The sequence below is a fragment of the Sus scrofa genome, chromosome 2 (genome assembly GCF_054392235.1).
Source record: "Sus scrofa isolate SSC_HxYL_T2T_F1_AM1 chromosome 2, Sscrofa_HxYL_maternal_Yorkshire_Landrace_v2.0, whole genome shotgun sequence".
NCBI classification, from domain to species: Eukaryota; Metazoa; Chordata; class Mammalia; order Artiodactyla; family Suidae; genus Sus; species Sus scrofa.
In genome coordinates, this window is record NC_139384.1 from 33,371,685 (window position 1) to 34,476,758 (window position 1,105,074).

The following is a 1,105,074-nucleotide window of genomic DNA, read 5'->3' on the forward strand; positions in this document are numbered from 1 at the left end:
AACCAAGACTCTCCAGGCACCTCAGTCAGCAGTTGCTCCTGGATTTTCTGTCCAATGCTTAGTTAAAAAAAAAAAAAAATCATCGTATCAGCTGCTTCATAGCCAATGAATTGGAACCCTAGCTCATGTGTCTACCCTGATCAGTAGCCAAGGTTATGCAGGACCTAGAGCTACCCCCTTGGGGAAATGAGTGGAATAGGTTGAGTTTAGGTCAGAGCAATGTTCATAAAGACAAGTATCCATTATTCTTGTTCAAGGCCCCAATCTCAGCCCTACCACTGTACAAATAATTCATCAGCATGACTGTGGAGATTGCTTGAAAACATATATGTGAATTGGGACCAATTTATCTCTGCTACTGAAGGAGAAAAATTTTTGCAATAATTCATAGTCCTGGATGTACTGATAGGAATCAGTAGTATCATGTTAACCTGCAAGGATCATGACTTGTGAAGAAAAACCCAAGCCCAGTTTCCTTTTTTTCCTACAAATTGGAGACATGAATTGGCCAGACTCAAGGAATGAATTGGTCAAGATAAGCTATGAAACGTCTCTTGCAAGATATATATGGCCTTGCCCACTTTAAAGACCCATCATAGGGAGTTCCCATGTTGGTGCAATGGAAACGGAATCCAACTAGAAACCATGAGGTTGCTGGTTCGATCCCTGGCCTTGCTCAGTGGGCTAAGGATCCAGCGTTGCCATGAGCTATTGTGTAGGTTGCAGACATGGCTCAGATCTGGTGTTGCTGTGACTGTGGCAAAGGCCAGCAGCTGTAGCTCAGTTTAGACCCTTAGTCTGGGAACCTCCATATGCCAGGCATGTGGCCCTAAAGAGCAAAAAAAAAAAAAAATCATAGCATCATAGACTGATTTAGTTACAGGTTTATGCTATCTCACAAGGTGTAGAGTTGAAAAGATGAATCAAAGACGATAATGGTGGTGAATAGCTCACATTGTTAGTATGGGATTTGGAGTCAGATTTGGTTCAGGACAGGATTCCACCACTCACTGCCTGTGAGACTTTGATCAAATTACTTAATCTCTTTGACCCTCAGTTCCCTCAGCGTTAAAATGAGAGTGATAACGCTACTGATCTCATAGGAGGATGTTGAGAGCAGTGAGAAAAAGGATGCAAAGAGCTTAACATGCTGCCTGGCATGTATGTGCTGCCTTTATCAAATAATTTAAATAGACCTTTCATATATGGCAATGCTTGTTTTATGACATCTCTTTCTACACTCTCTAAATACTGCTTTGCATGTGCATGCATAACTTTTCATTTTAAAAATAAGCAAACAAAAAAGAACATTCAGCAAATAATTGAGAAGGAGATAATTCTAGTCTGGGCATGCCAATCAAAATATTAACAAAGGAAGAATGGAAGCTGATCAGATGTTAGGAAGGTGTGACTTTGAGCTTGCAAGTAAACCTGAGATTTTCATCAATAAATGTGGTTTCCTCCTCTGTCTCCTTGTTTTGTTGAGCTGAAATACAGAATTAGGAGGCACATATTCTAGGCCAGCTCTGTGAAGCAAACCACCAGCCACTTGCAGGACTTAAATTTATAGCACCCATAAAATGTATAGTTATGTACGAGAATACAGAATAAACAGTCTAGAAGATAAGAAATTTAATAAAAATTGCAGATACACACAGCCAGCTGCTAAAGGTTGGAATGGCAATATTTTTAGCGGTGGATATGTGCTGCCATTGAATGCTTAAATCAGTGCAGGTGGGACATTAAAAGCTTCTGCGAGGTCAGGTTGCTCCAGGTACTTTGCAAGGTTATATCATCCATGAATGAATGATTTTGCACAGGAGAGTCAGAGGCCAGAGTATCCTCTTAGTCCCCAAGGATTCTCATCTGTTGTGACTAGCAAAATCCCAAAGTAAGAGGACAGGTCAGAGATCTGAGATCCAGAGCCTTGCTGGAACGCGTCGATTCTTAGAAGTAAGCGTCTTGGTATGATAAATACGAACTCCTCAAGCCCGTTAGGGAATGGAAATTTAAGAACCGGTTAGGTCAAAGATCAGGAAATTTATGACGATTATCTGCGGTTACAGTGTAGAGTGTTTGAGGATGGTTTAAGCCAAAGAGTCCAGTGCCTGTAAATCTTGAGAGTGATATTAATACCTCTGTGAGCATGTGTGTACAACGTTTCTGAAAAGATTAATTGCAAAGGCCAGTTCCCAGGAAAGACAAGCAGGTAATTGGCATTTAATTAATGAGAATAAGTTATATTAAATTAAAGACTTATAATCCTTGATTATTTATCTTCTTGTAGCCAGTGTGACAATCTACTCTTAGATTATTAACTTGGTACTGTTTTTCAAGAGGCCAAACTAAACCTTCTGTTCAGACTGTATAAATAAGAATACGTTTGCATCTCAACCATGGGAATGAAGTGAATTTGGGGAAACCACAGAGGGATTTTTTTTAAGCATAAATGATTTAAAAATTAAACCCAGCAGAGCATGCAAGTTATTCTCAGGAATATTCCACACCTCCAAAATCCACAAGAGTTGTATTATTGTATAGCAGAAAGGGTATAAGCTTGAGGGTCAGTCTGACCTGGGGTTGAGTCCTGGCTCTGCTTCATATTAACCCTATAACCTCAGGTATGTTATTAAAATTCTCTGAGGTTCCGTTCTCTTACCTTCATAAATGGGAAAATAATACGCACCTGGCATACAGAGTTTTAAAAATTAAATACTTTAAATTCCCTTGGTCCACTACCTATCACATAGACAATGTTCAATAAAAGGTTTTTCTCTTAATTTGTTCTCTTGTAGCAAGGGATGTCAGAGGTTAGAAAATTATTATAGAATAAAATTGAAAGATTCATTCTATTTTGATAAGTATTATTAAAGATACATTAACACAGGGTGGTTTGGGGAATGGATAGATACATACTTCAATGGAATAGACTAGAAAGTCCAAAATGGACCCACACAAGTATGACCAATTCATTTTTTTTTAAATGAAAAGGCAGTTCACTGAAGAGAGTCAGGTCTTTTCAACAAATGGCATTAGGACAATTGGGCTTCATATGCAAAAACAAATAAACTTAGACCTAAACCTCATACCTTATACAAATTCAAAATAGATAACTGGTCTAATTTTAAAACATGAATCTGAAAGAGTTTCAGAAGAAAACACGAGAGAAAATATTCATAATCTGGAATCAGACGAGTTCTTAAATATGACATGAAAATCACGATCTGTACAACCAAAAATTGCGAAGTTGGACTTTTTTGAAATTAAAAACTTTTGCTCTGTTAATGACACATTTGAAAAATGAAAAGGCAGAGTTCCCTTCATGTCTCAGTGTTAACGAACCCAACCAGGATCCATGAGGATTCAGGTTAGATCCCTGGCCTTTCTCAGTGAGTTAAGGACCTGGTGTTGCCGTGAGCTGTGGTGTAGTTTGCAGACGTGGCTCAGATCCCACATCGCTGTGGCTGTGGTGTAGGCCAGCAGCTACAGCTCCGATTAAATCCCTAGCCTGGGAACTTCTGTATGCCGAGGGTCCTGCCCCTGGGGAAAAAAAAAAAAAAAAAAAAAAAGCAAAAGGAAAAGGCAGGCTACAGACTGGGAGAAAATATTTGCAAATTGTATTATGTTTTGTAGCTAGAACATATTAAAGTCTTAAAAGTTAATCAAATTAAAAATGGTAAAGGACTTGAATAAACACTTTAACAAAGAAGAACTGTGGGTGGTAAATAAGCACAGGAATAGACGTTCAGCATTATTAGCCATTAGGGCAATGGATACCCTTGTAAATTAAAACCATAATGAAATACCACTATATGTCTATTAGAGTGGCTTAAGAAAACAAAAACAAAAAATGCAAAGAATGAAAACCTGATATTACCAAGTGTTAAGAAGGATGCAGAGCAACTAGAACACTCGAGCATTACTGATAGGGTTACAAAAGAATACAGCTATCTGGAAAACAGTTTGGTAGTTTCTTATGAAATTAAGCAGTGTACCCTTCGATAGCTAAGCTGGTAGAGGAGAAGATTGTAGACCGGGCTTGTGTGAAATTAAACCTACATTTACCACATGACCTAGAGGTTCCACTCCTGGGTATTTACTCTAAGCATTGATAACTTGGGTTCACACAAAAACCTGCACACAAATGTTGATTGCATCTCTCTTCATAAGCACCACAACCTGTAAATAAACGTCCTTCAGTGGATGAACAGATAAACTGTGGTACAGTCATGCAATGGAAAACTACATGGCAATAAAAAGGAACAAAACTTTAAAACACACAAAAACATGAATGAAATTCAAGAACACTATGCCAAGGAGTTCCCGTCGTGGCTCAGTGGTTAACGAATCTGACTGGGAACCATGAGGTTGCGGGTTCGATCCCTGGCCTTGCTCAGTGTGTTAACAATCTGGCGTTGCCGTGAGCTGTGGTGTAGGTTGCAGACGAGGCTCGGATCCCGAGTTGCTGTGGCTCTGGCGTAGGCTGGTGGCTACAGTTCCCTAGCCCGGGAACCTCCATGTGCCACGGGAGCGGCCCTAGAAAAGTAAAAAAGACAAAACAAACAAGCAAACAAAAAACAAACAAAAAACACTATGCCAAGTGAAAGAAGACAATCTCCAAAGGTTACCTTCTGTAGGATTCCATTCATATGATATTCTCAAAAAGCCAAAACTATAGTGATCCATGGTGGTCAGGGGTTAGGGTAGGGGGAATATGTGACTCCAAAGGGGCAGCATGGAGTAGGGAGGTTTGAAAGGATTATGGATTTTTTTGGACCCTAACTGTGGTGCTGGCAGTGGTTGTTACACAAATCTGTAGCTGTGTTCACATTCAGAACTGTCAGACTGACTGTGTTTTTAAATAGAATAAAATAAAAAGAAAGAAAACAATTCCTTCAAGTCAATTTGACTTATGACAAATAAGATAACACTCTGGAACACTAAGATTCTTTCTGTAAGTATCATTTATTGGAAAAAAATATTTATTGAGTACTTTCTGTGTGCCCACAGTGTTATAGGTGCAGAACATGAAGTACTAAGTAGAATAAAAACCCATGGGAGCTTGAATCCCCATAACTAATAACTATATGTTATGCCAGATGGTATAAATTCTATGATAAGGGAAGTAAGAAATTAGGGGAGGTAGTGTTTCCATTTTATATTCAGTGGTTGTGGAAAACAATTGAATCATAGACACAAAGGAAGAGAAGGAGCAAGCTTTGCAATTGTCTTGGATGAATGTTGCAAACAAAAAGAGTAATCTTAGTTGGAGCTCCAATCCAGTAACACAAGACTGGTCAGGGTAGAATCACTCTCCTTGAAACCAAGTGTGAGGTTCCCAGAGAATCCTTTGCAGTACCCTAGGGTTTGGATGAAGAACACAATGTGAAAACCACTAAGCCAGCCCATTCCTTTAATGAGCGTTTCTGGTTTGAGGTCTAGAAGAAATCTGTCTTGGGAAAGAAAAACTCACCCAATGGCAAGATGGAACTCTCATCTAAAATTCCCATCATTTGGAGGTATGCTCTGGCCTAGGTGATAAAACCGAAGTCACCTAAAACCACAGGGACTACTTCCAGCGTGTGATGCAGCGTCCATTAGCAAGAACATGGAGTGGAGAAGACTGGCCACTGGTATCTATAAGTGATGCTGTGGGTATTCAACAGATGTGGTGGGGAGTCAAGACTCCAGCCTAGATGATTCATAATTAGCTTGAGAAAGAGAAACAATTGTAGATGGGAGGTGATTCCCCAGATGGGCTGCTAATGGAAGGTTCCCAAACTCAAGGCATGGCGGTTCCGAGAAGTAGAGCCTAGGAAGAACACTAGGGTTGACAGAGGCCAGCAGAAGGGACAGAGGGCAGACTACGGCTAAGTCAATCAAATGCTGGGAACCTGGTTTAGATGGCAAGATAGTGGATAACGTGTCTGGAAAGAAGATAGTGGACCTATCTTAAAGGCTTTTTCCTTGAGCCCTGAGCATGGTCGAAAATATCCCTTGGTATTACTTCTCTCGTCCAGGCTCAATGGTTGTTCCTTGAGTTTATCTTGAAGATGGGCACACCTTATGAGAGAAGCATAAAAACTCCCTCCCATCAGTCTGCCCCTTAGTATCTCACTGTCTCCCTGGGCCGCAGCTCAGGAAAAATCCAAGGGAACCGTTCCCCTTTAAGAACCAATGGCTTGCAGGGATGGACTGGCTTCCTGCCAGTGTGGAAAAGTAGAGCCGGAGACCTTTAAAGCCCTGTTTGAAAACTGTCATTTTTTCCAGCAGCCTCAGATGGGGTGATTAATCAAGAAGCAATTCCGGAGAGAAGCCATCTTCTTTACCTACTTAAATCTCTCAGGTTAAGTTGTATTTTAAGCCCTGGCTTATTTTTAGACAAGTTTGTTGCTGTTGCCTAACCCTATGTTAAAGCAATTATTGTCTGTGAGGGTCATACAGAGTTCAGTAGAACTGAAAAACTCACAGCCTTTAGTATTAATGGGGTGAGCAGCTTGTTCAGGGTCTTTTCCTTAAAGGGACAGAACAGTGAGAACAGTCAATAAGGACAATTCACGAAGGGGAGGCATCTTCTTTTTGTGGCTTCTGGCAAAGACCCCAAAATCAAAATAAACAAACAAACAAAAATGATCAGAATCAAGTCCCATCCTCTACAGACCAGTGCCTCCAAAATATTGTTGAACTTGTTATTTGAACTCAAATGAGAAATTAGAAATTCAAAAATGGACGGAAGAGAAAGTATATTTTGAACCTCTACTATGGGGCAGTTGCTTCACATAAGTTACCTTAATTCTCACATCTACTCCTTTGCTGTAATTGTATATGGTGTAATTGTATATGCTTATTAGGTGCACTTTGCAGATGAGGAAACTGAGACTTAGAGAGTTAAGTGTTTTGCCTAAGATTACACCATAACTGGCAGAGCCAGGATGAAAACCCAGATTGGTTTCACTGGGTGAACCCCTTTGCACCCCTACCCAACCCTCACTAAAGCACAGCAACAGGGTTTTAAATGTCAGGATAACAGAGCACGTTGAATTTTTCTTTATTCTTTTAGATTCTATAAATGCATAATAAGATACTCATTTCAGACAATCCTTTTTAGTTTGAGTTCAATGTCTTTGGAAAATAATGAGAACCAATAATTAAGACAACATATGCCAGATATTAAAGAAATGGCATGATCTCATTAAATCCACACACAACATGCATACACACATGATTAAGAATAAAAGAAGATTTAATGATCATCCCATTTTACAGAGGAGGAAGCTGAGGCTTCTAGAATTTATTCTCTTGTTCGTGTAGCATGGCCAGGATGTGGCCAAGCCAGGTTTCAAACCCAGGCAGTTTGATTTAAGGATCTACTCCTATCCACTATTTTGTTCAGGAACTGCGGTGGGGTTTTTTGTTTGTTTGTTTTTTTGGGTTTTTTTTCCCCCTCTTCTGACTGATAAAGCTAAGCACCTATCCCAGAGTTCCTCATAAGGAACCTAGGAGCTGAATGGCAGCCCCACTGCAGAGTGTATGAGGCATGTGAGAGAAAGGGCAAAATGACTGTACAGGAAACCCATGCGTCTTTAGCCTTTGTGTCTCCAGCTGCTGGGCCAAAATGCTGCTAAGCTTCCCTCCACTGGGAAGCCGCTCTGTAAAGTGAGTGGGGCCCAAAGCCACAGAGCCAGAGGGTCAGATCCAGGGCCTCAGCCTCTTTGAAGGCTCTAGACCCTCCCTTCTCCCTCACTTCTGGGACCTGAAGTCCCTCTGTGGCATGACTGTGGTATGTTGTTTAATGGCTGTGAATTCCTTCCATTCCAGTGTCCAGGCCCCTTGGCACTCCCATTGCACACTTCCCCATCCTAGTGCAAGAGTCTATTTCTCCACCTCCTTGAATCTGGGCTGGTGTTATGACCTGCTCTGACCCATCCACTTCCACCCCTTTGAATGCTCTCCTGAGGCCACCATACAACAAAGCTGATCAACTAGATAAGGAGAAGCCAAATGAGAGAGAAAGAAGACACCCCACCCAACAGCCAACACCCTCTGCCACACAGGCTGGGGTGGGGGCAGCCCTCTTGACCTTGAGCCCAGCAGCCACTCCAGCTGAAGGCAGCTGCTTGAGGGAACCCCAGCAAAAACGGGCAATGCCATCTTGGAGCCCATTCAAAGAATCATGAAAAAATTATCACTGTGTTAAGCCACATTTGGGGGTGGTTTGTCACACAGCAAAGACTGACCGAGACAGTGTTCCTTTGAAGTTCAGAGCACTGAAAGGGCACGTGCTTGGTTGACACTCTTCTCTGGAACACTTCAGAGGCTGCCAGTGTGTAATCACTGAAAATGAGGCTCTCCAGAATCTGGCCCCCACTAACATAAACTCCAGAGTTTATCCCTTGAGCAACAGAGGCAAGGCACCCAGGTTACTAGATTTTACCAATATTTTTAAAAGAAAGCTAAATGTCGAAATAATATTTCACTGAATATAATAATCTGTCAAGTGGTTGCCTACATTTCAACTCTTATGTACAAAATACCCTTACTTTGGACCATTATGCTTGAATCGTTGATACAGGAGGCTTCTTCCAAAAGGTACGTGATCTGGGGTCCATGACAGTCTTGAATATCTTTGTGTGCTGATGGACCTGGGAACTCTATGTATTTGGCTTTTAAGTTTGACTCTGATGCCCCAAACTCTGGCTGTGTTATAGTATCCTGTCCTTGGGGGGAAGGTTGGTTGAGAAATCCCCAAAACTAAGGGTGCCTTATCTACCCAAGTCAGTTACCAAAAAAGGCAATCACCTGCCTCAGCCAATCAGAGGCTCCCTTGAAGCAGGTCAAGGCAGAAAGGCCATAGAAAAGCCTTTTCCAGAGAAACAGGATTTGGAAGGGGTGGGGGCACAGTGCATGATGGGATACAGAGATGAAGCCATTAAGAAAACTGAATTCTTCATTAGCTAATTGAGATGTTTTAAGGCTAAATCCCTCCTGAGAAAAGGAAGCAGGGAGTTCCTAAATTTCTGACTGTCAGAATCATGACCACAGCCACACATTTTATGAAAACAGAGACGCAAAAACTGGCACAGCAGCTTAGCAGGGGGACCACAAAGAGCTCTTATTGCCACATTAAGCCACAGAGAATCAGCAATGCCCCGGATGCCATTTTCGAAAATGAGGATTAGCCACTTCTGCCTGAGTGGAGCTCTCAGCTTGGTTCTGCAGCTGACCACACACCACGTTTGTCCTCACGTCCTCTCTCTTGTATTTTGGGGATATACCCAACCTTAATCAAGGTTCTCCAGATCTAGTCTATGTAGCCTAAAGGCTGTGTTGGAGGAAGGGTCAGCCTTACTCGCAGCAATTAGGATTGTAAACTAAACTCATGAATCATGCCCACAAAGCAACCGCTTGGTGGAAAGGCCCTGTGAAAAGCCAAGATTGCCCTTAATTTAATCTAGTGCAGTCAGTCCCCTGGAGAGGTGCTGAGGGGTTGTTTATGGGAATGGGGAAGTAATCAATACACCATCAGAGAGGGAGCCAAATAATTTAGGTCATGTTCATCTGAGGGAGGGCAGACCTTGTAGAAAGGGCATCTATAACTGTAGTTGGGGGAGGGCGAGGGATAAAAGAGAAGAGGAAGGAAGAAACAAAAAAGAATATGTTAGCAAGAAGAACTTGAACACTGGAAAAACTGACAGTTTTCTTTAACAATGTGTCCTGCCAGATTTATTATTCCTCACACAGAGGGTTATTAAATGCCCCCCTTGGTTTCTTCTCACCCACAGTTGTACATACTGGAGCAGGCGCTGAATTCCTATATTGTGCTCTTCAAACTTCTCGCCTATTGCTTCTCAGCTCATTGATGCAACTGACAAATTCCCATTCCAACCCCAAAATTTCATCTGCATGGAGGAAACTCATATGGTACATTTTCTTAATCTGTTGCAGATGCCTTTGGGCAGATACATCTCATTGTTTCAGATCACGTTTGGGCAAGAATGAAGAGGAGTAAGACCAACCTGAGCATGAGCTGTTTGTTTATTCCTGTATTCAGCAAACACCTTTCTACATGTGCAAGGGCATTTGTTTTTAACATTTTATTTATTTATTTATTTATTTATTTTTGTCTTTTTGGGTCCGCCCCCAATGGCATATGGAAGTTCCCAGGCTAGGGGTCACATTGGAGCTACAGCTGCTGACCTACGCCACAGCCACGCCACATCAAGCCACATCTGTGATCTACACACTGCAGCTCATGGCAATGCCAGATCCTTAACCCACTGAGTGAGGCCAGGGATCAAACCAGAGTCCTCATGGATACTTGTCGAGTTCCTTACCACTAAGCCACAATAGGAACACCTCTACCTTTTTAAAAGTGCTAAAAATTTCAGTTTTACAAAGGGTTTTAAAGTGTAAAATCAGTCTCATTCCTGCCCATCCTAACCCCTTTCCAAGTGCTCTGCTCAGAGGCAGCTCTTACCACCATTATTATTTATTTATTTATTTTTAACATATAACATTCTTGACACAGGCAGCTTGCATTCTTTTCTTTTAACAACATGCTTTGGACTTTGTAAGTATGTGTACATCTTCCTCAGCATTTTCAGTAGTCACATAGAATTCCACATATGTGCATTTACGTTGCTGCTAGTCTTTGTTTGTTTGTTTGTTTGTTTGTTTTGGTAAATCTTTTAGCATCTTCAAGATACTGATGACTAAGAGATGAAAGGATCTGGTCCCTGCCCTGAAAGACTCCTAGTGAAGGAGACAGGCATAGAACTACTTAATTGATGATTTGATTAACGACTGTTTTGTGGGCTAAAATCTTGACATGAATCCAGGATTCGAGAGGCTCGCAGAAGACACATAAATCTCCTTGGTGGGGGCACAGAGGCATCACCGAGGAAGGGCCAGGGAAGCTCCCCAGGTGAACATGCTGATAAAGGGGCAGGAGGAAAGCAGCCTGTGCCAAGGTGGGCCTGGGCAGCTAGGAGAATGAGTCACAGGAGAAAGGGAAGAGACCCAATGAGCCCCTGACCACCGACGTCTGCAGATGGAGCTGCTCCCTCCTCTAAGGCTCAGCATCCCCAGCAGACAAATCCTCCCTCCTACTCCTTCTCTCCCATGTCCCCCAAACAGCCTAATGCACAAGCCTTAGAAAACTTTCTCAGGCCTAAGCCCAGCCCCCTGGGCGCGGTATTTGGAGCTGCCCATGGGAGCGCAGCGGCCCCCTTTCCCGTGCCCCTTCCCTCCGGGAGCCCAGGCGGCGTTGTGCACCTGCCTCTGAATTGTGCGCAGCAGTTGCCGGCCCGGGAGCTGAGTGACACAGCAGGTGCCTCCAGCCTGCAGACAATTCCATATTTCAATGGAGCGTCGCCACCAAAGCTTATTATCTAGGGCAATAAAGTTTGGGATTAGGGGGATTCGGAATGATTGTGTGATTCTCCACAAAGCTTATCTTCTAATAGACCAGCTGCTTTATTAGGCCGCCCCCACCCGCACCGGGACCTTCCCAAAGCATCCCGGGTCCCAGGCAGCCGAGGGGGGCCTTCAAGGCGGCAGTGGCAGACAGCTGGGGGTATCATATCACCCTCAGTCTCCATCTGCGAGTGTTAAATTACCGGCGGCTTCCAGCTGGGCACACCCCGGCTCCCACCTTCCCTCCCCAAGGAGCCCTCCCCAACGTCAATGTTTGGCATCTGCCAAGGACACGACCTGACCGCCCCTCCCCCGCTGGTCCCCACCTCTGAACTCTGAAAGGGCCAAGCCTGGGTATTTGCCTACTATTAGGGCCGTCACTGTCACGAGGCGGAGCGCAGCCACATGCAATGGAGTGGAGGGCTGTGGCGAAGGGACGGGAGCGGGCGGGGGGCGGGGGGGGGGCACCATGAAATTTTTTGTTGCACACAGGGGCTCTGCTGGAATTGTTAACCCTCAACAAGGCGGAATGGGATTGTGCAGCGCAGAATCCCAAAGAAGCTGGCGTGCTTAGCAAGTTTCTTCAAATCTTTCCCCAAACAAAATGCATTAACCCTTGGTTGTGATGCGGGTCATTCTCACACCCTCCTCCATCCTACTGCTCAGTTCCTTCTCTGGCTGCAGCAAAGTGTGGGGACAGGGTCTCTTCAGCCCCTGGTGGTCAGCAGCCCTTGGGCTGCTCGCATTCCCTACGCCTTTCTCAGAATCTCTCTTGTCAGGCCCTCAATCCCTGGCAAGAATACCTGCTCAGAGAAGGAGTTTATTAATAAGCATTGATAAACATGCCAAGATGAATATGGGAGTCTGCAAATATATTTGAGACATAAGGAATGTGTGGCCTTGTTTTCCTACCCTATGAAACACAGATTCTCTTATTTACTCTGCAGGACTGTGATGAGCATTAGAAATAAATGTGAGACAAAGTGTAGTGTCCAACATTTGGCATGGGCTCAGTAAGTGTCATTGTGATGACAATGATGATAATGTGATATTATTGCCTTTGCTGTCGTTATGTGTGACCTGTAAACACATTTATTAGTATGGCTTCTCTAAGGATCCTACTGGTATGAATGTGGGCAAGAATTCTTTTTTTTTTCTTTTCTGCCTTTTCTAGGGCCACTCCCACGGCATATGGAGGTACCCAGGCTAGGGTCGAATCGGAGCTGTAGCTGCCGGCCTGCGCCAGAGCCACAGCAATGTGGGATCCGAGCCGCGTCTGCAACCTGCACCACAGCTCACGGCAAAGCCGGATCCTTAACCCACTAAGCAAGGCCAGGGACCGAACCCGAAATTTATGGTTCCTAGTTGGATTCGTTAACCACTGCACCATGACGGGAACTCCAAGAATTCTTGACTATAAATCTAGCACACTTGATCAGAAGTACAAATTTATATATACATATTTTTTGGTGAGAACATTTAAGTTCTACTCGCTTGGCAAATGTCAACTTAGGATTTCATTCTAATCATCATAGGATTTTCAGTAGTTGAAGGACATGATTTGATTTCTATGTGGGGGAAGTCCTTCTGGCTACTGTGTTCAGGAGCATTCCACTTGCATGAAGAGCCCTCACAGCATCAGTCAACACAAATGCCACAGCCTATCACAAAAATTCAGAGAGCCAGGGCAGGAAGAGGCTTGAGCCACCGGAGACCCAGATCTAGAAACTTATATCAACAAGAAGGCCAAGAAAGCCTCTTCTGAGGACAAGTTCACATGAAGTGAAACTATAGTGACATCATGTTTCTTACAGGCTTGGGACTTTTGCTCCACCTAAATTAATACCTGGGGCAACTGTAAAAGCTTAAGATTTTAGAAGAGCAAGATATAACATCTGATTATCTTTAGAATTGGCTACCATGTCTGCTGCTGTTTTTCCTAAACCCCCGTCCCTTACACAGACATTGTAAAACTCAACTCTTTGCTCTTTTATGATTTGATATTAGCAGATTCACACAGGACAGCTGCTTAATTGGGAAGAAGGTAAGTGGCTCTCATTCCCTACTTTGGAAAGCTCTGGAAGTACTATACAGTGATGCATCCAAGGCTTACTTTTATGCTTTGTCATTTTGTAACAAGTTCTTGTGAGTCTGTGGTCTGGTGGAAAATACATAGAATAAAGTTTGGTTCTGGCTCTGCTTCTAACTAGCAATGCAAACTTAGATAGGGTATTTGTCCTTGGAGTTCCTGCTGTGATTCAACAGGATAGGCGGAGTCTCTGCAGCATCAGGATGCAGATTCAATCCCCAGCCCAGCACAGGGGGTTAAAGGATCTGGTGCTGCCACAGCTGTGGCATGGGTCGCAACTGTGGCTTAGATCTGATCCCTGGCCCGGGAACTCCATTTGCCATAGGGCGGACAAAAAGAAAGATATTTGTCCTTTCAGGACTGTTTTCATTTCTACTATATGGGTATAGATTAATGCTTCCTCTAAAAAAGCAAACAAAACTTAGTTCTCCTAAATGAGAATCAGATGCAATTTTTAAAAATCCTCCATAAACTACAGGTTAGATATCACTCAACCTACATACAAAATCTCCTAATAGTACAAATAAGAGACTCCTTTCTCTTACTTTACACACATTGCTAACACACTTGGTTATTGATTCCTAAACTCACTGCATAACGTTACAGAGCAATAGATTCCAAGTGAGAAGGATTCCTGTGTACCAGCATCAAGGATATATGATGATATTCCTGTGCCTTGGGACTGCATCATTGTTTTTTGCCATCATTATTACATCTAGTGTATACCAGGCACTTGGTATAGATGTTTGCTGAAATAAAACTGATGCTCTCAGTTGTCACTATTTTTTTAAGTCAGAAAACTCAAGATTCAAACAGAATTAAATAAATGTCTAGGCGAATTAGGGTAGAGGCAAAGAGCCTTATACATCTTGAGGCGCTCCCTTGTGGCCTAGTGGTTAAGGATTCAGCCTTGTCACTGCTGTGGTGCCAGTTCGATCGGTTCAATCCTTGGCCTGGGAACTTCCGAGGAGGGAGCCTCCCCTGATACATCTTGGGCCTTAAAATCACAGTGGTGAAATATACAACAAAGTAATTGACAATAATATAAGGATGATCTTGTATTCCCAAGAAATAGCTAGATTATGGACAAAACACTCGCTTTAAAAAGGCAAGAAAGACTTTCACACATTTCAGCAGTAAATTCATTTAAATTTTTAAAAACTCAAACTGTCAATTATCCACAAGATAAAGATATTTAGAATAAATTATTTGTACACATGCATTTATTGACAACTTACTCTACGCCAGAGAGAATGAGACGTGATATAGACGGCATCCCTGACCTCATAAAGTTTACATTTATTTGAAAGAACCAGAAAATAAGCAAGTAAACAGAGAAATATATAAGGAGTTTGCCTTAGGAATCTTAGCGACCCACGGTCTCCTTTAATAAAACCTCATAGTTCTATCCAAGGAACAATGAAAAAATTAAATGTGAGTGTGCTGTAAAAGTTAAATGCACTCTAAAAATATAAGCTTTACTAGTAATAAAGGGTGTAAAGAAAACCTCAATGATTAGTAACTGTCATTACTACTATTCAGATGTGAAAAAAAGGAAGTAAAAAAATCAAATCACAGTTGTATATATAGCGTCATCTGACTCATGACTGTGCATTGGAAAGACATTCTCTTCGAGGGCTTTCACTTTTTAAACACACTTCTATAATGTTTGATTTTATTTTACAAGGGATTTGTATGGCTGTTGTAATTTAAGTGTTTTTAATGCAAAAAAAATCATCAAGGGGACGTTCATGGGCCTCTATAAATAGGCACGTGTGCATTCAAAAGAATCAGAATGTGTGTAAGATGGTCGCCATTAAACATGAAAAGTCTCTGCTGTATCCTAGCCTGGGTAATGAGGTAGAGAGAAAAATTCATCAAGATGAACTTGGAGATAATTCCTTTAGCACAGAAGGCAGAAACGTTAATTGATGGATGTGATGCCCACGCAGGATAACACATTTAGCTCCCGAACATGACAGCTTCAGTTGGCCAATGTAAAAATAAAATGAAATGAAATGAAATGAAAGCCTCTTGAATTGACATGATGGAGGAGAAGAGGAGGGATGATTTCACTGGGCACTAAATATCTCTTTTTTCACAGATACCAGGATCTTGGTCCAATGAGGTGATCTCATAGCCTTGGTCCTTGAAATAACAATCAGTGTAGCACCTTTGCTTTTCCTTCCTTACTTTGTATCTCTCTCTCTCTCTCTCTTTTTTTTTTTTTTCATTGAATAACTTTACTCAAGATGAAGTATAGAAAGGAAGAACAATGTCTTACTTTTCAAGGGAAAGGATTCCCATTGGAAGACAGTACACGAATCTACCCCTGTGTTTTCTTTGGTGGGTGCCTTGAGAAACAAGGTCATGATTTTAAAGATCATGGTCAAGGTGAACAAACATTTCACTGAACTCACCCTGAGCCTCACCTTACTACTGAAGAGAACAAATCTCCCTGATCCAGACAAATCTGAATCGAAGACTGCCTGCCTAGACAAATCCCAGCTTATCAATCAGCCTGCTCCAAGGAAGCTAATCCCCAGCTCCCCAGCCTGCCCGGGAGTCACTGCTCACTCTTCTGCTCGACTTTCTCTCCTCTGAGTACATGGATTATTCAAATGGTGTGGCCACCCAAACAATCAGAAAGCAAACAGGCCAAGGTGAAAGGGATGCCCAGAGTGTTTCTGAGCACGATTTAAGATTCTCCTGCTCCCTCCCAGGAGAAACAATTTGCATTTACCTAGAGCATCAAAATGATCCTAAAGAAGGGAGCAGAAGCTTGCAGTTGGACAGAGCTGGGCTCCACTTCAGACTCAGCTGTACACTGGCTATGCAACATTGGGCAAGTTACTCAAACTCCTGAAGCCTCAGTTTCTTCTTCTGTATCCTGCAGATAATGATACCTACACTCAGGGGATTAAGTGAGGATTCGATGAGAACATGCAAGTCAAGTGTTTGGCATATAGCCTGTCACACAAGAAGCACTCAATGTTTGATTGTAGTATTATTAAGGGGGGGGGGGGGCAGTTCCCATTGTGGAGCAGCTCAAACAAATCCAACTAGGAACCCTGAGGTTGTGGATTCGATCCCTGGCCTTGATCAGTGGATTAAGGATCCAGTGTTGCTACGAGCTGTGGTGTAGGTCACAGATGCAACTTGGATCCTGTGTTGCTGTGGCTGTGGTGTAGGCTGGCAGCTGTAGCTCCGATTAGACCCCTAGCCTGGGAACCCCCATATGCCGTGAGTGTGGCCCTAAAAAAAAAGAAAGTAGTAGATTACTGAGAGAAGTGTGTTAAATTCTGGGTTGAGGTTTTGAAGGAAATTGATGTAATTGGCCAAGCAATGTTCTTGAGCATGGCACTGCTCCAGAATGGCATGTGTAGGAATGCAAAAATGCGTAGTTTCACCTGGGCTGCTAAATCACAGGTCCTCAAGTGTACTGAAAGCTTTGAGTCAACTTTGTAATTTCTTTGAGGTCCAACATCTCCCTGTCTTTCCATAGGTGATGTTTATACACTAGTTTCTAATGAACTCAGAGATCACGTAGGTCTAGCTCAGAGTAATGTCACATACAATAAGTACCTATTTCGACAGCCCAAAAGTAGTTGAAAAGATATTCTGGTTTTTGCTGGCCTCCTTCTAAGGACATGATAGAGGGTTTAAATACTTTGTTCAAAACAATATTTATTCAATTTATACTCTGCTACCCACTTAATTTACTCTCGCTCCAGGCCTCACACCTCAAAAACTCCTAGAAAACTGAAGCCCACCGCCCAGTACACAATCAACAGGCTTTTCCCCACCCTTCTCTCTCCCCTCCCTCTCAACATCTTATTCATTACATCATTGTTTAGTCCTTCTACCAGCAAGAAAGAATCCTTCCTCTTTGGGAGGGAAGAATAGGGATAAAATTGAAATAGAGCTCACAAGCGTCTTTCTGTTAGGCTAGAAATCTGTAAACATTAAAAATGCTAATTCAGGAGTTCCTGTCGTGGCTCGTGGCTCGGTGGGTTAAAAACCCAACATAGTGTCCATGAGGATGCAGTTTCAATCCCTGGCCTTGTCCAGTGGGTTAAGGGTCCAGGGTTGCAACAAGCTGCACCGTATTTCACAGATGTGCCTCAGATCTGGGGTTGCCTTGGCTGTGGCATAGGCATGCAGCTGCAGCTCCAATTTGACCGGTAGCCTGGGAACTTCCATATGCCACAGGTGTGGCCATAAAAAGGAAAAAAGAAAGTTTATTCATTTTATCTGTCTCATAGAGTTTTTGTGAGAGTTTAATGAGATAAAATCTAAGCAAAGTGCCTGAAGATAGTAGTTGCTCAATAAATTGTAGTATTATTATTGCTTCTACTTTGGGCTGAGGATGGTCCATATTCAGCAAATAGTATAAATTAGTATAAGAAACATGTGGCAAAGTTAGAACACACAGATCAGAGCTCAACTTTGTTCACAGGTATAGAGCTTATGACCTTTATAGTCAGCATCTTGCTCATTTAGATCTATTGTATGTACTTGCCCTTCCTAGCTGATCCCTTGGAAATGACCCTTTGCTTTCTGAGGAGTCTAGCAGAGTCTCTCCTGCCAGAACTATCTAACTGTGACTGTCACCCTGGGATTCCACAGTGTTTTTTATTGTGTCATCATAGGCTCAGCAAAGATCTCCAGTCATGAGACTATTCTCACAGCACCACAGTCATTGGATTATCCAGTTGTAAGATAAAGCATATTTCCTACCAAATCTCTTGGCTAGACTTCTATGGATTCAGATTTCCATTTTCTGCTTCTAGCAAAGTAAGTTATGCAGAATGATCCAACTACTGCAGTCTGAAATGGAATCCCAAAGCTGTGAGGTGTCTACATGCAAACAAACCTCAGACTAAACCAGTGGACTCTTTACTGGTCATGGTTTCTTCTGAGTTTTTCCTGGTCAGATTCTTGGCAACTGGTCCCATAGAAACAGATCAAGTTGATTAGGGAGCTTCCACCCCCTGCTTACACACAGACTTTTCAACATCAAGCTTTAATTTTTGCAGAGGCTTATTGATATTGTCCTGCTCTGACAGCCCTAGTTTCACTACCAGAACTGTTAAGAGGTGGAATGGACTTAGTTATGCCTTCGGCTTTCATTATTCAGCCAGATTGTGGAGTCTATCAATTCTCTTTGCATTGACAGTCAGGTGAATTAATTGGTGCATTTGACAAGGACAGCTATTACCCTATGTTGTTCTGACAGCTGGTTCTGATATGGGGGATTTGTCAACCTCCCCTTCACAGGAGCCATGGGAGGGATAGCTGAGTGAATCAGGAGAGGACATCCCAGAATTTTCTCTCCACTCTCAGCAGCTGCAGATTGTCCTCCTCCTAAATAGAGCTGCTGACGTTCCAAACCTGAGCATCCCGCAATATAAGTTAGACCTCCACGGAACAACGGTCCACACTGAGTAGGACTGACACCATGATAAAAAGACCCAGAGATGTTGACAAAGTCATTAACACTGAACTGGGAACCCTTTAGCAACGATTTCAAATGCCCTTCAGAGGCCGTTATACCCACGGCGCTCCACTCCCCTGGATTCATCCATCACAGGAGTGGAGGGTTCATCCAGATCAGAAGCTAAGGTTGCTCTAGCTAGAAGTCACCCATGCAGCAGGTTCTGGTCACTTTTATCTGAGAAGATATTCAAAGTGTAGAGATGCAAATAGTAACGTGGCTTTTAAGACCCTTTCAACATTAAGGGTCTATGATTCAAATGCTTTTTGTGGCTTCCAGAACAACTTTTGGGAATTCTAACCAAGGGACTTGGGCCAGTGGGGAAAAATGGAGCAGGATAACCTACTGACTTGCTGTGAGACTAGAAAGAAGTCACCTCTCTCTCTGGAATTCTATCACCCACTTGTAAGATGGGAAAAGTGGCCATCCTGCAGCTTTCAAATATAATTTTCCAAGATGAGGCAGCTAGAAAGGCTGGGGTAGAAATTTGAACTCTTTGGATGACAAGCTCAGTTAACCCAAGTCATTACCCATATATTCCTCCTGGGTTTTCACTGGATGGAAAAGAAGAACCAAAGTGCTGAGTTCACTGGGCCTCTCTAAGGCCAGGTGTTAATCGCACGCGGCCACAGTCATTTGGTATAACTACTCTCAGACGTTAATGCTGACCGTGTGAGTTAACAACTCAGTAGGTCTGCGATTGTCCAGGGTTGAGCAAGAAGTGCTGAGCAGTAAATGTAATCCACAATCCATAAAATTAAGCCTGGTGGAGAAAAGCAGTTCAAGGACATTTAAAACAGTTAAGCAAGAGGAAAAGCAAAACCGATGTTCAGTTACATTTTCTGGGTGGCATGTTGGGCCCGTGGTATGGAAGTGACCCCTCAAAAAGGTTAATGGCAAAGCAACTGCCTCCACCATTAGTGAGAAGCTGGGCCTTTCCCTTAGGATGTTATTAGGTCTTAGCAAAGCTTGTAGAAGGTGTTTCTAGAAACTGTCTGCTGTGGCTTCCCTCTCAACTGCCGAACATGCCAGGCCATTAATCTCACTTTTGAGGCCTCGGTTCCTTTTCATAAAAAGATGGTTGTGTTCCTTGTTTTCTGCCCTCATTACTCCTGCCTGTCTCACCTCTAAGAGTCTACTGTGAAAGCAATGCGGGGGCATAAGAAGGGATCTGTGGTTACAACAGACAGGAAGAAGCAGAGACTCTAGACAACAAAACATGTCTGAAAGCTCACTATACCCAACCAGCCTTCCAAGCTTGAGCCCACACCACAATGGCCATGCCAAATGATGGTGCAGCTTCCACTTAAATATCGCTACTGTCATGGAACTCACTCCCCACCCTCTTCCTCTTCATCTTTGGAAGGCTCTGAATATTAATGTATTTTTCTTAAAATGACCTGAAATCTGTCCTCCTGCTACTCCTACTATTAATTAAAGTTCTGGCCCTCTGGTGCCCTGTGAAACAAAACCATCTTTACATAACAACTTTGAAAAGAATTACTCAGGCCTCATGAGCCTGGATGAATCCAAGTCTTGTAATACCTGAAGCTTATACAATTTGAGAGGCCTTCTTCCATAAAAATGATACAAAATTAATAATACAAAGTTAGATGCAAAAGCCAGTATTTATTTAGAATAAGAAAATAAATCAGGAGTTCCTGTTGTGGTGCAGTGGTTAACGAATCCCATGAGGTTGCGGGTTCGATCCCTGCCCTTGCTCAGTGGGTCAAGGTTCTGGTGTTGCCGTGAGCTGTGGTGTAGGTCGCAGACGCGGCTTGGATCCTGCGTTGCTGTGTCTCTGGCGTAGGCCAGCGGCTACAGCTCCGATTCAACCCCTAGCCTGGGAACCTCCATATGCCGCAGGAGCGGTTCAAGAAATGGCAAAAAGACAAAAACAAAAAGAAAAAAAAAAAAAAAAGAAAATAAATCACGGAGTCTCCGAACTTGGAGTTCCCATCATGGATCGGGGTAACTAATCTGACGAGGACCCATGAGGACGTGGGTTCCATCCCTGGCCTTGCTCAGTGGGTTAAGGATCCAGAGTTGCCAGAGTGGGTTAAGGCGAAGTTTGCAGACGTGGCTCAGATCCCATGATGCTGTGCCTGTAGCAAAAGCTGGCAGCTATAGCTCCGATTTTACCCCTAGCCTGGGAACTTCCATATGCTGTGGCTGTGGCCCTAAAAAGGCCAAAAAAAAAAAAAAAAAAAAAAAATTACAACAAATGGAGTGATCTTTAAAAGGCTGATCATCATCCAAACATCACAAAACCAGAAAAATAACATGATAGTTGTATTAATTAATTGCCCAACACACCTCTGTGGCATTGTGATTTACAGTTAGAAGTGTATATTTGGTCTACATCCCCACTCCTGGCACAGAGCGCCTAAAAAGCTCAGAATCTCCTAAATGATGAGAACAATAAATGTGTCTCTTGTTATATTATGAGATGACTTTTGGAACTCACCTAAGGACGGGGGCTGGTTGCCAGGAGAACCAACCACAAAATTAGAAGGTTGGAAATTTCAGTCCCATTCCATGCCTCTGGGGAGGAGAGAGAGGGGCTGGAAGTTGAATCAGTTGCCATTGTCAATGATTTAATCAATAATTCCTATGTAGGAGTTCCTTAGTGTCTCAGTGGATTATCACAGCAGTGGCTCAGGTCATTGCTGTAGGGCGGGTTCAGTCCCTGGTCCGGGGAACTTCCTCATGCCATGGATACAGCCAAAATAAAAATAATAATAATAGTAATAATAATAATAACGTCAATGTAATGAAACATCCAGAGAAACCCCAAAAGACGAGGCTTGAAGGGATTCCAGGATTGTGAACACACGGAGATTCAGGGAGAATGGCACATTCTGAGAGGGTGTGGAAGATTGGTGGCCTTACCTCCATGCCCTGCCCTCTGCATCTCTTGCATCTGACGGTTCTGAATTATATCCTTCCACAGTAAACCAGTAATCTAGAAAGTAAACTCTTTGAGTTCTATAAACTGCTCTAGCAAATTAATCAAACAGAAGGATGAGGTTGTACGAATATCTAATCTACAACCAGTGGGTCAGAAGTGCAGGTAACCAGTTAGATTTGTGACTGGCATCTAAAGGGAGGGGACCAGGCTTGTGGCGCTGAGCCCTGAACCTGTGGGACCTCATGTAATCACTAGGTAGATAGTGTCAGGATTGAGTTGAATTGTAAGGACACCCAGATGTGGTGTCTGAGAATTGCTTGGAAAAGCCCTGCCATACATTGGAATTGGGGTGCTCAGAAACTTTACCTCTCCAATATATTTTTTTTTTTTTTGTCTTTTTGCTATTTCTTGGGCCGCCCCTGCAACATATGGAGGTTTCCAGGCCAGGGGTCGAACCGGTGCCATAGCCACCGGCCTACGCCAGAGCCACAGCAACGCAGGATTCAAGCCGCGTCTGCAACCTACACCACAGCTCACGGCAACGCCGGATTGTTAACCCACTGAGCAAGGGCAGGGACCGAACCTGCAACCTCATGGTTCCTAGTCGGATTCGTTAACCACTGCGCTACGACGGGAACTCCTCCAATACTTTTTATTCCTTGACCTTTTAGGATCAACATTCTCGCAGTTCCCGTCGTGGCTCAGTGGAAACAAATATGGCTAGTGTCCATGAGACTCAAGTTCAATCCCTGGCCTCGCTCAGTGGTTTAAGGATCTGGCATTGCTGTGAGCTGTGGTGTAGATCACAGACCTGGCTCGGATCCCCATTTGCTGCGGCTGTGGCATAGGCCGGCGGCTACAGCTCTGATTCTACCACTAGCCTGGGAACCTCCATATGCTGCAGGTTTGTCCCTAAAAAGACAAAAAAAAAAAAAAAAAAAAAAAAAAAAAAAAAATCTGAATAACTCTTGACTTGCAATGATTTTTTAATGCCATTTTCTAAGGAAAAAAAGAGAGAGATCATTCAATATTTCCTCACATCAAAATTTCTTTCATTTGTGATAGACTAGGAAAGTTTTTGTTTTTTGTTTTTTTTTTTCCAGTTACACCAGTTGTGATGGGTAACATCAGTAAATTTTAGGACTGTTGTCAAATTTGGAAAAACCTTCATAGGTTTTTTTTAAATATGTGCTCTGAGATTTGGAAGAATTTTTCATAGACCAACTCCTGGTTCTAAACATTTCACACCTTGCTTCTCTATGTTACTTATAAATGGGTGATGCCAGGCACTGTGTGCCACTTTAATAGTGCCATACAGCCCCCGTCTTTGTATCTTCACGATGCTCTGGATGATGGGTCAGTGAAAGGGAGATTCCAAGAAGCCATTTTTATCCCTGTACACAAAACTGTACATAGAAGTGAGTGATCATTTTACAGTGTATACCTACATCACTTTCAGGTATTTTGTTGTATAAATAAATAAGAAAATCAAGGAAAAGAAACACACAAAAAGGAAATGAGTGCGAACCACCAGGGGCTGTCCCACTACATCCCACTTGGATGTATCCCATCTCAAATTCTTAGCTGGAGCCAAAACTGCCCTTGGCTAGTCCAACACCCTTCTGACAAAGCAGACAAAGGGAAGAGAGTGGAGGTCCAAATGGAAACAGTGGCCTTAACCAATTACAGTTACAATATCTTACTTTTGTGGATGTCATTATAACGTATGAGCATGGAAGATTGCCCCACCCCTGGATCTTAGGGGGACCTGTGCAAATGAGGACCCCTGAAACGTGAGCTCCTTTAGCATCACAGAAACCTGCCTCTGCCTCTGAGTCCTGAAAAGGAAATGACTCCCCTGGATAAAGGGACAACAGTCCTCCTTAAGACTGATCCTAGAGCTAGTGAGGCATGAGATGGCCAAGTAATAGCATCAGAGAGGATCGGGAAGTGGGCCACTCATCCACCCTGCGGTGCCTGTGGCTTTTGGACATGGCGCAAAGCATGATGCATTTACTGGCAACCCCACTGATCCCCTTGCTTATGGGCTGCGGTATTTTCTTCCAGTAAAAATCTGGGTACTTCCAAGGCCTGAGTTCTGGAAAGAGAAAACTGGCAGTAGGTTGTATCTCATAAGGCCAGGAACAACCTCAGAATCAGCCTTTCTTAGGAGGGGAAAGTTTGCATGTCTGTCACTTGAGTTTTCATTGAGCATAGAACCGCTTCACTTCTCATTCCTTAACCATGGCATGAGAAGGGACAGGGTATCTAGAAACCAGGCCCTGCATTTTGATGAAGAAATGATGTTACCCCTCTCCTTTTGCACTTCATCTGTGTATCCTGGGCCATGTTGTTTCCTTCTTTGTTTTAAATAATGTATGCTCTCTTCCCTTCTATGAGTTTCTCAAGCATAGGGTTGTGTCATACACTGAAAAAACTACTTTTGTATCCTCAGCATTTTTTAACATACATCATGTATAGCAGACATCAAACAATATCGTTGAGAATATTTTACATTTATTTATTTATGTGTTTATGTATTTATTTATTGGCTGCTCCCGTGGCATGTGGAAGTTCCCTAGGCCAGGGTTGCTGCAATTCTATTGCAAACATTGTGCAATGCCTCCTTTACTGTTCCGAAATAAAATTCATAGGTCGCATAATCTTACTACATACATTTAAAAAAATCAATAAATACCCATATGTGATATAAAGAAGATATAAAAGGAAAGTAATTTATGAGAAAATAATTTGTAAGTACTGAGGTAAAACTGTACTGACAAATCCAACATTTGCACTTACATCTTTTACTGTATATATGACAGGTACCAATGCAGACTAGAAACTCAAGCACCACTGAGCACAAAATAAAGTGCTGTCCTCCCTCAGTTTACTTACTGTTTCCATTTCTGGAAAGTTATAGGTATATAAGAAAACTTATGCAAACATACTTTTAATTAATGAATGAATTTTATGGCCACACCTATGGTGTATGGAAGTTCAGGGGTTGAATTCCAGCTGCAACTGTGACCTTTGACACAGTTGCAACGAAGCCGAATCCTTAAACCCACTGCACTGGGCTGGGGATAGAACTTGTGCCTCCACAGTGACCTGATCCACTGTAGTCAGATTCTTAACCCACTGTGCCACAGTGGGAACAACAGCGTACTTTTTAAATACATTGATGTGAAGTTCCAGGCTCAGATAGTTGTAAACAGTTTTCTACCAGTGAGGCCTTTGAAAGTCATGTGGGATGTAGGACAATTCTTCCTTTTGCAGAACTGTTTCAGGCATTGCGGCATGCCTAGCATGATGCATCTTTAGACCCCATCGGAGTTTTTTTTTTCCCCATCTCCAGCAACCAGTTCTCCAATACCAACTGGGTGTCCAGCAATTCAGTTCAACTCTGACACTAGCTGGAGTTAGTATAGATCCCACGGGTTAAGGGCTCCTTCCTCAAAACTATCCCCACTTCAGGTACTAGCCACATATGGAGTGTCCAAGCTAACCACACTTCTGCCCCACCGACTACAGACTTGGGTGTCACCACCATCTCCCTCTCCAGGTCCAATAATTGAATGACTCACAGAACTCAGGAAAGTGCTGTACTTCCTATTATAGGTTTATTATGAAGGATGCAGTTTATGAACAGCCAAATGGGAAGAAATGCATGTGGCAAGATATGAGTTGGGAGAGGTGCTGAGCTCCCACTCTCTTTCTTGACATGCCACTCTTCTAGCAAGGATATGTGCACACCAACTCAGAAGCTCTTCAAACTCCATTGTTTGGGGAGTTTTGTAGAGGTCTTATTATATAGACATCATTAATTTAATCATTGGTCATTGGTGATTGACCTCAATCTCCAGCCCTTCTTCCTTTTGCAGAGATGGGAGTGGGGCTGAAAGCTCCAACCTTCTAATCATGGTCTTTCTAGTAACTGCCCTCCCCATCCTAAAGCTATCTAGCACCCCCATACTTTTCCCCAAACAAACCCCTATCTCATCCCCTACTCTCTGCCTAGGGGACACATCACTTAGGAGAGTCCAAGGGTTTTAGGGGCTCTGTGCCAGGGAACATGAACAAAAAACAAATATTTATTTTTTTATTATACTATACCAGTGCTCTTCAATTATTATAACAACAAAAAGTGGCTCCACAAATTTCCCAAATGCCACTTGAGGATGGTATCCTCTTAACTAAGAACCACTGAAATAATATATATCTAAGTAGCTAGAGTAGTGCAAGATTATAGTGGAGGTGCAATCAAAGTTATTTGTTTTTCATTTGCCACTTCCTCTCTTTTTCCCTCCATCACTTGCTTGTGCCCTGAGGCACTGACAACTTGTAAAGTGGTGAAAGGACAACTATGTCCAAATCACCTCCTTGGAAATAAGACCATGAGGCACTCAAACATCAGTTAACTAGGGGAAAAAAAAATCCATTCCTATCCATAGGGTCCTTGGACTTTTTTTTTTTTTTTTGCCTGAAAGACATCTGTACTCTATAAGGACACACATCCACCTAATTAGTTTATTGGTAGATGGGAACTTCATCGTGTTCAAATAATTTTGGTGAAGCTGACAAAGAATTAGGGGACTCATCTTGGTTGTGTTTGCTTTGAATGGTATTGAAAAGAAAGTTGACACCAGACATCCTTATGGGCATCTGTTTCATTTCACAAGGACTCATAGACGGAATTGCCTGTTGAGGGAAGAGCACATTTGGCAACTGGAATTCCAATGTGTGCCTTCGTGGTGCTGACAATAACCAGTTCAGCTGAAGATTCCTAGTTCCATGGAAGATGTGTCCTTTGGAAATGACCACAAAACTTTGAACTTGGGGCTGGGGGCAGGAAAGTGCTTTGGAAAGATAAGGTGATAATACATTGGGTTCATTAGAATCCTTTTTGGAACTTATTTTGATGCTTTTATCTGCCAGCTCAGTGTGCCTTATGGATGTTAACTCCTTCATTCTCATAACGTTTCTCTGAATCCATTATAGAACAGAGACATGATAGCATTTCAGAAGATAAGGGATTTCAGAAAGTCAAAAGGAGAACAATTTTGATGCACATACAGGTGAATGGGTGAACATATCTCAGATTCTTTGCTCTTATGGAAGTGGAGGGGTCTTGATGAGATGATGTTGAGAACAAAGTGTCAGATACGTCTTTTGATATTTTTATTACAAAATCATTCAGAATTAGATGTATCATGTGTATAATAATAATAACATTAATAATGTTCCCAAGCATTGAAATAAGCATTTCAAATCATCATAGCAGCACACGGTTTTACCATCCCATTTTACAGATGAGGAAAAAACCTGGCTCTGAGAGGTCTAATACTTTGCCCAAAGTCTCACAGCTAGAAAGATGGATGTGAACTAGGTGGGATTAGACCCTACCTGACTACAGGGCCCTTGAGTTTTCTATTTTCTTACTCTCAGGTTTAAAATATCCTAGAGTAAGTTCTTACTTTTCTTTGCACTGAAGTGGTATCTAAGTCTTTCAGGTATGGGATAGGCACATGTTTAAAAATATATTAAAAAATTTAGAGGTTAAAAAAGTATGACCAATTTGACTTCATAAAATTACATAAAAATTTTGCAAGGAAAGAAACACCTATTAAAAAGCTCAAAAAAAAAATAACCAACAAATTGGGAAAAAACATTTGCCACATATAACACAAAGGTCAGTTTGGCTTACTACATGAACAAAGCTTAAAAATTAACATAAAGGACCAAAAACATGATAGAAAAATGAAAAAAAAGGCATGAATAGACAATTCACAAAAAAACTATTAAATGGCCCTTAAATATACAAAAATATGTTCAAATCCACCAACCATTATTAAAGAAATAAAAAATTAAACCAACATTCAACTTACATACATATTCTAGTCTATTAGATTGGGGAAAATTAAACAGTAGACAACACAATCTGTTGGCAAGACTGTGGAGTAACAAACACTCTCATATGCTTACTTTATTTTTTTTAATTTTTATTTTTTTATTATAGTTGGTTTACAATGTTCTGTCAATTTCTGCTGTACAGCAAAGTGACCCAGTCTCCCATATACTTGCTAATGGAAATAGAAATTGGTAGAACCATTCTTGAGGATAATTTCACAATGCCTAACAAAATTAAATATGAGATTATTTTTATTTTTTATTTTTTTATTTTTTAGGGCCATGTGTGTGGCATATGGAGATTCTCAGGCTAGGGGTCAAATCAGAGCTGCAACTGCAGGCCTATGCCACAGCCACAGCAACTCCAGATTCCAGCCGTGTCTGCAGTCTATACCACAGTTCATGGCAATGCTGGACCCTTAACCCACTGAGTGGGCCCAGGGATGGAACCTGCATCCTCATGGATATTAGTCAGGTTCATAACCACTGTACCACAAAGGGAATTCTTGCACTTATTTCTGACCCAGTACTTTTATTTAAAATCTATCTTGCAGATATATGTGCAGTAATATGTAAATACATATGCACAGGGTTATTCATTTCAGCGTTGACTGTAACTGCAAAATATTAGAAAGAATTTAGATGTTCATACAAAGGGGAGTGGTTGATTAAACTATGGCAGAGTACTTTGTACTCTGTACCATACAGTATTCAGCAGAGTTATGATGTAACTGTCACTTAAAATGCTGGAATTATTTCCAAAATATGCCGTAAAATAAAAAAGTAATGTATATTTATAAGAAAGGAGGTTGAAGAAAATATATAGGTATATGTTCATTTGTGCAAAAGAAATACAGAAAAGATAAAGATAAACTAGAGACTAATGGAATCCATTACCTGAGAGGTGGTGACTGGGAGCAAGATGGAAAGAATGAGGAATTGGGGAGGAGGGTTTTCAGGAATAGGGAGGTGACACTTCTCTGAGTATACCTTTTTGAATATATAGCTCTGGCTCTTAGGTCTATTTAGTGAATCATTAAAATAAAATTTTAAAATATAAAATCAGCGAGGATATGAGGAGATTCCCCAATGGAACACAAAAAATAAAAATGAACCTAACTGTTGGACAAATAAATAATACACATTAAGTCAACCCTCCATAGCCAAGGATTCTGCATCCACGGATCCAACCAACTGCAGACCATGTACATTTTACTCTCCATGGTTGGTTGAACCAATGTTCAGAATCTGTAGATATGGAAGTCCAGCTATGGAACTTGAGCCTTGGCTGGGAAGGTTCAATTTTCCCTTAATTTTATATATTTATTTTTTTATTTTTATTTTTTATTTTTTGCTTTATAGGGCCGCATCTACTGCGTATGGAGGTTCCCAGGCTAGGGGTCTAATTGGAGCTATAGCTGCCAGCCTACGTCACAGTCACAGCAACGCCAGATCCCAGCCGCGTCTGCAACCTACACCACAGCTCAAGGCAATACCAGATCCTTAAGTCACTGAGCAAGGCCAGGGATGGAACCTGCAACCTCATGGTTCCTAGTTGGATTCATTTCTGCTGCGCCATGACAGGAACTCCCAATTTCCCTTAAATACTGAGGGATGGTGACTGTAACTACATCCAAAGGGGACGAGAAGAAAAAAACTAACCTAAGATTAAACACAACAGTACTTTATCGTATACTTCAAAGCTTCTAGGAGACTAGATCTTAATTCCCACCAGAAAAAAAAAATGGAATGATAGTTATATGACATGATAGAGGTATTAGCTCATGTTACTGTGATAATCATATCATAACATGTAATTATATCAAATCAACATGTTATACACCTTAAACTTACAAAAAGTTATATGTCAATTATATCCAGATAAACATAGTGTCAGCTTTTAGCTTTAAAAAAAAAGAAACTAACCTAGGTAGCTTAGGAAAGGGTACTTAGTTATTACCCACCTAAAGACAGACCTAATTTTTACAGGGGTATGAGCTAGCATACTCTCTATATATTCCGGGATTGAACTATACAAACGAATGTTTTGTGGATAATGAGATCTGGGTCACTCACTCTTGGAGAAAGAGGTTACATACAAAAAAAAGGAGGAAGATTCCATTAACGTAGAGTTAATGGAATCACAGGTATCAGCATGAAATCGTGATGGTAGATAGATTTATACATAATGAGTATATATGAAAATAAAGATGTTTCTATGTGTGTACGTGAGCACACTTTGTAGATTACCAAGACTTGTCCACTGAGAGGGCCTAGAAGCAATACTATTCAGGTAGCAAGGAACTCACCTTGTGACAGATCTTGGTTTTCTCAAATAAAAGAGACCAGAACTCCTTGGAGAAATGTTTGATTTCAGGGATGGGAAAAGGAAAGCACAGGACGATTCTGGACTATCTCCATGTTCCAGAAAGTAAAGAAGTGCTCAAGATAGGGTGGGAACATGTTAAAAGACACAGGACTGAACTTAAAAAGGCTCTGATAACTTAATTTGGAATGGTTTGAGAAAAGAAAATTATCATAATGGTAATCCATGAATAAAAATAAATAACGAACCCATACTTACATAAAAATAATTAAGTATATAAATAAGTGCAGGCAAAAGAACAACTCTTCCTTATGGTAGATTTTCAAGTAATACATGTGGAATAACTGAAATAGAAAATCATTAGGAAATACACAACAGTGATAACTTTTGTAGATAAGAATCACCAATGGATACTAAAATTAGCAGGTAAAAGTATGATGAGAAACAGGATTTGCTTAGTCTCAAAATATCTTCCCTCACAGTTCTCATTCAGTGATCAAAGTTAACACAACCAGTAATAAAATACATTGACATCATGTAACTCCTGATACATGCACTGAGAGTTGTGCCCTGAGAAAAGCACAACTTCTGGGACATTTTTTGTCAAAACGTCAAAAGTGCATGAATCTAATGGGACAAACTCAGGTGGAGGAACACTCTACAAATATTTAGTCAGGACTGTAAACATGTCAAGGATATTTAAGACAAGGGAAGACTGAGAGGCTGTCACAGAACCTGGAAGACTAAGGAGACATGATGGCTAAGTTCAGTGTGGGATCCTTGGATGGATTCTGAACCAGGAAGAGGATGTTAGCGTGAAAACTGGTGAAATTCAAATAAGTGGTCCCTCAGTGCTAATTTCCAGGTTTTAATTACTGTACTATGGTTTTTATTTTATTTTATTTTGTTTGTTTGTTTTTGCTATTTCTTGAGCCGCTCCTGTGGCATATGGAGGTTCCCAGGCTAGGGGTTGAATCGGAGCTGTAGCCACCGGCCTACGCCAGAGCCACAGCAACGTGGGATCCGAGCCGCATCTGCAACCTACACCACAGCTCATGGCAACGCCAGATCGTTAACCCACTGAGCAAGGGCAGGGACCGAACCCGCAACCTCATGGTTCCTAGTCGGATTCGTTAACCACTGCGCCACGACGGGAACTCCCCATTTACTGTACTATGGTTTTTATAAGATGTCAATACAAAGGGAAGCTGGTTAAAGGGTGTATGACAACTTTCTGCACTATTTTTTGCAACCTTTCTGTAATTGTCTTAGTCTGTTCGGGCTACTATAACAAACACCACAAACGGGGTAGCTTATAAATAGAAATTTATTTCTCCCAGTTTTGGAGGCTGGGAAGTCCAGGTTGAGAGTGATGGCTGATTGAATATCTGGAGAGACCCGATTTCTGGTTCAGAGATGATTTTCTTTTTGCTGTGTCTGTCCTCAGTTGGCAGAAAGGCTGGGGGAGCACTTTAGGGTCTCTCTTATGAGGACACTAACTCCACTTATAAGGGTTCCGCTCTCATGACCTAATCATCTCCCAAAGAGCCCACCTCCTGATGCCATCAATGTGGGGGTTAGATTTCAACATATGCATTTTCAGAGGACACAAATCAGTCTATAGCAGTAACTCTGCAATGATTTAAAAATGCAAAGTTTAAAAATACACCTTTTCCTCATAATAAAATCAATGTTTGTTAATAATAGAAAGTGGGAAAATTTAGAAAAGCACAAAGCAAAAAGTAAATCCATCAGCAATTCCATCACCAAAAGATTAAATCTGTTTTATTTTGGTATAATTATACACATGTTCATTTTGTTTCCAAAATTAGGCTAACAAAATATTCATTGTTATGTAACCTTCTTTTTTTCCACTCAACAATGTATCATCAGCACTTACCCCATAGAATCAATCTTCTTTAATATTGTTTTAAATAGCAGCAAAACATCCCATGATATGGTTATGCAAATTTATTTAACCTGGTGTTTCCTGAAGTGTATCTTGCAGAGCCCTAGTTCTGGAGTATGTTAAGATGTGTTAAGCAATAAAGGGGTTCCATGGCCAAAAGATTCTGAGAAACACTGAGTCAAACATCATTAAATAGATTTCTTTATTGCAGGAATATTACAGAGAAGAGACTTGCTAAAATGTTTTGTGACCCCTCAAAAGAGGGATATATTGTGTGTCCAAAAGTATTTAATCACACAGTCCTGTGTGTGTGCGTGCATGCACGTATGTATGTATGTATGTATGTTTGGAGAATATAATGAGACCAGTTTCTACAAAAAATTTTTTGAGAGATTCTGATCTCATTTCAATTATTTTCAATATTTCACTATTATAAATAAATAAAGTTGTTGTGACTATCTTGTGATATAAATCCTCCAGATATCTCTGAATTCCCTGTGATCAAATCTTAGAAATAACAATTGTTGGGTCAAAGTCTATATAGTTTTTAGAGTGGTTCCTTGATACCCTCTAGCCAAATTGTGCTCATGAAAGAACGACTTGTTTTGTTTTGTTTCCCCCACCAGCAGTATAAGAAAGGAGAGAGAAACTTGCTTAGAGAGAAGACAGATTTCACATGCTAGAGGAGAGTGTTGTGGACCTGAATTTCATCAGAGGTATTGGAACAGCAGCTGGAGCTAGGTTCATTTTTCTTTTTCTTTTTTTTGTCTTTTTGCCTTTTCTAGGGCCATTCCCCGTGGCATATGGAGGTTCCCAGGCTAGGGGTTGAATCGGAGCTGTAGCCCGTCGGCCTACACCAGAGCCACAGCAACGTGGGATCCGAGCAGCGTCTGCAACCTACAGACAGCTCAGGGCAATGCCGGGTCCTTAACCCACTGAACAAGGCCAGGGATCAAACCCGCAACCTCATGGTTCCTAGTCGGATTCGTTAACCACTGCACCATGACGGGAACTCCCAGGTTCATTTTTCTGAACTTTTTTTTTTTTAACTAAAAGCACATTTCAATATGGGACTGGGCTAGACTTTTAGAATGTTTTCTTGAGAGAGTTTGGAATAGGTACAGAGATGGTAAGTTAGTAGTAGTATCTGGAACTAGCTCAGTCTTTACCAGTTTATATCACCAAAAGTATTTCATTCACCCATCTCCTTTTTTTTTTTTTTTTTTTTTTTTTTGCTTTTTAGGGCTGAACCCATGGCATATAGAAGTTCCCAGGCCAGGGGGTCCAAGGTCCAATCAGAGCTACAGCTGCCAGCCTATACCACAGCCACAGCCTCGCCAGATCCAAGCTGCCTCTGTGACCTACACCACAGCTCATGGCAATGCTAGATCCTTTAACCCACTGATCAGGACCAGGAACCAAATGCATGTCCTCATGGATACCGGCTGGATTCATTTCCTCTGCTCCACAATGGGAACTCTCTCCATTTAAAAAAGTCTTGACTAGTTTTCAAGAAAAAAGTAAACTTTGGTAAACTCCACAAAGACCATAGAGAGGCAGGGTGATAGGGGGCAAGAACACCAGCAAATGCAGAAGTTGGGGCTTTCCCTCTGTCTCTTCCACTAAGTTAACTTTTTAACCAGGCGTGTGACTTTGGGCAAATTACTTAACCTCTCTGGGCCTGACGTTAGTCCATCTCCAATTTGATCTTGAATTACCTCAACTTGCATGTCTACATTTTTACCCAAACTCAAAATTATTGCAGGGCAATAAAGCACTTAATTTGTAATTACTGTAAATGGCATATCAATGAGTTGGGCAGCAGCATTGGTTATTTGGGTTTCTCCTTGAGAGAGCATATCAGATGCCCCACAGCTTCCTTTCTGACTTTCCAAACTGTTAAGTTCTTTTCAGCCTTAGGGCATTTGCACTTGCTACTGCAAAATGTTTCCTTTGACTTGTAGCTGTTTCTCATTTCTCCCATCTCAGATAAAATCTCCCCAAAGAGGCCTTACCTGACTGCCCATCCGTCAGTATCTATCCCATCTCATCCCATTTTGTCCTAACATTTGAAATGATCAAACTTATAGATGTATACATTGGCTATTGTCTGTTTCCCTCCACAGAATATTGTGGCCTCATTCAAACTGTACCCAGAGCAAGACAATGACCCAAGGCAGGAAAAAACTTAGCGAGCTGGAAATTAGAAAGGAGGCCGTGTGTTTGGAGCTTGGGGGATCAGGGGAAAAGTGCTAAGAGTTGATGTCAGGGAGGTAGGCAGGGGCTAGATCACATAGACCTTATTGGCTATCATGATAAATGAGAGCGAAGCTGTTTATAGGAAAACCTTTGAATCTTCTCAACTATATATATTTCTGAAAAGCAAATCATTTGCAAGTTTCTATACTTGACCTCTGATTAATAACCAGTTACTTGAGACACACTTTACAACTGATCCCTGCATCCTAGTATGTCACAATACTAGCTTTATAAGATAGCATCTATAAGATAACCTCAAAGGCAGGGAGGAGCCTAGACTCTAGGGAGGTGCTTCAGAGAGTTTTGTGAGTCCTTGAACCGAAATGAAAAATTTTGCTGTAAGTGCAAGCATGTGTGCATGCATCTGGGGAGAAGATCCACTGGCTTCAGCATCTTGGGGACTTATAACACCAAATTTAAGAATCACTGATCCCTGCTCTTAGTTTTCTCTGAACACCTTGACTCTTATAACACCTTGTTCTAGGCTGGTGAGTATACTTGTTGTCTATTTAAATCACAGCTAAAATTTGTGAAATATACTTTCTTCAATGAGCAGGTAGGGAAGTAAATATGGGAAACATTTACTTTTTTAAAAGATCAATTAGCAAGTGACAACACATGATAAATTCGTGCCCCTGTGTTAAGAAACCTGAGTTACTTAACAAGGACTGATTTTCCTCCCAGTGACAGTGGCTGAAATATCCATATAAGATGATCTTTAAATATTTGACTATTGCCTTAAAATAGCTACCCTGATTTAAAAAAAAAAAAACATAATTTTAAAACCCTTAGCTTATTTTAAATTTATAGTCCTTGAAAAAAAAGGTGGTTGGCCCAATCATTTATATGCCTGGGCAAAAGCAATACATCTATATAAAAGTACAGTGATATATTTCTGTTGCTGGTTTAATGTGCTGCTCCTCGCCCTGTATGTTCTGATTCATTGGAGAGTAGCAATCATGTCGACAGGCGCTGTTCTTCAGTTCCCATCAGCGACAACTAAAGGCCAATTCAAGGTTGTGGTGGGGTCATGAATCTAACACAGTCGCTGATAGAACAATTTCCCTTCCACACAGCATTGTCAGTGGGACACACTGGGAATAGCCAGGGAGGTTGGCTGTGTGTATCTCTATCTTCTTGCTTTTCCTTTTGTTTCTGAGCCAGTGTTTGCAGTGTGTACCAGTCCAGTGCCATTAGGGAATAGAAGGCCATTCCGTGGAAAATTGATAAGGGAGAAAATTTCTAACGCCTCAAGAATTTGGAAAAAAAATTCTGTCCCTCTGTGCAAACAAGTCATCTAACAATGTGTTACAGGGGGGTCAAGAGTAGAGAGAATGGAAGGAGAGGCAGAAATAAAGGCCTGCTGATTGGAAACAAGAGAGGTCTTGGGGCTTTACAAAGAAAATGTTTACATTTCAGGGACTCTGAGGGTTAATTAAATAACTGAGTTTTCTGTACTTTCATTTCCGAAAGAGTGTCTACATGAGGATGCTGTCTCTGCAGCTGCTTTAGCTGTGCTGCTTACGCATTCTAGGCTATAGTGCAGGGTTGACCAGAAAGCCAAGCCTTACCCTTATCAGTCCACAGAATGAAGGCAGGTTTAATTTAAGACAAAGCCCAAAGCATCTTGAATGAGGCTTTCATAGATGGGACCATAACTTCTGTGGGCTAAACCTCAAGTTGTCTTGAGATTAAAGAAAGTGGGATGAAGGATGAGAGCGAGGAACTAGGATGGTTGTGAGAGATTTTCTCAGGTGGATGGTCCCCAAATCATAGCATTCAAAGAGCATGGGGTCTGTCAGGCATTAACAGCATTTTGCAGTGGTTTTAAACACAGGCTTGGCATCCAAAGAGGGCCCAGCAAGGTTAAGAACCCAGTCAAGGACACAGTGGTGCATGTGCAGCTGGGATTTGAACCAAGGCCTGTTGGAATCCAGAGCCTACCTACCCTCTTAGTTGCTGGCGCCCAGTTCTGAATTTCCATACGAAGGAGGTTAACTCTGCATATCCCCCACCTATGTGTCCCCAAACAGCAACTGCCCAGACAGTGGTTCTGGTTCTAAGGGTGGGAATTATTTCATCTAATGGAATCAAATGTTTTGAAAACCTCAGAAAACAAATTTTGGGGTTTTTTGGGGGGCAGGGGACTTAGGGCCGCTCCTGTGGCATACGGAAGTTCCCGGGCTAGGGGTCAAATTGGAGCTATAGCTGCTGGCCTACACCATAACCACAGCAATGTGGGATCCCAGCTGCCTCTGCAAGCTACACCACAGCTCAGGGCAACACGGGATTCTTAACCCACTGAGCAAGACCAGGGATCAAACGAATGTCCTCATGGATATTAGTTGGGATCATTTCTGCTGAGCCACAATGAGAACTCTCTCAGAAAACAAACTTAAGATGAGTGTTAGGGGAGTTCCCATCATGGCTCAGTGGTTAACAAATCTGACTAGGAACCATGAGGTTGCAGGTTCGATCCCTGGCCTTGCTCAGTGAGTTAAGGATCCAGCTTTGCTATGAGCTGTGGTTTAGGTTGCAGATGCGGCTTGGATCTGGTGTTGCTGTGGCTGTGGTGTAGGCCAGTGGCTACAGCTCCAAGTAGACCCCTAGCCTGGGAATCTCCATATGCCACGGGTGCCACCCTAGAAAAGACAAAAAAAAAAAAAAAAAAAAAGATGAGTGATAAAATGTGTTTGGTAGATAAAAACTGGCAAAGATGGAGCTTGTTCCAGATACCATAACATAACTAATGAAGTTTTTCTTCCTACCGCAAAGATGGTTACCTAAAAGGAATAAATATAAACACTAATTAAACACAGTTAATAAACCTGTGTAAGAGACAAATTCGCAACAGGTCTAAAGTTTGGTTTCAGGGCAATTACTCTATTTACCCTCCCTTTTTTTTTCACAGGAGAAAAAAAAGCCTTATTTTTTAAATGATGTTTTTCCTGATTACAAAATGAATATGTTGTAATTACTAAACATTCTGGAAGTACTAAAAGATAAAATTAACCAGCTGTGGTCCTACAACACTATTAATATTTTAGTGTATTTCTGCTTCACCTCTTTTGTATGAATAATTTTGGTCAGTTTTTAAATGGTCACACTGCACACATAATTTTGAAACTTAATTTTTAAAATTTACCATTTCTATGTAAGCATTTCACCATCCCTTTATAAACATTTCATAAATATCATTTTAATGGCTGCTTAATGTCCCAACAAGTGGATATTCCAGAGTTTAGTTAATGATTCCTTTATTACTAGACATTAAGTGGTTTCCCATTTTTTGCTATTACAAAATGTCATGATAAATATTTGAGGACATTTTCCACATTTTTAGATTATTTCCTGAGGCCAGATTTACAGAAATAGGGTCAAAAGGTATGAAAATATTTGGCACTCTTGAGACATATTGTCAGATTGCTTTATAAAAGGGTTGATACCATTTTTTTACCGCTACTAGCAACTAATCAAGCAAAACTGCAAAGTGATTAAAAATTGCTTATGGAATTAAACTACAGTTTCTCAACCTCAGCACAACGGACCTTTGGCCTGGATGATTCTTTATTTGGGGGAAGGGAGGCTGTCCTTTTCATTGTAGTGTGTTTAGCAGCATCTCTGATATCTACCCACTAGACGCCAGTAGCAACCCCCAGTTGTGACAGTGAAAAATGTTTGCAGACATTGTCAAATGTCCCCAGGACAGAGGGTCAACATCACCCTCTGGTTGCAACTTACTGTGTTAGACAAACTTCACCTCATATTTGAGCTCTACCTTGTACTAATATGCCAACATGAGCAGATTACTTATCTCCTTGGCTCATCATCTGCTATTCATTGTAATCCAGGGATGATCACACTCTGCATAGGGAGGGGACTTGTAAAGATTTTTTTTTTTTTTCCCTTTATAGGACCACACCCATGGCATATGGAAATTCCTAGGCTAGGGGTCAAATCAGAACTACAGCTGCCAGACTATACCACAGCTACAGCAATACCAGCTTCAGGCCACATCTGCAGTTCATGGCAACGCCAGATCCTTAACCCACTGAGCAGGGCCAAGGATTGAACCCGAGTTCTCATGGATATTAGTCGGGTTCATTACTGCTAAGCCACAATGGGGACTCCAAGATTAAATATGATAATGCATGTAAGGCATTTCACATAATGCTTGGTACATGGCAAGGGCTAGTAGCCATTCAGTGAAAATCATGGTATTGATGCTTATGGTTCCCAATGAAATGTCCTGGCTTTTACATGTGAATGAAGAGATGGCTGTCTCTCTTGGTAAGTCTTTGATATTTTAATGCACTCATTCATTCATTCATTCAATAGGTATTTATTTCATCCTGACTACAAACCAGGCATTGTTCTAGGCACTGAGGATACAGCAGAGAATAGAAAACTATTCTCCTAGAGTTTACATTCAAGTAGGGAGAAAGGTTAAATTAGAATGACAGGGAGTTGCCATTACAGCACAGAGGAAACAGATCCAGCTAGTATCCAGGAGGATACAGGTTTGACCTCTGGCCTTGCTCAGTGGGTCAGGGATCTGGCATTTCCAGTAAGGTGTGGTGTAGGTCGCAGATGCAGGTCGGATCCCCAGTTGCTGTGACTGTGACATAGCTGCAGCTCTGATTTGACCCCTCGCCTGGGGACTTCCATATGTCTCAGGTTCAGCCCTAAAAACCAAAAAATAAAATAAAATAAAAAATTTTTTAAAAATGGCAAAGTGAATCACAGGGTATGCTAGGAAAGGGGATAGGAATTGTTTGGAAAGTGGAGGAAGAGATTAAAATTTTAGGTAAGATATCTCAGGAAGTCTCTATTGCGAATGTGACATTTAAGACCAGATTTCACTACGTATACCCTGCAGATAGAGCAATCCAGAGGGAGTGAGTAGCAAGTGTGAAGGCACTGAATCAGGAACACGCCTGGAGTGTTCCAGGACTAACATGTAGGCTAGACAGACTGGAGGAGGTTGGGGAAGGGATGAAGATAGGGGTGAGTGGTTGGCTGGTGACTGGATGATGAGAGCCTTGTAGAGATTTTGTTTTTATTTGGCGTGAGATGAGAAACCATTAGATATGGTTGCTTTGAGACATTTCATCTTGAAGAGTGTTTGGTGGTTTCTGTAGTGAAATAGCTGCATTTAATACCAGGTGAGACTCATCATTATCTCAGCTTGCCAAATTGATAGTCAGAGGACCTGGTTTTGGAAAATAATACAGGAAAGAGGTTCAAGTAAAATCTACAAAGATTTAGTGATTATTTCTGGTATTGCATTTTTCATCATTCATGGACGGATAGCCAATTACGGAAGATGCTGGGAATCAGAGGAAATCACCACTACCCAACTAGAAGAATTTCAGGGGTGTGTAATTAACCAGGATCAAATTGAGGCTTTAGCAAGGAAGAAATGAACAGACACTACCAAAAAAAAAAAAAAAAAAAAAGATATAGTTGCTTTGTATGCTTCAAAATAATTTATTTTTTAAAAATTTATTTTATCTTATTTTATTTTTTTAATTGTTATTTCCCAATACAATTTTTTTTTCTACTATACAGCATGGTGACCTAGTTACACATACTTTTTTCTCACATTATCATGCTCCATTATAAGTGACTAGACAGAGTTCCCAGTGCTACACAGCAGGATCTCATTGCTAATCCATTTCAAAGGCAATAGTCTGCATCTATTAATCCCAAATTCCCAATCCATCCTGCTCCCGATATCACTTATATGTAAAAATTTATTTTATTGAAGTAGAGTTGAGTTACAACGTTGTATTAGTTTCTGTTGTATTGAAAAGTTATACATATATGTTCTTTTTCATACTCTTTTCCATTTCGGTTTATTACAGGGTATTGAATATAGTTGGCTGTGCTATACAGTACTATCTTGTTTATCCATTCTATGTATAATAGTTTGCATCTGATATCCCAAACTCCCAATCCAACCCTCCCCCATAAAATATTTTCTGATAGGAAACCATGGAAAAAGGAATAGGCAATGTAAGCACGTATATCTAGACTGTTGACTATAAGCTAAGATGGAGAAGGGGAAATTTTTGCTTCTTCTTGTTGACAGGGCTTATCCAGCCAAGTTCCAAATCTTGCTAATTTGGGAATTCCATCTTATATCCACTGAAAGACCTAACTTGGCTGAAGACACAAGTTCAGGTTTAGTAAAGAGAGCTGATGGCAAAAATCTGGCATTCTTACCCAAGGAAATGGGTTTGTTTTATTCTGTTTGAGTGTGTGATATCCATTGTCATGAGTGCAAAACTCTCCTTAGAACATAAAACTTAACACTCCTTTTTCTGTACAAGCAACAAGGTGTTTAAAGCATTCATGAAAGGTATGTCCATTTATCTTTCTCCTTAAGATTATTGGAAAATGAAGTATTGGAGTGAGAAAATGAGACAACAGCTAGAAGTATAGTGTGAGAAGGGTTGAAGGCACTCTCAATTGTAGCTTATTTTCATGGCTGCAGAGTGTTGAGACAAATCATTGAAACAAATTTCCCTGTCTCTTGGGGGACTGGGAATTCTTGTCTTTTGGATTCTTGGTAAGATTCTATCAGTGGCATGCATTTCTCAATAGTCTTTTCTTCCAGTATTCTGACTCAGATTTAAGGTGTTTCTTTTAAGCATGTCAACAAGTATAAACACATGCTTGAATGTTTTTTTCTCCTTGAGTCCAAGTTGATATTAATCAGAATTCATTTCAGATAAAAATCTCAACAGGCACTTGAACTCAAAGGTGAGAGTGCATTCCATTCTGTTCTTATTTTATGGAGCAATTCTCCTGCCAGCTCTGGCTTGGCAACTTGACTCTCCTGCAAAGACTGGTTCTCAGGAGTATCTACAGAATGAGGAACATCTCTGAGCCCCCTCTTGAAGGCAGGAGGGATAGACTGCTTGAGGTTTCATAAGGTTTGCAACATTCGAGGCAATTCTGTGGATCTCAAACTTTTTTTTTTTTTTTTTTTGGCCTCGCACATGGATGTTCCTGGGGCCAGGGATCAAACCTGAGCCACAGCAGTGACAATGCTGAGTCCTTAACGGCTAGGCCACCAGGGAACTCTGATTTCAAACTTTTAAAACATCATTCTATATTTTATAAAAATGAAATTGTTTCCAATTCTGCCTCCTGCTATTCATTTCAGAGTTATCACAGCAGGATTTGCTAAAGGACCGAAGACAACTGCTAACCCTTTAAAAGGCAGTTTTTCTGTATAAACGGTCACACAGGCGGATTGCTTGGGACTGCATTTATTCATTTCCCAACATTCATTATCATATTTCATCTTGGATTAATTTCTTGACAATGCCAGCCCATCACTTTGTGAGCTCCATCCCCAAGTGGGAATTCAGTCAATGCCTCTGGCCGAGTGGGCAGCCTTCATCCATGTGAGGTGATGAAGATGTGTGGCCCCTTGATCCAGCCTCTTATTCTTTAGTCAGCGTCCCATCAGCAGAGGTGTCCCAGCCTTTTGGAGCATTCAGCCAGCCCATCTGATGACTTTTAAGTCTCCTCCTGTCACCCAATGAACCTGCCTTTGCAAAATCTATAGCCTTGAATGTAAGACAAACTGGGTGTTGGTGTAGCCATCAATGCCTCCTCACCATTGAACCCTTCTCACCTTTGTGTTAGGATAGTTTCAATTCCCACTGCTTGCTTCAGTTGTGATCACTTCACAGAGCAACTTGAGAAGTGACACAGCAAATCTCCACCCTGAGTTCTCTGATCACCGTGGATGATTTCAGAGGCTTTAGGAAGCATCTGCAACAAGAGTGGGATCATTCTTGGGTTTCACAGTGATGGGCCTGGTTTATGATCCTCTACCATGTCCGACGACCACACCTTCGCCCCAGGAATGGGCGTATGGCAAGTGGTGTGAAAGGATTCCTGCAATAGGAAGAAGCAGATGTGTGCAGAGCCAGCTCTCGCTTCATTAGATATGTCTACCTTCTTGGATGGAGAAATATTAAACGTGCACCAGTTGAAAACCCCAGAAAAGATCTATACTAATTTGCTGAATCTGGAAAGGTATGGAATTCAAGTATTATCTGCCACTGAACCCCTGACCCAAACCAATATCACCATCAAGCCTACCCATCCACCAAACACATACTCTGGAAAGGAAGAGAGGGTACTGAAGATTCGACCAGTGAATAAGGACCAGTGGATAAAAATAAGGACCAAAGGATTAAGAAAAGAACACCAAATAATTCTGCATAGTGAACTTGAACTAAAGCAAAGTGATGTCAATCCTCCTTTTTCATAATCAAAGCCTGAGCATTCTGGCAAATGAAAGGAAATGACTTGGGGAAACATAATTCACTTGAATAGAAACACAGAATCCCAACTGAAGAGTTACTTCCAGATAAACAGCAAGTACCTGAGAGACAGAGGACTTCAAAGTGTTCTTTTTAATCTGTAATAAATCAAGCCTTATAATGAAAGTAGTGTCTAAACAGCCTTCTCTTTCTTGAGGTCCACTCAAGAGAAGATGACTAGCCCAGCTCAGCTACAGAGAAGCAGCCTCCATGGCAGGGAGGGGAAGTGTCCTTCCTCTGGGAAGGTGCTGAGGACCAAGAGGGGACTTTCAGAGACAGATGTATCCTTTTTTTGCTCTTCACAATTGAGCATCTGAAACATTCCAGCTGCCTCCAAAATTGGCGGCAACAAGGTTAACCAGCTGTAAAATAACTGAACGGGGGTATCTGAAGGGCAAACTCTTTCATGCCCTAGGAAATTCCTTGGCCCCTTAGAAGAGGTTGTATCCCCCCACTTTCTCCCAGCCTGGGGGAGGCCAGATGCTAGCCAACACTGGGGTTTAGAGATATGTCCATGGCTGCTTCACGGCTTGTTTTCTAAACAGGTCCAATTCAGAGACAGATCAAGATCAAGCTCAAAGAGAGGATATTTAGGCATAGGGTAAAACTGAAATTTTCTGATTAGAGAAATGAGACCTAAGACAAGAGAAAGCTAATGAAAGGTTCCAGGCAAAGACGTTGGGGCCAGCTGCCAGCTCACAGGCTGAGTTTGGCAGACAGACAGTGGAGCTCTGACGGGGAGTTTCTCTGTGCATTTTAAAAGAAGGCAGAATAGATCTAAATGCAGCCAACCTATTGATTTATTCTCTTCATACTGGACATGGCTTTTTATTAAAGAAAGCAGATATTCAATAGTGTTAACTAGTAATGGGAATTGACTTTTCACTAATTGCAAAGACCTTGGCATTAATACACTTTAATGGAACCTGGGCTCTGTGTCCCTCAGATCAATCCTGAAGTTTTTCTCTAACTCTTTCTGGTCAAAGGACATGAATAACACGATAACTGAGGGAGACCTTTTTTATTTTTTTTTTTAATTCATGGAATGAATACACTGAGGAACTTTCTTTGATTCCAGAGGACCAGAGTAAGGAATAGTTTTGTAACCTGTAAAATACACAGAAACTCTGTGGTCTGAACTGACTGCAGTTTGGTGTTGGCTGTTTAGAATTCAGTTATGAATGCGAGGAAAGAGTTTGGTTTTCCATGCACCTGGCTGGGTCTTGCCCTTGCTGGATTCTCTGAGGCAGAAGGCTCATCACTTATTTATTGTTCATTTGTTAGATTTATTAAAAGTAAATCGGATCCCTGACAGCTGCTGGGCTCACATAACCTGGAACTAGGGCTGTGAGAATACATGCTGCTCTCATGAACCCCTAGTAGAATCTGACCTCACCCACAGGCAAAAAAGCACAGAATACCAGATCCTGCCAGGAGGGAGGACATTCCTGAAGTTCCCAGGATGGCATATGTCCCATCTCCAATTCTCTAAGGTTCGTTACTAGATTCTTCCTCTGGCCATGCAAGGCAATGATGACCCTTGAAGACAAAGATACTTCAAAGCCAATCCTGAGACTCTGAGGTTCTCAGAGAGGGTATTTTGAATACAACAATGCCTAGGATAAGAGTGGCACACTTCATTTAATTCAGAGTGGCACACCACTTTCTAGGTGTGCAGCATTAAGTGAGCCAAGCTCTTTGAGCCATCTACATCCTGTCTGGAGGGGGGGCAGAGGGGGTGGGAAAGATACTAGAAACACATACTTTGCAGAATTGTTGTGAGATTAAATGAGATATTATAGGTAAAGTTTTTAGCTCATTGAGGGCACATAGGAAGCATCAATGAATGATAGTTGGGAATTATCATCATTTTTTAATCCTTTGCACTTAGACACTGGGCATTTGGTAAATGTAAGTTCAGTGAATGGGTTCTTGGGTTCTTTTGTGCTAGAGTTTCTTACTATATAGTGAAGTAACTTCCAATATTTAATTAAACAAAATAATAAGTAATAACACCATTACCTCCTTATGACTTGCATTCTTTTTCTTCAAGTTCCCTCCACCCAAAACCAGGACTTCACCTCAAAAGTGAACACTATTTTCAGACTTCCCTGGTAGCTCAGTAGGTTAAGGATCGATCCAGCAGTGTCACTGCTGTGGCTCAGGTCACTGCTCTGGTACAGGTTTGATCCCTGGCACAGGAACTGCCACATGCCATGGGCGTGGTCAAAAAAAAAAAAAAGAACACTATTTTCCTATGACATTTTCACTTGTGGGAATAAGGAAAATGCCTCTCTTCTCATGTCTGACTTCTGTATCTCTAGCTTGCCTTCCAGAATGGGACAGCTATGGATTTAAGATGCCTAGAGGTTGAAGGGAGACTTTGCTTTCTATTTGGCTCTGCAATGTGTTACACAACTAGATTGCCATATTGAATTATTTTCAGCAGTAGAAATTCTTCAGTGCCCCATCTCAGACCAGGCTTTAATTTGAAAGTAATAACATTTGGGCAAAGCTCAGATGCACTAAGTTGCTGCCGAGGGCTTGGTGAGTTTTGAGGTAATTGGTTTTACTCAGTTGCTGATGCTTCACTTGGACAAATGAGAAATCAAACTACAGCTCAGTTTGCAGAAAAGCCCACGTCAGCAGTTTAGTCTGACTACTATTTCAGAGCTTGTTATGTTATTGGCAATAAAATGCAACTAATATACTGTTAATTAATATTGCATCCTACAGCTAATTTATCACATTATTAATCAGAGTGATAAAGCCAAGGAAACTGTGGCTCACCTTTAGTGTCTTTTCATCTCTTTTAAACACTTGTATTTATGCACAAAAACATGTTTTGGTCAACACTGCCAAGTGTTTGGTTGTTCCTGGATGTGTGTACTCTATATTCAAACAGTAACTTGCCCCTCAGGAATATTTTATTTAGGAAGACAGGACTTAAAGTGAAAGGGTAACCATTTCTGATCGTAACCTTGGCTTTGTGCTTCTAGTAATTATCCTTTAATTGCATTACCCTATTTGAAATAGAGTTGTAATTGGAAAAAAACAATTTGACATTCCCTGATGCTTACTCTGACATGCACTATTTGCTTTTTATTCAAATGTAAATTTTCTCCATAATACTATCAAAGAAAGAAAAAAAATCAAGCAAAATTGAAATGTCAGTAGCAATTTCTGACATGCAGGCAGTGTCATTCACTTGTGCTGTCTGGAAGGCAAGACTTTTGGTTCAGATGCCAAAAAAAAAAAAAAAAAAAAAAAAAATCAAACTGAAATTAGCATGCTCTGAGGGGAAGGAGAGACGGATGGCAGAATCACAGCGCTATCCCTCTGGGATATGTGTCCACTTTGCACAATGGCTTCAAAAATACCAGACAAGCTGCAAACTATAATTTTTGAATGAATAATCCTTTTTGCTTTACAATGAAAAGGTGTTTTTAAAAAATGGAAGAATAATAAACTTAACTCTAGAATTATTTCACCTCAGGGTCTTGAGGGTGTAGTTTTAACTTGGGGCATGTGGTAGGTGACTGGAAGCCTCTGAAATGGCTCCAATGATTTCAACTTCTTGATAGTCACACCTTTTTGTAACCTCTTTCCTTTGAGGGTGGGCTGGACTGTTTGACTTGTTTCTAATGAGTAGAACATGGCAAAAGTCATGGGATGTCAATTGCGTCTCCAAGGCTAGGTTATACAAAGTATTGTGGCTTCTGCCTTGAGCTTCCTTTCTTGTTTTCTCCTGGGCTCAGTCGGAGGGAAGTCAGCTGCCATGTATAACTTGCTCTATGGAGAGGCTGTGTGGTAAGTGAGGGTGGCCTCTGGACAGCAGCCAGCAGCCAGCAAGGAACTGAGGCCCTCATCCAATAGCCCCACCCCAACCCCCCGCCCCTGCCTGAGGAACAAAATACTGTCAACAGTTCGGAAATGAATCATCCCTCAGATGAGCTTTCATATGAGCCTGCAACCCCAATGGACACTTCATTGCAACCTCAGGAGAGACCTCACGTCAGAGGCACCCAGCTGGGTGGCAACTGAATTCCTGACCCATGGAAGCTGTGAGGTAGTAAAGGTTTGTTATTTTAAGCTGCTAAGCTTCAGGGTAATTTGTTATGTAGCAAAAGATAACTAATACGGGGCAGGAGAGAATGGCTATTAAATAATTTTAGTATGTTTGGCTTGCCACACATATTTTGGTAAACATGATTTTTTAATCTTTACCATAGGTATCATTTACTCACAAAATTTTGCAAGTTGGAAATTAAATAATAGAAGCAGGAGTACTCAGAAAAATTCCAAGTACTGTACATGTATGAAATGATTATTATTGAAGTTTTCCTGTAGTTTGGACAGTAAGTCTCTCAGTGCAGTGTTTCAGTGTAGGATTCATGGGGTAGTGGATTGGATATTATGTGTTAGAAGACCTGGATTCTAATCCAGGCTTTTTCTTTAACTGGCTATATGACTTTGAGAAAGCCACTTAAGCTCTATCAGTTTCAATTTCCTGATCTGATAAACCTGTAGGACTCTGAGAGGAAGGGAAATAGGACAAGTAAGGTTTGATTGATGAGAGCAGCCTCAGGGTATAAACATAGCATCAGGACTCTCTGGTCAAAAGTGACAGAAATCCAACTTGAAATAGATTATCTCTAGGATCTACTTTAGGCTTAAAAAGATTGATTTTTAGTATTTATTTGGCTTTGACTAGGTTTCCAATAGAATGTGGTGGGAATTTTCCTTCAGCTAAAAGTCTACTTTTGTAAAGGGCATTTGTGTATCAGGATGAGTGGGGGAAAAAAAACAAAAAAACAAACTTCCTTGAGAGCATGGTTAGCCAAGTGAATCAATTGTACATGCAAGCACTGAGTAAAGGTATTAGGGCAATGACATCTAGATGTCAGGTGTGATAGAATTGACTGGTAGTGCCTGTTCCTGGTCATCTGATTCTTCCACCCAACTTGCCTCCTAACACTTAGCCTAGAAAGATGTGTTATTATTTCAGGAGGTGTCTCACATAACCCCAGAGTCTGAATCTTGCAGCTCTGAGCTTAAAGGTGTTATAGGAGGGCAACCCCTTGCATGACCCTGAGAGTAGACATCTTAATTGTCCCTCCTTGGCACCTCGCTTGCCTCACCCTAGTCCTGGCCCTGTGTCATTTCCCTTGGTCCCATCAAACAGAATCAATAGCACCAACCTCTTCCTTGAGAGCAGAACAGAAAGCTATCTCACCCGAGAGTTACAAGGATCCTATGAGGTCACCTGGATCACACCATCTTCCTCGTTAGCCTTCATCAATATCCCAAAGTCTAAGCACTGGATGGTTTTCTAAGGAAAGGTATACAGGATTTGGAAGAAAAAAATATATAAGTTGAAATTCAGGTTCTGGCAGAAAATAACTGAGGAAAGTCAATTAGTTGATATGGCCTAACTTTTCTGTTTTAAAATGAGGAAGAAATCGTGTGCCCTGCCTTTCTGCATGTGTTATGTGGATCAAGAGAAAAGTTGATTGAAAAATTATTTTGAAATCTGAAAAGCAGTGTGTAAGTGCTGATGTGATTATTAAGGGTTAATACATAGATCTCTCTTTCGCAGTTATGATGTTATCTGTTCAACCCTCAGGACACAGGAAAGAAGGAAAAGAGGTTGAGTAAGCTTGCACTGATGAGCGCAGGGTGAGAGCATGAGTATATGAATCAGGACACTTTGATCAAAAGTGAAGGAAATCCAACTCAAAATAGTTTAGGAAAAAGACAAAGGAACTTTCTTGAAAGGGCATCGCACTTAGCCTTGAGTAGAAAAAGCATGGAATTGATCCTCAGGGAAAATTAGAAAAGGGACTCAAATCCAACCAGGACTTGATTTTCTCCTGAGAGAACATCCTTTTCTGCTATGTAGACTGTCTTCTTCCATATCCTGGGAACCTGGCAGATGGGTGCTCTCAATATTCAAATCCTGTCTCTCCCACCAGAGGAGATTGATCCTCTCCTTAGTTTCAGTTCTAAACATTCCAGGGAAGGATGCTGAGGTCAGATGCCTACTCCTGGACCAGCTGAGGCCAGGGAGGCAGAACCTCCAAGGGGACACCGAGCAACTACCTTTCCCTGAGGAGTGGGAACAACAGGGAATAGCCCTCAAGTGTCCTCTGCAAGAGGCTGGGCTGCCACATTCAATAGTTTAGGTTGTGTGGTGTGCTGTACACATGAGCCCCAGGGCCTGGGGAGAAAACTAAATGCCAGGTGGCTGCATGATAGCATCTCACTCCTCAAGGAAATATACCCCAAAAGGTGGTAGCTAAAGAAGTCTTGTGAAATGTTAGTTCTAATGAGAGGGGGTGGGAAAGGTTTCCACTAGGAGAAAGGCTATGCTTATGCCAGAGAAGCCCTTCTCAGCCCTTCAGTCAGAGCTTTCCAGGTTCCTCTCCCACTTCCTTTCTAGTCTATAAATATAGACCTTTCTTGCTCGCAATAGGTCCAACAGAGGGTCACTTCCAGACGTGGGCTACTTCCTCTGCCTGGAATGTGCTGCCTTTTGAAACCCTCCACTGGTCCTTCACGAAGCCTCTCCTGACACCCCAAGTAGATATGACTGCTCTTCTCCAGAACACATGGTTTGAACTTCCTTACAGCACTTACCACACTCTATCTCGAGTATTACCTGTCCTTGTTATGTTCCCTTTTTTCCAGGTGAAAAGATTCTTGGAGTTCCCGTTGTAGCGCAGTGGTTAATGAATCCAACTAGAAATCATGAGGTTGTGGGTTCAATCCCTGGTCTTGCTCAGTGGGTTAAGGATCCAGCATTGCCATGAGCTGTGCTGTAGGTTGCAGAGGCAGCTTGGATCCCGTGTTGCTGTGGCTTTGGCATAGGCTGGAGGCTATAGCTCCGATTCGACCCCTAGCCTGGGAACCTCCATACCCCGCGGGTGTGGCCTTAGAAAAGACCAAAAAAAGGAAAAAAAGAAAAGAAAAAATCCTTCAGAGGAGGTTAAAAAAATCATGGTGAAAAATACATATATTTCTTAGTAGGAGCCATTACTGCTGTGTATTTTAAGTTATTTAATCCTCATAACAACCCTTTTTACAGACAAGAAGTTGAGGCACAGAGAGGTTTAGTAACTTGCCCAAGGTCACACAGCTAAGCCAGGATTCAAACCCAGGGATTGTGTTTCCCTGAATCCATGGTCCTGAGAGTGATTCTACCACTTCTCATGGAGGCAGGGGTGCATTTACTGTGAAGCTAACATCCCTTTCCAAGGCCACATAATTTCTTTGTAATTTGGTATCCTTTTTTTTTTTTTTTTAAAGTACTTCCTCAGTTACATTAGCTGCATTTCCAATTTTATTTTTATTATTTGTTATTATTATTATTATTTTTGGCTGTGCACGTGGCATGCAGAAGTTCCCAGGCCAGGGATCGAATTCACACCACAGCAGTGACAATGCCAGATGCTTAACTGCTAGGCCACCAGGGAATTCCTATAATTTGGTATTCTCTTCCTCAAAGAGACCCTCAATATTTTATTAACTTCAGAGTCTATAAAACTGGTTGGAAAGACCATATCTTGTGCCTCTTTGAATCCTTTTAAACTTGGTTTAGTAATGCTGATCATCATAATGATGATGATTCTGAGACTTACAGAGCATTTACAAGGCATTCTCAGTCATCTCATTGGATCCTTACAAACTAAAAGTTAGGCATGGCCATTGCCACTTTTACAGATGACAAAACTGACTGCAGAGACACAAAGTGATTTTTGCCTAAGGCCACCTAGCTAGTAAGTGACGGAGCCAGAGCTGAAGCTCAAGACTATGGATTCCAGATGTCATGCTTCCTCCTCTTAGGTTTTTGCTGCCTGTGGGTTCTGAAAGCCTTTCCAGCACTTACGGGAGGATGCTCCTCCCCACCCCACCCCATGCAGACCCATTCGAAGAGCACTCCATCTCCATCCAACAATTATCTAAGTTGAAGTCGTCCATCCTGCATTTTTAAGTTATTTTCCAGATAATGAACATTTTTAACCAATACAGGGTGCCCGATACTAATCACACAGAGCAATCCGTAGGTGTAGGAATTGCATTTACCTTCCAAGCCCTAATTGTGTTCATTTCTTTGGGAGAACTTCTTCAACTGCCTGTCTTCAAGAGACTCTTAAAGCTCCCAAGAAATTGCTAAGTGATACTAGGAATACACTTGCCTGAATCTAGAGATTTTGGGTAAGTAGCCTCTAATTTATCATTTTACATTACAGAAAGCCTGGAGAATTATATAAAAGCCTTTGGCTTTTGCATCTGTATGTAAAAATATTCCCAAACTAGAGGAGCCCTCGATCATTAATGATGTCTAAACACTGACCCTGGAGAAATCACTGTGTGTCTAGTCATTCCCAAGGACATGCCAGCTGTAAAAGCCATGCAAGGAAGTACCTCCACCAGCAGGCCCTTGTCTTCTTTCCCAGACTTAAGCTGTCAGTGGAAAAGAGGTAAACAGAGACAGAAGTTGAGAACTCAGTCTCTGGAGTCGGGCCAGGCTGGGTGTGACCCTAGCTCCACCCCTTACCAGCTGTGGGGCTTATGCATATCGCTTAACTTCATTCATCGATTCCACAAATAGTTGCTCAGTGAGCACCTACTAAATGCCAGCTGACCATTGTAGGTACTGAGACAAAGGAGTGAAAAAACAAAACTATTGGAGTTCCTGATGTGGCACAAAGGAACATCAGTGGTGTCTTGGGAGCGCTGTGACTCAGGTTTAATTCCAGATAGGCACAGTGGGTTAAGAATCAGGCATTGCTGCAGCTGTGGTATAGGTTGCAATTTCGGCTTGGATTTGATCTTTGGTCTGGGAACTCCATATGCTTCTGCAGGCCAAAAGAGAAAAAAACAAAACAAAACAAAACTACCTTGTGTTTCCATTCGTTTCTAAAATGGAAATAATGGAAGCACCGAGCTCACCAAGAGTGTTTAAGACTTACACAAAGCATGGCACCTTGCTCAGACTTACACCATAAAAACTTAATAAAGCAATATTTAGCCTTGATTTTAGATTTTAAAAACATTTGGTATTGCTTGTTTATATTTTGAGCCACTCCAAAACCCTGCTTTTTAGAAAATTCTTGAGGGATTTCCCTCAGTGGGGCATGTATGAGAAACAGTCTCTGGAGCTTTGGGCCACATGGACGGGAACTGTGAGGGCAACGGGAGAGTTACGTCCACTTGGTGAACACAGCCATGGTCATGATCAGAACTTGCTCAGGTGGCCTTTGCACAGATATTCATAGAAGAGCTTCCTTTTCGGTTTTATTCTGAAGGGATTCTGCTGATACTATTTTTACCACTGGAATTTCTGTCTGCCCAGAACACAATTTTGAAGTTTCAAATGAAACATTTACCTGAATCCCTGACATTACAGCTCACATTCATTTCCTTTCCTCTTGCCCTCCAGGTCTCAGCAGTGAGATGGCCCAACCAAGAAAGAGATCCCCCCCCCACTCCTGCTCAGATCTGATACCTGGGCTTTTCCTTGGGCCTCTCTGGGATGTACCAAAACCCAAAGCCCATGTACTGGCCAACCCTCCTTGGTACAGACACCAGGTCCAGAATCACTCTGTCTTTGACAGTCAAGTGCACTGTCCTTTTCTCCTGCTCCTAAAGGATCACACTATCCTTCCTTGGTCTTTTTGTCATTGAGAATCCATTTCCCATTGGGATCTGGAGTTCACTTCCTTGCTTCAAATTTTTGAGATGGGTTGAAACAATAAGTAAGGTCAAATTGTATGAAATTGCCAAATATCAGCTATTTTTTTTTTTTTTTTAACCTAAAGGAAGGAAGGAGGGGAGGAAGAAAAGCTTAAAGAAGCCAGGGCTGGAAATAGGTAACTACTCATCTATTCTGCTCTTTAATGATAATTGTAGTTGATGGAATGTTTCCTCTTTATGAAGTACTGGGCCAAGCAAAATTTTACATACATCATCTCAGTCATTGTAGCAAGTGCATGAAGTCCAGCTCCCTCTATCATCTCATTCAATTTCCAGTTTAAGGATGCAAAACTGAGGGTCAGAGTTGTCAAGAGTCTTTCCCAAGGTCCTTCAACTCTAACCAGAGAAGCCAAGAGCTATATGCTATATCTTCTATGTGACAAGGATGGATTACAAATCATTAATCTCAATAACTTCCACTACCTTCTTGTAATCACCTATGTTGTCATTATTATAAGAGTAATAGTGTTCAATATAGGAAATCTGAAAATTGTATAACATATGACAGAAAAAAATTAAAAATGCATAAATCAAAGATAAGTTCTACTAATATTCTGGAGTCTCTCTCATTCTGTTTTTCTGATTTATTCTGCTTTTTAACAAATTTGGAATTGTCCTGTTTATATTGCTTTGTACCCTGCCTTAAAAAAATAAATACTATGTCATGAGTATTATTCCAAATCATTAAAAATTCTCCAAAAAAGTGTTTGGTCGCATTATATTGATATATAAGTACTATAACATTAATTGTTCAATTGTTTTCTTCTTGTTGGAAAAGAAGTTCATGTATTTTGCTGTTATATGATAAAGATCCTTGAACAAAAGTCTCTGTTTTTAGTCCCCAGTGGCAGCCAAGTTTGTCTTAGAGATGATCTCCTTCTGAAAAATGTCATCAGTTACATTTTCTGGTTGTTTAGTCACAATGGAGTTGATACAGCACACCTGCTGGGAGCTGACACAGCTGTGCCTGTGGTGTGAGGGCCAGGCCAAAGGCCAACAACGGGCAGAGTGGCTGGACCTGCAGCCACTGCCCACTCGGTGCTGCTCTGGGCTCAGCCTGGTGAGGACTTCCTGGGGGAAGTGGGAGGAGCAGAGTGGCGGAAGCAGGGAGAGCGCAAGTGTGGCTACTGTCCTGCACCCCTGAGAGCTCACCAGCGGCACAGAGCAGCTCACCTTGGTCCAGCCTTGGCACGTAGGGTGGCACCTATCATGTGGCTTGGGACACTGCACGTGTCCTCAGGCCTTCCTTCTGCAGCACACTTTCTAACCACCACAAACAAAACAGAGGACAGTGAGCAAAACACTTCCTTTTAGTTCCTCTTACCTTCCTTCAATCCCCAAACCTACTTGTAAGTGGTCAAACTCACTTTCCCCACTCAGAGAAGAAAGGAGGGGGCTGACTTCTTTCACTGGGGACAGGGAGAAGAAAGGAAAGGGAAGAAGGCAGAAACATAGCCATTAGACTACATTACCAGTTTCATCTCTGGCTTCATGCTTTCTTTCCTAAAGACTCACATTTTGTAATATTTTAAAGCACTTAACTCAGTAAGATTTATTGAATGTGTACTATGTGCAAAGCACTGTGTTTAAGGCAGTGGAGAATGGAAATGGCCAAGGCCTATCTTAAAAAAAAAAAAAAAAAAACAAACCTATAACTTTGCTCAGATTTGCTACTTATTCAAAAATTTAGAAGCTTGCCTATTTTAATTTTTCTAGATACTGGAAATGTAAAGTCTTGGACTAAAGTCTCTAGCCAGAGACTTTGTGCCAGAGTTTCCCATTTCAGATTGCCATATTTAAATAAAAATAAAAATATAGGACACCCAGTTAAATTCAAAATTCAAACTTCTTTCCTTTTTTTTTTTTTTTTTTTTCCTTTTTTTCTGTTTAGGGCCGCATATGGAGGTTCCCAGGCTAGGGGTTGAATCGGAGCCGTGTCTGCAACCTACACCATGGTTCACGCCCACGCCGGATCCTTAACCCACTGAGAGAGGCCAGGGATTGAGCCCGCAACCTCATGGTTCCTAGTCGGATTCGTTTCCACTGCGCCACAAGGGGAACTTCTAAATTCAAATTTAAGATAAACAAATACATTTTATTCAGTAGATCTAAATATGTTCCAAATATCGCATGAGGCATACTCATACTAAAAAATTACTTGTTGGAGTTCCCATGGTGGCTCAGCAGAAACGAATCTGACCAGTATCCGTGAGGATGGAGGTTTGATCCCTGGCCTCACTCAGTGGGTTAAGGATCCGGCATTGCCGTGAGCTGTGGTGTAGGCTATAGACGAAGCTCGGATCCCAAGTTGCTATGGCTGTGGCATAGGCCAGTGTCTACAGCTCTGATTCAACCCCTAGCCTGGGAACCTCCATATGCTGTGGGTTTTGTTTGGTCTACCAAACAAAACAAAACAAAACACAAAAAAAAACTCACCTATTTTTTGCTTATCTAAAATTCAAATTTAACAGAGTATCCTGTATTTTATCAGGCAACCCTACTTCTACTGAATAAGAAATTGCCATTTACTATTAACCTGGCATATTTAATCCTCACAATATCTCTATCACACAGGTACCACTCTTTACATTTTACAAGCAAGGAAATTCAGATCTCTGGAAACCAGGTAACTTGTCTGAAGTCACAAAGCCAAGAAATATTAAGGACAGCACTCAAACACAGATCTGTCTAAGAGAAAAGCCCATGTTCTTTTCTCTGGATTATAAATACTTACAATTTAAGTATGGACTGGTTCTGGAATATTCTACTACAATCTGTACTTCTGTAGAATATTTAATTTCCAGCTGAAAGAACAATTTATCTAAAAATGTAGTGGAAAATTTTCTCTTCTCCATATAATATTTAGAAGAAATATTTTTCCCTGAAACCACTCGGGCAAATTGCACTTCAACTGTACCTTAAGAAATCCAGTTTCTCAAACTCACAGATTTCAGAACCAGTCTTATGGTTGTCATAGATGAAACTGTTGGGAGAGAAGGAGAAACTGGGAGTGTGGGAATAACACGTACACATTACTGTATAAAGTAGATGATTAATAAGAACCTACTGTATAGCATAGGAAAATCTACTCAATAGTTTGAGTAGATGGGAAAAAAGAATGGGTATATGTATACGTATAAGTGATTCACTTGACTGTACACTTGAAACCAATACAACACTATAAGTCAACTATACTCCAATAAAAATTTTTTAAAAAGAATGGATATAAATATAAAAATATAATAATGGAAAAGCGAAAAAAAAAAAAAAAGAAAAGATAAAAAAGAAAAAAGAAACCTGGTTTCTAAATGCTTACCCTCTCCAGAGTAAGCTGGAGGAAGTCTCACTGTAAGTTTGTAGTAAAACATTGCCCTCTTCTGGACATATGGGCATCATACAATGGAAATGGCTACAAAGGGTTTTTTAAAGTTGGAACAAAAAGGACAATTCAATTCTGTGCCCAACGACACAATGAAAAGCCATTGTTATCAATTATCAGGTTATATCTTACTCTTCAAAGTGATTCCTCAGAACTGAAGCAGAAAGACATTCTGGAACTGACTGAGCAATAATTTTCTGTCCATTTTTATGGAGGTGGCTAAGTACTGCAGATAGAAGTAGGTAAAATTTTTAATTACAGGACACACCTTAAGTAACTTATAATAATACCTAACTATAATAATAACTATAATAATACCTAAACGATCAGAACCAAATAGCTCCAATGAATCCTGAATAGAAAGAACTTTGCATACAAAAGATGAATGGAGAAAGAATAGAAAGAATAGTGAGTATAGGTTGGCATTTGCAGGTTGGAGTCAAATAGACTTCATTTGATTTTTTTCTTCTATTTATAAGCTATGGGACTGTAGGCAAGTTATTGAATTATTTGAGCCTCAGTTTCTTCATCTGTTATTCGTAATTATAAAAGTAGCTGCTTAAGTGAAATAAGCCAGGCAAATACTTCATAGTATTACTACTTAAATGTGGAGTCCAAAAAAGTCAAACTTTTAGAAACAGAAAGTGGAAAAGTGGTTGCCAGGGGCTGGGCAGGGGGTGAGGGGTGGGTGTGAGGGATGGGGAGAATTGGGAAAGGTAGGTAAAAGGGTACAAACCTTCAGCTATGAGATAAATAAGGTCTGAGGATATATTGTAAAACATGTGACTATTTTTAATAACACTGTATCGTATAATTGAAAAAAAAGGTAGCTAAGTAGGCCAGGTGGGAAAATGAAATGAGATAATATTTGACAAAGGTAACACATTGCTAAGAGACTCAATACCTGTGAACTGATATTTTGTTAGGTTTTCCCAATTATTAATTGCATAGAATCAGCTATTTTAAGTTTTGAAGCACAAAAGCCAACAATATAGAAGTAAAAAAGCAGTTTCTTTTTCTGAAGTGTCTATTTTTACTGAAGTTTTGGCTAACAGTAAAGATCCAACAAACCGAATATTTCTCTATAAATTATCCAAATTTTAGAGCTGTATACTTTCTAAAAGAAATCAATGATATTCCTACCAAGATGTTTTGGAACAGAAACCTCAAAAATATGTGAATTTATGAAATTCATGGCAGAGATAATCTATAATTTCAAAACTAAAAAAAAGTTTAAAAATAAATCAATATAGAATATAAAGAAGATGAGAGCCAAATATTCCTATAATAAATGTTTAAGAATATCCTAAGACACTATCAAATATCAGAAAATCATTAGCCATTTAATTTTTTGGGACTATTTGGAAGTGACATAGATGCTGTTAAATTGTGCTGAGTTTCCTTTCATCTGCTGGAAATACTGCCTCATATTATGCCTTCAATCACATAGAATTAAATGGTCTGTAAGGACAGAATGGAAGAACTGGAGCAGTTAATGCTTAAATTTAACTTTGCCAGAAGTGTATCATAAATCACAAACTTGAGGCAATGATATACATTTAATTGCCTGACAAGTTAATTAATTCAGACTTGGCTATTAACAGTTTTTAATCATTTAACCTAGGACCACGTTCTAACTATGATACATAGGATCATAGAGAGAATGCTTCAGTATTCAAATAATTTTCAAACATCCTAAGTGCCTTAAAGGCAAATGATACAAACCAAAATGCCAAATACTGATATCTGAATTATGTCTCTTATTTTTATTATATAATTTCAGACTCTAGTGGCAAATTACTACAGTCCATGCTATATTCGTCTTTTAAAGGAAGTTGAGTCCATGAGGACTATAGAGAAGATTCTGCAAGGATTTGGCAGAGGAATAAAGATATGGCTGTAGGTCACAGCTGCTTGCTCTCCTTCCTTAAAACACATATATTTATTTGATTTGTTAATCACATCTAAAAAATGCCTTCACAGCAACATATAATCTTTGACCAAAACCTGAATACCATCACCTAGCCAAGCTGACACATAAAATCAGCCCACTAGAACTGAGTGATTTCCACACGGAGCCAAAGTGTTGGCCTCCCAATGCTCAGGCCAAACTTCAAACCAATTAAATCAAATACCTGCAGATGAGGCTCAGGTAAAAGCATTTTTTGATAGAGTAGTCATTCTTCAAACATGGTTTCCAGACTAGTGGCTCCCACTTTACCTGCAAACTTGCTAGAAATGTTCCAGACCTATCTATAACTTGCTCCTATCAGAAACCCTGGATTTAATCCTGGCCCTACAGGTGGTGGTTTTACAAGCTCCACCCGAGGTGATTCTGATGCATGCTCAAATTTGAGCCTCGCCTGTCCAGCCAGCAATACGATGCTAACACATGCAGGAACATAACATTACACCACTCTTTGTTAAGTAGAAGGGTACACCACTCTCTCTTAAGTAGAAGGGCAGATGTATTAGATTCCTTAGGTAAAAGTGCCAACTCCTCATCAAGGTTTTCCTAAGTGATGGTGTTGTTTCTAAGGATGCTTATGAAAATAAGGGGTCTTAACTGCGCGTGGCCAAGCTTCATTGAGATCGGGTATTTTCAAGATACAACAGATGTACTAATCTGACAGCATCTCTGGTGACTCAGTGGCAGCCTGATTAGTCGTTGAAGGTATAGTGTGTAGGTATAGAACCTTGGTGTTCCACTGTAGTGCCTTAGCTATCCAGTCATTTTGTCTCAACTTATACAAACCGCTGAATTTTTCTCCTTTATCTTTTTTTTTTTTTCTTCTTTTTTTGGTCTTTTAGGGCTGTACCCATGGCATATGGAGGTTCCCAGGCTAGGGGCTGAATCAGAACTACAGCTGCTGACCTACACCACAGCCATAGCAACACCAGATCCGAGCCACACATGCAACCACAGCTCAAGGCAATGCCAGATCCTTAACCTACTGAGCAAGGCCAGGGATGAAACTGCGGCCTCTTAGATACTAATCAGATTCGTTTCTGCTGAGCCACAGTAGGAACTCCTCTCCTTTATCTTCTATTTAAACTCCTGAGAATTGGATTGGCTCAGTTAATCACTTTCACCATTTGGGTAGTGTTTCCTTAATGGTTGCCCAGCTTTAAGCTCTGCTGTGCAATATGAAGACTGGATACCCCCGGGTCAGGTCACCCTCCAAGCCCTCTCAGTTGGGACTAGGGGAACACAAATTGCAGAATGTTAATAATCTCCTAAGCCCATTTCCCTTAAAAGGTCTGAGCCCCACAACAATGGGTTATGGGTTTGTCACACAGTGGGAGGCTTTGCTGTTAGGAATGTCTAGTTCTTTGCCCTTAAATCTACGTGTAGTTCTTTAACACAAAAAGACATCAAAGAGAAATTAAACATTTGTTCAACTATGGGGGATGAGTTGGAAACCAACTGAAGAAATTTGGAAATGTTTCCCTTTCAATATTTCCTATAAGCATGTCTTCTTGTGCCTAATTTAGGATTGCCATGAGCCAAATTTTGGGGAAAAAAAATCTCATTTGCATAAACCAGATTGCAGGGTCTTTATTTCATGCAGAAATTCTCTTCACATAGTTTCATTCACTAAGCCATAAATGACTAGAAGCTTGTTGGTATTTTTTAAAAAACCTCATTTAACATAAAGGAAAAAAAAGCTCGTGATAGTTTTCTCCAGATCATTTCTGATTTGTCAAGGCTCTTTTGGGGGGGGTGGGGGGGCAAGGGAATTTTAGAAGCATGGCTAGGAGTTTTAGTCGTGGCTCAGTGGTAACGAACCTGACTAGGATCCATGAGGATGTGGGTTCGATCCCTGGCCTCGCTCAGTGGGTTAAGAATTAGGCATAGCTGTGAGCTGTGGGGTAGGTCGCAGACACTGCTTGGATGTAAGTTGCTGTGGCTTTTGTGCAGCTGTAGCTCCAATTCGACTCCTCCTAGCCTGGGAACTTCCATATGCAGCAAGTGTGGCCCTAAAAAGCAAAAAAAAAAAAAAAAAAAAAAAAAAGCGTGGCCAATAGGAAAAAGGATATTATAACAAAAGATAATTCATGATTGAGTTACTATGAATTACACCAATTTAAAATTTCCTTGCATGATGTGGTGCCTTTCTTTTTATTGAATTATATAGTTGATCTACAATAGTGTTAGTTTCTAGTTATTTCAGCAAAGTGACTCAGTTATATATACATACATATATATATTCAGATATATGTATCTTTTTCAGACTCATTATAAGTTCTTATGAGACACTGAATATAGTTCTCTGTTCTTGTTGTTCGCCTGTTTTGTGTACAGTGTTATGTGTTAATCCCACACTCCTAATTTATCCCTCCCCTACTTCCCCTTGGTAACCCTGCTTGTTTTCTATGTCTGTAGACTTTTTAATAACTGATCTGATCTTACTATATTAAGATGAACTTAAAAACAGGTAAAATAAGCCACAATCAAAAGATTAAATAACCTTTGCGAAGGCATGAAATTATTTAAAAACCTGAAGGACACCACGATTCACTTAACATCCCTAAATCACTGTACCTCTCTTAATGCCAAAATTAAATTTGTACTTTACCCAGAACCTTGTAGAACCCATTTACATGGTACCAGAATTGCCACTACTGCTTACTTTGTCTTATGACACCAAATAACAAATGTAATTTTTAAAATAACTATAAGTAAATGCTACTTTAAAGTTCAAATCATAAATCTGGGTTACCAGACTATCACTAAAACCAACATTTAATTTGCATTTATCAAACTGTCTGATGCAATTGATTAGTTGTTGATAACAAAGGGAAAATTACAGAGTTAGCATTTACATTTTGAATTGTTTCAGGTCTCCTTTTAAAAGTCATACTCCTCAATCTTGGTTCTAGACAATTTCCTTCTATAAGACAAATATCCCACAACTCTGAGCCAAGGTCTGGTTTGCACTTTGTTTCACTAAAGTAAAATGTGCTTTTACTTCAAAATACGCCTCTGAAAAGAACAGATTAAAAAAAAGTATCATTCAGGCTGTTCACAATGAAAATCATGAGCCCCCAACTTCTGTGTTTTCATGTACTGGTGTAACTGGGAGTACGGGGAAGTTTTGGCTATTTTAACAATGTTTGCAACCAAATGCAACCATTTTATTTTTAATAAGTCCATTTATTTAAAACCATAGTCAAGGAAGATTACAGCAACTTCAATAAAACACTTGTTTACTTACAGTGATAGGAAGTGAGAAAACTGATGTTCCTAATCATTGTTTCACAAATTTCTTCATCATTTCAAGGAAAAAAATTAATAAATTTTAGTTGTCCCAGTTTACAGGGCTGGAATTAAATACTTTCAGTTGTATTTAAAGATGGATTATTACTAACCTGAGTTAATAATCTGTTTTATCTGATAAATCCTCTAGAAGTTAAATTATCTTGGTAAGAATGGTCACTCCTCATAATTATGCTGTTACAGATAACCTCCAAATTGAGGTATATACTCTATAGAAGTCAATTATACCTATTAAATGAAGTGTTTGATGGTTTTTAATTTTACACGTCAATGAAGGGTTTGATGATTTTTAAAAAATAGATAAAAGCATTATTTTTCCAAGTTTTTTTAATTTTATAAAAAAGAAACCCAGAAGTGTCCATGCATATGTTTATATATTCATACTTTTTAAAAATTTGGTGCAAGACCTAAGAATGCTAAAAAGAGAAGCCATTCTACTTTAAGAATTTTTTAAAATATCCTACTTCAATATAATTATGTGTTCAAAGTTTAATTTACAAGTGAAGAGATTATAACCATATAGTAGCAGCAGAGTTTATTTTCATGAAAATACCAGCAGATGTCAGCAAACACTAAGGCAGTGCCATATGAATTTGTACAAGGATGCTAAGCTATTTCTAGTAGCATAACCTATCATAACTTGAGAAAATCTCTAATTATGAAAGCTCAGTCCGTGTAAGACACCTCAGTTTTCTAGCTACTCGACCTGTAATTACCTTTTTGGAGGTAGGACGGGTAGAGATGATAGCCACAATGGGATCTAGCTTTTTCAGGGTAGCAACAGCTCTCTCAAGAAACTAAACCACTCTGATTTTGTTTAATAAAATCCATCTACAACACTTCATAACAAACCATACCACACTTTGTTTTTTGTGTGTTTTTAGGGCTGTACCCGTGGCGTATGAAAGTTTCCAGGTGAGGGGTCAAATTGGAGCAGCAGCTGCCAGCCTACACCACAGCTCACAGCAATGCCAAATCCTTAACCCACTCTGGGTGAGGTCAGGGATCGAACCAGCGTCCTCGTGGATCCTAGTCCAGTTCATTACCTGAGCCACTATGGGAACTCCAACACGCTACACATCATAGACAGCCATCCTCACTTTAAAAAACATCAATGGTTTATAGAAAACTCCTATTATTCAGAGCATGAGTTCTGAACATGGAATATGTGAGTACTCAGATGAATTTTTCTGGGCAGACAGTTCATAGTTTTCATCAGCTTCTCACAGGGGTCTCTGACCTCCATAAAGTTAAGAACCATACTAGACTGTACTATAAGTTATATTCTCTAGATTAATAAATCACTCTACATATGTATGCATGTTTTAAAAAACATCTGTTAAAAATTACTTAGTTGAGTCCATGCCAGGAAAGCAGTTTTAGAACAGACTGCCAGGCTGTGGAACAGCTTATTATGTGGGATTAGACATAATGTTTAAAAAAAGAGAAGAATCTCATATATAATATTCCAAAGGTAAGCAGCTATTTTCTTTTTTTTTTTTTTTGTCTTTTTGTCTTTTTTTGTTGTTGTTGTTGTTGTTGCTGCTATTTCTTGGGCCGCTCCCGCGGCATATGTTGGTTCCCAGGCTAGGGGTCCAATCGGAGCTGTAGCCACCGGCCTACGCCAGAGCCACAGCAACGCGGGATACGAGCCGCGTCTGCAACCTACACCACAGCTCACGGCAACGCCGGATCGTTAACCCACTGAGCAAGGGCAGGGACCGAACCCGCAACCTCATGGTTCCTAGTTGGATTCGTTAACCACTGCGCCACGACGGGAACTCCAGCAGCTATTTTCTTATACTTGTAAAGAACAAATGGGAAAAATATCACAGGGATGCCATTAATTTTATTCAAATATATACATGCATTTTTACTCTAATCTTTGTGACCAACGCTGTGTAACACCAACGTCTGTGGTCTTAACGTTAACTTTTCCATTGGACCCAGTCAAAGCTATATATTCATACAACTTTTATTTTTGCTTTTTAGATTAACAGCATTCTAAAATAATTTAGTCACCTTGAATCGTACTTATGAAAAATACAAGAAGGAATTTCATTGGAGTCTATATTTCTATAATTTTATATTAAAACAGTAAATGGACTTGTGATGTTAATTTTTCTAAAACACAGCTTTTATTATAGCCTACTCTAAATCAGATATACTTGGATTTTCCATGGCTCAGCAGTAAGGAATCCGACTAGTATCCATGAGGATGGGGGTTCGATCCCTGGCCTTTTTCAGTGGGCTAAGGATCCTGTGTTGCTGTGGCTATGGCGTAGGCCAGCAGCTATAGCTCTAATTTAACCCCTAGCCTGGAAACTTCCATATGCCACAGGTATGGCCCCTAAAAAAAAAAAAAAAAAAAAAAAAAAGATATACTTTTCTCTATGAACATTTTGCATGCTTACTAAGTAAGTTTGTCTCCTAAATAGGCATAATGAACAAATACCTGCAAAATTGTTTAAGAAAGTTTCCCTTGAAAAACTTACTGTCCTTAAAAAATGACAGAAATCTTCTACTAAGAAATGTTAAAATATAACAATTTGAATTTTAAAGTCATTTATTTTGCTGAAAATATGTTCCTGTTTTAAACAAAAAAACTAAGATTTTAATTTATCCTTATGAAGAGCTTAAATGATATACTAAGTCATACTTGGAAGCAACTCAATAACACAACTAAGAAAGTCTAATAACCTAAAAGTTCAGATAAAATTGGGCATCTGTGTTTGCCTCCTCTGTACCAAGCATTTCCTTAATGTAGGAAAAAAAGAATCTAGCAGCTGACTTAAGTATATAAGGCCTACATATTCTTTTCGCCAGTGTCCTGTTGAAACGTATGAATCAAAGAGTTGATAAGCTGTATTTCTGATAACGAGGTCAGTGAACAATAACTTAAATATGACATTTAATTGCATGGTTGAAAACGGTATTCTATCAAACGAAAACCAGTCATTTTAAATAGATACCAAAAGTATCCAGGAGTAAAAGTAAACTTCTATTGGTCAATTTATACAAAATGGCTATATAAATTTACTTTCAACAGCTAAAAAGTATTTCAAATTGCTAACAGTTTGTTTGATTAAACTAAGGTACTATATTTAGGGAAAACAAAACAAAAACATAGTTTAGGAAACACAACCTAGATGACTAAGAAAAAAAATTTTAGATAGACAGACAGGTAGCCGTTTTTAAAAAATAAAGAGCAGAGAGAAGCTATTACCTACCTCCATCCTCCAAAGGGTACCTACTCATATAAATTCCAACATCAAGAGTTGATCAATTTCCAAATAACTTACACTCTGTCTCAACCAGTGTTTCTCCACCTTTTTTCATTACTACTCCATTAAGGAGTTGTTTTTAGCCCTTTTAATCTAGTCAACACACTATCAAATTTAAATACTACAGACATAATATATATGTTTATATACTACATGTATATCCATGCTTTATACATAGAAAGAATAAGACTTTTGACACCAAGAACAAATTTTCACCAAGAATGCATAGTCTAAGCAATGACAGGTTTAAAGCATTAAAACTTTTCTTTTAAAAAAATTAAAAAAAAAAGAATAAGTGGGAAGAGGGAGCTCTCTGGTAGCCTAACAGTCAAGGATCTGGCATTGTCACTGCTGTGGCTCAGGTCATTGTTGTGGCAGGAGTTTGATCCCTGGCCTGGGAACTTCCACATGCCACGGAGGCAGCCAGGGGGACAAAAAAAAAAAAAAAAAAAAAAAAAGAGTAAGTGGGGAGAAGAAAAGATATATGCTAGTACTAGTTATGTAGATTATTTCCAAAATAATTCAACTACTTAGCTGTACCAAAATTAATTTTTCCTGAAGTAGGCAATGTTTTCATCTATAGGCAGTCCTTGCCTTGCATGGTCTGTAGTGAAGGACCATTAAAAGTGTCCATTCAATGCAATCTTAATAATTAATAGGGAAAATTATTGTACTTTGACCTTGAAAAATCTAACAAAATATTAAAAACTGTCAGTTTTTAATGCAAAAGAAAATGAAAAAGTTGTAAAAAACTATTTACTTACTACACTGTAATACATTAGAGACACTGAGAATTAAAGAGTTATTTCATTGTAAAAAATTAATCAAGAAACAGTGTGAACAGTTTTGCCTTTCTGTCAAGTAACATATCAGGTAAGCATCTTTTCTATATCATTGCAAATTGTCATACTCCTGCAAGTTTAGATTAGCTTTCGCCAATTTATCATGTGTGCTTTCGATGTAGTGAAATACCTCTGTGATTTCCTTTAATGTGATGCTTGTTACCATCACTTCCTCTAGCATATGTTCATCCTTTTCATCACACCCTTCCTCATTTATGATGGTAAGTCTGCCTTCACTAAGTTCCTCTAGCTGCATGTCAGAGGCTTTAGAATACAGCAGTGCCAACAGTCCCATGATCAGTGATTTCTTCTAGACTCCATCTAAGTTTAAATGAAGTCTCACTGCTGGCATTATCATTTTCATTTCTTCACTGCACTTTCATCTTTGTTGGCCAATTCTTCTCATTATCCACTTTGTAAAATGTCACATGGGTGACAAGGAGACAACACAACTATGTGCTTTGCTGTCTGTAAATAAACTGTAACAGATGGGCAGTGACCAATCTAGCAGAATTTGAGAAAAGTAACATGACTGGTCACTGATCTTGAAACACACCTGTTACTCACAAAGTGATATGTGGACTTAAGAACTAGCAGGAAGTCTGCACTTCATGTAACTACTGAATTAATAATATACCATGGTAACTGAAATTTGAACTGTGCTGTTAGGGAACTAGTTTATCTAACTAAGTCATTGTCACTGAAATCTGTGGACATGGGAACTGTGCAAATCAAGGACTGCCTATACACTACTTGTTTATGTGGACATGGACAGGCTTAAAGCTGACTGAGTAATAAATAGCCCATCTAAATTTATACCAAATAATGACTCTTAAAGCACTCTATAAGCAACATTAGTGCACATGGAGTGCATGTTGAGATGGTTTTCAAATTTTCGTCATTTGGCAATCAACTTTAAAATGTGTCTTAGAATAACAAAATTCTAGATATAGAGAAGGGACCTTTAAAGATCCCCTAATTTGATACCACAAGTTATCCAGCATGTTTGTTATGAATTATTTCTCCTCCTTCGATTTCAATCTGCTCATACAGCCACTTGCGGTCACAGCGGCATTCGGCTCCACATTTGGTAGAACCACAGGCAGGACAAGCATAGAAACATCCTAAGCAGTCTTCATCGAGGCAGTCGCAGAGGTCCATTCCACTGAAAATGAGGAGACCCTGGCTATCATAGACCTTACTCTTCGCTGGGATCACTTGTCTGTAATACAAAACACAAGGTGAGTTACACCTCACAAATACATTATTTCTGAATATCTTACTGAAAATAAAGTAATGAAAAGATTTTAAGGAGATAAAATGTTTTGAATTAGGGATGAAATCCTGCCAAATCGATACATGGCCTACCAGATTCATGGCTACTCTACAATTAGTAGTTAATGAACTCCTTGTGAAAGTAAGAGATTTATTTCACTCTTAAAGCATTAAGACAAATCCTAAGGAATGGACAAGAACTGTGTCCCAACATATTAAATTTAAAAATTATTTTCCCCTTGCAAAAAAAAAAAAAAAAAAAGGCTAGGTAATAATGGTATATTATTTTATTAGCAACCAATCTCTTTACTGCTTTGTGAACATAGTTTTTTTTTTATGAGATACTATTCAATTGTTTTTATACTATAATTAATCTGTTTCTTGTTCTTTAATGGACTCTAGCAAATCTGGCCTAAAAACACATGACTTAATGGAAAACTTTAACAGATGGAATAAATGGCATATGCAGAAAAGAATTCTGAATGATTACACTAACATTTCATTGTCAATTTGTATTTTAGAAATGTTCAATTTAAAAAGTCACATTCTGGGAGTTCTCGCTGTGATACAGTTGGGTTAAGAAATCAACTGCAGCTGCTTGGGTTGCTACAGGGAAGTGTGGTTCAATCCCGAGCCAGGCACAGTGGGTTAAACAATCCAGCTGCTGCAGCTTGGATTCAATCCCCGGCCCAGAAACTTTCATATGCTGCAGGTGTGGCCATATTCTGGAGTTCCCTTGTGGTGCAGCAGGTTAAGTAAGGGGCATTATCACTGCAGCAGCCTGGGCTTCTGCTGTGGTGTGCATCTGATCCCTGGCCTGGCCTGGGAACTTCTGCATGCTGCCAAAAAAAAAAAAAAAAAAAAAAAAAAAAAAGTCATTCAAAACAATTTAGAATTCCTGTTCATTCTATTGACTGTACATTAACGGTTTCTATTTTAGACACTTAAAAAATAAAAACCACCTTTCATTCTCATAAAGTTTATTTTTTAGCTGCCACTCATAGAGCAGAGATATACCAATTACATATATATACCAAATATATATACATATACATTTTTTGGGCTACACCCATGGCATGTGGAGTTTCCCAGGCTGAGTCAAATTGGAGCTACAACCCTACACCACAGCCATATCAATGCTGGATCTGAGCCATGTCTGTGACCTACACTACAGCTCATGGCAATGCCAGGTCCTTAACCCAATGAGTGAGGCCAGGGATTGAACCCATGTCCTCACGGATACTAGTTGGGCTTGTCGCTGCTGAGCCACAACAGGAACCCCCCCAATTATATATTAATGCTTTTCAAACAAGTGAATTCATTTAATTGTAAGAAGCGTATGTTTAAATTATTTTAATTCTTGTGCCAAAAATACTGTATTGCTTCCTTCATTGATATTTTCTGAAAAACAAATTTTTAGAGGGGAAGGGAAGCCTTAATGTTACACGAGGCCCTTAGAGATTCTTACTGATTCATTCCAGATTTTCTTTTTTCCAGATTATCTTTTTTATTTTTTTTGCTTTTGAGGGCTGCACCTGTGGCATATGGAGGTTCCTGGGTTAGGGGTCTGATTGGAGCTACAGCTGCCGGCCTACACCACGGCTCACGGCAACAGCAGATCCTTAACCTACTGAGCGAGGCCAGGGATCGAAGCCTTAATTCCAGATTATCAAATTTAAAATGTCTAACCAGAAAACTCAAAACTTAAAAGAAAAATATTTTAAAAATACACATGTGAAGCAGCAACACATGCCTTAAAATTACACATAGCCTACCTGTCTGAACCAGCAGTTGCATTTTTTGTAAGCCTTCTTTTTTCTCTTTTACCAGTTTCTGGAGCAAATTCAGTTTGTTTTCCCGGGTTTGCAAATTGTAATGACCTCAAAGCCTTAGCAGTTCTTCCCTGAATAAAGGTAAACAAATTATCAACTCAAATCTTGATACCAAAACCATACAAAGATTAATATTTCACTTCAAGTTAATCCAGATTATTCCTTAACCTGGAAGACACTCTGGAACTCACAAAAAAGAAAAAAAAGGTTTTAGTGCTCGTATGCAACAAAATTTACATGGCCCTGGACCACATTTAAAGTTCATTGATTAACTTATTTATAACTGTTTCTTTATCTAATTTTAGTCTCTGAATATTAGAAGAGGAGGCAGGCATGGTGAAAATCACAATGGCTGCTGCCAACATGGGAGAGAAGGCAGAAAAACTGTATAACCCAACAGCATATATAGCAGAGGTTCCCAACAAGGATGTTGAGTCCTTAGGAAAAAGTTCTATTACACACATATTTTTTTTTTCTTTTTAGGGCTGCACCCTCAGGATATGGAAGTTCCCAGGCTAGGGGTCAAATTGGAGATGCAGCTGCTGCCTATGCCAGAGCCAACAGCAATGCCAGATCCAAGTTGCAACTGCGACCTACACTGCTGCTTGCGCCAACACTGGGCTGGATCCTTCACCTACTAAGCAAGGCCAGGGCTCCAAGCTGTACCCTCGTGGATACTAGTCGGGTTCTTAACCAGCTGAGCCACAACAGTAACTCCCTATTACATGTATTTTTAAAAGCAGAGAATATAGTTCTGAAATGGTATTATAATCGTCTAAAAAAATTTGGTGAAATAAAATTTTGATGGCTATGGGTTCATAACCTGGGGAAAAGAAAAAGGTTTATGTAATACATTCTACATGAACAAGAGATAAATGAAGTGGAAAATGAAGTGACAGCAGCAAGTACATAGCATGAATTGCAAAATAACATTGGGTCCTAGAGATAGGCCTTTGAGGGGATAACAAAAAGAAAAACACTACAGGAGTTCCCGTGGTGGCTGGCACAGTAGTAATGAACCCGATTAGTATCCATGAGCTCACAGGTTCAATCCCTGGCCTCACTCAGAGGGTTAAGGATCCGGTGTTGCTGTGAACTGTGGTGTAGGTCACAGATGTGGCTGGGATCCAGAGTTGCTGTGGCTGTGGCGTAGGCTGGGAGCTGTAACTCCACTTGGACCCCTAGCCTAGGAACTTCCATATGTCATGGGTGCAGCCCTAAAAAGATATAAAAGAAAAGCACCACATATAATTAAAAATCTTAATTATGTTTTAAGTTGGTTTATTACTATAATGACAAGAAAATTGAGAAAAATATCCCAGCAAGAATTATAAATTGGTTATAAACAGAAAATTTGAGAAGAGCTCCTTTGACATACCTATTCTTGTCCTACACCAGAGACAGCTTCATAAAATCTTAACATTGATCTGATACAGCTAAATAATCTAAATGTAGGCATATGAATTAGGAAGTTATAAAATATTTAATATTTACAAATGTAAAAATGTATGCTTTTTGACCACAGGGAGTCCTAAAATTAGCCCTGACCATAACAAGTAAGAATTCAGAGCTAGAAGCAAAGGAAATTCACAAGCATCTTAAAAAAATGCAAAACAAGAAGGGGTAGTGAGGAGTTCCCATTGTAGTTCAGCAGGTTAAGAACCAGACTAGCTGTAGTATAGGTCACAGAGGTGGCTTGGACCTTGTGCTGCTGCGGTGTAGGCTGGCAGCTGTACCTCTGATTTGACCCCTAGCCTGGGAACTTCCATAATATGCTACAGGTGTGGAGGAAGGAAAGAAGGGACAGAGGAAGGAAGGGACAGAGGAAGGAAGGGAAAGAAAAGAAAGAAAGGCATAGTGCCAAAGTAGAAAGAAAGGCTGAAATAAGAAACAATTATTTTCAAGTCACTTCTGAAGTTCCTTGTACTTTTTTTTGGCTTTGCCCACAGCATACGAGAAAGTTACCAAGCTGAAGAACCTGAGCCATAGCAGTGACAACACTGAATCCTTAACCACTGGGTCCCCAGGGAACTCCCTGAGGTTCCTTTTAAAGCAGTAATTTTCAGGAGTTCCCTTGGTGGCACAGCGGTAATGAATCCGACTAGGACCCATGCATGAGGTTTTAGGTTTGCTTCCTAGCCCCACTCAATGGGTTACAGATTCGGTGTTGCCATAAGCTGTGGTGTGGGTCGAAAATGAGGCTCAGACCAGATGTTGCTGTGGCTGTGGTGTAGGCCACCAGCTGTAGCTCCAATTTGACCCCTAGCCTGGGAACCTCCATATGCCACGAGTGTGGCCCTAAAAAAAAAAAAAAAAAAAAAAAAAAAAAAAAAAAAAAGCGGTAATTTTTAAGTCCTTCATAAAAAGGGGTATTTACTCTCCTATACTTCAGATCCTTGCGGCCAGCCTATCCCAGTGAGTTATCAGAAAAGAAACTACAAAGTTAAGTCCAGGCTTTGCCAGAATGTTCTAAAAGCCAGTCCTAATGTCTTAGCAGCAGTCGGAGTTATGGCTTGAGAGTCTTGGGCATGTTATGTTATTTCTTTCTCAAGGCTACTTTCTTTACCATCCAATCTGGGTTATGCAAATATTTAGAAACACCATTTATTTTCACCTCCCCAACTTCATATCTACTGCATGTTAATTAGTATACAATTGTCCCTCAGTATCCAAGGCAGATTGGTTCCCAGATTTGTTGTGGATACTAAAAAGCTCGAATGTTCAAGTCCCCTAAATTGCCCTCTAGATTCTCAGGTTCAACTGCAGACTGTGTAGTACTATACTGACTGCAAAAAAAAAATAAGAATCATGTATAAGTGGACCTGCACAGTTCAAATCTGTGCTGTTGAAGAGTCAATTTAAGTAATTATATAAATAGTATTTCTTTACAATTAAATAAAACCTCACACTGTAGAAGCAACAGAGCAGAAAAAAAAGACTACGTATACCTACATCTGAATCAGGTTTTCTTCTCTGCCGGTCTTCAGAATCAACATCCACACTTCCATTGATTATCTGTGTACATTTTGGACAAAGTTTCCAACCAGGTACAAGCTGTCTTCCAAATTTTGCACTCAGAAAAGTGGCATCATCTAAGTCAATTACATGTAAATTTTTTTTGGCTAGTTTCTTGTGTATGTTAAATGGGTCACAACATGACTTCTGCAAATCCTCAAATCTGTCTATGTAAATTTTTGCATGATGGAAACAAATTGTATTGTTCCCAGAAAGTGTCATTCCAGTTCTAAGCTGAAGTAAAAGCATGTCATTTGACGACAATTCTTGCAAAGTCTTGAAACCTGTGTGACGTGTATAGTAGGTTTTATGACACTCATTTGTTGTACGAAGCTGGACTCCAACTGAACATGGATCCATCATTCTTGATTTTAGCAAATTTCCTCTTTTTGATTTTGACTAGAGATCTCTCTCTAGCAGGTCATATGCTGACACCTTAGAGAAGACATTAAAGAGAGTCAGATTGGTGCTGCAAAATTTTTATCTGAAAAACTGAAAAAGCATTTGATAAAATGTACTGCCTGTATAACAGAAAGAAAACTCTCAGTAAGCAATGAATACAAAGATATTTACCAAAAGACCACAATAAATATTGTATTTAATTATAAAACATTAGAAGCATTCACTGTAAAGTTAGAACTACACAAGAATACCTATATCACAGTTCCCATTTAACACAATATTAAAAGGTATAAGGATTTAAAAGGAAGAAACAGGAGTTCCCGTTGTGGCGCAGTGGAAACAAATCCAACTAGGAACCATAAGGTTGAGGGTTTGATCCCTGGCTTTGCTTGGTGGGTTAAGGACTGGCATTGCCATGAGCTGTGGTGTGGGTCAGAGACTCAGCTCGGATCTGGCATTGCTGTGGCTGTGGTGTAGGCCAGCAGCTGTAGCTCCAATTAGACCCCTACCCTGGGAACCTCCATATGCCGCAGTGCAGCCCTCAAAAGACAAAAGACAAATAAATAAATAAATAAATAAAACGAAGAAACGAAATATTACCCAAAGATGATATAAATACCTACATGGAAAGACGAAAGAAGGGGTTCAATGGGCAAACTATTATAACTAGTAAGATTGCTGGAAACAAAAGCACTATAAGATACCTTACGAAATACATAAATCTTACAAAAGATATGCAAGACTTTAATGGAGAAAATGATCAAAGAGAGACAAAAAAGACACTCTAATGTAGAAATTAATTATGGGAAGTCTGACTACAGTAAATATGTCAATTCTCTAGATTTCTCTACAAACTCTAGGATTCCAATCAAAATTCCATCAGGTATTCCACAAAACCTGCTGCTCCCTAGAATTTAGCAACCTGGTCTAGATGTAAGAGTAAAGTCAAGAAAATCTTGAAGGAAAATAAAAATTTTATTTACTATAAAGTCTTTAAAAAAAAAAAAAAAATGGCCACACCCCATGGCATATAGAAGTTCCTGGGCCAGGGACTGAATCTGAGCCACAGTTGCAGCATCCTGAGCCTCTGCAGTTGGATTTTCTTTTTTTTTTTCTTTTTTTTTTTTTTTTGCTATTTCTTGGGCCGCTCCCACGGCATATGGAGGTTCCCAGGCTAGGGGTCGAATCGGAGCTGTAGCCACCGGCCGACGCCAGAGCCACAGCAACGCGGGATCCGAGCCGCGTCTGCAACCTTCACCGCAGGTCATGGCAACGCCGGATCGTTAACCCACTGAGCAGGGGCAGGGACCGAACCCGCACCCTCATGGTTCCTAGTCGGATTCGTTAACCACTGCGCCACGATGGGAACTCCCGCAGTTGGATTCTTAATCCACTGTACCACAGCAGGAACTCCATTATAAAACTATTTTATTTAAAACAGTGTATGGTATCAATATAGTACAGGCAAATAGATCCAAGAAAAGATGAGAGCTTGGTGTATGATAAATCAATGGGTATTACACTTTAATGGGAAAAAGACTTAAAGATGCTGGGGTAACCAGCTAACCATATGGAAAAAGACAAAGATCTCTTCTTCACAAACAAAAATCAATTCCAGATGTATTAAAGAATTAAACATAAAAAGAAAAATTGTAAAAATGTTTACAAGAAAATATAGCAGACTTTGTAACACTAAGGTAGAGAAGAATTTCTCAAACAAGAAAGGACATATCAGAGGAAAAGATGGATACACTTGATTTTATATCAAAATCAAACATTCATATGTAACTCTTAGGGAGGGGAAAAAAAGTCATACTTGAAAGGTGTTGTTAGGATTATTACTCCAAAAATGCAAAAAAAATCCTGACTTCTACAAATCAATTAGAAAATGACAACCCATCAGTAAATGAAATATAAATATAAATTCCTCTTCCAATTTACAGAGGAAGAGAAAAAAATAGCAAAAAGGCAGATAAAGATGTTCAATCTCATGGTTATCAGGAAAATGCAAATTAAATACCATTTCTCAAACATCTGCTTGGAAAGATTTTAAAAATCTGGTAACACAGTGATGGCAAAAAATGCCATAAACTGTTACATGCTCCTTATACCTTGGTAGGAGTGTAAATTTCTGTTGAACTTCTTTAGAGTGTTTTTGGCAATTTCTTACAAAATTGAAGATGTCCACACCCCAGGACCTTCCACTCTCAGCTACAGGTGTCTGTGCCAGAGAAATACATGTCCCATATGAATATGATTCTGTGCATGCATCATTTTTGACAGTGAAAAACTGGAAATAACCTAATGGTAAAGAATGAGAAATTGTATGATACTCAAGAGGGACTCCTATAGGACAGTTAAAATGAACAAACCGCATTAATTACATAAATCAATCTAAAAAAATCTGAAAGACAACTGTGTAAGTGAAAAAGCTTCAAAAGGACATGTGGTATATCACATACATAAAATTTTAAACACACAATAGTATACATTGTTCATGGATAAGAATGCGAATACATGCTAAAGTGTACATAAGAGTGACAGATAACAAGTCTGTGGTATTTATTTATACTTCTAAAGGAGGAAAGAATTTTTTTTTTTAAGAGAATAAAAGGCTTGCTTGGTGGCATGTATACGAATTTCATTATTTTCTGTTACTTTCTGTTTACAGTTTTTCATAACTAAATATTTTTCAAAGTAAATACAAAAATTTAGTTGAGGAGTTCCCGTTGTGATGCTGCTGAAAGGAATCCTACTAGTAACCATGAGGTGGCGGGTTCCATCTCTGGCCTCACTCAGTGGGTTGGGGATCTGGTGTTGCCATGAGGTATAGTGTAAGTGGCAGACATGGCTTGGATCCTGCATTGCTGTGGCTGTGGTGTAGGCCAGGCAGCTATAACTCCAATTTGACCCCTAGCCCGGGAATTTCCATATGCTGCTGGTGCAGCTCTGAAAAAAGCAAAAAAACAAACAAAACAAAAAATTTAGTTGAATTCTTAAAGCAAGTTTCAACAAATACAAGTCACTAAAAATTATTACAGAAAATAGAAAACTGAAATCCAGGATCCTGAAATTTTCTGAGTGTTTTTATAAGCTTTGGTCCATGTTTAAAAAATGGTCCCTGGCCTAGAAACTTCCAAATGCTTATGGGTGTGGGCGTGGCCAAAAAAAATCCAAAAAGGTTAAAAAGCTTAGATGCTTTCTGAAGTGTTTTCTGCAGAGAGAAATTGTAATCAGTAAAACCGTATACAAAGAAAAGGCTAACCTCATGTAACAAAAAATGGTGAGTAAAAAATACACATTTCTATGTTTTAAATTAAAGATGTTAAACAATTTAAAGTGTTTGAAAATTTTAACTTAAAATGATTAAAAAAGCATTTTTAAATTGTATTTTAATCAACTTTTAAAATTTAACTACCAAGTATGGTCCCAATCACATCAGATAAAAAGGCTTGTGTAATACAAATAATTATATTTAACATAAAAGTGGGTTAGGATAAGTTTAGGAGTGGAAAATCCAGAGATATGGTTATAAAACACTATCAAACTATGTTGTATTAAACTTTAGCAGATACAGGACACAAATCTGGCTCTGACTTCCTTAAGAGTCAAAACAAAGAAGGAAACTTGATCAAACATCCCCCCCCCCAGCACATTATGGAAACTACTAATGCTTAATGTCTTATTAATGCCATAGATTCTTTATATTTGTAGCTAACTATCACCAATTTTTAGGCAACAATCTTTGATTTTTTTTAACATAAAACTATTTCTTAGGATTCAAAGACTTGGGCTACACTCTAATCATATGTGATAGGAAAAGCACCTTATAACTTAGAAATTTTATTTTAGAAATTCTATTTGTCCATGGTAATAAAACATGTTTACTCACTAGGGAATTTTTTTTTTTTCGTTGCTACTGGGAGCTTGTCTTCCCTTATTTTCCTTTAATCTTGACTAAATTACTACATAGTTCACAAGAGTTTATCAGTAGACTCTTAAGTTGTGCCAGTGAAGTTGAATGCTTATTTCTAAGTGATGTTCTAGAAAGTTGGAAATGTAATTAACTCCTGTTAAATCAATTTTTCTGATAAGAATTTGTTTGGACACATTCCACATAGCATGGGTTCTTTTATTAAAAGAACCTAGACTCTTAGATGGAGAGTGGAGTTGAATTTATTTTTCTTTCAAGTTAGCCAGGACTCTTATCAGTCTTTGAAAGCATCCTTTTCTGGTAAACAGTGGCTTTCAAACATTTGAACTTGTGGCACACTTTTTTGAGTACTATAATTTTTGGAGGAATATTTGAACAAATATTGCGCACAATGATACTATTTTCTAAGACGCCATCCCTCAGGTATCACTTTAGGGTAGAATTATTTAGAGAATTTCAAAGACAGAAAGAAAAAAACAACTAATCACATACAAGGGAACTGCCAAAAGGCTATCAGCTGATTTTTCAGCTGAAACTTTTGCATGATAAAGTGCAGAAGGGAAAAAAAAAACTTGCAGAGTTCCCACTGTGGTGCAGCAGAAACGAATCCAACTAGGAACCAAGTGGTTGCGAGTTCAATCCCTGGCCTCACTCAGTGGGTTGAGGATCCGGCGTTGGCATGAGCTGTGGAGTAGGTCACAGAAGCGGCTTGGATCTGGCATTGCTGTGGCTGTGGCATAGGCCGGCGGCTACAGCTCCAATTTGACCCCTAGCCTGGGAACCTCCTTGTGCTGCGGGTGAGGCCCTAAAGAAAGACAAAACAAACAAACAAAACTGCAACCAAGATTACTCTACCCAGAAAAGTTATCAATAGGAACTGAAGGAGAGATAAAGTTCCCCAGACAAGCAAAAACTAAGTAAGTTCATCACCACTAAACCAACCAGAAATGTTAAAGGATCTTCTTTTAGCAGAGTAGAAAAGGCCATAACCAGAAATAAAAATATGTGAAAGAAAAACACTTCTCTAGTGAAGACAAATATATAGTAAAAGCAGTGAATCAGCCGCTTAAAACAAGTATGAAAGTTAAAAAACAAAAGGTAGTAAAATCAACTATAATCAAGAATTAAGAAATTCACAAAAGAAAAAGATGTAAAATATATGCCAAAATCATAAAACATGGGGGAGGGGGAGAGTAAAAATGCAGTGCTTTTATTTATTTTATTATTATTTTTTTTGTCTTTTTGCTATTTCTTTGGGCCGCTCCCTCGTCATATGGAGGTTCCCAGGCTAGGGGTCGAATCCGAGCTGTAGCCACCGGCCTATGCCAGAGCCACAGCAACGCGGGATCCGAGCCGCGTCTGCAACCTACACCACAGCTCACGGCAACGCCGGATCGTTAACCCACTGAGCAAGGGTAGGGACCCAACCCGCAACCTCATGGTTCCTAGTCGGATTCGCCAACCACTGTGCCACGACGGGAACTCCCAGTGCTTTTATAGCATTCAAACTTAAGCAAGGATCAGCTTAACATAAACCGATATATATATATTTAGAGATCTATATATAGGAACTTCATGGTAACCACAAACCAAAAACCTACAAAAGATACACAAAAGTAAAAAGAAGCTGTAGCACTGAAAACAAACAAACAAACAAACAAAACCCCATCAAACCACAAGGGGAGAGAAGAAGAGAACTATAAAAACAACCGGAAACAATCAACATAATGGCAGTAAGTACATATGTAAATAGACTAGACTAAATGCTCCAAATCAAAAGACACAGATAAGGTGGATGCATGAATAAAAAAATAAGACCCATCTACATACTGCCTACGGTTCTTCATATTTGGAACAATTCAACAAACCCTTCAGGTCTCCAAACTCCGTTTGTAATTTGTCTCCATTCCTATGGTCTGTAAATTAAAGGTCAAACGGAAAAGAATTAACTAAGAGACTGTTTCCAGACCAAGAGGAATGAGCACAGCTCTCATTTCTCTACCTTACTTCTGAATATGGTCAAAATTGTCAAACAGTATTTAACACTACAGATGTTGGTTAAGTGACTGCTGAAAACACTTTCACCTCTTCCTAGAAAACAAAGTCTGAACTCTTGAGCTTCTCATGACTTGTTCAAATGTCACACACTCCAGGTCAAACTACACTACCGGCAAAGTTCTTTACATTTTGTCTTTAAACAGTCCTCTTTGCTGGGAAAGCCTTTGGCTCTTTGTGCCAGGCAATGCTAACTTGTCCTTCAGGAAAGTGCCAACGTCTTCATCTTTCTGCTGTGCCTTCCCCAAGTTATTCTTATAGGTCCTTCTTACTCTTGTAAAAGTTTGAAACTTTTATTCTATTCTCAGCTGTTGGAAGACAGGAGCTATATGGTGTTATTTTTTATCACCCAAGGCAAAAGAGTAACTTCCGGGACTTCCCTTTTTTTTTTTTTTAGCACTCATCAGAGGCTTTCTTCCTTCCTGTTAGATTTTTTTTTTATTGTATGTTAAACTCCGTTAGGGGGCAAGGAATCACGTGGGTCCTGTTCACAGCTGCAGTTTCTCTAAATAGCACACTACTGGGGCTTTGTAGGTGCTTAACACCTTTCCAATGAATACATGCTCCTTAACTGCCAGAATCTCACACCAAGAAGCCTGAATCTCCCCAAATCAACATGGGACTAGGTGTCCAGAGACCTGCAATTATTCCCACCTCAACCCTGTAGTCACAAGCATAACGTCCCTATTTCAGGGCCATATCATAAAGTTTCAAGCCATCAGAAACACGTCATATGAGCACCTACTACGTTCATGCTACCAGGACGGAAAAAAAACCAAAAAAACCCCAACCATTCAGCATCCAGCCTCAGCCTCAACCAAACAGCTACGGCTGGGAGGGTTCCGATTTGAAAAATAAAAAACAAAGAACAGAGATTACGAGCTGAGGACGGGGTTCTAGGCCACCAAAACTCTCAACTGACCATGACAAGCCAAAGTCAAAGTTTGGAGGGCTCTGGGTCTCCCGAAGACAGTCGACACCTCGTGGGGTCGACAGGTGCAGCAGAAACCGTGCTGGGCCTTGACACCAGGGGCCACAGAGGAACTGGGAGAAGAGGGAGTCTCTGCAGGGTGGCAGGCTGCCGGAGGCCCCAGCGAGCCGCTGAAAATCCACCTCACGCATCGGACTCCTCTTCCTCCCTCTCCTCCCGGCCCGTGGTCCCCCTCCCACCCAGGGATCCTTCTCCACGCCCCTGATCCTCTCCAGAGCCACCCCAAGCCCTTTCCTACCTCTAGCGTGAACTCTCCTCCACTGGGGTTCAGAGCTGCCTTGGCCGCCGGCTTTTCAGTTTGTCCCGGCGCTACCATCGAGAGGACGGCGAGCGGGGCTAGAGAGGCCCAGCACTACCATAAAGAGAAGCCCGGGAGAAGCCTAGAGAGGAACCGAGTCTGGCCGCCTCCGGGGCGGAAGGGGCGGGACGACGTGGATTGGCGAGTGATTCAAGGTGAGGCAATAGTTACTTCAGAGGGTGACGACAGTTTGCTCACCGTTCTCAGACGTTTTGTAGTTGGGAGGTGTCTGGGGCCACCTTTTACAAGATACATATTCGGCTAAGATGTAATTTGTTCGCGAATCTCTACGCCTGTGCGTAATGCCATATTTTTGCTTCCCAACCCTCCGAATCCCTGAAATAGTAAATGAGTTAAAAGGACTTCAAGACCTTTAAAGGGCCCACGTTTTCTTTGATTTTTTTCAGTCAAGCTAAATATATTCCAAAAATGCATCTCCTTTATTATAAACTAAAAAAAAAAAAAAAAAAAAAAAAAAGCTTTGTTTATTCCTTTGAGAAAAGTATAGGCACCGGGATGATGCTTGCAAATTTTCTGAGGGAAAAAAAAAAACAAAACAAAAAACCCACAACACTGTCGTTCCTGTATTCCTACTGTCCTAATTTAGGAGCACATTAATTTTTGTTGTTGTTAGGGCCACAGGTAGGAGTCCAAGTTGCTGGCCTACGCCACAGCCACAGCAATGGCCAGATCTGAGGCCGCTGAGTGAGGCCAGGGATTGAACCCACATCCTCATGGATACTAGTCTGGCTCGTTTCAGCAGAGCAAGAATGGGAACTCTAAGCACATTAATTTTTTTTAACTCAATGAATTTTATTATGTTTATAATTGTACAACGTTCATCACAACCCAGTTTTATAGCATTAGCACATTAATTTTTAAAGCAGATTTTACCAATCTAGAATCTTTGAGAACCCTAGATCATTAGCCTGGTGGGCCTCAGCCTTCAACCAGCTTCAAGTCTAGGTAGGAGGAGACATTACAGGCCACCCCCTACCCGGCAACCTCCCCACCCCACCCCTGCCCCTAATTGCTTTTTTTAGCCAGCCAAACGAAAAATGTGAAACAGGGAAATAAGATTCACCAAAACCCACGCTTGGTAGCAATACTATGTATACATACTGTAAGTTGTTTTCTGCAGTGAACCTATGGTCCTTCCCTAGCACCTCCATGCTGCTTTGCAACCAAGCAGGGCTTTGCTACTTGCTAAGTTACACCAATTTTAGAAGTGAGGAGTGGGAGAAAGGCAAGAACAATGGGTAATCCCCTCAACTGTGCCTGTAGGAGGTGACATTCTGTAGTTCTTTTAATAGTTACTTTGTGGTTGGCACTTTGCTAAGTTATAAGGAGAGAAAAAAGAGAAAAAGAATGAAACATTCCTGCTTTCAAAGAGCTCACAGACTAGCTAGAGACAGAGGAATAAATAGTTAATCACACTGTGGTGTGATAAATGTCATCTTGGAAACATAAGGATATGAACAGGATAAAAGAAGAAGTGCTAAAGCAGGGGCATTCTGGGAGGAGATTAATGCCTGAATTGAGTTGTCCTATGGAAAACTGCTTGATGCAGTGGTGGCCTCCAGGTACACTATTGGGAAGTCTATCTTAGAGGTAATGAACTACAGAGCTCCCAGACCAAATTAAGATGCTTGAATAACATGGCTTACTGGATCAATTTAAATATCCCCTGAAAAGCAAGGGGAAAGAGTTGGGGAGTAAGTTAATGCACCTAAGCTAAGAGGGGGGCAAGTGCAAGGGCAACATCAGCTGAGTCATGGGTTATGCAGTGTTCATGTGCCCTGTTGGCCACATCAGCCTTCTCCACTGCTCATATGCTTGTGAAGACTAGAGGTTACAGAAAGGAGGCCTACAGGTGGAAGTGCTTTGCACCAATGATACACACCTGCTCTGTAGGTTCTATGCAGGACCAATGTGCTTGGCCCCAACCAGAACTTACTCATTAGCCTGATGAACAGACATCAGTTTTATTTGCATTTCTTGGCTAGAGCATTTATGAGACTATACTAGATGCCACCTATGAATGGCTGATTTAGGGGTGACATAACTGGCATCCCAGAGATGGTGTGATTATTTATATCTTAGTTTTTCCATTCCTTTTTGACTAAAAATGACGCTCTGTTCCATCACATTTTTGATTTATTTTAACTTTGGTATGCCTTATAGTTTACTAACTTACAATGTGTGTTTAACACAATTCTGTCTATGTTTCACAAAGTACATGCTTACTCATACGCTATATATAAAATATCCTAGGAGTTTTGCATTTATCTCATAAGCTCCCAGTGTACTTAACACCTCTTCTGAGTAACGCTTCTTCTGACTTTCATCCATCCTTCAGGAAACTGCAAGGAATTCAATATAGCTGGGGTAGGAAGCTAGAGAGGTAAGTAGAGGAAAGATAATACCCTTTTTTGCCTTATTAGAGATATAGATTTTATCCTGGAGAAAACTGCAAAACTCTAAGGAGTGTGGGGAATAGGGACAAGGTAAAGTCCTGGGCAGGAGGGCCAGATGGAATCTCTTGCCCTAATGCAGGTGATTGAAAATGAGGACTTTGGAGTTCCTGTCGTGGCTCAGTGGTTAACGAATCTGACTGGGAACCATGAGGTTGTGGGTTCGATCCCTGGTCTTGCTTGTGGGTTAAGGATCTGGTGTTGCCATGAGCAGTGGTGTAGGTTGCAGATACGGCTCGGAGCCTGCGTTGCTGTGGCTCTGGCGTAGGCCGGTGGCTACAGCTTGGATTAGACCCCTAGCCTGGGAACCTCCATGTGCCGCAGAAGCGGCCTTAGAAATGGCAAAAAGACAAAAAAAAAGAAAATGAGGACTTTGATCAATGAAGATAGTGGCTCTGTAGAGGAAGAGGTGATTCCCTTGTTGCCAAGACATTTGGTAATGTCTGGTGACACTTTTGGTTATTCCAGCTAAAGGGTGCTACTGATACCTAGTGTGGTGAGGACAGGAAAACTGCTAAACAGCCTGTAGTGCACAAGAGAACCCCTCACAACAAAGAACTACTTGGTTCAAAATTTCAATAGTGCCGAGATTGAGAAACCCTGAACTAAGGGAATTAAGGAAGCACAGAGAGTATAGAAGTTAAGCAAGCAGATTTAGTAGGATTTTGTAATTGCTTAGATATATATGTGAGGAAGAAGGTGACAAGCAAAAGAATTGAGGAATACGAAAAACATGAAGCATTAACATGAATTGGGTCCCAAGTTAGGGATGAGATGGCCTGGTGCTTGGAAAGGGGATACGAGAAATGAAAGAGGATGGGTTCTTATCACTGCTTTCCTCCTCTTCTTCTTCTTTTTTTTTTTTTTTTTTTTTTTTTTGTAAGCTTTCATATTGAATTTTAACATGTCACTGAGAAGTACACAAGTCTTAAGTCTATAGCTTGATGAATATTTATGTCTGTATAACCACTAGCCAGGTCAAGAAATTCCAGCATCGTAGAAGATTCCTCTAGTTACTGTTACCAAAGGTAACCACCGTTGTAACTTCTTTTCCCATAGACTGATTTTGCCTGTTTTTGGAATTTGGAATTTAACCGAATAAACTCTCTTGTGTCTGGTTTCAGTGACACAATGTTGTATCCATCTGTATTGTGTATAGCAGTATTTCTTTGTCATTACTGAATCATATTCCTACTATATGAAGGTGAGGACCTTTTATCATATCTGTTTCACTGTTGATAGACTGGGTTGATTTTATTTGTGGCTTTTACAAGTAATGCTGCTGTGCACAGTCTGTCTTTTGGTGCATGTATGTTCCACACTTTGTGTGAACGTATGTAGTGGATATTCAGTAGATAGTGGAATTGTTGGATCATAGGCACTGTGTATGTTCAGTTTGAGTAGATAATGTCAGAGTTTTCCAAAGTGGTTGCATCAATTTACATTCCTTCCAGCTCCAATTTATACTTCTAAACATGTTCCCCAGCACTTGGGATTATCAGTTTTTATTGTTGGTTTTTCATTTTAGTTATTTTGGCGTTTCATAAGTAATGTTTTCTAACACTAAATTGCTTCATTGTACCACTTGGGGCACAGATCAACTCTTAAGTGGGCTCTGGAATTAGATGCCTGCTTCAAATCCTGAATCAGCCACTTATTAGTGCAAGTTACTTCTCTAAGCTTCAACTCTTCATCTGTATAACAGGGATAATATCATGTGCCTTATAAAGTTGTTTTGGGGAATAAATGTGTGTGTGTGTAAAATAAATAATATATTAGGGAGTTCCTGTTATGGCTCAGTGGGTTACGAACCTGAGGATGTGGGTTTAACCCCTGGCCTCACTCAGTGGATTAAGCATCTGTCATTGCTGTGAGCTGTGGGGTAGGTTAAGGACATCGCTCGGATCCTGTGTTGCTGTGGTGTAGGCTGGCGGCTGCAGCTCCCATGCAACCAGTAGCCTGGGAACTGCCTTAAAACAAAAAAGAAAAAAAAATGTAAATAAAAGTAACCAGATTTGGCCCAAGATGTTATTGCCCATGCTAAGTAAGCCCTGTGTCAGTAAACCAAAACAAAGTTTCTATTCTCTCCAAAAAGAAAGGCCAAAGTGAGCCAATCAGTGCCTGCCTGCTCATGCAAGTTACCTAACCAGGCCCCATGACTTCCCTTTGCTCCATATAAGGAATATACCCTCACTTTAAAAAGCAAAAAAAAAAAAAAACGCCCAGATGACTTTCCTGTTCTTGCTCCCTTCTACCTTTAAAAAACCTTTTATTTTGTACAGCTCCTTGAAACTACTTTCCATCTGCTAATCCACTTACGAATCACAGAATAAAGCCAATAAAAACTTTAAAATTGACTCAGTTGAATTTTTTTCTTTGACAAATATATATACTAGCAAGAATTATATAGCTACTAGTTATTGAGAATTTAGCTATATATGCTAGTCACTATGCTGAACTGTATAAGACGTGTTGTCAAAAAACAAAAGTCATCCTGGTAAATTTGAAGATCTAATTGGCTTTATTCAGGGACTCGTTAATTGGGCTGCAGGCCTTCTATTGACTTGAAGGGCACTCCAAAGAGTGGTACAAAATGGAAGCTTTTTTGTAGGAAGGTGGGTGGGGCAAGAGAACTATTAGCAAGAGAAAAGAAAGGATTATTTTTAGACCAGGACGTCTTCTTTTGGGTGGGGTGGAGGGAGGAAAAGGAACAGGTAAGGGTTTTATCATGCAGATTGCTTTTCTTCCTCTGGGAGGTTTGGAGTGGGCCCATTTGACAGATTACCTCAAAAGTGCTGATGAGAAAATTCCAAAGTGCTTCATTAAGATTATATTTCTGGGGTTCTTATGGCTCAGTGGTAACAACACCGAATAGTATACATGAGGATGTGGGTTCTATCCCTAGCCTCGCTCCCTGGATTAAGGATCTGGCATTGCCATTAGCTGTGGTGTAGGTCGCAGAGGCAACTTGGATCCAGTGTTGTTCTGGCTGTACTGTAGGCCAGAAACTATAGCTCTGATTTGACCCCTGGCCTGGGAACTAACATACGCTGAGTGCGGCCCTAAAAGGAGCAAAAAAAAAAAAAAAAAAAAAGTTTTTGTTTATGCAGAGTGTCAAAATTGCAGTTGATGATGTATTAAATCTAGGTTTGAGATTATGGACTTCAGCGTAGGCAGTATCCTTTTGGGCCTGTGGTCATATTTTTGACAGTAGGTACAGTCAACCTTCATATCCATGGCTCCGCATCTGTGGATTCAGTGAACCTTAATCATAGATGTAATCCTGTAGCACTTACTATTGAGACAAGTCAAACCACACAGTTCAAACTTGTGTATATATTAAAAAAAAAAAAAACAACAAAATAAAAAACCTGTGTATATATTCCTTTGCAGTATTATCTATGTTTGTATATACCTCTACAGTATTGTTGAAACAAATAGTCCGCCTGATATTTCTTCAGCAAAGAAGGGTTTACTTGCAATCAACAGAGAATTGCATTTTGGGTTCTGCAACCAAGGGAGCAAGTCTCTGAACAGCAGAGGGAGGCAATGCTTTCATAAAGAGGAAAGGAGTTTGGCAGGGCCATAGTAAACAAAGAGCCATAGCTGTTCACTGGCTGAGTCCTTTCCAGGGGAGTCTCTCTTCTTCCTGTTAGACTGACTCCTGCTATCATCCTAGGGTGTGAGATCTCCCCTTTCTGGTCTTCAACTCCATTCAGTGGGTTTTCTGTTTATAAATTTTTATAGATTACATGTATATGCCACACCTCTTCCTGTGTGTTTTCCTTTACACTGAATAATCCTTTACTTATGACCCTCCACAGATGTATGGATTTTCCACACACAAAACAATTCCATGACATCAGCTGGTTGTCCTACAATTTAACTCAATTTTTACACTGTCTTACTGGAAACAGTATCAGATCCCACAGGTTAAGGGTTCAGTCCCAACAAGACTGTCCTTTCCCCTTCTGATACCAATCATAAGTCCAGGTTGTTATCTGTGCTTCTGACTCACTGGCTATCAATCTGATACCAATCATAAGTCCAGGTTGTTACCTGTGCTTCTGACTCACTGGCTATCAGGTGCCCATGACCCTCTGGTGCCATTAATTTGCTAGAGCAGCTCACAGAACTCAGGAAAATGTTTTACTTACTAGACTATTTGTTCATTATAAAAAGATATAACTCAGGAATAGCCAGATGAAGGAGACACATGAGGCAAGGCAAGTGAGAATAGTTTCAGAGCCTTTTATACCCTTTCTGGGGCATACCACTCTCCCAGAGGCTTATGTGCATTCACCAACCTGGAGGCCCTCTCGGTTCAATCCTTTTGAAGTTTTTTTGGAGGCTTCATTAAGTAAGCACAATTGATTAAGTCATCAGCCATTGATGACTGAACTCAATCTATAGCCCCACACCCCACTCCTCCCCTCCCAGAGGTGGAGTGAGGCCTAAAAGTACCAATTCTCTGCTTGCCTGGTTCTTTCCCTTGGTAACCAGCCCCTAGCCTTTGGGGCTTTCCGTTAGTATTCTCATTAAAAACATACTGGTGTGGAAAAAAAAAAAAGGAGTTACCATTGCGACACAGTGGAAAACAAATCTGACTAGTATCCTTGAGGACACAGGTTCGATCCCTAGCCTCGCTCAGTGGATTGAGGATCCGGCGTTGCCTTGAGCTGTGGTGTAGGTGGAAGACAAGGCTCGGATCTGGCATTGCTGTGGTTGTGGCATAGGCCAGTGGCTACATTTCTGATTCAACCCCTGGCCTGGGAACAGCCATAAGCTGTGGGTGCAGCCCTAAAAAGAACAAAACAAAACAAAAAACACTGGTGTGGTTGTTAAGAGCTTATTTATCACTCTTATAAATAGGGAAATTCTAAGGAGTTTAAGAGCCTGTGCCAGGAGAAGGGGTGGAGACCATATATAAGTTTCTTATTGCAGATCACAATATGACTTTATATATACACACACACATATATATACACACACACATCATATGTATATCAATAACGGGTAGCTATAATTACTTGTGCTACTATTTATGGATTGCCAATTATATCAAAATACTTGAGTGATCAGCTCACATATGTTCTCTTATACATGACATGCTATTTTTTAATCTTGAAAGGTGGATATTAAACTGAGAAGCGCAATTGTTATTTGAAACTATATCTCGCAATTGTTATTTGAAACTATATCTCCTGACTTTCCTCTTAACAGTTTGTACCCTCCTTCCTTGCAACAATATTTAAGAGTCAGTTGATGTAAAGAAATGTGATATAGGGAATTTAACTAATGGCTGGACAGTAGAACAGATTGAAAGTGCATTTTTAGCTGCTTCTGATTTTTCTCATTTGAAGCAAAGATTTCAGACTGTTGTGGGGGTGGTGTGGGGAAGGAAATACAGATCTGTTCACAGCTGCTACTCAAAATTCTAGCCATATAACTAGAAGAGAATTTGGCCCAAATTAAAACCCCAGGGCTCTTCATTGCCATCATAATCATTAATATATCAGTTAAGATTCATTTAGGTGTCCACAGTGTGTTTGGCACCCCATCAAGGAAAGATGCTGACAATGACAGGAAAGAATTCAACCATTTTGCTTATGTCTGAGAAGGACTCAAATGGTGTAACAAAGCAGAAATCGTTAAAATTTTGTAATTCAACACACTTAAAATCGTAAAATATTAGAACCAGAAAAGGATCCAACAATTCTACTGCAGAGTTTCTTCATTTAGAGGTTGATGAAACTCAGTTCCAGAAATGGTAATGTTATAGAACCTATATGAAAGTGACAGTTAGTAAAGGTTACACAACCAGGAGATAATAGGGAAAGCCAAGACTCCTGCCCAGGTCTTTGAACTCAAAATACTGTGTTTTTCCCACTCTGTCAGGTTGCATCTTGATCTGTAAGTAAAGATCATATTCTTAGAAAACTGGAAAATAGAATATTATATGTATCTGTTCTTTTGAATTATTCTCTTCAAAAATTAGGAGTCAAGCCATTAGAGTTTACTTGTTCTGTCTTTTCTATATTAGCTATTATTTTTTTGTTTATCTTAATTTTTTATTTTTTATTTTTTTTAGGCCCTCACTCGTGGCATATGGAGGTTCCCAGGTAGGGGTCCAATTGGAGGTACAGCTGCCAGCCTACACCACAGCTCACAGCAATGCCAGAGCCTTCACCCACTGAGTGAGGCCAGGGATCAAATCTGCAACCTTATGGTTCCTAGTTAGATTTGTTTCCGCTGCGCCATGACGGGAACTCCTGTTTGTCTTAATTTTTTATATTGAAGTATAGTTGATTTACAATGTTGTGTTAGTTTTAGGGGTACAATAAAGAGATTCTGTTATACATACATTTATACTTTTCCAGATTATTAACCATTATTAATGATAGAGAAGGTACTGATGGCTTTGGGGGAGGATCCTTTGGCTTGGGGGGGCGGTGTTTATTAAATGAGCAATGTGAACAGTTCGAAGTATTTTGGGAATTCTGTGAGAGAACCCTCATCAAGGCCTTTGGCCTTGCCTTTGAAGAGCAATACTGCCTAGGAGCCAGCAGAGGGAGAGCAGAACATTGTTTTGCCAATTTTCACCAGATTTCTCTTCAACTATTTTTACCTTTTGTTCATTTTTTGCATATATTTGAAAAATTGCTTGACAGTGGTAAGCAAAATCCTCTTCTTTCCTGCACTTTTAGGGAGAGCAGAGAATACCTCTGTCAGCAAATGGGAGTTTTATTTAACTTATTGGTCAACAGGCTACCAAATGACCTGGGTTTGGAAAGTTCTTAAACATGGTAGGAATGATGTGTTTGTGTGTGTGCACACTTTTCTTCAGAAAATTGGGTTAAGTGATTTTAAATATATAATCAATCCATTATGTAGATTCTCTCATTTCTAATAGTTACTGCAGAGAAAAATAGAATGTAATAAGGTTTGGAATTATCTCATTAGTTACTCGATTTTCTTGTGTAAGAGGTTATGTGTGTACTGACTTCAAAGAAAGTTTGCAGTAATTACTTTTTATAGCTAGAGGTTTAGAAATAAAATTCATTTGTCAGTTAGTTCGAGTAATCACCTATTCTTTTTCCCAGAAATCTTCAGCAAATTTGCAGACTCATTACTGCTTTGTTTCTGTATCCTCAGACTTTGGGGAATCAAACTGAATATCATGAAAATTTTAAGGGCAATATTAAACAATTAGACGTACATGCGGGACCATAAGGGTGCATAGAACACAGGCATTGGAGTTCTTGTTGTGGCTCAGCAGGTTAAGAACCCGAATGATATCCGTTAGGATGCGGGTTCATCCCTGGCCTCACTCAGTGGGTTAAAGGATCTGGCATTACCATGAGCTATAGTGTAGGTCACAAATGCAGCTCAGATCTGGCATTGCTGTGGCTGTGGCATAGGTCATTGAACCCCCTAGCCTGTGAACTTCTATAACCTCCAGGCACAGCCCTTAAAAAAGAAAAAAAAGGTGCATAGAACACAGGTATTGAACATAGTAAGGGAATCTGGAGTGCTTCCTGGAGGAGGACCACCTGCACTCTTATACAAGATGAGTAGGAGTAGTTCCCATTGTGGCTCAGTGGGTTCAGATCCCAGCTAGTATCCATGAGGATGTGGGTTCGATCCCTGGCCTCACTCAGTGGATTAAGGATCAGGCATTGCTGTGGCTATGCCTGTGGCATAGGCCCATAGCTTTAGCTCAAATTCAACCCTTAGCCTAGAACTTCCATATGCTGTAGGTGTGTCAGTAAAAAGAAAAAAACAAAAACAGATGAGTAGGAGTGTACTCTCCTCAGTGTAGTCCTTAATCTGCCCTGTTCTCTTTCCTCAGCTTTTCTAGGTACTTTTCTCCCCCATCCATGTGCTTATGGCAAGAACAGCCATTCAATACACTATCACACTGTGTTCTTAGGCCACAAGTTTTTGTTCATGAGCTGGGCCAGTCAGTATCCTTCCCTAGGATTTTTCAACGCGGTCCCTATGAAGCTTGAAAACTCTCATCTGCCCTGTTTTCTGCTTTTTGGTAGAGGAAAGACAACAACAACAATCTACATTACATTGACAACTCACAGAGAGGAGCAGACACAAGCTGTGGACAGACCACATGCTCTTAGCATTCAAGCTTCTGGTTCTGTTGTTTCCTACAATAGATGTACAGCCACTTCCCTGTCTTTCTGTTTCATGAGCTTCTCCAGTATCCTTATAATAAATTTCTCTTTTTTTCTCAAGCTAGTTTGAGTTGGCTTGGTTTCCTTTGCAGCCTTAAGAATACCAACTGGTATTAAGAATTACCAAAGCAGAGAGAGGGAAAGGAGGTTTCAGGGGCCACAGAAGCAAAGGTATAAACACATAAAAAAGAATGGCATGTATACAGAAATTATATAGTTCATATTATTGAAACTTATCTTAGCATTCTTCCTCTCTCTCACTTTTAGAGATTGGGTGGTTATCTGTCATTTTAAGGATTCTAAAAGACAGGAAGAACCATAGAATGATTTATGTAGTGGTTGACATAGTCATATCTGTGGTCTAGGTAGATCTCTCTGGCAGGAGTTTCTTTGGCATTTCTCTGATCTCTGGGCTTGTTATGTTTTGTCTCCTCACTCAGGACCATAGCGAAAGGGGTTGGGACCTGGAAGATGTATGCTCACTGACCAGAACAAAACCTGGGGTTGTGGCTGCTTCTGCCTTCCCTTTAGTAGCTGTGTGACAGTCTTTCTTCCCCTTCATTCTGAAAATACTGCTAGGGTAGGTGTCATGGCTGCTTTGTTCATCATGAATTCCCAAGGCCTATCTTAGAACCTGAAACATGTAATTATGCAATAAAAATTTGCTGATAAATCAGTGAATGAGTAAATAGTGATGAGGTAGAGGAGATAAGGTCAAGATATATTTTGGAAGTAAATAGGGCTTGATGAGTTTGATAAAACTAGCTACATCTATTATGTACCAAGCAGGAGGCTGAGTACTTTGCATGTATTACCTTCTTTAATCTTCACAACAATCCTCTGTGTAATGTGTACCATACCTTTTCCCATTTTGCAGATGAGGGGAAAAAAGAGACTAAGTACTAGGCTGAATTTATGAGGTTGCCATGTAATAACTTGCCCAGTATAGTTAATAAACCCATATCTGGGACCTGTTCAGGGCTAAGTTCTGGATCACCATACTGCTCTACTGCACATAGATGTGAAGGGTAAATGAGAGGGGAGAGTCGAGAATGCTTCCCAGCTTTCTATCGTTGATGAATGATGGTGTCTCCAACTGAGGAAGAGAACACAGAGCAGGAGTACTTCTACCAATAGAGATGGGGAATTTGGGACCTGTGGAGGATGAGGTTTTTGGGATGACCTCAAGACAATGTCTGTCTGCAAGTTCATGTGTGTGGATCTGAAAACACCTTTGCTGAAGAATTGGATTCATTGGTTACTAAGTTTCCAATAGAATAAAGATATGAAGTGAGGTCTAGCAAGGAAGGTATGTTGCATAAGGTGAGACTGGCTTTAGGAGAGCACCTTGGGAAATATTACATAGAAGCTCAGAAGTGATGGGCAGAAAGTACAGTGCCATGAGAGAAAAATAAGAAATCCAGGGAGGAGGAAATAGGGAAGAGGGAATGATCTATGGTGCCATAGGCAGCGGAGAGGTCCTATAAAATATATATTGAAAACTCTACATTAGGTTTGCCAACCAGAAGTTTATTGATGACTTAATAAGAACAATATCAGTAAAGTGGTTGGGCAGAAGCCAGAATACATGCGGTAGAAAAATGATTGGCAAGTATGGCCAAGAAGAATAAATAATCTTTCAAGTGCTTTCTGTGAGAAGGAGAAGAAAGATGCCATACATTAGTTAGATGAAGATTCTGGGAGAAAAGGCACTATTTGTATTCATTTACTTTTTTTTTAGTCTTTTAGGAAGAGAGAGACAATTGAGTATGTTTATCAGGTATGAGAAAGAAGCCGGTTGAAAGATTGAAGATATCGGAGAGGATATTGGAGAAAAGGCCTCACAAAGGAGGGAGGAAATAAGAGAAAGCTGAGATGGAGGTGCGTGCCTTGAATAGGAGTTGGGACATGGAACTTCTGAGCTTAAAGGGAGGTAGGTGGTGATGTATGTGGATGGAAGCAGAATTCTGAGAGACATCCTGTTTGATGGGTCTGATTCTCTTGATGTAATGGGAATCCAGATTATCTGCTTTGAATAGGAGCTTTAGAAGAAGGTATAGTACTTCAGTATCTGCAGGGGATTGGTCCCAGGACTCCCACAGATACCAAGATCTGCAGATGCTAAAGTCCCTTATAGAAAATGGTATAGTACAGTCAGCCCTCCCCACTACAGGTTCTGCATCCTCAGATTCAATCAGCTGAGTATATGGAAACTTTGATATGGAGGGCCCATTATAAGATAGTCATTATGCAGTTTGGGAGAGTAAACTGATCAAAGCTTATAAGGGATCATATTTGGTAAGGGTAACAGTATGGTTTTGAGATATTCTTCTCATTGCTCAGCTTTCTAGTTGACTGAGGAGTGAACTCAAGATCAGCACATTGAAAGCTAGTTGTACAAATGAATCAAGGATGCTCCAGACTGCATACAGCCCGTAAAAACTAAAGGCTGTAGCTTCAGCACTCTCCTAGGGGCAGAAGACAGGCTTTGACTTGTGTGAGGCAGAAAGTTATAACTCAGGTACCTGTATAAAGGCAGGACCTTGGGATTGCTCTCTCTCAGTGAAAGGGGAATTAGGAAAACTAAATGCAAAAAGTAAGGAAATATCCCCTGAGAAAGGAGAGAGCTCTACGCTCTTTCCACGTGCAGATGTAAAATTTCATTTGACATTTTTCCTAGGATTTTGATATGAACACTAATGTTTCCCACCAATGAAATCCTAGAGTGTCCAGCAAAAGCAAAATTCTTTGTAGCAACATTTCCAGCAGTCCTGGGAAATAAGGAACTCCCATGAAGAGTTAGTGATTAAAATGTATACATCAGAGAAGAAAATAATTCATGAGAGAGAATATACATGGTGAAGAGGAATGTTACTTAGAAGTTGAGAAAAAAAAGCACAGCCCTAAAGATACTATGGAGTAACTGTGCTTCATGTTATTAAAGTGATAAAAGGAGTAAAAACCAAAGGGAAAGAGTAAGATTATCATGCTATTAGAATATGTGAATTTGAAAAACAATTGAAAGGAACTCTTAGAAATGAAGTCATTGACATTAAAAACTCAAATGAAGAGTTAAACATTGGATAGGTCCTAGGAAAAATGAGAAATACGAACTAGAATAAAGTTGAGAAAATTAATCAAAATGCAGCAAAGATAAGTAAAGAAATAAAAAATAAGAAAAAAGGGTCAAGACAGAGGATAGACTGAACAGGTGAGCATATGTCTAATATAATGAGAGTTCTAGAGAAGAGAGAGTGAAGGAGAGGCAGTATGTAAAAAAATTTCTGTAATTGAATCTGTGATGGTTGTAAGCAGCATATAGTTTTGTTTCTCTTTTTCAGCCTGACGATCTTTGTCTTTCTATTGCATATAACTATTATCTATAACATAATAACTGATATGATTGGATATGTATTGACCATTCTACTATCTCTTTTTCTTTTGGTTCATTTATTCTATGTTCTTTTTTTCCTCCTTTGTTGGATTATTCAAGTGATTTTATTATCTTTTCCCTTTAGCAGCATGAAAAATGCATTCTCTTTGAAGCTGTTCTACCCAATATAGGGACCATTAGGTATATATGGCTATTTACATTCAAATATAAGTGGAAATTATTTAAACTAAAATTAAAAATTCAGTTCTTCATGTCAGGTACTCAGTAGCCACATATGTGCAGTCATTATTCTATTGGACAGCAGTGATCTAGATAATCTGAAGTTCTATTTATATCATCTAGGTTCTCCTTTTGTTTTATTTACTGGTTTGCCTTGTTATCTTTCATTAAATAATAGATATTGTATATGAAAATACTGCATAGGCATCAGATGCTTTTATCTTCTCTCAGAAAGGGTTCTCCCTTTTCTCTGTCAGGAAGCTAGGGTAGGGGTCATGTCACCTTAATTTGATCAAAAACTGAGTTGGCATGAATTATCTGTGTTGCAAATTTTTTTTTCAAGGCTGCACCCCACAGCATATAGAAGTTCCAGGGCCGGGGACTGAATACAAGCCACAGCTACAACCTATGCCATAGCTGTGGCAACTATGAATCTTTTAATCCACTGTGTTGGGCCAGGGATTAAATCCATGCCTCTGCAGAGACCTGAGCCCCTGCAGTTGGATTCTTAACCCACTGTGCCACAGCAGGAACTCCTGTACAATATTTTTTTGTCTTTTTAAATTTTTAAAAATTTTTTTAGGGCTGCACCTGGGGTGAATTGGAGCTGCAGCTGCTGGCCTACACCACAGCCATAGCACCATGGGATCTGAGCCATGTCTGTGACCTACACCATAGCTCACAGCAATGCCAGATCCCTGACCCACTGAACAAGGCCAGGGATTGAACCCACATTCTCATGGATACTGGTTGGGTTTGTTCCACTGGGTCACATTGGGAAATCTGAAGTTTTTATTAAGACAAATATACAACTGGTTTTCCCTCAGCCTTGTGGATATAGACCTCCAAGGGTCTTAACTGAGAGGCTATGGGTGTTTATTAGGGCCTCTTCATTTTCCTGGGTTATATACTCTTTTATTTCCTTGGCACTGTCAGACCATTGAAAACTCTGCTGTACTTTCATTGGCATTCTCCTTAGATTCTTACCCTCTTGCTTTGTGTATCTTAAACATTTGACTGTGTCAAGTTCACCTTTCCCTTTGTCCTTGCTGTCTTTGTCTGATTCCACTTTTTGTCTTTTCTGTCCTGTATGATTACCAGAAACTCTTTCCACTGCTTTGCCTCCTAGAAACTACACACTGCCCAGATTCTTAGCCTTTTAGCCAGCACTAAGAATTAGGAAATTCCCCAAGAGAAACCTTATCAGCTTACTCCTCTCTATTCACTTTTTTTTTTTTTAAATAGGATCTTGGCCCTTTAGGTCCTGGTTGTCTCATTGTCTCAGCAGCTCTCAATGCTTTCAAACAGATTTTTTTTTTTTTTTAAATCTTGTTCTTTCTGGTGTTTATTGATGCAAGTATTCATTGGTTTGTTACAAGTTATGCTGTTATAGCTGGAAATGGAACCCCTTCTACTTCACTTGCATTCATGGTTCGTCCTCATGCAACTCTATTAATATTGAGGAGAGTCACTTTATTATAAAATTATTTTTTATAGTTTGTGTCTTTTGGTGGTACCAATATAATTGCTGCTGTGTTTGTATTTGTAAGCCCTTAATGAATATTGGGGATGTATTGGAAAAACTCATGGGATTTAACAAGGGTCTTATTTATTTATTTTTGTTTTTATTTTTTGTCTTTTTAGGCTGTACCCCATGGCATATGGAGGTTCCCAGGCTAGAGCTCAAATCGGAGCTGTAGGCACCAGCCTACACCAGAACCACAGCAACGTGGGATGCGAGCCATGTCCGTGACCTACACCACAGCTCACGGCAACGACGGATCCTCAACACTGAGCGAGGCTAGGGATCGAATTTGTGTCCTCATGGATGCTATTCAGATTTGCTCACCACTGAGCTATGATGAGAACTCCGAGGGTTTTGTTTTTTGGCAAACTTCTGAGAGCTGTAATAACAAGAGCCATTTATCAACCACCTATCAGATGTCTTGTGTATTAGATATATGTTGCTTCCTATTAACAATAATTCTGCAACATATATATTATTGTTCCAATGCTGATCAGAGATTCAGGGCTCAGAATGGTTAAATAACTTCCCCTTGGCAAACCCAACTTTAACTGACTTTAAATTCCTCAGTGTTACTTCCCACCTATTCTTGAGAATGTAGCTAAAGCTTAGGAAGACTCTGTTCTTCACATCCCCTCACACTTTGCTGTAGTCACTTGCTATAATCCAATCCAGCCTTTCTAGGTGATATCCCAAAGAAATAAAAATAGAGGTAGTGACAACAGGCCGTGATTATTGTACTGAGAGCCTCCAAAATGATTTTAATGAGCTAAACCTGTGTATACGTAATAGTCTAGTAACCACCAGCGTGTTCTCTGCTTCAGGCAGTTTAGCTGGCTGGGCATAGATGGGAAAATCACAGATGAGGATGCTTTTCATTTAAATAAATTAGCAATGCTATGGAATTCATTATCTGTAGTAGCTATTTTAAGCTTAGAGTACCAAGCAGAGACAAGTAGGAGATGCTGGGTGTTATCTTTTGTTTTACCTGCTGGCTTGCAAGAAAGTTCCATCACCCCAGCACTGAAAAGCAGACAGGACCTGAAAACTTCATTCTAGCTTCTCACTGGAAAAGTGCAGATTCTGAACTCCCCATTGTTTGTCTTCTTACTCCTCAGCCTCCTTCTACATGCTCTGCATATTAATCCCAGTCTTCGGGATATGTGTTTTACTCTAATCCAGCGGAGGATGTTGGACATTAAATTATGGTTGTGGATACCCTGTAGTTTAAAAGTCAGATGTTAGCAAAGTGATAGTTGAGGATGATTCTATCTCATTAAGAACCAGAGTTTGTTTTAGACCATAACTCTAAGAACATTTGGAAATGGGCGAGTCCACGTGCTACAAAGAGAATCTAATTTTTTTTTTTTTTTTTTTTTGTCTTTTTGCTATTTCTTGGGCCGCTCCCGCGGCATATGGAGGTTCCCAGGTGGGGGGTCCAATCAGAGCTGTAGCCACCAGCCTACGCCAGAGCCACAGCAACACAGGATCCGAGCCACGTCTGCAATCTACACCACAACTCACGGCAATGCTGGATCGTTAACCCACTGAGCAAGGGCAGGGATCGAACCCGCAACCTCATGGTTCCTAGTCGGATTCGTTAACCACTGCGCCACGACGGGAACTCCGAGAATCTAATCTTTTGGTCGTGCCTGCATGGGCAAGGGATTGAACCTGAGCTATAGCAGTGACCTGAGTCACAGCAGTGACAAGGCTAGATCCTTAATGGCTAGCCACCAGGGAACTCCCCAAAGAGAATCTGATCTTACAAATGGCTTATAGTAAACATATCCATAGTTCAGAAGATGATGTAGAACATTTTCCTTTTGCTGTTGGGTTACCTTTCAGTCCAGACAGAGTAATCATCAGATGGGTACCAAGAAATATATTCTTTTTCAGTCTGTTGCTCCCTGTCCTTTTATTGCCCGCATTCCCTCCCTTTCCCTGACCCCCTGCTGGGTTGTAGTAAATTTTGCTGTCCCGTATAACCTATTTTCGGTTCCATCTTTGGATGGCAGTGGTGAACTCTTACTTTCTTAAATGGACCACCTATAAGGCAAACAAATTTTTCTTTAGAATCATAGGTCAATTTTAGAGCACTAATATAGTTGCATTTTTATGTGCATCAGAGATGAGAGTAGAAAGTGATGGAGTAAGGGAGATGGAGGCCCCTCTGCTCTAGGATTATTGATAAAGAGATTAGGTTGGTATGACTAATGAGAGAAGATTTTAAAATATTCAGCTATCAGCAACCTGGTATTTGTTTTTAATTTTTTTATTATAGTTGCCCTTTTGCCAGTTGTGTGGCATCTTAGAATTCAGCCAAGACTTGAGCCCCTGATGCAAATTTCTAGCATTCCTTCTCTGCTTAGGTCCCTTCTCTCTGGTATTCTGCCTCAGAAATTTCTGCTGCTCAGCTTCCCGAACTATTATCTCTTTCTCCCTAACTCTGCAAATGAGCCTTCTCTGCATGGCTTATACCTTTCTGCTTTACAGTGTGGACATTTCCTTTGGGTAAAAATTGTGGGTAAACATGAAGGGTCACAGTCCTGCACTACCTGTTGTCTATAGTCTGAAAACATAAGTTTTGTACAGATTTCAATGTTAGTAGTGAAATATCTAGTCCAACATCAGCTAGTCCATTTGGAACAGAAGAGGATGACTATTCTTTCTCAGGAGTTGATGGCAGTCCTTTCATAGGCCAGAATTAGGTTTTCATACTCATTCCTGAACCAATCACTAGCAAGGGGTACATGATTATCATCTTGGATGCAATCTTTTGAGAGTCCATTCATGGACTTGAGGTTAGCAAATTTTTTAAGTTTCATTTCAAAAAGAGTGCATATTAAAGAAATAAAAGTGAACTTTTTTGGATGTCTGATAGTAATGCTCATTACACAACTTCATGCCTTCAAAACTCATCAACCTGTAAACCTAAAATTGGTGAATTTTACTTAGTTAAATGAACTTCTATAAAATCAGTTTAAAATGATTGTTGCTTGCCTTTGTTGTAATGTGCAGAAAATGATATATATATTTGATAGTTCTTTTTTCATTTTTAAATTATAGTTGATTTACAATGTTTTGCCAATTTCTGCCATGCAGAAAACTATATTTTATTTTATTTATTTATTTTTTTGTCTTTTCTAGGGCTGCACCCGAGGGATATGGAGGTTCCCAGGCTAGGGATCTGATTGGACATGGCCTATGCCAGAGCCACAGCAACACAGGATCCGAGTTTGCGACCTATACCATAGCTCACGGCAATGCCGGATCCTTAACCCACTGAGCAGGCCAGGGATTGGACCTGCAGCCTCATGGTTCCTAGTCAGAATCGTTAACCACTGAGCCACTACGGACACTCCAGAAAACTATGTTTTAAAAAGCACAAATATCAACAGAAAAAAGAGCCTGAGCCCCAGTCTACCTCACAAGGAGCATTGTTCAGTCGAAGCTAGAGAATCTTGCTAGGTCAGGATCCTTTAGCTTTTTTTCCTTCATTCTTTCTCTTATTTTTTTCTGGCTACTGTCAACTGTCAGGTAGCCAAATTCTTTCTATCTCACACTCTACTTGAAGAGAAAGTGCTTTCCTCTCTCTAATGGAATGGCCTCTTTTTTCTTATAAGAGCCTATTCTCCTTAGCTTCCCTTGATAGCCTGGAGGCTAAAACAACACGTTTATCTTCCCAGAGAAATCGTCTGTTCTTTGGAACCAGAAGTGTCTTGAGAGTATTTTATTTTGGACCATTGATGAAAGAAGTCATTATAATTTTGGAGTTGCTGCCCTGTGGCAGATACCAGTGGTTGTCTACAGAGTATCCATCCCTCTTTTTCCTACTTAGAACTCTGAATCTGTCCCAGTATCCACCACACTCTCATGTAGCCCATGCAACTCAGGGGAACTTGATCTCATCCTCTTTCCATGAAGCATGAGCTCAATATTTATTAAACTTTGCTTTTGGTCTCCATTTCCCCTAGTAGATTTGGGGTTGTTTCATTTACTAGGTAGTGTTGACCTAGTGTCTAAGGCCTGGAGGCAGGGAGGGCCTCTGAAAATGTAAAAGACCTGGAAAAAGGCAAAAAAAACCAAAATGGAACTTTATATTAGTCAGCATTGGTTAGACTATGCTGCAACAACAATTATTTCCAAAGTCCTTAGTGGCTTAATTCAAAAAGCTTTATTTCTAGCTTATGTTACATGTTCATTGCAGGTTAATGATGAGAGAAGGGGCCTTCTGAGCTTTTCAGAGTCACTCAAGAACTCAGGCTGATAGAACCTTCACCATCTCTTAGGTGCACCATTTGGAAAACCCAGCTTTCCTGATTGCCAAGGCAGAGAAAAGTAGAGTCTGAAGAACTGAGGGTTTCTCTGCCCATCACGCCCCTTTCATTGGGCAGGACTAATCACATAGCTTTGCTTAGCTGTAGGGACTGAGAAGTACCGTTTTCTACTTGCTCCAAGGCAAGGAGGGCCAGATATCCATGAGTATTATTGTTATTATGTCCACTGAAAGTTCCGAAAGGTGAAACAAAAACTGAAAATTCAAATTCATACATTTAAATTAATAAAAATACGTTTAAAAATAAAGAAAATCAAAATTAATAGTTCACTTTTATTTTTGTTTTTGTCCGCTCTGTGGCAAATGGAGTTCCTGAGCCAGGGATCAGAGCTGAGCTACCATTGAGACCCAAGCTGCAGCTGCACCACTGTGGGATCCTTAACCCACTGTGCCAGGTTGGGGATTGAACCTGCATCCTAGAACTCCCAAAATGCTGCCAATCCCTTTGTGTAACATCAAGAACTCCTAACTTTATTATTAAGTTGGATATTCATAAGTATTTCATTGTATTGAAAAGTTTATTTCTTTTCCTTCCTTTCTTTCCTTTTCTTTCTTTTCTTTTCTTTTCTTTTCTTTTCTTTTCTTTTCTTTCTTTCTTTCTTTCTTTCTTTCTTTCTTTCTTTCTTTCTTTCTTTCTTTCTTTCTTTCTTTCTTCCTTTCTTTCTTTCTTTCTTCCTTCCTTCCTTCCTTCCTTCCTTCCTTCCTTCCTTCCTTTCTTCCTTTCTTCCTTTCTTCCTTTCTTTCCTTGTGGCTGCACCTGAAGCATGAGGAAATTCCCAGGCCAGGGACTGAACCTGTGCGACAGTGGTGACATGAGCCACTACCGGCTCCATTACCTGCTGTACCACAAGGGAACATCTGGAAAGTTTATTTCTTAATTCTGAAATCCTCAATATGCATAATTACCATAACATCATAATAATTTATGAGTTATATGTTCTATTTGTATCTAATAATGTCACACAAAATTGTAAGACTGCTTTCATAACTTTTACTGGTACTAAAAAAAAGTTTGATATGATATGTGATATGGCCTCCAGAATTAAGAAATCCCAAGAAAGTCTTTTAATGGCCCTTCATAAACAGTAATTCCATGAAGGCATTGTCTTTCTTGCATATCATTTTACCCCTTGGTCCAGCACAATCTCTGACATAGTGCAGGAACTTGTAAATACTTGCTTAACTACTGAACAAATAGGTAAAATAGTTGTCTTCACTTTTGAGCAAGGTATAATCTTAGTGAGGAAACCAACAAGTAAAAATGTTCAATCGAGTTCTGTAAACACTGTCAGTCAGACAACTTCCTCCCATTTGGAAGGAGTTAGAACACACAAAAACTGAATTAATTTGAGGTGAACTTAATGGAGATGTGCATAGAGGAAGGGGAAAGAAGCAGTAGGCTGGAGAGAGGAACACCTACAGAAAAGTTCACTTTAGGTTAAGGGACTCAGCTAGCCAGCAGCAACCTTTTCCTTGTCAGAGAAAGTGGGGTGGAAAAGTCCATGCCAGGCAGAGGGAATAATATTTAACAAGATGGGGGTGTGAAAGGCCTCAGGTATCGAGGCAGTGGTGAGAAGCACAGTATGTCATGAGCAGGCAAGGCGGGAAGTTTCTGGAGTGGAAATGGATGGAGCTAGAGAAGCAGGTGCAAAGGGTCCATAGAAACAGGATGCTTCTCTGTTGGTATGGCACGTAGGAAACCACTCCCTCCAGAATATTCCTTGAATCCATGGACCACATCCTGGACAAAGAGCTACAGTTTCTCACATGCTCCCCCTAAGTTGCTAGAGTTGCCTTAGTGCAGGGCTGCTTTGGTTGCTTTAAAGCTTTTGACTCCTCCACTGTGCTTTGTTGGGATGGGCTTCCCAGGAATTGCTGCTTGCTGACTGTGGTGCCCACTCCAACCAGGTGCAGACAATTGTTAGTTCCATCATCTGGTGCAAGTGCAGTGGTAGGGAATTTGAGTTTGCTCCCCAGGATCCGTGTAAAGGCCAGGAAGCCAAATGCAAGGCATCCTAGATGTGAGTGGGCAATGGAAGTATAGCTGTGTTGATGAGCCTATAGGTGGCGCTTTTAGTGCCTGCAGACTTCGGTTCCTAACCTCTGGCCTTGCGTTTCTGGACTGTCCCATATATCTCTTTCAGAGCCTTTCTAGTTCTCCCATACTCCTACTGGCATGCTTCATGGTTGATTTTTAGCTCATTTACTCTTTAGCTCCTAGCGTGATCACTACCTGGGAAGTCTTCTCTACTTCAATTAAACCGTCAGAGGCCATACTTGCACTAAGCTTTACCTAGGAAGATAAAGGTCAGGAAAAATAGCATGCCAGCAGGGCAGACAAATATTTCTTTTTAGTGGGAGTAGTTGTCACAGCAATCCCTGCGACAGTAGTCGTCACATCTGGGAGCCAGTCTTTTTTTACACCCCCACCAAAGTTTTAGTTCAGGTGTGAGGGAAGGAGGTCCAAGTGGGCAAGTACAATATGTACCTTGGCTTAGAAACTGTTTCCCAAGTATGACCTAGTACCTCATGTTATAGTCTCAGGCATGGGAACATATTCCTGCAAGGCACATATTTAGTTACAAGAGTTACCACTTTCAAGGATACCAAAGCTGTAGATTCCAACCAAGAATTTATAATTCATATGCATAACTTTCAATCCAGATGCTACTTACCAATCCAGGGTTTTTTTTTTTTTTTACCATAAGCACTCGTGCTTACTGACAGAATCACTTTTCTCCATGTATCAGATTTGGGGGGGAAACAGTGATAAAATGTTAACTCAAGGGCAGATTTGTAGGAAAGGGGAAAAGGTGTTGTTAACCCTTTATTCAGAAGAGTTTCATTGAGAAAATATGATTTGAGCAAAGACTTGAGGGAGATGAGGGAGTTAGCCATGTGGCTATCTGGTAAAAAGCTCTCTAGACAGAGGGAACGATCAGTACAAATACCCAAGCAGGAGGCATGTCTGGGATGAGTGAGGGACACAGGGGATGTCAGTACACCTGGAATAGGGTGAATGAAGTCAAGAGTAGTAGGAACCAGTCAGAGGTAGGTGATGCTAATACAGCTCAGGTAATACCTCTTAGGACATTGTCAGGACTCTGGATATTTCTCTGAATAAAATAGCGAGGTATTAGAGAGTTTTGAAAAGAGGAGTGATGAAAGGAAGAGTGATGAAATTTCAGTTATATTTAAGAAGAATCATTTTGCCTCTTATCTTGGGAATAGACTATAGGAAAGGGTGGGAGCACAATTACTTGTTAGGAGGCTGATGCAGTATTTCAATGTGGACAGTAACTTGGGCTCACGCAGTAGCTATTGACATGAGGGGCCCTAGTCATATACCTGATATAAACTGGGTAGTTCCATGTTCAGATTTGCATCCTCTATGAAATATAATATTAAGCTTATTCAAATATCTGTGTACATGAGTATAGAACATAGAGAGCTACAGCTAGGTGTCCTGAGAAATTTGAAATATGGCCAGTTAAACTTTATTCTTTGAGAGTAAATCAAGTAAAAGAATAATAATTCTATATTGTCCAGACTGAAGGATGAAAATTCCTGAAGGTTGCATTGCAATATGAGAGGGAAATGCTGGTGTTTTTAAGTGAGTGGGAAATTGTTAAGCTTTGTGGTGTAAATTACCAGGCAGTTACTTTCCCTCTCATCTTTGCTCAAGTGCTAAGGTATTGGCTAGCCCCTTCCTGGCTGCTCTCTTTAAAACTGGGGAATTCCCTGGTGGTCTAGTGGTTAGGACTCAGCACTTTATCACTGTGGCCCAGGTTCAATCCCTGGTCTGGGAATTGAGATCCCACATCAAGCCACTGCATGTCACAGACAAAAACAAAACAAAACAAACTGTGGACTGCTTTTTCTGATTCCCGGTATTCCCAATCCCTATTCTCTACTTAAATTTTCTCCATAGGGCTGATCATTATCTGCTGTTATGTCTTTTATTTATTTATTGTTTCCTCACTAGAATGTAAGTTCCTCAATAGCAAGTACTTTTGCCTGTTATATTCACTCCTATATTACCAGTGCTTGACAAATACTAGGCACACACTTATTTTTCTAAATGAATATATGGTGTATTTATTTGAATTTCAACCAACGTATTTTTTTTCCCTCCTGATATGTTGTTGTTTTTATTTGCTTTTGGTGCAAACTTGGGTTTCTTTCTTGCTTTTTTTTTCAATGCATGTCTTCTCAATTATGGAAAATTCCAAACATGTGAAAGTAGAGAAAATAGTGTAATTGAACCCTATATAGCCAATATCCATCTCCAGTGATTATCAATAATGATCAATCTTATCTTTTCTATTTCCTCATTTTTATCACCACCCTGGTCCACAAATTATTTTGAAGCAAGTCCAAGACATTATATCATTTCAGTATATACCTTTAGGACTAGGACTCTTAAAATACATAGTTACAATACCATTATCCTGCTGCAGGAAAAAAAAAAAAAAAAAAAAAAAAAAAAGAGCTGTAACTCCATAAAGTCATCACAGGAAAAAAAAAAAAAAGATTTTCATAATGTCCACAAATATCCAGTCACTGTTTAAGTTTTCCCAATTGACCCGCATTTATTTAACAGTTTGCTCAAATCAAAGTACAAATAAGATCTCTATATTGCAATTTGATGGATGTACCACTTATCTATTGTTACAATATTGCTTTTAACAAAACCTGAATTACTTCCCGGGACAAAGAAAGAAGAATTTATTACTAATGTTATCTGGGGTCAGCTTGCATGTTCTGTTGATCTTATCTGGGCTATTTGTGTATCTGGTTTTGGTTGGCTGTTGGCTATGTGGTGACTTGGATGATCTGGACTTGATCCATATGTCTGTCCTTTAATAGGCTACCCCAGGCATGTACTCATAGCAATGGCAAAGGAATGGGAGAGCAAGCAGTGACATGCAAGTTTCTTGAGGTTTAGGCTTAAATGTGGTACACCATCACATTTTTTTTTTTTTAAGGGCTGCACCCATAGCATATGGAAGTTAGGGGTCGAATCAGAGCTACAGTCACTGGTCTATGCCACAGCCACAGCAATTCGAGATCCGAGCCGCATCTGCAACCTACACCACAGCTCACAGCAGCTTGGGATTGCTGACCCACTGAGTTAGGCCAGGGATTGAACCCGCATCCTCATGGATACTGGTCAGATTCGTTTTCACTGTGCCACGACAGAAACTCCCTTTTTTTTTCCCACTTTACAGTCTTTTGGCCAAAGCAGGCAATATTGCCGAGTCACAATGTCAGATTGGAAGGTGCTTCAGAGTTATATTGCATAGAACTAGGTGAAGACTGCGATAATTTTTATAAACTACTACTGTGGATATATCATTTAAGCCTCTTTTAATTTATTGGTGTCCCCTCCTCCATCTCTCTTTATTTTCCTTGTTGCAATTTATTTGTTGAAAAAAATGCTGGTTGGTTTTTGTTTTTTGTTTTTTTGTTTTTTTTTGCTTTGAGGAGTCTGTTTTTCTGATTATATTCTTACAATGTGATTAAATGTTATTAATGTTTCTATATCTCTATATTCCTATAGATTTTAGTTAAATCTGAAGAAGGAATCAGATTCAGGTCTGATAATTTTTCCTTTTTGCTAAAAACATGTTGCAGAGTCTATTGTGTACTTCTGATAGGTACATGCTATTTAGTTGTCTTTCTTTTTGTATCTTTGCCTAATTCCATTATTTTATTAAGAGCAGGAGTTCCCCTCATGGCTCAGTGATTAACGAATCCGACTAGGAACCATGAGGTTGAGGGTTCGGTCCCTGCCCTTGCTCAGTGGGTTAAGGATCCGGCATTGCCATGAGCTGTGGTGTAGGTCGCAGACGTGGCTCAGATCCTGTGTTGCTGTGGCTCTGGTGTAGGCTGGTGGCCACAGCCCTGATTCGACCCCTAACCTGGGAACCTCCATATGCCACGGGTGCAGCCCTAGGAAAGGCAAAAAGACAAAAAAAAAAAAAAAAAAGGCAGCAGAATAGTGATATTGTAACCCTATCATTTCTTAATATTTTAGGTGGAATACCCTGTAGAGAAAACCCTCTCCCCTCATCAATTATTAGATTTCTCTGAGGTACAAACGGAATAGGAGAGGTAGGGCAGATGAGTCAAGGCTATGGACAGATTGAAGGAAGCTGTCCAGGGAAAAATCATACTGCTATCACATGGAAAAGAAACATTAGACAGGTTAAAGTAGCAGATATCCACTCTCCCAGGAGAGAGAGGGATTGATTATTTGGTCCAAAGACAATCCGTATGGCTCTTATAAAAGAGATCTTCATTAAATAAGCCATTGAATTATGAATCTGGTAGCTAGCACATTTTTTTAAAAATTCCTCTTTTTGCCAAGCAACTATATGATGATTTGGTTTCCTGTATTAATCTGCCTCCTGAATTTTCAGTTTTGCTTGTTTTACAAACAAACTTCATTTGAGTGCATTCAAGATTCTTTTGAATGTGGTTAGTGAGAGCCAGCCTTCTCAGGTCAAATCTGCTCTCAGAGTTTAATACCAGACCGAGTAAGGACTAAATTCCGAACTCTGGTAAATTCTTCAAAGTAATACCATCCAGGGAGGGCTCCTTCAACCTTTCATGGTGTTAGAATGATGTGTTTCCTAATAAAAATGGATAACCTGTCTTTTTGATTAATAAATCATGTCGTCACAGTAAATTTGTAACTTTCAGGGTTAGCTTTCTAGAACCTAAAAATTTCTGTGTGAACTGATAAAATATAATTTAGAGGCTATCAAATCTGAGTCCCTTATTCCATTTACCATCATAGTATAATGAGAACTTCCTGAGTGGCTAGCCAGCTCCTCTCCTAAATATCTAAAAATAAAAACCAAATAAATAAAAAAGTATATATTTTTTTCTGCTTACAGGAGATGTATAAACAAGAGATGCATAATATAATAAGATTTAGTGAAACTTTTTGGAAGATCACCCAAGAAGTCATGGTTTCCAAATTCAGTGGTCAGTCCTCTCAGCCTCTTAGTAGCATCCACTCCTGTGATATTTCTTGAGAGACTTCCTACTTACGGCTTCCAGGGTACTCTACTCTCATGGTTTTCCTTCTGTTTGGAAGACTGCTGGCTTTCATTTGCTTTTGTGGGATTTTCTTAGTCTTGCTGACCTCTAAACACTGGAGTTTTCCAGAATCATTCCTCACACTTCTTCTATTTATTCTCATTCCCTTGGTGACTTAATTCAGTCCCTTATCTTTAAATATCACCTATAAGTCTGCCTGTCTATCTGTCTGTCCGTCCTTCCTTCTTTTCTTGCTGTATGGACGTTCCCAGGCTAGGGGTTGAATCAGAGCTGCAGCTGCCAGCCTCCAACACAGCCACATCAACATGTGATTCGAGCTGCATCTGCAACCTACACCACAGCTCATGGCAACACTGGATCCTTTAACCCACTGAGTGTGGCCAGGAATTGAATCTGCATCCTCATGGTTCATTACTTCTGAGCCACAATGGGAACTCCAAATACCACCTATATGACTTTCAAATTCATATTTCCAGTGCTGATCTCTTCTCTGAACTCCAGGCTTTAATATGAAACTGTTGACATCTCCACTTCTATATCTAATAGACATCTGTATTCTCACATGTCTTAAGCCAAATTCTCTTTTTTTTAGAGTGAAAATTAATTACCTTTATTTATGATAGAGCAAACAAGGGGACATTAAATGTTCTAAGGCGATGAAGCCAAATTTCTCACTAATCTCTCACACTCTTCTTTCCATCACACCACACTTATTTATGTGAAATATATCTCAAAAAAATTACACTGTAGATTTTAGTTTTTGGTAGTGGTCAGAGAAACATCTAGCCTATTGCAGGGCTGTGTCTTTGGTTGCTACCTACACATCTCTTTTCTATTCCCCCCTCTCTCTAAATATGTACAGATATTACTAAACAAGCTAAAAATGTGAAGTCACCTAAGATTTTTAGAACAAATTCTTGATTTCTATTTTATTGTCACCCTCTCCCCAATAAAAAAGGAAAGTAAATGAGAAAACTTCAGAGTTCCCATTGTGGCTCAGCGAAAATGAATCTGACTAGCATCCATGAGGACGCAGGCTTGATTCCTGGCCTTGCTCAGTGGGTTAAGGATCCTGTGTTGCCATGAACTGTGGTGTAGGTCACAGACATGGCTCGGATCCCGAGTTGCTGTGGCTGTGGTGTAGGCCGGCAACTGCAGCTCTGATTCAGCCCTTAGCCTGGGAACCTCCATATGCCATGGGTGCGGCCCTAAAAAGACCCTCCCCCAAAAAGTTATAAAATAAATAAATAAATGAGAAAAGCTGGTCTTAGTTCAGTAAGAGTATGAGTACATTTTCATTGGTTAGTTGTATAACCTTGGGTAAGTTACTAAAAATTCTGGTGCCTCAGTTTCCTTATTAGTGAAGATTAAATGAAATGATGTATGTGAGAGTTAAATGAACTCATATATATAAAGAGTTTGGAAAAGTGCCTGGTGCCTACTAAGAATCATTTGAGAGTTGACTATTTAGTTATTGCTATCCTTATCTTGGTTGACAACATCTCTGTTTAGCTGCTTGCTCAGGCCAAATAGTTTGGAGTCATCCTTTATTCTTCTTTCTCATACCTTGTGTGAAATTGATTAGCAGTTTCCTCTGGCTCTACTTTCAAGTGTGTTCGAAACCCTGTCACTTTCCACCACTTCCATGGCTACAACCCAAGTCCAACCCATCATTATCTCTTGCCTGGTAAAGGACAAGTATCTCCTCATGGGCTCCCTGTTTCTTTTCTTGGCTGCGTGATGTTGACCTGATTTGGCCATGGTGCCTGGATATTTAGTCAAACGTTATTCTGGGTGCGTCTGTGAGGGGGTTTTGGATGAGACTAACATTTGAATTGGTAGATTGAGTAGAGCATCTAGTCAGTTAAAGGCCTAAGTAGAGCAAAAAGTAGACTCTCCTGGGACTAAGAGGGAGCTCCTCCTGTTGACTCCCTTGAGCTGGGATATCTGTTTTTTTCCTCCTCTCAGGTTGGAAGTGACAAATTGGGTCTCCTTGGGTCTTAGGCCTGCCAGATTTTGGACTAGAACTTATACCATTAGCTCTTCTCAGTCTCACGGCCTTTGGACTTAATCTGGAACTGTACTATCTGCTCTGCTGGGTCTCCATTCAGCTTGCTGACTGCAGATCTCAAGACTTCACAGCCTCCATTATCATGTGAGTAAATTCCTAATAATAAATTAATCTCTCACCTATCTACCTACTTACCTACCTCTTTATCTATAGCTATCTTCTATAGGTTCTGTTTCTCTGGAGAACACAGACTAGTACATTCCATAAGTCTATCTTCTCAAAACAGCTAGGAAAATCCTTTAAGAAAATAAAACTGATCATGTCAGTTTCCTGCTCAAGATCCTCCAGTAACTTCCTCTACTGCTTGGAGTTAAATTCTAAGTTATTTCCTTGAAGGCCCTGCGTGATCTGGCGGTGGCTCATTCTCTGATGCCACCTTGTATCATTTACTATGCTCTGTGTTGTCTGCCACACTCCTGTCATGCTGGCTTCCTCACTGTTCCTCGAGCATACAAATCCGATTTCCATGTCAGGGTCTTTAGACATGCCATTCCCTCAGCCTAGAATTCTCTTCTTTAAGTCAGTCGATGTTGGCTCATTCTTCATTAGTTCAAGAATCTACCTAAATATCAGTTATCCAGGAGGCCTTCCCTAATAACCACTCCTTCAGTCTCCATCTCTTTATCCTGCTTTATTTTTTTCTTGGGCTCTTACTTGATGTTTTATTAGTTATGTATGTATTTGTCTTTATTTGTCTCTTCTCGATAGAATATAAGATCCATGAGATCAAGACATTTTACTAAAAGGTCAAGGTCTCTTTTACTAAATGCTTTTTTTTTTTTTTTTGTAAAGGTCTTTTTAGGGCTGTACCCATGGCATATGGAGGTTCCCAGGCTAGGGGTTGAATCGGAGCTGTAGCCACTGGCCTACACCACAGCCACAACAACGCCAGATCTGAACCACGTCTGTGACCTACATCACAGCTCAGGGCAATGCCAGATCCTTAACCCACTGAGTGAGGGATCGAACCTGTGTCCTCATGGATGATAGTCAGATTTGTTTCCACTGAGCCATGATGGGAACTCCCGTTACTAAGTGCTTTTGACCTGGCAGTGTCTGTACGTGGTAGATGCTCAGTCAATATTTGTTGTTGAATAAATGCCTGAAATATAAATAACTGCACTCTCCTCGCTTAAACTTCAGATATTTGTTGTTGACCCTGTCTGTCACTTGGGCCAGTCTTTAGCCTGAGAATACATCACTCACCTGCTTTGTGCAGAGGCCTTTTTTGACTCCAGAGTAGGTTTCAATAGTTTTGTTTTTTTTTCCATGCCCATGGTGTGTGAAAAGTTCCTGGCCAGGGATAGAACCCACGCCACAGCAGAGACAGTGCCGGATCCTTAACCCACTAGGTCGCCAGGGAACTCCTCAATGGATTTTTTTTTTTTTGTAATTAAGAAAATTCTAGGAGTTCCCGTCGTGGTGCAGTGGTTAACGAATCCGACTAAGAACCATGAGGTTGCGGGTTCGATCCCTGGCCTTGCTCAGTGGGTTAAAGGATCTGGCGTTGCTGTGAGCTGTGGTGTAGGTCTCAGATACGGCTCGGATCCCACGTTGCTGTGGCTCTGGCGTAGGCCGGTGGCTACAGCTCCCATTCGACCCCTAGCCTGGGAGCCTCCATATGCCGTGGAAGTGGCCCTAGAAAAGGCAAAAAGACAAAAAAAAAAAAAAAAAAAAAAAAGAAAATTCTACAGGTGAGCTCATAGGTATATGCTTGTGTTATTTTAATTAGTTTAGAGAGAGAGAGAACTGGTTTCCTTATTAATAGAAATTCTATGTCCCTTTTTTCTTCAATGGTCAGCTAAAAATAGAAAATAGGAACTAGTCACATGTGTGACTAGGTAGAAATTTCTTAGCCTCATCCTGCTAAGTGAATGATTTATTGAGTTCTCAATGACTGACCTATAATTTTTAACTGTTAAATAACATTGTTTATTTTTAAAGATATGGTGAAATATATTTTTAGGGAATTGCCCATGATGTCTGTGACATAAAAAATAAAGTATGACCTGCTCATAGTAACTCTAATCAAACAGTACAGAAAGGTTCTAAATGATTCCCAGTCACTTGGCCACAAGTACTAACTATTAATAGTTTTGTATGCGTCCTTTCATTTTTAAATTTTATTTATTTATTTATTTTGCTTTTTAGGGCCGTACCCATGGCATATGGAGGTTCCCAGGCTAGGGGTCTAATCGGAGCTACAGCTGCTGGCCTACACCACAGCCACAGCAGTGCCAGATCCAAGCGGCGTCTGCAACCTACACCACAGCTCATGGCAATGCCGGATCCTTAACCCACTGAGCAAGGCTGGGGATTGAACTCAAAACCTCATGGGTACTAGTTGGATTCATTTCCACTGTGCCACAATGGGAACTCCTATGCTTCCTTTCAGAAAAGAAATTATGCACACACCAGCATATAGAAATATTTCTGTTTTCTGATTTTTATTCACAAAGAAAGGATCATACTTTATCCATTATTCTTTTCTTTGTTCTTTTTTTTTGGCCATACCCGTGGCATGTGGAAATACCCAGGTGAAGGTTTGAACCCTGTGCCACAGCAGCGACCCAAGCCACTGCAGTGACAACTCTAGATCCTTAACTCATAAAAGAACTACTTTTACCCATTTTTCTCATTATTCTGTATTTCTTTCGTAAGTCAACGTGGCTTGGTCATCTTTCCATTATCAGCTAATATAGATCTCCTTTCTTATATCATGGGCTATATGGTATTCCATAGTATAGATTTTTTTTTATTAAGAACTATAATACTAAAAGCATTTTTTTGTTTCCATTTTTGACTGCAGTAAACACCCTATACCATGTATCTTGCAAGTGTGGCTGTAGATAAATTCCTTGCAATAAATTTCTAGGTCAAAGAGTACATATACTTTAGATTTTGGAAGATATTGTCAAATTGCCTCTAAAATGTTGCATAAATCTGTACTCCCACCAGCAGTATCAGCTTTGGTCATTATTAAACTTTAAAAATTATCACCAATTTTGTGGGCCAAACTAATATCTTCTTTGGGCTTGCATGTCTTTAACTATGAATTATGAATTTTTTCCATGCCTATTGCATTGCTTTTTAAAATAAATTATCTATTCATATCCTTTGCTTGTTTTTATCCTTTGCTTGTCTTAATCTTGATTTATGTAACTTCTCTATATGTTGGAGAAATTATTCCTTTCATGTATGTATTCCAAATATCCTTCCCAGTCTTGAATCTAATTTTTAATGACTAATTTTTAATGTAGTTACATGACATGGGTTTTATCTTGCTTAGAAAGGCCTTTTGCATTGAGATTTTGAATGCATTTATTGATTCGTTAGAACACTGGTGATTTCATTTTTTAACTGTTTAAATCTTAGGTATTTCTGGAAATTATTTAACAACTACAAATCAAATAGGGGTCTGACTTAATTTTCTTCTTAATAGGTTATCTAGTTGTCTCAAAGCATTTATTAAATAATCAATTCTTTTTGACCACTTATTTGAAATACTCATTTATGAAATAGGTTTACATCAATTTTAAATTCTCTCTTCCATTCTGTTAACACATAAGATGCTTCTTCAGTCCCAAACTAACTATTATAGTTTCTTACCATATCTCATTATCAGGACAACTTGTCCTTTCTCATTTTCCTTTTCAGAATAATCCTGACTTTTGGTATATGTTCTATTTTTCTAGCTGAACTTCAATTCAGTCTTTATAAAACTTTATTCTGTATGGAGAAGAGTATAAAGGAACCTTTGCTTGTTCTCACCTGTTTTTATTTTTTCACTCATAGACATAACAATGATTTGTTATGTGTTTATTTCTACTGAGACCATTGAGAATGTAACTGGTTTGAATGCTCAGAATGACAGGTGGTGGAAATTGGGAAAATTTGATTCCCATACACATGGCCCCAAGCAAGAAATGGCAAAATCCTCCAGATGGAATTCTAAAGGCATGAATGTTTGTGTGTAGGTTGTCAAAAATCTTGTGATCCTTGTTTTTACAGTGATGAAGGCAGCCAATAAATGTGAATAATAAAGGATCCAGTAGAAATATTTAAGAGGAGTTCCCGTCGTGGCGCAGTGGTTAACGAATCCGACTAGGAACCATGAGGTTGCGGGTTCGGTCCCTGCCCTTGCTCAGTGGGTTAACGATCCGGCGTTGCCATGAGCTGTGGTGTAGGTTGCAGACGCGGCTCGGATCCTGCGTTGCTGTGCCTCTGGCGTAGGCTGGTGGCTACAGCTCTGATTCAACCCCTAGCCTGGGAACCTCCATATGCCGCGGGAGCGGCCCAAGAAATAGCAACAACAACAAAGAAATATTTAAGAATAATCTCTAATTTATTGACTAGGCATTTTCCTGCCTTCCTCTTCAACTCCCAGAATTTACTTGGTGTAAGCAAGTATCATTTTTAATTTTGTATGTTTTTTATTTGACATTTTCCCAACCTTTTTTTTGGACTCTTCAACTGTATTGGCACTAAACTTAGAACAGTCTCCTTGGGAATCTGATGCCCTTTCAGTTCACTTCTTAAATGTTCTTAAATATTGACAACCATCAGTTAAACTCCTAAAAAACTTCTCTTCCCCCCTGGATTTTACACTAGATTTGATTTCTTTTCTTATTTGCACTTCCCATTATGGAGGAAGTGACAGCCAGCATGTTGCCCTAAATGCTTATGCTCCACTCCCTCCTCCCCGCTTTTTAATATAAGTTGATATTTTAGCAGCTGAGCTGAGCATCCTGAGAGATTTCAGAATCAATGAGCATGTTTTGGAACTCTTATTAGAACTCTTAATTTTAGTAACATTCTAAGGTATCCTCATTTAACAGAAGAGTAATAAACAAGCTAAAAGAAGCTGAGGAGACAGGAAAAAATTGTATATATTGTACACTTATCATATGCTAAGAGTTGCCAGGTACTTTGTTCCATGAGGGCAGTGACCAGGTTGGTTTTGTTCACCTGTCCATCCTTGGTATCTAACATACTACCTGGGACATAATACCCACTAAATATTATTTGTTAAAATTTTGAATGAACATCCATGCTGCAAGGCTGGATAGAAATGACTGATGAACAGAGAGCTATTGTTCTCCCACCTTGGTGAGTGTATTTGTGGAGCAGATCAGTTTGTATACCTGAAAAGCTTTAGTAAACCTGGATTATTTTAATCTGTTTTATCAGAGCATCTATTCTCAGTGACTGTGGGAAACCCTAGCAGATTTTTAAAAATTTTCAACAATTAAGTTTTCATCTTTGCAGTTTTTAGCCTCTCTACATTAAGGCTAGGGGATAGGCCTGGGGGAGGGAGGCAATACATAGAAAACTATGCTTATTTTGGAAAGAGTGTATCTGGAATATATTTCCCTTTGTCAAGTGTTGTTACTCTAACTTCTTTAACACTGCAGAGCATTATTCTTTTGAAGGTAGTGTTTAGTTAAATTGTAGACCCACCCCCAGGGATAAGAGTTCCATGGGAGGAAAATGTGTTTCATATCTTAAAATTTAAATTTATATTTTTTGGACAGACTTAGGCTCGTTTTCATTTGGCATTTGATGATGTCTGTGTTATCCACACACTCTTTTCCATGAGTAGAATTCATCAAGGGTTGGTTATACCTCCTCCACAAAGCCACTTGGTTTTTCTTCAGTTTTGCCATCTTATTGCTTTATATGCTTGTGACAGAGCTTATGATTAATCACTCACTTTAAATATTTTGAACAACAGGACTGCTGCCTTTCTCCACCCTGGAGAGCCTGGGGAGGGCTACCATCACTTATAGCATACATGGAGAGGTATATTAGAGTAGCCTCGGGGTCTCCTGCAATCCTGGGTAATTTTTCACAGAAATGTAGTTTAAAATTCGAGAGCAGTTGTATGCCTTTTCTTCTAAATTGCTGAGCGATTTAATGTCTTTTTAATGTGAGAAGCCATTTGCATTGTCCCGAAGTATTACAGCCTTTAAACCAATCACAGGATCGTTCTAGGCTCCATTTGTTTCCAGATTTCATGTGCTATGGTAACAGTGAAAGGAAACATCACACTCATTTCTCAGACACTGTTGGCAGTTTCTGTTGCTACTAATGCAAAGGTTTGGTGTGTAATTTGCTGTTGGTTTCTGCAAAGCACAAATTATATTATTGGTTTTAAATGATAATAGATGCTATTACTTTAGACATGTGAGAAAACAAAACAAGATTGTGGTATGAAAACTCAATTTTAAATTGCTTGATTAAGTTATTTTAGTGGTGTATAGCAACTATTATTCTTTATTATGCTGGAATAAGCCAGTTTACTGTAAATCAATCTAACAAATGAAATGCCTGAAGGTACCTTATAAATTGCAGTATGGATTTTGTTGTAGTGAATATAAATGAATCAAATGCAGATTCCTAAGACAGTTTAAAAATGTGTCTAGCAACATATGTATTTAAACCATTGACCTAACTTTCATAGTTAATTATATTCAGCTAAGATTTTGTTTGTTTACATCTTCTCAATTCTGACAGAAATCTGAAACAGCCAATCATTTTGAACTATAGATTTCCTTTCATTTGATTGGTAAGGAAGTTTCTCCATGCTTCCTTCTCACTGACCATGCTATAGATTGAATGTTTGTGTCCCACTCTCCTCCCCAGTTCATAAACTGAAACCTAATCCCCAAAGTGATGGTATTTGGAAGTGGGGTCTTTGGGGTGGGAGTCTGTGGTGAGGGCCTATGGTGGGAACTTGTGACAAGGACAATGAAAGGAAGGTTACACAATTTGGGGAAGGGGTTGGCTAGTGGGTGAGTCCCACGACCAAGTGCTTGTGGCAGGGAAAATTATAAGGGAAGGGGAAAACTAGAACAATGAGAGAAAATGGTTGGGGTCCGAGTCTTACCACCAGAGAAGTGCAACAGCAGGAATTGACATACAGGGGGCAGTTAATATTTATAGGTGGTTAATCTTTGCAGGCAGTTGTTTCCTGTAGACGTTGTCTCTTGCTGTCCAGCTCTAACAGCTGCATTCCCAGGGAGAAAGCTTCTCCCATTCTCCTGGGAACCTATCAATTAGGCCAAGGAGGGCAGAGCCCTCCTGAATGGATTAGTGCTCTTACAAAGGAGGTCTCAGAGAGCCCTTTCCCCTACTCCCTTCTACTATGTGAGGACAAAGCAAAAAGACTGTTGCCTATGAAATAGGAACATGCTTTCATCAGACTCCAAATCTCCTGGCACCTTTATCTTAGACTTGCTAGCCTCCAGAACCATGATAAATAAATTTCTGTTGTCTGTAAGACACCTAGTCTATGGTATTCTGTTATAGCATCCTAAACTGACCAAGAGGCCAGAAGATAGCTTAAACGAGAGGGTGGTAAAGCTTTCATGAAAATCTGAGTTGGTGATGAATAATTATATAGCCACTACACCCTGAATTGATATTATACCTAGAGGACTTTACATGGATGCCACTGAGTGAGAAAAGCAAGATGTAGAAAAGCATGTAAAGAGGATTGTTGGCTCTGCATATAGATGTATCATATGTGTGTATACTACATATCAGTAGAGATATAGAGATATATGGTTAAATATGCAAACATAATAGTGTTTAGCATAGATTTCCCAGGAAATGAGGTGAGTGGGAATAAAAGCAATAAACAGATTAAAAGATAGTAAATACATCCCTAAAATGCCAGTTTTATGTTTGTTAAAATGGGCATGTTTGTACCTGTTGACTTTGTTTTTAGAGGAGAAAGAATTGAAGTACAGTAGAAACTCTTCTCCATTTATAGAGCAGTGAGTAAATTAGATTTCTCTAGACTTTTTTTTTTTTTTTTTTTTTTTTGGCTGTGCCTTTGGCATGCAGAAGTTCCTTGGCCAGGAATCCACCCTGAGCCACAGCAGTGATAATACCAGATCCTTAACCTCTGGGCCACCAGGGAACTCTGGATTTCTCTACACTTACCACCTTGAATATTGGACATTAAGTGAGGGAAACCGAAATCCGATTGCTTTGTTTGAAAAAGGGAATATAGGAGTTCCCACTGTGGTGCAGTGAGCTAAGGATCCAGGACTGTCTCTGTGGCAGCCTGGGTTCGATCCCCTGCCTGCTGCAGTGGGTTAAAGCTCCAGCATTGCCACAGCTGTGGCGTGGGTCACAGCTGTGGCTTAGACCTAATCCTTGGCCCAGGTAGGCAGCGGGGGCTGGGGGAGTGGGGAAGAAAAAGGAATATGGTTTTTATAACATGGAATAATCAACTGCCCTTAATTTTTTCTATGTAAAAGCCCCAGAGTGAGGGTGACTGTTTATATAGGGCTTTCCTTTAGTCAATAAGCAATTATTTCACACCTAATATGGCCCAGGCCCTATGTCAGGTGCTGGGCAGCCCCCCTGGAAGTAAGACTACAAACTTCAAGGAAACTGTAGTATAGTTGGAGGGACCAACAAGCAGTTAATTTATCATGTTTGTCAAGTGGAAAGGGGAAGAAGATAAATCTTTTCAGGTAGAGAGAACTGTCTGTGCAAAGCTTCAGACGTGAGAGAACATAGCATATGTAGGGACTCTGGAATAACACGTGCTTGGGCAACCGAGGGAAGGAAAGCTGGTTGGGCAGAGAAGGGGTAGAGAATATCAGGAGAAAAAATTAAGGTGAGTTTGGATGAGATTGTTTAGTGACTTAGAAGGCATGCTCTGAAGAGCTTGGGGTCTTTACTGCAAGTCATGAAAAGCTCTAGAAAGTCTTAGCGTGGACGTGGACGTGACATGATGGGATTTATGTTTTTAGAAAGTCAGTCTAGCAGCAAGGTGTAAGATATAGTTGAAGAGTAAGAGAGCCAAGGCAATGAACCGTTTGAGACACTTGCTGAAAATAAACGGGAGAAAATAAAGGTTTTAAGGAGAGGAAGAAGGTACAGTGGGAGATTGTATAAAGGCAGAATGAATAGAATATAGTGATTTTTGTGAAATATTGACCAGGAAAGTCAGGAGTTAAACATACTTCCAAAGTTTAAGGATAAAGTCAGTGTAATAACTAATTCTTCCCCATTAACTTGGAGAGAAGGGAGAAGGTTTAGATTTAGAACATGCTGATAAACAGTCTAGCTCTAAACACACAACTAATTTTTATTGCGTGTTTACTATATATCAGGCTAAATTATTGCATTTATTATTATTATTTTACTTTTTAGGGCGCACAGCTGTCAGCCTATGCCACAGCCATAGCAATGCAGGATCTTAGCCGCATCTACAACCCACACCACAGCTCATGGCAATGCCAGATCCTTAACCCACTGAGCAAGGCCAGGGATTGAACCCGAAACCTCACGGTTCCCAGTCGGATTCTTTTCTGCTGCGCCACAACGGGAATTCCCTATGCTACTATCTTTATTTAGTATTCACTCAACAAATATAAATTGAATGCCAACTGTGTGTCTGATAATGTTTTAGACATTGGTATTATTATTTTTTCCAACTTATAAATGAGGAAACTGCAACTTGAAGTGGTTAAGGAACTTGCCCACAGTATCACAGCTAACAGACGGTGGAGTCAGGACTAGAATCCAAGTTCATTTACCTCTCAAAACACTTTTCAGCAATATGCTGTGTTGCCTTTTTGACATGAGAACACATGACATGTGGAATGGGGTGGGCTCCATATTTCCAAGCAAAGCTGGAGACATGCAACTTAACCTGGTTTTACATGTACTTCAGTGCTTCCAAGCATCTCTAAATAACATGATTTCATTGCTATGTTGTAATTTTTCCAAGCTATTGATTTCTGGCTATGAAAAATAAGGGTATAATTCTTTCTTCTCTCTGCCCCACTATACACTTGCAACTTTTTTTTTAATCTCCTGTACTTCCAATACAGTGATGATCTAATTTTAGTTTAATATATTTACTATACACTATTTTTTCAATTTTTTTATTAGAGCATAGTTGACTTACAGTATTGTTTAGTTTTGTACAGCAAAATGAATCAGTTATACATATTCAAATATCCATTCTTTTTCAGATTCTTTTCCCATATAGGTAACTACAAAATATTGAGTAGATTCCCTTGTATTTTGTAGTAGGCTCTTGTTAGTTACGTATTTTATGTATAGTAGTGTGTATAAGTTTTTTTTCCCATTTTTTGAAAGTTGTATTGAAGTATAGTTGATTTATGGTTTTGTGATAATTTTTGCTGTACATTAATTTATGCTGTACAACAAAGTGATTCAGTTATACATGTACGTACATCCATTTTTCAGATTCTATTCCCATGTAGTAGTGTGTAATGTTAATCTTAACCTCCTAATTTATTCATCTACCCCAAGTTTCCCCTTTGATAACCATAAATTTGACTTCAAAATCTGTGGGTTTTTTTCTGTCTTGTAAATGTTATTTTGTATTTTTTTAAATTAGATTCCACATAGGTGATATCATATGATATTTGTCTTCTCTGTCTGATTTTCTTTGCTTAGTATGATAATCTCTAGGTCTATCCATGTTGCTACAAATTGCAGTATACTAGTCTTTTTTTTTTTTTCCTGACTGCACCTGTAGCATATGGAAGTTCCCAGGCCAGCATTTGAATTAGAGCTGCAACTTTAGTCTACACCACAGCCACAGCAGCACTGGATCCCACCCACATCTGCAGCCTCTGCCTCAGCTTGCTGCAACATTGGATCCTTAAAACACTGAGCAGGGCCAGGGATCGAACCCACACCACACCAATGACTTGAGCTACAGCAGTAACAACACTGGATCCTTAACCCACTGAACCACTGGGAACTCCTCTTTATCTCTTCTTTGTGTTATTTAGCTTGGTTCTGGTTTTGTTTATCTTTCCTATTGAATTCTCAGAGAAGATAATTTTTTGAAATTCTTTCTATTTTTGAAAATGTATTTATTTTTTCCTTCATTTTAAGATGGTAGTTCAGTTTTGTAATTCTAAGTTGAAAATAGTTTTCCTTCAGAATTTTAAGATGATTTCACCCTTGTCATCCAGCTTGCAGTATTAAGAGTAAGCCATGTTGAACCCCATTTTTCCTTTCCTGTTGTTTGAGGGATGGTCTCTCTGTCTACAGGGATCTGAAACTGGAAATTTCCTGATAGTTTTTTTGTTTGTTTGTTTGTTTTATTTTGCTTTTTTGGTGAGGAGTGGGGCGATTTTCTTCTCAAAATAGTCTCTCTCTCTCATTCCTCTCCCAAATCTCCCCTCCTCTTGTATCTTTTAGTTTATAAGTATGGTATAATAGAAATACATTTGGTCTTTTCCCCAGGTTTCTGGCACAGAGCTCCTCAAACTTTGGAATTTCCCAAGTTATAGGAGTGTCATTTGTTATTCATAAGGAGCATCTTTTGAGTACACCTGAGGTGACTTAGGGTGATGCTCTTAGTAAGCTTCAGGATGGGGCTTGGTCACAAAAGACTAAGTTATTAGACGGTTGGAACTTTCAGTCCCATCCACCAATCTGGGGAAATAGTTGGCCTGGGAGATTGCATATTAATCTTGGAGTTCCTGGGTGGTGCAGCAGGTTAAGCATCCGGTGTTGTCACTGCAGCGGTTAGGGTTGCTGCTGTGGCCTGGGTTCAGTCCCTGGTCCAGGAACTTCCACATGCTGCAGGTGTCCCCCCCCCGCCCCCCCCAAAAGACCTAACAAACCAAAAAACCTCTTGAACAACAAGATGTGGTGAGCGTCTGGGTTGGTGAGTGCATCCACATGCCAGAAGGGTGGCATACCCCAGTTCCCAGGAGACAAAAGTTCCTGCCCGAGGGACCCTTCTGGAACTCACCCTGGGTACTGCCTCTTTTTGGCTGTTCATCTGTCTCCTTTATAGTACCATGCATAATAAGCAGGTAAAAGTAAGTAAATGTTTCTGTTGAGTTCTATGGGTAGCTTTTAGCAAACTAATTGAACCCAAGGAGGGGGTTGTGGAAACCTCTGATCTGTAGCCATTTAGCCAGAAGCACAGGCGACATTCTTTACTTGTGATTAGAGTCTGAAAGGGAGGGGGCAGTCTTGTAGGATTGAGTCCTTAAAGAGTGGGATCTGATGCTATTTCAAGGTAGATAGAGCAGAATTGAGTTAAATTGTGGGACCACCCCTTCCCCCCAAGTCACTGTCCACTGAGAACTGGATAGTTGCTTAGTTGGGTTGGAAAAAACACACATGAGAAGAAGCTTTCCCTAGATGTGTGTTGGTCTGTGGCTTTCAGCTCAGTTTTAACAGGAAACTAAAAAACTAACTAAAAATATGATAACATAAGTGCAGATTGTCAACGGAGAGCTCCCTTGCAGGTTGCTCCGACTAGGCCTTTGAAATGAGGAATCTCTGATGTTTATATCCTCTAGGGCTTGTGAGATTCTGCAGAGAAGAGTCTTCAGTCTTGTTTCCTGGAGGGTGAAGGCTGGCTGACAGCATTCTCTGAGCCCAATGGGATAGCAATGTCCTCTATTTTTAGTAAGCTATTTTTAGTAGCTGACCCTTGAGCTATTTTCAGTGACATCAGTCCAGAAGGAAGGTACCTCTATCTTACATTCTTTAAAGAAAAGACCTTTAGTCCTTTGCTGCTACAGAGCATTGCTGGTTTCCTGGCTATTCTCGGTGGCTTGGGTTTCAGATAATTTTCTTTTTAAAAGACTTCTCTTTACCCACATTTACAGAGATACCTGATATTGCCAGTTTTCAGGGTTTATTGCTGCCAGCTAAGGATTCAGTTTTCTTATGTCTCCTAAGTCATATATTTCTTTTCCTTCTGCTTTATATTCTCTCAGAATTTGTTTCTGTTTCATCTCATGTTCTCCATGTTTTTGTGGGTTTGTGCCTTAAAAAAAAAAACTTTACTATTTTAGCAGATTTTTGAAAGCTAGTGAAGGTAGATGTGTGTATTCAGTCTTCTGTCCCTAAAAATCCAGAAAATGTTAGGAAGCTCTTTCTGGATGCTTTTACGATGTTGTTGTACTTTTGATTTCACTTATTAGAGCAAGTTTCTCTAGTGGCACCCTTTGTAGAGATTGAGAATGACAGCCAAAATGGCCTCGTTGAATGGCCTGGAACAGTTTTTTTTTTTTTTTCGGTCTGCCATTCACTGGCTCTGTGATTTAAGTCAATCCCTTAAGCTCTGCTTCTTAGTCTATGTCTCTATAAAACAGAAATAATACCTATGTTTATAGGTTATCATAAAGATAAAATCAGATAATCTGGCAGTGTTTTATGAAAGAGTTTTAATGTTCTTCATAACTGCATGCAAACTAATCTATATGTGAAGACACCTTGGTGTTCTTCACAGTATAAACAATGTCAGTTTAAGTCCTTCCCCCACAGATTCTTTTTTTTTTTTCCCATTGCCTAATTATTTTTGTTGATTTTTCCCTGAAACTTTTCTCCCTTTTCCAAGAGCAGCCAACTGCTCTACCCTGTACCAAGAGAAGGGAAATGATTATCCTGAACTCTTCCTTGTCAGACTTCTGCCAGTACCTCCCAAGGCATTTCTTCACTAAGATAAAAACAACAAGGGGATAAACTCATTTCAGTTCATTATGTCTTCTGTTTCTTATGCCTTTAAGTTTCTCATCTGCTTACCTTAGATGAGGGACTTTTCCCTATGCCATTACCAGAGTAGCAAACCAAATGACAATGCCTATCAGCAGCTTATCCCAACTGCCAAATTGTGGAACATACTTACTCTACTAACTGAAGAAAAAATACTGACAAAAAAAATTTGGATTCAGTGACTGAGGCCAAAAATAGTTTCAGGCTAAAACAAAACAAAACAAAACACCCTAATCCAATTGTTTATGATTCCCTACTAGCAGCAGAGAACTCCAAAATAGCTGTTCTGCTGAACTTTCTCTGAAAGATTGTCTCATGATTCTGTAGCATCCTGAAATTCATGTGCCAGGGATACAGTTCTTGTGCACCTTTTCTAAAGTTTCTCTTGAGGCCGTTGATGGTTGGCAACTATACCTTTTGTAATATAAAATAAATAATAAAAATAACATCAAAAGAGAACAAGATGGATTTTGGTTTCTGGACTTGGTGGAGTAATTGGAACCAGCCTAGCCCTCTAACTTTAAGCACCTGGAAAACTGGACGAAATTTTTGGAACAAAATTTATTTTTTAATTAGTGAGTAATAAGTATTCCAGAACTTCGATCCTTGAGAAGGGAAGCCAATAAGGTGAATCCTAAAATCACTCTGGTTTTCTGCCAGAAGAACAGGGATAGGGATTCTAGGATGAGCAAAATTATTCCCCTGATTTCAGGGGACAGAGATCACAGTGTAGAGAAGAGCTGAGGCTGCTGGAATCTGCAGGACACAGAGTATAGGAGAAGAGAGAGCTGTATAGAGAAAAACCTCCAGAAATCTGCTTATGAGTCCCTTGGGTCTGATGCTGACTACAAACCCAGAGATTTATAGGGTAGAAACCAGTGAGGCTGGGGAAAGATAACTGGGTAGTTATTAGCCAAAAATTTCCATAGCTCATACAGGGCTGGGAGATGTTAAAATTCTGACCACTGCAGTGGAGAGTCCTCATTTAACACTGAGGACATTTCCATAGAGATTCCAGAAAGGTCATACTTCAGAAGTCTGGCAAAACTAACTGTAATGTAAAGATATCTCTAGACTTCTCATAACAAACCTGAAAAAGAAGTTTTGAAAAGATCAACCTTATTATTGGAGTTCCCACTGTGGCTCAGTGGTTAACAATCTGACTAGGAACCATGAGGTTGCTGGTTTGATCCCTGGCCTTGCTCAGTGGGTTAAGGATCTGGCGTTGCCATGAGCTGTGGTGTAGGTTGCAGACATGACTCAGATCCCACATTGCTGTGGCTCTGGTGTAGGCCAGCAGCTGTAGCTCCAATTCGACCCCTACCCTGGGAACTTCCATATGCTGTGAGAGCAGCCCTAGAAATGGCAAAAAAGACAAAAAAAAAAAATCTTATTGGCAAGTAAATTAATCACCTGGAAGACAAATGTTCAACACTGTTTAAAAGCTAAAACAAAATCTAGCATTCAAGAATGTAAGATTAACAATGGCCAACATCCAATAAAAGATAGTAAATCAGTAAAGAACTTTAGAAGAGCTGTTACTAATATGCTTAAAGATATAGTGGAAACCATGACAGTAATAACAAAACTATAGAAAAAGATCAAAGTGGAGTTTTTGGAGCATAATAGTACAATATCTGATATATTTATTGAATGAAATTAATTGATTATTTATTGCAAAATAAAAAAATTAGTGGACTTTAAGATATATAAGTAGAATCTATCCAAACAAACTCAGAGAGAAAAAAAGACTGAAAAAAAAATCAACAGAGCCTCAATAACCTGTGGAAAATATTAATTCATTTGGTGTCTCAGTTAAAGGAATAAAAGGCAAGAAAATACTTGCAGAAATAGTGGCTGAAAAATATCTTTTGAACAGTCCCGAGAAGTTCAAGGAAGCATAAGCCATTTGGACACAAAACCACACAGAGGTGCATCATAATCAAATTTCTAAAATGAAATGATTTAAAAAAAATTATTAAGAGCTCTTGGGATTCATGTGAGGAGATATATTCTGTACAGAGGAACAGAGATAAGAAAAACTGAAGTCTTTTACACATACATGCACGCGCACATGCACGCGTGCACACACACACAAGTAATTTAGAAGACAATGGAATGATTGCTCTAAAGTACTAAAAGAAAAAAACTTCAACCTTAAGTTTTATATCCAGTGAAACTATTTTATTTCAAAAGAAGAGAAACCATTTTTTTTTTCAGACAAACTAAAGCTGAGAAAATTTGTTACCACAAGATCTGTGCTATAAAATGTAAAAAAAAGAAAATGTCACCAGATGAAAGTGTGTATGTACATAAAAAGAGTGAAGAGTGCCAGAAGTAAATAAGAGGGTGCAGATCAAAAAATTTATTTCTAATTGAAATCTCTTTAAAAGATAATTGAGTATTAAAAATAAAAATGTATAAAAACAAGGATAACAGGGTGATATGGAAGTATATTGCCAAAGGTTCTTATAAGTATTATTGTTAAGTAATATTATTAAATAACAATATCAGTTGAAAAAAGACTGATAAAGATATATATTTATAAACCCTAGCACAACCACTAAGACAATACTACAAACAGGTATAGCCAATAATCCAGTAGTGGAAATAAGATGGAAAACTAAAATATACTCAGTAAATCTAGAAGAATGATGAAAACGAGAGAGAGGAAAAACTCAGAAAATAAATTACAAAGGAAATGAGAAAATAACATGAATGGACTGAAAATGAAAGCAAAACATTGAAACTTGTGAAATGCAGCTACAGTAATGTTTAGAGGGAAATTTTTAGCTTTACTTGCTTATGTTTAAAAAGAAAGAAGGTCTGAAACAATAAGCTTCCAACTTAAGGAGTTAGAAAAAGAAGAACATGTTAAAACCAAGTACATAGAGGGATGGAGACTGAAGAAAAGAATACGAAACAATAAAATATAAAATGGAAAAAAGAATCATTGGTACCAAAAAAGTAAATCAGTCCTAAAGCACAAGAAAAGAATGTGCCTTGATATACATATATTACTAAGATCTTTATTCCAGTTTACTTTAAAAATGGCTTAAACAATGAAGAATAAATGTGATGCCTTGCTTAAATTATACCTGCATATGTAATATTTGCATTTGCAAATTTCCTATTTCAATAGCTGTGTGGCTGACTTTCAGTTTTAAGGGAATTGACATACAGTCTATAACTTTATACTGGCTACTTGTTTATCGTATCTCTCGGTTAGTGACAGTGTATTTCAACCTGACTAATATTTGGAATTGTGTCTTTATGTTCTATGGTTATTAGATTTAGTTAATTGTATAAGGCCATTAATGTGTGTCATAAATATGTAAATAAAAGATGTTGTATCTTACTTCAGACTATACTACAAAGCAAGTCATCAAAACCATATGGTACTGGCACAAAGACAGAAATATAGATCAGTAAAACAGGATTGAAAGCCCAAAATCAAACCCATGCACCTACAGTCAACTAATCTATGACAAAGGAGGCAACAATATACAATGAAGAAAAGACAGCTTGTTCAATAAGTGGTGCTGGGAAAACTGGACAGCCACATGGAAAATAATGAAATTAGAACACTCCCTAACACCATACACAAAAATAAACTCAAAATGGATTAAAGACCTAGATATAAGACCAGACACTATCAAACTCAGAGGAAAACATAGGCCAAACACTCTCTGACATAAAGGACAGCAACATCTTTTCAGATCCACCTCTTAGAGTAGTGACAATAAAAATAAAAATAAACAAATGTGACCTAATTAAACTTAAAAATATCTGCACAGCAAAGGAAACCCTAAACAAAATGAAAAGACAACCCACAGAATGGGAGAAAATAATTGCAAATGAATCGACTGACAAGGGACTCATCTCCAAAATTTATGAACACCTTCTGCAGCTCAATACCAAAAACACAAACAATTCCATCAAAAAATGGGCAGAAGATCAAACAGACAATTCTCCAAAGAAGACATGCAGATGGACAAAAAACACATGGAAAGTTGTTCAATATCACTCATCATTAGAGAAAGGCGCATCAAAACCATGATGAGGTACCACCTCACACCAGCTAGAATGGCCATCATCAAAAAGTCTACAAACAATAAGTGCTGGAGAGGGTGTGGAGAAAAAGGAACCCTAGTACACTGTTGGTGGGATTGTAAATTGGTGCAACCACTGTGGAAAATTGTATGGAGATTGCTCAGAAAACTAAAAATAGAACTACCATTTGATCCAGCAATTCCACTCCTGGGCACCTCTCCAGGGAAAACCATGACTCGAAAAGACACATATACTCTGATGTTCATTGCAGCACTGTTTTCAATAGCCAAGACATGGAAACAACCTAAATGTCCATTGACAGAGGAGTGGATCAAGAAGATGTGGTACATATACACAATGGAATATTACTCAGCCATTAAAAGGAACGAAATACTGGCACTCTTAGCAACATGGATGGACCTAGAAATTATCATGCTAAGTGAAGTCAGTCAGACAATGAGACATCATTGCTTTCACTGACATGTGGAATCTGAAGAAAGGACAGAATGAACTTCTTTGCAGAACAGATACTGACTCACAGACTTTGAAAAACTTATGGTCTCCAAAGGAGACAGTTTTGGGGTGGGGGGATACACTGGCATTGTGGGTTGGAAACCCTATAAAACTGGATTGTGATGATCATTGTACAACTATAAATGTAATAAATTCATTGAGAAAAAAAGATGTTGTATCTTAAAAAAAAATAGCAAAACTGATAGACATCCAGCTAGACTGATCAGGAAAGAGAAGATACAAATTACCAATTAGCAGATACTCTAAACATTAAAGGAATAACTAGGTAGTATTAATGAATAACTTTGAGCCCGTAAAAATTAATGAGCGGATGCATTTTATTATATGTAAATTATATCTCAATAAAGACAATTGAAAATACAGAAAGAAAATGAGTAAGTAATTTTAATTTCTGTGTTCGAGTGTCTGTCTAGTCACAGGCCATGTCACTTAATCTCACAATGAAATGGTGATTTAACTTGGTGGTTTGGAATATATACTCTACACTGGGACTACTTGTCTTTGAACTATGGTTTAGCCAACTAGTAAGTAGTGACTAGCAAAGTTATTTAACCACTAAAATGGAAACTGCACATGGATTGGGAATTTCTGTTTTATTCACTTAGAAGATTTCTTGGCACCTGGTAGGCAACTAGTAAATATTTTTTTTAAACCCCAGTCGACAGATGAAATTGGCAAAGAAGAGACTTACTGACTTTCAAAGTTTTCCAGAAAGGGAGAAACTCAGGATTTGACCTAGGTCTGCCAGATTTCAAAATTAGTGTTGTTCTCTTGCTATGTCAGAAAAATAAGAAACCTTAAAAAGAGTAAGAGAGCCTGATAAGTAACTATGCATTTTTCTTTCAACTTCCTTATAAGAAAAAAGGAAATTATACTTCTTTTGATTACCAAATTAATCCTTGGAATTGTCACCCCCGCACTTTAAATAGAACTGCTACTGCAGAATGAAAAGAAAGCAGGAGTCATTTTTAATGCTTTCATTTGATGCTGCTGCTTAAATTGTATAGTTAAGACTCAAATGCAAGTACTTAGTATGCCAGGATTTTTGTAAGGCAAAACCTTACAAAAACAAGAGTTTCGATTCCTGAAGAGCAGGCCATTTTGCTCTACATTAGACTCCTCTGATATAGGCCATCAGAACAGTATGAAACTAAATTATGTTCAAATCAATTTTAAAGTTTGAAACTCATGCCCAATATCTGATAGGCATTGGGATAGGTGAAGAGACTACCCTCTGTGTAGCAAATATCTTGCTAATTTTTAATTTCGAACTTCACAACTGTGAAGACTTTACGTGTAAATCTCATTCTAACCAAATGGAGTAGAGTGTAACTATATAGTAAATAATACATCTGTGATTTAATTTCAGAATTATCCACCATAATCATGATATGTTTGTTATTTTATTCTTTCTAATCAGGTATCTCAATTGAGTCCCAACTTACTAAGAATAAATTTAAAAACTAAGTGTCCTCAGCTATCTTTCTCCAGGTTTGTTTCAAGTTGCATTTTTTTTTTCTTTTTTTTTGGGCCTGCACCTGCAGGATATGCAAGTTCCTGGGCTAAGGGGTCCAACCTGAGCTGCAGCTGCAGGCCTACACCACAGCCACAGCACAGCTATGCCAGATCCAAGTCTCAGCTGCAACCTACACCACAACTGGTGGTTATGCTGGATCCTTAACCCACTGAATGAAGCCAGGGATCAAACCCATATCCTCATGAATACTAGTTGGGTTCTTAACCTGCTGAGCCACAATGGGAACTCCAGCAAAAATTTTTAAACTTTTTATTAGAGGAAATTTAAGTATACAAGAGTGAGAGGCTAGTACAACAAACTGCTATGTAGCCATTTCTCAGCCTCAGTGAGCATCAACTGAGGTCAACATTGTTTCATCTATTATAGCTCTGCTTACTACCTCACACTCCCTGGTAATAGTATAATTTTATCAGTAAGCCTTTTAGTATGTATTTCTGAAAGACAGGGAAATAATTTTTTTTAAAAAACTCAAAATTTCAATGCTATGATCAAACCTGGATAACAATATAAGTATATTGATAAGATAAATATTTGTGTATATGGAATACATTTCACATGATATAAAAATTCATTGAAGTAGACAATAAACATAAATATTAAAGTTTGAACTATAAAGATTTTAGAAGAAACTGTTGGACAACATATTTGTGATCATGATCTAGACAGTGATTTCTTTTTTTTTTTTTGTCTTTTGTCTTTTGTTGTTGTTGCTATTTCTTGGGCCGCTCCCGCGGCATATGGAGGTTCCCAGGCCAGGGGTTGAATCGGAGCTGTAGCCAGCAGCCTATGCCAGAGCCACAGCAACGCGGGATCTGAGCCGCATCCGCAACCTACACCACAGCTCACGGCAACGCCGGATCGTTAACCCACTGAGCAAGGGCAGGGACCGAACCCGCAACCTCATGGTTCCTAGTCGGATTCGTTAACCACTGCGCCACGACGGGAACTCCTAGACAGTGATTTCTTGGCACAAAAAACCACAGACCATGAAAGAAAAATCATTGATAATATGGCCATAATTTCACTAAAAATTTTATTTTTTTCCAGTTTTATTGAGATATAATTGACATAAACTTTGTGTAAGTTTAAGGTGTATAATTTGATAAATGTATATATTATAAAGTGATTACCACAATAAAAGTTAGGTAACAGATCCATCACCTCACACAGTTATAATCCTATGTGTATGTTGAAAACTTTTAAGATCTATTCTTTTAAGCAACAAAGATTTACTGGAAAGCAAAGGGAGGGAATTATACTCATTACTCACTATTTTTTTTTTTTTTTTTTTTTTTTGCTTTTTAGGGTCACACCTGTGGTATATGGAAGTTCCCAGGCTAGGGGTCGAATCAGAGCTGCAGCTGCCAGCCTCTGTTACAGCCACAGCAACACTGGATCTGAGCCATGTCTGTGACCTACACTACAGCTCACAGCAACGCTGGATCCTTAACCCACTGAGCAAGGCCAGGGATCAAACCCACATTCTTATGGATACTAGTTGGATTCATTTCCACTGAGCCATGAAGGGAACTCCTATACTCATTATCTTATAATTACCTATAGTGCAATATAATCTGCAAAAATACTGAATCACTATGCTGTACATCTGAAACTAACACAATCTTGTAAATCAACTATACTTCAATTAAGAAAGGAAAAAGGAGAAAAAAAATTTCAAACAAAAAAACCCTATTAGCCACCTGGTAGTGTTAGTATTAGTATTAGTTAGTGTTAGTATTAGTATTGTTAAACTATAGTTACCATGCTATGCATTATATCCCCAGAACTTATTCATCTTTTCCCCCAGTTTTATTGAGATATAGTTAACATATAACATTGTATAAGTTTAATGTGTACAACATAATAATTTGATATGTGTATATGTTGTGGAATGATTAGTATGTTTATTTAACATTGATCACCTTACATAGTTACATTTTTTCCTTGTGATGAGAACTTTTAAAATCTACTCTCTTAGCAACTTTCAAATATACAGTACAGTATTTTTTTGTTCTTCTTTTAAGGGCCACATCTGAGGAAGTTCCCTGCTAAGGGTCCAATAGGAGCTGCAGCTGCCAGCCTACACCACAACCACAGCAATGCCAAATCCTTTAATCCACTGAGTGAGGCCATGAATCCAACCTGCATCCTCATGGATACTAGTCGGGTTCTTAGCTCTCTGAGCCACGATGGGAACTCCCAGTATTGGTAACTATAGTCACCATGCTGTACATTACATCCTTAGAACTTATATATCTTATAACTAGAAATTTGTACCTTTTGACTCTCTCCGCCCCATCTCTGTAGAACTGTCAGTCTGTTCTCTGTTTACCTTTTTTTTTAAGACTGCACATATAAGTGAGACAGTGTTTGTCTTTGTCTAACTTGTTTCTGCTTAGCATAATCTCATTTTGTTCATGCATTGTTTTCCTAATTTCCTTTGGAATGTATTCTTGTACCTCCCTAAACTTCTTTAAGAGGATTATTCTGAATTCTTTGTGAGTTTATACTCTCCATTTCTTTAGGGTCAGTTATTGGAGCTTTATTGATTTCCTTTGGTGGTGTCATGTTTACCTTATTCTTTTTTGTGCTGATACAGGCATGTTTCCACCTCCTCTTCTAGACTTTACAGGTTCTCTCTGGCAGGGAAAAACCTTCACCAGTCAGCTTAGTTTGGGGCACTGAACAAGTCAACTGGTAGAGTCCATGGACTGGCAGGGTTTGTTCTCAGGGTCCTCTGCTCTGAAGTTTGTGTGTGTGGAGGATGCTACTTGCTGGGCTGTGTAGTCAATTGGGCCTGCAAACTAGGCTGTGTATTCCAGCACATTGCTGGATGGTGTCTGCGATTGGGCAGGGCTTTAGGCTAGGTTCCAAGGATGCCCAGCATACTGTTCAGGCTCCCGTGTTAAGCAGGACCAGAAGCTATACTTAACAGCTAGGCATGGCTGCTGGCTTAGTTCCTTGACAGAATAGGGCTGTAGGATGTGCTCTGTGGCTGCCCATGTTCTATAGTTATGATTCCTGGATGGATGGAAATGGACAGCAGTTGGGGGGGTCTGAAAGTTTGCTTTCCTGCCCTGGCTGGTAGTAGAAGGGGTTCCAATCCTCGCCCCGCTTGTTGATTGGGCACCGAAATCAGGCAGAACTGCCTCTTAATGAAAAAAAGAGAGAAGGTGAGGCAAGTTCAAATGACCAGAAATTGGATTTATTCAGGAATAGCAGAGGAATTGCAGTTTAGGAATGCAAACTGTAGCAAGCTTCAGGTGAGTCTATTGACAGTTTGGGTCCAGTTGTATTAATGTGAAAAGTGTGCAAAGAGGGGTTCAGGGAGTCCAGTCAGGGTTCAAGCAGCAAATTCATTGACTTGAGTGAGAAAGGGAAGAGATTCTTGGTGGATGTTCATTGATCAGGAGACCACTTCTGGTTTTCTGTAAATTAGGTGTTTAGGGGAAACCATTGTTTAAGTTCATTTTCCTGAGGGCACATGCTTGAGATTCTCCATTTCACATCTCCAGCTCCATTTTAGACTGGAATCCTTTTGCATGCTGCACACTGAATGGGCTCCCTGGCCAGAGAGGGCTGCCACAGGCTGAGATTTCTGCTCTGGTGCTACTGTAAGCAGGAATGTGATCTGCCATGATCTGACTGATGTAAGTCCCGCTCTCCTTCCCCATCTCTATCTGATCCCCACCAATGAGTCCTGCAGATTACCCCAGTCATCCCTGGGAGGAGAGACCTGAGTGGGCCTCTGGGAAGTGTCCCGCAGTGTGAGGGGAGCTGGGTGTCCACCTTGGGCTCTCTTTTTTCCTGGAGAAACTGTAAGCCACGGGGGCCCTCTTGGTTTGATACTGTGCCTGCCTGTTGCCAAAACTTGGCCTCTGCCCACTGGAGCTGAATAGAAACTCAGAGACAAATTTGAGGTGAAGGGGGAAAAATAGCTTTATTGCTTTGCCAGGCAAAAGAGACCACAACAGGCTAATGCCCTAAAGATTGTGCCTTCCTTTGGGAGAGAATAGGGGGTGGTTTTATAGTTTGGGACAGGAAAATAGGGCCATAGATAAGAGTCAGGGTAGATGCAAATTTTCATTCTTCTTCAAAGTAGGTGTTTAGTGGCCCCAGGACTGGTTCTGGTGGTCTTCCTCCTTTCTGGAGTAAAGAATGCTTCATCAGGTAGTTAACATCTTTTATTTGTTAGGGGTTTTAATTCTGCAGGAGCGCTCAAGATATTGTTATGTGTATCCCTTGAAGAGGAACAAGGCTGCCCCAAGGCTGCACTGTTGTTTCTTGACTGCTCCTCCCTTGTCTCTGCCTCTTCTCCCTTCCCTGATCAGCAACTGTTTGAACCTTTGGAACTCAGGGAAGGTCATGGAGCCTGAATGAGGCCTATTTCCTAAAAATAAAAAAATAGGGAACACAGAAAGGCTTTTGTGCCCAGGAACCCCACAAACCCTGTTCGGGTTTTATGCCTGGGAGAGTGGTGAAGTGGTAAGAGTGTAACTTCTCTTACCCAGTTTTTTTTTTTTTTTTTTAAGTATCACAGTGTTTATTGATAGATACAAGTATATAAAAATCAGAGCATGAACATGACTTGATAAATTAAGTAGACTTAATTTCAATGCTATAATAAGAGGGACCAATTCAAATTCTCACCATTTGTTTCACTCCCACAAAAATTACATCAGGGGCATTTACAGTCTTCCAAAACTGATCAGTTTTGTGCAAGTAAACCATGTTTCTTTTAAAAAGACTTGTGCACTTGCCCAGGCTCAAGGATATTAAAATCTAGCATATAGAGCCCATTACTAGAGGTAGAAATACAAGCAATATACTATTATGGCAACAACCATCAATTACAGTTAAGAATTTTTCTGTAACAACCAAATGGATAATCAAATATTGCAACAACTCAAGCATTACTGAGCAAAGTGCATTTATGTAGTATTCAGTGTTGCTATTCAGTTTTCTAACTTTGAAACAGCCTATGATAACTAGCAGCAAAGAGGGTTTTTGCAATAGACTGCCTCTGCTTGAGGACTTATGATGTAATTATTGCATGCTGCTAATATACTATCTAAATGTTAAAGATACTCCTAAAAATATTTAATGGTTGACTATGATTAAGACATTACACTCCAAAAAAAAAAAAAAAAACTTATGCAGGAGGAAATCCTATCTGATTTAAATACAATGAAAACATTACAGCATAATGAATTTTCTCAGTGGTTAGGTCAAATGTAGTTACATCATAGCAATAGTATGTTAAGTGCAATTTAAGGCTTTGGCTGGTTCTTTTAGTCAGCTTTTTCCTCTGATTCTTCTTCTTTAGCAGTTTCTAGCCAGGTTAACCACTGATTCACCTGGAACAAAGCCTTGCCTTCCCCAGGAATTTCTTGGGTTATCTCTTCTTTCCAAGCCCAGAAAGCTTCTTCCTCAATAATTTCCATGTCATAGAAGTGAGCAAAAAAGTGGATTACATACCTTTTGGGAAGTTGCTGTTGTAGCAGTGCACCTGAAGAACATAGAGGGCACCTTCTTACCCTTTTAATGCCATTCTTCTTGGTCTTTGTGGTCCAGGAGAATACTTCAGCCTCACCCTTGGGTCCTTGGATTTTCACAGTGGTGTCTTATCTATGGACAATTGCTGGTTCTTCTTGTGAGAGGAACTGAAGTCTGGAACAATCTACAGAACCATCTCGATGTTGTCACCAAAATTTGTTCTGAAAAGACACTGCTAGGTAAAAGGGGGGAAAAAAAGGCCAAAAAACAAGAGAAAATATATTTGAAACTTACACTTGATGAAGATATTGTATCCAGAATAAAGGAAAAACTTTTACAACCCAGTAATAAGAACACTCAGTTTTTTTAAAAATGGGCTAACATATGAATAGATGTTTCATCAAAAAACGTCCAGGGAGTTTCCATTGTGGCTTAGCAGGTTAAGAACCTGGCTAGTATCCATGAGGATACAGGTTCAGCCCCTGGCCTCGCTCAGTGGGTTAAAGGATCCGTTGTTGCTGCAAATTGTGGTGTAGGTTGCAGATGTGGCTCAGATCTGTCATTGCCGTGGCTGTGGTATAGGCTGGGAGCCGCAGCTCCAATTTGACCCCTAGCCTGGGAACCTCCATATGCTGCAGGTGTGGCCCACAAACAGACAGACAAACAAGCAGTCAAACAAACAAACAAAGAACATGTACAAATGGCAAATAAATGCATGGAAAGAGGCTCAACATCATTAGTCATCAGGTAAATAGAGATGCCATTACGTACTTAGTGGACTGACTAAAATTTAAAAGATTATAATAACAAGAGTTGGTGAGAATGAGGAGCAGTTGTAACACTCATGCATTGCTGTGGGAATATAAAATGGTACAGCAATTTTAGAAAACAGTTTGGTAGTTTACTATGAATTTAAATATACATCCTGCCCATTAATCTTATGCCTATGTATTTATCTAAGAATAAAAACAAATACCCCCCCACACCCATATTCACACAAAGATTTGTACCCAGATGTTAAGAGGAACATTATTTATGATGGCCAAAGGTAGGAACACTCCAAATGTCCATCAATTGGTGAAATGGATAAGCCAATTATGATGTATCCAAACAACAGAATGTTACTCAACAATAATGTGCGGCAGAACACCGTGTATCAGTGATCAATAACAGGGTAGGACTCCAAGAACATGGAGGATGGCAAAGACCATCGCAACGCCAACCCTCAGGAATAGACGTCCAAACACTTTTTTTCTGCATCTTCATTTCAGAGTTGCCAGGGAGAAGACAGCACAGTCAAGCACTAGATGAAACAGTACTTCCACTCACACAGAGAAAAGGCAGGGCAAGATCAGCTCCAGTAGTGTGTGACCATCTCTAATGGCTACGAGGTGCCTCTGGCAGGTGACACAGGGAAACTGGACTATGTGCACCCCTCTCGTACTGCAGCAGAAAGACACTGACCTCTCTCATGTAGAGTCTGAAATACTGAAAACTTGGGCCATGCTTGAAAGCTATTGACATATGTGATCAAGCAAAACAATTCATACTCATTCAGCATGAAACAGAGAAAGATACTCCCATAGGAGGCAATAAGCCTGGCACGGGTTCTGCTCCTTTTCTCTTGGTAAGGAAATTTTCAAGGCTCAAGGCCCACTCCCATGTAATCGAGCAAGGGTTGAAAGACTGCATATACGAGACTGCCTTTCCTACCTACCAAATAAAAAGGAATGGGTGAACATAAGAGCTCAATGAAATAAGCCAAGACAGAAAAGATTATCCTCTGCATAATTTTGTTTAGAGGAAATCATAGAAAAGGCAAAATTATAGTGACAGCAAATCAGTGGTTGTCAAGGACTGGTAGTTGGGGAAGGAGATTGACTGCAAAGGAGAAGAGGGGGAACACTCTGGAGTGACGAAAACATTCTGTATCTATATGTGATGGTTTTATAAGAATATGTATTTTTAAAAATTCATCAAATATGCACTTAAACTATGAATACAGCAGTCAGTAAAATAGTTAAAGAGTTCTGCCCTCATTAAGCTTATATACCCCTCTCTGTACTTACCCATGTATGAACTCAAACTAATAGAGAATTTTAACAATTTATGCTGGTCATTGGCCCCAAACTACTTGTTAGGAGACTTCTTCTAGGCTATAGAACCCACTCCATAGCTACTGCTCCAAATCCCATGGCAATGCCTGTGGTTGCTGCCGTAATATGTTTGCTAGGGCTGCCATAACAAAATACTATAGGCTAGGCTGAAACAATAGAAATTAATTTTCTCACAGTTCTGGAGGCTAAAACTCCAAGAGCTGTTATCACGTTTGATTTCCTCTGAGGCCTCTCTCCTCAGCTTGCAGATGGCCACCTTCACATTATCTTCTCACGTGAACTTTCCTATTTGCTTCCCCTGGTGCCTCTGTGTGTGTCCACATTTTTTCTTAAAAGGACACCAGTCAGGCTGAACAAGTCCCATCAATATCATCTCATTTTAATCTAATTATGCCTTTAAAGTTCTTATCTTCAAATTCGTCACATTCATGGGGGTAGGGGTTCCACATAAAAATCTTGGATGGACACAATTGGGTCCATAACATATGGTGTCATACTTTTTTGAGGGCCATCTGCTATGCATCTGCTGAGCATCCAAAGCACTACTTCTTAGGTCCTAGAGAAAGGAATCACAAAAAGTGATTTTGGGAAAATTCTCATGTACTTTACATCATTTAGAATGTTGAAAGAACAGTAAACAGGGATTACAAAGAAGTACCAGACTCTGAAGCACCAGGCACCAATACCCAACTTGAAGAGTCCCCTTGTATAGGTTTCATGGGATATTTTCCTTTGAGCTTTTTTTTCAAGCAAGGGATACACACAGTGGGTAATATCTGAGGCTCTACCCTGATTTTCACCTGTTGTTCCTTTTTCTCTAAGTAACTTAGTATCTTAAAAGCATTGGTTTTGAATAGCATGTAATATGGGCCCCCTACATCTTGGGTGTCTAGCTCAACATCCATCCAATTATGGTTCCTGGAGGTATCTTCTTTCTGAACTGGCTCTAAGCTTCTTGAGGGCAGTGGTTACTCCTCTTATGTTTCTTGGTACCTTTTGTGGTAGTACCAAGCTTAGTACTGACTGTAGTAGAGATGAAATAACTATTGGTTTAATACGTATTATACAGCTGAAATTGGGAGACTTTTGAAGGTGTGACATACATTTCCCAGAATCCTCTTTACTGCATGGTCCTCAGTAAGAGTCTGAGGTGGAAGGGAAGGAGAAGCTCCAGAAGCAGTTGAGGGCAGATATAAAAGTAGACCAGGAGTTCCCGTCGTGGCACAGTGATTAACGAATCTGACTATGAACCATGAGGTTGCGGGTTCGATCCTGGCCTTGCTCAGTGGGTTAAGGATTTGGCGTTGCCGTGAGCTGTGGTGTAGGTTGCAGACGCGGCTCGGATCCCGAGTTGCTGTGGCTCTGGCGTAGGCCGGTGGCTACGGCTCCAATTTGACCCCTAGCCTGGGAACCTCCATATGCTGCGGGAGTGGCCGTAGAAAAGGCAAAAAGACAAAAAAAAAAAAAAAAAAAAAAAAAAGAAAAAGTAGACCAGAGGTTCCATCTGCTTCTAGATGAGCTTAAAAATAATCACATTTGTCCTGCAGACTGAGCTGGTCTCTGAGGGATTGTATGACGTTCCTGAGATTTCTAACATCTTCAAAGTGAACTTTTAAGACTCACCTTTTGACTTCGAGCAAACTGAATGAGTTTGTGTGAGGAGCTTCCCAGAGATTCACTAGATTGGTAGCAGCTTTTGGTTCATCTTTTGAAAACCATCTATATAAGTACTTTAGGCTGGGGTAGTTGGTGGCAACTTTCCTGAGTTCTGTGTTCAAGTAAAGCTCTAATTCTCATGCTAAGACCTGTCCTATCTGGAATATAAGGAGATACTTTGGCTTTCCCTTCTGAAGTCTTGTTGGTATACAATGCCTTTCAACTGAGCAGAGTTATAAACTGCTCCAGTCAAAGAATAGACTTAGAAGAAAATTTAGAGATCTTTAACTAAATTTCCTATTTTATGAATGAGGTCAGGCTTCAAGCAATTTAGTGACTTATATGAGAGAGAAGTAGGATTGTATTAAGAATCTGATTTCAGTCCTGTGCCTTTCTATTTTTATCATACTGTATTTACTTTTTTTTTTTTTTTTTGTCTTTTTGCCTTTTCTACGGCCACTCCCGCGGCATATGGAGGTTCCCAGGCTAGGGGTCGAATTGGAGCTGTAGCCACCGGCCTACACCAGAGCCACAGCAACGCAATCCGAGCCTCGTCTGCAACCTACACCACAGCTTACGGCAACGCCGGGTCCTTAACCCACTGAGCGAGGCCAGGGATCAAACCCGCAACCTCATGGTTCCTAGTCGGATTCGTTAACCACTGTGCCACGACAGGAACTCCATACAATATTTACTTTTAAAAACACCAAAAATAAAGAGGGATTTTTAAAATTTAGCCAGTTACTTATGAATTTATTTATTTAATGAATGTGAGATATTCTCTCTTCCTCTGGAGAGATATCAGTGAGAGCATCAGAAAGCATTTGCTGGGATCCAAGGTTGAAGTGTATCTGTGGTGAGAAGGTTGTTCAAGGTTCCTAAGACAATCTAGAGAAGAATCAGTTAAAGGGAGAGATAAGGCAGCCTGGAAGTGAAAGGATATTAAATATTTTTGAAAGCTCCAGATAGATCAAAATAATAACAAAAAAATTAGGATAAAGTTGAATTAACTCAGATACTTACTATGATGAAAGAGAGGAAATTACCAAGATGTTCTATGTTAGGATACTGATTAAATAAGTAACAGTATATAATTACAACAGAATTTTGTGCATCTAATAAAATGAGCTTAATAATTAGTTTTTAATAATTTGATAAAATATTATTGGCATTGTGACGACTGGACCACAACAAGAATTCAGAATTATAAATAAATAAACTATCGCCTCAACTATTTTTGAAGAGTACTAAGTACAAAGGAAACTTGCCAAAATTATGCTAGTATTTGCTTGAGGGGTAGGATTATAGACATTTTTTATTTTTTGCATTTATTTTCTCTTGTCTAAACTTTCCAAATTTTCTGCAATGACCATATTACATTTATTGTAAAAATTAAAATTAGAGGGGGGAAGCTCATGGTTTTAAGCAGTGAAAAATAAAATAGAATAGTTAATGGACAAGGTAAAGTTTTTTTCCTGAGGAAAATATTAGCTACATATTTTTTTCTTCGTGAATTGCTGTTTCATAGTAGAATATTTACAATAAAGCCTTAATGCTTGACTGGCTGAGTAACTGGCAGTTTTTAAGAGATTCTGTCATGCAGAGATGTGCATACATTTTTTCTTCTGGTGTGACATGTAGCAAATGAGGATGGAGGGCTGTTTTCTTAAATGATTCTGGAATAGATTTAGCTCTTAAGGTTTTTTTTTTTTTGTATAAAACTTTGAATTTGTTACATATACCATGGGAAATCTTTCAGATGTTTAGAAAAACAACAACAACAAAAAGTACTTAGTAAAACAATCCCTTCATTGTAAGAAAACATTCTGCTTACCTTCACAAATTCCTTTTTAATTCCACAAATATTTGTGACCACCACTGAAGCATCTCTACAAATTCCCAAATATCTTTTTTGTAGGTTAATATACATCTAGGGTTAATACTTGATTTTGATTCGTTTTGTAGAAATGTTCCAAAGGATGGAGCCAGTGCCTCCTTATATTATGTGATTTGTTGACACTGGAATTTTCAAAATATCAAGGATTTCTCCAGTGTGATTCATTTGAGTCAAGTGGTTTTTTTCCCCTCTGAATGATGGGCTGCTGATTCAGAACTATATGATAAAATTAGAAAGTCCAATATTTCATTGCCTACTTTTAAAAATCTGTTCTTTCACTTCTGGTGTATCAACTGAAAAAACTAATTTGATTATTCAGTTTGTTATAAGGCTTTTCTTTGTATTTTAATTTTATTCTTATGACCAAATAGCCTGAAGCACACGGATAAAATCTGCATTGTAAATGGAACCATGCTGGGACTCATGCTATTTAGGTCATAGTATTATCTCTATTACTAATTTCCTAGGTAGCTTGGGCTCTAAGCTGTGGCTCTTGGTTTTAGTATATGTAATATGAGACGTGCTGAACTATATATCGGTCAGGATAGGCTAAGTTATGCTATAGTAATAAAGAATACCCATATCACAAGGCTTGAAACAATCAGAATTTGTATCTTTCTTCTACTATTGGAAACCATCATGAGTCAACTGCGATCTCTGTTTCTAAGTCATCACCATCCTCAGTCTGACAGAGAAGCCACTACCTGAAACATTGATGAGGCCATGGCAGAAGAAATAAAGAAGCTAGCAAAGCTTGCATTGGTTCGTGAAGCCTTTACCCAGAAATGGTACGTGTCACTTTCTTATATATTATACGGGCCAAATCTGGTCTTACACCCAAGCCTGACTTTAAGAAAGGGAAATTAGGAGTTCCCGTCGTGGCGCAGTGGTTAACGAATCTGACTAAGAACCATGAGGTTGCGGGTTCGATCCTGGCCTTGCTCAGTGGGTTAAGGATTTGGCGTTGCCGTGAGCTGTGGTGTAGGTTGCAGACGCGGCTTGGATCCTGAGTTGCTGTGGCTCTGGTGTAGGCTGGTGGCTATGGCTCCAATTTGACCCCTAGCCTGGGAACCTTCATAAACTGTGGGAGTGGCCCTAGAAAAGGCAAAAAGACAAAAAAAGAAGAAAGGGAAATTAGATATTGGTAAAACTGAACACAATCTATGGACTATCTGTAAAGGTCCTTTAACCTCTAGGAGCCTGTATTTCTACAGTGCATTGCGAGGAGTAATGACAAACATTTGCTTTAAGAACAAACATGTGCCTTGCAACAAATATTGATGATGTTTTGGGGGGCATTTTTATTAAAATAATTGTAGATTCATATGTAGGTATAAGAAATAATACAGAGAGATCTTGGTACACTTTACCAGTTTTCCCTAATGGTAGCATTTTGCAAAACCATAGTATGCTGTCACACCAGGATACTGACATTGATACAATCCATCTGTTTTATTCAGACTTCCCAGTTTCACTTGTACTCATATTTATGAATGTGTATTTAGTTCGCTGCAGTTTTATCAAGTGTGGAGATTCAGGTATCCTCCACCCCAGTCAATGTACTGATCAGTCGCAATATCACCAGAAAATTTTGTGTTGAATTCTTAAAGCAACACCTATTTCTTCCTGCCATGACTACCTTTACTATGTTCTCCATTTCAAAAATTTTGTCATTTTAAAAATGGTACGTAGGGAGTTCCCTGGTGGTCTGTGGCTCAGGTTACTGATGTGGCTTGGGTTTTGTCCCTGGCCTGGAACTTCCACATGTTGCAAGCATGGCCAAGAAGAAGAAGGAGAAAATACTATATAAATGGAATTATACAATACATAATCTTTGAAGACTGGCTTTTTTTCATTTAATATAATTCCTGGCGATTCATCCACATTGTATGCATCAATATTGTCTATTCCCTTTTATTGCTCTGTCATGTTCTTGGTATTTCTCTTAGTTTAACAGTTGCCTGTTGAAGGATATCTGGGCCATTTCCAGTTTTTAGCACATATGAATATAAATACTGCTGTGAGTAGTCATGTACAGGTTTTGTATGTAAGTAAGTTTTCATTTCTCTGAGATAAATACTCAAGGGTGAAATTGCTATGTAAAATAGAAATTACATGTTTAGTTTTATAAGAAACTGCCAAATTGTTTTCTAGAGTAGTTACGCTGTTTAACATTCCTACCAGCAATATATGCAAGACCCACCAAATGCTTACCTACATCTAGTATTGTCATTATTTTTATTTATCAGCCATTCTGATAAATGTGTAGTACTAGCTCATTGTGGTTTTAGTTTGTGTTTCCTTGATATAGCTAAGATATTAAATCTTATCCAAGTGCTGTTACCATTTGTATATCTACATTTCTGAAGGGTCTGTTCAAATCTTTTGCCCATTCTTTATTAGATTTTTTCTTATCCTTGAGTTTTGAGAGTTCTTTGTATATTCTCGATACATGTTGTCAGATACATAATTCACAGACATCTTCTACTGATCTGTTGCTTGACTTTGAATTTTCATAGTTGTCTTTTGCAGAACAAAAATTTTAATTTTTCTTTTTCTTCATTTTTGGCTGCCCCATGGCATATGTAATTCCTGGGCTAAGGATCATCTCCAAGCCACATTTGCGACCTATGCCAGAGTTGCAGCAATGACAGATCCTTTAACCCACTGGGCTGGGCCAGGGTTTGAACCTGAGTCCTGGTGTCAAAGAGATACTGCCAATCCCATTATGCCACAGTGGGAACTCCCCAAAATTTTAATTTTGATGACACCCAGTCTATCTTTTTTTTTTTTTTTTTCTGCTATGAATTGTACTGTTGGTGTTGTCTAAGAAAATTTTGCCTGTCTTTACCTCTTAAAGATTATCTCCTCTCTTCTAAGGAGTCTGACTCCAGGACAAAATCCTATATGTGATGTTTTAGAGTCCAACCAAGCTTGTGACTGGCAGCCTGCATGGGAGGGAAGTTGACCTCCCACAGCAGCTGGCACACAGCGAGTGCAGTGTAGTTTTCTGGAGGGAGCATCTGTCAAGGCCCCCATTGGTCAGTCATGCTTATACGCATAGCACATCTGCATTCCTGGCCTAGGCACCTTCAGTCAGAGCCCTCTTTATTGTGGACTCTTATTTGAGACACTTCCCAGGGACCTCTGCTGAGACCTCTTTTTATTGAAATCCTTGCCTGAATTACATTTCTCCACTTTACCTCAGAACCTTTCCACTCCTAGCCTTTCCCCAGCCTATGAAGCCATAAAGAGGCAGGAACCTTTTGTTCAGGGCCCCTGAGCAGTGATACAATTTCCTTAGGCTGTAATGGATCCACCTGGCCCTCACTTACGGCCATTTAAAGGAGGAAAATATAACACTAGGGAGCTAGCACCTTTTGATTACACTGTCACATTAAGTAAATAAAAGTTTGATTGTTACTTTCTGTTTGGTTTATTGTCCTCCTTGAGTGTTTCAATGCCTAATTGCTTGACTTTTTTTTAAGGGTCACACTATTAGTATTTATATTTAATTGTGTGATTCTTTTGAGTTGTTTTGTATAAGGCGTGACATTTAGGTGATGATTTTTTTGGGTGTGTGCCTATGAATACCAATTTCCCCTGTACCATATTTTGAAAAGTCAATTCTTCTTCCTGTTAAATTGCTTTTGAACCTTTGTGAAAAGTTGTTTGAGCATATTTGTTTTTTGTGTGGGTCTATTTTTGGGTTTTCTATTATGTTCCATTATCTATGAAAATATGCTTCAGCCAATACCATGCTATCTTGGTTATTTGTCGCTATACAGTAAGCCTTAATGTCAGGTAGAGTGATTCTTTTTATTCTTTGTCAAGATTATTTTAGCTATTCTAGTCCCTGTGTTCTTTTATATGTCTTTTAAAAGAAGCTTGTCTCTGTCTATAAAAAAAAAGAAATAAAAAAAGAAAAGCTTTATTGGAGTTTTGATAGGGATTGTATTAAACATATAGATCACTTTGGTAGAGAGTTGATATCTTTGTGATAGCTTACAATTCATGAATATAGTATGTCTCTCCATTTATTTGGTTTCTTTCATAAGCATTTTGTGATTTTCTGCATACAGATCCTACACATATTTTGCTAATAACTCTGTACCTAAAAATTTCTTTTTCTTTCTGTCTGTATTAAAAAAAAAATTTTTTTTTTGACTGCACCTGTGGCATACGGAAGTTCTTGGACCAGGGATCAAACCCACACTACAGCAGTGATAACCCACTTAACCCACTGAGCCATCTAGGAACTCTTTAAAAATTTCATTTTCTTCTAAGTGTATTGTTTTAAAATTTTGTATTCCATGTGTTCATTGTTGGTATTTAAAAATGCAACTGGGGGTTCCCATTGTGTCTCAGCAGGCCAAAGACCCTGTGATGTCTGTATGAGGATGCAGGTTTGATCCCTGGCCTCACTTAGCAGGTTAAGGATCCAGTGGTGCTGCAAGCTGTGGTGCAGGTTGCAGTTGCGGCTCAGATCCAGTATTCCCATGGCTGTGGCATAGGCCTCAGCTGCGTCTCCGATTCAACCCCTGGCCTGGAAACTTCTCTATATGCCTCAAGTATGGCTGTAAAAATAAAAAATAAAATGAAATAAAGTAAATGCAATTGATTTTTCTGTGTTGATCCTGATCATTCAACCTTGATAATTTCAGGAGGGTTTTTTGTAGATTTCTTTCGAGATTTTCTGTGTAGATAATCATGTCATCTGTTAAAAGAGAAAGTTTATGTTTTATCCCTTCCTTTCCCATCTATATACCATTTATTTCTTATTGCACTGAAACTTCTAATACTGTATTGAAAAAGAATGGTGAGAAAGAATATGCTTGCCTTATTCCTTTTTTTTTTTTAAGGCCGACTCACAACATATGGAGGTTCTCAGGCTAGAGGTCATATCAGAGCTGTAGCCCAATTGGCCTATGCCACAGCCACAGCAATGCCAGACCCTTAACCCACTGAACAAGGCCAGGGATTGAACCTGCAACCTCATGGATACTAGTCAGATTTGTTTCCACTGAGCCATAATGGGTTTCCTTTTTTTTTTTTTTTTTAATGTGCATTTAAAATTTTATAGAGGTATTTTATTTTTTCTTTTTTTAAATTATTCAGTGAATTTAATTACATTTATAGTTGTACAATGATCATCACAACCAAATTTTATAGACTTTCCATCCCAAACCCTCAGTGTATCCCCCCAACCCCCAACCTGTCTCATTTGGAAACCATTAAGTTTTTCTTTTTTTTTTTTTTTTTTTTTGTCTTTTTGTTGTTGTTGTTGTTGCTATTTCTTGGGCCGCTCCCGCGGCATATGGAGGTTCCCAGGCTAGGGGTCCAATCGGAGCTGTAGCCACCGGCCTACGCCAGAGCCACAGCAACGCGGGATCCGAGCCGCGTCTGCAACCTCCACCCCAGCTCACAGCAACGCCGGATCGTTAACCCACTGAGCAAGGGCAGGGACCGAACCCGCAACCTCATGGTTCCTAGTCGGATTCGTTAACCACTGCGCCACGACGGGAACTCCGGAAACCATTAAGTTTTTCAAAGTTTGTGAATCAGTATCTGTTCTGCAAAGTTCATTGTGTCCTTTTTTTTTAGATTCCACATGTGATAGCATTTGATGGTGGTGTCTCATTGTCTGACTGACTTCACTTAGCATGATACTTTTTAAGTCCATCCATGTTGCTGCAAATGCCGTTATTTCTTTCCTTTCAATGGCTGAGTAATATTCCATTGTGTATATGTGCCACATCTTCTTTATCCAGTCCTCTGTCGATGGACATTTAGGTTGTTTCCATGTCTTGGCTATTGCAGATAGTGCTGCAATGAACATTGGAATACATGTGTCTTTGCGAGTCATGGTTTTCTCTGGATAGATGCCCAGGAGTGGGATTGCTGGATCAAATGGTAATTTTATTTTTAGTTTTCTGAGGAATCTCCATACTGTTTTCCACAGTGGTTGCACCAATACTCTGCCTTATTCCTGATTTTAAGGAGAAATATACAAATTTTATATGATACTAATACATATAAAATTAAGGTAGTGTATATAAAATTAAGATAATTCCTCTCATTTCTAATTTGCTGAGTTTTGTTTTTTCTATGAATGGTTGTTGAATCTTGTCAAATGATTTTTTTTTCTGTATCAGTTAATGTGGTCATTAATTTATTTCTTCCATCTGTTGATATCGTGGATTACATTGATTTTGAATGTTGAACCAGACTTACATAGCAGTAAGTCCTACTTGGCTGTGGTGTATAAATATTTCTACGCTTTGTTTGGAATTAATTTATTATTGAAGATTTTTGCTTCTAAGTTGATGAGAACCATTGATCTTTAGTCTTCTTTCTTTCTTTCTTTCTTTCTTTTTTTCTTTTACTGCCATACCTGTGGCATATGTAAGTTCCTGGGTTGGGTCAATCAGATCTGGAGCTGCAGGCCTATGCCACAGCCACAGCAACATGGATCTAAGCTGTCGTCTGCAACCTATGTCACAGCAGCAATGCTGGATCCTTAACCCAATGAGTGAGGCTAGGGCTTGAACCCACATCCTCATGGACACAATGTTGGGTTCTTAACCCACTGAGTCACAATGGGAACTCCTCTTTTTTCTTTCTTATCTTTCTTTTTTCTTTCAACTATCTTTGTCTGGTTTGGTATATTGGCCTAATAAAGAGAATTTGTAAGTGTTTCCTCTCTTCTATTTCCTGGAATAAATTGTGTAAAATTGGTGTTAATTCTTTAAATATCTAGTAGAATTCTGAAATGAAACCATCTGAGCCTGGAAATTTGTTTACTGGGAGCTTTAATTAAATCAATTAATTAATTAATTATTTTTGTCTTTTTAGGCTGCACCCTTGGCACATGGAGGTTCCCAGGCTAGGGGTTAAATTGGAGCTTAGCTACCGGCCTACACCACAGCCATAGCAACTTGGGATCCCTGTCTGTGACCTACACCGCAGCTCATGCCAACACTGGATTCTTAACCCACTGAGTGAGGCCAGGGATCAAACCTTCATCCTATGGATACTAGTCAGATTCATTTCTGCTGAGCCATGATGGAAACGCCTGTTTTCTGGGAGCTTTTAAATTATACATTTATTTTTATTAAATAATTATAGAGCTAGTCTAAAGCTCATCTTGGTTGTGTTCTAGTAGTTTGTGGCTTTAAAGGAATTGATCAGTATTTTTTCAGTTGAAGTTGTTTGTTGTATTTCCTTATCTTTTTAATGTCTGTTGGATTTGTAGTATTAAGTTTAATTCTTAATATTGGTTATTTGTATCTTCTTTTTTTTTGTCTTGCTAGAAGTTTACCAACTTGTTTTTTTTCAAAGAACCAGCTTTTTGTTTCATTAATTTTCTTCAATTTTCCTATTTTCAACTTCATTGATTTTTTTACTCTGATATTTATTATGACCTTTCTTGTTTGGGGGGGGGATTATTTACATTCTTTCCAGTTATTTTGAGGTAAGAACTTAGATTATTGATTTGAGACTTTCCCTATTTCAAATGTAAGTATTTAGTGATTAAAAAATATCCCCACAGGGAGTTACTGCTGTGGCAAAGTGGGTTATGGATCTCCTGTTGTCTCTGTGGCAATGTGGATTTGATGCCTGGCCTGGAACAGAGGGTTAAGGATCTTGAGTTGCCACAGCTGTGGTGGAGATTGAAGCTGAGGCTCGGATTTGATCCTTTGCCCCTGGGAACTTTTGTATCCTGTGGGTGCAGCCAAAAAAAACAGAAACAAAAGCAAAGTCCCTCTGAGCACTGCTTTAGTTCTGTCCCACAAATTTTGATGTCATACTTTCATTTTCATTCAGTCCAATCTATTTTCCATTTTTCTTGAGATTTCCTCTTTGATGCATCAGTTATTTAGTTTTGTTTAATTTACATGCCTTAAGAGATTTTCCTATTGTACCTCTTTTTTAATTGATCTCTTGTTTGATTCTGTTATGTTTAGAAACATACTCTGAGTGATATCAGTTCCTTAAAATTTCCTGAGGTTTGTTTTCTAGCCCATGATGTAGCCTATCTTGGTGAATATTCCATGGGTACTTGGGAAAAAAAGGAGGTATTCTGTTGATAGTGCTAGAATGTTCTGTATAGGTCAATTAGAACCTCTTAGTTGATTGTGTTGTGTAGGTCTTTTAAATCCTTGCTCCTTCTGTTTCTAGTAGTTCTGTCTCATGCTGAGAAGAGGGTATTGAGGTACTCATCTTTAACTATAAATTTGTCATTTTGTCACCCCCCTTTTTGTCTCTAAGTAATTTTCTTTTCTCTGAAGCCTAATTTATCACTAACTAACATAGCCATTCCTGCTTAACATTTTTTTTAATGTTTCCATGGCATATCATTTAGCATTCTTTTATTTTCAAACTGCCTATGTTGAATTTAAAATGAGTTTCTTATAAATAGCATATAGTTGGGTCATTTCTTAATGCATTCTTGAGGGACATGTGAGGGGGTAGCGGAGGGCCTGGCCACTTTTTTGTTATTAGGGCTCTTGATCACCCCAGTGGTGTTGGGCTTGCTTGATGTTGTCAGAGGGACCCCAGTTTAATCATGGGGAGGAAAGAGACTCCTCCCTAGGTTGGGGGTTGGAAACATACGTCTGGGTTGCCTTCTTCTCTTGGGTGGATGTCCTGCTGCTATGTTGTTCCTCCTGTCAGGATCCCACATAAGTTCTCTTTCTTCTTACCACTTTTCAGAGTTCTCCTTGGGTTGCCTTTTATGTTATTTCCAGGGTTCATAGTGGGCTCATTGGGCAGAAGCAGGGAGAAATGGGTCAATACCATATTGTCTAGACTGAAAAATATTGTCTATTTTGCACATCAATTACTAAATTATAAATTCCCTGAAGGCAAGATCTGCCTTATACTTCTCAGTGTCGTTCACCATCCATAGTAGATTTCTTAATCATAGCTTTTCAATACATATTTGCAGTTTTAAGTGGGAATGTTTGCAATTGTGAACTTTTGGTTATTTCTAGATGCAATCACTATGGGTTTAAATGTCCATTTGTAATTGTTTTTTTGACTGAATAACAACTTTCTTTTTGATTATTAAATGAATGCTTCTGTCTCATTTTGGCAAAACTTAAAGCATTTTCATGATCATTGGAACATTGCTCATCCTACATTTCTTTCAGGATTTCTATTTGTTGGATATAGTGACTTCAGTTGGAAGATTTTTCAGATTATTTGTAATACCTGTAAGCAAAAATTGTAATGTTAAATTGGAAACATAACTGGAAAAAGGATCCTGTTAAATTAACTGCATTCTTAAATAGTCGAAATACTTATTTCAAAGTCAGCTATTGGAAGACTGAGGAAAAATCTAGAGATTTTGAAAGTTAGACATAAGAACTTGGTTTTTCAAAACACTGTTTTCAACTAAAAGTAGATTAGCATGTGGCGTGGGTTTAACTTCATTGAATGCACTTGACTTGATCTCTGTTGGAGTTGAGTGAGATACACTGGTTTGCTTTTCTGGCCTTGCCTCACAAATTATAACTTGTCACATATAATTACCTTTTCCATAACAATTTCAATAGTTCATTTGCCTGTCACATTTCAATGAACTCTAAACCTTTCTTAATGTATTTTTTTAAGTAGGCCAAAGTGCTCCTCCCCCACTCCACCCTGGTAGCTAGTGTATAATAAAATATGTACTTATTATGATTAGTGCCTCTACTTTTTAGTTACCACATTTCTTTCAGTAATACATTTCCTTTAAATGATTTAAGTTTTGTATCTGCTGAAGTCATTTTGAAGGTGGCTCTGTTCTAAGCTGAGTAGGATGAAAAGTCCTTTAGAAAAAAGAGGTGAGGGGTGAGGTTTTTCCTTAATAAGAACCCCAGTTACTGAGCTGACCGGAATGCTCAGATGAATGGATATGGAAAGAGAAAATGTATGAAATCACTCAGAACTCAAATGGAAGTTAATATGAAATATCTGAAGTGGACGTTTCATATTAAGTGTTTTTCTCCTTTTTTCTGCAGCGTTCATCATCTCAGCTGTGCAACCTGGCACTCAATTGTATTTTGGTTTCTAGTGTTTATTTCCTCTGGTTACCTGTTATTTTACTTGACATTATATATCAGCTGCTTGTAAATCAGAATTAAGTCTCATAATTTATCTGCTTTCTCATCTATCCCTTCAACTCTTCCTTTTAAAAAAGTTTATTGAAGTATAGTTGATTTACAATATTGTGTTAATTTCTGCTCTATAGCGAAATGATCCAGTTATACATACATTCTTTTTCATGTTCTTTTCCATTATGGTTTAACACAGGATATTGAGTGAGTTCCCTGTGCTCTACAGTAGAACCTTGTTGTTAATCTGTTCTATATATAATGGTGTCCATCTGCCAATCGCATCCCTTCCTCACCTCCCACCCCCTTGACAACTGCAAGTCTGTTCTCTGAGGCTGTTTCTGTTTTATAGATAAGTTCATTTTTATAATATTTTAGATTCCACATATAAGTGATATCATATGGTATTTGTCTTTTTCTTTCTGACCTTCAACTCTTCCTTTTGAGAAGATCTTACATTCCACATTTTCTGGCCAGTTGTAATTTTAAATATTTTACCATGTTGTTCCACACACCATCAACATGTCTCAAGATTCTAACACTACACTATGCAAACCAGGTCCAACAAGCTGGATCTCATGATTGAAGTAATACTGAAATTCTTTGGTGATGTGAACTGTTTTAATATTTACAGAATAGTGTTTTCTGCTCTAATTATGGAGCTAATAATAGATAATCATACTGATTTGAAGTCAACGGCCAGATATATTTTAGACATTTTTTGTTTGTTTGTTTTTTTAGAGCTGTACACATGGAATATGGAAGTTCCCAAGCTAGGGTTCCAATTGGAGCTGCAGCTGCTGGCCTACACCACAGCCACAGCAATGCCATGGGATCTGAGCTGTGTCTGTGACCTACACCACAGCTCACAGTGGATCTTTAACCCACTGAACAAGGTCGGAGATCAAACCCACGTTCTCACGGATACTAGTCGGATTTGTTACCATTTGGTGCCTACCTATGTCATGGTTCATGACAGGAACTCTTAGATCAACTTTTGATTCAGAAAATACATCATATTTATAGTGCCTAGTTTAGTGCTTGGCTACATTATAGGATGTTAAGTGATAAAATATATTTATCACAGTTTCTATTTTTGCTAAAACCCAGGGGAAAGGGAAGGAAGGAGATAATTTTACCCATAGTATATTCAAATTTATATTATAGTCGTATATCTTAAAAATGAGGTTTTTAATATCTATTGACTTTAAATGTGGAGGATGCATGTTTTAAAAAGAGAATATGATAAATTCTTTTTTGTTGGTGTGTCTTTGGAGCAATTTCTTATGTAAATGGAAATACGTTTTAATGTTGTTTTCCCTGGGTGAGTAAGTGACATTCTCACATGAAACAAAAAGCTATTAGAACAGAAAGGAATCATCAGGACTATCTAGTTCAGTGATCTATATTTTTAATTTTCAGTTTTAGTAATGGAACCATTTTTCAAACAAAGAAGAGGATCCTAGTGTGGGAACTATCCTGGACTTTGGAGTACTTGAAGCAGATACCATGCTAGCTCTTCTTAATTATGTATGTTACAAATCCTTTCATTTGCTTGGGTTTCTAGGTGTAGACTAAAAAAAAAAAAAAAGATCTCAACAAATGTAATATATTTACTTATAATAAAATGGACAGTGAAAAATCATAAAATATCTTAAGGCTTATTCTGTCAAATTTCAATCAGAGTTTGTGATACTTACTTTATTTAATATTCAACAAGTATTTTTAGAGTGCCTACCTATGTCAAGCACCGAGATTCTAGGCTCTGAAGACAGAAGTGCAAACAAGTAGTTCCTATCCTCAAGGAATTCTTAGAGTCTAGGATACTTGGCATCAGAAACAAATATTAAATTATCTCCTGGAATTTTTAATCATGAAATTGTGTAGACAGCCCATAAAGTGTCCTGAATCAGATCCCATGCATCTTGAGTCTAGCCAGTCATGACAGGGTATACAGTTCACATAAAGCAGAAATTTGAGGTATGGATCTCGACTGGGAGAGCTAGGCCCACTTTTTGGGAAGGAAGATGAGAGCCTGTGACAAGTGTATTAGTTTTCTATTACTTTCATAATGAATAATCACAAACTTAGTGGCTCAAAACCACACAAATATATTATTTTACACTTGTATAACAAACAGTCTAAACACAGATCTCGCTGAGGCTAAAATCAAGGAATCAGCCAGGCTCTGTTTTTTTTTTTTTTCTTTTTTTTGCACTTTAGGGGAGAATTTATTGCCTTCTAGTTTCTAGAAACCACAGACCTGCCTTAGTTTGTGGCCTCCTTTTTCCATCTTCAAAGTCAGCAATGGCAACTCAAGTCCTTCTCACACTGCATCACTCTGACCTGTAGTCACATCTCTCTCTGACTCTCCTCTTCTGCCTTCCTCTTCTGCTTTTAAAAATCCTTGTGATTACACTGAGCTCATCTAAATAATCCAAGATAACCCTGCCTCCTTTTTAAGACTCTTAATATTAATCATACCTGCAAAGTTTCTTTTTCCATGCAACATAATATATTTACAGGTTCCAATGTTAATGGCGTGGATGCGTTTTGGGGGGGGGGGCATTATTCTGGCTACCACAGAAGTTTACATAATCTTAAAGATACAGGGCCCTGATATGGCTGTGATTCACTAAGAGAAATTCAGCACCATGTAGCCTTTCCTTTTAGCCATTCTAGCTATAGAGACTGCTAGTCTTATCACAACATGGAGTAAAATGTTAAGTTGGCTGGTGATACAATCATTTCTATTGTGGGCTCAGTGTTTTTGACCTTGACACCACCACCCTCATTCATATGTTGAATTCTCGGTCCCCAGTGTAACTATATTTGGATATCTCCTTTCTGGAGGTAATTAATTAAACTATTTCATAAGAGTGAGATGCTGATCAATAAGATTGGCATCCTTGTAAGAAGAGACATGAGAGAGTCCTTGCTTTCTCTCTCTCTCTCTCTGCCTCCCTCCCTCCCTTCCTCTCTCTGTAGGTAAGAAGGTGGCCATTTTTAAGCTAGTAAGAGAGCTCATGGCCAGGAACTGAATTGGTTGGCACCTTGATCTGGGACTTCTAGCCTCCAGAACTGGGTGAAAACAAATTTATGTTGTTTAATCCACCTACTCTATGCTATTTTATTATGGCAGCCCAAATGACAAAGACAGATTTTGGTACAGAGAAGTAGGACACTGGTGAAGTAAATACCCAAAAATGTAGAAGTCATTCTGGAACTGGGTGATGTGTACATGGTGGAAGAATGTAAGGATATATGCTAGAAGAAGACAAGATTGCCATGAAAGGATTGCTGGTATAATTGCTGACATTAAAGGGATTCTGGTGAGAGCTCAGAAAGAAAATAGGAGAATTGGAGAGAATCCATTTTCTTAAAAGAATACATAAACAGTCATCAATAGACTGTTGGCAGAAATGTGGACTTAGGAGTTTCCTGTCGTGGCTCAGTGTTAATGAGCCTGACTAGTATCCATGAGGATGCAGGTTTGATCCCTGGCCTTGCTCAGTGGGTTAAGGATCTGTTGTTGCCATGAGCTGTGGTGTAGGTCTCAGATGTGGCTCGTATCTGGCATTGCTGTGGCTGTGTTGTAGACCGGTGGCTACAGCTCCATTTGGACCCCTAGCTGCAGGTGTGGCCCTAAAAAAGGACCAAAAAAAAAAAAAAAAAAAAAAGAAAGAAAGAAAGAAAAGAAATGTGGACAAGGCCATTTTGGTGAGATATCAGATGGAAAAGAGGAACAGTTTATTGGAAACTGGAGGAAAAGTGATCCTTCTTATAATGTGGTAAAGAACTTGGTTGAATTGTGTTGTAGTATTTTGTAAAAAGTAGCAAATCCAGGCAGGACCCTGCAGGCCCTCCAGTTGCAAAACCTTGTCATGTTCCCCATTACTTGTTTGTAGAAAAACAAGTCTTCTAGGTCTTCCTTGAATTCCAAAGAGCAGATTCATGCAGGTGCTAATTAGGGAAGAGAGGGAATGCAAACAAAGGGAAAGCAGTCAAGGAACAAGAGTTCAGCCATAAAACAGAGTCTTAGTTCCTCCTCAAGGGATATACCTAACAATCTGATAAAAATCTTTGAGTTGTTCTGCAGGAACTTAGTCCCTCACTCAGGTGGAGGTTAGTAACTACATGCTGAGACCCCAGACTAGTTGGAACCAGAAGGTTGATGATTGAGATTCCTGGAACATCACCAACTAATCAGAAGTCATGCACCCTTCAGCCCTTACCCCATGTTGTATTGTTTGAGCATGAGGAGCCTGTTCTCCTTGCTTTGCCCTGTAGTAAGCCTTTCTTTGCCTGCCCCAAACGCCAACATTTCAGTTTGTTTGGCTTCATTGTGCCTCTGGCACATGGACTTGAGTGGGACAACAGTAAAACCTACAACCTATGAAATTGAATGCTTAGCAGAAGTTTCTAAGCAAAGTGCTGCAGATATAGCTTGGGCCCTTCTTACTGCTTAGAGGAGATAAAATGTGAGAGGAGAGAGATGAATTGAAGAAAGAATTATTAAGCCAAAAGGAGCCAGAAATTGGAGATTTGGAAGATTCTCAGCCTATCCATATTGGAAAAAAAATGAGAGCACTTATTCTGAAGAGAGCATTAAGGGTGTGGCTGAACAAACATTTGATGAAGAGATCATGAGTGTGACTTATGGATTTAATTAGCCATCTCAGCAAAGTCCAGGAATATAGATGGAATTACACAGCAGAGACACTGCCAGTTTCAACTAAAAAGGACAGAGAAAACTGGACAAAATAAAGGAAGTCTGCCAAACTTACTGGATTTTATAGGACCAGACTATAGAGCTAGTTGCTGCAAACTTGGGCTATTTTTCAAGGAAGAGTGGCCTCTATGGCTCTTCAGAGATCATCAGGGCTACCACTCCCACAGTAGGCTGGCAGCAACACTGTTCCCTCCTCTTCGGGTTCAGATGACAGGGCCTCTACAGAGGGCCATGAGCAGGGCACTTGCAGAGACCAGTCCAGTCCAGAGTGGGTAGAGCCTGAAAGAGCTGAAGAAATAGGGCCATCCCACAGAGGCTTGGGATGATGCTGTCTTCTGAGTGGGCCACAACATTGAGCCAAAGAGGATTATCCTTCAGCCTTTAAAATCTGATGGAATTTACCTTGCTAGGTTTTGGACTTGTTTGGAATTTGGTATCATGTTTCCTTCTTTCCTGTTTCTCCCTTTTGGAGTAGGAATGTATCCTCTCCCTGTTCTACGTCTTATTTTGGAAGCATGTAATTGGCTTCACAGATTCACAGCTGGAGAGGAATTTTGACTCAAGATGAATTGTCTCACCCATATCTGATTTAGATGATATTCAGATGAGATTTTGGACTATAGTCTTTATAGCTGAGCCTGGAATGAGTTAAGACTTTGGGGAATGAATGTAAGTTGCATGCAAGAAGCACATGAATTTGGGGGGGGGGCAGATGTGGAACATTATGGGCTGAATGTGTCTCCCCCAAATTCATATGTTAAACCTCAATATTCAAAATGACTATATTTAGAGATAGTGCCTTTGTTGAGCTAATTAGGTGACCCTGGTTGGATAGGGTTTGTTTTCTTCTAAGAATATTCATAAGAAGAGACCTAAGAAAGCTCCCTTCCTCCATCCCTCCTTCCTTCCCTCCCTCTCTTCCTCTTTCCCTCCCCTTCCTTTCCACGTAAGGACAGGGTGAGAAGGTGGTCATCCACAAGCCAGGAAGAGTGCTCTCACTAGGAACCAAGTTGGCTAGCACCTCAACCTGGGATTTCTAGCCTCCAGAACTGTGAGAAAATAAATTTATGTTGTTAAACCACCTGATTTGTGGTATTTTGTTATGGCAACTTGAACTAAGACAGTTCACCAAACTGCTTTGTTTCCTTCTTTTTTTCACTCACTGGCCTAATGTGCCTCCTTGTAGCTTCTGTCCATTTGTCTTTGTCCTGACTTTTATTTAAGAAAATAAAAAAGGATATAAAACATGTTCAAGGGTGGAAGAGAATGTAACATTTTGCCCAGAGGAAAATTAAATTGGGAGACAGCATTCTGCAGGTGCATATTAAGTGAACTGGTGGGGAAAATGTAATTTAGGAGCTGGTGAAATTGCATTTGAGTGGAGATGTAGTCATCTCGCATTGCCTGTATCTATCTAGAGATCATTTTCATTTCAGTTGCTTGCATGTGTCGTGTACTAGCACTCCCCACTACATTTCTTTGGGGATCATCAAAAATAGATTACTCAAGAATGATTTACAGATCAGTATATAGCTAGGTGAAGGTGCCTGCATTGGACTAAAGAGGGCAAAAATAAAAATCATGAGCAAAATATTTCTTTTTCATTTTTAATCAGTTGATTTCTCATAATGTATTAGGCAGTAGCACAAGATGTTTAAAATTGGAGTTTCAAGACATCAACATGTAATAGATTTCTGATATCAGAATGAACCCTGAGATAGACCATCCTCTAGGAATATCAGAGCAGATGGCCAAAAACTTCATAGAGAAGCTCTGACCTTCGTTAAAGGATTTAAAAAATGTAGATGGTTGTTTTGTCAAACCCAAGTCTGTGTGCCTAATGCACAGTGAGGCCAAATAGAGCAAAATATTGAGGTTTGGAGCAGAGAAAGGCTTATTGCAGGGCCAAGCAAGGAGAATGGATGGCCCATGCTCAAAAGATCTGAACTCCCAATGGTTCTCAGAGATTTTTTTTTTTTGTCTTTTTAGGGCTGCACCCTTGGCATATGGAGGTTCCAAGGCTAGGGGTTGAATTGGAGCCTACGCCACAGCCACAGCAGTGCAGGATCCAAGCCACATCTGTGGCCTACACCATAGCTCACGGCAACACCGGATCCTTAACCTACTGAGCAAGACCAGGGATTGAACCCACTTCCTCATGGTTACTAGTTGGGTTGGGTTCGTTAACCATTGAGCCACGATGGGAACTCCAGGAATGTCTATTTAATAAGAGATTCTGCTTAAGAGGTTTTTTTTCAGAGGCTAGGGGTGTAATGCTGTGTGAAGGAGCTGAGGGAGGTCAGAAAAGGCCTGCCTATGGAGATGTACTACCCACACCAAGGGAATTGTTGTGTGGGAGGGTCCGAGCAGAGGTACCTCTGAAGAACACAGACATATGCTCTGGAAAGAGTCAGTTTCAAATGATTGTTGAGTTATAAAAGCATGCAGTCATCTTTTTTGTCCTCTCTCTTTCCCCTACTGCTACTCTGCATTCCAATCCAGAGAGGCCAGTAACCTGAAGGTATACAGCCCTGATGGAGAGAGAGTTAAGAATCATGCCCCTACTCCTCCAAAGATGGGAAAGGTTTAATACCAACTCTTGTTTGAAGTTTTTGTCTTTTTTTTTTTTTTTTTTTTTGCTTTTTCTTGGGCCGCTCCTGCAGCATATGGAGAGGTTCCCAGGCTAGGGGTCAAATTGCAGCTATAGCTGCTGGCCTACGCCAGAGCCACAGCAGCGCAGGATCCGAGATGCGTCTGTGACCTACACCACAGCTCACGGCAACGCTGGATCGTTAACCCACTGAGCAAGGGTGGGGATCGAACCTGCAACCTCATGGTTTCTAGTCAGATTCGTTAACCACTGCGCCACCACGGGAACTCCCTGAAGTTTTTGTTGTTAGGTGGAACTGGAGGTTTGGGGTTACTTTCGTGTTTGTGAAGTAGTAATGAAGATTTATTACTCAAAAGTGACCAGCAATGCTCTGTAATCTGATAAATTTTTATGCAGTGGCTGAGAAAGGACAGCTGCCTCTGAGAAAATTCAAAGGGACAAGAGGGGGAACACAATAAAGTGCTTTTAGGATTACCCTCCATGAATCCTGCTTGTTTGGTATACCAATGACAGTAGCATATAATATTCATACCTTGGGGCCAATGTACAGAAAATGGGCTGAATTCAGATCAATATGCCTATCTTCAAAAGGATGAATCACCTTTTTTTTTTTTTTTTTTTTTTTTTCCTTTCAAAAGTAGAATAACTGCTTAGAGCTTTTCAATGCCATTAAAATTGTTGGGTAAATATTTATTTGAGATACAGCCATCAATTTGCCTGCCATGTTCAACTTTTCCGTCTAGATCTTTTTTACTTCTCCTTGGCTCAAGAAAACCATGTCAGGCTGTTCTTTGGTGATGGGAGGCCACTGAAGGGACAAAGGTTGTATCTTGCTGCCAAAGGCAGTCTACTACTAGGGTTCTCAGAAGCCTACTGTTGGAGTGTCTAGTAGCCCTCATCATAGCCTTGTGTGAGGGGCTGTACCCAAACAGAGATGGTAAACAGTTGAGTCAATCAAATCTTTTCTCTTGGGAATTTAAGCTGAGAGATTCAAAAGAGATGTTCTGATGGATGCTGTGTGCTGTTTTGAAAGGAGCCCATGATTAACAGCCACATCCGTTCTGAGAATAATGGAGCTGCGATGCAGAAAGAAAGACATGCTAAAAATGGGTTTTGGGGGCTCCTGAGCAAAAGTGGCTGCCTTGATCCCTTTAGGTATTCTTGTTTTAGTTCCAATTTCATGAACACCCTTACTGTAAAACCTTCCTTTCCTGTAAAAGAAATTTGATGGGTGTCTATCTTTTGCTAACAAAAAAGCTTTGGCTAAAGGAATGTGGTAAACTTGACTCAATAGCACTGAGTTTATTCATCACCACCACATCTTCAGTGCTCACTTGTATTTCAGCTGCTGTGTGATGGGCCTTGGTCTTTGTGCTTATTTAAGGCCAGCTGACTTCCTAAATGCAACATCTGTTATTTCAGTTGGTTCTGAATGTTTGTTTATTATTTTCATTTTTTAATCTGAGCTGATCGTCCAAATACTTGTGTCTTCATGTGGGCCAACAGACCATATTCTGTATGGTCGTTGGGCTTTAAATATGATCGTTACATATATTGCTTCAAAGAGGCTCAGACTGTTTTGCTACTGATGTTATCGGCTGATTTTTTCAGCATCTATATTAGAGAATGAGAAAGAAATGTTAACATAGTAAATAGATTTTGCTCTAGATTTTGAAAAATTATATTAAGATAGAAATAAATATACTCCACATACAGGAGCCTTTGAAGACTTATTGCTTAATGACTCCAATTCTTTTTCTGGCTCCTCTGTGTTTCACAACTCTCCTTGGTCCTAATCTTTCACATTTGGTCTAATCAATATTACTGGTCCCTCAGGGTCACCCACTGTTTCCCCAAGTGGGTTGAGGCTTTGAAATAATCCTATTTGAAAGGCAGCATTTTATCCCAGTGTGATTTGAGCTCCTGGATTCATTAAAATCTTATTGGTGAACTGAGGGTCACATTTTAAGTTCTAGTCAGAGGTTGCCAGGAGGTCTGCCTCTACATGGACCCCCCCCCAAAATACCCTCGCAATAAAGCCTGTGGAGAAACCATGGAGCATGGTAGATAGCACGTGTGCCCTGAAGTCATAAGAACTTCCTGAGTTCTATATTCCACATTTAATAGCTCTGTGATCTGCCTCAGGGAAAGGGACTTTATCAGGGAAACAGGCAGAAGGCACTAGTTTGACTTTTTATGTAGAGTATTTTACTAGTCAGCAGCACTCTGAATCCACTTTCAGACTGAAAGGCAAGGGAAGTTCTCTTGGGGAAATTACATATGCACAGGCACACATATCCAGGGGTCAAAGTACTGATAAACAATTTTTTTTTTGACAAGAAACTGGTGACCTAAGGTGTACATAGGAACATAAGATAACTTTGTGCTTAGTTCATGTGTCTTGGTATGAATTATTATATTTAAGTTCCTTTGATACTGTGGATATCTGTTAATCAGGGTAGCATTGCCTACTATGTCATAAATGTTCAAGTCTCAGTGACTTAACACAGAAGTTTATTTCATGCTGACATTCATTAAGTCCTCTTAGAGGAGCAGGTTTGTGGATGTAAGTGGGTCCTCTGGTCATTCAGGGATACAGGCTGTTGGATGCTCTGACATCTTCTACACTGGCATATGGAGGTTCCCAGGCTAGGGGTCTAATCGGAGCTACAGCTACCAGCCTACGCCACAGCCACAGCAACGCCAGATCCGAGCCGCATCTGTGACCTATACTACAGCTCACAGCAGTGCAAGATCCTTAACCCACTGAGCAAGGCCAGGGATCAAACCCACAACCTCATGGTTTCTGGTCGGATTTGTTTCTGCTGCGCCACAACAGGAACTCCAGCACTGAGTCTTGTTGTTCTTCAAATTTATCTATCTCTGTGGGTTCTAGAAGCAAAAGGCTTTTATATACTATCAAGGATCCAAATTCCTGAACTTTCTCCATTTCATGTCTATCTGCAAACAAACCATCTGTTTAATAACTAGAAAGTAAAAACCCAACCCCATTAACATTTAGACTCTCTGCAAACATTTTCCTTACACCATGAGTTGGTGAACTTTTTCTATAAAGGTCTAGATTGTAAGTATTTCAGACTTTGTGGACCATACTGTCATTTCACAACTACTGAATCTTGCTTTTGTCATGCAAAAAAACAATATGTATGTATACCATGTCTTCCTAATCCAATCATCTGTCAATGGACTTTTGGCTTGTTTCCATGTCTTGGCTATTGTGAATAGTACTGCAATGAACATACGGGTGCATGTGTCTTTTTCAAGGAAAGTTTTGTCTGGATATATGCCCAAGAGTGGGACTGCTGGGTCATATGGTAGTTCTATGTATAGATTTCTAAGGTACCAGCTTACATTCCCACCAACAGTATTGGAGGGTTTCCTTTTCTCCACACTCCCTCCAGCACTTGTTATTTGTGGACTTATTAATGTTGGCCATTCTGACTGGTGTGAGGTGGTATCTCATGGTAGTTTTGATTCACATTTCTCTAATAATCAGGGATGTTGAGCATTTTTTCATGTACTTGTTGGCCATCTGTAAATCTTCCTTGGAGAATTGTCTATTCAGGTCTTTTGCCCATTTTTCCATTGGGTTGTTGGCTTTTTTGCTGTTGAGTTGTATAGGAAGATGTAGTATACATACACAATGGAGTACTAGTCAGCCATAAAAAAGAATGACAATGCCATTTGCAGCAACATGGATGGAACTAGAGACTCTCATACTGAGTGAAATAAGTCAGAAAGACAAAGACAAATACCATATGATATCAGTTATAACCAGAGTCTAATATACAGCACAAATGAACCTTTCCACAGAAAAGAAAATCATGAACTGGAGAATAGACTTATGGCTGCCTGGGGGGAGAGGGAGGGAGTGGGAGGGAACGGTAGCGTGAGGTTATCGGGATGCAAACTATTGCTCTTGGAATGGATTTACAATGAGATCCTGCTGTGAAGCATTGAGAACTATGTTTAGATACTTATATCACAACACAACAATGGGAGGAAAAATTATGTATACATGTATGTATAACTTGGTCCTTATGCTGTACAGTGGAAAAAAAAATAAATGACTGTAATTTTCATTGCAAAAAAAAAACAAAAACACTATGTAAACAAATGGATGTGTCTGTGCTTCAGTGAACTTTATTTTAAAAAAGTGGGCTAGGAGTTCCCGTCGTGGTGCAGCAGAAACGAATCCAACTAGGAACCATGAGGTTGCAGGTTCGATCCCTGGCCTCGAACAGTGGGTTAAGGATCCAGTGCTGCCTTGAGCTGTGGTGTAGGCTGCAGACGCGGCTCAGATCTGGTGTTGCTGTGGTTCTGGCGTAGGCTGGCGGCTATAGCTCTACCTAGCCTGGGAAACTCCATATGCTGCAGGTGTGGCCCTAAAAAGACAAAAAAAAAAAAAAAAAGTAAATAAATAAATAAGAAATATAAGTAAAAATCACATAAAGATACCTCGTTAGTTTAAACTGGCAAGCACTTTACATGTCTCCAAGAATATAAAAAAAGCCTGTATAGCCTTTCCTAGGTTTATGTATATTAACATTATACCATATTCATGATTCAGATTTAAGATATAAACATTACAGATATAGTTTGAGGCTCCCTAAGTACATCCTTTCTTCTTTCTCTTTCCTCACTATCATGAATTCAGTATTAATCTTATGCGCTGGCATCACTTTTTATCACTTAAAATTCAGTACTGCTGACTTACTGACTAGTTTATAATCATAGTCAACGAAATCTCTTACAGAATGAAAGGCATGGTATTCTGGGTAAATCATTTCAGAACCTCCCTCAACCTTCACAGCTAGTCTCCAGGTACAGCAGCCTCTTGGGGAAGAGGGAGATAGAAAATTAGAGGTAATCACTGGTCAGACCGTGAATGGCCTCCTGTGTTGGCTAAGGTTTACAATTTTATCCTCTTGAATATAGTGGGGAACCCCATTCACTATTTGGCAAGGTCAAAATTGTGGTTTAGAAGGATAATTCTTGTTGCTGTGTGAAGACTGTCCAGGGCTAGGAGAAACTCTTACCATAGTGCTAGGGATAGTATGGACTTCAGCTCAGACAGTGGCATGAGGAGAAGGGTCTTTTCTTGGCATGACCTGGAAGCCTCACAAGTTTTCTAGCTACTTCAGGAAGGATTGCACTCCAGTTTGGCATGGGGGTGCCTCAGGCAGAAACTGCTGCTGCTTCCTGGCATTTTGACCTTGACCTTTTTACTCAGTGGTAAAGAGGTCTCTCTTTTCATCAGGATTTTAGCTCTTCAGTTGGACTCCCAGGTACCTTACATGCATTATCTTTTTTAAACTTCACATCAACCTGGTGGGATAGTTACCATGTGTACTCCACTGAAAAAGTGAGGAAAATGAGGCCCAGAGTGGCTAAATTGCTTACCTTAGTTTACTTGAAAGAGCCTGAGCTGGGTCGTTTTTAACTTAAGCCTGATTTACTTATCTTGCCATGTTGTCTCAAGGCATAACAGCTAATATTTATTGAGGAATTGCTATGAGCCAGGCACTATTCTAAGCCCTCTGCATGTGTTATTCATTTAACTATTACCATAACCCTCTGAGGCAGATAATGTTATCTTCATTTTACATCTGAGGAACTGAGGTCCAGAGAATTCAAGAAACTTGTTCACGATGACCCGTCTGGTTAAGATGATTATGATAACTTAACTCTGGAGCCATTGCCTTCTACTACCTCTAATGGAAAGTAATTACTTTGATTTTCAAAAGTATAGGGAGGAAGAAAAAGTTATAACTTAAAAAGCATCTTACAAAACAGTGTAAACATAGCCCAGTTTCCACTTGTCAAAATATTGAAGAGACTATAGCTACATGCCACACTGAATACCAGATTTGAATGGATATAGCTGATTATTAGTACCTACAGTTTTGCTTTAGTCTTTGCCAAAATGGCTTAATATGACAGAATAGTCATAGCAGAGCTAGGCTAAGAGTTGGGAGGCCAGGGTTCTATCCTGCCTGCCATAAACAATCTTTATGATCTTGGGTAGATTACTTAACAGCCTTGAGCCTCAGTTTTTCCATCTCAAAAATCCAAGGCATGAACTAGAGACTTTCCAGTGCCCCTATCCACTCTGTGGTTCTCTCTTTGCTCTTTTCCTGACTACATCAGAAAATGATTTCAAAAAATGTCAGGAAATGTAAATAAGGAAATACTTTTAAAAATGCAACAAATTAATTTTAATATTTCTGAAGGTAAACATACAGGAGCACTAGGAGTTTTTTTTGTTTTTTTTTTTTTTTTTTTTTTTTTTTTGTCTTTTTGCTATTTCTTTGGGGCCGCTCCCACGGCATATGGAGGTTCCCAGGCTAGGGGTCGAATCGGAGCTGTAGCCACTGGCCTACGCCAGAGCCACAGCAACGCGGGATCCGAGCCGCGTCTGCAACCTACACCACAGCTCATGCAACGCCGGACCGTTAACCCACTGAGCAAGGGCAGGAACCGAACCCACAACCTCATGGTTTCTAGTCGGATTCGTTAACCACTGCGCCACGACGGGAACGCCAAGGAGTTTTTTTAAATAAGACTCTTTCTATTAATATTATAAACATACAGACATTTTAGTCATCTGCTGGTATATGAAAAAAATCCAAATCTATGACTCTAGTAGCTAGCATCTTTATTAAAAAAATAAGATTTAAATAAATTAAACAACATAAGTATGAAACAAGTACATAACTAAGAGGTAACATCTTAAAACAACATCAACTCATGAAATAGCTTCAAGATTTACCTTCTTGAAAGAAATAGATTTGTGAGAACATGGATAGACAAAAGACTGATAGAGTATTCTAGAAAACAGCAGTTTTTTTTGTTTGTTTGTTTTTTTCCCCTTATGGCTAATTCTAAAAGAGCTATTTCTTTACACAAATGCATTTTTAGATAAGATAAATGTACTTATTAAGTTGCCAAAATCGCTTTTAAATCTGCTTTCAAATCCACCTCTCTCCAAAGGAGTGGATCCCAACCTGGAGGGAGTTTTGCAGGAGTCTGATAGCATTTGTTCCATTTATTTAAATGATGGAATAGATGTGGGTTAATTTCCACAAACCCGCATTAACATTTCTTGCTTTTGCCCTTAACTGAAGGGGTTGGAAATCCTGAGCTTGGTAACCGCCACCTGCCTGAGAGAGATGTCCTGTCTCCATCCTCCATATGCCGGAGGAAGAGCGGTGAAGCGGTACTGGAGCTGATGGACCCCCTTCCACGGGCTGACTGGCATTGCCAAGGGCAGCCTCATCACATAGCCTCCAACGTCTTCTTTCAGTGTTTTCCTACCCCCTACATTTCTAATCTTACTTTCCTTAAGGAAGCCATTCTTGAGTTTCTTACTAAATTCTAGTCACTGTGCTAGGTATTGAGGCCACACTCATGACAAAGAGACTGGCCCTGCTCTTGTAGGCTTCTGTGTCTAGTGGGAGAATGCTGCATTTAGTCCTTTCACCCATTCTTAGCCCATTTCCTTCCTCTGGGTCCATATCCCTGTCTTGAGAGGATTTCTAAGATTATTAAACAGAAAACACCCACATGTCTTTAAGGTAATAAGACTGAGTAGATACTGACTCACGGACTTTGAAAAACTTATGGTTTCCAAATGAGACAGATTGGGAGATGGGGGTCTATGCTGGGGGTTTGGGATGGAAATCCTATAAAATTGGGCTGTGATGATCGTTGTACAATTATAAATGTAATAAAATTCATTGAGTAATTTAAAAAAAAAAAGACCGAATAAAACTTATGGAACCAGACCCAGAATACAGGGTTGAGTGGTGATAGGACTGAGGCCCCAGCACTCTGCATTCCTGGAGCTCCTCCTCCACAGGACAGCAGGGATCAGTGGGGTCTCCCATAGTGGTTTGCAGCCTGGGCACATGTACACACAAACTTCTTGGACGTCTTGGTCCTTCAGACAAGGGTAGGAAGCATGAAATGTCCACTGCTCTTTATTCTTTCATTTCACTGAAGGAGCAGTAGCTGGGCCCCAGGCCTCTCACGGTGCAGTCAGTACTGTCACTGTCACACTTGCCACAGTGACATTCAGTGGCTACTGGATACGTATACAGGGAGTCTGCATGGTGAGCACAGCCAGGTACTTTCACGGTCTCGTACACCAGCTCCTTGAAGGTACATGTTTTCTGGATGTTGGGCCTGGCTGGGTCCTTGTATACCAGGTCCTAAGGGATTCAGGGGAGAGAGAGAGAGTTAGGTTAAAGTATTACAGAAGTTTCTATTTAATCAAAATGAACAGGCATTGAATATTTCTTGCTCTGACATTTATCCATTAAGGCCATTTATAGAATTCCTAACCAAGGAAACATGATTTCATAAATCATAAATAACCTATATGCTATGCCATGTTTTCTGATCTGGAAATCTTACAGAAAATATATTATTCCTTTTCCTACTCCTTATGTCTATGTCAAAATGTTAATTATTTCTCTGACTTTAAAGAAACTTGACTTTCAATATAAAAAATAATTAAAAAGGAAATAGGACAGAAATTTTGACGTTTTGAAAGTTGAAAGCTATATTCATTACTAAGTTGAAAGCTATATTAATGACAGCTTAAACCATAAAAAACTGAAGTTTAATTTTTCAGAAAAATTTTCTCAATACATTGTCCCTGGGTGTGTATAAATAAAATCAAAAATATATAATGTGGAATGTTAATACTTAGCTTAACATGACTATAAAAATTCATGTAAGATTTTAAATATTCTGCTGTCTTACAGACATCTTCCCCTCTTAAATGCTGTATATTTTTCAGAGCTCAGTTTCAAAGCTTTCATGTTTGTGTATAAGAAGTTCAGTCCTGTCAGAACAACCTTATTCTAACACTTTCTAGTTAAAAAAAAAAAAATCCACTGAGGGAAGAAATAGGCACTTATGTTTAATTTATTTCCATATCATGCCATCAAGTCTGTATCCCAATAAGATGCAATAAGTGGAGTTTGATCAAACTCATTTACCACCCAGTAAGGTATATTGCATTAAAAAGTTGTTTTCAATTTCAATTTACGGAAATTCTGCATAGATATCCAGGCGTTATAGGGGAAAAAAGAAAGTAGAAACTGCTTTTTCACTTGGATTAATTCAAAGAAACTGTGTGAATACAAACTAGTGGTTTTATCCCTCTATGCCTTCTTTTTCTCAACCATATAAAGAAGTGAGTGGGTTTGCCAGTTCATTTGGGTCCTAACAGTCTGCAAGGATTGATTGTGTTCTCAGGCTGCGCGTTGGCATTTGTATTGAGATGGGCCAGTAAGACAGTTTTTATAACATGGCTGTGTTTTTATGTTGCTACAAACATTTTGATACTATCTCTATTGCAAAGATATAGCTTCAATTACAAAAATTGGCTTTTGGGAAATATTGTAGATCTTCTGTTATTAAATATATGTATGTTTATGTGTTTATCTCTGTATGTGTAGAATCTAGAATAGAACTACTTTTTTTGAAATAAAAAAATTAAATAAAATTAAAAAATAGAGTTGGCAATTACCAAATTAATCAGATAAAATCTGAGGCTTCCCTAAATTTACCTTAATCAAATCCAGGCCTGAAGATTTAACCGATGTCATGGTAAATAACCCCAATCAGGAAACAGACAGTATTGACTAAGGGACTCATGGCTGTTCCGGAAACTTAAAATATTGATAAAGTGGGAATTAGTGAAGCCCGCCTTTTACAGACCTTCAGCACCCTCACTTCTAGCAAAGCAAAGAACCTACCCGGGTGTAGCAATAGCCAGCACACCACGTGGTGTTGATGCTTATGCAGAAGTTACACTCCTCTTTCTCCACTGTGATGGTGATGTTGGTCAGCTCACAGCTGTTGCAGCAGATGGCTTTCCAGCAACAGAATAGGAAGCAAAACTGCAGCGACTTCATCTTGGGGTGGAAACCAAACAATTAAGGCCTGTAAAAAACTGAAAAACCAAAGAATTACATTCGTAATGTAAGTTGACCAAACCTTGAATAACTGGTCTATTCATCCTCTCCAGTCACATTTTACTCCTATAGTGGTTTTTCCTTCCTTTTCCTTTTCTTTAATTCTTTGTTTCTTGAACAAACGTTTCTTTTTTTTTTTTTTTTTTTTTTTTTTTTTTTTTTTTTGTCTTTTGCCATTTCTTTGGGCCGCTCCCGCGGCATATGGAGGTTCCCAGGCTAGGGGTCGAATCAGAGCTGTAGCCACCCGCCTACGCCAGAGCCACAGCAACGCGGGATCCGAGCCTCGTCTGCAACCTACACCACAGCTCATGCAACGCCGGATCATTAACCCACTGAGCAAGGGCAGGGACCGAACCCGCAACCTCATGGTTCCTAGTCGGATTCGTTAACCACTGCGCCACGACGGGAACTCCAAACGTTTCTTCTTATTCTCCTCCTCAATTTATTTATTTTTTGTCAAAGTAGAACTATATTATAGGTCAAAACTCCAATATGATGATTTAAGCAGAGCAATATTTATAGAGTATTGCCATTGACTGTCTTAAAGGATTACTCTGAAGCAAGTAATTGTGATCATCATATTTGTCCCTTCATTATCATTTTAAAACATTTTATTTAAAAAGAAAAACTTTTTTTTTTTTTTTTGGTCTTTTTGCCATTTCTTGGACTGCTCCCTTGGCATATGGAGTTTCCAAGGCTAGGGGTCTAATCAGAGCTGTAGCCATCGCCCTATGCCAGGGCCACAGCAACGTGGGATCCAAGCTGTGTCTGCAACCTACACCACAGCTCACAGCAATGCTGGATCCTTAACCCACTGAGCAAGGCCAGGGATCGAACCCGCAACCTCTTGGTTCCTAGTCGGATTCGTTAACCACTGAGCCACGACGGGAACTCCAAGAAAAACTTTTGTACTACTAAATTAGTTCATCATTTTTAGCATCTCATAAATATCATTTGCTTTTTCCTCCTTTTTGTAAAATAAGACCATATCAGAGGCCAGGTGAACTGGTCTATGAAAAGTCAATTGCTTGCTACAGTAATTACAGTGCACTAACCATATTTGAGAAGCCAGGTTGACAAGTACGAATTCCCTACCCAACAGAAGTTAAAAAGCTCTAGATTTGTTCTTCAGATCCCGAAAAATCATTTCAGAACTAACTGTCACCTCTTGGTAACTATAAATGCTAAGACTCACCTGTGATCGGCTGCCTTGTCTGGGGGAAGCTGTGGGCTGAATCTAGTCTCAGTTCACCTTTTATACAAAATCATGTGAAACTAACACTTTGTGGATTTGTTGGGTATTAGTAAGATCTATGTTAGCCTGAAGCTGGCTGTAAGTGAATCAGTGTTTAGATAGACAGGGAGATCAAGCCTTACTAAAGTAGTCTAAACACAGTGGAACAGGAAAAATAATGTTACCAGAGATGATTTTGTACAAATTAAATTTGATATAGTAGAACACCCACTCCTTTACCTTTTCAAATTAAGTCTGACTCTGGGTTTTTCTTTTGTATATTTAATTTGGGGAATTTAGAATCCTTTCCAAGTATTGCTTTGGCACTGTTGAGGTGTGTCAAAATATATATATATATATATGGTTAATAAGTTACTCTGAGACTAGACTGACAGCTGTAAGGGAAGAAACAAATAGAGAGTCTTTCATGATTAGACTCTTTTATAAAGTGTAAATTATATTTATGTTTACTTCCCATATTCAGATTCCTTAATCTTAAATATTATTCTTTGATGCTTTACTCGTAATTCTTTAAATGTTCTGCTGATTCATTTCTCTAGGTCTTTGTATGTGCCATGTTCATCCTTCCTGAAATGTCCTTGCTTCCTCCCAATGTCCCCTATACTACTCCCACCCCCTGGCAAATTTCTCAACCTTCAACATTCACTTGTCATTGTTTAGGAATGGGAGATTGAGGAAAGCTTTAATTACCTTCTTTTTGTATTCTTTTATATATTTTTCTCTCCCAGTAGACTGTGAGCTCCATGGAAACTGAGATTGATTTAACAAATATTTATTAATTGAGCAATTAATTAAGCTTATTAATTAATTAAGCTCCTTGGCTGGAGAAAAGGAACAATGATGGAAATATGAGGATATGATGTCACAGATGTGGCAGAAGTCAAATAATGTCGGACTTTTTAGTTCAATGTAAAGACTTCAGTTTTTACTGTCAGTGTTTGGGGACCAGTTGCAGGGTTTTGAGTATAGGAGTGATATAATCAGGTTTAAGTCTTAAAGGACCCTCTGGCTGCCTGGTTGCTAATATGGGGGTGGGGGAGGTAGAAACAGGAAGTCCTATTAGATGCTCTTGCAGCAACTTGGGTGAGAAGTGCTATCTGTTCAGTAATAGTATAATAAAATAATCAAAGTAATCTGATTTCGTATGTATTTTGAAAGTGGAGCCAGCAGGATTTTCTGATGGATGAATGCTGAGTGTGAGAAAAAGAAAAGAGTGAAGATGACTCTAAAGATTCTGGCCTGAGTGACTTGAAGGATTAATTTCAACTGAAATGGGATGGCTATAAATATAGTAAGTTTGGGAAAATGATAAGGAGTTCGGTATGGATAGGTTGAGCTTAAGATATCTAAGTAGAATGGTGAATCTGGATTTTGGGAGAAATATGCTAGCTAAAATGTATAATTGGCATGAGCCTTGAAGAAGTTACCAAGGGAGTAAGTATAAATAGAGAAGATAAAAGGACCAAGAGTGGAGGCTGGTGTGTCCTAATATTAAGAGGTCAAGAATAAGATGAAGTTTTTTTCCCTTCCTTTGTCCAAAGGAAACAGAAGGGTCATTGAGGAAAGAAAGGAATGGAGAGAATGTGGTGTCCCAGAAATCAAGTAAAGCCAGTTTGTCAGGAGGAGCAAGTGACAACTGTACCAAATGCTGCCGACAGGTTAGCAATGCGTGTGGCAGCATAAATGTTGCCAGTGTCCTTGGCTAGAGAAGCTCCTTTGGAGTGAGAGAAACAAAACCCTGATTGGTGTGTGTTTAAGTAATTGTCAAGACATTTGTGGCTACATGGATTGTCATACTAAGTGAAGCAAGTCAGAAAGAGAAAGACAAATACCATATGATTACAATTATATGTGGAATCTAAATTATGACACAAATGAACGGAACAGAAACAGACTCACAGACATGGAGAACAGACTTGTAGTTGCCAAGGGCAGGAGGGTGGGGATGGTTTGGACTGGGACTTTGGGATTAACCACTATTATATATAGGATATATAAACAACATGGTCCTACTGTATCGCAACCACATTCAATATCCTGTGATAAACTGTCATGGAAAAGAATGTGAAAAGTAATATGTATGTATAACTGAATCACTTTGCTATACACCAGAAACTAACATACCATTATAGATCAGCTATAATTCAATAAAAAAAGAGCAGATTGAGTGATTGGAAAGAAATGAATAAAAAAGAATTGAGGAGTTCCCATTTGGCTCAGCAAGTTAAGAACCCAGCATTGTCTTCCTGAGGATATAAATTCAATCCCTGGCCTCTCTCAGTGGACTAAGGATCCGGCATTGCCATAAACTGCGTGTCGGTTGCAGATGCAGCTTGGGTCCGGCATTACTGTGGCTGTGGCAAAGGAGCTCCCATATGCCACAGGTGTGGCCATTACAAAAAAAGTGTTGAACTTTTTCTCCCCAGAATTTTGATACAAAGATGAGGAAAAAAACAGGTGATTTGGTCACATGGAAGTGGGATAAAGATAATTTCCTTTTGATTTTTATGTTTTAAGATGGAGGACATAACTGTTAGTTTTGTGATGCAAATGATTGAGAGAAAAATGATGTTGGAGCAAGAGAGGAAAATTTCTTCAGTGTTCTTAGGTAGACTATGAGAAGAGATGGATCTTAGAGCACAAGTGGAATGACTGGCTTTAAACGGGAGAGCTCATGCTGTTGTGCGCAGGAGGCAGAGTCATGGGTACAGATGCTGCTGGTTGGGGAGGTGTGGTGAGTGCAGAAGATGGTGAGTGTTTGGTGGGTGATGGGCTTTATACAGACTCTCCTGTCATTGTTTTCATTTCCTCAGTAAAGTAGGAAGTAAGATCATCATCTGAGAGTAAAGGTAGTGGATGCATTGTTGAGGATTGAGAGATCCAAGGCTTAATATTTGTATGAGACTGGTAGAGGGACTGAGTCATTGGTGAGTTAGGTATAGGTAGTAAAATTGCCTACCAGTATTAAGGGACCATTTGAGGTTTATGGTAAAAAAATTTAACCCAAGACCACTAAACATGATTTTTTTTTTTTTTTTGCCTAGTTTAATGGCAGGAGTTCAGACTCATGGGTAACAAATACTTGGATTTATCCAGGGTTATGACTTTATCAAACATGTGTGACAAAGATAAAACTTATCAAAGTACTGGGAGCTGATTTAGCACTTGTGTAAGTAATAAGGAATGTAGAATTTTTTTTTTTTTAATGGCTGCACCTGTGGCATGTGGAAGTTTCCAGGTCAGGGATCGAATCTGAGTTGAATCTGTGGCCTATGCCATAGCTGTGGCAATGCCAGATCCTACCCACTGAGCCAGGCTGGGAATTGAGCCAGCAATGCCACAGAGACAAGTGGATCATTAACCCCCTGTGCCATGGTAGGAATTCCCACCTTATATTTCAAATTAACTCTTTTTATGTTATCTATGTGGGTTCACAAAGTATATTTATATGACTATATTGAATTTATGTGTTTTAATGAGTAATGTACATACAATGTTTGTTCTTTTCACATTCAATTTAAAATATTAACAGGTTTTTATTGAGCACCTACTATGCCCCAGACACTTAAACACTTCAAATATATGATCACATATAATTTTTAAACAACTTTTTAAAGGAGTTACTATTATTGCTCTTTGAAAGATGGGAAAACATTTAAATGACTTGCCCAAAACTATGGAACCTGTAAGAGCAAGGCTAAGGTTCATATCTAGGTCTGCTGGTCTCCAAAACAGAGCTACTCATTGAACCATACTGTGGTTTATAATTCTCACCAACCGCATTAGTTGGAGAGGGGCCAAAACAGAGGCCATCCAGAATTTGGGAAGCTATTCCTAATGTCCATATTTATACTTCCATCCACATTTAGGTCTGAGGTTTCCCCAAATAACCTTATTTTCCTTGACCTATCAAGAGGCCCCGGACCTTTCTTACAATGTCAAGCCTCTTATAGCCTAGTTTATCTGATAAGTGTATTTCCAAGTTAGATGTTACTGCTCTCACAAAAGTTATTAAAATATTTTATTGATGAATATGTAGTGAGCTTTCTTATTCACCTTTGTATTCCCAATAGGAATGGTTTCTAATCCACAGTAGGCACTAATACTTTTTTTTTTTTTTTTTTTTTTTTTTGGTCTTTTTAGGGCCGCACCTGTGGCATATGAAAATTCTCAGGTGGGGTCGAATCGGAGCTGTAGCCTCCGGCCTACACCACAGCCACAGCAACACCAGATCCGAGCTGAGTCTGCGGCCTATACCATAACTCATGGCAATGCTGGATCCTTAACCCACTGAGTGAGGCCAGGGATGGAATGTGAGTCCTCATGGATACTAGTCAGGTTTGTTTTTGCTGAGCCACAAGGGGAACTCCAGCACTGATACACTTTTGTTGAACAAAGTGAAACATAGGTCACTCTGATTTTCTTTCTTTCTTTTTTTTTTTTTTTTGTCTTTTGTCTTTTTGTTGTTGTTGTTGTTGTTGTTATTGTTGCTATTTCTTGGGCCGCTCCCGCGGCATATGGAGGTTCCCAGGCTAGGGGTTGAATCGGAGCTGCAGCCACCAGCCTACGCCAGAGCCACAGCAACGCGGGATCCGAGCCGTGTCTGCAACCTACACCACAGCTCACGGCAACGCCAGATCGTTAACCCACTGAGCAAGGTCAGGGATCCAACCTGCAACCTCATGGTTCCTAGTCGGATTCGTTAACCACTGCGCCACGACGGGAACTCCCTGATTTTCTTTCTGCTGTGCTTATCCATAGCCTGTTTGCTATCTGATACATTTTTTGTTCTTGTCCTGTTTTGCTCTCTGATTTTTGGGAGAAGGGACCTCTGCAGGCTACCTTTCTCAGGCTGCTGTGTCAGCAGCCTTTTGTCTCTGTGGAAGGAGATTAGAGAGTGAAAAGAAGAAGGAGGTTAGAGTATGTCTCTCCTTTACATTCTTTCCTTGTCAGTAGCTGCACTTTCTCCCTTGGTCCAGGTTGCATCAGACAGCTCCTCCCTCAGTGTTCCCAGCTTTTGTGAGGAAACTCCACATGTGGCTTGAGCTTCTGCTGGGTGGTCTCACCTTTTGGCTCCAGGAACCTCATTTGTGTCTCTCTAATCCTGAGGGTAGATGGGAGCTTCCCATGGTTACTGATTTTTGGGTTTCCTTATTTCCTGTCTGGCTTCTCAACAATTCTAAAACTTAGGTAATGCATTCCCCAGATTAAATATCCTCTGACTTCTCTTATCAGGAGTGGTTTCTGTTTTCCTGGTTAGAAGGTGACTGATAATACCCATTTTTATTTCTAGCCCTTTATTACTGGGTTCTAGTATAATAATATTAATTAACTCAATATTTAAACAAAATGTTGAACATTATTTAAGGAGGTCCTATGTTAAATTCTCACTTCAGTAGTTACCGTTGTGGCTCAGTGGTAGTGAACCTGGCTAGTATCCATGAGGGCACAGGTTTGATCTCTAGCTTTGCTCAGTGGGTTAAGGATCTGGTGTTGCCATGAGCTGCAGTGTAGTTCACAGATGCAGTTCAGATCCCATGTTGCTGTGACTGTGGCGTAGGTTGGCAGTTGCAGTTCCAATTCGACCTTAGCTTGGAAACTTCCATATGCTGTGGGTGCAACCCTAAAAAGACCAAAAAAAAAAAAAAAAAAATTCTCACTTCATTGGCTTGAAGCACCTTCCCACCTCTGAAAATCAGGCTATTCCTTAAGCCTGAGGTACGATTTTCATCTCCTTTTCATCTGAGCTATTCCTACAAACACTTCTACAAGATTCCATTTAGATGTAGCTTCCCCTAGGAGACATTCACTCATTCCACTTTACACAGTATTCCGTATTCATTCTCAGTCCAGTACTTTCTATTGTTTCCTTAATTCCTAGTATCTACCTCAGTGTTAACACACATCACATTATATTTTAAACGAACAGCAGACCTCTTTCCTGAATTCTGGTGAACCAATGCCCACAACTGTGAGTATCCCTAGAGTTTCTACCTGTGTAGATGCTCAATGACCTGCATCCTTCTTTCACTTATAAGGTTTTTTTTTTCCCAAATCATTCCTTTATGTTTGAGTTTAAAAATAGGAAATTAAGTACCTATGTTCATATCTTGCCTTGCTCCTTCTATTGTCTGGTATTCTTTTCCTTTAATTAATTAGTTAATTAATTTTATTTTTTCATCTGTTTTTTTAGGGCCATACCCATGGCATATGGAGTTTCCCAGGCTAGGGGTTGAATTGGAGCTACAGCTGCCAGCCTATGCCACAGCCACAGCAACGCTGAGCCATGACAGGAACTCCTCTAATTTAAATTTTCCATTTTATTTGTTTAAACTTATTTCATTTATTTAAACTACAAAGTAATATATAACATGTGTGATATAATAATTCCATATATAGTGCTAACTTTTATTAAGTTTTTACTCTTTCAAATTACCCAACAATAGTATAGAGCTTCACTGTCCATTATGGCAGCCAACAGGCACATGTAGCTTCTGAGCACTTGAAATGCAGCTAGTTCAGATTAAGAGGTACCATAAGTGGAAAATACCTGCTGGATTTCAAAGACAAAATGAGACTGCATGTAAGCTATGTCAGTGATGTTTGTATTGACTACATTGGAATGACATTATTTTAAGTAAAATGCTATTCAGTCAGTCTCACCTATTTCTTTTACTTTAAAAGTAACTTATTTTAAAATGTGGTTACTAAAAAAATATTAAATCACATAAATGGATCACATTATATTTCTGTTGAACAGCACTGGTATAGAATTTTCCAACTGAGTAAATTTTCAGAGGTCACAAGACTTGCTTATTGGTCTAATATCTGGCCTTTGTGCATTACACATTGCCAGTCTAGGTCAATTGGTAAAACTGTGAAAAAACCCAACAAACTGAAAAGCCAATGTTTGTTAATATGAAAACACAATAATATACTTTATATTTGTCAGGGAAGGGGTCAGGAAGGTCAGTCTTCATATATTAGCAGGTAAACTTCTCATTCACAGGGGCAGTGAGATGGAACTCTAATTCATTTCATCAGATGAAACAGGACCATACTGTGAACATCAAAACAAAATCTAATGCTCTCTCTGTTGCATCTTCTTTTCCTCTGAGCAACATAGTGCAAAATGGCATAGAGTTTTCTTGATAGGAACTCCTTTAAAAGCAGATATGACACTCAGAATATTTCATGATACTGTTCCAGTAAAAAGTCAGTACCTTTGGTATCAGTCTACTGATAATGTATGATGCTAAAAATACTTCCTAGGCTTTATAGCAATTGTATTTTGCATAGCAGAAGCATTCAGTAAATACTTAAGGATTTTATTTTTGTTTTGATGCTGGTTGGCAGGTTTCTAGAAACTAAAGCATAAAGCGCCAATAATGGGATGTACATCTAAGTAACTAATGATATATTGATGCTTGATATGGGCTGTACTGAAAGGGTTGGCAGTTATTCTTAGCACAAAATGCAGGTTCTAGTTGCCTTTACATCCTTTTGTTTTAAGAAGGAATGTCTTTGTGTACATACATATATGTGTACATTCAAACACATATGCATATAGACATGCATAGAAAACACTGACCTAATGGTTTGTGATGTTTCAGCTTCCTTAAGCTCATGCATGTCCTTCAAGGAAAATATTATTGTTCTCGTTTTATAGAGTGCAAATGTTTATTGAGCACTTACTCTATACCAATCGCTATGCTAAATGTGTACATCAACAGCCTAATGAATTATATATTACTATTATCTATACATTATAAATAAAGAAATGATCGTCAGAGCAGTGTATTAAGATACCCAATGTTATAGTAAATAAGTGGCAGAGCTTCAATTCCAGACCAGGCAGGGAAACTCCAGGGTCCCTTGTATTCTTTCTTCAGTCACATAGTATTTGCTAGAATGACTGGACCAGTGGAGAAAAAACACTCAAGAATTAATAGGTATCATCATGGCTGTGAGTTAACATTTTGTGTGTGTGTGTGTGTGTGTGTGTGTGTTTTAATTTTGGAGAAGCACTATTTGATTCCATACAAGAGAAAACCAGCAACTGGGGAGGTTAGAAAGCAGAAATTTGGAAAGAAGAGAGAGGAAAAGGTACGGGAACTATACAATGAATCATTAGTTCAAGGAGACATGTTAGAAAACTGGAATCTGAAACTGAGGCAATGAGATAAAAAGCTAGGGTACTTTTTTAATGTTTAACTTTTATTGAGAGTGTAAGTGCTAAGCCTTGTGCTAAGTATTTTATATGTGCCATTTTAATTGATTTAATCCTCACAGGAATCATAAACTAAGTACTATAGTCATCTTCATTTTAGAGATGAGGAAACTGTGACATACAGAGTTCAAATATCTTTACCAAGTTCACGTAGCTGATAAATGGGGGAGTTGAAATTCAAACCCAAGCTGACTGGTACTAGGGCCTGTGCTTCTACTCTTAAACTGTTCTGCCAGCCACTCTCATCAGAACACAATTCAGACTATTTTAGAATAAATACAGGTCTCCCTTCATGCACTTTAGAATAAATTTTTATTCCTTCCCTGTGTATGTATAGAGAGAATTGTGCTGGAAGACCAAGAGAGTCTTACCTTCTACAAAAGAAGTTCTTCAAAATAATTCAGAGAAGGCATGAAGAAAAAATGTAGCAGGAAGCATTTCTCAGATAATTGAACCATCACTGTGGCATAGAAAAACTTCCAAATATTCCTTTGCTTGGCCACATTATCTAGCTTCTTTGTGTTTAGATTGGGGCTATGTGACTAGGTATGGTCAGTGGGCTCTGAACAGAAGTGAAGTGTATTATTTGCAGGCTGAGGTGATAAAAACCTCTCATGTGACTCTCCAGTGCTCTCTCTCCTTTCTGTGGGTAGTACAGAGGCTTTGTCTTTCTGATAATGCACCCAGAAGGTGATAGAGACTCTGACAGCCTGTGTCCGTGGACGGATGTATAGAGCACAGACTCCTCTGACTCATGTTGATTTGTAGCATGGGAAAGAAATTAAACTTTACTGTGTTACATCATTGAGAATCATAAGCACCATATCTCAGCACCATAATTAATTCTGACTTATTAATAAGCCTGAACCAGGTTACCTAGAGGGTATAACAGTCTGCTTGACTGTATGATGCCAAACCACAGGAAGAGGATAAAAACAACTGAAGCCTGGAATCTGCTCTAACATGATTTTTATAATTGTCCTTTGGCTTTTTGAAAACTTTCAATCCCCATCACCCTGTGCTCTCTCTGTTCTTCTGTTCCAAAACAGATTTTGTTAGAATTTTTGGCATTACCATCTTGGCTCAGTGGAAACAAATCTGACTAGGATCCATGAGGATGCAGGTTCGATTCTTGGTCTCGCTCAGCAGGTTAAGGATCTGGCATTGCCATGAGCTGTGGTGTAGGCTACAGATGCAGCTAGGATCTGGCTTTGCTGTGGCTGTGGTGTAGGCTGGCGGCTGCAGCTCTGATTCCACCCCTAGCCTGGGAACCTCCATATCAGCATATCAGCAGGTGCAGCCATCTAAACACACACACACACACACACCATAGAATTTTCCTGAGGGATAATAACTTCTGTTATGAATATGTAAGATCATATCTAATAATAATAATTAAATACAGGTAGAAGGTTGAGAGGCCAGGTTGATGGTGTGAGTCTTCATGAATATTGGTAATTTTTAGAGAATTTTCTTTTCTTTCTCAATATACAAATGACTCTATCTGAGTCACTTAATATCAGACCACATACCTTTGTTTCTGGTCCTTTGTTCTCTTGACATCAGTCTGCACATTTCATTAAGAAACTTAAAAAGAGAATGGAGATAATTTGAATGAGAGACGTATATGTTTAGAGATGACAAAAGGTAACTTATTGCTTTAATTCTGCTTAGCCTCAAGAGTTATTTATGTCACATTTCAAAAACTACTTTCACTTTTATTATCTCAGTTTATTTCCAGTCAATTCTCAGAATAATTTTTTTTAAGGTAGCAAGACAGACATCACTATTATAATAAGGCAAAGAGTTAAGCCACTGAATGACTTACATATGGTTACATTGAGTGGCAGGATTTTGACTTGTAACTCAACTTTTTATAAAAACAGTAAATTTAAGGCATTATATTTTAGGTGACTCCAGAGTTTATTTTTAGCACAGAGAGAGAGTGATTTCAGGAGCACAATATGACAAACTTCTATTTGTCCCCTGACGACCATCTTCTTTCTATTCTCCCACACAAGAGGACTTTTTAGCTGGGTATATGGCTGCCCAGAACAAAGAGTAAAATGTCCCTACCTCCCCTGCATCCAGAAATGGCCACGTTCTGAACAAAAAGATAAGTAGAATGCTTTATGGCAGGTTTTAGGAACTTTAGGGGATAGGTGGCAAGCGACTCTTGCCCCCCTTTTTCCTTTTTCATCCTTCTTCCATCTTGAACCTTGTAATGTTTGTACATCATTTTGGACTAAGAAGGCAAGGGCTATATTCTAGAATTAGTAGTATAGTGACCTAGAGGCATAGAAGTTGCTGAGGACTTTTCAGAGCAGAGCTGCCAGTCCAGCCCCAGACTATCTTCAGTATTTTACGCAAAAGGAAAAGCAACCTCTATCTTGCGTAGGCCACTGTTAATTTCAGGTCTACATTACTTGAAGCTGAATGAATCTCACCAATACATGTAGTCAAAGCCATTATCTCAGGGCAGAGCTCCCTTTCTTAGGTCAAATGTTTAGGATAACTAGCTTTTATAGAGTTTGTGTACAGCAGGGAATGCCTCTGATACTTTGAGATGAACCTGAGATTGAGTCTTGGCCCTAAGATCTTGGAAACATCAAAACTGAGGAAGTTGCCATTTTAAAATTGCATGTTATGTGGAATCTATAAAAAGGACACAATGAATTTCTTTGCAGAATAGATACTGACTCACAGACTTTGAAAAACTTATGGTTTCCGAAGGAGACATGTTGGGGGATGGGTGGATGGGCTGGGAGTCTGGGATGGAAATGCTATAAAATTGGGTTGGGATGAACATTGTACAACTATAAATGTAATAAAATAGTCAATAAAAAAAAGGTTAGAGTGAAAAAAATGCATGTTATTGTCTTCTAAACATATGGAGATTTTAATCCATCTTTGGTGGAGAATCTTTTAGTTAGAGAAACATACATGTGACAGAGGGATCCTCTGTTTCCATTTCCCTCATTCGTTTTCGTCCTCAGCACTGGTTGGTAAAGGGTCTTTTGGCACAATGCATCTATGTGATACTATTAGAGACAAGAAAGGAATGTTTGGCTTATAGATGCTCAGCTATAAAGAATTTGAAAAACCCAATATACAACTATGGAGGAACCATGAAAAAAGATATGTTTGGTCTTGATCTGGGAGAGAGTGTGAAAACCAGCAGGCCAGGAGCAGAGGGTAGAAAAGAGAAGCTGGAGGGAGACCCAGGAGAGAGCAGTTTCCAGGATGCTCATCTTAAGCTGATTCAGTATTGATCAGAAGTGATTAGGAAAAGTAAAGAGCTATTTGGAAGACTCTATGCATATTACTGAGAGATGTTTACTGCTAATAGTATATCCATCCATCTTTATGTTTACCCACTGCTGTGGGCCAAAGAAGGAGTTACATAAAGCTAAACTTTTCTTATAAAATGGAAATGTTTGTGGAGGTGTGACTGGGGCCCAATTGGAAGGAAAGTACCATGTTGGTAAAGTGAGAACTGGAGGCCATGTAGTTTTAAATGACTAGATTTAGACCAGCCTGAGGAGGAAGAAGTATTTCTTAATGTTGGAGCAAAATGTGTGGGTTCTTGTTTAGGGGCTTACTCTAGGAAAATGAAAGAGATTTTTTCTTTGGGAGCCAAGTGACCAAGTGTGGTATAGAGTTAGAGGGAGAGGAACATTTTCCTACCCAGTGGGCAAGCCAGCATCCCTCTTTCCAATCTTAGCAGTTTAAGCAATAATATCCTTGGCAAGACTTTGGCTTTCATACCGCTGGCATCATCTGCAGTGGGGACTCCTCTCAAGTCCTAGACATGGGGAGCCAGAACATGAGAAAACTTGGGCAGACATAAGGTAAAGGATGAAACTGGAAGACTGGTCAATGGGCATGTGAGGCACCCCTTTATGGATTTCTTAAAAAGTTGAGGATACCTTGGAAGGGCCGAGGGCCAGGATTCTTCTTCAGGTTGTAGGTGAAGGGGAAGTCTAAGGGTCATTAAAATCTGGGCATGTGGTAAGTAATAAGGTAGTAGAATGAGGATTAATAAAAACAGTGAACTTAAGGTTTTGCAGGTAAAGGGAAGAATCTGTGCATAACCCAGAGCAAAGTGAGGGCACGGTGCTTACTAAGAGCTCTGGTATGAGTAGTTCTAAAGAAGTATGAGAGGGTGATTGATGAAGTTGACAACTGTATAGTAGAGACTGTGACTTTATTTTTTTTAATTTTTTAATTTTTTTATTTTTTGTCTTTTTACCTTTTCTAGGGCCGCTCCCGCAGCATATGGAGGTTCCCGGACTTGGGGTCCAATCGGAGCTGTAGCCACCGGTCTACACCACAGCCACAGCAACGCAGGATCTGACTGCGGCTGCAACCTACACCACAGCTCACTGCAACACTGGATTGTTAACCCACTGAGCAAGGCCAGGGATCGAACCCACAACCTCATGGTTCCCAGTCGGATTTGTTAACCACTGCGCCATGACGGACACTCCGAGACTGTGACTTTACATAGAGACTAGTATATGTGCCTGCTAACCAACCTAGTGGACTATCCCTAAACTCCATTTAGGGATCAGAATTTTGGGGAGACTATGAAAGGGTTATTCTTTTTAAAAACAAAAAGAAACTGACTACAGTCAGTAGAGGATCTTCTCATTTGGATTTTAAAATATGAGGTAGGAATTTTTAATAGCCAAATAACATCTCCCTTTGGCACCATGGTGTTTTTATTCAGTATCAGTCCTTTTTCCATTCTTAGGCCGGCAGATTTCTTCCAATATACTAATAAAAGCAGTTTCAGTTAAGTACTTCTACCTCTGGCAGTTTCTTTTGATGTGACATTTCTGCAGACACTACTGTTTTAAAAGGCACAAGCCTGAAAGAATAGTTAAAAAAAAAAAGACAGTACTTTTGTGGTTGCGGGTTGGCATATTTAAGGATTTTTTTTTTTTTAAATGGGTCATAGGGCTTTTGAAGTAGGTGGAAAGATCGTATATTATAGGCCTCTGTACCATTCTGGAAGACGACAGGAGGTTTAATTTTAATAAACTAAGTTGACCCTAAAGTGATGGAAGACGTAAAGGTCCACTCTGATTTACAGCTCAAGCAGAAATGTCGTGAGGTAATCAAGAGAGTAATCAAGAGGTAATGTTGATAGTATTGGGAAATGCCTGCTTCTTTTTATTTCTTTCTTTAATTTTTGGCCATGACCATAGCTGTGGAAGTTCCCAGGCCAGGGATTGAACCCCCGCCACAGCAGTGACCCTGGTCACAGTAGTGACAAGCTGGATCCTAAACTGTCAGGCCACAGGGGAACTTCTCGAAAATGCCTGATTTTCATTCATGCAACACCCTTTCTGCCTCAACACTCTTCCAGATATACTAGAACAATCCTGACTTGTGACTTTCACACAAGACGTTCTTTGAAGACCCTTAGGGCTTCCTAAGACTCTTTCCAGCTCCATATTGGACAGACTTGTACTTGGTAACAAATGACTCTTACTAGGGACATAATGATAGTAAATACTATTTCTAAAAGAATTTTCTCATGGTTGTTATCAAAACAGAAAATGGCATAGTAGAAGTATAGACTGGTCAATGAAATCAGTATTCTATAATCTCAGGATAAATAAGAAAAGCTTGTAGTCTATATCAGAGGTCAGAAATCTTTTCTATAAAGAGCAAGGTAGTAAATATTTTCTGTTTTGTGGGTACTAGTCCATTTGGACTCTCAATTTTGGAGGCTAAAAGTCCAAAATCCAGGCATCAGCAGATTTGGTGTCTAGTGAGAACCCGCTTTCTGGTTCATTCTCATATGGCAGAAGGGGTAAGGGAACTCTGTGGGGTCTCTTTTATAAGGGCATGAATCCCATTCATGAGGGCTTCACCCTCATGACCTAAGCATCTCTCCCCAATACCATCACTTTGGTGATTAGGTTTCAACATGTGAATTTATATAGTGAATTTATAAGTGCCATCCAATCAATATAGTAGATTAGCCCTAAATTAATCCACAAACATTCAATCTATAGTAGAAGGCCAAATGGTCTCTATTGCTATGATTCAAGTCTGCCCTTGTAGTGAGGAAACAGCCATAGATGATAAAGAGGGGTGGTTGTATTCCAAAGTTCCAATAGAAATTTATTTTTGAAAGCTGGCTATGGGTCAGATTTGGCCTATGGGCTATAGTTTTCAGACTCTTAGTCTATACTATTTGAACTGAATTATACAGTGTGGAGAACTTCTAACAGTGAAATTATAAGCCAGTGTTTCTCAAAGTGCGGTTTTAGGGCCAGCAGTATCGGCATCATTGGGAAACTTGTTGGAAGTGCATATTATTGTACTTTACCCTTGACCTACTAAATAGAAACGTTAGGGGGTGGGGGCCCAGTGGCATGTTTTTAAGCAGTCCTTCAGGTAATTCTGATGTACCCTTGTTTGAGAACCACTGCTGTGGGCAAAGTTTTGAGTGTATGAAACAAATCTAACCAGGCTAGCTCAAATAAATATCTTACTGAAAAGCAGAATAATTAAGAATAATTGCCACAGCAGGAAATCCCTCAAATCTTGGTGCCTTGACTCAGAAGTTTATTTTTTTTGCTTATGTTATATTGTGCTTTGGATGGCCTCTATTTTGTAGCTTTGTGACCTGGAACTCTTGACTTCTGAGCTCACTGCAATAGAGGAAGAGACAGCTAGAAGCCTGGATTTTATATAGTATTTTAAAATGCCAGGTATGAAAGTAGCCTATATCAGTGCTTCTTGAACTTTAATATGCATCGGAATCGCTTGGGATCTTGTTGGGATGAGGGTACTGATTCAGAGGCCTCAGGTGGAGTCTGAGATTCTCCAGGTCTAACGAGCTCCCAGGTGATGGTGTTGCTAGTGTCAGGCATACCACATGTTGAGAAGCAAGGGCTTACCTCCCTTCTGAACACATCCCATTAGCCTAAATCTATCACTTGGCTCCAAACTAACCACAAAGGGGTTGAGGAGCAAAGACTTCCAATGTGTCTAGGAAGAGGTATCATTTCTGCCACATGAGATTACAATAAGCAGCCTTACAGAGACAGGGCTAGAAATAGTCTGAGGCAGCTTGGTCATCATGGTAGGCTAACAATGCCCACTTCCCTCCACCATGTCTACATCCTAATTCCCTTAGCCTGCCATACTACTTTACATGCCAAAAGGGACTTGGAAGATGTAATTGAATTTCTTGAGATGGGGAGACTATCTGAATGAATCCAGTATAATTATTAGATTTATTATAAAAGGGAGGCCTGAGGGTGATAATAGGGACATAATAGAAGAGTCCATGTGACAAAAGAAGCAGGAGGAGAGGAAATATGATGATGACGACAGAGGTTGGAGTGATGCGTAGCTGGAGAGAGAACCCAGGAGAGCCCAGGAACTTGGTAAACAGAAAAGCAACTGGCTATTTTTAAAGATACAGGCAAAGAAATACTTCTGCTAAGGATAAACTTGACCTCCTAAATTGTCAAAGTAGTATGCTATATAGTTCTTAGACTTTATCCTTCAGGGCTTTCGCATACCATTTTTCCTATTGACTGCTCTCCTCTTTTTAAAATAATTGTTTTTTCCTGCAATTTCCCACTTAATACTTCATCATTAGCTTTCATTCATGTCATTGAATATCCTTAAGGAATTTGTTTTCAATTTTTAAATGAACTTGATCTAATAATCACTTTCCTACATAAAATTGGATGAGCAATTTCTATTTTTTTTTCACTATTAGATGCAGTATTGCCAGTATATCATGTATTATTTATTCATCTCTATGTGATTTTTTTCTAAGGTCAGATTCCTAGAGGTAGAACTCGAGGAGTATAAAAAAATATATATTGGGTGGTAGGTAGCCCACAGACCTGCATACCTTGTAGCTGCCCAGCCTTGAGATCAAAGATAGAGCCTGGAGACAGTGACAGAGACATCAGTGATTTAATGGAGAGGGAATATTACCAGTCTGAATCAAGATCATAGTGCGACACTTCACAGTGTATGTCAAAAGGTAGGTAGGAAATAATAGCAATGTTTACTGCTTTAATCTACCCATTTAAAGGGGAATTGATGTCAAATGAGTTTATCAATACCAGGGACTAATTAAATCCTATAATTAAGAGGATCAGATAGTCATGTGAATGAAGCCAGGTTGAGCATGGAATGTACAGAGAGCAAGAAAATAGCCGTCTTAAATGGCCTGGTTAAACATATGGATTGAGATGAAGGAGACCTTTAGATTGGCTCAGACTAACTTGAGCTTTTAAATTTCATTGGTATAAGCACATGGCCTAAAGAGGCAGTTCTGTTCCTTCCTGCATTATGGCCCTTAGTGGCTTTGGCTCTTCCTCTGCAGAACACAGGTTTGGGGGAGGATGGCCTATGGCAGACACTAACCCTGGGTTGTTAGTATATAGTGGGAAAATGACTGATGTCACCTCTGAGGTACTGCACATTAGGTCTGGGCACAATGGTTGCAATATCCAACTGCATCCAGACTTGAGGCTGCTGACACTTGACACACTAAGGATGCTATTTAGTGCAGAGTACTCCTTTGTGTCTTGAGCAGGGATGCAAGACCTGGAGGTGGAAACCAATACTGAGGGGCTGACAGTATCTACTATGTCCTCACTATTCAGAACTTGTAATAAAAATATTTAAATAGGAGTTCCTGTCGTGGCTCAGTGGTTAACAAATCCAACTAGGAACCACGATGTTGCAGGTTGGATCCCTGGCCTCGCTCAGTGGGTTAAGGATCTGGCATTGCCACGAGCTGTGGTGTAGGTCATAGATGCAGCTCGGATCCCGTGTTGCTGTGGCTCTGTTGTAGGCCAGCGGCTATATCTCCGATTCAACCCCTAGCCTGGGAACGTCCATATACCATGGTTGCAGCCCTAGAAAAGACAAAAAAAAAAAAAAAAAAGACAAAAAATATTTAAATAAGCTGATTTTACTTTAATTTATTATAACTGATTTATAATGTTCTTCCAATTTTTGATGTACAGCAAAGCGAACCAGTTTTATATATATTATTATTTTCTCACATTATCCTCCATTCTGTTCCATCACAGTGACTAGATATAGTTCTCTGTGCTATACAGCAGGATCTCATTGCTTATCTATTCCAGATGCAATAGTTTGCATCTACTAATCCCAGACTCCCAATCCATCCTGCTCCCTCCTCCTCCCCCTGGCAAACACTAGTCTGTCCTCCATGTCCATGATCTGTTTCTGTTGTAGATAGATCATTTGTGCCATATTTTAGACTCCACATATAAGTGATGTCATATGGTGTCCATCTTTCTCTGACTTACTTCACTCAGTATGAGAGTCTCTAATTCCATCCATGTTGCTGCAATTGGCATTATTTTGCCTTTATTATGGCTGAATAGTATTCCATTATATATATGTGTACCCATTTTCTTAATCCATCATCTGTTGGTGGGCATTTAGGTTGCTTCCATGTCTTGGCTAGTGTGAATAGCTGCAATGAACATAGGGGTGCATGTATCTTTTAGAATGAAAGTTTTGTCCAGATATATGCCCAGGAATGGGAGTGCTGGATCATATGGTAGCTCTATATTTAGTTTTCTGAGGTATTTCCATACTGTTTTCTATAGTTGTTGTACCAATTTACATTCCCACCATCAGTGATGGAGGGTTCCCTTTTCTCTACATCTTCTCTAGCATTTTTGTTTGTTGACTTATTAATTATGGCCACTTTAATTGGTGTGAGGTGATACCTCATTGTAGTTTTGACTTGCACTTCTCTAATAATTAGTGATGTTGAGCATTTTTTCATGTGCCTGCTGGCCACCTGTATGTCTTCTTTGGAGAAATGTCTATTTAGGTCTTCTGCCCATTTTTCAATTGGGTTGTTTGGTTTTTTTTTGTTGTTGTTGTTCTTGTTGAGTTGTATGAATTGCTTGTACATTTTGGAGAATAAACCTTTGTAGGTTGAGTCATTTGCAAAGATTTTCTCCCTTTCTGTGGGTTGTCTTTTTGTTTTTTTAATGGTTTACTTTGCTGTGCAGAAGCTTTTGAGTTTTGTTAGGTCCAACTGGTTTATTTACATATTTATTTAGGAAGCAGATCAAACAAGATATTGCTGTGATTTATGTCAAAGAGTGTTCTGCCTGTGTTTTCCTCTAGGAGTTTTATAGTATTGGCCTTACATCTAGGTCTTTAATCCATTTTGAGCTTATTTTTGTGTATGGTGTTAGAAAATGTTCTAATTTCATTCTCTTGCATGCTGTTGTCTAGTTTTCCCAGCACCATTTATTGAAGAGACCATCTTTCCTCCACTGTATGTTCTTGCCTCCTTTGTTATAGATTAGTTGACCATAGGTGTTTGGGTTTATTTCTGGGCTTTCTATCCCGTTCCATTGATCTATATTTCTGATTTTATGCCAGTACCATACTATTTTGATGACTGTAGATTTGTAGTAGAGTCTGAAGCCAGGGAGAAACAGAAAATATGCGCAGACCAATCACAAGTGCTAAAATTGAAAATGTGATTTAAAAACTTCCAAAAAGCAAAAGTCCAGGACCTGATGGCTTCTCAACTAAGTTCTACCAAACATTCAGAGAAGAGTTAACACTTCTTCTGAAACTTTTCCAGAAAATTGTAGAGGAAGGAACCCTCCTAAGCTCATTTTATGAAGCCACCATTATCCTGATACCAAAACCAGACAAAGATAACACACAAAAAAGAAAATTACAGGCCAATATCACTGATGAACATAGATACAAAAATCCTCAACAAAATATTAGCAAAACACATACAGATATACAGTAAAAAAGATCATATACCATGATCAAGTAGGATTTATCCCAGGAATACAAGGATTCTTCAATATCCACAAATCTATCAATGTGATACATCAACAAACTGAAAAATAAAAACCATATGATCATCATCTCAATAGATACAGAGAAAACTTTTGACAAAATTCAACACCCATTCCTGATAAAAGCTCTCCAGAGAGTAGGCGTAGAGTGGAACTACCTCAATATAATGAAAGTCATTTATGACAAACCACAATTGACATCATTCTCAATGGTGAAAAACTGAAAGCATTTCCACTAAGATCAGGAATAAGACAAGGATGTCCTCCTTCACCAATGTTATTCAACATAGTCTTGGAAGTTCTAACCATGGCAACCAGAGAAGAAAATGATATAAAAGGAATCAAAATTGGAAAAGAAGTAAAACTATTAGAGCTCACCAACGAATTTGATAAGTTGCAGAATACAAATTTAATATACAGAAATCGATTGCATTTCTTTATACTAACAATGAAAGATCAGAAAGAAATTAGGGAAACCATCTAATTTAGCATTGTAGCAAAAATAATAAAATACCTGGGAATAAACCTACTTAAAGAGACAAAAGACTTATACTCTGAAAACTATAAGATGCTGATGAAATAAATCAAAGAAGACACAAATAGATGGAAAAATATACTATGCTCTTGAATCGAAAGAATTGAGTCAAAATGACAGTACTACCTAAGGCAATCTACAGATTCACTGCAATCCCTATCAAAATACCAATGACATTCTTTACAGAACTAGAACAAAATATTTAAACATTTTTATGGAAACACAAAAGACCTCAAATAGCCAAAGCAATAATAAAAAGAAAAAATGAAACTGATCTTAGATGCAAATTAAAGGGCAAATGTTCTCAAACAGAATTACACACACCATAAGCTGATGAAATCATAGTAACAAGGACCCACCTTACACTGCCAGCAATTTACATTGAAAAGTCTTAAAAGAAGGGGTGTGTGTGTGTGTGGGGGGGTTATTTGGCATTTTGCAACTCAAAAAATTGTAACTTTTTTGTATTTTCTTAATTAGTAGCAAGGTTGAACATTTTCTTGTTTATTTGCATTTCTTTGGTGAATTATTGGCTCACCTAATTTGCTCATTTTAACACGTACAAGGATATCTATTTTAATTGTTATTCAATTTTAATATTTCCAAATAATAATTTCCTTCTAATGCTTCAATGCAAACCAGTTACAATTCAACTAGCTTACTATGTGCTAGGTTAAGATGAGTAATACTTGGCACCTGCCCCTAGGGATCTTACAGTCTACCAAGGTAAATAAATATGTGGATAATAAGCAAAACTGCAGTATAATTTGGGCTACAGTATGTTGCAATAAGATCACAGAAAAGGGAGCAACTAGTCCCAGCTATAGTGAGAGCAGCCTTCTCAGATGCTCACAGATATTTCCTGATAGGTACATGGTAATATATGTTAGGGGAGAGTTGGTGTATGATAATCAGGAGCAACATAGAGCAAGAGGATTGTCAAAGAATGAAGTTTGAGGGCTTTAAAGCCCAATTTCCTCATATCAGAATTTGCCCAAATCCAACCCTTTGTTTTTTTCCGGAGGCTCTTAAGAGCTATGACTCCAAATTTTCATTTTTCCTGGCACTTGACTATGAAAAACTGTGTCAAATAAATAAGAGAAGACAGACCCCCACCTGTTCAGCCTGCAGAGCTCAGTGCCCTTGAAACAGCTGCTGAGATGAGTCACAGAGTATTCCCTGGGACTTTGTTGCTTGGAAATGAGAAAGGTGTCTTTGGCCATGACTGTGGCATTTTGGAGGAATCCCATCCATAGTCCAGTTGAAACTGTCCCAAGGTTCACCTCTAGGTCAGTTACATTCTTGTCTTTCAAAGTGAGTTGACATCTAAATTTCCAAGGTGAGCTCAAACCAGGGGCCCTGATGGGTGTCTTTGTTGAGCTCGATTGTTATCACAGGCTTTTGTGAACAAGGATCAGGGGCAGGTTATGATTGAAGTTGATATTACGGGAGGTGGGGGTGGTGGTGAAGTAGGAAAAGAGTAATGATTCCATGATTTAGAATCACAGAGAAGACATTAGGAGTATAGTATGTGAGGAGTGTAGGTCTTAAACTTGATAAATCCTCTTTGTACACTTCAAGAATGAGGGTCAGCTTTGCCTGGTCACTTCTTGCACAGTCAGCAAGCATTTATGGAACTGAGAAACCAGTTTGATTCTAGGCACTGTTCATGAACACCAGTTATGTTTCTTGAAGAAATATTTTACAAACTTTGAAAACATTTGAAATCCAAAATTCAGGTGTCAATGTCAGAGGTTATTTTAGGTTTTTTGGTGCACTTAGAATTCTAAAGTTTAAGACTTTAAAATTGTAGTTGAGACTTTTAGTTTCTTCCTAGGAGATTTACCTCACTGCAGGTGGGTGCCACCAGGTGAGAGATGGAACTAGATATTGCCATCAGCTGTTCAGCCTCCCTGCTCTCTGCCAGGTGCAGCTGAGCACACACCCGCCGCAGCCTGGATTCTCACTGTGCTTAACCATAAATGAAATACGATGGACAGCAAAAATGAGCCCTATTACTACATCACAGATCTCCCCTGCTGAAATCACAATTGCAAAACAACAAGGAAATATTTAAGTGCTAAAAGATCCATTACCTGTTTGAACTGATAACTCTGCTTTTGTTCCCCGATACCATTTTACTCTTATCCAAGGCCCCCCTTTTCCAAAAACTTTCCCCACAGTTGTACACTGTCACAATTTTGTTTCCTTCTCAGGGGCATCATTCATTTAGATCAAGCCTTTATTAGAAAAAGTAGCCTATCTATATTGTTTTTGAAGATTCTAAAAATCTGTTTTGGAATAAAGTGGGGTGTAAATAATTAGTGGTGCTCTAAGTCAAGCTGTCATTCTTCCAGACCTAGATTGATAGTCTGAATGCAAATGAGAAACTCTGGGCCTTGGAAGGGGTTCTGAGAAGGACACACAGAGCTAGAGCTAAGGGTAGGTCGCTAAGATTCTGAAAATCCAGAGCTTCTGGATAGTTGGCAACTTTCTCCCCTCTTAGATGAGCATAATATATAAAGTACTGTGTTAGGGAGCAGCTGGGTCCTGGGGCCAGGGCCCTCCTGACATCCTTGGGGTCTGAAAGAAACTACTGTTGAAGGAATAAAGAATTGAGTTTGTCAGAGGTTGAGGAGCCCCTTGAGACAATCTCTTTGAGTAGGGGAAATTCCTGGCAGGTGAGTCTCTCTCCTTGCTCAAGACCCTATGGCTGAAATCTTACTTAATCATGATGTCTCCACTTGCCTTTGCCCATGGGATTCCAACACTTCCTCAGAATCCTTCTGAGCCAGCACCCCTATAGCTGCTATGACCAACAAGGAGATGCCTGCCAGGTCTCCTTTCAGGAAAGGACTTGTTGCCCAGCTTCCAAGAGTGTGATTGGTTAGTGGTTTTCCACTGATGGTTCCTTCAGGGTCTGTGTCAGCTTTTGAGCTGAGGCTGTCCTCTTCTCTGGGTGGTCCCTTTTCAATCCCTGAAGAGAGCTGTGGTATGAGGGCTCAGCTTTTTATGCCCAATGTGGGAAACCTCTAAGGAGCAATCTGTGCTCTAGAGCTCCTAGCTGGGTTGGTCAGAGAGCTCCCTCAGTCCAACCTGGCTTCCTCTCCATTTCCTTCTACAGATATTACTTCCTAATACATCTTTTGCACTCCTACCTTCATGCCATGTCTACATCCAAATAACCCCAACTAGCATAACTACTAATCAGCTTGGCAAGAAAGACACACCAATATTTACTCAGTGCCTATCGTCTGTCAGGAATTGTCCTAGATAAACAGTATGCACCATCTTTTAAAATCACACAACCTTATGTGCTAGGAATTACTTTTATTTTTCTTTTTAAGATGGAGAAACTGTGGCACAGAGGACATAAATGAGTTGCTCAAGGTCAAACAACTAGGTAGAATCAATATTTGGGTGTGGACAGGCTAATTCTAGTGCTCCTAATTGTTTTCCTCACCTAGCTTCATTGCCATTCCTGGGCTAGTTCAACCACTTTAGCCATCTTTCACTACCACTGCTTAAGGAGGCAGATTTGCCCAAGAGGTAGATGGTTAGTATGTATGTGGAAAAAGATGGGATCCTTCATTCTCTTTCTGGTATTTCTAGCCCACAGTATGTTGCCTTACATGTAATAGATGTCCAATAAAGTTTTGGTAATGAATGAACAAAGGAGAATTGAACATCCCAGTGTCCCAGCTCAGATAAAGGAACACGGCACAAAGGATAGTGACTGTTGGGAAGACATAATGACTGTAAGATGGGGTCAGTGTGACAAACAAAGAGAGAATCTCTAGACCGCAAAAACTATATGTGAGCTTTCATAATTTTGAACTCACTCCAGTTTCAACATAATGTTTGCCCCTTAGTCTAGATTCTGGACTAAGTGAAAGAGTGTAGAGCATTTAACTCTGGTATGTTTGACTTGTTGTGTGGATCTATACTCTCCCTTAACCAAAACAGAATGGTGTCCTTTAAAGTTCAACTGGAATATTGAAAGTTAACAAGTATCTCTGAGAAGGGAGTTGATTTTTTTTTGTTTTAAGATATAATTTAGAGTCATTCAATTACATTCTTTCTCATTCTTCTCACTCTCATGTTGAAATCTGTACTAGGTTGGGAACTCTAGAGGTACTGGTTCAGATTCAGAAACATCTCCAGGGAGTTCCCATTGTGGCGCAGTGGTTAACGAATCCGACTAGGAACCACGAGGTTGCGGGTTCAATCCCTGGCCTTGCTCAGTGGGTTAAGGATCTGGCGTTGCCGTGAGCTGTGGTGTAGGTCGCAGATGCAGCTCGGATCCCGCGTTGCTGTGGCTCTGGCGCAGGCCGGTGGCTACAGCTTCGATTGGACCCCTAGCCTGGGAACCTCCATACCATATGCTGCAGAAGCGGCCCTAGAAAAGGCAAAAAGACAAGAAGACCAAAAAAAAAAAAAAAAAAAAAAAAAAAGAAACATCTCCAAAGTCAGCCTTGGATGTTTGCTTAGGGACTGACTGGATCGAGGGGCTCCTGCTAGTGAAATTAAACCCTTGTACAGTTTGTATGCTTGTAAATCTGTATGGTGTATTAGGTGCATCTTTGAAACTGCAACCCCCTTTGAGACCTGTAATGAGAGAGCAGATCTGAGTTAGTAGCCCTTCCTTTTTTTACTTTTCTTGCTGTTGTCTTAGCGCATTTGTTTGTCTCTCTTCCAAGATTATAAATCCACAGTGGGTGGGAACTATATCTCATTCACTACTGTTTCTCCAGCAGATTCCTAATCAACTTAAAATGATATATTTCCTTAAACTTTGGTTGCATAAATAAAAAAGAACAGCCTGAGCTAGCTGAGGGGCTCTGGGATTTGAATCCACTCCCTCATTTCATGAGCCGTGTGACCACAGGCTACTTACTTCTTTAAGTTGCTGCACAGTTTTAGGTTGATAAGGAATAATACTCTCTTGTTATTAGGTTGTGTGAAGAATAATTGACAGGGTATATGTATATGTGCCTCATAATAGGGATTTACTAGTCATCCCTTCAATCTTCGATAGAAACATTATCTTGACACTTTACTTTAATTGTATCCTTAATAGCCAAAGATATGCTTTTCCCTATTTAAGAGCACATGGGAAATTGACTCTGTCTTTGGTTGTCATGTTTTCTTTTCCACTAGTTTGTCAGTTTCCATCACTGATACTGAAGCTTTTGTGCTAATGCTCTTCTCCCTACAGTGCAAAGAATGGGAAATACTACAGCTGAATCCAATGGGAGTTAACCAAAAAGGCGACTCTCTAATTTGAGATTTGACACCCATTTCAGCTGAGAGTGGGTTTGGTAAATATTTAAATGATTACACTTCTTTAAAGGACTTCTGTTGAATTTTATAAAGAAGGACCAAAGCTGTGAGGTTTAAGTTCTGATTCTATGAATTTTCTACTTATAATATAGTGAAAATCTCTGATTTTTTTTCTCCTAAAGGAAAGTTTTAATAAATCCTTAGTGAATGATTTCCACTAGATAATTTGTCTTTATTAAAGTCAGGAGGCTAGGTATTTTAATTCATGGTTGAATTCTAGTTCCAAGGCATCTAAATTCTTTGTCTTCTACAACATGAATGATCAATTGGCTAACCCTGGTTTGTGTAAAATTCATATATGGAAGATGTAAAGCTGGTTTATTCTTAATATCCTTAGGACATAGTTCTAAAAGTACAAATATATCCTTAAATGTAGTAACAATGATAATAATGATAGCAGCAACATTAATTATAGCATCTCGTGTTTATTGAGTGCTTAATATGTCCTAGGTACTTTGCTAAGGACTTTACATATATTATGTCATCTAAGTTTCATCATAACTCTGGAAAGTAGGTATTATTATTATCCCCAAATTACAGATGAGAAAAATGAAATTCAGAAAAATTATATAACTTGCCCAAAGTAATATTATAATTGGCCTAGCTGGAATATTATGTTTCTAATTCACTTCAGATTACCAGCTCTTAACCATTAGGCCCTACAGCTAATAAAAAATAAAAGTTGGTATATGAAGGACTTTTGAAAGGCATATATTTATCTCTGGACTTACGGAATCTCAGAATTAGAAGAGACCTTAAAGTTCATTTAATTCAATCACAAATTACTTGTAGAATGAGGTTTTTAGTTAAGGTCTTTGGCAAGTACATGAAATTGATGAAAGGATGCCTGTTTTGTCATGAATCCGACAACTTGCTATAATTTAATCTCTGTGTCCTCTTTTTCTTTAAATGCTTAAAATGGAGGTGATAACATTAGCCAGACTATTTCAAAGCATTATTACATAAGTTGATGGATTTGGAAAGATTTTGAAAAGTATCATATGTAAGGAATTACAGTAATGAATGTTTTAACATCCTTAATCCACAATAAAATTCCAGTTTGACTCTGATGACAATCCTGAAGGAAGTAGTGCCCTGCCTTATCTGTACATATAATTACAATAAAGCTTTGTAGATAAAATTTTGTATATAAACCTACATCCTAGTGAATATATGACCCTCAATATTCTTATTAATATTTAAGAAGGTTAAATATTAAGTACTAATATTACATATTAATACATTTGGAAAATATTTACAGTATTAAAATAAAAAAATCATTCCCATGTCTTAAAAAAAAGTGTGTACTGGCTCTAATCTCCTTGCTAAATGCTTAGATTGAATATGAATAGAGAGAGGATGGTTGCATTTCTTCTGACCCTGAAATAAATATCAAAGGACAGAACAATATTAATTTCCAGACATAATAATCCAACTGTATAAAAATATCTGATTCCTGAGTAACTGTTTCTCCTTGTAATAAGTAGCCACATTAAAGAAGATCCAGCACCTCTGACTGATATGAAAGTCACTAAGTCTTAAAAAAAAAACAAAACGCTCATCCCTTCTTCCAAACAGGTGAGTCAGTATCATCAACATTTTAAAATGTCAGCATCTGGATTCTATTTATTTCTGTTTGGTACAAAACAGCATTAGTTCATTTGTTCAAAAAGCCAGTTTTTGAGCACCTGCTATATACTAGGCACCCTGGCAAACTTTAAGGAGTGCCCGGAGTAAAATAATAGACAGGCTTTTTTCCCTAAAGAGTCCACAGCCCCAGTGCAACAGATAGACACACCCAGAAATCAGCTTCATATGGAGAAATTGCTAAGGGTGGTGTTGTTCTTGAAGGATGGTAGGACCAGGATGAGCAGGATAAATGGAAAGAGCATTCCTGGGTGAGAAAGCAATAGGCACAAAGGGACAGAGGCCACCATACCACTTTGGGCAAGTATATAGGGACAATTCTGTGTTATAGATGCTAAAGGATTTTGAAGGATGCTAAAGGGAGATAACATTTAGAAGGAGTTAAAATCATATTGTGGAGGCTTTGAATGGTGGACTGATTGTTTGATTGCCAGTGGGAGCCATGGTGGTGACCTCAAGCAGATGGTAGAGGTGCAAATCTAAGCAGGGCCCCAGAAGGATTGTTCGTAGGGCACTTCTGACCACTCTCCTTTTTGAAATGTGCATGTCCTCAGTCTCTCCTACTTGTCCTTCTGCTTACTGAGTCAGGCCTTCTGAATATCTTTCCCAGGCTCTTTTCCTCATGCCATTGTCACGATCTCCTGATGTTGCAGGCTCTCCTAGTGTGATAACATTCATGCTTGCATGGGAAAGACTCCCATGTCTTTACCTCCAGGCCTGTGTGCTCTCCTCAGCTGCATAGCTTGTTCCTAATGTCCTCTGAAAATCTCCCCCCTGGATTGACATCATTCAGAGCTGAATTTGTCCCCTTCCTTTATCCCCTAAATTTATGTGTTGGAGTCCTAAATAAATCCTAGTATCTCCACATGTGACTATATTTGAAGATAGGTTCCTTAGAGAGGGAATTAAGTTAAAAGGAGGTCATTAGGGTGGGCCCTAATCCAGTATGTCTGGTGTCATAAGAAGAGGCCTAGGACACAGCCACCCACAGAAGGACCATGATGTGAAGACACAGATAATGCAGCTGTTTCCAAGCCAAGTAAAGAGACCTCCGAGCCAAGGAGAGAGATCTTCTGACAACTTGATCTTAGTCTTTTAGCTTCCAGAATTGTGAGAAAATTAATTTCTGTTAAGCCACTCAGTCTGTTGTACCTTGTTGCGGCTGTGCTAACTAATGTAAACATCTCACACTTGACACATTTAAAATGAAACCCTACCATCACCTCCCTCCCAGGCCCTGAAAATCAGGCACTTACAGGGGAAGACATGAGAAGGATATTATGATTCACCAGAAAGAGTATTGTGTGACAAATCAGGATTGGTATATGAGCAGTGAAATAAAAGGACGAACATATGAATAGACAGAACATACAGATAGGAAATACAATAAAATCACCTGAAATCCCATCGTAGTTGAGTAAATGTTTCCCAACTTTTTGCCATGCAAACAATATGCATTTTGGGGACAAACCTATGATATGTTACTATCGTAGTGTTCTTTAATATGTTTTTCCACTTGTCAATATACTGTAATATATTTCATATATTATGTATATATGATATATATGATGTATCTCTCTCTCTCTCTCTATATATATATATACATCATATATATATATACGCATAATACACGGGATTTATCTCCAAGCCAATATCATCTCCTGCTTAAGTTCCTGCTGAAGGCTATTACCAAGTTCCTTTAATTTTTTCTCTTGCTTTTCTGCAGTCATTACCCATTTAGCAATCAGAATAGTATTTTAAAATGATAATATAATGATGTTCTAGATCATCTTGTGTCCTTCCTTAAACCCTCCCCCAACCCTCCATCCATTGGCTACCCATTGCACTTCAAATCAAATCTGCACTTCTTGCCATGACTACAAAGCCCTCATGCCTACCTTTCTGATCACATCTATCATTACATTGCTTGCTGTGCCTTAACAACCTTGGCCGTTCTTGGTTCTTAGAATGCTATGAGGCTCCAGGGCCTTTGTATGTTCTGGCTGCTCTTCATGGGGCATTCTTCTTATTCTTTGAATGACTTGTTCTTATTATTCACATTTTAAATCAAATGTCACCATCTTAGCAATGTTCCTCTTCCTGTCTACTGCATGAGAAACAATAATTTCTGGGACCCTCTTTATCACATTCCTCTGTTTTGTTCTTGTAATGCACTTAACACCCAGTGCAGTGGCCTCGTTTGATTCCTGTCTGCCTTGATTATAATGTTGTCTCCATGGACGTGGTGACTTTTTGGGTCTGGTTTGTAGCATCTAGAAGAGGGACTAGCACATAGCCACCATGTAACTCACATACAGTTAATGAATAATGAATAAAACCTACTTTCACTATGGAGGTAAAATTATCTTTTAATTTAAAAACAGTTTTGAAATTGAGAGATATTTCATACATTTAGAGAAAAAATAGGATATTATAACAAACGCTTTTATACTCATCAGCTAGCTTTATACCTCTTACTATTGTTCCATTCTATTTTTTATTCTTTCCCATTTCCAAGAGACTAAACATTATGATTTTGGTTGAAAGTCCCTGTATACCTCTTTTGATCCTATTCTCTTTCTTTCCTTTTCAGAGGTAATCACTGTTATGAAATCACTCTTTGCTGCAGGCCAAGAAAATTATTGGGTTTTTTTTATAACTAAAACTATAAGTAGCCCTCTACTTTCTGAAGAGTTTGCAGTTATGTGAAACTTAATTTCTTGGGACAGAGAAAGAATCATACTCCAGAGGTGAAGAGGCAAAAACCCCTGTGCCTCCTTCCACACTTCCCTTCCTCGTGCCTCAGAACTGGGCTCATTCAGTGGCCTCAGAGTAATAACAGTTTGGCTACTCTCCTTCAGGTGCCCTGCTAGATAAACCTGAGAAGTTCCTAACTACCAGCATCTAAATAGCACCCATCACTCCACTTTACTCTTTCAGCCAGGGAAAAGCAGAATTAGAATCTGAACTTAGACTTTTCCTTACTAGGTGAGTGTGGACGCACCACTCCACTTGACCTCCTTAAGCCTAAGAGTTTCCTTATCTCTGAAGTGGAAATGGTGACTTTTGCCCTCTATGCCTACTAAAAGTTGTTTTTTGTTTGTTTGTTTGCTTTTTAGGGCCACACCTGTGGCATATGGAAGTTCCCAGGCTAGGGACTGAATTGAAGCTACAGCCCAACAGCCTACACCACAGCCACAGCAATGAGGGATCTGAGTCACATCTTCGACCTCCACCACAGTTCCACAGCAACGCTGGATCCTTAACCTACTGGGCAAGGCCGGGTATCAGATACACATCCTGGAGTTCCCGTCGTGGCGCAGTGGTTAACGAATCCGACTAGGAACCATGAGGTTGCGGGTTCGGTCCCTGCCCTTGCTCAGTGGGTTAAACGATCCGGCGTTGCCGTGAGCTGTGGTGTAGGTTGCAGACGCGGCTCGGATCCCGCGTTGCTGTGGCTCTGGCGTAGGCCGGTGGCTACAACTCCGATTCAACCCCTAGCCTGGGAACCTCCATATGCCGCGGGAGCGGCCCAAGAAATAGCAACAACAACAACAACAACAAAAAAGATACACATCCTCATGGATCCTAGCTGTGTTTGTTAACCACTGAGTCACAAAGGGAACTCCTGAAAGTATTAATTCCTTTTTTTTTTTTTTCTCTTTTTGCCTTTTCTGGGGACACTCCCATGGCACATGGAGGTTCCCAGACTAGGGGTCTAATTGGAGCTGTAGCCACCAGCCTACACCAGAGCCACAGCAACGCGGGATCCGAGCCGCGTCTGCAACCTACACCACAGCTCACGGCAACGCCGGATCGTTTAACCCACTGAGCAAGGGCAGGGACCGAACCCGCAACCTCATGGTTCCTAGTCGGATTCGTTAACCACTGCGCCATGACAGGAACTCCCTGAAAGTATTATTTCTTATACACAGTTAGTACACTCCAGCCACTTCCTTTTGTGTGTTGTATGCTCTGATTAGGTACATTTGATTATAAGCACCTTTTTGGGTTTTTAGATTTTATAGATGTGAATAGTTTTCCCAACACCCTGTCAATTTTAAGCTTCTCAAAGTCAAGCAGATACTAGATTATGTCTTTGCCAAAGGATCCAATTTATGATTTAGACAGAGTAGCCTGAAGGCATTGTTGAAGTCCATTTATTTACCTCCCCAATACCCATTTTCCCTGCATCCTTACCAGCTTGTTGCTAGGCTGCAAAAATATTTCCAGCCCCAAGCAGTGAATCATGACTTGGCTGATCTAGTCCTGACAATGCTATTACTCCCGCTAGATATTAGATTTCTCATCTTCCCTTGCAACTAAGCATAGCTGTATAACCCAGTTTGGACCAATAAGGCGTATAATAAAGTATTATTGGCAGAGCTGTGAGGAGGCTTCTGATAAGAGAGAAGTTGAGTCCTTCATGATCTCACTGAGCACCCTGCCATTTCTAACTCTTGTTATTGAACAGAGACCTCTTGTTATTGAGCAGAGATTCTTCTCCAGATTGTCTTTATTAGTTGTATTGCTTCTGTAACAAAAAGCTACAAAATTAGAGGCTCGGATAACACAAATTTACTGATTATCTTACTGTTCTGAAGGTCAGAGGTCCAACATGGGTCTTACTGGGCTAAAACTAATGTGTTGTCAGGGTTGTGTACCTTTCTGGAGGCTCTAGGGAGGAATGTTCCCTTGATTTCTCCTGCTTCCAGAAGCCACCCACGTTGTTTGACTAGTGGTCCTCTTCTTCCAACTTCAGCAAGCCAACGATGTTTCATCTCTCTGTGCCTTTCTTTTGTGGTCACATCTTTCTCTGACTGACACCCTGGCTTTCGTTTTTACTTTTAAGGACCCTTGTGATCACATTTGACTCACTTGGCTACTCTGGGATAATCTCCTCTCTTTAGGTCAACTGATTTGCTATCTTAATTCCCATTGCAGCCTTAATTCCCCTTTGACATGTAACATAATTTATTTACAGGTTCTAGAGATTAAAGTGTGGACATCTTTTCAGCTATAATTCAATGAAACTGAAAGAAGAAAATAAACTACTTTTCAGATTCCTGCTCACCTGTACCCATTTGAATACTCCAAGGTGTTTCAAACATCTCGAACTGAATCCATCCACTTCCCTACAGGCCTCCTGGTTTACCCAGTGTTTTTCTATCTCATTCGGTGGCATAGTCAAACACCCAAGGCACCACTGGATGTGGGGTTTTTTTACATAACTTTTTCTACTGAGAAAACATTACCAATTTTCCTCTTAAATATTCCATGAAATACTTTTTCCCCTAAGCATTTCTGGAATTCCTTCCCTTTGTACCCACTCCCAGCTTTACTACTTATTCCTACTGTATTGCTCTATTGCTTTTAGAAAAGCTATTTAACTATCTTCTATCTGTTTCCTCATCTGTAAAGTGGGGATAGTAATAGGTCTTAACTTACAGGATTTTTATGAGCATTAAATGAATTAATATTTATTAGTTGTTTAACGTGCCTGGAACAAAGCAAGTACCTCAGTTGTTAAAGCTGTTAGTATTAACATTACTACCAACGCAGTTGTGTTCAGGTTCTGATCAGCTGCTGTCAGGATTATGTAATCAGCCTCCTAACTTTCCTTTGGCATCTCTGCTTGTCAAATTGACTTCAACTATCCCTTCAGGCTACTCTGTCTAAATCATAAGTTGGATACTTTGGCCATGCTGCTCAGAATCCTCTGACATCTTATCCAAAAGATCAAGTCCATGTTTCTTATCCCAGCATATATGAGGCCTTCCATGAATTGTCCTGTTCTACTCTACCTCAGACCTCACCGTGCTGTGTCTTAACTTTCTCCACTAATTCTGACCTGCTAGAATTCCTCTGCCCCACACAGTTTCTGCCATAGTGCCTTTACTTATGCTGCCTGTGCTCTCGAGATGCTGTCTGTCTTCCCTCTTTTTTCTCACTTCCTTTGCCTAAACCAGCTATGAAGACTCACCAGATGACTTCCGCAGGCATTCCCATAATCCTCCCATGTAGGTTGATCTACGGCTACCCCTCTGGGTGCCCCTGCGCTTGAACAGGGAATAAGTCTAAAAATCTTTGTTTCTCCCACAGTAAATTAGATTATATCTCACTCTTGCTTAAAACCCTCCCTTAGCTTCTCTTTGTGATTAGAATACAATCTAAATGCAATATCACGTTTCTCAAAAGTCCCCCTTCTTTGCTGCTGAACTCACTGCCTATGCTTTTCCACCAAAGTCACTACCACCTACCCCTAGCTACTCGAATCCAACCACGCTAGCCTTCTTTTGTCCCTTAAGCATATAGAGCTTTTTCCACTTCAGGGTCTTCATCATTGCTTTTCTCTATGCTTGGATACTCACTCCTCAAATATTCACACGGCTGCTTTCTTTTCATCCACATCTCAGTTTAAATGTTTCATCCCCTGAGTGACCTTCACTGACCCTGGCTACTGTGCTGTTTGTGTCCTCTGTTTTTTACATGGTTATACTCTGTCCCATCACTACTTTATAAAATGTAGTTCTATCTGAAACTCTTACATAGTCATTTGATAACATGTATGCTGTCTGTCTTTCCCTCTAGGATGTAAGCTCTAGAGAGGGCAGGGACTTCAACAGTCTTGCTCACTTTTGAATCCATAGTTTCTAGAAATAGTAGTGTCTTAATAAACAGCTATTGAAAAGACTCATGAATGAAAAAATGAATAAAAATCTCAGATATTTGTGTATCAATAAATAGGTTTTAAATTATGAATAAATGAATGAAATGTTTTGAAATGTGGACATCTTTGGGAGAGGCATTTTTCTGCCTACCACAGTACCCAGCAGGGTGCACTGCTGTTAAATAACCTCAACAATCACAACAGGGGCAGTAGCAATGGATCTGCTCTCTTGGGTGGTGTTGCCAATATAACAAAAGGAGAAGTGATCTGCATTGAGCCCTGTTCTTGACTCTGGCCCTAATTTGGACCATCTATATTCTTTTTTTTTTTTTTTTTTTTGTCTTTTGTCTTTTGTTTTTGTTGTTGTTGTTGCTATTTCTTGGGCCGCTCCCGCGGCATATGGAGGTTCCCAGGCTAGGGGTTGAATCGGAGCTGTAGCCACCGGCCTACGCCAGAGCCACAGCAACGCGGGATCTGAGCCGCGTCTGCAACCTACACCACAGCTCACGGCAACGCCGGATCATTAACCCACTAAGCAAGGGCAGAGACCGAACCCGCAACCTCATGGTTCCTAGTCGGATTCGTTAACCACTGCGCCACGATGGGAACTCCGGACCATCTATATTCTATCTCTGGGTTTCGTTGTCCTCATCTCTTAAATGAGAAGATTGTCCTAGACTAATAATTTTCAATTTCTATTTTTTAGTAGTAAGTTCTCTTTAAATAAAAGAGAAAAATATAAAACTACTATGGTTACAGTGATAATGCAATTTATGCAAAAAGGACCCAATTTCTCACTCTTCCCTGTATCTATGGACTCTCATTATACTGGGTTGAGTAATGTCTCTTCCAAATTCATGTTCACCCAAAAGCTCCAAATGCAACCTTGTTTGGAAATAGGGTCTTTGCAGATGCGTTTTGTTAAAATGAAGTCAAACTGGATTAGAATGGACCCTGATCTGACTGGTATTGTCATAATAAGGGAAAATAGAGACACAGACACACAAGGAGAACAGACTAGTGATGGAGGCGGGGATTGGAGTGATGTGCCCACAAGTTGAGGTACATCGCAGATTGTCAGAAACCATTGTGGTCGAGGAGAGAGGCATGGAGCAGGTTCTCCCTCAGAGTTACCCAGGAGGAACCAACCATGATTGCTTTTAGACTTCTGGCCTCCAGGACTATGCGACAGTACATTTCTCTTGCTTTAAGCCACTCAGTTTGTGGTACTTATGGCCCATACTTATACATCTTTAAATTGCAAGTTCAATCTTTTTGGATAGAGCCCAGGAACTTTCTGCTATATGATTTACCTCTTCTCAGTTTTCAAATGAAAGGTAATTTCAAGTTGCTAATCAGTGGATGTCTTGGAAATAAATATATGGTATTTTGTATCTCTTGATCTGGAGAATTTCATCTTCCTAAAATCTCAGCAGTTGTGACTGCTCAAAGTTGAGGAAGGAGAGTGTACTTTGGGAAGAGAGCCAGTAGGTGGCAGTGGCGCATACCCACAGCCCAGGTAACCCGGCTCAGAGCCAGCCATTTGGCTGGAGGTGATGGATAACCTTGTGTACCACCCTGCCTCTCATCAGCATCAAATCACACTGAAAGAGCAAGGCTCTGGTGTTGTGATGCAGAACATAGTAACATAAGTGGATGGGAAACCTGAGAACTGAAAATGCCACCTAAGCCTCAGGCGCCAGGCATGAGACAGGCTCACTGACTCCAAGGTGCCTATCACTGTATGAACAACCAAGATTAACTGTTCTGGGCCATCTGAGCATCACTTTTCCCACTCTGGCTTGTGAATCCTTTTTATTTTGAAATAAAAAGAAGCCATGCAGAAAAACAAGGGTTTTTACTGCTTAGAAATACAGTCTCCTTCAAGCAGGGGTTGTCTTTTTTTCCCATCCTTCCTTTCCTTGAATGCATTCAGACCTGTCATTCTTTGCCTGGAAAAGCTGTGTTCCTGTTAGTACAGCAGAAGCCGAGGCCTGCACATTCTATGCAAATTATACATGCATGAGGTCTTAGCATATGCCTTCCCCCCTACCACCTCATTACCTCACAGGGCTGTTTTCCTATAGGAACCTCTGGGGGGGGCACAGTATACTAGCTGAGTCATCCAACCACAGTCTTACTGCTTTATGCTTCTCATTTAAGGCCAACTACAAGGTTTTAGAAACAAAATAAAATTCTTTTACAGTTGGCCAGTGTTTGGGATTGCTTGATTTGGTGAGTTTAAGTTAATATAACCCAGTGTTTCAGGCTATTTTACAAACTGTAGTTTTTTTGGGGTGTGGGATATTTTGTGTGTGATGACAAAAGAAGGCTATTGTTAAATGTATTTGGGGTATGCCGTGTTGACAGTGGTAGATGCTTTGAGTTGTTGCTTTGGGAGTTCTTAAAACCATTCCTTTATTTTTATGCAATGAAAAATTTTAAGGAGGAGATATAGTATGAGTGACCATAGAACTACTACTCTCTCCTCAACCTTTACTTTTTTCTCAGAAAACTTAGCAATGCCTTCCAAGATACTAGAGTTTCTCTTAGAGTGGTACAAGAAAGGTTGCCCTGTCTTATTGCATATTGTATCATTTTTCTTTTGCTGCGTAGTAAACCACCCCATATTTACTGGCATAAAAGAGCAACCATTATATTATACTCAAGATTCTATGGACCAGGAATTTGTAAAGGGCACAGTAGGGATAAGCTGGTTCTGTCCCATGATGTCTGAATGCTCACAGGAAAGACTCCAAGGCTTAGGGTATCTTGAAGCTGATATCATCTGCAGTGTCTTTAAGAAATCTGGGGTGGCTGGGACTTCAGCTGTAGATGTTGACAGGAACATTTATACATGATGGCTCTATAGGGATGTTGGGTTTCCATACAGTATGCTGGCTGCATTCCATGAATGAGCATCCCCAAAAGTCCAAAGCAGAAATTATACCACCTTTTATGGTCTTGCTTTTTTTTTTGGTCTGTCTTTTAAGGGCCGAACCCTTGGCATATGGAGGTTCCCAGGCTAGGGGTCAAATTGGAGCTGAAGCCACCAGCCTATACCACAGTCACAGCAACGTGGGATCTGAGCTGTATCTGCGACCTACACCACAGCTCATGGCAATGCCAGATCCTTAACCCACTGAGAGAGGCCAGGGATCGAACCCGCGTCTTCATGGATGCTAGTCAAGTTCGCTAACCCCTGAGCCACAATGGGAACTCCTTATGGTCTTGCTTTTAATGTGGCCCTTCTTTCAGAATCACAAGTGCATCCAGATTCAAGGGGAAGGAACATCTTACCTCTCACCTCTCAATGGGCAGAGTCAACATCCTATTGCAAGAAGACCATGAAGGATGGGAGATATTGTTGTGGCACTTTTTGGACTATACCGTCTGCACACATCAACACCTTATCAGAGAGCCATTGATGAACTTCTGAAGGGATGACTGGGATTCATGTCAGTGCAATATCAAGCGTTCCATGTATAAGGTTAGGTCTTGAAAGACCTATATTATATTATATTGTATTATATTATAGAATATTGGAAATAGAAGGGAGGTTATATTTTCCTGCTCTTCATGGAATATAACATTTATTTCTGAATGGATGCTTTGCAGCCAGGACCTGAAGATATCAAAATATATAAATATGTATATTTATATAAATATATACAATTTTAAACTTTTTTTAAAGGCACTCACTGTCTATTCAGGGAAAGAAAATTTGTAAAGAAAATCTGAAAAAGAATGGATGTGGGTATATGTATAACCAAATCATGTTGTCATACAACAGAAATGATCACAGCATTGTAGATCAGCTAAATGTCCATAAAACTCTAAAAAATTTTTAAAAAAAGAAAATAGATACAGAAACAAAACAAGTACTTTGGAGTTGGAGGAAGGTTTCAAAGACATAGTGAAGTATGAACTAGAGTTTGGAGGGAAAAAGGAGTTCAAGAACCAGCATGGAGTAGGGAAAGGCCTTCCAGTTTGCATATACTGCAGTGGGGTCAGGAGCGAAGCAATGCACTGTGTTTCAGGACTTCAAAGTGATTTATAAAGAAAGTGTAAAGTGGAGAGTAAAAGGAAGAGCTGCAGAGTGCTTGTCTATCATCATACTAGAGAATTTGAATTGTATCCTAGAACCCACAGAAACCTGTGCAAGAATTTTGAGCAGAGAAGTGACAAGATTCAGTTTTGATACTAGAAAGGTCCTTTGTCCCAGTGTAGAGGAGAAACCAGAGGGCTGAGGTGCCAGCATGAAAGATACAAATTTAGGAGACAGTGTGATCCAGGGGAGGAATGACAAGCCCTGAATTAGGAAGCTAGCAGTAGGCATAGAGTGGAAGGGCAGGATTTGAATAATATTTAAGGCCTTTCATTTATTTAATGTATGTAAAGCCCTTGGGATGAGGATTAGCACATAGAAGCACTTAAAAAGTGTAAGGTATTATTATTAATGTTATTAGTGGTATGTGTGGGAACTGCATTTTATTAGTCACTGGTTGTAGGGATGAGGAAGAGAGAGTCCAAGATGACACGGCACACCTGTTTTGGTGACCAGGAGCTGTGGGTGCCATTTTCCAATGTAGGTAACAAAGGAGAAGAAGCTGGTTTGAAGAGATATATAATGAGTCTAGTTTTAGACATGTGAATTCTCAGATGTTCCTGTAATCCTGCAAAGATAAGTTTTAGTAGTTTGTTGGAAATTTGGGTCTGGGGCACAGCACCAAGTTCTCAGTTTGACATAAGGATTTGGTGATCATTACTGAATGCCAATGGAAGTTGTAATGAGGCACATTTCATTATTCAAAGGTTTTAGGACACTTGTCTTATCTCCCCTTATTCTTTCCACCATTCCTCATGTGCTCCAAAGGCACTTTATTTTCTCAATAATCTTTTAAAAGCACACTTTTAATATACTGCTTAAAATATGATAATATTACTCAGAGCAACCTTGCCATAATTGTAACTTTAATAGACTTGAATGTGAAGAACAATGAACTCTATTTTCATAGAATCCCACTGCCCTTTGCAAAAGGGGGAAAAAAAGAAAATACCTTGATTTCCTGCTTTTATAATTTGTTTTGATTCCAGGTTCTGATGACTTTCATTATATTGCTTTGGTTTTAGGGCAGTTTTATTAAACTATTGCTTTTGCTTTGTTAATATAAATTGTGCTTTGCTGAAGAAGTTCTATTGTAGCTAATCAATGAAACTCTCTGTGGGCCAGTGCTCAGGATGAATAGATTAGGTAGCAGCAAGCCTAAGAGGTTCCAAAATTATCTTGACCCGAAATGTCTGCAAAGCTTGCCATTGGATCAGGTGGAAGGAAGAGAATCAGTCTCCACTTTAAGATAAGGCCAAATTTGTTTCGTATATACTACAGCTCCTCCCTTCAGCATATAGCAGATATATGGCAGATATATGGCAGATATATGGCAGATATATGGCAGATATATGTGATCCATATAGCAGATATATGGATCACAGAGGTGGCCCCAGATCTTTCTTAAAGCATGTCCCATGCAGCTACCAATTGATCAGTAGGTACTTGTAATAAAACCAATTTTTCATTCCATCAAAGCTAATGCCAGTCTACTATCAAATATTTGGAAGACTACTTTCTTTTAATATTTGTTACCACCAACACATTAGTGAGAATTATTTTTAGGGTTGTTAGAGATCACTGACACAGACAATTAGAAAACCATCCAGGGCAGACTTGCACTCTCCTTGAGCCTACTCTCCTTGATATTTTTGCCAAATGCTTAGAGGAAGACAAAATAAATTAAGCTGATAAATTTTCTGGGAGGTGAACCCAAAAAACATACTTAGTCATAAGATTCTCCCCAAATTTTGGTAAGCTAGAATGAAAGATGAAAGCTAACAAGATAAGATAGAACTTATTAAAAAGAATGTAAAATTCTGCCAAAAGTTGAAATAAACCAATAATACAATATGGGGGTGAGGGAAGGAAGTTAACCAGATGTTTCCGAGGAAAGGTACAGCTAATGGCTCATTTCACAAACTGATATCTTTAAAGACACTGTGTTAATGGGAGGGTGGCATTGTCCAAAGCCTGTTCTCTAGGAGGGGCTATTCAATGAAAAAAAAAAAGTCTTTGTCATATAACTTTGGGAAATGCTTGGCTAAAGTCAATGGGTTCCTTTACCGTAGGACTGCTCAGAACCCTGGACTTGCTAATGTGCATTCTGACTCCAGAAGAGGAGCATCATTTTCCAAATTGATTTAGTCGTAACTCATTCTCCCTATAGAGAAAATGTGCTATGCATGTGGCACACTGTGAGAGATGCTGATCTAGGTGTTTGAGTCCATTCAAGTTCAATGTTAGCTAATGAAATGGTAGACTGAACTTGTTGCTCTCTCATGCCACCAAAAAGCACTATGTATGAAGATAGTAACACTACATTTTACGCTGATGGGGGTATCTGTTTATTGATAATGCTTAATATGTGCCATACATATAGTAACATTCTATTATTATCACATTTTATGGATGAAGACACTGAAACAAGAACAGCCTTTAATATGGCAAAAGTCACACTGCTAACAAGTGGCAAACCAAATATCCAAACCCCAGCATCTGTCTCTAGAGTGTTTACACTCTTCTGCCACAGCTGGAATAGTGCCTTCAGTGCCTTGCATGTTGGGAGACCCCCTTAGCTACCCTACTGAAACCAGTAGTTAACAGTATCACATAAAATGTGACAAGAGAGGCTAACAGAGAATAAGGACACACCAATGGCAAAACACACTGAGGCTGGCCTTAGGTTTACTGTCCAATCACTAGTGATAAATGTTCCATGCATCTGTACAAGGATAGCAACTTGCTTCTCAAGGTGTTCAAAGGAACACTAGAAATATTCCAGGGGTGTGGATAAAGAGGAGCAGCAGCTTCCGAGGCATGTTCCTGTGATTGTAGTCAACAAACTCCTAGGAATACTTAGCATATTAATTAACAGCTCACAGTTTGGCCTTTTCGTTTTTTTCCAACAGTTTTCTGTAGAGAATAAAGTCATTCTGAATTATTCTCTACTTCTTTCAGACAGGTAGAAGGGTTGGGCATGTTCCAAGCCAGGGTTCTCTTTCTAACTGTCAATATCTGTTCAGCAGTATGAAAAATGTGTGTGCCCTTTGACTCTGTACATCATCCAAAGAATTAAGACCATTAGAAGGTATTCAAGAATATTCAGTATATTATTGGCTGAAATGAAAAAAGTCTGGAAATGAGTCCATATCCAGCACCTAGTTACAGAAATTATAGTAAAGAAATCAATACAGAAAAATACTTTGCAGGAGTTCCCGTCGTGACTCAGTGGTTAATGAATCCGAATAGGAACCATGAGGTTGCAGGTTCGATCCCTGGCCTTGTTCAGTGGGTTAAGGATCTGGCCTTGCCATAAGCTGTGGTGTAGGTTGCAGAGGCAGCTCAGATCCCGCATTTCTGTGGCTCTGGTGTAGGCCAGTGGCTACAGCTCTGATTAGACCCCTAGCCTGGGAGCCTCCTTATGCCGTGGGATCGGCTCAAGAAATAGCAAAAAGACAAAAAAAAAAAAAAAAAAAAAAAGAAAAAGAAAAAGAAAAAGAAAAATACTTTGCAGAGCAACCAAAAATGATACTGTAGAAGGATGTAATATGTCTACGCACATTTATATACTTATAAATGTATATAGTTAATATAGAAGGCCACGTTAAATCCCAGCTTTTCTCTAGAGCAGTCTATTTAATAGCATTTCCTATGATGATGGAAATGTTCTCCCGCTTTGTTGCCTGATGCAGGAGCCTCTAGGCACATATTAACTGTGGAACACTTGGAGTATGGCTAGTATGACTATGAAACTGGGTTTTTAATTTAATTATAATTAATTAAATTTAAATAGCCATGTAGTGCACGTGTCTACCATATTGGAGTGCACTGTTCTAGAGGGTGGAAGAATAGCTAATGTTAATGGACTTCCTTTTTTGTGCATTTGTTTTAAAAATTTTAATAATACTTTAAAGATAAAAATGCTGGCTGTCTATAAATATGAATCCTCAATCTGTTGGCCACAGGAGGAGAGAAACAAGGATTTACCAGGTCAGAGGGATAGAGTTAGGAAACCTACAGGATCGACATTTGGGAAATATTTGAGGCCGTTTGAGCAAATAACAGCCTCCTACATCTGGATTTTGAAGCAAATGAGAAACCAGAGAGCAAATTAAGCAAACAGAGGCAAAATATTACCTTTGTTATGAATAAAGCTTATATTGCAGGATGTGGCTTGTATTTGTGGGCCAGTGGGCTCCCAAATAATGAACCCCTGGGTAGAGAGATTTACCACCCAGTCACAGGCAGTGCTGGCCCCCCACTCCCCCTATGTCCCCACTCCCTACAGCTCTGTTCTCAGCGGTGGGGCCTTTACAGTGTGTTTACTGCATGGCTGAGAGCAAGAGGGAACACATATTCTCTTCATACAAGCAGAGAATACTCCTAAGTACAGGAGGACACGAGGGACAGGGTTACAGATATACAGATAGATACCATTCTTTTCTTCCCTGGGGGATAGGCGATGAGGCAGAAGGAGTTCAGAGAGCTAAAGGTAGTAGGACTCCCATTACATGAAAGGAAATATAAGGAGTAGGAAGAACATTCCCTACCCCCTGTCCTCACCCCCAACATCAAGAAGATTTAGGGCGAGGAAGTTTCAAGATGAATTTCATAGAGTAAATGAGACCATGACCAGGAACAACACAGTTTTGGCCAACGCACAATGATTGAAAAATAGATCCCTTCATTTCCATAGATTACCTATTATTTATTAGAGTTATAAAGTACAATTTAACTTAAACAAATTTAAGCTCCTTAAAACAAACAGAGGTGCCTCTCAAATGTGATCTGGCAGCACATTAATTTCTGCTGAAGAAATGCATAATGGACCCAAGTGTAATAGCTGTAACTATAAAATTTCTAGAAAAAAATACAGAGGAAAATTTTCCTGATTTTTATATTAGGCAAAAATTTCTTACATGGGGCACAAAAAAAGCTAGCAAAAAAAAAAAAATCAGAAAATTGGATTTCACCAAAATTAGAAATGTTTGCTTTATGAAAGATTCCATTAAGAAAATAAAAAAGGCTGCAATCCCCAGTGGCTCGTGGGTTAAGGATCCCACAGTTGTCACTGCTGTGTCTCAGGTTGCTGCTGAGGCATGGGTTCGATCCCTGGCCCAGGAACTTCTGCATGCTGTGGGAGCAACCAAAAGAAAAATAAATAAAGTATGTACTCTTCAAAAAAGAAAAAAAGAAAAGAAAAAAATGCAAGCCTTAGACTGGGAGGGAATATTTTCAAAGCATATATTTGATAAAGAACATGTATCCAGAATATATAAAGAGGTTTTACAACTTAATAATAAAAAAGTAGGCTAAAGATTTGAGTAGCTTTTTCTCCAAAGAAGCAAATAGGCTCAGAGTTCCCTGGTGGCTCAGTGGGTTAAAGATCTGATGTTGTCTGTTGTTGCCACTGTGGCTTGGGCTGCTGTTGTGGTGTGGCTTTGATTCCTAACCCAGGAACTTCTGCATGCTGCAGGCACCAGCCAAAAAAAAAAAAAAAAAAAAAAAGGCAAATGGACACTATGCTATTAGTTAATAGGAAAATGCAATTATAGCCACAATGAAATACCACAGCACACCTACTTGGAATGGCCAAAATGAAAAAGACTGATAACACTAAGTGTTGATGAAAATGTGGAGAAATTGGAGCTCTCATTCTCTGCTGCCAAAAAAGTAAAATAGTACAGTTACTTTGGAAAACAGTTTGACAGTTTCTTAAAAAGTGAAACATACCCTTCCATAAGCAGATACTTAGGAGAAATGAAAATATGTATTCACATAATAACTTGTATGTAGGTATTCGTAGTAGAATTATCCATATTAGCCCCAAATGGGAAATGCTCCAGATGCCCATCAGCTGGCGAATGGATAAACAAAATATGACATACACGTAAAATAGAACACAATCTAGGCATAAAAGGAAGAAATTCACACAACAATACGCATAAATCTAAAAAACATGCTAAGTGAAGGAAGCCAGACACAAAAGACTATATTTTCTATGACTGCATTTTATAAAATTTCTAGGAAAGGCAAAGCCATAGTTATACACAGCAGCCAGAATGATATTTTTAAAATATAAATCAGTTTGTATCATTTTTTGCTTAAAAATCTCCATGGTTTTTCATTGGCTTAAAAGTAAATCTCAACTCCTTACTATGGTTTACGAGTCCTTCCAGGATCTAGCCCCTACTTCCCTCTCTGACTCACCTTTTCTCATCACATTGCAGACATGTCAGGCTTCTAGTTTTTTCTCAAGTGCACCAAGCTTATTCCTGCCCCAGGGCTTTATACTTGTTATTTCTTCCTGGAAGACTCTGCCACAGGAGAGTCTCACATCTGGTTCCTTCTTTTCACTCAGCTACAACACCACCTCATAAACCTTCTCTGACCATCAGTCTAAATGATCTTCACCACAAAATCTGTCTCTGCTTTAGCATCTGCTTCTGTGTTACAAACCACCCAAAATATAGTAGCTTAAAACAACTTTTTATTATTGTGACTTTACTGGGCTCAGCTGGATGATTCTCCTGCTTCTAATTGTGTAGGCAGCTGAGTTTGGTGGGGAGCTGTTAGGAGCAGGAATGTCCAAGATGACTTCTTTGGCAGGGCCTCCCTCCATATGGCCGCTCTCACTCTGGACTTTGGCCTGAGCTTCTTCACAGCACAGTGCCTAGATTCCAAGAGAGAGATGGTTCTTTTAAGACCTGGTTGGAAAATCTCAGAATGCCACTTTTGCTGCATTTGGTTGGTCAGAGTGATTTCAGAGAGACAGCAGTGTGTGATGGCTTGAAGTGAGATCTTAATTCTCTGCTCAGGAGTTGAACCTGGGCAGCCTGGATGAAAACCAGGAATCCTAGCCACTAGGCTAGCTAGAGGCTAGAAGCAGAATTGCCCTGATTCTTGCCCCACCTGTCCCCGCCACGAAAGCAAGAATGTTTCACGGAGACAAAAACTGTAAAAACAGGTACAAACTTTATTGTTAGAAATGCAATACAACATGTGGGAGAGCACACACAGAAGTAGTCTGTTTATGTAAAGCAGAAGCAAACAGTAATACACACCTAAAGGAGGAGTGCAGGTGCAGGCGTCCCCCGTGAATGAGAAGCATGCCAGAGAGATGATTTAGATCACTTATATAGGACCGGTCTTCCAGGTCTTTGTTTTCCTTTGGCCAATTATCTTGCTTTATTTTTCACACCTGATCAGACCCAGGGCCCTCCCCAGTCTGTGTGCGCATCTTTTGGCCAAGATGGATTCCAAAGCACTGTGGGGAGGTTATCTAGACTTGTTATGGTCCGGCATCCCCTCCCTTTCTGACCCAGAGGTGTAGGTGGGGTCTCATTGACCCTGAGGATGGGAAGTATGTGACCTCTTGGTTTTGCCCAAGCAGGGCTTAGCCCCCCTCTTGATCCTGTCATTATCATTGTTTAACACATTCACAGAGGACGAGTGCCAATTATTTGTCTTGTGCCAGTTGTTATTTCTATCTTGAATTATAGATAGGTGGCTGGTTGTAAATATGTATCCTGGAGCCCACCTATCTCCTGCCTCAGGAAGTGTAACAAGAGGCTAGTTGCAAATGTCTGTCCTGGACTCTATCTATTTTCTGCCTCAAGAGCTAGTCATAGGGCCTGCCTAGATTCAAGGGGGAAGAGAATAGATCCACTTATTCTGAGGAGTGGTATGTATGAGCTTGGATGTGAGGAATTATTAGCCACTATATTTTCAGTCAACTCAGCATAGTCTCTATCACAATGTTTTCCCATAATATCTGGTACTGGTGGCATGTTTAAATGTTTGATGTTTTATTATTATTTTCTCCCACTGCCGTGATGGCTGTGTATAAATTTCCTTATTGCTCACAAATATTTAATGATCACCAAGGCGAGTGTTGTTGCATTACGTACTTTGATAATCTACCATCAGTATGTTTTCTCTCTTTCTGTTCCTTGGCTTAACTCCTATAATACTGCATAAAAACAAAAGTTAAAAGATAAAACCAATGTACTATTCTCCTGTGTGCTCAGAACTTGGGCACCTGTGATTCATTAGCACTGGTTAGCTTCATATTACCCTCTAAGTCTCACAAATATTACCAAGTCTTCTTTACATAACCCATAAGTCTTTACTGTTGTAATTATGATTATCAGTTACTTTTATTTATGAATGGGTATGCTTAAAACTGTTTCTCCCATCAATTTCATGACCCAATCTCATTTAGTATTTCTCCCCCAAGAGGAAAAAAAAATGTGATGACTCTGGTTGGTTGAATCCTGGGTGAATAGGGGCTTACAATAGGTTTTCATTTGATTATTACCATTTTATGTTGTATTTTTCTTTTACTCTTCAATGAATAGATAGATCACTTCAGGCACACACACAATTAAGTCCTTAATTCATATTAGAGATTCTTCTTTTCCTTTTTTTTTTTTTTTGTCTTTTTTAGGGCTGTACCCATGGCACACGGAAGTTCCCAGGCTAGGGGCTGAATCAGACCTGTAGCCGCCAGCCTACACCATGGCCATTGTAATGCAGGATCCGAGCCACGTCTGCAACCTACACCACAGCTCATGGCAACACCAGACCCTTAACCCACTGAGTGAGGCTAGGAGTTGAACCTGCAACCTCATTGTTCCTAGTCAGATTCATTTCCGCTGCACCACTACTAGAGATGCTTCTTTTCTGAAGGCCCACCCATTAATATGTGAATAAGAAGTACACACTTGCCTGCTTATCTTAGAGTGTTAATGGTCACCACAGTGCAACGCTGGGCACTTTTCTTCTATGGAGGAAAAAAGATAGGATTACATTACTCTGTTTGGAGCTACTCTGAACTTCTTTGATTTGGCTCAGACTTTTTCTGTGAAGGGACAGATGGTAAATATTTTCGTTTTTGTGGCAACCTGGTCTCTGTTATGACTACTGAACTCTGTCAATGTTTCAGAGAAGTATGTGCAGGCAATACTTAAACAAGTGAGAGTGATTGTGTTCCAATAAAACTTCATTTCCAAAAACACGAAGCAGGCCAAGTTTGGTCTTTGGGCTGTAGTTTTCTTACCCCTGGGTTTAGAATTTTAAGGGTAGGAGGGAAGATACTCTCTAGTGTCATGGAAAGAACACCACCAAACACAGTTAGATGACTTGGTTTTCAGTCCTGGGTCTGCCTGTTTGGCTTAACGCAATGAATATTTATAGAGCATCTGCTCTAGGGATAAAAATACTGAGCACTGTGCTGCCATTCTTCTCTCCCGTACTTGTCAGGGGCAGTGCTATTCAATCACAGCACCTCTGCAGAGTCCAGATGCACTCTCAGAATCCTTCTCAACTTAGTATTTCAGGGAACCAATATCAGTGGATTGGAGTTGTGTAAAATGCTATGTAAAACTTTTAGTCCTGAAACACTAAAATATCATTTAATGTGCAGGGTAATTAGTATATTAGATTAGTTAGATTTTATACTTATCCATCTGGGGCTCAGAGTCCAGTGCCATTTCCTTTGGTCAGATCAATCAAGGAGTTCCCTTGTGGCACAGCAGGTTAAGGATCCAGCCTTGTCACTGGAGGGGCCTGGGTCACTGCTGTGACGTGGATTTGATCCCTAGCTCAGGAACTTCCACATGCCTGGAGTGCAGCCAAAAAAAGGAAAAAAATCATTCAGCTGCTTTGAAATCTTTAAAATGGAGAGACAGGATCTTTTGAACTGTTGCGAGTCTCAAATGAGGCACAGTGAGTGAAAATATTCTATAAATGGCAAAACACCGAGTAACCTGTCTTCACATATTTATGATACTTGTTTAATAAGTGAAAACACTAAACAGGTATCTATCAAATCTCACTTTATTCCTTAAAATTTGGGCAGTGCCTGGGATGAGGATCAAATTCCTGTAAACTTTCAAGGTTTACATGAAACCATCCAGCAACTGGGTCATGAGAAATTTCACCACCCATAAAAATGACTTTATTTTGAGAAATTAGGCCAAACATTTCGCTTTTGTAAAAGTGATGTGTGAATTGTGTTGCCTAAGGTGTCCTCTGTTCTCAAATCTTATAGATGCCAGGTGCCAAATTCTTCTGAAATAGTTCCTAAAGGACAGGGATCCAAATGCAATAATAGTAGGAAACATTTTCAATAGAGACAGCGGTGAGGGGAGCCTACAGGGGACGCTCTTTGAGAGATCTCAGGAGACCGTGATGCTTTTTTAGTTTCAAATGACAGAAGCCAACTTGGTCTCACCTAAGGAAAGACAGGAAATGTATTTAAAGAAACAGAGTTGTCTTTTGGAACTCAAGGCAATAATGCAGCCAAATCTAAGAAGTGGCTGGAAGCAGAAACGTAAAAGCCATGAGGCTTCTCTGAACATGGCTTCAGTCTCCCTGTGTGTGATTGCTTCATGCTTGCTCTGTCTTTGTGTAGAGTGGTTCTCACCACACCCCTAGTCTATGATGAAGAAACATAGTAATTTTTCATCCTAACAAGTTTCTTCGTAAGAGACCTCAACTAATTCAACTCTTGGTTTTAATTCCAAATGTCTAGGGATGGATCTGTATGCATCAGATGCCTACTGGCTCAATTACATGAAGTCAGTGATTGTGAAGATAGGCCAAGAAGGCATTTTGATGAGTTAGGGGAGATGTATTTCCCAGAAAAAGGGAGTAGGGTCATTGACTTATGTATGGGGCAGGTACTCCAAAAGATGTCCACTTCAGGGTTCCAGAGAAAAGATTCCCTTCCTACATAACAGTTTATGGCTATAGTAATGGGTATAAATTTTGGTTCAGGGGAATAAGGTGGTTCTGGTCATGTTCCTTCAAATAGTTTCATCTCAGAGATGTTGACCTTTCTCATACCCTTCATCTTGGGCCTGTGTTTTCACAGTCTGTATCCTCTGTAGTATGGATTTTTGAAGTTCATATGTGTAAATGGGGACTAATAGATGATCTGTCAAGTGTCAGTAAATGGATGATGATGATACATACTTATGTAATATTCTCCTGCAAAAAACTCTGTATGTCCCCAATGCTTTCCCCTAGATCTAATGAAAATCTTCAGAGTATTGCACTGTCCGTAAATTCTTATCCTTTCCCAAGTATATAAAAAACCTTTTGAATAGAAAGAACATTTCTCTTGAATATTTACTTCTCTCCTCTGTCCTTGGCACACTCCTAGGCATATAACATTTGCCCCCCAATTATCTTGCTAAAAATAGCTTCTCTTATAGAAAGGCCAAGAAAATGGAATTGTAAGAAAGAAGATGGTGTTATAAGAAAGTGATCTGAGCGAGAATCCTTAAATACAAAAGTCGGAAACAGAGCCTATAAACAGAGTCTATAAACTGGATATTGACATTCCCCCCCCCCCCCCCCGCATATGTTCACATCTTAATCTTTTGGGACCTGTGACTGTTACCTTAGATGGCAAATGCTTAAGTTAAGGATCTTGAAATGGGGAGATTATCCTGGATAGTGTGTGTGGGCCTGAAGTAATCATAACACTTCTTATAAGAGGGATTCAGGAGCAGTCAGAGTCAGCAGAGAAGGCCCTGTGATGCCAGAGGCAGAATTAGAGTGAAGTGCTTTGGAGATGAAATGAGGGTCCACAAGCCAAGGGAACCAGGTGGCCACTGGAAGCTGAAAGAGGAAAGGAAATAGACCATCAGAACCTCCAGAAGGAACCAGTCCTGCTGATACTTGACTTGGGCCAAGAGAAACTAACACAACCAGAGATCCCAAACTGAAAGTCATAGGCCAAATCGAGTTAGCATATCTTTTTATTTGGCCAGCACAGTATTTGAGAAGGGAAAAGAAATAAACCAACCTTTAAAATTTTAAAAATTGATGTTTTACATACAAATCTGGATTTTTAGTTTATTTGAATTAAGTCAGAAAGAGAAAGACAAGTACCATATGATATCACTTATATCTAGAACCTAATATATGGCACAAGTAAACCCTTCCACAGAAAAGAAAATCATGGGCTTGGAGAATAGATTTATGGTTGCCAAGCAGGAGGGGGAGGGAGTAGGATGGACTGGGAATTGGGGGTTAATAGATGTAAACTATTGTCTGTGTAATGGATTAACAATGGGATCCTGCTGTATAGCACTGGGAGCTATGTCTGGTCACTTGTAATAGAGCATGATAATGTGAGAAAAAAGAATGCATACATGTATGTGTAACTGGGTCACCATGCTATACAGTAGAAAAGAAATGTATTGGAGAAATAACAATTTAAAAAATTAAAAACCAAAAGAAAAACAAAAGCAAAGATAAAACCCAGAGATCTAGAGGTACAGGATCTGCATTCCTGAGTGGCTTTCATACCCCCAATCTGTCCTTCACCTCCTCCCTTTCCTGGGATTTGTGCCTCTTAACATTGTCTTCTCCACTCCCTGCTATATCTGTAATTTAGGCTGAATGATCAAGATAAAATTGCCTTTGTTCTTCCTCAGCAGAGATATAGTTCTCTGCATTCATATTCGTAGATAGGCTGAGAAGGCCACATATTTTAAGAAAAAATAATTTGTGATGAATGTATGATCCTACTGTATGATGTTAGCAAAAGGGGAACTGGGTGTGGACTATATCAAAACTCTACTATTTTTGGTAAATCTTAAACCACCTGAAAAGTAAAGCTTCCTGAATGAAATGAGCATATTTCTTTATTAAAGTGGAGAATACTATTTGTCTTAAACAGGTAAGCAAAGTGTTTCTCTGTTGAATGAATTCTTAGTCTATTTCACTGATTGCATTGCACTGTAGGCATGCATTTATGACCTGCAGACTGCTGCAGACTGCTGCATTTTACAGATGGGGATTTCTGAGGCTAAGACAAAGGAAGTGACGTGTCCATGGTCACTGAGCTAGTTCCAGAGTTGCTGTGAGTGGAATCCAAGCCTTCTGACCGATTTTTAGTCCAGTGTCCTCTTTTCTTTCCTGCTATTGTGGGGAGTAATGGCAACAGGGAGAGCATAACAAGGTCAACATTCTAGAATGCAGTGGGAATCTCACACTTCTAGAATCCTCTATTGGAGGAAAAAAGCTGCACCAGAATCAGAGCAGCCTGCTTGCTTGCTTTTCGCTTTTTTTTTTTTTTTTAAACTTCCCCCATTTGTATTTTAAATCTGGTACAAAGGGAAAATATTTGACATTTGTCCAAATACCAAATGTACTTTGGATTTCATCTCTTACATATTAGCAAACTCCAGCTATATGCTAGAACATTTCCTCTGAAAGCAGGAACTTCAGGGTTTGAGAAGGTTGGAGCAGAGTAGCTGGACTGGGCTCAGGTCTTTGTGGAAGCTGCCGGGTAAAGGCTGAGAAGCAAGTGTTCAATGTGAGCTCCATCTGTGCTAGAAGGTGGAGATTAAGGGATTAGGTGGATTTGGGAGGTTGTGACTGCTTGTAGAGCCCTGTGCATTCACAGCCTTGGGGCTAAAGAGCCGTTGGTATGGCTGGCTTGGAGCTGGCCAGAAAGTCAAGGTGGCAGTTGGAAGACTAAACAGGCTCAGAAATGGACTGATCCCTGGCCTTCCTCTGGCTTTATCTCTGCAAGGCTACTTCCATGCTAATAACTTTCTCTGGGATCTGCATTGGTGAGGGTAACTGAGAGATGTAGCTTTTTAAACTTTTCCTAAGGTTGAAAACGGTGCAAGTATGAGGGCAGAAAGGGAGAAGGAAAAGTAAATGATGATAGATGCAGTTGAATTGAGAGCTTCTTGTGTGCTCATGTAATTTATGTATTATATATGCAAGCAAAGTGTTTCTCTATGAAAAGAGTACACCTTAGTCTGTGTCATTCATTGCATTACTCTTTAGGCATCAGCAAGCCTCAGATTCATGACTTTTGAACATTTTGCTCAGGGCCACAGAGTCAGGGAGGAGCTGTGAGTAGAATTCAGGCCTCCTGACTGATTTCTAGCCCAACTCTCTTTTCTAGCTCAACTTTCTTTTATTTTCTGCTGCCAAGGGCAGTTATTGGAATAGGAGAGAATATTCTGGAATTCATGCTTGTGAAGGTGATATGGTGTAATGGCTCTAAACAGAAACTCTGGAGATGATTGCCTGGGTTTAAATCTCAGCTCTACCACTTGCTGGCTTTGTGGCTTGTGCAAATTATTTAGTCTTTCTGAACTTATTTCTGTAAAATGAAGATAGTAATATTACATACTTCAAAGGCCTCTACGAAGATTAAATGAGTTAGTTATAAAATAGTGTCTAGCTCATAGTAACTTTCATATGAATGCTAATTATAAATATTATTGCTATTTTGAAAATAAGGACACAAGCTCAGAGAGATTACATAGCTTAACCAACAACACACAGAAAGGAGCCAGCCTGGTATTTGAACTCACATCTCTGCTCTCAATCATCTGTTATATTACCTATTAGCAACTTGGGTTTTCTAAACCAACATTCTTTGCCTACTTCTCAGGGCAGCCGATGGTATATAAACAAAGTTTCTGTGTTTACATGGGTAAAATATTGGTATTTCTGTATGTCTTGGATCTTTCGTTTCCTCCTATTTAAAGTTCTTATCTTAAGTATTTTTTTTCCTGTTTATCTGTTTGAAGAGAAATAGAAGAAGTAATGATAGAAAATTCAAACTCAATAGGCTGATTAAAGTATATTGATAGGTAGTAACACTTAGTGTGAAAAAGAATACTTATCTTTGAAGTGGGCAAAAAGTTTTGCCATAATGATTTCACACGGAGAGCAGTTAGACTGTGCCCTGGTCAGATCATTTAAACATAGTCACTGGAGCCTAGTATGTGTCAGACACTGGGCCAAATGCTTAGGACATAATTATAATACATTCCTTGTCTTCAAAGACCTTTCATTTGGATCTGTTGTCTGCAGTTATTTAATGTTTTCAATCTGGGTCCATTTTGCCCTTTATGAATTCCTATACTTTATATAAGCCCTTAACACACAAAAGAATATTGATCAGGATTGTGGAAAGGTTTGTCTGGGCCCTGGATTATTAAAATAAAAGTTGAAGAAGCTGCTAATCTTTAGTCTGGAAACCAGAAAATAGCTGCTTTCCTTACTTGAATTATATTCAAGCAGAAAAGAGATTAATTTTGTTTTGGATGTTTCCAGAAGAGAAGACTGGATGGAAATGGCAGGTGAAGAGATTCTCAGTTCAGTTTGAATCAATTCAATAGACCACTAATGGCACCTATTAAGCACCAAGGGTTTACCTCAAAGGTAGACAGAGGCAAACAGAAGCCTGTATTTAGAGTCGCTAATTTATTATTTTGATAACCAGAGCTGCAGTCTAGTCTTGGCATAAAAATGTTACAGAGAATATAGATGTGTATGGTAGTCTGTACTTTGCAGATAGCTGTATTTGAATGAGTTGGTTTGGTTGGCAAAATGTTTTGATGGCACAATGGGAGATATTTCAAAGAGAGAAAGTAAGTCAGAAAGAGAAAGAAGTCAGAAAGAGAAAGTCAAATACTATATGATATCACTTATACCTGGAATCTAATCTATGGCACAAATGAACCTTTCTACAGAAAAGAAACTCATGGACTTGAAGAACAGACTTGTGGTTGCCAAGGGGGAGGGAAAGAGAGTGGGGTGGACTGAGAACTTGGGGTTAATAGATGCAAACTATTGCCTTTGGAATGAATAAGCAAGGAGATCCTGCTGTATAGCACTGGGAACTGTATCTAGTCACTTATGATGGAGGATAATGTGAGAAAAAGAATGTAAATATGTATGTGTGACTGGGTCACTTTGCTGTACAGTAGAAAATTGACAGAACGCTGTAAACCAACTATAATGAAAAAAATAAAAATCATTAAGAAAAAAAGAAGGAGTACAGGGTTCTAATTCTGATCCTATTCTGGCCTATGTAATCTCAGGCCTCTCAGTTTTTAATTTTTTTTGGAAATCTCTATCCTGTTAGCATACAGTAAATGGCAACTTAGAACTAGATGGCCTTCAATCCTCTCTCCATGATTCTACTCAGCTTTCATTTTGTTCTTATATCTTTGTACAGTCAAAAAATACAATCACATCTGTTCTTAAAGAACAGGACAGATGCTTATTATGAGAGGCCCACTGATTTAACATGTACTTGATTTGAGAATTTCAAATTGAATGGAAAAAAAAGTCATTTGGAAAGAATTATTTTTTTCTTTAGGAATTTAATTTTGATTTTTTTCCAGTTTTATTAAGATATAACTGACATATTCCGTTGTTTAAGGTGTGAAATGTGAAGATTTGATATACGTATATATTGTGAAATGATCACCACAGTAAGTTTAGCCACACCCATCTATCACCTTTGTATTTATTTATTTTTATTTATTTCTATTTTTACTTATTTTGTGTGTGGGGGGGACTTTTAAGATCTCTTTTAGTGACATTCGACTATTTAATACAGTGTTGTTAACTATAGTCACTGTGATGTTCATTAGATCCTCAGAACGTATTCACCTTGTAAGTGGAACTTTGTATCCTTTGACCGTCTTTACCCATTTTCCCCCCTTGATCACCCACCCCTGGAACCACCAATCTCTTCTATGAGTTTGGTTTATTTTAGATTCCACATATAAGTGGGATCATATATCTGACTTATTTTGATTAGCATATACCCTCAAGATTCATCCATGTTAGAAATGGAGGAATTTCCTTCTTCTTTATGGCTGAATAATTATTCAATTGTATATCCTTACCACATTTTCTTTATTCATCCAGTGATGGACATTTAAGTTGTTTCTAAGTCCTGGCTATTTTAAATAATGTTACAATGAACTTGGAAGGGCAGATATCTCTTTGGGATAGTGACTTTATTTCCTTCTCATACATACCCAGAAGTGGGATTGCTGGATCGTATGATAGTTCAGTTTTTAATTTTGGGGGTACCTCTATACTGTTTTCCATAGCAGTTGTACAATGTACATTCCCACCAACAGTGCATGGGTTTTTCTCCACATCCTAGATTACATTTGTATCTGTTATCTTTTTTTTTTTTTTTTAGGGTCACATCTGTGGCATATGGAGGTTCCCAGGTTAGGGGTCAAATCGGAGCTGTAGCTGCCGGCCTACGCCACAGCCACAGCAACGCCAGATCCGAGCCACATCTGCAACCTACACCATAGCTTACAGTAATGCTGGATCCTTAACCCACTGAGCAAGGCCAGGAATTGAACCTGCATCATCATGGATATAGTCAGATTTGTTCCCTCCGCAGGAACTCCTATCTGTTATCTTTTTGATAATAGCCATTCTAACAGGTGTGAAATGATAACTCATTGTGGTTTTGCTTTGCATTTCTCTGATGATTAGTGCTGTTTCACCTTTTTGTGTACCTCTTGGCCATATATATGTCTTCTCTGGATAAATGTTTATTAAGGTCATTTGCCCATTTAAAAAATAAGGTTATTTGTTGTTTTAATATTGAGTTGTGTGAGTTCCTTTTATATTTTGGATATTAACCCCTTATCAGATATGTGGTCTGCAAATATTTTCTTCCATTCTCTAGGTTGCCTCTTCAACTGTTGATCAGTTCTTTTGCTGTGCAGAAGATTTTTAGTCTGATGTAGCCTCATTTATTTTTGCTTTTGTTGCTTGCGCTGTAAGTGTCATAGCTAAAAAGTCATTGCCATGACCAATTTCAAGGGATTTACCCTCATAATTTCTTCTGGAGTATTATGGTTTCAGGTCTTATATTTAAGTCTTTAATTCACTTTGTCTTGATTTTTGTGAGCGAGGTAAAGTAGGGGTCTGGGGTTTCATTATTTTTAATGCGGATATCCAGTCTTCCTAATACCATTAATAAAGAGAATATCTTTATTGAGTATCCATGGCTCTCTTGTCAAATATTGGTTGACCATATTCATAGGTTTATTTCCTGCTCCTTGACTCTGTTCCATTGGTCTATGTGTCTTTTTTGTGCTAGTATAATAGTGTTTTAATCGCTATAGCTTTGTAGTATAGTTTGAAATCAGGAGCTGTGATGCCTCTAGCTTTGTTCTTCTTTCACATGATTGCTGTGGCTATTCAGGGTCTTTTATGGTTCCATAAAAATTTTATGATTGTTTTACCTATTTCTATAAACAATGGATTTTGACAGGGATTATGTTGAATCTATAGATGGCTTTGAGTAGCATGGACATTTTAACTATTAATTTTCTGACCCATGAACATGAGATATCTTTCCATTTATTTATGTATTCTTCAATTTCTTTCATCATTGTCTTTTACATTTCAGTGTACAGATTTTTTACTTCCTAGCTTAACTTTATGAATGGGATTTTATTTATTATATTGTTTTTGATTCATTGTAAATGAGATTTTCTTTATCTTTCAGCTAGTTTTTGTTAGTGTGTAGAAGTGCAACTAATTTTTGTATGCTGATTTGGTATCCTGAAACTTTAATTAATTTGTTCTAACAGTTTTTGAGAGGAGTCTTTAGGGTGTTCTACATATGAGATCATGTCATCTGCAAAGAGGGACAGTTTTATTTCCTTCTTTCTGATTTGAAAGACTTTTATTTCTTTTTCTTACTTGATTGCTACATATAGGGCTTCTAGTATTATTTGAATAGGAATAGTGAGAGCAAACATCCTTCTCTTATTCTTGATCTTAAAGGAAAAGCTTAAATATAATGTTAGCTGTGTGCTTATCATATATGGCCTTTATTATGTTGAGGTAAATTCCTTTTATACCCAATGTGTTGAGAGTTTTTATCATGAAAGGATGTTGAATTTTTGTCAAATGCTTTTACTGTTCCTCCTGAGAAGAATAATCCTTGATATCCATGTGCTGGAAGGTGTATTAGCTCAAGTACTTAACTAGATTAAAAAGGTTATAGGGAATATTTCCCATTGAGTCTGAGCTGCAAAAAAGATATGCTAAGAGCTTTCTGAGAATAAATAAATTTTAATGTAGACTGGATACCAAGTAGCACTAGGGATAAATTAAGAAAGTGGTGATGCAAGAAATAACACAAAGGATATTTTAGGGGAAAAAACCCCACTAAAATCCAATAAAATCTTATTGATATTTCCAAGTGAACAAGGAGTACATGTAATATTTATAGAAACATTTAAAAACAGATTTCTAATAATGTTGCCACTTATATTATGAAAATTCATATGCATATATCATGTGCAATAGTTCAAAGAGAATGGAAAAATCCAAAGTTGTGCCTTTGGTAGATAACATTTTTCATTTTTTTAAAATCTTTTTTGGGCCACACCCATGGCAATATGGAGGGTCCCAGGCTAGGGGTCGAATTGGAGCTGCAGCCTCTGGCCTATGTCACAGCCACAGCAATGCCAGATCGAAGACACATCTGCAGCTGACACCATAGCTCACGACAGCACTGGATCCTTAACCCACTGAGCAAGGCCAATGATCGAACCCACATCCTCATGGATACCAGTCATATTCATTTATGCTGAGCCATGATGGGAACTCCAAAATTTTGGTTTTTTAATGTTTCATCATTCAGGTAAAAAAGAGTTAATATCTTTAAAAGTAATTTCAGTTATTAAGCATTTTTAGTGTGTATACTTTTGAAAGAAATAAAAGATTTGGGAGAACATGTAGTCAACTGATAAAGCAAGTGTAGAGGAGCTCAGAAAATAGAACTATGCTCTCTAGACTGCCGGCTCTTCTTATGAGAACTATTTCTCTGAAAAGTTAATTGGCAAGTAAGTTAAATGTAGCCTATTAAATTGCCTAAGTGCCATCACAGGGACTTCCAGGTTCTCATCCCAGCAATGGAGGAGATTTCTGGCTCAGGTGGTGCAGCCACAAGCCAGAGATGATACGTCTCATTGCCCAATGGGGAGTTGGGAGAAGGCTGGAAGTTCTTGATCAAATTTACTTAAGTGGCAAAATACATAGAGGCTAGCAACTTAGGAAAAGACATTCATTGATCTTGCAAGTGAATTTCCACAGACCCAAATTCATAGTTCTCATCTTGGCTCTTAATTCAAAGTTGAAATAATTAAAATGTAGTATTTAAGCCTGCAAATCATGAATGGTTGCACTGTTTTCCAGCTTTCTGCCTTCCTACCCCTGCTCCCACCTTCTTTTTTTTGTCTATATTTTTTCATTTTTAAAAATTTTTTATTTTAAGTGAGAATTGCAACATTAAAAAAATTATTTATTTATTTATTATTTATTTGCTTTTTAGAGCCATACCTACGGCATATGGAAGTTCCCAGGCTAGGGGTTGAATCAAAGCTACAGCTGCCGGCCTACACCACAGCCACAGCAACACCAGATCCAAACCATGTCTGCGACTTACACCACAGCTCATGGGGCAATGCTGGATCCTCAGCCTACTGAGTGAGGCCAGGGATCAAACCCGCAACCTCACGGTTCCTAGTTGGATTCACTTCTGCTATGCCTTGACAGGAACTCCTGCTCCCACCTTCTTTTTTTATGTTTTATTTTTTTATTTTATAATGATTTGTATTTTTCCATTATAACTGGTTTACAGTGTTCTTAAATCAATAACTCTCTGCCAGAAAAACACAGGTGAGGTAGAACTGATGTCAGCATCACCGTGGATCAGCAATAAGGGGGACAGTCTTGGATTAGTTGCCCTACTTTTCTGACTCTCCCCCCAGTAATGAAACAGAGAGTTAGGTACCTGCTCCATGACACTGAAGCAATACTGGCTTTGCTCTTGCAGACTATATATCTTATTGGAGATTTTGTTCCATTTAGTTTTCTGACTCCATTGTCTTGAGACCTACTTCTCCTAAATCTACGTTTTCTCAGCTATAAAAATGACACGGTTGCTCTAGAGGACCTCTACGTCTATTAAAAATGGGAAGTGGCTTATAGACCCTGATTTCATGTTGAATGAAACCAACAGAGCCCAGACCTTGAATACAGGGTGGAGTGATGACAGGCCCAGGCCCCAGCACTCTGTGTCCTTTGAGCTCCTCCTTCACAGGAGAGCAGGGATCAGTGGGGTCTCCCATAGTGGTTTGCAGCCTGGGCACATGTACACACAAACTTCTTGGACATCTTGGTCCTTCAGGACAAAGGTTGGCAGCCTAAAACGTCCACTGCTCTTTATTCTTTCATTTCTGAAGGAGCAGTAGCTGGGCCCCAGGCCTCTCATGGTACTGTCATTGTCACACTTGTCACGGGGACATTCAGTGGCTACTGGATACGTATACAGGGAGTCTGCATGGTGAGCACAGCCAGGTGCTTTCACGGTCTCGTACACCAGCTGCTTGAAGGTACATGTTTTCTGGATGTTGGGCCTGGCTGGGTCCTTGTATACCAGGTCCTTAGTTCTGTAGAAGGAAGAGTTAGGTTGCAACATTCTACAAGTTTCTGTTTGGCTTAGTCAATATGAGACAGGAATTTAATACCACTTGCTCTAATATTTCCTCTCAGTAGACAATCTGGTTTCAGGATCCTTAAGCACAGGAGACTTGATCTCATAATGGGAATCTTATACCATTTTCTGAACTGTCCTGGAAGTATTATAGAAAATATGTGTCTCCTTTCTTTTTACTATGATAGTACCCACATATTTAATATTTATAAAACACTATACAATTTATATGGCATTAAACCATGTAAATATAAAGGAATAAGGCAGATATGATCTTTGCAATTTAAGGACTTTTTTGTACTATATAATCTGAAGCTATACTAATGACAGGTTAAAAACATATACTACTTAGAAAAATATTTCCAAGTACTCTTTTCTATGTATATTTAAAAGACAACTAAGAGCTGTAAGCTAAATTGTTGCTATTGTGCCTAAAATTTTTGAGAAGTCTCATATTGGGTTTGGATTATTCTGTTGCCTTCTAGGATCCTCCTTGCCATTGCCTTAAATGCTATTACCTTTGCAGAGGGTTCTTAATCCATAAGTATATAACACAGTTGCAACATCACAACATTTAATTCAGGCTGAATATATTTCACTTTTCTACTTACCCAATGAGAAAATAATTGGCTTTGAGGGAGAAAAAGGGGCTGTGGGTTAATTCATTTCCCTAGTTTGCCATCAGGTCTATATCTCACACAAAGTGCAGTGAATTGAGTTTTACTGTTCAATTCATTTAATACCAAATAAAGTATTTTCATTAAAATGGAGCTATTTTCAATTTCAGTTTCTCGAACTTCTACACAGCCAGATGCTACCAAAAAAAAAAAAAAAAATGGCAAAGAAACACTTTCTCCTTAAACCGTCTATTTTGAAGAAGCTGTGAGAATGTAGACAAATGGTTTAATACCTCTATTCCTTGATTTTCTTAACAGTATAAAGAAGGGTGTGGGTTTGCTGATTTATTTTGATTCTAGTCTACAAGGATTGATTGCTCTCAGGCTGCTTGTTGCTATTGTATAAAAGATGGGCCAATAAAATGATTTTTATAATTGGTTGCATTTTTTATTTGGCTTTAAAATGAATGTTGTTACTATCCCTGTTGCAGAGGTATGCCTTTTATTATCACAATTGGCTTTTTAAGACTACTGACAATATTCCATGATTAAATATAGATTTGTACTCATGCCCAGGTTTATCCCTCAATAGGTAAAACTAGCAGAAAAATGCTCTTTTAAAATGCAGAATTGGCACATTACTGACGCGTTCATTTACATCAATCTGAGCTGCCCCAAATTTGTTCTATCCAAATTAAATCCAAACCCAAACATCTAAATGATACCATGGTAATTTACCTCAATCACAGCACAGGCAGTTTTGGCTAAGGGACTCGTGGTTGTTATTCAGAAGAGACAAAATATTGATAAAGTGGGAATTAATGTGCCCGCCTCACAGACCTTCAGTACCTTCACTTCCAGCAAAGTAAAGTACCTACCAGGGTGTAGCAATAGTCCACACACCATATGGTATTGATTCTCATGCAGAAGGCACATTTCTCTCCCTCCGCTGTGATTGGTCAGCTCACAGCAATTGCATCAGATTGCTTTTGAGCAACAGAAAAAGAAGCAAAACTGGACCGATTTCATCCTGCACCTGGGAAGCAAACAATTAGAAACCCAAAGTATTTTAAATGTCATAGACTTTGACCCTGTCAAATTGAACTGAAATAAAGCTGCTCCCCACACTCCAGCCATCACATTCAGCTTCAGCAATTACTCTTTGACAAAAGAGAAACACAGTACAGGTCAGAACTTCTCATATAATTCTTTAAGTAGAGGTGTATTTTTTTAAAGGATTATACTGTCACAGGGTATGTATCTGAAGAAAAAGTGAAAACTAATTCAAAAAGATACATGCACCCCAGCGTTGATAGTAGCATTATTTACAGTAGCCAAGATAAGGAAACAACCTACGTGTCTATCAAAAGATGAATGTATAAAGAAGATATGGTTAAATTAAATACTACTCAGCCATGAAAAGAATGAAATTTTACCATTTGTAGCAATATGGATGGACTTGGAAGGCATTATGCTAAGTGAAATAAGTCAGACAGAGGAAGACAGATACTGTATTATATCACCTATATGTGAAATCTAAAAAATACAACAAACTAGTGAATATAACAAAAAAGAAGCAGACTCATAGATAGAACAAACTAGTGGTTACCAGTGGGGAAAGGGGAGGGGGAGGGACAAGATAAAGGTAGGGATTAGGGAGGTACAAACTCTTAGGTATAAAATAAGCTACAAGGATATATTGTACAACATGGGGAATATAGCCAATATTTTCTAATAACTATAGTGGAATATAACCTTTAAAATTTGTGATTCAGGGAGTTCCTGTCGTGGCGCAGTGGCTAACAAATCCGACTAGGAACCATGAGGTTGCAGGTTCGGTCCCTGCCCTTGCTCAGTGGGTTAACGATCCGGCATTGCCGTGAGCTGTGGTGTAGGTTGCAGACACGGCTCGGATCCCGCGTTGCTGTGGCTCTGGTGTAGGCCGGTGGCTACAGCTCCGATTAGACCCCTAGCCTGGGAACCTCCATGTGCGGCAGGAGCGGCCCAAGAAATAGCAAAAAGACCAAAAAAATAAAAAAAAATTAAATTTGTGATTCATGTCTTACGCACCTATAACATGTAATACTGTACAGCAACTGTTCTTCAATAAAAAAAGTTGCTGGGGATTATCTTAAAATGAAAGTGATTAGGACTTTGTACGTGGTGCAATGGGTTAAGAATTCAACTGCAGCAGCTCAGGTCACTGCAGAGGCATAGGTTTAATACCCAGCCCTGCATAGTCGGTTAAAAGGATCTGGCATTGCTGCACCTGTGGTGTGGGTTGCAGCTGTGGCTTAGATTCAGTCCCTGGCCCAAGAACTTCCATGTGCTGCAGGTGCAGCCATAAAATTAAAAAAAAAAATGAAGTGATTAATCTGGAGCAAGGCAATTATTATAAATGGCCTCTTCATTCTCGGTTTTAATACTGTTTTCACTTTAATAGAAAACTTTGTACATGAGCCTTCATTGTTTTTTTGGAGGGGTTAATTTCATTAAGGGTATATAATTTTGTTCGCATTGGATTACTAAAAGAATATTTCAAGGGCCAGGTTAATTGGTCTATAAAATTATCTACTTGCTGTCATATTTTTAGTAGATATGTACATTTTGAGAAACCAAATTGGCATACCTGGATTCCCCACAAGTCAGTAATGAAAAGCTCTTCACTGAGAGTTGCAATTTGTTTTTTAGATTCTGAAAATCAATAATTTCAAACATAACTACCCCCACTTGATAACATCAGAAGCAGAGACCTATAGTCTACTGACTTGGCTGAAGAATGTTGTAGACAGAGGCAAGTCTCAAGTTCATCATTTATGCAAAATAACACATACCTAGGACTAGATGGATTTGCTGGGCACTAGTTCCAGGGCTTAACTAGTGCTAAAAGTGATGAAGTATTTGAATAGATAGAGTTATCAAATCTTGTTAAAACTATCTAAATACAATATATTAGGGAAAAGAATGCCAAAACAGGTAATCTTTCGGAATTAATTTTAATATAAAAGCATATCCACGCCTTTTCCTTTTCAGTTTAAACATAACTATATCTTTTGTGTGTGTGTGTGCGCGCGCGTGTGTGTGTGTGTGTGTCTTTAATTTGGTGCACTCAGAATCCCTTATAAGTGTTGCTTTGAGCTATATTGAGAATGGTGGGTCAGAAAGATGAGTAATACATATCTCAAACAGTAGATTGAAATTTCATGATCTATTTCACTGGCCTTATAACTCTTGCCTTAGCTTCCTGCCTCACTACTCTCCCTAATCTCAACCCCACTCCCTGATTTAGCACCAGATGACTATTCTAGCTTTAATTTTGTAAATGTGCTGTTGATCCATTCTTCCTCATATCTACCATGGATCCATTCTTCCTTAAATCTTCCTAAACTTCCATGTAGAAGGAAGAGTGTACGCACACTCTTCATCCTTCATAGCCCATAATCAAGTGCAATTCTCCCTGGACCTCTAACTGAAGCAGGGGACTGATGTAAAGGGGAGCCTTCATAGTCCTCTTAATACGACGGCCATACTCTTACTGATGATTTGTTTCCTTTTCTGTCTCTGTGGTGGATTATAACATATTTGAAGATAGAAATTGATACTTATTCACATGTATTTCCTTGGCATTTAGCTAAGACTACATATAGTAGGCAAATGATAAATGTTAATAAATTAAAGTGAAACTACAAGTATTTAGCAGGCCATTAGAAGTGGATGTATATGGGCAAATAAATATATAGTCATAGTTTGAGAAGGGACCTGTACTTAAATTTCATATATTGTTTGTCAAAAAATTCCAGCTACTTTCTGAAAAATATACAGTACCTTCCTGTTTCTCTAGGTAGTATAAAATATACAGTACCTTCCTGTTTCTCTAGGTAGTATAAAATATTGTTATAAAATGACAGCTTTTTTTTATTACTAAAAAAAAACAGTACCTTCCTGTTTCTCTAGGTAGTATAAAAATATACAGTACCTTCCTGTTTCTCTAGGTAGTATAAAATATTGTTATAAAATGACAGCTTTTTTTTATTACTAAATGCACTATTCTAATTTTTTTTTCTTTTTTCCTTTTTTTCTTCTTTTTTTAGGGCTGCATCTGCAAGCATATGGATATTCCCAGGCTGGGAGTTGAATCAGAGCTGCTGCTGCCAGCCTATGCTACAGCCACAGCAACTCTAGATCTGAGTTGTGTCTGTGATGTACACCACAGCTCATGGCAACACCAAATCCTTAAGCCACGGAGAGAGGCCAGGGATTGGCCCTGCATCCTTATGGTTACTAGTCGGGTTCATTTCTGCTGAGCCACATGGGGAACTCCACATTATTCTAATTTTATATATGTATTTTTTATTAAAAAATGTTAGCTAATTACTCTTCTTAAGATGGAAGTTTAAATATTTTGTTTGCAAACAAAAGCTACAAATTTTCCTTTAAGTGTTGCTTTAGATTCACCCCTAAATCTTAATTTGTGTTGACTTGTCATTATCATTCAGTTAGATATATTTTCTTTTTTTTCTTTTTTTTTTTCTTTCCCCACTGTACAGCAAGGGGGTCAGGTTATCCTTACATGTATACATTACAATTACATTTTTTCCCCCACCCTTTGTTCTGTTGCAACATGAGTATCTAGACATAGTTCTCAATGCTATTCAGCAGGATCTCCTTGTAAATCTATTCTAAGTTGTGTCTGATAAGCCCAAGCTCCCAATCCCTCCCACTCCCTCCCCCTCCCATCAGGCAGCCACAAGTCTCTTCTCCAAGTCCATGATTTTCTTTTCTGAGGAGATGTTCATTTGTGCTGGATATTCGATTCCAGTTATAAGTGATATCATATGGTATTTGTCTTTGTCTTTCTGGCTCATTTCACTCAGGATGAGATTCTGTAGTTCCATCCATGTTGCTGCAAATGGCATGATGTCATTCTTTTTTATGGCTGAGTAGTATTCCATTGTGTATATATACCACCTCTTCTGAATCCAATCATCTGTCGATGGACATTTGGGTTGTTTCCATGTCCTGGCTATTGTGAATAGTGCTGCAATGAACATGCGGGTGCACGTGTCTCTTTTAAGTAGAGTTTTGTCCGGATAGATGCCCAAGAGTGGGATTGAGGGGTCATATGGAAGTTCTATGTATAGCTTTCTAAGGTATCTCCAAACTGTTCTCCATAGTGGCTGTACCAGTTGACATTCCCACCAACAGTGCAGGAGGGTTCCCTTTTCTCCACAGCCCCTCCAGCACTTGTTATTTGTGGATTTATTAATGATGGCCATTCTGACTGGTGTGAGGTGGTATCTCATGGTAGTTTTGATTTGCATTTCTCTTATACTCAGGGATGTTGAGCATTTTTTCATGTGTTTGTTGGCCATCTGTATATCTTCTTTGGAGAAATGTCTATTCAGATCTTTTGCCCATTTTTCCATTGATTGATTGGCTTTTTTTGCTGTTGGGTTGTATAAGTTGTTTATATAGTCTAGAGATTAAGCCCTTGTCGGTTGCATCATTTGAAACTATTTTCTCCCATTCTGTAAGTTGTCTTTTTGTTTTCTTTTTGGTTTCCTTTGCTGTGCAAAAGCTTTTCAGTTTGATGAGGTCCCATGGGTTTATTTTTGGTCTAATTTCTATTGCTTTGGGAGACTGACCTGAGAAACTATTCATGATGTTGATGTCAGAGAGTGTTTTGCCTATGTTTTCTTCTAGGAGTTTGATGGTGTCCTGTCGTATATTTAAGTCTTTCAGCCATTTTGAGTTTATTTTTGTGCATGGTGTGAGGGTGTGTTCTAGTTTCATTGCTTTGCATGCAGCTGTCCATGTTTCCCAGCAATGCTTGCTGAATAGACTTTCTTTTTCCCATTTTATGTTCTTGCCTCCCTTGTCAAAGATTAATTGACCATAGGTGTCAGGGTTTATTTCCGGATTCTCTATTCTGTTCCATTGGTCTGTCTGTCTGTTTTGGTACCAGTACCACACTGTTTTGATGACTGTGGCTTTGTAGTATTTCTTGAAGTCTGGGAGAGTTATGCCTCCTGCTTGGTTTTTGTTTCTCAGGATTGCTTTGGCGATTCTGGGTCTTTTGTGATTCCATATAAATGTTTGGATTGTTTGTTCTAGTTCTGTGAAAAATGTCATGGGTAATTTGATAGAGATTGCATTGAATCTGTAGATTTCTTTGGGTAGTATGGCCATTTTTACAATATTGATTTTCCCAATCCAGGAACTTGGAATATCTTTCCATTTCTTTACATCTTCTTTGATTTCTTTGATTAAAGTTTTATAGTTCTCGGCATATAGGTCCTTTACCTCCTTGGTCAGGTGTATTCCGAGGTATTTGATTTTGTAGATATATTTTCTGATTCTCTCTTGCTTTCTTCTTTGACCTATGGGTCATTTGGAAGCATGTTGCTTAATTTCCATCTTTAGAGGGATATTCATATTTTTGTCATTGGTTATTTAGTTCCATTGTGTTTAGAAAACATACTTTTATGAGACTGCTGAGCTGCCTACTGCACCAAGAAGTCAACTTAGAAAACATACTTTATGTTATTTCTATCATTTTAAACCTTTTGAGATATATGTTATAGTCCAGCCTGTGGAATATGTTGTTCAACATTTGTGTGCATTTGTAAAGAACGTGTATTCTGTTCTTTTGGGGTTAAATGATCTATTGATGTTGATTACTTTAACTTTATTGATAGTGTTATTTGACTCTTCCATACACTTTCTCTTTTTCTGTCTGCATGTTATATTGATTACTGATGGAAGAGCATTGGAGTTTCCAACTATAATTTTATCCATTTTTTCTTTTTAAGGCTATAAGTTCTTTGTTTCATGCACTTTGAAGCTCTTTTATTAGGTGCACGTACATTTTGGATTTTTACATATTCTTGCTGAATTTACCATTTTATTTTATGAAATGTTCCTGTTTATGCATGGTAATATTCCACCTCCTGAGCTCTACTTCACCTGATATTAATATAGTCATTTCCACTGTATTATTAGTGTTTTTGAAACGTATCTTTTTCCATCCTGTGTCTTTGTATTTAAAGTTCATTTCAACTGTACAGCATATAGTTGAGTCTTGCTTTTAAAAAAAATCTAGTATGACAATCTTTGTCTTTTTTTTAATACAGTGATTTTTATTTTTTCCCATTATAGCTGGTTTACAGTGTTCTGTCAATTTTCTGATGTACAGCATGGTGACCCAGTTACACATACATGTATACGTTCTTTTTTCTCACATTACGTGTTCCATCGTAACTGACTAGACATAGTTCCCAGTACTACACAGCAGAATCTCCTTTCTAATCCATTCCAAAGGCAATAGTTTGCATATATTAACCCCAAGCTCCCCATCCATCCCACTCCCTCCCACTCGGCAACCACAAGTCTGTTCTCCAAGTCCATGATTTTCTCTTCTGTGGAAAAGTTCATTTGTGCCACATATTAGATTCCAGATATGTAATATCATATGGTATTTGTCTTTCTCTTTCTGACTTACTTCACTCAGCATGAGAGTCTCTAGTTCCATTCATGTTGCTGCAAATGCATTGTTTTGTTCTTTTTTATGGCTGAGTAGTATTTCATTGTGTATATATACACCACATCTTCCTAATCCAGTCATCTGTTGATGAACATTTAGGTGGTTTCCACATCTTGGCTATTGTGAACGGTGCTGCAATGAACATGTAGGTGCATGTGTCTTTTTTAAGGAAAGTTTTGTCTGGATATATGCCCAAGAGTGGGATTGCTGGGTCATATGCTAGTTGTATATATAGTTTTAATTGGAGTTCTCAGAATCTTTTTTTTGTTTGTTTTTGTCTTTGATCTTCTGAGGGCCGCACCTGAGGCATATGGAGGTTCCCAGGCTAGGGGTCTAATTGGAGCTGTAGTTGCCAGCCTATGCCATAGCCACAGCAATGCCAGATCTGAGCCATGTCTGCAATCTACACCACAGCTCATGGCAATGCTGGATCCTTAACCTGCTGAGCAGGCTAGGGATCGAACCTGCAACCTCATGGTTCCTAGTTGGATTTGTTTCTACTGAGCCATGATGGGAACTCCTGTTTTTTTTTTTTTTTTTTTTTATAATCTTTATATTTAATGTAATTTTGATAATGTTTGACTTATGTTCACCATATTGTTACTTGTCTCATCTATTTTCAGTTCTTCCATTTTTCCTGTCTTTTTGTGAATTATTTACTTTTTAGTATTTGTTTTATTTTCACTATTGGATTATCAGCTTGCTTTATTTGTTTGATTGCTCTCAAGTTTAAAATTCATAACTTTAGCTCAAATAATAACATTCTACTTCACACATAATGAAAGTATGCATCTTATAACCTTATACTTCCATTTTCTTCCACCTTCATCCTTCGTGCAATTGTTATTTATTTATTTTACTTCGGTATTGTTCTAATACCTCAACACATTTTTATTATCTTTGTTCTAAATAGTTATGTTTTTTTAAAACTTAAAAAATGAGGAAAATTTTTTTACATTTGCTCACATATTACCTTTTCAACATATATTATTTTCCTTCCCCCTGTTGAGTATTCTTCAAAATTCTTTCCTGTGTACATTACCTGGCAGTACATTCTCTCAATCTTAAATTTACTAAAAATGTCCTAAGTCAACTTAAGAAGGCTTTCCTTTTAAGTTATAGAATTCTAGATTAGCAAGTCTCTTTGTTGGTAGATTTGTTTCAGAACTTCATCTTCTTTATTTGCATTGTTTCTAATGAGAATCCTGCAGTCTTACATATTTATACCTCCATGTAACATTTTTTTGTTCCTGTTTGACTGCTTTTAATATTTTATCTTTATGATTAATTTTCAGACTTGCTTACTGAACTTATGCTTATTTATGATGATGCCTTCGTTTGGTTTTCTTTAGGTTTTCCTGGTTGGGTTGCAGTGAGATTCTTGGATACACAGGTTTACAGTTTTTTTTTTTACTAAATTTGAGAACATTTACAGATAGTTGCCAAATACTTCTTTCATTGCATTGAATACAGACTTAATAAAACAATTCAATTTTATATGGCCTCTGTCTCTTGATGTTCTAAAGTATCTATCTTATTGTTCATTTTTAAAAGAATCAAAGTAAGGCTTAGAACAGAGAAGATAATCAGTCTCAATTTTGGTAGGAGTCTAAGACAAGCATTTTTTTTATATAGTTGTCATAATTCTTGGTATAACAGTTTTCTTAACATCATGCTCCTCTCGTAGACCATGAACTCCACAGGAGACTAGTGGGAACAAAGATGCTCAGTATTTTTTTTTTTTTTTTTTAGTGAGTGAATGAATAACAATGACCTATTAAGTCAAAGAGTAAAGCAGTATTGATTTCTCAGAAACACTAAGACAGTTGGGGAGGTAATCAAGCCAGGGAAAGGTGGGAAGGAATCCACACCAGATGTGTTGTCAGAGGTATTTCCTCAATCTCCATCTAAAGTCCAGTAAATGTTGTACCATGGTGTCTAACGAGATGGGTCAATTCAAGAGCATCAAGAAACTGCTCACCTAGACCACCTGACCCAACAGAATTGCACAGATTTGGGGTACTCAACTATACTGGTTTGCTAGAACTGCCATAACAGAGTACTGCAAACCAGGCAACTTACACAACAGAAATTTATTGCCTCATATAGTTCTAGAGGCTAGAAGTCTAAAGCCAATAGTTTTTTTTTTTTTTTTCTTTCTGAGATCTGTGAGCAAGAATCTGTCCCATATTTCTCTCCTAGCTTCTGATGATTTGCTGGCAATCTTTGGAGTTCCTTGGTTTGTAGAGTATCACCCTGATCTCTGCCTTTATCTTCACATAGCATTCTTCCTGTCTGCATCCGTGTCCAGATTGCCCGTTTTTATAAGGACACCAGATATATCAGATTAGGGACTGACCCTTCTCCAGTATGACCTCATTTTAACTTCACTAACTATATCTCCAGTTACTCCATTACCAAATACAGTCACTTTCTGAGGTACAGGTGTTAGAACTTCAATATATGAATACCAATAGATCTGAATTTGAGTCCTATCTCTTTCACTTACTGATGTGACATGTTTCCATATCTGAGAATGGGGAAAACAGTGCTTATCTTTCAGCAAAATTATGAAGCTTAAATAAGATAATGTCGGCAAAGTATTTAGCTTGAATCTCACACGTGGTAAGCACTCAATATACCCTGGCTTTTACTATCCTAAGCTAAATGCCCATTGATTTATTGAATAATTGTGCTTCCCCTGAATATAATTGAGAAATAGGTCCATTTTTCATTTAATTCACTTGTCCATTAGAAATAGATCTGGTCTCTTTGAAATGCTCGCCAGTTTCCCTTTCAGATTGTTTCTGAGGAGGCAGAAAGATAACGACTGAATCTCAAGTGCTTAAATAATTAAGCCAAAACAAGAGAAAGTTGGTAATAAACACTTTTCTGTGCATTATAATTGTAGCACAATATCTTCTAGATAGTTAACCCTAGAGGCTTTATCGATTTAACTGAAACCTAATCAACTAACAACTCAGAAATACTGTTGGAAGCACTTCTCCAGAGAGCCTTTGTAATTAGCAGCTGGCCCCCTTCTGAGCAGTGGGGCTGCCACCCTGCTTGTGTTTGGTCAAGTAATTTTTCAGCCGAGTGATCATCCCAGAGGACATTTTTTTCCCTTAATACAACTTCCTCTGTTTCTCTGGCCACAGCAAATTAGCCCCAGCCTTGCTCAAATAGTTAGAACTTTAACTTGAGCCTCCCTTATCTTTGGATGTGAAGGGCATACATTTAGTAATTTTTGGAGTTTGAGATGGAGATCTGACTGTCTTGACTCTTTCTGGGTGGTCAGGTTAGGGCTTCAGTTGCCTGGATCTGCTCTTACTCTTTCTCTCTAGTATAACTGAAACTGGTTTTTAGTTTGTTTCTTCACTTATTTCTTCCATGATGTTCTGAATGGACTATTTTTCATGAGTGAGGAGAATGCCCTTTTCCCATTCCTGGTTGTCATATAAAGGGATTTTCCTTCGAAGCTATCCTAGCCTCTCTGGAAATGTTTACTGCCCCACCTTTGAGATGATGGAAGGTTTTACCTGATTGTAAACTTGGAAGGAAATGCTGGGTCCACTTGACCTTGCTCTGTCCTTCCTTTTCTTAGATATGTACTTGCCCACCAAGAATTTTCCTCCACTGCTCCTCCTCCTTTCTAGGAGGATCCCAGTGTCTGCCTCAGTGGGTGTCCATCTAATTTTGGGGAGGAGTTAGTAGGCCAGTGTTGCTTTTTACACTAACTTAGTTTCTATCAGTAATAAGGGGCACACATAGGATTCCTTCTATATACTCTTGGTTCTAGTTCTCAAAATTTGGGAGACTCAGGAAAGGATATGGAGCACTATTTATTTGGGTCCTGTTGGAGACAATGTTGGCCACCGTAGGAGAGTCAGCAACAAAGTTGTTCTCTTTAGCTGAATGGAGGTCTCTGACAAGGAACAATCTCCATGTGTCTCCAGGTATAAATTCAACCAGGGATTAGAGAATATCTACTTAGAAAACACAAATTTATCAAGACAATTGAATGTTAGACACCTAAAACCCTTAGAGAAAGCAGAAGTAATGTTTATGAGGAGCCACTTAATAAGTGCCAGATGCTGTGGTGAGCATGTTATCCACCTAATTTCATTTAATATTGACAAGGATGTGGAACCCAGTCAGAAATCAAAGAGGATATCATTTGCCTTGGTAAGTCTTTTCTGGTTTGTGAGGAAAGGGGGAAGGCTAATCCTTTGTCATGAAATGTAGTTTCCTGAAGAGTGCAGTACTTCAGAGTGGACCATCTTTAGGCACAGAACCGGAGCTTCTTTCCTTCTCTCTCTCTCTCTCTCTCTCTCTCTCCCTCTCTCTCTCTCTCTCTCTCTCTCTCTCTCTCTCTCTCTCTCGGGCTGCACTTTTGGCAAATGGAATTTCCCACGCTAGGGGTCGAATTGGAGCTACAGCTGCTGGCCACAGCCACAGCCATCATGGGATCTGAGCCATGTCTGCGACCTACACCACAGCTCACAGCAACACTGGATCCTTAACCCACTGAGCAGGGCCAGGGATCAAACCCATGTCTTCATGGATACTAGTTGGATTCATTTCCACTGAGCCATGGCGAGAACTCCAGAGAGTTTTCTTTCTTAGTTGAATGATAAAGAAAGTCATTCTTTCTTAGGTGAACGGCTCTTCTAATACTAATCCTGATTTTGATTTGGTTAGTCACTTATGGTTTAGAGATGGAAAGGATGTCAAATGATGAAGTCCTGCTGCTGTATTCTTTTTATAGAGGAGGAACAGATCCAGAGAGGTTAAGGAACTTGCCCAAGACCACACTACTATACATTAAGAGAGCTGAGGTGAGAAGCACAGTCATGGAGACCTTGGCTGGTGCTCCTTCTGCTCTGTCCTGCCGTCCCCTTACCCCGGAGGTATTGACGACAACCAACCCCTTCCATCGTTTACTCCATTTTTAAGGCTCTCTGCTGCCAGTGAATGGGGGCACTGTCAGAACCCAAGAGAAGCACTTTAAGATGATCTCTTCACTTAGTAACTATTTCTCCGTACTTTATGCCATTCTTACCATTCCTAGGAATCAGCGTCACTTCTTTTCCTTTAGGTTGCAGGGCAGTACACAGCCAGCTAATAGCAGATACAACTTGTCTTTTTGACAAGATAGATAGTATTTCAGCAGAATTATGTTCTGTAGCATCGGTCACCATGACAGGCTATATGATAATACATAATTGGGATGCCCCCCATGTGTCCTATACTTTTGAGTGGTTCACAAAGATTTATGGTTTTTGGTTTTCCTATCACCCTGTCTTGTTGGCAGTTTGTTGAAATTCTCCAATGGTATAATCATTCTTAAGTGCTTTGCCTCTGGTATATTTAAGGAAATTAGTGTATGTGGATGCTGACCTAGTTATTTTGGAATGATCTGAGAATCATTTGGGATTAAAGCCCAGCTCAAATGCCACTTTCTGAGGTGTGTGGAGAAGCTGTTGTTGATATTCCCAGTCTGGATCAGGGGCTCATCCTGGGGCTCCTGTGTACTTGCACTTTCCTGTCAGAGCTCTTATCACCCTCCACAGTTACTGTTTTTTTGTTTGTTTGTTTTTTGTTTTTTATGAGTTTTTCTTCTTTTCTAGAAGGTGGGTTCCTTTAAGGTGAAGTTTTTCAGAGTCAGATGGACCTAGGTTCAAGTCCTTATTCTACCACTTAATAGTGCACTTTGGGACAAGGTATTTAAACTGTCTAAATCTCAGCTAGCTTATCTATAAAATGGGTCTAGTAATATCCTTCACAGAGAATTTTTTTGAGAATTTTTGAATATTAAATGAAGACACGTATGTCAAATGCAGAGCATGAAAGTATGCAGTGGAAGCATTCCATAAGTGCAAGTTTAGCATCTGCTTTTGTTGTTGTTCTGGCATAATTATCAATAGCTGTCCTCTCACTTCCCAGATTGTCCTCATTTGAATGGTAAGTTATGTGGTTTCCCTTTACTACATAATTAATTAAAGAAAACTACATCATTACTGTTTCAAGAAAAGCATATATGTAAACGTACAGACCATGAATAAAAATTTTAACACATGCTCAGTAAAAAATTTCTTGCAAGTTAATTTATTTGGCTGTCACAAATTTTGCCTGTTAATGTATTATCCCTAATTTGAGGCAAAGTCTATGTGATGGCTTGTATTGGTAGCCAGACTCCCAGGGAACTCCCTCCATACCCAAAAATTGTACATGTTTACAAATCTAGAGCATGGTGAACTAAGTAGAAAAAAAAAGGTATCAAGGCTTCATGCATTTAAGTTCTATGCCATGGACTTCTCATTCTTATTACAAAGAGTAAGTCAGAATAAATATTGTAATAGTCACAGGACTAAAGGGAATTAATTTTATCTGTCTTTCTGCCCCTAGGAAAGATGATATTTACTATAGTTACAAATCAATGATTATCTTGGCTTTTCTTTTTGTTGCCAAGTAAGGCAATACAAAGTGCTTTCCAAAGAAAATGAGTATGGCTCACTTTGGAAACTCACAAAAAAAGGTTGTTTTTTTTTTTTTTAATAGAGTATATTTTTAGCATATATGTATATATGGTATATACACATATCTATATATAGTCAATTTTTAAGTATTATTTAAAAATTTATGTTTTATGTTAGCTGCATTTCTTAAAACAAATTTTTTTTTTTTTTTTTTTTGCTTTTTTGGGCCACACCAGCATATGGAAGTCCCCAGGCCAGGGGTCGAATTGGAGCTACAGCTGCTGGCCTACACCACAGCCACAGCAATACCTCATCTGTGACCTGCACCACAGCTCATGGCATCACTGGATCTTTAACCCACTGAGCAAGGCCAGTCGCTTAGTGAATACTAGTCAGATTCGTTTCCGCTGTGCCTCAGGGGAACTCCTATATATTAGTGTTTTAATATTTAAATAAATACTTAAAATACTTTTAATTACTATTATCCTAGGGTAAAGCACAGCGTCTATCACAGGGTAGGGGCTAAAAATGAATGCATGATGAATAAACAAATGACTTTCAATATTGCTTAAACTCTTCCATACTGATGTTATTTCCCAGATCTACCTGGTATTATAGTAATGTTTACTATCTCAGTTTCCTTCCTTCTGGAGCTTCTAGTCCGGGAGATGTTGATTTCACCCTCACCAAGTGGAGGTGGTGTAAGTATAATGTGTGCTTGGTCTGGCCTCTATCTCAGCCTCTCTCCTATGTCCAAAAAAAGGTCAGATACCTGTGCAAAGTCAGCTCAACCTCCTGCCATGGATGTTTTATAGTCAGAAGGACCAGGCTACAACTGGCAGATGTTAGGATAAGTGCCAGAGCCTATTCCTGAGCATTGTGGGTACATTGCTCCTTCTGAGAACAGGCCGGAGCAGGTCTGATGTTCTCAGTGAAACAGCTGAGAACTGTGAAACTGCTATTAAAATACTGAAATATGTAGTTCCTGTTGTGGCTCAGCTGTAATGAACCTGACTAGTATCCCTGAAGTTTCGGGTTATATTCCTAGCCTTGCTCAGTGGGTTAAGGATCCAGTATTGCGATGGCTGTGGCATAGGCCAGCAGCTGCAGCTCTGATTCGAACCCTAGCCAGGGAACTTCCATATGCCACAGGCGTGGCCCTAAAAAGAAAAAAAAAATGCTGAAATACCTTTTTATCTAGAGGTAAATAGTTCTGCATTTAGTGCCCCAAATAACCACCTCTTGCCAGGCATCCTGGCCACCTTAGACCCCCTCCAGAACCTCCTGGACCTCTCCATGGTCCAGCAACTAAAGAATTAACACCTTGCATGGCAGAGGGACTCCAGGGGTGCACCCTTTCTGATTGCTCCGGGCCTGCTTGCCAGCTGTTAAATACTTTTGAGTACCACCCCTTTTCAGGCCGTTCCCTTTTGCTCCTTCTTGGTCCTGCAGGTTTCTCCTTTCCCAGCCTGTTGATGTTCTGTGTCAGTCCTGCCAGATCCAAGTATGGGACCTGGTACCATCCTTCCTCACTGTCCTCACCCTCTCTCCAGTCCTTCATGGGGCCTGGCTCTAGACCCTCTGCATGAAGCATGTCTGCCAGTGATTGAAGGTTCCCATCTTGATCCACACTCCTCTCAAAACTCATGTTAATAAGTAGACCTTGGCCTTTAATTATGGGCCCTTCTCCTTGGAACAGGTTTGCAGTCATGCTGTATAGATAAGACATGTATTTTTTTGGATCTGCATCCTGTATTGACTTTGTCAGGACATCCTAAACCATTCTTATTTGAGCCTTTTTCAAAACATTCCAAGAATATGACAAGAGCTATTTTTCAAATTTAACTGGTTTTTTATCCCCCCTTTAAAACCTGGCAACCCTACTTCCCTAGCTTGAGGACCACAATTTTACCATCATTTCCTTGTATTCCTACTAACTTCTGCTGTTCTTTTTCTCTCTCTGAGCTAAGGTTTTGCTGTCTGTCAATAATGTTGTGTGGCCTAGAGGCCAGGTGGTCTGCACTAATTCCCTGCTAACTAGGACATGACCAATGCTGAATGAATGAATGAATGAATGAATAGATGAATGAATAAAAGAGTTTGCTCTATAGGATTCTTTTTCTCTTTAGAATCCCATTCATAATATGATAGGGCCTTTAAGTCTGAAAATAAGTAACTATGATGGAAACTAAACCCTATTCTGGGGAAGCCAGACAGCTCGATACTGGCGCAGCTCTCTGTGTTTAATTACCTTTTGTTTTCCCCTTAGCAATTAGTAAAGTGCCAGTCTGTCTCAGATGTGCTAAGGAGAACCAAGAGAAGATGTTTTTGTCCACACTTGAGCCAAAGTGTTAAAGGAACAGTGGCATACTTGGGTGGGGGCTGGGGGAGGGTAGAGATAGAAAGTAATTAATATTTATTGAGCAACCATCATGTACTTTTTTAGACATGATCTCATTTTGTCCTCACAGTAACCCTGCAAAGGATATTGTAGACAGAGAATCATGTTTAGCCAGGCTAGGTAACTTGCTCAAATCCTAGAGTTAGTACATAGAACCTTTTTTTTTTTTTTTTTTTTTTTTGGCTGTACCTACAGCATGTGGAAGTTCTTGGGCCAGGGATCCCACTTGCACCACAGCAGCAACCCAAGCCACTCCAGTGACAATGCTGGATCCTTAGCCTGCTGAGCCCAGGAGAACTCCAGTGCATAGCAAAACTTGAATTTAAACCTAAGTCTTTCCACACAGTACCATCCTGCCTGCTATTGCTAGGAGCATCGTGGTGGTGGCAGTGGCAGTGATCAAAGCCAGAGAATTCAAAGGGAAGGTAATACGCTAAGACAGAGCCAGACCCTCTTATTCCATGTCTTTCGCTCTCTCATTTCGGCCTTCCATTCGTTCTGGAACATTTCTGGCATTGTGCTATATTCTCAGGATTCTGAAGAGCTGATGAATCAGATAAACACAGTCCCTGACCTCATACAGTTATATTCCAGGGCAGGTTATAGAGACTGAAAAAGAAATTTTAAGCATGATGTAATTCCTGAAGTTATTTCGGAAGCATATAAGGAGGTAATGGAAGAATGGCAGTTGTTGGAGGGGTGGAGATCAGCAAAGGCCTCATGAAGATAGTAATATGTGGGTTGAAATGTGAGGGCTAAGAATAATTTAGCTTCGCCAAGAGTTGGGGGAACAGTTGTTTCTGGCAGAAAAAACTGCTAGAGGACCAAGACGTGATGCATTCAAGAAAGTGTAATAAGATTGGCTTATCCTTCCAAAGGGAAAGCTGTAGGATCCCAGTTTTATTTCATTAAGGGCAGCAGCCTGTTACCATAGGGAGAAGTCATGAGTCCTGAGTACTCAGGAAAGGCTATCATGTGGAGAAATACTTGGATAGAGAATGAGGCAGTTATGCAGGCTGGTTTGGTTACAAACAGTTAAAGGAGGTAGAGGCAGAAAGTAGGGATAGTGACGTGAGCAAATGAACAGCTAGGAAGGGACATTTAAGGTTGAATCATTTGATAAAGAATGTCTCCAACGGCAGTGGAAGCTCCGACTTTGCTGATTTTGAAATTGCATTTGGAATGAGGAGACAGGAAAGTTGTAAAAAGCCACTCTGCACTGGCAAAGAATACACTGAGTGGCAGTTGGGATTGCGATCAAATCCAATCTCGCCAGTTCTCCAATTATAAAGTGTTTTCCAAAAGTGTAGGTAGGTAGGCTGATTAAAGTACATGCTCTGAAGTGGCCAAATGCTTCCTCCAAATGTTTAAAATCCAAGCAGGTCCTTCATCACAGAACACTTTCTGTATTAAATATTAATCAAAATAACTTCATTTTGCAGATTCTGTATGTAAAATATCAATTTAGATGATGGATCATGGACTTTAGAGCTGGAAAAAAATGTTAAATCCATCTCTTCCTCCACTCCCTGCATTTACAGATGAAGGAGCTGGAATCCAGAGAGGGCGAGGGAGTGTTCAGCATCACAAAGCTGGGTCATGGGAGTTAAACCAGAATATTGTGTATTTCCTGATAAAGGGAAGAAAATCAGATTGACATCAGGCTTCCACTGATGGTATATAGAACTTTCCATGATATTCTGTCCCTTGACAAATATTTCTTTTTCTGGCCTTTACCTCTGGTAAGATCTTCCTACTAAAGTGATTGTTGCTATTAGAAATCAGGATGGCATCCTATTAAAAGTGAGAAGGGTGGCCAAGCAGCATTGTCAGTGTGTTGGCTCTGGTTATTGCTGTGACTTGGGTTCAGTCCCTTGCCTGGGAACTTCTGTATGCTGCAGGCACAGCCAAAAATAAATAAATAAATAAATAAATAAATAAATAAATAAAAGTGGGGATATGGGGTGTTTGCAAACATGGCAAGTGAAATTGACTGTGGACATGGAATATCCCAGAATCATTGTGCTCTCCTTTGTGTCATGACAAAATACCCCTTAAGCTTCAAAATCACTAGCTAGGAGCCTACTTCCCCTCTTTTTCATTCCACCTATACTAAGTACCTGTTTTGACCTCAGTTATATCCTGGGTGCAAAGTATTGTGGTGAAACCAGTATTTAGAGATATACTCAAGTCTTAGGAAATTTATAATTTAGATGATTTTGTAAATAAGTAGACAACATTGTGTTAGGGGATAAAAGTGTCAAGTAAAACTTCTGGTAGAGCTGGAATCAATATTTCTGCAGTGCAACCTTTGTCTAGGAAGAGAGAGCTGAAAAGTGGATGAAGGAATCTATGTCAGGGGGTTCAGTTGGGCTCTCATGTGAAGTTAGGAGGAGACTGGAGGAGCTAATCAAAACTTTCCCTACCTTCAGGATTCCAGTTACTCATGTTTCTCTATTAAGGGAAGACTGGGTGATAGGAATAGTGGGCTGTATTAGCCACGTACGAGATTGTATGGAATCAATGCCCAGGAACCAATCAGTAAATGCTAAGTAGATCCTTCTCCCTCTGCCAGGCCCACTGGCTGATACTGCTCATCAATCATGGCATTCCTTTCCCTTCTAAGATTCAGGATCTTTCTTACCATGATGTTAAACACAAATAATTGGATTTAGTGCATGAAATGAAACTGAATTCCAATTATGCCAAATTGTATGGTGTAGAGTAAAGGGGTATCACGAATACTTGAAGTATCTTTCGTGGCCCAGTAGGAGAGATGGCATTAGTTGTACTTTGAAGCTTGTGTGCATTTGGGGCAAGTTAAGAGTAATCTTGGGAAAGAGTATTGTGGGAACTAGAGTGTAGAGAAGGTGATGAGCACCATTGTTTTGGAGAGACTGAAGATGGTGACCCAAATAGAGGAAGGGTTTATGTAAGGAGTAGGAGGAAATGTAATTGGATGAGAAGACAGATCATGCCGGATATTCAAAATTTGTTGTGATAGGAAATAGGGAGCCATTATAGGTTGGTGCATCATTGCAAATCTGGCTAAATAAAGGACAGCTGGATTCTTGTATCTTGCATTCCATTGGTACATTCATGAGAAAACAAGTGTGAAAAAGTCAGATAACACCTTAGTGTTAAGAAAATAATTTTGACCTGATGACTCCCCTGAATTGGTCTCAGTGATGCCCAGAGAACTGCTGTTCTAGACCCTGCTAAGGAGTTTGGAAAGGGGAACTCCTGGGATAGGGGATGGTTAGACCAACAGTAGTCACCTAATCTGACATGTATTTTAAAAATTACTTTGGCTGACTATGGAGAACAGTTTGGAGATACCTTAGAAATCTATACATAGAACTTCCATATGACCCTGCAATCCCACTCTTGGGCATCTATCCGGACAAAACTCTACTTAAAAGAGACACATGCACCCGCATGTTCATTGCAGCACTATTCACAATAGCCAGGACATGGAAACAACCCAAATGTCCATCGACAGATGATTGGATTCTGAAGAGGTGGTGTATATACACAATGGAATACTACTCAGCCATAAAAAAGAATGACATAATGCCATTTGCAGCAACATGGATGGAACTAGAGAATCTCATCCTGAGTGAAATGAGCCAGAAAGACAAAGACAAATACCATATGATATCACTTATAACTGGAATCGAATATCCAGCACAAATGAACATCTCCTCAGAAAAGAAAATCATGGACTTGGAGAAGAGACTTGTGGTTGCCTGATGGGAGGGGGAGGGAGTGGGAGGGATTGGGAGCTTGGGCTTATCAGACACAGCTTAGAATAGATTTACAAGGAGATCCTGCTGAATAGCATTGAGAACTATGTCTAGATACTCATGTTGCAACAGAACAAAGGGTGGGGGAAAAAATGTAATTGTAATGTATACATGTAAGGATAACCTGACCCCCTTGCTGTACAGTGGGAAAAAAAAATTACTTTGGCTGGTGTGCTGTGAAAAAAAAAACGTGAACAGACAGTCACAGGAGTAGAAGCAAGAGATTTCCTAGGTGGTTTTATTAAAGGCCAGGGTAGAGGGTCCTGTCTTGGCTGGAAGTGGCAAAATGGAATGGAGGCAGATGTGTATCTGGTTAAATGGGAGACCCACTTCAAGGGAGAAATCAATAGTCCCTGCTTCTTCTCCTTTGTGTCCTATCTCTTCTTTTTCCCTTTGCTGTTTCTTTATTCTCATTCTGTGAATTGAGATGGCCAGGATCTAGTGAGGAATGGAGATTTAAAAAAAGAAGTAGGAGTTCCCATCGTGGCTCAGTGGAAACAAATCTGACTAGGATCCATGAGGATGCAGGTTTGATCCCTGGCCGCGCTCAGTGGGTGAAGAATCCAGCATTGCCGTGAGCTGTGGTGTAGGTTGCAGATGCGGCTCTGATGTTGCTGTGGCTATGGTGTAGACCAGAGGCTACAGCTCTGATTTGACCCCTAGCCTGGGAACCTCCATATGCCAAGGGTGCAGCCCTAAAACAAACAAACAAACAAACAAACAAACAAACAAAACCCAGAAGTAGGAAACTGGCTTACTGAATCAAGGTAGGGATGTCTTTTCCTGAGTCAAAAATTCTTGTTTCTATTGTTATTGAAAAGAATAAAATAATTAACTATTTAAAAAAATCAGGTAACCCTTTAGCCTACCATCTTAATATAGTGAATATTCTGATTTTTATTGTCACATGTATAGATATTTTGCAATATTGCCTTTATTATACATTTTCCTCTGTAGGTATGTTATTTTAACTTATCATGTATATAATTGTCTATGTTTCTATGTAATTTTAGTTTTCAAGGCCTGCTTTCTTAGGTCTTGTTTCTGTGCCATAATTTATAAAAGTCTATCTCTAAGTTATTTACATTTTCCTGTCTTCTAGATAATGCTGTTAGGAGTCTCACAAACTCCTGTTATTTCCATTTTCTTGTCTTCTAGATAATGCTGTTAGGAGTCTCACAAACATATATTTTTTATTGTATTAAACCATTCTGTGTTTAGGATAGGTTCTTCAGTGTAGAAAAGGGAAGTCAAAAGCACTGCTGGTTTTTTGGGGATTTCAAACTTTGAGAAACTTTCCTCTAGGTATTAAGAACTATCTGCTTGTGTAAGAGAAATATATTAGTAACATCCAAATAACCAGGCACAAACTTTGCAGTTGTTCTTGGGGAGAAAGGGTGAAGGGCTTATAAATGCTCTTTGTACTAACCTTGCACTTTTTCTATCAGTTCAATAACACTTAAAAGATTAAACAAAACCAATCTTTTTCCTTAGGCACAAAGGCCAGACATAAACATCAAGAACACATAGAGACGTGCCGAACATAGCTGAGCTTTGGGCTTTTCTCATTATTTCGCATCCTGCATCCAACCCCTCAGCAAATCCTATCAGTTCAGCTGGCAAAACAGAAGCAGACTCTGCTACCCCTGACTAGCTTTCCACTCCCACCCTGGTTCAAGCTGTCTCTTCTCTTGCCTGGATGTTTTCAGTAGCTTCTGCACAGGGTCTCTTTGCTTTAACCTTTGCATCTGTACTTATCCCAGAAGCTGGAGTGATTCTTTTCTATTTGTATTTCTGTTTCTCCTTTTTTTTTTTTTTTTTTTGGCTAAGGATTGAACCCAGGGTGCAGTGGTGAAAGCACTGAGTCCTCACCACTTAGCCACCAGGGAACTCCCTGGGGTGATTCTTTTAAAATATAGGTTAGACCACGTCATCCTTCTGTTTAAAAGCCTCTAAGGGCTTCCCATCTTCTTCACACCAAACATGATGCTGTTCCTCCAGAGAGCATCACATTTTCTCTGACAGGTCATGTTTGAACCAAGATCTGAAGAGAGTAAAGGAATGAGCCGTGAAGCTCTCTGGAGAAAGAGCATCATGTTTGGTGTGGTAGGGAATCAGTTAGGAGGTGCGTGGAGCCCAGGAAGACTGGTGGAGAGAGGATAATAAAGAGGAAATCAAAGACAACAGGAAAGCAGTAGGTAGGGCCTCAGAGGAAGGGTGACTGTAAACCTGAACAGTGTGCATTTATGGCTGTTGTCTAGACAAAATTACCAATAGTACCTTCTTTCTCTCCCAAAATAGTCCCACTTTGGATAATAAATTATTTACTCACCCTGTGCACAGGTGATTTTAAGACTGTTGACTTTGACTGTGAATAAGATGGGAAACCCTTAGAGGATTTTAAGCAGAGGGATGACACAGTCTAACTTGTATTTTAAAAGAATCACTCCAGGGAGTTCCCTGGTGGCTTAGTGGTGAGGACTCAGTGCTTTCATCGCTGCACCTTTCCTTAGCCAAGAGAAAGAAAGGAGAAACAGAAATAGAAATAGAAAAGAATCACTCCAGCTTCTGGGATAAGGGTAGATGCAAAGGTTAAAGCAAAGAGACCCTGTATGGAGGCTACTGTTCACTGTTGTTGTTTTTCGTTTTTGTTTGCTTGTTTGTTTTTTAATTCCTAGCTCAACAGGGCCTGACACATGGTAGGAACTCAATAAATATTTGTTGAAATAATGAAAGAAGGTGAGATGGATGAGGTCCAGCTGTTTGGTTGAAACTGTAGCCAGAAATTGCAAACTCAAGGCTCAGCTTCTTTTCCTAACCCTGAAGAGTCATGTTCGTATCCACAATGGTGGCACCTGCAGTTCCTTCAGCTCTTCACATGCTTGTCTAAACTCACACATATTCCTGTGCTCGAAGAAGAGCTGACACTTGCCTTGCTCCTAATCATGTCTAATTGAATGACCTGTGTTCCTACCTGAGCCTTTTTAACATATGGCCTCTCTGGAAAGTATACTATAATAGCAAGCAAACCTCTTTTTAGCTCTTTCATGAATTTTTTTTCAAATCAGATTAAGAAGTATTTCATGGGAGCCTTATGAAAGCCAGCAGAGCCCTGTTTACCTCTTCGCCTCATTCCTCACTATTGTACTTCATGCCTCTTATATTATAGAGGAAAAAGGCATGCCCTGATTTTCCATGCCCTGGTGTCTTTCTAATATTTTTCTTCTCTCTTGAATATTCTTGGCAACTTCTGATGGTCCTTTGATTCTTTAAAATTCAACCCAAGCAGCTCACCAAAAGCCTTCTTTGACTCACTTAGCAGAGTTGATTACTCCTTCCTTTTTATCATCAGTTTTCTTTATTATATGTTTGATACACTCAATATACTCTATTGCAAATGTTTCCTAAAATATCTCCCACATTAGACAGTGTGCTCTAAGGGCAAAGAATGCATGGCATCTGCTTTGCTTAACAATACCTGGCACATAGTGAACAATGAAAGGTCAGAGAAACTAGAAACGAAATATCAGGATGGCTTCAAGTTCTAGGAATAATAGAGGTGTTTTAGCAAGCCCTGATTTTTATTGATACCACTAAGGCTGATGTGCCTGGAATATGTCATGGTTCTCTTTGACACTCTTCAATACTGTGGAGGTATCATAGAACAAAAAAGATGGGCTCACCTTTTATATAGCCCTGAATTTCATTAACATAGTGAACCCTCACCTATATTGATCAGATATTTTTGTTAGATGGCTTTATTTTTTAAAGAGTTCTTACTTTCTGAAATTTCTTTTTTTGGGTATTTTAAAAATTAAAATTAGTTGATTTACAATGTTATGCCAATTTGCTGTAATTTCTCCTTCATGGTTCAACAGGTGATACTTTGCTTTCTTGGTTGACAAAATATTTTAACCTTCTAACCTTTGGGAAAATAGAATAGTGTATCTAACCCTAATATACACAAAAAGCCTTAGCGCATGTAACCTAGTTTGTAACTTCCAATGTGGAAGAGGGTAGGGCACTGAGGTGAAACAAGGGCTTTATGACCAGAGTTAGCATCAAGTCCTGGCTTTTTCATTTTCTTGCTGCACAACTTTGGGAACCTCTGAGCTTCAGTTTCCTTACCTATAAAGAGAGAGAATAATTTCAGTCACATATGGCAGTTCTGGGAACTTGGTATAATGCTTGACATATAAGCCTTTCAGTACATGGCTGTCCCATGACTTGGCTTGGATAATTGGATCCCATTAGTTGGATTGTAATGAAAAGACAAAGGCATACCTGAAATATTTGGAAAACAATCACAGCCATCTGTAACTGGGAAAGTTTGTTTGTGGGCTGCCATAGACAGAATGAGTTCCCAATAGAAAAGGACTAATTTGAGGAGGACCTCAAATGGTGAGTAAGAGTGGGTCAGGCAGGAGGAGATGGAGCATCCAAGGAGTAGGCGGCTAGTTTGTGGGGTTGGGTGAATAGTGGTAATCCAAATGTAATAGTAAGACACACAAGCTTTGTGCAGTGCATGGAAAACATAGTCTGTTGTGACTGCCCTTGCTGTTTCCTTTGGTGAGGACATTGAAGGCTAGCAATGCCTCAGGTTCATAGAACAAGTTCAGAGGGTACTAGGTGCACAGCCTCCCTGGGTACCTCAAGGCTGCCGTTGGAGCTTTCTGGTTCTAGCACATCAGAGCTGTATACTCTTCCAGCTCTCAGGCCAGATAGAGAATCCCTGCAGGTAAGGCTTTGAGGGACTTTCCTTCAGCCTAGCCTGGTTAACATAAAGAGCTGGACTGTTTGTGGTCAGCGCTAGAAAGCCCCTGTGTCTTAGCGAGAAGCCAAGGCATTTTGAAAGCATCCTTCAGTTCCTGCTCAAAAACAGCAGAGATGAACTCATACATGCACGTGGAAAAATACAGCATTTCTGTTCTCTGTGAGGCTGAAAAGAAGGAAGGTATGCAAGCATTTTTAACACCTTGCAATGTTGTAGCCCATGAGATTTATCCAAAGTTCTATGATTTCTGACAACGAATTCTAAATTTAGGTTTGACTGGAGGTGCGTGTTCTTAGGTGTAACTGCTTATGTATTAACCCTTTGTGATCTACTTCCACAGAAATCTGCTCTTTCCAAGAACCCTAGTCAGGCACCTCCAGGTTTGAAATTCAGTGTCTTTTTCTCAGTTCTCAGCCTTCTTGCCTGCTCTGCCTCATTTTTTTCTCTCCTTTCAGTTTCTCCTTTGGAAGATGATTGTGCACCTTGTCTTTGAGCTGTTGGTTGCTTTTCTTAGTCAGTTACTTGAAGGTGCAGAAATGTCTTACTCATCTTCCGAACCTGCCTGTCATATTAACTTCCTTGTGCAAATGTTTGAATTGATGGAAAGTTTTACTCTTTACATGTGAGTCAAGGACTTCTGCAATGAGTTATATTGCTTTGTCTTTCTAATTTACACTCATTACAAGTTTCTGATGGCCTCTTTTCCAAGCACCAGCCAGTGCCTTTAATTACTGTCTTTTTTAGTATAGAAGATGCTTATGTCTACAAGCTCATCCAAAAGTTTAGAAAAGCAATAAAGACTCTGAGCCATGAGGAATGACAGAGTTGATTGAGGGTTTTGCAGCAGCTATGTGCCGGGAGCCAACAGAACTGCAGTATCCTATCAGCTGATTGACTTAGACAAGGTCATTTGTACTGTTTTTGAGATGAGCAAAGCACAGAAGGTGTTTTCCTGAGATGTTTGTCCCAAAGATTAAATGAAGAAATATTTGTGAAAAGACTATGTAATATGCGAAGTACTATGTAAATTGGTTTGATGATGACATTGCTGGGGTCCTAGGTAGGCTGTGTCTTAAGTTGGATAAATTCAGTAGAGAAAATGCTGAAACATAAACCCATTCAAAAAGTATTTTAACGTAACTCAAAATGTGTATTATTGTGTTAAATATGATTTGACCTCTGTGGGGAAATCATATTGTTAGTTCCAGTCGACAAATGTCTAGTGCGTTTTCTGATAATACTCAAATGGGTATTACACAAGAAAACATTCTTTGTTGTATAAATTTAGAGAACACTGAGTTAAAGTTCATCAAGATTTTATACTTATAACTTCTTAGACCTTCTGATGTGCCAACTTTATTGAGAAATGTCTGAAAAAACTGCATATGTGTGTTTGTGTATGTATATTTATAGTGTGTGTAGTATATTTTGCTTTATTTCCTAAGTATATGAATATGTAGTACCTTCCCCCTCCTCCTTTTTTTTTTTTTTTTTCTACAGAGTGTCTTAGGTCTAGAATTTCATGTAACACATCTTAGAAAATTCTGCTCCAGAGGGTAGCCGGAACTTTTTTGTGACCCAGATGTTTAGCCGAAAGATAGACCTAGAATAAGAGTTTAATAATCACGGGTACAATCTGTCAAAGATACTACATGTTCTTGTGATATGACCAAGAAGCTTGGTCACAAGCCTTCATTTCATTTGGTAGGGAGTCATCACCACGGTGTTCACTGTCCTCGAGCAAATACACAAGCTGAAACGGAGGTCCAAGTGGTCCAGCTAGGATGTGGACTTGACTAGTTAGAAAGAAATTCTAGGAGTTCCTGTTGTGGTTCAGGGGAAATGAACCCGACTAGTATCCATGAAGATGCGGGTTCGATCACTGGCCTTGCTTAGTGGATCAGGGATCCGGCTTTGCTGTGAGCTGTGGTGTAGGCTGCAGATGCGGCTAGGATCCTATGTTGCTGTGGCTGTGGTGTAGGCCAGCAGCTATAGCTCTGATTCGACCCCTAGCCTGGGAACCTCCATATGCTATGAGTGCAGCCTTAAAAAGCAGAGGGGAAAAAAAAAAGAATTCCTTGACTTTTCAATAACTCCAATGCAACTACAACAAGGAACTCTGCTAACTACCCAGGTCCTTACTTCTCAATACTTGACCTTCTATGGTGGACCTAAAAGGGACTTAAAAGTAAGAACATAACTTTATAGAATTTTATTTGGGAAATACTTCCTTGTCATTCATTTTTGCTATAAGAATATAAAAAGATATCTGGGCCAATGGAAGTTACAAGGGTTGCATTCTAAAAGGTCAAGAGTAAAATTTGAATTGGGCCGGCTTTTGTCATACATCTGATAGGATGGCATCCCTACCAAGACAAGTTGAGAAGAGTGAAAAATTAGAAGAGGGGGAGTTCCCATTGTGGCTCAGTGGTAACGAACCCAACTAGTAACCATGACAATGTGGGTTCAATTCCTGGCCTCGCTCAGTGGGTTAAGGACCCAGCATTACTGTCAACCATGGTGTAGGTCACAGATACGTCTGGGATCTGGCATTGATGTGGCTGTGACGTAGGTCAGCAGCTATAGCTCCGATTAGACCCCTAGCCTGGGAACTTCGTATGCTGCAGGTGTGGCCCTAAAAAGACAACAACAACAACAAAAATTAGAAGAGGGGTCCATAAACTGGTAATTCACTGGCCACATCTGTCTTTCAGATATTTCCTACTTGGGCCTCATGGTATTTTAACAATGAGGTAGTTATACTACCATGGATATTTCTACTTTTCTCTTGAAAAATTCAGATGTAGCAGTTCAGGGCTACATTGCTGCATGAAAGCCATTGATGAGAGCTGAGTAGCATTTACTTGGTTTAGATGGATGTGTGCTTCCAGTTTGCCCTCTGTCTTTTCTATTTTTGGGCACAAACTGCTTCACTCAGATTTTTATTTCTTATTTTTTTTACTTGCTTGGCCCTATAGGATATTATAGTTAGTGGCCTCTGCACTGGAAGTATTCTTTTTTAAAGCCATTTAGCACTGATAATTTTCCTAACCATTCTGTTTAGGAATGCAAAGAGCCATAAAGTGAAGGAAATGTTCATTTAATCCATGAGCATGCAGTGAGCCCCACTTATTAAATTGCAAACTGGAAAAGGCAAAGGTTCTTTCTCTTTTATTTTTTCTGAGAGCTAGTGCTATGCATAGTGCCTGTTACATGGTAGGCACTCAAATGTTTTTTGAATGACCAAAGGAGGGAAAGTTAGATAAATAAAAAGAATGAAAGAAAGAAGGAAAGACACAAAGATGGAAGGGAAGAGCAAAAAATGAGAGACAGAGGAAAGGAAAAAAGAGAAAAAGAACAGAAGGAAGGAGGAAGAGAAGGAAGAAAGGGAAGGTTGATGAGGAAAGGAGGGAGAGAGAAAAGAAAACTGGGTGTTAGGGTCTAAAAGATAAATATGTTTTTATTTCCTGCTCTTGAGTTCATGGTGATTTTTTTCTTTCTCACATAGCTACTGAGAGGGACACTCCCTGATACTTATTTACCTGCTAAGATAACATGGAGATAGCCTAATGAAAAAACAAGAACAACTCTTTTTGCTGGTAAGAAAATATTGTTAACTGAGATTGGAGAGGAGTCAGGCGAGGCAGAAATGAGGAAGGGTGCTCCGAGAGTCAGGTGCAGTTTTAGTTCCTTTTGGGAGTCTGCATTCTTTTGCAATCTTGATAACGCCAAAGGCTCTTTCTGAACATCAGTATTTGCATGAGGCTTAGAGCTCTTTAATAATAATGAATAAAATTTGAAAATAATAAAGAGACATTGTTGAAGACTTTTTGTGATCCTGTATCTAACTTCCGCCCACGTAATTGCCATTCGTAGGCAGTTATCATAAATTAGCATACGAAAAAATGTTTAAACTCAAATTTACCGAAATGCATATCCACGGACCAGAATGGGCAGGGCCCTGAACTATGCCTGCTCATATCATTTCTCTAGGGCAGAGGAGAAAAAATAAATTCCTGGTCCCCAGGGGTCTGGCTGTAGGTAAAGAATATAACCATGGATAGCCACTTTATAAACCAACTTGAACTTTTTGGAGCCCATAAAGTTAAAGAAGCATCAACATAAAATGTGAGTGTTCCATGAGTGTTACTTAAGAAGAAACACCTTGTTGAGCAAGCTAAGAAGGCTGGAAGGATCATCTCCCATTAACACAGACTTTGATTATCCTTCAGGTGGCCTGCTTATGGAACTTCACAGGCTAGAGGTTGAATTGGAGCTGCAGCTGTCGGCCTACCCCACAGCCAGATCTCAGCTGCATCTGAAACCTATGACACAGCTTGCAGCAATGCCAGATCCTTAACCCACTGAGTGAGGCCAGGGATTGAAACTGCATCCTCACAGAGACCACACTGGGTCCTTAACTCAGCTGAGCAACAATAAGAACTCCCTGGGTTTCAATTTTACATTCTTCATTTATTAGCTGTGTGATACATGACCTTTCTAAGCACTGTTTTTCTTATCTTTAAAATGGGAATAATTTTTAATAAAAATTGTTTAGGATAATTCATTTAAACTTGGCAAAGTGCCTGGCATATATAAAATATTATGTGTTAGCCATTGTAATAGTGTAACACATTTATATTTCAATTTCTGTGCCCACACAGAAGTATAAATGCCTAAACACATACAATATACACACTTATGTAGAAATTTTGAAATGATTATGGCATCAAATTGTAAATGATCTTATCTCTTAAAGAAGAATGTTTTATTATTAAAAATAATAAAATTACTTCTGACTGAAATACTATTTAAATTATTTTCTGCGTGTTTTCCTGTTTATTATAACAATATATATGTTACCAGACTTACAAGGCCATGTTCCAATGTTTGCCTTAAACAATTCTATGTTAAGTAGATAAGAGGGAAAATAGTTTAAAAAAATATTAACCAAGATTACTATTTCTGATCTCTTCATAAGGAATGAAAAAAATCTAAGATTCCAACCACTCTTGTTTCCTTTCAGCCTGAAGAACTTCCTTTAACATTTCTTATAGTGCTTCTCTGTTAACAGCAAATTCTAGTAGTTACCAATTATATGAGGATGACAGGTTTGGGTTTTTTTTTTTAAATACTTTCAAAGATGTTATTTCACAGTTTTTAGTGAAGTATAGTTGATTTACAATATTGTGCTAATTTTTCTTTAATGAGAACTTAAGTTATTTAAATTGTTCTGCTGGAGTTCCTGTTGTGGCTCAGCGGTTAGGAACCTGCTACTATCCATGAGGATGTGGGTTCTATCCCTGGTCTTGCTCAATAGGTTAAGGATCCAGTGTTGCCACAAGCTGTGGCATAGGTTTCAGGTGTGTCTTGGATCTGGCATTGCTGTGGCTGTGGCAGTTATGACTCCAATTTGACCCCTAGACTGGGAACTTCTATATGCCGCAGGTATGGCCCTAAAAAGAAAAAAAAATAAATAAATTGTTCTGCTAAATATAATGACTTTTTTCCTTTAGCTATTCTAAACATTTTCACTGTATGTTTTGTTTCCACAGCATTGTGCTTCTCCAAACTCTCTTGTTCTTCACGTCAGGGAGACTAAGGTGTTTGTTTGTTTGTTTTCCTGCTTTTTAGGGTCACACCTGCGGCATATGGAAGTTCCCAGGCTAGGGATCGAATTGGAGCTACAGCTACCCGCCTATGCCATGGCCACAGCAACACGGGAACCAAGCCTTGTCTTTCACCTACCCCACAGATCATGGCACCACTGGATCCTTAGCCCACTGAGTGAGGCCAAGGATCAAACCCATATCCTCATGTATACTAGTGAGGTTCATTTCTGCTGAGCCACAACAGGAACTCCTGAGACTGAGGGTTTTTATTCCTCTACAGAATGTACTCTCCAGACTCTTTTTCTTTTCCTTGGGAGTTTATATTATTGTCTCCAGGAAGATCAGTTCATTTGCCTACATTGGAAGAGGAGGTTTTCCCTATTTTTTTTTTCATTAAAAGAAATTTTTATTGGCTTATAGTTGACTTAAAATGTTGTATTAGTTTCAGATGTACAGCAGAGTGAATCAGTTATATATATAAATAGATCCATTCTTTTTTCCCATGTAGGTGATTACAAACTTTTGAGTAGATTTCCCTGCGCCATACAGTAGGTTCTTGTTAACTTTTATTTATTTATTTATTTTTAGTTTGTATAATGATTTTTATTTTTTCCATTATAGCTGGTTTGCAGTGTTCTGTCAATTTTCTATTGCACAGCATGGTGACCCAGTTACACATACATGTATACATTCTTTTTTCTCACATTACCATGCTCCATCATAAGTGACTAGATATAGTTCCCAGTGCTACACAGCAGGATCTTATTGATAATCCATTCCAAAGGCAATAGTCTGTATCTATTAACCCCACGCTCCCCATCCATCCCACTCCCTCCCCCTCCCCCTTGTCAACCACAAGTCTATTCTCCAAGTCCACGATTTTCTTTTCTGTGGAAAGGTTCATTTGTGCCATATATTAGATTCCAGATATAAGTGATATCCCATGGTATTTGTCTTTCTCTTTCTGACTTACTTCACCCACTATGAGTCTCTAGTTTCATCCATGTTGCTGCAAATGGCATTATTTTGTTCTTTTTTATGGCTGAGTAGTATTCCATTGTGTATGTATACACCACATCTTCCTAATCCAATCATCTGTTGATGGACATTTGGGTTGTTCCATGTCTTGGCTATTGTGAATAGTGCTGCAATGAACATGTGCATGTGTCTTTTTTAAGGAAGGTTTTGTCCAGATATATGCCCAAGAGTGGGATTGCTGGGTCATATGGTAGTTCTATGTATAGTTTTCTAAGGTACCTCCATACTGTTCTCCATAGTGGTTTTATCAGCTTACATTCCCACCAACAGCGTAGGAGGGTTCCCTTTTCTCCACACCCTCTGCAGCATTTGTTATTTGTGAGCTTATTAATGATGGCCATTCTGACTGCTGTGAGGTGGTATCTCGTGGTAGTTTTGATTTGCATTTCCGTAATAATCGGTGATGTTGAGCATTTTTTCATGTGCTTGTTCGGCGTCTGTATATCTTCCTTGGAGAAATGTCTGTTCAGGTCTTTTGTCCATTTTTCAATTGAGTTGTTGGCTTTCTGAATTTTTTTTTTTTTTTTTGCTATTTCTTGGGCCGCTTCTGCAGCATGTGGAGATTCCCAGACTAGGGGTCTAATCGGAGCCACAGCCACCAGTCTATGCCAGAGTCACAGCAACGCAGGATCCGAGCCGCATCTGCAACCTACACCACAGCTCACGGCAACACCAGATCGTTAACCCACTGAGCAAGGGCAGGGACAGAACCTGCAACCTCATGGTTCCTAGTCGGATTCGTTAACCACTGCGCCACGACGGGAACTCCGGCTTTCTGAATATTTTTATTTACAGTTAATCATGAAATTTTGAGGTGCTCACCCATTGAATCAGTAATAAGCCTTGCTTCCTGGTTAGGGCAGAGACGTCCTAAAATATGAGAAAACAGTGAGCTACAAATTAGGTTTTTTTTAGTTCTTAGCAAGTCAATAATCTTGAAAGACTGGTATTAGGAAGAAAATAAAAGATTTACAGGGTTCCAGAAGCTTTCCTTTAGGTGTGAAGAACTAAGCTAGAGATCCGAGTGCAGAGTTTTCCAAAAAGCCATACTGTAGATAGATGTGATTTTGATGACAAAATCTTCCCCAGACTGTGAAAGGAAATAAAATAATTGAAGTTCATGAAAATGGAGAAAAATCAGAGGGAATTAGATTAAGTTTGGATACAATCTGGGACCCCGAGAATGGATATAGAATTCCTATGACTATTCTCCCCTTTTGTTTGTCCCAAAGTAACCAAAGATTTCTTGGAGCAGGGACCCAAGTTGATGCAGGTTGGTGCTCTGCATCCTGCCATGTGCAGAATAGTCCAAGAGCTGTGGAGCAGCCTTTGGGGAGGATGATATTGACTTTTTGTCTTTGTTGTTGTTGTTGTTGCTATTTCTTGGGCCGCTCCCGCGGCATATGGAGGTTCCCAGGCCAGGGGTTGAATCGGAGCTGTAGCCACCGGCCTACGCCAGAGCCACAGCAACTCGGGATCCGAGCCGCGTCTGCAACCTACACCACAGCTCACGGCAACGCCGGATCGTTAACCCACTGAGCAAGGGCAGGGACTGAACCCGCAACCTCATGGTTCCTAGTCGGATTCGTTAACCACTGCGCCACGACAGGAACTCCGGGGAGGATGATATTGATATACATGAGGCTGAGATGGTCCTCCCAGTTGTCTCCAGCCTGGGCATGGCACATAGGAAATTCAGAAGATACTTTGTGCTGTAATCAAGAAGCATAGTATTGCTTTAGAGGTATACAGAATTCATGGCCAGAAGCAACGGTAAAGTCCATGGCTGTCAATAGTAGATCTGCACAATGCTTAAAATCTGGGACAGGTTAGCCAACCTTACCAGGTATCAGGGAAGAAAGTCCAGAGACAAAACCAGGCCAGCCACACCTCAGTGGCATCAGGAAGGTTCAGGAGAACAAAACTTGGATTAGAGGCTTCTCTCATCACCATGCTATTATCAAAGCTACTTCCCTGCACCTTAAAAGGGAGAGGTAAGAAGAGGGGAGACAAGGAAAAGCTAAAACAAACAAACAGAAAACTTGAAGAGGTTTTTTAAATGAGAGAGAATTTAGAACAACAAGATACATGTGATTATGATCTACCTTGTACTGATTTTTATTTCCATCCATCTCCCAGAAAGACTGAGCTGGATACTCTAAGGATTCAGCATCTGCCTGTCAGTTTGACTCACAGACATATCAGCCGGAAAACCTTGTACCTTCTCTCTTACTCTTATTACCACTTTGACCCAACAATTCCGCTGCTCAAATATATCATGCAGTTTTACCTATCCAAAAAACAAAAAGATAGATCTTAAGGGATGGCCTTTCAAGCATAATTTGTAATTGTTATTTACTGAAATTTCTGAAAAAAAAAGATCAATCAGGATCTGAGTTCATAAATTATGATATATGCATAAATATTTGTGATGTGTGGCCAGTTAAACATGATGTAGATTTATAAATGTTGGTATAAAAAGATCTACAAACTATATTATATGGAAAAGTTGGGTAATAGGATTTTATTCATGTATATACCCATATACTTACACACATAAAAATGTATGTGCAGAGTATAACTGGGGGATAAAAGTAGGGGATGATTTAACTTTGTTTTGTTTTGTTTTAGGGGTCACACCTGTGACATATGAAAGTTCAGGGTAGGGGTAGAATCAGAGCTGAAGCTGCTGGCCTATACCACAGCAACACCAGATCCGAGACACATCTGCCGTCCATACCACAGCTCACAGCAATGCCAGATCCTAAACCTACTGAACGAGGCCAGGGATTGAACCTGCATCCTCATGGATACTAGTCAGTTTCTTAACCTGCTGAGCCACAATGGGAACTCCAAGACTTATTTTTCATCTTAAATTCTTCCAGACTTCTTTTTTTTTTTTTTGGCTCCACCCATGACATGTGGAAGTTCCCAGGCCAGGGGTTGAACCCATGCCACAGCAGTAACCTGAGCCACTGCTGGGATGACACTGGATCCTTAACCCACTAGGTTGCCAGGGAACTCCCATACTTTTTATATTGTTTCTTTTTTAACCAATATATACATTGATTTTATCATGAAAAAGTAAAACTCAGCTCTTAAGCCTCTTAATGTTCCAAAGGGAAGAAAAATAATTGTGAAGAATTGAGTCTTCAATATAAGTATTTTATAGCGTCTCCTTTTCCCTTTTACTAAACTTCATCTATAAAATCATTTTTAGAGAGCTTTGGGAGAAAAGTCATCTGGAGTATTAAAAATAATAATAAAGCATTTAACTTCCACCTGTTACCTTGATGCCATTGTGTTATTCCATATGATAGTTTTCTGTTTTAAAGGCCTAGGTGAGGGGTGCTTTTAGCAAAGAAGATAGATAAAATGTATTTATTTATTTTTTAAGTATGAAGGCCTACAATCCTCTCCGTTGCAAAAACCCACAGCAAAGAGATGACAGAATGATTTGGTGAAGGTGATTATCCTGAGAAGATAAATAGACTCTAAAATTGTTTTGGCTTGAAAAATCAATTCAGTTGTCCACAGGCTTCGCAGGAAGAAAATCACCTTTGCTGAGTAAAGTATTATTTTTGTCTCTGAGAGGGACAAACCAACATCAGGGTGGAAAGAGGCCTTTTTGAAGTGATAGTACATTCCTCTGACTAAGAATGAAACATTATAGAGAAGTACATTATTTTTCTCAGCATTGAATTAAAACCTTGTCATCCTTTATTGTTCTCCCAGCTCTGGGGCATTACTCACTTAGGTATACAGGATAGGGCAAAAAACTGTCTCATACTGCAAGGGCCACAGACTTGATGTCCTGATGGATTGAAACAACAACAAAAAAACTTTGAAGGTGAGAGAAGAAAAGGCTGGGGGAGATGTGCAGAAAGAAGTATCAGCTGAGCAAATTACCTTCTGGGTCAAGAGTCAGCAGCCTGCTGCAGCTTTCTTCTCTGTGCTGGGTGACCCATGGGAAGAACAGTTGCATAGTTTTTCTGTAAGGAGCAGACCAAAGTATGAAAAACTTCCAGCAGCTTCTAGGAAAAACTAGCCAGAGATGTCTGACCTATGATGGATAATCAGATTGGAAGCCATTGCTTCTTGGGGTGAAGAATGTCAGAATGGGAAGTTAGGGGGAAGGAATTAAGAGGATTTGGAAGAGCCAAAACCCTAGTTCAAGTGATCTCATAGAAAGGAGTAAAATATTTGAGGCCTAAAACCAGCTGAGGGTTTGATGTGGAAAGTGGGTAGGGAATTGACATTCGTAAGCATCTTCCTTTGGAACTGCTGCCACTGTTTTCTCTTTTAATCTTAAGAATATTGATGTGAAATAGGTACTTTTTAATAGGTGAAGGAAGAGATTCAGAAAGGATGTCTCCTTCCTGTTGTCACAGCACTATTAAGTCATGGAACCACCTTTTGACCCACCTTCATCTATCCAAAGCCTGTGCTTTCTCTTCTCTACAAGCCATCTCTGTTTCGTCGAGGCACCCTTAACTCCTGGCTGCCTCATCTTTACCACTTACCATCTTTACACTTTACCATTTCAAGAATTTCTCCCCTCTTCTTCTGCCTTTATTCACCATTAACCATGTGCCAACCATGTACCACCATTAACCAGCATGTGAAAATGCTTTATCCGCATAAGAACTCTGAGAGGTAGCTGCTGTTTCTCTCCATGTTATAGATAAAGGAGAATTATAGGTTAGTATAGTGGCAAAAACGATGTTTGATATTACCCCCTGAACAAAGGTGTTCTGGAACTTTAGAACTGGAATTGGCTTTTTGGCTTGAGCTACGTGTCAGACTAGAACACAGATGCTGGGACTGCTGTTGTGCAGTAATTTTAATGTCCGCTAGATGGCATTATAAAAAAATGCTTTAAAAAGTGCTGTGGCTGCCTCTGGGAGAGCAGTATTTCCTACTCAGCAAATGCACTACCCTCCAGGGAGTCCTGGGGCCCGGTTCCTGAGTGGTTGGCATCCCAGCTTTTACTCAGAGCTCCCTGTTCTGATGTATCCCTTTATCCATTGTTTTTGGGAAGGAGATCATGAATGATTTATCACTAATGACTCATCATTAATGAAAATTACCAATGATTAATCTTTAAAACCTCACTTTGGGAGGTTTGCTTCCTCCACAGAGTCTGTTCCCTATGAAAAGTAGGGAACAGACCTGTCCTGCATAACCCTTCTCAACCCATGGGGCATCCCTCTGCCCTGAATTTATTTTGGAAATTCGGAAAATTATCCCAAAGTCAATAACTGGATATCTACCCTTCCTTAAGGCATTACTTTCGTGAGCTTTACTCTTTAGAGATATGCCCTTTGCCAAGAAGTCAGGTTAACTCTGAAATCCCAAGTCTTACAGACCCAGGGCTTAATTGAAACTGTTACCATAACCGCATGTAATAACAATGACTATTGTGCTGGTTCCCAATCATGTGTAAAGATAGTTTGGATTTTTTGTTTATTTTCAGTTTTCTGTGATTTGATCTTACCAATAAAATCAGCTTTCTCATCTTAGAGACTTTTCCTGGAGTGCTCCTGATTTCCCCTTTTGCCTAGATGAGGGAAGAGAATATGCAGATTTCTAAGCCCAGTTCAGATATCAGCTTAATTATCACCTCTTACTCTCCTCTCCTCTTAGATTAGAATGCACTATTATTATATTCTCTCATAAAAATCTATAGTCTACCCTTAAAGCATTTTGCACATGAATTAGTTATCTATGAAGTTTAAAAAATGTCTCTTTTCCCTAGTATATCTGAAGAAGCATTAGAGTAATAACCCCTCTTGTCTTGTTCACTGCTGATGCCTTAGAGCCTGGCATATACTTTAAATACAGTTAGTGATAAGTAAATGTTTACTGAAACTGAAATAAGTCTGTATTTTAGCGTTTTCTAGTCAGTTGTCTGGGGAATAAATATCACTTGAGGAGGTCCATGTTATATATTTACAAGGTACATTTAGTTTTGAAAGAGAGAAAAGCCTCAGGGTCAAGAAGATATATACATTCTCTTGGTAAAGAGATAAGAAAATTGCCTCCTAGACTGTGTGAATGAGATCCAAAAGAAAATGCTTATCTTTGTGTTATTTGAAGAAAGCACCCAATAAATGACTATTCATTAGCACTATTATATTGCATTTTTATTTCCTGTGTTCTTGATTACAGCGATGATTAGGCAGATGCCTTCCAAATTCTATTTGAATTACAGTTTTGGAATGATAAACTTATAAGCTCTTATTCCAGCAGAACTTTTTTTGTTCTTTTGTTTTTAATTGATGTATTGTTTGTGATGCTTGCAATAGAGATCAACGGAGAGCCTTTTGTACTAATGTAATAGAGCATTAGGGTTCTAGTCAGTGATGTAGACTGGCTGTGTAATCTTATTTAAGTCACCTGCTACTTCTGAGCCTCAGTTCCTCATCTGTAAAATGAAGAGTTTGGTTTATATGAGTGGTGTGGCAGGTAGCTTTGGATATGGCTCTCAATAATCTCCACTGTTGATATTTATACCCTTGTGCCATCCTCTTGCCTTGAAAGTGCCCTGAATATGGCAGAGGTGATGGTTATGATCTGGTCTTGAAAGACTGTGTCTTTCATTTCACCTGCATATTCTCTCCACCTCTATCTCCTTGCCTTTGATGAAGCAAGCTAGTATATTGGAGAGGCCCAGATGGCGAGGAAATTAGGGAGACTTCTGGCCAATAAGTTGTGAGGAACCAAGGCCCTCAGTCCAAAAGCCCTAGGGAAACAAATCTTACCAAAAACCTTATAAGTGAACTTGGAAGCAGATCCTTGCCCATTCAATTCTGCAAATGAGACTCAGCCCTATGGAACACCTTGATTGCAGTATTTTAAGAGACTCTGAAGCAGAGTGTACAATTAAGTCATGCCTGAATTCCTGATGCACAGAAACTGAGTTAAATATTCACTGATTGAGCTTATAGGATTAAGGCTTCTACATCTCACAGCCCAAGGCCTTCCCCCTTTTGGGGGAGTATGACTTAAAATTCAAGAAAAAATTGCAGTGGGGGGATGTTTTACCCTACAACAGGTAACTAATACTAGTGGGTTTCAAACTGATTGATGACCTTGTGTACTTGTGATCACCTGAAAAATCTCCCTCCCTCACCTATCTATGTACAAACATGTATAACACATTGTATCTGTAAAACTGCTTTATTTAAAGTTAATAAAATAAAAATCTCTGATAAGATATGCAATTATCAAAGAGGCACAGCAGATTACTAATGATAGGTGGGGTCAGAAGAACTGGTTCTAGATGAGTGGACAAATCAGTTCGACTCTCTTGAAGCTCGCTTTCTCGTTTATAAGATGAGGAGGCTGGGATAGAGCTGGGTTCTCCAAGCGTGCCCCTACATAAACTGTATCAGCATCATCTGGGAACTTCTTAGAAATGAGGAGTCTCAAGTCCCACCACAGACCTGTGGTATCAGAAACTCTGGGGGATGGGGCCCGGCATTTGGGGTTTTAACAAATCCTCCAGGTGATTCTGATGCATGTGAAATTTTGAGAACTACTGGGCTCTAATCTCTTACAGCTCTACCAACAACTGATATTGTAATAACAAGACATGATTTTTGATCATGTGCCAGGAATTGTGAAGGGACTTTATATTCATTAGCTCAGTTACTCCTCACAATACACTGTGAAGCAAATACTTACTATTCTTATTTCTAGTAAGATCCTTAATATCATTGCTTCTTAAGGACAGGGAAATTTTTTCATTTCTAAACTCCTATAAACCTTACACAGGATGCATCATTTCTGTGTGGGTGTGGGTGTGGGTGTCTATTTGGTACTCAGTGTTTAAAGAAGGAATAAATGAATGCATGAACAAATTAATTTACAAATAAAAATAATAGGAAGGCATAGCCAAGATCACAGATACAAAAGAGTCTCACTAGAAGGTAGCTCGATGGAAGTCTGGGACAAGTTGGATATTCTCATCGCCTCTTAAATCAATATTAGGACAGTTGCACAGAATTTGCTTACCTAAGAGGCTAGCCTTGATTTCATTCTCTTGATTCCTATTGAGTTCAATTTGTAGGCTTCAACCATGGAAGAATCTAATATGACATTTATTCATTTTCTCTCGAGAGTGACCCTGGGAGAGAAATTATTTTACAGAAATAAATTCATATCTCAAGGGTATAAGCGAAGATTTGAAATGGTATTTCAGACATATTAATCAGAATAAATCCTGTGCCCTCCAGAAACTAGGGAGGGATCCCCAAAACAGTTAATAGGCACTGTTCCACATTCCTTGAATCTTTTAGTTGAGTTCGCAGGGTTCTTTGGGCTTGTCTCCACATCGTTTCCAGACCTGGTCTCTTTGTCAACTCAAGGTAAACCCAGGATACTTGGTGCTGCCAGATAGCTCAGTAAAGAAGTATGAGTTAAAACTTACTCTGAATTCAGCAACATGTTGCACATTATTCACAATTTCTATAATGTATATGTGCATGTGATGTGTATGTATCTTCTCCATAACTATGCTAGACACTATTGCTAGGTTGCAATCTCCTTACAAATCTTTTCTCACAATTATCCTGTAAGGGAGATACAGTTACTATTGTGATTTTGCAAATGAGGAAAATGTGGAACAATGGAGTTAAAGGCATGTCACTCTAAGTCACTGTGGTTAAGTTGGAGTTCAAACCTAGGCAGTCCGATTCCAAATCCAAGACTTTTAACTATTATTTTAAATACAAATTTGACAAGATCAGAATTTTCAACTACGGGCTCTATTTAATAGTGGGTACAGTCACTGCCTCAGGATAGGTTAGAAATCCATGAACTTATATATGTGACTCCCTTATTCTCTTTGTTTCCATGTAGGTGAAGTTAAAGATAGATCTACATGACAAAATACTTAGTATTTTCTCTCTCTCGCTCCTCTCTTATATCCTGTGCACATGGAACTCTCATTGACCCAGTCTTGGGCAGCTAATACTACATTTGGCTTGAGAAAAGACTTCTTCTTAGGCTCAAATTACCAGATAGGTTTGCATTTGGGATTAAGAACCACTCCCAGCTATAAGTAAGACATATACGTCTCCTATGCTGCTATAACAAAAATTTTATCAAACATGGGAGCTTAAAACAGTATGAATTTATTATCTTAAGTTGTACTGGTTAGAATTACAAAACAAGTTTCACTGGGATGAAATCAAAGTGTCAACAGGGCCACATTCCCTCAGAAGGCACTGTTTTCTTATCTTTTCCAGCTACTAGTTGCCACTTCGTTTTTTGGCTCATGGCCCCTTCTTCTGTCTTCAAAGCTAGCAGTGTAGTATCTTTGCATCTCTGATTCTGACCCTTTGTGTCTATAATCATATCTCCTTTCTCCATCTCTGACTTTCCTGCTTTCCACTTATAAGAACATTTGTGATTACAGTGGATCTCCTCCGATGATACAGGATACTTTCCCCATATCAGGACCCTTAAACGAATCACATTTGTATAGTCTCTTTTGCCATGTAAGGTAACACATTCAGAGGCTTAGGAGATTAGGTCCTTGACATCTTTGGTGACCTGCTTATTCTCTCTAGTATAGTTTGTCCTTTGGTCCCAGAGATTCATGTCCATCCCACATACAAAATATGTTCACCCTCTCCAGCATCCCCTAAAGTCTCACCCATTAAACTCAGAAGTCAAAAATCATATTCTAACCTTATCAATTCCAAAGTCCCAAATTTCATCATCAAACTTATCTGAATCTTATAATCCATCCTGGGTAAGATTCTTATCATCCATTCCAGGGCAATGTTTCTCATCATCTGTGGACCTGTGAAACCTGGAAAACAAGGTATTTTCTCCCCAAATATAAGGGTAGTACAGGCATAGTCTATTCATTATAATCACATTCAAAAAGGGAGAAAATGGAAGGGAAAAATAATCACTGTTCCTAAGCAAATGAAATATCCAGCAGGGAAAACTCCAGTAGGTTTCAAGGTCTGGGAAAGATCTTCTGTGACTTGAGGCTTTGTTTTTTGGACTCACGGTTCCCCTCTCTGAGTCATCCTTTCATTTTCATGAAGAATAGTGTATGTTTGCAGCTGAGTGTTTTATCAGCCTATCTCTTGCCTGCAGAATTTTGGTAGTCTATTCTGGAAGTGTTCCTGCTTGTTCTAAAATTCTCTGGATCTTTGTGGGTTTCCTATGTGTCTTGTGGATTCATTCCATTAGATAAGAGTCCCCTCTGGAGATCTTTCCTGGATAATCCCATTTCTATTCCTGGCTTCTGCTTAGACAGCTAAGGAGAACCATGAGTCATATATGACTGATCTCACCCAAGATACCTCTGTGTGCTTGAATATTTTGACCGAGTCTTCTGACATACTAGCAAAAGGTTGTCCAGTCATACTTTGGCATTTCTCCAGAGCAAACTTTCCTGACAGTGAATCTCCTCATTTTAGCATCTCTTAAAATCTAGACAGAATTTCCCAAATTGCCAAGCCCCAGTTCCTTTTTTAAAAAATTATTTTTTTAATAGTTGTTTCCCCAATGCATTTTTTTGTTGTTGTACAGCATGGTGACCCAGTTACACATACAAGTACACATTCTATTTTCTCACATTATCATGCTCCATCATAAGTGACTAGACATAGTTCCCAGTGCTACACAGCAGGATCTCATTGCTAATCCATTCCAAATTCCTTTTTTATGTAACAATTCTTCTGCCAGCCTATCTCTTTCCTGTCATATTTTATTATAAGCATAAAGAAGAAATTATCCTGACCATCAACAGTTTGCTTCGAAATCCCCTCAGCTAAATAGTCAAATATACTACTTATAAATTCCACTTCCTATAAGCATACCCTTTCCTGTAGTTCTTACGTATGCCTCATTAACGATTTTTTTTTCTTTTACTTTTTAGGGCTGAACCTGTGCCATATGGAGGTTCACAGGCTAGGGGTTGAGTCAGAGCTGTAGCCCCTGGCCTACACCACAGCCACAGCAATGCAGGATCCGAGCCTCGTTTAAGACCTACACCATAGCTCATGGCATCGCTGGATCCTTAACCCACTGAGTGAGGCCAGGGATCGAACCCACAACTTCATGGTCATTAGTTGGATTCATTTCCGCTGTGCCACTGTGGGAACTCCCATATCCCTCACTAACTTCTTTTTGTTGTTGTTGTTGTTGTTTGTTTTACCTTTTCTAGGGCCACTCTGGAGGCATATGGAGTTCCCAGGGAGTGGAGGTAAGAGATAGAAAGGCTAGGGGTCTAATTGGAGCTGTAGCCACCAGCCTACGCCAGAGCCACAGCAACGCGGGATCCAAGTCGCGTCTGCTACCTACACCACAGCTCACAGCAATGCCAGATCCTTTACCCACTGAGCAAGGGCAGGGATCGAACCCACAACCTCCTGGTTCCTAGTTGGATTCATTGACCACTGTGCCACAACAGGAACTCCATCCCTTATTAACTTCTGAGACCTTCCCATGAATGACTTTAAATGTCCATATTTCTACCAATAGTTTTTAGGAAGATTTAGGTATTCTCTAAGATGGTAAAGGTTTTCTCTACCAGAGTCCTCGCTTCCTCTGAATCCTCACTAGTAGAGTCATTAACATCCATATTTCTACTAACAGTCTCTTCAAGGCAATATAGATGTTTTCTATTATTTCTCCCCCAATTTTTCCAGCCTGTATTTTCCAATTCCAAAGCTACTTCTACTTTTTTTGTTGTTTGTTATTTGTTACACCAACTCTTCAGTTGATAGGTACCAAAATCTGCATCAGTCAAATTAAACCAGAGGAATTCTATTAAACCAGAGGAGTAGAATCAATAGTAGACAGGTTTTCAGAGATTTATTGCAATGTAGCATCAAAACCCCCACCACCAAAATTAAGCAATATATTTAACTCAAATATGCTTAAAGCAACTAGAAAATGACATAACATACTGTGTATTTAAATGGTTATATTGTGTAGAAGAGACTAAATATCTATGTGAATTCACAGGAAGTGTTAAGTATTGATTGAATCAAGAAAGAAAGGATTAATTGAGAAAGGAGAATGTGAGCTGGTCAGGTAAGAGAATGCGGCATGGTGTATCAAGCAAGGGAACAGCTTTCAGATAGAAACAAGCATGGTATGTAGAAGAAACAGTGAGAAAACTGCTCTCTCCCACTCTTATCCTTTGGACGATTGAGATTGGCTGAACGTATTATGGGGAATATTAAAGCCTGTGCCACAGAATTTATATTTGAAGTAATGTGTAATAAAGAGTCATGATGGCAACATTCTACACAGAAGGTAGATCTGGCAGAGGTGGGTAGGACGGATGGTGAGAGGCAGAAGTTTTTATAACTGGGACAAAGATGAAGGGAGTGGAGGTAAGAGATAGAAAAGGAAACAAATATGTGCGGAATTTTGAGACAAGAAACAAAGGGCATGGGATATTCTGAACACTCGAGATGAAGGGTCGACATGAGAAAACACTGATGCCAAATATTTGATGTTGATTATATGTTGGGGAGAAATTTCATTCTAGTGTAATCAGGAGTCTACAAATTCTGCTTAGTCTATCCAAGCCTCCTTCTGAGGCCACTAAAGAAGATACTTGAAAAAAAAGATGAGAGGAAGCATAGTAATTCTGCTATTAGCAGAGACTTCTGCTTGAAATTCCAGTGCAAAATAGCAGTAAGCTGGGATGAACCACAAAAGAAAACTTTGTAAGACACCAGAAGCAGCCTATATATAGCTTAGATCCAAAGCAGGCCAAACAGCTTTCTATGTTTTTTAAGTTCAGCCTGGATAGAAGATCTTCCACTGATGGTGTGGAAAGACCAGTTTAGAGTGTACTCAGTGCCAGGGAAAATGTGCTGGTGGCTCCAGGCATGAATGAGGAAAAAGTATTCACAAAGGAAAAAAAGAATGAGCAGCCCTGAGCCTTTACCCTCCTGGCCTTGTTAAATAATGGGGGAAAAACTGCAGCTCTAAAGCAGTAAATGTTATTTCATTTGAAACTCTGCTCCTAGAAAATGTGGTTAATGCATTTTCCTTGCAGTTAACCAATCCCCCTGCTCTTTGGTGGGTGGGATTTGTTGCCTTTCTTCCTGGCTCATTCTTAAAGATGCGTAAGGCCTAAAGGTGGCATGAGAACCTTCTTTTCCCCTGGAGGTCCATCATTTTAAAGCTGCTTAATTGGCACTGTTGATTGATAAAGGGGACAGGGGAAGCAATTCTGTTTGGCTTGAGACGTTGATGTGTTAGACACTGTGCACAAGATAACATAGCACACTTAAATGGAATGATTTTTTTTTTTAATTAATGGGCAAGTTTCAAAAGAATGTGAGGGAGTTCCCATCGTGGCTCAATGGTTAGCAAACCTGACTAGCATCCCTGAGGACTCGGGTTCGATCCCTGGCCTTGCTCAGTAAGTTAAGCATCCAGTGTTGCCGTGAGCTGTGGTATAGATCACAGACGAGGCTCAGATCCCCTGTTGCTTGTGGCTGTGGTGTAGGCCGGTGGCTACAGCTCTGATTTGACCCTTAGCCAGGGAAGCTCCATGTGCCACAGGTGTGGCCCTAAAAAGACACACACACACACACACACACAGAGAGAACAAAAGAATCTGAGCACTATTAACCACCTCTGGTCCTGAAGAGTCAGCAGAAGAAAATGGTTAATGGAATTCAAAAAGGGTGTTTGCCTCTATGGAGAAAGTAGCCTGAAGAGAAATATGGCTTTAGGCTACAGATAGCCCTGGTCACCCAGCAGATAGGGCACTGGTGGAATACATTCTCTAGCTTCACTCTTCTCCCACCCTTGAATCTTTTGTTGGTATTTCCATTGGCCAATAACAAAAAATTCTGTTCATGAAGTTCACATAAGTCAGCCTTCCTGGGCACAAACTGAACTGGAGGAAGGTGGAGGGAGGTTCTGGAGGGGCAACCAGAAGTTTCTAACACAGGAGAGATGGTGAACTAAATGGTAAATAAGATAATAGCTGAACTCGAGGGAGGAAATGGTTCTTAGCTTATAAGAAGAATGGGCCTCCTGGTAGAGATTTGGGATACAAGTTAAGGAATGTTTAATCTATAAGAAAAGACGGATTTTTCTTTTACTAAATATTTATTACGTACCAGGCACAGTGCTAGGCATTTTCATTTGTTACCTTGTTTACCCTTTACAATAACTCTGTAAAAGAAGTATAAGCATTCTGGGGAATTCCCATTGTGGCGCAGCGGAAACAAATCCCACTAGGAACCATGAGGTTTTGGGTTTGATCCCTGGCCTCACTCAGGGGGTTAAGGATCTGGTATTGCCGTGAGCTGTGGTGTAGGTCGCAGACGCGTCTCAGATCCTGCACTGCTGTGACTGTGGTGTAGGCTGGCAGTTGTAGCTCCAATTTGATCCCTAGCCTGGGAACCTCCATATGCCACGGGTGCAGCCCAAAGCAAAAAAAAAAAAAAAAAAAAAAAAAAGTATAAGCATTCTGAAAGTTTTGCTGGTTCATGGATCTCAAATTGGTAGCTCAAGGGCTGAGTATCTATATTTTCTTTGGCCTGCGCAATACTTTAAAAGTCAAAAGATGTCACATAAAAATGCAGGTTTCTGGTTTCTCTTAAACAATCAGAAGCTCTGGGTAGCAGCACATTTACATTCCGTAAGCTAGAACGAGTGGTAACTTTCATCTTTAGATTCAGCATGAACTTTGGCACACTCCCCATCAGTCCCTTTTGTGTTATAACTTCTAGATTAATTGATCAAAATTATCTGCTAAGTATTTAAATTGCAACCCTGATCTGCTACCTCTTATTTTATAAATGACTAAAGCATGGAGAAATTGGATGTCTTGGTCAAAATTTCACAGCTAGTTAATGTCAAAGTCAGCCCTAGAACTTAGGTCTTAGGCTTCTGCATCAAGCTATTTGTAAAATCCAAACGTAGATTACTATAAAATTTATAGTAATCAAGGCATTATGGTGCCAGCTTAAAAACAAACAAATACATCATCAGAACAAAATAGAATCCAGAAATAAACCCCCATATATAAGGTCAACTGATTGTCAACAAAGGTGCCAAGGCAATTCAGTGGGGAGAGGGTAATCATTTCAGCAATGATGCTTGAACAACTGGGCAAAACACACGAAAAAAAGTAATGTCTACCACTGCCTCTCATTATACACACACATCAATTCAAGATGGATCATGAGATGTAGAAGTTAAAATTATAAAGCTGCTAGAAGAAAACATTGGAGCACATCTTTATGACTTGAAAAAAGCAAATATTTCTTGCAGAGGACACAGAATGCTCTAGCCTTAAAATAAAAGTATTTAAAGGAATGGATGCATGTCTTACATGAGATAATGTAGAAAGGGTCAGGAGTGCTTCTTAGCATGGGAGTATGAGAAAGTAGAGACATTGAAGAAGCAGCAGCAGCAAGAGATAAATAAAAGGTTTTGGCAGAAATCTGGTAAGAGGTTAAGATATTCTGAATCTTTCCCAAGCCTCCAATAACAGCCTGTGAAACTTGGGGCTATAGACTTTATTTGGAAGCTTACTAAAACCTCTTCTCCTAGTAGGCACCAATAAACTAATAATTCAAATTGCTCAAGCAATTTCTTTTTGAAAGTTTGCACCCTCTCAGAAGTTTTGCTTAATCCTCTGTTGATGGCATACTCTGAAACATAATATTTTTCTCCCCAGTCTGAGTCATACCAGGGTTTCTGGCCTTGGCTATCAAACTCTGTTAGGGCAATAGCTCCACACAGCGTTGGTTTGAAACAACTTTATGTTTGTGATGCTGTGGGACCTAAACTCAAAAATACCTGTAATCCTTTCTCCTGAGTGGGTCAGTTTGTGGGGTGCCAAAAAGGGGAGTATGAAGTCGAATAAGGTTGTTTTTCATTTCCCTTCACCACTTAGATACTGAGTCTCTTTCAGCTGCATGAGCAGATGTTTGGTTTCCTTATGGTGAAACTTCCCTCTCTTTCCTCCTAAAATATTCCCTTTAGGAAATTATTGTGTTCTTAATTCCTTTGGGGGAAGGCATTCATTTTTCTGTATCATATAAGAAGTTAAGATTAGAGTTCTTCCTTTTTGGATTATAGTGCTCAGTTTCTGAAAAAGTGTATTCATGAAAATTTCTTTATTTTTTTTTCTCCTGTTGCTTCCAGAATATACTGGTATTTTTCAATAGAACAAATCTGTCATTTCTACTTATCAGTCATCTTCTGTTTTCTTAATATAGTCTCTTGTTCTGATTCAAAATTTGTTCTTGCTCTCCTCTGCTCTTTAGATGTTATCATTTTTGTGTTTATTATGCCCTGAAGAGATTTTCTATGTCTTTTCTGCCCTGAAGATGAATGGATATTTGAATTTGGGCAGCAAGATGACACTCACAATCTAATCTTTTCAACTTCATTTCCTTTTTTAATTACTTCTTTGAAGATGAAATTTACCTTAGTTCCTTGAAGAAACGAGAACAGACAAACAGGAGTTCAGCTCCTAGGCGGAAAGCACCCTTGGTCACTGTTCCCATGTGACCTCATGTACAACTCACCTGGGGTCTTCACACAACATAAGAACCGTGGTCATGTGAAATATGGCTTCTGATGAAGAACTTAGAGGGTTATAAAAACAGCTGGGTGCAGTTAGCCTTGTCATGCTATAAGACAGACTGGAGAAAACATGAACTGTATAGGCAAGCATTATGGAGCCAACATAATGACATTTAAATGCCAGAATTTTCTGTGGAGTGGGCATTTGTGCCTGTTGAGGCTTGTGTCTTCTATTTGAGCCCTTCTACAGAGCTGCTTTTACTGTTGTCATTTGAAGCCACAGAGCAGCTTAGATGGCACAGAAAATGCAGAAGACAGTACGAACCTATGTAGTACTTTGCAAACGAAAGAAGACCAACCAACAAATACAGCTGCTACCTACTCTCAGAACTTCTCCTGGCCCTCCCTATCCTCCTTCAGCAGAATCTGACTGGTTTTCCTGAGAGAGATTTTGGTGTCCCCTCTTCGTGATAGGGTAATAGATGAATCTCCTTTTTTAAATTATACATTTATAAATGTTCAAGTACAAATAGCACATCACAGACAATTTGGAAACCAGAAAACGATTAATAAGCGAAAAATATTATTTTCAGCGTGTTACAGGCTCTGTAACACTAGGCACTTCAGACACATTTGCTGTTTTGTCGTGACGAGTATTGCGAGATTTGGTATTGTCTTTGTTTTGCAGATGAGACTGAGAAAGTGGTATGACACAAATGAGATCTGCCACTGGTCCGGCGCAGGGCTGGCATCGAAACAAATCTGTTGAACACCAGAGCACACATCCTTTTTGCTCTTGCTGGGCCTCCTCATAGCTTCTTGGTCTAAGAGTAAGGAAATATCCTGACTTGAGCCAAGTTATTTGCTGAGGAGGGAGGACAGTTAGATATATGATGCTGACTCTCTAAGAGTTACAGCAAGCAGGCATTTAACTTTCCTGAGCAGAGGATGATAACATGACAAAAGGAAAATTTAGGGGAGATGAATGAATGACCCAGCATTTTGCAGGAAGGGCTGTGGGACAGGTGACTAGAGGCAAGGGTCCTGGGCTGGGAGATCATTGTTGTGATCCAGATGTGACTCCATAAGGGTCTCAGCTAAGCATTTTTTCACCTTCTGCAGTTTACACTTTCTCTGTAGAGGTCACTGCAATTTTCACAAGGATAATATTGCTCTAAGATTATACCATTTTGAATCTGCTTTGGTTCTAATTTCTTTTTTTTTCCTAATATGTTCTCTGGCCCCAGGGTTACTGTGGGTGAAATACCGTCCCTTAGCCACTCTCTTTTTTAGTCCCTGATCCCAGTCATACTTTAAGCTTGTTCAGTTCCCTAATTAGAACACAGGAGACTCCTCTTTTGCATAGGCTGAGCCCCTAGTCTTCAGCCTGATAAACCCCTTGCAGTTGGGGGTGGAGGTGCTTGGGGACTGCTAAAATGGAGGTTGTTTCTCTTCAGACTGAGACCTGGTATTTATCCTGCCTTGGAAATTGTAAAACAGAACTTAGTTTCTCTCACCGGGGGCTGGGCCATCCACAGCCGCTCTTCCCAGCATCTCTGTACAGTGTCAGCCAGATGCTCCTGAGCTCAGGGCTGCAGCAGGCTGACAGCATTGCCTCCTTCCTTTTCTCTTTCCCAGGCTATAATTCGGGAGCCCCATTTACCTGCAGAGGATGCTGGGTCATCTGTCAGCTGTCAGCCCGAAGCTATACTTTTTCTGTCTGATTCCATCTGTATTCATTATTTACTGTTCTGTTTAGCTGAGCATTATGTGGAAACTTTGAGATGCTGTGGAGAACCAGCCAGGTCTTAACACAATATCTCAAAGTTGCAGATCCCCCAGGGCTATTTTCCCAGCCTGGCATTGGTTAGAGCCCCCAAACCCAAATATCTGCATCTTAGAGTAAGCAAATGTTATGTTGAGAATGCCTTATAAATTTGGTAAAGTATGAAGGTCAAGTCAGATTGTGTGTCTCCTCTTTGCTCTCATACAACCTTCTTTTTCTACCACTAACTACTAATGTTTTCCTGAGGTGGAATCAGATATATTAAAGTAAGGATCAGGGAAATTTGAAGAAGAATCCAGTATCCCTCTGAAATGGATTTAGAAAAGCAAATGAAACCATTGTGTTTTCCTGTACTTGGCATTTAGAAGCTGAGGAACTTAAATACCTCAATTTTTGCAAGTAGTCTCTCTTCACTTTCAGGGATTGGTTGCCTCCCCATATGACTGCTCTCTGGCATAACTATAGAGTCTCCTGAAAGTGGGGGAATAAAGGACAATAATCTAATTTATCAAATCCTGGAGATGCTGAAAAAATTCCGTAATTGACAGTTCCCCGGCCCATTACATTATGAACTAAGACAGTGAAGATAGCTCCCTCTAGAGGTGGCCATTTGCAAATGTTGAGCAACGCGGTAAACTGGGGATTGGAAGCTATTTAAATTGCAAACTCTGAAGGCAGGCTTCATCCCCAACTCCTTTAGGGGATCCCCTAGGAATCTCTGATTGGCGTGGATTCATAAAACGAGTCATCAGGGAGAAGGAGCAGTAAAGCCAAAAGAAAAATAAGACTGATACGCACAATCAGCCCTTTGCAACACTTAAGGAAAAAATACCACTCATTCCCTATCATATTCTAGGGTCAGGTTTTCCCTCCTTTGTCAATGCCTCCATATGCAAAAGTTATCCCAGGGGTAGGAATTAAAAAGAAGCTTTTGAAAAACAGCCATGTTGTCCTTATGGAAGTTTCCCTTGTTATTGCTTTAAAATATGATTTGACTTCTTATTAGTAGAAGGAACTTCAGTACAGCTGGATTACAGAAAGAACAGCCCCTCCATCAGGTGGCTCATGTGATCTACTCTTGGCCTCTAAGAGACCCAAAGTCAGATCATGGCTACCTTGCTGGCCACTGACCTCATACTGGGTCTCCAACAGGAATAGCAAATAGGTATCATTTTATTTTTTGACTTTGATTGACTAGAAGTGGCTACAGGGTATAATATTGGGAGAAAAATTCTGAAGCTACATCTGGTCTCAGAGGGAAAGAATTCCATAAATTATATGAAATGCTTGCCTTAGGCACAGGTGGGTATAGATTTGCCATCCTGGAACATCTTGTCCCTCTTTGAAGTGACCTCTAGTGCCTGCTACATCTAGTTCCACATCCAGCTGCTTCATTCTGTTTGTCCACTAAACTTACTGGGAACCACCCCACTATGTAGTGCTTATAATGTGTCAGACACGGATCTAAGTGTTTTATATACATTTACTCTTTACCACAAGCCTGTGAGGTTCTTTTATTACCTCTGTGTTGAAGGTAAGGATACTGAGGCACAGAAAGGTTAAGAAAATTGCCTGAGATCACAATTAGTGAGTGGCAGACTTGGAATGTAAACCCAGGTGGTAGGGATCTAGAGCTCCTGCGTGTAACCACTCTACTCACTGCTTCTCTAATGAAGGCAGGAGGTATTTTGTTCTCTCCAAGGGACCTATCCCCTCACATACACACCAAAGAGCTTAATAACTCTTCCTCTTTCTCTTATTTTCTTCCTTCCCTCCCTTTTCTTTTCAGAGATAAGCAAAAAGAAACAAATTACATCACATCAATAATTGATTTCATTTTTTCCTATTTGAATTCCATTAACACTGCTTTTTGAGGTTCATGTTGTTTTAATATTAAAGTACTTAATGATATGTTGATAAATTATATAAGAGTGAAAGGAGGAAACAATCCAGGAAGGGTGGATTCAGAATCCTGGGTAGAATGAGAATAAAAAAGAGGAGTAATTCAGAATGGCCATCATTAGTAAGTCCACAAATAACAAATGCTGCAGAGGGTGTGGAGAAAAGGGTACCTTCCTACACTGCTGGTGGGAGTGTAAACTGGTACAACCACTATAGAAAAACAGTATGGAGGTATGTTGGAAAACAGTATGGAGGTACCTTAGATAACTAAATATAGAACTACCATATGACCCAGCAATCCCACTCTTGGGCATATATCTGGACAAAACTTTCCTTAAAAAAGACACATGCACCTGCATGTTCATTGCAGCACTATTCACAATATCCAAGACATGGAAACAACCCAAATGTCCATGGACAAATGAATGGATTGAGAAGATATGGTACGTATACACAATGGAGTACTACTTATCCATAAAAAAGAACAAAATGATGCTATTTGCAGCAACACGGATGTAACTAGAGACTCTCATACTGAGTGAAGTAAGTCAGAAAGAGAAAGACAAATACCATATGATATCACTTATATCAGGAATCTAATATATGGCACAAATGAACCTTTCCACAGAAAAGAAACTCATGGACATGGAGAACAGACTTGTGGTTGTCAAAGGGGAGGGGGAGGGAGTGGGAAGGACTGGGAATTTGGAGTTAATAGATGCAAACTATTGCCTTTGGAATGCATAAGCAATGGGATCCTGCTGTATAGCACTGTGAAATATATCCAGTCACTTATGATGGAGCATGATAATGGGAGAAAAAAGAATGTATATGTATGTGTGACTGGGTCACCTTGCTGTACAGTAGAAAATTGACAGAACACTGTAAACTAGCTATAATGAAAAAAAAAATAAAAATCATTATAAATTTTTAAAAAAGAAAAAAAGAAAAAAAAAGAGGAGTAAGAAAATAGCAGATTCAAAGCAAAGTAACTGGAGAAAGAGAAGAATATTACCACCTCTAGAATTGGAGAAAGTAGGTCATGATATTAATTAATTCAGCAATCAAGCATTTTGTGTCTACTTTGTATCAGGAATAGAGCTGAGCAGTGGAAATAAAAATGGTGAATCCCTTTATCTAAGAGTTTGACATTTATCACAAACTAAACTTTATGAGTTAGACCCTTACACCTGGTTTCTCTCTACCCTCTGCACACTCTTCCCTGGGAAGAGGGACATCTTTCATTTGAAATTGCATGTGTGTGGCTAGAGTCTTCCTGGCATGTGTCTGCCTTCCATCTGATCTGCCCTCTGGGCCATGCCTAAGTTTGCTGGGGTAGGCCCTGCCCTGTGAACCAGGCCTGTAGTTCCCAGCTCTTCCCATAACTAGTTGTGTAAGATGACTTCTTGGTGCAGTACTAATAAGACCACTTTGGCCACACACCTAAGCCACGTGTTCCAAAACAACTTTAAATGGCGACAAAGCTAATATTTTGGTTACCCCTCTGTGCACCCATCCCTAGCTTTCAAATCCATCTGAACTCAGAGACAACTATTTCTTGGACATCCTTAGGCCTGGACTGTTCACATAATACCCCTCGGGTTTAATGAATCTCAGCAGTCACTTGACTCCTTCTTTATAAAAATGGACCAAGGAGACTGATCCGATCCTGGCCAGAAATATTCTCATTGCCAAGGAGAAACGAGTAATAGTTGTGATTCATGGACTGATTGGCAATCACTATCAGGATTACCAGAAATTCATGTGGAATGTTTTGTAAAACTTAAAAAAGTATCTCTAGCATGTGTTTCACTGTTTTCATTCACTTGTCAACACCCTAGACACTGAGGCTCTAGCTGACAAAACTCCGAGGGTGAGTATGTACTGAATTAGAGCAATACCCAGAGAGTAGATAACCAGGAGACTTCGTGGAGGAAGAAAGGGCTGTCTTGGCTCTTCACAATGATGTGCCTTCTCTTCGTAAGCTCACTTGTCATTTGAGAAACACTTTGGGCATCATTGCCACTGAGAAATCCTCCCTACTCCCCCATTTTAATTTCACAACACTCTGTGATATAGCACAGTATCAGAATTGTGTGTTTTCCTGTCTATACTATTGGGGGCTAAACTCCCTAAGGACAGGAATTGTGATATATTTACCTCTGGGTTGGCCCTCAAGACATGATTGTGGAAAGAAAGGAAGGGTTATGCTTAGTTTGAAGCATCAGGATAGAAGGGGATATCTAAAAGAGATAGGGGCAGAAAAAGGTAACTAGAACCTTGGAAAACAGACTTTGAAAGACTGAGGATGAAATTTGCAGGTGTATGTGTGGGATAGAATCAAAATCTAATTCACTTTCTTTTCCACTTTAGTACTGGCGTTTGGTGCATTGAGTATAATATTGCAGAATGAGAAGACTGTGGCTAGTATGAAAAAGTTAAAAACCCTGAGTGGTTCTAGCAACACTGTTAGCAGTGATGAAGCCAGGTGACTAAATGTACCAAACAAAAACTTCTAAAACACTAGCTCCAGATTTGGATAGGGGAATATGATGGCTGTGGAATGCTGGGAACTTGAAAAATCTTTGGAGGATGGATATCAAACCTGTAGAAAGTGGTACAAAACAGGCTTTCTTAGCATGAAGAAAACAGTGCTGGGTAGCAATTCAGTAATGACTCTAACATATATGCAGTTTTATTCTCTGAAATTGCAGTTTGAATCCATGGTGTTTACAGGTTTTGATGTTACCTTACACACAATTCTCAACATTTACCCTTGAGAGGGTTTTAAATAAAATATTTTCATGGCTATTTTTAATACACATTATTGACTAAGCCAAAGAAGAGAGTAGAGACGTGGTGTATGGAATTTAACTTTGTATGGAGCAGTTGAAATGATTGGTTGACTTTGTTGATTAGGGAAGGGACATAATTTGGCTTGGCTGCTGGGCTAACTGTGACTCAGGCAGATGGTAAATGTTTGATGGAGGTGGTAAAATGGATTAGGTGATTATGAACACTTTAAAGGAAAAACGTCATCCAAAATGAAAATGAAAAAATAACTGGAAAATGAACAGATAAAAACAATTAAATTAAAAAAAAAAAAACTTCACACAGAAGTCAGTATTAGCATACCGAGGACAACATAGTGTAGAAATTAATGTTTTTAATAGTAATCAATAGTTGCTTATGATGTCATAGATATTGTAAGTTTATTAAAATCTCATTTTTTTGAGTTATTCTCCTCCCCAAATCAATAATTTCAACAACTCCAAAGTCCAATTTTCAGGAAGTTGAGCCCTTGTTCCCAATTTTACTTAACTTATGGCCTTGAGCAGCCATTATTTCTTTCAGCATAGATTGTTGAGGCCATTGAGGCCATTTTTCATCCCTCTGACAATGCTCCCCATTCACTGTCTCAGCCTGCTCTCCGATAGTCATCATTTATTGTATGTGTGCAATATTACAGACCTATGCTAAGCACTTGTGCTCACAAACTCCTTAGTCCTCATTTGCGCTGTTGTTAATACATTTTATGGATTCAGGAAAGTAGAGCTCAGAGAGGCTAAGCATTCATTCAAGGAGACAAATTATCAAAGAGCTGAGCTGGGTTCAAACCTAAATCTGTTGGGCTCACAATCTGTATTTCTAAACACCAACTTATAACACTCCCATATCTGACCTTATGTCAGTACTTAGCCTAGTGAGTTTATCTGACTGCTCTCATTCTACCACAGCTAGATCCTGGGGACAGCCAAAGGAGATGGGCAGGCACTGATAGCATCTGTCATGCTAGGTACCTGGACCAACACTTGGCTTTATCAGAGTTTTTGTGCCTTGCCAATCTATTGTGTGTAAAACAATACCTTATTGTGGTTTTAATTTTCATTTCTCTTATTACTAATGAAGTTAAGATCTCTGAATATATTTGTCAGCTCTCTGTGTTTCATAGGAAATACCTATTCTTATTTTCTGCCCACTTTTTCTTAGGTTGTTTTTAGTTTTTTCTTATTCTTTTTGTGGGAATTCGCTATATAATCTGGGTATGTGGCAGAGAAAGGCTAGCTGTTGATCGTTGATCAAACCTATTTCCCTTCCAGTTTGGGCACACATTTAGACTCTTTCCATCCTCCTTTGCAGTTAGATGAGGTTATATGACTGATTTCTGATGAATGGAATGTAAGAAGAAGCAAGGCACATCAATTTTCAGACCCATCCCAGAAAAGCCTTTCCTGTGATCTGCTGTCTTTTCCCTTTCCCCATCTGCCAGTTAGCTACAAATGATCAGGGAGATCTTGGAAGTCAAGTACTGAAGAGAGCAGAGCCTTCTCTAGCCCAGAGTCCCAAAGTGCTGGGTTAAGGAAAGCCTTCCCGTGCACATTTTGGAATTTACATAGGAAGAAATTAACAGCTTTTGTGTTATGCTACATTGATTTCAAGATTTACCAATTAAAGTAGTAGCTGATTTTCACAGAGAATAAATGATATTCTTAAATTATGTGAAGTTTAAATATCCTGGATTGGAATGTATGGCTTATGTGTATAGCAAAAATGGTCTTATGAATACTGTACAAAAAAGTCATCATATCTATTCAGTCCTGGACAGTGTTAGAAAACTACAGGCCCAGTTTATAGGGGCAGGGCTTGGCCCAGTAAACCTTCATGGCCCAGAGTGTAGATCAGAATGCATGCTTTTTCAGGCAGACAAATCCAAAACGATCCTAGAAGGAGCTCAGCCACACAAATGAAGTTCTCAATGGGGTGGGCAGAAGCCAGGGCCAGCAGTGATGGAGATCTCTCTTCTTGGAACATGAAACCTGGAAAGAAGTCCCCCTCATGAATCCGCTAGGTACTGCTATTGCTGTGGAGAGTATGTTTGACCAAGTAGCTAGTGAGAGTTCAATTTCTCATTTTAAAAAGTTCTTGATTAACTCTTTATTATTCTTTATCCTCAAAAGGAAAGAAAAATGTTTATGGGCTACAATGCCAAGCTGGATATTTAGAATATAGAAGAAGCAGAAGAGGCCTGAAGGATGGGAGAAGATCCTACTTAGCAAGCAGTATAGTGAAGATAGCTACTTGAAAATACAAAGTACCTTTACAGTGATGTATTTTTAGAATTTTAGGGGATTCTGAGCCTACATTGTTTTAATTTAGCTAATTCTCTACTAAATAATTCTTTTTCAAAATAATTTTATTATAGTTGATTTACAATGTTGTGTCAACTTCTGCTGTTACACCAAAGTGACCCAGTTTTATCTATTTATCTATCTCTATACACATTCTTTTTGTCATATTATCTTCTATCATGTTCTATCACAAGTGATTGGACATAGTTCCCTGTACTATACGGCAAGACCTCATTGTTCATCCATTCTAAATGTAATAGTTTTCATCTACTAACTGGAAACTCCCAGCCCATCCCACTCCTTCTCCCTCCCCCTTGGCAACCACAAGTCTGCTGTCCATGTTTGTGACTCTGCTTCTCTTCCATAGATAGGTTCATCTGTGCCATGTTTTAGATTCCTCATATAAGTGATATCATATGGTATTTGTCTTTCTCTTTTTGACTTACTTCACTTAGTATGAGAGTCTCTAGTTCCATCCATATTGCTGCAAATGGCATTGTTTTGTTCTTTTTTATGGCTGAGTAGTATTCCATTGTGTATATGTACCACATCTTCTTAATCCATTCATCTGTCAATGGGCATTTAGATTGTTTCCATGTCTTGGCTGTTGCATATAGTGCTGCAATGAACATAGGAGTGATGTATCTTTTTCAGTGAAAGTTTTGTCCAGATATATGCCCAAGAGTGGGATCTCTGGGTCATATGGTAGTTCCATATTTAGTTTTCTGAGGTACCTCCATACTGTTTTCCATTTTGATTTACCAATTTACACTCCAGCAGTGTAGCACCAGCAGTATAGCACCAGCAGTGTAGCAGGTACCCTTTCTTCACACCCTCTGCAGCATTCGTTATTTGTAGACTCATTTATGATAGCCATTCTGAATGATGTGAGGTGGTTTAATAATTCTTTATGAGATTATCTAAATTGTTTAAGGATCAACAAAGAAAGAAAAGTGGAAATCTTTTATTTTTGAGAGCAGGGTATTATTATAATGACAGTAGTATTTGAGAGTATAGGCTTTAAACTAAGGTCATTAATGACAGTGGTAGTTGAAAGTATAGGCTTTAAACTCACACATAACTGGGTTTAAATTCCAATTTTGTCACTTGCTAGTTGTGTGACCTTGGGAAAGTTACTTAAATTCTTTCAACCTTGGTTCCTGCATCTGTAAAATAAGACTAACATGGCACATATCTGATGCAATTGTTATAAGACTCAAAATGAGATTTATAAAGTTCTGTGCACTTAGCACAGTATCTGGACATGGTAGGGACTTAATAAATGTTGCTTACTATTATTTTCAGTCACAGATCAGCTCAAAAAGATAATACATGTGGAAAATACTTTGTAAATGGAAATAATCTGATTCCATGTTCCTGGAACACTTTTTACTGCCTCTCTGAAAGAATTTTTTACTCTTTCATATACAGTTGTTAGAACCAGTGGGGTCTGGGATTCTGATGGAAGCTGTGGTTCAAGGGGAAGAGCAGGTTTAAGCAGGAGTCAGCTGTGGACCAGGGTTCAAAAGGACCATGGAGGCGGAGTTCCTGTCGTGGCGCAGTAGTTAATGAATCTGACTAGGAACCATGAGGTTGTGGGTTCGATCCCTGCCCTTGCTCAGTGGGTTAACGATCCGGCATTGCTGTGAGCTGTGGTGTAGGTCGCAGACGCGGCTCGGATCCTGCGTTGCTGTGGCTCTGGCGTAGGCCTGTGGCTATGGCTCCAATTAGACCCCAGCCTGGGAACCTACATATGCCGTGGGAGCGGCCCAAGAAATGGCAAAAAGACAAAAAAAGAAAAAACAAACAAACAAAAAAACACCATGGAGGACAAGTAGGGGAGAGGAGCAAAGAGGTGTGAAAATAGGCACTAGAAACTAATGATGCTAAATAAGTGATTTCATTCCAGAATGATTTGGTGTGGACCAAAAAGAACCTAGAAGAGACTTTAAGTTATCAAAATCTATGCAAAGAGCTTAGAGCCCTAATTTGGGGGCTGGGGGGCAGGAACAGAAAAGGAACTGTTATTACATACTTCTGTGTGCTTGTTTCCTTCTAACACTACACATTCAAATAGAGGTGTCTAGTGTCCAGCCAGGGCCTTAATTAGGGCCACAATTATAAACATTATTATTTTTCTTTTTTTTAGGGCCACACCTATGGCATATGGAAGTTGCCAGCCTAGATGTTGAATCAGAGTTTCAGCTGTTGGCCAATGCCACAGCCACAGCAACATGGGATCATTAACCCACTGAGTGAGGCCAGGGATTGAACCCGAATCCTCATGGATATTAGTCAGGTTTGTAACTCACTGAGCCACAACGGACACTCTCGTATGGGTCCATTTCTTGACTCTCTATTCTGTTCCATCGATCGAAATCCAAGTGTTTGTTTCTTAATAACTATAGGTGATCCCGATGCACAACCAAGTCTTAAAACTCCTGTGATGGGTGACCTCTGAAAACCTAACTCTTCAATTCTATGAAAGCTCTCTTAATAAGTTACCACCTCCATGAATCAACACTAAAAAGGCAGGGACTGATAAAATAGCTGATCTCCAAGAATCCTAGGGTATTTTTCCTCTCCCTTGACACTTGAAGTTACTCAGAGCTCAACACAGGTATGGATTAAAAGAGATTCTCATGGAAACAAATGTTGCCTAATTGTTGAACATCAAACCGGGAGCACTTTTTCTCAGAAGCATCTGTTAAATGGCATTAACATTCATTCATAAGCATCTGTTAAATTGTGCTAAAATGGATATTACTTGGACATAGAGAGATTTTTTCCATTTAATGTAAGAAGAGGAATGAGAGATGTCCTGGGGATGGACAAAGGAAGTAGGAGAAATCCTATCCCAGTGCTTACCATAAAGAATATTCTTAATGGATGCATTGTCCCCGGTGCTAGATAGTGCCCAACACATATTTGATGTGGCAAGTTGAAAGAATGTGCGAAGGAAACTGAAAAAGAGTTTGGAAAATTTACAACAGAGTCAGGGTAGTGAGGCATCCAGTCAATGACACAAATATATAAAGGGTAGACATTTAATGATGTAATTAAGAATAGAATCATTTGAGTCAGAAGATTCTAGGTTCAAAGCATGTTTCTATTTATCAATAGTAACCTTGGAAAAGGTATTTAACCTTGCTAAGCACTGGTTTCTTCTTCTGTAAACACTGGAATAATGAACATTTTTCATTGCTGTGAACATTAAATGAGCTGGGAATCATTATTTATTGTTTCTCTTTTTGGCTATAATTTCCACTTCTTAAAGGTAAGGACTATGTCTTGTTATGACCTTATTTTGGAGCATATAAAAATACTAGACACTACTCCATAAATATTTGATGAGTTTGTGACAACATATAAAATACTTAATACTATGCTTTGCATGTAACATGCCCATACTTAATAATAGCCATGATTTTTAAAAGTCTTTTTTAGGGCCGCACCTGTAGCATATGGAAGTTCCCAGGCTAGGGGTTGTATTGGAGCTGTAGCTGTTGGCCTACACCACAGCCACAGCAATGCGGGATCCGAGCCGCATCTGCAACCTACACTACAGCTCATGGCAATGCCAGATCCTTAATCCACTGAACAAGGCCAAGGATCTAACCCTCATCCTCATGGATGCTAGTCAGTTTCATTACCACTGCACCACCATGAGAACTCCTTATTTTTATTCTATCTTTGGAAGGGCAATGTTAGTCAGCTAATTCCCTGATGACAGCAGCTATCTGTTATAAAAACAAACAGTCCAATTAGGACTGGTATAGTTAGTGTAGGTACAATTCATTAACAGTTCACCCTTGGATGGATGTTCATAGGGTCACAGGCTGTAACTATGTCATATACAATTTTTCACGCTGATGTTTGAAATGGTCAATTATTGGTTCGAATGACATTTCTTTCAACACATTTCCATGGATGGCTGAACACTGCTGAATGAATTCTAAATAGAATTAGTACATCTTGGTTGTCTCCATTATGAAATGTACACAAAGACAGACATCAAAGTCTTTTCCCTAATGTGTGTATGGTGCTGGTTTCCACAGTCATTAACCAAATTTAGAGCAAACAGTCCATTCTAAAGTGCTAATTGGAAAGGAGGCTGCTTGTGATTAATAGCTGGTGAATTCTGAAGCCTGCACAAGTGCTTAGACAATCTTGGTTCTGGCTTTGTAATTGTTTATTAGCTACTAAATAGTCAAACCAGAGATAGGGCTCAGAGGTTTTGTAAACTCACTTTACTCTTACCTGAGGGCACATCAGCCAGTGTGTATGTTTTCTTTGCTAAGGAAACACAAACATATTTTCAGAAAAATCACAATATTGACATTTCCATTCATTTTTTAAAGTTAAATATTTGAAGATCAGCAATCCAAGAAGGACCAAGATGTCGAATGCCATTGTTCTGGCAATCCGCCACATAGCATTTGATAACACACACAGTGCTTTTGAAAAAGTGAGCCTGTTCCACTGATTGCGTGGCGTTGGATAGAGCAGACCCAGAATGCTGTTTGAATAAGTCCAAATGCTGTAATTTCAGGGCTGACGCAAGAACTCAGTAAAAATCTCAACCTGCTCTCTTCCTTTCTCTCATTTACTCTTGTCAGTTTGGCGCAAGCACCAGAAATTCCCATCTTTATTCACACCTTGGCCTCAAGTTATTGAAATCTCTTATTAAAATGTAAATGTATTATCTTAAAGAGTTGGTATTTTTAAAGTCAGCAATTCTTTAATCACTCTTAACACAATTTAGTTTTTCAAAAAGGCATAGGTTTTGGAACCAGAAAGATCTGGGTTCAGATCCTATAGTTTATTACTTTCAAACTGGGCACATTATCAAGAGATTCACATTTTGCACTGACAATACTGAAACTGAGCTGTTCCTGAAAGAGGAAAGAAATTAAGTCTTTACTACATTATCAAAAATTCTTTTTTTTTTTTTTTTTTTTTGTCTTTTTAGGGCTGCACCCACGGCATATGGTGGTTCCCAGGCTAGGGGTTGAATTGGAGCTGATAGCCTCTGGCCTACGCCACAGCCACAGCAACACAGGATCCTTAACCCACTGAGCAAGGACAGGGATTGAACTTGCATCATCATGGACACTAGTCAGATTCATTTCTGCTAAGCCACAACAGGAACTCCAATCAAAAATTCTTTGGATCACGATTCCATAAGCTATTCATCCTTTATACAGGGAATGTTTGGGAGTCCTAAAAATTGGAAATATGACCTTCATTACCCTTCTAAAGAATTGCCTTCATGAAGTTGTGTTTTCATGTTATATTTTTGATTCTTAGAGTCTACTACATACTAAAACTGACTGTTAAAATGACAAGGGAAAATGCTGTCTGCTATGTCACTTCCTGTTTTCCTGTAAGAGGCATCCACATTTTAAAAAAATGTCTTTTAGAATCCAATACAGGAAATATCTCATTTCTTCTAAGGAATAGTGCTTACTTTGTCCTGATATCGATAAATACATATTTGCTTTTCATTTGGTTTCCAGGGGTCTTTGAGACAAAGTTAAAAATCAGTTCTATCTACTACATATCATGTTATGACCAACCTACTTTTGTTCCTTACTTGGTCTTATTCTTATTTTTGCTGTTTACCTAAATGCATTTATTTTTTTCCTATCTTATAATTGTTGTATATTTTGAATTCTAGTTATAAGCTGCTTTAAATTCTCTATGAGATGAGGCAGGCAATAAGTAAATATGTACATAAATAAATTAAAAAATACAGTGAATGGATTACATTTCATCCTGTGTATTACAATTAAAAAAAATATTGTGACACTTATAGGAGAGGCTGTCGAATAAGATATATTAATTATTTGTTGCTTTGTAACAAACCACTCCAACATATAGTGACTTAAAATGTTATTGCTTATGGGTCTGTGCATTAGCCAGACAGTTCAGCAGTCAGCTAAGGGGTCTGGTAAGGTTTGATGGTCTAGGATTCCCTCCCTCTTGGGACTGGCTCTTGTCAGGCTGGTTGGGACAGTTGGCCTCAGCTAGGTGACCTCTCTCACATCTGCCTGATCTAGTCTCCTCCAGGAAACTAGCTTGGGCTTCTTTACAGGTGGTCATAGGTGGTCTCAGGGCAGCAAGAGAGGATAAATGACATTAAGCAAGCACTTTTCCAGTCTCTGCCTATGTCCCCTTTACCCTTTGGCCAAAGCAGCTTATACAGTGAAGGTCAGATTTAAGGGGTGGAGAAATAGATTACACTTATTTATAGGAGGAATGGCAGCATCACATTGCAAAAGGGCATGAATACAGAGATGAAAATAATTTATGGCCAATTGTAATTCTTCACGTAAAGTCATGATTAATGAAGACAAATAGGCCTTTAATAAATAACAAATGGGGGAAAAAAAGGACAAATGGGAATCAGTCATTAGTGTTTATTGAGCACAGACTGTGTACAAGGTAGTATTTATAGACCGTCAAGTTTAGGGGAAGGAGGTTTTTTCCAACTACAGAATTTGAGAATCAATGACAGGATATTCCATGACATTATCTGGGCAGGGTTCCATGTATCTGCTTTATAAATTCATCAACTCTGGTTTCCCTTTCTCTGTCTCAAGATGGGTCTTGGCATCTGGGCAACTGAGAGATGCTGGAAGGGTAAATAGAACAATAGACAGTGAAGTTCTCAGGGTACTGTAGATGTGAGGAATCTGTTATGATTTCAGAAAGTTGCAGCTGTAGTTTTGCTTTATGGATGATTGAAGGATATGCCAATTTAGGGATATAGGAAATTGAAATTCACCGTGAACCATTTATGGTCTTATCTGTTTTTGTGAATTAATGATCAAGGAATTATAGGCTCTCACAACTGGAAAGAATGTTAAGTCCTGTCATGTCCTGTTGCCTGTTTGGCTTGTCCCACTAAGTACCTGTTTCTTCTAGGTGGACAGCATGCCCTGGCTTAGGCTCTCAGTTCTGGTTACTCAGTCAGCTCTCTCTCCCTGACTTTGAACTTACTTATACTACCACTACTTCCAGACTATTTTGGGGACTTTCGTTCCCATTGAATGGGATGGGTTTGGAGTTAGACTGAGCAGGTCTTAGTGAATGAGGGAAGAGTGTTGCTGAAACTTGGCCTCTGTCTGCCATTGCCAAATAGAAACTTGGAGACAGAGTTTTGGGTGAAGGTGAGAAAAGGGCTTTATTGCTTTGCTAGGCAAAGGAGGGTCACAGCTCTCCAATGCCCTAAAGACTGTGTCCCCTGTTTGAAAGAATTGCAAGGAGTTTTATAATATAAAGGAGAAAAACAGGTTTTCAAATAGGAATCAGAATTGGGACAAACATGCATTCTTCTTTCTTTGTCAGGGATCTTAGTCATCAAGGCTGGAGCCAAGAGATCTTGGCATGATCATGATGGTGGTCTTCTAGGTTATTGCCTAGAATAACTGTACTTGTGAAAAGGGCATATTGATCAGAGATTAGAAGAAACTAGGAAAGTTCCTGAAAAACATCATGTGCTAATAATTTTTCACCCACAGGCAGTTGTGCTCAGGGTGCCTAATCTTTAGCTTATGGGTGATTGTGTTTAGGGTGCAGTTAAGACAGGGAGAAGGACAAGGAAGGACTCTAAGCTCTTCAGCTTTAAAGTATTCATTTCTAAAAGAAGCATAAGGAATAAAACTTTTCTCTTAGGTGTATAAGACACCTATATCATTATGTGTATCCCCTGAGAGGGAACCAGGATCCTGCCCCAGAGCTGTACTATTATTTCTTAACTGTTCCTCCCTTGTCTTTGCATCCCCTTCCTTCTGTGATCAGCAACTGTCTGAACCTGTTCCTAGCAACTCAGGGAAGGTCCTGGAGGCTGAACAAGGCCATTTCCTAAGAACAAGAAATGGGGGACACAGAAAGGTTTTTGTGCCCAGGAGCCCCACAGGTCCCTGCTCAGTTACAAGAGAATGGGAGAGGAAGAAGGATAACCTTTCCCAAAACTACTGGGTCAGTCAAGAAGAGCTTCAGATTCTGAACCAATATTTATTGAAAACATCCTCTGCATCAGAATCTATGCCAGATGATTCCACATATCTTCTAATTTAATCCCAAGGAATTCTGGCCAAGACCAAGTAAAAATTCCAGAGACTAAGCTTGTTATTCTCAAACTGCAATGCAGGGGGAAAAAAAGTACATTAAAAAATGCATTGTACCCAACACTTCACATTCTTAAAATGATTAAAATACAACTATTTTCTTTTCAAACACCTTAGATTCCTTCTTTCATGATGGTGTGGGGAGGTCTTTGTATTCTAAAATAGGTGGGGAGGAAAGAAGTAAGCTGCCTATAAACTGTGATAACTGTGACTTAGGCTTCTTTAGGCTGTCTTCAGTGTGCATGAACAAAATGTAAACTAGGCTGTTCCCTTAGACACAGACACATTGATGGATGAATATTCAAAATTCATTGACTAGTTCCATACCCTCTTTCAAAGATAAGTGCCAAGCCCTTCCCTTAATTAGACTCTGAACAAAATAAGATATGTAGAAGAAGAGAATGCATTTTGAATTTCCATTCAGTCTCATCCCTTCTTCTAATTACACAAAGCATCTTTTATATCAGAAACCCAGAGACAATTTTCTGCTGGAGAATGAGGGCAGACTTTCTTTTGCAAGTCAATAGCACAGTCGTTATGTTGTTAGGTAGAGACAAAATGACATTGTGTAGCAGTGCATTTCTTTACTCCAGGCCTGAGAAGTTCTAAGTCTCCTAACAGCTTCAGAATGTTAAAAAGGGAATGTTCATTTTGATCGACTTCATGAGTTATAGGGAAGTGTGTGAGATGCTCCTGATGGGGACTGATGTAGGCCAGAAGATAGAAGAGAACTTGTAAGGACTGACAAGTAGAAGAAAGTTCTCTAGAAAGAAGCCCTCCATTAGCCCATTGAACAGATGATGGAGTAAAAGATCAATGGCTCCTATAATCATCCATTGCTGCTCTGGTAGCAAATGCTCCTTAATACCAGACCAAATTTCTGGGCATAGTGTGGCAGGGGAGGGGCGTATGAGCAAAATGTGAGAAGATCTTGATTGAGCACCTTCAGATATAAAACAACAAAAATGGCTAGACACAGAAAACAACAGGGCAAGAATATAAAGAATCAATCTTTGGGAAGGGGGAACAAATATGAGAGTGTCGGGGAAAATCAAGGTTACTGGACTACACCCCAGGTTCGTCTGTGCACAGTTTAGGATCATCAGTAGTTGGAGGAAGAAGGGAGGTGATGTAAGTCACTTTTAACCTGTTAAGCAGAAAATGTTAAAGAAAGAAAACACAGGCTGTAAACTGAGAAGTGAAGCCAAGAACCCAGATGGGTACTCTAGTGGGTCATAAATGGGCAGCAGAGCAGGCAAAAAACCAGGAAAAATGATGTGAGTGTCAAAACAGAGAGAGTGTGGGGAGGGAAGACAGTTAGAGGCCTGTTCGGGAAAGAAGACTACTGTGATATCTGGCTGTTATTAAGTGCTTACTAAGGCTAGGTTGTGTCATAAACTACATGCTTATTTATTCCTCATAATACCTTGAAGCAGGTACAGTTTTGACCCCCTGTTTGCAGTTCAGGAAACTAAGATGGCATGAGGATGAGTAACCCACCCAAGGTTACATGACAGAAGCAGGGGGAGCCTGGTTCTGGAGCCTGTGTGTTTCCCAGTATGGGCTACTGCTTCTGTGATAGTTGCTCTCAATCGTCTTGGTGTTCATTTCGTCATGACCCAACAACTCAGGTGAACCAGGGACTTGTCCTTAAAACAACCTCATCCCATTGGACAGATCTAATATGGTACCTACTACCTTATACTTTATTTTATAGGCTCAAGAGAAACTGTTCAAGCCCATGTTGGATTTTTAGTACGTTATTACCAGAACAAAAGAGAACTGGGGACAGCCTGGTTGTTTTATTTTTAATTCACTGCATCATTTACTTAGCTTGGTTTTGAAATAATCATTAATTGACTGTGGCCTTTATCTTTAGAGTTTAGAAATCTGTAAACTACCTCTGGGTTGAAAAGTTAGTGATCTATAATAGTAGCACTGAAATAACACCCAGAGGATTGTTTTAAAGAATGATTTGATTCATTGCTTTATAATACAGAATAATAGCCCCAGATATCTATTTTGTTCATTAGGTTTTACCAACATTTGTGAGAGTGTCTCTGAGGCAGAACCTTCATACTGGGGGACTATTAGAGAGAAGAGGGATGAGTTGGGACGTGGGAGGCCAAGGCTTATGAACCAACATGGTAGTTCTACCTTTTTCCTCCAGAAAGGGTCAGCTGCTTGAATCTCCATGTCAAAGGGAGGTGGTGTGCTCATGTTGTCTCTAAGCTTTGGTAAGCATCTGTGGATTCCAGTCAAGGAGGTTAGAGTCCTTGAACAATGTCAGTACAAGGAGGCAAAGAAGCCTATTTAGGTTTATGCAGAGGCCAAGCCAATCCATTGCGTAAAGGGACAGAGTCTACTCTTGTAGGCAGGAAATAAGTGGGGTTTGAGGGACATAACCAGCTAAGAGGTGACCAGCTGAAAGACAAAATACACATATTTTAAAATCAGAGCTGGATTTAAATTATGGCTTTATTGCTTATTAGCAAACAACTTAACTACTTAGAGCCTCAATCTTCACATCTCTAAATTAGGCTAATAATGTTGGCACTAAAGATACGTCACAAATATTTAAAAAGAGATGATATGTGTAAAGCAATTGTTCCTGATACACAGAAGATGCTCTCTAGGCTAGCTATTATTATTACCATGGTGATGCCGATAATGATAATGATGTTGATCATTATGATTCAGAGCTGTGTACCATTCTTAGTGAAAACCGTGGAGCAAACCAGGAATAGAAATGGACTAGCAGAAGTTGCCTGGTGGCTCAGTGGGTTAAGGATCCAGTGTTGTCAATGCTGTGGCTCAGGTCACTGCTGTGGTGTGTGTTCAAATCCTGGCCCTGGAACTTCCTCACGCCATGGGTATGGCCAAAAAAAGGAAGTGGGCTAGCAGTGTGGAGGAGGGTATACATTAACCCAGCTATTCTACTTGGCACCCATGGGGTGGGGGGATGTTTAGGAGAAAGGCCAGCCTGAAAGACAGCCTAATATTCAAATGGTAGCCCTTGCACATCCAGCTCAAGGCAATAGATCAATTTTGCCTTATATTTCTTCTTATCATACACAAGTCTCTCCTATGGTAATAGACGGTCTAGTTCTTATCAGTTCAAAAGGGACAGGCATGGGCTGCAGGTAACAGAAATTCAGAGCCCACAATTGGTCAAGGCAGGGCCAAGAGTAGGCAGGGTCTGAGAGATTTGCCTGCCCTCTCTCCCGTTATATGGCAGGCCTTCCACTAAGACCATACTGTCATTTAATAAGTAATGAAGAACAGTATTTCAAGTAGCATCTCCTATGTGGCATTGTTTTTTAAATACCTCAAAGGTCTTACTGAAGGTTGTATGTGGGTCTGAGATAATTGCCAGCAGCAAGCTTGTATATCTTATCACTTCCTTAGTTCACAAACAAAAACTCCTCTTAAGGATGGATGACATTTGTTAACATTGGTATAAAAAGGCAGATTGTTACCAGAGGGATATAGTGGAAGAAAAAAAAAAGAGGTAATTTGTATGATGATCTCAGTAAAAATGTACCAAGATACATGTATAATTAAATAATAACTGTAACAGCAGTAATAGTACCATATTTTTTCAATGCTAAGCAGCAGTGGATTGTGAGATTCACTATCAGTTGAAGAATAGCTTATTCTAGAGTTGGCTGGTGCTGAAGAGTTGTATATATCAATTTCAGAAGCAGTAAAAAGGAACTATGACTATCTTAGTAAATACAGTGGCTTATATATTTTGAGCACTCGCTAGGTTCCAGGCACTGTGCTCAGTGCTTTATCCAACTTATTTAAATATTACAGCAACCTGAGTAACTACTAGTATTATTCCCATTTTGATGATGAAGAAGCAGAGGCTTAAAGTGTGTGTTAGGTAAGGTAATGATAGATAAAGCCAGAAATCTCAATGGTTTCTTTCAATAAGATTTTACTTATTCATAAAAAAGTTCAGTGTCAGGGAAAGGAGGTGGGGGTGGGGGTGGGGGGGCATACATTCATTCAGAGATCTAAGCTGAGGGAGGCTTCATCATCTTCAGCACAAGGGTGTGGGTGGGGGGCATACATTCATTCAGAGATCTAAGCTGAGGGAGGCTTCATCATTTTCAGCACAAGGGTGCCATGGTGGCCCTGGATATCACTGCTTGGCCAGAGTTTGGGGAAAGAGAGCAGAGAGGGTGATTTTATGGGCCAGGACAGGGAGTGGCATCTATCACTCCTACCCACATTCTCTTGGCCAGATTCATTCAGATGGCCCTCTCTAGATTTAATAAAGGCTTGAAAATGCAGTTGCTGGCTCTGCAGCTGCTTCTCGACAATAGCTCTACTGTCTGGAAGAATAGGATAAATTTTTGATGGATGGCAGCCATCCCTGCCACATAATAGTTAAGTAGATTGTGAAAGCTTGCACAATTAGCAAGTGACAGGGCTAAGATCTAAACACTCATCTGTCTGAGATCAGAATCTACACTCTTTGTATTCAGCCGCACTAGAGTGAGAATAGTTAATTCGGAAAGAAGCATGTGTCTTTTTTAAAGTTGCCTTTATTCTCAGCCACAACTTGAGGAGCTCAGAGAAAAACCCTGTGCCCTGCTGCCTCTTTCTTAAGAAGATAAAATTGCGTAGATGATGCATTGTTTTTGGCAGTGACTCACCCAAGACTGCTTTAGTTCAGCAAATTGCATCACCTCATGAAATAGAGTGACATCTTTGAAGCCAGAGCTTGGTACTTCTTGAAAGGGACACACAAGAAATGTAAAAGGAGCCTTGCTTTCTAAAGAAGCCAAGAAAACAATTTTTTTTTTGGTCTTTTTTTTGCCATTTCTTTGGCCGCTCCCGTGGCATATGAAGGTTCCCAGGCTAGGGGTCGAATCAGAGCTGTAGCTGCCGGCCTACGCCAGAGCCACAGCAATGTGGGATCCGAGCTGTGTCTGCAACTTATACCACAGCTCATGGCAAGGCCGGATCCTTAACCCACTGAGCAAGGCCAGGGATCGAACCCACAACCTTATGGTTTCTTGTCAAATTTGTTAACCACTGAGCCACGAAGGGAACTCCCGAAAACAATTTTTAAAAACCACACAAAGTTAAATGAAATTTTTACCAAGGTATACCCTATTGCCACCCTCACTGCTTGAGGTTCAATAAATTCTATGCAGATCATTCTTCAGACTGATTCATGTGACTGTGCATTGAGTGAATTTTTGACATATTGCTTTGGCATATGTGGTATAAGGAATAATGATATCAGCAGGAAATAGTGTCTACTCTGTACCAGAATCTTGTCTAATTACTTCTCATGATTCCATTTAATACTTTATAAGCTATATTAAATGCTATCTCAATTAAACTACTTTATGAACTAGCTGTTATTATTATTATTTTTTCCATTTTGCAGATGAAAAAACTGAGGCCCAATGTGGTTAAATAACTCTCCAAAGGTCACAAATTAGGAGATGGAACCAGGATATGAACCCAGATGGTTTGACTATAGAGTCTGTATCATAAGTCACTACTGTTTACTCAGGTCCCTTTTGCCACTGGTGGATCATACACAATAAGCAAGGTGAAGAAATTGGAGAATTGGAGAACTAAGAATGGAGAGCCTACTAGTTTCCAGGCATTTTGCACATGTAAACAGGTACCTGGCATGCTCCATAGTCCCATGGACTGTTTCAACTCTATTTCCAATGATTTTCAACATTTAGACCTTCATAAGCTCTCACAAGAAATCAAATAAGCTCATAAATTTATTTGGCCGCAGAAAGAAATTATATTGCATGTGAAAAACTCACATTTAGGAGTTCCCTGGTTCTATCTCACCTCCATCCCATCTTTTTATTCAGCAGCACTGTTCCTTTTTTCTGCTTGAACTCTGGGTACCACAGCTTTATCAAGCGGTATCTTTTCAACATAGCAGACCTCTTATACTGTGATTGTATCTCTTACCAGCTGCTAAAAATATAAAATTTTCTCCAAATCCAAACATATATGTTTTCTCATTCAATTCTTTCAACTCCTTAAGGGTAAGAATTATTCTTTCCATTCTTTTTAAGGAAACTGAAACTCAGTGGGGTCAAAGAATCAGCTTTAGATCACAGAGCTAGTAAGTGGCTATGTGGCAACTTGAATTCTGGTCTCTCTGATTTCAAGTCCAGGATTCTTTTCCTTCCACCATCCCTTCAATATTTGGATCTGGGCTATAACTTGACTTGAGAATAGGACAAATGTAAGCTGGGGGCCAGTCTTGGTTAGGACTGGACTAGATTTTCTAGAAGTCAGTTTGGGAGGTCAGTCAAATGCAGAAAAAAATTCAGCTGGAAAAGAGAACCCATTTGTCTCAACTATGGAAATTTGGGAGTCTGAAAAGGGTCAGTACTAGAGAGTTGCAGTAAAGGCAGAGGGAAATCTTGGTTTCCTTTACTGGTTTCCTCCTCCTTTTGGTGACCTCTAATCATACCATCCTCAGAGCATTGTCCTTGAAAATACTGTCTTCTATAATTAGATCAGGATCCTTGGTGACCTCATGTCTTCTCCTGGCTTTAAATATTATATTATATATAGGCAATTTACTAATCTGCATCTGCTGCCTTAACCTCTCCTCTGAACACTAGCCCAATATTTAATTTTCTCGTTGATATTTCCACTGGGATGTCTATCAGGGATATCAAACCTAAATGTCCCCAAACATACTGGTTTATCTCCACCATATCCTCCTTGTTTCTCAAGCCAGAAACCTACGATCACCCATGACTCTTCCCTTTCCTTAACACTCTAAATTCAAACTCTTGGCAAATCCTTTTGCTCTGCACTCAAATGCAAGCAAACTCTGACTACATTTTCTGTTATTTCCATTGTTGCCTCCCTGATCTAAGCCAAAGCTCCTTTACCTGGATTTTTAGAAGAGCCTCATAAGTGGTATACTGTATCCATACTTTGCCCCTACTCTCAATATAGAGCCAAGGTGGTCAGTTTAAAATGAAAGCTAAATCATATCCCTGCTCTCTTCAAAGTCTTCCAATGGCTTTCTTCCTTCCTTCCTTCCTTCCTTCCTTCCTTCCTTCCTTCCTTTCTTTCTTTCTTTCTTTCTTTCTTTCTTTCTTTCTTTCTTTCTTTCTTTCTTTCTTTCTTTCTTTCTTTCTTTCTTTCTGGTTACTTAATGAATTTTATTACATTTATAGGTGTACAATGATCATCACAACCAAATTTCACAGCATGTCCATCCCAATCCCTCAGTACATCCCCCCACCCCACAACCTGTCTCATTTGGAAACCATAAGTTTTTTAAAGTCTGTAAATCAGTATCTGTTCTGCAAAGAAGTTCATTATGTCCTTTTAAAATATTCCACAAGTAAGTGATAGCATTTGATATTGGTGTCTCATTGTCTGACTAACTTCACTTAGCATGATAATTTCTAGGTCCATCCATGTTGCTACGAATGCCGTTATTTCATTGCTTTTAATGGCTGAGTAATATTCCATTGTGTATATGTACCACATCTTCTTGATCCACTCCTCTGTCAATGGACATTGAGGTTGTTTCCATTTCTTGGCTATTTCAAATAGTGCTGCAATGAACATTGAAGTACATATGTCTTTCTTTTTTTTTTTTTTTCGTCTTTTTCTAGGGCCACACCTGCAGCACATGGAGATTCCCAGGCTAGGGGTCGAATTGGAGCTATAGCTGCTGGCCTATGCCAGAGCCACAGCAATGTGGGATCTGAGCCACGTCTGCGACTTACACCATAGCTGACAGCCATGCCAGATCCTTAACTCGCTGAGCAAGGCCAGGGATCAAGCCCACAACCTCATGGTTCCTAGTTGGATTCATTAATCACTGAGCCACTATGGGAACTCCCATGTGTCTTTTTGAGTCATGGTTTTCTCTGAATATGTGCCCAGGAGTGGGATTGCTGGATCAAATGGTAGCTCCATTTTTAGTTTTCTGAGGAATCTCCATATTGTTTTCCACAGTGGTTGCACCAATTTACATTCTCACCAACAGTGCAATAGGGTTCCTTTTTCTCCACACCCTCTCCAGCACTTGTTGTTTGTAGACTTTTTGATGATGGCCATTCTGGCTGGTGTAAGGCGGTACCTCCTAGTGGTTTTGATTTGCATTTCTCTGATAATGAGTAATGGTGAACATCTTTTCATGTGTTTTTTGGCCATCTGTATGTCTTCTTTGGAGAATTGTCTGTTTAGATCTTCTGCCATTTTTTGATGGGGTTGTTTGTTTTTTTGGTGTTGAGCTACAGGAGGTGTTTATAAATTTTGGAGATTAATCCCTTGTCAGTTGATTCATTTGCAAATATTTTCTCCCATTCTGTGGGTTGTCTTTTCATTTTGTTTAGGGTTTCCTTTGCTGTGCAGAAACTTTTTAGTTTAATTAAGTCCCATTTGTTTATTTTTGTTTTTACTGTCATTACTCTAAGAGATGGATCTCAGAAGATGTTGCTGTGGTTTATGTCGGAGAGTGTTGGCCTGTGTTTTCCTCCAAGAGTTTTATAGTATCTAGTCATATCTAGGTCTTTAATCTATTTTGAGTTTATCTTTGTGTATGGTGTTAGGAAGTGTTCTAATTTCATTCTTTTCCATGTGGCCATCCAGTTTTCCCAGAACCATTTATTGAACAGGCTGTCTTTTCTCCATTGTACATTCTTGCTTCCTTTGTCGTAGATTAGTTGGCTGTAAATGCGTGGGTTTAATTCTGGGCTTTCTATCCTGTTCCACTGATCTATATTTCTGTCTTTGTGCCAGTACCATATGGTTTTGATGACTGTTGCTTTATAGTATAGTCTGAGGTCAGGGATCCTGATTCCTCTAGCTCCATTTTTTTTTTTCAGTATGTATTTGGCTATTCTGGGTCTTTTGTGCTTCCAAAAAAAACTTTAAAATACTTTGTTTGAGTTCTGTGAAAAATGTCCTTAGTAATTTGATAGGGATGGCATTGAATGCATTGATTGCCTTGGGTAGTGTTGTCATTTTGATACTATTGACTCGTCCAATTCAAGCATGGTATAGCTTTCCATCTATTTGTATCATCTTTGATTTCTTTCATCAGTGTCTTATAATTTTCAGAGTACAGGTCTTTTGTCTCTTTAGGTAGGCCTAGTCCTAGGTATTTTATTCTTTTGGATGTGATAGTAAACAGGATCACTTCCCTAATTTCTATTTCTGGTCTTTCATTGTTAGTGTATAGAAATGCTGTTGATTTCTGTGTATTAATTTTGTATCCTGCGACTTTGCCAAATTCATGGATGAGCTCTAACAGTTTTCTGGTAGAGTCTTTAGGATTCTCTAGGTATAGTATCATGTCATCTGCAAATAGGGATAGTTTTACTTCTTCCTTTCCAGTTTGGATTCCTTCTATCTCTTTTACTTCTCTGATTGCTGTGGCTAGGACTTCCAAAACTATGTTGAAGAGTAGTGGTGAGAGGGAACATCCTTGTCTTGTTCCTGATCTCAGCAAGAATTCTTTCAGCTTTCCACCGCTGAGAATTTTAGTTCTGGGTTTGTCATATATGGCCTTTATTATGTTGAGGTAGGTTTTCTCTATGCCCACTTTCTGAAGAGTTTTTATCAGAAATGGGCATTGGATTTTGTCAAAGGGTTTTTCCACATCTATTGAGAGGATCATATGGATTTTATTGTTCAGTTTGTTAATGTGGTATATGACACTGATGGATTTGTGGATATTGAAGAACCCTTGCATCCTTGGGATAAATCCCACTTGATCATGATGTACAATCCTTTTAATGTATTGCTCGATTCAGTTTGTATTTTGTTGAGGATTTTTACATCTATGCTCATCAGTGAAATTGGCCTGTAGTTTTCTTTTTTTGTGGTATCTTTGTCTGGTTTTGGTATCAGGGTGATAGTAGCCTCATAGAATGAATTTGGGAGTGTCCCTTCCTCTGCAAGTTTTTGGAATAGTTTCAGAAGAATAGGTGTTAGCTCTTCTCTAAATGTTTGATAGAATTTGCCTGTGAAGCCATCTGGTCCTGGACTTTTGTTCATTGGACATTTTAAAATCACTTCAGTTCTTGTGATTGGTCCTTTCATCTTTTCTATTTCATCTTGATTTAGTCTTGGAAGACTGTTCTTTTCTAAAAATTTGTCCACTTTTTTTAGGTTTTCTGTTTTACTGGCATATAGTTGCATATAGTAGTCTCTTATGATCCTTTATATTTCTGTGATGTCTGTTGTTATTTCTCCTTTTTCATTGCTATTTTATTTATTTGAGTCCTCTCTCTTTTTTTCTTGATAAGACTGGCTAAGGGTTTATCAATTTTGTTGATCTTTTCAAAGAACCAGCTTTTCATTTCATTGATCTTTTCGATGGTTTTCTTTGTTTCTATTTCATTGATTTCTGCTCTGATCTTTATGATTTCTATCCTTCTACTAAGTTTAGATCTTTTCTGTTATTCACTCTCTAGCTGCTTTAGATGTAAAGTTAGCTGGTTTATTTGATCTTTTTCTTGTTTCCTGAGGTGGGCTTGTATTGCTAAAAACTTTCATCTTACAATTGCTTTTGTTGCATCCCATAGATTTTGGAGTGTCGTATCTTTGTCGTCATTTGCTTCTAGACATTTTCTAATTTCCTCTTTGATTTCTTCAGTGATATGTAGCCCAGGATGTGATCAATCTTAGAGAATGTTCCATGTGCACTTGAGAAAAATGTGTATTCTATTGTGTTTGGATGGAATGTGCTATAAATATCTCTTAAGTCCATCTGGTCTAATGCTTCATTCAGGGCCTGTGTTTCCTTATTGATTTTCTGTCTAGTTGATCTGTCTATTGCTGTAAGTGAGGTATTAAAGTCCCCCACTATTATTGTGTTATTGTTGATTTGTCCTTTTAAGGTTGTTAGCAGTTGCCTTATATATTGTGGTGAACCTATGTTGGGTGCATAGATATTTAAAATTGTTATATCTTCTTCTTGGATTGATTCTTTGATTATAGGTAGTTTCCTTCCTTGTGTCTTAAAATACTCTTCATTTTAAAGTCTTTTTTGTCTGATATGAGTATTGCTACTCCAGCTTTCTTTTGATTCCCATTCACATGAAATATTTTCTTCCATTCTCTCACTTGCAATTTGAATGTGTCCCTAGAAGTGAAGTGGGTCTCTTGATGACAGCATATATATGGATCTTGTTTTTGTATCCATTCAGCCAGTCTATGTCTTTTGGTTGGAGCATTTAGTACATTAACATTTAAGGTAATTATCGATATGTATGTTCTTATTGCCATGTTATTAATTGCTTTGGATTTGTTTTTGTTGCTTTTTTCCCTTCCATTCTTCTCTTGTTCTCTCCTCTTGTGGTTTTATGACTATCTTTATTGTTGTATTTGAGTTGATTTTTCTTATTTGTTTGTGTATCCATTGTAGATTTTTGGTTTGCAGTTATTCTGAAGTTTTGGTATGAGTCTATATATATAAGAGATTGTTTTAAGTTGTTGGTCTCTTAATTGCAAGTGAGTCTCCAGTGTCCTGCATTTGTACCCTCCTCACGATTTCTGATTTTGGTGGCATAATTGTGTGTGGATGATTTCATACCTTTACTGTATATATACCTTTACTGGTGGGCCTTGTCATTTCTGGTGTTTTTGTTTCTGGTTGCAGCCTTTTCTTTTCTGCCTAGAGAAGTTCCTTTAGTATTTGTTGTAAGGCTGGTTTAGTGTAGCTGAATTCTCTTAGCTTTTACTTATCTGTAAAGCTTTTGCTTTCTCCTTCAAATCTGAATGAGAGCCTTGCTAGGTAAAGTAATCTTGGTTGGAGGTTTTTTTTTCCTTTCATCACGTTAAGTATATCATGCCACTCCCTTCTGGCCTGCAGAGTTTCTGCTGAAAAATCTGCCCATAACCTTATTGAGGTTCCCTTGTATGTTATTTGTTTCTTTTCCCCAGCTGATTTCAATGTATTTTCTTTGTCTTTAATTTTGGTCAGTTTTATTAATATATGTCTTGGGGTGTTCCTCCTTGGGTTTATTTTACATGGTACTCGTTGCACTTCCTGTTTTTGAGTGAGTGGTTCCTTTGTCATATTAGTCAAGTTTTCGGCTATTATCTCTTTGAATATTATTTTTGTCCCCTTCTCTCTCTCTTCTCCTTCTGGCACCCCTATAATATGGTTGTTGGTGTGTTTAATGCTGTCCCAGAGTTCTCTGAGACTCTCTTCATTTGTTTTCAATCTTTTTTCTCTTTTCTGTTCTGCAGAATCTGTCCTCCACCTCACTTATTTGTTCTTTTGCCTCCTGTATTCCGCTGTTGGCTGCTTCTAATGAATTTTTTATTTCAGTTATTGTATTTTGCATCTCTTCTTGCTTAAGTTTTGTATCTTGTATCTCTTTGCTCAGTGTTTCTTGTAAGTTGTCCATCTTTACCTCCAGTTTATTTCCAAAGTCTTGCATCATCTTCAGCATCAACAGTCTAAAGTCTTTTTCCTGGAGGCTGAGAATCTCCTGATCATTTAGGTGTTTTTCTGTTTTTTTTTTTTTTCTTTTTTTCTTTCTCTATTATCTGAGTTATAGTTCTCTGTCTTTTCATTTTTAGAGGTTTTTGGTGTGGTGATCTTTTTACAGATAATAGAGTTGTAGCCTCCCTTACTTCTTGTGTCTGCCCCCTTGTGGCTGAAGTTAGTAAGGGGGCTTGCTGTAAGCTTCCTGATGGGAGGGACTGATGCCTGCCCACTGGTAGTTGGAGCTGATTCCTATCCCTCTGGTGGGTGGGGCTTTGTCTCTGGATGAGATTACAGGTGGCTGTGTGCCCAGGGGGTCTTTAGGCATCCTGTTTACTGATGGGTGGGGCTGTCATCCCACTTGGATTGTTATTTGGCCTGGGGCTTCTCAGCACTAATGGGTGGGGCCAGATTTTCCCAAAATGGCCACCTCCAGCAAAAGGCATGCTGCTGAATATTCCCGAGAGTTTTGCCTTCAATGTCTGTCCCTCGCAACAAGCCACATTCACCCCCTGTTTTCTCAGAAGATCCTCCAAGAACTGCAGTCAGGTTCAACCCAGATTCCTATGGAGACTGCTTTGCCCTAGGACCCAGTGCATGTGAAAGTCTGTGTGTGCCCTTTAAGAACTGGGTCTCCATTTCCCCCAGTCCCGTGGAGCTCCTGCACACAAGCCCCACTGGCCTTCAATGCCAGATGCTCCAGGAGCTCTTTCTCCCAATGCCAGATCCCCAGACATGGAGACTTGACATGGGGCTCAGAACTCTCACTCCTGTAGGTTATTCTCTGTGATACAGTTACTTTCCAGTCTATGGGGCTTCCCACCCAGGAGGTGTATTGTGTAATCACTCCTCCTACCTCTTGATGCAGCCTCCTCTTTGTCTTCTGGAGTAGGATATTTTTTTGAAAGTTTCCAGTCCATTTGGTTGAAGATTGCTTAGCATTTGGTTGTAATTTTGTTGTTTTTAGGAGAGAAGTTGAGCTCCAGTCCTTCTATTCCGCCATCATAATCCCGTCTCCCCCCAATGGTTTTCTATCTCAGAGTACAAGCCAAAGTTTTCATAGTAGCCATAGCCTGATACATCTTGATTCTCTACCATTTATATCTCTCTGACCTCATCTGTTCCTCTGTTCATTTACTCTGAGAGGGTTCTCTGTCCCTCCTTCCACATTGACCTCCTTGTCATTGCTCAGACACAGCACATTGACCTCCTTGTCATTCCTCAGACACATGAGGCAAGCCCTATTTCAGTCTTTATCATATGCACTGCTCCCTTCCTGGGATGATTTTCACACATATCTACATTGCTAGCTTCCATGCTTCTTTTAGGTATTTGTTCAAATATTACTTTCTCAGCTGTTCTGCCTCTATCAGTTATCAAGTAGATCTTTTTAGACAAGTCCTAGTGTGGATAACAAATAAAACTTTGAATGTATGTACCACAACTTTATAATCCATTCATCTTTCAATGGGCATTTAGGTTGTTTCCATGTCTTGGCTATTGTGAATAGTGCTGTAATGAACGAACGGGTGTGTGTATCTTTTTCAATGAAATTTTTGTCTAGATATATGCCCAGGAGTGGGATTGTTGAATCAGGTTGTAGTTCTATATTTAGTTTTCTGAGATACCTCCTTACTGTTTTCCATAGTGGTTGTACCAATTTACATTCTCACCAACAGTGTAGGGAGGTTCCTTTTTCTCCACAGCCTCTCCAATATTTGTTATTTGTTGAGTTGTTAATTATGGCCACTCTAACTGGTGTGAGGTGGTACCTTATTGTAGTTTTGATTTGCATTTCTCTAATAATTAGTGATGTTGAGCATTTTTTCATGTGCCTTCTGGCCATCTGTATATCTTCTTTGGATAAATGTCTTTTTAGGTCTTCTGCTCATTTTTCAATTGTTTTGTTTGTTTCTTTGTTGTAGAATTGTATGAGTTTTTGTATGTTTTGGAGATTAAACCTTTGTTGGTTCAGTTGCAAAAATTTTCTCCCATTCTGTGGTTGTCTTTTCATTCTTTTTTTTAATGGTTTCCTTTGCTGTGCAGAAGCTTTTAAGTTTAATTACATCCCGTTGGTTTGTGCTTTTATTGTCTGTATTCTAGAAGGTGGATCAAAAAAGACGTTGCTGCAATTTATGTCAAAGAGCATTCAGCCTAGGTTTTCCTCTAGGAGTTTTTATAGTGTGTGTACTTACATTTAGGTCCATTTTGAGTTTATGTTTGTGTATGGTATTAGACAATGTTCTAATTTCATTCTGTTACATGCAGTTGTCCAATTTTCCCAGCACCATTTATTGAGGAGATTGCATTTCCTCCATAGTATGTTCTTACCTCCTTTGTCATAGATTAATTGACCATAGATATTTGGGTTAATTTCTGGGCTTTCTATCTTGTTCCCTTGATCTATATTTCTGTTTTTGTACCAGGACCATACCATCTTGATGACTGTAGATTTGTAGTAGAGTCTGAAGTCATGGAGCCTGATTCCTCCAGTTCTGTTTTTTCTTTTCAGTATTGCTTTGGCTATTTGAGGTCTTTTGTGTTTCTGCAAATTTTAAAATATTTTGTTCTAGTTTTGTAAAGATAGTCATTGGTAATTGGATAGGTATTGCATTGAATCTGTAGATTGCCTTAGGTAGTATTGTCATTTTTTTTTACTATATTGATTCTTTTTTTTTTTTTTTTGTCTTTTTTTTTGCTATTTCTTTGGGCCGCTCCCGCGGCATGTGGAGGTTCCCAGGCTAGGGGTTGAACTGGAGCTGTAGCCACCGGCCCATGCCAGAGCCACAGCAATGCAGGATCTGAGCTGCGTCTGCAACCTACACCACAGCTCACGGCAACGCTGGATCGTTAACCCACTGAGAAAGGGCAGGGACCGAACCCACAACCTCATGGTTCCTAGTCGGATTTGTTAACCACTGCGCCACGATGGGAACTCCTATATTGATTCTTCTAATGCAAGAGCATGGTCTATATTTCCATCTATTGGTGTCTTTTTGTTTTTGTCTTTTCAGGGCTGCACTCGCAGCACATGGAGGTTCGCAGGCTAGGGGTCGAATTGGAGCTATAGCCGCTGGCCTGCACCACAACCACAGCAATGCCAGATCCAAGCCACATCCATGACCTACACCACAGCTCATAGCAACACCGGATCCTTAACCCACTGAGTGAGGCCAGGGATTGAACCTGCTTCCTCGTGGATGCTAATCAGATTCGCTTCTGTTGAGCCACTACGGGAACTCCTATTTGTGTCTTCTTTGATTTCTTTAATCAATGTTTTATACTTTTCAAAGTATAGGTCTTTTGTCCCTTTAGGTTGGTTTATTCCTAAGTATTTTAATTTTTTAGATACAATGGTAAATGGGATTGTTTCCCTAATTTCTCTTTCTGATTTTTTATTGTTTGTATATAGAAATGCAATTGATTTCTGTGTATTAATTTTGTTTTTTATGATTTTTATTTTATTATTATAGTTGATTTACAGTGTTCTGTCAATTTCTACTATACACCAAAGTGACCCCTTTTCTTTGTTCACATTATCCTCCATCATGTTCTATCACTAGAGAGTAGATATAGTTCTCTGTGCTATATAGAAAGATCTCATTGCTTACCCACTCCAAATGCAATAGTTTGCATCTATCAATCCCAGTATCCCAGTCCATCCCACTCCCTCCCTCTTCCCCTTGGCAATCACAAGTCTGTTCTCCAAGTCTATGAGTTTCTTTTCTGTGGAAAGGCACATTTGTGTCATATATTAGATTCCAGATACAAGTGATATCATATGGTATTTGTCTTTCTCTTTCTGACTTACTTCACTCAGGATGAGAGTCTCTAGTTCCATCCTTGTTGCTGCAAATGGCATTACTTTGTTCTTTTTTATGGCTGAGTAGTATTCCATTGTGTGTATATACCACATCTTCTCAATCCATTCTTCTGTCAATGGACATTTAGGTTGTTTCCATATCTTGGCTATTGTGGATAGTGCTGCAATGAACATAGGTGTGGATGTATCTTTTTCAGTGAAAGTTTTGTCTGGATATATGCCCAAGAGTGGGATTTCTGAGTCATATGGTAGTTCTATTTTTAGTTTTCTGAGGTATCTCCATACTGTTTTCCATAGTGGTTGTACCAATTTACATTCCCACCAAAAGTGTAGGAGGGTTCCCTTTTCTCTACACCTTCTCTAGCATTTGTTATTTGTTGACTTTTTGATGATGGCCATTCTGACTGGTGTGAGGTGGTACCTCATGGTAGTTTTGATTTGCATTTCTCTAATGATTAGTGATGTTGAGCATTTTTTCATGTGCTTGTTGGCCATCTGTATATCTTCTTTGGAGAAATGTCTATTCAGGTCTTTTGCCCATTTTTCAATTGGATTGTTGCTTTTTTTGCTGTTGTATAAGTTGTTTGTATAGTTTAGAGATTAAGCCCTTGTCAGTTGCATCATTTGAAATTATTTTCTCCCATTCTGCGTGTTGTCTTTTTTTTTTTTATGGTTTCCTTTGCTGTGCAAAAGCTTGTCAGTTTGATTAGTCCCCCTTTGTTTATTTTTGCTTTTATTTTTGTTGCCCTGGGAGACTGACCAAAGAATACATTTTTATGGTTGATGTCAGAGACTGTTTTGCCTATGTTCTCTTCTAGGAGTTTGATGGTGTCTTGTCTTACATTTAAGTCTTTCAGCCATTTTGAGTTTATTTTTGTGCATTGTGTTAGGGTGTGTTCCAGTTTCACTTACTTACATGTAGCTCTCCAGTTTTCCCAGTACCACCTTTTGAAAAGACTACCTTTTTTGTATTTTATATTCTTGCCTCCTTTCCCGAAGATTAAGTGAGTGTAGGTGTCTGGGTTTATTTCTGGGTTCTCTATTCTGTTCCACTGGTCTGTATATCTGTTTTGGTAACAGTACCATACTGTCTTGATGACTGTGGCTTTGTAATATTGTCTGAAGTAGGAGAGTTATGCCTCCTGCTTGGTTTTTTTCCCTCAGGGTTGCTTTGGCAATTCTGGGTCTTTTATGGTTCCATGTAAATTTTTGGATTGTTTGTTGTAGTTCTGTGAAAAATGTCATGGGTAATTTGATAGGGATTGCATTGAATCTGTAGATTGCTTTGGGTAGTATGGCCATTTTTACAATATTAATTTTTCCAACCCAAGAGCATGGAATATCTTTCCATTTCTTTGAATCCTCTTTAATTTCCTTGATTAATGTTTTATAGTTCTCAGCATATAAGTCTTTCACCTCCTTGGTCAGGTTTATTCCTAGGTGTTTAATTTTTAGGGGGTGCAATTTTAGAAGGTATTTTATTTTTTATTCCTTTTCTGGTATTTCATTGTTAGTATACAGAAATGCAACTGATTTCTGAATATTAATCTTGTATCCTACTACTTTGCTGAATTTGTTGATCAGTTTGAGTAGTTTTTGTGTGGAGTCCTTAGGGTCTTCTGTATATAGTATCATGTCATCTGCATGCAGTGACAGTTTTACCTCTTGTCTTCCAATTTGGATACCTTTTATTTGTTTTGTTTGTCTGATTGCTGTGGCTAGGACTTCCAGTATTATGTTGAATAAAAGTTGTGATGGGGACATCCTTTTACTGTTCCAGATTTTAGTGGGAAGGCTTTCAGCTTTTTTCCATTGAGTATTGTATTTGCTGTGGGTTTGTCATAAATGGCTATTATTATTATTATTATTGCTGATAAAACCCTATGACTGGCTTTTATTATGTTAAGCTGTGTTCTGTCTGTACCCATTTGGGTAAAAGTTTTTATCATGAATGGATTTTGGACCTTGTCAGATGCTTTTTATGCATCTATGGAGATGATCATGTGGTTTTTGATTTTTCTTTTGTTAATGTGGTGTATGACATTGATTGATTTTCATATGTTGAACCAGCCTTTTGAACCTGGGATGAATCTCACTTGGTTGTGGTGTATGATCTTTTGTATATGTTGTTGGATTTCTGTGTATTAATATTGTATCCTGTGACTTTACTAAATTCATTGATGAGCTCTAATAGTTTTATGGTAGTGTCTTTAGGATTTTCTAGGTATAGAATCATGTCATCTGCCATCAGTGATAGTTGTACTTCTTCTTTCCAATTTGGATTCCTTTTATTTCTTTTTATTCTCTGATTGCCATTGCTAGAGACATCCAAGACTATACTGAATAACATTGGTGAAGGAGGACATCCTTGTCTTGTTCCTGATCTTAGTGGAAATGCTTTAAGTTTTTCACCATTGAGAATGATGTTAGCCACGGGTTTGTCATAAATGGCTTTTATTATATTGAGGTAGTTCCCCTCTATGTCCACACTCTGGAGAGTTTTTTATCAGGAATTGGTGTTGAATTTCTCAAAAGCTTTTTCTGCATCTATTGAGATGATCACATAGTTTATTTTTCAGTTTGTTTATGTGGTGTATCACATGGATAGATTTGCAGATATTGAAGAATCTTTGCATCCCTGGAATAAATCCTACTTGATCATGGTATATGATCTTTTTAATGTATATTTGTATGCAGTTTGGTAAATATTTTGTTGAGGATTTTTGCATCTATGTTCATCAGTGATATTGGCCTGTAATGTTCTTTTTGTGTGTGTGTGTGTGTGTGTGTGTGTGCTATCTTTGTCTGGCTTTGGTATCAGGGTAATGGTGGCTTCATAGAATGAAATAGGGAATGTTCCTTCCTCTGCAATTTTCTGGAAAAGTTTCTGAAAGTTTGGTAGAACTCAGTTGTTAAGCCATTAGGTTCTGGACTTGTGTTTTTTGGAAGTTTTTTAATCACATTTTCAATTTCAGTACTTGTGATTGGGCTATTCATATTTTCTATTTCTTCCCAGTTCAGTCTTGGTAGGTTGTACCTTTGTAAGAATCTGTCCATTTTATACAGGTTGTCCATTTTATTGGCATATAATTGCTCATCGTAGTCTCTCATGATCCTTTGTATTTCTACAGTGTCAGTTGTAACTTCTCCTTTTTCATTTCTAATTTTATTGATTTGAATCTGCTCTGTTTTTTTCTTAATGATTCTGGCTAACAGTTTATCACTTTTGTTGTTCTTTTTCAGAGAACCAACTTTTAGTTTCATTGATCTTATCAATTGTTTTCTTTGTCTCTATGTCATTAATTTCTGCTCTAATCTTCTGGGGTTTATTTTGTATGGAATTCTCTGTGCTTCTTCCACTTGAGTGAGTGTCTCCTTTTCCAATTTGGGAAATTTTCAGTTATAATCTCTTCAAGTATTTTCTCTGGCTCTTTTTCTCTTTCTGCTCCTTCTAGAACCCCTATGATTGAATGTTGGTACGTTTAATGTTGTCCCAGATATCTCTTAGACACTTAGATTCTCCTCAGTTTTTTTCATTCTTTTTTCTTTACTCTTTTCTGTAGCAGCTATTTCCACCACTCTGTCTTCCACCTCACTTATTCATTCTTCTGCCTCCATTAACCTGCTATTTGTTCCTTCTAGATTGTTTTTCATTTCAGCTAATGTACTATTCATTTTGGTCTTCAAATCCTCTAGCTCCTTGTAAAACATTTCTTTTAAGTTCTTGATCTGTGTCTCCATTATTTTTCCAAGATCTTGGATCATCTTTATTATCATCACTCTGAATTCTTTTTCAGGTAAATTGCCTATCTCCTCATAATTTAGTAGTGTTTGTTTGTTTTTGTCTTGTTCCTTTGTCTGAAAGCTGCTTCTTTTTGTCACCTCATAATGTCTACCTTTCTGTTTATCATCCCCTTGAAAGTTGGTATGTAGATGTTAAACCAGGTGCCCAGTCCTGGAGTTCTCAAGGGTGATAGTGGTTCACATGTGCCTCTTTGCTGGGTAGGCTCTAGGGACTCCTCTCTGTAGATTTTGGAGCGGGTGCTGCTGTCCTGCTGACATTCTCCTTCCTTGGCTACTCTAGGGATCTCTCTCTAGAGCCCCAGGGGTGGGGGGACTTCTCCCTAACTGTTGCTCACAGGCTTTTCCAGTAGCTGCAGGATGTGTGTTTCTGGTGGTCCCTCCCCCTGCCTTGATGCTTGTAGGAGTGCTCTCTGTAGCCCTGCAGATTGGAATGTGGGTAAATGGGCCTCCCCTGGCTCCCTTTGTGTGGAAAGCGGCCACTGACATGGGACTTTGCAGGGCCATTGGCAGGGGTCCTGTATCTTGTGCTTTTCACTGGTTGGGCAGCCCACAGCCCCATCAGGGAGAGGACACTGGCAGCCCTCTCATGGGAATGGGCACTGCCACCAGAATCTTTTCTGATGCTGCTTTATTGGTATGAGCTTCTCTAGATTCTCTGGGCTGAACCAAGGCGCCTGTGTTTTCCCTAGTTGACAGGGAATGGGCACTCCAGCCCTCTCATGGGCATGGGTGCTGCTGCACTGGCAGGAGCCTCTGAAGGTTCTCTGGGTGAATTGAGATGCCTGTGTTTGTCTATGTTTTCCCTGCTCAAGCAGGTCACTGCTTTTGCAGGAAGCGATTGCTGCTGCCAGCAGTGTTTCTGGTGCTGCTTTGCTGGAGCAAGCCTCTGCAGATTCTCTGGGTGGAGCCAAGGTGCCTGTGTTTTCCCCTATCAGCAGGGAATAGGCACCTATGGCCCTCTCACAGGAATGGGTGCTCCCTCTCTGGGCAGAGCTGAGACTCTTGCGTTTTCCCTGCTCAAGCTTTTGCAGGAAGTGTGGGATGCCACCAGCAGCTTTTCTGGCACTTTCCTGCTGGTCAGAGCCTCTGCAGATTCTCTGGGCAGAGCCAAAGCACCTGTGTTTTCCCTGATCTATTGGGGGATGAGTGCCACCACTGCAAGCAGCTCTTCTGGTGCAGTTTGGGCTTTACCAGCATGGGGCCCCCCTGCCGACAGGAACCAGGAGCTTGTGTTAATCCCCCAGGAGGTTACTCCACGTGCTCCAAGAAGTCTGTAGCCCTAAGGGTAGAGCTGCTTCCCAGCCATTGCTAGGCAGCAACTGTGGCAGCTGCTATGGCCAAGTGGTTTTTGAGTTGAGGCAGCCAGTGTCCTGAAGCTTGAGAAAACAGGCATAGGGAACAGAGGTGTAGAGATGGATTCCACCCCTTCCTTCTAGCACCCCCAAACAAGGGCATCTAGTCTCTAAGCCCAACTGGGTTGCCTCCACTTAGATGCTCTCCATTGTGGTCACCCTATACTCTAGTCCCTCTAGGCTGTTTCTGCATAGCCAACCCTGTTTTTCCCCATGAAGTCAGTTCCAGCTCCCTCTTTGGATCTGATCTACAAGGCTGAAGTTTCAGTTCCCCACACCTGGTGGCACCTGCCTACAGTTGCCCATTACCCATAGCACTGACCGTTTGTGGAGGACTATCTCCTTCTTAACTGCTTCAGACCATTTGTCTAGAGCTCCTCCTCTGTTTTTAGCTGATCTCATCGCTGATGGGAGAAGTTCCTGGGGTGCAGGAGCTATTCTTCTTCCCATGACCCTCCTGGAAGGGTGGGTCCCATCTTGTTTCCTTTCACCTCTTTTTCTCTTATTCTTGTTCTTTCTTCTTGCTTATGTCCTATCTGATTTTGTAATGTCTTTCTTGTTCTATCATAATCTCGAGATGTTGTGTCAGTTTTTCGTAAATTTTCTATGCAAATAATTCCACATATAGTTATATTTTCAGTGTATTTGTGGGAGTAGATGAGCCTTATGTCCTGCTACTCTGCCTTCTTAGACCTCCTCCCTCTCCCCTAGTATTTTATATCATCCTTTCTGCTTTATTTTTTTCCATATTACTTACCTCCATCTAATATGGTATAGGGTTTAAGTTCCATGAGGACAAGCATTTTTATGTAGTTTTTCATTGCTATATCCCCAGAGCCTAGAACAACCCATCACATGGTAGGAATCAATAGAAATGTGCTGTATTTTGAAAAAATGAACCTCACTTGTATTTCCAACTTAGAATACAAAGTTTCTAAGCATCACCTGAGTGTATGATGCTTATGCCCCAATGACATTCAGTCTGTGAATGTGACTTGGCAACAGAGTGTGGATAGTTTACTTCTCTCTGGTTTCCCAAGTTGCTCTTCAGAGCTCATCACAGTGAAGGCAGTGAGCTGGGGACCCTTTTCTGGATCCACCATTGTAGTTCGAAAGTAGATTGAGGAATTCACCTGAGCACCTGAATGCTCATCTGTTCTTGGCTATGTATCTCCTGAGTTGTTCCCTGTGGTGGAAACTGAAATATCTGCGGCACATGCATAAGTTTTGTATTCAGAAGCATATTCCTAACACTGTGTTATATGTGTCAGAATTCATCAGGTGTCAGATAAGTCCTGGGAAGCAGATGAGCACATACCCCACCTGCCACCTTCCTGCTGTGGCACCACCCCCATCTTTTCCTCAGATATCTGAGTTGGAACAATAACATCTAGGTAATGCCGGGTTCACTGTGTGCCATCCCTCTGAGTGAAGGCGGACATGTGACAGGGCTTGTCTACTTCAGTGCTGCAAAGGGCTTGCCTGGGAAATGTCATGAAGGAGCAGCGGCTTCACTTGCATGTGTATTCACTCTGTGTCAGGTACACCTGCAGTTGCCCTCAGACCTCATCATCATCGTGAGAAACAAGTGATTCGTAGGAAACCCAGGAGTATATTCAACATAGCCAGTCAGTCTCTTCCATTTTTCTTTGTTTCTTCCAGACACACAAATGTACTAAAAGTTGGCCTCAGCAAGGCACTGTGCTAGGCAGAAGTGATCCCTGCCCCTGTGAAGCTTAGAGTTTAATGGGGAGCTAGGAAAATAAATGGCTGATGCACATACAGTGCAGTTAAGTATCATAAGAGATCCAGGAACAAAATGATGTAGGAGCATAGAAAGGGCCACCTGACCTAGTTTTGTGGGAGCAGAGACAGCTTTCTGGAGGAGACTGAAGCCTGAAGGGTAAGTAGAAGTGAGCTGGCTGAAGGTAGGAGAATAAGGGAGAAAAGGTAAGGAGGGGACATCTGGCATGCGAAAGGCACGGAAGCGTGGAATGCCAGATTTGTCTAGAATACTGGCCTTTGTTTGGTGTGGCTGGAACTTGCAATGTCCCATTGAGGAAGAGCAGAAAGAGAAGATGCTGAAGAAGTAGACAGAAGGGATCCCTGTCTGAAGGGATGGGAAAGCATTTTCATAGTATCTAGGCTTTGTCCTCAGAGCAAGGGAAGTCATTGATGAATTCTTTGGCACAGCATTGATGTGGTCAGATTTTATTCCAGGAACATTATCTCACCATGTTGTGTGAAATATATTTGTGAGTGCTGTGCAAAAGTGGAGGATCATGTTGAGGCTGTTGGACTAATAAAGACAAGATATTGTCGGGCTCGAACTGTAGTTCAGGTTGGACAGAAGATTAGAGAACAGAATTGAGAGATATCTTAACCCTATTGATCAGTGGAGTCTGTAAATTAATTTTGGTTGCTCCTGTTCAAAGATTTAAGGTGCAAATCCTTTAACAGTCATCCGCAGACTGTCCCAACTACTTGTAGTTGGGGCTTGTCAAGGGGGCAGGTATGAACCAAGAAGAATTGTGTTAATCCTGAGGGCCTGAGAGCCTGAAGTGATGCTAGAGGGAGCTAGAGGTAAAAGTGCACTTGACAGCAGTGCTAGGAGGAGGCAGAGTTGTCAGAAAGCCCAGAGCTCCAGGGGTAGGAATCAGGAGCCATGGGGTGAGGTGGGAAGTTTAAGATTCTAAGCAAAACAGGAGTTCGTGTCGTGGCTCAGCGGTTAATGAATCTGACTAGCATCCGTGAGGACGCAGGTTTGATCCCTGGCCTGGCTCAGTGCGTTAAGGCTCTGGCATTGTTGTGAGCTGTGGTGTAGGTCGCAGACACGGCTTGGATCCTGCGTTGCTGTGGCTGTGGTATAGGCCAGCAGGTACAGCTCCGATTCGACATATGCTGCGGGTGTGGTCCTACAAAGTTAAAAAAAAGAAAAAGAAAAAAAGAAAAAGAAATTCTAAGCAAGAGAAAGAAAGCATAGAGTAGATTTTCTAAAGAAAAGGAAGAACTGAGGTGTGCTGTGGAATGACTTTCATAAATACCTAAGCAAGACTGTAGCTGGCCTTTCATGAAGAGACAGTTTCTTCTCCTTCTCCCTTCAATTGGTGTCCCTTGAGCTTCTTCCGGTGGCTTTGGGACACTGGAACCCAAGATAAAATCCTACCCTTTATTTCAGCCATTCAGGAGATGCTGTGCCCTCTGCTTCAGAGAGACAAAGGGCACAGTTTTCTTGTTTTCATCCTGCCTGTGTGAATTCCAAGTCCCCATGCCTTGCCTTGTTTTCAGATAGATTTTTCTGAATGACCCAGCTGGGTCTGGTATTCCCACTGTTTACTAAGCCCCTGCATTGTCATTGCTGAGCCCTCACTCACCTTCTATAAAAACAACAAAACAACAACAACAACAAAAAAAAAAACCCCTCATTTTCTGTGTTTATTTGGAGTGGAACTGTCTTTGCCGTGCTCGTCTCCAGGTAGAATCATTAAGTGTTGTTTCATCAATATTCTGACCTGTAGTGTAGGAGGACCTCTACTCCTCTCCCCTTACTCACACCTTGCTCTGTATGATGTATAACTGTACCAGGGAGCCAGTACTATCACTCTCTTTTTCTACCGTCTTGAACTTGCTTTTTGTTTTCTCTAGGTCAGAAAAGCATAGAAGTTCTGGCCTGCTGGAAACTTAAGAGAGGTTTAATTTTTTCATAACTTTCCTTTCATTGCCTTGTGATTTGACAGATGTCTAAATAATTGAATTTACTTAAGATGCTTTGAAACTTCTAATTGAGAATGGAGATAGGATTGATGATTTTCCTTACACGAGAAAAAAGAGGAACTATGAAATTCACTTTAAAAATGTCCAATATGCCTAAATGCTGACAGAAAAACATATAGCCTGTCCCTCAAGGGATCACGAGCCAAAACCATACCCAATTCTATTTCTCTCAGTCTAATAATATATTTCCCTTCAGAGGCCTCTCCACAAGAACTCTGGGATGTTAAGGAGTTATAAGACTGGTACGGGGCCCCAATCAGTGTGATGCTGCTATTTATTAGCCCAGATTCAGTCTACTCTGGACTTCAGAGAGACAGTGGACCGTGTTGTTCTTTTCATTAACTGTTTTACATTTCTGGAAATGAATAGGGTAGATCAACACAAGGCTGTCATAAATGTTATTCTGCTTTTGTCATTATTGTTACCTCTCATCGTTACCTCCCAGCTCTCCATATACTGCTTCTCCAACCAGAGGTTGAAATCTCCCTAAGGATATGGTTCTAGGCCAAGAAGAGCCATTCTGCTGCTCTAAGGAAAGCCCCAAGACACCTTCTGAAGATGGGAAGATGAAACATGAAAAATCTAGAGTAGAGCCAAATTGGCCACATCAAGAGGAAAATATTCTTTAAGACTCCCTGAGATAACAAATTTAGGATATATCTGTATCTGTATTTGTATCACTGTCAATTCCCAGGTTCACCTAGTTGCTATTTTTCTCTGGATAAATTGTCAATTTACATAAGAAGTTATGATAAGATCAAATTCATTTCTCTGGGGAAATGAATTTTGAACTTTTATTGAAAAATATAGCTTTCTTTTTCCTTTTTATTTACTTTTTAATGTTCCACATAGCTTAATGGTATGAACATGACAGAAAACAGATTTAATTTTTACACTTAGGGGATTCATTTTCGTAGAATTTTATGTCATAGTGTATTGAGAATCATTTAACAGCATACTTTAGCAGCAATATGAAAAATTCTAAAAATGAATTTTCTGACACAAAATAGCACATTACAGTAAAATTGCTCTTCTGAAAGACAACATTTTCCCTTCTCTAAGTGAAAAATACACAGATAACTTCCTCCAGTTTATAAAAAGGTAAAACAAATATTTGCTTTAAATTGGGACCACTCAGAAATAAATTTGGATAATTGCAACATTCGTGGGTGTAATGACATTTCTGCCTTCCACTGGTATTTTAACTCTTTAAAAAAATCCATCTTTTTACTTCTTTCATATTTCATAATGTTAAAAAGACTCAGAGAACTGGGAAATGCATAACCTATACTTTCCTTTTTTAAAATCAATAATATACAAATGTATTAGTTTCATAAGAAAATTGCTGCCATCGCCACAAAAATTTCTCAGCAAAATATTTTACTTACATTACACATTCCATTAAAATGTTGAAATTTGAAACATACAGAATTGCTGTGAAATGAATCTCTAGTAAGCTAAATGATTTGGAAAATTTCAGCTATAATATTCATATATATCCTGAAGTGAACTACAGGAAAATACCTACAGAGTACATGCATACCTATGATCTCATTAATTTTCTTCATTTACGTGTTCAGTTGAGTATGATTTTGTTGAGTCACCCTGGTATTTGTTGATGAATACATGCCTGTTACTCCCTTCCAAAATTTCTATTTTTTTATTTTTTTCAAATCCTTTATTTTTTAAATTACTCAATTATTTTATCATATTGATAGTTGTACAGCAATCATCACAACCAAATTTTATAGCATGTCCGTCCCAAACCCTCAGCCCATCCCCCCACCCTCCAACCTGTCTTATTTGGAAACCATAAGTTTTTCAAAGTCTGTAAATTGGTATCTGTTCTGCAAAGAAGTTCATTGTGTCCTTTTTTAATATTCCATGTGTAAATCATAGCATTTGATATTGGTGTCTCACTGTCTGACTGACTTCACTTAGCATGATAATTTCTAAGTCCATCCATGTTGCTGCAGATGCCATTATTTCTTTCCTTTCAATGGCTGAGTAATATTCCATTGTGTATATGTGCCACATCATCTTTATCCACTCCTCTGTTGATGGGCATTTAGGTTGTTTCTATGTCTCGGCTATTGTATATAGTGCTGCAATGAACATTGGAGTACATGCATCTTTTCGAGTCATGGTTTTCTCTGGATAGATGCTCAGGAGTGGGATTGTTTGATCAATATACTTTCCTTTTATTTCTAGCTATTTCTTTCTATACTTTTTGGGTGGTAGAAGATGGAAAGGAACTAACATTTGTTGCTAGACACTCTCTGCACCCAGCCTGTGAAGGCCATTCTTAGATGTTACCTCATTTCAGCTTCACAAATTATTCACCAGGTCTGATTATTCCCATTTTCATATGAAGAACCTGAGGTACAAGTTCACACAGCTGGTTGGCCAAGAGCTAGAATTTGAAACCAGGACTCTGATTTCAAAATGTGTTCTCAATACTGTGCTGGTTTCCTCCCTTACTCTATCTAGTCACTGAAAGTTAATTCACTATTCAAAGAGAATCCCTATTTAATGAGCTCCAAGGGCATCAAAAAATGCATTCCTCTTAAAAACAGTAGTTTAATGTAAAATGATACAGAGGAGAATTTCCATTTATTAATTTTTTTTTCTTTTTTGACTGCCCAGTGGCATATAGAGTCCCCAGGCCAAGGATTAGATCCGAGGCACAGTTGCAAGCTACACCAAAGCTGTAGCAGCACTGGATCCTTTAACCCACCATGCTGTGCCTGGGATCAAATCTGTGTCCTGGCCCTGCAGAGATCCCGCCAATCCCATTGCACCACAGCAAGAACTCCTAATTTGTTTTTTTAAACATGGAGAAAATGTTTAATGTCACCAGTATTTTGAAGTAGATTAACAGAAGAAAGGATATGGAATAAAAAATAATGATTTGTTACTTCCCTTGTAGTCGTGCCTGAGTGAGTAAATCACTTGTTAGAGAACTTCTGTTTTCCTTATTTGAGAATTGTTATGTGTGTTTATGCTCAAAAATATATCTTTATAGTAGAAAAATTATGCAGACAAACTACCATCCAGAAATAACTAATGCTAACATTTTCTTCTAGATTTATGTATCTGTGATTTATTTTTAGAAATTAGATATTTTACCTACCATTTAAAATGATTTTTTCACATTTAAGACTCTCTCTAAAATTCTTTTTATCTGTAAACATCTAAATGCATTTTAGAGATTAATTAGTATTCCATAATAAGAATGTTATATATTTTAGTTGTTAGATATTAATGTTGTTTCCAATGTCTTTTATTTAAGAACTGTGGGATTATAAGCATCCATGTCCATGTATCTTTGCATACATCCCTGATTATTCCATTAGGATAGATTACCAAGTGTCATTCTTTTACATAACATGGAATTTTCTCATTTTTAAATACTATAGGAGAAATATATTTTAGGGGCAATTCATATTCAGGATTTAAGTTGGTCTATATTTGTTCAGCTCAGGATGGAAATATGCTATTGATGAGGGTAACTATTCAGTTATGAATTTCACTTATGAAATGTCCCAAGTCCAAATTTTGAAAAACTGATTTGTTGAGCTATAGGGAACATTCTTACCTTACAGATGAGGACATATCATTCATTTACATCTCTATTATTCCTTAATATGTGAAGTCCTTGAGAGACAAGACCATATTCTTTTCAAGTTTATATCCTAGCAGGAGTTCCTGTTGTGGCTCAGTGTTAATGAACCTGACAAGTATCCGTGAGGATGCAGATCCAATCTCTGGCCTCACTCAGTGGGTTAAGGATCCATCGTTGCTATGGCTGTGGTGTAGGCTGGCAGCTGTAGCTCCAGTTCAACCCCTAGCCTGGGAACTTCCATATGCATCAGGTGCAGCCTCAAAAAGAAAAAAAAAGTTTATATCCTAGCATCTAGCATCATGCTTTGCCTAGAGCACCTGCTCAATAAATGTACATGAAAATGTAAACCAAAATTTGGTCTGCATTGGCTAAAGAATTTACTAAAAGTCATACAGCGAGTTCAAGATGGAGTTCAGACTTGAAACCGTAACTCTTGACTTCTAACTCTGTTTCTTCTCAGTTTTACCAGTGCCTCAGCCTGCATTAGGCTGAGGCAAAAGTTTAGGTACTACTAATTTATGAAGAAGTTTTATCCCAGGGAAGCAGAGAGATGGGGGAGGGAGGTAAAAAGTGAGGGAGCATAATCATGAGGGTATATTATCAAGGACACCACCTTTTAGAATCTAGGGTAACTAATTGCTTGACGTCTTTGGATCATTTTGTCAGAAAGCTTATAAACAACAGCAGTTCAGGATAGCACTCTTGGGGGAGGTAGGGAGACACTTGTATCTAACAGCTGCAGTTTGCCATGGAGCATTCATCTCTAGGTGTGTGTGTGTGTGTTGGTACTGATCAGGCTTCTCTGGAATGGGCAGAGGGGGACAAGGTGTATGATTTGGTTTTGTACAGTCAAGTCACTGACTGTGGGAGCTGGAGCAAAGAAGTGGCCGAGGGCTTCAGAGGCAGAGGTGGCTGAGAGGGTCTGATTAGAGCCTACAAGTATCCCATACAATCCAACTTACATGTGGATTCACTTAGTGCATAAATATTAAATGGCTTGTATATGGTGCTGAATTAATGGTGGGTATATCCTGGAAAACTAGATATAGTTCCTATCCTCCAGGAGCTTACAACTTTAAGTAAAATGTGGTTCTTGGTCTGATCAGCTAAGTCCCTTTTTGTTCTTAGGTCTATCTCTAGCCCTTCCTCTACATGACCCTGTTTTCCAGAGAATTGCATTCTCCTAGCATGGTAGGCTTGGCCAATGAAGACACTAGGGAGGTTGGAGAGTGGGAGGAAGAGGGAAGCCTCTCACCATTTCCACCTCTGCTTCTGGTGGGCATCTCCAGCAGCAACTGAATCTTTTCTGGAGTTCCAGCTCAGAGCATCCCTTGCTGAGGTTATGGCCCCATAGTTGGGCCTGCCTCCTGCAATCCACTGTTCCCTTTGTCCCTCCTGCCCTAGGGGTGGTAGTGGCTTCCTGCTAATGCTAATTTGCAGATTGCTTCTTGTCCCCTAATTGGTTTACAAGCCCATTTATCACCTGGTAACCAGTTACTGGTATCAATTCCTTCTGTTTATGAGATCTAGAGTGGTATCCTTTTTCCTAATTGGACCTAATGAAAACAGTTTTTCCCAAGGAAGTCAATCCATAATGCTTAATGGTTTCATTGATCATGAAACAAATAATAATCAGTTAATCATATTAAAAATAATGAATATGGAGTTCCCGTCGTGGCGCAGTGGTTAACGAATCCGACTAGGAACCATGAGGTTGCGGGTTCGATCCCTGCCCTTGCTCAGTGGGTTAACGATCCAGCGTTGCCGTGAGCTGTGGTGTAGGTCGCAGACGCGGCTCGGATCCCGCGTTGCTGTGGCTCTGGCGTAGGCTGGTGTCAACAGCTCCGATTAGACCCCTAGCCTGGGAACCTCCATATGCCGCAGGAGCGGCCCAACAAATGGCAAAAGACAAAAAAAAAAAAAAAAAAAAAAAAAAAAAAGATTCCTCATCAAGTTCTAACAAAGCCAATTAAAAAAAAAATAAAATAATGAATATTTTGCCCACAGCCAGTTAATGAAAATCATCAGAGGAATAAATTTTTTTAATGTAGACCTTGAGAAAACAATTTTGTTTTCTTTGACACTTTAAGGAGTTAATAGTTTTATAATTAATATAAAACTATGATCTAGAGGAATGAGCATAATCTTGTCAGGATGAACATTTTTCTTCATGAACAGAGAACATTATTTCTACCATGAGGTCATTAAATATCAAACACATATATTGAATGCTGACTCTTTAATTTTGAAAGAATGCTACATATTTAAAACTGATAAGACAAAAATCCCTGTATTTTCTCTTTGACATTCCAATGCTTTCATTTCCTTTTTCTGAATATGAGGATGGACATGGAGGAAGAGATGTGGAAAAGCTTTTTAGGGAGATCAGCTCTCTCTCTCTCTACCTATTGTGCAGTTTCAAATGATCTGTATGAATAATGCAGTGCAAGCATTTGCACAGCTGAGCTGTGCGGTGTGGTCTTAGAAAAAAAATCATGGTATTTGGAGTTTTTAGAAACTCTAAGGAATATTAATATTATTGTTAACATTAGAATCTATATTAATACCCATCATGTATTCTACTAGATGCTTTATATATGATATCTCATGAATCTTCATAATATCCTATAAACTCGATATCATTTGTCCTATTTTACAGATGCGTGAAGCAAGGGAGGTAAAATAATCTGCTCAATGTTGCAGAGTAAATATTAGAGCTGGATATCAAATCCAAGTCTATTAGATTAAAATTTCCTCCTCTTTTTTTTTTTTTCCACACTATATCACTACTCTCACTAAAGAAAACTAAATCTCTAGTTTAAGGTAAGAACTGAAAATAAGAGTGATGATAGGTAAATAGATAGCTAGATATAGATAGATAGCTAGATATAGATAGATAGATAGATAGATAGATAGATATCTATAGATAGCTAGATATAGATAGATAGATAGATATAGATAGATAGATAGATAGATAGATAGATAGATAGAGGATAGATATTGCAAAAAGCTATTATTTAAATTTTTCCAAGTTCCCTGGAAATGGAGAGTGCAAATTATTTTTCTTGACTGTTCACAGGAAGAAATTCTAAGAATTATGATATAGACTCTATAGAGGATAATGGTCAGACCTCCTAATTTTATAATTAGAAATCTTAGATCTAGAGATAGACAATGATTCAGGCAAGGAAGCTACTGCCGCTGAGAATTCCTGTTTGAGGACTGGAATTAGGTATTCAAAGAGACTTAAACATGGGAGGGGTGCATAGAGTTTAAGCAAAGCTTTGATGGTAACTGCTTGCCAAATGGAACAGATGGACATTTCCTTTCACATGTAGCAAGGGTCTCCACTGTGGGCTACTTCTGCATGTTCCTTTGAGAGTTCTAAGAAATAAGGACTCTTGGGACAAGACTTCCTTATAGGAAAATCAACACTTCTGATCAACACTCATGAGGAAAAGTGATATAACTTTCTGAAGGCAATCTTGGATTGAGAGGACAAGTGCCACAAACTGGGAGAAAATCAAAGCACAGTTCCCAGTTTAGTCTTGGGAACCTGGTCAAGGAATAAGAGGTAATTTTTAAGATGATTGTGTGAGCTATCCTTTTATGAGTCATCCCATGAGGAATTTCTCTAAAAAACTGAAAGTAGGAGTCAAATATATATTACAATCCCAAGAAAGTAAGGACCCAGGACACATGAAGCATTTTTATGCAACCCCAGAAATATATGAGTGGCAACCAGCTATAAACACCTTATTTATACTTAACATATTCTATAACCCAATCCATCAGATCCTGGTTACAGTAATTATAGGCAAAATTTAGGATTTAACAGACCAGAATTCTGAATTTGCTCTTCATTCTTTTGTATGACCTTGGGGCCACCTACTTAACTGATATTAGTTTCAGTTTTTTAAATCTCTAAAATGGGAGTTAATAATACCCTTTGCTTGGCTAATGTCATTAGAGGTGCCTAGTCCAACTAACAAAAGCTATATCGTTTCCTCCGTAATTACATGATGTAATCGCGCTGAGAAAAAGGTTACTGTGTCTTTCCCATCAATTAAGGCAATCAGTCACACTTGATTAATTCAGCCCATTTCAGTGCACTCAGCAGCTTGAAATACTTACAAAGGGAACACGCACCTACCTACCAAGGGGATGTGCTGCATTGGATAATAGTTTAAAAAAATCAGCCAGTAGACTGTCAGTATTTGAAGGCTTTGTTATCCAATCAAATGTCTGTGGCTAGTGGGAATCTTGATAAGCCACACAAATAGATAATGATTTTTCCCTTTAGTATGGAGTAACAGTCAAATAATTTTGTAATGTACTCATTATAAAAATGACCATAGTAAGAAGATATGAAAAGGACAGAATATTTGAATTAGTTTATGATAAAGAGAAAATTGAGTGACTCTGGATGTGGCATTTTGCTCAGATGACTTTGCCTGGCCTAAGCCCTTAATTGCATTTCTGAGTCTCAAGACCATTCCCTGGCAATTTGCTTTGCCCAGCTCTTTCCTTTTCCTATCCCAAGAGAAAGAGGACTTATCATTGAATGTAAAATAAGCCTCTGCTTTAAACAGAGTAGCAATCAAGATACAAGATATTTGTCATAAAACTCAGTGTGGTGACATTTTCTCTTTTTCTTTGATGCTATTTAATACATAAAAGTAATACATGCACAATGCATGCTCTTTAAAATAATCATGTAGCAAAATAAACAAAACCATTTACAATCAGCTGTGGTCATTTTTAAAGGAAAAAAATGAATTGACTCCAATTCCAGATTTAGAAGCATTAAACAAAGAACCCATGTTCTCAGATAGTTTGATGAATTATAGTGTGGGATCTAAGTGATAGCCAAAGTAAAAGAAAATAGGGGAAATCAATCAGTATGAGGAAAAACTATCTATAGACAAAATCAGTGTCCAGTTTTGTTAAGAATCAAAGCTATTTTAATTTGTGCTTTTTAATCAGAAATAGAAGTAGCCTCATCATGATAAAATGAAATGTCATATAGACTAAAATATGTATAAACATTAATCAGAGTATTGAGATCAGATCACTTATTTTTTTACATAGCAATATAATTCTATTTAGAAGTAGAAAAAGCATCAAATACATTAAATTAAAAATATAACAATTTCCTTATACAGTGTTTCTTCAGGTTAAAAAGCTTAAATTTGTTCCTGAGATTAGCCCTTTATTATACTTATGATGCAATTATTGATATTATTATTTATTATATGTGATTTTTCCCATTTCAGAGGTGAGGAGAATGAGATTTAGTCAACTACCTCGTCATATACCAACTCATTATCCTGTGTTGCATATTGTTATGTACTTTATGTCAGATTGCAGTATTTCCTTGGAGTAGCTCAGATGAGCAGACATAAAATTAAATGTTATACAACCTCTGTAATTTGAGAATATTTTCTTAATCAAAGTTGTAGGAGGAACCCAAAAGCTTAGAAAGAGCCATATTGATAAAAATAGAAAAACAGTATATCTGAGTTGGAACTAATTGGCCCATCTACTACTATGCCAGTCTCTGAAGCCCCTCAGCAAAAGCCTAAGAACAGTTGAAGAACTGTTCATACAGTTTGATTTGTTGTTGTTGTTGTTGTTGTTTATCTGTTTGTTTTAAGTCAAAGACAAAATATATAAATGAACAATGGCCGGATATTTTAAAAAAGAAAATTCTGATCCACAATATATAGCAACCAGTCTGGAAACCAATCCAGTTTCTTTTCTTTTCTTTTTTTTGTCCAGCCCAGGCTATGCAGAGATTCCAGGGCCAGGGATTGAACCCATGCCACAGCAGCAACCCAAGCCACAGCAGTGACAATGCTGGGCTCTTAAGCTGCTGAGTCACCAGGAAACTCCCCAACCCATTTTCTATAGTAACCAGCTTAAGAAGACAGCCGATTGTCTGGAAGTCAGACTTACAGGAAGTCATGTGATTATCTCTAGTTGATTAACTCAGGGTGTCAAACAATAACTCCTGGAACAGTTAGCCCCCAAATGGCCAGGACGTGATTAATAATGAATAGTTCCCTAATTTTCATCACCACTTCCAAATTAGGCCCAACCAGAGGAAGCCAAATAGGTGCCCCTAACCAGTTGATGCCTCACTTCTACTTAGCCCACCTCCAGCTTCCCTGTGTCTAAAGCCCCCAGGCAGGGCACACTTGAACCTTCCCTTCTTTCCACTACAGAGCTTTCCCGTTCTTCTGCCTGCCTTCGAGTCTGCCAAAACACAAGTAATCATTGCTAACACTCTTGCTATCTCAAGCTTTGAATAAACAGACTTTGCTTTTCTCATTTGGGTGATCTCTTTAAAATCTTTCACACAAGACAAGCTGTATTATTTTTATTAAAATTTTACATAATCATTATTAAAAAGCTCAAGCAATACAGGAGAGAAAAATAATCTCATCAACCATAAATAACCATCACCACTTTTTTTTTTTTTTTCCTGACCTGAGGCATATAGAGTTCTTAGGCTAGGAATCAGATCCCAGTCACAGTTGCAACCTATGCTGCGCTTGAGGCAAGGGATCCTTCAACCCACTGTGCTGAGCCGGGAATCAAACCTGCATCCTAGCACTGCAGAGACACTGCTAATCCTGTTGCACCACAGTGGGCTCTCCCATCATCATCATTAAATGAACATAATAGCAGATATTTCTTTGTGTCCGCAGATAGACAAATAGGTAGGTAGGTAGATAGATAGAGAGGAGAATGGGCGGGTAGATAGACGAATGGGCATGGTATTCATAAAATGACATCATGGGATACATTCTATTTTCAATGAAATGTATTCAATGATTTTATTATAATAAATAAAAATAAACAGAAATGAGTTGAACATCCAATAACTATTTCTTCCCCATACATATATTAGTTCTGAAAGGTAGGTAAAAATAATGTGGAAAACTAAGATGTGCCGATCACTTTTTTGACTTCAAGGGCTATGAAGAGTAGGACAGATTCAGATTAACATTTTTTCCTCTTTCATTTCTCTTCACATCCTTATATCGGTTATTTATATTAGTATATTTGTTTTGTCAAAATTGATAATATTTACATATTTTCTATAAAATGATCAGTGGCTGATATTTGTTGAAATCTGTAGCTCCTAAGCACTGTTCTAAGCCTGACTGCTTTTTGTCAACCTTTGTGATTCTCTTTCTCTCTCCCTCCTTTCTCTCTCTCCCTTTTTTCCCTTCTTTATTTTATTTTATTTTATTTATTTTATTTTGCTTTAGAGTAGCAGCAGAGGCAAGATTAGAGGAAGAACTCTTCAGCTCTTAGAATTGCAGCTTGTGTTGATAAAAAACTAAAACACTTAGGATTTGCCCTCTTCCGAGTTGTCAGATATCCTGTAAAACCTATTTCACTTGGGTGGAGAAATAGCCTATTTTTCTGGTAGAGTACATTAGGCTTTCAGTTACTTCACTTAATGCAGCTTTGGAAAGTTTTGTCCCTGTTGGCATATTCTTGTTCCTGCTCACTCATCACTCAGCATGGCACTTATTCTTAAGAGTTTGCCTTGAATGTTTTTCTTGAAAATTAAAGACATTAATGAAAATCTCAAGATATTGAGTTCTCCCATTCTTTCCCCAAGGTAATTCTCAGGGGACAGTAATGGTAGCAAATGTTAGAATCTGTACCAAGTCATGCTAAGATTTTCAATATCTTCCCTTGGGCTACTGCTTTTCAAAATTGATAGCATTTGACACTTTTGAACTTTTCCCCATTTGTCTGATTTTTGCTATTTTATGTGTATTTTTCAGTTGTAGGAAGGGGAGTCAGTAACCTTCAACATGAAAAACATTGGGTGGGAGTGGTGTATAAATTCTTTAGGGCAATGGTCACTAACCTTGGAGTGAGGAGCAGAGGCCCCCAGGAGAGGTTTTGAAGGAGTTTTTGAAGGAGGTTTTCAAATGCATATGTGTTCCAAAAATTGTCTGCGGGCTGAATAAAAATAGTACTTATGTACTACTATTTTTCAAATGTATTCAGGTGCTGTTTTATGGTGAATAAAATGGAAAGTAATTTAAATGCATTACTGATTTCTTTATAGTTCTTTGTTATTATGTTTTTAGGTGAAGTGATATAGCAGTACTAAGAGGCTGGAGACAGGAAGCCATGTCACTATGTAACTTTGAGAAAGTTATTAACTATTGTGAGCCCCATTATAAAATGAGTTGATAATAGTGTCTACCTCACAGGGTTGTTATAAGGCCTAAAGGAAATAATATATGCAAAGCATTTGCCGTGATGCTGGACACCTCATGAATACTCAGTGGCTACATTTGCAATCAATTGATACTATCATATGAAGTTTTTTTATCATTTATTTATATATATATTTTTTCTACTGTACAGCATGGTGACCCAGTTACACATACATGTATACATTCTTTTTCCTCACATTACGTGTTCCATCGTAAGTGACTAGACAGAGTTCCCAGTGCTACACAGCAGGATCCCATTGCTAATCCATCCTGAAGGCAACATTAATTGTTTAGAAAGGGATCTTCTTATTTTAATGTTGAGAATCACAGCAGGGCCAGATAAGCCTCTTGACTCTTTGGACATGGCTTATGTGCTTCCATTAGGTTAAATTACATAAGTATTTCAGCTGGAAGAAAATGTATTGTCCACACCTCAAAAAGACAAGGCTGATGGCAGATAGGCATGTAGCATGTGACATCCATTTGGGTGCATGAAATGTCCTGGCTTGATTTCCACAAGAAGCAGATACTCACATGAAGATTAGCATGAGGAAGTTTATTTTCAGGGCTCTGAGGACCAACACTTATGGAAGGAAAGGGAAGAAAATAAGATTGGGCAGAGGGAGAGGTTGGGGATTGATACCATTTCAAGGGAAGACATAGCTGACTCCCAGAGGGAGCTCTAAAGTAATGACAGCCCACTAAAGTGGCCTCAAGTTATAACAAGGAGGGCTGTATCTTGATATTCCTACATTGACCAGTGATTGCATGCCTGGTACCTCTGCTTGAGGGACCATTCCCCAGTTGACAGTAATTTCTGGGCAGGGGAGGTGCTCAGCTTGGAGCACTGGCGGTGGGCAGCACTCCCAGCAGCTGGGGGCCATAAGTTCTTTAGGTTTAAAGGGGGATTTGAGGGTTCACAACAGAATTCTCTCCATTATCCATGGCATGCTTTTTAAAAATCATGTATTCCTTTCTCAAAATAGTTCTGAAATGGCATTCAAAATAAATTTCAGAGCTAGTTTACTCGCTGCTTTAAAAAATGCATCTAATTACCATTTTTATTGTACATTCTGATGTCATGAAGAAAAAGTGAAAAATATCAATGTATTCTTTAGTGGAAATATATTTTAATATGTGATTAACATAGTTTGAGACATTTACCATAAATATTTATGATATTTAATCATTGAATCTGATTGATCATGGCCATCTGTCTATGTTATAGACTCTATATGTGTGTGTGTCTTTGCACACATATATTCTCATCTGTTTTGTGAACAAATTTGATTTTTATATATTCATGTGAGAGTGGCATTTTTTTCCTTCAGGCCAATATCAGGCACTGTAGGAAACATAAAGAATAAGAAGCATTCCAGTCTTAAGGGAGCTAAGAGGAGATAAACTACATGCATGGTAATTTTTTGTAGCAGACCACTTTTAAAAAAAGTTAAGGGGCCTGACATGGATATGACAGGATAGGCAGGAGAGTATATTCAGGAGCAGTGTCTAGCTAGGCTGCTCGGATGCAAATCCCAGCTCTGTTACCTTCTAGCTCTGTGAGATTAGACGAGGCACTTGATTCTGTGCCTCACTTCCCTCATTGGTAGTAGTACCAATACTACAGGGTTTTTAGGGGGGGTTCCATCAGTTAACATCAGGTATGAGTTTTGTCTATGATCTAGTGCAAGACACATGATCTTTTTCTTAAAAAAAAAAAAAGATCAATGTACTCAGAACTCCTCCCTACCTGACTCAAAACTGAAATTTATTATTATATATATATATATATATATATATATATATATATTTTTTTTAGGGCTGCACCTGCGGTATATGGAAGTTCCCGGGCTAGGGGTCGAATCAGAGTTGCAGCTGCCAGCCTACACCACAGCCACAGCAATGCCAGAGCCGATCCATGTCTGCGACCTACATCACAACTCACGGCAATGCCAGATCCTTAACCCACTGAGTGAAGCCAGGGATTGAACCTTCATCCTTATGGATACCAGTCAAGTCCATAACCCACAACAGGAACTCTGAAATTCATGTTTTTCTAGGCAACCTAGGGTCATATGAAAATCATAATATTTTTTGGTTTTTGTTAAATCGTATAGTATTTCTTCTTTTTTTCTGCCTTTAAAATCAAACTGTAATTAATTTATAATGTTGTTTAAGTTTCTGGTGTATAGCAAAGTGATTCAGTTATACATGTAAATATGTTCTTTTTCAGATTATTTTCCATTATAAGTTATTACAAGGTATTGAATATAGTTCACTGTGCTATACAGTAAATCCTTATGGTTTATCTGTTTTATATATAGTGGTGTGTATCAGTTAATCCCATACTCCTAATTTGTTCCTCCCTCCTTTCCCCTAATTTCTCTGTCTATGAATCTCTTTCTTTCAAGTAAATAATTTCATTTGTATTATCTTTTAGATTCTACATATAAGTGATATCATACAATTTATCTTTCTCTGACTTATTTCACTTGCCATCATTCCTTCTAAGTATATCCACGTTGCTATAAATGGCAATATTTCATTCTTTTTTATGGCTGAGTTATATTCCATTGCATATATGTACCACATCTTCTTTAGTCATTCTTCTGTTGATGGACATTTAGGTTGCTTCCATTTCTTGGCTATTGTAAATAGTGCTGCTGTGAACATTGCATGAATCTTTTCAAATTAGAGTTTTTGTCTTTTCTGGATATATGCCCATGAGTGGGACGCACGATCATATGGTAGTTCTATTTTTAATTTTTTAAGGAACCTCCACACTGTTTTCCATACTGGCTGCAACAATTTACATTCCCACCAGCACTGTAGGAGGGTACACTTTTCTCCACACCCTCTCCAGTATTTGTGGAGAATCATACTATTTGAAGAAAATTTGAAGAATGGCCTTCTGCTCTGCCGTGCACACTGGTCATCACTGTTACCTGCACTTTCTCTGCCTCAATCAGAGAGGCATTTAGACCTTAGCTGAGGCCAAAAACATCATTCTCTAGTTGCAGACCTTCTCAGGTTCACCTTGCAGTCATCTCTTCAGACATAGGCATTTCTTTGGTTGTAGACTGTGGAACAGCACATCATTATCCATTGCTTCTGAACTCTCCAGTCTTCTACTCCCCTATTCTCTGGAAAAACTCTCTCAAAGCCTTTCTCCTCCAATGTCTAACTCATTATCTTTCCCAGTTGAAATCCCACTACTCAGATAATCTAGTTCCATATTCTCTTATGGGCCTAAGCTTTTGAAAAACTACTGATCTGTTTGGAAATGATCTTTTGGGTATGCTTGTGTTTTTCCCCATTTCTGGTCAAAACAAAGACAAAAACATTGCTACCTTCTTTAGACAAAGAGGTGAAAATGATTTGCAGCAATGAGAATAAAATGCAGATTCATATGGCAGTATATTATTCTACCATATAGACATTGCTCTGTGTTAACCAGAGTTTATTTCTTCCTACTTAGCTTGCAGTTCAAGCTATTATAAAACCCATTGCCTGTATTGGTTTGAAATAAGTTTCTATATTTGCAGAATTTGAAAGTAGTAACTCCAGCAATCTGTTGTTATCACAAGGAGTGAAATATCAAGGGCAACCTTTTTTTCCCCCACCCTTCTTCTTGTATATATTTATCAAATTGTCTACAGATGGTTCAGATCACAGAGTTTCAATTTTTTATTGGAAAATCAAGTGCAGTTTTTGAAACTGTATTGCTCCCACACCTGTATACTATTGCCTAGGCATGTTCTCCAGGGTATTAAGATGTTCAGATATGCTTCTGTCAAAATGATGCTGTTACATTCTCAAAGATAGAATATTAAGCAGGCTGAATGTGAACTCAGAGAAAGTAAGCATTTTATTAAGGGAGGTTCCCCATAAAATAATGTTTTTGAAGAGTTATAACATCAAGTGAAATCTTGGACTGTTCAGATACAACTCAAGTGGAAATAAGTTGGAAAATGAAGAAATTTAGAAATAGCAGAGAGTATTACTAACATAAAAGAAATGATGGAATCCTAAATATTTAGCTGAAACTTACATTATGGTTGTCATATCCAATACTTTGGTGAGTACCTGAAAAACTGAATGGAAATAAAATTCTATTACATATATTCTAAAGAATTTATTTAGGAGCTCCCATCATAACTCAGAGGTTAGTGATCCTGACTAGCATCCATGAAGACGTGGGTTCGATCCCTGGCCTCGCTCAGTGGGTTAAGGATCCAGCATTGCTGTGAGATGTGGTTTAGGTTGCAGACGTGGCTGGGATCCGGTGTCGCAGTGGCTCTAGCATAAGCCGGCAGCTTCGGCTCTGATTGGACTCCTAGCTGGGAACCTCCATATGCCTTGGGTGCAGCCATAAAAAGACAAAAGACAGAAAAAAAAAAGGATTTATTTAGAGGGATAATATTTAGAAAGAAGAACTTCTTTAGCAAACTTCTAGAAGAAATACAGTGTGAGATTACTGCAAGTCTCTGGTCACATTTTCTCTAACCCGTGAATATATAACCATATCTTTGTGTGTGTTTTGTTAAAAAACACCCTATTTAATACATATTTTTGATTCATTAACATTGAACTCATGGCCCAAAATACTATAACTTATGCCTGAACAAATCTTATCTAACACACATGTTTTTTCCATTAGGCACATTGCAGACTTCCCAGAAACATTAGCACTGCTCTTGGGGGCCATTTGAAACGGTGAGATCACCAACAAAAAAATTTAAAAATGCAAATAATGTGGCACTAAATAGACTGCAAAAAGGGCACTTGTTTATAGAATGGGAGGTGAAGCAAGAAGACAGAACTTTGCCTTATTTGACCTCAGTTGGGGACGTGTACATTGTGTGGATCAGATTTTCACCACACTGATCACATCCATGAATGCCCACAAAAGCAATGTGAGGACTGGTTTTGGAGTTACAAATAATTTAGTGAATAGGCAGAGTCAGAGATACAGAGTATAAGAATCGTGAGGAGCCATTGTATTTGAAAATAAATGTTAATTGGGTGCCCCAAAGGAGTAACATTTTATATGTATATATGTGTGTGTGTGTGTGTGTGTGTGTGTATGTATGTATACATATATATGTATATATATATATTTCAGAAGTTGAGTTATTTGAATATTTCAAGGCACTTTAGATTGGGTCATTATTACTCAGTCTAGGACATTAATATTTGGAAGAATCTTAAAAATCAATCTTCTCACTTTGTAGATAAGGACAATTAATACCAGAGAGATAAGCCAAATTTCCCAAAGTTGCATGGTAAGTTACACAGCAGCAAAACAGGACCAAAATACCGTTTTCCCAATCCTAAGCCTGTTTCCTTTTATAATACTCTGCCCCATACAACGCAGCATGTATTTTTCAAAATTAATGTTAAGGTTGAGATTGTATCAGTCATTATGTCAATTCCTTGTTTGAATCAGTGTTTAAAAAAAAGGTGAGAAGTTCAGCCTAGCAAAAGCAATGAGCACTGATAGTCAGTCTTGATGATCCACTATTATCAATGGTAGATATTCTCTATTTTTTACATCTAACCATCTCATTTATTATACTCACAGAGATTCATGCTCTCTACATATGTACAAACCAGGTTTAGTCTTTAGCACCTATTATTGGTAAAGTCAACCCAAATGGGTCTTAAATATATTTTTAAAATGATGAAACAAAAATTTTAAAAAGGTATTGCATATACAATATCAAAAGTCAGACTTTTGTTTACATTTTTTATCATACATACAGAAAGCCTTAAACATTCAAATAACTCACCCTCTAAAATCTAGGGTTATGTTACTATTTTAGGACACTAATGACCCAAGAAGGATTTATTAACTGTTCTGAAATTAAGAATAATTTAAATATAATTTAAACATATATGATAGATACATAGATAGAAAGAAATATGGGTATCGGAAACAAAACTATATTTAATCATTTTTATAACATATTCCACTAGAAGGTCTCTTGTACCCAAGACATCTTTTTCTCTGGGATTAATGATTTTCATTTTGCTCTTAATTTGCCGCAGTAACCAGAGAACAAATTTTAACATTCCATTGAGTTAAAGTTCCTAATTATTTCAAAAAGTTAGCAGGAAGAGGTTCTGTCAAGGAATTGGTTTGTGAAGCCTGAACTATATTCTGAAGTCATAAATATCTCTTCTTTAATGTTCTTCTTCAAATTTCACTGCAAGTTTAAATGGGTCGAATAGCTTTTTCTAATGGTTTGGCATGGATCATTAACTATCCCAGGACTCTTAAGTATTTCCTGCACTAGGAAATCAAGGATGGGACTAATAGATTGCTGGACCAAAAGTCAAGGTCCCAGAGTCAAGGAGCCATTGACCTATTGAGAAAAATTTTATTTGAGGGTGGCAGCCAATGGGTGATAAATAATTATCCATCTTACTTAAAGTTATTAATAAATTTAAATGTGAATGATTTTTAAAGGGCTATGTTCCTTTAATCAAGGAGTAAAAGACCTAAATATTGAAAACTACAAGACATGGGTGAAAGAAATTGAAAAAGGCATAAATAGATGGAAAGATATTCCACACTCACGGACTGGAAGAATCAATACTATTAAAATGTCAATACTACCCAACACAATCTACAGATTCAGTGCAATCTCCATCAAAATTCCAATGGCCTTTTTCAAAGAGGTAAAACAAGTAATACCAAAATTTGTATGGAACTAAAAAAACTTCATATACAGCAATCTTCAGAAAGAAGAACAAAGCTGGAGGCATCACACTACCTGATTTCAAACTATATAGAAATGGAAACAGTATGGTATTGGCATAAAAACAGACACAAATCAAAGGAACAGAATAGAGAGCTCAGAAATAAACCCATGCATCTCTGGTCAATTAATTTACAACAAACAAGCCAAGACCATAAAATGGGGAAAGGACAGTCTCTTCAATAAATGGTGTTGGAAAAACTGGATGGCCACATGCAAAAGAACAAAACTTCATCCTTATCTTATATAATACACAAAAATTGACACAAAATGGATTAAAGACTTGAATGTAAGAACGGAAACCGTAAAAATAGTAGAAGAAAACATAAGCAGTAACTCCTTGACATAGGTTTTAGAGATAATTTTTTGAGTCTAACACCAGAAGCAAAAGTACATAAATGAGACTACATCATATTAAAAAGCTTCTGCACACAAATGAAATGATCAAAAAAGTGAAACCTACTAAATGGGAGAAATATATTTGCAAATCATATCACTCATAAATGGTTAATATACAAAATATACAAAGAAATAATAATGAAATCAATAGCAAAAAAATCAAACAATATGATTAAAAATAAGCAGAAGATTTGAGGAGACATTTTCCCAAAGAAGATAGAAGATGGCCAACAGATACATGAAAAAATGCTCAGCATCATTAATCATCAGAGAAATGCAAATCAAAATCACCAATGAGGTGTCACCTAATACCTGTTAGGATGGCTTTCATCAACAAGAAAGAAATAAGTATTGACCAGGATGTGGAGAAAAGGGAAACCTCATGCACTATTGGTGGGAAGGTAAGCTGGTGCAGCCACTATGGAAAACAATGTGGAGATTCCTCATAAAATTAAAAATAGAACTACCATATGATCTATCAATTCCAGCAATATATTTGAAGAAAACAAAAACACTGCTTTGAAAAAGTATATTCATTCCTGTGTTCATTGCAGCATTTTGTACAATAGCTAAGATTTGGAAACAACTTAAATGTTCATCAATGGATGAATAGATAAAGAAAATATATATATATATACATACAATAAATATTATTCAGCCATAAAACTATGACATATTGCCATTTGTGACCGTATGAATAGATCTTGAAGATATAATGTTAAGTGAAATAAGTCAGGTATAGAAAGACAAATACCATTTTACCTCTCATATGCAGAATCTAAAAAAAAGAAAAGAAAAAGCTACTAGATATAGAGAACAAATTGGTAATTGCCAGTGGCAGGGGGTGGGGAGTAGGGGAAATATTTTTAAAAGGGTGAGAACTATGTTCCCCAAAAAACTAACAAAAATAGCATGGAGATTATTTTGAAGAGCTTGGACTTCAATAGAGTCTATTGTTTAATGCATATAAAAATTATATTCTATAGTCTCTATAAAAGTGTACAAAACCTTGTGTTTTGCTATATGAGAGTCACTCAGATTTCCAAAGTTCAGTTAAAATAAAATCAGTAATATGTTTCAAAAGCAGATTGAAGTTCATTCCTGAATAACTTGTCTTATTTTTATTATTAAAAACAAAATCTATAGAGAATCAACAGCAATCTCAAAAATGAGTCAACAAAATAAATTAATATCCTGGCTAATAAAGAGCATGGGTGTTTGAATCAGGCAAAATTCAGTACTGATTTGGGTTAGTTATTTGATCTCTCCAGGTTTCCTCTGTATATCAGTATAATACCTACATTGTAGGTTACAAGTTCTAAATTAATGTCTCTAAAGTACTTTGCATATGTGTTAGTTATCTATTGCTGCATAAAAATTATGCCCAAACTTAGTGGCCTAAAACAATGAATATTTATTATCTGACAGATATGTGGGTCATATATCTGGGCCCAGATTATTTGGTGCCCCTGGCTTAAATTCTTTCATGAGGTTGCAGCCAAGTTGTTGGCTGGGTCTGCAGTCTCAACTGAAAACCTGCCTGGAGGAAAATTTTCTTTCAAGCTTGCTCATCTAAGCCTCTATTCCTTGGGGCTGTTAGATTTAGGACCTCATTTTCATTTCCATGCTATTGGCCAGAGGCTCCCTCTATTTCTTTTCACATGGACCTCTTCACAGGGCTGCCTAGCAACATGGAGGATGACACCCCCACAGTGAATAGTCCAAGAAAGAAAAAGATAACATCCAAGACAGAAAACACTCTTTTTATAAGTTAATTTCAGAAGTGGCATGCCATCACTTGTGCAATATTTGATTCATTAGAGGCTCAATAAATCCACTCAAGAGAATGCAGTTATACAAGTGTGAAAATTGAAGAAGACAAAAATTAATGGAAAGATATAACATGTTCATGGATTGGAAGAATAGTATTGTTAAAATATCTGTACTACCCAAAGTGATCTATATACTCAATATAATCCCTATCAAAATTCCAAGAGCTTTTTTTATGGAAATATAAAAAAATAATACTAAAAATCATATGGAACTATAAAAGATCAAAATAGATAAAGTAATCTTGAGCAAGAAGGGCAAAGCTGAAGGTATCATATTTCCTGATTTCAAACTTTATGACAAAGCTATAATAATCAAAACATATGGTATCAGCTTAAAAAGAAACATATAAATCAGTGGAACAGAATCGAGAGCCCAGAAATAAACCTACACATATATGGTCACCTAATTTTCTACAAAGGTGCCAAGTATACACAATAGATAAAGGATACTCTCTACAATACATAGTGTTGGGAAAACTGGATAGCCACATGCAAAGAAAGTAATTAGACCCTTATCTTAATCATACACAAAAAATCAACTCAAAATGAATTAAAGACTTGAATGTAAGAGCTAAAACCGTTAAACTGCTAGAAGAAAATGTAAGGGAAAATATCCTTGATGTTGATTTTGACAATGATTTTGGGATATGTCACCAATAGTATAGGCAACAAAAGCTAAAATAAACAAGTTGGACTATATTAAAAAAGTCTCTGCACAGCAAAGGAAACCATCAACAAAATGAAAAGGCAGCCTATGGCATAGGAGAAAATATTTGCAAACCATATATTCAATAAGGGGATGATATCCAAAATATATAACCAATTCTTACAACTGAATAGCAAAAAGAGACCAAATAACCTGATTAAAACATGAGAAAAGGACCTGAATAGACAGTTTTCCAAAGAAGACATACGATGGCCAACTGGCACATGAACAGATGCTCAGCATCACTAATCACCAGGGAAATGCAAATCAAAACCACAATGAGATATCCCCTCACATCTTTTAGAATGTCTACTATCAAAAAAGACAAGATAACAAGTGCTGGCAAGGATGTAGAGAAAAGGGAACACTTGAGAACAATTAGTGGAAATGTAAATTGGCACAGACATTATGATTTTCCTCAAAAAAGTTAAAAATAGAACTACTATGTGATCTGGAAATCCCATTTCTGAGAATATATCCAAATTAACTGAAATCTCAAAGATATCTCAAAAATAACCTAAGTGTGTGTCAGTGGATGAATGGGAAAGAAAAATGTGACATACACACAATGGAATTTTATTCCTTAGAAACAAGGAACTCTTGCCATTTGCAACAACATGGATGAACCTAGAGGGCGTTAGGCTAAGTGATATTAGGCAGACAAGAAAGACAAATACTGTATGGTATCACTTATTTGTGGAATCTTAAAAACTCATAGAGACAGAGAATAGAATGATGATTGCCAGGGTTGGGAGATGAAAGAAATGGGAAGATGTAGGTCAAAAGAAGTAAATTTTTAGTTACAAAATAATCTAATGTACAGCATGGTGACTATAGTTAATAATACTATATTATATACTTGAGATTGGCTAAAAAAGTAGATCTTTCTAGCAACAACAACAAAAGTAACTATATGAGGTGATGGATATGTTAATTAATTTGATTGTGGGAATCATTTCACAATACATGTGTAGATCAAATCATCACATTGTATGCTTTAAATAGATCACACTTTTATTTGTTAATTATACCTTAAGGGAGCTGGAGGGAAAAAGGGCATCATTCACAGTGTTAAGAGGATTGACAGTGGACTCAGGCTGTATAGGGGGATATCCTGACTCTAGCACATATTGTCTGTATGATCTTAGGCAAATTTCCCAACTGCTTTATCTCTGTTTTGCATCTGTAAATGGGGTAATAATAGTACTTACCTCATGGGATTGTGATATGTGTTAAGTGAACTTGGTGTGTATAATATTTAGAACAGTGCTTGGCACATATTAGATGTTCAATAAATATAAGTTTTTAGATTTGTAGGACTTGAAATCTCTTCTCCAGTATCTTATTTTAATACCTATGAATTTGAACACCATTACATTTTCTCTCTCATTAGGATTGTCATACATTTCCAAGTTGCCTGGAGAATGTTTTCAACTGTAGGTGCTATGTATCTACAAAGGGTAACCGTTGTTCCACTTTTAAAAGGGAGAAGATAATTACTATGTGCTCTTTTTTCAGGAGGCGCGTTAGTCAACAAACTTTTTTTTTAAGCACCCACGGAGTTGCAAGCTACTGTGGGATGATTCAAACCATGTAGAAAGCTCAATTCTGGACTGAAGTGGAATGTTTTTCTTATGTCAGAATTTTTATAACTGCAATATCAGAGCAGGAGAATGTCAGTTTTCATGTGAAAAATAAATCCTTTCATAAGAAACACACAATATTTTACAAAGAATAAGTAAAGACGGAATCTATTTTAAACCGCCTCTCCTCTTAAGAAAAATAAAGCGATGTATTCTTTGCATATTATGCCCATGTCTGCCTTCTGCTTTATTAGAAGTGCAAAGGTATACCTACCAGGTCAGCCGCCCTCCATGTGCATTTCTATTTTTGCTTCCTTGTAGGAAACAACAAAGCTGATGGCTTTTTTTAGATGAGAGTTTTTTTCCCCCGTCACCATTCGGCACTCACTGAGCCCTCTCATTGCCAAACCCCCTACCTATGGCAATGTCAGAGACTGGCTCAAAGGAAAAATCAATTTGAGTTTATGAAATAAGTACATATCTGATAGTGGAAGATGGTGACTGACTGGACCTTGGGTCTATTTAACAAGATTTCCTGAGAAGCAGACTCAGGTGAACCCCAAAGAACAGATAGGGAATATGTACTTATTAGGCTATATTTTGGGAAAAATGCAGAAGGGAGTGGGTGGAACATCATGATAGCTAAACACAGGGTGCATCCAGGCTATCAGTGAGTGAAAGTGAAACAGGAAGAGTCCCCACATGCTGAGTGAGTGTGAAACCTAGAAGTGTTGGAAATCAAGGTGTTGCCATGTGTCTGTCATGGGTCAAGAAGACCTCCTAGCAGAGACTAAGGGGAGACCTCCAGGGTACACTGGATACTAGAACTCAGTGATGCCAATGAAAGCAGAGCCATGGCCCAAGCCAGCAAGGATGAGGAGGGGAGACTGAAAATTTTTTCCAAGTGAAATTATTATCTCTGTCCATTAAAATGGATAATATACATAGAAGCTATGGTTAGCAGTAGAATCATTGTGTACTCATTTTAGGATGATAAATAATTTCCCCAGAAATTAGACAATCCCCCCAAAGAAAGGGGGAATAGAAGAAACTTGAAATTTGACTACCCCAAAGGAAGTGAGTTTCCATTGGTGGTATTTAAGTTCTGTTTAACAGGGATGATTAGTTTTGTGCCTCCTATGCAAAAGAGGCAAAAATAACTACATTTGTACACCTGAGTTGGGTACAATAGACTCCATCACAGAGGATGAGAAAAAAAAAAAAAAAAAAAAAAGGAGTGCTTACCTTTATATGGCGTACAGAGAAAGGAATTTTGGAATTAATATACTGGAGGTTCTCAGGGACAAAAGTCCTCCCACTTTCATTCTTATCTCCTCTCCTTACTTCAGAGAGGACGTGGAAAATGATTATTAGGGCCGGTTAGGTCTGGAAGCCTTGCTTAAAGTTTTGCAAGGCTTGGACATGACTGCCTGTTTTCATGATTTCAGCCCAGTTCTAATATTGATTGCACTTTTCATGTTTAAAATAGGAGTTGTAGTAAACAGCATAGCTTTATTTTAAAATTTGCACAGATGCTAGTGGTTGGCTGGAGATTGACAATGACTTAGAATGGTACTTCAGAGTTTTTAAAGCACTGACGCCTTTCATGTCTCTTTTGCCTTTTTCTTTTTTGTTATCCCCACATGACTAACTGCCAAAGCAACAACTGAAATGAAACCAATAGATTTCTCAGAAAATGAGATCTGCTATGTTTTCTCTGGCAAGCAAGGGTTGTATTGTGTGAGATCAAATGTTGGAAGGTAACTTAAGGTTGACTGAGTCAAAAGATTGTTGATTTTATACATTACAGTATATGTCAATTGATAAAACTAACATTTCTGTGTCTAGGACCAACCACCATCTTTAAGGTAGTATAAGGGAAAAATGGAAGAAGAATTAGGAAACAGAATAAGTACAATAATTTAATGGGATTAATTTCTGTTATGATTTGATAATTTAGACATTAAAGAGATATTTATTTACTTATTTATTGTCTTTTTGTCTTTTTAGGGCTGCACCCACAGCATGTGGAAATTCCCAGGCTAGGAGTCTAATTGGAGCTGTAGCCACTGGCCTACACCATAGCCACAGCAACACCAGATCTGAGCTGTGTCTGCGACCTACACCACAGCTCATACCACCGCCGGATCCTTAACCCACTGAGTGAGGCCAGGGATGGAACCCGCAACCTCATGGTTCCGTTTCCACTGCGCCACAACAGGAACTCCAGAGACGTCTTTTTTTTTTTTTTTTTGTCTTTTTGCCTTTTCTAAGGCCACTCCCGTGGCATATAGAGTTCCCAGGCATCACAGCTCATGGCAACGCCAGATCCTTAACCCACTGAGCAAGGCCAGGGATCAAACCTGCAACCTCATGGTTCCTAGTCGGATTCGTTAACCACTGTTCCACGACAGGAACTCCAGAGATGTCTTGTTTTTAAAATACAGAAAGAACAGGGAAACTAGTGCTGTTAAGGAGAAAGTTGGGAGAACAAAATTGATAGTAGACAGAGCCTAGAATGGGAGCCTAGAATGGGAGGTCTCCATATGTTAATTAATTGGACAAATATTTGTTGAATACTTACCATGTACCAAATGCTTTTCTAGGCACTAAGAAATACAAAGCTGCTGCTCTCAATGGTAAGAGAAACAGTCAAAAAGTGATACATACGTATCAAATGGGATGTTATGATTATAACTAGTGGTGTTTGGGTAAGGTGCCTCTTTAATAGGTATTTTCTACAGTTTCCATTTGTCCCAGGTAAAAGTCACATATTCTTGCCATACCAAAGGTGGAAGAAGAGGCTGTTCTGTTGCCACTCCTACTCTAGGCTCTATCCTCTCGCTGTCGTCCTTTTTGCCCCAGTGTCCAAATGGGACAGGGAGCAGAAGAGCTATTACACTCTATAAGCAGGTGTCCAACAGGAGAAGGGGTGTCCTTTTCCAGCACCCTTGCCCAGTATCTCTTAGAAGTTTCCTTAGAATTCCCATTCCCTTCTGCCCTGTGCCCTACGAAGTGTGCCCCCCCTCCATGTTTTGGGCACGGGAATGCACATCTGTCACCTCACTCTTAGAACGTTAAGGGGAAAGCCTTAGCACTTTCCTTTAGATGGCTTTCTTATGGTCTCATACCCCTGCAGTTCTTCTTATATAGGCGGGGAGATGGGAGGTGGTGTAGGTGTTGGAGAGATTTCAGGTGGCTCACTGGGGGTATCAGAACCAGTTAGATTGCTTCTTAATCAAACTAGAAGGGATGTATTGCCTGCTATTGCTTTGCATCACTTGAGAGGAATTCTCATAATTTATTTTCAGAAATTTATGTTCTGGTAATTCATTTAGGAACAACAGACAAAGCCCCACTTATTATCCTACTTCAAATTATCTATGAAAAGGATAGTGTTATCTACTTTAAATACTTTTCTCATGGAGTAAAATTAAATGGAAGGTGAGAAGCACTTAGGGAAACTACTGAAAATATAGATAACGATACCAAAAGAGCCTAGTAGTAGGTACTAATAGCAATTTTATCCTCGGAATTGGATTGAGGGTACTGAACCTGGGGTTGCAATAACCCTTTTGAACTGACTGCTCTAAGTGTGGATTGTAATAAACTTGATTTTCAGAAACCATTCCAAGATGAATCTTCAAATCTGGACCTGATTGTAACAAGAATAAAAATAAGAATAACCACCATGTAAATAGCGTAACGTATATCTTGAATTTAAATTATATTTTGTAGTTTTTCCAAGTACTATTATACTTATTATGTAATTTGATTTTTACAAAAGTCCTACTATGATGGCAAGAAAATTATCATTGTTACTCTGACTTTGCAAATGAAGAAAGTAAGATTTCCCTCACTTGAGGTTAAGTGCCTAACATAGAGTTATCTGAGGGCATGGCCTCAGCTGCGGGACTTCTAGATTCATCCTAGCACACAGCCAGCCATCAGTTTCAGTTTTACAACTCATATCGAGGATGAGATTCAAAATTTAGAACCAATGACAGAAATTGAGTAGGGCCAAAATCACTTCGAAAAAATTCTTTATGGTCACCAGCAGAATCTGGCTTCTTTGACGTTTAAGCACCAAAACTAACTTAAAACTATATTATTTTTTCATCTATCCAATTCCAGGACTTTACATGCATATATGACATGATTCTACTGAATTTCTATAATAATATTTGTAACAAAGTCCATTCTTTATTTTACAGATAATAATATTGTCTAACCGTCTATATACTCCCCTAATTTCTCCTCTAGGATTGTTATTCTCTGCTTAAACTTTCTCCTTATTGCTTTTAGGATTCAGAGAAATTCTAAGGTGTCTCAGATCCAGTGCTTGTGGTCATCAAGTGGGTCCACTGTTGTAAAGAACAAATGGCCCTATTGTCTTAGCTTTGTTACTAAACAATTCTAGACAGCATGGTTTGCTCTCCCATAGTATTTGAACTTCAGTTAACGCACGTGTTTTCCGGGAAATTTCCCAGATCTTTAAAGATATATAGTAAAAGCAAAGGATTTACATATTGATTCCTTGCTGCTACAAATTTAATGGTAGGATATCTTCCATGGCTTCATTTCAGACATCTGATGTCTGTGAGTAAGGCAGCTAGGAACATCAATTGCAAACAAAAGAAGACACCCAAATCCTGCTACTAAGGAGTTACAAAAAATAGGAGTTCAAGGCTTTTGTTTTTTAATGTTTCTATTTTTTGAATTAAAGAAGAAAGATATTCTACTTGCCAAGTGGAAAATAAAAATTATTCTTTAAATGATAGTGCATTTAGTTTTTTTGGCTTTTGCATTAGTTGGTCCATGGTATTAAGAGACGGAAGCTAGGTCAGACTGGTTTATGAAAAAAGGGGGAACTCATCAGAAGGTTTAGAAAGGTATGAATGGACAGCCAAACTTTAGGAAAGTCGTAGAATCTGTTGGACCTCAGAAAAAGCTGACACCAAAGATGAAAATTTGAATTTTTTCAAATGCTTTTATAAATATTTATAAAAATAATCATTGTATATTTTTACTTGTCATCTATATGATTTCTCTTAATAGATTTATTATTGGTTAGAGTAGGCTAACTTCAAGAAACAGAACCAAAGAATATAATAGTTCAAATAAAAGAAAATTTTGCTTTTATGGGACAGTACTAGAGGGATAAATAAGTTCAGGCAAACTTCTTCCACATAATCATTCTGAGACTCAGATTGACCAATGCTCTACTGTCATCAAAATATAGCTTCCTACATCTGGGGATTGTTTCTATTCTAACTACACAACTAGGAGAGAATGAGAGCATGTAGCAGTACTTTGTAAGTGGTACCTTGAAGTGGCACATGCCACTTTCGTTTACATTCTTTTGACTAAAATTCAATCATAGACACACCTAATTGCAAGGATGGCTGGGAAATATAGTTCCAGTTTGGGCAGCTAATTTCTAGCAGTAAATACACACCATGGTTGGGAGAACAAGAATTTTTAGTGGACAGCTCATCTTCTCTGTCATAAGGTCCTAAGATAGGGTCATATTTGATTTTTTGGGATTAATTAACCACGTAGTAATAATGTATTATTCTTTTAAGAATTTATATATGAAAATTGACATTCCTATTAATGAGTAATATAGTTTTATTTTTCTATGCTAAATGTTTGATTTTTGTTATCAGTGTGCTTTTGGTTTTATATAAAATATTTTGGGGAGCATTGGAAAAACGTAAAAATTGTATTTTTGTTTCATAAAAATTCACTCATAAAATATAAAGAGTAATTTCTCCAGTTTTATTGAGATACACTTGACATAAAACATTGTATTAGTTTAAGATGTACAACATAATGATTTAATAAATGTACTTATTGCAAAGTGATTACCACAATATGTTAACACCTATCACCTCACATGGTTATAATTTTTTTTGCTTTGTGATGAGAACTTCTAAGATGTCCATTCTTGCTAACTTTCAGGTATATAGTAGAGCATTGTTAGGTATTGTCCCCATGTTGAACATTACATCCCCAGGGCTTATTTACTTTATAAGTGGAAATTTGTAGCTTTTGACCACCTCACCCATTTTTCTTACTCTTTACCACGTGCATCTGACAACCACAAATCTATTTGGTTTTTGTGAGTATTTATGAGTTGTTGCTTTAGATTCCACATATAGGTGAGCTCATACAGTATTTGTCTTTTGCTGTGTGACTTACTTTACTTGGCATAATGCTTTTATAGTCTACAACTATTGTTGCAAATGGCAGGATTTCTGTCTTTTTCACGGCCAAATTATATATATCATATATAATTTATATTATATGATGTAATATAGATCACATTTTCTTTTTTTCTTTTTAGGGCCACACCTGTGGCATATGGAAGTTCCCAGGCTAGGGGTTGAATTGGTGCTGTAGATGCCAGCCTACACCACAGCTCATGGAAATGCTGGATCCCTAAACCGCTGAGCAAGGCCAGGGGTCGAACACACATCCTCATGGATACTAGTCAGATTTGTTACTGCTGAGCCACAGTGAGAACTCCTACATCACATTTTATTTATCCATTCATTTATTAATAGACACTGAAGTAGTTTGCATATGTTAGCTATTGTAAAGAATGATGCAGTGAAAATGGGTGTGCAGATATATCTTTGAGACAGTGATTTCATTTCCTTTGGATATGTACCTAGACGTGGAATTGCTGTATCATATGATAGTTCTATTTTTAGTTTTTGAGGAGCCTCCATAATATTTTTCATAGTGCCTGATTCAGTTACATTCCCACCATCAGGGCATACAGGTTCTCTTTCCTCCACTGCCTCAACAACAACTTAATTTCTTATCTTTTTCATGATAGGCATTCTAACAGATGTGAGATGGTATCTCACTGTGGTTTTGATTTGCATTTTCCTGATGATCAGTGATGTTGAACATCTTTTCATGTAACTGTTGACCCTCTATAATGTATTCTTTGAAAAAATGTCTATTCATTTCCTCTGCTATTTAAAATCAGGGTTTTTTGTTTGTTTGTTTTTGTCTTGTTTTTTGTTATTGAGTTGTGTGAGTTCTTTATATATTTTGAATATTAACGTCTTGTCAGTTATATGATTCACAAGTATTTTCTACCATTCTGTATGTTGCCTTTTTATTTTGTTGATAGTTTCCTTTGCTGTGCAGAGCTTTTTAGTTGGATGTAGTTCTACTTTTTTATTTTTGTTTTTGTAACATTTGCTTTTGGTGTCAAATCCAAGGAAAGTATTGCAAGACTAAAGTCAAGGAGTTTACCTTCTATGCCTTCTTCCAGAAGTTTCATGGTTTCAGGTCTCATATTCAAATCTTTAATCCAATTTGAATTGATTTTTCTGTATGGTGTGAGATAAGGGATCCAGTTTTATTCTTTTGTAAATAGCTGACCTGTTTTCCCGACAAAAGTAAGTTTTTAAAAACAAAATTCTTTATTTCTTTCTACTTTTGTCCCATTTATAGTATGTATTATCTATTTGAGTCAATTCTCTTCCTTTTATTTTGTTTTAAAAGTATTCATATCATTCACAGAATTGTGCAAAATAGTTTTTTTTATGCAGCTATTTAAATTTATTTGGTATCTGCATTTTTTGTCTTTTACTAGTTCTAATTTTGTGTATTATTTGTTTCTACATTTTAAAATTAGAGGAAGTAGTTATTTAGCTATTTCTTTGTCCTTATATTCCCCTGACTTATTCCCCACCACCCTGCCACCCCAGCCCCATCCCCATTTGCCCACTTCTGCCAAAGAAGCTGTTCTTGGAATTGCTTATAAATTAAGATTTTTTTCCCCTAATTCATTCTAAATTATATCTGCTTTTATCTTCATTCCCTATTTTGATTTTATTTGAATTTATATTTTCTAAATTCTAAAATTTAATTTTAAAATCTTTTTTTTTTTTTTGTCTTTTTGCTATTTCTTGGGCCGCCCCTGCGGCATATGGAGGTTCCCAGGCTAGGAGTCAAATCAGAGCTGTAGCCACCGGCTTACGCCACAGCCACAGCAACGTGGGATCTGAGCCGCGTCTGCAACCTACACCACAGCTCACGGCAACGCCGGATCCCTAACCCACTGAGCAAGGGCAGGGACCGAACCCGCAACCTCATGGTTCCTAGTCGGATTCGTTAACCACTGCGCCACGATGGGAACTCCCCTAAAATCATTTTTAATTAAAGAAGTTAGTAATTCTTTTTTGTTTGTTTGTTATGAAGTGTTCACAGAATATATCCCTGGTTAGAGTTCATGACTCTGAAATGTACAGTTATTGTTATATTTTCTATTTCTTCTGTCTTGCCTTAATTTGTATTTGACAGAATTTAGTTAGTAGGCAATTAAAATTTTCACTTTCTTTCAAATCTTTTATTGTTTGTGATCAGAGAATCTAATTTGTACTGTTGCTTCTTTGGGAAAATATATTTTCTTTATGGCATTTGAGAAAAAAGTGGATATTTTCTTCTAAGTTCTACTGAGTTACTCTTACTGATTTTATTAATAATTCTATCAAGTATTCTATTATGTATCCCTTTACATATTTGCTTATTTTTAATCTACTGAATTGTCTTCTAGACTGAAAAAATGTCTATTGGCATAGCTTGTTAATTTTAGAAATTTTTTAATTTGTTCTTTTTCCACTAAACTATAAGCAAATGATACCTATAGTTTACTGGCATCTGTAGCTCATGGATTGGAACTTTCATCATTATAAATTCTGTGTCTTATTTGAGTTTGTTCTACACCCATCTGTAAGACAAGATGCTATTCAGTTTCAGTTTATGACATGAGCTTTTGGTGTTGTGTCTTTCCTTTGTTTGTTTGTTTTTTTTGGGGGGGGTTATTTTGGTTTTATCTGATAAAGGGAATTTCCGCTAAATTTAAACCTATTAGAATCTTCCACAGAAGTTCCTATATTACAATTTTAAATTGAAAAAAAGAAGAACATAAAATTACTTGCTCACATGATATGTAAGAAAATGTGTACATATGGCTAAAACATGGATGAGTATATGGAAAATTAAAGTGGTCATATTAAGGCATAAAATGTAGAAGGGTTAGGCATATTTCCTTGGATACGGTTAGGATATTATCAATAATAATTTTTTAAAATCCATGGAGTTGAGGAATTAGAGAAATCTCATAAGATCTGTCAGGTTCATTTTGCCATATATAAGTTCATTTGATGCATACATAATGAATCAGTTAATTGACTGAAGCAATGTCCATTAATGGTAACGGGACTACATTTGGTGTCAGCTTCTCCTCTTGTCACTCTCCCAATGCACCTGCCCCCAGAAGGGTTTGCATTGCCTAACCTACCTGTCATTCCTCCAGATAACCATTTTTTACTCCTCCTCTACCTCTTAATGGGGCATCTTGCAAGAGTCCACGTGAAAGAATCATGGTATTGCATGTCTTAGTGAGGCCAAGAAACAGGTGAAGATGGAAAAGTGTGGTATTCATGAACTTACATACTCTCTTTTCTCTATGGATTGAAACTAGTGCCTCACTTCTAAGAAATAAATATGGCAAAAGTGATGGGACGTCATTCCCTATGACTTCCATATTGCTAGTACTCTCATTTGTCCTCTCTTTTGCTCTGATGAAGCCAGCTTCATGTTATGAGCTGCCTAAGGAGAGACCCATGTAGCAGCAATCCAGGGGGCCTGTGGCCAATAGGTCCTAAAGAATTGAAGCCTTTAGTCCAAACCTGTGTGAGAAAATGAATCCTGCCAACAACTGTTGGAATAAGTTTGGAAACAGATTCATCCCCAGTTGGGCCTTAAGTTGACTGCTGCTTTGTCAAACAAAGCTGAACTACATTCTAGGCCTAGAAAAACTGTGAGATAATAAATGTGTGTTATTATAAGCCACTAACAAATACTTAAGATGTTTCCTTGTAGAAAGATACCACTGCTAGTGATCTACTACTATTCACCATTAAAGGATTAAAGGGGATTTTTTTCTTTGGATTTCAGGCTTCAGACTGTAGTGTAAATTTATGTAGACTTTTGTTTAAATCATCCTACTTTTGGAGAAGAAAAAATTGATATTATCCAATTTATACACAGAGAATAAATCCAGTACAGGCTAAAGTTATTCATTCATAACCACATGAAACCACGTTTAGTTGCTTGCTTCTATGAATTCTGAGCCTAAAATCCCTGACTCTTTCTCAGCTAGGTTTCCACAAGCAGCTTATTTATTGATTTACCAATTGTGTATTACATGGAAGAACTTGGGCCAGGGATTATAAAGATTAAAATTTAAATAAGTATAAATAAGATAAATAATAAGATAAATAAGAACAGTCATTTTATGAGGGATTGATAAATGTTGTTGGGAGTAGGACAGACAGTCATTGTGACTAAATAGGAATGTGGAGACTTCTTGAAGGAGGCAGCACGTGAGCTGAATCCTGAGTTTCAACTAGGATTTAATGGCTGGTGATTAGGGTAGGAAAATAAGAGAGATAAGTGAATTTCCAGATAGAAAACCTTGAGCCAAATAAAATTTATTCTAGGGGGCAGGGAAGAGTATGAGTTTGCAAAATAGGGTATGAGTCAAAGCTGTAAGTGTAAGAAATGTTAACTTTAGGGGAATCTAAATCATTTGAATATTACCTCATTGGCCAAGATCTAAAACGGAAATGCTTGTAGGCACTAGGTAAGTCTTGGAGTAAGTAAGGGGTCCATGTATAAGCACACCAGCCCCCACTGGAAGGAGGGAGGGCTGTGAAAAACCAACCCTTGCTAATGGCTATATCCCACTCTAACTGAATATGACCATGCTTGAAAGTAAGCCCAGGAAGAGTTGCCAGTTTTTGTGGTTGTTCAAGAAAAAAAAATCTAGATTTATGTAAAAACTACTGCTTTTTAATTATTAGCTTAAATTTTTAAAAAGTGTTATGCAAATCAAGTAAAATACATTTGTTTTATTTATAGCCCAGGGGCCATCAGTGGTAGAAGAAAAGGCTGTGAATTGAATGGTGTCTTAGGAATATTCAATGTTGTTTACAGACTGGAGAGGGTAAAGGAGTCAAGAAAAATTGCTCCAGATCAGTTAGGTAGGCAAGGGAGACTTTATTCAAGCCTAACGCAGTAGGAAGGACAGACTCTTGCAACAGGGGGAACTCAACTCCACTGAAACAAAAAGCAAGAGAGTTTTAAAGTGTGAATGTGCTAACAGAAAAGTACTGAAGGAAATTAATAAGGGGAGGTCGATCAGTATGATTAAGCCATCTGTATTTGCACAGCAGCTCTTATCAAAGTTAGCCTCCCACCCTTTCATATGGAAGTGCTATATTTTTGATAATTATATTTCAAAGGGATGGCTCATGAGTCTTTAAGAAATACTTTCCTCTGTTGTAGAAGATTTCCATCTGAAAAGGCAGAGAAATAATTTTTAGTTGCAAATTTTCTAAAGTAGGCCTCTCTAAGAAAAAGGAAGGTCAGAGACCCGTAGTCAAGAAGAAGCTTGTTGGAATTTCCTCATGGCACAATGGGTTGAGGATCCAGAGCTGTCACTGAAACAGCTTGTCACTGCTATGATGCAGGTTCAATCCCTGCCCCAGGAACTTCCACATGCCATGGGTGTGACCAAAAAAAAAAAAAAAAAAAAAAAAAAGAAACTTACCTAAAGTTTAGTCAAGCTGAGGGAAATATTAAAGCTGTCTGACAGGATAAATGCCAGGAAATGAGTTAGAAGCTATGATAACTGTGCATATTAAGTTCTAAAATCTAAAGTGAAAGATTAATGCCTGAGTTGGCAAGATTTGTAAAAAAATTTGAAATGGGCAGAAAAGATTATTAGGAACTTTCAGTAGAAAAGCAGGTGTTTTCTATGGTGCACCCAGCCTGGTTATCCGATTCTATGGGGTTTGTGCCTTTCATTGTCTGCGAGATACTTTACAAGATTTTATAATAGAAATTGCAGTTAACTGATAGCAAATCAAATGCATTTTTTTCATAGACATACAAATGAGATCTGTCTGCTGTGGAAACAATTCATTTTCCTTCCCACCTCCACTCATTTAGTAAGCCAGTTTTACATCTGTGTATAAATTATTTACACCTCCTTACAAATTTCTTTCAAGTTTCTTATTGCTTATATGTGTGGAGTTCTTTGAATAATTGGAGCATCTTACTGGTTCCCTAGTAATTAATGAGTTGATACAATATTTGACACATGTTCATTTTATATTTATACAATAATCTTGATTTTACCTTAAAAATTGTTCTTTAATACTTGTAATGGATAAGAAGGTATAAATAAGAAGTTAAAAGAGTGGAATCCATGACCTGGTGACAATTGTGGGAGTCAAAGGAGAGGAAAAAGATGAAGATGCTGTTGAATTCTGAATCAAGGTGTCTGGATGGCTAATTTATCATAACCAGAAATACAGGAAGCAAGATGAAGAAAAGTTCTGTTGTTATAAGGGAGAGAGGCTTTCTTTTCCTTCTCTCTCTCTTTCTTTCCCTCCCTTCCTTCTTCTTATTTTTTTTAATGGCCACACCACAGCATATGGAAGTTCCCAGGGGCCATGGATTGAATCTGAGCTGCAGCTGTGACTACGCCACAGCTGTGGCAATGCCAGATCCTTTAACCCACTGTGCTGGGCCAGGAATCAAACCTATGCCCCATAGCAACCCTGAGCTTCCGAGGTTGGATTCTTAATCCACAGTGCCACAGTGAAAACTCCCTCTTTCTTTCTTTCAATCTTTCTTCCTTTCTGTCTTTCTGTCTTTCTTTCAAATATTCAGCTTGAGAGGAAGTTATAATATCCTGGTGACAATGTCCAGGCCTTTGGAAAGGTGTGACCCGGGGCTAGAGGCATTAATCTGACAATTCTCTGTATAGAGGTGGCCTATGGAGTGGATGATTTCCCTGAGAAAGGAAGAAAGGAGCTGAGGGATCACACAGATTTAGGGGCAGGATGAAAAGTTGAGACAGCAGAGCAAGATGGATCAAAAAGGATAACATGCTCACTGTTTTTTTGTTTGTTTGTGTATTTCAGGAGTAGGAACTCTTTTAATCCCTACTCTGTGGGGTTTTTTTGTTGTTGTTGTTTGTTTGTTTTGTCCTGAGAATTCTGTTTTAAACCTCATGGCTTTATTTCCATCTGTAGCCTTTTTTTTCTACATTCACACATCCTGACCTCCAGCTCGCCAATATTTGTTTCTCTCCCATGATAGCTCTGAGTCTTTCTGTCAAATCACTTGGAATCTAAGAACTCAAGTATGTCTCAGAGCTGCCATCTTAAGCTGTGCAACTAAGCACAAGTGAATTCACTTCTCTGAGAATTAGTTTTCTCATATGACAAAAGCAGACAATTATGCTTTCTCCATACAGTAATTGTGAGAAATGCAGTGACATGAGACAGCGTCTAGCATAGCACTTGGCTTATAGTAAATGTTTTTTGAGTCTGAGGCTCAATTGCTGAATAGGCCTCCCCATGACGGCCTGATTCATCTGTACCTTTTGCCTAGAGCTGAAAGATTTATAATTATATCACATTTATTGGGGAAAAGCTATTTATCAAGATGAAAAATTATGCTTGTTGTATCCAAGAGAATTAGCTTTCCTCTAAATTTCATTTTTCTTTTTTTTTCTTTTCTTGGCTTTAGAGTATATGGGAAACATTTTTTTCCTTGCTTATGCCTCACCTCATGATAGGCTGTCATGAGCTTATAAACAGAGACTACGACAATAGAAGGAAATTATGGAATAGTAAAACTAGTGTTCAGTCAAATTCAGAACTTTGGTTTTATGTGAACCTTTATATTTTTTTCCCCATGGAAATTCCATATTGTGGGGAGCACATAGGTGGCTTGCTCTAGGAATTCAGGAGTAATTAGGTAATTCATTCTCTGTCTCTACCAGCATCTACTTTTTTTGTTGTTAAATTTTATTCATATGATTTTTTTAAACACATATTTATTATTGAAAAGTTTGGGGACCCATTATATCCTTAGCCCCACCCCGGTCTTTAAGGGCTACACCTGCAGCATATGGAAGTTCCCAGGCTGGGATCGATTCAGAGCTGTAACAGACAACCTACACCACAGCTCACAGCAATGCCAGACCCTTAACCCACTGAGTAAGGCCAGGGATCGAACCCACGTCCTTGTGGATACCAGTTGGGTTTGTTACTGCTCAGTCACTATGGGAACTCCATATGCTTTTTTTGACTGTTGAGTTCACATGAAACTTTCTCTAGGTATCAACCTGAAAATAATTCTTTTTTATTTTTATCTTCATGATACCCAACTCTTTTTTTTTGGAGGGGAAAAAGAAGAAAGTCTGTAGGATCCTGTTAAATTTCCATCCCTTCTCTTATAATTTCATCCAGATCAAACAGATTCCACATATTGGCACCTACAAAGAGCAGAGACCAAATCAGATGCATATGTGAAGCTGTGATAAAAGAGAGTTTTATAGAAAGGAAATAAAGGCTAAGCAGGCCTGCCTGGCTGTCACCTGAAGAATGTGCTACTGTCATTATTAAAGGAAAGTGAATATACTGCCAAGGCTCAGAAAACATAGAATCAACTATTACCTATGGACCCAATGCTGAATGACTCATTTATTTGCTCTTTCTGTGAATAGGATAGCCAAGTGCCTATTTAGAGAGTCTACTGATAACCAAGAATAATGTAAAACACTTTAATAATTGTTGTCAGATCCTTAGTTCATGCAAGAAATGTGCAAAGCAACCTGGCATCCATTTGTCTAATCCTAGTGATATCTCTCTGAAGGAGGAAGTAGCATTAGCCTCATTTTATAGGTGAAAAAACTGAGCCCAGAAAGATTAGGTAAACTTCCCAAAGTTTATACCCATTAAGTACCAAAGCCACAATTTTTTTTTGGGGGGGGGTTGGGGGGATGCTGCACAAGTGGCATATGAAATTTCCCAGGCTAGGGGTCAAATCAGAGCTACAGCTGCCAGCCTACACTACAGCCAAAGCAATGCAAGATCCGAGCCATGTCTGTGACCACATCAGCTCACTGCAACACTGGATCTCTGACCAACTGAGCAAGGCCAGGGATTAAACCCACATCCTCATGGATACCAGTCAGATTCGTTTCCCCTTCACCACAATGGGAACTCCCCACCAGAACCACAATTCAAAACTAGGCTTTTTGGTGCCAAAGACTATCCCCAATCATTCTGCCAAGTAGCTCATGCTACTTTTCAAGTATCCAGTTGCTTAAGGACAATTCTATCCAGGGGTGCAGTGTTGAAGGAAGCCAGTGCAACCATTAGAAATAGTAATGTCATCAGTGAGTTTATTAAATCATATATTTAAAAATTATTTCATGTTTTTCCTGGTTAAGGATCCAGCATTGTCACTGCTATGTCTCAGGTTGCTGCTGTGGCATGGGTTTGATCCCTGGCCTGGGAACTTTCACATGCCGCAGGTGTGGCCAAAAATAATTTTTTTAATGAAAATAAAAATTTTTTAAATTTCATGTGTTTATTTCATTATATTTTTAAGGCAATAATCTAGTTCCATTTTCCTCAGCTAGTGGGTATGGTAAGTCTAAGAATGTGTTCTGATTGCTTACGATAATCAATTAGTAAGTGCAATTAGCACTTCCTACTGTACTTACCAGTCAAGTACAGTAAGAAATACTAACTAGGTACTTTTCTTCTTCTTCCCTTTCCTCCCATCTCCCTCCCTCTCTCCCTCCCTTCCCTCCTTCCTTTGTTTTATTTAACAAAGGTTTATAAAACACTTACTAAATTCTGGGGAGTAGAGCAATGAAAAGCTTCCTACATTTACAGAGCTTTAATTCTAGAAAATTAAACAAATAATAAGTATATATGAGCATTTCTGATAATGATTAGGGACATAGAGAACATAAAAAAGGAGTGTGTTATGATGGGTAGGGGGTTCCTTTAAGTTAGGTGGGCAGAAAAGCCCTGTGACATTTGGCTGGTCACCTGAATGATGAGAAATCAACTACCCAAAGAACCTAAGTCAGGCTTTATAGGCAGAAAAAACAGCACTAACTGAAGCCCTGAGAATGGAAAGGTCTTGAGGTATTTAAAGAACCAAAGGTCAATGTGACTGGTCCATGATAAGGGTGACAGGAACTGAGGCCAGTGATGGAGGGGTAGCCTGGTCCCTTAGGACCTTGTGGGTCCTTGTAAGGAGATTGGATATTGTTTTCAATAAATAAGTCATTTAAATGGAGTGGTGTCATAATCTGATTTAAGTTTTAAAAGGTAATTCTACTATTAGGAGAAAGAACTGAAGAGGGTCAAGTGTTCCCTGGTGACTCAGTGGGTTAAGGATCTCATATTGTCACTGCTGTGGCTCTGGTTACTGCTGTGGTAAGGATTTGATCCCTGGCCTGGGGACTTCCGCATGCTACGGGGGCAGCAAAAAAAAGAAAAAAAAAAAAAAGAAAACAAAAGTAGAAGCAGGGAAGCACACACTAGGAGACTTTTAGAGTGGTGTAGAATAAGGATGACAGTGGCCAGGTACAAGACCACTCAACCTAGGATGCCGTTTCTAAGAGGGAAAGGGGTAAAGGATGATAGGTGAGCAACTAACAAAGTTTACTTTAAATACAATAATAGAAGTTGAGATGAATAGAAGAATCAAATTTAAGAAGTGAGTTCCCTGGTGGATCAGTGGGTTAAGGATCTTGGTGTTGTCACTGCTTCGGCTCTGATATCTGCTGTGGCTCAGGCTCAGTCCCTGGCCCAGAAACTTCTGCATGCTGATGGAGGGGCCAGAAAAAAAAAGCAAAAAAAACCCCAAGCCTCACTACTACCTCAATAAACATTTTTTAAGTGGAAAAGTAGAGTAGCTGGTTCATCCTATATAATTTATGGAGTTTAGGGTTTCTTATGACAAAAAGGAGATTTTTCCCTTCAAGGCCGTCACAGATTCACAGCTGAGGCTAATGACATTGTCCTTCTCCTCCTGCCCTCTCCTTTAGCCCTTTTGTAGGCTCAGCACCACCTCAGGGTCTAGAGCAACTTAGGAGTTAGATGGACTCAGTAAGATCTAGATGTGAGACTCAACACAAAATATGTTTTGAATAAGTGAGGCTTGTATTTCCTTTAGACACTGGAAAAGATTGAATGTTTAAAAATGAACCATCAGGAGTTCCCTTCATGGCGCAGTGGTTAACGAATCCGACTAGGAACCTTGAGGTTGGGGGTTCGGTCCCTGCCCTTGCTCAGTGGGTTAACGATCCAGCGTTGCCGTGACCTGTGGTGTAGGTTGCAGGCACAGCTCGGATCCCGTGTTGCTGTGGCTGTGGCGTAGGCCGGTGGCTACATCTCCGATTTGACCCCTAGTCTGGGAACCTCCATATGCCGTGGGAGCAGCCCAAGAAATAGCAAAAAGACAAAAAAAAAAAAAAAAAAAAAAAAGTGAACCATCATCCAGGCAATGGAATATTATTCAGCATTAAAAAGAAATAAGCTATCAAGCCATGAAAAGACTTGGCGGAAATTTAAATGTATATTATTAAGCGAAAGAAGCTAATCTGAAAAGGCTACCTACTTTTTGGTTCCAACTATATGGCATTCTGGAAAACACAAAACTATAGAGATGATAAAAAGACCAGTAATTGCTAGGGATGGAAGGAGGGAAAGAGATCAATAGGCAGAGCACAGAAGATTTTTAGGGTAGCAAAAATCCTCTGTATGATATTATATATGTCGCTATATGTTTGTCCAAACCCATAGAATGTTCAACACCAAGACTGAACCATAAGGCAAAATATGGACTTTGGCCAGTTATGATCTGTCAATGTAGTAAATGTGGTTACAAAAAAAAAAAAATACTATTCCGGTGAGTAATGTTGATAATGAGGGAGGCTGTGCATGTGTGGGGACATGGGTATATGGGAAATCTCTGTACATTTCTCCCAATTTTATCATAAACCTAACACTATTCTTAAAAATGCCTTTAAAAATGAACTGTGACAGTTTTTATATACTGAAATGATAAAAGTACTTCATATTTTTAGTATTTGAGGTTTGATACTGAAATGAAAATACTAAAATGTACTCATTCTACTAAAGAATGGGTATTAGGAAGAATTTTATCTGGTCTTAGGTACAAAGTCATGTATAAATTACTGGTGGCAGGAGTTCCCATTGTGGGTCACCGGGTTAAGAACCCGACATAATGTCCACGAGGGTGAGGGTTTGATCCCTGGCCTCGCTCAGTGAGTCAAGGATCCAGTGTTGCCGCAAGTTGCAGCATAGGTCAAAGATGCAGCTCAGATCCTGTGTTGCTGAAGGGCTGTGGTGTAGGCCTACAGCTTCAGGTCGGATTCAGCCCCTACCCTGGTAGTGTCTATATGTTAGAGGTGTGGCCTTAAAAAGAAAACAAAATTACTTGTGGCAGATAATTTCAAGAACATTTTTAACTATGTGCCTACAACATGCATGGTATAACATTTATGTTTCAGGAAGGCACAGAAGTAAAGTGAGATTTTTTTTTTCCTTTTATCGATGTTAACCTTGCTAGCACAGTGCCTTAAAATTGACTAAATTCACTACTTTGGCAAATAGGTTCCACTTGACAGGCCAATCAAACTTTTTTCTACACCTTCCACATATTCTGCTTATACTGAAGCTAATATTACTCCCAGATTTCAGTATTATTGTGCCTGCAGGAGTATGGCTGAGTTTATTTTGCAATCCTTTCCAAATTCAGTTAATTAAATGGAAAAATGTTAGTAAAATCAAACATTTGTTACTACAGTAAAAAGTTTATTTGAACTGAATTTTTCTCTTTTTTGGATGGGTGGTTTTGGCATTGTAAATCTGCCTTCCAAATTCACCCACAAACTTGTTTCTGTGGAAACAGAGCTACAAATAGAAGCAGTGGTTATTGATTTTCTTTCGGTGCTACCACCTGGTTTCTTCAAAACCCTGGAGAGCATATGCCAATTTCCATGTGTATTTTATCTCCTTTTTCTCCCCCTACCCCTCCCCTCCTCTCACAGTTTAAAATAATCCAGTCCTATCAATTATTTATCAAAAGAGTAGTAAATTGGCTGATAAAACAAAGAGAATCTGACCTCTGCTTGTTATTAGAGTCTCCTAGGCATGGCCTGTCCTAAGCCTGCCTCTTGCTGTTTTTAGGGAACCCACCCAGGCCCAGGCAGATCCTCTTCCGTTGGTCAGGCCCTAGCTCTGCATCCAAGATGCTCCTCCTTCTGCTCCCCAGTGCTCCCCAGCCTCTCCAGACTTTGTTTACTTCCTTATCCTTTCATCTATGCCCTCTAGCTACTTAACACCCCCCTCAGCTCTGTCTCAGCTAACTCCTACCCATCCAACTGTTTGCACTTAGACACTTCTTCAAGAAGTCTCTTCTTGGCGTTTCCATCGTGGCTCAGCGGTTAACGAACCTGACTAGCATCCATAAGGACACGGGTTTGATCCCTGGCCTCGCTCAGTGGGTTAAGGATCCAGTGGTGCTGGTGAGCTCTGAGGTAGGTTGCAGATGCAGCTCTGATCCAGCGTTGCTGTGGCTCTGGTGTAGGCCGTCAGCTACAACTCTGATTTGACCCCTAGCCTGGGAACCTCCATATGCCTTGGGTGTGGCTCTAAAAAGACCAAAAAAAAAAAAAAAAAAAAAAAAAAAGCCTCTTCTGACCCTCCCTTTAGACTAGGTTTGACCTGCCTGTTAAACATTGCTGTGGCTCATGTAAATGGTGAGCCTAACCTCTATATTGTTAGAAATGATTGTAGAAGATTGTAGAAGGCTTTTAAGTTCAATAAAGAAAACGTTTGGCATAGTGTATTAGTTTTCTGCAGCAGCTGTAAGAAAATATCACAAATTTGGTGCATAAGCCAATAAACGGAAATGTATTCTAGAGGCCAGGAGTTTAAAATCAACACGACAGCTGTGCCTTGCCTCTAGGGGATATTTTGTTCTTTGCCTCTCCCAGCTTTTGTGAGAGCTGTTGGCTGTTGGGAGTTCTTGGCTTGTGGCTGCCGTCTTTCTGCCTCTGCGACCATGTTTCCATAAACCTCTTTCCTGTGTATCTCTCCAGTGTTTCTTCTCTCTCTCTCTCTCATTTTTTCTTTCTTTCTGGCTGTGCTAGTGGCCTGTAGAAGCTCCTGGGCCAGGGATCAAACCTGTGCCACGGCAGTAACTAGAGCCACAGTAGTGAAAACACCAGATCCTTAATCCACTGAGCCGCTAGGGTACTCTCTCCTGTGTTTCTTTTATAAAGACATTTATCACCAGATTTGGGGCCCACCTGGATAAACCAGGATGATCCCCTCATCTCAAGATCTTAATTATATCTGCAAATAATTAAGACCATTTTTTTCCAATAAGGTAATATTTATAGATTTTGGGGATTTGAACGTGGAGGATATAACTCTTTGGTGTTCACCATTCAGTTCACTACATATAGTAACTGGCACCAAATATATAAGGAAGAACAGCTCTTGAAAAGAAAAGTAATGATAATGACTGCTTGATAGAGAAATCAGAGCACCTTCCACTGGTTCTCTTTAGTGTCTTTACCTTGGCGGGCTCTGTCATGCTCATACCCACATCAGTGACTTGACTCCTGCTATTGTCTCCATGTGAGAGATGCTTTGCTATCCTTATCTTACCCATGGTTAAGTTCAGCTCAAGTTTAACCTCCTCTACAAAGCCTCCTACATCAATAGCAGTGGTAATATTAAGTCCTTACCACTTGCCAGGCATGGTACAAAGAACATTAATTTTCCTTTTGATACCCCCAGTGTTCTTCCTTCCTCTGACTTGCTATAACATTTATGTCTGTACCACCATAAATACTATTTAATTATATACTGTCAGATAAACTAATTGTAGGCTATGCATGTAGCCTACATATAAATTCTTTATAATATACACTACTTATATACTATTTTACTACACTAGCCACTACTACTATGGCTAACATTCATTAGAATACTCATCATGGGCCAAGAACTGAGTACTTAAATTTTCTCTTTTAATCCTCAAAGCAATGTGTGTACTTCCTTTAGTTTCACTCTTCAGATAAAGAAAAAAAATTTCACAGTTAATTTCCCATGACCAGGTGATGGTCCACAATTGATGGAAGCAGAATTTGAGCCAAAGCTAACTTCAGAGACCACAAAACTTTGTATGTTATCTATTTGCCACGATATCATGTAAGGCTTGGTCTTGACTTTCTAAACATTTAGGTGGATTTGGAGCTTCATGAGGCCATACTTTTGCTTTCTATAATTGGTCTATTCTGATGCTGAGTCCTTGAGATAAAAGGTTTTTTTGGGTTTTTTTTTTGGGGGGGGGTCTCATAATAGCTATAATTTTGGTCCCATCAGCAAATAGGTAATATCTCTAAAATCTTTAGCAGTGCAGATTGTTAACCTGTTGAGAGACTCAGCTCAGTATAACAAAAACTACTCCTTTTAAGCTTGCCTTCATCATAAGTGGAGAGTCAAGAAAATCAGCATAAATTGTTTTCCTTCTTGCATTTTAAAGTTCATTCAACTAGGTAGCATTAATAGCATCAGTAGGAGGCCAAGAACTGTTAGAGATTGATTCTGAACCCTGTGACCAAGATCTCTACACTCTAGAGGGAGAGACTTACATAGTCGTTCAAGAATTTCTAGGACTGCTTAATTCCCTATTCCTAAACATCAGAAACTTTTATCCTCCCAGAACCATGTCCACATAAACAGTGATCTGATAAGATCTTTATATGATTAATTTCACTCATTAAAAGGAAAATAAGATGACAAGATTAAAAATATTTTTTTTCTCAAACCATCCTCATCAGTTTTCTAGTTTACATCAGCTTAGCTGCAAAACAGTAAAATTATGGGTTGTAACACAACACAGACACATGCTGTTTAGATTTCTCCAACTCTGATTTTGATTTAATTTGTTTATATTCAGTTAATTATTTAAAGACAATTTATTTCCTGTTTCTTTCACAATAGCAGAATTTTTTAAAGAGAAAGACTATCTCAATGAAATGATAATTTCAAATATTATGTTAAAAAGGCTTAAAAGTTTCTCTTAAAATTGCCAAACTGATCTGGCAAATAAAAAGTGAATCCCTGTGCTCTAGAAATCCTTGGCTTTCCCAGGTAGGTTTTAGAAGTAAAACAATGAACTATTTTCTAGTGGCATTCATTCAGTTTTAACTAGTGAGGATAATAGTTAACCACTGTTTATGAGAGCTTACCAGGTGAGAACCTGATCTCAAAATCTTTCATCTTTAACATATTTGATCTTTACAACAGCTTTATAAAGAAACCACTATATTTATGCCCATTGAACTGATGAAAAATAAAAATCAGAGAAATTATATAATTTCCCCAAAGTCATAAGCTAGTAAGGGATAGTCAGTACTTAACTCTACACAGCATATAAAATCTACTGCTAAATGCATTGCCCTCTCCAACAATAATTGCCAACACTTTGTCTTTTATGAGTAAACATTTTACAAAACTGACCCATGTGACAATGCTGAACTTTATCTGAGCCTTTTGCTCCTGGAAAGCAATAATGGTGAAGAAATCGTCCCACCCTTTAATGACTACCCTGTGCTGCTGTATTTTGAGCCTCCAAAAAATAATTCCAGCCTCCCTCCTGTTCTTTGAGACATTCCTTCTTTATGAATATTCTTCCTATTGCAATAGTTTGTATGAAATAATCTCCTTTTCTGCATTTGTCTTTCACAGTTAGATACTGTAACTCTGATATGACGACGTCATTTTTGGGACCCTGTTTACTCCACCTGTTAGAGGACTTTCGAGAGCTTGTGCTTTACTCCCGGCTAGTGATTGGTGACCCAATGGTAAGTCCAACTTCTGGTCCTGTGCTGTGGACTCATGTCCACAGTAAGGAGGTAAGGACTTGATTTTGATTCTTTTTGAACACATGTCTGATTTCTGGTGCCAGCTTCTTTTGGTTTTGTGGTCTGACCATTTGGTGGTGTCTGTAAAGGAATTAATGATTTATAGAGATCTTGTCTCTGTCAAATGAAAGACAACAGAAAATCTGGTTGATTAGTCTTGTCTGTCTATTTGAGTGCAATTCAGTTGAGAACTTGTACCCAAGGGGAAGAGAACAGCTCTTTGATATGGATCAGTGGGTTTTGTATTTCTGAGTTTATGTTTGACCCTTTAAGGAGTTCTATTCTAATTAGCTTAGATGTAAATTTTTGCATACATAATTTAAATATTCCTAAAATTCTCAGAAATTAAGGAAATTGAACTACTAGGATTTTCAATGTGCCAAATTTTAAAAGTATCCTTACAGAAATCAAATCAGAAATGTTTTATGATTTTGAATCATATAATTTAGGTAAATCTTTGGCAAATGAGAGTTGTTTAATTTTTTCATTTGTTTAATAAAAACAGCTATGCTTTCTCTAATTTATCAGCACTGAGTATAATATACACATAGATTTTTATTCTATTTGCTTATTTCAGAGTAAGACTTACCTCCACCTTTCCTCATGACTCCTATAGGTCTCTAGAATGAGCCCTTTGTCTGCCTCAATAAAACCTCCAGCTCCCTTCCTTTTATTTAAAATTTTCCTCATTAATGTATAATCTCCACTTTGCAATGACTCAAGTAAAATCATCTCCTCAATTGCCTTGTACATTTTGTCTTTCACATAATTTATCTCCTCCAATTCTCACAGCAGCCTTATAAAGCAGGCATTGTTGTTCCCACTTTGCAGATGAAAACATTACATCTAGAAAACTTAAGAAGTCTAATCAAGGTCATAGGTGATGGATATCTGCTGATTTTAGAGCCTGTGTTCTTAACCTATAATCTATATCTCACAATAAACAAGTCAAATTTTTCTTCACATACATTACATTCAACTTAGGAATGAAATATTCAACTTCTTCTGGGTTAAAGAGGAGAACATAGCATATTTTTGTTTAAGCTTTAAACCAGGGCCAGAGTTCATCCCTTGATGGAGATGCTGTCTTGAGCAGGAAAATTAATTGTGTTGTTAAACATGCAGTTAGTACAGGGACTCTATTGAGCTAAGTTTGAGGCACATGATTTGACCACTCACTACGGTGGTGGCAGAAGATTATGAACCAGAGCTCTCTTGAAAGATTGCACCAAATACATTGGTCCCGGGTAGAAGAAACCATCTCAGATTATCACTTATCAAGCCCAATTTTCTGTAAGTTGATTATAAATTTTGGCTATTATTTAAAATGATTTTAATTATTTATAGAGTTTGGTATGTCATCCCTGCTGAGAATCCCCATTCTCTTGCATTTTTCTTTTTTTCTTTTTCTTTTTTCTTGGTCCTTTTTGGGCCACACCTGTGACATATGGAAGTTCCCAGGCTAAGGGTTGAATTGGAGCTGTAGCTGCTGGCCTATACCACAGCCATAGCAACACAGGATCTGAGCCACAACTGCGACCTATACCACAGCTCATGGTGGCATTACTGGATCATTAACCCACTGAGCAGGGTCAGGATCAAACCCACATCCTCTGGATACCAGTCCTGTTTGTTACCACTGAGCAAGGACAGGATCTCCTCTTGCATTTTTCAGTAAGTCTATTTCTGCAACTCTGCAGCTTTCTCACCTAAATATTTCTGCAACATATTTCCAGGCCATAGTGAATTTGTAAGCTCTAGTTTAGTCTCCTTTTTTATTTTTATTTTTTCTTCTGAGTGAAACTGAACAAATAAAACACTAAGCAATCAAGATACTTTGAAAAGTGGTCCTTACATTTTTGACACTGTAGTATTCTAAAATAATTGCTGGAATGCTCTGGTTCTCAGAAGTGACTCTCTTGGTGCTTTTAACTAACATAGAAGAATATGAATGTCTGAAGCTATTCTAAGATAAAAGCAATGGTTCGATATTGTTCTAAAAATAACTTTAATTTGAATCCAGTCAATTTTATCACACTCTTATCCAAATTATCTTCCTTTAAGTATGGAAGGTTTAGTGCACCTAGTAAATTATCAGGAAAAATTCTATAATGTCTTAAAGAAACCTGCTGTGTTTAGAAAACTGCATAAACAATTCCCATCTGCGAATGGTTATTTATTACTTAGTTATTTTTAGAAAAAAATTTTTTTTTTTGGCTGCATCGTTCACAGTAGCCTCTGGGTGCATTTGCAGAGTTTAGTAATTAGCTTTCCCATTATAGCTTACACACAACATAAAAGACAACATAAACACAGGATGCATTCACGTACGTCAGCATATTCCCATGCAGATGAGTAAATAGGTGAGTGAGGATACTTTTCATCCAGAGTTTATCAGCCAATGTGATTATTTAATAATAATCTTAAAAGCCTTAAAAGCCAAGACTCTTAAGTACTTGACAGTAATCAAGGAGCTATTTCTTTGTTCAGAGATTATGAGTTGTTTCTGGGCCAGGTCTATATGCCTATAAGCTTTTCGGGGAAGCTCTGATATGTCTATGATATTAAAATTGAAATTATTTTATCATAGACATATCAGAGGTCTGAAATATAGAAAAAAACTTAAAATACTGCAAAAACTCAAACTAGTCAGCTGCAACTCAATTGTAAAATAGTTGATATAATGTCTAACTTGGAATGTGTAAGCATTCTTAAGTATGCTAGATACGGTGCTGGATGCTGGGAAGATTTTCTATGATTCCTGAGATCTTAAAACAACCTGGCATGTTGCTGTTAGAATTAGTGAGCTGGTTTGTATTGGCCCCCCTATTCAGAAAATCTCATGCTACCCACAGACTCAGATGAGTGGATTTCCCTTTGGGACATAGTGGCTTGACCAGTTAAGCTGGTTAATTTTTGACTTGAGTGGCCCACTTAAAAAGATGAGCTAAATCAATCAGATTCCTCCTTTTAGAAATTTTAAAGCACCTTTAAAGTGAAGGACTATAACAGTGGAGCTAAATCAGCCATTGCATGGAGATATTATGGGAAAGCAGACTCGTTACTGAGAAAGAAGTATATATATGCGTGTGTGTGTGTGTGTGTGTGTATGTACATAAATATAACATATATATGCGTGTGTGTGTATGTACATAAATATAACTATATAGAAAATATATATAAATATATAAATACATATATATCTGTTTTTCTGCCCACTGTTATATATGAGCTACCTTGAACTGCTTTCCATTTCTGCTATCAAAAGAACCCTTAGTGAGACAGACGTTACAAGAGACCGCACATCCTGCCTTTTAGAGAATAGGCAGCCAGTGCCAGACAAGGGAGAGAAATCTGGGAACGACATTTACAAATCAGGACACCTGGGGATAGCAATAACGTCTCCTCTTATGTAAATGTGAGCTAGCGGTATTCAGATGTAGGACTGCCCTGGTCTAGGGCTATCTCTATAGCTCCTGAGGAGAGCCCCTTCCTACCCATTTTCAGGTACCTAGAAGAGTGTCTAAGCCTGAAATTGGAGACTGAGGGAGGAGGGAGATACTTTTCCAGGATCCAGACTTGGAATGATTAGGTGGTGATACATAGAATTAAATCATATTAGGCAGGACTCTCGTGCATTAGATGCTATCTGTTCACTAGATTCCTTTTTGGGAAAGCCTTTGCTATCTGGCTGCCATTGTCTGACATTTTCAGCTTTTGGACCACATCTGCTCATACCCTTGGTAATAGTTTTTCTTTTCTCTGCCCTCAATCTTAACATGGCAGGCTTTCTTGTCATACAGGTCTTAGCTCAAATGTCACGTTCCTAGCAAGGCCTTCTTTAGTCACCCAACTGAAGCCGAAATCCTTTTTCCTGACCCTCTATTACCCTCTATTATTTTCCTCATAACAGTTGTCTAAAATAAAGTTCATTATTTTTTAAGAACGGGGATCTTGTCTTTGTTTATCACTACTGCTTAGTGCTTAGAATAATGCTTGAGACAAAATGAGATGCTCAATAAAATTTTGTTGAATTAATGAACAGTTAATACTCTTAACAACATTGGAGGTATTCAACCTAATATCACCTATAACCATTTTATAAGAAAAAAACGCCAAAAGTTCCAGATTGGTTTAGAATGAGTTTTAGGTTATAAAGGCCTAATTAAATCTTATTGCCATGTTAACAACTGGCAAGTTGATTACAAATCTTTCTATTCCTTGAAAGAGAACCTCTAAAATCATTTCTATCTGATATGTTGCTGAGTTTCAGTACCAGTTTACAATGCCATAGCAAAATTTGCTACTTTGTAAAGACAGTTTAAATATCTGTTATCAAGATTTGATGATGTCTTAATCATCCAAGGCTAAGCTCAAAGTACTGGCAAAGTGGGTTTCATTTTGAGGCCTCTTCTCTGAGCTTGTAGGGAGCCACTGTCTTGCTCTGTGTGTATGTATGTGTGTGTGATAGAGAAACAGAGAAAAAAAAAAACGAGAGAGAGGGAGAGAATTAGAGAGAGAGGGAGAGACTATCTGGTGTCTCCTCCTGGGGGCCTCATCCTTATGACCTCATCTAACTCTAATTTCCTCCCAAAGGGTCCATTTCCAAATACCATCACATTGGAGTTTAAGGCTTCAATATATGAATGGGGGGGCAGTGTGAATTAATGAACAGTTAATACTCTTACTCACATTCAGTCCATAACAGAGGATTATTGCTTTAAAATAATAATGTCCTCTATTCGTGTAGTATTTTTATAGTTGTAGAATAGTTTCCCCACAGTTTCTTATATAATCCATACTCATGATATTGTGAAACAGGACTGATGGTTTAGGTCCCCTTTCAATAGATAAGGAAATTGAGGTTCACAAGTGTTAAGTGTCTTGCTGGAAGTTCTGCAGCCAGGAGACTAGAAAGGCAAACCTATAACCCCAGCATCTAATCCCTGCTCCAGCCCTGTAGGCAATCTGAATAATTGCTTTAGTCAAAAGTTTATTTTTTCCCCCAAGGGCTGCTGTAAATCATTAGAAGTTTGCTATAATTTATTTTCTAGTTCTAATTTATATATGAATTCAGAAAAAAGACTCTTTCTAAAAACCGTCTAAAGAAACTGTCAGTTTTTACACTCCCATGTAACCTTTGGAACCATCAACCTGCGTTCTCTGTGTTTATTTAGAATAAGAGCTGATTTGTGAGGTTGACTGAGAAATAAATTAGAGTGGTTTCTAGTGTATATAAAACCCGATGGCTGATGGATTGTTCTCAGCACCCACTGATGAGAAACCATAAGTTAGCATCCTATGACGCTCACACACTCAGCTTTACTTGTTACTTTTTGTTCTAAAATACAGTTGATCCTTGAACAACATGGGTTTGATTGGTGCAGGTCCACTTAGACAAGAATTTTTTTCAGATACACTATAGTTGTTTGGTTGGTTGAATCCACACATGCACAACCACAGATAGGGAGGAATGACTATAAATTATACTCAGATTTTTGACTGCACAGAGACAGTGCCCCAAATCCCTACATTTTTCAAGGGTCAACTATTTATCAGTTAGCTCATCCCCAGAACTGTGTTTCTATCTTCATCCAAGAGCAGAGAAAAGTGAACAAAGGATAGAAATAATCTGTGGTAGATTTCTTAATTGATCTGTACCTAGTAGAAGCTTCTTCCACATGAGAATATACTTCCTACCATGGCACTTATTTTGGAAAGCATGTGATGGACAATGTCTTTCAAGTACTTAACCAAGACAGCAGTAATACTGGTTAGATGAGGGAGAGGTAGTCATGGCAGTGACGGGTGTTGGCAGCCTGGAGGAGGCGCATAAACCTCCTTATGCTGTCAAGCAAAGGCCTTGTTAAAAACCTTGATGATGTCTGTTTTAGGGGGTGAAAAGTATTGATCACAATCAAAATGGGCAAGATGCTTAAGGAGCCAACTCTTGAAAGAGCAGCCGGCAGTTCACTGGTCATTGACCATATTTAAAGGGACTTTCAGAGAGTTTGGAACACATTCGTGGCTAGGAACTATACCATGACCTCACATTTAGTTATATGATGAAAAATCCTTGACATAAACTATTAGGAGTTAATATGGAAGGTGTGGTGGTAATGTCTGTAGGAACCGAAAACCATTCCATTCCTGAACCTTCTTCCCCTTAACGTCTGCCCCAAGTTTGCTCCTGATTGATGGGTACTAGTGCACAAAGCTGCAGGTGATTTTTATCTGCACCAAGGTTGATACTTCATTTTAAGTCTCCATAACTGCCCTATTTTCTAACCACATATAAAGAAAGCATAACAAAGAGCTAAAAGGATGAGTCTACCTTATTAAAGTGTACAGTTGGCCCTCAGTTCCCACAGGTTCTGTTTCTTTGCAAGTCAACCAACCAATCTCTGGATGCAGAACCCAGAGATACGGAGGGCTAACTGTACTGTGGCATTTTATATTAAAGGAATTGAGTATCTACAGCTTTAGATATTGGCGGGGGGTGGGGGTGGTCCTGGGACAGAGGAATGACAGTATCCAACAGGGTGGATCTCAACAGCAGTGTCACCCTACATTGCTATATTACTGTTAAAGGTGGGATGCATTGCAAATTCTGAGTTACTCCAATAAAAGGACATTTTTCATTGATTTTCATTCATAAATCTAAATCTGAACTGATTAAGTTTATGCCAACTCAATTTCACTCACTTGGCTTCTCAGATGCAGTCGTAGATGAAGGAGAAATATGCCATTGTAGGCAAAAAGCCTGGAAATGCCTGCAACTCAGTCTATTTTGTGGATGCTGCAACTGCTAATCTGGGTTTGCTGATGGAGTGTGGCATACATATGAACTACACCTCTCCTCTGTGTAGATGTGGAAAGAGGGCTGAGAATCCTTTCATGCCACGTTTTGTCATAGACTCTGGTGTACACTCTTGAGTGTGATCTATCTACATCCACCCTCACTGCTTCTCCTTCCCATTCCTTACGGGATCTTCCGTCTACCTTCTCTTAGCCTTACACTCATTCTTGCCATTCTTATTCAGCAAGCCTTTACCCTGTGGCTCATTCTGTCTTGAGGACCTTTCTCACCAGAGTTAGTGCTGCTTCTCTCTGCTCCTTGTTTATCAGACCCTAACCACATGGGTGTGTTGATGCATCTCTCACCCTCTAGACCCCAGGTGTCCACCCAGGGCAGAGAGCAGCTGTCTTACTCCCTACTGTACCTAACACAGTTGGGATCAGAGATTCGGGAAGTGAGTGGTGAGCCTTTCTCTCCAGGGTTGATGTTTCCTCATTTTAATGACAAGTGATTATGCTATATTGATGTCTTAAGACCTAATCAATACTGGTATGCATAAGATGGAATGGGAGGTGGTGTGGTGAAAAGTCACTGAAAAATTCATCTACTAGCTGAGTGACTCCCATTTTATAAGGAATTGTGAGCTGCTCAGAATATCTGCATCCATAAATTTGGGAGTGGGAAGCGTGGAATCAAGTCCTCTCCCAGGAACTCTTTTACCCTCACATGCCTTCAGAACTTTAAAAGGTAGGTAGTTGAGAGGCTGGGGTAAGCAGGTAAAAAAGCAGTCTTCTTTTTGTTTTCTCCCAACACATTCACTGAACTTTCTTGGCAGATGGGAGCCTCTTCCATTATTCATTCATTTTAGTACATTCTTATCGAGTGCCTACTCTGAGTCAGGTATTGAGCTGGTTGCTCAGGATACAGTACAGGTCCCAGGCTCCTTGGGGAGAGAGAGGAGGAGTCAACAGAGCACTGAAATTCACTGGGGGATGTGGTCCCCAAAGAGAACAAAACTATTTATAATGGACTTAGTTTGTATCCCACAGAGCCTCCTATCTGCTTTGTACAAAGGAAGATCTGCTGCCCTTTGCCCTTTTCTATATAAACAAAGGCTTCATTTTATGGTCTGGAATATTTGTATCACCACTGAAAGAATTCAAAGCCAAAGAGGCATTATTTGTGATTATAGGTATATTTGGGGGGAGGGTATTTGAGGAATTTTACTAGTTGATGACTAAGAAAGGCAAGAAAATAACTGTTTCTTCTCCAGAGAAAATATAGTTTTGAAACTGAGACAACATAGATTTTTGTTGGTCATAACAAAGGATCTTTCTGCTACTGTTTATTTGCATGAGTTTCTAGGAATCCTTAAGAGAATTTCAGAAAGAGAAATGCAACATTTCTTGTTTGCTTTATAAAGAAATTATTTTAAAGTTCAAAGAGCTGTGGGGTGTGTGTGTGTGTGTGTGTGTGTGTGTGTGTGTGTGTGTGTGTGAGAGAGAGAGAGAGAGAGAGAGAGAGAGAGAGAGAGAGAGAGAGCCTGTCGTTCCCAGTTAGACCCCACCTACCTCTCAGGTTCCAGTTCCTTGGTGCACCTCCCTCCCCTGTACATGTGTATTCATTATGGCAGTCGCTTCACTTCTGACCATTCTTCAGGCACATTTCCCCTTTCCTTGACAATTCTTGCTTGCTTCCCCCAATTAGATGCTATTTTATCTGTCGCATCCCAGGAACACCATTCTCATACTTCCATCAAAGCACACACATCCTTCTTTCCTAAGCTGCCTCTGCCTCTGTAACAGCCACTAGTTTGTGGGGACAAATGGGCATAGACCACACAGTATTATCATCACTGCATGGGGTCTGTCCACATTGCAGAATCAGCTGTTAAATATCCAGTTCTGCTACATAATTAACTTTTTAACTTTGGGTGCAAGTTCATTAACTACTGTAAGCCTCAACTTCCTTCTCTACAAAATAGTGATGATAATTGTCCCTACCAAATAAAGTGTTTGGTTATGGAGATAAAATTAAACCACATGCTTGCAAAAAATTTAGCAGAGAGCCAAAGAGCCACGTACTAGGTGGGCACCCAAGAGAGTGTTACCAGCCTTGATCAGGTTCTCAGTAAGAACACCTTACATGACCTGAATGACTGTCTTCAGGGGAGTGGTTTTTCCCTAGCTACATTCTCACTGTGGTGCTTTAGTAATTCTGGTTGCTGTTACCTAAGAAGTGCAAATGTTTATAAAAACCTCGGGCATTTCAAACTTTAAAATGCTCTGAGCTGTGATAGGAACAAACAGTAAATGGCACAAAGAAGCATAATTCATAAAGTTTTAACCTTATCCATTTCAAATATCCAGGCTTCAGTATATATACCTGCCCTCTTTGGTACATCATTCAATTTCGGTTTTCATCTCCCTGGAAAGATTTCCAAGATACTGTGCTCTCAGCTCTGCCTTCTACCATTCCAAGAAACTTCCTTCTGATGAGAAAACAATGAATTCAGCCATCTGATTTTGTCATGTATGAAACTGCACAGTGAGGACCTCATCTTGTGGAGGTACAGAGGGGGTCTGGGGCTGGTACACAGGATGATTTTTTACTTTTGGAGAAATCCATACTCCTTACCTTATGAAGTGGACTGAGGTGGGGCATGAATTAAGAGCCTCTCTAGAGCTAGCATGTAGACACCTTTTTCTCAATTCCTCTTCTCGTGGTTGAATCCAGAATATCACAGATAAATTTATTTAAGACAAAGGTTCTAACGTTTGTCGCTAACTGGAAGAAGTTAGGAGAACCAGACCTCATGTCAGGTTTTTTTTTTTTTTTAATAAATTTATTTATTTATTTTTTTCCTTTTCGCTGGTTACAAAGATAAAAAAAAAAGAAGGGAAGAAAGAAAGAAAGAAAGAAAGAAAGAAAGAAAGAAAGAAAGAAAGAAAGAAAGAAAAGAAAAAAGAAATCAAACAGCAACAAAAAGCAGTCCTCCTGGTGTCCTTTGCTGAGACAGCAGCAGTAGGTGAGTGAGCACAGGGCATATCTATAATTCAGCTCAGGAATATTTCTCTTAATAATTAATCGAGTGCCACAAAAGGAGGAGGCCCAATAGGGCCCTCGAACAATACTGCCAGATGAGGAGGACAGTGGCCCCATGGTGCCAACTCACCTGCCCAAGGTCGGATTTGTTCCAGCAGCCCGGGTGCGCGTCTCCACTGCCTGCTTGACCCATCAGAGGGAGATGGGAGAGATGCCTGAGCCTCCATTGGCACCTGAGCATGTGTGTGTGTGTGTGTGTGTGAATTCTCACTTCCCACTGCTAATCTTTCTTTGACGTATTTGTGAGAATTGCTTATTTACATCCATGTTCAGGGGCATTTCACACTCCAGCCACCTAATAAGCAACCCTGGCGTGTATCAAGGGGAGGACGCTGCTGCAGGCGCACTCTCCTGCCCAGGGCAGGTGGTGAGTTGTCTGTTGTTTAATGGAGGTGGGTGGCATTGGAGATCTGACCTCTACAACAGTCACTTCCCAGGAGCCAAATCTCTCGACAACAAAAGGTTCGCCAAGGGCTCCTCCCCTCCTTCCAAAGCCCGTTACCCCAGGGGCAGACTTGCAACCTTCTCATAGCCCTTCGTCCGACTCGCTCCCACTCGGACCTCAACTCCCTTGGGCAGCCCTTAGCCTGGGTCGGATTCCAGTTTCCGCAGTCCTCCCCTCCTCGGGGTCCAACACCTGTTTAAAGTCGGTCTCCTTTGCGCGCCGGAGGTCCGACCTCTGAGTTAGAGGCCGACAAACTCTGCAAGAGAGGCAGAGCCCAAGATGTCTGGGCGCGCTCGCAGGCGACAGGAGAGCTCCGTGTTGGCAGCCTTGCCAGAGAAGCAACCGGGCCCCCGACCCCTTGTGATGCCGGGGGTGGGAGGTGAGGTGCTGGGGGGCCGATGCTGAGAAAGCGGGTCTGGAAGAGGAGAAGACACACAGAAGCACCCCGCACTGGAGACTGGACCTCCCGTCGAAGTCGGCTTCCCTGTGGCGTCCCTCTCTGCGGTCGGGACTCATTTCAGCTCCAAGGGCTACACCTTTCCCTCCGGGTTTAGTTTCTTGCCTATGGGGGCGCCAACCAGGGATTCCTGGAATGATTCCCAGTGGCTGGCAGGAGTCTTGGCGTCGGGGGGCCGAGCCGGGAGGCGGGCAGTCGCGGCGTCGTGACTGTGCCCGCCCAGCCGAGCCGGTAGGCGCCCCTGGCGACGGCCGTGAACGCCACACCCTCGGACGGCCCTAGCCCCGCCTCCGGCCGGCGCGCGCTCCCGGCCAGGGGAGGCGTGTGCTGCTTCTGCAGCCAGAGAGAGAGAGAGGGAGAGGGATGGATGTTGGAGGAGGAATTTGGGCTTAACAAGTGATCGCTGCTGTCTAGGATTTTGTTTCTTTTGGGGGGGAACCTTGACTTCCTTTCCCCGTCGAGCCCTTCTGTGCTGAACTCCAGAGGAACCAGAAGTCTTGGAGGGTCTTCCCTGGGGCAACCCGTGTCCCCACCCCCGGGCTCCAGCACCAAAGACTCTGTGTCCCCTTAGCCAGGCAACAGAACTTGTTCCGTGGATATTCTGGAGCCTCCACCTGCCACACTGGAGTGATTCCTTCTACCCCCAAGATTTTTCTTCCCCTCCTCCAGCTGTTGCAGCTTGAGGGGGGAGAAAACAACCGGAATTTTCTCTATTTTGCATCGCGCCTGGGAATGGTAAGTATGATACCTCTTATCTTTCCTCCACTCTCCTCTTTTGGCTGTTAAGAAACAGTGGACATTTGAGGGATAAATAATGACGGGAATGTGACAGAAGGGCATGAATGGAAGGCGGTTAAAAATAAACCAGGAGGTGGGAGAAGGGAGGTGCAGATGCTGCGCGGCGCTCCGGGGGGCCAACAGTTGTTATTTTCCCAACCCAGGGGATGGGGTGCGTGCGCCCTGCTTAATGTGCCCGAGCGGGAACCTAGGTTTGGAGGCGAGGGCGCGATTAAAGATGTCGTTTCCCAGCGAGGTGGGATTGAGATTTAGCATCATTTTGCCTCGTCCCAGACTCACTGGTTCCGTTTCTTTGGGAACAGCTGGTGAATGGGTTTGAATTGCTGCTTCTCCCAACGTTTGGTTTGCATTCATTTCTGAGCATTTGAGCAACCCATAGGGACTGTATAAATGGCGTGCGTTGAAGTGGGTATTTCTCACGGTGTTGGCCCTTGGGATTCCATCTCTCAGTCTCTTTTCTTCCTCCTCTCTCTGATAAGGTTCAGGTACCACCCTAACACAGTGGCAGGAATTAGCACTGAGAAATGAAAACAGCCTTGTTGTGGGGGTGCGATGGGGATGGGAGGAGGAGGGGCGGGATGCTTGCCTGTTGTTTTGGGGGTGCAGGGATTGGGGAATAGGTAGTCAGAAAAATCCTATTAGTTGATGATGTTAAAGACGAAGGGACATTTCCCTGCATAAAGGTCTCCCCATAAAGTCTCCTAGAAGTCCACTTAAATAGATTTTCCTAACATGAATATGTTGAGTTGAGAAGAAAGAGAGATTTTAAACTAGTCTAATTTGCTGGTTGGAAGGATTTTTTTTCCTCTTTTCCTTTCTCTTTTCTTCTCTCCTTCCCTCCCTTCTTTCTTCTATCATCTTATCCTTATTCTAAGATTGGGGATAGTGAGGTAACTAGTAGCAAATTAAAAGGAAGGTAATTTGCTTTTTGTACAATGGGGGAGGGAGTTAGATAAACAAAAATGAACAAACCTAAATAAATAAATAAATCAAAGAAATTATTTGGTGTAAAGAGGGCAAATCTAGATCTCCTACAGAGTTGATTGTGAATTAGAAGACCCTTTAATTCATGACCTTCCTGGAGTCAGTAGAGCAGAAGAGAGTGTGTATGTAGTATACAAATTTACAGGCACTTTGGTTACACCTAAGGCTTTATATAAATAGTGTGTTATAACTGCTTTGGGGGGTTGGGGAAGAAAGTGAGCAAACTCTCAGGCTATTTGGCATGTGAAAGTCTTTAAAGGATGTTGGCCTTGACCCTTCACAGTGAAGATAGAGATCTGGAGACCTTGTGAGTGTAAATATTTCAGAGTATGAGACGATGTTAGGAGTCAGGCAAAAGAAGGAGGATGTTGTTTGAGAAACTTTCAGAGGTGTATTTTGTGGGTTTTGTGTTCCAGTCATGCTTATTTCTTACCCTGGGAGAATGTGTATGATTGGGAAGATCTTGTTTGCCACTTCCCTACTTGTCACTTCATGAAACCCAGTGTGTGGTGTGTTTAGGCTTGTAGGCTGACAGGATTCAGCAAGGAGCAGCAGGTGGTCAAGAGCTATATCCTGTTAGTGGCTCCAGAAAGCCATTTCTCTTATGCTCCCCAAGTACTTCCAGTTATAGAAGCTGGTAGATGCCCTAAATTCTGGATGTCATTATCCTCTCCCCTTCTCTGGGCCACTTTCTGCATTCTTGGAAGTCTTTTTGGACAGAGTGAATGGAAGAAGCAAGAGGAGACAGAAGATTGGGGAAGGAGCATTTACAGGTCCTGGCAGAGATGAGTTAGTAGAACCTATGGAGAACAAACTAAGGCAGAAAGGCCAGGAATATTAAGTGACAGTGGGGACAAAGCAGGATTTCTCAGAATATGTGAACAGAAATCGGGAATTGGAAATAAAGGTGGCCAGGAGGAGAGAGAGAGAGAAGAGGGTGGAAGTTTGAGGGATGGCAGCTATGGCTAAATTATAGGGAAGAAAGTGTCATAGGCTGAAAACAAAGTGCACACAAAAATGGGATTTAAAACATAGAGAGATAGTCCCTTGAGCATAGTGTAGGAGGAAGCATCGAGGTGGATATGGGGGAACTGCAAGGAGAGAAGATGATTATTAGAGAAGTGAAAACTGGGATTAGCTATTAGGCTGTGGGTGGTGGAGAGTATTCTGGAGTCTGCGGAACAGAAAAACAACAAGGACGTGCTTCAGGGAGTCCGGGAGTTCCAACTTAATACAGGCCATTGGTGAGTCTCAAAATGTCCTGGATGTCCCCATGTTCTGTCCTTTTACGCTTAGACAGTGATATAAGGGTGTATGCATTTGGGGGTGGATAGATTGATGATAAAAGTTTAGGTACTGTCATAGTTATTAATAACTGCCAGCATTATTGATATTCCCTATGTACAAGGCACTTTAGTATTCTGTCAACATCCATTCTCTCATTTAATCTTTATAAAAGTGGGGTGAGGGAGGTTGTATGATTATCCACACTTTGTAGATGAGGTGACTGAAGCTTGTTCAAATGGTGGAGCCTGGATTAAAGAAAACTAGTTTTTCCAACTTCTCTAATCCTGAATCAAGACAAAGAGGGTGGAAGGCCACTAAATTCAGAAATATTTTATGAGTGGAAATTTTTAAAAAATGCCTTGAGATCAATGAATGATGGAAGCAGCTGTACAGTGACAGCATTGGTACTGTGGAATGAAGAGAGTGAGAATTAAGACCTGGCATTAATGAAAAGGTGGATTGAAGGAAGAGCCATGTGGGTCCAGGCTGGAGAGAGGAAAAATAATTGAGTTGCCATGAAAGTAGATGGTGCTGAAATAATGTCCAAAGAAGAAGGAAAGAAGGATGTTTAGTGAGAATGAGATTTAACAACCTGCCCCATACTCCTTGGAAATTTATGGTCACTTTGGTGCTTTATATGGTTTGCTTGCTTGAGGACAAGAGAAAGAAGTATATGTGAAGGAAACACTCAGTTTGCTCTTTGTTATTTGATTTTTTTTATTTTTCTCCTATGCTTGTTTCCCTTCCTCTTTCAGGTGAAGTGGCTTCTTCTGCATGATTTTAGCTGAAGGATGCTCCGCATTTCCTTGATTTCTATGGAGACCTCAGAGCTGGGCTTGCCCCTGCTGACACCTCATCTTGCACCCTCTCTACCTCCCAAGGTCTTTGCCTCTAACACTAGTTTGGCATTGCCCCTGGGTCCAGGAATCCTGTGATGAGCTGAAGGGGAAAGCCTAGAGAATCATCCTAATAGGCTGTGAGCAGCAGTGCCCCGACGAACTTCAAGTCACATGTTAACATGGGTCCAGTCGTCACAAGAAGGCAAGTGCTAAGACGTAAAGGCTTATTTGCATTTTATTTAAATCTGATGGACTGAGCTTTGGACAATTTCCATGGCAGAAAAATATATTCCATTTTCTAGGCACAACTCCTGCCTGTTGGATACTTGCTGCCTTTGATTCTTGCAGCAGCGTCACCAACCACATCCTAGACGTATTTACAGACTTGAACATCCACCCCAAAACAGGTGTTTGGGAGACCTCATCATTTTCTGACTTAGGTTTGAAAGTGCCAGGCTGTTTCTCTAGACCAGCCAAGCTCTGGAGAGCAACGTTGAATCCCTAGGAAGAGAGAGCATGGGGCGTGCTGATTTAAAAACAGAAAATGCAAAGTTGGACTGAAAATATCCTTAGTCTTCCAAGCAATCTGCTTAAGGGTTCCAAACTTACCTTAATTTGGTGAGAAAAGAAGCTGCCCTATTTTTCTTTCTTCTTCTTCTTCTCCAACTGGAACCAGCCATTTCCCCAAACCGCCACCATGGAGGTTGCAATGGTGAGTGCGGAGAGCTCAGGGTGCAACAGTCACATGCCTTACGGTTATGCAGCCCAGGCCCGGGCCCGGGAGCGGGAGAGGCTGGCTCACTCAAGGGCAGCGGCAGCTGCCGCTGTCGCGGCGGCCACAGCTGCGGTGGAAGGCAGTGGGGGGTCTGGAGGGGGCACCCACCATCACCACCAGTCTCGGGGGGCCTGCACCTCCCATGACCCTCAGAGCAGCCGGGGAAGTCGGAGGAGGAGGCGACAGCGGCCGGAGAAGAAGAAAGTCCACCACCGGCAGAGCAGCTTTCCCCACTGCACCGACCTGATGCCCAGTGGCTCGGAGGAGAAGATCCTGAGGGATCTGAGTGAGGAGGATGAGGACGAGGACGAGGACGAGGAGGAGGAAGAAGAGGGAAGGTTTTACTACAGCGAGGATGACCGCGGTGACGAGTGTTCCTACACGGACTTGTTGCCCCAGGATGATGGGGGCGGCGGCGGCTATAGCTCAGTCCGCTACAGCGACTGCTGTGAACGCGTGGTGATCAACGTCTCGGGCCTGCGCTTTGAGACCCAGATGAAAACCCTGGCCCAGTTTCCAGAGACTTTGCTGGGGGACCCTGAGAAGAGGACTCAGTATTTTGATCCTTTGCGAAATGAGTACTTTTTTGACAGGAACAGGCCTAGCTTCGATGCCATCTTGTATTATTACCAGTCTGGAGGCCGCCTGAAGAGGCCAGTCAACGTCCCTTTTGATATCTTCACGGAGGAGGTGAAGTTCTACCAGCTGGGGGAGGAGGCCCTGCTCAAGTTTCGGGAGGATGAGGGTTTTGTGAGGGAGGAGGAGGACAGGGCCTTGCCGGAGAATGAATTTAAAAAGCAGATTTGGCTGCTTTTTGAGTACCCAGAGAGCTCCAGTCCAGCGAGGGGCATAGCCATCGTCTCCGTCCTGGTCATTCTCATCTCCATTGTCATCTTCTGCCTGGAAACCTTGCCAGAGTTTAGGGACGACAGGGATCTCATCATGGCACTGAGCGCTGGTGGGCACAGTGGGTTGTTGAATGACACGTCGGCCCCCCACCCTGAGACCTCAGGGCACACGATCTTCAACGACCCCTTCTTCATCGTGGAGACAGTTTGCATTGTGTGGTTTTCCTTCGAGTTTGTGGTCCGCTGCTTTGCTTGTCCCAGCCAAGCACTTTTCTTCAAAAACATCATGAACATCATTGACATCGTCTCCATTTTGCCTTACTTCATCACTCTGGGCACGGATCTGGCCCAGCAGCAGCAGGGGGGTGGCAACGGGCAGCAGCAGCAGGCCATGTCCTTTGCCATCCTCAGGATCATCCGCCTGGTCCGAGTATTCCGGATCTTCAAACTCTCCAGGCACTCCAAAGGCCTGCAGATCCTGGGCCACACCCTCAGAGCCAGCATGCGGGAGCTGGGCCTTCTCATCTTCTTCCTCTTCATTGGGGTCATCCTCTTTTCCAGCGCTGTGTATTTCGCCGAGGCGGATGAACCTACTACCCATTTCCAAAGCATCCCAGATGCATTTTGGTGGGCCGTGGTGACCATGACAACTGTGGGCTATGGGGACATGAAGCCCATCACTGTGGGGGGCAAGATTGTAGGGTCTCTGTGTGCCATTGCAGGTGTCTTAACCATTGCTTTGCCAGTGCCAGTGATTGTCTCTAACTTTAACTATTTCTACCACAGAGAGACTGAAAATGAGGAACAGACACAGCTGACACAAAATGCAGTCAGTTGCCCATACCTCCCTTCTAATTTGCTGAAGAAATTTCGGAGCTCTACTTCTTCTTCCCTGGGGGACAAGTCAGAGTATCTAGAGATGGAAGAAGGAGTTAAGGAGTCTCTCTGTGCAAAGGAGAAGTGTCAGGGAAAGGGGGATGACAGTGAGACAGACAAAAACAACTGTTCTAATGCAAAGGCTGTGGAGACTGATGTGTGAATCTCGTTCTCCACCCACCACTGCCCCCTTCCCCCAATCCCAGCATCTCCAAATATATTTATGCATAGAGAGTGCAGTTACGAAAATGAAATATGCAAATGAATCCAATGCATATAGTAGTACGCCATTTAATGGTTATACATGGCATAATTGTTACTAAACTTGTATTACATATCAAATAAATGATACATCTTGGAGAAGAGGGAGGCTTACATAGGAGCAAATCTATCTTTATATTTTTTATTAGAATGCAAGAATTTTGCACATTAACTGGAAGAGGTGTTACAAGTAGAGATAGTTTGGTGGAGAGAATGTATGTGTGTGTGTGTGTGTGTGTGTACACGTGTAATTAAATTGTCAACGTTGTTAGTAATTGTGCAGTGATGGGAAAAGTTGGCATTTTGAAGTATTTACTATGTAAGAACTAATGAATTTAAGCAGTCACTTATCAGTGCTTTAATAGCATCTCATGTCTTTGGATTCCATAGCTGTTGTTTTTTAAAAATTGTAAGAGTTACTATGTAGAAAAAAAAAGAAAGTGAATTATTTAATAGAATATAGGTCACAATTTTATCTTGGATTTAATTAAAGTTTATTTTTAACTGGATATTAACTTTTAAAAAGGCTGCAGGGGCCTTTAGAAATTGATTATATTTTATTATTAATTTTGGGAAGATGTGACAGCAAATGCCTAACAATAATGGGAGAAATTAAATTGGAGAAAATGTATTAAGTTTTGTTCACAGATAACAGGACTGGAATTTTCTTTTTCTTTTTTTTTTTCTCCTTTGCACTATTTTATATGCTGGAGATTGAGAGAGACTTCTTACTGTGAATGTTTACTAATGTAACAGTTCAATGACAATCATTGGAAGAATGATTTCTTAATCTTATTTTATTGTTTTCTTTTTTCTTTGTGTGAGACGAATGGCCACACAGATAACAGCACATGCTTCCCTTCTCTTTTTAAATCTAAATAACTGATCTGCAAAGGGACTGTGAAGTCAAATTTAGCAACTGAATCTTTTGAAATTGGTCTGTTACAATGATGCTTCTGAAACCATACTATTTTAAATATTCTTCTGCCTTTAAATCCAGAATAATTTAACCAAAGTTAATGCATGCACTGAAAGAATTTTTGAAGAAGTACGATGCCCAGCAGCTACAGTGATTATGGCTTAAGAGCTTTCTATTAATGTGCAACATAAATGCTAGATTTATTAAATTTATTTGTTTGTGCAGCGATATAAGCACAGAATGTGGGGATTCACATCAGAATTTAATATTCTGTTTCCTAAAATTGATATAAGAAAGAATTGTGTCAAAACATTTGGTTTCTACATTATTATCATTATTATTTTTTATTAAAGGAATTTATGACACATATAACTCATGACAAAGTGTCCTAGAATGTGAAGTAACAGCTAGTGATTGGATTTATACCGTTAAGTCATAATGAGATATAGGTTAGCAAACTCAGAATATGTAGAGGCCTTATTCTCCAATATGTCTTTAACTTTCATTCTTTGTAAAATAGTTGTTCTGAGGTTCGGGGAACAGTGCTATATAGGGTATCTCAGCACATAATGAACTCTGACAACTGTGAACTTTAAAAAAAAAAAAAAGAGCTAGAATAAAGCTTTTTCGAGCCTTTTAATCCCTAGCCATCATTTGATAATAATTCAGATCTTGCCTCTCCTTTGAATATGGTTAAAATTCAAAGTAAAGTCAATGTTACGTTTCAAGCCAAAGCTACTCCCTTCTCTTCACCCTTTTCCCCACCACTTTAGAGAAACACCTCTCAGGAACACTTTTTGGAGAATGAAAAACAGGAAGGGGGTGGAGGGAGGTCAATTGAATGTGCAAACCAGAAATTTCAGTAATGAGGACAGAAAAAGAAAATGTCATCTTGCAACAAGACCTCAAAGGTGACATTTTAATATATTTTGGATTTAAAGTAAAAAAAATGTAATGAGCATTAGACTAGGGGTAACACTATTTGGGTTGGTCACCATTCATTTGGGAATGTCACTCTGTTAATCTCTGTACCCCAGTTTCCTCATTAGTTAAACAAAAGAGGGCACATAAAGCATTTGTTACATCACAGAGTTGTTAGGAAAGCCAGTGAGAACATGTGAAAAGTCTGAGATGTTGAGTTCCTTATAAAAGCCTGTTGTTATGTCTAAATTGCTTAATCTACCTCTGGGGAAAAAAAGGAGATTGAGAACCCATGAGTTACATCAGCTTTATTAGGGTATTGTGAAAATCATGGGTAATTTCTTTAATTTTGAGCTCCTTACAAGAAGTTGATTTGCAGACACAAGACAATCTGTCATTAAGTAATTTGTTTCTTCTTTTGGGGGAAGATCCAAGGCATGTCATGGTATAAAAAGTTGGCTCTGTGGACAAAGGTACTGTGTATCTTTGGCTGTACCCAACTAGGTCAGATTATATCTTAAAATAGTTTAAATGCTCTCCAGCATTGGATGTTTACTGAACATTCTATAATAGCAGTAGCAATGATTTGGCTATGTTAGGAAGGGAAAAAGTATTGTATTTCATTATTTCTACAATATCTCCTTTTTAAATCTGAAAAGTTACATTAAATTTAATTGCCATATATTAACATTGGTAATTATGAGAATTCAGAAAATATAGTTGTTTTGGGACCCTGAGGTTTTCCTTTATCTTATGTGGGTTTTCTTATGGGTAAAAGTGTCAAGAAGTGTGACAGTCAAGGGCTTCCAAATTAAACATGATTAGGTTATCGCTAAATGTTTGTTTCTTCCTGTAAGATGCATTTATTTTAGGATGTCTGGATCTTGATTCCACACCGAGAAGGAAGCATTTAACCCCTTAAGTCTTGTATAGGAGCACTTCTTTATAGAATACTTCTATAGAGAATGCGTTAAGTTATATTCCTCAGTGCAGCTGTGGATTTGTAGCAGTTTTCCAAGTCTTAGCTAGGCAAAGTGCTTTAGTATCATTTGTGAATGTTTTACACTGAGAAATATGCTTCCAGGAGCTATTTGTAATTGATTTAGGAAACTGATCTTCTTCAAGGCCACTGCACACATTTGGTTGTAAGATAAAGGAGAAATGACCCCATTTAGAGATTTGAATTCTTGGGATCTTGGTTGCTTTGCAGATGATAATAAATGTTACCAACTTACAATATTTGAGGGTCATCCTAATCAGAGTCTTTTCAAGGGTAGATGCATTGTTCTCTTTTGCAAATGCTTGAAAAGGAAACAGTTATGCATAACAGTTATGGAGGAGAGAGAAGGGCTAAATATTCCTTTGAATTTCTGTGAAAAGGGAACTAGTGGATACCAGGGGTGTGACAGCTGTTCTAGGGGTCCAGAGCTGACTTGTTGACTGTAGGCACATCATTTCCTCTCCTTGATTCTAGATTTTTGTTTTTAAGCACATAATCAGGTTATTGAGCTATATTGTCACTTGATTCCTTCCAGCACAAACATTCTGGGGAGTTGAAGGAAATACTAGGTTAGTTTGGTATTTTTTCAACTCATGTTTTACCCCTCAACTCATACCAGCCTTGATTTTATAGTTAAGTAGTAAGAACAAAATAGCTTTAAAATCTGTTAGGTTAAATGCAGAATCAGGAGTTTGAGATTGAGCTTTTAGATTGTAAACTGAACTGAATGAATAGGATTATTATGAAGCTATTTATTCTTGCAACTCCTAAAGAGAAGGGATTCGCTTAATAAAAAATAACTCCTCAGTCTCCGGTTGATTACACATGGTGAAAGTTGGTAAGTAAACATTTTGATGTCTTGCTTTGTTCTAGTACAGTCTTGTCAGTAAACAGTGTTCTGACCTGTGCTAGGGAACTCATTTTATGCTTAGACACATGTAGAATTTCACAAGTTCTACTGCTTTCCTTGTCAAATTTGCTTTAAGCAGGATTGCTAAAGCTTTGTGAAAATCTTTTCATTAAGCATGTGTTGAAATAGAATCCGGTATATGAATAAGAAATATCTAAGGAAAATATTCTGAGTTAAGATATATATTTTTTCCCATTTTTTAAGAAAGTCAACATTAACCAGTGGAAAGTAGTTTGTTTTTTCTGTTGTTGTTGTTTTGTTTTGTTTTGTTTGCTTTTTATGGCCACACTGAATTTCCCAGGCTAGGGGTCAGATCAGAGCTGCAGCTGCCAGTCTACACCACAGCCACAGCAATGCCAGGTCTGAGCCGTGCCTGTGACCCACACCATAGCTCACGGCAACACTGGATTCTTAACCCACTGAGTGAGGCCAAGGATGGAACCAGCATCCTCATGGATACTAGTTGGGTCTATTACCATTGAGCCACGACAGGAATTCCCAGGAAAGTTATTTTTAATTGCATTGGAATCATAAACAGTAGTACCCCCCATGTCCCAAAAGAATTAGGAAGGGCATTCTTCCTTGTTCATTTTCAGGATTGTGATGCATCTTCAGCACTAACATTACAGCTATTCCTAGGTAAAGTGGGAAATAAATACACCTTGGTTCAGTTTACATTTTTAAGTGAACATGAGATGTGTTCATGTGCACGAAGCAGAGTGTAACATCCCTCTTTATATTTGTTTTTTTTTTTTTTTTTATTGATACAGTTTAGAATGATTACGGGTTGTCATTCTGTGACAAAGGGGCCTGTTCCAGGAAATCTTCCTGACCCAAAAGTCATTCTGAATTCTGCAAGGGACACTTGGTGTGAACAAAAGGTACCTTTTGGTTTTCCTGCCTTCACAGAAACTTAAAACATAGAGTCTTCCACACCAGTGTAACCAGCACTACAGGTTAGAAGACAATCCTACTTTCTAGTATGGAGATAAGTATTCCTATGTGAAAGAAGGTGGCTGGAGTAGTTTGTGTTCAAGATTGAAGGGAGCAGACCTATTTTTATAGGAAATAAGAATATGTGCTTTCAAAATGTGAATTAAGATTAGGAGTGTGATGTGAGTTTTATTTCTGACTTGGTTTTCTGTTTCCATAGCAGTTCAAATTTCTATAGTATTTTCCTCTTAAAAAGTATGCTAATACATATCAGGCCATATGGCTCAATTTGAGGTTCAGAATATATGGTTGTTTTATTTATGGGTAAATAAATTAAACCCAGGGTGTGAGTTGGATGCTTTGAAAAACAGCACAAATTTAATGAGCTGCAGCTCTAAGTGAGACCCTAACCTGTCCCCTTTCAAGGTCTGTAAGTAATTCTAATTGTGATCAGTGTATAAGACAAGTAATGTGCTAAATAAGGAGTCTTGCTGTCATCTAGAAAATGATAGTTCCATATTCACTGGTCATGGTGTTGCTGACCTGCAGTTCAGTTTTTGATCCATTTGCTGTCATTGATGTATCAGAATGAGTATTTGTATCGAGGGTACCAGGAGCTAAATGATTTTGAGAGTTGATCCAAGGATCTTCAACTTGTGCTTCTTGACCTGCAAATTATCTAGAGATTTTTCGTAACTAGTTTCTCATCTGATACTTGCTTTACTCACTCTCAGAACCATTGTCTCCCATTAAACAGCCAGTCCAGAAAATGCTAAATAATAAAAAGAAAAAATACAGTACAAAGAATCAACAAATATACTAAAACCAAAAAGCCGAGCTGAACCTAACCGGGAAGCTAAGTCTGTTGTTCAAATGAACATGTCAGGTACCTCAGAACAAACTATGAAGGATTTAGGGGTAGCCTTTGTCATGGCTCCTCACCACTAGCAGAGATAACGAAGTGGTGACTTTTTTGGGAAATGACATAGAGCAGAGATAAGTCGCTGAAAGAATATACTATGTGAATATTTCCTGTGAAGATGATAAGAATGTCAAATTACTTTAGCAGTGGTCTTAATAGTAATTATTAGGAATAATAAACATGGAAAGTATGCTGTTTTATCCAGTTATTGACATTATGCGGAAATATACTTGGATTCTTTTTTCATAATTCTGTAGACCAAGGATGTATTTTTAAAGCCAGAGAGGATGAAGGCATTTTTATCTATAGCTTCTTAAGCTACTGATTTTTGAGGGGTTAATCACCTCTGAAATCAGTCAAAGCAGTTAAATAGCCCCTGTGGATGTTGACTCAAGTTGTGCCAGTGCTGAGCCAAAGAGTTATATTTGTTTTAACATAATTATGTTAATATATATCCATATGTTTACATGTATAATATATTTCAATATTCTGCCTTTATTCTGGCAAAAGGTATGTAAGCAAATGAGTGATCTGAGACACTGAAAGAGACTTCTTGAAGTCTTTTTGAAGTGAAGTGAAAATGTGTAAATAGCAAGTGTTTTGGGAAAATGGTAACACTTAAGGATGGAAACATCTTTCTTTACACTCCAGGTTGGATTTTTGTGCCATATAACTTCAGCAGTATCAAGACTAAGCTCTGAGACATTCCATGGGATAAGGAAATACAGGGGTTCTTTCCTAGGAAAGCTTAATTTTTACGTTTTACTGAATATTGCAAAATATTTTATTTTATTTTTCATGGACATTATTTCCACTACATAAATGATGCATATAGCATGGAAAGGGGATTCTGAGGTCCCTTGGATCTACTTTGTGCTCTCTAGAAATAGATTGACTTGAAGCCACTATCTTTCTTTATTTTTATTGTAGTTATTTGATATGACTTGCTTAATTCTCCTAGTGTTAAAAGTCTCAGGTTATTTCGTGTGTGCGTGTGTGTGTTCCATGCATATGTTCCATTATCTTGCAGCCTCTGAGGGTACTTATATCCGAAACTTAAAATAATTGGAAAATCCTGTACAGACCAGGGCTGTATTATCTGAACTCTCTCAATGATAGGGAGCACGTTTGTTAGTACGGCCTATGCATGTTATTCAGTTTATAAACTTAATTCATTTATACCTGAATAGATTGATGATTCCCCTGGAAACACACTAATGGTGTTGATAGCACCTGAGCCAGTCTTTTTTTTTTTTTTTTCCTCCTTCAATTGGTGGAGATCATGATCTAAGTGAGGCTTTCATTTGCTATCAGGCAGGGTAGGAAATAATTAATGAAGCTCCCCCTGTACTGAAATCTATCAAGAGGTGAAAGAAACTCTAGGGAATATGGTAGGATTTATATTTATTTGCTTGTTTGCTGTCCTAGTTGGTGTCTCATTGGCAGTACTATGGATTTTAGTTTTAGGATGGTTTACCTAATAGTAACATGACTTTTGATAAGAAAATAGAGACTATAAGTTCCGCACTATCTTATTAGCTTGAAGAGTATCTTTAACTATTTTAGGAAATTAATATGAGATTTGGAGATTGTGGTCTATATTTAGAGCCATTTATTTGGAGGGAGATTTATCTCATAAATAATGATTCATTTATTCAAGTTTCTTGAGAGGATCATGGAATCTGTTTTTCTTTGCTTTTTCCTGACTTTTCCACATTATATTTAAATTGTGATTTGGTTTAAATTGGTGGATATAATGTTTATCTTCTAGCAGACCAAGTGAAAGTCTTGGTTATGATTGATTAGAGGATGATAAGAATGTTTGATGATCTTTTTTGCATCTTTGGCTATTAATCAGTCTAGAAGCTGATTTCAGTATATGTGAAAAACGACATAGGGAAATACCATATACCATAGTACCATCTAGATGACAGAGAAGGAGTCTTAGGAATAGATTTTCCTTTGGGTTTTTAGAAGTATTCTCAAAGTTCTTCACTTTTTTCCTCCAGAACTGATCCCATCAATGAGAAGCTAGTAAAGTGCTTTTTTTTTTTTTTTCTTGCAGTAGAAACTGGATATAAGGATGATCAGAACTAAATGAGGGGCTAAGTGAGTGGAAGGGAGGGTGGCAAGGGGTAAAGTATTGTATGCTTAAAGGGAGTCATGAATTTGATGGCAAAAGTAGTTAGCTCAGTTTAAAAACTGCTTCATTTGCTAGTGCTAACTACTAATTTGTGTTAACCCAGAAAATCCAGGAAAAGTGAACTGATCACTTAGTATTGGTACCAGACTTGGTAGACATGTGTATGTTTATGTTCCAATGGTAGGCATGTGTATATATGTGTTCCAATACTCTAATTCCTTTTGCTTTTAGGTTTTGAGAGCACTCACAATCAAAACCATAAAACTGTTGCTGAGAATTAGAGCTATAGGTCTTGTTAGGGATAGAACTCACCTTTACCTTCAGAGTAAGGGCTTCTTTCACATCCTTAGAAGATTGCCACATGGGCATTTGTATGTCACAGGGGATAGTTCCCTCCTCCTGTCTCACCCCTCATTCTTTTTTTATTATTAATTTCACTGGAGTATATTTTATTTACAGTGTGTTAATTTCCGCTGTACAGCAAAGTGATTCAGCCATACATAGACACACAGACATTCCCATATAGGTTATCACAGAACAACAAGCAGATTTCCCTGTGCTAGACAGCAAGTTCACCCCCTCATTCTAATACAGAGTGTCAATGTAGTAGTGTATTAAAATCAAGACAGAATTAAGCAACCAGTTGAAGCCATAGGAGTGAATGTCACTAACACAGAGCTGAATGATGTGTTTATGTTGGTTATTGCTGGCGTGCAATTCTTAGAGGAATGGAAAAATCATAAAATCTGTGTAGCGACATAATTAGAACTCCTTGCTACTGTCATATGCTCCTTGCTGATTTAGCTGCTGCTCATCCACAGAGAAGAGGTGTTATTTCACTACTAGAATCCACATACTTCACAGGCTGCAAGGCAGTGTGAGAAACAGTGAAGAAAGGGTTAGATTAGACAGATAAGGATGAAGCAACATACAGTATTTTAAGGTGTGAATCTTCTTGTGACACCAGGTTATATTTACTCACTCAAGGGACTGAATTGAATCTTTGGATGGGAGAGGCTCTGTTTAGGAATTACTGATATTTTCTTTGTTTGTTTGTCCATGGTGTCACTGCTGGAGATCAGTCTAGCATGGGATAAATCCCGCTGTCATTGCTAAAATAAGCTGAAAATGACAAGCTGGGAACTTTTTTTTTTTTTTTCCCGTTTCTGTTATGAAAAGCTGTAGTTGTGCTATAAGCTTTGCAAGAGAGATTAGAAAGTCATTCAACTTTCTGAAATTTTACTGTACCCCTGAAAGAATTTGGAAAGGGAAATAGAAGATTCTAATATAAGTTCCAGCCAAATATAAGCCTGTTCAAAATAAAGTGTTCTAAGATTTTGTTTTTAGTTTCTTCTTTCAGCCTTTCCCCTTAGTTATTAAGCCTGTAGCTTTTTTTTTTTTTTTTCAACTGCAGAGATAGATATTGTAAAATGCTTGGCACTCCCACTCACCTTTGCTTCAACAAAAACCCAGGTCAGGAAGGCTTCTGCCATCCTAGATTTCTCAGGGAGAGCTTTTTTTGTGTGATCTAGGTAGATGTCTTCCCATTTTATAAATCAGGTCATGTCAGTGCATACCAAGAAAGCTTCTGTGATCACCTGCAATGTGGGTCTATTATGTGCGGTTATTATCCTAGGTTGTTTTCTGCCTATTACTGAACAGCTGGGATTTTAAAAACAGCTGGATGATGAGTTGTGTCTTTTCCATTTTTCACCCAGATGCTTTATTACTGTGTAGAAACAACCCCAGTGTGGAATGAGCTGGGAATATAGTAGCAAAAATCTTGCTCTGATGCAACTGTTGTTGTTAGGAATGTAATGAAGAAAATTAAGGGCAAATGGTTTTGACTATTCACTTTACAAATATGTTTTTAGAGGCAACATACTCATTTCCATTCCTAGGCAAAGCAGTTGATTTACCAACTTTGTAAATGCTTCTTACACTGTTCCTTAGGCTACCAAAGCTATGCTTTGGCTGTTACATTTATTTGCTTAAGGGGAAATGTCTACACATGAGGAGACATCATCTGAGTTTTCCATTCGCTTCTAGCAAGGGGAGCTGACAGAGCAGGCAGGCTCCCATCCTCTCGTCACTCACCAGTCTATTTTTAGGTTGGTCCCTTTGTGACTGACTTCAACCCTGACCAGAAGGGTTGAAATTTTAAGAAGAGTCTATGTTTTATTATGACAGTTTGCAGGTTTATAAAACTGATATTTTGAAAGGGACATATTTAATTCAGGCGCTGTTTGTTGGTTCTTCACCCAGGGCTAAAATTAGAATTTAAAAAGTGCCCTGACTTCTTTTTCTTCACCAATTATTTTTTCAACAGAGGTTTGTTAAGCTCATGCTAGGTGACTGGGCCATGCTCCCACAATCTCTGAATGTACTAACACTTCAGAGAATCATAGTCCCTGTAGAAGGATTTTTGAGTTACGGAAAGATTTATTCTTCTAAATAACAAGATTATTGTTTACGATCACTATTACCTTTTTTTTTTAGCCCCGAGAATCTACATGCATGGCTGGTTTTGGTTTCTCCTTGGAGAGTGAATTGCCAGGTTATCATGCTTTAATAATACTTTTTATAAATTCTGTCTAGTGTCTATAAAGTGCTTTCATTTCTGTGATAGCTTCTGTATAAGCTGTAGAGTAAATGGCTCCGAATTGTACATGCAAGTTTTTTTTTTAGGATTCTTACACATGTAATAACAATAGTTGGTGCTTTCAAACGGTAGAGGTGATCACTTCTACACAGTGTATTATTTTATTTCCCAGAATTTATATTTTTTTCTATTTAATAGCATGTGTGATTAAATTGTAAGGCAGAGAGGAGGGAAGCAAAGATTTGATTGAAAAAATAAACATCTGTGAAACACTAAACAGTCATATTTTTTTAATTTCAAAGTAGGTTTTTTCCTAGGACCATGGTTCTTCTGGTTGTCTGTCTCATAAAACACCCCCCCCCCACCCCCCAACACACACCCGTGTCTTTCTTTCTCCTTGGGAATGGTATGAGTGCCACTGATGGTGCATTTTCAAATTTCGACTTGAGTAAAGACCTGAGTTTCCTCTTTGGATAAATGTAAAAAATAGTGTGCTTCTGTGGACATAGCTACTTAGACAAACCAAATGAAACTGCTTCAAATACATGGCTAAGTCAGGGCAGTTGAGACCAACTTTCGGAATTTTTCTGAGGTGCTTTCTGTCTGCATTGATCAGATCCCCTAAGTGTTTGCTCAGATTTCCATTTGCTTTCAAGATGCTGTCGGATTTCTTTTTCTTAAGAGTTAAGGCTTTCACATTTGAAACTTGATTGTGATAACTAGTTTAGTTTTATCCAGCTTTAACTTCTTCAGAGAAACTCAAACTTCTATGAAATATATCTTAAGGACTACCTTGTTTGTTTCTGAGTGTTTCAGAGCATACATTAGGGATCCTGGCTTTTAGGCTTCATTCAAGCCAAACAACCATTATCTTTAATTGGAGCTGCTTCTAACTTGAAGCCAAAACAATTGGTCGAGCCAGTGAAGGAAAAAAAAAAAAAAAAAAAAAGCCAAGTTGATTGTCTCACATTGTGAAGTCATTAATTCAATTCTGCGTCATTAAAGCCCTCAATATGAAACACATCCTAGATTCTCTTTAAATTTGGGAAGTTTTCTAGTAGTATATGTTCTGTCAGGAAAATACCTTTAATTGTAAAACCATTATTTTGTGGGATTTTAATTTTTTACTTCGGCTAACTGCACCTGTTCTTATGCTTTAGAAATAGGACATCTGTACACTAAATGCAAACAAAATCATTATTTGTGTGATTTCTTAAAACCAAGATGATTTTCCCGTAACTATTTTTCCTGGAATTATTTGCAATTTTGAAAATGTATATTTTACCCTAAACCAGCAGATAGAGAAATAGTTATTATTTGAAGACTTTTAGCCAAATAGTTGAATTGCTCACTTTTAGTGTGAAGGAGGAAATGAGTGTTATAATTATTTTTAATACATTGGATAATGGAAATGGAAAGATATATATTTATTTACAATTTCTGAAAGAGATTGAAGATAATGGATAGCAAAGCATTCTGTGTGGTTCATAGACGTTCTCTAGTGGAAGCCAAATGCATTTAAAATATATCAGAATTTTTTTATACCTAAACAGAAAGTATAATTTAGAAATCTGGTATTAAGCAGATCATATATATTTCTAAGATTTTTAAATAAATTAATATTATATAACATTATCTCTTTAGGGCTTTTTCTTTTCTTTTAAAAAAAAATACTAAAGAGCCTACCTAAATAGCCTAATAGAGAAAAGGGCTGTCTGAATATTCTCTGAATAGAGTTTGATAATTTAAAAGCCTATTTCCCTGGAAGAACAGTATGTTTTCAGAAGAAAGATCTCTTTCTGTACACATTTGAATATAAATATATTACTGTAACTATCATTAACTTTTAACTTGATCTTAAATTTGGTTTCGCTTTTCCTAGTATCAACTGGATGGTTTTATGGCATTAAATAATCATTGATTATTTGTTTCTATTAGAATAGAACTTTAAAAATAAGGGGGACTAATAATTTGTATAGATTGATCCCTAGAAAATTAATACACAAAACAGACATTTCTCTTTTCATTGGTCACATAGATAGAGCCATTTTTCAGTAATTATGTTTTTCTGCTATTTAAAAATTTGAACACACTGTTTCACTAAGTATTTATTGCAGTCTGCTTATGCTATTTATCAAAACCCGACAGTTTGCCATGGAGAAATAAACCTCTTGGCTTCCATAGAATAGTATTGAAAGCATCTTGTAATAAAACTCTCGCCAGAAAGATGGTTCCATGGCAGATATTCAAGGACGGTATTATAGGCAGCTCTAGGATATTTAATGGAAAGTACAGACAACTTAAGTGATTCAATTTCATTAAAAAAAAAAAAATCCCAGATTCTTAGCAAGTTGAATGTTGTCATAGCTCCAATCTTTTAAATCACATTAGTTGCACAAAGTTAATTATCAAGGGATGGTCAAATGAAAAATTGGGGATAAGGTATAAAGAGTCTTGCTATTAAATAAAATAACAATAATTTTAATTTTTGACACTGTTCCTACTTCTGCAAACAAATTCTAATTATAGAAAATTCTTGTTTTCTAACTGGCATTATAGCAAGAGCAAGAAGTTCAAAGTCAGATTAGTCATGAATAAGCAGAATTTGCTTTTGTGGTGTGTTTCTGCTTGTGGCTATAACACAAACCTATGGTCTTATAAATTTCTATAATTAGCATGCTATCATCATCACATTTTTAATAACTTGTTTATTTCCAGGGAAGCCTAGATGGTAAATTTAGGTTATGTATTTTGCAGCCAGCTTCCAGTTAGCAGATGGGCAGACGTGGTCATAGAATTTGCCACTGTCCACGTCTCTGCTAGTACTATGAACATATTTGTGCAGCAAATTTATTTTTTATTTCTTTCTTAGATTCTCAGAGAAGAGTGTTTTATTTTATTTAAGAAGATCTTTATTTTTTAGGAGAACATACAGAATCCATCCTTGAAATGGAGGTCATGTGGCAAGAGTGTGTGGGAGAAGCAGTTGTATGTTTTTTGTAGTTTTGACTACCTAGGTTGTTTATCCATGTCCAAATCAAAACATACATATGTTTTTCCTTGACTGGGATAAAGTAGTTAACGGGTGCTTCTTGTCTATGTGACGTGTTTTAAAAAAGATACACACAGCTGAGAAATGAGTCTTCATTTGTATTCATCCTAGTGGAAGATAAGCTTATTCTTAAGCCTGGCTTGTGCTACTTAATGACACTGGAAATTCGAGGGGCTGTGATGTCCTCGGGTGCATTCTAGCAATTTGTAAGGGGCTCTGAAAGCATTTGAATTGTGCCTTTATGTTGATAAGGTTGACCAAAGTATTTACTCATTGCTTTTGTAGATCTGTGCAGATGCTTTCATATATTTTTAAAAAGTACTGCTGAGGTGTGTTTATCTCATGCTTTTATTTTCAGAGTATAATATAAATAATGATCACGTGTAACTGTGATGGCATGTGACTGGTAACAAAAAAGTGATAATTATATGGTTAAGGCCTAAGGAGTTATTTTAAATATTTTTTAAACTAAAATAATATTATCCTATTATGTTCTCAATATGTAGACTAGAGAAAAGGGGCGGGGGGGTGGGGGACAGATACATGTTTTTTTTTATTGTAACTATAACTCCTTTTTTCCCAGTGCATCTTTATCCTGCCTAATTATATTTATAACATATTTATAATGTGAGTTGTGTTTTTCCCTGAACATATCACTACCTTTTCCTTAGTGTCACTATGTAGTTTCTTATTATTTTTTTTTATTTTTTTGCCATGAATTTGTGTCTGCACCATAATCTATCAAATCAATGTGCCTAGTTTTCTTGTTCACCTCACTCAGTATGATGGATATTTTCTAGATTGCTTTATTTTTTATTATGAATAAAACTGATATCATTATGAATATAATATTTACAATTTTTTTTCTATTTTTTTAAAGCTAACATCCCAGAGGAAGTTGTTTGTTTTTAAATACAGGGATTTTAATTTTAAATGATATTGCAGTCTTTTCCAATATAATGTAATAATAATGAATTTAGTGGGGCAAGAAATAAATTTTGAAAATAATTTATTTGCTATTCTCTGCAGTTTAGCAAACATTAATCATTTAAATATTATCAATAATATAATGGCTATGCCTTGACCTTACTTTGCCTGTTCATATTGCAAATTGTTTTAGATGATAAATATTGCTTGGGCAGCTCATGACAAAGTGGTTCACATTAGTTTTTTGCTCTCCTATTGTGAGCAGACTCCTGTACCTTTTTATGTGGTTCACGGTGATCAGGATAATTATAAATTTGTTCCTCAGTATCCATGGGAGATTGGTTCCAGGACTCCCCTCATATACAAAAATCCAAGGATGCTCAAGTTCCTTATATAAATTGGTGTAGTGTTTGCATATAATCTACACACACCCTTCCATACACTTTAAATTGTCTCTATATTACTTAAAATACCTAATACAATGTAAATGTTTTGTACTTAATTATACATAAATATAAGTGCATTGTAAATAGTTGCCAGTGTGTGGAAAATTCAAGTTTTGCTTTTTGGACTTTCTAGAATTTTTTCCCTAAATATTTTTGATCCATGGTTGGTTGAACCCAAGGATGTGGAACCCACAGATAATGTTGGGCCAAAAGTATCTCTCTATGTCTTACCTAAAGGGCCTGCCTTCAACTCTTTAATCTCTCATATCTCTACCATCACTCAAACTCTTCATTTGTCCTAAAACAATATTCTGAACTACCTAATCTTTGGATGGCTTGTAAATGATTTCATGTTAATTTCATCATGGGATACTTAATAACAGGATACAGGTTTTATCTTCAGTTCCATGTTTCCTTTCTCTATTTTTTATTTCCTTCTTATCCTTCAAATTTCTTTTCTTATCTTTCCCCCCCCCTCTCTCTTTTGGCTGAATATCTAGCTTTTTACTGACTTGATGTTTCAATATTGAGGGACAGATTATGAATGGGAAGTACTCTTCCTACTTCTTTCTTTTTCACCTTCTTGGAGTTGGATGGTCCTTTACATGGATTTGAAACTGTTCAGATTAAAGCTTAGCAGCCTGTCTCCTAGTAAGAGAATTGAGCTATGTAAACTACTAAGTTTTACAGAGAATAAATGTTATATTTTAATAGTAATTTTCTCCAGAAATAATACAGGTTATTCCTGAGAATACTAATTCCTATCTCGAAGAATAATCTTTGTTTGCCTAACTTCCTTGATTCAACATTTTAATGAAAAAAGGCTGGAGGTGGGGAAGAGGAATGGATAATCAAATCAATTTTTTTTCCCTTTTTCTTGGCAGCTAAAAGCACCTTTTTAGCTCCTTTTTTCCAGGGTACCTGAAAAGACTTCTGGAATTTTTGAAAAACTATGGTTATTTTAAATTCTGAGCCTGTAACTCTTTATTGCTTTTAAAATATCTGCTTATCTTTGGAAATGCTAGAGAATTGATCCAGTTAAATTAGAGCTGTTTTCACTTATTCCTAGAGCTACCTCTTGTTTTAGGAAAAAATGGTAGAAATAAACATTTTTTTAAAAAATGAATTTGAAACAATTTATAATATCTTGAGGACAGTTTGCCTTCTGTGGTTCTTATAATTGTACCTTTCTTTTCAGAGAGAGGTCTTGGTATCGTAAACCATAACTATGGGGTTTCTAATGGTCAGTCATTCCCCCCAAAAAGGCAATAAAGCCAGGAACCAAATCTCAGTTTCTAAAACAAACAAGCAAATGAAGAAATTAGAACATTTTAACTCGCTGAGATAGTGAATACTACTATTTTTGAAAGCTTATTCGTTGAGTTTGGGAATTATTTTGTACACTGGCATGGCTGTACCAGTCATTTAAGTGTTGAAATGTGTCTGTATTGACTGGTACCCAGCTGACTTTCTGGAGCCCACCAAGTTCCCCAAGGTCTTGGACCCTCCCCTTATGTCTCTTCAAGCCCATGAATTAAAGGGTGAACTCTTGGAGCATCAGGGGAATCTCTAAAACTCAGCTCTGTTGCTAAGGCTGTGAGATATCTTAATTGTTAATGCTTGTAAGTTGTATATATATTTTAAATATCATTCCTGATATGATACCAGTCTTTGGGTGATCCAGTAGGTATAGCATTTTGAGTTCTAGCATTTCTAGATTCTGTTTCTTGTTCTGATCAACTTTGACTTCAGATATTGTAACTCTCTTTACTTTTCTATGCCTTAGTCTACCCATCTGCACTTGTCTAGGGAAACTAGACTCAAAAAAGGGTGAATAAATACCAGTTGGAATTTGTCCTATGCTTAAAAATTTTAATTATAAAAATTATATATATTTACATATTATATGTGCAATTATATATGTATTTACATGTATTAATATCAATATACTTATAAATATTTATTATATTATTTATATTATACACATAATATTTAAACATACTATTAATATTTATATACTATAATATATATTTTTTGGCTGCACCCACAACTTGCAGAAGTTCCTGAGCCAGGTTTTGAACCCATGCCACAACAGTGACTTGAGCCACAGCAGTGACAACACCAGACCTTAATCCACTGAGCTGCTAAGGAACTCCTATGTTTATATATTTAATTATATACACATGTTATGTACATCAATTAGCATTTTCAGTGTATAAGGTCACTACACAGCTTAGTGGCTTAAAACAACAGACAGTTATTAGAATCTATCCCAGAACCATATATTTGAGAGATAGCTGTCTGTCCCTGGTGAGAATGTGTGGGGGGAAAGGTAGAATATTTTTATTTATTTCACTTTTCAAACACTCTTCTGCTTAGTGTACCTTGGGACATTTATGAACTCTGGAGTATATGTACTTGTGAAGGAAGTAGTTTATAAAAAGTGCTTTAAAGTTATTTATATCTCTATTAGGTTTTTATAAAAGTTCCTTCCTGAGAATATGATAAGCTTCAAGAGATAAAGGATTGATTGCTTCTTTTGGTATTCTTTCCCAGTCTATAGGCCTGTGCATAGTGTTACTGGCTAATCTGTGGCCTCCACTGGATATACATAGACAAGAATGTCATATAAAGCATGATTACATCATGATGTTATGTTTCCTTGTGGCTCATTGCTTTTTTAGCAATTGATTAAAACAATTATTTGAAAAAATAAATCTTTACATTAATGTGAACTACTTATTTATGCCTTGAATTTTGAGCCAAGAACATTGCTTTCTATTATGAAATTAAGGCTTATTTCCTGTGAAATCTTATTTGAAGGCATGTCCAACTTTGGATCTATCCTTTTACATGCAGCTCATATGAATTTCATCAAGCACTAATCAATTCTGGTCAGTTGCCAGTGAAACCTCTGGTACTGAAATGTGTTCAATTTGACATTTGTTGAGTGAAGTATCAATCTTGTAATGAATTTCACGTGATTTCAGAGCATTCTTATTGGCTGATTACTGACATCAGTAATAGTTATGTTAAACTTGATACTCCTCTTGCCATTTTATGGTAGATGTCTGGCAGTCATACGACAAGAAAGCTAATATTTTTTCTACTGTACCTATGAGGAAATGACTTAAGAATTACTGTATTGTTTCCCATCCCTGTTGTATAAAGATATGTTTCCAAATGCTTTTTGTACTCTTATCTATTAGCAACTCATTAAATAATGTTATGGAGATTTTGGAAAGTGTATGGTTGAGCAGATAAATCCATATATTTAGATAAGTACTCATCACTACCTATAGTCATATAATAATAGTTGCTTGATTCTCTCCCTTGCTTTGGTGTGACACACATTGTTGCATCTTTTCCCCTTAGGCTCAAAAGTCTAAATTCTTTGTTCCTATCTATAAAAGATTTTGAATGCCTCTTTTGCCATGTTTAAATTTTATAGCTGAAAATTGCCTTTTCATTTCCAGATAGCCATTAGATGGCAAAGTCACTGCTTTGGGTAACATTAGGATTCTTCAATATTTAAAGGCAGTTCTTTTCTTTGGATACCTCCATCAGTGAAATTTCTTACAACACTTTCCCACATACATAAGGCAGCAGAGCTCTTGTAGTGTTCTCTGGATGCATATAGATTAAATTTTGAATAAAAACAATATTAAGTGGAAGGGTTTTCTAAATCCTTTTTTTTTTGCCAGAAAATAGGCTTATGTGAGTGCCTTCATTTAATACTCTATTTTTCAGAGATTTCTAGGGGAAGATCATAAAAATATGTATGTGTTTGATACCAAAAATATGTATGTGTTTAATACATATTAATAGTAGGAGTTACTTCCTAAATTTACCATCTGTTTTGTTTCATAACATTTATTTAGGTTTTCCTAGAGAAAGACATAGTATGCTTATAGGTCGCTTTTGTGTGATTTTTTGCCCAATGATGTGATTGCTAATATTAAAAAGTTAAAGGAAAAATGTCCAGAAAACAGAGGTGTCAGGGACCAGGATTGAAGAATCTGGAAGAATTTTCAATATGGCATATTTGTCCAAAACAACTAGGTAGACTTTAGACTTCTGTATCCTCTGCCATATTGCTGGTACTTCCAGACATCTCTTTTTATTACTGTAAAATGTGGAAAATCACATTCCAAAAGCAAAAGGGGAGCAAAAAACTGATTTCCTCTACCACATGTTGCTGCAGTGCCCTCATCTACATTAGGCTGTCTTGTTCATGAGGTCTTCTGAGCCTCAGTCTTTTCCCTTCTGATGGTGGAAACCAAAGAATTTTGATACTCTCACTTATCCAATGGTTGTGAAGTAACTGAACTGATTGCTTAAGTGAAGCTCTCAGGAAACAGGCCCCACCATGCAAATCTAACTCATTAATTCTGTTATGGTAAATGTAAAGGCTTGCTAATTTATTATGGAAAATATGGCAAGATTAGACCCACACCATATTTTTTTCTGTTTATTAGTTTTTGTTTTAAAATAATCTCTATTGAAGTATATATAGCTTTTGTACAATAAGCAATATCTACTTAAAGTGTACATGTCAATGAATTTTGGTAAATATATACACCCGTGAATCCACCACTACAATCAAGCTGCAGACATCTGATTCCTGACTTTAGCAACCAATGAAATCTGCATTTTATCACTAAAGATTAGTTTTGCAATTTCTAGAATAGTGTATAAATGGATTCATACACTGTGGACTCGTTTCTGGCTGCTTTCACTTTGCATCATGTATTTGATTCATCATGTTGTTTCATATATCAGTCAGCAGTTGGTTTCTTTTTGTTGCTGAGTATATACAGTTTTATTGTATGAACATACCACATTCTGTTTAATCCATTCACCTTTTGGTGAATATTTAGGTGTTCTGAACACTGTTTTGATTCTTTTTATTTCATCAGATCTTGTTCTTAGTGCCATCTGCTAATAGTTTCATGTCCTTAAATCTAAATTCATTCATCTTTTGTCATTTTCTCTACCACTTGGATATATACTTTATGCACTGCAAGAAACAAATCTATGAAAGTTTATATAGGATATGTATATTTAAGCAGAATTACTTAGTATTTTTAAAAAATCAATTCTTTTTTTTTTTTTTGTCTTTTCTAAGGCTGCTTCCCCTGGCATATGGAGGTTCCCAGGATAGGGGTCCAATCAGAGCTGTAGCTGCTGGCCTACGCCAGAGCCACAGCAACGCGGGATCCGAGCTGCATCTGCGACCTATACCACAGCTCATGGCAACGCTGGATCCCCAACCCATTGAGCAAGGCCAGGATCGAACCCGAAACCTCATGGTTCCCAGTCAGATTCGTTAACCACTGAGCCACGACGGGAACTTCAAAAAATCAATTCTTAATGATTTTTTTCTCAAATTAAATTGCTTCAAATTAAGAACATGCGATAATTTTCTCCAGAGGTCACTTTATCTCAGGGTCATTTTTTTTGTCACTTTGATGGCAGCAATGATGATAATGTCCATAGAAATACATGCTGAAATCTAGGTAGACCAGTAGGTCACTGACAGAGCACTTCTTGGTTCAAAGAAACACTTCATAACATTTAGAGGGATTTCAGTTAGAAAAGTTTGTAAATGAAATGTAGAGTTTTCTGTGTTCCCCATTTGAAATTGAAGCTCTACGAGACTTTCACTAATTTTTTTTTTTTTTTAAGTAACAGTCTTCTTCCAGAAGTTACATTCATGGAGCAAATTGCAGCCTCTCCACTGAGGCAAATTTATGAAGACCAATTTTGTCTCCTCCAAAGTTAGTATAGCTACTAAAGTTAGGAGCAACATGCGATAAGGAGGCCTGTTCTTTTAAATCTTTCTTTGTGATATTTTAAATGTCCAGAATTAGCTTCCTAAACCTAGTGTCTAAGTACATTCATATTTTTACATTCTCTGAGGCCCTCTTTGTTCTTATTCTTCTCATCTCTTTCTCTCCAGTTTTCTTTCTCCTTCACTTTCCCTCTGTGTTTACATTTCTCTCTTTTTCTTCCTTTTCCCTCTAAGCTACAGATCCTCCAAGGAAAGACTGAGCTCAAGAAGAGCAGTTCTTTCTGCTCTGCTCTGACCATCTTGCCCATGAAATTTTGCTTTCCTAACCCAGAAATCTCAATGATGTTGCTGGAATGAGTTCTGTATCCTATAACCTGGCAAAGCTCCTAGAAATGGTTCCAGTGGGATTTCTGTTTTAAAAGCCACCTTAAGATCTTTGTAACATCATTCAATTTGCTTTCTTAAAAGAATTTCAGCCAAATGCATATCCTTAAAATGTTTTGCCAAAGTATGTGACCACTTCATCAGTGTAAAGATTATGTATATAAAAATACAAACATATATGTGTATGTATATACTTGAATATATATACAAACACACAAATCGGAACATATGTATATTTCTAAACAACTAATTACACCCCTGAAGGCACCTTTCTCTTCTACCCCCAAAACGTTTCCTTCCTCCCACTCATAGTTGCTTTGACTGCACTGACTGTGTAAGGCTCCTGGGATTCTATCTCATTCCATCTCATATTCAACTAATCGTGTACTCTTTAGCTTAGTCATGATGAATAACAATTAGGCAGTTGTACTTGTGCTTCCAACTGCAGACCGGGACCCTGGTGAACCAGTTGACTAAGTGGAGGGGTGAATGGGGCACTGAGAGAGATAGGGAAAAGAGGCTGGGGTGGGTTGTCTTGAGCCAAAGACATTTTGAGAAAATTGCCATTTTTTATTTGATTTATAGCCATACTAGCACTTGCACTTATAGCAGGGCAAAAATACCTCAGACTTGGCTAGTGGACAGTTAAGGGTTTTGCAAAATGGTTAAAATTTGATAAGTGTCACTGATTTTATAATTTAAAACCACAATGAATTGCATATGGTACAATCATTCATTAATTCAGTTTTCAACTAATATTCAGTGAGCCTATACCATAAGAAGGATCCTGATCCTGTGCTGGGTTAGTGGTATAGATAAAGAACATTCTTTTTTTTTTTTTTCCGATGTTGTGAAAAATAGATGTATTTAGAACTAGCCCCACAACACTTCATTGATATTCTTCAAGAGGTCACATATGACATTCCATTCAAATCTTTGATTTTTTTTTTCTTCATGGTCCTGTGCAAGCCTGTCTGTATTAGACTGTGGCTTCAGTTTCAGTGAGGTGTACTCTTGACTTCACTGTGTATTCAGAGCAGAGACTTTGGCATTAATTTATTAATTTATCATTTAAGAAACTCTTAGTGAGCACCTGTAGGCAGTTATTTATGAGCCAACAAATATTTGATGTTACAGAGATGCATACAGATCAATAAGACATTCATTCCTACTCTTGAGCTTACGGTCGTGTGAGAGAGACAGGTTTGGAAAAAAATAATGATAGATACTGTGAAATAAGTGAATGGGAGTATATACCCAGTGCTATGGAAATCTTAAATTCCTTGTTCACTTGGCATTTCTTTTATTCCACACCTGTATGGAAAACTAATGGGGGGCAGGGGGAAAGAAAGCTAATTTTGTCAGCTAAACCCAGTCTATTGCTTTAGGAAGATTTTTGTTTAGAGGAAAGCACACAACTTTGATCTTATGGTTATTTTTATTTTAAGCTCTTGCAAATATGTATTTAGAATTATAATTTTAATATTCTTTAAATAGTATTTTTATTTTATAACTTATTTTTGAAATAATGTTCCTACTGGAAAGAAGAATTTTATATTTCATATTTAGAGAGATGATGGGAGAGATTTACTACCATGGAGTGAAAGCGATGATATTTTCACAAAAGGTCATATATTTTCTTTGCAGATGATTCTAAAATTGGATATTGGCATTTACAATTTGTAGGGGCCTATGTTTGTTAATCTCCGTGATTTCTTCATGTATCAGTAACTTGGTATTCATCAGCTGATTATTAAATTGCTCATAGAGATACAGCTTTGGTTGTTTTTTACTATCTATCTCTTATAACAGTGGAATTTCACTTATGGCATTTTGCTCTTCTAGGTAATTGAATTAAATGAGAAAGTACCTAACCTGTTGCTGTGTCTCTCCTCTCTCTCACTCTCTCTCACACACACACATACATGCATAAAATGTAATACAGTGGGCCTCAGTTTAGTAATAATTATGTAATGCTTCTAATAGGAAATTTATAGGTATGCAGCTCAATTAGGCATATTTTTTAAGTTTCTGCTTTTGGCTTCTGGGGGATGACTTTTGGACAAATTATTGTCTGTCTGAGTCTCAAATGGAAGAGAGGTTGCCTGGTACATTATAGACTGTGTCTGACTGGTCCGTTGTAGTGTCTAATGAGAGGGTAGACCTCATATATCATGATTATAGTGTGAGTATTCTTTCTGAATTAAATCAGGAAAAGATGGCCTCGGTCCCTCTTTCTGAAGAACATTACATAATGCTAACTAATCTTACCTCGCCTTCCTACTCCATGGTCTCCCAACTGTGGGTATTGAACGCTGCTTTGTGGAGGAGGTGAGAAGGCAGAAGACAGTCAGTGAAGTCAGAGCATGCCACAACCAAGATAACATGCAAAGTGACTGAAATGGTACCTAGCACGTAATATATGTTCATCATTTGCTTATTGTTGTGATTATTATTCTCATTACTTCACTTTGCTTTTGCATGGATGTCTTACGACTGTCAGATTGAAGTTGAAGTATTTCTCCTCCACTTCCCATAATCATTAGCAACAGAAAATTTTCACCTTTCAGTATATTAATTGACAAGTGTAAGAAAGATAACAGTATCTTCCATATTTTTGTGGCATATCTGATCCAAATTGTACTGAAGCATGTTGAGGTCTATATTAGTTTTCCACTGCTTTTAAAAATTACCATAAATTTGTGGCTTGAAACAACACAAATTTATTATCTTACATTTATGGAGATCAGAGTTCCTAAAATCAAGATATCAGCAGAGTTGCATCTTTCTACTTCCTTGGCTTTTTCAGCTTTTAGGGATTTCCCACATTCTTAGGCTCTTGGACCTGGTCCATCTTCAAAGCAAGCAGTCTCATCACTCCAGCCTCCACTTCTCATCTCCTCTTTCTCTGACTCTTTGGACTCTCACTTACAGGGATCCTTGTGATTGCATTGGGCCCATCTGGATAATCTGGGATAATCTCCCATATCAATATCTTTAACTGAATCATAGCTTCAAAGTCCCTTCACAAGTTCTGAGGATCAGGATGTGAATATATTTGGGGTCCACTTTGTGTCTAATAGAAGGTCCATTGAAATCCATTATCATTACCTGTTGGGTAGAATCACAGAACTTTAGATCTAAAAAGGGCATTAAGAGTTTCTGTCATGGCTCAGTGGTTAATGAACCTGACTAGCATCCATGAGGACTTGGGTTCGATTCCTGGCCTTGCTCAGTGGATTAAGGATCTGGCGTTGCCCTGAGCTGTGGTGTAGGTTGCAGATGTGGCTCGAATCCCACGTTTAAGTGGCTGTGGTAAAGGCTGGTAGCTACAGTTCAGATTCTACCCCTAGCCTGGGAACTTCCATATACTGTGGGTGTGGCCCTAAAAAAAAGAGAAAAGACTAAAAAGGGCATTAGATATTAGATTACTCATTTTGGACCCAAGGAAATTAAAATGTAGTAGATAAAGATTATACTACCTGAGACCAAAACCCAGATCTTGGATCTCTAAATCAGATCACTTTTCCAGTTTATATGCAGCATTTCTTAAAACTGTGCCCATTGGCCAAGTAATTAGGTTTTTTTTTAATTAAGAAGCCATATTATAAAATTCCAAATAGTAGTTTTAGATTGAATTTGAAGCCACTTTGAAATTTGAAAGCAGTTTACCCTCTTGAACTTCATTTTTGACACACTTAACAAAAGAGCTGGATACTTCAAAATTAGTTCGGTGACTTATTTTTTTTTTAAGGGAAAAATGCTTAAGGCATTCCCAAGGAGCTTATAAAAATTTATAACTTTGGCTCTAGTCAAAATTGTGAAGCCCAGGATTCTTTCTCTTTAGAGGGGAAAAATATGATCTTTGTGAGTATTTCTCATTCGAGCCACAGTTAAGAAACTTCCATACTAAAAAAAAGTAAACAACTGATTTTTATGAAGAGGGCATGATTAGAGCTGTGCTTATTGCTTGCTTTGATAGACTATTTAATGCACTGTTGAGAAAACTCACAGTACCATTTAATTTCTTACATTTCATCTGTGTAGTATACCAGAATGCTACAGTCAATTAGAACAATGTGTTCTTATGTACAATATATATACCGTTTTTATGGAGCTCATCCAAGGATAAATTAGAAAATGGCTCACTGCCTTTATTTCATTTTCTTTCTTACTCTTTTTGAAGTTTGAGTTTTTTACAGTCTACAGAGGACACATTTAGTCATTTTGATGCTGTTTTATTTTCTGGGCTGCATTTCAGAAGATGACCCAAAAGATAGACAACAGATCTTGTCATTTGTATTCAGTAGATGTGTCCAAATTACCCAACCAAATGAACAAGGATTTATTGAGCATCTCCTATGTTCTAAGAACTGTGCTGGCGATATCAAGGTGAGGTAGACACAACCATTTATAATGGGAGAGTCATCAACTTCAGATTCAACTTTAATTCCCATTTTTTTTCTAACCCTTAGTAAAAATCAGACTGTGAGCAAATACTTAACTGCTTTGAACATCTAAAAGTGCAAAAATGACATCTATCTCCCAGGGAGTTATAAGGATTAAGTGGAGGTAATGCATGTGAAAATACCAAATACAGTAGGTGATGCAGAGCAGGTGCTTCATAAATGTTAGTTCCCATCTTCAAAGAGCTCACACTCTAGTGGGAAATATGAGCTATCTATAAATAACTGTAATATAAGACAAAGATGATAAGTAGCCTGAGAGAGGTCCAGATAAGAAACTGTTGGAGGTCAGAGATGAACTATGTTATGGGGATTAGAGAGGGCTTCTTGGAGTGTTTTCTGGCGTCTTAGTTGGCCCTTCAAAAAGGAAGAGGATTTAGACATGTCAGGATCCAGGCCCTGTGATTCGTGCTTCTATCTCCTGGTTGATCTCCCACTAGCTTGGTTTCTGTGCCATATCTTGTGCATTATTCAGTGCTTGGATTTTCCAGTTTTGTATCTTTTAATCTGACTTCTGTCTGTGCTTATATATCATCAAGGATTAATAGCCTTTCCTGCAAGGACATTCTGGGCTGATGCTTTTACACTTTTCAAACTTACATGTAATTTAAATAGAATCATTTTATTTTAAAGAGACAAGTCATTTTCCCCCAAATTATCTTCTGATAATAAGATGCGTCCAATTAGAGTAACTTTGTATGGTTGGTTTGCAGAGATCTAAGCTAGTTTTGGGGGCAGCCTTTGAAAGGAATTATTCATGGCCCCTTGGAATCAAGATTTTCTTTCAGAGAAAATAGCAATTGTCAGATTTGTTTTTCTTTTAGATGTGTGATGCTGGAAATCCTCGCCACAGTTGCCCACACAGCTGGTTCCACTTGTGTGACTTTGCATCATAGCTCCTCTTAATGGCAGTGCCACCTCCATTGGCCTCTGCACCTCACTGAAGACTTAATTTAGAAAATTAACTCATTTTGCACAGCTACTGAGCAGCTGTTTGGAGGTACTTCCTTCTAGTGACTTACAGCTTGAACTAGATTGAGAGTTCCAAATTGGCTCTTATTTACCTCCAAATTTCCTCTTATTTATCTCCAAAGTCATATAGCCTCTATTAAATTTGATTCAATATACTTCATATACTTTTACTCTTGTTAATGTTCAAATGATCACATTTTCTGAATCAAAGGTTGGAATATACTGTATGATATATGGTCCAATTTGGGGGGCTAATATATCTAGTAGATATATACATATACACAGTATGTATATATAAACACACATCTATATACTCACACACACATAACATATATGTTTTAAGTATGTAGAGTTCATACTTGGTTTGTTGCTATACCTTTTTACTATTAAGTGGATGGATCTCTTCCTCTTTAAGATCTCAATTTAAAAACAAGTTTAGTATCCTTCAAATTGTAGCATTGAACTTTTTTTTTTTTTTTGTCTTTTTGTCTTTTTAGGGCCGCACCCATGGCATGTGGAGGTTCCTGGGCTAGAGGTCTAATCGGAGCTGTTACTGCTGGCCTACGCCAGAGCCACCACAGCAATGCCAAATCTGAGCTGAGTCTGTGACCTACACCACAGCTCACGGCAAAACCAGATCCCTAACCCACTGAGAGAGGCCAGGGATTGACCCCTCAACTTCATGGTTCCTAGTCAGATTTGTTTCCACTGAGCCATGATGGGAACTCCCAGCACTGAACTTTTGGCCCCAAAGTGGGTAAATCTGATTAGAATATAAGAGTTTTTAATTATTAATAGTTATTGATAGTAATGATGATATAGGAGGATGCATTTAAATTTGGAGAAATATTCAGATAAGTGGATCTATGATTGTTTATTCTTGGTTCATAATAAAACATATCCAAGGGCTCTGTTAATTTTGGTTTGGGATCAAACAGTTGTTTACTAATGTGGCTTGGTCCTCCATTCTTGGCAGAGAATCCTCTGCCCTTAAAAAGAATCACAGTCTCTGAGATCTTGGTGATAAGTATTCAGAAGGGGCATCATCTGCCTTCCCAGGAAGAAGCCTGTGCCTTATTTGTTCCTCTCTTTGTACTTGGGATCCAACAAGTAGGGATTTGTCGGGAGAGAAGTGTCTCCGCCTTTAGTCCTGTGATCAGGTGTTGCTCATCTGAGTGGGTAGATTAGTGATGCGTGAGTTACAAAAGTAGGTTTCCTTGGAAGCCCTGGCTTCTCTCAACAACTGGTTGAAGTTTTGCCTTAAGACTGTCCAGAAGATGAAAGTAAAACTTAGTGAAAAATTGGGGCTATGTGAAATTTTAGCGCCCATTTAATATGTCTTTTAGAAGAGATGGAAATTTTGAGAACTTGACAAGAATATGCATGAGTCCACATACGCAGGTTGTGACATGTGTGAGGTTGGAAGACTTGGGTAAGTATAGGGACTGAAAGTTGTTTTCTTGGTCCTGTTATCTCCCCACTTCCTCATTCAGGTGTTGTACCCTGTTTTAAGCTCTATCTTCTTTCTTTAAATATATAGATTTGGGTGGTTCAGAATGTTAGTCCATTTGAGTGTTGCGTAGTACCTTACATTTCATTAATTTGTTGAGTATTGTTTTCAAGGAGCAATGATGTTCTGAGAATCTTTAAAGATATTCATAGTTAAGGACAGAATTCTTAGTATTTGTGAATTGTCTTGAGCAGTAAGATCATTCTAAGAACTAACTCTAAAGCATGGGGCTGAAAGCATCAAAACTTTTTACTATGTTTTTAGGATGTACTGCTTCTTTGTCATGGGGCAGTTTCAAACTCTAGACTCCAGGCAAAGATACAGGAGCTTGTGGATATAGTCTCATATAGCAAACATTCACTTCGATACAGGTTATTCTGGGGCCCTAGCCAAGATTTTCATTTTTCTCTTACTTTGTCAATTTTCAGATATACTGAAAGGACTTCACTATACCTTCATCTTTGAATAATATAAATCCTAAAGATGAGGTAGTAGGAGGCTTTCACGTGCTGCATACTTTTGTGGGCTGCAGGGAATTAGTCTCTAGCAGTTTTCCCAATGGGTCTCATAAACAGTTAATAGTTATTAGTTGAAAAAAGCAGTCATTTTGAAAGATTGAGTTAAACAAAGTTAAACTAATTTCTTTGCAATGGTACTTCTTAGAGGCAACAAAATGCTAATGTGTACAGTGAATTTCCAAAAGGTTGATATGTGGACTTTCATTTTAAACATAACGCCCCATCCTCTACTCATTTTATTTCTTTGCACAGAATCTCATTGGATTTTTATTATGCAGAACAAAATTTGGTCAATACTGTTTATAGAATCTAGAAAGGATTAACTTTTGAAAATTTATGTTAAAATTCTGTAATAACTCTCTTGAGTCTGGGCTTCTAGGTCTGGATAAGTGCTTCTAAAACTTTAATATGCATGCAGATTTGTTGGCTAGCCTGTTAATATGAAGAATTTGATTCAGTTGGTCTCAGTGGGGGCAGTGATTTCGCATTACTAACAAGCTCCCAGGTGATATTGATGCTACTGACCTCAGGAACACACTTTGAGTGCTTAAGGGCTTTCCCAGGTGAAAAATGTTAAAGCAGTCTCTGCTACCTGGAGCCTGGAGGTGAGCCGATTAGAAAGTTGTGTCCTCTGGGATTGGAAGTTTGAGCTGAGTAAGTAGTTTTTAGCCATATGATCCATTTATATGCTCTTTATTTTTTCTTAAAATTTTCCTGGCTCTGAGGGGTACACATACACATACACACACTCATAAATTTAGAATAAAATAGCAAATACCTTTGTGTTTTGACACTTGCTGTGTGTATCTTAAGTATTCTATGGCTTTTTGAGAAGTCCGAGGTAGGAGAGTGAAAGAGTTTGGGTCTCTCTTGTGTAAACTATGACTTTGAATGGTAAAAACACATCTAGGATGCCTAGTTAGTCCTATTCATTTAATCCCTTACCTATTTCTTCACTCATGCACCCAGCCTTGAGCAAGAGTCAACTGAGTCTATATGAAACTTATTAGCCATTCAGAGGGGGTTATCATTGCTTAATCTAAGGCTGAGGTTCATCTCTTGGACTAAATCCATTTGTTTCTTTTTCCATATTGAAACAGATGTTTATAGAAAGATTCCAAGTCTGTGGTCTGAGCTTGATGGAAAATAGCAGAGCAACACAATTGATGAGTGATGTGTGTGCTGGTCATGGCGTGGGGGCAGGGGAATATCCTCACAGTAGTAGAACTGCTTATTTGACGTCCCTGATAAGGCATGTGGTTATGCTGAAACCACGTTGTCAACAGATAACCTTTGCATCCTATGATTTGGTTATCATCCATTGTCAGATACTTAAATATTGGTTAAAGCTATTGTAAAAATGATTTGCGTCAAATGCCATTTTATAATTTTTTTAGTACTAAAATTGCTCTTTAGGCTGTGTACCCAGAGTAACTGGGCCACAATTCCAGCGAAATATCTGGATTGTGCTAAAAATAAATGCAATATTATGCCTTTAAGTCTCTTCTCAGTGCTTAGACTGATTACCCCTCAAATTCCTTAGTAACAAATTCTTTGAAATGCAGGGGCTGTTATAATGTATTAAGATTTATTTGTAATTAGAAACTCCTATTTACAAGCAATTGATGGAGTCATTAAAAGTCTTCAGTAAGTTAAACATATATTTTGCAGTTTTGATTACAAGCACTTTCTTCATCATTGTGATGAAGTTAAACTTTTTTTTTTTTTTGTCTTTTTGCCTTTTCTAGGGCTGTTTCTGCGGCATATGGAGATTCCCAGGCTAGGGGTCTAATTGGAGCCCTAGCCACCGGCCTACACCAGAGCCACAGCAACACAGGATCCGAGCCGCGTCTGCAACCTACACCTCACGGCGTTGCTGGATCCTTAACCCACTGAGCAAGGCCAGAGATTGAACCTGCAACCTCATGGTTCCTAGTCAGATTCGTTAACCACTGTGCCACTATGGGAACTCCAAGTGATGAAGTTAAACTTTTAGTCTAACCCTTGGAAATGTCAAAAATTTTAAATTAATTGAGTCTGAATCATGATTTTGTTATATTCCTAGAACTGTATAATAAAGCAGTACTAATAATAACAATCAGGATTCCTCTTTCATGCATTACACTCAGTTTGTTGGAACAGAAGAGATTCAACACAATATAAACGCCCACTGGAGGGGAAAAGCATATCCAAAATTATCCAGTGGTTTACTCAACCATAAACTACAATTTTTAGAGTGACATAAAATATTCTGGGCACTTGTGCATATTCTGATGTATATGTTCTTCTGATGGTGGCGGTTGTATATTGTTTTGCTTTGTTTTGTTTTCTTGTTCCCCATACAAATCCAAATAAGAGCTTTTCTGACTTGGTAGTAGAAAGTGAGGATAGAGAGCTGGATGAGCTATTCCCCACTTCTGAGTTGTATATAATGTGTTTGGCTACTCTGTGTTCACCTCTTCGTAAATTTAGATGGCTGGCTCTGGCTGCTATAAGAAGGCATGTATCATAGCTGTACAACATAAGAATGCAAAATCTATCACAGTTGTACTACTGTAAATTCAGCGCCTATTGCTATATAATTACAATGCTGCATTTGAAGAAAATAAAAAAGCTAATTCAAATGTGTGTACAGAATATTGTTTTCTTATTTATGTATTACAGAAGATGCAAATGTAGATTACAGGCAGAAAAAATAGAAGTTTGTGTCAGAGCCACTTCTAAGCGTATGCTTACATTCTTACGTTTGTGTATTTGCTTTCTTGTAGCTGTATACAAATCATGTTATCTAATGCATGGGGGAAAAGAGATCGTAGCATGAGGAATAATCTTCTTTGAGAGCAGGGACTGTGTCTTTTATATTTTTTCCCCCTGCACACCCTGCACTGGGCTCTTTGCAGCGGAAGGATATTGGTTGTGGAATCCCCAAATCATGTGTCTTTGTCTTTGTGCTGTAAGTAGGTATAAGTAGGGTCTATAACATGAAATAATTTAAGAGAAAATGTCAATCAGAAGTATTTATGGTGGGAGAGGGGGAGAAAAAAGAATCCCAAGCATCAATTCAGTCCAAATCAGTGCTAAATCAGTTATCGAAATAAAAGTGTTGGTTATATGTTTGCTTAGATTTTTAATCTTACGTTTATAATGTAAATACAATTCCATTCTTCTTTAGTTTGTCCAATACCAATACATACATTCCTTGAGTATGTTTCTTAGCCCTGAGAATGAGGGTTAAGACAGACTATACACTTGTGGAAGCAGTTCCTCAGTTATTCAGAAGACATTACCACTTGCAAACAAAATAGAAGTTTTTTACCTTAAAGAAAAATAAAAGAGAGGTTTTGAGTTTTATGTATCACTACGTAATACTTTATAAAAACAGGAAGATAGTTTCACAATACAACATCATGCACATGTAATTGGTGCCTGTGGTCAACCCATTAACTGGTTGTCTTCTGTTTCCTCCAAGGGAATGATGGGAAAGTAGCATTAGAGTGTGGAACTTTAGTCACGAATCTTAATTGAGTTTGTTAAGTGGTACTTATTATTTTATTTTTTTTTTTGCAGTGGATTTGAATCAGTGCCACTGCATTAACTGAAACACAAAACTCAGTCATTTAAATGTCTTTTTCCAAGGTCAGAGAAAAGCTTTAATGAGTTAAAGTGTGCTATTATTCCCCAATGACAGTAATGTATTTTACTCTATACACAAAATAAAGATAATGGATATTGTGATTAACTGCTGTAAGATAGAGTCCTGGACATTTATGATGGACCTAAATTCATCTAGTGTAGATCTTTCTTCTTGGTTAGCCACCAAACCCCATTTTTCCTGGTGTGAAATTAGTGTACTAGGAGACTTCATTAATTTGCTCCAAGTCAGTGAGTAGATCCATGTTAGCAGAAATTAGATTCTGAATCCTATGCTTGGATCAAGCTGCTCCTTAAGGCAACAATGTGTGGTTATAAACGTCTTAAAAATAGTTCACGTATATCAGTGCTTGTTATATTCCAGACACTGTAAAATATTTTATGTGCATTATGTCATTTTGTTCTCAGAGCAATATAGTGAGGAATATGTTATTATCTGCATTTTAAAACATCATAAACCGAGGTTCAAAATTTGTTCAAGGTCATGTAGGTGGGAAATGGAGAAGATGGGATATGACCCCAATTATTTGGCCTCCACGATCCTCTCTTTTAACCAATATATTATACCTCTTCCAATATATTAATCTGAAGCCAGCCAAAGAGTAGATGTTCTTAACAGAACCAAAAATCTTCATTTCAACTGTGATGGCATTCAGTTCTTTCATAAAATGATACATATAGTGTAAAATACAAAATATTGTATCTATTAATATATTATGTTAGACAATTTTTCAATTGCATTTAGCCCTGAAAGTCTATGAATTAGTAAAACATAGTTTAGTTGAAATGATTTCCTTTCAGAGCATATTTCAAAACAATTTTCAAATAAAAAAGCAAATCAGCTCCAAATTCAATTCATATCCCAATTTATCTTTTAAAAACAATACCTAATTTTCTCTCCAAATGAGCTTATGATATGGAATATATATTTGAAAAGAACAGACATTGTCTTTTGAAATTTCCATAAATTCTCTTAAGTCCTAAAAATGACTATCTTAATGAAATTTGTGGGGTTTTTTCCTTCCCCTTTCATTTTCTTGTATAAACAGAAGGCTTTAGTGGGAAAAGGGGGCCTAATTAATTTGGGAAAACATGCTATAGCACATTTACTGAGATGCTATCATAGGTAATTAAAACAAAATTGCTCTTGTCAAAATAAATGGATAGATTTGATGAGGCATTTTCCTTTATTTTACAGATTTGTTCCACTTTATCACTAATTCATAAAATCCACACAGGGTCTTTAGTCATCAGTGTGATTAGTTAAATTCTGCTGTTGTTTTGATGTTATGAAAGGGAAATAAAATCAGAAGTGTATGCCAGGCCAAATGAATAGGCTGGGAGCATATTTCTGAAAGTACTCTAAGTGAGAACATATAAGCCCATGACCATCAGAGGCCACGCAAGAGTCATCATTAATGTTTAACATTTGAATACAAATACTGTAGAGTGATTTTTCAATGTAAGAGACATTCAGGAAGTACTGAAAAACAATATGTTCATAATTGAGAAATAAAACTAAGGTATTGTGTCATAATACAAGATATTGAAAGCAAAACTTGACCACATCTTTTGTTCTCGGGTATTGATAGGCGTTGGAATGTTAGGGTGAGTGTTGGGTAAAGGATCATTATGTTGTGCGTGACATAGCAGATATGCATGTATCAAAAGAGGGCTTAAGTTAAGAATAATTGTGAAACACAGAAGTGATTCGTCCAAAATGATGCTAAGGTCCCTGAATCAGGAAAGGAAAGAAGGGAATATTGGGCGAGGTCATATGGTGACTAGTATTCCTAATTTAAGCCTATCAAAAAATTGAAGTGCTCTGTTTGTTGAGTGCCCACTATTTTCAGGGTTCAGTTTTAGATAGAATGGGAGTAAAAAATAAAACATTCATAGGCCTGCCTTATAGGATCCTATATTCTCATATATGAGAAAAATGTATTTAAACAGTTATAATAGGGTGAAAGCAATTTTTCTTGAAAAGAGTTCAGGTAAATTTTCTGGGAGGTTAGAATTAGAAGAGTTTACCACTGGCTTTGGGGATCAGGGTGGCATCTAGGCTAGATCAAGAGTGATGGACAATTTTGGATGTATGGACATGGAAGAACAATTTCAGGCTGAAGGAATTATAATAAAGACCTAGAGGTGCAGAGCTGTACTTAAATTTGTGGGACATTATATTCTTTCTTTTGTCTGGAGAGTAGTTATAGGAAAGGGTATAGACTGGAACGTGAGTTTAGAACCTGGACTTGGAGGATCTTAGATGCCAAGTTAGGAAATCTAACCTTTTTTTGTGAGACAGCTGGCATGGGTGAGGGGGAAGGCTGTTACTGAACAGGAGAGGGGCATTATAACTTTTATGCTTCAAAAAGAGGAGATGGACAGTGAAATAAAATGCAGTGGGAAAGGAATTTAGAGTCAGGGAGAATGGGAAAAAGCTATTGCAATAGTGCAGACAAAAAGCTTTGAGGTTCTGAAATAAAATAGTGAGATAGGAATGGAGAGGTGATGGGGTAGATGAGAAAGATCTGAGGTAACAGAACTGACAAGATTTTGCATATGACTTATTGGGACTGACAGGTTAGGGGTCAATAATAAATTCAGATTCAAGTCTGGATTATTAACACATTTATGCCATTGGCTGGAAGAGAAACCAAGGGGAAGATAATGTTTGAGAAGAAAGATGGTGAATATCTTTTGGTCATACTGAGTTTGCAGTGCAAGGGGATATGTAGGTGGGGATCTTCATTTAGCAGTTACAAGGGCAATTTTTAGAGTACAATAACACACATGCCAAAGATTTTGTGAATATTACACATCACTTTAGAGTCTTGAAATTTAAAAAAGAAATAGTGTTTAGTTTCCCTAACCTAGAATCTCCTTGTTGAAAAGTTGGGACATGATTCTTAAATATAGAGGAGATATCTGTTGAATTAAAGAGATCCATATTACAGTACAGTCCAGGAAAGAAGGTTTTACTAAATAGGTAGAGTATCTCCAAATGTTTAAAGGCTTAAAAGCATTTGGGCCCATTAGAATATAATAATAACAAAGACAGCTACTCTATATCAGTAGCTATATTAATAATATTGAAAGCTATTAATAACACTTGTTGAGTTGGCACATGATGTGTCACTGTACCGTATGAGCATCATGGCCTCTCTCCTCTACTTCTCACAAACCCTGTGAGATGGGCTGTTATTCTCATCATTTAACAAATGAAGAGACTGAGAAGAAGTAATAGATGACTCTTGCCCAAGTCATATAGCCAGTATGTGATGGGGCTGGAATTTGACATTTTGAGACATGGATTCACTCACTCAACTGCACAGACAGAAACAGGCAGCAAAAGTAGATTTTTATCCTCCATAAAAACTACTTCTGCCCAGAGCAATGGTGCCATCTTAAGGCTGCCAGTGAAAGGAAGGAAGAAGGGAAGGAAGGGAAGGAGGGAGGAAGGAAGGAAGGGGAGGAAAGGAGGGAGGTAGGAAAGAAGGGGAGAAAGGGAAGGAGGGGAGAAAGGAAGGAGAGGGAGGATGGAAGAGGAGGAAGGGAGGGAGGGTGGGAGGAAGGAAGGAGAGAAGGGAGAGAGAAAGGGAAGGAAAGGGAGGGAGGAAAGATGGAAGGAAAGAAGGACAGAAGGGAAAAAGGGAAGGAGGAAGAGAAGGAGAGAAGGAGGGGGAGTTGGAGGAAGGGAAGAATGTCTTAGTTGCCCACAGAAAATCAGCTTAATCATTTTTTTGGCGTTATTCATTTGAAAAGGCTATTATTTTCTCTGAAAGTAGAACTTTTTTTGGGTGGGGCAGTGTTGTTGGAATGTTTATTCCATTGTCTTTAGAACTAAAAGTAGGCAAAACAGACAGTGCTATTGCTATGGATTGGGTATTTGACTAGAAGGCCATGGTTTTCCCTTAGTTGGCTTGTGTTCCTGGCTACTGTAGGCTCCCTTGCTAGTTGGGATCCTATGGCAACTGTTACTAAGCAAGATCCTGCTATTTTGACTACATAGACCACCTCTGCGAGGGCTGGATTACCTTGTAGGTTTATAGAAGTAGATTCAGAACCACAGCTTCAAGCAGGCTATGGGAGATTTCTAGCAAAAACTTGGGACATTGGGCAAACATCACTCTTCCTAGGTTTCTACTCATCCATAAAAGAGAGCTGGTAGTACTTGCCTTACCTTCCCTGCAGGGTGGTTGAAAGGTTGAAGTCAAATGATAGATGGCAGTTTGTGGTATAAACTGTGAAGCAAAGATAAAAAGGGATTGCTTATATGCTTTCTAAAAGTTTTAATTACCAAAAAAAAAAAATTTGTGTAAGGCACACAAATCCCCAAACACAAAAATATGTATTAAAAAGTATAAAGTTTTTTCTTATCTACTCCAATTTAATTCTGATTCAGTTTCCCAGAGATAGCTCCCATTAACATTTTGATATGTGTTCTTTTAGATTGTGCACATGAGTGTGTGTGTGTGCATGCATGTGTATGTATACCATATTAAGCATTTGTTCTACAACTTTTTTCTCACTAATATTATTTTCTTCATTTTATGTTAGCATCATGTACCTGGCTCATTCTTTATAAACAACTCCATAATATTTCCATAATATGAATGCACCATGGTGTCTTTCACCAGTCTTTCCCTGATGAGTGTTTGGGGTGTTTCTGTATCCTCATTATTATAAATAGTGGTCCAACAAACATCCTTGAAAGTAAGCCTTTGGGAATGTGTGCAAACATTTCTGTAGAAAGATTCTAAAGACTGGAATGGGTTAGTCAAAAGATTCTACTCATTTAAAGTTTGATGAATACTGTCAAGTCATCATCCAAAAAATGTTGGAACAATTTATTCACTCTAAAAAGTATAAGAATATATTTCCTTTATAATTTCTCTAACGCTAGATATCAATCTTTTAAATTTTAGCCTATGTGAAAGCCCAAAATCTTATTTACAGATGGTTTTAATTTGCTTGAGACCCTTTTCACATTTGTTAGTATTCTATAGTTTGGGGCATTAGGAAAGCGGCTTTTTCATCATTTTTTCCAGGTTATTATAAGTTTCATTATTTGTTAATTGGGTACATGGGAGCCCAGTCAGCAAAGAAACAAACCTTTGAATCTGGTGATAATAACAATGGTGTTATCTATCAATAATAATTCCCTAGATAATAGTAATGAATTCTGGCTATAATTTTTATGATGTTAGGTTCAAGTTTAGGTTTGACCATTTTATGGTTGAAAACCTTGGACAAAAACAGCCTTACTTATTGAATATCAATTTCTTCATCTTAAAATAGAGATGATGCTATAAGCCTCTAACAGAATTGTGAATAATAAAATTCAACAATATACTGGATGATGGTAGGTTTTCATTAAATGTGTCAAGCCACCAAGAATGACTGTCAAGCTGAAGGATGCTTTATGTTGAAATTATTTGAAGTGGAACTTGAAACCTTGTAGGAAGGCTTCTTGTGGCTTGCCTCATACTGTCACCAGCCTTCACAAGTACAGTCCCAGTACAGTGATATCTCATGAGTTCAGAGGCAATATTCTAGAACCATTTATCTCTACTCATCACAATGTTAACCCACCCTGGGATGATATGGCCAAAGATACAGAAAAAGAAAGCAATTCACCAACCAATAAATTTCTAGAAGAATAGATTCTTTTAAGTAATTATTTCGGTTTGAGATTTATGTTTCAAGGGGGACACTATCCTTTCAAGCTAAACATATTTTTTTTTCAAATATGGAAACTCATATATCAACTCTCAGGGTTACTTGTTTTGGGTTATTAGTCACAAGAAATCTGTCATTTTGATCTGGGTTCCTCATAGTCGCTACAATATTTTGCAAGCACCACCAAGTGATGTCTTTAAACTGTTATGTTTAAGCTTATAATACGAACATTAGGAAACATGAACAAAACAAATGTGGTGAAAACCCTATGCCATATACTCTGAAGTTCAACTCGAAGCACTTATTTATTCAATCAGATCGATCATACTCTTGAACACCCTGCTGGGTGGTGGGCACACTGTTGAATATCGGTAGTGTAAAGATGAAGATCGCTTTAGACCTGAGGAACAAGAAGGCAAGCGAATAAACATTGCTGATAAGTGCTAGAATAGAGGTATCATGGAAGCAGCAAGAAATGACTGTTGAATAAATCTGCCTGGAAGATGTGCTAGTGATTTAGATCTGATGGGCAGGCCATTGACCATGGAGTGAAGAGGGCAAAGGGAGGTTCATATGAAGGGAATAGCCCATATAAAAGCATGAGGAAGCAAGACATGTTCAGGGAAAATTTTGAAGTACCTGGATTATAGGACACATGAGAATGAATAATAGAGATGCAGTAAGTACCTTGGAGATAGCTCTGTATTCAGTCTCATCTTGGCTTCTCTTTCCAGGCTTACCACTATCAGCTTAGCTTAGATATTATTGACTCCAAAAGACAACATTATTTAGAAGAGTATAAAGATTCTGTACTCTAAAAGCTGACACTATCTCAGTGAATATAAACTGTTCTTTCCTTCTAACTTTCCTAAACTCAGTATTAATTTGGGTCTGTCTTCTACTCCATAAGTGCCTAGCATAGAGTCTGGCTTGATAACCTGTTCAGATCAAATGGTTGAAGAGATGTGGAAGAGTAAATAAAAAGAACAAAGTACTGGATGAAGATTCAAATTTCACATTTAACTCGGTGATATTGGCAATGGCTTCTTGAAATATTGTGTTGAGTTGGTGTTTTAGAGTCATGTAGAATCAATGGGACAGAGTCCATGGTTATGCCATGGGCAAGGAAGGAGGGAAGGGCATTATGTGCTGTTCTTCTCTTTGACACTTTCTGTTCCAACCCCCACTCCCCACCAACATCCAACAGATTTGTGAGTCTATGATTTTATGCCATGCCTATGCCAGAAATGATGACAGTGGTGCTCCTCTGCCCATAAATTAAAGCCTAAAATGTTTACTGTAGGAATCAATACTTTCCACCTCCTGGCCCTTGTAAACCTTTTCTGTCTCGTATCATTTTCTCATGTTAGCATCTTTATTATTTCTATCCCTCCCCAAACCTCTGAACAGTCATCCAGCTTTCAATTTAGACCCCATTTGCTACTTAGTTTGGTGGCCATCTCCAATCACCTGAACTGATCACTAATTCAGATCTCCTATAACCTTTACTATCTGTATTATTATTGTAGGATACAGTTTGATTGCTGTTTTTTTTTTTTTTTTTTTTTTTGTTGTTGTTGTTGTTGTTGCTATTTCTTGGGCCGCTCCCGCGGCATATGGAGGTTCTCAGGCTAGGGGTTGAATCGGAGCTGTAGCCACCAGCCTACGCCAGAGCCACAGCAACGCGGGATCCGAGCCGCGTCTGCAACCTACACCACAGCTCACGGCAACGCCGGATCGTTAACCCACTGAGCAAGGGCAGGGATCGAACCCACAACCTCATGGTTCCTAGTCGGATTCGTTAACCACTGCGCCATGACGGGAACTCCTGATTGCTGTTTTAATGTTTATTTGTACATTTATTTGCCCTATCACTAGTCCTCACTGTAATTTCCTTAGCATCATGCTATATACATTTTGTATCTTATATCGTCACCAAACATAATACTGATACATAGAAATGCTCAAGAAAAATTGGTTGAATTAATGCATGAATAATTTTTCACACTTTGGTTTCTTCCCATTATACATACAACTTTAAGTTACCTCTGATTTGTTGATATCTTATATTTTTTCATGAGAATAATTTTTTTTTCGTAAAATTAAAATGCCTTTCTCAAAAGAAGCAGAATTATTTTTTGCTCATGATAGAAGAATTCTTGTCCTGTGATGATAATGGATTAGGTTGTTCCTCCTTTACTTTAAAAGTTAGAGTCTAATTAACCCAGTTCATCTATTTGATCTTTTAAGAGCCTGATTTAATTTAAAATATGCATTATATTTACATTAAGATACTGGGGGTATTTTAAAATTTAATGTCTGTCTTCATCAATTCACTATTTTTCAAAATCTTAATTTTACTAGCAGCCTTTTAACAGAAGGAAATATATTTCTGAAGGGAAAATTCCAACAGTTTTCAGATTTTATGAAAACAAGTTAATGAAATAGGAAATTTTGGAGGACAATCTGTTTTGTACTAATTATTGTTACTGCTATTCATCTTACTGTGTACATTTTATATTTAGAGGAAATTTATCTTTCAATTTTCCCTGATATTTAATCCTTATCCCTGGTCAGCATCACTACCGTGATAATCATTTGAGTTTAGGCAATGTTTGATATTTTAATTCTACTAACATTTGGATCCATGTTCTCACTCTTTTGGATGAGAGTCATTTATTCTTTTTTTTTCCCCCATTATTGTCATGTCTATCACAAGAGAACTCTATTTCCTGCAACTATAATTTTCCAATTACATTCTAAACATGTTCCTATTAAAATGCACTAAGTTTAGGAGTTCCTGTTGTGGCTCACGGGTAATCAACCCAACTAGTAATCATGACAATACAAGTTCGATCCCTGGCCTTGTTCACTGGGTTTAGGCTCAAGCGTTCCAATTCAAACCCTAGCCTGGTAACTTCCATATGCCACAGGTGTGACCCTAAAAATAAATAAATGCGCTAAGTTTATATGTTCAACATAATAGAAACAATTACCCACTTTTACTTTTTTATCCTAGTATGTTACTATATATAATGTCTTAAAAACCCTAAAACTTTCCACTGCCTCGAAAAAGTCAGGTTTTTAATAAGTATGTTTTGATTTATATAACAGGGATAAATTGAAATTATATATTTTGTTTTTATCAGTTTCCTCTACCCTAATTGTATACTTAGATTAGAATCTCTCTGAGGGCAGATATGACGTTTTCTTATTTTGTATGACTTGCTCATGATGGGATTAAGCCCATGTGAAATGCTGAATAAGCATTTATGAAATTCAGAATCAGAGAATTATTGAGGTCCTGAGAGAGTCTAAGGATTAGTTTAACTCCATCGTTTTATGGGTGAGAAGTCTCTCATTCCTAAATTCATCCCTAAATATCCATAGCTTTCTGTTAAGTATGAAACATGCTGGAATTGATTTTTTCAGTATATGTTAACTTTATTTTTGATGATGTTGTATTACATTTTTTTTCCTAATTAAGGTAGTTTTGAGATACAAAACAAACATATCTCTCTTGTGTATTTAAATTGAATTTAAATTCAGTTCTTTTCACTCAGTTCTATGTCGACTCAAATATAACCTTGAATCTTTCTATTCTCACTCTACTACCACCACTTTAATTCCAGCTAGTTACTCCTCTTGCCTGTCAACATTAATTTTAAATTTCCTACTCTCAAAACACAATATTATGATCTCTTATTACCTATCAAGGAACTGTTTTCAGAAAGCATAGTTCCTGGCAATCAGTATCATGTGGGAACATTTATTTATTTTTTATTTTTTTTCTGTTTTTATTAAAGTGTAGTTAACTTGAAATATTATATTACTTTCAGGTATACAACATAGCAATTTGATATTTTTATAGATTATATGCCATACAATGTTATTGTAAAATCCAAATGTAAGGCTTCTTGTAGAAGAAAAATATAGACAGTATGCTCTTGGACGTTGGTTTTAGCAATTTTTTTTGGATCTGTCTCCTCAGGCAAGGGAAACAAAAGCAAAACTAAATAAATGGAGCCTAATCAAACTTAAAAGCTTTTGCACAGAGAAGGAAACCCTCAGCAAAATGAAAAGGCAGCCTACTGAATGGGAGAAGATATTTGCCAATTATATGTCAGATAAGAGGTTAATATTTAAGATATATAAAGAACTCATATATCTTAATATAAAAAAAAAAACTTGATTAAAATATGGGCAGGAAGTTCCCGTCGTGGCTCAGCAGAAAACAAATCTGACCAGCATCCCTGAGGATGCAGGTTCAATCCCTAGCCTTGCTCAGTTGGTTAAGGATCCAGCATTACTGTGAGCTGTGGTGTAGGTTGCAGACGTGGCTCAGATCTGATGTGGTGGCTGTGGCATAGGCCGGCAGCTACAGCTCCAATTCAGTCCCTAGCCTGGGAACCTCCATATGCCATGAGTGCAGCCCTGAAAAAAAAAAAAAAAAAAGCCAAAAAAATGTATATAGGGGCAGAGGATCAGAATAGGCATTTTTCTAAAGAAGACATGCAGATGGCTAACAAACACAAAAGATGTTTATGCCACCAGTCATCAGGCAAATGCAAATCCAAACCACAATGAGATACTATCTCATATCCATCAGAATGGCTGTCATCAAAAAGATAAGAAATAACAAGCGTTGACCAAATAGTTGTTACATGAGGCTATTTCTTAAACCTAGTGGCAGGTCTCTAAGTTACATATATCAGCAAGTCGTATACCTAGTCCCATTTCCTCTTTGCACAGATGAAGAATCTGAAGTCGGCTAAGACAGAAGAGAAGAGACTTTATTACCAACATGCAAGAAGTAAATAGAAGAGAAGGGGTCTAATTCTAGTGTCCTTGACTCTGCCCATTTTCTTTCCATGTTATCATGGCTGTTTTTCAGAAACAACCCCCAGGGGGCACATCTGGATCACATTAGTTGCTTGGAATTTTGCAAAAGATATTTGAAAATCACCTATCATGACATTTCCAAAGCTTGCCATTTTTTATACACTATCTCCATTTGAATAGCTAAATCGATCAAATCCTCATTTTATTCACCTGTGAAATGGGGTTTAAATTATTTCATTGAGATTTTATGAGGTGTAAAATTATACACACACAGATGTCTAGACATAGCAAGTACGTGTTCAAATAAGCTTTAGTGATTATTACCTACAAATCAAACTGCCACCAAATTTCATATGCTTTTGACTTGCAGGTCCTATAGGTAAGATTGAAGAGATTTATAGGCTAGAAACAAAATAAAACCTTTCTTAAGAGTTGCCATTCATTTATTCCTCAAATATTTCTAGACTGTTCACTGTGGGGTTGTCACTGTAGAAGGCTCTGGGGCTATAACTGTGAGCCACAATTAAAATTGCTTTGGCTCTTACAGAGCTTATATCCTTGTACAGTAGCCAAGCAAAGAACAGGACAAATTGGGGTATAAATAAAACAGATGCAACTATAAAGTTCAAAAAAACCAAGATAACAAACATAAGGAACAGAGCTAGAGAATAACAGAAGGGACCTACTTTAAATAAAGTTTTCAGAGAAGGTCTTTATGTAAGCAGATTTCTAAAGAATGGGTGGGAACTAGACATGAAGTAGGACAGGTGGGAGCATTTCTGGCAGAGAGTAACTTGCAAGGGTCCTGAGAGTTATTCAGGGAGCTTCACATAGACTAGGGCATTGCAGTATGGTGAACAAAGGAGGGAGAGGCAAGGAATTAAATCAAATTAAATGGAAGAAATAGGTAGTGGGTTGACCAGGTGGGATCTTGTTGTTCCAGGCAAAGAGTTGTTTTTTACTCTGCAAGTTTCATGGAAAGACATTGGATGATTTCTAAACACCCTAATCTAATGAAGTGAAGTATCAGAGAGGATTTCTGTTCTGTGTCTCATAGAGCCTTCACAACAGTTTTGTTTCCTGAGGCAAGTTCATACTCTGTCCTTTCTCTCCCCTCTCCTCTTCCTTTCATCTCTGTTTACATCTTTTTTCTTCTTTGCTGGAAGGGAGAACAGCTTCTTGAAATAAAAATTCTTCCCACAGGTTACCTGAAGAATATATCCCTGTATGACCCAAAGAGAATGTTAAACTGTCCATCCAACAGATGTTTATAAGTGTTTTTCATTGTGAAGTTATATTTATTTGGTAACAATTTAAAACTATCTACTCCATATTGCATAGTCTTATCTTTAAGTAAGGTAGATTTGCTTCCCAGTGCAAAGTGTTATTTTATTGCAACATGAATTTATTTTCTCTTGCCTGTTGTAAAAGTGACTCACTTCAGATGAGAGTTCTTTTTTAAAAAAATGGCATTCAATGTGTTGGGGCATTCATGCTTATGCACTGAGATTCTCACTGACTTTTTTTGTACTCCTATGTTTTTCGCCTTCACTATATAGATAAATATGGGCTTCCTCTCATGTGCTAACTGATTATTTGACAGTTGTGGACTATGCTGAGAAGGATCCCAGCTTTTTATCTGTTCTTAGCAAGAAAAAGCACCATTAGGCTGAGCAAGTAGGGTCCCGTGTATTTGCCAGACATTCTTTATGATGGTAAACATTTCATATGGTCAAGATGAACTGATACACACAAGGTGTATAAATTGAAATGTAGTAGTTAAGTATTACAACACGGACTCTCATTTTATTGTATAAAGTACATTAGGATAACTATAGTAGCCTATGTTTATATTAAGAGAACATGATTCAAGTTGTCTGAGAAGTTGAAAACATTGCCGAATACCTGGAGGGACCATTCTCAATATATTTACAGAATACTAAGAGATGAGACATATGTTTGTGGTGTAATAGAGAAGAAATCATATTCAATACTCGTTTTGTCACCAAAGAGTTTAATGGATAAGAGAGATTCCTGGAATGTAAAACACGATTGTGATCAAGAGTGCGGATTTTGCCATTAGGTATCTGGGAAATTATGTCTCTGGCACTGGTTGATTACGGCAGACAACTTCAGCTGTCCCTTCAGATCTACTTCTGCTCTTCTCTATCCTATTCTTTGCTGAAGGTAGTTCATCTAGATGGAATACACCAGTGGACCCTCTGCTGTCTGATTTCTAGTTAATTCAGCCAGTTGGAAGCCCCAGCAGGAGATCAGGGAGAGGGAGAAGAATGAGGATGGTATATGTGTTCCTCTAGTTTCTCCCCATAGGATTGCCTAGGGCTGGCGGTGTCTTTCATAGATCACGTCTCCTGTTAAGGTGGCCCTTTCCACATAACTTCATACACCTTACAAATCTGTGTAATTGATTCCCCTTCTCATCTTTCTAGGCCTAAATTACTGACTCCAGGGTACTATTTCTTATGTGTTTGGAAACCCTGCCTACGCCTTTGTAAAGAGTCCCTTTATTAACTCCTCTTTCCATTATCCAAATTTGACTGTGCCATCTGTTTTCTAAAGGGACTCTGATGCCCTAGCTGTATAATCTTCTCAGAAATTTTAAACTATGCTTCAGTATCCTCATCTATAAAATGGAAGTAAAGTCATTTCTCTTCTCATAGACCCTTTGGAAATGGAAAATCAGAGGGTGGGTTAGAATGATTGTGTTATGACACTCTTCTGAAGCTCTAGATATTCTGCCTCAGTTGCCTTCCATACGATTTTCCAAGCAGTAACTTTTACTTACTCAGTTATACTAAAGGTCTGAACAATTTTACTTGAAACAAGGATTCCATGACTAAAACAGCTTGAAAACTGCTGTCCTTAGATGACTGTAGGGTTCTTTCCAGTCCTAAAAATCTATTATTTTGTTTGGTGGTTATTTTATGCACAGAAACTTCTGTTCTTTGCATCACAGCCTCTGACCAGGGCTGGAAATTCTGTAGGCTATAGGCCATCCAGTCTCATGATTTACTGTCTGGGCACAAGGAAGAGTCCAGTTAATTCCCCAGGATCATATTCTCTTTTACAAAATGTTTTCATGGCTCAGGATAGAAAGCCATTGGGGCCAATAAATATAGAGTGAGTAGGAGATCAGAAAGCTGCCTGCAGAGGTTTTGTTGTGGCCTTCTTGGCACTCAGAGCCCTTGGGCAGTAATTGTTGCATGTCAGTGTTCCGAACACTGAACCCAGTCTATAGTGGCTATAAAACCTTGTAAGTTGTTCAAGTCTAGGGATTCTTTTGGAACATTCCATCCCTTGGCTTGTTGCTTCAAACCTCATCATTAACATCTTTTGCTTTCTTTTCTGTATAAAGGAATAGAGGAAACGTATGAGCAATTTTCTTGGGTGTGAAGTAAACTAGATATATCCAGAGATTTATTGCAGCATTGACCAAGCTGATGAAGTACTCAGAAGCACTACCAATACTGCATGTCAAAGAAAAGGTCTAGACAACTATTGATTATAGTGAGTTAGATTTGCTCTTGATAGCCATGTAAGTGCTTGGCTGTTCTTTTACCTAACATTATTCAGCAAATATTTCTGAAGACCTTCTGTGTGCCCAGGAGTGTGTTAGACATTGTGGAACATGACGTGAATTTGAAAAGGCCCCTGGGCTCAAGAAATCTAAGTCTAGGATATATTTAGGTAACTGCAATATGATTGGCTGGCTAGATGGTCTATTAATCATCTTTCCCCTAGTGGTCATTCTAAAGGACGGGAGGGCTGGGATGCCTAGTGGCTGGTCTTAGGAACTGCTTGGTTTTGCATTTCTTCAGTACATCTCTGGCTGTCTCAGGGCAGGCGTTTACCTCCTCCCTGGGCCTTCATTATCCTGTACTTTTCATTGCTACAGTCTAGTTTTCTTTCATTCCAGGCAGCTTTGCTATCACAATATCACATATCCTTTTTAGTACTTTTTTCTCTTTTAGCAATCTCTTTTAGCTATTCATACCAGAAAATCTTTCCCCTCTTCTCACTCTGTTTGTGAACCAATAAAAGACCCTAATCCTAGGTAAGTGTATATAGGGAAAGGAAAGTCAGAAGTTTCAAAGTGAAATTAGCTGGGAAGAATCATAGTCTGCAACCACTAGGGCTCTTATAATCACTATCAAAGTTTTGGAAAATTTATTTTCTGCTTCTTTTGCCTTCATTAACATTGCAAGATTTAAAAAAAAGTAAAAAATGTATTTTTGGATTTTTGGTTTATTTATTAGGAATTTTCACTCTGTTTTGGGGAGAAGGCACTCTCCAAAAAGGGGAAGAAATATATCCACATGATTATGAGCAAGACTTCATGAAAGATATGGCATTTGAACTTCATTCTATGGGATATAGTTATGTGAAAATGGAAGTATGAGTTGTGGAAAACACATCAGGCAAGACCCCCAAATTCTGCAATTATAAACTGAAAACTCAGAGCTTGTCTTGGTTCCCACTGTACTTTGAGCAGCTTCAGTTGGGCAGTCACTTTCCTTTACTGTAATCACTTGTTTGCATGTCTGTCTATAATGCTCTAAACTTCTTTTTTTTTTTTTTTTTGTCTTTTGTGTTTTTAGGGCTGCACCCATGGCATATGGAAGTTCCCAGGCTAGGGGTTGAATCAGAGCTGTAGCTGCTGGCCTGCACCACAGCCACAGCAACATGGGATCCGAGCCACATCAGTGACCTACACCACAGCTCATGGCAATGCTGGATCCTTAACCCACTAAGCTGGGCCAGGGATTGTACCTGCGTCCTAGTGGATACTAGTTCGTTTGCTAACCACTGAGCCACGACGGGAACTCCCCTAAACTTCTTTAAGAAGGTACGGAATCTCTTTTATGTTTATATTTTCAATGTTTAATACAATATTAGGCACATAGCGGGTACTCAGTAAGTGCTGAAGAATGAAGGACATATGGCAAATTGTATATTGAGGATAAGAAATTATCTAGTTTGTCAAGAGCAAATATTTGATAGAGAAGGTGAAGTCTTATGTTAGAAAGGTAGATTGGAATAGATTATGGAGGTCTCATAATTAAATGGACTGTGGGGAGCCCCGAAGATTGTGGAGTGAGGGGGAGACACAGAGAAATTAGTCTTCAGGAAGGTGAATGTGGTAGCAGTGCACAGTATACGTTGGTGAAAGGAAAGGATTGATAGGAAATATGGAGACCACAGATGATTGAAGAGTGGAACAAGTGTCAGAGTGATCCAGGGGCTATAAAAAAAAGGTATTTAACAGTTTAATACCATAAACAACTGGCTTTAATCTGCGTCTCGGTCCAGAGTACTGTCAGCTGGCTCAGGCCTGAATCCTAGTCTGCCACTTAGTATTCACACAACCTTGGACAAGTTACCTAAATTCTTAAATTCATTCCCAATGTGTGTTTACATTGTAGATTAAGGAGAAAAACCCCGCAAACTATAAAACATCTGGCATTGTACCCGATGAATCGGGAATGTTCCATACATGATAAGTATTGCCGTTATTACTTGCGAAGGCCGCAGCTAACAGTTTAATGCTGTAGGATGGAATGAATCTTCTTTTTCTTATGTATTCCAAGTCAAAAAATTAGATTGTGATTCATAAAATGTGGTCGATATGATGAAAATGATTCCTCACCTTTTTCCTATTACCAAAAGAAGAATAAGCTTTTAAGCAAATAGTATTTGTGAAGGACTCATAGCTGATAGGGTATCATGGAAAAACTCTAGTCCAAAATTGGTCCCAGAGGAGCAGTGTGACCTTGGGCAAGTCTCTTCATCAATCTGGATCTCCATTTTCCTAGCTAGAAAAATGAAGGGGTTGGACTAAATGATCTTTAAGTTCTTTCCCCTCCAGATATTAAATGATTTTTCAAGTTGCTCATTAAATTTCCAGGCTCCATCAAACAGCTCATTATGTGGCCTACTTGCTCATTTGATGTCTCTGTATATTTTTCATCCCATTTTTCAGTCTAGATTTCCATTTGGTACATTTTTATTGCCAGTGCAGTTTTTTAAACAGTGCTTTTTATAGATGTAGTTGTGTGGGGGGCAGAGGGGCAGGTTGTGTATGTGTGTGTGTTTGTGTGTTTGTGTATGCACACATAAGAGCATTTTGTCTAAGTCTAGGGCTCAAACTTTGTTGGCAGAGAGGATTGCTTTAATGGATTTCTCAAATGTCTATTAACTCATTAACTCCTGCAGCTTGGATGCCGCATGGTGAAATGGGCAGCACTACCCTTGCTTGAATTCATTTGCATCTACTAATTTACGTGAGAGAGAAGAGCTTCTAGACAGGAAGGAAAGAAATTTGGCTTGGCCCTTCTTTCTTTAAAGTTCAAAGATACTGAAATATGTGTGATGGATTAGGATGACCTTGATAAAGGCCAAGTTATGGGAAAGAGCAATGGAGTGCTTGACAGGCAACGTATCTTATAGGCATTAAAAAAATCAAGGGAACCTTTATCTCATCAGTGGGCTAAGCTTTTGGGGAGAGGGAGTCCTGATTCTTTGCCCAGGGTGGTTGAGACTGGAACCGCTTTGACACCTTGGATATGCCTTGGGGAAAACATTCCTGTATGTTTGAATTGAAAGAACTTTTCCACTAAAACATGGAAGCTCTTAGGCATCAGGCAGCTTTTCAGTGGGACTCCTGACAGAGAGTAACTGAAAGCTAATAGCACTATTCCTCCATCATACATCATAGAACCATCTTTGCCTGGGGGAATCGGTGGTGCTCTCTCCTAAAAGCAATGTGAGAATATATGCAACAACACCCCATGGGAGATAGAAGCCCAAGCCCAGCTTCACCACCAGACACTCAGTGACAATGATGCTAATTAAAACTAACAAGCAGAACTCTTGGGGCCAGCAAATATAAATGCTGATTTCAGTGAGTATCAAGTTTAAAGTTAAGGGCTGTGTTCTTCTCTTTGGGCAGGAGGCAGCAGATAATTAATGGCTCTTGGACACATGAGCACTCTCGGGGATCCTTAGATATCTTTTGGTAAGGGTACTTGTAGAACATATTAGAATTATTGTTCTAAGAGTAAGTGAAAATACAGAGCCATTTCAAATTTTGTATTAATGTGTGATGACTGATTTGAATACAGACCCATATTAAATTCATATAGATGCATTCACCAGTCATAGAGAAAGGTTAAAATGTTTTGAGGGTCAGTTGTATTTATTAATGTCAAATAGTAGCAGGGCCTTCTGGAATTACTTAATGGTTAACATGAGGCCACCTTTGAGAGGTAGAGCCTCTCTTAGTATACTAACAGGCCAGACTTTTGAATCAGGCTGAGGAAAGTACCTTATAGATCTGTCCAAATGGCTAGCCAGTCTCTATCACATGATACCTAATTCCCTGTATACCTTTTTTTTTTTTTGTCTGAATCAATAGTCATCTAAAAATCTTCATGAGTTGGAAAGGTATGTCGTATTATTTTTATCTGTTTTAACTGGATTTGAATAAGTACTCAGGAAGGACCAGTAGTTTGCCCAAAGTCACACTGGGGTTAATAGTGCAGTGTCAACTTCGGTTTGGTCTTCTGACTCTGGGCACTGTGTTATTTTATCTCATCTCTTCTCCTGTGGTCAGTGGGACAACCTGAAACCTTGGAAGTACAGGTGAAACGTGGGGAGGAAGGTTTCTCTTTTCATTTGAAAAGGGGCAGTCATTCTAGACAGAGTACTGAAACTAGAGTTAAATCTTTAAAAAAATCTTTTTTTTTTTTAAAGCAAATTATCATCTTGGAAATCTACGTGTGTGTGTGTGTGTGTGTGTGTGTGTGTGTATGTTGGGATAGACAGGGGATCCTGGGATTATTTCTGTGATCAATTCACTGTATTTTACAAGTAGCTCTGGTAAACATGGTAGGACAATAATTTGTCCCTTGTTGATTTTAGTTACAAAGGAGAATTTTATTGTCTGGGTCATTTAGTTCTCTCCTGAAGCTTAGAAATTTAATTATGTTATTTTTTCTCTTTCTGTTGTAATCCAAGTAGCTTATTATTAATTTTCCAATGTATTTAATTTTTTCTCTTTGTAACAGTTTTGGGTTACATATGAATTTAACCATCAGACTAAAATCCGACAATGGCTGAGTTCAGATGCTTTCTGCAGAATACCTGACAAACAATATTTGGATCAACATCTTTGAAAATAAGAAACGTAGCATTATATACATATATATATATATATATATATATATATATATATAGTCTTCTTAAAGGTCATCTATTTTATCTACTTTAATGAGTCCTTTTGTGGTTAAGGGAGTATATACTTGTTTGACCTCTTGTCAAAAATAAATACCCCTGAGAAGGAAAACACATGGATTCTCTATCAGCCTTTTATTCCATGGGACTTGGCTTTTGAATTAGTGGTAATTTCAGGAGGCTCTGAAGGAATTGGACATAAAAAAAGCACATTTCCCTGGGAGGATTAGATCCAGAACTACCTCAAGCAAAAGTCATTGTGCCAGAGAAAAGAGCATGCATTGGGATCAGAAGAACGGGGTTTAAATTGTGTTGCCACATCATGTACTGCATATTATACTTTGGATGGCAGAATGAAATAATCCAAGTCTTCATTTTTTTCTCTGTAAAATGAGATTGGTGGTATCTCTCTGCCCAACTTCAAAGGATTTTTCTGGGGCCAAATAACTTATTAATAAATAAGCTAATAAATCTGTTAACTTAATTCTTTAGATTCTGTCAAACTTAAACAATAAAAGGAATTTATTGGAAGGCCCTTGGTCAAGTCATTAAATGAAAGGAGAAAACTGTGATACTAGGTGCACAGTAACCAACACTGGACCAGGGATGTAAATTATAGGAACTAGTGAGTGCTACCATCAGGATGCCATCACTAGGATGAATCACTTCAGCCTTTCTCTCTTTGAGATCTTCTGCTCAAGATTTAGAATCTCTGGAGAGACTGAAACCAAGCGTCCTCATCTAGGGGCAGAAGCCTTCCTCCTTGATTAGCTAGGGCAAGGCACCATGATTAAAGACCATCAAGACTGCCAACACTGAAGGAAAGGAAATGCTATCAAGAGAGATAGCATTCTAGGAGTAGAGGCTGGGTAGCAAAATCACAATATTCACCATAATGGGTATACAATTATTTGTTCCAGTGGGAGGGCAGGATGCTGAGATGCAAAGATGACAGTAGGGAAAGGGGGTGAGGGAAGCTCTGATTAGCTAAGGCCTCTCTGGCAGGGGTGCATACTTTGGGGAAAAGGGTGAGGGAATATTAAGGAGAGGCAAAGGTAGGTAGTTAAGGAAATAGAGGTGGGAGGATACTTTTTCTTACAGAATCTTTTTGTGTCCAATGGATTTCATATAACATTGCAAGGTAAACATAGGCATCACGAGTTGTTTTTCCTAGTTCTTCAAAAGTGGGAGATTCTATCTTGCATGCATCCTAGGAATATAAGAAAGTGCCTGAAAGGACTCAGGAGGGATATTTGGAATGGCTTGGCCCTGCTACATGTCACCAGAAATGCTTCTATTTATATGTTTTATGAATTGGGTTTTCATGTGTGAATCTCTTTAGGGCAGGGTAAAAAAAAAAAAAGATTTTGCTGCTAAAAATAGCACCAGAAAACCTGTGTTTGCTAAAGGAAAATATGAAGAATGTTTTTGAATAGCATGTTTAGTCTCCTCAAACTGTCTTAATCCCCCTTGACAGTTGGGCAGCTGGGTACACAAACACAATATTGCTTTATTGTTTGATTCATATCAATATTATCTCAGCATTGTCCGTACAGTTCATTTTGTAATAGCCAGAAAGAGCTGCACTCTGCAGAAAATGTTTACCTGCCAAGACGGTTTGTTGAAATAATCCTCAATTGTGCTTGATCTGTTTGGTCAAGAGGGAAATTAATAGGTTCAGGCAGATTGGGCTTCTTTGTTGAAAAATATCTCCTTCTTTCTTAGGGTGTGCTCTACAAAGTTGGAGCTCCACTCCTCTGGAATTCCCAACGTTTTTTGAAATCTGGGAATTTTTTTTTTTGTTGTTGTTCTTTTTGCCTTTTGTAGGGCCGCTCCCCTGGCATATGGAGATTCCCAGAATAGGTGTCTAATTGGAGCTGTGGCTGCCGGCCTATGCCACAGCCACAGCAATGCGGGATCTGAGCGGTGTCTGCAACCTACACCACAGTTCACGTCAATGCCGGATCCTTAATCCACTGAGCGAGGCCAGGGATCAAACCCACAATGTCATGGTTCTTAGTTGGATTCTTTAACCACTGAGCCATGATGGGAACTCCAGAAATCTGGGGATTCTTTTAACTTATTCATTTGCCCTCAATATCCATTAACATTTCCATGTGCTTTCAGTGAATGGATCTGGCTTTTGAACCCAGGTGAGGCTGAGAAGTATGTGCTGGAGGGGAGGATGGCAGACTTCAGGAAGTGCATATTCTTAGCTTTGCCCTGGGCAAAACAAACTGTGAATATTCTTAGATTGATCAAAATAAGCTGAGCAGAGAATTTCATGTAAGGTCAAGCCAGGGACTCAAACAATGATACCTTCAACAAACAACAACTTGCCATTCGGCTCTCAAGATGTTATATAACATCCTTGTTCAATTATACATTTATTTTAATGATATACTTACACCTTCAAGGTCAGAGTGGAAGTAATGTCTGTCTGACTACCATCTACTTATCATATTTACTGTCTACCTACCTATTTCCAAAATATGCCTCTATGATTGTTTTAGTCTATATATTCTGTTAGCCTTATAAAATTCTTTGAATTATAAATGAGTATATCTCATATATGTATATGCAGATGTCTCTGATATGGGGATAAAAAAGATCTATGTCTTATGTTGTCTGGTGGAAAAGAGGAGAGACCAAACAAATTATTAACAGAGATGATAATGAGAAGGGGAAGACTGGGAACTTTTAGAATGAAGATCGTGAGATATAGAATACTGTTTATATTAAGTAGTTATTTTTCTTGTCTTTTATATATTAAATCTGAAATACATGCTCATTTTTGAAAATGTTGAAAGTGTTAAAACGGTATAAAGGAGCAGAAAAATGCTAGCATGAATCCCATCAATCCCAAGGCAACTGATGGAATTTTAATTTTCTTTTCAAGCTTTTATCTTTTTTTTCTTTCATTTTCACATAGTTGTGTTCATTCAACATACGCAGTTATGTTGTGCTTCATCCAGTAAATAATATAGCATAGAATCAATGTCTATTTAGTATTTTAGATTATCTTGAAATTTACATTTTCAGGAATGGAATTAATGGGTTAAACATGTATACATTTCTGAGACTCTTAACCTCCAAAAAGTTCTGCTAATTTACATTTCATTTAATATTTCAATTTACATGTTCATTTACACTTTCGAAAGCCCTCGATGGGAATGCATATCCCACTGCGTAGCATAATTGACTTTCATTAACAACGAATTGATAATTTTTATTTAATTTATAAATTTGATGAAAATTGACAGAAATTTATGTTCTGCTTTTCAGTTTTGCATATCTTTGATTATTACTAGTGCTTTTCACCTGCTCATTGGTCATCAGTATTTCACTTTTTCTGAATTATCTGTGTATTGTATATTTTTATTCCCATATTTTAAAATTTAAATTAATATATTTTTATATTTTTTACTCTTTTATAGATTATTAAGGATTTTAACATTGTTTAATGAATTGTGCATATGTTTTAGAGCTTGTCATAGGCTTTTTAACTTTATTGTTAAAGCTTATCATTATTTATTGTGTTTTTTAATGCATGGCAATCTTAAGGTGTCATGCATTCATATATATCTGCTTATTCCTTTATGTTTTCTGCCTTTAATTTTGTATGCTAAAAAAAAGTTTTCACCATTCCTTAAGCAGATAAATAATTCCCTACCTTTTCTTATGGTGTGTTTCATGTATTATATTTAACCGCTTTATCTCTCTGGCATTTATCTTGCTGTATGGCCAGGACGAGGGGTTTGCTTTGATTTGTTTGTACATGAACTTGTTATCCTGGTCCATAGGGCCCTACATGACCTGGTCCCTGCCTATCTCACTAGACCCAATCATCTCCCTCACACTGCCCTGAATCACTGTTCTTCATTCACATTGTCTTTTCTACTCTTACTTTATACCCCAAGCTGGTTCCGCCTTCAGGGCTTTGACATTTGAGTCCCTTGCTTGGGAAGCTCCTCCCAAAGTCACCAGGCTTTTTTCCTCATCTTGTTCATCTCTTTCAAAGAGGCCTTCCAGACTACTCTGTTTTAAAGACTTCTCCCTATCACTACTTGTCCCTTGACCTTATAATATTTTCTCCCCAGGACTCAGTCATATCCAAAATTACTTGTTCATTTGCTCATATATTTGTTAATTATCTTCAACACCAGAATGTAAGCTCTTTGGGAACACAGGCCTTCTCTGTCTGCTTCACCACTACTTCACAGCACTAAGAATTAGATTGACCTGGCATGCAGTTTATATTCAGTTAACATGTTCCTTGGTGAAATGAACAAAAATATTTGATTGTGTGTTATTAGCCAATTATCATAATATAAAAATAGTGAAAACAATAACAGCTAACCTTTGCTGAATGCTTATTCTGTGATAGTCAATCTACACACATTATTTTACATAATCCACCAAATAGAATCTGCTTATTGAAGAAATTGACTTTATTACTGCAAATAGCACTTAATAATAATGGGTGCTATGACCACCCCCACTTACACATAAGTAAACTATAGGCACTGAGAGTATTTTTGTTGCTGCTCTTGTTAGAAAATTATTTTCTTCTATATTACATGGATCAGTCTACTTTTTTTCTCTTAGTAAGTAATATGCAATGACTATAATTTACTTTTAGAAAATTAAAGATATTGCTATGCCTGGGAAGATCTTCTCCGGTATGTATTTTTTTTTTTTTTTTTTTTGCAGCCACAGCTTAGAATTAGAGAAGGTGATAGGATAGGGCTGTACTATTTGTGATGCCATGTCCTTGGAGAGCCCTGCACTAAGCTGAGTGGATTCTAGTGAATGGACAATCAGCCTAGCCCCATGGAACAAGTACAGGATTTGGAATCAGACAGCTCTTGACATAAATTCTGCCACTAGCACTTATAAGCTCTGCTATCTTAAGCAATTTAACCTTCCTGAGCTTTAATTTCTGCAGCTACTATTTTTGGAGAGAACAGTACCCACCAGTGTGTTTACTGCTGGGGAGTAAACAAGACCATGTATATAAATGTAAAGTGCTTAACACAGCACCCGACATGCAATGTCAAAGACACCATGACACTCATGATTATCATACTCGTTCAGGTCAGGGACAGGGAAGAAAATAATTAGGTTCTGATGAAGATACGCAGTTTGGTAGTAAAACATGCTCTGTAGCAGAGCTATTTTCCTCAAAAAGAGATGAATCTCTCTGAACTGTGAATATACAGTGTGTGAAGAAGGCAAGGTGACTTTCAGCCTTCCTATATTTTGGTAGCTTTGCTTGCAAATGGTGACTGGTAACTGTTTCCCAGAATTTGCTGTCACACTGACATTTGATGGTTTCTTAATAATTTTCCATTTCTTCAACGTGTTAACCATAAACTATAGCTATTTTGTTGGTCCATGGCAGGCCTAATTGTGATGTTGAGTAATTGCTTGGCACACAGAAAAGATTGCCTTCTATATTTAAACATGTTTATCAATCATGCCTTCCAGACACCATCTGCCCAAGGAGGGCCACAACAAGTGGAAGTCCAGAGAAGGATGACTTTGGGAGGAAGCCTCTCCCAGGAGCATAGAATAGAGCCCGTCTGGCACTAATGATTGTTCAAGGTGGATGAGGAGAGGGAAAGAGGAAAGTGCACTTAAAGAAAATTCTTAACTTGCTTATTAATTGAAAAAGGCAGGTGCCAGGCTGCTTTGAATTCTGCTGGCAGGTTGCAAAATGTGCCATTTTCCCTGCTAATAAATCCTTCAACACAGGAGACATCTCTAGCAATCTTTACAGCAAGCAATAAAGGAAAAATTCAATTAATATGAACCCCGAGGTTAACTTTAAAAATCCTATAGCCTCTTCTCCTACAAGTAGAGAGTTGAAAGATAAGAAAAGGAAAGGAAATAAGAAAATAGAACCCACTGTCATTAGGAATTAATTCAGGAGCACATTTAGTCCAGGTTTAGTCCAGGTTCCTTAGCCTGGCATTCAAGGTCACTTTAATGTCCACAGAGCCCTACCTTAGACACTGCCTCTTGCAGCCTTGGTACTGGAGACATCCTGGGAGTGAGGCTGGAGGGGGAAGGAGGCTTACTTTCTATTTAATTTATGACACTTTCCACATTTATCTTCATAGGTATTCTCATTTCTGTTTATTAGCTGAGACACAAAGTTTAGAAGATTTGCCGAAGGAATACAGGTAGTAAGCGATTGAAGTGGGACTTAATTCCATGAGCATAATTACTCTTTGCTTTCATGTTTTCTCCCGTGGGTTCCTTGAGGGTAAGTTTTATTATTTATGTAGCATTTTAAGTTTATTCTTTATTATTATTAATAACATACACTCAACTCGGAATACTCGGTAACAAAGAAAAACCAAAGATGTTTAAGAACTTAAACTTTATTTTTGCTAATAATTTGATTTGCATGCTTCCATTCATTTGTGTGTGTGTGTGTGTGTTTGTGCAACTGCTTAGACATAATCACACCATTTGGAAACTGACATAATGGCTAAGAGTGAGTAGAATAGATTGATACAAATCTAGACCTGGACCTGAATCTTTTACTGTTGTTTTACATTGAATACATTTCATAACCTTTTTGACCCTCAGTTTTCTCATCTGGCGAAAATAAAAGTCTTTCTAAATTTCCATTTCCTCATTTATAAAATGGGCATAATAACATTTCATAAATACTTTCTGAGAATTAAACCACGTTGTTAATGTAAAACAGATAACAGACACATTTGATTAGCTATTGTTATAATAACAACAACAATGATTACTGTGGTTATTATCATTATCAGCAATATTTCTTTGTCAATACATATTCTTTCACAGTAGTATTTCTCAACCTTTGTTTAATACTGACCTGCAAAGGAGCTCTTAGTGACATTTTTCCCCCTGAATGGTGCCCCCCACCATGAAATTTTAACACTGGATATATTGCATGTATCTGTATGTATATTTGCACTTTATACATACAAAGAGCAAGATTTTCTTCACCCTTGCAAGGCAGTATTTTAAGCCCCTACTGAAAATACATACATACATATGTCTATGGCATGATTTATAATAGCGTATTGCAGTCCAATATCTAGATAAATTACAATTTACATCATTAAGACTGTTATTAAATATTTGGGTTATTTTGAATGTTTTCCTATTTTTTTGGTTATATATAATGAACATATTGTGCGTGTGTGTATATTTCCTTAAAGAGACAAACATAATTTTGTGTACAGCTAGAGACACCAATGGCATGTCTCAAAGAGCCAGTCAGGATTCAACTCCAGGCTTTCCCTTCAGACTTTCTTTACTCACTTTCTACATAGCACTCTACACCCCAGCATAATGAATGTAGCTCCCAACCAATCCATGTTTTCTTTTCTTGTGTATTCCACTCAGTGGTTGGTTGTCAACAAGACACTATGAATCCTAACTGGTTCAATATAAGTATCCATATTTCTGCCCAGTGGTGTCACATTTTTAATTTGGATTCTAATTTAGAAGCACTTCTTCCAGCCACACTGAAAGTAGGTTCAAGAGACACAAAGCAGAAAGACTACACAGAACTAGAAACCAATTTGGGAGAAAGAATCAGGTTTGTTATTTTGGGGGTAAGGATATTTGTTTGTTTATACCTCAAGTGTTTATTGAGTAACTACTATGTGTTAAGCACATTGTAGTTAGTGTCTGCAAAAATGACACTGAACAAGACAAATGCTGTCACATTCACAGAGATGGTAAGTCTTTAAATAGTAGTAATGACCCCAATACAAGAAAGTCACATCCCCTTAGTCTAGCAAATCAAAAGAACAGCGTGGAACAGAAAAATGTGGAACATGCAAGAGAAACTAAAACAGTGCTAAAACATTGGCCTGCTCAGGATTTTTATCAGCTCCATAGAGAAGAGAGAAGTGAGACTTCTTGGAATCACACTTATATAAATCTTTAATAGTTTGTTTTATTTTTTTGCCTAGTTTAGCTCTTGAGTAAAATGTAGGTCATTCCCATTTCATAGTGAGAGCACAGTCATTCTTAGAGAAACTTTTTGTGAATTTTATAAACCTCTGAATTAAAGAACTTTTTTGAGTTAAGAAAACCAAGTTGAGAATCTGATGTTGAAGCTTCTTGTGGTTAGTGGGCCAAATCGGGAAAGTAGTTCCCCCTGTACACATGGCTCTAAGAAGGCTTACTTAAGACTGAAAGTGCTACATGTTGTGTTTGCACAATATTTGAATGTCCATCCATGTGTTCTGCCTGGGCTTGCTGTATCTACTACTGCTCACAAGACCTCCCTAAACCTCCCACTTGAATTCAGTTGTTTTTCTTTGATGTTTCATCAACACCTTAGAACATACTGAGCATAACACTGATTTCCCATTTCATGACTACTGTTTTACTTCTCTCTTTTCCCCAGTAGACTATGATTTTCCCAAAGCATTGGCTGTGTTTTTATTTCTTTTTTTTTTTTTTTTTTTTTTTTGCTAGGGGTCCATTCGGAGCCGTAGCCACCAGCCTATACACTAGAGCCGCAGCAACGCGGGATCCCAGCCGCGTCTGCAACCTACACCACAGCTCATGGCAACACCAGATCGTTAACCTACTGAGCAAGGGCAGGGACCGAACCTGCAAACCTCATGGTTCCTAGTCAGATTCGTTAACCACTGCGCCACGACGGGAACTCCCTGTGTTTTTATTTCTTTACCACAAACACATGGCATAGTCTAATCACAGAGTAATTCAACGTAGGTCTTTTATGAAAGAAGAAAGAAAAAGGAAAGAAGGAAGAAGAGAATGAGGCAAAAAAGAAAGGGGTTAGGTTCTGACTAGATATTCAGCCTAGTGTCTAATCCTTTTACACTTACAGTTCTGGCTTAGTTTTATAACTGTGAGAACGTGCTAGATCACAAATCGCTTCTTGTTAAGGGAGAATAAAAATGAATGGATTTTAGATATCTTTTCCATATTATATTTTTTTATTTCCTTTTTTAAAAATCTACATGTATTGAGCAGTCACTACATGCTAGGTTCTAAATGCTGTGATACTGCCATATTGGCTTAACTCTGTAAGGTATATTATTACCTTCATTTTACCCAAGAGAAGCATAGGTCTATAGAAGAGAAATAACTCGCTTAAATGCACGTGGCTGTTAAGTGTTAGGGTAGAAATGTGAGCCCTTATCTGTCCTGATTTGAAAGTCCACTTAGACACTAAGTGTGTGGTTGTGTTTCTTTTCCCATATACATTCCATTCAATTTATGTTTCATGAGCTTCTTAAGAAATGAGGGATTTGGGAGCATGAAACATGTACATGACTTATAGGAAAGCATCATAATCACCACCTTTGTGATCTTTCCTGTGGCTGAATTTGGATTTCAAATTCTTTGGCTTTAGGAAAAAATAGGTACATGCAATAAGTATGTAGTCTGTATGTATGAGACAGAAATGAGGGAAGGTGAGAGAGAGAGAGTGAGAGAAAGAAACACAGAAAGAGGGAGATGGAGGATGGAACATCTTACTTTTCTCGTTGGAAGTGTTTAAAATGAGCTGTAAAGATTCCTACCTTTCCTTTTGCTGCATTTATAGTACATTTAATGGATTATGGCTTTGAATAAATGAGTCAGCAGTAGCCATCCTGCAGGTGCTGGATCACTGCAGTAGAAGACCTCCTGGCCCCTAAGATGAGGGCAGCCACACTGAGAGTTAAGATTGTTCCATTCCTTTCTCTAATTCTCAGCAGGAATTCTCCTGTCCTCAACATTTTCCTGATTTATAAGATCACAGATGTGGGGGTCAGATGTTTCAAGACCCTGTGTTCTACACAAAGGTACTATATTTTTCCTTTACTACTAGATTCCTTTGTGGATAGATATATTTTTCTCTTGTACTTTTAATGGAAATTCTGCAGGAAAATGTGATGGAATATATTGATTCTGCACTTGGTTGGCACCCAGTGTATTATTTCATCATTTATAGGGCTGATAAAATTGACTTAATCTTCCTGTCTTTCCCAGAAGCTACCTTGTGTGTATATTGTGTATTTCTTCCAACTGGAAGAAAATGGAAATTCAATCAACAAAGAAAAAAGGATTCTAAGATAAAAGTTTTTATATTCTCTTTTTCCATTCTGAGTTTGTATATAGCTGTTTGTAGGCAAAGTCCATGTTCATGTATGACTTTCTCATACAACTTACAAGGGCCTTTCTCATAGCAGGTCTATATGTTTTTAAAAAATAATTTGGAATAATGATTTAAAAAATTAAAATGATGTAGCAATTAGAGAAAAAGCATATGTCTCTGAGAAAGAAGAATGCTGTGAAAAGGATTACTTCATTTTATAGTATATGATGTTGACTTTTTCCAACTAGAAATGTTTGGGGCTTCTGTATCCAGCTTTAAGTTTTCTAGAATTTTATATTATAATATGTTATTTTTATATAATATACTTTATATGTAAAATAGGATATTCTTCAAATGGAGGGAAAAAAGGCTTTGGTGTCATGGAAAGATTTAGCATTTTATCAAGCCCTCAGTTTTTCTCCAGTAGAGAAAAGGGTGGAGAATTTTATGCAATCCAGCACTTTAGTCTATTGGCAAAACTTAGTATTAAACTTTTCCTGTGTTGCCTGTGAAAGCACTGAAGCCTGGTGGCTACTTTCCTCAGGGGATTATCACATTGGATAATAGGAAATAGAGACATTAAATAAAATCCGTTTTTTTTTTTAAAGCTTTAGTACTGGGACAACTGAACAATTAATTCAGTTCAGAAAAATACATTAAAAAACATTAGAAAGATGACTCAGTCAAGTCAAGTCTAGGAAGTTCAAAGTCTGACAGTGAAAGACTTTCTGGGCTGGAGTGTGACAAACATTAAATGATTAGGCTTGAGTCTGTTTTAAAATGACCCACCTGACATCATTTTGGTGATTGATTTAAGACTCACTGTGCCTGCTCTCTTTTCTTTCTTTTTTTAAAAATTGAAGTATAGTTGATTTAAATTGTGTTAAATTCAGGTGTACAACAAAGTGATTCATATATATATATATGCTTTTTCAGATTCTTTTTGCCTTATGGGTTATTAAAAAATACTGAGTATAATTCCCTGTGCTATACAGTAGGTACTTGTTGGTTATGTATTTTATATATAGTAGTGTGTATATGTTAATCCCAAGCTCCTAATTTATCCCTCCTCATCTCTTTCCTTTTGATAAAAACTATATATTTAGGGTATACAACATGATGAGTTCACCATATGCATAGTTAAATGATTACTAATACAGTCAAGCTAATTGACGTATCTTTACCTAGTTCTCTCTCTCTCTCTCTCTCTCTCTCTCTCTCTCTCTCTCTCAGTGATGAGGGCAATCTGTTCTCTTAACAATTAAAAACAGTATTGCTAACTCTTGTCATCATGCTGTGCATTCAATTTCTGGAGTTATTTTTTTCGACATAACTTCGACTTTGTAACTTTTGACCAACATCTCTCCATGCCCCCACCCCCACCCCCCATAACGCTGGTTCTACTTTTTGCTTCTACGTATTTGACTTTTTTAGGATTCCACATATAAGTGAGATCACCTGCATCTGTTTTGATTCATAGTTCTCTCTGTGTGTGCATGTGTGTGCCTGTGTATGTGTGTTCTGCAGACATTTTACCTCAAAGGCATTTTTCATGTTTCATTTTTAGCTCTGATAGCTAAGTTGATGTGACAGTGGAGACTACTTTAGTGAGGACAACATATAAAATTGAACTCACAGCAAAGGAGCCTTGAAATTACTTAGGAAAACGTGTGTCATTAAAAAAAAATTTTTTAAAGAAAACCCCAAATTCTAACACAGAGGGTTTCTACTTTGTAGTGCAAACTTTTATGTTCATATAACTCCTAAGAAGAGTACCATTGATTCATAATTTGACTAGAAATGAAGACAAGGTTTTATTGTTTTCTTAGAAGAGGAGTTGCAGCACTGTGTACTGCCTAGTGAAGCTTAAAAGCAAAACAAAACAACTTATTCCCTTAAAGAATCATTTGTCATTAGAAATGGGTTTTCTACAATGTTCATTTATAAGAAATTTGTTTGTAATATGGTATCTGTTTTCATATGAGGAAATAAATATCTTACATATTCTCCATCAAATCTTTATTTGGACAAAAAACTTTACATTGTAAATTATATGGTTTTTATGAAAGAAAATCCTGAGAAATTAGGTGAAGTAACCCAAACAAATGAGAGAAAAATTATTATTTTAGGACTGGGAGCAAAATTAAACCTCTTGGATGAACCCTACAGGAAATGAATTCAGATATAATATTACTATTTTCTGTGTTGGCCTTTATGATAGTTTTACAAAGTGGGATGTGTAATAAAGACACATAGGTGTACACGTTTTTGTAAGCCATGCATCTAATAGATAGCAACGCAAACATTTAAACTCTAGTCCAGCCAATTCCAAACTACATCAAAATGGAGATGAGTGAACTAAGGGGAAATAGAGAACTTTGTCTAGATACTCATGTTGCAACAGAACAAAGGATGGGGAAAAATGTAAATTTAATGTATACATGTAAGGATAACTTGATCCCCTTGCTGTACAGTGGAAAAATAAAATAATAAAAAAAGAAAAAATTTTAAAAGTTTGAGAATTACATCATTAAGGGCTAAATTATATCAAAGAGGCAAAGAGGTTAGATAAAGGAATGTGTCTTTGGATGTTCCACAGAAGAGATTGCTTTTGGAACAGTCTAGAGGGATGGTAAAATTTCACTAGGCAGAAGGACACGAGATCAAACATGTTTAGGGTGTTTTGGCCACATTTCACTAGGCAGAGGTAGAGAATGAGAGATTAATAGGCAAAACTGAGTATGATGAACAAGTGAATGGACAGTATGGTGATTAACTGTGTAGTGGAGTGTAAAGTCCACCCTGGGGAACAGTAAGTTACTAGGAATGAAACCAAGAAGGACCTTGTAGAGGCTCTGCTAGATTACCGGAGATTTATGGCTCAGATAATGTTCCAACTTCAAGTGAGACCTGAGGGCTACATGGAACCATGTGATTGAGATAATCATCTCTGAAAATAGAAGATTACTCCCTCCCCAGTACATAATCCCTTTCCCTAACCCTTTCCCATTTCCCCTATATAAACTCTGAGCAAAACCTGGAGAATTAGGAGTTGGTTCTTTGGGACATGGGTCCACCTTCTCCCCAGGGTCACCAGCTTCCTCAATAAAGCTATCTTTCCTTTTGTCCAACACTTATTTCTCAATATTGGATTCTTGAGCAAGGAGCTACTGAAATCTGAGTTGAGTATCAGGAATAATGCTATTAGATTACAAAGAACCTCAAATCCAAATACAAAAGTTTAGATTTGATTTAGTAGGTAGTAAGGAATGATGGATATCTCTGAGTTTTCATGAAAGGTTTCTGTTGTTAATTTACTATAATAATTTTCTTTTAAAATAGGGATTTTCTATTTCAAGGTACTATCAACTATTAAAGGTTGCTCTCTAGCAGTTTGTAAGAAAAATTGAAATCAGGGAAACTACCCTAAGGCCATTGATGTATTCCAACCATGATGGTAAGGACATGGTGAGGATGGTGTCAGTTCAAATTTAGGGGAATTTTATGGATTTCATGTGGAAAGGACAAAAAACAGATAAATCAGAGATGAATCAATGATATTGAACTTAATTTCCTGGGCAAATGGTTGTATCAGTGCAAACGTGACAGAGATGAATTTGGGGGAAAGAGTCAGAAACATGATATATTATTTTTTTAAAAAAATGTGTTTTTGATGACAACAAGACATGTAAATGAAAATATTCACTAGGTTTATGAATAAAAACATTTTAAGGCCCAGGTCAAAGGATATAAGTGGAGGTGTACTTTGGATGGTCATAGGTAGGCTGGCTTTTCAAAGGCAAGACTACAAAGGGATAAGGGAATAAGATAATGCACCCACAGTTTAGATGTAGAAGAAGCAAGTGGAATGATGCACAGAAGAGCTGATTAAGATGAATAGTAAGAATCAGATTTTATGTGGTATAAACACTAAAGGTTGAGATTCCAAAAACAACAGGTTGTCAAATATAGCAGAAGCTTCTTGACAAAGAAGTTTGGAAAAGACCATTGAGCTTTGGGGTTCTGTACAAATGGATTGAGGAACATAGACAAATTTTGAGAAAATTAGTATATTACTCACTTTGCAAGTGAAATGAAGATAGCTGAGAGTAGTAATTAGAGAGGGTAGAAGAGGTAATTCCCAAGCAATTTCTCTCCTCATTCTCTGTCCCTCCCCCTCTTTCTATGTGTGTGTGTGTACATGGTGATACATATATATCACCATATGGTACATATATGGTGTACGTGGTACACACATATATATATATGTACACACATAAAGACTCATAGACATACATATATAAAGGAGCAGTTAGGGCTGTAGAAAAAGTCAGAGAAGAGAAGTAACTGGAAATGAGGTTCAAGGACAATAGAAACAACAAAAATGCTTACTATAGTATGGGAATCCTTTGGAGAACACATTCCTGAGGAACTTTCAGACTCCAGAAAGCAATCTGCTTTATCAATCTCTTTTTTAAACTACATTTCCTGGAGTTAGGACTTAGTATTGTAATTCTTGGGTTCTCCTGCAATGCTTTATATCTAATACTCATTAAAACTTAGTAATCTGTATGAGTAAGTGAAACCTACTAATTTCAAGTATTCTCCAAAGGAATAAGAAGAATACATTCTCTGAAAAGGGAGAAAATCTTTCCTGTTACTCACATAATTTTATAATGGAGCATTGAAAAGCTGGAGAGTATTGTTGTTGTTTTTTCTTTTTTCTTTTTTTTCAGTGCCGCACCTGAGACATATGGAAGTTCCCAGGCTACGGGTCGAATTAGAAGTACAGCTGCTGGCCTACACCACAGACACATCAATGCAGGATATGAGTCACATCTGTGCCCTACACCACAGCTCATGGCAATGCTGGATCCCTGACCCACTGAACAAGGCCAGGGATCCAACCCACATTCTCGTGGATACTAGTTGGATTTGTTTCTGCAGCACCACCACAATGGGAACTCCAAGCATGCTTTTAATCTAATGAAAAGGCCTAAGGATAGTCCAGGGGTTCTCAGGTCAAAAGATTTGGGTTTATGCTTCTTGTCAAGACAACATACTTTGACACCCATGGTTACTCTCACGTTCTTTTTACCAATGTGAATTAAACACAGAGCTGGATTAAAAATACGTATACTATTCTCTAAAAAGTTAGGGAAAAGAAGCTGGGGTGAATTAACAGTTACATTTGTCAGAGGCCTATTGGGGCTTGATTTTTTTTTTTAATCTAATTGAATTTTTACAACTTCATGAAGCAAGCGCTTTTCTAACTATGGAAATATAGACAATTTACCATTTTAACCATTTTCAGTGCACAATTCAATGGTATTAGATATATTTGCACTGTTGTACAACCATCACCATTATCCATTTCTAGAACTTTCTTATCATCCCAAACAAAAATTCTATACCCATTAAACAATAACTCTTCATTCACCCCTCTGTCCCTCTCTCAGCCCCTGTTCTACTTTCTGTCTCTATGAATTTGTCTACTTATGGACACCTCATTGAAGTGGGATCATACAATATTTTTCCATTTGTGTTTGGCTAATTTCACTTTGTATGTTTTCAAGTATCAGTCATGTTGTAACTTGTATCAAAATTTCATTTTTTTTTACAGCTGGATAATATCTCTTGTCTGTATATACTGCATTTTGTTTATTCATTTGTTGATGGACATTTGGGTTGTTTTCACCTTTGTTTATTTGAATAATGTTGCTATGAACATTATTGGGCAAGTATCTGTTTGAGTTCCAGCTTTCAGTTCTTTGGGGGTATATGCATAGAAATGGAATTGCTGGAGGCAAGTGCTTTTATATCTAATTTTTTTCTGATAAAAATATTGGGACTCAAAAATACTAATTTTCTCAGAGTTACATTATAAGTGACAGAACTGGAATTCCAGCCTAGCCAGATATGTCTGATTCTAAAACCCATATGCTCTCTTTTTAATATCATGTTGACTTATGAGTTTTAATATACTTTCACTCTGATATTATAAAAAGCATTTATTTTTTCATAGGGCACTTCTGCCTTTCAAATGACCCCAAAGTTGTTATCATAAAAAATTGATCTTATTCACCTAAAGTTGTAGTTATTGATGTTGTCATCATTGTTTTATTGTGTTTAGAGAATATCATGTATTACAAAAGTTAAAAGAAAATATAAATAAATGTGGAGCGATATTTCAGGCATCTGGTTCTCTAAAGATTTATGTAAATGAAAATCTAGACTAAATTTATTCCCAACTCATTCAGATTTCACATTGTGTTTCCTTAGGGAGGTTGCTTGGCAATACCATTTTTTGTACATATATAAATAATTAAATAGTATTACCTTTTAATTCTATAATTTATATTTGTCTAGTATTAATCACTGAATTATTTATATGCCAGAAGAAACATAGACCAACCAAAACAAATGCTGTTAAATAAAATGGAAAAAGAGAAAAATGAATATTTCACGATACCAAACATCAAAGTACATTATTGCATGCAATGGCACCTATTCTTATAAGATGCATTTTTTTTTCAAATACTCCTACAATTTTCCAACAGTGACAGTGAGATGATGGGTGTCATACTTGTACAATACATGTACTGATGCTTAGAACAGAAAATGACATTCACTCCTACTGTTTTGAATTACACGGAGCCAACCTTTGAAACCCACCCCATCCCCATAAAAGGAAACCATTTTTTGTTTTTGTTTTTTGCTTTTTAGGACCACGCCTGTGGCATAGGTAAGTTCTTAGGCTAGAGGTCGAATCAGAGCTGCAGCTGCTTGCCTACGGCCACAGCCACAGCAGTGCAGATTCTGAGCCTCATCTGCGACCTATACAACAGCTCACAGGCAACACTGGATCCTTCGCCCACTGAGCGAGGCTAGGGATAGAACCCGCATCCTCCTGGATATTAATGGGGTTCTTACTCCACTGTACCACAATGGGAATTCCAAAAGTAAACTTTGCATTTGCTAATCCTGGGTTTATTTCTTTCCATAAACTTCTAGAAAAGCCATATACTTATTTTCTGAACAACAACTTCTGTGGATTATATATTTTCAAAATACAGATTAGATAAACCTAATTCAGACAAATCCAAAATACATGAACATAGTGGAAAATTGAGTTTTAGTTGTAGAATTAATATTCTATTATGCATTATTCTTTTGTGAAGTATAATAGTTCTGGCCAACCTGTAAAATGGTTCCAATTTTTTTTTTGTTCGATTGTTCTTATTGTTTTCCAAGAGACATAGGAAGTTTAAGTGTCTTTGCAGTACATCTGTATAAGGCATAAAGTAGATTCATCTCCAGCCACAGTGACTTTGTTGTACCTAAAGATAGCTAGTGGTCATTTTGAGATGCTGCAGGGAAAATTGTCAATAGTTTCACAAATTATCAACAGTCTCACATTTTCTGTCTGGCTTGATTTCAAGACTTCTTGTTCCATATGGTGTGACTGGTTATAAGATATTTTATTTGAGTGTATGTGCCTAAAATTCTGAGCAATATAATTTTTTAATCTCTCTGTAGAAATGTTGAGATATGTCCTCAATTATGGCTGTTATTTGTCCCTCTTTTCTTTTCTTCCTTCCTTCCTTCCTTTCTTTCTTCCTTTCTTCCTTTCTTCCTTCCTTCCTTCCTTCCTTCCTTCCTTCCTTCCTTTCTCTCTTTCTTTCTTTCTTTCTTTCTTTCTTTCTTTCTTTTTTTGTCTTTTTGTCCTTTTAGGGCCAAATCTGTGGCATACAGAGGTTCCCAGGCTAGGGGTCTAGTCCAAGCTGTTGCTGCCGGCCTACACCAGAGCCACAGCCATGCCAGATCCAAGCTGCGTTGGCGACCTACACCACAGCTTACAGCAACACTGGATCCTTAACCCACTGAGCGAGGCCAGGGATCGAACGCGCAACCTCATGGTTTCCAGTCGGATTCGTTTCCGCTGTGCCACGACGGGAACTCCTGTCCCTCTTTCATATTGTGCTCAGAGCGGTTACTAGCTGATGCTATTTTACTTCTACATATTTCTAACCTCCTGGTGATGGAGTTTTCTAGATTACTTAAGTATACTTATATGAAAAAAATTTTTATCTTTTTCCCTATGAGATGTGTTAAGCATCTTCACATTAAAAATGAAATACATTCCTATACTTTCTTACTTAACCTTCCTACAGTAGTGGTTTATAGCTTCCAAATTTAATATATCACAGTATTTGTAATGCTTTTTATAGACTTAACTCATGAAACTCTGTATATTATATAAATGGATTTTTATTTATGATTAAATGTTTATCACAGAATAGGAATTATATATAACATTATATTAGGAACCAATCCTACTCTCTTCCTAATTAAATATACTTGCTAAGCATCAGGATGATCAAAGAGAGTCTGTTCTATGAGTTCTTTATGGGAATGTATACATGACAAGGTGCGCCAACTGCATGTTATCTAGATCATTATCATCATCCTTATATTAACATAAGCTGAGTTCTTTTTATGTCTCGGTACCAGGCTAAGTTAGGGGCATGATTTTGTTATTCCTCTCACCAACCTTTTGAGAAATTTGTAATTATCCTGATTTTACAAATAAGAAATTTGAGGCTTATAAAGCTTCAACAGGAGTTCCCGTTGTGTGACTCAGCAGTTAACGAACCTGACTAGCATCCATGGGGATGCGAGTTCAATCCCTGGCCTCGCTCAATGAGTGAAGGATCCAGCATTGCTGTGAGCTGTGGTATAGGTCCCAGACATGGCTCAGATCTTGCGTTGCTGTGGCTGTGGCGTAGGCCCTGATTGGGGCCCTAGCCCAATGGGAACCTCCACATGCTGCAGGTATGGCCGTAAAAGACAAAAATACTAATAATAACAATATAATAATAATAAAGATTCAACAACTTGCTCAAAGGTCACATAACTAGTAACGGAAACAGGGTTTGAAACTATGTCTTCTTTACTTCAAAGAATGATGTTAACCATTAGCTGCTTCTGCCCCCTAAAGTCCTGACAGACATCGAAGAATATAGCATGATTGGTCAGGACAGACCCCATTGAAAAGTCTCAGGACTGAGACATAAAAATTTCAGGTAAAAAACTGCTGTTTACATAATATACCAGTTAGGTGGGAAACATACTTTGCTAGAACTGAGTCAACCATCAGTAGAATAGTTCAGGGATATTAGTTGGATATTGAGATTGGAGAAAGATAAATTTGAGTGTCATTCTCTTAGAATCTTACTTGTTTGGCCTTTGATTTCATTTCTCAAGAAACATGTCTATCTCTGTGAGAGAAACAAGTAACTGAGAAATGACAAGGACAAGGCAATTAGCTAATTTGCAATACCAGGACATGATAAGAACTTAGGAATGAAATATTTTTGTTTGGTGTTTGATGTGAGTCATAATAATATTGGGAAACCCCTTCCTTTATCATTGAGAAAATAATCGGTTGCCATGGGGCTGACTCAGTATCAGAATCACATAAGCCTTGGCGTTAGTACTGGGACAAAAGAAATGCCCCAAAGAAATAGTGATAACCTGAGGGGACACAAAGCTGCAAAGTTCTGAGAAAGGGCAACTGATGCCATAAAGAAAAAAGGTAAGTGGTCGATAACTCCCAAAATGTGTCTTAGTTTGCCTGGGTTGCTATAACAAAATACCACATACTAGATGGCTAACAAACAATAGAAATTTATTTCACATGGTTCTGGAGGCTGGAAGTCTGAAGTCAAGATGCCAGTATGATTGAGTGAAGGCCTGCTTCTGGGTTGCAGACTTCTGGATGTGTACTCACAAGGTAGAAGGGGCTAGGAATCTTAGTGAAGCCTCTTTTTAATAAGGGCACTAATCCCATTCAAGAGGGTTCTACCCTCATAAACTAATAACCTCCTAATTGCCCCAATTCCTGATACCCTCACATTGTGTGCTAGGCATTAAAAAGGAATTTTGGGAGGACACAGACACAGTTAAAGGAGGAGTGGAAAGAGAGACAGCTTCATTTCCAAAGGCCTACTTTAATGGTTGTCTTGGGGCTCTATCAGGGGTAAGACTGGACTTGGAAGAATTACAGTTTAAAAATTATCCTGCCAGAGACAGTAAAACAGAAACTACTACTTTTTTTTTTTGGTCTTTTTAGGGCCTCACCCATGGTATATGGAGGTTCCCAGGCTAGGGGTCGAATCAGAGCTATAGCTTCCAGCCACAGCCACAGCAATGCAGGATCCTAGCCGCATCTGCAATCTACACCACAGCTCACAGCCAAAAACACTGGATCCTTAACCCACTGAGTGAGGCCAGGGATCAAACCCAAGTCCTTATGGATACTAGTCAGGTTCATTATCCACTGAGCCACGACTGGAACTCCAGAAACTACTTTGTATCCTCTTGTTATGGCAAGATTATAATTTTACATACTAAACATTAATATTACTGTGCTTGTATATATCTCTAATCTTCTTTTCTGTTTGATACGCATCATTCATCTTAATTTAATAGTTAAACTTTCCCTCAATTTTGATAGTTGATGAGTTGCCATTTAGTGGGTGGAAAGCATTAATTTCTTTAGTATCTCTCCAAGTTTTGATTTTAAATTAACCAAGATTGTTCTGAAACAAATCAGTTCAGAAATACTTCTTCTATACAATTCCTTGATGCCCATTGGACTACTTAATGGATATAACTTGCTTATTTTATGATTTGAATTGAAGGCACTTCTCTGAATACTATATAGATGTAGATACTTTCTGCATCCTTCACCTCCATTTATGTCTTCCAAAGCTACATAATTTCAGAGCATGGTCTTTTGTTGCCAAATTTTCCATTCTTTTTCTTTTTTTCCCCTACTACATCAAGGAACAAGTATATTTGGTTTTTCTGCAGTTAATTAGTATTATTATCATTATCTTTCCTAACCCTTGTATTAACTCCTTCAGCCCACACATAACTACAGAATGATAAATTGATCAATGGAAGTACTCACACAATTACATTTTCCTTGACTAACCATCTGGTAAACTTTATACATGGCACTGTAACTTCTCCCATGCAAGGCTGCAAAAACTTGTGTTTGAAATCTGAGACCTCTGGGACATAGGTTTCAGCAATGTTTTGATAAAAATTTCTTCACATCACCTAGGAAAGAAATGACTATGATTGATTCCTTCAGTCCTGATATAACTAGCTGAAGAGACAGTTTAAAACATGAGTGTGCATGAATGCCCAAGGGAAAAATGCCAGGAAGGGGACTGCCTGATTGATTTTAGTTTCAGCATTCCAAATCTTATTTCTCTTGCCTTAGTCAACTCAGGATACCATGACAAAATGCCATAGACTGGGTGGCTTAAACGACAGACACTTATTTTATCACAGTTCTGGAGACTACAAGTCCAAGATCAAGTTCAATATCAAGACCAGGACTGTGATCCATTTCTGGTAAGAGTTCTCTTCCTGAATCATAGATGGCTGCCTTCCTGCTGTGAGCCTCTTTGGTGGGGACAGAGGAAAAGCAAGCTCTCAGGTGTCCCTTCTCATAATAGCATTAATCTTGTACAAAGGGTCCCACTCTCATGATCTCACCTAAATGTAACAATTTCCTGAAAGCCTCATCTCCAAATACCAGCATATTGGAGTTTAAGGGTACAACATATGATTTTTGTCGGGGGTTCTGTCTACAGCCCCTCGTGATAGGCGTGAGTTGCTCAAAACAATAAATGTTCATTGAGGGATTAATATGAGCCCAGGACTATGCTAGATTCTCTAGGAGCAATAAAAAAGGAAGAACACATGGTTAAGATCTTAATTTATATTTTTATAAGTTTAGATATCTTTTAGTAAGAAATCATAGATACAGAGATATAACTGCTTTCTAGGATTTTTTAAAACAGAACAATATTTTTAGCAATATTGATTGAGGAGGGAATTTTTTTTATTAAAGTATAGTTGATTTACAATTTTGTTCTCATTTCTGCTGTATAGCAAAGTGATTTAATTATATACATACATACATACTATTTTAAAACATTCCTTTCTATTATGGTCTATCCCAGGATATTTGATATAGTTCCCTGTGCTATACAGTAGGACCTCACTGTCTATCCATTCTAAATACAATAGTTTGCATCTACTAACCCCAAACTCCCAGTTTATCCCCCTCCCCTCACCCCTCACTTGCCTTTGGCAACTACAAGTCTGTTCTCTTTTTTTTAATTAATTTTTTTATTATTATTTCCCCAATACATTTTTTTCCTACTGTACAGCATGGTGATCCATTTACACACACATGTATACATTCTTTTTATTCCCATTATCATGCTCCATCACAAGTGACTAGACATAGGTTTCAGTGCTACACAGCAGGATCTCATTGCTAATCCATTCCAAAAGCAATTGTGGAATCCATTAACCCCAAGCTCCCAATCCATCCCACTCCCTCCCCCTCTCCCCAGACAAACACAAGTCTATTCCCCAAGTCCATGATTTTCTTTTCTGTGAAAAGGTTCATTTGTGCCATATATTATATTCCAGATATAAGTGATATCATATGGTATTTGTCTTTTTGACATACTTCACTCAGGATGAGATTCTCTAGTTCCATCCGTGTTGCTGCAAATGGCATTATTTTGTCCTTTTTGATGGCTGAGTAGTAGTCCATATATATCACATCTTCCTAATCCAATCATATGTTGATGGGCATTTAGGTTGTTTCCATGTCTTGGCTATTGTGAATAGTGCTGCAGTGAACATGCGGGTGCATGTGTCTTTTTCAAGGAAAGTTTTGTCTGGATATATGCCCAAGAGTGGGATTGCGGGGTCATATGGTAGTTCTATGTGTAGTTTTCTAAGGTACCACCATACTGTTCTCCATAGTGGCTGTACCAGCTTACATTCCCACCAACAGTGCAGGAGGGTCCCCTTTTCTCCACACCCCCTCCAGCATTTCTTATTTGTGGACTTATTGATGATGGCCATTCTGTCTGGTGTGAAGTGGTACCTCATAGCAGTTTTGATTTGCATTTCTCTAGTAACCAGGGATATTGAGCATTTTTTCATGTGCTTGTTGGTTACCTGTATATCCTCCTTGGAAAAACGTCTATTCAGATCTTTTGCCCATTTTTCAATTGGGTTGTTGGCTTTTTTGCTGTTCAATTGTAAGAGTTATATCTTTTAGAGATTAAGCTCTTGTCAGTTGCATCATTTGACACTATTGTCTCCCATTCTGTAAGTTGTCCTTTTGTTTGCTTTTTGGTTTCCTTTGCTGTGCAAAAGCTTGTCAGTTTGATTAGGTCCCACTGGTTTATTTTTGCTTTTATTTCTGTTGCTTTGGGAGACTGACCTGAGAAAACATTTGTAAGGCTGATGTCAGAGAATGTTTTGCCTGTGTTCTCTTCCAGGAGTTTGATGGTGCCTTGTCTTATATTTAAGTCTTCAAGCCATTTTGAGTTGATTTTGGTGCATGGTGTGAGGGTGTGTTCTAGTTTCATTGATTTGTATGCAGCTGTCCAGGTTTCCCAGCAATACTTGCTGAAAAGACTGTCTTTTTTTCCCCATTTCCTGTTCTTGCCTCCTCTGTCAAAGATTAATTGACCATAGGTGTCTGGGTTTATTTCTGGGTTCTCCATTCTGTTCCATTGGTCTGTCTGTCTGTTTTGCTACCAGTACCACACTGTCTTGATGACTGTGGCTTTGTAATATTGCCTGCAGTCTGGGAGAGTTATGCCTCGTGCTTGGTTTTTGTTCCTCAGAATTGCTTTGACAATGCTGGCTCTTTTGTGGTTCCATATAAAGTTTTGGATTGTTTGTTCTAGGTCTGTGAAAAAGTCATGGGTAATTTGATAGGGATTGCATTGAATCTGTCGATTGCTTTGGGTAGTATGGCCATTTTTACAATATTAACGTTTCCAACCCAGGAGCATTGAATATCTTTCCATTTCTTTAATTTTGTTAACATCTTTAACACCTTTAATTTCCTTGATTAATGTTTTATAGTTCTCAGCATATGAGTCCTTTAGCTCCTTGGTCAGGTGTGTTCCCAGGTATTTGATTTTTGGGGGTGCAGTTTTAAGAGGTATTGTATTTTTGTATTCCTTTTCTAATATTTCATTGTAAGTATACAGAAATGCGACTGATTTCTGAATGTTCGTCTTATATCCTGCTGCTTTGCTGAATTTGTTGATCAATTCAAGTAGTTTTTGGGTTGAGTCCTTAGGGTTTTCTGTATATAGTATCATGTCTGTTCTCTGTGTCTGTGAGTCTGTTTCTGTTTTGTAGATAGGTTCACTTGTGCCATATGTTAGATTCCACATATAAGTGATAATATATGGTATTTGTCTTTTTCTTTCCGACTTGCTTTGCTTAGTGTGATAATTTCTATTTGCATCTATGTTATTGCAAATGGCATTATTTTGTTATTTTTATGGCAGAGTTATATATATATATCACATCTTCTTAATCCATTTATCTGTTGATGGACATTTAGGTTGCTTCCATGTCTTGGCTATTGTGAATAGTACTACATTCATGTGCATATATCCCTTTGAATCATTGATTTTTCTGGGTTATGCCCAGGAGTAGAATTGCTGGATCATATGATAATTTTATTTTTAATTTTCTGAGGAAGCCCCATACTGTTTTCCATAGTAGTTGCACTAACTTATATTCCCACCAGCAGTAATGGAGGGTTACCTTTCTCCACATCTGAGGAAGGGAATTTTGAGTGTCAGGTACATAAGAAAACATCATGGGAAAGTTGAACATTTCTTCCTTTAAGATATGTCTTTTATAACTGTTTAGAATTATCAGAACATGGACCGGAGCAGCTTTGAAAAAATATTTCAATCTTCTTTTTTCTCTGTGCTCTTTAAGATATTTACCTAGCTATATAGACCTGAGTTAGAATGCTTGGAACTTAAATTCATATGCTCTTGTCCAGTTCATATGGGACCATTATTTTATCCATAACAATATAAAAATTGTTTAGATGAAGAATTAAAGTAACTTAACCAGAAAGGACATATATTAGTTATTTCATGCCTGTAATGTGGCAGACACCATACCTGATTTCATTCTCAAAACCGCTTCTACAAAATAGCTATTTTTATCCCTATTTTACATACAAACACATTGAGGCCCAGGGAAATTAAACAGTTTTCTTTAAACAATTTTTTAAAAAAGCACTGGTTCTGCTATTAAATGGTAGAAATTTAATTTTAGTCAGACCATGTTGACTCTAAAGCTCATAAGCTTTTTATCGTATCATACTATTTCCCTAAAATAACTACACTCAACTTGTGTTTAGTAATTGAATATTTGTCCAACTCTGTATGCTTTCTTTGCAAACTCTTCTGCTTATTGATAGCATTTTATTTGCTTCCACCATTCCCTCCATGCCCTCCAGTGATCAACCTCTGATATTTAAGCATGTTGAAATGGCTCAAAACACCTTTCATTGTTCCACCAATTGATCTAAACCAACAATTCCTTGCAAAGCAATGAGAATGGTGTTTGCCCTAATGTATTGCTTGAAGAATGATGTTCTCTAAGAAATATAATAGATACTATATGAAGATAATGGCCTGCAATAAAATAAATTTGGAAAATCCTGGTTTAAACAGTTAAACAGATTTGTACCTTGTGGGATTTCCTACCTCGTTAAATACTAATGAGCTGTGTAGATTTGCAGGAGAATAAAATGTGCAGCTATGTTTTCCTAAATTATTTGACCACAAAACCCTAATCTTATTGAGTGACTGTTAGAGTCTTATGGAACCTAGAATTCTCTAGAGTATAGTTTGAAGCACTGGCCTCTGGTAATGAATGACACCTGTTTTTGTCTAAGTGGTTTTCCCATGGTCACTGCCAGAGGGTGCATTTATCTTGTGAGTTAAAACTCTGAAACCCAGAATGCATATGTGGGTGAGCTAATTCTTTTATTTCAATTGGTAAAGCAGTTTGGGGAAGCTGATAAACAAACCACACAAATATATGCACAGAATTCCATGTGTCTGTGTAGTTCAAAGAAAGGTGAATTTAAGATTTAATTGCACCGATGGAGTGTGTGTGTGGGTTGGGCGGGGGTGTGGGTGGGTGGCATTCATTTTCAGTCGCCATTATGAAAGTAGAACTCGCTTGCTTTTACTATCAGCACAATATGTGCCTTTGTAAACAGGACACAATCTGGAACCCGATTCCTGTGTTAAACACACTTTTCTGTAGTTCATTTTTAGAATTTTGAGCTTAGCTTCCTCATGCTGTTACAGAGCAGGCTTAATTTGTACCTGCAGAAGGACGTTCTTTGGAGTCTGGGGGTATTATGGGAAAGTCATAAATGAATTGGCATTGGTGGAGAGAGAAACTGATTGCCACCAATCACTCCTTTGAGCTTCCAACCATCTGGAGGATGCCGTTTGGAGGAAGGAAGAGTTCAGAGAGGACCAGCACTTAAATCATTAGAACGCATTTTAGTCTCCACTGGACTAGATTTAATCATAAAGAACTATAGTATCTCTATTCTGGCTATTGGTCTCCCACAGGACTAGGTTAAAGTAATGGATTCACTCTTTACTAGCTGTATGTCTGTTTTCAAATTATTTAATTTTTTCTAAATCTTATATTAATCATCAGTAACATGAGGCTAATACTTAATGGACTTTTTGTTATTATTAATGGAAGTAAAAGCACCTACTTTGTGCTTTGCTCCTAACTGATAAATAAGGAGTACTGTTTTCCTTTTCATCCTAGACTTTTGAGTGGGTTTGGAGAAGGACTGGATGAGTGGGACAAGAAGGATCCAGGTAGAGGAAACATATGCTGGTTCTTTCCAATATTTGATAGTGTTTTTGTTTTAAGAAAGCTAGTCAATTTTACATCCTAGACAAGAAAGACAAATGCATTTAATTTCCAGTAACTTTTCTTCAGTACTCATTCTACTTTTCCTCTGCAGCCTGTGATAATGATGAGTACTTTCTTTTTCTTTAATTTCTTCCTTTGGTTTCCACAAGCCTCTACCATCTTAGTTCTGCCTAATTATGTGACTGCACCACTTCCCCCAGCTTCAGAAAAAATTGTGCTCTGGTTTTTCATCACCACATAACAAACCACCTCCAAACTTCTTGGCTTAAAATGAGACATATCATTTTATTTTTATCCCCTATGGTTCTGGATATTGATTGGCTCAAATTTGTGGTTCTCACTCATGTTCTCTTATGCAGTTGCAATGAGGAATGCAAAGCTGGAATCCACTGAGCACTTATTCACTCATGTCTAGCTCCTGAGAAGAGAGGAGCAGATATGAATAGATGGGGAGTGGGGGATACAGCAGCTAAGGATGCTTGGGCATCTCTCTGTCTGTATGTAGCCCTATTCATAGTCCTTTTGGTGCATCAGCTACAGGGTAACCATGCTTATATGGTGGCCCAGGGCTTCAAAGATTCATTTCTAAGAAAGAGAGTGCTAATATTTTGTGATCTAGCCTCAGCCTCAGAAGTCACAAATTATCATCTCTGCAACATTTTGCTCATCAGGACAGTTACAGGGGCTTCTGCAAGCTTGAGGGGAGAAGAAATAAACTTCAGTATCAATGCGGGTGAGACAAGATTCTGAAAGGATATGTGGAAACAAGTATTTTTGTGGCCTTGTTGGGAAACTTAAACCTAACCAGATCCCAGAGCTATAAGTCTCTTCTACATGCAAAACAGACTCACTCTGCCCCTAAGACTACCTCCTCCAAAAGTTTCATCCCATTATGGCATTAGGCTCCCTCTCAGGGGCCAAGATCACAGCAGATAAGTCAGGTTTAGGTGTGGATGAGCTCCTCTGTGTGGTTCCTTGTGAATAAGTTCTTGAGTATCCTTCCTCTTGATCTAAGACTTGTAAACCAAAGTGACAAGCTGTCTGCCTCTCTCCACACCCAACAGGTAGGATAGACCCAGAATAATCACAATTTTTTAAAATACTGCCATTTAAAAAAAGGGGAAATATGTAGCACAGAAGTCACTGCTGCACAGTAATTCTGAAAAAAATATCTGACCATATATTGCCAATTACTCGAGTAAGGTTTAGTTATACTGTCTGGGAATGATTTTCCACAGCTCTTGGTTTTGTCTTTGCTATAAAATGCAGTCTGTTTGCAGTTTAATAATTTTCAGTCTGTTTCCTGCTAGAAGAAGCTCAAGAGTCCAAGGCCTCTTTCGTTTGGTAATGTTTTTGCCCTTTTCAGTTTGAGCTGAAAACAATTCTTTCAAAATCTTTTGGGTTTTTTTGGTTTTGTTTTGTTTTGTTTTGTTTTGTTTTGTTTTGTTTTAGAGTTCCCTGGTGACTTAGCCGGTTAAGGATCCAGTGCTATCATTGCTGTGGTTCTGATCACTGCTGAGATGAAGGTTCAATCCCTGGCTCAGGAACTTCTGCATGCTGTAGCATGAAAAAAAAAACAAAAATGTAAACAAACAACAACAACAAAAAGCCCTGCATTTTTTAAATGTACACATCTCTAATCCATTACATTAAACAAAAGCCACATCCATGGTTTCCTTCAGGGCAAACAGTTGCACATCCTTTGAAACTGTTAAGGGACAGTACACTTCAGATGCTTACAAGTACTATTGTGTAATAGAATCTGTGAACTGTGCCTTAATATTCTAATAGGGTCCTTTTTCCGTTTGAGGTACCATTTAAAATTTTTCTTAACCTAGGTTTCAGCAGTTGTATTCTTGGCTTTATCTTTAGACCATGTTTCTTAATGGTGTGCTAGACTTTTTCTCTATCCTAAAGCCATTTTTTAATTTTAAAATGGTTTTTCCTCCAGAGAAGCTGAGAATGAAAATGTTTTATTTACTTAGTGAGTCCCAACTTTATTATGAAATCTAACACATTTATAATTTTTAGAGATTGTGGGCACAGAGATATGGGGGGACTATTATTTTGCCTACCATGATATGTAATCTAAATAGATGGCAATGTATATAATTTTATGTTTTATAACTACAATGTTGTATATAACTAAGTAAAAATTTATGTTAAAAATTGACACACACACATACAGTATAGAAGGGTGGTATGATCTTTACCCATTTGAATGATTGTCCACATCTGTCTGGATGTCTTCGGTGAGCAAAAACAGGACCAATGATTAGAAGAATCAGAGAGAAATGATTATAAACTTAAGTTTTTTGATTTCCTGCAACATATCATACACTTTCCTTAAATTTTTATTAATCATCTTATAGGGAGTTAAAATTCCATTTACAGATGGGAAAGTAGAGGATCAGAGAACTGAAGGAGCTTGCCTTTAAGAACTGATGGAATTGGAATGTAAAACTAGAAATGACTGGCTCTCTATTTCTGAAAGCATCCTCTTTTTTTTTTTTGGAGGGGGAGCAGCCCTACCTGCTAAATGTTGCCTCAGTGTGAGGACAGTAAAGTAGAAAAGGCACAAACCTTAAAGTCCCTAGAGGTGGTTCCTTAAGAGATCAGATGCTGTTATTGAAAAGACTTATGCATTAGGTGGGGTAAAGGATGAGGTAGAATTGAGTAAAAGTCAAATCTCTGTTCTAGTATGAAATTCTATTATTGCTGGGATTTTATAATAATTTCCCAAGCAACTTCCATCTCCTGATTCTAGTTCCTATAAGAGACCTGGGATCATGGCACAAAATGACTTGAGTTTAAATCCCAGCTTCTCTACTTCCTAACCCTGAAGCCATTGGGATATTATGTACACTCTCTTACTTTTGGACTTCTCAACTATAAAAGAAAGATAATAATAATACAACCTTTTAACGGTGAATGAGGATTAAATTAACTAATGCAGGTAAAACTCTTACCACAGTATCTGGGCATACAGTAAATACACAGTAGATTTTGTCAATTTTTATTGTTGCTGGGTTGTTATTTTACATAACATATGCATCTCTAAAGCTCACTTCTACCATGTGATTTTCCTAAACATTATTAACCTTTAGTGCCCCCCAACTCCTTATGGAATAAAAGGCAAGAAGCCTTAGCATGACCTGCAGGATCTTCTAGAGATGTCTCTAACTAGCAAAATCTTCCCTTTGCTTTCAGAACCATACAGTCCATGCTTACTTGTCTCCCTTGTACCTGAACATGTACATGTCACTAATTTTCCTGTTTAGTGTCCTTATGTCACCATTAACTTATTCTAGAATGCCCTGGATCAGATTTCCAAAATCTAAACCTTTCTTTAAGAATAATCACAAAGATTGCCATCTCCATGATCTGTCTCTCATTCCTTCTGTTGTAAAGTTTTATATATGTATAAAAATATGTTTATATATAAACAGTAAGATATATATATATTATGTTTTTTATATATATGGTGAGATTTTATACATGTATATAGTAGAGTATGTATATGTTTTGTATATGTTTGCCTTATATTCCTTCTTACACATATTTTAAAACAATTTTTTTCCTTTTTTTTTTTTTTTGCCGTTCTTGTGGCCTGTGGAAGTTTCCAGGCTAGGGGACCAGGATCAAACCTGAGCCACAGCAGTGAAAATGCCAAATCTTTAACCGCTAGACTACCATGAAACTCCAAAATCATCTTAATAATTGTTTTATCCTAAAAATGTTTTTCTGTTTGGCACAATAGCTTGATAAAAAAGTTTTCTACCAAAAAACATTTGAATAAATGAATAAGGGAATAAAAATTACTCACTTTTAAATTTAATTCCCAATTACAGCACTTGTATATGAATTCCTACACTGATGTCAATAATATGAATTTTCACACTTGCTTTGATTCTTCCTTTCAAGTAAAAAATCCAATGTGTGAAGTTAAGCAACCCAATGGGTTATCTAAGTTCCTAATACGTGGTCAGTTGTCACCTATAGCCTCTGTGTTGACTATCAATGCGCCTGATATTTCCAAGACTTTGGAAACTGGTTGTGTAAACAAATTGTGTTATGAAACATTCACATATAATGCAAGATGCAATAGTAAGTGGTGTGTTTATGATGGGCTCCAGTCCCAGAAAGACTGGGCATTAGTTCTGGCTCTGCTACTAAATTGCTGTGGACCTTGGGCGAGACTCTTTCCCTCTGAGCCTCATTTACTCACCCATTAAACAATGATGATGATTATAATAATAATAAAATGGTAATAATAATGATAGCAACAACAATATCTATCTCATATAGTCATAAAGATTTAATGAAAGAAATGGTGGTAGCAAAAATAAGTTAGTCATCCTCAAATATCTTTCTCTCCTCATCCCCCAAATTTAGTACAAATAGGTTGTGTAGTCTAAATAAAGTTAATCATTAGTTTATTTTTCAAACACAGTTTCAAGAACTTTAGCACCATCACAAGCTATACTCCAGCTTAATTGCCAATCATTATTTCCTTATTTAGAAAAGCTTGAGCCATCGTTAGAGTAATTATATATACAATGTCAGTCAAGATGTATGGTAAATGATGAGTGTTTAGTGAATGCTCAGTGCCTTTCTTTCCCTAGAAGAGATCTAGGTTGTGTCCTAAACATCAAGAAACATTAAAGTGGGAGGGAATGCACTGATACCAGGGGGATCTTTGATACTATCCAATGATGCAGAATATTGTACTTGTTCTTGGGAAACTGTGGGTATCCAAAAAGATGTCATTCAATTGAGACATCTCGCCAAAACTTCAACTTAAACAATTTTACTTTTGCTTGTTTTATAAATAAGAATTCTTGGAGTTCCTGTCATGTTTCAGCGGTTAATGAGTCCGACTAGGAACCATGCATGAGGTTGTGGACTCGATCCCTGGCCTCACTCAGTGGGTTAAGGATCCAGCGTTGCCGTAAGCTGTGGTGTAGGTCACAGACATGGCTCAGATCCCGTGTTGCTGTGGCTCTGGTGTGGGCTAGCAGCAACAGCTCCGATTAGACCCCTAGCCTGGGAAGCTCCATATGCCATTGGTGTGGCCCTAGAAAAAGACAAAAAGCCAAAAAAAAAAAAAAAAAAAATTCTTGTTGATATTTTCTTTGGGGATCAATGGTTATGCTTTTTTAAAAAATTGAAAAAATCAGTAATGATTTCCCCCCCTTTTAAAAATGAAGAAACCGGACTCAGAGTTTACCTCCTCATTGGCACATACATAATAAGAAACAGTGGCAGCACCGTCATTAAAGCCTGTAGCTGATTTGTGTGGAGGGCTTTTTTAGTGCTGGGATCATATATTCCTGGCCTCACCAAATCAAGGTTCCAAGAGCAGATTTCTAGTTGCCTGAATTGGCATCTCTTCACTTGAGGACTTTTAACTAGTTAGGCTGCTCTGCCAGACTGGAAGGGCTGAAGCCTCAACCAATGATGACCTAAGTTATTGTATAAATACCTCAACTTCCTGTTCTTCACAGGGTATAACTGTTAGGTGTGTGTTCTATACTGTTTTTCTAGGATTTGCCCTCTGGAATTGAGTTGTGGTTACCCATAGGGGTAATTGCTTGAGAATATGCCCCTTGTAAAATACAACCATTTTTTTCCTCATACAATACACTTTCATCCAGAGTTTCCTTGAGATCATAGCACTAATAAAATACTTAAACTGGAATCTTTGTCTCAGGATCTGTGCCTGGGAACACAGTGTCTCCTGACTCACCATATAATGTCAAGACTTGAGTAAGCTACTGATGGATAAGTAGATTGGACAAAAGCAAAGTATAGGTGAAGGACTGGGTGGAAGGTGGAAAGTGAACAGCTCTGTACTTCCTATGGATCATGGAGGACTCCGCCCTTGGCATAAGGTCTTTCTAACCTGTAAAACCTGCTTTGCTATCCTCTTGTTTTACACTCCCATTGCACTTTACAGGTCTCTAAGCATCACAGTTCTATATCGATGTCTAATTGTGTTCTTTCTTTCTGATTTATTAGGAGATCCTCAAAGTCAGCAGCCTCTCATTCATGTAGCCTGTTGCACAGTGCTTGGCACAAAGAGTTCACTTTGTTCAAGAGAGCTAAGTGAATCACTTTCCTTGTGTATTGGTGAAATGAGTCAGAACTCATCAACTGGAGAAGCATGTAGAAAATAGGGTGCCTACTTAGGATCAGGGAAAAGAGTTTAGCTGTGAAGTTGTAAGAACTCACAAACTATAAAAGGTTTTTAAGTACAGGAGCAACGTTATGAAAGTACTATTTAAGGAAGAAATGCTTTGAAGCTACACTTAAAATAGATCAGATCAAGCAAACTGAAAGTCAAAGAGGCCGACAAGAGACTGCTCCTGTAATCCAGGTGTGAGGAGATAGTTTAGGGGGCAGAGGAAGATTGTGTCCAGGACAGTGGACAGAAAGAGATAGATGAGAAGAAAAACACTTTCCACAAAATTTCGACGGGAATTGCTAAACATTTGTAGGTAAAAATAGACTAGGTTATATCTATGTGTTGCTTTCTCTTTTTCATAGTACTTGACCTAAAAGTTGGAGCTAATGAACAGGTATGATGCTATTATTGACAAAGGCAGGAACATTGTGAGGAGGAACTGCTGTTGGAGGAGGTTAACAGGCTCAGTTTAGTTACTTTAAATCCATGAAGACAGCAAACTTTTCAAGTAGAAATATACTATTCTAATTCGGAAGAAGCCAGGACTCCTTGACTGCTAAAAGCTGTACAAATTACTATTTTAGAAACATATAAATATATAAACTAATTTTTAATGGGGAAAATAAGGTAAACGTTCACATAAAATAGTACATTTTTTAAAATTGTACAGTGGCATTATTTAATTATAATTATCATAAATTCTTTGATGGAGAGGAAATCAGAATCAGATCTAAGACTTCAGCATTCCAAGAATGATGTCAAATGACCCCCTTCATGGGGGATTATACACTTATTTACTATGAGATATATTTCTTCTCCAGAGATTCCTTGTTTGTGTATCAATTGTAGATTTTTGGTTTGCAGTTATTCTGAAGTTTCGATATGAGTCTATATGTATATGAGGTTGTTTTAAGTTGTTGGTCTTTTACTTGCAAGTTCATCTCCAGTGTCCTGCATTTGTACCCACCTCTTCTCATGATTTCTGATTTTGGTGGTATAATTGTGCATGGATGATTTCATATCTTTACTGTATATATACCTTTACTGGTGAGCCTTGTCATTTGTGGTATTTTTGTTTCTGATTGTGGCCTTTTCTTTTCTGCCTAGAGAAGTTCCTTTAGTATTTGTTGTAAGGCTGGTTTAGTGTTGCTGAATTCTCTCAGCTTTTGCTTATCTGTGAAAGTTTTGATTTCTCCTTCAAATCTGAATGAGAGCCTTGCTGGGAAGAGTAATCTTGGTTGGAGGTTTTTTCCTTTCATCATGTTAAGTATATCATGCCACTCCCTTCTGGCCTGCAGAGTTTCTGTTGAAAAATCTGCCCATAGCCTTACTTGTTTCTTTCCCTAGCTGCTTTCAATATTTTCTCTTTGTCTTTAATTTTGGTCAGTTTGATTAATATGTGTCTTGGTGTATTCCTCCTTGGGTTTATTTTAAATGGTACTCGTTGTGCTTCCTGGATTTGAGTGAGTGGTTCCTTTGTCATGTTAGTCAAGTTTTTGGCTATTATCTCTTGGAATATTTTTTCTGTCCCCTTCTCTCTCTCTTCTCCTTCTGGCACCCCTATAAAATGGATGTTGGAGTATTTAACGTTGTCCCAGAGTTCTGTGAGACCCTCTCTTCATTTATTTTCAATCCTTTTTCTCTTTTCTGTTCTGCATCCATAATTTCCACTAATCTGTCCTCCACCTCGCTTATTCATTATTCTGCCTCCTGTGTTCTGCTGTTGGCTGCTTCTAGTGAATTTTTTATTTCAGTTATTGTATTTTGCATCTCTTCTTGTTTAACTTTTATATCTTGTATCTCTTTGCTCAGTGTTTCCTGTAAGTTATCCATCTTTGCCTCCAGTTTATTTCAAATGATTTGCATCATCTTCAGCATCAACAATCCAAAGTCTTTTTCCTGGAGGCTGAGAATCTCCTCATTGCTTAGCTGATTTTCTGGGGTTTTTCCTTTCTCCCTCATCTGAGTTATAGTTCTCTGTCTTTTCATTTTTATAGGTTTTTGGTGTGGTGACCTTTTTATAGATAGTAGAGTTGTAGCCTCTCTTACTTCTGGTGTCTGCCCACCTTGCGGCTGAATTCAGTATGGGGGCTTGCTGTAGGCTTCCTGATGGGAGGGGCTGATGCCTTCCCACTGGTAGTTGGAGCTGATTCTAATCCCTCTTGTGGGTGGGGCTTAGTCTCTGGATGGGATGAGAGGCAGCTGTGTGCCTGAGGGGTCTTTAGGTAGCCTGTTTACTGAGGGGTGGGGCTGTGATCCCACCTGGATTGCTGTTTGCCCTGGGGCTTCTCAGGTTGACCGATGGGTGGGGCCAAATTTTCCCAAAATGGCCACCTCCAGAGAAAGGCAGCTGCTGAATATTCCTGGAACTTTACCTTCAATGTCCTTCCCTCACAACAAGCCACATTCACCCCTGTTTTCCCAGGATGTCCTCCAAGAACTGCAGTCAGGTTTGACCCAGAGTCCTATGGAGACCTCGCTCTGCCCCGGGACCTGGTGCATGTGGAAGTCCGTGTGCACCTTTTAAGAATGGGGTCTCCATTTCCCCCAGTCCTGTGGAGCTCCTGTGCACAAGCCCCACTGGCCTTCAATGCTAGATGCTCCAGGGGCTCTTTCTCCCAGTGCCAGATCCCCACATGTGGGGCTCAGAACTCTCACTCCTGTAGGTGAGTCTCTGTGAACCAGTTAGTTTTCAGTCTGTGGGGCTTCCCACCCGGGAGGTATGGGGTTGTTTATATCACGAAATCGCCCCTCCTACCTCTTGATGTGGCCTCCTCTTTTTCTTCTGGAGTAGAGTATCTTTTTTAAGGTTTCCAGTTCATTTGGGTGGAGATTGCTCAGCCTTTCGTTGTGAATTTTGTTGTTTTTAGGAGAGAAGTTGAGATCTAGTCCTTCTATGCCACCATCTTCACTATATTCAAAATAGTAAATTTTAAAATCCATGAGAATTGTTTAAAAATTGTCAACATTCTCTATTTTTACATATTATGAGATAGCAAGCATATCATTATAAAGACTAGGTTGAAGTCAGACATATTTTGTACTTTAATTTCACTTTATTATAAGTATACACTTTATACCTTACTGTGTATGTTAATACTTTGGGTGAATACAGAATAAACAAGATGACATTCTTACTCTCAAAAAATTAAGATCTAAAACAATTTTGTTGAGACCAAATGAAAATGGTCGCATTGAAATGCTGGGTGTGCATAAACAAAAAATTGATGTGCTTGAATATCTTGTGAGGGGGGGGAGGATAATGAATAGAGCCATTTGTGCTGACTGGGGTCATCTGGAAAGGCTTTTCTGAGAAGGTGGCATTTCAGATGGTCCTGATTTGGGATGGTCGAGCTATCAGTAGGCAGGAGAGGACACAGCAGGATGTGGGTAAGTTGTGTTTTCTCACTGAGGTAAGAAGTATCAAGGTGTCTTTGAGCCCAGCAGTGGACATATGGGTATGGAGTTGTCAAGGCACTTGTGAAAACTGGAGCTCGAAGGCTGCGGCATTGCAATGACTCAGACCTGAGAGTTTTACAGCTTCCCCTAGCACGCACCCATTCTGTTTCAGAGCAACGCGTGAGTCATCCAGGGAACAGTTGGCCATGTTGTCACCAGTACACTCCAAAGCATTCACAGAATATTTATGCCTGTTAGCAAAGGCAGATCAGATGTGGGGGCTGAGGATCCTGTGAAAAGGAGTGTGTCTGAAGCCTGTTTTCCCCTTGAACCTTTCTTACAAGGCATGTGGAAAACTTGAGAGGTAGGAATTAATATGAGTATTCACAAGTCATCAGTGCTTCTTTTATGGAGTTCGAAGCATGGAAGCATGTTGGATTCATAAGTTCACTGAAGTAGGTCTTCATAACCACCCTGCTGTCAGGATCTCCAGTTTATGGGTATGGGACAGAGGCTTGGGAAGCTGAATTAACTTTCCTGTAGTCATGTGGGCCAGTAATCAGTTGGGATTTGATTATAGCTGCTTCTGACTCAAAATTCCATTCTGTCCAAACATTTCTGCCTCTCATGAGTAGCCTAGAGTTATACATATTCTTGCTGATGGGTCATGGAAGAAATACATATTGGCACAGCTCTTTAGTGTTTTCAATGTGCCAAATATTATTATAATTAAAGTAAGTTAAAAGTGTCTCTCCTACATGTCATGTTTCTTCCTTAGTAACCCTCTCAGGCTGGGCTGAAATTAATATCAGAGAGAGTACTGGGTATGACCAACATTGCAAGGAAATCCTATGAGGTTATTGGTGTCTTGGATCCTCAACAAATACTTTGTCTGAAACCTGGGGCTTGAATGGTTGAAGTTGTATACTTACTGCTTCTGATGAAAAAGACACATCACTTTGTCATTTTGTTGTTTGTTTGTTTTGCTTTTTAAGGCTGCACTCACTAGGTTCCTAGGCTAGGGTCAAAATGGAGCTACAGCTGCTAACCTATACCACAGCCACAGCAATTCAGGATCTGAGCCGAGTCTGCAACCTACACCACAGCTCAAGGCAATGCCAGATCCCTAACCCACTGAGCGAGGTCAAGGATTGAACCCACACTCTCATGGTTCCTAGTCAGATTCGTTTCCACTGCGCCATGATGGGAACTCCAGAAGAGACACATCACTTTGATCTAAGCCTCCTCAACCCGCTCCTAACTCCACTGCTCCCTGCCTTTGCCTGGCTTTAGTCATTAGGGAATATGTTTCTTATTTTTTGACTCTGCTAAGTGAACCTTGGTATTTCTGTTTCATAATGTGTGGTTTAGGGGTTATTCTATACAAATATTATATCAGGAGTAAGACTCCTTTCTCTTTCTTAAGGGAATAAAAGAAGTATCTTCATGTGACTTTTTTTTTAAGGGCCACACCCACAGCACGTGAAAGTTCCCAGGTTAGGGGTTGAATTGGAGCTACAGCTGCTGGCCTATGCCACAGCCACAGCAACACCAGATCTGAGCCATGTCTGTGACCTACACCACAGTTCACAGCAATGCAGTATCCTTAACCCACTGAGTGAAGCCAGGGATTGAGCCTACATCCTCATGGATCCTAGTAAGGTTCTTAATCTACTGAGACACAATTGGAACTCCTTTATGGGACATTTTAATTATCTTATTATTACCAAGAAAACACAAAGTTTCTGGTATCATGCTGTACAGGATCAGATCCTAGCTCTTTAACTTAATGAGATGAAAAATAGCTTCGCTCTGTGTTAGTGTTTTCATCCATAAAATGGACATAACAGTGGTAAATGCCATTTGGCCTGCATTGAAAATTATGAGACTGACACACTGCCTACTGTGCTAAGGAGGCAGATATGCTTTGATAAATTAGTACTTCATGTAGGGGACAAGAACAGTGAATGATACATAAAAAGTGCTCAATAAACATTAGCTATTATCATGCATTAAAATGTTTTAGAGGGTTTTTTTTTTGTCTCAATGAATCAATGTGACCCAGTGAACACATGCGTATATATGTTGTTCGAAGGCTGCACTGATCACAAAATTACATTAAAAATGAATCTGGGGTTCCTACCTTGGTACAGTGGGTTAAGAATCTAACTTCAGCAGCTTGTGTTGCCACAGGGGTGTGGTTTCCATCCCTGGCCAGGCACAGTGGGTTAAAGGATCCAGCATTGCCACAGCTGCAGCGTAGATTCAATCTCTGCCTGGGAACTTCCTTATGCCTTGGGTGCAACCATTAAAAAAAAAAAAAAAAAAATCTTCCCTTCTCAGGAGCAACCATGCTTGAGTGTTGAAAGTAGTGTTTGCTGCCACACTTTAGGATGGTCATTGAAAAATTAGAATGTTTCTACAGGGAACATGGTATAGTGTGCTGTGGGACAATGAACAGCTTTCAGGTCAGGAGTGAAAAATGTTTGAAATAGAAGGGTTGAACTGGACAAGAGGGTAGTACTTAGTGGCGGGTATAATAATGCCCTTTGGTGGAACCAGGACCAATAGATGGAGACTAGTATGAAGGAAGGAAATATTTATTTAGTACCTATGATGTGTTAAGCATATGCTTTCACACGTCATTTAATTTTTATTAATATCTCATAAAATAAGAACTGTTGGCCTCATCTTAATATAAGGGAAACTGGAGTTAAGGAATGTCACCTGCTCAGGTCAGTTGGAGAAGCTAGGATTTCAACGAAGGTTCCTTGGACTGTAAATTCCAGGTTTTTTCCACTGCGTGCCTTTATATAAGTTGGAGCTGTCCAACAAGAGCTAGGCTACCTAGATGTCTTGACATGTATACAAAATGCTGCTGTGGGTAATTTCTTCTCCTCTTGATTCGAGTTCTTAATACATGACAAAAAGACATTTCAATCTCAATGTTCTTTTAAGTTTCATTTCATCTTCTACATTGACTTTTGTCTTTTTCAATTTTGAGGTCTTCATTTTTTTGGGAAATCTGTCAAGTTGCCATTGAGCTTCACTAGGATGTCTGTATTAATTTCACCACAGGGCAAATTTCAAGATACAACAGTTCACCAAGGGTTTTGCCTTTTTAGACATTGACTTCACAGATGAAATGAAGCATTTAAAGATGGTTTTGGCCACTAAAACAACTGTATTATATTGGTGGAATCCTCCAGTCTCATAGCTGTGGAACAGACTATAAAATATGCCCAGAGTGAAACTAGCTTTTCTAAGTAGCCTCTTCTGTATTTGCTTCCTTGTTAACTGAAGCCACACCTTGCCAGAACACCAGGGGCTATCCCCTGTGTTTTGACTTCAGATTTCTCATTTGTGTGGTGAAGAAGCCAAGTTAAATATACTTGAAAATTCATCCCCATATCAGTGTTTGTCATCTGAGGATTAAACCAAAATGAACTTGTTATATGTTTCTCTCCTTCCTTGCTTTCATTTTTTTTCTTTTGTTCTTTTATTTATTTATTTGGTAAATGAGACCTTAAATGCAAAGCTTTAATTTTAAAAACATTTCGAAAAGGATAACCTCCAAGTGTATAGTTCCTAATACAAGTTGGCACTCTACAAAGAAAAGAGATGATTCTCACTAAGGAAAACAGCAAAAAAGTTACAGATTGCATCCACCATCACTAATTAGCTGTCCCAGATGGAGGACTGCCCCACCCCAAAGCATAAGCTGGATGGCTTTCTACAGATAACTGGGACATAAATAACTTGCTCCACTCTCTATAATAACCGTACCATATTGCCTGTCTTGTAAGAGATGTACAGTTGGCCCATTTTAGAAGTGGGGCAAAAGACACTTGTTTTGTAATTAGTTTAAATAACAATTTTTAGCTATAAAAAGAATAAATGCTATTATAGAATGTTTAGTAATATAAAAGACACAAATAAGAAAATAAATCATCTGCAGCTCTACTGTCTTGCTATAACTCTCATTAACATACTGGTTTATATCTTTCCACTCCTACTTTGATGCATGATTATGAAACATAAGTTTATACTCTACATAGCATTTTGCAAGACTAACTTAATACTGATCATAAATTTTGCTATGTTATTAATATTCTTTTACCATATCATTTGTGAATGATGAGTAGTATTCTGTTACTTGGATGTTTCTTATTTTAAACACCTTTAATTTTTGATACTTAAGTTGTTTTTCATTTTTCACTGTTACAAACAATGTTGTAATGATCGTCCTTACAGATAAATCTCAGTATACATTCACAGTTATTTCCTTGAGATAAAACTTAGTTGTAAAGTTGCTGGGACAAAAGATAGGCAATTTCTAAGATAAAATCACATCAAAAAATAAGGAAAACTTTGCATCCTCATGGTTTATGGGTATGGACATTTCCTTAGACCCTGTCCAGTGCTATCAAATGCATTTAACTGTTTGTAAAAACTTTGCCAATAAGCTTTGTAAAACTTAATATACATATATATTTTTAAAGTCCTTATATTCATATGGGGGGAGATTTTATATGCTTTTAGATTTTATAATTTTGTTATAAATTGTCTTTTCCCAGCCTTTTTATCTCTTTGTACTAAGACATAATATATTGAAAATATTGTCATTAGCTATATTTGTGTTATTGGTTAGTCAGGAGGGTGCAAAATGAGATAGAAACTTCATCTTCTGACTTTCTTGGGCTTACAACGAGGTTGGAAATCTCAAGTGAGTGGGAGGATGGGTGTGTATTGCCAGACAATTCTGCAAGGTGTTCCTGTATCCTTCTTAGCCTTAAGGCAGTGTGACAGATAAGCTAAGCTCTGGTTACCACCAAAATCCCTATGAAGAAGAGTTCAGAAAGGCTGTGAGGTGAGGACCTGGAGGAGCAAATGAATCTACCAGTTCTTTGACTTCTCTGTGCTGCCAATTGTTGAAGCTTATAATCAGTTTGCATATTTTATGATAAAAGATGTTGGCCATGAGTGAAAAGGCAGTCCGCCAAGAATTTGGAAATTATTGTGACAGTTAAAAGAAGAAAGCATCTTAGCAATAATACATCATGGTCTAAACAGTCAGCCTGGCCAATCAGAGTCATTGATGCAGTGATATCGAGTCAAAGGCAGGCCAATTCTATAAATGAGGGAATTAGCACAACTTAGACTGTGTTGCATAGAGTGACATTTGTGTTTCAGAAGCATTTTAAAGTTCCCAGAGATGATAGTGATATGTCAGTAGAAATGCTTTTAATTTTAGCCATGAAATCTGAATTGCCTTTAATCAGTGTTAGGGATGAGCCCACAAAAGTGGTCAGAATGGCTAAATTGTTAGGGTGAACAAAAGGCTAATTTATTCCTGGGACTGCCTATTGGTATTTGAAACTTGATTTAATAACAGTGGCCCTTTATATTTGGATAGCACTTGTTTCCTAAATGCTCAGGGTCATAGTAATACCAGTTTATGCTTCCATCCTATGCAAGACAGGTAAATTCTTCTTTCTTAGATGAAGCAGTAAGAATGCAAAGAGATTATATAATTTAGATTTGGATAATGAATACATCCATGGTGTCACTATCAAAAGCATCTGCAGTCTTATTTTATACATAAAGAATTCGGTATTAGCAGGTATGGTGACTAGTGTGGCAATTACGGTATTTATCAAGAAATCTATTAGTAGAGAGTTGCCAGTGAAGACATGCATATTTCCTACAATGTGTAAGATACAGACCACGTAAAGAATGAGTTTTTTAGCTGATTGGAAAGTAGATGCTCTGTGACTACAAAAACTCCAAACTAGCTAATTAACAACAAAAAAAATTAATATCCGTAATATTAAAAGAGCTTTTGCAAATCAGCATGAATTACCCAATCATAATATGGACTGGGAATATGAACAGGCAAGTCATAAATAAAGCAATATATATGAACATAGTCATATGAAAAGGTAAATAGTCCCATTAATAATAAAATATTTTAATTAAAAATAAATTCATTTTTTAACTTTCCTAGTTGGCATTACAAATGATATTCTACCTTTTGGCAAGATTTTGATGAAAGTAGTGTAAATGGAATGTACAGCATTTAAAGAGGGAGACTTACTAATATATATCAAAAATTTTAAATACGTTTGCTTTTTAATTTAGCAATTTCATTTCTTGGAATCTATTTTTTTTGTCATTTTTATTTTTTCCGTCATAGTTGAGTTATAGTGTTCTGTCAATTTCTACTATACACCAAAGTTCCCCAGTCATACATAAGTATACATATTCTTTTTCTCACATATCCTCCATCATGTTCCATTCCAAGTGACTAGACATAGTTCCTTGTGCTATACAGGATCTCATTGCTTACCCACTCCAAATGCAATAGTTTGGAATCTATTTTAATGTCTTGTCTTAGGTTCTCAGATATAAAATTCCAAATGCAATTATTTATAAGATAGCCAATAAAAGGTACATTAACCACAGTGGACTGCTGGAACTTTTTTCTGTGAGGAAACTCTTGGAAATAGTATAATATATGCTGCAGAATTTTCTCACCCGAAGGGAAAGGGAGTTGGGGTATTCACACACCAATTCTCAAAAGTCATGGGTGGAGAGCTGCTTCTGAAAGTTAATTCCCTGGATTTCTAGACTGCTGCAGACTTTGGCTTAAGGACTTCCAGACTTAAGAATGCAACTGACAAGGGCTTAATCTCTAGAATATATAAACAACTTATACAACCCAACAGCAAAAAAAGCCAATCAATCAATGGAAAAATGGGCAAAAGACCTGAATAGACATTTCTCCAAAGAAGATATACAGATGGCCAACAAACATGAAAAAATGCTCAACATCGCTGATTATAAGAGAAACGCAAATCAAAACTACCATGAGATACCACCTCACACCAGTCAGAATGGCCATCATTAATAAATCCACAAATGGCAAGTGCTGGAGGGGCTGTGGAGAAAAGGGAACCCTCCTGCACTGCTGGTGGGAATGTAAACTGGTACAGCCACTATGGAGAACAGTTTGGAGATACCTTAGAAATCTATACATAGAACTTCCATATGACCCCGCAATCCCACTCTTGGGCATCTATCCGGACAAAACTCTACTTAAAAGAGACACATGCACCCGCATGTTCATTGCAGCACTATTCACAATAGCCAGGACATGGAAACAACCCAAATGTCCATTGACAGATGATTGGATTCGGAAGAGGTGGTATATATACACAATGGAATACTACTCAGCCATAAAAAAGAATGACATAATGCCATTTGCAGCAACATGGATGGAACTAGAGAATCTCATCCTGAGTGACATGAGCCAGAAAGACAAAGACAAATCCCATATGATATCACTTATAACTGGAATCTAATATCCAGCACAAATGAACATCTCCTCAGAAAAGAAAATCATGGACTTGGAGAAGAGACTTGTGGCTGCCTGATGGGAGGGGGAGGGAGTGGGAGGGATTGGGAGTTTGGGCTTATCAGACACAACTTAGAATAGATTTACAAGGAGATCCTTCTGAATAGCATTGAGAACTATGTCTAGATACTCATGTTGCAACAGAACAAAGGTTGGGGGAAAAAAAAAAAAAAAAAGAAAGCACTCAGTCATAGAGAAGCCGATAGTGATGGTAGGAAACAGGTTATGCTCCTTAGATATGGACAAGCCAGTGACGATGTCTGCTATGTTAAGAAAACAGTCAAATGATTTGCAAATACATATGTACAAATCTATTCATTATAATACGCATTATATTTTAGAAACAATGTAAGTGTCAAACATTTAGGGACTGCTTACAGTAATTATGTGCATACAATTAAGCTATAATTTCTAAATATTTAAGCACTAAAAAGTATGTTGTAGAATACTTACTGACCTGACTTCTATTTCAGGAAGAAAACAGGTTACAAAGCAGCGTGTATACTATGAATACATTTTAGTTTGAAAAAAGGATCTATCAGTAAAAAAGATTTAGAAGGGCACAAAAGAAGATATTAACAGTAGCTTTCTCTGGATAGTGTGATAGTGAATGCATTTTCTTCTTCTTCCTCTTATTCTTCCCATTAAAAAATTTTTTTCTATTGTAAGCATATATTGCTTCTGCAATAACAAAGTAGTCATTTGTAAATTTTTTGAGTCAACAATGAGTTAAAAATAAAAGGATTAAAAATCCTTCACTAAGTCTAGAAAATTAATTTTTAAAGGAATTAATTACTGTTTACTTTTTTGAACTCAGTTAAGACTATTTCCGCAAACATAATCATTTTTTCCTTTGCAGTTTGGCTGGTCATGCCTGTCAATTAGCAGATATGGTATATGAAAATAGGCTGGATTTCATCTTGTGTACTTCAAATTGGCATTACTTCTTTAATTTATTATGTTGACAGTACAGAACTTGAATTCTAATTACAACTGTTCAAATTCAGGCACAGAGAATTACATTAAAAAAAAAAAACTTTAAAAAGGAATAACTAAGAACAAACCTCTCAATATACTCCAAAAAACAGAAGTGCTGGACTGTAAAATTCTTTCCTGAGAGGAATTTAGACCTGCCAGTTTGAGGTACTAAGTCAGAGACATCTTTAGCACTAAGATTAGCTAAAGGCAAGTGTTTCCTATTTCACAACCTGAAAGTGCTAGTCATGGGATGCTAATATAAATCTAATTAAATGTCAAATTGCCTAGCATAGTGCCGTATACCCATTGGCCCTCAAAGACACTTATCCAATTAACTAATATTAGGTTAGGCAAAATGTCTGCCATAAATACGATTTACTGATTTGTTGGATGGTTTACATTAGTCAAAATTACCAGTTCATTTTTGCATAAAGTTTTTTTTTTCCCCCAGAAAGAGAGTGGGAGATCATTCTAATCTCTTTTTTAAAGCTCATCAATAATGCACCACATCAAAATTTAGAACAGGTTGTGTAACGATTGGCATATGGGGGATGAAGAAAATTAATTTGATACAAGAGAACAACCAGACAAGTTCCCCTCAACAATCTTTCTTCTTCTTCTCTGAAGGTAGGTTTTAGGAGGTGGTGAAAAGTGGTAGGGAGCAGATTTTTTTAAAGCCTGCCTTAATTTTTTAACCACATAAAGAGCAAATTGATATAATTAAAATGATGTTTTCCATCTTTCTGCATCTTCATAGGCAATCAGTTCTGTCATATTGATTTCAGCTCTTCAATTTTACTAACATTTGTCTCTTTTCCTCCATTTTTGTGACCTCAGGTTCAGGTTCTCCTTATTTCTCTACAGATATTCAAGTGGATCCTATTTTTTCACACCCCAGTCTTTTCATAATTCAAAGCTGTTTTTTTTCTTTTTTCTTTTCTTTATTTTTTGTCTTTTTAGGGCCTCACCAGCAGCATATGGAGGTTCCCAGGTTAGGGGTCAAATCAGGAGCTGTAGCCACTGGCCTGTGCCACAGCCACAGCAAAGCCAGATCTGAGCCGCATATGTGACCTACACCACAGCTCACAGCAATGCTGGTTCCTTTAACCCACTGAGCCAGGCCAGGGATCTAACCTGCGTCCTGATAGATGCTAATCAAATTCATTTCCCTGAGCCATGACAGGAACTCCCCAAATCTATTTGTTTAAAATATCATTGCCAAGTTAATCTCCAAAAGCACAGCTCTTATCTTGAGTCTCTTGTTAGGTAGCATTTTGCATTCCATTCTATATTGAGATTTTTGCAGTCATTGTGTTCACTGTATCTTTCATAGATCAAAGCTAAATTTATGGCTATCTGGATTCTGACTAGTAAGAGTGGGGGCAGAATGCTGATAGTTCAAATATCCACATACATGAAATGCCCAGTGTCCACTGGGCAGTACCTTAAAACTTCAGGTCAAGTGAGGTGAGACCCTTGATTGGAAGCACCATTGTATTGTAGACTTTCTTCCTTGACCTCAAGGTTCGTGCTAATCCTAGAGAGGCCTCACATACTAGTAACTGACTAGGAATAAGAATCTTGGGCTATACTACCAATCTCTTTTCACAGTAACCACAGGAGACTGGGAAATGAAAGGATCCATTCACGAATTCTTTTATCCTACAAATGTGTACTGAGTATCTCTATGTTCCAGGAATCCTATTAGTACTTCATAGGCTCCCCACCCCACGCCCAATTGAAGAGATATGGTGGCATTTATTTTTTAATTTTTTTAATGTAATGATTTTTATTTTTTTATTATAGCTGGTTTACACTGTTCTGTCGATTTTCTACTATACAACAAGGTGACCCAGTCACACATACATGTATACATTCTTTTTTCTCACATTATCATGCTCTATCACAAGTGACCATACATAGTTCCCAGTGCTATACAGCAGGATCCCATTGCTTATCTATTCCACAGGCAATAGTTTGCATCTATTAACCCCAAGCTCCCAGTCCATCCCACTCCTTCCCCCTCCCCCTCCCCTTTGGCAACCACAAGTATGTTCTCCATGTCCATGATTTTCTTTTCTGTGGAAAGGTTCATTTGTGCCATATATTAGATTCCAGATATAAGTGATGTCATATGGTATTTGTCTTTCTCTTTCTGACTTACTTCACTTAGTATGAGTCTAGTTCCATCCATGTTGCTGCAGATGGCATTATTTTGTTAATAAGGGTTAAACTGAGAGGTTTAAAGCTTATTTGTAAGTTTCTTTCACTTTAGAAGATGAATTGAGCTGATTAAGATCCTATGACAAGTACTAACATGATTTTCATTTATAGGGAACATAAAAAGTTACTTCATTTCTCTGGCATAGGACTGTTCTGACCTGTGATCATCTCTCTTTCTGGAACCCTCTCCTTCACTTTTTAACTCCTGCTCAACTTACAGATTTAATTTAATTTTATTTATTTATTTATTTTTTGGTCTTTTTGCCATTTCTTGGGCTGCTTCCGCGGCATATGGAGGTTCCGAGGCTAGGGGTCGAATCGGAGCTGTAGCTGCCGGCCTATGCCAGAGCCACAGCAACGCAGGATCGGAGCCGCGTCTGCAACCTACACCACAGCTCATGGCAATGCCGGATCATTAACCCACTGAGCAAGGGCAGGGATCGAACCCGCAACCTCATGGTTCCTAGTCGGATTCATTAACCACTGCGCCACGACGGGAACTCCCCAGATTTAATTTTAAATGTTATTTCCTCAGGGAAGTCTTTCCTTATATCCTGAGATTAGATTTAGCTCCTATATAGTAAACATAATAAACTATACATGACCTTCAGTTTTGCCCAGTGCTTCACTTACTACCTGGAGCAAGGAGGTTTTCAGTGGACATTTGTAGGATGAATGAATTAATGAATGGACCCTTTCATCTTACAGTCTCTTATGATTTTTGTGAAAGGACATTGGTAGTAAAACCCAAGCTCTAATTCCTGTTGGTTAATGGTAACCTCTCTGGGGTCACCATACTTGTATTGTGAAGCTTGACATAAATAAAGCATAGTGATCTACAATGTAGTGTTCAGTGGCCTTGCCCCTGGTAGCGCTTTTGTACTAAAACACTGTACCATGGGTAATAAGCACCTGAATGTTTCTGTTCTTCTTCTTCTTCTTTTTTTTTTTTTTTGGCTGCCTTGCAGTATATGGAGTTCCTGGGCCAGGGACCACATCTGAACCAAAGTCGAGACCTAAGCTGCAGCTGCTGTAACACCAGTTCCTTAACCTATTGTATCAGGCTGGGGGGTCAAACCAGCATCCTAGCACTCTCAAGCCACTACTGATCCTATTGCACCACAGCAGGAACTCCTGAATGCTTCTTTAACATAGAGTTTTCTGCTTCAGGCATCTTGCCTCCAGCCTTACTATTTTGAACTCTGCGTTTAGCTTTGATCTAGGAAAGGTAAGGTGAACACAAAGTTTGCAAGCTATTTCAATATAGAATAGAATGTGAAATGTTACTCAGAATATTACCCAGGTACCCAAAGAGACTCTCCATAGAATATGATTGAATAAAAAAAAAATTGAGAAGGTAAAAATGTGAACGAGACTTGTCAAAGAGTCATCCCAAGAGAACTTTGCTACCTTCTTCCTCCCTATTCCTCATTGCAAGCAGGAAATTTTGCTCCAAATTTGTTTGCTACTCTTTCATGAGCCCTCAAAATGCAGTTTGCATCTCTTTCCATCTTCAATATAGAATCAGAGCATTCCAAATTTGTCAAAGAGTTTATATACATGGCTTGCTTAGGCAATGGAAAAATAATATAAAATCTCAAGTGGTTTAAACGGAGATTCCCAGCAAAGACTTTTTCAAGACACTGGGTAACAGAGCAGTGAATAATGCAGATGAGGTCCTTAAATCTTGTGGAGCTTATATTACCATTAGGCAAGGAAAGATGATCAATAAATAGGTAAATGGCCAGGATAATTTCTCAGAGTAGGAGATAGGCTGTAAAGAAACAAATCAGGATGATGGGATGATAGGTGCCTGGGTTGCTGCTTTAAATTGGGCAATCAAGGAGGGCTTCTTTTCAGAGGTGACATTTGAGCTGCCACCCTTTTTCCCTACAGTGGTGCTTCTTAACTAGGGATAATTTTTCCTCCACCCCTGAACAACTGACAATATCTTAGATACTTTTGGTTTTCACAACTAGGGTTTTTTCCTACTGATAGCTAGTGAGTAGAGGCCAGAGATGCTTCTAAGTGTTCTACAATGCACAGGACAACCCCCAACAAATAATTATCCATTCCAAATATCAATCATTCCAAAGTTGAGAAACTGATCTATTCTGATCACAACATGTAGGTTGATTCTTTAAAGTGGTGAATCATCACATCAATTCTCTGTTCTAAACCTTACACTAATCCCCATGTCTCCCAATTATCTCTCATCGCCTATCTTACTTCCTTTACTCATTATGTTTCAACCTCCAACTTTTGTGCTGGCTGATACCCCCGCCTGGAATGATCTTTCTTCAGAGACCTGACTGGCTATTTTCTCATCTCTGTTGAGTCTTTGCTTATATCACCTTTCTAGCGATTAAAATTGTAACCCTCCACCTTTCATTGCTTTAACCTGATTTTGTTTGCATAGCATGCATCATCTTATAAAATATTATATAGTTTACTTATATGATTATTGCTTATTACCACTGGAAAGTAAGCTCCATAAACTCAGAGATTTGTGATAGTGCCTGGCACATGTTGGGAACATTTTGAATATTTGTGGAAAGAAGGAAGAAAGGGAGGGAGGAAGGAAGGAAAGAAGGAAAGAAAAGAGCATAATAAAAATGTGGAAGGCAAGAAAAGCCCTTGGGAAAGAATAAGTGTGGAGGCCCTAAAAGTGAATGAGCCAGGTGTGCTTAAAGGGCAACCAGAAGATCAGTAGCTGGAGTTCGGTGAGCATGAGTCAAAGATATTGTCAAGGTAAATTCCTATAAGGCCTTATAGAACACAGTAGTGTCCATATGTATTTTATAAAGGAAGTACTTTTGTCATGTTTAAGAGAGGATATATATACACACACACACGCACACACATACAGAGATATATACACACACACACATATATATATATATAGATTTCCACCTAAGTTTGGTTGTTCTTAAGTCCAACTTAGGTAATAAACATAAATGATTATAATGACTGTTTTATGTTTTGGCCTCAATGGCTTTTCTCCACACATTTGCAATGGAGCCATTATGCACATGGTAAAACCTATGAGATGTACAGTGGTCCAACTACCCCTCCCCTCAGATATTTTAAAGCTGACCTATATTTCAAATGACCATCATTGCTTGTATTTTAATCATTGTTTCAGAGGCTACTGTTCAAAAGTAAATATGTATCTGGAATATATAACATATAAATCTACTAATAACTGTTATGCCATTGGCAATTGATTGTACTGTCTCCTGAATAAAGACAGAATGAATAAAAGTAGAGGAGGAGTCTTCTGAATGGAGGTATAATGAGAGAGGTTGAAGATGCTAAGCAAGGGAAGAAAACTAAAATTTACTGATCAACTGGTATGCACAAGTATTTTGCTAATTTGTTTCATACATGCTTTAATTTAAACATAGAAAAACACTTGTTCCATTTCAATGATGAGGAAATTAAGGTTCAGAGAGAAGAAGCAACTTGTGCAAGATCATGCAGCTAGTAAGAAGCCTAGATGGAATTTGAATTGAAATGTTTTGGGGCCCAACACCACATTAGTTCATCCAAGTTTCTGGAACAAAATAGCATAAACTGTATACCTTAAACCACAGGCATTTATTTCTTACAGTTCTGGAGGCTGGAAAGCCCAATATCAAGGTGACAGGCAATTTGATTCTTGGTGAGGATCTTCCTGGCTTGCAAATTTTTTGCTGTGTCCTCATGGGGCTGGGGAGAGAGGGGTGGGGTGGACTGAGAGAGAGGAGAAAAAGAAGAGGAGGAGTGAGATGAAGAGGGGAGGGGAGGGGAGGGAACGGGATGGGTAGGGAGGGGAGGAGAGATCTGTGCCCCTACTTATAATGGCACCAATCCTATCTTGAGGGCTCCACCCTCATACAGATTACCCCCAGTGATTCTATCTCCAAATACCACCCCATTTTAGGTTAGAGCATTAACACATGAATTTGGAGGACAGACAAATCTGTCCATAGCAAATGTCAATGTCAGTGCTGTTTCTATGATGTTAAGTTGCCTTCCTACTGAAAACGAAGAACACTCCTACTTAAATATTTTGCCAAAACTAGGCCTTAGATGAATTACCTGTGAGTCTAGGCCTAGATTCATTGCCTCTAATTGAGTCAATTCCTAATGTCTTTAGTTAAGGCTTAGAAAGTTTCTTTAACACATTTCTGTGACAGAAGTTTTGATAAAGAATGTCTGAATGAGCCTTTTTCTCTCAGTTCTCTGAAAAGTCAAAGGTTGCCCTAATGAAACTTTTTTCCCTGCTAGATGTAAAGGAAACATCTAAATACCCAAACTCCTGTATTTGGGCTTTTAGTACAGCCTTTGTGTCTGAAAATAAAAGCCAAGATTTATATTGTTGACTAGAGAAATTCAACCGTTGCCCTCATACATCAAATGGGCATTTGCTATTAAATAAAGATTGTGTTGGTTGCAATTTCCAGCTCTCTCACAAAAAGATAGAGGTAGAATATAATTTAAAAATTTTAAATCATGAATCTGATCTATTCCCAAAGAATTGTCCATGAATCTAAGTAAGGAACTCAATGAAAGTTTTATAGTTTATGACAGTATACTTTTTAAAATTAAATTTATTTTTTATTATGGCATATTTGATTAACAGTTTTGAATCAATTTCTTCTTCTCATATTATTGTCCATCATGTTCTATCACAAGTGGTTGGATATAGTTCCCTGTGCTGTATAGTAGGACCTCATCGCTTATCCACTTGAAATGTAATAGTTTGTAGCTGCTAACCCCAAGCTCCAGATCCATCCCACTTCTTTCCCCCTCCCCCTTGGCAACCACAAGTATGACAGTAAAATTTTAAAGTAGAGAAACACATATTAAAATAAGTTTAGGAGTTCCCGTCATGGCTCAGTGGTTAAGGAATCCGCCTAGGAACGGTGAGGTTGTGTGTTCGATCCCTGGCCTTACTCAGTGGGTTAAGGATCCGGCATTGCCATGAGCTGTGGTATAAGTCACATACGTGGCTTGGATCCTGCGTTGCTATGGCTCTGGCTGTGGCTGGCAGCTACAGCTCCAATTAGACCCCCATCCTGGGAACCTCCATATGCCGTGGGTGCGGCCCTAGAAAAGATGAAAAGACCAAAAAAAATTAAATAAATAAAATATTTTTAAGGGAGTTTCCATCGTGGCACAGTGGAAACAAATCTGACTAGGAGCCATGAGGTTGTGGGTTCAATCCCTGGCCTCGCTCAGTGGGTTACAGATCCGACATTGCTGTGAGCTTTGGTGTAGGTTGCAGATAGGTCGCAGATGTGACTCGGATCTGGCGTGGTCTTGCTCAATGGGTTACAGATCCGGCGTTGCTGTGAGCTTTGGTGTAGGCTGTAGATAGGTCGCAGATATGGCTCGGATCTGGCTGTGGCTGTAGTGTAGGCCAGTGGCTACAGTTCTGATTAGACACCTAGCCTGGGAACCTCCATGTGCTGCAGGTGCAGCCCTAAAAAGACAATACATACATACATACATAATAAGTTTAAGGAAGCATTCCTTTTCCCAAAATTCTTTCTTATTTGTCAGGGCATCTGGGATCCAAGTGAAAAAAACTGTTGCCTGTCCATGGATGTGCTAAGTCAGTTTATACATTTTTTTTTCCTGAAAAATCAATTTATCTTGGGTAACATCTGAGTCTCTCATCAAAAGTCTAAATTTCTGCAGGCCTTGAATGAGATAATGGTATACAGAATCCCACTGTTTATAGTATAAGTATGTTCGAGAATGCTGCCTTCTTGTCTTGGGAAGATGAGTGGTGTAAGCCTTCACATGTTAGAATGTATGACCATTCAGAATTGCTAGAGTTAATGCATTTTTGGAAATGATTGTCTTGTTTTTCTGCCAATTTTAATTGCCTATTTGAGCAGAAATACACTTTGAGTTATTTTTAGCCCTGTATGTTGAATTTAGATTTCAGTGGATTTACTTTTCACCAATACAAATAGTCTGTAAATTTGCAGCAAGTAGAGGGTGCAGAACTCTATTTTTAACCCCACTGGTTCATCAGAATGATGTATGAAGCTGGTTTAAGAGCAACCAGTCAAGGAAACACAGTCTGTAGAAATACATTCCAAGTTTTAACTTCACCTCTTTAAGAAATCACCACAATCCAGCACTTGTAAAATTTCAGCTTGATAATTTACTCATTGTTGTTAAATATGGGAGGAGTGAAATACCTTTTTTGGAGAATGGCTATTGTCATCTGGCTAAACTCTGTACTTCTTTGCATGATAAGCACTATCAGTCATGTGGCTGTCACGGTCTTTGCCTGTCAGATAGGCTCAGACAGTTGTGGGTTTCTATTAAAGATTGCCATTCTGCAGGATATTTTTCAGTACTTCATTTATATAATTCTCTTTTGTTTAAAAAAAATAAGAAAATGACTTGTCAGAACAGATTCTCTCCCAACTGCTTCAATTCAACATTTATGCTCCAAGGAATTCTAGGGTTTTTTTTTTTTTCTTTTTTGGTAAAATAAAGGCCTATATACTAGTTTTGGGCACCTGGTAAGTTACCATGAGTATGATTCAATAATGTGGTTGAGTGACTAGACCATCAATGTGTCACTGGAAATGGATGGTCTTGATCACAACACACATGGAGCAAATACCAAATGATTATTGGGAATTGTTCTCCCCAAATGGTAACATGAGGAGCTCAATAGACTTGCTTTCCAGTGAAACAACCATAACTTGTAAATATTATTTTTAAAACAAGTATTTATTCAAGAAAATTTTCTTAAGGACAGATTTTATGGCACCTGAGAGATGACATGCTTCCTCTCACCTAATCCCCCACTGATCTATAATGGTGGCTTCACTGGGAGTAGGTATGGCTAAGGGGATGGGACTCACTTTTCCTTTAGCTTCCATATTTCTTTTAGAGGGATAGGTCACCAGCATTTCTCATTCTTTCCCAGGGCCATGTTCCAGAGACTCTATTTCAGGTAAAAGCAGCTGAGGAGGTGGAAGCTCCCTTCCTCCACCCAGTTCCTATTCATAGGGCAGAAGTTCTATTCCACTGGGCAGGCTAAGAATACTAGAGCTCTGAGCACCCTCATCCCAACTTGCTCATAAGGCAGAGGTTCCACACTAGGAGAAGCAATCTGAGAAGACCAGAAGCTACTTTCTCAACCTAAAACTGCTAGTAAAGCAAAAATATCACTTAGGATAAGCCGACCATTGTTCCTGACTCAGCTCCAGAGTAATGGCTCAGAGATTTTTCCCAGTTGGAGACAAAGACCATAAGAATAGACAGCGAGCTCTAAATCTCTCCCTAAAGGAGATGACTTTATTTGGAATAGAATTTTAGGAAATTTAAGGTTATGGGTGCCCTAGAAAACCATGGAGATTTTGATGATAAGAAATTAGGATGAATAATCATGAGAGCGAAAAGCTAGACCACAGGGAAGCTAGTTTACCAGAGAGACCTGAGAAGAGAGACAGCTATGAGGAGCCTTCTTGGGTTTAAAGTAAACATTAATAACTGACCTCAAAAACTACCCCTGAAAAGAGCTTCAAATTTAATTGGATTAGACTATAGACCAAGTTATACCCCAGGCATTGTTGAAAGCACCAGGGTATTCATAGCCTGGGTAATTAGAAAAGCCAAACAGCTGGATATGATGCCAGTGGCAGCAGATAGCTTCACAGAGAGATAAGGAAAAGAGACAAAGAGGACCCTGATAAAACCACTATTAACCCAGAGTGACTGTATTCATGGTCAAGTTTGTGCTCTCTGTTGAGTGACACAAGAGCCTTCACACTGTGGGTGAAATAAACATCACTCAATTAACTAAAATAGTTCAGTTAATTCACTAAATAAATAAGAAATAAGAAAATAACAAATTCAGGAAGTGTGTGCTTGTGTGTGTGCGGATGTATATTCAGTTTGTGCAATATATTACTTAAAATGTCCAACTTTTAACCTCAAATTACTATAAGACATGCAAAAAAATAGGAAAATAAGAACCAAAGAAAACAGTAAGTAAAATGGCAGATATAATTCCAGCTTTATAAATAATAGCATTAAATGTGAATGGACTAAACAATCCAATCAAAGGGCAGAGATTGCCAGACTATATTAAAATTTAAAAAAATTCAATACATAATATGTACTGGACACAGACTTTATTTTCAAATATACAAATTGATTGAAAGTAAAAGGATGGAAAAAGATACATTGTGCAAATAAAAATCATAGAAAGCTGGAGTGATTATATTAGAGTAAGACAAAATAGAGTAAATATAAGCAAGGAATCAGAAAACTTGAGCCACACTATGCAGAAACCTGTTACATACTTTCAGTAATATGCCTGGTACTGGCATAATATCAGTGGAACAGAGTTGATGGTCCACAAATAGACCTTCGCATTTACAGTCAATTGATTTTTGACAATGTTGCCAAGATGATTCAATAGAGAAAGACTAGTCTTTTCAGTTGGATACCACATACAAAAAATGTAATTGGACTCATTCCTCATGCCATTCAAAAGATTAACTCAAAACAGATTATAGACAAATGTAAACACTAAAACTATAAAACTCAGAGGAAATTATAGGAGTAAATCTTCATGATCTTGGGTTGAGCAAAGCCTTCTTAGATATGACACTAAAAGCATGAGACAAAAGAAAAACATAGATGAATTGTACTTCATAAAAATTGTGTTTTGATATTTCAAAGGAAAGCATCAAGTAATTGAAGAAACAACTCACGGAATGGGAAAAAAATGTGCAGATCGTATGCCTGATAAAGGATGTATATCTAGAATAAAAAAACAAAATCTTACATCTTAGTAGTAAAAAGACAATCCAATTAAAAATGAACAAAGGGTTTAAATAGCATTTGTTCAAAGATATGCAAGTAGCCAACAAACACATGAAAAGATGCTCAGTCTGATTAAATCAGTGTGAAAATTCTAATAAAAACCTAAAGACATTACTTCACATCCACTGGGGCGACTATAATAAAAATGATTGATAATAACAAATGTTGGTGAAGATGTGAAGAAATTGGAACCCTTGTACATGGCTGCTAGCCAGAATGTAAAACAGTGTGGCAACTTTGGAGAACAGTGTAGTGGTTCCTTAAAAGTTTAGAGTTAACATATAACATAGCAATTTAATATATTTGATAGTGGTATGAAAACATGTTAATAGTAACATTATTCATAATAAAAAGCACTGGAGTCAACTTCATGTGTCCAAGTGGTGAATGGATGAGTAAACTATGGTATACAAGTACAATGGAGTATTATTTAATGGTAAAAAGAATGAATGCTACAACATGGATGAAATTCGACAGCAGTATGCTAAGTTTAAGTCAGTCATGAACAATCACATATGATTCTATTTACAGGAAATGTCTAGAATAGGCAAATATATGGAGATTAAAAGTAGATTAGTGTTTACTTGGACCTGAGAAAAATGAAAGGAATGGGAATGATTCCTAGTGTGTATAGGGTTTCATTTTTGACATTGTGAAAATATAAAAATGATTGTATTTATGGTTACTCAACTATGAATATTCTAAAACCATCAAATATCTTAAGTGGGTATATTGTATGTGAAATATATTTCAACAAAGTATATCATTCTATCTATCTATCATCTATCTATCTTTATCTGTTTGATGACATCTTTAGATTTAACCTACCTCCACACCCACGGATTTCCATAGAATAAAACTGTTATACCTTATAAAAGTAGTATATCCCTTGAGTCTAATTTCCAATAAACTGTTTTCATTTTCCCTTGTTTTAATTGCTGATTCCAATATTCTGCATGATAATAAATCATTTTATAATTTTTGATTTATTCCTCAAAGATGAATGTGGGCAAGCCAAAATTCCCTAGTAACCCATTAACTGAATATCCTTTATTAGCACTTCAAGGAAGCAGTTTTTAAATCATTCAACTATTAATTATTAATTTGTATAAAATGAGCATTCTATAATTGCTTATTAATAATGGCCAGGTTATATTACTGTAAACTCTACTTTTAAGATGTGGCATATTACTTTTATGGGGTCCTGCCACCCTCACATACATGCTGTGCATATTATTAGGACCATTACGATCCTACTATTCAGAGTCAGAATTGTCAAGATTCCTGAACACCAACTCTGTGCAACATTAGCTTAGTAGCTGGCTATTCATGCAAGAGAGGTGCAAGATTCCAGTTTCTAGATAAAATTCAATTTAGAAGTAACATTTGGAGAACAGATCCAATTGCATTACAGTAATTAAATCTGTAAAATGAATCAAAAATAGCCATGTACAATATGTATAGCAAAATTCCCTTCAACCTCAATAATAAACACGTAATAGAAGTTTCAACCGTATAAGAAAAATCATCAGGATTTGAAACACTAGAAATTTTTTTTAGATCAATGAGAGATTATTGATCTCAGCTCAAGAATTATACCTTAATATGGAATACTGAATGAAGCATTTGCACAGTAATAAATTCGTGGAATATACAGAGCCAAGGGGAGTGAGTAGAAATGTCAGCATAGGAGGGATGTTTTATTTCCATCAACTAAAAAAAAGGAAAGTTGTATTTATTCATAATGCAGTGATGACGTGGGGGTTTCCAGTATATAGATTTTCTTTTCCTTTAGCTTTGTATGTTCTCTGAAAATCATTAGATTTTGTGAAATTTCTGTAAATAATTGTAGACAACTCAGGAATAATAGACAAGTAATAGAAACTCTGCTAGCATAGCCCTCAAGAAAAACATATACTTTTTATACACAGTGAACAACAGTTGGGCAAAATCAACTGAAATTGAAAATTAGATCATGCAACAATTTCTTCTTTAAAAAATCATTCATAACACTTGTTTTTGTTTGTGTTCCATTCATGCAACTATTGAGGGCATACAAAGAGACTAGCAATTTTTGATTTACAAGAATTTAGGGTAATCCCATAGTTCATTCAGACCGTGTTCACATTCTATCATTTTAAATGTTACTATCAACCAAAATAAATTTAAGGAATGAATTTTGCATTAATATACACTAGAGTATCCCAAGTAAAATAAAAACACTGGTTATAAAGTTTCTGGCTTAGTTTATTTTAGGCCAGATACCTACATTTAAACATAGCTTTATTATCATTAGCTTTTCTTTCTTCTCGTTCCTCATTTAGTACAGGGGAATACATTGCAATATTTCCTACTTAGTTTTGCTAATGTGGGGCAGATAGTATTTAAATTCAGTCAGCAAGATGATTTCACATTGGTAACATAAGTGGTCCATTCTTCATGTTGGCATTTTTTGACATTGAAGATTGAAGACGCTGGGTATTCTGTTAGATCAAATAGAAAATGTCATACTCAAGGCAATAAAACAAAAATGGGGGATTTGGTATTGGTTATTTTGCAGAATTTTAGAATCATGATACAAGAATTAATGCAACTTGATTACTGCATTTATCATGACTGTTTCTGAATGGAGCTCTAGATATATCAGGAATAATTTTAATGGAAACTGTACCAACTCTTCAGAATAGTGACATTTATAGAACCTGTCTATGCCATAATGTGCAAAATACTTACAGGCTGTGGTATATTTTCTTACAATTTATACATACAAAAATATGAATTCTGTTATTTAATCAATAGCATTAATTACCTTACCAGCTCCTTTGCAAAGCATGGCTGCTAGTATAATCAGATGTTCTACAAACTGCTATAATTAAAAATTATATCCTATAGTGGTGCAATTTCAGTGTCACTCTTTAAGCTTAGCAGACTTCTGTAAATGAAACCCATCAACTGCTCTTTCCTACTCCTTTTTTTTTTTTCTGTTTTTTTTTCAGGGCTGCACCCTTGGCATTTGGAGTTTCCTAGGCTAAGGGTCGAATCGGAGCTGCATAGCAACGCAGGCTCTGAGGCCCATCTGCGACCTACATCAGACCTACACCACAGCTCACTGCAGCGCAACGCCGGTTCCTTAACCTGCTGAACAAGACCAGGGATCAAACCCGCGTCTTCATGGATACTAGTCATATTTGGTTTTGCTGTGCTACAAAGAGAACTCCCTAGATTCTGATAAATCTAAACTCCTCCATCTTCTCTCCTAATCCAAGGTAGTGAAAGTGGTTTTCTGCAGTTAATGTCTTTGTGTTTTTGCATTTTTATATCTTCCAACACCTGTGTTATCCCCGTATTAAACTTATGTTTTTTCAATATACTTATTTAAATGTAGTTGATTTGTAATATTAACTTCAGATATGAAACATACTGATTGAATATTTTTATAGATACAGCTTTCTTTCCATTTCTTTGCATCACCTCTAATTTCCTTCATCAATGTTTTATAGTTTTCCAAATATAGGCCTTTCACCTCTTTAGTTTATTCCTAGGTATTTTATTATTTTTGATGTAATTTTAAATGGGATTATTTTACTGCTTTCTCTTTCTGATAGTTCATTATTAGTGCATAGAAAAGCAGCAGATTTCTGTATATTAATCTTCTATCCTACACGTTGATGAATTCATTTATTAGTTCTAAAAGCTTTCTGGTGAAGCCTGTAGGGTTTTCTATATATAGTATCATGTCATCTGCAAATAATGACAGTTTTACTTCTTTCCTTCCAGTTTGGATGGCTTTCATATCTTTTTCTTTTCTGACTGCTCTGCTGGGACATCCAATACTATATTAAATAGTGGTGATGAGAGTGAGTATCCTTGTCTTGTTCCTGATTTTAGTGATGCTTTCAGTTTTTCACCACTGAGTATGATGTTAGCTGTGGATTTGTCATAAATGGATTTTATTATGTTGAGATATATTCCCTCTCTACTCACTTTGATGAGAGGTTTTATCATGAATGAATATTGAATTTTGTCAAATGCTTTTTCTGCATCTCCTGAGATGATCAAGTGATTTTTATCTTTCCTCTTGTTAATATAGTGTATCACATTGATTTGCAATTGTTGAACCATTCTTGCATCTCTGGGATAAATCCCACTTAATCATGGTGTATGATCCTTTTTATATATTGCTGAATTTAGTTTGCTAATATTTTGTTGAGAATTTTTGCATCTATATTCATCAGAAATATTGGCTTATAACTTCCTTTTTTTTTTTTTGTAGTCCTTTTTGTCTGGTTTTGGTTTTGGTATCAGGGTAAAGGTAACCTCATAGAATGAATTTGGAAGTGTTCCCGCTTCAATTTTTTTGGAAAGGTTTGAGAAGGCTAGGTATTAACTCTTCTTTATGTGTTTGGAAGAATTTCCCTATGAAGCTGTCTGGTCATGGATGTTTCTTTCCAGGGAATTGTGTTATTGATTGATTGGTTGATTTTTATTGAAGTATAGTTTATACAATGTTGTATTAGTTTAAGGTGTACAGAAAAGTGAATCAATCATACATATAAATGTATCCATTCTTTTTTCCCATATAGATTATTACAAACTTTTTTTTTTTTGTCTTTTTAGGGCCACACCTGTGGCATATGGAGGTTCCCAGGCTAGGGGTCGAATCAGAGCTGCAGCTCCTGGCCTACGCCAGAGCCACAGCCACACAGGATCCAAGCCCCATCTGCAACATACACCACAGCTCACAGCAACACTGGATCCTTAACCCACTGAGCAAGGCCAGGGATCGAACCCACAACCTCATGGTTCCTAGTTGGATTCGTTTCCACTGCACCATGATGGGGACTCCATATTACAAACTATTGAGTAGATTTTCCTGTGCTATACAGCAGGTTCTCACTAATCATTTATTTTACACTGTAGGGTGTATATATTATTCCCACCCTCCCAATTCTTCCCTCCCTACAATGGTCTCACCTATGGTAACCTTAAGATTAGTTTTGAATACTGGGAATTTTTTAAATTGCAGATTCAGTTTAACTGCTAGGAATGGGTCTGTTCAAACAGATTGTCTATTTCTTCCTGACTTCTTCTTAGAAGATTGTATGTTTCTAGAAATGTGTCCATTTCATCTAGCTTGTCCAGTTTTTTGGCCTATAACTGTGGTATTCTCATATAATTGTTTGTTTCTCTGTGATATTGGTGGTATTGTTATTCTTGTTCCTTTACTTCTTGTTAATTTCAATCCTTTTTTTCTTGATGAGCCTAGATTAAGGTTTATCAGTTTATCTTTTTAAAAGGACTGTCTCTTGGTTTCATTGATGTTTTTTCTTTTTTTGGTCTCTATTTTATTTATTTCCTTCTTTCTGCCGACTTTGGGCTTTGTTCTTTTTTTTTTTTTTTGAATTCTTTTAGATGTTAGGTTAGGTTATTTATTTGAGATTTTTCTTGTTTCTTGAGGTAGGCCTATGTCACTATAAACTTTCCTCTTAGAACTTCTTTTGCTAAGTCCTCTAGATTTTGGAAAGTTGTGCATTCCTCTTTGGTCTTTTCATTGACCCATTGTTTTTTAGTGACATGTTTAGTATCCATGTGTTTGTGTTTTCCCATATTTCCTTCTGTAAATTTATTTCTATTTTCATATTATTGTTGCAAAAAATTCTTGATATAATTTCTATCCTCTTAAATATTTTGAGACTTATTTTATGGCCTGGCATATATTGTATCCTGGAGAACATTTCCTGTGCATTTGAAAAGAATGTACATTCTGCTGTTTGGGGATGGAAAGGCAAATAGATATCTATTAGGTCAAATTTGTCTAATATGTCATTTAGAGTCACTATTTCCTTATTGATTTTCTGTCTAGATTATCTGTCCATTGAAGGAAGTGGGATGTCAAAGTCCCTTATTATTATTGTTTTATTGGCAACTTCTCTCTTTATGTCTGTTAGTATCTGCTTTATATATTTAGGTCCTCCTGTATTGGGTGCAAATATGTTGATAATGTTACATCCTCTTCTTGTATTGATACCTTTATCATTACAAAGATATATCATACTTCTGTCTTTTGTTATAGAATTTTTTTATCTGTCTTGTCTAGTATGAATATTACTACCCGCACTTTCTTGTCATTCTATTTGCATTGAATATCTTTTTCCATCCTTTCAGTTTCAGTTTGTATGTGTCTTTAGTTCTGAAGTGAGTCTCTTGTGAGAAGCATTTAGATGGGTCTTGTTTTTTCATCTAGTTATCCATCCTATGTCTTTTGATTGAAGCATTTTTTTCATTGACATTTAAATGATTATTTACAGGTATGTACTTACTGTCATTTTGTTACTTGTTTTCTGGTTGTTTTGTAGTTCTTATCTGTTCTTTTCTTCTTTTAGTTTCTTCCCCTGTGGTTTGACAATTTTTTTAGTGGTTTGTTTCTATTCCTTGGGTCTGTGGTTTTTGTGTATCTACTGTAGGTTTTTGATTCATGGCTACCATGGGACTCATGTACTTTTACTCATTTTAACCTTGTAGTCATTTATGTTGAAACACATTCTAAAAGATCTACATTTTTTGTTCCTCTCCTTCTTATTTTGTTTCTGATGTCATATTTTACACCTTTATATTTATCCCTTTACTGTTATAGTTTTAGTTGATTTTATATTTTTTTCTTTTATCTTTGTGCTAGTTTATTTAAATGGTTTATCCTCAGCCTTTACTATATACTACCATTATTAGTGGGATTTTTCCTTTCCTGCTGATACTTACTTCTTGTTATAGGCTTTTCTTTTCCATTGCGAGAAGAGCCTTTAACATTGCTTTTTAGGATAGGTTTAGTATTATCGAATTGGTTGAGTGTTTAATTGTCTGAGAACTTCTTTATTGCTCTATCAATTCTAAATGGTAATCTGAGTAGAGTATCCTAGGTTGCAGGTTTTTCTTTTTCAGCACTGTAAATATATCATGGTAATCTCCTCTGGACAGCAAAGTTTCTGTAGAAAAATTAGCTGATAGCTTTATGGGGGTTCCCTTGTATATGACTTGTTTTTCTCATGCTGCCTGTAGAATTATCTTTATCTTTAATTTTTTACCATTTTAATTATGAAATGTCTTGGTGTTGGTCTGTTTGGATTCATATTGTTTGGGACTCTATACTTCCTATACATGGATATCTGTCCTTCAGGTTCAGGAAGTTTTCAGTCATAATCTCATAAAATACATTTTCAACCTTTTTTTTTTTCTTTCTCTTCTCCTTTTGGGATTTCTATAATATGAATATTGGTTCAGTTAATGTTGCAGAGGGCCCTTAAACTGTTCTCATCTTTTAGTGTTTTTCTTTTTGCTGTTCTTTTTTTTTTTTTTTGTCTTTTGTCTTTTTGTCTGTTGTTGTTGTTGTTGCTGTTGTTGCTATTTCTTGGGCCGCTCCCGCGGCATATGGAGGTTCCCAGGCTAGGGGTTGAATCGGAGCTGTAGCCACCGGCCTACGCCAGAGCCACAGCAACACGGGATCCGAGCCGCGTCTGCGACCTACACCACACCTCACGGCAACGCCGGATCGTTAACCCACTGAGCAAGGGCAGGGACCGAACCCGCAACCTCATGGTTCCTAGTCGGATTCGTTAACCACTGCGCCACGACGGGAACTCCCTCTTTTTGCTGTTCTGATAAGGCAGTTTCTAATAATCTATCTTCCAGGTCACTGATGTGTTCTGTATCATCCAGTCTGTTGTTAGTTCCTTCTAGCATGTTTTTCATTTCAGTTATATATATTCTTCAGTTCTGACTGGTTCTTCTTTGTGTTTTCATATTCTTGTTAAAATTTCCCCTATATTTGTCTACCCTTTTCCTTAATTCAGTTAGCAGTCTTACTACCAATGCATTGGACTCTTCGTATGGTAAATTAATTGTTTTTGTTTCATTAGTTATTTTTTTTTAAGGAGGTTCTCTTGTACTTTCAATTGAAACAAATTCTTTCGTCTTCTCATTTTTCTTAACTTTCTTTGCCTTTATGAAATAGTTACCTCTTACAGTCATAAAAGGATGTTCCTGTGTGGAAGCATTCCTCTACGGTCTGATGTGTCCAGTGGCCTTAGTAGAAGAGATGGAACTGATGTGGGCCTAAGTCATGTCTTGGTGACTGTTACCTTGGTAGAAGCTTGAGCTGGAGATGGAGAGGCTAGAGACAGAGCAAGGTATAAGATGAGGCTTCTCCTCTGCACAGTGGCCAACACCACTTTATTGGGGGCAGGACCCAATTTGCTGGAGCAGAGATTCTGTAGGTCAGGTTTGAGCTGGCTACATTCCACCTAAGGGTGTGGTCTCCCCACTCCTACTACTGGCACCCTAGCCCCAGGGCTATGGCTGCCCTGGCCCTACTCAGAGTCCTAGACTGCTTCTGATGTGCTGCCTCCATAAGTGCCAGTAATGGCTGACTCTTCTCACTTCAGATACTGTTCTGGATCTGGGTTGACTCTGTCTCTCACAACTGAGCACTCTCCTGGGCCTCAAGCAGCCCCTTCCTTAGTGTGGAGCAGCATTGTGAAACAAAAGGAGCCTGAGTGAGTGCTTAGCTTAGGCTAGGACATGTGCTGTGTTGGTTGTAGGAAACCCACCAGGGTCCAGTGTAATTTCACTCTGCTTTTTCCACTTTGTTTTAAGAGTCATCAAATGTATGTGTTCTCTTCATGAGTACAGTCTCGGTTTCTTATAGCCCTCTTGTTGGTTCCACTGGTTTTCTAATCAGCTAAGGGGACTTGTCTTCCCCTTGTTGGACCCCAGGGCTGGGGTACCATTGTGCCCAAACTGCTCAAACTGCTCACTTCTTGGGAAGATCCTCTTTCTCTTCTGCGTCCTCTCCCAGGGGTACAGGTCCTGACGTGATCACTTCTCTTCCCTTCCTACTCAATTTTGTGTGTATCTTTCTTACAGCCTTGGTTGTATAAGAGTCTTTCTGCCAGTCTCTCATTCATTTTCAGTAAGAATTGTTCAAATGGAGATGTATTTTTGATAAGTTTGTGGGGAGAAATGAGATCCACATCCTCCTACTCTGCCATCTTGATCTGAATCCTCAATTCAATTTTCTTTTAAATGCCTAATACAGGCTTTAATTTTGTAACTGGTCTCTGATACACTCTAAATATGTGATACAAAGCTATTGCACTTAGTATGAAACTACATTCCTTTTCATTGTTTTTAAAATTTATTTTCAATTTTCCTCCATTTGCTATTCATCAACAGACAGTTTGCATAAAGGGCATATTGCATTCTATACCAGTTGTGTAATAGCTGTTGGAATATTTTGGGCCATAACAGAGCAACTATGTTGAAACACCAAGTAGAAATCTAAATTGAGCTTTTACCTTTTTTTCTTCTTGTAAATTTTGGCATATGAACTGTTTTAACATAGGATAGGGCTCACATTTTCCTACTGACACACTCGGTATTTTTGAACAGTTCTCAAGAATTGAAATGCTATATGATTTTACATTTAAATGTAGACTTTTTGTGGGAGATGGTATCGCTTCCTGCTGTAGAGCTGAGCAACTGTTTTATTTCTTTGAAGATGATTAAAAGTCCTTTTATTTAACAAAATCTGACTTTCTTGTCTATGTAAGTTTGAGTGAAAATGTTCTTGCAGTTTATATCAATCTACGTCCTTGTAAAATATACCCTATTAAATCCTGACAATAAGGAAATCATTCCTACTGAAAATGTTATCTCTCTGGGTTATATACAAGTATGTAAATTATACAAATTACTGTTTGGGCCCTTGTGGAAAGACAGCATTAAATAAACAATCTCACAGTCTAGGGGGAATATGGCTAAGCTGGAACAAGAAACAAAAATTGTAGTAGATTTCTAAGTTAATTCTAGATAGGACCTCACTTAAAACCTCATAATAGTTACCTAAACTGCTTTTAGCATCCTTTTATTACTCAGGATAATCCTCTACTTAGTATTATAAAGACTGGACAAGACTGAAAGAATTAGTCCAATAAAATGTAATTTTCTCTTTCTGAAATCAAATTTACCATTTCTTATGGCTTTCAATGAATTAACCCAATTAATTAAATGTAATGTCATATAAATTCAGCCAAAAAAAATCTAGATTTTACTAATTTCACACATTCTGTATAACATTTTGGAGAAAGAATTAGAGATTCTGTTTTAAATGTCTTCTATGGCCTTCGTCATTTTAGTACATGGAAGGTATTCTCATTTTCACAGTCCTTATCCCTTGTCCAAAGATTAGCTCCTCCAGACCCTTAGGCATTGAACATTACTTGGTAATAAGGATACAATCCTGGAACATTGCATATAGAGGTACCGTTGGTTGCCTATTCAGTAATCATTCACACCATTTTCCTTGCTAACCAAACCAGCTTTTTATATATTTCTGGCAACAAAGTTGTTCAATGAAAAAAAGTACTTAAGGCAACACTTACAACAATGTGAGCCTTAGAGATGTGCCAGTAATTTTGTGAACATGAAGAGGACAAATCTAAGGGAAGAAATCGACATGCTGAGACTTGTTGTAGATGAGTAATAAGATATAAGATATAATAAGTAATAAGATGAGTAATAAGATAGATGAGTAATAGGATAGAGCTTTGATCATATTATAGAACTGTTTCTGGAGTTCTGTACCTTCAGAGTTCTTAACATATGAGGCAATTAATGACTAATATTTAAACTGCTTTTCATTGGCTCTTTGGTGTTTTAATTAATTTCTATAGATTTTGTAATTGATGATCTGGCATTTATTGGTCATCAGGGTTAAATTAGTTTCCTGGACCCAATTCCAGAATATGCATGTAGAGGCTTCCCCATACCAACAAGCAATTCTCAGAATACCAACTGTGTGTCCTACAACTCAACTTAATCCCAGCACTTTAGATCTGGAGATAACATCAGATTCCACAGGTTAAAGGATCAGTCCCACAAGACTGTTTTTACCCCAGTTCCATACACACCCTACTTTCAGGTACCAGTCACAAGTCCAGGTTGTCACCTCTACTTCTGAATGCTGGCTGTGGATCAGAGCTTCTTACAACCTCTTCCTTGAGTTCGACTGATTTTCTAGAGCAGCTCACAGAACTCAGAGAAACATTTTGTGTATAACTTGGGAATAACCAGATGGAAGAGATGCATCATAAGGCATGGGGAAAGGGTGAGAACTTTCCATGCCCTGTTAAGTGTGCTACTCTCTCAGCAACCCCACATGGTCACCAACCTAGAAGCTCTCTGAACCCCATTTTCTTGGAATTTTTATGGTGGCTTCACTACATAGGCATGATTGATTAAATGATTAGCCATTGGCAACTGAGTGAGTCAAAGGAAGTGAGACTAAAAGTTCCAAACCTCTTATCATATATTTTGCCCCAGTTCCCATCTTTGGGTGCTTTCCCAATAGTCATCTTATTTCCATAAGAAAAGGCATATTTATCACTCTCAACGTGGGAAATTCTGAGTTTTAGGAGCTGTGATCCAGTAACTGTGGACCAAGACCAAATATATATGAGAAATATATTTTGACCAAATGTGTATTTCTTATAAATCACAATATTGCCAGGCCAAACTAACAGTTAAAGTTGTTTCCATCTCCTTGTGGTCCACACTTAAAAGTCATTTTTTTCTTTTTTCTTTTTTTTTTGCAATTTATTTTATTTTATTTTATTTTTTGCTTTTTACAGCCATATCTATGGCATGTAGAAGTTCCCAGGCTAGGGGTTGAATTGGAGCTATAACTGCTGGCCTACACCACAGCCATAGCAACACAGGATCCGAGCCGTGTCTGTGACCTTCACCACAACTCACAGCAATGCCAGATCCTTAAACCACTGAGCTAGGCCAGGTATCAAACCTTCATCCTCTTGGGTGCTAGTCAGATTCGTTTCCACTGAGCCATGGCAGGAACTCCTAAAAGTCATTTTATAAATATCCCAACCACAAAGTTCAACATTTGAATTTCTCTTCCTGCCCAATAGAAAATATTCCCACCTGACAACTTCCCACCATTATTCATAATAAAGACTCTGGGCCAAGCTTTCTCCATACTCTTTCTACTTCCTGACCAAAGCCTATGCTTCTTCATGTGGCCCTGCATGACATGGCATAGCTCCTCTTCTTAAACTGTAAGTAATAAACTCCTGTTTCAATGTCATTGACCTCTGTATTGTTACCCAGTGACCTTGACAAATTTAAATTCTGTGGGGACAATTGATACAGTGATGCAGTGAGCAGAGTGGCTTGGTGTTTGATGAAGGGGTAGACCCTAGCTTGCCCTTGACTTGTTAACTGGGTTCACAGAAGATGTTTCTGGGAAGGCATAGCTGATGCTTGTACTTTAGGTGTTATAGCTTCTGTGTCTACCATATATTGTCATGGTGTTCCAAATTAAATTGTAAGAGGACCTTTAAGGTATGTGCTGCTATGGTATGCCTCATTTAACCCAATTTAGTTTTAGACAAGGATTAGCCACCTTCTGGGATATATAACTGGATCCACTGGGCACTGTTTGATGCCCTAACCTGTGCCCAGCAAGGGCTGATTAGGTTGACTGGCTAACCTGCAAGGCAAAGGAACTTTGAAAAGTGTTAGGAGACGCTTTTTCCGGAAGGATTGTTTTGGAGGCTGGTCTAATTCAATGACTCGACAAGAATGAAATCAGTGGGAAGAATCATTTGGTCAGATTGGGTTCTTTTTTCCCCATAAGCTAATTCTTATACTGGGTTGTTGTTTTAGAGTGTATCTCCAGAAAAAGTCTGGGCACAGTATTATCCAAGGAACCATAGTGACTCAACTCTGTATGCCCTCCACACAGAAGCCAAGGAACCCAGAAGGCTTGAATGTTGCTTCAAAGGCACATCTCTGTCATTACCTGACCTGCTGCTCTTGCAGTTTGTTCCCTGAACCTATAGGGTATAAGGAATTCTATCCTTGGAACTGGTGAATGAATAATGCTTAATGAAGAATGGATTTTGTATATGCATAATCGAATCACTCTGTTGTACCGCAGAAATTATCACAATGTTGTAAATCAGCTATACTTCAGTAAAACTTTAAAAAATGAAACTGAATGATAATGCATAATGAAATTAATCAGTTAATTAATGTTTAATGGAAAAGGAAAATAGAAAGGAATATATTGTTCCCACTCCCCCTAAGACAACTGAGGAGGTTTCTCAGCTCATTAGAGATTGTTAATTTCCAGGGCAGTGGATTTAGGCACTCTTAAGTGCTGCTCCTCACCAGTATGCTAAGTCTCCTCCTTAAAGCCAAATTGTTGCAAAACAAAGAATTTGAAAAATATAGCTGAAGCTACTATTGCTGTCCTGAATGCGAGCCACAGCTCCTCTGAGGTTGTTTGAGATGCCCTAAAAAGTAAGACTTCACAGCAGAGGTTATTTGAAACTACCAGGAATTTTTCAGGCTTTTTTTTTTAATACAGTGATTTTTATTTTTTCCATATTAGCTGGTTTACAGTGTTCTGTCAATTTTCTACTGTGTAGCATGGTGACCCAGCTACATATACATGTATACATTCTTTTTTCTCACATTATCAGGCTCCATGATAAGTGGCCAAACATAGTTCCCAGTGCTACACAGCAGAATCCCATTGCTAATCCATTCCAAAGGCAATAGTCTGCATCTATTAACCCCAAGCTCCTCATCCACCCCACTCCTTCCTCTTCCCCCTTGGCAACCACAAGTCTGTTCTTCAAGTCCATGATTTTCTTTTCTGTGGAAAGGTTCATTTGCGCCAAATATTAGATTCCATATATAAGTGATATCCTATGGTATTTGTCTTTCTCTTTCTGACTTACTTCACTCAGTATGAGAGTCTCTAGTTCTATCCATGTTGCTGCAAATGGCATTATTTTGTTCTTAGCCATAAGAACAAAATAAGCCATTTGCAGGTTTTTTATCTAAATAAAAGGGGGGCAAATGTATATGATAGTCATAAACCTTTTTTTTTATTAGCCACAGCCATGACATATGGAAGTTCCTGGGGCCAGGGATTGAATTCGAGCTGCAGCTGCAACCTAGCAGCTCTGGCAACACCAGATTCTTTAACTCACTGCACTGGGCTGGGGATGGAACTCAGTTCTGCAGTGACTGGAGCTGCTGGAATCGGATTCTTAACCCACTGTGCCACAGTGAGAACTGCTCATAGTCATGAATTTCATGATAAAAATTAAGTGAAGTAAGGGGATAGTGAGTACTATGAAGCCAAAAGTGCTGTTTTGTACAGTGCTTTAAAAAAGTTGACAGTGACTGAATAAATGAATAAAGTAAGGATAAGAACTAAGCATCTATCAGGAAGAACATTCCAGGTCAAGGAATTAGCATATGCCAAGTCCAGAAGATGGTGGTTTGGCTAGAGTCATGCAATGAGGGGGCAAATGAGAAAACAATATGACTGATTGGGGTAAGTATTAAGTGATAAATATACACAAAACATGTAGCACAGTGACCTGCAGGTAGTAAACAATGAAATATTATTTCTCTATTACATTTGATTGCAATGCATAATTCTTATAATCGTGATTTTTTTTTTTTTTAATCCTCAACTTTGCTCCTTGGTCCACATTTTCTGTATGAGGTGGAGGTGGTTCATTCTGGCCTAGAAACTTAGTTGTCTTAGATGCAACATTTTATAGCTCTTCCCCCCATCCTTCATATTATAATCCTGACATTCACAGTTAATAGCTGAGCTTTTAGTCTCACCAGTGACCTTTATGATGCTCATTATGAAAAATGAGAAGTCCTGATGTCTGCAAAATTTTCTAGTGATTTCTTTTGTTTATGGATCAGAGGGATATATGTATGTTTGAGATCCCTAAACCATTATTATGTTATGCCTAAAATAGTTGACCAAAATAAATGTGAAATATGGCAAGTTATCAAAGACATGTTAAGTGAAAAGAGCAGGTTATAGAACTGTATGTAGAGTATCCATTATTTTAAAAACAAGCAATGTATGTTTATGCATGCATGAAGGAAAGCTAAAATGGTCTTGCTTGGAGTTGTAGCTGAGTTCTCAGAAATGAAGAGAATAGATGTGAAATTGTTAAATATCTCCAAATCCACATCAAAGTGCTTGACTATAAATTTACGATATGCAATGGGAATGGCAAAAAAAGAAAAAAATTCTCGCAGGATTAGTTTATTACTCACATCAAGTCCAGGCTGTGTAATAGCTTTTAGAGAGCTAAGAGTTCTTGAGAGCAGTAAGAATGTGACTATTTTGGGAGTGACTTGTAAGTATACCGAGTGATTCCTGCATCCTGTTGAGAAGGAGTAAGGGATAGGCCTTCCCAACCTTGAAGCCAGGTGAAGGGCTCTTCAAGAGAATCATTTAGATAGCCTGGCTTGTGTCCTCTGGGATTTTTATGTTTCAAGGCCTGGCATGTGATTCCCACCTGAAGTGGTCTGTGGCAGCAAAGAAATAGTCCTGCTCTTTCAGAGTTTGGTGGGAAATAGATGTGTGCATCAGTAGACCCCAAAAGGAAGCAGGAGGAGGGGCTTCAATGACACAGCACCCAAGAGGAACACTTGAAGGGACAAGGAGGCCCCACAGAAGGATGGGCCATTTGAAGAATGGAAGCAAGAGAAGATGTCACCCACATCTAAGAAGCTACAGTCAGAAATCCCCAGAAGAGGATTCTGAAGACCCCAGAATGTTTGACATAAAACCAGCTTCCAGTTGACCATCTCTTGAAGGCCCCAATACAGATGATAACTGTATCAGTCAAGCGAGACATTACCTTCTCCCTTTCCTACTCCACTTCTGGAGGAGCTGGAGTCATCCTGATGGACAACAAGGAGGAATAGAGGAACAACAGGTGCAAAAAATAGAGAGGCCATTTTACTTTCAACTTCAAAACCCACTGCCTTTTTCCTAACTCTTGGCAGGTCCCAAGCAGGGGCAAAGGACAAATGTTAGTGTATGGAAAATAGCACTGATCTAGATCGGATTTTATGTCGTGTTAAAGGATACAATTAGAAAGGTAAAATTAAGACTCATTCAAATATAAAATGTAAAATGAACCTGTGTCCAAGATAAATTTAATTTATAGATCAATGGGGAAAATAGAATATAACTAGGTGAAAATTTTAAGAGAATTTATAACAAATGCTTCATTATAAACATCAGAATTGTCAGATTCCTGTGCCCATAGTAAGGGTCAGATAAGAACTAAGGACAGTGAGTATAGTAAAAATTCAGAGGAAGGAAATAGTACATGGAGGCAGAGAGATCTGCTCAGACTCTGAAGAACAGGTACATTTTAGTAGAAAGAATGAACTTAAGCAGCAGGAAGGCAAGGAGTGGCTCTTAGTCAGCAGAAACACTTAAAATTGAGACTAGAGGATCATGTTTCCTGGGATGGAAGAATCATTTAATTGAATTGGGCCGAAGATTTTAGGAATAATATGCAAGAATATTAACAGTGTAAGGTGAGAAGGATGACATCTGCTTTGCTCAGCATTTTATTCTTAGCCCCAGGCTAGGGCGCCTGACATTTAGTATGTGATTAATAAATTTTTTTTGCATGAATGATTGTTTACATTTTTCTGAAGTGGAAAAGGCCATGATGCTTCAGATCAGCAAAATGAGCAGAATGAGATTTTAGAAATAGAATTAGAATAGTGGTAGATGCATTGGAGTGAGAAAACTCAGATATAAAATACTGAGATCCTGAAATGAGGGTTTGGGAAAAATCAAGGAGTAAGTGAATGAGCTGTATTACGTATATAGGATTTGTGGGCAGGGTTTGTATACATGAAGAGGGCCAAGAAAAGAGAGAGAGAAAAAATATTAAAGGGTACTTCCATATTTTTAGGTTATACTGAGGAACCTGTGCTTAGAGCAACTTTCCCATTAAATTTTCCAGTGTTTGTGGAGTTCCGATCATAGTGCAGTGGAAACTAATATGACTAGGAACCATGAGGTTGAGGGTTTGATCCCTGGCCTTGCTCAGGGGGTTAAGGATTCAGTGTTGCCATGAGCTGTGGTGTAGGTCGCAGACGTGGCTCAGATCTGGCATTGCTGTGGCTCTGGTGTAGGCCAGCGGCAACAGCTCTGATTAGACCCTTAGCCTGGGAACCTCTATATGCCGCGGGTGCAGCCCTCAAAAGACAAAAAGACAAAAAAAAAAAAAAAATTCCAGGGTTTGGACATAGAAGACATTTTTTTATTTCTTTGCTGTAGACATACATATAAAATTCATAGGATCATTCCAACGTGAAATTTGAAAGTTGGAAAACACATTTTCTCTCCTTTTTTGTATACTATTGCCATTTTAATCTTGATCCTTTCCCCTTCATTTCAAGAGGACCTTCTGCCTCTTATTGAACTTCTCTCTGTAACTATAAAATATCAGTCTAGCTTCCTTTAAAATGCAGAGCCAGAAATAAAGCCTTCCATGATGGATTATTGTATTTTAGGAAGTGACCCTAAACAACAGAATTGGAGGGAAGGAGAGAGTGACAGAATGAAACAGGATGGAAAGCTGTGTTACCACCTAGTGTCTACCGTGGATGACAGGAGCTTGATCTTGCTGGGGACTTTCTGAGTTGCACAGAGTGTCCCTCAGTATTGTCTGCCTGCAGGGCAGAAGAAGAAAGTATTTATCCATGGGCTTCTTTCTTGCTCCAGAGTGAATTAACTCCTCCTCACGGAAGTTTGCACATGAGAATAAGAGAGGGATCTTGCAAGTAGTGGAAGTGGTTGGTTTAAAGAAATTCCAGGACTGAAAGTGGAAATTATGTGACAGAGTCGAGGTAGCATGCAGTCGGATCATATCTAATCATAGCTGAGTGCTCTGAGTACAATAGCAACAACAATGTTTGGAGTGAAAATGTGGTTGGGAAGGATGTGAGCTGGGCGAAAGACGTGCCTGATACAGTTTATACCTTGAACTTGTGCCCTAATTCAACAGGTTATCCTAATTAATCATCATACAGCCTTCAAAGTGGTGGCTGGTGACAATATCTTTAAAAGATGTCCTATACAAGAATTAGGATAACCTGTTCAATGAATAATAATCAGCTTTGTCCTTAGCCTTCCAGAACTTGCCTAATAGGTTTAGGAACAGAGAATCCAGATAATAAGGGTGAAGACAATGCATGAGTTAACCATTATGGCCTTCCTTTTATCAAGGCTGATCTAGTTACAGCTTCTCCTGAATGGTCAGGGTGCCAGTATCAGAGATCAATGCTAACTGATATGTCACTGTTCCTTAGGGAGACTAACCAGTCCCTTGGTGGCAGATTAATTATATCAGACCCTTTCTACTTTGAAGGGGTCAAAAAATTCATTGTTGCTGGAATTAATGCATACTCTGGATATGGTTTCTCCTTCCTTGCCTATACATCTACCATATGAGCTTTAAAATGCCATATTATTTGACAGGCCTTTGGTAGTAGCTAAAATTATAGGTAATTTTTCCCAAGCTGTGAAATTGCTTTTGTTTTATTATTTTGGCAAGTGGGTGGGTGTAATTTAAGGGGCTTCCACATGGCACTTGCTGCCACAATCGTTCTTATTATTATTTAATGGAACCAATGTGAAAAGTCTTCCAGCTGCTAAGTATATTCATCCAAATTATGCACTGAAGGACTGGGGATGTAACCACGGGGTGGGTCCATGGACTCTTTGGATCCACTGTGAGATGGACTTGGGCCAGGATTTGATTTTTTTTTTTTTCCCACTGTACAGCAAGGGGGTCAGGTTATCCTTACATGTATACATTGCAATTACAGTTTTTTCCCCCACCCTTTCTTCTGTTGCAACATGAGTATCTAGACATAGTTCTCAATGCTATTCAGCAGGATCTCCTTGTAAATCTATTCTAATTTGTGTCAGATAAGCCCAAGCTCCCGATCCCTCCTCCTCCCATCAGGCAACCACAATTCTCTTCTCCAAGTCCATGATTTTCTTTTCTGAGGAGATGTTCATTTGTGCTGGATATTAGATTCCAGTTATAAGTGATATCATATGGGATTTGTCTTTGTCTTTCTGGCTCATTTCACTCAGGATGAGATTCTCTAGTTCCATCCATGTTGCTGCAAATGGCATGATGTCATCCTTTTTTATGGCTGAGTAGTATTCCATTGTGTATATATACCACCTCTTCCGAATCCAATCATCTGTTGATGGACATTTGGATTGTTTCCACGTCCTGGCTATTGTGAATAGGGCTGCAATGAACATGTGGGTGCATGTGTCTCTTTTAAGTAGAGCTTTGTCCGGATAGATGCCCAAGAGTGGGATTGCAGGGTCATATGGAAGTTCTATGTATAGATTTCTAAGGTATCTCCAAACTGTTCTCCATAGTGGCTGTACCAGTTTACATTCCCACCAGCAGTGCAGGAGGGTTCCCTTTTCTCCACAGCCCCTTCAGCACCTGTTATTTGTGGATTTATTAATGATGGCCATTCTGACTGGGGTGAGGTGGTATCTCATGGTAGTTTTGATTTGCATTTCTCTTATAATCAGCGATGTTGAGCATTTTTTCATGTGTTTGTTGGCCATCTGTATATCTTCTTTGGAGAAATGTCTATTCAGGTCTTTTGCCCATTTTTCCATTGCTTGATTGGCTTTTTTGCTGTTGAGTTGTATAAGTTGCTTATATATTCTAGAGATTAAGCCCTTGTCAGTTGCATCATTTGAAACTATTTTCTCCCATTCTGTAAGTTGTCTTTTTGTTTTCTTTTTGGTTTCCTTTGCTGTGCAAAAGCTTTTCAGTTTGATGAGGTCCCATGGGTTTATTTTTGCTATAATTTCTATTGCTTTGGGAGACTGACCTGAGAAACTATTCATGATGTTGATGTCAGAGAGTGTTTTGCCTATGTTTTCTTCTAGGAGTTTGATGGTGTCCTGTCGTATATTTAAGTCTTTCAGCCATTTGGAGTTTATTTTTGTGCATGGTGTGAGGGTGTGTTCTAGTTTCATTGCTTTGCATGTTGCTGTCCATGTTTCCCAGCAATGCTTGCTGAATAGACTTTCTTTTTCCCATTTTATGTTCTTGCCTCCCTTGTCAAGGATTAATTGACCATAGGTGTCAGGGTTTATTTCCGGATTCTCTATTCTGTTCCATTGGTCTGTCTGTCTGTTTTGGTACCAGTACCACACTGTTTTGATGACTGTGGCTTTGTAGTATTCCTTGAAGTCTGGGAGAGTTATGCCTCCTGCGTGGTTTTTGTTTCTCAGGATTGCTTTGGCGATTCCGGGTCTTTTGTTGTTCCATATAAATGTTAGGATTGTTTGTTCTAGTTCTGTGAAAAATGTCATGGGTAATTTGATAGGGATTGCATTGAATCTGTAGATTGCTTTGGGTAGTATGGCCATTTTCACAATATTGATTTTTCCAATCCAGGAACATGGAATATCTTTCCATTTCTTTACATCTTCTTTGATTTCTTTGATTAAAGTTTTATAGTTCTCGGCATATAGGTCCTTTACCTCTTTGGTCAGGTGTATTCCGAGGTATTTGATTTTGTGAGGTACAATTTTAAAAGGTATCGTATTTTTGTATTCCTTTTCTAATGTTTCATTGCAGGTATACAGAAATGCAACTGACTTCTGAATGTTAATCTTATATCCTGCCACTTTGCTGAATTTATTAATCAGTTTAAGGAGTTTTGGAGTTGAGTCCTTAGGGTTTTCTAGGTATAGTATCATGTCATCTGCATACAGTGACAGTTTGATCTCTTCTCTTCCTATATGGATGCCTTTTATTTCTTTTGTTTGTCTAATTGCTGTGGCTAAGACTTCCAAAACGATGTTGAAGAGCAGTGGTGAGAGTGGGCATCCCTGTCTTGTTCCAGATTGGAGTGAGAAGGCTTTCAGTTTTTCCCCATTGAGGATTATATTTGCTGTGGGTTTATCATAAATGGCTTTGATTATATTCAGAAATGTTCCCTCTATACCCACTTTGGGGAGGGTCTTGATCATGAATGGATGTTGGACTTTGTCAAATGCTTTTTCTGCGTCTATTGAGATGATCATATGATTTTTGACTTTTTTTTTGTTAATGTGGTGTATGATGCTGATTGATTTGCGTATGTTGAACCATCCTTGTGAACCTGGGATGAACCCAACCTGGTCATGGTGTATAATTTTTTTGGTATGTTGTTGGATTCGGTTGGCTAAGATTTTGTTGAGAATTTTTGCATCTATATTCATCAATGATATTGGCCGATAGTTTTCTTTTTTGGTGGTATCTCTGTCTGGTTTTGGAATTAGGGTGATGGTGGCCTCATAGAATGTCTTTGGGAGTATTCCTTCTTCTTCAACCTTTTGAAAGAGTTTCAGGAGGATGGGCACCAATTCCTCTTTATATGTTTGATAAAATTCACCTGTGAAGCCATCTGGTCCTGGACTTTTATTTGTAGGGAGTGATTTTATGACCTCTTCAATTTCATTTCTAGTGATCGGTCTGTTCAGTTGGTCTGTTTCTGCTTGATTCAGTTTTGGCAGGCTGTAAGATTCTAGAAAATTGTCCATTTCTTCCAGATTGTCAAACTTGTTGCCATACAGTTGTTCATAGTATTCTCTTATGGTTTTTTGTATTTCTGCTGTATCCGTTGTGATTTCTCCTTTTTCATTTCTAATTTTGGTGATTTGGGTTCTTTCTCTCCTCTTTTTAGTGAGTCTGGCCAGGGGTTTGTCAATTTTGTTCACCTTTTCAAAGAACCAGCTCTTGGTTTTATTAATTTTCTCTATTATTTTTTGAGTCTCTATTTTATTGATTTCTTCTTTGATCTTTATTATTTCCTTCCTTCTGCTGACTTTAGGACTTTTTTGTTCTTCTTTTTCTAATTCGTTTAGGTGGAGGGTTAAGTTTTCAATTTGGGATCTTTCTTCTTTTTTGAGGAAGGCCTGTATTGCTATAAATTTCCCTCTGAGCACTGCTTTCACAGCATCCCATAGATTTTGAGAGGTTGTGTCTTCATTATCATTTGTTTCAAGGTAGTTTTTAATTTCCTTCTTGATTTCCTCATTGACCCATTGGTTTTTTAGTAGCATGTTGTTTAGTCTCCATGTAGTAGGTTTTTTCTCTTTGCTTTTCAGGATTTGATTATTATTTGGCCTCCAGAAGCACCTGATATAACTAAAGTCTACATTTATATTTCTACTTCCAGATGTTCGTAACAGCTCAGAACCTGCAACGGTCTGTGTATTATGCTTTCCCAGGATATAGATACTATGATAAAGATCTGAAAATACCCTTGTGGAATTTCAGAAATGGGCGAATATTTATCATACATTCTGGATTTGATTCCAGACTATCTCCTCTAGAGAATGTGGCCTCTCCTTCAGTCAGTGGGCTCTGGCATGAGAATTGACTCAGATATAGGATGTAAGTGAGAGATCATGACTTTTCATTGTAGCAGTTGACTTTAGCCTTCTCCTTGTCAGCTCTTGGCTTTATCTGATTAGACGAATGTACCTACTTAGCTGCCCATTTTTTTCATTCTAAGAACTCTATGTCCTATCCCTTCCACCATGGCCTCTCTGTTTATGAACTGATTGGGTGGGAATTAATAGTTCCTTAAATTGCTTTCTACTCCTGGTCAACTCTGATGTTCATTTATTCAGTTGATCATATCAGTGGAATATGGATTATATGCCAGCCACCGTTCTAGATGCTGAGAATGCAGGAACCAAAGAATAAAGTAACATCCTCCTGGAGCTAACGTTATATTTGGATATTCAGTTGTCCCACAATCACTACATATATCTAGAATATGTTAGTGTGACAGTATTTCAGTTGCAATAGTAAACATTTTAAATACTTTTTGAGTATCAAATAGAGTAGCTGTGGACTCAAAATTTGAAAATAATAAAGAATGTGAGTTGCGAAGGTATAAATTGTATTTAACTATGTACTTGGATTTTTCATTTTCCACTTCTTTTAGACATTGGGGCCATGTTATACACATATGTTGCGACCTGATATACATATGTGTTGAAAAGCCTAGACCAGATCTACAGTGTCTGTAGTATGTAGTATTATAATGTTAAAAGGCAAAAAACTAATTTTAAATTGTAGCACTGGGGATTGAGATGTGGTAGCAGGATGTTGAATCTACAAACCACAACTTCAGGGTATTGCTTACAAAAACATGCTTGCTTGACCTAGAAATTAGGGTGGCATGTTTGCATGTATATGTAAGAGGAGATTAATGTATTATGTACACAGTAAATGTCTATTCAGTGTTATTAAAAATAAGTTAAATATGTGTTATACCAGAGTAGTGGTGCTTAATTAGGAGAATGGACAGAATTAACTGTCTTAGAAAAACCTAAAAAAAACATAATCTGTATTCCAACTCTGGAGGCCCTGATTTTCTGTAGGTTTGTGGTAGGGCCTGAAGAAGGCTGAAGTCAGCTGCTACTATATTTGCTAGTAGCTCCACAGGCGATAGGAATGCACAAATAGCATTTATAAACAGTGAGCACCAAGTACAGAAAGGCATATTTTGATTCTGTGCAAAGGGAGAATTTCTTACAACTCATAATTGTCAAGAGTCAGCCTAAGTAGAATATCAAATTCAAATAGAAAAAGTTAGTACTAATATTCAAACATATGCTTATATACATACTATTATTGGCCAAAGTAAACTGTGCTAAACAATTTATTTTTATTTTCATCATGAACCAAATGTTTGCAACTCATGTGATATTTTATTCATAATATATTAGTATAAGTCTAAGATTTCCCCATATTTCCTTCTAGACTACTTTTTCTACAAGCTCTGTAGCAAAAGGCAATACAACAGAGTTCAGATTATTTGTAATTCCCATCTTTACCACCTGTCCGTATTCTCACTAATTTTTTTATTCATCTGTAAAAATGAGTATAGGTGTGATGCCTTATTCTTAGAGAGTCTCTGTTCCCCTTGTTTTCTATTTCCATATGAAGGAAGCGCCACTGGAAAGCTGCCATGAGTCTCTCACCTAATGAATCCTCTGTTGCTTTGCCCAAGTCTCCCATCTTAGGACCAAGTCATTCATTTCTTCACTTGCAAGGATGTCGACTGTCCAGAGGCCATAGTTGAGTCTCACTGCAAGGATGGCCTATAACTGAAGGGAGTGGTCCTGCCCAAGTTACGTCACCTCCCAGGCACAGCCTACATCCAATGACAAGTCAATATAGGGGTATAAAGGCCTGGCCCTCTTGTCTTAACACAGGGTAACTGTGCAAGGCCTCTGTACCAGAGTTCCTGGGGCAGCTTCCCAGGCCTCAGCTGCAATTGCATTGCTGTTCAACTTCTTCCATTGCCCAGTCCTGTTTCTCTCACCTACCACACATGTTGAACCCCAGGGAACTCCCCAGTAAACTTCCTGCAGGTACATCTCTTATCTCAGAGTCTCTTCCCAGGGGACCAGACCTAAAAGAGGCATCTTCTCTGAATGGTGAGTATGAAAGAAGGAAGGAGGCCTGCATGTACCTCTCAGCCTTCTGTGGGTTCTTCTTATGGATCTGCTTGTGTTCCAGGAGTGTGTGCTTGGGCCTTCTCATGGCCTTGTCACTGAAGGAGCCTGGCCCTCCAGCAGATAACCATGATGTATTTCTACCTGAGACAGAGTGGCACCACTTTCTCCAGATCTGAAGTCATGTTCTTGATTAACCTGATATATAACAATAATATTTTGCTCTCCATCCATCTAATTGTTTCATCTGACTTATAATTCAGAACTCAGATATGGTAAGACATTTGTGTTACTTATTGAACCACCTAAAACTCCAGTGAATATCTCCCTCAGAGGGTTAGCATGATAATTAATGAGATGCATTTACATTGCTTAGCATAGCACCTAGTATTAAATAAATACTTGAAAAATATTAACTCAAATTATTTAAAACAATATAACTCAATAACATTAACTTTAAACTGTATTCAATTTGTCCACATCTAGATAACTCTGAATAGTCTTTAGAAGCATTGGTACTAGGGTGAAAAATGAAGATCTAGAGAAAATTTATGTATTAAACCTTGGTTTTTGGTCAAGAACTACCAAACTAACCTATATCTACTACCTTAAAATCCATTTCCTGTCTGTGATATGCAAAGCTTGCATAAAGGTAATTTCCTGCCCCCGTGCTAATTAGTAGTAGAAATCTTCATAGGCCATTCTAAGCAGGAGCAGAAGCATCCAAATGAACAGATCCTTGAATCTTTGAATCTCATTCATTCATTCATCTGACTGGCATTCACTGGCTACTTTGCACCAAGCTTTGAGTTAGTAAAACTCACATATACTGTTTTATTTAATCTCCCAGGAATAGAACTCCTCTGCTACTATTGTTTCCTAATAGCATAATTGAACTTTTTTTTTTTTTCTAAAGGACTTAAGAAAGACAATTCACATCTGGGCACAATTTAAAAACAATTATGTGCAAAGGTAGGGTAACAAGTTTTACTCATTTTCCGTGAACATCCTTCTACATGGAACTAAATAATAGGAATAATGCCAAGACTGAACTGTGAAGAGTGCTATTTAAAAGATTCACCCATGTGTAGAAATATGGGTCATCACCTGAACATGAATTGATTTGGGCTTTGGAGTCACACAGGTATAGATGAAATCAAACACTAACTATTGAATTTTATTGGTCTTTTCAGTTAATTCAAATTTTAAAAAACATAATTTTTGAGGATTATTGAAAACATTCAAATACTTTTTGAAGATTATTGTGTATATTAAATCAAATAATATAAGTAAAGTATTTAGTATAGCGAATTTCCTGGCAAAGAGTACTCCCTCAATAAAGATGATGGTACTACTAATAATAGTAATAGTAATTGTCATACTAATAATTGCTGTAAGTAAATCTGCAAAATGAAGTCCAAATATGGTAGATGCCATTTAGCAGATGCCCGCTTTCCTTTGCTTAAAAAAACCCTCATTTTGTATAGGTAGTAGACAGTTCTAGATCTCAGGGAAGCTAACCTTTCTTATCCTAGAAAGGTTATCCTAGTTCAAGAACATAAGTCATAATTAGTCTAAACAAAACATTAAGATCTCATTCCTCTTGACCTGTTTTTGCGTATGACAATGTCTCAAACTATTTTATGAGGGGTAAAGTTAGGATAGAAGGAGGTTTCCTGAGGAGCTTTTAGAAATTTTTTCATTCCTGATAAAAAGGAGAAAGGTGCACATGACTATCTCTTGCCATTGTGGCCTAAGCGCCTCATTCCTCCCTACCTCTTTACTCTTGATTGTGTGATGCTCTGAATTATGGAAGCCATGGTGTAGCTTTGAGGTGACAGGTATAAGGGAAGGACAGATAGCCTTCTGAGGATGCCAGAACAGAAAAAGCAGGGTCTTTTAAGGATATGCAGTGTAACTATCTTTACTGCCTAAGCCATTGCTGATTGAATATTCTATTATTTGAACCTATAGTTGATATTCACAAAATAGCCACCAGTTTGATTCTTACTGGAATTCTTCATCTATTTGCAATAATGATTGTGATAAGTAGAAAAATTAGTTCAAGATAATCATCACAGGATGTTGCAGCGACCACTGATGAATGGTCTTTCTTATTATGATGTTGTCTGAAAAACTATTGAAACACTTTTCTCCAGCTCAGTCTTTGGTGGGGAAAGTAGCACAGATGTGTTCTGGAGTTTTCCAGAAGTACTCTGTGCTTTTGGAGGGTCACATGTCATCTATTAAGTAACTTAACTTCTGCAAGTCATGTCTGCCTGGACTGGAAGAGCGCTCTGTGCAGGGCAAGTCCTGACTTACACTGGGAGTAGGAATGAGAGGTGCTAAAATTTAAAATATTATCTCCCATCCCTGCTTCTTCTCTCCAGTTTAATCTCCACTGAGTCTGGCTACGTAGGAGACAAATGCTCTTGGATTGCTAGGGCTGTCTTACAAGAGGAGGCTAGAACATGAAGATCAGTGGCTCACTAGTGTTTCCCTACTAGTTCTTACTGGGAAACTAGAAGGGCTAGACTGTGCTTCTACTAACTACGTCAGTAGCACCACTACCAATGAGGGCCTTCTTTTCCTTCATCTTTCCCCCAGCTTAGACTCCTGGGGCTGCAGAAAACAGTGGTCTAAAGTTCACAGAGAGAAGTTCCCGTCGTGGCTCAGTGGTTAACAAATCCGACTATGAACCATGAGGTTGTGGGTTCGATCCCTGGCCTTGCTCAGTAAGTGAAGGATCTGGCATTGCTGTGAGCTGTGGTGTAGGTTGCAGACACGGCTCGGATCCCATGTTGCTGTGGCTCTGGTGTAGGCCGGTGGCTACAGCTCCGATTCAACCCCTAGCCTGGAAACCTCCATATGCTGCAGAGCGGCCCAAGAAATGGCAAAAATAAATAAATAAATAAATAAATAAATAAAGTACACAGAGGAATTATGAAATAATGGTAATAGAGAGTTTACAGAAACTCCCTACTTTTTGAGACCACAAGTCATAGAAAGAATTAATTGGAGAAGTTGTTGGAAGAGTGGATGTGGTTTACCACAGTACATTATGGCTCAGATGGGGACACCACTTAGCCAACGACAGCTCTGTCAGACAAAATCACATCAGCAATTCATAAAAACCAACAGATGATTTGGAAATAATTGGAAGATTGATGGACAATGTATTTCACTTAGAAAGTAGTCTACTTTGAGCATTAAAAGAAAATACCTATTTACATTTTTGAGTCACATACTTATGCACATGTTTACTAAATTACCATCATTGTTGGTATTTATTTGAAATAATCATGTTTGCATGCAACTGAGTGCTTCTAACTGAAGTTTTTTTTTTTTTTTGTCTTTTCTAGGGGCACACCTGTGGCATATGGAGGTTCCTAGGCTATGGGTCTAATCAGAGCTGTAGCCGCTGGCCTATGGCAGAGCCACAGCAACGCAGGATCCAAGCCGCATCTGTGACCTATACCAAAGCTCATGGCAACACCAGATCCTTAGCCCACTGAGAGAGGCCAGGGATCAAACCCGCAACCTCATGGTTCCTAGTCGGATTCATTAACCACTGAGCCATGATGGGAACTCCTAACTGAAGAATTTTGATGGAAAGAAGGAAGAATTATTTCATCCAGTGGTCAGTCTAAAGAGCTGACTCTTTAATGGGATAGTTAGTACCGGCTACAAATAGTTAAAAGCCAAATGCTACTGATAGTGGTGAACTTCTGCATCTTTAGAAAATCTCGGTACTACTCTCCTTGCTGTGCCTATGTCAGGGTTGTTTGAATTTGTCTCTTGCTCAATCCAAAGTAAATGGGAAGACACAAAACCACATTTTTATGAAATGTGAAGCCCAGACATTGGTGCAAATGTGAAGGAAGCCAGGGAAATGGTCTCCAGATTTCACTCACCCTTAAATGAAAGGCTTTCCATCACAAGTTCTTTGTAAGTAACCTTTGCCTAGCCCTGGATGCTAAGACTAACACAGCTCAGATTTTGCTTGTTGGGAAAACACTGCAGGCAGCTACTTAGATCCTTAATACCTCTCTATATTTTTTTCAAAAAATAATCTTTCTGACATTAATTGTCCTTTTGAGACTTACTCAACTGAGTGAAGTATTTTTAGCCTACATAAGCTATTAATTATTCATATTGAATAGAAATATAAAAATGTTAAAATAAAAATAGGCCATTTGGATGCGAACTATTATATTTCAAATGGATGAGCAATGGGACCTTACTGTACACCCAGGGAAATGTGTGTGATTGGGTCACTTTGCTGTGCAACAGAACTTGAAGAAACATTGTAAATCAACTACACTTTAATAATAATGATTTTTAAACATTTTTTAAAATAGGCCAATTTTTTAATGGTCATTTCTTAGCTAGATACTGTGAAGTGTGGGTTTTCATTATTTATTCCATTAAGTCCTAGTTATCCCTCATGGCTTCTTAAGGGACACTTAAGGAAATTTCTGCAGGTGAGTCTGCAAGACTTCTATCACTATGGCAGACATTAAACCTCTGCTTCTCTTATCCATTTTAGGAAGTTTAACAAAATTTTCATAATAGTGAAATATATATTTATATTCAGCAAAATACACCTATTTTAAATGTACAGTCTGTCGATTTTGACAAATATGCGAACCTATATAACCATCACCTCAATCATGATAGAGGACATTTCTGTTACTCTCAAAACCTCCCTCATACTTTTTTGCAGTCCATCCCTAACACTCCTGGCCTCAGAAGCCACTAATTCTCCTTTCGGTCACTGCAGATTAGATTTGCCTGGCCTGGAATTTCCTATAAATGAAATAAAACAATATGCACTCATTTGTGTCTGGCTTTTTTCCTCAGCCATTTTTTTTTTCAGATGAATTCAAATGATTGCATGTCTCAGTGATTTGATTTTTTGAATTGTTGGAAAGCATACTATTGTGTGGATCTCCCACAATGTTTATCCATTTACTTCTTCATGGATATTAGTGTTGTCTCCAGTGTTTAGCTATTATGAATGAAGTGGTAATTAATATTTGTCTTAAAGTGGAGGTATTTTTTTCATTCAAGGGGGATAAATACTTAGGAATATAATGGCTAAGTTACATGATAATTATAGATTTAATCATATAAGGATTTACTGTACTATTTTTCCAAATGGTTATACCATTTTATATTCCTACCAGTTCTAGCCATTCTAAATCCTCACCAAGAATTGCTTTTATTTTTTTATTTCCCCAATACATTATTTTTTTATACTATACAGCATGGTGACCCAGTTACACATACATATACACATTCTATTTTCGCATATTATCATGCTCCCTCATAAGTGGCCAAACATAGTTCCCAGCTCTACACAGCAGGATCTCATTGATAATCCATTCCAAAGGCAAGAGTTTGTATCTATTAACCCCAAGCTCCCCAACCACCCCACTCTCTCCCCCTCCTCCTTGGCAACCACAAGTCTATTCCCCAAGTCCATGATTTTCTTTTCTGTGGAAAAGTTCATTTGTGCTTTATATTGGATTCCAGATATAAGTGATATCATCTGCTATTTGTCTTTCTCTTTCTGACTTACTTCACTCAGGATGAGAGTCTCTCCTTCCATCCATGTTGCTGCAAATGGCATTATTTCATTCTTTCTTATGGCTAGGTAGTATTCCATTGTGTATGTATACCACTTCTTCCTAATCCAATCATCTGTCAATGGACATTTGGGTTGTTTCCATGTCTTGGCTATTGTGAATAGTGCTGCAGTGAACATGCGGGTGCATGTGTCTTTTTCAAGGAAAGTTTTGTCTGGATATAGGCCCAAGAGTGGGATTGCGGGGTCATATGGTAGTTTTCTAAGGTACCTCCATACTGTTCTCCATAGTGGCTGTACCAGCTTACATTCCCACCAACAGTGCAGGAGGGTCCCCTTTTCTCCACACCCCCTCCAGCATTTCTTATTTGTGGACTTATTGATGATGGCCATTCTGACTGGTGTGAAGTGGTACCTCATAGCAGTTTTGATTTGCATTTCTCTAGTAACCAGGGATATTGAGCATTTTTTCATGTGCTTGTTGGCTACCTGTATATCCTCCTTGGAAAAATGTCTATTCAGATCTTTTTGCCCATTTTTCAATTGGGTTGTTGGCTTTTTTGCTGTTCAATTGTAAGAGTTATATCTTTTAGAGATTAAGCTCTTGTCAGTTGCATCATTTGACACTATTGTCTCCCATTCTGTAAGTTGTCCTTTTGTTTTCTTTTTGGTTTCCTTTGCAGTGCAAAAGCTTGTCAGTTTGATTAGGTCCCACTGGTTTATTTTTGCTTTTATTTCTGTTGCTTTGGGAGACTGACCTGAGAAAACATTTGTAAGGCTGATGTCAGAGAATGTTTTGCCTGTGTTCTCTTCCAGGAGTTTGATGGTGTCTTGTCTTATGATTAAGTCTGTCAGCCGTTTTGAGTTGATTTTGGTGCATGGTGTGAGGGTGTGTTCTAGTTTCATTGATTTGTATGCGGCTGTCCAGGTTTCCCAGCAATACTTGCTGAAAAGACTGTCTTTTTTTTCCCCATTTCCTGTTCTTGCCTCCTCTGTCAAAGATTAATTGACCATAGGTGTCTGGGTTTATTTCTGGGTTCTCCATTCTGTTCCATTGGTCTGTCTGTCTGTTTTGGTACCAGTACCACACTGTCTTGATGACTGTGGCTTTGTAATATTGCCTGCAGTCTGGGAGAGTTATACCTCGTGCTTGGTTTTTGTTCCTCAGAATTGCTTTGACAATGCTGGCTCTTTTGTTGTTCCATATAAATGTTAGGATTGTTTGTTCTAGGTCTGTGAAAAAGTCATGGGTAATTTGATAGGGATTGCATTGAATCTGTCGATTGCTTTGGGTAGTATGGCCATTTTTACAATATTAACGTTTCCAACCCAGGAGCATTGAATATCTTTCCATTTCTTTAATTTTGTTAACATCTTTAACACCTTTAATTTCCTTGATTAATGTTTTATAGTTCTCAGCATATAAGTCCTTTAGCTCCTTGGTCAGGTGTGTTCCCAGGTATTTGATTTTTGGGGGTGCAGTTTTAAGAGGTATTGTATTTTTGCATTCCTTTTCTAATATTTCATTGTAAGTATACAGAAATGCGACTGATTTCTGAATGTTCGTCTTATATCCTGCTGCTTTGCTGAATTTGTTGATCAATTCAAGTAGTTTCTCGGTTGAGTCCTTAGGGTTTTCTATATATAGTATCATGTCATCTGCATACAGTGACAGTTTTACCTAAAAAAGCAAATAAAATTAAATTAAATTAAATCCCTGCTTCAATTTGATTAGTTTCTGTTTCTAGGTCCTCAGATTATTGTTTTATTCTGATGCAGTCTCTAATCTGATGTTAAACCAATTGGGTACAGTTTTTATTTCAAATACTTTATTTTTCATCTTTAGGAGTTCTAGTTGGTTCTTTTTATAGTTGGTTCTTTTTATATCTTCTATTTGTCTCCTAGGGTGGAAGCTAGTTAAGTTACTTTCTAATCAGTTTTATCCTTTCAAGGCTAATTTAAAAACCTTGTTATGGCAGGTTTAGAGAAGGGATAGTTTGTCCTAAGGATAGTTTAGTCCCAATACTGAAGTGTGAGCTTTCTGGGATCTTTACTGTGTTCCCTGTGTGTTCAGTAAGGTCTTTCCCCTCTGACTGTTATAAACTCAAAAGTCTTGCTCCTGCCCTGTGTGAGCTCTGGGAACTGGTATGCCTGCAGTGTCCTGGTACTCTTTCCTTCTGTGGTCGTTGTTCTGTGCCCAGCATCATGGAGGACTGGCTTAAGCACGTGCATCTTAGCATTAAGCCAAATTTTCTAGCGGATTTGTCTGCAGTTTTATGGAAGTCATTCTTGCGAAGCACTCTCTTTTCTGGGACACTGCTCCATGCATTTCAGCCACCTCTACCCCCTAACTCTGATTTCTGTCTCGTGAACTCAGTGAAAACACAGAGTTCTTTCTAAATTTCTCTTCCCTGAGCCATGGGCCAGAAAGTGCCTATAGACAGAAAGCCTAGGTGATTCACCCTGTTTTCCTTCTTTTGGTGACCACATTCCTGCCCTTCTTGTGCTATATTCGAATATATATTTTGTCTGACTTTATAGCTGTTTATCATAAGAATACAAGTCCTGTTCCAGTTACTCCATCATGACCAGAAGCAAAAATATCTAATTTTTAAGGGGTAGTTCTCCAGCTGAAATTATCTAAAAATAATTCCCATACATCTATTTCTAAACTATATACCCATAAATATTAGATTGAATTACACAAATAAATAAAATTATGTAAGTAAAACATTACTTTCTTGAGATAGTTTGAGCTATAAACAAATAATTGCCATATGTACTAGAAAGATAGTTTTGAATATGTCCCACTTTTGGATGGCCATGTTACAGACTTGGTTCTACCACTTCATAGTTCTATAATTTGAGAAGAACTCATGCAATAAAGAAGACATGGAATGAAGAGGTTTGGAGGTAAAGACCCATCCATAAATAGAAGAGCTGGGGTGGGGGGCAGTGAGAGGTGAGGGGGTTGAGTGCTGAGGAAAGGTGTTACAAATCTGGTAGCATCTGGAATCACCATGCCGAATTAGTTAAGTATTCTGGGAACTGAGCATCAGTGGGACTATCTTGAGAATGAAATCCATTAAATGAATTTGCTTCTGGACTCTTTGTTCTATAATTTTAAGTGATCCTGTCAGTTGGAAACTCATCTGATGATGAACTTGACCTTTAGTAAACCTCAGTGTACTCACTAATGTATCAAAAGAATTACTGGTAATGCATCCTGATGATAGATTAACACACTGTAATATGCCACTGGAGTAGAGCTTTCATACTCTATTCCTCCAAAATAATGTCCAGGGAATGATAGGTTCTGAAGATGATTCCATTTAATTAGCCTGGAAAGTGCAATGATACCATGAACTGTTTTAATTCTTTCAGTATAAGATGATTTGGAGATAGGATTAGGATGAAGAAGTTATCTGTGGCCCCTGGAAAGAGACTTTTCCATTCTCTGGACTTTCCCAATAGGAAAGTTTCCATTTTGGAGTTACCTCGCTTTGGGTATTCTCAGTAATCAACCCGAATGGGTTCTTTGCCTAGGAATAGATAGCGAGCATATACCAGAGATGTTGTTAAGAAGTTAATTTTTTTTTTTTAATGGAGCCTGGTCAGGCAACCACACATGTGATGTGATACAGAATTACTTTTATTCTATTTAAGGGGTTCAAGATGGAGAGGTAGGGCTGACAAAATAATTCAGGAGTAAGACCGAGGTGATGAACAGATTTCATTTTGTGCATTATTTCTGATTAATTTGGTAGCAGTTACCTAAAAGGTTGTTTTGAGAAAGTTTTTGAGGCAGTAGCCAGGCTCTGTGGGAAAATGTGTGATGATCAATTAATGGTGACTGCTTTCTGAGTCTGAGTAGAAGAGGAGAAAGTGGAGTGGAAACACTTTTATTTTTCTCTTTCTTTCTTTCTTTCTTTCTTTCTTTCTTTCTTTCTTTCTTTCCTTCCTTCCTTCCTTCCTTCCTTCCTTCCTTCCTTCCTTCCTTCCTTCTTTCTTTTTTTTGTTATCCCTTGCAAGTAGAAACTAGGATTGCTATAAATTATATTTTGAGAAAAGAAAAGCAAAGTCATGGGGCACATGAGTACAGAGTCAGATTACTGTGCTATATTACACTGTGTTTGAGAGTTAAGCTCTAAAAGTTCAATATGGCCCAAGTGAGGAAGGTGCTGTATGTGCATCAGTGAGAGAAGATAACAGACTGTGGCTGACTCTGTTAAATGGAAAATAACAAAGTGAATTTTAGATTACCTTGCAGATGATTTTTTTGTTTTCTTTTTAGGGCTGCACTTGTGGCGTATGGAAGTTCTCAGGCTTGGGATTGAATCAGAGCTGCAGCTGCTGGCCTACACTACAGCCACAGCAATGATGGATCCTTAACCCCCTGAGTGAGGCCAGGGAATCAAACCCACATCCTCTAGTTACTAGTTGGGCTCATTACTGCTGAGCCACAACAGGATCTCCAGTATTCAAACTCTTAAACTTATAAGTTCAGAAACTTTACTATTTCCTTAAGATTCCTGGTTCATCTTATTATTCTATTTATAAGTCAAGCAAATTTTGATGATCATCTTGATTAATTTGGTTTAATTTGCAGGCTTAGTCTATTAAGCTGATTCAAGTATTTTATACTTCACTTTTTCTATTTCTTTTTTAAACAGTTCAAAGTTACAGCTAATAACCAAAACTTTCTAAAATATCTAAACAATTCCAGAAAAAAATAATAAATTACATGTGGTGAATCTAAAACTATTTACCATATATATATATGTGTGTGTGTGTGTGTGTGTGTGTGTGTGTGTGTGTGTGTGTGTGTGTGTGTGTGACTAGGTCAACTTTGCTGTACATTAGAAATTGACAGAACACTATAATGGAAAAAATAAAAATCATTAAAAAATAAATAAAACTATTTACCAAGATTAAATACCATTTTAATTTTCAAACAGAAAAAGTCTAAGGATAATTGCTCTATGAACATAGTTTAATCTGTCAGATCCTTTGAAGTTTCAAATTCTTTTGAACATTAGAGAGATAATTTAAATATGAAATATAAACTCCTAAATTCAAATTAAGTCCCTATCATTTTGTAACTTCTTTGATTTAAAAGCAAGTGAAGATTGCTTGCATTAATTTGGGATTTAAAAAAAATTCCCCTATAAAGAACCCTATGGAAGGTAGATATTAAATCTTACATGGGGTATTAAGGTATTAAGCTGAAAAGATATTTATCCTAGGATTCCCAAGGTCCACGGGTAATTCTAGATTTCCATGAAATGTAGTTTATAAATGTAGTTTTTGTGCCAAATTTGAGCTATAACTATTCAGAATGGAGAAGGCTTCTGGCTCCTGGGATTACCAGTTTTTTCAAAAATTGAGGTAAGATCCATATAATATAGAATTAATCATTTAAAGTATAAAAATCAGAGTTCCTGTCATGGTGCAGTGGAAACGAATCTGACTAGGAACCATGAGATTGCAGGTTTGATTCCTGGCCTCACTTAGTGGGTTAAGGATCTGGTGTTGCCATGGGCTGTGGTGTAGGTCGCAGGTGCGGCTCAGATCTGGCATTGCTGTGGCTCTGGTGTAGGCCTGCAGCAACAGCTCCAAATGGACCCCTAGCCAGGGAACCTCCATATGCTGTGGGTGTGGCCCTAAAAAGACAAAAAAAAAAAAAAAAAAAACAAGAAAAATAATAAAGTATAAAAATCGGTGGCATTTAGCATGTTTGCAATGTTACATAGTCATCACCTCTACCCAGTGCCAAAATATTTTTATTACCCAGAAAGACAACCTTGTACCCTTTAGTCAGTCACTCCCAAGCCCCTGGCATCTACTATTCTGTTTTCTGTCTCTATAGGTTTACCTATTCTGGATATTTCATATAAACGGAATCATATGATATATTGTGTTTTGTGTCTGGCTTCCTTCAATTAGCATAATATTTTCAAGTTCATTCATGTTGTACCATATATCAATACTTTATTCCTTTTTATGGCTGACTAATATTCCATTCTATGTATATACCACATTTTGTGTATCCATTCCATCAGCTGATGGATATTTGGGTTATTTTCATCTTCTGGCTATTGTGTATAATAGTGCTGCTATGAACATTCATGTAAAGTTTTTGTTTAAATATCTGTTTTCAGCTCCTTATTTTTGAGATGCTAAGTAACTTACTCATTTAACAGTTAATACTGGAGTTGGGATATAAATCAAGACTTCACAGTCTAAAACCTATATTCTTTCCAGGAAAGAGCATTATTTCCCAAGAACAAAGGAGGAAGGGAGATAGTCGACTTTCTTCTGAGAGAATATGAAAGCTTTCCTTCTTGCTTTCATAGAAGAATCAAATAGGATTTGATTATTCCTCATCTTCTAAAGTAGTGTATGATAAGAGAAGGATAGAGAAGGCTTAGGGAAGAAAAAGGATATGATTGATTATAAATTATCCCTGTGTTTACAGATGGGCTCTGTTTCATTCAAATTAACCCAAGGGGCTTCTACCTTATAAACATTATTGGCTGATGTATCAATTAGGTTTAGCTTAGAAATTGTCTGGAGGAAAAAGGCTGTGATAGCAAACAACATCCTACTCTGTCGATGTCCTTTTGTAAATGATTCCCTCTAGTGGTTTGAAATTTTTGTCACTGTGTTGACAAGATTTCTGTCTTCAAAAAAGTAGGCAAGAGAGACCCAGGATATTTATTATTGATAATGATCAAAATCACAACAACAGTAATTCTGGAGGTTTCTGGCTGTCATCACACAGAGGAAACCAGAGTGAGCTTTTAAAATATTTATCACTTCAAGTTACTTCCCTACTTTACATTCCAATTAGAATAAACTCCAAACTCTTTTCTGTGCCTTCTAAAACCCCAGAGGCTGGAAGCCTATCTGTTGCTGTAAACTATTGCTGGAATATCAACCCTGGGGGGCAAGAGCTCTTGTGACCCTTTGTCGTTATCTCTAGCACCCAGAATAATGTCTGGCAATGTGCTCAGTAGAGGTGAATGAATGGCTAAATGAATTTCTTCTCATTCTACTTTCCTGCTCTAACCTGTTCTCTTTCTTCAGTACCTTGAGCACATCAAACTCCTTATTGAATTATGGCTTTGGCGTTTGCAATCCCTATCCAGCTGGAATGTTCTCCTTCTGATCCTCACATGTGGAGGAAGCTTCTTCACATTCTTTAGGTCCCAGATGCCAAGAAGAGAGTGTGTGAGGTAACTTCCTTCCTGCTTTCATTATGCCCTATCACATCCCTCTCTGTTTCCTTCGCAATCACAGTTTGCAAATATTTATTGATATATTTGTTTGCTTGTTTCCTGTTTGATTTCCACCAAGATGGCAACATGGCAAGGCTGAGTCTCGCTTTGTCCTTATAGTATATTAAGTACCTAAGGCAGTGTGCACTGTGTGGCAGTCCCTCATTATAAATGTAGTGGATAAGTGAACTGGTGGCATCACACTGGGGAAATTTCAAAGTAAGCTCAAGTTGATTTGCTGAAGTAATTACCATAACAATCCAATCTCAGTGACCCTAATTTTTATCAGAAGTCCATTGTGGGTTACTACATTCAGGAGGAAGAATAGAACAGACTTACTTAGCCCTATGGCCTTCCTTGGGAATACCATTGGGATAGATCACTTGGCAGAGGTATCATAGGTGGGCAACGTGGGCAGAGTTTTGAAAGATTTGATGCATTACTTAGCAATGTATGACTTCAGATCAGTATTGTGAGCCAGGTGTAAGTCTTGTGGCATGGTATGCTTTAATTTTCAGTAGTGAACCTCTGGGAAATAGGAAAGGACTGGACATCCCTGCTTTCTTTAAGGCTATGTCAAAGAACAAAGTCAGAGGCATCTTGGTAAAATTCAAAGACCCCAAACTTTGGAACTAGATTTGAATTTGAGCTCAAATACTAAATAGCAGTGCAACCCAAAGCAAGTGATTAAACGTCTCTGAACTTCAGTGTCCCTGTCTAAAATTCATAAAGAATAGTGAATGGCACACAAAGTTATGAAATAATGAAGTTTAGATATATGATGCGGGTACTTAACTGTGGATGCAAGGTGAGAAGTAGGGTGGGGATACATTCCAGTAAAAGGGAACAGGATATGAAAAGGCTCTGAGATAGGAGAGAGGTTATCACCCATTTTTAAAACTGAAAGGTGGAGATCGCATTGTGGCTCAGTGGATTAAGAACCTGACATAGTGTCTGTGAGGATGCAGGTTCAATCCCTGGCCTCACTTAGTAGGTTAAGGATCTGGTGTTGCTATGAGCTGTGGTGTAAGCTGCAGAAACAGCTTGGATCCTGCATTACTGTGGCTGTGATGTAGGACAGCAGCTGTAGTTCCAATTAGACTCCTAGCCTTGAAACCTTCATATGCTGCAGGTGTGGCCCTAAAAAGAAAAAAAAATAAAATAAAACAAATAAACTTAATAGTGGCGATTCATGATCTGACCAGGGAGCAAGGGGAAGGCTGATGGGAGACAATACTGGAGAGGCAGGAAAGGTGAAATGTACAGAAACTCAAAGCAATGGAAACCAGAAAATAGTTTCAAGCAGAGAATAACACAACTCAAGTTTAACTTTGTTTTTGATATGTAGCAGGCTGAATGTTTCATGATGCATAAACTAATGGGTTGAAAGCACATCTGCCTGATTTCAGAGTTTCACCTTTTTCCTGTAAACCAGCATATCACTCCCAATACAAGTGAATTTATCTAGGTACGCATTTGTCCTTTAATAAGGACTTTTAATGCTTAACCTACCAGCTGTGTGACGTCTGGTAAATCATTTAACCTTGCTACATGTCATTACCCACATCTATAAGACTGTTGTAAAAATTAAATGAGTTGTAAATGTTTGGAACATGGTACATACTCAGTCTATTAGCTACAACAACAATAATAATTATTATTTAATCTTAGGAATAGGGTCAGGATATAGGACACTTTAGGAAGCTGATGAAAGACCTGTTTTGTGAGAGGTGCTTTCTGTGTCCGTCAGTTGAAGTCTACCAAGCAAGCTGTTCCTATGTGGTAGAGAGTCAAGAAATACATATCCTAATCTCACCTCTGTGGAAAATTCATTTCATCTCCCCGGACTAGTTATTTATCTCTGATTCACTGTTTTGCCACCTATAATGGTGATTAGAAATTTTAGTAAGAGTCTCTCTTTGGAATGCTGTGAGGGCAAAATGAGCTAAAAGGGCTTAGAGCTCTTAGAAAGAAAATGACAATATAAATTTAAGGAAGCTGGTATCATTTTTAATGTCATGGTTGAAAGGTGATGGATTTACACTCTGAGTTCCCCTGTATAATTTGCTCTGTAACAGCAACATGAAATAGCCCTGAGCAAGTATAGACATAGCTGACCTCTCTGGTATTAGTAAAGCTGAAGAAATATTAATTAAGATAAATACCCCAAGGCAAAAAAGCCATTAGCTATTCAATCCAGGAAGAATCTAAATATCTTCCTCAGAACTCAGAATAGTCATCCATAAATTTCCTCCACTGTTTTTCCCTGACTCAGAGGCAAGAATGCACTGTATCCATTTTATAAGAAGAACAGCTGACTTGCCTAGGGTCACATAGTAAGTCAGTAGCAATTAGAATCTATTTTTTTCCTGATTCAGAATCCAGAATCAGAACTTACTATACTTAATTGATATCCCAGCTTGATTTTTGAATTCACTGGACCTTCCCACTAAGCAGTGTCACAAGCCATCAGGACAGAATAATTCTGAGATTTCTTCCCACTTAATGTCAGTCACAGACATTTATGTGGTAAGCTTGCTATTTGCTAGTTACACTGCTATTTTAATGATATGAAAATACTTGCATCAGGCCATGGCCAGCTTAAGACTAAGTTGTGAAAGAGGCCAAGCTTACTTTGCTGCTCAGGAACCCCAAACCCCAGGTATTCCTGGCCTCCTTATATCAAGATCTGCTGTAGATATTTCTCCCCTCCCCCCACCTTTACATCAAAGTTTATCTGCTCCATGTCCTGTTCCTAGTGCCTGTGAGATATGAAATTATTCTTTTTTTTTTTTTTGTCTTTTTGTGTTTTCTTGAGCTGCTTCCACGGCATATGGAGGTTCCCAGGCTAGGGGTACAATCAGAGCTGTAGCCACCGGCCTAAGCCAGAGCCATAGCAATGCAAGATCCGAGCCATGTCTGCAACCTACACCACAGCTCACGGCAACGCCGGATCCTTAACCCACTGAGCAAGGGCAGGGATCGAACCCACAACTTCATGGTTCCTAGTCAGATTTGTTAACCACTCTGCCACGACGAGAACTCCAAATTATTCTTAATGTGATAATGGAAGTAACAGGTACTTAGGTGAACTATCACAAGAATTTTCTGATTCCCAGATTTTTATACCTAAGGATTACTTCATTTTTATATCTTCTATAGATTCACTGTTATAAAAATGTAGCTATCAAGACAACTGTATATATTAAGTAATAATTAATTTGTTTTCCCATTTTTAATTAACCAGAGAATTAAATAACTGTCAGATAGAGCTTTGGATCAGCATGAGATGTAAGCGGTATGGTCACCCTGAGATGATTACATCCAGTGAAAAGCAAGAAAATTTCCAGCCTTGTCATATGCAAATGGAGAACTTCAATTAGGCTTTAAAAATAGCAACAATTTGCTCTTGAAAAATCTATTTTCCTTTGTTTAAAAATACTTCATTTTAGGAAACCTAGGCTAAGAACCACCACTGAATTAACCCAAGTCATAGCTCTCAGGTTAAATTTTAGGCTAAAAATTTTTAGGAGTTCTAAAGGTCTAGCAGGATAATTTTTTTTTTTTTTTTTTTAGGGTCAGCATCTTAGCTGAATGTTCAAGAAGCATTTTAACCTTAATGCACATATATTTTCTTATAACTGCTAAATGCCAGGAATTAATCAGTCCAAGAGAAATAAATTTCTGCCCTTTGCCTCAGTGAAATGACAAAGTAGGTAGAGAAGGCTTTAAGTGTTCCTTGTTTAAGAGTAGTTTCTGGTTTCTAAACTCTACCACTGAGTAAATGTAGTACAAAGTATATATCCAAAGAAAATAATGAAGGAAATTAGGAATACAGCTAGTTTGCATGTAAAAAAGTCTAGTCATTGTTTATCAAGAAAGAACCATTGGGCTCTCTCCTAAAACTCTTTCTATTGTGCTTTATAAGAGATTTAGTTTCATCCTTGTCTAGGATTTCACTTAGCTTGGCTATAAGAAATAGTGACATAACTTTTTTTCTACCTTGTCAGTTAACTTGGGGAGAGAGTCTTTTGTACCTCAAACTTGATATATGGGAAATGAAACACTCCCCACACTAGTTGATACTTTTACATTTATTATCCAGATATATTATATCACATCACATATCATCATACCATATTACATCCCTTCACTTCACATCACATCACACTGTGACTCAAAAATTGCTTTTCCAGTAAGGAAAGAAGAGGCTCTTCAGCTTGACATAGAAGACAGAGTATAATTAAACCTGACCTCATGCTCTTTAATTTTTAGTTAACTGTCAAGGGCCAATTTAAATGCTACTTCCTCCAAGAAGCCTTACCTGCTGATATCAGCTGCATGATTTTTGTTTGTTTTGTTTTGTTTTGTTTTTCAGTGAACCCTTATAGCATTTTGAAATTCTCTTATATGCTGCCTTAAATCATAGCCATGTACTCATTTTATCTCTCACAGTAGATGGCTGACTCCTTAAAGTAAGGGCCTTGTTACACGTCTGTACTCACGAAAGGCTTGGATTAGCACTTTATAGAGAGGGAGTTCTAGATTACATGTACTGAATGGGTGAGTGAATAAATTCAATCCTTAAATCTCAATATTGAAGAACCACTCTCTTAGTGTTCAGTGCATTGTGAGCTGATGAATTGGGCTATAAGGCATTTGGAAGAAATGATCTGAATCTGCTGGAAATGGAGATGGGGCTAATGAGGGCATTTAAATTTTTTTTTTTGTTTTGTTTAATAAAAAACTCGCCAAAAACAGTGGGAAGGAGAGAGAAAAGTTTCCATGGCAACCTCCAACGCTGTACCTCTGAAGATTCAGTTTATACATTTAAAAAATTTGCCTTCATTTATTCTTCCCATGGAGACCGGAACTTAGTTAACTGCCAGAAAGTTTTATGGAGGAGGTTTTAATGATACCTGTCAATTCAGAGAGAGGTAAAGAGGAGAGAAACCTTATCATAGCTGGTGAAATGCACTCAAACTTCTGCTCTTTGTGATTTACCAGAATTAAGTGTATATGAGTGATGGGGGTGGGATGTAGGTGGGGTTCATACCTGGTGCAGAAGGTCAGTGGCTAGGCTGATGTGATCCCGTGTCTGTCCACACTGCCCACCTCATCACACTCTTAGCTTAAAAGAGAAGAAAGATATCTTAGTAAAATACAGTTACATTGATCATCAGATGCAACTATTTTGAGGTGAAGAAAAGACCTAAATGCAATAAATCGATGCTGTTTATCAAGAGAAGCAGAGTATGTGAGAGAAGCAGAGTACTTGAAGTCGAAGTTAGTTAAAAATCTTGGCTGCTCTGGCATTTGCTAGCCAGATGGAATTTTAAAAGTTGCTCAATTTTCCACAAGCCTGTGTTTGCTCTTGTGTATAGTGAGGATAGTGCCTACCTCACCGCAGGTATTATGACATTTGAAAAGTCAGAACAGGACATGGCATACACGAGAAAATCAAAAATTGTCTGACGATGGTGGTGATGATGACGATGATTTCCTTCTGTGAACAGCGCTGTGAATGCATCTAGAGTCCAACACATAAACTCTTCCATAGGGATTGGCCCCAAGGAGATTGATTTAACCTGGGATATGTAACAGTCATATGTTATGAGTCAAACAGTCATATAGTACAGACTCCTTAAGACAACATCGAGGCCCCTGACTGTGTCTCCTACCACTTGTCTCCTGTTCCTCTCCTGCTACCACTCCCAACACAGGTTGATATCAACACTCAAGCCATGCCAGTTATACTTCACCCTCTGAGCCCATCAGCACCCAGCTCTTATTCCTTTATACCTGCCACTTCTCCTTGGCCTTCCCTTCTCCTCTTCATCTGCCTGGTGACCCATCCTTCAGGCCTCAGCTTCTTTGAAACTGCCTCTAAATCTTTTTCCAGGGGCACTTGGATTTATCTCTGTTAGGAAGTATTTTTTTCCATCAACATTTATGATACTTGTGCCAGCCACTGAGATAGGCACTGGGATACAAAGCCCAGGAAATCAGGATATCTACCCTGGGGGCGTCTTGTTTTTATCTTTACTATTTTGATTACCTTTAAGACTGTTGTCACATTTCTTTATCCCTTTTTTTCTTACACTAAAGGCTGAGTACAGGGTCTGACATGTGATAGATAGTAAAGGTTATAAAAAAAGATGATAAAGAGGGATAAAATAAAGAGATGGAGGCATTTAACACAGAGAACACTTAAACCAAATTTACCATCAATGGTAGGAAGAAAGGAGAATTTGAATTATTTGAAAAAGTTAGGCGGTAGGAGATGGAAATTCAGTAAAGAGACCCCAATTTGAAGAAGGCTGGATGCATTTCAACTGATGAATGTTGGGATACCTTTTTCTCACAAACAAGCAGGCACACCAAATCTATGTAGCCACATTTACTCTTATAAGCATATGGGAAAGAGGGGCACAAGCCAATGGCTGCAAAAGTATACTTACTGCATATATTTGAATGTCTTGATTCTCTCTCAAAGCCCATTATATTTTTGTTTTATAATATTCATTGTTTTTATAATCATGTGGAAGTGATTCCTCTATTTGCATAGACCATGTAGGAATGAGTAAAATTAAAAGTCACTATTTTTATGCACAGTAAGTGATTGGGTTGCACTTTAAACAAGGGTAAACTTTTTCAATAGAGAGACAAGGCCCAAGGATAGATCCTAATATTTGGAACACCACATGTCTGTCTCCCTGAAGAGCCAAGTTTCTTCCAGAGAAGAGAGATTCTTATAGCTTTGATTTTTTTTCCTCTAGGGTTATGCTCGTTTATTTCTTTCTTCATTTGTTCAAAATATTTACTGGGCCCCTAGGCTGTTTAAGGTACCATTCTAGGCTCTGGGGCTGGAGTGAGGCTGAGTCAAATCTATGCAAAAGTATTTAATGTAGATTAGAAGAATTTCTAAAAGAGGATAATAGCTGATGTAGGTCTAGTCCCCAGTGGAAAAAATCTATTCCTCTAGTCCCAGAGGAAAAAATCTATTCCTCACCCACCTTTTCCAACCCCTAAACTAATTTTACACCAAAGGAGTGACCTATTTCGAACCTGAGTGGCTGGATGCATTTACCACTCCACAAGCCTCTGTGTGAAAAGACATTGGTTGATTAGAGTTGTGAGAAACTCTTCCCAGCCAGAAGCAAAAATAATGACATTCTTTTTGTTTTTGTTTTTATCCTCACTACCAGACAAGAAGAAAAAGGAATCATTTCCCTTTCTCCCTTCCTCATGAAAGGTGGTAAAAGAGGCCTGTCATTTGCTATTAACAGAACTCATTCACTCCATTCTCAAGGAATCTTAACAAGCGTCATCCAAGAAGCACTTGAGGAATGAAACTCCTGGAAGTTGCTGGGGGGCAAAAGCACCAAACTCCTCTCTGCAGAGCTGGTGCCAAGGTCCCATCCAGCTCAGGGGACTTGCTGCCGATTGAAATACAGACTGGTGTACCTCACTTTCTTAAACTGGCATACTGTTTTGGGTGCACTGTTAAATCCACAGGCAAACACTTTTATTATAACAACTGACCTACTTCCACATGGATGGAGATGTCAAATAATACATTCTTCCTGCCTGGTTACTTATTTGTAAACATTCTGGTAATGCCCAATATTATCAAAATGGTAGTACTTGAAACGAGAGGCTGAGATTTGATAAAAGAACTTTTGTCATAGATTAATTTCACCTTTAAATAGAACTGATATTTCATTTTTTTAAAATGCCTTTCCTATGCTTTTTTTATGAAGGTCATTGTACTTGATCCCCAGAACTGATGAACTTATACATTTGAGCACTAAATTTCAGAGATATTAGGGAAGTTTCCTAGGGTTATCGAGTTGGGAAGTGGTGGAGCTGGAACTATCTCACAATCCTTTATATTCTAGGACTGCTGCTTTTTTCAAAACTTTTCCAGATATGTTGATTTCTGAATATAATGCTATATATGACTCGTTACTCGTTTGAAAAATTTCCAGCAGGGCTTGCTAGAATTGTGGGGGGAGGTCTATTTAACATGACTAATGAAAAATTAAGCATGATTTAAGACCAGAGCAGAAATGAGCTGCTCATAGGCAACAACAAATCCAGGAATTTTCCTTCAGTAATAGTGCTTCAATAAGGTATAATGGATTTTGCATGTGACTGTGCAATAATCATATCCTTTTTGTGTTTTCCCCAAACAGTTTTACTCTATTAATGGTTGTACTTTCAAATGTTGAGTTTTTTCATTATAACTAATATACTATGGTTTTCTAATCACAACTTAAGAAAACTAACACTGGCCCTTTTCATACTAACTGCTCTAAAAACCATGGACTTCAGACAACTCCAAAACTATCTGTCAAATAGGAAACACAACCAAAAAGACTGTCATTTTTACAACCAATGCTAATTGTTATCAGCAGAACCATGTTTCATGTTCAGTCCAGATTATATTGACATGTTGTGGTCTAATTCAATTGAAAAATAAAAAATATATTTTATCTTTGGTATTCAGTATATCGTGCTTGGTTTTGCTGATATAATAAAGAAAAAGACAGGTGGGGAGCTTAAAAATCCAATGGGAGAGAAAGGTATACACTTAATGAAAACATAAGGCTGAATGAAATAGATTTTGTCCTATAGGTAAATATATTGCTAAGGCAGAGCAAAAGTGAAAAAGCAATTGGACTTTACAGGAAGACCAGGGGAAAGTCTCACAGAAGTGTGATATTTGAGCTGGACTTTCACAGAGGAGTTGGATTTTCTTCTGTATGGGGGTAGGTAAGGGTGGGCACTCTGGGCTGAGGGAATATCAAGGGAAGGCAGAGGTAGAAGAGTGTGAAAGTATGTTGAGGAAACCATACATGGTTAAGAGAATTTGAAATATGAAAAGAGAATTGGAATAAATGTGAGGTGTATCAGGGCGTAAGACAGGGCAGCAGTGGTATTGGCATTTAGATATGTAGGTTTGCCAGATTTAGTAAATAAAAGTATGGAATGATCAGTTGAATTAGAATTTCAACTAAAGAGTAATTTTTAGTAGATATGTCACAAATATTGGATAGGGCATACATTTATCAAAATTATTTGTTGTTTACCTAAGGCCATCTTGTATTTCATCTGACACCATTATGAGTGGAATGGGAACTGAAGGAGCTGCTGATGGGGGGCAAGGAAAGGACACAGGAGGGATACTATGGCATTTGAGTCTGATGAGTTAAAATATCACACCTGGTCTTTACTCCCTCTTCTTTCTCAAAAAGTGTAACAATAAGAATGGAGGAACCTGGTAACTCAGAGGAAGCTGGGCTGTTTGATATCAAATCCTAAAGGCAGATTCAAAGTGTGACAATCTTTGAGTTGCATTTAAATGCTGTCAGAGAACAGTCATGGCCACCAAATAGTCAACTAGACAAAATGGCTTGGCTAGTTGACATCAACCAGCAACTCTCCCTGATCTCTTCAGGTCCCCCAGAGCTTGCACAGGGGATTATGAATGCAATAACTACAATGGCAAAGTCAAAGCTATGTATAGACCCAGCAGCAGGTGTGCCTTCTTATAAGGCTATTATCATGTGTCTCCAGTAGGTAGAATGTATGGATTCAAGTACCTGGAGGTGGAAGTAGGCCCTGTTCATGGTCAATCTCAGTGATCTAGCTAGGTAATTTCTGTTTCCTGTCCTTTAGGCTCTGTGGGTCTAGAGCGGGGGTCAGCAAACCAGGGCCAATATACCAAATCCTGCCCCTAGCCTGTTTCTTTCATAGTCTTGTGAGCTAAGAATAGTTTTTACATTATTAAAGCGTTATAAGGGAAATATGTGACAGAGACTAAATGTGGCCTTAAAGCCCTGAAATATTTACTCTCTGGCCCTTTAGGATGACATTTTCTGATCCCTGGTCTAAAGGTCCTGGGTCCCAGAGAGGAATGGTACTTCTTCTAGTTGATACACTGAGTTCTATTAAAGTTACTACTGCCACTGGGTTACTTTGTATACCTTCTGCTTGTAGGTCAGCAGGCAAAGAATGAAGTGATTGACCTTGATTATCAGGAGGAGATAGGGTTGCTGCTACATATTTTTGGCAATGGCTGGGGCATCTTTGTCAGTCTCATGGACATTTTCAGCTGGGATATGCAGGTGCGACCACGTTCTGGTAAGAACATGGTAACCGGAGACTCATATCCCTCTTAGATGGGGCCTCCCTGCCAGGCCAGCTAGCAGTCTGGTTGAAGTACTAGGTGATGGAGGAAGGACATGATGAACCATGAGGTCAACAGCTGTAGTACCAACTCTCCTTTTATTTACTTTCTTGACATTGTGACCAACAGGAATCCTGGATAAACACTGTCTGGACAGAGAGAAGTTCCTGTGAGAAGCAAGTGGATCTTAGTGGTACAGGGGATGGATTGTGCTGGATGCTGTTAGTACTTCATCTGGTTACCATTTCCAGGGCAGTGTACCTACCTGATGGTGGCTGGTCCACACTTGCCACTTCTGAGAATTGCCCTTAGTGGTATAGGAGCTGCCTCTCCTGGGGAGTTATGTCCCCTTCCAAGGAGCCAAATATTGATAATGATTAATGACATGGGCGAACAAAGGGCCATTTTTTTTTGCTACAAAATGGAAGCCACTTGGTAGTGCTTTTAATTCTGCAGAGCTCCTTATAGCGTTGGGCTGAAGCTAGTCTCTGGCTGAGCTCACATTCTTGCTTTGCTTTGCTTTGGTTTTCCCTTACCTTGTATTGCTTTTATCATTTCCATCTCTTGAGAGGACTCCCTCAATAAATTAATTTCACTCCCTCAATAAAGAAATTCTTGTTTTAGGCTTTGCTAATAGGAAATCTTAACTAAGGCAAAGTCCTATACGATCTGCTCAATGCAAACCTTGATAAGTTCATTTTATACTACTTTTCCTCCTACATCTTTGATTCCAGCAGTGCTGGCCTCCTTGCTGTTTCTCAATATGCTAAGTATCTGCCCATTTCAGGGTGTTTATACTTATTCTTCCCTTCACCTGAAACTTTATTCACTTAATGTCAGCTAAGCTCATTCTCCTACTTCATATTTATAGCTCTAGCTCTAGCTGTCTATACTATATCTGTTCATTATTTTGGCCGTTATGATAATCATTAATACCCAATTAATCACACCTACCAATATCCATGCCTTTGAATAGCTCCCTCCTAAAATAACCCTGGGCTTGGACTGGCCTTGGCAATAGGACACCAGCACACTTGACCAAAGCAGCAACCTGTTAAGTGCTGGAACATTGATTGAGGAGATTTATCATTTCAAATGTCATTCATTACCTGCTTATTCAAAGCTTAGACTAGTCTTCTGCTGAAGAGACCATGTAGAGAAATATCAAGGTTCTCTGGCTTATAGCCAGATTTGTGACGGGGGCCATATAGGACCATCCAGCTCTAGTTGAGCTGCCAGGTGATTACAGTTTCATGAGGGACATCAGGAGAGACCAGCCAAAAGCTGCCTGGTTGCACCAGCCTAAATTGCAGAATCCTGAGTAAATAAATGGTTGTTATTTTAAGCCTCTGAATTTTGGAAGTTTTGCTACATAGCAATGGATAGCTAATAGAGCTATAGCATTTGCTAAATATATATTCCATATGTGGTCTGTACCTCTCCTGCAACCACCTTAACCCTAGCCAGTGTCATGTGTCATTTACTTCTCTCTACAATCTGATCATCTAGGAAATCAATGATTTGTTGCACAGACTCTGACTTTCAGCCAGATCCTTTCACCAAACACTCTCTTTCCTTGGTTTCCTGAGAAATCTTATGCCTGTAACTGTTTTTATTCTACCTTTTTGTTCCCTACTTCATATCTTCCCCTGATCTTGTAGTATTTCTCTAGTTTCTTCCAACTGTGTTGACTATACAGAGTTAAAAGATGCTTAACAGTCAGAGGAGTAACTAGCTAAACTCTTCTAGCCTAGATTTTTTTATCCTTAAACTGGGGAGGTTGGGATGTATTTATATTTTTGGTCATTCTCAACCAGGTCCAATATTTAGTTTTTAATCTATTTGGTAATTTTCATATCTTTTATATTTCTGTACTGCTTTTTCTTGAAATCCATCCAGTTAAACTTTAATTTCATAGGCATAGTGTTGAGCTTGTTAAAATGGAAAAAAAAAAAGAAGAGAGAAAGAGAGAGAGAGCTATTAGACATAATTTTGAGCTCTGATTCTTCAGGATACAACTTTAGTTATAAAGTTGTTATACAAGGCATTTTACTAACATAGCTGAACCTCATGTTTTCAATTTATATAGTGATATTTTCCTTTGTAGATTTGTTGGCAGGATGCAATAATAAAAATCTGAAATTCCTTAGGCAGTTTCTATAAGACAAGGTAGGCAATAAATAAATGGTAACCATTATCATCATGATTAATAATAATTTATAACAAAGTGTTTCTCAAGTACATTCTTCTAGGTAAGTCTGAATTTATTGATTTATTCCAATACATTTTGATAAACTAATATGCTTCGTTTTCCTGATATTGTATGGAAATTGAACGACATTGGTGATGATAATACCCAGTAATCCCTGAGCACACATCACGTGACAAGCACCATCCTAAACATTTTATATGTATTTACTTGGTGAATACCAACAAGAAACCTATTAGAGAACGTATTATTTTTCCCCCTATTTTACATTGGAGGAAACTGGACATGAAGGGTTCAAGTAACTTGCTAAAGGCAGCTCAGATGACTGTGGCAGAATCAGAATCTTATCCAAGTGAGTGTATTTTGAAACCTCTACTCATAAATACTGTTAGGCTGTGTCTTCCTGCCCTTCTAGAATTCATTTTGATGAGTGATTGATGGATTACTTCTACGAAAAACACCAAATGTATTATTACAGTTGATTGGTTCTTTGTCCTGCGCATAGACTTTCATTTCTCATTTACATTTTTATTCTGATTTCAGCTCAGTAGAAATCACCTTTTTCTCAACATCCAGGACCAAATCTTACTTTACGGAAAATGAAAGCCATCTCTGCCTCCTTGTCTCTCTCAATGACAGGAGTAAACACCTGCAGTGAGAGCAGGACTCTTTCTACTTGACATAAATAAGGATTTCAAATTATAGAATTGAGAGTACCTCAGAGATTATCATCTAACCCTCTCCTTAAATATGCAAAGAGTATGAGGCCAACAATGAGTATGAGACCTGTGCTATATTTGAAATTGCTTTTCAGAATAAGGAGGGAGTGAGCATTTATTTTTAAAATTATTATTATTATTTTACTTTTTAGCGCCGCACCTGTGGCATATGGAAGTTCCCAGGCTAGGAGTCGAAACGAAACTGCAGCTGCCAGACTACACCATAGCTACAACAATGCCAATTCGAACCACATCTGCAACCTACACCATGGCTTACAGCAACACTGGATACTTAACCCACTGAGTGAGGCCAGGGATTGAACCCACATCCTCCTGATTACTAGTTGGGTTCACTATCGCTGAGCCACAATAGGAAGTCCAGAAGTGAGCATTTAAAACTATCATTTTTAGGAAGAAAAAAAATTCATTTTGAACAATTCTCCAGAGGATAGATAATTTCAGAACCCCTGGAATCTGGTTTTTTATCATTACTGCAGTTAGTTGAAATTCTCCATAGAGGAGTTTCTATCCTATATTCTGATATAATGGGAGGGACTACAATATTACAGACGTACTCCTTTCTTCTTTTTCTCAATAAAAAACTTTCATTTGCCTGCAATTTTCAAAGTTTAATATTATTTCTCAAGATTCATTATCCTTAGCTTTCCTATAACAGAGTTGTTATGGGAATCACATGGTATAATTTAGTGCCATTGAAGCATTCTTACCATGTAAGGATATTTGTATGCTGGGGATTGTGCAGGATGTCTAAGATACTGAGATGAAAACAGAGCACAGGGTTAGTTAGAGTGACTACAACTAAATGTTTGGATCATCTACTCTGGGTCAGACACACCAGCTCATTTAACTTTTTTACCACTACGGGCAATGTATTCTTCTGATTTTTCAGATATAGCAACCGAGGTTCAATGATACCAACAAAGCTAAGATCATTGATCTTAACAAGTATGGTTGTAGAAAAATAAAATATCATGTAATATTTATTAGTTTATAGGTCTGAATTCTGAAATACAATTATAACCAAATGATCTGAGAACTTAGGAAAACAAAAATCGTTCTTTCCAGGATATTTTTCCAATGAAATATTTTAGTTGGGCTTTGGGGGTTATATGAGAAGAAAGTGGGAGTAGTGGACTTTCTCATTGAAAAAATAAAATAAAGTAGTTCTTGCAAAAATGAAAGTGCATGAGACAGGGAGGAGTTAGGTATTTCTAAGGTACAGGATATGTTACATGAGGGGCAGCAAAGCAGAGTGGGTGTAATATATGCTGTTAATATATCAATCCACATTCTTAAGTTTACCATTTCTTTCACTTGAAGTTGTTGTAGACAGTTTCCCAATTTCAACTGTCTTTTTGCTTCTCTGCCTGGAAACTTTCTTTGACAGCATAAGCATTTGTTCAGCAGCAGATGGGTGCAATCTGAGAGTGTGAGAGAATAAAACTCAGGAGCCACCATCAACCAATGGGACGTAGAAGTCAGTGGTTAATGCTTTAGTAACTTGGTCCATTGGTTGGGACCCCAAGGCCCAATCTCTACAGTTTCATAGGAGCCCAACAGTAGAGTTGAACTGCAGCTCCCTGCCTTTTTAGTTCACACATTATGGTCTTTTCTCACCTCCCTTTCCTTCTTTCTTCCTTGGACCATCTCCCAACCTGAATTCTTCTACTGGGGCTGCTTTGTGAGTAAATGGGACTCACAAAAAGAGGTCAGGAAAGTAAAAGGCAGAATAAGAAGTAGGTGTACCTACTTGTATGCTAAGAGACATGGACATTAACATGAAGGAGATGGAAAGTCACTAAAGTCTTTAAAGAGGAAAATAATATGTGATTTTAATTTTAAAATATCATTCAAGGCTGTGTGATATAGGATACAGTGGAAGGGTTAAGGTTGGCCAGGGAGAGTGTTTGGGTTATTTTTGCAGTTATCCAATGGGCCTCGATTTGAGCCATTGGTACAGGATTGGTGAGGCTTTTAAAATAGTATATAAAAGGGAGTTAGTTTGTATATATGTATCAGTCAAGATATCAGCAAGAAATAGATGTATGTCCAAAATAAGTTAATTAATTTATTTTATTTATTTTTATTTTTTGGTCTTTTTGCCATTTCTTGGGCCGCTCCCGTGGCATATGGACGTTCCCAGGCTAGAGGTCTAATCGGAGCTGTAGCTGCCAGCCTACACCAGAGCCACAGCAACATGGGATCTGAGCCACGTCTGCGACCTACACCACAGCTCATGGCAACACCGGATCGTTAACCCACTGAGCAAGGGCAGGGATCGAACCCACAACCTCATGGTTCCTAGTCGGATTCGTTAACCACTGCGCCACGACGGGAACTCCCAAAATAAGTTAATTTAAATAAGGTGCAATAAAGGACCTATTTATAAATAGGTGCAGCATAAAGCCAAACCATGAAAGATAGTATCCCAAGACAGATAAAAGCAGAGCAATGTATACTACCCTAAGCCCAAAAGAACACTGACCATGGAATGGTTACTCGAGCTTAAAGGAGAGAATAGTGCAGACAAGGCCCCTTGAAAGGAGCACTGAGCAGTCCTGAGGCTGAAGCTGACCAAGGACACCCTTTGGAGTATGGAGGAAGCTGGAGAAAGAAACATCCAGATATCTTTCTTTACACTTGACTATCACAATGGAGTGCCCCACTGGCCAAACCAATCAGAAACCAGAGGGCAAGGTCACATGTCAATATAGACCACACAAATCAGCCACCTGGGATAGAAGGCAAGGACGCCAATCAATGGTGAAGAGTGGATTTGGAAGGCAAAGGAAAGATAGCATGCACTCTGCAGCAGGAGAATTCAGGGAATGGAAAGCAGAACAGAACAATTTCAGACAAGAAGTAGAGGGAAAAGAAGGGAAGCCTGTGTATGCTTTGCAAAGGCATTCTCAGTGTGATCTGTAATCATCTCCTGTGTAGGTGAAGGGCAGATATGTGCACTTGGGTGGGTCAAGATGGTGCAAGCACTAGGAAGTAGGCTGTCAGGGGTATGATGCTGTGAGGTGGGAGATGGGACCAATGCCCTCACTTCCAAGGATGGCTGGGTCTAGGTGGCTGGAAGCTGGTGCGTTTGACTAAATACAATATCTCTAGCAATTACTTTTCCCTCTAAAAATTAAGATTAGAAATGACACTTTCACATTCCACATGTCTACTACACAGCTCTGATGTACATGTGAACCCAAACACACACACACTTTTGTGATGTTGGAAAATATATTGGTATTGATAATATTTCTTTAAAAACATTTTTTATTGAAGTATAGTTGATTTACACTGTTGTGTTAATTTCTGCTGTAAAGCATAGTGATTCAGCCATATACATTATTTTTCATATTATTTTCAATTATGGTTTATCACAGGATATTGTTTATAATTCCCTGTGCTATACAATAGAACCTCATGGCTTATCCATTCTATATATAATAGTTTGCACCTGTTAATCCCAAACTTCCAACCCATCCTTCCATACCCCTTCCTTGGCAACCACAAGTCTGTTCTCTATGTCTGTGAGTTTGTTTCTATTTCATAGATATATTCATTTGTGTCATATTTTAGATTCCACATATAACTGATAACATATTCGTATTTCTCTTTTTGACTTTGTTTGGTATGATAATCTCTAGTTGCATCTGTGTTGCAGCAAATGGCATTATTTTATTCTTTTTATGGTTCAGTATTAATCCATTGTGATTTGAGTTTGTTGAGAAACCTCCATACTTTTTTCCATAACAGCTGCACCAAATTACATTCCCACCAACAGAGTAAGAGGGTTCCTTTTCTCCAGTATTATTATTTGTAGACTTTAATGATGGCCATTTTGACCAGTGTGAGATTGTACCTCATTGTAGTTTTGATTTGCATTTATCTTTGATTTGCCTTTGATTTGCATAATTAGCGAAGATGAGCATATTTTCACGTGCCTATTGGCTGTCTGTATGTATTCTTTGGAGAAATGTCTGTTATATCTTCTATCCATTTTTTGATTGGGTTGTCTGGTTTTTTGTTATTGAATTGTATAAGCCGTTTGTATATTTTGGAAATTAAGCCCTTGTCAGTCTCAGGTTTTGATGCTATTGCTATTAAACATCTGGTAACAAGACCTATGAAAGTAGGATATTCCTCTTCTTTGTGGTTCCTCGCAAGCCAGGGAACTGTTATCCATCTGCAACTTTTTCATGCTATTAAGGTGAATAGTTCAACCATACGTGAGTGGGAAACAGGACTATAGTCATGCTGAAGGGCTTTTCAGTCAACCAGTGCACTATCAAAGACTCATGCCTTAATAGGCAACAGAACCCATCAGAACCAGGTCTATGTGACCTTGCTAGACAGGTGGTATGTCTGAGAAAAGCCTTGGTCAGAAAAGCCAGGCAGATGAGGCTGTTTGACTCTATACTGTCCAATAAGGTGAACTAAGCAAAAACTGCAGGGGAGCTATTTAGTCTTCTCTGTCTTTTCAGGCACAGGGATGGACAAGTAGGACTGGCCAGCAGTCTGCTTCCTTCTCATTGTGCAGTTAGAAACCAGCTGTGAGTAGTGAGGGAGTGGGTTCATATATGACCAGACTGTGGTTTCCACTGACAAGCAAGTTGGTTTCCAGGAATTTCGATCCCGGAATAGTTAAGGAGAGTTAACGATGGTACCATACAGGATATCCTGCTTGATACAGGATATGGGGATGGCCCATTGCCTGGGTCTATAAAAGCCATTAACTGAGCTGAGAACTTAGCCGAAGTAACAATTTAAGGATCCAATTAGCACGACAGCTGGATTTTTAATTCTTTTCTGTTTCCCCCAACTTTTTCACAAGTGAACTGTGCTCTAAAAAAAAAATGACCCATTTTTAAACTCACATGTTACTGGAAGAACAAAAATTCTGGTTAAGGTGCACTAGACTGTCACTGGTGGAGATAATGAAGGAAGAAAATAGGAAATGTCCGAATAGAGATCCAACCAGGGGTCTTTGATTAGTTTTCACCCGTTCTTGTCGGCCTTCTGTCCTTCCTTCCTTCCTTTTATTTCCCTTCTTTCCTTTCTCTATTAAGAAACAATAATAAATGTTTTCAGGAGAGAGGTGGTTTTTTTTCTAAGACTAGGGGGTGATACTGAAACTTCTTTGTGGTCAATTCAGAAGGCCCAGAAGAGGTCCATGCAGTCAACCCTATGACTTTCTTAAAAGTCTTGATCATGTAAAGATTTTTTTTTCCTCCAGGACATTGACCAAAATCCAGCAGAGAGAATTCGAACATTTTCCTTGGAAACTTCTTAAAGTCACCTATACCTTTATACCTCCACTTTTAAGTTCATGTAAGCAAATCTATCATTTTACACAAAGTTCTGCTGTGTTTTATAATGGTTTTCACTTAATCTTAAGTGAAAAATGAAAAAAAAATGCCATTGAGACTAGACTTATGAGTAGTTATTTTCTGTGAAGTTAATCAGAGTTGGGGGCATTCCAGTCATTTATCTATATACCTAATATTTACCTACTTATTATCTAAGGTATGTACACACACATGTCAGAGTATCAACTTTATTTTTGAGCAGTGGATTCTAAATAAAATCTGCATTGATTTGAATGCTTTTTTTAATAAAATACTTTGATTTTTTTTTTCATTATAGCTGGTTTACACTGTTCTGTCAATTTTCTACTATACAGCATGGTGACCCAGTTACACATACAAGTATACATTATTTTTTTTTCACATTGTTATGCTCCATCATAAGTGACTAGACATAGTTCCCAGTGCTACACAGCAGGATCTCATTGCTAATCCATTCCAAAGGCAGTAGTCTGCTTCTATTAATCCAAAGTTACCAATCCATCCCATTCCCTCCCCTGCCCCCTTGGCAACCACAAGTCTATTCTCCAAGTCCATGATTTTCTTTTCTGTGGAAAGGTTCATTTGTGCCAAATATTAGATTCCAGATATAAGTGATATCATATGGTATTGGTCTTCCTCCTTCTGACTTACTTCACTCAGGATGAGAGTCTCTAGTTCCATCCATGTTGCTGCAGATGGCATTACTTTGTTCTTTTTTGTGGCTGAGTAGTATGCCATTGTGTATATATCACATCTTCCTAATCTAATCATCTGTCAATGGACATTTGGGTTATTTCCATGTCTTGGTTATTCTGAATAGTGCTGCAATAAACATGTGGGTGCATGTGTCTTTTTCAAGGAAAGTTTTGTCTGGATATAGGCCCAAGAGTGGGATGGCTGGGTCATATGGTAGTTCTATGTATAGTTTTCTAAGGTACCTCCATACTGATCTCCATAGTCACTGTATCAACTTACATTCCCACCAACAGTGCAGGAGGGTTCCCTTTCCTCCACTCTCTCTCCAGCATTTCTTATTTGTGGATTTATTAATGATGGCCATTCTGACTGGTGTGAGGTGGTATCTCATGGTAGTTTTGATTTGCATTTCTCTAATTGATTTGAATGCTTATATGTTCAATTCTGCATTGTGTCATATAAATGATCTCATTTAATTGTCCAGTGATCTTGTGAGATATATATATCATTATTGCATTTTATAAAAGAAGAAACTGAGGCTCAGAAAGGTTAGGCAGGAGTTCCTGTCGTGGCTCAGTGGTTAATGAACCTGACTAGTAAACATGAGGTTGTGGGTTTGATCCCTGGCCTCGCTTAGTGGTTTAAGGATCCGGCGTTTCCTTGAGCTGTGATGTAGGTCACAGGTGTGGCTTGGATCCCACATTGCTGTGGCTGTGGTGTAGGCTGGCAGCCATAGCTCCGATTTGACCCCTAGCCTGGGAACCTCCATATGCCATGAGTGCGGCCCTTAAAAGACAGAAAGACCAAAAAAAAAAAAAAAGGTTAGGCAACTTTCCTAAATCAGAAAGTGGCAGTTTTCAATCAGGATTAATTTCCAAACCCAGGTTCTTTATCAAATAGCCATGCTATCCCCCTGCCCTCTTTTTTTGAACTTACTATTTGATAGTTAAACAAAGTAGACATAGGGGTATAATGTGTAATTGTCATCTTTCAACAGATGACATTTTTTTAAAGTAGAAGAAAAAAGGTAAAAGTTAATTTTAATGATTTACTTAACCTAAAATACCATCATATACTATATAACCAATATAAAAATTATTAAAGATATTTTACTTTCTTCATACCAACATTGTGAAATTTCATGTGTAAAGGTGTATACACTTTATAGCACATCTCAAATTGAACTAACCACGTTAAAAATGTTCACCTATCAGGTACTGGATGATGCAGGCTTAGACTTTACAATGGTGGATAAAAAATGAATTTTTTGTATGATGAAAACTTACATTAAAGACACTTGTCATGGAAACTACAGTTAATACCAGTTAAGAGTCATTCTCTCGGCTACGTACTATACTGGCTGCTATGGATATGGTGAAAGTCAGATTGTTAGAAAGTAGTATAACATATAGCTTTTCCATCATTCTGTCACTAAGGAACCTCTATATCCTTAAATGGCTGCAGTAGAGGAGGGGGAGGTAGGATATTGTAAACTAATATTACAAAGGAATTTCTTTTAGTACTTATGTTTCTATCCAGTGGGAGAGCTCTTTTTTTTATAGCCAGGACATTATTGAAGTCACTCTCCCAAACGCATTCTTTCCCCATCCTCTCTCCACCCAGTCCTTCCATTAAGAAGCTTCAGAGTAAGAGATTCAGAGGGAGAGGGACAAGATGCTCCCAGAACATAACATGCTCAGGAAGAGATGTGGAGACCTAGCACTACAGAAAGAGAAACCCTGATAATTACTGTCAAACTTTTTACCAGTTGTGTGATGCAGTGGGCAGATGCTCCTTTACCTTAAATCTAAACTTTGGAAAATTTTGATGGGGAATAAAATACACTGATGTCTTTATACAGGAATGGCCTTGATTTAAGAACATGACACCCCTGTGTAACTTAGCATGGGATGAGTCCAGAATTGGGCAAATCAAGAAATTCGGCAAAACTAGGTGGACTACTCAGCCAGATGAGAGGGAGCCTCCTGGGTGTTAAGGGCTTACTTTTCAATAGCTCTTCATAGGGAAGAGTCTAGGATTCTAAAACAGGACCTCTCTGCATACCTTTTATTCATCATGGTATAGTAAAATTCTTCTAAGGTATGGTTTCAGAATGCTCTTTTACTACATCCTCTGTTATAATCCTTATTTGTTTGATTCTCTTCTCTATAGTCTGAGATCCTACAGGGCCGTGTTTGTTATTTTCTGTATCTGCACCAACAATGCCTGCTACGTAATCAGTGTTCAATAAACTCTGTTGAATTACTGAATAACCTTTCTTTCTTTCTTTCTTTCTTTACTTCTTTCTTTCTTTTTTGGTCTATCTTCATAAAGTCATAACTTAAAGAATCTCTCTGGATATTGTCACAGACAGATATAGACATTGCCTGACAAATGGAAGTCTTGTTTCTCAACCCCACAACCACTTAAACAATGCCTTGTATATAAAGCTGCTTAACAAGATTTGTTTCTTTCTGGCAAGCTATGAATCATATTGATCATCTACATGGGATGGCAAAAAATGTTCACAGAAAAAAAAAAGAATATCAGTGCAAGTGCTGCATTGATGAATGGATAATACCTGAGTTAAAAGGCAGGAGAGGTCAGTGTGGGCATTGTTGGTCAAGAGGTGAGATGTGAATTAGACTCAAGAGAATGAGTCCATCATAAGCTGGAAAGTCATCAAGCAGAAAACCAGAAAGTTTTGCTTGTTGTTTTTATTTATGGGCCAAACATCCACTTTAGGGAACCCATGTGGCCCTTTCACAGCATAGATAGCTTCAGTCTGGTCTTAACGGTGCTGAAAGAATTGGCTTCAGACTCCAGCTCAGCTTTTCCTCCCTGGCATTTTCCATTGTTTAGAGGAAATGGAAAAAACACCCAGCTCTCTGTACTCTGGAAGGTACCATGGGTATTGCTGTAATTCAATAAGGATTATTACTGGGAGGAGTAATAAAACAGTAGAACTAATAAAACAGAATGGCAACACAGTACCTGGAGACAGAATGAAACTACCCAGAAATGTTATAGCTCTTGACCCATTTATCAGAGCACTTTGGATTCAAAACAGGGACCAAAAAAAAAAAAAAAAAAAAAAAAAGAGTCACAGAAGAGAATCCATATCTAGAATCCTTTAATAAATAATAAATAATTTAAATTGAATGTGAGAGACTTGTTTCTTGCTCACTTTTCTTTTCTTTGGCAATTCGCCAGAGTCCAAGCCCTATCAATCCATTCTAATGAGTTCTTGGTTTATATGTTTAATTTGTCCCTGATGTCATATTAACAATAGATTTGGAGGATGGTATTATTTGCAAGAAAACATACAAATAAAGAAGAAAAAATACTTTCCTTTGCCTAAAAATGAATCTCCACTGCTTAAAGAATCTAATTTTTTCTTTACTTCCTTCCTTCCCTCCTTCCCTCCTGCTCTCTCTTCTCCCTCCCTCTCTTTCTTCATTTCTTTTTCCTGTTGTTCTCTGTTTTGATTTGGTTCCTTTTATTTGTGAGAAGGCAATGATACTATTCAATCATAGTAGAGAATTTAGTGTCCTCCCAACTATTTAAAATTATCTCTCAAAAGATTAAGATGTTTTTAATGTATCAATGTAAAATGTCATTTAACTTAAAAATTACAAAAATTCCCATGGCATTAAGTGCTCTACATAGTGTTTTAAACCTCAGGGTGTTCACAAGAATGTATAGCTTCTTTGAAATTACACTGCTGTGAAACTGATAAAATTACTTAACCTCTCTGTGTTCAGGTTTCCACATCTGTATGTAAGGGAATGTCTTGAGAACCAAACACAACTATATCTGCAAAAGTGTTCTAAATCTCTGAGAAAGGTAATAGTCGTATAGGATATATATTTGAGTTTATAGGTAGGAAATGTCTTTAATTTTGTCAAATTTATTTATTACCGTGTGGCTTAAGAATCAGTATATTTGTTCAGATAAAGTTTTTTATATACTAAGTCTGTTTCTTAGATTCCTGTTAATGTAATCAGTGGATTAGGAGATTTCACAGAGAGATAAACCATTAATTTCTTTCTGACTAATTAGGTGATTTAGGCAGTTGGTTTATATCAGTTGTTATTTCAATACACATCTACTTCAGAAAATTTTAGCTCATGTACAAGAAGAAAAGGAATTGCCTATAATCTCACTCCATTCTTCACGACAGTTAACATTCTAGTTTATATCTTTTTTTTTTTTTTTTTTTTCCTTTTTCTAGGGCCGCACCCACGGCATATGGAGGTTCCCAGGCTAGGGGTCTAATTGGAGCTGTAGCCGCTGGCCTACGCCAGAGCCACAGCAGTGCGGGATCCGAGCCGTGACTGCCACCTACACCACAGCTCATGGCAACGCCGGATCCTTAACCCACTGAGCAAGGCCAGGGATCAAACCCTCAACCTCATGATTCCTAGTTGGATTCGTTACCCACTGCGCCACAACGGGAACTCCAGTTTATATCTTTTGATAAATATATATATATATGCATATTTATGTAGTACCTAAGTGTATAAGCTATACAAAATATACTTATACATAAGCACATATTATGTATTTTAATGATATATAAATTGATATGTTAGACATTACGTATTAACATATATAATAATGTATATATAATATATAAATAAAATAAGTATATATAAATAAATATATATGTATGCGTTTATATATATAACAAGTTTATATATAACATATACATTTATTTATTTATATACTTGTTGTATATAAACATATATACATATCCATTAATATAAAGTCACCACCAGTATTAATCATTTAATATATTCCTTTTAGAAATTTTACGTACATATATATGTTTTCTGGTTTTATGTTACAAAAATGGACTTTGATGAACATTCTTATTGCTAAATTTTATAGATAATTTTTATGCAATGTAATATTTTCTTAGTCCTGTTTAAGTCACATTTTGAACTATGCTCACTCTCTTTTTGTCATGGATGAAGGATCAAGTGAAAGCACATTTCGGCAGTTCTGGCCTATTCATATAAAAGTCCTGAACCCTACTCTTTCCTGCCTTTGTTCCTCAATTCCACTCTGCTTTTACCACCCTCAGACTTTCTTGGCTTTATCTATCTCTCCAGATCACCAATTTAGCCCTTGGTCTTGACAACAGATTTGGCTTCTTTTTTCTCGTTTTAAACCTTGGCATTCTCCTCTGGATACAGCTTGTACCCCCCGTTTGGCTTCATTCCCTCCTGACCATTCTGGGAACTCATGAAGTTCAATCAAGCCTAAGCTTGGCTGCCCTGTTCAGTCTGGCTGGAATGTAGGTGCAGAGTATTTAGAGCTGGAGATTGTAGTCAGATAACTGTGGCCTCGAGTGCCAAAGTAAAGAGTGTAGACCCTTTTCTGTAGACAGTGTGGCCTCAGTTGAGGTTTCTAAATAGCATGTGCTTTAAAGAGATTTACTTGCATTTGTGTGTAAAATAAAAAGAGAGAAGAAAAGACTTAGAGATGAGAGGCTATCAGAGTGGACCACGTGATGAATTCTCTGGATTTGTAATAAGGTAGACAGGAATGAAGGATGTGACAGTTTTCTCTCTCTGTTTTTTAATAGAACTGGTGGGACTTGTAAGCCGCATGGATATTATTAGTAGTAAGAGAAGGGATTTCTTAGGAGAAATTATTATTTTTAACTGCAACTAAAATTTCAACCACTGCTTCTGATTTTCAGGATAGAGTATTTTTTACTCTGTAATAAATTGTAATAATCATCCCATCCTTCCCCTCTTTTCCCTAAATCCCTCACACAGCTTCCTATTCCTGTTTACATGGAACTGAGCGGCTTACATTGTCAGAGCTTTGCCTAAATTGTGATTGCGGAATTAGCCTCCTGCTGTTATAACTCTGGTGTTGTGAAATGAGATCTCATGATATAGTTGTAGTCACCCAGTTGACACTGATACTATTCAACTGCTGTTTCTTCCCATACAAATAAAACTGCTGCCAAATATATTCATTAGTTTCTAGAATAAATCATCTAGAGTTTAATTTAATACAGTGAGTTAAGTGAAATGTCAAGGTGACAGCAGACTTTGCCACTGGAATATATGGTCATACAGGAGATCCTAGGATTTTCTGTTAGGTAACTACAAGCCTTATTCTAGGTTTATAAATGTAATATAGAGGATTCCTTCTCCTTAAAACTAACTTCCATTGTTGCCGCATATATCATGCAAACTTTTCCAGCCAATTGTATCAAAAATAGTGAATATTACAAAATATTAACTTGTTAGAGTAAAGCTTTTATATCTCTTGGTTGGGAAATAAGATATATTATAGCCAATTCTTCATCAACCCTAGAGCCTGCTCTGTAAATACTTGGGGACTTGACCAAGTTAATACAAAGAGAGAAGAAAAGGAAACAAAGAGTATAGAGATTAGGAAAGAAGGAATAAAATTGTTTTTGTTCACAATTGCCTATGTAAAAAATGCCCAGGAAAGGGGAGAAAAAACAAAACTGAAAAAACCTCCTCAAATTAATAAAAAACCTCTTTGAATTAATAAGAAGTTATAGTAAGGCTGTAGAATACAAGGTTAATATCCAAAAGTCAGTGGTTTTTCATACATCTAATGAGAAATTAGAATTTTAAAAATATATTATACACACACACACACATACATACATACATACATACATACATACATACATGCATTATATATTGCTGTGCCTGTGGCATGCAGAAGTTCCTGAGCCAGGGATCAAACCTGTGGCACAACTGTGATCCAAGCCTCTGCAGTGACAATGCCAGATCTTCAACCTGCTGAGCCGCATGGAACTCCAGCAATCAGAATTTAAAATTAAAAACACAGTGAAATTTTCCTTAGCACCATATAAAAGAAGAAATACTTAAGCATAAAACTAATAGGATATGAACAGGATCTATATGAGGGAAACAGGAAAACTAATGAAAGAAATCAAAGGTCTAAATAATTGAGAGATAGCCAATGTTCATGGACAGGAAGATTATTAAGATGTTAATTCTACCCAACTTGATCTATATGTTCAGTGCAATCCCAATCAAAATCCCAGGAAGTTATTTTGTGAATATCAACAAACTGATTATAAAGGAATAACTTATATGTATTTGGAAAGACAAACTTCCCAAATAGTGAACATAATACTGAAGAAAAAGAACAAAACAGGAGAATTGACTTGACTTCAAGACTTTTTTTTTTTTTTTTTTTGCTTTTTAGGGCCACACCCATGGCATATGGAGGTTCCCAGGCTAGGTGTCCAATCGGAGCTACAGCTGCCAGCCCATGCCACAGCCACAGCACATCCGACCCATGTCTGTGACCTACACCACAGTTCATGGCAACGCCGGATCCTTACCCACTGAGCGAGGCCAGGGATCAAACTCGCAACCTCATAGTTTCTAGTTGGATTTGTTTCTGCTGCACCATGACAGGAACTCCTCAAGACTTATCTTAAAGCTATAGTAATCAAGATAGGTGCTTAAACATATAGGTAACTGAAAGAGAATAGAGAGTCCAAAAAGAGACTCCTGAAAATGATCTCTGACAAGGAAAAGGCAATTCAATGTAGAAAGAACAGTCTTTTCAATAAATGGTACTATAGAACATTTGGACATCCACATGAGAAAAAATGAACCTAAACACAGATCGTAACATCGTTATGAAAAAAAGCTCAAAATAGATCAAAGACCTAAATGTAAAATGCAAAACTATACTAGAGGATGATATAGGAAATTTAAACATTAGTTACTGCTATTTAGTGAAGAGGTTTTAAATACAACACCAAAAGCATGATTCCCTGAAAGAATATTCATAAATTAGACTTCATTAAAAATAAAAATTCTACTCTGCAAAAGGCACAATTAAAAGAATGAAGAGAAACCACAGGCTGGGAGAAAATACTTGCAGAACACATCTCTGATAAAGGACTTATATCCAAAACATATACAGAACTCTTGGAAATTCCCATCGTGGCTCAGTGGTTAATGAACCCCACTGGCATCCATGAGGATGTGGGTTCAATCCCTGGCATCACTCAGTGGGTTAAGGATCTGGCATTGCCATGAGCTGTGATGTAGTTTACAGACGTGGCTTGGATTCTGCATTGCTGTGGCTGTTGGCGTTGGCTGGCAGCTACAGCTCCAATTAGACCCCTAGCCTGGGAACCTCCATATGCCGTGGGTGCAGCCCTAAAAAAGATACACACACACAAAAAGTCAAAAAAAAATACACAGAACTCTTAAAACTCAGCAATTCAGTAATAATGGCACAATTATAAAATGGGCAAAAGATCTGAAAGATACTTCACTAAAGAAAATAAACAGATGGCAAATAAACATATGAAAATATAAACATCATATGTTATTAGGGAATTTCAAATTAAAAATAATGAGATACCTCTATGTACCTATTAAAATTACTAAAATATAATAACCTGACAACTCCAACATTTGGCAAGGATGTGGAGCAACAAGAACTCTCATTTTCTGTTGGAAGAAATGAAAAATGATACTATCACTTTGGAAGAGAGTTTGACAGTTTCTTACAAAGTGAAACATACTTTCTTACCATATGATCTAGGTATTAAGCTCCTGCATATTGGCTCAAATGAGCTGAAAATGTAGAGCCACATAAAACCCTGCACACAAAGGTTCATAGCAGCTTCAGTATAATTGCCAAGAATTGAAAGCAACCAAAATGTCCTTCGATTGGTGAATGGATATACGAATTGTGATATATCTAGGCAATGGAATATTATTTAGTGATAAAAAGAAATGAGCTATCAAACTGTGAAAAGATATGGGAAAACGTAAATGCATATTGCTAAATGAAAGATGCCAATGTGAAAAGTCTACCTATAAGATTCTAACTCTATGACATTCTAGAAAAGGCAAAACTACAGAAGGATGAATGAGTGAAGCACAGGTTTTGAGGACATTGAAACTATTCTCTATGATACTATAATGAGTATACATGACATTAGGGATTTGTCCAGACACACAGAACTGTGTAACACAAAGAGTGAGCAGTAACATACACTATGTATGGAGTTTAGTTAATATATCAATATCAGTTCATCAATTTAACACAGGTTCCACACTATTTGCAAGGTATTAATAATAGAAAAAACTGTGTAGGGGAAATGGAGAATATGGAAACTTTTTTTAAAGGTCTTTATTTTTTCTCAATGGATTTTATTACATTTATAGTTGTTCATCAATCATCACAACCCAATTTTATAGCACTTCCATCCAAACCTCCAGCGCATCCCCCCACCCCCCAACCTGTCTCATTTGGAAACTGGAAACTTTTTATATTATCTGTTCAGTTTCTCTCTAAACACAATACTTCTCTAAAACATGAAGCCTACTAATTGAAAAAAACATGTTTGTTAATATCACCACTGATGTAATCTGAAAAGTCTTTATGTATAGGAAAGCTGCCAATTTCATGGTAGTAGATACAACCTTTCCAAAATTTTAGTCTTTGCTTAAAGCTCAAATTTTATCATTGGCAACAAGTACTGTCAGTTGTGTTCCTTGAAGGGACAGGCTTGTTTCATTCATTTTCAAGAAAAATCCTGGAAAACACCCAAGTCTGAATAACAGTATGTCTATTAGTCGTTCTCTCAAGTAAAAATGAAGATCCATGAAAAAAGCTAATAAATCTCATAGCTCAAGTCACACATACACTTTTCCTCTTGACAAACCTTATACTTTAGTGTGCAGCAAAAAATGCTTAATGTGTTCTGTCCATTTCATCATACAAAACATTAAAAAGATGTACTCAATGATCAATATTTAATAATCTTTCTTTACTACTCAAAGTATTTTTTACTTTAAACTGGATTTTTAAATGCCAGTATACTGACTACTAGTATATTGGGGTACCTCTTTGATTTGGGCCAAGATACCAGCAGTCTTACATTTGTCCCTTCCACCCTTCCATTCCTTTTATACCACCAATAGTACAAAGGTTAGCCTAGTGAAAAAGGAAAATAACATTTTAGTATTATCATTAAAATGGTTTCTATTTCTGTATCTTCTGAAGGGGTCTTAGGGTTCCCCAAGCACTTGTGGACCACAGTCTGAGAAATTCTAGCTTAAATTTTTAGCTCTATAAATCCTCTATGTCTTTTCAGTGTTGAAACATCTTTTTAAGGAGATTTCAGTTTAATTTTTTTTCTCTTGTTTTCACCAAAGAATTGGTCTGAGTAACCTAGCTAGAAATAGCTAGAAATAGACACCCCTTTTTGAAAATATCTAACCCTCGTTTTTGATAGTATTTTGTTATGTACATATCCTTTATTCTGTCCTTTTAGTTCTTTAGATCTTTCACATATTTTTGTATTCTGTAGTTAAAATTTTAACTGAGGTCAGATACATTGTATTTGGTTGAACTTCATATGTGAAATCCTGCGGATATAAACTAAGGATGTTCTAGAGGTTGTTTGTATCTGCTTCTTGCTTAGAGCCAGCTTGCCTTACTCTCTGGGGACCATTTTCTTCCCTTTGAGGATCCTGACTTGATGCCACTTGCTCTAGAACAACTTCAGCCTTCTCTTCAGCTTATTAAGCACAAGTCATGCTTCAGTTCACTGATGATTTTATTTCTTTACCTCCTCATAAAGCAACTGATAGCAAACATGTTTATTTTTATCTACGCAGGAATCTATACATATTTCATGAATGGGAGGCAATAACATTTGGAAGAAGGACCCTGAGATTGCCTGGGCTGTATGTTTTCATAATTCTTCCTTCATACCACTGGCAATAGAGATTTTTATTGTTTTCACAGCGCTATGCCTAGGAATACTTGTATTTTTAAAACTTACCTGTTTATTGTCTGTCTCTCCCATCAGAATGTAAACTTCAAAAGGGCAGGTAAATTTTTTTCCTGCTCTTTGTTGTATTCCTGTGTCTAGAGCAATGCCTGGGACAGAGCAGATTCCCAAAAGTGTTTACTGAATGAATATTCAAACTTCCATCTACTGACAAAGTTAACCCATAAAATTGCTGCTACTTGAAGCTGACAAGGGAGTACCTCCTGAGACCCAGAACCTTGACACCACTCAGTTTTCCCCAAGAGCCTTCTGTGCTTATTATCTTTGTATCAACCTATGTACATATTAACTGTCTAGTCAATAGCCTTTGCTTATGAATGAGACAAGTGTATCCCAGAGTGAAAATGCTATGCCCGTGGTCACGATGGCTAGTTTCTTGTGGAACTTGAACCACAAATACCTAAGCATGTGTTGTGTATAAACCTTCACTTCAAATGAGGCCAGAAACAGTCCCTGACTGATTAACATTAACCCCAAATAAAGAACTTAAACAGGGAATACAAATTTGGGATTCATCTAGAGGTTAAGGAAATTTCCACATCAAGCTGTGAGTCAAGCAGAAAAAAGAAATTTTAGGAGTTGGTGCCGAAGTCGTTTAAAAATTATCCTTTTCTGACCACCGAAAATATTTTTCTTACTTATAAACTCTGGTCAGAGAATTTGAGCTAGGTAGGAGCTTAATGGCTGCCATTCAAAATGAGTACTACTTCTCCAATTTGTGAAACATAGCATTTAAGCAAATAACAACCTTTCACTGCTTGATTCCAGTGTGGGGGTATATAGCCACCTCTCATTTCTCCCCAAAGCTCTGATAAATATGACTCATTTTTATCTGTGTCAGATGAGCAACATCAAACCTTAGTATCATGTGTGTATCTTTGAAATCCCTCCCTGTGTTTCTCTTATCTTGTCAGATCCGACAATTTAAGGATAGATCTTTCTTTCTAGCCTTGTACAGTTAAACTGTATAACAAGTTGATTGCCAACCATTTAATGTTCTTTTTTAACATTTGCTTTAGAGATTGCTTATGTGTTAGGGCACTTATCAAACAAACCCACATTTTGACACCCACGTTAATATCAAAAGAGACCATTTAATGAGCAGTGTTCTTATCGAGAAAAAAATGAAGAACTCTTGAATGGTAGAATAATCTAGATTGTAAAAAAGTGTAACATTACCTCCAGAAGGGAGGGAGATGTTAGACCCTGGAGGGGTTTGGAACCTGCCTAATGCATGGACAGGGCAGGTCTTCCTGCTGCTGTGGTCTTCCCAAGATTATCCCCCTGTTCTGCTAACGCACTGGTGCATGGAGTGGCAAAATCAAAATAAAACAGGTTCTTGTTTGGGGAGAGATGAAGAAAGCTGGCCTCCTCCCCCATGACTCACCCAGTTGGCTGTGAGGTTGAACAAGTCTTTTTTAAGACTGGGAGGAGAGTGGAGGAGGCAAGAGGAAAGCTCTGGAAGGCGATGCAGAAGTTGAGTCTTTTTAATAGTGCCTGGGAAGGTGCAGATATGGATCAGATGGAGACTGGGTCTTGGCAGAAAGCGAACACTTTGCAGAGACGTGATATTTGGAGAAATGAACACCTAAAATAGATTATAGGGCACCTATAAAGGTTTGTTGACAAGAATTTGCAGAATCCTTCTGTGTTCATCTTTTTTGAGCTTAGGAAGTGTCTAGAACAGGACCTATAGCCTAATAGGTGCTCCGTAAACAGCAGCAATTATTGTCATGAATCCCTTGGCACCTCACTCTGCTCTGGAGGTACTGTGGCAAAACCAGTGAATATCATTTTAAGAATCCAACAACCCAATTGAAAAATGGGCAAAAGACCTGAATAGACATTTTTCCAAGGAAGATATACAGATGGCTAACAAGCACATTAAAAAATGCTCAACATCCCTGATTATTACAGAAATGCAAATGAAAACTACCACGAGATACCACCTCACACTAGTCAGAATGGCCATCATCAATAAGTCCACAAATAAGAAATGCTGGAGAAAGTGTGGAGAAAAGGGAACGCTCCTGCACTGTTAATGGGAATGTAAGTTGGTACAACCACTATGGAGATCAGTATGGAGATACCTTAAAAATCTCTACACAGAACTACCATATGACACAGACATCCTACTTTAGGCATATATTCAGACAAAATTTTCCTTGAAAAAGACACACGCACCCACATGTTCATTGCAGCGCTATTCAGAATAACCAAGACATGGAAATAACCCAAATGTCCATTGACAGATGATTGGATTAGGAAGATGTGATATATACACAATGGAATACTACTCAGCCATCAAAAAGAACAAAATAATACCATTTGAAGCAACATGGATGGAACTAGAGACTCTCATACTGAGTGAAGTATGTCAGAAAGACAAATACCATATGATATCACTTATATCTGGATTCTAATATAAGGCACAAATGAACCTTTCCACAGAAAAGAAAATCATGGACTTGGAGAATAGACTTGTGGTTGCCGAGGGGGAGGGAGTGAGATGGTTGGGGATCTTGGGGTTAATAGATACAAACTCTTGCCTTTGGAATGGATTAGCAGTGAGATCCTGCAGTGTAGCACTGGGAACTATGTCTAGTCCGTTATGATGGAGCATGGTAATGTGCGAAAATAGAGTGTGTACATGTATGTGTAGCTGGGCTCCCATGCTGTACAGTAGAAAAAAAATTGTATTGGGGGAATAACTATTAAAAAATAATAATAAAAATTTAAAAAAAAGAATCCAAAGGCCACATGTATCCCAAATGCATTCTCCTGATCGTTTGGTTATAGACAAGTCATTTAAACTTTCTGGGCCCTAATTTTCTAATCTGGAAAGGAGGGTAATGTCTGTTCTGTTCATCAACATGCTATACAGCGTTGAAGGAAGGCTAGTAGGATAATGAATGTAATAATTGTAATTTTATTAAGGAAAAAGTACAAAGGATGGCAGTGGTGAGGATGATGGTGAGGATGATATTTCTAGCTAATTTTGAGGTCTTATCTGGCATAGTGCTAAGGAAATTTCACATATGTGGTATATTCTTATTGAAAAAACATGAAATAAGTACTTCCCAGTTAAGGAAACTGAAGCTCAGTGATGACATTGAAAGTTGAAATGGACAAGTAAGTGGTAGGGTTAGTTTTCTAACTTAAAGTGTGTGCTTTTTTCATCATGCCATGCTGCCTCTGGTTATTATTATTAGCTAATATTGATTAAGATTTTACTACCAGCCAAGCACTACTCCATGAGTAGTTGTTTCACTACATCTAATTCCCACAACACTACCCTGAGGGCAAATTTAAATATCACTGTCATCATTTTACAGTTGAGGAAATAATATCATCATTTATTTCTATTCATTGTACACAAGGCCAGCTCCAGCCGTCAGAAGCTTTCTTCTAACTGGGTCACAGAGGGTTCCAGCTGCCCACCCACTACCAGCCCCACAGGGATTCAGGAGAATGCTATTTATGTCTGCTGCCCATCCCACAGAGCCTGGCACCCAGCTCCCTGGGGGAGGACTGCTCTTTGGAATTCCTGGCACGGCCTCCATTCTCCTCCTCCTCATACGCTGCTCATCTCTCTCAGTAATGCCTGTGTTCACTTTGAACTCAGGCACAAGCAAGCATGGCCCTTGGTTAGGGGCTGCAAATTGGTTACTGATGTCTGGTCAATGCCTCTGGCATCTAAGGCTTCAGGAAGGGGACTGGGGGCGAATTACCAGCGGCAGGATCTTCACCTGCAGCCAGCCCTCTGGGAAAGCTTGTTGGCAGGATTTTCTACCTACCAAGTCCACATTTTTTTGTGTGTGTGCAGCTGGGTTTGCTGTAGGTCTCTGGGGCATTTCCTTCCCTCTCTGAGCCTCTCTGGGGTTGGGGAGCTGGTAACCTAGGAAATGATGGGTGTGGGGGAAGGAGGCTTTGGTTGTACCGAACTGCCAATGTGATTGTCAGCCTGGTGGGCCGGCTCTAAGGTGGTGGGTGTGTGAGAGGGTGTGTGAGGGTGCTGTGAGTCTGCGTGCCCATGGTTGCTGGAGTGCTGGCACAGGAGAGTGGGCGTGATTGCAATGTGAGTGATGCACGGTGAGGGTAATTGTCAGGCAGCTCAAAATTTTTTCCTCTGCCTTTTTTCTTCTTCTACTTTTTTTTTTTTTTTCTAATTTATAGTAGGCAAAGAAATCCTCCTCTGCAACAGTGAGGTGATATTTTTGAAAAGTTTCCAAGGGGATGAATTATATGCTGGCTCATTTCTTCAGTGTTATTGATTCTCCAAGGCTTTGTGACTAATGCTTCTTAATGAGGGGTCTGGGGTCAGGGTGAAACTTGGGAGGACAGATTTCCCTATTTTTTTCGCTGTGAAAGGGATGCAAGCCAGATGCATCCTGGAGAAAGGTTACCTGTAGAGTCAACTTTAGTTTTTGCATCCAGTGTTCACTCCCCACACCTGTGCTTTGGTTGTACTAGATAAAACTTTACTTCAGAGAAAACATCTCACCCTCATTTTCAATACATGGGATTGGGTAGGGCTGATCCCACATGCATTTAGATGTGGGCTCATTACCCAAACCCTAGTATATATCATGTAACTACTATGATGGTTGATTTAGGGATGAACCTGTGACTCAATTTAGAGCAATGAGGGTCAGACTTAAAATTGAGTTATTTAAGAATAGATTAAAAAAATTAATAATCTCAAAAGTAAAAGATATAGTTTATAAATTCTGGCAGTAATCTTATAGGAAGGGCCTGTGTAAAAATGAAGTTAATAATGAAAGATCCAGGAAAAGAGAGTCCAAGTGATGTCATCTGAGCCCCTGGATCCATCTGTTTTTGAGGCCAATTCTCCCCAAAAACTTTTTCATCATGTGAACCCATAAGCTTCTTTTGCACTACAATCAGTTTGAATTGGGTTTTCTGCCACAGGAAAGCACTGCTTTTCAACTGAGAGAAACTTTGCCCTCAGGGAATTTGGTGGTGTGGGAGATATTTTTGGTTGTCATAACGGAGATGCTACTGGCATCTAACAGATAGAAGCTAGAGATTTTTTTAAACATCCCACAGTGCACAGGATGCCCCCCTATAGCAAGTAATTATCTAGTTTAAAATGTTAATATTGGAGTTCCCATTGTGGCTCAGTGGAAAATAATCTGACTAGTATCCAGGAGGACTCAGGTTCAATCCCTGGCCTTGCTCAGTGGGTTAAGGATCCAGAGTTGTCGTGAGCTGTGGTGTCGGTTGCAGATCTGGTGTTTCTGTGGCTGTGGCATAGGGCAGCGGCTACAGCTCTGATTTGACCCCCAGTCAGAGAACCTCCATGTGCTGCAGGTGTAGCCCTAAAAAAAAAAAAAAAAAAAAAGACCAAAAAAAATGTCACTATTGACAATGTTGATAAACACGGACACACATGAAACTGTAAAAGTCTTCTACTAGGTAACAGGACTGTCTTTACCACCTCTCCCTTCCAGGGTCAGTTCATCTTCTCAGGGATAAAACCTTGGGTTAGAGATTCATGGAGGATCCTGTAGCCTCTTTGATTCCCCAGCAACAATACTGGACAAAAAGCCAGTTCTGACTTAGCTCCAATGGCTTTGGCTTCCATTTGAAAATGGCTAATAGTTACAAGTCAAACAAAGGCTGTATGAGTGTCCTCATATCATGGCAGCTGGCCTTCTCTGGAGCAGATGATCCAGGAAAGAAAGCAAGGAAGAAACCACCCTACCATTTGTGACCTAGTCCTACATCATCACTTCCACCACATTCTATTCTTTAGAAGGACATCACTAAGTATAGCTAGCTCACTTCCAAAAGAAGGGGAATTAAACTCTACTATTTGAAGGGAAGAGTAGCAAAGAATTTGTGGATACATTTTAAAACCACAACACACTGCTTCTTTGAATGATATCTCAGGTATACTCATAATTCTCCTGGTTATTCTCAGATAATAAAACTGTTCATCCCAGTCTAACAAAAACTCTTACTCAATTTTTAAGTTTTTCACTTCCCCCAGCTTGTGCTTGTCCACCAAAGGGAAGGAGAATTTGGTTGAGTCTGCCTTCTTCCTTTCTTCATCTTTTTTTTTCTTTTCTTTTCTTTTTTGTCTTTTTGCCATTTCTTGGGCTGCTCCCGCGGCATATGGAGGTTCCCAGGCCAGGAGTCTAATCGGAGCTGTAGCTGTCAGCCTACACCAGAGCCACAGCAATGCGGTATCTGAGCCGCATCTGTGACCTACCCCACAGCTCACGGCAACGTCGGATTCTTAACCCACTGAGCAAGAGCAGGGATTGAACCCGCAACCTCATGGTTCCTAGTCGGATTCGTTAACCACTGTGCCACGACAGGAACTCCCTTTATCTTTTCCCCCATTTAGTCGCAACTCTTAGGGAGCTCCTTTAGGGTCAAGCATTTCTGGGTTGGGGCGAGGAGTTTTAAGAAGTCATAGCCTGGTTTTGTTCATGCCTGTGTTTAGTAGTGCCGAAGCTGAGTGCTTTTCTTATTGGACCTTTTTAGACTCTTAAAGATTTTTCTCGATAGGAGTCTCTCCAAAGGCAGATACAGCTTGAAAATGAGATCGCTTCTGTAAATGATCTCTTACAACTTCTCTCCTTAGCTTCTGTCTTCTCCTTCTTCTGCCATTACAGGCCACTCGAGCCACAGCCAAGCTCTTGAATGTTACTCTTAAAACTCTCCTCATTTAGCTTTAGATGAGCAAGAAATACTCTTCTCACTCCCACCTCATATCGAGGGTGATGGTTGGTGCTTGAGAGCATTTTTCACCCAGCACAGTAGAAAAACTGTTCCAAGTTGTTTTCTCTGTCCACGCCTTCAACCTTCAACCTTAAGGTGCTTGATGACCTAAAGACTGAACATCCCACATCACATCTTTTAACATAACCTGATTTATGTGGCCTTCTGCCTATAGTGTTGTCTTCAACTGCTGAGGCCTCTGTAGAATTTTAAAAGGATTGAAAAAAATTACATTTCACATCATATTACATCTTTGTAGAGTAACTAACAGTTCCTCATATTCTAGGCTTTTAACATCAGCTTCGATATATTTTCTGCTCAAAATGGGGTTGAGGAACTTTACTGTCCATGCTCCAGAGCAACAAAGATTTGATTACAAAATTCCCAATGTGATTGGTAATTTTTAAACTCAGATTTTGATCATGAAACGTGATGGGAGAAGTAGAGCATACTGTACCAGTATAACCTACCAAGAAAACCTCAGCTCCATTCTTAGCAGCTCATTGGTGTCTTGGCAGAGATAATCATCTTTCTGAAGAGCCTGTCCTATTGACTCTTTGGAAAGCCTGGTTTAATCATAAGCCATTAAGCATTCACACACATTTATTATTGATATAGCACTTAGCCTTCTGGCCTCCCAACACTTTCCCTGATAGCACCCTTTACTTTATCTGCTATGCTTAACATTTCTGATGGAAATTAACTTTGCAGGATATCATGAAAAGGCAGTGGTAGATTCACAGTCCTTCCATTGGCTTAGAACTTCAATTTTGTCATTACTCTGAGAATTGAGACCAAATATATAATTTACGGGGAAAAGTATCTTTCTCTCTGTGCTAAAATAAAATAGTGCTCTATTTGTGTTCCTCTTAGGATACTGTTATTTCTATATTATAGATATTCCTTTATAGAACTTATCTTTCCTAACAAACCCTATAATTTCATATTTTTCCCCCAGTTCCATACTGCTCCTCTTCCCACTGCATTCTCTGCATCCAGATGTGGAGTAATAGGTATATGTTTGATTCAAAATCATATATTAATTTTGATAAATGAATGAATGATTAGATGAATCATTGGAGATTTTAAAAAATAGAATGCGCTCAGAAAATCCACATTACTAAATTCCATACTCCCATATTGGAGAACCACCTTTGTCCTCTTGTCACCTTGCTGCATACAAAACAGAGGCTGGGAATCTGCCCAACTCATCACAGATTGAACCAAGGGCAATCAGCTGGCCCAAACTGGACCAAATGGATTTTTCTTGGCATTTATATTTGTGAAATTATGTGGATGAACCTTTGTCAAGTAGTGCTGATGAAGTGGTTTATAGAGAGAAATAGAGATAGGAATGGTTTGGCCCGTACGAGGTTATTTTGATTCTTTATGGCTTTGCCGTCCCTGGTGACTTTTACGTTCCTGGTTCTTGATTCTACACTTCTTTTTTGAGCTCATGGATGCTCCTTTCTAGGTCTTAACATAGACAACTTTTGTCACTTTGGTCTCGGCTTGAGTGTCATCTCCTAGTAGAAGCCTTCCCTTAAGAGTTTAGGTTGGCATGCTTTTTACCCTAGATCCCTTCTGCTTTATTGTCCTCATAGCATTTAACACTGTAAGTGGGTGCTAATGAGCTTTACACATTTGACTTCTTATTTATTATCTGTTTCCCCTAATAGAATACATCACATGACAACAAATACCTCATCCACTTGGTTCCCCATGCCTTTTCCAACACTGTAGAATAGTGTTTCCACATCAGAGGCTTAATAAGTATTTTTTGAGTAAATAACAATCAGAGTAAGTCCTCTTCGTTAATCCAGCTGTTTTGAGGGGGCGTCTGTTACTCCATACATAAAAGTACCAACACCTAGAGCATGGAAGCTGTAGGGGTTATCAGTGCCCATATTAGTGAAAGGTCTTCTAAGATAATCATCCGTTTCAACTTGTCCACCAGCTCCACAGCAAGAACCCTATAAAAGATCTTCCTCACATCTGATCTGCATTCTGGTTTGTTTGTTCAATCATTTTCTTCCCAATATCTTCTAACCACTAAATTTTGTATTTATTTACATCTGTAGACTACTGTGGAGTATTCTCAAACTTGTCCATGCTAGTAAGTGCATCAAATCATGCGTCAGCTTTCATATGATTCAGGTACTTTGCAAATGGTGATGGTGAGTGTGCTGATTGAACTTTGTCTGAAATCTTTTTATGTAATAGTCAGGAATAAATTATCATAAAGTTTTGGAGCACAGTTCCCACCTGTTTAATGTTGAAAACTTTCTGAAGGAGTTTCAGGGAGATTAAAGATGTGCAGCCAAGTACTCATCCTGTCTGGGAAAGAAGTGAGAAATTCTACCTTGTAAAGGTCTTCCAGAAACCCAGAAGCACTCAGAGTTATCTGGGATAGATGTGGCAACAAGTCCACCACGTGACTCATTTGTGCAGGATATTCGGTCCTATCGATCTCCTATTGGCAGCAAGAACACTGCACATCATCTCAGGAATGAAGTGTGGGAGTGCATTGTTCAACTCTAAGGTACTGAGTGTGCGGGGGCCTCGCGTGCTGTGGAGCAGGCTCCAAATGAGTCAGATGTCTGTTAGGAATGTTTCTTTGGGTCTGTTGCCTGTGCTTTCTATCTCATATGCTTTCAAATACCTTTCAAATAGCTTATACTCACATTTTGCTGCCTAAAATGGCCCAGACTCAAGATGACCTATACAGTTGCATCAAGCCCCAAAAGATGACATTAGGAAATAGTCCAGTGGCTGTGGTGTCACTATTCTAGATTAAAAAATGATATCACAGAGTGGCAGGATGGACAGAGGTTGTATCTCTACAGTTAGAATTTGCATTTGAATCTCAGCTCAATTATTCCCTAGCTATCAGACCTTTGACAAGATCCTTCAATTCTCTCTAAGCCTTAATATTCCTTAGGCCAAAACTTATTGCTGCGGCAAACAAAATTAACCTCATAGGGTTGTGGTGATTATTGAATAAAATAACATAAAGCAGAACTCTTCATCATTGTTCTATTTGGTAGGCGCGTCTATTTTCCGCAGAACTTCTTTTTTAATGATAACAGCACTGATAACATATCATATTTCTTCAGCGCTTACCATATGCCAGTGTTGCACTAACTGCTTTACTTTCGGAGCATAGTCAGTTATCTTACCTATATCTATTCTTCTGTGTTAACAGAATCCTAAATTATGTGCCCAGTTTAAAAGCTACATTTCTTAGCCTCTCTTGAAACTAGGAACAGCCAACTATAACAAAGTTCTGGCAACAGGTTTAGATTCAGAAGTCTGCTATGGATTTTTGGGAAAGCTCTGCCACTTCCTTGTTACTTCCTCTTTCTGTTTTCTGCATAAGGTGCAGAGGTGAGCCTAGGGGAGACCAGCCCCCTGGCTTTCATCAGGCAACCATGAGAAAGCAAGCCTTATATAAGGATGAGAGAACAAGAGGACGGAAGGATTCTGGGGCGTTTTGGAGCCTCAGTACCAACCTTGGAAAAACTTCTAGACCTCTAATTTATGGGGAAGATGTTTTCTATTTGGTTAAACTTTTACAATTGAGTTTCATATATGTGCAGCCAAATGCAATCCCTAATGTACAATGTACATTGTCTTATTTAGTATTCTGATAAGTTTTTTGACATTATTATTACCAAATTTATTGTATACTAAGGCTATTGAGACATAGGCTAAGTAACCTACTCACTGTTAGAAATAATGTACCTAGTAAGTGAAACAGGGATTTAAATTCTATACTTTAGCCAGTAAAATATACAGTGAAAATGAAGTTCCTTCCCTGGACTTCCTAACTATTTCACCAGACTTTGAGCTACCTTTGTAATCTACAAACTCATTTTGACTATCTGCATTTTTTTTTTTTTTGTAACTATTTCTTGGAATTCTGCCAGACCACAAAGCCATTGGAAAACATTTGAGCCCACATGGCCATTCTGGCCTTAAATAGCTATGATCCTATGCCAGTCATTTAGCCTCTCTGGTCATTTTATGGAGGAATGGCAGGATTAAAGTTCTTCTACTTCTGTTTGTGATGCTAAAGGTATAATTTAACAGGTTTCTAAGGATTCAGTAAGCCGATCATCAAAATTTTACTCTAATTCCATCTTGTGACCCAGACAGTATTGAATAAATATTAATCAATGACTGTGCTAGGGACAAAGCTACCTTTTTCTGATACTCTCACTTTTCCTTTAAGGCATCGGCTTTTTATTCTTTTTATTTCCATCCAAAATCCAACATCCCATTAGATGGTTTGGGGGAGCTGATCCAGTTGAGATCAAAGACCATTTCTTCCAAAGAGCAAAGCTTACTTCAGTCAGGGCAGAAGCAAAGGCAACAAATCAAAGGCCCTAAAAAGTCATATTTGGGGTAAAAAAAAAAAAAAAGAAAGAAAGAGAAAAAGTACAAACCATCCCTTAGGTGAAGGAATGGGGTTGATATACAGATTCAGAAAAATAATCTTCAAATAGAAACTAGCAAAGCAAAGCAATTTTAGTTGCATGGAAGGAAGAAGAAAGCAAGGCAGTAGGCAAAAGGGGGAGCATTGGTATTGGTTTTGAAGCTTTTCGGAATGACCAGAGCATTAAAAAATTGTCAAGAGAGATTTGAGCTAACAGGATAATATGGTGTATTATGAAACATACAGAATGATTAAATAGGTAGAAAGTGCTTTGACTTAAAGCAGAATCTTTATCTGAGGGAGATCATGTCAATAACAAATCTTGAAACTTGCTAAATAATGCTGTAATACTGCAGTAGGTTGGGAGAAGGTTGCTGTCTGCAAGCCCAGGAGAATACCCTTGACAAGAACAGAGTCTGCTGGCACCTTAATCTTGGGCTTCCCAGTCTCCAGAACTGTGAGATATAAATATCTGTGGTTTAAGTGACCCCTTCAATGTTATTTTTAAATGGCAGCTCCTGGAGTTCCTGTCGTGGCTCAGTGGTTAACGAATCCGACTAGGAACCATGAGGTTGCAGGTTCGATCCCTGGCCTTGCTCAGTGGGTTAAGGATCTGGTGTTGCAGTGAGCTGTGGTGTAGGTTGCAGACGCGGCTCAGATCCTGCTTTGCTGTGGCGTAGGCCGGCAGCTACAGCTCCAATTAGACCCCTAGATTGGGAACCTCCATATGCCATGGGAGCGGCCCTAGAAAAGCCAAAAAAAAAGTCAAAAAATAAATAAATAAATTAATTAATTAATGGCAGCTCCAGCTGGCTAAGACAGTCTCCATGAAGTTCTTGCAGCAGATTTAAGTTTGAGGTCCTAATAATATATGTTGGCCTTCGCACAGAGAAAATCAACCTGGGATGAGGAAAACAGCATAGATATTGGAGCCATAGTTACTTTCCAGACTCTTTGTCTAATTAATTTGCTAACATCTCAGAGACTCAATTTACCCATCTGGAAATAGTGCTAATAATCGGTATAGAAGGACTGTTTGCACTAAATAAAAATAACAGAGGTAAGGCTTCTTGTGAAATGCCTGATATGTAGTAGCTACACAGTGAATATTAATTCTTCCTTCTAATAACCATGGGTAAATTGTCTTCTCTTGGCTTATGTAGACTCTAATTTTACTTGCTATATAACCCATATTTTAGAAGCCAATTTTCATGCGAAGAGAAGAGTACATTGTGTGTAGTAAAAAGAGTACATTGTGAGTAGTTCTGTAATGAAAGGTGCACTAAACAGCATAATAAATTTGTATCTTTATAATATGCTATTTGGAGACTGATTGTATCTTATCATACCTCTGACTGAAATTTGTGCTTTTCAAGGATTTTGATAGTTGTTTGGTGAGCTTCACTTGACCTCTTTTTGGGGAGCTGAATTGGATTGAATGTCTGATACTGACACGATTTTCTCCAAAGCAAATGTGTTTTATACTCATGTGGAAGAAAAGTAAATCACCATGCTGTCCATAGAAACATCATGGACATTCTGGGTTTAATTTAAAATGTGGGAGAGATAGAGAAGTTTGTTTTTGAGTTTCTTAGGGAGTCATTTCTTTATTTCATTAATTACCCCCCAAGAAATGAACACTTTCAGGCTCTAGTATGAAAAAAACAAAACAAAACAAAACAAAAACAGGTGCAAAAGGCATAGCACTTCCTCAGAATAAAGGTCTTTGTTTTGTGAATTTTTTTCGGGACATTTTAATACTAAGATTAGCCAGAGTTACTAGTAGAATTCAGTAGGTACCTTGGTTGTAGACAGTTGTACAATACCCTAATCTTGTTTTATGGGTTAGAGTTTTAATAGGTGTATACATCTGTTTTTACAGAGATAGTGGGGAGCATATTATGAGGAATTTGGGATTTTTAGCAAGTATTCTGGATACTGAATTTAGACTCTAACAAGAAGGAAGCTCTCTACTAAAAACGTCTGAGTTGTAGTGATTGATGTCATGAGCGTGTGTATAAAAGAGAAGCAGAGGATTTGGCCTCCCTTGAAGGTTTAACAAAAGAAAATTAAGAGGGTATCCAGAATCATGGCCACTATTGTTTTGTTTTTTGGGGTTTTTTTTTTTGAGCCAAATTCTTTGGCTAATTAGATATCATGAAATGTGAAGAACAGGCTACTTTCATTTTAGATGCATTTAATTTATTACATTTCTGTTTTGTGCCAGCAACTTTTTGAGTACTAACTCTACTACTGTGACCAAGATGGGCTGAGGTCATGCCCTTACTATGAACACAGTGCAGTGAGGGAGAATGACAGTAATCCAAGAAATAGATATGTACATAAGATAATTTCAGCTAGAGGTAAGTTATGTGGAAAAAAAATACAGGCTAAGAGGAGAATAACTGGGAAAAGGAGACATTACTTTCAGGGGCTGGTCAGAGAAGAGGATCTTTGAGCTAAGGTCCTAATTAGAGAAGGAAAGGAGAGACATGAGAAGGAGGCAGAGGCATGTTGCTGAAAGGTAAAGTTATCCCAGGAAAGGGACAAAGGAAGTGGCAAAGGCCCTGGTGAGAAAGGATTTTGGTATGTTCAAGAAACAGAGAATTCTGGCTAAGAAGCCTGTTAGGAGAGTGGACCTGTGAGCTCTTACTGATACTTCTCTAAATCAGATTAGTTTCATGGAACACTCTAGGCTGCCAATAGAACTAAGGCTCTCAAACACTAGACCATAGTCCTAACACATAAAAATAATCCTCAGGCCCATTTACAGTCTTATTGGGATGGGGTGTAGAAATCTATTTTTTAAGAAGTTTTCCAGATGATTCTATGTGTATCAATGTGGTTTCCTATCACCTTTGTGGTCTATAAAAGTCCTGCAGTGAGCAACCTCTGGAAGAGATACAGAAATAGTTCCATTGCAATGTCCAGTTGTTAGAAGACTTAGACACTGTGTGAGCAAGTGAAATATACTACAGGGATGGGAGGACCCACAAAATCACAGAATAAAATTAACATTAGAAACCCTTATGTGGCAGGTTCCACCACGCTAAGAGCAAAAGTTACTGTCATAACAGAGCTCCCTCATGGCTTAGTGGGTTAAGGACCCAGCATCATCATTGCTGTGGCTCTGGTTATTGATATGGCTGAGGATTCAATCCCTGGCCTGGGAACTTCAGCATGCCATGGGCTCAGCCAAAAAAAAAAAAATTGCTGTCATTAGATTCTGCCACTCATTGTATCCACCACCTTGAGAAGAGGCTGCTACGAACCATGATGCTGAAGACCCCCACCAGTATCTTTGGCAACTGCCAATTAGGAGATACTGCTTTTGGCTGCTCAAGAGCCTGGCATCACCCATAGTTGGTCAGAAACACTTCTGTTTTATTGGGGTAAGGTTAATTAAGAGAATGGTAAAGTGTGGAATAATCTTATAACAAGATTAATAGCACTATTATGGTGATTTTCTTTCAGAATTCTCTCCAGACTTGATCTCTTGGGAGACTAAGATCACCACCTCTGATGCATTCTTCAATAAGAGAAAAGAAATATGGCAAGGAGGGAGCCTCTGAAATTGCTGAGAATAGATTCTTCCTAACTAGAGAAACCATGAAATCAGCTCCATCTTTGGATCCCTGGTGAGCCTTGAATTGAAAGGGTAACAGAGTAGAAATATAACCACAGGCTGGATCTTCTGAGGGTTGTGGTTACAAAGACCACACATTAAGTGGTTTAACTCAGAAATTTATTCTCTCACAGTCCTGGAGGTTAAAAGTCCAAAATCAAGGTGACCACAGAGCCACAGTCTCTCTTAAGATTCAGTAGAAGAAGGCTTCTTTGCTTCTTCCTAGCTTTTTCTGATTGCAGACAGTTCTTGGTGTTTCTTGTCTTTAGATGCATCATTCCAATCTCTTCCTCCATCACCGAATGGCCTCCTCTGTGTGTGTCTCTCTGCCTCTGTTTTTTCTTCTCATAGAGACACCAGTCATTGGGTGGAGGATCACTGTAACATAGTACGACCTCAACTTAATTCCAGTAGCAAAGATCCTATTTCCAAATAAGGTTATGTTTTGAAGTTCAGTGTCAATATGAATTTAGGGCAATATCATTAAACCCAGTACACAGACAATTGATAAGATGATGTGTTTTCTTCTTTCTTTAAAACATTCAACTGAAAACGAGACTAATTCAAGGACAAAATAGCCCTTACAGTTGGAACAGTAGCCACTTGCACACTGATTTTGAATTTTTCTGAATGGCTGTGGCCATTGTCCAAGTCATACAGATAAAGTGAATCTAGTTTTCTTGGATTCCACTACCTAAGTTCAAGACTGGAAGCTTGAAAAAAAAAGTGTGATTGGGGTGAACTAATGTCCAACCATTTCTTTGGGTCTCCATCTCTTGTCTTTTCATGAAATTAGAGCATCAGAAGTTGACAAAGATGTTGGTGGGGGGCTTAAAAAATTGTCTCATAGTCACCCATTGAACCACAAGGCAAATGCATTGATGAAATCAGTTGGCCCTCATTTAGCAAGGTTCCGAAGAATAGATCATAATGAAGGACTTCAAGGTGGAGAATCCAAATGGCTTCAGAGTCAGAGAATTTTAACTTAGGGAACAGCTTGAAGATAAATTTTACATAAATCCTAGTTTTTCCTGGTATTATTTTGTTCACCATCTGATAGCTCAGACAACTTACTGGCATAAAACTTTGTCCAGTAGTATAAAAATACTGGCTTTTCCAATGTTGCCCATTTTTGCACTGATCATTTCAGGCATAAGAAGGAGGTTAATGATGAAGGACTTGGTAGTATAGATAAAAGTCTTTAGGCTATGGTTCTGTATTGTGGTGACAAAAACTATTTGAGCATTTTGTTTTCAGAAAAAGAAAAGCTCTTTTATAATAACAAAATAATGTGAAGACTGGGTACACTTGTCTGTAGAATGCAAGAGTTAGACCCTAAGGTTTTGGCAGAGACAGAAATTAATAAGGATTGGCACAATTTATTAAGTAGCTAAACATCTTTCAAAAGGAATTGATCTGAAAATAAATCCCTAAGAAATATCTTTGCACATTTAATGCAGACATGAATTCATCTGATGGTACTCTTGATTATGTTTTTATGGGCACTTTTGCCCTGATGTTAGTAATTTGTGTGTCTTTCATGGTACAACAGTTGTTAGGGATGCAAAGCTGAAGAAGACATGCTAAGATAATGTTTTTATTTTTTGTAAAATTTTTTTATGGTTATGGTTTAAAAAAAGAAACCCTTTTACATCCAGTTATTTTTTTCTTCAAGGTGATGCACTAATATATGATACTATATACTATAAATCCATATAATCTCCCTGAGAGAATCCTGTCCTCATCTCTCTCTCTCTTTTTCCTAGTTAAAGTAAGGAGCTTTCCATCCTCTGTTACCCTTATCCAGACCCTTACCCTTGGCCCAGCTTCTATGATCAATAGGTCAGGGATCACTAAGCTGAAGTGGTCAAATTTGCAATGTCTGCTGACATAGTCTCAGAGGGTGCTGTCTTAACTTTAATATTCAATCAGAGAAGGAGTGCGTGTTTGGAAATAGTTCCCAAAACTCAGAGCAATCTGCCTGCTGTTTCTGAAAGATCATTCTGCCTTTAGCAATTGAGCCTCAGCAGCAGAAGCAGCACAGAAGAGATGATACAGTTCTTTTTCCTGTTTAACCTCCAGCCGAATTTTGTTCTAGGTCAAGCCAGATCCCTCTCTGTACCCTGAACTCTGGGATGATGCTAATTTGTAAAGTTAAGGTGCAGTATAAGCTAATGACTTACATTGGGAGGAAAGTCCTCTCTACCTTTGGTAACAGAGGATTACATTGAGCAATTACACACATTAGGGACATTTAACTCCCTCCTTTGAAGCAGACATTTTTGGCTACTGGAACACACCAGATGCTCTGGCAATGGGGATGATGTGTGATGTTGGTTACTGATTTGCATATAGAAATGAGTGTTGTGGAAAAAAATATGAGACAAAATAAGAATAGGGAGGGAGATAACTACCAGGACTATGATGATCAATAAATGTTAATATTTGTTTTGACTAGGATTGTTTTACTCCTCTTTAGCAGAAATTTTACAAAAAGAATAAACAAAGTAGATGGTTGTTTTCCAGGTGGAGCATTATCAGGATTATAATTGTTTTTCTTATGACACAAAATATTAACTGTATCTTCCATGGAGGACACACATGTAAAAAGAGAAGTAAGTTAACTAGCAGAGGTGGTAGTTATCCCCTGCCTACTTCCAACCTTCAATTAAGCCCATTTTTAGCCATTCTGCATCGACTAATGTTTTATTAATATACGGTCTCTATCCCACTTTGGCTCGTAAGATGGATAGAGCAACCACTAATTACTACTCATGCATATACTTAGGTAGGACTATTTTTAGAGTCTATATTGAGAAATCTATATAGTAAAGGAGCTCTCCAAATTTATGATTGCAGACAGAAGGTTCAGGTCAATAGAATAATGTTGCTCCCACCAAAGTGAAGTACATGGTTGTTTTGAAGTTTTCCCAGTATCCTCATTTAATTGCTGTGGGCTACAAGAGTTGATATGTCTTTTGTTGCTCAAAATAAATTTCTTTAATTAATGCAATTTTCATGACTAGGAAGTCTAGTCTAAAGGCTATGTACAAACTGACAATTTCCTTTCTAATTCCAGCTAAACCTTTCAAGCCTTTGTGTTTATATGTGAAGAGACAAGGGAGACATGACCTTTCATTTCAGCGTGGGTAGATTTCTAGCTCATTCTTGACTGCCACTAACCAAGGTCAATATGGAGAGATTTCTCCCACCATGTGTCACATACTTGAATCTCGGCCACTCTTGCCTTATCTTTTTCTACTCTGCCTACAGCAGTAGTCTCATTTGATCAGTTCAAAATCAGAACTAATTCATTTATTCATTCAAGAAAATATGTATTAAGTACTCTCCTAGGTTGAATAGCGTCCCTCAAAAATTCATATCTACAGAGAAGCTCAGAATATGACCTTATTTGGAAATAGGATTGTTGCAGATGTAATGCATTAAAATGAGGTCATACTGGAGCAGGATGGGCCTGAAATCTGACAAATGATGTCCTTATGAGAAGAGGTAAATTTGGACACAGAGACACAGACACACACAGAGGGAAGAAGTCAATTTATAATGATGAAGACAGAGGTTGGAGCAATGCAGTTATAAGCCTAGGAAGCCAGAGGTTGCCAGCAGCCACAAGAAGCTGGAAGAGGCAAGGGAGAATTCTTCTCTAGAGCCTTCTGAAAATGCATGGCCCTGCCAACACCTTGATTTCAGACTTCTAGCTTCCAGAACTGTGAGAGAGAATACATTTCTGTTAAAGTACCAATTTGTGGTGATCTGTTATAGCATCCCTGGAGAGTTAATACAAATGCCTATTATGGGTCAGTAATTGTGCCAGGCAGTAGGTATACTTCAGTGATCTAAGTCAACAGTTTCTGTTCTCACAGACCCTGATATTGGAGGAAATCATACTCATTTGTTTGGAAATACACTTCAAAAAAAATTCAACATTTATTGAAAGAATATTTTCATTGTTCTTCAAGTCTATTATAAACTGGATTGTCACCCCCCAAATTTATATGTTGAAGCCTTGACCTCAGAAAGTATTTGGACATAAGATCTTTAAAGAGGTAATCACATTAAAATGAAACAGACTGATCCCCAATCCATTCTGACTGCTGTTTGTATAAGAAGGGGAACTTTAGATACACGCAGGGGCACCAGGAATGTGCAAGCAGACACATGCCACAGAATATGATGTGAGGACCTAGGGAAAAGGCAGCTGTCTGCAAGGCAAAGAGAAACAGGGGCCTCAGAAGAAACCAACCTTGCAGATACCTTGGTCTCAAGATTTCTAGCTTCCAGAACTATAAGGAAACACATCGCTAGAGTTCCCTAGTGGATCATTGGATTAAAGATCCAGCATTGTCACTGCTGTGGCTTAGGTCACTGTTGTGGGGTGGGTTCGATCCCTGTCCTGGGAACTTCTGCATGCCATTCAAGGGGAAAAAGAAAGAAAGAGAAAGGAGAGGAAGAAAGAAAGAGAGAGAGAGAGAGAGAGAGAGAAAGTAAGAAAGAAAGAAAGAAAGAAAGAAAGAAAGAAAAAGAAAATGCATCTCTTGTTATTTAAACCACCCAGTCCATGGTATTTTGTTATTGCCGCTCTCTAGCAAACTAACACAAGGGCTTACACATATTAATTTGTTTATTTTTTATAACATCCTTTTATATTAAGTCTGGTTATCCCTATTTTAAGCATGAAAAAAAAGAAGATTAATTAATTCTCCTGTGGTAAGCTGAATAATGCCCCCCAACGATATCTAGGTCTAATTCATGGGACCTGTGACCATTACCTTATACTGTAAAAAGGTCTTTGCAGATGTAATCAAGTTTAGAATTTTGCACTGAGGAGATTACCCTGGATTATCTTGAAGGGCCCTTGGTAACCACAGGTGTCTTTGTAAAAGGTAGGTAGAGCAGATTTGACTTTGGACAAGATGATTGGACAGTGAATGCAGAGATTGGAGTGGTGTGACCATGAGTCACATAATACTTGCAGCCACCAGAGCTGGAAGTAGCAAGGAACAGACTCTCCCCTGGAGCCTCTAGAAGGAACCATCCCTGCCATTACCTTGATTTTTGTCCTGTGAGACTCATTTCTCACTAGTATCCATGAGGATATGGGTTTGATCTCTGGCCTTGCTAAGTGGGTTAAGGATCTGGTGTTTCCACAAGCTGTGGTGCAGGTCACAGATGTGGCTCAGATGCCTTGTTGCTAAAGCTGTGACACAGGCCGGCAACTGCAGCTCCAATTTGACCCCCAGCCTGGGAACTTCCATATGACTCAGGTGTGGTCCTGAAAAGAAAAAACAAAAACAAAATGTCCAGCACAGGATGTGTTCTATACTAGGCACCCAATTAATGCAGCTATTATTACTCTCATGACTTGAATATACAAAACTTTCTCTGCATGCAAATCTCTCTAAAAGTTTCTGAGCCACTTACTTTGCATTTATGCTTCTTTAAGGCAATTATCCTACTTTCATTAGCCATTCTTGGATCAAAATAAGAATATTGCTATGTAGTTAACTCATAAAGCTGAAATATTTTGAATATCTATTGTAAAATACATTGTGAACATTTTTTGGCCCAGTTTTCAAATTCACTTCCTGGAATTCTGATTTTATCTCATCTGATTTCTCCTTCACTCTGCCTGTCATTTGCCTGTTTGCTCTCATATTCCTTCCTTCCTCTCCTGTCCCCTGATCTGCTCTGAATCTTGGAGGGCCAACCAATGCTGTTTCTAAGAATGACTTGCCAGCTGGCTTCCTTGCTTCCTTCTAGGTTCAGACAACAGAAGCCCTGGCAAGAGATTGGATGGTCAGAGGATGGAAGAATCCAGAATTGTTCTTTCCTTCACTTCTTTGCTCCCTGTGACATCTCTTCTAGGTGCTACCTCTTCTGCAGGTCCATATCCTGCTGTAAAGCCCCTCTTTTTGGCCCTGTCTACTGGGTTCTGGTAATATCCACTCCTGGATACTTTTCTACTCCCATCCCAGGTATCAGTGTGGCTCTCTGATGTTATTAATCTTGAGGTTGCCTCGAGTCTCCTAGTTGGCTTTCAATTTGTCCTAGTCCTTACTTTTTATTATTTTTTTCTTTTTTCTTTTTTTGCTTTTTAGGGCTGCACCTGCGTCCTATGGAAGTTCTCAGTCTAGGGATCAAATTAGAGCTATAGTAGCCCGTCTACTCCACAGCCATAGCAATGTGGGATCTGAGCTGCGTCTGCGACTTACACCACAGCTCATGATAACGCTAGATCCTTAACCCACTGAGCAAGGCCTGGGATTGAACTGTGTCCTCATGGATACTAGTCGGGTTCATTTCCACTCAGCCACAATGGGAACTTCCTGTCCTAGGCCTTTTTAAGTAGTTCATGCTACTAAAATCTCTCTACTGAGCTAGTATGTGTGAGTTCTGTTTTATTGCCTGGACCCAACAAATACAACCACCTTCCTCTCAACTTCGCCTTGAGTTCAAACCCAAAACATGATTTTATCTCTATGTCCTCTACTTGGCAAGTACCCAGGCCTGTTCCTGGTTTTTGTGTTTTGCATCCATCATCATTAAAGTTTTCTTTGATGTTTTCTGCTTCTTGCTCATTCTGTTTGACTCTGTATCCCTACCTGCTTCTTTTATCATGTTGCATCTACCCATCTTGCAGTCTCAGGTGAGAACCACTTTCCCTGACCCATTTCTCATATCTGAATTCCTTCTGCTCTCACACCTCTCAGCTGCCACCTTTGAACATTCTGATGCCACTTTGAACATTTAGCCCATTGTCTACCTGGCAATGAAACTCCACACTGAGTTCCGTGCTTTGTCTCTGTTCTTTACATGGCACCGTGCTTATCTCTAGCCCATATCTCACTGCACTTAGTTGTTTGTCTCTCTTACTAGACCATGAGCTACAGGAACTTAGAGACTTTATTTCGACTCTGTGTCCCCACAGTCATTCACAATGTCTGGCAAAGGGCATATCCTGAGTAAATGAATATGTTGGAAAGAAGAGTGGTGGTTGAGCTGAGAGAAGTTGAGGGCAGTCTTAATTACTATTTTCAAGTTTGTATGGGAGATGACGAGTTTAATAGGGGCATAAAATCTTCAAGTTGGAAGAAATCCTAAAGGCCAACTAGACATCTGGCAGTTGGTTGTTTTCCTCATGAATGAAAACTAGAATAAAGTGTAACAAACTTAAAGAAATGTGGTTTCAAATGGAAATACAGAGGTCCATTCTGACTGTTGAAGTGATAGCAACCCAAGACACAAGACTAAAGGGTCTCTAATTCTGGAAATCTGCATGTAAATAATAATCCAGTTTCCAATCCTGGTGACTTACATGTTCATGTCTTAAAGACTGCAGGCTGGACCTGACCCTTTCTCAGGGCTCCCTCTGGTTATAGGTTTCTAGATTAGGTCTGAGTTTGAGGAGGGTTGGAGAACAAAAGAACCTGATTAACCTTATAATTCACAGCATTAAAATAGACATATAAGTGCTAATTAAAATGTTTATTAAACTGAAATGTGATTGAACTAGGTTAATTGGGACCAAGTTCAGGAGAATTTTGAGATAGGAAAGGGAACGTTGCCATCTAATCAGTGAACATAATTCTAAGTTTTGAATAGCTTTCACTAATGTTTATGTATTTAGCTGAGGGCGATTTGGAGCTAGAAATAGCCTTTCTTTCTTTTTTTTACACAGGCAGAGAGGTAGCATTACCATCTCAATTCCAATCCCTTTCGCCTGCTGCTCTGAGAAACATTTTATAAATGAGGGCCCTTGTGTGTCCAGTGTTCTTACCCTGCTTTCCAGGGGGTCACACATGGGAGGCATGGAGCACTTCCATCTGCTGGGTTCGTGTACAGGATAATGCCTGCAGCATTCCAGCTGGCCCTGGACCCAGTTCTTCAACCTAGCTTCCACATGGGAAGTTCTGATGTGGAATGAAAGGCTGATGACAGAATCTCTTAAGGCATCTCTAAGTCAGTTAAATCCATACTTCTGGGAGGCAGACGAGAACCCCAAGATATAATAAGGAATGAAGGAGCTGACCTTTTAGAGAGATACAGCCCTCTGTGGTGAAAGAGTATGACCTCTGTGGTGAAAGAGTATGACTTCTGAGGACAGCTGGTTTGAAGCTGGTTCTGTGCCTCATGGGCTGTGGAGCCCTGGGAGAGTAACTTGTCTCCTCTGTTTCTTCATCTGTACATTAGGATGGGCTGGAAGGTGATTAGACTCTTTCTGAGTTCCTTTCCAGTGACAACACTCCTGACATGATGGAAACACTTTCTCAGCATCATGGTCATGGAGACAAATGCAAGGAAGCCAGAGGATAAGGGTATATGAGTATGAACCTCCAGAGTTGCTCTCTTTTCTTACTCTTTCACAGTCTTATTACCCAGGAGGTGTTGTTTTGTTTTGTTAAATTTTGTATCATTTTGGTGTGGAAATGGAACTTCTTCATAAGAGAAAAAAGCCTCTGGGCTGTTACCACAACCACAGATGGGCTCCTTCTGACTTTCTTGCAAATAGGTTCACAGTGAGGGTTCAGACTGAGGAACATCAAAACACAGAGTAATTGCACAAGCTCAGGTGTCATAAATTGACCCCAAGTAAGGACATGTTGTATTTATTTTATCGCTTCAGCGAAAATTGAGTACCTACTATGGGCCAAGATCTGTAAGAAGAGGATTAGTCAAGGATTTCTATGGAAAATTTTATTCTCTATCTTATTCCACATTTGATCCCATTTAACTCAATCACCTAATACTGATCATGTACCTAAGCTGTGAAGTCCTAATGAGAAGACTTTCTTGAAGCTCCAGTTAGAATTAGCCACCTGGAATATCCATTGCCACCTAGAATTAGACTGCGATTTTTCATTCTATTTAACACTTAATTCATTCTCTTTTTTGTTGGAGTTCATTGTTAGGTATTTCCTCACCCTAACACATAAAATATCTTTTTGAGAGCAGAACTGTCTTACTCATTCTTATATATTTTCCTTCTTTAATTCTTAATATAATATCCAACATGTGATAAAGCTTAACAAATATTTATGAAATATGTGTAAGCTAATAAGAACTAAAACTGACAGAGTCCTTGCCACATGTGAGGAATGATTCCTGACATTCTATATGTATTATCATGCTTAGAATATTTCCATAGCATAGGTACCACTATTACCATTACTTCATCAGTGAGCAAACTTGAGGCCCAGAGAATTTTAGTCCCTTTATCAAGGTCATGTCCTAACTAAAAAGCCTGTACTTTTAGTCATTATGCTATATGATCTTTTAGCTAATAAATCATCAGTGATTAATCCAAATGGGTGGAAATGTAAGTGGATATCATCAGCTATTTTTTTTTTTCAGGGAATCCAGTGATGGTGTTTGGTGAGAGATTTGACTGACGTGCATAATAAGAATTGTGACCTATTTCCCCATTTGGTTGCTCGTTAATGCAGTCAGTGTTTAAATCATCATCCTTTCTACATTTCCCTATATAGCTTAGAGATAGAGTGACATACTGGGTAAATGGAAAAGCCAGAAGCCCAGTTTTCGTCTTTTTGTGCTCCCTAATAATAATCAAGAGAACATGAAAGATAGTTGTGATGAGTTTAAAGGGTGGTGGCTGGTGGTGATAGACTGTTAGGACATGGGTGGCTTACTCACCACAGTGACAATAAGGACCTCTTTTAAGATACCCAGAAAACAAGTATAGCTTGTGGACTTGGAGACATGGAATATCACATCTGAGTGACTGAGCTTTTGCATAGATCATGTGCCTTGCAGTGGGGAGACTGGCATGAGTGTTCACACACACATATTGTCTCCTGAAACCTACAAGAAAATCATATCTAATCCAGGAATAATCATCTGAATCTGTAATGTTTGTCAAACATTCTCTATCTGTAAGAAATGTCATTGTATTCGAATATGCTTTCTTTTCATGATTAGCGAGAAAGAAAACTGGCTAAATTTTCTCATGTAGCAACAAAAGAGCAGCATCTGGGATTTATTGGGATTGGGGTGGCCGTGTGTGTGTGCGTGTGTGTAGGTCTGATACGTCATTCTCAAAGGTTGACATCTCTCAATCACACACTCATGGGGATATTTATTTATGTATTAAATTTTATTGGAGTATAGTTGATTTACATTGTTACTTTAGTTTCAGGTGTATAGCAAAGTGAATCAGTAATACATTTACATATATCCATTCTTTTTCAGATTCTTTTACCATATACGTTATTACAGAGTATCGAGAAGAATTCCCTGTGCTATATAGCAGGTCCTTGTTACTTATCTATTTTATATATAGTAGTGTGTATATGTTAATCCCAACCTCCTAATTTATCCCTCCCCTCAACATTTCCCCAACCATAAGTTTTTTGAAATCTGAATCTGCTTCTGTTTTGTAAATAAGTTTTATTATCATTTTTATTAGATTCCAGCATATTAGTGCTATCATATGATATTTGTCTTTCTCCATTTGACCTCCTTCACTTATTATGATAATCTGTAGGTCCATCCATGTTGCTGCAAATGGCATTATTTCATACTTTCTTATGGTGAGTAGTATTCCATTGTATATATGTACCACATCTTCTTTATCCATTCATCTATCCATGGGTATTTAGGTTACTTTCATGTCTGTTGTAAATAGTGCTGCAATGAACATTGGGGTGCATGTATCTTTTCGAATTATGGTATTCTCTGGATATATGTCCAGGAGTGGGATTGCTGGATAATATGGTAGTTCTATATTTAGTTTTTTAAGGAACCTCCATACTCTTTGCACCAATTTACATTCCCACCAACAAAGTGGGGGGAAGAGAGTTCTCTTTTCTTCACATTCTCTTCAACATTTATTGTTTGTAGACTTTTTGATGATGGCCATTCTGACTGGGATGAGGTGATACCTTATTGTAGTTTCGGTTTCCATTTCTCTAATAACTAGAGATGTTTATCATTTTTTCATGTGCCTGACCGTCTGTATGACTTCTTTGGAGAAATGCCTATTTGTGTCTTCTGTCCATTTTTCTCTCCTTTCTTCCTCCTTCCTTCCCCCTTTTCTTTCTTTCCTTTCCAATCACCTGGGAAAATTTTAAGAGACCATATTCTAAGAAAGAAGTCATATAATGAATTTACACATGGGCTTTTGACTGAAATCCAGACCAATATCCATGCTCTGAATACAATTAAACTAAAATTCTCAGAATCAAGAGCTATTTGTCCCTTGGCCTTGTTACTTCTGCCCTTTTTTTCAATTGTTTTTTTTTTTAATATAAAGATACATGAGACGTTTGTATATTTTGGAGATTAATCTTTTATTTGCAAAGATTGCTTTGTAAATATTTGTTTTGTTTGCAAAGATTTTCTGCCATTCTGTGGGTTGTATTTTCATTTTTGTTTATTGTCTTTGTTTCTGTTTTTTATGGTTTCCTTTGCTGTGAAAAACCTTTAGGTTTAATTTGGTCTCTTTTGTTTATTTTTGTTTTTATTTTCATTACTCTAGGAGGTGGATCCAAAAAGATATTGCTGTGATTTAGGTCAAAGAGTATTCTGTCTGTGTTTTCCTCTAAGAGTTTTATAGTATGCAGCCCTATGTTTAAATAATAAGGGATCAGGTAAGATCTGGGTGTCCTCAGTATAGTTGGCCTTTGTTGATTTTACTTAGGGCTAACATTAGCCCTTTGATTAAGGTGATTTGTGAAAATTTCGAAAAAGTCATACTTCTGGGTGGGCACTGCCTCATAGCTGAATGCCTGAATTCAGGCCTCTGCTCCTCACTTTGACTAGGGGTCCATGCAGTATATGGTCCTATACTAGAAGCATACAACTGGCTGTGGCAGTCTTGGCTATAGTGGTCCGTATTTGGTCTTTGGATTAACATACATATTAGTCAGCACTCTTTTGGTTGAAACCTAATATGAACTAGCTTTGACCTAAAAGGAGAGTAATTAGAAGGCTTGCTTAACTGAAGGTAGAGTAGCAGTGTAGCAGAAGCAAGAAACAACTGCCATCCATGATAGCTTGATCTCTTTCTTTCCTCTTCAGTTTTCTCTGTGTGTAGTTTTCTTCATTAATATCCACTGGTTTGTATCCACAGCATGGAGACTGTGGCTGCCCACAGTTCTAAAGTCATAGAGTACCATTTTAGTAAAGAACATGAAATACCTTTTCTCCTTCTCTAATCCCAGGATAAACAGTGCTAGGGACAAGTGCTGAGTGTCTCCATTTCAAATAGGTACACATCTCTGGACTCACATCTTGGCTGGGAGGTTAATACTATGTGATAGGTCCATTGTGGGCCAGATGCTGACTGTGGCTAGGGAGATTTAGATATGCAAAATTTGGAAACTTCCATTTAAAATTCATGCTTAGAGGATGATAACCCTCTTCAGTAATGAGGTGGTAGAAGTTCATTCCTGATCCAGAAACATAAAAACAATAGATAGCCATTTCACAGATACTTAAGTTCAAAGTTGTTAGTGTCCTATTTCTGAAGCTGTATAAAACAGACTCATACTGAGTGTCTCTAGCAAATATTTAAATTGCCCTTAGATTCAGCACAGCATTTTCTGGTAGAAAAGCTACAGAAGAAACTAAGTTATTAAGGATCATGGTAATCCTGAAATCAGAGTAGGGGGAGCCAGTTCTGTGGCCGCTGTGTTTAATAACTTCAGTCTAATACAGGCTGCTGTGTCTATTTCCACAATAGAAAGGTGCCTTCTAAAGGAGATAGGTACTTCTTTCAGGGTTATGTTACCTTGTACAAATCTACCAGCACATGCCTCCCATCTTCCAGGGTCTGAGCTTCCTCTTGGATTGGATATGTAGAATATAGTGATTTTAAAGTCAAAGTCCCAATTCTCACTTATTACCTGTGCGAATATAGAAAAAGTAAGTTATTTAATGGCCCTATGCTTCAGTTTTCTCATCAGTAGAGGAGAACCATGATAACATTTTTCTCATATGGTTAAATAAAATAATCATGGCACGTGCTTTACATAGTATCTGACATACTGTGCATCGATTTGAAAATTCCCTAATTTGTTGCCCATGTTACTATAGTTGCTGTAGACATTGTGTTTTTAATCTTGACAATCAGTTTTGCCTCTCTATGATAACTGCGTAACTATGCTTTGATGCAGTTTTACCCTGATTATATAGTTTAACTCTCAATGGCAACCTTATTTTCATCTTTTCCATTTCCTTAGGAGGCATTAAATTGTTACCCCAAGCAGAGACTGCAATTTTATATACTTTTTAGAGATATCCCATTGGATCTTGAAATTAAAGTTTCTAAAATTTAAAGACAATTTGTCACTAAAGGTACTTGAAAGGAATGACTGTGCAGAGGTTTCCCCTGTAAATCTCTCCCTGTTCAGCAGAGATTGTCTTGAATCTGCAGAGTGTAAAAGTTGGGCAGAATAGCAGTCTCCCAGAATAAATTTGGGTCATTCTTGTCTCTGGTCTGGTGGCTCGGGAGTTATACCCAAAAGAGGTAATTCACAGGGGTTGGCTGGATGAAAAGCTTGAAACACTTTAATTATTGACAAGATAAACTAGAGTAAGAGCGATCACGGTATCAGACAGAAAGCACTTTAAAGGGTAAGTCTGAAAGCAAGTATTACTTGGTGGCTTGATTGAAAATGCAGGCAGCTGTAGACAGTAGAAGTGAGGGGGAAAATTGAAGAGACTTATTTTTATCAGGAAAACCAATTATCGAAACTCCAGGTATTTTCTTCAAGGAGGAGTTATTATCAGTTCAGTCTTCACTCAGTCCCCTATTTCATGTGAACAGCAACTGCCAGGCCAGACGTGATTTAGTCCAAATGGAAAAGACTTTCAATAAACAAGAATGAGGACTGACTGAGGTGAGCTGTTGGCAGAATTCAAAGCTGTGAAGACTCTTAAGGATGCAAATGCCAAGGCTGAGAAGTAAAAATTTAATAACACTGGAAGAACTCTTTGTCATTATAATCCAAATAAGTTTTTGTTAATTAAGTTCAAAGGAAATGTGTTTTCTTATAATATCCTGAGGTATGGATTTGCGTTTTCTTTTCTTCTTGGCTTTTCTTCTTGCCTTTCCCTTTTGGGATAGAAGTTTGGCATTCCGAGGCATTTAGACTTTATACTGACAATTAAATTATGCTGGACCTTTGCATTTGTCCCTTCAGACCCACTCTCCAATCTTTTCTCTCCCGCTCTGTGTCTTTGTGCTGGGAGGCTGATCTTCATGGGCTAAGGCCGTCATCTCTGTTGCCCACTGGTTTCTGCTTCTGTTCTATCAGAAACATGGGCAGGAAGAAGTGAAGTTACTGCTTCCTAGGGTTGATAGTTGTGATCATTTTCTACTGGAGGTCACATCTCCTTTCCCATAGGTCACATCTCCTTTCCCATAGGTAGAGGTCCATGCCTGGATCAGAGCTTGATTAATGCCTTTCCTAGACATATAGCTGAGAAGTTTGAGGTACTGCTAGTAATGAATAAAGAGAAATGGATATAGAGTGGCACCTAACAAACATCCTGGGGGAAAACAAAAATTCCAAGTCTGAATGAGGAAATTAAATCTCAGAGAGATTCAGAAGGTACATGGTATAACAGATAAAGTAGTGAAACTGGAATTAAAGCCTGAATTTCCTGATTTCAAAGGCTGCTTTTCTTTGAAAATACACTGCCTTGGCTTGAATTTCATCATTCTTCTCATCACTCTAGGATTCTAAGGACTTGTTTTTATTTGGAAGATAGTATAGCATCCAGGTTAAGAATATGGGAGCCAAATTGCTTGGGTTCAAATACCAGATCTTCCCTTGCTAGTTCTAAGTCCTTGGGCAAAGAAACTTAACTCTTAGTCTTTCAGTTTCTTCATTTATAAAATATGAATGAAAAAAGTATCTACCTCATGAAGTTTTATAAGGATTAAATGAGATAACCCAATTCCTTAGAACAGTACCTGACAGTTAAGTGCTAAGCACTAACTCTATCATTAATGTCATCAGCATCAACTACTATTAATTCATATTTTTTGTATTAAGTGGTCTAGCAAAGGTTGTAAGAAATGGTTGCATTCAAGATTTATGATGAATTTCTAGCTATGAGATATGGAATAAGAGAAAAAGATGATTCTAATATTTTGGTTTGAGCAATCAAAAGGAAGAAGTGGTTATAAGCTGAGATGTGGAGACATTTGAATAGAATAAAAATTCTATAAGATAAAACAATTTATCTTTCTATACATGAGAAAACTGAAGTTCAGATGGGTCAGGCAACTTGTCCTTGATCATACAGTCAAGAAAAGGTTGAGTTGAAATTCCAACCCACATCTATCTGATTTTATAGCTTGTTTTGTAGGTTTCAGTTTTAGATACTAAGGAAGACTAAAAAGTTTTCCTGGTAATTTCTTGGTTCATTCAAAATCTGAATATCAGGACTCTGATTTTCTCATAGCTCTAAATCTGTAAGTGAATTCGTTTACTCTAGTTTGTTTCTCAGGGCTGCAATATAAAAGGAATTTCCTTTTTCCTCCCTTCTTTCATTCTCATCTCAGAGATTGAAAAACTGAAAATAAAGAGGGAAAAGTGACACAACTTGGGTCAAACAACCGGTTTATAACTGAGTTGGATCTTGAATTCAGGTTTTAGGCTCCACTGAATATTTCTAATAGGAAAAGACAAAATCAGTTATAATTTGTCCAGAAATATGGCCTCCTTTGGTTGAGAAGCATGAGATACTTATTTATGATCTACATTAAGATGGAAAGAGGTGCCAAATGGAACAGTCTAAGGTTATTCTAGAGTTTTAGTGTTAACCTTTTAGATGAAGTGAAGAGTATACTGATGAAGTTAGTATGATGTCTTACTGGAAAATATGCAAAAGTAAATAGGATAGAAACCTCTAAGATGGACATGACATCCTACAGGTACTCAAGGAAATATCACCATTAATGTAGAAATTATAGACAAATTGGAGACTAGAGGAGTAATTTCCAGTTAAGATGATTACCATCTAGCATGTACCTCAACTTTTACTCCATGGGTATAAGAGAGGAGTACTAGTAAGGAGATAATAACATTTTCATTTCAGAGCAAAATTAACACACTTAATCAATTACCTTTTCTATTCCTCTGGGTCATTTAGCAAGAATTTTTTTAAAAATTACATGCCTGTGTGAAAGGAAAACAGGAGAAAGATGATTAACTCATTCAATCATTTATTTATCCATGAGTTCCACAATATTTGTCAGGTATCTATTATATGTCAGACTCTTTACCAGGTGGTAGAGATCTAAAGATCTCTAAAGCATAGGCGTTTGCTCTTAAGGAACTCCCAGTGTCATAAATGTCAAAAAGTAATTGCAATGAAATGTTCAATGTTACATTAGTGACAAGAAGTGGAAACATAATAATTATTTGGGTGGGTCAGAGAGGCTTAAAGGAGAAGAAGAATAGGATGAAAATAAATAGAAATTGGGCTTGGAAATAAAGTGAAAGTAGAGAATACAGGTGGATAGAATTCTGAGAGGGAATATTATGAGCCAAGTACAGAGGTTAAATATCTTGGGGAAATAAAAGGATTGTAGGTCTATCAGTATGGCTGTATTGGGTGGAATGGAAGGCAGGAAATGCAGCTAAAGAGGATCTTGAATTCCATCTTATGAGTTTTGCCCTTACGTAATAAAAAGAGAAGAACCTTACAAAACATATGCAGTATCAAAGGATCTAGATCAAAATGAGAGTATGAGATACTTTGATCTCTCAAGATATGTGTATAGTCAGTTTATATTGAGATTGTGATGCAGTAACAAAGTACTCCCAAACCTCAGTGCCTTCCAAAAAGAGATTTTTTTCCCCCTAAGTATTGGTTATTCTTTAGAAAACACCATATCAGATTTCTCTCATTGCTCATCTCCCCTATGGTGAGTATGGTAGCTTTAGGCCTGTCTTGGATTGTTTCAGTAGTTGTCAGATTTTATTTTATTTTATTTTATTTTGGCTGCTTCTGTGGCATATGGAGATTCCTAGGACAGGGATTGAATCCACACCACAGAAATTACCCAAGCAGCTTCAGAGACAATGCTAGATCCTTAACCCACTGCACCACAAGGGAGTTCCTCAAAAGATATTTTATTTTTCACTAACATTGCATGTGAACTGTGTCTCTGCTCTCTGCCTCTTCACACCAGGATCCAGACCAAAAGAGCAGTCTCTACCTGGGCTTATGACACTGGGGAAAACAATCCTAGAAAATGCAGTAGTGATATTCATTGCTTATGTTTAAATTTGGTGAAAGCAAGTTACATGGCCAAGGTTGATGCCAATGGGACAGGGACATGTAATCCTATCACAAAGAGAGAGAACATAAATAACTAGGAACAATCATGCAATTTATGATAGCATGGGTATAGTGTCTGTTTATTTCCATTTGTTTCTGTTTTTAAACCAGAAGGCGGTTGTGTGAGTGTGTGTGTACATGCATGTATGTGTGTTTTTCTTAAAGTATTTCATGGTGCTGGCAATGATCGTGTCCATGTCTTAAACACGTTATTTCCCTATAACAGTGATATATACCTCAAACAATGTTCAGCACACTTGACATACTCAGAAAGTTGACTGATTTCTTGCTTTACTCATAAATAGAAAGAGAGAAGTAAGATAAAGCTGAAGTATATTTGTTCTCATGATTCCTCCCCCAAATAGTCTGATCATAAACTCTAGTTTCTTTTTCCAAAACAACTGAAAACCACTAGGCAAGTAACTTAACTCTTTATACAATGGCCATGAGATGTACTCTGTTGCCCAGAAACTGCCCCCTTGCAATCACTAGTTTAGGTCAACCAAAAAAACTCTGGCTACACCTAGTTCCCTTCCTCCTTCTCTTTCCTGGTCAATTATACAACATGTTACTCAAGAAGTTGCAAACCAAAATAAAAGAGAAAGATAACAGCACAGAGAAAATAAGTTATTTTCTGCTTAAGAGAACTATGAGCCTGTGGATTTAGAAATCTCAGAAGGGAAGTCAGAGGCTGGTATTTGTTACTGCTGAACCCAATGTTCATTTTGAAGAAGAGAAAAAGCCGGATGAGGATATTAATCTTTCCTTTACTGCCGTGCTTCTCCCAAGACCTTAGATATATGGGCCATCATTTTAGAGAAATAGATTAATGTTTGGGCTTTGCAAGTACCAAAGACTAGGGAAAGGGACTTGTTTTGGGCAACTTCACAGCAGTCTCTGCAAATGGCGGAGTAGGTCACTCAGGGGCAGCAGGAGTGAATGTCATTTGGGGCCATTCATAACTCTGTTACATGGCCATGTCAGTCATTTTCTCCAAATATGGTTTCATATTTACTTTATTCAATCTCACTTGATATTGGGTGATGTACATTTTGTATACTAATTTGTTTTTCAGGGCTTTTGCCTATTCGCAGAGCTTATTCGAAGGAATCTTTGAAGTCTTTGTGTATTAGTAAATATATTCTTCACCTAATTTTCTTGAGTATCTTTTTGTCCCAGGTCTATGCGAACTGACAAGAATATAATGGTAAACAAAACAGAGTACTTCCACTTATGGTGCAAATGTTCTAGTATTTATTAATTTAACTTACTCAACAATGTGTATTGTCTACTATATGCAGACCCTATACTATGCGAGCAAAAATTTATGAAGTTCCTGATCTCCAGAAGCCTATATATTATTCATGGCAGATAAATTTAATCTACAGATTTAGTGTTGTTAGCAATAAATAAGTCCATCTTTTATCTGTGTCACACAAATTTGATGAGTACTTCTAATCTCAAAGAACTGAGGCAGGGGGTGGGTACAAAGGATAAGGTGTGGTCCTTGCCACTTGTGGGGCTTATAGTCCTGATTAAAACTAGTCAAAATATTTTCAAGATAGTATATTTTATGTTCCATCACAGAGGTAATAGACGAAGTGGCAGTAGTACTAGTAATAACAGTAGTAATTAGCACTTATTTGCTCTTACCATGTGCTAGACACTATTCTAAGAGCATTAGGTATTTTAACACTTTACCGGTATAATAGCCATACAAGATAAGTGCTAACTCAATTTTATACTTGTGATAACTGATGATATGCAGATAACTGATAGGTTAAGACCAGAAGGCTAGTAGGGAGTAGGTCCAGATTTTCAACTCCAACAACCAAGCTTTAGGACCTGGATCCTTAGGTAACCCAAGAAAAATAGGAATTGTATTTTGTAGGAATCAATAGGGACCTTATCAGAATAAATAAAAACAGTTGATTCTGGAAGCATAGAAATATGGGTGATTTAAGATTGAACTGATCAGAGATGCCTAGTGAAAATGATGGGATTTTAAGCAGGTTTTTAAAAATGGGCACTGCCCCTAAACTGTGACATCAGACAAGTCGCTAAGGTGATCTCCTCAGCATCTTCTCAAGAGGCATTTAAAAAGTCCTTCAAGTCTTTTCTCTAAGTCCATGATTTTCTTTTCTGAGGAGATGTTCATTTGTGCTGGATATTAGATTCCAGTTATAAGTGATATCATATGGTATTTGCCTTTGTCTTTCTGGCTCATTTCACTCAGTATGAGATTCTCTAGTTCCATCCATGTTGCTGCAAATGGCATTATGTCATTCTTTTTTATGGCTGAGTAGTATTCCATTGTGTATATATACCACATCTTCTGAATCCAATCATCTGTCGATGGACATTTGGGTTGTTTCCATGTCCTGGCTATTGTGAATAGTGCTGCAATGAACATGCGGGTGCATGTGTCTCTTTTAAGTAGAGTTTTGTCCAGATAGATGCCCAAGAGTGGGATTGCAGGGTCATATGGAAGTTCTATGTATAGCTTTCTAAGGTATCTCCAAACTGTTCTCCATAGTGGCTGTACCAGTTTACATTCCCACCAGCAGTGCAGGAGGGTTCCCTTTTCTCCACAGCCCCTCCAGCACTTGTTATTTGTGGACTTATGAATGATGGCCATTCTGACTGGTGTGAGGTGGTATCTCATGGTAGTTTTGATTTGCATTTCTTGGAGAAAAGACTTGTGGCTGCCTGATGGGAGGGGGAGGGAGTGGGAGGGATCGGGAGCTTGGACTTATCAGACACAACTTAGAATAGATATACAAGGAGATCCTGCTGAATAGCATTGAGAACTTTGTCTAGATATTCATGTTGCAACAGAACAAAGGGTGGGGGGAAAACTGTAATTGTAATGTATACATGTAAGGATAACCTGACCCCCTTGCTGTACAGTGGGAAAATTAAAAAATTAAAAAAAAAGAGGTCCACATTTTATCTAAAAATAAAATGATAAAAAGTTTAAAAAAATAAAATAAAAAGTCCTTCATACCTATCTTCATGAGTAGGAAGCTCTAATTAAATTTGCAGAATGTTTTGCAGGAACATCTGAGAGTGAAATATGAATAGTCCTACCTTCCAGAAGGTTTTCTGTGTGGAGCCTCAGAGTGTGAAGAGCTTTCACTATAGAGTGAAGACATGATTCCAGGTTTGCCAAATTTAGAAATCACATGAACTGCTGGCTGTAGAACAAGTTTTGATTCCTCTTGGGTCTTTTATTCCACTTTCTCTTACATCAGTGTGAACTGACCTTGTCTTCTCCTGAACCTCTTTCTCCTTCCCCTTCTTTCTTCTCCTCCTTTTCTGTCTCTCTTCTTCTAAGTGCATCTCACACATGAAATCAAATATAAAGCAAAATAAGCTATCTGGCATAGTTAATCTGGAAGGGCTCAAGATCTGATTTCAGGATCGAGTTCCCCAAGATATGAGCATGACTTTAAAAATAAAGTTGGAATAAACATATTGCTTCATAGAACCCACAATATTTTGGCCAAAGATTATATTCAGGCTGGATTTGGTTAGAACTTTATATTCCACTAAATAGGCCATAAGTTTCTGTTAGCTTACACTTAATGTCCTCAGTTTCTTTGAAAGTTCCAGAGAATAAAAAATAACCCTTGAATTTTGATGCACTTGTATGACTATACTGTATAACATTTTCTCTAGATTACACAGCATCATACTTGGTATTTATGTAAGCAGTATTGAGAATACACTTTTTTTCCCCTAGAATTTTAACTTGTTCAGCAGCATTGGCCTGCCTACTTAGGGAAAACTTGAGAAAGAAACATGCGAACTTTAGGCATGTATAAACTAGAAAGTTTCAAATCACTTGGTTTTGCAACTCTATAATGGAACAATTTTGCATACAATGAGATATTCATAGTATGATTCAATTTCCTAAACATTATTTTTTGACATTCAACTTTTTGGTATCCTATCATATGAAATGAAGAATACCTATTCACAGAGCAGATTTCTACTTGAAATTGTTTTTAAAAATAATTAGATAATGGTCCAGGCTTCGAGGTAAAAAATAGGTAGACAAGAGTTTTCATGCAACTCTGTGTTTCAAATGTGATTTATATGGGCAAGGAGGCAATGTGTGTAAGTGGAAAAGTTTAATCAGAACCATGGACACAAAAATCCAAAACCGATATAGATTTCTGTGGGTGTTATTCCAGGAAACGGGAATTTAGTCCTCAAAATAGCATGTGTATTCCAACCCAGTAATTAACTTGGAAAAAATAGTTGAGGCGGATTTTCTGAGTCACTGAGATATGGTCTTCGAGTCATCTTTCTAATTAGTTGGGGGCATCAGCACACTTTGCTAAGTTAAATGATTCAGTGCAGTGTTGGGAGTTTGACAGGTTACTCTATTACATTTCAGTGGAAACATTTTTAACAAAACAAACCTTTAAAAAGCGGCATTTTAAAAAGTGTGTGAAACGAATAACCATTCAAAAGTTTCATGGTCATACTTATTGGAGAAAAAGAATGAATGTCTCCTTTCTGTAGTTTCACTTAAATTTTGACTTCCAATACGTTCAGTCACTCCACAATGGATATTTATGAGCTCAGTCTATGAAGAAGCAAGATGACAGCTATGGAATGAGGGTGACCACGTAGCATCTCTCAGCCTCTCATCCACCCTCCCACTGAACTGCCCAATTACATGGTGCTTTTTTAAAAAAATTTTTTTTTAAATTTTTTTCCCAAGACCCCTCAGAGCAGTAGCTAAAGAGACAGTCCAGAACAGAGAGTGGAAGTGAAATATTGGTTTATGAAGGCATTTTTCTAGTCATATGACTCAAGGAATGTATCAATGGAGTTGAATCTGGAAGCCTGGTGGCAATAGAGAGTAATTGCTAAGGGTGCAGGCCATGGTCAGATAGACCTGAGGTTGAGTCCTCTTTCTTTTACTTTTTTACTGATATGAACTCAGGGGAATTTTGTTGTTGTTGTTCATGCTTGGCTTTCTATAATTATGCAGTGGAGATAAACAATACAGCAAAGAATTTATTTGAGGATTCAATTACATAAGTATAAAGTTACTATTAATATAATTATCACTTTTGCTTTCTTTCAAAATTTTACTCTTATAAAACTGCTCCTCTGAATGCTCATCAAACAAGCCTAAATTCATTATTAAGAGTTGTTAATGGACAATCACATATTCCTTGATTTGCTCTTACCTAACCAAGAAAATATTTATTCTATAACAAGTACTTCTTGCTGTACGTATATACTATAAGGCAAATAAATAAGCTTGTGATTAAACTAAGAAAAAAAATTAATCACTTAGCGCTCTAAAAGAGAGCCAGACAGATTCATTGCTTAAGGTTTAGAATCTAGGTCCTTGGTTTCAAGGCTTGTTTCTGATAACTGACATGTGTCACACTTGGCTGGTGTATTCTGCATAGTCATTGGCATATCAGAGGATTCACTTATTCATTCTGCAACAAAAACAGGAGACACTAACCTTAGTCCAACTATAGATAACATTTTCTAAACAGCTTCCTGCTCAGCAAAATTTTGGCCATGGTGGATGTGTGGGTATCATGGATCAGTGTCTTGCAGTTGGACTTCATCTGCCCTTGAAGGGAAGGAATGAGAAGAGATAAGCCACTCCTGACATCCAGGAGCTGGCCTGGCACTGTCAGCCAGAACTTAATATTGCTACAAGCTGGTCTGGCACTCAAAGCCATCTAAGCCTGGTGGTGTTCTGCTGAACAGAAGCAATTTCTCAGAACACCAGCTTCAGGCAAAGCCACTCTGTGATCTTTATGATTCAAGACAAAAACAAGTTCTCTCTGTAAGTATCTCTGCAGAGACAAAACATGTACATTGCCCAGGCCACAAAAGTGACCAAACATTTCCTCATTCTGGCCAATATGAGTGACTGCTTCTTCTTTACTCAATAGTTTTAAGTCTCAGTCTAGTCTTCTTCTTTGTAAATAAGATTTATTAAGATGCCCAATCATAGAGTTACTCCTGCTTCCTGATGCATACAATCCAAAGCAAAATCTTACTTCCTTATTCTCTCCCTAAAATCACCTACCACAAACCTAAATCTGTGTTTTTGAAAATCCTTTTACTGAGAAGCTTTGTGGTTCTCTGTGGTGTGTGTTCTCTCTCCTAACAACAACCCACACTGTTAAACTCTAAGTCCTTTCCCAATAGTCTTTGGCTGGATAACACTGATAAAGCTGAGCAAAGAAACTTTCTATGTGATACTGAAAATAAAAGTATGGATCAGATGAATTGCTGTAAATGTATTTTAAAAAAACAAATGGAGCAATGCTTTATTTAACCTCTAAATAAAGTTAATCTCTTTTGCTCTATTGGTACCAACACAGATGAGCTTATTTTAGGAAGGAAAAATGACAGAGATTTTTCTGTGATGGATCTGGGCTCCCCTTGAGAGCAATCTGCCTTGTGTATCCTCAGGGCAAATTTTTTTTTACAAAGACAAAACAAATAAACAAAAAACTCTTGAACCCTATACCACAATATGTAAAACTTTTCCTTCTAGAGCAGTAAAATTTTAGGTACTTAGGTTATGATAAGGTATTGTTGGAGTTGGGGGGTGGGATAGAGAGGAGTTCTGGTTTATCGAATGTTATGATTAACTTAAATGGTGTTTTCCACAATTATGTGATAAAATAAAACAATATTTCTAAGAAAAGAAAGATGATGTGGATTGTTTGGCAATATTCTAGGAAAGAGAGGAACATTATAAGAGCTGGAGGGTTTCTAGGACTAGCTAAAAGCAAAAAGAAAAACTCTCAGGGAGATGCAGAACCATGTGGATACTATGCTGCCATTTGGGAGAAAAGCAATGATATCTACATGTATAAATGCTTAAATTCATGGAATATCCTGGTAAGAATGTGTAAGAAACTGATAACAGTGGCTGACTCCAGGCAAGAGAAATGGGTGGTTGGGTAGAGAGGGGAAGGGTATATTTATACACACACACACACACATATAACATGTGCATTTATGTATATGTATACCATAATAAGCAATGTTAAGGAATATATGTAAGAAATGTTTACAACACACATGCCTTATTTATTCCAAATAAATGAATAATATTTTAATATAAACCTAATCATGAATATATATAACAGACTCTTTTTAACAAGGTAAAGAAAGAAAAAGATATTAATTGTGAATTAATACAACTTGAAAGTTCTCTGGAGCCTTTTTGGAGTCTGATTTCTGTTTAAATCTTGAATCTCCATATTTTAGCTGGATGACAGTGTGTTTAAGTGACTTAGACTTTCTGAGCTGTAGCTTTCTTGTCCTAATAAAGAAGTTTAAAAACTATTGTTGTGAAGATTTAGTGGGTTAAAGCAGAAATACACTTAGCCCAGAGAGTGGTGTTTAGAAATGACTTCCTGTTTCTTTTCCTGTTTGCTAATTTTGTTACCTTTTCCACACACTCCCCAGCCCCCTCCTCATCCCGACCCCTTCCTCCCTTCCTTGGAGCGGCTAGTAGTAAAACCTCTAACTAAAGAAGACCTGTCAGTGCCCCTTGGCAGAGATGACAGGTGGACGTAAAGGCAGGACATAGTCTGCTATACAAGAAGATTGGAGAAGAGAATGGCCAGTAGCTGCTGTATTAATTTCCTAGGGCTGCTGGAACAAACTATCGCAAACTTGGTGGCATAAGACACCAAAAACGTATTCTCTCGGCTAGGAGTCTGGAAACGAAGGGACCAGAGCACTACACTTTCTCTTTGCCTCTTTCTGGTTTCTGGGGGTCTTGGCCAACCCTTGGCTTGTATCTGCACATTCTAAACTCTGCCTCTGAAGTCACATGACCTTTTTCCTTGGGTCTCTGTGTCTGCTCTTTACTTTTTGTAAACACAGCAGTCATTGGATGTAGAGCCCACTCTAATCTAATATGACCTCATCTTAACTTGATTACCTCCGCACTAACCCTATTTCCAAATAAGGTCACATTCATAGGCCCTGGAGGTTAGGATTTGTACATATCTTTATTGGAAAATAATAATTCAGGCCACTACCTCCCCTCCCACAGGAAATAGACCTATAAGGACCTGGAGAGGGAGGAATGCAAACCAAGTAGTTACATCTAAGAGTCAAAGGCAGGCTCACAGTGAGGTGTTCTTGGGACAGAGACAAAGCCTCAGGCCTGTAAGTAGCTAAAAGACAGGTTGTTGAAACTTTAAAAAATGTAATCCATTTCCCATGTTGAATTCAATGGTAATTTTGTAGCATCTCTGAAAATATCCAACCTCATCTATAGGACCCTAGTGATAGCTCCTAAAGGGCAAGGGTACTGCAATTTTGCAGTTTGTTCCCTAAAAGTTGATTTTGAAAGATACACCACATTTACATGTTTTAATTGACTTATCCCTAAAGAACTATCTCCAGGCTTAAAAAGACTGATGCTGAAATGGAACATTGGAGCTCTGGGCTCCAAGCATTAAGGAGCTAGAGAAGCAGGCTTCTCCTAAAGTTTGCAGAGTCTGGGCCAGGAGTACGTAGAAGCTCCCATATGCACATTTCTCTCTTATTTTCTGTCCCATAAAAGGCCTCATCCATATCCAGATGAACACTTCAGAATTTATATCTAAATACCATTCATTACCCTAAAAATATATCTCTTTGCCACTCTCAGTCTTAAGGGTATGTATGTTTGCAGTAAGGTCTGTTGGAAAGGGACCAGCACAGGCTCTTGAGGTGAGCCTTGGCCATTCTGGCATGGAATTTCGAGTCCTAAGTACCCAGAATATGGTTCAGAAGGTGAGGGAGGGTTCAGATTCTGGAGGAGCCCATCGTCTTAACCCATGGAATCTATTGCAAAGGTGTGACAGAGGAGGGGCCCAGATGAAGGCTATCCAACGTGTGGGACCCCAGAGTAGGGACTTGATTGCCCAAGTCTATGGGAATAATGCTCAGTAGTCTGATCAGTACTTCACTACCTTAGTCCTCTTAACTCGGGACAGAGAAAAGACCTTCATTAACACCTACATTTCCTCTTCTAAGATTGTAGCCATCTGTAGCCATCATTATGATAGCATTCTCCATTCACTTTCATCTTGAATCCTTTCTTTGCTTGGTTTGGCTTTTGAACTATTTTAGGTACTTAAAAATGAGATCTCTTATCTTTATTTGCTATCTAATACTTTTCTAGTTTTGATAAGTAGTCAAATTCTTGGTGCCAGAAGGTTAATACAGGGTTACCTAGAAAGTACTGAAGGATTCAAGTTAAGGAATGAACCCTAGATGGGACCTCTGGAAAATATACCAAGACTTATCTCACTGCTACATCTGTGAACCATAGCTTGACTTTTCCTTCTGTTGTGAGGGTTGGAAACTGAATTGAGAAGAAGACTAGAAGAATACTGTTATTGGACAGAAGCAGTTTGGGAAATTTACTCCCTTGTGTTGGCCCTAAGATACCGTACTGATGATACAGGCATAGGGCAGACATCTCAAAAATGTCCCGTGACTTTCAGTAAACCACACCGATCCTTGCCATCTTTATCTTATATTGGGAAACCCAAGAAAGCTGTGATTGCTGTGGGCTGCATGCCTTATTAATGGCATATATATGGAAAACATTTTACATATACAAATAATTCACTATAGGCTTATTTATAGTTGTAAAAATTAGAAACAAATATTTAGCCAATTTTTAATCAGTGTGAAGCATATATTCAAGAATTGTCTACAGATGCTAAAAACTCATCTCGTAGTACAGAATTTAATAACATGAAATATTTTGTGGCTGTATTAAATAAAGTGGGTTGTTATGAAACATGTCTAATGTGATATAAATTTGGAGAAAGGAGGATTATTTATGTGTACTTATGTGAAAAAAAAAAAAACTTAGCCAAATATATTCCAAAATATTATAGTGTTGATCCTTAAGTGGTAGTTTTATTTTCTTCCTTTATTTTTTTCTGTATTTTTCACATTGTCTCCAATGGATACATACATTTTACTAACCAAAAATTTAATATGGCAAATAAAAGCATCAGCGTATCTTATAAAAAGAACAGTAATTAATTTATGTCTTGGTGTAAAGCTAAAATCATGATATGCATGAGCTGTGAAATGCATCTTTTCTTTGCCTTGCTTCTCTATTCATAATGACATTTAAGGCTGTCACTGTCCATATATCTGTAGAGAACATTAATTTGATTATGTGAAAAGATGTCAATGTCATCTTAAAAGGAGATACTAATATTTTAGGCCATCAAAAATACTTATGATGTGGGCCATAATCATAATAATTGCCCGCATTTGTATAGTGTTTGGCTGTTAATAAAAGTTCCTCACAGTTGTCTACTGAAGAAAAGTTCTGATGAAGGAATATTTTCTTATTAGGCATGAAAGAGTAAAGTATAAATAAATGAGGCCAATTTAACCATTTATTATAAAATAATGATTTAAAATAGAAAAGAATAAAATATATTTTTTATCTCTCAAAGATAAATATAAAACTAAGTCTCATCCAAGGTTTCCTGTGAGTTGCTTGCAAGTGACAGATTTTAACTCTACCCAGCAGAAATTACTCTGCTGCTATTAAATTACCAGGATTCCACACAACTAATTTGGACCTAGTTCTTTCCATCTACCTATTTTTCCACTAAGAAAGACCTAATACATTTTCTAAAAGCATGAGAAAGTTCAGTCAAAATGCACAAAATTGCCTCTTCTAGCCTACTCTCCCAATCCACTGTTTCATAAATATTTTGCCAGTCACATTTTTTATTAACTTTTTAAAATTAAAGTGTAGTTGATTTACGATGTTGTGCTAGTTTCTGCTGTACAGCAAAGTGACTCAGTCATATACACACTCACACACACACATATATTCTTTTTTAAAATACTATTTTCATCATGTCTTTCCCAGAAGATTGGATACAGTTCCTTGTGCTATACAATAGGACCTTAAGGATAAGCAGGTTTTAGATTTGGCAATGAAAGAATCTGGCTAAATGGTTTAAGTATATGCTATGCAAGAGCGTAACCATATAGGTTTATCATATTTTATTTATTAATTGGCTCATTTTCCTGTTTTCTTTATTATTTTTTTATTCTCAGAATTTATTTTAAATTCCAATCTTTATGTCTTGAGTGAATCCTAAGAAATATACTGAGATCAGTTAAAGGTGAGAAGAATGAACTCAAAAAAAAAAAAAAAACTTGGAAAGGTGGTTTTATTGTTCTTCATGTCTGTGCTCATCACTAAAAGTATAAGAAAATTATTCATGTTCTTATTAAAAACATAGTTTAGTCTAAACACAAATGTAAGAGAAGGATGAAAATTGAGCCAGTTTTGGGAATTAGCTTCAGGATGAATACCTGTGTGTTTAGTTAGAACAGATTTTGTCCAGTATCTCCAGCTGATTGGTAAATAGGCCATACAGAAATTCTGTTAATTATTTGGAGGTAATTTTCTGTATTTTTTTAACTGACAAGAGAAAAATATTAGGGCTCTCTTCAGCTCAAAAAGTAATTGAACGTAAACTTAATAGCATTAAATGAGGTCTGCTCTTATGACTAATTTTCTTTTTTTTAGATTGTTACTTATTTATTTATTTATTTATTTTGTCTTTTCCAGGGCCAAACCCATGGCATATGGAAGTTCCCAGGCTAGGAGTCTAATTGGAGCTGTAGCCACTGGCCTACACCAGAGCTACAGCAACGTGGGATCTGAGCTGCATCTGTGACCTACACCACAGCTCCCGGCAACGCTGGATCCTCAACCCACTGAGAGAGGCCAGGGATTGAACCCTCAACCTCATGGTTCCTAGTCAGATTCATTAACCACTGAGCCATGACATGAACTCCTATGACTAATTTCAATAACTATGTCAGAAAAGGAGAAAATCCATAAGAAAATCTGCTTCACTCTTAAAATTTGTATGGAGCCACAAAAGACTCAAATAGCCAAAGAAATCCTGAGAAAGAAGAACAAAGTAAAAGGTATCATACTCTCTGATTTAAAGCTATACTATAAAGCTATGACAATCAAAACAGTATGGTACTGGCATAATAACATAGACCAGGGGAACAGAATTGAGAGCTCAGAAATATACCCAAATACATATGGTCGACTAGTATTTGACAAAGGAGCCAAGAATATTTTCTGGGGAAAAGAGAGTCTCTTCAGTAAGTGGTGGTGAGAAAATTGTATATTCACACGTAAAATAATGAAACTGAACCCCTATCCACACCATTTGCCACAATTAATTCATAATGGATTAAAGACTTACATGGAAGACTTGAAGCCATAAAACTCCTAGAAGAAAACGTAGGAATAAAATCTCCTCAGAAAAGAAAATCATGGACTTGGAGAAGAGACTTGTGGCTGCCTGATGGGAGGGTGAGGGAGTAGGAGGGATCGGGAGCTGGGGCTTATCAGACACAACTTAGATTTACAAAGAGATCCTGCTGAATAGCATTGAGAACTATGTCTAGATACCCATGTTGCAACAGAAGAAAGGGTGGGGGAAAAAATGTAAGTGTAATGTATGCATGTAAGGATAACCTGACCCCCTTGCTGTACAGTGGGAAAATAAAAAATATTAAATAAAAAAAAAAAAACTCCTTCACATGGGTCTTGGTAATGATTTTTTTTTTTTTCAATATGACACCTAAAGCACAAGGACCAAAGTCAAACAAGTGGGACTACCTCAAACTGAAAGCTTCTGCACAGCAAAATAATCCTTTCAGAAAGTGAAAAGACATCCTACAGAATGGAAAAAGAATTTGCAAACCATATATTTGAGGAGAGGTTAATATCCAAAATATATAAAGAACTCTTACAACTCAAAAGCAAAGAAATCCCTAAATAACTCAGTTTTAAAAATGGGCAAAGGATATGATAATATTTTTTCCAAAGAAGATATATAAAAGGCCAAAGGGTACATGAAAAGATGCTTAACATCACTAGTCATTAGGCAAATGAAAATTAAAACCACAATGAGGGAGTTCCCTTCATGGCTCAGCAGTTAAAGAACATGACTAGGATCCATGAAGATGTGGGTTTGATCCCTGGCCTCACTCAGTGGGTTAAGGATCTGGCATTGCCATGAGCTGTGGTGTAGGTCACAGACATGATTCGGATCTGGTGTTGCTGTGAGTGTGGTATAGGCAGGCAGCTGTGGCTCAGATTCAACCCCTATCCTGAGAACTTCTATATGCTGCACCTGTGGCCCTAAAAAAAAAAAAAAAAAAAAAAAAAATATGATGAGATAACTCCTCATGCCTTTTAGAGAGACCATCATCCAGAAGACAAGAGATAAATGCTGGCTTGGGTGTGGAGAAAAGGGAACACTTGTGCACTGTTGGTGGGATTGTAAAATGGTACAACCACTGTGGAAAACAGTATGGAGACTCCTCAAGAAGTTAAAATTTGAGTTACCATATAACAGAAAATTCACTTATGGGAATATATCTAAAGGGAAAAAAACCACTAACTTGAAAACATATCTGCACCCCATGTGCATAGCAGCATTATTTGCAATAGCCAACACCTGGAAATAACTAAGTGTCCATTGATAGATAAAGAAGTGATATATATATATATCCATAGATGTATATATATAGATATGTAGATATAGATATATCTCCATAATATTTACCCACAAAAAATAGGAAATTCTACCATTTCTGACAATATGGATGGACCTAGAAAGCACTATACTGAGTGAAATAATTTAGAGAAAAATAGATACCAATATCATATATAAAATTTAAGCAAACCAACAAAAACTCATAGAAAAAGAGACTAGACATATGGGTGTCCGAGGGAGAGGCTTGAGGGAGAGGGAAGTGGAGGGATATGGTTAAGGGGGTGCTGATTTCCCGTTACGTCCTGTGGATGTAATGTACATCGTGATAACTGTGATGATCACTGCTGTGTTATATATGGGAACGTTGTTAAGAGGTTGAATCCTAAGGGTTTTCATCAGAAGAATTTTTTTCATTTTTTTCTCTTTATTATGTCTAGATGAGATGATGGCTATTAGCTGAACCTATTGTGATGATCATTTCACAATATATGGAAATTAAGCCATCATACTTTATGACTTATACAGTGATGTATGTCAATTATTATTTCTCAAAACAGGAGAACAAGAAAAATCTGCCTGTAGCATTTACCTATGTTACCATGAAGCTGGTTTCTTTGGCAGTGGGATATGGAGAACTTCTACAATTACCTAAATTTTATGCTTCAGTAAAGTTCTCAAAGCATTCCGACTTCCCAAGGGATTCGATCAGAATAGTCTACATATTTTAGTATTTTGATTGTCAAATTCTTTGCAGCACTGATAGTATGTATAGTATAGGCATGGACTGGCATAAGTTAAGATCTAACATGATGTAGGCACACAATAAATTGCAGGTGAACTAAAAAAACCTAGATATTACATATTGCTTTTGGTTGTTTGGTTTGTCTATTTTATCTATTTTTTATTTTAATGAAATTGAAAATAGAACACAAAAACTCACACAGGTAAAATGAGAAAATCCGAGTCAATAATGGAAAAGAATAATCAGTAGGTGAGATGAATAGTTTAAAAAGATGGGGACACAATTTGAAGACAGCTGGAAGTTCCTTATATCCTTGCATCTAAGTGTTTAACAATCAAGGGAAAGACAGAAATATAATCAGCTACATGAATCATAGGGAAAAATTACCAGTTTCAGAGAAGCACAAACAGATCTGGTTCTAGTTTTCTTGAATGAATCTCATTGAGTAGAGACTTACATTATTAGAGTGAGCAGTAGCTTTAGTGTAAATAAAATAATGCATTTTCAGATGCTGTTTTTTTTTTATACCATCCTTCACTTTCTGTTAAAATCATTGTGACCAATGCAAAATAATAAAAGAACCATCATGGGCATAAATTGAATATGGAGAATTCAAGGTCCATAAGATACGTATATCATTGCTGTGTACATTTCTTTTCTTCTTTAGGTATTTTCCTGTGGAATTTAATACCTGGCATTGTGAACCATGGTGGGCCTGCTGTTGACGCCCAGAGGAATCAGGGAGCCTAACTATGGTAGGCATTAAAAAAATTGCAGAGGATTCAAAGAAAACAGTTTGATAAATCCCTTTGAAAACCTCTGCAGCATTTCTTCCTAAATTGTTTATTCCAGACAATGGGTGACACTGGGGGCCTCCAGGCAGTTTGACTTTCCATTTTATGGGTCCTTGTCTTTTTTCTGTGAAGATGAGATAAGATCTGTCCTGTGTGCTTTGAAGTCATTTCTGTCATTTAACAAATTCTCTTGGAAAGAAGCAATGGGTGCATCCCCAGCTATGGAAAGGATGCCCTTCATTGAACTGCCCTCATCAAGAGGCACACGAGATAATATGATGGAAAGAGCTTGACCTTTGAGATCAGACACATAACACTATTGCACAGTAGCTTTGTGAATTTGGATGTGCTTTTAATCTCGCTAAGCCTTGGTTTTCTCCTCTATATCATTATGCTGATAATACCCATTGTGATAGTTAGGGTTCTTTGGTTATTAGCAACAGACAGTGATTAGTAAACTTAACAGAGATGAAATTTATTGGAAGGATGTTGCAGAAGTCTCAGAATATATGGGAAGACTGTAAAACTAGGTTGTGTGTGTGCATGCAGCAGTGCTGCCATGGAGGGATTAAATATGCTATACCCTCCTCAGACACCACCGCTGTAATGAATAATCCCCACTGCTTTTCTCTCCACCCTTGAATTACTCTGATCCAGTTTCAAGGTTCCTGGAGAGTCCAGTTGGCCTAGCATGATGGTTTGACTAGGAGAGCCCAAGGCACTTTCATTTACAGACTTAGAAAGTTCATACACAATAGATGAGAGGTAATTCCCCAAAGGATGTTTCCCACAAGAAGGGGAAATAAGTGCCAATGACTCAATAAATGAATAAAAGGTAAAACCTCTCCGCTACATCTACTGTGATGGAGTCTGGTGGAAATTAAGTGAAAACAGTTATAAAATGCTTGGCGCATGATAGACTATCCTGGAGTAAAAGCTCCATGAGGGAAGGCACTTTAATTTATTCATTGCCACATCTGAAATACCTGGAATAGTAGCTTGCAAAAAGTAGGTGCTCAATTAATAATTGTTGACTGCGGATTTAGTATGTGTTTCTTTATTTCTGGTATCCTGACTCCCTTTACTGGTTAAGCTTGAAAGGGAATGGCAGTTTCTGGTAAGATATCTTTTAAATAATGGTGCTTAACAGTATATGCTATTTGCACAGCATGGCTATCACATGATCTTTAGATTATCAGTCACCCATTGGAGCCGAAAGGCAAGCATCAGCAGGTCATAGAAGACAGTGGCATTTCCCTCGATACCTTTAGAAGTGAAAGCTTATTCACTTTTCAATTTGAATGTCTGGTTCCATGAGTCAGAACTCTTTGGTCGTCTTCTCCATCTTGCTCACCTTTTCCCATTTTCCTCAGGATATTTACATGATTCCATGATCATGCCTTATTTATTTTCCTGAGCAAAGCTTCTGGGTAGAACCAAGTGTCACAAAAAAAAAAAAAAAAAAAAAAATCCAGGGCTTTAAGACCAGAGCTGCAAATGAAGGAAGTATCTAGAAGCTGGCTCTTAAAAGAAGATAGCATCTTTTATATTCATATCATTTTGTCCTGATAAACATTGTGACAAGTTGCCAGTCTCTTAAGAGTACTGGACAGGCAAGAAGGAGGTTTTTTAAAAAGAAGTAAAGGTTACTTTGACATACCCAAATGAATATTGGAAAAACTGAATCATATTGTCCAAATTCCTTGTAACAAATGATGCTAACTTACTAAGCACAGCCAAAAGCACACATACAATCTTAGTTAACCCTTTGTGGTTGAGGGGTGGTAGGAGGAAATGAAATGAGAAGTTTAAGGAATCTAGGTTTTTGAATCTTGCTTCTGTCATTGAAAATTGTATGATTTTGAGTAAATAACTCTTTTCTGTACCTCGGTTTCCTCTCCAAAAAAATGCCTGAGTGGTTGTTATAAAGATCAATTCTAGTGATTTTAATTCATCTAGAAAAGTGACACACATAAAAGATATTCAGTAATATTACACCTTCAACCCTGTTGGATAAAGAGATCCATGCTACTCTGAGATATTTCTTTTTTTTTTTCAAGGTGTGATTTTAAAAAAAAAAAACTTTTATTTTTATTAAAGTATATTTTATTCAGTGTTGTGCCAATTTCTGCTGTACGGCATAGCGACCCATATATATATTATTTTTCTCATACTCTCTTCCATCATGGTCTATCCCAAGAGACTGGATATAGATTAGATCCCTGTGCTACACAGTAGGACTTCATTGCTTATCCATTCTAAACGTAATAGTTTGCATCTACCAACCTGGAACCCCCATCCCTCCCCCTTGGCAACGACAAGTCTGTTCTCTATGTCTGTGATTCTGTTTCTGTTTTGTAGATAGGTTTATTTGTGCCATGTTTTAGGTTCCACGCATAAGTGATGTAATATGGTATTTGTCTTTCTTTTTCTGAGAGAGATATATTTCTATGACTGAAGAAATTCCCCCTAATCTTCAGAATGCTTCAGATTGACCCTGTCTCCATCATGAAGTAGCTGTGTGAACCTGGATAAGTTTTTTGAACTTATTTTAGTCTCAGATACGTAAAATAGGGATAAGAATCCCCATTCTGTTTAGCTGAGAGAATTTTTATGAGGACCCCCCTGAAACATGTGAAGTTGTGTATGGTGAGTTCTTATTAGTGGTGACAGAATTCAGCCGGCATAAAACAATGCCTTTCATTTCATTATTTAGTACCTGTTTTGTGCTAGGCCCAGTGTTAAACTGTAAATATGCGTTGTCCCAATAGTCTCATGAGGCTGGTAATCATATCCTCTCATTTTGTATTTGAGGAAGGTGAGGCTTAAACAATTTAGGAATATTCTTATGTTAGTTTTCTAGGGGTGTTGTGACCATGTATCACAAACTGGGTGGTTTGAAACAATGAAAATTTACTCTCTGATAGTTACTGAAGCTAAAAGTCCAAAATCAATGTGTTGACATGGTGGTACTCCCTCTGAAACCTGTTGTGGAGAATCCTTCTTTCCCTCTTCCTGGCTTCTGGTGGTGGCAGTCAGTCTTTGGTTCTCCTTGGCTTGTAGATGCATCACTCTAATCTCTGTCTGTTGTCACATGGCGTTCTTGCTTTCTATGTTTCTGTTTTCCCTTCTTATAAGGACATCAGTCATATTAAAGTCCATTCTAATGACCTCATCTTAACTTGACTACATCTGCAAAGATCCTATTTCCAAATAAGGGACACATTCACAGGTACCCAAGGGTAAGGACTTCAGGAAATCATTTTGGAGAACACAGTCACTCCATAACATTATGCAAGACCAACTATCTAGAAAGTGCTACAGACTTAATCCCAGGAAAGCTGTTTCTAGAACTTGAATTCTTGAACAGTAAGACTTGTAGAAATAAATAAATAATTGTTTATTAAAGTATGGTTGATTTACAGTGTTGTATCAGTTTCTGCTGTACAACATAGTATGACCCAGTCATACTTACATATACGTTATTTTTCTCCTATCATCTTCCATCATGTTCTATCACAAATGGTTGGACACAGTTCCCTGAACTATACAGTAAGACCACATTGCCCATCCATTCTAAATGTAATAGTTTGCATCTGTTAACCCCAAACTCCCAGTCCATCCCACTCCCTCCCCTTTCTCCTTGGCAACCACAAGTCTGTGTTCCCTGTTGTGAGTTTGTTTTTGTTCTGTAGAGAGGTTCATCTGTGCCCTATTTTAGATTCCATATATGAGTGATATATGGTATTTGTCTTTCTCTTTCTGACTTATTTCGCTTAGTATGAGAATCTCTAGTTGCATCCATGTTGCTGCAAATGGCATTGTATTGTTCTTTTTATGGCTGAATAATATTATATTGTAGACCACATCTCCTTAATCCATTCATCTGTTGATGGACATTTAGGTTGTTTCCATGTCTTGGCTATTGTAAATAGTGCTGCAATTTAAATGGTATCTGAATTAGAACTGGTACCTGAGCTTCATGACTCCCAGGTCACTGATTTTCATTCTTTGTCTGCCTGCTTCTCAGGGTAAAAAATATATTACAAACTAGAAATAGTAGCAGTTTGTATTCATTTTAATAGACAGTGGTTTTCAATTGTGTTTGAGATGCTATTTCTTAAAAAGGTGACGTGAATACTGGGCTATTATAGTGAATAGGGAACAAGAATACACCCCTTGTCAACTCTCAGTCTGTTTTGGGTGGTGCTGATCTATTCCCAATCCTGTTTTGTGTCTAAGCCTATGTATGGGCTCGGTCAATGAGAATTTTCTACCTCACTGACTTTACCTATAGGTTTAGTGATGAGCAAGAAAAGCTAACCAAGTCAATGGGACTCAAATCTAAAAGTCATATCCAAAAACGTTCAGAAGGAAAAATTAAAACTCTTTTTTTCCTCGAATGCAAGTAGAGTTGGTAGACTATAAAGAGGCAAATCTGGAGCTAGTGATGGCCACCTACCTTCCTACCACAATGTATGTAACCTGGGAACAAAGTTGATGGAAAAGAAAAGAGATATTGAGGAATGGAGAGCACTGGGATTCAGATGTTGTTGTGCACCTATTCCTGAACTTTTAGTTCTGTGATACAATGTTTTTTATTTTTGGCTTAAGCCAGTTACTCTTCTGTCATTTATAATCAAAATAATACAGTGGTTTACTGGAATTTGAGCCCTGCCTATCGTTTAGAACTTGTACCTTCTTTGAGATGGATTCTCTATATGAGGGGATAAAGAAGTAGATTATCATTAAAAAATAAAAAGCCTGCTCTTGATATAACAGCAAAGGAATATGCCATTATCATAGATGTAACCTGAATATCCTTTGAGTTATGCATATCCTGGGGATAAAATTCAATCACATTCACAATTTTTAAGTGTGCTCAAGCAGACAACCCAGCAGCCACCGTGAACTCTCTTGTACATGCTGATCACTTTATTTCAGACACAGACATTTCTCCAGGCCTCATTTTAATGGGATTATCCTTGAATCAGACCTTTACTGGAACCTACTTCTCTTCACATCGATTCTCTAGTTATTTCCTAAAAGTGTGTAAAGGAACCCGATTTCAAAGTTACATGAGTTTCACTATAGAAAAGAATTGGGGAAAGATGATCAATGAATATGAGTTTAAATTGCTTGTTATTTCAAAGCCTATTATAGCTGATAGATAAGAACCAGCCCCTCAATTGCCAACCTTTCCGACAAATTGAAATAATAAAATGCAGGCAGTGTATGAAGGGTCTTCTGAGGAGATAGGTGTAGCTATTAGAAAGATTTATAGTTCATCGTTTTGAAATAGAAAAGAACTGTTTGTAACAGTGAAAGCCTCGGAGTTGAAAGATTAAAAACTCTTGCTAAAATAAAACCCTAGTGTTTTCTTTAGATCAGAATGAAAACAAAACAAATTACTAGATGAGTATACATTTGCGATGGGTCTCATTAGGGCAAACCCCTGCTGTTTTAACAAATAACTTGGCCACATTTAACTTTGTTAGTTTTTCCAGTCAAGTGGAGTAATTTGGAGACTTGAGATAAACATTTAATACCTCAAAAGTGTTCCCAGTAACAGAGTAATTAAGAGCAAAGGCTCCAGAGGAACCTTACATAAGTTTTAGTTCACTTACTATATTCTACCCCATGTGAGCTATGTGAGCTTGGGCAAGTTATCTGATCTCGCTTCAAATCAGGATCCTCATTGGAAAATCAGAATAAATCATAGCCCCTACTCCACTGGATACTTACAATTTTAAATGCTCTACACACAAGAAGATGAGAGTGTAGTGTGTCTGGAATATAGTCATTTCCCTATGAATTATAGGAATTGTTAATATTAATAATATTGTTAAATATTCAGATAATGGTGGCAAAGTTGTTTTTAGTCATAGGAATAATTATCATAATTTTTGTCCTGAGGATTCAGCCTCAAGAAATATTCATTCAGCATCCACCATGGGTCAGGTATTGTTTTGGTGACTTTTATGCACTCGAAAAAACATCAGTGAACAAAACTGACAACATTCTCTGCCTTTAGAGTTATTTCTTTCTAGTATGTAGTGTGGGTCGTGCATAGTGTGGGTGGAGATAGTCAATAAATAATACACTAAAAAAAGAAGTAAACTGAAGAGTATGTTTTAAAATGGGGAATTCTATGGGAGAAAATCAGTATAGAAAAATAAGGGAAATTGGAAATTCTGGCAAGAGCAATTTTAAGTAGAGTAGTGTATTATTCAGGGTTTTTCTATTGGCTCTGTATACACACACACTGCTTAAAAATTCCTTAAAATCTTAAATTTTATCTAGCTAGCTAGCTAGAGAGGACACACACACATAAATGTTTATGTTTATGCAATAAGTATTGCAAATGTATATATATGAATATGTATATACACACACACACACACACACATATTTAAAATAGAGAAAGCAAGAGAGAACTAGAGAGTCAGAGATAGAGAGATGGAGAGAGAGAAAAAGAGATGGAAAAACAGAAAAGTATTTTAAGGAATTGGTTCACATGGATGTGGTCTCTAGGAAGTAATGAAATCTGTAGGGGAGGCCAGCAGGATAGAAACTCAGGCAGAATCTACATCACAGTCTCATGACAGAATTCTTCTGGAAACCTCAGTTTTTGCTCTTAAGGCCCTCATCTGATTGGGTAAGTCTCATTCATATTGTTAAAATAACCTCCTTTACTTAAAGTTAACCGATTTTAAATGTTAATTACATTTATAATATGCCTTCACAAAAACATCTAGACTAGCGTTTGAAGGAACCACTGGGTACCATAGATTAACCAAGTCTGACACATGTAATAACCATCAGAGGTACTCAGGACAAGTCGTATTAAGAAAGTGACATTGAGGAGGCCTCAATGTGGCTAAGAAGGTTACAAAGCCGACATAGTGCCTGTGAAGATGTGAGTCTGACCCTTGGCCTTGCTCAGTGGGTTAAGGATCTGGCCTTGCCACAAGCTTTGACGTAGGTTGCAGATGCGGCTGGGATCCTGCGTTGCTGTGGCTGTGGTGTAGGCTGGCAACTGCAGCTCCAATTCGACCCCTAGCCAGGGAATTTCCATATGCTGCAGGTGTGGCCCAAAAAAGGTGACATTGATCCAACATTTGAAGAATGTGAAGTACTTACTTAGGTGAATACCTACAAAGAAGAATGTTCCAGGCATAGGAAAGATCCAGTGCAAAGTCCTTGAGTGTGGGCTGTGCCTGGCATGTCTGAAGAAAAGCAAGGGCACCAGTGTTGTTAGAGTGAAGTGAAGAAATGGGAAAATAACAAAATATGTTATTTTCAGAGAGTAAAGTGTAAGAACTGAATAACATAAGGGCCTGTAGACTCTTCTAATGAAGAGGTGAAAGAAGAATAACTAGGGAGTAAATGAGTATAATGCTAAATTGGTGGGTCATGTTACTATTAATTTGCAGAAATATTTGAAATCAAGATATTTCTCCAAATGGTCTTGGATTATACAGCTCTAAAGACTAAGGGAATAAAAATTTTTACTATAGAAATTAGAATGAAATGAATGTTCTTCCCAGAGAAGCAAAATGACAGCATTATCGCTCCCAACTCGGTGAGCATAGGCTCCCTGAAGGCAGGTCCTAAGTACGTCTTACTCACTGTGTATCCCCAGCACCTAGTGCAGTGTGTATTATGGTGTAGGTGTTACTAATATTTCTTAAATGAAAGAATCCTCTACTTTACTGTCGATTACCTGTAAGTGCACTTCAGTTTGGAACACCATTACTGCCAGTCTGCAGGCACTAGAATGCTTTCTAGATCATATACCAGTGCTTATTATTTTCCCATTCCCGATGTGGTCTCAATTCTGCTTAGGTCTTGATCCTTTTGTTCATCTGCCATTTGCAGTCTCTGGCACAGGGTTGAGAGTGGAACTCAGCCCCTGTTATTGATACTTTTGATGTTGGCAGAAGTTTCTCTTAGGCTTTCTAGATTCTAGGTGTAATAAATATCAGTGGATAATCCAGGAAAACACTTTGATCAAATGAGAGAATGCATATTATGGTCTTGGTTTTGTAGGAGATTTCTGAATAACATAAACAAAGGCAGAGACCCAATCACTTAGGTGAAAGATCTTCATCTTGAAATAATGGAAGCTGAAAGGAGATGTGATTGAGATAGATGGGCTGACAAATAGGCAAAATATAAGTGAGATAAACATAAATGCATCAAATTCTTAAATACTATTGGGAAAGTTTTTCAGCCATCCAAGAGAAGCAATAACTTACGCCATGACAGTGATAACACTTATGGCAAAAGGAAATGCGAGTTAAAAATAAAAATAGGTTCAAGAACGGATTGGTTAAATTATTAGATCACAAAGCCATACTGTTATTGGGGTAGCATACTTTTAGAGATATGCTATATAACCTAGATATTGGCAGTGGTGTCCTAGGGATGTTCCACAAGTTCTCTGATAAAAGACCGTGATTATACATGTGTAATTAAGTTCTATAATACATTTAATGATATGAAAAGTACATACTACAATATTTAAAAATAATAATGGAATAAGCAATATTTTATGTTGCGAATACCACATAATCTGTTGATCCTCAGTAAATGATTTCATTGGTTTTGATAAAGTCTTCTACCTGTAGCCTACCTATGGTTGTAATTCACTGATAATCTGAAAGAATAAGACTGCAAATAAATGCTTGATTACCATCAGATTTGACAAAGGTGTCATGAGTGACATTGACAAACGAGTGTAGGCTCAACATAAACATTGACTGATATTTTAATAAGATATAAGCAAAACGATGAAAATATAAGTTGCAACTTTATTCATTTTTCAGTCATGCAGGAGATTTCTTTTCTGAATCGAAAATAGTTTTTGAATACTAGAAGAATATTTCCTTGTTTGGGGATAAATTCATAAGAGATAGAGACATGATCTACATTAAACTTAATCTTCATTATTAATATTTTCCATAACTTTAATTCTAGACACTCAACAAAACAATAAGTCAATCTTTTATTCATAGCAGTTGATGATTTCCATGAGGTAAATACTCTCAGAATAGCCAATTTCAATTACCATTGTAATATCACTGAACATGGTATTGGGAAGAGATGCACAGAATATGCCATTATGTAGTATTTTCATTATATACAGATAAAAACTCAAGAGCATATTTAACAGCAAAATAAAATAATTGAGAAATGATGGGTTTTGAGCATTTAAGAACATTGTTTTTAATATAATTTTTCAATTGTGAATATATATAACCATTTTTTAATAGTTGCTGTGTTTCAAAACTAGCCAACAAAATTCTCGAACATTTAACTCTTTAACTCTTCCTATCTAATACTAGCAGCTCTAGTATTCCACTAGGTATGACCACAGCCAAGGGAATTCACCCTTTTCATACATCATATTTTAATAGATACCTTATACACAGACCTTGTACTCATTAGAAGAAAAATTTCATCCTGTGTGCCATAACTTGCATTCTTCTGTGAAGGAATCAGTTGACTTCTGTCTCCTAGGTCCTACTCTAATTTTAGATTATTTTCTTTAAATGAAAAAAAAAATAGGCAATTCTTTTTCCCCCATCTTTTCAGCCAGAATAGCTAGGGAGAAATAACCATGCACACTAAAATATATTTTTTTCAAATTTTTTCCCAATTTGTAGGATTAGGTACTTCATGACAGAGTATATAAGAACACAACAGAAAATATCATAAAGACTGGTTTTATCAGTCCTCTTTACTATCCTTTTGTATATATATCATTTTCTTCTCAGAAACCAACTCAGAATTGCAAGTCCTGGCATAAGTACAGTTTGCTTTGCCTTCCTTTGGCTTTCCTAAAGCTGCCTTGCAAAATTATCTATAGTCGATCACCCATTTTAGTTCTGTTTATAGTTCTTAGTACCCTTACCCCAATTTACAAAAAAATTATTTCTATTAGACACCAACAGATTTATAGTAGGCCCTTGAAACATCAGCAGCCTTCACTCATTGTAGTTAATTTTCTGAGTAGATTGCTATTTTTTTTTGAGCGTATGTTTATAAAAGTCTAATTTTTGTATACTTCCAGCCATTTTGAACATGAACCCAAATTCTTCCCAATGTAGTGCTGCAAAATCATTTTATCCCTAGGAAAAGATATTGCAAAGTTAACCATGCAATTTTCAGAACAGCTCTATTCTCTACTGGAACAGGTACCTTCATTCCTAAAGAGATTGATTGCTTTATGAGTGATTTTGCTGCCTTGAAACCTCAAGTTTTCCAATTCACTTCTGGCAAGGTTTTATTCTAGGTATGTGATCCGTGTGACTAAGTAAATGCATCAGTGATATTGCAGTAATGGTACATTAATCACATCCCAAGTAATGAGTTTACTGGGCAGAAAAACAAATTGGAAGCATAGACTTTTGTGTTTGTTCAGAGAGAGTGTTAACAGATGACATTTTGTAGCTCATCATTTATAAACATGCCTATTTTCTTTTGGCTATTTACCATGCTAAGAACTTATAATATTCTAGTTTAGACCCTGAATAAACATCATATACAGAAATTGGATAATCTGGGAAATTCTTAGTTTAGGACAACAAATACATTGGGTTTTCCTAAATAACTGTTCTTCGTGTTTTTCCAAAGTGATGTTTGCAATGTGCCATTCCAAGACAAAATTTATTTTTAGGTTTATATTAATGCTAAATAGTATTGACATAATGAAAATGACAAGGTATATTACTTAGACCCAGAAAATGAATGTTATTCCAGTAATTTCAATGTCATATGAAATCTTTATTTGACTGTCATGTAACTAATTGGAATTCTAAGGGGAGTTTGTGTGTAACTCTACTTTTATGACAATGAAGCTGTAAATAAGAAAATCTTTTGATTGTAAGATTATTATTATTTTTTGGCCATGCCCCTGGCATGTGGAAGTTCCTGGGCCTGGGATTGAATCTCAGCCACATCAGTGACAATGCTGAATCTTTAAATGCTAGGCCACCATGGAGCTCCCTTTAAGATTTTTTTTTTTTAAGGAAACTAATGAGGAAGTTCCCTTGTGGTGCAGTGGGTTAGGGATATAGCATTGTCACTGCAGAGCTTGGGTGGCTGCTGTGGCACAGATTCAACCCCTGACCCAGGAACTTCCACATGCCGCAAAAGTGGCAAAAAAAAAAAAAAAAAAGAAGAAGAATTTTAAAAGATTGCAATAACTGGAGTTCCCATTGTGGCTCAGCGGAAACAAATCTGACTAGTATCCAAGAGGACGCAGGTTTGATCCCTGGCCTTTCTCAGTGGGTTAAGGATCCAGCGTTGCCATGAGCTATGGCGTAGGTCATAGACATGGCTTGGATCCCACGTTGCTGTGGCTGTGGTGTTCCGGCAGCTACAGTTCCGATTCAACCCCTAGCCTGAGAACCTCCACATGCTATGGGAACAGCCCTAAAAAGACAAAAAAAAAAAAAAAAAAAAAATTTATAATAACTGTCTTCTACCCGCTTCCCTAATCTCTTTCACATGCATGTCATGTGATAAATGTTGCTCAGTGAGAAGATATTGAGGTTGTTGAGGGGTATCCAAGAAGTATCCTTACAGGCAGTATTCTTTCCTTTGTCCCTTCCTCCTGCTACCTACAATATGAAATCCCCAGGTTTAATAGCTTTCTGGGATAATGAAGTGATCATGAGAGTAGAAGCTAAGTACTATAGAGTAACAGGAGAGAAAGAGCTCCCTGATACACAGGAGGCACCATACAACCTATGGACTTCTTTCTCTGTTCTCTCAGGCTGAACATAATTATAATGAATACATATGCATTTACAATAGCTCATTTAATCCATGCAAACAGGTTAGGTACTACTATCAGCATTAACATCTTGCAAATGAGTAGAGTTGCAGAAACCAATGAAGTAACTTGCCTAAGATCAGATATCTCAGTAGACAGTTGAACCAAGATTTGAACCCAAGCAATCCTTTTTTAGAGCCTCTTAACTTTTGCCCTCTATGAAAAACAAATAAGAGAATTCAATTTAGCCTACCTGATAAAAGCATCCATGGTACGAGTGAATATAAAGTGGCAGGTACAATTCCTCATAATTGTAATGGAACTTTACAGACATCATCTAGTTATCTCATCTTCTAGATGACATTTCAAGAAATTGAGTCTCAGCGATAATGAGTACTCGGAAAGACTTTAATGCTGTGTAAAATGCGAGGACCAGTCTCGACAATATAATAACGATAAAAACAATTGTTTTTGTCAAAATAATTCAAATGCTGTGGTTAGTAAAGGGCCGTAGGAGAAATGTGAAATTATTAGTCATTGATGCTCAGGGTACTCCTATTCCTGAAAATTCTTAACAGAATGGCTTGGTTTTTAGAGCATAAAAATTGGTAATGAGATGATTGATAGCTGAATTTGGTCAGAATTCTAAGCTATTTGATACCAGGTCAAAGAGGTGAAATGCTACATTTCTGGATGAAAATAAATTATTTGTCTTAAATAGAGCTTCTTCATTAGACAGATTGATTTTTTTTTTTAATTACTGCTTCTGTGCTTGTGATTATTTCCTTCCTGAGGTATGTCTAGTTAATTCATGCCTTCAGATCATGTAGACGCCAGGTTCGGTCCTCCTCTTTTCGAAAAGGCTTTTCCTGATTAACCTTATCTAGCATTTCCTCTGTCCTCTTTAGAATCTGATGCTCTATTTGTTTTTCCTTTCACATGGATTGTACTGCCTACTTAGAGACCCTCACGATGGATTGCTAGCCTCTCTTTTCAAATGCATCAAGTCCTAGGACTGTGTGTCCTTTTGTGTCTCCTGATATTAGCCAGGGTTCCTTTATTTCTCAGAGATCTAAACATGATCATTTTCAATCTCAGCTAATTCCATGCCTAAGGAATCTGAATTTCTCAGATTTGCTACTCATTTCTATGGACATTTGTTCTCATGCTCTTCTCTACTTCTCATTCTTATATACATGTATGTGTATCCCTTATCCTTTTCTCCAGTTTCCACAAGATGTATACTCATGCCACAGGTTTCATGAATTAGTAATATTAACTGGAAATGCAGGGGTGGGGTGAAGAATGGGAGGCACCTCCTCATGCAACACTCAGTTATCTACCATCTTTCCAGCTTGCTAACATCTTTCACTCTTCTTCCTTCCCAGATTATCCTCTCTAGTTCTAACATTTCTTGTGCATAGAAATTCAGTTATTTTTAGCTTCTGGGAAAAACTTGCAAACCCAAACCCACAGAGGAGCAGCAGAACAAGAAAACTTTGAATTACTATTATCCATGTTCTTTAGGAAATATTTGATATGATAAAAGGGATTTTTTTCTCTATTTTATGTGTAGTCTTAATCACTTGTGCAAACTATAAACCAGCTCAGTACCAAGGGATGTGTTAGCCACTGGGAATGCAAAAATATAAGAGAAACTTCTTGACTTCAAAATACTCCCAATCTAGGAAAGATGCTGACATGTAAACAGATCATATGAATGTAATAGAGTGAGCATAAATTGAATAAATTACATGAAGTGATAGAAATCTAATAGTATAAAGTGTGAGCCACATGTGAAAGTTAAGGTAAGTTTTCTTCTATGAGAACATAGCCGAGCTTGAAGAAAGAACAGAGTTACCTAGCCAAATGAGGGTTCAGAGTAGGGAGTGTAGAACGTCCTAGGCAATTGGAAGTTAGCTCACAAGAACATGCAGATCCAAAGGAACATGAGATATGCATAGGACCCTGCAGCAAATTCAGGATTCCAGGCATGTAAGTATAACAGGAATGCTGGGAGATGAACCTGGGTTTGTGTGTTGGGACACATGTACCATCTCATGCAAAGGAGCTCAAACTTTATCTTAAAGGCAAGGGTAAACCACAGATGACTTTTAGGAACATGTGTTTGGGTCCTGGTCAAATATGCCCTTTAGATGCATAACCTTGAGGAAGATGGATTGGAAGAGGCAATAAAAGGCAAGGACAATGGTGGTACTTGAGGTGAAACATGACAGGTACCCAAGTTAGGGAGGTACACATGGACATACTCACTAAATACACGCCAAGACCTTGTGCTGTGTAATCCCTGGCACTGCAGGAGCCCCAGTGTTCACAATGTGGATGGTGCCATAGCTGCAGGACAAATGGAGTGGAGGGATAGATTGAGGCAGTATTTAACATAGAAGTCAGCAGTCTTTTGTAAGCAGTTAGTATTTGTGTGAAGAGGGGGAATTTTAAGAGGTTTATGGTTTAAAAGAATGTAAAAATCTAAAGATTTTATTTCAAGAATATTCTTATGGATGGAAATGCCAACCACTCTGCCCTCTTGTAAACTGGACTGTATATAAGAGCAATAACATGGCTTTGACCCTGGGTCCATGAGATAAAGGAAAATGACCCCCACAAAAGTGGATAACTGGGATGTTATTATACCTCTAAGCATTTTTTTATTGTTTGGGTAAAGTAATAATTCATCAGTTTCATATATTTTTGATAACACACCAAGACAGGTAAGATATTTTTGAGTTTCCACCAATATTTGCACATTAATTTTTAAATGAATTATACAAATATACTACCTTAGTAATATTTTGTGTTCATATAAAAATGTATATGTAAGATAAAATTTTGAAACACTGAGATAAAAAAATAGGAAAAGAAGTGCTCATATTTCTTCCATACCTTAATGGATAATTTTGTTATCACTCTAGAGAGTGCTCTCTTAATCTAAAAGGCCTGTTCCAGTTGATGTGGCATCATCCACGGTCATTCTAGAATTTCTTTGCTATCTGAAGTCTAGCTGAAATCTAGGTTTACATCACATTCTCTCTCCTTCTCTTTTTCTGTCCCTGTCTCTCTTTCTATGAGAAGAAGACTTACATGGTAGGTGGAAGAGAAAAAATAAAAGTAGCCAGGGGCCATTTTAACCAGCATTCTTTTAGTACTTGGGAAATTATAAAGCTGACCCAAATAATAAAAGTGGTGGCAGTTGTTTCTGACATGAACAATAAAATTCTCTGACATGCTGCTGTCAGAACTCCAGTTTTGATTTCCCTTTCCTGGCTATGCTTGGGAGACCAGAAAGATGCTGGTGGAAAATGAAGGCTTAGCAGAAGAGGGCATGCTAGTTTGCCAAGCCCTTTGCAAGTGGAGGCCATATTGTTGCTCTTGAGTATGATATTCCTGTTGCAACATGTTCCCTTTTAGTTAAAAGAAAATAGATCTCCAATTTGCATGGCACAGTGATTGGTTATTTTTTTTTCTTTGTCTTTTTTTTTTTTTTTTTGGTCATTTCTTGGGCCGCTCCCGCAGCATATGGAGGTTCCCAGGCTAGGGGTCTAATCGGAGCCGTAGCTGCCAGCCCATGCCAGAGCCACAGCAACGCGGGATCCGAGCCATGCCTGCAACCTACACACAGCTCACGGCAATGCCAGATCCCCAACCCACTGAGCAAGGGCAGGGATCAAACCCACGACCTCATGGTTCCTAGTCAGATTCGTTAACCACTGCGCCACGACAGGAACTCCCCTGATTGGTTATTTTTGATTTTGACAGAACACGATAGTGGTAAGTTGAACTCACAACATCTGGAGGCAAAGGAGTGGGGAAAATAGTATGAAAAGGACCCAATTCCTTAGCATCTGGGCAAGTATTAGAAGAGGTGTCAGCACAGTTGAATAGAAATCTTTGTAGGGACAGAGTGACCAGGTAGATCATAGTGTTATTAATAGAGGTAGGAATATAGTGGAAGAGGATTGGATTGGGGAAGGTGAAGGGAGGGCAGTGGGACTGAGGTGGAGAGAACAGACAGCTGTTGAGTTCAAAGTAGGGGTGATTTGTCATCTGTTTAGAGTCACAACGAAAGTCAGAGAACAAATGGAATATGAAGCACTTGGGTCATTTTGCTTCTAGCTTGAGCGCTCACATTTCCCCATTCCTGCAATGAATCTCTATTTACTTTGAAGGCAATCTGCTTGTTTGGGGACTGAACTTGGAGAAAGCTGGCAGAGGGAAGGCTACCAACAATTAACTTCTTATTACAGTTAAGATAATTGGAGTTGTCTCTAGAGAAAGGCATGTCTGTTGCAGAAAGCTGTTAAATTTAATTTTTCCCCTTCTGTCCATATAGTCTATGCAACATTTTTTTATTACTCAGACAGTAGATGATAAATAGGGAATGACTTAGCAGTATATATCTTTTGAAGTTGGAACACCAGCATTTGTTATTAGACTGGCTTCATCTTTCCAGCCAAAATGAATCAAAGATGTTATCTTCAAGCATTTTAAAATTCGCCATGAAATGACAAAAGCCAGGAACTTCAAAACAAAGGTTGATTATTTCTCCTAAGCTTGTGATTCTGAGGTGGAAGAAAATGCTATTTAAAAGTTGAAGTTGCATAACATCTTGAATTTTCTGGTGCTAGTTAAGCACATAAATCATCTTCAATTTTTTTTCCCCATTACAACTTCTGTTTTAAATAAATGAATAAAGATGATCATAGAAATTGAGTTTCTGAATGCTACTAAATATGTCACAGGCCAGCAATGAATGGATTTCATTTCTAGTCTTTGTTAAATAAGTAGATGTGATTCTTGAGATAAGGTGAGAGCTGTGATCCCTGTTGGTTTGAGCCCCAGGCTGAAAATGCCAAAGCCACTGGTTTCAGTTCTGGCTTTGAATTCAATTGGACCATAATCTTCACCACATTGTTCAACCCGCTAAAATTCAGTCTTCTCTGATGTGCAGTGAGTGCCCAGTCACTCCTTCCTAACTCACTGTGGCAACAAAAGCACTAATAACAGAAGGAAAAAATGCATCCATCATATTACATACATTTTTTAGCTTAGTAAGTACAAAATAAAATTCACAGCTGATAATGCTACTAAAAAGGAGTAAAATGTTTTTAGAAGGAGAGACTGTCTCTTTCTAAGTTTCATTGTGTATTGAACACTGTGATCCTTAGGTAAATATCTAAAGATGATTTACCTAAATCTTTATTGAGCACAGATTATACTCTTAGCACAATATTGGGCATTGTGTAGGCTCTTAAGTTATGCTAAATTCAGATCTGTTTTCAGTAAGCTTCCAGTCTATGAGAGAAGGCAGAATATTAGAACATGGCCCAGCGTGTGTTCTAGATTCAGTCTGCCTAGATTTGAAGGCTAGTACTTTCTACCGTTTTGTAAGATATTCTAATTGCTATTACCTCTGTTTCTTCATCTGTAAAATGATATAATATTAGTTTCTAGTTCAGAGAGTTGTTGTGAGAGTTAGATAAAACAATCCAATTAAAGTGTTTATCCGGATTGCTTGGCAGTATTGCTTGGCATAGGATAAATGCTCAATTGCTATCACATTACTAACATTATGGGAGAAAAGTTATATATGAAATAACTACATAGGAGTTCCCGTCGTGGCGTAGTGGTTAACAAATCCGACTAGGAACCAGGAGGTTGCAGGTTCCATCCCTGCCCTTGCTCAGTGGGTTAAGGATCCGGCATTGCCGTGAGATGTGGTGTAGGTTGCAGACACGGCTCGGATCCCGCGTTGCTGTGGCTCTGGTGTAGGCTGGCACCTACAGCTCCCATTCGACCCCTAGCCTGGGAACCTCCATATGCTGCTGGAGCGGCCCAAGAAATGGCAAAAAGACAAAAAAAGAAAGAAAGAAAGAAAGAAAGAAAGAAAGAAAGAAAGAAAGAAAGAAAGAAAGAACTATATAATTAGATAGAATAGGTAAATGGCCAGTGGATGGTGTAGGTGAATTATAAATAAAGCTCAGAGAATAATTATTATTTCCACTGGGAAGAATCAGAAATTAGGACTGGGTGAGGATGGTTGCATTTGTGCTAGACCTTGACAAGTAAGTATGATTTAGATATATGATGATTAAAGAGGCATCCCAGGTACACAGAAGAGTTTAATTAAAAGCACAGAGAGAGGAAAGTACAGAGCCAGAAACAGAAAATAATGACTGATCTAGTTTAGCCAAAATACAGGATGATGGAAAGGAAGAAATTGAAACCAAGTTGGAAAGGCAAGATGGGTTGATGACATAGAACATCTTGAATGTGAATCCACTGAAGGAATCTAAACTTTGGTTTGTTGACAAAGGGGAGTCATGGAAGTTTTTTAAGTTACGTGATGTGAATGTAGTCATTGTTTAAGAAGATTAACCTGGGTGTGCAGTTTAATGATAAACAGGGTGGTTTTGGAAGGAGATAGAAAGCATGAAGGTAATTACTTTAGAAGAATTTTATATTGAGTCTGGGGGAAGATAGTAAGATGTAGATGTGACTAAATCCTACTTAATTGTTTGCATTTATGGATACATTTATTTAGCTTTATTCTCCCCTAACACAATTAGTCTCCTTTGGCCAAATGGTAAAACACAACCACCAAAGACTACAGAGCCTAACAACTTAAAAATTATGTTCTCAGGGAGAAGCTGACTCAGTCCTCAATTCTAGCTCAAAAATCATCACAAAAAATTCTGAAAGGCTTAGCTCGGACCAGGAGCTACAGCTCCTATTAGACCCCTAGCCTGGGAACCTCCATATGCTGGGGGAGTGGCCCCAGAAAAGGCAAAAAGACACACACACACAAAAGAAAAAAAAAGAGTGTATGGATTATATTCTATGGAGCAGGATTTCATAAATTTTGTGTACCATGGAACTCTTTGGTAGTATAGTGAAGCCTGTAGACTCCTTCTCAGAATTATATTTGTAAGTGATATAGAATAACAGTATTAGCATTTCAAAAGAAGGCATTAGATTGAACCAAAATAGTCTTAAAATTATAATATCACAGTCTATATTGCTTCTTTATTAGTGCATTAAATGACAGGTTTTAGTAGCTGGTCTACCAACTAACATAATTACAAAAATGGTGATGGCAATAAATAATATTTTCAGTTATTTTGCAATTATAAAATGATATGAAAACATCTGTGGTTTCTATTAGTGACAAATCAGAGCTGCTGTAGTGTTTTGCCTATATTCATAAATGAAAGATATGCCAAAGTGAAAGGGTTTATACAAATGAAGATATTTTTTTCTCCTCCAGGTTTATAGGCACACAGAATTCTGTCCACAGCCAACTTATAGCAGAATGAGGAACCTTGATACAGATGATAGAGACTGTCAAAAGACTATAATCAAAGCAGTAATATAATTATAGAAACACTATGTCAGAATAGTTAAGATTATGACATTTGTCATCAGAAAAATGTGATCTTGAATCCTGGTTCTGTACCTTTGTTATTGTCGTGGACGAATTGAACCAATATCTTAACTTCTCTAAGGATTTTTTTTTTTCATTTACTAAATGATTATAGCTGCAAGAAAAATTCCAGAGTAATCATGAAGATTAAATTTAAAAGAGATAATGCATGTCAAGTGATTAGTGAAGGTTTGGCAAGGAAGTAAAAATGATCATTGTGAGTATTGCTACCTTTTTTTTTAACCTCTTATGCTTTTTAGATATTGACATCCTTTGATATATATTTGTAGAAAAAAAAATCTTTGGTTGTCTTCTTGGAAAGAGTGCTAGAATATTGCACATTAAACCTTTCTTGGAAGGAGATGGGGGAGAATGATATTTCCTTTTCCTGTTAGTTTGGGGTTATAGGCATAAATTCAGTGACATCTTGGAAAGAGTGACTTCTCATATGGATGGCAGATGGGGCTGTCATGTTTCTTAAAATACCAACAGCATAACCAGGAAAGGCTCTATTCTAAGTTTGGTATGTAAGCTCAATCTCTTGGATATGGCAAGCTGTGCCTCCCAGCCTCCTGAAATGATTTCTGCTAGCTAAAATAACACTGAAGTCGCTAAAATTTTCGTTGATTTTGCATCCAACACCTGGCTCTTGGTTGAACTGTTTATACTCATGGGTTTAATTTTAGATTTAAGCTTCATATTTCCCCTACTACTCTAGATATTCTTGACTTTCTAACTGAATTTAAAATGTTTATAATTTATCAGCAGATTCTGTGGTTTTAGACCTTATTGTAAATATACAATTTGCTACAGCAGCCCATTAGTATGAACTTGCTGATTTGCCCTCTGTCTCTTCTGCTGCTTTACCAATTCCTCGTATGTTCAGACCCTTATTCATTTACAAGCCAATAGGGATATAGGTACTGAAATGAAGTGGTGTTTATTTTGTGTTTTTAGCTGGCTTTTTGCCAGTTTTTGTTTTTATTCTGTTTGGAAGAAGTGTAAATATATTCCACCATGGCCAGTTAGTCAGACTACGAGGCCTCTTTGTCGTTCTGTAAAGTCCTCTGGTTTTTAGCAAAGTCACTCACTTCTCAGGAATCTCAACTCCTTCTTCTGACTTTTTGGAGTCTCCATGAGTAATGGCAAATGCTAAAAGTAGCATTTTATTCAACACGTCTGGGGTCCTTTTACATTTGAACATTCTTTCCTCCTACTTGCCCTTCTAGACTGAGATCTGGCATGGCCTTCACCATCACTGTTTCACTGTAGGTGAATTTCACTGTAGGTAGTTGGGTCCAAAAAGGTACCCATCTCACTTTCTGTAATGGGACTCCTGAATCAGAATATCAGTTCGACTTTTCCTCCTACTAGCTCCCTCAACTCTGTCACTATTATCACATTTATTACAAATAGTGTAATTATCTTCACCAGACTGTGAACGGTTTGAAACTAGAGACTTTTCATTCGTTCATTCAATCAATTGATTAATTCAAAAAAATCATTTGTTTATTGAGGACTTGTCCTGTGTAAGGTAATGCAAGGCATAAAGTAAGCATATTATCAGCGAAGAAGAAATACAAGATTTCTGCTCTCACAAAATTTAGAGTCAAATGGATTTTCTTTCCATAACCCCAATGCTTTCCATCAAGTCTGGCATACAGGCACACGGTAGGTAGTTAGGAAAAGTTCTCAGAATAAATAATGTCAAACTAGGAGTTCCTATTTTGGCTCAGCAGTAATAAGCCTGACTAGTATCCATGAGGACACTGGTTTGATCCCTGACCTCGCTCAGTGGGTTAAGGTTCCAGTGTAGCCATGAGCTGCCATGTAGGCCCACAGCTACAGCTCTGATTTGACTCCTAGCCTGAGAACTTCCATATACCATGGGTGCAGCCCTAAAATCAATCAATCAATCAATAATGTCAAACTAAATTTGTAGTTTGCAAACCTGTTAAAATAAATGGATTCGCCAATATCTAATTATAATACATAGAAACTCTCCTGAGAATATTCTGAGCAATGGAAAAAAAGATGGGTAGTGTTTTGAGAAACATATCTTCTTTCTCAAGCCAGATAAGATTTAATTTTGGAGAAGGCCTGTGTATTACCAATGAATTTGGGGGAAGCAACGCATCATTTCTAAAAGTTTCCGGTGCTGACCTATGAAAAGGCTGCCTGCAGGTATTTCAGGCCTCTGAAACGTTCATTTCTAATGATTGTATTCCTATGGGTACTCATCAACATGCAGTGACATCTTGCTGTAATGGAGCGTGTTTCCTCTGCCTGAATAGATTGCTATGCTCCATTCATTTGATAGTCTGATTCAGGAAAAATCCAATCTGCGCCAACTCTCTCCTGTTTCATTATCTTTGAAATAACAACCTGTAAGCAAAGATAACACAGAATGGATATTACCAACAGCACATTTTATACGAGGTGCACCAAGTGTCCTATATGGCTAGGACATTATTTTATTAGTTAAGGCCAAAATGAGGAGAGGAGAAGAAATCTTAGTGTATATTTAGGTAAGGCAAGAGCAACCCCGTTCACATTGTGTGGCACAGAAGCTGGTAGCTGGGGAAACAAAAGGAAAATGGAGCAAAGAGTAAGGAATGCGATCATAGATGAGAAAAGGAAGCCCTTTAAAACATAGACACAGATGTTTTGAATTAAAGGGACCCATTGAGTAAGACGGTTTGCATTCTTTGTGACCAGTTAAGGGAATGCTTAAGAAATCTGCATTTAACAGAAGGGCAAGTCACTGACTCTGTGGGATGTTGGGCAAATAACTTGACATCTCTGGAAATTAGTTTCCTCGCCTACCTCAAAAAGACATAGAGGAAGTTGGTCTAACGTCCTTTGTTATTCATGAGTCTTTAAGTTTTCAGAGCACTCAAAGGCATTGATATTTGGCTACTAGGTGTTATCAACAATAAAACCCATATAGCGAAAGAAAAGTAAGTTCCTTTTGGTTTTAAACAAATGACACTACATTTTTTATACTTTTGAACATTTTTACTTTGGCTAGTTATCAAATCTGTCAGAGGTTTGAAGCAGGAATGAGATTTACAGTGTCTTTGCACCAGTCAGCAAACAAAACCATTATCAGTTTTATAAGTTTTATGGAAACTAGAGGTTTACTGTAAAAGTGAGAACTTACACAAATGGAGGAGATGAGAAAGTAGAGGTTTGAAAAGGGTTAGCGTTAGAGTCACAAACCAGTCTGCCTGATACAGTAGTGTGAGTGAACTGGTTAGAGCCAATGTGGATAGCAAAGGGGAAACTTTTAAGGAATCTATGGAAGTTGGTGCCTTGGAAGACATTTTGCCTCTATGGAGGTGAAGCTACCCTTTGTGGCATTGCTATGGTCAGCAGAGTCTGTAGTCAGGCACCAGGTGGATGTGGAGCCGCAGAGAACATGGACAAGACTGAATTTGCTGGGTTTCATCTGTCCTTACCATGTTGGTCTTTACCAGGTGTGCCTACAACAGCTTTTAGGAAGTATTGGCTTGACTTCAGTTTTATCTCCCAAATCATGTATGAGTTCCTCTTGTAGCCACCTCTGACCTAGAACATACAATTGACATTGTACACAGGGACAAAGAGAGACCTGAAATCAAATGTGTTTATTCCCAATGCCAAATTTCAAGTACATATTGACATTGGATACTATCCTTAAGAATTTTAGGAGTTCCCTTCATGGCTCAGCAGTTATTGAACCAGATGAGGATCCATGAGGATGCAGGTTCAATTCCTGACCCCGCTCAATGGGTTAAGGATCCGGCGTTGCCATGAGTTGTGGTGTAGGTCACAGATGTGGCTCAAATCTGGCATTGCTGTGGCTGTGGTATAGGCCACTGGCTACAGCTCTGATTTAGCCCCAGCCTGGGAACCTCCATATGCCACAGGTGCAGCCCTAAAATAGCAAAAAAAAAAAAAATTAAGTAGACAATCAAGCCAAGATAGATTTCTAAAAACACTAAAACAATAAGGTGAAAAACGTAAAACTTGTAATTTGCTTTTATTTTATGAGGTTTCACAATTACCTTCAGAAATGGTGAGGCAAGAGTTACGAATCCTGATATATGAAAAAACATGGCTAAACTGTAAATTGTTGGCCAAGATCATACAGTAAGTAAGAAAAATGAAGCTGGTTGAGCTTAGAATAAGCTGAATATGGAGTCCTTTGTTGAGTTTAAAGGATTCCACCTCCATCAACTTTCTTCTCACTGTTTTGTTTTGACTAAATGAAGATTTGATTAATGGTGATACATTTCTTTAGACTGTATATAATATTATTAATTATGACATCATTTCATGTGTAGTCAATTTCTAAGTTTACCATTGACTTTCACATCTTTTATTGCATTTTGTTTTCAGAAAATATTCTTCTGGTTAGCCTGTATTATCTCCATGTATTTACAAGTAAATAAGTACATCAGAAAGACCAGGCAACTCTCAATTTCATGCTGATTTGACTTGTTGAAGCAAAGCTCAAACCCTGATAATTTCATTTCAAGTTCAAGTTTCCTATTCTTTCTACTGCTTTTCCAACTCTAGTCATGGAGGAGGCACTGAAAATATTTTGCATGTATAGATTATGAATAATAAAATACCTTAGACTTGAGATGTTAAACATTTTCCTATTACTTACTAATTGAGGCTAAGAACAGAGAAGTCTATCTTTTGTAAATCAACACCAGGAGGGGGACCCTCAGAAGGAATTAAAAATCCAGAAGCCATGAAGAGAGGTAAATCCTTGGGGGAAGAAGAGTGTATAGGTGCCCTGAGAATAGAAGCCCTTTATCAAGTTTAAGGCAGAGGATGCTTACCAGCAAATTGGGAAAGTGTAAAATTTCCTCTGGGAAAATGAGGATGTGGGTATCAAATAATAATGGAACAAAGAACATATCCTGTTCCCATGTGTATGTCATTCCTTTAGAGCATTAATAGTGGAGAAATGGTCATGAGTGTCATAGGAAGCCCTTGAAAATAGAGCCTTCAAAAATATATTACACTGTTTATTTCATAATATCTGTATGGAATGGCTTCAGAAAAGGCTACATAAAGTTGGTTTTTGCCAGCTTATTATCTTGATATATAAAATTGCTACTTCAGGTCCATCTCTGAGACCTCCATTGTATAATGGAAATAGGCTAGCACAAGGAGGGAGTGTGCTCTGGTAGGATACTGTAGTTTAATGTATCCTTAGATCTCTATTTTTATATATTGATTTTTTGGTCATCAGATTCTTAAACTACTGAGGTCTTTATACTTCTCATCCTTGAAATTCTATAATATGTAGGGCAAGAGATCCTGATCCTCAAAAGAAAACTTTCTGGCCAGGAGCCAGAGCAGATCTCATGCAACTATAATCTATGGCTGCTGCCTGAGAACTTTGGACTCCTTGTAAATAGGAGCCAGCAGATGAGAAAAGTTACCATCTTGATCAGGGCAGTTGATCCTGATCAGCAGGAAAAGGGTTGCTTTTATACCTTGGAGTAGAGAAGAACATATATAGAACTCATGGGATCTACTTGGTTCCTCTTCATATTCCCTTATACAATTATGACTGTGAATTGTCACATGAAATTATCCTCACTTGAAATGTGTATGATTACTAGGGACTTAGACCCCTTAGCAATGAAAATTTAGGTAGCACCAGCTAAGCTATCAAGATCTGAGAGGTATAAGTGAAGGAAAAAGAATTTAGAATGGGTAACAAAGGACAGAAACCATCTACCGGTGATGACCACTTGCAACAGTGGAGGACATGGCTCATCCCACTGTCTTCTCTGTTCCCTTTTGAAGGGAGGATCAAAGGAAATATGTAGGAACTGCTTTGCAACTGTGTGGAGAAGCTGATCTGTACAGAGTGAGGGGTGGACTATGGCAATAGCAGAGTTAAGCTGCTCAGATATGTGAAGAGAGAAGCTCCCATGAGGAGTGGAATAGCCAATAGCCTCCTGGTATGTTATTAGACTAATCTGCATTGTCCACACCGAGACTGTGATCCCTCCATCCAGTGACTGAGTACAGCAGGGGTACTAGACTCCAGCCATTTATGTTCAATGCAGAACTCCTTTAATGGGCAATTTTCTCCCGTCTGAGCTCCTCTTTGACTTGCCTGAGACTTTCTCAGAGCTAAAGTGCCACACAAAGCTCTTCCTGCTGCATTCTTTCTTTCCCTCTCTCCTTTAACAGAAGTCAGAACTAAACCAGTATAAAGGCAGTCCTTGCCTACTCCTGTTTCTTCTCCCCTTTATTTTCACTGGCCTTTCCCCACTAGATATCTCATACTTCTAATTCTGCCGTGGCATTTGCTTCTTGGACTGACATAAGTCTCTCACTTTATTCCCTCCACCCCTGCCTTTGTATAGTCCTTTTTCCTGAAATGCATCTATTCACTTAAGAAACTGGAGTAGCAAAAAACAAGGCAGTGAAGTTGCAAACCTACTGGTAGGTTTGATCTCTGCAACACTTTTGTTCTACTGGTGGCTCATGGTAGTGATACCAGAATCTGAGTTCTTATTCAAGGCAGTCAAAGAATGATCTCCACAAACACACAGGCAACAAGCAAGCAAAGTCTTTATTAAAGGAAAGCAAATAGCTCCCAGGGCTGCTGTGAGAGGGGGAGAAGAGCCCCCTTCTTTATTGTTCAATAGGGACTTTTATCTCTTTAGGATGGGGAGGGGCACCAACATGGGGTCCAGAAAAATGTGGTTTTTTCCTATTGGCCTTGCTCTATTGTCTTTATCAGTCCTTGTCCAATAGGGGGGTTAGGGTTGGAAATGTCCCCAAAGTTTTACGGTTTCTTCGTCATTTTCTTTCCTTAGATTAAGTTACCACTCCTCTCATTCCTGTCAGTTGAGGAGTGGGCTAGAGATTTGCATTTCCTATAGTAAACAAAATCTGTGGGGAATGCGCATTTCCTATAATAAAACAAGGCCTGTGGAGGTGTTACTCCTTGGAACCCTTAAGCCACAAATGTTAATATCCATATCAAAGGATGTATGGGTGCCCATGTTCCTACACTAACTACCTGAGTTAGTATTCTGTCCCTGTAGCTTTTTGGTTTTTAGTACATTAGAACCAGAGAGGGCATTTGGACTAAGAATTTACAAGTTCTGGTCATGAGAAACCACCCAAAGACTCCTTTCACTCTGCCCCGTAGTAATCCTTTAGCTAGGGTTTTAGCGTGAACTTAGATTTGGTTTAGCTAAGGTATGGCATTTATCCATAGTATTATTGCAATTATTGATAATATGCAATATTTATTCACAATTTTGAGATGGATTTATTCTTAGTACCTTCAATAGAACATAGCTATGGGACCTCATTTTAATTATTCCTCTCATATTAACCAAGGAAATCCACTGAGTCTGGATAATGGTTTTAAAAGACACTGTTTTATTTTATTTTTTTAATTCGTCTCATTTCATAAATTATTTTTATGTAGTAGATCATCATCTTAAGAATTTTTAAGTAGAAATTTGACTAAATAATTCTCTTATTTGAGACTCTGGGTCTTTTTAATCTAGTAGATTTAATGATCTTGAGAATTAGAGCCTGCAGTGCTGTACCCAAATGACCTACCAAAGACATTTCAAATGTGTCTCCGTCTCTAAGCCTCATCGGAAATGTAGGAAGTTAAATCTTTTCTTTCTTTGCTAGGAAAACCCAGGTTCAGCTGTAGTGATGAATATAAGATTGAGAGAGAACAACACTGATTTTAAAAAACAACATGCCTGTCATTATGTCACAAACTTCACTCTTTACTCCATGCCTGACATTGCCCAGATGGCTATGCAACATGCTTAAATTGGTTGATGGTAACAAATCCTAGGGAGGTGAATAAATAACTTATGCAATCCTAAGTTTCTATTGGTGTTCGTAATGAGTAGAGGCAGCCAGTTTAGCACCTTGTTTTTCTGAAGTTGATTGAAAAGTTAGAGATTCCATCTCCCAGCTGTTTTGTTTAGAATACTCATGTCAAACAACTAATTCACTGCTACTTTCCCTCCAATTTTAACCTTTTCCCCACTTAATTGAATCTTATTTTCCTGTAGACATGGTGACATTTAGATATTCCTTCAGACTGGATCTCTAAACGCCTGTCTGGTACCTATACAAACTCCTTCTCTCTGGGAACCACTCCAGTCAGTTTGTTTGATATAAAAAACTGAAGTATTAGATAACTTTTAAAAACTGAACTAATTTTTCATTGCAGTGAAAAGATTCAAGCTAATTATGGATATTGGCATCTCCAGTTTTATAGATTATAAACCGTGGTCATCCTGAAGCATAATCTAATTCATTATACCTGGAATATTTTCATGAAACAGCCAGTGTTTAATAAAAGTATTTGATAATAAACGAAAATATATTCAAAGACAAAATGAGTCTGATTGTGATGAATGTTAAAGACACAAATGAGAGATATGGTTTAGTCACTGACCAAAAGGTTAAGCTGTAAAAGGTTAAGATATATTGGACACCAAGCCCTTTGAGAATAAGAAACTTTTCCTTTCCATTTTAACCAATAAAGAGTTTAATAAATGTTTACTAAATGAATACCTGAGGGATTAGTAAAGGAAAAAAAAATTAGTTAGGGATAAATTATGCAGAATAGATTAAGTAGATTATTCTTATCGTAATGCCTAATAAAAATAAACAAAAATGGCTAGAAGACATGAGATCTTATGTCATATACTGAATAGTGACTTTTAAGATAACTTTGATTAAAATCATGGCTTAGATTATGGCCTCCGAAGATACAGCTTGGGCATGACAAAACTTTTCTTCCCTTTGACTAAACCCATATTTCTGTGCTTCCTAGTTTCTGAGACTACTCCTCAGGTATCATTCCTAGAAAAAAAGTGCGTTTTTTTTTTCTTTCTTAGTAAGTTCTAAGCATCCCTTATACCCCCTTGGAACTGTTTGCTCTCAAACCTGCCTTTGAAATTATGCTGGTCAGCAGTTTGTCCAAAATCAACCTTGTAGACATATCCTTTCTCTAATTCTTCTGTCACTCTGGGCACTCTCCCCAGCCAGAAGATGGTATTTGAACATGTAAAGTCTCCTGGTCTAAAGAGATAGCCACTCGTATGGGTATTTGTATTGTTAGTCATTCATTCATATTTCCAGCCTTTTCCAAGTGCAAGCCCTGATATCTTTGACCTGCAGCTACCTATCCCATTTGCTGAGTGATTTGGTCCAACCTGGCCAGTATATTATCATCTTATCATCCTATGAATAAGGGGCCCTAAGCTAGTCTTGCTTTATTAAGCTCATTATGAAGCCTGTTCATTTGAATTCCTCAGGTCAGCTTGGGAGTACCTTTGTGATTAATGAACTGCAACTTTCCCCTAACCACTCCGTCTGCCATATTTGGACAGTCTGAGTGAAATGTGTCTTTCTTGTTTTTCTAATTATATTCCAGTTCATAAAATCTTGACTTTTTCCTTGAACAATATGTTTGACTGGCACTTTGATAATTCCTCCAGCTATGGTCAGCTTCTTCTTAGGATTGATTGATATGTAGACCAGTGTTGTTATTATTTTAAAATATAGGCTGTAGGATACATGCAGAATCTCCTAGATTGATTTATACAAATGCACATTTCAGTACCCTGATGTAGACTTAGAAATCATAATCTCTGAATATAGGACCATGGACTTTGCAAGTAAACAAGCTTTTACAGTTTACAACATTTAGAGAAATAAAAAAATATTTATCTTTTTTGTTATCTGTATGAAATGATAGATTAAACTTATTGTGGTAATCATTTTGTGATATACATAAATCATTATACAGCTTAAAATTTACAGTGCTGTATGTCATTTATGTCTCAATAAACCTAAGGGAAAAGTTGGAGAAAAACTACACTAAAGCTTAAGAAATATTACTATAGTTTGTACATCTAGCATTGAGGATTGTATCCAAATCAAGATGTAATTATTTTAAAAGCAGCCTTATTAAGACATAATTCACTTACCAAAAAGTGTAGCCTTTCAAAGAGGTTTGGTCTAATTATTCAATATGGGATCTTGAGGGTTTCTTTTTCTAAAAGTGATTCGTTACCTTGGAGATTTTTCCTATAGTATTTTTTTTTAAGGCTATATGTGTGGCATATGGAAATTCCCAGGCTGGGGTTAAATCGGACCTACTGCTTCTGGCCTATGCCACAGACATGGCAATGCTGGATGCGAGCCACGTCTGTGACCTACACCACAATTCACGGAAAAGCCAGATCCTTAAGCCATTGAGTGAAGCCAAGTATTGAACCCATATGCTCATGAATACTAGTTGGGTTCGCTACCACTGAGCCACAATGGGAACTTCCTTTTTTTTTTTTTTTTTCCTATAGTATCTTTATATATGGTATAAACTCCTTTAAATACAACAGGTAAGTTTACCATACTGATGAACATTTAGATTGCTGATTATCTAACTTGGAGTCCAAGTCTGCTGTTAGGAGTATTTCCTTGGACTTATGATCCATAATTACAGATTTTTTTCTTCTAAACAATCTTTATTCTGAAGACCCATCAGGCCTTATGGCCCCACTGAGAATATTCCACATGTATATGGAATGGTTCTAGATGGTTTTGTCTAGAATAACAGATAAATGTTGGAACAACGCACCATTAGCTTTGGTAGAAAGGGTGAAGCCATATTAACAAATTGAGAAACTGGAGTTTATATGTATTTGGTAGAAAATAGAGACCCTCTGGGAAATCAACAAAATAATATGAACAAATTTATTTGTGGGTATTTGTATACACTTGGCCTGGTAAAGGAGAACCAGATGGGCCAGTGAGAAGTAAGACAAATATCAAGAGATCTCTAAAAAGAAGGGTGTTGAACTGAACCAGGAGCTAGATGTTGAGGGCCTGTGTTTGAATTCTCTCTCACAGAATGGAAGGTAAATATTGCTAAGATCTGCTGAATGAATGGAACTGAAAAGGTTAAACTGCATAATGCCTTGGCTAGATGGCTGAGGAACTTGTGGTGCTGCTGAGAGTGGTAACAAAGTTGATGGAAGAGCTGATCAAGATGAATATAAGCTCTAAGCCCTGTTACCTCACACCTGAGCCCAAGTTGCCACTGTCATTTCTCAACTACAAAGTGTGATTGATGCCAGGATGCAGAACTAAAAAAGGGTGATTACTGGATGTCGGGGTGAGGTACATAATGCTATGTTGTTTGAGCAAATAATATCATTTCTGGAAAATGACAAGATGAATGGCGCTAGTGTGTATCTATCAAATGAGTCATATTAGGCATTTATCCAGTATTTTGTACAGGGCCTACTCTCTCTAAAGAGACTCAGTTTCACCTTCTTTGCATTTCACCCTAATACCTTTCTTTGTCAATTCTCTTTCCAGTAGGGAACTATGGGAAAGAAAATATAAGTTGGGAGACTTGGTTACAATATTCGAATATAATTTTTCGGGAACAAATATTGCTTATCATATTTGGTTTGCCCATATGTCTTTACAAAAGCTGTAGGACTAGTTTTAACCAATGAAGCATGAGCAGACATGAGAAGTGTTAACATCTAGGCCAAAGTACTTAAGAAGCACTTCCCTTTGGGCTAATTGTGCAAGCTACACATTGGATCAGCCTGGATGCTCAAGTCATTGCATGGAGAAGAATTTCCTTTGAGAAGTGCCTATTCCAAATCAAAGTTTGTGTGAATGAGAAATAAATCTTTCTTCTGTTGGGCTACTGTACTTACTTGTTACCATAGTCGTGCTTACATATCCTGCCTAATATACTAAGTCAGGGTGGCTTGTGCAAAATTAATCAATCAATGAATAATAACATGGGCTAAAACTTCAGAGGTGACTGACACTAGAGACAGCTAGACTTAGGTGATTCCTCATCTTAGTTTTACATTTCTCTGTTAACTTCATTACTAAACAGTCTCTCTCCTGGTAGTATCTCTGATTTTTTACCCACAGTTTAGCAATCCAGTAAAAAGGGGGCTTTTTAAAAGTCCAGTATCTCCTTCACTTGTAAACAAACCAGCAAGCAAACCTGGAATTGAATATCATTGTACTGACATGGATCATGCATTTATACCTCTATCTATGAATATTAATCATGTCCAGAGATTTGATGTGTTATGATTTGCCTGGTCAGAGGCCAAAAGTTATGGTCAAACCCAGCCAAATCACACAGACGAACAGTGAGTGAGGAGTGGTTTCCCAAAATGAAATACGATTGCTATAATTAAAGAGGGGTGGGGAGTTCCATTGTGGCACAGCGGAAATGAATCTGACTGCCATCCATGAGGATGCTGCTTCTATCCCTGGCCTCTCTCAGTGGGTCAGGACTCCAGCTTTGCCATGAGATGTGGTGTAGGTTACAGATGCAGCTCAGATCTCGTGTTGCTGTGACTGTGGCGTAAGCCAGCAGCTGCAGCTCTGATTCGACCCCTAGCCTGGGAACTTCCATATGCTGAGGGTGCAGCCCTAAAAAGTTAAAAAAAAAAATTAATTAAAAAGTTTAAAAAGAAGGGTGAATTGATTCTGGGAAGCAAAATATATATATATTAATTCATATATTTTCAGTGTAGACATTATCTCCTTATAGCTCTAAGCAATATTATATAAGTATGCTCTATAGAGTGTTTCCTTAGTTAATATTTCCTAATGGAATAATGCTCCTTAGTTTTTAATATCCAAACTTCATGGAGCTTACAGAACTCTCAACTGCAACATTTTCAGCCTATGTTTTCATCATCTGTCCCCAGAGTTAAATATAAAATTTCAAACAAAGTGATATTTAGAAAAAAGCTTTGGGTTGTACTCCAGAAACAGCTAGTAGAATGTCAAAGTCATGATAAATATTTTGAAAAGTATAAAGTATGATGGATGTTGACAAAAAGGACATGTAGGTTAGATGTGTCTGGTGCTAAGAAAGGCATCACTGTGTCACACTCAAGGTGAGACAGTCTCTGCCACTGGGCATTTGTCCTAAATGTCTTTCCTATTGTTGCTAAGTGTTTGCCAAGAATTAATTGGACAGTATGACCCCCCAAACACAAGGCAGTGCTCATAAAAATTGTAGGGACATAAGCAAAGCAAATGAGAAAATGATTGCAATAGAACTGAAGTGTTACTGCAGTAAACATAATTTTAAAAAAATTACTGTGTTAATCATTTTATAATTAACAACCTGTATTCCAAGTATCTTGTATCCTGACATGATAGTTTGTTAATTCTCTAAAGACATTTGTGTGTGTATGTGTGTGTGTGTGTGTGTGTGTTTTAATCATAGAAATATGTTGAGAAGTTCCCGTCGTGGCTCAGTGGTTAACTAATCCGACTAGGAACCATGAGGTTACGGGTGTGATCCCTGGCCTTGCTCAGTGGGTTAAGGATCCGGCGTTGCCGTGAGCTGTGGTGTAGGTTGCATACGCGGCTTGGATCCTGCATGGCTTTGGTGTAGGCCAGCGGCTACAGCTCTGATTCGACCCCTAGCCTGAGAATCTCCATATGCTGCAGGAGTGGCCCAAGAAATGGCAAAAAGACAAAAAAAAAAAAAAAAGGAAATATGTTGAGAGTTTTGGGTTGAGGCATAACATACATATTTTATTCCTACATAAAATAATGAGAAGACTTTCCAGGAATTGCTTTGTTTTGTTTGGATTTTTTTTTCCCAGGGCCACATATGATATTCAGGAGTGGATTACTATCTTTGAGCAGTAGAACACTGTATTGTGAAGGCCTCTTGGCACTCACAACAACTGTGAGGCAGTTATTGGCTATGTGTTAGCCTCTCCCCTCTGGAGTCACCTCCTCTGCTGTTCTTCGTTTTCCAGGGCATTGGCGTATCTAGAACTCTTACTCAAAGGGAGGTTGAGATGAGTGAGGTCCGAAAGTTAGACATTGCATTAAATACTAGCATCTTCTAGGCTTGCTCTTAGGCTATAAAACAACATCATGAAATAACCCTGAGGCTCTCATGGATTCTGAGAATATTTCTTAGAGGACTCAATGAAATTCAACTCCTTTATTTTACTTATGGATTATACATTTCATAAGATGGCATAATATAGGGTACATTCCAAAGAACTGATTTGGTTATACAGCCCAGTTTGTGAGTGAAATATAAGGTGTTAGTAACATATTATAGAGCATCTGGAACCTGAAATGATTGATTTCTTTTCTATTTTGGGGTGAACATCAGCTGTGTCTTCTGGTTTGTTCACTAATTCATTAATTCAACAAATATCCATTGACTTTTTTTTCTGTTTACTGAGCTTAACCTAACCAAAATATTTCCACTTTGAAGGATAAACCTTAGTTCTTTGACAGCTGCTCTAAAGATGATCTATTAGATCTGACGTCTGAAGTGATAGAAAGGAATCCATTCTCATCTTTGGGAACAGAGTTCTGGAAATGAGGAACTGCCCAGGTAGACAACAGTAGAATGAATGAAGATAAATTCTGTTTAAATACTTGAAGCATGTTTCAATAATAAACAGCCCTCACTAAATACTTATCATGGTGAGCCAGACATTGTATTAACCCCTTTGTATGCAATATGACTTTTACTCTTTCTAATAACCCTGAAGGATAGTTATTATTACTATACATATTCTATAAACAAGGGAAGGGGAAGATAAATGAAGCAATTTATCCATAATTACTTAATTAGGGCATGGGAGCAAGAATGTATAACCCACTGTGCCTTGAAAGATGGATAGAATCTGCATGGGTGCATAGAGTCAAAATCTGTATCATGAGTAAGGGTGTGAAGAATGTACATGTGAAGTCAGATTAAAAACTGGTTAGTAGACCAATCCCACTGGAATGAAAAATTTATATCAAGAAGGTATTACAAATTCACATGCCATTTGAAGATTATATATGCTTTGGTTATCTTGTGCTGTGGAATGAATCCACCAAAACTTGGTGGCTTAGAATGATAATAATTATTTATTCTTACTCAAAATTCTGTAGGTAGACTGGTCTCAGTAGGGTAGTTTCACTGCTCCATATGGTTTCATCTGCAGCAGTGGTAGTCCAGAGGCTTGAATTAGTCAAAATGTAACATTGCTTACTAAGGTAGTTCACAGATAGTGATGGCTGCCAGCTAGGATATAGCTGGGGTTTCAACTGGAGTGCACTGGTTCTCCTACACATGGCTTCTCCATATGGTCTAGGCTTCCTACAGAGTGACATGAAATCTAACAGAAAATGTATGCAAATAGAAGCTACATGCATCATATTTATTCAGCATCATTTTTCCACTGCATTTTATCAATCAGAGCAAATCACAGGGTAACCCCAATTCAAGTGCAGAGGAAAGAGACTCACTTCTGGTTGGTGGGAGTGTCAAAGAATTTGTGGCCATTTTTAATGAGTGAAGCAGGATAGGTATAAGATTAAAAAAAAAAAATAGTGATGGGAACACACAGATCAGACATCCTTCCCCTCCTATGTACTTTAGATTTCAAATATTTCAGAAACACTATGTAGGCCATGTAGACTATATTTATGAGTTTGATTTTTCACCATTCTCCAGCTGTTTGTAAACCTTGATATCAGGAAATGTTGGGAGATTCAGATTATATAGGTAATATAGAAACTGTCAAGAGCTAGAATAGCAGGAAGAATGGTTTGTATGCATTCCTAGAAATATTAAAATGAAGCAAATGAAATGGAATTTCATTTTGATAAAATAGAATATTTATTTCTACCTTTATGAAATAGACCAGTGGTCTAAAATTAGGGTATTCAAAATGATCTATGAGAGAGAGAACAAAAAATATTAGACCTTACATTAGTATTTATTATCTTATTCTTCTTTAAAGTACTATTTTGATTTGTGTATTATAATGTGCATTATATGTTCAACTAGTGCAGTACCTCCACATAATTTATAACTAGACCACTGTGTATATTGGGCCAGTACATACAGTTGACAATATTTTGTGTGTTCAAAAAATTTTATGGAGAGCTATATGTGACATGATTGTTAGGGTTTGTAGATTGTTTATCTAACAAATGAAAATCACCAGTGTAACATCAAGTAATTAAACATATTGTCAATTTGCGGTGTTGATGTATAGTTAATATTGAAGTATAGAACTATACATAACAAAGACTAAACATAACCTCCCTCTCGCCTCACAAAAAAGAAAGGCATTGTGTTACTACTGTTTATAGGAAAAAATAACATTTCGAGGATACATGATCCAATTTTATTGTTAGGAAAAAATAGTTTCCAATAACTTAAATTATATTCTCTCACCTGGAAGGCCAATGTGGCTGTATTTGCATGGGGTGATCATTAGAACAGTCATCATTATTTTTGAGCCTTTAGCTAGATGTCTAAACAAGAACCCTTGATTACTAAAATTGATTTATTAAGCCCTTGAATGTCTAGGACATTATCCTGAATCATAGTTTTATTAGCAGTTATTTTTTTCTCTACAGCAAACCTCTTAAAAGCATGCTTCCTTTCCTCTTTTAGAATCCTTATCCCCGTATGTCATCTGCAAATTTCTTTCTATTTCTTTCAGTTGTGGTCACTGGAAGTCTGTGCTATGGGAACATGGCACTCCTTTTCATCTCCTCTTTATTCCCTGTATGACCTTGGGAAAATCACTTGGTATCTTTGTCCTTAGACTCCTCTTCTGGAAACAGCCACAATTGGAAAAGGGCATTTCTAAGATTCTTCATAGATCTAGCAATGAAGGATTTATCTCTCTAGGTCTCCCTTTTAATGACTACCATTAAGAAATCAAGTGGATCCTATTAACTTACTTAAACCATTTTCACAAGTCACCATGAGGTCAGGAGGGACTGCCTAGAGAAGCTTGGCAGTCACAGGACAGTCTGCAGAAGGGGAAACACTAACGCTCACAGTGGACCATGTTGGACCTGGGTGAGGGGAAATGATATTGCTGATAAAAGTTGTAGAAGCATGGAACTGAGGAAGGGAAATCATATCCTAGCCAGGAATTATATAAGCATTGAGTGGCTTGAAAAATCTATATCATATATTGAAGTGATTGTGTTTATATTGAATAATCAATAGAACAAGGTTGGTAAACAGAGCCAGGCCTAAGGCAGTTAAATCCGAACAGGTCCGAATCCATATAAATAAATTCTTGTGTCTGTGCCAGTTTGGGCCCTCAAAGATGCAGCTGCCAAGATGGGATTAAACTGCAAGACATTTATTGTGGGAAAAGAGGAGGGGAAACCAAAGGAAGGAAGGAAGCCTCACACCACCCTGTAGCTCTGATACTTGAGAAGGAGAGAACAGGGCAGGAGGACAAAGCAGGAAGAGTCTCAGTTTAGAGGCAGTTCTAAGAAAATTCTGGCCAGATTAATGGTGAATCCTTGAGCTGGAGACACACGTTAAAATAATCCTGGGCCTTGGAGGGTGGAGCTGCATTAGTATTCCCATCATACTTGGCTGTGGACTAGGAGCCACCCACAGGAGGTGAGTCCATAGGGGCAGCTGCTAGGGCTTTCAGTCGGTGATACTCTCCCCAGCAGATCTGAGCACCATTTGTTCAAAGCTTCCACAGTATCCAGGGGACCCCAATATGCCTCCTTTTATACTTCTAGTGGTTTGAATAATGTAGAACATTCTCCTTTGTAATAAAGATTCTGGATAACAGATTTTTTGGAGCACTTGAGGAAGACAGGATAATAATAAATACTACATGTTGAATTTATTCTGTGAACTAGCACCATGGTAGGCATTTTACATGCACTGTCTCATTGACATTGTCTACAGTTGAGGCAGCCATTGTTATTTTAATTTTTACAGATGAGGAAATCCACTTATTGAGATTACACTTCTTTCTCAAGATTGCACCGGTTATAAGTGGCATAATTCTTAACCACCATCACAAACAAAAACTTTTTAAAATTTATTTTATTGAAGTAGAGTTGATTCACAATGTTAATTTCTTCTGTAGAGCAAAGTGATTCAGTTATATGTATATATACATTCTTTTTCATATTCTCTTCCATTATGGTTTATCACAGAATATTGAATATAGTTCCCTGTGCTATACAGTAGGACCTTGTTGTTTATCCATTCTAGATCTAATATTTTGTATCTGCTGGTCCCAAACTCCCAATCCATCCCTCCCCATTGCTCCCATGGCAACCACAAGTCTATTCTCTATGTATGTGAGTCTGACAAACAAAAACTTTTTAATGCCACTGGATCCCATTTCCACCTGGAAATTATGACTCTCCCTGAGAATATAATTCAACAGAATTTGACCTATTGAGGATTATGAGTCTATCAGGCCATCATAATCTTCGCTATAGTCCAATACCACTTGTATTACAGTTTCCCAATACTTGCTTGCTAGCTTTTATTTTCATATTTCACTCAAGAATCATCATATTCTAGTCCTTCCTCTGCTTATGTTTTCCTCACTATATTTAGGAAGTACACACATAAGGCTTTTGATAGATGCCAGTGGTATATAAAAAGACAGATTTAAGGCAACTATGCTTATGATATTTTACTGTAACAGGAGCATCATTTCCTAAAACTTCCTTGAAATAACTCAAAATTTTAGTGACTGCTAGACTTTAAGCTCCTTGAAAGTTGGGACTGTGTCTCATTTATAATAACACTCAAGAAAGATACTTGTCTAGGTTCAATCAATAGTTCCTTAATGTAAAAAATGACAAAATTAAGAACTCTTTTATCTATGTAATTTAATAAAAATAGTTGATATTTCTTGAGTATTTGTTCTGTATTAGGTGTTTTTTTGAAGCATGTGATATGCATGCATTAACTCACTTAATCCTTATCAAACTATATGAGTTTATTATCCTTGTTTTATAGATATGTAAACTGAGAAATAGAAGAGTGAGTTAATTTGCCCAAAGACCTATAGTCAGCAAGTGTCAGAGCCAGGACCTGAAACTAGGTGGTCTGGTTCTGATCTTCCTTCACTGAATGATAGAATTTCTTTCTCTCTTTAGTAATGACCGATTACTTACAAGGAAGTAGTAACTGTCATAAATAGTGATCAATTAATTATGCAGTAGTTCTGGTGCAGTAACTGACAATGAGTTGAAAGAGTTTGTCAGAATTGTTTTACCCTCCTATTGGGATGGTCATATAAGGATTTTAGTTTGAAAGAACCTTTATCTACTGTTTTCCCTTCCTTTGTTCACAAAAGGTGTGAAAGCATAAACAGACAGGTGATGGAACAAATATATTCACTCTGGCCCAGCTTTGGCCAAAAGGCTGCTGGTCACGGATTAATATTCTTTTGGTTCCATATGGAACAAGGGTAAACTTTATATCTTCTTTTAGGAAGAATTGCGTCCGTTGCCTTAGTCAAAGGAAAAGTCTGGCAAGAGAGTGAGGGTGATAGAATTTTCCTTTATGAATGAAACCCATGTAGTGTCAAATTAATGAGAGGTTGCTGGTCACTTTGAAGAACGAAGCTCAAAATGCTAGTTGTATTGACCAGAGAGGCTGGCTATGCTCCTATTTCTCTAAATAAAGTTTTATTTACAGCCACACTCATTCATTTATGTATTGTCTGTGGTTGCTGCTTTTGCCCTATGCTAGTGTAAGTGACTGGTTTCAACAGAGACATCATGGTCATTTAACCCTAAAATATTTATTATGTGACCCTTTACAGAAAAAAGTTTGTTGACATCTGTTCCTGAACATTATAGAAGCTTATTCCATGGCTCTGGAACTAGAATCTGTGTTGAGATCCTGGCTCTGTCACCCACTAGCTATGGGACATTGGACATGGTGCTCAACCTTTCAGCATTACAGCTTCCCCCTTTTATAAAGTGGGATGATACTATTTTTCCTCTTAAGCTTTCTCTAAATTAAATATATTAGTACATGTTAATCCCTTAATATTGCAGGTGATTCATAGTGAACACTTAATAAATGTAAGGTGCAGTTATTTTTATCATCATTATTTGTACCTTACCATTATTAAGCCTTAAATTTTCTTTGCTTAGTCAAATCCATGATCCTCACTGTTGCAGGTGGGGAGGGGGGAATGGAAGCAGCTCCCTTTCGAATTAGACTTTGTATCAGGGATAAACATTAGTATTTACTCCATAGTATGCAAATTACCCATGGTGTTCTGGGCTGTTACCTGTCTCTCTACTCACATGGAGAAAGCAAAATATTTCCCATCCAGTATAAGCTGTTTTTCAGTATGTTTGTAAGCATCTTATAATTAGTCACTTCCTTGAAATAAATGAATTCATTAATCAGTTTTTGTAAGCATGGCCATGGTTATATTGTTTTTTTATGATTTCTTCCTACATAGGAGTAACATTTGTGTGAGTATGTGTGTGTGAGTGTATAGGGTAGGAGATATAAAGGACAAAGAGAGCTGCGAGGAATATATGGTCTGATGTACTAGGAAATGGAATGAAATTCAGCCCCTGTGGTCCTTTAGGGGGGTCAAAGAGCAAGCTGCAGACACAGTGGTTCTGCTGAACTGATTGTGGCTTTCAGCAAAGCTGCTAATGGTATAATGATAGCTTCTGACATAAAGCAGAAGGTGTTCTATTTTTAGGCAATAGAGTTATATGCAGAAATGATCCAGACGCATTCTTATCTTAGAGGATACTGAAAACTGCCCACACTTTTCTAACACTCTGTTGACTTATATAAGATGGTGGTCTCTTGGAGAGAGCTTTACAGGCAATACTATAGCACTATCATTTGTCAGGCATGTACTATGTACCTGGGACTATGCATAACACATTATCCCAGTGAATTCCAACAACAATGAGGAAGACACTAGTATTGTTCCCATCTTACAGGTGATACTAGTATTGTTCCCATTTTACAGGTGAAACTGCTACACAGAGGAGTATCTTTTAGGATGTTAATAGCAGAGCTGGTTTCAAGTCCATTTCTGGCTGGCTTGAAATTCCAAGCACAATTGGAAAGGAAAAGTGAGATATAATTATTTTAAACTCTCAGATCTCAAATTAAATTAGAGAAATGATTCCCTTGCCTTTCATTACTTGAAAGGCGTATTAAGCTCTAGTTCAAGGACTGGAAATGGATAAAAAGTCAGTTGTGAATGCGATGATATTCTACATTTTATGGAAGAATTCAATAAGTCTGTGGAAGAATTCAGTCAACAAAAGGCCCGAATCTGAAAATGGACTTAGGAATGAGTGGTGGACAGAGTTAAGACATAGTATTCTCAGAAAACAGGAGTAGACAATGGGTTCAGCCAACAGTTACCTTTAGGGAAGACTGATGGGAGGATCACAGAGGTGGGCCCTGTAAGAAGAGGCACCATTTGGGTGCTGTTAAGGCAGCTACAAGAAAGTCAGGCAGCAGTTCAAACAAAGTAAACAATGGACTGGATATGTTTGAGTCAGTTATCCTCTCTGAAGGTTGTGAGAAAAGATTGACAATCCCCAGCAGAAAGTTTTCAGGACAAAATATTAACTAAAATCTCAGTTATATGAATAGAAGCCCAAGTACTCATGGTATAACAAGCAATAAGTAAGACAAAAAAATTCAAAAAATAAATCTTTCAACAATTGTGTTAACCGCCTATCCTGTGTCAGGAGCTGGAACCAGAGTGTTAGGCCATATATCTAAAAATTTCCCTGGCTATAGTCAGGCAGGGCTGGTTGCGGAATCTGGGAAGAAAGATCTGTGAACTTAGTGAGCATGAGGGCAAATGGATAAATCTTCGTATATGTTCATGCCTGGTAGTTTTAAACAGTAGCTGAGTTTGGCTCCTGCTAAAGTGGACTTATAAATTGAAGCAGTGATTGATAGGACATGGCATTATTCAAATCTTAGAACAATATATGTCATTTCTTCATCATTTACTTTTTCAAACACTCATCTTTCTTTCTGAAAGATTATTGAGTCACTGAGTCCTTATATAGATCAGGCACTGTGCCAAGGGTTGGACATACAAGGTCGAATATGATTTTTTTTTCCTTGAGGAGCTTAGAGCATAAGGCAGAAGTTCTCAGATGTTGGTACCAGGGTGCAAGTTAAAAATTCAGATGTAGGTACACACTCTGGCATGCAGATGAGGTAGATCAGTGTAAATGGACCAGAAATATGCATTTTCATCAAGCACCACAGGAAATGCTGCCCAGTCTAATTGAGGCCAATGTCCAGAGCACTCTGATTTAGATAAATATGAAAGTCTCTGGTGAGATTTTTTCTGAGTTAACTGTCATATTTCAGTGCAAAAGAGGGGAAAAAATCTAGCATTTTGAATTTAATGGAAATAAAATATATTACTTAAGGGAAAAACAAATTATTCATTCCTGATGTGTTCAACCAAGCATACTCAGGTGCCAGAGTTCTGTATGGAAAGTTAAACCCCATGTCTTTTAAAACATTTCCAACATCGATATCTGTGCTTCTGTGACATCAAAATTTAGCCCACCCCAAACTTTATAATTTAGTAAAAAAAGAATTTATCTATTTATTTCAGTTAAGGCCTCTTTTTTGGTTGATAGTTTAATTTTGTCCTTTTTCTTTCTCTATTCTTCCCTCCTTCCCTCCATCCCTCCCTGTCTTCCTTCTTGTGGCTATTGATTCAGAGGTTTCTTCTGAGACATTTGTAGCCAAGATTTTATAAATATAGCTGAATAATATTCCTTAAATATAAACTAATTTTGAAAGATGTAAGAAGCAGCATAGTGAAAACATTTTTATTAAGATTTATTAGAATACTCAGGATCACCTTTAACTATCCCAATATCCCTAGAAGGAGGATAAAATTGATACTATCTGTTCTCTATCACAAAGAGTTAGAGAATAGAGGAAGGCTAAGGGTTTTCACAGTATATCCCATGATCTTTCAATGACCTATTGTTGCATAATAAACTACCAGACTAAGCCCTAAAACAGTGGTTTAAAAAAATGTTATTTCTTATGATTCTGTGGGTTGAGTAGGGGGTTTTTCTGCAGATTTCATACAGCCACAGTCACGTGATGAATCAGATGGAAGAGGTGAACAGTCCAGATAACCAGGCTAGAGGCTATAATTCTGATTTGACCCCTAGCCTGGGATCTTCCATATGCCCTGGTTATGCACCCCCCTACCCCCGCGCCCAAAAAAAAGACAAGAAAAAAAAAGTAGACTCTGCATATTGATGTTGATGACGAGAGAAATGGTAAAGTCACATTGCAGAGAAACGTGTGTAGTAGAAATGCAAGAGTATGACAATCTTAAAAAAAAAGTGTCCCCTGCTGGCTCAGCTGGTTAAGTATCTGGCGTTGTCATTGCTGTAGCTTTGGTTACTGCTGGGGCACAAGTTAAATCCCTGGCCTGTGAATTTCTGCATGCCATATGTGCAACCAAAAAAAAAAAAGGAGTGTGGCCATCTTTTACAGCTTATCACAATATACTAGTAAATTTGGTACATTTCTGGCTTGCTGGCCACAAATCATATTTCTCCCACATGCAGAATATACTCAGTTTTCTCATAGTGTCCACAAGTGTCTCATTCCAATTGTAGCATCAAACTTACAGGCCTCATGTTGTTAGGTTCTTCTATTTTTGGGAAAGAGCATATTCTTAGATTAGTTTAGGATTAACTTCTGCTTCCTGAGAATAATTCTTTGATTCTCTGTTCACTTCTACTCTTGACTTTGACCTCTGGTCTCCTGGCTACACCCACTGAGATGTACGTAATATTCCATATTTACAGCAAAGTGGCTTAATTATCCTGCTTCCTGCTTATGGAATTTAGAGAACTATTGGCTTCTTTTCTTTTCTTTTTTAGTCTTGCCATTATGGTTTATTAAAGGATATTGAGTATTGTTTCTGTGCCATACAGTAGGACCTTGTTTATTTTATATATAGTAGCTTGTATCTGCTAATTCAAAACTACTTTACCCCTCCTCCATCACTTTTCCACTTTGATAAACATGTTTATTTTCTGTATTTGTGAGTTTGTTTCTGTTTCATAAATAAGTTCATTTGTGCCATATTTTAGGTTCCACATATAAGTGATATCATAGGATCTTTGACTTCTGATAATCTCTGGGTCTATCTGTGTTACTACAAGTGGCATTATTTCATTTTTGATGGCTGAGTAATATTCCATTATATATATACCATTACATATATACATATACCACATCGTATTTATCTATTCATCTGTCTATAGACATTTGGGTTGCTTCTGTCTTTTGGCTATTATAAATAGTGCTGCTATGAACATAGAGATGCATGTATCTTTTTTTTAAATTAAAGCCCATTTTAAATTATCTCTTTTAGTACAGGTGGTAAATAACACATAGAAATTTTGTGAGTTTTTAATTAATCTGATTGAGGTTAACTCAACGCCCCAAAGGTAATATCCATGGTTCCTTGTGTGACAGATATTTCATATATGGCTGCTGTGGAACCATGGCTTTAAGATTCCAAGAGTGTCTTAAATCTTTCTGAGGTCTTAACAAAGGGTCTTAGAACCATATCCTTGTTTTAGTCTCAAACTTCTGACCATTTCTTACTTTGAGAAGATTTTGTCACATGGAAAAACCAGAAATATAAGTTAGTTATATTTTCTAGCCCAGAAAGTCTTTGCTCATTTATATTTCCTTTCTCTTTATTTTATTTATTTATTTTTTTGACTGCACCATGGCATGCAGACATTCCCAGGCCAGGGATCAAACTTGTGCCATAGCCATGACAATGTTGTATATTTAACCCACTAAGCTACCAGGGAACTACCTTTATATTTCTTTTAAATTCTGTTTGCACAGGAAAAAAAATTGTTCATGATTCTAGTATCATAATTCTAAATGGTCAGCTTAAAAATACAAGCCAATGGACATATTTAACATACTTCCCTGAAGCTCTAACCAGGTCCACAAATACCTTAGCTTCTTTTTTTTTTTTTGTCTTTTTGCTATTTCTTGGGCTGCTCCCGCGGCATATGGAGGTTCCCAGGCTAGGGGTCGAATCGGAGCTGTAGCCGCCAGCCTACGCCAGAGCCACAGCAACGCAGGATCTGAGCCGCGTCTGCAACCTACACCACAGCTCACGGCAACGCCAGATCGTTAACCCACTGAGCAAGAGCAGGGACCGAACCTGCAACCTCATGGTTCCTAGTCAGATTCGTTAACCACTGCGCCACGACGGGAACTCCTTAGCTTCATTTTTGACTTCCAAGCTATTACAGGAGACAAATTTTCCAAATTTCCTACAACAAAATAGAGATTTCTCTTGTCCAAGTCTCTGAGAACAGTTTCTTTGGGTATATCAGGTATATTTTAGCCTCCATTAAATATCTCCTTTCTTCTAGCCTTGTCTCTGCCTGTTGCCTGGTCTGAGAACCAATGTCACATGCTCTAAGTTTTACTTATGGGAGCACCCCAATTCTGATACCAGTTCCTTTCTTAATTATTGCTGTGTAGCAAAATACCTAAAACTGAGTAGCTTTAAACAACAAAAATTTAATATGTCTCATGATTCTGTGTGATAATTGGGCAGTTCTTCTTTCTTTCTTTCTTTCTTTTTTTTTTCTTTTTAGGGCTGCACCTGAAACATGTGGAAGTTTCCAGGCTAGGGGTTGAATCAAAGCTGCAGCTGCCGGCCTACGCCACAGCCACAGCAACGTGAAATCTGAGCTGTGTCTGCAACTTACCCCACAGCTCACGGCAACCCTGGGTCGTTAACCTACTGAGCAAGGCCAGGGATTGAACCTGCATCCTTATGGGTACTAATCAGGTTCATAACCCTCTGAGCAACCATGGGAACTCCTGCTTCTTTTTCATTGTCCATTCGTGCAACTTCAGTATGCTGCTGGATCAGCTGGAGTTGCCAGAACATCTGGGCCTTTTTCTCTCCATCATAGTTTTCAATATAGGCCTCATCATAGTATGATGGTCTCAAGATTCCAAGACAACAAATGTACAAGTATCAAGGCCTCTTTAAGCCTCAGCTCGAAACTCCTATCACATTATTTCTGCTACATGTGGTGGTCAATGCAAGTTACAGGATCAGTAGAAATTCAAGGAGTTAAAAAAAAAAAGCTGACTTCCACTCTCTGTGGGAGGAGTGGCAACATCACAATGCAGAAGGGGAGGTATACGGAGTGGGAGGAATTGTGGCCCTCTTTGCCCTCCATCAGACACAGGTCATTGGTAGCTTCAAACAGAACCCAGATATATTGATTTCCAATATAAAGGGTGCCATATAAAAAGTAGCTAGTGATATGTCTAGTATGTAAGAAATATTACCAAGTGTTATTTCTTAGCACTTCTTGCTTCCTTTGTATACTTCACAAAGTACTCATTTTGCAGGGAGTATGCTGATTTGCTCTACATGTTATATAATTTAAAATCAGTGAGTAAACAACCTTCAATATTATAGATTTTTTACTATGAAAGGTGACAGAAATGACAGAAATCAGCAATGGTGTTAAAGCAACTACAATAATAGGATGCTTTTTTTTAATATGAATTTGAAACTGTCTGAAATACTATAAAAACAACATCAGCATCAACAACAGTGGGTTTTGTGCAGAGATGAATATTCTAGGGATTAATAGCAAATTTTGAATTGTAGGAGGCACACTTCTAAATTGAGTTAATTAATGAGATAGTAAGAGAGCAAAGCTCTTTAGTAATAACACAAATGAGTAACTCTAAACCAGAGGCATGTTCTAAGAGAGCTTAGGTACCTTGAATTTTAGGGGAATACTGGCTAGACCTTCTCTGAGAATTTATATTTCAAAATGACCTTGATGAAGGCAATGACTGAACAAGTTTAATTAAACAGACAATTAAAATTACAGTTAGATGTAAATAAATTTGCTAAAATTATCTTTTGAAGTATATATCTCCAGATTACTAGATATTGTTTCTCTCTAGCCTTGCTTGGAGAAAAATGACTTTTCTCTGTCCTTGAGTTTGGCCATCAACTCTGTCTATGCCATATGATGGATGATGACTAAACTTTGCAGGCAGAGGAATAGGAGGGACGGACAGGGACCAGATTGGGAAATAGATACCATTGTGAAGGAGCTGCAATGCACAGCTAGAGTCCCACTGGAAAAGGCAGAATATATGCACTCCAGAGCATAAGAACATATGGTTTTGGACCTTGGTAGATGTCAAGAAGGTATGCTGAAGGTCTACAGAGGAATATGTTACCACAATAAAGATTCTCAACAGAGAACAGTATGTAGTAATGCAAGCAAGAGGGAACTTGGCAGGAGTCAGGTAAGAGAGCCTGTAGCATGATCCTATATGTTAGGAAGATCTGGAGATAATGGTTATTATAGAATAGAGTAGGTCAATACGGTGTTTATCAAGATATTATTCTGGTTAAAACATGGGCTTTAGATTGCACAGATCTGGATGTAAATCTCAGCCTCTCCGTTCATTCAACTTGGGCAGGTTATTCATGTCCTTGTTCCTTAGTTAGCATATGTAAAACAATAATTGGAAGTAAACAGCTACTTTGAATATTTCTTGTGAGGATTAAATGAAGAGTATATGTATAAAGCACATAATAAGTCTCTGACACATAAATAGTACTACTCTTACTCCTAATACTAATCACAATAGCAGCAACAGTATAATGATTAAGTTCATAAGCTCAGGCTTGGGGAGAACATTGGGAAAAGGTCCTCAAAATATGGTCTAAGAAAGGAACTATAGTCAAAGATAAGAATTTAGTTCTTAGGGCTGGTTTACTGGGTTACAGTGGAAGGGGAGCAAAAGTAACTTAATGATAAATCAACTGATACTGAATCTGGCTCCTACATTTCCTTGCCTAAGGACATAATAGACCACAGAGCAAGTTTTCAAGAGAGTCTATGGAGTTAAGGAATGGAAGCAAGAAATCAGGAGGATAGAAGGAAGTAGGGGATCCTGTTAAGGGGCCAATCAAAACATCACACTCAGGAGAATGCCTTGTGTTGGTCGGTCTTATTTGTATGCTCGAACTCCTTTTGCAGCCATGCTGGTGTGCTTTTACAGTCAGCTACCTCAGTTATCCCACAAAACAGCAATCCTAAAACTCTCTTCTTCACTTGCATTCCTTAAGCTGTGGAGAAGATATTCTGGCTAGGGAATATCAGCAGGAGTCTCTCATTCAGCTAAACCAGCTACCAACCTCTGCTCTGTTAACTCCCTCTTATGGGCAGAAATTTCATTCTAAAAGCACACCGTGGCCCAGAGACCCAGTCTGTCAATCTTCTCTAGCTGTACAAATTCTGTAGTAGGTGCAAATGTTCCAGAAGGAAGTCACTTCTGGGAAGAAACAGAGAGTTGGTTGTTGTTATTATTGTTGTTCCTATTGGCACCAAAAGCTGTTGAAGGAGATGGGCCATGCTTTTCTTTGGTAGGTTGCCATTTTGGATCCATCATCTTGTAGCTTTCTAACACCTTGTAGCCGAGATTGCAAGACTGCCACTGCATGGCAGGCTTCTCACCTCAAATTTGGTGTATGTCTTGGAGGCTGTCAGTGTATGAATACTCAAGTGATAATTGCATCATTCATTTTTAGCACGAATTACATTTTTCATAGAAAGCAAAACTAATCCCAAAAGAAGGAAAATAAAAGATTAAATCCTCCTATAACTACACTTTAATATAACTCTGTCCAGCATGAAAGATGGTCCCTACAAGTATTCTGTCCTGTTGATTTTTACAATTGTAGTTATATGTGCTGTGAAGTACTTCCTGGGCATGTAAATATTTCATCGTACGATTTGTTTTCATGTAGCTCTCCCATGCCCTATCAACTTCTTCCTGCTTTGTTTTCTTAGTTTTTGCATACTCTGTAATAATATTTTTGAGTCATGTGTTTATTATCTATCTCTTAATCATAATCACCTTGCCACCACTGGTAGAATGTAGGAATGTTTTCCCCATGTTTCTCCCCACATCTAAACTTCTCTTTAATGTTATTGTTGGGTTTGGTGATAATGGTTAATGTGTCAGACACTTTATTGTGTACTTAACACACAGATCTCATTTAACCCTTACAACAAAAATTCAAAGTAGTTATTTATACTTTTACTTCTTTATTAATTTAAAAAAATTTTTTAAATTTATTTTTTGTCTTTTTGTCTTTCAGGGCCACACCAGTGGCGTATGGAGGTTCCTAGGTTAGGGGTCAAATCGGAGCTGCAGCCTCCAGCCTATGCCAGAACCACAGAAACATGGGATCTGAGCCACATCTGCAACCTACACCACACCACAGCTCATGGCAATGCCAGATCCGTAACCCACTGAGCGAGGCCGGGGATTGAACCCATGTCCTCATGGATGCTAGTGGGGTTCATTAACCACTGAGCCACAATGGGAACGCCCTACTTCTTTTTTTATATTAAGATTGATTTTTATTATGCACTGGATACAAACTTTTTGTTATTACCATAGCACTTAAGTTACAATAGAAGGCAGCAGGGAAATTTTTTCTCTTTACTGGAGTATAGTTTATTTACAATATTATATTACTTTTAGGTGTACAACATAGTGATTCAATATTTTTATAGATTATACTCTATTTAAACATTATAAAATATTGGCTATATTCACTATGTTGTAAATATATCCTTGTAGCTTACTTATCTTATACATAATAGTTTGTACCTCTTAAAGTCTTATCTCTATCTTGCCCCTCCCCACTTCCCTTTCCTTACTAGTAGCCACTAGTTTGCTTCTGTTTTGTTATGTTCATTTGTTTGTTTATTTTTCAGATTCTTTTTTTTTTTCCCACTGTACAGCAAGGGGATCAAGTTATCCTTACATGTATACATTACAAGTACATTTTTTTCCTCACCCTTTGTTCTGTTGCAACATGAGTATCTAGACAAAGTTCTCAATGCTACTCAGATTCTACATATAAGTAATATCATACAGTATTTGTTTTGTCTAATTTCACCAAGCTTACTACACTCCAAGTCTATCCATGTTGTTGCAAATAATAAAAATTCATTTTTAACGGCTAAGTAATATTTGATTTCATTTGTATATATATTATACCTTCTTTATCCATTCATCTATTGATGGGAATGTAGATGACTTCCATATCTTGGCTATTGTAAGTAATGCTGCTGTGAATACTGGGGTGCATATATATTTTTTCAAATCAGTGTTCTAATTTTCTTTAGATACATACCCAGGAATGGAATTGCTGGATCATATGGAAGTTCTATATTCAGTTTTTTGAGGAATCTACATATTGTTTTTCCATAGCAACTGCACCAATTTATATTACCACCAACCGTGTAACAGGGTTCTCTTTCTCTACATTCTGCCCATGATTTGTTCTTTATAGTCTTTTTGATTATAGCTCTCTGACAAGTGTAATGTGATACCTTGTAGTTTTGATTTGCATTTCTCTGATGACTGTGTCTGTTGTTCATCTGTATGTCTTCTTTGGAAAAAAAATGCTTATACAGGTCTTTTGCCCTTAATATCCAAAATATATAGATAGGTCAAACAACTAAATACCAAAAAATAAAAATGAAAAACTTGATTTAAAAACAAGTAGAACACCTTAATTTCTTTACTAATGGAAAAAAAAAAAAAGAAAAAACCTAATGCTCAGAGTGGTAGTTTGCTTTGCTCCTGAAGTATCACCAGTGCCAAGAAATACACCTGACACATAGTAGGTTCTCAGCCAACATTTATCAAAAGAATTCATGAATAAGTTGGAAAATAAGATGTTGTTGTCAAGTCCTCATATTACAAAGAAGACATTAATAGAAGGGGGGAAAGTGTTAGTTATAAATGTAGTTGTCAGAGTTTCCTTGTGGCACAGTGGGTTGTCAGGTTGTCACTGCAAGCAGCTCGGGGCCCTGCTGTGGCATGGCTTGGATCTCTGGCCCAGGAACTTCCATGTGCCTTGAGTGTGGCCAAAAATCAATCAATCAATGCAGTTGTCTTTTAAGGGCAATAATCTATAGTATTTAAAAGACCCTTTTTGCACATGAGTGCCATGATACCTGGCCAGGTTATTTATTTGCCATGTGAGCTCTTCACCATGACCATCAAATCCTGGCAGGGAGAGGAAGTGTGGAGAGGTAGGTGAGTGAAGAGGTGAGACTCCAACCAGGGAACTAACATACAGATGGCTCAAGGAATCACCACCAAAAGAAGACTTTAGTATGTGAACTCCCTGGAAGTTTTCATTCCCTTCAAGGAATACTCCAATGAAGCCAATCCAATTTTCATCTTAATGAAGTGGAAGATATGAGCTAAAATTAGTGTTAAGTGTTCCTGGCACAAAGAGGGCATCCTCCCCTCTCAAAAACCAAAGAAACAGTACAAAAACAATATGTGAACTCTGTATTCAGCATAGTTTAAAGGGAGAGTGTAGTGTTTTTAAATTTAAAACAAAAACACTAAAATTTAGAATGATAAACTAAAACTGTATATTAAAGACAACTATAATTGAAAAAGCTGTGTTAATGAAGACAAGGCATTATGAAATGCACAGAGAAGTCAAGAAATTGTCGTGTTTTCGTAATTATCCTCTTTCTCAAATGTCATATAGTTTTTTGTTTGTTTGTTTGTTTTAAGAATATCTTGGTCAAAGTTTAGATTGGGACAGAATTAAAATGAGTCCAAAGTGAGAACAATAGATTGTCAAAACCAAAAGCATGGTGATGTCAGTGCTTTTATGGGGGACACTTAGGGATGAAGCAGCCAATCATCTTCCAGGATATGCTTATCAAGACAGTTGAGATGGGGACTCCACATTAGGCCCTGGTTGCCACTTAGATTTCTAATTCTCCATATGCCTTCAAAGATAAGCATGTACAGATAGATCAGGTATTCATATACATTGTGAAATTTGAGGGGAAAGTAAAGATCTACCTTGCTCTTTATTATCTATCTCAACAATTTTCCAGTCTATATATAACTCCTAGCCTCATGGAAACTGGTATTACCTCATGTAGATTCTGTAGTCTGCTCAAATAGTTCAGGAATTTGGGATTAAATGTGAGACTAAATACAGTATAATTTATTTTTAATTATCTTGTGCAGGACTCCTTTGATATGCTGATGTGTATTGTGAATTTACAACAGGTGAATAAGATATGGAGCAATTCTCAAACTGAGATATGGACGCCATCTCCCTTCCTTTTATTGTTTTTTAAGTATCACAACAGTTTTGTTCCATAAAATACACTTCCGAAAAGTGCATGTTTAAGACACTATGCCTCTGAAAACTTCCAACAAAAATGTCAGTGGAATTAGCTGGGAGACTTTGTACATGAACTCATGAGCTCTCACCAATAAGTTGCGGAAGGGTAGGACTATTTTCTGCTATGCAGTTTTGTCCAAATTGAAATTGGACTGCTTAAGAACCACAAGATCTGTATCGTAATCCCAGTTCTATCCAATAAGAGGAATTTGCTCAAGTTATTTTCTCTATAAGCTTCAGTTGCCTCTTCAATAGGGTGGATCTAGTGAAAACTACTACATAAATGTTGTGACTAACTAATAATAACAATAACTATTGAAAGAGCAGCAGTTATTTTGTCCTTACTACTGCCAATCATAAATTTAGGTACATTAACTTTTTTTGTTGCAACCATGAGAATAGGATTGTTATTATTATGTTCATTTTGTAGCTGAGCAGACTGCAACTCATAATTGTTCTGTAGGTTTCTCAAGATTGTGCAGATTAAAGGTGGAGGAACCAAATTTCAAGTCCAGTCCATTTGATTCTTTTATCGCTAGTTTACTATCTTTAAATTCCTAATGTGATTATTGCTATGATAAATAATAATAATAATAATAATGGGGTTAACAGACCTTTTTTGATTCTCCTTATATGCCAGGTCTTGGTCTAAGTAGGTTAGGTGTATTATTTAATCATCACAATAATCTTATTTACATAAATTTTGTGTGTAAATTTTATATGCTGTGTAATTATAGCTTTCTATTATTATTACTATCATGAATAATGAGTAAATGGTTATTTATTATTTTCCTAATTCTATTTTCCTCATTTCTTCAAAAATTTTAATGAAAGCTATGTTATAGAATGTTAAAGCTGAATGGGTTATTAGGAATTATTTAATCTTATTGATCTTTATTTTGAGATTATCTCTTAATTTGCTAGACCAATATGGGCATGGCATTTGCACTGGATTGTTTGTGATTCTGGACTTTATCTTGGTCAAACTCTTTAGAAAGTGTAGCTTTAAAAGATACATTGAGCAGACAATTAATTTTAACTTGAAATAAGACAGAGATGTTTTTTGGTGCATATTTGCCTCAAAGTAAATTTAACAGGAATTTTCACTCTCAAAAGTTTGTCCTTGGTAGCAAACATGCAGTTATAAAACTTGGAGTTGGAGGAGGTCACTGAGAGGATGTGACTACTGGTGGACCCAAAAGCTGGACCTTGTCAGTCAGCGGTTATTAAATGTTCCACCCAGCAATCTAGAGTAGTCTGCCTCTTTCTTCAGTCTCTCCATGCGCTTTGTGTTTGGGGGCATTTTTACCCAGGAAACTCCTGAGTTTGCAAGCCAATTTGGTGGTTTTGTGGCACCAAGAAAAGCACCCAGGTCTGTGTGGCAGGAAAACTGGGCTCTGAGACAACACTCTGCTATTGCCTTGCTCTGTATCTTTGTCCTTAATGAATAGTTATTCATTCATGACATAGTATTTATTGAGCAGCTACTAAGTGTGAGGTGCTATTCTGCACAATTAAAATAAAGGAAAAGCAAAACTTCAGGCAGTTTATGACCTCAGGGAGTCAGCCTCGTAAGGCTGATTTGGGACACATAGCAGCCATAGATATTGTGTCTTGCACTTGATAGAATCTCAGTGCACTACGTTTTCTTCTCCGTGATTTGTTGGGACAGTAACTTCACTTTTCTTGTCATTTTCTTCATTCATCAAGTGGAGGACAGGATGGAAAGAGTGGAACGATGGAGAAGACAAGTTCCAAGTTTCCAAACTTCAAAGATTCATCAATTTCAGGACAATAACCAGGTACAAATCTAACATGTGATATACTTGTGATGGATGTTGTTTGGCATTAAGAAAGGAAAAGGTTACTCCTTCTGCTTAATTTTTACTTCACTGTTATAATTTCATATCATGAATTATAAACCCAACCAATATGCAATCCAGTTTACTAGCTTAACTTGTGAGAAATATGGAGCCCTAATCTACCTCCCCCACTTCTTACAAGTGTCCTGAACTCATGCTGTGCCCAGCCTTTATCAGTGGTAAGAGATAAATTTCATTCTCTGTTTATAAACTATCTTGTTTAAAAAGAATTTCATTTCTTGGTGATTAGCTTTTATAAAACTGTAAGAAGTTTTCTATACCAGCTGCAGCAGGAATGCAACTTAGATTTGTAAATCTCTTTTCTTGAATATAATCAGAATTGAAGTGTCCTCATCTGGAGCAAGGCCATTCTATTATCTACCACTTTAAATAATTAGGTTTTAAGTGGTCGATTTTTTTTTTAATTCTCTACATTGCATGACACATTTTGTAGGGCTGGTTATCATTTCTTAGAGAAAAATCATCTGTCTGAAAAGTTTGGGGGCATATTTAAATTCTAGTGAAATAATTTTCTCCTTAAAAAGTAGTCATTTAACTTCTGTAATTGGAGAGAACTTTCTGAGATTTGGGTCAATGACTACTGCTTTCATTAATTCCTAGATCTGAAAGGATTTGCTAGTAGGCTTTTTGAAATGCTGATGCAATGATGCTGTAAATCTCCAATGAAAAGTAATACTAATAAAAATAGCTTATACTAGAACATCTGAAGTTTTTAACTCAGTACACCTTTATGTCAACCCTGCAGTCTTATGGAATAGTTAAACATTAATATTGCCATCACTGATTGAAAAAGTTACAAATTAAAGAGTGACATAAATGAACTCGTTTTTACACTTTACAGAATTCTCATTGCAGCCTGAAAAAATGTCCACTTTTAATGCCTATCACAGTTTATAATTATTATTCAATTGCTATCTCCTCAGATTGTAAGCTTCTCAAGATTAAGACCCTTCCATATGTCTTGGTATCCAGGGCACCTAATACATTGATTGGCACATAGCTGTTGCTCAAAGTATATTAAGTGAATATCTCATCATAACACATGGATAATTGTGACTTAGGTGAACAAAGTTAGGTTTTAATGGATTGAGATTGTTAAGCATTTTTTTTAAATATGAATATAAAAGATTGAGGAAACATTGCTGTCATATCTAGAACTTTGTTCCAACACTTCATTTGTTCACTGATTCAAGGAGGTGTGTCCTTCTTTCATTTACTTGTTACTCCTTCATTTAATCACTTATTAATTCATCTCAAATTCATTTATTGGGTACCTGTTATTTACCATATACCTTGTTGGAACTTGAATAAGATTGCGATTTTGTTGTTGTCACTGTTGTTCTGCTTAGAGTTTTTTTTTTCATGAATATGCTAGTTTATTATTTTACCTCCTATCTGAACTTTTAATGATAAGTAAATTTCGGAACTTCTCATGCCTCCCTATTTCTTGCTATAAAATAGAAGTTATGATTCATGCACTTGTTCTTGAGGGTAAGAGATGACTAAGGAGCAGTTGTTTGTTTGTTTGTTTTTTTTTTGAGATAAATGTTTCGATGACAGACAAGGGGAAAGCAGAGCAAGTTCATAATAGATAACCTCATTTCCAGGGGAAGGGCATGATTTGTAGAGCTGAGTGATCTAGATTGTCCCTTTGCCTTTGTCAAGGTCTCACGACTCTCATCCCTCCTCTGCCTTTTCCTTGGTAGACATCTTTTATGTTCCTTCTTCCCAGTGGGCAGTAACTCTTCTCTCATGGCTCCCAGACCCTTCCTAACATTTATTTACTGGTCTCCCCTCCAGCCTGTCCCCCACTACCAAATACAATACCCTAGTATAGCCATGAGTCCTGCCCATACCTGTTCACAACGACTTAGTGGCTGTCACTGTCCATACCTATTAGTCAGGCATTCAATGCCTTCTATTTCAGGCTACACTTACTTTAGGAAAATTATTTCCTATAAATTTTTTATGTATCTATCTCAAGTCAAACTGACCAGTTACCATTCCACATTCTACATCTCCCGAGGAGCTGCCTCTGTGCCCTCGTTCATGCTTTTCTTCTAAGCTTTTCCCTCTACCTTCCCAAATCCATATTCTACCTGTTCTCGAAGAATCAGTTAATATCTTAACTACTTCATTAAATTATTATTGATCTCTCAAACTAGAAATATGTTTTTCTCTCCTGGAACTCTAAACCCCAAAGCACATTATCTGAAACTGTCTTACAATATAATGAATAATATAGAATGTAATAAGATGGTGATCATTTATACAAACTTATTGTTTCTAAGCTACATTACTACATTTTCCTTTACAGTGAGGTAGAGGTCTGATTCCTTATTATATTCCCATTATACAGTTGGGGGGTGCAATATTTGTTAAATGAGTGAATGAATGAATTGATAAATGAATGAGGTATCTACAGAGAAATGTCTAGGTGCCCCATCTTCTTTAATGCTATAGTCAGTGCACAGTATAGTGCTAATTTTCATGAAAATTACTGAAATCCACAACTATCCAAATACAGCAAAGAATCAGAAACTAAGTGAAAAATTCCTCCGAGCAGCAAGGAAAATAGCTATCGCAAAGTTTATTTACGTGGTGCCTACCTGCAAGCTGGCTGGAGCTTATTTGGTGTTACATGTTAACGTGGGTTACTGATTTAATAAGCTTAGTCATTTCGTTGCCATGGAAACTAATAACAATAAGGGAGGATAAGCATATCATGAGGGAGAAGGAAGCATGAAAGCAAATAGTGCAATATATTATATTAGCATAGAGATTATGGCTGTTGTAGGGTAAATTGCTCTGTGAAATAATTCAATCATTGTATCAAATACAGTTTACTGGGGATGTGTATTTTGCAAACATTTCCACCAAGAATGGTCCCCAAAGTGAGGTTTGCTATTTGAAGTGGTCAGCTTCAGTAATCTGGACGTGATGACTAGAAAGAATGCTGACAGCTGTAAAGTGTTTTGACATCTTTAAATGACTTTAATATAAGATCCATAAATGGTAACTATTATCATTTCCAATTTAATGAGTGGAAGGAGAGGCTCAAAAAACAAAACTTGGTTAAAAAGTCATAAACTAGTAAATGACATAGCCAAGACTCAAGTACATATATTCTGTACCCCAAATTGTTCCTACTTCATTATATTGTTATGGCTCTTATATTCAATACTTCATCCCATACTGCTTTTGAAAAAATGACATAAATATGCAAAGTGACAGCTTGGCTGGAACACATCTAGTATGATCATTTCAAAGGCTCCTTACATTTTAGGGTCACAAGGAAATCACCTGCCATAATTCAGAGCTGTGTTTTGAAAGCTGTTGTTGAGTCCCTGAGTTATTATTAATTTCAGATGTCCATTCGGTGCTCTGGACATCATCCAATTTCAAGTATATGCATCTCTTTCCCTGAGGGCTCTTTGCAGGAAGCTGCTCTGCTCATTAACAGCTGGCTAGAAGTGCTGAGGAATTAGCACCCTCAACCAATTACTGATGCATGTGAATATAAAAATGTGCCAATTCTCTAGACGTTCAAGTGATAGGCAAACATTTCCCTAGGATTCCCTGCAGAATTAAGCTTCAGCCACCCAGTGTGATGACTGGCTTAACTCAGGTCAGATCGACAGCCTTCCCTCCTCAGACACTGCCTAGTTTCCCTGTAGGTCATCCCTGTACCTTCCACATAAACCTGCATGCACATCCTTTTCTCAGGAGGAACTCATGAAGACAAACATGTCTGGAGGAATTACTGTGCTTTAACTACATCACTTCATCTATTTGCTCATGAAAATGATTAGTAATATAACAATAGCGGACACTTATGCGGCAGCCATAATTCTAAGTGTTTTAATGTTTTTCCCTATTTATTACAACAAGCCTATGATGGAGTAATTATTATTGTCCTCATTTTACAGGGTAGGAAACTGAGGTTTGGAAAGGATAAGTAAGTTGGACAACGTCACTCGGCTTGGCAGTGATGGAGCCAGTAGTTGAACCTAGACTTTCCAATGCTAGAGCCTAATTTTTGATCCTCTAGAAATTAAACCAACTCATTCTCATTGGATAGGTTTTTTTGCAGGAGGAGTCTGAATAGAAGGCAGTGGCTCTCTGCTGGAATACAGTTTACAGAATACAATGGATTTCTTCTTTGAGGGACCCACCTGCAGCCACCCAAACTCCATTGCCCTGAACACTTATCTTTTAGAGGTTCAAGAGGCAGCAATTACTTTTAGTGTCAGTTTGAACGTGTAAATATTTAACTGAAACTGTGAAGCCTAGAAAAGTATGATTTCTCACAGTTCCCTTCACTGTAAGGGAATTGGTAATTAGAATAAATAATTTCACTGAAAATAGCTCCATCCCATTTGTTTAAGCAATTAAGCCCATCAAAGAAGTTAATTTATGAGAGGAATGACACATATGTTGGCAAATTGTTCTGTTCATTTGGGAAGCCTTCATATTTTCTCATCTCTTTTTACCTTCCTTTCTACCTCTGTTGTCATTAATGCTCTCACTTCTCAGTGTCTGTTGGGAGCTGATGTTTCCTATAGCAAATTTGTTTTTTTCCATCTCTAAATCCACACAAAGGTCTATTTTGTCTGCTTTCTTATAAGGACATATATGCTCTCTCCTTTATTCTAAATTTTGATGATGACCATTTGATTTCTCATCTTCTGGATTTCATCTGCTACAGTCATGTTTCTTAAACATCCTTCATACTTCTTGCCTTTTGCTGTTGATATAGCATAACTAATTAGAGTTTGGTGGGTAAAATAGAAGCAAATGACTCCTGCACATGAAAAGGAAAGAAAATAATCATTACTTTAAGTGAATCTTTCCACAGAAAAGAAACTCACAGAATTGGAGAACAGACTTGTGGTTGCCAAGGTGGGGAGAGAGTGTGATGGACTGGGAATCTTGGATTAATATATGCAAACTATTGCTTTTGGAAGAGATAAGCAATGAGATCCTGCTGTATAGCACTGGGAACTATATCTAGTCATTTGTAATGGAAGATAATGTGAGAAAAAGAATATATATATGTGTATGTGTGTGCATGTGTGTGACTGGGTCACTTTGCTGTACAGTAGAAAATTGGCAGAACACTGTAAACCAACTATAATGAAAAAAATAAAAATCATTAAAAAATAAATTAAAAAGCAAGTCTAAACTTGAAAGACACACACACACACACACACACACACACACACACACACACAAGGTGACTGTGCTTTAGCCTGCTTGGCTACATGGAGGAATAATTCCTTCTAGGAAGAGATATGCCTCTTTGCTTTAGGAAAAACCTCTCTCTAGGCTTGTTTATTTATGAAAAATCAAGTCTTCCATCTTTTGCCCTGTTTCCCACTGCCATACTTAAGAGACTTAGATAAATGGAAGCAGGAATTTTGAACCTCCTTTTGATTGCTGGTGAGGGATAGATAGGAGCTTGGAGAAGAGGGAGAAGAAAGATTGGAGTAGGGAAAAATGTGCCATATCCAGACAGTAGTGAGGTGGGGCTAAAGGTAAAAGGAAGCCAGTGAGATGATTCTTGTAGAAATTCTCCAGGGAACTTCAAGAGAATAAACTCTCATGTTTAACAATTGAGTTTTTGCCTTCTCTGTATTCTGCCAAAATCCCTTCTGTAACCACTGAACATTAGCTGAAAACATACTACACACTGCTTGTGTTAGCAGTGTTTGGCAGACTAAATCAGGAAGGGCAAAGAGCTCCCTGGTGGCCGATCCGATGTTGTCACTGCTATGGCTCAGGTTTGATCCCTGGCCCGAGAACTTCCACATGCTATGGACACAGCAAAAAAAAAAAAAAAAAAAAAAAGAAAGAAAGAAAGAAAAAGAAAAAACACAGGGCAATGTCTACTGTGTGGATCAAGGGATAAAAGAGAGAATTGTAACCACAGGATGTGTGATAAGTGAGGTGATAGAAATTCAATGAGAACAGAAATTAATGCCACAAGGTGGTCAAGAGAACTTATTTGCATCTCTACTGTAGACACATACCTGCACAGAGAATCAATTATTCACATCTAGGCTAAAGTGAAGTTCTAAGAACACAAACCCAATTATGTCATTTCCTGCTGAACCCTTCTGAAGCTTTCATGAAAAACTCCTTCCAACAATTTACCCGTCCCTTTATGACCCTCCTTATATCTCATTCCTCATCTTGAAACACATCTTTTCTCCATATCTGTCAGATTTGTCCTTCATCCACTCTTGGCATCAGTTCATTCCCTCCAATTTGCCGTGATCCCCTTCACCATAGGACCATTGCATGTACTATTCCATCTGCCCGAAATATGTTCCTTACCTGCTTTGCAAAAGTGATTTCTGCTTATCTTTCAGGTTATAATTTAAGCATCCCTTCTTCAGGGAGCTGTTGTTGCCCTTTCTCATCAACCCCTATCTCAAAGCCTTCTTCACTACACCTGCCAATCTCACAATGGTTTGTGGGATCACTTAATTAATGTCTATCTCCTCCACTAGTTGCAAAGTTCCGTTCAGCAGATACATTTGACTTCAATGAGAGTTTTATCTCTAGAGTCTTGTCTAGTGCTTAGGACATCATAGGCACTCAGTAAACATTTTCTGGAGGAAGCAAGGTAGAAGAAGGAAGGAAGGGAGAGAGGGAGGGAGGGAGGGTAGAAGGAGATAAACATTTATCAGGGTACTCAAAAGTCTTCTTTTTCTGGTATATATATATATACTTATAAAACCTTTGGAAGAGTCTGGTTCCCTTCTGGTTATTAGAACTACCTTAGAGTTCTGTTTTGGAGGTAATGAAAACATTTTCCAAAATGGACAGTTAAGGAAATTTCTTTTCTGTTGAGCTAAATTTTGTCCTGAGATGATGATAATGATGAAAATAATGATGATGATGAAAGTGTGTGAAATTCATTTTGATAACTCTTCTCAAAATCTTTGATAAGCATATATTTGTGTGCATACATCTGTTTGCGCATATAAAGAAAAGAGAGCTTTCTTTCTAACTGCAGTCACTTAGCAATAAGCTAAAGAACTTGTGAAGAAGAAATTCTTTCTTGGTCTGTATGACCGATAGTCACTTCTGCTTAGGAAAGAGAATGATTTGGCAAGAGCAAGGAACACATGTTGAACAGTGATCTAATGACCTCCTCTTTTGCCAGTTTCATTTTTGTGAAATGAGCTCCTCCTCTTGATATTTAGCTGTTAAGGAATTTTATCCCCAGATACTAACTATGGAGTTTTAGTCCTGAATTAAGACTGTTATTCAGGCTAGGAGTCCTAACCTGACTTAGTAGCTCTGTGATCTCGGGAAAATATTTAACTTATTTGATCCTCAGTCCTCCCATATTTAAAATGTATATACTACATACATGTCAGGGGGTTGTGGTGAGCTCTAAATGAGATGATGTATGGAAAACCAGCCTCTGTATAGATGCTTCAGTGTTCCTTTCTTATTTCCTATCTGAGTCCTATTTTCTGAGCATGTTTCTCTCCTTCCCAGCTTCTGCCAGAAATGATTGGCTCATCAATTATTACTTCCAAGTGCAGGTTGGTGGCCTTTTTGTACCATGAAAAATAGGAAAAGAAATATAACATTAGTAATCTTTAATTGACCCTCCTGAGAGGAATCAAACGCCAGGACTGAGTTTTAGGAGCACCTTCAGAATGAGGGGGCTGAACTTAGTTATTAAATTCTTATGAATGAAGAGAAAAGAGAACTCCCTGTGACCCAGGATTTGTTTTGGTGAGTGATCAACTGCATCAGCTCTGAGAGCAACAGAGTCATTTGTCATTTAGGCCCCCATGTCACTTGTTTAATAAAGGAAGCAAAGATTGGGGTTAACAGATGCAAACGATTATATATAGGATGGATAAACAATGAGACCCTACACACACAGGGTCCCTATAGCACAGGGAACTATATTCAATTTCCTGAGATAAGCTGTAATGGAAAAGAAGATGAAAGAGAATGTATATATTTCTATAACTTAACTACTCTGAGGTACAGCAGGAATCATCACAACATTGTAAATCAACTACTTAAAAAATTAAAAATAAATAAATAAATAAAAATTAAAAATAGGAACAAGAGCTCCACTGACTTCTCCCTCCAGCTGTATGTTTTTCCCTTCCTTTTTGGAAGCTGCCAGAGGAGGGCTCACCAGTGCTAGGGAGAATCTTCTGAGAAAGTATGTCCCTTCTTTTCCAAGTTTTGTTCTTCTAGATATCCTATCAGAAGAAACCTTTGGGCAGACTCTTCCACTTACAGTGACTTACCCAACCTATAAGAAAGAAAGAGACAAATGTCACTCTCTGGTGATTTCATCTCTGCTTCTCTTTCTCTCATTCAGAAGCACCGTAATTCTCCAAATTGAATTTTGAATGAGACACTGTTCACCGACTGTGGGGACAGTAAATATATGCATAAAAATGGAATCAAACCTCTTTTCTCAAGCAATTTGTCTTCACTCTAGCCTGAAATTGTCTTTTAAAGCTGGGGAACAGCCTTAATTCAGACTCCAACTCATTAGTTAGTGCTTGGGGATTAAATATCTTAATGATTAACCAGAGGAAAAGTTTGTTTCATAAAAATAATACTAGGAAAGAAGATGAGGTCATTATATCATTGTCCACTAGTGGTCAGGAGAGGAGCGAGTTAGGTCAGGGCTGGAGTATATGCGCAACTTCTAGGGACATCAAAATGAGATCTCTGCAAAATACTATCATATTTAATTCTCTGCACCAAGAACCTGTTAAGTTAGTGACTATTGTCCATTTTACATATAAGTTCTGAGTGGAGCTCAAAGTGATTAAGTAATGTGTTGTGAGTCTTCTTAAGTAAAAGAGATACAGTTTGAACAAGAACCATCTGACTTAGACAAAGCTAGAGTCTAAGTCCCTAGCTACCCATGACACTATACTGTGAGCCAGCATTCCTTGAAGCTGTAGAGACATAGACAGAATGATAGCTAACAGTTCCAGGTGATTTGAGGTGAATGTGAAACAAGCAGAGCAATGCACAAACACTGAGGGCATCTCTGAGAAGGGTGGTGGCCTAAGGCACTGGAACCTTGTCTCGAGACCACTAGGAGACCTAAAGCCTATCTCCTGCTTCAACTTGCATACCCATGCAGGCCGAAGAAGTTGTATATCAGATAGAAACTTTGGATCCTACTTATACTTTTATCTTGGTGTCAAGAGTGTCCTATTCACTTTATCCCAGTGAAAAGAGTTCCTTATTTGGGAAGATGCTAGGATTTTTCTTGCAGAAATCTTTTGTCATCAGGGAACGTTATAAGATGGCATGTTTGGAACTACATGAAAGACTTCAGGTGTTTCTGCTTCTACCTCTAAATTTTTATTCATTCAGACATCCATTCATTCATCTAACAACTCTTGTTTGAGTGCCTTCTATAGCTAGGCACTATCCACTGTGCTCATCACTTTGCCTGCTCATTCTGGGTACCATCTACTCTGTAATGGATCCTAATATTCCTCTGAAATTGGCCATAACAGCTACCTTCACATTTTGTGGAAAAGTAGATACTGTAATTCAAAGATAGACCAGTTACTTAAACTTCTTAGTGCCTGTGTCTTTAGAAGAGAGGTACATGGAAATGAGTGGCTTAGACTAGATGGTTTATCAGATATTTTCTAGCTCGAAATTTTTTTGCTCTAGAAGCTTTGATCTAGGTCTTAGTTATACTCAGCAAAGAATCTTCTGAGTCTACTCAGGCTTGAAGGTATTAGGGACTTCATTTATGACATAAAAGAGTTTGGGTGCATTTTCTTCCATTTCTGATGTTCTGTGATGTAATCAAACTTCTGCCCACCTTAGCTCCAGGACACCTCTTTGGGAGGAAAAAGAGTGGAAGTATCTCTGAAATTCCTGTTGACCCTGAGGAGGTCCTAATTGTCTCAGTTGAGGAGACTTTAGCTTGAGGAGAAGACCCTCCTTTCAGGGGGTCTGAGTTAAGCATGTGTCATGTCCTTTTCCTTCATGAGAGGTGGTGTTGAGGGAAAGGAGTTAGGAGCAGGAGTTCCAGCTTCGGATTGCCTGGGGTTGAATCAGGATTTCTTACTTGCTGGCCTGCTCTGAGACAAGTTATTTCACCCCCATTTCTTCATCATAAAATTGAGCTGATACTAATTTACAGGGAGATGATGACAACTAGAAGTGAGAATACTTCTAGAGCACTTGAATCAGAGCCTGGATTGCAGGGAGAAGTCAAGGGCTCATGCTAATATTTTGTTATGCAAAAGCAGTTGGTCCAATGTTATCTCCAAGTTTGAGAGGCTCTGAGCCTCAGGGAGTACTGTGAGGGCATGGCTGAGGTTAGAGGGATGCAGGAGGGTGTGTAGGGGGATCAGGACAGGGCTTAGGCTATGGCTTCTGGTTCAAGCCAGCAGGAGGAACAAGAGTGTGTAAGCCTCTTTCTAGACCAGGTATATGTTTCTTTTTGTCTTTCTGTGTTTATTCAACCAATGAGTACTTCCTCTTTGCCCCTTTCCTCTCCTCCATCTCTCTTCCTCTGTCTTTTCATCCTTTCTTCTCATCTTTCATCTTTTTTTTTCTTTCCTCCTTTCTTTGCTCCCTTTATTAAATTCTAGCCTGGCAATGGGGAAAAGTCTGGGCACAGTGGAGGGGCTGGGAATCTGTGGTAGAGAAAAACTCTCAGCAAAGGCGGGCATCTATTTTGGCCTTTTTTCTTTTGATTTCAAGCCATGCTTCTCTCCTGGCTGGGGAAAGGCCAAATAGGCCTGTGACTTATTGATCAAGAATGGAAGAAAAATCATGTTGGCAGGAGGCAGGCTGTGCTGCATCCAAATGAGTCTGGGCCTCCTGGTGGGAGGCCTGGAAGGGAAATGCCGGCAGTTCCCACGGAAGCTGCAGTTGAGGCCCAGGAGTTGGAATGAGCTGGTGGAGAACTGCTGTGTAGTCAGGCCCCAGTACGGAAGGAAGTTAGGACATCCAGTCTCTTACTCTGTGGTGGTGGTAGGTGAGGGCTAGGCTGGGGTGGGATCATAGTGCCTCTGGAAAGGGTTGTGTTTCCAGAGAAAGCTCAGAGCCTCAGCTGTCAAGCAGTGCCCTGGAATTCACAAGCTTTTTCTCTGCTATTGCTGTTTACAATGAAAAACTCAAAATGTAGCTTTGCCTACTAAGCTCAAGCCTTGCTCTGAATCAATACCCGGGTTCAGACTGTCATTAAAAGAAGTCCTGCCATTGTGGATTGGGAGTAGCTATTTGATAGGATGACTGTGCCTGATGACAAGGACAGAAAGAGGGATAAAGCCACGTTAGTCTGTGTGCTCATCATGTTTATCTCTTCCTGTTTCATCTTTCTATATATTATCACTTTGTTTCTCAAAACAACTGTGAATTTACAGATACTGCTATAATAAGAGGGCACACCTGCATGCACACACACATCATCTGGCATAACCAAACCCTTTTCTCCTATAAGCTTCTTCCTCCTTCTCTCCTCTCCTCGGGAAGATTTATCAGGTGAATTTTCTAGAGCTGCCATTAACAAGCTTTGAATTGCCTCTGGGGAGGGAAAGAAAACCAACACTTACTTAGGACCTATCATGAGCCACAAAAATGTGCTGGTCACTTTTTTCATGCTGTCTCATTCCTAACAGGAAGTATAGCAAGAGCCAGATATTGAAACCTAGTAGGACCCTACAGGGCCTTCCCAGGGACTGCCTCCACTTCTGTCCCCCACCTCTTGTTTGTAGAAAAGCTTTAACCTCCTAGGCCATCCCTGAGTTCCAAAGAGCAAATTATTCAGAGAAGTGAAAAAATGCAGAAATAAAGGAAAAAAGTCAAGCAAGATTGCTTAGCCATAAAACAAAGACAAGACAAGTTCTTCCTCGAGGGCTATGGATAACTTCCTGAGTCATTTCCTTGAGTGATTTTCCAGATGCTAAACCCTTCACCAGGTAGAAGAAGTTAACTATGTGCTGACCACCAGCATGAAGACCCCCAGGAAGTTGATGATTGAGATTCCAGAAAGTTGGAACTGAAAGTTTGATGATTCAGAATCCAGAAACATCACTTGATAATATCACTGTCAATCAATCAGAGAAATGTGCATGAGCTTATCATACTCTCTGTGACCTTCTCTCTCACAGTCTTACTGTCTTTAAAAACTCTTCTCTGATTCTGAAAACTGTCAGGGAGTTCAGGTCTTTTGAGCATTAGCTGCCCATACTGCTTGCTCGTTGCCTTGCAATAAATGTTGTACTTTCCCTCACCACAACCTGGTGTCAGTAGATGGGCTTTGCTGGATGTTGGGCAAGCAGACCTAAGTTTGGTTCAGTAACAAGATCACAGATGAGAAGAAACAAAGGACTTTGCATCTCAGAAACTTTGGTTCCAAATCCTAGCTCTGAACTGCTAATTGTGTGACCCAGAATTAGTCTCATTCAGTCTCTTGCCATAACTCTCCAAGAGGCCAATAATACCTTCACCAACCAGTGTTGAGAGGATGAAGCACTGTGTGGAATGGTGTGATATGGTCCCTAGAACATACTAGGTACTCAGTAGTTTTCCCAAATAGCCTATGAGAAAGTTGAGTCTAGATATATGCCCAAGAGTGGGATTGGTGGTTCTACGTATAGTTTTCTAAGGAACCTCCATAATGTTCTCCATAGTGATTGTACCAGCTTACATTCCCACCAATAGTACAGGAGGGTTCCCTTTTCTCCACACCCCCTCCAGCATTTGGTATTTGTGGACTTATGAATGATGGCCATTCCGACTGGTGTGAGGTGGTACCTCATGGTAGTTTCTATTTGCATTTCTCTAATAATCAATGATGTTAAGCATTTTTCATATGCTGTTTCCAATTTAAATGCCATTACAGGAGTTCTCATTGTCACTCTATGGGTTAAGGACCCAATATAGTGTTCCTGAGGATGCTGGTTCGATCCCTGGCCTCACTCAGTGGGTTAAGGATCCAAAGTTGACATAAGGTGCATAGACCACAGATGCAGCTCAGATTTCCCATTCCTGTGGATATGGCATAGGCCCACAGTTACAGTTCCAATTCACCCCCTATCCCAGGAACTTCCATATGCTGCAGATGTAGTTCTAAAAAAGAAAAATAAATAAATAAAATAAATGAACTGGAATCTAATATCCAGCACAAATGAACATCTTCTCAGAAAAGAAAATCATGGACTTGGAGAAGAGACTTGGGGCTGCCTGATGGGAGGGGGAGGGAGTGGAAGGGATCGGGAGCTTGGGCTTATCAGACACAACTTAGAATAGATTTACAAGGAGATCCTGCTGAATAGCATTGAGAACTTTGTCTAGATACTCATGTTGCAACAGAAGAAAGGGTGGGGGAAAAATGTAATTGTAATGTATACATGTAAGGATAACCTGACCCCCTTGCTGTACAGTGGGAAAATAAAAAAAATTATAAAAAAAATACAAAAATAAAAAAATGATATTACAAGGGTGGTATTGAATAGATATGACATAGATCATACAGCCTGAAAAGCCTAAAATATTTATTATATAGCCCTTTGAAGAAATAATTTTCCATATCTTGATTTGAAAATAAGAATACAGAATCTTTGCATATTGAAAAGCTTCGAAACACAGCAAGCATTCCTCAAGGGGGCCACACTAGTAAAATAAATTTCGTTTGTGGCAGAGGGGTTAAATTTGATTTGTGGTGGAGGGAAATCTATTATTCTTAAATTTGCCTTTGATATTAAGAAGGAAAAACATAAAGCTCTTCAACAAATGCTGCAATTAACAAGCATATAGCTCAGCCCCCCGTCATTTCTGGGTAGGCTAGCGGGTGGGGAACTGTGTCTTTTGGACTGATTGTTTCTCTCTGTAGGAAAATGGTAATGGGAGTGTCACTTGACAGTCAGATAAACTATAGCAGTCCAGCTGTGATTCCCTGGAAGTAGTACCCCATAAAACTCAGGAGAGCCCGAAAGGCTGTGTTCTTTTGATCATCAAAGATCAGAGCCTTCTGAGAGGACACATTGTGTCTTACTTAATATTGAAAGAGGTAATAAAATCTAAGACTCTTCTAATTCTTTCTGGTAACCACAAACAATTTGGTGCTTTGCTATAAAAAGCAGAGCATTCTATTGTGATTAAATCTAAATGTTTTACACAGCCTTTCATGGAGTCTTTTACTTCCTCTGTCTTTAATGTCTGCTTAATAAAATCACACATTCAATTATTTAAAAGAACTGAGAACCTATAGGGGATTTGCTGACCTGGTACTTAAAGCTTGGAAATACAATTTGCCTTTCCTTTATTGCTAGCAGATCAGACGTAGGTTGAAGGGGAAGAAAACTATTGGATATTTTAGAATCATTTTAGGAGCTGAGAGATTTGGCTCACCAAGTCTCATCTGTACCTGAATAGAATGAATTTCATTATTGATGTTATCACATTTGACATTTCCCCAGGTTTTCATTTCTTCTATCTCCAGATTCATTACCTTTTTTTTTCAAATTTTTATGTACTAATGTACCAGGTTCTGGCAATTTCCACTGTGATTTTTGTCTATAGAGGAATTTTCAGAAATGCCATGGATTAACCCATTACCAGCTGTTAAACTAGCCTGGAAGGACAGTGAGTGAGACTTCTCAGTATTTGCATCTTCTTTAGAGATGTCCAGCTTTCCTAAAAAATCACATGTGTTTCACTTAAACAAATTTGATGCATAATTATAGAAGACACCTAGCAAAGGCTGAAGCAAAGACTGAAGAATAGGAAGCTGACAATTTTTTTCTGTAATTAAATTTTTATTCAATACTTAAAAATAAGCAATCTTTTCTTCATAGAAGCAGTATGCTAATTTTACTCCAATTTTAATTTTATCGCAAAGAAATATTTCCTTTTAACTTTCCAGAAACATATACATGTAATGTTTTGCTCTATCTAAATATCAACTTGACTTTTTCTAAGTTGCCCCTTTTATTAGATAATTTCCTCTGATATTAAGGACATTTATTTCTCCCAGATTTGTTCCATCATAAGTGATGGTTCAACTAAATTCTATCCCAGGAATATAGTCTCTAGAAAATGACAGTCACATGGTATGTAATTAAAGCAAAATACTGTATCATAATTTTGTTCCTTACAATTATTAAGATATTCAATTATCATGGAGTGCTACTAACAGCTCTTAAACTAATCAGGCTGAATTTTAGTAGAAATATTGGATAAGGAAATTGCACTATTTATAAATTTATGGAGATAACAGTGTGCTGGCTCAGGAAAAATGATTTAAAAAGTAATTACACTTCTTACTAGTTGCATGGCCATCACATTTCTTAGTAAATTAGAAAATGTTTTCATAATGCTGGGTCCAAATTACTTACGCTCTTACATGTCAGGACTCTATATTTATTTATGCTGTGTGTTTCAGCCAAATGAAACAAATGCATTTCAGTTCTTCGAAGCAAGCATTTTAATATTATTATTGAACTCTACCCATCTATTACCTGTTATTTACACATTCTTTTACAATTCTTTTCAAATTTACTTTTACTCTATACTAACAGTTCTCCAATTGTGTTCCCAGACCAGCAGCATCAGCTGTCCTGGCATAACTAAAAACTTGTTAGAAATGCATATTATCTGGTCCCATTCCTGGAACTGGAGCCCAGAAATCTGCATTTTAAGCCACTTGAGTGAGTCTAATTTATGGTGAAGTTTGAGAGCCACTATCTTATCCCATACTTTTTCTTTCTATCTTTATTATGTCCTACATGCTCCACAATTCCTCCTTGCACCTGGTAAAAACACAAACTCAAAACAATAGAAAAAAAACTTTTTTCTTGTCCCATCTAAAAAATGCCTTTTTTTTTGGTTTCTCCCTTCTCTGAATCCCCTCAGAATTAAAAATATAAAAACTGTTATAAAGCATATATCTATTAAACTTTGCTTTACAGTTAATATGTAACATCTATTGTCTTCTCTTCAGTGATACAAGCTTTCCAAAGCCAGGCAATGTTTCCTTATATTCTATCAGCCTGTGGCCCAGTAGCTGATACTCTATCAATAATTGATTGCCTGATAATTCTATTCTGAAACACATACCCTCTGCTATCACAGACTCATTTTTGCCTCTGAAACTTTCTTAATCTTTTTCTACTTCTCTGCAATGTTTATTCCTCACTCTATGCTATGGAATCCTTATTAGTCCCCTACTCAATCTAACCTCCTTTTAAGAACTCCCTGATCAAAATTTGTATGGATTTCTGCTTCTAGCTGTAGTGGGCTACCTTATATATTATAGCATACCACCCAACCCATCAAAAACAACTAAAAAACCTAGACAGACTAATGAAAAGAAATGATTTCAAGGTATCAGAGAACAACCAAGGCATCTTAGAGAGATTAAGATCTCAGAGAAACAGTCAAGTTTCTGAAAGTTAATGTAGGAGAATATTTTAATGTTATTGGAGAATGAAAGCATTTCTTAAAGAGGCCGTACAAGGAAACTACAAAGAAAAAATTGATAAATGTGACAACGTTGAAGTAAAAACTTTTGATCTTCAGAAAACACCATACAGAAAGTTAAAAGACAAGCCAGGTTAGGAAGAGACATTTGCAATGTACATATATGAAAAGGACCTTTTTCTCAACTGAGTGATTAAATGGATGTATTGATTTGTTAAAATTTGAGTCTTTTTGTGCTTTTAAAATTTGTGCATTTTTGTAATGTAAAATGTAATCAGTGTAAGATGATGACCTAATCCTTTAATGTAAAATAATGACCTAATCCTTCTTGGGACATCCTTCAGTGTAAAATGATAACCTAATTCTTCTTGGGACATCTGATACACTTCGGGATTCATCTTTTTTTTTTTTTTTTTTTTTTTTTTTTTTTGGTCTTTTTGCTATTTCTTGGTCTTGGGCCGCTCCCGCGGCATATGGAGATTCCCAGGCTAGGGGTCCAATCGGAGCTGTAGCCACCGGCCTACACCAGAGCCACAGCAACGTGGGATCCGAGCCGCGTCTGCAACCTACACCACAGCTCACGGCAACGCCGGATCGTTAACCCACTGAGCAAGGGCAGGGATCGAACCCGCAACCTCATGGTTCCTAGTCGGATTCGTTAACCACTGCGCCACGACGGGAACTCCGGGATTCATCATTTTTAAGCATTTACTGAGCACCTGCCATACACCAGAACACTGAACTGGGCTCAGGATTTACAGTTGTAAGTAAAATGTAATCTCTACCTTCATGGAGTTTGCATACCTTGACTATTTGTAACTTTCTGTTTAAGACTGTCATGGTTAAGCAAAAGTCACCATACTACTGAAGAAAATACTCCAATATGGTCAATCCATATATAATTAAAATGATATTCATTATGTGAGCAAGCATAACAAAAGCTAAAACTGCTGGCATTGCTTTGAACTGGAAATCCTCTACCTGCCCCTCTTGAGCCACTCTTCTCTCTTCTCTCTGCACCAGGAATATGATTTGTATAGACTACAACAGGTGTCTGAAAAGCTGTAGTCTGATTATATTATTTTAGTTGATTTTTTTTTTTTTTTTTGTCTTTTTGCCTTTTCTAGGGCCGCTCCCTCGGCATGTGGAGGTTCCCAGGCTAGGGGTCGAATCAGAGCTGTAGCCGCCGGCCTATGCCAGAGCCACAGCAACGCAGGATCTTATCCGCATCTGCGACCTACACCCCAGCTCATGGCAACGCCGGATCCTTAACCCACTGAGCGAGGCCTGGGATTGAACCCGCAGCCTCATGGTTCCTAGTCGGATTTGTTAACCACTGAGCCATGATGGGAACTCCTGAAATTTTTTAATTAAAATATAGTTGATTTATAAACATTGTGCCAATGTCTACTGTATGGCAAAATGACCCAGGCATACATATATGTATATTCCCTTTCTTATATTATTGTCCATCATGGTCTATCCCAAGAGACTGCATATAATTTCCTGTGCTGTACAGTAGGACTTCATTGCTTATCCATTCTAAATATAGTAACTTGCATCTACTAATCCTTAAACTCCCAGTCCATACCACTCCCTGCATCCTCCCCCTTGGCAACCACAAATCTGTTCTTTATGTCTATGAGTCTGTTTCTCTTTTGTAGACCTGTTCATTTTTGCCAAATTTATATTCCACATGTAAGTGATATCATATGGTATTCGTCTTTCTCTTTCTGACTTACTTCACTTAATATGAGAATCTCTTAATGCATCCATGTTGCTACAAATGGCATTATTTTGGTTTTTTTTTAAGGGCTGAGTAGCATTCTATTGTGTACATGTACCACGTCTTAATCCATTCATCTGTCCGTAGACGTTTAAGTTTTTCCCTGTCTTGGCTACTGTGAAGAGTGCTGCCATGAACATAGGGGTGCATGCATCTTTTTGAATTATAGTTTTGTCCAGATATATGCCCAGGAGTGGGAATGCCAGATCGTACGGCAGTTCTTAATTCAGTTTTCTGAAGTACTTCCATACTGTTCTCCACAGTGGTTGTAAGAATTAACATTCCCACTAACATTGTAGGAACGTTCCCTTTTCTCTACACCCTCTCCAATATTTGTTATTTGTAGACTTATTAATAATGATGGCCATTCTGACTGGTATGAGGTGGTACCTCATTGTAGTTTTGATTTGTATTTCTCTAACGATTAGTGATGTTGAGCATTTTTTCATGTGCCTGCTGGTCATCCATATGTCTTCTTTGGAGAAATGTCTATTTAGGTCTTCCATCCATTTTTTCAACTGGGTTGTTTGTTTTTTTTGTGGTTAAATTGTATGAGTTGTTTGTATATTTTGGAGAGTAAGTTCTTGTTGGTTGCATCGTTTGCAAACATTTTCTCTCATTGCATACATTGACTTTTTAGTTTTATTATGGATTCCTTAGCTGTGCAAAAGCTTGTAAGTTTGATTAGGTCACATTTGTTGATTTTTGGTTTTATTTCTGTTGTAGCCTGATTATATAAATAAAGTTTTATTGAAACACAGTTTCACTCATCATTTACACAGTGTCTATGTCTGTGTCACAGGTTTCAAGAGATTCTGTGATTTGTAAGCCTAAAGTAATTACTATCTCTTAGAAAAAATAATGCTGAATTCTGGACCATATATATCAGTAGGATCCCTTTCTTTCTTTTTTTTTTTTTTTTGGTTTTTTTGCCTTTTCTAAGGCCACTCCCACGGCATATGGAGGTTCCCAGGCTAGGGGTCTAATTGGAGCTGTAGCCACCAGCCTACACCAGAGCCACAGCAACACAGGATCTGAGCCGTGTCTGTGACCTACACCCCAGCTCATGGCAACACCGGATCATTAACCCACTGAGCAGGGCCAGGGATCGAACCCACAACCTCATGGTTCCTAGTAGGATTCATTAACCACTGCACACGACAGGAACTCCAGGATCCCTTGCTTTCTAAGTTTCAGTTGGGTTGGTGACTAAAGCACAGAGCTAGAGATTGGAGAGAGGAAAAAATGAGTTCTTCTTGAGACCTCCTTAGACCAGAGTGTCCCTCTATAAAAGCTCTTACCCCTTCTCAAGGCCACTTTCTCTATTCCTTACTATCTTCATCCTGATGAGATAACTCCATACTTTTATCCCTTCCCATATAGTAATGGTAATAGCCCTGCATTATCTATTATGGTTTCCTTTTGCACATCTTCGCAAATTGTCCCTTTATTGAACTCTCCTCAAACTATTATAACCTGTGTAAGCTACGTTTTTCCCAGTGGGACCCTGTCTGATGATTTATTAAGTACTTATTCTTTGCCAGACACTGTGTTGACATCTTCATATTCATCACGTAATTTAAACCTAAGAACTCTGTGATTAGATATTATTATTATCATTTGCTTTTTACGAACGAAGTAATCTGAAGTATGGAGGTCTGACAAAGTTTGCATAGCTAAAAAAGTAGCAGACCTGGACTTGAATTCAGTGATATTGATTACAGAGCCTACAGGGCTGAAGATCTTAATCATCGTTCTCAATAATTTGTATCATCTTATGGTTTTCTTGATGATACCCTATTGAATCAGTTCTTAGATATAAAAATAAGCTTTCTTATGTATGGTTTAACTTAATCATACCACAACAGTGGATCTGAAATTATTACCTTATTATTACAGATAGATAAACTGAAGCCAGTGCAAATTAAATAATTTTCTTGAAGAGTCTACAAGATAAAATTTAACACAGCCAACTTTCATACCTCTAGGTCTGATACTATACACAAATGTGTAGTCATCCTTTATCAAATGCATATGTCATCCATTTTGAAGGAAATTTAAAAGTTTTTTTGCTGTAACAATCATCTTTATCGTAGTACATGTACATATATATTTTCATGCTTACACTAATGGGTTATCATCTGAGTAATGTGGGGCATGTTATATGTATGAGATAGGTACAGAAGTCGGGGCAGGGGGTTAGGAGAGAAAGTTATGAGGCTGATAAAAATAAATTTTCTACATGAGTTGGGAATTGTTAGCCTTTTTGTCTGGTCCTAGGGTATTACAAGGTAATTAATTCAAACCAAATTTTAAAAGCTGAAATGAAGTGCCTTCCCATGCTGCTGGGATTAGACTGGTAAGAAGCAGTGTATCTGCCAACTTGCTGACTGGTCTCTCTCTAACCCTTGGCTTCCTACAATGTGCTCAGTCCCAAGCCAAGACTCTGGCCAAAGAGAGCTGCTGGAGACACACAGATTTTGCATTCCTTGTTTAATTGGCCTTCTGAGAAGATAAAGAGGTAGCAGACCTCAAACAGGTCCTAGCTTCTTCCTCCAGCCCTAGGGCAAGGAGCACTATGGGCGCTATAAAGTTCCTGTTGGCCTATGAAATACATTTTATGTTTGCAGTTTCCTGTCGTGCTCACAGATGCTCCTAGTTGACTCTCTCGTATTCAGAGAATGTATATCTTAGGGAAACTTGTTTGAGAACAAAGATACAACTGTCCAATCCTATTTGTTCTGTTCAGTCTAAAGAGGATGCTTTTAAAAAACAACTTTCTCTTGAGATAAAAGCTCAGGGTGTGTGTGTATGTGTGTGTGTGGTGTATATTTACATATATGTACTTAAATCCTAGGTTTTGGCCAGAGTAGAGCGAAAAGGTGAGGAAAACATCTGATTTGAGCTGCATTTGCAGGGATGACATTGTCCTATCTAACAGCAGGACAGGCAGATCAGTAGCCACCTGGGAAGATGTTTTTGTGTGGTAAAGTCTCCTGGAAGGCCTGAATTCAGTTGATGTTAATAGCTGTAATAGCAATGCTTGGTCTTTCCCATTCCCAGAAGCAAATGGATACCAATTGTGGGTTCTAGAAAGCCAGTAAGATTCTTCTATAGTCCCTCCTAAGGATGGTTATTCTTTCTAGGATAATTTAATACCATCTTTGTATATATTTCTATTGGACTTATATTTTCCCAGTGGGATTTGTCATTTGGTCTGCCAAACATTAAGTCCAATAGCCTGTATGTCTGCAAACTGACCAATCAGGCAAAAGTGCAGGTAGTTCAGTGTTCCCTGCCTGATGTGGGAGGCTCAGTCCCCTCTCTTGATGAAGCATACTAAATATGGTTGGACAGAACTGAATACAGGCTATTAAAGCATCTGAGTCACTGGGTCACAGTATATTTAAAACAAATACTGGCTTTCTATAGGCTGGACTGAGATATCCTATACTTGAACTCTCTTACTGTGAACATTTCTCCCATTTCCAGCAAAACATCTAAAATCACAAAGATCTTTGCTTTATCATAAGCTTTTCTTCCATGCATTTTTTATAACCATGAATCTCTAAACCTTCCGTTTGTTAACAAGTGCTCCCCAAAGACAAAACACATCAGTAACCACATGAACCAGTAACCATATGTTTAATAGAAAAAGCTATAAATAGCTAATTTTATTTGAAAACTTATTTATGGATACATATGATGATGATTACCTTTTTCCATGTATTAAGCTGTATCACCTGGGCTGTGCTTTAAAAGTTTTCCTTCGAGGCCCATAAACTGGATTCAGGGATTCCTAAAGAAGACAATTACTCTACACTTGGGTAAAGTCACAGGGCTCTTCTATAGAGGAGGTATCTCTGGACCTAGATCTGAAAGGATTTTGACAACTAGAGAGGAGGGATGACCAGCAGCAGTCATGGGTGGAAGGTAAGTCTATACATGTCATATATGGAAGTTTGCTCAGGCTAAAATGACTGGAATGGGAGGCTCATTGGAGGAGGTGGTGGGGAGTAAAGTGTTTGCTTAATTATTACATAAGACATCTTTATTTGACTTGGAATCTTCTTCTTGCTATGGAGTTTAGCTCTCTGCCTCCTGACACTAGGATATATTAAGCCTTTTAATACCTTTGGTACACAGCTTGGGCTAAGAGGCCAAAACTCAAATGCTCTTCATTAATGCAAGAGCCAGATGTCGTCCAGTGTGATGGCCCTCCCAGTCCTCTGGGCTCTGGGACCATACTCAGGGTCTGAGCCTGGGATAAACTTTCCAGCCAGTATTGCCAACACGCTTGGCTGACGGTGCTTTCAGAATGACAGAAGCCTGGAGAAAAAGTCTGAAGATGGTACCTCCTGTCTTTTAGTATCTCAGAGCCTCTCAGAAATTCCCCACCTATCATAAACAATTCTCTCTGTTGAACAATCAATGAAATAAGTAGCCAGCTCTAATTTCTCCTTTGAGATTGTTGCAGTCTACATCTTCTTGCTTGCTTATTTCTGCCCAGCTGACTATTAATGGTTTTGAGTTTACTTGTCATGATATGGGAGGTTAGAAAGCTCGGAAACTTTCAACAGCAGGGATTTCCTGGCAAGAGATGTGTTGATGAGAAAGTTAGAGGAACGAACACATATATTGACTCTTTCGTGGCCATGATATAATCTAAATTTGCTGTTGATTTTCACTGCAATAGCAAACCAGATAATCAGTGTTTTGTATGCAATAGGAATGGGAAAATCTTCTGATAAGATGTGGCTAAAACCGAGGTCTCTTTCTTTCCTTTTATGAAAATTTAGTTTATGTACATGTCCCCTCTTTTTTTTTCAAAGTGTGGAAGGCACCTTGGAAGGCTGAGTGACATTTCACTTCTCTTTGCTCCAAAAGCCATGTTCTAACTCCTGCCATAGCGTCACATTGCACTGACATATCTATTTACTTGCTTGCCTGCTCCACTGGGAAAGGAACATCATTTATTGATATCTGTGCTGCTCTCGGAATAAAATTGAATGTTTCATTGGAATTGTAGGGCCTGCCTGGTCAGATCTCCGTTATATCTACGACTCTAACTAAGTGCTTTCTCATTTGTGTTGTACTTTAGTTACAACAGCCTTATTCAAAGATCCTTGGACTTTTCAGAGATTTTATTTCTTGTTTCTTGAATTTCTATCCTATCTACAAAAATTATGTATTCTTAAAGATCTACCTTGATAAGCATAGACTACAAATATAACTATGATGATGATAATGGTGATGATGATTTTTGGTTCTACTTTTGCACAAATAGTTATAAAGCATTTCACTGGATTTCCTCATTTATTATTATATCAGTGCTATAGTGAAGATATTATTATCCTTATTTTATAGATGAGGAAACCAAAGCAAAAAGAGAATGAACTAAGTGTTACAGGACAAGCAGTTTGTGCTGAAGCTGTGTGTCAATCTTAAGAATTCTCTTTCTAGAGACTGTTCTCAACCATTCTTCTCTACTGCCTCTTACATTATATGGGACTTTATGGACTCCAGAAAAAGTGCCAGCATACCCATGATCCTAATCTACTAGGAAGGGGCTTCCCTGAAATAGAACTGAGTAATAAAGCTTTCTATCAATCCATCATGTGAAAAATCTCCTATATATGACTGAAGGATGCATCCAAATCAATTCATGCTTTCTGTAAAGGGGACCTGGATCTATGTGAGAGGGATTGACTACAGAATCCTTCTTTTATGAATTGTATGATACTTTCAGTAAACTTGTTGTCTTTCTAGATGCTGTCCCTTTATCCTAGGACACCCTTTTTTCTGCGTCTGTTCTCCAGAATTACTCCTACTCACCTCTTGGTACCATGTGAAGCGTCATTTTTTCTGGGAAGCCCTCGCCAACCCCCAAGTCTGGTCAGGTCCCCTTGCACCATACACCCATCCCATTCATCTATCACTGTTCATTCTCTTATTTCTTCCAGCTGACTCTAAGTTTAGTGAGGGTAAGAATCCTGCCTATTATGTTCACCATTATATTTCTAGAACACAAAATGTACATGAAAAATTTTTATCACTAAATAAGTAAGGATAAATAGACTTATCCAATGAGAAAATTCTGCACCCAATCAGACCCTGGTGTCTGCAAGTGTTACCCTTCTTGTGCCCTTCCCAACTTCCTTATTTCTAACCTGGGTGTTCTTATTCAGCAGACACTTCTCAGCAGTTCCTAGCAGAGAGTTGCTTGCTTGCAGAATGGGATATAATTTTGGTGGCTATGAAATTTTATAAGCCTGGTTATTTGCCCTTTTCTATTCTAGTTATTTGAGCCAAAATCTGAGCCTGACCAACTTAGAATCCATTTTTTTCTTTATTATACATAGCAATAATATTTACAAATGTTTTCCCATTCAACTGTGAAGTGTGCATCCTTCTGTACCAGCTTTGAGCCAGTGCACCGTTTCAGATACGTATCATATCTCAGTGAGTAAGCAGAACCCAAGCTCTTCAAAAGAAGTCCTGAACCTACAAGGCTATCTTTTGATTTTATGTCAAACACTCTACACTCCTTAGTAAGGACCAACTTCTAGCTACTTTGAAGTTGTTGTTGCTAATTTGTGATTTCATTAGTTCTTTTATCACTTGGCATGTTTCATTTGGATACGTTGTAAGGGGTCTTGCCTTTGGTTCTCAATCCAGCCTTTGCCTCTGGGACTGGACTTGAAATTAAATCACTGTTCTCGTATTCTCTTTGGTCTTGTCTTATTGCCATTACCCTCAATTTTGGTGCATCCGCAGGTGTCTCCCACTATTGAAATTCAGTCTAAAACAATGACCTCAAATAAAAAGAAACCCTCCAATAATGTATCAAGGATGAGAATGACAACTCTGTTAGAATTTATAAACAAGATTTGTTTCATGTATATTTTGGGCAGGCTAATTCTCAATGGTTATTATTATCTCCCTAATGAGAAGATTAAGAGAATAGAACTTGAAGTCAGGCAAGGCTATAATAGTATCTATATGACTCTAGGGAAATCACTCCTCTCTAAGCCTCAGTATCAACATATATAAAATAAAGCTGATAAAATAGTTCATATCATATAAGGTTGTCATACTTATAGAGGTGATTCTGTGTATAGATCTCTACTCCCGATTCTTAGGTAAGTATTACTGTTTTTATTGTTATCAGTAATCGGCTTATCTCCAAATAACACAATGGGATGACACAATCTCTAACTTGGAGTTCCTGGTTTGGCAGTAGGACTTGAAAACTAATTTGGGTGATGAAAGTATCAGTAATATTAGAGCTGATACAGCAGCCATAAATAAATAAAAAATTGCTGTATAGAAATTGATTGGTTGCTCAAGGCAAAAAAAAAAAAAAAAAAAAAAAAACCAAACACGGCTTCTACAGTGACACCTGGAGTCCCAGGGAGAATCCTAGAATTCAGCAATAATGACCTTTCTGATGCTTGGGTCCAAAGCCTGTCCCATGGAATGCCTTGCCTTTATGAGATGACATTGAGAAAAATATAACCCTTTGGCATTTCTATTATGATATCAAAGGACCAAATGTCATCCTAAGTGATTTGTGCTTATTTGTGTGTGTACGTCCCTGAATACAGGACATGTACTATTGATTTTCAGCTGGCAGTTACACAACAGCTTCTGAAGACTGACCTTAAATTATCTGGGTTGCACATGAAAAAGTTCCTTGGACTTTTAATCAGAACATGACTCTATCCAAGCACAGAGGGGAGGAGGATAAGGAGGATATGAGGACAGCTTCAAAGCTCTGTGGATTGTTAATAGCTTTTATGCACGTTTCCTTCCTAATAAGGTGGATAAGAGGAAAGGCTTCTAATTAGAGAGCTGTACCTATGGAGTGGCATAGCTGTAGAGGACCTTAAATCTTAGTTGATCCAACTCTTTGTTTTATAGAGGAGAAACCTTGGACCTAGGAAGAGGGCTTAAGTTTATGTAAGAATGAAAAGCTAGATCTGCAAATCACCTCTTCAGATGTTAGGGTCATAGGTATCGATTTAAAATCTTATATTGTTTCTCTCAAGTCTTTAAAGTACAGTACCACTGGAATATATTAATGTAACCCTATCAGTCAGTAGTTTTTATAGAACAGTGGTTAAGATCAGAGGCATTGGTGTGGAGAAAACCTGGGTTCCAAATGAAAGAAAAATATCTACTACAATCCACCTCTTTCTGGCCTGATATCAAATTATATACCTTGATGATATTTAAATTTCAAACAAGTACAACAAATATTTCTGCCTGATAGAATGTAATTATTCTATAAACAAAATAAATGCTTATTTCTTCTCCCATAAAAGATAGGAGATTTTAATATTTATAGCAAATTCTCATCAGAGGGCAGTTCAATTCCATGTTGCAGCTAATCCAGTCTGTAATGCAAGCACCTCTCCTAGGACTTCTTTGACCTGATGTATCCAATGGTTTTCAAGATACCTTTGAAAAACCAAGTTACTATATGAAGTCCAATGCAACATTTGATCAGGGTCCCTGTAGCACTGTGGATAAGAGTGAGGACCCTAGGGCCAGAGCTGCCTGGGAGAAAGTCCAGCTCCATCATGCTCTTGCCTTCTGATTCTAAACAACCTATTAGCCTCTTTTTACCTCCACTTTTTTTTTTTCATTCATAAGTACCTATCCCCTATCCTCTTAGAAAGACTAACAATAAATTAATATAATTAATAATGATAATAAAAATTAAGTGCTTGGAAAATAGCTTTGCATAAAATCAGCCCTGACACATAAGTATTTGCTGATATGTTACTGTATCCGTTCTGCCTCTAGTTCCATGATGAGACCCTTAATATTCTCTAATTTATGAAGTAAGTTGTAATGTTAACCACTAGTAGTACATCTGACATAAAATAGTTGGGAAAAAGAAGAAAACAGAAGAAATGTATTTAAGGTAAATAAACAGTAAGAGAGAAAACATGATTAGATACAGTGATCCTTATTTCTCTTTCAGTCACAGGATCATGGCTGATAGTTAGTCTTCCTGTCTCTATTACCAATCCCATGTTTTCTTTAAATCAGCTTTGTGGGTGTCAAAGCCACTTACTGTCCTAAGACCAGCTCTGTAACCTTTACCAGGGTATAGTAGCAAATTAAAAGTGATTTAGTGACCATAAAACTCCAAGAGAACATAGGCACACTATTTGACATTGGTCTTAACAATATTGTTTCTGGCTATGTGTTGTCAGACAAGGGCAACAAAAACAAAAATAAGAAAATGGGACTACATCAAACTAAAAAGTTTTTTCACAGTAAAGGAAACTACCAATAAAATAAAAAAGGCAATAGGAGAAGATACTTGAGGAGACTATATTTTCAGAAGATATAGCTGATAAGTTAATATCCAAAATATATAGAGAACCAATACAAGTAAATATTAAAAAAAAAAACAATTAAAAACAGGCAGAGGATCTGAATAGATATTTTTCCAAAGAAAACATGTATATGTCTAACAAACACATGAAAATGTGCTCAACATCACTAATCACCAAGGCAGTGCAAATCACAGCCACAATGAAATATCACCCCACACCTGTCAGAATGGCTATCATCAAAAAGACAACAAATAGCAAGTGTTGGTAAGGATGTGGAGAAAAGGGAACCCTTCTGCAGTGTGGGAAATGTAAATTAGTGCAACCGCTATGGAAAACAGTATGGAAGTTCCTCAAAAAAATGAAAATAGAACTGCTATGCTCTCTAACAACTCCTGGGCACTTATCTGAAGAAAAGGAAAACATTAATTCAAAAAGATATGTATATGTATAATTTACACATATATATTAAATATATTTATATAAATCATTTATTATATAATATTATTTATTATATTTTAATGGAATATTATTTGGCCTTAAAAAAGAATGAATTATTGCCATTTATACCAACATGGATGGATTTAGAGGATATTATTCTAAGTGAAATGTCAGATAGGGGAAAACAAGTACCACATTATTTCACTCATATGTGGAATCTAAAGAAACAAAACAGATGAACAAATAAAAAAAAGAAATAGAGTAAAAAATACAGAGAACAAACTAGTGGTTGCCAGACCGGGAGTGGGGAAATGGATGAAATAGATGAAGGGGATTAAGAAGTACAAACTTCCAATATAAAATAAGTTTCACGGGGATGTAATGTACACACGGGGAATGTAGTCAATAATATAGTAACAATTTTGTATGGTGATAGATAGTAATTAGACTTACTGTGGTAAATATTTCACAATGTATAAAAATATCATACCACTATGTTGTACACCTGAAACTAATACAATATTATAGGCCAAATATAACTTAATTTTTAAAGTATTTTTGAACATGAAGAAGGAATACCTTTGCTTTAAAATACCAGGCATTCCACCGTGATCTCTCTATGGTCTTACTAAAGACAACATCTTGATTTTTCCATTTCCTTCGTCAGGCACACTCAGCTTCATCACTGTACCCCCAGTACCAAGAGGCTAATGGGTACATTTTTTGCATAGTCAATAAATACTTTTTGAAGGAGAATCCCTAACAACTAAGAGATAAGCCTGTGTGTATAGGGATTTCCTCTGTTTTATTCATTAATATTCCCTCATGCCAAAATCCGCATCTCACATAACAGATTCTCAACAAATATTTGTGAAAAGAACAAATGAACCCTGAAGAATAAAGGAAACTTACATATAATTATAAAGAGTACTGGATAATATACCAGTTCTGAATAGATGATATGAGTGAGAGTATAGGTATTTGGGACATTTCTACTTCTAAATCATAAATAATGAATCATTACAGGAAATGTGATTTGATTATACTCAATTCAAAGCCTTTATGCCATGATTAAAAGTGTACCCTAAATTCCAGTTGTAAATGTTGGATAATATTTTCAGAAGGTGAATGACTAGAAAGATAGATATGGGATAGAATTCTGTGGATGACCTTGATAGCTTCTTTGACAGTGAACACTCAAATTATATTCCATTATTTAATATTGTATAAAATTGGGAGAAAAGAGGCCCTAATGTGATTTATGATCCATCTCTAAGGGAGTTAGCATGAGCCAAATTCTGTGAATGGCTTTTGCTGATTTAGTCAGCTCTCATTTTTTTTTTTTCAAATCTTAAATATTCCCATTTATCGGAGTAAATGAGAAAATGGTATCATTTATAATCTAATAGAAAAGAAATTCCTTCTGCCATTTTTCAAGAAAATTTCAGTTTAAATTTTTATATAGCAGATAAAAAATAAGTTTGGGAATCCTCTTTAGAAGCAGTGAAAGGAACCTTTGGGTTATCCAGATTTTCTGGATATACATAAGCATTTATATAATTTTCAAAAGAGGCCATCTGGATTAAGGGGGTGTAACAGAGGAAACATTTAAATTTTACCTAGGATGCATTACTCTTTTTAACATATTGTCTCTACTTGCCAAAATGTTAGCGGTAACTTAGAATCTTACATATCCCAAGCTTTCTCAGACTCCCCAACCCTAAATCCACGTTAAAAACTGGAATCATATTAACACCATCATTCAAGTTTAGTTAGTTCTTTCTAATACTAATGCCAAATAACCAACCTTCTGTTTTGTCGTCTCCAGGCAGAGATCTCAGGCTGTTTCTCACATATGTTTACAAATATAAAATATCTTAACATGTGCACTCCCCAGTTATCCCACATTAGATGGGACTAGGCCTCTGTAAAAACCGTTGTGGTTGCTGAGTCATCTCTTCTTATAGGTTTATTATACCCCTGTATCATATCCTAAAACCATGTTTACTTAAGCAATTATGTGTACAAGCTGGATGGTTTACCTGCACTCAAATAAATCATACTTATAAACATGATATATCTTGTACTCTTTCTCACCATTCTGGTGGTCAGGATATGTTCTTTGTGTACTATCCTCAGGATATCAAAAAATGTGAAATAGTGAAAAAGTAATTGTGCCATATCACCATTACCCCCCAAATACAAACTCTGAGAAGATAGCAAAATAACAAGAACTGGAAGGGATGAAACTTGATTTTAACCACTATTAAGTTTCCAAGAAGGGATCCAGGCATCCTGTAACTTTGAGAGTCTCATTCAGGAAGGAAGCTTAGATGATAGAAATCCAAAGTTGGCTTAAGTGGAGTCTTGTGCTTTTCGCTGAAAACATGTCACTATCCAACATGGCACCCAAGAGATGCTATTTCTCTCCCTCCTTTTCTCTCCTGAACTTTTGAAGGGGGTCTTCTAATTCTTCTGCAATCTATATAAACCACAAATTTCCTCAAAAATACTATTCACAAGAAATCATAGTTTAATTATACCAAAAATAATTAAACTTACTATAAAAAATATACTTAAAATTATAACCAAAAATAACCAAAATAATATATGGGATGGGAACTCCCTCAAGTAAAGTTTTTAGTGATAAATGCTCACTAAAACTTAGATGCGTAAGTGGTTTATAGGTAGGTTCTGAAGGTCACACAATTCTTACAGAGAACAAAGACAAAAAGGGAGACCATTGAAAGGGTGGTAAAGAGCCCAGTGACAGATTGATAACACTGATGTCTCTTGACAATGTGTTGCCTCAACTCTTGCAATGTTCTACCGTGTGTGATGGCATTTGGAAAGGAATGAAAATTGGGAGAGGATGAAAATGCTGCAAAGGGAGTTATATTAATTTTAAATCAATTTTATTGTAAGATAGTTTAAATGTAATGAAATACACCTCTTGTAATGGTATACTAATTATGAATGTGACAAATTTGAATGTACATGTAGCCACTACCACAATCTAGATACAGAATACTACCATAAAAAGTTAATTTGTGCCTCATCACAGTTCATCCTCCATCTGGGCTCCAGGCAATCAGTGGCCTGCTTTCTGTCATATTAGATGAGGTATATCTTTGAACTTCTGCAGAAAAATTACATCATATGTAATATATCAGTATTATATATATATTATAATTAGATATATACATCTGGCTTCTTTCACTTAATATAATGCTTTTAGGATTTTTCTATGTTGCGTGTATCAGTAGCTTTTGTTTATTGCTATATAATACTTAAGAGTTCATTATGTGGATATATCACAACATGTTTTTCTATTCATCAGTTGGTGGACATTTGGGTTTCCTCCAGTTTTGAACTAAAAGCTGCTGTGAACATTCACATAAAAGTTTTTATCTGAATATATATTTATTTATTTTTTAATTTTTAATAGTTATTTCCCCAATACAATTTTTTTTCTACTGTACAACATGGTGGCCCAGTTACACATAATTGAAAAACCTTGAACTTAACAATCAGAAAGTCTTAAATTTCTATTCCTGTAATGTAATGGTTATATGACTCTAGATCAGTCACTAAACCTTCCTGGATCTTCCTTTCCTCAGCTATGAAATGAATATGATGTCTGACTAATGGCACAAGTTTCATCTGGAATTCCATTCACTGATTCTACCATCTCAATGAGATCTTTGGGATATTTTGTCTGCAGAACATAGCTGTTACATTCTCATCTCATCTTCTGTTTGGTCACAGATCCTGCAGTCTTGACCAAAAGTTGACATATGACCTGAGATAAAGCAATCAGATATTTTTTCTTCCACCATTCTTACATGGAGAAACATAAAAAGTGGTAGTGATTGGGGCAGAGTCATGCCATGGGAAGAACCCCAGGTGGACTCATAACGCCCTGTTTATGAGATTCTAAGATTGTAATGTAGCCCATCCTCTAAGAGGCCTGGGCATTATATTATTACCTGGATTCTGAGAACTATCATAATATTCACTTCATAAACCCATTTCAGTTTAAGTTTGGTCAGAAATGGTTCATGTGTTTTACACTCAGAAATCTTAACTGAAACTATCCCTTGCCATATGTACCCTTTGCTGCAGAGTGCCCTTTGCTCTTGTCTTCATAACACATGTCACAGCTGTAATTGGTTGTTAAACATGTATTTCCCTTACCAGAGTACCGTCTATAAAAACAAGGAACATTGTCTGCCTTGTTCCTCTTTTTCCCAGTGCTTATCCCCAGCACGGTACCTGCCACCTGGAAATAGTTAATGGGGAGATAAACGAAGGGCTTAGATAAAGTTCTCACAGTGCTCAATAAATGTGAATATCCCCTCCCCTCTTCATCTACCTCCCCCCTTTCCTTTTTCCTAAGTCCTGAAGCACATCCGTTTGAAAATACAAATACTGTGGTACCCACATGGCTTTGTGCTTCAAACCGTGTGTGCAGATATCCCTCCACTGCCCACCTTCTCCATCACTGACTCTTCAAGCTTCTCTTGAAATGGAAACAGATTCAGCAGGTGCTTTGAGAGTCAAAACAAAGATTGGTGTCTCTCCTAAGGGAACAGGACAGAAACACTCCACATCCTGTTAGTGCACGGAGGTTTTTAAAGAAGAAAGATAATTTCTGCCAAAGCCTTTTCTTTCCTATGGATATCACTGTGCTAATGGCCCAAGTCCTGCTACCAAGAGGTCTTGGAAGAAGGTTCATATAAGAGGCCCACACAGAGATTGAACCTGGGACCCAGTCCTTATTAGTAACTCTACCCAGCAGACCTGACTCTAATCTGGTTGCTGAATTTCTCTCAGGTCACTTCTGCTGTCATAGCTTCAAGGTCATTTGTCTGACCCAATAAAGATAGTTAACTTGAAAAAGACTTTGTGCCATTTTTAAAATATCTGGAGCAGAATAGCCTTGGCATTGGTCAGTGTTTGTAAAGGGCATTTGGTTTGTGAGGAAATGAACATATTGCTATTCTCGGGAGTTACAAGACAATGTCATGTTGCTTTCTTTTTTTCATTTTTGATCCTGGAGGATGGTTTTGCAGTCTAGCTATTGGACTATAGAAACAGCCTCTGGCTTAGTATGTAGCCAAAATTAAATAGAGGGATGTACAAATCTGCAGAGAAGGTAGGACCATCCACATAGGAGAGGCTAGCTAGTTTAAGAATATAGAAGGTACTTCTAGCTAAATGCCTATTATAGGTTGAACACTCAGCTACACATTTTTATTTACAGTATTATTTATGATGTTGCTTTATAAATATTTTCCCTCATTTTATACATGAGTATACCAAGGCTTAGGTCACCCAGTATAGTATGCAAATTGGTCACCTCCTTCTTTCTTAAGAATTCTTCCCATCCTTTCAGAAGTACTGAACTTTCTGTTAACCTGTTACTCTTTGTCTCTGCGTGTAAGTGCAGAATTTGAAATGATTCAAATTCTGCTTTGAATTTAGTCTTAGTGCCATAGATACACAATATATTTGCCTTTCACATTAGCCAGTTCTAAAAACATTAGTAATATTTAATCAAAATGCTATTTCACTTCTCTCATCTTCCTTCCAATGAGACAAATGTTCTTTTCTTTTTTTTCTTTTTTTTTCTTTTTTTTTTAGGCTTCCAACTTTCTTCAATAGGTCTGGATATGTTTCTTCTGTATCATCAGAATGAAGCTGATGCATTTGCATTTTTCAACAAGACCTCTCTGTTAGTCCTACCCTAGGTCCAAACATCCTAAAGTGGGAGATCCCAGGACTCATACAGAGAAAGATTATGCTGAGGGGAGAAGGGCTATGATTTTCTCTCACTGCGCTTTCATTTGAAATCAGGAGTTAAGGGCAATAGATGCTTTGAAGACATTCAAAGAAGGATTTGGTTTAAATCCTGGCTCTCTCATATTTTAGATGTATGAACCTGGACAATTTATTTAATCTCTCAAAGTGTCAATTTCCTCATCTATAAAATGAACAGGCTAGTAAGCACATCTTTTATAAGGTTATAGGGAGGTTAAAATGAAATTATGTGCCTGGCAGAGAGTAAACATTTAATAAGAATTTTCTTAAAATTTCTTACATTGTACTTCCTAAATGATTCAAGATAACTCCATAGTAGAGTCAGTAAGAAAATACAGGTTAAAAATTAGAAAAAGGAGTTCCCTTTGTGTTGCAGTGGTTAATGAATCCAACTAGGAGCCATGAGGTTGTGGGTTCTATCCCTGGCCTTGCTCAGTGGGTTAAAAGATCCGGCATTGCCGTGAGCTATGGTGTAGGTTGCACACATGGCTCGGATCCTGCTTTGCTGTGGCTGTGGTGTAGGCAGGTGGCTGCAGCTCTGATTGGACCCCTAGCCTGGGCACCTCCATATGCCATGGGAGTGGCCCTAGAAAAGGCAAAAAGACAAAAAAAAAAATTAGAAAAAGTTTTGGGGAAATGCATAAACAAATTATTCTTAGAAATTAGAATTTTAGGCATTTCAGCAAATATCTGTTATGTGTCTACTCTTCTGCTTTGTTCCAGGTATTGTGCTAGGTACAGATATATTTTGTGGGCATATCTAAACCTTGAGGCAGATCTGCAGGTGGGCAAAACATTCTACATGTTTATTTTGTGGGAGACAAAATATTGGATTGGGAAGATAATGACTCTGACCTAATACAGACAAATTTAGAAATGTTTATTCTAAGTTTCCACAGCTTTAAAATATGAATACACTATTACTAAATAAAAAGACCTCTTATTTTAACCTTAGAAGAATAACATAGCCCATTGTAGATTTGCCCAAATTTGGAATTCCAGGACGTTATCCTGAATATTCTCCCTCCTCGCTTCCTTGAGTGACTTCAACTCTTTGATTGAAACGAAGCCAATTTATTTTGTGAGAATTTTAACGCATTAATTACAATAAGATTGAAATCTAATGACTGGCTCTCCGAGACTGAGAGACATTGGGCTATTTTTATATACTCTCTGCCCTCTCAGTCTGACCTACTTTGACAGTTCAATTAAACCAATTGACTTTTGAAGTTTGTTTATGAATTGGCTGGGGAAATATAACTATTTGTGGGTGTTTGGCATTTGCACAACACACTATTTAACAAGCTCCCTCAGTGTATTTCTGGAGTCCAGGAAAATATCATTCTTTAACCTGTTAGGCAAATCACAGTTGAGTCCATGTGTGTATTTCAGAACTTGTGTGTGTTGTGCCCATACATAATTTCCCATTAAAAAAACAAAAAAACCTCTATTTATAACTTGATCATTGTCACTATACAGTTGTCAATTTTACATACCTTGAATGGGATTTATTCATGTACTTAATTGTTTCATTACTTTTTCATCCAGTGCTCCTTCCTTCATTTTTTTCAGCAATTATTTATTGAGCTCCTACTCTGCCTCAGGTGCTGAAATAGACCCTTGGGATAAGCAGCAAAAAACAAACAAACAAAAGCAAAAAAAAAAAAATCTTTTTTTAAAAGGGCTAAACTGACACGCAAATCATCAAATCAGCGATTTCCTAAATATAGTAGCCATGCATGCCAGAAAGGAAGAACCAGGTTACTTCCTTTATTAGAAGTTTTTAACTATTACAATCTATTATTAACATTTCCCCATCCCACCAGCATACATATATTCTGGGATTCTGATGTTAGAGCTACTCTTTTATACTTAGTATGTGTAAAAAATGTGAAAATTTGAATTTTTAGTTCTAAACTAAGTGCATGGTACTGTGTGTATTCAATGCTATTGTTCAGGAATTGATATATAAGCATAAGCTTTTCACTACTGTCTGAGAGATATCATCAGTTTTTTTGATATCTTTGATACCTTTGATACTGTCTTATGTTGACCCCTTTCTTTTTTATTTAAGTCTTAGTTCCCTAAGCAGACTCTTAAGCTGTTTGAAGAAGAGTCTGTATCTGGTTTATTGTTCTGCTGCTAGACAGACTTTGGCTCCAATATGTGCTTAAACAATATGTATTGATTTGCTGATACATTTCTTTCTGTTTATAGGTTATAAATGGATGAACATTGATCAGTGGTCAGGATCATTGTAGCCCCATCAGTAATATCTATTGTTGATTGGTCTATTTTTCAAGGTTGCAAACCTCACTGCAAGTCTTAAAAGGCAGTGGAATATGGCTTTCTTGGCTCTATGACTTTGCAAATAAATTACCAAAGTTGAACTTGGCTGAATAAACCTACTAACCTCATACTGCTTGGTATCAATACAAAGGCATATTGGCCCCATCTACCACAAAGGGAAACAAAGAAATGAAGGAGTGACAGGTTCTAGGTATGGACAAACATAACTTCTTATCAGTGGATGGTAGGGTCTCAGTTAATGTAAAAACAGTGGAAATGTGGTTGGAATTTGATTCCTTTTTCCCCAAGATAAAAGGTAAAAATTACAAACCTTCTTGAGAAAAGAAGCTATTATTGATGATACTCTTAGGCTTTGATGATCTTGCTTCCCTACTATTGATGCCAGATACTTGTGCCGCTACTTGTCTGTTATATCTTCAAGTGTTTTTTTTTTTTTCAATTTTTCCTATTTCTGCCTATAAATGGATTTATAATTGATTTATTTTTATTTAATTCATATTTAGCTATTAAGGAAGTTGTCTTAACTTTCTAATTCAGGAATAATAGTAGGGTAGATTAGAGCAGTTTGATTTCTATATTCACCCCTTATTAATAAGTACTCAGGGAGAGGAAGTATATTATAAATAATAAGCTCTGTCTCTTGCTAATGACAAATTTTCTGGATTGACATCTCACCTTTGCCACTTGTCAGCTAGGTGACACTGGGGAGGTGAGCAATGTACTGTGCCTCAATTCTTAGTTCATTGGGTTGTTTTAAGGATTTCATGAGTCAATCCATAGAAAATATTTGGAAAGGCTTATGAACTCAGTGCATATTAGCCACTATTGTTATTACTAATATTGTTATTATTGTATTAGATGTTCAGGGGATGGTGTTTTAATGATATTAGTTCCAAGAACAAAGGTACAATCAGAGCCTTCCCTCCATGAACCTTGCCTACCAGCAAAATTTCAGACTAAGACAAGTATATTCATAGAACAAAAGAAGATTGAAGAAATATTGAGTTAGTGTTCAGTAGTGCCCAAAGAAAGACTCCCTGGTGAAAGCTGTTATAAAATGAATTATTCATCTCTTCATCTCTAAGAAGGGGGAAAGGGGATGATAGAAGTTGGGAATAACACATGCTTAAATATGGCTTCAAAGAGAGAGAACAAGAATGAGAGAGAGCCACGGTGGTTACAAGAGAAACCCTGAGTCTGCTTATCAAAAAGCAAACAAGCAAAGAAACAACAACAACAAAAAACATGGTAATCAGAGTGACAGACTTAATCAAAAGTGCTACCTAGTAAAAAAAATGGACCAACACTAGATTCGAACCAATTATATTAGCAAGTTCTTTTAATGTACATAATTGCTACAAAGAGGACAGATAGAAGAGTGGAGAAAGGATGCAAAAATATTTGTTTACCTATGTTACATTTAGGACTTCTTGCAAAATCTTGTCTAGATGCTATAGTCTAAGAATTTGCAATCTAGTATGGATGGTAATAAAAAGAACCACATAGTTCACTGTTATAAAGGATTGAGTAAGACATTTTCCATAAGGAAGAATCAAGCAAAATTACATAGGCAGTCTGGGCAGAGTTTCAGCTTTGGCAGTTTAAGAAGGTTTCCTGGAAGAGGTGACATTTAACGAAAGTCAGAATTTACTATGCACTGGCTTTGTGTAAGCAATGTGTTAAATGCTATACATACATTATCCTGTTTTATTCTTAGGAGGAAAAACTACGTTTTCCCATTTTACAAATGACAAAAAAAGGCTTAGAGAGGTTAAATAATCTGTAAGGTTTATGAGTAGTAACTACCTAAAAATGGTTCAAAGCCAGGTTGTCTGACCCCTGAAGATGAATACCTAAACTTTCTATTCTACTGCTGCCTTCCACTTTTCCCTGCTGTTTCTTACCAAGAGATAAGAAGAGTCCAATGAAAGGCTTAAGGGAATGTGTTAAGAAAACAGTAGATATTTCTATTTGTTTTATGGACTTCGATTAGGGAACACTTTGTACAGGCCCTGAGGCTGGCGATGGAGACAGTTACAAGGCACAGTTGCTTCTGCTTAGGAGACAAGGCAATGAATAAATAGTATCAGAAGAATTATGCAAAGAATAAGTAGGGAATATTTAACTGATGTCTATTAAGCACCTCCTATGTGCTAAATTAATGGGATACATTGTAAAAGTGAATATAATTCCTACCTCTAAAATGTTTTTATAACTTATTAGGTAAGATGATAAATGTGCGTAACCAAGTATAATAGCAGGATATGGTAAGCCCTAGCAGAGAGGACCAGAAAAACTGAAGCAGAGAGAGAACATAGGAATTAGAAAAGTGGGAATATCATCCACTGTACATGAAGCACATTATGTGCTAGTACTCTACCTTGGAGTTTACCTCACCACAACCCATAAAAGTATAGACATTTACCCTAATTTTATGCATCAGGACCGTAGGACATATACTGGCTAAATGTTCCACTTACAAACAAAGACAGTAAAAAGCAGGTCTTTTCAACTGCCAAGCCTGTTTTCTTTGAAGGTAGCATTTGACATTTGATAAAATGAGAAAGAGCTTTAGATAAAGAACAGTATGATAGACCAACTCCAAAAGAGTCCTCAGCTCTTCTCATTTCCCAAAACTCATGTTCTGTGTAGGTTTCTCCCACATTGAATTGTGATCGGCCTTTTGTGACTAATAACATATGGTGAAGTAATGCTGTGTGACTTCTGAGACTAGGTGATAAAAAGTTCTGTACTATCTGCTGTGGTCTCTTATACAAGTTTTTCTTGGAGCCCTGGACTGCCAACTGAGCAGCCTGACTATTCTGAGGACACAATGCTGGGTCACATGGAGAGGCCACATGGACAGACATGAAGCTGCATGAGACTTCATGAAGAGAGAGACATGCCCATTGAGTTCCTATCTGTTCCCATCCCTTGGAAATCTAATCATCACAACTGAAGCACCGGATATTATGGGACCAGAGGCTGTCCAACTCAATAATTCCTAACCACACTGAAATTCCTGGAGTTGAATAAATGATTGTTGTTTACTAAGCCACTGTTTTTGGAGAGACTTGTTACACAGCAGTAACAAATAACAGGGACAGAGAGGGCGTGCATGGGAGATGTGAGCTATCTATTGCTGTGTAACACATCACCCCTGAAGCTACCAGTTTAAATACACATACTTCTGTTATCTCAGTTTCTGTGTGTCAGGAATCTGACCCTGGCTTGTCCGGGTCCTATACTTCAAGCTCTGTCAATAGGCTGCATTCAAGGTATTAGCTGGGACTTTGGTCATCTCAGGGATCAATTGTGAAGAATCTGCTTCCTAGATACTCATGTAGTTGATGGCAGAATTTACTTCCTCACAGAGGGTTGGACTAAGACCTCAATGGTTCACATGCTTTCAATTGAAGAATTTTCTTGGTCCCATACTCTGTAGGCCTCTCCCTATAGAATCTCAAATCAAAGCAAGCAAGAAAGCAAGAGAGAATGTCAGCAAAAGAATATTACAGAAGTCATAGTCTTTTGGAACCTAATCATATAAGTGACATCCCAGCCCATTTGCTGTAGCTGTTCATGAGAAGCATGTCACAAGGTTCAGTCCTCACCTGAGAAGGACTGAATACACCGAGGTATGAATACTAGTAGACAAGGGTCATTGAAGACCATTTTAGGCGTCTGTTTACCACACTGTGATAAATTCAAATACTTATTAGAAACAGTTTATCCTTTCATCTTACAGAAAATAATAAAGAGAAGTGTTTTTTTTTTCCAAAAATAGAATTAGCCCTAGGTTTCAACCATGATTCCAAAATGTAGTAGATATGAGGCATAGGAAGGAAAGTTATTTTATTTATTATTTCTCTCAATCTCAGTTTGCTCATCTTTAAATACTAACAATAGTTCTTTCTTCACAGAATTATTATGAATATTAAGTGACTGAATGCAAGGGCAAATTTCTGTTAGAGCATCTGTACTACATGAGGTTCTTAAAAAAACAAGTTAGTTCTGATGTTGAGATTGTGAGTTAGAAGGTTTAGTTAAAGAGGAAATATAAAAGTGGAAATTTTTTATAATTAAAATCAAAGATTTTATTGAGGGAGAGAAGTTATTCAGATGTTACTTGGCCATAGGCAAAGGCAAGAAACATGTTAGAAGTCAGATATGTTGGTAGAGGAGATAAGAGTACTAACAGCTCTGCCCAACAAATGTTCTGGATCTAGGGTTTCCTTACTTCTCAAGGCTTCTCAAGCTCAGTTTCTCATAGGTCATTTTCCTTTCAAAGGATTCTGGAGACCAAATGAAATAGGAGTCCTTCAACTACCAACCAAGAGGTCTTTTCTCAGCCAAGGCATTCAGTGAAATTATGATCTATTTTTTTCTGATTTCTCTGAAGGATTAAAAAGTCCCTTTCACATTTACTGCCATGTTATTTGCTCAGGTTCTTCTTTTGCACGTAGTCATTCTTCAAGCATTTTTTTTCATCTTCCTGATCAAGATAATGGCAATGACCAGAAGACTTCAGAATGCTGTGATTTTTGTGACATTCCTTAAGCAAGTTAGTCAAGACATGACATTCTTCCATAAGTCAGGATGCATCCTTAGGAAAAGGAGATTGAGCACAACACAGAAACCTGACACCCAGCCACACTTGGCAAGCAGAAGTGATATTTACCAGCAAAGACTACACCCACAGGCCTTTGGCCTGGGTAACAGCTCCTGGTGGGGGAGTCTCTGCACCCTCCACTGCAAAAAAATGGAAATTTAAAACTAGAGACATGGACTAGAGTCCATGTAGTCTGCATGTTTCTGTAGGTACCTACTAGCATGGAAAATACTTTGTATGCCTGTAGAGACAAGAAAGAAATCAGTTCTAGTTTTTCAGTGTTCAAGTCTTCTTTCCATTATCACTTTTGTATGTCTTGTGTGGAAAGTTATTACAGGATGCTATCTTATGATTTCTTAGTCTCATCATTTAACATTGGCAGGTTGGTAATGATGCCTTAGAAGTGCTGAGACCATTCAAAGGAGAATGAAGTGGGTGCAGCTACGGGTTCTGCTAACATTTGAGCAGCTAGTGATCCTAGATCTGTGGCATGACACTATTGTCTAGATAGGAGATTTTGCTTTGTTTCATTCTAGAGTGAGTCAGGAATCAAACCAACAGTGCAGGGCCCCAAATCTCTTATGACACCCTGCCCTCTTGACATGAATTAAACCATGGATATATAGAACAGGGGAATCTCATAGGGTCTGAGACCCATGCTGGTGAAACAGGAGAGCAAGTGAAGGCTTCCAAAGAGAACAGGGTTACTTACATCAGCAAAAAAAAAAAAAAAGAGAGAGAGAGAGATATTTGATCGTCAAACATCTGTTAGATATCTGGGATACAAAGGTTTTACATAGCAAAGTGAAAAAAAAATAGATCATCAACAACTACAAAAACTGAAATAGAAAATAGTATGGGCTATAATAAAGAAAGAGTCTGAATGGGTGATGTGAAAACATACATAGGAAACAGTTAATTCCACTTGACAAAATTCTGAAAAAATGAGCCACGTTTGACATGACAGTTGAGTGGATATTTGCTGAGTCTGGACTGGGTATATCAATTTGATAACAGATCAGAGCAGCTGTGAAGATGTATTATCCATACCCACTTCCAGTCCTGTACCTAACCAGTGATTCGTGTGGGAGTCTGGAACCTCCTGGCAATGAACTTATGAACTTCAACCCATTCATACTTGGAGGTCAGGGACACATGAACACCTATAGAAGCCTGTGGGGATGTTCCAAAGCCTCCGGAGAGGATTCATCCAACTCAAGAAAGAAAGAATTTAGCTCAGTGACCCAGACTCCACAGTAGAGTCTGAGGGTCATAGGGGAAAAGTGACTCTAGGAATAAGTGCATCATTTTTGTACTTGAAACCAGCCACAACCAACCATCTGAGTGTGTATTCTTCCTAGTAAAGGAAGTATCTATAAATATTAAAATATTTTTAACACCTAGATGCTCTAGCCAGCTGGCTGTGGAACCCTGTAAATGAACAGAACAGTGAGATCCAGGAAAAAGGGAGTGTGTTCAAGTAGCTTGGAGAGAAATGAGCACCAGAAGCATCAAAATTAGAGGTGACGGTGGCCAGCCAATAGCAGCCCAAGGGGATGTTTGTGTCCTGAAAAGGGGGAATTGCAGGAGTAAGGTCCATGATAATGTGAGATTTTTTTTTTCCGGAGAAAGGCACACAACAATGCTACAAGAAAAGACATAAGAAAGCGCCTGGACTGAGCACCTGCTATAACAGTTTGCCCAGGGACTGAGAAAAGTTTTAGAAAAGGGGACTTCCCATGCTAAAACAGGATAGTTCTGGGCGAACTGGGACAAGTTGGTCACATAAACCAGAGGGATTTGAAAATACAATGTGATACCAATGGGAACCTTCTAAGATTTTAAAGGAGGAAGATGACCTAAAATAATCAAGGGACAGGAATGTTGCTGAGAGACAGTGTTTTGCGGATGGAAGGTATTAAGCCAATGAAGCCCATGTGAGGTGTGACCTCATTTCTATTGTGACTTATGAAATCTAGGATGATTGAGTCAAGTGCAATCTACCTTCAAATCTAAAGAGTTGGTCCACTGACTAGGCTGAAGGTGTAGTTCTATGGGGCCAGAACTGATGAACAAGAGTCTTACCTGAGACTATGAGGAATGCTGGTGAAGATACCCAAGAACAGGGGACCAAATGTTATGGTAGATGAACACAAGGTCTACCTGAAGCTGCCAAAGTCATGGATTCATCATGGGAATCACAGAGATATAGCCTCAGCCTAGGGAAATAAGATGAATAGCAAGCAGGTAGAGACCACTTGTCATGGAAGGAGGGATCAGTCACAGCAAGAATGTTGATAACTTAAAAGGAATGAACAAGTGTTCCCATTGTGGTATGGCAGAAACAAATCCAACTAGTATCCATGAGGATGCAGGTTCCATCCCTGGCCTTGCTCAGTGGGTTTAGGATCCAGCATTGCAGTGAGCTGTGGGTAGGTCACAGACACAGCTTGTATCCCACATTGTGGTGGCTGTGGTGTAGGCCAGCAGCTACATCTCCGATTCAACCCCTAGCCTGAGAAATTCCATATGCTGCAGGTGCAGCCCTAAAAAGCAAAAAGAGAGAAAGAAAGAAAGAGAGAGAGGGAGGGAGGGAGGAAGGGAGGGAGAGAGGGAAGGAAGGAAGGAAGGAAGGAAGGAAGGAAGGAAGGAAGGAAGGAAGGAAGGAAGGAAGGAAAATACCCCATTTTTAAGAAAGGAAAAACTAGAATGAAACAAGAAAGAACAAACATGAAAGACTACTCTTGGCAAATAATATACATGATTTACATAAAGAAAACTAAAATACTACCAAGTTATCCAAAATACAAAAAGAAAAGAAATTAAATACTATATTCTTGGAAGGACTCACATAATAATACTAACAATGCATTAAGTTATTCATTCTATAAATTGAATATGATACCAATACAAGTTTTATCCACTATTCTCTTATTGGACAAATTTCATGTGGAAAAATAAATAACAATGTCCATGACTTTGATTGACTGAGGGAGGGATAGTCCTAAGAGATATTAAGACATACTAGAAAGCTAAAAATAGGAGTTCTGTTGTGGCACAGTGGTTTGGGAATCTGGCATTGTCACTGTAGTGGCTTAGGTTGCTGCTGTGGTGGGGGTTCAGCCCTTGGCCAGGGAACTTCCACATGCTGCAAGCAGAGCAAAAGAAAGAAGGAAGGAAGAGAAAGAAAGAAAGGAAGGAAAGAAAAGAAAGGAAGGAAGAAAAATAAAAGTGTAGTACTGGTAATACTGTTACACATATAGACTAGTCAAAGAAATTTCAGAGTTAGTACCAAACATATGAAAGTTTAATTATATAGTAAATGTGACATTTCATCTTGGTGAGGAACTGATAGGTTATTCAATACATGCGAATCCTCTGGGCAGTCACTTGTAAAATAATAAAGGTGGATTCATAGTTTATACTTAAATGAGCTTAACATGATTTAAACATGAAATATAATCTGCTAAAAATATTGGTCAAATAAGTGAAAAATAACTTTAAAAATATTTTTATTAGTATTTCACAGAGTCCAGAAGGAGAAAAATAGGTAAATTCACTAAAAATGTTTTTGAAATTTTTATTAGAAAAATAAAATAAAGTCATAAGTCAAACATGGAACTCTGGGAAGCATTTGCTAATTATATCTCAGAAATGGCTATGAACTGTATAGATCTATAAGAAATAGTCCAAAAGATCAACAAATAAATGATCAAAGGAAATGAACAAGCAGTTCACAGAGAAAGAAATACAAAGGGCTCTTAAGCATATAAAAACTTGTTCCACCTTACACATCAAAAAAAGAGTGTAAACTAAAACTCTCCTAGTCTTCATACTTACCTCTCAGATTGGAAAAGGTCAAAAATTTTGATTACACATTGTGGATTTGCCAGAGTGTAAGAAAATAAAGCTCATAATTCACTAGCAGAAGTGTAACTTGGTATAACATAGGAAAAAAAAATTGGCAATCTCTAATAATGTTGTTGCTTCGTATATGCTTTCTAATTTACTAAAAAGAAGCCTTGCAAAAGTCCAGCAGAATCTGTTCAGATTCCCTTTGCCTTTATTTTCTTTTTTCTTGGAAATGTAGCATAAAGAATCTAGTTATTTCAGAAATGATAGAAATATGACTGATGCATAAATTCCCTTTGTTAACAACTTCACCATCTCCCCAAGCAGGGTGTTCAGTGCATTTTAAATGTTAAAATTTTCTTCTCTAAGTTGATCCCCAGATTTCTGGCATTCATCTTGCCTTCTGAAGTTGTCACAGATATCTAATCCTATCCATTCAATATGGTATAATGCTAGATTTGAGGTTATCAATCACCTGCTTTAATAAATTCACAGACTTTTTTTTTTTCCACTTTTTAAACATAGCTAAGGTGATTTTTCCTTTTGGGAAAATGGGTGTAATCACAGCTCCCATCAGTCTTGATTAGCAAAGAGCATTATTTCATATGCCCTTCCTTGCTGGTATCTGCACAGAGCTTACTTGCTTTTCAAGGCTCCTTTATGCAGGGCACATAAAGAGGGCCCTAAGAAGCCAGAGACTCAAGATTCACCTGAGGCTGGATAAGCGACTCGCCCAAGGCAGTGCCTTAATCAGAGTTTTTGCGATTTAGCAAGGGAAATGTCAGCTGTGTGGCTACCCCCAAAAGAAGCATATAATGAGCAAGTTGAAGGATCTCCTTTTGGCAACTGTTACACAGTGTCTTTGATCATGAGAACAAAGAGATGCAAATGAAAACTAGGGACAACCTTCTGTCTATAAATGTTTCTGGCATCTGGGATCTTTTCCTTCAGCTTTAGAATCAAAGAAATACATCGACTAGGAGCCCGACACCCAGTGGTCCCTTAGGTGTACCAGGTTACCTGTTGAAGTAGCCAGACAGAAGCTTGAAGGAAAAAAATGGAACATATAGGAAATTATTTTGCTGGACATCCATGGAGATGGAGGAGCATGGTCATTTTGCAGGAAGCTGGCAATCATTCTCCCCACATGACACAACTGAACAACTGAAAATGTTAATAAGGTCCTAGGTAAGGAAGATCTATTAGCAAGCTGTGATGTCTTCCAGAGCATATTTCTGTTCCTAGGGGCAGTTGTTTCTGTAGGTCCTCATCATATGAATAACTGCTCAGTCTGGCTACAGTAGCATTGAAGTAGCAAGGAAACAGGACACTTTTTTCCCCTGGAATCTTGGATTTTAAGTCTCAGTTGTGGGTCTAAGTAAGTGCTCAGGTCAGGCAAAAAAGGCTTTATTTAAGATTATCATACTAGAGGGAGTTGCCGTTGTGGCTCAGTGGTTAACTAATCCGACTAGGAATCATGAGGTTGTGGGTTCGATCCCTGGCCTTGCTCAGTGAAGGATCTGGCGTTGCCGTGAGGTGTGGTGTAGGCCAGGGGCTACAGCTCCGATTGGACCTCTAGCCTGGGAACCTCCATAAGCCGCAGGTGTGGCCCTAGAAAAGACAAAAAGACAAAACAAACAAACAAAAAAGATTATCATACTAGAGGAAAAAAGATCAAATTCAGCTCTACTGAAACAAAAGGCAGGAGAGGTTTTAGGCACTGGGGTGAACCTGTGGAAATTAAAGAAGGATTTTAGTGGGGAGGTTGGTCAATGAGATTAGGTCATCTGTGTTTTCTAATCGGTATTTGTCAAGGTTAGGCTCCTACCCTCCCACAGAGACTGGAAGGCAGGGGTGCAATCTTTTTTGATGATTGCATTTCAAAGGGGTGGCTCCCAGGTCCTTGAGACATAGGACATTTCTGGGTTGTTAAACTGGCAATAAGCTTGGAGACGATTTACATCTCAAGGGGGCAGAGAAAGGTTTTACGACCACAAGTTTTCTAAAATAAATGCTCTAAGGAAGGGGAGGTCAGGAATAACACTAAAGTTTAGTTAAGCTGAGGGGAAACTTAAGGTCATCCTGGTCACTGAAAGGCATTGGGAATGCTATCTTCAAATTCCTGATGTGACTGGAGAGGAAAAAAATATATAATTTTGAGGAATTTTAAAAAGTCAATCTTCCTATCAAACATGGACTATCCTGTTTAGCTTGAAGGTGGACTGTGAATATTGTCTAGAACAGTAAAGATTCTGAGTATTGAGGCCTCCCACCTCTTGGCAGCGAATAATTTCTCATCAAGTTCCCCAGCCCTGACTCTGTCACCTTACCTAAAACAATTTCATATAGGGACAGTTAAGCCTTAAAGACCAGCCTGAAAGGAAAGAGAAGGAACGTGAAGAAACAATTGGTAGGCATCTAAAGTTAGGTGTCTATACATACTACTTCAATTAGTTCTGTCAACAATCTTTTTTTTCTTTCTTTCTTTTTAGGGCCACACCTGCAGCATCTGGAAGTTCCCAGGCCAGAGGTCAAAACAGAGCCACAGCTGTTGGCCTACACCACAGCCATAGCGATGCCAGATCCAAGCCACATCTGAAACCTACACCACAGCTTGAGGCAATGCCAGATCCTTAACCCACTGAGCAAGGCCAGGAATCAAACGCACATCCTCAGGGATGCTATGTCAGGTTCTTAACCTGCTGAGCTACGATGAGAACTTCTCTGTCAACAATTTTAAGAAGTATTCACTACTAAGCCATGAGGCAGATGAGGATGTTTAGGTTTGGGGAGGGTAATATTTTGTTCATGGCTACACAGCTAATGCATGCTGGAGCCAGAAATTAGCCCAGAAAGGGACTTAGGAGGTCTCTGGTTTTTGAGTAGTGATGTGTGTGTGTGTGTGTGTGTGTGTGTGTGTGTGTGTGTGTGTCCTGGGAAGTGTGGGTCAAGACAGATAGCAGTCCTGTGTTTTTGCCATAAGCATAGTGATCATAGCATGAGAGGGAAATATGGTCAATTCATCATCAGCACCATTGGTCTATTCCCCACTTTTCAACCAGAATGATCCTTTTACAATGCAAGGCGTAGTAGACTTCTCCCCTAATTCTGCCTTCCCACGTTGTTCAGAAAGAGACCCAAATTCTCACCTGAGCTTACAAGGACCTGAACAGTTCATGTCCTTGTCTCTAACTACCCTCCTCCTTGCTTACTGTGCTTGAGTGTGAGAAATCAATACGTGTTTCTTTGTTAACACCAAACATGCTCCTACTTCAGGTCCTTTGTACTTACTGCTCCTTCTGCCTGGAGTACACACCATGGTGAACATGACCGGCTCCCTAAGCATCTGATAATGTGTAAAGGCTATTGTATTTCTTTATCTGTCAAGTGTTGATATATTGGGTTTTTTTTTTTTTTTTCTTCTTTTTCTTTCTTTCTTTTTTTCACCTGCAGCATACGGAAGTTCCCAAGCTAGGGGTCAAATTGGAGCTGCAGCTGCTGGCCTACACCACAGCCTCAGCAATGCAGGATCTGAGCTGTATCTGCAACCACATCACAGCTCACAGCAATGCTGGATCCTTAACCCACTCACTGAACGATCAAACCTGCATCCCCAGGGTTACTAGTTGGATTTGTAACCCACTGAGCCACAAAGGGAACTCCATACATATATAACTTATATATAGTACTTATTTAAATTGTGTTTTTCTTTTTTGTCTTTAGGAGCTCTTTATGTATAAGAATGTCAGCCCTCCCTTTTTTTATACAATATTGATTTCCCTAAGGAAAGTAGTTGAATATATTACTTTTTTCATAATTAATTCTAGGTCAAATCATAATTAAGATTGCCTCACTTAGAGATTATAAAGGAATACACGGATTTTTCTTCTTTTACAATATAGTTTTATGTTTAGATTTATGATCAATTTGCATTTACCCTGTATGTGGTATAAAGCATGAGATACAAAGCTAGATTTATCTTTTTTTCTCTACTGACTATTTGTCCTAATACAATTTCTTAAGGCAGTCTTCCCCCACCCCCGCCTTACTTAGAGATGTTACCTCTATTTATAATTTCAAATTGTCATGTGTGCTTTGGTTTATTTCTGATTTTTTGTTGTATTTCATTGATATCTCTTTCTGATCAAATAACTGACATAAATTTAAGGTATTTGACTGCTGAACAGTGAAGAATTCAGCAGCATCTGTTCCAAATTGACCTGGAATCCCTCGAGGCATGAGCCTCAATGCAGATATCAACCTTATGCTGGATATTTGTTAAAACTTTGGGCTCTAATTCCTAAGAGAAGGCAGGGCCCAGGGAGCCATGTTTAAAAATAAGTTTACCAGCCAATGTTCAGGTAAAGTTTGGAGATGGAAAGAAGACAAATTGAAACAACATTTCTCTGGGTATCTATTTTACCCTTTGTCTGCCTAATAGCACAGAAAGACATTATGTTTCACTGTATAAGCTGCAAAAACAGGAAGAAGCCTAATAGCTCAAAATACAGCACTTTTGGACCACCACCCAAATCCACAGGTGTGATTTCCTTTGGCTTCCCTCAGTGACACACTGATAGGAGAGACCGAGGCAGGCCAGGTGGGAGAATTAGCCAAGTAGGGAGGACCAGGAAGATCATGTGATTAATTGAATTTCTCTCTCTCAGTTCTGGCCAGAGTATTTTATCAACATTAACATATCAAGAGTGCCTAATCTGTACATCCAGAAAATCAATCCCAGGTGGGTGGGGGTCTTTTTGCCAATATGTTCACTATCCATATTTAGAATAAACAAATTTAGATAAGTTATTTTGCATGGAAAATCATTAAAAGGATGAAAACAGAGCCAATTATAGGAAGGCAGTTCCTCACCAAAGGGCTTAAGAGCCCTGTGCTTCTATAGTTCAATGTCATTTACTCCTGCTACAGGCTACATAAAGTCCTTCTACTTGTCTAAAGCCTGAAGTCTCTATCTGTAGCTTCTGGACATTGTTCTAGCTAGAGGCCCAACCCTGGCCTTGATCTGCAGTGGCTGTCTAGTGGCTGGGGAATGAAAGCAATCATCTTTCTTATATGATGCTTAATGAATCAGTTCAGAGACACACCTAGACATCAAGGTTCTGTGGCCTTTTGTCATATCCTGGAAGAATGTATAAATGGTTTATTTGTTAATAGGAGAACTTAGTTTGCATAAATTGAATAATTTTAATAGTGTTTAATGTTGAGTAATTCTATAGTAATTACAAGCAATTTGTGTTACTTTGGGGGGATTACAATTATAGAGAAACCACTAGAATAAAGGGAAAGCAGAAGAGTCAGGGTAGTTTTTAAGAATCACAGAAATTAGAGTCATAGGGCAAATTCTCATTCATCTACCTTTTAAGAAGCATTTAATTTTCTTAGGAGGTTTGACACCGGACAAGACTCTTGCCACAGCACTAAGAAAGAATAGCCTCTCATCCCCTCAGTCTTCTTCATAGAAATGGGCATTGTGATGCTTACTGTGCACTGTAGTCAGAGGAGTCAAAGAAAGCCTAGAAGACTTTGAAGGGCAGGTCAATATCATGGCACTAACGTGAGAGAAAGGTCCAGAACTTCTGTGTGAGGAGAGAAGAATCCAAAGGAACTCAGAAGAAATAAAACGGAGAATTGAAAAGAGGAGATTTATCCTCAGGCTCTCAGTACCATGATTGTTAAGGGTCAGTGGAATGGCAGAGAATGTGGGACAAGAAGTCAAAGCAGTTGTGGAAATAAGCTGATGGTGGTTTCTATGCTATGATGGATATAAATAAGGATAAGAATCTGGGCACAGATACATAAGGAACATTACTATTTAATAATAGCTGCAATACAGGCCATGGTCAAGGAGAATAGACTCTAGCATTTGGGCCAGGAGAATCTTGGAAGAAGCAAATGTGTTTGGTTGCTGACTGTGGGGATCTGCAGTAGATTTCATGGGCAGGATTATAGGAGTAAATGGCCCTTCAAAGGCTCAGGGCAGCAGCTAGCTCTTTACCAAATGTACAGTAGTATTTCAGTTTTTATTTTGGTCATTTAGATAGTTCTATTGATACATACAGGTGTAATGCAGAGTATCAGAAGATATACAGGCTACACTGCACTATGTTTATGGGTACACAGTGCTGCAAAGCGGTTGAGGTATTGTCATTTTTTAAATTCCACATTAAAATGTAATTTTATTCTCCAAGAGCAACAGTTCCCATGGTTCCAAAATGTGTGGAAATAAGAGATACATGAATTAGCAGAAAAGAAGTTCTAGAACAAATCTAGACACATAGCTTAAGTTTATGCAGCACCCTGTTTTTCAGTGACACTTCATATACTCAAAATCAACTTAGAAACTTAGAAACTCAAATCCACCTCCATGGGATCTCAGTTACCAATAAAAGGTAGCATGTGAGTGTTCACTTTTGTCCTTTATTACATTTTCTAGACTACTTTTTTGTTGTGCTATTTATTTGCACCCGTTGTAGCTTCCTTGATCTTAACTTGAAAAGGCTGTGAACTATTTTTAAAACAAGAAAATAAAGGATCCTCATTGAAATGTTCTTATTTTATCTTATTTTATCATTGGAATACTACAGCAAGGTAGACATTTTACAAGTGAGAATATTGAAGGATTTAAAGATGTTTTGTAAATAAGAGGCAGAAGCAAGGTTGAAAACCTGCTGGTCTGATTCTTTTTGTTACTTTGTGCCAGAAACTAGAATAGACCCAGGAAACCTAGCTAGTTAGAGTGTCCTGGACCTAGAACTTTTCAAGCACTCCATAATTTAGAGTATTTACTGAAAAGTGGAAACATCTAGAAACTTCTCCATCTTCAGGAAAACTTCTGAGCATTTTAGAGTTACTCTCTCTTGCTCATTGGAAATCTCCATTCTGTCATCCCCAGGTACTGTGCTTAATAGATCATCTCTAGGAGTTCCCGTCGTGGCACAGTGGTTAACAAATCCAACTAGGAACCATGAGGTTGCGGGTTCAATCCCTGGCCTTGCTCACTGGGTTAAGGATCCGGCGTTGCCGTGAGCTGTGGTGTAGGTTGCAGACGTGGCTCAGATCTGGCGTTGCTGTGGCTGTGGTGTAGGCTGGTGGCTGCAGCTCCAATGAGACCCCTAGCCTGGGAACCTCCATATGCCGTAGGAGTGGCCCTAGAAAAGGCAAAAAGCCAAAAAGCCAAAAAAAAAAAAAATCATCTCTAAGTCTATAAACTGAGAAGGAACATGCTTATAGCTGTAAAGAACGTATTTGTACAGATTGCCTTTAAACTCCTGACAGAGAAGAGTCCTTATGATTGGAGCAGAGATGAGGAGGAGCAGAAATGCTTCTAGTAAGAGAGACGTTGAAGGCATAACCAAGGTGACAATCAGTATTGGTGGATGTACCAGGGAGCTTTTCTTGCTGACTTTGCATGAAATATTCCTGCTAAATTGTGAAAAAAAAAATGATCCAGCTCTGTATTAAATTAGTATTAAATTGAAAAGGACATATGATATAATTTAGACTTAAATGAATTAATGTAAAATAGAGCTGGTTCTCTACATAGCCAATTATGTTAACCTGTAGCACTGAGGTTGTACATTTTGCATGATTTAGTTCATTTGCTATGTTACCTTCGAGAGAACCATGCTAGACATACTGACGAGTCACCAGTGTTTAATAGGTGACAATCGATAGTTTTCTTTGGGGTGGAGGTGAGGGCTGGAATCTTTGCAAGCAAATTCATCCTTAACAACAAGCTTTTACCTTATGTCTGAACTTGAGTTTTTCTCTCCTTCCTTACACTTTCCAAAGTGCAACTGACATGAAGTGGGGCCCTTCTTCCCTTCCTCTGCCCAAGCCCTGTGGGTACCTTTGAATTTCCTTACTTTTGGCTCATTTCACAAAAGGTTTAAAAAGGTTTTCTAGGGAAATGTCTCCTGCCACATCATGTTGCCCTGCTCTTGTTTCGTGGCCATACTTTTCAAAAATCATTATCTCCTGTGGAAACAAATTTATCATAACCCTTTTGCAATATACCTCCAGTCCATGACACTTTTGGACTGATGTCTATTCATAGATTGACTATAAATAGGCAGCAATTTACACCCAATTAGATGTGGAGGGAAATCTGGGGTTGCAGGAAAATTTCCACTCACTCAGTATGCAGGGTCTGTGTGATGGCTGAGTAACTGATGTTGCTGCCTTGGTTAAGATTCCTTCTTATTTAATTTCCATTCAGACACTCCTAATTTGTGCAGAGCCTAGGGAATGACTTAAGACAGGGCAATTAATTGGAGCATAGCATCACTGAGGGAAAAAAAGGGCAAAACTATTTATTTCTTTGCTTTTAAAAAAATGTCTGAATAATGAGGCCATATTCTCATCTTTTAACTTCTCCCAAATTGCCATATTCTGATTAGATTAAATCACTAAGTATATGTGTTCCTTAACTAAGAAAATGTAACCCAAATAATAAGCTGCATGCTTTGGTCACCCCTAAGAATCACAAATTCATTTCAACCTTGGCTGGGTAAAATGAGCTTATGGCTTTGGAGAATGGAAGAAAAGGCATGTAATAGACAATGAGAGACTTTGATCATATAGTGTCTAATCATTTCTGTTCAAAAAAGCCTCATTTAAAATGAGAATGTTGAATGCCTAAGCTTTCATAAGAACCTAATAGTGATTAGCTCAAATGAATCTAAATTGCTGCTAAGAATTGATTATTGTGAGGAGAAATCTAAAGAGAGTTTGATTGAATTAAGGCAGTGAATGCTGTTATTCAGCCCAAACAGAGAAAGAGTACATTTACTTAATCCAATAGTTTTGATGGAATCCCATTTTTATAAACATATATAGATGATGTGCATTTTTAGTTTATGAAGTATTAAAATGGAAAAAGAATTGCTCAATGGCATTGAATCTAGTTTTATCATGCCAAAGACATTTTGAGATCTTGTAGAACAGTACTTTTCAAATTATAATGTCTATCAAGTCACCTGGGGATCTTGTTAAATTGAAGATTCAGATCCAGAAGGTCTGAGATGAGGCGTGAGATTTGCATTTCTAGAAAACTGACAGGTGATGCAGATGCTGCTGGTTCTTGGACCAACCATTCTTTGAATAGTGAAGTTGTAGAGCGTCTTGGGTCACAATTATGAAAATTAGTTCCCACTCTTGAGGACAAGCTAATGAATACTATGTGCTGATTTATGTAATGCCTGATAACTAGTGGTGTAATAGAGTCATTGATATAAAGAGAGAATGGTTGCAAAAGTGAAATAACTAGGAGATAACAGAGATTACTGTTCTAGTTTAGCCTTTACTATAAACAATTCCTAACAAGTGTAGTACTTTGCATTTTACAAAGTAATTTTTTATCGTATATGTCACATCACTTTATATTGATCCTCTCAATAAGTCTGTGAAGTAAGGCAAGTAGGCATTTTATTTTAATGTTCCTTATGAGTATCCTGAAACTGAGAGTTTTATTTTCAATTTCACATTATTATTCAGCGAGAAAGCTGTGACTCAAACCCATATCTTCTGAGCACAAGTCCAGGATTCTGTTAACGGTGATTTTGTGTGGATCATGTAACTTTCTAGTCCTCTTACCTATGAAGTGGGTGATCCAGGTTTAACTAGACCAGTGGCTAGTAGCCCTTACTGTATAAACAGATTACCTTGGGGACACACGATAATACCAGTGACCAGCCCCATCCCAGTGCACTTGAACCAGAGCCTCCAGGAGTGAGGCTGGGATATCTTTTCATTTTCTAAGCTAAGTCTGATGCATAGTGACCACTAAGAACAAATAAATTAGATATTCATGAAAGCACTTGCAAGTGCAGGAATTCTCCTTGGCTATTAAGTTTTGTTCCTACCTTCTTTAGGAAAATCTCAATGGCAATGGAATCTAAATAAATAAGTGTGGATAAATCTATCACTGTCTTTGTTGAAAATATTGAATTGTGATTTAGCAAGCTTTCATGCTTTGTCATATTGCACAGGTCTTGAAAATTTAGGTAGATTTCAGTTGATTTTTTTTTTTAAAAGATCACTTTCATTCAAACAAGTGGAGATTTTAGTGTGCTCCCTATTTATTACCCTCTTATGCAACATCAGTATTTCTGAGTTTGCTATTTTTCCTTTGAACCTGGAACTGAATATTTAGGGTTTTATTTGGGCTTTCCTGGGAGTGGATTCTAAACCCTTCTGATTGCCTTCTGGCATGACTCCTATTTTCTTTGTGCCTGCTGTGACTTCAAGGGGAATTAGGCACAAAGTATGCTTACATAGATGACCTAAGATTTCTATGTCAGAAACTGATAATATAATTGGTTTAGAAATATTGTCTTATCAGAGTTAAAATTTAAGTACTAAGTCTCCTTGATGCAAATTTTGGAAAAGTATAGGTTGTTGGAAACAGACTGCTTTTCTGTAGTGGTCACGAGATCAAAAGGACAGAATTATTCAATGGCTTCCCCTAGTAGTTTCCATTATGTTTATCATTTTTCAAAGTTGGAGAGGCAGGAGGAAAATGAAGGCTTTGAACCCTTGGGAGGATCCATGAGGGATTTTGGCCTTTCTGAGGGTCATCTTTGATCACCCATGGTCAGAGAGTGTTCTCAATAAAACCATCCCTTATGGAAGCATCCTGATTTTGAGTGATGTCACTGGATCACTGATGAGTTTATGGAGTTTCTCTAAGAAGGGTCCAGATGTTGAGGCCTAACAGATAATACATCTCATTTAACTTTGATAGTAGAAATTCAATCATATATATAATATCCTTGAGAGGATATTATACAATCCAAGTCTTAATTCCCAAACTATCTGACTTGGATTTTCTATAGCTAGGAACTTATTCAATAAGGAAATAAAATGCACACTGCTCAAAGAAGACTACAGTATCATTTTACTGGGGTGGTGGGTACAGATAGACTTTTTTTTTATAGCAGATCATCAATCATGATGTTCCCTGGTGTTTTAGTCCAACCACCTAGTCTTACTTACACTACTCGTTTGAAAGGATTCATGGGGTCTAAAGATGCTTTTTTATTCAAATGTATTTATTTTTATTTATTTATTTTTGGCCATGTCCACAGTGTGCATAAGTTCCCAGGCCAGGGATCAAACCTATGCCACAGCAGTGACCTGAGCCACAGCACTGACACCACCAGATCCTTAACCTATTGGCTACCACCCCATTCAATTTTACTCTAAGATTTTTAAACCCTGTAGAGAATATATGTTGTCATTATAAAATATACTTTAATTCATCCCAAGCAGAATGGTCCTGTAATGCCTCATTGCCTTTTTAATTTATAAATTGTCCCTTTCATTTTTTTTTTTTTTTTTTTTTGTCTTCTTGCCATTTCTTGAGCCACTCCCACGGCATATGGAGGTTCCCAGGCTAGGGGTCAAATCTGAGCTGCAGCCACCAGCCTATGCCAGAGCCACAGCAATGCGGGATCCGAGCCGCATGTGCAACCCACACCACAACTCACGGCAACACCAGATCCTTAACCCACTGAGCAAGGCCAGGGATTGAACCCGCAACCTCGTGGTTCCTAGTCGGATTTGTTAACCACTGCGCCACGATGTGAACTCCCCCTTTCATTCTTATAGTGTCTTTTAATAACATCATCCCCAAGCCCCATGGGCCTCCCAGAGAGTGGACTCTTTATTTGGGAGACTCCAGGTGTATTTCATTCATCTCCCTCCCTGATAAACCAGTTTGTTTGAGCCCAGCTGTGCCTGACCTACCACAAAACATTTGGCTACCGCTGCTCTGGAGAGATGGTTAGTATATTCACAAGGTATTAGAAATTTCTACTGCTCTATTAACTCTCCTATTTGTATCTCCGAACTTTATTTTCTAGTGGACTGTCTCTGCAATTTGTTACTGTTTCCCTACAGGGGAAAATATGGAGTCAGCGACTGACATTACAAAAAATAAATGTTAGCAAAGCAATTGCTCTCATTTGGAATTAATAATATTTTATTAAAATTTGTAAGAACACTCAGTTGGTAGTATCAGAGCAAATTACTCATGTGCATATGGAATGTGCCTTCCCAATTCAAAGTGTGCAATATTTCTTTTGGATTTATGCAAAATACATCTTTGTACTAAGTCAGAGGGTCTAAGTTTTAACTCTTCCTGTGTCAGTCTGAAGGCCGGATTGGTATAAAATGTGATAATAGTTTAAATATTAGGAACAGTAGACATTTAATTTTTCTAAGAAAAAAAAAACAGATAGCAAGGCCTAATGACAGATGGTATCACATATTTATTTCCTTCTTAGGGTATTTGCCCTTATGTAAGGGCTTAAATCATAGTACAACCTAAGTCAGAACCATTCACAGATTTGCTTTATCTCAGAATTAAGTATTTGATAGGAAAACTGGATAGGAGACAAGCTAGTTGTGTCAAGTATCTATTTTCTATCCTTTCAGATCTACACTCTAGGCATCTTGATTCTGTATTTTGTCTTAAGGGTGTGAACTTTATGGATACCATGAAGGAAACTCTATGCTTTTTGCTTTCTGATAGTCTTTGACCAATAAGAAGTCATGACAAGAGATCAGAGAAAGGAAAGAGAAAGGCAGAATATTGTATTTCTTCACTCTCTTCCTGGGGTTGGCTCTGGGCTAGCTGTTTCGTTTTGTTTCTCAAGGAATGTCCCTGTTCCTTTCAAGATGGCTCTCCCTACAGGACTGTCTCCATCCAGTGCTGGGTACCTCTTTTCCCTTCCTTTTTCATCCCTAGAGGTTAAGTTGCTAGTTACTAGTTTCTCTGTTCTGTACTATCCCTTGTAATTTTCTTATAAATATGAAGGTACTCTCCCCTATAGAGACCTTGCATGACTCACTGGAGTTAATATAATACAGTTTTACTGGTAAGATATCTGCTTGTCTTATCTCTAAATTTAAATTAAGGGAGCCTATTAACTACACACAATTTCCAACCTTTAAGAACAATGGATTTATAATTCAAATGGTGACTAATATAAGTCGTGAATGATTAAAAGAGGTAAGAAACTATATTTTTGTAACATTTAAGGGTGATATTTAGTTGATACAACTGTATAATTGCTTATACTTGGCTTTCATTCTAATTGGCCAGAAATATGGATTAAGTATTTTGAATATCACCTTTGTTTAACTGATACATATTATTATACACATGGGTATATTGATCACTTGGTAAACTGTTTTTTTTTTTCCACCTGAAAATTGACAGAGAAAAGCTTTAGTCAAGCCTCAGAAAGCTGTAGCTTTCAACAGCACTCAGCTTGGTTCAGCACCCATCTTCAAGAAACAATTGGGAGTTCCCATGTGGCTTAGCAGATTATGAACCCGACTAGTATCTGTGATGATGTGGGTTCGATCCCTGGCCTCACTCAATGAGTTAAGGATCCAACATTGCCATGAGCTGTGGTATTGGTCACAGATGTGGCTTGGATCCCACATTGCTGTGGCTGCGGCTGACAGCTGCAGCTCCGATTTGATCCTTACCCTGTGAACTTCCATATGCTGCAAGTGTGGCCATAAAAAGCAAGGAAGGAAGAAAGAAAAGAAGAAAGGAAGAATCCATTTACAAAATACATTACATGTGGACAGAAAAAGAAAGAAAAAAAAAAAACAGTAAGTCATAATCATAGCTTTATCATGAAACTCCCAATAGCTAACATCTATAGAAAGATTTCTATGTGCTAGGTAGTCACTGTGTAACCTTCATGAGCAGTATCTTATTTAACTCTTCTCAACAAGTATTGAGCGCTATTATATTCGTTTTTCAGTTAAGGAATATAAGGCTTAGAAAGATTTAACTTGCCCCCAAACATGGATTTAATTGGCATCTAATTGGACTTTGATCTGTGGAGTCTCTAATTTCAAAGCCTAAGCTCTCAACCATTATGATAAACTGCTTTCCTGAACTTTTCTTTAGCTTAAAGCAATTCTTATGGTTTTGTATAACAGTGATCAAAGTAATGTTAATGATCATTAATTGAAGTAGGAAGGATTACTTGTAATTGTATTAGTGTATGCTTGTTTCCTGACATTGTCACCTATATTGGCTTGGTAGATATTTTTATAATGTCCATTTAATATAAGATATGGAGTAGAATAATAATCCAAGTACAGACTAAAGAGGCAGCTGTGGGAAAGTTAAGGAGAAACATGTGAGGGGAATCATAATAAGATAATTGACAGAATCATTTAATTAAAAATCTAGGCTCAGAGGGGAAATTAGATATTGTTTGGCCCAATCCCTTCTTCTATACAATAATGAAATGGAAACCTAGATAGGTCAGTGGCCTGCCAAAGGGCTCTGTGGCAATATCTGAGGACAACTGGTTAAAAAAAGAAAAAAAATTCCTACAATGATTCCATTAGAACAAAAACCAATATGTTTTATTAAGTTTGAAAAAAAAAGTGATTTTAACTTTCACAAATGAGAGTAAACATCACAAGATAGTATCTCTGATTCCCCGCACACTTTTTTTGAGCTATAATTAACATAGCATAATTTGACTCACATATATTGTGAAATGATTACCACAATAATTTGAGTTAATATCTGTCATCTCATATAGCTACAAAAGAAAAGAAAAAGAAAGTATTTTTCTCATGAGAACCCTTTAAGATTTACACTCTTAGCTTTCTATAAATATATCGTATAACAGTATTAGCTACAATTATCTTTTGTACATTACATCCCTAAGACTTATTTTTCTTATAACTGGAAGTTTATATCTTTGACCACCTTCATCCAATTCCCCTTCCCCTCATCCCTCACGTCTTATAACCACAAATTTGATCTCTTTTTAAGAGTTTTATTTTGTTATTTTTGTTTCTGTTTTTAGGCTACAAATACAGGTTAGTTAATATAGTCTTTCTCTAACTTATTTCACTTAGCATAATGCCCTCAAGGTCTGTCCGTGTTGTCACAAATGGCATCTGTTGATAAACACTTAGGTTGTTTCCATGTCTTGGCTAATGTAAATAATGCTACACCAGGGCACAGATAACTCTTCAACATAGTGAAAAAAAAAAGTGTTTCCTTTGGATAAATACCCCAAAGTGGAATTACTGAATCATATGGTAGTTTTATTTTTTGGAAGAATATCTAGTTTTCCATAGTGACTATACCAATTTACAATACCCTCATAAGGGCACAAGGGTTTCCCTTTTTCTGCGTCCTCATTAGCCTTTGTTATAGCTTATCTTTTTGATGACAGCCAGTCTAACAGGCCTGAGGTGATATCTCACTGTGGTTTTGATTTGCATTTCTCTATTAGTGATGTGGAGCACCTTTTCATGTACCTATTAGCCATTCATATATATTTATTGAAAAAATGTCCTTTTAGGTCTTTTGTCCACTTTTTAATTGGATTATTATTATTTTTTGTTATTGAGTTGTATGAGTTCTTTTATATCTTAGATATTAACCCTAATCAGCTAAAAGTTTTACAATTTCTTTTTCCCATTCTGCATTCTCTTGGTTGTTTTTTCACTTTACTTGTCATTTCTTTTGCTGCACCTAAGCTTTTAACATGATGTAGTTCCACTTGTTTATTTTTAATTTTTTTTGTGTGTGCTTTAGACATAATACCCCTCCCAAAAAAAAATCATTGGAAAGTCATGTGAAGATTTTTTCCTTTTTTTATCTAGGAGTTTTATGGTTTGGGGCTTACATTTAAGTGTTTATTTATTTTGAACTGATTCTTAAGGGTAAGATAAGGATCCAGTTTCTTTTCTCTCTCTCTTTCTTTCTTTCTTTCCTTCCTTCCTTCCTTCTTTCTTTCTTTCTTTTCCTGTAGCCATGGCATATGAAAATTCCTTGGCCAGGGAGCTAATCCAAGCTGTAGCTATGACCTACACCACAACTGTGGCAACACCAGATCCTTAACCCACTTTGCCACAGTGGGAGCTCCTAGTTTCATTCTTTAACACATGAATGTGCAATTTTCCACAACCATTCATTGAAGAGACTATTTTCCATTGAGAATTCTTGACCTCCTTTGTCAAATATTAGTTGGCTGTATATGCAGGGGTTTATTTCTAGGCTCCAGATTCTTCTCCTTTAACCTATGTGTCTGTTTTTATGCCAGTATCATTCTGTTTTGATTACCATAGCTTTATAGTATAGTTTGAAATCAGGGAGTGTGATGCCTCCTTCTTTATTCTTCTTTCTTAAGATGGCTTTAATTATTTAGGTCAATTGTGGTTCCATATAAATTTTAGGATTGTTTTTTCTCCTATAAAAAAACATTGAAATCTTAATGGAGATTGCATTGAATCTATAGATAGTTTGAGGTAGTTTGGACATTTTAACAACATTAATTCTTCTAACCCATGGATCAGGGATATTTTTATATTTATTTGGGTCCTCAATTTCTTTTATCAATGTCTTATAGTTTTTAGTCTAGAGATCTTTTACCTGCTTGGTTCAGTTTCTTCCCAAGTATTTTATTTGTTGTAAATGGGATTATTTTCTTTATGTTTTTTAGATAGTTTGTTTTTTAATATATAGAACATTACTGATTTTCATGTTAATTTGTATCCTACAAATTTACTCAATTTGTTGCTTAGAACTAACAGTTTTTTGGCGGAGTATTTAGGATTTTATATATATAAAACCATGTCGGAGTTCCCATCGTGGCTCAGTGGTTAGCAAATCTAACTAGGAACCATGAGGTTGTGGGTTCAATCCCTGGCCTTGCTCACTGGGTTAAAGATCCGGCATTGCCACGAGCTGTGGTGTAGGTCGCAGATGCGGCTCAGATCCTGTGTTGCTATGGCTCTGGCGTAGGCTGGCAGCTATGGCTCCAGCTTGACCCCTAGCCTGGGAACCTCCATATGTCATGGGAGTGGCCCAAGAAATGACAAAAAGACAAAAAAAAGTTAAAAAATAATTAAAAAACCATGTCACTTGCAAATAGAGACAATTTTGCCTTGTCCTTTCTAAATCTGATGCCTTTTATTTCTTTTTCTTGCCAGACTACTCTACCAAGAGTTTCCAGTACTATATTGAATGGGAGTGGAGAGAGTGGCTACCCTCATCTAATTTTATTACTTAATGAGATTTAGGTACTAAATGGAGCTGGTAGCCAATTTTTAGAAAAAGGCAAATAAATAAAATGTTCACTTTTTAAAAATTTTGATAGCATGATTATAAAAATACTTTTTTATTAAAATATGCAAAGGTTTTGCCAATTTTACTTTGATATTAAAATTATTACTCTTTTAGAGCACCTACTATGTCATTATTTATATGGATTCATTTTCTCCAATTGTTAAATAATGAGTTCTACCTAACTGAATTTTTCATTTAATCAAGAAACTCAGTAATCACATCCAAAAATCTTATTTTGAGATTTCATAAAATGTTGTCTTTGAAAGATTTGACATTTTACTTTGAAATTAATTTGAATTACAGTTTTACTATATTGCTAAATAAAGAACACACCTACCTACAGAAGAGGTATTACTATATGGAGATAGAAATAGAATTCCTATTATGTATGGAGGGATGTGTAAATATAAATTAATTTTAAAACTAGTTAGTCATTGGTGTGTATTTTCATTATAATATTTTTAAACCATCTTATTTAGAAGGTTGACATACAAAAAGAAGTATATATTTAATGTATACAACTTGACAGGTTTGGACATAAGTAAATATCTGTAAAACCACTAAGTACAAGCTATGCTGTAAACAAATCCACCATCTTCAAAAGTTTCCTCCCTTCTCTTTAGCTTAGTTTTTGTTATAAGAAAACCTAACATAAGATCTACCCTTCCAGGAGATCCTATTGTGGCTAAGCAGTAATGAACCTGACTAGTATCCATGAGGACCAGGGTTCTGTCCCTGGCCCTGCTCAGTGGGTTAAGGATCCAGCATTGCCACGAGCTGTGGTGTAAATCGAAGATGTGGCTCAGATCTTGCACTGCTGTGGCTGTGGTATAGGCTGGCAGCTACAGCTCCGATTTGACCCCTAGCCTGGGAACGTCTATATGCCTTAAAAGAAACACACACACACACACACACACACACACACACACACACACACATCTACCCTTCCAGTAAAATTTTAAACCTACAATACAGTATTGTTAACTATAGGCTCTTTGTTGTATGATGGATCTTTAGAACTTATTTGTGTTGTATAACTGAAACTTTGTACCCTTTGACTAATATTTCCTCTTTATTCCTTCTCTCTAGCCCCTGTTAACCACCATTGTATTCTATATCTATGTGTTTGACTATTTTGGATTCCTCATGTAAGTGGTACCATGTAGGATTTGTCCTGTGTCTGACTTATGTCACTCAGCATATGTCCTCCAGGTTCATCCATGTTTTCACAGATGGAAGTATATCTTTCTTTTTTAAGTCTGAGTGATAGGCCATTGTGTGTGTATATACCACATTTTCCTTATCCATCCATCCACCCTCTGGTGGGTAGGTTGATTGCTTCCATGTCTTGACTGTTGTGATTAACAAGTATAACATTCACTTCCTCACACAAGTTTGTCAGGGCAAGGACTAGAAAATATTTTATTTGGTAATAAGGATGCCTTTAAGAGTGTGTATGCTATAAATTAGATAAATTAATCAATATTTATTGTGTGCTTATTATTTATACCACAGCATTTATGTACATTTGACATGGAGGTCTTTATAAATCAAAAGGTCTATTAAAAATAGAAACCTCAGGAGTTCCCATCGTGGCACAGTGGTTAACGAATACGACTAGGAACCATGCATGAGATTGCCGTTTTGATCCCTGGCCTTGCTCAGTGGGTTAACGATCCGGCATTGCCCTGAGCTGTGGTGTAGGTCGCAGACGTGGCTTGGATCCTGCGTTGCTGTGGCTCTGGCGTAGGCTGGCAGCTATGGCTCCGATTAGACCCCTAGCCTGGGAACCTCCATATGCCATGGGAGCGGCCCAAGAAATGGCAAAAAGACAAAAAAAAAAAAAAAAAATAGAAACTTCAGGTAATATTATGCATCTGAAGACCAAACATGAATTTTCAAAATGGATTTCAATATATAGCAATGTCTATTTGCATTTTATCTCTGGATTTCTATTCCTCAGTATAGTTAATGAGGAAATACTCCCTATTTTTTATAGCTATTGCTATTGCTTTTGCAAGTACACTGAGTCTAATGTTAAGATCATTAATGTTGACATTGGATAATACTTAACGTTAATTCATTTTTTGCATTAATTTTATGGCAAAAATAGAAAGATATTTAACTATCTATGCTGCTACTAGCAGAAGTTGCTCAATTATATAGTACTGTGGTTCACTTATTCTCTTCCTGAGTTCTGTTAATAAGAAAAATAAAATAAAAATCCTCCAATATCCTTAAGGATGTCAGTTATTCCTCAAGAGTTTTTGCTCAAATGAAAAGTAGGTTTAATATCTTTCATTTCCTTTAAAGATATCAAAGCAAATTTCTCAGTAGCCAAATATCTAATATATCCTAATGGTTTCATTATTCATTTCTTTTCTTTGGCCTTTTTCAGGAATGTAGAAATCTATTCCTGAGTGTATGTGTGGACAAACATGAACACACTCATATATTATACACACGATACAATGTACTGAAACATCTCTGACTTGCTTTTAAGCCCATTAGTTTCAGAAATAAAACTTGTTTGTAGCATGGATGAGATGATCAGGGAGCATTTTGAATGAAAATGCTGTCAATCTACTCTATAATTTGAACTCTCAGCATTGTTTTGCTCATAGTCTTATTTTTTTGTATACAACCAAAAGAGCAGAGTTGGCCTTGGAGCAAGTCCATTCTATTTCTGTTGCGGCAAATTCTCTCCTTCTCATTCCTGCCAGCTCTTACAGGATTTATAAAGTATGTTTCATATTCTGAGCAGTGGCTCATAAATATAGGGATAAAAAGGAAGTCAGTAGATAACAGGTCTCTTCCAGGGGCATGACCTACTGCCCAGAGGGGCACTCAATCATGTGTTTTGACTTTGGTAATTGAATGCTGTATCCATTTCCCTGCCACATTATCATAAAAAAAGAGTACTAAGGAAATGTAGTGTAACAGCCAAACATTTGTTGGATGAAATTACTCTTTTAAATAATTGCATGCCAAGGAATAAAGGGATCAGAGAAAAACAAAACTAGGAACCCCCATTTTGCTCTTTATTATATTTTTATTTCTGAAATGGTCATTTCTATATTTAACCCTGTTTCCTCTATTATTAATAGAAGTGACATGTGGGAACCTCGGTTTTTCTGTCAAGGGCTTAAACTGTTCATTCTCTGCTATTAAAAAAAAAGGACTGATATACATGTTTTCCTCTTTCATGACATTGAAACCTGTGTGCTAAACAAATTAACATTTTATTCTCAACAGACTCATTTGGAAGATAGAGCCTGTTCACTGAGCAATAAGAAGGCCATGGGGAATATAAGCTGAGGAGCTGGGAGAAGAGGCATTTTATAGCTAATTGTTATCAATTATTAGTTACCATATTTTATAGAAATTTAAGAAATAAGATAGATCTCCTCTCTATAACAAACTTACCCTCCCTTCACTTTATCCTATACCCTCCCTCCCTCTTGCAGTTTGTGGCCTTGGTCATGAAAGGAGGTAGCAAATAGGGCTTGAATGCACAATTTATACAGATTGATGGTAGCAGTGATGGGGTAGAATTTATGAACTTCTTGGAATCCCATATAGAAATATAAAAAGAAGCTAAATAGCAATATCAAAAGACCATGAACACTTAACAACAAATCTAGGTACAAATTACCCCCATAATCCTCAAACCGATGGTAAGGGAAAACCACTAACATTTACAAGTATTGCTTGGTATCAGAAAGCAGAGGAGTGCGGTGGGAAGTATCAGAAACCTGAAAACAAGAGAACCTGCAAAATAGCCAAGAGGAGTTTTCTATGAAGGATGTTGAGCTAATCTGAGAATGACAGCTGAAACTGATGAAATTTTGCCCACTATGATAGCGGGTGAGCCCACAGGATCTTCAGGAAGGCTTGAAGGGGCTGAACCAGTTTGTAGTCCGTGAATTCTTTTTTTTTAAAAATGATTTTTATTTTTTCCATTATAGTTGGTTTACAGTGTTCTGTCAATTTCTACTCTCCAGTCTAAAGACTGAATTCTTAGAACTAACAAGGGAGATCCCATTGTGGCTCAAAAGGTTACAAACCTGACTAGTATCCATGAGGATGCAGGTTCAATCCCTGACCCTCCTCAGTAGGTTAAGGATCCGGCTTTGCTGTGAGCTGCGGTGTATTCACAGACATGGCTCAGATCCTGCATTGCTATGGCTGTGGCTGTGGCTAGCAGCCACAGCTCGATTCGACACGTAGCCTGGGAACTTCCATATGCCACAGGTGCGGCCCTAAAAAAGCAAAAAGAAAAAAACTTGACCAACCAAGGCTCCCTTGTAGGACATGACCTCACACCAAAAAGAAACTACTGGAAGTGAAAAAAAAAAAACAAAAACAAACACCAAGATAGGGGAGAACAGAAGTGGTGAAAAGAGAAGTTGCAGATGGGGCAAGAACAGAGAGCCCGGAAAACTTAGAAAGCAAGCTGCAATATTTTTTTTTACTCTGCAGGAAAATAAAAGATGGAGCTATGTGAAGTTAGTAAAACAACCTTGAACATGTTTTGAAAAAGTTCAGGAGAACTAATTTCACATAAAAATGAGCATTCAGTGAGTATCAAGGTCAAATTCTATCTAAGTTTGTTGTAAAAAGAGAAATCAAGGAGCAAAACATCTTTACAGACAGTGTAAAATGAAGCCATGACTACAAAACAGATGAAAACTGTAACCTGTTCCAAAATTACTAAAAGTCATTATGAAAAGTATAAAGTCAAGAAGTCACAACATAAATCATAATTACAAAAACTCTGATATGAGATACTCAAACTTGGGGAATGAACTAGAAATAAAAGAAAAATGATTTCAGAAATGAATACTGATATAGAAGAAACACAAGACTGAATAAAGATAAAAATAATGCCTGTATTAATTATCTATTGATGCATTGTAAATCACAAAATATAAGTTTTAAACAAAAAATATGTATTTTTCCACATTGCTGGTAAGTTCAAAATTGTGCAGTTTTAACTGAATCCTTTAGCTCAGGGCATCAAGGCTAAAATCAAGGTGTCAGCCTTAGTGCGGTCATCTCAAGGCCCAGTAGGAGAGAGTCAGCTTTCAAGCTTATCCATCGGTCTATTGCAGAGCTCAGGTCCTCTTTCTGGCTGCTGGCTAGATATAGATTCCTTGCTAAATGGGCTTCTCCAAGTAAACTAATGAGGGAGTAAGAGGAGGCAAGGAAGTAGAAGCCACAGTCTTTTTATGACCTACCTTGAGTAGTTTTTGGTGTATTCCATTTATTAGCAGTGATTCCCTAGATTCAGCCTACACTCCAGAGAAGCATGTGAATATCCAGAGGTGGGGATCACTGGGGATCCCTCAATGGTATCATAATGTCTTATAGCACTTGAGAGGAAAAAAAATTAAAATAAAAAAGAAATGAACCAAGGATACAAAGAAGAAATGGCAGGTTTGGAAGATAGGTGACAAAGACTCAACTCTAAAGAAGAAAAACCAAAATAAAGGAGCACAACAACAAATACCAAAATACCAAAAACAATAATTTAAGCAAACTTTCTCTTTTTTTTTAGGGCCACACCTGCAGCATATGGAAGTTCCCAGGCTAGGGGTCAAATTGGAGTTGCAGCTGCCAGCCTACTCCCACAGCCACAGCAACACCAGATCCAAGCCGCATTTGCAGCCTACACTGCAGCTCATGGCAACGCTGGATCCTTAACCCATGGAGCAGGGCTAGTAATCAAACCCACATCCTCATGGATACTAGTCAGGTTCATTACCACTGAGCCACAATGGGAACACTTAAGAAAACTGTCTTGAATTAATGGGTGTAGACTTTCAGGATTTATAGCTTCTAACCTAATTAATGATGAATCCGGTATTCATTATATTCCTCCTGATGAACACATCATCACATTGTCAGGTAATTATCACATATCATTATTTAGTGTATTCTTTTATTTTCTGAAATTTTGATTTATTATAATATTAAATCCTAAATTTAGAATGCCAGCAATATTTTTCTGTTACACATTAAATAATTCATAGAATTTTTTTTGGTAGGTATAAATATGTGCTACCTAAAACCAAACAATATACTCCATGAAATGAGAGTAACACACTTTGAGAAAGACTTGTCTAGCACATAGTTAAGGCTCCATATATGTTAGATTATTTTGACAGAGACTGGGAAGTAGTTGTAAATGGGTATGTTCAGAACTATTCTTTTTTTTTTTTGCCTTTTCTAGGGCCACTCCCTTGGCATATGGAGGTTCCCAGGCTAGGGGTCGAATCAGAGCTGTAGCCGATGGCCTACACCAGAGCTACAGCAGCACGGGATCTGAGCCACATCTGTGACCTACACCACAGCTCACGGCAACGCTGGATCCCTAACCCACTGAGCAAGGCTGGGGATCAAACCCACAACCTCATGGTTCCTACTCGGATTCATTAACCACTGAGCCACAACGGGAACTCCCCAGAACTATTCTTGACACTGGAAAATGCACTTCAGATTAATGTCATAAATAGTCAGCTAAGACATTCATGAAATGCAAATGTTAGCATGACAATGGAAGGATCAGTCTTTGCAGGTAAGTTCTATGAATATAATTGTGTTTTCCTGCATTTAGTGTTTAGAGTGGGAGCTAATCACTTAGCCCGAGGATGAATGGTATATGCTGAAGTCTGGTGTTATCAGCTCTCTCTAGCTTTGTGCCAGTTTCTAAGACGCCAGATGCATATACCATATGCAATACTCATTCATAAAGTATTTAAAAGGTTTTTTTTTCTATTTTGGAATAAGTCTTTAGTGTATTTGATACTGATGAGGATGAGGATGTTGCTGTTAATAGGTGCCAGCATATACCACTTTCTCAGCAAGTTGTAGGTGACCATGTAATCATTTGTCAAACAGCAGCCTTTGCCAAGCTGATATTTGCATCACCAATAATTTTGCAAAATTGCGTCATAGTCTTTTGCAGAATTGGTGTAATGAATAAATTTAAAGGTATGTGAATATATGCATATAATGATTTCATTGAAATTAGTCCTAAACAAAAAGGAAAGATATAACTGGCTAGAAATGTGGAAAGAAGTGTGATCCTTAGGAGAAAATTATCTTTTCTTCCTAGAATTCCTAATAGTGAAGAGAAGGAATACAGACATTGAAAATCACAGACTTTAGACTTCAAAGAACAGGTAGTGTCAATACAAATTAGAGTAGGAGTTTCCATCATGGCTCAGCAGTTAGCGAACCCGACTGGCATCCAATGAGGACTTGGGTTCAATCCCTAGCCTTGCTCAGTGGGTTAAGGATCCAGCGTTGCCATGAGTTGTGGTGTAGGTCACAGACGTGGCTTGGATCCTACTTTGCTGTGGCTCTGGTGTAGGCCAGCAGCTAGCAGCTCTGATTTGACCCCTAGCCTGGGAACCTCCATATGCCACAGGTCCTAAAAATATAAAAGAAAAGAAAAAAGTAGCTTAGAGTAAAAAAATTCTGCCCACCCCTAATACAGAAGAAACTTATTAGGAGAAAGGAGCATGAAAGCTATGGTCCATGGTTTTACTGTAAAAGAAAAAAAGGAAAAAAAAAATTTTTCCATTTCAGCAGTTGGCACCTTTGCAAGTCCATGATTATTAGAATTGCAGGGATTTTAGTGCTTGGCCAGTTTATAAAGTGAATAGTTTAAAAACATTCTAATTTAAAGTGTGTGTGTATATGTATATATACATATACACACACACACTTCTTTTGGACTATGGCTTCATTTTCATTCCTTTTTGAATTTTCTCTCTATGGAAATCCAGAGGAAATTAAGGCTTTACACAATGTTCCAAAATTCTACAGCTAGGCTATTTATCTGTTCCCATTTCTCCATCTCTAGGTACCACAATAGACATCCATACAGGAATTTTTGCAATGGCAATGTGAATTATGTATGAAATTTAAAATGCCTCTCTGCTCTGAGGAGAAATAGCTATTCCAGGTAATCATTGCTCCTGGGTCCAGAGAAGCACATCAGCGTCATGGAGCAATAGATGTGGCTCTTTAGAAGTGGAATGTGATGCAGAGCTTTTTTCATCTACAAGCATGACTTAGCCCTTCACTCATTACAGTCCACCAACATTTGACACCACTTTTTCTTTTTCCTAATATATTAAGATCTCCTCTAAGGTGTGAGGATCTTGTGTGAGGTTATTTATTCTTCATGAAAAGATTCTGTCCATCCCTTTTTTTTTTTTTCTTTTTAGGGTCGCACCCATGGCGTACAGGAGTTTCCAGGCTAGGGGACGAGTCTGAACTACAGCTGCCGGCCTATGCCACAAGTACAGCAATGTCAGACCCACGTCTGTGACCTACACCACAGCTCACAGCAATGCTGGATCCTTAACTCACTGAGCAAGGCCAGGTATCGAACCTGCATCCTCATGGATGCTAGTCAGATTCATTTCTGCTATGCCACGATGGGAACTCCCTATCCATCCTTTTCTGAGTACCTTTAGGCTACTATAGCAGAATACCATAGACAGGGCTGTTTGTGAACAACACAAGTTTATTTCCCACCGTTCTGGAGGCTGGGAAGTCTGAGATCAAGATGCTGGCAGATTTGCCCTCTGATGAGGGCCAGCTTCCTGGTTCACAGACAGCCATCTTCTTGTTGTGTCCTCATATGGCAGTTTTCTAGGCCCTCTTTCATAAAGGCGCTAATCCCATTCTTGAAGGTTCCACCCTCATGATCGAATAATCTCCCAGAAGAGCCACCTCCTAATACTATCACATCGGGGGGTTAGGATTTCAATATGTGAATGGTGGATCCAAACATTCTGTTCATAGCAATTTCAATTTCCTAAAAGTACCTACCTGCCACTGAAGCCTTAAATGTTCCTTTAGGTATCTAATCATCCTAAACAAAGTTACCTTCCCCTTTTCCCATATTCATGCAACATACTTTTCCGTTTCAAATAATTTATTAAAATTCTAATTAAATGATTCTTCGTCTAACTTCTGATTTCAAGTATTTTTCCCTTGCATGCAAGAGGAATTCAAATGTGTTTTGAATGCGTACATAAATAATTAATTAAATAGCATTCACCATTTCAGTGGCAGATGGGAACCTTCTTCCTTGACCCATGAATTTTACTACAATATATGGAAGCAGAGTTTAGCATAAGAAAAGAAAAAAAAAAGGCATTTGATTTGAGGTTGGAACTTTAGGATTCAGGGGCTGGCTCTGTTCATTTTTAGCTGTATGTTGGGAAACATACCCTTAACCCTTTAAGGGTTAGCTTCAACTGTAACATGAAGACGCTTTTCTCAAACAGAGGTTTCTCTGTTTTTAAAAATGATTTAGCTCTTCTAAAATGTAGACAAGGGTTCTTTACAATTTTTAAAATGTGTGTTATATAGTACGATATTGTCCACACTGTCAGTGACCTGCAGGTTGTAAAGGTTTCTTAGTATTGCAAATGTCATTGACTAAAAAATAGAAGAAAAATGATGACATTTTGCTATCTTGAATATTAAAATGCTGAACAAAATGATAAGAACAGTTAGAAAATCTTCACAGTTCACAATAGCGCAGCATTACACTTAACAGAATTTCAGAAAGAATATTGCTAATATTTAGGTTTCTAAACTTCTGTCTTCCCAGCTTGCTGTACACAATGCCACTGTTGAAGGCCAGATATTAAAATTAGGTTTTGCTTGAGATAAAATGGTGATTTTATTTCAGCAAACAATTCTTCAGTATTTCCATGTGCATAATTCTGCATGAGATGGTTAAGAAAAAGTTGAAAAACAGCAGCTACTTTGAAAAGGATCTGCTTAAAAAAAATAGTACAGAAATAGCCACTAGATAGGTAGAGGCTCCTTTCTCATGTAGGATAATGATACCAGCCCTGCCCATCAGAGAGTCTCAGAGAATTTCGGCTGCCTATGAAAGTAAAGATGTTCTAATGGTCTTTGTGGAAACCAGAAGGTACTGGGTGCCAAGCTCCAGAGAGTAATCCTACTTCTTTTCCATTCTGTTCTTTTCTTTTCCTTTTTTTTTTTTTTTTTTAAGGGCTGTGCCTGCAGCATATGGAAGGTCCCAGGCTAGGGGTCTAATCAGAGCTACAGCTGCCAGCCTACGCCACAGCCACAGCAACTCTAGAATCTCATCTGCGACCTACACCGTAGCTCACAGCAACACTGGATCCTTAACCCACTGAGTGAGCCCAGGGGTCAAACCCTTATCCTCATGGATACTAGTCAGATTCGTTTCTGCTGTGCCACAATGGGAACTCCTCTGCTTTCTTTTTTAAAAATAAATGTTTTGTTGAATTATAGTTGATGCATAATGTTGCATTAGTTTCAGGTGTTCAGCAAAGTGATTCATTATATATATATGTAAACATATATATTCTTTGCTTACATTCTTTTCCATTATAGATTATTATAAGATATTGAGTGTAGTTCTCTGTATTATACACTAGGTCCCTGTTGCTTATGTATTTTATATATAGTAATGGGTACATTTTAACCCCAAATTCCCCCTCCACTTTGGTAACCATAAGTTTGTTTTCTATGTCTGTGAATTTGTTTTTGTTTTGCAGCTAAGTTCATTTGTATCGGTTCTTGATTCCACATGTAAGTGATACCATGGATTTCTCTTTCTCTGACTGGATAATCTCTAGGTCTATCCATGTAGCTGCAAAGGACATTATTTTGTTATTTTTTTATGGCCAAGTAATAGTCTTTTGTGTATATATACTACAGCTGCTTTATCCATTCCTTTCTTGATAGACATTTGGGTCACTTCCATGTCTTGGCTATTGTAAATAGTGTATATTTTCAAATTATGGTTTCCTCCAGGTATATGCTTAAACAGTGGGATTGCTGGATCATAGGACAGTTCTATTTTCACCTTTTTAAAGAAACTCCATACTGGTCTCTGTAGTGGCTGTACTAATTCCAATTCCCACCGACAGTGTAGAAGGCTTCTTTTTTCTCTACACGCTCTTCAGCCTTTATCATTTGTAGACTTTTTTAAAATAAATTATATTGGAGTATAATTGACTTTGAAAGTTGAGTTAGTTTCAGGTGTATAGCAAAGTAGTGCAGTTATACGTACACATATATTTGTTCCTTTTCAGATTCTTTTCTCGTATAGGTTAATACAGAGCATTGAGTAGAGTACACTGTGCTATACAGTAGGTCTCTGTTATCTGTTTATTTTATATATTGTACTGTGTATATTCAATCCTGACCCCCTAATTTATCCATCCAACCCCACATTTCCCTTTTGGTAGCCACGAATTTGGTTTCAAAATCTTTCAGTATGTTTCTGCCTTATAAGTTCTTTTTTTAAAATAATTTTTGTTACGTTCCACATGTTATTGATCTCATATGATATTTGTCTTTCTCTGTTTCACTTATTTCACTTAGTGTGATAATTTCTAGGGCAATCCATGTTGCTACAAATGGCATTATTTAATTTTTTATGGCTGAGTAATATCCCATTGTATTTGTAGACTTTTTGATGATGGCCATTTTGACTGGTGTGGGGTGATAAGTCATTGTAGTTTTGATTTGGATTTCTCTGATGATTAGTGCTGTTGAGCATCTTTTCATGTACCTTTTGGCTATCTGTATGTCTTTTTTTGAGCCATATCTATTTAGGTCTTCTTCAAAAATCCATTGTTTTGATTGAGATGTTTGTCTTTATGATATTGAGCTGTATAAGCTGTTTGCATATTTTGGTGATTAATCTCTTGTCAGTTGTATCAGATTTACAAATATTTTCTCCTATTCTATGGGTTGTCTTTTAGTTTTATTTGTGGTTTCCTTTGCTATGCAAAAGCTTTAACATTTAACTAGGTCCCATTTGTTTAATTTTGTTTTAATTTTCATTACTGTAGGCGATAGATCCAAAAAAAGTATTTGCTTCACTTAATGTCAAAGAGTGTTCTGCTTACATTTTTTTCTAGCAGTTTTATAGTAATCGGCTCTTACATTTAGGTCTTTCATCTATTTTCAGTTTATTTTTGTGTATAGTGTTAGAGAATGTTCTAATTTCATTCATGTAGCTGTTAATTTTTCCCAGAACCACTTATTGGAGTGCCCTTTTTCATTGTTACTGCTTCTGACTCTGTAATTCCATTAACCTTTGTGCGTTGATCTAGTTTTTCAGCAAAACAATGGACTCAATTATTCCAATAATTTATCAACTATTGGACAGTCTTATAATAAAAAATTAAAGTCAAAAATCCATTTGTTAGGCAAAAACTCCATAACAAATGGTTTTTTGGCTTTAACTTTTATAACCTGAAATGGTGTTAATATATAAGGACTGTCCATTCCTTGGTGGTATGGCTGGAATCACAGTTAACACCATCAGGTGAATATGGGTCTGAGGAGAATTAAAGATTTTGATTACAAATTCTTTTTAGTATTTGATTTATTCTGATATTTTTATAGTTATATTTTCTATGAAAAAAACTCATTTTATCTAAACATTCAAGTTTTTTTAATCATAAAATTGTTTTTAACTATCATCCTATAAAGACAAAAGGAATGCACAAAGGTATCATTTTTCAACATTAACCTCAGTAAAATGGGATATTTAAACTCTTTCTTAATTCCTTTAACATTTTCAATAAAATAGCTTTTTTGTTAAAATAATTTAATATTTGTTTACTATATTATTTAGTCTGCGGTTATTTTCCTAGATTATTTAATACGTAACTATTATTTTCTTTTTAAAAATCTTTTTGTCTTTTGTCCTTCTGGGCCACACCTGTGACATATGGAGATTCCCAGGCTAGGCGTCAAATCAGAGCTGTAGCTGCTGGCCTATGCCAGCACTGCAACACGGGATCCCAGCTGCATCTGCAACCTATACCACAGCTCACAGCAATGCCAGATCCTTAACCCACTGAGAGATGACAGGGATCAAACCTGCATCCTCATGGATGCTAGCCGGGTTCGTTAACCACTGAGCCACAACAGGAATTCCTTAACTATTACTTTCAATTTTATTCCCTTTTAAAATGAATTTAGTTAATATGAAAATTTACCTTGTGGCTAAGTGTGCTAAGAATAGTCTCAAAACAGCTTTGAGGTATCATTTGGCCATGTTTCCTTTGTTTTGCATGGCCATACCATGGTATTGGCAAGGAATAATATTCCCATTTTACACTGGGGAGACATGCCATGAAGGGTTCAGTGTTTCCCCATCATCATTCACACATCTGTGAATGTTCAAGCAGGAAAAAGTATTCTTTAACCACTAACTCACTGACTGTCTAACCGGGGCTCTTAATATGAGTATGTACTGGAAGTGCAATTAGGCAATACAGCAAAGTCTCCAAGGCAAGTCCATGCCTGGAAGTCGTCTTTAAGGTAATCCACACAGCCTTTGTTGGAATTTTTTTTTTTGAGAATGGGTGCTATCATGAAAGAATACTCTTCAGTGTGTAATAATTCTGTCTTTGCATCTCACATGAGGTATGTTGTGGGACACAATTCAATCTAATCTTGGATCAGGTGAGCTAGGGACAAGATATAGTGCTGACTTGCCTGTCTCCTTGGTTCTTCATGTGCACAATGTCCAAATTCACTCTGAGAACTAAATAATCAGAAACTTAAAGTTTGGGGTAAAGGGTCAGGACGACATTATGAGTTTAGACTTGAACTGCTCCATTGGCTCTAAAAACAGCAAGATCATTTTTAAACAAGAAAATGATTAAGCTATGCTAACCTGAAAATAAGAAGAGTATCTTCATGGATTAGAAAGGGAAGATCGTAATGGTTAAGTGAGTAATCAGGGACTGGAACCAGGGCTTGCTGTGCTCTGGGTCTGGATGTAGCTAGGCTCTGCCTTGTGCAGAGTAATGGGAGCCAGAGCTCCATGTGCACAGCAGGAGAGCGGAGTCAATTTAATTGCATGCTATGTGGGGCAGGTGCAGGGCTTACTAGTCTATGAAATGTGGTCAAAACAAAGTTATGGCTACTGTCTGGGACTATGGCCTATATAAATGTACAAGCCCAAAATGTTGTAGGAACAGATAAAGTCTTCTAACAGGAGTGAAAGTAATCCATCCTATGTTTAATGACTGATTTTGAGATGGATTCTTGTTTAGGAGAGAACTGGAAACTTCAACCATTATAAAAATTTGTCCTCAGCTAGATTTTCCTTGGGAACCAGGTTGTATCTCTGAAAGAAGGTGGGATTTCAGTGGCAACTAAAAGACAGATTCCCCCAGATTGAGGTAAGAAGGAGGGAAGGAGGCTTGAACCAGAAAGTAATGTTTTGTGTCTTTTCCCCAGGCAGAGTCTAGGGCATAAATAGCTGTGCAGCTCATCAAGGGCACAAAGATGAAGTACTTAGATAGTCTGTATTTATATCCAAGCCTCCATCTGTGTTGTGGATGTAGCAGAGATCTTCCAGACCCACAGGAGCCAGAAAGACAAAAGTGATCTTAAGATCAGTGATAGAGGAGTTCCCATTGTGGCGCAGTGGTTAACGAATCCTACTAGGAACCATGAGGTTTCGGCTTCGGTCCCTGCCCTTGCTCAGTGGGTTAAGGATCCGGCGTTGCCGTGAGCTGTGGTGTAGGTTGCAGATGCGGCTCGGATCCTGCATTGCTGTGGCTCTGGTGAAGGCCAGGGGCTACAGCTCTGATTGGACCCCTAGCCTGGGAACCTCCACATGCCGAAGGAGCGGCCCAAGAAATAGCAAAAAAACAAAAAAACAAACAAACAAAAAAGATCAGTGATAGATAATTATTTGGGATGATGAGCATCTCAAGGGATATTGATGAGCTGTCTCCTGATCCCCCACACACCTTGTCTTGGAACTAGTAAACCCCTTAGACACAGTCCAACATGAAAGGAATGCCCCCATTTGATTAACATTACTTTCTGCTGCTCTGATAAATTGTGAATTTAAAGTAGAAATAATCTTAGATTACAGAAAAATGTTATCTGCCATACCAAATTTCCTTTTTTCCCCCTTGTTGTCATACCAGATTTCAATGCAGATAATTCAGCCAAGTAAAGTATGGTGTTATGTTACTCTGAGGTTAGTGAAATGAACAGGGAAGTCTTTCAAGCTAACCAAACAAGAGTACCAAGATTCCAGCTATGCCATTCAAACTCATCTCTCTCCTGGCTAGAGGTTGACTTCATTTATTGGTAATAGTTGCTCTGGCTTAAGCTTTGATGAGAATGTCTCTGGTCCTCTGGCTGGCTGAGATTTCCAGAGTGGAAGCAATGGTAGACATTCCAGTTACATCCTCCTCGTTTGTTTTCTTTTTGTTGCTGCAGGGACCCATCTTTTCTGCATCGCCTTTTCCAAGAAAGCAGAGGTTTCCTTCAGGTTAGCCCTTCTCTCACAATCTTTTCTGAGGTGGTATAAGGAGAATAATAAATTTATATTCATATTTATGTTAGTGAGAAAATGTGTTCTCATTACAAAAGCGGCACTTTTCCCCTGAAAGCTGCAAAGAGGGTGTGACCGAGGCCCCTCTCTTCTAAATCTTTTTATCACCCTAGATCTAAACAAATAGTGCCTGGTTATGAAACCGCCAAAGTGCTAATGATTTCCCTGGGTGCCTTTCTCAAATAATTTTAATAAAAAGGAGACACCGATTATACTGCCATTAGACTTGACACAGCTTTCCACCTTCCTCTCTGAGCTTACATCCAGGACCCCTTCTGCCCATGTCCAAATTTGCCTAGAAGAAAAATGAAATTGGTCTCCCTAAGGAAACTTGCGGATATTTTGATATTTATTTGACAATTGTAATCTAACAAGCCAACAAACAAGTGGGAAACAATAAGACCTCAGTAGGATTTTTAAGTCATGTTATATTTTCATTTGCATAAGATGATGTTCAAATAATTCATTGGAAACAGATTGTTGAAATATGTCAGAAGCTGAACTTTTAAAGGGAAAAAAATACCTTTTTATCCAGTTTCTTGTGCTGTTAAGACACTAGGGAAATATAAAAATTTTTTAACCCCCATATTCTGGGAAAGGAAAGACAGTAGTATATTTCTAAAGCCTGAGTAAGTTATGTATAGAACGAGTAAGGGAGCAAAAATATTTTGCACTTCAGGCTCAAAGAAAGAATTTAAGTTCAAGTGGTCAGAAAGATGGGGATAAAAGCTGCTGCTTGGAGTTAGAGGCTAGAGTGAGTTCTCCCTTTCCACGATGGTGAGGTAGAGAGTTGGGTATCAGGCATCAGAACGGTCCGCGCAAACCCAAGCATGTCAGCAAAAAGCATGATTGACTGAAGACCAGAAATCTACCTCACCTGTTCCAATACCCAGGATGCTTGGGAATGACTGGAATGAATGCTTGTCAGCTGCAAGCGGGGGCACAAAGGTAGATTTAGAAAAACGGATTTAGATTTAGAAAAATAAAGCAACATAAATATTTGTGCATATTCATACCTAAAATAGAAAAGAAAGTATCAAGTAAATGTTATGAATGTCTAAAGAAAAATTATATTTTTTTCTGAAAAGCAAATTTTATAGCTATAATTTTTATCATATGACATTAATTTTTCAGCTCTCAAATTCTTGGAAAAATTGAGGCTTTTCTTTGAGCTTAATATTTATTTCTGACTTAACCTCCTTGAATCGTACTTTTATTTCTGTGATCCTTTCTGTAAGCACTTTCAAGTTCTTATCTTTCTTAAAGATTTCTGGTGTCTTAAAATTGAATAATAAACCACCAAGAGGGACTGTATATTTACAGGGCCTTCTATGCTAAAATTCTTGAGTGTGTTTATTTAGCAATGGATACTATAACCCCAACCTATAAAACTCCTAAAAGAAAACACAGGGAAAATGCTTCATGACATTAGTTTTAACAATGATTTCTTGGATCTGACACCAAAGCACAGATGATAAAAACAAAGTAAATAAGTAGGACTACGTAAAACTAAAATGCTTCTGCATAGCAGAGGAATCAGTCAACAAAGCTAAAGGGTAACCAATGGAACAGAGAAAATATTTGCAAATCGCATACCTTATAAGGTATTACTACCCAAAATATCAAAGGAACTCCTACAATTTAATAACAAAAGACCCAGTTAAAAAATGAGGAAAAGACTTAAAAAGACATTTCTCCTAAGAAAACAAAGCCAATAGGGTATATGAAAAAAGGCCCAACATCACTAAACCACATTATCACCTCACACCTATTAGGATGGCTGTTATCCAAAAAGCTGAACGATAACAAGAAGTGTTAGAGAGGATATAGACACATGAAGTACACTTTTGTACTTTTTGTGGGTTGTATGACAATCGTCAATGTGAATAGAATAAAATAAATACCTGAAAATTAAAAAAAAAAAAACTCAAATACCAAGAAACTTCCTTTTTTCCATCTCCCGTATGGAGTTGCAATATTTTTATTGGTTGGTTGATTATATAAATACTTTTTCTTCAATTTTGATTAACTTGTACATTGTTGATAGAAATGTAAAATGATTTAGCTACCATGGAAATCAATATGGAGTTTCCTCAAAATATTAAAAATGGAACTACTGTGATCCAGCAGTCTCTCTTTAGGGTACTTCTCTAAAATAATTGAAATCAAGATTTAAAAGAGCCATTTGCACTATCATGTTCATTGCAGCACTATTCACAGTGGTCAAGATATATATACAACCTGAATGTCCTAAATGTCATCACATCAATAGATGAATAAAGAAAATATGGTATATACAAATAATAAAATATTATCCCGTTTTTAAAAAGAATCTGGGAGTTCTCTGGTTGTTCAGAGGGTTAAGGAGAAGGCATAGCCACTGCTGCGGCTTGGGTGCTGCTGTGTCATGGGTTTGATCCCTGGCCTGGGAATTTCCACATGCCACAGGCATGGCCAAAAAAATAAATTAATGAAAAAAATATTAAAATGAAGGAAATCCTGTCATAGTTGACATGTGTGAACCTTTAGGACATTATGGTTAGTTTAAGTGTTCCTATCACCATTTTTTTAAAAAAGGAAGAAGTAAAAAAATGAATATCGTGAATAGCAACTTGAGTAATTAGGTTGGCTTTTTAATGTGGACCTACTAGCCTCTTCCTTGAAGACCTACTAGCCTCTAACTTGAAGACTTACCAACCTCTTCCTTGAAGACTAAATTGTCCCAAGCCAGACTAAAGGAATTCTTCATAACCTGCATTCCCCCAGTCCTTCTTATTTGTATTTGTATCATTCATTGTGTGGTATTGTTTACTACATTTTCAGCAGCTTATTTGTCTACATTGTTTTTTTAATTCTTGAGGAATAGAGTACCAAGAAACTTGCTTTTTTCCATCTCCTCTATTGGACCTTTCATATATGAAGTTGCAACATTTTTATTGGTTAGTTGATTATATAAATCATTTCTATTCAATATCTATTAATTTCCAAACCCAATGACTTGGATAAACCTAAATTTGAATGTAGAAAAAAGTATTATAATATTGAATAATACATAATTGATAACAAATTTTCAAATATCTTTACATTAAATTCCTATTATTTATACAAATTTTATCTGTTATGGGGGCAACAGTATATGACATGGTAGTTTGTTGCATTAAAAATTCATGAATAATTTTGGAAAGTAACATAATTTCTCTCTGGGCTTGAGATTCCTCATTTCTCAAATGTTTGATTAAGTTGGTATCTGTTACATTAACACTTATATAATAAGTTGATGAACATTTATTTTTTGTGAAGTATTTGTTAGAAGTTTTGGTTAAATGTGTGGAGAATTTACCTATAACCATCTATTCGTGGCATTTTGTTGTTGTTCTTGTTGTTAAAAGATTTTTTACTACTGACATAGTTCTTTATTGATTCAGGTTTCTTATTTTTCCTTGATTCAGTTTTTTTGATTAAGGTTATTCTGGGAATGTTCCATTTCACCTAAGTGATTAATGTTATTTGTATAAAGTTCTTCATAGCTCAGGATAATGGATGCTCAATAACTTTTTGGTGAATGAACGTTAGACTCAAGCGTCTAGAATGAAGCCTGTAAATATCAATCCATACCTCAAACTTTTAGAACTGAAACAGGATAAAATTAAACTATCATACAGAGTAAAAAGTAAAAACACAAGTACATGCCTAAAGCATGGATAAATATCAATGTACATGGATACTAAATGCATTTTACATTGATTTGTTCAATTGCCTTATCAAAAAAAATTTTTTTGCTTGTTATCCCTTGCTTTTTCTCTCTGATAAATCAAAATAGGACATCCAACATCTGTGTATTCTTTATGCAGGGACAGGATGGTTATCTATTCTGTATATAGCTTGTAACGAAACCTATTTATTTTTAGGATCAATCTTACCCATCATTGGTAGGGAAAGATGTATTGATGTACAATGTATTTAATTGTTGCATTACTTTAAATTTTATTTACCAAATGTGAGGTTGAGCACCTTTGCACATATTTTTTTTGGATATTTTGATTTCCTCTTTTGTGAGAGGGCCATTTGTATCCAATGACAACTTTATTTTAAGGTGGTCTGTCTTTTTTTTAATTATTGGAGGAAGATTTTCAAATAGTAAGTGTAAAAACTTTTGTTGTGGAGTTCCCGTCGTGGCGCAGTGGTTAACGAATCCGACTAGGAACCATGAGGTTGCGGGTTCGGTCCCTGCCCTTGCTCAGTGGGTTAAGGATCCGGCGTTGCCGTGAGCTGTGGTGTAGGTTGCAGATGCGGCTCGGATCCCGCGTTACTGTGGCTCTGGCGTAGGCCAGGGGCTACAGCTCCGATTGGACCCCTAGCCTGGGAACCTCCATATGCCGCGGAAGCGGCCCAAGAAATAGCTAAAAAGACAAAAAAAAAAACCAAAAAACAAAAAAAACTTTTGTTGTATTTTTATTGTAAACATTATCTTTTTTATAACTTTCATAAGGAGTTTTTTGCATACTAAAGGCATATTTATAAACTTTTCAAATGTCTGGGTTCCAGATGTACTGTCACACTCAGAAAAGGTCTTCCACTTCAAGTTATATAAAAAGTCTATTTTCTATAAATTACAAAGTTCTATTTTGGCTTAAAATATTTTAAACATTTATTTTTACCTTTAATAATCAGTGTATATAGTTTTCACATTTTATGTATGATGTGAAGAAGAAAATCAAGCTTTAATTTCTTTGGTTAAGTCATTTATTCCAGCAACATTTCTTAAATAAATACTCTTCCCGTGAATTAAACTGCCATCTTTGTCACATGTTAATTTTCATATTTACTTTATTCTATTTATTGATTCTTATTTTGTTACAATTATCTATTTTCCTATTTCTGAGCCAGTGTCACATGCTTTGAATGTAAGGTAATCATCTAGCATGTGATATCAAAAACACATCCTACTTTAGTCTTTATTATTTTTAAAGTTCTAAGAACTTTATTTTTTTTTAAGTAGAGTTGATTTACAATATTGTTCTTCCTTTTTTAATATTCTTGGATTTTTGAGGATTTTTACCTGTACATGTTAACTTTATTTTAACCCATTTTTCAGATTCTTTGCCATAATAAGTTATTACAAGTTACTGAATATAGTTCTCTATGCTATACAATAGGTCCTTGTTGTTTATCTATTTTATGTGTAGTAGTGTGTACTCGTTAATCCCAAGCCCCTAATTTATCTCGCCACACTCATCTCCTTTGATAATCATAAGTTTGTTTTCTATATCAGTGAGTCTATTTCTGCTTTATAAATTAGTTCATTTGTATCATTTTTTTTAGATTCCACATATAAGTGATATTGTATGATATTTGTCTTTCTCTATCTGGTTTACTTCACTTAATATGATAATCTCTAGTCCATCCATGTTGCTGTGAATGGCATTATTTCAGTCTTTTTTATGGTTGAGTAATATTCCATTGTATATTTGTACCATATCTTCTTCAGCCATTCATCTATCAGTGGAAACTTAGGTTACTTCTATGTCTTGTCTATTGCAAATAGTGTTGCAATGAACATTGGGGTGCATGTATCTTTTCAAATTAGAGTTTTTCCCCAATATATGTCCAGGAATGGGATTGTAGGATCATGTGATAACTATGTGTTTTTTAAAGGAATCTCCATACTGTTCTGCATAGTAGCTGTACCAATTTACAGCAGCAAATGATTCTTTTTCACACACCCTCTCCAGCATTTATTTTTGTAGAATTTTTAATGATGGTCATTCTGACCAGTGTGTGGTGATAGTTCACTATAGTTTTGATTTGCATTTTTCTGATACTTAGTGATATTAAGCATCTTTTCATGTGTCTGCTTGCCATCTGTGTATCTTCTTTGGGTAAATATCTGTTTAGATCTTATGCCCATTTTTTGATTGGGCTATTTGGTTGTTTGTTTTTGCTTTTTTTTTATATTAAGCTGTATGAGCTGTTTTTATATTTTAGAACTTCATCTTTTGTCAGTAGCATCCTTTTCAAATATTTTCTCCAAGTTCATAGGATGTCTTCAATTTTTGTGTGTGTGTGGTTTTCTTTATTGTGCAAAAGCTTTAAAGTTTAATTAGGTCCCATTTGTTTATTTTTGTTTTAATTTCCAAAAAAATATTGCTGTGATTTATGTCAAAGAGTGTTCTGCCTATGTTTTCCTCTAGGAGTTTTATGGTATCTGGTCTTATTACGTTTAGGTCTTTAACCCATTTTGTGTTTATTTTTGTATATGATGTTATAGAATGTGCTAATTTCATTTTTTTACATGTAGCTGTCTAGACTTCCCAACACCACATATTGAAGAGACTTTCTTTTCTCTTTGAATATTCTTGCTTCCTTTGTCATATATTGACCATAATCCCTGGGTTTATTTCTGGACTTTATCCTGTTCCATTGATCTATATAACTGTTTTTGTGCCAGTACCATATTATTTTGATTACTGTAGCTTTATAATCTACTCTGAATTCAGGGAGTGTTATTCCTTTTGTTCTGTTTTTCTTCCTTGAGATTGTTTTGGCTCTTTGGGGTCTTTTGTGTTTCCATACAAATTAAAAAAAAAATGTTCTCATTCCATGAAAAATGCCATTGGTAGTTTGATAGGGATTGCATTGAATTTATAGATTTGGGTAGTATTAATCCATTTTTTTAAATTTGAATTTTGTGCATAATTAGATTCATTTTTATTTTGAAATAATACCTGTAGAGGACAGACAGATTTTAAATGGCTTCATAAAAACCACAAAGAATTTGGATTTTTTTTCCCTTGAGGTCAGTGTGTTTAAGTGGATTTCATGAGAACCAAAATAAAAAAGCTCTGAGAAATAGAGAAAATATAAGCATATATGAGATTTAGAGACAATACTTTGTTTACAGGGTGAGGGATGATTGAAATAAAGGAGGAAAGATCTGATCCAGGAAGCCTAGGTAAGTGGCTATTGTTATCTTTAGGCAAAATATACAGGAGGTGAAGATGGTCTCAAGGAGAGTTGCAACAATGAGGATAGTTAAGTGGACAAATGTAAAGGACAGTAGAACTGAGTGTTGGGCAGAGAATGAGTGAAGCAATAGGATTTCTAAATGTAATGACTTGTTCACCACATCCTGTGACCAAAATGTAATACAGTGTCTGCACTGCATTGTATGCAGTGTAAGCATGGAACGTGAACGATATATAAATGTGTTTTTGACAGGCTAATATATTCAAAAGTCATCAAGCAAAATTTCATGAACAAAATAAGTACCATTATGCAGATTAAAAAAACATAGAAAAAATTAAGGTAATATATTGAAACCTACCCTAAATGAAAGAAAAATGTTTAATTATGTATTTAGTCAGTTGTTCCACAGAAAATGAGAAGAATTATAGGAATTTGAAGTTGCACTTTTTTTTTTAACCATGGCTCACAATTCTTATTTTTAAAAGATATAATTTCTTGAGTGTTTTTTTATGTGGATGTCACCATATGGAACAAAACTACCAATGTTAGTTTTCATTTACTCCTCAGACCTCTTTTCAAGTAAGATAGCTATTAGTCTCCTCTTTTTTATTTATCTTCTTATGAGTTGAGGAAGCTCCTGCTTACAGATATAAATTGCTTGTTGAAAGTCACTCATTCACTAACAAGTGACAGAGTCAGAACTGATGTGCAAGCTAATGTGGAATAACTTTCTTATTTCCTTTCCCCTCCAATCCTTCCCTGTACTGTGTACATATTCAGTCCTAATTACTGTCAGTTAATAAATAAGTGTCATCTTTTGGTGCTGCAGAGAGGAGACAGTAATTACAGGAGAAGACAGTTTTAAAAATACACAAAAGCAAAATACAACATTATTGACAAACATACAAAAGCAAAAAAAAAAAACCTTATTTACAAGGTCATGCACTTTAAAGAACCCAACTACTATCATTAACAAGTACATGTGTTAGCCGGTGAATGTTCAAGGAAAATTTCATGGCTTTATATTTATTAAAGTCAATGAACATACTCAGGTATTCACGTTCTAATGACAATGTTCATTTTGGTCATAGCATTTTTAATTATTAATGTGAATGTCTTCCCCTTCAGCCATAAACCCACCATTACCATTCCTCTTCGGTTTGGAGATGTTTGAGAGTCATCTAAGTGGAATAAATCACATTTTCCTTCATTCACGATTTTTTGTATACCCTTGAGCCAGGCTCCACAGAATGTTTCTCAGTATAAATGAGCCTCCAAAATCCATTCCAATATTATACTTAGTAACCTCCTTTTTTCTTAAAAAAAAAAAATGGATAAAATGAATTTTCAGGTAACTTAGTTATTCAGGGAAGCAAACATTAAATAGAGCAAAGAGTATGATGATAAGCCTGAGGATTTAAGACAATCATCCAGTTCATGCAAATTTACATGAAACAAGGCCTCATAGTCCACCTTTCAATTAGAAGGAGCTAAAAGTCAAAAGCTGTGCTGAGTGCTGTCAGCACAATTAGCATTTGTATTTTCAGTAATAGTCCAGGTTCCATGAATAGTGCCAGCATCACTTAGGATAAACCTGCTCCTCAGTTAATTTGTGCTAAAAATAGTTAACTAAAGAAGAGCAATTTCTCTTCTCTCTTTGACATGCAGTCAAGTACCTTAATACAGGGTGATGGGTTTGGTAAGAGAAAAGTGCTCCGTAATGAGAATCCATTCAATTGGGCATAGAAAGTGGAAGAAAAGGGTTATGACAGGAGAGAGGGAAGCAGGCATTGTGACAGAAGGACTTGGGACACCATAGAATGGACTGTATTACACTTCCATCTCTGCCTCTTGTTGGCTGAATGAGTGAGTTTGTAAACCTTTTTAACCTTGGTTTCTCTATTGAAAAGGGGGACTAAAAACATTGACTCACAGGGTTGCTATGACCCCAAACAGGACCTGCTTATAGTACCTCTTAATAAACATTGGCTTCTATCTTCTCTTCCATCAATATCCTTCTCTCTCTAGTTAATTATATTTCTGAAGAAAGAAAAACTACAGTCAAATGATAGAAGGTGTGCGTTGTGATTGTTTTACTTGTTCTATGGTTTTGTTGTAGGAAAATGGGGCACAAGCGATCATGTCCCAGGTCTTGGGTGAATCCCTGGGATGGGCCACCAAGTGAGGGTCCTTGGCTTTGTTCAGGAAAGAATTTGAGAGCAAGCCACAGTAAAGGGGAAGTGAATTTGTTTAGAGAGCTACACATCTGATAGACAGAATGTGGTCCATCTCAGAAAGTAAGACCAGCCCCAAAATATGAGGTGATTATTTTTTATGGGCTGAAAATTTTCATAGGCTAACAAGTGGGAGGATTATTCTAACTATTTAGGGGAAGCAGGGAGGACTTCCAAGGATTGGACTAGGCCCACTTTTTTGGCTGTTTATGGTCAGCCTCAGAACTGTCATGGTGCCTGTGGATGTGTCATTTATCATGCTAATGTATTATGGTGAGTGTACGATGAGGCTCAAGGTCTACTGGAAGTAGAGTCTTCTGCCATCTTGGGCCTAGCTGGTTCTAACATATTTGTCCCAATCTCAATGTCTGTGTAATTCCTTTAATGGATATGCTTTGCCCCCCCACCACTTCCCTCCTGTCTCAACTCTGTTCACATTCCCCTCTTCCAATTCTTCTGTTATTTGCTACCCATGGCATTTTCCAAAAACTAATATCTCATGATAATCTACTTGTCCTGACCCCATTCTCCATTAATCCTTTTTCAGATAAGTTGTAGTGCCCCAGTATAATAAACAGTTTACATATGGACCATGGCCTTGAAGAAAAAATTCCTTAACTCAAAATTTTTGATGGATACCCTTTTCCTTGCTCTTAGCTTCTGGAACTGGGAATTCTTTGAAATCTAAGGAGCCTGCTTTTAAATTCCCAAATTTGGTTCCAAGATTTGGAAACTCCTAAACTGAGGAGAAGGGAGGAGAAGAGCCAATGGCATCTTTCCATGACTGACAAATATTGAAGATGCAACATAGATTGGGAAGAGTTCTGTTTTAGCCATTAAGAATTGGGAGTTCTTGCCCTCCCTCTGTCCATATTTCAGTGTGACCTGAACAGAACAGTTTTCTTCAAAGAAAACAAAAACAAAAAATGTGCATTTGGATTCAAGGATTCCTAAGAAAACAATTTATATTTTTACAATAAATAATGTCAACTTATTTTATATAAAAACTCAACTATAGCACTTGTCACTGTTCTAAACACCTTACAAATATGAATTTACTTACCATAATTATTACTATAATTATCTTCATGTTATAGATGAGGAAACTGAAGCCCAGAGAAGTGTAATAACTTAAAAGCTGCATAACTTGACCTAAGTCACACATCTTTTAAGATGTGGAGCCTGGATTTGAAACCACTAGATTGGCTCCAACATTCTGTTTTTAACCAGTATACGTGGCTATACTTTAAAATATTTATGCATCCTTTTATATACATTTAGATATGCATCTTAATCACTGTGCTATACTATACCGAAAAGGAACACATTTTAAAACCATTCTGTCACCTACCTACTATGCTTATGCGTGGAGCTGCCTCTGCTCCTAGAGAATCATCAACTCTGAAGAGGAACGTTGACAATTCTTCTGCTGTTCTGGTCAGTCCTTTGGCTGAGCCTCATTATTCTTTTCTAAAAAGTAGAAGCAAGTGTAACATTTTAAAGTAATTACTCTATCATTTCCAAGATCACAGATGTCAGTTTGCAGGCTGATAGTTAAAAGCTTTTTTCACCAGTTTTAGAGAATGGGGCGTATTTTTTAAAACGTCTCTAAAATGGCTTGCATATGTTTTTCCTTCAAAAAAGTGCTTTTCTAATGCTTTCCATGAAGCAAACCTGTTGCTTGCTTTTATTTCATGGGAGGACCCTGCCACATATACGTCACCAGAACCAAGATTGTCCTGTCAGATATGTAGTGGCTGTCAGTCAATAATTATTTTTAATGTGATCCTTGAATTCCTACACAGAATCCAAAGTTGTTCTCTTACTCTGCTCCTGAAAATATTTTAAAGCACAACAATGAAGGAAATGAGAGAGCTGAATATCATGCAAAGACTTTACTATGCCCCCCATCTAGTTTCCCTTTACACAGTTTCAGCTACCCATGGTCACCTACAGACAGAAAATATTAAATGGAAAATTCCGGAAACAATTCATAAGTTTAAACTGCATGTCATTCTGAGTTGTGTGATGAAATCTCACACTGTCCCACTCCATCCCCTCGGGATATGAACTTTGTCCAGTGTGCTTCACCTATTAGTCACTTAGTAGCCATCCAGGTTATCAGAGCTACTGTCGCAATGTTGCAGTACTGGTGTTCATGTATCCCTTATTTTACCTAATAATGGTCCCCAAATGCAAAAGTAGAGACGCTGGCAATTTGGATATGGCAAAGAGAAACCATAAAGTGCTTCCTTTCAGTAAAAGGATAAAACTTCTCCATTTAATAAAGAAGGGGGGGAATATATGCTGAGATTGCTAAGATCTACAGTGAGAACAAATCTTCTTTTGGTGGAACTGTGAAGAAGGAAAAAGGAATTCATGCTAGTTTTGCTGTCGCACCTCAAACAGTAAAAGTTAGGGCTGCAGTGTGTAGTAAGTGCTTAGTTAAGATGAAAAACTCATTCAATGGCACAGTAGGCTATTTTGAGAGAGAGAGCATAAATCATATACGTTTTATTATAGTATATACTTATAGTTGTTCTATTTTATTAATAGTTGTTAATCTCTTATTGTGCTTAATTTATAAATTAAATTTTATCATAGGTATGTCTGAATAGAAAAAACACATAGTTTATATAGAGTTTCATAGTATCTGTGGTTTCAGGCCTCCCCTGGGGATCTTCGAACACATCACCCTCCTGTAATGGGGAGACAAGAATACTCTTTCTCCAAGAAGCTCTCTGACCCTCAATGTCCTGATTCTAAAATTGGGAATGATGACCCTGAACCTAAAGAATTGTTTGAGGATTAAAAAAGATTAAATATGTAAATTACTTGGCACAGCATCTGAACTATAGTACAGCAGTTTGAAGGATATTAATTTCTCTCTATTCTCCATTATCATGTGGGACCAATCAAGATTTGCATATGTTCTTTAATTTAGTAGAATCCCATGATTGGCTCAGATTCTGCATCTACAGCTTAGCTGCATTTTGTTTCCATTTATGATAGCCCTAGGTTTCTGTATTATCAAGTTTTATTGACTACCTACTATATACTCTTCACTGTGCTATGTGCTGAAGAAAATATTAAAACTGTAAAATTCATGTAATGTAGACCCACCCTAAAAAGCTAAGAATCTTGCTGAAAGACAAGGCTGCTTACTCCCTTCTCTTCATTCCTCACCTCCAACTTACACACAGCTACACATACCATAAATATCAAAGCACCAAATAGGAGTACCAGATGATTTAGGAACAAGAGCTGCACAATCAGATCACATAATTAATCTCAATGACGATAACTGGCAGAGTTTTCATAAAGAAAGTAGATTTTAACTTGAACCTTGAAGGTTGAATTTGGATACGAAAAGAGGAGCAGGGAGAATCTAAGGAGAAACATCATCAGCTATAAATTTGGAGACAAAAATTGTAGGATATTATATCTTCAAGACACTGAACAGAATAAAAGGGGCCATAACTGAGAGGCATAAGGTCCAACATATTAGAGAGATTAAACCTCCAGGTACTAAATTGAGAGGTTAGAACATCCCCTGGAAGAGATGGTACATCCCTTAGCTACTATAGTCTATGCTTTTTAAGACATTGGACTCTCAAATCTAGACTTAAATGTCTAAGAAAATTTGGTAAATCACAAAATTAAGACTACTTTACACTAAATGATGACCTTATTATTGGGATTTTTTTTTAATTTCTCCTGAATTTGAGAGTCAACACTCATACAGTCATGCCTTGTTTTATCTTACTTCATTTTATTGCTTTTTGCAGATAATTGTGTTTTTTACAAATTGAAGGCTTGTGGCAACCCTGTATCAAGCACATCAATCTATTTTCCCAATAGCATTTGCTCACTTTGTGACTCTGTGTTACAATTTGGTAATTCTCACAATTTTCAAGCTTTATGATCAGTGATCTTGGATATTGCTATTGAAAATTTTCTCTCTCTCAAGATTAACTTGTTCAAAGCTCAAATGATGGCTAGCATTTTCAACAATAAAGGATTTTTAATTGTTTTATACATTTTTTTAGACATAATGCTATTGCTCCCTAAATAGACTACAGTATAGTGTAAACACAACTTTTATATACACTGGGAAACCAAAAAAAATCCATCTAACTTGCTTTACTGCAATGTTTACCTTATTGTGGTGGCCTGGAAGCAAACCCACAAAATCTCCAAAGTATGCCTATACTCCACTTGGCTTCCATGACACCTCCGCTGGCACAGCCCCTGGGCACAGCACTACTTTGCCAACATTGGTCTGGGAAAGTCATTTGAAGTAGCACTGAGTTCAGCAGCATCTGAGACAATAGAGTCAACTGGAACACAGGCTTGTTTGTGTTCTCTGAGGTTGAGGATTACCAGGTTAACAACAGATGTCTTATAACATATTATCATTTGAATGGAGCAGGGAAAGTGAGTCCCAGGTTTTCCTTTTGCTAAATATGGGAACCATAGTAGTTTCCTAGGGTTTCCATAACAAAGTACAACAACTGGGTAGCTTAAAACCATATCAATTCATTTTCTCACAATTCTGGAGGATGCAAGTCTGAAATGAAGGTGTCAATAGGGCCATGTTCTTTCTGAGATCCATAAGGAGAGAATCCTTCCTTGTCTCTTCCTACCTCAGGTGCTGGCCAGCAATCCTTGGTATCCTAGGTGTTCCCTGGCTTATAGATGCATCAGTCCAGTTTCTGCTTCCATTGTCATATGGCTTTCTCCTTCCTGTGTGTACCCGTCACTGTGTCTGGTATTCTTTCTTATAAGGACATCATTAATATTGGATTAAGTTTCGTGCTACTCCAGTGTGACTTCATTATAATTTGATTTCAATATGCAAAGACTATATTTACAAAACAGATGACATTCACAGGTGCCAGGGGTTAGAACTTCAATATAGATTTTTGGGCATCGGGGGAGGAGCACAATTCAATTCATAAGAGACCATTACCTGAAAGATGGGAATGAGCCCTTCATAGATCAATAGCAACATAGCAAGCTTTAGCTGAAGTTGAGACATCCTGGAAGTGCCCCAGTAATGGTTAAAAATTCCTGAACCCCATTCCTATGTCCCCACTCTTATTTCTACTTTGAAGTTTGAGTTTTAATAGTAAAGTATATTGCTAGAATAAAAAGTACACATTTATATGCAGATGAATTTGTGCAACAGTTTCATATTCATCATCACATTTGATTCACACAACAGAACCATAAGTCATGAATTATTTTTGTTGAGTTTAAATAGAACTTGTCTTCCACACCAGAATATAAAATATTGAAAAATCAAAATTCTAAGTAGAGCTGCACATTATTGCCTTATCATCTTAATTATTGACCTTGAAGAGTGTCAACAAAACTTCTTAACCCTGACTGACTCACCACCTGTCAGTCAGCTCTTCAGTGGGCTCTCCCCATGGGACAGCCTGCCCCTTTAATAACTCCTTCCCCAAAAAGAGGAGAGGAGCTGAAAGAGCATGCTAATGATATTCTCCATAAATTTACCATCCCAATGAAGTCATTCCAATTTTGGGTGAGACAGAAAAAATAAAGGGGCCAAAAGAAGCCAGAAATGTTACCTTGTGTTCCTTTTACCTGGAAGGAAACATCAGAAGCAGCAAAGAAATATTTGCTCCTTACATTTATTAGCCTCAAGAAAAAAGAAGCTCAATGTGATAAGTTGAAGTATTACGTTTTCCTGGCTATTTCCAGTTTTTACTCCTCTTTCCATTACATTCTCTTGCTGGCTTGTCTTTAGAGTAAGTGTACTTATTAAGTATAATGGTGTCTTCATTTTACAGTTGTGATATGGATTCTATCAGATTCAATTCTTAGACCAGCAAAACCTGCTGTCACATATCTCAGATGATATAATTAATTCTTGGAAATTATGCTTTGCCATATTTTCCCAGTCTGAATGTATCAGGTTGGCATTTTGAACTGCATTTGAACTCTTTAGCACTAAAAATAACTGACTTTTGAGAAAATAAATCCTTCCTGTTAGCTTAAGAACAAAAGTTGAACTTTCTCAAAAGAAGTTAAGGATGTTGAGTTGCCCCTTCATAGCAGGAGTCTAAATGTACCCAACAATTAATTATGATCCTCTTAATATTATAAGTATATACTCTCATGTCTGAAAAATCAACCCATAAGCATCCTATTTGAAGGATGCTTATGGCCAAATTCTGTAAAACAAAAAAAGCATTAATTTTTTGTCCATATTTTCCATTAGAATGTAAGTTCATTTAGGGCAGAAATCACATTTGTCTTGTTCACCTTTCTTTTCAAGTAGAATTTCTAACACAGAAACACAAAATTAGCTGAAGAAAAGATGAAAAAACTGAGATTTTTTTCAATACTTGTTGGACAATATACAGATTCATAGTTTACACAGGTAATTCACTGCTCTTTGACAGTTTTAAGGCATTGAAACTTTCTAAGGTTTCCATTTCCTCACTCTTAAGATTCAGAATTCAGTACTTAACAGTGATGAGGCAAAGTGATGAGGTCCTGTCTCCAGCACCATCCCTTTTATGTTTATTTTCCAATAAACCACATTCTGTTTTGGTCGGTTTGTTTTTTTCCCAGTTCTTAGGATCGTGCCTGTCCTGTTTAGGATTAATCCATTCATGCTTGAAAACAGGCATTTGGAGATACTTGACTTAATTAAGTTTGTGAAATTTATTGAATTCCTACAATGTTCCAGACACTGGAAATAATTATTCACTAATATGCATATAATACTAAAAAGGTAGGAACTTTATTTTTACCTTAATTATTAAATGTTATCATACCTTAAGATGTTATTTTTAATTCATTTGAAAAAAGGTACCAAAAAAAAAATCCTGAAATCAAGTAAAGTTGGGGAACCTTGCTAATGTTCTACAACCTTCTGTTCCTACTACTGCCTCAGACTGTTGTGAATAGGAACTTGTACACATATGATAAGCTGATCAAGAGAATTGACTTTGAAGGTCAAGTGATTTGGATTTGCACTTTATCTGGCATCAATACTTGCTTGTTTTGTGACTTCTCTGATCCTTATTTTCTTCGTCTGTGTGTTGGATAAGTAGTTATTTAATCATGGCCTATTGTAGTGGGTCTTACAATATTGACATCATGAGTTTATAAAAGAAGGTTAAACTCCTCTGGGGTCATCTGCTGCTCAGCATCTATGACCTTTTACCTTGCAGAAGTCCCCTTGTACTTGGCTGCTCTCATTTCCCATTTCAGCTAGCCATACACAAGCATGTTGCTCTATCCTTTTCTGCAGATACTACTTTTCTTAAAATGACCTTTTATGCTTCTGTCCTTGGCAATGGATAAAAATCCACTGCCAGTTGAGGATTTAATCTTCATGTTCCACCGACAGCCCTGCCCACCAAACACAATATCATTATAAAATATCTTGCTGTCAAGAGATAATATTTTACAGCTTCTTGAGTTTTTCCCAAATTTCTAGTGTACTTGTTTGCCCTTGAAACTTTCAGTGAATAATAAATATCTTCCTAGAACAACAAATAAATTTGCCAATATCCTACTGGACAGAGACAATATGAGTTCATTCACTATGGGAGCTAAGATGTTTGATGAGGACACGAGTTTGATCCCTGGCCTTGCTCAGTGGGTTAAGGATCTGGTGTTGCCATGAGCTATGGTGTAGGTTGCAGATGTGACTTGGATCCTGAGTTGCTGTGTCTCCGGTATAGGCCAGTGGCTACAGCTCAGATTGGACCCCTAGCCTGGGAACCTTCATATGCCATGGGTGTGGCCCTAAAATAATTAATTAATTAATTATTTAAAAAGACAAGTGAGGAGTTCCCGTTGTGGCTCAGTGGTTAACGAATCCGACTAGGAACCTTGAGGTTGCAGGTTCAATCCCAGCCTTGCTCAGTGGGTTAAGGATCTGGTGTTGCCGTGAGCCATGGTGTGGGTTGCAGACGCGTCTTGGATCCCATGTTGCTGTGGCTCTGGCATAGGCCGGTGGCTATGGCTCCGATTCGACCCCTAGCCTGGGAACCTCCATATGCCACAGGTGCGGCCCTAGAAAAGGCAAAAAGACAAAAAAATAATAATAATGAAATAAAATAAAATAAAATAAAATAAATAAAAAGACAAGTGATCATTGGGTCCTTAGATCTAAAATACAGGAAAGGGTAAGGTGAAAAAAGTCATCCTAGGCTGGGGTCTTGGAGCACTCTTCAAAACTCACTCTGTTGCTTCTTTTTCTTCCTCTTCCCCCTTTTTTCATCTTCACTATCTATTGCTTTTCTTAGATATAGTTGGAGGCACTCTCAAGATAAAACATCAATTATGAATTAGGAAAACTGACTTAAATCTCCAGTAGCTAAAACCAAACAACCCAAGGAACAAGATGCCAGAAGAGGAAGACCCAAAACAGAGCCCCTGATTCCCAAAGGTTTTTAATTATTCACATCAGTCTTAGCAACTTCATTCATTGCCCCTACTAGTTTGCTCTTGGCTATGTTTACAAGGCCATATTTCTTAACATTATTTAAAAGCCCTTAATAGTATAATCTCTTTGCCTCTGAAAATAATAATCCCCAGTATATGTTATAAAGAGAATTATGTTTTGTTTCCCATTTTTTGACCCTTTACAGTAGGCAAAACAGGAAAGTTTGTTTCAATTTTCCGAATAAGACTTGGAGAAACTAAGTGACTTATGTAAGGCCACAGAGCTCATAGGGGCCACAGCTGCTCTTTGTTTCAGTTCACACACTGTGTGTTCTAAGGACACTCCAGGGGCCCCCCATGAAGCTCCATAAAGTGGTGCTGATGTCCAGATAAGCATCTAGGGAGCTATGCATGGTCTCATAGATTGGCCTGGGTTTCTGTATCTGAGTGTTAGGAAAAATCTGCTGAGCTTTGGCTAGAGCATAGTGGCATTGCTTTTGCTCTGTATCTCCTTAACTGTGCAACGCCCAGGTGATATCTGCATCAGGAAGCATCCCCAGGATGAAATTGTACGGGGGGGTTGATTCATTGTTACAGTCCTGCCTGATGTACACCAGACGTACACTTGTTCAGGCAAGTACAGTGAAAAAGACCACCTGTGTCAGAAATTCTTTCCTGTCTTTAGATTTCTCTCACTGCCAACATACTGAGACGTTTGTTTTAACATTTATATCTATCTTCAGGGAGAGAATTTTATTTTAAACTTGCTATGCAATCTCAGAGGGGATATAATTGAGCAATCACTGTGCCAAGCATTTGGCTAGGTGCTTTAAAATCATTATTTTATTTAATGCCTGTAGTAAAACTATGAGGAAGTTATATTTTGCCTACAGTTTATAATACGAAAAATGTACCAAGGAGGTAACTTATTACTTCATAGTAATAAATCAAGTTTAGGATTAAAAAGGACAAAATTTTCCTATAACCTAAATGCAAGGACTTGTCTCCTATTAACCAATAATGGTATATTAAGCAAATGGTTCTTAAACCTAGCTTTATGTATATATCAAATTTCCTGTCATTTTCTGCTGGAGCATCTTTTTTACTTCTTCTTTCAGCTCATAGCTAGTGTTACAATTTCGAGGCCTCCAAATTCATTGATACCAATCATGTCACCCTCTTTTCTCTAGTTTATCATTTCATCATGTTTGAACTTTCAGCCAATGCATCAGTGACAGAAGCCCTAGTTGGACAAGTGTTTTCTCCACCAGTGGACTCCATTAGTGTAATACTTCCATACTGGGTTCTGCAAAATATTAACACTTTAATATTGACTTTTAAATGTTGTAATATTGGAATCCACATCACTAGATAATTATGATGATTATTAAAATTTAAATGAATTGAACTCTTACTATATATTTTCTAAAATTACATCATTTACTATTTGCAACAAGACTATGAGTTAAGGAAGATGATTCACACTTTGCTGAAGTGTAATCTGAAATCCAGAAGAGTTAAACAATCAGTACAAAGTCGAGCAGATAGTAAATAATGAAGCTTCCTTTTGAATATGGTTCTGATTGACTTTAAAATCCATGGAGGATCCAGTAATGCATTTTCATGCAAGGATATGTCCCTGCCTTCTTCATTTTAGAAAATTCAAGTTCTGATATAGACCTAAGCTGCAGATAGAACATTAGCTCTGAGGAGGTTTTAAATCCAAAAAGATGTATTGTACATCCACTTTTTAATATTAAAATATTTTTGGTAGATTGATTCCATTTTTCATCAGGAGCAAGAAGTAGTCTTGGAGGAACAGGTGCAAACAAAAAATTGCCAGCCGAGGCAATATCTACCTCTTCCTAGATAACCCCACTGTGTCCAATGTATTTTTGAGCTGGAACAAAAATTTCTGGCAGTGGAGGGAATGCAAATTTACAGTAATGATCAGGGCCTCGGCCCAGGCTTCTCATACTCCAAATTGAACATAGACACATTGAATGAATACCTACAATGAGGAAATTGGCTGTCCAGGAGTCTGCCTCAAATTTTCAGGATCCACTGGGGAGTTTAGCTGATGTTTATGTATTTCAAGACAGAAATCAACTATAAATCCTGGATTAATATACATGGGGCAGAGACAGGAGCAAGAGGGAAGAACACAGCAAGCTCTTGATTATTTAGATATAAAAATATTTCCATGCTAGAGTTAGAAAGGACCTTAGAGATAAATGGGTTTGACCTTTTTATCATAGCTCTATTCATTAAAATAGTAATACATTCTCAGGAAAGAAAACCTGAAAACTCAGAAAAGCAAACTAAGAGAAATAATTTACCCTTAGTCTTAACATTCAAACACAAACACTGATACACTGACAGAATCTTTATCCTTTCCTTTATATCCATGAAAAGATTTTAACTCAGTTTAAATCACGTTATATATAATTATATTAATATGTATTAATTTTACTTAATATTATGCCATAAACGTGATTCTTTGGGATTATGTAGTTTTTCAAATAACAATTTTAATGCCCAAATACTATTCTACTTGGTGAAAGCATCGTTGTTTACTTAGCCAATCTTTTAGTATTAGGACTTTTCTACTGTTTTCCATTTGGGTCATCATATATAATTCTACAGTGGTCATATTCAAAACAAAAGTTTTTAGGTTCTTCACAATATTTACTAAATTAGATTCCCAAATGTGTAATTACTAGGTTAATATATATGTATGGTCAAATTGCTTTTCAAAATTTTTACTACTACTAATGAGATGAAAATCTCAATGTTTACATAGTAGTATCAAAAAACACATACACATATGCAAAACACAGAAATTTAATGGGCAAAAAAATTTGCTTTACTGTTTAATATTAGTGCATTACTGTCTGAGACTCATCAAGGGCAGCCCTTGCACTCTAGAGGGCCATTCTGGCTTTCCTCTAGCTATGCCTCTCTCCGGGAGACAAAGAGTTCACAGGGCTAAGCAGACTTTGAACACCAAACTCAAATTACCCCTTTTTTGACTATGCTCTGTGTACCTTGCACTCTGAACTTTCGTGTTCAATTGACCTAAAATCATTTCCAAAGGTTTTGTGGGGGTCTCCTTCCCAGGCCAATAATTCTAAGGAGTGGGCAAAAGACAGCTCTTCTTGGAGACAGTGAGGTAAAGAAGAATCTAGACAGAGCTTGGTCATATGGGCTCATACATTGCTGAGTGTGGTTAGAAAGAGGAAACACTCTGTTATTGCTTCTCTCCATGACATCTTGACCTAGAACAGAAGATTGAGGAATATGATAAGTCTAAACTCAAATTTGGCTTTACAGCTCCTTATGGAGATATTTTTATCAAATTAGCATAAAATGCATTTTTTTCTTCACAGTTTGTTTTCTTGCTTTAAAGCTCTGAAATATTTAGACATAGTATGTGGATCTCCATTTTTGTTCTTATCCTGGGCCTTGGAGATCACAGGAGCTGGTCTGCTGTTTTAATTTTATAGATTAAATGGATAATATATTAAAAATGCCTACTGTCCCAAGCATTAATGTCTCTAAAAGAAATAGAAAAAGTTAACTAGACCTAGATGAATACATAAGGAAATTCTACCAAATCTTTAATGATCAGATAAAGGCAGAACAAATAGAAAATTACAGACCAGCATCATTTCTAATTATCTCTATAGAGGCTAGAGGACTAATAGAAAATTTGGATATTCTGCACTCATTGCTGATTTTAAAATAAGAAACACACAAGAATGTGGGGATTGGGATCAATAGATATGTTCTTAACGTGATAAAATACATTTACCTTATTCATAAAGCCAGCATCTTAAAATGCTAGAAAGTAGGAAACTGCTAATGACATTTTCACTAAGACAGAGACAAACTAAGGCTGCACCACCATATTCATTACCATTTAACACTGAATTGGAATTACTTGTCAATGCAATTACATAGGATAAATCAGTTAGAAACTACAGGCATTGGGAAAGAGGGACAACTCACTCCATTTTCAGATGCTATGGTAGTATTCTTAGAAAACCTTAGAGGATCAATAATAAAGCTAACACACTCACGCTTGAAGAGCTTAATAAGTAGCTGGCATGAAATTAACACAAATAAATTGATAATCCTCATAATCCAAATGATGAGTTATTAGAGGATTTAGTGGCAGGGAGGACCACATACACAATAAAAACAATGTTGAAAAATATTGAAAAATAAACTCAAAAAGATGTCTGAAAAACCTATGTAATAAAAGCTTTAAAACTCTTCAGAAAGACATAAAAATGGTCTTGAACAAATAGGTATCCTTTTTCTTTAAAAAAGTGACTCAACATTATAAATATGCTGGACCTCCCTAGTTAAATTACAAAGGTACTCAATCCCAATCACTATACCAGCAAGTATTCTTGTTACTAAAGTTCATTTGGAAAAATACAGTAAAAACAATTAGGAAAACACTTGCAAAGGAAAGTTCTGAGTGGCACTAGCCTTACTCAGTATTCAAATCTACAAAACCAGTGTGATACTAGAACCTGAATAGAGAGACATATAGTGGAAGAGCATACAAAGTCCAGAAATAGACCTGAGTACATAGGAAAATGTCATATATGATACAGCTGGCACTTTAAATCACTGGGGCCAAAATAAACATTTTATAAGCGGTTCTAAAGAATCTGGATAACTATATGGAAATAAATAAACTTTGATATATACCTCACACTAAACAGAAAAGTAACTCCAAATAGATGGGAGAACTAAATGTAAAAATGAAACCAGGAGCTCCCCTCATGGTGCAGCAGAAACAAATCCGACTAGGAACCTTGAGGTTGTGGGTTTGATCCCTGGCCTCGCTCAGTGGGTTAAGGATCCGGCATTGCCATGAGCTGTGGTGTAGGTTGCAGACATGGCTTGGATCCCGCGTTGCTGTGGCTCTGGCATAGGCTGGTGGCTAAAGCTCTGATTTGACCCCTAGCCTGGGAAACTCCATACGCCGCAGGAGCAGCCCTAGAAAAGGCAAAAAGACAAAAAAAAAAAAAAAAAAAAAAAAAAAAAAAAGGAAGAAAGAAAGAAAGAAACATGTAAGTAATAGAAGACAATTAGACAATTGAGTGAATTTCTTTATGACTTCAATGTAGGAAAAAACATTTTGCCTGTGACTCAAAATCAAGGTGAAATAAACATAACTTCATAAAATCAAAAAGAACAGCAATAACAACAAAAACCTTTGCTTAGCAAAAACTCATAAAGTCAAACAATACATTAAAAACTAGGAGAAAATCTTTATAGTATATTTCATAGATAAAGGACTAATATTCCATATGTAATATTCCATATTAGCCCTTTTATGAATTAAGAGGGCTAATATTCCATATATGTCAATCCATTATGAATAAGTATGTTATATATATATCCCTGATATATATTGCATATATATGTATTTGAATTATTTCTTTAAAATTTAGAAGAAAAAGACCCAAACCTAATGTAATAATTGGCCAAAGAAATGAAAAAGTAACTCACAAAAAGCTGTATAGGATGCCTCCAAAACATGTGAAACTTCACTCATAATAAGAGAAATGCAAATTTAAACCACACTGAGATATCATTTCTCGCTTCTCAGCCTGCAAAATTAAAGCTTGACAACACCTTCTGCTGGCAAGGCTGTGGGGAAACAGGCACCCCCACATACTGCAGGTAGGAATGCAAATTGCTACAAACTTTATGGAGAAAAATTTGGCAAATCTGTCAAAACTATTATATGTGTTTGACTCAGCAATTCAACTTCTAATCATTTACCCTGTGGACACTGCTAACAATATGAAAATAGATATATATAAGATTTTGAATTACATTGTTGTTTGACATTATAAAATATCAGAAACAACCTAAATCCTCATATGTAGGAATTTGGTTGAATAACCTATGGTCCACCCACACAATGGATTACTATGATGCTACAACAGTAAGAAATAAAAATATATATTTTTTTAAGTTGAAAAGCAAAGTAAAAAAGCAAAATGAAACACATATATATATATAATGTAGCTTTTTTATAAGAAAGGAAAATAAGAAAAAAATATATATGTTTGCTTATTTTTCTCAAAAACAAAAAATACCACAGACATATAGATGAAAGATAAACCAGAAACCAATTTGTAATTATCTTTATAAAGTTTTTGAAAGTAAGGTGGAAGGCTTTAGGGTAGAGGCCTGATATATTTCTGTCTTTCTACACTTCAGAACCATGTTAATACTTGATGTACTTTAAAAAAAAATCAATCAACAAAGATGAGGGGAAAACCTTAAATGGAATACAAATACAAACCCAGGGAGTTCCCGTTGTGGCACAGTGGTTAACAAATCCAACTAGGAACCATGAGGCTGTGGGTTCGGTCCCTGCGCTTGCTCAGTGGGTTGACCATCCGGCGTTGCCATGAGCTGTGGTGTAGGTTGCAGACGCGGCTCGGATCCCGCGTTGCTGTGGCTCTGGCATAGGCCGGAGACTACAGCTCCGATTAGACCCCTAGCCTGGGAACCTCCATATGCCGTGGGAGCGGCCCAAGAAATAGCAAAAAAAAAAAAAAAAGACAAAAAAAAAAAAAATAAACAAATACAAACCCATATACTTAATTGTGTTTCTAATGAATAACATAACTACACCTAATGAGGGTGTGACAAGTAATACAGAAGGTAACCTTTGAACATTATTTTTTTCACTCTGTTCTCTCGGACTAAAAATTTAAGGAATTGTAAACAAATATTAAACTCCAGTTGCTGAATTTGTTTATAGATTTTTTATGGGCTAATATTCCTGAGACTACTTTATCTATATTCTAGGACTGATCAAATAAGTAAAAAAGAGTGTTAAGCATATGGAAAAAGAGAAGATAAAAATTAAGCATATGCTGGGAGTTCCTGCTGTGGCTCAGCAGGTTACAAACCTGACTAGTATCCCTGAGGATGCAGGTTCTATCCCTGGACTCTCTCAGTGGGCTAAGGATTTGGCTTTGCCATGAGCTGTGGTGTAGGTCGAAGACACGACTCAGATCCTGTGTTGCTGTTGCTGTGGCTGTGGCGTAGGCCAGCAGCTGCAGCTCTGATTTGACCCCTGGCCTGGGAATTTCCATATGCCACAGGTGCAGCCCTAAAAAGCAAATAAATAAATAAATAAATAAATAAATAAGCATATGAAGTTAGATTTGAATTGGAAGTGTCAGTATAAATTCTTGGTTTTAAAGATAGGTTAGATAGAAATAGCTATATCGATGGATATAGATACAGATCTAAAGTAGGTATGTGTGTATATATGTATGTGTACACATAACATTTATTTTCTGGCTATGCCCCGCCCCCCAAATAATCCTAGAAATATGACACCTCAGTAGCAATAAACATACCCAGGTCTAGATTTCTTAATTAACATAAATGGGAGAAAAACAGCAAAATTAAAAAAAAGGATAAACATGGAATAAATAATTGAGTTTGAGAATTACAATTTGGCAACCATTACAGTAACTGTTGAGCTAGGCAGAAATCATCAAACTACTGGGTAAAATTTGTTGAGAAACTGGATATTTTCATAGTCTCAAAGTATCTTTTCAAAAGTTATTTATTAATTACAGGGGGGAAATCCAGTAACTCTGCCATGGCAATCTGGCAGACATCACTTAGGGACCCAATCAATCTATTATCATTAATGGGACGAAATCAACATTATGTGCCTCCATATACAATGCACTAAATGGTCTCTTTACTTTTGTAATATTCCGGTCAACATTGAGTCTCCTGGAGTTCCCCTGTGGCTCAGCAGGTTAAAAACCCAACATAGTGTCCATAAGGATGCAATTCGATCCCTGGCCTCACTCAGTGGGCTAAGGATCAGGCATTGCTGCAAGCTGTGGTATAGGTTGCAGATGTAGCTTGGATCTGGTATTGCCATGGCTGTTGCATAGGCTTGCAGCTGCAGCTCTGATTCGACCCCTGGCCCAAGATCTCCCATATGCCACAGGTGTGGCCATAAAAAATAATAATTGAGTCACCCAAATCTTATCACAACCAAGCCCAAAATGAGCTACATTCTAAAAAATAACTGTCCTGTACTTTTCTCAAATGTTAATATCATGTAAGACAAAGAAAGTCTGACAAACAAATGCTTAATCCTGGATTGGACCCTGGAAGGATATTATTTCTAGAGATTGGTGGAATTTGAATGAGATCTGATAGATTAGATGGTGCTCTTTTTGATTACATTATTTTGATAATTGTGCTATGGTTATGTAAGAGAATGTCCTTGTTCTTAGAAAATGCATGCTAAATATTAAACAGTAAAGCAGCTTTATGACTGCAACATTTTGTCAAATTATACAGAAAAAATATTACACACAAACATATACATACATATAATGATGAAGAAAGAATTATAAAACATTAACAACTCTGGACTCTGGTTTAGAGTACCATATGTTTTTTTGTACTATTCTTACAGTTAGATTGAAATTATTTGAAAGCAAAAAGTTACAATAACAATGGAAAGAACAGAACAGGATGATACTTGAAAAGAACATTCTTCTTTTACTTCAGATTCCAGAAACTTGGGTTTTAGCTTCACTGAGCATCTGCAAATACTGAAATATGGTACCCAGAAGTGAAAGGGGAAAAAAAAAAAACAACTATGTCTGGGTGATGGGAAGGTTGAGATCCTTGCCCAGCCTCCTTAATAACTGCCTTTCTTCAAATGCTATTTATATAGGACAGTGCGAGAGAGAACATCTTCTCAGATAAAAGGCCTGTTAAAAGCAGACTGGATCTAAGAATTGATTTGCTCATCAGCCTATGCGTCATGGTGGCCCGTGGGGCATGACAGAGTTGGGAGGTAAATCACCTGAGGGAGAATACAACGTCCAGTCAACTCAAATGATACTTTATCACGCATTTCATTTATATGTTATCTCTTAGGAGCCACCCTTTTATAATTACACAGTACAAACTGGGAAAGGTTGAGTCATGGATTTCTATTTGAAATCTCAGTATGCCAACATGTTTAGAGATACAACGGTATATCTGTGGGCATGTCTGCTTTTGAGGAAGCCCCAGGGTTATCACAGTTCTGCAGCACCAAGACCATCTAAACAGAGTCTCTCGGGGCCTTGCCCAGGCTGAGTTTCTGACTCTAAACCAAGACAAGCTTAAGCACTATATCACTTTAAACATTAAAGCCATAAATGTACCCCTGCCATTTTGACCACATGCAGTGTATTTCAAAATGAGGACAGGAGTTCCCATCGTGGCACAGTAGTAAACGAATCTGACTAGGAACCATGAGGTTGTGGGTTTGATCTCTGGTCTTGCTCAGTGGGTTAAGGATCCGGCGTTGCCGTGGTGTGGTGTAGGTCGCAGACGTGGCTCGGATCCCGTGCTGCTGTGGCTCTGGTGTAGTCCAGCGGCTACAGCTCCGATTAGACCCCTAGCCTGGGAACCTCCATATGCCGCAGGAAGTGGCCCTGGAAAAAGGCAAAAAGACAAAAGAGGACAAATGTATCCTGTAAAATAAGCATTAAGAAGTCAAACAGGAGTTCCCGTTGTGTCTCAGTGTTTAACGAACCCAACTAGTATCCATGAGGACACAGGTTCGATCCCTAGGCTAGCTCAGTGGGTTAAGGATCCGGTGTTACCGTGAGCTGTGGTGTAGGTCACAGATGTGGCTCGGATCCCACGTTGCTGTGGCTGTGGCATAGGCTAGCACCTACAGCTCTGATTTGATCCCTAGCCTGGGAACCTCCATGTACTGCAGGTGCAGCCCTCAAAAAGACCAAAAAAAAAAAAAAAAAAAAGAAGTCATAGTTCTAATTTTTTAATGATTACTGTGTCAATATTTTTTTTTTTTTAGTTATCAAACATTGAATAGTTAATTTATTCTTTGTTCTTGTGTCCACATTTGCCTTTGGCCTGGACGTATGGTTTCTCTCCCTGTTCATAAGACAGCATTATACCAGCCTGGGAACACACAGTTCTCAAAAAGGAGATTCTCAACAGGGGAATTGGGGAAGGTAGGAATGTTTACTTCTCTAAGATGTTTTGGAGTTATCTGAAGTACTATATCAATCATCCCATGATGAGCTGAGACCCCAATGCACAGGTGTCAGAATAAGTAACCCCCATCCTCCATTCTCTGTTAAGAAAGACCTCAACTTTTCAAGCACCATCGCCCATGAGATTATATGTAATTTATCAGCTGTATGGATGCTGAGGGGTTGTTGAGGAGAAAGGTTAAGGTCTGTTGTCCTAAAAATTCTCTTTGAATGCCAAGGAGAGTGTAACTCTTCATTCCATAGCATGATTTCTTCATGGGGCCTCCAGTCCTACCAGAAAATACAGTAAAATGAAGGTGATATCTGAATTCCAAAAATCCTTAATTAGAAAAAAAGATGAGACTTCTTTTAAGAGCCAATATATTCAAAAACCAAAGAGTATATCTAGGATTAAATTATGTATCTAGGAGGATTAAAAACCTGCTCTGATTTAGGTTCTCTCCAACCCATTGCCACCCTTCTTCTGTAACCTGTCTCTGCCAGCCTTACACTCAGTCTCTGCTCTCCATTAACCCTAAAGCTGGCTTCCTACCCCTTCTATGCCTATCCTGACTTTTGAATTTGTGTGGAAATCTGTTTTTTGAGAATTATAAAGAAAATGATATTTCCTGGGCTATAATTATTTGTCTTTCTGAGTAAGTACTATTTAACCTGACTGAAGTAAAATAAAAATGACTATTGCTCATAAATATCCATGTTCACAACTTGATGTTAGAGAATCTCACAGATTTCCTCTTTTAGGATTCAGAGAGTTGATAATTTCTTCAGATGTACCATAATGAGGACTATAGTCAAAATTCGCAGATCAATTAAAAGAACTTCACTAATTCTGATTCTAGGCACTGAGTTTATTCCTTAAATGCACTAATTGATTCACTAGCCTGTACTCTCTTGTGAGCAAGTTAATTCTGATGTGAACTACATTTTTTAAAAATTGAGGACTTTAGTACCTGCCGTAGTGCCAATTTAACAGATATATGTCTTTTATTTGACATTCTTCTGAGGGAAAATAATGTATTGCCATCACATCAGGAAATCAATCTAGTACACCATGCTTTGTCTTTATTGCCATGAAACTGTCTTTACCTCTAAATCATGTAGCAGAAAATTATTCTTTCCAAACAAAGAAAATACAGCTTCATTTTTAATCATGAATATTTTTGTTGGAAAATATATTAGTCAACAACTCCTAAATCACTAGTAAAGATCCTGCTAATGTTTGTTTGGGTCAAGAGAGTACTACAAATTCTTATTAATATGTGACAAAGCTAGAATTATATAAAGAAGCAAAAGGTTTTCTGCAATTTGAATCATAGAATATGAGCTTAGTGCAAAGATCCTAAGTTCAAGTAGAAATATTACCATGACACCATTCTCATCCCGAGGTTAATGAGTGATGCTGGCAGCCATTCTGAATCACAAGTATTGAGGTTATGCTACACTGAGTGCTCCCACCTGTGACCTCCAGACCTTCAGCCTACTTCAGATCCACTTTGCCTCCAGCAGCTCTATACATGCTGCTAAGGGTAATTAATACTGGTATTATTTTTTGCTTTTCTTCCTTCAGTGTGAGCTCCTCACCACAATGGAATTGTTGTAAAATCATCTTCTAAAGATCTTTTTCTCAAAGCAACATTTTGTGTTTTTAGGCCTCCTCTGACATATATAAGGAATTTGTGCTGAAGACAAAGGTCTGTTTGTTTTTAAATCGATAAGCCAAAAAAGTAGAATAGAATTTGGTTCTAAGTCCATTCTGAATTTTGACATTCCAAAATAGCCTTGTAAATATTTGCAAATAGAGAACTGGTTTTATTTTGGGTAACTCGTGGGGATTATATTTATTTTTAAAACTAACTTTGATAATAATAATAGTAGTAATACAGAGTTGACATTTATCTGAAATTTATATTTGTTCATTGATACAACTGGAAATTCCCAAGGAGGAATTTCTAATAAATTGGCAAATTTTTTCTATCTTCATGTGCCCCCCCCCACTCAATAGACTCAAGAAGATATTTTCCTATAACAAATATCTACAAATTAGATATCATTTTAGAGAAATATTACATAGAAAATTTTTATAGATAAGTGATATCCATAAATAACGGATGCCATCAATCCAGAAATCTTTTTGAGAAAATCTAAGCTAGTGACTCACTGATTCCAGAGACTCCTTCTTTATTTTCCTGTATAATTTTATTTTTTATTTATTTATTTATTTTTAGAGCCACAACTACAGTATATGGAAGTTCCTGGGCTAGGGGTTGAATAGGAACTGCAGCTGCCCACCTATGCCATAGCCACAGCCACAGCAACTAGGAATCCAAGCCATGTCTGTGACCTACACCAAAGCTCACAGTAATGACAGATCCTTAACCAACTGAATGAGGTCAGGAATCAAACCTGCATCCTTAGGGATACTGGTCAGGCTTCAACCCACTGAGCCACAACAGGAACTCCTTGCCTGTAAAATTTTATTAATGCAATTTATTTTCGTATCCTTCATATGCTTCCATCCTTCAAGGCTCAGTTCCAATACCATGTTTTCCAATTTTATAAAATTTTATCTTACTACCTAAATTCACAATGGTACAGTGGTACAATGGTTTTACTGTCTGAGACATTCTTTTTATTTTTAGTATTAAAATCAGAAGCTCTGGAATCAGATTTGTCTAAGGTTTTAGTCTAAGTTCTTCTACTCGCTTCTAAGTGAACTCAGACTTTTAAACACTTCAGACATCTATTTCATCTTCTGTAAAATGGTGGTGGTAATAGTTATTTGAGGATAAATATGGTGGTGTACATAAAGGGTTTAGCATAGTACTCAGACCATAGAAAATAGTAAATGTTGCCTTTATTATCATGATTATTGTTTGATTTTACCATAGTTGGAATAAAATATTGGTGTATCTTTTGTTTGTTCGTTTTTTGTTTTTTAGGGCCGCACCTGTGGTATATGGAGGTTCCCAGGGTAGGGGTCAAATTGGAGCTACAGCTGCTGGCCTACACCACAGCCACAGCAATGCAGGCTCCACGCCACATCTGTGACCTACACCACGGCTCATGGGAACTCCAGATCCTTAACCCGCTAAGTGAGGCCAGGCATCAAATCAGCAATCTCATGGTTCCTAGTCAAATTCATTTCCATTGCACCACAATGGGAACTCCGGGTGTATCTTTTTAATATTCAAACTAAGAGTCCAAGATTTCTATCCTGATTGCATGAGATTGTCTTTCTTTGTTTCTGAGCCCACCTCTGTCTTTAGTTATATAGTTTTTGCAGAACACAATAGCCACTTAAACTGAGGAGACTTTCCAACTTCACTGCAAGATCTACCAGGCATATACCCTTCCTTGGTACTAGAGAGTAGCGATAGTCACCCTTTGTCAGTCATGAGACCTGCTACTTCCTACCAATGACATTTTAAATTTCTCGAAGATAAAATCCAACCTTCTAACATTGCTAGCAAGTAACACTAATTAACTTTATAGCTACAATTGTCTGCTTTCTTCCAAGCCAATTTATATTAATTATGATGCCCGCATAATCCCCCATTGCCTTGCACATAGTAGTTGTACAATAAATATTTTATTTTCTTGATCATCAGCCTGCAAACAAGGTGTTTCTTCACTTTTGCTTTCTGTCTCTTCCATTTTTCTTCCCTCACCGGTGAAGTTATTAAGAAGCAGTGAACTGTCCCAACACTGGGATTTAGCCTAGGGCTTAGATAAGCCATATTGCAAAGGAGAAATCCCTGAGACTCACAATGGGGCCTGTTTCTATTATGATTCAGCTTCTATTTTGTTTATTGATTCTGCATTAGGTTGGAATTCTATCTCAAGGGAAATACCTCAACTTTTAAGGATAAAGTGGTAGTACATTTTCCCCCCTTTAGCCCCAACATTAGACCTAAGGGATAAATTCAGTTTTACACTATGAAGAGAAAATAACAGATTCCATGCCCACATATCATTGATTGTGGGCAAGTATAATCTGCTGGTCTAATGTCAATGGAGAGAGAGGCTAAATTAGAAAAACAAAAACAAAAGAAAAAAACACACAAAAAAGGTTTGAGAATTTTTGTTGAGTTAAACTGCTATGTAGTTGCTACCAAAAGAAATTTAAAATAATATTTTAATAATCATTGAGTTGTAGTTTACTAAAAAGGAGCTAGAAAGTGAAAAAGAGAGAGAAAGAGTTTTAAAAGCCAGGCTGCTATTTTTTCCTATAAAGCCATAAAGTTTAATTCAAAAATTTCCTGGAATTTTTAGTGCCAGAGGCTAAGCTAAAAATAATTTTACCTCATTAGATCTTGTAGTTTAACCTCTGAAGTAGAAGGTTTGTGACAGCTACATCAAGACTCCAGCTCACAAAAGCACCATTCAAAAAGGAAAAGAACGAAGAGGAACTATTGCTATTAAATGACCCAGAGAGGATCAAGGAGACAAAGAAGACTATTTCTGTAGCTTTCTGGGACCAAGCATAGGGTTGCTGGGCTGTTCCAGGTGGATCACTTCTGTCAACTCCAAAAGTGTCATGTGCTAAATGAGCATGAAATTCTATATGGGAGCAAAGCACTGGAAGTTAAACTTGACTAGACAATGACAGGAATCTGAGAGCATGAAAAGAAGCTTAGGGTTTGCTCAATAACCCCAGTGAAAATTAATAATCAGTAATTGTCTTCCTGCCTCCTTTCCCAAACACTGAATGAAGTTTCTGTATTATGCCCTTGAAATCATAGTCACAAAGACTTAAACTCCAAGCTACTCTTGAAAATCTGAGACTAAGGGAGAAGAGTGGATTTAATTCTTGAAATAAAGACGTCTCCTCCTTAATATTGATTTTCTTTATCTTTCTTTAATTTCATGACCCAACAAGGCAACATGCTTATTACATTATTGTGGTTTCCCCATTTGTATTGGAGAACAGATTTTAGCAGTCTCTATTATCTACTCAGTCACATTTCTGATTGTGCTGCTAATAGAGGAAGAAGAGAAGAGGACCAGTATAATAGTTGGATTCAATCAGGTGAATAGAGCCACTATGAGTGATAAAGAATAAGGAAATTGAATGTCATGGGAATTAGACTATCCACAACTGCAGGAGCTGGTGGAAAAGTCTATGGTAACTGCCTCTGTGTCTGGTGCAGCCTAAAGGTGGCATAACTTCACAGAACTAGTAATTGGAGGGGGGAAAACTGCACAAAAAATTGGGGAGAGTGAGGAGAAACTAGAATCCATGAAAATAAATTGAAATTAATATCTGTCTCTCAACACCTTCAACCTTGATGCTGTGGAAAATTTTCTAAGACATTGTTACCCTTGAACCTGACCCAGGATTTAGAAAAAGTATGAGAGAGACCTGACAGGAGGAACTGCCCCACACCCAACAGAGTGTGTCATTTGGCCACAGCTCCTGGACTTACATCTCTGCTCAGAACAACACGGAGATGCTTCACATCTGCCTTCCACATATCATGCAAGTTTCTCTTGGAGCCAATCTGAACCAAAAGCCATACAGGCAAGGATATTCTAGGAAATGTGGTTCTAGCTTAGCTATGTAGACACAATTCAAAAACCACCACAACCCAGATTTGTTCAATGTCATGTTTTTCCAGGCACTGTAACAATTTCTACCTCATTGTTTTATGTTAAAACTGTTCTCTGAGAAAGTGTTCACCCTTGAGAAAAATGAGGTTCATAAAGGTCAATGAACTTCTCTAAAGCTTCTAGAAAATGATAGAAATCAGATTCAAACTTAGACCAAGTATTTTGACTTCAGGTAATAATTAACCCTGGAGTTCTCCTTTATTGACATTAGACTGTGCACAACTGGATACTTTTGACTGTGTATCCGTCAGTGTTCCAATAGGAAGCACATGGATCACTCATCCTGGGTTGTGAGAGAAAGCTCAATTAAGGAACTATTTTGAAAGATTTATTGGCAGGGATTAGGAAAATCAGTGAAAAATACTCAATTCCCCAGTACTGGCAATAGTAGGGCACCATTACAATCCCTAAATCTGGAAATGGAAGGAGAAGAAGCAGTTACTCTACCCAAGGAAGTAGCTGTCTGGAGAGGGCCACCAAGAAGGAGCTGGAGCCTTTGGTAAAAGGAAACAGCCAACCTGAGGTGCTTAGAAAGAAGGGAACGGAGAGTATAAATACTCCAATCTTCGTCTCTTTCCGTCTCTTATTTCTGGTGCTCTCCATTCAGTGACCCCTGTTCACTCAGCTTTGGAAACCAAAGAGCTAGGGGACTTTCTATGCAGTTAACAGAAATCAGGATCCTGGAGGCAAAAAAAGGATGAAGGGTGGAAACTGATCCAAAGAAACAAATAGAAAATATCTAGCATATACAAATTATTCCAAGAGTTAAACATTAGTAGTATTTTAGAAAATATTTTCTTTTATGCACACTCATAAATATCCACTAAACTTTTTTTCAAGGTAATGCCTAAACTTTTCTTAATTACTATCTAATCAAATATTTCTATGCTTTTCATCATAGACTATTTTTTCAGATTCTGGATATATAATGAATTGGTAAAAAGAACCAAAACAAGACCAAAGTTTTATCAGCTTTCTGTGGGGATGGTTGGCAAGAGATGGGAGGTTGATTGGCAGAGCAGAGGTACAGTCCCTGGGCCCATGAGTAGATCATCAAAGCACTTGCTTTTTAAATAAAACATCAAAGCTTGCTGTGTACTTAAGGTAATTCTGAGACTAAACTGAGGTGAACCACAAGTGCTTCACAGCAGAAAACAGGGGAGTAAAAATTTTGTGAATCTTTTGGATTTTTCCCAGTAAAACTTTCCCAGTCTTCTTCTAAGTATCCACTTTTAGGTTTTCTACAAGGTAAAAAGATCTACTCTAAGGCCTGGGGATTCAGATTTTCTTATCTTTTTCTTGGGAAGACTTGTTGGATGTTTAATCAGTATCTCAATAGTACCTGCCCAACGCCATGGTGCATAGACCTTACAGGTTCAGAGGAGAAAGAGATAGCATCTGTTTCTTACCTTTAAATTGAGGTTTAGGCTCTAATTCCTCAATGACTTGATTGCCAGGGAAAGAACATATTAGTGAGGATGTATATTAGTGCTTAACTAAGCCTCTCCTTAGGCTCCAGTTCCAGTTCAAGACAGTATCTCTGTCAGTCTTTAACACAAACGCAACACAATTTCAGGACATATAGTAGAAGAGGATGAAGAAACTGAACCCTCTAGGTCTGGGTCCAGCATTTATTATCTGTGCAACTCTGAGGAAATTTCTGAACTTAAAATTTTACTTTGTCATCTATAATTAACAGATATATAGATTAGATAGATAGATAGATGGATAGATAGATGGATGGATGGATGGATAGATGGATGGATGGATAGATAGATAGATAGATAGATAGATAGATAGATAGATAGATAAATTTCACTGGCTTTCTGTGAAGAATACATGAAATAGCATACATAAAACACATATCAGGGAATTCCCACTGTCATTCAGCGAGTTAAGAACCCAGTATAGTGTCTGTGAGGATGAGGGTTCAATCTCTGGCCTTGCTCAATGGATTAAGGGTCTGGCCGTGCCTCAAGCTGCAGCATGGATCATAGATGAGACTTGTGGCTGTGACATGGGCCTACAGCTTCAGCTCTGATTCAACCCCTAGCCCAGGAACTTACATATGCCACAAGTGCAGCCCTAAAAAGAAAAAAAAACAAGGCCAAAAACATATCAGAGAGTAGGAGTTAGATGAGAAATACTGAGGAATTCTGGGAAGGTAGGGGTATGGCGTTCGTGGGCTGGATACTTTTTCCTGTGATTATAGTATTTATCAGAAGAACTACAGGCTAGAAAAGACAGCTACATTTCATGGATGATAACAGAATTAGTGCAGATGGTCCCACACTTACCATGGTTTGACTTAATTATTCAACTTTAGGAGGGTGCAGAAGCAATACATATTCAGTAGAAACCTTACTTCAAATCCTGAATTTTTATCTTTTCCTGTGCTAGCTATATGCAGTCCAGTACTCCTTTGTGATACAGGGCAGCAGCAGATCCCAGTCAACTACACGATCAGGGAGGAGGAAAACGGACATACTTACAACCATTCTGTACACATAACTACCACCATTCTGTTTTTCACTTTCAGGACAATATTCAGTAAGTTATGTGAGATATTCAACACTTTATTCCAAAATGGGCTTTGTCTTAGATGATTTTGCCCAACTATAAGTTAATGTAAGTTGTTTTGAGCCCATTTAAGGTAGGCTAGGTTCAGCTATGACATGGGTTAGGTATATTTAGCACAGTTTTTACTTAGGATATTTTTGTTGTTGTTTTTAGATGGTTATAAAACTTTTTAAATTTTTTTGTTAAATTATAGTTGATTTACACTGTTGTGCCAATTTCTATTGTGCAGGCAAGTGACCCAGTCACACATACATATACATTCATTTTTCTTATACCATCTTCTATTGTGTTCTATACCAAGAGACTAGATATAGTTCTCTGCACCATACAGCAAGACCTCATTGTGTCTCCATTCTAAATGTAATAGTTTGAATCTATCAACCCCAAACTCCCAGTCCATCCCACTCCGTCCCTCTCCACCTCGGCAACCACAAGTCTACGTCTTTGAGTTTGTTTCTGTTTTGTAGATAGGTTCATTTGTGCCATATTTTAGATCCCACATGTAAGTGATATCATATGCTATTTATCTTTCTCTTTCTGACTTGCTTCTCTTGGTAAGAGAATCTCTATTTGCCTTGACTTAGGATATTGTCAACTTATGAATAAAGGGTTTATTGGGACATAACCTCATTGTGAGTCAAGGAAGATCTGTATGAACTTCTAGCTCAAACTATTTAACACCAAAAATAAGTAGGTCTTTCAAAAGTAGTTGATCCAAACTCTGTTCTTCCTGCCTGCTGTTTTAAAAAGTCTTAAGTACTACATGTGGGAAATGAAGGGAGTTATGCATAATAAATTCATGTGACATGTTTGTGCGTGTGTGTGTGTGTGTGTGGTCCTTAGGCTTTTGCAAATGTTCCTGGAACCCTCAGGTTTAACAGCGTGTATAGTGCTGAGACAGTGAGTTGATTGATTTAATCAACTGACACAAACAACCCCCACCCCATTAGAAAGCTAATGTCTAGAGCTGGAGAAGAGAACCAGCTCAATGAAATATTTAAATACCTGAAGACTAAGTAGGTAGCCAAAAACAGCCTGGGCCTATAGTAGTGTCTTTAGGAATCATTTTCTCAAGACACAATAGAGGATCTAGAGGGTTTTAGAAAACGTGCTTTAATTTTATTTCATTGTAGAGGCAGAGAATGATGGAATGTGAAATAAATAGGAAACATTTTATTAAGATAGAGGAAGAGACTAATTCCTTAAAAGTGAAATATTATAACCAAGCTAATGATATATGAAAGGAAAAAAGGAATCTTACAGTTACTGATGACAAATCAAAATTATAATTGAGAAGACACAGTTCAGGCATACAAAAATGGAGTCAGGCGGCCATTGAGAACCTGGCCTCAGATGTGTCTGAACCACTGAGAACTTGAACTATACCTAACCCAAGGACTCCAGCTGTTTTTGAAACAGCATCTGCTAGCTACAACCTTGTATCTTACAGCTGTCCCCCCTTGTAACTATTCACGCATTTCAGACTCCAACCAATCCTTTCTTAACAAGATTCCTTATTTGCCAGCTCCAATTATGATTATTGATAAACAACTCATGTAACGAATAGTGTCTCTGCAGATTTTGCCTGTATAATCTTCCTCCATTTTGTAGTCTGGTGGAACACAGTTCAAGTTCATCTTGAATCCGTGTCTCTCTGGCTGCAGTCCTAACAAATCCCAAATTACCACCTCTGTATTCCAATCAGGTCTCTGTTCCTGAAATTTGTTTGACAATAGACACAGGGAGGGAAGAAAGAAGAGGAAATCTGTTCAGATCCCAGTAGGGACGACTGAAGGTTAACCTGAACTACTGAAGCAATATTAGATGGGATGCTATGTAGCATGGCTATTATAGGTGGGGATTTAGCAATTGTCTCTGTCCTTAGGGAACATATTCAAGAAAGTTACAGAATTAGGCCATTAAGGAAAGTTACGGCAAATTCAAAACATATCAACAGAGAGCTGATCAGTCCAGCTCTAAGGTTGTTGTTGGAAACCTCCAGGACAGGATAATCCACGTCGGGAAGCTAAAGGATGAAATGATTTGTTTGAACAGAATTCACTTATTTCATGTATCTTACTATGGAAGACTATGCATTTCAAAATCTGGAGAGCAGTTGAAAAAAAAAACTTCCAGGAGTTCCCATTGCAGCTTAGCTGAAATGAATCTGATTAGTATCCATGAGGAATCAGGTTCAATCCCTGGCCTCACTCAATGGATTAAGGATCCAGTGTTGCCATGAGCTGTGGTTTAGGTTGCCGGTGCAGCTCAGATCCCACATTGCTGTGGCTAAGGTATAGGCTGGCAGTTACAGCTCCGATTCGTCCCCTAGCCTGGGAACCTCCATATGCCATAGGTGTGGCCCTAAAAAGACCAAAAAAAAAAAAAAAAATCCAATCCACAAAACCATGAGAAAGTAAAAAACAAAAGGGCCCTAAATCCCAGCAAACAATGAGAGTTCTAGATATGTTTGAGGAGGAATGGAACCAAATGAACAAGCATATTAAAGTGCTAAAATTAAAGTAGGACCTTTCTGAAAGAAACAGGAGAATAGACCCTGCTCTTGCCAAAAGGGATACAGCAGAACAAATGCTGCTTGAAGTACGTAGCATCAGTAGCTGCAATAAGCAAACGAAGTGTCTCTGGGCACACTTGCCAGATGTATGACTCTGCAGGAGGCGCTGCAAATACGGATTTCAGGAGCAACTGCAGCTTTGGTCCAGAAATCTGTGAAGGGTGATTCTCTTGCTGAAACAAATGAAGAGCGGGTATGAATATTCCCTAAAGAGCTAATTTCACAGTCCCAACAATCCCAAGTTAAATGACAGTGTTGGTAGGCCCTATTGCAACCAAGCAAAAATCCTTGCTCACAGGGGAGGGAAGAAGTCATGTGTGTTAGTCAGGATAGGCTTGATTATGCTGTGCTAACAAATTAACTCCTATATCTCAGTGCCTAAAAATAAAAAGGCTTCATTTGTATCAATACACAATGGAAAGAGCCTTGTTCACCATTGTAGATATTCAGGGACTCTGGCTGATCTAGCTCGCTGAAGCAAGGGGAAGGTGTTGCTAGCATTGTCTCAGTAATTTTTTTTTTTTTAACTGCTTCAGCCTGGGAAAGACGTACATCACCTTCCATTGCGCACCTGGCATTGGACAGGTTTAGGCACATGACTCCCTCCAACTACAAGGCAATTGGAATTAGTATCCACGTGCCCAGGAAGGAGACAAACATTTTGGGGGGATGTTTATAATGTTTGGCACACTGGATAGCTGGGGTCCTCCCACATCCAGTGTGGCCCGGGTGAGCCAGGATCACAGACCTCGAAGAGAAATGAAAATTAAGAAGCTTTGAATATGGCAGGTGGGAAATGAAAGACATATCACTAAATAATAATTGTAATGAAGGCTACCAGCATTGCAAATCATCAAATACCACTCTCTGAGGAAGGAGAACTTATGGCTAGGTGGATCTGCTCCCTCCCAACAATGGTACAGGTAAACACTTTCTGACCAAATTAGTTTCTTGGCCAATTTATCTTTAATGCACAGATAATAGACTCCATACAACTACCATGGATGACAGAATTCACAGGGAGATGAAAATCAAGAATATTCTCTCCTTTCCCCTCAATTAGTAGTGAATCACTCCTTTGGCCTCTATGAACATCAAGTACAGAGGTTCAAAATATAATTTTGCTTGGAGCTAGGGATTGATTCATTTTAAAAATTGTATTGCTATGGAATTTGTGGCATGATTATTTAATGGACTCCACGGATTCTTTAAAAAAAGGAGACATTTAAGTAGTTCCCGTCGTGGCTCAGTGGTTAGCAAATCTGACTAGGAACTGTGGGGTTGCGGGTTCGATCCCTGGCCTCGCTCAGTGGGTTAAGGATCCGGCGTTGCCATGAGCTGTGGTGTAGGTTGCAAACACAGCTAGGATCCCGTGCTGCTGTGGTGTGGGCTGGCAGCTATAGCTCCGATTGGACTTCTAGCCTGGGAATTTCCATATGCCGTGGGTGCAGCCCTAGAAAAGACAAAAAAAAAAAAAAAAGAGAGAGAGAGAGAGACATTTAAAAGGCTTTTAGTTGTACTAATTTAGTTTGGAATTGCTAAACTAATCATAAATACTCCTGTAGTCCTCACCTTAGATTGCAGTTTCTGAAAAAATTTAGTCTACACAGGCATAGAGAGTTTTTTGACTGGGATTATGCAGAATGTTACATTTTTTTTGGATTTCAGTTTTGAAGAAAATTAGCAGGCTATTTGTTACCTGCTAGTTACTAAAATTTCCAAACTCTAAAAGAATATAGCAGGGATCAACTATTAATAGATCCATTCAAAACTTAAAGCTTTTCTCTCTCTCTCCTTCTCTCTATTCCTATCCCTATCTTTCTCTCAGTCTCCTTGTTGATCATTTCAAAAAAAGTTTCAGACATCATGATAATTAACCCCTAAAAATGTTGCAAATATAAGGACATACTCCTCAGTAACCAAAATAACATTATTATATCTATAAGAATTTATGATTTCCTAATTATTATTTATTATCAAGTTTTTTATGATATTATCTAATCATTTTCACTTTCTGTTTGATTGAAATCTCTCTTTTAATATAGAACCATTTCCTCCCCCACCCCTTTTTTCAGATATCAATGACTCTTTCAAGACACCAGACCAACTTTCTTTTTCTTTTCTTTTTCTGTTTGGCCATGCCTATAGCCAACAATGTTCCCATGCCAGGGATGGAACCCATGCCACAGCAGTGACCATCTGATTGTTTTCTTATAAAATCATTTAAACCATTTCTCTGTATATATTGTTGTATTTTATTTAAAATGAAAGATATAATAGCTTGATTGCATTCAGGTTAAATATTCTTTTGTCAGGAATATTTCATAAGAGTTGTTTACTTCATATTATATCACATCAGGTGATATATATTGCCAAGTGTTTTCACAATTAGTTGTGCTAAATTTGGTCACTTGTTTAAGGGAGTATTGTTGTTAATGTGTCTTTATAATGCTTATTTTAAAATTTATTTTGTTCTTATTGGATATTTATCTTACTTATTGATATAATTATTTAAGGCTATGCAATTTCACTTGAGTAATTCTACAATATTCTATATATTCTGGAATATATTTTTACATTGAAATTATTTTCTAAAATTTTAGAAATTTTGACTTATATTTTAATTTCCAAATGGAAAAGTCTTCTGTTTATTTAGCTATTATTTTATAGTTTCATTGCACAGTAATCAGAGAATTCTTTATTATTTTTCTTTATAGAATGTCTTAATATTTTCTTTGTGTTGTTGTATGTTTACTATAATAATCCATTACGTTTTATGGATATTATCATGTTACGTTGTAAGCAGATGGGTTTTCTCTTTATTGAAGTTTCACATTTTGATAAATATCCACCTTAGATCCTCCATATCAATTAATTTATTACATCCTCTATGGCCTTATTTATTTGCTCATTTGACTGACTTGGACCATAAAGGTATGCTAAAACCTCCTTAGATTAGTGTGTTTCTGTTTTTCCTTTCACTTACTGTAATTTGTCCTATAAAAGGTGACTGCTATGTTATTTAGTACATAGATATTCATAACTCTTTTATGTCTAATTGTATTGTGAATTATAACCTTGAGTGTTAGAAAGTGTATGTTTGAAGTTCCTGTTGTGGTGCAGAGGAAACGAATCTGACTAGCATCCATAAGAATGTGGGTTCAATCCCTGGCCTTGCTCAGTGGGTCAGGGATCCAGTATTGCCATGAGCTGTGGTGTAGGTCACAGACGTGGCTCAGATCCCACATTGCTGAGGCTGTGGTGTAGGCTGGCAGCTATAGCTCTGATTCAAACCCTAGCCTGGAAACTCCTATGGAAATTCCATGGAAGTTCTATTGAACTTTTAGGCCCCAGGTGCAATCCTAAAAAGCAATAAGAAAAAAAAAAAAAAAAAAGTAAATTTGATCTTATTTAAGGCCATTTGTTTTGAAATCTACCTTTTTAAATATCAAGGTAGTAGCCCTTCCTTTTGCTTTTATTTATAATGTACGCATTTGCCCAACCCTTTAATTTTATCTTTTGTACTATTTTATCTTACTCTAGACTCTTGTATACAGCTAGTCTTTTTTTTTTGTTTTTTTTTTTTTTTGGCCTTTTAGGGCCGAACCCACGGCATATGGACGTTCCCAGGCTAGGGGTCTAATCAGAGCTACGGCTGCCGGCTACAGCCACAGACACAGCAATGCCAGATCCGAGCCCATGTCTGCAACCTACACCACAGTTCACGGCAATGCGGGATCCTTAACCCACTGAGCGAGGCCAGGGGTGGAACACACAACCTCAGGGCTCCTAGTTGGATCTGCTTCCACTTCACCACAACAGGAACTCCTGTATCCAGCTAGTCTTTAACTTTATTTATTAACCCATTGGAAACTCATTTTCTAATATATATGTTATAGTCATTTTGGGGATCTCTCTCACTTTGTCAGATACCTTGATGATCCACTTAGTGTATATTGTGTTATCATTACCCTGTTTCTTTGTCACCATGATCTGTCTCACTGCTGTTTTTGTCAGCCTTTTTCCTCTCTTTATTGTTTGATCTGGATGCCTTTTATTTATTGATTTTTTTTCCCGATTGGTCTAGCTAGGACTTCCAATACTGTGTTGAAAAGGAGTGGTGAGAGTGGGCTTCCTTAACTTGTCCTGACAGTGGAGAAAAAGCTTTTAACCTTTTACTTGTGCATGTGTTGTAATCTGCAAGCTTGTTATATATTGCTAAGGTAGAAGTAATGGGGTGATGAGTAAAGGGATCAGATTTTACATAAATTTGGGTGATCAAGCTGACAATATTTGCTGATAAACTTTGGTATGAGGTGCCCAGAAAGAAGAAAAAAAGGAGGCAAGGATAATTTCAATTATTTTGGCTGTGCCAGTAGAATAGAGTTGCCATTTACTGATCTAGGGAAGCATGGAATAGGCAGGTTTAAGTTCAGAAAATTGTTGGTTTTGTTGTTGTTAGGTCTTAATATCCACATGTACATGCCAGCTACACAGCTGAGTATAATATTCTGAGGTTCAGGAGGAAGGTCGGGAATAGAGAATATCAACTATAGAATATCAACTATTTGATAGTTTTCCTGGCTAAACAATAGAGGTAAAACAAGTGTTATTTATGATCTCACTTAAAAATTACCAGAAATGGGGAGTTCCCATCGTGGCGCAGTGGTTAACGAATCCGACTAGGAACCATGAGGTTGCGGGTTCGGTCCCTGCCCTTGCTCAGTGGGTTAATGATCCGGCATTGCCGTGAGCTGTGGTATAGGTTGCAGACGCGGCTCGGATCCTGCGTTGCTGTGGCTCTGGCGTAGGCCAGTGGCTACAGCTGCGATTCAACCCCTAGCCTGGGAACCTCCATATGCCGCGGGAGCGGCCCAAGAAATAGCAACAACAACAACAACAAAAGACAAAAGACAAAAAAAAAAAAAAATTACCAGAAATGGGATAATGCTATTTTTACTTTTTTGATATTTGGAGCAAAACTCCTTTTGGAGAATACTCTTCAAGCAAAAGGATTTTTCCATTTGATTTTGTATCTCCACCTCTTAAATATTGACCTGTTGCGTATACCTTGAAATAATAAATACGTAAAAGGGTTTTGCATCTACAGGCTTTGTAATGTAAATAATGTCAGTAGGTTTTTTTCTTTTTAACTGAAAAAAATCCTCTAATATTCAAGTGTCATGAGAGATGCAGAAATAAGTCAAAAGCAGATCATGATTTTAAGATGTTTGTATCATCACACTGTTTACATGGCTGCATGATGAAATGATTAATTTTTTAATTAGGCAGAAACAGATAATATTATTTTACCACATACACAGGGTATACATTTCTCCTTATTCTTTTAGTCATGGATCAGAGATTCAGCTTGATGAATCTTAGTGTTTTTTATTAACAGTTAAACACAACCAAATGATTGAAGTAAAAGAGTAATATGTCAAAATTATGTCAAAGAAATAGGCATTTACAAAAGCTCATGTAGCCCGAGACTCTCTCAGCTTTGGAGTCACTATCAAATTACCTCCATCCTACCCTTACATTCTTTTCACCATCACTGCAACCCACATCCATTAATAAGCATTATAATCATCATGATTAAGAGAATAGACTCTGAGTCAAACCACTGGGTTTCAAACTCTTAGCCTGATTAACTATTAGTTGTTTCGTATGTGACATTATTATAGTTATAGTAGTTACCTAATAATGTTGGTGAGAATATAAGTGAGAAAATACATGTAAAAACATACTGCCAAATACATAATAACCAGTATATATTTACTAATTACTACAAATAGTCCAAATTTTTTCTTTAAAAAATTACAATTTAATTTTACCTGTATCAAGTCTTTTTTTTTCTCTTTTCTCCTAGTTCAAATTATTTACTACATTATTAATACATTAAGAATATGCCAATTAGGACTATAGGTTTCAAACAATTGAGAAACTTAAATCATGATGGAAATTATGGGAAGAATTATCAGAAAGCTCATAGAATTGACAAAATATTGGTGAACCAAGGGTGGAAATGAGCATGAATTAAGAAAGGACAGGCAGTAGAGAATTTTTCCAAAACAAGGTCACCAAAACAGTTGGATTAAGAACACCATCACAGGGGAAGGAGTAGGATGGACTGGGAGTTTGGGGTTAGTAGATGCAAACTATTGCATCTGGAGTGGATAAGCAATGAGATCCTGCTGTATAGCACAGTGTTCCAATCACTTGTGATGGAACATGATGGAGGATAATGTGAGAAAAAGAATATATATATATATATACACATATATATGTATATATATGTATATATATGTGTATATGTATAACTGGGTCACTTTGCTGTACAGCAGAAATTGATAGAACATTGTAAATAAAGTGTAATAAAAAATTTTAAAAAGAATTCTAAATGCAGTGGATGAGACTTTCAGCAATTGTGATTGGGGAATAAAACTGGGACTGTATGTCTATGCCTAGTGACTATTTGAGGTACCAAGAGGAAGTAAGCAGAAGACAGTGAAGGGTGTTTGTGTCTCCACTTGTTCTAATTACGAAGGTTTTTTAATTTTTTTTTAATGTATTCAGAATATAGCACAAAAGAAAAAAAATTTATGACTGATAGCTTATCACATTAAAACAACTACTACTACTACAAAAAAAATTAAAGTGGACACTCATTACTATGCAATTGCATCTTTATTTCTCCATAATTAAAATCCTCAAAATTACATAAATCATATGTCTCTGTTCTCAATTTTGCCTGATCATTGGAGTCACCTGGGTGGAAGTGGTTCTGTTAAAAATATGGATGTCTAGGTCTCATTCTCAGAGCCTCTATTTTAATTGGTATAGAGCTCAGCCTGGTTAATGGGATTTTTTTTAATGTTCAGTAAATGATTCTAATATGTGGCAAAATTTGATATTTACTCTTTCAGGTGGTAGAGTCCACTTACCATCTGAAAGAGTAAATATCAAATTTACTGCATCTCTCACTGCTGCATCTGTTACAGTAAATGCTGAAATGACTTACATATACGTTAATCAATTGATTCATTAATAAATTATTTTAAAACAATAATTTGAAATCCTTTTAGAAGGAAAACAAAGATAAAGACCTTATAAAAATCACCCATAATTTCCTATCAAGGATAACTTCTATAAATATTTTCACTGATCTCTCCAGATGTTCTACTTTGTGTGTGTGGGTGGGGAGATGTGTGTGTGTGTGTGTGTGTCTATGTCTGTGTGTCTGTGTAGTATCATATTCTCATATGCTCTTTGGTTCATAATTGTTGAAGTTTGATTGTTGTTCTCTCTTCAGAACAGAATTTTCCTTGTTGAGTTGTGTCTTCTAAAGAGAAGGCCTCCAAAGGTTAAGGATTAATTCAGCTAATGAACTGTGAAGATTGGTAAATTGACATTTCAAAGGGCAATGACATTCAGCGATGCTCTAAAACTCACTAGCTTAGTAAATTAATATCTGTGTGTGCTAAGTTACATCAGAAGTCACTGATTTTCTCCATTTGCCTCTTTCCTAATCTCTTTATTCCATTTTAGACACTTTTTGCTTGCATGCATTTTCCTTTTCTTTGATGAATGAGGAATGAAAAAGTATTTAAAAATTTGTGCTTTATTGGATTAGTTTAATGGCCTTTTTTTCTGAATGTAAAAATCAGAAATGTACTTTATAATTTAAACTACCTTATCATGTTTTAAAAATACTTTAAACTGTATGATTTGTAAAAGTTGTTTATGTAAGCAGATTTATCTTGAATGACACTTATCACCCATCTTTAAAGTATAACTAAGATGACAAATTCACAATCAGTGTTCAGCTGATTTAGATTTTCCATATTTGCATGGTTTTAATGTGTTAGTCTCTGTGTTCCAACTATAGTCTTAATCCTGAGTCCTTCTTCAGATGCTTGTCATTAAGGTACCTGCTCTATAAAACTATTGAACAATATATGCAGTAGCTCCATAACTAATGGAGACAATAAATGTATATGAGAAGGAAAAGGTATATTTGAAATATTAGTTAACAAAGCAAATATAGGCACTTTGTGTTTATGTCAGGGCTGACACATAGCTTATAACATGAAACTAATTAGCAGAGGCATAATAAAGCCTACCTCTTTAAACTCTTGTTTGATAACCAAGAAAATTGAAACCCATCAGGATAAACTAAGCACTTTTTATTAATGTATTGTTGACAATAACACAGAGCTGCAATCTCAGTTTCCTAATTCCCAATTCAATCATATTTCCATATTTTCACTATACTGCAGTGTCATCTCTAATTATCACAGATCTATATCCTTTTTTTTTTTGGCTATATCCAAGGCATGCAGAAGTTCCTGGGCCATTTATCAAACCCACTCCACAGCAGTGACAACACAGGATCCTTATCTGCTAGGTCATCAACAAACTCCCATAGATCTATATTCCGTTCCGTTTGCATCATTGGAAAATTTGGGCTACAAAACCAGCTGCAGCTTTTCATTGAACAGCAAACCATTGTCTAATTGATTTGAAATTCCACCAAGTTAGACGGAAGAAGGAGGGGAGAGGAGAATACGTTAAGGTGATATAGTATATGGATGAAGAAGAAATCATCTGTACGTCTTCTATGCATTTTTCCTGAGACACTTCAGTACCCAAAGATTTGATGATCCAAAAAATTGCAGTGTTCACGCTGAAAATCACCAGTGTGAATTATGGAATGGTGAAGAAACCACATTTTTAAGAAACATATTCACTAGGAGGAGATTCTAGTAAGGATTGCCCTAAAATCACTTTTAGGATAGTACCTAGTGGGTTCTGGGTTAAGCCATGTAACCAGATTAACTATAATTCATCAATTCAGAGACATCAAGACCACTGAAAATTAATAGATAATCTCAATTCCGAAAATATAAATGTAAGTTTCTTCAACTTTATTCAAATTTAATTTCCTCCAAAATGTTATGATAAAATTATGATCGTTTAAATTAATTTTTAAAGCCAAAAAACCAAACTTTGTTTCTGTTCATTAAGCCACAACTTTTCATAACATAAATGCTGTGCTTACAAACCTATATTGTAACATTCATTACAGTTGGATAGAAAATATGAGCTAACTAATGATCCATTGCCAATTTAATATATTAAAACATTCAGTCTGAGAATCATAAAAGAGAAAGAAAAATGAAAGTTGTCACCAAGGGAAAAAAGAAACGTGTTAAAGCCTGTTTTATATGACGCTGAAACATCTGGGTACAAAACATTAACCCTGGTTGACAGCTGGATCCTGGACCTATTCTGTGACAAACATCTGTATGATTAAGGGAACTGAACACTTCCATGCGTGCAGCTGTTTTGGTACCTTATGACAGAAATAGTGTCTTTAGAAGTACTGCATTGCAGCTTCCTTTTTTTCTTCGAATTTTAACACACACCGAGAGATGACTGATGTGAGCCAAAAGTGTCCTATTTGCCTGTCATGCCGTATTCCTCAGGTGGGGTATGAGTGTCTATAAGACGTGATCTACATCTGCTATAACTCCACAGTCTGTACTCAGGGGGCATCCTCTGGGGTCGTCTTTGTGCCTTAATTCAAGAGAACTGTTTTCCCATTTGACACATGACTAAAATGAAGCTAAATGACAATAAGCAACTTGCCCAAGTTCATGGGGTAAAGAGTGGCACCAAGGCTCGTTCTCAAGTCTACAATTTCCTTGCTCAGAAAGACATCTTCATTTAAAATAAACTGGCAGCATTCTATATTTATATGGTAGTTTTTGATTTGTAATATGTTTCCGTACCTATTTCTTGGCATAATTCACTCTCTCTGTAGCTAGCTGTGTTAGTGTTTAATATATATTTCTATAGTGTGTTTTTGAAAAAGCCCCGAATTTTTTAGGTTGGAATATATATATTTAAAAAGAAATGGAAATGTGTGTTTGTGTGTGTATTTAGATGACATAAAAGCATAAAAAGCATTAATAAGGATTGATTCCTAGGAGAAAACAAATGCTTATCTGGAAATTCATTAACAGCAGATGTGAATATGTAGTTTTAGAGCCAGATACAAAACAGTGTACACATTGGTTAAATTATTTTTTTAAATTTTTCCGATGATTAAGGAGCACATATTCATCTTCAACTAGAAGTCATTGACAATGCTTGTAGCATTTTATTTTGGCTTAAATGTTAAAGAATATCAAATGGCATATGACAATTTTAGGGTGTTAATTTTGCATGTCATGGGCATCTGTTTATTATAGTTTATGAGGATTAGACTTGCATGTGGAAAGCACACGTTTATTTATTTATTTATTTTATTAAAGAAGTATAGTTGATTTATAATGTTGTATTAGTTTCTGGTATACAGCAATGTGATTCTGATATATATACATATATATATGTGTGTGTGTGTGTGTGTGTGTGTATATTTATATTCCTTTTCATATCCTTTTCCATTATGGGTTATTATAAGATATTGAATATAATTCCCTCTGCTGTACAGTAGGGCCTTGTTTATCCATTCTTTTTTTTTTTTTTGTCTTTTTGTCTTTTTGTCTTTTTAGGGCTGCACCAGCACATATGGAGGTTCCCAGGCTTGGGGCTGAATTGGAGCAGTAGCCGCTGGCCTATGCCAGAGCCACAGCAATGCAGGATCTGAAATGCGTCTGCAACCTACACCACAGCTCACGGCAACGCCAGATCCTTAACCCACTGAGTGAGGCCAGGGATCAAACCAGCGTCCTCATGGATGCCAGTTGGGTTCGTTAACCACTGAGCCACAATGGGAACTCCTATCCATTCTATATATAGTAGTTTGTATCTACTAATCCTAATCTCCTAATTTATTCATCTTCCCTCTTTCCCCTTTGGTAACCATAAATTTGTCTTCTCTGTCTGTGAGTCTGTTTCTATTCTGTAAACATAAGTTTATTTGTATCATTTTTTTTTTAGATTCTGCCTGTAAGTGATATGATATTTAGCTTGCTTCACTTATTATGATAATCTCTAGGTCCATCCATGTTGCATTGTTTCATTCTTTTTATGGCTGAGTAGTAGTAGTCCATTACATACACACCACATCTTTATCCATTCATCCACTCTTGGACATTTAGGTTGTTTCCATGTTTTGACTACTGTAAATAGTGCTGCTGGGAACACTGGGGTGCATGTATCTTTCCAAATTAAAATTTATCTCTTTTCTGTGTATACGCCCAGGAGTGGGGTTGCTGGACCATGCAGTAACTCTAGCTTTAAGGAACTTCCTTACTAACATAGGAGCTGTGCCAACTTATATACCCACCAACATTGCAGGAAGGTTCCCTTTTCTCACACCCTCTCGAGTATGTAGAGTATGTTGAGTATGTAGTATTTGTAGACTTTCTGATGATGGACATTCTGGCTCATGTGAGATGATACCTCATTATAATTTTGATTTGCATTTCTCTATTAATGAGCAATGTTGAGTATCTTTTCATGTGAAAAGCACAACTTTTAAATTCTTGAGTAATTAACCTGAAAACATTTATCAAACTATAGCTATATCTAAGACATTGGAATAGGCCCTGGTGAATTTGTCTCTCTCTCTCTCTCTCTCTCACACACACACACACACACACACACACACACACACACACACACCCAACACAGTCAAGCAAACAAATAAACATGAGGCATGCCTTTATGTGTTTAGAGGAATTGGACACAAATATGTGAGAGAGAGGTAAATATTACCTAGTCAATAAAGAAGAGGAGTTCATTGCTATAGACATTTAGAAGTGTGTAGTGAGCCAGGCCAATTGAGAAAGATAGAAAGGGGAAGAAGAAAAAGAACAAGAGCAAGAATAAGAGGAAGAACAAGAAGAAAAAAAGAGACTGAGGAGAAGAAAGCAATGGAAGAGGAGGAGGAAAGGAAAAGAGTCCTGTGAGGAAGTTTTGATTGGAACTGCATGATGTGTGCTGAAGAGTAGGAGCAATGCAGCTTAAGGCACAGTTTGGTGCAGAAAATAAAACACACTGCAGCTTTTTTAAGCATCCAAGGATTTAAGTAGATAAATGTGTGCTTACGAAATTATTGAAAAGGTTGAAGTAGTAGGGATCTTGGATAGTGTGGTTCAAGAGCACACCGCATAGCAGAGCTGTGATCTGAAAATGCTGCCACCATTGCTGCTCCCATCCCCCATCTGTCTCCAAATTTGGTGAATAGGCATTGGATGGTAGAGCCTGGGCTCTGTAATTACCTCTGTACAAGGTAGGAGGATGATAAGTTTTGCGTTATATCTGTGTTCCCAATTTCACACATGTACACATCATCACTAGAAACTGTTTGGCATATCCAGAACAGTAGTTGCAATGAGTCTAGAAAATTTTATTTGTAGCCTCTCCACATTAAAGGACAACATCCTGAGAGGCAGATGGAATAGAGGTTGAAGAACCAATTCATAGCAACACCCCCGAGGTTTCTATGGTAATTTGCAGTTTTTTGATGTGGAATGTGAATGCCAGACCAAATACGTATATACTATATTAGTTAAAAACTAATATATAAAATCTAATATATAAGTATCTATATATTTATAACATTAAATTGGACATATATGTATAAATATATATTAGTTTTAAACTAATATAGTCATTAATGCACATCTCAACAGGTGATATCCCACCAGGACACAACTTAAATCCTTTGTCCTTTGGTTTATCATTGAATTTAGCCAATAAGGGGTACAAGCAGGAGACTGGTGAGTGGAAACATAGAAAAGTCGAGGTATTGACACTCTTGGCTCCCTTCCTGCCCCAGCACAGACTGGCCTTGCCCACCTTCTTTCTTGAGGGACATAGTGTCAGTGGAGCCACCCTTCCTTAAAATAAGGGTCTCACCTTTTTCTGGTCACCACTCCATCTCCTTGCGTCTTGGGATAGTAGTGACCTCCAGATGTTAACCTAAGGGTGTGTCTCAACCTATCCTTCCCAATTTGATCTATTTTACCCTGCCCCTCCCTCTGTAAATAATCCTTTCTTTTCAGTAATCTGTTTTGATTGAGCCATTCCACTCCTGCCCCTGCTCTAGCTAATTGTTTTTAATGTGCCTAATTGTTTCCCACAGCGTTAGATGTGTCTTTTAATTAAATGCTTATATAACACAGACAAGTCACTGAGAGACACAAAGGGTGTAACTTCATCTTTGTTACAAGCTGAGGACAGGACTTGAGTGAGGCAGCATATTTCTTTCTTCCTTTGTTCTGCCAGATGTCTTCATGCAGCCCTCTGGAGTCAGTCTCCACACTCATCAGTCATGGTACCATCACTCTGTTCACCTTCCAGTGGCCCAGAGATCATGTGTCAGTACTAACAAGAGCAAAGCCATCATAGCACCTATTGAATATTTGCCAAACGCTTTTAAGGGTTTTACATGCATTAGCCCAGTTAGTCCTTACACCAACACTTTGAGGTAGACACTGGCACTTTCATCCCTTTTTGCAGAGGAAGACGCTTGGGCCCATGGCAGTTAAGTAGTTTTTACAGTCACAGCTCTAGAAATGGAAGAGGTGGGAGTCCAACCCAGAGACCGTGGCTCCAGCATCTGTTCTTACCACTGTGCCCTACTAACTCTTTTTTTAAAGTGTGCAACATGATGATTTATTGTATGTATACATTGTAAAATAATTATGATCAAATTAATTAACATGCATCACCTCACACAGTTAACTTTTTGTGCATGTGGCAGGAACATTTAAGGTTTACTCTCTTAGCAAATTTCAGGTATATAATGCAGTATTTTTAACTATAGTCACAATGCTAGGCACTACATCTCCAGAGCTAATTCATCTTATAAGTGCAAGTTTGTACCCTTTCACCAACATCTCCCATTTCCACTCCCCTGCCTTCACCCCTCTCCTTCTAGGAGTTCAACTTTTTTAGATTCCACATATAAATGAGATCATAAATGAAGTAAACCAGATACAGAAAGAGTACTTGTACAGAAAGAGTATAGTACCTGTATCTGGTTTATTTCATTTATGCTATACTAACTCTTAGCATGACTGTGTTTATTCATGGAACCATTAGATCAACAATCTCCTATTTAAACTTTGTTTTTCTTTTTGAATTTGCAAAATTTGGTGCAGAGCCTGACCAAGACTATTGAAATGGCAGTTTTGGAAAAGGAGAGAGCGCAGTCTGATGTGAATTCATTTCACTGTGACTTTTGTAAAAATTGTTCAATTTCTGCATTCTTTTTCTTTGTTTGTTTGCTTTTTGCCTCTTAGGGCCGAACTCACAGCATATGGAAGTCCCCAGGCTAGGGATCAAATTGGAGCTACAGCGGCCAGCTTCTGCCACAGCCACAGCAACATGGGATCTGATCTGCATCTGCAACCTACACCACAGCTCATAGCAATGCCCGAGCCTTAACCCACCAAGCAAAGTCAGGAATGGAATCCACATCCTCAGAACACTAGTCGAATTTTTTTCTGCTGTGTTGGGAAGGGAACTCCCAACTTCTGTATTTGTAAGTTGTTCACCTGTAAAGCAAAAAATTTGAATTAAATCCATTAAAAAAGAACAATACTAAAGCATGAATAAGATAATAAGATAATCAGGAGATAAGGATGAAGTTAAACATAATTAGTAGGGGATTATTTCAGCAAAGGTAAGAAATGTAAGGGAAAATTAATGACACTATAGAATTTTAAGCTAAATTAGAAACACCACCACATAAAAACAGTAGTAAAGAGAGTAGAATTTGACTTTAAGCAGGCTGGATAAAAATAATTTTAAAAATAAATAAATAAATAAAGCAAAGAACTGGACAGACAACTGAAATTTAAAATAGAAGGAGTGCCAGAGTTCCTATCCTGGTGCAGGAGAAATGAATCCAACTAGGAAGCATGAGGTTGTGGGTCTGATCCCTGGCCTCGATCAGTGGATTAAGGATCTGGCGTTGCCATGAGCTGTGGTGTAGGTCACAGATGTGGCTCGGATCTGGCGTAGCTGTGGCTGTGCCTGTGGTGTAGACCAGCAGCTACAGCTTCAATTAGACCCCTAGCCTGGGAACCTCCATTTGCCACAGGTGCAGCCCTAAAAAAGACAAAAAGGTAAAAAAAAAAATTAAAAAACAAAAATAAATAAAATAGGAAGAGTACCAAACAAATGGAATACAGAAAAGTTTCAAATTTAAACAGAATAAAGTTTTTGCAAAGTTTAAAAAATCAAAAACCTAGAAAATGAAAAGACTCACTGATTACCAAAAAAGAATCAAATAAGTATAGACAATGGGTAAGATAATCCTAAGGTTTTCAAATTTTAAATAAAAAGAAATTTTAGAATAAAAAGAATGTGTCCAGAGAATAAAAGTACCTGCTATGGAAGAATATAGAAATCATTGGAAGAACACACTTAACTTTAAACACATCATTAAACAACACAAAATTCCACTAAAAATTAGAGAAAAGTCCAGTCAAATACTTGAAAAAGCCAATGGTATTAAGTAAACATGACTTGAAAAAATTAGTAAAGTGCAAGGTAATGAGTGATACAATCAATACATATAGAAAATTATATTTATGAAAAAACTATTCTCATTAAAAACTGTGAATAAGTGTCTTCTGTAATTTTTCTTTATTTAAAACATTTTTAAATGAATTTATCAACTCTATTACAAACCTCATTTTACAATAATGATAGAGGAAAATAATTCTAAGAATAACTGTTTGCATACCGATGGTAAGATGAATATTTGAATCATGAAGACATAGCCAAGATACCACTCTTTACAATTTATTAAATTGTTGGAAAACTATGTTCTTATGGAAACTGGCTATGAAAGTCTAGCCCTACAAGCCCAAATAAATCAACTGAAAAAAGCTTTTTAAAACAGCCAATCAGGTGATAACTCTGTGTTGTGAAATGCACTATTTAATATACTTAAATCATCCTGTTCTGTAGAGAACATATGTGGCTGGGAAAAAATTAAAATTAATAGAGATAATCTTATAAACAAAACCTTGCCTGAGAAGTGCCTGAAAAATTTACATTCCTATTAGTAAGTGAAGTTTCTGACAAATGAACAGCATTTCCTTACCTAAAATTCTGTTTCAAAGCGTCACTTGCCTGCCTGTCTCAGAGCATTGCTTAGTCTTTTTCCACAAACCTTTGTTAACTGTGGCTGTCAGGAAGTCATCACGATCACTGACAAAAACTGTCAGCTCCCAGGGCTCATACATCTATTTATCAGCCCTCTCACCAGTGAATTGAACACATTAACAATTCATTTCTTAGGAATAAATTTGGAGGACATAAGCAAAAGATTCAATATTTCTCTCTTTCCAGAACCATTCAACCAGGCTCCATTTTCTTTGAGAAACAACTTGCCGGGTGCTCCCAAGTGTTTCTGGCTAGGTTTACCAATCACCATATATCATCCACAGTCATTCTAGTGGTTTGTCTGATTTGGGGCACATGACCAAAACCAAGACAATGGAGCCTTCCTTTGGGATTTTTTTTTTTTTTTTTTTTTTTTTTTTTTTTTTTTTTTTTTTTTGGTAAGCCCCTTTTCCTCTCTGGAGGTCAAATTGTAACAGTATGGCTTCTGTCTGAATAAAACCACTACCCAGGGAGAAAAAGAGACCAGAAGAGGAGAAAAAAAAAAAAGTGGGCGGATCCAATTTTAATTCTGATAGCCCTTAAAGTTGCTTTTCACCTTTGGGAGAATCACTGGTTCTCCCTATGAGTATGGTAACACAGACCTGATTTTCAAGAAGAAAATAAAAATCATGCATCTTGAGGTATTCATTTATTTATTCATGCATGTATGCATTCATCCATCCATCCATTCATTCATTGTTATAATTAAGAGCTGTGCTGTGTGTAACAGCTTTATTGCATGGGCTGAATCTGACAGACGAGTTGGCATTAAAGTTTCTTTTTCTCTTCTCTCACCATTAAACTTACTGTATCGGCTTGCTCTTTTCTATATCCAGAAAAGACAGGCAGATCCAAAAGCCCTTCCAGTGACTCTTAGATAATTGAATGTCCAGTCTTACTTAATCCAGATTTAAAGCTTTTCCTCCTATTTCATGTTTAAGCCTGGTTCAGGTTTGGAAGCCTGCAATGCAAGAGTGGGGAGTAGTCAGTTTCTTTTTTCTTTTTTTTAATGTTTCATTTCTTACCCCTCGCCTTTCTAACAAACATTTCTGACATCTTCAATGATGGATTAGGGAGATGATTAATAAGAGGAAAGGCCATGGTCTCACCTGGCCAAGCCGTTGAAATCTCATACTTGTATCCTCTGAAGGTCCTGAACACCATAAAGACTTTTTTTTCTTGAGTTGCTTGTATATATTTTTCAGAAATTCTTTTTAGATTTTAGACACTTCCAAGTACATTTGCCTCCGCATAGATTAGTCTTCCTTGTGCTGCTGGGTTTTGACTCCCTTATCAGCCAATGGACTTTCTGTAAGTGCACACCTTTGTTAAGGTCCCTTTGCCTCTTCAGAATATTGTCCTGAGTGAGGTTCATTTTGAGACAACCTCAGACACTCCCTTCTGCAGAGACCTCATTTATATGCCCCTCCAAATACGCACGCGCGTGCACACACACACATCCTTGGTGGCTGTGCAGCTCCTGCTTATGGCAGTCACCTTTCTGCTGTACTCCAGTCACATTCTCTTACTTTTAGACATTTTCTAGCAGTTTTAGATATCAGCACGACTGCTCCCTGAGGTCAAATTTGGCTGCAGTCTGGTTTGTTTCCCTCATGTATACAGTTTAATTTTGGTTTGAATGTCTTTAGGTGGGGTATATAATCCCCAATTGCGTAGTTTGCACAAAGAGTATACTATTTGCAAATTTCATTTTCTTCCTGGACCAATAGAGCTCAGATTTTTTTAAAAAATCTCTGGCCAGATACAAGATAAGGAAAAATATCACACTCTCAACACTTCCTGAAGACCCTATCGCTACCTTAAAGGGACCTCTCAATGTTACAGCAATAGTTCTGTTCAGATCTAATTTGCTTAGTATTTTTCATTACCTCAAGGAAGACATGAAGACATTCAGTGAGACCTGAGGATTCCTGAGGAATGATTGTTTTTAATATATAAACTACTCTAAAGAGGGTTGAAATGACATCAGACTGAAACAGTGTACAAGTCACCTTTATAAGACAATAGTCAAAGCCCATCATTTTCCCAGTTTTTATCAAAACAAGCCTGATCTCTAAAAGATAAATGTCACTTGAGGAGAAAAGAAATGACCTATAGTGTTTCTGTGTGTTGGGAGTGTGACTTTTTCCTTCTCTAACATAATCTTTATATTCTAAGGCAAGAGCAAGTCTGCCCTTTATATTCTAGGACAGAGGGAAGTATTAAAGCTTGACACTGGAACTATTGGCAAGATTAACCATGCCATTACATAAGGACATCTCCTGAAGAAATCATGGTGTTATGTCATATTAACTCACATTGGTGGTAGGAACATGAGGATTTTGGAGTAACTCCTGCCATGGGTGGCCCATCTAGGATATAAGTCACATTGGAGATAAATGTGGAAAGAAAGCAAAGAGGCACTAAGCTTGTCATCAGAAACAGCAAGTTATGCTTGTAAGTTTTGCTTCATTTATAAAAGCATATTTGATAGAAATTTTAAATAAGAGAACTAAAATGAAAAGTTAAATTCTTCTTCCATCTCAAACCTCCACTACCATTTCTCAAAGGTACTGTTACTACCATTTAGCTATGTCTGTTATATCTTTCTAAAAATCTTTTGAGTTTACCAAAATTCTATCTTTTAATTAGATAGACTATACATGATAGACAAAATTTATTTTTCATTTTGCTTAATAAGGTATCTTAGCAAGTTTTCCAAATCAGCTTAAGCCGATTTACTTCATTTTTTTTTAATGGACACTTAAAATAGTTGCTAACTTAGGGAGTCGTATCTATATATCAAGCTCTTTTTAAAATACTTTATATATATTAATGTAATCCTTAAAACAACCATATGCATTGGGTGCCATTATTATTATTCCAATTTACAAATGAGAGAAAAGTGCCAAAGAGGGGTTAAGTAGTGTACTGAAGATTGCACAACACAGTTAGGTGACATTTCAAGGCAGGGAGCCTGGCTTCTATACTGCCTCTCATAGTAGTCCTCTGTTAATCCTACTAATGGACCACTAGGTTAGGATGTGTGTGTGTTTGTGTCTGTGTCTATCTGTGTGTGTATGTGTGCATATGTGAAAAAAAAAGAGAGTGAAATAGAAAGAGAATGCTTGCTTTTTCCATTTCAAGCAGTGTAGCAATGAGCAGTATAATGTATCTATTGAATTAATTTCTGGCATTAGGATTGCTGGATCAAATAGCATATGCCATATATATTATATATATATATGGTATGTGCATTATATATATGTATACCTATGTGTCTGTGTCTTAAGTGCATATGTATAGCAATTACATGTATATCTTAATTACATATATAACTAAATTACTTACATTTACATACTAAAAATTTATCCCAAATACTGTACCATTGTACCAGTTAACATTCCTGCTAGGAAATTTTGCCACTATCACCAACGTTTGGTCATGCTTTTGAAACATATTTATTCTGACAGATAACAAAGGATATGTATGTTCTAATTCATTTCTACTTAATTATGAACAAAGTTGAGCATGCATAGACTACATGATAAGAGGAGCCAAATGTTGTCCCACTATATTATTGCGCATAACCATGCTTAGCAAGGCTAGCCAAGATCCTAAAATCAAAGTATAATGCGTCAACAGATTTTGAGGTTATCTCACAGATGTCTGGAGCTGTATCTCATTGAGATGCTAAGTAAATATTTTGTTAGAAAAACTCCCACAAGAAAACATAATATATTCATTTAAATGCATGCTTTACAATTAAGTTTTTAGCCTAATCCTCTTTGGATACTAAGAACTGCTTATGTTCTGCCTGTTTCTCCCTCCTGGTTTGATCCCAAAGCAGAGGCAGGTTGCATCTACTTCCCAGCAATGTCAAGACATGAGATATTAGAACTGAGTGAATGAGTCAAATGTAATTCCTTTAGAATAAACATCATTTCTCCAGATTGTTCAAGTCAACCAAGGGCAAAGAAGATAAGAATGAAGGCCCCAGTGTTTAGAGAAGTAAACAACTAACACATGCTCTGATCCAATCTGATAATTTGAGCAAGAGGGACACTTGTTCATTACAGTGACTTAAAAGAAGAGTCTAGATCAGACTGATTCTGCCCAAGATGACAGTAACCAAGTCATGTCCAGCATGGGACTATTGTACACTGGGAGATCATTAGAAAGAAATTTGTGGCATATCAAATTGGAAGAATGGAGGTTTTTTTAAAAAAAATCAAACTAAACTTTCCAGTAGCATGACTCTGAGAGATTGACTAATTTGTGTAGAGGAAGCATGCATTGAGATCCACTGATTCATAAGAGTTCTAGTGTTGTATATTCTTTTTTTTTTTTTTTTTTTTTGCCTTTTTCTATTTCTTTGGGCCGCTCCCTTGGCATATGGAGGTTCCCAGGCTAGGGGTCTAATCGGAGCTATAGCCATTGGCCTACGCCAGAGCCACAGCAACGCAGGATCCGAGCCGCATCTGCCACCTGCACCACAGCTCACGGCAATGCCGGATCGTTAACCCACTGAGCAAGGGCAGGGACCGAACCCGCAACCTCATGGTTCCTAGTTGAATTCATTAACCACTGCGCCACGACGGGAACTCCCTAGTGTTGTATATTCTAATGTGTATGTGTATCTGGCCAATGGCCCAATGGCTGCTCTCATTGATAACTCGTGACTACTTTCTTCTTATATAAATGGTTTCTTATTTTAAAATGAAAGTTTTATTTCAGCTTCTCACTATTTCATGAAACATTTCATGAACAAATGATAGATCACAAGTGTTTACAGAGCTAAAAAGTAATTTTAAGTTTCAAACTATTAAGCCTTCCAACCATGCCTGGTGTAGGAAAGATTGACTAATAATCCTTGCTATGCTTCTGGTGAAATTACTGAATAATTCAAATAAGAGATTATTTAAAGCAATGCTGCTGAAAGGAGGAGGCTGGATAAGTGACTTGTTGATTCATTAGCCTATAGTTTCTTCTTGCTGCATATGAAAATAGTGAAGCAAGAATAATGCTGTTTTATAATCTCCGTAGGGGAGATTCTTTTTCAGGAGATGTCACCCAAAGGCGCTAACAACTGGAGCACTTTGTCTTGTTATGTTGCTAGATTGCCTTGTGATAATTTCATTGTTAAAGAAGCAAGTAATCGCTCAAGTATTTTTTTATCAGAGGAGTTGCATGAAATTTTGTGGAACTTGCCTCTTCACCATCTCCAGAAAGGCTCCCTGATGCACTTACTGCTCCCAAGTTCTCCACAAAATTACTCTCTCTTTCCTAGGTATCCTCTTCACATTGCCATTTTTAAAGAACATCAGTGTGCATTATCCAATTTAGTTTGCCTGACTCCTCGTCAGAACTGGGATCTGAGACTCACTCCAGTTTCCTGATATCCACAAGTAAAGTTCAGGCATTTCCAACATTTTTCTCCAGCTTTTAAAAATGAATGTGTCCTTCACTCTTCACATGATTATGAGGGAAACTGATATTAGACATAGAAAGGAAGTTGTATGTATTATGAGAAGTCTTACTATGATAGAATCCCTATTTTATGGAGGTATAGTTGAGTTACAATATTATATTAGTTAGTGGTATGTTTGTGTTCCTTTCTCTCTAGTTTTTGTGTGTCTATTGTAGGCTTTTGATTTGTGGTTATCAGGGGTTCATATATGTCGACATGTAACTATATCTACTTGTTTTAAGCTGATTGTCCCTGAAGTTCAAACACATTCTAAAGGATCCATATTTTCACTCCTTTCCCTCACCTTTTATTTTATTTTAATTTTTTATTATAGTAGGTTTATAATGTTCTCTCAAATTCTGCTGTACAGCAAAGCGACCCAGTTACACATTTATATACATTCTTTTTTTCACATTATCCTCAATCATGTTCCATCACACGTGATTGGATATAGTTCCCTGTGCTATACAACAGGATCTCATTGCTTATCCATTCCAAAAGCAATAGTTGGCATCAAATAAACCCAAACTTCTGGTCCCTCCCACTCCCTCCCATTCTTTCTTGACAACCATAAGTCTGTTCTTCATGTTGATGAGTTTGTTTCTTTTCTGTGAATAGGTTCATTTGTGCCAAATATTAGATTCCTGATATAAGTATGGTATTTGTATTCCTCTTTATGACTTACTTCATTTAGTGTGAGAGTCTCTATTTCCATTCATGTTGCTGCAGATGACATTGTTTTGTTCTTTTTTTATGGCTGAGTAGTATTCCATTGCATACATGTACCACATTTTAATCCATTCGTCTCTTAATGGACATTTAGGTAGTTTCCATGTCTTGGCTATTATGAATAGTGCTTCAATGAATATAACGATGTGTGTATCTTTTTCAATAAAGTTTTATCTGGATATATGCCCAGAAGATGGATTGCTGGATCATATGGTAGTTCTATATTTAGTTTTCTGAGGTACCGCCATACAGTTTTGTCATATTTTATTTCTTCATGGCTATCCTGACATAGTTGATTTTACAATTGTAATCTTGTCATCTTCACACTAGCTTACTAAGGACAATCTACAGCCTTTACAACATTTTGCCTTTTCTACTTGGATTTTTCCTTTTCTATAAATTCTTACTTCTTATAGCATTTTCTTTTGCATATAGAGAATACTTTTTAACACTTCTTATAAGGTGGATTTAGTATTGATAAACTGTTAGTTTTTGTTAGTCTGAGAAGTAATTTATCTCTCCTGAAATTCTGAATGATAACTTTGCTGAGTACAGTATCCTAGGTTGTAATTTTTCCCTTGCAACACTTTAAATACATAATGCCACTATCTTCTGGCCTGCAAAATTTATGCAGAACAATTAGCTGACAGCCTTATGTGGGTTCTCTTATACATAACTTTTTTTTCTCTTGCTGCCTTTAAAATTCTCTCTTTAACTTTTGCCATTTTAATTACATATCTTGATATGAAGCTCTTTTGTTTCATCTTGTTTTGAACTCTCTGTGCTTCCTGTACCTGGAAACTTGTTTATTTCTTCAGCCTCAGGAAGTATTCATCAATAATTTCATTAAACACATTTTCAACACATTTTTTTTCTCTTCTCCTTCCAGTACTCATATAACACAAAGGTTAGTATGCTCAATGTTATCCAAAAAGTCCCTTAAACTATCCTCATGTTTTAAAATCCATCTTACTATTTGCTGTTATGATTGGGTGATTTCCATCATTCTATCATCCAAATCCTTTATGGGTTTTTTTCCTGTATCACCTAGTCTGCTGTTAATTCCTTTTAGTTTATTTTTATTTTTGTTATTGAATTCTTCATTTGTGACTATGCCACAAATCCCAAAATTCCAATAACATTTTTAAAGTAGGAAAAACTCTCCTGAAATTTATTCAGAACCACAAAAGAGCCCAAGGAGCCAAAAGAAATCCTGAGAAAGAGGAACAAAGCAGGAGACATTATGCTTCCTGATTTCAAGCTATATTAAAAATCTATTGTGAATAAAATAGTCTGGTATTGGCCTAAATACAGGCAATGGAACAGAATAGAGATTCCAGAAATAAACCCATGCTTATACAGTCAAATAATTTATAACAAAGGACCCAAAATATTAAATGGGGAAAGAAGAGTCTCTTCAATAAATAATGCTGGATAAATTGAGTACTCACATGTAAAAGATTAAAACTGAAACCCTGTCTTACACCACTCACACAAATTAACTCAAAATGGATTAAAGACTTGAATGTAAGACCTGAAATAATGAAACTTCTAGGGGAAAAAAAAAAACATAGGAATAAAGCTCCTTTTGTAATGATTTTTCAGTTATGACACCTAAAACACAAGTACCAAAATAAAAAATAAATAAGTAGGACCACATCAAAGTAAAAAGCTCTGTACAGGAAAATAATCCATTGTCAAAGTGAAAAGATAGGAAGTTTCCTGGTAGTCTAAGAATCTGGCATTGGTACTGTTGTGGCTCAGGTGAACCCCTGGCCTGGAACTTCTGCATGCCATGGACACAGCCCAAAAAAAAGGAAAAATAAAAGTGAAAAGACAATATACAGAATGGGAAAAGAAAAGTATTTGCAAGCTGTATATCTGATAAGGGGTTAATGTCCAGAATATAAAAAGAACTTAGACAACTCAATAGCAAGGAAAAAAAAAAAAACCCATTTAAAAAAAAAATGAGTGAAGAACTTGAATAGATATTTTTCCAAAGAAGATATACAAAAGACCAACAGATGCATAAAGAGATGCTCAACATCACTAGTCATTAGGGAAATGCAAATCAAAACAATTAGATATCTCCTTATGCCTGTTAGAATGGCCATTATCAAAAACACAAGAGATAACAAATATTGGCATGGATATGGAGAAGAGGGAACACTTGTGTGCTGTGGGATGATATATTGGTACAGCCACTATGGGAAACAGTGTGGAAGTTCCTCAAAAAATTAAAAACAGAACTACCATATAATTCAGTATTTCCACTTTAGGGAATATATCCAAAATAAATGAAAACACTAACTTGAAAAGATATCTGAATCCCCACTTTTATAGCAGCAGTAGTTGCAATAGCCAAGATGGAAACAACCTAAGTGTTCATTGATGGACGAATGGATAAAGAAGTTGTGAGATATATATATAATGAAATACAGTATTATTCAGCTTCTGAAAAAAATGGGGAATTCCTAGCATTTGCAACAATATGGATGGACCTTGAAGGCATTAGACTGAGAAAGACAAATACTGTGTGTTATCATATATATATATATATATATATGCACACACACACACATATATATATATATGGAATCTAAACAAAAGCAAAAATAAATAAATAAATAAACAAACAAAACTCAAAGAAAGAAAAAGATCAGATTTGTGGTTACTGGAGTCTGAGGACAGAAAGAGAGGGAAATAAAGGAAGGTGTCAGGATGTATAAACTTTGTTATAAGATAAATAAGAACTAGGGATATAATGTACCACGTGGTGATTATAGTTAACACTGCTGTATGATGTATAGAAATTTTGCAAATACTAAGAATTCTCATCACAGGAGAAAAATTTTTTTCTTTCTTTTTTTATTATTTATATGCAATGAGGGATGTTAGTTGAATCTACTGTGATAATTATTTCACAGTAGGTATAAATCAAACCATCATGCCATATGCCTTAAACTTGTACAGTGAGATAGGTCAATTATTTCTCAATAAAGCTATAAAAATAAGTAGTATCTTCAGTTAGAAGTGATCCAAAATTATGGAAATAAGAAAAGTGAGATTGCTTTCTGACATTTATATTGTAAGAATCAACACACAATTAATGAGAGCTGAGAGATGAGAATTTCTTTTAAGGGCAGAGAGTTGTTCTTGGCAAACAAGAACAGACTGACTACTTCTGATTGAAGATGTCAACATTACTGAAGAAAAACAGATCAATTTGCCTGGAGGTTGGTCCTAAAAGTTTAGTGATAGGAGCAAACAAATGTAATAGCCGTCCAACCAGTATTCTAAGGAAAAGACAAATTAGACAATGAGATTTAAACATTCCATTGCTGTTAACAAGGCCGCCCATGTTGTGGAGATGAATTTATTAAATTACATAAGCCTAGTGGTAATTACAATTCTATTCATCTACTGTTCCTTGCTCAGATTCCGCGTAGCACTCTAATTATAATTTTGTTTCCCATGAAGTCTGCCAACAGAGATAAAATAATAAGGACTCATATGCTTCAAACTGCATGACAATTATGTTTTAAACCGAAAATTAAGAAATTAGCATTCTGATTTTATCTGCCAGTGTCATAAATTTGGTTAATGCATTTATTCCCTGAGAAACATATCTGCTCTCTCAGTTTAGTTTATTGAGCTAGTATGCCTGAGGGGTAAACTCTGGGCACTGCAAAACTCACAAAGGGAATCAATTACAACTACATGATAACATTTCCACTAAATATATGGAGAAATTATCTGCCCTACCTGAGCTTTTTTAAGTAATAATATTTGAGCACCTCATATGTTCCAGGCATTGTGCCAGAAGTTCATGTACTACTCATCTAAATTTCATATGAACCCTGGTGGAAATGTGTTATAATATGTATTTTATAAATGAAGAAACTGAGCATCAGAAATACTAAGAAGGTTTATTTTCTTCTGGCTTTATGTACATCTGTGCCTCAGTGGATTATTTCAAATCAGTTGTATTTCAGTTCTAATCCTTTAGTATCCCTAAATTCTACTCTTTCAAACCACTGCTTTCTCCAATCCATGGATCTGGCACCAACTCCTTTTTAGTAACCAACAATGGAAATTTAGTGTCAACCTCCTTGCAATGCATGAAGCCTCCTTGCAAACTCAGGAATGGTTAGAAAACATATAAGGAATCCCAATGTTGGAATAACCCAATAAGAAAGCAAAGGAGAGATCTATGACAAAACACTAAGTTTCACCTGAATGGTATTTGTCTTGGCATAAGAATGGTTAATGAACAAATGACAAAGAAAAAGCAGAGTGAAATGCCTCAGAAGAACAACAAAAATATAATAGTAACTTGCAGAAAATTATTCCTCAAATAGATTAGATAGTACAATTTTCAATCCTATCCTTTTATATTGCCAAAATTTTAGTTGCCTATCAAAAGAAGTTCTCTCAAATTCCCTTGAAGAGAGAAAGGAGAGGGGGTGGAGCTGCAGGCTGAATGATTCATTCACGAAACAATTGCCAGAGACTAAGTAGTTCTGATGTGGTGTTTGGCCATTCTCAATTATCACGTTATTTGGCCGGTGAGGGGGAGGACGACGGTCTTTAGTCACCAGCAATAACTTGGCAACAAAATGGATCTTGCTGCTCAATATAAATTATACACCAGTGAACATGTATCAGTGGCTGCGCTTTAAGACCAAAAAAAAGAGGTAATTTATGAAGATCTTGTTTAGTTATCCTTGACTTTAACATGTATATATAACAATAATTAAAAAAAAAAAAAGCAGAGAGGGAGAAGGTGAGAAATGGTCAGTTCTTGATTTTATACTTAGAGTTTGTTCTTTAAGTAAGCCTAAACATTTAAATTTTCATACTAAATATCTCTGAAAAGATATTAGCTATTGCTATTGAATTTTGATAGCGTTTAGGTAAAGCAGCTACAAAATAACCAACACATTTCCTTTGTGTTACAGATATTGGCCATAATTGGTCATTGGTAGAGGGCTTGCTGGTGAGAATTCATACATTTACTTATTCAATGATTGGTTATTTAATGCCTAGTCTGTATCAAAAGCCAAAAGTGAGGCATTGGGAACATAATGCAGAATAAGAGAATGTCTCAGTCAAGATACCTAGACCCAAAAAGCAAAACAAATGAGCACAAGAATGAGTAAAATTTAATGATGAAACTTTCGTGGGTGTTTATTTATCTTCAGACCCATTAAGATATATACACTAAATACACACAGCTTGTATTGTAATTCATTAATACCTCAGTTGAAACAAAACACAACAAAATGCAATGGAACAAATTCTATTTCTGTTGTCTTAACATTCATGATCTGTGCAACCTTTAGTGAATTGCTGACCTCCCTCATTCTCAGTTTCTCTCTGTATTTATTATAATTAGAAATAATGTAAGTGGAGTAGATTGAATAGTGTTCCTCAAAAATATATGTCCATGCCTTAATCTCCAGTACCAGTGAGTGTTACCTTTCTTAGAAAAGTGGTATTTGCAGATGTAATTAAGCTAAAGATCTTGAGATATGCTCATTCTGGATTATTCTGGGGGGACCTGAATCCCATGACAAATTTCCCTACGAGAAACACAAGAGAGGAGACAGGTGGAAAGGATAAAGCAGTATGACCATGGAGGCAGAGTTTGGAGTTTTGTGGCCACAACCTCAAAGAAGTTGGCAACTACTAAAAATTGAAGGAAGCAAGGAACAAAATCTCCTCTATATCCTTAGTGCAAACTTTCTGATACCTTGATTTCAGACTTTTGGCCTCCTAAACCATGAGAAAATAAATTTCTGTTGTTTTAAGTCAGCAAGTACATGTAATTTGTTATGGCAGCCCTAGGAAACTAATACAATTAGTAAAGTGCCCAGGACATTACCTGATACCTGATAGAAATTCAGTCATCAGATCTGGGATGATAAGGATGATGATTAAGATAATCATGATAATCTTCTTTGATAACACAAGTGATTCACAGTATTGTTGGACAGACATAGTCTTATGTGAGACTTGTTTTTAGATCGTTTTGACAGGCTTATGGGATACATTTTAAAAACATTTTCATGAATGTACCTTCCAATTCTGTTGGCAAGCTGGTCTGGGGTGTTGTTATCTGTACATACATACAGCTTTATCTATTGCAATATTTTATTTTGTCTTTTAATAAAAAGTAAGAGAAAGGGAAAAGAAAGATGCAGGAAAGCATTAAAAGTTATTCAGCAGTTATAAATACATCTAAAAACTCGTTTTGAATGTCAATAGCTGGTGCATTGATGTGGGCAAGGACAAAGCCTAATTCCTGCATGTACAACTCACTGAGTCAGAGAATAGGAACTGATTAGTTCAGCGCCAAGAAGAGCTAATTATAAATATAATTAACATTGTTTTCACTGAGTTCATGGAAACTCTTCCAGGTTGGCATTCATTTAATTCCCTGTAAATGACAAGATATGGAGAGGACATTCTATCAGGACCACCAGTATCTCATGTTGGGTTGGAGGAATGGCTTTGTATAACATATTCAAAATTTATCAGTGTAGGATTTCAAAGCCTAACTCTAAACCTTGGCATTCAAATTTGAAAGCTTAAATAATTGCACAATTTTGTAAGAATAATACCCTGCTAGCAAGGGGACTAAAATGAATTTCTTTTCTTTTCTTTTTTTTTTTTTTTTAAAGAATTACAAGGTTTGGTGATTTTGTGCGACACATTCTCAGGATAGCTAGACATATTTATAACAAGTAATGAAGGTGTTTTGAAGAATGACACTTATTTTACCAGAGAAGTTGCTTAATGAAAAAAAATTGCTTTCTTGAAATTAGTAAATGATTATCTATAAGCAAAAAGCAGATCAGAATATCTACTTTTAAATGCATATTAAAAATCCTAAAACTTTTCAAAATCTTTGCCCAAGTAATCCACCTTCTATTGTAAAGAAATAACCTTTAACATTGAAAAGAGATTTAAACTCTGATATTTTATTAGAATAGGAATAAAGTTAAAACTTTCCAGTCTAATAACAGGGTGATGATTATACAGTGGCAGTGAAGTTTGTTATTATGTTCCATAAACTACTGGAAAAGAGGATGAAGGAGGGAGAGTTATCAGAAATCAATTTGGAGAGTTCCCGTTGTGGCACAGCAGAACAGAATCTGACTAGTATCCTTGAGGATTTGGGTTTGATCCCTGGCCTTGCTCAGTGGGTCAGGGATTTGGCATTGCCATGAGCTGTGGTGTAGGTCACAGACATGGCTCAGATCCTATGTTGCTGTGGCTGTAGGGTAGGCTGGCAGCTGTAGCTCTGATTTGACCCCTAGCCTGGGAACTTCCACAGCCCATGGGCATGACCCTAAAAACAAAAAAAAAGAAATCAATTTGAGTGAGTGACTGGAAATGAAGCTGAGAAAGCTTCACCTCCCATGGAGAAAGCCAATATCACAGGCTTCACCACAGAGTAAAATTTTACGGACAAAGAGGGGGATGATTCTAAATTTGTCATGAGAATACTCTCAGCTATTCCCGGGGATTTCATATGTGTGTCTGTGTGTGTGTGTGTATATATATATATATATATAATTAATGAACTTTATTATGTTTATAGCTATACAATGATTATCACAACCAAATTTTATAGCATTTCCATCTGAAACCCCCAGCACATCCCCCCACCCCACCCCAACCTGTCTCACTTGGAAACCATAAGTTTTTCAAAGTCTGTGAGTATCTATTCTGCAAAGTTCATTATGTCCTTTTTTTTTAGATTCCACATGTAAATGATAGCATATGATGTTGGTGTCTCACTGCCTGGCTAACTTCACTTAGCATGATAATTTCTAGGTCCATCCATGTTGCTGCTAATGCTGTTATTTCTTTCCTAATGATCAAAGGATCAATCCAAGAAGAAGATATAACAATTATAAATATATGTGCACTCAACATAGGATAGCCTCAATATATAAGGCAACTGCTAACAATCTTAAAAGGAAAAATTCCCAGGGATTTCTGTCTGTATTCCCAGTAACTGGGTCATCAATAAAAAATAAGCTGATTCACCTCTCAGTTATCAGGGCACAACCAACACACTTTGGTGTAACACAAATGGAACCATCATTTCCTACTTTGTGGCAGATTGCTTTTGTATCTGTGGTAGATCCTGGTATGCTGGCTACTTGCACATCTGGAAGGAGGCAAAAGTAGCAGTCACACCACTTACAGAGGCTGTAATATGTGCCAGATGGTGATGTCCAATAAATATGGAGGAATTATCTACCATTCCTTCAAAATATTCTGGCACCCAGGAGGAATGTTGGTAGTCAGAGGGCACAAAACTGCCCAGTGGGCATCATGGTGGCCAGAGAATTCAATGGCTCTTGGCAATAACATGGATGCAGATCAGATTCATATTCATGAGTAAATGTGAGATCTTATTATGTGACCACTCAGGGACCACCCAAAATATTTCCAGGATTTTAGCAGACTCTGAGGACTTGCCTAGAGAAGCAATGACAAGAGCAAATGAAATTTGAATAAATAATGCAAATATGCCTCATTTATACTCACAACTGTTGAAAATCACCATAGCTAATATGTAAATAATTACATATTTTGATGATAAAATATGTAATTATTAAAAATAATGTTCAGAAAGAATTCAGTATAAATGAAAAAGATTTTTGCAATCATATATAAATAAATATATCTAGGTATGTTTGTTTTTCTGTTTATTATTGTAGCAGGAGAAAATGCTAAATGGATTTTAACCATATCTGGAGGTTATAACCTAAAATATGGGCTATATGGGACACATGAAGTTAACTTGGAACAGATATATGTAGCACCTCAATTACTTTCTTATTTTGTACAGTATTATGATACCAACATTTTAAGTATCTCCATGAGTAAAGTTCAGGAATTCGTTATTTAATTCTTTTCATCAATTTTCAATGGAAATTTTGGTGGGGGCTGAGGACACCAAATATTAATTAATTTTACTAAGGTTATTCTTTTGTTTATTCCATCTGCATTTTTGACTGCCCACTGTTCTAGGTGCTGTGGATAAAACAATATATAAAATTGTAATATAATATCAGGTAGTCATAAATGTTTGGGTAAAACATTAAGGTGATAGAGAGTGATTGGAATGGTTAGAGTAATCCTCTCTAAGAATAAGGAGATGATTTAAAAATTATTAATTTTATCAGTTTTCATTTACATTTCAGTATATTTAAGTAAATTATATACTAAATAGTGATCCTGAAAGCAAACAAATTTACTTCCACAATATTCCTTAGGTTTTAATCTACCAGCTGAAGAAATAAAAGATTTAGGAAACATTGAACTTCTGAAAGAAGTAGTACATGTGTATGTGTGCTTGTTTGTGTGTCTGTTTCAGAATATATTTGAATATTTGAGTATAAACCCAGATTAAATGTTATCCATAAGAAAGTTAAAACAATACAATTTACAATAGTATCACAAAGAATAGTATGCTTAGAAATACATTTAACCAAGGAGATAAAAGATATACGCACTGAAAACTCAAAGACCTTGATGAAAATAAAATTGAAGATACAAATAAATGGAAAATATTCTTTGCTCATGGATTGGAAGAATTAATATTGTTAAAATGTCAATACTACCAAGAGCTATCTGTAAAGTCAATGTTATTAAGATTCCAATAGCATTTCTTACAGAAATAGAAAAAAAAAAAAAAAACCTAAATTTTATATGAAACCACAAAAGACCTCAAGTAGCCAGAGATAATCCTGAAAAAAAGAAGAACAAAGCAGGGGTTGTCATACTTCCTGATTTCAAACTAATAGAAAGCTATAGTAATTAAAGCATTATGGTACTGGCTTAAAAATAGATCAATGGAACAGAATTGAGATTCCAAAGATTAAACCCATGCATATGTGGTCAAATAATTTATAACAAAGGATACTCAACAGAAAAAAGACAGTGTCTTCAATAAATAATGATTTAACAACTGGATAGTCACATGCAGGAAAATAAAGCTTGATTCCTATCTTGTGCCATATACAAAATCAACTCAAAATGGGTGAAAAACTTAATTGTAATACCTGAAGCCCTAAAACTTCTAGAAGTAAACATAGAGGGCAAGTTCCTTGGCATTGGTCTTAGCAATGATTTTTGGATATGACACCAAAAGGAAAGGCAAAGAAGGCAAAAATAAACAAGTGGGACTGCATCAATCTAAATAGTTTCTGTACAGCAAAAGAATTCATCTACAAAATGAAAATGCAGCCTATGTAATGGGAGAAATTATTTGCAAACTACATATGCAATAAGCACTTAATATCCATCTATATAAGGAACACATGCAACTCAATAGCAAAAAACCTAAATAATCCAATTTAAGAAAGGGCAAAGGATCTAAATAGACACTTTCCCAAAGACATACAAATGGCCAACAGATATGAGAAAAGTGCTCAACATCGTTAATGTCAGGGAAATACAAATCAAACCCACAGTGAGATATCATCTTATACCTGTAGGATAGCTATTATCAAAAAGGCAAGCAATAACAAGTACTGGCAATGAGGTGGAAAAAGGAACCCCTGTGGTCTACTGTTGAGAATGTAAATTGGTGCAGTCATTATGGAAAATAGTACAGAGGTTCCACAAGAAGCTAAAAATAGAACTATCACATGATTCAGCAATCTCACTTCTGGGAATATATCCAAAGGAAACAAAACCATTATTTCAAAACAATATCAGCACTCCCATGTTCATACCAGCATTATTCACAATAGCTGAAATGTGGAAACAAACTAAATGTCTGTCAGTCGATGAAAGGATACAAAAATGTGAGAAATATGTATATCACAATGTAATTTTTTAAGCCTTTAAAAAGAAAGAACTCTAGTCATTTGTGATAATGTGACTCAACCTTAAGGGTATTATGCTAAGTGAAATAAGACAGAGAGAGACAAACACTGCATGATATCATATATGTGAAATCTAAAAAAAAAAGTCAAAGTCATGTAAAAAGAAAGTATAAAAGTGGTTTCCAGGGGATTGAGGGTGGAGATATGGGGAGAACTTGCTAAAAGGGTACAAGCTTTCAGCTGTAAGTTGATTAGGATCTGAGGATCTAATGTATAACATGGCAACTATAGTTGATATCACTGTATTGTATAACTGAAATTTGCTGAGAGAGTAGACCTTAAATGTTCTTGCCAAGAAATTAAAAAAAGAAAAAGAAAAGATAAACATGTGAGATGATGGAGTGCAAATTAACTAAATGAGGGGAATCCTTTTATGATGGATACATATAGCATGCCATGATGTACACCATAAATGTCTTACAATTTTATTTGTCAATTATACCTTGATAAAACTGAGGAAATAGCTAAAAAGAACTCTGAAACTTCTTGAATTTCATGCAAGAAAATGACTGCTTAAATTTTGTTAGGAAAAAAAAAAAAAAAAAAAAGACTTTCAAAGGTAATGGCAGTGAAATACAATGAAGTAAATGTTTAGTGACCTTTCTGAAGAACTCTGCTCATCAAGCATAACTGAAGTTGATGCCTGACAGGAGGCATGTTTGAGCACCCAATGAGATGTCAGTCATCCTCCAGCAACTAATGAAAAGGCCCCATGGCCAGTGGTGTCCTAGAGCAAATCATGTACATCTCTTCTCAACAGTAAATTCTGCCCATCAGATCTTCAGGTATTTGCATATGTGTGTGCACATGCACGCATGTGATACAATTGTTATATACTTACCACTGTACTACTGTCTATTTCTGCCAGTTGGCAGCAGCAGGAGCTTTTACGGACACTGAATCCAAACTCTAGCATGAGACACATGTGCCTTCAGAGATGGAGAGACTTGCCATGTGTTCACAGAGGAGACAAACAGTGATTTCAAATATAAAAGTCGAGTCAAATGAGGTAAGGAGTATAACTTTGATTCCATACTTGAATTTTTCTACTAAGGTAAATACCCGAAATGAAAAGATGAGCCTAAAGGCCTAAGCTGTGTCAATGAAAAGGTCATATTGAAATCTGTCACATCAGAGCTACAGCTGCCAGCCTACACCACAGCCACAGCAACCCTGGATCCCAGCCACGTCTTTGGTCTACACTGCAGTCCATGGCAATGCCAGAGCTTTAACCCACTGAACAAGGCCAGAGATCAAACCCATGTCCTCATGGTCACTAGTGGGGTTAGTTTCCATTGAGCCCCAACTGGGACTCCCCAAAAAAAATTTTTAATGAAGATAGCGCATTTTTTAAAAGGTGGAGGAGGCTACAAATACATTAAAATGAAGACAAGAATAGAGAAGAATGAGCATTTGTCTTCCACATACATCTCTCCTTTTACCTGCTGTACTGATGGGTGTCATATTTGCCATTACTAGTGATAAGTCACACTTGCCATTCCAGATTCTAAGCATTGATTTGTAATTGAGTTGCTTTTCATGAGACAATTGTATGTATTGCGCTTCAGGGTGACTGACAGCAAGGATTAAATCACAAGTTTCTGAAAGAACAATGATTGTGACATAAAATAAGATTAGTTACAAAGTAGAAAATTTTTCTAGTTTGAATTAATTCTTATAATTATAGAAAATTATTGCAAATCCAACTATTTTTATCGAGTGTTTCAGATGGTTCGTAATTGTCTTAAGCAACATTGGATAATGCTTCTAGTGTTTGGTAAGGATAGAAGGATTCAAAATTTTATGTATATATCACAATCACATCTTTATTACATTTATGTAAGAGAAGTGGCAGAATAAAATATATTAAAATATTTTAGGTACAGAGGTTTCTACTTTTGACTGTGATGCAGTTAGTGATACTGGACTAATCTTCCTGCCATAATCAATCATAAAATTGTACAAAGTATATACGGCAACTGTTCTCAGGTAGTGGACAATTGGCAATGGAAGACTGTAATTGCTAAGAGGAGGGAAATTCTCAAGGTAAGCCCGAGGGTTGCCTTGGCCTGAGGAAAAGTTTATAACTACAGTGCAACACCATGACTTTAGTATAGCAATTCAAGCAGAGCCTTAGGGAGAGGAAGAGTTTAGAGTTCAGGGCAGAGCTAAAATGGGTTCAGTGAGGTAGAGCATTAAAAGGGAATGATCTGTGCAAAGGCAGGACCCCAGAATTCAAGGAAAGGCAGTTCCTTTCAATCCCTTTGCCGAAGACTGGAATGAACATGAGAATACCACTTTGATGGGAATGGCTGCCATAGGATTGAAATTGGAATAAAGATACTAAAGGCTGAGTTGTACTGGGGACACTGGGATCCAGCCAAAGCAGAGAGACCTTAATTCCTCATTAGTATCTTTAGCATCCCCTTACAGTTGAAAGCTAAGAAAAGGATGCCTTGGGAATTAGGATTATGCCCTAGGGTAAGAACAAAGAGTAAATTAAGCTCTGACAAGATTCACATGGAAACAGAGTTTGGAGGGTAAATCCTAACAAGTTGGAGAAAGTTGGCAAGCATCATGGGCTTTCCACAAATTGACCCTCCCAAACTGTAAAATAAAACCTGCCTATGCAAGTTGAAGGTGAATGTTCAGTAAGTAAACTGGCTCCCAGTACAGAAATCAATACTCTTCAGGGAAAGACAGCAGAATTTTTGCAGTCTACACATAATTCACAATGTCTCATATATAATCAATAATGCTAGATATGTAAAGAAATAAGAAAATAAGATCAATAGTTTTTTTTTTTTTAAGCAATCAATAGAACCTTATCTCCTCATGGCATTAAATTGGGTATAGTATACAAAGACTTTTAAAATGCAAGCACAAGTATACTAAGAACTAAATAAAAGTTTCTTCAAATTGAAGGAAAATAAAATCTTAATGAATAACCACATGGGTATACCAGCAGAAAATGGAAACAAGGAAAAATAATGATATGGAAATTCTAAACTTAGAAACATCAAAAAACAAATTTAAAAAAAATCACTGTATGTGCTTAACTACACATTAGGCATGGCAGAAGAAAGAGGAAGTGAATGTGATGCTATATTCAAGAAAAAAAATAACCTTCTAAAGATAAAAAAAGAGTACCAAGGCTCTATGAAATAATATCATATGGTCCAATATGACATATAATTTGAGTTCAGAAAGAGAAGAAAGTGACAATTGGGTAGAATATATATTTAAGAAAAATTTAGGGGCGTTCCTGCCGTGGCTCAGCAGAAACAATCTGACTAGTATCCATGAGGACACAGGTTCAATCCCTAGCTTCACTCAGTGGGTTAAGGATCCTGCATTGCTGTGAGCTGTAGTGTAGGTCAAAATCAGCAGCTTGGATCTGGTATTGCTGTGGCTATGGTTTAGGCCAGCGGCTACGGCTTCAATTCAACCCCCTAGCCTGGGAACTTCCATATTCCATGGGTGCGGCCCTAAAAAAAAAAAAAAAAAGAAAAGAAAAATTTAGATCCAAAAGGTCTCAAATGTAATAAAAACATTGATCTATAAATTCAAGATATTCAGGAAATCCCAAGCAAGATAAGTATAAAAAATGCCACAACAAAGTAAGCTATAATCAAATTTCTGTAAGCTAAATGGAGCTTATATCTTAAAATCAGTCAGAAGAAAAAAAATATATATTACAGGTGAGGAAATAAACACATGAATGACAACTACTTTCTCATAAGAAAAAATAAAATATAGAAGACAATGAAATTACATCTTAAAAGTGTGAAAGAAAAAAGAAGTCCATCTACTCAGAATTTATTAATTGAGCAGAAATATCTTGTAGAAACAAGAGTGAAATTAAAAACATGTATAAACAGATTAAATCCGAGAAAATTTGTCTTTAGCTATATTGAACTACCAGAAATGCTATATAGCATTTTTCCAAGCTGAAGGGAAAAGTTGCCAGACAGCAAACTCAGAAAGGAAATAGTTAACTGAGTGGATAAACATAGAAGTACATGTGTTTGTTCCTTTTCAAAATTCCCTTTAGAAATGACTGTAAAAGTAAAAAAATATACAATTGTAACATGGGATTAATAAGGTATAAGAAGTATGAGTCATGATAACAATAGCACAAAAGACGGCGGGTAAATTAAATGATGATATTGTACCTTGTTACATTGTAGAAGTGGAGATTTTGAAGTTTAAAAGGTAATAATGGTGGTACAGGGAAATGGGAAGAGAGAACTAAGAAATAAGAACTGTGAGCAATGAAGTGGTGAAATACTGACCCTGATATATATCGATAAATTAAGGATATTGTTGACAAAATATTAATCACGCCATCTAAAAAAGAAAAGGAAATTTTTATTTGAACCAAATTTGAGGATTATAACTCGGGAAGAGCATCTCAGAAAGCTCTGAGAACAGTTTTGTCCACCCCATTAGAAGTCAAAGCACAGTAATATAAGTTTTTTGAGAGAGAGGGCTGTACATTAAATGACTTATTATTGGCAGTTAACACAATCCAGATCTGAATATTGCTGTGGTGGGTCATGTTGTTATTAAAAGTGGGGTTGGGTTGTGGCTGCTCTCTGCTCTAAAGTCAATAAGGAAGCAAAGTTGGTGGAAAGGAAAGTGTGCTTTATTTCAGATGCCAGCCAGTGGGGGTTAGGGGGAGAGGGGAGCGAGCTCCTGTCCAAAGGCTAACTCCCTTCCACTGACTTTCAGTAGGCAGAAGTCTTTATAGGCAGAGGAAGGGGGCTACATGCAGAAATAGCACAGTCATAGCACAGTCAGCTCTCACACTCATCTTTTTTTTTTTTTAATTTTTTTTTTTAATTTTTTTTTTTTTTTTTTTTTTTTTGCCATTTCTTGGGCCACTCCCACGGCATATGGAGGTTCCCAGGCTAGGAGTCCAATCAGAGCTGTAGCCGCCCGGCCCACGCCAGAGTCACAGCAACACGGGATCCAAGCCGCATCTGCGGCCCACACCACAGCTAACGGCAACAACTGAGCAAGGCCAGGGTTCGAACTCGCAACCTCATGGTTCCTAGTCAGATTCGTTAACCACTGAGCCATGACGGGAACTCCAACAGTCATCTTAAAATCTGTCATGCTGTGGTCTAACCAACATCATCTTGATTGTTTTAGGTACAGTTAATCTTCAAGTTCCAGAGTCAGATTTTTCCTATTTCTTTGAGGCCCATTCTTGGAATTGTGACAGCTTATGTTGTGTATAGTTCTGGTTATCATGTAGGTAACTTCCTCCACCTGGTAGGGCTTTGGTCTCTATAAGACAATTCACAGGATATGGTTCAGAATATTATCTATCCCTTGAGGAGAAACTAAAAGTCCTTGTCTTTGTTTAATGACTAAACTATTGTTATTTGGTCTCTGACTATTTTCCATTGCTTCTGCATTTTCTCATCTCTCTGATCAAACTTATTATTTAACTAAAGGATTTTCTAAAGACAAAAGGCAGGTGGAAGACATGGGGGTAGTGGGGAAGGGGAAAGACCATAGGATTCTGTTCTATTTCAATGTGACCACTTAAAAGATCAAGAAGGAACATTTTATACATACACATAGATATAGATCAGAAACTTTATCTTTTAAGGAACTGTCTTGTTGATGCTAGGAAAATGTTGCTTTTCATGTATGAGCAGATATTCTTTGGTTGATGCATAATGCAGATACAAAATGCACAGTGGGGGAGAGGGGAGGCCAAAGGACAGAGAAAAAAAAATTTTTAGACAAATATATGGTTTTATTTTTTTAATTCAGTGGGTTTTATTATGTTTATAGTTATACGACCATGATCACAATGTAATTTTAGAACATTTCCATCCCAATCCCCCAGTCCATCACTCCCCCATAACCTGTCCCCTTTGGTAACCATAAGTTTTTTGTTTTTTTGTTTTTTTTTTAATCTTTTTGCTTTTTCCAGGGCTGCTCCCGTGGCATATGGAGGTTCCCAGGCTAGGGGTCACATCAGAGCTGTAGCCGCCAGCCTACACCACAGCCACAGCAATGCTGGATCCTTAACCCACTGAGCAAGGCCAGGGATCGAACCCACAACCTCATGGTTTCTAGTCGGATTCGTTAACCACTGAGCCACAATAGGAACTCCTGGTAACCATAAGTTTTTCAAAGTCTGTGAGTCTGTTTCTGTTTTATGTTTAAATTGTTCGTGTCTTGCCTTAAAATATGAATTTTATTTCACAATATATATTGCTAACCCTACCACTAAAAATAATCAAAAGTGGTATAGATAAAAAGCCAATAGAGAAAAAAAAAATGGAATACTAAGAATACTTTGCAAAGAAAAGCAAAATATTTTCCTTCATTACTCACAACAAATATGTTCCTGAACACTTCTGACATTTCCGATCATCCCCCTAACCAGGATATACTCAAACACCACCTAGTGTCTTCCAATGTAACTCAGTTCTTACACTGTCTCTGATAGCATTAGATCCTATAGGTTAAGGGCTGGGTTCCACAAGACTAAACCTGTTCCTCACTGCAGATGCTAAATGAAAGTTGAAGTTGTTACCTATGCTTCTGGATGACCAGCTATAAACTGGAGGTTCCAACAATTCCCCCCTTTGGTTTGATTAGTTTGCTGGAGCTGCTGCCAGCACTCAGAAAAAGGGTTCACTTACTAGATGACTGGTTTATTGTAAAAGAATATAACTTGGGAATAGCCAAGGTGGAAGACATGCCCAGGGCAAGGTATGTGGGAAGAGGCCCAGAGCTCTTCTCACTTGCTCTCTGGAGCACTTCTCTCTCAGCACCTCCATATAGGCAACAAGCTGGAAACTCTCTGAACCCCATCCTTTGGGGGTTTTATGGAGGCCTCATTACTTGGTGTGAATGAGTAAATTATTGGCCATTGGTGATTAGTTCAACCTCTGGCCCCTCATCCCTCTTCAGTGGAGGGGGTAAACCTACCAACCCTCTAATCACAAGGTTGGTTCCTCTGGCAATCAAAGCCAATCCTCTGATTCTTTTAAAAGTTACTTTATTAACATAAATCCAGGTGTGGTTAAAAGGGGCTTGTTATGAATAACAAAAGACTCTGTTTTCACTTTTAGAGCTGTAACCACACTAGAAAATCAAGGGTTTTAGAAGCTCTTTGCCAGAAGAGGGGTTGAAAAATCAAAAACTTATATTGTCCTAATACTAATATTATTATTATAAGTCATAATATTACATCTTTTGACCTCAAAGAAGGCACGATAGATGCCCTAGCCTATGCAAGAAAACAAATTAAACTAAAAATACAAGGATTAAATTAGGATAGAAAAAAATTGTTAGAATTTTCAGTTTGATAGATATGGTTATTTCACAGAAAAATACAAGAGAAGCTACAGATAAATAATTAGAAGAAACACTAGTTCACCATTATGCTAAATACTAGGTAAGCTAACACCTGTAAAATCTGTATAATACCAACAAAATTAGCCTGTATATAAAGGATAACATTTACACTAGCCAAAAAATACGAAGAAATTAAAATTAACCTAATAAAATATGTGTAAGTCCTTTCATGAGAAATTACAAAATATAGTTCAAAAGCAAAAGAATGCTGGAATAAAGATATAGATAGTTCATTTTCCAGAAAACAAAACTATACTCACTATTGTAATGATTTATGAAATTTCAATTCCATTAAAAATCCTCCAAGCTGATTCTAAAATTTATGTAGAAAAACAGAGTCAGGATGATTCAAGCCATAGCTAAAGAAGAAAAAGGTGAAGGAGCTGAGGATCTAGCTTACGAGACATTGAGTTATTATAAACCTATAATAATTAAAATATTGTAGCACTGGTATAAGGAAAAATAAATATAACCATGAAATAAAATAGTCCATAAACAAACCACACACCTATAGACATGCAATATAAGAGAGAATGAGCATTATAAAACACAGAGGAGGAATTTTGAATATTATTCAATAAATGGTGCTGTGAAAACTAGTTATTCTTGAGAAAAAAAATATATCGGCCTACTAGTTCATACTATACACCAAAATTAATTCAAGAGTAATACAAGAGTGGTGTATGGGTAGAAATATTTTTCATACTGAAGTTAATATTTCAAAAATAGTGTGGCTAAGAAATGGTTAACCACAGGTCTGTTCTCTATCTGTTTCTGTTTTGTAGAAAGGCTCTTTTCTGCCATATTTCAGATTCCACAGATAAGTGATATCATATGGTATTTGTCTTTCTCTTTCTGACTAACTTTAATATTTATGCTGTTTCCAGAGGACATTTTGGAAATGTTTAAATGCCTTAAATAGTTTAGAAATTTTGACTAAGATTCTCCAATTTTAGAATTTTGCTGAATACATTTTATGAGTAAAAAGTTTCATTGTGGCAGTATTTAGAATAAAGGAAAAAACTTAGATATCCTTCAGAAGCAGATATACCATGATATAGCTATATACTAAATGATCCATTAAAAATCTTGAAAATGGAGTTCCCATTGTGCCTCAGCAGTAACAAACCTGATTAGTATCCATGAGAATACAAGTTCGATCCCAGGCCTTACTCAGTGGGTTAAGGATCTTGAGCTGTGTTATAGGTTGTAGATGTGGCTTGGAACCTGAGTAACTGTGTCTGTGGCTGGCAGCTGCAACTCTAATTCGACTCCTAGCCTGGGACCTCCCATAGAGCACAGGTGCGGCCCTATAAAGGAAAAAAAAAGAAAAAAAAATCTTGAAAATTTAATCTATGATATAGTCAATCAAAATGTTACTATTATAGGAGTTTCCACTTTGGCTCAGTGGAAATGAACTCCACTAGTAGTCACGAGGATGCAGGTTGGATCCCTGGCCCCACTCAGTGGGTTAAGGATCCAGTGTGACTGTGAGGTGTGGTGTAGGTTGCAGATGCTGCTCAGATTCCGCCTTGCTGTGACTGTGGCATAGGCTAGCAGCTGAGGCTCCGATTGGACCCCTATCCTAAGAACTTCCATATGACAAAGATGTGGCCCTAAAAAACAAAAAAATTCTTATTACAAATCAAGAATATATGCAATATTTGTCGATTTTAATATTTCATTATAAATTCTATAAATACATTAGTATCAGTATCAATTTTGTAGTAAGAGAAAACTAATGAAAATCTTCTTAATTGACAAAAATTGTTACTAGAGATTAGCTTTTCATTTTTTAAAAAGGATTATGTGGTTTCTAGTTACTTTCTTATTTTTCTGTGCCTTCTAAAACTACCACATTGTGTGTGTTAAATTATTACCTTTTATAATTAGAAAATATAGTTTAATAAACAGTAAAGCCATTTCACATCTTATCTCTTATTTTCACCAAATGAGTTTACTTAGGACCATGTGGCTTCAGGGTTGGAAGCTTCTGAGTTTTCAGCTGGGCCCGCATCTTCTGTGATCACTGCCCAGAGCACTGGCAACTGAAGGTAAAGAGAAATAAATTGCTCACATTCCTTTAGCTAAGCCTTTCTAGATTTATGAAATAAATGAGCATAATTTATCCAGTTTGGCTGTTTTGGTCACTTTGCAGGTGGATAATGATCCTCACGGCCAAATTAATCACAGAATGCTCCACTCTGATATATTTGGTCTGTGAAATGGATAAAGCCATTCTCCGCTGTCTATTTATTCCAAATGAAACAGAGCATGTATTTTGAGACCTTTGTGGTAAAAAGGTTTGTTTAACCGGAGCTTGTCAGAATAAGTGTTATTCTTTTTATTGGGAAATCTGGAGGAAATAAAATGTAATCACCATCATGAGAAACATTGCTAGTAATTTTATGTAATTAAAAAAAAATTCTGCTGTAACCTTGTTAGAGAAGTACCATTTTCTTGATTATGTAAATAGAAAAGTATAACCAGAGATTATATGATTAATTCAAGTGTCCATCCAGGAAATAACAAAAGGAAAATTTATACATAATTGTTTTTTATTTTTTATTTTTTTAATTTTAACGTTCACTATATTTTCATCCTGGCAAAAGACTAGAAAAGTAATTGACATGGTTATAATTGTCTCCTTACTTTCCCCCAGTGGATGAAAACTCTATCTTGTTGAATGACATATGAAAATCGCCCTGCATCTCCTTTTTTTTTTCCTCTCCTCTACATTGCCTTTTCCATAAGGCAAGAAAATAAAGCTAGTTTCTCTTGGAATTTACTTGGAACTACTGTTTTATAAAATATCGGTTATCTAGGGCAGAAGCATCTAAGAGGAACTCCTTTTCAGAACATAAAAAAGATCACCTTTATTTAAAAACCAATTCCACGAGATCCAAGAAATCATCTAAATGAGATTCTCAACCTATTAAAGAGAATAAGAATCTTCCCTTAGATGGTAATAGTCAATTTTCTGTCTTTATATTAACCAAAGGAATTATCATATATATGTAAGAAGAGCATATACATCAAAGTTAGAACTTGACTCAAATTGAGAGGCCATTATTTACCAATTATTCCAATCTGTACATTTTACTAAATTCTTAATCTTTAGTTTCAACATCTGAAAAACAGAAATAATTTCTACATAAAAGATATATAACAAGTTGAATGCAAAGGCATCTTCATGTAATGTTAGGTGCTTGATAAATATCTTTCCCCATAATAATCAGGAGAGATATACCTTTCCCTCCTATGAAAAAAAGTGGTTAGAAAAAAGACATTATTGTTAGAGACTAAATTAAGTTTTAAACAACCAGAGAAGTAGTGTGTATCTCTAACAGCCAGAGTACTCATTTTATCTTGAGAAACCTGGTTTTATCAATTCGGATAAATAATATTTGATGGTAACAAACAACCACTTTCTCCCTAAATCTGAGAGGCTTTTGACAACAGAGGTTTGTGTATTGCCTGTATCATTGTATTATATATTTGTGTCTGTCATGATTCAACTAGAGCTCGTGCTGTATATCTTGCAGACCATTGAAGTAGCCACCGTTTTAAATGTTGCTCAGGGCAGTGGCAATGGAGAAGAAACAGTAGGGGAAATTGTCACTGGTTTTTCGAATGTTCCAAATCCAATGGCACATGCCTCTGTTCTTCACATTTCCTTGACTAGAACAAGTCATGCAGCCATATTCACCCTCGATGGGCTGTGGAAGTTCAAGTCTGCATATAATGAATAGGTTTATCATTTCATTTTCGAAAGCATTAGTAAATTACATTTTAAAATTTAGCAATTTCATTCATAATAGGAAAATATCAATAGATATAATGCTTATATTTTTAAAGCCCTTTTTGGTGCTAGATAACTTTTCTAAATGGGAAGGGTTTCTGAGACCTAAAAGTTTAAAGACAGCTGGCTGAAACTATTCCCTCTCGCTGAAATGTTCTTTCTTCTTTTTCTTGTTACTGGAATTCTGTACGTCCTTTCAGGATAAAATCAAGTATTACTTCCTTAAAAACTTTCTTAGATCGCAGTCCAATATGGGAAAACTTGTTCCCATCATCTCCCATCTATTTACTTTTCCATTCATTTCTATAAACAGGTGTAGTGATTTCAGAATTGTTAACCATATCCCCATAGGGAATAACTTCATGGACTAAAGTGCAGAGTGTGTGTACTATTGCTTTGGCCTTTAGAATTTCAGACTCCACTCATTTTCATACTTACTTAGGTCAGCACCTTTTACCTCAGCTTCTGTCAGTAAGGTTGTTTCACACATTTCAAATCCAATTAGATTCTTTGGTAGCATTCTGCATTCCATCCTGGGCTCCTTCAACCTTCTAAGTAATATTTTTTAAGCTGTATAAAGTTCCCACTTTGCGGTGTGAAGTTTCATGGATTTTGACAAATGCATGGCATGTACCCACTGTTACAATAACCTGCAGAATAGTTTCACTATTCTAAAAATCTCCTGTGCCTCCATCCATGATTTAATATTTCTCTCCCCCCCCCACCCCTCCAACTCTGGCACCTACTAATCTGTTTATTATCGCTGTAGTTTTGCTTTTTCCAGAATGTCCTATAAGTGGAAAGTGAATCAGCATGTAGCCTTTTTAGGCTGGATTATTTTTGTTAGAAATATGCTTTTTTCTTTTCTTTTTTTTTTTTTTGCTTTTTATGGCCGCACTCGCGGCATATGGAGGTTTCCAAGCCATGGGGCAAATCAGAGCTGTGGCCGCTGGCCTACACCACAGCCAGGGCAACATCAGATCCAAGCCGCACCTGCTTGTGGTGATGCTGGATCCTTAACCCACTGAGCGAGGCCAGGGATTGAACCTTTATCCTCTTGGATCCTAGTCAGATTCATTTCCACTGAGCCAAGATGGGAACTCCAGCTCTATGCATTTTATGATTCACCCATGTCTTACATTTGCTTGATAGCTCATTCCTTTTTATTAATGAATAGTATTCCGTCGGGTAACTATGCTACAATTTGTCTATTCATTCACCTATTCAAGAAAAACTTGAGTGCTTCCATTTGTTGGCAGTTTTAATAAAGCACTATAAACATTTCCATGCAGGTTTTATGTAGAAACAAATCTTAAAATTTGTTGGGTAAATACCAACAAAATATAATTACTGGATGGTATGGTTAGAATATGTTTAGTTTTGCAAGAAACTGCACTGTCTTCCAAAGTGGCTGTACCATTTGTATTCCTAACTGCAGCAAATCAGCTTTCCTGCTGCTCACCAACAATCTTTACCAGCAATTAATAGTCTCAGTTTATTTTTCTACTTTATTGTTTTTTTTGTTTTGTTTTTTTGTTTTGTTTTTGTCTTTTGTCCTTTTAGGGCCGCACCTGCAGCAAATGGAGGTTCCCAGTCTAGGGGTCTAATAGGAGCTGTTGCTGCAGGCCTACACCAGAGCCACAGCAACACCAGATCTGAGTGTATCTGCGACCTATATACCACAGCTCACGGCAACACCGGATCCTTAACCCACTTAGTAAGGCCAGGGATTGAACCCACAACCTCATGGTGCCTAGTTGGACTCATTTCCACTGTGCCATGATGGGAACTCCTCTATTTTATTCTTTCTGATTGCTGTGTAATGGTATCTCCATACATTCTTAATATATGTTCATTTTATATTTATATGAGAGCCTTAATTTTAACTTTCTTAAAAGTATTGTTTGACAATTTTACTACTAGTCTTTCTTTGGCATAAAAATCCAACTTTTATAAAGATAGAGGGAACAGTCACAATGTAAAATTATATGATGGTCTGAGAAAAGTATGGGTATGTATCTGTTTGTGGGTGAATTGATATAAAGCTCTTATTCTCATATTTAGTTAATTCAATAGTATTTATATGGATTTAATTAAAAAAACAAATGATTTTGCTTTATTTTTCTCTGTCAATTTGAAGAGGAAACAATAGAAATTAATTCACGAAGCCATCGATATTGATGTATTTTTCTCTAAAGTTAATGTGCAAAGTTGCTGCTGAATCTGAGATAATTGACAGCCAGAGAATAAGGAGAAAACTCAATGTGCTATGTTCTGTGTGCTGAGATAAGTTCTGCTATTTTCATCTTCCTTTCATTTCAATTGCTATTTAGGATTTATATAATTTGATAACACGCTGTTGAGGGCTGATAGATTAACCTGCGATTTATATAGTTTAATTTGTGGCGAAAAACTTCAAGATATTCCAGGCTTACAAGAAAAAAAATTCAGGTGATAATTCTAGAATTAGGATCAGTAGGATTTTAAATGGAGGGTGATTGGAGTACAGATGTTATTGGGGTGGGGGGGATAAGTCAATATGAGCTTTGGGGAAAGGTCTCACTCCTTTGATTAATATTTCACCATTCTGGAGTTCCCATCGTGGCGCAGTGGTTAACGAATCCGACTAGGAACCATGAGGTTGCGGGTTCGGTCCCTGCCCCTGCTCAGTGGGTTAACGATCTGGCATTGCCGTGAGCTGTGGTGTAGGTTGCAGACACGGCTCAGATCCCACGTTGCTGTGGCTCTGGCGTAGGCCAGTGGCTACAGCTCCGATTCGACCGCTGGCCTGGGAACCTCCATATGCCGCGGGAGCGGCCCAAGAAATAGCAAAAAGACAAAAAAAAAAAAAAAATTAAAAAAAAAAATTTCACCATTCTCATATGAGCTTCAGCACTAAGATATCAATGAAATAACTCTACAGTTCTTTTCAACAAAAGTGTCTGGAATTTATTGCGGAAATAAGCAAAACTTACAGGTAGCGTTTGTTATAAAAAATACTTTTTTGCTTTTTTCTTATTAGGGCCACACCCTAATACGTATGGAAATTCCCAGGCTAGGGGTCGAAGCGGAGCTGTAGCTGTTGGCTTATGCCGTAGCCACAGCAATACCAGATCCAAGCTGTGGTGTCTGTGGCCTACACCACAGCTCATGGCAATGCCAGAGCGTTAACCCACTGAGTGGGGCCAGGGATTGAACCTGCATCCTCATGGATACCAGTCAGGTACTTTACTGCTGAGCCATGATGGGAACTCCTGGGGGAAAAAAAAAAATCTTTTTAATAAAGTTAACCAATTCTTTAGGAATTGACCCAACATGATGCTAGAAAAGAGATGACAGGATGATCATACTTGAGAGCCACTCAATTTGGGGCCAATCTGGCCAATATGTCCCATTACTACTGGCAAAGACTAGCTCCATTTTTCTCATTACCATTACCCCTCAATGCCTTGGACATGTCAGCATCCTTTTCCTCTTGTTTGATGAGGTGACTGAATGCAGATATAGACAACAACTTCAGTGATGTGTAAGCCATTGAATATTCATTTTATTTTAAGCATCTTAATAACTATAAATAGTTGTATCTCCCAACTTACATATTCTTTATACATGACATCTTTGGAAAGCAGAAGAGAGAAAAATAGTACAATCTAGAGTATTTGGCTAGTTGTCTCAGAGACAAGCGTTTGAATCATACTCTATTGCTTATGTTTTTGAGAAAGTTACATAACTTCTAAGAACTTCATTTTGTTCACCTATAAAATGGAGATGGTGTTATTTACCTAATTGAGTTTTAGTGAGCATTAAATGAAAGGACTAACATTTTATAATCACCTAAGAAATAATCTCCCTTCTTCCTCAGTTTGGTAATTAATAATCAGTTCTTGAGTACTTCATTGTCACTTGCCTAATGACCTCCTTTCTTTTCAAAAGAAAAAAAAAATAGAATTAGAAAATAGTGTTTACAGACTGATTTTCTTGGGAAAAAATAAACAAAAGTAGTATAAGAACTATTCCTGCCTCCCAAAAGAAATAAACCAATAGGTCTTCATAGGAGCATTCTGTCACATCTTAAAGATCAGATCATTCCAGTGACATTACCTCTTCCATAGCAGTCAGATTGGAAATTTTAAAAGGAGGCCGTTTAAAATTTATTTTTAAAGTTAGAATTACTAAGTTTTTTTTTAATCGTTTGTTTTAGTTTTTTTGGTTTTTTTGTTGTTGTTTTTTTAACAGTCACAACTTGGCTTTATTTTTGATATGTCCATTCAGAGGACACTGTCCGCTATCAAAATATGACAGATTGCACACACGCACACGTTATGGATTTATCTTGCTTACTATAAATATTAAGAAAAAGTCACAAATCTTACTTGTCTAAGATTACTATAAATATGAGTATCTTACTATAAATACTGATAAAAAATATATCACTATAAATATTGATAAAAAGTCACAAATAGAATAGTAATAAGTACAATTCAGTAAGCCATTAAAAAATGAATACATCATAATCAGTTATGTTTTATAATGGGAATAGACTATCAGGTCAGCATTAGGAAATGTATTAATATAATGTATTATATAGGTCAATATATTGAAATAAATTATGTGATCATATGCTTACATGCTAAAAAGACATTTTTAAAAATTCCATCCCAATTCTTTTTTTTTTTAGGTCACACCTGTGGCATATGGAAGTTCCCTGGCTAGGGGTCAAATCTGAGCTGCACCTGAGGTATATGCCACAGCCACAACAATGCCAGATCCAAGCTGCATCTGCAGCCTATGCCACAGCTTGCAGCAACACCAGATCCTTAACCCACTGAGCAAGGCCAGGGATTGTACCTGCATCCTCACAGGCAGTATGTTGGGTTCTCATCCCACTGAACCACTCCTCCACCCCAGTTCTTGATTTTAAAAAGGCGAGAGATTATACAATCTGAAGAGAAACCAGAGTATGCCAATTCTTGATTTTAAAAACCTCATACAATTCTGAGTTCCCATTGTGGCTCAGGGGACTGAGGACCCAACTGTCTCTATGGGGATTCAGTTCAATCCCTAGCCTCACTCAGTGGGCTAAGGATCCAACACTGCTGCAAACTGCAGTGTAAGTCGCAGATATGGTGCAGATCCAGTGTTGCTGTGGCTGTGGCTTAGGCCCCAGCTACAGCTCTGATTCAGCTCCTGGCCCTGGAATTTCCATATATGCTGCAGGTGTGACCATAAAAAGAAAATAAAAATGAAAACCTCAATAAGATTGTAATGAATTGGTCCTCTCAGTATGATGAACTGCGTATATCTCAAAAAAAGAATCAGTGTCATGCTCAACAGGGACGAACTAAAGTTAAGAATAAGGTAAAAATAACACCATCATCCATACTACTTAACATTGTACCAAAATATCAAACAATAGAATTCTATGAAAGAAAAAAGTTTGAATTATAGCTATTTAAAGGACAACAAAGTGATCACTATTTGCAGGTAAAATTATTGTGTACCTCCAAAACCCAAGAGAATCAACTGAAAAAATACTACAAATGATAATTCAATACATTTGTCAGGTTAAAAAAAAAAAAAAAAAGGATAGCAGATGTCAGAAACTTTGTTACATAGAAGCAAAAAAAAAAGTTAAATGATAGAAGTAAATAAATCTCTACTGATAAAGATAAAACACTTGGGTATGAATGAAAAAAAATCTGCAAAATCTCCATGGGAAAAACTTGCAAACTGTCATTTTGTAATTTTAATACTATGCTACTAAAATAACATTTGGTATCTTAAGAATTCTAAAGTTTACAACTATAAAAACAAAAAATATTAGCCAAATGACCTTGTGGGAGAATGGGGATGACCATTGAGGAAGATGAGTCTTAAACTATTACATAATAACTTTTTTTTTTTTTTTGTCTTTTTAGGGCCACAACTATGGTACATGGAAATTTCCAGGCTAAGAGTCAAATAAGAGCTATAGCTGCTGGCCTATGCCACTTCCACAGCAATGCCAGATCCAAGTCACATCTGCAATCTATGCCACAGCTCATGGCAATGCTGAATCCCTAACACACTAAGTGAGGCCAGGGATTGAACCCACATCCTCATGGATACTATTTGGGTCTTAACCTGCTGGGCCACAATGAGAACTCCTCGTAATAACTATAATTACTAAAATATAGTACTGGTGTTTGGCAAGATCAATAGAACAATAGAGAAAAACTCTAAAATAATTGGATTGTGGGGCAGACAGCTATAAAAAAAAAGTTTGATCCATGCTTCACACTATAATATAAGCTTTAAACAAGTATTAAATGTGAAACATAAGCCATACAAGTTTTGAAAGAATGCCTATGATGATTTCTCCAAAATTTTAGAGTGAGGACGCCCTTTCTAACTTAATCAAAAGGAAAAAAATAGGTACATTTGATTACTTAAACAATACAAAGTTTTGCAAAGTAAAAAATTTATTGATATATGGCAGTTAAAAGACAATCAAAAAATAGAAAAAAATGTTTTCAATTCATAACACAAGAGAAAAAGGTGCTCTACAAGAAGTTGAGAAGAATATTAATAACCCCCAAAAGAAAAATGAGATAAGAATAAAAACAAAGAGTTTATAAAAAAAGTACAAATGTCCCTTAAACATGTAAAAAGTTGCTAAGTCTCAATTATGATGAAAGAACTGCAAATTAAAACTACATTTCAGTACCAGATTTCATTTTTCAGATCAATAAAAATCCCCAAAGTTTGGCAACAGCCATTTGGTAAGGTTATAGGAAGGCAGACTCTCAGATATCTCCAGTGAGACTGCACAATGGTACAATGGTTAGCAAAGGTAGTTTGGCAATTTCTCTCTTTTGATTCAGCATTCCCACTCCTTGGAATTTATTCAACAGATATACCTGCACATGTTTAAGATGATACATGTGCCAGATTGTTCATCCAGTATTGTAATAGCAAAACATTAGCAACGAGCTAGGATTCCATCCAATAGGAGAATGGTTAAATAATCCATGATATATCTACAGATGAAATACTATGTTGTTGTCGGAAAAAAAGAAGAAATTCTCTGTTTACAAATATGAAAGTTCTATGAGATATAAATGTAAAACAGCAAGAGTGAGATCAAAGCATGAGATATTTTTTGATACCTAGGAGGAAACTTAGAATACGTATTCATATTTTCCTACGCTTGCATAGAAACACTAGAAGGATATAAAACACTTAAAGAAAAGTTGTTTGCAACTGGAGAGATGCCTGGGGTCCTGGTCATGGACGTAAGACTGAGATATTTTACGGATGAGTTTTTGTTGTTATTGCTGTTTTTTTCTTTTTTTTCCTTTTTTTTTTTTTTTTTAACTTCTTGAAAACACATGAATGGAGTGGATAAATAATGAGATCCTGCTGTATAGCACAGGGAACTATATCCAGTCACTTGTGATGGAACATAATGGAGAGTAATGTGAGAAAAAGAATGTGTGTGTGTGTGTGTGTGTGTGTGTGTACATATATATATGACTGAGTCATTTGCTGTATAGCAGAAATTGACAGAACATTGAAAATCAACTATAATAGATAAAATAAAAATCTTACAAAAATAATTAAAATACAGTAATACTTCTTTTTCAGTTTTTGTTTTTTTTGGTTTTTTTTTTTTCCCACTGTGGGTTTTGACAGTTATTCTTTCCACCATTACCTGGGGTCAAATACTTAGGCTTATTTATGTATTATCTCCTGGAAAATACAAAAGTGACCCTGCCCTCACTGGTGCCTTCACAAACGTTTCACTTTCAAAAGAGAAATCAGTTAATGATGTTCTCTGGCTATTTGGACTCCAGGAAACAAAAAGCCTAGTTTTGCCTTTTATATTCCCTGCTGAGCTCCCAGCTGACTGACAGCTAGAATGCTCTGAGTTTACCTGTCTGGGGAGGCAGAAAACAACAGAAAGCATCCAGCACTTATTTTCCAATATATTTCCTTCTCCGCTGAATTTTGAAAAGGTTCCCTCCAGCTAAAACTGGTTAGGCTTCTTTCTAGAGATGTTGAGTGCAGACTGCAGCCATGCAGGTTTTTTTGATTGGTTGTTTTTTGTTTTTTATTTTTAAATTGAGGTTTAGCGCCTGGCTCCCACCTCTTCTACCTGAACACCACCTCCATTTCTGAGAGTCTGGATCTTTAACTACTAAGAGAGAATGAACATGTAGTTAGTGTGTTTACAGTCAGTTTCTTTTCACTGTTTAACCAACATGGTCACAAATAAAAAGTGAAGGACTCTTCTGAGTATGATTATGGGAAGCAGGCACTAGGCCACAAAGGATCCTGGAAACACTATCTGAAGGAAAAGAATCCACTCAATTTGATTTCTTAGCCTCATTTCAAATTCCTTCTCATTCTATGTGAAATATTAAGAGCTGAGAGATGAAATAAAATGGTTGTGACACTTCCTTTCAGAATACCTTTAATGAAAAAAAAGACTTCTTTAAAGAAAAATTATTTTTCAGTTATTCATGGACAACTTAGTTCCCATAATTCCTGCAGAAGCTGCAAGAGCAGATACCTAGATGTATAGATAAATATCCGAAATAAAATGATGTAACTATTATAATGACTCTGTTCATTAACACCTCAGTTAATACAAGAGAAATTGTGGGACAGGTTATGATAAAATTAGGTACCATGAATAAGAGTCACTAAGTTTCTCTGTATCAATTAGGAAAGCAGATTGAAATGAAGAATCTCTTGCAGAAATTAAAGTTTATACAATTGGAGGGAAAATAGGTTTTAGAGGGAAGTTAGAGGATCAGAGCAAAGTCACTAATGAGCTCCCTTGAAGCAGGAGCACTGGAGGACATGGTGGAGCTTGCAGGGAGATCTGGAGTTCAGTCACGTCGAGCTTAGACTGCAAAGGGAACTGGTGGAGAAGTCTGTGGAAAACTGTTTCCCTCCAATCTTGTTGCTGTTGGTCAGCAGAAGTAGCATATAGGAAAAAGAGATGTACATAAGGCAGGAAGAGGAAGAGAATAAATTGGGGTTCACTAGCACCTCTTTCTCTGTCTTCTAGGGCAGGGAAGAGCAAGGGTAAACTCAAACTTACATGCATCTCCATGCCTCCTTCTCACTGTATCTAACCCATGACAGCCTCAGAGAATAATGGCTACCAACTCACTCTGTTTCCCTAATCTCACTTTTGCTTCCAAAATTTCATTTTGCACCAACAGAAAACCTGGACCGCACAGGGAGGAGGATTCTGAGAAATGCACTGTCAGGTTGGCCGAGTTGACACTGAATGGTAGCACCACACAGTACAATTCAATGAACAGATACTGAGTATTTACTCTGCACCTAATCTTATGTTACGAGATAAGAGACACTGTCTATATCCTCAGCAAGAGAGCCATTCATTAAGGGGAAAAAAACATTGTAATCAAGGTGGGAAGAATAATTCTAACTCTGATGGTTGGGTAACTCAACACTATACTCAGCCCATTTCTCTCTGGCTCATTATCTCTACAAGAGAAGATGAAGAAATTAATTAATCAGTTTGACAGCCTCCTTTGTAGCTAGGAGTAATCATGTGATGAAATTATTGCAAATTGGATCTAATTGGAATTCTAACTGGTGCTTTGGGAAAGCTTAATTTTTTTCTAATGATGAGAGAAAGCCCAGCTCTGACCTTGAAGGTGGATATGAATCTATTGTGTTAGTGACCATCTTTCAACTATGAGGAATGGCCAAGAGAATTTCAGAGATGCTGCCCTAGACTTTGCTGATGTACTAAATGCCAAGAGACGTCATATTCTAGATTTCTCAATAAGTAAGAAAGACTAAACTCATTTATTGACGCCCTTGTACTTTGAGTTTCCCATTACCTGCAATTAAATACAGCCCTATTTCACTATAGAAATAGCTATAGTGAAGAAAAGAGAAAAAAAAATCAAGAACAGCTTCCCTAAGGAAGACACAGCTGCGCTGGTTTTTGAATGTCCATGTGGATAAAGATAGAGAATTTTACCGAGGTATGTAAATGCATAACAACACAATATATGAGCAGGTGCTTTACTACATTAAAGCAGAGATGTTTCTTATGGTATCTCCATGTCCCACAAGTTCAGTATATATCATCCAGTTGAAAATTAATGGAAATAAACAGAATCTAATGTTTTTAAACCTTCTCTAACAGCATTGAGGTCTGAGTAGGGCAATACTCAGAATGAATATTCCATCATTGATTGATATTGGATGAGTGCTTTGGAGAGAAGCAATCAGAACCAGATATTGTTGATAAGAACAATGGACTATTATTAGCTCAAGTGCAAATGAGGGGAAATCAGTTAGGGACTGGCTAAAATCAGTAGCTTAGAACATATAATATTATGTTGATATATGTGCTAGCACTTCTTTATGCATAAAAGACAGACATCATTTTCTCGCCCTAGTCACCTGCTGATCCAGGCTCATCTTCAGAATCCTTCTCAACATAGGACTTCAGTTGATCACTGTTTATCAATTTAGAATTGGTATGTGAGAAAAAAATCACTTGCAAGCATCATCTTGAAATACTATTGGAGATTAGGAACTTGAAAATGAAAACCTCAGGGCAATCCTTACATTTCAGGTAAATATAAAAACACGGGCATGAGAGGTATAAAAGAAGAGTTTAGCATGAGGAGAATGCGATAACCATCATACTACAGAAACTTGATAAGAGTTCAGTGATGGAAAGGAAAAATTTTGTATCTGATAGTTCTTCTGGGTTTGAATTCTGGATGCTGCTTGGGGGGAATTTTTCTCTCCGTTTTCACCATCTCTAAAAATGTGGTAAAAATACCTAACTCATAGATATATTGTAAGTGATCAATTAATTTATGTGAAAATATCTATAAAATATCTGTGATGATAGAATGATAACAATAAGTCTTAGAGCATTTGTATTTGAATTCAAGGAGGAAAAAGCAATTGTGACTAGCAAGTGGGAATCTTATCCAATGGAAATTCTTGGGCCATTTCTAATTTGAATGGAATTAAGAACACATATGAAGGGAGTTCCTGTCATGGCACCGTGGAAATGAATCTGACCAGGAACCATGAGGTTGTGGGTTCAATCCCTGGCCTCCCTCAGTGGGTTAAGGATCTGGCGTTGCAATGAGCTATGGTGAAGGTCGCAGACTCAGCCGGATCCTATGTTGCTGTGGCTGTGGCATAGGCCAGCAGCTGTAGCTCCCATTGGATCCCTAGCCTGGTGCAGCACTGAGAAGCAAAAAAAAAAAAAAAAAAGAATATATATGTAAGTTGCCAAAAGACAAAGAAGCAACTCAAAACTAACCGCAAAACAGAAATATCACATTCTTTGGATGAAAAATTTTTAAAAGGCTGTTTCAAGGGTAGAAGTACTAGGTCTTTGAAATGTGCAATTATTATACAGAAAAGGTATCTTTCTTCACCCTGAATTTCTAAAATTTAAATTTCTAGTTAGAAATATGACCAGAAATTCGACTTTCATCAAATGTGTTCCACTCAGGGATCCAGATTTTTTTTTTCCTTTTATGGCCACACCTGTGACATATGGAAGTTCCCAGGCCAGGGGTCAAATAGGAGCTGCAGCTGAGGCCTATGCCACAGCCAAGGCAACAGGATCTGAGCTGCATCTTCAGACTACGTTGCAGTTTGCAGCAACACCAGATCCTTAACCCACTGAGTAAGGCCAGGGGTTGAACTGGCATCCTCATAGAGACAATGGTGGGTCCTTAACCAGCTGAACCAGAATGGAAACTCCTAGATACAGATTTTGTGAGGCCTCAAGCACATACAATTTGTCAGTCTTTCTTTGAGAAAAGGAATGCAAAAATTATAAATATGGAATTAGGTATGAAAATAAATACTTAAGTAAAATAAGAAAAGAAGTCATAACAAATTACTGTAGAATAAATGACCCAGGTCACTTCTTCTGAGCTCTCTTTAGGCAACTTGCAAGTAATTCTTAGAGATGCTTTCTGGTTTGCTACCTGGCTTTTCATACCTAAAACTGCCCAACTCTTAGCAACTCCCAGTCCTCAGAGGGATAGGAACCTATAGGGACATTGAAGCTTAAGATTCATCAAGTTCACAGAAAATCCACTCCTGGTTCCACTCTAAGTCATTCTAGGTTATACTGAACTAGCACAGCAATAGCAAATTCAGTTCTCATCGAATTTGAATATTTTTCATTAAGCATTTATATATTGGCAACCAAATTTAAAATAACTACTTTCATTTACTTCTTAGTAATTTAGTCCTCTTAGAAGAGTGGTTTTCAATGCTAGCTACACAGCAAAGTGATCCAGGGCACTGTTAAAAAATGCCTAGGCCTCACTGCAAGAGTTTCTGCCTTAACAGGTTCTTACTGGTGCCTACGCATCAAGATTTAAAAGCTCTCAAGTTAATTCTAATGTGAAGCCAGGATTAATAATCACTGATCCTGCAAACTGAAATATTCTAAAATATTTATCATATTTGGCTAATAAGATCTGCATCATAACTGATAGTTGATAATTAAACAGTATATTATCTCTTAATTTCAAATTGTGGAAAGGGTCAAACTATATACTAACTGCCCACTTAAGAATCCCCACTGAGTGCTCACTTAAGCATGCCCCAAGCAGAAGAGAGAGGAGGGGAAGAAAGGAAATTTGGAAAACTTCCTACTTCTTTTAGCCTAGAAAAATAGGAATCAGACAAAAAAGAAAAAGTATGATACATATTGATACACTTTGTCGACTACAATAACAAACCAAAGAAGGAAAATTTAAAAATAAATGGAAAAGAAAAGCACTAATCAAGGTAATGGAATATGAGTAGATGTTAAATATTCCTGGATGACTCAAAATTGCTGGTTGTAGCACATCTGTAGGTGGGGGCTTTTTTTTTTTTCAGACATCAAATTAAAGAATCTGACAGCATGACAGATTATGACATGATAAGTTCTGTCATTTTGATTTTTCTTTCTTCTCGATCGGTTTTATTTAATAGCAAACATGAATTTTCTTGGACACTATTGCAGCAATTATCATTCAGCCATTCAGTCAATCAAGAGAAAGACAGGATGGCAAAATAAATAAATAAAATAAAACTGTAGTCTGATATAAGGTAAAAAAAAAAAATCATTTGCCCTACTTAAAAAAATAGAAACTGTCAGTTTAGGAAAGAATAAAAAAAAGTCTCCTATTTTTGATATTCAATGTGATTCCATTTAGCTCCAGTGTTGGCAAAGGCTGAAAGGGAAAAATGGTGTCTGTACAGATCAAAATAAGTACAGAGGCAAGAAAATGACCTAATTTAGTTGTTTTCAAATATTCTTCTTGCTCTGGAATCCTTTATTTCAACAAAATCTTAGTCAAAAACTCAATATAGAAAACGAAAATAGCAGAGCTGACCTGAGTGAGAAGAAACTGGGAAAGTTGAGATAAGACCCTTGATGGGCTGGGGTGAAAGTGCCTCATGACTTTTATTCTTCGGCAACCCTTGTGGCACATTCTCAGAAACACAAGAAAAATGTGAAAAACAGTTTAAAAGCCATTAATCCAGAGATTTCAGGGTCCAGATTCTACTCCTAACAGAAAAGCCTTTTTTTAAAGAGAAGATGATTTTTTCCATTGCTAACAATAGATATAAGCAAACAGTGCTTTGTTGTGTTTTTAATCTTAGTAATGTGCAAACTCTGTGGCTCTAAAAGAATCCATTAAAATGTGGCACTGAATTCATGACACATTTACTGAGCATTCTGCATGTAAAAGATTTTACTAGAAGCTACAGGGATAAAGGACTAAGTGTAATGAGGAGTGGGTAGAAAGGGACAGGAGAAAGGTCATTAAATCAATTTTATTTAACTATTTTTTTTTTTTTTTTTTTTTTTTTTTTTTTTTTTTGTCCTTTTTGTCTTTTTGTTGTTGTTGTTGTTGCTATCTCTTGGTTCTTGGGCCGCTCCCGCGGCATATGGAGGTTCCCAGGCTAGGGGTTGAATCGGAGCTGTAGCCACCGGCCTACGCCAGAGCCACAGCCACACGGGATCTGAGCCGCGTCTGCAACCTACACCACAGCTCACGGCAACGCCAGATCGTTAACCCACTGAGCAAGGGCAGGGACCGAACCCGCAACCTCATGGTTCCTAGTCGGATTCGTTAACCACTGCGCCACGACGGGAACTCCTTATTTAACTATTGATTGAGCATCTATTATGTGCCAGGCACCATTCTAGACACTTAAAAACCAAATGGCCCCAACAGCAAATAAGCAAGCCCTCCAAAGAATTTATGTTCCATCATAGGAAGATAGAAAGTAATAATAAATAAACACTAGAAATAAGTGAGAAGGTACATGCATGAAGTGAGACAGTTTGGGAATGCTGGAGGAGTAGTGCAATTTCAAATAGGGAGATCACTGTAGGCCTTATTGAAAAGGTAAAGTTGAGAAAGGCTTGAAGTAGAGGAAGGAGTAAACCATGAGGATATCTGAAAAGCGCCATTCCAAGCAGAGGGAAGAAGCAGTAGATAGGCCCTGTAATGAGAGTTCTGTTGGAGGAATGGTGTGGTAGCAAGCATGGTTTAAGAGAAAGATTAGTAGGACCTGGGGTCAGACAGTTTAAATTTTTTTAATTTCTTTCTTTTTTGGTCTTTTTAGGGCCACGCCTGTGGCATATGGAAGTTCCCAGGCTAGGACTTGAATTCGAGCTCTCGCTGCCGGCCACAGCCACAGCAATGCAGGATCCAAGCCATTTCTGCAACCTACACTGCAGCTTGAGGCAGCAATGGATCCGTTAACCCACTGAGCAAGGCCAGGGATGGAACCTGCATCCTAGTCAGGTTCATTACCTTTGAGCCACTGCAGAACTCCCAGAGAGGTTAAGAGGTACCGATGGAGCACGGCAGGCCACACAGACCCCATAGACCATGGTGTAGCTATTACTCTGAGTGAAATGGTGATCCAGTCCAAGGATTTGGAGCAGAGAAGTGAAATGCTTTGACTTTCATACTAAAAGGTTTATCAGTTGCTGTGCTGAGTTTAGATGAGGTTTTGTGAGGACGCCAAGTATAGAAGCAAAAGGGCTGCTTAGAAGGCTATTTGCAATAACATAAGTGTGAAAATGAGGGTACTTTAGATTAGAGAGATGAAGAGAGGAGCCAAGGATTACTCCAAGATTTTTGGCCAAGAAAATTGGAATAATGGGTCTCTCAATGCTTTTGCTTATGTTACTTCTTCCACGGATGATGCTTTCCTTTTAGTTTCTCCATTTCCAAATCCTATCCATCTTTCAGGCAATGCCTAATGTTCTCCTTGCTTCCAGAAACTTTTGCTGTTCTCTCAAGTTGAAAGGACTGTCTTTCTTTCTGAACAGCCAGTCTTTTGCTATGCTTTTCTCATGGTATAGTTCAACGCCAGCTTCATCTTGGAACTTTTGTGATGATGTCTAGCTTTCCTACTAGACTGCTAGTGTTTTGAAGAGAGGAAATAAGAGTTGATAACAAGTATGGTCTCTGACATATAAGATATGCACAGTATTAATGCATCAATGACATTTCCCAGAATACATTTGTAAGTTAAAATCTGGCTTTTTCTTGTACATCTGTATCCATTGATGTTTACTTTTTTCACAACAGTTACAACCAGAATATAGATGCAATGGAGAATAAGGATTACTTCATAAGGCTAATAGTTCAACAGTTATGATGGCTATTTTAATTTTGTAAAGAAAACGCAGTCATAGGAAGTGGAGGAAAGCCTATTGATTGAATGGTTACTGCTATGTGTCAAGTGCTGTATGTCTGATCCTCTTGTACCCTCAAAAGTGTGTATAAACTATGTGCTCAGAATTTCCATTTTTCAGATAAGAGCGATGAGAATCAAAGTGAAATAACCTTGCAAAACTTAAGTCCTTTGATCCTCAGATCTATGCGTTTTCCTTTTTCTATCTTATTGCCTCCCCAGATCTTTGGCCTTTACTTCCACACTATAAATTCAATGAAAATGTTTTGAAGGTTTCTTTTATTTAAATGCAAATTTATGGAAAATTGAAAGTCAAGTAAACAACACTGCATACAGGATCTGGAGCAGTTGGAGTTTGCCTGAGAACCTACTGTGAAGGGCAAGGAAGGTATCAGGTCAGGAAGAAAAAGTATAAGATGCCCTGGTACCTAGCAAATGTGAGAAATTATTTAAGTAAGCCTCAAGGTCACTGTAACATGGAAAGAAAACGACTTCTAATTAGAAGTAATGAAATGGTTCTTAAGCACTTGACTTGCTTTTCACACTCCTTTCTAGGAAATTTCTCTGGAAGCACTGAAGTTGTTTTGATTCTAAATGTGTTTATATTAATAAAGCTACTTTTTAAATGATCTTAGAGAACAGTAAGTTCTGAAACTGAGCTTGCTCTGTCAGAGCCCTGAACTTCAAAACAAAGCCTAGCAGTAAATTGATAATTCAGAGAAGGTGAAAAAAATAGAACCTTGGATTCCTCCTGGGCATTAGTATCACATTTTTTCCCTCAAAAAGAAAGGAACTTTTTGTTATTTCATAGTCTCTCTATCAACATCTGAGATCAAAGAAAAATATTTTTTTAATTGGCATGTAGGCAGAAATTTGGCCGTTTTTGCCTGAGATTGGTTTAGGACTGAGGTCAATCTAAGATGTTGAAAAGAGGAGATATTTTCTGTTGCCTGAAAAGGCAAACTGTAGTAACAATTCATCATTAAGGGCATGCTGTGTGTTGAGCCCTGCAGTCCATAATCGGGATGCAGAAGTAAAACAAAGAGTCCCCATCCTGAAGGGGCTCAGTCTGTCTAAGATATAGGTGAGAAATATGAAGAACTCTGGAGAGTTGGGAAATAATAGTCTAGGGATGATTTAAGTTATTTAGGTCATAGAGTACAAGGCTTATATTTTTTATAAGAAGGAAGACAGTCCAAACTCAAAGGGAAAGGAAAACACTAAATGATTAGTACATACATAGTAAATAAATTGTTCAGTGTTTAGAATTTCACACTTGAAGGAGTTAATGCCAGAGCTGCCATCTTGAAGCATTAGAAAGAGTAAATCTCACCCTAATCCTGCAATAGAATCACAGATGCTGAAACAGAAGCTCTCTGGGTATGGCCATGGCAGTTCTATTTTTAAAAAAGCTTCCAGATGATTCTAATGCTTAGCCAGGATTGAAAACCATCGACTAAGCCAGATAGTAGACAGGGATTTTCTGCAAAGAAGAAACAAGTAGGTAGAGAAAACATTTTTGATTTTAGTTGGGATTTTAGGGAAATTGGGGGGGAAAGACAAAAGGAGACTGTAAAGTGGAAAAGGGTAATGAAAGACAAAGAAAGGTATGAATGTGTGTTCTTGCTTCTGAAACAGCAGCAAGATTGTTTCTGTTCCTCTTTCTTTTTGTGGATTCATTTGACCAAACAGATTACTGTATCAGGTTAAATTTAAATCCAAGTTTACTCAGCATTCCCATCCCTGAGTCCTAAAATAATAATAATAATAATAATATTTGCTTAACAGTAGGGCTTTATAAGTTAATACGTTAATTTGTCTTTGTATTCTTTCCAGTCATTCCCCTCTTACTTTGAACCCTCTTAGAAAACAGCATAGCATTTGGAAAACACATAAGATCCTCTTTCAAATATTTACCTATTTGTTACACACACACACACACACACACAAAAAATCTCTTTGTCTGTCTGTCTATGGAAAGGGAAAGAATGCCCTCTTACTATGTGCTGTGCCTTAGCATTCTTAGGAGGAAGCTATGGATGCATCAGGTGAACATGAACTCTACTATTATTGAATCATATCCCCCAAAGGGACTATGTTGAAGTCCTAACCCCCAGTATCTGTGACTATGACCTTATTTGGAAACAGATCCTTTGTAGAGGTAATCAAGTCAAGGTGCGGTCATTCTGGTGGGCTTTAACCCAATACGACTTGTGTCCATATAAGATGTAGACAGATATACACAAGGAGAATGTTGTGTGATTATGGAACAGAGATTGAAGTACTGAAGCTGCAAGTCAAGGAGCATCTGGAGCTACCAGAATCAAGAAGAAGCCAAGAAGTTTTCTATCCTGGAGGTTTTGCAAGGAACATCTCCCTCCGCTTAGACTTTGATTTCAAACTCTAGCCTCCAAAGGCGGGAAAGAATAATTTTCTGTTGTCTTAGGTCACCAAGTTTTTGGTACTTTATTACAGCAGTTGTAAGAAACTATGATCTACTTTTACACTGTAGGAAATGGGTATCATCTACCTTATTAGGTTGTAGATGAAATTCACAGAGATTTATCCTAAAAAAGGAAGAAACCAGGACCTTTGCTTTCTTTCTTTTATAATCTATCATGTAGAGACATACTTAAATGAGCAATCATATAACAGGTGGGAAAGAACTTACAAGGTATCGTGGGAGCAAATAATAGGCACCCCTAATTTAGTCAGTAAAGAAAGGGGTTTCAAGGGAAAGCAAAGACAGGCTTCCTTGAGGAAGAACCAGTTAAGATAATATTTGGCAGATGAAAGGAATCAAGCAGAAAAAGCAGAAGGAAGGGAGAAATGGGGGGAAGGAAATTGTGTAATTGGTCCTAGACTTGAGACATCCTGGATGTAATTGAGATGCATGCAAATGTGTTGTAGGCTGAAGTCTCTCCCACATAATCCCTGTCAAAGGATGTCATTAACTCACAGTGTCATCTGGCCACTGTACTTTTATCCCTTCACCTTTCCTTGGAATCCTTTAGCATCTCAATTTAAGCAGTTCCTTGGTTTTCATTCGTCTATTTTATTTTGTAAACTCTGATCCAGGATTCAAGTTCTGAAAGGAATTCCAAAGAGCACTAGTATTAGACCATAACCCTGGTTGAAAGGGAAAATGAGGCTGTTTTGTTTATGCCTCTAGGTTGCCATGGTAGGTGTGTTCCTGGAAGGCTAGGGAAGACATAGACAAGAGGTCTGGAGAAGGCTTAAGACAACAGTTCTCCAATTACAACCTGAGGAAAAATATTCAATGTAGTAACATATTCTATCACTAAAGGCTTCATGGTAATTAAGTTTGAGGAATGCTGAACTGGAACATTAACAGGCTGTTTTGTTCCTTTGCTTTGCTGTAGATGCTCAGAGATTCTAATATATAAAAAATCTCTAAGACTAAATTATAGTATTAGTTGTCTCCATTGTTTTGTTTTAAACATTTTGCAGAATAGAGAAGATATTTGTTGCTTATGCATTTACTTATGTTTATATTTGAAGATTCTGATTCGAGTGAGTCTTTATGTAGATCAGGGAAGCCGAAAAGACTAGACCGTTGAGATATTTGTTTTCCTCGAATGAGAAAGCTAGAGTTTGGGGAAGTGATCTAAGCTTGGCCAGTAGGATTCTCTTACAAGGGACTTTTAAATCTGGAACCAAAAATAATAGAAAGCAGAGGACATGTAGAATTCGCCCTGGAGTGGTGACAGCCTCTGATCACCATTTCATTAGTGACAGGTGGCAGGCAGCAGCTTCTCTCTACAATGACTACTGTGGTACTTCCAGCTGCATTGGGTCCTGCTATTAATCAAGGTAGATGTTGTCAACTTAGGAGATAAACCACAGTTCTTCCAATCCAGTACATTTTTTATTATTAGAATCAGGTTTCTATTGGTTACAACCAGGCATATGTTCACAGAGCAACTCTGACTGTAGTGCTTCAAGGAATATATTTTGGGGAAATTTTTTTCTTTAGGGCTGCCCCTGTGGCATATGGATGATTCCAGGATAGGGGTCAAATTAGAGCTGCAGCTGCCTGCCTATGCCACAGCCACAGCAATGCAGGATCTGAGCGGTGTCTGCAACTTATACCACAGCTTGCAGCAATGCTAAATCTTTAACCCACTGAGCAAGGCCAGCGATTGGACCTGCATCCTCATGGATACTAGTTGGGTTCATTACTACTGAACCACAATGGGAACTCCAGGGAAAAAATATTTAAACACATATGTATACCACAAATAATAAAATGGGCCATGTCCTTTTAGCTATCTCTGACCAAGGCGTCAGCGTCCTTTAATCTCTTCTAATGTTTCGTAAAGGAAGATCTATTGTTGCCAAGGATATAGAGAAAATAGAACCCTCATACACTGTTGATGGGAATGTAAATTGGTGCAGCCACTGTGGAAAACGGTATGGAGGTTCCTCAAAAAACTGAAACTAACTACCATATGACTTAGCAATTCCATTCCTGAGTATCTATTACAAGGAAGCAAAAACACTAACTCGAAAAGATACATGCATCCCAGTGTTCACAGCAGCATTATTTACATTTGCCAAGATATGAAAGCAACTGAAATGTCATCAACAGATGAATGGTTAAAGATGTGGTGTGTATATAAATACATATATATATATATAAAACACATGCACATTTACATACATTGGAATACTACTCAGTCATAGGAAAGAATGAAATTTTTCCAACTGCAGCAATAGGGATGGACTTGGAATGACTTATGCTAAGTGCAGTAAATCAGGCAGAGAAAGAAATACTGTATAATATCACTTATATGTGGAATCTAAAAAATACAGCAAACTAATGAATATAACAAAAAAGAAGCATACTTAGAGATACAGAGAGCAAACTAGTGGTTATCAGTGGAGAGAGGGAAAGGGCAATATCTGGGTGGGGAAATAAGAAGTACAAACTATTCGGTATAAAATAAGCTACAAGGATATATTATACAACACAGGGAATATAGCCAATATTTTACAATGACTATAAATGGAGTCTAACCTTTAAAATTGTGAATCACTATATTGTACAACTATAATTTACATAACATTGTACATCTACTATATGTCAATAAAATAAATGAAAGAGGATCTCTCTCATGTGCTCCTGAGGCACCTGCATACTCTATCTTAGCATGTGTTTCAGCTCCACAAACTTTAACCATAGTTAACTTCTAACCTTTTTCCCTATGTGTTATCCATTCTTGTCTTGGCTCCACTGAGAAATATCAAGGCTCTTTGTGACAGGTACAAAGTTATCCTTTATTGCTTCCACTGCATGAAAAAAATACAACAGGGTGTAGGCCATAGGATTGGTTGTTGTTGATTGAAATACAGCAAGATGGAATTTCAAAGTAACAGCTTTCAGGGTGTGTTTCTTTGCTTTGCTTCACTTTGCTCTGCTTTGTTCTGCCTCCCCCCCCCCCCCCCCGCCCCATTTTACGGCCACACCCTCAGCATATAGAAGTTCCCAGGCTAGGGGTCAAATCAAAGCTACAGCTGCAGGCCTACACCACAGCCACAAGGGAGCTAAGCCACATCTGTGACCAACACCACAGCTCACTGCTATGCTGAATCCTTAACCCACTGAGCGAGGTCAAGGATCGAATCTGCATCCTCATGGATCCTAGTCAAGTTAGTTAACTGCTGACCCATGAAGGGAACTGCCCAGATTGTGTTTCTTTTGATGAATTCCCTGAACCAGTTGATGGTAAATTATCTTCAGTTTAAACATGGAAAATTTTGCACTCAAGTTCTCCAGATGTTTGGGTATAAGGATTAGCATCTCTGTTATTTTAGTAACAGCATTGCTTTGGGTTACTAAATTCTCTAAGATTCTACGGGATTTATGTATAAAGTGCAAGACAGAAGTGCAATATTGAAGATTCTGTTACAAATGCCAGAAAATCAGACCTAACCTTGGTTAAGCTGAAAATAATTTTTTTTCATAACCGAGCAGATCAAAATGAGCATTGACTTCAAATAAGGCTTGAGCCAGGATTCAAACAATTTCACCTGGATCCAATTGCTATCTCTCTCTCTTTTTTTTTTTAATACCTTCACTTCTCTTTTCCTTCATCTTAAGCAATTTATTCTCTTAAGATACAAAAACTAGCAATTTCCAAGGACCTATCCCTGTCTAGGCACAGGGGAAAATAAAAATGTTTCTTCCTGGGAAGTTCTAGGGAAAATGACATCATCATTCATATTGTTTATGAACTGCCATTGGCTCCAATTTGTCATATACTTCATCTCTACTGTCAATCCACAGGAATTTAATTAACAAAGTGGAGAAAATACGGCTCCAGGGAAGGAATTTAAGGTTTACTAGACAGGGTTAGAATCAATGGATATTATGATGCAAAAATAGCAGATAGCCACAATATCTTAGACTTCTTTAAAATTTGTAGAAGATAATATGTATAAAATATTCAGTACAATATGTGGCATGGGGGGAAACTGAGCCATTTTATAATATTACTGTTTGACAAGTGCATGTTTAAGTGTACTCTAATCTGTAATAAAGTCCTAACCATTCATATCAAAGACAAGATGTATTAACATGATGTCACAATGCTAAAATATTAAAGTTTTCATATACAATGTGAGGTGGGAAAAGGTAAAAAAAAAAATTTTGTGTGACCATTAAGAAGGTATTAGTTGATTCTTTTTTTGATACTTCTTTTTGGAGTATCAAACTGGTGGGTTGTCTTCCCTCATGCTGCTGGTAGAGGAAGAGGGGCCTGGAATCTCCTACTTGGAAGGTTGCATTCTCCTAACCTAGCTTGAAATTCTGTCTTGGAAACTAATGAAGGATCAGGGGCGGGGGGTGGGGGTGGGAGAATCTGGGAAGCCTATTTGACTTGCCTATTTTATAAGAAAATATTCCTGTGGTTTCCGTGTTGTCTCTTCCAGTTGACTAGGAGAGAGTGCTAGGACTGGTTGTCTAATTTCAGCTACAAACATAAAGTGTTCCTAGGCCTGACATGTCATTCTAATCTCTCTCTCTCTTTTTTTTTTCCCTGCACATGGAAGTTCCCAGGCTAGTGGTTGAATCGGAGCTACAGCTGCCGGCCTACACCGCAGTCACAGCAATGCTAGATCTGAGCTGCATCTGTGACCTACACTGCAGCTCAGAGAGATTCTGGATCCTTAACCTACTGAGCAAAGCCAAGGATTGAACCCAAATCCTCATGGATACTAATCAGATTCTTAACCCACTGAGCCACAACAGGAACTCTCCCCCCTCCCCCCCACTTCTCTCTCTCTTAGATGTTCAGCATTTGGGACTATAGTCATGATTTAGAAGTTTCAGGTGTGTTATGGTGCAGTGGAAATGAACCTGACTGGTATCCATGTGGATGCGGATACAATCCCTGGCCTTGCTCAATGGGTCAGGGATCCGGCTGTGAGCTACGCTGTAGGTCACAGACATAGCCTGGATGGATTTGGCATTGCCATGGCTGTGGTGTAGGCCGGCAGCTATAGCTCCAATTCAACCCCTAGCCTGGGAAATTCCATATGCTGCGGGTGTGGCCCCAAAAAGCAAAAAAAAAAAAAAAAAAAAAAAAGTTTCAGGTGTGTCTTCTCTAGAGATCCACTACCTGAACAGATGACCCTTTTCTTTCCATGGATAAAACAGTATCTAAACATAAAGCAAGGAGGTAAAAGATGGCTCTTTCTTTGTGTTCCCCATATACTTTGTGGCCCCAGTGTTGAGCTGAGTAAATAAGGGAGTGCTAACAGTGTCCATCTGATGCCAATTTAGGAAATACAGGAGGAAAAGTCACATTGAATTATCTTGTCCGAGAAGATAGAGCTGGTTCAGCAGTTTGTTCACTGAGTTTTTGCTACCATAAAGCTCTATATCCTCTTTCAGTCTGCTACAGACGGAAGGGTTTAAAGCTACAAAAGTTCATTTTTGTAGTTTTGGAGATTTGAAGTCCAAGGGTTAATTTCTGATGAACTTTTCTTAACTTGCAGGCAGCTGCCTTCCGTCCTTGTCTTCCTGTGTTCTTTCTTCCGTTTGCTTGTGGGGAGAAAGAGTGAACTCTGATGTCTCTTCCTCTTCTTATAAGGTCACCTATTGGATAGAGCCCCACCCTTATGTCTTCATTTAATTATAATTACTTCCTTAAAGCCCTATTTCCAAATAGAGTCAAACTGGGGGGTTAGAACTTCAACATAAGCCATTGAGGGCAATATAATTTAGCCCACAATGGTAACCAACAAGCAAAACCCTGAGGCTCCTCACATCTGTTGTTAGAAATTTTCCCTCTGTGTGTCTTTGTGTGGTAAAATGGGACCCGCTGATCAAAATTTTACTTAAGAAGAAAAAAAAAAAGACGTAAAAATTATGATATTCTGTGACTATGTGTGGCATCTGAAAATATACCAGGAAAGGAGCCTTACAAAATTTATATTGATATAACCCTTCACAGCATAATTCCTCCCCAGCAACCCCTACAGTCTTTCACCAAGAATCCAAGACTTCTAGAGGCAATGGCAAAATGGCTAGGAGATGCTTTCAGCTCTGCTTTCTGTCTGGTATTTTCCTAGGCCTGAGATTCTTATTAAATAAATACATCCCCTCCTCTCTCCCTCCTCCTTTTCTCTCAACACCTGTTCCATGATATTAAGGTTTTTTTTTTTTCCCTCTTACTCATTAGAAGTGAGCATATTCTAAATTAAGTCTTCACCTTTTCATTTTAATTGGATAATCACTTTTCCTTTTAGATTAACCAAAGTGTTTACAGACACAATCTGCATGCTTATGCTTATTTTGGCATGGGTATTTACTAGGGGCCTGGAAGGGAGTCCTTCCAGTCTGGCCAGCCTTCTTAATGGGGTATTAGAGTCCAGGAAATAGTAGGAAACTAATCCAGTGGAAAGACTCTTCTTCTTAAAGCATGACCAAAAATTCAGCAGGTCCTGAGACACTATTTTACTTCATTTCTCAGGATTCATTTGTTGTTATTTAAATGACAAAGAAGAGAAAGTTCCTGCTGTGGCACAGCAGAAAGAAATCCAACTAATATCCATGAGAATGCACGAAGGTTCGATTCCTCCCCTCACTCAGTGAGTCAGGGATCTGGCATTGCTGTGGTGTAGATCTGGTAAGCTGTGGTGTAGGTCACAGACCAGCTTGGATCCTGTGTTGTAGTAGCTGTGGTTGTGGCTGGCAGCTGTAGCTCCAATTTGACCCTTAACCTGGGAACTTCCATATGCCACTGGTGTGGCCGTAAAAAGCAAAAATAAATAAGAAAGAAGAGACTTAACTCAGAGTTTATTCAAATCCTGTTATGTGCTAGACAATGTGCCAGGTGCTAAAAATACAGTAAGACAAGATATAGTTCCTGACAGAAAGGTACATCAGTCTAGTAAAGGACATAAACAAGAATACCTTGCAGCTTAGTATCAGATGGGCTAAAAACACCAGTGGGAGTCCTGGGTATCTGAGTGTGGCTATTGATGGAGTAGAAGGAACTTTCTGGAAAATATCTTCTTTCTAATAATGCTCATGTAAACAAAAATGTAGCAGAAATTCAATGATTTTTTTTGTTGAGTTAATAAGTTATAGTGTGTTCATAAATTTCAGTGTAACATAACAGAAATTTTAAAAGTTGCACATCATCCTAAGAAATTTACATTTTAATGTATTTCTTTAAATTTTCCCAAGTACTTCTGTAAGCATGTTACATACTTTATATAGATAAATGCTTATATATATTATAGATATACATATAAATATATGTTTCTATACATATATTTATATGTACACACATAAGTATGCTAATCACATATATGTCTATGTATATATATACTTGTGACACAATTATATGTGTATATATTTTTATATATATATATATTTATAAATACCATTTTCATTTAACATTTTATCCTAGGTCTCATCACTTTATTAAGTATACTTCAAAAATGTTATTGTTTGTTAAATACACCATTATATAAAATAGCTTATAATTAACAAAACAAGGCTGGAAAGTAGATTCTTTGTATAATTTGTGGATGGAATATTACTAGCTAGTGAATTTAAATGATTCCCTTAAGCTGATTCAGTAAATGATGAAGGCATTTATCATTTGTCATCATCACCTGATGGGGAAGTATTGGTCAAGGGGGACAAATTTTCACTTACAAGTTCTAAGGCTCTAATGTACAGCATGGTAGCCATAAGTTAATCATATTGTATTGTATTTTATGCTTAAAGTTTTCTAAGAGAGTAGATCTTAAGTGTTCTCATCACACACACACACACACACACACACACAGGCAGAAAAATGGTAACTATGTGAGATGATGGATAGGTTATTAACTCAATCACAGTAATCACCTCACAATGTACACATATACCAAATCATCATGCTATACACTTTTAATGTATTTAATTTGCGTCAGTTACATCTCAGGAGAGCTGCAAATAGAAATAAAGATAATAGTTGTTATTTCAAATGGTTCTTGAGAGAATTAAATGAATTCTTTGATACTAGGTTTCTACTGCTGCATAGCAAAGTACTAACAATGTAACATCTGCAAACAACACTTAGTTATTATCTCAGTCTTTATAGGTCAGAGGTATGACATCACATGAGTTGGTTCTCCTCTGTGTGTCACAGTATCACAAAGCTAATATCAAAGTGTAGGCCAAACTAAGTTATTGTCAAGAAGTTCTGGGGGAAATCTCCTTCCAAGTTCATTCTTTTTTTTTAAGCATACAGAAGGATCAAACCCAAGCCACAGCAGCAACAGTGCCAGATCCTTAATTGCTAGGCCACTAGGGAACTCCTCCAAACTCATTCTTGCTGCTGGCAGAATTCATTTCCTTTTGGTCCTAATACTGCAGTCCCTCTTTCCTTATTGCCTCTAAGCTGGCAGCCACACTCAGCTTCTTGAGGCCACTGTATGTCTTGATGCATGACATCCACCATCTTCACATGAATAATGGCACATCCAACATTTTTCATGCTTCAAACTTTGACTTCCTTTAGTTACCAACCAGAGAAAACTTACTGCCATTAAAGGGCTCCTAGGACTTTGTCAGTTTACCAGGAAAATCTCCATATCTTTTTTCTCATTATTAAACTATAGTTGATTTATAATACTGAGCCAATTTCTGCTGTACAGCAAACTAACTCAGGAATACATATGTATACATTCTTTTTTTTTAATATTCTTTTCCATCATTGTCTATCCCAGGAGGTTGTATATAGTTCTCTGTGCTATACAGTGGGACTTCATTGCTCATCCTTTCTAAATGCGATAGTTTGCATCTACTAACTCCAAACTCCCAGTCCATCCTACTCCCTCCGTTTTCCCCCTTGGCAACCGCAAGTCTGTTCATCATGTCTGTGAGTCTGTTTATGTTCTGTAGATAGGTTCATCTGTGCTATATTTTAGATTCCACATATAAGTGATATCATACAGCATTTGTCCTTCTATCTGACTGACTTCACTCAGTATAATAATCTCTGGTTGCATCCATGTTGCTGCAAATTGTATTAATTGGTTCTAAAAAAGTCTAAAAAAAGTCTCCCTATCTTATAATCAGCTGTGCCACTTGGCATGACCTGATCACAAGAGTTAAATGAATCAGATTTTTTTTTTTTGGTCTTTTTAGGGCCACACCTGCGATATATGTGGGTTCCCAGGCTAGGGGTCTAACTGGAGCTGTAGCTGCCAGCCTTCGCCAGAGCCACAGCAATGCAGGATCCTACACCACAGCTCACGGCAATGCCGCATCCTTAACCCACTGATGGAGGCCAGGGATCGAACCCACAATCTCATGATTCCTAGTCAGATTCGTTAACCACTGAGCCACAACGGGAACTCCAAAATGCATCAAATGTATAATCAACAGGATTATGCCTGCAGACTGAGGGGTGAAACATCTTGGAGACTATCTTAGAATTCTTACCATATCATGCTTGCAAAGCATGCAGAAAATTCACCATTCACATAAGCATTTAACAAGCATTTCATATTGTTATTTTGTGACTAAAAATTCAATATATAGCACTCCTCTATATAGAATCATCAGAATTTAGAATTTACTACATAGTAAAACTGAAAACTACCTACATATTTTCATTATTTTGTTGAGTAAAATTCTGAAAGGATACTAAAACACTCAACTTAGGTTTAGCAAAGTGTAAATAAGATACTGTCTAAAAGCCTACTTTACATAACAGAATTCAGAGCTGTTGGATAGTCTCAACCATGTACATCTTCTGCCTTCTTCTGGTGCTTTGGAGCATGACATGAAAATGTTTTTCTTTCATAAGGGAGAAAATATTCAAAATGTTGATTTCCCATATGAATAGCACAAAATGCTTGTTAGTCTTAATTTTGGAGTGTTTAATCCATAATTTGCAACATTACTAGCCACATCTACTTTAGTTAATGTTTTTGACTAAATTTTATATTATCCCACGTCATTATCTTAAATATCCTGTAACAGCAGGGCCCACCTAATTACAGAACTGATTTATAGCCCCTGCAATGGTATTTATTTTATACAGATTTTTTTTAATTTAAGGATAGTTGACATAATGTTGTGCCAATTTCTGCTGTATAGCAAAATGACCCAGTCATACATATATGCATTCTTTTTTTCATATTATCTTACATCATGGTTTTTGTTTTGTTTTGTTTTTTGGGTTTTTTGTTTGTTTGTTTTTTGTCTTTTTAGGGCCGTACCCACAGCATATGGAGGTTGCCAGGCTAGGCATCTAATCAGAGCTGTAGCTGCCTATCTATGCCACAGCCACAGCAATTCCAGACCCAAGCTGAATCTGCAACCTACACTGCAGCTCTTGGCAATACTAAATCCTTAACCCAGTGAGCGAGGCCAGGAATCCAACCCACATCCTCATGGATACTAGTCAGATTTGTTTCCACTGAGCCACAACAGGAACTCCTTCTTCCATCATGTTCCATCCCAAGAGATTGTTTATAGTTCCCTGTGCTGTACCATAGGACCTCTTTGCTTATCCATTCTAAATGTAATAGTTTGCATCTACTAACCCTATAGGATGGGTAAGCACCAGCAAGAAATGGTTCAATCAACCAGTGGGTCTATGAGAATGAAGTGAAAATCCAGAGAAGGTATAGAAAATAAAATCTTCCCAGAGAGGTTCAGAAACTCCCTGTGGTAAAATGAGGTCTTATTCTCTCATTTCATGTCCTTGCAGTGATTCTTCTCTCTGATGACTCTGTTGGATTTTGATAGCTCTTTGCTTAACTGTCTCAGAATCACCCCCTTCTGACACTTCAACCCAATGTATTTCTTTGCGTTGTGGTCATTGAGTTACATGTTTCATTACCTCTCCTTTTTTCCAGCCTGAACTTCTGTAGGGCTGACTAAATAATTTCATTTCCCTCATAGTCCCAGCATAATCACTGCATGGGAAAGTACTTGGTTAACAGATCTTAAACATGTTAACTCAATGCTCTAACAGAAGACATTCAATAAAAAGACTCTTGTTGAGATAATCACAGAACAATAAAAGAGGAAAAGAAGCTCAGAATCTCAAACTCTCATTAGAAATGAGAAAAACAAGTATCAAAGATGAGTATGTCAGAAAGAGAAAGACAAATACCATGTGATATCGCTTACATGTGATATCACTTACTTGTGTTCCTGTTGTGGCTCAGCAATAACAAACCTGATTAGTATCCATGAGGATGTGGGTTGGATTCTTGGACTCAATCATTGGGTTAAGGATCTAGCATTGTCCTGAGCTGCAGTGTAGGCCGTAGATCCAGCATTGCTGTGGCCATGGCATAGGCCAGCAGCTACAGCTCCGATTTGCACCCTAGCCTAAGAACTTCTATAAGCCATGGGTGAGGCCCTAAAAAGACAAAAAAAAAAAAAAATTAAAAATTAAAAATTGCACAAATGAACCTAAGAAACAGAAACAGACTCACAGACATAGAGAACAGACTTGTGGTTGCCAAGTGAGAGGGGGAGGAGTGGAATGGATTGTAAGGTTAAGGTTAGTAGTTGCAAACTATTACATTTAGAATGGATAAGCAATGAGCTCCTACTGTATAGCACAGGGAACTATATCCAATCTCTTGTGATAGACCAGAATTGAAGATAATATAAGAAAGGGAATTATATATATATATAATATGACTGGGTCAATTTGATGTACAATAGAAATTGGCACAACATTGTAAAACACTATACTTTAGTTTTAAAAATGAGTGTTATAAACTCAGATCACATAGCAAATCATCCAGATATTTCTCCTTATTAACTTTTTTAGCTTCCCTTGATTCTAGGGGACAGTTTATATATTATTTGTTTGTAGGCAACCGAGTTTATACTCTAGTGCTATTTCTTTATAGATTCCTATTCATTTGTACGCATTAGACTATAAGCAATGTGTACATAAGTTCCTGTCCTATGTTTTAAATATCAAGTGAGATTGGTGTGGTAGGCAGGATTTTGGCCCCCATGATATTTTATTACATGTCAAAAGTAATTTTAAATTTGCTAATCTGTTAACCTTAAAACAGTTGTACTTCATTATCGAGTTATTAGGCCCAATGTAATCAAGTGGGCTCTTTTTTTTAATGATTTTTATTTTTTCCACTATAGTTATTTTACATTGTTCTGTCAATTTCTACTATACAGCAAAGTGACCCAGTCTCACACACACACACACACACACACACACACACAAACACACACACATATACATTCCTTTTCTCACATTATCCTCCATCATGTTCCATCACAAGTACCTAGATATAGTTCTCTGTACTATGAGCAGGATCTCATTGCTTATCCACTCCTAATGCAATAGTTTTGCATCTCTTAACCCTAGACTCCCAGTCCATCCCACTCCCTCTCCCTCCCCCTTGGCAACCACAAGTCTGTTCTCCAAGTCTAAGTGCATGAGTTCCTTTTCTGCGGAAATGTTCGTTTGTGCCATATATTCGATTCCAGATATAAGTGATGTCATATGGTATTTGTCTTTCTCTTTCTGACTTACCTCACTGAGTATGAGAGTCTCTAGTTCCATCCATGTTGCTGAAAATGGCATTATTTTGTGTTTTTTATGGCTAAGTAGTATTCCATTGTGTATATATATACACTAGATCTTCTTAATCCATTCATTTGTCAATGGACATTTAGATTGTTTCCATGTCTTAGCTATTGTGAATAGTGCTTCAGTGAACATACAGGTGCATGTATCTTTTTCAAGGAAAGTTTTATCTGGATAGATGCCCAAGAGTGGGATTGCTGAGTCATATGGTAGTTCTATATTTAGTTTTCTGAGGCACCTCCATACTGTTTTCCACTGTATTTGTACCAATTTACATTCCCACCAACAGTGTAGAAGGGTACCCTTTTCTCCACATCCTCTCCAGCAATTTTTTTTTTTTTTTTTTTTTTTGTCTTTTAGGGCCACACCCTTGGCATATGGAGGTTCCCAGGCTAGGGATCGAATCAGAGCTGCGGCTGCCAGCTTATACCACAGCCATAGTAATGCCAGATCCAAGGTGCGGCTGCAACCTACACTCCAGCTCATGGCAACACCATATCCTTAACCCACTGAGGGAGGCCAGGGATCGAACCTGCATCCTCATGGATACCAGTCAGATTCATTTCCATGGAGCCACAATAGGAACTCCCTCCAGCATTTGTTATTTGTTGACTTGTTAATGATGGCCGTTCTGACAGGTGTGAGGTGGTACCTCATAGTAGTTTTTATTTGCATTTCTCTAATATTTAGTGATGTTGAACAATTTTTCATGTGCTGTTGGCCATCTGTATATCTTCTTTGGAGAAATGTCTATTCAGGTCTTTTGCCCATTTTTCAACTGGGTTGTTGACTTTTTGCTGTTGAGTTATATAAGTTGTTTGTATATTTTAGCAATTAAGCCCATGTCAGTTGCATCATTTGAAACTATTTTCTCCCATTCTTTAGGCTGTCTTTTTGGTTTCTTTTTTTATGGTTTCCTTTGCTGTGCAAAAGCTTGTCAGTTTGATTAGGTCCCATTTGTTTATTTTTGCTTTTATTTCTGTTGCCTTGAGAGACTGACCGAAGAAAACATTTATAAGGTTGATGTCAGGGAATGTCTTGCATATGTTCTGTTCTAGAAGTTTGATGGTGTCTTATCCTATGTTTAAGTCCTTAAGCCATTTTGAGTTTATTTTTGTGCATGGTGTGAGGGTGTGTTCCAGTTTCATTGATTTACATGCAGCTCAAGTGGGCTCTTGAAAGTGGAGGAGGTTCTGCCATATCCCTAATAAAATGTGGAGGCCCCTCCCTGAAAAAAAAGTGGAGAGGGGAAGTGGAAGAATCAGTGAGAAAGAGATGAAAGGGCAAAATAGGGACTACAGATTTGAAGCATTAGAGGGATTGACTTACCATTCCTGGCTTTGAAGACAAAAGGACCAGAAAGCAAGTAAGGCAGGCAGCTTCCAGAAGATAAGAGCAACTTCCAGATGCCAGCCAGGGAGGAAATAGGACCTCAGCCATACAACTGCATAGACCTGAATTCTGCCAACAGCTTAAAATATTATGGAATTAGATTGACCCCTAGAGCCTCCAGGACATCCAGGAGCCCTGCAGACATCTTGATCTTGGCTTTGTAAGACTTGAAGCAGAAAAACAAGGTGAATTTACCAGACTTTGACTATAAAACAGTAGTGTTATTAAATGGGTGTCATTTTCAGGTATTATTTGTGGTAATTTGTTACACAGCCATAGAAAGCTAATGCAATTGTATTTTAAGGACCTCTTAGGAGGCCTAGTGGATGGCTTTTGTATGGGTATCCCAGCTCCCCCATTGCTTAGCCTTTCTTGCTAAGAATCAGTACAACTCACATCTGGTTATATAAAAAGCCAGCTTGGAGATTCGATCTCTGGAAGAGAGACTAAAGCAACAGGATACAAATCTGGTCTCTGAATTTTCCTTTGCCTTCTAAGATCTGCTGATCAAAGTACAATTGCTTCCCTGAGCTGATGAGAATGAATCCCGTTTTTTAGGTCAATAACACACTGTCCATTTGATTCCATCACATCCCTCCTCTGTTATAAGCATGTGCCAGCCCCTTTCTGAATTGATTCTAGCACCTCATTCTCAATCTTAACTCGGATTCTTCTCTTTCTTCTCATAGCAGATCTCAAGCAGATGAGAGCAAATACCTGGTGCTTGACTGTGTTAGACTCTATCTTGTGAGATTATGCCTTTGGGGAAAAGCCCAACCGGGTAGAAATTCAAAATATAGATTATGAAAACTGAATCCAGGAAATATAAAGTAAGTTCTTAATGAGGTAGATCGATTCAGTGGGGCTGCTGTGAATATTAATTATTGTAATAGAATATATACAGTATATAATATTAGAATAGATACAGTATATAAGTATATACTTTTGGGCAATGGTTTGAGTAGCCATATAAGTTAGGTATTAATATCATCATTTTTGTTTTTTAAGTATTATCTATTTATCTATATATAAATAATATGTTTTCAGATTTATACATAAATTGAACAGACAGTATAGATTTACATATATTTACCCTACCCCCCATTTCCAACCTCCCTCCTACACTCCCACACAGATTCCTTTATTATTAAATTATTATCTCTTGCATTCATTACAATTGATGGACCAATATCCAATACATTGTCATAGCCAAAGTCTGTAATTTACCTTAGGGTTTACTCTTGCTTTGTACAGTTTTATGGGTTTTGAAAAATGCTCATTGTTATGTACCTACCATTACATTATCATACACAGTAGTTTTATCCTAATGATCTCCTGTACTTCATCTGTTCATCCCTCTCCTTCCTCCAGTGAAACCCTTAATAACCATGGATTTTTAAAATTTTCTGTATGTATTTTTTTCCCAATGCCATATAGTTGGAATCATACAGGATGTAGCATTTACAGACTGGCTTTTTTTTAAACTCAACAATATGCATTTAAGATTCCTCCATGTCTTTTTGTGGTTTATTAGTTCATTTCTTAGTATCACTAAATACTTTTCCATTGTATGGATGTACCATAATTTGTTTATCCATTCACCTATGGAAGGACATCTTGGTATGCCTCTAGTTGGGGACCAAAATGAATAAAGCTGATATAAACATCATGTTCAGGTTTTTGTGTGGACATTTATCAGAGATAGGACTGCATTGTTGGGAGGGAAATGTTTCTTTTAGTTGGAGAGAATTTTATCAGTGTGACACTTTTGGCTTCTCTTCACCACTTCCATCCCTCAGCTTATCTGATTGGTACAAATGTGGGCATGACAGACTTAGCTCCTCCTTACTTCCTGTTTAGCAAGGGCACCCTCTGTATTATCAAGTCTGCCATAATTAACCAACCTTCAGCCATGTCCTAAAACCTGGACCTTTGTTAGTTATCAAGGTCATAATATAACTTCCATATTTATATTAATTCTTTTTCAGATTCTTCAAAACTTGGGCAGGAAAGAATATTATTTATCATAAGCTACCTCAGAGACTCTCAGCAAAAGCTAAAGCTCAGAAAGTTTAAGTAATTCATACAAAGGCAAGCAGTTAGCAAGTAGCAGAACCAAAATTCAGTCTAAGTTGGTCAGACTCCAAAGTCTGTATTCATTATACCTACAATACCATCCTTTTCCAAAGTACTTTCAAAGTTTAGTTCCACTGAGTATTTATTATTACTACTGGGGGAGGGGAAGGGGAAAGGAATTTTTATATTCAAGTAAACTTAAGGAAACTGTATTCAATAAAATTAATCTAGCTTATTTATAGAATTTGTTCACATCCTAAGTAGACATAGTGCACAGTGGAACCTAAATTTATATGGTCATGGAGCTCCTTTAAAGGATATTTCATGAGGAGTTCCCATTGTGGCTCAGCAGGGTTAAGAACATGACATAGTGGTCCATGAGGATGCATGTGCAATCCCTGGCCTTGCTCAGTGGGTTAATGCTCCAGTGTTCCACAAGCTGTGGCTCAGATCCGGTGTTGCTGTGGTGTGACATAGACCTCAGATCCAGCTCTCATTAGACCCCTAGCCTGGGAACTTCCATATGCTGCAGGTGCAGCTGTAAAAAGAAAAAAAAAAAAAAAAAAAAAGTATTTCATGAGACTAGTGTTCTTCGAAATACATTTTAGCAACCACTTCATTTGGACAAGAAATTTGGGGTTCCCAGGTATCTAAAATGTGGTTTAAGAGATGAGGGAAACAGGCTTTTGGTGAGCATATCCCCTTGGCTCTGTAGCCCCTGGGACCTGTGCAAAGGTAAGATAGTCAAAGACGGGACGGAATGAGGTCTCTACCCGGGGTTTAGGGCAGGGACCCTGCCTGCATGGATGAAGGGTACTACCACTACTCCAGGGACACATTTTTTCACATCTTTCTTTATTTATTGCACTATTATCTATTACTTTATTTTTTATCTTTTTGTACACTCTTATTTTCTTTAAGACAACACATTTCTGGACAACACATATATTTGCTCTGGTGTTCTGTTTATCTGGGACCTTAAGCCATTAACCATTATGGAGTAATTAGGACTAATTTCTGCTATCTTATTTTGTATTTTCTACTTAAAATGTTTTCTCTTGACTTTCCTACTTTCTTTTGGATATTTTGACATTTGCTAGTTTGAAAATTTTACTTTGCATTTTTGTTACTTTTCATAGTCACATGTAATTTTTTTCATCCTAATAATTTATTTAAATTCTCACAACCCTCTCAAATCATATATTCTATAACTTTTCTCCCTCTATAAATAAGAAAGTTGTATGCTAAGGTCACATGAGCAATAACTGGTAGATCTAGAATTGGAACCCAAGGAGTCTGATTCCAGAGACTATAGTCTTCAAAAACTACAATTTCAAGAGAGGATATCCAGCTCTCTACCAAATACTCAAATATAATCAATAGACAACTGGAGATCCCACACTGGGTACAACTTGAAAGCATTGTAGAGTGGCACTTTTGAGGAGTTTTGGTGTCAACACCAAATCTTTGTTTAAACAGAATTAGAGTATATGTTTTACAAATTGTTTTAATTGTTGCAGTAATGCTACCTTTGCTCTCAAGAAACATCTAACCCACTCACAATTTTATCTGGGCTAGTTTTTCTCTATTCTTAAGACTCTTCTAGTTTCTGAATTTTCAGATCAGTATCCCTTAGTCCCATCTATTTCAGAAAGCATCATTTTGTTCTCAACACCATTCTTGTGATCCTAGAGCCACCTCACCCACAAAAACCCTTCAGAGCAGTGTTTCACATAGCATGCACCAGTGCATCCTTCTACAGGATAGGAATAGGCACTGTGCAGCTATTGGAGACAGGGGGCAGAATTGTTTAATTTTGAGTTAAACAAAATTAAGGATATTTCCTTATTACAGGACTTCTCAGAGCCTTTACTATCCCACTCTGCTATTTCAATCTCCTAAAAGGGAACATAACATAAAGCAGTTCTCAACAATGCTTTGAAACAAAATTACTTTTTCCTTACTAAATGATCACACATTCTGCCAAAAATAATTTGGAAAGCTCTGCTTTATAGCAAAATGACAATTTCTCCTAGTGGTGCCCCATATTTTCATCCTTTTACAAAAGAGAAATGAATTGAAACTCTCAGTGATGTTGCTTTTAAAAATGTGCCATAAGAGACAAGTTGACCTTGATTGCTTAAACTATTCCTCCTACAGAGCCACTTTGGACTTAGAAAGTTGTTCTGCCTTCAGGGATATGAGGAAGTGATCATGGCAGTGCAAGCTCTGTGTGGCCAGACATGCTGAGAGCAGTGATTTGAGAATGATGTTCCACCACAAATCCTCTTTGGAGAAGCCTTTGTAATTGAGAGGTCAGAAGCCAGGGGAAGGAAAGGCATTATTTTACAGCCCTACTGATATATTCAAGTCTTGCTCTGCACTGTTTACATCCTAAGTGAATTGCAAATTCCTTTATAGAAGCCATTGAACACTTTATGAGGTATTTTACTGCTTGCCCAATATTATTGTTCATTTTCTTTAGCATCTAGGAGCTGGGTTTAATAAAATCCCACATCAATTCTCTTTCAAGTTAATTCATTTAGATCACATCTGAACTAGGCAAGCGTTTTTGAACCCTGTAAAAAGATCCTCCTCATTTAAATAAAAATCACCCAAAGCATGTCAAGGGAATTATTAAATAGGAAGCCCAAAATGGAGCAGATAAGAGGTAGAAAGGAGATGGGATAGGACTTAGTCTTAAATATCTGTATTTAATAACTTGCAGGCTTAAATAGTCCTAAATACTTTGTAGGCATCTTTATTATCAATATGGAGTAGACCATAAGCATTTTAGCATCAGTTACTTCTGGTTGATGTCAAAGGTCCATGTTGTCTGTGTTCTATAATTTTGCTGAAGCCTTAGCTTGAATTGCATCTGGAGAGAGGCTGGTGTGTGCAGACAAGTCACTTAGGTAGCTAGTGAGGAGGCCTGGTGTCTCCTTCCTATCACTAACTAGCATGCAGAGAGTGGGAGGCTGAATAACAGCCCCCATCGTATATCCACAACCTGATCCCTGGAACCTGTGACAGTTCCTTTATGTGACACAAGAGTCTTTGCAGATGTGATTAAGTTAGTGTCTCATGATAAGGAGAGTATCTGGGTGGGCCCAAGACAGTCACTAGGGTTTTATATATATAAAACGTGATTTTTATTTTTATTTTTTATTTTTTCCCAAAGCTGGTTTACAGTGTTCTGTCAATTTTCTACTGTACAGCATGGTGACCCAGTTACACATACAAGTATACATTCTTTTTTCTCACATTGTCATACTCCATCATAAGTGGCTAGACATAGTTCCCAGTGCTACACAGTAGGATCTCATTGCTAATCCACTCCAAAGGCAATAGTCTGTATCTATTAACCCCAAGCTCCCCATCCATCCCACTCCCTTCCCCTCCCCCTTGGCAACCACAAGTCTATTCTCCAAGTCCATGATTTTCTTTTCTGTGGAAAGGTTCATTTGTGCCTTATATTAGATTCCAGATATAAGTGATAATCATGTGGTATTTGTCTTTCTCTTTATGACTTATTTCACTCAGTATGAGAGTCTCTAGTTCCATCTATGTTGCTGCAAATGGCATTATTTCTTTCTTTTTTATGGCTGAGTAGTATTCCATTGTGTATGTATACTACTTCTTCCTAATCCAATCATCTGTTGATGGGCATTTAGGTTGTTTCCATGTCTTGGCTATTGTGAATAGTGCTGCAATGAACATGTGGGTGCATGTGTCTTTTTCAAGGAAAGTTTTGTCTGGATATAGGCCCAAGAGTGGGATTGCTGGGTCATATGGTAGTTCTATGTATAGATTTCTAAGGTACCTCCAAACTGTTCTCCATAGTGGTTGTACCAGTTTATATTCCCACCCACAGTGCAGGAGGGTTCTCTTTTCTCCACACCCCCCCCCCCCAGCATTTGTTATTTGTGGACTTAAGAATGATGGCCATTCTGACTGGTGAGAGGTGGTGTCTCATGGTAGTTTTGATTTGCATTTCTCTAATAATCAGGGATGTGGAGCATTTTTTCATGTGCTTGTTGGCCATCTGTACATCTTCCTTGGAGAAATGTCTATTCAGGTCTTTTGCTCATTCTTCCATTGGGTTGTTGGTTTTTTTGCTGTTGAGTTGTATAAGTTGTTAGTATATTTAGGGTCTCTTTAGGAGGGGACACAGCAGGAATCCAAATCAGAGGAAAAGATGATAAGATGATGGAAGCAGAGATTGGAGTGACGCACTTTGGAGTCACAGCCCAAGAATACAAGTCACCACCAGAAGCTGAAAAAGGCAAGAAAACAAATTCTTCCCTCAGAGCTAAAGGAGTCTACACTTGGATTTAACTCTGTAAAACTGATTTCAGACTTCTTACTTTCAGAACTGTCAGAGAATACATTCGTATTATTCCAACCCACTAAGTTTGTGGTTATTTGTGACAGCAACCACAGGAAACTAATACAGGGAGTAAGACAACAAAGCAATTAAGTGGCAACCTCTGGGGTCTCAGCATGAAGCCTGAGATCCTGGCTCCTGCAAAAAAATCTGAGCAGTTTTAGCAACAATTCTCACTCTCACTTGACCCATTGATGATAATATTTAAGGAAACAACAAGATGTAGCCTAATCATAGATGTATTCTAAGAGTAAATCTATAAGTACAGTGTTTAGCCCAGAGCTTCGTCCAGGGTATGTACTCAAGTGTTACCTCTTGTTGCCATTGTTGAGATTACACAACATGATTTTGTTGAGAGATTACATAACATGATTTTTTTGTTAAATGGTTATTGAGAAAGAAGAATTTGCTCACTGCTGAAAATGCTACTTTTGCTTGTGATAAGAGGATTTTTCCAAAAAATAAGATCTTGTCAGTGGCTGTATTCAATGAAGACCAAAGATCAATTCAGTGATCCTGTTTCTCAGTGCCACATTGGTCTTTCCTTTCAATCTTAAAGATCTTATCCTGTCCATAATTCATTGATTTACTCAGTCTAAAATATCTATCAAGTATTTGTGATGTCCTTATAGACATAAAGTATATGCACCATGGTGAATAACTGACACATCCTTGGCCTATTTTAGTTAGAGATGACAATAATTAAGTCAACAAGTGGATAAACATGGTCATTCAGAGAGAAGTAAGTGCAGAAATGGAAACAAATTATGTTAACATGATAGAAAGGGGCCATAAGTGCAGAAACGGGAACAAATTATATTAACGTGATAGAAAGGGGCCATTGTTACTTTGGATGGTCTGGTTGTGTGAGACTTGGATGACCTGAGGTCTGAATGATGAAAAGTACCAGCCCTGGGTAGAGGAGGAGATAGAGCATATGAGCAGAAGGAACTAATCCAAAGCACTAAGGTATGAGTGACTGGCATATGTGTGTGTATCTATCAGTGGGAGAAATATGGTATTTCTGGAGCATGCTGATTGAGTGTGTAATTTGTAAAAGAAGCAGATGACTGCTGGATTATGAAAAGGTACACAGATCATGTTATAGAGTTCAGTTTTTATGTTCAGGACACAGATAACTTTTTGGAGGGTTTTAAATAAGAGAGTGGTGTAATAGGTGTTATATTTTAAACCATCACTCTGATTAATATATGGAGCGCAGACTGTAAGGAGAGAAAAAGAGAAGGAGAGAGTCCAGGTAGGGTGGCTTTTGAAGTCATCTTTGTGAGCAATAACAGTGGCTTGGACAAAAATGGCAGCAGTGAAGCTGAAAATGGAAACTTTTAATGTGTTTTGGAGTTAGAGTCAAAGCATTTCTGATGGACTGGATGTGGAGTAGTGGGCAAAGAGAGGAATAACTTCTGACTCTGAGATGTTTGAATTGAGACATTCGGGAGATGTTGCTTTCATTTTCTGAGACTGCAAAATTAGGAAAGAATCAGGTATGAGGGAGATATTTACTAGACATCCAAATGGAATGATTGAGCAGGTCATTCTATCTATGTGCCTGGAGTCCATATAATAAAATTCAGACATTGTGACAATATATTTCATATGGGAAGCAGGTTAAATAAATTCTTACACATTTTCCTTAGAAAGCAATAGGGTGATTTGAATGAGTGAGAAGTTGTTTGCTGTACTTCAGTATTGTGCACTGTAAAACATTGTTCAGTTTTATTTCTTTTGTTTTTGTTTGCTTTTTAGGACTGCACCCACAACATATGGAGGTGCCCAGGCCGGGGGTGGAATCAGAGTTGTAGCTGCTGGCCTACACCACAGCCACAGCAACGCCAGATCCAAGCCATGTCTGCAACTTAAGCCAGATCCTTAACCCACTAAGCGAGGTCAGGGATCGAACCTGCATGCTCATGGATGCTAGTCAGATTAGTTCCCACTGAGCCACTTCAGGAGCTCCCATTTTTCAGTGTTAAATTGTGTGTTTGTGACAGTGGAGGTGGTATTATTACTCTCCAAAATGATTCCTAGTCTTGCAAAAAAACAAAAACCAAAAACCAAAAAACAAACACACAAAAAAATCGGAATGCTAAGGCAGAGGGAGGATATTATTTATTTCCTGCTGCCACCTAGTGGCACTTTTAAAATTTAAAAAGGAAAGATGAGACAATGTAAGTAGAACTGTAGAAAACAGCTACTTACTGGATCCTACCTCATTTTACAGATAAGGAAATAAGACTCAAAGAAGGGAAGTGACTTGTATGAGATCTCATAGCTATAAGCATGGACTCTGTCACCCAAATCTCAGTTCAGGAGGTTTTGCATTACAGGGCTTCTGTCAGTCGAGGTACCCATCATGGAATCCTCCTTTTCCAGCTTCTTCTGAGATTGTCTTTCTGTTCTCTTGCTCTGAAAAGGGTCTTATTTCCCATTTCTGGCTTCATGTTGATAGTCATAGCTGCAGGTGGATGAAGATTTCCCAGAGCTTAGCACCAAGCAGATTTCAATGAATGTTGAATTTTTATCACTCACAGTACTGGTTTCTTAAGAGCTAATGAATCAAATTGCCTTTCTGTTTTTACTTTAATCATTTCTACACTGATCTCAAATGAGCTCTATCCAAATGAATTTACATTCGCTATAAACTTCATTTCAAAATGTACTCATTTTTGAATAAGTCACTTATGAATATGCAAACTGTTTTGCAATGGGCCTTTTAAAAATTCTCATGTTTCCCCAGCTCTGGAGCTCCCAAAGAAGTAGATTTGGTTGATATTATGGGGGAACCCATGGAAAAAATACATGCATGAAATTAAGCATAGATACTTTTAATCAGTATTTTAGCACTCAGGCAGTGTACCTTACTGAACATGTCCTAGTGAATCCTGTGAAAGGGGGTGTTGTGACTGAGGAATCCTGAGAGGCCATACAGAGTAGAGAACTCAGAATTTGGAAACAAGAGACCTGGACTTCAGTTATGGCCGCTATCTAATAGTCATGTGCCCTTGACTAAGTTACTTAACCTGCCTGTGTTCAGTTTTCTAATCCCTATCAAAAAACAAGACCCGTAGCCTGGGAACCTCCATATGCCACAGGTGTGGCCTTAGAAAAGACAAAAGGACACACACACACACACACATACACACAAAGTACACGTGACTACAGTTAAGAGGTTTAAAAATTAATTTTTGAAAAAAATCATTTTAAAAATTAAAGGATCTATTTTACAATATAGGTTTTATAATTATTCAGGTATGGAGGGTCCAACAGATCAGGAAACAATTACCATTGGAAAAATAGCTTGTTACATTTACAGATCCCAAGAGGAAAGGACATGCCATGCCACAGGGACCACACGAGGAAGCACCGGGGTTAGTTTGGAGGCAAAAGGAATGAGCAGAAAATGTAAGCAAGAGGATTTAATGTGGTTTCCCTTGGAAGGAATTGATAAGATAGGATAAGTAGTTTTTGGATTGGCCAGTTTGAATAATTCAGCAAACTCCGAGGCATAGGGATTGTCTCTAGGTGTCTGGTACCTGAAGATGTACAAAAATAATAAATGAATTGGTCCCTAAGGATGAATAGAGGTTAAGCCAATAAACGCAAACAGAGCTGAGGATGAAGAAGGACATTATGGAAAAAAGAGAAAAAAGTGCAGTGATGAGTGTGTGTGATTGTATGTGACATGAGCAATGGCCTGGAACTTATTACAGCTTGTAGAGAGTTTTGCAATAAGAATAATGGTGTCATTGATAGTGATGAGAAAAGCATAAAAGAAATTAGATAACTATTACCAAATATTTGCTCTGAACCAGACACTGTTCAATCTTTGACCTGTACCATCTCATTTAAACCTGACAAAAACTTTAGTGAAGGAAGTACTTTGGGTATCTCATTTCACAGACGAGGAAGCGTGCTTTAGTGAGTATAGTTTTTGTTCCAAAGTCAGATAACTAGTGAATACTGAACTGAGGATTTGAATGCAAGTAAGTTTGACTTCACAATATTAAAATTAAAATGTGACCCATGAACCACAAGCAGGGGTTCTTATTAAACATGTAATTATTGTTTTGCCTCAAATGTACTAAATAAGGGAGCAAGGGTATCTGAATTTTTAACAAATGTTAAACACATTGAAATCTGAGATCTACCAAGCTAGAATCTATGAGTGTCAGGCAGGGTGAGCATGAACAGTTGGAAAGAAAAAAAAATGGAGAAATTATAAAAGTCTTACATATTTTTCAAGGAATTAGGACATTTTCTTTCTTCCTTCTTTTTTTTTTTTTTTGTTTTTTGTTTTTTGCTTTTTGCTTTGTAGGCCCACATTTGCCACATATGGACATTTCCAGACTAGGCGTTGAATCAGAGCTGCAGCCGCTGGCCTATGCCATAGCCACACAGGATCCAAACCATGTCGCCCTACATACACCACACTCTCTGAAACACCGTATCCTTAACCCACTGAGCAAGGCCAGGGATTGAACCCACATCCTCAAGGATACTAGTCAGGTTCATTTCCATTACACCACAACAGGAACTCTAGAACATTTTCTTATAAGCAAAAATGGTCATTGGAAGTTTTAAAAAAATAGGTTTAGGAGTTCCCGTCGTGGCGCAGTGGTTAACGAATCCGACTAGGAACCATGAGGTTGCGGGTTCGGTCCCTGCCCTTGCTCAGTGGGTTAACGATCCGGCGTTGCTGTGAGCTGTGGTGTAGGTTGCAGACGCGGCTCGGATCCCGCATTGCTGTGGCTCTGGCGTAGGCCGGTGGCTACAGCTCCGATTCAACCCCTAGCCTGGGAACCTCCATATGCCGCGGGAGCGGCCCAAGAAATAGCAACAACAACAACGACAAAAGACAAAAAAAAAAATAAAATAGGTTTAAATGTGTTTCAAACTTGTTGTTGTTGCTATAAGGCATGTAGCCATGCCGCTGTGTAAAATATTATTTAATGATATTACACAAAAATACAAAGATACAGAAATTTGTGAGTAGAATTCCACCATCCATATATAAGCCTATTAAAAAATCAGTGCATATTCTTTCAGTTTTAATCTGTATATAAATCTATGTGACTTTTAAAATGTTAATGGAATCATGCAAAATGTTCTCTGTTTTGGAAAGATTTTCATGGTAGATTCTAGAACAGGTGTCTGCAAACTTTTTCTGAGAGCCAGAGAGTAAATATCTGGGTCTTTGTAGGCCGTGTTATCTTTGGTATGATGACTCAATTCCGCCATTAAAATGCAAAAGCAGGAGTTCCCATTGTGGCTCCTCAGTGATGAACCCGACTAGTATCCATGAGGATGTGGGTTTGATCCCTCGCCTCACTCAGTGGGTTAAGGATCCAGCTCTGCTGGGAGCTGTGGTGTAGGTCGAAGATGCAGCTCAGATCCCTTGTTTCTGTGGCTGTAGTGTAGACAGGCAGCTGCAGCTCCGATTCAACCCCTAGCCTGGGAACCACCATACGTTCAGCCCTACTGAAAAAAAAAAAAAGCAAAAGCAGACTTAGACAATACACAAATCATGGGCATGGCTGTGTTCCAATAAAACGGGTTTTGTTTTTTTTACAAAAACAACTGGCTGGCCTATATAGCATAATGTAACAACCCCTTCCCTGGAGCATTGCTTAGGAAAAATATGAATTAGGGGCATAAAGGAAAATTAGGGTAAAATTATGCTAACCTTGGTGACAAATAAAGAAGGTTTGAACAAGAGATTTGGTGCTGAGGTGTGGATAAGGGGGTGCCTTTTTTTTTTTTTTTTTTTTTTTTGCTTTTTAGGGCACCTGGTAGTTCCCAGGCTAGGGGTCGAATCAGAGCTATATCTGCTGGCCATAGCCACAGCCACAGCAACGCAGGATCCAGGGATACATCTGCAACCGACATCACAGGTCACCGCAACACTGGATCCCCGACCCACTGAGCAAGGCCAGGGATCGAATCAGCATTCTCATGGATGCTAGTTGGATTCATTTCCACTGTGCCACGACAGGAACTCCAGGGAGTGCATTCTTAAAATTATTTTTTGAAAAGGAAACCAAAGATAAGAGATTGAAGTTAGAAGGCTGATGTAGGAATGCATCAAGCCTGATTCCAAATGCCCTGATTTGAGTTACTAGATAGACTGACTGCTGTGAAACAGGATATTGAATGGAATAAGAAGGATCAATTTTATTAGAATTTATGTGTCAGTCATTGGACAAGATGGTATATATCTACGGTGGTCTGATAATGAATAGGATTTGTTTTGTTTTGTTTTGTTTGCTTTTTTAGGGCCACACCCATGGCATATGGAGATTCCTAGGCTAGGGGTTGAATCAGAGCTACAGCTGCCAGCCTACACCACAGTCACAGCAAGGTGGGATCCAAGCTGTGTCTGTGATCCACACCACAGCTCACAGCAATGCCGGATCCTTAACTCACTGAGCAAGGCCAGGGATCAAACCCAAAACCTCATGGTTCCTAGTCAGATTTGTTTCTGCTGAGCCACGATGGGAACTCCTCTTTTGTAGTGTTTTAAAAAAGATTTTTCTTCTGAATTCCTGGAGACTCTAAGAGGAACCTGTCACTTTCCAGACATTAGACTGTGATGAAATAAGAGTATCCCTTCTGGTTTCCAGAAGCCGTGCCGTGACATGTCAAGCCTTCCTAGAATGCTCAATCATGAGCATTTTGAAAAGCGTCTGAGAGAGCACTTGGTCAAGGATTTTCAAGTATCTATTAGGGACAGGGCCTTTTCCCAATCAATTTCCTGCCATGAAGTGAATATCCTACTTCTTATCTGTCAAGGTGACCTGTAGGGTTCTTCCACAGAATACATGTTGAAAATTGAGGATAAACATTTTATTCTACTAACAGGATTAGAGAATATAATTGCATATGTTGAATTTGCCAAGTTAATTACTAGAATCCAGACTTCTGGTTTCCTGCTACTGCATCCTTATATTTTCGGACTGTAAATATCTCAGTGCCTTCCTTCCTAGAATTCACCTCTTCCTTCCTTCCCTCTCCTCTTCTTATGCTTTCCTCCAGTCCTGCATAACTTAGACTGCCAAGCAGGAAAAGAATAGGTTCACTAATGACATATTCCACAGTATTCAGTGGTGAGAAAAAAAAAAAAAAGAATAGAGAATGGGAGTTTATGGGCCAATCAGTGGCTCAAAATGAAAGCCAACCAACTAACAAACAATCTTCTTGAGTTATAATAGCCCACAGGCTGGGATTTAGCATAAAGGAATCATAATCCCTCTCTGCAAGAACACTGGTCTTCACCCTTCCACTTTTGAGTGTCCTTAAAAAGAATTGCCTTGATTTGTTTATGCAGGAGGGTGGCCCATAATTAATAATTTGATTCCTGCTACTTCTCTAAAGTCAAAGTCTCCATATTTAGCACCTCTTGCTGCTCAGGACCATAAAATCAATAAATGTTGCGGATTGACTAACAGGTTGATCAGTAGCAATTAAAACACAGGAAATAAGGAGCTGTAGGCAGACATTTCAAACACAAGTAATTTAGTTTCTATTTCATAAGCTTCTCATAGGCAGACACTCAAAAAAAAAAAACTTACCATATATAGATCAGAACAGTCCCAATTTATTGTTTTTTGAATAAGTTTTTTAAAGACACACAGACACATGTATACATATATATATATATATATATATATATATATATATATACGCGTACACACATTCATAGCTCTCACGCTGAATCAAATGCAAAATCACAAAAACACTTAAAGTCAACATACTTATTTTCTCAAAACCTCACACACTCCTGCTCAATAAAACAGTCCCTCTTGTGTTACACAATCACATACATACATATTGCCTTTTGGCTGGGGAGCAAGTTTGAGGAGCCACATGACAATTTTTCTTGGAACTCCTCCTTTCCCATTCCCTTTTCCCATTCCCACCGTGTAGCATGAGATAAAGTCAGGACAGATGGAGTTCCCATTGTGGCTCAGAGGAACGAATCTGATGAGTATCCATGAGGACACAGGTTCAATCCTTAGTCTCGCTCAGTGGGTTAAGGATCCGGCATTGTCGTGAGCTGTGGTGGTGTAGGTTGCAGACTAGGCTCGGATCCTGAGTTGCTGTGGCTGTGGTGTAGGCCAGTGGGTACAGCTCTGATTCGACCCCTAGCCTGGGAACCTCCATATGCCACTGGTACAGACCCTAAAAAGACAAAAAAAATATAAAAGGACAGAGAAGATTTTGTAAGTTAAGAAAATACAAATGCTGGGCGGCAGGTAGGGCAGATAGACAAGGCTTCTTTAAATTAGGTGAAGGAAATTCTATTTCTGATTGTTTCTTTCTTTGACCTCAGGCAAGGAGGCTTCCTCAGTCTCTGATCTGGAATCAAAACTGATCCTTCTGTAGGAGATCCTGCATATATATTTAGAGCCTTCTCTAGTGAGCCACATGAAGTTAATAAAATCTCTAGAAGTTCCCATCATGGCTCAGCGGTAACAAACCCAACTAGTATCCCTGAGGACTTGGGTTCAATCTTGGCCTTTCTCAGTGAATTAAGGATCCAGCATGGCTCTGAGCTCTGGTATAGGTCACAGACACGGCTCGGATCCCAAGTTGCTATGGCTGTAGTGTAGACTGGCAGTTGTAGCTCTGATTCGATCCCTAGCGTGGAATTTATATGCTGCAAGTGTGGCCCTGAAAAAACAAAAAAAGACAAATAAATGAATAAACAAAACCCCTAATTCTGTTCATTATTTGAAATGTAACAGAAATGCTTTTTATTCTAAAAAAAAATTTAAAAATTGGAAGTATAAACACAACTTTTAAGTTTTCTTAAGAGAAGTTTGGTTTACAAGCCACCAAAGGGCTAATTATATGCAAATGTTGCTACTAATTACTGATGAGCTTCATCCACCCCATTAAACTTCTTCCTAGGACTTGCAGGAAGCTTGGCAAACTTTTCCAATTTCTATCCATGCTTAAAAATAATAAAACTGGAGTTCCCATCATGGCTTAGGGGAAACAAATCTGACTAGGAACCATGAGATTGTGGGTTCGATCCCTGGCCTCAATCAGTGGGTTAAGGATCCAGCATTGCCATAAGCTGTGCTGCAGGTGGCAGATGCGGCTTGGATCCCGAGTTGCTGTGGCTGTGGTGCAGGCCGGCAGCTACAGCTCCGATTGGACTCCTAGCCTGGGGACCTCCTTATGCCACAGGTGCAGCCCTAAAAAAATAAATTAATAAATAATAATAATAATAAAACTATATTCCTTTGGCATCCTCTAAATTAAAAGATTGCACTTCAATGGATGTTCTCCAGGTAGGTCAATGAGAGTGAGTTAATCATTCATGATTGAAGGATTTAGTCATTGAATATCAGCTATGGGAAGGAAAATAGAGAAAAACACTGCCTAATGTGGATGACGAAATCTAACATGCACTGGTCCCTGCCTGTACAAACCTCACCTCAGCCATTTTAAACTGCACTCATTGTTTTCAAAAAACAAATGTTCTCTTTTTCTGCTTTTCCAATGCCTCGTTCTCAATCCCACATTAGGGTATTTGTGCAAATAGTCCTCTTGATCTTGGAGAGACAGCAGTGAGTGATGGCTTGGAGCGAGGTCTTAATTTTTGGCTCAGGAATTGAAACTGGGCAGCCTGGATGAAAACCAGGAGTCCTAGCCACCAAGACTAGCGAGAAGCTAAAAGCAGAATTCCCCTTATTCTTGCCCCCTGTTTAAAGCAAGAATGTTTCAAGGAACCAAAGACTTATAAAAATAGGTATAAAGTTTATTGTTGGAAATACAGTACAACATGTGGGAGAGCACAGAAATACGGAGAGTTGGTCTATTTATCTAAGGCAGAAGTAAGGCAGTAATACATACCCAAAGGCAAGGTGAGATTGCGGGTGTCTCCCTGAATGAGAAGGGTGATTTAAATTACTTATATAGGACAGTTCTTCTGGGTCTTTGTCTTCCTTTGGCCGTCTTGTTTTATCTTGCACACCTGACCAGATCAAAGGCCCTCCTCTGATGTGCATGCTCATCTTTTGCCAACATGGATTCCAAAGCAGAGCATGGAAGGAAGGTGATCCAGACTTATTATGGCCTGGCACCCCTCCCTTTCTGACCCAGAAGGGTCTCTCTGTGCATGTGTAGTTGGGGTCTACCTGGTCCTAAGGATGGGGAGCATGTAACTGCTTTGTTCTCTCCAAGCAGGGCTCAGCCCCTCTTTTGATCCTGTCATTACAATTGTTGAACAAGTTCACAGAAGACAAGAACCAGTTATTTGCCTTGTGCCTGTTATGTCTATCTTGACCCATAGGCAGGTGGCTGGTTGAACATGTTTATCCTGGAGCCCACCTATCTCCTTCCTCAGAAAATGTAAATAAGAGGCTAGTTGTACCTATCTCCTCCCTTCAGAAATGCAAGTAAGAGGCTAGTTGCAAATATCTATCCTGGAGCCCCTCTACCTCCTGCCTCACTCTTTGCTTGAGATGTATTTTCTCATTCTTCACCCAGCTCTTATTAGTCATCTTCAGATTTTGGTTCAAACATCTTTCAAAGTGAAGACCCACCTAATCCCCGAATTAGGTCCAGCAGATGAACCTGTAGTACTCTTTGATGGTCTTCCCACAGTCCAACCCTTCTAAGTAAAAATAATTTAATATTTTCCTGCTTAAGTTCAATACTAACTTGTCTCCTAGACATCTCATTGAGTTGACTGAGTTTTGGCATAGATACAGAACACAACACTAAAAACGTGAACATTTAAAAAGGGGAAGGAACAAAAGGACAGGCCTTCATAGAGAATTTTTTTTTAAGTGGACTACACAGATGGAGGGGAGGAAGCTTGTGTCTACTAAAAAATATGCACAACCTAAAAGTTGAGAGTTAAGTTTTATTTGGGGCAAAATGAAGTCTTAAGCCCAGGTGGCAGCATCTCAAGTAACTAGAAAACTGCTCTGAGGAGGCAAGGGAGAGCTAGGATATATACAAGTTTTTCAACAAAGGGCAGGTAGTAGGAACAGGTAGTAGGAACAAAAGATTACTGTTAATAAAAGAAAAGTACTTATCTCAAGTTAAGGAATTTAGCACTTTTCTCTGTAGAAGAAGAAGCAAGGGTCTCCCCTCATTGAACTCACTCCTTTGATATGCACCTCAGCTATCTGGGGTCTGTTTCTGAGGTTTTCACATCCTGAGGGCTCACCAAAGGAAGTGGCTGCAATCTGATGGCTGCTAGATAGCAGGTATTCTTTGTTTCTTTTCAGAGTTCTGGCATGTTTGCTTGATGTGTCATTTTATGGATCTCTTTCTTTATCCTAACTTGGAGTTCATTTAGTTTCCATGATATATTGGATATTTATTTTAAATTATTTCAGAACTTTTCTGCTGTATTTCTTAAAGAATTTTTTTTTTGCTACAAATGGCATTATTTTATTCTTTTTTATGGCTGAGTAATATTCTATTGCACATATGTCCCATATCTTCTTTTTTTTTTTTTTTATTTTCCCACTGTACAGCAAGAGGATCAAGTTATCCTTACATGTATACATTACAATTACATTTTTTTTCCCCACCCTTTGTTCTGTTGCAACATGAGTATCTAGACAAAGTGCTCAATGCTACTCAGCAGGATCTCCTTGTAAATCTATTCTAAGTTGTGTCTGATAAGCCCAAGCTCCCGATCCCTCCCACTCCCTCCCCCTCCCATCAGGCAGCCACAAGTCTCTTCTCCAAGTCCATGATTTTCTTTTCTGAGATGTTCATTTGTGCTGGATATTAGATTCCAGTTATAAGTGATATCATAGGGTATTTGTCTTTGTCTTTCTGGCTCATGTCACTCAGGATGAGATTCTCTAGTTCCATCCATGTTGCTGCAAATGGCATTATGTCATCCTTTTTTATGGCCGAGTAGTATTCCATTGTGTATATATACCACTTCTTCCGAATCCAATCATCTGTCGATGGACATTTGGATTGTTTCCATGTCCTGGCTATTGTGAATAGTGCTGCAATGAATATTCGGGTGCACGTGTCTCTTTTAAGTAGAGTTTTGTCCGGATAGATGCCCAAGAGTGGGATTGCGGGGTCATATGGAAGTTCTATGTATAGATTTCTAAGGTATCTCCAAACTGTTCTCCATAGTGGCTGTACCAGTTTCCATTCCCACCAACAGTGCAGGAGGGTTCCCTTTTCTCCACAGCCCCTCCAGCACTTGTTATTTGTGGATTTATTAATGATGGCCATTCTGACTGGTGTGAGGTGGTATCTCATGGTAGTTTTGATTTGCATTTCTCTTATAATCCGCGATGTTGAGCATTTTTTCATGTGTTTGTTGGCCATCTGTATATCTTCTTTGGAGAAATGTCTATTCAGGTCTTTTGCCCATTTTTCCATTGATTGGTTGGTTATTTTGCTGTTGGGTTGTATAAGTTGTTTATATATTCTAGAGATTAAGCCCTTGTCAGTTGCATCATTTGAAACTATTTTCTCCCATTCTGAAAGTTGTCTTTTTGTTTTCTTTTGGGTTTCCTTTGCTGTGCAAAACTTTTCAGTTTGATTAGGTCCCAGTGGTTTATTTTTGGTCTAATTTCTATTGCTTTGGGAGACTGACCTGAGAAAATATTCATGATGTTGATGTCATAGAGTGTTTTGCCTATGTTTTCTTCTAGGAGTTTGATGGTGTCCTGTCGTATATTTAAGTCTTTCAGCCATTTTGAGTTTATTTTTGTGCATGGTGTGAGGGTGTGTTCTAGTTTCATTGCTTTGCATGCTGCTGTCCATGTTGCCCAGCAATGCTTGCTGAATAGACTTTCTTTTTCCCATTTTATGTTCTTGCCTCCCTTGTCAAAGATTATTGACCATAGGTGTCAGGGTTTATTTCCGGGTTCTCTATTCTGTTCCATTGGTCTGTCTGTCTGTTTTGATACCAGTACGAGAGTGTTTTGATGACTGTGGCTTTGTAGTATTTCTTGAAGTCTGGGAGAGTTATGCCTCCTGCTTGGTTTTTGTTTCTCAGGATTGCTTTGGCGATTCTGGGTCTTTTGTTGTTCCATATAAATGTTTGAATTGTTTGTTTTAGTTCTGTCAAAAATGTCATGGGTAATTTCAATGTCATGTTGCATTGAATCTGTAGATTGCTTTGGGTAGTATGGCCATTTTTACAATATTGATTTTTCCAATCCAGGAACATGGAATATCTTTCCATTTCTTTACATCTTCTTTGATTTCTTTGATTAAAGTTTTATAGTTCTCGGCATATAGGTCCTTTACCTCCTTGGTCAGGTGTATTCCGAGGTATTTGATTTTGTGAAGTGCAATTTTAAAAGGTATCGTATTTTTTTATTCCTTTTCTAATGTTTCATTGCTGGTATACAGAAATGCAACTGACTTCTGAATGTTAATCCTATATCCTGCTACTTTGCTGAATTTATTAATCAGTTCAAGTAGTTTTGTGGTTGAGTCCTTGGGGTTTTCTATGTATAGTATCATGTCATCTGCATACAGTGACAGTTTTATCTCTTCTCTTCCTATATGGATGCCTTTTATTTCTTTTGTTTGTCTAATTGCTGTGGCTAGGACTTCCAGTACTATGTTGAAGAGCAGTGGTGAGAGTGGGCATCCCTGTCTTGTTCCAGATTGGAGTGAGAAGGCTTTCAGTTTTTCCCCATTGAGTATTATATTTGCTGTGGGTTTATCATAAACGGCTTTGATTATATTCAGGAATGTTCCCTCTATACCCACTTTGGCGAGGGTCTTGATCATGAATGGATGTTGAACTTTGTCAAATGCTTTTTCTGCATCTATTGAGATGATCATATGATTTTTGACTTTTCTTTTGTTAGTGTGGTGTATGATGTTGATTGATTTGCGTATGTTGAACAATCCTTGTGAACCTGGGATGAACCCTACCTGGTCATGGTGTATAATTTTTTTGATATGTGGTTGGATTCGGTTGGCTAAGATTTTGTTGAGAATTTTTGCGTCTATATTCATCAATGATATTGGACGATAGTTTTCTTTTTTGTGGTATCTCTGTCTGGTTTTGGAATTAGGGTGATGGTGGCATCATAGAATGTCTTTGGGAGTATTCCTTCTTCTTCAACCTTTTGAAAGAGTTTCAGGAGGATGGGCACCAATTCCTCTTTATATGTTTGATAGAATTTGCCTGTGAATCCATCTGGTCCTGGACTTTTATTTGTAGGGAGTGTTCTTATGACCTCTTCAATTTCATTTCTAGTGATCGGTCTGTTCAGTTGGTCTGTTTCTTTTTGATTCAGTTTTGGCAGGCTGTAAGGTTCTAGAAAATTGTCCATTTCTTCCAGATTGTCAAACTTGTTGCCATATAGTTATTCATAGTATTCTCTTATTTTTTTTGTATTTCTGCAGTATCCATTGTGATTTCTCCTTTTTCGTTTATAATTTTGGTTATTTGGGTTCGTTCCTCTTTTTAGTGAATCTGGCCAGGGGTTTGTCAATTTTGTTTACCTTTTCAAAGAACCAGCTCTTGGTTTTATTAATTTTCTCTATTGTTTTTTGAATCTCTGTTTTATTGATTTCTTCTTTGATTTTTATAATTTCCTTCCTTCTGCTGACTTTAGGTCTTTTTTGTTCTTCTTTTTCTAGTTCGTTTAGGTGGAGAGTTAGGTTGTCAATTTGGGATCTTTCGTCTTTTTTGAGAAAGGCCTGTATTGCTATAAATTTCCCTCTGAGCACTACTTTCACAGCATCCCATAGATTTTGAGAGGTTGTGTCTTCATTATCATTTGTTTAAAGGTATTTTTTTTTTTATTTCCTTCTTGATTTCCTCATTGACCCATTGGTTTTTTAGTAGCATGTTGTTTAGTCTCCATGTAGTAGGTTTTTTCTCTTTCCTTTTCCCATGGTTGGTTTCTAATTTCATGGCATTGTGGTCAGAGAAGATACTTGAGATAATTTCTATGCTCCTAAATTTATTGAGGTTAGCTTTGTGTCCCAGTATGTGGTCGATTCTTGAGAATGTTCCATGAGCATTTGAGAAGAATGTATATTCTGATTTTTTTGGATGTAGTGTCCTGAAGATATCAATTAAGTCTAACTTTTCTATTGTTTCCTTTAGGATCTCTATTGCTTTATTGGTTTTCTGTCTTGAGGATCTGTCCATTGATGTGAGGGGGGTATTAAGGTCTCCTACTATGATTGTATTCTCATCAATATCTCCCTTTATGTCTGTTAATATTTGTTGTATGTATCTGGGTGCTCCTATATTTGGGGCATATATGTTGACGATAGTAACATCCTCTCCTTGGATGGATCCCTTAATCATTAAGTAGTGTCCTTCTTTGTTTTTCTTTATGTCTTTTGTTTTAAAGTCTATTTTGTCTGATATGAGCGTTGAGACTCCTGCTTTTCTGTCACGTCTATTGGCATGAAATATTTTTCCCCACCCTTTCACTTTCAATCTATATGTATCCTTTGTCCTAAGGTGAGTTTCTTGTAGGCAGCATATTGAAGGTTTTTGCCTTTTTATCCACTCAGCCACTCTGTGTCTTTTGATTGGGGCATTCAGTCCATTGACATTTAAGGTGATAATTGATAGATGATTATTTATTGCTATTTTGAACCTCGTGTTCCAGTTGATTCTATGGTTCTCCATTCTTCCTTTTTTTTTTTTTTTTTTTTTTTTTTGGTTGTGTGGTCTCCTGTTATTATCTGCTTGAGTGTTTTTTTGTTTTCATTTTTTGTGAATGCAATATTTGGTTTTGGCTTGTGGTTGCCCTGTTTTTTAAGTATGCTAACCCCTTCCTATAATTGTGTGTTTTAGCCTGATGGTCCTGTAAGTTCAAACACTTCATTACTATATTAAAATTAAGAAGAGAAACATACAAACAAACAAACAAAAAGGGTTATTTGTTTCCTAACATCCCTTGCCCACATTTTATGGTTTTGATGACTCTTTTTAATTTTTTTCTTTTTAATTTTATTTTGTTTGAAGTGTGTACATGATTAAATCTGTATGCTGGCTTATTTGAGTGACTGCTCTCTGATTGTGGTTTCCTCAGTCCTAGTTCTTCCTCTTCTTCTTTTTTTTTTTTTTTTCTTTTCTTTTTTCTTCCCTTTCCTTCTTTTCTTTTTGGCTTAAAGAAGCCCTTTCAGTATTTCTTTTAGCCTGGGTTTTGTGTTGCTGTATTCTTTTAGGTTTTTTTTGTTGGAAAAAATTTTTATTTCCCCTTCTATTTTAAATTATATTCTTGTTGGATAGAGTATTCTAGGTTGCATATTTTTTCCTTTTAGCACTGTAAATATCTTTTGCCATTCCCTCCTGGCCTGTAGTGTTTCTGTAGAGAAATCAGCTTATAATCTTATGGGGGTTCCCTTGTAGGTAACATTCTGCTTTTCTCTTGCAGCCTTTAGGATCCTCTCTTTATCACTAACTTTTGCCATTTTTATTGTGTTGTGTCTTGGTGTGGGTCTATTTGGGTTCAATTTATTTGGGGCCCTCTGTGCTTCCTGTATCTTGAACTCAGTATCCTTTATATTTGGGAAGTTTCCAGCGATAATTTCTTCAAATATATTTTCCATTCCCTTATCTCTTAAAGAATATTTTTTTCTTTTCCTTCCTCTTACTCTACTCCCTCTGTTATCTCTATTATATGTATTGTGAACTGAAGTTTGGCACTTGCCATCAGCCTCTACATGGGGTAAAACATGAGCCACTGCAGCTGCCGACCCACAGCACCCCCTGAGTGGAGCTCAGGATAGAGACCAAGAGTGAGACACTCTGTGCTCTGAGAAAACTGGAAGAACAGGTCTTCAGATAGTCAGATATTTTTAGATTTTATGTGCCCAATTCTTGCATCACCTCATAACTAGAAAAACACTAAAATCATTCATGGTGATGTCTGCTCCTTGTGACCAGTAGTAATCTTCAAGGAATCCACAACAAACTTTGGTGAAACGTACCTCCCCCTCACCTTTATCATATCCTGATATTCCCCCTTTTCCTCTTTGGGCAATATTTCAGAGCTATGTGAAATACCACCACCCTGTCTGTAGTTAAGGATAAAACAAAGAATGTCACAGTCATCTGCGAATGCAGTCACCTACAAAGGCGAGAGCCAGTGAGTCCTGCTGACTGTGAAAACTCAGGATACTGGCTCTGATAGTAGAGGTCATATCAAAGGAATGACTTCAGTGAGCCCAGGCCTCTTTTGTTCCTGCCACCAGCCCTTTGTTGCAAAAACTCCTGTATCTCCTATCTCCTCCCTCACCTCCTCTGAGCAGTTTCTCAGGGCCACCTGAGATGCTATCCCCAGGGTTTAAGTCTTAATTTCACCCCAAATAAAACTTAACTCTCAACTTTCAGGTTGTGCATTTTTTTTTTAAGTCAACAGTACATTGGTGTAATTATTGATGCCATACAATTCTCTGAGGACCCATCCATTTGTTTTCATTCTTTTGTCCCTCTGTTCTTTGGGTTGCATAATCTCTATCAATTTATCTTCAAGTTTAGTCATTCTTTCTTTTATCAGTTCAGTTCTAATATTGAGGCCCTCGGTATACCCCTTGTGGCTCAGTGGTAACAAACCCAACTAGTATCTATGAGGATGCTAGTTCAATCCCTGGCCCCACTCAGTGGATTAAGAATCCAGCATTGCTGTGAGCTGTGCTGTAGGTGGCAGACACAGATTGGATGTGGCATTGCTGCAGCTGTGGTGTAGGCTGTTGGCTGCAGCTCCAATTCGACCCTAGCCTAGGAACTTTCATATGCCACATGTGCAACCCTAAAAAGACAAAAAAAAAAAAAAAAAAAAAAAAAAAAGAGGCCCTCTCCTCTATTTTTATTTGAATTATTGTACTTTCCAAGTTAACAATTTACATCTAGTTCTTTTTCATAATTTCAATTTCTCTCTCCACCCCCCTCCCTTGTGGCCTCAGCCAAGTCACATCATGTGGAAGTTCCCAGGCCAGGGATCAAACCCATACCATAGCACTGACCCAAGACACTGCAGAGACAACACTGGATCCTTAACCCACTGCACCACAGGAGAATGCCTCCAAATCTTTATTGGCATGCTCCAGATGTTATGACATTACCATCATACCTTCCTTAACTCTCTAATAATATTTTCCTTTAGTTCCATGAACATATTTAAAATGGCTACTTTGAAATCACCTGTTAAATTCAATATTTGATAGATATCTGATAGTTCTGTTCCCTATAGGAGGAAGAATACAAAGATAAGGCAGGAAATAAATTAAATATAGAATAGAAAAACAATGAATGTAATGAAACCAAGGTTGTTTATTTTAAAAGATCAACAAAATTGACAAAACTTTAACTAGAAAGACTAAGAAAAAAGAGAAAAGACACAAATAACTAAACTCAAAAATGAAAGTGAGGATATTACACTACAGCTGACCTTACAGAAATTAAAAGAATTAGAGTACTAAAAATAATTTTATGTCAATAAATTATACAATATGGATAAATGAACAAATTCTTAAAAACACAAAAATTATAAAAACTGATTCAAGAGAAAAATAGAACATCTGAACAGACTTATAACAAATAGGTTGAATTGATAAGCAAAAGCTACCAACATAGAAAAGTCCAGGACCAGATGGCTTCTCTGGTGAATTCTACCAAATATTTTAAAAAGAAGTAACACTAAGTCCTACTCAAATATTTCCAAAAAAATTTAAAAATTCTTAACACATTCTATGAGGCCAATATTTACCTAAAACCAAGACAAATATACTGTTACAGCAGCTACCCAGCAGCCCTACACTGCAGCGTATCAGCTCTGGCGACAGCCCTGTGGCTGTAGCGTACTAGCTCCAGCAGCTCTGTGGCTGCAGTGGATTAGCTCTTTTACCCCGTGAGAAACCAAACGACACATGAAGAGTTGGAGAACTCAGGTTTAACACGCCGGCAGGCTCAGAGATCACTCTCCAGAGTCTGAGCCCGGAAGAAGGGTTTCACAAGGCTTTTATGGGCTACTTCTTCCGGGTCCATGCTTGGCTAGTTGGACTGGAGTGATGTCAGGCAAGGTAGTAGATGCGGAAACAAATTTACAGAAGCAGATGTGTGGGGGAGGAGTGGTTGGGGCAGTTGGCTAGACTTTGCTTAGTCATCATGGCCGGGGTCTCTCCTTTCTACATTTTTATTGGGACGTTTTCTCCTACAATACCACACACACACACAAACACACCTATAGACCAATATCTCTTATGAATATAGACACAAAAATTCTCAACAAATACTAGCAAAATAAATCAACAGCACATTAAAAAAAGATTATATATTATGGGCAAGTAAGACTATCTCAGAAATAGAGAGAAATAACACAAATAATTTAATGCATCATATCGAAACTGAAACATCTCTGACTCAAACTCAGCCTAATCACAGATTGTGACTTGAACCCACATTTTTTTTTTTTTTAATATTAAAATCACTCACCTGGTGTCTGGACTTACTGAGGCTCAGGATCTTTGTGTGTCAGTGTAGAAGGTATTTAGTGAGAGGAAAAGTGATAAGCAAGAAATAGGTTTATTTTTAGGACACTTGTGAGGGATACAGGCAAGCAGGTTCTGCCTTGAGGATTAGGTGGACTACATTTTTATGATACAAGGAAAGTGGGGACGTGGGAAAAGACCACCTTCTTCCTCATTCTTCAAGTAGATGGCAGGCTTAAGTCACTAGCACCTCCTTTCTGTCAGGTAAGAGAGTGACCTTAGGAGGTCAAACTATGACTGTCATGGTGCTTATTCATATCAGCAGAAGGGTACTAACATATGCTAAATATGTTGAATTACCTCAGGTTTCTGTATTATGAGGGTCTCCTACTATGGAATGTCATCTTTCCCATAAATTCCTGTTCTTTTCCCTAAAGATCATTATCTTGCTGAACTTGAACGCAGGCCTCATTTTATCTTTCACTTAATGGCCTGAGGCATATCTCACACTTTTAATTATGGTGAAGCCTACTTCCTTCTATGAGCAGTCAGGTCATTAACTTACAATGTTCTCCCAAAGTTCCCTAGTTTCCTTCTCTATCTATGGTCCCCTACCGGGACTTCTACAACTACTTGTGTAAGTATCCTACTCCATCCCTATCAATATTAAAATAATGAAGGAAAGTAAAACTAAATGATCATTTCAATAATGTAGAAAAAGCATTTGACAAAATTCAATACTATTTCATGATACAAACACTCAGAAAACTAGGACTAGAAAGGAAATTATTTAACATGATTTGTTATTATGATAAGAAATATACACATTTGATCTTAGTCTGTTTCTAGCACAGAACTCCTAAAATTCTTGGAATTTCCTAAGTGGGAGAGTCATAAAATTGTCTTTTGTCATGCTAATGAAGTGACATTAGAAAGCACCCAAGGATGGGAGTGGCTGGCAGTGGAGCCAACCTAGTGATTAGAGGTTGAGGACTTGTTGTCCCACTCCCAGACTTCTGGGGAGGGGAGAGGGACTGGAGAGTGAATCAATCATCAGGGGCCAGGGAGTTACTCAGTGAAGCCTCCTCAAAAACTGAAAAGGGTGGTGTTCAGAGAGCCTCCAGGTTGGTGAACATGTGGAGATCTGGAGAGAATGGTGCACTCAAAGATAGTATAGGAACTCTGTGGTCTGTTCCATGTGCCTTGCCCTATGTGTCTCTCCTGTGAACTAAAAAAATATAACCTGAAAGTTGAGAGTTAAGTTTTATTTGGGGTGAAATTAAGACTTAAGCCCAGGAAACAGCATCTCAGGTAGCCCTGAGAAACTGCTCAAAGGAGGTGAAGGGGGAAGCTAGGATATAAGGTTTTTGCAACAAAAGGAAGGTAGTAGGAACAAAAGACTTAGAGCAAACAGGATTTACAAAAGATTTACAGAAAACCCTTTTCTGTGGGAAGATGTAAAGGTCTGTGCTTACTGGAATCACTCCTTTGATATGCATCTCAGCTGTGGGCCAGTCTTTATTTCTTTCCTGAGTTCCCTCAGGGCTCCCTGGCCCAACCTTGGGAGTGGCTGTTCTCACAGATGACCATGACATCTTTTGTTTTGCCCACTAACTGCAGCCCAGGAGGAAAGGGGGAATATCAAGATATAAGTCATAAAGGTGAAGGGGGAGGGGCATGTAGCCATGCACACATTTTATAGAAGTTTGCTGCTGGTCTTGTGAACGTTACTACTAGTCACTGACATTAGTCATTATTGATGGATTTTAGTGTTTTACTAGATATGAGGAGATGCAAGATTTGGGCACATAAAATCTTCTCCTAAAAATATCTAACTATCTGAAGACCTGTTCTTCCAGTTTTCCCAGAGCAGAGGTGCCTCACTCCTGGTCTCCACCCTGAGCTCCACTCAGGGGGGTGATACAGGTTGGCAGCTGCCGTGGCTCATGTTTTACTCCATGTAGAGGCTGATAGCAAGTGCCAAACTTTAGTTCACACTCCCATCTGGCTGTTTCTGAATAATAAGCTGGTGATCTAGTAAGTAAAATGTTTCTCTGAGTTCTATGAGCCAATCTAGCAAATTAATTGAAACCCCCAAAAGTGATCATGGGGACCTCTGATTTATAGCCACTGTCAGCAGTACATGTACCAACCTGGACTTACCACTGGCATCTGAAGTCCAAGGAAGGGGTCTAGAACCTCCAATCTTCAGCCAGTCACCCAGAAGCACAGGTGACAACCCAGGGTTGTGACTGCTGCCTAACATGTGTGGGTGAAGGCAATCATGTAAGACTGAGCCCTTGACCCTTAACCTGTGGAATCTGATTTGTCTCCAGATAGACAGTGTCAGAACTGAGTTGAATTCTCAGAACTCTGCTGTCTTAAAGGACACACATCCCCTCCCCAAAACACACACACTGGAATTGAGTACAGGAACCCAAAAGACTTGATAAAGGCAATTTACCAAAATCCCATAACTAATCTCATACTCAGAGTTGAAAGATTGGAAGTTTTCCCCCTAAGATCAAAAACAAGACAAGGATGCCCACATTTACCACTGCTGTTCAATATTGTACCATAAGTCCTACCCAGAGTAATTAGGCAAGGAAAAAAAAAGGGGGGAATCCAAATTAGAAAGGAAGAAGTAAAATTATAGTTAGATTAAAAGATCCTTTATATAGAAAATACTAAAGAATCCACCCCAAACTACTAGAGCTATTTATTCATCAAGTCCATCAAAGTTGCAAAGTAATATCAACATGCAAAAAATCAGCTGTGTTTCTACACACCAGAAATAAGCAACATATAAAGGAAGTTAAGAAAACAGTTCCATTTACAATAGCACCAAAATGAATAAATGCCTATGAAACATTTAATCAAAAAGGTGAAAGACATTTGTACTATCACTTTGGAAAATCATTCCTTAATGTTTTATAAAGTTGAATAACCTCAATATTACTATAGTCAATATTTATTTTAGATAAGTAAAAGCATATTCCCCCCCCCCCAAAAAAGGAGAGAGACAAAAGAATTCCATAGGAGCTATATCTATAACAACAATAAAGAAAAGAAGATTAAGGATCTCTGAAAATCTTTACTGTAAAAGCAGTAAGAGCACTCACCAAAAAATTGTCAATATCCACATTCTCCAGAACTCTGGAAATTAAAACAAAGACTTGCAACAATCTAAGTAGTGTTTATTCAAGAAAAGTGGATAAATATCAACATAAAAAAGCAAGTTTTTTTTTGTGTTTCAGCTTGTACTATTTCCATCCTCTTCTTGCCAGATTTAACATAGCCCCGAAAGTCAATAGGCCTACAAACCAGGTGAAAATTATTAGCCAAGCAGCCTCTAGAGGCAGCAAAATGGAGCTCCTCCAAAAACCAACTTCCACAGCTTCATCCACAACTGGGAATTGCAGTACAACTGCTGCATTTAGGACTTCATGCCTCCAGTATGGCTCTTCTTGTGTGCATCCCACACCCAGATGTCTGCTGATACTGCAGCCTTGTCTCCATGACGCCATGTTGGTTCTATAGACCTTCCTTTGTGCAACAGAAATGAGAGAAGAAAAGGCTAAATACATGAATTTCATCTTTCTTCTCTTGAAAATGAAACAAAGAGATGACTATAATGAAAACAAACATTCAAAAATACAGTTTTGTCAGGAGATAAATGCTTTCTTCAGTGCAATTTGTAAATACAGATCTAAGTTTATCTGACTTAGAAGCTTTTTTCTTTTTTTCTGAAAAAAAAAAAAAAAAAGGAAATTGAGTTCATTTCTCAGGATATTCTCACTAACTCTGATCCAGCCTAGAAGAATGAGTGAAATTTCAGTGTCCTCAGTCATGTGAGGTTTTTTTGTCACAATTGACAATGCAGGTCAAGTGTTAGAACTTTGCATGTATTTAATAAATTCTCAATAAGGATAAGAAACAAGGATGATAATAGTGAGGAGGAGGATGCTAATGGTGGTGGTCTGCTTAAAGAAGTTAGAGAAGAGTCATGAAAAATTAAGATTGGGAAAGGAAATCAAGGAGGTGAGGGTTTTGAACATGAGAATAGGCTAATCACTTTAGAGCTATTTTCTCTGTGAGGAATTTTAAATGAATGCCTTTCCTTTGAACCAGGCATCTCACATAAGGAATAGTGAGTTAGGAGGAAAAAGGGATATAGAAGGGAGTAGAAGAAACAGTTCTGGAAAGAGTTACCAATTGACCATTGGATTTAATACATAAAAAGGGAAACAATTTTAGTTGATGTCTTGAGCCATATGAAATTATTCTTTAGCTTATAAGAAGATTAAGGTAATTCAATGGAAAGAGGACACAGAAAATTCAAACTATATCTTTAGTCTCAGCCTAATTGATAGGTTCCTATGATATTTATAAAAAGAAACTTTGTGCTCTGAGAATAAAATAATCATATTGAAACATCTGCTTATGATACAAAGTTCAAGGTATTTATGAAACTCTCGTACATAATGCATTCCAAGATAAATAAAGGTTGTTTTGAAAGATAGAATACATACCTGATTGATCCAATTTAGGTATCAAAATTTTGATAGTAAATCAAGGGAAGCCAGTCTAGTTCAGACATCAGTGTAAAGAGACTTTAGGAGAATCTGAATTAGGAGTCAAATAGAGAGAATATAAAAATAAAAGCAGTACTTGCTGTCTCCTCATATGTTGTATGTTCATTTTAATTAAATAAAAATATTTCCTAGTGTCCCTTGGGACTTCCTCTTTGATCTATAGATAATTTGGAAGGGTGTTGTTTAAATTTGAATTTTTTGGAGTTATTTTAGGTATCTTTCTATTATTAATCTCTAGTAAGTTTATTGTGATCATTCTATGATGTCTATCCTTTTAAACTTGTTTTGGAGTTCCCGTTGTGGCTCAGTGGAATCAAACCTGACTAGTATCCATGAGGACAAGGGTTCAATCCCTGGCCTCCCTCAGTAAATTGGGGATCTGGCATTGCTGTGAGCTGTGGTGTAGGTTGCAGATGCGGCTTGGACCCTGCGTTGCTGTGGCCGTGGCATAGGCTGGCAGCTGCAACTCCGATTCAGCCCCTAGCCTGGGAACTTCCATAAGCTGGGGTTGCAGCCCTAAAAAGAAAAAAACAAAACAAAACTTGTTTTATGGGCAAGAACATAGGCTATCTTGGTGAACGTATACTTGAAAAAAATGTGTATTGCGCTCTTGGTGGCAAAATGTTCTCTAAATGCCAATTATATCTGTTTGGTTCAAGGTGTTCAGTTCTTTTATGTCTTTATTTTTTGTTTACTTGTTCTATTGATTACTGACTAAGGAGTGAAGTCTCCAAAGAACTGGATTTCTCTGTTTTTCTTTACAGTTCTATCAATTTTTGCTTAGGTACACATATATTTATTTGGTTTTTGTTCTTAGATGCACACAAATGCAGGATTCATGTCCTCTTGCTGAATTGATCCTTTATTCAGTATGTAACATTCCTGTTTATTCCAAGTAATTTTCTTCTGAAATCTGCTTTGTTATTACCATGTGATCATTCTATGATGATCATTCCATCTCTGGTAAGAAAAATTCTCAAATGATCCCTGATCACTCATACCCTTGAGTAATATCCTCCCCTGGAGCTGACTAGCAAATATGATGGAATAAGGTTTTATGTTGTATGGCAAAGGTGAAGGGATTTTACAGATGTAGGGAAAGTTCTCAGGTAGTTGAGTTTGAGTTAATAAAAAGGATGTTTATCCTGGGTAGGTCTGAGTGGATCAGGTAAACCCTTAAAATAGGCAAAAAGAAGCAGCAGCAGATGTTCTACTTTGGGCTTGAAGGACATAAACTGCCACGTTGTCAAGAAAGCCATGTGGCTAGAAATGGTGGGTGACCTGAGAGCCTTGGTTCTATAACCACAAGAAACAATTCCATCAACAACCTGTGAGTTTGGAAGAGACTCCCAAACCTCAGAGGAGATTGCAGCCTTGGAAAGCGCTTGTATTTCAGCTTATTGAGTACTTGAGCACAGGATTCAGCTGATGCATATCTGGACTCCTGACCCACAGACACTGTGATATAGTAAATTTGTTTTGATTTAATCCACTAAATTTGTGATCATTTGTTATTCTCCAGTAGAAAATGATGTGCCAATTTTCCTTGGTTATATGTTTTCCTGGCATGTCTTTTTTCTTTCTTTTTATAGGTATACCTTAATTTATTCTGCTTTATTTTTATTGTGCTTTGCAGATAATGTGTTTTTTACAAATTGAAGGATTGTGGCAACCCTGCATTTTCAGATGATGATATACTTACCAACATATTTCCAGTGATTTTTTTTCCAGTAAATAAGAATTTCCACTTGGCATCATTTTCTTTTAGACTAAAGACCTTCTATTTGCCATTTTCTGTGTGTCGGTCAGCTTCCAAATATATATATGTTTTTTAATCAAGAATATGTTTATTTTGCTTTTATTTCTGAAAGTTATTTATTTAAGCTTCATATAGAATTCTAGATCGGCAATTTCCTTCTTTCAGTACTTTAGAGATGTTCCTTTGTCTTTCAACATTTTTGTGTTAGTTGTTGTTGTTTTTCCTGATGAGATGTTAGTTGTCTTTCTATCAGGGCTTTCGGCTGTATGCCTGAGTGAGGTTTTCTTTTCATTGACCCAGTTTGAGGCAGTGGTACCTACAGGAATTTGGTCTTCCAAGATTGGAGCTCTGGTTACTGTAAGCCTTGCTCCCTTCTCCAGAAGGTGAAGTTGGCCTGACACATCCTGACTGGGAAAGAGGTGGGCCAGCATATCATTGATAAGATTCAATAGGTGTCCTTCAGCCTGCAGAAACAATCCTGCAAAGTAGGAATCATGAAGTCTTTGGGGTTTTTTTTGTTTGTTTTGATTTTGTTTTTGTCTTTTTAGGGCTGCACCCGTGGCATATGGAGGTTCCCAGGCTAGGGGTTGAATCAGAGCTGTAGCTGCCAGCCTACGCCATAGCAACATAGGATCCGAGCCACATCCATGACCTACACCACAGCTCATGGCCAGATCCTTAACCCACTGAACGAGGCCAGGGATAGAACCTACGTCCTCATGGATGCTAGTCAGGTTCGTCAACTATTGAGCCATGTTGGGAACTCTGGAATCATGAAGGCTTTGAATCATCCCAACATAAATCATCTGAAGTGATGGAAACTGAGGAATCTCTCTACCTCATCATGGAATAGTAGAGGAAAGGTTTGATTGCCTAGGGACTCATGGATTTATGACAGAAAAGAGGCCCAAGCCCAGTTCTAAAAGGCAGTGTCTACTGTGGAGTACTGTCACTAGCAAGTTTGTTGCACATAGAGAATTAAAAGAAAAAAGCCTGCACTTTGATGCTGGTGTGAATGTCAAGATTAAAGTCTTTAGCCTAAGCAACAAATTCACTTTTGGTAGCAATCTGGGTACCATGTGGGGCAGTCCCCCTTATGCAGCCTGAAAGTCTTTCAGGGTCAAAAGTTTGAAGGCCCCCCAGTGAATGCATGGAGCTCTGTGTGTGGGCTGGGGCAGGGGGTGTCATCCTATATATACTGATCAGCAGATTCTTGCCTTCTGATGCCCAGAAATTTAAGGAGCTGTAGAAGCAGGTGCTGAGACAACACCACCATATCCCCTCCTACATGTCCATAGGGTATGACTTGCTCAAGAAATTTCTCATTCTCAATCCCAGCAAAAAAAAAGCACTTTAGAGCAAATCATGAAAGATTGATGGATGAATGTAGATCATGAAGATAATGAAAGAAAGCCTTTTGTGGGCCACCCCTGACTCTCAGGACCACCAGATGTTGTCTGCAGGTTACAAGGGAAGAGATCCATGTCTTCAGATGGGCTGGAAATACACCAAAGTGATAGCCACCTCCTTGCTCCAGGGCTACAAGGGATCCAAGCTGGAGGATCACACTATCACCCTGAAAGTCCAGCCATTAGCTGAGCTAAAAAATGGCACCCCTTCCCATCCTACAAGGTACATCACAGCACCTCTGCTAACCTCAAGCAGCAGAGTTTTAGCAAGGCTGCCATTCCTGCCTTCAATCCCTACTCTAAGAATACTCAAGGTAGGCTTTCCCACTGCGGCTTAGCGGGTTAAGAACCCAACTAGTATCTATGAGGATACGGGTTCAATTCCTGGCCTTGTTCAGTGGGTTAAGGATCAGGCATTGTTGCATGCTGCATGTAGGTTGCAGATGCAGCTCAGATCCAGCACTGCTGTGGCTGTAGTGTAGGCTGGCAGCTATGGCTCTGATTAGATCCCTAGCCCAGGAACTTCTATATGCTGCAGGTGTGGCCCTAAAAAGAAGAAAACAAACAAACAAAAAGGAATACTCAAGGTAGCAATGAAGGAAATCAGCAGTCTGAGGATGACCAGGAGTAAGGATAGAAGGCCAGCAGCATAATCCATGTCTGACAGCCCCCTTTCTTGTCTGAGAGGAAAAAGAACCCCTTTTCCCCTTGGCAAGCTATGGCCTCTCCACCAACATAAACAAAGCAACAAATCCCTGCTTTTGGAGAGGGCCAGGCTTGGGAGGCCTCCATCTAGAACAGCAAAGCCATCCTAATTGTGTTGGGGTTGGAACCTCCTTGACTTCTGTGTCCCCAGCCCCCACAGGGTCCCCAGCCCACCCACCTGCACCAAGAATCCAAGAAAACCTCAGTGCAGCCCCACCAGGCCTGCTGGCTGCACCCTGCAGGGAGAAACTATGAGGCGCCACAGCCCAGCACAATCCCACAGTGTTATCTCCACGACTTCCCCCTCTTCTCACAACATCAGCATCAGTGAGGCATCCCAAACTCAACCAAATCCCTTGCATGTGTCTAAAGGAAACTATCCATATTCATGGCTCTGACAGTTGTGACCAGCCTTTCCCTCTGGGAACAACCAGGGCTGTCAGGGGACTGTTGGGCACTGCAGCAAATTTTCCTTCAGTTTTATGCACAGAAATCTGTTTCAGGTTCGCCTAAGCATCCTGAATGAATCTGAAAGCAAAGACTGCATGGAGATGCTCAAACCTGTGGTGGGCCTCGAAGGCCATGATAAAGAAAAAGATTTCTGAGAAGCCAAGCCTCACTCACCACATTAACATTGGCTTTGAGCATCACCAGTACAGGGAGCCTAAGATGCTGATACAGGAGAAGGAAACAGACTCAAACAGCAATCTGTGAGCTGTACTAGAAGCTCACACCCACTGTGCTGCAGCGAGATTGGTGGCATCGCTGGAGCACTGGGATGCAGATTCAATCCCCAGCCAGGCACAGTGGGTTAAGGATCTAGTGTTGCCACAGCTGAGGTATAGGTTGCAACTGTGGCTGGGATCTGATCCCTTGCCAGAGAAGTCCATATACCACAGAATGGCCAAAAAAAAGGGGGGGGGGACGTTTATGCACAGAGGGCTCATTGGATGAGGGGGACACTGTGCAGTAGAAATGGAGGTGTGCAAACTGCCTCGAGGGTCTCTCAACAGGTTCAATTAATGTAGCTACCCAGCATCTCTGCAGCCCTCACAAATACTGACTACAAATTAACCAAGGAGCTTAAGCTTTAAAAGCCTCCCAGGAGCTTCATGGGGGACAAGAGGAGAGGTCAGCTGGCCCCAGCTGCCAGATCTGCCACTCTACCCACAACTGGAGAAACTACAGAGACTGAATCACTGTTTTTTTCCTGGACATGTCTCTCTGCCCTTCCCCAACGTTCCCTCCGTGTTTGGGGGGAAGGGAGATGGTTCTGTATAAATCAATGCAGTGCAGATGAAAATAAGCTATCTTTTCAAAGCTCCCAGTTGCAAGGGAGTAAGTCATCATCACTTACCCTTGGCAGAGACTCTGATGTAACATTGCAAGGGGAGTGGGATAGGTTTATAATGAAAAACAAAACAAAACAAAAAGAGAGAGAGAGAAGGCTTCAGGGGGCTTGTTGGCCTGGGGAAGGTAGAACCAGGTTAACCAGAGGAAGGTGCCTCTCCTGATTGTTTGGGGAGCAAATGTGGCTTTCTGTGGTTGGTCCTGAGTTTAAAGGGGATGAGGAGATGAGGGTCAAAGAATAAAATAACTCTGACAGTGGAGATGGGATAGAAGGTGGCTGTGTGGAGTCAAGGACTGAGGTTTCTGTTAACTTTTCTCACCATTATAGAAGCATCTCTGAGATTACTTTCTTAACACCTGGGAAGAGAAACTGAATCTACATATGGTGATGGGAAAAATATGGTGGGCCTGGCATGGCACTCCTTTTGTGAAAAACATTGTTGTGCTTTTCTGAAAAGCTCTACCCATCTCCCTCCCATGTTGAAGAACTAGGGGATGGAATTGATTCTTTATTTTTTTCTATTAGCATACACATTAAAAAACTAGGGACCATATAATCTGAAGAGAATTTTAATCCTTTAACATTCAGGTCAAACTTAAATGGAAATCAATTTATTGCATTCCTTCGCATTCCTGAAACAAATCCCAGTTTCCTTCAGAGTAAAAGTCAAAAAGTTGATGATGGCCAACAGAGCTCTCTGTGTTTCCCTGTGTCCCCTCTCTGGCTGTCTTACAAGTCTCCCATTCTGGTGCTGGCCATGCTCATCTCCAGCTATGCTTACCTCCTGCTGTTCCTTAACTGACCCAACATTCTCCTGCCTCATATCTTTTGCACTGACTGTTCCTTCTCTTGTTCCAGCAGATCTCACACAGCCAGCACCTTTGGTCTTGCCCCCATGGCATGCTCTCCATGAACTCTGCTTTGACCTTTCTATTGATAAATCTATTTACCCAAGACAATTTCCTCTTTTATAATCTCCCTTTATTACTGTTTCATACACTTAACAACTTACTCGTTCTTTTTTTTATCATTTATTTTCTGTCTCCCCAGCTCCTACCAGAATGAAAGTTCCATAAGGGCAGAAGTCTCAGTCTGTTTTATTCACTGATGTATCCCAAGGGCTCGGAGGGCTGCCCAGCCAGAACAGGTGTTCAATAAATATGTGCAAAAATGAACTGAGATTCCAGATCCAGGGTCTTTTCTATGACCCCACAACTGCCTGTCACAGTAATGAGCATGATAATAATGTGAACCATTATAGTACATGTATAATAACCTTAGTTTACATAGCATTTTCACATAAAGAGTCTAAGTAGGTCAGAAATTGGGTGGTTTTGCTCTGCTAGGTGTATTTTTAAAAGGCAAGCTATCTAACTGGAACATCAAGTGTTAATGGAGCAGAGCCTGTTATAAACAGCAACAAGCTATAAACTGTGAAGCTACAAAATTAGTAGCAACACTCTCATTCTCTGGGAATTTTAGATACATTAGGAAACTGTAATTACTGACTCCATCTGCCTACTCTGTCTTGAGCTTAATTATGTATTTCAGAAGGAACATTTTTCATATTTTCATTTTTGTATATATAAATATTTAGCTACATCTCTTATCATTTTCTGCTTCCCCTTCCCTCTGCTTTTGCCATTTACAATTTTTCCAAGCTATTTTTACTTCCAAATTGCAATGTCTTTCCCCAGAATCAACATGAGATTGAAGCCAAGAAATTTATTTCTGCCAGTGTTTCCAGGGCATCTTTGAAGAGGGGTTATTGAGCCCCAAACACACATTTACGAATGGTGGGGAGGGGACAAGGGCCGATCTAGTATCCTTTCCAAGTCGAAATATTCAAAATATTAACACAACCTCTAAAATCAATACTGAATGGATTCTTCCTGAGGGAGGTGGGGATATAAATGAAATTGGCACACAATGACTTAAACAATGTTTAGTAGGATTCTTTAAATCAAGATTTAGAATAGTCTTTAAAATATGAATGTGGCTCTCGAAGAGGGAACTACAGCAGACACGGTTTCCTAGAATTATTTTTTATTGAATTTTAATTGATGTATAATATTATATTAGTTTCAGATGTACAACTTAGCGATTCCATATTTTTATACATTATGAAATGATCACTGCAATAAGACCAGGACCATCTGTCACCATGCAAAGTTGTTACAATATAATTGACTGTATTCCCTATGTGTACATCACATCCCTGTGACTTATTTATTTTATAGCTGAAAGCTTGTACCTCTTAATCCCCTTCACTGATTCTGTCCACCCTCCCACCCTTCCCACCCCTGAACACCAAAAACAAACTCTCTGGGGGGATGCGACACCTCTTAGCATTTTCCCCAACAACATTTTGAAATATTTTGAAAAATATATGATCCAGTGAACATATTTTTCCTTAAAGACATATGTATCCCAGAGTATTGGTTGGTGTTGGCTGGATCTTGAGTCATTTCAATATTCCTCCCACCTCGATGAAACACCAGAGAGAACTGCAAATAAAGATTAAGTGTGGAAAGAAAATATAACTTCTATCTCATTCTCCTTTCTAGCAGAGAGAGAAAAAAGATGACAAAGTGATTTTATTTTTCCTTCCCTCCCACTTTTGCCCTCCAGGTCCACTAAGTCTTAGTGCCTTAACACTTTTCAATTCTTTACAAACCCTCACCAGCCTCCAAGAATGTCCTGAAGAAAACTCCACCCACCATGTCTATGTTTAGAAATTTAGCACCAAAAGACAGAGTTATCCCTGAAGGCAGAGGAGTGTGTCCATGCTTGGACCTGAGAAGAAACAGTTTAATTTGGGAGAAAAGAAAGGCTGTCCAGACTAGAGAAGACTGGACTGTGGGTTGTTTAGTTTTATGTGGGGAGGGAAGTGTGTTCAGTAGGGGATGGGCATGGATACCTGCTTACAGTCCCTGCCCCCAGGTGAAGGCTTAGCCCTATTATGTGCAGTCAGGAGGGGTTTGGGGGGGGCTGTCTTTACCCCATGTGATGATGGAGGAAATAGCCTTACCTTCTCCAGTGGGTCAAGGTTAGCAGGAAGCAGCATTAAACCTGATTAGGCAAAGAACCAACTCTCGTCCTACCTTCAGGACTAGAAATTCACGTCAAATAAGACTAAAACACCATTAATCACCATGGAACTTTTAATGTAAGTGAATTCTGGCACTACCTGCAATGACCCTTCTAATCCTATGCATTATTTGTAATAGCATTGGTGAGAAGAGACTAATTTGGAATTCCAGGACAGGGTGATGAAGATTGTATCAGCAGCAGGAGTGGAATTCCCACTAGTTCCCATCCTGGGAACATTAGTTAAATGCCTTGGGATTCCAGTGGGGTTAAGTCGGCATGTCTTTGGTCCACAGGCAGTACAGTAAGAAAGGAGATTGTGGACAACTGTCTGTGGAAACAGTAACAGGGAGGCAGAACCAGTGACGGGGTCCTGGTGGCAGCAACGTAAGAGGCTTTCTGGAAGGAGTAGGGCAGTATGCAAACAATATTTTTTCATCTACTGATTATAAATTACTAGGCTAATCATATATTCTGTGCTATTTTATGGTTAAGTATAATTATTATTTGGTATATGTTGATTTGAATACATTTTTTTTTTTTCTAGAAAGGGGATTTCCCTGACAATTTCGAGTCTAGAAAAGTTATCTGCTTAAGTTAAAAATGTTAGGGACCGGCTTTTTCAGTCATCTTGGAGCTTGGGGAGGGTGCTGGGATCAGGACTTCTCAAACAACACGTATGTCAGGAAGGTTGTGGTCCAATGCCATTTTTGCTGGTTATAAGCGGGGTCTCCAGAACCAGAGGGAGCACAAAGCTCTTCTTAAAATTGAAGGTGTTCATGCCCAAGATGAAACTGAATTTTATCTGGGCAAGAGATGTGCTTATGTGTTCAAAGCAAAGAATATCACCATGACTCCTGGAAGAAAACCTAACAAATCCAGAGTAATCTGGGGAAAGGGAACTCGTGCTCATGGCAACAGTGGCATGGGTCGTGTCAAATTTCAAAGCAACCTTCCTGCTAAGGCCATTGGACACAATCTGTATGATGCTGTACCCTCCAAGGATTTAAACTTATTGAAAAGTGGATTTGTTCTCTTGAAAAAAATAATTATTAGGGACCTTATGGAATTTTTGATCAGTATGACAAGATATCTGCTTCTGAATGGATTGGGGGTGGTGTAAAAACCAGAAGGTTGCCTTCTTTACCATTTTCCAGATCAGGGGACAAATTCAGACTAATGAGCTGGCCAGAGTCATAGAGCTAATCGCTAATCCATCTCTGAGCAAAGATTCAAACTCACATAGGATTCTAAGCTGGTGGGCTTTTTTTCTCCCCTAGTGGCCCCTAACTTTTGATCATCATAGTCACCTAGGAGCTTGTTACAAAATACCAATTCTTTACACCTAGTTCTGGAGACTCTGGTTCTATAGGGTCCAGCCCTGACTAGCTATGACATGCAAAAAACTCAGATATTTGTGACTCGATTAGCATTTGTGAATCACTGCCTTACACTCACTATTTCTACAAAGGGAAAACAAGCATCCTTTTAGGCAGAGCATAATGGCATTGGGAAAACAAGCTATAGCAAGCAAAGCCCAAGCAGAGTGGCTGTGCTCAGGGACGTGAAGTCAGTTTCTTTAGGAAGACTAGGAAATGTAAGACAAAAGAAGTCAGTCTGAGGCAAGAACACAGGCACAGGGGTCATTGTTACTCCAGCTGGGGAAAAAATGATGGTGGGGGTGGGGGGCAGTGCAGAACAGGATTGTCTGTTTATTAGAACAGAGGGTGGGAGAGTTTATGATTAATTGGACTGAGTCATAGTCTCTAGCAGAGATGACACCACCATTCATTTATCCGTTTGTACAGATTCTTTGATTCCTCAAATTCTAGTTGAGCACCTAACATGTATTAGGCTCTCTGCCAGTACCCTAAACAGATGTGATATCTGTATTGTGGAAGGTATGGCACTGTGGAGGTGATTATCACTAAACAGTAATGAAGTACTGTTAAGGACATGGAGGATAGTGGGGTGGGGCTAAGGTTAATGAAACAGAGGCTGGGAAGGCCAGTCTGTCAATGACCTACATTAACCAAAATGGCAAAGGGAAACAAGCTGATCTCTGCAATATGCAAGGGGCTGGTGCTAAACCACAAGAAACATTTTTCTAACCTCACATGAGGATCAGAAAACAACTCTTCCAAGGCAAAATATTTGGATTTTCCCTTGAACTCACAAAGCTGTTTATAATGTACAATACACTTATATAACAATGATAGGTGATCACTATCAGCCTGGACTCCTGCAAATGTACTTCTCTGCCTGAGCATAGGGCAATTCAGGTCATGCATGTATCTGAGTTGGAATGTCATTCTTGGAAGCTTGGGCTCAAAGTTTGAGACTGGGCCACAGGTGTGAAAGCCAGAGCTGCAACTGACCAGGGCTGATGGCCAATTCATTTCTATGAAACCACCTTAACTCTGGTTCTTTTGCCAGTAACTCTCAAGGAGAAGTCTCATCCCAGTCATTTCAGTGACATGGACTAGGTTTCACCTTGACAGCTGATTCTCACCTGAGGGGAGTGGCCCTGGGAGCAGGTGTTAGGTAGTGACCTGAGGCCCTGCTGGGCTCAGTAACAGTACAGGACCACAGAGCAGGAGTAACAAAGACCAAGTACAAATCTGTTATTTTGTATTTGCTTTTGAATAAAGTGTATGGCCCAGAAGAAAGAGTGTGAGGTTAGTTAAGAAGAGAAATTAGAACCCCAGACAGATACGTGAACCAAATATTTCAGTCTTGTGATTTCAGCTCTTTTATACTCTGGGCCTCAATTTTCTGATTTGTAAAACAGACCCATAGCCTACCTCACAGGCTCTTTTTTTTCCCCCTCTGATGTTAGGTGTTTGTTTGTTTCTTTGTTTGTTTATTTATTTATTCATTTATTTAACTGTACAGCATGGTGACCCAGATACACATGCATGTACACATTCTATTTTCTCACATTATCATGCTCCATCATAAGTGACCAGACATAGTTCCCAGTGGTTACACAGCAGGATCTCATTGCTAATCCATTTCAAAGGCAATAGTCCACATCTATTAACCCCAAGCTCCCCATCCATCCCACTCCCTTCTCCTCCCCCTTGGCAACCACAAGTCTATTCTCCAAGTCCATGATTTTCTTTTCTGTGGGAAGGTTCATTTGTGCCTTATATTAGATTCCAGATATAAGTGATATCATATGGTGTTTGTCTTTCTGACTTACTTCACTCAGTATGAGAGTCTCTAGTTCCATCCATGTTGTTGCAAATGGCATTCTTTCTTTCTTTTTTATGGCTGAGTAGTATTCCATTGTGTATGTATACTACTTCTTCCTAATCCAATCATCTGTTGATGGGCATTTAGGTTGTTTCCATGTCTTGGCTATTGTGAATAGTGCTGCAAGGAACATGTGGGTGCATGTGTCTTTTTCAAGGAAAGTTTTGTCTGGATATAGGCCCAAGAGTGGGATTGCTGGGTCATATGGTAGTTCTATGTATAGATCTCTAAGGTACCTCCATACTGTTCTCCATAGTAGTTGTACCAGCTTATATTCCCACCCACAGTGCAGGAGGGTTCCCTTTTCTCCACACCCCCTCCAGCATTTGTTATTTGTGGACTTAAGAATGATGGCCATTCTGACTGGTGTGAGTTGGTATTTTGTAGTAGTTTTGATTTGCATTTCTCTAATAATCAGGGATGTGGAGCATTTTTTCATGTGCTTGTTGGCCATCTGTACATCTTCCTTGGAAAAATGTCTATTCAGGTCTTTTGCCCATTCTTCAATTGGGTTGTTGGCTTTTTTTGCTATTGAGTTGTATAAGTTGCTTATATATCCTAGAGATTAAGCCCTTGTCCACTGCATTTAAACTATTTTCTCCCATTCTGTAAGTTATCTTTTTGTTTTCTTTTTGGTTTCCTTTGCTGTGCAAAAGCTTTTCAGTTTGATTATATCCCATGGGTTTATTTTTGCTTTCATTTCTTTTGCTTTGGAGGACTGACCTGAGAAAATATTCATAAGGTTGATGTCAGAGAATGATTTGTCTATGTTCTCTTCCAGGAGTTTGATGGTGTCTTGTCTTAGGTTTAAGTCTTTAAGCCATTTTGAGTTTATTTTTGTGCATGGTGTGAGGGTGTGTTCTAGTTTAACTGATTTGCATGTAGCTGTCCAGGTTTCCCAGTAATACTGAAAAGACTGCCTTTTTCCCATTTTCTGTTCTTGCCTCCTTTATCAAAGATTAATTGACCATAGCAGTCTGGGTTTATTTCTGGGTTCTTGATTCTGTTCCATTGGTCTGTCTGTCTGTTTTGGTACCAGTACCACACTATCTTGATGACTGTGGCTTTGTAATATTGCCTGCAGTCTGGGAGAGTTATGCCTCCTGCTTGGTTTTGTTCCTCAGAATTGCTTTGGCAATTCTGGGTCTTTTGTGGTTGCATATAAATTTTTGGATTGTTTGTTCTAGTTCTGTGAAGAATGTCATGGGTAATTTGATAGGGATTGCATTGAATCTGTAGATTGCTTTGGGTAGTATGGCCATTTTTACAATATTAATTTTTCCAACCCAGGAGCATGGAATATCTTTCTATTACTTTGCATCTTCTTTAATTTCCTTGATTAATGTTTTATACTTCTCAGCATATAAGTCCTTTGCCTCCTTGGTCAGGTGTATTCCCAGGTATTTGATTTTTGGGGTGCAATTTTAAAAGGTAAGGTATTGTATTTTTGTATTTCTTTTCTAGTATTTTGTTGTTAGTATACAGAAATGTGACTGATTTCTGAATATTCATCTTATATCCTGATACTTTGCTGAATTTGTTGATCAGTTCAAGTAGTTTTTGGGTTGAGTCCTTAGGGTTTTCTATATATAGTATCATATCATCTGCATATAGTGACAGTTTTACCTCTTCTCTTCCTATTTGGATGCATTTTATTTCTTTGGTTTGTCTGATTGCTTTGGTTAGGACTTCCAGTACTGTGTTGAATAACAACAGTGAGAGTGGGCATCCTTTTCTTGTTCCAGATTTTAGTGGGAAGTCTGGCAGCTTTTCTCCATTGAGTATTATTTTTGCTGTGGGTTTGTCATAAATGGCTTTGATTATGTTATGTTCCCTCTATAGCCACTTTGGTAAGACTTTTGATCGTGAATGGATGTTGGACTTTGTCAAATGCTTTCTCTGCATTTATTGAGATGATAATGTGGTTTTTCACATTTCTTTTGTTAATGTGGTATATGATGTTGATTTATTTGTGTATGTTAAACCATCCTTGTGAACCTGGGATGAATCCTACCTGGTCGTGGTATATGATCTTTTTTATATGCTGTTGGATTCAGTGAGCTAAAATTTTGTTAATTTTTTCGTCTATATTTATCAAAGATATTGGTCTATAGTTTTCTTTTTTGGTGGTATCTCTGGTATCTCTGTCTGGTTTTGGAATTAGAGTTATGGTGGCATCATAGAATGTCTTTGGGAGTATTCCTCCTTCTTCAAACTTTTGAAAAAGTTTAAGGAGGATGGGTATAAGTTCCTCTTTGTATGTTGGATAGAATTCACCTGTGAAGCCATCTGGTCCTGGACTTTTATTTGTAGGGAGTGTTTTTATGACCTCTTCAATTTCATTTCTAGAGATCAGTCTGTTCAGTTGATCTATTTCTTCTTGATTCGGTTTTGGCAGGCTGTAAGTCTCTAGAAAGTTGTCCATTTCTTCCAGGTTGTCAAATTTGTTGGCATACAATTGTTCATAGTATTCTCTCATGGTTTTATGTATTTCTGTAGTATCAGTTGTGACTTCTCCTTTTTCATTTATTTCATTTATTTGGTTTTTTTCTCTCCTCTTCTTGGTGAGTCTAGCCAGAAGTTTGTCAATTTTGTTTACCTTTTCAAAGAACCAGCCCTTGGTTTTATTGATTTTTTTCTATTGTTTTTTTAAACTCTATTTTACCGATTTCCTCTTTTACCTGTATTATTTCCTTCCTTCTGCTGACTTTAGGCTTTGTTTTTCTTTTTCTAATTCATTTAGGTGGTGAGTTGAATTGTTGATTTGAGATTTTTCTTTTTATTTTAAGGAAGGCCTGAATTGCTATGAATTTCCCTCTGAGCACTGCTTTTGCAGCATCCCATAGATTTTGAGTGGTTGTGTCTTCATTATCATTTGTCTCGAGGTATTTTTTTAAATTTCCTTCTTGATTTCCTCATTGACCCATTGTTTTTTTTTTAGTAGCATGTTGTTTAGTCTCCATATACTGTTTTTTCTTATTTCTTTTCCTGTGGTTGATTTCTAGTTTCATGCCACTGTGGTCAGAGAAGATACTTGAAATAATTTCTGTATTCTTAAATTTGTTTAGGTTAGCTTTGTGCTAGCCCCAGTATGTGATCAATTCTTGAGAATGTTCCATGTGCACTTGAGAAGAATGTATATTCTGATTTTTTTTGGATGTAATGTCCTGAAAATGTCGATTAAGTCTAACTTTTCTATTGCGTCTTTTAGGATCTCTGTTGCATTTCTGATTTTCTCTCTAGAGGATCTGTCCATTGATGTGAGTGGGGTGTTAAAAGTCTCCTACTATGATTGTATTCCCATAAATTTTTCCTTTTATGTATGTTAGTTTTTGTTGGAGGTATCTGGGTGCTCCTATATTAGGGGCATATATATTGATGACTGTAATATCCTCTTCATGAATGGAGACTTTAACCATTTAATAGTGTCGTTCTTTGTCTTTATGGACTTCATTTTAAAGTCTATTTTGTCTGATATGAGTATTGCAACTCCTGCTTTCCTGTCTTGTCCCTTGGCATGAAATATCTTTTCCCATGCCCTTTCAACCTATATGTGTCCTTTGCTTTAAGGTGAGTTTCTTGTAGACAGCAGATTGAAGGTTTTTGCTTTTTTATCCAATCTGCCACTCTGTGTCTTTTGATTAGAGCATTCAGTCCATTGACATTTAAGGTGATTATTGATAGATATATATTTATTGCCATTTTAAAACTTGTTTTCCAGTTGATTCTATGTTTTCTTATTTTCTTTTTTGGGTCAAATGGTTTCCATTTATTTGATGCTTGAATACTTTTCTTTTCAGTTTTGTGAATGTAATGTTAGGTTTTGATTTGTGGTCGCCCTGTTTTTTAAGCACGTTATGCCCTTCCTATATCTGCTTGCTTTTGCCTGATAGTCATATAGGCTCACACACATCATTAAAATAAAAAAAAATCTATATTTTCTTACTTTCCTTCCCCACATTGCATGATTTTGATGTCTTTCTTTTTTTTTTTTTTTTTTTTTTTAACATCTTCATGTTTAGATCTGTATGCTGGCTTATTTGAGTGACTACTGTCCAATTGTAGTTTCCTCCACCCTAATTCTTCTTTTGTTCTCTTTTTTTTTATGTTAGACAAGCCCTTTCAGTATTTCTTTTAGAATGGGTTTAGTATTGTTGTAATCTTTTAACTTTTGTTTGCTGGAGAAATCCTTTATTTCCCCTTTCTATTTTAAATGACGTTCTTGCTGGATAAAGTATTCTAGGTTGCAATTTTTTTCCTTTCAGCACTTTAAATATATTTTGCCACTCCCTTCTGGCCTGTAGTGTTTTTGTAGAGAAATCAGCTGATAGCTTTATGGGGGTTCCCTTATAATTAATGCTTTGCTTTTCTCTTGCTGCCTTTAGAATCCTCTCTTTAACTTTTGCCATTTTTATTATAATATGTCTTGGTGTGGACCTGTTTGGGTTCAGCTTGTTTGGGGCCCTCTGTGCTTCCTGTATCTTGATATCAGCACCCTTTAGATTTGGAAAGTTTTCGGCCATAATGTCTTCAAATGTATTTTCAATCCCCTTTTCTTTTTCTTTTCCTTCTGGAATTCCTATTATATATAGACTGGCCTGCTTTATATTATCCCATAGGTCTCTTATATTGCTTTCATGTTTTTTCATTTGGTTTTCTGTCTGCTGTCCTGACTGGGTGATTTCCATTATTTTATCTTCCACATCACTAATTCGTTCCTCTGCATTATTCATTCTGCTCTTTATTGCCTTTAGCTCAGTTTGTATCTCTGCAAATGAATTTTCTAGTTTTTCTCAGCTCCCCCTTATATTTTCTAGTTCTTTTCTAAAGGAATCGGCTTTACTGTTCATATCCTCTCTTAATTCCTTCATTATTTTCAATACCTCCCTTTTGAACTCAATGTCTGTTAGGCTGCAGAGGTCTGTTTCATTGCTGACTGCTTTAGGTGAATTCTTCTGTTCCTTTGACTGGGAATGGTTTCTCTTCTTCTTCATCTTGCTTGTGTTTTTCTTTTTCTGTGAGTTCAGGGAAGCCAAACTGTAGTTTTCTAAGGCTACTTCTATGCAAGAATAACCCTTTGTATTTTTTTGGGGGGTTACTATTTATTTTTGGTGTGGGAGTTTGGATATTTGCTATCTTTCTTTGGTGTGAGCAGGCTGTAATTTCCAGGATGCACAGGGGGTTTTCAGGGAGAAGGAAGCAATGGGTAGGGCCAGCAGTCAGTGCCTGGTTGTTGGGCTCTCAATAGCAGCAAGGACCTGCAGGAAGGTGGCACAGGCTGCTCCTAGTTGCAGGGCCTGGGAAGTTATAATAAGCTCTAGGCAGATCTTCAAGGTGACCAGAGCATTTGGCAGTAGCAACAGCAGGGTGTGTGAGTTCCCAGGGGAGTGAGAGCAACAACAGCTTGTGTTTGATTGCAATGCCCTCAGAAGGTGATTGGAACTGCAGGTGGTGCTTGTTCAGGGACCCCTATTGGGAGCAGGCCATGACCATCTCTAGAGTCAGTGATAACTGTGGTGGTTTGCCCCCGCCACCTGTAAACCACACATGAAGCAACCCATCTCACTTAGCCCACATGTGAGGTACTGTACAGGGTGCTCCTAGTTCAAGGATCCTGGGAAGTGACAGAGATCAGGTGTGTGATTACTGCCTGGAATGTTTGGCAGTGGCAACAGCAGGGTGGGTGTGTTCCCAGGGGTGTGAGAGCACTGACAGGTGGTGTTCAGTCACAATGCCCTCCTTTGTGGTGCCCTTTAGGTGAGTGGGGCTGCAAGTGATTTTTGTTCTGGTATCTCCAATGGCAGTGGGCCACACTCACCTCTGGAATCAGGGATAACTGCAGCAGTTTGTCCCTGCTGCCTGCAGACCATGCAGGAAGCACTCTGTCCCACTTAGTCCATGCAGGAGGTGCTGCACCAGTTGCTCTTAGTTGTAGGATCTTGGGAAGGGACAGTGATCAAGTGTCTGGCAGTGGCAGCTGCAGGGTGGGTCTGTTCCCAGGGAGTGAGAGCAACAGCTTATGGTGCATGGTTGCAGTGCCCTCTTTTTTTCTTTCATGCCAACCCTTGAGGTGACTGGGTTCACAGGTGGAGCCCACTCACAGACCCCCAGTGGCGGTGAGCCATGCCTCCCTCTGGCCTATGAGACAACCACCGCAGTCTGTCCCTATCACCAGTAGATTGTGCAAGAGACACCATGTCATACTTAGCCCCCTTATGCCCTTAGCCCACACAATAGGTGCCTGACCACTGGTAGCCTGCACAAGAAGTGCCTAATCTCCCCTAAATGAGCAAGCGGCTTGCCCTCTAAGCCTGCAGGCATGTGCATGCTCTGGAGCAGGGAGTTTCCTATGGCAGCCTGCCCCTCCTCCTACCCCCTCCCCAACAATGGCATGCACCTTGCCTCTCTTGTGGGTCCACACCTTCTCCCAGGTTCCCTCTGCCGTGGTGTTCCTCTCCTTAGCCTCTCATGCCATTCCCAGTTCTCTCCCCTGGACTGACCTCTGGAGCCTGAGTCTCAGCACCCAGCCCCCACCCGAACGTCTCAGGCTGTGGTGTCCAGGCCGGTGGTTCAGATGATCTGTGCGGCTCTCACTCTGCTTTGCTGTTCTCAGCCCAGCTGCTGTGCTTTTCTCAGCAACTTTGAGGTCCCACCCACTTGGCTGATCTTTTGTCACTTAGGTGGCTTCCCAGGAGGTGGGTTCCTTTTCTCCTTCACAGCTCCCTCTCGGGAATGCTAGTCCCATCCTGATTCCTTTTCTCTCTTTTTCTTTTGTTCTACCCAGTTGTGTCAAGAGTTTCTTGCCCTTTTTGGAGATTTAAGTTCTTCTGCCAGCATTCAGTCGATGTTCTGTGGGAGTAGTTTTACATGTAGGTGTGGTTTTTTTTTGATGTATTGGTGGGAGAAGGCGTGTGTGACCTCTTACTCCTCTGCCGTCTTGCTCCCCTCACAGGCTCTTGAAATGGATAAAATGAAACAATATACTTGTCATTTGCAAATTCTCAAGAGCTAGTAAAATAGAGTAACCAAGAGATCAACTGAATTTACCTACCCACTTAACATAAGGCCACAATTGGCTCCAGAGCCAGTTCTGCACCCTATGGAAAAACCTAACATTCCAGGATTTTTTTACATTCTGAAAAACTGTACTTCTCCTTATCTGTTCTGGCTCTGATTTCTGGCTTCTGTATCCTGCATCTGTTCCTCTGCTTCTGCTTTGTCATTAACTCAAATGTCTAAAACTGCATCAGTTTCCTGAGCACTCTTCCCACAAATTCTTCCCGTGTGAGGTGAGCATGTGTAGGAAAGGACTGGAGATTGGCAATGTGCAAGGCAGGTACTTCCATAACTGGGACATGGAGTAAATAACTTAAATCTCAGATTCAGGAGATCTTAAGAATCGCTTTGGCCATTTCTGCCAATTTGATCTCTAAATTCTTATCCAACCATACTCACACCCCTTCTTGTCCTTCTTATGATTTCCTCTACATCTAAATTCTTGTTTCTTGGGATTTAACTTTTTATTATTCACCCACTTCCTTCCTTGCATAGTCTATCAGAATACTGAGGAAAATCTTCCAGGCACATGTAATGGCAAAGTTTTAAGCCAGGGGTCATGGATATCTAAAGAGTCCTCTTTCAGATTTTGTTTATATCAGCTTTAGAAAATCATATGCAAATAGTTGCATACATGTGTATCTATTTCTTCCTAAGACTTATAGCTTTTACAGGATTCTCAAATGAGTCTCTGCCCTCCCCCCCAATTTTTTTTTCCTAATCAACATTTTTTGGAAGTATAGTTGATTCACAATGTTGTGCTGGTTTCAGATTTAAAACAAAGTAATTCAGGAGTTCCAATCATGGCTCAGAGGAAACAAATCTGACTTGCATCCTTGAGGATTCAGGTTCGATCCCTGGCCTCACTGAGTGGGTTAAGGATCCAGCTTTGCTGTGAGCTGTGGTGTAAGTCGCAGATGCAGCCCTAAAAAGGCAAAAATGAATAAACACCCAAAGTAATTCAGAATATGTATGTATATATATATATATATATATACACATATATATACACACACATATATATGTATATATATGTGTGTGTATATATATGTGTATATATATGTATATATTCTTTTCCACGTTATTTTCCCTCATAAGTTAGTATAAGATATTGAATATAGTTCCTTGTACTATACAGTAGGTTCTTACATTAGTAGTGTGAATATGTTAACATCAAACTTCCAATTTATCCCTCCCCCCTTTCCACTTTGGTAACCATAAGTTTTTTTCCCTATGTCTATGGGTCTATTTGTCTTTTGTCTTTTTAGGGCCAGAACCATGGCATATAGAGGTTCCCAGGCTAGGGGTCAAATCAGAGCTACAGCTACTGGCCTATACCACAGCCACAGCAACTCTGGACTCGAGCCATGTCTGTGACCTACACCAAGCTCAGGGCAATGTCGGATCCTTAAACCACTGAGCAAGGTCAGGGATTGAACCCACATCCTCAAGGATACTAGTTGGGTTCATTAACCACTGAGCCATGATGGGAACTCCTAGGCTTTATTTAAATTATTATTTTCTTTGTGAGAGAAATACTTATGTGTGGATTGTCTTGGTCTGTTTGGGATGCTTGACAAATTGCCATAGAGGAGGTGGCTTATAAGCAATAGAAATTTATTTCTTATAGTTCTAAAGCCTGAGAAGTGTAAGTTCATGGCACTGGCAGATTCAGTGTCTGGTGAGGATCTGCTTCCAGGTTCTTAGGTGGCCATTTTTTTCCTCTGTCCTCAGATGGCAGAAGGGCTAAGTCACTCTTCTGGGTTTCTTTTATAAGAGCACTAAATCATTCGCAATGGCCCTGCCTGTATCTCCTTAATTATCTTCCAAAGGCCCCTCTTTGGGGATTAGATTTCAACATGTGAACATGGAGGTGGGGACACAAACATTCAGTCTATGACATGGATCAATAAGTAATTCAAGAGTGTAAAAAGAAAGTGATAGAATCAGATATATTGTTAAAGTAAGGTACCAGGTATTCATATCATCTAAAACATATCAGAAAGCCACATGTTTCAGAACACACGAAACTGAGCTTTGGGAAACGTGTGTTATTGTGGCCTTGGGGACATTCCCTTAACTCTCCTGGTCTGGGACCTCTCATCCAAATGTTGACAAAGCACGAGAAATGTGATGCTGCTGCTACTGAGGCTCTGAAATGAGAATGAAAGTCAACAGGAACATAGTTTTTAAAATTTATGCAGGACTTTTAAGCAGCTAACAGAGGAGGTGGTATAGCTATGTTTACCTGCCTGAGAGATTGGGCTCGGAGGCATGGCGCCAGGCACCCAGGGGACTCTTCCTGAACACCTGCTGTGTTAATCGACTCAGTGTGGTCTTTCACACTTTTCCTGGGCAGAGGCATCCCTGCATAGATCGTGAACCCCTTCTGAGCTTTAATTTTGTCTCAGGTGAACCTCTTTTCCAGCATACTCTGAAAATACATTAGTGTTAAGTACAATGAATGACTCACAGTAATTTTTGAGAGTATAGCAGGCTACGTGAAGAAAAGATAATAATAAATGCTGACTGTTATTTCATCAGCTGAGACATAAATTCTTTGTTTTCCGACTTCCAACAATGCTCCCTGGTAATATTATGACAGTTGTAATACAAACAGCAATCGCCACTTTCTTTTACTAAATTGTTTTTAGAAAATTACTGTTAGCTGGGTACTGTATCAAACGGGAAAAAATATGGCTTGTTTCTTCTGGGTTTGAGCATGCTAATTATTTCAGAGCTTGCAGTGGTAGCCCTGTGCCCCAGCTAAGCTGATGCTGAGACCAGCAGGAGATGTATTCAGGGGAATGCTACATGAAGAATACACTTTCTCAGGGTTAAACAGTGAGGGTCGGTGTGACTTAGGGGTTTTATATGGATATAGACTGTGACACAGGGAGGCATGCCACCCATGGAGTTGGCTTCCTCTCTAATTAAGCACACAGGGCAAGTCATCTATAGGAACATCACATACAAATTGGATGTGTACATGGTGGACACAAATATGACCCCAAAGGATATGAAAGACTTAACCTATCAGTCTCTTATGACCACCTGTGACACTAGAGAGGAAGCTACTGTAATAGTGCTATTATGAATGACCCTATGTGGAATACTTCATAGCTCTATTAACATCTGCTCTGGAAGGCTCACCCCTAATATTTATAAGGTCAGGAGCATGAGTATAAAGATAGGCCAATATACCATATATCTAAATACTTAAAAGTCATAAATAGACTAGAAACTATTGAATAAAATAAGTTTTATCACCTCCTTTGACAAATACAGGGTTTTGGGGTTTGTTTTGGCCACACCCACAGCACATGGAAGTTCCTGTGCCAGGCAGGGATCAAATCTGAGTGGCTGCTGCAATCTATGCCATAGCTGCGGCAACACCAGATCCTTAACCCTCTGTGCTGGGCTGGGGATCCAACCCGTGCCTCAGCAGCAGTCTAAGCTGCTGCAGAGAAAACAACAGATCCTTAACCCACTGCACCGCAGCAGGAACTCCTGACAAATCTAGTTGTATAACACCATCAAAGATCAAGTTCAAACTTAGAATGATCAAATGCCTCTGTGTTATTCAGTCACATGCCACCTTTCTTTCCCAGACCAGCTCCACTGTCCTGGGTGAGGAATCTTGTCTGCATGTGTTTCGATCCTCCAGCCTTCATGTCAAAGCCCCCTCATATCCCAGCATAAACAGCCACCCCATAGTGGTGGGGTCCATTCTTGGAAGAATAGACACTGAGAAGAGGCACAGGGCCTTAGCCATTTGAGCAGAGAATTCTTGGGTCCCAGTGATATGGACCATGGACCCGAGGACTTACTCTGCGAGAAGGGGTACCAGCAGAGAAGAGTCACAGCATCAGACAGAATGAGATTCAGCTTCAGGCTGTGCTCTAAGCTCTGTGACAATTTTCTTTAATTCTTCTATACTTCATTTTTCTCACCTACAAAGTGCTGAAGATGCTAAGATTATCACAGCGTTGTGGATATTAAATGACTTCATGTCATACAGTAGGATCCCATAAATAGTAGCTAATAATTAATCACCATTATTATTAATTACCATCATTAAAATATTAGCACTGGGAGTTCCCGTCGTGGCTCAGTGGTTAATGAATCCGACTAGGAACCATGAGGTTGTGGGTTTGATCCCTGGCCTTATTCAGTGGGTTAAGGATCTGGTGTTGCCGTGGGCTGTGGTGTAGGTTGCAGACGTGGCTTGGATCCCACGTTGCTATGGCTCTGGTGTAGGCTGGCGGCTACAGCTCCGACTGGACCCCTAGCCTGGGAACCTCTATATGCTGTGAGTGCAGCCCTATAAAGCAAAAAAAAAAAAAAAAAAAATTAGCACTGACAAACATTGGTCACTGACCAAAGCCAGACAACAAGTCAGGCAAACAAACCTCTCTCTTCCTCTAGGCAGTGGAGAGGAGGAGGGGCAGAGATTGTGTGGGGAGACAGAACCACAATCAGATCATCATAGCCAATAAATGCAGAGAGTGGGGAATGAGTGAATAAGATGCTTTAAGAGGGTGAGCGCATAGAGGAAGACCTCAGATTAGCCTGGAAGTGTCTGCAAAGAGTTCTTAAGAGTTGAGATTTTTGAGCCACGCCATACCAGATGTGTAGTCAAGAAGGACAACATGGCAAAAGCATGGGGGTAGAAAGTAAGATTGTGTGGAGAACTGCATGTGGTTTCGTGGTTCATCGTGGGCTTGCATCTCCTGGTGTGTGTGTGGGAGAGCACAGGACATGACAGGAGAGGGCTAGGGTGTGCCAGAGCAGAGAGGTGCTGAATGCAGTGCCATCAAGTTTGGGTTTTATTCTGTGGGTAATGAAAAGAGTTTTAGGTCATGGAGAGACATAACCATATATGTGCTCTGGAAAAGTCACTCTACTCTTACTTCTAGAAAACAGAAAAATAATGGAGAAATTAGAAGGAAGAAAACCAGTAGGAGGCTGCTGCCATAGGGCATGAACAGATAAATGAACATAGGAAAGATTTAAAAACCTGAAGGAGATGCAATTAACAGGATTGGATTTGAGAACTAAAGGTACAGACAGAACCAGGGATGACTCAGAGTTCTGGCTTGGGTGATGAAGTGGGTCACATACAACGTATTAAAAATGGAAAAAAAAAAAATTGGCCGAGAGGAAGAAGATATGAAGATAAATGTGACCTTTATATTTTTAGGCACTTAGCCCCATCCAGTGCACAAATGCAGGAAAGCAAGCAGGGATGCAGGTTTAGAGTATTTTTGATAATGAGCTTGTCCTATGTCTTCTCTTTACACAAGCGTTATTGGTGACCATATGGTTAACAAGTCCTATATATACCCCCAGGTAGGGGCTTAGTCTAGGTACTCATATCTATAATAATTGGAAGCATGGAATGGTGGATGGTCCTTGAACTGCTCACTCTCTGGATTCAGATGTAGCAAGCCTAGTAAAGTATCTCACTGAATAGGATTGCTTTCAAAGTAGAGGGAACGCTGCCAGTCACACTGACTAAAACATTCGTATAGACAGAAGAGTAGTAAAGGATGTTACTGGAGCCTTTTTGTGGGTAAGACTGTGGGTAACAAAGAGAGTTCGTACTTAAGTAGGTGTCAAAATTAGAGTTGTTAACTGCAAAAGATAGTATCCACCCTCTTGCTAAAAATAGAAAAGGGAATTATTAAAGAGTATTAGAGAGTTTCCAGAATTCCCAGGAGGTAACAGAGAGATACTGAGCTCCAGAGCCAAAACCTGCCCAATCTTACTTCAGGTGCCATGGCACAATACCTGGGATGACCAAGATTACACAGTGTCTTTGCCATCCATGAAGAGCTGGCGTCATCCAACATTCTGCTTTTCTGAGGTTCAGGGCTCCAGACACATGACTTCCTTGGATTATTTAGTTCTCCATCAGAATCTTGCACAAGTGAATCTTTCTGGGAGAGCTTAAATCATAATTTTTTAGCTTCTTCTTTAGGGAAGACTGGATGCATAATTTGGAAAATACTAAAGTAGAGGAGGGTTTTCAACGATGGTAGGTAGGCACGGATGAAAACATTGATCTAGCACATATCAACAGATGTGAGTAAAGTCACAGAGGCAAGGAGCATTTTAGAAAGAGTCATTCGTTTGGCTGTTTTATTATTCTTCAAAAACTGTCAAGAGAGTAAAGAGAAAATTAAAATTAAAATCCATCCAAATCATTGACAAAAAGAAGATCTGGGAATTTAGGCTCCTTTGAGGTAGCATGCAATATAACCTGAAACAAGGATGTGGGAGTCGGGAAGAGTTTGGGTGTAAATCTTCACCCACCAAGTAGTCACTAGGTCATCTTAACTGATTTTCTCATCCTCATCTTCTTTATCTGTACACTGGGGCCGATGATGGAAGCCTCTGCAGTGTTGTTGTGGGGACTAAGTGAAATAAGGCCCTCCAAGTGCTGGAAAAGAGAATTATCAGAAGGCAGAGCTTATTCAGGACTCTGCACCTCTGAATTAGTACCAGAATGGTTTCCTATTATTATGAACATCAAGAGCCCTGTTCTCCCACACACCCCTCCCCGCCTTTCTTTCTGCTTCCTGTCTCTAAGGACAGCAATAAACCATATATGGAAGCCCAATTAAGCATGCACAACTCCTGTCTGTCTTATCTTAATCCTGCCAGTAATAGAACAGTAATTGTTTGGAGAAACTACAAGGGAAATGGTGAGTGCAGGGTGCAGACAGTGCTCCAATTGATCTCAATTACTGTCATGAAATTGAGTCTTCTGTCGACATCTAAATTTAATGCTTCTTTTTCCCTGAGGATCTGTCCCTCATTGTTGCATCCCATTGTATCTGTGTTGGCCTGTCACCATCTGCATTGCCCTCTTCATCAGAATGATGGAATTGTTTTCCTTCACCTAGTATCTCCTCTCTATGCCATTTGCTTCCTAGATCTATGCTCTAGTCTTCTGACATTCATATCTGAATCTTCTCATTTTCTCTCGCTCAACATCCAGGGAAGAGCTATGTTGTGTTTTGGCATCCAAAGAATTGATTTCCATTTATGAGCAAGAGAACAATTTTTCAAAACCTAAACAAGATGAGTGTAGGCTTTGCCCAAAGGATAAAAACATATTCTAAAGTGAATTATTTCCCTCTTTATTTGGGTGCAATTAGGAAAGTTAATGATGGGTAATTTTCAGCATGCATATGCTTTCACTTTGCTGATTTATAAGTAGGCATAAACATAATTAGGTGTGCATATGCATGCTCACAGTTTAATGGGCCCTGCATTCCTGGTAATTAGGAGGCTCAGCATGTTGTTGATGTGTCATTTTTCAGGCTAAGGTATAGAAAGCTTTTCAGGTTGACTGTCCCCAGGAAATTACATGGAAATGCAAGGTATGTCGTTATATGAGAAATAACAGCATCTTAAGATACATTCACCATCTGTTTTTCTTCTTAAATATATTCAATAGATTTAGATAAATTTAGAAAGTGTGTTTCCCTAGAGGAGGAGTTATTTCAAGTTGTAAAGTTATCTGTATTTAGAAATTAACAGATTTATAATCCTTTAGAACTAGACATACCTAAGAGAGCATCCAGTTTAGACAAAGTCTTATGGATGAGGTTGTTCAGGCTCTGTGAATTGAAGTGATTTTCCCAAGGTTATACAGTTATTGAGAAATCTATCATTGGTTTGTCAGAAAATGAAAGGAAGATATTTTTCTTGTCAAGGCAGCATCCTCATCTCCCTGGAATCCCCGCTTTAGTGCCAGCAGCATCATCGGCTACATAATTTGCGGAGCCCAATATAAAATAAAAATTCAGGGTTCCTTGTTCAAGAATTATGAAGAAAGGAGAGATGGTGACAATAATTATTAAATCAAGCACAGAGCAAGCCTCGGGCTCCGCATGGCTTGATAGGTCACACATCTATAATGTGGGTCCTGAGCGCCAGAACAATACAGATGGCACAGAATGGGCCACAAAGAAGTCATGAGTAAGATGACACGGCAAACAAGTGTGTGGAGAAATAATTATGAACAGCATTTCCATGAGCAATGGCCACAGGGCAAGAAGAAACATCAATATCACATTTTAAAAAATTTGTATAATAATTTTTCAGTGAGTACTCAAATGCTGGAAATGGGGTATTTCTGATTAAACAGTAGCCAATGATATGGGACATAGGCTTGAAACAAAGCAAAAGTATTCCAACTTTTTTAAACAGTTGAAATAAAGCTGACTTACATTACTAATTTCAGGTGTACAGCATAGTGATTCAGTACTTTTGCAGATTATACTCCATTGTAAGTTATTGTAAGATAATGGCTTAAAAATAATTTCAACATATTACTTATCAGCACTTCAGTGTTTTGAAAAAATAAGCAGACAGGTAAGACAATGAAGGCTCACAATATTTTAGAAGGACCCTGTTATAATAAAGATAATAAACATGTATTGTTTGAATATTTATTATATTCCAGGCACTATGTTAGGTGAGTGATATAGAAAATGACAAGCTTTTTCTTGAGGAGTTTTCTGTCAAGCAGAAAGAATAACCTTAAAAAATTACTTTCAGAACTCCATTATGGAGTTCCCATTGTCTCAACGAATCCAACTAGGAACCATGAGGTTGTGGGTTCGATCCTTGACCTTGCTCAGTGGGTTAAGGATCTGGCGTTGCCATGTGCTGTGATGTAGGTTGCAGATGCGGCTCGGATCCCGCGTTGCTGTGGCTGTGGTATAGGCTGGCAGCTACAACTCCAGTTAGACCCCTAGCCTGGGTACCTCCATATGCCACAGGAGCGGCCCTGGAAAAGGGAAAAAGATAAAAAACAAAACAAACCAAAAAAAACTCCATTATGGCTCAGTGGGTTAAGAACCTGAAATAGTATTCATAAGGATGCAGGTTCAATCCCTGGCCTTGCTCAGTGAGTTAAAGATTTGGCATTGTTGCAACTTCCGTGTAGATGGCAGATGCAGCTCAGATCCTGTGTGGCTGTGGCTGAGGTACAGGCTGGCAGCTCTGATTTGACCCCTAGCCCAGACACTTCCATATGTGCAGGTACAGCCCTTAAAAAAAATTACTTTCATAAAAATTAGAAAGTTCTGAGAGGTTTAGATAATGATATCAGGGCTCACAGAAATGAAGACAGACTAAAATGAAAAGAGAGATAATTTACATGTATTCCTCCTATATTATGCCAAACTCTATCAAGTGAGTCCTTTTCAAAGCTGTCCTGTGAAATAAGTGTTATTATCCAGTTTAGAGATGTGGGATCAAAATCTAAGAAAAATTATTTGCTTATGACGATAGACATTGTAACGAATGGCTTAGGAATGAGATTGTAAGTATATCTGAGTCCATCTGCCAGTGCTTCTCAAATGTGGTTCCTGGACCAATAGCATCAGCATCAGCTGGCAACTGCTAGACATGCAAATTCTTAAGCACTAACTACCCCAGACGTACTGAATCTGAATTTCCAGGGGTGGGACCCAACCATCTGCTGAAAAGTCCCCTCAGAGGATACAGGTATACTAATAGAATTTGAGACCCACTCCATTAGGTAATGTTCTCTCCCTCATCTTATGCTCCTTTCAATACTTACTGACTGCCTATTATGAGTCAAATATTCTGCTAGGTCTTTTGTGAATTTTAACTCTTTAATAGTTATTATAATCCAGCAAAGCACATATTACACTTTTTTTTTTTTTCTGGTGGCACTCCCAGTATGCAGAACTTCCCTGGGCCAAGGATTGAACCTGTACTACAGCAGTAACCCAAGCCACAGCAGTGTCAATGCCAGATCTTTAACCCACTGAGCCACCAGGAAACTCCTAAGCTTAATTTTTTTTTTTAGATAATGAAACTGAGAATAAGATGACTAGACAACTCAATAACTATATTCCTGCTTTTGCCTGTCTTCTCCAAGAAGAAAATGAGTTTCCTGACAAGAGTTCTTTGCTGCCTGATTCATGGTTACGCACTTGGCCTGCACAAAGTTCAAAGGGACTATGTACTCAACAGGTGGCTAGTAAATGAATGAGAGTCAGGACAGACAGGAGAAGCCAGGATTTGAATCTAGATCTCTTTGGCTCTGAAGCCCAAGCTCTTTATAACAGAATTTGAAAAATGCCTTATGAAAATGTTAGCATTTCAGTTCCCTATTACTTTCTCTCATCCATATACAGAGATGAATTTTTCCAGAATTTACAGAGAAATAAGAATCTGAACCTAGGCTATGCCCATAACGGGCATTCAATCACATGTGGGCATGGCTTCTGCCTTGATGGGGTTGGGTTAATTGGTTCCTTCAAATTTGATTTGGGGCACTTATCATGTACCTTAGCAATTATATCCTAGAAATAAAGTTTTGGGAAAACCATGGGTCATACAAGTCATTTTGCACAGCAGAAAGGTTTGGGGGCTGTACAAGGGTGCTATAGCATCTGAGAGGGGGGAAGGGAGGGGTGGACCAGATAGCATGGGGTCTGGTTCTTAACCTGACCTCTTGATTCACATATTAGTCAGCCCTGAAGAGAGAACCTGTTGTTTCCCTGTTGGGGAGGCTCTGAGATTCTGAATTAAAGCAATCTCTCTTCTATGCCTCTAGTGATGAACTTTAGCAGAATGTGAAAGAGGAGCATTTTCCTCTCTTTGGCATGAAATACAGGTAGCTTCTATTTAGATATATTTTCAGAGGCTATTTTGAAAGTAGCATATAGCTTTGGGTATGTTAATAATTGTCTCCTTGACATAACATCTTCCTAGGCTTGACATGACCACCAGAGAGACCAAAAGAAGGACCACAAGTTCCATGTGTCTTCACTGATACCATTACGGATGGTGTGCCTGGCTTGTTCCAGCACTTCGAACAAGTCTCCATACTAAAAGATCTTTCCTGACTCTTATTTAAAAGTTGTCCTGGGGGAGTTCCCGTCGTGGTGCAGTGGTTAACAAATCCGACTAGGAACCATGCGGTTGAGGGTTCTATCCCTGCCCTTGCTCAGTGGGTTAACGATCCGGCGTTGCCGTGAACTGTGGTGTAGGTCGGCAGACGCGGCACGGATCCCGCATTGCTAGGCCGGTGGCTACAGCTCTGATTCAACCCCTAGCCTGGGAACCTCCATATGCCGCGGGAGCGGCCCAAGAAATGGCAAAAAGACAAAAAAAAAAAAAAAAAAAAAAGTTTATTGCCTTTCCTTTCTCTGCTTCATTTTTCTTCATTGCACTTATCACTTCATTGCACTAAGTCATCGATACTTAATAGTATCAATTTTCCTACCTATTTATTACCTATCTCCTTCCATGTAAGCTCCATGAGAACAAGAACTTTTCTTGCTTGTATTCATTGCCATATAGTGACTTGAACAGAAAATGCCACAGAGGAGGTGTCTAACAAGTAATTGATGAATGAATTCACAATCCCAGCGTCATGAACAGATACTGGCAGCAGTGTTAGAATCAAGGCACCGTCAAAACATGGTATAGAGGTCAATAGATTATGAGTGACTCTTCTGATCACCTTTAGGAATGACCATGGGAGGCTTGAAAAAGGTGTTGTGGGTCCTCCACTGTGCAGGTGAGGACCAGGTTGGAGCGATTTCACTTATTACAGTTAATGTGATCTCATTTGTATTTGCATCTTGGTGAGGCCTGGTGAAATGTCAATGTTACTTTGAGTCCTATCCATGATTATTGTGCTTCGGAGGCTGATGTTACTCCTTGAGTTAGGGTCTGTGATGCGTGTTTGGGAACAGGGCAATACCTGTGATGTGGGGCTGGTCTGAGCTCTCCAAGTATCACTGACTATAGGAAGACCTTGGATATTCAGACTATTATGATTTCAACTCACCTTTTATATTTTACATGAATTGAATGCAAAACAACAGTTTAACTGTACAGAAAGTCTATTCTAGAATTCCATAGATGCTTTCATAGGCACAGATGGGGTCCTGGGTGTTGCTTGTCATCCTGAGGGAGAATCTGGAACTTCATCATTTTTCGTTTTGTCTAATGGACACTGTTCACTTTGCCTCAGGTCACCTCTGTATCCTGACACTGTGCACAGATCCCTTTGAGGCCCCATGGCACAGCTACAGCAAAGCTATAGTTTAATAAGATGTTATTGAAGGTTCTGTGATAAGAGAAGAGAAATTCAACAGGGAAAGTAACTTAAACTTGCTGCCAGATGTGGTTATTCTCAGAAGCTCCAGACTGAGACTCTTCCATAACACAGATTATTAGCTAACAGATAATTAGCTATCTGCCTTGAATAGTCCCCCAAATGCTCCATTTATGTGTAGGGTTACTGCCAATTACCGTTCCATGCACACTGGTCATACTTCTCAGGATGATTTACATTAAAAAATCAATTCCTTCTAGGCAAATTCTGCCCTTGTGATGACCTTGTATAATGGCCACTAATAATACAACTTAGTATAATACTATAATCCAAATCAGTCTACTTCTCAAGATGCACCTTAACTAGCACTGAATAAGCTCTGCATTAGCCAAGGTTGAATTTAGCCAAAACTGATTCACTTTCTTTTTAGTTTCTTTTCTTCCACCATCTCTTCCTCCATAGTTTTATCCCATATACAGATCCTGAAGAACTACTTCCCATTAATATTAAATATTTCCTTATTTGCTTCTGTGTTATTCATTTTTAATATCTTTTTCAGATCTAATTAAACAAGGGATATTTGTTCATTGCTGAAAATTCAGAAGACACAAATGTGCTAACTAAAAGTACAAACAACATCATGAAGCAATGGCCACTGTCAAAATAGCAATTGCTCTTTCTGTTTGTATACATTTATATACTTTCTTTTTTTTTTTGGCTGTACGCATGGCATGGGGAAGTTCCCAAGTCTGGGATCAAACCCATGCCACAACAGTTACCCGAGCCACAGCAGTGACAAAGGAGGATCCTTAACCTGCTAGGACACCAGGGAATTCCTATATACATGTTTTAATGAGCTTATGTTGCAATACTGTTTTATATTCCATAGTGTGGCATAATGTATACATATATAATATTAATAACTTAATAGAATTTCCATGAATATATATGACATAAATTTATCAGTCATTCATCCTAAGGCATGTAAATTGTTTACAATGATTCACTGTTTTCTGAGGGCTGTCATGAACATGCTTATAGCTGTGAACTTGTGTGTATCCATTACTTTTTTTTTTGGCTGTGCCCATGGCATGTGAAAGTTCCCAGGACAGGGATTAAATCCGTGCCATAGCAGCAACCCGAGCTGCTGCAGGGACGACACTAGATCCTTAACCTGTTGGCCACAAGGAACATCTATCCATAACTATTCCTTAAGATGAATTTCTTAGGAACTGTTAGATTAAATTACTTGGAAAATTCAAATGTTTATAACAAATAATATCAAATTGACTTCCAGGGAGTTCCCGTCGTGGCGCAGTGGTTAACGAATCCGACTAGGAACCATGAGGTTGCGGGTTCGGTCCCTGCCCTTGCTCAGTGGGTTAACGATCTGGCGTTGCCGTGAGCTGTGGTGTAGGTTGCAGACGTGGCTCGGATCCCGCATTGCTGTGGCTCTGGTGTAGGCCAGTGGCTACAGCTCTGATGCGACCCCTAGCCTGGGAACCTCCATATGCCGCAGGAGTGGCCCAAGAAATAGCAACAACAACAACAACAACAACAACAAAAAGACAAAAGACAAATTGACTTCCAAAAGACTGTGCCAATTCATGCCAACCAGCCATGTATGTGAGTAGCTATTATCCCAGACTATCACCAACACTATTTTTTCTCCTCCTCCCCCTCTTCCTTCTCAACTTTCTCCATCTCTCCTCCCTTTCTTTCTCCTCTTCCTCCTCCTTTTTTTTTTTCTGTGACATGTCAAAATTGAAAGGTTCAAACATGATATTTCACTTTTCGGTTTGCATTGTTTTGTATTAGGATTGAACATTGAAAAATTATATATTAGTCATGGGCACTTTTGTTTGGTTGGCTACATCCTTCATTTTGTTTCTGATTTAGGTGTTTCTCTTTTTATTACTTATTACTGAACTCTCCTTTCCATTAGGCCTAAGACAAAAAGATTCTGCTTTGGTTGTGGAACATGAGATACGGTTAAATGTCAAGTTTATGAGACGGAGTCTTCTCTCATTTAATACTCCTCTGAAGTATGTTTTTCCTGCCTTTAACGGTTGCTGTGACTATCCATCTGGTGGGATCTCTCCTGATGCTCCACCTCTCCTGAATCTTACCCATCCTTTTTTTTTAAACACCTAGATTAATGTTTATTGGCCTCAGTCCTGGGACATTGGAAACTCATCAGAAGTAACTCACTAATTGTTCTTGCATGGGCTTTATAAAACATCGCTTAGGCTGTTTTCTTTTCTTTTCTTTTTTTCAGCTAGATTACAAACTCTTTGAGAATAGGGACCATATTCCTGTTTACAAAGAACCAGGGTCCAATTTAAGCCTGTATTATATTAAAAAAAAAAAAAAAAAAAAGGGTGTTGGGTGAGGTGAGAGAACTAAATACTATTGAGACCCTCTCTATGACAGACACTGATTTTTAATTTTGGGGGGTCTTTTTGTCTTCTTAGGGCTATACCCATGGCATATGGAGTATCCCAGGCTAGGGGTCAAACTGGAGCTGTAACTGCTGGCCTACACCACAGCCACAGCAACGTGGGATCTGAGACATGTTTGCAACCTACACCACAGCTCACAGCAATGCCAAATCCTTAACCCACTGAGAAAGGCCAGGGGTCGGACCTGCATCCTCATGGATACTAGTTGGGTTAGTTAACCACTGAGCCACAAAGGGAACTCCCTGATTTTTATTTTTAAAAAACTTCTTAGCAATCATATAAGATGCTTTATGATTATTTTCCCAATTTTTTCTAACATGGAAATTATGGGTCAGAGAAAGGTCAAATAACTTGCTAGTTATTTACAGCTAGTAGGCAATGGAGAAAGGTGTCACACACATAATCGTTAAGACTCCAGCACATGCGTTCTTGTGTCACTCTTTCCATCTCTAGCACAGGGCTTCAGCTAGGCAGCCAAGTACAAGCTTGACAATTTGATGTATTTACCCAGGAGTAGCAAAATATTGTGAGATCAAGTGTTTTGTCTATTTCTGGCTCATTCTGATTCCAAGATAACATTCTGCTTTTATTTCAATGACTTGTGCTGGTGCGTATACAGATAACTTCAAAACTGTAATTCATATCAGCCTTACCTCCTCTTCAGAGGCCACTAAAAATTGCTGGCCATGTCAGCTCACTTCTGAGACTAGAAATTATATTACCATTTTCTATAAAAACATTGAGACATGCACAGATACCCAGCCAAAAGAGGTTGTTATAGCCCATTTTCTAAAATTGCAGCAAAGAAGGGGAATTTTCTCCCTTCGGATAACACATTGTCTATTTTTTTCTTTTTTTGCTGTGTTCTTTTTTTACTTTTATTTTTTAGTGTCATTTCAGCTCAGGGACCAGTTATCTTTCACAATAGATTTTCTCTGGTGGTAGAATGCTCTACTCACCAGGTGTTGATGAGTTGGTTTTATCATTATTACAGAAATAAGAAAGGAAGAGTTCAGTGCAATAGTGCATAATTGAGTGATTTGAAAGCAGAATTTTGAATGCTGCATCAGTGTCAGGTCAAGCGTTCTGGCGGTGTGATAATGTCAGTTATCTTCTACATCACAGGATTTACCTCATTTCCTTACAGAATTGAGTATTTCATTGTACATACACACATGCAGTAGAGCTTCCCTTACTAAAGTTGAACACTATACATATATCTAAAACTAATGGATATGTTTTATAATTACTTTTACTTTTGCCATTTATGTACTAAGTAGATACCGTATTTATTATTTATGTATTTTTTGACTATTTTATTTCTATATATATCCAGTATAAAGTTTTTTTCCCAGGCTATGTCAAATCAGAGCTGCAGCTGTTGGCCTACACCAGAGCCACAGCAAAACCAGATCCAAGCCATGTCTGCAATCTGCACCACAGCTTGAACCAATGGAGGATCCTTAACGCATTGAGCAAGGCTAAGAATTGAACCCACATCCTCATGGCTATTAGTCGGGTTCTTAACCAGCTAAGCCACAATAGGAATTCCATGTTTTACATGTGTGTATTATGCACAAAAGATGTTCATAAATATTTTTATGTTATGTATATATATATTAATCATATATTTTATGTATTTTTGAATATTTGAATATTTTACTTATATTTATGCCTAGTATAAAATTATTTATGTATTATATGATAATTATTTTATGTATTTATGTTTAATATGTATTTATGTATTATTTGTGTATTTTTGACTATTTCTATACACATCTAGTAAAAATTTTATATTTTTGTGCTTTATGTATATATGCATATATCATATTTTATGTATTATTTATGTATTTCTGTATAATAATTATTATTTATGTATTCATTTAATCCATTTTTATGTATTCATTTTTCTTTATTTTAAAACTATTTTTCAGCATTCCCATTGTGGCTCAGCAGGAACAAATCTGACTAGTATCCATGAGGATGCAGGTTCAATCCCTGGCCTCTCTCAGAGGGTTTAGGATCCAGAGTGGCCGAGAGTGGTGGTGTAGGTTGCAGACATGGCTCAGATTTGGTATTGCTATAGCTGTGGCACAGGCCAGAGGCTATGGCTCCAATTCGACCCCTAGCCTGGGAACCTACATATGCCATGGGTGTAGCTCTAAAAAATAAAATAAGACTATCTTTCTATCCCTGTGGACAGAGAGAGATAGGTAGTATTCTTTTCAGCATTCTCTTATATGACCAGACTAAGCATTATTGGAGAGGAAAGACTATGGAAGATTTAGTTGACATGTATATCATTAGATATTTGCTGTTTGTATAAATAAGTGAATTAATACATAAGTGCTGTATGATTCTTTTCTCTACATCACCCTCTCTAGTCATCAATTATAAAGTTTTGTTCTTTTCATCTTATTTTCTGAGTTTTTTCTCTCCACTTCCAGCACCAGGATGAGAAGTAGCAGAACATCTTTTCTCAGAGGAGAAGTCCTATTGATTTCAAAATTCCCTCGTCCCATCACCTTGCTGCAGGCCCTTCTTCACACAACATAAAAAGTTATCTATTGGATATCCTACCCCAGAAGACAAAGAGAAGGCCAGATCAAGAGGTAGGAAAGGTGATTACACGATATAAACAACCCCATACAGGGTGCGAAGCCCCACAGACTGGAAACTAACTGGTTCATATAGACTCACCTGCAGGAGTGAGAGTTCTGAGCCCCACATCAAACTCCCATGTGTGGGGATCTGGCACAGGGAGAAAGAGCCCCTGGAGCATCTGGCTTTGAAGGCCAGTGGGGCTTGTGCACTGGAGCTCCATGGGAATGGGGAAATGGAGACCCCATTCTTAAAAGGCGCACACAGACTTTCATGTGTACTGGGTCCCAGGGCAAAGCAAAGGCTCCATAGGAATCTGGGTCAAACCTGACTGCAGTTCTTGGAGGACATCCTGGGAAAACACAGGTGAATATGGCTTGTTGTAAGGGAAGGACATTGGAAGCAAAGCTCTCAGGAATACTCAGCAGTATGCCTTTTTCTGGAGGTGGCCATTTTGGGAAAATCTGGTCCACCTATCAGCACTGAGAAGCCCCAGGGCAAACAACAATCCAGGTGGGATCACAGCCCAACCCCTCAGTAAACAGGCTGCCTAAAAATTCCCCAGGCACACAGCTGCCTCTAATCTCACCCAGAGACAAAGCCCCACCCACCAGAGGGATAGGAATCAGCTCCACCTACCAGTGGGCAGGCATCAGTCCCATCCATCAGGAAGCCTACAGCAAGCCCTCATACTGACTTCAGCCACAAGGGGGGCAGACACCAGAAGTAAGAGAGGCTACAACCCTATTATCTATAAAAAGGTCACCACTCTAAACTCCTATAAAAATGAAAAGACAGAGAACTATAACTCAGATGAAGGAGCAAGAAAAAACCCCAGAAAATCAGCTAAGTGATCAGGAGATTCTCAGCCTCCAGGAAAAAGACTTTGGACTGTTGATGCTGAAGATGATGCAAGACATTGGAAATAAACTGGGTGCAAGGATAACTTACAGGAAACACTGAGCAAAGAGATACAAGATATAAAACTTAAACAAGAAGAGATGCAAAATACAATAACGGAAATAAAAAATGCACTAGAAGCAGCTAACAGCGGAATACAGGAGGCAGAAGAACGAATAAGTGAGGTGGAGGACAGCTTAGTGGAAATTACAGATGCAGAGCAGAAAATAGAAAAAAGATTGAAAACAAATGAAGAGAGTCTCAGAGAACTCTAGGACAACGTTAAATGTACCAACATCAGTATTACAGGGGTGCCAGAAGGAGAAGAGAGAAAGGGACAGAAAAAATATTCAAAGAGATGATAATAGCCGAAAACTTCCCTAACATGACAAAGGAACCACTCACTCAAATTGAGGAAGCACAGTGAGTACCATGTAAAATAAACCCAAGGAGGAACACACCGAGACACATAATAATCAAACTGACCAAAATTAAAGACAAAGAGAAAATCTTGAAAGCAGCTAGGGAAAAGAAACAAATAACATACAAGGGAACCCCAATAAGGTTATCAGCAGATTGTTCAGCAGAAACTCTGCAGGCCAGAAAGGAGTGGCATGATATACTTAACGTGATGAAAGGGAAAAAACCTCCAACCAAGATTACTTTACCCAGCAAGGCTCTCATTCAGATTTGAAGGAGAAATCAAAAGCTTCACAGATAAGCAAAAGCTAAGAGAATTCAGCAACACTAAACCAGCTTTACAACACATACTAAAGGAACTTCTCTAGGCAGAAAAGAAAAGGCCACAACGGGAAACAAAAACACCACAAATGATAAGGCTCACCAGTAAAGGTATTTATACATGAAAGATATGAAATCATCCAAGCACAATTATGCCACCAAAATCAGAAATCGTGAGAAGAGGAGGTACAAATGCAGGACACTAGAGATAAATTTGCAATTAAGAGATCAACAACTTAAAACAATCTTATATATACACACACACTCATAACAAAACTTCAGAGTAACTGCAAACCAAAAATCTACAAATGATACTTTTATGGGACAAGGAAGGTCACTACCTAATGATCAAAGGATTATTCCAAGAAGAAGATATAACAATTTTAAATATCTACGCAGCCAACATAGGTTCAACGCAATATATAAGGCAACTGCTAACAACCTTAAAAGCACAAATCAACAATAACACAATACTAGTGGGGGACTTTAACACTCCACTCACAGCAATGGACAGATCATCCAGACAGAAAATCAATAAGGACAAGACAGGCCCTGAATGAAGCACTAGACCAGATGGACTTAATAGATATTTATAGGAAATTCCATCCAAAAGCAACAGAATACACATTCTTCTCAAGTGTACATGTAACATTCTCTAAGATTGATCATATCCTGGCCTACAAATCAAACCTCAGTAACTTTAAGAAAATTGAAATCATATCAAGCATCTTTTCCAACCACAACAACGCTATATGACTGGAAATCAACAACCAGAAAAAAACTGCAAAAAAACACAAACACGTGGAGACTCAACAACATGTTACTAAACAACCAATGGATCACTGAAGAAACCAAAGAGGAAATTAAAAAATACATAGAAGCAAATGACAACAAAGATACAACACTCCAAAACCTATGGGATGCAGCAAAAGCCATTCTAAGAGGAAAGTTTATAGCAATACAAGCCTACCTTAGGAAACAAGAAAAAGCTCAAATAAACAAGCTAACTTTACATCTAAAGCAGCTCAAGAGAGAAGAACAGACAAGATCTAAAGTTAGCAGAAGGAAAGAAATCATAAAGATCAGAGCAGAAATCAACGAAATAGAAACAAAACCAGAGAAAAGATTATGAAACGAAAAGCTGGTTCTGGGAAAAGATCAACAAAATTGATAAACCCTTATCCAGATTTCTCAAGGAAAAAAGAGAGAGGCCTCAAATCAATAAAATTAGCAATGAAAAAGGAGAAGTAACAAGGGACATAACAGAAATACAAATGATCATAAGAGACTACTATACACAATTATATGCCAATAAAATGGAAAACCTAGAAGAAATGGACAAATTCTTAGAAAGGTACAATCTTCCAAGACTAAACCAAGATGAAATAGAAAAGGTGAATGGACCCATCACAAGAACTGAAATTGAAACTGTGATTAAAAAACTTACAACAAACAAAAGTCCAGGACCAGATGGCTTCACAGGTAAAATCTATCAAACATTTAGAGAAGAGCTAACACCTATTCTTCTGAAACTATTCCAAAAAATTGAAGATGAAGTGATACTCCTAAACTCATTCTATGAGGCCACCATCACCCTGATACCAAAAACGATACAAAGATACCACAAAAAAAGAAAACTACAGGCCAATTTCACTGAAGAAGATAGATGCAAAAATCCTCAACAAAATACTAGCAAACCGCATTCAACAATATATTAAAAGGACTGTACATCATGATCAAGTGGGATTTATCCCAGGGATGCAAGGGTTCTCCAATATCCGTAAATCCATCAGTGTGATACACCACATTAACAAACTGAAGAATAAAAACCATATGATTCTCTCAATAGATACGGAAAAAGCCTTTGACACCCATTTCTGATAAAAACCCTTCATAAAGTGGGCATAATGGGAACCTACCTCAACATAATAAAGGCCATATATGACAAACCCACAGCTAACATCATTCTCAATGGTGAATTACCGCTGAGATCAGGAACAAGACAAGGATGTCTGCTCTCGCCACTACTCTTCAACAAGGTTTTGGAAGTCCTAGCTGCAGCAATCAGAGAAGTAAAAGAAATAAAAGGAATCCAAATTGGAAAGGAAGAAGTAAAACTATCACTATTTGCAGATGACATGATACTATACCTAGAGAATCCTAAAGACTCTACCAAAAAACTGTTAGAACTCATCAATGAATTTGGCAAAGTCACAGGATATAAAATTAATGCACAGAATCGACAGCATTTCTATATCCTAACAATGAAAGATCAGAAAGAGAAATTAGAGAAGCAATCCCGTTTACTGTCACATCCAAAAGAATAAAATAACTAGGAGTAAACCTACCTAAAGAAACAAAAGACCTGTACTCTGAAAACTATAATACACTGATGAAATAAATCAAAGATGACACAAATAGATGGAAAGACATATTATGCTCTTGGATTGGAAGAGTTAATATCAAAATGACTATACTACCCAAGGCAATCTACAGATTCAATGCACTCCCTATCAAATTACCGAGGGCATTTTTCATAGAAAAAAATATTTTAAAGTTTGTTTGGAAGCACAAAAGACCCAGAATAGCCAAAGACATCCTGAAAAAGAAAAATGGAGCTGGAGGAATCAGGCTCCCTGTCTTCAGACTATACTACAAAGCAACAATCATCAAAACCGTATAATACTGGCACAAAGACAGAAATATAGATCAGTGGAACAGGAAAGAAAGCCCAGAATTAAACCCATGCACCTACAGCCAACTAATCTAACAAAGGAGGCAAGAATATACAATGGAGAAAAGACAGCCCCTTCAGTAAGTGGTGCTGGGAAACCTGGACAGCCACATGTAAAAGAATGAAATTAGAACACTCTCTAAAACCATACACAAAAATAAACTCCAAATGGATTAAAGACCTAGATATAAGACCAGACACTATCAAACTCCTAGAGGAAAACATAGGCCAAACACTCTCTGACATAAACGACAGCAACATCTTCTCAGATCCACCTATCAGAGTATTGACAATAAAAAGAAAAATAAACAAATGGGACCTACTCAAACTTCAAAGTTTCTGCACAGCAAAGGAAACCCTAAACAAAATGAAAAGACAACCCACAGAATGGGAGAAAATATTTGCAAATGAATCAACTGACAAGGGATTCATCTCCAAAATTTATAAACACCTCCTACCGCTCAATACCAAAAAAACAACCCCATCAAAAAATGGGCAGAAGATATAAATAGACGATTCTCCAAAGAAGTCATACAGATGGCCAAAAAACACATGAAGAGACATTCAACATCACTGATTATTAGACAAATGCAAATCAAAATCACTATGAGGTACCACCTTACACCAGCCAGAATGGCCATCATCAAAAAGTCTACAAACAATAAGTGCTGGAGAGGGTGTGGAGAAAAAGGAACCCTATTTCACTGGTTGGTGGGATTGTAAATTGGTGCAACCACTGTGGAAAACAATATGGAGATTCCTCAGAAAACTAAAAGTAGAACTACCATTGGATCCAGCAATCCCATTCCTGGGCATCTATCCAGAGAAAACCATGACTCGAAAAGACACATGTACTCCAATGTTCATTGCAGCACTATTTGCAATAGCCAACACATGGAAACAACCTAAATGTCCATTAGGTTGTGGATCCAGAAGATGTGGTACATATACACAATGGAATATTACTCAGCCATTGAAAGGAATAAAATACTGGCATTTTTAGCAACATGGATGGACCTAGAAATTATCATGCTAAGTGAAGTCAGTCATCCAATGAGAACAACATCAAATGTTTTCACTGACATGTGGAATCTGAAAAAAAGGACAGAATGAACTTCTTTGCAGAACAGATACTGACTCACAGACTTTGAAAAACGTATGGTTTCCAAAGGAGACAGTTTGGGGGTGGGGGGGATGTGCTGGGGTTGTGGGATGGAAATCCTATAAAGTTGGATTGTGATGATCATTATACAATTATAAATGTAATAAATTCATTGAGTAATAAAAAAGACAATAAATCCTAAGAGTTCTTATCACACACACACAAAAGTTATCTAGAAAGCATAATGTTATCAGAGATTTTTTTTTTTTTTTGTCTTTTTGCCTTTTCTAGGGCCGCACTCACAGCATGTGGAGATTCCCAGGCGAGGGGTCTAATCGGAGCTGTAGCCGGCAGCCTATGCCAGAACCACTGCAACGTGGGATCCAAGCTGTGTCTGCAACCTACACCTCAGTTTATGGCAATGCTGGATCCTTAATCCACTGAGTAAGGCCAGGGATCGAACTTGCAACCTCATGGTTCCTAGTCAGATTCGTTAACCACTGAGCCATGACGGGAACTCCCAAGAAATTTCTTTTTTTGAACACCTCTAGTAAGTCTTCAAATCTGAACAAAACATCTAAGATGCCCCTCTACACCTCCTGGGGTCCTAAGACCTGCTATGACCTGGCTTTTCCTAACCCCATCTCTGGGAACCTCATATTCTTAGTTCAGAATTCCCATACTAATACCCCATTGGTCTTCTAGTGCCAAAGGTCCAACACTCAAACAGTATGAGAAGGGCTAGCTTTGACAGGTCTTTATGTTGTAGGGCTTCTTGGGGCCTTTACCCTGCAGATTTATATAGCTAAAGTGGGGCACAGCATGGCATGTTTTCCAAATTAGTTTGACATTTGATTACCCTTTCTTTGTGCTCTCCTGCTTTCATTTTGAGCAACACCGGTCACAAGCTGTGGAATGCTTGGAGACGGGCTATATTAGCCTTTCTGGGGAGTAATATTCACATCTCTACCTATATCTTTGCTGTAGTACTCTGCCTTGAATATTCTATCTCTTGTCTGTCTACTTGGACAAATTTTATGCATACGTGAAAGACTAAAAATTGTATATATGTTTTATGGCCACACCATAGCATATGGAAGTTTCTGGGCCAGGGATTGAATCTAAGTGGCAACACCAGATCCTTTAACCCACTGTGCCAGGTGGGGGATCAAACTTGCACCTCTGCAGTGACCTGAGCTGCGGCAGTCAGATTCTTTTTTTTTTTTTTTTTTCTTTTTAGGCCGTACCTGTGGCATATGGAGGTTCCCAGGCTAGGGATCAAATTGGAGTTTTGCAGCTGCAGCTGCCTGCCTACACCACAGTCACAGCAACACAGGATACTTAACCCACTGAATGAGGCCAGGGATCAAACCCACATCCTCATGGATACTAGTCAGGTTCATTACCACTGAGCCACAGCAGGAACTCCTGCAGTCAGATTCTTAACCCACTGTGCCATGGCAGGAACTCCAGAAAAATTGTTATATTTTAAGTTTGTGTTTGCATTAAAACAATGAAGCTATGTATTCAGTTAGGCCTAGAAAAAGTGGAATCTGATAGCAATTTGAGGATTTCCTTGGACAAGGAATAGGTTGTAGTGAAAGAGGGGAGAGTTAGTCAAGGATAAATCAGGAAAGCAAAACATTGTGGGTATTTAAGTGAGTGTAATTTGGTGACAAAATCTGATGATGGTAACTTTTACAGAGAAGCTGGTAACCATGGAGACTGAGAAACGTGAGAGGTCATCAGCTACCTTTATGAGGACTACCTCATTAGAATGAAGAGGGTGTGACCCTAAGTGGAGGGCACTGAGAGATTGGGGATACACGACAGCATGGCAAAGGATAGCTATCACGTGGGCTTCAGAAAAGTGAACCAGCAGCGTGAAGTAGGATGCCCCTTAAGGAGAACAAAGTCAAATAAGAGATTCCTCTTGAAAACTGCCATTTTCAGCAACATGGATGGACCTAGAGAATATCATACTAAGAGAAATAAGTCAGGCAAAGACAAATATTATATGATATCACTTATGTGTGGAATCTAAAAAATAATGCAAATGAATCTACATACAAAATAGAAACAGACTCCTAGACACAGGAAAAAAAACTTACGGTTACCAAAGGGGGAAAGGAGGATTGACGATGATGAGGCATATGGGATTAACGGATACACACCACTATATATAAGCAAGATTAGCAACAAGAAGTTACTGTCCAAGGAACAATACTCAATATCTTGTAATAACCTATAAGGGAAAATAATCTGAAAATATATATATAACTGAATCACTTTGTTATACACCTGAAACTAATGCAATATGGTAAATCCACTCCAATTAAAAAAAGAGAGATTCTTGCTTTTGAGTCAGGACAAGAAGAAACGTGGTTCGTATTTTAAAGCAGAGCAAAGGAGCCTAGGATGATGGAGAGGCTGATGATTCTGGAAAAGGATCTAATAGTGGATGAAATAATCCGTAAGAGGAAGGAGAACAGGTTCAAAAGCAAAGGAGTAAACAAACCTGAGAATTTCATACAGTGCTGGGGCCAATGAAAACTGACACAATCTTTCTGGAAAACAACTTGGTAGTAGGTATTGACTTAAATGTGGGCAGATCCTCTGATCCAGCAATTCCATTTATAGGAAACTTGCCCACAGAAGGAAGTAGAGGTGTGTGCTCAGATTTATAGCTAAGGCTGTCCACTGCAACTAAATTTACAGTAGTGAAAAACTGGAACCAACCCATATTCTAAAATATGTGTATAATTAATTAGGTTATATCATGCATTTCATGGACTGTTGGGCTTTTGCCATAATTCAATGGCCTGGGAAAATTCTTGAGTATTAAGTGAAATAACTGCTATTTTATAATTACATAGACATACAATTGGAACTATGAGAAATGCATACACACACCTATAGAGAGAAGGAGAAAAGGAAGTTAATCGTAGTTATCTCTCGATTGTGTGATTATAGAGGATAATTGTATTCTTTGGGTCAGTGTCCTATGCATTAAATTGTCTTCATGAAAAAGAAATATTTTAAACTCAGAAAAAAATATTATTAGAAACATAGGCTTGAGTTCCAACTCTGTCACTTTTTACATTTGAAGTTATTTGATCTTTCTTATACACATGGGGTGCATTCAGCCCTTCATCGACTCTGCTATTATCCTCTTAGAGTTCAAATTCCAATGTCCTGGCTTTGTAATTGTGTGATGTTAAAACACCTAGACCTCGAAACCTCTGTCCCTCATCTGTAAAAGAGGGTTAAGAATAGTACCCATTTTGGAATATATAGTACAATGATAGGCATAGAGTAAATCCTCAATATTCAACATTAACACGAGTAACTTTAGGAGTTCCCATTGTGGCTCAGCAGAAAGGCCGACTAGTATCCAAGAGGATGCGGGTTCGATCCCTGGACTTGCTCAGTAGGTTAAGGAGCTGGCTTTGCCATGGGCTGTGGTATAGGTCAGCATCTGTAGCTCGGATTCGACCCCTAGCCTGGGAACGTCCATATGCCATGGCTCTGGCCCTAAAAAATAAATAAATACACTAAACCAGGGATATCCACCTCAGTCTATTGGGGGAATTAAATGAACTAATATATTTTTAAAAATCCATATCAGAGTCTGGCACGCTGGACACCTTCAAAAAATACTCATTTCCTCTTTTCCCACCTTTCTCTTCCCTTCCTTTAGAGAAGGGTGAGCCCTCTGAAGAAACAGGCAGGAAGCCAGATGCAGAGTGTGCTGCCACCTAGCGGACAACTGTTTGCTCACCCAGGCAGCCTGGTGTCTTTTTTTTTTTTTTCTTTTTTTTTTAAAGGCTTCAGGAAATCACATAAACCTATTTGTCACAGACACAGGATTTCTGCTGTCCTTGCCCTCCGCAGAATTGACTTGCTTTTTCTCCTTAATACTGTTTTGTGGAAGGTTTTCATTTGTGAGACAGCTGAACCAGAACCAATGGCACATCGTTGTAAGGGACTGGAAATGAAAAGCCACAGCAACAGCCTTTAACCCACTCTTTGCAGACAGGTCTGGTCAGACCCGGGTGGGAAATGGTATATGGACTCCAGACAGGAGAGCTGCCCCTCGCTGAGTTTTGCATCTTTTATCTGGGCCTTCCAGGTGATAGGAAAGGAACTTGATTTCCCTCCAGCCAGAGTAGAGGACAGAGAGAAAGACTAGAACAGTGCAGACCACGCTGGAGAATGGCTCCTCCATGCTCCCTTCTTGGGGATCTAAGGACATGTTCACGGTGGGCTAGATATTGTGTAGGTTACTAAAATCTCTCACATCTAATGAACCCATTTCTTAGTGTTCCATGGGGGAAGGTGTGGGACTGAGAAGCAAAGTGGGCCTTTGGTCATGTTTTACTTGCCTCTTGGCAGTGTGATACTTGGAAAGTTATCTCTGGGTCTCAGTTTCTCCAATTTTAAATTGAGCATAACAAGGATCATGACATAAATTTGTAAGATGACATGAGAACATGTCAGAGAAAGTGTGGACACCATGGTGTCTGATACTTGGTGAGCTATCCAAGAAGCGGGAAGGAGGTGGGGAGGAGAGAAGGAAGAGAAGAAGAAGAAGAAACATCTTTCTAAGTTCTATTCTATGCTGCTGAGGGAATGGTTGTAGGGGCTGGGGGATAGAAGGGGTTTTTCAGGGTTTCATTTGAAGCAAAAATGTTCTGTGATCATCAAACCTGGAAAAAAAGTCCAGTCTCCAGGCTGCAGACAGGCAAATTAGAAAGTGTCAATCAATTACTTGGGGTCCGCTGTGGGTTATTTCTTGGTTAACACGGTTGGCTAGGAATCAATGGACCTGGGCTCCAAGCCCGGTTCTTTCATTACCTCCCACTGAGCCTTTAAGTAAGCATATACCTTAGTCATTTACTACTGTGTCCAGAGAGGTGAAGAGACTTGTTCAATTTTGTTTATCTGGTCAGGGCTAGATTCCCAGTCCTTTGTTTGATTTTAAATCCTGGTTCACTCTGATTACAGATACATTGAAGCAAAGCATTCCTTTAAATCATTTTGAAATTGAATACTGGCTTATTCAGTCCATCATAGAATTAGCCCTGCCAACAGTAATATCTTCCTCACAATGCTCAAAAATGGAGACAGATTCTAGAAAATTTGTTGAAAATTAGGTGATTCTAAAAGTTTAGAAATGACCTACAATCTCTGAGAGTTATTTTGTTTGAGACTTTCCCCCCAGCCTTCCCATGTTTTATGGTCCAACCTGCAGATAAGTTTGGATTTAGTGAAACAACGTGAGCATTTTTTTAATGGGAAGAAAGTATATCACTTTATTGAAAACATTAAATGGATAGATCCACTATGTTCATAAACTGGAAAATTCAATTTCATGTAGATGTTGATTTTCCCCAAATGGGTTTCTAAGTTCAATTGTGCTCTATTCACCATCTCAAGGGGGTTTTTAAAGTGGTAGAACTTGACAAACTGATTTTACAATTTATATGGAAGAACAAAGGCCAAGAATAGATCTTAGAGGATTATACACAGGGCTAGATAAAATGACTAGTGAGACAAAATGGAAAAATAAAATGACTAGTGAGACAAAATGGACAGGGAGTTTGGGGTTAATAGATGCAAACTATTATATTTAGAATGGATAAGCAGTGAGGTCCTGCTGTATAGTACAGGGAACTATAACCAGTCACCTGTGACAGAACATGATAGAAAATAATATGAGAAAAAGAATATATATATATATGCATGTGTATGTATGCCTTGGTCACTTTGCTGTACAGCAGAAATTAACAATATTGTAAATCAACTATAATAAAATGTTTTTTAAAAAAGAAAAATAAATTGTGGTATGCTCAAAGGATCACTATACAGCAAGGAAAATGTGCCTTATAGCTACATACATTAATGTAGATAAATCTCAGAAACATACTATTGAATGAAAAGGCAAATCACAGAAGAACAAATTTTCTATTTATATAAGATTCAAGAACATGCAAAACCAAAACAAACAAAGAAAGGGGCTCTTTGGAGTCCACATGGTTTAGGAGCAGGTGAAAATGTGAACGTTCACTTTCTCCACCCTCTCGTATCTTCTCATTCCACCCCCACTGCCTGTTCTCATAGAAAAGCTCATACATCTATATACTCTTTGTCCTCTTTCTATAAAGTTGTGGAAACGAAGTTTGGAGTCATAGGACCTGGCCTTAACTCCTAAATCTGCCATTTCTTGAATATGTAAGATAAAGTAAGTCACTTTGCTTTTTGATCTTTAGCGTTTTCATCCACAAAATGAGGGTAATATCATCGACCTCTGAGTGGTTTCGTAGAGATTACATCTAGCCTGGAGCATACAGACTAATTCATGAGAAGGCATTTAATCTTTAGTTAATCTTCCAAGCAGCATCTAGACATCATTCTCAGCACCCAAGCTTATGACCCCTTCAGGGACTGTGAACAGTCTTGAGGTTGTAGATAATTCATCACATGTGTTTGGTTTTAGTAAAGCTGAATCTTCTGCATTTGCCTGCTTTATTGTGGATCTCTTAGGAAGCAGGTATACTATACAAGATACCATTTAAAAGGAATATTGTCTCTTGACTGATGCTTTGTGTCATGATGCCTTATTGTTGATCTACTAAATTTATGCAGTCAGAGTAAATTAAAGTGGTTGTTGGGTGTGAGAAAAGCAAACCACAATGGATGGGATTTTCTTTTTTACTGATTATACCTTAAACATAATCTTGAAGGGTTAAGGAGAGGAACGTATACTACAGGAAATGCAGCAGTTGTGATACAGGAATCCAGAGATGCAACCAGACAAACACGCATGTACACACACACACACACACACACACACACACACACAGTAGGAAGATATTAAAGTGCTCGTAAAAATGAATAGGATTTTAATTTTATCCCATTGTTAGGTTATAATAAAAGCATACACTTAATGAAAAAGTAATGAAAGCAAAAAAGAAAACATTCCACAGATATGTCATCCATAATCCCACAACCCAAAGACGGCTTCTGTTTACATTTTAGAGCTTTGCTTCAACTACTAAAGGATTTTTATAAACACGCCAGGCATAATTTGAGCTCAGCATTTAAACACACAGAACAAGTATCTTGCAATAAGTCATTTTAAGGATGTTTTGCTCTCCACATCTTTTCTAATTTCCCACATAGCACAGCTGTCCTCAGAACAAGATGGGTGTTTCAAGGGAGGAGGGTATGGAATAGCTTTCTGGCGCCTGGCTCAGAGATGGGAAAGAATGCCTGATCCTGTGACACAGTAAAGTCAGGCCACACTTGAAAGGCCTTTAAGACATAATTCTCCTTCCATGGTGCCCTTGTCTTTTGAAGTAGGAACTCAAAGACTACTCAAGTGAGAAAAGTGTAAGAAATCAGCCTGACTATTCTTGCCACATTCAAGTAGGCTGCCTGGTTACTACCAGAGAGAAGGCAGCTGTGGGCAACCAGGATCTCTTGCTTCAAGTCATAGAGCCCATTCACATAGTTGTGTTGCCTTCATTTGAACTGATTGATACCCCAACTCATGGGCATCTCTCCAGAGAAGACTATGACTTGAAAAGATACATGTTTCCCAATGTTCACTGCAGCCCTATATACAATAGCCAAGACATGGAAGCAACCTAAATGCCCATTGACAGAGGAGTTGAAAAAGAAGATGTGAAAAAAAAAAAAAAAAAAAAGGAGTTCCCGTCGTGGCACAGTGGTTAACGAATCCGACTAGGAACCATGAGGTTGCGGGTTCGGTCCCTGCCCTTGCTCAGTGGGTTAACGATCCGGCGTTGCCGTGAGCTGTGGTGTAGGTTGCAGACGCGGCTCGGATCCTGTGTTGCTGTGGCTCTGGCGTAGGCCAGTGGCTACAGCTCTGATTCGACCCCTAGCCTGGGAACCTCCATATGCCGCAGGAGCGGCCCAAAGAAATAGCAAAAAGACAAAAAAAAAAAAAAAAAAGAAAAAAGAAAAAGAAGATGTGGAACAAATATGCAATGGAATATTATTCAGCCATAAAAAGGAATGGAATAATGACATCTGCATCAACATGGATGGACCTAGAAATTATGCTAAGTGAAGTTAGACAGTGAGACACAAATGTCATATGCTACCACTTATGTGTAGAATCTAAAAAAAAAAAAAAAAAAAAAAGATGCAATGAACTTATTTGCAGAGTAGAAACTGATTCACATACATTGAAAAACTTATGGTTACCAAAGGAGACAGGTTGGGGGGAGGAGAAGGCTAGGTGTTTGAGATGGAAATGTTGTAAAATTAGGTAATGATGATGGTTGTACAACTATAAATATGATAAAATTCATTGAAAAAAAAGAAGTATGGAAACAAATCCAAAACAACAACAATAATGACAAAAACAAAAATGATTCATCCCCAAGTGGTTGAAGAATGAATGGGAGGACAGAAGGATGGGGGCTAGAAAGAGTCTACAAATTGCTTTGGTAGCCTCCAACCTTTTTTTTTTTTTTTTTTGATATTTCTTTTTTTTTTTTTTTTTTTTTTTTTCCCACTGTACAGCAAGGGGGTCAGGTTATCCTTACATGTATACATTACAATTACATTTTTCCCCCACCCTTTCTTCTGTTGCAATATGAGTATCTAGACAAAGTTCTCAATGCTATTCAGCAGGATCTCCTTGTAAATCTATTCTAGGTTGTGTCTGATAAGCCCAAGCTCCCGATGCCTCCCACTCCCGCCTCCTACCTTTTAAAGTTTAGTCATGGTAAAGAATTGCCTGCCTAGTTTCCTACTGGGAACATCAGAACAAATTTGATAAGAGACAGAAATCATTTAGCTTTGACTTTTAAAATATATTATTGCCTCTATAACATGAAAATCTGAAGAGGTTTCCCATCCAAATCTAATTCTAAAAGAGAGGCATTTATAATGAGTTTTAAACCTCTTCAAACTCAATAAATCCTCATATCTCCTCTCTCAAATTCAAGTTTGCTTCAACACGCACAGGAATCATCCCTATTTATAGGTTAGCAGAGCTGGAGGAAAGGTTATAGGGAAGACAGGCTAGTGCGGTAACCATGGCTCTTTGTCTGAAAGGTCTAATCTAAGCCCATGCTTTAATTTTCCAAAGAGTCTATGCATCCCAAGTCTACTTGGCATTCCGTGCCAACTCTTAAGAAATTTTGAAATTATAAATTTCACATCTGGGCAGCCTACTGTCTTATTCTTCCTCTGATACACACCGACATGCTGCTGTTCTGAATGTGGTAAAGTATTTACTCAGCAGACATATTCCAAACCATGTAGAGCGAAGGAAAGGCTTTATGCATGTGTCTGATCAATAAATCCATCTTACCATCAAGAGTTCTGGCAGAGATGGAAAAGATAATTTCCAAGTCCATTTCACTAATGAGACCCCTGTGTAGTTACGACTCTACCTCCACGAATTCAAAGAAAGTATCCAAGGATGGTTCTAAGAAAACAGTATTGAGCCTCAAGTCTGAAGTGTGGGATGTAGTAAGATTAAAACTGAGAAAGTGAGTCACAAGGTCACCACTCAGAGATTAAAGAACGGTTTGAAGTTATAACTGTGAGTAGAAGGAACTGAGCCAGCCTTGCAGGATTTAGTTTGTCAGTGGTAGAGAGGTGGTGGATCCTGCCTTATGGAGTTTCGCCAGGGGAAGTATCATGAATAGAAAGACCTGGATCAGAATAGATAAAGACAGTCTGGAAGAAGAAGTTTTGGGAAGATGCAGTGCTCAAAAACCCAGCTGGTGAGTGTATGGTCTTTATGAAAGTTGCTTGAAGGTCTCCAGTCTCCAGGGCAGTGTGGAGCCTGGGTCAGCACTGTCCTCCATCTGGAGGCTTTGGTAGGATGCTAAATAGAAGCTCAGGTGCCTTCCATCCAGTCCTATTGCTCTCTAGCCCTCCCATGGCCTAGAGTCCTAGTCCCTAGTCCCAGTGACCTAGGGAAGGGCTAGTCGTGAGGTATGGCTGGAGGGTGGAGCTAGGGTGGACCACTGTAGGGGATCAGGATGGGAAAGATACAATCTCCATCCTCATCAACTGATCAAATACCATCAACTTCTCTTTGGGGGCGCAGATAAAAGTAAGGGACTTCTGCTTCTCTTCTGGGAATAAGATATCACTTTGTACCCCAAGTTTGAATTGAAGCCTAATCTTAATCCTTAGCTCCAGAGATGTTTTATCAAGACTAAAGTCTGCTGATGCCAATCCTATGCCTTTCAAGGGGGGCGTTATTCCCCTCACTCCCACTCCCCACTCAGCTGGGACTCCTGTGATTTGCTCTGCTGCCTCTGAGAATCTCCACAGCCTTGTTCCTGGGATGCTCCATGGCCAGGCTCAATCTACTTGTGGGGAAAGCAAGTTTCTGGATTTTAGGAATGGCCTCCAAAGATTTTTCTAGTTGTATTTCCTGATAACTGGTTCCTTTTGGCCTTCAGAGCTCTCTGTAATGTTGGTTATTATCTACTTTCCTTAGAACACAGATCTTGGAGGAGAACCCCCAATATAATTTGCCACACACCTTCATCCAAGATGACTTTGAGCACTGCATTAGGATTTATGTCTAGAAGCACAATACCCTCTGCATGAGGTTAGGTTCTTCAGAGAAAAAGAATCTATCTATCTATACATATATATTGGCTCATCCAGTTACATATATATATATATTTAATATAGAATTGGCTCATTCAGTTATGGAGGCTGAGAGGTCTCAACATCTGATCAAGCCGGGGGCCTAGAAGAGCTGATGATGTAGGTCCAGCCCAAGCCCAACAGCAGGAGAACCTGGGGAACCAATGGCCTAAGTTCCAGTCTGAGACCCAGTCCAGAGGCAGGAGAAAACCAAGACAGTCTGGCAAAGAGAGCAAATTCTCCCTCAGCCTTCTGTCTTCTATCGAAGCCTTCAGTGGATTGGATAAGGGTGATTTGCTTCACTCTACCCATTCCAATGTTAATCTCTTCCAGAAACACCCTCCCAAACACACCCCAAATAGTGTTTCATCAAGTGTCCAGCACTTCATGGTGCGGTCAGGTAGACACACAAAATTAATCACCACACCTTTCCCTCTTTTATTCCAATGACTGAAAAGCCTGTTTTCTACAGCTGAAATCACTAAATTTGGAGTCATCAGCATGAATGTGATCCTCTGGGAGCTAACTGCCAATGTTCAGCCTTGGAGAAGAAGGAGAGAGGGTCCTTTTGTTATTGTCTTACTTTTACTGGTCTCCATTTCCTCCAGATCCCTTCTCTACTTGTGTCAACGACCGACCCCCCCTCCCCCGCCGCCTGCCCAGCACCCCCGCCCCCCAACCAGCCTCACCCCTGCCCCATCCACAGCTCAGGTTCACTGCCCTGTCTCCAAGTTCTATCTTGTCAGAGCAGACTGGGTTCCTGCCTTATCCTTTGCTGAAAACAAATTTCATGATACATTTTAACAGTTATAAAGCAGCTGTCTTCTCCTGGGTACCCACTGGGTACCATGTTTTACATATTTTACATATATTAGCATGCTCCAGCCTCACAAACAGCCTGTTTGCAGATAGAGTTATTGAAATGATTATGAGAGGACGAGGTACTTGCTCAAGGCCACACAGCTATTAAATGGTAATGACACCATTTAAGTGCACATGCATCTGACGCTCAAGTCTGCCCACACCATGGTAATGCACTGTTTCCTGCCCCCGCCTCTCCAAATTGCTTCACCAAAGGTTGAGACGCTGGCTCAAATGGACATTTTCATCTCTCACTCAGTCTGGTAGTCCCACATAGATCCTGACTCAGTGATCTTTTCCAAACATTGGCAGAAACGGAAGGATTGAAAAATCCTCTGTGACTTCCCCGTGAGCAATTAAGGGGCTGCATTCTGCGGCATGCTATTCACTATTCGCTATTCATCCTCACAAACTTTCAGACACGCTGAAGGTCAGGATTGAAAACACAGTTATTTTAAGAGATGGCATTGTTCTCAAAAGCCACAGTAGGACCACTGCAGGATGATTTTAACTCAGATCTATATTCAGAGATGAATTCTTCTTTCAGCTCAAATGACGCAGGTTTGTTAGTTGGGGTGTGAGTAGGAGGTGAGGAGATAAAAAGCAGGGGGACAAGTACCCATGCTTATCCATCTCTTGCTCACCTTTTGATAGTTGTTTATTTTCCCCTGTACTTGGCAAACTTTCCCAGTCCTTGCTCCAGCCTCACATCTCCATTTCATTTAATCTGTCACAGGAGTATTTCTCAGTAAGGGCAAACCTTTAAGGAAAATTGAAAAATGCAAGACACCTGCACAATGAAATGTTACTGCAAAAAGAGATGCAAGATTTTGTTTGGGTCTCCTTTTCCTCCAAATTTGTGGCAGGGAATGTATTAAAATCACTCCCACGTTTCTCCTGAGATTTTGCTTTATGTGCTAGTACTTTCTCTCCTCCCATAACTCATCACCAGGGAAGATCTGGAGATCTGGGGCATTGACGTATAGGGCAGAAGCTACAATAGGTACCAATATACACAAACGATGGATGATGGAGTGCAATCGATGGAATTATGGGTCTTAATCCTCTACCTATATATTCATCCTCTTGTCCTTCTGGGCAGCACCCTTTTCCGCCACTGGCCTTTGCCCATATGACTTGTTTAGCAGGTTGGTTTTCAGCCATGTGTCAGGAGCAAGGGCTTATCTTCTTGCCCTTCTGGCATCATCATAAGGAGAACATCCCATAACAGCTCACATGGGATGTGAGGGCGATTTGACTGTGACACTTGCACCCCATTAATGGCCAGTGTTCACGGAGCTGATCTGGCTGGTTAGGCAAGTGTCCCTTCCCCCCTCCCCACTCTACACATGCCCCGATCCCCAAAGCTGCATGCTGAGTCTGAGGACGAACTTCCCCATAGAGAAGGCCCTTTCTTCCATCAAGGAATACAAATAGCTGTGCTCCCCTGCCAGAATCTCCAACACCAGTATATAATTGTCAGAGCTTAAATTCAGATTTTCCTGGTTTCAGTGCCTTCTCCTCCCATTTCCCTTCCCCTCACACTCATTTCTGTCTCTTGCTTTTCTTCTTCCCTCTAGTCTCACCTTGAAAGCTCCTCATTCTCTTTATTTGGTTTGTGAGACGGGGTCAAGAAGCCCAGGGTCAGCGCCTCAACCTTTCATTTGTGTAGGAGAGGTTTGGCCTCAGAACCTTAGAGATCATTTGTTAATAGTCTCAAAGGATTACTTTAATACTCTAGAAAATGCCCCAAAGCCTATCATTTGAAGCAGTAAGGTGGACTCTGAGATATTTTAAATTAAAGGTGTATTGTTTGAAACGTCTTTGGCCTTCTATTTATCATTAAGTTTCCTGCAGTCCCTGTAGCCAAGTCACCAGGATAAGAATTTCTGCCAGTGTCCATAGGGTGGCAGCATAGGTCAATGTTAAACCTCACGCTGCACAGCCCTTCAAAATCGCCACAGTGGGGTTTTGTTCAGAATTGGCACTCAACTCTCCTTTTTGCCACATGCCCATAGCCTCCTGCAACCCCAGCACTAAACATTTCTCACTTCTCTCTTTTCCTAGTCAAACAAAGGCAGCCCCTTCAGAGTGCAAAAAGGACATTTGTGAATGAAGATCCATACAATACCCCTGCTTCATTATAAAAGCCCCCCAGACACAGGAGGCTGGAGTCCAGCTGCCCACAAAACCACAGGCAACTAAGCCTTAGTTTGGGGCTGATGAGTAGCTGTTTATAAATAGCAGTGGTCAGTTACACATTGTCAGCAACCTGAGCTAATTGCTGTTAATCAATAAAGTCATTGAAGTGTTAATAGCCTCATTGGCAGTAGATGGGCTCAGGTCCAGCCTATGAGGAAACAGTCTCTGAGAATAGTCAGATGGTAATTATTTAATCAGAGTAGCACAGCCCCTAACAGATCCAGTCTCGAGAAATGACTACAAAACCACATTTGAGACATCTTTCTGATGCTCCAGAAAAATGACATGAGGGAAATAAAAGCTCTTTGATTTGGGAAATATTGTACACTGCTTCCAGACTTTAAATAAGAAACAAGGAACAAGACTATTCCTCGAAAAAATAATGAAAATAGAACTCATTCTATTCTACATAAGGGGAAAATTTTCAAAAAGCTATCTTTTTATCTCTTCAAATAGTAAGATGATCTTCTAAGTTACACATAGGTCAGGTATGACATTTGTTTAGAGAAACTACTACTACTACTATATCTTAAGCTTCTTTAATTCTCATAGTAATAATGCTTTCAAAACTGAGAATCAACCTAGAAAAAAGTAAGATGAAACTGGAAATTGTCCTTGAAAAAAAATTTTTTTTGTACTGTTCCCTGGAGTAGAGACATCTTCTTTGCTAGCATTCCCTTCCCTTTAGTCTTTTAAAAAAATATACAGTGATGGCATTGAAAAATCAATGCCATCTCTTATCTTCCAAGGTACCTAGCACAAGTTTGGGACAGGCCTTCTTTAAATACACATTGTTTAACTCTTCGCTTAATGTACAGAGTGTGCGAACACATTCTTGGAGACCTTCACCAAAGAAGAGACTGAACACTTTCAAGTCAAAAACTTTATCCAGGCCAAAGTAAATACCAACCTTCTACAAAATCACCACCCAGACTTTCTTCAACAAATTAAAAAAAATTCTTGGAAAGAATCTCCTAAGATGAACAGGCAAAGATGTAGAAATGGATATAAAACAGGGTCATGTTTAACTTAAACTTTACCCTTTCTTTCAGGAAATGGAGGAAAATTCTTATGGTGTCATATGATAGATGCAATTTTTCTAATATTACTTTCCAAATCTCAAATGTGTATGTTTGTAAGGCTCGAGGAAAACGATGTATTTTTGAATGCAACTGGAGAGGTTTAACAAAGAAAGCCTTTTCTGGTCCCTATGGGGGAAAATCAGCTTTAGACTGTTAGCAAACACATCTAAAAGTTCAATGAACTTCAGTTAGTTGCTATGCCAACCAGCAGAAGACCTGTCCAGATATGAATTGATCACGCAAATAAAATCTCCCCAAAGATGATGCTTGGTTGGCTTAAGGGCATAGTCTTTGAAACAACCCTTGAAAAATCAGAGGTCTGTCGGTTTGAAGAATTTATTTGGACCACTATCCAAATGTCCTCAGTGTATTATAAAATACTTCATTTTTTTCATAAGAAATTGAGCAGTTACTTCCGGGGGCGGAACCCTTTTTTTTTTTCCTTTCCCAAGTGTAAAAGTAGCAAATACAGAGAAAGTAACATACATGGTAGTTCCTGATGATGAGATAGAGTAGCTGGACCTAAAACAGTAAATCTTGGGATATGTTTTTGATTCCGCTATTACCTAGTGATATGAAGTTGGGCAATTTATCTTCATATCTTTTTTTCTTTTTTTGGCTGCCCCATGGCATATGGAGTTCCTGGCCCAGGGATCATATCCAAGCCACAGCAGCTGGGGCAACGCCGCATCTTTAACCCAGTGTACTGCACTGGGGACAGAATCTGCATCCCAGTGCTCCAGAGGTGCCATGATCCTGTTGTGCCACAGTGGGAACTCCTATCTTCATTTCTTTTCTGTCTTTTTGCCTTTTCTAGGGCCGCTCCCATGGCATATGGAGGTTCCCAGGCTAGGGGTCATATCGGAGCTGTAGCCACGGGCCTACGCCAGAGCCGCAGCAACGCGGGATCCGAGCATCTGCGACCTACATGACAGCTCACGGCAATGCTGGATCCTTAACCCACTGAGCAAGGCCAGGGATCGAACCCACAACCTCATGGTTCCTAGTCGGATTCGTTAACCACTGCACCACGATGGGAACTCCATGTGAATATTAGTGATTTTAGATTAGAGTCTTTCTACAGTTGGGATTAAGGAACAGATCCTTGACAAGGGGGATAGGAACTGTAATGTAAATTCCTGGAGAAAGAGTACTGAGGATCTGAAATTTGTTCAGTGAACTACACATTCAGGGTGCAAAAATCAGAAAATGACAAGCCGAAAAGCGAAGAACATGCACTTTCTGGCGGGCAAGTCTGCTCTTGGTTTTCAGGGTGGGTTATGTCTCCACCAGTAAAATCCTGGAACTATTCACCTTGGGTTCCTATCCCTCAGGAAGTTATACAATTTCTGTAGCCTGAAGTGAATTGATTCTAGATTTATATCCCGAAGCAATTCCAGCACTCGGAGATGCGGAAAATTCCACCTTTCTGCTTTTGAGTCATGGTTTACATTCAAGAACTCATTTGGAAAGGAAAGAAAAAGAGAGAGAGAGAAGTATCTACCTGAGACAAATATCCACAGTTACATATTCCCATAGGTATTCTGATAAAGGCTACCACTTAGAAAACCTGCAAGTCAATTACAATTCTTAACCTGTTTTCTCTCTCTGCTCTGGAATAAATCAACATCGGGTTATTGAAAGAAAGAAATCGTGAGTTAAAAGCTATGGCTTAAAGGTGTTCCTAAATAGATCTCTGTAATTGTTTTGGGATAAGTTACATGTCATGTGACAGTAAAAACAATCTGCTTCATGGCTGTGGAAGGGGCTGGAGGTGACTTGGTGGCAGTGGCAGAAGCCAGGGCAATGGTGATTTTGGTGTACTGCTCCTGGAGTACCAAAGAACCGAGCTGTGCAAGAGATACCCCTCAAGCAGCACGGATGTTTATACCATAACTCATATCTCAAGGACTATACTGTGAAACCCCATTTGTAGGGAAGTGCTATCTGTAGGAGAAAAATGTACTCTTCTACCCATAAGTATCCCCCAACCCCACCCAACGGAAAAGAGTGATAAGCTGCAAAAGAGGCATTTTGTAGGAAACGGTATTTGAGTCTGGGAAGGAACAATGAGAGCGAGGAACCGAATATTCTAAGGGCTGTGTCGCTGGTAAACACCAAGGGATAGTTAAAGGGACAGCGGTCTTACTAGCAAGGTGCTTTGGTTTCCAAACTGCTCTGCGAGGGCTTTGGGGTTTTACCAAGGTGCATCCAGGATCTGCTGTGGAAATATGTGGCGAGTGAGGAAGACTAGGTGAGCTGTGTTTCCTCAAGCTTCATTTTAATCAGAGCAGCTTTCTTTGTATCTGTTTTATCTACTGGGATTCTGTGAAGGATTGTAATAGGGCAGCACCTTTGTATTCTATGATGAGTTAATCACTAAAGGGATATTGTCTATAAGTTTAAATTATAGATAATGGCCCATGTCTGAGAACCCTGCCTCCCAGGTAATAAGCTTTAAGCCAAAATACTTTTATTTAGCTTACGGGAAACATCCTGACCAAGTCCACCTTCGGATGGCTGCAGAAAGTAAGAAATTAATACATTCTCCCTGGAGTCTGGCCAGAACCAGAACCTTACCTCCCTCCTCTGCTTTTGGTATAAAAGAAGCCTGAATTGTAATTTGGAGATGACGGTTCTAGTCCCCCATCTTCTCCGTCTCCTGGCCTTCCAAATAAAGTCACTCTTCCTTGTCCCAACAACTCATCTCTCCACTTGTTGGACTGTCACTGGTGAACAGTATGAGTTTAAACTTTTTTTCTTTTTTAGAGCTGGACCTGTGGCACATGGAAGTTCCAAGGCTAGGGGTCAAACCAGAGCTACAGCTGCCAGCCTACACCACAGCCACAGCAATGTGGGATCCGAGCCTTGTCTGTGACCTACACCACAGCTTATGGCATGGCAATGCCTAATCCCTAACCCACTGAGGGAGGCCAGGGATTGAACCTGCATCCTCATGGATCCTAGTTGGGTTCATTAACCACTGAGCTACAAAGGGAACTCCCCGAGTTTAAACTTATTAACAGGATCTCATTATTTAAAGAATCACAGAGTTCCCTTATGACGTAGCAGGTTGAGGATCCTGCATTGTCGGGGCAGCAGCTTGGGTCACTGCTGTAGCACAGGTTTCATCCCTGGCCTGGGAACTGCTGCATGCCATGGACAAGGGCAAAAAATTAGGAAAAAAAAAAAATCAAGTCTTAAAAAAAAAAATGGAAGAATTACCAACAGTAAAGTGTAAACCTCTGTGCTTGGAGTCCCCACATCAGTAGTTCACAAAGTACAGTCTCTCAGTCAACAGGATCAGTATCTCTTGGGAACTTGTTATTAATGCAAATTATTGGACCCTACCCAGATTCCCCCGATAGAAATTCTAGAAATTCTAGAAGTCTGCATTTTAACAGCCTTCAAGTGATTCTTTTTTTTTTTTTCTCCTTCTTCTTCTTTCTTCTTTATAGGGCTATACCTGTAGCATATGAAAGTTCCTAGGCTAGGTGTTGAATTGGAGCCATGGCTGTCGACCCACTCCACAGCCACAGCAACGTGGGATCTTAGCTGTCTACCACCCATGCTGCAACTTGCAGCAATGCCGGGTCCTTAACCTACTGAGCAAGGCCAGGGATTGAACCCACGCTCTCATGGATACTAGTTGAGTTCTTAATCTGCTGAGTTACAAGAGAACTCTACCTCACTTTATTCTGATGTGTACTCAAGTTTGAGATCAATTACCATAGAGCCTAATTTAGTTTACCAAGTAAAAGAAATGAAGTAAACTTAATAAGAAAGAGCTATTAATGCAGTTTCTAAGGAAAACCTCTTCCAAGTATTTCAAATCAGTCCCATCCAGTTCAGATCTTTAGAGAGAGGATTGGTTTTCAGTTTTGGGGAAGGCAGTGTCTCCAGTTCTCCTATTCCTCAACCCCCATAAATATCAGGCAAAATAAAGCACTATCCTTACAACTTAAAAACCACTGAATATCCCCTGAGCACCCAACCTCAACCCAAAAGTGTTATTCTAAAATAGGCAGAGTTGTGTAGGCGTCAATAATAAAGGAACCAACAGGTTCTATGTTCTACTGGATAGATGCAATCTTGTATTGTATGGATTTGTTTTTTAAAATAACTATTGTTTATAAATTCCACCCCACCTAGGTTACTAGATGATGTAGGGCATGGAACAGTGCTGCAGGAGGCTGTAGTCCAAGGGAATTAGGCCAAGGGCGTGGATTTCCATTGCCTTGCTAGAACCAGGACATCTGCAGAAGGAGTTGTCTTCGTAAAATGATGATACCTCTATGTGAGATTGTTCCTATAGATTGCACTGGAGAGGCACCTGGACTTTCCCTCAAGTCTAAACCCAGCTCTCCTCATGTTTTAATTCAGTGATATTATACCACTAGATGGCTCCAGGGTGTCTGCCCTGCATACGAAAGGCCAGAGATGGGAAAACTGGAGTGTCCTTTGTGAGCCACCCCCAGCCATCTTCCTCGCTACTGACCCCCACTCTACTAAAAGCCATGTCTCATTTTCTCTCCTTCATCTCCCAAGAGCGGCCCAATGATGGTGTCTCTAAGGAGGGAGAAAAATAAATGTTTCAGACCAAGAAAATGCTTGTCTTCTCCACTTTCTAAACTTTAAAACTCAGCCTCAGGCAGATGGTATGTGTATCCTGAAAGTTTAGAGTAACATTCTGTCCGTAAATACTATAGGATTTCATATCTTACGTGGCTGGGTTATTAGGTGCTGTTACAGCACAGAAACATACACAAGACCCCTAATCCTTAAACTTTCTTAATCAGGGGAGGCTTTAAAGATACATTGTTAAGCATTATCTTTACCTGAGTTGCCCTCTTATATTCTTTCTAGAGGTGCTGGTTAGAGTGAAAATTCAAGGTTTTTTTTTTTTTTCCTGAGTTTGAAAAATTGTTGTAGTTGTTATCTTTTTACTCTGTGATATGAACTCAGTTTCCTCTAGGTTCAGTTTTCTCTTGAATTGAGCCAACATGATGACAAACTCAAATATGGGCAGTCATGTTTATCCAACCCTCTTAGTGTGATTGTTTCTGGAGGGGACATTTGAACCAATGTGGGAATTTCAGCCTGTGGGTGTGAGAAAAGCACCCACAGACTGAAATTACCTATATAATTACCTCAAAGAGAATCTGAACTAAGAGACAAAGGGCTGAGTTCAGATGAAAGAGGACTCAAGGGTTGAAAAGTCACTCTGTGTCAGAGTAGGAGGTTCATAAACAAGCCAAAGCTGTAAGTCATTGAAGCCACCGGGACAAGAATGTCATGAATAAGCGCCCCCCCCCAAAAAAAAGAAAAGTGGACTCAGAAAGATATACAGTGTAGCTACCTGAAGCACTTCCCAGTTCCTATGAGCACTCCTTATATTTGCTTCTACCAAATGCCAATGTGATTCTCTTGAGTTTTTTCAACCATTTCCTCCCCTGCCTTTTAAATTTTTCTTTATACTACTTGGCAAAGATCCCTGGGAACAGATCCTTTGTTCCCTACTAACAAAAATATAGAAGGCATCTTTTATCATAAGGCAATTCCTTATACTAAATTCTGGTAGTTTATGAAATAGGGGGAATTTCTGACTTTGAAAACCAGGAAGACTTGCCGAGAAAAAAAAAATTTTTTTTTAAATGTTTCTTGCCCCTTGATGGTACAACTAACTTGGTAAACAAAAGTCAGAGACCATGCAAAGTCAGTCCCTAGGCTTGTGGCTGGAAAATGCAGCCCCCTCCTTCCCCTACTGCTCCCCACAATTTTTCCACCTGTAAAGACAAAAGAACAGATTGAAAAGAAGATTTTTGTCTCTGAGTCCTTGGCCCCAACAGTTTTTGGATTCTTTGTTACCACTGTCTCTTGAAGAAATGATAGTATTGGTCTCACCAGGATTTTCTTTGTTTTCTCTACTCTCCCATAATTTTTGAAGTATAATTTGATTTTTTAAAACCTCTTTAAGCCATCTTGCCTATTAGAAAAAATTAAATTAAATTTAATTAACATGTCCTTCATCGTCCTTGGTCCTGGACCCTACTCACTGTTCCAACCTCATCTTAGAGCCCCATTCCCTGCGTTTTCTGTGTTCCAGCCACTCTGGCCTTTCAGATTACAGGAAAAGCCAGTTTCTTCCCAGCCTCAGGGCCTTTGGATATTCCTTCCAGTCTTCCTAAAACTCTTAAGCTTCAACTTTTCCAGCTTCACTCTTTGACCCTTCATCTTTCACCTCACATGATACTTCCTCAGGGAAAGAGTCCACAACCACATACAAGAAAAGTTCTCCTCTGTAGTGCATTGTTTGTTTCCCACATAGCACTTAATCTAAAATTAAAGCATTCATTTATTTAACTGAGTGTTGGCATCTATTCCCCCTCCAGACTGAAAATTTTATGAAAGCAGCAACTCTTTAATGTTTTTGTTCATAATTGATGCCCAGTTGTAGGAAGTTCAGTCCATCTTAGATGAAGGAAGGAATTTATGAATACTTGAAAACAAATCCTGAGACCTGGAGGCGATTCCATGGATATTTTCTATTGTTGTTCTACTTGATTCTTCAGTTTCCTTTATCTCTGATGCATTTTTAATCTTTTGTGTGTGTGTGAGTGTAAGGATGGTACATGGTGTCTATTTACCATTGTATGACTCTTGGAAAATCTTATATTTTGGAAGAAAATATATAAAAAAAACCATATTCAATTTGTAGAATGTTTTATTATAATCAACAATCTCAGGGACACATCTGTTTTTATGAACGGGCGTGAATTTCTACTTGAAGGATAGAATGAGCATGAATGTGACGCAAATAGAATCAGAAGGCACAGGCAGAGGTGATAGGAATGCAAGGCTCTTCCAAGGTTTTAGGGGGCTCTTAGTCCTTAGATAGATGAATTTAAACACACATTTCTTCTATTTTTCTTCTATTTTCTGGATACCCTTGATATTTTCCCAATAACCACCACAATAAAATCTGATCACCTAGACTTCAAAGTACACGAAAAGTGGGATGAGCATTGCCTACAATTTATAAAAATTCTAGAAATATTTTCACTGCTTTTTCTTCTGGAGGTGAAAAAACTCAAACATATGTATTCCAAGAGAGTGCGGAAAAGAAAAACTGTTGTCACTAAACTGTTTATCCTGAGTGCAATTCCTAGCAAATTTACTCCATCAAGAAAGTATCCTGAATTTACTGTTTTCCATGTTGTTTTCTCTTCATTCCATTTTGATCTACTAAGGCTCTTAAAAAAATCATCAGTAAAAACATATAGACCTGGGTGGAGTTCCTCCTGTGGGCCAGCAGGTAAGAAGCCAGCTGCAGTGACTCAGGTTGTCGCAGAGACACGGGTTTGATCCCCAGCCCAGAGCAGTGGATTAAAGGATCCAGTGTTGCCACAGCTGCAGCTCAGATTCAATCCCTAGCCCAGGAACATCCATATGCTGTGGGTGTGGAGATACACACACACACACCCACCCTGTGGATAACTACTCCCCCATTCTCTTCAATATTCAGATTTTGTCAAAGAACCCTCCCTCTATTTCATTCTTGAAAGTGCACTTTGGCATTTCTCTTTCTAAAAATTCAGTACTGTCCCTGAGCTTATGGGTAATGCTATATATTTACTGGCAGTGCTATCAACACCTCCTGGCTGTTTGGAAAATTCCCCACCTTTGATCCCGTTGAGCAAGTTAGGCCTTCACTTTCCACTCTCCCTTTTTGTACTTTTGGAATTTTTATAATGCTAGATTGACCTGTGTGAAATCATATGAAGCAGCCAAGATTTGATCATTTGTCACATAAAATGGAAATTTCATGTGATTTAATATAATATAATAACAGCTAACAATTACTGAGTAATTATTACATTTTATAATACATAGTAATTACTATATACATTTGTGTACATTATTTTTTCATTTTACAAACTAGGAAATTAAATATCCAAGAAGTCAAAATAAATTACTTAGAGTTGAGTCACTACTAAACAGTGAACCCAGGATTTAAACCTACGTTTACCTCATTAAAGAGCCCAAGCTGTTCAGCTCTCGCTGTCGCTTAGGTTTTTCATTTCTTTACTTTTGCTGACAATTTTTAGAATATCCTTATTGACTGCACCTTTTCAAAAGGGGGGAGATATTATTAACTCAGCTAAAGTTGGTCATTTCAGACAAACTTGTCCAAGATTCATATGCACTTGTTGTTTCAAGAAAGTATACTTAGACAAATATCTAGGTATTTTCAAATTGCTGAACAATAAATCACATTTTTCACTTTTCCTTGGAGTGGTTTGTCATTTTGGAGATGAAAGTATTTACGTATTCCTAAATCAATTTATTTTTTCTTAGAAACACAGTGATATGTAGCCTCTAGAAAGAGGGTTTAATCCCTAATAGCTAAAACCATTTTTACTTCCCCTAGTTCGTACGGATGGAGAAAAATAAAACATCTGGGAAAATAACCACTTGTGCCATTTACCTGCCTTCACAAATCATCCTAGAAATAAATCTGTGTTCTCTGTCTGCTAAAAGTTTTTTAGAAGTCTTTAAAAGTCATTTTTAATAACAGAGAATGAGGCCTATACGTAGCTTTAATAATTTTTTTTTTTTTTAATATGGAAACCCTAAGTTAAAAACCCCAATGAAATGTGCTTTGTGGGCTTTAGAATATGGGATTGTGCAGCCATCTGGCCTCCAGGCCATCTTTGCATATAAGACATTAATAACATTTTTAATTTAAGTAATAGATAAATCTGTTTCAAGTGCCTCAGCATCCATTCTCAACATTGCCTGCAGATCTGTTGATCCTAAATAATATTTTCAAGCTGTGGTAAGGTTACTGGTGTTCTGAAGCAATCTGGAAATACCAAGTTCTTATGCCAGGAAGTGGGTCAAACTGTAATCTCTTCATGTTTCTGTTTTGATTTCAGAAATAGCTCTGTCCTTCACACAGTGGGAACCTGTATATTTCACTCTTCTCATGGATTTGATTACAGCTGCCATTCTGTGTTTCAATGAAAACTTTATTAAATACCTACTTTTAATTAACCTCTCTGGCACTGGAACTGCTCCCCAGCCTCAAACTATTTTTAGTTTCTCAGAACAGTTTCACTTTTCTCCTTAAATGGTCATTCTATAATATGTCATTCTCTAGTAATTATTACAAAATCACATCATACTTGCTCAGCCGAGAGGACCAAACAGTGCACACTTTTTAGAGTCAGGGAGATTTATATTTGGATCTTAGCTCTGCCACGTGAGGCTACATGATTCTGGGCAAGTTACAGTTTATTTCCTGATGTCCTCATTGGCAAAATGGAGACTCAGGGGTTGTTAGAAGGCTCTTCCTACATAAGCAACTGCCCTCAGAGCCCAGAACACAGTTATTTGACTTATATGCTAATTCTTCTCCTTTCTGTTCAGTGTGTACATAAATCTCATAGAGAAGTAGGTGAAATAATTTTTTATCCTTTACTCTTGTGATTTTAGCTTTCCTTTTGGAAGAAACCTATATTCCTTATGTCACTGATTGTTTTACTTCAGAACTGTGCAAAGCCCAGTTTACCCTATTTCACTTTTTTAAGATGCAGAAATGCTTCTTTCTCAGATCATTCTTTTAACAGTGGGCGAAACAAGTGCATTTGCTCCATTAGTAACTTTATCACTTGGATATCTGATAGCATTTGTTCTTTCTCATTGGCTTCTCTCTTCATGATGCTGGTGGGGACTAAGGGTCAGTAGATAAGCAGGGACCACAGATATCTGAAAAAAGAGAGTTCATTCTCCTGTCCAAGAAACAAAATAAATCAACCACCCTTTACGCACCTATTTTGTTCTTTTAATAAATGGCACAACAAAGCCTCTGGCCAATATCAGGCTTGATAAACTCATGTCCCTTTTCCTTTATTTTTTTTTTAGGCTGCACCTGCAGCATATGGAAGTTCCCAGGCTAGGGGCTGAATCGGACTGCAGCTACCAGCCCTCATCATAACCACAGCAATGTGGGATCTGAACTGCATCAGCGACCTACACCACACAGCTTGGGGGAAACTCTGGATCCTTAACCCACTGAGCAAGGCCAGGGATCAAACCTGCATTCTCATGGATATGATTCAGGTTCTTAGCCTGCTGAACCACAAAGTGAATTCCACTCATGTCCCCGTTACATGATGTAACTGAATTATTTCATCCATTATGCATTCAAAGAATAGTATATTAAGCTAATGGGAACCCATAAAATGAATCTAACCGAAACCCTTGTTCTCAAGGAGCTTCCAGTCTGGCAAGGAAAAATGTGAAAACACTCCAATGGTCGTGCAAAATAAAATATGAGAATCCAAGAGAAACACTGAAGGAATTCCTGATGGATTAGAGGGAAAGGTTGCTCTCAGTGGCAGAAAGAACAGGAGTATGTCTAGAGGATGACTCACATGGTTGGTATTGCAGCTTGGCCTTGAAAGGTTATCTTGAAGCAGCTTAGACATAGTTTAGAAGTAGTGATAAGGTTGAAGGATTAGCTGAGAAGGCACCCCACCTAGGTGAGTTGTCTTGGGGCTATGTTTGCAGAGCAAGTATTTGCTATTTTCTTTACATGGTGGGCCACTGCCCAACTAGTGATAGGCCCAGTGGTGTCATTAGAAACAGCATGCACGAGTATGTAAGTCAGGCACAGGACAAATTCATACATGCTAATCAGGACTCCCTTGACTCTTGACATGATCTGTCCTCCAGCCACAAATGGCAAACATCGAGAGTCTGTGGCTCTGAACCACTCTGATGGAGCAGACCTGATATGCTAATAGGCTAATCAATGACCTAAATTTCAGTGTACATCTCTACAGAACAGGAAGGGCATTAGAAAAATCTCCTTCTCTTGTTTGTCTCCTTGATCCTGTGTTTCCTTTTGCCAATGCTAGTAAACAGCCTGAGTACAGACAGTGTTATCAGCCTCCCAAACTGCACCAGCGTTTGCAGTTTATCTCAACTGAAAAAGTGTGTTTCTTTGGGCTTGTTTACAGGAACCAATGGATGTTATGGGGAACTGTGCTTAGTTTCATCAGAACCACCACTTGGTGTTGTCACTGCCTTCCAGGATAAGTAGGTTTCGAAGAGAACCCCAGGTGAAGAGAGCAGCATAAGCAAACAGCAATATATCAAAACAGAGGCCACATTTGAAGGAGAGAGTGGACGATAATGCTCGAATGGGGAGTTTAACGAGATCCTAGAAAGTCTTGAAAATTGCCTTTGTCAATAAGGAGCCCCTGAAGTGAATGTATATGGAGTTATACGGTCTTAAGGAAGAGATCAATGATGTGCTCTAGGAAAAAAACAAAAACACAAACACAAACAAACCTAGAATGAGGCATATGGAGGTAACAACAGCAACACCACCACCAAGTAGCTCTGTTAAGGGCAGAAGCAATTTCATAATCAGATGAGAGGTTTTCATGTGGTTCTCTAGATTCGTTTGATATTTACAGCACACAAATAAAAATTAAGGCTTTGTAACAAAATTTTATTTTACTAAAGAACTGTCAGATATCAGCATTTATTTACAAAGTCAAACTATTTATACACATACTTTACAAGAGTCAGTAATTAAGTCTACGCACAGGCTTATTTTGATAGTTGTTTCTATGGTGTAGTGATTTTTTCATCTTAGCACTTCAGTTCTGTTAGGAAGGTTTATTTATTTATTTTTTTCAAATGGATGATTTGTAGGTTCAAATGATTTAATCGGCAAACTAAACTGGCAGCTTTAGAGGTGGTAATTTATGATTTAATGACTGGTTTTTCAAACAACCAACCCTTTTGTTCAATAGCAAGATTACATGAAAGGTATTACTGTCACTTCCACTCTGTAAACCCCTGATATGATATTTCCAAGGTAATAACATTCAATTATGTTTTGTGGAGGCTGGTCAGGTTGTGTGCTTACCAGTGTATGCTGTGGGTCACAGAACTGCTTCCAAATGGAGCATACACCCGAAGACTGGTTGTTGGATCAAACACTGGTTTGAAATAACAAAGGTCTGAAGCTGCTCTTCAGATGGATTTGTTGATTTTAAGCTGCTTAAAAAAACATGGTTTTGACCCCCTCCCCCAATGCCTTTTCTGTTTTTTATCTTTGTATTCGTTCGGCCAAGAACAAAGCTAGACAAGTCATAAGCCTTCATTAAATAGAAGATCCCTCATACTTTGCAATGGTTATGATGTTGGAAGAGATGCCTGCATCCAGGAGGAGCTCTGCATGGCATGTTCTTAGTGTTCCTTGGACCTCATTGCTCAACTTCTACCCTTATTTTAACTTAGGAAAGGGGAGCTCAGATCTGTAGTCATGAATTTAAAGTCCAACTCTGGCATTTTATCTAGGACACTGTGAACAAATCATTTCTCTTTTCTGAGCATCCTTTTCTTTCATCCTTAAAATGGGGATAATAACATGTCAGAGCAGAGATTAACATGAAATGAAATGAACACATATGCGTACCTAGTTTGGCTTTTTTTTTTTTTTTTTAAGAGCCACACCCATGACACATGGAAGGTCCCAGGCTAGGGGTTGAATTGGAGCTGTAGCTGCCAGCCTATATCACAGCCACAGCAATGCAGAATCTGAGCCTCGTCTACAACCTATACCTTGGCTCACGGTAACTCCAGCTCCTTAACCCACTGAGCAAGGCAAGAGATCAAACCTGTGTCCTCATGGATGCTAGTCAGATTCATTTCTGCTGAGCCACAACGGGACCTCCTAGGTTGGTTTATTAACACAAAGGTATTCAAAAGATAATTCGGTACCTTAGTAAAATGATGTTTAAGACTAAAATGTATGGGTCCCTAAGTTGGTATCATTGTTCTATTTCTGTCTAGGTATAAATTAACCTTTGGAGGATGGGGTCCACCAGCCTTCCTCACCAGTACACACTGGAAATGTCCCATAAAAGCTTTGACATCTTCACAGATATCCAAGTTTATCAATACTTTAACATCATAAAAAAGCACAGTGCATTAGATCACCTCACACACATTATATATTTGTTGTTTTGTTATACCTAAAACTATATGGATATTCTGGTATTTCTGATAGCTTATCAAATGTTTGCCATTTCTCTCTATGAATGATTAAAAAATTGTCTTGAATCTCTTTCTAGGTAGTTTTTGATCAGAAGCATTTCTAGCAAGACCGTTGGAAGACAGTGGCTCCCCCTCCACTCCAGATGACACTGTCATTTCAAGAGTGTTATGTTACTAATTATGCTGAGGTGGTGCTGTTACCACCTGTAGATAAAATATTAATAGGACCTCAGAGTGCATCCTCATCTCTGATAAGCTTTAGAATGAAGTCTGTAATAAACTGGGGCAGCTGGTACAGGTCCAGACTACAATCTTTTTGTTGGCTTTAAAACCACCTGAAGATTTCTTCCCACCACATCGGGAGCCATTTTTTTTCAAATATCACATCCATACCATTTCTACATGGACATAATGCCACACATTGTCCTTTGCGTGATGATGAAGTGTCTCAAAACGAAGCCATAAACCATTCTCAGAAATAAATACCCAACCTCAGATGGTTCTGTAGAAGAAGGGATGGACATGTTCTTATTTTTGACACTGCTGGCACAGTTGTATATGCAAAAGAATATGTTTGGAAGTTGTAGCCTAGACCTTTGAGACTTGTGTCTTATGGCATGACCCCAAGTGAGGTAATAGGAATCATTCCCCTGTTGCGGAGTTAATAACAGGAATGCTAAGAAGTATTCACCGTGTCAACACTTGGTACAGTATTAAGCCCTTTCGTGCATTAGCTTGGTTAGTTTTCATAAAAATCCCATCAGGTCCATTGAATGTTCTCCTCTTTTTGTCAGATGTGAAGGTTGGATATCAGAAACATTAAGTTCATAACATGTAGAAAGACACACTTCAACTGAGGTCATTCAAATTCCAAAGCCCAGGGTATAATGCAATATTATAACTGCTGATTTCTGTGAAGGTTTGGCAGTGCACACCGGGCATAAAATGTAAATGTCCCACCCAACTCAGAATCCTTCCTCAACAGAGAAAGCTATGATTGAGAATTTCTGCATGGAGACCTACTGGATGTAAGCATTCCCACCTGTGCTTTTGGGTGTCTATGGGCAATCTCTCACTGACTGGATTGGCAAAGACCATTCCTACAGCATCCTCCAGACCCAGAGAGCTGAAGCCAAGAGACTCCCCCTCACCCCACTCCCCCAGCTCTAGAAAGGCAATTATTTCTAAACCAGCCCACTCATGTTAAACTCTTGTATGAACATAATGAATGACAAAGGAGTTTGAATCATCTACCATGCATCTGTGGAACTTGGATAAACTTTGCCACAAGACAGAACAGATAAAGCCAACCAGCATCCCTGATTAAAAGTGATTTCTGTTTTAATTGAAATGAGTGCTATGAACAGCTGCCAGGTGAGGTGGGTGAGTGTGGGTGGGAGGCAACGGGGACCGTCTCTGCAGCTGAGACCAGATTCATTTCTATTTATTTATTTATTTATTTATTTATTTATTTCTCCTGTGGGGGGAAAGACAGGCAAGGCGAGTAGATATTTGCAGAGTAATTTATTGAACCCATGAAAATGTCACGAAAATATTTCAGAATTGGACTGTGTGGGAGACAATCATGAATTTAGATTCTGGGAGAGGCTCAATATTCAGTTTCCACATAGGCAAATGGAAATTCTTCACAAGACTTAAACAGATGAAGAATATAATATAGACAGGTCTTTTTAAAGAAACTGGGATGATTAATTAAAGGGGAAGTTTAGTTACACATTTTTTTTTTCGTTTTTCAGCCAGGAAAATATATAATTATATATAATTATGTAATATGTAATATATATACATATGTATATGTGTGTATATATCTATGTATAGACATATAAATTATTTTCCAGTGGGACTAGAAACTTGAGAGGTCCTAGTTGCATTTTCTCTAGCTTGAAAGGGTAATAGGAACTTAGAAGCACAAATCGTCAGATGTCATCTCATTTGACCCTCTCATTTGATAGGAAACCGAGGCCCCCAAGGAAAGGAAGGAAACTATCCATTTGAACAAATTCTTGGTGAAACAAGTAGGAATAAATATTACATAGATTGAGCCAATTGAGATGATGTGTTCTGGGTCACCATGGTGACTCTGTCTGTGTCCTGGTATCCTTGCTCTTCCTTCAATTAATTTGCCACATGTGAATTATGTTATTGAACCATAATTTCACTCTTTTTCCAATCTAAGAGAAGAATCCATTCTGGATTAGTTGTGCTTTGTGTTTTGTTTTCTTTCATGCACAATTATAACTTGCAGCCCTTCTCTTACTATTTAATCTTACCAGGCTGATGACCTATTATTTCACTGTTTTAGGTGCAATAGAAACACTGGAAGAATAAGCATTAAGCTGTAATTTGAATATGATTGTAATTATAGTTAATAGTCAGGGCATTTATTGAGGGTTTGCTATGTCCTAGGCGCATACACACACACACACACATCCTTTTTAAATCCTCAGAGCAACCTATAGTGTGTGTGCAATTATTCTTGCATTTTGTAAAGAGATCCAAGGCAGAGAGAGGTTTGGTAACTTGTCCACACAGCCATTTATTTATTGACGGTAGTTCAATTTATTCTGGCTGTAAAGATTGCATTTTTATCAAGTTTGTTCTACTGTTTTCTCCACTGCAAACTCATTTTTCAAAAGACAAAAACGGATGTAAGAATTTAAATCACTTGCCAAGGCCACAGAACCAGGAAGTAGTAAGGCTGAGATATGAATGCAGGTCTGTCTCCTACTGTGATCTGGATCACCAGAGGAGACCAAGAGGATCAGATGTCACAGAGTAGATGGAACAAAAGAGAAAGGCTAGCGAGCTGTGAAGTGAGACCTTACAGGGAACTGCTTCAGGTGAAGGCGTTGTTCTGGTTTTGGAGAATGGATCCTAGATTTTGTACCACTCTAGTGCTATTATAGGCTTGAAAAGGCAACCAGTCTCATGAGACACGAATAGGCTTCCATTTAATTTGAGTTTATTTAGTTCTAGATGAAAGGAAGTTTAGCACATCTTCATGTCAAAGGAAGGCCTGAAGTTATTTGAGTTCATGGATTCTCTCCTCCGTATTGCTCACAGAGTAAGCTTTTGCTGCCTCCAATAAGAGTCAAGAAGGGTGTGGATTGTTTAGACTCAGAGAAACTCCTTAACTTCCCAGTGATTTTTTTCTATGTCTATTTACATGCCCAATCCCTGCTGCCCCGATCCAGATGTAGTGCCACCCAGGAGAGAGGCAGACTCCACATTCCACATTTATCTTAACTCTGTAGTTTCCAAGGAAACGGTACAGCAAGAAGACAGACACTGAGTTCCCAATTCTGTATCAGCCCAGGCCAGATGCTAGACCTTCGCACACAGTTAAGCACATCAAAGCAATACCTGACAGAGTGTGGCACCTAGTAGGCATTCAGGAAATAACATGAAGAATGAATGAGCATGTGACTGAATGGATAATGCAACAAATACGGCCAATCTCGAGATTATCATTTCACAGTAATCAAACTCAAGGAACTTACTGATAAACTGATTAATGGATAGTCCAGAACGCTTATAGGCAGATGACTCCCCTCTGGGTACCCGCACAGGGTATTGCTTGCTGTGTTTTTTTTTGTTTTTTGTTTTTTGTTTTTTGTTTTTTTTTTGGCATATGGAAGTTACTGGGCTGGGTGTCAAATTGGAGCTGCAACTGCCAGCCTACATTACCGCCACAGCAATTCAGGATCTGAGACACATCTGCGACCTACACTGCAGTTTGTGGCAACACCAGACCCTTTACCCAGTGAGTAAGGCCCAGCATCCTCAGAAGCTACATTGGGTCCTTAACCTGCTGAGCCACCATGGGAACTCCGCTTGCTCTGTATGTTAATCTAGGAGGCCAAACTCCAAATCAGAAGTCTCTGGGTGATCAGGAAACTAGAGCAAATAACAACAACAACAAAAATCCTGGTACTGGATCATTCCCATCAATTTTAAAAGTCTAGTGAATTTTCCTCTTATACTTCTATATATGTAGTTACTGTTGATAAATAAAATATATCCTTTCTATAAACAATATTTGAGTAATATTGAACATTTCTTACTCCTTTTTTTTGGACCATGCCTGTGGCATGCAGAAGTTCCTAGTCCAGAGTTTGAACCCGTGCCACAGCAGTGACCTGAGACACATTAGTGATAATGCCAGGTCCTTAACCCCTAGGCCACCAGAGAACTGCAAACATTTCTTACTCTTTAATTATTTTATTTTGTTTTATTTTGCTTTTTAGGGCCACACCCACAGCATATGGAGGTTCGCAGGCTAGGGGTTGAATCAGACCTGCAGCTATCTGCCTACACCACAGCCACAGCAATGCGGGATCAGAGCTGCGTCTGCGACCTACATCACAGTTCGTGGTATCGCTGGATCCTTAACCCACTGAGTGAGGCCAGGGATTGAACCTGCATCCTCATGGATCCTAGCCAGGTTCGTTAACTGCTGAGCCACGACAGGAACTCCCATTTCTTACTCTCTACATCCTTTCTTTTATTTATAAAAAAGTAGTCACTCATCATTAACTCAACAAATCACTATTGAATTCCTTTGGTGAGTCAGGCTCTCTGCTAGACCCTGAGGATACAGTGATTGGCAAGACCACGTAGGGCCCCTGCCATCATGGAGGGTGGGGATACATCAAGCAAATATTTATGCAATGATACATGAAAGTATGAAGTTTATAAGTGACAGTGAGAAAGGTTAGTGGAGACACGAGAGCAGGTACGAGGAGGATTTGGACTTGGGAGTGGCCAAAGAAGGCCATCTGAGGAGGTGCTACATTACCAGATATTGGGGTGGGATGTAGTGGCCACCAATGAATTCTCTGGGGAAAGAATTCCAGGCTTTAGGAGTCGAATATATAAAATTCTTGTGGCAGGGGAGAAAATACGGTACATTCACCAAAAGTCTGTCATTATAACGTGACACAGTTGACGCATATAACTTCTAAAAGTCTATTTTGCACGTAAAATTTCAGAATTAATTTATTTTTCAAATTGAGAACACCGTATGTGTCAAGCACTGTGCCATGCTTGACACAGAGGATACAATGATCAAAACAGAATCGTTCGTTTCTTAAAATTAATGGAAAATCAAACCAACACGATAACAGTAACCTCTGAGGATCATAGTTAACATACATGAAAGGAATAGGACCCAGATTGAAGCATGTTAGAAAAGTCTTGGAGGAAGTGAGATGTCTGGGTTGAGACATTTGGGAAGCTCCCAAAACTCCTGCACAGGCTGAAGCAGAACCCCACTCTTGTGAACAACAGTCTTACAAATGACATTTTAGGTAGATTTTTTTATTTCCCCATGGAATGTTTTACAAATGGTTAACTTCATGAATTTCTTGAATACAGTGTAGATTTTTGATAGCTGTAGGCTTGGCTAGAGATATACTTCTGACTCTGTCTCTCAATATGTGGCCCATAATTCTTCCATTTATTGATATGTATATGTGTGTGTATATGATATAGAAACATATATATATATATGTCTGTGTGTGTGCATATATATATATATATATATAAAGAGAGACATATTGTCAAAAACACATTTCAATCCACATAATATCTTTCTTAAATATTAATATACTGTTTCTCTTTGAAATAGTTAAAACTTCATCTTGGAAATGTGGAGCTACTGCTGGTTAATGGCAAAGCCAAGGTGTTATAAATAAATGCCGTTATCTTGAAAGGAAAAAGAGCAGCCCCCTTGAAAGAATTACTATTGATTGGGTCTTTTCTTTGAATTGCTTGGAAGCTAAAGTTGCTAGCAGAGATGTTATGAAGGATTTGCTGGAATCAACTTTGGTGAGATTTTCTTGGGAGAAATTTTGCAGCATATTTAATCAGGCAACCAAGAAACAACAGCTGCTTGTGTATGAAGCATCAGTAAAGCTGCTAAGATTTATATAATCTTTAGTGTTCAACAGATTGCTAGCATTTATAGGACAGTCAATGTTTGCCTATGCTCACACACAGTCATATATGCTACCTTTTCCATTGCCTCTGAACTAAGGGGTTTCTGCAGAGGGAAATACTGGGAGTGGGGGGAGAGATGGAATAAAAACTAAAAGACAGAGGATTTGGTGGTCAAATTTTTGAAAGTTTGCCTAATAGAAGGCAATGATTGGCAGTACCTACTTGGGATGGAAAAAGAAAGTTATTTAATTTAGCCTGGAGATGGGTTGATATTTATTCCTGCAGCAGAATCATTCCTTTGACACCATGCCTTGTGGAAAAATCAGTATAATAATATTTATATGTTCTGGTCTAAGTATGGGAACATTTCTAATTCCTAGATAATTATTAGCCACTTCATTAAAAAGCTGATGGTTAGCAAATGTCATTGGTTCTAACTTTCCCTAAATAGAACAACCAGTGAATCCATACAAAGGAAATTTTTATTTTTTTCCCGTTTTTTAGGGCCACACTTATGGCATATGGAAGGGGTCAAAATGGAGCTACAGCTGGCCTACACCACAGCCACAGCAACACCAGATCGGCCAGGGATCGAACCCATATCTTCATGGATACTAGTTGGATTCGTTTCCGCTGAGCCACAAGGGGAACTCCCATACAAAGGAACTTTGAGATGTAGACTTGAAGAAACAGAGAACCAGAAAGGATCTTAGAAATTATTCGGAGTATATCTCCCATGTAAGAAGAGAAGGTGCTTCTGGTCAACAGAGATGAAGCTACTGATAACAGCATGAAAAATCCCAGTGCTCTTGACTGTTGGCCCAGTGCTTTCTCCATCGTTTTCCACTTTTGTCAAATCAAAGTTCCTTGTTCTGACATTGAGATTCTCAAGAAAAGAGCTCCTCTTCCATGCTCATCTTATATTCTGTGGTTTCCCAACATATACGTCTCCTCCTCAAAGAGACCATTCTCATGGAGCCTACCTCAAAGGCCTGATTTTATGCAGCTTCCATTTCTTTTTTAAAATACAATTTTAAAGGTTATACTCTTCTCAATTATTAAAAAATATTAACTATATTCCCAGTGCTGAACAATACGTCCTCATAGCCTATCTTACACCCAGTAATTTGTAACTCCCACTCCCTCATCCCTATGTTCCACCTCTGCCCCCCACTGGTAACCACTAGTTTGTTTTCTATATCTGTGAGTCTGCTTCTTTTTTGCTATATTCTCTAGGGTTTTTTTTTTCCCCCTTTTTATGGCTGAACCTGAGGCATATGAAAGTTTCTAGGATAGGGGTTGAATTGGAGCTCAGCTGCAGGTCTATGCCACAGCTGCACCAACACCGGTCCTCAGCTACATCTGCAAACTATGCCACAGCTTTTGGCAATGCTGGGTCCTTGACCCACCCAGTGAGGCCAGGGATCAAACCCACATCCTCATGGAGACAATGTCAGGTCCTTAACCTGTTGAGCCACAACAGGAACTCCTGTTGTATTTTTTAGATTCCACGTATATGTGATCACATACAGTATTTGTCTTTATTGTCTGACTTATTTCATGCAGCATAATGCCCTCCAGGTCCATCCATGTTGCTGCAAATGGCAAAATTTCATTCTTTCTTATGGCTGAGTAGTATTTCAATGTGAGTGTGAGTGTGTGTATGTGTACGTGTGTACCAAAGCTTCTTCCCTTTCTATCGATAAAATTGATCATTCCCTACCTTCACCCTTTATTCAAAATCCATGTCAAAGCCCATCCTCCTACAATTATGACATGGAGTTAAAGGTGCTATCTACTTTATTCTGAGTTTATAGAACATTTAGAGTTTGAGTCAGCATGTATCAGCAGCGGTTTTACATCACTTCTTAGAAGAAGAATGATAGAGTGGAAAAAGCTTGGTCCATGGAGTCAGGAAAGTATCGATTTCAGTATCTAACTCTACCTTCCATCTGCTGTATATTCTATGTAAATATATTATTGGGGACAGGCTCTACTTTTCTATAGTAGTAAATAAACCCTCCCATTTCAGTTACTTAGTGCAAGAAAGATTTATTTCTGACTCATACTAGGTCCCATTGGCCTGGGTAACTCTTGAGGGTCAGACAGCTCTTCCAAACAATGACTCAGGGATGTAGGTTGTTTCTGACCTGGATCTCTCCCAGCTTCATATGTGGCCCCCAAACTTGTTGAGAAGAGAGAAAGAGAGGGTGTGCAGGTACCACACAAGCTTATACTACTCCACCAGAAAGTAGCTCATTTCCACTCACATTTCATTGGCTAGTTCTGGTCCTATGGCTCTGTTGATGGCAAGGCACACTGAACCTTAGTCTTCCTGTGTGCCAGGAAGGAGGTGGGAGCTGAATATGAGTGAGAATGAAGAGCTCTCTTATAGCAGTCACTTAAATGTTTATGAGATACCCCTGATTTGTTTCTGTCAGAATAAAACAGGATAATACAATAAATGCCCAGGACCTGGCACATAGAAGTTGCTCAATAAATGGTAATTGATATCTGCTCCGCTAAAAGAGCTTCTTAAGGCTAAGTACATCTCCACTATTTGCTTCTCTTTGGTGCCGAGCACATTATTACTGGCTCGATATTACTCAATTTGCAAATTAAAACAGTAGAGTCCTCTGGAAATACCTCCCCTCATGCCAGCCCTCGACTTGGTTTCTCCTTTTCTTCAAATTTCTGTTCCTTGCTTCCAAGACATGACATATCTGATTTTGAGAAGCCTTACTTAATGACTGCCCTACAACCTTGCTTCTAGTGTAAACTTGTCTTAAAACTGTTCATTTAATTATATCTTTACAGCTTGTCTGTATTTATTCTTATCTGTCTACCTTGAAAACCACAGTTATACATGGGGTACTCTTTATGTAAGACTTTGATGATTAAGTACCCTAGGGTTATAACCTCCAAATAGCCTATCTGCTCTAACTCAGGCATAAGAGTTCAGTGAAATGAATTTTTTGTCTTAAAGAAGACATGAATATTTCACATAATATGTTATTCCAAATGTTAGGATTTTTAAATGCACTATATAGATAAGTGGGAAGTCTACTGTAAATTCAGTGAGATTATACATATATAACCTTGTGCTGTGTATACTTTATGTTATCTATACCTAAATTAAAACTCATTAATTACAAATCCACTTAATTGAACTAAATTAAAAGTAGATACATTCAACAATTTGGTTCCATCTACATGTATCTCTCTGTATACTGATTTCTATTCAAATTAAAATACATTAATAAAGGCCCAGACCAAACATTAAAATAAAAAGGATTAACCAATAATTCTTTCACTCTGATACAACTGTTTTAAAGTTATTATTAATCTTTTTAATTTTCTTGTTTTTCTTCCAGTCTCCATCCCTAAGAAGAAAGAAGTTTACATTGTGATCAGAAAGGGGCTGTGGGCTGGATCATGGCAGTCTTGAGGTCAAGGGATGTTAGGAAAACACTATGTGTTTATAACTTCTTTTATTTTTCTTTCTTTTTTTTGCTTTTGAGTAAGGGCCACACCCATGGCATATGGAAGTTTCCAGGCTAGGGGTCGAATCGGAGCTACAGTTGCCAGCCTATGCCACAGTCACAGCAAGTCGGGATCCAAGCTGCATCTCCAACCTATACCACAGCTCATGGCAATGCTGGATCCCTAACCCCCTGAGCAAGGCCAGGGATTGAACCCACATCCTCATGGTTCCTAGTCAGGTTCGTTAACCACTGAACCATGAAGGGAACTTCTGTGTTTTTAACTTCTTTCCCTTCTTGCTCTCTTTCCCTTTTGCAACACCACATCCTTCTCTGAGAAGCCCTTCAGTTGGAGAAACACTTGGAAATATCCAGGCCCTGCATGCTCTCCAAAGAGGGAGGGGCCCTTAGCTGCCTCCTTGCTGAACAGAACCCTTTCCTCACCTTCACATTATCTTTCTTTCCTCTTGCTTCTTTTACTTCCTTGGCTTGTAATTTGCCCTTTCTCAATCAGTTTCACTTTTTTCATTCTTTCATAGCATTTATGCCTCAGACTAAATGAAACAGAGTGGGAGGAAGCACAGCACTGAGAGACCTAGGCTTTAGGTATTTTGTTGTTACAATTTGTACTTTACACAGCAGTCCATTTAGAGGTAGTCATTTCTAGGCATGAAGGGGTATATGTCTCCATTTAGGTCAGAAGATAAGGACATTTTCATAGCTTAGAGAAATTGTTTTGAGACTTTCCAGGAAATACACTATAAAAAAGAGACATTAACAGAGAAAGTATAGTAAGAGAGCCCTTCAGTATGCCTGCTGAATAAAGGGCTGTGGGCTCCAATGATATCAGTGATCACATATGTACCTTCAAGTTCAGAATGGCTGAGAAGTGACTAATGGGTCATGGCCAGAGTCTGGGATCTCTTACCTCTTTCAGCAAAGCTACTGTAATTTATTTCCACATTTTCCTTTATTAAAAGGCTATTTGCTCCAGATTCTTAACAGAGAAGTCCTAAGGCACTTACAAAAATGATTTCTAAACATATCCTCAGAAATTCTGTTGAGGGCAGGTGAGTCCTCTACCCAGAATTTTCTGACTTGACCTTCAGAAATGCTCAGATTGATAGGAAGGCTGCCTAACCTTTGATGTTTCTCTGACTTGAGAGAAAACGTGAGAAATAACTTGGATCACGTGGTTTTCCTAAATCTGTCCCTCCAAAGACTTCGGTCACCTTGAAAAGTGCAGTCTCTTTACGAGAGTTTAAAGGTTCCACATTACCCGGCCCCTGTCTACCTCACTAAACTCACTTCCTGCCACTTTGCTCTTCATCCACTATGGTCAGAGTAAATTTCCAAGGAGGATGACTAAGTTATCCTGGTTTTTCCACAGACATCCCAGGAACCCTCTCAGTTGTTGGCACCCTGGAACATCTGGCTATCCCCCTCCCCAGAGTTCTCTGCATGCACCTAGATCCCACTCTGGGTCTTTGCACTTGCAAGCATCTCTCCCTGGAATGGTGTTTCCTATACCGACACATGGCACAACTCTTACGTTTTTTTTAACTTCGCTCAAATGCCACTCCTCCTTTGCCAGTCTATCTTAGAATGGCCTCTCTTCCTATCAACTGCCATGGCCTAAATCCATCCCTTTCCTGCACCTTTGAACACCTATTGCTCTCTGGAATTGGGCTTGGTTTATGTTTCTTTGTTGTTGGTTTCCTCTATGAGAAAACAAGTCCTAAGAGTTCAGGGACTTAGTGTATTTTGTTCACCCTTTCTTTGAGCATCTGGAAGAGTAGTTTGAGCTTAGTAGATGCTCAACAAATATTAGTGGAAAGAGTGAGTAAAAATTTAGAAACTTCATATGTAATTTGGTGACAAAAATAAGTTTATTGTACTCAATTTACTTTCTAAAGGCTTTTGCTCTACATTTGGATAAATTCTATAACTTTCAACAAATAGGAAACTAGAAATAATCAACAGAACAGTATCTCCCAAAGAGATGACCAGTAGAAATTCTTCACAACTTCAGAGTATAAGGACTTCACAAATTTCCAAAGTGCAATTGTTTTTTTTTTTTTTTTTTTTCCCTCCCAACTATTTGTCATGCTGGTAGAATGAATGACCTTTATTATATGGTATTTCTGAGATTACAAATGGCAAGAGTGAAGCCATATAAGGTTTCAAAATACTGTATCCAAAGTCAGTCTCCCCTTATGAGTCATACTTTGACTAGCAAGTAGAAAAAAAAAAAAAAATCACAGTGATGTATGTAGCCCAAGGAGTGGAAGGGCATGGAAGACAGGATTAGTGAAAGAAAACTATATACAGTTTCTTATTCTAAGTGCCTTGGCAGACTTCCTTTAATTGCAAAGCAGGGATCCTGATAAATTGATTTTTAAAATGTGGTAATGGTAACGATTAATCTCTTCCTCCCCATGGTCCCATAGCACTTGGTGTATGCCTGGATTGGAGCACTTAACAATCTGTCTTGAATAAGAGATACATATGAGAGGGTCTTCCTCATTTAGCAGACTGTACAGTCCAGGAAAAATGAACAGGGCTCTGAATCAGTGTTTTAAAAAATATTTTATTTATCTTTTTTTTTCTAGAGCATTTATAACTGAGAGGCAGTAAGTAGTCAAAAAATATTGGTTGAATTGGTAAGAGTAATCAAAATCAAGGCGTGAGAAAGGCATCATCTGTATCAGAGAGAGGAGAATACTTTTTATAGGATATGCCCTCTCAATTTCTTCCTTCTCTCATTTAGAAAGAAGTAAAAACAAAACAAACAAGGAGCTTTTGAGCCTTCCAGGTTTATAGGCAATATTTAAAAGAAAGTGGCAGGGGAGTTGAATCATTAAATAAATGGTTTTGAAAAGTCTGCACCTATTATCCTGGGGTGCAAGATATATTTCCATTTTTCTACATCTTTGTGGATTCTCCGTCTTGGCAATCTTTTAAAATTTTTTGACGTTAGATGTATAAATAAAAAAAGATCTCTCTCGCTCCCAGTTTGGATTTCCCTGATTATCAGTGAGATTAATTTCTCCTTTTTTTCCTATAAACTATATTTTCATACATTTGCTCTCTGGGAGACTTGTCTATTTTTCTACTGATTTGAAGGAGCGCTTTATGCATCCTGCATATTTATCCATAATTTTAATGATTCCTTTGCTTGCCTATTTTAAAAAATTGTTTCTGTTCATTTTTATGATGACAAAGGAGGTAATTTATTTCTTAGACTTTCTAGGTTTTGTATTTTTCTTAAGGAAGCCCTTTTTACTGTAAAATTATTATATTATTTTATATTGTCCACAGCTTTCATGTAGTTTAGTTTTAGCTCTTTGATCCTTCAGAAATTGTACTTGATGCGTCTGAGTTAGTCTTCATTATTTTCTCAATAAATACCCAATTACCTGAACATAATTTATTTAATAGTCCATCTTTTCCCAAGAGATTTGAAGTGTCATGGATTTGGTGTATTCCTATAGTAATAATATTACCTCTCTCTTTTATCCTTTGGTAAAAGTGTATTGAATATACTTAATTATTTTTCTTTGATTTGAACTAGAAATAAATTGTAAAGTTCTGTGAAATTCCTTTTTATAATTCTGATTAAATGCATATAAGTCATCAATTATTTTTATGTCTATAATAACAGATTTTCTCATTCATAAACTAGGCATGCTATTCAATTTATTTATAATATCTCTTCAATAGCTTTCTTAATCAAAATCTTGAACATTTTTTAGTACAAGATGTGTTCCTAAGCATTTTATTCCATTTTTTGATATTGCAAATAGGATGCTGTTCTGTCCATGATTTAAAAAAAATTTTTGGTTACTTTTTATACACAGAAAATTACTCATTTAAATATATATATATATATAAATGGTCTGTATATAGAGAGGGCATGAATCTGTCCTTTTAGTTTTAAACAAAACAATAGAAAATTACATGAATTAATGGAGCTTATATTTTCATGAGTTATGCACAATACATAATACACATAATCAACATGTAAATTAAATAAAATGTTAGAAGGTAAAATTATGATGGTTAAAGAAAAAGCAGCACATAATAAGTAATAATAGGAGAACTGGAAGTGTCAGGGAGAAATGGGGTGGTGCAAGACCAACTTCAATGGGGAAGTGATATTTGAACAGCACCCAGAGGTGGTAAGAGGGTTAGCCATGGATACTGGAGGAAAGAGCAGTCTAGGCAGAGGAAATGCCAGTGTAAAGGTTCTAGTGTGAGAGTGTACCAGGCGCATTTGAAGAGCAGTAACCAAGGCCAGAGGGGCTGAAGCAGAGTGAACAACCAGGGAAGAGAGATGAGGTGAGGCAGGTCATGGGTGCAGACCACACAAAGCTGTGGAGAAAAGGACACTGACTGTAACTTTGTGTGGATTGGAGACTCAGTACCAGTTTTTGGAGAGAAAGGTGACATTTTCTGACATACACTGTTAAAAGCATCATTCTGATTGCTATTTGAAGAAACCAAGGATTTTATAAAATCAGGGAGACCACGGAGGAGATTATTTCAATAATGCAGGCAAGAGATGATGCAGGTCCAGGCCAGATTAGTGACAGTGGAAGTTCTGAGAAATGTCCAAAGGGAGGGGATACTTTGAAGGTAGAAGACCCAATTTGTCCTGCCGGACCAGCAGTGACATGTGAAAGAGAGGTGTCACAGTTGACATCCTTTCGCCACTTTTTTTGTCCCCCTCACAACTTATAGCTTGAGTTTTTCATTTTTGCTTTTTTCCTTTTTAGGGCTGCACTCACAACATACGGAATTTCCTGGGTTAGCTGCCAGCCTAAGCCACAGCCACAGCAATGACAGATCCGAGCCATATCTGTGACCTACACTACAGCTTGTGTCAACTCCAGATCCTTAACCCACTGAACAAGGCCAGGGATGGAACCCGAATCCTTGTGGATACTAGTTGGGGTCTTAACCTGCTGGTCCACAATGGGAACTCCAAAGCTAGAGTTTTAATGGATTGAGATTACTCAAGTTTGGAAGTTGGACGGACATTCAGTTTAGCTGTGGTGAAGTGGAGCTGACTGTGGATGGCCTGATGAAACTGTCCGGTAAGTAGGTGGTAAGCAGTTGGAGACATGGGTCTGGAGTACAGTTGGGGCTACAAAATTGGGAGCCATCAGCAGATGTGGTGTTCCGAACTGTGAATGAGAATGAACTCTCCAGAGAAGTGCAGATAAGAAAGAGAAGTGAAAGAGAAAGAAAGAGAAGTGACCTTAGGCATGAATTAGGAGGAGTCTAATGCGCCAAAGGGGATCAAAAGGAAGTGACCAGTGAGGTGGGAAGAAAGCCAGCAGAGCATGGTATCCTGGATACCAGGTGAGGAAAATGCATCGGTGAGCAGGAAGAATGAGTCTCAAATACATTTGATTTGAAAAGTGTTGGAAATTTAAAATCCCTATTTCAAAAGAAACTTCATCAATCTCTCTCTCTCTCTTTTTTTTTTCCTCCCAGAAACTTCTCTCCGTACAGACACTGCCAGCAGCCAGATGAAGACACCTGTCTCTATCTGCGTGTGGAGTCATAAGCAGTCATTTTCTAACTTGGCAGTGCTCTTCCCAGTGACATTTCCAACACCGCCTAGAGGACCAGGACACTCAGTCAGGCTGGCAACGCCAGGGGTGGGCCCGATCGAATCCTTCTCAGCAAATTCTTATTCAAGAAATAAGAAACCGGAAAACTCTGGGCATTAATCCATTAAGATGCAATGTTATAGTGAATGTTTTGGAGGTAAATGCTGATGTGCAGATATGCAAAGTTTTCAGGCTTTGGTTTATTTAGATTTGAAAGAAAATTGATTTAAAAAATACTAAGGATAGTTTCATTCCTTTCCTACTTGAAGTAGCCCCAGAGAATGAAGAAGAGAATTGAGGAAACTGATCTTCCTAATTCAAACCCCTCTTTTCTAGAAATGTATTTTCCTCCATTGCATGTGTGTTTCAAATAATCAGATCCCAAAATGGCTTCTAGTCTCCCCCCTTTCATACCTGGGTAGCTTTCTTCTTTCTATACTGTCATTCCCACCCTCCCTCTCTCCCTCCTTCCCTCTCTTTCTCTCCTTCCTTCCTTCCTTCTTTCTTTCCTTCCTTCCTTCCTTTCATTCTCCCTTTCTCTTCCTTTCAGAAGTTCTCTCTTTCCTTCCTTTATTTCTTTATCGTTCTTCTTTTGTTCATCAACAAATAATTATTGAATACACAGAATATTCCAGGCCCTTAGGATATTCCAGGCCCATAATTAAATTTTACAGACACTGTCTCTGCCCTCATGGAACTTAGTTTGGTGGTGATGGTGGTGGGGTCAGACAATAAATTAAAACTTATACAAAGTGTTATATAATTGCTGTAATAATAATATGTGCTATAAAAAGTGATACCATATATTAATTTTTAATAATATGGTAAAATTAGGGAGAGCTCTCCCAAAGGAAATAAGCTGGGATCAAAAGGATAAATAGCTCATAAAGTAACCTCAGAGATAGAAACTCTACAGAAAATGTTAACAGCCTATGTCTATGAAGACACAGAAAATGAACAGAACAATCTCTGATATATGCTGGATTTAGACCCAGAGCCAAGACTATCAGAGAGTGAAAGATACTCTTTCTGCCATCATCTCCTTTTGGAATCTTATTCTAGTAGAAAAAGATTTGCTGTTAAACATCACAAAAACTATCATGATATAAATAAATAACCTAAATATATTTTTAACCCCAAAACTTAGATGACCTGTAAGCTAAACGAACAAATACAAGTAAATAATGCTCAGAGGATATTTAATGTGGCTAAACAAATAAACATACTGCTCAAAATTATATTAGATAAAACATGATTGTTCTCTCCAAACTAATTATTTGTATCCCCAACATAGAAGTACCTTTGATAGGATATAGGTTTGACTGCCATTGTGGACACTCAAAGCAACAGAAGTTGAAACATGGTGAAAGCCTGGTCTTCTCTTGCCTAACAGTCTGAATGCAAGCCTACCAGCATTGGGATGGTGGCTCCGTGATGTTGAGGGCACAGTCGTCTCATATCATGCTGCTCCGTGCACCCTAGAATGTTGCCCTCATCTTCATGTTTCAAGATGACTCACAGGAAGGAAGAAGAAGTTAAGAGAAAGGTGCAATAGTTTCCCTTTAGAGGCACAGTCCAGAGTTTTCTCACATCATTTCTGTTGTTAAATTGCTAACTGAATGGACTTTGTCACACGGCCACACCTAGGCTGGGAAATGTAGTTGTTACTGTGGGTAGTCAAATGCCCAAGTGAGACATAAAAAGAAGATGATATCAGATAATTAGAGGGGGGCAAGCATTCAGCACCACAATGAGAAAGGATAAAAGCACTATGATAACCTAAAGGATACAAGAGGAGTTCCCTTCGTGGCGCAGCAGAAACAAATCCGACTAGGAACCATGAGGTTGTGAGTTCGATCCCTGGCCTCACTCAGTGGGTTAAGGATCCAGCGTTGCTGTGAGCTGTGATGTTGCAGGTGCAGCTCGGATCAGGCATTGCTGTGGCTCTGGTGTAGGCTGGCAGCTGTAGCTTTGATTAGACCCCTGGCCTGGGAACCTCCATATGCCACAGATGTGGCCCTAAAAACCAAAAAAGAAAAAAAAAAAGATACTAGAAAGGGGGAGACTAGGCTCCTGACCTCAAGGATGCCAGAATCCAACAGATGAGAAAAAGAGAGTCAGTGTTCTGGGAATGAAGACTGGCTATACATTGATTCTGTTTGAGGACTTATTGTTATAGAAAAAGTAACAGCTTATCTGGACTCTGAAGTACATGTGTGTGTCCGGTTTCAACAGGAAAAGAAGGGTAAGAACCTTTCAGGAAGAGGAAACCACGTTACACAACTTCCTTGAAGAACCTCCATGGGCTTAATGTTGTGTCTGCACTTAGCCTGTAGTCAGATGACTTAAAAAATAATCTTAGCTACAAGTCTTAGTCAAAGCAATGAGTCTTATTGAGCTTAATGTAAAAGTGAATTCAGAAAGTTTTGAATCATAACTAGTGCATTCCTGAGTGTTGAGATGGCACTCGACAGACCTAACAAAAAGACAAAGCTGAAGTTCTTCTTAGCACTACTAATCCACTAAGTATGTAGCCATAAACATAACTTTTCCTTTTATATTCTAAAGACCTCCCCAACAGTTAAGGCAAACAGTGAAGTAAGATCTGTAAAATAATCCATCTCTAGAACATCACAACTCATAAAAATTGGATTAACTAAACTCTGGCACGATGAGAAAAATACAAATCATCATTTCCACGAGTATAGCAATGTGTTTTCTAAAGTATATTTTACATACATTTTCAGTTGACCCTCAAATCTACAGTGTAGGCACAACTAGTACTGCTATCTCAACTTTCAGAGCCAGGAAATCAAAGCTAAAATACATTAAGCCATCACTCATTATCAAATATGAAGAGTTTCAGAGATGAGACTCAAACCCAAGACAGAACAAGAACATATAACCACTCTTGCAGGAAAATAAAATTGGCCATGCACATATTCTCAGGTGGATGGCAAAAGTCAAAACTAAACGTAAAGGGTTAAATGCTAATCATCCAAATATATTCTCCATTAGCTCCTTTCTAATCTTGTCATAAAAAGGCATCTAAACCTTTTGTTGTTGTTGTTCTTATAAACACAGTTGCTAAAGAATTTTTAACAAAAAAATGATGTAATTTCTGAGAATTGTAAAAGATTTGGGACCACTTCTTTTACTATCTTAATTTATGTATCGTGTCTTCCCTAAAGTTGGCATGCTAGAATATGCTGATATGAGGTTTATTTTATACAGAGGTAGTTTGATAATCCATTAAATTTCATCATGATATTTAAAAAATTGCATTGCTACAAGAGGCTATTGATAGAAATGTAGTAATAATTTATCAAAATACTGTTAAGTCAGATTAATTTGGGATGATTATTTTGGTCAATTAGTGTCTGAATTTAGATTGTCATAATAAAATATCACTTCTTTAGTATTTTGGTAAATAACAATGTACAAGCTAATTGGAAATTCTGCTGGGTATATTCTAACAAATGTTTTCAATTTGCGGAGCATGCAAACAATCCCTAAAGGTTTTTAAAATAAATCTATATTCTTATGTAAAATATCCATTTGCTTAAGAATCATTATTCTTCAAATCTGTAAACACAAAGACAACTTTTAACAAAGGCAAATGTTCATAATTTAAATTGCTGAAATGAGTGAAGATGGCATGTATTGGAGCCAATATATATCATGATGGCTTTGAAATACACATGATTACTAAAAGTAAAGTGTCTCTTCATTGAACAGCTCTATATATCATCCACACGCATGCACACATATATGTTTGTGTACATATACTGACCTCATGGCTACAATGAAATACAGGTTTTATCATTCCCATTGGCCAAAATCCCATAGTTTATAAGTGAGGGAGACACAATCTCAGGTTTGTGTGATCTCACCATCTATGTGTTTTCTACTATATCCACAATTTCTTGTTATATATGCCATGACTCTCTAAGAAAAGTTGTACATTTACAGGAACATCTGGATTGACAGCAGTATTCTATTTCTTTTCTTTTTTTTTTTTTGACTCAGGTGTTAATTACAAAATTGTTTGCATTATAACATTATAACTATTATTCCGTCCTTTTTTGTTTTTTGTTTTTGTTTTTTTTTTGCTTTTGCTCTTCTCTGTATGTAAGATATAATTTTGCAATGAAATGAGAAAATAAATATTGTGTCTTCTAGGACCAGACTGTTGTGACAAAGCAGTCACAAAGCGGTCACACACACACAAAAGATCATCAAAGGAAAATGGGGTTTGCTATATCTAAATTAATGTTGGAGCAATCTTGCTGTGATGCACATGCTGACTAAAATTAAGATGGAAATACAGTTTCAACCCTACCTTTCTGATTGTGCACCCAGTCTTCTGTATGTCATTTTCCATGGTGTGCCAGTTTGATTTAGTTTAGGTCTATTAGGTCTTAATTTGGAGACAGAATTTCTGGATCAGAATCCCATGTAATTGGCATAAGGTTATTTACTTCTCTGACCTATTCTTGTTTGTAATTTGCAGTCTTGGTTTTCCTTCCTAGAATAAAATCATTTTTCATCATTTATTTACATCCAAGCTTGTTCTAGACAGGGTGTAAATAGACCCCCAAGAATATCAATTGAGGGGAAAAAATATGGAGAGTCCACCTAAAGCATGTATCCTTTTGTACTAAAGCTCCAGCCAAAGGTAAGTGGCTATAAAAATGATTCTACAGTTTGCCACCTCCCTTTGACTCACTGTCTATGGAGAAACACCTTGCAATGTGACTCAGCTGTCACGAAATAAACTTTAGAAAGTCATTTGTTCAAAACAACAACAAATGGACAGTAGGCTGAGGGCCATAAACAGAGATACCTGCAGAACAAATGTGCTTTCTGAATCAGAAGTCAGGGTCCAAGCATCCTCGGCTCACTGAAGCATCTCTGATATTTACACAGTAATTTCATTCAGGAGCTTCCTTACTTTTCACTTTCCCACTGATTTAGTCACCTCTTAGCAACTTCAGGCGCTCCAGCAGGGGTCAGGAACCCCCCAAAGCAATTTGTGCTGAAATCACAGAAAATCAAGATGGAAAGACTTCATTGGTGTAGTCTGTGTATGCCCAGGGAATTGGGGGAGCAGACTGTTCACCAGGATGTACTTTCTGTTCCTCTGTGAAACCTGGGTTCATATGCCTCCTGGGAGGGTGGCTGAATCACCTTCTTGGAAAGAGTCATGATTTTGATAGACTTTCCTGCCAGGAAGTTTTATTTTAGACCAACAGTTTGTTTTCTTCATTTTCTGCTTAAGTCTCCTTGGATTATTTTTTGGGGGCCTGGAGAAAGAGGCTGATCATCTTCATAATTATCCCTTCCAGAGAGATCTGAAATCATATCTGACATCATTTTGGCCCTTCTTCTGCTCCAAAAACGACTTGCACGTATTTTCTATGTGGAATATTTTCTTTCTCATTTGGGGTTTTAGTGTTGTTCTCTTGGTAGTAAATTTCATTAGTCTTTTAAATGAAGTATAAGCTTTCTTGAACTTATTTGCCCTCCATAGAATTCTCAATTCCTTAGACATACCATAATAATAAATTGGTCAATCTTTTCACTATTCACATATTCCCAAGAAGATGAATTTGAATAAAAATGGAAGAAGACCCATGACTTTTGGGCAAAAAGGAAGTTTAGAGAGAGCAGAGAGAAACGACTAACCTATAGAGAGCACCCACTATGTGCCAAACCCAGGGAACTGAGGGAACAATTCTTTGAAAACACTAAGAAATTGTAGATACAGCAGTGAATAAGACAGACAGGGTTCCATGTCACTGAATCCTCATAATGATTCAGGATAGTTATTATGAGCAATATGTCCCCATTCTTTCCATGTCACAGTTGAGGAAATTGAGCCACACACCAGAGACCATTCCGCAAGAGAAGTCAGACTTGACTCCAGATCTGCCTTGCTTCAAAGACTGAGTTATTTCTGCTTTACGACATGGAGCTCTCTCTCCTTCCAGTTCTGGATCAGCAAAGCTGGGGGCCGGGGGTGTTTCCGATCCCCCGCAGGTGCCACTTATCTGCCACACTAAAATCTCCTCTGTCTTCCACTTACTCTCATATGTTTCCAGGAGCCCTGAGCAGTAGTTGCACCCAGTTGCTATCTGCTGCTCCTAGGTTCCTGCCCACTTTGTCCTTCTCTTATATATCAGACTTAATCACTAAAGAAACACAATTTTCAGGGGTGATCACACCAGGATTTGGGTGGGAATTATATTTAAGGATAAATGTGGCTTATCCTCTCTGTTAGGATGAGTCAGAGCACCCACTCCTACCAGCACCAACGGAGACGTAGGAGGAAGAGTGTGACAGGGCCCAGTGACCACTGGTCAATAAATCAGGATCTCTGGGCTCTACATCCAGAGTGTGTGACTAGGGCAAGTCCCATCACCTCCCTGGGTCTCCGAGGAGACTTTGAATATATTACTAATAATCAAAGGCCTCCTTGTGAGTCATTATCTGTTCTTATGGTCCTAGGACTGTATCCACAATATAGGAAGTACAGTTGGAAAATTTTATTGAGGATAATAGATTTGCCAAGGAACAAGGAAGGGGAGACAAAAAATAAAAACAGAAGCGGGCTTGGAGGGATAGTCTTTAAAATATTGGCACAAAACTAGAAAGAATATCTCCTTTCCATTTTCTTAGAGCTTTGCAGGTACAGCTCTCTTCCATAGTACTTGAAGAAAGAGCCCCCCCCCCCCAACTCCCAGCCCCATGGCCATGACTCCAGACACTCTAGGATTGGTAACTGAGGAGAAGACAGAAGAAAAAGGTTTTGTTATTCCTCTTTTGTCCGGTGTAAGAATAGCTTTCGAGATAAGAAGGCGCTTGCGTGTTTCTGCTACTTTTGTCAATTCCATCATTTTGTTATTCAGTTATTGTACGCTGTTTTTCATAAAAAGCTTTAGGGAGACTTTTGTGGGTTTTGTTCCAGGATGGAACTAGTTTTAATTTAAACTCAGTCAAACAAAATTTCTCAAAATTAAGATGTGTTTCTGCCAACATATCTTTCTAACTTGGATTATCTACTGTATGAAGTCAGAATAAGAGGAAGATTAGCAAATTCGATAAGGGTCAAGATCACAGGGAGACATTAGAGAGGGATCAGCTTTGCTTTCTTCCTTGAATGTTCAAGTGTTCTTTGACATGCAATGTGAGAGAAAAGACTATATAGACTGAGGGAGGATTAGCAGGAACTTGTTAGAGGGAACAGGTGCCTCCTTTAAAACCATTTTGTTTCCAGTCATCCTTCATCATGGAAAAGCACTGGAAGGTTTGGTTACATGTATATAGAATATATACAAATACAATTATATGTGTCTGCCTCTACACATAAAACCACGTTATTAGTCAGGCAGTAAAAGAAAATCTATTCCTGCAAAAAACGCTCAGACCAAACTTGTCACACAGTTGCAGGCTTCCTTGGTTCTTTGAATCATCCCTGAATGACCTGTGTACAAATTACAAAACCCTAAAGAGTTAAAAGTGTTTGTTTCACAGGAAATTGGAAGAAATTTATGTGCGCAAGTGAAGCTGAAAGGTCGAATGTGTGACTCACATCTATTGACAGATGGAATGAGCATAACATAAGCAGACAGTGACTAGAAAACAAGCCGGTTGTGTGAAAGTATTTTTAGAGACTAATTTCTACCCAGCTGTGTCATCTATGAATGAAGAAGTTTGAGAAAGTTACCTAGGGGTATCTGAGCTCAATCAAGTGAAAGTTAATGATACTGATTTGGCTTAAATATTCATCGAACTTGGATGTGCAAATGGAGCTAGGATTTGAGCTAATTTCCAGGGCAGTCAGGTTTTTTTTTTAATCAAAGTGATATAACCCTCTGTATTAGGACTGCATTTTAGTATGGAAACTTGAGGTCAAGAGTCTGTAAGACACCAATAATTTCGGAGTACTACCAAATGATGGCTATAACATAGAAACAAGTTCTTCTGGCAACTGGTATAATCACTAAGTATGTGATCTCTGGAGACAGACTTCACGGTGTGAATTCCAGCTCAGCTACTTAATAAACATATGATTTTGGACACTTTTACATTTCTGTGCCTTAGTTTCCTTTTCTTACCTATACGAGGTGAATAATAACCTATGTATCTCATAGGGTTGCCCATTAAGGAGCCCATAGTAAATGTCATGCTCTTTTCTAGGTCAGAAGAGAAAAAAATCCCTGCTCTCACGTAGCTTACGTTCTAGTTGAGGAGGAACAGGCAATAAACGAACCAACAAAATATGTAAAAATATTCATACTTCAGGTTATGATAGGAGGTACGGAGAAAAATAAAGCAGGAAAGTGCTTTGTTTATGAAAAGTACTCTGCAGGGGCTGCTACAATTTTAAGCCAATTTGAGAAACTGACACATGCTAGAGAAGTAACAGTCAAGTCCATGGGAATTAATATTTGCCTCTTTAGGGGGCCTGGCCAGGTAGGGTGCTTCATCCTCTGGTGAGAATGGTTGATTCAAGGATGAGAGCATAAAGCCCAGATGCTCCAATCCAGGTGAACTTGGGGAATTGTATTGAAGACATTGGAAAGATTCTGGAGAATCTGAATGTGGAATGACTCATGCCTGAGGATTTTGGCAGCCATGTTAACACCTTGTGGAACCTGAAAATAAATGCAGGCTGAGTCAAAAATGCACGCTTTGTCCTTATGACACCTTCCAAGTTTCCACCTCAAGTCTCAAATGTGAAAACATTTAAGTCAAGAAGACCTCTTTATTCATTACTTGGGTTCGACTTGTATTTTCTGTCATTTGCAACCACAAAGAGTCCTGACAAGCATAAATATACTGAAGGATGGGAAGAATTTCCTGACAGAACATGCATCTCAGTCTTTCCATGAAGATAACTGACATTACTGGCAAGGAAATGGATTACCCTTTGTTTCCAAATAGGTGATTCTACGGTACTGGAGAAACTTCTTGGCTTTTTCCCCTGGATCTCCCAAGTTATACCAATGGTCATCTCAACTTAACTTAAAGGGGACTTGAAAATGAGAAAATGTTTGTGCTAAAAGGGAATTAAATAGGATTAAGTCCAACGCCTTCTGATTTTGGATAAGGAAATTAAGACAGAAAAAAATAGGTATTTTCCTGTAAGTATAAGGCTACTTTGCGGCCAAACAAACCTTAGGTGTTCTGTGCTCAATTGCATTGCTTTTCCCAGTGTAGTATATTCTTAAATTAATTAATTAATTAATTTTTTGCTTTCTAGGGCTGCACCCATGGCATATGGAGGTTCCCAGGCTAGGGGCTGAATCGGAGCTACAGCTGCTGGCCCACACCACTGCCACCACCACAGCCACATAGGATCTGAGCCGTGTCTGCAACCTACACCACAGCTCACAGCAACGCCAGACCTTTAACCCACTGAGTGAGGCCAAGGATTGAACCTGCAACTTCATGGTTACTAGTCAGATTTGTTTCCACTGCACCACAAGGGGAACTCCTCCACTTTAGTATTAAATCTGCCTCTGTTTTCTTCCACATTCACCTCCCCACCAAGGGAGTATGTTAGCATTTCTTTTGCTGAATTCTATTTCCATAAGAAGCAGAAACTTTGAAGGCCCAACACCATGAAAAATCACTGCCACCACTCCTGTTGCTTGTCACTTTGTCTTTTGTAAAACTGCCTTAATACTGACTTCCCTGGCAATGTGCTTCTCCATATGACCTCTTTATCTACCAGATTAGCAATCAATTACACCTCCTTCCTTATGTTCCATTTTCTGCAAGAGAAAATTTTATAAGCTCTATAAATTTTCTCCTTTGCCACTGATTTTGTGGTTTGGGAAACTCATCCTATTTCTAAGCAAGATACTTAAGTCCCCCATCTTTATGGTCCATAAATAAAACAATCACATTCAATTTTTAAAATCATTTTGCATAGGAAACAGGGCATGTTTGATAGAGAAGCAATATGAATTACATTCCTCTCTTAAAACTGTCTTTGCACACATGTCAAAATCTTAGAGGCTGTTTCCTTGTTGGTAAAGGAAAAATGATGCCATTTCCCCTGACCCCCATCTATGGTTGCTCTGGGTTACAAAAAAGAAGATCCATATAAGATGTAGCTGGATAAACACAGTGCCTAATTATTACTAATCTCTGTAGGATTGTTAATTTCTCACCACTGTTTTGAAATGATGAGTAGCAATTGAAATCTCAATAGAACATCAAAACACCTTAGAGCTGTCATCATGGAATGAAACCTCCATGCCTATGAATTTTTGATGAAGAAAGCACCTTAGCCATGATCTTTTCTAGCATTTTTTAAAGATATGTTCCTCAGAGCTTTCACAAGTTACTACAGGAAGGTAAGAGGAAGTCCAACTGACAGAGCTCCAGGGCCCTCTGTTTCCCCTTCAACCTAAGTAGTTCACTTGTATCTACTATCTACCCCCCCCCCCCCCCACCGCCAGATACAATTAGAAGAAAGAGCTTCTGGATATTCTGACTGACATCCCTCCCCACCATCACCCTACGTACGCATAAAAATACCACTGATAAAGTTTGAAAACTCTGGATGGAGTCCAACTTCTTCAGTTAATAGATAATGACAGTGGAACCCAAAGGTATAAGATATTTTCCAAGATCACTCACCCCCACTTCTGGTCAGGGACAAAGTAAGGACTAAAACCCAGGCTCTGACTTCTCCACCATCACTGTCTTGTCATTCTGCCACATAATATGACTGGGAAGATTTTCTGATTGAGCAGTGTCATTTTTGGTTTTGTTTTATTTTGTTCAAGGGGGGCATAATATGTGAGCTGTATTATCAGACTGACCCACAGAAGACTAGCAATCCCCAAAATATGGTCTCAAATGATTCTCTTCTCAAAGTTACTGGCTTTCACCAAAATGAACATAGCATGTTATTATGCAGGTTGAGGCTTTAATCTAGGATTTCTACTTAGAAAACACTTTGCAAGAGTAAGATTCAGACTCTCGACTGTTTTGTGGATCATCAGTGATTTCTTCTATCTTACACAAAACCTAAAGTGAAACAGCACCCTGTTCACAAACTACTGTAGAGATGTGTTTGAGGTCAGTGAGGGTGAAGATTCAGGTAACTGAACACGACTTTTAGTCATAAGCATTTAAGGATTAGCACTAATTGTCTTTTTTTCCCCCTTCAGGAAGAATGGCAATATTAGCCATATAAGCTTCAAAACCAAAGCACAAGATGAATATGTTAATTTCTCTCTCTCTTCCCTCCCTCCCTCGCAACATGCACACACACACACACACATACACACATTTTGTTGCTGCAAGTTGTTCATTCCCATTTTGGATATAAACTCTAAAAGCAATCCATTCTTGAAAAAGAACAGGACCGCTTTCTCTTTAATAAAATTCTATCAAAGAATATCCTTGAGACAACTGAATCCGCTTGGGTCTATGTCTGTGGTAAAAGTGATACTATGTGACTAGTCATATAAGGTGATACAGTTTCTCCCTGGAAGCTCACTCTTATAACCTAGTCACCAGCCTGTGAAGAGAAAGAAAGAGGACATGGGGAGGCCACGTGTGAGTATTTTGAGTGACAGCCCCCAGTGTGGTCCAGCCATAGCTGACATCAATGTCTAGACCTGTGAGTAGGTGAGCTCTCAGATGATTCCTGTCCTAGCCTTCAAGTTACTTCAAGTTTTGGAGTCCTCTCAGCTGAGACCTCAGACATTGTTGAACAGAAATAAGCAGTCTATGTGTGTCTTTTCCAAATTCCTTACCCAGAGAATATATGAGCACAAAATAACTTTTGTTTCATTCAATTAAGTTTGGCTTTATTTGTTATGCACTAACAGCTGACTGTAACAAGTTCCAATTCTATTCTATCTTCAAAAGATATCAAATTGACAGCTGTTCTGAAATAATACTAATTGGATTGTGTAAGAAAAGAATTACTATTTTGCACCAAACTTTGGGAGTAGATCATAAATAAGCTAAGGCCCATCATTATCTGTAAAATAATCCTTTTTAATTTTTGTTTAATTTTCTCATTGGAATTACCCAGTTATCTTTGAAAGGGCTTTATAGCTTTCCTGGAAAAATGGAACCATAGAGACAATAGGGCACATGCAGTATGTGGTGAAAATTTTTAATGTCTAGCCAAGTTTATTGCTAGAAATAAAATGTTTGCACACTCGTATGGTCCTAGTATGCACATCTAGGAAGAACCAAACTAAGAAATTCAAAACCAAGAAACTCTATTTACATGTATACTGAAGCATAATCATTATCAATTTAATACTGGCCAGGGTTTTATTATATGAGGGCTTAGACTGTGTCTGTCTTATTCTCAACTATATGCTGAGTAACTAATACAACAAATATTTATTGAATAAGGAAAATGCTGCCTGAAGCAACCCACAAACCACTTTTCTCTCTTCTTTTCTTCAGAAAGTGTAACATGGATGAAATGTAGCTTCACGATAAAAATTAAAATGCCTAATCATTTTATAAGATAAGTGATTCTAAAGAAAGCAGGAGATCTTTGTAAAGTGAGCAGGTTTCCTCATTTTTAAATGTATAAACATGGCATTAATTGTTCAGTGATTACTAGATTTATTTTACTATATACTACCTTGTGTAGATTTTTTTCCCTATCCATAAAGAATAATCTATAAGCACATGCATCACTTTGACATCTGCATGTCCTCAAAAGAATCATACCTTAATCCTTGTGACTCAAGCATTTAAAAAAACAATTGCTACATGGCTACTTTATTTTAAAAAAACATCATAAATCGGATAGTAATTCTGTATATAATTATTTATAAGTATAAACACTTTTAGAATATATAGGAATCAGAAAGTACTGGATTTTATTATTCCTGTTTCTTTAGAGCCTCTTGGTTTTCAACTCTTAATTCCTTCTATGCAGATATATTGTACGTTTTCTATATGTTGAAGAATATTTTTGAATATGATGGGAAATATGAAAACACAAGATGTTGCATTACAGAAATACTCTATTTAAAGCTTCTTTGTGGATTTAAACACTGTACTCACTGTACAGTTTGTGTGTTAAAAATTCTGTTTATAGCGACTGTACAAGGCTATTTTAACAACTAGGTTTCCTTTTCTCAACTGTAAGTCTTTGAGATGCCCAGTATGCAAGATAAAAAGATCTTTGAAAAAGGATATGTCTACCTGACACCATGCAATTTGAGTTTTTAATTAATTATCTGGACAACTTGATAGCAGAGGCAGTCATTTTAATAAAATATCACACCAGCTCACTCAGCTCCTGGCCTCTTTGGCCAGGGAGTTGAGGGGAGGGAAAAGATGAAAAATTGAGCTTGAAAAGAATCAGTCAATTAAACTGTGATTGTTGATTAATTAACTGTTTTAAATGGTTAGAGTCAAGTTTATTTGCCTGGCTAAACATAGTTTAAAATAAAATTTGGACGTCAGCACTTTAAGCATTGCCTCTTCAGACACACACTGACCTAATGCATATTCATACCTAGTACTCATCGAATGGAGTAAACTGCCTCCAACATTTTTCAGACTAGGGTCAGTGAGAAATAAACTTTAAAATCATATGAGCATAAATTGAAATAACAATGAAATCAACTAAAATAAAAAATTTAAAAAATTATATAGCATGAAAGTTCTGTACCTACAGAGGAAGTTAGTAACAAGACTGTTACTATGTTTCAAAAGACTAAGGAGGGGGAAGAGGAGAAGGGGCAGATGGAAGGAAGCACTTTTAATAGGGGTGGTGGAAGCTTCCATCCTAGTGAGAAAGTTTTAACTCCTCCCTAGATTGGGGAGGAGACAGATGATGGGGTGGCTGAGACTGGTAGCATGTCTGAGACTCCAGATAAGGGAAGAGCTGTGGGACATCAAGTTAATAGGGATGTTTTTTAAGGAGTCATATCAGAGCCAGCTTAGAGCATCAGTTTTAAAGAGCCAGCTAGCTAGGACTGCCATAGGTAACAACATCATGTGGACATAGGCACAATTTTAAAACTGACAACTTCCATGGATTACAACTTAAGTCTCCTCCATATTTCAATCCCCATAGGTAGACAGAGAGCCCCTAAATTACTCAGATTGAAATTCCTGGAGTTCCTGCTGTGGTGAAGAGGGTTAAGAATCCAACTGAAGTGACTTGGGTTGCTGCAGAGGTGTGGGTTTGATCCCTGACCTGATGCAGTGGGTCCAGCACTGCTGCGGTTGTGGTGCAGGTCACAGCTGGGGTTGGGTCTCAGTCTGTGGCCTGGGAAACCTCCATATGCTGAGGGTGCAGCCATAAAAAAGAGAGAGGGAGAGAACAAAAGGAAAGAAAGACGGAGAGAAAGAAAGAAAATCCATTATTTCACTAGTGAAAACTCTGAGGCAACTGAATCTCATTTAGAGAAAAAAGAACCCGTGATAATCTCTTGCATCTTCTAATCATGAACTAAAATTCATAGCTGCTGTGCACACTACCATGGAAGTATATATATGAATATATATACATACACATTTAATATATATGCATATCACACACAACTAAAACTTATCCCTCTGGTATGTGATAAAGAATTAGAGAAGTAAACAGATGGGAATCCTTCACCGTAGGTAATCATTATTAATAATACGGATTCTTCAGAATATAAATGAAAATATATTCCAGCTCATACATTTGATCATTTTTCTTAATGTGAATGCTAGTTCATTTTGCCCATAATAAAACTAAAGGTACACACTTCTTTAGATTCATGTCTACAGAGTGTAAGGAATTCTACTATTCCAACTCACTGATCTTAAAGGAAACTTGCTCCTATAATTTTATTGCTCCAGGAAAGATACACATCCCATATAGGTTACCAAGAAAGTAGAATTTAAATGCCCTACCAAATCTACAAAAATATGATAATTCTGCTGAATGATATATGCATCCTATGTCATGTGTCAAATATAACCTAAATATATCTTTCAAATTTTGGTTCAGAGGAGGGCTTAAAGGCTTTTGTGTATTTATGATTATATTCTTGATAGAATGCTGTTCGTGTGAGTGAATTAATACAAAAACATTGCACTGTCAAAGAGAAAAAATTATTCTCCACATTTCCAGATTGTTAAAAATGCATGGATCTTTTTTGTAATAACCAACAATGGCATTCCTAGACCTGGCTGTTTACAGCTCTTACCTTTGCACATGTGCATTGTCTGACAACCTGAAGCTTCTTTCTGCCCCAGGATTTGGGATTTCCAAAGTCAACTCCCAAGTGATCATGTGATACTTTACATGCAGGTGCTATTTTTCTAGCCAACAAAACACTTTGATCAGTGCCACTGTCTTTGGCTACAGTGTTTACAACTATTTAAGTTATTTATGTTTTCCCCTTAAATTAGAAATATTGAAAATTAAAAAAAGGTAATGTTGGAAGCTAGTGATAAAATAGTGGGTTTTCCTAACTCGATAAAATTGAGACAAAGGTAAAAATCATAAGGTTACAGGGGAAAAAGATGATTCTTTAGCCTCAGACTTGCATTGAACTTCAGGCTAAAGTTCAGTGAGCTGGTTGACATTAAAGGTACTCAGTTTGGGGAACCAGACAGAAAATAAAATGAAAGCACATGAATGAAGAATTGTTGGCGAAAAGCTTAAGTCAAGAAGAGATTGTATGTTTTAATCCTATGCACACAAAAATTCCCTAATAACGTACACTCCCTTTGCCTATTTGACTTTATTACATGCTTCTGAGACATGGGATAAGTAGAAGCTGGCAGTTTTTCAATGCATCCACTTTAACTTAATATGTGCAGTGTAAACAGCACAAACTTTGAAGTCAGGAAAAATTTAGTTGCAAATCCTAACTCGTAGTCATGTGTAACCTTGGCCATCCCAGAGAGTGGCTCAGTAGAAGTTTTCAAGTTGTCATAGGGATTAAAGGAACATTTCAAAGTGGCTTGCATGGCACTTACTTGTGGGTCATAAACAGTATTCTTTTTGCACTTCAGGCTAACCTGTGTTCGATTGTCAACAGAGTTATCATCCTTTTTTCTCTCTTATCTCTATATTTCCATATTATTCATTTTGAAGAACTTCAAGATTATCCTATCTCAGTTTAAAACCCATTTATACTACATGTACACACACAAATACATGATATATATGTGTGTATACATATATTTTTTTCTTTTCATTTTTTTTCCAGCTTAAGATATAATTGACATAGAACAGTGTTTAAATTGAAGGGATATTGTTGACTTGATACACTTAAATATTGAAAAATGATTACTGCCATAGCATCAGGTAACACCTGCATCATGTCACATAGTAACCATTTTTTGGGGGTGGGGTGGGAATCAGAACATTTAAGATTTACTCTCCTGGCAACTTTCAAGCATGTAATATAGTATTACTAATCACAATCACTATGCTGTACACTAGACCCCCCAAAACTTATTCATCTTGTAACTGCAAGTTTGTATTCTCTGATCAGTAATATAGATACATAATTTTAAGTCATTCTTAAGAGTCCTATAACTTTGTCTACATACTCACCCTGATCCTCTGAAAATTCTTTTATCTTATTGATGGGTTATCTTTGAACATTACATGTTTACATAATTTATCTTACTAAAAAGACAATTGGTTCCTTGAGGGCAGTGACTATGTCTCCGGCAGTGACTTTTCTTAGGCATGTTGGCCCATGAAGCCAGCATGCAACATGGCAGTCAGAGACTGACAAGAGCTCTTCAGGAACCCAAGGACTTGCTACAGGAAGGAGAGGAAAGGTGCTCTGTGAACACAGATTGTTATTCACCCCACAGTAGTGACTTGGCCAGATGGCCTGTGGATCATTCCATGCATTAATTATGGAGGAGTCCTCAGAGTGTGCTATCTACTGTCTTGGGTATAGTTTCTCCCAATCTAAATATCAGCCTCGATAGCTCTGGAGAAAGAACAGGAAGGCTGAGAGGTTGACTTCGCTAATTCAGAGAGAAAAATTAGAGTTAAGAAAACGCTTTTCCAAAATTCTAAATTCTCTGGGTTATTTATCCACACAGTCAGTGTTCACAGGAGATGCAGTTAGGAGCCCATTTCACCTGCGCCATCCAGGGGAGCTGGAGAAGGAGGGAGGGATGTGAATTTAGATCTGATTTTCAAATGACTCAGCCCCAACCTCAGCCTTGGCTTTTGTGGTGATGCTTGAGTGACTCATTTTTTCTGACGCTGTCTTTGTTAACTCCTGGGATCAGAAGTGTCCTGTTTACATAGCCTCACATATGGCTGCTTGCTCAGTTTTTTGTTCTGAAAGAGATGGAAGATGTTTGCTTCATCCCTGCAACTGTTTGGTGGTGTTCACTGACCAGAGAAGTGACCTGCTCTATTCCCCTTCCTACTGAAAATGTTACTCTCTTCTTTCCAACCCATGACCCTTCCCCACAGCTTCCCTTCTGATCTCTCAAGCTTATAGATATTTTTCCTTCAGAGAAACTGTTGAAGGTCTGGATTGTTTACACTAGCTCCAATAGCCTGTTCTTAATATATAATCCCTTCCTAAGATCTAGGAGTGGGTTTTAACACAATTTCCAATTCTTTAGTCTGAAAATAGCATTTTTTAAAATAAATGATTCTTAGCCTTCAATTCAGATGTCATATAAACTTTGGACCATACTAGAGGAATAATTCACTCTGGAAACAAGGACTAGCCTGGCTGCACTGGGGGGGGGGGGGCTGTTTCTAAGGATGGTACCTTCAAACACTCTAGTCAGAAAATAATGAGGACTCCCTTCCCCACCCTATCCCCTCCTACCTGCTCTCCCTAAAGCATTTGGGATTAGAAGTTCCTTGCCACCCCCTCCAACGCCCACCTCAACAGAAAGAAAATGATAATCAGCGAAGACCTCTGAGGCCCACCCACCTATAGCTAACTGCCTCTGATCATTCTAGCTCAGCCTCATACATGGGGGTCTTTGGGGACCTACTCCCTATTGCAGTGTCATTGGTTGGGCCCCCTGTTGCAGTGTTTCCAAGGTAAAGAATAAATTTCTCCCTGATGCTTTAGACAAGCTGTCTTGATTCAGCAGGAAAAATCTGAAAATCGTGATGTTTGTGTATTTCCTAATCCATTATTCAAATCTATGGACAGTATGAGCATTTAGGGAGGAGCCCCCTCCTTAGAGAATCATTCATTCAAGTGACTGTTATAAAAATAAATTCCTTCACTCTTTTAAAAGATGTCATCCTCCCCCCACCCCACTTCTGGCTCCTTTTTCATTCTGATGGTTATTGACTGCAATGCTTAAAGATATAACTTCGACAGTGTGATATGTTTATGGCTATAGGATATTTCGACATTCTTAAAGTCACTCTCCTTCTACCCCCACCCACCACTGCTACCAGTGACCCTTTAATTAAAATGCTCCTTCTGAATTAGGGGGTGCAAGGGTTAAGGATGGCCTGGCTTTGGCATTCTAATCTGAGGAATAAAGCTACAAACATAGCACAGCTACACACAGCAACTCTAAACAGCCTCTGCATTGAAAAAAAATACATATTATTTATAAAAGTAAGGTTTCTGCTTAGTTTTTTCTGTGAATATAACTCATGGAGGATAGTAATGGTTAAGGATGAAGTCACTGTGTGGTTATTCACATGCAGGTAAATCTCTCACATACACACACACACACACACACACACTTGGAAACTGCTAGGAGGCTGGAAGATTACTTTAAAGAGTTACAAAATAAAAAAGAAAGGGGGAAAGTTCCACTCTTAACTAGCCATGGGAAATACCACCTGCTAATTACTGTTCAACCAGGGTGGGTTTCTCTAGTATGAATCCAAAGCAAAACATCTCTGTCTCTCTCCAGGCTGGCTCCCCAGTCAAAGGATCTTTGAGGACTAAAGCACACATGGCAAAGAGCTCCTGTTGAAGAACCTAAGGCTTTGTCTTTTTTTTAAATTTCTTTTTCGGCCACACTCACAGCATATGGATGTTCCTGGGCCAGAGACTGAAAATGAGCTGCAGGTGCAACCTACACCACAGCTGTGGCAATGCTGGATCCTTAACCCACCATGCCAGGCCAGGGATAGAACCTTCACTGCTGCAGAGAAAACAATGGATGCTTAACCCACTCCCCCACAGCGGGAACTCCCTCTAAGGCTTTGTCTTGACTTGATTTTTCATCCCAGTAATCTCCATCCCTTTATCCTGACCACTCATTTTACTAGGAAAGCTTATATTTATCTAAACAGATGATGGAGAGTCACCTGACAGCACCTTCTCAGGCCTGCTGATGCTTCTTACCTGATTTGTTTATTTATATTTTTATTAGGTTGATCAGCTTTTGTTGGGGGAAGAATGTTGCCTTCTCAGCTAATAACAATATTTCCTTTTTATCCTTTGCTGCTACACCCTCCTGTTGAAATTCTGAAATGTCTTACTTTTACTCAACTGACAGGCACTACCCTAAGCTGATCTGGCAGGTAGATGCTCTCCTTGTCTCTGGGCAACTCCCAGGGGTGAAGAGAAAGCTTATATGTAATATTTATTTCCTAGGTACTGAGAATTCAGCAGTTTGCTCTTCATTTCACACACAAGGTTTCACTGAAATGAAACAATCATATTTTCTTGAGAGGAAAATGAAGATGACCATAATACTTGCTTATCATGATTCTATTCATCAGATTAAAGGGCTCTTTTTTTTGCAGTGACCTAGAGAAAACTAAGATGTAAATGTAAGGGTACCAGGCAGAATTAAGATGAGTATGGCAAGAAGGTGTAAAGTATAAAAACAGACACATGCAGTCATGTTTTGCAGCCCCCTGTGCATTACGGTCAGGTTTTGCTGCTGTTGTTTCCCCCCTCCCCCAATATCAGCTGAATGTCAGTGTCAGCTTGCTTAGCTAAATAGGTCTTGCTTATAGCTTATGTGGATGTGTCATTATTTCTGTGACTGATTTTTTTTTACAATGAGATAATTCAGTGTATCCCTTTTTCTTTTTTAAAAAAGTGTTTCATCCATTTGATTATTAGTACAACCTGAACATACCATAGAATTTACTTATTTTCTATCATAATATCTTACCACAGCATTTTCTTTAGAATTTGCTTTTGAACTTAATTCTCACCTAACAGAGGGCAGTTTATGCTAACTGGAATTAAAATACACACACACACACAATTTCCTGATTTTGTTATACTAACTAACTGGCTAAAAAATAACAGTCATGGACATTGTAAAAATCACTCAGCTAAGTTTAGCATCTTTTTGTGGCTTTCTTCCTAGAAATTTTTCAAGAGCCCTGTCTTCCCTTCTTTGTTCCTGTCTTCCAGGCTAATCGGGAGGTGAGCTGTTTTTCTTATCATATTTTCCATATCAAAGTTTATTTTATTAAAAAAAAAAAAAAAAAAAAAAAAAAAGGAGAACCAGGATAGCAAAGACAAAGCCTTAGGGAAAACAGCTACAAATAAAAGTTGAAAAGGGAACACTTAAACCATCATTTTAGAAATGGTTAAACAGTTACGTTTGACAAGAGTTTAGAAAAATGAGTGATCTCGTACTTGTTAATGAGAATGAAAATTGTTACAGCATCTCTGAAGAAAAATGCGGCAATGCATTGTTAGGGTATTTGAACCTGAACACCCCTTGACTCAGTAATTCTCCCCCTGGAATCAATTTTAAATGGGCAAGAGGCCTTCTTCTGGTTACAAAGATATGTCTGTAAGAATCTTACTGTAGTTTAATCTTGTAGTAATGAAACAATGAAAAAAAACTCAATGTCCAGTCATAGGAAATTAAGCATTTAAATTATAGCAGTTCCATATCATGCAACATTGAGGCCTTTGAAAATTATTCCATGAAAAATGTGTGATGATATGAAAAGGTAAATAGAAATATATCTTATTCAAGAAAAACAGTTTTTAACACAACATTACTGTTTCATTCATTTTTGTTAACTCAAAAGATCTCATTTGTGTAAAGAATGTAACTGAATGATACAAACCAAAACAAAATGTTGGTAATGACTGTTTTTCAATAATACATGTATGGACAAAATTTTTAATTTTATTTTTTAATTAATTTATTTATTTATTTATTTTGTCTTTTTGCCATTTCTTGGGCCGCTCCCGCGGCATATGGAAGTTCCCAGGCTAGGGGTCTAATCAGAGCTGAAACCGCTGGCCTACACCAGGGCCACAGCAACGCTGGATCCGAGCCGCGTCTGCAACCTACACCACAGCTCACAGCAACGCCGGATCGTCAACCCACTGAGCAAGGGCAGGGACCGAACCCGCAACCTCATGGTTCCTAGTCGGATTCGTTAACCACTGCGCCACGACGGGAACTCCAATTTTATTTTTTTAGATGTGCCTGTATTTTAAAATTTCTAGATAAAGAATTTATATTACAATTATAATAAAAAATGTGATTTAAAAAAAAAACTAAAGTAGCAGAAAGGTTTATAGGTGTAGCTTTTTAAGACATAATTATTTGTTATATAACATCTGTTGCCTTTTTGTCGTAAGTACACATGTAATTATTTTAATTGCAGTAATTGTATACTTTGCCATCTAGCTTCAGAATATATCAACATACATTTTAAAATGTAATATTAAAACAATAAAGGAGAAAATGGAGATATGGCATTAGTTATTAAGACTTGACCCTAATTAATTTAGCATCACAGTTGCTACACAAATATTGCACATATTTATGTATGCTTTTGAAATGCATTTCTAAATCCCCTGTCTTCTAAAAGAAGCGACTGCACAGGTTTCTAACTTCCTCCATCTAGCTTCTTTTCACTCATGTAACTGTGGCTATGCTTTTTTCTTCACAATACAGCAATTTATTTAGAATCTTAAAATGAATACAAAATTATACATACTACAACAGTGTGTCATACAGTAGATAGCATAAATGAATACACCAGAGTGGTGTTTAACTAAAGATAAGCACCTATTCACTGCTTTGCTGCTTTAACATAACACACTTTCATACAGATCTAAAAGGTGTTTAAATTAGTAGCTGCAAAGTCAATTCTTGCATGATTTTTAGCTTAAAATATTTCAGAAAACATTCTAAATATCAATTTGTGTTTTTGGCTACTGTAATGTCAAGGATATTCAGAACAAGAAGAATTCTATACTACAAGAGAGTCCAGATGTACATCTTATGTGGCCAGCCTCTGTTGTGAGATTGTACATGGTTATATGCAAAAAGTCTGTTCAGAAGCCCACACTGGTGTAGTTGCAAGCTTTTGCTAGATCAATTAGATACACCACTTATTACACAGCAAGGGCAACACTACAAAAAGAAATCTGTAATGGGTACACAATAACAATATCATAAGCATCACTTGAATAGGTCTGAAAGACTCTACAGATGTATATATATTTCAACTATTCAGAATGAATACATGAAAAAAAAAGTTCACTGAGAGTCCTTTATATATTCTTATTAATTTGTGAATGAAATAGATGAAAACCAACAAGGCAGAAAATGGTTGTAAATGTAAATGCCAATGTGTTTAATGATCCAGGGAAACGAGTTCAATTGGAGCTTGTCAGATGAAAATTATTCTGCTGGTTGACCTGTCCATAAACCCAAAGAGGCTGAGAGATTGTGGAAGGCTGGCCAAATACTAACTCTAGCTGAGGAATGACTACATCACATGGATGAAGGGAATCTTGAGTAATCACTCTTTAAAGTGATGAAAACCCTCTGCTCATTTTCTGGTTCAGGAAGCACAACCATGGAGTTACCCTAAATTGAACTTGCTTAGAGGAGCTACTCGCTGTATACACACTCTGTTTATCTTCCAGCAGGATGCAGGAGAAAGCCTAAGTTTGAGGACAAAGGACCTGGGTTTGAATTCCAATTTCACTGCTGACCAACTCCACTTTGCCACTGTAAAATGACCTCAATCATGTGTCATAACCATACAAGGTCACTGTACATATCACAGGATGTAATAAACATAGAATGCTGAGCACTTCTCATGTTCCTCGAACAGAAAAAAAAAATAAACAATATCATCTCACACTTATCAGGTATTGATCAATATTAATACCACCCCTCTTTCTTAGAAAACCTTGTTCTACCAGGTCTCAAATTGTTAATCTAAGATTTTCAGGTCTGAATAAATCTTTCTAAATTATGCTGGAATTGGGGGGGGAGCACTGAAATAGTGTCATTCAGTAGTCTTTTCTTATTTCATCTATTGAGGAATATGTGTCTCTTGCTTACTTACTATGTATTGAAAATATCCTTAGTAAATAATCAAAAAATAAATGTTTTCTAAATTCTGTTCTGTCTACGCTTAAGGAACACGATCTTGGAGTTCCCATCGTGGCTCAGGGGTTAACGAATCCGAGTAGGAACCATAAGGTTGCAGGTTCGGTCCCTGCCCTTGCTCAGTGGGTTAAGGATCCAGCGTTGCTGTGAGCTGTGGTGTAGGTTGCAGACGCGGCTCGGATCCCGCATTGCTGTGGCTCTGGCGTAGGCTGGCAGCCACAGCTTCGATTAGACCCCTAGCTTGGGAATCTCCATATGTTGCAGGAAGCAGCCTTAGAAAAGAGAAAAGAGAAAAAAAAAAAAAAAAAAAAAAAAAAAAAAAAAAAAAAAGGAACATGATCTTAGGGCACACTGTATTGGCATAGTGGAAAATGCATAGGTTTTTGAAGTGCCAGACATGAAATTTTAAATCCAGCTCCACATTTAATTAACTATGACTGTAGGTCAAATTCCTTATGTTCTCTAAAATTTTTATTCATAAATTGTGGATGATACCTACTTCATAATTTAAGATATTACATTAGAGGAGGTATTGAGGGTGACGTACACAGTAGTAAGCACACATGCTTAAATTAACCTGATTTTTCTTGTTCATGGTTGTGGGACACACAATTAAATAATGCAGATTCAAAATTTCCGAAACAATACCTGATATAGGGTTAAGTGTTCAACAAGTATCAATTCCTCTTCTCCCTTCATCTCTAGATGTTATTTAAAGTATGCTGTAGTTACTCTCTATATTACAAGTGCTCTACTAGATAAAAATCAGTCTATAGCTGGGTTTATACTGGGCCAAGGTGACCAACTTATATATCTGGTGAATCCAGAGATTAGACAATACAAATCCAAAAAGCGCTATCAAGTGACTGAACTTTTTTGCCTTGCAGCCAGATGTTTTAACATCCTATTGAGCCAGCTGAGTGTGTTCAGGTTTGTTTTAAATTATTTTTTCCTTAGCCTTTCATTCATATTATAACACCAGAATAATTGTGATTTTTCTTTCTAAGACTTGTAAAAACAACAACAATGACAACAAAAACCATGGAACTAAATAAAGCAAGGGAGAAGTAAGTAGAGCCACACAGAAACCAGCAAGAGGACATGGCAGAGGAATTCAAATGCCTCACATATAAGAAAATGAAAATATGGGAGGAAGCTTTTATATGTTTATATTATATTTCCTGAGCATTTTACCAAGCTCAGTTTACTCAGAGATGGAAGAAAACATGTGATTTGTTTTAGACAATTGCAACCAAATGCTGAAATATTGAACCATTAGAAACGTGAGACAGTCTGCAAGGAGCCAGCTGTCATACTCTGGCCAAGAGGAGAGGTGTAAAGCAGATGATGGAACATTTGCAATGTATTTTTTGGGAGTAGGGGATAGGCATCAACTATGCCAGAGGAGACCCCAAATGCCTCATGTGTAAATGGATCAGGTTTTGCTTTTCTGTCTCTTTCTTTTTCTCCCTCCCTCCAGGTTTCCTTTCTAGTCTGAGGCTGGGGAGAAGGTACACAATCTGTCCCAGCATCTGTCATTCCGCCTCCCCTTTGTTCATTGTTTTGCTGTTTTCCTTTAACCTTGTGAGATGTGAAGCCATTTTTACATCCTTTCTCAATCCTGAAAAAATTTATTTTTATTAACCCACTCCCTGTATGTTAAAGAACAGACCTCAGCAAGATGTCTTTACATCCTACCTCTTTTTTTCTTATTAAGACACGTTGGAAATGAGATGGAGTGAGGATGGCTGTGCTCAGAATCACCAAATGGAATTACAGGCATTTAAAAGGATTTATATGCCAAGAACTATAAAACATTAATTAAGGAAATTAAAGAAGATGCAAAGTAATGGAAAGATATTCCATGCTCCTGGGTTGGAAAAATTAATATTGTAAAATGGCCATACTACCCAAAGCAATCTATAGATTCAATGCAATCCCTATCAAATTACCCATGACATTCTTCACAGAACTAGAACAAACAATCCAAAAATTTATATGGGAACCACAAAAGACCCAGAATTGCCAAAGCAATCCTGAGAAACAAAAACCAAGCAGGAGGCATAACCCTCCCAGACCTCAGGCACTGTTACAAAGCCACAATAATCAAGACAGTGTGGTACTGGTACCAAAACAGACAGACAGACCAATGGAACAGAATAGACAACCCAGAAATAAACCCAGACACCTATGGTCAATTAATCTTTGACAAAGGAGGCAAGAACATAAAATGTGAAAAAAACAGTCTTTTCAGCAAGAATAGCTGGGAAACCTGGACAGTTGCATGCAAATCAATGAAACTAGAACACACCCTCACACCATGCACAAAAATAAACTCAAAATGGCTGAAAGATTTAAATATAAGACAAGACACCATCAAACTCCTGGAAGAGAACATAGGCAAAACATTCTCTGACATCAACCTTACAAATGTTTTCTCAGGTCAGTCTCCCAAAGCAACAGAAATAAGAGCAAAAATAAACCAGTGGGACCTCATCAAACTGAGAAGCTTTTGCACAGCAAAGGAAACCAAAAGGAAAACAAAAAGACAACTTACAGAATGGGAGACAATTGTTTCAAATGATACAAGTGACAAGGGCTTAATGTCTAGAATATACAAGCAACTTACACAACTCAACAGCAAGAAAGCCAACAACCCAACGGAAAAATGGGCAAAAGACCTGAATAGACATTTTTCCAAGGAAGATGTACAGATGGCCAACAAGCACATGAAAAAATGCTTCACATCCCTGATTATTAGAGAAATGCAAATCAAAACTACCATGGATGCCACTTCACACCAGTCAGAATGGCCATCATTAATGGCCATCATTCAACAAATGCTGGAGGGGGTGTGGAGAAAAGGGAACCCTCCTGCACTGTTGGTGGGAATATAAACTGGTACAACCACTATGGAGAACAGTATGGAGGTACCTTAGAAATCTATACATAGAACTACCATATGACCCAGCAATCCCACTCTTGGGCATATATCCAGACAAAACTTTCCTTGAAAAAGACACATGCACCCACATGTTCATTGCAGCTCTATTCACAATAGCCAAGACATGGAAACAACCCAAATGTCCATTGACAGATGATTGGATTAGGAAGATGTGATATATATACACAACGGAAAACTCCTCAGCTATAAAAAAGAACAAGGTAATGCCATTTACAGCAACATGGATGGAACTAGAGACTCTCATACTGAGTGAAGTAAGTCAGAAAGAGAAAGACAAACACCATATGATATCACTTATATCTGGAATCTAATATAAGGCACAAATGAACCTTTCCACAGAAAAGAAAATCATGGACTTGCAGAACAAACTTGTGGTTGCCAATGGGGAGGGGGAGAGAGTGGGTGGATGGGGAGCTTGGAGTTAATAGATGCAAACTATTGCCTTTGGAATGGATTAGCAATGAGATCCTGCTGTGTAGCACTGGGAACTATGTCTAGTCACTTATAATGGAGCATGATAATGTGAGAAAATAGAATTTACATATGTATGTGTAACTGGGTCACCATGCTGTATAGCATGAAAATAAAAATTGTATTGGTGAAATAACTAAAAAAAAAAAGAAAAGAAAAAAATCAAATAGACTTTGTGGGAGATCTTGGCTTTACTACTTAAGAGTTGTGGGACTCAAGTAACTTTCTTGACCAGTCTGAGATACGGTTTCTTTATCAGTTTTCTGGTGGTAATAGTTCCTACCTCTCAGTTTTATTAGAAAGAATAAAAATGAATATAAATCGTCTGGCTTTGTATGTATGATAAACCAGATGCTTAATAAAAAATTCTCTATGATTTTTATCTGATAATGGCCAACATGGTTTCATTTTTATCTTTAAAGAAATCCAAAAATATTCATATTGCAATGGGTAGTAGGGCTGGTCCCTAAAGAGTTGAAAAGACAATGGCAATCATCATTTGTGTGTAAAAGTTAAGGAATTAACAATCCAGACATATTTATTTTCAGGTCATGTTATACATGCTAATATTTTATTTTATTTTATTTTATTTTATTTTATTTTATTTTATTTTATTTTATTTTATTTTATGTTGCTTTTTAGGGCCCCACCTGTGGGAAGTGGAAGTTCCCTGGCTAGGGGTTGAATCCAAGCTATAGCTGCCACACCACAGCCACAGCAATGATAGATCTGAGCCGCATATGCAACCTATACCACCGCTCATGGCAATGCCAGATCCTTAACCCAATGAATGAGGCCAGGGAGCAAACCCACATCCTCATGGATACTAGTCAGGCTCGTTACTGCTGAGCCACAGTGGGAACTTCTTCATGTTAACATTTTATTATCTATGTTGGTTTAGTTATTTGCCCAAGGAGGAGATGCAAGTACTCTCCCTTTCAATTCTACCCAACACCGCTCCAAAAAAAATATTAAAGAGAAATTTATAGACATGTATAGCATGTTTTTAAAACATAATTTCATTAATTGGCACAGATTACATTTGGGGGAGGGAAGAGTCTTTGGTAGGAAGAGTGCCTGACTACTGTGAGTTTGGATGTGGAATTGAGGTTCTAGTGACACAGTTTTAAAAAGTAGTTTAAGTAGTATATTTAACGTACATTGTATAATAAGTAGACATAAAATTCTAAGAGAAGGGATGGGAGAGGGTATAGTGGAAACCAATAATAAGACAGGTGGGTGATCCTGCAAAGTGAGATGGTCCATAAGGAAATTCTGGTGGTGGAATGATGGAAGAACTTTAATTACCAATAACCAATATTTAATTTTATGTTCTCTTGATTACTTAAGGAGAATATTTTCACTTATTCCAAGATCTCAGCAAAACCTTCTATTACCACATACCTTTTATCAGAGATATGCATAAATCCTATCAAGGGGCCAATTTCTACCTCTCAGTTGGCATTAGCCAAAAAGAAGTAAGAGATAACTCATGGAAATGAAAGAATCTAGTGGAAGCTGTAACTGACAGACAGGAAATACTATGAGAAATCTTGGAGGCGGCATTAGACTTCTGAGAGGAAGTGAAGTAGGGATCCGAGCCATTTTAATTTGAAACCCTAGCTGGCATCCAGAATACAGACACAGTTCTTGGGAAGATGGTAACTCATGGAGTGAGGTATCCCATGCTCTATATTCAGATGAAGACATTTACAGTGGAATTAGTCTTGTATGTCTCCAATATTAAAAACCACTAATTTAAGAGAAATCATTTTTTTTTCCATTAAGAAGTAATTCGGTATTGAGTCAGAGATTTTGTCTGAACATGGACTAGTTCTTTAAAATTTACTGAATCTAAAGTCTCTCTTCTTTCAAAGGGCAATGTCATTCTGTACTTTTAAATGGGAATGATTCTAGCACATAAATCTAGACAATGCACAAGATCATTTGTGAGAAATGTTTAGCAAAATACCTGGCACAGAGTAAAAGTATAGTAAATGTTCACTTTAGAAAAGAAGAATATCTTCAGTCATATCTTAACAAATGATATCCAGATTCATCTTAGGGAAGAACCTGTACATATATACGAAAATATCTTGAAATATTCCAGAAGTTGAAAATGAGATCTTTAGGACATGGGAGTCTCAAATAACAAATATCATTAGAGTCTATAGTGGAAGAGTTGGGTAATTCAGCTGCTCTGTAAAGTCAGTGGAGCCCCAGATTCTTTCCACTTTTCCTCCGAGCAACCTCAGGGTGCTGCCCATTTTCTTAAGTTATATAACGGCTGTTAATTTTAATCAAACATTAAAATCCCCTTTAACCTCACTATGCTCCGAAAAAAGACATATAGCGGTTGTGTTTTCTCTTAAACAATATTTCATTTAAATTGAAACAGTCTAATTATGAATGTGTAATAATTAAGAGTTAATTTTGCTCATCAAAACAATCATTCCTGGTGCCATTGATTCAAATTTGAAAATGTTTCTCTGTATCTACGAAACCTCCAAAATGTTACATTTACTTTCCCAAAGCTGAAGGTCAAAATCAAGAGAAAATACATGTCTGATACCCTGGAAATTATTAAGTTTGGTTGTAACCAGCATCAGGAAGATTTTAATTCAAGGTCTTCTGGAGAAAGAAAATAACCAAACAAAAACACAAAACAGAAAGCAACCTGACAACGCATTGCTATTCACAGTAATAAGGCCAAAGGAACACCATAGGAAACACCCCTGCAGCTTAATCAATGATCAGCCCTTGCACATAAGTCAAAGATGCATTCAATTGCTCCAAATTAGGAATAACTGACGTCAAGAACTGGCTTGATTTCTTACTGGTTTCACACCCTGTTGCCTGCAGTGACAAAGTAATAACAAATTCTGTTCCTTCCAAGGCACAAACTTTATTTTGTGTTATCTTCTTTCTCCTTGTATGCTTCCTTAATTTATGCCAAAGGCAAACAAATACGTCCAGAGAGACTTTAACAGCAGGGTTGATCTCTATGTCGTTACTAGCTAGAGATGACAATAGCGTAGTAATTAATCTTGTATCATTCAGTTCTTCTTCTCTGCACAACTTGGAGTACACAATGTTATAGATACTGCCACAAAGGAAAATAGTTATTTTATATATAATTAATCCAAAGACTAATTCTTATTTTCTTGATTTGTGGATTCCTTTGTAAATGGCCCTGCCCATATCTTTAGATATATCAACTATTAAAATAAAAGAGTGACATTTCAACTTTAACTCTGGGAACAGTCTTTTAGTGACACCAAATGATGAAAATTGGGGAGGTTGGCTGTGGTTCACTGGTTTAACATTAAGAAAGAAAGAATCATAGATTTTACCCTAAATATTTATGCAAAATTGCATGTGAAAATGTATTCTCTCCTCTTCTCCCACATGTAAGACCCAAGGAGGAAATGAATTTAAAACTATTTGGGCCCCCCCACAAAAAATGAGTATGTAGCCAGGGAAATCTTATGTTAGAAAAAGAAAGGCAGAATAATACTGTACTCATTTGTACTCTTTTTTCCTTTTTTTTTTTTTTTTTTTGGCTGCACACATGGCATGCGGAAATTCCTGGACCAAGGACTGAACCTGTGCTGCAGTTGCAACCTGCACTACAGCTGCAGCAATGGTGGATTCTTAATCTGCTGTGCCACTTGGGAATGTCCTACAGTTACTTCTTTAATAGTGTCTCAAATTGCTGAACAGCACTGACCAGAGCAGAGGACTACACTGTGTACCTTATTCTTGAGGGTAGCAAGGAAGAAGTGCTTTAGGAAAGAAGCTATGAATTGAATAGGAATGGCGTATACCCCATACACCATCCACAGCCATTCCTCTTCTTCCTATTTCCCATTCATGGAACATAATTCACAAGCCCAGAAATCTTAAAACAGGATTTAAAAAAAAAATTTGAAAGACAGATCCGATTGTCCATGATTTTTAAAAGCCATGTATTAAGAAAAGGTATTTTGGAAAAAGACAAGACCTAGTACAGAATATCGCTTGAGTGTCTTTTACAGTATTTCGGAGAAATTATCAAGTATTGAAAGCTGAAGTTCTAGAATAGGACTTCTAGAATATCCGTCAGAAAATGCTACCAACTTCCATTCTCCCTGTTTTCTTTTATTTTTTTGTTTTTGTTTTTCTTTTAATCTTTTTACACTTTTCAGGTCATATACCCGTAACAATGGTGAATTCCTTGAAAACGGGTCATTCGTATTGCTATATCCCCAAATACCTATCATTGTGTATGAAACATAGCTAAATAATCATATTTGCTGATTGAAAATATGTTTGAATCAACAGGAAAAAGTTCAGTAATGTCAACAGAATGTAGTGTAGCTTATGTATTCTTATTCTTGGAAGGTTGTGAAGCCTTACACAACATATGTGGCAACTCAGTCAGTATGTTGACTAACCAGAATGCTTCATTATCTTGCCAGGTATCAGAGTCAGATAGATTTCACAAACTGGTGACCCACATGCCACATATGGCCTACAGACATGTTTTGTTTGGCCTACAGAGAGTTTTTTTGTTTTTGTTTTTGTTTTTTTTAATTTTCAAAGTAGTTGCCAACATGCGAAAGTTGGTAGTTTTTACATTTTAAAAATCTGGAATTTCTACTTCTCTTGAAAAAATGGGAAGGGTTGGCAGCTATGGGCTACATTTCTGCACAGCAATAGTTGCCGAGAGCCCCATGGATATCATACACCTAAGACAGGTGATGAAACCCCGAATTCTCCCGAGCCTCATTCAGCGAGCACATAGGGTTTTTTAGGTTACTTGCCTGTTTCACAGAGGCATCTAAGTTTGCAAATGCCTTAGGTAAAGGCTGTATATCTTTCATAAAAAAGTGAAGAGTGAGTGGAGAAAGTAAAAAAGCAATGGAAGGGAATTTTTGATTTTGCAGAATCTGTTAAAAATCTAATCCAACACTTATTTGAACTGTTTTAAGAGTTTATTTTGACATGTATGTTCATTCCATCTCCCATCTCTTCTAATCTAGTGAAATTCTCCTGCACATTTAGCTTGAGTTATGCAGAAATCTCTTAGCTGCTGTTTCTACTTATTGTTTCTTCCCTCTGCAACCTATTCTACAAGATCTATCTTCCCACAGACCCTGAAAGACTTCTCATTGCTGACTTAGTAAAGTATACATCTGATGACTTGCTATTCATATTCTTTCATGATCTGCCTTAGCTTCTATTTCTCAGACTACATATTCACTTATCTTCCCATATACCAAGAGTTTATCCAACGACCCATAGTTCATGCATAAGTTTGTTCATATCCCTTTATCTGTCCATAAATCTTTTCTTTGCCTCTTGACTTGGCCTGTGTCTCAATACTATTGTTTCCTTGGATCTCTCATCTCTCAGCATAAAATATTCTATTTTTTACAAGAATCTATAGTAATGTATTTTTAAATATCTAAGAGTTCATATTTCCTATTATATTATAGTCATTTGTGTCAATATCATATTAAATAACAATAATGAAAATGAAAATCATTCACTATTTGTTGTATTTCTTAGATTACACATGTAAGGGATACAGTATTTGCCTTTCTCTGACTTAACTTACTTCATTTAGTGTAACAATTTCCCAATCCATCCATGTTGTTGTAAACAACACAATTACATTTTTTTAATATGTGACTATTACTCCATTGCATATATGTATATATATATTGCACATATATATGCAATGGAATACCACATCTTCTTTATCCATTCATTTGTTGACTAACACTTAGCTTCCTCTCATTGTGGTTTTGATTTGCACTTCCCTAATGATTGACTAGCAGTGCTGAGTACCTTTTCAGGTAATTGTTTGCCACCTGTATGTTATTTTTGGGAAAAAATTATCTATTCAGGAGTCCTGCTCTTTTTAATCAAATCATTTGTGGGTGTTTTTTTTGTTGTTGTTGTTGGTTTTTTTTTTTTTTTTTTTTTTGCTATTGAGTTGTATGAGCTCCTTATACAATTGGCTATTAATGCCTTATTGAATATATGGAATACAAATACTCTCTCCCTGTAGGTTGGCTTTTCATTTTGTTCTTTCCTTCTTTGTGCAGAAGCTTTTTAGTTTGATGAATTTCCACTTATTTTTTCTTTTGTTCCTTGAGCTTTCTATGTCATATCCAAAAAAGTCATTGCCAAAAAAATACCAAGGAGGTTTTCCTTTATGTTTTCTTCTAGGAGTTTTACAGTTTAAGATCTTATATTTACATCTTTCATCCATTTTGAGCTAATTTTTACGAGAAGATAATTGTCTACAGTCAAGAGGTGGAGGGTAGATTCGGACGCTGGTGATCTGACTCTCGATTCTCTGCTCTGTAACACTAGACCATAGTTCTTATTCACAAAGATAATATGTGCCAGAGATCACTGATTTATATAGATTACTAATCCGATCTTCCATAAAGCTACAAAATATCCATTTCAGAGAAGCCATTATTTGCCTAAATGCTCATAACCTTAAGTGATAAGAGTTTGGATTTGAACTCAAATCTAAAATCGTGAGTCTAGGAGTTCCTGTTGTGGCTCAGAGGGTTAATTTAAGGACCTGACACAGTATCTGTGACAATATGGGTTTGATCTCTGGACTCACTCAGTGGATTAAGGATCTGGCATTGTAGCTGTGGTGTAGGTTGCAGATGTGGCTTGGATCCAGCATTGCTGGGGCTGAGGTTTAGGCTGGCAGCTGTAGCTCTGATTCAATCCTGAGCCCAGGAACTTCCATATGCCACAGGTGTAGCCATAAAAATAAATAAATGAATAAATACAATCATGAGTCTAAACCATAAGTTCCTTCAAGGAACTCTGTTGTCTTTGTGTATCCAAATACCTAGCAGAGTTCAATATAAATCTGTAATTAACAAGTGGATAAATAAATGGATAAACACCTAAAAAACTCTTAGGGTAGCCTCTACTATTGGCTGTTAGGGTGAGCTACAATGGTATTAGTCTAGGTATTTTGCTGTTAAAAGTTTGCCCCTCATATTTCATCCTTGATTTCCCAATTTTCAGCAATATGAGAAGATTGTGATCTGGCATTGCTGTGGCTCTGGGGTAGGCCGGAAACTGTAGCTCCAACTGGACCCCTAGCCTGGGGACCTCCATGTGTTGCAAGTGTGGCCCTGAAAAACACAAAGAAACAAAAAAAATCTCAGAAGTCAAGAATATATATTAGCTTTGATGATGGACCCCATGATTTAAGGCAGGATTGGCAAAGGAAATACCAACAGCAATATTATGGAAAGGCATAGTTATCTGATGTATACATAATACAGGTTGTACCAAGAGTAAATTGCTTCTGGGCTACTTAGAATGACTCCTTCAGAAATGCATTCTTTATGATTTTAGGCTCTATAAGACTTTTGTTCAATGTAAATATCCCAAGAGATGTTTGAGCCATTTTTAATGATTGACAGCATATAGCTTAATGGACCATGGAGGGAGAGGGATTGGTTTGGCTCTGAGTATGTTGGTTTTGAGTAAAGTAACACTCAAGTAGAGGGGTTGAACATCATGAAGATAATGAATATTTTTGTTGACAGATTCTATGAAGCGGAGAAAATGGATGAAAGGCACCAGAAAAAATGCCTAGGGCAAGCCTGGCTGATTTTCCAATTTTGCATAAGTTAAGACTTAGTAAGAAAGAGAGGGTACTCAAGCCAAAATATGTGGTGGTTTGTATGTGAGCAAGTTGACTTCTCTCTTTCCTACCATCTTGGCCTCTCAGACTCTTCAGTTTCAACAAAAAATTATATTATATTTCAGTGCATTGCAAGAGTTAATTCTTTTGAATAGAAATGTATTATTCCTATTTTTTCTAGATTCATACATGAGCTCAAGACACATATCTTGTTATTTCTCTGACTTTCAACCCATTCCTAATCATTTAAGTGGGAACCCATTACCACCTGAGTGTCTGCAATTTAGTGTACATATTGTTCACTCATGGTTCTGTTATTTTTGCTGGGAATTTTCCTAAATACTAACAGAGAGGTTGAGGAATTTATGTGTGATAAACCTGTTGCCTCTTAGTCACAAGTTCAAATGCTGCCCAGTTTCTGGGGGAGGACAAATTAGCAGCAACAGATGCTGTTTTCATCCCACTCATTCCAGTTTTGACACAATGGTTCAGAATATGTGCCAAGTATTAACCATTAGCTCACCTCATTTCTAAATCAACGGTGAGAAGAGAAGAACTCTACTCTTTAGCAATCTTTTACGTAAGGTAGATTCCTATACTCTCTCCATTGGGAGAAAGAGAAAAGAGAGCTGGTACAGCTTCATGCTTTCCTTTTCTACACTGAAATGTTCCCTCCTTAGAATTCTATCATGTTCTACTCTATGCAAACTGGTATCTTGTTTATTTTTTAATAGGAAAGAAACTGGCATGTAGAAACATAACTGTACGGCATTAGGTATGAAATCCAAGGTGAAAATTAAAAGGATATAAAAACATTTGTGTAAGAAAATTAGACAACCCCACAACCACAGAGGACCTAGTACAGTAGTATGTTGGACATATTCCATCTTGATCTTTCCTTTCTATGCTCCATGCTCAATGCCTCAGGGTTTTCCCAGCCAGCTGAGCCTTATAGACTATTTCAGTGGATTCATTTTTCTCCAAGCTTCTGGTTGAGATTAGTCAATGGCAGGCATAGTCACAGGATTATAGAGCTGGAGGACATGTTGTTGGCATAATTATTTCCAAAGAAATTACCTCTGCTTGTTTACCATGGGATGGCTACATTCCTCTCATGGTATTTTGTAATAGATTTATGCAGTGAAGACTTACTTCCCATATCAAAATGTATGCATGCTTGTCTCAAAGGCTTGTCTTCATCTAGCTATTTCACTGGAAAGCTATCTAAACTTATAAATAATGGACCCATAATGTCAGAATCCTTTTTCTGTCACTCTCTATTTGTGGGATCTTAAGAATGAAGCATGACCAGTTAACTTTTGGGGAGTCTCATTTTCTCAAGTGTATAACTTAAGAGTAGGATTGAAATTCTCTAGACCATCTAGCATTACGACTGTATGGCTTGTGTGCAATCTCTATATATTCATTTCATAACTCCATCTGTCAGAGTTATCATAAAAGGACACAAGGCTGGGTGTTATCATAGGATCCATGCAGAATCTGGGAGGATGGAGAATTTCTGAGAACATTTGCTTTCTTTGTATTATTCAGCATAAAATAGTTGAAGACATTTCTTGGTGAGAAAGATATCTTGGGCTTAATGTCATAGATATTCTTCAAACATACCAGATGAAATTTATTTGACTAAATCATAATCCAATTTGATTATTACATTATGGAACCAGTAGCAAAACACTAGATAATATCAGAAAAAGGGTGAAAAAATAGTCCAGGTTTTTTAGGAACTCAGAGTAATCCTCGCTACAAAATTGGCTGGAAAGATTTTGCATGGGTTACGCAAATTTAATCCTACAATCAAGCCTGATACTAATTCTTTGACTAAAATAGATGTACTATTATATACATTGGAAAGCACTCGAATTGATGTTAGTGGTTATATAAAGAATTTGGCAGTTTTCAGTGAAAAGAAAAGAGCATTTGTGACACCAAGTAGAAGGTCTTGCCTTTTTAATTGAAAGGTTTAATTAAAAAAAACTGGGTAATAGCTGATTATGGAAATAGAAAGACTTCTGTTTTTGTATGTGTGAGCTAAGATTTATTTACTTATTTAATTTCTATTTTACATTGGAGTATAGAAATAGACATATTTTTTGATAGTAATATATTGGGATTAAAAGCTCTTTCGTAGTAATATAATGCAATAATGATTCTACTATTTGAGCCTTCTACACTACCTCTTGCTCAATGGTTATATAAGTTTTTATAAGTTGTTTGAAGAGAGCTCAAAACCATATGTCCAGTTACGACTTCTTTTAGATAAATATAGATGAACTTTTGGAAAATCTTAGATCAATGCCGTATGCAGTTTAAAAAGTAAGTCAATTGAAAGTTGATATTTGTCAATTCACTCTTTTTCTTTGGAAAGACTTCATTGGGAAATATGAATTCATTGAGAAATACATACCTGCTGCTATGGAGAAGTATCTGTAAAATGCTGTACAAATGATCAAATATCTATGACTAAGAGAAAATTAATGTATTATAAATTAAATAGGGAGACATTTGAAATTTCCTCAGTATAAATTTCTTGTGTACATTTCAAAGTGGAATAACTGTTTGATCATCTTTTAAAACCAAAGTATAAACAAAATCCATTTTTGGGAGGGTATATCATATCCAAATATTGAGTCTAGATTTACATATGTTTTTAGATATAATACCCTAAGTTTCTTCTTTTGTATTCTACCCAGTAACCTTGGTCAGATGTCTTAACCTCTTTAAGCTTCAATTTTGCCTTTTGTAAAATAGTTCTATCAAATGGCACCTACCTGACAGGGTACTCTGAAGATTAATTGAGAAAATGCACACAAAACACAAAAGAGCACAAATATGTGATGCATAATAAATACCAAAATACGGCTACTGTCACACTTTCTTGTTAATTTGGTTCCAGTAACATAAACAGATTTTTAGAAATTGAAAATGGCTCCATATACTTATAGTCTAGAAACCTAAGATTATTGAAAATTCTTAGTGTATCAACTTACACATTTGATATTGAATAGAGTGTGGTTTTCTTACTGGCCAGGAAGAATATAACATATTCTGTAATATATCTTGGTGGAAAATTAGTTCCAATGGAAAGAACTGTCTTTTATGCATAAGGAAGGTCTGGCCAGCATTTGGGCTCTGTGTAAAATGTGTTCATATATCTTTAGCGAGGACAAAGACTACACAAAATGTAGCAAACTGCAAGGTCATGGCAACTTTAGGACTTACACATAAATATGCAAAATGTTCTCCAAAAAAAATATTTGGTGAATTCAGTTTCTTGAAAAAAAGACAGAAAAAATATCTTTATACTTACAGATACAGGTAGGCCATGGGAATTTAATTTAAAGGGTAGTGATGGAAATAGATTTTTTTTTGTTTAATTAGACTGCTCAAAAGACTTCTTCCCATGAGGCTCTAGAATTCCTTTGAAAGAGCTGAGGTTTCCTCAGAAAAATAAACTCAAGCGATGGTGTTAAGAAATGAATTTAAGTTTAGAAAGAATTTAAAGGCTCTACTGTATAAAAATGAAAAAAAAAATCATTATGGAAACAAAGTATTGGACCTTCTAATCTGATTTTTCTTTTCTTTTTTTTTTCATTTTTCTTTTCCTTCCTTTTTTTTTTTTTTTTTTTTTTTTTTTGTCTTTTTTTAGGGCCTCACCCATGGCATATGAAGGTTCCCAGGCTAGGGGTCGAATCGGAGCTGTAGCCGCCGGCCTATGCCAGAGCCACAGCAATGTGGGATCCAAACTGTATCTGCGACCTACACCACAGCTCATGGCAACACCGGATCTTTAACCTACTGAGCGAGGCCAGGCATCGAACCTGCAACCTCATCGTTCCTAATCAGATTCATTTCTGCTGTGCCAGGACAGGAACTCCCTGGACCTTCTAATTTTAAAAGGATTGTAGGCAATGTGGATTTTGTTTCTCAAGTAGAGGAATAACTAGATGATGAGATCAAATGGATTCTCTTGTGAACCAAAAAAGAAAAGGGAATAAACATTTAGTTGATTGCCTGTGCTGAGATCTAAAATAGGAATTTTAATGTTACTTCAGTTAAATCTGTAAACAACCATGTGGGGGTAGGTACTATTACCAGCAATAACAACGATGTTTCTGTAAGCAGAACAGTGAAATAACTTGCCCTGGGTGCGTAGCTAAGGAATGACATAGCTGAGATTAACTTGAGTTTATTTTACTTCATAATCTCTTTTCATGAAAGAAAGAAAGAAAGAAAGGAAGAGAAAGAAAGAAAGAAAGAAAGAAAGAGAAAGGAAAGGAAAGGAAGAGAAAAGAAAGATAAAGAAAGGAAGGAAGAAAGGAAGAGAAAGAAAGAAAGAAAGAAAGAAAGAAAGAAAGAAAGAAAGAAAGAAAGAAAGAAAGAAAGAAAGAAAGAAAGAAAGAAGGGGAAAGAAAGACAGACAGACCGACCTACATTCAGGGAACATGCAGCCCAGTCTCTCTGAGAAAAACCTTAAATGCCAATTTGATCTTCCAAAGCTTCACTGGGAAACATGGTGAAACTATACATATATTTATACACAGGCACACACACACACAAACTCTACTATTTATCTATTACACATACAAAGATACTCAGTAAACATTGTTCAAATGTGCAAATTTATATGATTAGAAGAAAAGTTTATTTTCAAAAACTCCCTTTGGGCATCCTTTGTATCCATCTGGCTAAGAGACACGGTGATTAGAAAAAGGTAAACTTTAGAGAACAACCACCGAGAAAGCAAGCCACTGGCCACGAGTGGCCTGAAGGGATCCAGGTGCCTGCCCTATAGAGGGAGTACCCTGAGGGTATGGCTGTCTACTCTGTTGGGAGGCTTTTGGCTACAAGTGACAGAAAATCCAAACCAAATTGGCTCAAAAAAATCAGAACTATTTAGACAAATCTAACAGAAAGCTGGAAAGTAGACCTGATGTTACAAGAGACTAAATCAAGTGGCTCTGGCTCCATTTCCGGTGACTTCCTTGGCTCTGCTCCCCTCATAAGGGGAGAGATGCCTCTGCAATCCATATCCACTCTTCACTATAGGCAGAAGAAAGGCTCTCTCTCCCTATGTCTTTCTTAAGAATGTTTCCCCAAAGGTTTCAGCAAAATCTAAGTTGTGGTTACTCCATCTGGGTCATTTTCTGAACCTATGGCTGTTACCAGGAGAAGGAAATGTTAAGTTTACAAGTTAAAGAGGACCACTTCTGGAACAAAATAAGGCTCTTGTAGGAAGACAGAAGGGATAGGATGATCAACATTTTTCCATGGTACAGACCAGTCTGACACCTAGAATTTCTACTGCATATGTCCCAAAATGGTTGGAAAGAAAACCTTAAACTCAGTGAATTTAGATGGACTTTTTGATCAAGGTCACTATGTAAAATTAGAATACATGAAAAGGAAAAGTAATTTACTGGTGGAGAAAATGGAACTATTTTCCAAAAAATGTTTTGCTTTTTTTTTTTTTTTTTTCTTTTTGGCTTTGCCCAGGGCATATGGAAGTTCCTGGGCCTGGGACTGAGTCCACATCACAGCAAGGCTGATACTGAGTCCTTAACTGCTAGACCACCAGGGAACTCCTAAAAATGTTTCAAAGTATTATCTTTCTAGAAATTACTGACCAATTGTTTAAATTCAACTGTTTTAGTAAATGATTAGCTTTATTATTATTAAGTATATGAGAGATCATTAACTTGAACACGGTTTAGAGAAGAGAGCCCACTTTCTGAAACTTAAGTACCTTCTAGTGGCAGCACACCTGAATTTTAAGGACAGCATTTAGAAAGTAAATGAAACATATGAAGGGAAAAATTTATAAACTCAGAAGTGAAATATTTATCAAAGAATAATAACCTAGCAAATAAAATTGACAATCCTGAAATCTTACCCAAATTTAGGAAGTCTAGGAAGACTAGTTTGTTGGAATTCTTTTTTTTATTGATTTTCATTTTTTCAATTATAACTGGTTTATAGTGTTCTGTCAATTTTCTACTGTACAGCAAAGTGACTCAGTCTCACACACACATTCTTTTTCTTACATTATTCTCTATCGTGTTCCATCAAAAATGACTAGATATAGTTCCCAGTGCTTTACATCAGGCTCTCATTGCTTATCCACTCCAAATGCAATAGTCTGCATCTATTAACCTCAAACTCCCAGCCCATCCCACTCCCTCCCCCTCCCCTTTGGCAACCACAAGACTGTGCTCCAAGTCCATGAGTTTCTTTTCTGTGAAAAGGTTCACTTGTGCCCTGTGTTAGATTCCAGATATAAGTGATATCACATGGTATTTGTCTTTCTGACTTACTTCACTTAGTATGAGAGTCTCTAGTTCCATCCATGTTGCTGCAAATGGCATTACTTTTTTCTTCTTTATGGCTGAGTAGTATTCCATTTCTTTTTCTAAAACATGATGATTCACTATATCATATTTGCTGCTAATATTTAATTTTGGATTTTTTAAAATCTAACTTCATAGGAGATGCTTTTAAATTTGAAAATCCTAAGTATCCAGAAAAAATAAATGAAAAAAATAGTCATCTGTTTTCTTACTACCCCGGAAAAAGCACTAGTAATATTTTAATATATTTTTAATCTACTTTAAAATGTGTTTTTCTTACAAAGGGTTTATTATACTTTATATTTATTTATATTTACTTTGTTAAACATTACATTATGATAATTTTCCCAAGAAAAATTTAAAAAATATTTTAATTGTTGCAATTTTCAAATTTGTCTCTTTTTTAGAGCTATTGTTAGATTCTCCCACTTTCAAGCAATTTCTAAGGGCTACATGATACTGTCACTTATGATATAATTGGATAATAATATGACATTGTAGGATAGGATTGCTTTTCTATTTAAACTTTTTTTTTTGTAATATAATTGTCATATTTTTTCCCTCTTAGCAAGACTTTGGAATATTAGCTGTTTCATCTCAGAAATATTAATTTCTACTCACAGTTCCCTTGAAGTATAGAAATGATTAAATGATGGGCAATAATTTTTGTGTTCATGATGTCCTTGAAATGTTGTATAATTTGATAATCAGAAAATAGTCTATGGACCAAATTGGGTACTATGAAGTTATTTTCAAATAAGGATCCAGGGATATTTTCATAATTGTATTCTATCTAGTTTTCATTAGATAATTCTTTGATATATCACACTAACCTAGACATCCAAAATAGAGTAACAATTATCAAGACAATTTATGAGTTCCATTTCCTTTCCCAATCTCACTCTATAAATACTTTGCACCACCCTGTACCCAGTCTCTGCTCTTTGCAAGTAAACAATTAGGAATATTTCTGGAATCTCCATATCTTTTAATCTGCTGTAGGAAAAAAATATTAATTTCTAATGGAAGGATTTAGCTCTGCCTTGATTCTCAGACTGATTCTAGCCATGAGTCATGAAAACCGCTTCAAATATAGTAAAATAAATTGCTGTAATATTTTGTCTATATATCCTGTGACACTTATCCCATTTCACCTCTCATTGTTGATACTTCCTTAAATTTCATCTTTTTTCCTGACTGTAAACAACTAAGACATTAGTCAGGTCTTAGTTACATTCCTAACCCTAACTGTGTGCTACAATCAAGATAGTTATCATTATATTAATAGAAATCAAGGACAGCAGAAGAAAATTCATAGTCACAGAAATATATTTCTGATTCTATACCTCTTCCTTTAAGAATCATTAGCAATCTACTCCATCTAAAACCTCAATATTTCACTTCCCTGATTAATTTTTAGTACTCCTTCAACATTAATTATAAACATAAACTTCAATTTCTGAAAAATAACTGAGGGCACTTACAGTAAGGCTGTTAAATATAGAATTATCAAAATATAATACATAGGTCTTCAACTTTTTAACCATAATGGAGTAATAGGGACTGAATTTAGTCTTGAAAACAATAAGAAAAGAAAATCAATAAAAAAAAGAGTAGGTTCTTTGAAGTAGATAAATCTTTAGCCAGACTGATGAAAAAAATTTAAATTAAAAAAAATATATTATTAACATCAGGAATGAAAGAGAGCTTTACAACAGATGCTACAGTTGTTTAAAGTCTTAGGCATTAAGAGAAACTTTCTGCAAATATATACAAAATAGACAAATTGTTTGATATAAACAATCAAATCTCATTAAAGAAAAAATAGACAATCAAAATAGCTCTAAACACATTAAATAATGAATTTGTAGTTAAGAACTTTTATATCAAGAAAACTCCAGGTGCAGATGGTCTCATTGGTGATTTCTCCCAAAATTTTAAGAAATAAATTCAATTCTATACAAATTTTTTCAGAGAATAGAAAATAAGACTTTCAACTTATCTTACAAAACCAGTGTTTCCCAGATGCTTAAACTACACAAAGATTTTAAAAAGATATTAAAAAGTAAAGTAAATCTATGGAACAATATCTGTCATGAATAGAGACACAAAATACTTAAATTGAATCAAGCAATACAATACTATATTGACAAAATAAAGAAGAAAAACTATATAGTGGTTTCAATAAATGCAGAAAAAGTATTTGATAAAATTAAACACCCACTCATAAAAACAATAAAAACCCTTCAAAGTAGTAACAATAGATAATATCTTCAAATTGGGAAAAGTCATTGAAGAAAATCTATATACCTAGTACCATAATGGGATAAGTGGAATAATTTTCTTTAAGATCACAAATATGGTGAAATTAAACAACAATAACCAAAAATTCTTTTGAAGGTCCTAGCCAATGAGATGAATCAAGAAATAGAAACAAGGAATAACATTACTTTTATTTGCAGAGGTCATGATCAACTACCTAGAGTAAAATAAGGAAATTATGAAAATGCTTCTAGAAGTAATAAGTGGGTTTAGGAGTTTCCATCGTGGTGCAGCGGAAACAAATCTGACTAGGAACCATGAGGTTGCAGGTTCAATCCCTGGCCTTGTTCAGTGGGTTAAGGACTCAGCATTGCTGTGAGCTGTGGTGTAGGTCACAGATGTGGCTCAGATCTGGGGTTGCTGTGGCTGTGGCATAGGCCAGCAGCTGTAGCTCCAACTAGACCCCTAGCCTGGGAACCTCCATATGCTGTGGGAGTGGCCCTAAAAAGCAAAAAACCAAAAAACAAAAAGCAAATAAGAAGTGGGTTTAACATGGTTATAAGATAAAAGGTTATAATGGGAGTCACTATTTACAAAGCAAATATTTGATAAAGGTAATGTATCCAAAATGTGTAAAGAATTCTCAAAATTCAATGACAAGAAAGTAAACACCCAATTAAAAAAATGGGCAACGGAGTTCCTGTCATGGCGCAGTGGTTAACGAATCTGACTAGGACCCATGAGGTTTGCAGGTTCGATCCCTGGCCTCGCTCAGTGGGTTAAGGATCCAGCGTTGCTGTGAGCTGTGGTGTAGGTCGCAGATGCAGCTCAGATCCCGCGTTGCTGTGGCTCTGGCACAGGCTGGCGGCTACAGCTCCGATTAGACCCCTAGCCTGGGAACCTCCATATACCGCAGGAGCAGCCCTAGAAAAGGCAAAAAAAAAAAAAAAAAAAAAGGGCCAGAGATTCTAAGAGACATTTCACTAAATAGAATGTGCAAATGTTAATTAAGTTTGTGGAAAAAGGCTTAACATCTTAATCATTAAAAAAATTCAAATGGAAAGATGACATATCACCACACATTCACTAGAATTTTTAAAAATTAGAGAAACTGACAAAACAAACCAAGTGCTAACAAAGATTTGGAGCAACTGAAACTTTCAGACATGGCTGGTGGGACCAAAGTGTTATAGTCACCTTGAAAAACTAATTAACTGTTTCTCTTTTATACACTTAAACATACATCTAGCACATGACCTAGCAATTCTACTCTTAGTTGTTTACTTAAAATAAATGAAAATATTTGTTCACATAAATATATGCACTCGAATATTTGTAGAAGATTACTTATAACTGCCAAAACAATTTAAATAATCTCTCAACTGGTGATTGAGTAAATTGTGACATATCCATTCAATGGAGTACTGCTCAGTATTAAAAATTCATTAACAATCAATATGCAAAACAATATGTAAAATCTCAAAATGAGCATGCTAAATGAAGCCAGATACAGAAGGTTACATTTATAATATCATTTTATTTATCTTTTTTTTTTGTATTTTTGGCTATGTCCATGCTACACGAAGGGATGGAACCTGTGCTACAGGGGTAACCAGAGCCAAAGCACTGACAATGCTGGGTCCTTAACCTCCTGAGCCACCAGAGAACTCCAAAATAATATTTTAGAAAAGCCAAACCAATAAGGACAGAAAGCATATCATTGGTAGCTATGGGTTGAGTCTAGGGATAAGAACTGACTGCAGAGGTACAGCGAAGAAACTCTTTGGTGTTATAGAAATATTCTATACTTTGATTATGGTTGTATGTCTGTAAATATTTGCTCAACTTTACTGTATTATATACACAAAATTAATGAATATTACTATGCGCAAATAATACTTCTATGAAGTTATGTTAAAAACATCAAGGAGAATGAAAAAGTAAATAATATTACCCACATTGTATTGATTGAATATAATGACTAAACATACAATTTATCTCTGAGCTTCCTAGCAGTTAAAGTAAAAAGCAAAGTAATATATGTTATCATCTAATGTCTATTATGAAACTACCTTACTCATCATAAGTTATGAATGTAAAACATCACATGAGTTTTTAAAAACTTCCTGATGATTTTACGTAAATAGTCTTCATATGTCACAGATCAAGCCTTGATAAAAGTCAAAGATATATCATTAACATGCCCCCCCACACACCAATTCATCAGAGAACTAAAATGGCTTTAAACTATTTAATCATTAAATTATTGCCACAAGCAAAGCTTTGTCTCAGAATACACAGATGGATCAATAGGGAATTATTTCTCAGAATCAACCCTAGGTGAATATGTAATATGGCTATTTGGGTACTACAGCATCTTCAAAGAAGTAGCTTTAGTGTTTTCTACTATCAAATGTAGCTCTGGAGTCTTCAGCCTCAAATGGCTTCCCTTATTGATCTTCTGAATGGCACAGACCTAGGAAAACTCAAACATGCACTTTCACACTCACACCTGCAGTCTACTAAAAGGGGTTATTTCCAAAATCAATCACATCCAAGTTATGTCTGCCTGGGCAAGAGTTTTGAACTTGGTCACACTTGCTGAGTAAGTCTCATAAAAAAGTACTGTCCTATTTCCAAGGCAGAAGAGAAAAGTTTGTGCTACATTTGGAAAATTGCTTTCACCTATGACCCATATCTCATTAGTAGAGCCACAAAGCATCTTCTAATAGCTATTTCTCTTGCCTTTGTCTAACCAGGCAACATTTTTGTGGGCAAGAAAAAAGTAGAATCCAAATCTGACCCTGACTTGATTTTTCAAATTCCACTAGTTGGTTTTTACTTTAATCTCCACTTCCTATCACTTTATGTAAATAAAATTCACAAAACAAACACTTTTGACTCTTGGGAAAACATGTCATCTGTATTCTTTCTTGCATTTCTTGTTGTTTTTGTCTTTTGTTCCCAGTGAGCTTTCCTAGAAAGTCACAGCTTGATATACAGACCTGAGCTGTTGAATTATTGATTTCTGCATTTGACAAATATGTATTGACATTCTATGCTCTATGCTGCATGTTCAAAGATAAATAAGACCCAGTTCTGACCTCTAAGAACCTTGCATTATAGTAGGGAATATAGACATGGGAATAAACAATTATGAGACAATGTCACAGTGTTCAAACAGATACTTCTAATAGCAGAATGTTAATAAACAATAAGCTACTGGAACACAATAGTTAATCCACAATTGCCTGAGGATATGACAGTTTCAAAAGTATGTAACAGCAGAGGTCTTAGAGCCTGAGATGGTAGGGGTGGCTCTCCAAGCAGAGGAAACAACTTGTGTACAATAACTAATTAGAAAAGTACCTAGTACGTTCAGATCATAATGAAAATTTATGTGGCTAGAGCTTAGGGTAATACATTCATTTATTGAACTAATATTTATTGAGCAATTCTTGCATGTCAGACATAATTCTAGTCACAGAACACAGGATATTGAACAAAATAGGAAAAAAGAAAACAAACAAAAACAAGCAAAATGTCCTGTTCCTTCAGAGTTTATAGTCTAAGTAGGAGAGGAAAATAATTTTTAAAAATGCAGAGTATGTCAGCTGGTGAAAAGCTCTACAGAGAATATTTAAGAAGGAATGGTATACAGCCAGGAATGTTGGATATAGCGAACAGAGTGGTCTACGAAGGCCATACTGATGCAATGACATGACCAGAGACCTGGAGGAAATGAGACAGTGAGTCATTTGGATATTTGGGGAAAAAACATGCCAGGCAGAGGAAACAGTTAAAAATCTTGGGACTGAAATATGTTTATTGCTTTTGAAGAATAGCAAGGTGCCAGTACAGCAGGAACAGAATGAGAAAGAGAGTAGGAAGGATGAAGTTAGAGAGGTAATGGCAACCAGATAATGAGGGCCTTAGATGCAGTGGGAATAACTTACTCTTTTACTATGAAAGAGATGGGGAGTTGTTGGAGGGTTTTGGGCAGAGATGTATATATACTCTTCTGACTAATGATCTGTGAGTCCTGTGAAGAACAGCTTTTAGGGTCAAGGAAAGCTTGCTAGGCAAGAAACAATGGTGCTTTAGACCAGGGTCATAGCAGTGGAGGTGGCAAAAAAATAACAGGACTCTAGGCATTTTGTTGTTGTTGCTGTTGCATTTTTTGGGGGGTGGGGTGGGGAGTAGAGCTGTTAAGATTTTTCTGATGGATTATTAAAAAAGGACAGATGGATGACTCAAAAACTTGGGCCTAAGCAATTTGGAAGGATGGAATTACCATTCTCTAAGTTGGGATTACTTTAGAAGAGACAAATTTGGAATAGGAGATGATCAAGAATTTTGCTTCGGACTATTGAGTTTTCAACATCTACTAGAGGCCTAAGTTAAGATCCTAATCAAAACAATTATATGTAACATACCAGAATTCAGAGAGAGTTGTTGGCTTGAGATACGAATTTGTGGATTTTCAGCCTTTTGATGGCATTTTAAGTCATAACAGTTGATGAGAGCATTGTGTGATATGAAAGAGTGGAGTGAACGCATCTAGAGAATAAGGTAGAAAATAGATATTAAGAGTTGTTGTGCTAAGCCTTTAAGTTTGACCACTGTCCCATCAAAAGTGTAAAATCCACTAGATCTTTAAAGAATTAGTAATATGACAACATCGACCTCACTTCTACAAGAAAACTGTTGGCAATGGGCCTCAGAGGGGTTTGGAGGAGAGGGGGACAATTATATCACAAAAGTCCAGATGAGAGATAGGCAGGGTGACTAGAGATGGAGAAGAACTGCTGGGTTCAGTGTTTGTTCTTAAGTAAGATCATAGGTTTTGGTGACTGACTGCGTGTGCAGAAAATGTTGCAGGGAAGTAACTTGCAAATCACTTAGCGTTCCATGGAAATATCAATTATCATTAATAGTCATTAGTTTTATGTGTCAACTTTTAAGGGATGCCCAGATAGCTAGTAAAACATTAAATTCTGAGTGTTTGTGAGGGTGTCTCTGGAAGAGATGAGCATTTGAATCAGCTGACTAAGCAAAGAAGATCACCCTTTGCAATGTGGGTAAAAACCATCCAGTGCAAACTGTTAAGAACCTGAATAGAACAGAGAGGCGGGGAAGGGGGGATTTACTCTCTCTGCTTGAGCTGAAACATTCATTTTCTCCTGTGCTTGGAGACTGGAGCTCCTGATTCTTGGGCTTTTGGTTTGAGACCAAGACTGACATCATCCGCCACCCAAATCTGAGGCCTTTGGACACCGATGGAATTATATCATTGGCTTTTCTTGGTTTCTCCAGCTTATAGAGGGCAGACTGTAGGACTTCCAAGCCTCCAGTTATGGAGTTCTGTTTCTCTGGAGAACTCTGACTAATACTGACTGAGAGAAAGTAGGAGGTTGAAATAATGAGATTTTGATCTCCAAAGCCCTAAAGAAAAGCTTTATCTTTATCTGTTTACTAGGTCAGTAAATAGTATTTTGTTTGAGGAAAATCTTTAGAAAATGTTTGAAAACCACCTGCACGGATGATTAACAGATTCTAGTTTTGGAACTCTGCATAAGTTGACATCATTGACCAGGAGCATGCCTGGAGATAAATGGTAGGTGATATTGCACATTCGGAGATCCAATAGGGTATTAATGCAGAGCTATGTGAGACCAAAAATAACAACGGTATCCTGATACAATACAATATGGTCCAGGTGGTTCTTCAAGAAGTTTCCATGTCTTTTGTTGGGGGTGTGGGAAAATAAAAGTAAGAGAAGATGATTCAATGGAGGAAATGCTTTTGCTGTGTCTCTCTTCTTTTAATCATTGACACTTTGACCTTTGACCCCAAACCTCTCTAAATAACATAACCATATGTCTGTCCAAATTGATCTCATTTGCTGGAATCAAAAGTTAACTATCATTCAAGCAAGAGAGTGGGGATGGAAAAAGTGAAAAACAAAGGGATGGAAGAAACATTTTAAAGCTTGTCAATATATGTGTTTCATAATACAAAAGTATGAAAAGCATGAAAACACAGCCTTAAACAAGGTCCTATTGTATAGCAGAGGGAAGTACATCCAATCACTTATGATAGAACAGATGGAAGAGAATATGAGAAAAAGAATATATATATATATATATATATATGGCTGGGTCACTTTGCTGTATAGCAGAAATTGACAGAACATTGTAAATCAACTGTAATTTTAAAATTTTAAAAAAGAAAACACAGCCTTAGAGAATTTTGCAAGGGGTCAGGCTTATTCAGAAGATATTCTCAGAGGAAAGAAATGATATCACTTGCTCTCTGAAAGAAGATGTTTGGGGAAGGAATGGGTGGAGGGATTATCCACCAAAGGATGTTGCAAGTATTTCTAGCGATATTTCTGAACTTGGCACTGACCAAGAATGGCCCTTCAGAGAAACCATTTGGAAACTGGGACTTTAACAGGTTTCAATCTGCAGGTATATTCATTTATTATTCAAGATAAAGCCTAAGTCCTCCTGTACCCCTAGTAGTCACAGCATGATGGCAACAGTGGTAGTTTTCAACTGTAACTGAATAGTAGAATCACCTGGGGAGCTAAAAAATAAATAAAATCATGCCTGGGCCCCACTCCAAAGCTTAGAGATGTGCAAAGCTCTCCAGGTGCTTTTTTTTTTTTTTTTTTTGTCTTTTTGTCCTTTTAGGGCCATACTCGCGGCATATGGAGGATCCCAGGCTAGGGGTTTAATTGGAGCTGTAGCCGCCACCTTACAACACAGCCACAGCCACGCCAGATCCGAGCCGTGTCTGCAACCTACACCACAGCTCACGGCAACACCGGATCTTAACCCACTGAATGAGGCCAGGGATCAAACAGGCAATCTCATGGTTCCTAGTTGGATTCATTTGCATTGCATGATGATAGGAACTCCTCCAGGTGCTTCTAATCTGTAACCAGGTTTGCAAACAACTGCCCACAAAAGCAGCTCCTCAAGTGATGTACCTGAGTGTGTTGGGTATTTGGTTGGTTGGGTTGCACCTGTTCTGTATTTATTACTTTTAATGTTAATGATGCCAAGGTGAAGGATTCACCCCATTTTATCACGGAGTTGGGGAGTAAGGAAATGCACAGAAGGACCATCAGACCAACCTTTCATGATTACCAACCCCAACATCAAAATGCCAACCCTATTATTATCTCTGCCATTCACGTCAGTGAATATGTTGGCTTTTTAGGTGCACAGATGCGGCATGAAGCAAGCAGAGAGAACAGATTCAGACAGAAGGGATGTCTCATAGCCTTCTGAGACCTGAATTTTCATCTCCAAGGTTAGAGGCAATTTCCGTCAGTTGGCCAACTTCCTACCAATCTCGATGACAGCTGCTGCCCACTAACTTACTGTTAGTGCAGAACAAGCCACAGAGGCTTGTTCTTCCATATTCGGCATTTGTGGAATGAAATGGATGTGACGGAGACAGACATTGCAGCTAAAGAGTATTATGTTACTAGTGGTATATTTCCTTTGGGATTTTTTTTTTTCCAACAGGAAGAAAATAAATATCATCTTCCTCCTCCTTCAACATGACCTGGCACCTGTAACTTCTAGGGTTTCATTTCCTACCACTCTCCCCTCACTCAGCATACTGGCCTCCTTGCCGTTGCTAAAACATACCGAGCATGGTTAGATCGCAAAGCCTTTAACCATGTCTCCACTTAGAACTATGCCTACTAATGCCTTCATATTCAAGAGTTGTTCTTTCCCCTTCTGTTTGGTGTCCGCTTAAAAGTTACCTTATTGAAGACAATTTCCCAGACCATCCATAAAACAGTAGTTCTCCAATCCTCGCCATTACTTTTCCCCATTACAATGCATTATTTTTCTCCCTAACATTTATTATAATCTAAGATGACAAATATTTGTTTTTACCCCAATTCCTTGTGCTAGAATGTCTGGGCAAATGCTTGGTGTACTTTCATTACTGTTTAATTCCCAACAGTGGTGCATAGTACACAGTCAATAAATATGTTACATGAATAAGATGAATGAATTGACGTATCTTTCAAACTGTTTGGGAATAATAACCTGTAACTGTGGCAGATTATTTTGTCTAAAAATGGCCACAAGAGTGTCTCCCATCCCACATGTTTTTCTCACAATTAGACTTGGACACCGTGCCCTGCCCCTCCATCAAGAGCTAGGGTCTGTGTTCTCTCCCTTGAAGCTGGCAGAAGTGACGGCACGTGACCTCCAGAGTTAGTTCATGAAAAGCAATGTAGTTTCCACCAGACTCTCCCTGCGCTGCTTGCATTTAGAACACAATCATCATGTGGGAAGGAAGTCCAATTAGCCCAGGGAGAGGCCCACCTGCAGAGGGACTGCGGCTGATGCCCTTTAATCAGGGTGGAGTCTTCAGAGACAGTCAGCACCAATTAACCAGCCATGTGAATGAACCATCACGAAAGCAGATCCTCCAGCTCCATTCAAGCCACCCCAGGTTATGCTACTTGAACAGGGAGGAGCTGTCCTTACCAAGCACTGGCAGAGTTTCAGGTTTATGAACAAGATGGTTTATTCTTAATATTTTAAGCTCTTATATTTTGGGATGGTTCTATGTATAGCAAATAGTCACGGATACAAAATTTAATTGGTAATGAGTGAATGATATAAAGAGAAATATGACAATATGAACCATCACTACTACACACACACACACACACACATCTCATGGTCTATATTCAGAGATCTAGCTTCAGTGTTATATACACACTCACACAGTCAGTGCTTTACATTCACATTTTATAACTATAGTGTTACTCATGAAAACAGAGACACACAGTTGTATACGTTTCCCACACAATAAACACACACATACACAAAAATATCACATACAAAATGGTGTGCAGCCACTATAGAAAACATGATGGTAATTCCTCAAAACATTTAAAATAGAATTACTGGGAGTTCCCATTGTGGTGCAGCGGAAACAAATCCGACTAGGAACCATGAGGTTGCGGGTTCGATGTCTGGCCTTGCTCAGTGGGTTAAGGATCCAGCATTGCCATGAGCTGTGGTGTAGGTTGCAGATGCGACTCAGATCCAGCGCTGCTATGGCTGTGGTATAAGTGGGCAGCTGTAGCTCGGATTGGACCCCTAGCCTGGGAACCTCCATATGCCACAGGTGCGGCCCTGAAAAAGACAAAAAGACAAACAAACATAAAAATAAAAAACATTAAAAAAAGACAGAATTACTGAACGGGGAGATGGTGGTGGAGGGAAGGATTGGAAGTTTGGGATTGGTGAGGGCAAACTATTTTATATGGTATGAATTAACAACAAGGTCCTACTGTATAACACAGGTAATTATATCCAATATCCTGTGATAAACCATAATGAGAAAGAATATGAAATAACTAAATCGCTTTGCTATAAAGAAGCCATTAATACAACATTGTAAATCAATTATATTCAATAATAAAAAAAATAGAATTACTCTATAATCCAGCAACTCCATTTCTGTGTAAATACCCCAAAAAATTGAAAGCAGGATTATGAATACATGTTTATATATCCATGTCCTCAATAATAACAAAACCCAAATGTCCATCAACAGATAAATGCACAAAATGAGGTATATACACACAATGGAATATTTTTCATCTGACACATGTTACACCATGGGTGACCCTTTTAGACAATACACTAAGTATAATAAGATAGTTACAAAAGGATGAATACTGCATGGTTCTATCCGTATGAGGTACTTTGACCAGTCACAGAGGCAGAAGGTAGCTTGGTCGATTCCAGAGACTGAGAGCAGAAGGGAATGGACAGTGATTGTTTAATTGCTATAGGGGTTCAGTTTTGCAAGATTAAAAAGCTCTGGAGATGGCTGTACAACAATGTGAATGTGCTTAATGCTGTGGAACTTAAAATGATGAAAATGGTAAATTTTATGTTATGTCTAGATCACACAATTTAAAACTAGTGTATGCAAACACAATGCATCTGTAGTGTTCTGCACACTTCTTGTGTGGTAAATGTTTGTACATATATCTCTAATATAATGAACGTAGTCACACGTGGCTTTAGTATTATATACACCGCGCACTTTTTTTTTTTTTTTTTTTTGTCTTTTTCCCTTTTCTTGAGCCGCTCCCACGGCATATGGAGGTTCCCAGGCTAGGGGTCAAATCAGAGCTGTAGCCACCATCCCACGCCAGAGCCACATTAACGCGGGATCCGAGCCACGTCTGCAACCTACACCACAGCTCATGGCAACGCCGGATCCTTAACCCACTGAGCAAGGTCAGGGATCGAACCTACAACCTCATGGTTCCTAGTCAGATTCGTTAACCACTGAGCCACGAAGGGAACTCTGATACCACGCACTTCTAATGTTGAATGTGAATTCACATGGGTAACATCTTATGAAGTTATTAACATGAAGGACTTACAAATAACAATGTTTTATGCATATACTATATACTTGGTGGTATAGTCACACCTATATTCTAATATATATTACATAATCTGTACACAAAACACATACAAAAACATCCCAGGATCAGTACTGTCCTTCTCCAAAAGTGGACACACACACACACACACACCCACCCAACTTTAACATACAGAAAATAGTGTTGTACACACAGAGTTGCATTTCCCAAGTTATATATACACATGCAACTCCAATGCTATCCATAAATTAGCCTACTTCTTCAGTGATGGATATACCCACATGAATATTCAGAGTTGTTCACAAATATAAACATATACATGCATGCAAACAGTCATGTACACATATATGTCTATAGGGCCTTACATTTTTAGAAAGTCATGTGTATATACATCTCATTATTTGCACATTCACACTATGTCTATTATTACCTATGTACACAGACATATGCAGGGTTTTACTCACACACCCCACAGATGATGTATATACACATAGAGAAGCTGGGTCCTGAGTCTCTTTTCCTCTTGTGATCTGTGGTACCAGCCTCATTGCTTTATAATCTTAATTTGTATATTATTAATTTTTTGTCCTATGGTAAAGTGTTTAATTTAATCAAAACCTTGGAGATTAAATAATTAAACCTGTCACACAAGCCACAGTTTTTATTGTTAATTAGTCATGGTGAGGTGCCATTGTCACAGGAGATGGGGGTCCCTAAATTTAGCAGTGGACTCTTACATTGATCACACACAGAAAGAGCTTGGACTCTCTGGGGATCCGAGGCACATCAGCGAGTGCGTTGTGGTTGAGTCCACACTTCACCTATTAACGGGGGATGCTCCTGGAGTTGTCAGCAACAGTCTGCCTGTTCTCTGGCTGCACACAGCAACTGAAGAAAACCTGCCATTCTTAACCCCTGGAGGATCCCACGATAGCAAGTCGGAGGAGGATGAATCTCTTGATCTGGGCTGCGTGCCTGCCTGCCTGGCTGAACTAGAGCTTGTCTCTCAGAGAGACAGCTGCTTCTCTCTCCAGAGCCATGGGCTCTCTCCCCACCCTTTCCTTACAGGTTGGAGAAAGGAAACTAACCAGGCATGTTTCCTTCTCAGTGTGCTAGGTCAGGTGCCTCCTTCTGCTCTCCTCCTTTGAGTAAAGATTAAGTACAATCCACAGCATGATGCTTTCTCTCCTTCCAGCTGCCATGTTCTTGTGTGTGCATATTCTGAGCCTGAAGACAGATCTGCTAAATATCAAAATTAATTAGCACAGCCACAGCATTCCTCCTAATACCTCTTTCATTTGGGCTTACCCTTGAAGTGGCCTCCTGCTGCATCTGAAAGAGGAAGGCCTTTGGAGACTAGTAAACACAGATACAGAATGCTGCTTTGTCACTTAACTAGAATTATTATTTCCTATTATTTTTACTTTAGCTAATCCTCACTTTCCTCATTAAAAAAAAAAGGATATTTTGAGTATGAAGTAGATTTCTACTGATGGTCCACACTCTTCCATCTCCCACTGCAGTGGGGGTAGGGGGAAATGGCTTTCATTGTTATTCTCTTATCTGTTTCTTACTTCTTGAGATGGAGAAACTTGATTCTATGCCCCAGTTTCTATCAGTACCATTTAGTAGCTGAATCAGCCCTTGGGTGAATAAGATCATTGGGAATGGTGACAAAATTTGAGCTAGGAGTAACAGCTTGGAGTCATAATATTGAATGTTGCAGGTGCCTTGCTTTATCTTGTCATACAGTTACTAAAGGTGTTTAAAAACTAAATATTTCTGGGTGCCAATGAGACACTAACACTGGAGAGAGAGTAAGATTTTTCATGTTATTTTCCTCTGTTCCTAGATATCGGAAGCATTGAGAGTGGTGGCCAGCAATGACTAGGAAGGGCACTGAAGTGAGAGGTAGGCTGGAAAGGTAAAAATAGCATTGGTTTGTCTTTGTATTTTCTCCTGTCGTATTCTTTTGCAGACTTCCCTGCTTATAGGAGTCTAGCATAACAGGGCACTAACTGGGTAATCATAGTTCCATCAGGCTTAGCTTTACCCATGGCAGTGAGCACGACCCCTCCTCCAGAAGCTGCCATTCAGTGAGCTGCTCTCTCTCCTTCTGATAAAACCTATTAATGCCTCTCTGTGAATGACCGACAGTTGGTAAGTATCATGTATCAGCCACTATTCTAAACATGGGGGCTAAATCAGTGAACAAGGTCATTAAGGTTCCTGACCTCACGGCACTCTCATTCTAGTCAAGGAAAATAGAATATACACAAACAAATGAACAAGATAATTCTAGAGAGTTGATAAGATGCTACTAAGAAACAAAATAGGAGAATGAGTAGGTAAGTTCGAGAGATAGTCAGAGACTATCTAGAAATTATCATCAGAGACTAGAATTTATGGCCCTATCATCTATAACAAGAATATTGATTATATTCTAAATGACACAGAAATCTACTCCGGAGTATAAGCAGAGGATCAGTGTAAACTAATTTGCATTTTTAAAAGATCACCTGAGGAGACTGTATGAAACATTGAGAATAAGGGGGAAGTGTTATGTATAACAAGAAGAAGGGCAATTTAAAAAGAAAAGGCATAAAATTTCAGATAAATACATTTTCTAACAGTATTACAGAGGGAAATGTCTATAGAGTTAGCATTTGGAAGCAACGAGCCCTTCTTAGAGACACAGGAAGAGCATAAGACAGTCACCTCTCTCCTGAGCCCCCTTCTTGGAGGAATCATCTACAAGGAAGATGGAGATATGTTTCTCTTCCTGAGACCTCACTGCTCACCCCTGGGGAAGGTACTCCTCCCACCTTCCATTACAGAGTTCCATCCCACTGTCCTAAGGGAGCTGGTCCACTTGGGATGCAGGGGAGAAGGGAGCAAACCAAGTCTACTCCTCTGACTTTTGTGATTCCCTTCATCTATTAACAGTGCATACTTCATTAAGGCACTGAGAGATGAGAAAAAGAAACTGGATGACGACTGAGATAGGAGTAAAGGGACATATTTACTCTTAGTAGTAAGTTCAGTTTAAGTCTTAGAAGGTGCTGGTAAGTAAACTGTAGACATATTTGAAGATCTGTTCAGTGTTTCATTACTTTTTAGATTAATTTACTCATTCACTCATTCTGTAGTTGTATACTGTGCTTTTACGCTGGGTTGGACATTTACAGATGATGAGGATTCAGAGACAGATACGGACCTTACTCTTGTGGGGGCTGTTCTTTCGTGGAAAAATGTGCAGTGAAGATTAACTTTACCTGAAGAAAGGTTTGGGACTTTGTCCCTGGTTTGTGGGAGTTAACCTCTAGGCCCTTGAAATATTCTTCCCAGTGAGAGTCTTTTTGCTGATGTGGAGACCTTCAGTCATGACAGATAGCCTATGCCAACAATGTGATTTATAGGTATCAGCTCCACCTTTGGAAGGGAGAGACTACATCAGCCATGCAGGTGGTCATCTGTGTCTACATGACCACCAAAGAAAAACGCTGGACTTCAAGGCTTGGATAGTCTTCTCTGGCACTACCCTGCGCTAGGAGAAGTAAATTCTGTCCACATAACTCCACTGGGAACAGGCAACCGGAAGCTCACACCTGGAACTCTTACATCCACTGTGCCAGGTGCCTTTTCCCATTGCTTACTTTAATCTGTATCCTTTTGTTGCAATAAACCATTACTCTGAGTATAATGAGCTTCCTGAGTTCCGTGAATTCTTTTAGCAAATCAATGAACCGGAGGGTGGTTTTGGAGACGGACTAAACTCTCAGAATGGACATACATGGCTGATTACAGGGAAGTTATTGATACAGAAAGAGATCCCTGCTGTAGGGTCTGGAGGAAGGGCACGTAACCTATTCTGTGTGGTCTGAGGGAAATTTTTAGAAAAAAAGTATTAAGTGAATCTTAAATATGAGTAAGACAGGAAAAGATATTCCTGGCAGGAAAAAAAAAATACCAAAACCGATGTGGGGCAGGATATGGAAAATTAGGGAATCTCAAATGATTCCATATAATTTGAAAGTTGATGTAGTATAGAAAGAGATGATTCAAGAAGGAGACATGGAGATAATAGAGATCTTTGGCATCTTTCACCACAGAGGTGATGGGAAGCTATTATATGGTATTCAGAATGGAAGTGGCACAAGTCAGATTGCATTTCAGGTGGATTATTCCTAGCAGCAGAGGGGACTAAATGCTTGAGACAGGACATCACTCAAGAAGACATGACAATATTTTAGGCTAGAATGATGAAGCCTTGGATAACAGCCATGGGTATAGAAAGGAGGCAAGGATTCAAGAAGGAGTTAAGATAAGGAAGCCACACATGTGAAATTCTAATTAATTAGAGTTGGAGATTTTTTTTAAAAAGGCTAAGTCTAGGATGACATCAGATGTTGAGTTATTGGTGATAGCCATACCACTTCCCAAAATAAAAACAAATGTAGGGAGGAAAGTATGTTTATGGGGAAAGAGCAGTTCTGCTTCAGAAGTGTTGATTTTTAAGCACCAGTGGGCTCTGAAGTGGAAATGAGTAGAGCACCTACGTACAAGAATAAGGAAGCCAGACAAGTGGTCTAACCTGCAGAGCATACCAAACAAATGTGGACCTCAAAAACTGTGGAGTTTATTAAATATTTCAAAGACATAATGAAATCATAGGCCTTCAGGATTACAAATTGGACGTCTCTGTCAAAAAATGGCTGTGGAGTGAGTCGAATGCAGCTCTTTGAAACACATGGTATATAGTCATTGTTAGTGATAAGGCAGATTTCAACTATAACTAACGAGGAAACTATTGGATTTTTTTTTAAATTCTGTTTACAAGAAGACCAGAGGATAGAACAAGGATGACTCAGGAAAGATTTATCCCCATAACCAGCACAGCAAAATTCACACTGCAGTTCCTGCTGTTGCTGGAGTAAGGCTGTCATCCTATATCCTGATGTATCTCTCTGAGAACTAATGAATTTCTTCCCTAAAGTTCTGGCAAATTCCCATTTAGGAAGAGCATATGGCATGGTAAAGAAAGCTGTACTGGAGTCAGGTCAGGAGGCCTAAGTTTTAAGACTGGCTGTCAGAGGGAAGTTTCAAGAACTGCAGGGCTTCTCTCTATAAGTACCAGTGATTTAGACCTTTAGGAATTGGACTTTGGATCATCAAAGAACAATTCTTACTGACTGAAAGATGTAATGTGAAGAACCTAGAACTTTTGTTCTTCTCATGCCATGAATTCTACTTTTTCAATCTATGATTTGACCCATGGACATTGCTGCTTTTCTTATCCAACTCTGTTTTGTATATCTGTCCACTTGAACTTAACATGGGACTCCATTTAATTCTCAGGGCAACAATGCCCAAACTCTGTCTCTTTTTTTCCCCTGCTGTACAATTGTGACATCTCAGAGAAGCCCTACCCTTTATGTAGTCCAGTGAGGATGCTGCTTCTAGCATACCCTTCCTATGTGACCTGGAGTCAGAGTACCCTCCTAAATATTTCTCATCTAAAAGGCAGCTGATCCAAAGTAACGATTGAGATGTCTTCCAGTCTGTCATCCTATGAGGCAAGGACAGAAGCAATAACATGTGAGTTGACTCTTAAAAGAGAGCTGAATTTCATCAGAAAGGAAAGGGATACAATGATTTTGAACAGAGAAGCATTAGGTTGATAGGATGTACACAACAACACATAGATTACGCTATGTAGGCGAGAGTCGGTGGGGCTGGAAAACTGAACCTGGATAAAGGATGGGTGTTAAATCAATGGAGACATGAGAGACCTGGGATTTGAAACGCTAAAACTGCTAAAGATCCAAAAGGGTACCAAAATTCCCATACCAATCCACGGTCAGGAGTCCGAGACATCAAGGCAAGGAATTGCACTAAAGGGAGGCCCCCCAAGATATTTCACACCAAACAAGAGTTTTGTGGTCAAATAAGCCTGGGAAACAGGCATTCATTGTCTCCCTCCTGAAAATGCACGAAGAATTTCTTTCTTTTTTGTCTTTTTTAGGGCAGTACCCACAGCACATGAACATTCCCAGGCTAGGGGTTGAATTGGAGCTATAGCTGCTGGCCTATGCCACAGCCTAAGCAACTTGAGATCTGAGCCACGTCTGTGACCTGTGCCACAGCTCATGGCAATGCCTGATCCTTAACCCACTGAGTGAGGCCAAAGATCAAACCCACATCCTCACGGATGTTAGTTGGGTTTGTTACCACTGAGCCACAATGGGAACTCCTTAAAGAAATTCTGTTCAGCTCAGCATTTCCCCAATTATTCCACCTTGGAATACTCTCTATTTATTTGCATTGATAAATGATCACACTAGGACTTGGGCTAGTATAGTATAGTGGAGAGCATACCTAAGTTTTAGAATTGAGGTCATCAGAAATGTTGAGAGGCAGAGACTGGGCTCAGGTGTGAGGGTGGAGAAGGGTTATTGTTTAGCTGTTCAGGGCTTTCTCTCAAAAGCAAACTCTTAAAGAGAGAAACCCACCCAAGTGGGTTTCTTCAAAAAAAAAAAAAAAAAGATTTGATTCTAAACCCTCATCCCCTTTATCTTCTGTTAGGGAAGTCGTGGCAGTTCAGGAGCCTGTAGATCAAAAGAAAGTGGCATCAGCTGTTTAAAGAAAAGGCTTATTGAGTTTAAGGCGGCAGGTGGAGTCCAGATATAACACATCTCAAGCCAACTTAGGTAGACCAGGGAGAGAAGCTGCTTTTTCAAAGTTTTAAAGTTTGCTGGCCTTTCTCTGTGCAAAGCACTAACGTAACAAGTTTGACTCACCAGGAGATGACGCATATAGCAAGGGGAGTTTGAAAAAGCACTGCTTAACCTTGCTAAGAAATGCTGATTTTAAGAACAGCTGGAATATTGCTTTCTGATCCTCAACCATCAGCCCAGCAAGGACGAGAAATGTTTTGATGAAGAACAAAAAAAAAAGAAAAAAGAAAAAAAATACTTCATTGGGCAAATAAATCTAGTGAATATTGACAGCGTTGGGGAAAACAACTTGACTAAAAATAATTCTTTTGTGTGTAAGTAAAGGTGGGACCATCGCTGTGGGAATCTGGAGATGCATATTATATGAAGAGACCATTTCAAAGTGTCTTTTTCCATTGACATTTTAAAGAAATAGTTTTAATCTGCTCTTGTAGAATCTAGTACTCATGCTTTATCACCTACCACTGAAACAAGAGGTTGAAGTTAAACATTACCAATATGGTGACTCAAACACAGATAGGGCCTACTTCTGTTTGTTGCATTAAGTGAATGCACTTAGAAACAAACAGATGATAATGACCTCTTGAGCAAACACTGAACCAGTTATTGGGGAGGGGGAAGTATAGATTGCAAAAAGATAAACACACTGCCATGGATTTACTGAACCCCTACTATGTGCAAATCTCCTGGACAGATTCAAAGGAAATAATTTACTACGGAATTTAGTTTCTATGGTTTCAGCTGAAGGCTAATTTCTGCAAGAAGCAGAAGTCCATTTGAGCTAGTTCAAGCAAGGGGTGGGGAATTCATCAAAGGGAACACAGAAGAACCCCATATAACCTGAGGGCAGAAAACAGAGTGTACATAAGCCTACTGGGAATGGGAAAACTACTGGTAACAAAATAAACAGCTCTCTATATGCACTTGGTCCATAGTCTTTGTTTTCCTATAACATTGGATGACATTTTTGTCTTATAATAGCAATGGTTTTAGTTTCAAATAAGTGTTAGGTCAGAGGAGAATGTATCATAGTCTCTTTCAGTTTAAATTCTCTCTTTAGAGAAAATCTGGTGGTTTCTGGACAAAAAATAAATTTAAGGATTTTGGTCAGGTGCCTCTCTCTCTCCAGAGAGCAAGGACTTCATCGGGAGAGTACCTGTATATATATGTGTGTGTATATATACATATATATATATGTGTGTATATATATGTGTGTGTGTACATATATGTGTGTGTGTGTATATACATACATATGTGTGTGTGTGTATATATATATATATATACACATGCATATATATATACACACACACACACACATATGCTTAGTCCTTCTTTGTACTATGGAAGGGCTACGTTTTTAAGAAGAGATGTGAACAGGGAATATGTCTACTGTACTTATCCTTAGAAAGCTTATGTTTAGATGAGAAAAGCAGGCAAAAAGTAGCAAGGAAATACATGCTGATCAGTAAAAACATATAACATCCTCTGGGATGCAGATGTGAATTTAATCGTGGATTTGGAAAGGGAAATTCAAAGAGATGGAAAACTAACAGGGAATGTCTTTTGGATAGAAGAAATGGTATTTGGTCAGACAGACAGTAATGCATAAAAAAATCTTAATGGTGGGATGGCTCGTTTAATTAAAATATTTTTGGAGAACTTTCTTTGTTCTGAACAACACAATATATGAATATCACATCTGTCTGAAATATTTGTTGAACATCTACTGTGTGCCAGGCACCATCCTAGGTGCTAGAAATAGGGGAACAAAATAAAGTCATTGTCCTCAAGGAGACATTTTAGTCAAGAGAGATAGGATATAAAATTATAATTTTCAGGTGTTGACATTTAACTAATACAATGATTAGTTCAATGAATAGTGAACATAAACAAAAATAAACAGATTTATTCTTCATACTAGCTTCCTCTATATAGCTGGAACCTTGCCTATTTCTGATAGTCTAGGTTTATATCTTTGCATCTTTACAGACTAGAGAGGATAATCTTTGCTGAAAATTCCATTAAGAAAAAACATCTTTAAAAAGAAACTTTTAATAATCTTGCTATGGTGATGATTATTCCTGTCTCTCTTAAACCAAACACTGTAGTCAGGAGAATACAGTTTATGTATCCATCTCTCTGAAGTGCCTATGTCAAATGTGTATATCTCGACTACTTGTGGAGCCTGAAGGATTTTGCCAGCTCATCGTGGGTTACTAAACCCTCTACACACTGAGTACTTCATGGTTCAGTCCTAGGAGCCATGTTACCTTCTTTCCACACGTAATTCCATTCTGTTAGAAGGTTTTAAAAAATGTTTTGATGTGGTTGACTCCAAAGCTTTTTACCTGTTTTCTTACATCACACCTGTGTATCTGTTAACTCTGCTGGCTCTTTTATGCGAATCCTAAACCTGAGTTCAAAACTGTACTCTTGAGATACCTAACATCTGTTTCGTCATTTTGTCTACCCCATGTAAATAAGCGGTCACACATTCCACCCAAACAGCCAATGAAAATGAAGCTGAGAGCCTTGATCTTTATTTCCCATGATCTTTAGTTCCACAACCAATTCATTAGCAAGTCTTGTTCTGTATATGTCCAAAGTATATCTTCAATTCATTCAATTCATTCATTTCTATCTAACTAATGTCCCATCCTAGTCAAAGCCATGGTCATCTCTCAGATGGAATACTGCTACAATTCTGTAATTTTCCCTCTGGTTCTACTCTTATTCTCCTCTATTCTATTTTTCTCACCACAGTCAGAGTCATCATCAGGTCACCTCATTTCTGTGTTTTCAACTTGCCATGATCTTCCTGTGACACAGAATTAAATCCAAATCTTATACCCAGGTTTACAAAGCCTGACAGCACTTCTGTTAGGTACACAGTATTGATCAGAAAGGAACATTGCTGTATTGGACAAGGAAAACACATCATCATGAGTGGGTAGAAAAAAAGAATAAGCAGAATCATGGGAAAATGTACTCTTCTACAACTTATTGTAAAGGAGCTTAAAAATAATAAGGAATTGCAGAATGTTTACATTCTTCTCATCAGAGTGGAGACTGACCAGTTAAATCTGGGTTATCTGCAAAGGCTGAACTGCTCATGCTCCACATCTCGTTGCCTTGGTGATGGAGCACCTGCATAATGATATTTCTGCGATAAGCAGAAAAGCTACATGCAAATTCAAGGTGGGTCAAAGCATGGTCTATTTAGCTACTCTTTAGAGGAAGGTATGTGGAAAAGTTTATAGAGGTTCTGCACCAGAAAAAAAAGATAGAGGAAAATAATATAATTTATAGGTTAATTGGGACTTTAATAGCACTTCCATTGACCTTAGTCATAGATACTACAAATAAACTAAATGTTTTGAGCATCTCTGTTTCAATTTCATTCTTATCTGATCCATTGCTGAATGAAGTTAAATCTCAGGAAAAATTAAAGGAGGGAGTCAACAGTTTTGTTTATGAGTTTGTATACCTTTCAGATTCCATTGTATACCCTTTTCAGGGTATGAATATCACTTATTGTCCAAAATAGGCCACTACTAAATATAAAGAGGGATGCTCTTAAAATTATATTAAGACAACAGGTACGAAATGGGACTCTCCTGGGAAAATGAGGATATACGCATGGTCCCCTGGTTGTTCTCTACATTGGTTACTATATTTCAGATACACTTGCATCTTCTGATTCTTAAGACATATCACATTCCCTATCTTGGGTCCTTGCAGCAATGGTTTCATTTACTTTGAATAATCGTCCTCCAGACTGTTACATTGAAAGACGCTTTCTAACATTTATACCTCAGCTTAAAGTCTCTTTTTAAAGACGACCTTCACTGCCAGCCCAAACTAAAGTTTACCAAGTCATTCTTTACATCAATTTTTCTGTCATAGGCTTTATCATACCTTGATTTTTTTTTTCAGATTTCTTTCCTGGTTTGTTGAATGTATAAATGAATAAATGAAACTGTATTTCTTGGGTCATATTCAAAATGATAAATTAAAATTGGTTCAAGACTTAGATATAATACTCATATGTCAATTTATGCCACAAATCTATATCCTTTTCTTATTTTTCAATATTGTGGTGGTATTTTTTGTTATTATTTCTATTTTGTCTGAAATTTGTCTTAAGACTTTTTTTCAAGGAAGAACAAATTTTTCATCTTTTTTATTTCTTGTATGTTTGGGTTTCTTTTTAAATTTTCTTCCCAGACAAAATAATGCTTAGTTAAGTATAAAAACTCACTAAGGGTTGTTCTTTTGGAGTTTAAATCTATGGAGAGATAGGCTTTGTTCTTTGGCAAACTCGGTTTTTCTGCCACAGTGTATATCCCTTCCCATTCTTACGCCTATTCCCTGGCCTGAGTGATTCTAGGTGAATTTCTTTATTCTTGAACTTCAAAATTACCTTTAGGCTATTCCTAGGTGTTTCTCGTAGTCAGTTTGGGCTGCTGCAGAATACTGTATAGGACTGGATGGCTAATAAACAGCACAATTTTATCTCTCATAGCTCTGAAGCCTGGGGAGTCTAAGATCAAGATGCGAGCAGATCTGGTGTCTGGTGAGGGCCTGATCCCTGGTTTGTAGACCACCACCTGCTTGCTGTGTCCTCACATGGTGGAAGGGACAAGGGAGCTCTCTGGCATCTCTTTTATCAGGGCACCAACCCCACTCATGAGGACTCTGTCCTCAGGACCTAACTACCTTCCAAAAGCTGCATTTCCTAAATCACACTGGGGGTTAGGCTTTCAGCATATCTACTTGGGGGTAAGGAGCAGAGACCTTCAGTCTATAGCTGTGTTGCTTATTCTACATTAATCTGCCAAATGGGTACTTGTGATTTAGAGACAGTCCTTTTCAGCTCAGGAAAAGTTTTATTTTACTATACTTGTAGTTATCCTTTAAAATTTTTGCGAATACCTTACATTCTCCTCTTTTCAAATTCACATTTTGCATCTACTGAGGTTCTATTCCTTGTGATTCCATATTACACCTCTTTTTTATCCCAGTGCCATTTTTCTTTCTATTATTTATTAATTTAGGGTTTTTCTTCTTTATTTTGTAGGATCATCATAAGCTTGCCATTCACATCATTCATCATTCATTTTCTTACACTGTTTTTCCTGGACCTTTTTGTTGTTGTTGTTGTTGTTTGTTTTTTTGTTTGTTTGTTTGTTTTTTTGTCTTTTTAGGGCCACACCCGCAGCATTTGGAGGTTCCCATGCTAGGGGTCTATTTGGAACTGTAGCTGCCAGCCTATGCCAGAGCCACAGCAACTCCAGATCCGAGCCGCATCTGTGACCTACACCACAGCTCATGGCATTGCCAGATCCTTAACCCACTGAGCGAGGTCAGGGATCGAACATGAAACTTCATCATTCCCAGTCAGGTTTGTTTTTGTTGCGCCACAATGAGAACTCCTGGACCTTCCATTTCTAATGCTTATTTTAATCCTGCGAGTGAACTTTTAGCTTCTTTGCATTTCCTGTACATAAGTCTCTCCTATTTTATTATCTGTGTTTATGCTACATCCTTTACTTTAAACCACATCATATTGTCCAATTCTTTACTCTTTGATTCAAATGTTGTTGTTTTTATTCATAATATACAGCAGAGACATTTAGAAAATATATACAGAAAGCATCTATGTCCAAACTATGTCCTCCCCTTGCATCGCAGTACCTACTATCATTTCTTCCAACACAATACCCAGGTAGCAACCTAGCAGACTAAAGTTACAGTAACAGAAATTGGAGTAGGGATACAAAGACATTGGAATAATGGTAAAAAAAAAAAAAAAAAGAAGAAGATGACAGACCAATGACTTGGAAATCTCTGGATCTACAGATTCACTTTTAAGAGTTCAGAATCAATGTGGAGATTTTCAAAACCTCTTTTCAATGTAGTCACTCTGTTTAAGTACGAGTGAAAAGCATGAAGTGAAAGAAGGGAAAATGAAAAAGAGGCCCCTTAGTTTCTAGAATCCTGGAGGGCCATGAAAGATGAAAGGTTGTGAATTCTTCCATGATTTTTCCAAAATCAAGTTTTCTGAGTTGGAGCAGAACTCTTTGTTCTTGGTCTCAGTTACATCAGGAAAGAAGAAGATGAGGTCATATTAAAAAGAAAGTAGGAGGAGTTCCCATCGTGGCTCAGCGGAAACGAACCCAACTAGGAACCATGAGGTTGTGGGTTTGATCCCTGGCCTTGCTCAGTGGGTTAAAGATCTGACCTTGCCATGAGCTGTGGTGTAGGTTGCAGATGCGGCTCGGATCCCACGTTGTTGTGGCTCTGGTGTAGGCCAGCGGCTACAGCTCCAATTAGACCCCTAGCCTGGGAACCTCTATATGCCACGAGAGCAGCCCTAGAAAAGACAAAAAGACCAAAAAAATAAATAAATAAAGTAGGAGAGGGATCGATATTTGGGGATCAAGAGAGCCTCCTGTGGACCTGCTTCCTGGAAGTTCAGGTAAGGCAGCACTGCAATTTTCATTTCAAGGAAACATTCATTAATTGATAATCGACTCACTTTGCCCTGAATATTTTTTTCTTCAGCTTAAAGTGCTTCACAATAGACATCATACTTTAATATCCATGGACAAGACTTAAAATTAATTTTATACCTCTCCCCAATAGGTATAGGTAAGTTAAATATCTACTGTGTAAGCTGTTATAACTCTTAGTGGTCTTAATTTAGGTTGTACAAACCCTCTTATTGGTTTTGCTAAATAATTCATTCCAAACAATATTCATTCAACAGAAAATGTAATGAGTTATTCCTATCAGAGAAGTTCTGTGCTAAGTGCCTTGGAGATGTACACAGATATTCCTTCCCTCCTGAAGATCACAGCCCATTAAAGAAGGTGGTACAAATATAACAGTACAGGACAGTGTGTGACCCTAAAATTGCAGGTAATATATCCCACGCAACAACTGTATTCATCCCTATATCCCATATAACAATTTGTGCAGTTCCTAGAACATAACTGGTCTTTATAAATAGTGGCAGAATTTCATCTGCTTTTGTCTGAGGAACACATCGGCTCTTTTGAGGCTAGATAACTGATTTTACATTAATATCTTTAGGTTTTCCAAAACTGGTAAAGGAGTTGGGCATAAAGGGATTGCTTACTAGGTATCTGCCTATGGATTTTAGCTAGTCCCATAGCAAATGGTGACTATCCAAATGAGATCATTCCAACAGCATTAGAGGTCTTCTAAAAAGTCTGTGGGTAAACACACCAACTAACATGAGCTAAAAATCTTGAAAAGATGATTAAATATCTTGCTTTTGTCATTTTACAATGTTAAAATTAACATGAAAGTTATAATCATTACTATGGCAGGAAAAGCAGAAAATACATAAAACAATTGTCTTTGATATATGAGATATAAACTTCACATTTCGATAAAAGGCTTGATGCTTCTGCCATTGCTAATTATAAAGATGGTTACTGGGATGGCATTGACATCAGTGACAATGAAGTGGGTGATGGCCATAATGATGACTGTGGTGTCAGCTGTGGTGCTAGTGCTAAAATTAACGTCAAAGGTGTAGCAAGGTGGACAATGGTGAGGTGCTGCTGATGCATGACTCCGGTGATATGGCAAGGATGACTGTGATGATAATGCTATCCATGAGGTGAGTAAATAACAACAGAGATGACGTGAAGATGACATTAATGGCTGATGTCAATGAGAAGGAGAAAGGTGATGAATACAGTGACTGCAAAGCTCTAGGACTTGGACTTAGAGAGAGAGAGTGGGCTGGAGATATAGTCTTCTTTTCATCTGGTAGGAACTAATAAGTAATGGGTTGAGAAATATCATAGATGCCTTGGGAGCAAATAAGTACTCAGGACTTTTGTATAGTTATTGAATCCAAAAAGGAATAAAATCAAACTACTTGCTAAACAAGAAGTTTGTACACTGAGACTTGAAATTAACTTGTGATGAAAATAAAATCATGCCATTTCTTGCATGTTTGTCATATATGTCTTTTTAGAGTCACACCCTCAGCATATGGAGGTTCCCAGGCTAGGGGTCAAATCAAAGCTGTCGCATACGGCCTAGCACACAGCCACAGCAATGCCAGATCCAGCACTGCCGTGAGCTGTGGTGTAGGCTGCAGACCCAGCTTGGATCAACGTCTACACTAAACTTGCTTTCTTGAGAAACTACTGGCATCACTGAATGAATCTTGACTGAATGACTACTCTACCCACAGTATATCTGTAGGCACTTGAGAAATACAGACATAAGTAAAAAAGAAGAATTCCTTTAAAAAGGTGGGATAAATTTGAGAGAGAAAAAAAAAAAAAAAGACATATGACAGGAATCAACATGAAAGTGCTTTGGATTAAGAATCAGGTAAAATGGGTTTTAGTTTTCACTCTTATTAATCAAGAGGCTGTTCATAAAAATTCCTCAATTTTCTCATTTAGAAAATCAATTTAAGATGCTATCACACCCACAAAAATTAAATACCTAGGAATGAACCTGACCAAGGAGACCAAACTGAGAACTATAATACATAAATCAAGGAAATTAAAGAGGATTCAAAGAAATGGAAGGATATTCCATGCTCCTGGACTGGAAGAAAAATATCATAAAAATGGCCATACTACCCAAAGAAATCTACAGATTCAATGCAATCCCTACCAGATTACCCATGACATTTTTCACATAACTACAACAAATAATCCAAAAATTTATATGGAACCATAAAAGATTCAGAATTGCCAAAGCAATTCTGAGGAACAAAATCAAGCAGGAGACATAACTCTTCCAGACTTCAGACAATGCTACAAAGCTACAGTAATCAAGACAGTGTGGTACTGGTACCAAAACAGATATATAGACCAATCGAACAGAATAGAGAACCTGGAAATAAACCCAGACACTTATGGTCAATTAATCTTTGACAAAGGAGGAAAGAACATAAAAAGGGAAAAATACAGTCTTTTCAGTAAGTGGTGCTGAGAAAACTGGACAGCCACATGTAAATCAATGAAACTAGAACACACCCTATCTGGAATCTAATATATGGCACCATGTACAAAAATAAACTCAAAATGGCTTAAAGACTTAAATATAAGACAAGAAGACTTAAATATAAGACAAGACACCATCAAACTCCTAGAAGAGAACATAGGCAAAACATTTTCTGGTATTAATTGTAAAAATGTTTTCTTAGGTCAGTCTCCCAAGGCAACAGAAATAAAAGCAAAAAAAAACCAATGGGACCTAATCAAACTGACAAACTTTGCACAGCAAAGGACACAGTACAAAAGAAAAAAAAAATACAACCTACAGAAAGGGAGAAAATAGTTTCAAACAAAGCATTGACAAGGGCTTAATCTCTAAAATATACAAACAACTTACATAACTCAACAGCAAAAAAAGCCAACAACCCAATTGAAAAATGGGCAAAAGACATTTCTCCAAGGAAGATATACAGACGGCCAACAAGCATATGAACAAATGCTCACCATCACTAATTATTAGGGAAATGCATTCAAAACTACTATGAGGTACCACCTCACACCAGTCAGAATGGCCATCATTAATAAGTCCACAAATAACAAATGCTGGAGAGGGTGTGAATAAAAGGAACCCCCCTGCACTGTTGGTTGGAATGTAAATTGGTACAACCACTATGGAAAACAGTAGGGAGGTACCTCAGAAAACTAAATATAGAACTACCATATGATCCAGCAATACCACTCTTGGGCGTATAACCAGACAAAACTTCCCTTGAAAAGACACATGCACCCGTATGTTCATTGAAATGCTATTCACAATAGCCAAGATATGGAAACAACCTAAATGTCCATTAATGGATGAATGGATTAAGAACATGTGGTATACATACATAACGGAATACTACTCAGCCATAAAAAATAACAAAATAATGCCATTTGTAGCAACATGGATGGATCTAGAGAGTTTCATACTGAGTGAAGTAAGTCAGAAAGAGAAAGACAAATACCACATGATATCACTTATATCTGGAATCTAATATATGGCACAAATGAACTTTTCTAGAGAAAAGAATCTCATGGACTTGGAGAACAGACTAGTGATTGCCATGGGGGAAGGAGTGGGATGGACTGGGAGTCTGAGGTTAACAGTTACAAACTATTGCATTTGGAGTGGATAAGCAATGAGATCCTGCTGTACAGCACAGGGAACTGTATCTAGTCACTTGTGATGGAACATGATGAGGGATAATGTTAGAAAAAGGATATGTATGAGTCACTTTGCTGTACAGCAGAAATTGACAGAACAATGCAAACCAACTGTAATGCAAAAAACAAAAACCATAAAAAATGCTTGCCCTGGTTTAATATGAGGATTTATCAATGTCAAATAAGATTACACATGAACAATTTCTTCATACACTTTAAAATACTACAAGTTTCAGGAACTACAGGTAACAAGTAATTCCCTTCCCCAAGCTTCAACCTTATGAGGAATAACTTTCTTTTAGTCTAGCCTTTGCCTCTTTTTACTACTTTATTCCATCCTCCACTGGGGCATCAAAGTGACTCATAAATTCCAGAGGAATAAACCAGATCTGGTCAGAACAGCTCTGCCCTTTGTCTTTGACATAAATGTTCACAAAGAACATGGGTTTTCCACTTCTTCACACTATGAATTCTACCTGGGAAAACTGAACATGCCTACTCCAGTAAAACATGAATTGGGACTGGGGATAGAGGTGTCTGATTATTGGGCTGAGTATTAACAAGCCTGCCATCAGAGTGCAGCCACATACTCAAACTCAGCCTTTACTAGTTGTGAATGTGAGACTCTGGCATCCATATTTAATTTTTTGATGTTATCCTGATTTTAGGGGTGTGGGAAAAAAACCCAACTTCATAAGAGTTACACTATAATTGACATTAGTATACAGTAAGTTATGATTTTAAATACAGACAAGTCTACTTATCTTTTATTGAAAATAAACTTAATTGTACAGTGTAATTCCCCATTTTAAGGAATTATCCAATAGGTTGAGATGGTGATCTTTTCTGTAGGAGGTAAGTGGTGAAATTTGTGTCATGTATCAGCCGTTACGGACACAGCTAGCAACTGCACTAAGTAACGGTACTAAAATGGAATTGCTCTGAAATACATTCTGTTGACTTTACCTAGGCAAATCAGCATGTCATGCAAGACATTATATAGCTCAAGTTATAAACAGGCTCTATTGGAGATCTTTGAGCTTAACAGAAGGTCATTATTCATCTTAAAAAACCCTCCCTCCCCATCAGTCAAGGCAAAGATTCACTAACCAAGGCAGTTTTCGGACCTCCCTACGCATGTCCCAGTGATCCACAAAGCAGACTAGCATCATGGGAGAATTTACTGGAGTCACAATTAAATTCAAAGAAATACAACCAACTTAATTGCATTTCTTCCATGTTTCAAGAATAGCTCTGGGAAAACAGAGATAAGTAAGGCATGGGATTGACTCTAAAGAACCTACCATTGTTCTGTCAATTTCTGTATGGTAGAAATTGACAGAACAATGTAAATCACCTATAATGGAAAAAACAAAAATCGCTAAAAAATAAAATGCTTGCCCTGGTTTAACATGAGGATTTATCAATGTCAAATAAGATTATATATGAACATATAAAATATAAGGCCAAAGGGCAGCAAATGGTTATAGTTGATTTAGTAAAATGCAATAAAATGTATGCAGAAGCTTCAATAGGGCCATGAAAAAGAATGATTTAACCCTAAAGGGGTCTTATGTTGGACAAAAGAAAAGAATGTCATTAGAAATCAATGTAATAATAAGTGCAAATTCTTGCAATGGGTAAAACAAAATGATATTTTGATAGAGTCACATATATTTTGGTACTGCTAAAATATAAAAGATAATGGATTTGGATAGAAAATCAAGATCCAGGTTATGAAAGACTTTCTCTGCAATACTAAAATACTTTGTGCTTATTCCATAATGGTGTAATGTCCACTGGGCAATTTTTCAGCATAGGATTGATGCAAATATTTTTGTTTTAGAAAGATCATAGTTACGATAGAGTAGAGGATGGCTTGAATGAGGTAGAGACTATAAGCAGGAATATCAGTTATACAGCTGTTAAAATATACCAGGTGAGAAGAGTCTAGATTAAACTAGATGCCATCTGAGAAAAAAGGTGATGACTCATGAATAATGAATTTCTTCCCAAACGGCATCTCCACATGTCCTTATTTGTAGTTTTAAATAAATAATAACCCTTTGTTTTCTCTGTTTTTATTTATAAAATGTGGCTGAGAAAAGTAACAATCACCTAATGATTATTTGTAATGGGCTGAGGCTGAGCTTGGAAACCAAAATGAACAAGAAGGAAAACTAGCCAAGGGAGTATCAATAAAGTTCCTCTACAAGGGCTCTATCAAGGAAGTTGCCCGACCACTGCTACCCAAAAGTTGGTTTGTGATTATCTAACCCATATCTTATGGTCTTCTAACATGTAATTTGTTGCTCCTGATCTGAGATCTTTAAACAACCAAAACATCAGGTTCCAGAAAGTACCTAAAAATAGTATTGCCTATACGGACTTTAGTTTCAGAAAATTCTCATGCTGCTTTCTGTCCTGAATCAAGTTTTCCAGGTAGACAACTCCACATTTCTTTTCTTTCTTTCTTTTTTCTTTTTGGCCTTTTAAGGGCCGCGCCTACAGCATAAGGACGTTCCCAAGGCCAGGTGTCGAATCAGAGCGACAGCTGCTGGCCTAAACCACAGTCACAGCAGTGCCAGATCCTTAACCTACTGAGCGAGGCCAGGGATGGAAACTGCATCCTCATAGATACTAGTTGGGTTCATTACCTTTGAGCCACAATGGGAACTCCAACTCCACATTTCTTGCCTCACCCTTGAAATTTGTTGCCACCTGTTGCAGCAATAGTGGATGCTCCACTATAAATGCAGTCATCCTCAGAGAACCTCGAGTTGGCTTCTTACCAATTAGACTTCATTACCATACTATTCTCACATACTCTCAAACGTAACCTACTTAGGGTCGTTATATTGATATCATAATTATCATATCAAATTCTTACAATGCCATGTAATAATTGTGATATTATTATAATTGTTATAAAATGCTATATTTTAATGATATTGTGTTTTGGTTTAGGTAGCTCTGGTATAGACAAAAAAGCTCAAGGTTTAGAGTCAGACCTGTCTGAGGGGTAGTACACATTGGTTTGTTTTTTTTTTTCCAGCTGTGTGATTTTGTGCAGCTGATGCTACAAATTTTTCACATGTGAAATGAGAACAGGACTACATATCTCAGGGGAATGATGGCAGGGGAGTTGCTGAGGAGCTTAGCATAGTATTGCGCACGCTTGACTCTCGCATGGTCATTTTCCCCGAAACCTCTCTCCAGAGGAATTAAAAAAAAAAACATTGGAAGCACTATGTTGAATTATATGAAAATAAAGCACCTGAATTACTAAAGTGTTTTAGGCTATGCTAGATATTACTTGTATTTGAATAATCCACTCCCAGGTATTTCCAAGATTTAAACAAAAACAGAAGACTATTCCATGAAATCTTACTTATCTTCACTTTTTTCAAGGCTTTATAAACACTTCATATATTTAGAAATGCAACTGTTGGCTGAAAACAGGTGGTGCCATTAGCTAAATGACTATGCCTTTTTCACATCATTCTTCATTTTTTAGGACAATGGACACTTAAGGAGGTTACATCATTAAATCATACTTCAATGGTGGGATTGGATTTTGAAAATATCCACTTTTTCCCTCCAACCACAGAGATAACTGGGGAAAAAATAAGCACATCTATTTGTTCACAAAGAAATACTCCATTTTGCTATGCTATTGCAACTAGCAATAAGGAAATGTGAATTTCAACTGAAAGAGCCCCTGGGAGACTATGAGAAAGGTAAACATGACAGGGAAATGCAAGCAAAAGATGTGCCCGTCAGCTGCAAGTTCTTTTAAACCATTTTAGGAAGATGACATATTTTCCTCTTAAAATTGTGATGTTTTGGAAACGTTAGGGGTCTCTCTCTCTCTCTTCTTTGTCTGAGCTCATTGCTAACTCTCCTCCTTGATCTCAAGTCTGTTTCGACTTCCTGTTATGGGAAACTGGGAATTGAGAACCAATGCATGGAAAATTCTGGTTATCAAAAAAAGAGAAGCTACAAATGGTCCCCAAACCCTCCCAGCCCATAATGCTTGGGATGAGCATAAACAGGAAAGTATCTTGGATGACAGCGACTGACTCATCCTGTGCGCCTGGGACTTGTTCTGCAGTTCACCTAGCAGGTGCAATTATGTCAGCAGAGAACGGGATGAAGAAATGACCTTTGAAGGCAGCTCTGGGGTGTGGGAGTTATGTGTGGAAACCTTATTAGACATCGGAAGCAGAGCTTCTGAAATAATAGTCCAAGTGTAAAATAGCACCTCTGGATAATTGTAGCATAATACAATAGTTTTGGCAGGAAAATTTGAAAAGAGATAACAGATTAAATGTGAATTGAAACTCCACATTCTTACAGGAAGTTCATTTAACTTCCTGAGACTTTTCCCATTTGAAAAATCCAAGAAATCTTGTTGAATTTTAATTAACTGAATTTTGCTAATTTGTATGTTATTTGTATTCTATCAGGAAACCCAAATGCTAGGTTGACTTCATCAAACACTGTGTGCTACATAAAATACACTGTGTTAGGCAAGCTGGTGGTATAAATATAAATTGGTTATTTATTTATCAATTTTACTTCCCCTGTTATTAAATTTATTTTGCAGTGAATACAAGCATACTGTTTTCTTAATAAAACAGAAATCTATTCCCCAAATTATATTGAAAGAAAGGAAATCATTTTACCAATATTCCAGGAAGTGTAACTATTGCTTTTGTTGTTGTTTTTTTAATAAATGCTTCCACTACACTATGCAATATCCCACTCCCTGAATACACTATTACTTCCCTTCTCCTACAGTCAACTTGTACTGAATTGTCCCATCAATTAGCATTGAGTAAAACTGAATAAGATAGTGCTTCTACTGCAGAGAATTTATTTCAGAAGGAAATAGATAGCCTCACCTCCTGAGATGATAAATTCTCTGGAACAGAAACACTGTCTTATTTAGGTTTTTCAGGCTTGATACAGGAAACACAAATCTCTTTCCCTAAAAGACTTCCCAGTCTGATATGAAAGGTAAAAGTTTTACAACTAGCCATTATATGATAAAAGTACAAGTTCCAGAGGCAGGTTGGAAGCAAGTAAGTCTCAGTTCCACCATTTATTAGCTGTGTAGCTTTGAGCAGTTTCAACTCTTTCAGCTTTGGTCTCCTCATCTGTAAGTGGAGATAATAAAATCATCTACCTCAGCAGGTTGTAATAGATAAGATAATGCAAGTGCAATCATTTGTGTGATGAGTAGCATAGCAGTAAACTCTCAGTAAACATCAGTTTCTGTTTACCGTTGCTCTACTACAATATACAAAATGGCTAGGAAAACGAATTATGAATTCTTTCTAGGAAGGTTAGAAAAACCTTCTTGGAAGAGGGTCATGCATGCTGAATGCTGAAAGCAAGCTGTGATTTTCCCCAGACCTGAACTGAGCTCTTCTCTCTCTGTACACATTCACCCATGTGTTTGTTTCTTCATTCATCAATTAAACTGTTATGTTTAAGGGCATGCTATAGGCCAGGCAGTTGTGCTACTCTATGACATTCAACAACATCTGTCTCGTGCTGGCTGACAAAGAGAAAAGCAGTCCCTGGCATCCAGGAGTTTGCCTGGTACTTATGACTAGACCTGGGTGTTCTCCTGTTGAACATAAAACACTTCATCAAACACCAACATCAGACAAGGCCACTCTGTGACCATGATGGATCAAGACAAAAACCAGGTCAGGTCACTGCTTTTTTGTTTGTTTACTTGCTTGTTTTTTGCTTTTCAGGGGCGGACCTGCAGCTATGGAAATTCCCAGGCTACAGTTTGAATTGAAGCTGCAGCTGCCGGGCTATACTATAGCCACAGCAACAAATGCAAGCCATGTCTGCAACCTACACCACAGCTCACGGTAATGGCAGATCCCTAATCCACTGAACGAGGCCAGGGATCAAACCCACATCCTCATGGATACTAGTCAAATTTGTTTCTGCTGCACCAAAACAGGAACTCTAGTCAAGTCATCCTTAATCATGTCTGAACACTCACAAAAGCAGGGACGTTGTCCAACCACAAAAATGACCAAACATCTACCTATCCTGGTGAACATAAGTGACTAACTATTGCTTTTGAATATTACATTTTACCCTGATTTTTCTGGCACATCTAATTTAAGGAGTGAAATGGAAAGGACAATATTTCCTTGACATAAAGAAAAAAAAAACATTCTTCAACAGCTATCAGCTTTTCTGTGATAATTAGTTCTTAAAGGATTTTACTATGAGCGTCCCTTTAAGTAGGAACAAGAACAACACACACACAAAAATGCTCTGCCCTCAAAGCAGACATGATATAGTAGCTGGGTTGCAAGAGAGCTAAGAGTTCAGGCTCTCCTCTAACCACTCCATCATGGTCAAATTCTAGCTTGAAAGCTCATATAGCTAAATTACTCCAATAAATTCATGTTTTAATTTTTTATTTATTTTTATTTTTTTTTTTTACCTTTGTAGGGCTGCACCTGCAGTATACAGATGTTTCCGGGCTAGGGGTGGAATCAGAGCTACAGCTCCCAGCCTATACCACAGCCTTGGCAACACAGGATTGCAGCTGTATCTGCGACCTACACCACAGTTTGCAGCAATGCCAGATCCTTAACTCACTGAGTGAGGCCAGGGATTGAACCCACATCCTCATGGACACTATGTTGGATTCTTAATCCACTGAACCACAACAGGAACTCCCAAATTCATGTTTATAAACCTCAAGTTTCTACTCTGTAAAGTGGGATACCACAACTCTACTATCTAAAATTTATAGGGTACTTAATATGCTAAGTTCTCTTTTAAATGTTTTCTAATTATGAATTCATTTTATCTTCACAACAGCCTATGTAAGAGGTATTATTATTATTTTAAATGGGGAAACTGTGGTACAGACTGATTAATTAACTAAGACCTATCACATAGCTGGCAAGAGATGGAACCGGGATATTAGTAACTACCTCATGGGCTTATTGTGAAATTTAAATGTGAGGAAGGGCAATGTTCAATGTGTGGTAAGCATTCAATAAATAGTAACTACGGGGTTCTTGCTGTGGTTCAGACAGTTAAGGATCTTGCATCATCTCTGCAGTGGCTCAGGTCACTGCTGACATGTGGGCTCAATCCCCAATCCAGTGCAGTGGGTTAAGGATCCAGTGCTGCTGCAGCTGTTGTGTAGGGTTGCAGCTGTAGCTTGGATTCAGTCCCTGGCCTGGGAACTTCTGTATGCTGCAGGTGGGGCCAAAAAAAAATTAAATATAATTTTGATTACTATTGAAGAGAAAAGTAAAAATAAATCAACTTAAATTATACTGTGATTCAACAATAGAAATGCACTATACATTCTGGTTCTAAATACACTGAAGCTAATTGAGGACAGGATTGCACTGCTCGTAACAGTTCACCAGAAAGTGACAGAACCTGAGCTTCTCTACAAATTGAGTCGAATTTTGAAAGGCAAGGTAAGGTGGTCATTGCGAGGAAGGAAAACAGAAAGATCAGGATTCAAGAGTGCAAAAATCACATTAGGTTCTCTATTGAAATGATGGCATAAAACATAAGGATAAGAATATACCAGGGGAAAACAGATGACCTGGAACACTAAGATATGGGTGACTCTGAGACACTAGGGAGCCACTGAAGTTTGAATAGAACTTGATATGACATAGGGATAATCTAAGAAGATTAATTATTATAGCATAGAATGTTAAGAGTAGGAATTTGACAGATATGGATAGAAGGAGGGTAATACAGACAGACTGAAGAGTATGAATTTCCCAAGGCTTAGTTTAGAGCTTTCTGATAGGTTTCCCCTTCCTTCCTTCCTTCCTTCCTTCCTTCCTTCCTTCCTTCCTTCCTTCCTTCCTTCCTTCCTTCCTGTTTTGCTTTGCTTTGCTGTTTTACTCATGGTGTTCATTTACTTTATCACAGATATTAGTTAGGGTTCCATAGGACATAAATGGCATATTAAAATAGACTATTGAGGGGAATTTAATAAAAAGACTATTAGGGTGTGAGTAGGGTTAAGGGAAGTTAACAAGGAATAATGCAGCACCATAGGTCTAGCTACAACAGCAAGCATGTGCTATGTCAAGGTCTAAATAATCAAGATGGATGAATGTTACCAGAACCTGGTGCAAACAGCTGTAGGTGTGGAGGAGACTGCCAAAAGGAACAATAGCCCTCAACAGAGGAACACCTTTAACCTAGAGCTGCCAGGAAGGGAGTGAGCTGAGGCAAACGATAAATATCTCAACTCCCCTCCCTCTCACCAATCTTGCCAGTGCATTCTACTGGCTGGGTTGAACCAGAAAGCAGACAACAGGGAGCTTGTAGAGAGAGTCCATAAAGATGAGCTTTTTGGAACACAAGTCAGGGTCAAAAAAAAAAAAAAAGTGAGGAATGGATTTGGTGGGGAAAACAGAAAATATCTAGCACAACGATAAACCTCAAAATCAAACCGATGTCCACTTTGGAAAATGGCAGTAGCCACCAAGATCATAGCAGTTTTAAAGCTGGAATAGAGCCCAAAAATGATCCATTTTACCTTTTTCCTGCTCTTTCTCCCATCTAAGAAATAAAATCAAGGCATAGGTCCTCTTGAAGGTAACACAGTCTATCAGTCAAAATGCAATTCAAGGAACAGAAAGCACTCTAGGTATTTCCTGCAGAAAGTGATTTTGTGCAGAGAACTGGGTGTTCACAAAACTCTGACAAATGCTGGAGGAAACGGAGGTCAGGAAAAGTGAGTACGGGTATCCAAGACACCCTTCCATGGCTGGCATCTAGACCCACTACCACCACCACAACCTCTCATCACCCATGAAGCAAGCTGCAATCCTGGCTGTGAGAACTGCCTCTCAGGATGTGCATCTCTTTAATTTTGCCTCTAGAATTGTAACTGAAAAATATGGTCTCTGTCTCCATAGCGTGTTCCAAATTTAGACAAGTGTATATAACCAGTAGAGTCTAATTCCCATCCAGAACTATAATTACAAGAGAAATTTAGAAAGGTAGATTTTCCTTGTCCAGAACTTGGAAACACAGGAAGATACCTAGAAGGAGAATGACTCTGAATGCCAGGCTACCATACCCAGTGGTCACCGCTTAGACCTCAGAAACCTGAACTACCTATGATATCTCCACAATGGAATTCCCAGATACCAGAGAACTCAGAACTAAACTAACAGAACTCCTATTAAGTGGTCTTTCAAAGGATTTATCTGTCAGGGGTATTGTCATTGATTAATGAAATGCTGACTATTCTATAAAATTCCAGGATATAACTTTTACAGAAAAAGCTGCCGGGAGCTATTATATCACACACCATCAAAATCTTGCTTCTGTGCCAGAAAACTCAGTGCAAAGACAACCCAATCACTAAGTGGTACTTGTGTTATCTAATTTAATTCTTACAAAAATCCTATAGTATCATTTTATCCCATGTATCTATTAGGAAAACGAAACTTAGAGAAACAAAGTACTGTGCCTAAACGTACACAGTTGATAAGGGACAGAGTTTAGGAGTTAAGTTTTTTTGTCTGATTCCACAAATAGAATTTAAAATTTTTCTCTTGTTCCTGAGCAACTTTGTTTTCTGTCGGTTTACTGCTGACCCAAAAGGCACTGAGCAATTAGAATACCTGTGGTAACTGCTACATCGAAGATGTTCCCAGAATTTGATCAGTGTTCCCTCATTAAAGCACTCCTCTTTTCAAGCTGGTTTCCTAGGGAAACTCTATCCCGGTTTCCCCTCTTTCCCCACCCCAACCAAAGCTCTTTCACTTTTAATGAGATAGGCCTTCCCTCTTTTATTTGTTCTTTTACAGAAGTTAATAATTTGATATTGGTTTCAAAATTTAAATGAGAAGATTGTGAGATCCACCCACATGCTTCACTTTTAATTCTATTGTGAGAGATTGCAGAATTGAAAAGTAAAGGAAATGATGTTGACAAATATATGCATAAGAACCCCAAGCGGTCAGGCTGTTCCCTTCTGTGTAGAGTGGCAGGTTAGTGGGGGTGTCAAGAGAATAGGTAAAATTGAATTCAATAGATTTTTTTCACATTATAGAATTCAATCTCCAATGCTAAGCCAAGTAAGCTGCCCACACTATTTAATATTTTCCATCTGTTCAACTCCACAACTTTGAAAATAGTGACAACTGATGTAAAAAAAAAAAAAGTAATGTATTAATATGAGTTACCAATAATCTAGCAGTGGAAAGGGATCTTAAAGTACTGTCAGCAATAGTCTTAAGAGAATGCATTAATTTTATTACTATCATATAGTATATAAGGACAACTGCTTTCCCCTACCCTCTAAATACTATATTTCTATTTTATTACTTTTCCGTATGGTTTGATACTTTGTTTTCATTTTTATGGCTTTATTGTTTATATTTCTTTTATTGTAAATACTCTCCAAAATTTTTTGAAAGAATGCTGAAAAATTATAATATATTTTAATGATGGTGATCTTAAGCAAAAAAAAAAAAAAATTTTCTTTTTAGGGCTGCACCTGCAGCATGTGGAAGTTCCCAGGCTAGGGGTCAAAGTGGAGCTGCAGCTGCTGGCCTAAGCCACAACAACAAGGGATCCGAGCCACATCTACAGCCTACACCACAGCTCATGGCAATGCCGGATCCTTAACCCACTGAATGAGGCCAGGGATCGAACCTGCATCCTCATGGATCCTAGTGGGGTTTGTTTCCACTGAGACAATGGGAACTACCTATAAGCAAAATTTGAAAAGAAACTCATGGACATGGAGAACAGACTTGTGGTTGCCGAGGGGGAGGGAGTGGGATGGACTAAGAATTTGAGGTTAATAGATGCAAACTATTGCCTTTGGTATGGATAAGCAATGAGATCCTGCTGTATAGCACTGGGAACAATATCTAATCACTTATGATGGAACATGATAATATGAGAAAAAAGAATGTATACTTGTATGTGTAACTGGGTCACCTTGCTATACAGAAAAAATTGACAGAACACTGTAAACCTGCTATAATGGAAAAAATAATTATAAAAATTAAAATACAATAAAAATTAAAAAATAGGGCTGTGGTCAGAGAAATCTTAACTCTACAAATTATAAGTAAACATGTTAATGATATATTTTGTAATTAGAGAAGCTGATATTTTAGTAAGTATACTTTTTAAAAATAAAATTTTGATTTTAAAATAGTTTTTAGATTTATACACAAATTACAGAAAATAGTACAAAGAGTTTCCATATAATAATCTGTATTCAATTTCCTTTATAATTAATGTCTTCCATTAGTATAGTACTTTTGTTATAATTAATGAACTGATATTGATTCATTATTATTAACTAAAATCTCCATTTAGATTTTCTTAGTTTTTATCTAATGTCCTTTTTCTGTTCCATGGTCCTAGGATAAACATGTTACATTTAGACATCATGCCTTTTTCAGGTCTTCTTGACTGGAAGCTAGTACAGTTTTTTGTTTTTTTGTTTGTTTGTTTTTTGTCTTTTGTCTTTTTAAGGCCGTACCCATGGCATATGGAGGGTCCCAAGCTAGCGGTTGAATCGGAGGTGTTGTTGCCAGCCTATGCCAGAGCCACAGCAATGTGGGATCCAAGCCACGTCTGCAACTTAAACCACAGCAACGCCGAATCCTTAACCCACTGAGCAAGACCAGGGATTGAACCCACAACCTCATGGTTCCTAGTGGGATTTGTTTCCACTGCGCCACGATGGGAACTCCCAGTACAGTTAATTTTTAACCATAAAGAAATTATTAGTTCCTTTTGAGACCATTAGGGAGTCAAATAGCAAAGTATTCTGAAGAGTTATATAGAAAAATACAACCTAGCTCTGTTGCTTCTAACTTTTCCAAGGATTTCTTTTGCTGACTGAATCCAGATAAAGCTAGTCTCTACCCGTGTGAGTTCCTTTGATTTACAGCTGAGGCTTTAGGGCACTGGCTCTCAACTCTACTTGCACCTTAGTATTACATGGGTAACTCTGAAAAACAGTAACACCTAGGCTTCACCACAGACCAATTAAATGAGAATCCTTGAATGAGTGACCCAAGAATGGCATCAGTATTTCATGCAGTGATGCCAGCATGCAGCCAAGGTTGAGAACTACTGCTTCAAGGCTTGAGTCTTCTTTCCTTAGGTCATTAAACTTCTCTGAGAATTAGTATAAGTCAAGCTGGCAACTGTTGGTTCAACCTCTTACAGCACCGGATCTAGCCGTGGCAGAACTGGAAATCGATTTCTCTGGCATCTGTTAAGGAAGACACCGTGTATAGTAGAAAAGCACTGATTTAAGAGTCAGGATGTGGTTTTGTTCCATCTGGATTACTTGGAAAGTGTGCTCCATAACCTCTCACGGATACAGCTAAACACTGCAGGATTGGGCTAAATAATGTCTGGGAACATTATGTGTTAATAATAAACCTTAACATCCTAGTTTCATCATAGTTACTGCCACTATAATTCCTGAAGATGACAATAGTGAACAATAGTGACAATAATGGAACAAAAATATGGAAAAGGAGAATAATATAAGTGCTCCTGATGTACTGTTTTTCTTAGGCTAAAGAAAGGTTTCATTAACACCAACTGCAGTGGCAGTTAGCAGATCTGTTTGCTAGATGAATACTTGAATTTCTAGGAATGAAAGTCTACATGTAATTTAATCCCAAAGAGTTTAGTCTGTTATCACTTCTTATTAGCACATTCTCTCAGTTGATCGAGACTGAGAGTTAATTATAAACACTCCAAATGCTGATACTTGCAATTTGATGTGTGTGTGCATGCGTGCGTGCATGAGTGTGTGTGTGTGTGTGTGTGTTTAAAATATAAATGTGACAGAAAGAAAGATTATTTATGTTCTCAGAGTTCATTGTGGGGAGGGGAGTTTTCAAACATTCATGCTACACATTCCAGATTTTTAAAACATTAGATAAGCCACTCTGAAACATTTGTAATTTAACCCCTTAATTCATTTTAATACAATATGCATTTATCAAGCATCAACAATATACGATACTCCAGAAAAAAATGGTGACTAGGGGAAATCTATATCTTCATGGTGTCACAAATACAAATAAGCCATGAGAAAATCAAACCATTGTCTAGAAACTAGATATATGTTTCTCAACACTATAAAATCATATCATCCACATGGTATGATCCCCTTCATTTATCTGGCATTGTTACATCAAAGGTAAACAACCACAGCATCATGCACTCTGTGTTGTGTGTGTGTACTGATATACACACTCAACCACACACATTTATTTAAGTAGCCATTGAGATAATACTTTTTATAACATCTTTTCTTATCAAAATAATAACATTACAAGGTAATTATGATTCACTTTTTTATAGATGAGAAAACTAAGCCCAGAGAAGTGACAAACTTACACCAGTTGTCAGAAGTAGTCTGTAACAGTAACTTAACATTCACATCTGGAGTTCCTATTGTAGCTCAGCAGTGACACACCCAACTAATACGCATGTGGACACGGGTTCGATCCCTGGCCTGGCTCAGTGGGTTAAGGATCTGGCATTGCAATGAGCTGTGGTACAGGTCACAGATGTGGCTCAGATCCTATGTTGCTGTGGCTGTGGTGTAGACTGGCATCTGTAGCTCCGATTTGACCTCTAGCCTGGGAACCGCCATATGCTGCAGGTGCAGACCTAAAAATACAAAAAAAAAAACAAACCCAAAAAACAAAAACAAAAACATTATCATATATTTTATTCCAAAGCCCAGACATTCATTATATATACTGTCTTACTAATTTTTAAGGGAAAGGGTAAGCAATGTTAATTATTTACCTAAATTTAAGAATGGAAGATAGCTAAAGCTCATGGGAATAGAAATGTTCCCTTTGAAATGGAAATGCTATAAGGGAAACAGATTAATGGAGGCTTGACTTAGACTTTTTATGTTAAATTTTAAAAAATTATATAAAAATTGAAATATTAACATTAATATTTTAAATTCTGGGTGGTAAAAATATGAATAATTGCTGTATTTTTCTTGATACTTTTCTGTTTCCATTAAAAATAGAAAGACATTTTAAAATTTAGAATAGGCAAAAAGTCATTTATAAAAACATCAGAATTATGATTGTTAGTAATCAATCTAATTCAAGTTTCACATTTCCTTTTGAGGGGTCCATGGTCCAGCGAGTTCAAGAATTTCTGTTGAAAGATGTTTGTTCAGTGTCTTGATTCAGGAATGAAATGCAATCAAATATCTACAAATAGAGAGATCAAAACTATGACTTGGGAGAGTTCCTGTTGTGGTGCAGCCGAAATGAATCCAACTGGTATCCATGAGGATGTTCCTTGTATCTCTGGCCTTACTTAGTGGGTTGGGGATCCAGTGTTGCCATGAGCTGTGGTATAGGTTGCAGACGCAGCTCTGATCCCATGTTGCTGTGGCTGTGGCATAGGCCGACAGCTGTAGCTCCGATTTGGCCCCTAGCCTGGGAACTTCCATAAGCCACAGGTGTGGCCCTCAAAAGCAAGCAAACAAAGAAACAAACAACTATGACTTGGCTCATGGTTGATATTTACTTTTATTTGCATACTCAAGATTATATTTGTTATGTTGTTTGTATTGATTTTTTATTCAATGCATTAAATGGAGTCTCTGGATTTTATGGGATAAGAAAACCTATTCCAGAGTTGAAATAAACTCATTCTTCTAGAAAATAAAACTCAGACCTTGAAGAATAAACCAGTTCATCTATTGCTAATGATTTAAGGCCAAGATTTCAAAGATACTTCCTAGTGTGCAGCTGTGAGTCAATGGGGCTTTTGGTATGGAGGAATAAATCTGAGTATGATGATGCTGATGAAGAAGTAAGTGGCAAGTTGGGCCTGGATGGGGAATTCTAGGAGACTTCAGCTAAGAGGGAGATCCTTGCTGAGACAAGGCCTATTGACTAGATGATACCAGGTGAGTGGGACGGAAGGATAACTGTTTAAGTGCCAGAGACATTTTGGACCAAAACTGTCAATAGCAAACCAGTTTTTATGAGAATTATATGAAACATTATTTCTTCATATATAAAGTCTGTTGTGGTTCAGTATTTATATGAATAAAAACTTTATAATCTCTATGCCAAATTTCTACTTTAGCTGACCATTTGGAAAAAGTGGTACCTAACTTTGCTCGTATTTATTTTCCAACTCTATAAGCACCTCTGAGGATGCTCATCTGAATGTTTTCATACTATAATAGATAACCAGAGGAAACCCCAGACCACCTCTTAAGGTCTGGCAACAAGTTGCAGCTTTTCTACTTTGTTAGAGGTTGGATTGAGCAAACTATTGAACTCTATGCTAAAATAATACAAAACGAGTCCTTCTATGGCTTACAAAAGGAAAACCATTACTTTCCTTTGATAATGTGAACCTAAGTCAGCAATGAGTTGTCTTTTCAGTAGTTTTTTTTGAAAGTGGGATATTTGATGGTGGTAAGTAAGTATCGTCACTAAATTTTCTAACAAATCCAGGAAGTAGGAACTTTACATTTTTAGTTACTAAAGAAAAACATCTAAGTTAAATGAAATTTCAAATAATGATGTAGAGAAATACATTCAGGAGTAATTAACTGTGCACAGTATATGGACCCTACATTACCTCCATCAAGGTTAAAGCACTGGAGATAGCTGTGCTCCACCTCTCCCCCTCATTGGACTGCTATCGCACTCAATGCCGCCACTCACCTTTGTCCTTACAGACCTTTTCTTCTGCAGCCCAGTGGATCAATTTCCAGCTTCTCTCTTAACTAGACACAACCATGCTGATGATATTTTATAGTGTTTTATTTTATTTTAATTGCTTATAAACCCCAAGAAACACTAAGTAGCTGTATCGGATCCTGTACCGGATCCACTAAATACTAATTTCTTACACTTTGTCCTTTTCTTTGCTCTACTCAGAAGCTGGAAAGTCCAGTACTTAATTTCCCGGTCTTCCTTATGCCAAAGTTCATGTGATACTGTAGGTAAGAATGAGTCTGGTGAGGGGGCTTCTGAGAAATTTTTTCTATTAAAAAATTGGGCAGAAATGTAGCTGCTGGGATATTTATTCTCTTTTTCATTATCTTTCGGCTCAAAATATAGATGTGATGTATGGAATTGTAAAGCTCTCTTAGAAAATTAGGTAATGTAATAATGATAGGCCTTTTATGACATAACTGAAAATTTGCCGCATTGCTATATGATTATTTTCAAACTTCCTATTACGTGAGAAAATAGACCTCTATTTAACCCATTAAGTAATGTTTTTTAATTACTTGCCACTTGGCATATTCTTAACTGTCATAGTGGCCAACAACAGTACTACAAAATGTTAAAAGTGATAAGGTACCTAGAATCGCTCTAATGGCCTTTCAAGGTAAAATGGCAGACTTTGTAAATATGCTTCCTTCCCTCCCTCCCACATCCCACTGAACCACAATTAAAATACGCAAAAGGGAATAAATAGCATAAAAGTTACAAGAATAGGAAGAAGGGGTAAACTAGCATAAAACAAGATAATTTGAATAACTTCTACAGAGAGAAATTAATTTGTATCTAATTGAAAAATAAATAATAATGGAATAAGCTGCATCTCCAACATCAAACAGGGACTAAGGATCACAGAGGTAGAAGCTTTTTTTTTTTCTTTTTAGCAGAATCTCACAGACGCCAGGCTTAAAGAAGGCAGGAAAAAAATCAAGAATTAACTCTAAAATGGTAGTAGGTATAATGAATTCTCTGTACAGAATGGTTAAGTTGGATTGCTGACCGCAGCCACTCTATGCAAAAAGGCAATGAAAGAGTAATCTCTTCACATAGTTGAGATTTATTCCATAATAAATTATAGTAAGCAGTCTGGAATGGAGACCAAAGATTAGTGTATCTTTAAAATACCCTAGATTGGGTAGCTTAGGGTTGAGAACCATTTGTCTGGTAGGAAAGATACCTATAATTACATTTTATCATACAGTATATATATCATATATTTATCATATAGTATATTCATCATATAGTATATTTTATCATACTTTAGTGATGGAGATAATTACCAGATACTCTAGGACCCTCTAATTAGGGAAACAGAGTAAAGTCAAGGATCCTCCAAAGAAATAACATCTGAGCTGTCTCTGACTATGTAACCTCTCCTATTATTCCTTAAAACTTTATGTTATCCTCTTCAAAGTTGTAAAAGGGTTGAGGATTGGGAGGAAGATGCTCCTGAGAAAAGAGCATATTTAAATTCATGCAAAGTAAAAGAGAATATGGTATGGATAGATAAGTACCAGGTATTAGGTGTGGCTGGGGCCTATGGCTTATAAAAACATGACAGAAATAGTTACTTGAAAAGTTAATAGGCAGTAGATGATAAGAGATATCTGGGGAACTATGGAAGGATTTTATTCATGGGAATGACATGATCAGGTCTGAATTTTAGAGAGATCACAATGAGTACAGCATAAAAGAAGGTGTGATCTGAGACAACATAGTGTGGGGCTTTTGCAAATAGCCTTTAATAAAAAGAAAATAACCTAAAGTATAACAATAGGAATTGAAGGAAGGGGTGTATTCCAAGCAATTTAAGATTGGAGACTTAGCCAGGCTTGATAACACAATGAAATGAGGATGGGGTGAACTGATCATAAGAAGCAGGGAACTCTATCAGAGAATATGAGAAGAAAAATATTTCAGTGAACCTTGTACCCTCTCAGTTTGTGCATCCATTCTTTTTCCAAGAGATTATCATACTAAATGAAGTTAGTCAGAGAAAGACAAATATCATGATATCACTTATATGTGGAATCTTTAAAAAAAGGATACAGGAGTTCCCATTGTGACTCAGCAGTAACGAACTTGACTAGTATCCATGAGGATGCGGATTCAATCCCTGGCCTCACTCAGTGGGGGTTCGAGAGGATTCAGGTTCAATCTGGCTTTGCTGTGAGCTGTGCTATAGGTCACAGACATGGTAAACTTCCATATGCTACATGCGCGGCCCTAAAAAGAAAAAAAATAAGTAATAAATAAATAACATTTTATAATGATGCAAATAAACTTATTTACAAAATGTAAACAGACTCACAGACATAAAAAAAAAAAAAAAACTAAAACTATGTTTACCAAAGTGGAAAGGTGCAAGGGGGCAGCACAGGATAAATCAGAAATTTGTGAGAAACATAGGCACACTACTATATATAGAACAGATAAACAAAAGGACCTACTGTATAGCCCAGGGAACTATACTCAGCATTTTGTAATAACCTATATGAGGAAAGAATCTTAAAAAGAATATATATTCTTTTACACACACACATATATATATGAATCATTTTGCTGTACACCTGACACTAACACAACATTGTAAATCAACTATACTTCAATAAAAATTTCAAATAAATTAAAAAAAATATTTCAATGAAGTAGATTTTGAGTTCAGTTTTTAAAATGCTGAATTTGAGATGCCTATAGGAAATTCTTAGGAACAGATTTTCTGAATTGTCCTCCTCCTGTAAAAAGGATAAAGGGCTGCCATCTTCAATCTACTTACTTTGGAGAAGGGAGATTGTCACTTATTGTCACTTGTCTACAGTAATTCATGAAAATTAATAGATATCTTAGGAAATCTTTCAATCACTCCCCCCCACTGCTTTTTTTTTTTTTTTTTTTTGTCTTAGGTCACTATTTGACTTCTGACTCTGTCAACCATAAAGTAGTGAGATTGACCTTCACAAGTCACACGGTAAACCTCTCCTCTTATCTAAGCTGACCTCCAGCACAGGTAGCAAAGTTGTGTTTGAAAGGGTGGTGGTTTACTTCTTGGTCTTCCTCACAGGTTCAACTCTTCCTTTATTATCAGACTCCCTATTTTTTCTTAAGAATTTAAAGCCAATTGTTAAAAAATACAGATGTCTCTTTGGATAATATAACTTAAGCTACCATTAACTATTAATGTTTTGTGCATAAAAGAGTTTGTCAGTTTAATCAGAGAGTAAGTTTTCAAACTTTGGGACTAGGGAAGATATTTCCCCAAAACACCTTTAAATCTTTTCTCTTGAATTTTCATTGGCCATAAGTTGAAGTTGGGCCTGACTTCCCAAATATCAATGATTTTGGCCTACTCTCTAAATAAAATCTGGGTTTATTAACAGGTAAAATGGGTAGTGGAATTCCTATTGGGTAAAAACAGGAGGTTTCATTTAGGTTCTCTGGGTGTTCTAGAGACCATTTAAGACAAAGCTTTCTATCTTCCTAGGCTTTTGCTTCATTTTTGTTTCATGGAAGGAAAAGGATGCATTTAGATGTGGGGACCACAGAATATAGTGATTTTTCTAACCTATGAGGTAGGATTTGAAGATGGAGAGGAGCCGCTTTCGAGTTTTCTTACTGGTGTCATTTTCTGAAGTGTTTATTCTATATATATTCCAAAACATGTATGCTAGGTGTATATCACGAAAAAATTCTGCTCGTTTTTTTTTTTTTTTTTGTCTTGTGTCTTTTTAGGGCTGCACTCGTGGCATATGGAGGTTCCCAGGCTAGGGGTCAAATTGGAGCTGTAGCTGATGGCCTACGCCACAGCCACAGCAACTTGGGATTCGAGCCGCATCTGCAACCTACACCACAGCTCATGGCAATGCCAGATCCTTAACCCACTGAGCAAGGCCAGGGATCAAACCTGTGTCCTCATGGATGCTAGTGTGGGTTCATTAACCACTGAGCCATGATGGGAACTCCTGCTCTTCATTTTTTAAAGCAATGAAAGATAATTAGTAGATTGAAATATGATTCTTAAAGGTTAGATGGGAAGGACTGTGATTTGGAAAAGTAAGAGGATTTACTTTGAATGGTCAGGAACTAATGATGGTTGAAGACTACAAAGCAGGATTACACCTAGGAACTTACAATCATACTGCAGCTCTTACAGAGGGGACATTTGGATTAGGGGAGCAACACAGTCCATCTTTTACCTAAACTTAGAAATAAGAGGTGGTAGAGGGCATAGCATGAGTGTGGCTTGAACAGTAGCCTCTTTTGCTATAATCAGAGTGAGAAACCAGGAATGACAGTACAGACACTGTAGCTACTACTCAGACTCTGAAAGAAACATAGCAGCCAACAGCTCTATTCTAAAGCACAAAGATATGTCAAGACACCTCATGTCAGACACAGCTCCTCTGGCTCCTCACCTCTATTGTTTTATTTTTTCTGAGTCATTGGTCAGCTATAGCTATGCTTAGAGGAAAATATATAGCCTTATATACATATATTAATAAAGAAAAGCTAAAAAAAAAATCAATGAACTAGGCAATGATTTCAAGCACTGAGAAGAAAAACTGCAGATTAAACACAAAGGAATTAGAGCAAGGAAGTAACACTGAGAAAAGAATAAATTAATAAAACAGAAAATAAATGTACAATAAGGAAAACACAGAGAGCTCACAGTTGATCCTTTGGAAACAGTGTAAAATTTATAAGCCAGTCTTTATCTGGACAAGGTAGCTGCTTCTATTTTGAAGCATATGATGAATTCACAAGATTGAAAATGGTTTTTTAGTGTCAGGATCATGGAAATATCAACAATTCTTCACAATACTACAATATATCACAAGAAACAAAATATGGCCAGGCTGCCAAATAGTTGAGGTGTATTTCTGGGATCTCAGTTTCTTTTCTTTCTTCTGATCTATCTGTTATTTTCATTGTCCAATCATTTGGGGATACAATGAAGTCTTATAATGGGGCTGTTGCCCTTTGGAAGTCTGTTCTTTACCTTACATGGTCAGAGCAGTACAGAAATACTAGGCAAAAATGAACATGTTACTTCATTGGAAAATAATGGAATCTGGGCAGAATATATACCTACTTTATTAAGACTCAGTTCTCCTTCATCGCTGTGGTATTTGGATTGTTACTATTCTAATACACACAAAGGGAAGTGTTTAGGCTCCTAAAATGAAGTTGGAGTGATGATGTCCTTAACAGAAGGTGGGAGTTTAGAGAAAGGAAGAAGAAAATGGTCTTGATGAAGGTGTCTGGGTTAGTCTCATGAAGACAGATACTAGAAGAAGAAAACTGGAATGGATTTTGGTCACACGGAGCCAGGCCAATTCAGTCACATTTGTGATTGCCTTGAAAAATGTCCTTGATTCACAGAGCTTTATTAAGTGCTTGATGTAGTTGATGATTAAGTATTCTTTTGGAGAATTCCTTGTGAGTGCATTCTGCACATAATGAGTGAATTTTTAGAGACACCATTCTCTCCTGTTTAGGTTCAGCTAGCCCTCTTCAGATTTCTAACTTGCTTAGGCCTCTTCGAGGTAAGATGGTAGCATGATAAAGATGGCGCCAAAGCTCCAATTATAAAGGAAGACTATCAGCACCATGACCTGAGGTGGAACAAGGGAAGTCTATAGGGAACTTGATGCAGGATCTTGCCTTAATCATCTCTGTATTGTGTTGTAGAAGCCACATGACTTGTTTTTCTTTTAACTGAACGCAAATGAATTAAATTGGATTGAACTGAATGAGGCTGTGGATCAGGAGAGACAGCCTGAAAGTAAGTCAGGCCTTTGAAAATGCACCAAGTGTGAAATGAGCCAGAGAAAAATTGACACTTAGAAAGATAGTGACAAAAACTGGTCCATGACAAAACTGCCCCCACCCCAAAGGCATAAGAATCAATGGAGAAAGAATGGATAGGATGAAAGAGAAACACAATATGCAGAACTCTCATAGAAAGAGAGGAATAAAATATGACTGTCCTGTTCTCTAAACACAGACCCTAATCATATTTAGGGCTCAATTAGTATTAGCTATTTAGTTTTCCTGTTCTTTGTTAATTATCAGAAAAAGTAATTTAAGTACCTAGTAATTAAACCATACTCTGGGCCAGACTGTGCTTATGATCTACATGCTATTAAATCTCACAAAGAAAGTTTATATTAACTTTAGGTATCTCCATGTGATAAAGGATAGGAGAGCTGTCAAAAGATTTGAGAAACTTTTCCAGAATGGCATATGTAGGTGACATGTTCTGAATGAATGAATTAATCAATCATCAATAAATACATGGATGTACAATTTCATGATCCAGTTAGCTTAATAGCTATTGCTTACAAATTTAGCTTTTAAAGAGGTAAAAAGAAGTTAAAAAAAAAAAAAAACCTGGAGTTCTGAATGAAGGAATTAATCAATCATCAATAAATATGTGCTATACAATTTCATGATCCAGTTAGCCTATAGCTATTGCTTACAAATCTGGTTTTCAGAAGAGGTAAAAAGAAGTAAAACAAACAAACAAAGACCACTGGAAAAAACTTAAATTTTCTTAAGTCATTTTTATTAGGATATACCTAACCTGACTTTTCCTTTTCACTTTTCTTTTAGAATTATTTGTATACTTAGCCTATTTTTTTAATCTCATGATTGTAAATATACACACTGTTATCTGAAAAGTCTGTAAAAGAAAAGAGATGACTTTTTCTTTGCTACTTAATGAAGGAACAGCTAATCTAAGAACAGTGCTTATGTGCTCCAGATAATTGTTATCTATGTGTGTAATATATATATGTGTAAGATAAGTGTATATTTAATAAATACACCCCTCTCTCAAGTCCCAGTAGCTCTCTCACAGTTGATTACATTCATTAGCACAAGCATCTTTTAGTAGCTTATTCTAATACTCGGAGAAATACGCCGACTAATGAAAGCACCTCTGTCCGGAAGCCACTTAGCATACACTCTAGAGCCAATAACCTGTTTGAACTCTTTATACCACTGTGACTTGGGCAAGTTTCTTAGCTTCTCCATGCCTTTGTTTCCTTACCTGTAAGAGGAAGATGAAAATAACACTGACCTCAGTGTTGTTTTTAGGATAACTGAAAAATACACAGAACTATACTACACAGATGTTAGTTGTTTTTATGATTTTCTCAACTTTATTTCCCTGCAGAGTGAGGCTGTCTCAATTATCCCTCTTAGACACTCAGAAAATGTGCCTGCGAAGAGGAAGATGGGGACTAGAGGGTGAGAAACTAAGAATATGAAACCAATCCAAGAGGTTCATTTCTCCTTATTTCAGTGACAGACCTGACATCTGACCCAGGTTCCAGAGGAAACCTGAAACTCTCCAGAACTGGGTTTCCCAAGGAATGAAATGTCCAATTCTCTCTCTGAAAATGAAGTCCTAGCGTGCAAGAGGGCAGCTCTAAGGAATTTCGGTGACATAGGTTCATTCCCCTTGGCAGCACTCTTAAACTAGAGCAATTTCTGGGGAGCTAGACATGCTTTCAAACCCATGACTTTATATTACATTGTGTGTTCTCCCTGGGGGAAGAAGTTTGGAAAGCCCAGCTACTCTGTGATCCAAAGCAGCTTGCTTGCCCCATAATGTGATACAAAGTGGCAACAGTCAGGAGTCTTGAGAAATGAGTCAGAGGGAGACACTGCTCTTTTGGTTCATGGCTGCGGAAGCTTTGCTGGCATCCACTGCCTACAAAACTGTTTCTGCCCCAGACAGAGGTGAAATCCGTGAATGTGGGGGAGGACACAGAACATGGCCAGGCATTGGTACTAATCCGATCAATTAATTCAATAAAGAGAGCTGCCTCACTATGGAACTGTCAGGTGGCAGGAAATGTGCAAAGGGCCCACAGTGAAAACATGATTTCTGTTAATCGCCTGCTTTCATCATGCAGATCCCTTGAGGCAGCCCTAGCTGGCATATGAAAAGACCTGTCACTGGCTAAACTGCTGCCTAATGTCCTCGGTGGGAGAAATCTGGGCCTGGATCTACCTAAAGTATGAAATACCATTAACTGTTCCTTTCTCACATTAATCCAGTGAATGGCCAGGAGCCAGGATTTTCCAATAGCCCCCCTTCTCTTTGGTCAGTTAGTCCTTGGCTATTCAACGTCTGTTATCTGTCAGTCACTTGCTTTAATAACGACCATGATTAAAAACCACAGAAAGACTGACGTGACCTTGGGTATGGGCCACATTATTGCTCACTACTTGCTTGAAAAGGAAAAAAAAAAATGCAAACAAAAATTATTCTTCATAAACTTGGTTTAATTCTTGTGAGCAAGTTTGTGAGTCATTTTATGAATGGCTCCCGCTTCAAATTAGGGCTCCTGTTTCCGTTTCCAATGAGCCTCTAGTATTACATCTAATATTGTTTCCTCTCAGCAATTGAAATGTACATCCCTGCTGGGTTGGTAAGAATAGAATTTCTTTCCGGAATTCTTTCTTCCTTCTGAATTGCTTCATTTTACTTCCCCCCAAACTAAAATAAAGTAATTTGTACCTAAAACTAGACAAAATTAACCTCATGGTTTGTTCTCCTTCTAGTTTGCGTCCTGACAGCTTGGCACAGGAGGCTGCTTTCACTTATGGCCCCACTTCCTCACCTCTCCTCACCTTACCTCCCCTCCTTTGGGCAGGAAAAGAAAATGGCTTCCCTGGATAGTAGGTGGGTTTAGGCAAGAGAAACTGCTCAGAAAGACTCACTACTAGGGAAGGTTGAGAGGAATGAAGGTTCTGGTATCAGGGCCTAGGCTGCTCATTCCACAGGCATCACCCTAGGACTTGGTTCCTTGGTGAGTGCTCCTTGTCCTTAGTCCTAGGTGTCTGCAACAGACCAGCAGCTGTGTGAGTCAGGCAACTGAAGGCTCTAAAGAACTTATCACATCTCATTTCTGTGCACAAAGGAGCCTGATCTAAAAGGCTCACCTCTGCTTCCTTCAAAGGGAACGGTTTCATCATGATAAAAAAATATTTGTTACAAACCTTCCTTCCAGAGTATGTGGTAGACAATAATTAAGGTAAAGCAACATTCTCTGCTGCTGACACAGAGACACAGAATCCTTCTCAACATAATTTTTGGGAATGCTAGCACCAGTCAATTAACACTGTCATGCATGAAAAAAACAAAACCAAAAAAATCCTTCCTAAAAAGTCCCCACTACAGTTACCCTGCTCTAGGCTTGAGGAACCCAAGTCCTCTATCACTGTTATTTAGGTAATGGAAAAGAGTCAAAGAACACAGAAGTTTTATAGGGTGAACCATGCCATGAATGAGGGACCTTTTATCTAAATCTTTTTTGAGCATTTGGGGTGGGGGGGGCGCGAGAAAAAAAACACAAGTCCAATAAAAGCAACAATCAGGAATTACTATTATTTGGCTGAGTTAACACATGGGGAAGTTCCTGGGCCAGAGATAAAACTTGTGCCACAGCAGTGACAATGCCAGATCTTTAACCTCTAGGTCACCAAGGACCTCCAATCAAGAATTATTATTGTGGACTAAATTTAAAAATTCATGAAATAGTGGCCATAGCAACGCGAATACTGATGTTGTCATTAATCAACCATTATGACATGTACCAGGCAGGAACAAGAAAGAACGCCGTAAGGAGAGAGACTAATCAGGAAAGCAAAATCTTCCTAGAAATATCCAGCATCCTTCCACTTTTATATCACTGGCTGAATTGTGTCACATGGCTACTGCTAACTGCTAGGGAAGCTGGGAAATACTGTTTTTTAAAAGCTAACACCTAGGTACCCCAAACATAGTGGGGGTTTCTATTAGTGAGAAAGAGAAGTGATTTGGGGTAACTAATCATGTCTGACACAGCCCCTCTAGTACACACTTTCATAATAAGTACCTTTTTTTTCTTAGAATTTATTACAGATAAAATTATGAACTCGCTGTCTTTGCCACCAGATTGTAAGCTCTGAGAGAGCTGAGAATGTGTCTGTTTTCTTACTGACCATTTTGTTTCCAGGAACCAGCTCAATGTTTGTAACATAATAGGCACTCAAAACATATTTGTTAAAAAGTGAATAAATTCCCACCACAATTTCCTAGTTCAGGCAAGTAAGGTTTTCTGTCTGGTTTATTCCATTTCTGCTTAACATCTCAATTAGTCTTCTTGCTCTCACTCTACCGGCTGAGTGATCCCTCTAAAATGATTTGTAACCAAGTTAAACCACTCAATAGTTCACCATTCTCTTAAGGATAAAGTCCAGATTCCTGAACATGACTCAAAAGACCCTCATGACTCGACTCCATACTCATCTGTCTTTCTTGCCTCATCATTTACTTTTCCTGCTTCTCACTCTCTTTCTTTTTTTTTTTCCCACTGTACAGCATGGGGACCAAGTTACACTTACATGTATACATGTTTATCCTCCCTTTGTTCTATTGCAATATAAGTATCTAGACATAGTTCTCAATGTTACACAGCAGGATCTCATTGTAAATCCATTCCAAGAGTAAATAGTTTGCATCCCGATAACCTCACACTACCGATCCGTCCCCATGCCCTCCATTTCCCCCCAACCCACCCACCCCAGGCAACCACAAGTCTGTTCTCCAAGTTCATGGTTTTCTTTTCTGTGGAGATGTTCATTTGCGCTATATATTAGATTCCAGTTATAAGTGATATCATATATACACAATGGAATATTACTCAGCCATAATAAACCAAAACGAAACAGTGCCATTTGCAGCAACATGGATGGAACTAGAGACTCTCATACTGAGTGAAATAAGTCAGAAAGACAAAGACAAATACCATACGATATCACTCTATTTCTATATTGACTATTTTTTAGGTCCTCAAAGGAAAAATACTCCTTCTTTAACATGAGGTATAAGTAACATACAAAAAAAAATTCACCTTTTTGGTTTTACAAACAAATTAATAGAGGCCTGTGACTAAGACCATAATCAATACATAGAACATTTCCATTACCTTCTAAATTCCCTTGTGACCCTGTGTAGTCAACTTTTGTCCTTGCCTCCAGTCCCTAGTAACCAATGATCAGTTTTCTGTCCCTATTGTTTTCAGTTTTCCAGAAAAACATATAAATAAAATCATTCAACATGGAGCCTTTTGAGTCTGGATGTTTTTACTTAGCATAATGCTTTTGAGACTCATCCATCCTGGAACATGTGCTAATTAATGTGTTCCTATTTACTGCTGAGTAGTCCTCCATTGCATGGAGGTACCACAGTTTATCCATTCACGATTAAAGGGTACTGGCATTGCTTCCAGTTTGAGGTAATTATGACTAAAACCTTTATAATCATTTTACGCACAGGCTTTTACATAGAAAATAAGTTATTGGAGTTCCCATCATGGCTCGTGTGGATAATGAATCTGACTAAGAACCATGAGGTTGCGGGTTCGATCCCTGGCCTTGCTCATTGGGTTAAGGATCCGGCATTGCCGTGAGCTGTGGTTCCGAGCTTGCAGACTCGGCTCGGATCCCGCACTGCTGTGGCTCTGGCATAGGCCAGCAGCTACAGCTCAGATGGGACCCCTAGCCTGGGAACCTCCCTATGCCTCAGGAGTGGCTCTAAAAAAGGCAAAAAGAAAAAAATAATAATAAGTTATAATTTCACCTCAGAGTGGGATTACTAGATCATATGTTACATATATGTTTAGCTTTATAATCTTTTTATTACTTCTCTTATCTCCTTTACTTTACTTACTCAAACCTATCTTAGCTTAGTGATTGCTTTCGTTGGGAAAGTCTTTGCTGACCCCAGGTCTAGATTGTTGTATCACCTGTGTTCTGTCATACAATTTTCTGTCTCCTCAATTAATACTGCATCATTTAAAAGAAAGTAAAAATAAAGCTATTTTGGTCTTTGAGCTGAGCTTGCAAGATCACAGATGCCAACTACTCCAGCATTTAAAGGGATGTGCTACAATAACTTAATAGAATTTACAGAGGAGGCAGCTTTTTTTTTTTTTTTAGCTGTGGCATGACACTTATTCAAGAGTATATAAGAGAATGGAGGTTAGAAGTCTGGGAGAGGAAGTTTCCTTGGAAAAACAACTTGAAGTAAAGCTACATACTCTATTCTTCAAGGGGCAAGGAGAGGGTTTTTCTGTTTCCCTCCAAGACAAGTAAGAGAGGATTCCAAAAGACCACTTGGACAGCTTGACTTTTGTTCCCTAGTATCTGTGGGAGCACAGTAGCTGGTGTCAAATCCTTTTCTGAAAAGGCCTAAAATTATGAGAGTTTTGACTAGACAGCTACTGTGATGGTGGGAAAAGAAGAGGTGACTCCCTTGAGAAAGTCATGGATATCTAGAATTTTTAGGACAAGCAATGTATGATTATTTCTTATGGACCAATTGGGAACTACACAGTAGATATCCTTCTTGAACTCATTATAAAAAGAACTGACATAATTACTGCATTGATGGGTGTTGAAACTTCCAACAGAGTATGTGTTAAGTGGCTTTTCTAGTGGAGACGTGGCCCATAGTAAGGGAAAGAACAGTGCAGAATCCCCAGTGGTGACAATGATCAGCTACAAATGCACTCCAGGGGAAATCAAATGCAGATTATGGCTGCACCAGTAGTGCAGGACCTTTCCTCCCATTTGCCTCATTAACCTCAGACAAACATTATCAAACTAGAAAAGACAGTGAGACCCAGTGAGAGGTAAAGAGTATGAATACCAGGGGTGGGGGTGGGGATTAGAGGAGAGGTAATAAACAATAATAATTTATTCATCCCATATCTTTTGACATTCAGCTTGTAGTCAGATATTTATTACTGTAACTGATGATGCAAATAAACATTTTAATATACAGGGCTTCTCCTCGCTTTTCCAAAGTTCACTTTAACTACTTTGCTTTGAAGAAAGACTTACATTAGTACCTGTTCTTGCAAATTGAAAGAAATCATAAGAGGATTTTGGCTTTGATGGAAAAAAAAAAAAAAAGGCTAAAAGGGAAAATGGCATTTAGTGTTTGTTTTTGCAGGGGGCTGCTATAGAGACATCAGGCACCCTGAGCAGTAGTGAGAGTGGCACTGCCACACTTGTTCCCAGGGAACCACACTCAGCATCGAGCCTCCATAGTTTTGAACTGTGTCTGTGAGCATCAGTGCTTTATCTCCATTTATTTTGTGCATCCATTAGCAAGACATCTCCTAATTGCTTCCTCTCTTTACACCATTTCAGCTTATAAAAGATTTCAGAGGAACAGTCTACTTTCAGAAACTGGAGGAAACCTGTATAAATCTTTGTCCATATTTCCTATTGTTTTCTTAGGCAACATTCCCAGATATGGAATAATGGAACTCAAAGAACTAACAGTTTTGAGATTTTTAAGACACAATTTTAAAATCATAGTCGTGAAAGTTGTACAATTTACCTTCTCACTAGTAATTTATAACAGTGTACACTTTGCTATACCCTCATCACCAAAATTAATTTTAAGAAAAATCTGTTAAATTTATAAATGCAAAGAAAAACGTTACTGTTGTTTTAATTTTAATCATTTATAGGATTTAGTTTTGTTGTAGGTTTATTTTCCACTTATATTTTCTCTGGATGACTGACTGGTTAATATCTGCAAATGGAATTTCTACTCAGGAGACTGTATTTTAACCTCAATGAGATGAATGAAGACAAGAAATGTACTTCTTGATCTTTCTAGGCTTCTTGATGTCCTGTGTATTTATTTCTGAGAAAAAGTGCATTTCCAAACACAAACAATCATGTTATCCTATCAATCTTTCTTTAATGCATATTTCCTTTCCTTGCTGGTCCAGAAAAAAAATCAATCTAACCAATTAATGTGTTGGAGAATGGAAAAAAAAAAAAAAGATGATGCTTCTGTATGGTAGCCCTTCCTGTCACTTGGAAATGCATCTTAAATGTTTCAAGGAACATTAGCATGAGTACGTGAATGGATGGCCCCAGAGAGCAAGGGGAGGAGGAAGGAAGAAGTGTGGATGTGGATGTGGATGTGGGTCCTGTTGGGGGTAGAGGATGTGCAGGATGAAGCTGTTACTTCAATGCTTCTCTTATTCTACTTCAATTATGGCATCTGGGCAGTAGAAAGGGAGAAAAGCAAAGCCAAACTTTTCATTTCGGACAGAACATATTTTCTGAGATGGCTTATGAAAGTGTACTATAAGAAACTGTAATTCCCTTAAATTTGATTTAAAAAATAGGAAATAAAATGGGTTTTATTGGTGGTACCTAGAAAGTGGGGTGAGAAATAAGAAGGGCCATACTTCCTAGAAGTCATTTCTTCATAGGGTCATATACGTCATTGTAATAAACTTGGTATCAGCCAAGAGAGATGTCATGCAAGAAAAAAAATACATAGTAATAACCACACTTACCCAGCGCTTACTATGCCTCAGACGTTGATAAATGATTGCTTCACACACATTTGTCTTACCTAATCCTAAATCAAGCTCCAGAGGTTAGTATGATTATTATGCTAGGTGTGTAGAAGAGGAAACGGAAGCTTAGAGATGGTAAGTTACCTTCTCCAAATCACAAAGTAACAAATAGCAGGATTGGGATTTCTATTGAGACCATTTAAAACTCCAGAGCCCATGATTCTAAACTCTGGGCATACTGTTTCTCCCTGATCTCATCAAGCTATGGTAGCTTCACATTACCATTATCCTTTCAAAACTCTTCCTTTCCATGGAGGTGTCACCTCAAACCAAAGCGGATGGGTGACTACTAAAAGATTAGGACTTCTGCATTAGAGGGTACTAGATATCTGGAAATAGGATGATTAAGAGGTCCCTGCCAAGTTACCTGCTGAATGAGCCATGGCACTGTCACATAAGGTTGGGGATGACTGCCTTCTTGCTTTGCCCAGACATATCACGTGATGATGTACACACAGGTTCCACCCTCCTGCAGCCCAGGCCCCTGTCAGGCACAGAGAGTGGTGGTGAAATACATCCCTCATCATCCCCCAACCAAGGTCTCCAACTTGGGAGGACGGAAAGAGCAGCAGTGTGATCAGAACATGAGGGGCAGGGGGAAGGCTGTGATGATCCCAAGGCACCAGCTAGCTGAGAATGGGTAACTGGGGACCCATGTCAGAAAGGAAATAGGAAGCAGGACTATCTATCAGCGTAGCTGCCAAGTCCCTGGTGCGCCCTCTCTTATCCTGTTATCCTGTTACATTCAACTTACAAAACATAAATTGAAAGATACAGTTATTTCAAGATGGCAACTGCAAAGAGTTAAATCCCAGGCATAGAGTTCTTCTGCGCACTGGGCTCTTCTGCTCAAGGGGTCCTGTGTGATTGCACTGCATGGCTGTACACTTAGGAAGCTGGTCCTGGTTTTTGTTCTCTGAGTTTAGTGAAAGAGGGAACAAGAAAGTGTGCTTTGTTTAAAGAGACTGTATACTGGTCATGTACACATTTGTTACTCTGGGGGCAATGCAGTAAAATGGTTGAAAGTTTGAGTTTAGATATGCTCAGGCATGGATTTGAGTCCCAACTCTGCATACCAGGTGATTTGAGAAAAGATTTCAATCTCTCAAAATCTGTGTCTTCCGCTGTAAAAATAGATTAAAGTTCATGTCAAAATTTGAGCGGGTTAACAATATAATTTACATAAAAGATTCAACACAGGGAGGGACACATACTATTGTTGCTAATAAATGTTCACAATCACTATTATTGATATCTGTAATACATTTGAATATGGATATTTAAGTGAGATGTTAGTGAAAATGCTTGTCTCCAGGCTAGTGCCTTGCCATAGAGTCACAGCTACAAATCCTGAGAAATTGAAACATCACACTAATAAAAACACTGAGTAGTGACTAAGTATCAGCACTCCCTAAGTATGTTATGTTTATTACCTCATTCCATTCCCCTAACAGTTTTTTAAGTGAATATAGACAAGTCATTTTATAGATGAAGACGCTGAAAGGAAGAAAAGGTTAATAAATTGCCCAAGATTTAACAGCTTATGAGAGAGCTAAGATCCAACCTTCAGTCTGTCTGACTACAAAGTCTGTGTTCTTAACTCCTGTGTCATGTTGTCCACATGAGTGATTTTTCAACTCTGGCTGCTCACTTAACATGTTAAAAACAATGCTGATGCTGAGGACCCAACCTAGATTATTGTAATCAAGATATTGAGGGAGTTCCCACTGTGGCTCAGGAGAAATGAATCCTCAAGGTATCCACGAGGATGTGGGTTTAATCCCTGGCCTTCCTCAGTGGGTTAAGGATCCAGCGTTGCCATGAGCTGCGGTGTAGGTTGCAGATACAGCTCGGGTCCCATGTTGCTGTGGCTGTGGTGTAGGCCAGCAGCTACAGCTCCAATTTGAGCCCTAGCCTGGGAACCTCCATATGCCGCAGGTGTGGCCCTAAGAAGCAAAAATAAATAAATAAATAAAAATACTGAGGAATGAAGACCAGAAACAACCAACAACATATATTAATGTGTTTCAGGTGATCTCATGTGCAGTTAAGGTTGGGAACCAACTGGCCTAAATGTTTTAATGCACCCAGAAAGCTCTTACTTTCAATATAATATGTGTTAAGTCATATTAGCAGGCCATTTTGAATTCGCGAAGGGCAATGGAAACTCCAACTTATTATTTTTATATTTTTCATCCTAAGAGTCTCTTAAGGCAAACAAACAAAGAATATCCATTGTAAGGGAGCAAAGTTATTCTTTTGTGCACAGGAAGAAAGAGTTGTTATTGTCATGACCTTGAATAATCTTTTATAGATGGGTGTGGGAGGATGATTTATTTTTTCAAACTCAGAGAAGTAAAAGCATCTGTGTATTGACCTGAAAGAATGTGTGGAAAACATAGGATGAGGAGAAGAATTACTACGTGATTTGGATCAGGAAATGTCAGAGTGGGCGGATGTAAGATGATGGGAAAGGGCTATGTCATGAATACTTCATAAGTGAGCCCCCACCTCCTTCATATTTGTAAGTGTCATTTATAATGAGATGAATAATGGTGTTAAGATGTGTGCTCTGTGATATGTCCCTTTCTCCAAACAAATACACAGCAGCCCAGATAAAACCATTACCCAAGGCCAGCACATGCAGACAAGAGGTGTAGAGTTGATGTATTTAAGCCCAGTGCCAACTGGAGAGTAATTTTCCAGATAATTGTCTAAATTCTCCTACTTTATTCAGAAGAGGGAGTATTGTAAACAAAGTCCCCTAAATGTTCTACTCATTAATTCCAGTATACCTTTCTAGAATGACATAAAATCAAGGGGCTGGTGTGGTGTGCAGATACAAGCCATGGTACAGAGGGATGCTTCCATCAATTAATGGGTAACAACCTGACCAAATCATGTCAAGGCAATCTAGCCAAATAAAACCCTTATTGTAAAACTGGCACTATTATTTAATTTGTACATCCCCAAGTTAAGGAAAAAAACCTCAAATGATGAGTGTGTTAGGGAGCTAAGGACAATTTCCCAGAGATGTTGACAAAGGGTATTAGGAAAAATATCCTATATTTTTTCTATGTGTTTCTGGAAATGAATATTTTTATTACTAAACATCTGCTCCAGGAGTATTAAAAATGAGACCTGATTTCATGGCAGTTTGGAAGGCACAGGTTTTTAAGTCAGGATTGGTTGAATTCAATGTTGATTTTTCTACAACTAACAACTTAATCCTTGGGCAAGTGACTTAGTGTATTTGAACTTAATTTTCTTTATCTGTAAAATGGCAATATAATCAGCATTCAGAATGATCAGAATGATTCTGATGCTTATAGATGATATCTGTGAAGCAACAAATACAATTTACCTAGGAGTTCTCCCATCAACGATGGTTATCATTCTACCATATTCTTATTGTTAGAAGTCAACCCTCTCTTAACATCTTACCAAGGGCCTGTGCATTCATACCCTGGCTGTGTGTTGTCAAATTTCTTTCAGAAGAATAAAATATTACTAGCATAGACAGTAATTCTGAAATTAAACCTGCCCACAAGGAAAGGACACATGCTGCCAAAAATGGCCAAACTACCCATGGCAGGCAAAATCCAGTGTCCAAGAAATATGGTTATAACTAAGCACAATTCATGTAAGTTATCAGCAATAGTCTTAGAGCAGTGAGGCTACTGAGTAGGAAAGGCAATGCTCAGAAGATCACCAGGGCTGTTGGTATACTGTCTTCTGGTTAAGCTAAGATTTCCAAATTCTAGTTTTAGGTTTTGGAGTTCCAGATCCTAGGAAGACGAACTAAATAAGTTCATAAGGATAAAGACCAAGGGAGGAGCCCATTTATAGGGATTATGGTATGACTTAAATTCAAGAAATGAAACATCATCTCAACTTTAATGTTCAGGCAGAAGATTTACTCCATAAACAGCAAAGATAACTTGATTAAGAACTGCTGTTGCCATTATTATTCAGGTATAATAGCTACTCTTTCTAACAAATCCGTAAGAAAAGAGTTGGCATCTTCACATCACAGATAAAGACACTGTAACTCAGTAAGGGCCAGTAAATTTCCCAGAGCCAGATAAGTAGATCACTGAGTTACAAATCTAGTATTCAAATCTAGATTTATCTGATTTTAAAAGAATAGATTGAGCTAACGTATAGTTTGCAACCCCTAAAAGAAAGGAAGGAAGGAAGGAAGGAAGGAAGGAAGGAAGGAAGGAAGGAAGGAAGGAAGGAAGAAAGAAAGAAAGAAAGAAAGAAAGAAAGAAAGAAAGAAAGAAAGAAAGAAAGAAAGAAAGAAAGAAAGAAAGAAAAAGAAAAAACAAGGAACGAAGGAACAGAAAGAAATTCCTCTTTCAACTCAGAATGGTTTTGGCAGCAGGTGGCAAGTTTAAACAAGCATCTGATGATCAAACAGCTCTTGCTGTGGGAAACCAGATCCCAGGAGCCTAACATGGTGTGACCTTCTGGTCCCTAACCTAAAGGACTTTAAAGTCATGCAGCTGCAACTTCTTGATCAGACTGAAAGTAGTGGTTTTCATGATTTCCCCTTCTTCACCATTGTTAGGGACCTCCAGAATCTCATGAACTCTAATGCAGTTAATCTTTATATTACTGGGTGACGTTATCATCATCCTGGTCACTGTGTTTCTCACAATATTTAAGTTAGGGACTGTCCTTCACTCAGTGATTCAAACGTTGGTATACCTGTTAGTTTATTTCCTTTTGGGCACGAGTCATTAGCTGATAGCTGTAGTGCCGGGGTTTATTTTACTGAGCCTCGCTGGGGTTTCTGAGATTTGGTGAATCATTGGAAACACTCCCTTCCGTCCCTCACTGTAGCTAATATTCCCTGGCATCTCTGGCTTTTCTGTGTGAAACTTCAGAGGTATGTGCAAATGTCCAGAGGAGGCAGGCTATCTTCTCATTGTTCCACCTAGGAAATGTCAGGAAGGCACTTACTTCCTTTGTAGACTGGAAGAGGAGCAGATGAGAGGAATTCAAACATCCTTCATTCCTGTGAAGTTGAGGGGTGGGTGTCGAAGAGAAAGGGAAATAGTCTTCCTTTCTTCCTCTCCATAATTCTTCTTTAAAAAAAAAATTTTTTTTTCAGTTTGTGGCTCTACTCTATTCCAATAAGAACATACTGATCTAAACAAAGTATAAATTCTTAACGGGATTTTTGAAGAGGTGATGAAATAGAAAAACAAAACTCTCACCTAGTAGGCAGAAAATCTGCTCGGTAAATGCTAAGGATTAATTCTCTTTATTTCATGCCATGGGGATATTCACTAACAACATTTACCATTCTCTTGTCCATCTTCATTTGTTCAGATCTATAATTCCCATCCAGTCCGAGACATTCTTGAGAAATTCATCACAAAATGCAATTATTAGAATTTATTTGGGTATCGCCATGTAGAACCTTTCTCTCAAAAGCCCCTCCTAACCTCTTCCCTCTCTTATAGTGGCCTGAAAGAATTAAACAAACACACCTGCCAAAATACTTAACCTGCCATCTCAGAGAAAAATATCTACATGATGAAGAATCTAGTTGGACAGAAAAACTAAAGAGCAATAAAGAATCTACTTCCTACAGCATATTAAGGGAGGTACGATGACATTTCTCATCAAACAAATAATTTTACAGAGTAACTGAGTCATAGTTTATTACTTTTAGGAAAATATATTTTCTGCATTTAAAAATATATTGAAGATAGCTATTCTCAGTGGTATCTGGCCTTAGCAGGTAGACAATTTACAGGAGATGAATTTCCCACTTTTGGATACTGTAGTGTAGTAAATTGGTGAAGGCCTCTTGAAATTACTGAGATCATCACATGCACAAATGCACCGAATGCTATTTATGTGTCTTTGTAGCTTGCAAATTTAATGAGGCTGAGATCTGAAGAATAAAAATATTTCCAGTACAAAAATGAAAAACATGTTGGAATGAAATCTAGGTTCATTGCATGTCTAAGATCCTAAGACCCAAACAAAATTTTTCTTCCATAAGATCACATGGAGTGAAAATGAGTCAATGTTTTTTAGAATCTGTGTTTAAAAGACATCAAAGGGAAGCTAACAATCTTACCATTTTCACTCCCTTTCGTATCATCTATGTAGACATAATATGCTCTACTTTCAGGAAACTTGGAGAATCTTACAAATTGTTGGTACTCCTCATGGAATGTGGATTGTGTAATTATTGGCCCCGAATGTATAAACTATGAATTAAGTGTCACTTGAATGGAAAATTATTTGAAGAAAGTACACCATGATTCACTTCTAATGAATGCTTTCATACGTCTCTGCAAATGTATTCACCCAAAGAAGTTCTCATAGAAGCAGGCCAAGAAACTATTCTTTCCTGTGATATTTTATCTAGCAATTTTTAAAGTCAAATAATTCGCTAACACTAAAACATTTCCTTTTATTTTTAAGTAGCACACATTGAAATTTCCTGTGCTGGGTTAAACCTTACCAGATAGCCAACTGAAATTAAAATATTTTCCAACCCACAAAAGTATATTCCACAAAACACAATGAGAACACTTGATAGAGACATAAAAACATGAACTACATGCTTTATTATTTAATCCACCTCAAACTACTAATGTGCACTGTATCTCATTTTAGAAAGTGAGTGCCAACCAGCAGTCACTTAAAAGTAAACTTTGAGACTCTGATTCATTGTTTTCATGGTTCAAGGTATAGTGTTTTCTGATTAAAGAAAAACTATGGATCTTGCATATAATGAAGACTGAAAAACAAAAATAATCTGTACATCTTTGGTTCCTAGTGTTCAGGACTCAGCTCAGTGTTATTGGTCGATAGTTACACAATATTATCAAGGACAGAATTTTGTGCTGTTTCAGATTGCAGAGGCTAATGAAAGAAGTGAGGACTAATCCAGAAGACAAAGGGCTAGTAGTAACTGCTGATCAAAGGGTGTTGTGATCAGCATTGTGTCAAGGCACAAAGATTTCTGACAATTTTTTTGTCATTTGTAAAATGGAATGGCATCGAGAGCATTTGGTTATAACTGCAGTTTTTTCGAGTGAGAGATGATGAGGGATTGGATTTAATTAGTGGCATGGGGATAGATGGGGAAAAATGGATCAGAAAATCTCTAGTTATAGTTGACACTCTATATATTGCTTCAAAGGGGAGAAGGGATTATAGAGGAGGCAAACATCAAGAATGGTATCAAATGCCCTAGTTTGCTCTCAAAGGGCTGAATCAATGATTTTAAGCAAACTAGGGAGGTAGAGAACAATTAGGAGAAGAGAAGTTCTATTTCAGAGGTACCCAATTTCGTATGCCTATAATTAAAGGTGGTTGCATCAGACGACGGGAACTCTGACTTGTATAAAACCTTTTATGGAATATAGGAAGAGACGCTATTTCCTTTCTCTTTGCCTTCCTTTCTCCCTCAGGAGGGAATTTGATGGGACAGTTTCAGAGAATGAACCAAATGCCCAGGAAGAAGGAACACTTCCCACTGCAATTGCACTATAGATGTCTAAGGGTCTCTATTACTGTTTCTGACTAGTTCAGGGTCCTACACTCAGGTCCACTTTGCCCTGCCCTTCTTCTGAATTTTAAAAAAGTAGAAAATGCTCTCTTATCACATTTCCTCAATCAATATCCCCAGACAGGTATGTCTTAACAGTAGAAATCAGAGAAAGATTTGAATTTTTATTAACTTGAATCCTAAAAACCCAGCCACTTACTTTTATACCATTATTGTCATAGTCTGGGAATTTTAAATGCTTTAATTCCAGTGTGGTTGAGTGGAAAGAGCACTGAATTAGTACTGAACTATTTTTGTTCTCAGCAATTGTACTAATAAACTGTGCTATTAAAATTTTGTTCTAGTGCTTTCTTCCACCCCTTAACATGCACTTGAAATACTAGGCATCTTATTTTCATTACCTGACTTAATTCTCACAATGTGATTGGTATTTAGCAATTTTTAAAATCTGTGCTTTCTCCACTTAGTTGTCTAGTTGCAGAATACTAGATAAAACCTAAGGTAGCTCCTAGTTCTAATGCCATGAATCTACAACATAAAAAGCTGTCATGGGAAAGACACGAACTAATTATACAGAAGGGAAATCACCCGTTTGTAGTCTGGGATGTAAAATGTGAAAGTTACTCATCAGCCTTGGGAAGAGAATTATCACAGGGCTTCATTTCTGGAACACTATACTTTTGGAGGTGAGATATTTAGAAAACCTTCGAAAAAGAAGAGAGAAGGTACACTTAAAGTAAAAGGTTATTCTAAGAATAACAAATGACATGAGTGAGGATACAAGTGAGAAAGGCATTGTAGGGGACAGGGTAGGAGGTGAGAGTATAGAAGGAACAGTGGGTTCTCGGCTTCCTCACAATTTCTGCACAATCATCTGAAAAGGCAGAAGAGTAGGGGATGGGAAGAAAGATGGGAAACTCCACAGGCAATCTGGGGAAGCCCTTGAATTTGATCCTTTAGCATCTGGGTAAAGAAGCACACATTTTCTGGTCTTCACTAAGGACAAATGAACAGGTAGGTTCTAAAAGCAGAAAGGGGACTTGTGATGCAGTTGGGTATCCACAAGGAAGAAGCAGTTATAGGAAATATATGAAGACTAAGTATTAGGACACACTCACAGACTCACATGCAGAAAACATGAAATATGCTTCTCCCCCTTAAAGGGTTGACCTGCCTTAGGATGCTGGGGGGTAGGGGGAAAGGCACTCAGCTGTAGCAAAAGAATGCTCTTTTTACAGTGGGACAAAACTGGGTTAAAAATAAGTAGGCTATATGCAGCAGCTTTGGGCCAAACAATTTTGGTCAAGTTCCTCAATTTCTAAAGCCAATCTCCTAAACCCAAGAGTTTGTTAGAAATGCAAAACCTGAGGCCTCACTCCAGACTTAATGATCTGAATATGTTTTTTGAGAAATATACTGCTCAATTCTCTTATTTTCCTCATCTGTAAAGTAGGAACAATCATTTATTTTATACAGATATTGTCAGGAGTAAATAACTTTAGTGTTCAGTACATAGACACTTGCTACACATAATTAGAAGTTAATGTGTTAAAATTAGTAATAGTAGTATATATTATAGAATTATTTTTAAAAACTAAAATATATATATATATATAAAACACTAGCTAAATCCCACTGCAGAGTTGGGAGTTTAAATTTCTAATCCATAAAAAGAATATGACCTCGAAGGCTACTGATTGTCTGCAATTAGACCTACTTTTAGTAGAAAGTGACCAGGTGAATGGATTTATTTTGAGTGGTGCCTAAACTGGCCGAATTTTGCTGAAAGATTATTATTACATGAGGCTTCTGAATCATTTTCAGTATCAATGACTAAGAAGGGGAATTGTGAGCAAAGAGACCAAGTGTCAGATTAACACAGTTCTAATATGCAATGCAAATATTATGCTACTGAAATAAAAGTGCAGACCTGCCCTTAATTACTCAAACCATCTCTCCCTGGGACAAAAAAAAAAGGGTTTGTTTTGTCACTCAGCTTTAATTTATTTCAACTATCCTTGATCAGGTTTGCAAGTGGGTTCAAAAAGACCTTCAGGCCTGACAATATTTTAATCAACCCCCAAATCTTCTTGGCTCTTCCAGCTACATTTTCCAGAACTGCTGCACTCTGTCCCTGGCCCACTTCATGTCTGCTTTTTCTTAATTATCTAAATAGAGACAGAACCATTATTTTTAAACACCACACTCTCGATACTAGATCATCTCTCCAAAGAGAGCTATGGTTCTGACAGCCTCATATAGGAAAACAGGGCTAACATTATGATCGTAGTGACTGATGGTGAGGATGACTCTAGTATAATAACCTCCAAAGCTATGGAATGTATATAACTCCATTTTCTGGGTTGAAATACCATCTTTTTAAATATACCATATTTTTACCTTTAGTGGGAAACTGCTCCATTGAACTTCAGAGACATATATACAACAGCCTACTCAACATCCTTAACTTCGGTGTCTACAGGGCCTCTCAAACAATAACTGATTCCCTGTAAAATACTGGCCCTCTTATAGTCACTCCATCTTCATAAACGGCATCTACATTCTAAGTACCATTAGAATGCTTTTTTTTCCCCAAACCCCATCTTATATATTAGCAAATCCTTCTATCTCCAACAGTCTGAAATTAGCAACCATATTCTTTCCTACTATGCAGTTCTGCTTTAAAGAGAAATTATGACTGACATCTTTCAGGTCATTGAAATATCAAAACCGTTGTGTAATTTATATATATATGAAATCCACTGAAGAATGGTAGTGTCTACTAGTCACAATTCATAAATTAAAACTGTAATATAGAACATATAGCCAGCAACTAATGATAGGATAAAGAGATGAAGTTCAAAACAATTTAGGCCTTAAAAACTGACGTTAAGCCCACATATGTGTGTGCTCCTGTGTGACAGCAGGGAAAAAAGCTTAAAAGAATTTGGGAATTCAACAACAGCTTCCAGTGACAAGCATTTATTTAAATTCTTAGGGCTGAAAGATGTCTGGCACTATGTATTTAGAGAATGGAAATACAAAGATGAGTAAGAAAAAGTCTACAACATCAAGGAACTCTTATTCTTGGAAAAGAGTCAGGGAAACAGTTTCAGTAATCATAGACTCAGTTGTCCAAACTTCATGTAACAATTCAAAATAGAGTTTACTCAGTGGGAGTAACCCAAATGGATAAGGAAATAAATAAAATTTATGCGGTAAAACTGAGCAAACCCAAACTCCATAAGTAAAGTCAAACATCACAGGGCTTATAACTGATCAAATCCCATAGCTATTCATATTTTTTAAAATGAATAACAAAGCCTTATAAATGGCCAAAGCATCTTTTTTGTTAATCTCCGTATATCTGATATAACTATGCTTTGCTACAAAATGCCTCCTCATGGTGAAAGAGTTTCCAGAACTGATGTTCAGGTCTCTATAAGGTTTATTTCCCAAGAGTGTCTGTGTATTTGGGTGATCCATCCTTTAAAGACATGAACATTGCATTGGGTTATTCCAGTAAATCAAGTAAGCCACTGAATGATATAGTGCTAAGAGCACTAAACTTCTTATGAGCTTAAATTCAAGAATGACATAGAAAAGACAGAGCACCAGAATACCAGCCAAGCTTTGGAAGCTTTTCTCATAGACTCAGTTGTGTTTTAAAATACATTTACTATCACTGACAAGAAAACTAGTCTACTAAATAATTTTAGTAGAATTATTGAAAACTAAACACAGCCTTAACCCAAAGCCACTGTTTAAAGAACTGTTTACACATCAAATGTTTCTGAAGACCTACTATGCCCTTAGACAGTCTGACAAAAAGAAGAAATACAAAGATGAAAAGACTTGATTCCATTCTCCGAAAGTGAATAGATTAGTGACAAACAAACTCTTGAACAATCAATTAACACAAAAAAAACTTACTTGGATGGGTGTAGGTATAAAGTATTAGAGATGGAGGTCTGTCTCAAAAATACAGTGAAGCTGAGTTTGAAAAGTGGAAAAGAGTTAAGCTATAAGGCAATTGATAGGGTAGATGATTTAAAAAACAGCAGAATTTTTAAAGGCATAAGATATTGGAAAATTTGCTGAGAGGGCAATTTCTCTGTTTCTTAACATCTGGCGTTCCTTTTAAACTATTGCTTAAACATGATGTTTAGCAGAACTTTTAGCTACTGGACAGTTAGAATAATATGTCATGGTAAACAGAATGGAAAGAGTTCTTACTGCCTACTATGTAGACAAGGCTACAGTTTAAGTAGCAATATTTGTTTTTCTCCTACAGTTTAAGTAGCAATATTTATTTTTCTATCATAGGTATTATAAAAGGCAATCTTTCTTAGAAATACAATCTTCATTATTTTGTGGACTGTTGAATCCAAAGGACATAAAAGAACAATTCTGATGCAAATGAAATATCTTAATAAGTTATGTATTCTATTAATTGGTTTTTCATTTATTTATTAAGACCACAGACATCTTCTGAAAGATCACCGGATACCAACCATTGTGTTGGTATCTCCTGAGATACAGAAATAAATAACTCATTTGCCAAGACTCAAAGCCTAATGGGATATTCAGATACATCTAAACAGATGTTTATAAAATGCTATGATCAATGCAAGAATGGAAACACATGGGTAAAAGAAGCATGAACAAGGGTAATCTCACAAAAGTGGATAAATATGGGGGAAACTAGGAAAATGTGACCTGGATTTTGAACAATGAGAAAGTAGTTCTATGTTATGAAAGAGCACAAATAAACTTAAAGAAGGTATAAAATATCATAAATCATTAGGGAAATTCCAGATAAAATTGGCTGTACAGGAAGCCTGCTCTAACCTAAGATATAGGTGATAACATAAAATGTATTTACACTTTCACTGTTCTGTGTTATTTTTGTCTTCATGGACACCCTTCTCTCAGCCAAATAGCATGATTGCATTGCAAGCTCTGGGCTCTTTAACATGCAATGAAGAAGCTATGCTTTTTGATACAATTGAACAGCTGCTGTTAAGAATGATATTAACAAATGAGTCAAAACATGCTGCTGAGGGTTAGTTAATACATTATATCAGTGTTAATTAAAGTATTATTAAAAGGCTGACTGTTGCTTCTCATATTCCTAGAATTTACACACACACTTCATTAATCTTTGCCCTCCCTGTGGGGTAAGCCACTGCACCTGTTCATCACCATGAGCAGAAGTATTGCCTGCCAGATAGCTGGTGTGCAGCTCAAGAAGAGCAGGGATGGCATGTGGTAGATCAAAGAGAAAGTACCCCAGTGTCTGATAGGGATTCACTTTTGCTCATTTTGGTGACAACATTGGGAATTTTTTTTTATTGCTTATCTGAGTAGAACTGTACGACATACTCATTAAATTCCTACTGCCTTCATCAGTATCAAACACTCATTTTGTGTCAGAGGCATAGTCTTCAAGATTTAGGAGCTAAAATGTATGACAAAGGTACAAGTTTTAGGATAATGTCTCTATTTTACACCATGGACAGATGGCTGAGCAGAGAAGATCATGAAAAAGAGAAGTAAAATGTTGATAGGGCAGGCAAAGCACAGTAGCTTGTATCAAGGATTATTTGAAGACATGAGAAATAGAATCTCTCCAGAGATGCTTGATGGTGAGATTCTGGAGCTATAAGGGGCAAAAGAAATAAAAATAACAGCAATAATAGAAGCTATCATTTATGGAAAACCTGCTCCATCAGATACTATATTTTAAACTTTGGATGTTTTATTTCACTTAACGTCTACTGGCACTCATTTAAGGTCAAAATTATTCCCAGTTTATAACAGAAGATGCCCAGACTCCAATGATTAAGTGACTTGCCCACTGTCCCACAGCTAGAAAGAGGCAGAGTTAAGATTCCAATGCAGATGGAGATACTTCCACTGACTGTACTATCAGCCACTATCTTGAATTGTTTATATATATGGTAGCAACCCGCTCCCAGCAGAATTCCACCTATGATTTCAAGACTAGTGACTGAGCTTTCAGGAACTGTAAACACCAATCACATGGATGTTGTGCTTCTGTTATAACTGGTTTGTTACAAAGTTATTGCAAGAAGAATGGATTCCAATGTAAACTGGGAGGATAAGAAATGATTGCTTGTCAATCAGGAAGAGTTTACAGGAAAAATAATTAAGTTTCCACAACTCTAGAAGCTGGCCTTCCACTCTGTAGGACCTGACCCTCGGCTTTGTCCTATCTATTCAAAAGTGATATGTTCCTAAGTCAGAGAGGCTTGTGAAATGAAACCTGTAAGAGACAACTATGACCATTTAATAATGTCTAATATTAAATACAACTGTAAGTCCTATCAGTATGGCTCATTTCATGGAGCAACATATTCTTATTTTGTAGGATACTATGCAGGAAGACAAATTATAATCAGAAGGCTGCTTAGTGAGCACGGAACCAGAGAAAAAAGGGGCTGAATAAACATATCTATCTCCTCTATGGAAATACACTTTCTAATTAGACTAGTATACAAATAAGCAGGGCATAGACCTCTCTTAGATCAATAAATCAATGAGAAAACACATTGACAAAAATCTTGCTTTTAGCCTCCTCTTTACTCTAGGCTCTATATTGGGCATTTCCATCCTTTTAAAAAGTTGTAGCTTACAGAAACACTCAGGTTCCAACTATATTTTTCTGAAGTTACATTTCTACTTATTATAATCTGACTCACATGGCTGCACATTTTCAGAGTGTTGTGAAGTATGTTCCTTCTGCAGATAAACTCCATTCATTTCTGCATGATTTTTTAAAAATTATCTTTTGGAGATGATACTCATGTTGTTTCAGACACTTCCCAATGTGTTGAAAAAAGTGGCCACTCAGTGTGGCACCATTATATGCGGTGACAGGACTGAACAGTGGGCACTTCAATAGTAATGACCGGCTTTTATGAGTCCTCTCTTGCTATTATGGTATCATTCTTAACACTGGAGCCAGAGTGATTTTTTTCCAAAACAGTAGTTCATACACATCAATTTTCTGCTATATTTCTGAAATAGATAGCCTCCCGTTATGCATATCATAGTCTCAAAGTCCCTGATATGAGGCCCTGCAATATTTTGCCCCTAACAGCGTTGTCTCTCACCAAGGTCCCTTTGCTTTTTGTGGTCCAGCCACCCTAGTTGCCCCGTAATCACTTGAATGTGCCAATGTAGAGACTTGAATGTGCCAATGTAGAGACTGCATGTAGAGATTTTCCTACTAGAAAGTCTCTACATGCAGTTTACCTCACCTCAGATTCTCTCCCCTCCAAAAAAATCCATTCAATTTCTATACATCCTTTTATATTTAGATAACATTTTATTACTTAGAAAAAGATTTATCAGATCTCATGATCTAGGTAAGGTTTCCCTATTATGTATTCATATAAATAGGAAACTCTCTTCTTATACCTTCTCTAAATTATAATTTGTATTTATTCATAGTTACTTGATCAAAATCTATTTCTCCCATTACATTCCAAACTACAAAAGGGTTCTACTTGAAAAGGAGCATATCACTGATGACAGGCCCAGGAAGTGTTCCCAAACATTTATTGAGTAAATTAAGGCAAGCTGTGTTAATTTTCTGTATCTCACTGAGGTTTTAAATTTTTTTCAAAATTGAACATTTTAAATTGTTTTATATTATTATTAAAGACCTTATACCCATTATAAAAATTTCTTCAATATGGAAATAAATACAGTAGAGAATAAAAAAAATCTGACAAAATTCCAGCATCTCCTCTGAGAAATGACGTCTATTCGCATTGAGAGGAAAATCCTTCAAGTTGTTATTTTCTCTGTGGCACGTATATATGTGTGTCGAGGTTTTTTTGTTTGTTTTTGTTTGTTTTTTGTCTTATTGGGGCTGCACCCATGGCATATGGAGGTTCCCAGGCTCGGGGTCTAACTGGAGCTGTTGCTGCCGACCTACGCCAGAGCCACAGCAATGTCAGATCCGAGCCTCGTCTGCGATCTGCACCACAGCTTACGGCAACACCGGATCCTTCACCTACTGAGCGAGGCCAGGGATCGAACCTGCAACCTCATGGTTCCTAGTAGGATTTGTTTCTGCTGCACCACGATGGGAACTCCCCTGTGTGTGGTTTTTAAATGAATGAAACCATATTATTTGGGCAGTCTCTTTTTCTATTTAATATGATGTGGATATCTTTTAATACCAATATATAAAAATCATTTATATTTTTGATACTGATTTAGAATCCCATTGGATGGATGTATTAACATTTGTTTTACTTGCTCCTAACTGCTGTATATGTAACTCAACTACAATCATAAATAATGTCTATTGCTGTAGGTCCACTGAGTATATTTTTTCAGTAATTTATTTATATACATTCCTAACAATGGCACTGCTGAATGAAGAAAGGCCTATTTTAATAATGTTAACATAATTTATTCAGATTTCTTCCATAAAGATTTTACTATTTAAGTGTCCAGTAATAGTAAAAGAATATCTTCATATTGAAGTTGAACACTTTTCATAAACTGTAAAGTATCATTAACCTGTGAAATAAGCCTCTATATTCCCCTAAAACTCAGTGCTCTTAGTAATGACAACTCACAAAAAGAACACATAATAATTCTATATAAGAAGAGAATAATAGTACGTATCCTTTTAATTACTGCATAGATTTCTTAAAGCATTAATTTTTTGGAGGCTCTGAGGTAATAGCTGTCAAAAACACTGATAAGGACCTGAGTTTGAAGACAGAATACTTAAGATGAACATGCCTTAGGCCATGGAATTTTACGTCTCCTCATAAAATAAGTTCTGTAAAGGGGGAAAGGTGACCTAAAATTAGGAAGATAAGAGATAGAGCAACTGCAATCATGAAAACAGTGGAAACTTTCTACTTGGATGCTTTTAGGCCAAGTTTTCTAAGAGAATCTATCTAACGGCACTCCCTTCTATACTTGCTGCCTCTCTTTATGAATATTATAACACTCAGCACAAAGAAGAACTGAACATTTCAGAAATATTTGTCATGGAGTTCCCGTCGTGGCTCAGTGGTTAACAAATCCAACTAGGAACCTGGGCTTGCTCAGTGGGTTAAGGAACCGGCGTTGCCGTGAGCTGTGGTGTAGGTTGCAGATGCAGCTTGGATCCCGCGTTGCTGTGGCTCTGGCGTAGGCCGGTGGCTACAGTTCCAATTCGACCCCTGGCCTGGGAACCTCCATATGCCATGGGAGTGGCCCAAGAAATGGCAAAAAGACAAAAAAAAAAAAGAAAAGAAAAGAAATATTTGTCATGTACCAAGCATTTTACATCCTTATCTCCTGTGTTTCGAAGCCTTCTGTAGATTGTCATGGATACCTAAAGTTCAGTCATGGATTAGAGGTGAGGAAGCCAATCAGGCCTTATTTCAAGGGACAAAAAAGAAAAAGAAGAAAGTGTATTTATTCAGAATTTTGTTATAATGTGTAGGAGCACTTAGTTCAAAAGTCAAAGTATTCAAGACGGCAGGGTCAACACGTAGTTTCAGCTGGCAAAAGTTGAATCCAAGCTGGATTTCTCTTGACATTTAGCTAATTTTTATGCTCATAGTCAGCTGGGGATATGGGAAGACAGGATGACCGCCATTGTGAACTATTGCAAAGAAAATAGTTTCCCTGCTCTGTCTTAACATTCCAGTGCCAAGGTTAACAACACTGTAGTCCCTTTCTAGGAGACGGCTCTTCCTTCATTCAAACTAGGCTTCTTGTACCTCAGACTTATTTTCACTTGATCAGTCCAGAATGGAAAGAAAGTGCAGCAGGTCACATCTCTACTCAATAGCCATGACAACCCCTGTAAGCCTCTGGCTGTTTCTACCTGACACCAAGAAAACATTTCAAAAGGGAGTATTTCAAACACTTGAGGGTAATGGTGATTTTATCAGACCAGAGTTCTTCAATAGCAGTGCTACTGAAATTGTGGCCCAGATAATTAACTTGTTAGGGTTGTTGTTCTGTGCATTGTAGAATGTTTAGCAGTATTCCTGATCCCAGTACAACCACTCCATTTGTGGTAACAAAAAGACGCCTCCAGCCATTGCCAGATGTCCCCTGGAACACCAAAATCACCCATTCTATATTATGAAACATTGTACTGTTACTTTGGAGAATATTACTCAGTTACAATTGACAAGGGACATGCTTACATACCACAAAGGGTCTTGATATCTTCATTTTATCAGTTAGATGAACCTAGCCTGGGATCCTAGTTCTCAATAGATAGGAAACCCCCTCATGATTATCATCAGGCTACATCCAAGGCTGAAAATAGCTCAGGAAAGTTCATTGGGATGCCATGGAAGTAGGCATCTTCCAACACATCTTAACTTATAGACCATGATTCTTTTCCCTGCTTTGTGCCAGGTAGAATTCATGAAAAACCACCTCGAGTTTTAAGCATTTAACACTCAGTCCACATTTAGAGTCATACATGTGTCCCCAGAGACATGCAAATGCACAACTGAATCCTCATATCAGAGATGGGATATTTTTAAATCAATTCATCAGCTTCTTTGGTTAATTTTTGTTACCACTAAACTATAAAAGCCCTATAACTCCATTATTAGCAGAGAAAATATGACAGACCAACATTTGTTGGGCTCCTACTATTTCACATACTTTAAATATATTAACTTATTTAATATTCATATCAAGGGTATTTGAAACCAATTTTTTTTTTTTTTTTTTTTACTTTTTAGGGCTTCACCCTTGGCATATGGAAGTTCCCAGGCTAGGGGTCAAATTAGAGCTATAGCTGCTGGCCACAGCCACAGAAACTCTGGGACCAATCCACATCTGTGACCTACACCACAACTCACAGCAATGCCAGCTCCTTAACCCACTGAGCAAAGCCAGGGATCAAACCTGCATCCTCATGGATACTAGTCAGATTCATTTCCACTGCACCACACGGGACCTCCAAAACATGATTATTCTAATTTCATTAAAAGATGGAAAAACTGAGACAGTAGTTTTAAGTGAATTGACCAAGATGAGACTGTAAGAAATGGCTAAGGTATGAATTTATCTTTGGTCTGACTCCAAAGCCAACATTCTCTTCCACAATATTCTGGGTCTATTCTCTTCAAAAAATATTTTTTTTAATCAAAAATATTTCTTGAAGAGTCCATGTGTGGAGAAAAATATTACATAAGGTAAAATCAAAATCACTTTTGTGTTTTAAAAAAATAGTTCTTAAAGTATAAAAAGAACATTTACAGGTCTGAATGATATGATAATGAACACACATTTTTAAGAATTGAAATTTAGAACCATTTAAAATAGAAAATGAATTCTTAGCCAAAATATGTGCTCCTGGAAAATAAAAAAGGAACATAACCAAAAGGCATTGAAACTAAGTCACTTCCTGAGCCATAATGAGCTTAGGTTTTTAATCAGACTAATGAGAAAAGATCTGTAATTCAGCACGGCTCATGAGTCATACCATAAAGTTTCTCCCTACAGTTTCATGGCAGCCCTTGATGTATCATTCATTAGGTACTGGGAAAGTAACATTTTCAAGAACACAACGAACTGCAGACAGACAGGAAAAACAATGAGGGAGCAGCCCCTGGTCCTCCCTTCCAAACTGCCCTTTATTTCTGGTCAGTGTGCTGTCCATCCCTCATCTCCACACTGCAATTATTACCTCTGGTCTCTATCAGTCTGATGAATCATTGGTGGGTTTGCAAACTGTGTTCCTTACAACCTCCAGAGTAGAAGTGTGGGATGGTAGGGAAACTCCTGCTGGGGTGGGGCAGTGTAGAAACCACAATCAATTAACCCTTAATTAGGCACTCTGCCAGCCCCCACCCCAGGAGATCAAGGACATGGATTCTCCGAATTCATTGATCTCTAGATCTCTGTACAGCATGGCCTCAAATATTTTAAGTATGCATTACCTGTAAGTGGGAAAAGCATGAGTGTTGGTGGTCTGGATGTGAAAACTTATCGTACCAGGCAATTGCCTTATAGTATAATGAAAAAGAAGATGTAAATAGGCCCTGAAGCCAAAAAGGTCCTAGAAAATCCAAAGACTATCCAAAAAGAGAACAAGCAGATTCCAAGATACTTTGAAAATGACAGTTACAATAGAGATATGATATAAAAGGGAAAGGACAGAAACTAGAATCGGAAGATATGAAGTCAGATGAGTCTGACACTTTAAACTGAATGACTAGGAGCTAGTCTAAACTGCCCCAAATCTCAACTTCCCCATCTGTTAAATGGGGATAATGAGAATTCTATTTCACAGGTTTGATTAGCTAATACAATGCAATAATGTATCTGAAAGTTAATTTTACTGTTATGTTTTATAATGATAATTATTTTGCGATTAAGTTATACTGAGTAATAATCTTACAAAATGCCTTCCCAGTCCTCATTATTTAATCAACTCTTGGCTCTTCTACCAACTTGCATGTGTTCTTTAAATCCAGGAGAGGAGAGAGAGGTCATTTCATCCATAGCTTTTTGACTCCTAGAAGAGTCCCCATCCATGTGGAATGTACTCTCCTAATTTCTAGACAGATTTTCTTCTAGGCAGGTCTGGACAAAAGACAGCTGATCTATACCTCATTTCAGCCTCTGACCCCCCCCCCCAAAAGCTTTCTCTCTCCTTCCTTCTTTCCTTTTTTTTCTTTCCTTCCTTTTTCCTCCTCTCTCCCCTTCCTTTCTTTCTCTCAAGCAAATCCTTCATTTCCTTGAAATGCTGACTAATAGTTCTTTGTTTTTTCAAGGCTCCTGTCTCCCTTCCTTGGAAACCTCTGCCAGGCTGTAGGCTTAGATGCAATTACAGCTATGAACATTAGGGAGCAGCAGAATGCAAAGGAGCATCGCTGCATCCTGAAAAAAGCTCAGTAGCTGAGTCCAGGTAAAACAAGAGCCTGGTCCATTCTGACTCCAAAGTCAGGATTCCTGACTCCAAACCTATCTGATATCCCAGGAGGCGGTATGGAACAGTGGCAATCACAGAAGTCAGAAAAATTTGGGTTTGAATCATTTTCCATCTGTGTGATCTTAGGAGTTACTTCATATCTCTAGGCCCTGGATTCCACTAAAGAGGTTAGGATCAAGATATCTTCCAAATAAGATACTTTTTGGTTTTGGCTGCAAAAAAACAAACATGGTGCTGGAGTCACAGAAGGTATTCAATAAATATTACTTTCCTTCCATAAATTTTTATAATCACACTTGCATAATAGACTTTTCCAACCTTTAATTCAGGCCAGCCTAAGTCAATTTAACTATCTAGGGCCACACCTAACTAGATGACTGGCTAGTCATCAGCCTGATATACCTCTACTCCCAATTCCTGCCTCTATAGGCTTTCTGATATAGTTGCAGTTAACTCTGACTGTATTGTTACCTGTAAAATGAGAAGAATTTAGCTTTATAATAACCTTGGATCAGATATACAATGAATAGCAATGTGATAAGACCAATGTGATAAGAGGCTCTAATACACTTCCTCAGTGATTTCTACCTCTTGCTATTCGGGGATTTGTAACTTGTGCCTCTTCCTTGAGTAACTTGCTTCCACCCAATAGAATACAGCAACATTGAGGGGATGTCACTTCTGGACTTAAGTTACAAAAGATTCTGACTTTTGTCTAGCAGCAGATTCTCTCTTTCTCTTATTAATCTTGATGAGACAAAAGGCATGTCAGAGAGGAAGGACAAGGAAGTGAGGGTAGCTCCTTGCCAACAACCCATGAGGAACTGAGGCTCTTAATCCAACAGCCTTTTGGAACTGACTCCTCCCAAGAGCCATGTAAGTAAGCTTGGAAGCACATTTTTCCTTAAGTGAGGCTTTACCTGACACCCCAAAACTGGCTAACACCTGGAGTGCAGTCTTCTGAGAGGTCTTGAAGCCCAGGACCTGGCTAAGCTATACCCAGATTCCTAACTCCCAGAAACTGTAGACAATAAATGTGTGTTGTTTTAAGCTGCCAAATTTGGGGGTAGCATATTGACACCAACACATAGCTGATACAAAGAATGAAAGAAGATGTGATCAGATCAGAAAGTATATAGGAGACATATCAGGTAGGATGCACCCTTAGCAGGAATTTGGTGTTATCATCTTTTTATTGTTGCCATCTTTATAGTTTATGGTAATAGCTCACTGTAGCTTTAATTTAAATTTTTTACTAGCTAATGATGCTGAACATCTTTTCATGTGTTTATTTGCCATCTGTATATCCTCTTTAGTGAAATGTCTATATTTTACCCTTTATCTAATGGGACTATTTTCTTTTTACTGTTGAGTTTAATATATTTCTAGGCACAATTACTTTCAGATATATAATTTGCAAGTGTTTTATACCACTTGCAAATTGGTGGTATAGCTTTCATGCTCTTACTATGTTTTTTAACATAGTAAGTAAAATAGACAAGGTCTATTTTATCCAGTTTTCTTTTTATTGGTCATATTTTTCTGTGAAGTCTAAGAACTCTGTCTAGCTTAAGATCCCAAAGATTCTCTCCTATTTTTTTTTCTAATGGTTTTTTTTAAAGGTTTTTTTTTTCCTAAATTATTTTTAGGTTAACATTTCATATTTAAGTATATGATCCACCAGGAGTTAATTTTTACATAAAGTGTAAGGTTTAGGTTATGGTTCCCTTTTTACTTGTGGATGTCTAATTGCTCCAGCTAGTATTAGCATCATGTGTTGAAAAATCTAAACTTCCTCAAGTGAATTGCTTTAGCACTGCCCCCCCAAAAAAGTTGGTGAATATCTACATGCAAAATTAAAGAAAATAGACTCCTACTTCATACCATATGTAAAAATTAATTCAAAATAGATCATAAACCTAAAAGTAAGAGTTAAAAATATAAAACTCAATACAAAAAACCCTTAAGACTAAATCTTTATAATCTTTGATTAGCATGTGTTTATGACACCAAAAGCACAAGCAACAAAAGGAAAGGAAAATAAATTGGTCCTCACCAACCTTAAAATTTCAAACTTGAAAGAACACCATAAACAAGTAAATATATAACCCACAGAATGGGAAAATATACTTGAAAATCACATGTCTGGTAAGTGATTTGGATGTGGAATATACAAAGAACACTAACAACTATATATAATATTGTACCTGAGCTATACCTCAATAAAATTAAAAATTTTTTAATTTAAATGAAATAAAAAAGAACACTCAATTCAACAAATAAGCCAATTTTTAAAATAAGCAAATAATTTGAAAAGACATTTCTTCAAAAGAGATATACAAATGGCAAACGAGGACACACAAAAAAAATTGCTCAAATTCATGAGTCATTGGAACAATGCAAATCAAAATTATAGTGAGATATTACTTTGCACATATTAGAAAGGTTAAAATTAAAAAAAACAGATAATAACAAATTCTGATAAGGATGTGGAGAAATTCATTGCTATTGGGATTATGAAATGATTAGCTACTTTGGAAAACAGCTTGGTCATTTCTCAAAATATTAAATATACAGTTACCATATGGCATAGGATTTCCACACACAGGTATATACCCAAGAGAAATGAACACATATATTCACAGGAACTTATATACAGGTATTTGGAGCATTATTATCCACACAGCTTGAAAAAATTGCAAGCTGGAACGTGAGAACCAGAATGCCAAAAATGTAAACAACCTCAAATGATGAATGGATAGCTAAAATATGGTATATTTACTCAATGGTATATTTATTAGCAATAAAATTGAATAAAGTACTGATATGTGCTGTAAGATGAATAAACCTTAAAAACGATATGCCAAGTAAAAGAAGCAAGTCACAGAGAACCACATATTGATTGATTTTGTTTATATGAAATGTCCAAACTAAGCACATCTTACAGAGACAGAAAATAGTTTAGGATTTTCAGAGGTTGAAGAAAAGAGGAAACAAAAAGTTACTGCCAAATGGATATGGAGTTTCTTTTGGAGGTGCTAAAACTGCTCTAAAAATAGGTACTGATGATGGTTATATAATTATGTGCAAATTCTAAAAGACAAATTGTATTTTATAGTATACAAATTATATATCAATAAATCTTCTAATTAAGAAAAAAAACAAAAGAATCATTGGAGCATATTTGAATGGATCTGATTCTGACTTCTGTATTCTGTTCCACTGATCTGTGTGTATATTCTGCCAATACTGTTCTGTCTTATCTGATAGAGCTATATGCTAGAATGATTCCTCTCGCTTTATTCTTCTATTTCAAAATTGTTTTAGCTATCCAGGTCCTTTAGACCTCCACATAAATTTTAGAATAATCTTGTCTACATCTACTTAAAACCTTCCCTGTAATTTTGACAGGAATTACACTAACCTATAAATGTATACTAGGAGTTCCCATTGTGGTTCAGAGGTAATGAACCCAACTAGGATCCATAAGGACACTGGTTTGATCCCGGGCCTCACTCAGTGGGTCAAAGATCCAGCTTTGCCATAAGCTGGGGTGTAGGTCACAGATGTGGCCTGGATCTGGCATTGCTGGCTATGGCACAGTCTGGCAGCTGCAGCTCTGATTTGACCCCTGGTCTGGGAACTTCCATATGCTGCCAGGGCAGCCCTCGAAAGACTAAATAAATAAATAAATAAATATATTATGCTATGTTTTCCAAATGCATTTGATCCTGAACTCCCTTTTTAACAGAATAAGTAACATTCTGCAGAATAAACTTTACAAAATTCTCATTTAAGTAAATTTGTCAATGACAAACACAAAATCATTGAACTTAAAGATGTCTGATATTTCTGCCTTATGTCTAAGGATTGCCATAATATTTTACTATAGCTAACAAATAAGATGATTTATTTAAAATTATATTTTTAGCTATGTATACATTCCATAATTTATTTTATTTTTATTTTTTGCTTTTTAGGGACACACCTGTGGCATGTGGAAGTTCCCAGACTAGGAGTCAAATTGGAGCTACAGATGCTAGCCTACACCACAGTCACAGCCACACAGGATCTGAGCTGCGTCTGTGACCTACACCACAGCTCATGGCAACACCAGATCCTTAACCCGCTGAGCAAGGTCAGGGATTGAACCCGCATCCTCATGAATCCTAGTCGGGTTCATTAACAGCTGAGCCACAGAGGGAACTCCCTATAATTTTTTTAAACACACTTGACCCTTTCAGAAATTTATCAGTCTATAATTTATGAATTGACAAAGTCAGCAGGGGTGCTACATACCATTATCTGCTGGATAATAGGCAATGACAGAAGTTATGATTTATATGAGGAAGTCAGCCTTCCTAGGCTTACTCAGTGGAGTATGGTTTGGAGGAGGAGTATCTCTAAATTTCCTAACTAATGAACATCAGCTGAGAGCAGTGAAATGTGAAAGTTGGCAGAGGAATAACAGAAAGTTCTTTGGACCAGGCATCAAGAGACAGTATATTTATTAGTCCTATTCCTGTTACTAACCAGCTGTGTGAATTTAGGTCAGCTTCTTAATTTCAAGAAGCTGCAGTTTCCTCCTGTATACAATGAAATAGTCAGCATTTAGTAGTCATTATGAGCATGATTTAGGAATTAGAAAGATTTAGGATTGAATCCTGTCTGCTATTTCCTCACTTTGTGATCCTGGATAAGTTACCTGATCTCCTTAAGCTAGTGTCCTCATAAGGTTCTTGTGAGGATTAAATAAGACAATGCATATAAAGCATTTAATGTCCTCAAAAATGGGTAAGCTATTATCATTTGGACACTAAATTCATTAGTGATGAAAGTACATGCTCTGGAATCAGACTGCCTTGGTTTTAATCCTATGTCCACCATTTATTTATTAGCCACTGAACTTGGAAAAAATAACTTCAATACTCTGAGCCTCAGTTTTTTAATCTGTAAAATGAGGATAATAATGTTTCTGTCTCTTCAAGTTGTTGTAACAATTAAAATAATGTATGCAGGTAGAGATTTAGCTTGGAAACAGACACTAAGCACTAAAGAAGTGCTATAGAAGATAACTGTCAGAGACAATCATTATTAAAGAGAGTCAAGTAAAACGAGGCAGTTTCCACAGACCGGTAGAATTAGACCTACAATATAGTTACTGGGAGGTCACAGATGTAAATCTTAATACACTTCAACCACATAACAGAAGAAGAAATAGACATGGAAAGACAGAGATGGTCAAATTAAGAGTAAACAGGAGTTCCCCGTGGTGGCTCAGTGGTTAACGAATCCGACTAGAAACCATGAGGTTGCGGGTTCACTCCCTGGCCTTGCTCAGTCGGTTAAGGATCCGGCATTGCTGTGAGCTGTGGTGTAGGTCACAGACGCAGCTCAGATCCTGCATTGCTGTGGCTGTGGTGTAGGCCGGGGGCTACAGCTCCAATTGGACCCCTAGCCTGGGAACCTCCATATGCCACAGGTGCAGCCCTAGGATAGACAAAAAAAAAAAAAAAAAAAAGAGTAAACAGTTTTCAGTAGCCTATATTTGTGCAAGATGCAGCAAGAGACACTACACAGACTTATAATCGAGAAGCACTTTTAGTAATAGAACTGGAATCATCACCCAAGTTGCCCCTGACTTTAATCTTTTCACTAGACTAAATTTCTTATAATTTATAATCTCAGTTTTTAACGTCTGATGTTCAGGATTTTCTGCACTAATTGAAAAGCCTAGGTTAGTGTGATACTCCCAAAAGTTATTTCGTAGTCTGCACTTCTTTATATATATATATATATGTATATATATATATATATATAAAATGATTTTTATTTTTTTCCATTATAGCTGGTTTATAGTGTTCTGTCAATTTTCTGATGTATAGCATGGTGACCCAGTTACACATACATGTATACATTCTTTTTTCTCACATTATCGTGGTCCATCATAAGTGACCAGACATAGTTCCCAGTGCTACACAGCAGGATCTCTTTGCTAATCCATTCCAAAGGCAATTGTCTGCATCTATTAACCCCAAGCACCCTATCCATCCCACTCCCTCCCCCTAAGCAACCACAAGTCTACTCTCCAAGTCCATGATTTTCTTTTCTGTGGAAAGGTTCATTTGTGCCATATATTAGATTCCAGATATAAGTGATATCACATGGTATTTGTCTTTCTGACTTACTTCATTCAGTATGAGAGTCTCTAGTTCCATCCATGTTGTTGCAAATGGCATTATTTCATTCTTTTTTAGGGCTGAGTAGTATTCCATTGTGTGTGTGTGTGTGTGTGTGTGTGTGTGTGTGTGTGTGTGTGTACCACATCTTCCTAATCCAATGATCTGCTGATGGACATTTGGGTTGTTCTGCTGGGAGTAGTGGTCTTATGATTAGTTCCAAAAATGTTCACAGATGACAAGTCTACATTTGCCACACAGAATTCCCTGAGGCAGAATCCTGAGGCAGAATACTGTCCTTTGCAGGAAATGAGATTTATCTCCTAATATAAAAATAATCCTTTGCATCATGACATTGAGTTGTTTATTGAAATATATTAATTCTAGAGAAAAAGTCCCATGGAGATTCACTAAATATCTTTTCTTCAGATTAGCTCATTATTGTAATTAGCTTAGCTGTTAATATTGTTATTATTTAATTGATCTAGGAGTCAATCCTTATTTGAAAAATAAAAACATATCTCCAAATAAACTACTTTTGTTGTATTGTCCATCCAAAGTTTCCAGAATAAACACAAGATGCATAGTAAAATTTGAATTTCCAATAAAGTTTTAAAGTATAAGATGTCATACATATTGCAAAAATACTTACACTAAAAATATTTTTTACCTGAAATTAAAATTTAATTGTATTCTGTATTTTTACTTGGTAAATCTGGCAACTCTAGGCTCCAGCAGACTAAAATTGTTGAATATTTTTCTTTTCCTCTTTCTCTAAGTTCTAAAAGGGTAGAGGGTTTATTTGTCTTAGGCCTCATTTGTTTCCTAGTGTCCATCACAGAACCTGACGTATTATAGCCAGTTAATATGAACATACGGATTAAAATGGGATTGATAGAAATTTCTGCCTTAATCAAAGACACATATATCACTTGGCCATTAAGTTTTCAAAAAGGAAAATGTTTATTCACTTATAAATTTCGATATCATCAAATGATAATACAGCCTTAGTATGAATCCTAGGAAGAATGACGGAGCAAATACATGCCTGTCTTGTTAGTCAGATTAAGAAAAATCTCTGATAGTCAGTGGGATAACATATGTCAAAACCCCAGAGCCTGTAACATTCTTGTTAGCTTATGAAATAACTAATGACCCTAACATTTGAAACACATTTTCATCATCCATTCAGCTATCATTGTCTCATAGCACTTCTTTTTTTTGTATGTTAGCAAAATTCATGGTGCTGATCTAAAAGAATGCTGGACCATGAGTGGCTGCTTCAATTCAAGTAAAAATCTTCAGTGTTATTTTCCAGCATGCTTTTTAAAGCACATTTAAAGTAAGTCTTTGACTATGTTATTGGCCTTTTAAATTCATAAATAGCAGTCAAAAAAAGAAGCAAATTTTTACAATAAAAAATTTTTCTTGTTTTAAATAGGGTGAAGACAAAACATGCAGTGGATGACTACAAGAGATAGGGCTTGGGTTGCAGAAGTGCAAGTTGAGCACATATCTGCCTGAAACAGGGGACTGAGTCTGAGGAAGAAGAACATATAAACAGATATGAGAAGTGATTTACAAGCATGAGATGCACACATTTGTACTCCTTTGGGTATTCATGACAAAGTATGTAACAAGGGAGTACAAGCTATTTTTGTCAGATAAGAATCTATTTCCCTTACTTCTAAAAGTAATATTCCAATTTTACTTAAGGAAATTACCCCCTTTCATTGCATATTATCTTAGCACAGCTGTCGTTCAAAGTGACCCATTCTCCATGGCCAAAATGTGCACACCTGAACGAGATAAGTCAATCAATTTCTCTCTGCCTAAAATCTGGATCTTGATTTGTGTGAAACAAAGACTGGAAAGCATTTGTAAGTATTATCAATTTAATCATTTCCCCATTAGTGCTCTGAAGAGTCTATCATTTCCAACTGTCCAGATCCAAGTGATGTCCCAGTTACTGGGTTGCCACGTCTTTCCAACACATTCCTCTTTGCCTGAGTTAGCGAGAATAATTTTCTGGGCTTGAATCTATGAATCTTAAAATGATACAAAGTTATGAGTCTAGTGGGACTATACCATGAGAGTAGTGGATGGGAATTATCTCTACTACAGCTGAATGGTATCTGTACTGTGCAGTATTAGCAAACTTGAAATTCCATGGGAGCTTTTAGTAAGAAGTAACACTAGTGCCAGGAAATACCAGCTCCAGTATCAGAAACATTTGGGAAGTCAGAGTCCCTCATTTTCAAGTTCAAATGTCTGGAAAGAGCTAGAACAAGAGAGGAAGAAATATGGTTGATATCACATAGTGGCTCAGAAAATATGTTACATGTTTATTGACAGAACTTTCTAGGGGGATACTTTGAAGAAGGAACTGGATATTCTATAATAAGGGTCAGAATAATATAGAATAAGATATTCTATATTAAGCTATAGATCAGAGTTCTAAATCACCCTTCTATTATATAGGGTTATTGGTGAAGCTTATATGTTTCACCAAAGTGTTCCCTACTAGGTCCTGCCCATAAATGGTGCTAGGGGGAGATTGTAAAGATGAAGGACTCCTCCTTCTGTTTTTTTATTCTTTCCTGCTTCTCTATGGCAAGTGTTCCTTCATACTGGCATGGACAGTTACTCCAGGTTTCAATTTTTCCTTCATATTCCCAGAATTAGTTTCATAGAGTCTTCGTAGAGATATAGCACCAGCAGACCAGTGCCTGCTTTTCATTCTGAGGTCAAGCTCTGCATGGCCCCATCTTTGGGCTCTGGAGACACCAACTTTGGCCATGCTCAGAGGTCTGGATCTCAGTTCCACAGAGTCACTTCTCTTTGCCCCTGAGCACCAGAATCAGTTAGACAGCACCCATGCTTCTGAGATCGATAGGCAAGTTCTACATAGCTCCTCCTGTAAGCTTCAAGGTTCTAATCATCACGATCTCATCCATGGGTTCCCCTTTCCCAAAGAATGATAGTTGCTTCTGAAAGTTACCATCTCTGGGTTACTTCCGAGTTCTCCTACTGACTTTCCAGTCCTTTCATGCCCATTAAACCATCTCCTTACATAGGATTCTTGCTGTTATCATAACTGATATGGATCTATTTTCTTGACTGAATCCTAACTTGAAGTATTTGATTAAAAAACAGAAAAAGTAGTTCTGGCAAATGGCTCTCACAGAAGATTCTGGGATGGATTTAGTTGCTATCCTAACCCTGAACACAATGCTAAGTTTCTTCACCTTCAGAAACCTAATGCTAGTTGTTCTTATTTCTAATGCCATATAATGAAATACCCCAGAACTTAATTGCATAAATTAAAATAATAATAAACTTTATGTTGTTTATGATGTTGTGGGTTAGAATTTGGTAAAGGCTCATCTGGTTGATTCATGCATAGAATGTCTCATGCATCTTCATTCAGATGTCAACCAGGGCTACAGTCATCTGAAGACTCAACTAGGCTTAAGGTCCTAGACCAAGGGTTTCCAAATGTTTTCTCTCCAAAGGGATAACTAGTAAATATTTTAGATTTCATGGACTATGTGCTCTCTGCCACAATTACTCAGTTTTGCCATTTTGGTATAAGAGTACTCATAAATGTTATGTAAATAAATTGATGTCTTTATTTCAACAAAATAATTTTAAAAATAGGTAGAAGGCTGATTTGGCCCATAGGCTGTGATTTGCTAATTCCTATCCTCAATGGATCATTCCAGTGGATGGAAGCTGCTGCTGGCTTTGCCCTGGGGGTTAATCTGGAAGGGTAGACAGTATCACTTGGATGTGGATCCTCCATCATAGTGGGCTTAGAATACTGAAACATCTTATTTGGAAACTGGCTTCTAACTCGAGAAAACAAAATGAGTATTGTTCATTCCATTTGGGTTATAAAAAGCTAAAAAAAAAAAAACTGCTCTCACTCTAACATCATCATCTTAACAATACCAACAAAAGGATATATTAAAGAAAAATGGAGCAGAAGAAATATCTGTTAAAAGTAACAGGAGCTTTTAAAAAGTTAATAACAGACACAAAATCACAGACCCAGGAAGCTCAGAGGATAGCAAGCAGAATTACACAATGATAACAAAAAAATCCTTGGGTATGTTGTACTCAAACTGTGACAAACCAAAGACAGAGAAAACAAGAATAGTCAGAAAAAAGAAAACCTTATCTATATAAGGAAAGGTAAAAGAAGTAAAGTGAACTTTTCATCAGAAAACATGCAAACAATAAGAGAGGGGAAGAAATATTTAAGTTTTGAAAGAGGAAAAATTCTATTTTTTAAATTAAAAATTTATGTCCTTGGAGTCCTCATCATGGATCAGCAGTAACAAACCTGACTAGTATCTACAAGGATGTGTGTTCAAGCCCTAGCCTTGCTCAGTGGGTTAGGAATCTGGCATTGCCATGAGCTGTGGTGTAGGTTGAAGATGTGGTTTGGATCCCACGTTGCTGTGGCTGTGGTGTAGGCTGGCAGCTGCAACTCTGATTAGATCCTTCACCTGGGAACTTCCGTATGCCAAGGGTACGGCTCTAAAAAGAGAAAAAAATATTTTTTCATCCTTTATTCTTTCTGTTAATCGAGGTATAGCTGACATATATTAATTTCAGGTGTCCAATATGATTTTATATATGTGTATATATGTGTGTGTGTGTGTATATATATATACACACACACACATATAGCAAAATATTCACAGTAGGTCTAGTTAATATCCATCATCATATAGAGTAACATTTAAAAAATTTAACTAGTTAATTCACCATATTGTGTTAATTTCAGGTGTACAGCTTCAGATTCCTTTTTATTATAGGTTATTACAAGATATTGATATTGAAGATAGTTCCCTGTGCTATACAGTAAACCTTTGTTGTTTACCTATTTTAGATACACAGTGGTATGTAGACTTCTATATCCAGCAAAAATTATCCCTTAAACATATAGGAGAAAAAAAGATATTCTCAGACAAACAAAACAACTTACTCTGCAGTAAATGTTAAAAGAAGTTCTTTGGGGAGAAGGAATATAATATAGGGGTGAAAATTAGATCTATATAAAGAAAGGGAGAGCATTAAATAAGGAATGATGTAAGGTAAAATCAAATATTATTTTTCTTAATTTAAATAATAAATTCTTAAAATAATATTAATGATGCATTGGGTGATTGAAGCATAGGAATAAGTGAAACCAACAAAGGCAATATTATAAGGTAATAACTGTAAACACTATAATAATCTATTGGAAGATAGTGTAGCAACAGTGCTACTGAAGATGGGTAGAGGCTGATAAAATGTATATTGAAAATTCTAGAGCAACATTTAAAACACTTTAATGTGAGATACAGAATGTATATATAAATGTGTGTGTGTGTGTGACTGGGTCACTTTGCTGTACAATAGAAATTATTAGAACACTATAAACCAGCTATAATGGAAAAAATAAAAATCACTAAAAAAGACAAATAAAAAAACAAATTAAACTAACAAAAAGAAGTATACTATACTAAGGAGGGATTAAAACAGAATCTTATAAAATGTCCAATTATAATTAGAGAAGACATAAATGGAAAAAAAATAAAAGGAAAGACAAAGAACAAATGTTACAAATAGAAAATAGTTACAAACGTGGTAGATAGTAATCCAACTATATTAAAAAGCATTTTAAATGTGAATGGTCAAAATACACATATTAAAAGGCAGAGATTGTTCAGATTGGATAAAACAAAACCAAAAAACAAAACCCACCTATATACTGTTTACAAGAAATAAATTTTAAATATAAATAATCAAGCAGGTTAAACATAAAAGATACACCATATTAAATGCTAATCTAAAGATCTTAAGAAGGCCAGAGTAGCTATGTTAACTGCAAAGAAAGCAAGTATCAGAACAAAGAAACTTATAAGATTTAAAGAGGATATTTACATTGTGATAAAAGGGAAATATTTTGAAGGAGATATAATAATCTTTAATGTGTATGTCCCTCCCAACAGAGTGTCAAAATATGTGAGCCAAAAAGTGGTAGAACTGAATGGAAGAATATACAAATCCACTATTACAGTAACTGAGTCTTCAGTACTCCTCTTAAGCAAATGATGGATAAAGCTGTCAGAAAATCAGTAAAGGCAGAGCTGACCTGAAGAGCACTCTCAGTCAACTTGACCTAATTGTCATTTACAGAATACTTTCAATGACAGCAGAATACACATTTTTCTCATGTTCATAAGAAATATTCACATATTATATAGGACTCATTCTGGGCCAAAAAAAAAAAATAGCTTAAATCTAAAATGTATAGAAATCATGCAAAGCACATTCTCAGACAACAATTCAATTAAACTAGAAATCAATAACAGAAAGAAAGCTGAAAAATAACAAAATATTTGGAAATTAAGCAACAAATTTTTAAATAACTTTTGGGCCAAAGTGGAAGAGGAACACAAATTTTAAAATATTTAAAATTTAAAGAAAAATTAAAATGCAATTATCAAAATTTGTGAGATGTGGAAGTAATTCTTAGAGGGAAAGTTATATTACAAAATGTATATATTAGAAAAGAAGAAAGATCTAAAGATTCAGTCAATGCAATCTACCATGTTAACAGGCTAAAGAAGAAAAGTATTTGACAAATACAATATCCATTCATTCATACAATATCTAGCAAACTAGAAACAGAGGGAAATGTTTTCAGCTGAGGAAGAACATCTACAAATAAAGCCAATAGCTGATATCATACTGTAATAGTGAGAAATTAGTTGTTTTGTGGGGAGGAGGAGATTTAAATAGAAGAGAATCAGAAATAGATTCTTAATGGTTATATAAGCTTGAGCATACATCTTAATTTCTATGAACTTCGTCTGCCAAATGGTGTTAATAAAGAAGCATCTTACAGAATCACAGTAAGGATTACACAAGACATATCTGAATATAAACATACCTATTAGATTATAAATAATGGACTGCTATTGTCATCACCACATCATCAGTGTGCCAAGCTGATGCCCACAGCTATGAAACATAATTCGTATGGCTATAGTATCATTGAATCGCTTCTCTTACAATAATAAAATAATGATAGCATCAGAAATAATTAGTATTACTATAATGACGGCACTAAGAACATATATTTAGGGCTAATTAAGCAACAGGCACTATACTAAGTGGCTTACATGTTGTATGTATACTTCCCACAGCTTTATTTTACTCAAAGAGCAAATTTGACCAGGGTCTGGCTTCACTAGATGGTGGGATACAATCATTTAATACAGACATCTGGTGAGATATAAATAACCTAATATTAGATCAAGCCCTTCATATGTTTTCCTTCATTAAATCATTACATATAAACCAAAAAGGAGAAATTAACTTTGTGATGCAGTAACCAGAAACAGCTACTGATTTTCCCAAGGAGATTTATCTACTTCCAACTCTGAAAAACAATAAAGCAATCAGGAAGAACCAAGCTTTATGTTTCTGATTTATTTAGTATTCTGTGATATTTATTGAAATAAATATGAGCAGGATGACTTCTATTGGTTGAGCATTAATTGAAAAAAAACTGATGTTTCATAATGCTGGCAGATTATTTTTAAAAAAGGGTAGAAACTGAAATTTCTTCATCTTGCAAAGATACTTACATAACTTATTTAAAATAATGTTTTTTTTTTACCTGAAAATATTTCTGAAATCTTTGTTAAACTTCTTTTGGAAAGTAAGTTTTTTTCTTGTACATTCTAGAGTGTTACTAAAAAATAATGTAAATGGCTCATCTTCTTTCTTCAGGCGGTCATACACTAATATAGAACATCCAGGTTTGGACACATATCAGGATGGAGTATGGAGGATGGCTCTTAAAGTCAGACTTTTAAAATGAAATTTTAATATATATTTTCCAATTTTAATAAGATATAATTTATATGTAACATTATATAAGTTTAAGGTTTATGACATAATGATTTGGTAGATGTATATATTGCAAAATTATTACAATATGTTTAGTTAATAGCCATCACCTCACATAATTACAATGTATTTTTCCTTGTGATGAGAACTTTTAAGATCAACTCCCTTAGCAACGTTCAAATATACAATAGTATTATTAAGCTAGAGTTACCATGCTATACATTACATCCTCCAAAACTTATTTATCTTCTAACTGAAAGTCTGTACCTTTTGGCTACCTCCACCCAATCCCGTCATGTCCCCACCTCTGGAAACCCCTAATCTGATCTCTGTTCCATGAGTTTTTTTTTCTTCAGATCTCATGTGTAAATGAGATCTTACAGCAGTTATCTTTCTCAAAAGTCAGCCTTCAATTTCAATATAAACCTAACTATGTCTGTGCTTGGTGACTAGGTAAATTGCTTAGTGTTTTATTTTCTCATCTATAAAGTGGGTATAAGAAGTGTATCCATTGATCTGGGCTACTGAGCTGGTTAAAGATATATTCATTTACTAAGTGTCTACCTCAGTATGTGGCATATAGACATTCAGTAAAGAGTAATTCTCTTTTTTCTTCAATTCATAATTAAGCCTTCAGTGTATATCTTAGAAAAGACAAAAGTAATGTCTCTGACATCAATCTGAATTAGACTTTATATATGTATAATCACAAACTATGTGCAAATGCCCTCTACATAATATTATCCAATGAATATTCATGGAAATACTCAAAAGTTTTACATCCTTCTTGTTATATAGGTCAGGAAACCATGCTTCAGAGAGGATTGAACAGCTGTTTATGCACACCTAGGAAGCGCTAAAGATTTGAAGGCATGCTCCAGAAATTCTGATATTGAGTCCCCTAACCTGACCTTGAGATATCTTTAGCTAACCATTCTTACTCTTTCAGGTTGATTGTGAATTTGGCTGCTCTCCCATGGAGTCTGAGACCTCAGGAAGCTTGGTGTGACTTCACATCTTCTCTGCTCTCCATCCAGGCTGCCTGTCATGGGATGATGATCCTGGAAATTCTGTGAAGCTATCACCTTTCAGGGCTCCAGAAAGAAGTGGAAAACAGATCTCTTTTACTTACAACCTTCCATCCATTTGGAGTATTTGTTGGCCCCCTATCTACCTGGAGGACACTTGGGTTGTAAAAATGGGCAAGTTGGAGCAATTCTCAAAAATCCACTAGCATCTATAGGGCAAAACTGCTACAGGCTGGCTTGACCAGTCACAATTTTCATGTTGTTCTCTTTTGGTAATATCAGCTTACTCTGATAGTTGAGTTAGAAAAGGCTCTTCTTCCTTGCCCTTTCCCACTACCAAGTATTTTCTTACAATGTTAACAAGCCTAGAATGATATTTGCTGCAAGTATGAACATTTCTTAGCATAGGTTCAAAGGTAGCCAAACAACCCATCGTGCATGCTTAATACTTTCTGATTTTTGACCTGTTAAGTTGCCAACAGTCACCTTGAATGAAAAGTTTATTGTAAGACAAATGCAGAAATGATTCTATGGCTGGATCAAATATGCTTACAGTTAGATCACACAGGATAATTCTGCTCCAGAGAGAAGGAGGGGTAGAAACCTGGGCAATATTGACTTTTCAATCAAATGTACAATTCCAAATTCACTACTGGACCTTTGAGGTTTTTATAATTGTTCCAATTCCATTCGTGAAAGAGCAGACATGCCTGTACAATATTTGTAAATATCTCATATTTAGAATACTATTTACTTCAATAAGAAGTTGCTTCTAATATCTCTTAGCCAATTTGCTAGTATACTTTTAGAAAGCTTTTGAAGTACTTGCTACAAAGTCTTAGGGAATACAGACCCTTGATCAGGCTTCTTTGGTGCTAACCAACAACCCTTGAAGTACAGTTTTATGACTAGGGTGATGTAAATGTTAACTAACTGCCTTTTGATTATAAGTTAAAATTAACTTACCTACACATGTATCTTGGTCACTCTATCAGTGTTTTCCAAACTGCAGGTCTCAGTGATCCATTAATAAGTAATGAAAACAATTTTGTACATCAAAAGTATTTGTGAAAAATTATATGTAATAGAAAAATATCAGAATATAAGGATATTAAAAGGAAGGGTGAATATTTCCATTAACATGCTTATATTAGTTATATGTATTTGTGTTCACACATGCACGTGTGTGTGTGTGTGTGTGTGTGCACACTAAATTTCAATGTGTAGCATACTTCAAACTATGGATTGAAGTAATAAAAAGGTTTTGAAACTACTCATTTTTCCAGAAGTATTTTAAAGTAAATTATAGACAATATAACAAGTCTACTCTTTTGCTCTCTTCTCTAAATCCCTCTTTCTCTTCCAGCTCAGAGAGGATTTATCCCTTCTTTTTAAAAAGGGCAAAAAAAACCCCTCATGAAGTATTGTTACCTCTTTATGTACCTCTTTATGACAGGACTTCTGCTTTTCAACACTGAAGATAAAGGGTTTGGATCTTTGATTCTGCTTTGGTCTTTTCCTCTTGGACAAGAGAAGGCTCATGTATAATGGTCAAAATCAGTACAGTCATGGGTTTAAGCAAACCGACATAATTTAATATTAGCATATTAGTACCAACATTTAAAGTGACAATTCCAGAAATACCTGGTGGGTATGCATGTGAAGCTAGATTAAGAGAAGAGACAGGAAATCTGGAGATGAGAATGGGGGGGAAAAAAAAAGAGGAGAGATTTGGAATATATTAAAAACCTGAAATTGGTAGAATTAATTAGGTGGGGTAGAAAAAGAGCTGGGATAAATTTAAGATTTCTAGCCTAAGAGATTGCTTAGGAAGGAAACATGGTTAAGTAAGAAGGGAAACTGTGTGTGAGTGTGTCTCCAAGGGGACTAGAAGTAGCATCATGTTGACCTTGAGGCATCTATAGGGTACACCACTGGAGATAGTCACCAAACAGATGACTGAGTAAGTTTGGATAGAAGGTCTGTACCAGAGTTACACAGTTTAGTGTCACCAGCATATCTGGTAATTGTTGAAGCTCTGGAAGTAAAGGAGATTTTTCAGAGAGAGCGTGTCAACTTAGATAATCTGAAGGCTAACAATGGGACTTGAGATAACATAACATTTTACACGTCAACAGAAGAAACTACCCACTTAGAGAAATGGGAAAATAAGAGTGAGATAAGAAAGAAATACAGGGAGAGCTATCTCATGAGTCAAGGAAAGATAATTTCAAGAAGGAGAAAGTGTTCACACTGTCCCATGTCCCAAGAGGTCAAATAACATAAGAATGAAGAACTTTTAGAGTGTCAACATGCATATTACATTTTAACTTAGGATGATTTATCTTAGGGAACTGGTAAAAGAAAAAAGCCTGATTATAGCCAGTTGAGGAATAGGATCTATGGTGAAAAAATGGAAGTAAGTATGAACTATGCTCTTGAAGAATGTGGCTATGAGGGGAGAAATAGATCTGTAGCTGAGGAGGTCACAGGATCAAGAAAGGGCAGGGATGGCACCCTCCAAAATTTTATATGCTCTGGTACACAATGCAGCTTTGTATATAATAAAAACTAAATAATATGTTAATTCCTGTCTCATATACTTATCAACATAACATATTCATTTTATGTCCAAAAATATCTTAAGTTTAACCAATTTATATTCTACCCCCAATCCCCTCAACCCACCATCTTCTTTATATCAAACGATGGCAACACTGCTCAGTAACGCAAACAAATGCACTGAAGTTTTCACTAATTTTCCCCATCTTTCTCCCATACTTCACATCTCTCAGGAGCTACTGCTTCTGTACATGCAAAATATAAGGAGAATTTTCCCACCTCTATTTGACTATCTGCTCTGACTGACCATCATCTTGCTCCTAGATTTTTTTTTATTTTGGAGGCTCCAAACAGCATCGTTTCAGTCTATTTTTCAACCCACAATAGCCAAGTACACCTTATAAAGTGTCAATCATAAGAGTTCCCTGCTGCCCTAGCACTTAAGGATTTGGCGTTGTCACTGTGGCTCAGGTTCCATCCCTGACCCAGGAACTTCCACATGCCAAGGTATGGCCAAAGCATGTAAGTCATATCATGTCACAGAGATACACAAAGTCACCCAATGGTTTCCCATTTCTCTCATATTAAAGTCAAAATAATTACAGTGGCCAGCATGACTGCCTTGTCTGAGACATGCTTCTCTGCTGCCTGGCCCCATCTCTACTTCTCTCTGTTTCAGCATGCTGACCTCCATACTGTCCTTTGAATGGTTAAACAAAATCTCCCCTCAGATCTTTATACTGCTTACTCTCATTTCTCAGAATCCTCCTCTCCAGAATAGTCATTAAAGTTAAATCTCTCACTTCCTCAAGTCTTTGTTCATTTCCTCTTTGAACAAGGACTACCTTGACCACCTTACTCGAAAGTGCCGAGTGTCCCAAATAATTTTTTGTTTGTTTTTGTTCTCTGCTGGGTTCTAAGTACTTAGGACAGTTCCTGGCATATACTAGGTACTCATAAATATTTAATTGTTGAATGAATCTGTGAATGTGCAAATTTAGTCTTTTCTGATCACTTCCAGCTTCCGGAAGAATACCATTCTGTGTGGTACTGACAAGATATGTATAGGTAGGTAGTTTGGGACATCTTTATATATTAAGATAAACATAATTTTAAGTGCCAAGATGCCAATACAGTGTCAACTTAGAATTTTAAAATAATTATTGGGGACCAAGGGCTATTTCTGTGGAAGCGAATATTCACAGGAAATGGAATCAATTCCAGTGCAATAATATACATCCTCTTCTCCGGCCCCAAGGACTGTCTGACTCATCTTCATTCAAAGGAGTCCACAGCTTCAAGGCAAATCACTTTGTGTGCTACAGTAAAGCTGCAAGACCCACTCTAGGATACTGGCCACACTGGGAGGCTATTATTATATGCCATATTTCAGAACTTGAGTACCTATTACATTATTTAACTAGATCTGGAACGGGAAAAAGTTTATATTCTGTCTTCCTACTCCAACCAGGATTGCCACATTTGTTCAGAATGCGGTAGTCTTAAAATTTATTACTCAACTGAGGGCATTTTTTTATTGAAAAGGAGCACTATTAATAATGATATCGAGAATACAAAACAGGAATATGGTAACCCAACTATGGATATGAGGGCTCCAGTGTGGACGTGCCTTCATTTGCTGGATCATTGGTTGGTTGGTCTGGCTGGTCCTAGGAGAGGGGGCTGGTCCTAGGAGAGGGAAGGAAATGGTTCAGAGGCTTTAAAAGATCTGAGGGAACTTGGAGCACTGGTCATTTCCACACTGGTAGAGATAAAGAACTTCTACATTTTAGCAACCATACAGGCTGAGTGTTCTCCCTGTGACTCCACATCTCAATTTGCCTAGGACAGTCCTGTTTTATGCCTATTGTCACAGTGTAATTACTAACAACTTTTCAATTTCCCCAGTTTGGCTTATAAAGTATTGCTATAATTTACTTCTTTGAAAACCTGCAATTAGAGTTCCCACTGCGGCTCAGCAGAAACAAATCTGCTTAGTATCCATGAGGATGCAGGTTCAATCCTTGGCCTCGCTTAGTGGGTTAAGGATCCAGCATTGCTGTGAGCTATGGTGTAAGTCACAGAAGAGGCTCAGATCTGGCATTACTGTGGCTGTGGTGTAGGCCAGGGGCTACAGATCCAATTCAACCCCTAGCCTAGGAACTTCCATAAGCCACTGGTGCAGCCCTAAAAAGACCAAAAAAGAAAAGAAAAGAAAAAGAAAACCTGTTATTTCATCAAAATCTAGAAATAATGGATCATTAAAATGTGTGACTTGGTGAGCAAAAAAGACAAAGAAGGTTCAAGACCCACTGTACTAGATTGCATGCGTGTGCTACAGATTTCACTCTCCACCCAAATCTAAGTAATTTGATCAATTTCTCATTCAGTTCTGCTAAACCACTGTGATCTTGCCAACAATCAGATTCAAGCCATTTCCACTTCGACTTATTTTTTCTTTCTTTTTTTTTTTTTTTTTGCCTTTTTGCCATTTCTTGGGCCGCTCCCACGGCATATGGAGGTTCCCAGGCTAGGGGTCAAATCGGAGCTGTAGCTGTTAGCCTACGCCAGAGCCACAGCAACGCAGGATCCAAGCCGTGTCTGCGACCTACACCACAGCTCACGGCAACGCCGGATCCTCAACCCACTGAGCAAGAGCAGGGATTGAACCCGCAACCTCATGGTTCCTAGTCGGATTCGTTAACCACTGCACCATGACGGGAACTCCACCTGTCCATGTTAGATTACAATCAAAGTATATATTACTTAACAAATCCTGCGAATAATCAAAAATGGTCGGTACCTCTTTGTATAGCCTTCTAGGAACATCAGCACTCAATCATTTCTCTGTGTCCCGAGTAGACAAGGTCAAGACCTTTCATCATGACACTTGTAATGACTATACACTATTTCTCCCACCACTGGGGGATTTGGAAAAAAATTATCTTTTTAATTATTCCACTTAAAATTTACCTTTTAACCATACAGATTTTATTAAACTTCCCAGTCACAATATACTAAAATTATTCTATCATATTAATATGTAAATCACATATTATATATTTATATAAATTGTCATTTAAAAATATATTTATATAGTATTACAATATGATTATTACTATGTATTTTAATGAGGCATGATATAAGTAATTAAAAGCATAAGAACATATATATTTATGGCCATAAGTTGCCACTAAATTTCATATTATTTCAGACCAGTGAGCTAACATGACTTTCCTACAGACATCTTCACTGATCTCTTGAGTCAAACATCGCAGCTTGAATTCTG

At 38.1% G+C, this 1,105,074-nt stretch overlaps 4 protein-coding genes and 2 pseudogenes across 22 annotated transcripts; 4 read left to right on the plus strand and 2 right to left on the minus strand.

Annotated features, from left to right (window-relative positions):
* Positions 1 to 60,939: 60,939 nt before the first annotated feature.
* ARL14EP (ADP ribosylation factor like GTPase 14 effector protein) lies at positions 60,940 to 79,030 on the minus strand. 2 transcript variants are annotated; one of them, XM_021083232.2, is made up of 5 exons: positions 78,952 to 79,030; positions 77,498 to 77,583; positions 71,269 to 71,766; positions 68,260 to 68,387; positions 60,940 to 66,431 (listed from the first exon to the last, which is right to left on the minus strand). In XM_021083232.2, the coding sequence occupies exons 3-5, from the start codon at positions 71,692 to 71,694 to the stop codon at positions 66,203 to 66,205; spliced, it is 783 nt and encodes a 260-aa protein (XP_020938891.1). In that variant the 5' UTR covers positions 71,695 to 71,766; positions 77,498 to 77,583; positions 78,952 to 79,030; the 3' UTR covers positions 60,940 to 66,202. The 2 variants fall into 2 exon arrangements, with proteins under 2 accessions (XP_020938891.1, XP_020938889.1); XM_021083230.2 differs by lacking the exon at positions 77,498 to 77,583.
* A 68-nt stretch (positions 79,031 to 79,098) lies between these two features.
* On the plus strand, positions 79,099 to 966,619 carry LOC146405318 (uncharacterized). Of its 18 annotated transcripts, none has more exons than XR_014837126.1 (8): positions 79,099 to 79,166; positions 81,371 to 81,415; positions 91,416 to 91,607; positions 363,404 to 363,519; positions 602,411 to 602,498; positions 655,636 to 655,727; positions 962,066 to 962,386; positions 962,790 to 966,461. XR_014837126.1 is itself a non-coding variant. In XM_085011605.1 (5 exons), exons 1-4 carry the CDS (start codon positions 91,550 to 91,552, stop codon positions 962,130 to 962,132), a joined length of 333 nt encoding a protein of 110 aa, XP_084867731.1. In that variant the 5' UTR covers positions 91,416 to 91,549; the 3' UTR covers positions 962,133 to 962,386; positions 962,790 to 966,619. The 18 variants fall into 18 exon arrangements, 2 of the variants coding, with proteins under 2 accessions (XP_084867731.1, XP_084867732.1); XR_014837133.1 differs by lacking the exon at positions 91,416 to 91,607 and adding an exon at positions 947,922 to 949,218; XR_014837127.1 differs by lacking the exon at positions 91,416 to 91,607.
* Positions 163,975 to 167,791, minus strand: FSHB (follicle stimulating hormone subunit beta). Its single transcript, NM_213875.1, is given in 3 exon segments — positions 163,975 to 164,787; positions 166,345 to 166,541; positions 167,759 to 167,791. Coding segments are annotated over 2 exon segments (390 nt in total). The 5' UTR covers positions 166,504 to 166,541; positions 167,759 to 167,791; the 3' UTR covers positions 163,975 to 164,556.
* Positions 374,723 to 382,612, plus strand: KCNA4 (potassium voltage-gated channel subfamily A member 4). Its single transcript, XM_013987275.3, has 2 exons — positions 374,723 to 375,120; positions 378,210 to 382,612. The coding sequence occupies exon 2, from the start codon at positions 378,991 to 378,993 to the stop codon at positions 380,953 to 380,955; it is 1,965 nt and encodes a 654-aa protein (XP_013842729.3). The 5' UTR covers positions 374,723 to 375,120; positions 378,210 to 378,990; the 3' UTR covers positions 380,956 to 382,612.
* Positions 881,210 to 882,191, plus strand: LOC110259282 (serine/threonine-protein kinase MARK2 pseudogene; annotated as a pseudogene).
* LOC146405319 (large ribosomal subunit protein eL33 pseudogene) lies at positions 887,346 to 888,001 on the plus strand (annotated as a pseudogene).
* Positions 966,620 to 1,105,074: the final 138,455 nt, after the last annotated feature.

What these genes read in the sequence shown, in the direction of transcription:
- KCNA4 (XM_013987275.3), top strand. Translation starts at nt 378,991, where the DNA reads ATGGAGGTTGCAATGGTGAGTGCGGAGAGCTCAGGGTGCAACAGTCAC.
- LOC146405318 (XM_085011605.1), top strand. Translation starts at nt 91,550, where the DNA reads ATGGAGGTGCGTGCCTTGAATAGGAGTTGGGACATGGAACTTCTGAGC. An exon ending in ACTTCTGAGCTTAAAGGGAG is followed by an intron (nt 91,608 to 363,403) that starts GTAGGTGGTGAT and finishes TGTCTTTCACAG; the next exon opens with TTAGATACTGTAACTCTGAT. An exon ending in AATTTCAGGACAATAACCAG is followed by an intron (nt 655,728 to 962,065) that starts GTACAAATCTAA and finishes TTTCCTTTTTAG; the next exon opens with GGCTGCACTCACAACATACG.
- ARL14EP (XM_021083230.2), bottom strand. Translation starts at nt 71,694, where the DNA reads ATGATGGATCCATGTTCAGTTGGAGTCCAGCTTCGTACAACAAATGAG. An exon ending in GAAGAAAACCTGATTCAGAT is followed by an intron (nt 68,388 to 71,268) that starts GTAGGTATACGT and finishes ACCTTTATTCAG; the next exon opens with GGAAGAACTGCTAAGGCTTT. An exon ending in GCAACTGCTGGTTCAGACAG is followed by an intron (nt 66,432 to 68,259) that starts GTAGGCTATGTG and finishes TTTGTATTACAG; the next exon opens with ACAAGTGATCCCAGCGAAGA.